Source organism: Sus scrofa, chromosome 11 (genome assembly GCF_000003025.6).
Source record: "Sus scrofa isolate TJ Tabasco breed Duroc chromosome 11, Sscrofa11.1, whole genome shotgun sequence".
Taxonomy (NCBI): domain Eukaryota; kingdom Metazoa; phylum Chordata; class Mammalia; order Artiodactyla; family Suidae; genus Sus; species Sus scrofa.
In genome coordinates, this window is record NC_010453.5 from 32,044,657 (window position 1) to 33,198,089 (window position 1,153,433).

A 1,153,433-nucleotide genomic window follows, 5' to 3' on the forward strand; every position below is an offset into this window, starting at 1 on the left:
AAAAGAAACTATATTACACATATGATACAAGAGGCATCACAAGTCAAGGAATAATGAAAGGATCACCCAATAAATGGCCTTTAGGGGAGGGATCTATGCATATCTTCAGTTTATACTATTCAACATAATTCACTCCCCGTGAATTAAAAGGTTAACTTTTAGTAAGAAAGATCAGAGAAAATCAATCTGAATAAATCCATTTTTGAAGAAAGACATTTTCTAATTGAACAAATATGCAAAAAAAGAGGAAATCATCCTTTATTTAACTCAATAAAAATAAAAACTTTTCATGTGAAAAAATTAATAGGATCTAGAAGGTAAACAAAAGATTGGGTTCAAATTCACAAGGTAATAAACAGAGAGGTAATCATTTCACATTGAGAAAAATACTTTTAATAAACAAAGAAAATGTGTAATACTTTTGGTGTACAGAATTAGACAGGCACAAAGTCCCCTAATTATCAAAGATATGAAAGCCAAACTACGGTGACATTTTTTTTTTTTTCTCTTTAAGGCTGCACCCCCGTGGCATATGGAGATTCTCAGGCTAAACCTCATGGTTCCTAGTCGGATTCATTTCCACTGTGCCATGAAGGGAAGTCCTTTTTTTTTTTTTTTTTTTTCTGGCGAAAAATGTTTACTTGCTAATCTGATGAAATTTCTTGGAAAGATAACCAGGCTGACTTGGGTAAAATAGAATTTTTCTATCATTCCTATTTGGTAACAGTGGAAATTGAAATTACAATTAGGAGAGCAACTTATAATTACAGGTACTATTTATAAACGGTCATAAAAATCTTTTTTTTCTCATTTTTTAAAGCTTTATTGAAGTATAGTTGATTTACAGTGTTGTGATAATTTCTACTCTACAACAAAGTGATTCAGTTGTGCATATATACACATCCATTCTTTTTTAGATTCTTTTCCCATATAGGTTATAACAGAATATTGGGTAGAGTTCTCTGTGCTATGCAGCATTTCCCCATTCAAGACAGTAAGCTCATATTCTAAAGACATGTAAACAAACAATCCTAAAATATGGAAAAGCAATTTAAAAAATTTTTAAATAGCCTGTATATCCAGCAGTACAGGAATTAGAAAGCAAATTATAGCACTCATATGGGGAATTCAATGCAGTCATTAAAATGATTATGAAGATTACAAAACAGCATGGAAATACTTATGATAATTTTATCATAGGAAAACACAAAAGCAAAATATAAAATGAGCATGGTAGCAAAAGAAAATATGGAAAGAAATGCACTAAATCAGTAACCTAGTGGTTTATTTTTAAACAATTTTTAAAAAGCCTAATTCATTTAAGTTACAAAATGTCTCTATTCAGTTAAAAGTATTCAGGTCACAGTTCCCTGGTGGCATGGGAGGATTAAGGATATGGCATTGTCACTGCTGTGGCATGGGTTGGATCCCTGGCCCAGGAACTTTTGTATGCCACAGACAGAATAAATAAATAAATAAATAAATAAATAAATATTTTTAAAAAGTACTCAGATAAATAGATTCCACTCTATTCCTCATTCAAAAATCAGACACCTCTAACTCCCACCTCAGATAAGGCTGAAACCCAGGGCCTAGGGAGGGAGGATTTCTTTATTCTTCTCCTTAGATGTCTAAGTTGGGACTGAGGCTCCTCGGCTGAGGAGTCCCTACCCCCTTTGAAGTGGTCCTCTTAAGCAGAGTCTTTTTTTTTTTAATATATTTTATTTCTTAGAGAAGTTTTAGAACATACCAAAATTGAATGGATGACTCATAAATGTCCCATTTACCCTCTTCCCCCACACATGCATAGCGTCCCCATCATCATCATCCCCCACCAAATGGTACATTTGTTACAACGGATGGACCTACATTGGCATGTCATTATTGTCCGGAGTCCACTGCTCAAATTGGCAGCAAGTCCACAGTTCAGTCTGTGGATTTTGGCAAATGGATAATGTCATGTATCCACCATGATAGTACCACACAGGGTAATTTCACTGCCTTAAAAATATTTTCTGCTCCACTTATTCACCCTTGACTTCTGTTAGAATTTTGATGAGCAGTTTCTCTTTGTGGGCCCATGCAGTCCATTGGAAATGCATGCCAATCATTTGCTCCCATAGAAATTGTGGTAACCCCAAGTGGCACTCCCTCTGCCTGGCTCTTAGACTTAAGACCTGAGTGGAAGGAAGCCACCCGGAACACTCAGAGCTTCTGGAAGTGCACCCCTCCAGACTCCAGACCTCCACCCCTCCAGACCAGGCAAAGGAAGGCAGCATCTCCCCCGCACCCCCACCACCACGACTTCCTAGGATGTTGGGAGAGACAGGAAGAGGTAGCTTCTCTCTCTTGAGAGGTCTTGAAAGTCACTCTCCATTTTCTTCACCCTATTACTATTTTTTTCCTTTTCTTTTTCAGTACATGTATTTTCTCTTATTTTAGTATTTTTATTAAAGTATAGTTAGTTTATCATACATTTTTTAATTGAAGTATAGTTGATTTACAATGTGATGCCAGTTTCAAGTGTACAACATAAACCTATACATATGTGTGTGTGTGTGTGTATATATATATATATATTTACATTCTTGAAAAGAATGATTGGGGAGGGGGAGTTCCAAGTGTTCACAGAATTCTTGTACTACCATTCTGAGGATTCCTTTTAGTGTCTCATTGGATCTTTTAATTTAAACAAGCTGTCTCCAGTCCATACATAGGGCAGAGAAGGCTGACCATTCCTAAAGCATCACTGTCGTATTCAATTTATTTTAGCGATTAAGAAATAAATGTATAAGTAATAAAGAAAAGAAAAGACAACTCAGTCAGGAATTGAAACTTTAAGATCTACTGGAACCCCTCCCACTTTTATGCCTTGGCCAGTGTCCTGAAACTCCCTGAGCTTCTGTTCTCTCATCTGAAATTGGAATGATAAATAATAGCTGTTGCACTTCTTTTTTAGAAATGTTACTGGAGTGTATTTGATGTACGACATTGTGTTAACTTCAGATGTACAGCAAAGTGAATTAGTTATACACACACGTATATCAATTCTTTTTCAGATTCTTTTCTTGAACAGGCCATCACAGAGTATTGGGTAGATTTCCCTGCACTAAACATTAAGTCCTTTTTACTTATAGATTTTGTATCTAGTAGTGTGTATATGTCCCTCCCACCCCTTATAGATTCTGTATCTAGTAGTGGGTATATGCCTCTTCTCCCCAGCTTTTCCCCTTTGTTAACCATGAGTTTGGTTTCAAAATCTTGGAGGCTGTTTCAGTTTTGTGAATAAGTTCTTTTGCATCATTTTTTTTCTACTTCTTCTACAGGATGTTATCATAAACAGATAATTTGTTTACTGCAAATACTGTATCAACGTAAGCTAGCCTTATTATAACAATTGAATATTTAATAAATAGAAACATCCTAATGCATTCTGTTCTCTTAATACAGTGTGAATTGCTTTGTTCTTCGAAGTGAGGAATGATCAGTAGTGAAACAATCAGAAGTGAATACCAAAGTCAAAATTTATTGTTACTACCGATTCGTTGAGGTTCATCAGAATACCTACCAAGCATTAAACAACAAAACAAAACAAATTACCTGTTAACATTTGGGGGGAAAAAATGACAATGTGGGAGAACTTTTTTTAAAAAACTGAAATTAGCAAAAATGAGATGCAAGGCATCTGGAACCAAAAGCACATCAAAGCTTTTCTTTTAACGAGCGTAAGAGACATATTGTTAGGGTGCGACACTTTAAAAACTAGTGAAATGAGTTTAATGTTGAAAGAAGCTTTTCATTGAACATTATTTCTTTTATTCAGATTCAGTTGATGAAATTGTTTATTTTAGTTAGACAATGAATTCCTTCCCTAAGAGTAATTTCCCTGTAAAGTAACTTTTATCTGTGGCAATTTATATCTAATGTTAGGACAGAACAATAATAGAGGCAATTTGTTCTAGGTTTTCCTGTGGTGGTTCCCTCAATCTGGGAATCCTTGAATTTCCTATAAAGCTCTAGGGAAGCCAAGAACAAAGAGAGTAAAAACTTTACCCCTGCTGCCTGCGTCTCCATCCCTTTTCCACTTCCCCTCTCTCCCCCTCTCCCATCAGCTCTCTAATAGACCTCCTCTAGGTAGGAATAAGAGCGTTGCAATAAGGGTTAAAGTATGTAATTCTTCCCTAAGGGAGACCTTCCATTCTAAGGGAACTTCAGTTCATTAGAAAGCAAATAGTTTGGGTCAAAGTGGCTTCTGGAGCTCCTTGTCTGTTAAAATCTCATTCCCTTTCCCTCCTCCCCTTACCCTCTACACACAGATCATCCTGTTGAGCAAATGAATTTGTCTTGTTTACAGCGTTCAGTCACAGGGCATCAGCCCTGCCTTTCCTGCATTCTCATCTCAATTTTATGGCAGAAATCTGAGTAAAACAGCACAACAAAACAAAGTCACACTTTTATTTGGGTAGATATAAGCAAGGCAAAGTTTTAAAGCTGATGATATGCCCCTCAAATATTTCCTAATAATGAGGAAATTAAATTATATATAATATGTGCAAATATATATATAAATATATATATCTTTGGGAGACATATGTTATATCTTCAGGTAAACATTCATAAAATAATTCTGAAATATGAATTAAATAACAATGTTAGTAATGAAGGATGTGTGATAGATCAATGGATTATGGAAATATTTACAGTGTTTTTGACAGAATGATACCATTTTGTTTTATTTTATTTTATTTAGAATTATGCTATTTTAATGTTAAAAAGTTAGTCAAAATTTTCCTGGCATCTTGCACTTGAGGACCCTGAATGATGAAAGAACTGCAAAATTAGAACGAGAGTTGAGGTCTCTTCACTCCTGGCCCATTACACCTGTGCATGTGTGTGTGTGTGTGTGTGTGTTTTACACAAGATTACACACCTCTTAGGTTTTGTTATAAATCTTATTGGGAAGTATTTGTTGAAATTATCAACCTGAAACCCAACTGGGCCACTGTTAACTCCCTTAAAGATCAAGAGAGATGAATCAGAAAAGAGAAGCCACCACATTCCTTCCTCCCTCCTGATCACCTCATCTTCCTCATGGTGTAATTGCTGATACTCACCTTGCTCTCTTTACCACCTTGGGATTCACGGCTAACCCTATAGGCCCTCAAGTTGTAGCACTAACTACTCCTGCCTTGGTAGTCACCTAATCACTGGTGTGCTCCACTGTTTTACTCCCTGCCCCTCACCCACTGTCTCCCCAAAATCTGGCTGAGCATGTAGGCCTTGGCCCCTGTGTTTTGGAATTGCCCAAACAATGCTGTTTGCTTTCTCTATAGAAAAAACATAACTCAGCTTCTCTGTGGTGGCCCCACTGCCATTCCTCTAAATAATGCAGCTTCTCAGAGCCTTGGGCCATGTACCATCTAAACACCATGAATGCCAGTTCACAGGGGCAAAGGACCTTGGTGCTGCTGCTGCCCACATATTGCTACTCTACCCAGGGATCAAGATCACTCCTGGTACTTCAGCCTAGAGATACACACTAAACAGGAATTTGGGGTCCTGATGGAGATTAATCTTTAAATCCCAAGGAGAAATCCAAGTCTCCAAGGCAATTTGATCTTCCTTCCTAATATCAAAGACTTGGCCCAATACAGATCAGAGACTCCATGAAGGTTCATTGCCCTGAGGGGGCTTAAATTCTTCAACTCAGAATTCTACCCTTACTCTCCCCCAACCCCCTCCCCCAATGTACTCCTCCCCTCCCCACCCACCTTCCACTCAGCCCTGGAGCACAAGGAATGGTCTAGTGGGTGAATACCTACAAATCTCTTTGCTCAACTAAGTTCTTCATGGGGCAATGGTAAAAAATTGGCATTCAGAATCATAAACAGCCATATTAAGTAAATACTTTTCCACATATATGTTAGATGTGTTTTCATACCTCTTTCCACTATTTACTTATATATTCAGGAATTTTGCACAATTATATGAAATTATACATTGGGCAAGCTAAGAGCAATTAAACATAAACCTATAACTGTGCTTAATTTGTAACCATAAAGGAAATCAAGTCTTGGGCATCAAATTGCCTGAGTTCACACTCCAACTCTACCTAAACTTGATTTGCTCTGTGACCTGAGCAAGCTATCTAACATACTTGAACCTAGTTTTTCTCATGTATAAAGTAGAAATAATAGTAGCACCTACTGCATGGAGTTTTTCTGTAAAGAAGTTGGTGCGTGAAAAATGTTCAGTAGACTACCCAGCACATGTGAGCATGTAGTGAGTATGCACTACCTTTATAAAAGAAACTTATGATGAGGAGTATTTCAGTTATAAAGACTGTAAGGAAACAATCTAAATGCCCTTCAGTGTGGGAATGATTTTACAAATTGTGAAGCATCATGCCATGGAGTACCATTCAGCAATAAATAAAGAGTAAACTCTTGATACACACAACCTGATCTCAAAGGACTAATGCTGAATAAAACAGATGAACACATTGTCTTACATGCCATATGATTCCACTTATGCAGCATTCTTGAAATGACATAATAATAAAGACCAAGAAAAGACGAGAGGTTTCTAGGGCTTAGGGAATGACAAGGGAGTAAGGTGGCTTTGGCTGTTAAAAGATAACACAATTCCTTGTGATGTGAATATTCTTCAACTTGACAGTGATGGTAGAGGTCACACAAATCTACAGAGGTGACAAAATTGTAGAGAACTAAATACACACACAGGCGCATAAATGAGGGCACGTAAAACCGATGAGATCTGAATAAATTCTGTAGATTGTATCCATGTCAGTTTCCTGGTTGTGATAATGTACTACAGTTATATAGGATGTTACCTTTGAGGGAAATTGAGTGAAAGGTCCATGGAATCTCTATTATTTTGTACAAGTGCTTGTGAAACTACAGTTATCTCAAAAAAAATTTTTTTTAAATGAAAAATGCTAAAAGAATTTTCTGGGTTCCCTATAATTAAATCGTTCAACCTTTGGTCTTTTTTTTTATTCAAACAAGACACCTAAGGAAACTCTTCAAATTAAAAAAAGAAAAGAAAAGAAAAAAAAGCAGATAGGTAAAAATTTATTTTAAAGTCATTGAAAATCCTTTACAAATCTAAGCTCAGAATTGATAGGCAAGTAGATGACTTTGCCAACTATGTTTTTCTTTTAAAAAGAAAGGAGTAAAATTAGGCATTCATTGACAATTACTTGGAATACATAGACTGAGCTTTGTTAGTTATGGCTGACTTTTCTGATTTTCAGCCACAAAATCCAAAACTAGCTCACCCTAGACTTCTGACATCTATTTTCTAGGTGTCTAAGATCAGCTCTGTTTGGAAACTTTATAACACATATGAGTGCACGTGCACACACACACACACACACACACAAATAAAGGAAAGGCAGCCAGAAGTTAGGAGGATATGAGAGCAGGAAACAGATTTTGTTTGTAGCTGTCTTTCCTGCCCTTCCCACCTGATTTACTTTTAATGGCAGAAATTTCTTTTTGGTCTTGACTCCCCCAAGTTATTTACGAGATGAGATTTTAAGCCTGGGTCGTGTAAGTCATCAGGGAAGGAAATGCTGACTGCTGATGTTTACCTGAGTAGCTTCCGCCAGGCTGAACCAATGTGTCCACAGTCCTGTGAGTATTATAGAGAGCCTGCCATTTGTCTCAGTGTTGTTTGTTGGACAACTGCCATTCCCTTGTTGCTGTGATGTTCTGCATTATTAAACACTCACCCATTTGTTTACAAGTTTTCCATCTCATCTATGACACAGGCAAAAAGTCTCTGTATATTCCTGTCTCCTAGAAGTCCTTCATTCAAGCAGTCATGGACAGGCTGGTGCCATGAAATCATCAAAGCTTCAACTGCAACATCACACTGACAATATCATATTGTGTACATCACTGTTACACCACAGTTAGTTTAGAAAAAAAAATCCCTGTACTAACTTATAAACTTTTAATCAGTAGAATTCAAAATGTCTACAAGAACAGGATTTTTCAAACTGCTGAGTTGAAGAACCAATTGCAGACTGATACATCTGTAAAATTCAATAAAAATAAATTATTAAAAAAAAGTGACAAGAGGAGTTCCCACTGTGGCTCAGTGATAATGAACCCGACTAGTATCCATGAGAATAACAGGTTTGATCCCTGGCCTCGTTCACTGGGTTAAGGATCAGATGTTACCATGATCTGTGGTTTAGCTTGGATCCTGCATTGCTGTGGCTGTGGTGTGGGCTGGCAGCTACAGCTTTGATTTTACCCCTAGGCTGGGTATTCCATAAGCTGCAGGTGCAACCATAAAAAAAAAAAAAAAGAAAAGAAAAAAAAATGAAAATATAGAACATGAAGACGTAAAAATATAGCCTTAAAATGTCATTACTAAATTAACTTAAAATTACTCTATCAAATTGCTATCACAATTCTAAACACTGAACTCTCCATTTCTGTACTAATTTCAGTGTACGTATTTCATAAACCAGCACTGGTCCCTCAACCACATTTTTTTTTGTCTTTTGGTTGTTGTTGTTCTTGGGCCACTCCCGCGGCATATGGAGGTTCCCAGGCTAGGGGTTGAATCAGAGCTGTAGCCACCGGCCTATGCCAGAGCCACAGCAACGTGGGATCCGAGCCGCGTCTGCAACCTACACCACAGCTCATGGCAACGCCGGATTGTTAACCCACTGAGCAAGGGGCAGGTACCGAACCCGCAACCTCATGGTTCCTAGTCGGATTCGTTAACCATTGCGCCACGACGGGAACTCCCTCAACCACATTTTGAGTAGCACTGAACCAAAGAACATTTTGACATCTGGTCATCCTTCCTCATTTCCTTAATCCTTTTCAATACTCATATTTAAATCCAATCATTTCCATTTTCTTTCCTTTCTTGCTGCTCTTGACAAAGAAAGACTATTAGAAAAAGCCTTCAAGTCTGCATAATCCTCCACAGGTGTGTATTGTCTCACTTAACAGAAAAAATGATAGGTCCATTTTTATTAAGCCTGATTCTGACCTTTACTCTCTCAGTGGTCAAATGTACCCTTTGAGGTAGGAATTATCTCAAGGAAATCAAAGCAAATCAACTAGTAATTTGCAGGACCAGACATGAATCTACATTTTGTTTTGTTTTTTTCAAAATTTGAATGTTCTCCATACCGCTTTCATCTTGTACTATATGATCTAAGAAGTTTATTGAGCCTATGTAAATGAACTTGATATGTAGTTATCTGCATTTTCTAGCATAAAGAGCTCAGTATATTTTTTAGAGTTCCTTCCCTTGCTATTTAATTATTTATTTATGCCTATTCTTCTTCCCCAAAGAGAACATACTGTTTTTTGAAGGCAGGGATTTTGCCTATTAACATTTTATATCTTCCATAGCATCTAGCACAAGACATAAAACAATGCTCAGTAAATATGAAATAAAGAAGCTAGCATTAGTTCTCTTACTGTTAGCTGAAACCTTATATATGCAAAATATAGCATTTTCAGAAAGAACCAAAATAATACTTCAAAGCCAAAGCAATATTTTAAATACAGAAAGAAAACTATGACAACATAATTTTCATTTTCCTTGATGATTAAAACGGCCTTCCAACATCTTAGAAATCAGTTTTTATTGCCTTGGCAAAGTATGTGTACCAGAGCAATTACAGTTATTTGCTTTTTCCTTAGTTTGGGCCATCACAATTATTTAACAAAGAATTTTGGAGGACTCTGAAGATAGGGCTGAATTACCCCTGGTTAATGAGGACCCTTAGTCAATAACAAGAATACCCCAGCTGTTAGATTAACCTCAAGAAGCAAATGATGACCCAAGCTGGATAGTTTTCCAATGTGCATTGCCATCTTGGACTTGCTTCTAAGTTGACAGAATCTCTGCATCTGCTTTAAAAGTGTTCTACTTTTTATTTTGCCAAAGCCTCTTTAAACATTGCCTATGCGTTCTGAAGCTTTTTCAAACAAATCAGAGCTTTTTATATCTCTAAAGCAGCTGTAAGGACTTTACATTTTCATAAAGGGAATAAAAGATGGAGGCTGTAAAGAGTGGCTTATAGAAGTCTTTGTACTTACAAATAAAATGTCTTAATAAGCTTATACATGTATACAAAATAATGGGAAATGATAAAAACCATGAAAAATAATTTACTGTCTTGACCAGTGTACTTACACTGATGGATTCTCTCTTCTCCTGTGGAGAAGAAAAATAAAAATATTTAATACAAATACTCTAAAATTTTATATATTAGAACACTATATACTTATGTTCCTAATTAAGGTTCTAGGCACAATTTTAATGGATCTTGTTGATATATAATTATGTAATTCCAATTTTTTTTCTAATATTCTAGGCAAACTTGAAAGTAAAAATTATAATATGTATAAAATTAAGGTTGTAAAAATTATTATTATATTTAATGAAACTTCTTCATTCATAGTCCAAGTCTTGAATAAGAGAATGGAACATGTACTTGTAATAAAAGCATGCTATTTTACTAGGTATTTAATTGTATAATAGGTTTTTAATCCCTACTCCCAATATGTTAATATTAATATTAATATGTATCAGTGATAACAATAGTCTATTACATTTTATGTTCCTGTTAGGGATGAAAAACTCTTCATGACATGACATATATGTTCAGGAAATGTAAACATTTAAATTGATAACAAAATATAAAAAATTCTTTAAAAGGCCCAAATAGTGTGCATTGACCATATAATGGTTAGATACGCCATTACCAGTTTCAGATGCATTTAGTGCTTTCCAGAGATATAACATTATCCTACTCTATTTCTTATTATATGAAAGTATATATCCTGTGACTGAGTGGTACTCAATGGATTATGAGCATTTGTCAAATGAATGAATGGATAGGTGAATGAAGGACTGAATAAAAACACAAGTACAACTATGCCTAACCAGTTCTGAATGCTATGAGCTCTCTCCCTGTATCCAGTATGGTGATTTCCAAACTCTAGGCATTAAGAATTCGTTATTTTTATTACGACAACATGGTTAACATTTCTTACTCTTCCAAAAAAGTAACCTAAAGAATTAACATTTGTCCATTTTAAATAAGTGACATTTCATGGCATTATCTGTTGTTCACATCTAGTGCGTGCTCAATCAGAAGGATTTTTAATTTCTTCCACAGACTTTCATAAATATCACCTCTATGATGCAGTAAGTCTATATTTTTTTCCCTTTTCATTTTACACATTGTAGTTGGAAAGGCTATGTTGAACAAACAACAGACAAAACAAAATAGAATAAGTAAGTGTAAGTATAAGATCAAAGCCTGAATCCCTCCAAGGCTGTAACAAAAAATAAAGAGCCCAGAAGAGAATATCAACCCTGTCACCCCTGGTCTGAGCACATAATATAGCAATGAAAAGCCTCAGTTCTGCTGTTGAAACTGCTTGCTTCTGAATTCCAGCCTTGCACCTTTTTTGGTCCATTTCAAAGGACAGTAATCTCTCTGTGCTTCAGAACTTTCAAAACTCCAATATGAATAATAATAGTATCTACCCCATAAATTTATCAAGAGCAAACAAGAACATGTATACAAAAAGTATTCAGTCAACATTAGATACTGTTTTCATTACAGGAATCTATACTTTTTCTGAGAAATAGACAGCATTTTAAAATTACATGTATTTTTCCAGCATCATTTGCCTTAAATTTGACCTGTGAATTGTATTTTTCCTTTTCTAAATTTAATATAGATTATAATTTTGAATTTAATTCTTGTTCTAGCATTTTTTTTTAGGCATGTTTGTGCAGGGTGGGAGCATTATCCTTAATGAAGTTCCCTTCCTTGGATTCGTTCTTAGTTCCTTCCTCATCCCTCCCCCACTCATGCCAACTTTTTCCTGTCCTTCATGGTATTACCTCAATACAAAATGTGATTAAAACTAATTGTCACTAAACTGTTACATGTACTTCACACTTCCCACACTGCTTGCATTTTAAAAGAGGCTTCTCTACATTTCCGTTGTGGCTCATCGGGTTAAGAACACAACATAGTCTCTGTGAGGATGTAGACTGATCCCTGGACTCACTCAGCGTGTTAAGGATCCAGCATTGCCACAAGCTACACAGTAGGTCACAGACGTGGCTCAGATCCTGTGTTGCTGTGGCTGTGGCATAGGCCTCCCCTACTGAATTTCCATATGCTGCAGGTGCACAGCCGTAAAAAGAAAGAAATAAATAAATGAAAGAGCCTTTTCTTTAGTAGTCATGCTTAACATATTGTGTAAATCTCAACTAGTGAAATTTCAGTCACTTTGGTATCAATTGTATACTATAGAGAGGTAGTCTGAGAGTCTAGAGGGGCAGGTACACTTTTGACAAAAAGCAAGAGAAGGGAACCTGAAAATGATGGCCTTGTAAGTCCAATATCAACAGTGAAATAATAAAACAGGCCCAAAGAGATGAAATTTATCAAATCTGGAGGATGATGGAATCATGAGCAATAAGCAGCATGGTTTTATAAAGAACAAATCCTGCCCGACACAGTCAATTGCTCTTTTTAGCAAAATGACAAAATTAGAGGATGAAGGGAATCAGGTAAATGTTGCCTATTTGCGCTATCACAATGCATTTAAAATGGCCCCTGAGAATTTTAAATTCAACTGAAGATAACACTGATTCAGCTATGAATGCTTCCTAAAAAGCCCTGAAAAAAAAGTGTAAAATGTCATAGATAATGACAATGGAGGCCATTGTGGGATGTTAGAGTTAATAAAGCTCATTCACTGCATTTCCTACACCGATGAAAGGGGAAAGTATATCAGAATTTGTATAACATACTTAGTGAATAGTATATTTCATGGAACACAATTTGGCAGATTTTAAAATACAATGGGTAATCTAAAAGGATCCTAAGTGAGATCCCTGAGACAGCTGTCTCCAGACTACAATAAAACAGACTGATCTCAGGGGAAAGCCTTCAGAAGGAGAATGAAGAAATCCTGGGCTGTGTCTCTTTTCACCTTTAAGTCCAGCTTCCCTGAATCATTGACTGTTGGGGCTTCATTCTTCAACCCTGACTTTAGGGTTGACTAGGTCATGCTGAGAACTTGACCAGAACTTGATAGGATAAGTCTATAGACACTTTCCCAACTCTGACTCATCTGTTTTCAGGTTAGAACAGAGGCCACCATGGCCCCCAGATGCTCTCCTGGCCCATAGCATTACCACAAAAATGCTTCCAGGATCTGTGTTCTTGTTCATGGAGTCAAAGAACAAACTTCTGAAACACACAGGTGACAGGCAAGCAAAAGTCTTTATTACAGGAAAGCAAGTATTTCCCATCACAGACACAGAATATATTGAAGCCCATGTTTCTACACTAACTACCTAAATCTTTATTCATTACTCTGCTTCAACAGTCTAAACAGAGAGAGTAGTAAATAACTACAAAACAATAAAATGAGAGAAATAATACAAATGTGTAGGAAGTTCTAGTGTAACTCAAATAAAATAATGAGACTGCCAGAGGGAATTGGGTAAACATTTGAAGAGACAGAATTTGAATTGGGCCTGGAAGACCAAGTCAAAGGAGGGGTGGGGACTGAGCTAAATTGCCCCCAAAAGCCCAGCAGACTCAAGAAATCTCCTTCTGGGTTATCCTTCTCTTCAGTCTAGCTCAGAGTGCTGCTTTGAAGAGTAGAGAGAATGACACACATGACAGAATTTTGTAAAACATTATATAAATGTAAAGATTTTAATTACATTGTGAGCAGTTTAAATTTACTTTGAAATATTAGCCAGTAGGAAAAAGCCAGGCAAGGCTTAAGCCCAGCACCACTCTGAACACACACAGCATCTTTAGTGTCACCCAGATCTAGCCGCCTCTCTTCAAAATCTTGAGTAGGGCAGGGAGAGGCCTCACGCAGAGAGGAGCTGAGTTTTGTTATGGGTACACGTCCTCCAAAACAGAGCATGACTCACAAGTGTGGGATATGAAACCGCCCCCAGAGCAGCATGGATTTTCAGGCAGCAGCTGCCACTGTCCTCCTCTGCAGTTATGTTCCCAGGGAAGGGAGGGCGGGGACCAGTGTGCCCAGCATCTAAGCTTAAACGCTAGGAATCACCTATGACGCCTTCTCTCCAGGCGGTGTTTTCACATTAACTCATCATATTTCTTGTATCTGTCTTCGCATTTTCTTCTGCACTGGCACCAGTAAATCTGCCTTCTTGCCTGAACAATTGTACGTCCCTTTATCTGGGGTCTTCTGCTTACCTGGGGTCATCCTCCACACCAACTTGGCATATTAAAATACTGCTTTTGTCCTGTTGTGTTTTTATTCAAAATTCATCAGCAACTCCCAATGGCTCACATCAATGATTCTCAAATTCCATCTGCCTGCAAACCATGTTTGATATTTGCTTAAAATGAAGATTCTAATACGTTCCTTCTCATTCTGACTCAGTAGTGGTGGGGTCCTGAAGTCTTGATTTTTTTTTTTTGTCTTTTTAGGGCCACACCTGCAGCATATGGAGGTTCCCAGGCTAGGGGTCAGATTGGAGTTGTAGCCACTGGCCCACGCCAGAGCCATAGCCACTGCCACAGCAACACCAGATCCAAGCCATGCCTGCGACCTATACCACAGCGCATGGCAATGCCAGATCCTTAACCCAAAGAGCAAGGATAGGGATTGAACCTGTATCCTCATGGATGTTAGTCATATTTGTTTCTGCTGATCCACAATGGGGACTCTAAAATCTTGATTGTTTTTTTAGCAACACAAATTTAGTGTTAGATTTTAAATTTTTTTATTTGTTAAAATTTATTCTTGATTTACAATATTGTGTTTGTTTTGTGTATTGATTCATTTGCACACATATATATGTGTGTGTGTATATGGATGTGTGTTTATATATATCCTTTTTTCAATTATTTTTCATTATAAGTTATTGCAACATATTGAATATAGTTCCCTGTGCTACACACTAGGCCCTTGTTCATCTATTTTATTTATAGTAGTTTGTATCTGCTATTCCGCAACTCCTAATTTATCCCTCCTTCTCTTTTACCTTTGGTAACTATAAGTTTTTTTCTTTCTATGTCCACAAGTTGGTTTTTGTTTTGTAAATAAGTTCATTAGCAGTATTTTTAGATCCCACATGTGATGTCATATAATATTTATCTTTGTCTGACATATTTCACTTTGTATGATAATCTCTAGATCTAATTTTTTTATTATTAAGTGCTTTGAGGACATGCCTCTGGGAGAGATCAGCTCTTCCTGGACTTTGGACTTGAACTTTAAATGCCTGTTAACAATGGTCAATTAGAGTCTTTTAAAACACAATCACTTTATTTAGCTATGATTGTAAAACATAGGAATGTAGTATATAATTTATCTGATGCATGTCTATCCATTTATCTCTCTAGCTAAACACATAGCACTATATAAATAAAGTATCAGCCTAACTGTTACCAAGGGGAACAGGTGGTGGGGGAAGGGATGGATTGGATATTTGGCAAATACACACTGAGGTATATGGAAAGATTGGCCAAAGGGGGACCTGCTGTAAATTAAGAACAGGGAACTCCACCTAATTTTCTGTGATGATCTGTATGGAAAAAGAATCTGAAGAAGAATGGATGTGTGTATATGTAAGATGAATCACTTTGCTGTACAGAAGAAATTATCACAACCTTGTAAATCAACTATACTTCAGTAAGACTTTACAAAAAAAAATTAAAAAATTAAAAAAGAAAATGTCTTTATACCATCTAAGGTGCTACTTACTTTTCCAAGGGTATCTTTTGAAATGGCTCACAGTTAAAAATAAAAGATGTTAAATTTTGTATAGTCATGTTCAAAGGAAACTTGATTCATGGTCCTAAAATCTCACAGTTTAAATAAGTCTCCAAAATTAACTTTTCCTGCCAGGAAGGGAGGGCTGTCTTCCTGAGGAGAGTTAAGTCATGAGATAACGATCTCTTTCCCCTTTCCTCCACATGCTAAGATTGGTAGTGGCAGAACATTTAACTTACTGCTCCCATCATGATGCTCCATTCGTCAATCCCCAATCCGGAGATTGTCCTTGCCTTCTGTCTGAAAGTGGTAAAGCGATCAAGCAGCAATTATACTCCACGTGGCTGAGAAATGGTCAGAAGAGTGTGAACTGAGAGACACGTTACATGGAATAGCTTACATTCCCAAAAGTTGGCACTCCAGTAGTCAAACATCTGACAAGGACAAAAGAAAGCCACATTAGGTAACTGGGACTTTTCAACTTGCCAGGTACCAACTGGAGTGGGAGGAGCCCAGAAACAAAGGGTTGGGTTGAAGGGAATATGGCACCTGTGGACTGAGAGGGAGAAAGGGGTTGTATCTCAGTGAGGCCACCAGACCAAGTACTAAACCACTGAGTCTCCAAAGAATCAGCACGTGAACTCCATGAAAGTTCTAGCATTTGGAGGCCTGCAGTCGGAAAGAACTGAAGGCCACATTGGTTAGACCCTTGTAGGACTTTCCCCTCCTGAAGCCACTAATGGAGACTGGACCTGACACTCCCCCAGGCCAACAGTCTTTAACAATTTAAAATAAACTTCTCTATTGTTTTTAGAGGTTGTTTATCTCCTAGAGAGGAGGCATCAAATTAGGCTACATAATACCAAACTGACGATTTGTCCTTTTAAGGTTGTTAGCAGTTGCCTTATATATTGTGATGAACCTAGATATTTAAAATTGTTACATCTTCTTCTTGGATTGTTCCTTTAATCATTATGTAGTGACCTTCCTTGCACCTTAAAATATTCTTCATTTTAAACTCTATTTTGTCTGAAATGAATATTGCTACACCAGCTTTCTTTTGATTCCCGTTTGGTGCAACCAATGTGGAAAACAGTATGGAGATGCATCAGAAAACTAAACATAGAACTACCATTTGATCTAGCAATCCCACTCCTGGGCATCTATCCAGAGAAAACCACGACTCACAAAGACACATGCACTCCAATGTTCATTGCAGCATTATTTGCAATAGCCAAGACATGGAAACAACCTAAATGTCCATTGACAGAGGAGTGGATCAAGAAGAGGTGGTACATATACACAATGGAATAACAGCCATTAAAATGAATGAAATACCAGCATTTTTAGCAACATGGATGGTCCTAGAAACTATCATGCTAAGTGAAGTCAGTCAGACAATAAGACACCAACATCAAATTCTTTCACTGACAAGTGGAATCTGAAAAAAGGACACAATGAACTTCTTTGCAGAACAGATACTGACTCACAGACTTTGAAAAACTTATGGTTTCCAAAGGAAACAGTTTAGGGGTTGGGGGGATGGGCTGGGGGTGTGGGATGAAAATCCTATAAAATTGGATTGTGGTGATCATTGTACAACTATAAATGTAATAAATTCATTGAGTAATACAAAATACCAAATTGACTATACAAACTAGAATAATAAGAATATCATTTATCAGGAGGTATGGAAATACAGTCAATTGGCAACTTTGAGTCTAAAATATAAATATCGGTTTATGGAGAGTTCCCATTGTGGCTCAGTGGTAATGAACCGTACTAGTATCCATGAGGACAAGGGTAAGATCTCTGGCCTCGTTCAGTGGGTTAAAGATCTGGCATTGCTGTGAGCTGTGGTATAGGTCACAGGTGCAGCTCGTATCTGGCTTGCTGTGACCTGTGGTGTAGGCTGGCGGCTACAGCCCCAATTTGACCCCTAGCCTGGGAACTTCCATATGCCATGGGTGTGGCCCTAAAAAGACAAAAAAAAAAAATTTGGTTTATGATAGTCTACTTTAAAAAAAATGGGCCATAAACATAAGATAAAATTAAAGTAAGGCAAATATAATTTCGACATATACATTAATAACTCTTCATTTTTGAATTATCAAAAGTGCAGTATGGTATGAAGAAAAAAGCTTGGGATTGGAGCTAAAGACTTGAATTCTAGTACCTACCAAAAGATATTAAAAAAAAAAAACTGAGTACATGATTAACCATTGTGAACTATAGTTCCTTATCTGTGAATTAAAAGTAGTAGTTATTATAGTATCTACCCAAAAAACAGTTATTTGAAACAAATGAGATATGTAATATTATCATCCAAACTGTTATTAGACTTTCCAAATTCACTCTTCAAATCTCAAGTTTTGGTAGAGATGTTAAAAATGAAAACTCCATATAACACCAAACTTACTATACTTATTAAAAGTTTTTATCAAGTTGACCTCTTTCACAATATTTTAGGGTATTTATCTAACACTCAAAGCTAATTATCCAAATGAGGGAATTGAATGGTATGTTTTCTTATTTTCCCTTCAGCTCTTAAGATTTTATGATTCTATCTTTTCCTTTCCCTCTTAGAATATTTTTTATGAGAACTTTTAACAAATATGAGCATAGTCTATTTTCAATTTTCCACCAGGGTTACTGAGGAGTGAAATAGTGAAAGGGAAGCAAAAATCTAGAACGGGGAGAAGTAAGAGGGCAAAAATTTGAGGAGAAACAGACTAAAAAATCTGTTAAAGAATTAACCTAGAGTTATCTTTCTGTTCATCTTGACACATTCTATTAGATACATTTCACATACCCATTGGATTGCCTGAAACAAACAAAACTGTAAAAAAAAACTTGATTACAACTGAAGCTAAAATATTCATGGATAATAAATGAGCAAGCAAAAGGCTACTGTCACTTTCTAACTTAACTTAAATATTTTGTGAAGGAATCCCCAGCCAGAGACAAAATAAAGAACTTCACATTACTTGTTGGAATTTGAACTGTCTAGAAAGAAATAGTTCCTAGGAGTTTGTTGTCTTTGCAACATCGTGTTGAGGCATAAGGCATGCTCCACTCTTCATTTTTCCAGCAGGCTGAGCTGAAGCATTGCTAGGAAAAAATCATGACAATGGAGCCTGATCCAACATTTTTGATATTCCATCTCCAGCAAGGTAGTGTGTCCCTTGATTCAAGGATAGATAATGGGTTACAAACATCTGGCATTGCAAGGGTTTTGATTTTGTCCATAAACACTAAATTATCTGTGTATACAACCCAAATATCAATATGTTAAATAACTTGTAAAGGAAACATGGTAGCGCAGAGATTGCTAAAGTAATCGGGCTGGAAGAGAAGGAGGCCACAGTGAGAATTTCACATCAGAAACCTGTTCACTTTTCCCACTGAGGCTAAAGTAACCACGAATCATTTTAATTAATCTGCCATAAAATGTCACAGCCTAAATGAGTTCAAAGGATTTCAATTCAATCCATAGCGCATCACAAATACCACCATGAACCAGAGTCAATGCTGCAGCCTTAAATCTGAGAGACATGCAGATAAGAAGACAGGTGTATGCATAAAAGAGTAAAGTAAAGTAGAAACCAATTACAGCAAAGTCGTTTTTCTTCCATAAGAAAAAATTTTATTATAAAAAGAAAAATTACTACAATGAAGGGAAACGATTTCTCTAATGATTGAAGTATCTACATACTTTCTTAATAAAATGAATTTCACTCAGGGTGAATTATAAATAAATTATCCAGCTTGCCATGAATATTTTCATTCTACCAAAGAATGGTACCACCTGCACTGAAAGACATATTCACCTCCTCATGTCCTAAACAATCTGATATAATTAACAGGGCAGTTATAATTAATATGATGTTTTCATATCTAAGATTAAATATGCAGATGGTGACAAAAGTCTAGGGTACATCTGGTTCCAAATAAGATCCTGACAAAGACTCTCTTGCTTGATTTGTTGCTTAAATATTTGACAGGGTACAGAGATCTAATATGTAATTTTACGGGTGAACATCACCACCCAGTTAATCCTAATGTGGATATCTTTATATTTCAGATGCATAGTATTTTTTCCATCCTCGGTAGATTGCTTTTGGTGGCAGCTGAACACTTAAGAACAGCAAAGATGTATTATTAGCAAAAATCTGGCTTATTATTCAATTATCAATGGCTGGTTGAACTCTCAAAGTAGACTAAGTATGGCTTTGATATAAGTATGCAGGAGTTTTCAAAATGTGCTAAAATAGTAATATCACAAAATAAAGCTTTTCAGGATTTTCTCTGTATTTGATAGTATATATCTGTCTCTTTCTCATTCAACAAAACTGGGAACATATTTTACCAAAATGGACTTTGGGTTGCTGATATTTAAGGAGTATTGTGTTTTCACAGGCTTTCAGCTCATGTGTTGTGTTCAAAACAAACAAACAAAAAAAAGAGATGAAGGGGAAGACTTGAGTTTGTTTCTTTTAATTTAAAAAAATGTGCTAGACAATGCATTTTTTAACTAGTATCTGACTCAACAGTATAGTTTATTATCATTGCTATGAACCCAACCTTAGCTGCATAACTGGCAAAGTTCTTTAATTTCTTTGGCTTTCAGTTATGGTCACAATAGTAATGATATTTCATTATGTTTTGCAGCAGTTAAATACATTAGAGAGCTCAGCACTGTTGTTGACAGAAGGCATGTGTTCATTATGTTGGTTTTCCGCTTTGAGTAAATATCTCCTGCTTTCGTTCTTTACCTACTTCGTCCTCTACTCCTTATTTCCCCTTTTCCTTCTTAACAGTAATTTTCACACTTGCAGAGGGTGTAAATTATAGAAATTTAGCCTCTTCCATTTCTTCCATTATACCATAGTTTTTTCATCCTTCTATTATAAGCATTATTATGTTGTATTGTATTCTTCTTATTGCCTGTTTTTCCAATGGACAATAAGCTCTCTAAGAGCAAGAATGTACATTTACATGTGTATATCTTTAGATCTTATTAGAAGACATAATAAACTATCGAGTACTTGTTGAACAAATCAGTATTGGGAACATATAATGTGATCCCTGCCCCTGAACAAAGAACATATAAAAATATGACTTACACAATTATGTGCAGATTACAAAATGCTCTCACATACATATGGTATTATTTTAATCTGTATACAATCTTGAGGTATAATGTTCAAACAAGATTAATATCCATCCTGCCTCCCTAATAGGGTTGTAGTGAGAATCAAATGAAAGAACGTACATCAAAATGCATGGGAACTTTAAATATATACATGTAAGAGGTGTCTACAAATCCTTACTAAAAAGATAGGCTACAAATAATTAGTTATTAGATGTTATCTTCACTTAACAATAAAAACAACAAAATCTGATGACTAAAAAAGGCCCTATTTTGTAGAGAAGTGTGCAAGTAAAACAGGAATAATGGTAGTAGTTAAAGAAGAACACCTGTAAGAAGTCAGAAGGCATTTGAACCTTGAAGGCTGGTAGAAGCTGGAAGAGAAACAAGTGAGAGGAAACATATGACCGGCAAGAACATTTGACCAAAGGCTTAAAGTGTAGTACAGGAAGATTATTTGGAGAAGAGTAAAAAGATTATTCTTGATGGAATTTAATATTGATATTGGAAAATAATAGCTGAATTTGGATAGCTGAAGAAGACAGAGTGAGGAGGATTTTGAATGATCAGGGTAATTTTCAACTTTTTCATGTAGATAATAATATATTTCATGTAAAAAAAAAAACTGTTTTGGAGTTCCCCTGGTGGCTCAGAGGTAATGAACCTAACTAGTATCCACAAAGATGTGTGTTTGATCCCTGGCCTTGCTCAGTGGGTCAAGGATCTGATGTTGCCATGAGCATTGGCACAGGTCGCAGGTGTGGCTCGGATCTGACATTGTCATGGCTGTGGTGTAGGCTGGTGGCTGCAGCTCTGATTCAACCCCTAGCCTGGGAACATCCATATGCCACAAGTGCGGCCCTAAAAAATAAATAACAAATAAATAAAACAACATTTTATGTAACCAATACTACATTATGGAGCAAGTTGAATTTGGATTGGAGATGGAAGATTACAGCACAGAAATTAGTTAGAAGGCTATTACCATGTGTAAATAATGGAAGGAAATAATGGAAGAAGGGAGGAAAGAAAGTTAATGTGGTCTATTCAGAGATTACCACTCTTTACGCTTTAAGGAATAAAGTGCAAATGGGAAGTGATGAATTCAATATCCTAAGTAAGGAATGTGGAGTTAGTAGAAGTTTCAGATACATGGAATATGGCCTTAGGACACAAGAGTGAGACATGCTTAATGCACCAGATCCACAGTGGTGAGTCTATGAGTTCTAGGCATGTATGGGTCTCAAGAGGGGGCCCATGCTATAAATCTTTGTTTGGTATGAGTAATTAAAAATAGGTATAGCATTATGGAAGAGAAATTCAAACAGTGTTTCAGAATGCAGCTTTAGAAAATCAGTACCATATTTATATTTAAATTGTATTAATAATATCATGCCTGAATATGAGACCCAAATATATAATATTTTATCCCTATAAATTAATATATAATAAGAAGAATAAAGCAGTCCACATAAGGATAATTACCAATAGTAGGATATTAATAATTAGCTCTACTACCTCTAAAATCATTAGAGAATTGTTCTAATCATTAGAGAATTAAAGAACTGCTAGATGCTTAATTAATGGAGAGAAAAAATGAAGGCCAAAGAATCCTTTAAAAGATGATTAATTGGAATTCTAATACCCAAAGGAGAAAGAAACACATACAAAGAGAATGTAATGGTTCATTTTATATGTCAACTTGGCTGGCACATGGTGCACAGATAGTTGGGGGAACATTATTTTTGGTTGTTTATGTGAGACTGTTTTTGGACAAGATATAACATTTAAATTAGTGGATTTTGACTAAAGCAAAGTGTCCTCCATAATGTGGCTGGGCCTCATCCAATCAGTTGAAGGACTGAATAGAAGAAAAGAGTGACCTCTCCTAACCAAGAAGGACTTCTGCTAGCAGATGGTCTTTGAACTTGAATTGCAAAGGCTCTTCCCCAGCTCTTCAGTTTGGCAGCCTACCCTACAGATTTGGGACTCGCCAGTTCTATAATTGCATAAGCCAACTACTTGAAATAAATCTCTTTCTCAGATATACATATACATATCTACATAGACATAGATATATCCATAGTATTGATTCTACTTCTCTGGAGAACATTGACTAACAGAGAGAGCAATACACACGCATAAATACAATATCACCCTAATATTGAATATGCAGTAAGTAAGGCACATGAGCCCTCAGCAAAGTAGATATTATGCAAATATTCAATAAATTTCAATAAACAAAATTGAATATTTCTGGGTTGAAATTGACTCTAAGGTCTGAAATATTTTGTATGAACAGTATAATTTTACAGTATAAATTCTACCAAAAGTCAGAAATTCTCTTATTTTTGAATGTTGTAACCAATCATAGGAGAACATCATAGGAAATAAGAAAAGTCACTCAGTTTTGGAGAAAATCAAAGTATTTTTAGATATTTAGTTGCTCTTTCCCTCTACTTTTAAAATAATAGCACATGGAGTTCCTGCTGTGGCGCAGAGGAAACAAATCCGACTAGGAACAATGAGGTCATGAGATTGCGGGTTTGATCCCTGGCTCCATTCAGTGGGTTAAGAATCCAGCATTGCCATGAGCTGCGGTGTAGGTTGTAGATGCAGCTTGAATCCCGCGTTGTTGTGGCTCTGGCGTAGGCCGGCAGCTGTAGCTCTGATTAGACCCCTAGCCTGGGAACCTCCTTATGTCGTGGGTGTGGCCCTAGAAAAGACAAAAAGACAAAAAGTAAATAAATAATAGTACATATGAAAACAAATGTTTGAAATTTTAATTGAAGGGACATTTCATTTTCATGGAACTTCATAGTTTACAAAACAAATGTTATGTATATTTACTGATAGATATATACTAACAGATGTTTGTAAGACTTCTTCATAAACTGTAAAACAGGCAAATGTAAAGTATTGATAGTAATTTTATAGTCATTTCATTGAACAATTTTAATTTGCTCAGTTATGCCCTTGAAATAGATTTATTTTTCTCCAATCTTTGCCAAATCTTTTCTGTTCATTAAGGAGAGCTTAGGCAGACTCCATAGATTTCCATAGATTTGGGGTCATTTTCAGCTGTAAAAATCGGAGTAGATTAAACCTCTAATCCCATAATCCCTTTTTGCCCCAAAACCATGAGCTTTTGAGTGAGAAGCAAAAATGATCTGCTCTCTGTGCTTCCTACTGTTCTTTCTGGTTTTAGTTTCTCTCTGGAAGATATGTAAAAAAGATGGAAGGAAAAAGGGCAAGAGTTTCTTCACCTGGTTTCAATCCTTTGGCCTATCACTCTACTCCAGTTAACACTGACTTGTCTGGATGCCCTCCCTGTGGAAGTGTGCACTGCTGACTCTCCTATCTTCACTGACCTACTGTTCAATTCCCTGAAATAGATGAGAAAGCTATAGCATGAAATTTGCTAGCCCCCTCAACTTCTACCACAGGTTCAAACTGCAAGCAGTCACCATGGAGGCCCCTTGCCTGGTGGTCCATTTGATTAAGATAACAGCCCAAATAGACACATAGCAAATTTGCAAGTCCACTGCCAAACCAGAATCCTTATGATGGAATACAGGGTACTCAAAATTGATTTAGCATTGATTTCTTGGATATAACTCCAAAAGAAAAACTTGACTTCATGGAAGTTAAAATATTTTACACATCACAAGATACTCTCCATAGAGTAAAAAGGCAACCCACAAAACGGAAGAAGATATTTCCAAATCATATATATGATAAGGGATTAATCTTCCAGACTATATAGAGAACTCCTAAAACTCAACCCAATTCAAAAATGGGCAAAAGACTTCAGAAAACTTTTCTCCAAAGAAAATATATAAAATAGTCAATAAGCACATGAAAAGATGCTTTATATTACTAAACATTAGAGAAATGCAAATCAAAACTATGATGAGATGCTACGCTGTACACATTAGGATGGCTATGATCAAGAAAAAAAATTTTAAAAACATAAAACAACATGTGTTGGTAAGGATGTGGAGAAATTGGAACACTTGTGTGCTGTTGGTAGGAATGCAAAAAAACTGCTGTGGAAAACAGTAGAGTTTCCTCTAAAAATTAAAAATAGAATTACTCTGTGATCCAGCAATTTCAATTTTGAGTATATACTCAAAGAACGGAAAGCAGGGTCTTGAAGAGATATTTGTGCATCCATGTTCATAGAAGAATTATTCACAGTAGTTAAAACATAGACGCAATCCAAGTAACCACCAACAGATGAATGGATACACAAAATGTGTTATATACATACAATGGAATATTTTTCAGTCTTCACTGGAAGGAAATTCTGCAATTTGCTACAACATGGATAAATCCTGAGTACTTTATGCTAAGTGAAATCAGCTAGACACAAAAAGACAAAATCTGCTTGACTGAATTTATATGAGGTACTTTGAGTAGTTAAAATCATAGAGACAGAAAGTAGAATGTTGGTTGTCAGAGGATGAGGAGAAGAAAGAAGGGAGTGTAATTGTCTAATAAGTGAGTTTGCTTTACAAGATAAAGAGTTTTGAGGATGCATGGTGCTGATCACTGCATGGCAATGTGAATATATGTAATACCACTGAGTTGTACTCTTAAAAACTTGTTATTGGGAGTTCCCGTCGTGGCGCAGTGGTTGACGAATCCGACTAGGAACCATGAGGTTGCGGGTTCGGTCCCTGCCCTTGCTCAGTGGGTTAACGATCCGGCGTTGCCGTGAGTTGCAGTGTAGGTTGCAGACGCGGTTCGGATCCCGCGTTGCTGTGGCTGTGGCGTAGGCCGGTGGCTGCAGCTCCGATTGGACCCCTAGCCTGGGAACCTCCATATGCTGCGGGAGTGGCCCAAGAAATAGCAACAACAACAACAACAACAACAAAAGACTAAAAAAAAAAAAAAGACAAAAAAAAAAAAAACTTGTTATTAATGCATAGTTTGATTTACAATATTGTGCCAATTTCTGCTGTACACAAAGTGAGTATATATACATATTGTGTGTATGTATATATATATATGTGCACACACATACATATACATATATACACACACACACAAATATTCTTTTTTATATTTTTTTCCATCATGGTCTATCCCAGGAGTGAACTGTATGCTTAACATAAATTTTCTGAAAAACTAATGGACTAAGTCAAATAATTCTTAACTTCACAGCAGTTCATTAGCTTAGAATGTTACAATTTGTACAATAAAGCAGTAGAATTGCTGTTGAAAAGAAAAAAAAATGGTTAAGATAGTTATAATATGTTATGTATTTTAATACACACAAAAAAATAAATAAAAGAGAGGGAGAAGGATTCTACCTGCTGTTAGAAGAACCTGAAAAGTCAAATTGCAAAGAATATGGGCATGAGAGGCAGGAGGGACTAAGGGACTTGGTGTTATTTTGCCATCTTTTGGTTAGATGTGGAGCACCTCAGGGTGAGAAGGAGTAAAAGTTCCCAGCAGTCCCTCCTGGCCTAAGAACATAGCACATAGACTGTTCCCCAACTCCCACTGTTTCCCCAGTCCTGTGCTTAGGGACATGGAAGTTTATGAGGTGCTATGTTGGCAATCCTTGGCAACTACAGAGCTTGTGGAAAGTGGCTTCAGTTTTGGTGTTTGATTTTAAACAATGTATTCTACTAGTATTTCTTGGGCTCTAACTGTGGGTTAGAGTTGCTAATTCTGAGGCAAAAGTAATACTTGCACTCCAGAGTGTATTCTTATAGTATTATTATACCAAGTAATCTGATTGGGTAGGTAGAGCTGTAATTTAACTTTATTTATCAGATTGGCCTTTGGAAGGATTAAGGATCAGAACTTGAGGGCACACAGCTGTGAAGTCATCAAGCTTACATCCTAAAATAAGTCTTCTGATTCCAAGTCCCTGGCTCCATAATTTCTTCACTTGAGGGGTTTTGGTTTGCCAATCACTTTGACAGGAGGAACTGAAAAACTTTTCTGAAAGTTGCATGTACATAGCCCTTAACAGTGAAAAACCTCAACTGTCCACCTAAAAATATGAGTGGGGGAGTTGATGGAAATCGGGAAGAGAGCTAACCACTACCCCCTCCTACCAAGCCAATACTGGTGATGTCTTTGCTCTGAATCTGGTGCTCTTCCCACTATACAGCCCTGCCTTTTACAGTGGGTGATATTGTGTCCTACAAAAATGGGTGTTGGGAGTTCCCATTGTGACTCAGCACGTTAAAAACCCAACATAGTAGGATGCAGGTTCAATTCCTGGCCTCACTCAGTGGGTTTAAGAATGGGGTATTGCTGCAAGCTGTGATGTAGGTTACAGATGCAGCTCAGACCCAGTGTTGCTGTGGTTGTGGCCCAGGCCTGTAGCTGCAGCTCCAATTTGACCCATAGGCTGGGAACTCCTATATGCCAAAGGTGAGGCCATAAAAAGAAAAAATAAAGGTGTTGTTAATGCCCAATCCATGGTACCTGTAAATGTGATCTTATTTGGTAGTGCGATCTTTATAGATGTAATCAAGTTAAGATGATGTCATACTGTAAAAGGGTGCATGTTAATCTGAAAACCGATGCCCTTAAAATAAGAGGGAATTTTGGACAGAAAGAGACACACTGGGAATAACATCATGTGACAACAGAGGCAGAGATGGAGTGATATATCTATAAGCCTAGGAATGCCAGGGATTGCCAGCAATCACCAGAAGCAAGAGAAGACCATCCTCTAGTGCCTTCAGAGAGAGTATAGTCCAGACTTCTAACCTCCAGAACTGTGAGACAATAAGTTTATGTTGTTTTAAGTTACAAAGTTTGTTGTAATTTGTTATGGCAGCCCTAAGATACACCTTTAAATTTCTTTCAAATTTTACAAACTTCTTTCATGATAAACACCCTAGTGAACACCTTGTATAAGCTAATGAGAGAAAAAGAATCATAGACAAGTCAGCATTTAATATTTCTTAGAATGAAGGAGAGAGGAGTCAGAAGGAACAAAGACACTTTGCTTTAGAATATTGTTTTTCCTCTCCAATTCTCCTAAGGTCAGCCCCTTACCTAAAACAGCCACTTGAAGCTAATCTCAAAGCTTCCAGTACAATTTTATTTGACCTTTACCTAAAGACCACTTCTACCAGACAACTGACAGTTCCATCCCCTTGGGCTGTTGCAAAAGGCAGGTTTCACAGTGTGCCTTTCATTTCTTTGCTTGGGAATCTAAAACCTGTTCATCCTAAAAGAAACTATCTTGAAGGTGCCAAGTGAGGCAATAACAAAACATATTTCATACACTGTTGAGAAAAAAAAATATGCAGGGAAGAAAAATGAAGAGAATAAAATAGTCTGTTTATCTGAAAACTATGTTTTTTCATGCTAAGTACTGTGTTTATAGAGCCAATACATCATGTCCACCAGTAAGTGGAAGTGAAGCATGTTTCTTCCACACATTGTTTGACACAGCAAGTGAGTATTTTATTGGCATTGAGTAATTTAAACTCACATAGTGGTGTCTGGAGTATATTAGCAGCACACCATGCAAAGACTGGACTGTTTGGCAATTTGTGTACCAGGGAGCAGCAGTCCAAAATAATTCAGGAGAGAGGCAAGGGAAAAAAGTGTGGGGAAGCTGCTTTATTTATGTCAGACAAATATAATGGTTATTAAGATGGTGTGGATAAAACCTAAGAATCCTGGCACCCAGTTCTCTAAATATTTGTTTATATGGCAGAATTGAAGGCAATGACCTGGAAATATTGATTCAACCACACAAACAGAGCTGATATCTCCTCAGTAATTTGTGGCACTTCTCCCAATTATTTTTTTTTCCTCTGTCTCTCCCATAACGAACAGCATGTGAAAGTACAAACACATATACACAAACATACATAGGCATATTTATTGCTATGAGAAACAAGGTTTATTGTGGTTAAAACTGAGGGCCCTGGAGTTCCAACCTGCATTGGAATCCCAGGTTTACCACTTACTGTTGTGCAAACTTTATTTGTAAAATAGAGATTAGATAGTTCAAATTTCATTCATAGTATTATGACAAGCATTAAAAGGGATAGTGCATATAAAATGCCACCTGACACAGACACATAAATGTCAAGTATCATCATCTCTGTTATTATATACATGTACACACTTGGTTATCAATGTATGCGCAACCAAAAGCATCAATAGATTTGTATATAAACTTAGAGGTCTATCAGCTTATGACAGGTTTAGAATTTGGGGAAATTATATAAATTTCTCCTTTTAAAATGTTGAAATGACATCACCCAATGCTGGAGAGGATGCAGTACAACAAGAATTCTCATTCATTGCTGGTGGGAATGCAAAACAGTACAGCCATTATGGAAAATGTTGTGCAATTTCTTACAAATCTAAATATACTCTTACATCATACTCTAGAAATTGCTCTCCCTGATATTGATCAATAAAGTTGAAAAATTATGTCCTCACAAAATCCTGTACCTGGATGTTTATAGCTGCTTTACTCACAATTACCAGAAGTTAGAAGCAACCAAGATGTCCTTCAGTAGGTGAATGGATTCATAAACTGTGGCACATCCTGACAATGGAATATTATTCAGTGCTAAAAAGAAATGAGATAGTTAGACATGGAAACACATGGAGGAAGCTTAAATGCATAGCATTGAGTGAAAGAAGCCAATCAGAAAAGGCTATGTACAATTATGGAGACTCTAAAAAACATCAGTCATTGCAGAAGTGAGGTGAAAGGGAATGGATAAATAGACAGAATGCAGAGGATATTTAGGGCAATAGAACTACTCAGAATGATACTATAATGATGGATATGTGTCATTATATATGTGCCAAACCCATAGACTGTCCAACACAAGAATGAACCCTAAGGTAAGCTGTGGACTTTGGGTGATCACAAAGTGTCAATGTAGGTTCATAAATTATAAAAAATATAGCATTCTGGTGGGATGTCAGTAAAGGGGAACCTGCATGTATGAGCGCAGGAAATGTATGATAAAGTTCTGTACTTTCCGTCCAGTTTTGCTGCAAAGCTCCAACTGCTCTAAAAATATATAAGTCCAAAAAATATGTATTTGGAAATGCAGCTCAGGAACATGTCTCAGAGCTCAAACTTAATCAAATGGTCAGTTTAGTAATAGAGAAAGTCTGCTCAATATTGACGGACTTTGTCATCCAGTCAACTTAGATAAAACAGCTTTGCCTCATGTGAAAATTGGTGGACCATGTGAATCACACTATGAAAGAAGGGGTAATATAATTAAAGGCCAAAAGTAGCTAAAGCCAAAGGTATTGAGGGAAAGTAAAAAGAGGTCAGTGTGTCCATCTTGGCAGCTCATAACATAAAGCACATTAGACCTGAGACAAATCCCAGCTTCTACTGCCTGACCTGAAGTAGGCACATCAACCTCCTCAGAGTCTCAATGCTGGGCTGAATTTTCATTTCCACCCTAAGCAAATGTTTATGTGATATTAAATGAGTAACTGTGTGCCAAAATGTCTTCCAGGATTCCTCAAAATTAGAAAATGATAACAGAAATTTTATTGAACTTATTGTCAGAAATCACCATAATAGATGGTTAAAAAATAAAATTAGAAATGCCAGTCTATAGAATTTGGGTTCTCCACTTCAGTCCATGGAAAACCATAAAGAAATTGTAAGAAATGAGATGATCTAAGTGCATTGGTGGGTTGTTCTTGCAGCTATGCATGGTCTTATTTTTATTAGGTCATGTTTTTCTTCTTGCAATGTAGATGAAATCACAAAAACAGATTCTATAGAATATGTTTTTGATCCTTAGAACTTATTCTAAAAATGTGTATATATCAAAAAGCAAATTATGACATTTATAAACATGATTTCCTGGCTATCAGTTGACTTTATATTGCCACAAATGAAAACTCTTAAAAGAAGATGGTTTCAAAACCCTATCAGAAATGGATTTTTTCCCCATGTAATAGTGTCTGGTTCTATTTTTAAAGAAACATGACACTTTTTCTGTTGTTATAACTGTACTGCATTGGCCTTCTACCATTTTCTACCCATATAGGAGCCATATGATCATTCAAAATATTTTCTGTCTCTCTCACCCTGTGAGTTGATTGATTTGTTCTTTCATTTATCTCTGTGTTCTTCTTTGACCAATAAAATGTGAGTGGAAGTGACATATCACTTCCAAATAGAAACTATAAAAGCCTTCACATGGTTTTACCATCTTCTCTTTTCTGCATATCCAGGGAGAATGATAAAAGTCTCCATACTCCTACGGAAAAACTCTTCTGAATCAATGGAATCAGGTAAACACCAGAATTCCTTAAAACTAATCAATCATTGGCAGTTCTACAATCAAAGTTACAAGCACAGCTGCTCCGGAGTACCAGCCAAACTGTGACAGCACTTTGCTTCTAAAAGTCATCAGCAGGTGGACTTAAAAAAGAAACATTCTCACGTTAGTTTTGATTTGCATTTCTCTAATAATCTGTGATGTTGAGCATTTTTTCATGTGCTTGTCGGCCATCTGTAAAATCTGTATATCTTCCTTGGAGAAATGTCTATTCAGGTCTTTTGCCCATTTTCCAATTGGGTTATTGCTTTTTTGCTGTTGAGTTGTATAAGTTGTTTGAATGGAAAAAAAATAAAAATCATTATATATAAAAAAAGAAACATTCTCTGCATGTCAATTAGTCAACCAGTTTCCCTATAGTAGCTATGTTTCTGCAGGTGATGTCAGCACACCCATATCCCCAAATTCCATCTTTCCCAAGAGCTCTGAAAAAAATCAATTCCCTGCTTTGTTCAAAGAGTGTGTGCCTGATCACCATTACTTCCTCTCAGTCAAATAAGCAATAAATTTGGTGTTAAGGATTTTGTTTTAGATGATGTTCTTATCCTTTGCCACATGAAAAAATGATGTTGGGGCCACTGTTTGTTTGGGTTCTCCAATGACAAGAATGTGCTTATGGTTACCATAGGTAAGCCTGCTGAGGGGAGGGAAGAATTGGGAGGGTGGGAATAACACATACACACTACTGCATAGAATAGATGATTAATGAGAACCTATTGTGTGGCACAGGAAACTCTACTAAATTGTTTATATGGGAAAAAAGAATGGATATCCTTATATGGATGACTGATTTCACTTTGTTCTACACCTGAAACTAATACAATATTGTAAGTCAACTATACACCTGCCAACAAAATTAAATTTTAAAAAAGAAAATTAAAAAAGAAAATGTGGAGCAGCACCACAGTCGACCCATAATAGACCTGAAACATGAGCAAGAACTGTTATTTGTGCAAACCACCAAGATTTTCAGGTAGTTTGTAAACACAGAGTAACTTAGATTAAACTAAATTATACAGTCTGTAAATTCGAGTTATAGGAAATTACACAAAGAAACAGATGTAGTTACCTTTCACTTTCCACCTCATATGAAAGATGAGTTTTCCTCTCACAGAATCAGACTTCTCTTGGAATGCAATCATGATAATTTTCACTCTTCAGTTATGTTAAAAGCTTCATTATATTATTTCATTAGAAAATTATTTTTCTGTCAAATATGTGATTTTAAAAGATGTCTATTGTGCAAAAAGATTTGGCCAAAGCAATAACAACACCAACAATAACATGAGTAAAAATTACAAAGGAATATATAAATACAACAAAATAAATATTACTCTTAATACTACTCTGGTATGTTGAAGTGCCCCAAGCTAGGGATCAAACTCATGCCACAGCAGTGACCAGAGCCTCTGCTGTGACAATGCTGGATCCTTAACCCACTGTGCCACAAAGGAACTTCTACACTTTATAATATTTTATCCAGCCATAAATGTTCAAATCTTAAGCAATTTTCCCCACAGGAGACTAAAAACAAATAAGAAAATTAAATTTGTCTTCAGAACATGTTAAACTTTACTAGACTGTATCAGTTACAATGGGAGATAGTATTTTATATTTGTATCACATTTGATATGTCATTATTTTCAAGTTTTATTATTTGGTCGTAATCATAAGAATTCAGCTATCTCAGAAATCCATTGAGTCACTTCACCAATATGTGATGAGAACATATTATATGTAAAGTTCTGAATTAGTACTGAAAGTAATAATAAAGAGAAATCACCTTCAGGCCTAAAAGCAGAAAAGATAAAATTGGATGTATAATCATAATAATATGCAAGACTGATAAAGGCCATCAGAAAGCTATAATAGATGAAATGACAGGTAAGATCTAAAGGATGAGAAATCACAAGTAAGGAAAATCAGAAAAGAGTCATAGAACAGGTGCATTTAAACTGGGCCTTAAAATACAGGTAGGAAATACACATATGAGCCTGGTTCTAATCCGCATAAGCAAGAAAGAATTAGTTATCTCTTCATTGTTGCCCTGACCTAGCAAGACAGAGCCCTTCCCCAATTACAAGACTCCTCATGTTCCTGATGTGTAGATTCCATCATACCCTCTGAGATATGGCAGGAGGGAAAGAAGAAGGTTATGTTTTAGGATCTGCTCTCACATTTTCCCCATTCAATTAGGCAGCATCATTTAACCCAAGTACTTCTTCTAACAAATCTTGGTGAAGTAGAATTTCAAAGCATATGAGTCATTGGACATTAATTCAGGGTCTGTTCATCTCTCCGAATTGTTGGCCTATGAAGGACCAGGCTTGTCAATACCTTTAGTCAGAATCTTTCTCACAGTACTACCTTTCTAGATTTTTATTTCTTCTGTATGGGTCAGAGCTTTCATCCAAAGCACTGAACCCCAGCCTGGGATTAATAGTGGTGAAAATTGTTAGCTAACGAGATTTGATGAAACAGTTGACTGATAAGTCTTGATTACAGGCCTCATAATTCACTGGGAAAAATTCATTAGTCAACATTTAACCTGACACTCCCTTTCTGGTAACAGTCAAAGCACAGTTCTATAGCCCTTTCCTACGACTCCATTTCTCAGTGGAAAAATTCTGGGATGAAGAGATTAAAAGAACTGTAAATCCTTCGTCTAAAATGTCACCTACAAAGGTGGGGAGCAACATGAGTTGGGGAAATTTCTTGAAGTCCTGATAAAATTTAAGCAAAACAAAAGCCACCTGGACCTATTATTTATTTTGCAAAGCAAAGTAAGAATGTAAAAAACACTCATATTCAATTTTATTAAGCAATATTAAAAAGCAATAGCACTTTCAGAACACACAAGAATATAGTGCACATATCATTTATATGCAGTTGTGCATAAATCATTCCTCTTCTTTTCAGATGAATAGAATCAGAACTTCAGGGCACTTGCAGAAAATAACCACTTAACTCTCAGGAATAACCTTATAAAAGAATTCTTATCAAATTCCCCAGAATAGAAATCAAGCCTAAATAGGAAGACTTTGCCATTATACAGACATTCTTATCCCACAACTTAGGGAAGTTAATATTATTGCCGTCATTATTAAAATAAATGAAATAGGGCCACTTCCTGGGAAAAACAGTAAGTTAGTTGACAGAGACCATGAATTTAATGAAACTAAAGCCTCAATGTTTAAAAAAAAAGAAGTTTAAGTCTCCTGGCTAAAAACTTATTTTCATACGCAGCCACTTTCTAAAAAGACAAAAAAAGCAGCCTCTCAACTCTCCATGTGCATTTTACTAAGGGGCCAAACTAGAGGAAAAAATACTGGGCAATGATTCAAGGAACTTGGCCCCAGACTCAGAAATACTAGATATACCAGCTTAAGTTTACTAGTTGACATGAGGTGACTCTCTGTCCCTCAGTTTCTTCACCTGAAAATGTGAATCAAATCTAGGATTGTTCAAATGTTAAATTAACATAAGTGTTATTTAACTTATTTTAAGTGCTATATCATATATACAAACAATTCATACAACTCAGTATCAAAAAAACAAACAACCCAATCAAAAAGTGGGCAGAAGATCTAAATAGATATTTCTCTAAAGAAGGCATACAGATGGCTAAAAAACACATGAAAAGATGCTCATCACTATTAGAGAAATGCAAATCAAAACTACAGTGAGGTATCACCTCACACTGGTCAGAATGGCCATCATCAAAAAGAATACAAACAAGGGAGTTCCCATCATGGCTCAGTGGTTAACGAATCCAACTAGGAAGCATGAGGTTCGATCCCTGGCCTTGTTCAGTGGGTTATGGATCTGGCGTTGCGGTGAGCTGTAGAACCCACAACGCCGTAGACGCGGCTTAGAACCCGTGTTGCTGTGGCTCTGGCGTAGACCAGCAGCTACAGCTCTGATTAGACCCCTAGCCTGGGAACCTCCATATGCCGTGGCTGTGGCCCCAAAAAGACAAAAAGACAAAAAATAAGAATTAAAAAAAAAAAAGACTTAAATGCTGGAAAGGATGTAGGGAAAGGGGAATCTTCTTACACTCTTGATGGGAATGTAAATCAGTACAAACACTATGGAAAACAGTATGGAAGTTCCTCAAAAAAACCCAAAAACAGAACTACTGTATGATCTAGCAATCCCACTCCTGGGCATACATGCAGAGAAAACCATGATTCAGAAAGATACATGCACCCCAATGTTCATTGCCACACTATATACAATAGCCAAGAAATGGAAGCAACCTAAATGTCCATTGACAGAGGAATGGATAAGATGTGATATACATATAAAATGGAATATTACTCTGCCATAAAAAATGAAATAATGCCATTTGCAACCAACTTGTATGGACCTAGAGATTATCATCCTAAGTGAAGTAAGTCAGACAAAGACAAATATGGTATCACTTTCATGTGGAATCTCAAAAAATGATACAAATGAGCTTATTTATAAAATAGAAACAGATTCACAGACTTCAAAAACAAACTCATGGTTACCAAAGGGGTCAGGTGGGGGCAAGGAAGGATATGCAGTTTGGGATTAGCGTATACACACTACTCTATATGCAATGAATGATCAATGGGGACCTGCTGTACAGCACGGGGAACTCCACCCAATATTCTGTTGAGAACCTGTATGGGAAAGAGTCTGAAAAAATGGATATGTGTATGTGTATAACTGAACCACTTTTTTTGTACAGCAGAAATTATCACAACATCATAAATCAATTAGAATTCAATAAAATTTTAAAATAAAAAACATGTTAGAATCTTAGAATTTTTCAAGCATCAATTTCAAAAACATATGTAGAATCATTCTACAAACTGTAGAATGTAAGAGGTCACTATTTCCACATTTTTATCCTGTCTGCGTGACCTTGAGTTCCTGTACACACAGATTATCAGTTGATCCCTTGGATATTTACAGGCAGGAAGAAGGAGAAAAGAGAGGGTAGGGATCCATCCTGGCTTTGACTTTCTTGGTACTGCTAGATGGATCCCCACCCTCTCTTCTCTCCTTCTTCCTGCCTGTAAATCTGAGTTGATCTCCACTACTCACAAATATCTGTGAAGCACATAAATGTTTCAAAAGCTCTCTGAGAGACTTAGAGCAAAAAATAAAGACTGAAAATTCAAAGTTCTTGTAAGATTTTCATGACACTAAAGTCTTACCACATCTCTCTGGAAGTTGTAGGGCTTTTCTATCCTTAGGACAGAAGCAGAATAAATTGTATGAGGGTTACTGGGTCCTTGAGAACAATTACAGACAGAAACAAATGCATACAGACTGGGGCCAAAGCTGAATATGGAGCCTCAGAAATTCATTATGAGATTGTTGGGTGAGGCTATGTTTCCTATATATGTGATGAAGACATTATCTCAGGCTTCTTGCTATTTCAGACTAGACATATGACAGTTAAACTTGGGGTAAGCCTTTATTGAAAAGCTGACAATCTGCACCACCACCACCAAAAAAAAATTCAGACTCTTTCCTTCCACAACTAGGTTCATTTAACTGTGTGGAGAGAAGAGGAACTAATCTATGTTTCAATTAGTTCCCAGTGACTCCAGCAAGCTTTGATGGATTAATCAAATTCTGGCTTTTGGGGGGAAAGATTTACTTAAAATCAAATTGATCTGTTGTTCTCATATTATCACTGCTAAATCTATATTTACTCTGCTTTAGGGCTTCTGAAGGGTAATAAATTGTCACCTCTCCTGAAGTCTGCCTGAGTCTCAAGTCACACTTGAAATGAGTTTAATATTTAGAGCCCCTTTCAAAAGTACTGTTGCTTGCAGACACTCAGTCGTAAACTTTCCCAGAAAACACCACAGTAGAGGCAAGATTTCACAAAAGCAGAGCCAGATTGTAAATTTTTCTCTTGAATTTTGGGGACAAGGAAGATGGTTGCACCAAACAAAAGCAAAATCAAATAAAAAAGAGTGAGAAATGAGGGAGGGGTGTGTGTGTTTATGGCGTGTGTCGGGGGGAGAGGGTGCGGAGGGCATCTAATTGCTTATCCATTATTCCTCCCACTCAGTGGAGGGTTTTTCCTAAGGCTCTGCCTTTCTGTTCCCCTGATGGACACTGACGTCGGCCTCCACTGTCCAGAATACACTCTGCAGGTGTTGAAAAGCAAGCACATCACTCAGTCTCCTTATCATCTTTAGGAACTATTGTTCTTTGTCCTACATGGGACAGAGGCTCTGATAAAACCTCAAGGTTCTGAAGTTTAAATACAGATTTCTGAGCTTCAAAAGCATCCGCGTGGGTCTCCCTGCCAACAGAGCTGGACTGCTAATTTGACACCTCAAATGAGCCTTTTGGCCCGTCAGGGGTTAACTTAGTCCTCCAGCCAAGCCGGGCAAAAGAAGCTGACTCCCAGATGCTACTGCTTTAGCAAAATTAATCCTGGAGCTTAGCATCTGGATGCTTCACCTGCCAGGCAGGCCCCAGTAGGTCTTTTTCATCACTGGGCCAGATTAAAAGAGAATGATGAGCAGAAGCGGTTCTGCACCACTGGTGACAATAAAAGAAAAAGGGAAAGACGTCCTCCACTGAGAGCGAGCTTCCTGACGGCCTCCGGGTACCAGTGTCCTGGAAACTGTGGACAGGAGTGTGCGTTGCTATGTCTGGACGCTACCTGAGCTGTCTGGCTCCTGGCGAAAGGCTTGGGAACATCAGAAGCCACAGGGTAGCGCAGACTGAACAAGTCCAAGCTACCTTCAGGGTGCCACCTGTCAAGTTTTCACCCGAGTGGACAGGATTTATAAGTATGTTCTTTGGTTTGGGGCTGCTGGCAACATTTGTCAAGACACCCAACCCCCAAACTCCCACCTGGCTTTTTTTCCCCCTGCCTTGTTTGTGTTGCAGTTAACAGCAAATCATGCTTTCCCAAACCCGTGTGTCCTGCTGATCTTCTCTTCTCGTCTTAAGAATTTTTTAAAATTCGGAATTTCTCTTGTCTTCTTAGGTGTTTTTTTATTTTTCTTTATAGTTTAAAAATATAGCATTTTTAATATGTTGTTTTAAACACCAGAAATACAATTACACTGTTGGGGAAATGGCCAGTGCTGGAAAAACACTGCATGCAACGTATGTAGACAAATTTGATGGGAGAGTAGAGGGCCAAAAAAGCAGGAAGGAGGGCCAGTAGGACAGACCTGATATGCGGGGCAAGAACCTCAAAGAAATAATGAGGTCCCACGAGAGGTGAAGCTCTGATGTGAGGAATTGAATCCTTTTCCAAAGCTTTCATAAGATGTATTTTTCTTTCTACTGCCAGATAAAGGTCTGTGTGGGGTAGAGGGGCAGAAAGAAGGGAGTGGAAGCATTTGATGAAAAATGGAGGGGAATGGTTCAGTGCTTTGCTAAGGTGTCAGGTAAAGTTTCCTTCAAACTAGCATGAGCAGTTTAGACAGTAGAAGGGTCTGGGAGTTAAAGAATAAATCAGGATGAGACATGCATATCCAAGAGTCATTATGGGGGACAATACTGTTTCTATTTAGCAGACACAGCTAAAAGTAGATGGCAACTTTGTACATTAGCTCTCTGAATATGAAGCCATATTTTCTAAGTTTATGAGCCAATATCTTTACAAATGGTATATCTAAACTCTCATGTAAATTTCTTGAATTTGTGTGTGTCCTCTGAAAAGAAAGAGCTGGCAAGCCAAATCTCAAATTTCAGATTCATGTTCTCCTAGCTAGATAAAATAATTATTTCCAAATGTAAACAACAAAATGCTAATGCTTGGTTGAATGTAAGCATGATAATTTGACATTTCTACAGAGGTGACTTTTTAAAAAAATTAACCTATTCTGAGTAGATGAAACCCTCCTCAACTTCTGCCCTCCTGTAGTGTATGTTATTCTCTTACCATTTTGGAAACTATATATCCCAATTTGCCTAGGACAGTCCCAGCTTATTCTTGTTTTCTTAGTGAAATTATTAATAGCACCTCTTTTATTCTCATAAGTATTCCAGTTTGGATGATCAATTATATTGTCTTCCTCCTTAGAGAGGACTGCAATGTTCTCAAGCACATAGATTGAGGCCGTAGTGTCAGGAAGCAGGAGGCTGTCAAGGAAAGCAGCCTTAGGGTGAGGCATGGACCTTGGCAGAGGACCCAAGCTGGGGAGAGCAGAGACCAAGCTCAACCAGAACCAGGAAGCCAGTGCCCTGCAGCCACTAGTGTATCTCTTCACGTGCAGTCTGCCTGTTTAAACTCTTAGTGTAACTTCAGCTAAATTAGGTGGAATTAAATAGAAGGTTAATGCCCACTTCAGGGCCTGAATGTAAAGAGATGAAAAAACACCCAAAAATCCAGAGCTGTGACAATAGAGACCAGCGAAGAGTCACCAGGGAGGAAGGGATCCATTCTGCAGCTCTTCCAACAGAGGCACGCTTCCTGAGCTTCTGGCCTTAGAACGTCTGGCATTTGTTTGTTTTATTAGAATCTGAACTCAGAGAAGCAGAGAGTAGAATGGTGGTTCCAAGAAGATGGGACTGGGGGGAAAAGGGAGAAGCTGGTAAAATGGTAGACAGTTTCAGCTATAAAATGAATAAAGCTGAAGATGGAATGTTTAAGATTGTGATTACAGCTGATAACACAGTATCACAGAATTGAAATTTGCCAAGAGAGTGGAACTTAAGTGCTTTCATCAAAAAAAAAAAAAAAGACTAAATATGTGAGGTGATGGACATGTTAATTAACTTGATGGTAGGGATTCTTTCACCATATATAATACCTATATCAAATTTTCATGTTTTACACTTTTTAAATTGTAATACAATTTGTCAGTTATCCCTCAATAAAGCTGGGAAAAGTTAAAAAAAAAAGACATCAATAAAATTACTCGTTCTTCTACAAAAAAAAAAAAAGTCAAGAAAGAAAGAATGTTTGGGCATTCTATAAAAGATAATTTTCTCCTCGTTTATATTAAAAAAATACCTAGATTTTAAAAACTGCATTAAAGGAAGGAAACAAGAGTAAAACTTTTATAATAAAAGAAACTTGCCACTTCCACTAATGAGATAAGCAACACATGTAATATGTATAAAATAGTGTAATAAGCATACATTAACTTAAATTATGAAAGCTAGAGTAAATGATAAACAAGAATAATTTTAGGGCATTAATGTACTCAAAATAAATATTTACAGTTGTGAAAACCTCAATTTAAATATTTTTTTCTAGATTTTAAAGAACTTATCTGAAGATATACAGATGGCCAACAGGCACAAGAAAAAATGCTCAATATCACTAATTATTAGAGAAATGAAAATCAAAACTACTATGAGGTACTACCTCGCACCTGTCAGAGTGGCCATCACTAACAAGTCAACAAATAACAAATGCTGGAGAGGGTACGGAGAAAAGGATATCCGCCTACACTGTTGGTGGGAATGTAAATTAGTGTAACTACTATGTAAAACAGTATGGAGGTACCTCAGAAAACTAAATATAGACTACAATATGACCCAGCAATCCCACACGTGCGCATATATCCAGACAAAACCTTCTTTTAAAAAGACACATGCAGGAGTTCCCACCGTGGCGCATCAGAAACGAATCTGACTAGGAAACATGAGGTTGCAGGTTTGATCCCTGCCCTCATTCAGTGGGTTAAGGATCCAGCATTGCCATGGGCTGTGGTGTATGTCGCAGACTTGGCATGGATCTGGCATTGCTGTGGCTCTGGCATAGGCCGGCAGCAACAGCTCCGATTAGACCCCTAGCCTGGGAACCTCCATATGCCACAGGTGCAGCCCTAAAATGACGAAGAAAAAAAAAAAAGACACATGCATCCATATGTTCCTTGAAGCACTATTCGCAGTAGCCAAGACATGGAAACAACCTAAATGTCCAACGACAGATGAATGGATTTAGAAGAGGTGTGTATATACACACAATGGTATACTACTAAGCCATAAAAAAGAACAAAATAATGCCATTTGCAGCAATGTGGATGGAGCTAGAGACTCTCATACGAAGTGAAGTAAGTTGGAAAAAGAAAAATACCTTATTATATCACTTATATCTGGAATCTAATATATGGCACAAATGAACATTTCCACTGAAAAGAAACTCATGGACTTGGAGAACAGACTTGTGGTTGCCAAGGAGGAGGAGGAGGGAGTGGGATGAACTGGCAGACTGGGGTTAATAAAGAAAAACTACTGCATTTGGAGTGGATAAGAAATGAGATTCTGCTGCATAGCACAGTGAACTATATCTAGTCACTTATGATGGAGGAAAATGTGATAAAAAGAATATGACTGTGTCACCTTGCTGTACAGCTGAAATTGACAGACTGTAAACAAACTATAATGGAAAAAATAAAAATCATTAAATAAAACATCTGAAAATCAAAAGGGAAAAGTTTTATTACAATTGTTTGAAAGCAGGCTGACAAATTATAAATGCATTCACCCAATGTACAAATATGAATAATACCTACCATGCACAATGCACTATTCTTTAAATGGTGATCAAACACATAACATCAGAGATGTTTAAACCTCATAGAAAATATGATATACAAGCATTCATAAGCAACTAACATTTCAATGTTATAACACGTAAGACTTTCACACACCCTTTATTTGATTTTCTGGTCAGCATATTTTGTAGATAAACAAAGCCAAATTTAGAGATATTGAGTTATTCCAGATCAGATGGCTAAATAAGTAACAAAGTAGAAAAACAAAGGAAAAAACCCATAGTTCTTAACCAAATTTCTTTGGCAATAGTTCTGTTTCTTATAGGCTCAGTTGCACACTCAAAAGAATATGATACAAGATATCAATGCAGCAGGAGACAGAGGAACAAATGAAATAAGCATTCTAGTCACAGGACTTGTTAATTCAGACAAGTTTCATGAGTTTCTATTTCTTCTTCTTATTTTTTTATTTTATTTTTGTCTTTTTAGGGCCCCACCCACAGCCTATGGAGGTTCCCAGGCTAGGGGTCCAATTGTAGCTGTAGCCACCAGCCTATGCCACAACCACATCAACACCAGATCTGAGCTATGTCTGTGACCTACACCACAGCCCACAGCAACACCGGATCCTTAACCCACTGAGTGAGGTCAGGGATCGAACCTGCATCCTCATGGATGCTAGTCGGGTTCGTTAACCACACTGAGCCACAATGAGAAATCCTAGAGTTTCTATTTCTTTTTATGTGAAATAGTCTAAATAGTTATACTCCATTCCTCCATAGTTCCACAATGAAATACTCTCAAAAACTCAAAAAATGATGCAAAATTTTATTCCCACTAGAAACTAGAAGCAATAAATGACTCCATCAGTAATTTTAACTAAACAAATCTTTTTTTGAGGAAAAATGCTATGTTGAGGGCCAAAGGCTATGAGACGTCTGCACTGGTATGGCCATATGAGTTGGTAAAGTTTTGAAATACTTCTCAACTGATTGATTAATTGTCACATGCTCTAGTCCCTTGACTGCCCCACCCTTCCCCTGGCAACTTCTAGATCTCCCCATGAATCAGAAAGTAAAGAATTAACATTAGCAAGGTTGTACCTCAGTGCTAAGGACAGTACCAGCCTTCTAGCACTTGACCTCTGTCCCTGCCTTGTTGGAGACATTTCTGACCAATAAAGGGAAGACGGCAGCTCTGTGTTTGCTGCTTGCTTTCTGATATAACCAGAGTCATGCTGCCAATACCCGCCTCTCTTCATGTGATTAACACCCATGTGAAAATAATATCGGTCTTTCTACCTACTGCAAGATAATAATTCCCAGAAATATGAAAAATGTGGCTGGGATGGTATGTTTATCAAAATATGATGCTTGATCTCCAGGGACATTAATGGCCTATAGAGGAGGTCTAAGCTTGAGGGATCTGGGGGCAGTGGGAAGGTTGTTGGTTATTTACTGTCTTTGGCAAAGGAAGAACTAAAGAGTGCTTCGATTACCCAGGAATTTATTCCCCAACTCACAGCAATATAATGTAGTTGGACCAGGAAATGATCCCTCACAAGCCAGCTGAACCATTCTTCAGAAAGAACATCTGAACACCAGGAATTTCAGACTGTTAACATCAACGACACTTGCCTCTAGTTTAAAGTCTAATATAGCTCCAACAGCCGTCAAATGGACAGAGAGGTTAACCCAAGAGAAATGACCAAAAGTGTTTGCCGGCTATTATCATATTAGGACATAGTCTGCTCAATCAAGGAAAAAAACAAACAAACAAACAAACAAAAGAAAAATAGGCATTGTATGTATGAAAATAGTCTGCACTTTAAAAAATGAAGTGGACTTGGAATTCCCATTGGGAGGCAACAGAAATGAATCCGACTAGGAACCATGAAGTTGTGGGTTCAATCCCTGGCCTCGCTCAGTGGGTTAAGGATCTGGCATTGCTATGAACTGTGGTGTAGGTCACAAATGCAGCTTGGATCTGATGTTGCCATGGCTGTGGTGTAGGCTGGCAGCTGTAGCTCCAATTGGACCCCTAGCCTGAGAACCTCCATGTGCCATGGGTACAGCCCTAAAAACCAAAAAAAAAAAAAAAGAAAACAAAATAAAACAAAAAATGAAGTGGACGTAAGTACTAAAAATGCAAAAGAAAAACATAACTTTTGGAAAAAATCTATTTTAGGAAGAGGTGAAAAAGACTGATAGATTTTTTTTTTCAGAAAACTGATTTTCATTCCCAATGAAAATGAATAAAATATAAACTCTATGAAAAAATATAATGTTAACACTTAGATAAAAAGGGAACTGAAGGGGTCACGGAGCTGGGTTTTGTTTTTAAAGAAAGACTGTAATGATTAAAAAATGCAATAAAACCAAATCACTTAATATGTCTTTATGAAGAACAGGGCAATCTCAGGATACAAAGATGCACAAGTATTAGAAGCAACATTATTGAAAATTAAAGGTATCTAGTAGGCAGCAAACTTAAGAAACACTTCAAGAACACAGAGGTATTGGTATGCAAACCAGCTCCTGCACACAAAGGGCAAGAGGAGACTGAAGAAATACTGGTCACTTCAGATTGCTAAACAGTAGGTTTAGAAAGCAAAGGAACTCACATAGGAGGCTTCTTTGGGTCAGCTTCAAGGCAAGTACCTTCAAAATCTCCATACCCACCCACAAAATCTCAAAAGTGTACATAAAGGCCTTAATTGGGTTCAGTCAAGTATATGGTCCAGCTGGTCTCAATCCCACATTGCTGCACCCTTTAAACAGCTCCTAGTGTGAGACCAGAGGGCAGAACATACATGCCAAGGAAAGGGGAGGAGGTGAGAAGCCTTTGATTGCCCAGATCCAGCTCAACGGTCAACAGTCAGTCATGTCTTTTCAATGACTTCTTCCAACAGAAGGATAAGAAAAAAAATTATATGATTAAAGATTATTAAAATAGAAGACAGACAGTAAAGACCTAAGAAATATATAATTGATTTCCTGAAGAAAAACAAAACCAACAAATGTGACATAATTAATAAATGATATAAAAGAATAGTCTCCTAATAGAATAAAATGCTCTTATATTTTCCCAATAGATTAAAATGTCCCTAATGTTTTCCTAATTATGTAAGGGAATCTCCAAAACATATCAAGACTTGAAGGCTTAGACTAAAAGGTCTTACCCTTTTCTCATCGTATTCTGGTGAAGATGCGAATTTCAAGAAGAAAAAAAGAGTGCACCTTATATCTCTGAGGCTGGGGACAGGACACACAGGAGAAAACCTTTCTCAGAAGAAAACTGCTTAAGCTGTACCTGGGCTTCTCTGCAGCATTAAAAGCCAGTTTTAAAAAGGTAAAAAGCAAGACAACTTAAAGATGTTTTAAAAAGTGTTGCTTTCAAATCCTATACTCAGCCAAGTAATTTTTCAAGTAATAAGACTGGAGAAAATTATTTTTAGTAACACAGAGCTCGCAAAGGATATCTCCCCGAGCACTTCCCCAAAATGTCAACTGTTCAAAAGATCAATCAAAAAGAGAACTGAGCAACTCCTGATGGACACCTAGGTTGATTCCATATCTTGGCTATTGTAAATAATGATGCCATGAACACTGGTGTGCATATATCTTTTTTAATTAGTGGTCTTTAGTTTCTTCAAATATATGCCCAGGAGTGAAATTCCTGGATCATATTTTAGTTCTATTTTTAATTTTTTGAGGAATCTTAAAATGTCTATACTGTCTATTTTCCATAATGTATACATGATTTTATATTCCAACAGTGTTCCCTTTTCTTCATATCCTCACCAATGTTTATTATTTGTTGTCTTTTGATGATAGCCATTTTGACAGGTGTGAGGTGATGTCTCATTGTGTATATATATATACATACGCTTTGGAATATTTGCCATAAAAAGAATGATATTTCGTCATTTGCAACAACAGTAATGGACAATTAATAATGGACAATGCAACAACAATAATGGACCTGGACGGCATTATGTTTGGTGAAATAAGTCGAACAGAGAAAGACCAATACTATCTTTTTTCACCTACATGTGGAATCTAAAAAATGAAACAAATTAATGAACATAAAACAGAAACAGACTCATAAATACAGAGAACTAGCTAGTGGTTACCATTGGGAAGAGGGGTTAGGGGAGGGGGCAAGATAGGCATAGGGGATTAAGAGGTACAAACTACCATATAGGATATAATGTACAATATAGGTGATATTGACAATATGATATAATAAATGTAAAAGGGAATATAATATATACAAATATCAAATCACTACATTGTACACCTGAAATTAATATAACATCATATATCAATTATACTTCAATTTTAAAATAAAAAAAAAGAGATTGCCAAGAAGCAAGGCTATGATGCACAGAAGGAACTAAATTCATTTAAATGCAATAATAATTGTAAAGCAGACCAACAAAAAAGAAAAATGATTTAGGAATAATAGCTACTTAATGGCATATACAATAATCTAATATATCATTTAAAAATTCCATATCATCTGAAAAAAATTATGATGGGGAAGAAGTGAATAAAAGTGGGCATTTCATGAGCCAGAAGGATAGAAACTCTTCTGGTTCATTCATGACATTGATAGTCAGCAAAATATATGTTCAAAATATGCCATTTGAAATTTTAAAGATACCCTCTAAAATGCTGTTTTCAGGAGTATTTTTCATCCAAATCATTAAGAAAAAAAATTTTTTTTTTGCTTTTTAGAACCGTAGTTGTGGCATATGGGGGTTCCCAGGCTAGGGGTGGAGTCGGAGCTACAGATGCCAGCCTATGCCACAGCCACAGCAAAGTGGGATCCAAGCCACATCTGCGACCCACACCACAGCTCACAGCAACACCAGATCCCTGACTTACTAAGCCAGGGCAGGGATTCAAATCGCCTCCTCAGGGATACAGTTGGATTCGTTTCCACTGCACCACAATGGAAACCAAGCAAAAAATTTTTACATGAAATTTTATATTTCACAGAAAAAGAGCAAACAAAAAAAATTTGGGGAGGCAAAACATACAAAACAATAGAATATAAAATACAGAAATCTCCAAACAAAATGACAAAATAAAGTCAAACAAAACATTTGTAATAACAAACACCTCTGCTAAAAGATAACTGCTAGACTTTATCTATAAAACAAAAACTAGCAATAATAGGTTTATCTAAAACAAAATAACAAATAAATATTAAATATTTGGACAAAATGCAGCAGTTAAATTGAAGAAAAAGAAAAAGCCAAATTATATTAATAACAGAAAAATAGCTTTCAACAAAAATTAAAATATGCATAATCTTATTTTTATGAATATACAATTTACAATAATAATACTGGAGTCATAAACAAACCTTAGAATATAAAATACATGAAGCAAATACTTTTAAAAGTATGAGACATAAATGGAAACACAACAGGAGGTAGAGATTTTAATACAACATTCACAGGCTCTGATAAATAAATAAGATTAAAAATTATATGAAAAATTTGAAAACTTGGTATTTATTTAACATATTTATATTTAACTCTATATGCAAAATAGAAATAGCTAAACTTTTTTTCTTATATGTCCGTGGAACTTTTGCAAAAACAGTTCTCCTATAAGGCCATTTTAAAAAAGTATAAATAAATTTAAAATAAAACTCAAAAAAATTCCACAATAAAGATTCTTTGAAACTAATACCAAAAAACCTTGCATAGTAACTCTAAAGTAATATTGAAATGTTAAAAAATTTAAAGTGTTTGAAAAATATATTAACCTTATAAATAGCTGATGTAAAAAAAACAGCAATTACAGAAAAATTTAAAATTAATACCAATCCTACATAATAAAAAGTTACTCGACTATTCTCAATCTTAAATGCTTCATTATTAAAATCGAGTGTGTATATATATACATGAAAGAAAGGAGAAAAATGTTTGTTTGTTTGTTTGTTTTTGTCTTTTTAGGGCTGCACCCGCGGCACATGGAGGTTTCCAGGCTAGGGGTCTAATTGGAGCTGTTGCCACCGGCCTACACCACAGCCACAGCCACGCCAGATCCAAGCCATGTCTGTGACCTACACCACAGCTCATGGCAACACCGGATCCTTGACCCACTGAGTGAGGCCAGGGATCGAACCCGCAACCTCTGGCTCCTAGTCGGATTCATTTCCATTGTGCCTCGAGAGGAACTCCAGAGAAAAATGTTAACTAAACCTTTAATTCCATAAGGTGGAAAGAAAGCACAACAAAGAAATATTTTATTTATTTTAGACAGATTGTTACACCTCTTACAAGATTTATTTTTGTAATTGAATAAAAGTTTGTTTTACAGGAAGAAATCTCTTAAGATATCGAATAATTGAAAAGAAAACTAGTTATCAAAAAAGTTACCTTAATACATATTGAAGAAATTTTCTAAAATTCTATGCATATCCCAGCATAGTAACAAAAACTCTTCCCTCCCGCCAAAAAGTCCCCAGAGCCAAGAAATTTTCGAGATCACAGCAAGAATTTTAGAGGTCTCTGATATAAATTTGCAATTTTGTGTTACTATGTATACAGCTGTGTTTTGAACTGAGACCCAACTGACAGCTACATAACCATTCTATCGTCTGTCAGCTGAGGTTACTTGATCCAGACCAGATCTCTCATCCATAGCCATATAAAAACCTATCCTTATGAAAGCTTATTGTGGTAACGCTGTGATTTGCTACCTATATTCTCCTTTAAGGAAAAATCTGTTGCTCAGACATGCTAGGAAAGCTAGCAGCACACAGCCTGCCGCCTGTTTGGGTTTAATTCAAATGCAGAGAACTGCCTCACTCAAGGTCAGACACTTTTTCTGGGCTGGCCCACATTCAATGCAGGCGTATAAAGTACTGGCCATCCTGACCCAACTTGGGACAGATCTGAACAGTCACTCTTCCTCTGGAGCTCATTTGGGAGGAGCTAAGGCAACCATTGGCACTGTGTTGCAGCTCAAAGTCTTCTTCTGCCCAGTCCTGCTTTTCTCCCTTCCAGTTTACAGGTGTCTATCCCAGAGGTGCTCCTTAATAAATATCCTGCAAGCTCAACTCGTCTCTGAGTCAGCTTCCTAGGAAATCCAACCTGCAACAATATGACTTATGACAATGTCATTTTATTTATGCCTGGCCCCAGCACTTGGGCCTGGGCATTACCTCTCGGCCAGGGACTGAGAAATGTGTGGAGAATACAGCCTTCAGTTGCCACTTCAGTTTCTATTTCTGAGGCTTTGCTCTGAGCCTCAGTTTCTCATCTATAAAATTTAGAAATCTAAGGGCTTTCCAGGCTCTTTTTCAATTTAAAAATGCCATATGATGAGATTTTTAAACATATATTAGATTTAGAACTTTAATATCCAAATACCCATTTAGACAATTTTATAAGCAACCTAATACTATAATCACTTTGTAAAAAATTGTCAGATAGTTTGAGGTTGAACCTAGAATAGTTCTCAGGGAGCCAAAACTATTCTAGCCAAAACCTAGAATAGTTTTCAGGGAGCCAAAATATTATCTTCATTCATCTACCAACTTATTTCTCCAATAGCCATTTATTGAGTAACTACTATGTTCCAGCTATTGTTAAATGTTCCTGTCCTTGAGGCCTCGCAATTTAGTGAAAAAAAAATGGATAGCTAAAATAATATAACAATAATCCACTATGAAAAGTTTGGTAATAAAATACAGTGAGTTCTATTGGTAAAAAATGAAATAAAATAAAATAAAATAAAAATAAATTTATAAATTAAATAAATGTAAGTTTATTTTAAATTTAAATTTATTTTAAATTTACATATATACATTTAAAAAATATAAATATACATTTAAAAGCTTGGGAATAAAATCCAGTGAGTTCTGCTGGTAATAAAACTAAACTTAAATAAAAATAAAATTAAAATTAAAACTAAAATTAAAAGTTCTGCTGGTACTATAATACCTACCATGAGTTCTATTGGTAGTAAAATTCCATGAGTTCTTTTGGACCATAGAGAAATGCACTGGACTCAACCTGAGGAGCACAGGAATGGCTCCCCAGAGAGCCTGATAGTCCCTGGATTGGGAATTGAAAGCTGTCCAGAAAGAGGAAGATGTATTCTCAAGGATCAACATGGTATGTGGAAAATACAATCAGTTGCTAAGTGTCTCAAGGGCTGGTCTAGGCAAAGACGGAAAGAGTTAGGAAACTGGTTTGAGGATCCTGTAAACCAGGGATAACTATGTTTCCTACAGCTACCCCCGACCCACGCCCCGGCCATGTGCTCAAGAGTATGCTTCTCTAGGTGTAGGGTGTGATCTAGAAATCAGCAACCCAAGTTGATTGGGTTGATTTGAAGAAGCAGTCTGCAAATTACAAACACACTGAGAGTGACACTATATTACAGTATGCCTGGAACAGCCTCATTTTTCACCTATTATCTCAGCCTGATTTAGTAATAATTTCCCCGTTCACATTAAGAAGTGTGCATGTCTGGAGGATAAATTATCATAGTCATTCTCGTCACACACGGGTCTCATAAAATGTCCCAGAGACCACAGAGAAGACTAAGGAGTAAAGAGTGGTCTAAGGAGGGGAGGCTCTGGCCCTTCCCCTAAATTAGTTGGATCAGAGTTATATATTGGGCCTTTTCTGGAGATTTCTCCTGAATGACAAGTTGGAATACTGAAAAAAAGAAAAACAAAAGTGGAAAATGACTGAACAGTTTTAGCATGCACTGACCTAGTCAGATGGGTAGATGACCTTGAAAGGGCTGTATGGATCATCTTGGTAGCTATGCAGACCATGAAGTAGAAGTGGGCAGTTCAGATGGAAAACTGTTCAGCTGTCCAACAGAGGAGTGATAAGGAAACAACGGTAAATATTTGAGAAATTTAAAAATTGGCAGGACTTGAGGTAATTAATTTTATAGGAGTAGGGTGAGGAGTAGTGCAGTGGGTTAAGGATCTGGAGTTGTCACTGCAGGAGCCTGGGTTGTTGCTGTGGCATGTGTTCTGTCCCTGGCCTGGGAACCTCCCACGTGCCACAGGTGTGGAATGAAAGATATGGGTAAGTTATGGAGGACTCCATGTGAACATATAACACTAAAGAAGAGACCCCTGGGTACACCAGGTCGGTGTTCCATTATTTAACGTCTTAGGAAAACCTTCTGCAAAGGTCTAAAAGGATTTAGTGAGAAAGGCCAAATCACTTGCCTACATATACAATAATAATGGCACTTTTTTCCCACTTACAAAAATGTTCTCCTCCATTAAAATTTACCAAGCATTTTTAGATTGTCGGACTAGATCCCTCAAATAAGATTATAATGCTAAAATAGAGAATCATAATGAAGTCAAAATTTATTATTGTTGTACGTAAATGTTTAATTATAACTCTATTTCAGGATTTGGAGAACAAATATTATAAAATTTTGAGTATCTTTTTTAAAGAAGAATACCAAATTGGGTATAACAATAAATTATGGTTAGGAAAAAATATAAATTAAAGTTTTAAAAATATCACAAATAGGAGTTCCCATTGTGGTGCAGCAGAAACAAATCCAACTAGGAACCATGAGATTCAATCCCTGGCCTTGCTCAGTGGGTTAAGGATCCGGCGTTACCGTGAGCTGTGGTGTAGGTCACAGACACGACTCAGATCTGGTGTTGATGCAGCAGTGGTGTAGGCTGGCAGCTGTAGCTCCAATTAGACCCTTAGCCTGGGGACCTCCATATGCTGCCAGTGTGGCCCTAATACACACACAGACACACACACACAAAATCACAAAATCCAGAAAACATGATATTTATTAATTACTTGCTCAACATCTTCCTGTATACTTTTCCCATATAACTGGCATATCCTCTTTGATCACCCCTTCATAAGACAAGATTTTGTATCATTTTCTATAGAAGGATTTCTCAGATTTTGCAGTCTTAGCACTATTGACATTTCGAGCCAAGTAATTCTTTGTTGGGAGCAGGTGGAGGAAGGAGGGGACACAAGTTGTCCTATGCATTGTAGGAATTTTTGCAGCATCTCTGGCCTCTACCCACTAGATGCCAGTAGCATCCCCCAGTTGTGACCATCAGAAATGTTTTCCAGACATTGTCAAATATTCCCTGGGGGGAAAAATCACACCCAGTTAAGAAACACTCTTTTATAAAAATTGAAGGATGGTGTCATAGTCAGCTCAGATTCCCCTAACAAAATACTATAAACCAAGTGGCTTAAACAACAGAATTTATTTTCTAACAATTCTAGAAGATGGAACATCCCAAGATCAAAGTACTGGCAGGTTTAGTTTCTGATAAGAGTCCTCTGCCTGGCTGGCAAATAGCCACATTCTCACTGAGTCCTCACACAGCAGAGGGTGAGAGAGAGACAGAGAGACAGAGCAATCTCTTCTTACAAGGACACTAATTCTGTAGTGTCACTATTATGATTTCACTGCATCTTAATTACCTTCCTATAGACACTTTCTCCAAATACAGTCACATTGAAGTTTAAGGCTTCAGCATAGGAAATCTGGGGGGGAACACAATTCAATCCATAGCATATAATTAAGTCTTTTAGTGTGCTTTGTTAAAAATTATTTTGGAAAAGTTTCTATAAACTTTACAACTCTTTACTGGTAATATGTACCTTTTCATAATTGCTATAAAATTTGAGAAAATATCAAGTTTCTTTCATAAATGGTCTATAGAATTTTAGGACATTTCAAGCTATCTAGAACAGTGGTTACTTGTAAATGCTCTTTGAGTTAATGACACTTGTTTACCAATTTGTCACAGCTGTCCTCATTACAGTGGTCTAGTAAGGTTTTATGTTAATTTTGCCAGTGTTAGATTTTCATATCACATTAGCAAGAAATTGATAAGAAATATGCATAGGTTTAGTTGGACAAAGCTATTTCAGGCAGAGGAAAAAGCATGAGCAAATTTTGTCCCACCAATGACAGAGTTGGGACAGAGTGTGGTATATAGGAAAGGCAGCAGCAGAAGAAAACATCAGAGAAAATGTTGTGGAGTCAAGAAGGGAGGGGGAAAATATTGTCAACTGACTGGCCAATGACTGAGATAGATGACGATGACTTGATGTTTGAGTTAAGGAATCAAAAGTTGGCTGATGGACCACTAAACATATAAAAGGCAGTGTAGTGTGACAATCATGAGCATCAGAGTCAGCCAAACTTCAGTCTAAACAAAGATCTGACACACTCTAACCTGTGAAACCTGTCCTCCATCAGTTCTTATCCTCTGACAGGAAGACCCAAAAATGGAATTAGGTATACAAGAGATTGATGGAGGGGAATGACCTTGGAAGATAAAGAGGTTGAACAGAGGATAGAGAGAATCTAACATAATGGAGATTTGACACCTGTGAAAGGAAAGAGAGCAAGAAGGAGAACTGGGTGGTAGGACCTAAAGACTGCAGTGCAGCTCTGAAAAAGTCAGGGTTCCAGGTCAAAGATTACCCATCCTGTGCCAGGCATGAATGGTCCAGCTCTAGAACTCTGGCCATAATCAGTCGTTGGCTGAGAGAAGCCTCGGAAAGCATGGTCTTGGTGTGATGCCTTGATGGACCCATATGGGTGATGGCTGGAGGATGGATGGTTGCCGATGTGTTCCCTTGAAGGGACGTCTGAACAGTTCACCTTCAGGCCTGCCCCACTAGCCATGGCTTACTTCTAGTAGAAGATGCTAAGCACATAATTCCACTCCAACACACCCAAACTAAATATATTTCACTCAGAGTCTCCTTGACCAAATCCAAAAAACTGTCGCTGCCCTGCCACCATGTCGTGGAAGTATGACAGTGTGTAAAGCTGCAGTGGTCTTCCCCGACTGAAGTTAAACTATCTTACTTTTGAAAATTTACAAAGTCATTTGTCTGTGTGAACACTTTGCTGGAGTCCCTGCCAGGGCATCAGAAGGGGCTCATACAAAGACCTTGAAACTTAAGATTCTTTAGCCTCACATAAATCTACTTCTAGATATAGGGATGACTTTTTATCAGACATACATTAGCATTGAGCCTTATCCCACTCCCAAATCGCCAAAACTCTCAGCTAACTAAAATTAGCATAGAATGGGTATGTCTGGAAGAACAGAAGGGTTGTCCCCCTCTTGGAATACAAAATCACCAAGTCGATGGAGTCAGAGAACTCTCATTTTTAAATTCAGGCCAGACTCAATATCTAAGGGGGGTCAGTATTCTAAGGGGGGGTGCTGAAAGAGGGGGCAGTTCTCATTACAAAGTGTAGGAGAGGTCCAGGCAAGAGAAGATCTATAAGACAAAGTCAAACAAAAAAAAGATCAAAAGTGGGATCCAAACCAGGTTAAGGAGCTTGCAGCATCTAAAAGTGGGGACCTGGAGCCCTAGTCACCTGTTAGGGCTGGCCTCTAAATTTAGGGGACTGGGCAGAGGGTTGAAGGAAATAGCAGGAACCCAAACCAACGGACTTCCTCCATGTGTAGCGAAAAGGGGAAAGCTAGATTGTGAAGCCATTATCCCCAGACATCACTGGTGAGGATGGAGCTACTGAAATCTTACCACGGCTTCCTTATCACCTCCGGAACTAAGCAAAGAAAGATAGGCCTTTATTACCCACACAAAGGCTAAGCAGGGTGAGGAAGAAAAGTAATGAATGGGGAATTACACCCATGCTGGGCAAGATTCTTCAGAAGGTATCTAAATGTCCTTCTCACTATCACCAAGCTGTCAAGAGACAGTGCTAATAAAAGGGAAGTGTGGCCCAGATGATACCCTGAGAGGCATGGAGAGTTACCAGAGGAGGATAAAAACAGCAATTGTGGGCACGCTTGCAAGTGCATTTTTCTGGAACAAAATGAGATACAAGCAAGTAAGAAAATAATCCTGGAGGAGAAATCAAGGGAAAAGGCAAAATAACAAGAGAGTGAGGGCAAAGAGTTCCTCAGGAGAGTCACAGACAAGTGGCCCTTTGCAATTACAGCATTGGTATAAAATCCAGTGTAAGCAGCAAAGCCGGCACATCTTTAAGTTTAAAAAAAAAATTCTCTTTCTTAAGCAGATCTAATTTGTGTCCCAGGTTTCTGGTTATTGGTCTCAGGTTTCCCCTAAAAAATAATTTAGAACCTCTGAGTGGGCAGAAGGAATTAGGGCTTCTCTCTAGCTATAAATTATTTATCACCCTCCTCCACTCTCTTTACCTTCATTGGGATGCCTGCGAATTGACAAAGAAACCTATTTACTGTTAATTGATCACTGCTCCAAGTTCATTGAGATTGCAGTAGAAACAGGCATCTCAAGCAGTTCAGCTGAGATTAGCTGTATCTCATCACAGGAGAGGCAAGATGTGGCTACTGCAGGTTCTCCTCACTGACAGTGGACTTCCAATTTTAAGTGCATATGCTTCGAAATTCGATACGACAGTCTGAGTTTGTCTAAAAGACAACCTAAAGTGCAGAGCTTCATCCTTGCAGCACAAATGATGGTCAATGGGAATTAAGTCAGGGAAAACAAAAGAATTCTTACTTCTTCCACTACCTGTTAAAACTTACTAAAAACAGGTAAAAACTCTTGATACCATTCCTGGTGATAGCAATAGGAAAAGTTTTTCATTTTTACTCAGGTCTAGTTTCCCAAATATAATAAGCATTAAATTTTAAAGCAAATAAAATAAATGCAGCAGAATCTAGCATTTTACGGGCATAAAGAAAAACTCTACACAAGGAAATGAGCTCTAACAAGATGCATCACATTTCACAGTATTTTTTGCCAGAAGTGACTTGATCATAATATTATCCATTCAATAGTTTGGTTTTACTTTTTGAGATTGCTGTTCCCCAAAGTTGAGAATATTTCTTGTCAAAGTCAGGGTCAATGACAATAAAGCCAGAGGTCAGTGATACAGGAGCAATAAAAGAAAAAGTATTTAAAAATTATTATACTTGGAGTTTCTGCTTTGGCTCAGTGGGTTAAGAACCCAACTAGTTAGTATCCATGAGGATGCAGGTTTGATTTCTGGCCTCACTCAGTGGGTTAAGGATCTGGTGTTGCCGTGAGCTGCTGCGTGGGTTGCAGATGAGGCTCGGATCTGACATTGCTGTGGCTGTGGCGTAGACCAGTAGCTGCAGCTCCGATTCATCCCCTAGCCCAGAAACTTCCATATGCCACAAGTGCTGCCCTAAAAAGACCAAAAAAAATTTATTATACTTAAGAACTTTGACCCGATAGAAAAGAATGACAAATCATATCACAAATATTAACCTCAATTTACTCATTCAACCAATACAGATTAAGTGACTTGTTCATGTCAAAGACTATTCTAAGTAAATCTGAGAAGAAATCTCTGTCCTCAGGGACCTTGCATGTGAACCAGGATGGAGGGTATTGTGAGAAGAACTATGAACAAATATATCCAATGTTATGAGTGATGAATGATGTGGAGAAAACCAAAGAATAGAGAGAATGTTGCCATTTTATAATGAGTGGTCAAGAAAAGCTTTGTGACAAGGTGGTATTTTATCAGAAATGTCCAAAAAAAAGTGGGAAGTAATAAAATAGGCAACGTGCCTATCTGGGAGAATAGAGTTCCCTGCAGAAAGATTTGCAAGTGTTCATAGGTTTGGGGAACTAAAATGTGACCAGGGTGGCTGGAGCCAAGAAGATATGGGAGAAAAGTTGGCCATCATGTCAGAGCTCAGATTAAGCAGAACAAGGGAAGCAGTTGTACAGACTTTGAATCCTACATTGTCAATGGACCAAAGGGGCACCTCTTCAGCCAGTGGGGAGCAGGAGTCTGAGGAGAAGTGGAGGCAAGTGGAGGCACTTGGATTGTTGAGGTGGTTCAGGCAGGAGTTGTGGGAGGCAGCAATGGAGGGCGTGACAATTTAAAGACAGGATCAAAGGACATACATCTGGGGGTTGATTTCCATAGGGAAAGAGGAATCAAGGACCACTGAGGTTTATGTCCACAGGTGCCACACTTTAAAAGGAAAATTTTAGGGCATGGTGAGCAGGTTTTTCTCTTTTGCAGCCACACTTGCGGCATATGGAAGTTCCTGGGCTAGGAGTCCAATCAGAGCTGCAGCTGCAGGTGTATGCCACAGCCATAGCAAGACGGAATCAGAGCCACATCTGAGACCTGTGTTGCAGCTTGCAGCAACACCATATACTTAACCCACTAAGTGAGGCTAGGGATTGAACCGACATCCTCAAGGACACTATATCAGCTTCTCAACCCACTGAATCAAAACGGGAACTCCGGGCAGGTTTGAGACAGAGAAATTAATAGTTATATTCTGATTGTATAGAAATAGAAATGACAGATAGCTGAGGAGAGGGGGTTGTGTGTCTTTCCTTGGTCATATATTGAGAAACATCATTATTGCTGTTGATAAGGATCAAATCACAGATTTATTTAAAAAAAATTCTCATGAGGACACACTTGAAATACCAAAAGACTTGAACTGAAAGAACTAAAATGCCATCAGCTAAGTGATTTCAGGATGTCAGACAACCCTTCAGAGACTGGGAGGTCTCTCATCCCTAAAACAAAGAAATGTGACTAAATTCCATGAATGAATGACTCAGTTCTTCCAAATTCAAAGAGAATATAAATCCTCCCAAACAAATACAAATAGAGCCCTCATTTCTACCCTGGGGAAAAAAAGTTATTCTTTAGATGAGGGACCCAGGACTTGTTTTAAGGCTTAGGACCTAAAGATGAGAAAGGTCTCAAAACGAAAAGGCAAAAATGTACACATCAGACCCAGCATGTTCCAATCCTAGCTCTTCTGGCAGGAGCTTGGTTATCTTGCTCAGGTCTCTGGAATTCCACCTAAGTATCCTTATTTATAAAAGAAATAAGCTTCACAGAGCTGCTATGAAGATGTAAGAATTAAAGAATCGAACCCCATGTATTATGGTATATAACAGTATGATTTAGATTATACCATGTGATTTAGAATATATCATAATTCCTTTGTGTTCCAGTCTCCCCACTTCCTACTCCACAGCTTCAGAGAAGCTGGACAAGAACCAAGCCCTTTAGTGTCTGGATCTGATTAGTCCTGTAGTGGAAAGAGTGAGAGCTCTCAACAACATGAATTAATTTACACAGTGGGGAGGCCAAGAGAACTACATTTTTAGCATCTACTATATGCAAGGTATTTTGTAAACATTGTTTGAATTAATCTCCATAACAAACATACAAGGTAAATATTTTCATCCTATTTTGTAAATAAGGAATCTGAGGCTCTGAAAGGTTAAGTAATTCAAGTAACTCATACAAGATTATGCAACCAGTAATTGCTTCTCAGACATGCCTGATTCTGCAACCTCTTTTCACTCCATCCGTTGGCCCCCCTTGATGCTGCTTCTGCCATGCCTTGGTGGCCTAGCGTGGTTTTGAACCATGATGATGGGGCTAGGACTCCTTACTAAAAATAGCCCTTGAACATGACCTGTCTAGACTTTTGCCTGTCTGCATCTCTCTCTTTTCTGAATGCCACCTACCACTGTGCTCTGTCTGTACTTCAGTTTTTTTTATGATCAAAGCCCCTCTTTAAATCAATGTTATTCCTGATCAGTCATCTGGGCATGTCTCCACACAGCAGCTTGGTCTACAAGTCTACCAGCTATCTCCTTGGGCCACTGTTATTCAACTTTGAAGAAACTTATACATTGTAAAGTTTTCCCTTTAAGTCACTCTTTACATCTGACTCATCACCCAGTGCTATTGTTTCTACAGCCAAAGCATTTCTCGCATCTTCCCATTTTTCTCTATTCCTATAACCAGCCTCCTCCTCCAGCTCACTGACTGCCACTCACCTGGATTTCTCCAATAGTCCCCAAAGACCTCCTCATTTTCTCTCTTCTCCAACCCCAATCTATTCTCCACATAGCAAAGTAAGATTTTTAAAGTAGAAATGAATTATAGAAACCAATTATATTCATTCCCTCAAATAATATCTGTAGCTTCCCATCACACTTCAAATGGAATCCTCACCCTTGAGGTAGTGTAAGCTACCCTCAAGCCTGCAGGACCTGACTCTCACCCTCACTTCCACTCCTCTTACACCAGTCATAGCACCTCCTTTCACTTTCAGGAGAAGCAAAACTTCCTTTCTGAGATGTCACACTGCTTTCCTTCCTCCTAATGTGCCCTGCTTCTCCCTCCAGTTTCTGCTTAAATGTTACTTCTCTATCTCTACATTCATTTCCATTGCCTTGTAACAACTCACAGTTTGTAACTGCAGATGGTTGGCTGCCAAGGAAAGAAGAAGAGCCTTCCAGGCAGAGGTAAGAGCAAATACCAGCATGTGCAAGGGTTCTGATCCGCAGTGGAAAAGAGCTATGTGTTTAAGAAACTGAAAAAAAAGGTTTTCAGAAGACAGCTCCACTGTCTCTGTGCCAGAGTATAACCTCCATGGACGCAGGGCCGAATCTCTCTTATGCATCAGTTTACCTGACACAGGCTTGCACAGAGGAGTCACCCAATACACATGCAGGACAAGACTGATCACCTTTGAAATCAAGTATAACAATCATTATGAACATGACTTGACTTAATCTTTTCTCATCAGTACAGAAAATCTGTGGTATTTTCCACAAAAACATGTATCTAACTGCCTCACATACACAGGTTTATTTGTAGTCACTGATGCTTATCTGTGCATAATTTTGTTATCCTGGTTCAACCTTAACTATCTTTCAGTGAATCATGACCCATTTTCTTCTCTCTGCTGTGCCCTTCTGCCAACTTTGTTCTCCATAGGCTGTGGGTTGATCTGAAAGGTCATGTGTCTTCATCTTGACTGACACGTAACTCACAAAAATAAGTATCTTGGCATTCCCTGGCCTGACCAGAGAGGTTGACAAAAGCCTTATGAATATTTTATAAATATTTGCTGATGGTGTGATAAAAGAAACAAAGGATCTAGTAAGCCTGACTTTCTGTTTAACAAAATTTATTTCAAAAGTCTACCAGTATATCAGCCTAAAATTGTTACCTTATGATGATATTTATATTACTTTTCAAAAAGCCAAGGTAAAGAGATACTGTAAAGAGGTAAATAGTACAGAGTAAATCCAATGGACATTAAGAAATTATTATCGTATACCTAATTATTGTCTATATTAGTGCTAAGTTATTTCACATATATCATTAGTCTTATAGAGAAGACATTATTATCCAAGTTTTACAAAAGAGAAAACTTAGGCTCACTGAGATTAAGAAAATTTTTCATTGGCATGAAGCTGGTGAGTGGCAGAACCACAACTGGAATTACAAGCTAGAGTATTTTAATGAATGAAAATCTTAGTTTTTCAAATAATTGTGTTCATGGGACCAGAATGTCCCATAAAGATACGTGGTTTTTAAAATCATCATATTCATCATCTGTTGCTGCACTAATGCTGCAGAAAACAGCCCTGATATCTCAATGCCTTATAGCAATAGCATTTGTTCTTTTCATTCCTTGGTCTATATGTCAACTATAGTTTGAGTGATCTTAACTTGTCTCACTTGGATTCTTTTGGGCTTGGCTAGACTCTTATCTGCAGGTCAAATTCAGGTCTATTTCTACATTTCTTCATTGCCCTGAGGCCAGAACTACCTAGGGCAAGTGTTAGAAGCACAAAAGACTAAACCAAGTGGCAAACATTTGAAACTTCTGCTTACTTTCACATTTCATTGGCCAAAGCAAGTCACATGGCCTAGCCCAAAGTCAAGTAGGCCAGGGATTACATTTTACCTAATGGACTATGGGAAGTACTACAAAGTTACATAGTAAAAGGCATGATTTATAAACCTAGAATATGAAGAGGGTGAAGAATTGGGAACCATACTACAATCTATTACAGATTCAAATAACTAGTCTTTGAGTTCAAGAAGCAATCTTGGATCTAGTTACTTAAAGACTAAATCACCCCTTTTAAAACTACTTTTTATCAAAAATGCTTATTTTGAGTATGTCCACATACAAACTTAAATGTAAGTATATACAACTGTTTTAAGAATATTATTAAACAGAATGTGCCGAAAATAAGAGCTGCCAGTTCCAAAATACCCACATCCAGAGAAAAATTAATTAACAGCAGGAGTTACTTTTAAACCTGTCATATCAATAGCCATGAGCTACTAAAATTTATCATGTTAGTTTACAGATAATTACCCATAGAAAGATATTAAAGATCAATGTAAAAATAAGATTATGTCTAATATGTGGGCTCAAGGAAAGTGATCGAAGAGTTTTTGATTTCTCAGCTTTTCTTCCAAGCAGTCACAGTGATGGTGGGTACCAGGGAAGTAAGGTGGATATAGAATATTTACATAAGAGTGAATGGAATAGCAAGTGCTCAGCAGTCTCTGGAGGCCCTCTTGTGCCTGCCATATCATTCATTTATTTACTTAAAAGTAATATTTTTCCATTAATTACATACTTTGTAGGACAAAAGCCCTCCTAAATTAATCCCAGACTTTCCCCAAAGTGAAGGGAATTAGGTACCCTCCTCTTTAAAAACATGTGTGTTTTGTTTCCTAATTATAATTCCATGACTATAACATAAATGTCCTGCTGCCAGAGCAACAAGGAATGGGGTATATTGCATCCATGGGGCAACTTTGATCAAGAACTCAAACTGCATTTGCTCAGAGTACTTTTTTCTTTTGATTTTTTTATGTATTTATTTTTTAATTGAAGTATAGTTGATTTACAATGTTGTACCAATTTCTGCTGTACAGCAAAGTGACCCAGCCGTACATATATATACATTCCCTTTCTTATATTATCTTCCATCATGGTTTGTCCCAAGAGATTGGGTATTCCCTGCACTCTACCGTAGGACCTCATTGTTTATTGATTCTAAATCGATAAGCAGAGTATTTCTTAATATTGATTCCCTTTACACTTGGGTTGAAGTACTGAAAATCCTTCTGTGATGGAGCCTTTCTGTAACACGAAAGAACAAATCTGACTCCATATTGGATGTTACTTTTACCATTATACTTTTGTATTCTATTGCTTTTGCAGTAGGGATGTTTCCCATAGCTTAAATGTACATAGTGGTGCACCTCCTGAAAACCCTTCCTCCCATGCCTAAGCATTAATCCAAAATACCTTTAAGTTCTTAGAAAACATCCTGACCAGGCCCACCTGTGACCAGCTGCAGGAAGGAAGCAGTGAGCACTTCCCCTACATAGCCTGGCTGGATCCAGGAAATATTTGCAACAACTTATCACTTTTTTACTTTATCTCGTCACCTCCCCATCTTTGCTCTATAACAGAAACTAGCACCCAAACCCGGGTAAGACGGTTCTTTAGGACACTAGTCCACTATCTTCTTGGTCTGCTGACTTTCTGAATAAAGCCACTACTCCTTGCCCCAATACCTCATCTCTTGATGAGGCCTGTTGTGCAGCGAGCAGTGTAAGCTGGGATTCGGTAATAATTCCTTTACTAGTCTTGTCTCTTATTCCTCCAAATCTTGATGATCTGTACAGAGTTGTTCCCCTGACCCACACTTCTTCAACATCTCTTCACTTTTTAAAGAAATTTCTAAAATTTTATTTCCCTACTAAAAATCAATTTAAATCCACTGTTGATTTTCTAACTTTAAAAAATTGCTTGGTTCACTTTTTTCACTTTGTATAACTGTTATTAGAATGTAGCATTCTTGGAGAATTGTGATACTCTCCTTTATTATAATTCTCATATAAAACTATATAAAATGTCAAAACTTGGAATTTCTCTTAACCTACACAGTGACATTCCCCTAGCCTAACACAGTTGCTGAACACAGAAACACATCTTTTGACCACTGAAGATAACTTTGTTCTTTTCCTTTGTTCAATTGTTTCCCACAGGCAAAAAATCCTGAAGTTTCTTTCAAGATGGGCTAATGTAGTCTCAGGTGGCAGCACAGAGGTTGACCAAGCCAAAGGAGCCTTTTCTATATATCTCCAGATCATGAAGCATCTATGTCTCCAGGTGCCTATACTACTGCCTGTCTGTCCATCATTTGAGGTTTTTGCATTAACATGCAATAGAGATATAAGAGGAATTTTTAACTGCCAAATGCACTAGAACTAGATTGTATCTCAGTCCAATTAATTCCCCCTCAAGCCCAGCTTTAAACAATAATATTTGATCTGGGTAATCCTCGTGACACTCTGCAATACTGTCAGCATCTCTGCCAGAGATGTTTCCACTACTATGAGAGCACCAAAATAATGCAAGGGAAGCCACCATGTTAAGCTATGCAAAACTCAGGCATGACCACACACCCCACCCACTATATGTAAGTGCATGCTCTGTATTTACAAAGACTCTCCTACAACATGGCAAAGCAATAGAGATAAGACACTCCCTGCATTTTTAAATGATCTATCCTACTGACTACACTGTTTGCTACCATATTTATTCATTCATCACAGAAAACTAATGTGAGTATAAATGTAGCCAGTCATGAAAAATAAATGCCCAACAGCCAATGTAGTTTATGTATTAAGATGTGGGTTATATCAAGGCAGGTTATTTCTGTAGGGACTTCATCTCCACAAATCCTCATGCGTACATGGTGTTACACAACAGATTGCTTTGTCAAGGCTTCTGCCTCCGAATTCCAGGTGTGTTCAATTTTGCATCTGTTATTTCACAAATGCATCAGACTTGAACAGCAAACCATATGGCTTCCCTTACTGGACCTACTTTTTATCACAAATATGCACACATTACCAGTGCAGAGACTGTGCAATCTGAAAATGCCAAGAGTGAATGGTGTTGGGTTGGGTGTGCAGACATAACTCAACATGAGTTTACAGCAGCCCTGAATGTACTATCTGGTACTTCCCAGCTGACCCTGATCTATGGTATCTGGATAACAAATGTGCACATTTAGAATATTCTGTTCAGTTACAGCTCTGTGCTGGGAATCAAACAAGTTGCAAATAGCCCCAAGTCCACATACAGTAATGACATGCAGTAATGGTGTCATTATCAGGCAATAATTCTATGCCTATCACTGACTCTGACTAGCAATAAAAATGGTAGCCTGTAGAAAAGTGGCTACTCACAAATACTAGCAAGGGCATAGAAAATTATAGTTAGGACCATGACTGTATCCTCAATTAGTTCTGTGTGTAAATATGAGTCTGTGTGTTTATGTGTGTCTGCATGTGTATATGTCTGTGTGAAAGTCTTAATGCATGTGTCTGGTCACTAATTCCTTGGCAAAGAAAAATTAAGTAAAGCAAAAAAGAATGTTCATTTTTTAGAATCATTTTCTGTCATTGCCACATGACGAGTTATCATGAAGTATGTTTTCACTGCATAGCACTTCTTTTTATAACACAGCCATAGGTCTCTAAACATTCCCTCAGGACAAGATGCTTCTGGAGAAGGGAACTCTCTGAAAGCCAAAAACATGGAAATGTTCCTGTATGGTTCTTCAAGTGATAGAGAAGGGTTCATAGAGGAAGATCTACTTGAAATTCCCAAACAAGGAGAAAATAGAATTTTTTTGGACTTTGCATACTAGTGGCACCTAAGAAAGACTTGTTGAGACTGTTGTTACATCCCTTTTTTATCAAGGACTTATCATAAATACTACTTGAGGCAGTCTCAGATCATAAGGGTTTTCTTACTCAAGAAAAACAAAAATCACACTATTCTCTTCGAATTTTAATAAATTCCTTGTTTATTTTACAAATCATAAAATGCTGACAGAGCAAACATGTGAAAGACAGACACACATTAGCATTTTTAACAACATTCAAAATAAGTCTAATTTTATTTCAAAAGGTTACAAACATTTAGGACAAATAGAAACAAAAGATCTGAAAGCTCAAACTAGAACAAATGCTAGCACTGCTGGGAATGTTAGTGTGTTAAGCTAAGCTTCCAAGGCCTTTGACTGATAGTGCAAGCTTAGTGCTAACCAAAGCAGCAAATAACAGAGCACCAAAGTTTGTTTGGACCACTTGGCTTTCTCTGTTTCTCTTTACTTTTTAGTGTATGGTGAGGTTGGCTGTATTTCGATGTTATTTACTTGTTATCAACTTAGGCAATGAATTATACAGTTGAGAGCATCATATGCTTTCTTTCTTCTGGCCAATTGTATTGATTTAGTTCTTTCTCATTGGCAGATAAATTCAGCTTATGTAGCAGCAATTATCTAGAGGGAGCATTAATAAGATCCACAAGATGTAAGAAGCTTGCTTAAGCCTCCATCCTTAAAATCTGTCTTTGAGACAGTTTTTTATTTATGCAAGACAAAAATCTCACTGGCCTCACCTCATTAATCTTGAATGCAATGTCAAAATTTACAACATACTGGTATAACCTTAACAAGAACAGATCCTATTTTTATCAAAGGGATGTATATATATATATATATATATATATATATATATATTAAATAGACCCTTATGTTTGAGGCTCGAAGCCTTGACAGATCCATGACTCTCACTCAGGTAAAGTTGTAACTAGAACATAGGGGGCACATACACTATTGTTTTGTGACAAGTTGAAGTTGTCCCAATATTAATTGATTCTATTTGATTGCCCCACCGTTTGCCAACTTACTGATTGTCATTAATAATGCAGGAATAGACTGAAGAGAATGGAACAGAATAGACTCTGACCATGTGGTGACGAAAATAATGAGTTAAAGCAGGATCAAAGGGAGGAATTTGCTGCCGTATCCTTAATAATGAATATTACTAAAATTATTAACTTCTAGGTCATTAGAATTTGATAAATGAATATTTACACCATTGTTCCATTCTAAAATGGATAAATTTACCATTTATATTAACCTGAGTAAATTTTCTCTCTGTTTACCTGGCTTGGTAAGAATTCTTTCTAGCAAAGAGCTGGAGAATTATAAACATTCTGCTGCTTCTAACCTATTTAAGTCTTCTGTTTCTAAATTAAAAGAGATATTATCTTACACAGACATCTGACCTCCATGAAACTGATATAATACTGTACATCCTCGGCTTTCTAAAGGATACTTCCTCAAAACTCTAAAATCCTCAAAATTAATTGAGATAGAGATACTGGGAAGCTGGCTAGTCTTTCTAAGCTGTTATTCATCCAATTTCCAGGTTAGCAGCCACATCCCTCAAATTCATAGGATTTTCAAGGATATATCATTTAATGTTATTAGGAAGTAGCTCTGTTTTTCCTTATTCCAATTATGGACATTTGGATCTCTCAAAGAATGTTGAAATTATAAATGCTAAAATTACTAAAACCAACAATTATAAAACCCCTGAGTTTCATTCTTTGCTTTTGAAAGGAGTAAATAGATTTTTAATATTAAAGCAATAATAAATCTGATGGTATGTTGAATTAAATGCCGAGTAAAGTTTTATAGATTCCCATTGAATAACAAAGTATAAACCTTCATGTTTAACATATGTATGTATGCAAATAACATGATATATTTCTACAATTCTTTGGAAGATTTTAAAATAATCTACAGCACTAGGAACTATATCTAGTCATTTATGATGCACATGATAATGTGAGAAAAAAGATGCATACATGTATATGTGACTGGATATATACATGTATACATTGCTGTACAGTAGAAAATTGACAGAACACTGTAAACCAGCCCTAAGAGAAAAAATAAAAATCATTATTAAAAAATAATCTGCAAAGTAAGAAGTAGCTAAGTTTCAACTATAAGTTACCATGAAATAGAATGTGGTAGTTAATCGGGTCAGACCTATTTTTACGTAGAGATATGAAGTCAAGGGAAACAAAGATAAAATAATCAAATAGATAATTATTAAAAATTATAAAGGAATTAAGAATTTCAGTGTAATACATGCTAGTAAAGTGATAAGAAAATAAAAACCAATTTATCAAAGACAAAAGAAAAAATAGAAGGACACAAAAATTAATGTACTTAAAATTTCAGCCTTCAAATGACTGAATAATTGGGCTGCTGTTTTTAAGAATATAGCTCCTCAAATACAGTGATTCAGTCTTCAACAAGAAATGAGGGTTTATGAACTGATACCCTTAAAAAATGTTTGGTATTTTAAAAAGTTCTGAGGCCTATAGCATTTGAAGACTGTTAGCTGTACCTCAATAGCTCTTCTCTTCTTTCTTAATATTTCCTCCTTCCAAAATTTTTTTGGGTACCTGCCCACTCAGAATACTTCAACCTACTGAACTCCCTGGAAGGTAGGTGTGACCATAGGCCTAAGTTTATATAATGGGATAGTAACAGAAGTCAAATCACAGCTTCCAAATGCTTTTCTTAAAAAAATCAATTTCTTTATTCTCAACAACAACAACAAAAACTTTAGGCAAATTTACCTCTAACCCACCCTCCCAAATGCCTTTTTTTTTTTTTTTTTTTTTTTTTTTTAAATGGCTGCACGTGCAGTATATAGAAGTTCCTGGGCTAGGGTGTCAAATTGGAGCTGAAAGTATAGGCCTACACCACAGTCACAGCCAACAAGAGACCCACTCAGCATCATGACCTACACCACAGCTTACAGCAATGCTGGATTCTTAACCCATTGAGCAAGGCCACAGATTGAACCTGCATTTTCATGGCTATTATGTCCGGATCCTTAACCCACTGTACCACAATGGGAACTCCCACATGCTTTTTTAAAGAGTTACCTAATCTCACCTTTTACTCTGTTTTCATTCTTTCTCCTTGATGTTTTCTAGAAAGCTAGTGTGATAAGGGAAGGTGGACTAACCATTCTGGACCATAAGGTGACCTTAAGAATTGAAGACAAATGGTAGAACAACTCAGAAGAAATACACCTCCTGGAGCAATGCCAGCCTTGAACCCCTAGGCTTTGACATGAAAATAAATATATTTCCACTTTGTCTAAGCTACTGCTAACTTTTGTTTTATTCAGTTTTGTTTATTTTACCTTTGGGAGCTGAACCTAAACTTGTCTGTAGTATACTGATCACTATGACCCTTAAAACTATCGATAATTTGTTATTTAGATAGTAGTCTAAAGCAAGTGTGTCACCTTTGTTTAGGAAAAAAGGCCAACCTACAAAATTGGCTTTCCTATCAATATCTCTGCCTTCTTTGTGATGTCCGTCTACCAGCTTGCAATTTAAGGCTCTCTTCCAGTGCCTCATTCTGTTAAGGAACTTACTTGCTCTGCCCACATTGATATATTGGCTGGAGTTGACACAGGGAAGGTCTCTGTTCACTCATGGCCCAGTCTCTTTATCTCTCTGCCCCTGAAAGCAATGGACATTTACTCTCAACCTCTAGGTTCTGAAGAAAGAACAAGGTAAGTCAGGTTCCCCAGTCCCACTTCTATAAGTGGATAGACAAATGCAAGACTGCTGATAGAACAGAAACACCCATTTGGGGCTCAAGGCCAAGCCCAGTTCTACAATTTAGCTGAACTATGTATGAATAAGGAAGTTACTTTAATCCCTATCCTGCCCTGTCGTGACAGTTATCAATTTACACCTTGGGAAGAAGAAGTGTAAGTAATGAAACTACCGCAGCAATAGTATTCTGAGCTTCTCCTCAATATATCAGTGCAAAGTCAAATCAGGAATGTAAGTTATCCTTAATTTTTCAGTTCTATATATTTGTCCATTTAAAAAAATTTTTTTGGCTGAGGCATTCAGTGGCTTGATATGGGATCTCAGGGATTGAATCTGGACCACAGTGGATTGAACCTAGACCACAGTGGTAAAAGCACTGGGTTTTAACCACTAGACCGCCAGGGGACATTTCTATTTGTACATTTGAAGTAACTATGAATTCCAAAAAAATTCCATAGAAATCATATGTTCTTTTTCCTTCATCCTCTTTAGGTCTGTGGTTTTAAAATATATATATCCAAGAAAACATCACACAACAAAAAGCATTACCATTCTATATATTAGTGACAGGAGCTTGAAAAAAAAAAAATCACAAAATAGTGCTACTTCCAATCCACTGAGCAATGTCTTCAACGATGACAATAAGAATGTTATACCCAGGGAAACACGAGTTAACTCCAGAATGTGGCATTTTTGTGTGTATTCGGAATCTTAGATATTCCTAAGAAACATGTTGCCTGGGAATGAACCATACACAGCGGTTAGATGTTATCATGTCCCAGTAGATGGCAGATAAGGAAGTCTGTGCCATTGCAGCAGTACCAGGCCAAAATATATTGGAGCCTGGGGCTATCTTCATTTAAAATTTTGATATTTTTGGAAGTTTGCATTGCGGCTTGGTGAATAAAGAACCTGACATAGTGTCCATGAGGATTCAGGTTTGATCCCTGGCCTCCCTCGGTGGGTTAAGGATCCAGAGTTGTCTCAAGCTGCAGTGTAGGTCACAGATGGGGCTTGGATGTAGTGTTGCTGTGGCTGTGGTTTAGGCCAGCAGCTGCAGCTCTGATTCAATCCCTTGCCCAGGAACTTCCATATGTCACAGGTGCAGCCATTAAAAAAGAAAAAAAAATTGATATTTTGCTTATTGTGGATTTTTTATACTTTTAGTTTGAATGTTTTATCAAAATATGATTTATCTTGATTGCTCCTTAAATTTGGCACCCAAGACAAAAATGTATGAGGATAAATTAAAGGGTCTTGGGGTCTCACTCTAGCCCTGACCCTATATTTTAGGTCCAGAATTGGCTATTTGTGTGATTTTCTGCAGAATTTATCTGTATTTCTGGACCCTACAACATCTGAAATGTGTCACCAGCTGATGCTTCCTTGATTCACATTATTTGACAATCAGAAAAGCCTGTGCTATGCATGATGCCTGAAGAGTTGGCTTTAAACAGCATGGACGCAGTCTCGCTCTTGTCCTCAAAAATATAAGTTCCTACTTGCATGAGGCAAGTTCATAACAGACTTGGTCCAACCATCCCTGAAGTAGAAGCCACATGGACCTGTCAAAGAGCTGCAAAAAATTGAGTGTGAATACTCAATTGTGGACCCCTTTGGAGGATTTTTCTTCTTTTTAAAAGGAAGACACACAGAACTACTAAAACCTGCAGATATTTAATAAGAACCAGCATCTGTGCCTTGCCTGCTTCCAATTACACAGCATCATCCTAGTGCCAGTCCAGAGCTTCGTACATGCACTGATGCTTAAAGCACAACCATAGCAAAAGCTGGACTGACACTCTTCTTTTCCTCTAGCAATTGCTCAATGTTCTGTTTTATTTTATTTGGCTTTATGATTTGGCTTTCAGTTAGGCTCACTACAAGCCCAGCCCGCAGCAAATGAAAACACAGTTTCCTTCCACAAGACCCAAAAAACCTCATAGTAATCTTCATTCCCTCCGCCTGGTAGGTGACAAAGATGAGACAAACTCCTTCCAAGGAGCCACCCACAGGCACACACTGACAGGCACATTGCTCCTCCCAGGATGATCACCGTCTGGAATGTCGAGATTGTCAGCAAAGAACAACGGGTATCTTCAGGGCTAAAAGCATTACCTAAATGCAAGATTTTGTCAAGTAATGACCTCACGATTTTCAAAGTCTCTCACAATTGCTGTCTGGTGGTGATTATAGGGTAGGGCACAGTGTGTTTTGTGGAAAGGTCCAGATTAGGCCTGGGAGGGAGGTAAGGCATCTGGCAGGACTGACACGCCATGAAAGATTATAAAACCCTGGTTTCTTCAGCCTGACAATGAGCATGGTTAGAAAGGAACTTAATTGCACCATTTAAGATTAGGAAAGGTACAGGGGGAACAAAGTTATCAATTCCAAGCTTAAAATGCCATCGCACAATATGAGAATAAGTACTCATATGAATGGCGCAGCAAGAAAATTTAAAAACCAATAAAATGAAATACTTCTGCACACAGTGGAATTCAGTGCTGCAGGAGATCAGAGAGTCAAATGCTGTAGCTGTATTTTAAAAGGAGGCTGAATAATTTTATGACCACTATAAAAGAGGAGACAGGCTTAAATTGCTGCAGGAGGTTAGAAATGAAGAAAAACTTCGTAACTACAAAAGTAGTAAGACCCGGATGTTGGCTTTGTCAGAGTATTTTGATTTGCCATATTTTCTTAAGCTTCACCAGGATTTGTCACTCCTATTAGCCAAGTCAGAATCTGCTCAACGTCTAAGTCCATGACCTTTTGTTTTGCTCTGTGTTGCCCTACCATCTTTTGTCTTTCCCACTTATAACATTACAAAGGCATTTATCACAGACTCCCTGGTGCTTCTTCCCTGGAAACATGTCCACCAAAGCGACGGGCCAGATGCTGTTTACTTTGCACAGATTCCTGAAACCTTCTTTATGCCTTCAGTCTTTCCTCCACTTCAAATCACATTATAGCCCTGAGGAGGTACTGGGAGCCCAAGCCAAACTATACCTAGAAATTCCATTAGATTTCACGTCAGTTGCTTTAACCTCTTATGTACCACACACCCAATAACCCATCAAACCAGGATGGTGCAATGACATTATATTTCTCCCCAATAGCCAGTTGGATAAATTAGCTCCTAGATTAATTAAGACTTTCATTCTATTGACTTTCTATTGCTTCACACTCTGTATGGGATAATTTTTTTGGATGGTGGCATCCTGAAATAATCCTTTGCATTGGTGTAGCACTTCAGAAGCTATGGTATATTTCTGGACCCATATCATGTGATAATCACAGGTGTTCACTACAAAATTCACTTTTTTTCACTTTCTCTAAATCCCTTACCTCTCCTAACCCCTTATCTAGCTTAAAATCTTTCTATCTTCCTCTTCTTTAAAGAGACTCAACTTTTATATTATGGCTCCATGCACCAATACCACACCTGTCACAGGCTTAGTGATCTTTCCAGTCAGTGTCTTAGGCTTCACTGGACCTCAGTCAACTACTTCTGTGGCTACTCTCTTAATCTTTTCACTATCCAAACACATTTGTTACTTCAATTTCAAACATCCCATGAACTGATTACCACCCACACCCTTCTTCTCAGTTTTCTTCCTCAGTTACCTCAACCTAAGCCATAAGATAAATCTTCAAGGAATGAGGTATACCAGTCAAAGGGACAGATGGAGCCCTGGATAGTGGCAACAAAAGGTGTTGCAGTTCATGACAGGGGAGAAAAATTTGAGTCTCTTTAAGGAAGAGGAGGATAGAAAGAATGATCTGGAAGTGGTCAAAAGGAGAGAGGTTATGGTTATGCCTAACCCGTATCTTATCCCTTTCTACAAGGAATGTAGAAGATGAAATGCCATATTTGGGGGACCTCAAAATAAGCCAATAGTCACCTAAGTTTTTCCCTCTGTTTTGCCCAATACCCTCCATTATTTCTTATGCACCCACAATGTAAAATGATGATTTAGGGAACAAAGAGAGAAGCAGTAGAAGAGATTGGATCTGTCAGCCATTAGAAGGTGGTTTCATTGAGATTTCATAGTTGTAGGACAAAAAGGAGACATCCTCAAGGATGGTCCCAAGACAATCCCCCCATCCTGTTGAAGGCCTTTCACAGCACTGGCCTACTCTGTGGAGTTTCTTGCATAGCCTGAATAAATAAATGTTCAACATCTTTTCACCCTAAAAGATTTTTTTTTCTTTTTATGGCCATATCTGCAGCACATAGAAGTTCCTGCACCAGGGGCTGAATTAGAGCCGCAACTGTGGCCTACACCAGAGCCACAGCAATGCTAGATACAAACTTCACCTGTGACCTACACCATAGCTTAGGCAACATGGGATCTTTAACCCACTGAGCTGAGCAAGGCCAGCGATTGAATCTGCATCTTCACAGACACAGTGTCAGGTTCTTAACCTGGTAAGCCACAACAGGAACTCCTCACCCTAAAAAAATTTATGAGAAAAAATTTTTAAAAAATGGAAAATGACAAAAATCTTTCCTAATGAGATGTTTCAAAAGTCCCAATTTAAATGTAAAGAATTTAGAACAGCACACTAAGCCTGCACTTGGATTCTGTTTACTTAGAGCAGAGATGATATTCCCTAATTACTGAAGGTCAGCAGTTACCAGAGCACACCCTGTGTTATAGCACCTCATGGTAACATCTGTGTGGGTGGCTGAAACATGAAAGAAACGCAGTATATTAAAATCTACTCTCAATCCAGGAGCCAAGAGCCAGCCCGATAAAGCAGAAGAGACTTCAAATAATTACTATATATGAACCTGCAAATTTATCCACATCCCTATCTCAAAAGCTAACTCATTTCATGCTCTTTCTCATATTTAAATCTAGATAAGTGAATTTCCAATATCCTTTGAGGATGCAGCTGTTGTTTAACACTGTGATTTCATATTTACCCAGCCCCTCCCATCATAGGATCTTAGACCATTTTACCAGCATAATTTAGTATTAATAACCATAAAAAAACAATAATTTCAGCTACATGATTCTATTGGGCAACTAGTCAGGAACACACTTATTTTCCTGGGCATTTGGAAGTTCCTGCTCTAACCTCAAGGAGAGAAAACAGCCAACTATTCTGATCCCCCAGAGGAAAATAAAAATTAATCAAGGCCAGCCAACAGGATAAGAGTGGTGTTTCCAAAAAACCTCCATTGTGGGAACTTCTAGAAAACCATTTTATATGTCTTAGGAAAGAGGAAATTGGTTGGGCAATGTGGTGAAAATTTTTGACAATATTTATATAGACGAGGAACCTAAGATTCTTGCATGGATTAAGCTACTTGGATAAATTTATATTGTTGATTAATGTGGCAACTCCCCAAAATGTGACTATAAAAAATTAGCCTGGAAAGTTTTTTTCTTTTCTTTTCTTTCATTTTCTTTTTTTTCTTTTCTTTTTTTTTTTTTTTTTTTTTTTTTTTTTTTTTTTTTTTGGCTTTTGGCTTTTGGCTTTTGGCTTTTGGCTTTTGGCTTTTGGCTTTTTAGGGCTGCATTCACAGCATAAAGGAGGTTCCCAGGCTATGGGTCAAATTGGAGCTGTAGCCTCCGGCCTATGCCACAACCACAGCAGCACTATGGATCCGAGCCGCCTGCGTCTGCAACCTACACCACAGCTCATGGCAATGGCGGATCCCTAACCCATTGAGTGAGGCCAGGGATCGAAACTTCATCCTCATGGATGCTAGTCAGATTCCTTTCCACTGAGCCACGACAGGAACTCCTGGAAATGTGTTTTCTATGTGAATGAATGATGGCATGCCACCTCTTTTACCACCACTGCACCTAGAATGTGATATCCTCTCCCTATACCCCTAAATCTTACTCTATGCAGCAACATTAGCAGGATAGTTAAGTGTATCACTGATAATTAATGTGTGAAGCAGGGACTATCTATTCCTGGAATGCTCAGCAACGCCTTCTCATCTAAGCAGATCAATCCAATCCCTTTTTATTTTTCTTATCTACACATCATTTACTTAATTCAATCTCAGGCCAGATTTCTCAGGTATTTCTATATCCCTTTTCCCAATATTTAAATATAGGAACATAAGTAAAATGGGCTTTACCCCAAAGTACTAGTTCCTGAATCAGGGAATGACCACTGAGAATTTACTTTAAAACAGATGGAAAAAAAAATCCTATGCAGGAAGATGAGCAAGCGTATCTATTCTATCCTGTAACCAAGAATACCATCCTGTGTGTAAAGATTAGCTGTAAAACTTGGCAGATCCTCACCAGATGCAGAGAATGATTTTTAAGCAAATAACTAAGATAACTAGGCCTCATTAAATGATACAGTGCATGTCAACACCTTACAGTACGGTGTATTTTGGTTGATTTGCATATCAAAATTCTTGGGACTGCATCATCCATCCCACTTTAAAATGAAATCTTCTCTTGAAAGTGTCTTTTTTTTTTTCTTTTCTTTTTTTGAATCATCCACACATCAGCCCTCCTCCCCCCAAATGGATGTCATTCACTCAAATCAGGTCACAAAACTCAAAAAGTAGCATGCTGGGAAGACAGACTGAACACTGGACATCATTAGACACTGTGGGATTACTTAAGTAGCTCCAGAAAGAAATTGCATTTCCATGTCACCGTGGTCTGAGATGGATTTAGGACAAGACGAGGCAAGTAATAAGGATGTCTGTTGAATGTCATGAATCCTACTAAATCAATTAGTTGCTAAGATATAAGAAGATTTTCTCTCCCCTTTTCCTCACCCCTAGTGCTATAAAGGCCACGAAGTTATCAAGCACCGGGGACTGGAGTGCTCCACTAGCATTCAAGCCCTCCAGGAGGCTCCTGAATGAACAATTACTCTGATTGTGGCAATACAATTTCATATGGCAAGCGTCATTGGCGATACTGAACCTCTCTGCTGAAGCTCAGAAGACGGCGCAAGTATTTATCCCCTTCTAAAGACACAATTAGCTCAAGTTTTTATCTCCACATCTAAAGAGCCTAAATCAAACTGGGGTCCCATGAGCATTTCTGGCTGAAAAAAGGAGAATGCAGTCCCACACTGGGCTAGTGCCTTTTTCTTTCCACTAACTGACTTTTTGAATAGGCAGCAATTAATCACCCTCCTCTGCCTGCAAAGACAAAATTAGAGCTTTGTATTGTAATTCTATTTGATGAGTATTTAGGGTAAAGAAGTATCAATATGGTCAAGCATCTTCCACATCAAAATAAGAGCTTAGGCAGAGTGTGGGAACAAGCAATTTTCATCTCCACTAGGATTTTTTCATCCCCAATCTGTTTCGAAAAATAAGAAAGTTATCAAATCATCTTTAGAAGTTTATCAAGTTCAAATGAATACATTGTTAGTGATTTCATAAAACAAGTACAAAGGACATGGAACCAAGAGGGTATTGTTCATTAGTGTTACTGTAAGAGGCTAGAGTTAATCCAATCATTCTTCCACTGCATGGACCTTTTTGATATTTTGTTTTGGAATTTAATTTTAATGTTAGAGTACAGTCACTCTCTAGATATTTGCCCCTTGAGGCTGTGTAATTTTTTTTCAAAACTTTCAAAATTCATATGGACGTTCATCACACCTGATGAATAAGAGCCCCCAGAGTGACCATATTGAAAGGAGTTCCAGTAATCACTTAGTGGAAAAGAATCTAACTAACATCCATGAGGATGCAGGTTTGATCCCTGGCCTTGCTCAGTGTGTAAGGATCCAGTGGTGCTGTGAGCTGTGGTGTAGGTCACAGACGTGCCTCAGATTCTCTGTTGCTGTGGCTGTGGCATAGGCCAGCAGCTGTAGCTCTAATTCTATCCCTAGCCTGGGAACATCCATATGCCATGGATCTGGCCATAAAAAGACAGGAGAAAGAAAGAAAGAAAGAAAGAAAGAAAGAAAGAAAGAAAGAAAGAAAGAAAGAAAGAAAGAAAGAAAGAAAGAAAGAAAGAAAGAAAGAAAGAAGGGAAGGAAGGAAGGAAGGAAGGAAGGAAGGAAGGAAGGAAGAAAGAAAGAAAGAAGGAAAGAAAGAAAGAAAAAAGGAAGGAAGGAAGGAAGAGGGAGGGAGGAAGGAAGAAAGAAAGAGAGAGAGAAAGAGAGAAAGAAAGAAAGCAAGAAGGAAAGAAAGAAAGAAAGAAAGAAAGAAAGAAAGAAAGAAAGAAAGAAAGAAAGAAAGAAAGAAAGAAAGAAAGAAAGAAAGAAAGAAAAACAATACTCCTTGGTGGGCACCATGTTTACCATGTCCATTCAGTGAGGCAACATTTATGGACTGAGACATTGCCCTGTATAAGATGTCAAGATGGAGAGGTATGAAAAGAATACATGTGCATCCTACCCATTAAGGTGCTTAAAGTCTACTTGGGAGAGAAAAATATATATCTGGACAATTGCAAAACACCTTCAGCAATTTACAAGCAGAGTGCTTTGAAAGTACCTACAGAGGAATTATTCATTTCAACTGAGGGAATCATGAGAGGATTGGTGGAAAACAATGAATTTGATATGGGCCTTGAGAGATGAGTAAAATAGCAACAGGGGGAAATCAACAAATAGTAGGAATAGAAGTTCTTGTTAAGCAAATGTGAGAGCAAAGCCACAATACCCAAGAAAGTACAGAGTGTGTTTATGGTGCCATAAGTATCCTACTGTAACTCAAGACTTATTTGCAAAATAAGAGGCTAACAAAAAGAAAGGTTGTCATGAAAAAAAAGCACAACTTGATAGAACCTAAAAGAACATCTAATTCCACTCTCATGTTTTATAGATGAAGCAACAAAAAGTAGCCTGTGTAACTTGTAAAGTCACAAGAGTCAGGATCTAGCCAGAACTGAACTCATATCTGCCTACCAGTTTCCTTTGCACAACTCCATATATAACTTGGCATCACATTGTAGAAGGAGAGTCTTGTAAGCAATAATGAATGTGAGGTTTTGAATCGAAGACTGATATGATCCCATATGCATACACTAAGGAAAACTCTGAAAGTAAGAAGAGACTGGAGAAAGATCAGTTAAAAAGCCTCTATAGTCATCTATGTTGGAGATTATGCCAGCATATACCAGACCTATGATGACCAAAATAGAAAGGAAGGGGTGGATTCAACTATCATTTCAAGGATGAAATTGCTGCAACTTGGTGATGAGAGAGAAGAAGGAATTGCAGATGATGATCAAGCTTTAGAGTTTGGATGAAAGATGTTACCCCATCATTCAGGAGAGGAAAAGGAGAATGAAGAAAAAACTTAGAAAGATAAGATAGTTAACTCCGTGTTCTCCTATCTTGGTGAATGGCACTCAATTGCTCATTAGAAGCTATGACCTAAGTCTCTATCCAAGTTTTTTGCCCCTAAAACATACATACAAAAATCAGTGGCAAAAAAAAAGGGCTAAAACATCAACTTTGTTAATGACTGGTAAAGAATAATAACAAAAAGTAAACTTTGGGTCATGGTAGTGGAGAAGTACCAAAAGAACTTTTATTTTTTACCCCTAGTCAGGTGTCTGGGAAACAGAAATATGTCTACAGGGCAGACACTCAGTCAGCTGCTCAATTAGCATCAAAAACAGCTTTACACTCTTATGGAGAAAGGATGCAGAGGAGAACCTTTCCCCATAGGAAATGACAAGGAAAGGCAAGGTCTTCTGCCTGATCCTTATTTTGAGCACATGCTAATAAACAATTATCTAATGAATATCAAATTCTGACCAAGCCTAATAACAAATGCTCCTCCTCAAAAAAATAGAAGTTGAAGCTTCTTTCCCAACATGTCCCTGCAAAAACCAGATTTCCAACAGAGTGAAAAAGAACAGAGAACTTCCTTGTTCTATATGTGAAGTCAGACACCTGGGATTCACCTACAACCTTCTCTTTTCCCATAACAATTGAGGGATCCTGAAGTCCTACCAATTCCATCTTCCGAACACAGGACACCACTTTTTTAACTTGCCCATCCCCATTGGTATTTTTTTTTCATATCTCCCCTAGACACAGTCAAATCTCCCAAAGGGCATCATAATCTGTGATTTCATGACCTTCCATTTTATTCCTTATGATACTGGGAGACACTAAAATGCCATGTGATTCTCTTTCCTCTTAACAGGCTCCCAATCATTTGGGTAACATCCAAATACATGACAGTATAAAATTTATTGCATTTATTTGTTGTCATATCTTTCTATCCTATTAAATGTAGGCTTCTTTCATTGTAAGAGCTTTGTCTCATTTACATGTTGTTTCAAAGCCTAACAATGTATCTAGGTTTTCAAAATTGTATTTTTACCTGTACAAAACCTTTCCACATCTGACCCTGCCTAGTTCTCCTGTTTTATGTCCTGTCACAGCCTCCTCAATTCCTAACTTTCATGCAAGTACTAAACTATTTGCTGCTAACTCAGTATTGTTTGTTCTTTCTGCTCACATTTGCAGTTTTTGCCCCCTTCCTTCTGTTCCTCTTTTCCACTTAGACATATGCCTACATATTATCTATATTTCAAAATATCAGCTCATGATGATAGGCTTCCTCCAAAGCCTTTCTTAATATTAATCCTTTCTTGTCATGGTACCACTGGGCCCAGAGTAAATAGAAGACCCTTCCCATACTACTTATGCCTTTCTCTACCTCTGCATTTAGCAAACTGCTTTATAATGGGATTCATCTTTTTTCCTATACAGATGCTGTTTCCTATGTAGATGCTGAGATGCAGGCACATGCCTTTATGTGAATGACACATACGTGGTTTCAGTAAATATAGAAGAAAAAAAGGAAGAAGGGAAGGAAAAAGGAAGGAGAAATCAAATAAGGAAAAAACAAATTCAGTATTTCACATATTAAGTTATTCAACAGTACATTCTTTGAAAAATATCCAATAGATCCACAGGGTGGAAGGGACAGAAGGTTGAGCATCTACTCATCTGTCTTCCTTCTAAACACTTTGTTTTACCAAAACTTTGGTAAATTCAATAACTGGAAGGTTCATTTTAAATTGTATTTTAAGTTGTTAGGAGACAGAGTAAAAACAAATCTTTTAGGAAAAGTCTTGTTTTATTAAATATGTATATTTTTTCTTAAGGGTTATAGAATTATGCAAGTCAAAAAAGGTCTGCTACTCAAATAAAGGGTGCAACTGTAAAAAGTAGGTAAGTAAGGTCAAATTTGACTATGTTTAGGAAACATTTGACAATCCCCTCTACTACTGGAAGAGTGTCACGTCCCTCCAATACACTGTCTGGTTGCTGCCTTCTCTCTGGACAGTTGCATTTCAAGGCCATGGTCAGACTCATTAAATACAATATTCCAAAAATTAAACTTCAGTCCACTTTTTCTCTAATGAAAGTCAAAGTTCTTTAAAAAAAATTCATATAGAAATAAATAAGAACATATGAAATACTTAAAACAATAAAATCTTTATAGTTAAATAAGTTAAAGCTGGAGGAAAAGCTTGAGATGATAAGAGATATCATTTATCAAGACCAATTTAAAGCACCATATAAGTAAGTTGTAAGAAAACAAGATGTTTTATTCGGCAAAGTTCTGCTTTTAGCAATTATGCTTCTTTGGAGAAGAATGCTGAACAAAGAAAATTAAGGTTCCTCTCAATGATAGCAAATATGTAATGGGCTGACACTTCCACTCAGCATGTTTTGTCTTTTCCTTGTCTATTCTCATTTTCATGACAAACTTGTTTGACTAGGGTTCTTTATTCAGCCAATAAATGTTCATTACATGCCTATTATAGAAACACAATGGTTAACAAAACTCAATCCTTGCCCTGAAGCTTAGCAGGTAAATTAAAGAACCAAAGACAAAATTAAGGTGTGATAAGGACTAAATTGAGGAAGCAGGTAGAAAGAAACTAATCTAGTGTGGGGGAAGGGCTAGAGTGAGGACTTCCAGGTGGAAGTCATTGCTAAACTGAGTTAATCAAGCAAAACAGTGCTTAGCAAATAGGAGAATGCATTGAAGGACAGAAAGGATCTTCCTGTCTATCTGAGGGAATAGTATGTGCAAAAACAAATGAAAGCATAATTGTAAAAAGATTTGCAAACATTTCAGTAGCTTGTAATTCATGTTGTGATTTAAAAAAAAAAAGATAACAGTTGCGACTAAAACAATAAACAACAAAATCATGAAAAATCTGAAAGGACAAATAAAGGAGTCTGGATCTTATCTTGAGGACTGTGAATTGCACTAAAGAGTTTTAATTACATAGTTTGGGTTTTAGAAAGACCTTAGGCCATTAGTGTGGGAAAAGATAAGACTGGAGACAGTTTGGAGATTGTTCTAGGAAAGAGGTGATGAAGGTCTAACCCAGAGGAACAGTAAAGCTGTGGAGGACAGGCAGAGCCTTTCTGTCCTCCAATGCATTTGCCTATTTGCTAATCACTTTTTCTTAGGGAGGAAAAAGCTGTAACAGAACTTATATGTAGGTGTAGGAGATTAAACAGGAAGAAATTGTTCTCCAGGTTTTTAAGAATATCATCTTTTCTTTTTAACATTATCTATGAAAGCTAAACATTAATGGTGGTTAAACACCCTATGAAGTCATGGAAGGCAGCTGTGTGGGCTGCATCCAGTTTATACTGATGGGCTAAGACTGCTGATAAAAAGAAATGAAACATCCCGTCCAATTAACAGGATTTTTTTTTCATTGCTCCAGGAAAATGGAATATTCAACATTATGCCTAAGAAGATGAATGGAAAATACTTGAAAAGATAAGAAGAACAAGGACTGAGGTTTGTGATCATTATTCTCCATGTAAATTACCAGTAGCTTATAATCCAGCCATAAATACCTCCATGAATCTGATGTGTTTCTGAATTTAGTGTTGTTTCTGCTCAAAACAAGTTTCTCTGACTATGATCTCATAGGAGTTCATATCCCATTTCTTTCTTTGAATCTAAATTCAATAAACCTCAAATCTCATCATAAGACTAGGTTTTTTTCTTCCTCCAAGATCTGAGGATAGATTGAAATTCTTTTCACATATGCATGAAATCTACATGGAAAGTATATTTCCCTATTGAGATACGTAGATAAATATAAGCAAATTTCAAAATGTTCCAAGTATCATCCAGTCTGTTTTTACTACGTCAACCATGAGACAAAAAAAGAGGAAGAAGTATTTTGTGCCTTGAGCAAACAGAGGAATAAGAGTGAAAAATCTAAATATACCACACTGAGAGTCTCCTTTAAGGAAATAAAAGTAACACAGACTTCTGAGAAGATATAAATGCCATGAGGTACTAAAATTATCAGTTATATTACAGAAAGGCAGAAGAGAGAAGGGAGTTGTTCATAAACAAAAATTTTCCCCAAGCCCTATATAACAAACTAACCAACAGAATACTCAAGGGAACTTTATTCTTTTACTACTCCTTCTCCGAATGGTCAGAAGTACAAATCTAGTAAACGCATGTTGATAGGTTTGAGTCTTAGAAAAACAGTATCCTAACATTACAACCCTTGGCAATAACCCAGCAAATATATAGCCAAACCAGAAATTTCTCTAACCATTACAACAGAACTGCACAAGAAACACCAGGAATACATCAAGGTCCTCTGAGTAATATGTATTGGCACTACATCTCTAAGGAAAGAAATTGCCTTAAATTTCTGAGATGAAACCTTTTTTAAAGTAATTTTAGGGAAGTTAGAAATTAGACAAATACCTACCTCGATTGAGCACCATACCTTGGAAGGATAAAGGCCCCTGTGAATGTTACCTTATGTGGAAAAAGGGTCTCAGCAGATGTGCTTAAGGTAAAGGTCTTGAGATGCGAAGATAACCCAGCTTATCTGAGTGGGTCCTAACATCATCGCAGTGTTTCTCCAGAGCAAGGCAGAGGGAGGTTTGGCTCAGGAGAGGAAAAGGTGATGTGACCACAGAGGCCGAGAACGCAGTGATGCAGCCATAAGCCAAGGAACTCCTGAGTCACCAGGAGCTGGAAGAGGCCAGGAACAAGGCTCCTCTAGAGCCTCTAGAGGTGGCAAACCCTGCCAACATCAGTGATGCTAATCTTGGACTTCCCGCCTACAGAATTGTAAGAGAGCAAAACTATCTTGTTTTAAGCTCCCAGGTTTGTGGTGACTTATTACAACAGCCACATAAAGCTCATACAGACATCTTGGGTATAGCAGGGATAGAGGCATTTCTCATCATTCACTTTTTGTTTAATTTTTTAAGGGTTTATGGAATTGTTGATTTACAATGTGGAGATAATTTTTGCTGTACAACAAAGTGATTCAATTATACATAGGCACACATTCATTCTTTGCTGGATTCTTTTCCCATATAGATTAACACAGAATATTGGGTGCTAATCTGAGAGTTCTATAAGCACAGAGTTCCCTGTGCTATACGTCAGGTCCCCATTGGGCAATCATCCATATACCACAGTGTGTGTATGCCAATCCCAAACCCCAGTCTTAGCTGTTCTCCTACACAATGCACTCAAGGCCCTGGGCTTGTAAAATAGGTAGAGCTCTAACTGCTTTATCTGAAGGCTGTTTCCTGGGTACGCTTACATCAAAGGAAGTTGAAACTTCTCTGCAATCAGAACAACCCAGCCCCACTCATGAACAGAGTTAGTGGTAGGTAAAAGACCACATGCTTTTCAATGCATTTCCTGCTGCCAGTTACTTCTGGAACGATTTGGTAGCAAGAACCACTTGGTATAACTCACTGACTCCCCAGTAGGAAGAAGTCAGAGGCCAAGTGTAGGGTGATGGAAAGGCTTCCAGAAGAGGCCCTTGACTCAGGCCCAGCCTTCACAAGCAATGTGACTTTGGGCAAGTTGATAAGCTACTTCACAATGGTGTCATAGGGCAACTTTGAAATTAATTTGGAAATGCCCTTTGGCCCACGGAAAATCCATTCAGCCTGTGAGATGTGTATCTCCCAGAGCTACAGATTTGCATACCATGCAGCTCAGCTGAGAAAACAAGCATCTGCCTGCAGTAAGCACATGTGCAGAGTTCTCTCCCAAACACAAATTCTATGTCAGATCCAGGTAAAAACGGAAGAAAGGGAGAGGGAGTCATCTATTTGATATATGCCGATTCTGTTTAGCAAACAGATACATAGGCAAGCGTGTATTTCTTTGAACCCTGGGAGGCTGTTGGCAAATTGTGTTGAGATGCTTTTGGATCCTCGGAAAAAGGGCACTGTATAAATCCAAGGAACTGTTATGTGAGAAAGACGGACACTTTATCTCCCAGTCTTAATAAAGAACTAAGCGTAAAGGCCGATCAGACTTGTAGTTCAGACACCAAATTGACCCCTCTGGGAGCTGGGAAAGTCTCAATCGCTTCCCTGCCTTATATAGCAATGGTAATAATAGAGCATACACTGAGGATTAACTAAAGTTCACATGCTGCCTTGAAGAGAAAAGTCTTGATTTAAGTGCTGAAAATTTATATTAGTGGGAGGGGAAAGACTAGAGAATGGCAAAAAGAATGGAAAGTTACAGAAAGTTATAATGAGAAATATAAATTGAATCAGGTCTAAGAGAAAAAGGAGAGATCAGATGCATCAAGGTAGGGGGTAGGAAAGATTGCCAAAAAAAATTCTAAAAAAGCCTTTTCCTCCATCTGTGTTGGCTTATACAGGCTCCGAAAGGAAAGTGCATCCTTTAGGCAACACAATAATAATGATTACAAGTGTAGAAAAGAGAGAAAGCAGCAGCGGAGTCCCAGGGAATGAGAAAAGGAAAAAGAGGACAAGAAGCAAAAAGGTTAAGGAGAGGGTAAGGGACATGAAAAGACAATAGAGAATGAAATTCATGGAATCCATAATGGGATCGAAGGGATGAGATCTTTAGTCCATTTTAAGGGCAAGACATACTGCCCTGATTTTATGAAACCACAGCCAGCACACACAGTCACCTTTCTGCTACAGAAATGATTTGATCAAACCAAATGGAGATACAGGCTAGCCCCCTGGCATATGGCAAAAAGAAATATTTTACCCACATTCAGAATTCCTAACAAAAAACACACTGACCACCACCAAAGCTGTATTTGCACACAACAAAAGCACTTTGGCAGAATTTTGTTAAAATTTGAATACAATTAAATTGGTTTGCAGGCTCCTATAATCAAGCAAATGGTTAGATTTTTCGTTTACCTGTGTGTTTTTTAACCCAAGTTGCCTAAGCTTTACATAGATGTCACTGACAAGAGAGCCTACAAAATGTAACATTTCAAATTTACCTCAAGATATTGTCCTGCATTTTGATTTTACACAAGACAATTCCCAAACCCATGTGAGGTTTTATAAAAACCATGGCCAAATTCCATCAGATAATAGTCACATCTCTCTTTGTAATGTGAGGCATAACAGGGAGTAGAGAGGGCAGGTGACAAAATTGGGCAGTTCTACAATCCAAAGGAAAGACAACATTTCCCCAGCTTATATGTGAGCAGGTCTCAGATTACACCTCTACTCTGCCAGGCTCTGTTTCTTCATGGGGGCTCAGTTCTTTTACTCTGTTCCAAATAATGAAACCATATCATCTATGTAGTATTTTAAGATATAATGATCTTATTTTCCTAACAGCATCTTTCATTTATTAGACAAAAGTTTTGAATAGAATCCAGTTAAGGAATAAAATCAGACTATTTATTTCAATAAAGGATGATTTATACAAGGAATGATTAAGAAGATGTTACAAAACAGGACATACGGTTTTATCACAGGTAGTAACAGCAGAAAGCCCCTCCGCTAAGCCTGGGAAATGAAGGAAGATGTTGCAAATTAAACTTAGAGTAACATTGTCCAACATGGTAGCCACTGGCCACAGTTGGCTTTTGAGAACTTGAAATGCTGTATTATTCTGAATTGAGATGTACCATGATTTTAAAATACACACCAGATTTCAAAGATTAAGTATGAAAAAAGAGGGTAAAATATTTCATTAATTTATATTGATTGCATGTTGAAATTATAATATTTTTAGATACATTTGGTTTAATAACATTTTGTCTCCTATTTATATTTACTTTTATACTGCAACTGCAAGGAAACAAAATTTTACGAATGACTTGCATTTTCTTTCTATTGGGCAGTGCTGGCTCATGGGCTTAGAAGGCCCCTGGAGCTGTGACTCAGTCTTTTGAGAAGGGTGCTGTGGGTTGGTGTTGGTGCTTCTGAGGGAAAGTAATGGGGCTGGTTCTGACAGAGTAAAAATCAGCAAATTGGAGCCAATTTGTGCTGAATCAACTGTCATTGGCTGGATGATAGGCTCTTGCTGCAGTGATACCAACAACAGCAACAGAAAAACAAGGAGGATGAAGTCTCTCCTTTCCTACCCTTGTAGCTTTCAACTCTGTTGCCCCTAGTTGACCCAACTCTGGGGGTGAAATGTGACTTGCAGGTTCCCATCCCCAACAGCACAAAGCACAACATAGGAAGATGAGTTTTGTGTGGAGAGAAAAATAGCTTTATTTCAGGCATGGCAGATACTTATTGCTGTCAGGCATGGTTTTAGATATTAGGGATGCAACCATCAACCGAAGTCCTTGCCCTCATACAGCTTTCTTTCTAATGAGATAAGCAGACAATAATACATAGACAAGATGATTTCAGAGTGATAGGTATAATGGAAAGAAGAAAACAAGGTTGTGGACAAGAAGGTAACAAAATAAAAGAATGAGTTGGGCACTGCTTTAGATAATGAGATTGGGAAATGCCTCCCTGAGGAGATGACATTTGAACTAAGTTCTGAATGGGGGAATGGAGACAGATAGGGGAGAACAAAGAGGGAGCATTTCAAGGCAGAAGGAATAAAACATGCATAATCTCTGAAAGGAGAATGATCTGGGATTGCAGCTGAAGCATAGTTGCCAGGAGGAAAGCTGTTACAGGATGACTGGGACAGGATCATGTAGGGTCCCTGTAAATCATGGTGAGTAATATGGATTTTAACTTAATTACTATGGGAACCACTGCGGGATTTTAAGCAGGAGAGTGGTGTGATTTGATTTACCATTTGTAAAGGTCATCCTAGCTGCTGTGTAGAGCAATGGACTCTAGAGGGGCAAGCATATGCAGAAGACCAAGAAGCTATGGCAATTTCCAAGTAAAAGATGATGAAGCCCAGGACTGCAGTGGAAGCCGTGAGACAGTGAAAAAGGGAATGTATACAAGATATGGATTCAAAGTTAAGCAACCAGTACCCATTGAATCACGCAAATTTTGAGGAAATTTTCCAAATTGCTAACACACTTTAAACACTGAAAGTCTTTGAAAATGTTCTTGTTATTTTGCATGGAAATAATTCAAAATTGTACAAAACATTCTTGGTCTTGTTCTATAGAAAATCCTGACCAAATTTACAAACTGTTATTTTGACTCGGGGTCCTGTTCTCCATTTTTGTCTGCCATCTGACACAGTCTCTGTCAATTTCTTGAGTTCTTCAACTCCAATTACTTATACTCCATATGTTAAAACTCTGCTTGTTTTGAGGCAACTCTTAATTAGGATGAAAAGATGATTTTCCAGCTAATCTAATCCACACATTGAGTATGCCATTTAGGTAGAAACTGCACCTGCTTGGCTCAGGTCAGCATCTGCTGCCCCAGCCTGTCCATAAAACCTCTGCTTACCAAAGCCCTCATAAAACCAAAATTATCCTTGCTTCTGAGACATCAATCATATTTAGCTGGTGTGACCCACCAAGGTCAAAATTAACATGATCTGTACTTAAGAAAGTCAAATAACCAATCATTCAGAAAACCTTATCTCCATATTACTTTAAGTCCCAATTTCCAGTCCTTGTCTATTTTTCACTGCTCCTATCCAATTTATAAAGTAGTTAGGGTCTTTAAGGGGCCAATAAATGATCTTTCTTTTTTTACCTGCCAAGATGTGAATAAGAGCCTAAACTGAAAATCAAATTATCATTTACTGATGGACCTAAACTAAAGACCCAGCTTGGATTTAAGGCTAAATGGCTTTCCTAATACACCCTCCTAAGTTAAATGTAACTCACCATACTACAAATTCACCACCTTCAATGAAATGGTGAAGGTGAAAATCAGATAGGAGTTGGATGAAAAGCAAAGAGAAGGTGAAGTAGTAGAGATAGAAAATAAGGCTTGATCTGGGAGTTCCCATCATAGCAGTTAACAAATCTGACTAGCTTCCATGAGGATGAAGGATTGATCCCTGGCCTTGCTCAGTGGGTTAAGGATCTGGCGTTGCCATGAGCTGTAGTGTAGTTTGCAGATGTGGCTTGGATCCTGCATTGCTATGGCTGTGGTGTAGGCCAGCAGCTACAACTCCGATTTGACCCCTAGCCTGGGAACCTCCATATGCAGCTAAAAAAGAAAAAAAGAAAAGAAAGCTTGATCATTGCCAAAGTTGGGCTCCTGAGAGGAATGGAAAAATGAAACAGTAGTTGACAACGATGTCAGATCAGTGAAAGACTGTATTTTAAGAACAAAGGTAGTAGGACATGATTACATGTACATGAAAACAGGCAAGGAAAGATGGAAAGACTGAGGATATAGGAAAGGGAATGTGCACCAGGAAACATGGTCGAGAGTAAGTGGATGGGATTCAGAGCAACAGTGGAAAGACTGGCCTCCATAGTAACGGGTGAACATACCAGAGAGGTGGGCAAATGAACTTAGGTTTCTAGATTTAGTTGTGGGCAGATGGAGTTTTCATTCTATGTTTTCTATTTTCTGAATGAAAAATGTATTCAGTTAAGAATGAGAGGGTGGGAAGTGTGAAAAGAGAGCAAGTTTGAAATTAAAATCTTGCTGGGAAGCAAAGTTACTGAGGAAAACATTTCTGAGTAGAACTGAAGGTCCCTTTGAGGTGTGTGATAGTTTCAAATGAAACCAATCAGCTCAGATATGTAACTTCCTCCAGCAATTATCAGATACTCAAGGATGGCCATGGAGAAGCTGAGACGGTGAACTCAGGTAGGCATGGGTTGTCACAGGCCAAAAAGGAGGAGAAATGGAGAGTCAAAGGAGTTGAGGACATTTGCAAGAGCATGACTATATTAATATTTATATAATCCTTGAACTCCTAATGTATATCAAGAACTAGACAAAAATACCCAGCTGACTAGTAAGTAGATGTAGGTGCAAACAATTGTTTAGATGTTCTACCAGAACTGGGGGTAGATTTTTTTTTCTTTAACCTTTTTTCATCTTCTTCGAAAAAAGAAAAACAGAAAAGAAACAAAAGAAGACAACATATAATTAGTGCTTATCCCAGGTCAGGTACTAGGCAGTTTTTTAAATTATCTTACTGTTACTTATATCAATTCTACGAGGAAATCACTATTATTAGCCCCACTGTCAGATAAGAAAAAAGGGGCATGAAAATATTGAGCAACCTATGCAGATAAGCACTATCACATTCTCAACTACCAGCTTTAAAGCCCTTTGTTTCCACAGGTAAGTCTTCATCACTTGAGAGAAAACACTGAATATTTTTCATTAAAATATTTTAAATTTCCCATTTTTACTCTAACATATAAGCAATGGGTCCTTCATCTGGAGATCCTTTTGAAAGAAATAAGACCTTTAAACTCTGTTATAAAATTGAGTAAAATTATTCTTCCAAATTATCTGATTTTACAAACTAAGCAGTCTTGCCATACAAGTAATTATTTTAAAGCTCTACAAATAGGCAAATAGCTACCCCAGTCTCCTCCTTCCTAAACTCTCCTGTGAGTGCTACCGGCTGAAAAAATCATTTACGCTTTAGCTAGTATTTTCTACTTAAGAGAAACAATCAGAATTTCTAAATTTGGGCCTGGAAAATAAACAGAAATGTCCCTCCTTAACTCCTCTTCCTTCCTTCCTTGCTAATCAAACCAAGGTAATTGTTCTCCCCTAGAAAATGTTCAATGACTAATAGATACTATTGTTTGTTTGTTTTTTTCTATGAGAAACCAAACTTAAAGAGATACCCCATCCTATTCATCCAGAGTCATAAAATTCATGAGGAATGAAAGATCTCAGGCTTTAAAGCAAGGGTTAAGCAGGGATGAAGATCCCTCACATTTTTAATGAGGAAAGTTTGACAAGGAAATAGGAAGCCTTCCCTTATCATCTAGAAAAAAAAACACAATTTCTAAAATTGAGTCATGCAAAATTCCCTTTGACTACATTTTCAAGACTATGTCATATTTGAGTATATTCAACTATCACTATCTGAAAGGACAAATCCAGGTCAAACAATAAAAAAATGAACCATGCAAAACGAATTGGTCATGCATGACATTTAGCAAGGTTTGGTAATAACTCTCATTTGTTGAGAATGTATTTCATTCTAAGCCAGAGATTCTCAGTCTTGGTTACACCCTAGAATCACTGGAGACTTTTTAACTTTTTATTTTGAACTAATTTTAGACTTATGTAAAGTTACAAATATAGTACAGCCAGTCCTCATATATCCTTCACCTGCTTCCTGTGACATCAACCCCTTACTCGGCACAAAGATCAGAACCAAAATAGCATTAGTACAGTACTATTAGAATCCTGGAAGTTGTTCCATTCATGTCCCTTTTTTGATTCAGGATTGCATTGTACTGATATTTCTTCTGAGCCTTGTCAATTCTGTGATTTCCTGTCTTTCCTTCTCTTCCATAAATCTGCTCCTTTTGAAGAGCACCAATCAGTTATTTTGTAGACTCTCCTTCAACTCAGATTTGTCTGAACTTTTCTCATGATCAGAATGGTATAATGGTTTTTGTAAGAATGCTCAGAAGTGATGGACCCTTCTCAATGAAGTGTATCGAAGAGCTCATGATATCCATATCTTTTTCCTGGTCCTACTAACTGGGATAACTTGGTTGAAGTCATATCTACTGGTTTTCTCTACCAGATGGCTACTACCTTTCCCTTAGCGCTTGCTCAATACCTCAATACTTTGAAACCATGCAGATCCTGTTTATGCTCAAACTTTATCCACACATTTTAACATCCATTGGTAGATCTTGTCTACAACAATTATTACTGTGGTCTCCATCTAAAAGTGAGTTTCTATGTCCCTAATTTCTTCTACTTCGACTAAATAGAATTTCACCTGATACCTAGCCCTGCCACAGGCCAACTAAATGAAAGTATACTAAGCATATTATCCTTGATCCTCATACACGGCTAATAACCAGATATTATGATCTGCATTGGAATGCAAAGAAATTGATATTTGGAATGATAAAAGCTAATGTTTTTACACCCAGTAAGTAACCATGATCTGCTGTTTCCAAAATCCATTCTCCTTCCATTGTCCCATCTTCTTCCCTTTTAAGTTCAGCTGTTTCTGATGTCAAAAATTGTCCCATTTAAAGCCTATTCTCTCTCCTAACTCCAGTCATCTGTAATTTTGTTTGATTTTTGGCTGCACCTGAGACATGGAGAAGTTCCTGAGCCAGGGATGGAACCTGTTCCACAGCTGTAGCAATGCTGGGTTCTTAACCCTCTGTCACAGAAAATTTCCAATCACCTGTAATTTTTACCTAGATCAGTCCATTTTTGTTTTGGGATTTTTTGACATTCACCTTCCTAAAGAAAAGGAACAGATGCCAGCTATAATTTTTGCCTTCACTTCAACAGTAGATCTGTAATGATAATATTTGCATAAAAGAAAGGGGTATGCAATATACATATCAAATAATTTACATATTTAGGCTAATAAGCAACCTTTAAAGAAGTATACTCCAAATGCTCTCTGAAGGAATCAGACTCAACAAACATTGAAACATATGCCTATAGCGGTTAAGGGTGGGGTTTTGGAAGCAAGTAAACATGAGTTAAAGTCCAGCAAGTTCACTCTGTGAACTTGAATATGTTTTTTAACCTCTTTTTTTCTCTTTCATTCCTTTTTTTTTTTTTTCCAGGGCTGCAGGTGTGGCATATGGAAGTTCCTAGGCCAGGGGCGGAATTGCAGCTACAGCTGCCAGCCACAGCCATGGCAGCCCAATCTAAGCCACATCTGTGACCTACACCACAGTTTGCAACAACGCTGGATCCTTAGCCCAGTGAGCGAGACCAGGGATTCAACCTGCATCCTCATGGATACTACTTTGGTATGTTACCACTGGGCCTCAATGGGAACTCTGATTTTTTAACCTCTTTAAGCTTCAGTTTCCTAAATGTTAAGATGCAAATATTAATACTGATTACCTAGACTTCATGTGAAGATTCAATGAGTCTTAGCACAGGGGCATAAGCAATCAATAACTATGAACTTAAAAAAAATAAAAGATAAAAGAAAAAACCCACTGTAACCAAATTACCTAACACATGAAAAGAGATGAGTGATTTTTCAAGAAATTTTTGGGAAAAGGAGAGAGAGGAAATTTAGAGAACACGGTCCTTTAAAAGAGAGAGAGTAGATGTGGGCATGTACAGGGGTTTTGGAACAGCCAGAGAGCTGCACAAGGACTTGGATGAAGACCAGGATGAAAGGAAATGAAGAGTGTCAATTATCACCTTGACTCATTTCCTTTGTGGGGACGACCATCAAGTCAAGAGCTAGATAAAAGGGTGAGCCAGGGAAAGAGTTGCTAAAACTGCCAATCCAAAATGACAGAAAGCTAAGATATCACATGAAATATAAAGAGAAGATTTCCCCAAAACGTCTCTCAGGAAGGCAGACTTGTGAAGTACATGCTAGATGTGCACACCATGTGAATAAGGAATTTTGTTTATTTCAATCACTTCCATATTCCCAGTGCCTATAACACTGCCTTGCATACAGCAACTGTTCAGCATGGATGTTAGAGTACTGGAGAAATGAATGAATACATTGATAAATTCAAAAGACTGATTAGGAAGTGCTGCTCCTTAAGAAGAAGGGTATGTCCCGTTACTTACAGGTCTTCTCTGTTGCTAAGAGGGGCAAAAAACATTAGAAGGCAGGGTTGATTTTTCAGGTCTATAGAGGAAAGCTGAGGCCCGCCTCCCTGCTGCTCTCCTTGTCTCCCTTTTCCTCATTAACAGTTCAGCATCTCTTCTAAACACTTGTGGAACAAATAAAGAACAGTGATTTTTAAAAGGATGCCAAATTATAAACCTGCTTAGGACATCTACAAATCAGTTAGGCCCTGGGTGTATGTCACTGAAAATCATATCTGTACAAAGAGAAAGAGTCATTGCTTGCCCGACTATGAGAATGTGAAATTAGATGCCTGTGGCAAAGATTTGAAGTTGCTTTTTCTTCCTTTCGTGTTTAATAAGAAAGCCCTGGGAGATGGGCCTCGCTGAGGAACTTTATATCCCAACCACACTTGTAAATAGAGGTGGCCACTTAGATGTAAGAGACCTCCACGGAGACTGCTTTGCCCCTTAATTTTGTATTCCTGCCTGCAGTACAGACAGGATGATTAGAACTCCAAGAGTTATCTTATGATTTGAGGATGATGAACAGAAATGTATTGGGTCTCTGATAATTTTCTAGAGCTGCCATAACAGGGTCCATCTCCAGACTTGACTTGTGTAGGAGAAAAACAAATTTTCCTCTTAAGTTGACTATAGTGAGGTCAGTAGCAAACACAATTTCAGTGCTGTGCCCCATCAGATGAAGTGTCTGTCTAGTTGAATTGGTAGAAGCTAAATATGTGTACTTTGGAGAAAGAAAGCAATTAGATGTTTTAATTGGCAATTTTAGTCATTATTAACAGGACAGAATGAACTTTGGTGCACAATTTAAACAAATACTTATTATGAGAGCACTGTTAATCCAGTTCAGAGCTGAATAACTGAGCTGTATCATAGCAAGTGTTTTGGTCAATAATTGGCACACGTAGTATTGAAAAGGATCATAAATCACCTAGTCCAATTACCTATTTGATGCTCAACTCTTCTCTAGAATATGTAGGTAAGAAGTCATCCAGCTTATGCTTGGCTACATCAAGTGATGAATAACTCTCTACTTCCCACGCCAGCCCATTTTTATCTTTGGACAGTTTTGAAAGTTAGAATGTTGTCTCTTACACTGAGCCGAAAATCTGTTTTCCCTTAGCTTCCATCCACTCATTCTAGCTCTCATCTTTAGAGCCATATTCAGCACATCCAATCCCTGTTCTAAATGATAAGCCTTCAATTATCACACTCCTCAAGACAGCTGCCCCTCCAAATTTTCATGCCGCAAAACTGTGCTGACATTGTTTCTGAACATGTTGAAATCTACTTCCCCAGAACCCAGGGACTATGTACGGCCGCTCTTTGCTTTCCTTGGTATCATATACCTTGAAAAGACATGGGTATGTCCTTCATAGTTACATAACAACTTTCATTTCATTAAAAATGTTCTTTTTTTACTGAAATAGAGATAAGAAGTAATCAGGGAGTCCCTGTTGTAACTCAGTGGAAACATATCTGACTAGTATCCATGAGGATGTGGGTTTGATCCCTGGCCTTGCTCAGTGGGTTAAGGATCCAGCATTGCTGTGAGCTGTGCTATAGGTTGCACACGGCTTGGATCTGGCATTGCTGTGGTTGTGGTGTAGGCTGACAGCTGTAGCTCCGATTCAGCCCCTAGCCTGGGACCTCCCATACGTCACACCTGCAGTCCTAAAAATCGGGGGGTGGTGGGTGGGATGGGGGAGTAAGGAGAAGTAATAATTTTTCCCAGTTATTTTCAATAACTCTGGGAGATACATTTTGAGACGAAGCAAGTAAAAAACTTGTCAGGTGTTTTACAATTAGCTGAATGAAGCGCCCATTATACTTCTCCCAATTTTGATATCCCCCCTTCTTACTCTGCATTGTATCTATTAAACTTATATGACTTAAGTCAGAAATAAATCATTTATTTCTTCTATCATACCAAATGACATCTGATACTTCTTCACAATAATATTGCTTCTGTCTTTTCACCTTTCACACACATTCCAGTGATTTCCAGCACATTTCTGCCCTTAGGAGGATGTATTTCTCAGCAAGCATAAATGATATTGAAACAGAATACTGCTATGAATTTCTCCACTAAACAAAGTCTATTTCTATTCAATTGGATTTGTTCTCCCATTACCATACTTCACTCAGACTCCACCCACCAAACTTTGATGCCACTATGAGATTTTCACCATCTGTGTAATAATATATAATTCAATTGGTTACTTTCTAAAATCAAATATATTAAGTTCACAAAATGTAATAATAGGCAAATAAAGGTAAACTAAAATAATTATTTTTAAAAGTTAAAAAAAAGAGAGACAAATTTGGCCAGCTAGCAAGGGCATTATAAATTTAATCTGGAACTAATCTCTGGGTTTGACACCTAAGGGCAGATATCCCATAAACAACTTCTGCCACTTTTCTCTGTTTCTACAACTGGTATTATGTCAAAGAGGCAAAATGAAAATGGTCAGGAACTGCAGTTACCCTGTACCAAGAGAGCAGAACTCATTTTTCAGGCTAGATTTTTAAGAGTATAAAGCCAGGTAGGTTCACGGTTTAGGAGAAACATAGTTTCTCATTCACAATCTATCTTCCAGTCACCCTATTCTATTACCAATATCAGGAAGGTACAGAGACAAAATATAGTTTAAACGTTAAATCTCTCAAACCAGGCTGTCAGGGAGGGGAGAGGTCAGATGCTGACATGCTCGAAAAAAAGGAATGCTGATGATGACCACAGTGGAGATACCAGTTTTTCACCAGACAAGTATGAGTTGGCGTGGGATCAGCAGAAGATGAGAGTTGAGTTATTTGCAGTTTATGCTGTTGATGGGAGGAACAGATGTGCCTAGAGAGGTAAGTAGCAGGTAAGGCAGTCCATGCTCAAAATTGAGATAAAGCCTCTGCAATCCCTGGGAGTCATTTTCTTCCCTGCTGAATGTAGAAGAGATTGTTTTTTAATCATATACATCCTGAAAAATTCTTTTCTTCTGGTCCCAGAATTTTGCCCAAATTATATTAGGAAAGATGAGTTTGGTCCTAGAAGCTTGTTCATGTCCTTCACTGGCTTTTACTTCAGCTTGTATCTGTTTTCCCTTCTCATTAAAAAAGAGAGAGAGAGATTAAAATATATTAGTGACATACTAATTGGAATTCTCATTCATATGGCATGCTATAAAAATATTGCTTAAAGTATACAGCTATTATGTTTCAGACAACTTATTCTTATTATTAACCTTATGTGTTGGTGTTGATATCTTACATACAAGAATGAGGATGTGTTTCTTCTGTTTTCAAAGATGTCACAGTCAAGGAGAGAAAATAAGACATCCATAAATACTTAATATATAACCCGTACTGTAGCATGTGCTTTAAGAGTGATGTAAAGAGTTCTAGAGTTTAGAAAGAAGAGATGAATTCTGAACTCAAGAATACCACAAGTAAAATGGCTATTGTGGCTTGAATGTTTACGTCCCCCTGAATTTGTGTGTTGAAATCCTAATGCCCAATAGGATAGTATCACAAGGTAGGGTCTTTGGGAGGTGCTTAGGCCATAAGGGTGAAACCCTCACAAAGGGGAGTAGTGTCTTATAAAAGAGGCTCCAGAAAGCTCCCTAGCCCTTTTTACCATGTGAGGACAGAACAAGAAGGCACAGGCTATGAGCCAGGATGAGGGCTTCCACCAGAAGGCCATCATACTGACACCTTGATTTTGCACCTTCTGGACCCCAAAACTGTGAAAAATATATTTTTGTCATTTATAAGCTACTCAACTTGTGATATTTTGCTATAGCAGCCCCAAAAAAACTAAGGCGATAGCCAATGGTGAAAGGATAGGATTCAAACATGACATGGTGAGTGCTGAGCTCAGTTCTGCTGCTCTGCCTTGGTCACATCATTTCACTGTGCATTAGTGTCTTCGACCATTAAATGAGAAAGGAAAAACGGCATTCATGCCCAAAGTACTCACATCCTCTGGAGACAACTCAGAGATGAACACATCAATAGACAGATCCCAAACCAAGCAAAAACATTGTATTGTTCATGGAAAGCTTCACACCACTAAGTATAAAGCAGCAATGTCATCTCTCCCCACCCCTGCCATCTTCCAAACTTTACATTCTTTAGGAAAGTCCCTCAAATTGAGACTGTATTGTCAAGCTGGAGAAAAACTAGATGTTCACATGCAGCCAGTCTTAAAAGAAGGTTAATTTGTGTTAGCAAACTGTCAAAAAACCTGTCATACCTAATTATTTTTCTCTACACACATCCTCCCCACCCCCACAGCATAAAATAAATAATCAGAAAAAAAAATGTCTCCGGGATAGTGTAATAACTAATCTTTCAGGCTACTTTGTGGTTAGATTAATAAAAAGAAAAGCAGAAACATTGCTGTTCTGAAGGATTTTTTTTCTCTCTTTGAAGACACTGCAAAGTAATAATGATGATATAAATGCTTTATCCTTTAGAAATTTGAATTAGTAAATTGATCCTCTTCACCCAGTATGTTTTTAATGCACAGAGAGACAACATTTGATAAGTTCATGAAAACAATTACATTAGTACAACAAGTAGAGGTGTTGATAGAGTATAGGCAGTGAAAATGCATGAAACAAACCAGGATGCAAAGAAAGTGATGGAGTCCCTATTGTAGTATATAAATTACATTGTTAAAATGATGATTGATATTATAGCTTCTATTCCGAAGGCTCCCTTTATATAACATGTCTATTGTCAAAACTGATAATAAGAAAATACTTTCTCAAGAGCACACCTGCCCATAAATTATTTCCATAAAATTGTAGACATGAGAGAATTATCTGAAATAATGGCACATCTAAATGAGATGTGGGTTGAGGAATTTAAAGAAGAAAATGACACTAAAATATATCACCTTAAAATGTTTTTTAAAAAGTGCACTGCATAAAGGTGCTATAGAATAGTCAAAAAAAGGCATTCAAGATTACATTATTTAGATTTATATAATGCTCCATAATCACCCTCCATGCATGAATTCCTACAGTTACCTGATTAGATAAGTCTCTCTCCTTCTCTCTCTGGGTCTCTCTTTCTCTCTGTCTCTCCTGTTCTTTACAACTTTATAAAAGAACAGAGGGAAATTTAGATTGTTTCAAGTAATAGCATTCGTTCACTTCCAGTTTCCAGTCCAACATGTAAAGAGCTTAGAAATCATCACTCCAGGAGTTCCCGTCATGGTGCAGTGGTTAGGGAATCCAACTAGGAACCATGAGGTCGCGGGTTCAGTCCCTGCCCTTGCTCAGTGGGTTATCGATCAGGTGTTGCCGTGAGCTGTGGTGTAGGTTGCAGACGTGGCTCAGATCCAGCCGTTGCTGTGGCTCTGGTGCAGGCCGGTGGCTGCAGCTCTGATTCGACCCCTAGCTCGGGAACCTCCATATGCCGTGGGAGTGGCCCAAGAAATAGAAAAAAGCCAAAAAAAAAAAAAAATCATCACTCCCATCCCCACAAGAAAACAGCTGAACAGAGACAGGATTAAGACGGTGGAATAGAAGGACTGGAGGTCAACCTTTCTTCTAAAAACAATGAAATTCACAACAAAAGACTGAGCAATCCCCACCCAAATGGACCAGAAACCTTAAAAAAGATACCCTACTCCAGAAGAAAAAGAGGAGGCCACATCAAGAGGTAGGAGGGGCGATTTCACGATATGAACAAACCCATACCTTCCAGGTGGGAAGCTCCACAGACTGAAAACTAACTGGTTAACAGAGATTCACCTACAGGAGTGAGAGTTATGAGCCCCACAACAAACCCTCACATGTGGGGAACCGGCACTGGGAGAAAGAGCCCCTGGAGCATCTGGCATTGAAGGCCAGTGGGGCTTGTGCGCAGGAGCTCCATGGGACTGGGGGAAACGGAGACCCCATTCTTAAAAGGCGCACATGGACTTTCACGTGCACTGGAACCCAGTGCAAAGCAATGTCTCCATGGGAATCTGGGTCAAACCTGACCACAGTTCTTGAAGGACATCCTGGGAAAACAGGGGTGAATGTAGCTTGTTGTGGGGGAGGGACATTGAAGGCAAAACTCTCGGGAATATTCAGCAGCTGCCTTTCTCTGGAGGTGGCCATTTTGGGAAAATCTGGCCCCACCCATCAGTCAGCACTGAGAAGCCCCAGGCCAAACAATAATCCAGGTGGGATCACAGCCCTGCCCCTCAGTAAACAGGCTACCTAAAGATCCCTCAGGTACACAATTGCCTCTAATCCCATCCAGAGACTAAGCCCCACCCACCAGAGGGATTAGAATCAGCTCCACCTACCAGTGGGCAGGCATCAGCCCCTCCAAGCAGGAAGCCTACAGCAAGCTCCCATACTGACTTCAGCCACAAAGGGGGCAGACACCAGAAGGAAGAGAGACTGCAACTCTATTATCTAATAAAATATCACCACACCCAAAAACCTACAGAAATAAAAAGACAGAGAACTATAACTCACATGAGGGAGAAAGAAAAAACCCCAGAAAATCAGCTAAGCAACGAGGAGATTCTTAGCCTCCAGGAAAAAGACTTTAGACTGTTGATGCTGAAGATGATGCAAGACATTGGAAATAAACTGGAGGCAAAGATGGATAACTTACAGGAAACACTGAGCAAAGAGATACAAGATATAAAACTTAAACAAGAAGAGATGCAAAATACAATAACTGAAATAAAAAATTCACTAGAAGCAGCTAACAGCAGAATACAGGAGGAAGAAGAATGAATAAGTGAGGTGGAGGACAGATTAGTGGAAATTATGGATGCAGAACAGAAAAGAGAAAAAAGACTGAAAAGAAATGAAGAGAGTCTCAGAGAACTCTGGGACAATGTTAAATGCCCCAACATCTGTATTATAGGGGTGCCAGAAGGAGAAGAAAGAGAGAAGGGTACAGAAAAAATATTCCAAGAGATAATAGCGGAATACTTCCCTAACATGAGAAAGGAACCACTCACTCAAATCCAGGAAGCACAATGAGTACCATATAAAATAAACCCAAGGAGGAATACACCAAGACACATATTAATCAAACTGACCAAAATTAAAGACAAAGAGAAAATCTCGAAAGCAGCTATGGAAAAGAAACAAGTAACATACAAGGGAACCCCAATAAGGTTATTGGCAGATTTTTCAGCAGAAACTCTGCAGGCCCGAAGGGAGTGGCATGGTGAAGGGAGTGGCATGGTATACTTAACGTGATGAAAGGAAAAAACCTCCAACCAAGATTACTTTACCCAGAAAGGCTCTCATTCAGATTTGAAGGAAAAATCAAAACCTTCACAGATAAGCAAAAGCTGAGAGAATTCAGCAACACTAAATCAGCCTTACAACAAATACTAAAGGAACTTCTCTAAGCAGAAAAGGAAAGACAGCAACAGGAAAAAAAATTCCACAAATGACAAGTCTCACCAGTAAAGGTATATATACAATAAAGATACAAAATCATCCATGTGCAATTAAGTCACCAAAATCAGAAATCATGTGAAGAGGTGGGTACAAATGCAGGACACTGGAGATGAACTTGCAATTAAGAGAACAACAACTTAAAACAATCTCATATACATATAGACATTTATATCAAAACTTCAGAATAACTGCAAACCAAAAATCTACAATTGATACACAAACAAGAAATCTCTGGAGAAGAAATATATCTCATAGTAAATAAGTGCATAATCCACCATAAAGGGGGTCATTTGACATCATTCTTGGAATGCTGAAGTCTTCTTACATCTGATTCTGATTTCCTCTCCATCAAAGAATTTATGATAACTATAATTAAATAATTTAACTGTACGATTAAATAATATAGTTCTAAAATTGTATTATTAACAACCATTTCTCTCCATGGTACAATGTAAGGTCTATAATGTCTTGTTTATCACATAACCTAGAATGGTGTAATGCCTATATTAAAGAATCAATAATATGTAACAAATTGTGAGGACATATTTATATAGTTATACTGTTTTTTTAACCAATTTACGCATTTTATATTTTACTTATTTTCAGAGGGTATATTATTTTTGTTATTCTTACCAGCTAAGTTATTCTTTTTATTATGCTATATAAAATATTTAATGGTATGTAAAACTTTCTTCTTTATAAATTTTAGTTGCATAATATACACAATTTTAATATAATGCTAATTTTTAAAGAAAAATTGAAATGTAATAGATAATACTAAGTAGTAAAGATGCCAGCCATACAAAATGGGATAAAGTATAGAATAAATTTCCTATTTGTCTCAGCATATTTTCCATTCCACTTCTCCAGAAGGAGTCACTTAATCCGTTTCTTAAGATCCATGATATAATAATCTGTGTGAATGTAATTGTGTTTAAATATATGTATTTTATTCTGTAAAAAAATAAAATTAAATTAAAAAAAAGAAAACATCTGAACAACTTGAAAATCAACAGCTCTTCTTAAATCCAGCAGATAATTGAGCACAGAACAAACCACAATCTCCAAACCTGGAAAAACAAGCAGATACAGGGTGCCACATCTTTCTGGGAGAAGAAATTTCAACTAGATACAGTACCTATTAGGAATACTTAAAGAGAAATTGACTAACTATTGATGAGTGAGCATGGACAAGCTTGAAAAATAAAAACTCCTGGAGACCCAACCTTGGGGGCATCCTCAACACTTTCCTGAGTTTTACCTCCTGTAGCTCAACCAGGTTCTTCCTGAGAAATCAGAGAAAAATCTCCTCAAGCTTCCAGAAGGGGAAGGAAAATGTAACTGTTCTGAAATATGCCTAGAGCATATATTTTTCTCCTTAGCAAAGACTTGCCTTAAAGGATACGATTTCACCAGAGCCTAACTGACTTGGATTTTACCAGAGACTAACAGATCTGAAGGATGGGAAATACCTAACTCCAGCCCCCTCTAGCTTTCCTAACTTACCTAAGGGGGGAAATAAAACTAAACTAAACTAAGATTTAGACATAATCATAGGACTATGGAATGAATCCCTCACCTTCAAATGCTTATTTTCCAACCACATCAATAGGGGCTCTGAATAATAACAGGGATTACAGAATAAAAATTACTATACACCTCAGACCTTACTTACAAAGAAATCTTTAGGGAAACCCAATTGCAATAGAGAAAACAAAAATCTCAAGAAATTTTAGCCCCTGACATCTACAACTACAGCAAATAGTGAACTCAGCCTTACACCTAGCCAGATAAATATGAAACTTCATACTAAATGTCTCATTAACCTTGGTTCCTTTACTCAATACATCATGTCTGGCTTTCAACAAAAAATTACAAAGCATGCTAAAAGACAAAAAACACAGTCTGAAGAGATAGAAAGCATTAGAAGCAGACTCAGATCTGGCAGATATTTTGAAATTACCAGACTTGGAAGTTAACTATATCCTTAGGCTGCTAATGGAAAAGGGGACAACATATAAGAACAGATGAGTAATGTAAGCAGAAAGATAGAAACTCTGAGAGAATTAAAAGAAAATGCTAGAAATCAAAAACACTGCCACCAAAATGAAGAATGTCTTTGATCAGCTCATCAGTAGCCTGGATGCAGCCAAGGAAAGAATCACTGAGCTTGAAGATATGTCAATAAACTCCTCAAATCAAAAAGCAAAGAGATTTTTAAAAACTGAAAAAAAAAGGAATAGAGTATCCAAGAACTATGGCACAACTTCAAAGATATATATATAATTGGGAGACTAGAATGAGAAGAAAGGGAGAAAGGAACAGAAGAAATATTTGAAGTATTAATGAAGTTATTGGGGATTTGTTGTGAGGATATAAGGGAAAATTAGGCAGTATAGACCATCTTCAGCTGTCAAGGGAACACATTCTATGCAGGGTTTGAATGCCTTCTATCCCATCATATCCATTCTACAAGTAACACAAGTAACGTAGCTGTTACTATTCTCACAGGTAACTTCTCTACCTTGAGTGGATCTCTTCTCTTTTCTGACTACTTTCTTCCTTCTCTACCTCATGACCTTTGTTCACACGGCTCTTACCACCTCATGCCTGCTGTGTGTCTCTTAGCTTTGCGATCCCTTTATTTCCGTGTCCTTCCCTGGATGTCCCTATTCTACTCAGTAAGAGAGAATCTGACTAAGTTAATAACCCTGCAGCACCAGAACCTCTACAAGACATAATTCCTTCATCAAACCACCTGATAGGCTGCTGGCCAACCTCTAAAATGACTTTCCACAGCTTAGATGCCAATTCCTAATCTAATCATCTCTGCACCCAGCAGTGGAGTTCGTGTTGGGAAGGTTCTATTGGCAAGGTAGTCTCTCGGTATGTATGAATTTATCTGAACTATCAGACATTTTGGTAACATGTTGCAAAAAGCAAACTTTAACTCCCCCCTCCAAAAAAATAGTAACTTTGATTCAAAATATTCTTCTTCGCTTGAGTTCCATTTCCCACCACCACCAGTAGGGGGGACAGGGAGTGTGAAAGGTAGCAATGCTGATGAAAGCCCCAAGATAAACTCTGAGGTTCATCAGAACTTGGATCAGGCTGCCTCTATGACCCAAAATACATTGGTGACATATCAGGGCAGACTACATAGACAGTACAAAGATTGATCCAACATCCCAAGAACAGCTGTGTCCATCTTTAATGGTGCCATTCACTGTGTCACCAGCCCCAAACATTTTCAACTATACTCTACTAAATGTGGCTGGAAGAGGTAAAGCTAAGGGCACTAAACCACAGGTGTGTGTGTATATAAGAATTTCCCCTCAAGGGCACAATATGTTTAAAAAGAACTATTTTTCATTTACCTGATTTCAATTTAAACCTTTAATTTTCCAAAGCAGATTGAAATCAGTGTAGGAAAAAAAAAAATCAGTGTTCTATTAGTGTTTCCTTTCTGCTGGAATTCAAGTTAAACATGAATGTGTTTTCTCTTCACTAGTTTTCTAGGGATCATATTCAACTACCTTCCCTATATACATATGACACACAGCAGAAAGGGAGAGGGACCAGGCACCAACATCATTTAGTTCTTGACTATATTTGACTTTCAAGGGTACCTGTCTTAGGAAGGAAAAGAATGTTCTGCTCTACATCCATGTAAAGGGCTGTGAATGAATAAAGGCTACAAGGTAAAGATAAGAACTATGTCTTTGTTTAACTAACTCTCCCTGGCCTCAGAATCAAAAGAGGTACCCTCATACATCACGTGTTTTCTATTATCTTTGCCCTCTATGCATGCTGTTTTTTGGCAAGAAATAGAGTGATACTTTGTGCTCTCCTAGTAGAGATCTGTGTTTAAGAATGTGACATGAGTATATGGAATGATTGCCCAATGGGGAACTGCCATACAGTACAGGGAACTCAACGCAGTATTCTGTGATAATCTATATGGTAAAAGAATCTGGAAAAGAATGGATTATGTATATGTATAACTAAATCACTTTGTTGTACAGCATAAATGATCACTACATTGAAAATCAACTATATATCAATAAAACTTTAAATATCTATATATATATGTCTATCTATTTGGGTGTGTGTGTGTATATACATAAATATATATACATAAGTGACTTGAAATGTGCACATGTACACTGTTCCCATTTTACCTGTTTCTCTGGTTCCACATACCTTATAACCTGGCTATGCATGGTTTTAAACAGAATATTTCATCCTAATCTGTTTCTTATAGATTTGTAGGGGAGAAAAGGTAAATCTTTTAAATATTTTTTCTTCATAACTCCTTCTTTAACAAGAAAAAAAGCAATCACAGTTGTCTTTGGTACATTTGCAAAAGAAAATACCAAGGTGATTTAATCATTCATCAAAATGTACTGAGTGCCCCAAGGCTCAAACAGCCTTTGTATTGTCCATGGGAACTTAAAATAGCCAGATACTTGTCCTATTTTAAAGATGAAGAAACTGAGTTCCCATTGTGGCTCAGTGGGTTAAGAACCCAACTAGTATCCATGGGTATGTAGGTTCAATCCCTGGCCTCACTGCAGTGTAGGTCACAGATGTGGCTCAGATCTCTTTTTCCCATAGTTGCAGTGCTGCAACTCCAATATGACCTCTAGCTCAGGAATTTCTATATGCAGTATGTGCAGCCATAAAAAGAAAAAAAAAAAGATGAAGAAACTAAGTCACAGAGAGGTTAGGTGATTTTTCTAAACTAAGAAATGGAGCATAAATGCAAAAATGAGACTCTTTTTAAAGTCTGACCCTGTGACTCTCAGCCAAATCCTTCCACCTATACTTTCACACAACAGTAACAGGACCTGTGAGATCTTTACTTCATGTAATACACATATCATGTAACATATATTTCATGTAACCTCATGCAATTGATTGTTTTTATCAGTTATATAAAATTTATGGTGAATTTATACTCAATATTCATGGGAAAAAATGCTTAAAGTCAATTTTATTTTTCTCTAACAAAAAAAAAAAAAAAAAAAAAAAGGTTAGAATGCCCCCTAAATTAAAAAAGAAAATTGACCAGGCTCTCCTATGAGCCTCTTGTCCATGAATTAGCATTAATGAAGGAGTGAGAGAAGTGAACTCCCCGTACCTGGAGAGTAAAGAAAGCCAGACACGTACAAAGAGCTTAGCGTACATGGTGCATAATAGTATTTCTGAAGAGTGGTGAATTCTGTACTCAAACAGAGGTCAGCAAATAAATCCAGATTTCTTGCGTGTTTGATTTGTCCTTTTTAAAGATGAGCTGCTCTGATGGTTGGAGATTTCATTTCCAACACCGACACAGAATAGTCACATATGCAAATACGGACACTATGCCTGCAGCCTCCATATAGATTAATTATTTCTGGCTGCCAGGAACCACAAGTGGGCTATGCTGTTTCTGTGATAAGCCACAGTCCTCCCTCACTCAGAGACAAAAGACACACACACATGAAAAGGCTAGAGCCTCAAACCATGGTTATTTCACCTTGAATAGACTTTCCACATGAAGCCCTTTCATTTTGCTTTCTATATTAAACATTGAAAACCAAAAAGGAATTTCAAAACTTGTTTCTTCACTCGTGTATCACAAACTGCTAATTAGAAAAGATTTCTTTTACTAAATGATTTAGTTCTTATGTCTTTTTTAACACTTGAAAGGTTACAGCTTCAGGAAAAGAGGAAAGAGGCTTAATTAAAGAATGAATTATTGAATATTCAGTTTTAATTGATGCTGCCCTATGCTATTATTTTGCATGTTTATAGATGTTTCGTATGATTCTGTGATCAGAATAACCAAGAGAGAGACATTGACTACTGATCCTAAAAAAGGGGGAGGGCTTCTGCCTGATCATATCCAGTCATTTAAGTTCAAGAATCATCTGAAGTGTGGTTTCCATGACAACAAGTCACTAATTGCGAACATAAAGTAAAAAAATCAACCTTCCATGAATTTGGCAGCTACATGGATGATGTCTAATTTTTTTTAAATAGTAAAATGGCACTTTTCCTTAGGGAATTCCTCAAGTCACTTTCCTGAAATGAAGAAGCCACTTCCTTGTGAAATTAACTCTGGTCTGGCAAAGGTGTCAGCTTAAAGCTGTCCAGATCTGTCAGGCTGTGACTGCCAACACCTAGCCTCTGCTACAGACATGGGGAGAAGTTTGCAATGAGAGCTGAGGGTTTTTTTTTTACTTCTTTGAACTAAGGGAGTTGTTCAGGCAGATGAATGAACCCAATAAATGCTATCAAATACTGGATTTGAACATTCTTTATTTAGACTGAGGGAAAGAAAACAATTGAGGGGAAAAGGTGAGTTAAAACCTAAAATTGGCCACTTTCCATGAGGTCAGTCATCCGTGCTCAATCACTAGCGAAGGTTTCTGGTTTCTCTGCCTGGCAGATTTTTAAAAAAACAGAAAAACAAAAAAGTGAACCCTTTGAGACTTGGAAACCTGTTCAACCGGCACAATGGCACCATTCAAAATTCACCAATTTATGACCTGCAGCATATCATTTGCAAAAATTGCTGCAGCCTGAGTTACCTTTCACTAGCTCTTTAAGTCTACTCACTGGGTCACTAGAAGTGAGTAAGAACATTTTGATAAATTCAGTTTCCATGACGATGAATTAACCAGTGAAAATGGGGAGGTGGTGAAAAATCTGTATTCTGTAGAATACTCTCAAATGTTTGCCTGTTTTCATTTTTAGCCATTTAGTTCTCGTGGCTCTGTTCCAGGACTCTTTAATTTGCCAGTAGCTGTTTTTCCTACACAGATTACAGGAGTAATTCATCAGTGAATGTTTCACTCAGTGGTCCCATCTAATATAAGAAAACATAAAAATGAATTTTTCCAATTATGCTTTTTTGTTTGTTTAGAAAGAATGCGGTAAGTTTTTTTCCTTCCTTTTTTTTTTCACCATCTAGCTATAGTATTCCTATTCTTCCTTATTTATTGACCATTACCTTACACAGACTACAACTGCAATTTGTAAGATGTTAGAATCTGCTTTTAAATACCAATGAATCTCAAAAAGGCAATGATTTTTGAATTTACTGGACTGAAACCCCAGAGGGGGACTTAAAGAGAAAAAGAACATTAAAACATGTAGGCCCAGTGCATGTTACAATGAAACAAAGTGTTCTGGAAAAATTAAGAAAGCAATAGAGCCTTTCTTTTACTAAATTACTTTAAATTGGCTTCCTTATTTATATGCAATGGAATCTGTTTATGTTATTTCAGCAGTTATCCACTTCCTGAATTTAATGATAACACTACTATTTCCTTGGAGGGGAAAAGAATTGATTCCAATTGTTTGTTTTCCAAATGATGAAAATAGCAAAAAGAACTCATGAATTTGCACCAGGAAAAAAAAATGGATATGCACCTATTTTTTTCAGAGGTATGAAATATTAAAATGTCTCCAAAATATGTATTTTCAATCTAGACTTAGTCTGCATCTCAATAAATAACTAAATTGTTCGTTTTAAAAACTAAGTTCAAGTAATAGGATTTTCCCCTTCTTTCTTTTCACCTAAAACAAGGCAAGTAGCCAGTTTTCAATTTTCAACTGTTTGTTCTGCCATCACGTAGCCACAAAGGATACTTATACTCTTATCCAGATTCGTTCATTGGCTCAGAGCAGGAAGAAATATTACTGACAGATGTTGCAGATTTCCAACAATGAACAGATTGATCAGATATCATCTTTATCTGAGACTAAAAGTGCAAAGGACCATGAGATTCACAGAAAGAAAGCTATTTAACATTTATTATGCAAAGTTCTGCCAATCAGAACTACTTCTTAAAATTTCAATAAATAGTAATGCAATAATATATTTTTCTGTGAAGAACTGTTCTTCAGGGTCATATTTTCTCTGCAAGCTTAATTTCTCTACCAAGAACAGAAAAAACTCTCACATTGAAAAGAATATGGTAATTTTCTTTTCCTCCCTCTTTGACACATACACACAAAAAATATTATTAATATTACTGGATCTCAGAGAATGTACATGATTGAAAATCAAAGTAATTGTTTTAATGGATAAACTCTAGTTGTTTTGCAGCAGATATCTATGAACTATTAGAAAAGAAAACCACACCATTCTAAAATCAGTTTCTTGGAGTTCCCATCATGGCTCAGCGCTTAATGAACCCGACTGTCATCCATAAGTTTTCGGGTTTGATCCCTAGCCTTGCTCATTGGGCTAAGGATCCAGTATTGCCGTGAGCTATGATGTAGGTTGCAGATGCAGCTCGGATCCCACATTGCTGAGGCTCTGGTGTAGGCCAGTGGCTACAGCTCCGATTGGACCCCTAGCCTGGGAACCTCCATATGCAGCCCTAGGGAAAAAAAAAAATCAATTTCTTGGCAGCACTGAATTTGTTTGTCTTGAATTAAAAGAGCAGGGGCAGCCATTGTGTCAGTTGACTGGATATGGACAAGGGGAACTCTAATGACTTCTTTTGCTCACCCACTATATGTAACTCCTGCTGCTTATGGGCACTATGCATGGGTTCTGCTAACAGTCATGCTTCCCTTCCTAGACCTAAGGTCCTAATGCAGGTAGCTGGCATTCAGTTCACATTGATGTAAACAGTGTGAGATCCCTAGGCCAACTGTTGTCTGGGAAATAGAGATGGCACAGTCCACCCAAGACAGCTGCCTCCACACCAACGTAACCTGTAGCTAGCTAGCACCAGGCAGTGCAGGAGTCAGCTTGTTAATGCTAATATCTCTGGTCAGTCGGGATAAACAGTCGTTCTCTCAGTCCTGTAGATTAAATGTGTTACAAAAATACTGTCAGGCTCAGTTGCTGATCATTAAAAATGAGTCCAAATAAGAAGCATAATGACTTGTTGATTACCCAAGTCAAGTTGGACATCCTTATGACACTATTTACAGCTGTATAGAGGTCTTTCAGGCATTGGTGGGAGAGATTTTGACAAAGAAAAAAATTATGAAACTTTCTGAGTTTTAGGTTAAAACTGGTCAATAACAGAGACTGTAGAAAAAAGAATATATATACATATATGTGTGTGTGTGTGTGTATAACTGAATCACTTTGCTGTACACCTGAAACTAAAAAAAATTATAAATCAACTGTATTTCACAAAAATTTTCAAAATAAAAATAAAATAAAACTGGTTGATAAAAAACATTCTTTATACTCAATACTTTCATTAATTAATAATTAATTCATTAATTAATAATAGTTTTGCCTTAAATGATGTGCTCAACAACTATTTCATATGTTGCATATGCCATGGAACATCTGTTACTTAAAATTATTTTTAACACTGACAGAACACTATACAAATATTCAGGATAATGACATTTTTAAAGGCTTATTACTTTGTGTATGAACATAATACATATACAAATACACAGCATTTATCATGAACGTGTTCACATTTAAAAAATAATGAGGAGTTCCCATTGTGGCTCAGCAGTCATGAACCTGACTAGTATCCTTGAGGATGGGAGTTTGACCCCTGGCCTTGCTAAATGGGTTAAAGATCTGGCATTGCCATAAGCTGTAATCTAGTCTCAGATGTGGCTCGGATCCCACATTGCTGTGAATGTGGCTGTGGCATAGACAGGCAGCTGCAGCTCCAATTTGACCCCAACCCTGGGAACTTCCATATGCCACAGGTGCAGACCTTAAAAATTAAATAAAATAAAGAATAAAAAAACAATGAAAAAGGATTTTTTTTTGGCTTTTTAGGGTTGCACCCATGGCACATGGAGGTTCCCAGGCTAGGGGTGGAATCAGAGCTGTAGCCGCTGGCCTATGACAGAGCCATAGCAACAGAGGATCTGAGCCACATCTGCAACCTACAGCACAGCTCATGGCAACACCAGATCCTTAACCCACTGAGTGAGGCCAGGGATCAAACCCACATTCTCATGAATGCTAGTCAGGTTCATTAACCACTGAGCCACAACAGGAACTCTGAAAAGGGATATTGAATATATATTCATATAGCAATATAAGCATTAATAGGGAAATGTGTATTTATGAATCTAAAAAATAGGTATCTTCTAATATTTCCAGTCCATTCCTGAAAATTTATGTGAAATAGTTTTTTTTCTTTTTTTATGTATTTATTATGACTGCACCTGCAGCATATGGAAGTTCCTGGGCTAGGGATCAAATTGGAGCTGCTGCTGAGGCCTGTGCCACAACCACAACAATAGCAGATCTGAGCCTCATCTGCAGCCTATGCCAAAGTCTACAGCAATGCCAGATCCTTAACCCACTGAGTGAGGCCAGGAAATGAAGCTACATCCTCACAGAGACAACATGAGGTCCTTAACCCACTGAGCCACCAAAGGAACTCCTGAAATAGTTTTTTAATCACAGTTTTTTAATTCACTGAGATCTCACTACTTAAATACATTTTTCAGTGAACCTATTAGTAAAGCCAGAAATATATTTGTAATATGAAAACTATTCTCTCTATATCTATTTTGAAACTTTAATTTTTTTATACCTAAGACTTTTAAATGGTGTGTTTAATACAAAAATTTTAAAGGACATATGTGCATTTGCTGTTGGCAATTTTTTTCCGACTCTTTCTCCAGAGGTAATACCAAGGGGTATAATTTCAAGGGTAGCAGATAGGAGCAAAGAGATTTGATCAAGCGTGTTGGCCTAGGATCCAACATCCCACATGCCCTGATTCTAATACCATTGGCTACACATAGCTCCCTATGGTGTAAGAAGTTTATATATACAGTTGACAGCTCAGCATCTCTGTTACAAGCCAAGAAAACATCTACTGAAAGATGTTTAGATCAGTGAAAGTCATAGTTATTTACTTAATATATGAGTCAGGGCTAACCCCCATCTGTAAATCACATAAGATTTTAACTGCATTGAAAGATTATCATTTTAAAAATACCTTCAAAGTAAAGTAGATTGCTGCCAATTCAGTGAACTACCTGACATAGTCATTCACTCAACCAACACAGTCAAACACTCAACTATGGAGTATTCACTATTTCTTTTCCCCATGGTTGGCAAGGTGTGCACATAAGATAAATAGAAGTAGAGATAATTTGATGGTTATAAAGCAAAAGAATAATCACAGAAAGGCAACCAGAATAATTTTTTGAAGGATAGTGGAAGAGGGGTGTTACTGGGGGGATAAGAGTAATATTTAACCAAAAAACCTTTCTAAATGTTATAATTAGGGAAAGGGCATTCCATACAAAGAACAGCTGAGCAAAGGCAAAGGAGCAAAAATCAATTTTCATGTATAAGACAACCACCGACAGCTCAAGGTTGCTTGAGTACCCAGTGTAAATCAGGTGGGAGAAAGGAAGAGAGACAGATATAGGTAGGGACCACATTAAGGAGTCTCATAGTCAGTATTAGCTACTTGCATGTTATCTTGTCCTAATAAACTTTTAGGAGGTGAAGGTAGCAGTTCTGATGAAAGATAATGAAAGCAATAGAAAATAGTCAAGAAGATGAATTTAGGAAGTTGAATTATCAAACCTTGGTGATTGATTGGGCATCTATGAAGAGATGAGAGATTGCAAAAATCTGTATTTAACATACAAGTTACACCTGGAGCAACTCTGTGAATGGTCGTATCATCAACTGAGAGAAAAGAGCCAGCTTATGGAGAATGTGTTGAATAGAAGTATCTGTGGAACATTCCAGTAGAGATGCCCACCTAGTAACTGGGTAGATGAGTGTGAAGGTCAGCACACAACCCACAGAATGGGAGAAAATCTTTGCAAGTGATTCAACTGACAAGGGATTCATCTCCAAAATTTACAAACACATTCTGCAGCTCTATCTCCACACCAAAAAAAACAAACAACCCCATCAAAAAATGGGCAGAAGATCTAAACAGACAGTTCCCCAAGGAATACATACAGATGCCAAAAAAACATATGAAAAGGTGCTCAACATCACTCATTCTTAGAGAAATGCAAATCAAAACCACTATAGGTACCACCTTACACCAGCCAGAATGGCCATCATCCAAAAGTCTATAAACAATAAGTGCTGGAGAGGGTGTGGAGAAAAAGGAACCCTAATACACTGTTGGTGGGATTGTAAATTGGTGCAACCACTGTGGAAAACACTATGGAGATGCATCAGAAAACTAAACATAGAACTACTATTTGATCCAGCAATCCCACTCCTGGGCATCTATCCAGAGAAAACCACACCTCACAAAGACACATGCACTCCAATGTTCATTGAAGCACTATTTGCAATAGCCAAGACATGGAAACAACCTAATTGTCCACTGGCAGAGGAGTGGATCAAGAAGAGGTGGTACATATACACAGTGGAATATTACTCAGCCATTAAAAGGAACAAAATACCAGCATTTGCAGCAACATGGATGGACGTAGAAATTATCATGATAAGTGAAATTGGCCATACAATAAGACATCAACATCAAATGCTTTCACTGACATGTGGAATCTGAAAAAAAGGACAGACTGAACTTCTTTGCAGAACAGATGCTGACTTACAGACATTGAAAAACTTATGGTCTCTGGAGGAGACAGTTTGGGGAGTGGGGGGATATGCTTGGGTTGTGGGATGGAAATCCTGTGAAATTGGATTATTATGATCATTATACAACTACAGATGTGATAAATTCATTTGAGCAATAAAAAAATTAAAGAAAAAAAAAAAGATTTTCAAAGAAAAGTAGCCAAGAAAGAAAACAGCAAGGAAACCAAAGGAGGAGACCATATCACATATAATAATATGGGAGCCACAAAAGTGAAAAATGCAGCAGAGGGCTATAGTAAGATAAAAAATGGAAAAATACCAATTTATCTCCCTCTCTGCCTTCCACACCTGAATACAAATCTACATCATTAAAAACAGAAAAAACAAAAAAAAACAAAAAAAAACACATGGTTTTCTCTAGATATACACCCAGAGTGGAATTGCTGGATCACATGGTAGTTCCAGTTTTAGCTTTTTAAAGATACATTTACCCAAATATTCATTGCAGCACTATTTACAATAGCTCTGAGACATTCAAGCAACCTAAATGTCCATCAACAGAGGAAAGGATAAAAAGGATGTGGTACACATATACAATGGAATATTACTCAGCCATAAAAAGGAATGAAATAATGCCATTTGCAGCAACATGGGTGGACCTAGAGATTATCATATTACATGAAGTAAGTAAGACAAAGGCAAATATCACATGATATCACATACATGTGGAATCTTAAAAAATGATACAAGTAAACTTATTTATGAAATAGAAATAGACTCAGACTTTGAAAACAGCCTTATAGTCACCAAAGGGGAAATGTACTATAGGTGGAGAATAAGGAGTTTGGAAATAACATATACACACTACTATATATAAAATAAATAATCAACAAGGACCTACTGTATAGCACAGGGAACTCTACTCAATATTCTATAATAATCCATATAGGGAAAAAAACTGAAAAAGTATGAATACATGTATATCTATAACTAAATCACTTTGCTTTACACCTGAAACTAGAACAACATTGTAACTATACTTCAACCAAAAAAAAATTTTTTTTAAGTATAAAAAACTTAGAAACCAAAGATCAAGAAACGTATTATTTAGGAATTTTATGAGTTTATTTTATTTATTTTTTCCATGCCTTATCCTAAAAGCACTATGAATTCTTTAGACAAAATTCCTGAATTCATTCTTCACAATTAAGCTTATAATAAATGTTAAGCAAGTCAGTTCAATGTTATTCTCATTGACAAGTACCAGGAATGCAGGTTCTATCTGTTGCCAACTGTGGGTGGAAACTTTGACTTTAATGTCAAGCTGAGAGTGCAATGTATATTTTGTGAGAGATGAGAAACCTCACTCATCAGTAGGGTCCTGATAGAAAAGCATAGCATTCTTCAATGCAGACAAGAAGAAAAGCAAATTGTAAAAAAAGGAAACTGGGTTGTAAATCCGTACAGAGTAAGCCCACTATATTGTCCTGGATGGGAGATAGCAGAAATGTAGTATACTGTTGACTTCCTGGCATTGTACATAGGAAGAGTCAATTGATGGGAGACATAACTAACTAATATGCCATCAAAGCTTTGTTGTCAGGCACTGTCCAATTACAGTAATAGCTCAGCCCTTCCCAGCTGTATGTCAGGGAAAATATGTAACGTTCCTAAATTCTACTTGCCTTATTTGTACCTAACTTATAAGCTTGTTGTGAAAATTAAGAGGTAACATGAAAAGAATTAGTCTCAATACAGAGTGATTCTTCCCTCCAGGGGGCATCTGGAAATGTCCAAAGATATTTTTGGTTTTCAGAGCTGGGGAGGGGTTGACTGTTCCTGGCATCTACTAGGTAGCATCTGGGGATGCTGCCAAACACTCTGTAACACACAGGACAGCATCCAAGAATGAAGAATTATCTGACCCAAAATGTCAACAGTGCCAAGGATGAGAAACCCTGATCTACTAGTCATGTGCATACATTATAAAAGCTGGTGTTTCCTGAACACTTACACCACCTTAGGAGCTATTTAAGTGCTTGTCATTATCTCATCGAATCACACCCAAATACCCTGAGATTAGTCCTACTATTGCCCTCTCTTTACAAATTAGGAAAACCTACAGATATAAAAAGAAGTTAAGTAATGTACATAGAATCACAAACTGTAGTGGTAGAACCAATATTTCATGAATGGTAACAAACATTAAATTTCATAGACAAGTGAAAAATTATCCAGGTATTTTCAAATATCCAACTCTTGGCATGAGATAACAAAAAAAAAAAAAGATTGGTTTTGCAATGTCTATGCAAACATTGGCCTAAATCCAGGCAAAATTGATACGTTGCATGCTTTGCCTTCAAGATTCAAGCTTTTCTTTAAATAGGGACAAAATGAAAATGGAGGAATGGTTTCAAAAGGCGGAAATTCAGCATTTCTTAAGAGCATCTTTAAAAGACAATTGCCTGAGCTCCTTTTAGAGAAATCTTTTTAGTGTTAAAAATCAGTAAAACCTGATTTCGTAAGTGGCATTAGGTTTTCTCTAATGCTGAAGTCAATAGTTCCTCTTGTAACGGTGTTACGGCTTAAGCACTGCTTCAGGCCTATGTGAAACTTGACTGTGGGATCAAAGAGATAAAAGTCACCTGACTCTATCACTTTCACTTTATAGTCTGAAATTCCTAGGATCTGTGCATTTATGCAATTTTCAGTGATGTGTCATTGATTGTTTTTAACAATCTTTTGCATCGATATGTTTTGGAGATATTCTTCTTCTTTTAATAATCTCCCTCCAGGGATGTTGAAACATAAGCTGTTGAGTATAGGTGTGTGTAGACCTGAAATCCTAGAAAGGCAACAAATGCTGAAATGTGAGCACACATATGAATATTCTGACAAGTATAACATAATGTTTATGGAAATTTTGAGATCCTGAATTTCCAAGATAATTGCAAATTGGGCAAAAACAGTATAATATAAAGAAGAGAGTAGTTTGGCATAGAGGCTAAAAGTGCAAGATTTACCCTCAGATCAGTATTCAAATACCAACTGTATCATTTAATAACTATGTGACCTTGGAAAGTGATGACTATTCTGAATCTCAGTTACCTTTCCTAATGAAGAAGGAAAACAGAAGGTCTGATCACAAAATGTTTTCCAAAAAATACAATTTTTATTTTTATTGTATACTATTATATGCCAAGCACTGTTTTTGACAGTAAAGACATTATAGTGAACTATTCTTGTGCAGCTTATAATTCAAAAGTTTAAATGGAATATCATCTCAGGTATTGTTGTAAGGAAAACAATCCTGGATAAGCTGATAGTGATCAGACAAGAGAAGGGGGTAGTAAGGCCTCTGAGGAGGTGCCATCTGAGCAGAAACCTGAAGGATTCATGTGAATATCTGTGAAAGGGCTTTCCAAGCAGAGAGAAAAGCCAATGCAAACATCCCCTATCTGGAATACTCTGGAGTATTTGAGAAAAATCAAGGAAGTCCATGAGGTTGGTAACAATGACTTATGAGTTTCATTAAAAATGTACCCAGGGATTTATATGCAACAGTAGGATTTTGGATTTTATTCTTTAATAGAAGCCATGGGACATTTTTAAGTAGGGGAGTATCATGATGCAATTTATGTTTGAGAGGATTACTGTGGGTTCTTTGTGGAGAATAGACTCCAGAGAACCAGGAGTAGATACAGGACAACCAAGCAAAGGCAATTGCAATAGCGCAGGCAAGGTATGGTGGTGGCTTCAAATAGGAAATGACATTTGGCAGCAGTCAAAAGTGGTTAGATTCATGATGCATCAACAGAACTTCTGACAGATTAAATGTGAATTGTGGGAGGAAAAATACAAATGATTCCAAAGTTTTGACTCTAAGGATCTGAGTGAATGGAGATTGAATAAGGAAGAGGTAAAAAGGAGGGGGAACTATTAAGAGTTTAGTTGGAGATATTACATAGGCATCCATGTGGGAATATTCAGTAGACCATTAAATATAGAAGTATGCATTCGGGAAAGAGGACAAGAATTGCTCTTAAAATTTGGGCATTATCAGAGCATAAATATATTTAATCTATGAGAATTCAGTAAGATCCCTGTATAAGTATGTTAAAATAGTAAAGAAAAGAGGTCCTGGGACTGACCTTTAAGGGTCTCCAATATTCAGAGATCAAGAAAGTGAGGAAAATGCAGGAAAATGTGTGAGCGGAGTTTCTTAGAGCCAGACAAATGAAGTGCTTCAAGAGAGAGGAAATGACCTACTGTCATATGCTGCAGAGAAATGAGGTAAGAATTGACCACTGGCATTTCCAAGACTGAGGCCATTAGTGACCTCAAAGAGAAAACTTTCCGTGGAGTGATAAGCACAACACTTTATTTCCCGGAGACAGTTCAGGAAAGAATGAGAGAAATAGAAATGAGGAAGGAAATTTTTACTAACATATGTTTGTGAAAATTAAATAAAAAAATATATGGGAAGCATTGAGCTCTATACTTGGCACATGACAAAGTGCAAATTATGTGCAAATTAATAGTTACCATCACTATTTTTATAATTTTTAAGTAGTTCTCTCCTATCATTTAAATATCAACAGTATCCATAATCAAACCAAGAAATATGTATGTGTTATCACATTAATATTTTATGAAAAAGGTATTCAAAATATATGTCTGTATAACTATCTCATTTTTTTTCTCACAAAATTATGTGGGAAAAAAATAGTCATATGAGGTTTTTCAATTTTTCCACTTTCACAAGTGACAGGGTTTAGGCTCACAGCCTATGACTTACCCAAAGTCACATATAAAACCAGAAGTTAAACAAAGATCTGATGACACCTGACTCTTTTTTTTTCCCTCATCAATAAAGAACAGAAGTTGAGTTATACCACCAAAGAGAAAAAAAAATCAATGAGAATTATACAATGCAATATGAGAATGCCTTGTTTTACCACAAAAAACACAAACACTTGGAGAAGAAACAGTATGCTATCAAATAACAAATGGTTGCTTGGTAAAGAAATCAAGGAGGAAATTTTAAAAATACCTGCAGATGAATGAAAATGAAAACACAAGAATCCAAAATCTATGGAACACAGTGACAGAAGTTCTAAAGGGAAGTTTATAGAGATATAAGCTAAGAAAAATCTCAAATAAACAAGCTAAGCTTACATCCAAAGAAACTACAAAAAGAAGAACAAAAAAACTGTCAACCTCAGTAAAAGGAAAGAAATCATGCAATCAGAGCAGAAATAAATGAAATAGAGACAAGGATGTAAGGAGGGAAGGAAGGGAGGGAGAGAGGGAGGGAGGGAGGGAGGAAGGAAGGAAGGAAGGAAAGAAAGAAAGAAAGAAAGAAGGAAAGAAAGAAAGAAAGAAAGAAAGAAAGAAAGAAAGAAAGAAAGAAAGAAAGAAAGAAAGAAAGAAAGAAAGAAAGAAAGAAAGAAACTATCAATAAAACTAATCACTGTTTCTTTGAAAAGAGAAAAAAAATTGATAAACCTTTGGCCAGACTTATCAAGAAATAAAGAGAGGGCCCAAATAAATAAAATCAGAAACACAAGCAGAACAGTTACAACCAACACCACAGAAATACAAAGGTTTACAAGAGATTACTATGAACAATTATATGCCAATAAAATGAACAATCTAAAAGAAAGGAATAAATTCCTAGAAAAGTCAAATCTCCCAGACAAAATCAGGGAGAAATAGAAAATATGAACAGATTGGCAGTAATGAAATTGAATCAAAAAATAATAATTTTAAAAATTCCCAATGCATGAAAGTCCAGGAGCAGAAGGCATCACAGATGAATTCTACCAAATATTTAAAGAAGAGTTATAACCTCTCCTCAAACCATTCCAAAAAAAACTGAAGAGGAAGAAATTCATGCTATGAGCTTCCATACTCTTTGTATGAGGCCTAATACCAAAACCAGACAAAGGCAACACATACCAAAAAAAATCACATGCCAATATCAATGAATAAAATAAATGCAAAAGTCTTCAACAAAATATTAGAAAACTGAATTCAACAATATATTATAAGAATCATAAAACATGATAGTGAGATTTATTACAGGGATGCAAGGATGGTTCAATATCTGCAAATCAATCAGTGTGACATTCCACATTAACAAATTAAAGAATAAAATTTACATGATCATCTTAGAAAAAATTACATGATCGTCTTAGGAAATATTGACAAAATTCAATATCCATTAATGATTAAAAAAAAATCTTCAGAAAGTGGGTATTGAGGGAATACACATCAATATAATAAAGGCACATATGACTAACCTACAGCCAACATACTCAACAGTGAAAAGCTTAAAGCATTTCCTCTAAGATCATAAACAAGACAAGGATGCCCACTCTCACCATTTTTATCCAACATAATATTGGAATTCCTAGCCACAGCAGTCACGCAGACACAGACACACCCACACATACACACACACACATGCACACACGCACAAAGAAATAGAAGAAATACAAATAAGAAAGGAAGAATAAAACTGTCCCTGTTTACAGATGACATGATACCAGTTACAGAAAATCTTAAAGATGCTCCAAAAAAAAACTATTAGAATAAGTGTATCCAGTAAATTCATGGGATACAAAATTAATATATTAGAAATCTGTTGCATTTCTATATACTAACAACAAACTATCAGAAGGAGAAATTAAGAAAGCAATCCCAGGAGTTCCTGTCGTGGCTCAGTGGTTAACGAATCTGACTAGGAACCATGAGGTTGCAGGTTCGATCCCTGGCCTTGCTCAATGGGTTGAGGATCTTGCATTGCCGTGAGCTGTGGTGTAGGTTTCAGACGCAGCTCAGATCCCCGCATTGCTGTGGCTGTAGCGTAGGCCGACAGCTCCAATTGGATCCCTAGCCTGGGAACCTCCATATGCCACAGGAGTGGCCCAAGAAATGGCAAAAAGACAAAAAGACAAAGAAAAAAAGAAAAAAAAAAAGCAATCCCATTTACAATTGCATGAAAAAATAATAAAATATGTAGGAACAAATCTAACCAAAGAAGTAAAAGATCTGTACTCAGAAAACTGTAAGATATTAAAGCAATTGATGACAACAAAAAATGGAAAGATACATTGTACTCATGGGTTGAAATAATTGACATTGTTTAAACGACCATCCTATGCAAGGAAACCTACAGATTCAATGCAATCAAAACACCTACAGATTCAATTTAATCAAAATACCAATGGCATTCGTCACAGAACTAGAACATATAATTCTAAAATGTGTATGGAAACACAAAAGACTTCAAATATCCAAAACAATCTTAAGAAAGAACAAAGCCAGAGATATCATGTTCCCTAATTTCGAACTATACTATAAAGCCAAAGTAACAAAAATTGTATAGTCCTGGCACAAAAAAAAAAAGCAGACACATAGATCAATGGAACAGAATAGAGAGCTCAGAAATAAACCCACACTTATGTGGGCAATTAATCCATAGTAGTGGAAGCAAGAATATAAAATGAGGAAAACACAGCTTCTTTAAAAAATGGTGTTGGAAAAACTGGACAGCTACATTCAAAGAATCAAACTGGAATACTTTCTCATACCATACATAAAAATAAACTCAAAACGCATTAAAAACTTAAATGTAAGACTCGAAATCATAAAACTTCTAGAAGAAAACATGAAGATCATGCTCTTCAACATCAGTCTTAGCAATATTTTTTAAGCAACATTTTTTGGATCTGTTTCTTCAGACAAAGTAACTAACGCAAAAATAAACAAATGGGACTATACTAAACTAAAAAGCTTCTGCACAGTGAAGGAAACAACAGAATGAAAAGGCAGCATATTGAATGGAAAAGACATTTCCTAACAATATATCTCTAAGAAGTTAATATCCAAAACATACAAAAAATCCATTCACTTCAACCCCCAAAATAAACCATTTTAGCCATTAAAAAAATAGAAGACCTGAAAAAACCATTTTTCCAAAGACATACGTATGGCCAATAGGCAGATAAAAATATGTTCAAAAATTGCTAATCATTGGGTAAATGCAGAACAAAACCACAGTAAGATACCTATCAGAAATGACTATTAGCAAAAAGACAACAAATAACATGTATTGAGGATGAGGAGGGGAAAATTAACTCTTGTCCACTGTTGGGAAGAAGGTAAATTGATTCATTCACTATGGAAAACAGTAGCGAGGATTCTCAAAAAATTAAAAAAATAAACTTCTGTATACTTATTACATATGCTCAAGCAACATGCAATCATCATTAAAACATAGTACAATGTCTAGAATTGTTTCTCATTGATAAAAATTAAATAAAATGTCTCTGCCTTATGATTAAAGAGATCTATGATTGTTTACTCTAAGCATAGATTAAGTTGCAGAAGATCTCAAAGGAAACTAGAAGGATCTTTTTAATAGATTTTGGTTTTACTTTTATCTTTGAAATAGAACACACTACCACAATCTTTTGTATCAAAAGATTTGCATGAAGCTACAGCTAGCAAAACTTTTATCTTGGATTTATGGACCATTTTTTAAATAAGAATAACTTGGATTGGAAAAACATTGGAAATTTACCAAAACCTAGCCAAGCCGGGAATCAGATGTATCCTGGACCCCTGTGTCTTTCATCCTATATTTATTTACTTTCCAAAGCTTATTTATTGAAAACCTTAAATATCTCTCAAATCTATCCACTTCTCTTTATACCCACAGCCACCACTCCTATCCAAGCAAGTGTCATCTATTAATACAAGCAATGCAATCTTCCCTATGCTGCTGGTGTTACTCCTCACTACCTCAATTCTGCACTTAGCCAGGGTTATTCTTGTATTGCAAGACAAAAGCAAAAGAGAGAATGATGGAGTTCCCAGCTGTGGCACAGTGGGTTAGGAATCTGACTGAAGAGGCTCAGGACACTGTGAGCATGGTTCTGATCCTTGGCCCCTCTCAGTGGGTTAAAGGATCTGGCACTGCAGCATAGATCACAACTGTGGCAAAGAGAAAGAAAGAAAGAAAGAAAGAAAGAAAGAAAGAAAGAAAGAAAGAAAGAAAGAAAGAAAGAAAGAAAGAAAGAAAGAAAGAAAGAAAGAAAGGAAGGAAGGAAGGAAGGAAGGAAGGAAGGAAGGAAGGAAGGAAGGAAGGAAGGAAGGAAAGAAAGAAAGAAAGAAAGAGAGAAAGAAAGGGAGGGAGGGAAGAAGGGAGGGAAAGATGGAGGGAAGGAAGGTGGGAAGGAAGGAAGAGAGAAAATACAGACAACACTGTGGTTGATTTTGAAACTGACCTTTTGGAAAATATGGAATGTGTGATGAAGGGAAAACTGTATTGAAGTAGAAGCAAAATTTAAATAATCACTTTGCCTATGGACAGCTAAAGTTCTTGAAGTTAATTTGACTGTAATTGTAAGGTAATATAATGAAGAAATTAGAGGGTGCTTTGGGGGTAAGGAGATCTTGTTGACTTGGTCTTTTTGTTTTATTTTTTAGAGAGTAAAGATTTATCTCTGTCTCAAAGTTTTCGGCCAACATTGGTTGCTGGGGGAGGGAGGACTCTGTTCCCTCAGTTGCTGGGATCATGGGGAGGCAAGGTTGATAGGGATGCTACCATCTTGGTGATATATCATCTGATGGTCATGCCTCTTCAATTCCCACAGCAGGTGATGCATAGCACATGAGGTCCTTACACATTTGTTCTGCTGCTTTAGTATGGGAATGATACATTGATCAGAACCACTTGTAGGTGTCTCCGTAAAAGTGATGGGGCTGGGAAATATGGTTTTCTATGAGCCTAGAAGAGAGAACCAGATAGTCTGCAGAGTCTCCATTCACTGTATATTCCAGTCACTTTCCCTCCCATGTAGAGAATTGTCTCAGCTACCCACTAAGGAAGACAACTCCTTATCACACTAAACACAGAGCCAGGCTACTTCTTTTCTTATTCAGGTCTCCTATGGTCTTTTTTTATTTCATTCTGAGCAATAAAGACTAATTCCCATCACTCCGGGAGATGGCTACCAAGGACAGTTCCCTGGCCCATAGAATCATCTGATTATTGCTGCATTTTGGCTGGATCTGGATGGGCCTCTTTGTATCTGATGATATAAAAGGGGAGCAGTTCCTCTGAGATCTGAAAGTGGAGATAAAACTTCCTTCCATTAAGAGAACATATGAAAAAATTGATGTGACTCCCACGTCCAGAATCAGTTTCATCCACAAATGTGCATATAATTTGTGGTGATATAAGGAGCTTCGTGATCCTGGCGTGATGCAAGAGTTTATTTAACCTTGAGGAAGGTGTGTATTATAGCAGTGACTTCTTTTTTAAATGCTAGGGTATGTTAACTTGTTACCTGCCTAGCCAGAGAAAGGAGTTATTCCTTTGTTTTCTCTGGAGTTGAAGTTCATGGGGTAGTTGAGGCTCAGGAAAGGGAGGAGGTGGGAGAAGAGGCTCTGATATGAGAAAGAACAGCTCACACATTGCTTCGATCTGTGGGATGGCCAGAGCCAAGGGAAGAAGTCAGCAAGAACCCCCCTGCAATAGCTAATGACAAACAAATTGACTTCCAAGTTTTCTTTTTCTCCTCTGTAATCCGCTTATGAAAGCCCCACGTATTTAGCAAAGCATATTAGTATAGCCTCGGAGAAGGAAGAAAATAGGCTCTACTTATGCTTGTGGCAAAGCAGTCTGGAAGGGGACAGCAGCTTGAAGAGTGGTGATGGAAAGGCCAGCAGTGTGCATGAGGAGCCTCAAGCACTAGTTCAGAGGGAGCAGTGAAGGGCAGCACCTGGGAAAAACAGAAGCCTTCCTCTTCTGGAAATTCTCAGACAAAATTGTGTACTTCGAGCAGATGGAACATTTGTTCAACAAATTTATATTGTCAGGTGCTAACACTGTTCTAGGTGCTGGGGATAAGAGAAGGGAGGTAAACTACCACAGCCCAGTCCTTGTGGAGCCTAGGGCCCTGTGCAAGAGACAATTTAAAAACATCCTAAATTATGTCATACGTTGGTAAGATCCTTGGAGAAAATCAAGTGTGGTATATAGGATAGCAGCTGCTTGCGGGGAGGGCTCTGTGCCATTTTTAAGAGATTAGGGGGACCTTTCTAAGAAAATGGCATTTGAGCAGAGATCTGAAGGAGGTTATGATTGATCTATACAGATGTCTGCAAGAAGAATGTTCCAGGCAAAGGGAACAAGTGAAAAAGACAAGACTGGTGTGTGCTTGATATTTTTGATAGCTTAGTATGGAAAGAAGCTCCATATGTCCATGTGACTCACTGATATATCCATCAGTGTATATTGGCATCAAATTTTATTTTCCACTGAGAAAGTCTTTAACTTCATCGGAAACTGAACATGACTGACCAGTTTTTCCTGAGGTTCCAGCAAGAAATGGAAGGAGAATATGAAAATACTTACTTTTATACTGGAGTTTTTTTTACTTTTCCATAGGGAAAATCTGGAAGCATTTGATTAACCTCTGGGAAAATACTGGGAAGATATTTCACTATTTGTTTTTTGAGGTTTTGGTTTTGGTTTTTGGGTTTTTTGTTGTTTTGTTTTTATTTGTTTGTTTATTTGTTTTTTTGAGAGAGAGAAGGAGGGAGAGTGAGCAAAAAGGCTATGCAACTCTAAGAACAGTTTTTTGGAAGTGTCCATTCATGATTTGCCTTATTTGGAAGTCATGTTTGGCTGCATTCATGTGATGTATCTTTTTACTTAAGGTCTTCCATCATTGTCAAGGAGGCTACTGCAAAATATGTGCATTTGGGGTCAAGCTGCTCCCTTTTGATGAGAAGACTGGAGGTAGAGGACTATATAACACACTGTAAATGTTTCTGAAGACTAGAATTAAGAATAGCAAAGCCCTAATGTCTCTAAAAGCAGAAAGTTGCAAATATCTGTATATGTTAAAAAGAAAGGAAAGGACAGAAGAAAGAAAAAAACAAAGAAAGAAGGAAGGAAAGAAAAAAAAGAAATAATGTAGGCCTTTGATGTGGAGAAAGGTAAGGATCACTTGGACATTTATCTTTATTTTGATGTCAAGAAAAATAGAATACCTTGACTTCAAAGGTTGAGGCAGGAAGTGGAACCAACCCTCATACAGTTCTTGCTCAGATGAGAGGGGGCTTATGTGGGGAATTTGAGAGATCAACCAAGCCTCCATGCTGAGCAGCTAAGTTCATGTAACATCATTTCCCTTGTCGTCAGACCAATAAAGCTGCCTTTAAGAAGCACTATGACACAGATGCTATCAGTGTCAGGAGGAAAATTATAATGAATTCATGCTTTGATATTAAGTTCACCTGAATACAAGCAATCCTTAAAGAACTTAATTTCTTTCTCTTTTTTTTGTCTCTTTGTTTCTTTCTTTCTCTTCCCTCCTTTCTTCCATTTTTTTTTCTTTTTTCCTTTTTATTTGCAAATACCTGTAGCTTGCTTGCTTGCTTCCATACTCTCTTTCTTTCTTCCTTTCTTTATCTTTCTTTTTTGAATAAACCTGAGCTTTCTCGTTAAGTGTTAAAGCACATTAAAATTTACTTGTAAAATTTGCATAATTTGAAATTACATTAAAATTTTAGGAAATGACCATTTGTCGTTTGCATGGGAAAGCAAGACTGAAAGATGCAGTTATTTGTAGAGATTGATTTTTACATTCTGTCTCTGAAAAGAAATCAATTTTCCATTCAGTAGCATAACTCGTATGCAGTTTTTGTGTTTATGTGTGTTTACATGCAGTTTCCTGGGAACAAGCCTGTGGCTTTCATCAAATTCTCAATTGACTATTAAAGAAATCCAAATTTTAAAAGCCAAGGCCCACTGCCTTAGACTGAACCCTTGTTCTGCCCTGAGAATAGTTCTTCTCTTAGTCTCTCCAGTAGAGTCTGTTAGCTTTCATACACTTCACAAATCTCCACACTGGACTATGGTCCCCAATGCCATTTCCAAACCATTCCTCAGCCACCACCTTGTATCTTGTTTATCCTCCCAGCATCACTGTCCTCCATCAACTTCCTTGCCAATGTCTAAAAATGTCTCATTGACTAAAATCTTTATAACCTAATTCATAGCCTCCCTCTCCATTTCAAGTTCTGCCAGCATTAACAGAAAGTTGAGCATACAGGTAGGCGATATATCCAAACTGTCCTCAAACCGTTCCTTATTTCCATAATTTCAATGACTTTCCCCACCATTTGAATTCTGCTACCCACATCCCATGGAGGATCAGACCTCTTCTTTGTCATCACTTGAAATTTTCATGTCTGATTTCCCAAATTTAAACATCAAACCCAGGGGTTCCTATTGTGGCTCAGTGGGTGAAAAATCTGACTAATATCCATGAGGATGAGGGTTCGATCCCTGGCCTTGTTCAGTGGGGTTAAGGATTCCACATTGCCACAAGCTGCAGTGTAGGTCGAAGGTGATGCTTGGATCTGGCATTGCTGTGGCTGTGGTATAGGCTGGCAGCTGAAGCTCTGATTTGACACCTAGTCCGGGAACTTCCATATGCTGCAGGGGTGGCCCTAAAAAAAAAAAAAATCACAGCCTAATAACTACAATTCCTAACCTTCCAATGCTCTCACTCAACTACTTATACAATATCTTATCTGCAAAGCAGCCCAATGGTTACAGTAAGAACTCTGGAGCAGACATTCCAGGCTTAAAAATAATTCTCCTATGTTCAAGTTATATGAACATGAGCAAGTTTCTTAATCTCTCTAAGCCTTTTTGTTTGTTTGTTTTGGAACTAACAGTTGGTGCTGAGAAGGTAATATAACCCATAACATTTAGCATGATGCGGCAGAGGAAGCATGCAATAAATCATAGTCCTTTTTTTATTATTTGATTTTAGCAAGACCTCTAGTGGCTTCACTCTAATTTCTTCTTTGCTAACTCATTTCTAAACCTATGTCCCTCCCTACCTATCTTAAACAATGTAGTCTTTCACTTTAGATATCCTCCAACCAACATCCCCAATTCTTTTACCCCACTGCACTTCCACCGCACCCACCCTGCAAAACTCAGCCCTAGATTGCCACCAAAAAAAAAAAAAAGGCATGACTTAGTATGCTGTGCTTGAGCCAGTGTAGGTGTTCAATGAGTGAACTCATGAATGAATGCTGTCATAAATTCAAGGTCTTCGTAAGACCCTCAGAGCTACCCAGGAGTTTTCCCTCTTAGTCATATCTTTCCCTTTTTTCAAAGCCATTATTTTATGTATTCTCTACCATTCTTTACCCTACCACCTGATTTCTCAGGAGTTGCTATCTATGTATTTTCTTTCCCTCTTGTGTCCTACTCTGTTGGAATTTCTCCATCAGCAATTCCTATCCTGACTCAGTGCAAACAAAACTATAACTCACAGTTAAATCTGTCTTTCATCTTCATACCCTCTCCAGTTAATGCCTGAATTCTCTGCTTTTCCTATCAAAATTTCTTTAAAAAATTTGCCTAACATTCACAGTCTACAGTTTCTTGCTCCCATTTACTCCTCAAATGATTTGCACCCTCACCAGAAAATTGAATCTGTTCCTGCCAATGTTCTTTGTTGCAATATAAGCTTGATATTTTGGCAGCAATTGACATTTTGACCTCTAGATATTTTCTTTTGAATGCTTTATTCCCCCGAGGTCTTTCTTTTATAACAGCTTTATTGAGATGTAATTCATATACCATAAAGATAACCCTTTTAAAGAGTAGTTTTTAGTATATTTACAAAGTTGTGCTTCAATCACCACAATCTAATTTGGAATATTTCTTCACCCCCCCAAAAGAAAGTCTGTACCCATTAACAGTCACTCCCTATTCTCTCCTTCCCTGGCAAAGTTTCTCTTTTTCTTTTTTGTCTTTTTAGGGCCGCACTAGCGGCATATGGAGATTCCCAAGCAACGAGCAACAGCAATGCAGGATTCAAGCCGTGTCTGTGACCTACACCACAGCTCATGGCAACACCGGATCCTTAACCTGCTGAGCAAGGGCAGGGATCGAACCCACAACCTCATGGTTCCTAGTTGGATTCGTTAACCACTGAGCCACGACGCGAACTCCTCCCCTGGCAAATATTAACCTACTTTCTGACTCTCTGGATTTGCCTATTCTGTTCATTTCATATAATGAAATCATAACATATGTGGCCTTTTGCGTTTGGCTTCTTTCATTTCGCATACTTTGAAGACTGATCCCTATTGTAGCATATATCAGAGCTTCATTCCTTTTTGTGGTTGAATAATATTCCATAACAGGAATATATCGCATAAGAATTGTTTATCCATTATTTAACCAATGTGCATTTGAATTGTTTCCACTTTTTGGATATTGTAAACAATACTGCTAGGAACATTCGTGTGCAAGTTTATGCAAGGACATATTTTCAGTTCTCTTTGTGTATACTGAGGAGTGAGTTGCTGAGTTATATGGTCACTCTATATGCAACTTCTTGAGAAACCATCAAACAATTTGCTAGTGTGGCTATACCATCAACATAAGAGGATACCAATTTCTGCACATCCTTGAAAACATTTGGTTGCCAATTACCTACACTTTAAATATTGATATTTATCTTTATTCTGCTTCAGATCCTATCCCTAGATGACCTTATTCATTCCAGGCATTCATTAAAATCTTAAAATAGAATATGCCTAAATCTCTACCTCTCGTTCAGTTCTCTTTCCTGAAATCCAGAGTTGGCTATCCAACTGTCTAATGGACATCTTCATCTGTGTATTCTATAATCATCTCAAATTGAACATAATTAAATTGATTGAATTCATTGCTCTCCATCTAAGGTCAACCCATTTCTCCCAAGATGCAACCATTCAATAATTACCCACTCCAACATCTAGCGATCTTCCTCTTTCCTTTACATCAACCTACAAATCTAAAATGTCCAAGTCCATCGTATTCTACCTCTTAAATTCTTCTCTAACTAGGGTCCTCCACCATGTCCCTATTATCAATTACTAGGTCAGCCCTGCCCATTAGTTGCCTAAACTAATCACAAATTAATATGATAATACTGCAGACTAGTTCCTGTAACACTAATTCAGCCAACATGAACAAAGGCTGGCATGCTTGAGGACTACATTTCCCAGTCTATCTTCAATCTGGTTTTTTCATACTGAATTTCCAAGCAGAATTAGAGGATAGAAGTATGATGAAGTGGCAGTAACTCAGTTTTCCTGAAAGCACTGGCAGAGAAGCAAGTTGGTTATCCTGTTGCAGTTTTCCTAGAGATCCCTGTGCTATGGTTCTTAAACCTGACGGTGTAAAATCTTCACATGAAAGTTTTTTGTTGTTAAATTTTTAATACATGACTGGGCCTTGCTCCAGGTCAATTAAATACAGTCTCTGGAGGTGCAAACCAATCATCAGTGCTTTGTAAAGCACTACAGGTGATGCTGATGTCCAGCTGGTCCCTAACTTCCTTGTTGCCAAGCCCAAGCTTTGGTAGCAGCAGTAGCTACTGATTCAGCATCTTTCCTGTATGTGGCCAAAGCAGGGTGGTTCTTGAATAGGAGGTGGTGGCAGCAAACACAGCAGTTCCTTGACCAGTCAGCATGGCAATTGTAAGAGCCAAGAACAGATCTGAGTCTATGTTAGATCTGTTCTATTGCCTTTGCTTAGTCATGCTGGCTCTGTACCTGTTGTAAAAGAATGTTGCCTATATGTAGTGGTAGATATATGTTAATCTCAAATTCCTAATTTATCCCTCTCCCCCACATTTGCCCTTTGGTAACCATAAATTTGTTTTCTAAGTCTATGAGTCTGTCTCTATTTTGTAAATAAATTTGTTGGTGTCATTATTTTTAGACTCCACATGTAAGTGAATAAGAAGCTGCTGTATAGCACAGGGAACTCTCCTTAATATTCTGTAGTAACCTATATGGGAAAAGAATCTGAAAATGAATGAATATATGTATATGAATATACTATAGAATCTCTGCTGTACATCTACAACAAATACAACATTATAAATCAACTATACTCCAATATAAAATAAAATTAAATTTAAAAAAATGTTGCTTATATCTTGAAATATATAGGATAGTCTCTTCTCAAGGCTCTGACCTTTAAGAGTCCATTCATATAGAAATAAAAAGTTGCAGAGCAGAGAATAACATTTGTCTCACTGGAGGTCTACAGAAACCTCATGACTATGTAGACAGCTGCAAGAACAACGGAATCCAATAGGAAGAAATTTTCAACAACTAGCCTTGCCCCTCCCTCACTTTGCCTGTAAAAGTGCTTTGCTGAAACCCACAGAGGAGTTCAGGGCTTTTTTTTTTTTTTTTTTGGCACAAGCCACCCTTCTCCTTGCGTAGCCTTGCAATAAACATTTCTCTGTTCCAAACTCAAATGTTTTGGTGTTGTTTGCCCTCAGTGTGCATCGGACACTGTGCATCCATTTGATAATACAATGTGACTTGTGCAATTGTTGTTTCTGGGAAGCTCAGACTAGAGCCAGCTTCTCCATCCCTTCCAACAAGTCTGTAAGTTACTCAATACTCTGTAAAATTCCCTTTCCACTGAAAATTGCTAGAGATTGTTCTAGCAATTTTCATTGCTACTGAACACTGACACTGACAGCTCTCTAAAATTCAAGTCTGACCATATCACGTTCCTGCTTTAAATAATTTCCTGGTTCACTCCTGTTCTTACACTAAATCAAAAATGATTTTAAGTAAATTATAAGGTCTTTTGTGGTCTGGCACCTGCATTTTTAAGGTAAAATATATATTAAAGTATATATTAAAAGTAATTTAGAAATGCACACCTTCATTGAGAAATTACACTTGGAAGGAAATTTACTGAAAGGAAAGATTTGTACATATGGGCAAGACTTGGTATAAAGGAATATACATCATTGCATTGTATATTTTTTTTAAACTGTAATATCTTAAATATCCATCAGTAGGAGTCTAGTAAGAAGTTTTTTAGTATATTCATAGACTGAAATATTTTCTATTAGCTCAAAGAATCTCCAAGGGATGGTCTCGTGAGTGGTTTCTTCAGCTTTATTCTAATTTCTCAGTTTTTTTTTAAATAATATACATATGTATATCAGCAAAAAATAATAGAGACAGTTTCCCTTTAGGAGGAAGACTTTTACGTTTAAAACAGACAAATCAAATCAGATAAATCACTTAAATAACAATGCCTTAACAAGTCAGAATTCTTTTTTTTTTTTTTTTTTGTCTTTTTGCTATTTTTTTGGGCTGCTCCCGCAGCATATGGAGGTTCCCAGGCTAGGGGTCGAATTGGAGCTGTAGTCACCAGCCTACGCCAGAGCCACAGCAATACAGGATCCGAGCCGCGTCTGCAACCTACACCACAGCTCACGGCAACGCCGGATCCTTAACCCACTGAGCAAGGGCAGGGACCGAACCCGCAACCTCATTGTTCCTAGTCGGATTCGCTAACCACTGCGCCACGACGGGAACTCCCAGAATTCTTTTTGGATGACTTAATGGGCATGTGCTTTCTGTCAACATCTCCTTTTGTGCAAAACACTTTGGTCATTTCTATGGCCTTTCTGGTGGAGAGGAGGTGAAAGGGAATATTGCAAGGACATGGAGTCATCCAAATATCATGTAAACAGTGATTATTTCCTTTGCCTGTGGGTTGAAAGTAAGAGAGTCCTAAGCAAAGAAGAGAAGTAAAAGCAGACCTCAGGGAATTAGGATAAATTGTCAATATTTCTGCCATCTCCTTCTGCTTCCTTTGTCTCTTGCATGAATAGGATGTGCTATACCAAAAAGGAAAGCAATTTGGTATTGACTAATGCACATTCTGCTAAAAAAAAAATCACCAAAATGTGTTCCCAGGACTTAGCATGCACCAGGAGCCATAGCAGGAACTTTAGATAATACATACACATCGTTATAACCTCATAGATTATCTTATTTCATTCCTTCAATAATCCTGTGTAATGGGAATTCCTGCATCACCACTTTACAGGTAGGAAAATTGAAGTTCTGGAAAATTAAGTCCCTTGCTTATGTCAGTATAATTCATAATGGCAGGCTAGCTTTCTTAGCCAGATTTTACTATTGATTTAAATTCTTTTTTATAGCAGCTTAATTTTTAAAATTTTATTTTATTGTGGTCAGAAAACTTTGCATAACATTTACCCTCAACAAATTTTCAAGTATACAATACATTATTGTTGACCATGGATCCAATGTTGTACAACAGATCTCTAGAGCTTATTCATCTCGTTTAACCAAAACTTTATGCCCATTATTAATACCTTCCAATTTCCCTGACCTCCAGCCTCTGGAAACCACCTTTCCCTTCTTTGATTCTATGAATTTGATGATTTTTGCTGCCTTGTAATAAGTGGTATCATGTAATATTTGTATTCCTGTGACTGGCTTATTTCACTCAGCATAATGTCCTCGAGGTTTACACATCTCATCATGTGTGGTAGAATTTCCTTCTTTTATAAAACTGAAATATACCTCATTTTCTCTATCCATTCTTCTGTAAATGGACATTTAGGTTATTCCCCTTCTTAGCTATTGTGAATAGTGATGCAATGAACTTGGGAGAGTTAATATCTCTTTGAGATCCCAATGTCAATTCTTTTGGGTACATACTCAGAAATAAGATTCCTGGTTGTTCTATTTTTAATTTTTTGATAAACTTCAATACTATTTTTCCAGAGCAGTTGCATCAGAGATAAAAGACTTGCGTATTGAAAAACCACAAAATATTGATGAAATAATATAAAGAAGACACAAATGGAAAGATATTCCACATTCATGAACTGGAAGATTTAATATTGTTATGATGCCCATATTACCCAAAGCAATCTGCAGATTCAGAGTAATCTCTAGCAAAATCCCAATAGCACTCTTTACAGAAATAGAAAAAACAAAAAATCTACAATACATATGGAACCAAAAAAAAAAAGCATGCAAGTTGCCAAATGTATGCTGAGAAAGAAGAACAAAAGTGAAGGCATTACACTTCCTGATTTCAGATTAAATTTAAATGCCTAGGTTTTGAAATGAAAATTCACAGAAAAAAAAGTCCAGGTCCTAATTGCCAGGTCTGCAAGTGGGAGGAAGGATGGGAGAGAGGGAGGGGAAAGGCTGAGGGAACAGAATAAAAAAGGAGAATTTTTTTCAAGGGACTGAGGAGCATAGAAAGCAGGAGTTCCTATTAATCACTTCTCTACAAGTATATTATTGTGGAATCTAAAAAAATGATAAAATGGACTTATATAAACTAGAAATAGGCTCACAGACAGAGAGAACAAACTTACTGTTACCAAAGGGGAATAGTGATGGGGGGATAAATGAGGAGTCTGGGATTAGCATATACACTGTACTATATATACAGTAGATAACCCGCAAGGAATTACTGTAAAGCACAGGGAACTATACTTTATATTTTGTAATAACCCTATAAGAGAAAAATCTGAAAAGTGTGTGTGTGTGTGTGTGTATATATATATAAATTCACTTAGCATAATGTACTCGAGGCTCACACATCTTGTCATGTATTGTAGAATTTCCTTCTTTTATAAGACTGAAATATACCCCATTTCAGTCTTATAATACATATATGACTTTATATATAAATCATTTTGCTCTATACTTGAAACTAACACAACATTGTAAATTAACTGTTCCTCAATAACCAAAAGAAAAAAAGCAAATTTGGAGAAACACGCTCTTTGGGAAGAAAATTTAGTGGTTAACACAGTGTCTGCACATGCAAACATCTGTTCAGCTTAAAGGAAAAAATTCTTCCTCCTCTTCTGTTGATTTGAAGAAAGGCCATCCTAAACCTAGGGGATCAGCAAGTGTCACTGTATTCTCTTCTTCCTGCTAAAGAGTACAGGGAGCTCCCTATATTGCTCATTTTTAACTGAGAAATTCAAGTTAGAGTAAATTTCTACTGTAAGAATATGAAGCACTTGCTTAGATAATAAATACAAGAAAACAGAAATTCTTGCCTCCAACTTCTTCCCCACTCTGCCACCTGCGTCTTTTCTCTAAAGGTGACCCTGGGGAAGAGAAGCATTGTTCCTACACAGTTGAGATTCCTGCCCAGAACAGAGCTTCCCTTCTTTACTTCCAAGAATCAATTTTAAAAAGCACACACAGGTACATTTTGTACATGGATGTTCATTGTAGCACAGTTGACAACAATAAAACATTGAGGGGAAAAAGTCCTAACATCAGTAGGAATGTTAAGTAAATCATGGAAGAGCTATACTCTGGAACAGTAAACAGCAATTAAAAACAAGAAAATAGATGTGGTTACCAAAGGGGAAAGGTGGGGGGAGGGATAAATTAGGAGGTTGGAATTAAAATATACATACTACTATATGTAAAACAGGTAAGTAACAAGGACCTCCAGTACAGCACAGGCAAATCTACTCAATACTGTATAATAACCCATAAGAGAAAAGAATCTGAAAAAGAATGGATGGATGTACATGTATGGCGGATTCAATTTGCTGTAGTGAAAACAACATTGTAAGTCCACTATACTCTAATAAAGTTAAAAAAAAAATAAGAAAGTAGACCTAGAACAGAAATGTTTCGAAGTAGTCTCCTAACATCTCACTAGGGTCTTGGTGTGTATCTGGAAGGGAACTTAGGTTTGGGGACTTCTGGAAAAGTCTTTTTACCCTACACAGCTAAAACAGTCCTCTTCAACCCTAATCATTAAAGGGAACTGAAAAAAAGAAAGTGACAATATAAAAAGTAAATGACCCACAGGGACTGCAGGAAATCAACACCATAAAACTCTCCTAGCAAGACATTTAAGTTATTTTTGCAACTGCCTCTACTATTTTGCTACTGCTCCATCCAGGCATCCAAAATATTCATGCTTTCTCTCCCTGCCTGCTATCAGCTCAAAGGCTGATCTGAAATCAGTCATTTACAGCTTAGTGGGAATGTATTTCAGAGCCAGACCTGGCTGAGTCACTCAGGGACCTATTCCCAGAAGTTCCTGGGATACAGAAGTATATATAGCTAAGTATTTAAAATAATTATGCAGTGGAATTGCTTTCTGCTATTTCCACCCTTTTAACATTTTTATTACAAGCGTATGGTTTTCTGCTACAGAAGGTCAGTTGTGTTTTTGAGGACTGGTCCCACCTGATAAGGACTATTTTCTAATATTGGGGGGGTGACCAAATTTCAAAATTACTAACGTCCACATTTTACAAAGCAATTTGTTTTCTAAATGTTGAAAGACCACAAACTGCTCTTAGAGAAACATTTCTGCCTTTGGAGCAGGGGTCTGAGTGTCATTGCTGAAGGTAATAGGAAGCCACTGAGGTCATGAGGAAGAGTGACAAAACAGAAGTGACACTTACAGAAAATCAATTTGTTAGTGGTGTAGAGAGAGAATCCAAAGGATGGAGGTGGAGGCAGGTAGATTGGAAAGCTCCTGTTGCATACAAGTCAATAAAATGTATATCTTACACATCTAACCTCCCTTATTCATTGTGACAATAATCCACCATAGATACTTTGATATTTATTTTATAGATGAGAGAATTGAGACGCTAGGAAATAAAACAGCTCTCCTAGTACCGCACAGCTATGAAATATCAGTGCCAATTTCAGGAAGGAGAGTATGGCATAAATGTACAGCCTCCTAGGACCTAAGATGAGTTACTTTGATGGTCCTCTCCCTAGAACAGTACTTCCAGCTTGGCTGAATATTGGAATCACTCAAAGAACTTGTTTTTTTTTTTTTGGTCTTTTTTGCCATTTCTTGGGCCACTCCTTCGGCATATGGAGGTTCCTGGGCTAGGGGTCTAATCGGAGCCACAGCCACTGGCCTACGCCAGAGCCCCAGCAACGCAGGATCTGAGCCGCATCTTCGACCTACATCACAGTTCATGGCAATGCCGGAACCTTAACTCACTGAGCAAGGCCAGGGACTGGACCCACAACCTCATGTTTCCTAGTCGGATTCGTTAACCACTGAGCCACGACGGGAACTCCTAAAAGAACTTTTTAAAATACCAAGTCCAGCATTCCACACCAGAAAGATTCAGATTTTTAGTCAGGTTTGGGAACCTCTGCTGTCATCCATGTCATTTTCCTGAAAGAGAAACTAACCCAGGGGATGATTAATGTTAAATTTAACTAGAAACAATTTACCCAAACCTATAAAAATTATCTCCGATACAAAATAGGGCTTGGCCATGGTAACAACAAATGTTCATTGAATTTGATCTGTTAAATTTGACAAAGAATCTATAAACAGGATTCAGTTTAAGATTCAAAAATAAAGTCTGGGTTGGGGTTCCCTTTGTGCCTCAGTGGTAACAAACCCAACTGGTATCCATGAAGATGTGGGTTCAATCCCTGGCCTCGCTCAGTATGTTAAGGATCTAGCGTTGCCAGTGAACTGTGGTATGGGTCGCAGATATGGCTCAGATCTGGTGTTACTGTGGCTGTGGTGTAAGCTGGCAGCTGCAGCTCTGATTAAACCCCTAGCCTGGGAACCTCCATATGCCACAGGTGTAGCCCTAAAAAGTAAATAAATCAATCAATCAATAAATAAAAAGTCTGGGACCATGTTGGGCTCGAACTAGAGGAGAGATAGTCCTGGGGTTCTGTACCTCATGTTTCAGGTTTCACAGACGTGAAAGGGAGAAGGTCTGCCTCAAAGGGGTGAGGTGGGGTGTGTGCAAATGCAGACAGTCTATGGTTTTACAAAACCATTGCAAAAATTGAAGTAGGTATGTGAAAGCATCCCATAAGCTGTGACAGCTGTTGCTCATAAATTTGGTTTGAGCCTATGTAATGTCATATAGGATGAATGAGGGCAGAAAAAATGTCTTTAATCCACAGCTCTAAGCCCAGTGGATAAAATCGGGCTTGGTATATAACAGAGACTCATTCACAGCCTATCAATGAATACATCATCATTCTTCCTATTAAAATAAGTTAAATCAGTAGAAAACTTTGTTGAATGATTTAATCCTACTCCTTGAAATATCAGGCTTTTCTTTGAGGAATTTAATTTAAGGGTTCTGAAAAATAAGATAGAGTCCCATATACCAAATGGTGTTTTACAATTAAGTTGGTAGAACACAAAAATCATCCCCATAAAGATGACCTCGAGACCTCAGTCCCCAATTAATTGCCATTAATACCTGAAAATCAGCTCAGGCCTCATTTCCTCTGAAAAGCCTGCCTTGACTCCCCAGTCTGGGTTAAGGACTCACCACACCCCCATCATAGATCCATCACACACAGAACTTCTGTAGTACTGTGGGAATCTGTCTTGCATAGCCTCTTTCCTAGCGCTTTGAAATTCACAGTGTCTTCCCCACCAAACTTTAAGTTCCTTTAGGTCAATGGAATTGTCTTGTTCTTCTTATGGTTGCTAATTCTGAACATAATATCTGGCACTTAGTGGATGCTAAATAAGTTTTCTGTTGACGTGAACTGAATTTGTGAAGACTTTCATAGATGGTATCAATTTTATAAACTGATTCACTCATGCATTAGCTTTCAGTTTTTCAGCTAATCCCTGTTCATACCTGGAAGGAATGATAACGTATCATTTCATAAAAACTTTCCGGACCACTTTCAAGTTACCAAATATCATTTTAAAAGAATTCTGATCAATACTAGTTTAAATTAAATATCAGAAAATCCAATGCATATATAAGTATTTGCAGTATTTATATAAAGCTAAACTCAACAGTTTCTTCCATTTCCTTTTTTTTCATTGAGCCTGACATGCCAGCTGATATTCCTGAACTTCTGGTAAAGCAAATGCATTTCTATTAGAGCCAGTGTTTTCCTGAGAGATTTTGCCAACTGGTGCTACAGTTTCTTTATTCTATGTATGCTTTCCCTTGACTTGCTTGATTACTAGAACTAGAATTCTTTATTAAAGAATTTACTGTGATTGCTGTAAAGACCTAACTGTTTAAATAAATAAGGCTTTTTAGATAACGTATAAAATAAAAATTTAAGGACTGCCAGCCCCCAGCATTGTATAATACGTGGTCAGTAGACAGTGTCCTGATGTTTTCTTTCCTACACCTTCATTCAGTGCCGAAATTCTCAGGGAAAAGAATCTATTCCAAGAGCACATCTTTATAGTTACAACTCAAAGTATTCCAAACACATAGGAAAAGCCCACTCTTAAAAAATATAATGTAATGTTCCCTTCCAAATATGACATACCAGCCTAAGTCCATATATTCCACATAACTCTCTTCCATAAATATAAAACTTGTGTTACCCATCTGTGCAACTGCCGTATATTTTTAAAGCCCCACAATTCACAGAAAACTGTCTTAGAGAAACAAACAATGGAAAAAGTATACTAATATTTGATTTATTTTCCTGCATGGGGACCTCCACAGAAGAGAATGTACTACAATATCTTCAAGGCATGCGGTTTGTCTTTAGGTGAAGAGAGTGGGGGTGAAGGGAGAGTCATTTTTCTGCAGTCTTGGGGGTGAAGGGGGAGTCGTTTTTCTGCAGTCTTAAATGTCATCTCTAGTTATATTTGCAAAAATATTTATGATTCTCAGATTTTTAAAAGTTGGCTTTGTTATGGACTAATTAATTTTGAACTCCCCAAAATACTGCTTCATTCTTCTTTTCCCAAGAATGTTGTATATACATATTGCTAGGTGCACAGGTGAGGGCAGGGCGCGCGCACGCGCTTTATTTCCCTTTTCCCAATGGAATACAATTTCAATTGTATTCATTTTCTTCTGTCCTTTTTCCCTCTCCCATATCTCCTGCCCCAACGGAACAAACATTCTTGCACATTTCATTTTGGATTAACCAGCTAAACATCCCCAACTAATATTGCTCTGCAGCGGCCCCTGCTGGTAAAAGGCATCATGCAATTTTTCTGTCCCTTCTCAATCAAGTATGTTTGTTAAGCCAGGTGCTAAATCTCCAACAAGCCATGTCTAGCCACGAGTGACCTGCAGCCTCTGCAGATCGTAGAAGCAGGATGCCAACAGGGGAGCAAATGTGCCTTGTTTCCAGCATGAAAAGAAGGCCAGAGATATGCATAATTTTTAGGAGCCTTTATTTCCCTTGTTTCTAGAGCATACAAGGAAAAAAAAAAGGGATTCAAAAGTGTTTGTGAATAAAATGATAAAAGAAAATCAATGCAGCAAAACATAGACCACCATAAAATCTTCAGTTGAAGCACAAGTTGTGACATGATGTCAAAGAGGCCTTCTTTTCACAGAGAAGGCATATTAAATTATGCGAGTGCTGACTGCTCTTCCAAGGACTGTTGATAGATGCTTAGGAGAGGAAAATCTTCCTCTCTGGTTGACCTTAAAAGCTGTCTTACCCCAGGCCTTAAACGTTTAAATGTGAACATAAAACATCTTTTCATTGATCCTAGAAAAAAAATATTCTCAACCTGTTCTCTTTAGTTGTTGCTTATCATCTGCCCATGCATATAGAAAGATCTACATGTGTATGGATAGGTAAGCAGATATATATATATATATATATATATATATATATATATCAATTCTCAGATAAAGAATAAATACATTTATCATTCAGAATGACAACACAAGAGTGGAAAACACCCAGGTGATTGCAATTTGTTTTGCCATGCACCCATGAAAACCCCCTGTAGTGGGAAAAAAATAGAGCAGGAAGGTTGTGATAATAGAATATATCCGTTTTTCTTCACATTTGTCATTATATTTAAGCCAATCTTCCCAAACAATGTAAAATGTATACATTTGTGATAGAGATACAATCCCCCCAGGAATGGGAAAAAAAGATGTGGATCTAATTTACAAGGACATGAATCACGTAACAGATTAAGCAAGGCGTTGATTGGGAGAAATAAAAGGGAAAAGAACAATGGGAGACAGGAAACAGGACACAGAAGATATACCGATTTAAAGATTTGGAGTATGTGACTATTTTGGTATCCGGAAACCTATCTTTAAAAGGAAGGGTGAATAAGCCTAAAACAAAGGGAGATGCGTAATTTTAATACGCAATCTCAACAGAAACAACATCCCTTCAAAAGAGTCACCTTAGAACTACTTCTAACTCCACTGCAATGAATACAGTGATTTTTCTTTAATAGAAAAATATACCACCAGGTGTGCCAGTTAGTTACCAAGGGACTATTAACCAAGCCAGGTATCCCAAGTGGATCAGGCTGTGATTTTTTGCAGGCTTCTCACTTAGTAATGAGCACACCAGGGAACCCAAGTCCAGCAAAGCATGATTGGTGAGAGTAACCTCTATTTTAATGAAATAGAAGCATGCCAATACTTAATTTTTTTCTATTTGAAAACAAAAGTTGACCCCAAAGAGCCAGCTTGATATAATAAAGGGACACCATCCAGGCTGATATAACAGAAGTCTCTTAGGCAAAGTTGCTAAATAATTGTACCTTTAAAGCAAATAGACAAATCAAAACAAAACATGCTATGTTCCCTTAATGCAAAAGATGACCATTCAGGTTCTGACAAGGGACTCAGACTCAGAATCAGTGTGCAGATGAGAAACTGTTAAGTCATCTGACCTTCCTCTGTTCTCTACTTGGCAGATACTCACAAAAATACTACCCAAGAAATATCACTCCTATAAAGCAATGCGAAAAAGTCACTAATGCATTACTGTATCCAGCAAGGGGAATGCTCCAGAATTTATTCATTGCTAATGAATTAGCAATAGGAGGAGTATATGTTTATTCTTCTGTGCAAGAAAAAAAAAAAAGTAAGCTTTCATTATGCGATGGGTATACCCTCCTTAGATGACCTTCTTGGCAGCGATTATAAAAGCAGAAACCTGGGGGGAAAATGTCATGAGGGCCTAGCCTATTAAATTTTGTAAATCATAAGGCTTGTCTGCAAATGCCGAGCACTGGAGCTGATTTAGTCATCAGCCTAGAAACTCTGCTGTTAGGACCATTAAACAGGTCCAGAGTTTAAGTTGCACAGTAAATTATACCCAAAAGAAACAGACTGAGATTTTGCCTTGTGTTTTCTGCCTGTGAAGCGCAAAACAGCTGCACCGCAGCAGCCCTGCGAGACGATATCAGATTTTTACATGGATGTGTCAAGCTGGTGCACCTTGGTTGAGCCCACCTGAGAGGACTGTGGAGTTCTCCTGTGAATTTTAATATCAAAAAGTGGAGAACCAAATTAAATGAGGCTTTTCCTAGTTGAAAACAGTTCACAGCTGGACGAGATATAACCAATAGTCTTTTTAGGTTATGCCAGCTTTTACAGTCACTTTCAACAAATAGCTATCATTAGAAATAGCAAGGACAATGCAGCTGATCGTTGAAAAATAAAAAGTCATTTTGAATTTTTTTTCTTAAAAGAAATAATGAATTGCACATAGCCACTATGACTGAAACACCCCTTTAGAGGCCACAAATAAATGAGGCCATAAAGAAAGCATAGTCATATGTCAAAGAAACCTGATCCAATTAATCATTCTTTGTAGTAATTCTGTCCTTAAACTTTCAATGTTTTGTTTCTATTGAGATGTAAACTGTTAACTGGTAATTTGGTTATTTAATATTATATTAATTTTTCAAAATTAAGGGTTTTTTTTCCATACAAGACTAAAATTTTGAAAGTTCCTAATGGCCAGGTTATAAATAGCCAATCATTTCATGAAAAGTGGAGAACAATTATTTTCCAAAACATAGAGATTGAAGGAAAATGCTTTGGAGTATGTAATAGAACATGAGTGTGATTATATCTTGACAGAGCATTACCTTCTGTAATTGTTGCCTAAATATTTAATTGGCTAAGAATAAATATCAAAATTGACCCCATTATATTCACATAATCTGGAAGTATGTTTTTCAAACATCGTTAAGAGAAAACCATGCTAACATTGCTTCTAGAATGGAGCCCCACAAACAGTAGATGCTCAAAAACTTTGGTTGATAATAAGCACATTTCTGCCCATTCTATAGACTTTGTAACCATGTAATTCTGACTTAGTTTTCCATGGTAAATTAGCTGAAACCAATTGTCACTGGCAATTTATATCTACAAAGCCCTCTTCAGGGCAAAATAAAATTAGTGTAAGTCATTCATTGAGCTCTTCCTCTGTCCCCCAAGCGTCTGCATACCTAGTACTTCACAATGTAATGTAACAGAACATCACTTGCTTAAATTCATTTTAAAATTTTTTTCCCACTTTGACATTTTTTATGTGAAGACACAAGAATCTAGTTTGGAAGATATGATTAAAATGTGGTTTGATATCAATAGAGGAAGGATAGGGCAGAAATCAATACTGTGGGAGCTAATAAAGACAAATGTTCTATGATTCACCAGGGAAGAAATAATGGATGAAAAATTGAATATGATTCAGCAGTGTAACACTGTCACCAAAAGGCAAATGCTATATCGGATTGCATTAATAGACATATCATGTAAAACAAGCAAGGTAATTTTTCAGCAGCAGCAGCTCTCAATATGATTGGTTAGGCCCAAATTAGAAAAGCATCGGTTCTTTGGGGCACAATCATTACATGAGACATACAAAGCTCACAAGAGTACAAAAAAGAAAAAGAAATGAATTAGGATGGATTGATAGATTGGTAGATAGATAGATAGATAGATAGATAGATAGATAGATAGATAGATAGACTATCAAACACAAAACTTAGGAAACCAGACTTGCTTTCAGAGATCAAGCGAATTAAGTCTCTGTTCAGTTGAAAACAAAGCCAAAACCAGCTACCCATAAAACCAAGTGCATGAAGGGGATGATATCCAAAAAGAAGATAGGGACATGTTGCTTTTATTAGGTAGTGGTTGAATTGACAGCAAGTGGATTCCAGTTGTTTCAGACAAGGATATACATTAAACAGAAAGGAAAATCCCTAGGCATGCAATTATTCAATGGTATGCCCAGGATCCCAGTCATTGGAAATATTCAAAAAATCATGACACCTCAGTCATTCAAAAAAGATCTGATTAGAGAGTACATGGCTGAAGACACCTTCAAACATTTATAGTTTTTTCATGTTCTATATAATATGATATCTAGTTAGTTACTTACTAAAAGAGCAAAATTGAAAAAAATCAGCTGAGGGAATTCAAACTAAAGCTACAGACTCTAGGGATCACTGAACCTCCACTTTGTCAAAAATAAATCATCCTAGAATAAAAAGGCAAGGAAAATATTAGCTAATTTTATTGAAAACTTATTATATACCAAGAACTATCCTGTATTTTGTACTTATAAAATCTCATTTAGTACACAATCAGAGGAGCTATACACTATTACTAGCTCCATTTACAAACGATAAACTTCTTTTGGATATAGGATATTACATTAAGTCCTCCCAAATTCTTTTATATCACACAATTTATATAAATCAAAAAATTGCTTGGAAACATCATACTAGAGAACTTCTAAGGGAATATTTAATTTCAGTCTAATATAGATTAATATGTAATTTCTGTCTAATATAGATTAATCTCATTAATAGAGGCAGCTGCCTACAAAATCATATCCCCAAATTTTGCATCTCTTGGGTGCCATTGAAAGAACAGGTGGTTAGAAATGCGAATAGAAAAGCAATCTAGAACATGGTCATGATTATGACAATTGCCTAAATTGTGTTACTTATAGCAGAGGCATACCAAATTTAGAAACATTATTTTTAAATGTTTTCATAGTTTAAGAAAGGATATCTAGCTGCACAACAGACGTGGCATTAATGCCATTTCTTATAAAAATCCAATGTTTGTAATTAACTTCCTCCTGCCTTATAGCTTCCAGTTATTTCAATATGCCTTGGCTTTTTGTTTCTTTTCTTCTTTGCCCCCTTTCCTTGAACTAGTCTCATTAAAAGCATATTTCATTTCTGGTCAAAATAATGATTCTACAGTTGATATTGGACTTCCTCCTTCAAATTTATCTTCATTACCACCTTGACCAGCTATGCAGTAGTACCAGTTCTACTGAGGATATTTCCCCACCTGCTCTATTATATTATTCTTCCCACTATCTAAGGATCTTTAAGGCCATTTACAACAACAATCTCTTATTTTGAAATGGGCCCATTCATCTGTCCATTGTATTGCATGGACAGATAAAATTGCATAAATCATTCCCTTTCAGCTTAAGGAATTTTCCCATTAAAGCTCTTATCTCAACAATGATTTATGATAATAAAAAATTCTAGAGAGTGGGCATAGAAGGAACCTACTTCAACATAATAAAGGCCATATATGACAAACCCACAACTAACATAATTCTCAGTGGTAAAAAGCTGAAAACATTTCCTCTAAGATCAGAATCAAGACAAAGATATCCATTCTCGCCACTTTTATTCAACATAGTTTTGGAAGTCCTAGCCATAGCAATCAGAGAAGAGAAAGAAATACATGGAGTCCAAACTGGAAAAAAAAAAGAAGAAAATCATCACTGTTTGCAGATGAAAATCCTAAAAATGCTATGAGAAAACTACTAGAGCTCATCAATAAATTTGGTAAAGTTTCAGGATACAAAATTAATACACAGAAATCTTTTGCATGACTACACATTAGCACTGAAAGCTTAAAAAGTGAAATTAAGGAAACAATCCTACTCAGCACTGCATCAAAAAGAATTACATACCTAAGAATAAACCTACTTAAGGTGGCAGAAGACTGGTACTATGAAAACTATAAGGTACTGATGAAAGAAATCAAAGATGAAACAAAGAAATAGAAAGATATACCATTCTCTTGGGTTGGAAGAATCAATATTGTCAAAATGACTGTACTACCCAAGGCAATCTACAGATTCAATGCAATCCCTAATAAGTTATTAATGGCATTTTTTTCACAGAACTATAACAAAAAAATTTAAATGTGTATGGAAACACAAAGCATTCTGTGAAACAAAAACAGATCTGAAGGAATCAGGCTCCCTGATTTCAGACTATATTATAAAGCTACAGTAATCAAAACAGTATGGTACTGCCCCCCAAACAGAAATATAGATCAATGGAAAAGGATAGAAAGCCCATAAATAAACCCATGCATCTATTATCAATTAATCTATGACAAAGAAGGCAATAATATACAATGGAGAAAAACCAGACTCATCAATAAGTGATATCTGGAAAACTGGACAGCTATATGTAAAAAAATGAAATTAGAACCATCTCTAACACCATACACCAAAAATAAACTTAAAATTGATTAAAGACCTAAATTAAGGCCAGATGCTATAAAACCTTTAAAGGGAAACATAGGCAGAATTCTCTTTGACATAAATCATAACAGTATCTTTCTTGATCCACCTCCTAGAGTAGTGAAAATAAAAATAAAAATAAACAGATGAGACTAGTGAAAATAAAAATAAAAATAAACAGATGAGACTTAATGAAACTTAAAAGCTTTTGCATAGCAAAGGAAACCATAAACAAAACAAAAAGACAATCCACAGAATGGGAAAAAATACTTGCAAAAAAGTGACCAAAAAGGAATTAACCTCCAAAATATAGACACAGCTTATTCAGCTGTATATCAAAAAAACAAACAGCACAATCAAAAAATAGGTGGAGGATCTTAACAGACATTTCTCCAAAGAAGACACACAAATGGACAAAGAGCACATGAAAAGATGCTCAATATCACTAATTATTAGAGAAATGCAAATCAAAGCTACAATGAGGTATCACCTCACACTGGTCAGGATGGTCACATCAAAAAGTCTGAAAACAATAGGAGTTCCCTTGTGGCACAATGGGTTAAGAATCTGGCATCATCACTGTAGCAACCTGGGTTGCTGCTGTGGCACAGGTTTGATCCCTGGTCCAGGTACTTCCACATTCCACAGGCAGGCCCAGCTTAAAAAAGAAAAGAAAAAAATTACAATATATTATGGTTGGGCATCTATCTGGAGAAAACCATGTTGGAAGGCATGTAAACTGGTACAACCACTATGGAAAACAGTACGGAGGTGCCTTAGAAAACTATACATAGAACTACCATATGACCCAGTAATCCCACTCTTGGGCATATATCCAGAAAAATCTTTCCTTGAAAAAGACACATGCATCCACATGTTCACTGAAGCACTGTTCACAATAGTCATGACATGGAAACAACCTAAATATCCATCGACAGATGAATGGACTAAGAAGATGTGGTTTATATACACAATGGAATACTACTAAGCCATAAAAATGAATAAAATAATGCCATTTGCAGCAATATGGATGGAACTAGAGATGCTCATGCTAAGTGAAGTCAGAAAGAGAAAGACAAATACCATATTATATCACTTATATCTGGAATCTAATATACAGCACAAATGAAACTTTCCACAGAAAAGAAAATCATTGACAGGGAAAACAGACTTGTGGATGCCAAAGGGGAGGGGGAGGGAGTGAGATGGACTGGGAATTTGGGGTTAATAGATGCAAACTATTGCCTTTGGAATGGATAAGCATTGGGATCCTGCTGTATAGCACTGGGAAATATATCCAGTCATTTAATGATGGAGCATGATAATGTGAGAAAAAGGAATGTACACGTGTATGTGTGACTGGGGCACCTTGCTATTCAGTAGAAAATTGACAGAACACTGCAAACCTGATATAATGGAAAAAAAATCATTTTTAAAAAAGATACATACACCCCAGTATTCATTGAAGCACAATTTACAATAGCTGAAACATGGAAACAACTTAAATGTCTATCAACAGGAGGAATGGATAAAGAGAATATGATAGAATATTACTCAGCCATAAAAAAGAATGAAATAATGCCATTTGCAGCAATACGAATGGACCTAGAAATTATCACACCAAGTGAAATAAGTCAGAAAGAGAGACAAATACCACACTTGAGAATCACAAATGCCAAGCTTATTCTGACAAACATATCACTTATATGTGGAATATTTTTTTAAATGATGCAAATGAACTTATTGATAAAACAGAAACAGATTTACAGATATCAAAAACCAACTTGTGGGTACCAAAGAGGATAGTGGGGAAAGAGGGATAAATTAGGAGTTTGGGGTTAAAATATATACACTACTATATATAAAATAGATAACCAACAGGGACCTATTGTATGGTACAGAGAACTCTACTCAGTACTCTATAGTAACCTATATGGGAAAAGAATCTGAAAAAGAATGAATATATGCACATATATAACAGAATCACTTTGCTGTACACCTGAAACTAACACAACATTGTAAAGCAACTATACTCCAATTAAAAAAAAAAGAACCTCTTATGTTAGAGGTTAATGTTTTTGTCCAATACAATATTTAATTCTCACATATAATACTAATAAATTTATGAATTGAACACTAGAGTCAAAAGTAGCTTGCTTTGGAGTTCCCACTTTGGTATAGTGGGTTAAAATCTAACTGCAGTGGCTCGGGTCTCTGCAGAGGTGCAGGTTCGATCCTTGGCTTGGCACAGTGGGTTAAAGGATCTAGCACTGCTGCAGCTGCTGTGTAAATTGCAGCTGTGGCTCAGATTCAATCCCTGGCCTGGGGAGCTTCCATATGCCACAGGTTCAGCCATTTAATTAATTAATTAAAAATGGCATGATTCTTCTGGATCCTAAATCCTGAGCCTTCTTTAAAAATTTTTTTAATCACATTCTTTATATAAAATGCTGCTTCTTCACTCCTCTTCACTGAATATCCACTACTTGATGAAACATTATTTACACCTAGGAAAGTTTAGAGCAGATAGGATTTGGTTCAAATATTGGTTCTGCTACTTACCAGCTGTATAAATTGACAACTCTGCACCTATTGCTGCATGTTTAATGGGAATAAGTTTACTTATGTTGCAGGATACCTGTGAAGGTTAGAGACAGAATCAGATTGCTATTATATCTTGTGCATAGCAGATAATGATGAATGATAAGATTTTAATATTCTTTTTATAGTCTAATTAAACATTAAAGCATATTAGAAAGCCAAATAAGAGTCTAAAATAAGGCAAAAAAATTTTGTACAGAAAAATCTGTAAGTTGGGATTGGAAGGATCTCTGCTTACCTCCCATTTCTCTGGACCTACTTTGTACCTCCAAGTCTTCCGTAGTGATTGAGTGCTCTTAAAAGGAGAGCCCCAAATCCCACACTTCTTCCAACAAACAATCTCAGAATGTATGTGTTTGGTGGAGTGGGTTTCTAAATAAGATTTTATTTGATGAAAATTTTCTTTTAATAAATAATGTAGGAAGTTATGTAAGAAACATATTTTTTAATTCTGAAGAGCTTAAATGCTGAACAATTTTTAAGTATATGAAAAAAATGTACAGTTTTGTCAAGTTCAAGGGTCTCTAATGTTAGAAGGAAAAATATTCTTCATATTTTAGGAATCAAAGAGATGCAAAATCCAATCAAGAGATATAGCCACTTGAAAGTAAATTATAGAATAATCTGAATTGTAATGGATATGATTAGCTGTGGTTATAAGTTATGAAGTCCCTGTCCCATATAATAGATAAGGATCACCCCACCCAATCCACTTCACAAAGAATCCATTGCTTCCTGAGCAGAACTTCTGATTGTTAATAACTTCAGCAAACTGAGAAAGTGACCAAAAACATTCCTCTTGAGAGAGCCACTCTCAAAAATGTTTGAGGCAACAAATTGGCACCCCTCAAAGGAAACATCAAGCCATGTATAATTTGAACTAAATATAGGGAATTTAAGATAATAATTTGTTCATTTATGTATCCATTCATTCCCTCAGAACTGCTAGGGCCTGGTACTGTTCTGAACACCGTGGATATATTAATGAACAAAACAGAAAAAGTTTCTACATTTGTAAACCCTGCCTTCTTGTTAGGGAATAAATATAAAAAGCATAAGAAATGAGTAGAGTTGATGATGCCAGTGGCTTGTTTACATTTTCTCCACACTCATGAGAGGAAGGCCATTAACTGTGAAAAACAGTGATAGCACTTCCAGGGCAGAAGGCACACTGTCCACTCAAGTGCAGCAGTGGAAAGGAGCTTTCAAATCCTGTAAAGAGCCCTCATCCAAAGACAGAAGGGGTACTAGGTGATATGTACTCCAGCAGCTTGCCTCTTTATGGGAGGCAGTGAAGCTTCAGCTGTCCACAGTGATCATCAGTTTGATAACCTATCTCTCCCTGACCCACTACCTCACTCCCCTACCTGTTTTTTCTTGGAGTCATCTCCCACATAAACTACTTGAATTCAAATTGTGTCTCAGGATATGCTTCTAGAACTGATCTGTTCTAGGCAGTGAGTACATTATATGGTAGGTTAAAAGGTAATACATGCTATGGGAAAACACAGAGCATGTTAAGAAGGATCTGGATTCAAAGGCAAGGGGCAAGGTGGTAAGAGGCATTTTAACAAAGACTTGAGGAGATTAAAGAGTAAACATGGGATGCAAGGAGGAAAACTAGTGTAGGGGCCATGAAGCAGGAGTACACCTGGTGCATTTGGAACTTTGAAGGAGAACGTTGTGACTGCAGTGTATAAGGGAGGGAGTGGTAGAGTGAGGAATAGGAGTGAGGTAACAGTTGTAGGGAAGTATTAAAGATTTTGTAAAGTCTTATAAAGAATTCAGATGTTAGCCTAAGTCATACGGAAGCATCTGAGTTGGAGGGGAATGATATAATCTGACACTTTTTTTTTTTTTTTTTGCTTTTTTGCTTTTTAGGGCTGCACTCGCAGCATATGGAAATTCCCAGGCTAGGCATCAAATCGGAGTTATAGCCACCAGCCTATGTCACAGCCACGGAAATGCAAGATCCAAGCAGAGTCTGTGACTTACACCACAGCTCACAGCCACGCTGTATCCTTTAACCCATTGAGCAAGGCTAGGGATTGAACCTGCGTCCTCATGGATCCTAGTTGGGTTCATTACTGCTGAGCCACGAGGGGAACTCCAATATGGCGCATTTTAAAATCTTCTCTCTTGTTACTGTGTTGAGAAAAGGCTGTCAGAGGTCAAAGAGAGAACAGGGAGAGCAGTTGAATATCTATTGCAAAAACAGATGCAAAAGTCCATCAACAGATGAATGAAGAAATAAATTGTGGTATTTAGGAGTTCCCACTGTGGTACAGTGGGTTAAGAACCCGACTGCAACAGCTCAGCCCTGTGACAGTGTGGGTTTGATCCCCAGCCCAGTGCAGTGGGTTAAAGGATCCAGTGTTGGGTCATAAAATTAAATAATTAAATAAATAGTGATATTTTTATACCACAGACTATTATTCAGATATAAAAGGCATGAAGTATTGATACATAGCTATAAAGTAGCATGCATCTGAAAAACATTATGTTAAATGAAAAAAGCCAGACACAAAAGTTATATACTGTATTCCATTTATAAGAAATATCCAGAATAGGTAAATCCATAAAGACAGAAACAGACTAGTAGTTTCCAGAGGTTAGAGGGAAAGATGATTTGGAACATAACTTCTTAATGGGAGTGGGGTTTTACTTTGAGATGATGAAACTATTTTGGAACTAATTAGAAATGATGGTTGACAATATTTTAAATATACTAAATGCTACTAAATTATTCACTTTACAATTACAATGGTTAATTTTGTGTTATGTGAAGTTCATCTCAATTTTTTTAAAACTCTGAAAAAATGGAAAAAAATAACTTCAAGAAATGATGGGCTTGGACCAGAAGGCTAGTAATGACAAGAGTGGTATGATTCTGGACATATTTTTAAAATAGAGTCAAGATGATTTTAGGACCAAGCATCAATGTAAAAAGTCAGAGATGACTCCAAAGTTTGGGGCTTGAGCAACTGTAAAGATAAAGTTGGCATATATAGGTACAGGAAGATTGCCACTGGAGCATGGTTGGGGTAGAAGATCAGTTTTGAATATGTTAACATTAAGAGATCTGTAGATAGTAGAGTGGAGTTTGAGATTTCTAGCATGATAGCAAAGATCTAGACTAGTATCCTACCCATTGAATTATTACATTCACTGATCAGTGATTCAGTGAACATTTGGTATTTTAAATATGCCTTGAGTTTAAGAGAATTAAGCTTATAAGAATAACACATCAGATTTGTAATTCTGAGTTAAAATGCATAACTAGAATTAAAATATATCGATTTTAAGTGGGAAATTTTGACTTTTATATACAAGATCATTTAAAAGAACTAAAACTTTTTTGTATCTGTATTGTCATTTATTAGGTTCTTAAATGATCAAATTCTTGAGACTTGCCAAGATATCACTGACATAGATAATAAAAAGAAAATATTAAAATTTCTAATGAAGTTTAAATTGTTTAAAGGCATATACACTTGAAAAGAAATCCAATTGTTATTCAAAGGATTTTAAAGATATTATAGACTTACAAGCATATAGTAAATTTTGTAAAGTAAACCTAAAAGCTTAAGGAAGAACAAGGTTTTCAAATCTCTGACTTAAATGACTTGACTATTATCCCTTAAAAGTAAGTTAACTACCGATTTTTTTTACTCTCAAGGACATTAACAAACATATTTGATAGCTTGTTCTGATGAAAAATGAAGTTGAATGTCTACTGTCTAGTGTGGCATATTTCTGAAGACTAAAGAAATTAAATGTGCTGCTTAAAATTTCAAAGCCTGGAGTTCCCATAGTGATGCAGTGGTTAACGAATCTGACTAGGAACCATGAGGTTGTGGGTTCGATCCCTGGCCTTGCTCAATGGGTTAAGGATCTGGTGTTGCTGTGAGCTGTGGTGTTGGTCGCAGAGGCAGCTCAGATCTGGCGTTGCTGTGGCTCTGGTGGAGGCCGGCGGCTACAGCTCTGATTCAACCCCTAGGCTGGGAACCTCCATATGCTGCAGGAGCGGCCCTAGAAAAGGCAAAATAAATAAATAAATAAATAAATAAATAAATAAATGGTATATGATGTCTTTTATTACTGCTGTTGTTGTAACTATTCAATGTAACATGTACAAAATTCCAATCTAAGGTGCTATGTGACACAATAGTCCTGCCCGCAGGCGAGAATGATGTTACCCCACATGTCCCAATATGTCACAACCAAGACAACAGCCGATATTGTCAGTGAGCAAAGAGAGAAATCTACATCTGGCATGTGAAAGGTACTGCATTAATTTTTTCTAGTCCATTAATATATCTGAATAGAGATTACAGCAGAAGTTTAAAATATTAAGAATTGGGAGATATATATGTATGTATATATGTGTATGTGCGTGTATATATATATATATATATATATATACACATATGCCATAAAAAAGAAATAAATAATGCCATTGGCAACAACATGGATGGAACTAGAGTCTCTCACACTAAATGAAGTAAGTCCAAAAAAGACAAATACCATATGATATAACATATCTGGAATCTAATATATGGCACAAATGAACCTATCTGCAGAAAAGAAACAAACTCATGGGCATGGAGAACAGATTTGTGGTTGCCAAGGGGGAGGAGAAGGGGGAAGGAGTGGGATGGAGTTTGGGATTAGTAGATGCAAACTATTGCATTTGGAGTGGATAAGCAGTGACATCCTGCCGTATAGCACAGGGAGCTATATGTAGTCACATGTGATGGAACATGATGGAGGATAATGTGAGAAAAAGAATATATATATATATATGTATGACAGTCACTTTGCTGTATAGCAGAAATTGACATAACATTGTAAATCAACTATAATAGAAAAATAAAAATCTTAATAAATATAAAAAAATGAACACAAATCTAAAAAAATACATGCTGGTTAATTTTTTTTTAAATATTGTGTAAAAACAATACTGAGCTCTATTGGATTACAGCTATTTCTAAGTTTATAACCAATTCTAATGTTACAAGTGTAGTTTCACAGTGCTTATTTTTATGAACTTAATAGTTTAAGGCATCTGAAGTTTTGATTTGCTCCCATAAGTAGAATTAATTTAGGTGGCTTTGATAACATTATTTATGAGGCTGCGTGGAGGTGGAGCAGTGATATTAAAGTATAAAATCAGTTTAAGGCAGCTGAAATTTCCAGCCACGTTTTCTATATTAGTTTAATTCATTGGCAATTCCTCATTCTCCTCTTAATTTTATCTTTTGAGGATAGACTATCGCAGAAAATTAAAAAAAAAAAAAGATTGAAAGTTAACTACAGTAGAGTGGAACATGAGATTTAATAGAACTTAAGATGTAAGAAAAGATAACCTATTAAAGAATATCAGTACTATCTGTCATTTCTTGTCCAATTCATTTGGCCTTATATTTAAATATTTTATTAATTTATTTCCAAATCTCCAAAATATAAATGTTTATTTTTTGCCTTGTTCAAAAATTCTTCCCATTTTACAAATCCATTTTTATAAAACACAAGACTCTTTCAAAAAGAAAATTAAAACTTCTCATTAATTTGTCAACATTTTTGGTATATTTTTTTCCAGGGTTTTTTCCTACATGTATGTAAAGAGTTTGTTTTTTAAAATTTTGGATTATATTTTCATCTAGTTTAGTATTCTTTTATTTCTTTAAGAAAACTTCATTTCATGGACATTTCCCCAAACCTATAAATATTCATGAGAAAGGTTTTTTAATAGTTTATAATATTTCGCTGTGTAAATGTATCTAGTGTATTTAACCATTTCCATGTGGTTAAATATTTACATTTTCTGATTGTTTCTTATTACATAACCACCTAATTAATACTTGAAAACAGGAATTCCTGTCGTGGCACAGTGGAAATGAATCCGATTAGGAGCCATGAGGTTGCTGGTTTGATCCCTGGCCTTGCTCAGTGGGTTAAGGATCCAGCGTTGCCTGAGCTGTGGTATAGGTTGCAGACGGGGCTCGGATCTGGCATTGCTGTGGCTATGGCATAGGCCAGTGGCTGCAGCTCTGATTAGACACCTATCCTGGGAAGCTCCATATGCCGCGGGTGCGGCCATAAGAAAACAAACAAAAAAAAAACCTTGAAAACGTGTGTACCAATAGAATAAAAACTGGCAAAATATATGTATTATAAGAAAGTTCCTAAAGAACTTCCTAATTAAGAAGTTCCTAATACTTCTTTTTAAAAAAAAATAAAATCTGTTCAGTTATCCTTCTCCTTGGAGATAAGTTTGTATAATTTTAGTGCTTAATACCTATTTAGTGCTTAATATTTCTTCTTTTTGCTCATAATTGAACATGCAGTCAATTAGTTTAATTCCATGAGTCTAATTATTCTGCATTGTTGACGTGCTAAATTTTCATTTTTATCTCAGCTATATTCATTTGAGAGATTTACCTCTGATTAATTGTATCAGCATTTCCCTTTTTTCATTATCCAATACACTTTTTGAAAATAGATTAGGAGTTCCTGCTGTGGCACCAGTGGGTTAAGAATCTGACTACAGTAGCTTGATTCACTGCAGAGTCGCATGTTCAATCCCCGGCCTGGCACAGTGGGTTCTTGCCACAGTTGAATTGCAGTGTAGGTCACAGATACAGCTTGAATTCAATCCTTGGCCATGGTGTGCTCCCCCCCAAAAAAGGATAATACAATGAGATATTCAATTAATTAGACAAACATCATTGCTATCACATACCTGTTATCACCATCAAGCTGAAATGGTAACTGGCATTTCATCTGTATATACCAGCAACTCAACTAGAAATCAACTCTAGTTTATCAGCTTAAGGAAAAAATAAAATATTGGGAAAATCATGAGGGAATTCACAGGACCAAAAGGAAGTCAGGATGGGAACAGGTAGCAAGTAACTCCCTAGGATCCCTATGACAAGAAACACTAGCAGATTCATCCCGGCACTGCTCTGACTAGAATGAATAAAATCTGTTTGTTCTTACATCATCACATTCAAGGTTCAGTTTTCCTAGGAGAAAGTGTCCAGTTGGACATTTGCCCTTGACATTACTGGAGGTGAGAAGAAGCCTCTGGAGTGAGGCACCTGCAGGGATGCCTTGGACTCCCCAATGAGAAAGCAAGCACATGGACTTCCCTTTACATCGAGTTGCCAACGAAGGAGGGAGGAATTCCTCAAGGGGAATTGAGGTGCTGAGGAAAAAGGGAAATGAATGTGAGACTGCAAACTCCCTGGGGCAGGAATTTTTATCTTTCTTATCCACTGATGCTATATATAATAGGTGCTTAATAAATATTTGTTGACTCAAATAGAATTGGGTAGGTAAAAAAATAAAAGCGAAAGGACAAAGGGAGGGAGAGAGGAAGGAAGCAAGGAAGGAAGGATAAAAGGAGGGAGGGAGGTGAAAGGAAGAAAAAGGAAAGAGGAAGAGCTGAAAGTAATTTAGAGTAAATATTAATAAAGAGCCAAGCTAGGTGACACTCTTCTTTTTCAATATGAATAACAAGTGACTTCAAAGCAATGTGATCGATTTTCCTGAATGGCTTGCATATTGACTCTGAAGGCTATTTTCAAAAGGAAGCTCTAAAAAGATCTTAACAATGGCTGTAATGTTTGCTGTAATAGAGAGCTTCCCTATGGGGGCACTTTAAAGGACTCATTTAGATGTTTAAGTCCTGCTATGTAGGCTTTTAAGAAATTCATTTGTGATTACACATTGCGTATTTTCTATAAACTAATTGGTTAAGGAAAGCAATATAAGGTAATAAGAAAACCAGAAGAGAAGCAGGAAGAACACCACTCTAAACATGGTATGTCTAATAAGATTTACCGGTGAAATATAATTTGGAGGGGCCTAAATGATTTTTAAACACATTTTCAAGACCTGCTAAAAGCTGTCCAAATAGTTACCATATATCTAATATTGACTATGTATAAAGCACTTTACAGGAACTTACTTATAATATTCATAACATCCACCTAGTTAAGCAGATATCACTGCTCCAGTTTTACAGGTGAGGAAATTGAGGGTCAGAAAAGTTGAATTGTCCAAAGTCATGCAGTAAAGCCAAACAAAGTCGTGACTTGAACCAGTCTGTTCAGGGCCCCACCCTGAGTGTGATACTGAAAGCAACAGTTTCTAAAAGCAACCAAGCAAATGAGACAATTCCCCCTTTTACTCCTCAAAGGTACAAACTTAAGGGCATATTCACTCCCCACCTACAACTCCAAAACATTTTCACACAAATCATTTTCTATATTTTCTAAATGATGTTAAACTCAAGCATGCATTTAATGTTACCAAGCCCATCTTTTCACTTTGGTTCTTTTAAATCCAATTTATTTTACTGTTTTAAATTTCTAACTGTGGGAGTTCCCATTGTAGGTCATCTGGTTAAGAACCCAACAAAATGTGTCCAAGAGGATGCCAGTTCGATTCCTGGCCTTACACAGTGGGCTAAGGATCCAGCATTGCCACAATCTGAGGCATAGGTCACAGATGCAACTTGGATCCAGTGTTGCCATGGTTGCAGCAGCACAGACAGGCAGCTGCAGCTCCAATTAGACCCCTGGCCTGGGAACTTCCAAATAGCACAGGTGTGGCCATAAATAATTAAATTAATTAAATTAAAATTAAAATCTAACTGTTTGTTTAACCCATACTATTAATTTTTAAAATCAAAGTGCCAGAAACTTTTCCAGATAGTTGAATAGTGATGAACTTTCTATTCAATGAGTGGAACTTTAGCATATGATTCGCATTTGCACCAAATTCTTATTTTATGAACAAAAAGTCTTATTTTCCATAATGACCAAAGAATAGGCCTAGAGATATCCCTTGTAAGGAGCCCTTGATGCCAGAGCATATCAGCATGAAAAAGTAATAAAAGAGAGCTCACACAGATCTAAAAAGTTTATGGAAAGAACAACTGCTTCATAATGAGAGTTTCCAGATCACAAAGTAGAAAGAAGAAATCCAACAATAAATCTATATTCAGAGTACAGAGGAGGAAATAGGATATGAGGTAATTTTTGCCTTACCTTTGAGCAGCACAGATCTTATGAACGGAGGTGGAAGCTATTCAATAACATTTATTGCAAGGTCTCGTTCAGTGCCTTCCATGGGTGGACAGTTAATAAATCTTATCTGGAGATGATATTTATGCAATGATAATCAGTCTCCCTCAGCACAGCAATTTGGGGTGGGGAGCATACTGTCTATAGTGAGGTTAAACCTGGTGAAGTAAAATGATAAAAGGAAGGGCAAAGACCAGCTGCGGAAAGTATTCAAAAAAGAAATTAAGGTTTATGCGATATTTGCATAAGCATTGGCAATGACAGTTTAGAAAAGTAAATGCATTTTCAGAAAAAAAAATTGAAACACATTTTGGTAAATGCAAGGGAACACATTAAAATTATACATGATTCTACACTCCCCTCCACCTTTACCAGCCGACACATATTTATTTACACATTCAAACAGCAAAGACAAAGGCAAGGAAGAAATCTGACCTTTGTTTTAGGGCAGAGTGAGATCAGCCATATACAATGGAGCCCTTTTACCTTTGTTTCTTTACTCTACATAGACTAAATAAACAAGTTGTGAACATGACCCTCAAGAGTTTTGCCACAAAAATATCAAACTAAGTCATTTTATATGTTGACTTAATGGTTTGAATCAACTATAAAAAACAAAACAAAACAGTTTAAACACAGAATTTACATTGATTTCAAGTTGTGAACCTTTATTTTATTAGAATAAACAAAATTCATTATCTCATCGTAACGGACACACACACATCAAGGCGCTCTCAGCAGATGCTCAGCAGCTGATATACGATCTGGTCTTATGCTTAGGAAAAAAAAAAAACCAAGCCAAGCTGACAGTTAATACAGAAAAAAATCTATATCTTTTCCTTATGAACAATGTATTTTTACATAATTTTGTATGGAATTTTAAAATAATAGAAATTTATATTTTATTTTCTTTAGTAAAAAATACTCTAGTTTAAGGGAAAACTTATGGAAAGGAAAAAAAGAAAAACGAGGACTAGAGAAGGAAAAAGCTGCTGAAGCCATGCCAAGATTTCTCTAAAGGTGGCACATGGAACTACTTCACTTCACTCACAATGAGGTTATCTCATGTGTATGTTTTAGAAGTTGTTAACAACTCAAAACTAATATATAAAGAAGATAGTTCCAGGTTCTCATAATTCAAGAAGCTGGATGTGTTTTTAATAATTTGGAAAAATGGATTCAACACAGGCCCACAGTGAATGAAACTGAGATGCCAGAAGTTCTTTGTATAGTGCAGAGCAGTGGTTCTCAAGTTTTTGTGTGTTATTAGAACCACAGGGCATCTTTTCAAAACATAATTCTGGACCCCACCTCTGGAGTTTGTGATCCAAGAGGTTTAAGGTGAAGCCCAAAAATCAGTGTTTCCGACAAGTTCTCAGGAATGGCAGTGCTGCTAATCCGGGGACCACACTCTGAAAACCAATGTATAGAGGGAGGAAATCAAATACTTTGAGAAGTTTGGAATAAATCCCAATCTTCTGGCCACCTGTCTTTCCCAAGATCAGCTGGATAACTCTACCTTCACCAAGGGCTTCAAACGTACATGAGTGCTGACTTCAAAGAATCAATACAGTCTTGGTTATTTAACATTATTGAGGTATAATTTACATAAATGGGCTGCCTATTTAGAGGATACAGTAGACAAATGTATACACTGTGTCCTCATCACCATACCATCCCTAAAAATTCGCTCCTCTCACTTTTGATCCCTGTCTTTCCTGCCACTTACACTGATCTGCTTTCTGACATTGTAGATTCGCTTTTTTTAAAAAAAGAATTTCATATATAGTCATGCAGTAGGTAATTTGGGGAAGGGGTAGGTTTTGTCTTTTTTGTCTTTTTAGGGCCGTACCTGCAGCATACGGAGGTTCCCAGGCTAGGAGTCAAATCCGTGCTGTAGCCACCAGCCTATGCCAGAAGATAGCAATGCAGGATCCAAGCCCTGTCTGCTACCTACACCACAGCTCAGGAAATGCTGGATACTTAACCCAAGAGCAAGGCCAGGGATCAAACCTGCGCCCGCATGGATGCTAGTCGGGTTCATTACTGCTGAGCCATGATGGGAACTCCAGTAATTTTTTTTTTCATATCTGGCTTCTTTTGCTTTGTATAATGTTTAACAACTTATCTGCATCATTGAGTAGTTTTGTTCTTTTCCACTGTTAATACTTCATTATATGAATATGCCAATTCATATAAAAAATAAACTCACAAAAATATACATACGTAAAAAACTAGAGCTGAATCTGTCACCGTAACAGTCCAGTTTCTCATTTAATATTTGTATGATCAGTAAGAAGAAAGCCCTGTAGCAGATAGGACACTCGGTTAAAAACCCCAAAGAAAAGAGATAATTTACTGCAAACTTCAGGTTACTCAACCACTAAAATAATTTCTACTTTAGGGTCTAAGTTTAGTTTTCTTATACATGCCTATATCCTCCTTCCTTTATCCATTCATAAACCCATCCTGAACCTCTGTGGCTGGCATAGCTCCCCAAGATTTCAGCAACTAGCTAAGAACACTAACTTTTTCACCTGATCTTTTCTATAGAGAGAATTAGGAAGAAAACAATCTCAGGCTGCTCAGTCAGCAGAGACAATGAAACATAAAACAGAGATTTCTGTTTGGTATTTGGAGGTGGTACATAAACTGGTCAAGAAAAGAAAGTGTAGGAGGCAAACTTCTCCGCAAGAACTCCTATCAGTCAAACCACTGGAAAGATAAACTGGAAATAAGAACGACTTCCTTTCTCTGGGGCTTCTCATTTTCCACAAACTCCTCTCTGCCTCCATACTTCAATGTCTGTGACTTCCTTCTGCAGGGACGTCTGTTGTCACAATTCAAATGAAGAGTGTTTATAGTAAATCTTAACAAGTCAACAATTGAAGCCTTGGGAGCAAGTCGCTTTGAAATCCTGGAGAGGATAAAACTCCACAAGACACTGAGACCAAGTTCAAATAAATTACAGATTTGTGCCAATGCGTTTTGGAAACATGTTGGACTCCATATGCACACACATACACACGCATACACAAATCAGCAAATTCTGAATGTCTCCCACTTTTTTCATTGTCTGACATAAACACGTGTACATGCATGCATTTGTGTATGTGTGTGTAAGAGAGAGAGACAGAGACAGACACAAAAACAGAGTTATAGCAAAACCCACAAAGAGAATTCAAGAAGATGGAAAAAGTTTTTTTTTGGTTTTTTTTTTTTTTTCCTATCCTTTGTAATACCCAAGCCCTTAGTAACTACTGCATAAGAATGCACCCAATTCAGGGAAAAAAAAAAAGTTGTGTGTTAGAACTGGGGGGAAAAGCTTGGAATATGTGAGTCTTGCTGAATTAGAGATGGTCAAATAAGGAGCATAAATCAAGCATTGGTTAGATTTAGGAACATCAGCCAGCTAAGACAAGGTACAGACAAATAAGGTATTCAGTAAGAACTTACTAATTATCCTCTCTTTGTCCACTCAACATTCTTAAATATATACTGAGCACCCACAATTTTCCAAGTTCAAGTTTTGCTTTCTGTCAGTTCACAAATGACCTTGTCTAGGTGGCCAGAAGTAACGCATCTGGGAGTCAGGCAATAGGGATCAGAAATTCAGGCTAAAGAGAACAAAGAGAAGGATCAGCTACCTGGGCAGAGGAATGCAGCCAAGGGAACCTGGGCCCTCAGACCAGTAGATCAGCCTCACTTAGAAGAGAGGCGCTCAATCTCAATTCAGGAAGGTTCCTGAAAGCACAGGCAGGGAAACTAAAGCTGACCCAAATCCCATACACTCTTATTTATTCCCCCATCAGTCCCCACAGCACCTACCAACACCCCACCATCACTTCCACCTTTGTACATTTCTGCTCAGACCCTGTATTCTAGTATAAAAAGAAGGCATTCCTTCTGGTCATCTCCTACTTTTTCTCTGCTCTCACTCTTCACCCAGCTGATGGAACCAGTTTCAAGATATGCACATACAACACACTCCTTCACACTCTTTCACACTTAACATGTTTCTGCCAGAGCTTCCCAACACATGCTTAGTGTGGCTCCCCTGTCCTCATAGGCTTGATTGGTGGCCTGGGTTGTCCTATCCCTGTTTCCATCTTTCCATTCTCGAAATGCAGCTGCTGTCTCCAGATGGGGCCTTGTGAACTAGGGTGCAGCAGACCATAAACCTCCTAACCTTGTATAAAAATGTTATGCATAGAAGCGTATGTGCATATTTCTTTGAAAATGTCCACAGCAGAGTTCCCATTGTGACTCAGAACACAACATAGTGTCTGTGAGGATGCGGGTTCAATCTCTGGCCTCGTCAGTGGGTTAAGGATCCAGCATTGCTATGAGCTGTGGTGTAGACCTGCGGCTGCAGTTTCAATTCGACCCCTAGCCTGGAAACTTCCATTTGCCACAAGTGCGGCCATAAAAAAATAAGAGAAGAAAGAAAATGTCCATAGCTTTTACCGGATTTTCAAAGGCATTGATGGACCCAAAAAGGTCATTAATCGCTCTCAAAATGAGGTGGAATGGCATGGTTGAGAGCATATTGCAACAACAGACTTGAATGCAGTCCTGACTTCACCAGTTGTGTGACTTCCCTACAAGTATTTTCTCATCTTTAAAGTGGGGATAATAATACCCTCTTCATAATACATTTTCTGTGAGGGATATTGTAACAGTCAAGGGAAATGCTGTATGAAATAGTACCCCGATTGTAAAAGACTTCCAGATGTTAGAGACAGCTATTATTATTATCTTCTCTCACTCTAAGGAACCATGTTCTCAGGAAATATCCCCCGTCAAGAGACACAAGTCAGGTAAACTGGTTAGGAGGCTTCAGTGCCCATAACTCGTGCCCCTGCCATGTTTATGAGGATGAAGATATTTGAGTGGACCAAGATATAAACAGCAGCAAGGCAGAGTGGTTACAAAGAAATGTTGCTTGAGCAGGAAAAAGAGATGGTGGTAGTGCCTGGCTTGGCTGCTATAGGTTGCTATACTTTGATCTCTAGACAGATGTCTCAGGCAGACATGTCCAGATGTGTCTTCCAGCCAGCAGTATTTTCTCTTCAGCAACACATCTCCAGGCAGCCTTGCTGTGACATTTCCATTTATCAACAGCCAAGTGAGTGGAATACAGAATTCGGAAGTCAAAAGATTCTGCTTCTTTAATTAAAAGAGGTCAAAACAAAGCCATATAAAGAGAGGGAGAAAAAACAAACTGTGTGAGGAGATTGGGATGTAAGCCTAGCTTTGAACCTAAACATTTCCACCCTGTAATCAAGTGGATTGTCGGAAAGCCATGAGTGTATAGCTGAGATGCAAGTGAAAATGAGACTGCGAGTGGTGTGATAACAGTTCTACATCCACCACACTTTCATCTTATAGTACTTATGTGCAGCAAATGTATTTTCCTGCCTTTCAAGTGGAAATCTAGCTGGAAGCCTGAAAAAAGGGAGCCATCCGGAAGTTAAGTTTGTGTACATACCCATAGGACCAGAATGGGCTAGCCCTGTGCTGAGTCCAAAAAAGGCCTCAGAGTTTTTAAAGCTGTATTACAGTCTTCACCACATTCTTGAACAATTCATTCTAATCAACTAGCTTTTCCTGGCTTGCATTCCTTTTGAATTTCAAAGAGGAAAAGGCTGTCTCTCTCTGTCTTCCCCTTATCACTTTCAAATAAGAAACAAGGATATGAAATTAGTTCCTGAAGAAACGGGACAGGAAAGATAGTTAAAAATTAGGATGATGTTGGGAGTTTCCTGTCTCTGAGATTGAATCACGTTTGTGTCAGCCCATGACTGTCTGTAACTGATGTCCACATCCTGGTGTTTTTTTGTGTTTCTTCTCTCTGAGCTTTACTGCTTGAAGAGTAGTAATGAGGGGAAACGTATTTGTCTCTCATAACTGTCAGAGATGACACAGAGGAAAAAAAAATGTGGGAGGTGCTGTTTTGTTTCTAATTAATGAGCCCTTTCAAGTATTTGTATTAAAAAAAAAAGAAGTTGACATTCGAAGGGTTGGAATCTATTGCCCTTTTCAATGCTTTCCTTTAAGAAGAAAAAAAATAAATTTTTTGTAAAGGAAATACAGTGGGTGAAATTATTTGATGGAAATGATTGGGACAGCTAGAAATCAAATATGAAAAAAGAAATTAAATCATCCAGGTACTATAAAGCAATGCATAGCTAAATGTACGTTATTATTTTATATTATACCTTCTCATTCTGAATAACTACTGTTATATAATATGAATCACTGATGTTTAATAATAGAAATAACCACAGTCAGATGCCAAATCAAGGAGAAAAGATCTGCCCTTTAAAAAAAAGAACTCTCTTAATGTACATGCCACATAAACGTTCAGGGCTGGAGCTCTGAAAGAAATCCTGCAGTGGGGAACTATTGAGAAAAGCAGTTCTAAGCTAAAGAAGAGGAGGGGGTGGCAAAGCGAGTTACAAGTCTGGCTCTTTCCCATTTGAAGTAAGTGACACTATGAAAGTACACCTAGGCCTAGCTCTGCGCATGTGAATACCACCACACACTGGCACCCTTTCTGGTTGCCTAGTAGCAGCTGGTAAAATTCAATGTGCAGTGTGTCCACCCATCAAAAGGACCCATTGAAGTTTCTAATAAGAGGAGAGCTCAGTATTACACACCTTAAAGGAATTAAAAAAAAAAAAATACTGGACTTTATAACTCAAAGACAAAAAGCAAAATGTAAGAATATATAGGGTAACATAGCAACAAATAGAAGTTTTTCATATTGCAAAGTGCCATTATTAACAGTGCAAAGTCAAGAAGTAAAGGGGTGCTCAATATAGTGTTCATTAAGTACCATGAAAAGAAAAGAATTTGTTTGTGATGCAGATATGGATTCAATTGTTTATGTCTTCCCAGAATAGAAAAGTTTTTAGCACACAGACAATTGATGGAGATCTACAAGAATTTGTTGTTCAAATTTACCTTACTCAGAATTTAATTACCCATGGTAATAGAAAATTGCGATGGATAGCAATTCAAAGCAATGGGGATTTCTTTATTTCACATAACAGAAAGCCTAGCGATAGGCAGCTGCTGGTGTTAGTTCCACAATCTTGAAAGATAAGAGCTGGAATTTCTGTGATTTGGATCTCCTCCTTCTTGATCACAAGATAGCTGTGAGACTCCCATCATCTCAACTTCATCCAAGGCAAAGACAAAGCAAAGAAAGGATAAAAGGTCAACAGAGGATGGGAGGGGAGGAAAGGAAGAATGAGTACTATCCATGGTATATGTGGGATATGTCACTTTTACTAGAAAAAAGTTAACGCTCCAGCCCCCAGCCCCCCATGCAGACTTCTCTTTGTACCTTATTGACTAGAATGGTTTCTTATGGTCACATAGGGATGCTAATGAGGTGAGTCTTCAGTTTTTCTGGTCTCCAGAATGGGTGGCAGAAAGAGCTGGAGAATATCTGCTCTAACAAGGATTGGTGCCTGCCACAACAGTCCAGACAAATAAGAGAACATACAAATGATGGATAGATTAATTTAAGAGACTGAAATTAATCAAGAAGCTATTTTGAAAGATTTTACAAAGCACAAAAAAAGCACAAAAGAAAAATTGTGGATAGAAATAACATCTAGAATATCTTGTTTACAAAAACATTCACACCCTTCTAATACACTTTCACACTTTTATGCACTGGAAAATTTCCACCCGTGACAGAAGAGCAACCATCACTGAAACAGGATATGGCAATAATTTGCCATGCTACACACAGGAATTCTATGACACAGGTTAAGCAAGAAAAGAGAAACCACTTTTGCCAGAGCAAAACTACAAAAACAAGCTATAAGAACAGAATATATCTGCTTAAAGAATCTCCCACTGAAGTTCTGCGTTTCATTTTCTCTATTCTATGGTCTGTTATCAAACAAGTGACATATTTTTTCTATAGGGCCCAGGCACTTTGTCAAATTTTGGGATGCTTTATTTACTTGCAGGCATACTCTGCTGGACACTCAGGTCCCATTATCTGAAATGAGGGGTAATTAAAAGGGTTCTGTTCTCTGTTTACTCCCTGTCAATGAAGTCTAAATGTATTGGGACATTTGAAGCTCCCCATAACCCTGTGATTTGAAGTATTATCATCCTGATTTGCAAAGTGAGCAGCCTAAGGAACTGAGAAGGAGCCTCATGGGAGGAACAGCCTGGCACCAAACCAATCCCTTCAGACTAAAGAGGCCATTGTCATCCCTCCTGGGCACCTCTGATGCCAGGATTCTAAGGGACTAGCCAAGAACTCCAGAAACTAATAAAACTGCTGAATTACATTCTATGTTGAATAAGTGAATAAAACCAATTCTATTCTGACCTCAAAAGAGAGTGAACACAACACAAATGAACAATTTTCCAACATTGAGAACATCGGGTCAGTTTGATTCAAGCCATTATGGTCATCTGAAAGCCTTTCCATGGTCTAGGGAAAGTAATCAGGTTCTACCTTGGACAAAACTGGGCAGGCTGGAAGGTCCCTGACTATGTACAGGACAGGAGGTAACAGGATCCTTTGGAAAGAGTGAGGGTTTTAGACCAAACATCCAGAGTGCAACTCCTCATTCTACTCATCACTGGTCAATGTCCTCTGTTGGTAGCCGAGTTCTCTGACCCTTCTTTTCCTCTTGTGTACAGTAGGGTTCATACTGTCTTCCCCATGGAGATAATGTGTGCAAAAAACCTTGCACTATGTGGATATATAGGGCTAGTGCTCTAGAAGGAGAGCAGACATGAGTGGTTGAGCCTATGTTAGCATCGTGGTCTCCGCGTGATGATACTCCATGAGCTGAGGACCCTTTAAGGCATGATCCCAAAGTGGAATGAGGGAAACAGAGTCAGCAGGGCAGTTCTCCTGGTCCCTGTCAGCCCAGAACAGGGCAATCCAAGGCTCAGTGCTACCTAAAGAGCACATAACCAAGACAGCAGGGGGAGTGTTTGAGGACACAGGAATGTGGTAGAGGAAAATGTGACTAGGACTGTTGAGAGGATGGAAAGCTGAAAGGGAGACCCAAGAGAACAAAAGGTTTTTCAGGTATATTTTCTTTTTACAAGTTACCTCGGTTTTGTGTCCTCATCTGTAAGATGGGGCTAATGACAATAAAACCTTCCTCACAGGGATCTCGTGAGAGTAAAATGAGTTAGTAAATGCAAAGAAGCACTTAGAACAGTATGCAAAGAAAAAAAAAAAAGTGCCAGGTAGATCAGATGCTCCACAATTAAAGAAGCTGAGGTTTTAAGATCTTTTTAAAAGTCTTGGAACTTCACAAAATTATGTTACTCCCAAATAGCAGACTAGAGGGGCGTGGAATTGCCAGTGTAAACCAGGAAGTGAGTGAAGAAGCAGTGAAAGTTTGAAAGTGAAAAGCCAGAGATGAGTCAGTGTTAGAATGAATACAAGGGTCAAGCCAAGTTTTGGAGGAAGTTGTTTTACAACAAGATTTCATAACCTCATCACTATTGATGTTTGGAGCTAGATAATTCTTTTTGCTGGGCTGTTCTGTGCATTGTGGAATGTTTAGTAGGCATCCCTGGCTTCTGCTTATTGGATACCTATACCTCTTCCCACGCCCAAGTCTTGACAATCTAAATGTCTTCACACTTTGCCACCTGTCCTTGGTGGGGGGAGGGGGGGAGCAGGCAGGAAGCGGGGAGACAAAGGGGCAGCAAAATCACTCAGATGAAAACCACTGCTTTCGAATGCAGAGACCAGTGTATGCTTTAAACCACAAGGGAAGAAACATATAAATAGTTCCAATTTCTTGCCATGTCAAGCTTTTCTGTTTCATATCAATATAGAGGAAAAATGCCAAAACTTCAAATGGTAAACAGAAAAAGGAAAAATAGCAATGACTGTCAACTTGAAGGCATGGGAATCAGCAGTTCCTTGTTGCTGTCTTTCTGTGCAATAGCGCAAGTAAAGACAACTGGAGGAAAGTCTTGAACTCTAATTTTATTTCACTTCAAGGTATGACGAAGTTGAGAATAAAGAATCTCTATTTACAAAATTAAAAATTTCATATTAGCTTGAAAATAAATTTCCAGCCAAGAGTTTTGAAAGAACTCAGTTGGCTTACAGTATCATTCCTGTATGGACAGGAAGAAGAAATAAATATGACAAAAAGTCCTGATAGCCTTAGCTTGTCTCTTAGCTTTTACAGACATGATGCATTTGGAATTTTTTATTTTTTATTGATTTATTTTTTATTTTTTTGTCTTTTTGTCTTTTTGCTATTTCTTGGGCCGTTCCCACGGCATATGGAGATTCCCAGGCTAGGGGTCTAATCGGAGCCATAGCCACCAGCCTAGCCAGAGCCATAGCAACGCAGGATCCGAGCTGCGTCTGCAACCTACACCACAGCTCACAGCAACGCCAGATTGTCAACCCACGGAGCAAGGGCAGGGATCGAACCCGCAACCTCATGGTTCCTAGTCGGATTCGTTAACCACTGCGCCACGATGGGAACTCCTGGAATTTTTTAATTGTTTTCATCTCCTGGCTTTCACTATGAAATCTTTAGCGTTCAGTTATGAAATATTGTGCTCTAGTTGCTCCTATTTTTAAACAGATTCTGCAGAGTTGATATTAGCATAGTTTAATATTTTAGGCAGAAGTTCAAAAAATAAATAATTCAACCCCATATCTTTACTTATCCACATATTAAAGAAATATAATTTATAATAAACATCTGCTTTCCAGTAATACCATGACAGACGGCAAAGAAAATTGGGTGTGAGAAATGACATACATTCATGCATATATGTAATTAAACCTTAAAAGAATAGCTGAGTGATTTCTTTCTTTTAATACCCATCCAAGAACATTCAAGTTAGCATCAGGTCTTATAAAAGTGCCATCTTAGATATAATGGCCTGGTCCAGTGCTAACACCTATTAAGGTCTCTCAGTTTATAGACAAGGCTCTGAGGTACATGCTGAGGTGACATGATAGGGAAACAAAACAATCACTCAGCTCAGAAGGGGAGGAAATCAATATAATTGATTATTTGGCATTGTGAATACACCTCTCCAAAAAAAAAGGTGGTCACATTTAATTTTCACTTTCCAATTGTTTCCTTTAAATTGCTTTGATAAGCACTTACAGGAAATTACTACAGAGATTGTTCTGTGTTATCTTTATACAAAAACATATGATGCTTATATTTTCCTCTCTTATCAAATATGTTCCTGAAGAAATAATGGATATTTGAAAAAGTAATTGCTGGATTTTCTGGAAAAGTCCCCAGAGATAAGGACTTTAATTTTTAAAATAGCCATTAGGTTAAAGCCAAAAAACTCTGGTGTAGATCATGTTGCAAATGAGGTTAAACTCTTGAGTTAATTCTGAAATAAGTTGCTTATTTTGGTTTAGGTCCATGACTATAGGTTGTAGCTTCTACCCAAATCAAAACCACAGATGTTAATCCAAGAGCAGACTACTGTTTAGGATAAATGAACCACTAAAACCCATGACCATTATTGGAAAAACAAGTCAAAATATATAGACCCACCCTAAAACATGACCCAGTAATGAGGAGAAAAAATCAACACACATGTCTGTTTCTTATGTTTGATCAATGATGCTACCTTCATTTGGGTGGGTGGGTGGGAACAATATATTTGCCAATCTGAATCAAAATAAACAAAGGAAAATTCTACTCAGCCTAAGATTACTAGTTACAAAGTATCTGTGCCTTTCTATAAATCAGCAAGGCCCATCTGCAGACATGGCCTATAGATTCACAGCTAAGTTATAGCTGGCCTCAGTCACTCTTTTAAAGCTGTTATTAAATAGGATTTGAAACGGCATTTGTTGAGAGATGACTCAGATTATAGGGTTCCAAATGGAAAGAAAGTTGTAATAGAGTAGGAAGGTAGAGCATCCATATTCTAAAGAATGAAGTTCCAAATGACCAACAAAACCTTTACTGAAAACAGTGAAAATCAATATTCCATTCTATACCATAGGCACTATAACCCCAGAAACCTGGCACCCAAACACTTGATCCTTAAAGCAATTGACAGGAAGTTGAAGTATTGTTGATGCTGAAACAATAGGTAATGTTTTGAATGCTGCAAAAGGATGATGATAAAACAGAAAAGAAGCTTTTAGTGCCAATTAGAAAACATCTTAGAAATGACTTCATCTGTTATTGATAATTACTTTTTCAAAAAAAAAAAAGGCAGCCATATTACCTCACCTTAGAGATTATTAATTCATCACATTACTTTTATGAAAATGAGACTAAATAAAAAAGAATTCATGCTGGTATCAGGGATTCCTTTTTAAAAGCAATCTTAGCTTCCATACAGTTTCAACCCACTGTCTCAACTTAACTGCATTTACATCTTTAATGTTTATCATAATTGGTGTTTAAAATATTTAACTCAAGGCACTACAAGAGTCTGAAAAGTCAATTTGTGTTTAATATACCTTGTTTATTAAAGCATAAAATTAGAAAATACATTATCAAAAGCATATTCAAAAGATATGATTGAAGCAAAAGAAGTGGGCATTGGGATGAATGATGGGTAATCAGATGGCTTATGTTCAGCCATGCCAGAAAACAGAGCTGTGACCAAATATTTATAGTTCTGTTACAGAGCTCATTTTAGTCAAGCTCCCTGCATCTGCTCTCTATCAGTGGTTCTCAACCTGTGTGTGTAGGAAGGGAGAGGATGCAGGGGGAGGGGAGGGAACTAATGGAGAGGACACATGCCCAACTGCATAGTTCCTCTCAAATAGCTCTGACTGTAAGTCAAGAGGGGATCCTGTATAGACCTGTGTAGTAAGTAACCCAGGTGAGTTTGATGTAAGTAGTCCATGAACAATATTTACCTCAAGAAATATTGCAGCCTTTACACTTGAGAAGCCTTGCTTACATCTTGAATATTCTCTACCCATTTTCAGGAATGCACATTCCTCATAAAAGATTCCTCTTCACTCCTTAGCATTTCCTGGGGGTATCTTTCTAGTCTCTGCCTCCCAAATCTCCCTGAATCTCTCCTTGCATCACTTTCTTCCACTAGACTTGATGGTTTGGACTGTTCTTTACTTCCTAAAACTTCACTTACCTGATGTAAAGATTCTAGTTCTCCCGCAGTTTTCTGCAAGGTACAGACAGTTCTGTTCTTTTCAGCGTAGCTGCTATCACACTTTTATGACAGTCTTATTTTGAAAAGGTAAGGGTGGTATAAGACAAACAACCTAGGAACCAGAGTCAAAAGACCTATGTTGGCATCTTGATGCTGCTAATTCTGACTTAGGATATTGGGCAAGTGACTTTATGCTCTGAGCTACCAATCTCTCCATCTGAAAATAAATCAAATGATGCCTTTTAGGGTACTAGTTAGGGTTAAATGATATGCAGTCTGTAAAAAGTCTTTTGGAAACTATACTTTTCCATAGGGTTATTAGACTATTAGATAAATTTTTGAATGTTTTTGCAAAGGAAGAGAAAAAGCCGCCTATGATAACTTTGAAATCCTTGTCTCCTGTGAAACAAAATACAGAACTTCTAGATTCTTCTTCAAAATGGGTAAAAACTATAATTCCTTAATAATAATTTAGTTCTTTAGACATCAGTAATGATAAATATTTAGCAATCCAGAAATCAGCTACTCTGGATATTTTCCATTTTTGTACCTCCTTCCTTTCTGCCTCCGTGCTATTTTGATGCTCAGGAATTGAACCCTGCAGACCACATCTCCTGGACTCTCTTACCAGCTGCCTTCTGGGTGAGGATGGCTGTAGAGGGACCAGGGGCAGATGATTGGCAGGAGAGATGCTGGGGGGTTTCTTCCCCCATCATTCCTTCTTATACCACATCTATGGTGACAACTGTATCCATTCACCTTAACAACAGCCCTCTCCCTCCATAATTCCAGTGATCCCTGGGTTCCAATTCATGTTTCCTTCCCTCAGCCCCTCAGCCCCTAAATGGAGCATCTCACCATCCTTCATTCACTGCCCCCTTTATCCCAGCCCCCATGACTCTATAAGCAATCTTTTTATCTAAGTCTTCTATTTGAATCTTCTGGAATGAATTGTGTTTCCTGCAGGGACCCTGATTGATACACCAATATAGTAGTAAGCCAACTACATGAGTGGAATTTTTGAAAGATAGGAATTCACTTTTGTGACCCGGGATTTTTTGTTAGTTATTCGAGATTATTTTCCATCCTCCTAGTCTTAATCATAAGCAGGCATTACTGCTAATATTGAATGGTTCGCCTGAGGCAACGTGGTAAAAAATATCATTGCCCTAAAGCTAAATAGAAACAAATTCTCTCTCCTAAAAAATCTCTCTGAAGTTTCTTGTTACCATGGGGTACTTTGGCTTTGTAGTGTTTTTCTTTCCTTTCTTTGTTTTGTTTAAATGATGCAGGGAAGTTTTCCAGTAGAGGGATGGAATTGTTTCCTGTTACCAAGGTGGGGTGAGAAATAATTTTTTTTTAAATAAATGCTTATAAGTCTTTTAAGTGGATTAAACTCCCTCAATATTTTATGGAGAAAAAAATTAATGAAGAAGTTATTAACATTGGAAAATAGGGTATCTCAATTACACAGTACCTTTTTCCCAATGGTTTTCTTAATACTTATATATTAACATCATATTGGCTCAATACAATTTATATAATTTAGAGCCATTATTGGGGAAAAAAGACCCATTAAAGTAATATCTCCATCTTACGGACAGACTCAACACACCATAATGACTCACAGGGAGCCAAGTGCAGGATTACGTGATAGGCCAGAAGCTGCGTCATGATCTACCAGGCCAGGTTAGTAATACACATTTCGTAAAGGATCCAAGTAAATAGTTTCAGAAACAGGAAAGTCTCTGTAGAGTAAATGTGCACTCAGGCAATTATTAAAATATGGATTATGGAAGATTCTCTTTTCTACTTTTCTCTAGACTTACCCTTTTAATAAGAACAAAAGTAAATCAAACGTGTGTGCACAAAGACGCAGAATACATTCTAATAACTTCAGGGACTCTGTTTTAATCGACTAAAGGGATATATTTCAGAGTAGAGAAATGACATCTTGAGACCCTTTCATTCTCTCTGGGTGTTACAGCTGATATGGGCCTGTGTCAAGCAAGCTAAGAACAGTATGTGCTGTTCTGATGCCTGAATATTATAGGTGCAGCAATAACTAGCTTGCAGAGCTTCAAAGAGCAGAAACGATTTCAACCTTAATAACCCCTGTGGCATTTTTCAATTTTCCAGGCTGCCAGTCAAATGAATGCATGTCTGGGTTGGAGAAGAGACAAGAAAAGGAAAAGATTAACCTCTGAGATCCATGATACAAGCCCCATTGGCTAAAACTGGTCACATGTTAGAAAACCAACATGGGTAGAGATAGGTCTCTTTAAACACTGAGCTCCAACGTTAAAACAAAGGTTCTAGGAGAGAAACTGAGGTCTTCGGGTCACCTGGCTGAAATAATCTCGAAATATTAATCGTTCTTATTTTCTTCTTCCTCTAGATTGAAAGCAACCCAGCAGTATCCTCCTGATCTTCAAACTAATTAGCTCGAGATGCTTCTTAAAAAACCATAAACTATCTTTTCATATGAGATAGAACTCAGACCTGCCCCTGCCCAAACTGCTGGATCTCACTGAAGTGAGCAAGTAGAAATCTTGGGCTGGTGCCTTCCTCATATACAACTCTTCCCCCAGCTTCCTTTAGCTGTGGGGAAATTAACATCTCCCCCAGGAGATGAAGAACTCCTTATTACGGATGCTCTAAGAAATCTAAGATTACTTCTATTGCTAAAAGAGAAAAATACTAATTATACGCAGGATGAACTTGCTCAAAAGAAGCCATTGTGCAGGTAACTCACCATACCTTGACTTGTTGCTTACATTATCTAGTATCAAACATTTTCAAGTTTTCTTTCAAAGTGTATCTTGAGCCTCTGCTTTTACACTCAGTGCTCTTCCCAGAACCTTTATGCAAGCACTGTGTATTCCAAAAAATAAGATAATGAATCACCCATTTCTGGAGTAAGGTTCCTTGGAAGTAAGAGGAAAAACCATGAGGAAGAGTCTGCTGATCCTGTCAGAAATCACCAGTCCCAGCCCTTGAGTTTTGAACAGGGTCGCCATGATACTGCCAAGGGGCTGCTGACCTCAGGGCTGACTTCTCCTGATCGATCCTTTTCCATTAATTAATCAGTTTATCTATTCATTTATTCATCTGAGAAATATGTAATGAGTAAGTATGACCTACAGAATTCTGTGACAGATACTAAAGAAAAATAATAGATAAATGCAGTCCAAAAACATACATCTTACTCAGTCTGCCTTACCTTAATCTAATGTATTTCTTATCCCACCTGACCTCCTTTACCCACCCAAATGTCCCTCTAACCTACTTTCCTCACTGCCTCCAGGCCAGTGATATTTTCAAATGTAGCCTTGCTGTGTCATCCACTGTTTAAAAACATCACATTCTTCCCCTCACTGCAAGATAAAGACCAACCTTCTTAAAATGCTGTACAAGGTCCCTGGAAATCTTCAGCCATATCTTGTACCATTGTTCCTTCACATACTGTTTCCTCCATTCTGACCTTTTTTAAAAAAATAAACTTTTAATTTAAATAATCATAGATTTGTAGGCAAGCGGCATAGGTAATAGTTTTTATACACAGCTCACTCAGTTTTAGCTTTGCCTAACATTACCGTCTTTTATTACTGTGACATGTTTGTTAAAACTGAGATACTAACAGTAGCATATTACTATCAGCTAAACTCCATACATTATTTGGATCTCACCAGTTTTTCCATTAATCTCCTTTTTCTATTCCTGGATCCAGTCACCTTGCCCTTCTTTTAAATGCTTAACCTGTCAATATGGCCATTTTCTCACTTAAAACATTCTCTTACCCTCTCTCTTCCCCTGGGTTCTCTTGGCTTTGTGATTTCTACCCATTGTTCAGATCCTAGTTTGAGTCGCTTCCTCAGAGGAGCCTCTCTGAAGCCTATATTATGTGCTTTTATATAACCATGTGGACTTCCTTTGTGGCATTTTTCTCAATCTGTTATTATAACCTCCTTCATCCTATATCTCACTTTCATCATGTCTTCATTGATTAATGACTTTAAGCAATATTTAATTTTAACTTTGTGGTTATTTAGTTTTGTCCCTATTTGCCACTAGACTTTAAAGGCCATGAAAGCCAAAAGCTTGTCTGTTTTTCCTCATCATTTTATCCCCTGAGATTTAGCATGATGTGTGGCTTATAACATGTACTCAAAGAATGTGTTGAATTAATAAATGAATACTAATAATAATGAGTAAATGAATGAGAGTTAAGTGATAATAGGAGGAGACACATTACAAAACATCAAAATGCGTGACACAGACAATAGATGGTCACAGAGCTTCAAAAGAAGGAAAACATCAAAGTGAGAGGCAGAATTACAGGAAGACTTCATGAAAATAGAGGGAGGGGCTTTATTCATGCAATTAACAATTACCAAGTACTTACTAACTGCCAAGCCCTCAAAGTGAAGTGTTTTGTTCATTTTAAGCAAGGAAATAGTATGATTGGTGTGCTGTAAAAACAATGGTACAATATGGAGGGTGGATTGGAGAAGAAAGAACACAGGAAGTTTTTTTTGTTTGTTTTTTGTTTTTTTTTTGTAGGAAGTTTTTTTAAAAACAACTAAGATAATAATCTAGCTAAGAAATAGATCTCAAACTAAGGCAGAAGTTTGAGATAAAGATAAGGAAATACTGAGGAGCTCAATTCAACAAACACCTGGAAATAACAAATATTAAAATTAGAAATTCCCAGTAGGTTAAACAGCAACAAGAATGAGTTAAGAGTTAAAAATTAACATGGATATTTGGAAGACAGTGAGAATACTTCCACATGGGAAAAAAAGGCTCATGATGGAAGCAATGGAATAGAGATTTGGATAGATAAATTCTGCTTTTGAAAAGTCAAGGAGATTGGACTTTATTCTATTAGTAATGAGTCATTAAGCAATAATGACATGATGAAAGTGAGATATAGGATGAAGAGAATTCAGACAAAGGAAGGTGTCTTGAGAAGCTGCTGAAGAAATCTAAAGCACTTGCTTAGAGTGTTAGCATTAGAAACATAGAGGAAGTGACATACCTACAACATTTTTTAGAAGAAGATCAAGGGACAAGTACCTAGATCAGCATACTATGCAATATCTAGTACAGAGTATTTTACCCTCAATAATGTTATTTGACTTACTTTTCTTTATGGAGAAAACATCCTGAAAGATGAGTAGATTTTGAATATCCATAAATATTCACTGAAAGGCCTTTATATGACAGGTATACGGAGCATACCAAAAAATGTACATATGTGGTCGTCCTTTGAACTATCTTTTTTACCCTTAGCTTTCAGGAGAAAGGACTATATGTGATGTACTTCTGTGGCCATCCTCAAAGACAAGCCCCATGACCTCCACCTCCTGGCATTCACACTTAGTGTAGTCCCCTCCTACACTGTACTGATTTTAGTCTATAAGACCAGGGACCTAGAGCAGAAGTGATGGTTTAGCATTTTCCAGAGTACATATAAAAGATGGCATCTTCTGTCTTGGCTTTCTCTCAGATCGCTCATGCTGGAGAAAGCCAGCAGCTGTCATGAGGACATTTAGGACACCTATGAAGAGGCACACGTGGCAGGAAGGGAAACCTCTGGACAACAGCCAGTGAGGAACTGAGTCTTGCTAACCACAACATGAGTGAGCTTGGAACTGGGTTCTCTGGCTCCAGTCAATCCTTGATATGACTGCAGCTGTTTCCAACAGCTTGAGGGCGGGTTGAGACATGAGCCTGAACCCAGCAGCTAAACTGCTCCCTGTTTCCTGCCCCAGAGAAACTGTGAGAGATAATAAATGTTTGCTGTTTCAAGCTGCTAAATTTGGGGGTAATTTGTTACACAGCAATAGATAACTAAAGCAACTTCCTACTACCAAGCATTGAAAACTAGCAAGGAAATCATGTTTTCATCTTAGCTGCCAAGTAATACAGGCTAAATACTATTCTTAATTTGAGTCGCTTTTCTCAATCTAGAGTTGTTAATTTTTCTTCTCCCCTCCCCCCTTTATTTTTTGTTTCTCACCTTTTGCTTTTTGTCCACCTATTTTTGTTTTATTCTACTTTTTTATTACAAAGCTCCTAAAGTCTTTTTTGGAAATAGATGCAGGATAAAACAACAAAGCAAAAACAGGAGGCTTTAAGACAGGATTCCAGCCACCGTCAGAGAGATCACAATCTCACTGGAGTGAAAAGAGATCAAGTAATGTGACACTGTCTATTACTAGTGTAATAGTAGTACCACAGAGAGATTACCATTGGAATTCAAAGAAAGGGGGTACCAGAAAAGTTGTATTTTAGGTCAAGTTCCCCAGAAGCAGACTTTCAGATATTATTTGCCTTATTAACGTGCCCTCAAAATAAACTGCTAAGGAAATGAAGAAAGCAGGACAGGGAAGGGGAAGAAGCTTCCAAGTCCCATGGAAGATGGCTTTGAACTGATCCTGCATGAGAAATATGGAATGTAAGAACATCTGAGAAAGAATCCCAAGCTTTTACACTTCTATACCAGTCACCTGTTGGCCACAGACCTCTGAAAGACAGGATGGCTCCCAGGCATGCCAACTCTCAGCAGTGCCCCTTGAACATACAGGTAAAGTGCCTGCAGTAGCCTGAGGGAAGTCCTCTAAAGAAAGCTGCAGTTGTCTGCAATCAGAAGGAAGAGGACATTGAAACAAAGGGAGAACACACAGAAATGGTAAAGAGATCTGAGAGCATCTGCATAGAGCACCAAGGTCAAGTTCCCTTCAAGAAGATGGCTCATCACCTATAATGAACCTTACAGGATAGATAGAATTGGGATAGACATGAAGGAGAAAGTACTTCGCAGAGTCTAAGTGAGAGGACTAACCAATTTCTACAAAACTGGCAGAACTTCTCAGGCAGGGATCTTGAGCCCACCTCCTATTTGAGCTATTAAAACACAATCATTTGTCTTTATTTTTTTAGTTTAATGTATTTTAACGGCAAACTTATATGAACAGCACAGAAGACAGACAACATTAAACACATGTACTTGCATGTAGGACAACTCAGTTAGAAAGTATGGTGAATGGATGGAATCTACTGTGGGATAAAAATGCTACAAACAACATTTAGTTGCAGTCAATAAGAAATTTACTTGTTTTAAAAAAATCCAAATGCTGGCTTTGTCCAGAAAAATTTAACAGGTTTGTTTATAATTGTTATAAAGTTAAACTGCTGAAACTTGTTCACTGAAACATTTTGACTTGCATTAATGCTTTATGTCCCCACATTTATATTAAAAATTCACATACAAATGGAAATGGAAAAACTGCCAATACCCGATTTCTGTCCCCTATTTTTCCACTTGCAATCATATACTTAGGTACATGTGACCCCATGGAAAAAAATATGTGACATTCAGAACTACCAATAACAGGAAGAAGAGAATTTTCTTTTTTTTAATGAAATGTTTCCCATCATAGTGGATTCTTAAGCACGTTGTCCACATATGCAGCTTGCTAACTGGATGTCTCTTGGCATAATTGTTACAGTTTGGCATGGATAGCACACAAGTTGGTGTCTTCAAAAAGGGCAACTAGATAGGCCTCACCTGCCTTCTGCAAATCCCCAATAGCTGCACACTGGAAGCACAGATCTGTTTTGAAGTCCTGAGCAATTTCCCACACCAGACGCTGGAAGGGAAGCTTGCGAATCAGAAGTTCAGTGGACTTCTTTTTTTTAAAATCATTTATTTATATATATATTTTTTTTCTACTGTACAGCATGGTGATCCAGTTACACTTACATGTATACATTCTTTATTCTAACATTACGTGTTCCATCATAAGTGACTAGACAGAGTTCCCAGTGCTACACAGCAGGATCCCATCCCGAAGGCAACATTCTGCATCTATTTACCCCAAGCTTCCAGTCCTTCCTGATAACGTCTAATTTCAGAGAGTGCCACAGTACCAGGCCTGTAACTATGAGGTTTCTTCATCCCTCCAGTAGAGGGCGCACTCTTGCGAGCGGCTTTTGTAGCCAGTTGCTTCCTTGGTGCTTTACCACTGGTCGATTTGCAGGGGGTCTGCTCTGTACAAGCAATGGTATAGAGACCTCCCTACTTACCCACTTCTCCTTCTGCTGGAGCTCAGAGGCAACCTAGAGCAGCGCTGTCGTTGGCGAGCGACAGGGCCCAGAGGCGGCTGCAAACACCTCTTTTGTCTTTAGAAAAGAGGTAGTGAGTGGTTAAAAACAACAACAACAACAAAAAACTCTCATGCTTCTAAGTCCCAACAATGCTACTTTTCACGCATTCTGTTTCTAAAATACAAATACAACATAAGACTCTGAGCTAAATTTTAAGTAAAAAGAAAACCTGGTGGATGAGGAGGAGACTTCCTAAAGAGTTTTACTTTTATTATTATCATTATTCCTAGGCTTCTGAAATTTGAAGACTATTTCAAATACAAGCTTTGTTTTGTCTTGTTTTAAGAATTTATCACCAACAAGCAAAGTGCTATAGTAGCTTTTCCTCCTATATACACTTTAGGATTAAGTCTAACTTTATCTGGAGTTGAACATGAAGGCATAAATCATTAAGCCTCTGCTTGCCTGATCAAGAGCCTATCTTTCAGAAAAATCAGGCGTCTGGGGGGGCTGCCGTTCACAGAAGCTCTATTTTCTCGCTCTCCATCAGGGTTGCAGACACCTCTCCCCAAGGACTCATCAACTGCCAAACAAAGAGGAAGGCAGGTCAGTGACACCAAAATCTGCAGCTTCAGCAGCTTCTGAAGTTTCTGACCAGAAAAAATAAAATAAAGAGAGAGTTAAAAAACACACAATTTCAAAGGAACTTTAACAAACCGTCTCAGAATTCACAGATTACATTCTGGAGAGGAGACTTTCAGAACACTATAACAAGCAAGTTTCTGGTGCTCTAATGATAGGCTACCAACCAGCCTGGGTAGATACTGGTCATTATTGTTTTATTAGCTAGAGTCCACTTTTGTGTGCTCTTCTCTCATTTTAGACCAAAGGATTTCTTCATGACATTTGTTGTCATATTATCGTGACTTAAATGTGGATGAGCTATACCAAAAGATTCATATCTATAGAATGTAGGCACTGCCTTCTGGTTGAGTATTTATCTTTCAGTGTGTCCCCAGGTATCTTAGTACTTTGGCAATACCAATTTATACCATCATATGATAGAATTCCAACCCAAAAGAGAAACCACTGCATGGCAGGTTGTTGCTCATTTTACAGGTGATAAAGCTGAGATTCAGAGAGGTCGAATACACCTGATTAAGACCACATTAACCTTTAGTATCAGCCCCTCACCTGTCTCTATCCAGAGCTTTTCCAGTTATACCACCGTTCAACTAAGAAGGTTGGAGACCAATTGACACTCCACAGTGGTGCCATATAAGATGTAGAGGATCTTCTGAGTACAAGATGCAATGCAGTGAAACTTTGATAGATGAGATGAAAATCAAACTCTATCACTTCAGCTCTGCATGAGAGAAGGCTATCAGGCAAGGCTCTTTGGGTCTGGATGGATGGAGGGAGAGTGACTACAAGCTAGGGACCGAGATGGGGTAAGCACTGCAAGTGGGGTGGGCTGAGCTAGGTTTTTCAAGCTTCCTATGGATAGGCTAATTTGAATAATTCCTAAGGTTCCAGGGCATAGGGGCTGTCCTAGTTGGATGGCATCTGGCTCTGGGGTGATTAGAAGGGTGCATAATAGCCCTGGAGTGTGAGAGTTCCATAAGGGAAATGGTTGGGTACAGACTTAACCAGTTGTTCTGTGAAGAGGAACTGACCAGCCTGTAGGCAAAGCTTTAAAATTGGTAAGCACATCATCTCCAAAAAATTATGTTACAAGTGATTATGAAAAAAAAAGAGCATTAGGCCTATGCCAAACCACAGATATTCATAGAAGCAGCTGTGTGGGAAAAAAAAAAATTAAACAACACCATTAAGAATCAAAAGACCTGGGGTTGAGCCCCTCGGCCACTCATTTGCTGTGTGGCTTTAGGCAAGTTATTTAACTTCCTCTGTACCTCAGGCTCTTCATCTGTGCATTGAGAATTCATATAAGTCACCTCATAGGATCATAGTGGAGATTAAATATCATAAGGCATATCTAACAAATACACATATTTCATATGTGTATAGAAAACATAAGGTTGTAAACAAAGGAATTTTCACCTAATCACAGATACCATACACACGTAATGATATCAAAATATTTTTAAAGAACCATACTCTTATCTCTACGTATACACACAATCCTTCTAACTCTCAGGGAGCATCTTTTTACTACCAAATAGACAGAGCTATAAATTGTAGATTCTTGATATAATAGATCAAGATAACTCCTTCCAATGTGTTATGTTCTATTGCCTCAAAATAATAAACTGCCAAGACAATATCATGCATCATATTAGTGGCAGATTATTCAGTGAAACTCCCAAAGAGAGGAACTTGCAACTCACAGACAGACACTAGGTTTCATCCTTTGTTAACTCATCCTTCTTTTTATAAAGTCCTGAGGTTCAGAGAGTAAGAAAAACCTTAACTTACAGTAATCAGAAAACGACATGATTCATGAAAACACTCCAAGTTCTTGGAAACAGAAAACTTTAAAATTATCAAGGGTAAAAGCAAGAGAAAAATAAATCATTTTGAACTTAGAAGAACTACTTTGGGGGCCAAGATTTATAAGGGGTATCAAGGAATGGGAGTTCAACTATAAAACATTCAGAATTCTTTTCCAGACTTCAGAAGTTTTCAATGATTCTCAGTTCATTTTCCTCAGGAATCTTGATTCTTTTGATATCAAAAAAAAGAGACTCAAATTGGCCTCACCACCGATTCTTCCTTATTAAAGTCTCTTCCCTCATCAGAAATTGGCGGTAGAGCAGACCCCCAAGGAATGAAAAGTTCTGTCAGTTAAAACCCTTGTTCACATTTTCTCAAGTGGTGAAAGGGAAGACCTCAATAGTTTCCAAGAGACAGAGTTCTTCTTTTGTGTCTTTTCTCCACAGAAACAAGACCCCAGTGAATTATTTAACTACATTTTTTTTCAGTGTCCCAGTGCATATACTTTTAAAATGCTTATGAAGCAATAATACACACAGACCGTTCCAGAACAGCATCATTTCTTTTTTTTTTTTGTCTTTTTGCTATTTCTTGGGCCACTCCCGCGGCATATGGAGGTTCCCAGGCTAGGGGTTGAATCGGAGCCATAGCCACCGGCTTACACCAGAGCCACAGCAACGCGGGATCCAAGCCGCATCTGCAACCTACACCACAGCTCACGGCAACGCCGGATCATTAACCCACGGAGCAAGGGCAGGGATCGAACCCACAACCCCATGGATCCTAGTCGAATTCGTTAACCACTGCGCCACAACGGGAACTCCAGAAGGGCATCATTTCTAATGAAGTCCAGCTCAAACAGAGATTTCCAATCATTATTCACAAATCCCAAATATTTAAAGGCATCTGATTACAAATGCATAAAAGCTCTCATAATGTGTTTTTTACTTGTCTACAACCTTCAAACTCCTGGGAGCCTCCTACCTCCCTAGTCCAAGTACGTGCACTCTCTTACCACTCACCCGTCTAATAAGAATTCCCCTCCTTTATAGGTGGCCAGACGAGGTCATGTAATAGGCAAGAACAAATCTGGCTCCATATCAGATCTGTTTCTTTTACTTTAACCTTTGTATTCTATTGATTTTGCTTCAAGTTTAAGAATGTTGCCTATAGCCTGAAAAATACATAATACAAATATACATTCTCCAGGTTCTGACCTTTAAGGATATGACACTTCCATTCACATAGAGATGAAAAGTTGCAGAACAGAGCATAACATTTGTCTTTTTGGAGGTTTACTGGAACATCCTCTTCTGACCTACCTAACTATGAGAACAAAGACTTCAGACACCAAGAAGTTTGCGACAACCAACCACAACCTTCCCCTCAGTATAGCAAGCCTGAATTCTGACTTGGGTAAGTTGGTTCTCTGGGACATTAGTCCACATGGTTGGCTATCCTTCTCCTCTTTCATTCAGCTGTTTTGGTAGACTAGCTAACAACTCTATAGTGCTTTTTATATGCCAGGCACCTTCCCAAGTACTTTACAGAAATCTCATTGAATAATCACAACAAGCCCAAAAGTCAGGTACTCTTATTTCCAGGCTCCTGGCTTTCCAAATAAAGTCATTTTTCCTTGCCCCAACACCTCATCTCCCAATTTATTGGCCTGTTGTGTGGCGAGCAGAACGAGCTTGGATCTAGTAACAGTCACACATCCAATTCTGGTGACACATCTAGCCCCTGGCAAGGGGAATTAGACCCCTACACTTGGCATAAACAGGTCAGGATTTATTGCTGAATCATGTGGGGAAGGGAACACTGAACACATTAAGTTCTAAAATGGATGTTGGGTAGGAACCAGCAGGGTCTGTTAGCATCGTCATTTCCCAAGTACTGCACTTACCATTATTTTATCTTCAAATACCCATGAGATATTTATTACTACTCTCAGTTTACATATGAGAAAACAGTTGTAGAAAGAATCAATAACATTCCCAGTAGATTAACGATAAGCCCAAGGTCACATCATTTTTTTTTTTTTTTTTTTTTTTTTTTTTTTTTTTTTTTTGGTCTTTTGTCTTTTTGTCTTTTTTTTGTCTTTTTTTTTGTTGTTGTTGTTGTTGCTATTTCTTGGGCCGCTCCTGGCGGCATATGGAGGTTCCCAGGCTAGGGGTTGAATCGGAGCTGTAGCCACCGGCCTACGCCAGAGGCACAGCAACGCAGGATCCGAGCCGCGTCTGCAACCTACACCACAGCTCACGGCAACGCCGGATCGTTAACCCACTGAGCAAGGGCAGGGACCGAACCCGCGACCTCATGGTTCCTAGTCGGATTCGTTAACCACTGCGCCACGACGGGAACTCCCACATCATTTTTCATAGTAGAGCCAGGAACTACAGCTAAGTTTGTCTGATTCTGAATCCCTTGCAATTACCTGGTGTGCTGAACTTTGCAGTAAAAACTTCAGCAGCTATGGTTTCTGCTGGATGATCATAATGAGTTGCTATTGAATTACCCATTCATCTTCCTTGAAAGTTCTGGGCAAACAACAGATGAAAGCTATGAGTTTAGACACTTTTTAGTTATCCCCAAATCAGCTCACCTCAGATTCAACTCGGATTCACCTATATTGAGATTGTTCAACAAAAATGGTCATACAAAAGAAACGGAGGGAACTAGAGGGTTGCCATGAAGCACTGAGAACAATAGAGTTAGTAGGAGGAAATACCAAAATATCATTGATTAGCTGGAGAAAATGTTCCTGTTCTGATCCTCACATGCTGATACCACAGATGGACCCAGCTTAGCTTAGGCACGCTCTGTGCTTCAGCTGTTTACTTAAGCAACACCAGGGTTCTCAGAAATAGTTGCTATGCCAACCAGCCCCAGGACTGTATATGCATTCATGACCAAGGCTTATTCTTAGGGCTTTGTTACCTCTCTTTCAAAAGTTTGAATCTCTTATTGCTAAACTGCTTGCATTCATGCATTACAGCCTCTGATAGGCAGCTTCCTTTTCTCCAGCAGGTGAAAAACCCAAGTAGAGGTTTGCAGTCTGTGCAGAGCAACATTTTGACGTCACAATTTTATAGTCAGGGACTAGACTGTTCTTTTTGCTGGAGCATCTGAAGGTTTGGTGTTTAGATGATAAAGGGCAGGGCAGTTGCCTTTTGTCATCTATTATTAATTGTCACATGTGTGCATTACCACAGAAGAGCTCAGAGGGGAAGTAAAGTGTGCTTTGAGGTGCCATGATTATTGTGCTTTTTAAATTTCTTTTCCGTGGTTTTAATGGGACACATTTCAGAAGAGCATCAGCCAAAAAATTTGGCCAATAAATCCAACTCAAATCTCTTGCCACAGCTGCATTTAAATAAACCTGTAATGTTGAAAGCTGAAGAGAAAGCTCTTTAATTACCTTTTCTCCTGTTTATGTTACTTTGATGGCTTTTGTTCAAATACATCTGAATTTTCAGTCTGTTTATTTTCTAATTATTGGATGACTACAGGCAGCATTGCCATTTCAATTAGACTTTGATGGCTGATAAAACCGTTGTTGACAGGGAGTATACGAATGAATTTGGGGAAACCAGATTAGTGATGTTTGTGTTGTTGCATTTAAATAAAACCAAATATCCTGGTAGCCATGTGATCAAATCTGAAAAAAAAAATTCATAAAGAGAAAAAGCAGCTCTGTGAGAAAATCAGGTTTTGCTGTTTCCTGTGGAGACATCATTTTAAATCCTCAAGTGTGCTGCCACTTCTTCTTCAAATAGATTATAAACCCAAAAAAACAATCATATAATCTCTTCTGACAAGAGGCTTGCAGGTAGACAGATTGCTTTAAAGGAGAAAGACGTAAAACGAAAGTCAAGATCTAAATATTGATAATACGTGCTAAATCCATTTGAATTGATATGGTAGAGAAAGTGTGGTGATAAAGCTCGAGGGGTTAAAACTTTATGTTAACTCAAAAGATCAATACCTAGGGAAGAAGAAAACTTGGAAACTTTTCCATCTGCAATTAACAACTGAAATATACATGGCAGATGAGGCAGAGAAGAAACAGGCTATTTCCAGGGAACAGACCCTGCTGGAGCAGGGCTCAGGCTTGCTTTGTTATCGATGTAACAACCGTGTGAATGACAATCTTGAAGTGCTAAAATATTTGCAAAAAGGAATGGAAATCTGCTGTTTCTCCCAAGTCATTTAAGCAAAGCCAGCGAGTTAAAACAAAACACAACCATGTGTGGTTGGCCAAACCGAACAGAAACTAACATCCACACAGGGTGCCACTATGCCCCAGGCTCCTCGCTGTGCCAAAACACAGCCTCCCAGCTTGGAACGTGTTTTCCACACAGCTGGTCAAGGGCAGAGCTGGGATAAGGACCCAGGAGTGACTCTGATGCCTGTGCACTTGGCCATTTGGCAATGGCAGGCTATCTAGTTTGATTTCACCTTATAAAATATTCACTTTATTATCTACTATTTTCTCCTTCTTCCCCTCCTTGTTTGAGCAGAATTTGATGTCTTCACTAGGAAAGCTCAGCCAGGATTGGAAGTGAATAAGAAGCACTGCTTACCATCTAGGGGTTCATGGACAAAGCTTGATTTTAAACATCTGGATGGACACAATGGTTGGCTACCCTTCTCACATCTCATTCAGGTGTTTTGATAGAGGAGAGCAACACCATCTAAAAATTCTATTGTGCTTTCTATTTGCCAGGTGCTTTCCTAAGCGCTGTATAGATACCTCATTTAATCATCACAACTCCAAAAGTCAGCTACTCTTATTTCTATCAGGCCCCTCTTACAGATAGGGAATGAGAGGGCAGAGAGAACTCTCAGATACTAAATAAAAGCCAGAATCTGATCTAATTTCTTGCTCCAGACTGACTCCTGCCTGACAATATTTACTGAGCCTGAGAGGATAGTGAATGGGCACGTATCCTGCACGTATAAGTGGTACCATCCCACATCCAGTACTTCCTAGGGTGCTTGCATTTTATTGTGTATCTCTGGTCCACTGAGCAGTAAAACAAATTTTCTTTTCTAATATCTGTTGTTTTTCCTTATTACTGCTGCTGATAATTGGCCTGATAAAAATTTGTTTCTAATTGTTATACTGTAGAGTATTTCTAACATTTCCATACCCCAGATTTATGCATAATATATTTCTACCCTGTTTCAAAACTAAATTGCCTATATTCTCTAATTTCACACAAAGGAAACAACTCTAGAAAACTAACATCTACTTGTAATGCTCTCTATACCTACTGTTCAAATGCGCACAGCATTTCATTTGGTCCTCACAACAAATCCATGAAGTAATATATGTATTATTTTTTCAAAGTGAAAGGCAAAGAATCGGCCATGGGAAAAGTCAAGCAGGCTTGTCCATAACAACTGTTGAATAAGTCAGACAAACTACTTAAGATCCTAGGGAGGCTAGGCAGAGGTATTTTAGCCAAGAAATTATGATTATTGTATTCTGAATACCATAGCATGGGCTGTGGGGAGTTAGATATGGAGGAGAAACCAAACTCTCTAACCTTGAAGGACTTATAATTTATAACTTATAAACATATAAGTTCATATAAATAAGAACAAGATTTGACATAGCTCCATCTTATCTGCCAGTAAAATACTTGAAAAAAGTGACTTTCTGCTAATCTAATATGTGCTAGATTATTAACATAATTTTTGCTAAAAAAATTATTAAAATTATGTTGAGGAAAGAATAAATATCACAATGGAATCATTGGGTAAGATTTTCAAACAGAAAAGAGGGTTACTATTGATGGGTAGAATCATGTTCTAGTTTGCGGAGCTGTTGTAATCCATTTGCTGCTGGAAGCTAGAAGTAACTTTAGAAAAGTTTCCATTGCATGAATTCAGAACTGAGTTCTGAAATGTAAAGTGGTGATGGAGTTTGAAGGGAGCGGGTTCTTATGCAACCAGTCTAAGAAGTTAGGAAACATAAGCACTGCACTCTGGGTTTCCTGTTCAGTAGTACGGCTGTATTGGAGAACAAGAAAGTTTGATAATGATAAAAATTCTATATTGTATTTCAAGTATGAAAATAACCACCTTTACCTGTTCTTTGTTTAATTTTATTGGAGTATAGGTGATTTACAGTGTTGTATTAGTTTCAGGTGTACAGCAAAGTGAATCAGTCATATGTATAAATATATTCATTCTCTATTTTCCCATATAAGTTACTACTGACTATTGAGTAGATTTTCCTGTACTATACAGTAGGTTCTCATTAATCATCTAATTTTTCCAATTCTTCCTTCCCCCCAATGGTTTCACCTATGGTAATCATGAGATTGGTTTTGAAATCTGTGAGTTTCTGTTTTTTAAATAAATTCATTTGTATCTTTTTTATTAGATTTCACATGTCACATCATATTATATTTGTCTTTCTCTGCCTGACTTACTTCTCTTAGTATGATAATCTCTGGTTCCATTCATGTTGCTCAAATGGCATTATTTCATTCTTTTTATGGCTGAAAAATATTCACATTTTCTTTATCCATTTCTCTGCTGATGGACATTTTAGTTGCTTCCATATCTTGGCTATTGTGAAGAGTACTGCAATGAGACTCCTCCCTCCTACCCTCCCTCTCAATAAATATGACACATTTACAGTAATAGAACAAAACAACACCAACCCCAATGGACTGGGTTAGGGTGTACATGTGCGAGCTACCTGGGGAAAGGAAAGCGAGCTGACTCTTATCAACATGTTGTGACAGAACCTGGCAAACATCTCACCAAAGTACCTAAAGGCTAGACCCAGGGGTTATTTCATTAAAATAGCTGTTTTCTGCTTTTAGTTTCAATTACATATGACAGTTTACCTCAACATAGCCTACAGATAAATTATGATTTAGAACCTGAGGAGGAGTAAAATGTTACATATCTTGTCAGAATTTTGTTTAGTGCAAACTTTAAAGTCTTACTCTTAAGTAGTGTATGGCCTTAAGAAAGTATGCCAATTTCTCTGGACATCTATTTTTCACCTATAAGAGATGGGATTGAATTGGGAAGAGATATAAACTTCAATATCAGCTAAAACCGTAATTTCCGGCACTATGACATGCAAAAATGGTTTTGCAACACACATTGTATGACACTGATGAGCTTTTCTGCAGCTCCTCTTCCATCATGAAATAAAGGGATTCTATCCAGTAAATAGTACTATGGTTTAATACTTAAACACACAATTATTTTTTCTGTATTATTACTAGGATCTTGTTTATATTTAAAAAATTATGCTTTCTTCCTTGTCTTCAAATATAGTAGTTTCTTCACATTGGGTATTCAAAAGAAAGACAAATGCGGAGTTTTTAGAAGGAAGATAGCTTATATTCTGTTTCAAGTCAGTTTCATCTTTTAAGTCTTGCATGGCATTGCATTTTAGGTCTCACATGATGTATTGGTAATCAGACTTCAAACTATCCAGAGGAAAAAAATCACTTCATCTCTTTTCTCTCCTTTTCTACTCTCCCATTTATAGGAGATGTGATGAAGGGAGGGGAAAGGAAAAAGAGAGAAAAAGAAAGAAGAGAAGCTCTTTTTCAGGTTTTGAACTATTGCAATTGAAATAGAAATTCTTACAAAAACAGCTTTCTCTGCAAACAGAGGGAGCTGGGAGTCTAGTCCTTCTTGAGAGCATGTTTCTTGCCTTTCCTCCTCCTCCATGCTGATTGCTCTGTCCACGATTTCACCCCTGCTCTCTATAATCTCTCCACTCTCAACCCGGCTTTGTTTTTTTAGTGTTCTCCCTGCCCTCAGCATCTCTTCCATGATTGCTCTGACCCCCTTGGCTCTCTCCAAGCTGCCTCTGCTCCTCCTCCGTTATCCCTCTCTTCTATGTTAGTAACCCCTTCCGTGCCCTCCTCTGCTCTCCCTGCCCTCCACCCATTCTTGTGCTCTTTCTGGCCTCTGAAGATTTTCTTGTGATCAAGCTTCTTGGTTTTTCTCTGATTTCTCTGCCCTCTCTGGCTTTATCAGCTTTCTTTAGAACTCAGAAGACCTTAAAAGGTTCAGAGATTAATTTCAGTTTGGATAAGCACCCAAACTTGTGAGTGCTTACACCAATTCTTTACTAAAAATCTCACTGGGAAGTTCAGCCTTATAAAAAGTTCAAGTACTTAGAAGTTTATCAAGAGAATTATTTCCCCTCAAACACTGGACTTTCTGCTTCTAATTGCAGGTAAGATGAAAAGAAGATGGCCAATGCTATGAATAGATTATCTTCTTTCATTGGGCATGGGCAATATACATGACTGGAAAACACAGTGAGATTCTAAGGAGGGCCTCAAGAAAGCATTTTTTTTAAATAATGATTTTTATTTTCTCCATTATAGCTGGTTTATAGTATTCTGTCAATTTTCTAAGCACAGAAAGGTGACCCAGTCACATATAAATGTATACATTCCTTTTTCTCACATTATCATGCTCCATCATAAATGACTAGATATATTTCCCAGTGCTACACAGTAGGATCTCATTGCTTATCCATTCGAAAGGCAACAGTTTGCATCTATTAACCCCAAATATCCAGTCCATCCTGCTTCCTCCCTCTACCCCTTGGCAACCAAAAGTCTGTTCTCCAAGTCCATGAGTTTCTTTTATATGGAAAGGTTCATTTATGGCATATATTAGATTCCAGATATAAGTGATACAGTATGGTGTCTTTCTCTTTCTGACTTACTTCACTTAGTATTAGCATCTCTAGTTCCATCCATGTTGCTGCAAATGGCTTTATTTTATTCTTTTTTATGGCTGAGTAGTATTCCATTGTGTATACACACACACACACACACACACACACACAAATATATTCCTAATCCAATCATCTGTTGGTGGACATTTAGGTCGTTTCCATGTCTTGGCTATTGTGAATGGTGTTGCAATGAACATGTGGGTGCATGAGTCTTTTTAAGGAAAGTTTTGTCTGGATATATGCCCAAGCGTGGGATTGCTGGGTCATGGCAGTTCTATGTATAGTTTTCTAAGGTACCTCCATACTGTTTTCCGTAGTGGTTGTACCAATTTACATTCCCACTAAGAGTGCAGGAGGGTTCCCTTTTCTCCACACTCTCTCTGGCATTTGTTATTTGTGGGCTTATTAACAATGGCCATTCTGACTGGTGTGAGGAGGTACCTCATGGTAGTTTTGATTTGCATTTCTCTAATAATCAATGATGTTGAGCATTTTTTCATGTGCTTGCTGGCCATCTGTATATCTTCTTTGGAGAAATGTCTATTCAGGTCTTTTGCCCATTTTTCCATTGGGTTGTTGGCTTTTTTGCTGTTGAGTTGAGTAAGTTATTTGTATATTTTAGAAATTAAGCCCTTGTCAGTTACATCATTTGAAACTATTTTCTCCCATTCTGTAAGTTGTCTTTTTGGTTTCTTTTGGGTTTCCTTTGCTGTGCAAAACTTGTCAGTTTGATCAGGTCTCATTTGTTTAGTTTTGCTTTTATTTCTGTTGCTTTGGGAGACTGACCTGAAAAAACATTTGTAAGGTTGATGTCAGAGAATGTTTTGTCTATGTTCTCTTCCAGGAGTTTGATGGTGTCTTGTCTTACATTTAAGTCTTTAAGCCATTTTGAGTTTATTTTTGTGAATGGTGTGCGGGTGTGTTCCAGTTTCATTAGTTTACATGCAGCTGTCCAGGTTTCCCAGCAATACTTGCTGAAAAGACCATCTTTTTCCTATTTTGTATTCTTGCCTCCTTTGTCAAAGCTTAATTGACCACAGGTATCTGGGTTTATTTCTGTGTTCTCTGTTCTGTTCCATTGGTCTGTATGTCTGTTTTGGTACCAGGACCACACTGTCTTGATTACTGTGGCTTTGTAATATTGCCTGAAGTCTGGGAGAGATATGCCTCCTGTTTGGTTTTTGTTCCTCAAGATGGCTTTGGCAATTCTGGGTCTTTCGTGGTTCCATATAAATTTTTGGATGGTTTGTTCTAGTTCTGTGAAAAATTTCATGGGTAACTTAATAGGGATTGCATTGAATCTGTAGATTTCTTTGAGTAGTATGGCCATTTTTACAATATTAATTTTTTCAACCCTGGAACATGGAGTATCTTTCCATTTATTTTTAATCCTCTTTAGTTTTCTTGGTTAATGTTTTATAGTTCTCAGCATAGAAATCTTTCACCTCCATGGTCAGGTTTATTCCCAGGTATTTGATTTTTTGGAGTGCAATTTTAAAAGGTATTGTATTTTTGTATTCCTTTTCTAATATTTCATTGTTAGTATATAGAAATGCAACTGATTTCTGAATGTTAATCTTATATCGTGCTACTTTGCTGAATTTGTTGATCAGTTCAAGTAGTTTTTGGGTTGAGTCCTTAGGATTTTCCATACATAGTATCATGTCATTTGCATACAGTGACAATTTTACCTCTTATCTTCCAATTTGGATATGTTTTATTTCTTTTGTTTGTCTGATTGCTGTGGCTAGGACTTCCAATACTAAGTTGAATAACAGGGGTGAGAGTGGGAATCCTTGTCTTGTTCCAGATTTTAGTGGCAAGGCTTTCAGCTTTTCTCCATTTAATATTATATTTGCTGTGGGTTTGTCATAAGTGGCTTTTATTATGCTAAGGTATGTTCCCTCTATACCCACTTTGGTAAGAGCTTTGATCATGAATGGATGTTAGACTTTGTCAAATGCTTTCTCTGCATCTATTGAGATGACCATGTAGTTTTTTACTTTTCTTTGGTTGATGTGGTGTATGACAGTGATTGATTTGCATATGTTGAACCATCCTTGTGTACCTGGGATGAATCCAATTTGGTCATGGTGTATAATCTTTTTATATGTTGTTGAATTCGGTTAGCTAAAATTTTGTTGAGAATTTTTGCCTTTATATTCATCAAAGATATTGGCCTATAGTTTTCTTTTTTGGTATTATCTTTGCCTGGTTTTGGTATTAGGGTGATGGTAGCATCACAGAATGTCTTTGGGATTGTTCCTTCTTCTTCAACCTTTTGGAGAAGATTAAGAAGGATGGGTATAATTTCTTCTTTGTATGTTTAGTAGATTTCACCTGTGAAGCCATCTGGTCCTGGACTTTTATTTGTAGGGAGTGTTTTTTATTACATATTCAATTTCGTTTCTAGTTATCAGTCTGTTCAGTTGATCTGCTTCTACTTGATTCAGTTTTGGCTGGCTGTAAGTCTCTAGAAAGTTACCCATTTCTTCTAGGTTATAAAATTTGTTGGCATGCATCTGTTGATAGTATTCTTTTATTTTGTGCGTTTGTGTATTTCTGCAGTACCCATTATGATTCCTCCTTTTTCATTTCTTATTTTGTTTATTTGACTTTTTTTCTCTTCTCTTCTTGGTGAGTCTGGCCAGAGGTTTGCCGATTTTTGTTTACCTTTTCAAAGAAACATCTCTTGGTTTTATTGATTTTTTTTCTATTTTTTTATCTCTATTTTATTGATTTCTTCTCTGATCTTTATAATTTCCTTCCTTCTGCTGACTTTAGGTTTTGTTAGTTCTTCTTTTTCTAATTCATTTAGGTGGTAGGTTAGGTTGTCAATTTGAGATTTTTTTTCTTTTTTGAGGAAGGACTATGTTGCTATGAATTTCCCTTTGAGCACTGCTTTTTACCCACCCCATAGGTTTTGAGTGATTGTGTCTTCATTATCATTTGTCTAGAGGTATTTTTTAATTTCTTTCTTGATTTCCTCATTGACCCACTGGTTTTTAGTAGCATGTTGTTTAGTCTCCATATAGTAAGATTTTTCTCATTTCTTTTACTGTGGTTGATTTATATTTTCATGCCACTGTGGTCAGAGAAAATACTTGAAATAATTTCTACACTCTTAAATATGATAAGATTAGCTTTGTGCCCCAGTATGTGATCAATCCTTGAGAATGTTCCATGTGCACTTGAGAAGAATATATATTCTGATTTTTTTGGATGTAATGTCCTGAAAATGTCAATTAAGTGTGATTTTTCATTGTGTCATTTGGATCTCTGTTGCCTTATTGATTTTCTATCTAGAGGATCTGTCCATTGTTGTGAGTGGGGTGTTAAAGTCTCCTACTATGATTGTATTCCCATTGATTTCTTCTTTTATGTCTATTAGTATTCATTGTAGGTAATTGGGTGCTCCTATATTAGGGGCATATAGATTGATGATTTTAATAATATCCTCTTTTTGAATGGGTCCTTTTACCATTAAATAGTGTCCTTCTTTGTATTTCTTTATGGCCTTCGTTTTAAAGTCTATTTTGTCTGATATGATCATTGCAACTCCTGCTTTCCTGTCTTGCCCATTGGCATGAAATATCTTTTCCCATCCCCTCAATTTCAATCTATATGTGTCCTTTGCCCAAAGTTGAGTCTCTTGTGGACAGCATACTGTAGGTTTTTGCCTTTTTATCCTATCTACCACCCTGTGTCTTTTGATTGGAGCATTCAGTTCATTGATATTTAAGGTGGTTATTAATATATATGTATTTATTGCCATTTTAAAACTTGTTTTCCAGTTGAGTCTATGTTTCTCCTTTCTTTTTTGGTTGGATGACTTCCATTTATTTTATACTTGAGTACTTTTCTTTTTATTTTTTGTGAATGTAATATTTGGTTTTGATTTGTGATTGCCCTGTTTTTTGAGTATGTTAACCCTTTCCTGTATCTGCTTGTTTTAGCCTGATAGTCATATAGGCTCAAACACATTATTAAAAAAAAGAAGAAAATTCTATATTTTCTTACTTTCCTTCCCCACATTCTATGATTTTGACGTCCTTTTTTAATATCTTCGTTTATTTTTTTGCTATTCCTTTTGTTTATCATTGCTTTTACAGTAGCATTTTTTTCCTCTTTTAGCTCTGTATATTGGCTTATTTAAGTGATTGTTTCCAGTTGTGGTTTCCTCCATCCTATTACTTCTTACTTCTTTTTTTTATTTAGAGAAGCCCTTTCCTTATTTCTTTTAGCATTGCTGTGCTCTTTTAGCTTGTATTTGTTGAAATTATTTATTTCCCCTTTCTATTTTAAATGGTATTCTTGCTGGAGAGAGTGTTCTTGGCTGAAAATTTTTTCCTTTCAGCACTTTAAATATGCCACTCCCTTCTGGCCTGTAGTGTTTCTGTATGGAAATCAGCTGATAGCCTCATGGGTGTTCCCTTATAATTAATGCTTTGCTTTTTTCTTGCTGCCCTTAGAATCCTCTCTTTATCTTTCACTTTTGCCATTTTTATTATGTCTTGGCCTGAGCCTGTTTGGGTTCAACTTGTTTGAGGACTTCTGTGCTTCCTGTATCTTGATTTCAGTTTCCTTTAGATTTGGACAGTTTTCAGACATAATTTTTTCAAATATGTTTTCAATCCCTTTTTCTTTTTCTTCTCCTTCTGGAATTCCTATCATGCATAGATTGGCCCACTTTATATCATCCAACAGATGTCTTTACTGCTTTCATGCTTTTTCATTTGGTTTTCTGTCTACTATCCTGATTGGGTGATTTCCATTACTCTATCTTCCAAGTCACTAATTCTTTCCTCTGCATTATTCATTCTGCTCTTTAGTGCCTTTAGCTCAGTTTGTATCTCTGCAAATGAATTTTATAAATTTCCTATATTCCTCCTTATACTTTCTAGTTCCTTTCTAAAGTAATCTGCATTACTGTTCTTATCCACTCTTAATTCCTTGATATCTGGCCTTAATTGCTTCAGTATTTTCACTGTCTCCATTTTGAACTCAGTGTCTATCAGACTGCAGAGGTCTGTTTCATTGTTTGCAGCTTCTGATGAATCTCCTGTTCCTTTAATTGGGAATGGCTTCTGAGCTTCTTCATCTTGTGTATGTTTTTCTTTTTCTGTGATTTTAGGGAAGCCAAAATGTCATCTTAGAGGGCTACTTCTATGCAAGAGCACCCCTTTGTATTTGGGGGGGGGGGTTATTATTTATTTTTGGCATGGGTTTTTGGATATTTGCTGTCTCTTTCTTTGGTATGAGCAGGTTATTATCCCCAGGGTTCTGGGTATGTTTCCAGGGAGAAGGAGGCAATGGGTAGAGCTAGTAGCTAGTGCCTGGTTGCTGGGCTCTTAATAGCAGCAAGGACTTGTAGGATGATAGCGCAGGCTACTCATAGTTGCAGGGCCCTAGGAAGTAGTAATGAGCCTTAGGAAGATTTAAGAGGTGCCCAGAGACTTTGGCAGTGTCTGCAGCAGGGTGTGCAAGTTCCCAGGGGAGTGAGAGAAACAACAGGTAGTGTTCAATTGCAATGCCTTACTCTGAGTTGATTGGAGCTGCAAGTGGTGCCTGTTTAGGGACCCCTAGTGGTAGCAGGCTATGCCCACCTCTGGAGTCAGTGATAACTCCAGTGGTTTGCCCCCACCACCTGCAGACCACACAAGAACCCCATCCCACTTAGCCCACACAGAGAGTGCTGCACATGCTGCTCCTAGTTGCATGGACCTGGGAATTGACAGTGATCAAGCTTGTGGGTGCTGCCCAGAGTGTTCAGCAGTGGCAGCAACAGGGCTGATATTCTCTCAGGGGTGCAAGAGCAACAACAGGTGGTATTCAGTCACAATGCCCTCCTCTGTGCTACCCTTGAGGTGATTGGGGCAACAAGTGGTGCCTGTTCGCCAACCCCTGGTAGTGGTGGGTCACACCCACTTCTGGAGTCAGAGATAACTGCAGTGGTTTTCCCCCACCACCTGTAGACCATGCAAGAAGTACCTCGTCCTGCTTAGCCCCCACAGGAGTTGCTGCACCAGCTGCTCCTAATTGTAGGTTCCTGGGAAGGAACAGTGATTAAGCATCTGGGCACTGCCCAGAGCATTTGGTAGTGGCAGCAGCGGGGTGGGTGTGCTTCCAGGGGAGCAAGAACAACAACAAGTGGTATTCTGTCACAATGCCTTTCTCTGAGATGCCCTCTGAGGTGGTTGGGGCTGCAATTGGTTCTTGTTCAGGGACCCCCAGTGGTGGTGGGCTACACCCAACTCTGGAATCAGAGATAACTGTGGTGGTTAGTCCCCACTATATGCAGACCACACAAGAAGCACCCCATCCTGTTTAGCCCATGCAGAAGTTGCTGCACAAGCTGCTCTTAGTTGCAGGGTCCTGGGACGTGACCATGATCAAGCATGTAGGCACTGCCCAAAGCTTTTGGCAGTGGCAGCAGTAGGGCAGGTGTGTTCCTGGGGTGCAAGAGCAGCAACAGGTGGTGTTTGGTCCTAATGCCCTCCTTTTTTGTGCCTTCTGAGGTGACTGGGGCCTCAAATGGTGCCTGTTCAGGGACCCCTAGTGGTAGCAGGCCATGCCCACCTCTGGAGTCAGAGATAACTGTGGTGGCCCCTGCCACCTGCAGACCATGCAAGAAGCACCCCATGCCACTTAGCCCATGCAGGATGCGCCACACCTCCTTGTTGCAGGGTCTTGGGAAGAGACAGTGATCAAGCATCTGAGTGCTTCCCAGAGGGTTTAGCAGTGGCAGCAGCAGAGTGGGTGTGTTCCCAGGGAAGAGCAGCAACAGGTGGTGCCCTCTTACAGTGCCTTTTTTTTTTTTTTGGCAGACACCTGAGGTGACTGGCACCGCAAGTGGAGCCCACACAGTGGTGGCAGGCCGCACCTCCCTCTGGCTTCTGAGACGACCTCTGCCTGTAGATCATGCAAGAGGAACCACATCACACTTAGCCCCCTGCCACCCTTAGCCCACTTGAGGTGACCGGCCACTCATAACCTACACAAGAAGCGCCCTGTCTCCCATGGCCTGAGCAAGTGGCTTCTCACCACCAGAGGAGCCCATCCTCTGAGAGCCCACACTCATAGGCACAGGGAGATTCCTATGGAGGTCCGCCCCTCCTCCTCTTGCCCTCCCCAACAATGGCACCTTGCTTCTCCTGCAGGCCCAGACCTTCTCACAGGTTCCCTCTGCTGTGGCGTTCCAATCCCTAGCCCATAGCACACCACTCCCCCAGCCACGGCACACTGCTCCTTAGCCTCTCGGGCTCTCCCCCCACAGCCAACCTTAGGCCCCTGACCTCAGGAGCCTGAGTCTCACTGCCCAGCCCCTACCTGAACATCTCAGGCTGTGGTGTCCGCGGCAGTGGTGCAGATGATCACTCTGCACTCCCCAGTCCAGCTGCTGCACTTTTCTGGGTGACTTTGAGGTCCTTCCTGGTTGGATGATCTCCCTGTCAGTTAGGTGGCTTCCCAGGATGTGGGCTCCTTTTCTCTTTCACAGCTCCCTTTTAGGAATGTTAGTCCAGACCTAATTCCTTTTCTCTCTTTTTCTTTATTTCTTTTGTTCTACCCAGTTATGTCAAGAGTTTCTTTCCCTTTTTGGATGTTTAAGTTCTTCTGTCAGCAGTCAGTAGATGTTCTATGCAAGTTGTTTTACATGTAGATGTGTTGTTTTGATGTGTTTGTGGAGAAGGTGAACATGACGTCTTACTCCTCCACCATCTTGATCCTTCCCTCTCAAGCAAGCATTTTTTAACTGAGTATATTTGATTTACGATGTTGTGTTTGTTTCAGGCATACAGCAAAGTGATTCTGTGTGTGCGTGTCTGCATGCACACAGACTCATGCATATATACATATATTCTTTTTCAGATTATTTTCCCATATAAGTTACTACAGAATATTGAGTAGAGTTCCCTGTGCTATACTGTAGGTCCTTATTGGTTCTCTCTTTACATGTAGTAGTGTGCATCAGCTAATTCCAAACTCCTAATTTATATCTTCCCACTTTCCTGTTTGGTAACCATAAGTTTGTTTTCTACATCTCTGGGTCAAATTCTGTTTTATATATAAGTTCAAATATTAATTTTTTGATTCCACATATATCATATATTTGCTTTATCTGACTTCACTTAGCATGATAATCTCTAGTCCCATCCATATTCCTGCAAATGGTATCATTTCATCATTTTTAATGTCTGAGTAATATTCTACTGTGTGCTTGTGTGTATATGTGTGTGTGTATGTGTGTATCTGGCATCTTTATCCACTCATCTGTTGATAGACATTTAGGTTGTCAAGCAAACATTTTCTTAAATTCATTCATTCAGTAAAGGTTTATTAAATGCCTACTATATGCCAGAAGTGCAGGAAGCTATGCTTTACTTCAATCTCAATGAAATAATTATAGAGTTATAATTATTTATAATTAAATAAATATATGATTTATTTAATTATTATTGTGTTTTATAGATTGCATACTTTGCATGAAATGAAATGTCAAATATGTTACTGCATAAGACTCTTTACCACTCCTATTTCATGCTTTAGAATTTAAAGATTGGAGGTTACTTACTTATTACCTTAAAATACATATTTCCATTAATCCTATCACAGAGCAGTTTAGGTGCTTTTTAATCTAAGAGTTTTCACTGACTCTCCCTTTCCTGGTCAAGTCCCTACCATAAACAATAAAAGATGAATAGGATGAAATCATAATTCTTTTTGCTTGATGTCCATCCACTGTCAGTATATTTTTTTGCTTAGCTTTTATTTTTATAATTTTTAGCAAATTGGAAAACTGAATCTTTACAGCCAACATCAAACAGATTGCATAATTTGAAAATATTTGAAATGTTGAGCCAAAAGGTAAATGCTATCTTCTGTCCTACTAATACATGGGCATTTGCTCCTGAATCCCTTTGTTATAGGAATACCAAACTGGTGGTTTATGGGCCATGTCAGCCAAAAATATTTTATGTTCTTGTAAAATACTTTAAAAATCTGAACATGAATTCTCTAGCAGACTGATAATCTCCACTTTGCCACCCTCTCCAGCAATATCCAGTCATGTACGTGTTCTACTTCACACATTTATATTACTCAGCTAGTTCCATAAGCACTTGTATTTGTGATTTCTAAATTGAGTGTAAAGTTGGACTCAAACAGGAGGTGAGATACGGAGGGACATGAACTTTTGATAATAGCTCAATACATTCTAACAATAGGTTTGCTTGAATAGTAGTGAGAAAAATGCAAAATTTGAGTAAGACTCACTCTCCCACACCTTCTTCATATAGATGAAAAATAAAGTGAACTAAAAGAAGTATTATATTTTCTTGATAAGTCCCAGGAGAGCCTTCTTCAGTGTTTTGGATGAGTGAGCCTGCATACTTAGAAGAATTCTCTCTTTTAGTAGACGCTAAGCAGAGATATGGACTTTCGCCCAAACATGAGGATGTTGCTTTCCAGTGCTAAATTTGGTTCAAGGATCAGGAAAATAATATTTATAAGTAATCCCTTAAATAAAATTGCATAGATTATCAAGCTATCTTTGAGTTATGGCAAGGTAATGCCTGAGAGTAAAAGAGCATTGAGATTACAAGAATTCATCCATTTTCTTAATTCTGGCAGAATTATGCCTACATAGAAAAGTGTCACTGACAACTGCAAGTTCCTTCAGAAAGTCAAGGGGCCAGAAATAAGTTGAACCTAGACTGAATATGCTTCTCAACTTGCTCTGTGTAGCCGCCTCAATTGAATTATGTATCAGCATCAAAATTGTCTCTGTTTTAGAGGACAGAATGGTATACAGTATAGAATTAACCTTGTCCAGATGGATGTATGACCTTTGCCCTCAGATCTTGGGAAGTAATCTCTAAACCCTTAGAATGTCCACTCTGATAAGGGTGTCTTTGTTGGGGGTGGAGGATGGGGGTGGTTGAACAATGCACATAACAACATTTCTGAGTTCTGTGAATCCTTAAAGTGAATTATTGAACCTCAGGATTGTCTTGGGGACCCCTGAAACTGCAGGTGGAGAAGGTTGGAGGGATGGAGAAGAATCTATAATTTTCTAGGAATTCTTTTTGTGTGTGTGTGTGCTGCACCTGCAGCTTATGGAAATTCCAGGGCTAGGGGTTAAATTTAAGCTGAAGCTGCTGGCCTACACCACAGCCACAGAAATGTGGGATCCAAGCCTCATCTGAAATCTATGCCACAGCTTGCAGCAACCCAGCTCCTTAGCCCACTGAGGCAGGCCAGGGATCCAACCTGCATCCTCACATACATTATGTTGGGTTCTTAACCTGCTGAGCCACAATAAGAACTCCTAGAAATTCAGCAGTGAGTTTTCTAGCCTTACAAAGCCAACTGCTGTTAGAAGACAGAGCTCTTCAGACTTTCAGCCCTTATCCAGCCCACAGAAGGAGGTCTAGGCATCCAAGAAGGGTAACCTGAGCTTCTGAGCAACATCACATGGATTCTTTTTCCTCTCTCCAACCTAAGCCCCACAATGAGAGAGAAAGGCAAGCAGGACAACTCATCCTTCCTTCACTCTCAGCATTTTATTCAATGTTTTCCTAAACCTGCTTCTCAATACTATCTCATTAAGGAAGAGAAAATAATTACACTAATATCTTGCTTCCCAGTACTAAGTGAAGTCACAGGCATTTAACTTCACACTGAAAAGAAGTGGGTACAAATGTACCTTGCATCTATTATTCCAATGCAAACCTCACAGTGATATGAAAATTCAGTTTCTTTTCATTTCTGACTACAAAGAACAGATGGCATTTTCAGTGAATGGATCTCCAATTGCCTGTGGGACTGGAGGAAAAACACAGGTATGTGTATAGATCCACCTTAGAAAAGTTACAAATTATATTTGGAAAAGTATACATCTAGCCTAATTCCACCCCTGATGCTAATAACATGCTGCCAAACATTGGAAAAGCTTTTCCAGTACCTATCACTTTCCTTCTTAGTATAAGTTTCCAAGCCCTACAGCGGAAATGTAGGATGGCTGATGGAGCACACCCAGGGTTTCCTCTCTCCTAGTATATCTTCCATGCAGTAATCACAGGGCACAACCAGTGTGGAACATGGTACCCACACCAGGGTGGCTTCAATGCCTACTCCTTCTATTTACTGAAGGTTTATTAGGTACCTGTCACTGTGCTGAGAACATGTATTATCACCTTTCATCTTCCCAACAGCCCCAGAAGATGTTATTTTTTTCCCATTTTATAGAGATGAGGAACCCAAAGTTTAGAGAGGCTCAAAGACTTGCCTAAGACCACAAATCTAGTGATGGCAAAATCAGCATTCCCGCCCAGCTCTGCCTACCTAAAAACAGTTTTTTTAATCGATCCACATTTGGCACTCTGGTTAATTAGAGACTCCAATTAAAGCCATTGATCGTATAGATCATGAATGGATTGCCAATTTTCAAAAAATTAAAGTACAATAAAATACCCTTAAGATGAAAAGTACCATAATCATATGGAATATAATCAAATTTTTCTTGGATGCTTCAGATGATACTTTAAGCTCTGGTAACGTCTCAGGTACATCATCCTACAGAAGAGTGATTGTGCTAATGAAGTGCAGGTCAGAAGAATAACAGATAAATCAGCTTCCACTTACATATAATCACTACCCTCATTCTCATAAATGCTTTTGCAGAGATCAGGATGTAGTGATCTGCTAACTTTTTTTTTCAGTTCAAGTTAACAAATCTTTATCTAGCAACTTCTTTGTGCCAAGCCCCATGGTAAGCTCTGGGCAGCTCTAATAAGTGTGATATAATGCCTGTCCTTAAGGAGGACACATTCTGACTTTGGAACAGTTCATGATCCCCTGGCAATAAAATTAGCTTGTCAATACTTAATTGGCTATACAACAGATCGACCTTTTAAAAAATTACAATAGGTATGTTATAAAGTGACACTATTTTTCTCTCTTCTCTCCTTTATGTTGTATTTTTAATGAGCTATATAACTTTACCTCCCATGTCACCCAAAATTTTTTCAAAACTCTCTCCCAAACACCTTTCTTTCTCCTTCCCTCTCTCTCTCTCTCTCTCTCTCTCTCTCTCTCTCTCTCTCTCTCTCTCTCTCACACACACACCTTAGTAAATAAATCATTTGGTGGTGCTGTTTATGGCATTATCTAGCAATCTAACATCTATCATCATTGCATGTGTACAGGGATTTTGCAAAAATCTCTCTAATGACTCTTGGGAAGTAAGGGAAGCAGGGAACAAAGGCAGAAGGAAGGGAGGAAAGAAGTATAACCTTCCCTTTGGCAGATGTCTAGGAAAAGACCCTTTATTCCATCACTACATCAAAGGGAAGTAAGAAGTTTCCAGGCTGCCAGTCACAAAGCCACCAAAAACTCACGTTTAATGAAAAAAGAAACTGTTAACTCCTGCACTGTTGTAAAATACTTACCAAAGACACCTTCCCTGCTAAGTGCCATTCATTTCTGTAGTGAAATGCTGTAACAGAGAAAAATGCCCAGAGCAACTGGGAAGGAAAGTGTCTCTTTCCTTGACAGCTACCCCACTTAACTACTGTGCAGTCAGCCCTATTTGGCACCAGTGAAAATTTAGCCTTCCAGCAGATTCCCTGCCATCTGCCTTATGACTATCAGCCTACAGTCAACACACCTTGAATGTTTAAAATCCTCAGTGCTCCCAGGGGCTGCTTTTGGGGGGCAATTAAAAGATCCATGGAAAGAAAATCTTTGCTTTGCCACTTGGCTTTGGTTTCCCAATTTAGTTGAAATTCTAGAAGAGAATGTTCAGCTGAATATTATCTCCTGATTTTTTTTTCCTTCGCCTTGGTGCTGTTTTAGTACCCACAGCCAGCAGCCATGGAAGCTGAGGGAGTGACAAATGGCCATCAGGAAGGCTTGAGTCGCCAGAAAAACAGCAGAGATGTTATTCAACAGACAAGGAGGAAAAAGGAGAAATGAAAGCAGAAACAAAATAAGCTCAGTTTGGGGCCCCAGGGTTCCATCAGGTGTATGCCAATTTATTCACCCTGGAATCTGAAGAGATTCCAGATGGAAACATTTTCATTGTTTTTATCATCTCTTTACTTTTACTGGGATTTTATTGGTTATTATTTGAAAGTTTTTTTGTACAGGGCTAAGAGAGATGCTAAGACAATTACCAAAAATCTGTGGAAGGAAGTGGGGAAATTTTAGTATTTACTCACTTATATCACTAAGTATATGACTCAGTAAAGACAAGATCTGCTCTTCCAAAAAGTATTCTTCCACATTTTTTTTTTTTTGTAAAAAAACGCAAGACTGGAATTAAGTAAAACCAAATCATGTCTTACTGATCCATCTGGGTCCTAGATATGACCAAAGCTAAAAGACTTACTCACCAGTTCAGTCCAGGGTCTGAAAACTTAGTTAATTGCTCGGTATCTTTAGAGTCTGAAAAGGCTAGAGAACAGTGGTAGGGATGATAGAAACAGCTTTTTTAATCCAGCTAGTATTGTCCTCCCCACAGTTGCCTCTTTATTCATGACACCCTGGTAATTTCTGTCTAGTTCCCCTTGTTGAATGATTCCTCTAGATTTGGATTAATGAAATCCTAAATCTTGATTCAGATGCACATAGTTTAGATTCACAGCCCTCTGATTTTCCTAGACACACACCTAAAAAGGTCATCAGCTCCAATATAAATTATCCCTCTGAACAGCTATATTTTTCAATACAGTATTTAAAAATACACTAAAGCTGAAACAAAAGTTTCCTAGTTAAAATAGGAAGTGGCCTAATTTCAACCAAAAGCATAATCAACCATTCAACCATACTGTACCTATGTTCCAAGGACAGTTGCTTAGTTTTAAAAGATATTTAAAGGAGTTCCCAGAGTTCCCGCTGTGGTGCAGTGGTCAACGAATTCAGCTAGGAACCAGGAGGTTGCAGTTTCGATCCCTGGCCTTGCTCCGTGGGTTAAGGATCCGGCATTGCCGTGAGCTGTGGTGTAGGTTGCAGACATGGCTGGGATCCCATGTTGCTGTGGCTCTGGCGTAGGCCGGTGGCTACAGCTCCAATTAGACCCCTAGCCTGGGAATCTCCATGTGCCATGGGAGCGGCCCTAGATAAGGCAAAAAGACAAAAAAAAAAAAAAAAAAAAAAAAAAAAAAAAAAAAAAAAATAGGATTTCCCATTATAGCTCAGCAGTTTAACAACCAACCATAGTTTCTGTGAGGATGCAGGTTTGATCCCTGGCCTCTCTCTGGATTAAGGATCCGGCATTGCTGCAAGCTGTGGCGTAGGTCTCAGATGTGGCTCAGATCCAGCATTGCTATGGCTGTGGCATAGGCTGGGAACTGCAGCTCTAATTCGACCCCTAGCCTGGGAACTTCCAAATATCACAGGTGCGGCCATAAAAAGAAAACAAAACAAAAAAGAGACATTTAAAAATGCAATATGAACAATTCTGTAGCATCCTAACATGGATTTCAATAATTTCCATTCAGAATTAAACTTAGAATGATTTTACAATCAATACTCATCTTCCATTTTACCTAAATTTTTGGGGAACAAGAAGTAATTCTTTGGTAATTAAGAGTCTTTGTTGGGAGTTCCCATCATAGTTCAGTGGTTAACAAACCCAACTAGGAACCATGAGGTTGCAGGTTCAATCCTTGGCCTTGCTCAATGGGTTAAGGATCCCTCGTTGCCATGAGCTGTGGTGTAGGTCGCAGATGTGGCTCGGATCCCACGTTGCTGTGGCTGTGGTGTAGGCTGGCAACTACAGCTCTGATTAGACCCCTAGCCTGGGAGCCTCCACATGCCAAGGGTACAGCACTAGAAAAGACAGAAAGACAAAAAAAAAAAAAAAAAAAAAAAAAGGGTCTTTGTTGCATTAAGAATTTCTGCTCTGTCAGAATCTAAATTAGAAGAGACAAGCATAGTAACTTTTTTTTTTTTAAAGTGAAAGATCCCAAATTCATGGTTTATACATAGCAACTCTGAGGCAAGAGTCCTGGAACAGCAAATGATGTTTTTCCAGCCTCTGGTTCCTTTGTTGCATTTGCTGGGATTCTCTCAATAGCAGATCCCAAAAGATAGAAGTGAGTTCCACAGAAGAGACTGATACCTTGAACTCATTAGGTTTCTTCAGGGTAAAATTTTACACCAGTGCTCCAATTAGAACCTAAGGCTGATTACTTGCATTTATAGACCTCCTGTCTAAATCCTAGCTTTCTTCATCACTGAGTTGATGTTTCTTCACTAGATGATTTATTGTGGGATCATTTCAGTGGTTCTTCCACAGCAGTCTTTTTCTACTGCTTTTGGGGAAGCTCCAATGGCTTTGCTTTAGCAAACAGAGAAAGTGGCTACAAGGTAGCTCTGGAGCCACCTTGCCTCCATTTACCACTCACCAATACCCCGTACCAGTTGTGCCACCTTGAGCAAGGTGCTAAAGCCTCTCAAAGTCTTGCTTTCTTTATATACTAGATGTCAATACTTAACAAGACCAGCCTTAAAGGGTTCCTTTGAAAATTAATATGTACAAAATATTACAACAGTATAAGTACTCAAAATATGGGATATTATAAGCTATTATTATATTATTATATACATTGTATATGTATATTATATATTATTAGCTTTTTTCTGATTTACTGAAGTCTCAGTGGTGTGTAACACAAATTATAGCATAACCTAACACGCCCTTGAAAATCTCCCTAAGATAGTATGTAGGCTTTTGGGTACAGAGCTTTGACGAGACTGTATATAGCAAACACTGTGACTGCCCTGTTGGTATCCTTTCTGTGTGCCTCAGGTCACTCACTGCAGGCAAACACCTGCATCTCTATGCCTGAGGACTTTCACTCTGTCTGGGTATACCTCAGCCTATGGTCAGGGTCAACCAGAAGTCTGCAGAGTTAATGCCTCTCAGAATCTTCAACCAATGGTAAAAGAGGAGTTGATGGGTAAATATCACCACCTCCTTGGTCATCAACTGGGATAAATGAAAAATGTTCACAATGTCCTCCAGAGTTCCCTTGAGGAGCTGAGTTCCAGATATCCTCAGAGATAACCGCTCAGAAGACTCCTTTAGTTGTCTTCATTTCCTTTATTCACTTCTCCACTCTCCTTGTATTTCCTGGGATGACCTCCCAAACATATTACTTTCTGTTTAATCCTTGTGTCTAAGTCAGCTCCTGGGAATCCAAGACAGCTCTCGATGAATCCATTAGAGTCATATTTTCATTCAGTGAGTGTGGAAATAAATTGTTCCTTCTTGGTTGAGGACCTAGAACTGACTTGGTTTGGAAGTTTTACATTACTCCCTTGTACTTATATTACTTATAATATTACTTATTCCTACGTATAATTCTTAGAGTTGAAATCATAGCAGTGTTCAACAGCATGGTTCTGCCTTCCCACCAACTTCCAGAAGTTTCTCCATTCTTCTGGGAGGTTCCTTTAGAACATAGGTCTTCTCTTCTTGAAAAATTGACCCCAAAATCAGTAGTGGGGGCAAAACCAGACACATAGCTTTGCATGCGGAATGAGGGAAGTCACAGGAGCAGCAGCAGCAGCAGCAGCAGCAGCAGCAGCAGCAGCAGCAGCAGCACAGGGGGTGTTAAACCACATAGTATAAGGAGAGTTGAAGGATCAGGAGGGTACTGAAAGCGGCATGTTTAAACCTACATAGAGCATACCCAGCATCCAGATCAGGGTTTCTAAATACTATCTGCTGCTAAAACGAACCACAGATAATTCCAGGGCTGATTCCTGGCTTCTAGATGATCTTATGCCAGGAAAAAGAGACATGTTCCAGGAATGATGGAGATGTGTCAAAAGGACACAGAGGTCATCTTGAAGAGACTCCTGCTGGTCAAATCTGGGAAATTTTGTGCATCAGTAGAATATAAAGATGCAACAAATTTATAATTTATAACCATTGAACAAAACAGAAATATGTGAGTTCACACTGATCTTAGCTAATTAATTAACTCTGATTAAAAATATTTACAAAATTCTTAAATCAGCCCCCAACACAAAACACTTCTTAATTACGATGGGGAAAAGAATGACATGACTGTGGAGAATCCTGGAAGATGCCACCTAACTCTAATGCTCAAAACACTAATAGTGGAACAAATCAAAATTGTGCACCACCACCTGAGAAGATGCAGTAAGAAGCTTTATTGCTGTGATATACTTCCTAAAGATGCACAACATGAAAATAATCAGGAGGAGACATCAGTTATACAAAAAATTGAAGGACATCCCATAAAATAACTGACATTCAAAAATGTTAAGGTCATAAAATTTGAGGAAGAAATAAAGAACTTTTCTAAACTGAAGGAGACTAAGAGATATGACAGCAAAAGGCAACACAGGATTCTGGCCTGGATTCTTCCTATAGTGGACATTATGGGGAAACTTAAGTGGCATTTTAGGAGTAAATGGTAGCAATGTTACTTTTCTGATTTTGATAGATACAATTTGGTTATATAGGGAAAAGTCTTTGTGTGAAGAAAATACATGCAAAAGTACCATGTAGGCAACTTACTCTCAAATGATACAGAAAAGGGGGAGGTATATATTTACTATTCGTAAAACTTTTTGTAAATTTGAAAATTTTTCCAATTTGGTAGCCAGAGAAAATACCTACAAATAACCAATATTTAGAGGTGAGATTTCCCCCACCTCCTGCAAAAAAAAATCAGTTATCAACTAGAAGACCCTAGTCAACAAGCTCTATCAACAAAATGCAGGTTCCATCAGGTTTTTAATGCCTCACAACAAAGCATGAATGGTTAACCAAAGATCATAAAATTTTTTAGGAAGGCTTTTGACATGCCAAAACAAACAAGCAAAGGGCAAAATGATCCAGAAGCAAAATATACATAGGAAAAAGAATTGTTTCGGTTCCTGGTTTTGTTTTTTTGGAACAATATCTGTGGAGCATTCCCAGGGTTGCTACAAAGTCCCCTCATGCAATAGTAGATTTCTTTCTTCTTTTTAGGGCTGCACCTGTGACATATAGAAGTTCCCAGGCTAAGGGTCAAATCAGAGCTGCAGCTGCTGGCCTATACCACAGCCACAGCAATCTCAGATCCAAGATGCATCTGTGACCTACACCACAGGTTGTGGCAATGCTAGATCCTTAACCCCCTGAATGAGGCCTGGGATTGAACCCACATCTTCGTGGATACGAGTTGAGGTTCTTAACCCACTGAGCCACACAGGAACTCCATTAGTAGATGTTTTTTGGATGAGCACTCCTACTTTGAATACAAATTTCTATTTCCCCGTGTTCTTTTAGATTTACTCTCCCTAGATGGTTGAAATTTACTGAATCAATCATTGATGGCTATTTTTGAGAGAGTTGATGAAGCTGAAAATCATGATTCAAATCCTAGTGGTTTATAACTTAGGCTTTAGAATCAGATTGACTCAGGCTTGAACCATGATCTGCCATTCATATGAGATGTTCTCCGGTCTGATTCTTCTTTCCTCATCTGCAAGATGGGGATAATGATACCTACTTTCATTGCATGGTTGTGAAGAGTAATGAGGTAATATTCACAACCTTGCCTAGCACATTAAAGTGCTCATGAAATGATGCTATTGATAGTATTTTTATTATCCACCATTAGCTTTTCATAATCTCAGGATATATAGTTCTTTCTTCTGGAAGAAGTTCTCAGCTTTTCATTCGTCTCAATCATGTTCTGTGAAAGAACTTCCATGGTGAATGTCTACTGATCACTCCACTCTACTCATGACACTAATCCCCCCAGTCAGTACCTATGTCCCAGTTTTCCAGTCGCTAAACTGTTGTCTCTCAGCATCAAACCCTACCTTCTATACTCGGGAAACACAAGGGCTGGGACTCTAAAAATCTTCCTTCTCCTTTGCCAGCATCTCTGCTAGGCTCTGCCATAAGAGGACACTAAAGGGAAGTTGCTCCTTCCTGTTTGTGCCCTTTTCTGTTTTGGGTTTCCGTGTTGCCTTACTTTCGCTTCTGTGTCACTCTGACTGCCCTTCTTCGCCCTGATGGTTGATTCCAGTATAGTCATTAACTCTAGTCTACAACCTTTAAAGAACCAGCCTAATCACATGACTCGGGGACAGCGGCTCTGCAGAGCCCCTCCCCCATCCAGTCAGAGTTATTAATCCCAATCTCCTCCCCCTTCCCAACATCCCAAGGGTTCTGCTTAGTGTTCTCTTTTGGCCTTTGCCTTTCTTCACTACCTATTAACAAAGTCTCCACAGAATATGGTGGAGGCCAAGAGGGAAACATTCAAGAAATGGAGCAAGCCTCTCGGAAGAGTATGAAGTGATCCTCACCCCAGTTACATGCTATCAAGGGCCACAGGACATTTTCAAGAGGATTCGAGGGCTACAAAGCCCTCATTCCTTGACACAGAGGGTTGAAGGCCATTTACGTGCAGTCAATTGAGTCTTTTACCTGCATTAAAAGAACTTGAATATTTTGCCTGTCTCAGTGGGTGTTTCTATCAACCACACATAGCAACCAGATAAATTTCTCCAAAAAAGAATTTTTTTAAATTGCTTACTAAATAAATCTATGATGGTTCTCTTACATAATTAAACAGCTACAATCTTCAGCTGATAGGATGGTCACTCTAGGTTTATCACATTATATGTTACCTACTAAGAAAATTATCTGAGCCTAATTTACAAGTTAAAAGAGACTGCTCTGAATATTTTTGTAAGATTCTAAATAGTCAGCAAAAAAAAAAACAGAAAACTCCGTCAAATGTCTGGATTTTTGATCAACATGATATTGAACACCTAGATATTTAAAGACACCTGGATCACTGACATATCTTACAGCCTAAGGAAAAGGGAAAATTAGGATATGTAAAATATATTTACACATTTTTAGTGTTCCTACTGAATTTTTACTTGGCTAATTATGATTTTGCTTTAATGTTAAATACTATGTTTGGGTTTTTTCTTATAAGTTGACTTGATACTAAATTATCCTTAGTTTTGATGTCTCTGTCATGACTTTAGATATATTTACTGTCATTCATTTCATTTCAGTGTTTCTTCTCAGCTATGCTCTTGCCATTTACTCTATTTTAGCTTTTTCATGATTAGGATATGGCCTATTTCAACTTTTTCACACTCTGCTTCTCAAGGATTTATGTTTTTAACTTAGCTTGATTCCTTACTTAATGTTACAAACCTCTTTGATTTCAGGAGTCTATAAAAAATACTGAGTGCAAAATGAGGGATATAATCAAAAGAAATTTTATGTTACCTGATTTCACAAAAAAGGAAGATTTGATGAACAGGGTGGGGGTGGGTGGTACTGCCTATTTAAATCTATCAGTGGCCCACATTCTGAGTTTCACATGTAGCACATTACAAGATATTTTTTAAATTTTTACTTCTTTCCATGAAATAAAATGTTTACTATGCATATATCACTGAAACAAGTAGTTTATTCATATTTGAATGTGAAGAACATGCTTCTCTTTATGAATCATCTGGAGGTGGTAAATGTAAGCAGCAGTGTATTTATTTTTATAAATGTCCTTTAACCCACACTGCTGGCCAAACTTTATGTTCAGATTCACTTTATAGCTGCCTTAAGAAAAATAACTCTTACTTTAAAATAAATAAACATTTGACAATCAGTAACTATTATTTCTGTTTCCTTGGAACTCACCATACTGCTTATAATTGAATTTAAATACATTCTCAGATGACTAAAATGCCACTCATTCCAAAAGTCCTTTGGAACCTGCCTTCCCCAAGCATGCCAAGTTGAGCTTAGAATAAAATTCAAACTCTTTTACCTTGACCACAAGGCCCCGCCTGGTCTGTCAGTTGCTCATCAATTACTACTCCCTTATTTTAATACATCCCAGCCATAACAGCTTTCATGTTACATGACTTGCAAGGCTCCTTTCCCCTCAGAACCCTTGCATTTGCTGTTTCCTCTGAGAACAACATTGTTCCTCCAAGTCTCTGAATGGCCACTTCTTTCTCCTTATTCATGTCTTATCTCAAATGCCACATCCTCAGAGAGATCTTCTCTGAAAGTCTAACTACTCTCTGTTGGAGTCTAGCATTTATCTGTATCCGGCATCATGTATTTACTTGTTCTTTTCGGCCATAAGATGAGTTCCTGAATAGCCCCATTCTCTCTAAGCCTTCTCGTCCATCCTGACCATCTAGGTGCAGTCCTTAGATTCTCTTCAAGTCTTTGATTTGTCTCCTGCTCTCTGCTGGGATTAGGGCCTGTTGAAAGTCTTGAAATGTTAGTGTTTGGCCCTGAAGCCTATCCTCCTCCTACCAGCACCTTCTGTTTCAGAGCTAGTCATGGCTTCCTATACCTTCACACCCTGTTTCCACAAAGGGGCCTTCCTAAAACTTCTAATCACTGGATCAGAATCTTTGGCTCAGACCTGGGAACTTTGATTGAGCACATACCTCCTTAAGAAATAGGCTGAACATGAAGACTATTCTCTTCCTCCTCCAAAGTTCTTGAGATTGTAAATTCACTTACTAGTATTCCTTGATATTTGCAGGAACTTCATTTACAGAAATAAATTATTTCTCATTAGTTTTATCAGGACACCAAAATATGATTCATGCAGCTTAATGCAGGCAATGCATGGTACAGTGAGGTGGTTATTTGCATGAGTCTGGGTTCAAATCCTAGCTATGCCATTGACTAGACATGTGAATCTGGAAATATTCGTCAAGATCGCTGAGCCTCACCCTTCTAACTTATAAAGTGGGGATGATAAAAGAATTTTCCTGCAAATGTTGTGAGGATTCAGTGAGATGTTGCAGTTTTCATATCTGTGCCACACACTCTCACACATTGCAGAGACAATGACATTCAGAAGGCTGACTGACACAATACAGCACTATACAGTTGCAAAAAGAATGAGAAGTACTTAGGTGAACTGCTATGGAGGAATTTCTATGATCTATTAAGTGAAAAAAAGCAGATGCAAAGGAATATTATTTATAAGTATAAAACCTTTATCATAAGACCAAAAATCAGAAAAAATATGTCATTATATATACACATAAATATATATATACATGTATATCATTTACCTATGCACATATATATTCATACATAACCAATTTGCTTTCTTTTGAAAAACAAAATATAAGAAGAATAAAAAAGATACTAATGAAAATGATTCCCTTAAGGGGTAAATGGAAATGGGGAGGAAAATAGAAATAGGAAAGAGACTTCTGAGTAGATTTTTTTTTAATGCAGTTTTGCCTTTTAAGCCACATAAATGTTTTTCTTATTCAAAAATTAAATTTAAATTTAAAAGAATTTACAAAAAGCAAACTCTAAAATTGAATACAAACAGAAACAAATGAACCTAACCACACATATCAACTTGATGATATAACCACACAGAAAGCAGTAGATTTTGAACACTAGTATGACAATCCACCTCATGGGATCTTATCAGGCAAATCCAAACTGTGGGGCTTTCTATGGAGCATCTGTCCTGGAATATTCAAAAACATTAATGTTATGATTGACAAAATAGGTAAGTGGGCAGAAGGCAAGATGAACAGGGACCAAAGAGACAAGACAATAAAATATAATGTGTGATCCTTTCTTGGATTTTGAATTCAACAACAAAAAATTGTTATAAAAGACATTATTGAGACAATTGGGGGAAATTTGCATTTGGACTGTGGGTTAAAATATGTTATCATATCAATGTTAAGTTCCCTAGGTATGATTATGATGTGGTGTTGGTTCTTAGAAGATAAACACTGAAGCATTTAGAGATGAACTCTCATAACCCTACATGAACCTAACTTTCAAACTTCAGACATAAAGACAGAGAGAGAGACAGCAACTGTGCAAAATGTTCTTATTACTCTTTCAACTAGTCTGTAGGTTTGAAATTTTTCAATATAAAAATTGGGGAGGTAACCCCCAAAACCAACCGAAAAAGATCTGTGCGTGCTAGCTGGTATTATCTCTGATTCTCCCAATCTGGGAGGCTGTGAAAAGGAAACCTGGAATAAATACGTAAGGCTGATAAATAAAAAAGAAATCGTGTACTGGGATCTATTTTCAGCCTACTGAAGCATGTCAGTTGATACTTATTCATTTCCCATAAGATTTACCCAAACAAACAAAATTGCCTCCAACTTTAAGAAAAAAAAAAAGGAAGTGAGACTGCCTCCAAGCTTCCCTGGGAAGAAGCAGTTAAATCTTATCCTTATTTTACCTCCCTTTTATTTAGTGATGTGCCTTGGCAGAAACTCAAGGAGAGTATAGCTCTAGCCAGCCTCTGGAAAGAAACTCAGACAACACTGCCTGCCTCTCCCATGAATTACGCTGGGGGACCTGCTGCTGCTTCTAGCCTGCCCATCTCAATTGTGGTGACAAAGCACCAGGCCAAGAGGCAGACCCCTGGGTAGTCAGGTCCATATTATTTCAGATTTTTAAATACTGAAAGCAAGACAGAAAGCCTTTCTCCCAGATCAGGGAATGGAAAGTATAATTTACAATAGTTTAAGCTCACCTTATCCGGGAGACATTTCAAGATCTATCAGCCCGTCCTTTTAAATTCCCAGTACACAATTGACCCAACTGAATACCTTTAGACACTCCTAAATTACACACTCCTAAAAAATATTTTTCCCAGATATATAATATTTGCCCCACAAGATGATGAAATGACAATTTGGCACTGGCCTTCTATTTTCCTTTCTTTCAAGACTTAAAAGCCTGTTTCATTTCTATTGCAGGATTGTGTCCATGTAGAGACACCCTTTGTAACTGGTTAAAAGCTTCAGAAAGCCTCTATTGAAACAAAATGCTGTTCATATCCTGATCCATGCTAGGAGGAATAAATCGCACAAAAGAACCTAAAGAAAACTGTTTTATAGTTACTACTGTGTTACATTAGCTGACAAGGGAGAGATGATTACATTCATGGATTTTTTTTCCCCTTTTATAGAGGCAGAATCTATATGCAGCTGAAGAATTGAGTATTATCACCACTGGAATTTGAATTCAGCTAATGAGAACTAAGAGCAAAAGGAAGACATCTTGTGAAATTTCTCCATCTTGGTCCTGTACACAGGCCATAAAATTAAGGTGCCTTGCTTCCCTTTGCTTTACAGTACTGGTCTGCAAATGCATTTCAAGAGTCCATTTTTTTTTAAGTTTTATTGAAGTATTGTTGTTGTACAAGGTTGTGATAATTTCTGCTATACAACAAAGTTGTACATATACACACATCCATTCTCTTTCAGATTCTTTTCCCACATAGATTATAAAAATATTGGGTACTGCTCTCTGTTTGGTACAGCAGATCCCCATTGGCCAATCATTCCATATACCTCTGTGTGCATATGCCAATCCCAAACCTCTGGTCCATCCCTCCCTCCCCCCACACCTGTCCCCTTTAGTAACCGTAAGTTTTTCAGATTCCGTGAGTCTGTTTTTGTTTTGCAAATAAGTTCATTTATATCCATTTTTTTAGATTCCATATATAAGTGATATTATATGATGTTTGTCTTTCTCCATCTGACTGACTTGACTTAGTATGATAATTTCTAGGTCCATCCATGTTGCTGCAAATGCCATAATTTCATTCTTTTTTATGGCTGAGTAATATTCCATTGTATATATGTGCCACATCTTATTTTACATCCATAAAAACATTGTAACACTCCTCTCCTTAAAGCACACATCCTAGTCTAATTATGAAGTTGAAGCTATTAATACCAAGTTAATGTTATGAAATGATACCTTATATTTACATAATGCATTTTTTGTTTGTTTGTTTTGTTGGTTTGCTTTTCAGGCCCGCACCCATGGCACATGGAAGGAGTCAAATCAGAGCTGTAGCTGCCAGCCAATGCCACAGGCACAGCAACTCAGTATCTGAGCCACATCTGCGACCTACACCACAGCTCACCGCAACACCAGAGCCTTAACCCCCTGTGTCAGGCCAGGGATCAAACCCACATCCTCATGGATCCTAGTCAGATTTGTTTCAACTGAGCCGTAATGGGAACTCCCTACATGGTGTTTTGTCCCTACATGGTGTGCTTGAGCACATAGTCACAGACATAATCTCACTGAAACCCGGGAACTCTGTGAGGCAGACGGAATGGTTCACCTTTCCATTATGCAGTTAAAACAACTGAACAAGACATCATTCTCAATGCTGAAACTGTGTCTGTCATTTATCAGAACTGAAAAACTCTGACTTGAGAGAGAGAGAGAGAAAGAAAGCCAAGTACTCAGTTCTGTCACTTACTAGCTGTGTGGCCAACTTCTCTGAGCCTCAGTTTCCTCAACTGTAAAATAAGGGAAATAATACCTACTTCTTCAGCATGGTGTGATGCTGAGGTGTATGGAATGACTGGCCAACAGGGACCTGCTGTATAGCACAGAGAACTCTACCCAAGATTTTGTGATAATCTATGTGGGAAAAGAATCTGAAAGAGAATGGATGTGTGTGTATGTATAACTGAATCACTTTGTTGTATGGCAGACATTATTACAACATTGTAAATCAACCATCCTTTAATCAAATTTTAAAAATGAAAAAAAGAATCATGTGACGGCTAGATAAATTTTTTAAAAATTACTTAGCACCTCAAAAATAATAGCTATTGGGTCACTCATTCAGTAACTATTTTAGTATTATTAGCAGTTAACAGACAAGAAAGATATAGAGGAGGCAAAAAATATAAATATACTTTAAGATACAGAGTCAGCCTTCGTGGAGCTCACAGACTTGAAGGATGATAGACATTTAAGTAAACTATTAGAATGTACTGTGGTATTAAGGAAAGTCGGCCAAGGCCACCATGTACAGTTGTGAAGGTTTTACACTGCACACTCCAGGAGACAACAGTCATGCCACAGTGTCTGTGAGTAATGATACTCCTAGTGTAGTGTAATATACCATCCGAGAAGCCATACACAGCATCCTGCTGATAACAAAGGTTAATAAAGGCTTCATAGAAGTGACATTTAACCTAGGCCATTCCAGAAAAGGTGGCTCAGCACCTTTTAAGGATCTGGTTTGTCATTGCTGTAGATTATGTTCCGTCCCTCACCCTGGAACTTCCACATGCTGTGGACAAGGCCCACCAAAGAAAAAACAATTGCAGTGGAGTGCATTTCATTGGGAGGGCACCACTGCATCGCAGTCTGCCTTCTTGGGCATTTTACCCTGAAGGATATTTTCACAAATTGCCATGTGGGTGGTGTGCCCTGGATAAGAAATACAATTGATGTTATGATCTGAATGTGTCTCCTCAAAATTCATATGTTAAGCCCCAACCACTAATGTGACTATGTTTAGAAGCAGAACCTTTATGAAGGTAATTAAGGTAAAATAAAGTGACAGGGGTGGGGCTTTCATCTGATGGGATTAGTGTCCTTGTATGAATAGACATGAATGGAGAGAGTTTACAATCTCACTCTTTCCTCACTGTGTGAGGATGCAGAGAGAAGATCACTGTCTACAAGCCAGGGAGGGACCCCCTCACCAGAAACCAATCCTGCTGGACCTTGATCTTGGGCTTCTAGCCTTCCAAACTATGAGAAAATAAGTTTCTGTTCTTTAGCCACCTAGTTTGTAGTATTTTGTGATATCAGGCCTAGCAGACTAATTCAAAAGGAAAATCACAGAGCATTACCACCTAACCTAATTGTGGGGGTTCATAGAAGTCCTCCTAAGAGAAAAAAAAATTTTTTGTTTTGATCTTTCTTTTAGGGCCATACCCACAGCATATGGAAATTCCCAAGCTAGAAGTTGAATCAGAGTCAGAGTTACAGCTGCCAGCCTACACCATAACCAAAGCAACTCAGGAGCCAAGCTGTGCCTGTGACCTACACCATGGCTCATGGCAACTGGGATTACCAACCCACTGAGCCAGGCCATGGATGGAACTTATGTCCTCATGGATACTAGTTGGGTTCATTACCACTGAGCCACAAGAGGAACTCTGAAAATTCAATTTAATATTAGATCCAAAGAGTAAGTTAGAGTTAGCAAGTCAAAAGGAAAGCTGGTAGAGGGGTTGGGGGAAGGTGTTACATGGAACTGTTTCCCAGGCTGAGAGAGGAGCAAATGCAGAGAACAAAACATTCACAGTCCTCAATGAGTAAGCAGGGCACAGCTGGGACTGGATTAGCAGGGGCACAGTCACAAGTCTTTGGTAAACCTTCATAAAACATTTGAATTTTAAATCCATAATCCAAAAGTTTGGATTTTAGAGCTATAAATATGCTGGAGTATTCCTAATATAATAAAAGTTAACAATCTCTAGAGTCATTTGTTCTATGTACAATAATTTGCAATCTGAGAGGAAATTTTCACTCCTGCAGTTTTTCAAACATTTGCTCAGCACCACATGGTTGGCCTTCAGTGACATTTGTTTAATAAATGATGGGTTTAGGGCTTTTCAGAGGTTATTATTATCCTCATCTTATGCTCACAATATACCCATGGTTCTGAAGCAAAGGTTTTTTGGGTTTTTTTGGGGGTTTTTTTTGTTTGTTTTTTAATGACCTCTTATTCATATGGTAAGAGGGCCCTTCTCTAACGAAAGCCATGTAAGACTCTGCCCTAAATCTCAGGCTCACATGCTGCCTGCTAAAATTTAGCCCTTGCTTCACCAGACCAGCCAACACAGTGCTAGACTGGTGAAGGTCAGGTTTAAACCGTCCACTCTGGCTCACAGAACAATTCCATGTATTCTTGCCCTTCCTTGCAAGCTGCTGATTCCTGGGTGAGTATCACCACTGCAGTTAAAGGAAGAATTCTCATCCTTCTGGAAAACAATATCTAACATCAGAGAATGAACTGAAGTTTTGTCCTGGAATCTGCAGAGCATGTCAGGTCAAATTCCCCTTTTTGGGGCCTTCACATTGTGTTGTGAACTCCCTTAATAGCATTGAACCACATTGGTCTTCAGGAAAACAAACGTTGAAAGCAAGAGTTGATGGACCCTGACACCTGGCTCCTTAGCCTGGGAGATGGTTGCACTCTAACCTCCAGATCCTTGCCCCTCCCCCAATGTCCTCCCACAGCCCTCTGAACTTACAGCTGGGGGGAGTCCACTCCATGCTGGACACACACTTTGGTCTCAGCATTTGGGGAAGATGGCTAGCCCTCAGAAATCTTTAAAGTACTTTTTCATACTACCCATTTTTTTCTTTTTTTTTTTTCTTTCTTGGCCACCCTGTACCAGGAGTTATGTAGCATAAGGAGTTCCTGTGCCAGGGTTCAGATCCAAGCCATAGTTGTAACCTATGCCACAGCTGCTGCCAAACTAGATCCTAAACCCACTGTGCTCATCAGAGGATCAAACCCACGTCCCAGCACTCCAGAAACACTACCAATCCCATTTGGCCACAGTAGGAACTCACATACTGTCCATTTTTTAATGCCTGGTGCACAGGCAAAAGCTCAGTGTGATAAAATGAAGCACTGGAGCTATGGAATGAGGAACACTATAACCCAAGCCTCAAGTTGATAAGACGAGCAAACCCTCACCCCAATCTTGTACCTCTGCTGATGGAGCTGGCAGCAAGAAATCATTGGGAGGAAAGGTGTTCCTTCAATCAATACTCTTTGAACATCCTACTCAGAAAAAACAGAAATATCAGGTTTAGAACTCAACGAGAGAATCTTCCTGAGAAAACAAGGAGACTTTCAGATTTCTTCGGAAACAGAGCTATCATTCAAACTCCTGAGACTCTACAGGAAGGTCCACAAGTACAGCTCACTTGAATTCTTCACCACTCTGTACATACTGCTTTGGCCAAAGTCACTGGATCTATTTCACATAGAAGTAATATTAAATGCATACCCTGCCTGAATAGCTATTCTCATCTCAGGGCAGTGTTCTCTTGGCTAAAATCCTCTTTCTGTTAGCACAAGTCCACATGCCCAACACACTGCGAGGTCAAACAAACACAGACATCAGAGCTTGGAGCAGACAAAGGTTTATTGCAGGGCCAAGCAAGGAGAGGGATCACTTGTGCCCCTAAGATATCCCAAACTCCCCAAACCAAAATTGCCAAGCATTTTTAAAAGCAAGGTGAGAGAGGGGCATGGTTGGTTCTTACAAACTTCTTGGCAGAAATCCTTTTGTTCCCGCAGCTGGTCACAGAGCTCAAGTCATCATGTTCCTGTCAACCTCCAAAAAGGTACATGTTTTACTTCCAAGAAGAGCTAAAGCAGAGGATATGGGGGGAGGGCTTGCCCCAGGAAGGCCCCATAGGCTCCTGCTCTGTTACTTTTCCTCTGGGTCCGCTACCAGCCCCTCCACCACCCGTCATGGACAGGGTCTCTACTGGTCATCTCTTGATCTTCCCTTGTCCTTATCTGCTTGTCTGTCTTAGGTCAGGTTGCCTGGAAAAGGAGCCTGAGACAAATTTGCATTCAGTTTTAATGAGGGATGCAATTAAGACCAACATGCACACAAAGTGAAGGAGGAAGTGGAGGACGGAAGTAAAGGAAAGGGGTTTGCAGTGGAGGGAGGAGATGAACTGGGATATACAGAGAACACAGAAGCTAGCACAGTCCTTCAGAGTCATCCCAATTATGGCAAGGGGGCCCGGGCTTTATATTCCTAAATCGAAGGGTTTTAGGTGAGGAGTGCTCCAGGAAAGGATCATGGCCTTGGGCAAGGCAGCCCCAGCAGACAAAAGGCAATTCCTCGGGAGACACTGGCTGTAAGCCTCCAGCAGCAACACCCCCAAAATCTGGGGGGCTGGTATCTTTAACTGGAAGGGGGATGCAGATGGTACCCACAGCATTCACCACACCCTCTCCCCCCAATAATGTGAGGAGCAGCAAGCAGTGGATAGTACGGCTTAGGGTGATGAAGTCATGTTTTCTCCCTTCTGCACATAGGTCAGCATCCCTTTTTCATTCCTCCTTACACTCTGGTGGTGTGTTAGTGAAAGGCTCTGGAGTACTCCTCCTTCCACTCCTCCAAAAGCATCAGACCAAGGCAGACTGCTTAAGGTCTTGTGGTTTTAAGTTTTGCAGTGCCTAGATAGGTTTAAACATATGTAGTATTTTTTTTTAAAGAGAATTTCTTATACTTGCTTCTAATTTCTCTTGCTTGTTTTTAACTGCAGATGCACAGTAACTCAGCTACATTCTGGTACAATCAATTTTTGTCCACCATCCAAGAAGTTGTACAGCCATTGTTTCTATGGGAAAATGTATATTGAGTTCCAACTACTCAACTCAGAAGGAATCTTGGATCAGTGCCCAAGTAGAGACTGTCACAGAGGTAGTGGCTGAAATGAGCACGTGGAAACTGTCAGACCCTTCAAACACAAAGAGGGAGAGCACTGGCCCATTCAAAGCTGGAGTTGCTCAAACTCAGGCTACAAGTCCAAAATAGTGTTTTCATCAATTCGTTCCCAACAAATACATCCAGTATCACACCCTCCAAAACAAGGTACACTGTTTCAAGAGATCACACATTTTAATGGAATCACACTTCATTCCGGAACAAGCACATCTTGCCCAAGCAGCTCAGCTTGTCATCACCAGCAGGGTCTGGTCTCTGCCCTCGCATTATCCCTTGCATTATCCCCATTCTACTGGGAAGGAAGCTGGCCTGAGGAATGAATGATCCGGGCTGCAGCTGGAAGCTGGGAAAGAGGGCCTCTGTAGCCTCCACCGGGTTTGGCTTCTGCCTCCCACCCAGGACTCCCTACCAGCTACAGGGCCTGAAATGTGCCTTTAACTTTCCTCTGCTCTTTTACCTGTGAAACAGGCTGCAAACAGCCTTTCCCAGGAAGACTAGTTCATTCACTAATCAAAGAAAAACCTGCCCTTAAAGGAGATGCAGAACTGTTTCTGAGGAGTGACTTACTTTCCTCCTCAAAGAGGGTCAGGATTTCTGAGGCTCCAGGCCCTCTGATTCCTTTGGCAGTGATATTAATCATCACAGGCTCTCTGCCGGCAGGGCAGCCCCACCGAGGAGAGCCCACATGGGAGATGTGCCCAGTGCCCTGATGCAGGTTAAATAAGTGCCATTTGTTACCTCCCCACAGTCAAGGAGTTTAAAATCCTGTCAATTCATCCCAAGTGAGAGAGATTATGTGATTTACATGTTAAAGTGCCCCTGTGATTTGATTTGCATAAGCAAAGACTTCAGGGGCAAGGAAACAAAAGATATGTGTGCAGGACACGTGTGCTATTAACATAGAGCTTTCTGATTTCCAGACAGCCCAGCCCACAAACCAGCAAACCATTCTTGCCTTCCCAGTGCACGCTGAGTTTAAAGGATTTGACAATTTCTCATCGACAGTAAGGAGAGAGGTTAGGGAGTTGGGTGTGGAATGAGGTTTACTAGAAGGGCTGTCTTAAGCACAAAAATTAGTCTTTCATTAAAGGGCTTCCCTTCTCCTACCACCCCTTTCCCTTCTGATGTTCACTCTAAGGCAGAAATATTCCACCTGATACTACTGGGAAAGGCAGCCACAACCATTTCAAACACTGGAGAACACAGATGGGAGCTACCCTCATCAACACACACATCACACACACATCACACACACACACACACACACACACACACACGACTGTAACTTTCTTACTGAAACTTCCCAACTTCCATCACAATGGCACTTTGGGCTCCAGACTCTGGGCAGGTCTCTGATGAAATTATGGAACTAGTTGAATGTTTCTTTTTTCACCTCTTCCAGTACTCTTATGAATGGCCCTTATGATAGGAAGAGAGTAGGATAATTAAATAGTTTAGAAATCCCACTAGGGAATTAAGGACAGAAAAAGAATTTTAAGGGAGTTTGGGAGAGTGTTGTAAACTCATAACCACTCAAGAAGAAAATCCTATAACCTAGCAACAATTTACACTATTTGAAGGAAGACCCGGTGCATCCAAGTGCCAGACACACTAAGCCACAAACTCTGATAGTTAAAAAACAGTAGATGTGGTGTCTACATCTTGTACATGAGGTCAGGGAGTTGGTGGTCCTTGAAGAACAGCATTTCTGCCTATAGCCAAGACAGGACTATAGGTGAAAGGGAAAAGAAGCTAGGTGAAAGAGGTTATTACACCAAAACCTGATTTGAATTACCATATTTTAGTATATGTTACCACCCTTTTGGTAATATACATATGATTTAAATTGCACCATGGCCACCCCGGTTGAACATATAGGGTCAAAGGAGGAACTAATGATGTAAGCCTTGATGTCTACCCCAAAATGAGGAAGAAAATGGTCTTCTATTCTCCCCACTTTTTCTTTGATTATAAAAATGTAGCCCTTTTTGTTCCCTGGGCTGCATTCCCTTATCTGACTGCTTGTATTTCTCACAAGCGTCCCAGGCTAATAAATTCACTCCTGGCCTATTGCTTTACCTTATGTTGAATTCTTTCTGCAACAAGACACAAAGAACTTGAGCTTCAGTAAGTCCTGAAACCATGTGAACAGTTTTAATTAAAAGGTTTTAATTAAAAGACAGTGGGTCCGCGGTCCCTCTTAAATCTGGGATCATAGGTTCACGTCCCAATCTGAAGTATGGCTGGCTTCAAGTCCGGTCCATGGAGTGAGGTTTCACTCACAGCATCATCTGATTGCTCTTGATTCACATGGAGTGGTGATGAACCTCACGTGAGTCACATGGGGTTGGTGATTTGCAGGTTGTGCTTTCTATGGTGGGAAATTGCCTCAGGAGGTCAGATTAGAGGGGAGAGGTTGCCCAGTGAGCATAGTCAGAACAGTGGTGCCTTGAGGCTTTTCCATCAGCAAGGATATCCAGATGAGTTACTCCCCTCTGCTTATTTACAGTTGAGGCTTACAGTGCTAAAAATGAAGAAAACAAGCTCCCTGCCATCGAGGGGCTCCCCAGTCTAGTTGGGGGAAACACTATGATCATGTGGTGTTTAGTGCTGCAGAGGAGCCTGGGAGAATAAAGCAGCAGCTAAGCCAGTTACCAGTGGGTGGTGAGTGCCAGCATCTCAGGGAAAAAGATGCACAAGCCAGCACTACAGGATCTTAGGGGAAGATGCCTGCTTCAACATCCTCAAAGCTGAATAGGGCTGGTCAGGCAGGCCCACCTAACCCTGGCCAACTTCTCACTTGGCCATGGTTTTGACTCCTCGAAGGCTTTGATCCTCCCTCCTTCATCCCAGCTCCTCTCCACAATACTTCAGCTATGTTATCACTGAGCAAGGGAAGGCTTTTTGAGAGACACATTGGTTCTCAAATTTCTACTTTCCTTTCCTGATTATCCAGCCTCACTGACATTGCTCCCTAATATTTCAAAGGCACCTTTTCTCTCAATTCCCTCTTCCCTAAAATCTACCCCCTAAAACACACACACACACACACACACACACACACACACACACACACACACACATATACAGTTGTATTTATTTTATTTGCTTTTTCTTTCATTCATGGAATATTGATCGACCAGCACCTAATAAAAAGAACACAGGTTAGGAAGTTTGGGGACTTGGGTTTAAGTCCTGACTTAACTCAATTTGTTTATCTGGGCAAGTCACTTAAGTCCTTTGCAACTCAGTTTTCTCCTAAGACAGAAGATATGTGTCAGGTCTCTCTGTGTTATTTCTCTCAATCATTGCCCACAGACAACAAGGATTTGGAGATGTGGGCAGTATGTGGGTGGAGGAGAGGCTGTTCTGGCTGGGATGTGCTGCAGAGGTGCCAAGATAGAGCCAGCGGTTTTGCCACATAGGGATGGAGACACACAGTCTAGCATTTTACAAATTTATTAAAGTGAAAGTACATTTTCAGAGAGAGAATGCACGCATGCATGCACAGGTAAAAATAAGGCCCAACTCAATATACCCACCCTTATTTGCTTTGGAAACTGGTTACACAGAGTCAGGGTAAGGAATGGCCAACATTCCTTCTCTAGTAGGGAGTGAGCAGCCCAGGCTGCTCACAGGGGGAGAAGGAGCATTGCAATGAGACATGGCCAGAGGCTTTTGGGCTTAATCTCCTTGAAGGGGACTTGAAGCCTATAACAGATTGACCTGAAAAACTCTAGGATTCCTTCCATCCTTAACATAAGAGAAATTAATAAAACAACCCAATGCATGGTCATAGCCAACAGACTGAACCATGGGAATGTGGAGGCTGAAGGCCAAGGGGAGTGTCCCAGAAATCCCACCTTAAGTATATTGTCACCTGTCACTCTAAGAGTTTGTCACTTACCAGCCCTGAGCCAATCTCTACTTCTCTGAAAGAAGAATATCAACGAATGTATCCTAGGGCTGCTGGGAGAGTTAAATATAGTACTTCTATGTGAAAAAACACTTTGCAAATTATAAAGGCAATACACTGTTACTAATGTGTTAGTTCAGATGAGATTGAAATTCCAAGTACTGACAGCAGGATGTTGTGAAATAGTCCTTTAGACCATTGGTTTTCAGGGGATCAGAGCTGGGAGTGATTGTAGTGCCTGCACACACACACACACACACACACACACACACACACACACCCCAGGAGACATCTGGCAGTGTCTGGAGACTTTTTTTTTTTTGGCTTTTTAGGCTGCACCTGCGGCATGTGGAAGTTCCCAGGCTAGGGGTCAAATAGGAGCTACAGCTGCTGGCCTATGCCACAGCCACAGCAACGAGGGATCCAAGCTGTGTCTGTGACCTACAGTGCAGCTTATGACAATGCTGGATCCTTAACCCACGGAATGAGGCCAGGGAATAAACTCGCCTCCTCATGGATCCTAGTTGGGTTCGTTAACCACTGAGCCATGAGAGGAACTCCTGGAGACATTATTGTCACAACCAGGAGCAGAGAAGAGACACACTGTTGGCAGATGCAGGATGCTGTTGAATGTTCTACAAGGCATAGGACAGCCCCTCACAATTAAAAAAAATTATCCTGTTTGATCATAAGCCCAATACTCAAAAACATTCCTAAACAACAGCTGTCTGTTTTCCCAGGAAGGGAGACAGGTCCAGTCAGCATGGACCACCGATGCTTAGATCCCATGAATATACTTAGATTCATGCAGAATCCTGTAGCCCTGAGACAGAGCTCCAGCCAAAAGCAGTTTCCCTCAGAGATTTTATCACCAAGCTCTTCGCTCTAGGAATTTGGATGGAATTTGTTCTGTGACCAAAACGTACCATAATGGAAGGGCAGAAAGATCATGAGCATGCTAATAACTCTGGAAAAATATATGTTCTCTTTTTTTTATTAGGCGATAGGAGTTGTGGGGGCGGGGGGGATGTATTCAGAGTGCCCAACGCATCATTTATACTGAATCACTGAATCAGTGTGTATTCCATCCCAGGCAAAAGAATAGCTCATTCTCTCTGGAAATCTACAAATCCAATGGTCTGCTGGGAACAGACAATGTAGAGATTTAAAATATCTGCTATAATTGATATTTCTTTCCATTCCTTTTTTTTTTTTTAAAAAAAAAAAGTGTTTGGTCACTAGCCAGGTGTTAGAGAGTTTGAAGCATGAGTAGTTCTACTGAGTGTCTGTTGAGCATTTGCTCTGGAAACACTGCTTGCCACCCAGGCTGAAGAGTGAACGTTATTCCGGTAGATCTTTAGTGGGTTGATAGTTGCTGTCTCCAACTGGTTCAACACCTCAGATGGAGAAAAATAAATTATGAAACCAGAAACTCTTATTTCACATTGAAATAGCAATGTTTTCGTTCCCAAGGGAAAAAAAAATAACTTTAAACACATTGGAATTATTTCTCACCCTGGTGCCTTAAGGAGGATGTTACCATATTGGGGGAAACAAAGTTGTAAGAAATAAGAAAGCTTTGAAGGTAGGATCAGAACTCACAGCTTGGAAGTTGTCGAAACTCATGCCAACGATTCTGAAAATGCCACGGTTACCCTCGCTCTACCTTCTCCTTAAACTTAATGTTATGCCCATATGTTCTCTAAAAGGCTTCTGTGAGTCACAGTGACTTGTAGGCGAGGGTAGTACGACGCTGGCCCACTTCATCCTGATTTGTCATGTTCAGGCCAGATTCCAAGCCTTGAGCCCAGTGTGACAGTCTCTGAATCCTGACATCTCTGCACCCCAAGCTGAGAGTTCTTTCTTTACCCTCTTGAAATGTGTGTGGGGACCCTGGCACTGACTCTCTCCTGTGAGATGAAGAGCCTGGCCGTGAAATCCTGCAGTGGAGGCGAAGCCCTTGTAAAACTCTGAGCAAAGGCATAATTTTAAGTGGAATCAAGGTCACTGCTCCTGGGAGCTTGGTGAGGTGGCCTTGACAACCCTTTGGAAACCCTGGTTTTGGTAACTGTAGTCGCTTTAAGAGGGAGTTGCTGATTAAAGTATATGCAGATAACATTCCAGATTTTTCCTGCATCTGAGTATAAAACTGTCCCTTTTGAAATGGCATAAAATCTGTCAAGTCACCAGGGTGCCATTTTTTAAATGATTGCTACAGTGAAATAAGTGGCACCTCCCAGAATTTACCCATGTTCAAAAATTGTTCTTATAATTAAGGGATAAAACCACCTGATAAAACCCTAAGAATAATGTAGGTCCCAGAAGAATCCAGCTATTTGGGGGCCTGCTTTTGTCCCTCTACTTCCCCCTAGGACTTAAATGAACTCTGAAACTTTCTCATTAACAGTTTATTGTAAGAAATTCTTAAAAGGTATTATTCTGCTTCCATCCTGAACATGCACACACATATACACATTTTCTTTGTAGAGTTCACCTTTGAGGTTTCTGGTTAAAGACAATCCCAGCTTCAAAAAGACCTTTCTGGTTGGAGGGAGGGAGAGAAGAATGCTTGGGAGTCACCTCTCAGAACGTGTAGATCATTTTCAATAAGGAAGGGGTAGACACAGGAATGGCTGAAAGCAGAAGGAAGGATTTATTTTCCACAGATGTGCACATATTCAAACTGGAGAAGAAGTTCGCAGTAGTACCTGGGTTAGCGGATCTTAACTAGGCAGCCAGATGGAGTTCCCACTGTGGCTCAGTGGGTTACAGACCGGATGTGAGGATGCAGGTTTGATCCCTGGCCTCCCCTGGTGAGTTAAGGTCTGGCATTGCCACAAGCTGTGGCGTAGGTTACAGACTAGGCTCAGATCAGAAGTTGCCCTGGCTGTGGTGCTGGCCTCAGCTGCAGCTTCAGTTTGACCCCTAGCCCAAGAACTTCCATGTGCTGCAAGTGCAGCCATTAAAAAAAAAAAAAAAAAGCAGCCAAGGAACTTTCCCTGAGAAAGCAGTGCTACCCTCATAAGATCATCTACCTGGGGTGGCTTTATCACCATACTTGGCACAGGAGAGCCTCAAAGCCAAGCCTCTGGGAAAACAATCCTCTAGGATGACTAGGGAGAAAACTAATCTTAATGAAAGTGATGTTTATTCAAAAATATTTCCAGTGGCTATGCATGCTTCAAGGAGTAAAGACAAAACATTTTTTCTTTGCATAATGAGGAAATTGAGCCAGTCACACTGTGTGCTGCAGTGACAAAGGAAACTCAGCTAGACCCAGGAGGTGGGCAGGTACTTGTAAGATGCTCAGCTATAGTTTGTGGTCTCTGCTGGGAAGTGAGGGATTCTGGGAAGAGAGATGCAGCAAACATTCCTTAGTTTTTGTCTCAGAACAGCAAGAAAACATCTCTGAGATCAGAACATTCTGGAATATTCTACCTCACTGTTGCTTAGATTTCATTGAAAATAATTGCCAATATGCCATTGGACACAAAAGTGTTTCGAAAAAGAATGAGACCAGCTTAATAAATATGAAAAAGCAAGAAGGTACATGTAATTACCTCTGTTCCCTTTGCTAATACCTTATCTTATGTGGTTCCTCTTGTTCCTCAAACCTAAAATTGTCATATAGACCAAAACAAAGTCTTAAAAAAAAGACTTTAAATAAGTAACTGAAGAATCTGTTTAAATAAATGCATTCTGAGGCACACTTGTTTAGTTTCCTCTGCCCTGATGTTAAATAACCTCAGTCTCTACCCTGATATTAAATCTGTGTTACGCATACTCTCCTATGAAATGTTGAAGATAAAACAAGGTTTAAAAAGTGTTTCAAGCTTATCAGAGAACAGTCACCCTCTCTCTCTGCCTTTTCATTTACTACTTTTTTCCACATAAGGAGCACCATATCTGAAAAATCCATTTTAAAAATAGCAAAGTTCTTTGGGTGGCTGATCTCAGATCACGTTTGAGATTCAACTTTGTATCAGCACAGATCTGTCCAGCCATGATGCTTCCTCAGCCTGCAGTAGAAGATATTCACCTAGGACACAGAGGATCCATCTTTCAGATGTCCCAGAAGGTTCTTTCTCAACATGAATGTTTCCAGGAGTAGTTTATATCCTATCGACCATAACCCTATTGCTTCGATGGGGGACAGATGTTGACATTTTGTGAAAAACTAATATCCACCTCTAAAATTTCATTTAGATCATTCTACATGAACATTTAGAGATAAATTCAGGGTTAAGGTAATAGAATACAAGAACATGGAAAAATTCTGAAATAGCTTTTTCTTGCCTTGCACTTTATCTTCTGGAAGTAAAAGCAACAAACTTTGCCAAGAATTGATTGGGAATTAATTATAAAATTCTCTGACCTGAATCAAATAATAAATTATATGAAAATAGAATTTTTTCATACGCAAAATTGTACTTTCCTAGATATATCTGTTTTATTATGTAGTATTATAGATGTTCTTAATGGCACTCCATATGAATCATAGGAATCAACATTATTTATTTTATACACATTTTTTAGTTCAGTTCTACTTATAAGGGCACTTGGGACTCCAAACAAGTACAGTTTTATGGAAAAACACTGTCTTTGATATACTTCCCAATAGATACTGATAATGTCAAATCTTTTGAGTTTTCCAAATAATTTAGACTTTTTTAGTGAAAAGTGAAAGAGAATGCCTAGTACATATTGACCAAAACAGAGAGATTATTATAAGATTCCACAACAGTGCTGTACTATCAGATTGTGGTCTTAGATGCCCATCAAAGGCCATTCATTACTCAAGGACAGGAAAGATTATGAGGCCGCAAAAGAGACAGAATATGACCATTATTTAAAGAGGATATTTGAATTTAGGTATCAAAAACTTGAATGGCATTAATTATAGGACATTTGACAAAAAAATGTCACTGTTTTGATTGTTGAGCTCTTCAAAAACAGTGTGAAACTTAGACTAAATATAAAATCCTGAAAGAAGAGCTCAGCATTTTTTAGTAGGATTGTCCCAGTTAACCATGCTGTTATCACTGTGATGTAGTAAAAATACAAATGAAGAGTGAAGGCATTCTCCCTCAACCGCTCCTGTCTGGTAAAAGGACTCATGAAGAACTTAAGTATCATAGACATGCTTAAGTGGTGTAGAATTATATCATAGAAGTCAATTCTTATTTTTTAGAATTAAGATGGGAACTAAGATATCTGATACAACCCCTTTATTTTACAGATAAAAATACTCAAATTTGGAGAAGCTGAATGCTTTTTCTAAGAACACAGTAAGTTAGTGGGAGGCTGTTGGGCTTAAGGGTGGAGGACTCTGGAATTGTATATCCTAGCTCCACCGCTTGGTGACTACACAACCATAGTGTGGTTCTTTATTTATCTTTCTTAGTTTCTTTCTTTTTTTTTTTTTTTTAATGGCTACACCCACAATATATGGAAGTTCCTGGGCCAGGGGTCAAATTGGAGCTGCAGCTGCTAGCCTACACCACAGCCATAGCAATGCTAGATCTGAGCTGCATCTGTGACCTATGCTGCAACTGGCAGCAACACCAGATCCTTAACCCATTGAGAAAGGCCAGGGATCAAACCTGCATTCTCACAGACACTATATTGGGTTCTTAAGCTGAGCCACAATAGAAACTCCTCTGTTTTAATTTCTTCACCTGTAAAACAGACATAATAACAGTAGAGTAGAAGCCCTCTTATTTTATGTCATAAAGACAAGTGTTATCAAAATGTCAGTATAAGCAATGATGCCTTTAAAAATACACAGTAGGGAGTTCCCATCGTGGTCAGTGGTTAACGAATCCGACTAGGAACCATGAGGTTGTAAGTTCGATCCCTGACCTTGCTCAGTGGGTTAAGGATTCAACGTTGCCGTGAGCTGTGGTGTAGGCTGCAGATGCGGCTTGGATCCCACATTGCTGTGGCTGTGGTGTAGGCCGGCGGCTGCAGCTCCGATTAGACCCCTAGCCTGGGAACCTCCATATGCCACGGGAGTGGCCCAAGAAATGGCAAAAAAAAAAAAATGCACAGTAAATTATTTATCTTTAACCTAAAACATATTTATTTTATTTACCCACCTTTCATGTAGGGTCAGAGATTTTTTCTTAAGTACAAGCCCTCCAACTCATTTTCTAGTCATCCATAAAATTTCTATTCCTTTAAAGTAGAAGAAAAAATTTTAAAGGCACCATAAGTCTATCTAAGCACAAAATTCATTTTCATTTTTACAATTTCCAAGTTTGTAGTGGTTGTCTTACCTGTATCTAATTCAACAGCATTTTAAAAAATACAGCATATTGATTGAATCCTTCCAATACATTCAAGTTAGTTGTTATATACATAACCTTTTCTTTTCTCTTGGGATTCTCATTTCATTGAATTGTGTTATAGTTAATAAAAATATGATTTGTGGTAACAAAATGCAACTCTTATAATCAGATTTGGGTTCAAATGTCTCTGACTCTTGATAACCTGAATTTTGACTTAGAGGAGCAATGGTGGTCAGCTTTCTGGAGCTGCACCTTAAGTATATCAGTGTGCTTTACAGATGATGTGGAGAAAGCTAAGTAATCTTTTCAATCCAGGTGGAAGCTTCTACCTAAAGGTCACAAAGCAGTGTCAACAAGTTAGCTATTAATATACAAGTTTAGAACTTGTTCAAGAGTCAGGGAGGGGGAAATTTCTCCCCTACTCCTCTTGAGTTCTTTTGGCTGGTCTAATAATTAAACTGACACAAGACAGATTAACAAGAGAAAAAAACTAATTTAATTCCTATGCACAGAGCTCTCATAGAAATAGGACCCCTGAAGTGACCAAAGTAGGCTATTTATATATTATTTTTAGACAGAGAATCAGATATTTGTGAAAGGGGCTTGTGCTTTAGGGTAGCAGACTAATGAAGAGGTAACAAAATCTGTTTATACAGCTTTCTTAGCCTTGAATTCTCTAACTTTATTGATAAGAATGCTTTCTGTCCTGGTGACACCTTCACATGGGAGATTTATTTCCTGCTTCCAGGGAAGCAGTGGGGGCTAAGAGTGTTTTTGTAATAGATCTTTTTTTTTTTTTAACCAGCTGTTTCTCAAGAAACTTTAATTCAAAATAAACAGTATGCCACTAAGATATGTGTTGGGACAGCTTGCCCTTGGCCCTAACATAAGAGATAGACAGATACTTGATGGTAGATATTCCTCTTTATTCTCCATATTTTTTACACATTAACATTCAAAATTTTGACTCTTTAGTTACATTAATAAAAATTACTGGTGGAATACATTATATATTCAGTGTTTGTTATAAGAGTTAAGACTGGTAATTAATTCTAGAGTCATGCTGAATATGGACTGCCTAACATATGAAAATATTTTTGTTTTGTAAGAATTAGTTTCTACTTTTTTCTCGCAATTAAGAGGCATACAGTTTGAGTCAAATATTGTATTACACTGATTCTAATATGCACATTTACCCATGTTTTAATATCTTGAAAAGCTAGATGCCTTCTTACTTTTCCATGGCATCTTGTAATTACAGCAGACCAGGTGGCAGTCATAACATAGTGATGCTGCCTGCACATTACACTCCTTAAACCTATCAACATCAAAATTCAGAAGTGACAGCAACTTGGAAGAGAATCAGAGAATCAATAGATCAGTCTTGTGGGGAATGCTGAATTAGTGATCTCAATGGCACAGAGAGCCGTACAGTGGTATGGAAAAATGAAAGCACTGACAACTTTGAGTTAAAGTAATTCAAAAGAATTTGAAGTTTTAGGAATAATATCCAATTCATTTCACTTATATTTTTGCTTTTCATATATTCACAGTAGGGATGTATGATCACAAAATACTATGTGAGGAGTTGATTAAAGAATCTGACTAGGAACCATGAGGTTGCAGGTTTGATCCCTGGCCTTGCTGAGTGGGTTAAGGATCTGGCATTGCTATGAGTTGTGGTGTAGGTCACAGATGTGGCTCAGATCAGTAGTTGCTGTGGCTATGGCATAGGCCAGTGGCTACAGCTCTGATTAGTCCCCTAGCCTGGGAACCTCCATATGCCGCAGGTGCAGCCCTAGAAAAGACCAAAAAAAAAAAAAAAAAAAAAACTATGTGAAATAAATGTAAAAAAGTCTTTCAGTATATAAAGATTAAAATAATCCTGACAATAATATAATAACTAGTACCAAAGTAGCACTCCCATCATAAACAAGTGTAATAATGGCTCAAATATGTGAGGCAACTGGGCTCCAGCATTGGACCACAAGCAGTGCAAAGCTGTATTCCCTGAGAAAAGGAATTCACAAAGTTTCATTCATAATAGCCCAGCTGTCTGACTGGGGACAAATTCTTGGCCGTAGTGCAGTGAGCTGGAGTCCAAGCAGATCAAGGCAGTCTGTCTAAGCTGAGGAGGCAGATATCAGGGTTGGAGAAAGTGAAGCATCTGGTACCTATATGGCCAGGACACCAGAGGCAGAAGCTGCACAAAGAGGGGACTTAAAAAGTTTGAGAAGGAGTTCCTCACGCACCCCATGACCAAATGCTATGCGGTGCATTGTCAAACTGATATTATACAAACCTTGCCAGGGAATAGCCACTATAGGGTTCAACATGGAAAAGAGACATTAGTGGTCAAGCAGTGCTTTTTAAAATGTCATTAACGCATTAACACGTTGGGTCCTCCAGGACCACAAAAACTGCCCCATAGAAGTTAAGTCCTATGCCTTACTCCATACCCTCCCAAACAAAACCTAAAACCAAACCCTGACAAGATCTGCAGGAAGACAGAGATCTGATATTGAGTACCATAAAGTTAGAAGAGGTTGGAAAACACCTCCAAACATCTATCCTAACAAAGCATATAAGTAACTAAGGCTAAGGTTACACAATGCAAGGTGGTCAGCCAACAACTGAACTGCCTACTAAAATAAAATTAACATTGTCCAAAGTCTCTACAATGTACTACAAAAATCACTGCTATATAACCAAATCCATAAAGAAATAAGAAAATGTGAGTCCTATTCAGTTAAAAAAAAAAGCTGTCAAAAAATCCATTCCCCAAATGACCCATATGTTTGATTTAGCAAAGACTTAAAAGCAGCAATATATAAATATATTCAAAGAGCTAAAAGAAAATATGTGTTAAAAGTCAAGTATGTTTAGTCATAATAAGGAAATAGATAGGAAATCTCAACAGAAATAAAAAATAAAAATTTATTTGTAGAACTGAAAGTAAAACAACTAAAATGAAAAAACAAGGTTAACAGCATATTAGAATTGGCAAAAGAGAGAGTTAGTGATCTTCAAGATATACGAAAAGAAGTAAGCAAATATGAAAAGAGAGAAGAAAAAGGAACAGAACCCCAAGAAGTTTTAAGTACTGCAATTAGAAAATAATAGATAGGGAGTTCCCATACATGGCACAGCAGAAATGAATCCAAAATAGTATCCATGAGGATGTGAGTTTGATCCCTTGCCTTGCTCGGTGGTTTAAGGATCGGGCATTGAGCTGTGGTGTAGGGCACAGATGTGATCAGATCCTATGTTTCTGTGGCTGTTGTGTAGTCTGGAAGCTACTGATCTGATTTGATCCCTAGCATGGGAACTTCCATGTGCTGAACCTGCAGCCCTAAAAACCAAAAAAAAAAAAAGGAAGATAATAGATAGATGATAGATATAGAGATAAAGATAGAAAGAAGGACAGAAGAAAAGAAGGGAGGGAAAGAGGGAGGGAGGGAGGAATAAAATAAAGATTTGAAAAGAGAAATGGAGACATGGAATTATCTCTTACACCTTATGATTTTCTCTTCATGAAATTCCTAAGGAATCCACAAAATTCTTTGAAATTAATGAGTGAATTTATCTAGCTCATGGGGTATAAATTTATTGTATAAAATTAATTGTATTTCTATATACTAGCAACAAATGGAAAGTTAAACTTAAAAAAAATTAACTTAAAAAGTTCATGATCATTAAACTAAAAACTACACAGCATTACAGAGAGATACTCAAGCAGACTAATTGGAGAGAAATACACAGTATCACAAGTTCAAGTTTATAAACTTGAGGCATTGGTATTATGATATGCATCCTCCCCAAATTTGAATGACATATTCAAGCAACCTTACTTAAAAGTCACAGCAGCAGAAATTAATAAGTTCATTCTAAAATTGATTCACAAGTATAAAGGGACCTAGAATAGTCAAAACAATTTTCAAATCAAAGAATAAGCTAGAACAATTATACCACCTCATTTTAAGATGCACTAAAAGTTAAACAGTCAAGACAATGTGATAATGTGATGATAGACAAAAACATCATGGAAATAAAGTCAAAACTCTTGCAAGTACTTCTGTTTCCAGCTGTAATGGAACACAGGGACAGGAATTACTCTCCCATCTTAAACAACTCAAAAACTGGACAAAGCATATGAAATAATGATGTTCATCCACTGGATGATGAGTAAAACAAGACAGTGACTCCTGAGAGAAGGAAAACAAATGTGATGTTTTCTGTAACTGCCCCAGTTTATACTGACTGGAAAGAGTGTCCTGGCTGCATAGTAGCAGGGAGAACCAAAATTGAGCCTGTGGGTCCTACCGACTTGAAGACATAGAGTTCAGAATTTAGGAAGGACAAGATCAGGGCCAGGACTAGGGTAAGGAGAGTAAGCTACTTGCCTCAAGCACAAAAAGTAAAAGGATGCCAAAAAAAAACCTAAGTAATCATGATCATAACTATCTGATTTCACAGGATTTCCATCCCACAGCCCAGGCACATCCCCCCACCCCCCAAACTGTCTCCTCCGGAGACCATAAGTTTTTCAATGTCTGTGAGTCAGAACCTGTTCTGCAACGAAGTTCCATCTGTCCTTTTTTCAGATTCCATCTGTCCTTTTTTCAAATGCTGTCAGTGAAAGCATTTGATGTTGGTGTCTCATTGTATGGCTGACTTCACTTAGCATGATCGTTTCTAGGTCCATCCATGTTGCTAAAAATGCTGGTAATTCGTTCTTTTTGATGGCTGAGTAATATTCCATTGTGTATATGTACCACCTCTTCTCGATCCACTCCTCTGTCGATGGACATTTAAGTTGTTTCCATGTCTTGGCTATTGTAAATAGTGCTGCAATGAACATCGGAGTACATGTGTCTTTGCCAGTCGTGGTTTTCTCTGGATAGATGCCCAGGAGTGGGATTGCTGGATCAAATGGTAGTTCTACGTTTAGTTTTCTGAGGAATCTCCATACTGCTTTCCACAGTGGTTGCACCAATTTACAATCCCACCAACAGTGTACTAGGGTTCCTTTTTCTCCACACCCTCTCCAGCACTTATCGTTTGTAGACTTTTGGATGATGGCCATTCTGGCTGGTGTAAGGTGGTACCTCAGAGTGGTTTTGATTTGCATTTCTCTAATAATGAGTGACACTGAACATCTTTTCATGTATTTCTTGGCCATCTGTATGTCTTCTTTGGAGAACTCTCTGTTTAGATCTTTTGCCCATTTTTTGGTGGGGTTGTTTGTTTTTTTGGTATGGAGCTGCAAAAGTTGTTTGTAAATTTTGGAGATCAATCCCTTGTCGGTCGATTGACTTGCAAAGATTTTCTCCCATTCTGTGGGTTGTCTTTTTGTGTTGTTTAGGGTTTCCTTTGCTGTGCAGAAATTTTTAAGTTTGATTAAGTCCCATTTGTTTCTTTTTCTTTTTTTTTTTTTTAATTTTATTTTTTTATTTTCCCACTGTACAGCAAGGGGGTCAGGTTATCCTTACATGTATATTTTTCTTTTTGTTGTCACTACTCTGAGAGGTGGATCTGAGAAGATGTTGCTATCGTTTATGTCAGAGAGGATTTGGCCTATGTTTTCCTCTAGGAGTTTGATAGTGTCTGGTCTTCTATCTAGGTCTTTAATCCATTTGGAGTTTATTTTTGTGTATGGTGTTAGGGAGTGTTCTAATTTCATTCTTTTCCATGTGGCTGTCCAGTTTTCCCAGCACCACTTATTGAACAAGCTGTGGATGTGATAAATTCATTTGAGTAATAAAAAAAAATGAAAAATAAAATAAAATATATTTGGAGGAAAAAAAAACTAAGTAATCAAGATAAACAATATTTTAATCCAATATTTGTAAAATTAATATAAAAATTCACAATGGACAAAATATCTGTGTCATTTGACTTCACTTGCCTCACCCTGATTCTGCCATTATCAGAAATTTCTAATTTCTAACAGATCAGCTTTTATAATGGTTAGTATTGGAGTTCCCGTCGTGGTGCAGTGGTTATCGGATCCGACTAGGAACCATGAGGTTGCGGGTTCGGTCCCTGCCCTTGCTCAGTGGGTTGACGATCCGGCGTTGCCGTGAGCTGTGGTGTAGGTTGCAGACGCGGCTCGGATCCCGCGTTGCTGTGGCTCTGGTGTAGGCCGGTGGCTACAGCTCCGATTCAACCCCTAGCCTGGGAACCTCCATATGCTGCGGGAGCGGCCCAAGAGATAGCAACAACAACAACAAAAAAGACAAAAGACAAAAAAAAAAAAAAAAAAAAAAAATAATGGTTAGTATTTTTTGCGTTCTGTTTGAGAAATCTTTGCCTATAACAAGTTTACAAAGATGTTCTCCTAAATTTTCCTCTGAGTTTTATTGTTTTCACTTTTCAATTTAGATATGATTTTTATCAAATAAATTTTATATGTGGTTTAAAATGGAGTCAAGATTTTTTTTTTTTTCATACAGATATCTAGTGGTTTCTGTACCACTTGCTTTTTTCTTCTTTTCTTTTTAGGGCTGCATTTGTGGCATATGGAAGTTCCCAGGCCAGAAGTTGAATCACAGCTTCATCTGCCAGCCTATGCCACGGCCACAGCCACAGCCACACCAGATCTGAGCTGCATCTGCAACCTACACTGCAACTTGTGCCAACACTGGATCCTTTACCCACTGAGCAAGGCCAAGTTTAGAACCTGCATCCTCAGGGACACTATGTCGGGTTGTTAACCCCCTGAGCCACACCAGGAACTCCTGAATATATTTATTTCATGACATTTGAGTTTTGTAAAAAATCAATTGGACATATATATGTGTATGGGGTTTTAGACTTTATGTTTGTATATTTACATTCAGTGAATATGGCAAGCCTTTATTTACCAGTTTAGAAGAGAGTTACCAAAAAAAAATTTTTTTAGTTTTTATTGATATACAGTTGATTTACAACGCTGTGTTAGTTTCAGGAGTACAACACAGTGATTCAGTTTTATATTCCTTTTTACATCCTCTTCCATTATAGGTTATTACAAGATATTGAATATAGTTCTCTGTGCTATACAGTAGGTCCCTATAGGTTATCAGTTTTACATATAGTAGTGAGCATCTGCTAATCTCAAACTCCTAATTTTTCCCTTCCCTTCCTTTCCTCTTTGGTAACCACAAGTTTGTTTCCTATGTTGGTGAGTCTATTTCTGTTTTGGAAATACGTTCATTTGTATGATTTTTTTTAAGATTCCACATATAAGTGATATCATATGGTTTTTGTCTTTCCCTGACTTAGTTCACTTATTATGATAATCTCTGGATCCATCCAGGTTGCCGAAAATGGCATTATTTCATTCTTTTTTATGGCTGAGTAATATTCCATTATATGTGTGTACCACATCTTCTTTATCCATAACTCTGTCAGTGGACATGTAGGTGGCTTCCATGTCTTGGCTATTGTAAATAGTGCTTCCGTGAACATTGGAGTGCATGTATCTTTTCAAATTTTGTTTTCTTTCTGGAGAGTAAGCCCAGGAGTGGGATTGCAGGATCATATGACAACTTTATTTTTAGTTTTTTTTGCAAACCCCTGTACTTTCTCCATGATGGCTGTACCAATATACATTCCCACCAACAATGTGGAAAGGTTCCTTTTTCTCCACACTCTATTCACAATTTATTATTTGTAGACTTTTTGACAATGACCATTCTGGCCAGTGTGACGTGATACCTCATTCTAGTTTAGATTTACATTTCCTTATTAATTAGCAATATTGAGCATTTTTTTTTCATGTGCCTATGCCTTCTTGGGAAAAACATCTATTTAGCTCTTCTGCCCACTTCTTGATTGGGTTGTGGGTTTTTTTTTTTTCGGGGGGTGTACACTGAGTTGTATGAGTTGTTCGTTCATGTATTTCAGAAATTAAGCACATGTTGGTTGTATCATTTGCAAATATTTGCTCCAATTCCATAGGTTGTCTTTTTTGTTTTGTTTATGGTTGCCTTTGCTGTGCAAAAAGATTTTAGGTTTGATTAGGTCCCATCTGTTTATTAGATAAATATAAAATTTTAAAGTACTATAACCTTTCATCTATATTAACATTTTCCAGGTAGCCTGGTAACCATTAATTTTTATCATGCTGACATTTTTTAGGTCTAAAAATAGTTGGTAGTTACTTGTAAGAATGCTGTGCAAAGTATACTGAACTGAAGTTGTAGACAACATGCAAGTATATGACACAGGCCTGTCTAACATAATCCATGATGAAAGATACCAGGAGTTGCTGGCTTACTTGAATAACAATGATATTATTTCTATCTCATATGTGGGGATGTATTCCATTTGCATGAGGGAGGCTAGAGATACAGAGACTTGTTTACTTGTCTCTACTGCTATGAAACTTTGAAAGATATTTTATCCTTACCTTCTGACACAGGGATAAAGTATTAATTCCACGAGTGTGGACTAGGCTGGGAATGTGGGGGGAGGTCAGTGGCTCTCAGACTTCAGGTCACTTGCTGGGCTAGAATGAGGAACTCAGGGTAGGAATGGCAAAGAGGAAGATAGAGGGTTCAGGTTCCTGGCTGTGAAATGGGGACCAAAGAAACCACCCACAAAAAGAGTGTCTGAAGTAGAGAGGAGAAGACCAGAGGCAGCAGCTTGTATGGCCTCAGGCTAGAAAGTAGACAAGAACACACTTGTAACCCAGAAACTACTGAGTCTCCATTAGTGGGCATTAAATATTTCATTCAGAGGGAGAAATCATTTCACTCTATTGTGTGCAAGGCACATTTACCAGGCCAGAGCAATAAGCATATAACGGCGACAACAAAAAAGAAATTTGTACTCATAAATTATCTCCCTAGAGGCGTAAGACATAAACTACTTAGATTAGTTTAGATTAAGAAAATTATATTTTTATTTCCTCTTGATGACCAAACATAGAACATGCCCTCAGCATCTTCTAGCATTGCTCCAGCATGTGTTTATTGCCACACAAATGGGAAAGAAATGGCCAGTCTGCAAGGTGTAAGAGGCCCATTCATTCTTAAAGTCATTCCGTGTTCTCTTCTCCCTGTAAGGCTGCGAGCACCTGCCAATTGTGATGTGTTTTATGATACAGACGAGGGAGCTAGACAAGGATCACCAATTAATTTCCTTCCCAACAAATGACAAAACATATCGTGGAGCTGAATCACTTAAACTAGTGACCACTGGGTCTTGGCTTCTACCCCAAAGGCGAGTGACAGTTTCTCCTTTTTGACAGCTACTTTATACTGAGAATGAGCTCAGCAGTTCCTGCCCCCGTGGCCACAGCTTTCCGAGGCAGGCCTCTCAGTAGAATGTTCCATGGCGGGGTTTGGAAAAGACGGTAGAGTTCTTCCCATCCAGGTCTTCCAATTTATAGACAAGCTAAGAGAGACTCATACAACCTATATGACTTATACAAAATCACCCTACTTCAAAGAAATGTGACTCGCGCATTTATCCAGTTCTTACAGTCAGGGACACCTTTCTTATTTACCTTACCCAGCGCCTTCACAGTTTAAGGATAAGTCTATTTTTGGCCAAATTATGAAACTAGTTTGTAAATATGTGGTGTGGCTTATTTACAACCAGCTTAACTAAAAATTTTAATTGAATAAATAAATAAATTGAATATCTTAAAAGTCAAAGAAGGAGCAGGTACTAATTGCATTAACGAACACTTGAGTGCTTATAGTGTGCAAGGCTATAGGCTAAGTTCTCAGGAGGCTAATGGGAAAAATGCAAAGAAATTCAAGGTAACCTCCAGCATCAGCCATGTACCACTGCCAAAATAAAACAAAGATGAACCTGAGAAGGTCAAGACCACAATTTATCACATTTAAGGATCTTGTGGGATGACCAGGCAGTTCCTCTGATGTCGACTGGACCCTGTGGCTGCAGTAGGCTGGCGGCTTGGCCAGTGCTGGGCTGATAGCCCAGGGCTCCTAAGTGGGAAGGTTGACATGATGGAGACGGGTGGCCCTCTTTCCACTTGGTCTTTCATCCTGGGCTTCTTCACCTGATGGCAGAGAATTTCAAAAAAGCAAGAGAAAAAGCAAAAGCAAAATCTGCAAGCCTCCTTGAGACTCCCACAGCATCAACCCTACCATGCTCTTCTGGACAACAGTAGACAAAGGTTAACTCAGATGTAGGTGATGAAGATTTCTCTATCTCTGTGTAGGGAAAGCTGTGAAGCGTTGGTGACATTTTTAATCTATCGTTTCCCACTGTCTCAGGAACTTAGAATCCAGTTGCAGAAATCATAAATATAAATAGCATTATTTTACTGGTAGTGAAACAGAAACACCTCCAACTTGAACCCAGCCAAAACCAAGATTGGGACTTGAACTCTTTTTTCCCACTTTTTAAAAAACTAGATTCACTCACCTGGTGTCTGGACTTACTGAGGTTCAGGGGTTTTTTGTGTCTCAGTGCAGAAGGAATTCAGCAAGAGACAAAGAGATAGGCAAGAAATAGATTTATTAAGGGAGGACGCTTGTGAGAGATGAAAGCAGGCAGGCCAGCAGGCTCTGCCACTCGGATTAGTTGGGCTACATTTTTTATGAGCCAAGGAAACTGGGGAGGGGGAAAAGACCACCTTTTCCTTGTTCTTCAAGTAGACATCAGGCTTACATCACCAGTTCCTCCTTCGTTTTGGGTAAGAGAATATTTGACCATATGAGGTCAAACTAGGACTGTCATGATGCTTTTTTTTAAATCAGCAGAAGTGTGGTAACATATGCTAAAGCACATTGAATCATCTCAGGTTTCCATATAATGAGGGTCTCCTGCTTTGGTATGTCATCCTTCCCTTAAATTCCTGTCCTTCGTCCTGAGGATCATTCTTTTGCTGAACTTGAATGCCAGTCTCATTTTTAGCTTTCGGTTACTGACCTGAGGCTTATCTCATGCTTTTATTTATGGTTTTTTAGCTAAGCAAGCCTGCTTCATCCCATGATATTTTGATGGCTTTCTTGAGTGATTATTAGCTTTGTGGTCTCCCAAAGTTCCCTAGGTTTCCCTTTCCATCTGTGGCTCCCTACTGGGACTTCTACAACTCTCTCTAACTGTCCTACTCTATCCCTATCCATAGGTACCAAGCCTGTTTATAATCCTTTTATATGTGTCATCTAACTTAGTATTCATTATAATCCTATGAATTATTGAATGATGATAGGTTTTATTAATAGACATGATGAAACGTCAGCACATAAAAGGTTAAGTAACTTGCCAGAGGACAAGAAATTTGAGGGTATTGAAGCAGAATGCAAGCCCAAACAGTCAAATCTAAATCTGGGAGTTCCCTTCGTGGCTCAGGGGTTAACATATCTGACTAGGAACCATGAGGTTGCGAGTTTGATCCCTGGCCTCTTTCAGTGGGTTAAGGATCTGGCATTGCTGTGAGCTGTAGTGTAGGCCGCAGACACGGCTCAGATCTGGCATTGCTGTGGCTGTGGCATAGGCCAGCAGCAACAGCTCCAATTCAACCCGTAGCCTGGGAACCTCCATATGCCATGGGTGTGGCCCTAAAAAGGCAAAAAAGAAAATCTAAATCTGCCTCTCAAACAACACACTTTGTGAAATACACAGTAAGGATGTTGTAATAATTTTCTATTGCTAACATCACACATTGCCACAAACATATTGGCTTAAAGCGATAGGAATTTATTATCTCACAGTATAGATAGGCAACAGTATAGATATGCTCCAGGTTTCACAAAGTCAAAATCAAAGCTGGGCTGTTTGGAAAGTTCTGGAAAAAATCTACTTCCTAGTTCATCTGGGTTTTTGGGGGAATTCAGTTTCTTGTGGTTGAAGGATTGACATTCTCTTGCTGTCTGTCAGCTGGGAGCCACATAGCACCTAGAAGCCTCTCTCCAGTCCTTCCATGGGGGACCCTATATCTCAAAGCCAGCAACAGTGCATCAAATCCTTCTCACACTTAGAACCTCTAACTTTTACTTCTGCCACCTCCCACCCGCCTCCTCTTATGCCCCATCTCTCTCACTGCAGCCAGAGAAAGTTCTCTGCTCCTAAGGGCTCATGTGATGAGACTGAGACCACTTGGAGGATGCAGGATACCCTCCCGATTTTAAGGTCTGTACTTTTAATTACACCAGGCAAGTTCTTATTGCCCTGTAATGTAGCACATCACCAGGGATTAGGGCATGGACCTCTTTGTAGGTTATTCTGCCTGCATGGATGTTAAGTACTATTAGAGTTCAGAGGAAAATGAGATCCTGAGGACTGGGAGGTTAGATAGTGTTCAAGGAATTGGCTTTTAAGAGATGCATGAGAGGTGCTCTTTGTGTTGAGGAGGAAGAAGTAAATGCCCATGGGGGAGGCTATTCCAGTAAGTAACAAGAATTGCACAAGTAAGGACACGCGGGAAAGTATAAGGCATTTGTGGTAAATGATAATGACGAGAACAATGGATTCGTGGAAGCAATTGGTGGGGAGATGTGTTAGAAAACAGGTGAAGGTCAGCTGGTGGGGAACAATTAATGCCACATAGAGGAATCTGGGTTTCATTCTGCAGGCAACAGGAAGTCATAACATTTTTTAGAAAGGAGTGAAAAATAAAGTGGTCTTCTGCAAAAATGGGAAAGATAGGATTGAGGAAGGCACGAAGATGGTGGGTAAATCATAACCATCCAATTGTGCAATAACTGTGGGTAGAAAGGAAGAGCAATTGGTGAGAAATCTCAGGAAGAAACGGCTGGACTCTGGAATTAATTGAAAATTACATGTGGAAGAGGAAACTGGAGTCTTAGAGAAAAGGGGGAGGTGGGTAGGACAGGATGGAATCTACTACAAATAGGAAGCCAGAGTCAGGTTAACATTAAATGTGATCCCAGTCTGAGAACAGCTCTGCCCTAACCGGGAGCAGTTTTGGTCAGCATCCTGTTCAGCCTTCATGTCCAACCATCTTCCAGATTAGGGTAAGAAATGGACTCCCCACAAAGCAGGCACCTGCCCGATTCCCCCTGACTTCAAAAGCCACATCTCCAGGTACAGAAACGCAGAGACACTTTCTCCCCTGAAAAGTTCATTTTAATATTTTGAGTTATTTTCCAAACAGTGGTTTAATTAGTATTTTTAATTTCCGTGCTTAATGAAAAATTTACAGCTCCATGGTTGCTTCTGAGGATTCTATGTATTTGTGAGAAAGATTTTTTTTCTTTCTTCCTGTTTTTTTAATGTGAGATTCTTTTTTAGACTCAAAATCTTCTGAACGTTAATCTTTAGGGGCATCTCTGCATCTCAGAATTGATGTATATAATAATAATAAAAAATATCCCCACTGTACTAGAGGATGGATTAAGAGATCACTCTTGAAGGCATTTCTTAATAAACATTCTTTGGCAGGCCTGAGATTTACAGGGGCCATCATCAGAGCAGCCATGTAAATGGGGACATATTGACAACTTTCCCCCTTAAAGGCAGAGCAAAAAGGATTTATATGCTTCAACCACAGCTCTCTTGGGAACTCAACAAGGGACTTATTTTGTTTCTCTTTTAATAGCTCCTCTTGGGTACTTTATGGACCAGTTCTCTCATCTCAAGTGGCTGATCCCAAGACATAAATTAATTTTAGATGTACCTTTTATCCACCTTGTCTGCTAAAGCAATATTCACTATTTGTTTTAGTTGCCATGGAGATAATTGACTTCCTGCTGTGGCAGGAGTCTTGTTTGGGGGTGTTAAAGGGGTTTGGGTCCAAGGTTTCTTTAATTTCCACACAGTGAGTAAAGCTATTTCATCAATGGAATATTTGTATACATCACCCACTTATAACTGGAGTGTTTTGTTTTGTTTTTTTTAATCACCGTGTGAAATTTCCCTTTTTATTTTCCATCACTTCCTTTTTTAAGGTTTAACCTCTGCTCTCCAAGGTGCTGACTAAAACCACAGCTAAGGGCAAACAGTCCATTTATTACTTTTTGTAAGATGGTTAGACACAGCCTCCCAGCACAATATTATCTAAAAAAAAAAAAAAAAAAAAAAAAAACAGCTGAAGAATCTGAGAAAATGGTGGATTATAGAACCCTATTCAAGTGGAGGAAGAGGCTACCAATTCATAAAATCGGTCTTCCAGTGACCAACTCGGGCTGCTAAAGACTGGGTCCCTCTGGGAGTGTCTGTACCAGTTCTGACATTTACAAAGGTGATTGTTGGATTCTGCTGTAAACTGTTAAAACAGGCAGCCTGAAAGCCCTCTTCAAGTACAGTGGGAAAATTAAGACAGAAAGATCATTTATAAAAACACTCTCTTTAAGGTATACAAATAATAAGATGATAAAATACAACATTTTACATGCATTTCCTTCTTGCCATCCACGTTTTGACTACTACTACACATCATGAACATTTCTATAACAAATTATAAAAAGATCTTTAAAGGCATTGAAAAACATAACTACCAGAAACATACCATATTTGTTGTACTCCACAAATTGGATGTTTGAAAATCATATGAGTTGCATATATTTATAACCCCCCCAAAAGCCCTTAAAAATTATCCGCAGGGCTAATATTTTTGCTAAAATAATTTTTTTTGTTGTAGTTCAAAAAGCTATTACCAAAAGAAAAAAATTAAATCAATGATCGGAATGAGAATCCTTAGGACCAATCATAGTGAACAAAACTCTAAGAACCCACTTCAGTTCTTTTAAGTGCACAGCACAAAATCAATTTGCTATGACCCTGAGAATCAGCCTTCTTCACCACATGACAACAAAAGAAACAGGGATGAAACAAATTAAAGTAGGTTCTTAAAAGTATTTTTTGCTTTCCAAAGATTTCAGGGTATCTTTGAGCTATGAAACATTTAAAGGCAGCAGCTCTTTGAATGTTTATCAATATCATTATATATTCTTACAGTAATGGCTTTTAGGCTGACCCTAGAAACTCATGATTCACTTTCTGTTTTCTCTTCTCTTCTCTCTTTTTTTGGCCACTCCCACAGCATGCAGAAGTTCCCAGGCCAGGGATGGAACCATACCATAGCAGTAGCCAGAGCCACAGCAATGACAATGCCAATCCTTAACCCACTAAGCCACCAGGGAACTCCTCTATTATTTCCATTATTCACTCATTCCACAAATGTTTTTTAAGCATGTATCATGAACACTGCACTGGACTAGGCTAAGGAGAGAAAGAAAAATAATTGATGCAATCTATACATGTGCTAAGGTAAGGCTAACACAAGGTGGATGACTGGGTGTGTGCATTCAGAAGAAAAAAACATGCCAAATGAATTCCAAGTGGAGGGGACTGTTTTACTACAGTGTTCCCATAAGGAGGCTCATTTAACACTCATGACTCCCTGAAGGCATGTAGCATATGTAGGAGAGGAAAAGGCATTCCAGAGGAACGAAAGTACACTTGAAGGCTAGTATGCATGGAGACAAATAGTAGCTAAGTCTTACTGGGCACTGACTTGCTACTGCGACGTGATTCTAAGTGCATTCTATGTATTCACTTTTTTCATCTTCACTGTGACACCCTCATTCTTCAAGAAGAAATACTATTACCCTCTCCTCTGTCTAAAGGAAAAAGCTAAGGCTCAGAGAAATCAGAATCTTCCCCAAAGTCAAAGCTAGTATATGGCAGAGAACTCCCAAGTGGTGTCACCCAGAGCCCCTGTTCCTCCATCCTCTAACGCCCACGTTGCTGCCTCCCTGGAAACTGCATGGGAAACGTAGAGGGTGGGCTAGAGCCAGATCGAGAGGGCTGGAAAAGCAGCATGTGACCAGGCTGAGAAGAGCCTCCTTCTGATCTGCCCTCTCTAGGCTTTGGGGAGCCATATTTTTCTTTTCTTTTTCTCCTCGAGCAGGGATGAGTTAAACCCAGCTTTGTGCTTTAGAAAGATAACCCTGAAGCAAAGCAGAGCATGGATTGAAGGGGATAAAAATTGGAGGCACTTTTCTTTCAACAAAACCATATTTATAAATAACCCTTCACACACATACATACCACACACATAATACACTGCACCCACACATGTGACACATAAACCCACATATATCACATGCCCTATGCGCATACACAATGCCCACACGTATGCACCGAACACATATATTACACACACATACACATCCCAGACATACCTATAGCACACATACACACTCACACATATATCGCACTTGTACACACACGCTCACACGTGGCACACATATGTGCACACACACATAATGTGCACACATGCTACACATGAATCACACGCATTCACAAGACAAAGACACTGATGCATACACACATACTCACATTCATTCTTTGGCTTTTATCATGAGGTGAATGGGCTCAAAAAGGCCATACTCATTTATTTTCACTGTTTTCTGTTCTCAACACAGCCTGGACATTGTCAGGAATCCTGAGCCCGCAGAAAAGTAATGTTGCAAATCTTCTTCATCTTCCATTTTTAATGACCTGACCTTAGATAGATTTTCTAAGGTCTTTCTCCTTAGACTGTCCAGATTAACTTGGATCTTTTCTGAGCTCAATAAACATGTCGGGGAGGGGGGTGGTGGTGCCTGCTATCTTGAAAGGCTCAAAAAGGGATGTTGGACAGAATTTTCCTCAGCTACTTCAGATGACGTCCTGGTCACTTCAGTACATTTTGGTTTCCTGAGTTTTGTCTGGTTTCTTATTTAGAAGACAAAATTCTTATTTCGTCTGTGTTAAGCCTGGACAAAGTTAGTGTATAGACCAGCGACTCCAGCCCGCATATATGTGGACTAATTTAGGCAATTTTCTTTATGTCTCATTTTCTATATTTCCTTGTGTAATGAACACACAAATATAATAGTAATAATTTATAAAAATAATATATCTGTATCTAAACAAAATCAAAACCATTTTTACTCACAGTAACTGCCACCTAGATGGTAAATTATGTTCATACGATGATTCACACTTGCAAATTTCTTTGAGGCTTCAGGAAATTCTGGAAAGCAAAACATTTTTGAGCACACATGATTTAAGTTTCACTTCGGACCATGAAAAACACATCCGTTAGAACATGCACAGGGCATTTACAGGAAATGTGTTTCCTGAGATATGAAGCCTCTATTTGGTCTGAATGGAACAGCACATTTTCATATTTTAAGGTCAAATTACATCAGTTTCTTTCCAGTAAAAAAAAAAATGTCATACTAGAATGTTAACATCTTTAAAACCTCTGAGATGCAGTATTATGATCTCTCAGGATAATTTACTGAAGTGAGACTGATAAGTTGCTGCAGCTGTAAATACCCAGAGTTGTGCTTAGGAGAAAAGGATTTCAAGAATAAACCATTTGCAGGGAAACTTTAATCTAGCATCCTTTATTTTGAGAATCTATGTTTAGGGTGGAAGCTAAAAAAGCCTCCAATATATATCAGTGTAAAATTTTCACCCTGTGTTACAAGAATGGATAATTCAAATTGCTGCAATAATTCAGGGCTTTGGCCAGTTGTATGACTATGAAATCATTTCATTGAAAGAAATCATCAAAGTGATTTTCTTTCTTTTCATCTCTCTCCTCCCTATTTCCTCCCTCCCTGTTGACTGGCCGGTATCACTATGTCTACAGAACTGCATGCAAAATATATTCAAGAAGCGTTTACTGAGTCCCCACCCTTCTAGGTGCAGATTGAGACATAAAACTGGAGGAAACTTTACATTTGCCCTCAGCGAGCCTGAAGTCTAGCCAGAGGGGTAGGACACAAGAATATCTAAAAACAAAAATCCCCAGTTATGAGGATGAGCGAAGCCATGTAAGCTATTTCAGGAACACAGAGCTAAAGCTGAGAATCTCCAGACTATGGGCTAAAGAAGACATATGTGTAATTCCAACAATGGGAGATGAACTTCCCATTTCAGGGAGTGTTTAAGTCTCAACAGGGACGTCTTGGCAGTGGCAGATGTTCAAGACCCTGGGCTAGAAATAGGAGAGTTAATGACTACAGGTGGTTATCACACCAAAATGACAAACAGCAATAACAAAAAATCCATAACAACCTGAGTGGATTCTGTTAGGTGTGCTGGCATCTTTTCAAACACTGGAAAGTATTGCTCATAAATTACCATTCAAGTTGATGTTCTTTTCCCCCTGTATGCTGTTGAAATGCGTTAATGAATATCCACACCATCTGGGGGGAGTTAGCGATTTTTGGAAAAACAGGTGAGGTTGTTGCTGAAGGAAGTATTAAGTGTGTACAGCAATGGATTCACAAAGCCCCTGGTGGGTTCCAGATATTTGCAGGAACTATCAAAGCAAGAGTTTGGGGGTCCCTGGGGAGTTTTCCAAGTGGGATTTTATGGAAGACTATCAGAGAGCCCTTGAGGCTCTTTCTGAGCATTCACACACCTGCGTCCTTCTCCCCTAGGCACCTGCAATGTGAAATTCCTGCACAGAATCACATCCAGATCTGCAACATGGAAGAGCCAACCTCCATCAGAGGCACCCCTCACTGCCCTGCCCGCATCCATGAGGGAAAGTCTCCACCATTAATGTTTCTGCTGAAGTCTGAGCAGCCTAGAGCCCGTAGTTTAGGTAAATATATCATAAGATTTTCTAGTCTCCAGAGGAAATGCAATCTGCCACTTATAGAACACCTATCATATTCTAGAGCCTTACATACTTTTTTTTTCTCTAAACAATAATCCTGTAGGATTAGCTACTGTTATTCCTTTTTCCTGGCTTCAAAAGGCAAAATTTGCCCAAGGCTACATGTATAGCAAGTCGTAAGGCTTTCTGATCCCAGACCATTGCCGGTCTCTGTTCTGGGACAAGAAATATAATCCACAAGTGAACTATAAAATTCAATTTAATCAAAGTAAAAACATGTGATCAAATCTTCTTTATCCATTCCTCTGTCAGTGGACATTGAGGTTTCTTCCATATCTTGGCTATTGTAAATAGTGCTTCAGTGAACACTGGAGTGCATGTATATTTTAGAATTATGGTTTTTTCTGAATAGATGTCCTTAAGTGGGATTGCAAGATCATATGATAGTTCTATACTTAGTTTTTTGAGGAATCCCCATACTGTTTTCCATTGTGGTTTCACCAATTTGCATTCCTACCAATAGAGGAGGGGAGTTTCCTTTTCTCCACACCCTCTCCAGCATTTTATTGTTTGTAGACTTTTTGATGATGGCTATTCTGACTGCTGTGAGGTGATACCTCAGTATAGTTTTGACTTGCACTCCTCTAATAATTAGGAATGCTGAGCATCTTTTCATGTGTTTTTTTTTCCATCTCTCTGTCTTCCTTGGAGAAATGTCTATTTAGAAGATGTCAAACATACATACATACAATGGAATATCATTCAGCCATAAAAAAGCATGAAATAATGCCATTTGCAGTAACATGGATGGACCTAGAGATTATCATACTGAGTAAAGTAAATAAGACAGTGAAAGACAAATACCATATGATATCACTTATATGTGGAATTTAATAACATGATACAAATAACTTATTTATAAAACATAAACAAACCCATATATTTAAAAAAACATCTTACAGTTACCATAATTGAAACCAATGGGGAGAGGGAGGAATTGGAAGGGTATATGCTATTGTATAAAATATGATTCACAAGAACCTTTTATGAAGAAGAATCTACACAATAGTTTGTAATAATCTGTGTGGGAAAAAAGAATGGAGATATTTACATTTATGACTGGTTCACTTTGATGTACACCTGAAACTAATACTACATTGTAAGCCAACTATACTCCAATTTTTTTAAAAAAATGGTGGTCAGCTAGGTATAACTCTAAAGGGCTAAGCGTGAGAGAAACTGAACAAAATCCTTGGGAAGCCCAGACTCTATTATTCCAGGTTAGAAGAGGTTGAGAAGGGAGGTTAAAGAGAGAGCTCAGCCTGAGGCATCATAACCTTATCCAGATAAATGAATTCCCACTCTGGATCCATGGGCCAGTGTTATGGATTGTTCCTCCCTCTTTTCACAAGACAGTGTTTTCATAAGCATGAAGCCCTCTTAGCACTTAAGAGTTTGATGATTTGCTCACTCATGCACACTACCTACTGACCTGTACTGGACCCAAGCAGATTATAAGTTTGTGATTTTCCCCATGGGCAGTTAATCTAAAAACAGAGATTTCAGGAAGTTCCTGTAGTGGCTCAGTGGTAAAGAACTCGACTAGGATCCATAAGGACATGGGTTCAATCCCTGGCCTCGCTTAGTGGGTTAAGGACCTGGCATTGCCTTGAGCTGTGGTGTAGATTGCAGACACAACTCGGATCCCACATTGCTGTAGCTGTGGTGTAAGCAGGCAGGTGCAGCTCTGATTTGACCCCTTGCCTAGGAACCTCCATATGCTACTGGTGCTGCCCTTAAAAAAATACAAAAAAACACACACAAAAAAACCCCATGGACATTTCAAGTACATCATGGACATTCTAAATTGCTGGGCTATCCTCTACGAAATAAATGTTATTTATTCCAAAATTACTGAATTCTCCTAGATTTGAAATGGGATGACCCCAAGGCTTAGAAATGAACAGAAATGAATGAAAAGATCTCTCCTAAAGAATAATCATTTTACTCTCCTATTACCTGTGAATTGGAATGAGATATATCCTAGATTAGCGAAATTTCCCAGCATCTCATAAACAACATGCTGTCACTGTTCCTTTTCTTTTTCTTAACTTGCAGTGGTCTCTGTGGAACAGTTATGTTCACTGTAAGATGGGCGTTGAGGTTTATGTGGAATGGAGTGGGATGAGAAAGAGGAGGAAGCAATTAATTCTTTCAATCATTCATTTCACAAGTATGAGTATTGCCTTTGTATAAGCTTGCATATTGTTAGGCAAAACAGTCAACACTCCCTGCCCTTATGAAAAAATCACAGTCTAATGAGGGGAAAGATGACAAAAAGAACAAATAAATAAGTCTATCATCTGTTAAACACTAAGTGCTGGGAGAAAAATAAAATAGAGGGGCATGAGAAGTGTCTGGGGGATGCAATTTGACATGATGTGATAATTTTTTTTCCTTTTATGTGGCATGAGGAAATTCTTGGGCTAGGGGTCAAATCAGAACTGCAGCTGAGATCTGGGACACAGCTGCAGCAATGACAGATCCAAGCTGCATCTGTGACCTATATCACAGCTTGTGGCAAGACTGGATTCTTTACCCACTGAGCAAGGCCAGGGATTGAACCCACATCCTCAGGGACACTTTATTGGGTCCTTAACTTGTCAAACCACAACAGGAACTCCCTTGAGGTGACAATTTAACATAGGAGCACATGAAATCCCTGCAAAGATTTCAAATTGGTGACACAATCTTAACCCTGGCACAGTTGACTTAGTCAGTAGGTGTGTTAGTTTGATGCTTTAACAAAGAACCACAAACTGGGAGAAATAAACAACAGAAGTATATTGTTTCACAGATCTGGAGACTAAGGCTGGGACTGAGGTGTCAGCAGGGTTGGATCCTTCTGAGGGTGGTGAGAGATAATTTGTTTCAGGTCCCTCTCCTAGCTTCTGATAACTGCAGGCATTCCTTGGACTGTAGATGGCCTTCTCTGTATGGCTTCACATTGTCCTCCCTCTGTAAGCATCTCCAAGGATGTGTATGTCTCTATGTCCCAATTCCTCCTCTTCATGAGGACACCCATTATATTGGATTAGGGCCCATCCTAACAACCTCATCTTAACTCAATGAACATAAAGATCCTATTTCCAAATAAGGTTGCAGTCACAGGTACTAGGGTTTAAGAATTCAACATATTTTTTCATGGATGGGGGTATACATACTTACATCCATAGAAATTGATAAGAAAAGATTTTTAAAAAGATACATGCACCCCTGTCTTCATTGAACACTATTCATAATAACCAGGACATGGAAACAATCTAAATATCCATCAATGGTGAGTGGTTTAAGAATATGTACATACATGCAATGGAATACTACCCAGCCATAAAAAAGAACAAAAATAATGCCATTTGCAGCAACATGGATGCAACTAGAGATTCTCATACTAAGTGAAGTCAGAAAGAGCCAGACAAATACCATATGATATCACTTACATCTGGAATCTGAAATATTGCACAAATGAAGCTATCTGCAAAACAGAAACAGAATCACAGACATAGGGAACAAACAGACTTGTGGTTTCCAAGGGGGAGAAGGGAAGGAGTGGGATGAAAAGGGAAATTGGGGTTGGTAGATACAAACTATGACATTTAGAATGGATAAGTAAGGAGGTCCTACTGTACAGCACAGGGAAATAGATCCAGTCTCCTGGGGATAGAACACAATGGAAGAGAGTAGGAGAAAAATATTGTAAATATTTACATACAACTTGGTCACTTTGCTGTACAGCAGAAATTGATCCAACATTGTAAATCAAGTATACTTTAATAAAAATAAAATTTAAAAAAGGAAGGCTTTAAAAAAAATGCAAAGTCCTTACAATTGCACTTAGAGAGAGGAATCCTTAAAGGGGTTGATTGCTCTTGTCAGGGAATGGTGATGATGTCTGCTTCTATATTTAATAAAGGCTAATTTCAGCCCTACCAACATTTGTAATGAATTATTCAATGTAAGCTGGCAGAAATATACCCAGTGAACACAGATATTGTCTTCTGTTGTTCGTGGATTTGGCTATATAATACAAAAGGAATTAGTGATCTCTCCAGGTCTAGAGCAACAGAAAAATGGGGAGGTAGAGGTCTCCTTAGCCCAACCAGAGCAACTCAGCACACACTGGGCAAGTACCTGTGCTAGCAGCAGCCCAGCATCGCCTCCTGGGTTCCTTAATAAGCATATTTTCTTTTCACAAAGGGTAGAAAATACTATCAAGCTAATTTTTTCCTTCTGCCAACAAGTTAGGGATAATGTGCACCATGTGAATCAAGCTGATCACATAAATTAAGCCTTTAAAGCACAATATCTGAGCATTTCCCAACTGAACATTACTTTTCTGTATAAATTAAAAATGTCTAAAAGGGGGTTTATTAGAAGGAGACTATCAAAGCTTTTTATGAACATGCTTTCTCTTTTGATCTATATAATTTTCAAAAAGTGTTAGACATATCATGATTTCTAGCACAACTGGAATTTTAAATCTAAGAATCAGAAGGAAAAAAATGCAAATAGAAAGACATGATTTTGAAGCCATGTCTATTTCGTTGCAATTAGTCACTAAGCAGAGGAAATGAATTTCGGTAAAAAGCTTGCATTATCTAACACTTTATCAACCAGAAAGCTCCAGAAAAAAAAAAGGCATTTCTAATATCTCCTAACACAAATCTTCCATCTATTAACCACAGGACTACAAGAAGGTTGTTATTTGCATTCTTACTGGTTTGGGGAGGAGAGAGAAAATTACATCTTTGCATCAGTGAGCTTTTTCAAACAATGGTGATTTACATGTCAATCTCCTGATTATTAAATATTATCTATGAGATTTCCAACCGCATCCAATAGAAAAATTTTAATCACAGATGATATTTTAGAAATACTATGTACTTTGAATTTACATAGTACCTTGGAAAAGATCAAAGTCCTTTCAAGGTATGCTTGTGGATCTCTGAGCCAGAATGATGTGAAGTTGTCATTTATTTCCTAGTCCTCTCTTCAAGCATGTCAATATTGAAATATCAAATATTAATAGGCTTTTCAGGTTCTGTTCTTAAAGTACTCAGTCCATGTGAGACAAGTTCATACTGCCTCCTTGGACTTGGGAGATTACCAAATAGTAAATATGATGCTCATAATGTGTCCAGGTTGGTGACCATGGGAAACTGTGGAAAAATAATCCTTATCTGAGTGGGAACCAGAGAAAAGCAAAGTTCATCTCTTTTGAAAGATTAGTCCATCAAGTTACTAGACCACGGAATACTCAAGATACAAAGTCAAGTGTATTACTTTGCTAGGACTTCCATAACAAATTACCACAGACTAGGTGGCTGAAACAACAGAAACTGATTTCACACGGTTCTGGACACTGGAAGCCTAAGATCAAAGTTCTAGCAGGATTGGTTTCCTCCGAGGGCCATAGAGGAATGATCTGCTTCAAGCCTTTCCCTTTGGCTTGCAGATGGCCACTTCCTTCCCAGGTCCTCACACGATCTCGCCTCCCTCGATGCACACCCTCAGTAGCTCTTTCTGTGTCTTAGTCTCCTTTTCTTATAAGGACCCAAGTCAGATTGAATAAGGGTACCCTAACACCCTCATTAACTGCCTCTTTAAAGGCCCTCCCTTCAAATAAAGTCATCATCTTTATTCATAGATACAGTCAATCTATGAGTTATTAAGGGGAAATAATTCTGTCCATAAGAGCAAAAGGTAGGAATCATCTACTGGGCTCAGTGATCATGATTTCCCTGTTCATCAAGTTTTTCACATTCTTCCTGCTTGAGGGATGAATGCAGCCATCATCTCATTCAACTGCACAAGCTACAACCTTGTGATCTGCCTGAATAAAAAGAATGGGCAAAATATGGACCCTCAAGGCAGCATTCCCCCTTGGAGCACTTAAGGTTGCCACCTCTATTTTCTGCTCTTGAAATTAAGAGGAAATGCACAGTGGATTATGAGAGCAAGGCTTTAGAAATCACTAACTTGAATACAGGATCCACTGGGAGACTGCAGCCTTGTCTAGCACTGTGTTGGTACAATTTGGAGCTATCTGAAAAAGGTATCCCTTAGTAGGTTGGCCCCCATAATACTCCCTCTTGTTTGTATCTTTCAGCAGATTGCAACCATTTTTGGAGCAGAGATGTACCATATTCACTAGATTTCCCCAGTTCCCGGCATGGTAGTAGATACATGGTACTGCTGACTCTTGAACCACATGACGATTAGGAGCCTCAGTCCCTCGGCACAGTCAAAAATCTGCGTATAACTTACGCTCTTCCCTCTGTATACGCCTTTCCCAGAATACACCTTTCCCTGTATCCATAGTTCCACATCTGTGGTCTCATCCAACTACAGATCATGTAGTTCTGTAATATTTACTACTGAAGAGACCCACAAATACATGTATTTGTGCTTTTCAAATCCATGTTGCTCAAAGGTCAACTGGGACCCACCTGTTAGTCGGTGAATGTACCTTCTCCTCTAGAGGCAGTTCCAGGACTACCACAGCCATAGATGAGGCAAGTTGCATACTTCCCAAAACACTGCCTTTGGCTCCCCTGAGTAATCTGATTCAGATTGTCTGCCCACTCTAGCTAGGAGAAAGGCAGTTTGATCTTATCAATCACGGGTTTTCACTCTTTTCCCCATTGCTCTCTACAGTCTCCTTAGAACACTCTTATCAAGCTGAAGAAGACAACTCTAAACAGGATTGACTTTCCATTGATCAGATTTGCTTCTGGTGTGATTCATAAAGCTGAGTCAGAGCAGAGGCTTCACAAGAGTCCAGCCTGCACTAAGGGCATATGTTTCATTTTTTAATTGAAGTATAGTTGATTTACAATGTTGCATTAATTTCTGCTGTACAACAAAGTGATTCAGTTATACATGTACATACACCCATTCTTTTTCAGGTTTTTTTTTTCCTATATAGAGTATCACAGCTTATTGGGTAAAGTTCCTGCCAGATAAGACTTTGCTGTCAACCATCCATTCCAAGGGGCATCTGTGCCTGCGTACTTTACATAGTACAGGGTAAATTTTGTTTATTCTAACTAAATATCTGACATTATCCATTTCATTAAATTTCTCACACAGTGTCATCCTGATGGGTGGGTGAACATGTGCTCACAACGTAAGTCATACTTTGTGGCTCATAGGCAATCATGTCCATGTGCATTTTTATTGTACTCTTTTATGGTCATTTTTATTGTTTCAAATGGAAAATCTGCATACCTTCAGGGTCCTGTTTCCTAGGGTAAGGACTCCTTTACTCCCCTCATTTGCCAAGATTCCTGGGGGAGAAACATGGATCCAGCAAGAGCTCTCTCCCAACTACGAGAGGAATCTCAGTACCAGCCCTTCGTCCCCTTGTCCTCCCCTCCACCTTCCTGGAAACGAAGGTCATTCCTCTTTGATAGAAGACCGGGTCCCTGCCCTGCTCTGTGGGGGCACAAGGGAGACAAGACAGAATAAACAGCAAAATAAAAGATTGGATACTCGTTCCAAAAGTTCCTTCTCATTCTCAGATTATAAATGATGTAAGGGGAAAATTTCACTCAACCAAAAAAATTTGTTCAGTTCAGCGAGGCTGCAGATGTTATAAATGGACTCTTTCCTAAAGAGCACCAAACCTTGAATTTTTCCTGCCAGAGAGGACCCGATCTTCACGGATACCCATGTTATCACAAGACATTAAGAAGGAAGGTGAACTCTGTTCTCTCCTCATAAAACACATTTCTTTTTTTTTTTTTTTTTTTTTTTGCCTTTCCCTCTCCTCTTCCACTGAACCCACTATGTTTACAAGTACAAGCTATGACTCTGGAGATGGAAAATCTGATACCGTCAGCACAAGTGGAACAAAATGAAAAGGGAAAAAAAATACACCCATCTGGACTTCCATATGCTCTATAGCCAGGAGGCTAATATAATTCCTTGAATGTTGGTTATAAAGCAATGTGATATGGATAACTGCTATGCACTGAGCTTATTTAGACAAGTGTTCTTTCTACTCAATAAACCTTTGAAAGGATTAAAGCACAATCACTCCCAATTATCTACCCATAAGTTCTTCCCTATCTTTCGGATCTTGGACCATACCTCATAACTGGTCCCTGTTTTTCTCCCAGTCTGGGTCCCTGTCCACTGGGTCAGGTGGCAGAGTGTCATGAGAGACATGAATTAAGGGAAGGTTGAGAAGTTTAACATGACAAGGGTGCTGGATGTACAGCCAGGCTGACAGATGAGCCTCGAGAGACAGCAGCCAGGCTGTATGTGCCTTATAGGCTTCGGTACCTCTGACCAAAGGGAACCCTTTAGAGGAATGTAAAGGTTTTTTGCTTGAAAGAAATAATCCTGGTGACAATGTGGACCGTGTGCACAAGAAGAGAAAAAAGACGAGGGACAACTAATCAGTCGTATTGTCATGGTCCAACAGAAGAATATGAGGCTAAACTAGAGCAACTCCAGGAGAAGTAGAGAGGAAAACCAGGTTCAATGTTGTGCTCAGATTGATACACAGGGAAAGCTTACTCTAATCCCTTTTAGTCAGAGAAACAAAGCAAAAGTGAAAACCTCTAAGGGCTTTGGGCTCTGTCTGGGGATTTTTGCAGCCCCTATTATATAAGGAACTGTATTAGGGAGACTTTAATGTGCTTGTTGAAGAATACTGGGGAAGAAAGTATGGAGGCACTTAAAATTATACACCTTATTTTTTATAGGAAAACAGTCATTAACATTCTAATTTCTATCTTAACATGTAAGTTACTTCCTTATTATTTCTAAAAGTCATAGTTTTCTGTATTCTAATTTGATTCCATTATACTGAATATAAAAATGCCCTTGATTTTTGTTTCTTTTCATTTGTTTCTCATGACACCTCTGATTTCCACCTCCAAAAGCTCAGTAACAGCCTTGACCATAGGCCCTTTAGTATACTTCATAATGAAATTAAAACTAAGTGGATTTCAACAGTCTAGCTTAAATGTTTCTATGTCCTCTTTTATATACATCCTTTAAACCTGAAGACCACACAATGGTCCTTGCACCAATCATCTTTTTTTAAAAGGAGGGGAGTTTTGCAAGATCCTTTCCCCCCTAAAAATGTAACCCTTGTGCTAAATTCTAGTCAAAACTATTTTTACATGAAAGAACTAATAGACCCATGATTCAGCATATAGCACTAGTAAATGAATAGTACTGTACTATAATTTACAAAGATTTCGTGGCACTAACAAAACTTTCTGTTGCTCTACACTTGGAATAATTGTGTTCCAAATATTTTTAGGAAGGATGTACCAGCCTAGCTGAACACAGTTTTATAGGTCAGCAGGTTCAAGGTCACCCTTTAGAAGCATCTTCAAAAGAGCCCAGAGCGTGGTGTGAATTAGATAACCACACCAACCTCAGCAGAACTTGATGCCCTGACATTCAGGGCCCCATAGCTGTGATTACAGGAGAGTCTTTTTTTTTTGGTCTTTTTGCTATTTCTTGGGCTGCTCCCACGGCATATGGAGGTTCCCAGGCTAGGGGTCCAGTCGGAGCTGCAGCCACCGGCCTATACCAGAGCCACAGCAACGCAGGATCCGAGCCTTAATCTTAGACGTTAGAGGTGGGTAGGAAGAGAATTGTGAGACGTGTTGTAAAAGAATTAACAGTTCCTAAAGGGGTGGAAGGAAATTACCTCATGTCCTCACTGAAGCTTCTTGAGAAGCCCAGGCACAAACTTGCTTCATCAGAGAAGCAGATGTTTATGATTTCTAGATTTCCCTTTGTTATGAAAATGAGCACCAGGTTAAAAGAGAACCGAGTTTGTCAGGCCACAATTTGGAGCAGGCATCCCACAGGTACCTGAGAGATGGCAGCAGAAGCCCTTACCTGTTTTCTGATGGGCGATGCAGAGAGACACGCTCTCGGCAAGTAAACAAGCTTGTCAGTTTTGTCAGTTCCCTAAGAAGGCAGCCGACCAGCTGTCACTCTATTGCACATCATTTAGTTTTTAATTTTATCCCGAAGATGTGAAAACAGTCATCCAACACTGCCTCTTTCTCTTAAGTAGCACAATGGAACTGAGATTCTCTGAGTCCACAGAGAAAAATGTCATCGGAATAACTAGAATAAGGAGAAAATAAATAAAGAGAGAGGAGAGAAATAGGCAAGGCCACTCACTCAGGTTTGGGTTTTCAGTGAGTTTTCCTAATTCTGTCTGGAGTCTTTAAAGGCAGCTTCCATTTTCACCAGTATAAGCCCACATTTCAAAAGCAAATTGGATACCTGCATGAACAAGCAGGCAGTTAGGCAGCTAATTACTGTTTGCAATTCAATTACCTAATTACTGTGGGCAAGTGCAGGGTGTTTGTGCAAGCAAACAGTCCCACCCACAAATATTGCCGATTTGATTAAGAAGGCTTAGGTGCAAAGATCCATGTTCACTGCTAGTTCCTAATAGGCTCAATAATTTTCCCTCTGGACCCAGGAAGGTCCTGGTTAAACACTCTTCTGGGGATGGAGTGGGGAAAAGCCCACCTCAGCAGACCTCACAAGCTTCTACCCATGTCAGGCTGATGCTAAGCTGGAGCTCTGCCTCACTACTCAAAGAGTGGTCCATGGAGCAGCAGCTTGGGCATCTTCTGGGGGGTTGTTTGGGAGGCAGAATCTCAGACCCAATCCCAGATCTACTGAATAAGTATTTGCCCAACTACGAGATGCCCAGGTGACTCATATGCGCCTGTGTGTTTGAGAAGAACTTCCCTGATGGTTGCTCAAAACACAAGGCTGTCCTTGGCTCCAAGTCATGCAGAGTTAGGTTGGTGGGAGGTAGGGGTTGTCCTGGGAGGGCTTTCCTTTAAAATGAGAGTCAGAACAAGAGTCAGTAGTCAGTAGTAGTCAGTCAGCCACAATGAGCAAGCTTGAGGATTCAGGAGAAATCCTAAAGGGGAAAGCTTCAGTAGTAAATTCTTAAAGATGCTAATACTGAGAGGACTCAGCACAAGCCCTAGGAGAGAGCAAAGGTGATGGAGCTCGCTCCCTGCCTAAAGACTCCACAAACACAGCTTTCACAAATCATTCCACGGGCACTCTCCTCTCATCGAGGATCCATTTGACTGGTGACATTTATCTTCATCTGGGACTACATGTTCAGCAACAAAATCATTCTGTGAACGTCCTCAACTAGGACTCAGAGTCCAATTAATCAGTACAACCTGCCTCCACAGAAGAGCAGTACAAGAGGGCTCTATTTTGTGGTCTCTGCCAATCTCGACAGAGACTGACCGCTCTGATGCTTTTACCCAAACATTGCTGCTCCCAGAGAGACTGCTTCAACCACCTCATCAATCTCGTTCACTTTGCATGTGGCTGGAACCTGAGAGCAGTGCCATTTTAGGCAAAATGGCATAGTTTGTCTTCATAATCTGGAGGAAAAGCCCTGCACAGGAATCAGGGACCTGACCCCACCACTTACAGCTGGGCAACCTCGGGCTCAGTCTCCTCATCCGTAAAATGAGGAGATCAAATTGGATGGTTTCATTAATTCCCTCCCAGTTCCTACAATAATTTGTCTTCATCCTTCCATACTTGGGCTCACAGCTTCTAAGTCTAGAAGTCTCCAGACGCCCCATAGAGCACATGAGCATTTCAGCTTCCCAGCATGGGTCTTCTTGGCTATTTTCCCACCTGTGCTTTCCTACTATGAATCTCATCCAGTTCAGAGCTTCCTTCTGATGACTGTTTCTTTGGACACCTTCCAAAAACCTGTGCTCTAAAGTATTAGCAGCTAATTTGAATGTGTGAACTTTCCCACCATGGAGTATGTGGACTAGAATGGAAAACTCTTGCCTTAGCACTGAGAATTCAGTTTTAATGATGAAATTTGAAACTTGTTTACTTGATAAGCATTTCTAGACATAGCCAAATCTGAACCTAAGGCCACATAACACAATCCAGCTTTTTTTTGTTCCAGCAACCGAGATCTAGAGAGACGAACTCACTTGCCCAAGGAGATGCTGCCAGGATCAAAACTAACAATTCCTGAATCTCAACACTGTAAGGAGGTTCATCTTTTAATGTTATTATTATTAAGGCAATGGCAGTTGGAGGTAAGTGCTGATCAATCAGCATGATCATTAATTTTGTCTCCCCAAAGGTCAATGGGAGACCAGATATCAGACAGGAAATGGATATCATTTCAAGACTTCTTCTGCCAAGGAAATGGGAAAGTATCTTTCAAAATAATGCTTTACAGCAATTTTCCAAACTAAAGTTAGTGGGCCCTTAAAGTCAGTCATTCTCTAACCCAGAGGGAAAAGGCAACACTGCTGAGAGCACAGAGGTTATTACAAGAGACGAAGGACTAAGACAGAGGAGAGGATGCAGAGAAACCTCAGGAACTCTGACTCTGTCATTCACTGGAGTCCATGACTTTGTACCTTTGTCAGGAATTGGATGATCTCTGCGTTTCTCTCATTCTCTGAAAGTTCTATAAAAAAAAAAAATGTAATAAGTGGGAATAATGATTCAAGTCTAAAATGAAGTTTAATAAGAATAAATAAAAGGTCTGACATGTGTATCCACATAAATAACTGTACAAAGACAGGCTTAAATGAAGTCATTGTTTAGCAGCTCTGTGATTTTTAAAAAATCACTGATTCCAATCAATCTTACAAGACTTTGAAATAATTAATTTGAGTTCAAGCAGCATTAATGTATGTTCATTTTAGTATAAATTAAGGAAAGTTAGGAGTTCCCATGGTGGTTCAGTGGTAATGAATTCTACGAGTATCCATGAGGTTTGATCTCTGACCTCACTCAGTGGGTTGAGGATCTGGCATTGCCGTTAGCTGCAGTGTAAGTCAGAAACACAGCTTAGATCTGGCTGTGGCTATGGCATAGGCCAGCAGCTATAGCTCTGATTTGACCACTAGCCTGGGAACTTCCATATGCTGCAGCTGCAGCCTAAAAAGACAAAAAAAAATAAAAATAAAAAATAAGGAAAATTATAGTCCTCTTCTTCTTGGTTAGACCACATCTTGAGTTGCATTTCATCTTGATAATGCATTTCAGTAGCATAGGTGGACAATCAGAAGAAAGTGTCCAGAATGGTGAAAAGCTCTCAACTTTTCATATGAGAAATAAGAAAGATGTGGAATGTTTCATCTGGGGCAGGCAGGAATGTTCCTCGGGACCTGATGAATACTTGGCTGTCATTTTAGGAGGAGGAGGGGTTGGTATGATTCTTTGTAGACCCAGCAAGTGGCATCAGGGCAATGCCGAGAGAGAGGACCCTGGACAGCCAGGGCATCCAAAGCTAGAATGAGTGACTTTGGGAGATCACTCACCAGGGCAGTCCAAGCCTTTCTCTTTGTCCTTTTTGGGAGCATATTCAAAGATCAGATGAGTGGATGAACAAGGGGATCCTCCCCAACACAGAGTCTAAGAAATGGAGAGAGAAGCTGGACAAAAAAAGAAAACAGAGATGAGCAAATGCCAGGTGTTTTTTGCTTCTTTAAATGAAACCATTCCTGTCTAGAGACTGGCACTAAATCATTCATTTTCACATGGGGATATTTTTAGTCTATTTTGCCAGCATACATAGAAGGCACTTCTACAGAATTACAACAATTAAGGCGCTCTTGATGTCACTGATATAACAAGGCTATCACCTATTAGTAAGTTTTATCTTTTACTAATGAGATATAAAATCTTGTGTTTATAATGAGAAAACTCATTTTTTCTGTCCATAATATGTGAATTCGCTCCATGGGCCTTATTTAAGGTTGTCATATCTCATTAGCAAATTTTATTTTTACCTGACCAGTTGAAAACAAATCACGTTAATGGCAACTCTTATTACTTCATGAAAAAGTGTGATGCCTTTGCTTTGTATTAATTCTAGGTTTCTTTGTCACTGCCAGGGTAACTATAATTTATTAAGATGTGATTGTCTTCAGTAGTGTGACCATCTGTGTTATCAATATGAAAGCAAAACAAAATCTGCTACTTTTATCTTATGTCTACCATGGCCCCCACCCCTAAATCCAATGATCATTTCATTTTGACTTGGCCTAGAGGCATAAATTGTTTCCTGACTTAAAGAATCTCCATGCTGAGAGTGTTTGAAGTTCACCTTTTCTCTGTAGACACAAGAGAAATCACTAAAATCTGACAATACACATTCCAATCAAATGTACAGAAGTCCACAACTATTAATTAGCAAAGGCATTGACATTATCACAGTAAAATGTTCCTCTGAAGTTTGTATCATTATGACCTGCTTTCAACATGTACTATATTGCCCCTAATAAAAACCTGGAGACAGAGAAGAAAGAGATAGCAATTCATTAAAAAAGTGATCATTTTTTATAACTAGAAAAATAAGCTACTAATTCATTGTCTTCTGTTTGGGAAAAGGGAAAAAGAGATCAGTGACTTTTGGACAGCCACAGAGTAAAATAAGGCGCCTGCATGTTAGAAAGTAATGGAAAGGTGTTCCCGCCATGGTGCAATGTGTTAATGAAACAACTGCAGCAGCTCAGGTCACTACAGAAGTGCAGGTTCAATCTCTGGCCCAGCACAGTGAGTTAAAGGATCCAGCATTGCTGCAGCTGTGTCATAGGTCACAGCTGCAGCTCAGGTTGGATCTCTGGCCTGGGAAATTCCATACGCCTCAGATGCATATGGGAAAAAAATAAAAAAGAAAAAGATCAGTTTGAGTAGTTTTTGGGTTGAGTCCTTAGGGTTTTCTATATATAGTATCATGTCATCTGCATCCAGTGACAATTTTACCTCTTCTCTTTCAATTTGGATACCTTTTATTTCTTTTGTTTGTCTGATTGCTATGGCTAGGACTTCCAATACTAAATTGAAAAACAGAAAAAGAATGTATACATGTATGTGTAAATAGGTCATCTTGCTGTACAGTAGAAAATTTACAGAACACTGTAAAACAGCTATAATGGAAAAAATAAAAATCATTATTAAAAAAAAGAAAAAGAAATTAAGAGAAAAGAGTCTGTAAGAATGTTGGAGAAGGTACATAAGTGGAATGTGAAGACACCAGAGGCCAAATAACTGAAGCTTTTCAGTTCTTCCTGGGTTATAGGGAAGCCAACTGCCAAAGAAAATGGTAAGTCTGTTCATTTCTGGCCAGGAGAAAGAAACAGCCTCGAACAAGAGGAGCCCTGGGCCACTCTGGGCCAATAAGCATCTCTTCTCTCATAAAGGCCTCTTAAGAGCCACACAGTACTTCAGTAACTCTCCAAGCCTCACCAGAAATACTCTTTAATTAAATGATTATTCTCAGAGAGTTTAGTCCATCAAATGGCCTGAGATTTCAAGGTCATGTTTTTTTCTTGATCACCACTATTTTTACCAGGTGTCTGGCATATATTAGAAGCCTGGGGAAGGTGCAGGACAGCCCCCAACAAACAGGCCACAAAAAAAGTTCATGCTCCTAAGTTTTAGAAGCCACTGGCCTTCACTGGACTTCCTCCCCAGAAATCGTGGGTGTCAGAGAAATAAACTCTGTCCAGATCAGTCTGTTCTAACAGCCCAGTGTCAGGGAGTTGGTGACCTCTCAAGAAATTAGGAGGAGTTCCCTTGTGGCTCAGTGGGTTAAGGATCCAGCATTGTCACTGCGGCATGCCTGCAGTCAAAAAAAAAAAGGAAACGAGGATAGAGTTATTTGAAATAAGCAAGATAATTCAATGCTTTCTGGTGTTGGAGGTGGGGGAGTTTTTTAGTATTTTTTTATTTCATTTGATTCTCAAGATAACTATGAGTCAGCAAAGGTAAATATCACATTCACCAATTAGCAAATGAAGAAATCAAGGGAACAAGAGGAGTTCTGATGTGAAGCAGTGAGTTAAGAATCTGACTGCAGCAGGTCAAGTCCCTGCAAAGGCACAGGTTCAATCCTCAGCCTGGCACAATGGGTTAAAGGATCTGGTATTGCTGCAGGTGCAGTGTAAGTTGCACATGTAGCTCAGAGTTGATCCATGGCCTGGGAGCTTCCATATGCCACAAATGTGGCCATTTAAAAAAAAAAAAAAAGAAAGAAAGAAAGAAAGAAATTTGAGACTTTCCACAGTTGTCAATGTCAACTCTGGCCATTCAAAGGAGTTAAAATTCCAATTCAAATCCATATGCTCGAACCCCTAATTTAATTCTCTTTGGCCAAGGCAATTGCTCACTTCCCATTATTGTTCAAATAATCTTTAATAAGAAAAATTATTAATTCTACACTTATTCCAGAAACTGTTCTAAGTTCTCATCAACCAGTCAAGTCCCCAGAAACTCAAAATTTTAAACTTAGGTAAGTCAATAATTTGTACTGTGGATCATAATACAAGTTCAAAGATGCTGCAGGAACACAGGAGAAAAAAAAAAAAAACTCTTAATTTTGTCTAAGGATGTGTAATGTAATCATGTTTGAGCTAGGTTTTTTTTGAGTTTTTTTTTTTTTTTTTTTTTTTTTGGCCGCACTCATGTCAAATGAAAGGTCCTGGGCTAGGGATCAAATCCAAACCACAGCTGTGACTTATGCCACAGCTACAACAATGCCAGATCCTTAACCTGCTGTGCCACAGTGGGAACTCCCTGAGATAGTTCTTAAACTTTTAGTAAGAGTTCTCAAAGTAGAAAAAAGGCAAGAAATGTCCTGGAGGAAAGAATAGGGTAAATAAAGGCAGAAAGATATACAGACAAGAGACATTCTAAAGGAATGGTCAATGGTTTAGAGACACTATATTGGGGCTGGGCTGGAAAGGAGATTTTATGCTAGATTAGTGGATTGGCACTTAGCCCTGAGCCATGACAGGATCCTCTAAAAACAGAGAGTAAAGACTATTTATTATCCACCTATTAACAGATGGCCAGGTTGCAGACATCACTCTCCAGGCATACTGATGTGAACTGCAAACAGAAAGGCTCCTTTTGCTTGTTCTAACCTTCTTCCTCCAAGCTGATGTCACCCTTTCACCTCCCCTCTACATGATCCAGGAGGCATCTCATGTAATTGAACATCCATAGAAAGTTCTGTGTGTGTAGTGAATGGAGTCATTCATTCCAGATCCAGGATCTTCATTATAATTGCATGAAGCTTTCACTGTGGGCTGCATTATGAGAGCACACTCAGTGCTGGCACCAGGAGAACAGCCTGGTAGAGCCAGCTGCAAATGTCATGTCCAGCTTTTATGCACAAAGTGAATGGGAGTTAAAAAAAAAAAAAAAATTCAACGCCCATTATCATTGTGACTCATCTTCTTCCTATCAGCATCAGGATGTCTCAGATTACCTCATCTGGCTTTCGGGTAAAAGATCTAGGGCCAGGCTGAAGGGAAGGGGCTGTCATTCAAGAGTCAGGGGCTCCTCTGAGGCTCCAGCGGCAGACACCACACTCCAAGCTGACAGTTGAGTCAAAGTCAGCCTGAACAAAGAGCTGAAAAGGCCTTTATAAAACAGAGGATAAGCCTACTGCTCCCAGTAGGGAGAGAGGCAGGGACCATAGGAAGAGAGTGTAATTTTCATTTTCTGTGGTAGCAGAGCAAGGAGATGGGTCACAAATACGAGGGAGAGGAAATGGGAGAGCTTTGCACTGAGCCACTAAATTCACTGGAAGCTGAAAACCACAAGTAAATTCACATCAGACACCATTCAGCATTTCACCCAGTCTGTTCAAGATCCTTGAGTGCCAGGATTTTTAAAATACAGCTGTCTCATCAGTAGACAGGGACAGATTGCCTGAGACCTTGGGACTGAACTATGGGACCCTGAGGGCCTGGATCCATGAGGGTCCAATCAGAAGAGCAAATTACTGTAGGGATTTGACTTACAAAATTGAGGGAGCTGGCAAGTTGTCTCTGCAAGGCTGTTGTCTTTGCATCTGATGCTGAAGCCTGACATCTAGAGAGCAGGCAGCCCAAAAAGGAAAGTAGATGTCAAGTGGTTAGAGAGAAGATGAGCTGAAACCTGTGTAGAGCCCCTCACTGTCTCCCACAGGAGAAATGGATCCTGCTCACAGTGACAAACACACACCTGGTCCAGGAGTCGGAGAATCTGCAGAAGGATCCAGGGAAGGTCAAGCAGTTGTAGGCCCAGCCACTGCTCCTCACCAAGACAGTGGATGAGCAGCACCTCTATGGAGGATTTTCAAAGGCACCTGGTGACCCTGACCACCTTCTGAATATAAAAACAATACGGTCTTTGCTGTAACACTTATGCAGTTATGGCCCCTAAAACACTCACAAAAATATCTCCTGTGACCCGCCACGATTAAAAATATACAGAGAAGGGAGTTACCTGATGGCCTAGTGGTTAAGGATCTGGCTTTGTCACTGCTGTGGCGCAATTTCCATCCCTGGCCTAGGAACCCCTGCCTGCCATGAGCATGGCAAAATAATAATAATAATAATAATAATAATACAGGAAGGAGGGTTCTGGGAAATGCAGTCCAGCCTGGTCAAGGCAACATGTGCCTTTAGAAGTAACTTCGTGACACTAACTTAAGGTGGATGATGTCAAGGTATCTTACCGATCCTGTAACAAAATGCCACAACTTGAGTGGCTTCAAACAACAGAAATTTATTGTCTCTTAGTACATGACACTAGAAATTGAAAATTAAAGTGTCAGCAGAAGCACATTTCCTCCAAAGGCTCTTCTGGAGCCCAAGAAAGAATCTTTTCTTCATTTCTCTGGTTTCTGGTGGTTGGCAGCAACCCTTGGTATTCCTTGGCATGTGGCGACATAAATCAAATCTCTGCCTCTTTCTTTAAGTTTTACTGAAGTGTGGTTGATTTACAAGGTTGTGATAATTTCTGCTGTACAAAAAAGTGATTCACTTGTACACACATCCATTCTCTTTCATATTCTTTTCCCACATATATTATCATAGAATACTGGATAGAGTTCTCTGTGCTATATAGCAGGTCCCTGTTGGCCAATCATTCCATATACCTCAGAGTGTGTATGCCAAAGCCAGACCCCCAGGCCATCCTTCCCCCCCACCCCAATTGTGCCCTTTGTAACCATAAGTTTTTCAAAATCTTTTAGTCTGTTTCTGTTCTACCAACACATTCATTTGTATTTTTTTTTTTTTAGATTCCACATATGAGTGATACCATATGATGTTTGTCTTTCACTGTCTAACTTCCCTTAGTATGATAGTGTCTAGGTCCATCCATGTTGCTGCAAATGACACTATTTCATTCTTTTTATGGCTGAGTAACATTCATATGTATATATGTCACATCTCCTTTATCCATTCCTCTGTTGATGGACGTTTAGGTTGATTCCATGTCTTGGCTATTGCAAATAGTGTTGCAATGAACATTGGGGTGCATGTATTTTTTGAATTGTGGTTTTCTCCATATAGATACCTAGGAGTGGGATTGCTGGATCACATGATAGTTCTAGTTTTAGATTTTTGAGGAATATCCATACAATTTTCCATAGTGGTTGCACCAATTTACATTCCCACCAACAGTGTAAGAGGGTTCTCTTTTCTCCACACTCTCTCCAGTGTTTATTGTTTATAGACCTTTTGATTATGACCATTTTTCTGCCTCTGTCTTAAATGACCTCTTCTTAGGTTCTCTGTGGGTCTTCTCCTCTTCTTATATGGATGCAGTCATGCTGGTTTTAGGGCCCACCCTAATTCAGTACGACCGGATAGTAATATAGCTAATTATATCTGCAGAGACCTCCTGTCTAAATAACATCACATCATAAGGTTCTGCATGGACACAAATTCTTTGGGGGACATTATTCAACCCAGTACAAGTGTCATAAGGAAACACCTAGATTGGGAAACAAACAGAGACCTTAAAACAGAGAATTCAACCAAAGAGGAACAGCCTCATTCCAAAGAACCATTTGTTCAGGAATGCAGTTATGATCCCAGTTGGACCCTAAATCTGTTGACCTTGGAATTTAGGCATATCTAGAAGATGGGAAGGCATGCATTTATTGTTTTATCATCTATCTCGGCCCTTTCCTCACAAGACATACCATTTGTTATTTAAACAACTTCAGAACTTTCTCAGAGAGATTAAATAATATGACCAAGGCTAACCAATCAGGAAGCAGAGGGTGGGATTTGAACTCAGGATTGTCAGCTTCCATAAGACATCCTCTTTCATTATCCACATTTTGTAACAATAAATACTACTTGCTGAAGGGAATATTAACAAACTTTTCCAGGCCATCCCTTACTCATCTTAAAGCTTATATTAAATATTACATCATCTCTGAAGGCCCATAACTGCCCTGAACAGAGGAAGTTCCTTCCACTCATCTCACACATTTTGATCCCAATTCCAAAATGGCACCTATTCCAATGTGCTATGGTTATTGACTTGCACGTCTGTTTCCTGTCTCATTCACTGATACCATTTCTTATGGTTGCAGTACTCCTGTGTCCAGCCCAGTGCCAGGCACATAATAGGAACTCAGATCTTTTATTGATTACAATTCTTCAGAGAAGAAGCATCACTTTCTAAAAATTTCTGGAAATGTTGTGTCTATATCCTCCCCCAATATACTATTTTCAGACTTTAGAGACTCTGAACTTCTCTCTTATGCCAAGTGAAATACTTCTACTGCAATGCAAATTTTTATTTCTCTTCCCTTTGCTGAAAAGGTATAAAATAACTAGTCTTGAAAACTTGAAAAAGAAAGTAGCAGGTAATTTTTTGTTATCCATTTCTTTTCTTCAGGTTAATAATCTTACTTCTATAACCTAATTTTATGATATTTTTGGAAAGCCTATTACCTGTACTTATGAACACATATAAATGTTTTTCTTTTCATTTTTGTTTTTGGGTCATTTTATAACCTTAAAAAAAATCCACGTGAACTCCAGCCATGCTTTCTGTTCTATTTCTTCCTATGCATCTTCTCTATTTCTTGTCACTTTGTTCATACTCCCAGGGGGAAAAAAAAAATCTGCTTTCATCAGACTCACTCACTTCCCAGGGAAACAGATCACCTTTATGGCTATCCCAAAAGGGGGGCAGAACAAGGCAAGATTTACTTAGGGCCACCACCTAATTTTAGGTTCATGGATTCCCCTAGGCCTTTCGGCAACTAAATTTTATTTGTATTTATCTAGTAGATTTCAATTTTGTTGAGACTTGTGTTATCTACAATAGAGGCTGCAAGTCAGAAAGGGTCAATTTATTTTAGTTCATGCCCAACTCTCATTTCCTTAAGTATTTCAATCATGCTTAGTGATGTCCTAGATCCTGGCTATCAACTTATGCTCCACAGACCAGCAGCAACAGCATCACCCAAGAGCCTGTTAGAAATGCAGCATCTCTGGCCCCTCCTGGGACCTACTGTGTCAGCATCTACATTTTGATAGGTTTTCCAGTTGATTTGTATATATGTTAACTTTTGAGATGCATATCCCTAGATAACTGGTGGCAACTTTGAGTTAGATGTAATAAATATAGATGCCACTATAAATAAATAAATAAATAAACAAACAAACAAACCTTAGGCTGAAATCCTGGGTATTCTATATTTCTACCTATGTGACCTTTGGAAAACCTCATGGCATTTCTGATCCTCAGTTTCTTCAACTGTATATAAATGCTGTAAATAAACTCAAGAGCCACTTGCATCAGAGTCCTAAGTCCTTCCCTAGTAACTCTTAATCAGAATTTCTCAGAGATTTTTAACAAGCTTCCCAGGTGATTCTCATGCACATATTAATTTAAGGGTCACTGTTGTCAATAAATGGAGAGAACAGTCTTTTCTAACTTGACATCAACAATAATGATGCAAAGGCCAGTTCTAGTAAGGTAGAGAAGATGGTGATTTGGATAATTCTCTTACTAAGTTGGTGTCTCTACTGTGTTTCATCTTAGTTTTTAGTCTCCATCAGAGATGAAGATGTGGTAGTCTTCCCTCAAACTGAATCATGGCAGGAAGATTGCTTTATGGAAGAACTCAAAGACTGACAATGATTCTCAAACATGTGGCCAAGACAAAGGTGCATGGTGCCTAGTGAATTATTGTTATTATCAGTGGTTATTCATTGCCCTTCTGATTTGTCTAAGAAAACTGAAGAGGTTTCCAGGGAGATGTGTCTTCCTACTTTCTAGTCCACAAGATGTTTCTCCACCTGGCTGTTAAAGAAAATGCAGAAAACCAAGCACGCCTTGCTTGCTGCTGTGCAAGATTTCTAGATCAAAGATATTCCTTCAGCAGTCCTATACAATTAAGTAAAAGAGCAAAACGATGGAAATAAACATTTGGTGAGATTCTCTGAAGTGCCAGACACTGTACTAGTTGTTCTATGGCTACAGAGTCAGAAAACTGCCCTGTAATCTTAGAAGCCAAGAGGTTATTTATTGCGTTTTACAGATAATGATGAGAATGACAGTTGGACACATTACATCCTGTTTTCATGCACAGCTTTGATTCTGAGCTTTAGGTAGCTCGTTAGAGTCTCCAAAACACACACACACACACACACACACACACACACACACACACACACACACACACATCTAAGAACTAATACTTCAATTGTGCTTAACTTACAAGTCATTCATCATCTAATCCTATTCATAGTTTTTAGTTTCACTGCATCAAGCAACTTAATTCATGAAAGACTGTTTAGTGCTGGCTCTGCTCTCTGGCCCCCTGATGGGCAGAGTGAGGGAAGGTTACAGGAATACTAGATGATAACAATAACTTTGAAGACTTTCTCACATCCTGCTCTAGAATGGGGTTGGTACAAACAAATGAGTTACCACGTGAGACGGAGTAAGAAACATGCAGTCAGCAAAGGGAATTTCCAAAGAGGAGAGCACTGGTATGTGCCTGAGAGGGAGAGACTAGACACAGGAAGGAGCTTAACATGATGAGATGGAAGGTTGAGCATTGCAGAAGAAAGATCAAATAAGCAAAGTTTGGGAGGCAGGGCAGTTCAGGGTCGGTTCAAGAAAACAGAAGCAGCCCCATCTAGAGACAGCCTGGTAGATATCAGGAGAGACCTGGGAAGGTGGTATGATAACATTGGAATGCTTGAATGTCAAGCCCAAGAGCCTGTCATAGATTAGGAAGGTTTAGGAGCAGGAGAGCATTTGATGAGAGCCCTACTCTGTGTAGGGTGCTTGGAAGAGAAAAAGAGATAGAGGTAAGGAAGGAGAGTGTAGTCAAATCAAAGCCCCTGGATAGGTGAGAGTGGAAAGGGGGCAGCTGATATGAGAAACCTCTGTGGAGCAGGACGTATGCACCTTGCTGGGGATAGAGCATCAGTAGGAAGGCAGGCAGGGCTGAGCACTTATGATCCCTGATGTCAGCTGGAATGCATCTGCACCCCCAAGTCCATTCAGTTACCAAGCCTCTCTGAGTCTGAAACCTTATTTGTAACAAGGGAAATTTAATTCTGTAGGACTGATGTGAGGCGTGGCAAGGCAAACTTGTAAAATGCCTTGTCCAGATTGCTCCAGATATCATGTCGCTTCCTCTTCTCCCTGTGGCCTCTTTATTCAAAATACCAGGCATAGGCCAGCAGCAGCAGCATCACCTGGAAATGTGTTAGCAATGTAGATCCTCATGTTCCACCCTAGACCTACTGAATCAGAATCTGCCTTTTGATATGATCCCCAAAGACTTCCATGTACATTAATGTTTGAGAAGCACCACCCTAGGCAGTCCTCCTGGAATGACCCCAATCCAGGTCCCCAGATCCTCTTTGACTCCCCCATTCTTTTCTCCACCTCCCATATTCCAAGAAGTGGAGAAATGAAACCAGGAAAGTACTATAAAGCCTAGAAAATGTCCTACGACTAACATAACAACACTAATTTTTCTCTTTTGTTAAAACTGTCACTAGAAGGCATTTTAAAAACATTTCTAAGAAGTGAGTTTCAAAAACGTTTGAAGAAAAATGACTTCCAAAGATAGATTTAGTTGGCAGTTTTTCTGCTGTGTTTGGGAGAGTGGGGGCTGTCTCACTATTTTATTGGCACAGCGGCAGTCAAGTTTTTAGAATGGCTGATAAAAGGAAAAGACGGTGCTCTAGTGACAGAAGTAATCCAATTTTATAAGGCTACAAGCAGGACCTGTGGCTGAGAGAGGAGAACCTTTGATTTTGTGGATTAAGAATCAAGCTCAGTCCTGAACGCCAATGCAGTTGGTTACCATTCAAACCAAAGCTTTTAGGCTTTTGACATTGTGAAGCAAAAAACATGATGAAAGATCAAAGGATGGAGATTTCTCTGCAAGTAAGGGTAAGTACAGGTATTCTCTGCATAACACCCACAAGCACAGGGAAGCTGCTAAGCTGATGAGCAGGTGGCTCAAGGCAGCAAAAACAGACATTCTGACTGCAAGCAGAGAACAGCCCCATGTTCTCCAACCTGCATGCTTGCAAAGCTGCATTCATAATGTGAAAACAAGAGCCACAAAATAAACAGCCCTGGATAGACACCTCAGAAATTCATCAAGGTGGGTCCAGAACTCCTCACCAAAACAGTCCTCCAAATACTTTTCAGCAATTTTGGGAACATCTCCCAGGATCTCCTAACCCTGATGAAAATCTGAAACTGACCAAATATACCCCTCCCAATTTTCTTTCGGTCTAAATAAGTGAGGAAGGCATGGATTTAAAAGTATATGCCCTTGACTGTATAGTCTATCACACTTAACACAATTTCACATTATTAGTGATGGCACCACTGTGATAGGGAACCAAGAACTAGGGTGGTGTTTTTCTTCATCACTTCTCAGCTGAGTTCATGAACAGGTCTAAAGCTACCTTTTAAGTGTCCATGTTGGTTTCAATTATTTCCATTTATTTGGCAATTACTCCCTGCCGCAGACTATTCTTATAAAATATAACTGGTGGTAGATAATTCCTACTGTATAGATGTTAACTGAAGCAGAGAGGGGTTAATATCTTGTCCAAGGGTATACAACTGATTCAAGATGAACTTGACCATCATATTTATATCTTTCTGGCTCACAAATCCTAAAAGCTATATGGTCTCCTATGTCCTTTTCTACCCTGACAATCTTTGATTTTCTGTGTGAGGTTGACACAGTTAGTCGATTCATATAACATAAAGTATTGTTATAATTAATTTTATATGTCAGCTTGGCCAGGCAACGGTATCCAATTGCTTGGTCAAAACTAGCCCAGATAATGTAGTGAAGATGATTTTTATTTTTATTTTTTATTTATTTAGTTATTTATTTTTGCTTTTAAGTGTTGCACCCATGGCATATGGGAGTTCCCAGGCTAGGGGTCGAATCAGAGCTGTAGTTGCCAGCCTACGCCACAGCCACAGAAACATGGGATCTGAGCCACATCAGCAACCTACACCACAGCTCATGGTAATGCAAGATCCTTAACACACTGAGTGAGGCCAGAGACTGAACCTACATCCTCATGGATACTAATAGGATTCATTTCCACTTAACCACTATGGGAACTCCCATGAAAATATTTTTTAGATGTGGTTTACATTTATAACCATTTGCCTTTAATTAAAAGAGATCATCCTCAATAAAGTAAGTAGGTCCTGCTCAGTTGTGTGATGGCCTTAAAAGGAAAAACTGAGGTTTCAAAGAGAAAAAGTACTTTTGCCTAAAGACCGTAACACAGAAATTCTGCCTGACTTTCCAGCCTTCTAGCCTACCCTACTAATTTTGAACTCAAGACTGGAAATCTTTCAGAATACCATCCTGCCCTATAAATTTAAAGCTTGCCCTCACAATCTTTTAAGATATTTCTTTAATAGAATATATATATGTACCCATATATATACATGTAATTCCATTTCTCTGAGGAGCCCTGACTAATAAAATTGATGAGAAATCATTTATAGGCTTTAAATACAGTGTTTTGTTGTCATTTGGCTTATATGAGAGCACTAAACACAATCAAAAGCAGGTATATAGAAGAATGGCATCAGCAACATGGGAAAAATTGATCAGCCAGCAGCTTGACCTTGAATTTCCCAGCCCTTAGAATTGTGAGAAGTAAATTTCTGTTGTTTATAAGCCACACAGTCTGTGTTATTTTTTTAATAGCAGTCTGAAAAAACTAAGATAAAAGACAAAAGAACAAGACTAACAGAAAACAATAAAATGACAATAATTCACTTTCCTATCAAAAATTGCTTTAAATGTAAATGGATTATTCTCCTCAATAAAAAGACATAGAGTGAATGAATTAGTTAAAAAGGAACAAACAAAATCTAATTATGTGCTGTCTATAAGAGATTCTATGTTTAAGGATAAAAATAGGCTGAAAATGAAAGGATGGAAAACATATTCCTTGCAAAGGATAACAAAAAGAAAGCAAAGTTAGGCCTAACTATGTCAGATAAAATAGACTTTAAGTCAAAAACCATCAAAAAAAACCAAAGCTAAAACATTATATAATGATTAAAAAGTCATTTCACAAGAAGATATAACAATTAAAAGTCAAAATCAGAGGTATATGTACTTAAATACTTAAAGCAAGCATTGAAAAAAGTGGAGAGAAATACACAACACAGTAATGGTAGGAAAAGTCCATAACTCACTTTTAATAATAGGTAAAATATCCAAATAGGATATTAATAAGGAAACAGAGGACTTGAGCAACACTAAAGATCAAATGGACCTAATAGGCATATGTAGAATGTTCCACCCAACAGGAGAAAAATATACATTCTTCTCAAGTACACATGGAGCACTTCTAGGACAGATCACATATTAGGTCACAAAACAAGTCAACAAATTTAAGATTGAAATCATACCAAATATCTTTCTGGCCAGAATAGAAAACAATAACAGGAGGAAAATTGGAAAATATGTGGAAATTAAACAACACAATCTTGCACCAGTGGACAGGGAAGAAATCAAAAGAGAAATTAGAAAATATCTTGAGACAAAAATAAAAACACAACACCTAAACTTATGGGATTCAGCAAAATCATTACTAAGATAGAAGTTTATAGGGATAAAGGTCTATATGAAAAAAGAAAAAAAAATCACAAGTTAACAACCCAACTTTACAACTTAGGGAATTATAAAAAGAACAAACTAAGCCCAAAGTTGCAGAAGGAAAGTAATGCTAAAGATTAGATGAGAAATAGACAATAGAAAAAAGAACAGAAAAGTCAACAAAACTGAGTTTATTTTTTTAAATGATCAACAAAATTGATACACCTTTAGTTCAACTGACTAAAATAAAATCAGAAATGAAAAAAAAGGATATTAATAATTGATACTACAGAAAGAAAAAGGTTTATGAGACAACTATAAGCAATTATACCCCAACAAATTGGATGACTTTGAAGAAATGGATAAGTTCCTAGAAACATATAACCTACCAAGACTGACTCATGTGGTATATATACACAATGGAATACTACTCAGCCATAAAAAAGAATGACATAATGCCATTTGCAGCAACATGGATGGAACTAGAGACTCTCATATTGAGTGAAATGAGTCAGAAAGACAAAGACAAATACCATATGATATCACATAACTGGAATCTAACATACAGCACAAATGAACAACTCCACAGAATAGAAAATCATGGACTTGGAGAATAGACTTGTGGCTGCCCAACAGGAGAGTGAGGGAGTGGGAAGGATTGGGAGCTTGGGGTTATCAGATACAACTTAGAATAGATTTACAAGGAGATCCTGCTGAGTAGCATTGAGAACTATGTCTAGATACTCATATTGCAACAGAACAAAGGGTGGGGAAAAAAAATGTATACATGTAAGGATAACTTGATCCCCTTGCTGTACAGCAGGGAAAATAAAATAAAATAAAATAAAATAAAATAAAATAAAATAAAACAAAACAAAAATATTTTAAATCAACTATACTTCAATAAAATAAATGAACAATAAAAAAAGATATTTAGAGGCAATAAGAAAGGGAGAAATACAATAATTTTCTTTTCTATGTAGTTTTATATTTTCTGAATAAAAAGTTATTATTTTTTGTGTTTTCCAAAAAAAAATCAACTCAAAATGGATTAAAGACTTAAATGTTAAGACCTAAAATTATAAAACTCCTAGAAGGAAACATAGGGGCAAAACTTCTTGACATTGGTCTTAGCAATAATTTATTGGATATGACACCAAAAGTACAAGAAACAAAAGCAAATATAATAAGTGGGAACTATATCAAACAAAAAAGCTCTGCACAGTAAAAGAATCAATCAATAGCATAAAAAGGCAATCTATGGAATGTAAGAAAATATTTTCAAGATGTATATCTCCTAAGGGATTAGTATCCAAAATATTTGAATTACTCCTACAACTCTGTAGCAAATAAATAAATAACATGATTTTTAAATGGGCAAAAGATTTAAATAGACATTTCTCAGAAAAAAAGGCATACAAATGGCCAACTGGTGCATGAAAATATCACTAATCATCAGAGAAATGTGAATCAAAACCACAACGAGATATCACCTCATACTATTAAGATGGCCATTGTAAAAATAAATAAATAATTAAAACAGAAAACGAATGTGGGTGAGAATGTGGAGAAATTGGAACTCTTCCACACAGTTAGTAGAAATGTAAAATGGTGTAGCCACTATGGAGAACACTATCAATGTTCTTTAAAAAATTAAAAATAGAATGGCTGTATAATCCAGCAATTACTTCTGGGTATTTATGCCCCCCTGCCACACCAAAAAATGAAATCAGAATATCAAAAGAATTATGTACTCCCCTGTTCATTATAACGTTGTTTATAACCGCCAAGAGGTAGAAACAACCTAAATGTCTACCGACTGATGAATGAATGAAGACAATGTGGTATACGCATACGATGGAATATGATAGGCTTAAAAAATAAGGAAATCTTGTCATACACTACAGTATGGATGAAATTTGAGGACATTATGCTAATTGAAATAAGCAAGTTCCAGAAGGATAAATCCTGCCTAATTCCATTTATATGCAGTATCTTAAATCATCAAATAAAAAAGAAAGTAGAATGGTGGCTTCAGGGCCGGGTAGAGGAGGGAAATTGGGAGTTGCTATTCAATGGGCATAAAGTTTCAGTCATGCAAGATGAAAAAATTCTAGCAATTTGCTGCTATTTGACAGTGTGCTGATAGTTACCCTACTGTAACGTACACAAAAATTTAAGAGGCTAGGTCTCATGTAGTATTTACCACGTTTTTTTAAAGGCACATATGTTATAATTGAAAGTAATATCCAATTGGTGAAAGGAATTATAAGTGTAATTTTTGCCTCTAGACCTATGACCAGCCACAATCAAAGTCCTTTTTTTTCAAAATATATTCCGAAATTTTCCATGACAACTCCTTCCATTGTCCCTAGGAAATATTTCTTTAAAATTTTTAACTCTGTTTTGAAATATTGCATTTGTTTCTTAACCTAAGCCTAAATTTTTTTTGCTACTTGTCCAGGCCCCTAGGATTCTCTGTGTGCATTTTCTTCTCTATATTATAAAATTTTTAAAATGGCTCTGAGACTTTGCCTTGCTATAAACGACAAAAATTCCTTGGTATTGACCAGCAGATTGATGATCCTTAAATTTCATTATGAAATAACCAATTCAGTCAGCAAGGTTATCATCTCACCAGATTTTATTCTCTTCACTGTGCTTTTCACTTTGTTATCTAGCCCTTGCCTTTCAAAATGCCTAAAATTAGGTTTAGTTTACCTATGCTGGCCACATGTGGCTACTTGTATTTAAATTTAAATTATTTAAAATTGGACTTCATGGCACAGTAGGTTAAGGATCCTAAATTGTCATTGATGTGGCTTGGGGTAGCTGCTATAGCACAGGTTCCATCTACAGCTTGGGAATTTTGCATGTTGTGGGCAAGGCTCAAAAATAAATAAATAAATAAATAAATTTCAATAAATTAAAATTATATAAAATGGAAAATTCCATTTTCTAGTCACACTAGCCACATTTCTAGTGCCCAATACCCTAATGTGGCTAGTTGCTACTGTGTTGAACAGTGCAGATAGAGATTATTTTTATCATTGCCGAAAGTTCTACTGGATGATTTATCTTTTCTTACCATCTGAAAAATCTTGTTTAAAAACTTAGTTTCAGATCCTTTCTTCACCCTCCAAAAGCCCCACCCTTAGTTGGCGTATTAGCTGAAAACTTAGCTTCTAAATAAATTTCACTTGTCTCAGCTGAAAAGTGAGAATAACACTTTTCTGACTCAAGAAAGAGGACTGACCCAGATTATTTCTGAGGTTCCTTACTAGTACAATAGCCTCATTTCTGCAAATCCACAAAGGCTTGACCCTTGGTCAAGAAAATAACTCCATTATAATAATGTTTCTCCAGGAAAAAAAAAATCAAATTTGAATTACATCATCTCAGCTCACAGCCTCTTTGCCAAGAATATAACCTACTTAAGTGTAGGAACAGCATTCCAACTTCATGAAGTCTTTATTGGGTCCAATATGGCAGGTGGTACTTAAACTGTATTTTTTCACACCCCAAGAGGACTTGAAAACACTGTGATAAAAGAACCAGCCTCTCTATGAAGGGTCACAGCATCCCTATAAGAAGACATCTGGGAAGCAGAAAATTCATTTAAAAATGCAAACTACATAGTCCTGTAAGTAATTAATTAGGAGCATAAGTTGTATTTGAACTAAAATGGAACCTTTGATTACACTTAATGTTTGGTGGATGATTAATGTTTAAAGTGTTTGCTGTTTACTAAACAAGGGATTTATCTTTTCTTACTATCTGAAAAATCTTGTTTAAAACACTTAGTTTCAGAGATGTGATCATTTCTTTGGCACTTACTGGACTGTTAAATTGAATTCATGCTGTCCTTCCATGTTTCCCAGCCTACGCAGTAAGTATGAAAATGGGAACTGATGAGCAAGGCCTGGACATGTTTCCACATCCACTGTGTTAATGTTTATTAATGCAAGACAGCTCCACACACAGATCTACCACCTGGACCAAGATAAATGGTGAATAGTATACTTTGCTGCTTGGGCAACTTCCCTTCCATGGCCAAAACAGAAGTTTCTTAACTTGGAATATTATTCACCATCATTGCAAACTTTATTGAGACCATCATTTTATCTCAGAAACCATTTTATATCAAAAACTCAGGTATGGTTGAATGACAAAAGTTCCAAGCATAAAATATAGCAGGAAAGGTTATCAAACTACCCTCCCCTCTTTGCCTCAAGTAGCCATCTTTCCTCCAGATACTCCTAAGCAGGGAAAATGAATTGGAAGAAAATTGGGTAATGCTCTCCATTCTTCCATGATGCTTCCTGGTCTTCTCTGGTGCCAACTTGTGTCATTCTTGGCTTTCTGCCTTATAAGGAACCAGAAGTTTATGAGCAGATTCAAGAACCAGTCGTTTTTATCCTGGATATATTGCCATATCCACTGTGTTAATGTTTATTAATGCAAGTCAGCTCTACACACAGATCTACCACCTGGACCAAGATAAATGGTGAATAGTATACTTTGCTGCTTGTGCAGCAAAAAAAAAAAAAAAAAAAAAAAAAAAAAACAGATTAAAAAGTCCCAGTTTCTATGGACTTGGAATGCAGTCAAGTCACCAATGAAGTTACTGCTTCTGCCACTAGTAGAGGCCAGTGACTGGGCACAACACAGTGGCCAGAGCTCTGTAAAAAGAAGCAGAACTTGGATGCTTAAGTCAAGAACCCCTCTCTCAGCTCCAGCTTTTAATAGTTGAGCTGTGATCACTAAACATGGATGATGAACTTCAGGTGCTGAAACATTGACTGGCGATGTTTGAAAGCTGATTGCAAAAACACCCACAACTATTTGTTGTGAGGCCAAGCAGTTTATACACTTTCTTCCATTTAATGTCAATAATCTTTCAGGTGGGTATGGTTTACACTATTATAGGATGAAAAAAATGAGGCTCAATTTGGCTAAATATTGTGTTCAAGATAACTAAGCTAACACGTTGCAGTGCCAAAAGAGCCCAGGTTACTAGGATTCAAAAAGCTTGTTCATTGGAGCTTTCTTGTGGTACAGTGTGTTAAGGATCTGACATTGTCACTGCAGCAGCTTGGGTCACTGCTATGGGTCGGGTTTGATCCCTGGCTTCGCTGGAACTTTCACATGCCATGGGTGTGTAAAAAAAAAAAAGAATAAAACTCTCAGAGTTCCCTGGTGGCCTAGTGGTTAAGGATTCAGCATTGTCTCTGCTATGGCTCAAGTTCAATCTCGGCCCTGGGAACTTTCACATGCCATGGGCAAAGCCCCCCCTTCCCCCTCCCCCAGCCAAAAAAAGCTTATTCATTAATATTCCCCAGCTAGGAATGTTAGGAATGGCATGGACCGCCAATTCTCCTGTCACACAGACTGAAACTGAAAAAATGGCACATCTCATCATTCTTTGGGCAGGGCAAAAATAAAGCTAATTTTGGAAGTCTAATGAAAAAGATTAGGGTAGCTCCCCTTAGTGGCTCTCATTAGCAACAAGGAAAAACCCATTTATACTGTTGGCAAAGGAAGCAGCCTTAGCTTTCTTTTGTGATTCTCAGCTGGGTTTCCCCTTTAAGAAGCTTAGCACACATAGTCTCATTCATAGATCCTCTAAATCAAAACCCTTTTTAAAAAACACCCAGGAGTGATTCCTAACTACCAAGGAGTAAGACATATCCTCTCAGGAAAGAACACTGAAGAGGTTTCTCTGAATGCTGGTGAGTTTCATCTTTTCAAGAAAGAGAAAGCCATGCACAGGAGTGATTTTACACAATTTGTAAATTTTATTCAGTTTCAACAAACTTTTTATTGGCATCTGCCCTATGCAGGAATTGTGCAAAATGCTGCGGAAGAGACAGAGAGATGTGTAGAATGAGATTGCTGTCCACTGGAGGGTCACATTTCATTAGGAAAGATGGATACACACCCAATACATGTAGTCTTGCTGATAGTAGTTAAGTTGCAAAATTGATTTCCAACCAAAATGCAAGAAGATAGCAGGAGAGGGAAAGAATGATTCTCATAGGTGGGCAGGGTACAGACAAGTCTGAGAACGGATTATAGAGAATGCAGGCTCTTTGGATAACTAAAGACAAGACATTGCTAGGCTAGCGTCCCAAAAAGCATAGAAGAAGGCATGTATGCATCTGGGAAATAGTTGTAGCCTGAGAAAGTCAGAGAGTAGAGTGACCATGGGAAATTTAAAATATTAAGGACAATCAGCCTGGTAAGATGTTGGAAGCCAAGTGCATAACCACTGTTGTTGGTCTTCCCCTGTAGACCCTTACTATTCAAATTGTGGTCAAAGGATGAGCAGCCTCAGGGACACCTGGAAGCTTATTAGATGTGCAGAAGCCCAAACCATACCCTAGAACAAATGCATCAATATCCGTATTTTTGCGAGATCCTCTGGTGAATCTTTACACATTATGGTTTGAGAAGCTCTTCTAAGGACAGTGGGGAGGCATTGAAGTTTTCTAGGGGCAAGGAGTAATCTGATCTTAGGTGGGCTTTGTGAAGCGGGATGGAGGGCACACAAAACGGTCATTCAATGAGCACAATCTTCATAAACATAAGACCAGTTGGGCTTCTAAAATGATAATTATTAAATGATACCTCAGTATTCATAGTTCCATCACATTTGACTTCAAGGTAACTCAGATATTAATTTTTCAAGCAATATTTTAATGGAAAAGTAAAGGGAAACGTTTGCTGCCAAAAGTAGATATGTTTTTCACTTTAATTCACTATCTGGAATCTATGTGACCATGCTGTTTGATTTCAGATGATTCAAATCTTTTAATGCTATCTGAAATCTGAGAGCCAAAGACCCTGTAATATGAGATAAAACTAATCAGCCAGGCTCAACGCCCTAATTCCGGAACAGTCTGCAGCAACTCCTATGCCCCCCGCCACACACACACACCGCCGCCACATTTCCCAAACACCCGCTTTGAGAGAGCCAGGATAATTTTCTTCATTTCCTGCCCAGACAGCTGTGGAATGTTGTAATTCATTGTTAGACAGCTGCAGCCTTCCTCCTTAGAAAAGGCTACCTCTTGTCAAGGATGTGGTTATTCTCAAATTTTGAGTTTATTTCTTAGATCGTGAGATACCCACCAGATGTAGAAATAGCCTAGCCTTAGAAACCTCAAAGCCGGAAGGACCTGCCGCATCTCTGCTTGGAGGTTAGTACTACCTATAGCTTCTCTAGGTTGCTTGTGATCTCCACTGCTTCAGCAAACAGTCTAAACCACTCCTGTTGGAAAATCCTCTGCACTCCTGAAAATAACTCCTTACCAGCTGAGTAAAGCTTAACCCTCCCCTGCAACAGATAAGAAAATGCCACACATCTAGAAGGTGAGGGGTAGCCAATTTTAATCCTCAACTATCTCCACCCTCCACATCTGCAAAACAGCCCTGATATCTTCTGGTCTTTACGATGAATCCGTGGAGAGGAGAGAAGAGGAAGAGCTCAAAGATAAAATCTCTCCACTCTGCAGGTGCGTACACATGTGCATGGTGTGTGTGCTCACAGTCCTGCAGGAGGGATACAGACAACCACATAAAAGCTGTAAATGACCTCCAGAGACAGTGAGGAGCTAGGTCTTGGAAGACTCCGGGGAGCAGAAACAATTAGAGTGAGTAGGCAAGTTGGGTGAAGCCTAAGAGGTTAGCATAGGTGCTTAGATTATTTGGGAAATGTTGGACATTAGGTCAAGGGAGGTTTATTACTATGCCACCCCTCCTATAATCTAGACATATCACAAACAGACAAATATGAAGGAAGCTTTTCTACTTTAAAATCACTTTTTCTACATTCATAATATCCTCTTATTCGGCATTGTTTTCATTTTTTAAAACACTTTAGCATTGGCAAAATGGGTCTAGAGGCCATTAAAGTCCCTCTAGTTTGGTCTGTGAAATTGATGTTTAAAAGCTATTTGGGGAATTTCTCCAAATAAAAAATTTTATTTTTTATTTTTATTTCTTCCATTTCTATTTCGGGATCTCTAATAACCATTAAATTTTGTTTGTCAAGTAATGCCACAAGTAAAGCTACCTCCTAATCAGTGCAATGGAGAGGAGACACTCTTTGTTCATTGGTACAACTTGAAAGTCCCCAGAGACCAGTCAGCAAAGGTCAAATGGTCCCATGCCGTCAAAAACCTCTGGGTACTTGCTTCAGATCAGGTGCTTGCTGGGGAGAGACTGCAAAAAGACAAGGCATAAACCTGGGACACTGGTGTTCCTGTTGTGGTTCAGCAGGTTAAGAATCCAACATAGTGTTTGTGAGGATGCAGGTTGATCCCTGACCTCACTCAGTAGGTTAAGGATCTGGCATTGCCAAAAGCTGCTGGCATAGGTTGTGGATGTGGCTGAGATCCAGTGTGGCTGTGGCTGTGGTGTAGGCCAACAGCCGTAGCTCCAATTTGACCCCTAACCCGGGAACTTCCATATGCCACAGGTGCGGCCCTAAAAAGAAAAAAAAAAGAGAGAGAAAAAAAAGAATGGGAAATTGAATATCATGGACATGGGCAAAATGAGCTACCCAGCACCAAATGCCAAAATCAAAGCAGTTTAAATTCTATAGTCAAGATGACCCCTCGGAGTTCCTGTCGTGGCTCAGTGGTTAACGAATCTGATTAGGAACCATGAGGTTGCGGGTTCGATCCCTGACCTTGTTCAGTGGGTTAGGGATCCGGCGTTGCCGTGAGCTGTGGTGTAGGTTGCAGACGCGGCTCGGATTTCATGTTGCTGTGGCTCTGGCGTAGGCTAGTGGCTACAGGTCCAATTCGACCCCTAGCCTGGGAAACTCCATATGCCATGGGAGCGGCCCAAGAAATGGCAAAAAGACCAAAAAAAAAAAAAAAAAAAAAAAGATGACCTCTGAGCATCTGTAGAAATCCTTGTGTACCAAGTCTGAGGTCAGTCTAGTGAGAAAGGCTAGTGGGTTGAGGTACATCACCATCAAGCAGCTTAGAATGAGCAAGGACCATAGAGCTAGATGGACTGCCTGGCCTGGGATGATCCTGGCTCCCCATTTACCAGATATATGACCTTCATCTCAACCCCTCTGTGCCACAGTTTCCTTATCTGGAAAACAGAATAATAGCACCAACCTCATCAGATAGTTTGGGGACTAAATGAGTTAATATTTTACAGTCTTTAGAGTAGCACTGGCCCTTAGTAAGTGCTTTGAAAGGTGATGTTAAATAAAATTCAATATCCTGAGGACCTCCCCCCACTGTCTATCAAGACAAGGTGGCTGACTCATAATTTATTCCAGATAATACCGGCTTTCCTATGGATGAGATGACCTTTCTACGGGCGAAAGAGACCATTAGTCCAAAGCTGCCTCCATCTCTACCAAAAAAGATCCACTAGGATTATATTCAAATAAAATAGCTCCATGTTCTCCTATCTGCAGTTTTGGCATAGTGAATGGCATACATTTTCCCAAGAGACCTGCCATAGTGGGACCTATCATCTTCCCTTTTGCATGACATAGATATGCAATCAAAAGCAAGAGGAAGTCTCATATTATGGGAATAGAGAACCCAAGACCTGGTAGCAAATTAACATTAAACTATGTTCAACAGAAATGATCACAAATTGTAAATCAACTGTACTTCAATAAAACTTTGAAAAATTAAAAAAAAAGATAGCATTAAACTACGGTCACATTCCATTATAGGTCTCTAAATTCCGCATTGAAATTAATTGATTGGCTTGTTGTCTTATCTCAGATTATAAAATTTATTTTCGTAAATCTTCTGCTTTTTCTATGGTTCTCCATGAAAGTTAAAATAATCTTCCTTCTCCGGAACATTCTTAAAACTTCTTTTTTAAAAATTACACTCAGGCATACACATTATCCGTGGACCGACAGACTTCTGCAAAACTAATTTCCCCCCTCATCTTATCAGAGGTCTGTACTGAAGCAGCAGCCACATGGAAACTATTTACGAGCTGCACAGGGCAAGTAAATGCCAGGAAGCAAAATTGGCTGCCTTGAAGATTTTACACAGACATTCCAAGTCCCAGAGCTATTTCTTTTCTAAAATGTTAATAATTAGTCATTTTCTTAAGCTTCGACCCAAAAAAAAAAAAAAAAAAAAAAAAAGAACAAAAGCTTCCTTTAGAGGATATTAGGATTGTATTACCCTACTTTGTCAGGTTGCTTAATAAGCTTCCCGCTGAGAGGGTCAGGCATCACAGCCCCTCCCAGGCTCACTGCAGATAAAAACTCCACTGATACGCACTTGAGTCCCTGACCTGCAAGTTCACACTCCCTGTTTATCTAGACGGCCATTCTCCCCGAGTGCAGGCTGACAATCATGTCAGACGAGGCTGGGCCCTGACCACCAGCCTCAATTTTCAATTGTGAGTAAAATCAGGATTTGAAGCCGGGTCTCTGAAGATCAGGCACAACGCCATGAACTTGGTCCCCTAATAAATCACAGCTGAAGTCAGTGTGCAGGAAAGCAAATGCTATGTGATGCTGCTGGTAAGATGAATTCTATTATAGCCTGGCTTGTCCTCTTTTGCCTTGGCTTAAAACTTTCAAAGAAGTTTAATCACAGTTTACAAAACTCCATATTTAGCCTTTGTTTAAAAGCAATTTTTTCGTTCTTTTGGGAAATCATCTTACAGATAGCCACAGGGGAGAAATTATATAGTTTATATTTATTCTGAGGATTGAGGGCTCTCACGGGAGTAGAGTTTAGAGCAAAAGTCATATGAGAATTTAGGGATTCTGAGTGAAGAAAGAACAAAGATTACATATCAATCCATTTTTGAAAGAGCAAAAATTACATATAAGGTCATTTTAGAGTATTTTTAACATTTTATATTTTCTATCTAGAAATGCTGAAAATAATAATAATACCTGAAAATTATGATTTACCTTCTGAAGTCAGCTTCAGTGGAGCAAGTGCTACTTAAGAAAGCACCACCAGGAAATATTGATGTCTTACCTCTTTGCTCTTAGCAATTTTTAAATGGGCCAAATGGTATAAATTCAGCATTAAACATGTAAAGTAAAAAATTTTTTTTCTGATTCTTAATGCAGAGATGTGTACTCACAAAGAAAAATCAATTTGTCAACCTTGTGTGTACATGACATTTTTCATTTTCCCACTTGCTGAGAAGAAACGCAGACAATGTGCACCACTGAATGAAGTGACATTTAGAGAATTGTGATTTTTTTTCATTTGCCACCTTAGTCACACTTAAAATTTTTATTTTAAATATTACATGAATAAGCCTTTCCTACGTATTTGAAATCAAACCAGTAAAACCCCTTGCAAGGAAGTAAATTTTTCACCTACTCAAATCACCCTTTTATGCTTGTCGTCAAAATGATGCATGTAAAGGCATCAAAAGCTGGAACAAGTAGAAAACTCAGGTTCTTTGGACAATATTTTACCAATTTATCCAGGTTTTACTTGTCCTAAACTGACTTTTTTTAAAACACCAAGTCATGCCTTCAGGATCTAGCCGATGCTTAGTTTCATGAGTACATTATCTTCCCTGCTGAACTAGAAGTAGTTCATTTACAATCTTACATCATAAACAAATCAGGTTTACTTCTTGAATGAGATAGTTAATTGTTGATGGTTGTGCCTTCTCTATTTAGAATATTCTCTTTGTCATAGCCTGCAATTTGAAAAGTCGGCTTGTTAGGAAATAGACTCTTTGCCCTGCTATTGTACCAGCTGAGCATTTTTTCCTAAAGTAGCTTCATTTTCCTGAGTAAACCCACTTCTCGGCTTCCCTGTCCTGGGGCAACAACAAGTACCCCAACCATCTGGCCTCAAGTGTTTCACACTCTAGGAAAGGAGGGTCTTGTTCAACACCAGGTCCAATGAACATCCATACCAGACCCTGACTGCTCTTTCATTTGTTTCCTGAAAATGCTACAGGATTGGTTACCTTACCTACCACATTTTCTAGTTGAGAAGGCAGACTCTGAGAGGGTCAGAGGAGATGGGTTCACTTAGCTATCTGTCAGTAATTTGAGTCTGCACCTAAAACTTGGATTCTAGTAATGGGTTCTTTTGCTTCTGTTTCTGGCCACAAGCAAAATAGAATGCTGAGGACCTGAAGCTTGGAGAAAAGACAGCCCCTTCAATAAGTGGTGCTGGGAAAACTGGGCAGCCACATGTAAAAGAATGAAATTAGAACTCTTCCTATCACCATACACAAAAATAAACTCAAAACGGATTAAAGACCTAAATATAAGACCAGATAGTATAAAACTTTTAGAGGAAAACATAGGCTGAATACTCTCCAACATAAACCACAACAACATTTCAGATCCACCTCCTAGAGCAATGACAATAAAAAATAAATAAATAAACAAATGGGACTTAATAAAACTTAAAATTTTCTGCACAGCAAAGGAAACCCTAAACAAAATGAAAAGACAACCCACAGAATGGGAGAAAATATTTGCAAATGAAGCCACTGACAAGGGGTTAATCTCCAAAATTTATAAACACCTTCTGCAGCTCCATATCAAAAAAACAAACAACCCCATCCAAAAATGAATAGAAGATCTAAACAGACAATTCTCCAAAGAAGACATACAGATGGCCAAAAAACACATGAAAAGATGTTCAACATCACTCATTATTAGAGATATGCAAATCAAAACCACGATGAGGTATCACCTTACACCAGCCAGAATGGCCATCATCAAAACATCTACAAACAATAAGTGCTGGAGAGGGTGTAGAGAAAAGGGAACCCTATTACGCTGTTGGTGGGACTGTAAATTGGTACAACCACTGTGGAAAACAGTATGTAGATTCTTCAAAAAACTAAAAATAGAAATACCATTTGATCCTGCAATTCCACTGCTAGGCATCTATCCAGAGAAAACCATGACTCAGAAAGATACATGTACTCCTATGTTCACTGCAGCACTATATACAACAACCAAGACATGGAAACAACCTAAATGTCCATCAACAGAGGAGTGGATAAAGAAGATGTGGTACATATACACAATGGAATATTACTCAGCCATTAAAAGGAAAGAAATAATAGCATTTGCAGCAACATGGATGGACCGAGAAATTATTATGCTAAGTGAAGTCAGTCAGACAGTGAGATGCCAGTATCATATGCTGTCACTTACATGTGGAATCTTAAAAAAAAAAAAAGGACACAATGAACTTCTTTTCAGAACAGATACTGACCCACAGACTTTGAAAAACTGTTTTCCAAATGAGACAGGTTAGTGGGTAAGGGATGCGCTGGCAGTTTGGAATGGAAACGCTACAAAATTGGGTTGTGATGATCATTGTACAACTATAAATGTAATAAAATTCATTGAGCAATTAAAAAAAAAAGAAGCTTGTATTCAAATCCCATCTCTGCTCCTTCCTAGCTCTGGCACTTTGAAAAAGAGAAATGAGGCTAGAGATGGACATGGCCCATTAGACGTTTGTCGGTAAAGATTAGAGAGTCTGTGGAAAGCACTTAACACAATGCTTCTCATGTAGCAAAGTGTTCCATAAGAAAGGGGCTGTGAGGAGTCCCCTTGTGGTGCAGCATGTTAGGGATCCAGCACTGTCACTGCTATGGCTTGGGTTACTGCTGTGACACAGGTTCAGTCCTTGGCCCAGGAACCTCCATATGCCATGGATGCACCGAAAGAAAGCAAAAAATCAAGAAAGCAAGAAAGAAAGGGAGAAAGAAAAGAGGCTGTGAGAGTGTAGCAAACCCCAAAATTATTTAAGATACTCTAAGTCACACTGAGTGTCTTCAAAGCAGTTACAAAGTTAAAATACAATAGCTTCAGCCAGTTTTTTAGGCACTCAGGGCTTGCAGTAATCATAATTAATACAGATGTATTTTATGAAAGTCTTACTACAGACAGGCACTGTGATGTGCACTTCCTATACACCATCTTCACTGAGTCCCACAACTCCACAGTGAACCAGAAATTATACCTGTTTTATAGATGACAAGCCAAGGACTTAGTGTGGTTATATATTCAGCCAGTTGGTTATATGGTGGAGTGGAGCTGTAAAGCCAGACTTTTACTATAGTTCTGTGAACTACCATTTGATTACTCTGTGGCAGGATATGTAGTGACTTGTCTAAATGCAACTGTTTTATTGTTTTTTTTTTCTTTGCTATATTAAAAAGATGGAATACAAACATTTCTACTCACCTTCTAGAAAATTTGAAGTTTGACGTCTCCCTGCCCTCCAAGAAAATGAAGCTAGAGTTTATTGGTTGCTAACAATTCAGGCTCCAAAGGTGCTGAACCCAGTAATGGGTCATCCACTCTTGTAAGAACAAAGGAGAACAGGATCTCAAGAGAGTTGAAGTTCTTCTAAGAGGAAAAGAGTGATCCCTCCAGAATGAGAGTAAGTCAGACAGCAGCATGTTGGAAGGAGGAGATGAATAAGAAGAGTCATAGGAATTAGATTCTCGACTCCAAAAGTCTGCCTCACCTAAGACAACCCCGAGAGCCTGGGTGAAATGCTAGTGCAGAAGTGGTCAACAGCATCACCCTGAAGCCAGCCTGCCTTGGAACAAACCCCAGTTCCACTATTTAATAGCTTTGTGATCTTTGATAGGGGACTTAACCTCTGTTAAATGGAGATAATATCAATTTCTACCTTGTAAGGTTCTGAGGCGTCAATGAGTTGATATGCTAAGCCATTTGAACAGTTCCTGGCCCAGAGTATGTGCTCAGTAATTGTCGGTCATTGTTTATACAATATTTGCAAGCTCTGGAGTTGGGTGGAGCTATGTTACCAAATGCCCAAAACAAAGCTTTTGCATGGCCAGCACCCACACCTTGTGCTTGTGCCAGCAGATCCTCCTACTGGGCTCAGAAATTGTTTATTCCTGAAGAATGGCAGTGGGAGTTTTTCCTCTACTCTCTAGGTTCTTGGCTAAGACCCTTATAATAAAAGATAGGTGAACAGGAGAAAAACAAACACAACTTTAATAACATGTGTACCTCCTGTATACATGGGAGATAACCAGAAAAATTGAGCCAAATGACCAAAACTGAGCCAAAATGACCCAAAACCCCCAGCTAAGTACCATCTCCAGCTAAAGACAGAAGATGTTGGGAGTGAGGCCCGTTATGGGAGATAAGTCATCAAAGTACAGTAAAAAGACTATGGCTTTGAGTTCATGCCATCTCTATTGATAACAGTTTCTTGAGTTTTGGTCAGCCTCCTCTTCCTGGTAGCGCAAGGAAAACACTTAGAAATGGAGAGTTCCCTTATGCATGCAATTATCTTTTAGAAAAGAGACCTTACTCACTTTCATAGCTCCTTTGTCTGCTCTTTCTTAAAAGAAATGATCAGCCTAAAATAATCTTTATGTTAAAATGGCATATTTTGGGGGTAACAAATTCTGCTCCCCCTCAGATCCAACAATGCACCTGTGGTCCCCCAGCAAGAAAAACTCTGTTCTGCCCTTTTCAAATATCATATGAACCACTGTAACCCTAAGGTCAGGAAGCTAGTAAAGTCAGAACCAAAATGACTAACAACTGGAACCCCAGTTCTTCATCCTTCTGCCCCCCACTTACCTCTATTTTACTCAATTCCCTCACCTGTAAAATAAAACCTCCTAAGAACATTATGAGTATTAACTGAGATAAAAATGAAAAGTGGCTAGCACTGGGGCAAAGTGGGTTAAGGATCCAGCATTGCCACAGCTGTGGTGTATGTCACAGCTGTGGCTCAGATTCAACCCCCAGCCTGGGAATTTCCATATGCCATAGGTGCAGTCAAAAAAAAAAAAAAAATAAGTAGCTAGCACAGTGCCCGACACATAGTAGGTCATTTAAAAGATTTATCTACTTCCTTCTTTCCTTAATCTAAAGACAGCCCTTACTAAACACTGTTAAGGGACTAATGATTTAAAGTAAAAACTCTAATGGAAACAGGAATAGGTTCCAGTATTAAGACACCACTGCCTATGGAGTTCCTATCACACATCAGTGGTAACAAACCCGAATAGTATCCATGAGGACATGGATTCAATCCCTGGGCTCACTTAATGGGTTAAGGATCCAGCCTTGCCATGAGCTGTGGTGTAAGCCAGTGTCTATAGCTCTGATTTGACCCCTAGCCTGGGAACTTCCACATGCTGCGGGTTTGGACCTTAAAAAAAAAAAAAGACAAAAAGGCACCGCTACCTACCATATCTACTGATTTATCCCTATCCCAAATGTTTGTTTCCTTCTCCAAATATTTGTTTCTCATGATGTTGATAAGTCAGAAAGCATGACTTCAGTGCAGGAATAAAATGAGGATGATAATAGCAATGATCATCAATATACCTAACTTCAGATACGTAAGAAAATTGTCTTCTGTCTCTTTAGTATAAATGTCTACATTTTTCTCTCTAGGTCCCTAGAAAACTTAATCATAATTTACTCCTGTGTGTTAGGAGGCGATCAGCCTTGCTGCAGCCATTAAATCTATTTAAGCCCATATAGACATTCTGGAAGTCCTTTTTCATCGTTAAATGAGCACCTATGTGGTGTTGCCAGAAGTGGAGATAAAGGCACTTTGCAGAAAAAAGAGAAAAGGCCCTAGCATAAAAATTAATCCAATTTAACACATTAGTGGATAGAGACCCACAATCTGTTTACTACACCCCCTGAGAGAGAGCATGAGGAATGTACAGAGGAGAACTGCTGGAGGGGCCCTCGGTTTAAAAACCAATACACTGGAAACCAAGGCTCACTTGAAGGACCCATTATGATGCTGCACCTAACTCTCCTCAGGACAGCTAATTCCTCACACCAATCAGTCCATTGCTAGAAGTGCTGAGGAGGAAAAAAAAAATCCCTGCTGCACACTTTCCTGTCCTTCCCCAAATTCTAAATCTTCACAGAAATAATTTGCAAGTGCAGACACCTCTGAGATTGGATGAATTTCTCCCTCCCACCTCCCTTTGTTCCTTCAAACTTAGAAGGATGCTACAAGCAGGCAGGAAATGTGACCCAGTAGTGTAGTGGCACTTTTGTGTCTTGTTTCAGGAAGATGAGTCATTCTGAGCCTCCTCCAGCTGAACTCACACGTTCCATCTTTGAAGAGGATTTTAAACAGTCCTGGCTTATTTGGAGCCCTTCATTCTCAAGACCAGTTTAGAAACAGCCCTCAGGCTCTAGAGTCAGTAAAACGGCTCGGTGGTATCCCCTGTGCTCTGAGTGTTTATCTTCAGGAATCAGGACATGCTAGTGATATCTTCATATCATGGCTTTTTAGGCAGGTCCCTTGTTGCCAACCAGTAATCTCAATCCTGATCTAGGCTCATTTTAAGAATCTATCTCAATGGTCACATGTCAGTTAATAGAGTGGATACACTTTATGCACATAGCCTTCAGATTAGTTCCACTTTGTCCCTTTAAGAATAAAATGTCATTGAAAGTATTTTTAAAGAAATAAATGGGAGATGTGCAGATAGTCCACACAACTTACCTATTTAGGTAGCTGGATTTTACCTAAATGAACCCAGACATAGAAAATTTATTTATGTTAACTGACAATAACAATCATTCATCTACCATCTTAATGAAATAGGATTTAAGGCTAGGGAAGTCACAGATGATTAAAGCGGGGGGGGGGTTAATTTTAATGATTCATTTTTAAGGTTTTATTGAAGCATAGTTGATTTACAATGTTGTGATAATTTCGGCTATACAGCAAAGAGATTCCATTGTACGTATCCATTCTTTTTTCAGATTCTTTTCCCTTATAGGTTATCAGAGTATATTGGGTAGTTCCATGCTCTCTTGAATTCAGAGTGACACCAAAAGCACAAACATGCTCAAAGCTGCCACTAGATAATATGGAAAATGTTGGCACATTCCTGTCCCAACCCTAAGCAGAGGAGAAAAAATGAGCCCAGAATTTGTTGAGCTGAATAGTGATTGTACCTGCCACCTCGCTGGGTGCTATGTGTTTCACAAACACAGACACAGGGGGCTGAGGCCCTCCATGTGCCCAGGGCACATCCAACAGCAGAGTGAGAGCATCTTGTTGGGTGGTACTTGGAAATAGGGACTGTCCTACAGGTGAGTCTTCAAAAGTGGCTTCCATCTCATCCTTGAGGTTATGGAAGTCGAAGTGAGTTTCTCCCATCCATGGCATAAAGTCAAGCGAAAAATAATCACCATCTCTCTTGCCAACCTGGTCCCCTTGATGGGGGCAGATTTTGAAGGCAGAGGGAGAGTTCACTTTGTTCTTTGCCTCAGCAGCAAACCAGCCTCTCCTTCACTGTTGGAGTAAAGCTTTGGGATGCCTACCCCTGCCGTGACAGGTGCAAGACCACCAAACACCCCAACACACAAACAGCTCATGTAGGAATAAGTCAAGTCATTATATGTAATATTATAACAGAATATGTTTTAGAATATTACGTATTGCATAGTATACATTATTATATGTGTATTATAATATATGTATAACATATAATAGACAATATTTATTACATACATGTAATATATATGTATATCATAATATATGATGTGTGTAAGTTATTATCTAACATTACATATTACATAATATTATATATTGTATCTGATTATATGACTAGATGAATGATTCTATTCTTTAAATACACAAGATAAATTTTATCTTTTTAGAAAATTCCCACACATTATCCTTCATAAATGAACAGGATGGAAAAAGTCACAATCAGGAAGGAAAGGAGAACGCACACAAATAATTTCTTCTGAATCATCTATCTTGCTCCATTTCTCTTCCCCCACCCTCCCCTAGTTTGTTGTTGCCAGGGAGGAAACATGAACTCTGAAGCAAGAACAAAAGGAACCCAGAAACATATATTTATGTAAACTTGTATTGATTCCACTAGGAAGGAACCCCACAGCTTTCAAGGTCTGAGTCACAAATCATGATGCTCAGAAATGCTGATGTGCTGGGAATACGCGAGTCCTTTTGCTTGTTACCATGGGCCAGGCCGGTGGCAGAGCTAGGGGTTAAGCTGAAAAGCATTAAATATAGTTTCAAGCCTCCATTTATCAGGTTATAATCTGGGACACAGAGGACTGAGTGGCCGTGAGTCTGGGTTGTACACTCAGCTCCACGTGTAACGGCTGACAGACCCACATTTGGGAAAATCAGAGTGGGGGTGGGGGTCGAATGACCTTTCCAAACAGAAGAAAACTCTCTTCTTCCCAAGATGACCCAAAATGTTCTAATTATTGGTTATTCCCTCTGGTTGGTGACACAGCCAACAAGCACGTAGAGTTCAGTGAACCCACAAGTGCACAGCTGTTATCTTTGACTGGTGGCCAAAGAAAAAATTGGAACAGAATTTACCCAGACAAGTGTAAAGACTTCTGTTTAAAGCAGCTATTTTCTAAGCCAGATAAACAGCTTTGACATGGAGAAGAAATGAATTCTTTTCTAGAATGTCTGAATCAAAGTGAGGTCAACATCTCGAAGACAAGATGTTAACATAGATTACCCACACAGGCTGCACACATCTCCCAAAGAATGAGGCCGCCTCCTGGCCTCCAGGCAGCCTGTCCTTCTCTACCTGTTTCATCAAGTTGTCTTTGTGTTTGCAAACAGCTTTCTGCATTGGGGAAATGTAGCTATGTTTATTTAGCTCCTTCATGATCTAAAACATCAAAGAACTGTGCTGGAAGCTTCCTCAAGCCTGCAGTTGCATAGGCGAGTGGCCTTTTTGTCTGGTAGCTAGAGAGGCTCTTAACTGGCAGTCTGAGGGCAGAAAGAAACAGAGGAGTTTCACTTCAGGCTTGAGTCAGTGATTCTGTCCCTTGAATTGCCACCGAGAAATGACATTAACAAATACCTCACTTTTTTTATAGGAAGCAAAGGGACTGGTAAGAAATAGCTGGTAGAAGGAGAAGCAGGGGGAAAAAAACCCTCCCTGTTCTTTACACAAACACTGTGTGCCTGTACTAATCTAGCAATCCATCTTGCAATCACCAAGCAGTACCGGGCAAGGAAGCAATTCACGCAGCAACAGTGCTCCTCAGAGCTTTTCAGTGCTTGATGCCTATTGCGGCTGCTTATATTGTACCAGCAGGTGGGTATAAAATAGCAGATTCTGAGACTACAGAAGCAGTGTCCCAGGGTAGAAGAGGAGATGATTTTTTTTCCAGTAGAGTGAATATGCATATCAATGTACCTGAATGGAGAGCTGAGTCCTGGTGAGCTGTCATCAGCAGCCAATCTGTCTGTGCTTCCATCTCAAGTGGTCTGTTTCAGCTATAACGAGGCTTCTGCAGCAAGGGTTTGAAAAGCCGGCTTCTCTTGATTCCAACAGGGTTTCGGACCACGTCTGCAGTGCAGACAGCCCCCAGCCTACTCACAACTTTCATTCATTCCCAGACTCTCCCAGCACGCTTTCCTCGCAGCAATAGGAAAATGGCACCATCTTCGAAGGCCTTTAAGCACCACGCGCCCAGACGTGAAAAGGAACTAGCAGGCATCTTGGCCTGTTCTAAAACGCTCGTGAAGGCAGTCAGCTGCATAATTGGTGTCGACTTCATACCCAGTGGGCAGGGATGGTTATCAGAAGTCCATCGAACAAATGGATGGGATGTTTCAAACCTATGAGTGTCCAGCTTCTCCACAAATAACAAGAAGTGACAGCTGTAGTCATGCCTAGCAGAAGTGGTTTTAAAATGTGAAATGGGTTTTAAAAGCAGTGCCGCCTTCGTATTGGGTGTGAATGAGGCTTAGTATGAAATACCGTAGGAAGGCCAGTCCCTGTCAAAGTGGAGACCCCTTCTTTTTTCTGTGTATGACAACTAGACGCCTCTAGATAATGCTGGAGAGGATGAAGATGTGTGGGCAGCAGATGGTGGGTGGCCAAGGCTGTGTAAGGCAGTGCTCCAAGAAGACATCTCAGCCAACTTCAGAAGCAGCCCATTCAGACTAATCCTTGTAACAGTTCCAGACCTGTTGTTCCTCTGGTAATTCATTTACAGACAACTGATTCTTGAAGTCAGCAAGAGACATTGTGCCTCCACTTTCCTATCCACCCCTGCACTGCATGTGTCCTTTTGCCAGTTTTCTGGTTTTTTAACCCCTCTTCCACAAGACTCATAGCTTTCTTGTAATTCTCTTAATGCTGGGGTTGGCACACTTGATCATAAATAGGTTAAAAGTAAAAAGGGCAGATCATAAATAGGTTAAAAGTTTGCAAGCCAGGAGGAGTTCCCTGGTGGCATAGTGGGTAAAGATCCTGCATGGCTCCGGTCATTGCTGCAGTGCATGTTCGATTCCTGGACCAGGAACTTTTGTGTGTAACAAAAAAAAAAAAAGAAAGAAAGAAAAAGAAAAATGAACTAAAAGTGTTCAAGACATATAGTCTCAGTCACAGCTACTTAATTCTGTTATTGTAGCAGGAGGCCAGGCAGCCACAGGCCAAAAAAACAAATAAATAGCTGTGACTGGGTTCCAATAAAATTTTATTTTAAAAATCATTTGGGGGCCAGACTTAGCCCACGGTCATAGTTTGCAGACCCTGTTCTCTAAGACACCATACATTTTATTATTATTATTATTAAACTATAGTTGATTACAATGTTCTATTAATTTCTGCTATATAGCAAAGTGACCCAGTCATATATATACGTACATTCTTTTACTCATATTATCTTCTATCATGTTCTGTTACAAGTGATTGGATATAGTTCCCTGTGCTGTACACCAGGACCTCATTTCTTATCCACTCTAAATATAATCGTTTGCATCTACTAACCCCAAACTCCTAGTCTATCCCACTCCCTCCCCCTTCCCCTTGGCAACCACACATTTGTGTCTGTTCTCCATGTAAAACACCATATCGTGAACAAAGTCAACCCTGGGAAATAGTGTGAATTTTCAATTCCTCTCCCACATTTTGATAACCTTCCATGGTAGACTGTCAGAGTCATGCCCCTCCTGCACCCCAAATCTGTTCATGCCTTCCACTCACCATGCCTCTGGGCAATCTCCTCCCATATTGACTGTTATGAGCTGAATCATTTCTCTCCAAAATACAGATGCTAAAGTCCCAACTGCTAGTAACTAGAATGTAACCATATTTAGAGATGAGGCCTTTAGAGAGGTGATTATGTTAAAACAGTTGCTTTAGGGTAGTGCCCTAATTCAAAGTGGTTGATGTCCTTATAAGGAGAGACACCAGGGAAGCACATCCAAAGAAAAGACCATGTGAAGAGACAGCAAAAGAGTGGCCATCTACAAGCTGATGAGAGAGGCCTCGGAAGAAACCAAGCCTGCCGACATTTCGATCTTAAATGTTCTTGCACCGAAACTGTGAAAAAGCTACATTTCTGTAGCTTTTTCACTGTGTAACACAGTGTATGGTGTTTTGTGAAGGCAGGCTGAGCAAACGAACATACCAACACATGGCTTGCTTGGCCCAGTGGGGCTTGCTTGGCCCAGTGGGGCAGGAGCAAATACAACACAAGCAGAGACTGGAAAAGTGTCTCTTGCTGCTCTCGAATCCTTGCCAGCAACCCTGTGAACCACTCTGGGTTAATCTGCTGGATGGTAAGAAGCATATGGCCAGTCTTCTCATCACCCCAGCTGGCAAGTCAACCCAAGAGGCAGCTGCCTCGCTGACCAGCAGCTGTCTGTGAATGCAGGAGAACCCAGCTGAGTTCAGAAACAAACAGCTTGGCCCGTCCTAACTGCTGACCCACAGGCAACTGTTAGTGTTTTACGCCACCAAATCTCAGGTAGTTTGTAACATAGGATAGATACCTGCTCTGCCTCCACCAATTTCCATGTCTTCTCCACCCCAATGCTCAGACCAATCCCCTTGCCTCCAGCTTACCTGGGCCACTTCAAACCTGCATGCCCTACCTCTCCAACACCCTAGTAGTTCAGCCCTTACTCATCCACCCAGAACACAGCTCTCTGCTAGGTGGGTGTATTCATCTTCTGTTGCGGTGATACAAATTACCACGAATTTAGCAGCTTATAACCACACACCCTGATTATCTCACAGCTCTGTATGTTGGAAGTTTGAGGGGGTTTTTTCTTTTCTTTGTTTGATTTTTTATATTTGTTTTTTGTTTGTTTGTTTTAGGGCCACAATAGTGGCATATGGGTTGCCAGGCTAGGGGTTGAATTGGAGCTGCAGCTGCCGGCCTACACCACAGCCACAGCAATGCAGGATCTAAGCCACATTTGCAACCTATAGCACAGCTTACAGCTTACGACAACGCTGGGTCCTTAACTCACAGAACAAGGCCAGGGATCATATCCGAATCCTTATGGATACTAGTTGGGTTCTTAACCCGCTGAGCCACAAAAGCAGTTCCTATGGGTCAGAAGTTTAGCATGGGTCTCCAGATGAACATTTAGGTGTCATGTGGCCTGTGCTCCCTTATTGGAGCCTCTAGGGGAGACATTTTTCCTCTCATTCAGATTGTTGGCCGAATTTGGTTCCTTATACTGTAGGACTGACATCCCTGTTTGCTTGCTGGCTGTCAACTAAGCGCCTTTACTGACCTCTAGAAGTCACCTACATGTCTTAGCACCTGCTTCCCTTCCTGCATTTTCAAAGCCAACAAGATGGGTCAAGTTCCTCTCATTCTTAGACTCTCTCCCACATCTCATCCATCACATTTCTCTGACTCCAGTTAGAAAATTTTTTCTGCTTTTTTTTAGCAATCATGGGATTAGATTAGGTCCACACTGATAATTCAGGATAATCTCCCCATTCTCAGAGTCCAGAACTTTGATCACATCTGCAATCACATTGCAGAAATTTCTTTTGCCACATAACATAGGTTTTCACAGGTTCAAAGGTTTGGGATGTGGACATCTTGGAAGAAGGCGGGGTCTGTTAGACTGCCTCCCGTGGTTAGCATCTTGTGGCAATGAATTCAGAGCCTGTCGTTCTTACCAGCTCTCATTTACAATGGGAGTTTTTGAAAGGCTAGCTTCCAACTCTTAATGTGGCCAGCTCTCCACCATCACCACCATCACAGCCACACCAGTGCTTCTACAGCATTACGATTGCCACTCTTATTTACTGCAGTCATCACCCAGCTTTATGCTCTATCTACACAGCTCTTACTCATACTTAATTATAAATTAGGATATGTCAGCCATGATTCCCCAAATACGAGGTTTCTAAGAATGGTGTCTGGATTCCCTTATGTCATTGTCTTGCACAAATGAGCTCTAACAGGTAGTTGTTTTTTGTTTGTTTGTTTTTTAGGGTTTTTTTTTGTTTGTTTGTTTGTTTTGCCAACTGCTTCAAGCTCTACTAAGCTTCCATCTAAGACTGTGTACAGGAAAAAATGCCAGTTCTATAGGCAATGTCACAAGTTCCTACCTCTCTCTCCTTAGAATTTTGCAAACCAGTTTATTGCAGTCAGTTAAAGCTACCAGGACCCATTCTAAATCAGTTAGGATGACTTCAGCTGCGAGTAAAAGAAACCCTGATTTAAACTGGCATACACAATATGAAAAATTACTATTTCACATTACAAGAAGCGCAGATACAGATCAGACTTCAGGGTTAGTTAATTCTGTGGCTCAGAAAAATAATCAAGGTCTAAATTTTGTTCTCTCTCCCTCTCTCCACCCTGCCATTCTCAGTGTCATCAAGCTGGTAGCAAGGTGTCTGCTGCTCTTCCTGGCATCGCATCCAATTATAATAACATCCAGAAGAAGATGGGAGATTGGCTCTTCCTGTGTCTCTGTCTTTGTTGTGAGGAAACGTTTTCCTACAAGTTCCCCAGTAGACTTCCTCTCTGATTTCATTAGCGGAACTGACCTCCTTTTAAAACAGGACAAGGGTAGGAGAACATGTCACTTCATCAAGCCCTTTTTTTCCTTTAGTTTCATTCACTTTACTTTTCTCATAAAAAGCTATGTGGTGGCCACAGCTTGAGCCTGTGTCCTCTGCACAGAAACCCTGGTGTGGGTCTTTCCAAGATGGTCAGTGAAATTCCTATAAGGAGTCTTGGTGAACACTGTCTCTTTCCGGAGATCAAACGTGAGATAACTGTAGATCTTGGAAATGGCATCAAAAGTGTCCTTGGCAAAGTTGCCTAGGGTGGCAGTGCAGCCCCTGGCAGAGGTGCAGCAGTCATCAATTCTGGCCATCTTCAGTATCTTCTTGGGAACAAAGGCTGAGCTAATGCCAGTGCCCTTGGGAGCAGGGATGAGGCCACACACCTGGAGCCACAGAGGGCAGTCACCTCACAATGGGCGGTATCGGGCTTGCCCATCTTGTTCCCTGTGGCCTCACCACACAGGGACGGTGGAGAGCTCGCCCATAATGATGGTCACACAGATGGCAGTGGCCACCTCCTTAGACCACTGGACACCCAAACTGACATGTCACCAGCATGGTGACAAATGCCTTGAATGTGGTCTACTGGCCAGCATGGGTCTGTTTTTGCCCAGGCACAATCTTCAAAACCGCATCCCAATGAAACGTGCCCCCAGGAAAAAGTAAATGATCTCAGCACCTTGATGGGCAGAGAGAAGTGATTGATTTCCTCCAGGGACTTGATCTTCCTGTCTTTGATGAGGCAGCCCAGCTTGGTGACAGAGAGGCACTCATTGTCCCGGTCTTGCTTTGGCAAGTTCCATGACCTTGCCCCCCACCCCCGACTCCAGCCAGACTATGCTTCAGAAGCACCATTTGGTGTTTTTATGAAGAAACCATCAAGCTCTTCCTTGATCACCCTTTTAAAATAGCAACCCTCCCCCACACCACATCCTACATCCCCTGCCATCCCTGTTGAGGCCTTGTTTTCTTCCTGAGTTTTCATCACCAGGTGTTTTGCATTTTCATTTGTACATTTTCTTTAAGCATATACTACAATGTTAACTTCACTGTGTTAGGTGGGGATTTGGAATTGTTTACTTACCTAAAACAAGGCCTGGCACATAAGTTTTCTTTAATATTCATTAAATAAATGAACATTGATATCCCCTTGAATGAATCAAGCCCTTGGAGCTGGATGTAGGATCCGCTTCCCCATATGACTTCAATGGGGAGGGTGGGATACTGAGTTTATGTTAAGAGTTGATAGGGGTAGTAAATGTTTAGACAGGCAACCAACATCCTCATTCTTAACCTCTTTTCTTCCCCATCACCATCACCAATATTGAAAAGACAGAGATTTCTGAAGTTCCCATTGTGGCTCAGCAGTAATAAAACCAACTAATACCCATGAGGATTTGGATTCAGTCCCTGACCTTGTTCAGTGGGTTAAGGATCCGGCTTTGCCGTGAGCTATAGTGTAGGTCGCAGACAAGGCTCAGATCAATATTGCTGTGACTTCGGCTTAGGCCTTGGCCCTAAAAAGGCGGGAAAAAAAAGAAAAGGGAGGAGACTTTGGTCATAGTGAATCTTAAAGGGGCTTACCGGTCTCAGGTAATCTTCCAAGGAGTCTTGGTGTAAGGATCAGACACAGAGAAACTTCTCTTCACAGATCCATTCATCCTAGCATCCTAGCATCATTTGTAGCAGAAGGGAATTTACTGATGCCGCCAACTCCAGTGACCTTTATTTGATCCTTTGCTTCCTTAATATTTGCAACACTTTATATAATTTATAATTCTGAGGTAGCAATCTACCTAAAGTTTACATAATAATAAGAAGGAGGTTTATCCTGGAAATAATTAGGATAATCAGGAAATAGTCAGGATAATAAAGCAGTTAGTTGAGGTAATAAAAGGAACTAAGGAAAGCCATTAAGCTGATGTCTGGCTATTCAAACCACCCCACTGAGGGAAGCCTGAGCAGAGCTTGGAGAAAGTCAGCAGGTTACCATATTCCTTACACGTAGCATAATTCATAATATTCCTCCTCACGTTCTGCTCTAAGACTTCTGAGAGCCCCAAAGCTGGGGAACACCAGGTCTCTCAGGCCTCCTCTTTCTGAATGTCCCTCTGCCTCCTCAGAAAGGAGCCAATATATTCACTTCAGAGAGGGGGCTACACTCAGGAACCCTCCGTATGCCAGTTCCAGAAACCCCTCACCACTCTTGTTCCCATGAATTTTCTTTATCCTTACAAAGAAAAAAGAGGTCTATGTGGTCTGTTCCTCTGGAATCACTAGAAGGAGACAATCCTGCTACAGCCACAACGACCCAACCTAACCCAGGCTCCTCTTCCTACTTGAACCTATTCTGCCCAAGTAACACTAGCTTCCCTCAGGGCTCAAAGCTGTTGCAGTCACTGTCTCTTCCAGGCTCTGCTCCTTCAGGGAGCTAATTCCCTCCCTACTTCCCAAACAAACCAAAGAAACCTCTGCCCAGTTTCTTCCTCTGGACCCTCAAGCTCCTTCTTGGAATTGCTCCTGGTCTCCAGGGCCACTGCTTCTCATAGAAGGCTGACCCTTTAAGGCACTCTTTGAGGAGACCCTAATTATAATCAGTGTTTTTATTATTTTTCTCTCTTGCTCAAATTGTTCCAGGTTTAGACAGCAAGATTTCCTTCAGGTTGACTCATGTGTCCTTAGAGCAAGCACACTTCCTTTCTAAAGCACTTCCTTATACTGCAAGATGATATCAGTTAATCATGAGTTTCCCCTGCCTCACCTCTGGAATCTACCACTCCATTATGAACCCTGGCTCCTTTCATTGAAGTGTATTTAAAAACCAAGCTCTGGGCACCAGATATACTCATTGCTATTGTAATGGCATTGCTTCTTAGGCCCTCTCAGCAAACAGAGCTAGGAAATACCTGTGTGTATACTAACCCATGCATATACTCATATCTTTGTTTTTGTGTGTATATATCACAGTCTGTGAATTTATACTGATACCTCTGATTCCAGCCCAACACTACAGTTTGATTTTAGCCTTCCTCCCTTGCTCCAATAATGAGAAACCTGGCTTATTATATACCTTAATTATTTATTTGTTTGTCTGTTTATTGTCTTTTTAGGGCCACACCCATGGCATATGGAGGTTCCCAGGTGAGGGGTCCAAAGAGAGCCGTAACCTCTGGTCTATAGCACAGTCACAGCAACACCAGATCCAAGCTGCATCTGCAACCGGCATCACAGCAACATCAGATCCTGAACCCACTGAGCAAGGCCAAGGATCGAACCTACATCCTCATGGATGCTAGTCAGATTCGTTTCTGCTGAGCTGTGATGGGAACTCCTCTATCTATTTATTACATAAATGAATATATGATCTTATTTGTCCAACTCTAGTATATACATGGAGTTGTTTCAGGATTTCTAACCAATGCCCCTGTGAGAAACATATTTACTAACTAGATTACAGCATTTGTAATAGTTACTATTGCCTTTAGTCTTACAACATTCAGTCCAATTACTGTTTTACAAAGTTATATAGGTTCATTCTTTTCTAGCAATAAATAGCATTCTTGATTTTGAAGGCTTCTTCAAACAACCTGTGTTCCTCCTCATCATTATGGGACCACTTTATTCACATACAAATGAACTTAGAGCAGTGGGTTTTAACACCATGATCCCTTTTCTTCTAGAGGGCAGGCACATTTAAACACACTTTTAAGGTCCTACTTTTAGATCCTTATCCTAAATACGTGTCAACTATATATTGTGCCAGATCTTTAAATGTCTTTTTACAAGATTAAATCTCTTAATTAAAGAAGGAGAATGGGCTTGAGTCTTGTGTATATTGCATTTATGCTTTATTATTTTTCTATACAATACTTTGGATGCCTGAGATGATCATTATAAATTTCTTTTTATTATTCTAAATTTGTATTATCCCCTTAAGTGGTATATTGGATTGCTATAGTTCACAACCTCCAGCCATAAAATACAAAGCAATAAAATCTTCTAATTAATGCACACATATGCAAAGTTTGTAATTAAATGCAAAGCTATAATTGGACCCAGTGCCCCATCCAACACAAATAGCAATAGCAAGGAACTTCAGGGAAAAAAGAGCTGGAATATTCAGCATTGAAGTTGAATGATTATTTACAGTAATATAAAGAAAAAATATTATTCCAGATTTTAAGGAGAAAAAAATCCATAAAACCAATAAGGAGAAAATTTGTCTCAATTTATCATTGCACAGGAGGATAAGGTCTACTGTATTCACGACACACTAAGGTGGGGGAAGACTGTAGCAAATTTATGGATGTGGTATGTAAGAAAATAAGCTCATCTATTGCCTGTAGTCTGCCCCCATATACCCCTACATACAGCCAAAACACAACACACACACACACACACACACACACACACACACACACACACACTTCCACTGTTAGGAGCCTTAAATTCCCACTTCCTTTTCAGTTTTAATTCTATACTTTTCTATACACACATTATGTCTCTTACTGAAAATGCAGTTGTTCTGTCTTTGACCACGCATATCTCCAATGATGATATCAAAGGACCTACAAATACACTTTTCACAAATAACTTGTTTCCAAATTCTAAAAAACTAAAAATAGTTTTAGGAATTCTGAAAATTACATAAAATGGAAAAAGACATGCACATCATTGCATTATGTTAACTTTAGGACCTCACTGACCAAAGCTGCTTGTCCCCTAGCCTTCTGATTGAACACTGTCACTATGATCCCTATAGTTAGATCCTGGAAATCATCCATCATCCCTCACTTGCCCTCTGCCCTGGGCACATTCATCCATGTGTAGGTCCTGTTAGTTCTATGGCTGAAATGCAGCATGAATTCTTCTATACTTTTCAGTCTCTACGGCCACAATCCTAATCTAGCCTACTCTCATTACTTAGCTGGACCGTGGAGATTGTCCCTTAACTATTTGTCCCCAATATTCATTTTCCCCACCTTGAATCCATCCTTTTTACTACAGTAATATTAACTGATGGTGTTACTCCACTGTTTAAAAAATGCTGAATGTTTCCAATTTACTCTGGGAACTCATCTTGCCCAACATGTCACCTCACTCTCTGAACTCAAGCCCATAATTATCCTTCAATTCATTTCTGTTCCAGGCCTATATCCACCCCTCCCACTCTCCACCTAGTTAGTTCCCAGCTATTATTCATATCTTAAGTGGCACTTCCTCTAAGAAATTCTCTCTAGCCCCTACATAGTAAAGCGGGTACCTCTGATCTCTTCTCAAAACACAGTATACTTAGAGTTCCCACTGTGGCACAGTGGGTTAAGAATCTTGGGCCACTCTATAGGCACAGGTTTAATCCCTGGCCTGGATAGTACAGTGAGTTAAAAGATCCAGTGCTGGAGTTCCCGTCAGTGGTTAACAAATCTGAGTAGGAACCATGAGGTTACGGGTTCGGTCCCTGCCCTTGCTCAGTGGGTTGACGATCCGGCATTGCCGTGAGCTGTGGTGTAGGTTGCAGATGCGGCTCGGATCCCGCGTTGCTGTGGCTCTGACGTAGGCCAGCGGCTATGGCTCCGATTGGACCCCTAGCCTGGGAACCTCCATATGCCGCGGGAGCGGCCCAAGAAATAGCAAAAAGACAAAAAAAAAAAAAAAAAAAAAAAAAAAAAAAGAATCTATAAAAAAATAAAAATAAAAAACAAAAACAAAAACAAACAAAAAAAAAGATCCAGTGCTGCCACAACTGTGGCATAGGTCACAGCTGTGGCTTGGATTCAGTCCCTGGCCAGGGAACTTCCTTATGCCTCAGGTACAGTCATAAAATATGTGTTTGTGTATACACTTTCTCTTTCGTAACACTGATTATAGCTGAAATTGACATTTATCTCAAAAATTATTTAATTACAGTTCTTCTACCCCCACGGGACTATTAAGAATTATATCTGAGTTCTCTTTAGTATCTTTAGAACCAAGGAGGGTAAGTACCTAGCACTTAGTAGGTGGTCAATAGATGTTTATTCAATGAATACTGGATAGAAAAGGAACAGCCTGACTATATGGAATTTTCACGTTTCTTCTTTATCAACAGCAGGTGAAATAAAAATCCTGTCAGTGCATGTGAATCTCCTATCGTGATCCCTGAAGCTCTACTGAGCTCAAGACAGATGGAAACCCTGCAGCAGCCTCACAGAAGGGCTCTCAAATATGACCTGCATACAAAGCAGAGAGCAGGAGAACACTGCAGGGCAGACAGCCAGCAGCCTGTTGACATCCGTAAAATACAAGTCTAGCTCTGGCTTTGACCCTCTCAGGTTCAGTAAAACATGGTAAAGATGGAGAGAAGGGACAGGTTAATTTTCTTAGAATTATTCCAGAAAAGTTGAATATATGACCAGTATTTGAATATATGACCATTTATCAGCCACTCTTGTATTACCTGATAACACGCAATCATCTTTTCAGTCTCATAAGAGAAGAGACTAAAAGGTTCAATAGTGATTTTTCTTCTTTCTCTCATTTCCAGGTGACATATTTTAGGAAGATAAAAATAAGGGTAATGCTTTCTGATCCTCTCTTTTCTAGTTCCAGAAAACATCACTTCCTGACCTTGGGACATAGAAGCAAAAGAGTGACCCACCTGGAGAGGAGACACACTACCTCCAGAAAGAAGCCAAGAAGCCAAACACTGGTCCCAGGGGGCTGGCTGGCACCACAAGTGATCTCCAGGTGGCAGAATTTCTGGGCATCAGGTGGGGCCTGAGGCATGGATTTTGAAAATGCTGGAAGCAGGATCCAATGCTAAGAAAAGGGACAGTGGGAATCAGACAAGTAGAATCAAGGTCCATGGCCAAGCAAAGGGTTTTTAAATAGATGGAGGCAGAGAACTGAGAAACAAAGAGGATAAAGCTGACTCCCTCCCTTACCACATACATTTGTTCTTGAATCTTACTGAGATTCCATCTGCAGTCTCTTCGAATTTTCTGATCTCTCTCTCTTGGATGAACCTGCCAGGAGACCCTCCAACCCTGGATAAATTCAAACACCTACTTACCATTCATAGACTTGTCCAGTGACTGTGTAGCTCAGGAGAAAATCTCCTAACTGTGTGGAATGGCACGGTTCCTAATTAATGACCTGTCCACCCGTCTGAGTTCCCAGGGTGCCCAGTCACCTTGCTCCAGATCCTGTCCAAAAATGTTAACATCTGAGCTGCCTCTTTTGAACTATCTCTGCTCCCATCAAATCCCATTTCCAACTTGACTCTCAGACAACTGCACCTGCTATTCTATGGAGAAAATGAAGGCCATAGAAAAAGAAATATCTTGACACCCTGCCCCTATTTTTGACCCAAAAACGTGTTTGGATCCTTGCTTTCTTCCTCTCTACCTCAGAAGAAGAGGTGGTCCTTCAGCTGCTGAATGCTAAGCCCTCTGCATGCACTTGGGAGTACAGCTCACCCAAGTCCTCTGAGAGCCTGTTCGTCAAATACATCCTCCTTCCTTTCTTTATCTTCAATTTCTCCCATGCTCTTAGCAGGTCTCTCCCTGTCTACAGTAATTAAGTTATCCCTTTAACTCTTTCCTTCTCTGCTTTCACGGATGACTTAAAGGGCTCTCTTACACTTAATGATTTCTACTTGGTCATTCCTGTTCACCTGGCACAACCGAAACAGCTATCACTAAATCAACAACAACGGAACAGGTGCTTTTCTGTCTCTGTTTCACTCACTGCATCTGACACTGTTGGCCATCTTCTCTTCCCTCAGCTCCTCTCCTCATTCCCTTGTGATCTCTCCTGCTGGCTTCTCTTCTGCTCCTTTTCTCTTCTCAGCATCACACATGACTTATAAAACCTCACCCCCACCAGCCATCGCCAAACAATTATACACCACAGAGGACTTCCAAATAGGAACGCCGATCTCCGTAGCTCCAGAATCCTCCATCTGAGAGTCTGCTGAAAGAGGACCTCCCAGAACTACCTCTCACTCATTACACACATTGAATGAGCTTCCTCACAAAAACACCTTGTCCCTGATAGCTTCTCAGTTTATCCCTAGATATCCAAACCTGGAGGCTGAGAGGCCAGCTATATTTTTCCTGTTCTTTGCCCTCCATACCCAATTGGTCACCAACTGCTATTGATTCTCCTTCTTAAATACCTCTCAGCATCTCTGCTCATGTCCATCTCCACTTTCACTGCTTTAGTTAGGCTCTTATCATTACTCTCCTGAAATGTCACACTGGCCTCCTGATTTATCTCTTGTCCCTCCTCTGCTCCCCCTTAAATATATTCTAAAGAATTCTCCTCCGCTTTTATTCCTTAAAACACACACTACAGGGAAAATAACAAAACTTCCTAGCATGTGGTACAAATGATTCTCAATCTGAAGACCACAATTACTGTCCCCATTCATAAGTCTGTGATTTGGATGTTAGTAATACCCACTGTGCAAGCTTTTTGTGAGGCACAAACGAGGACATACAAAATGTTCAGAGGGGTCTCATACAAAGAGAGTGCTCAGACGGATTAGAGGATAGTCTACTAAGCATTCAAAACATGTTCAAGCAGAGTTCCCTGGTGGTCAGTGGGTTAAGGATCCAGTCATCACTGCTATGGTGCAGGTTCAATCTCTGGCCAAGGAATATCCACATGCTGCAGATATGGCGAAAAAATAAGTACCTGTTTGATAGATAAATAAATGATCACTGACATTCAGCAGAGGATTTGGTGGTTCACCTCCCAGTTTTTTGCAGGCACAGAAAACTATGTGTGAGCACAGTAGACTTCAGATTTCAAGCTAAGGGGGAAGGAACTGCTAACATGATAACACTCAAGGCCCTCAGTGGTTCAATAATCATATTCCTGGTTTTTGCAACCCACCTCTGTGTGGGCAGATCAATTAGGGATTAAAAAAAAAAGTTAATTATGAAACCACCTTTTTTTTCTCTTTTCCTTTTTAGGGCTGCACCTGCAGCATATGGAATCTCCTAGGCTAGGGGTGGTATCGGAGATGGAGCTGCCGGCCTACACCACAGCCACAGCAATGCAGGATCTGAGCCACGTCTGTGACCTACACCGCAGCTCATGGCAACACCAGATCCTTAACCCACTGAGCAAGGCCAGGGATTGAACCCACACCTTTATGGATCCTAGTCAGATTTCGTAACCACTGAACCACAAAGGGAACTCCGAGACCACTTTTTTTGTTGTTTCTTATTTTTATTCCTGTTGGGAATGATTCATCTGCACATTCTCTCTTGCTTGTTCACTTGTTTGAAATCTTTGCATATGGACACATCCAGGGCAAGGACCATACTGCATGCAGTAGAAACTCAAGTCCTAACAGATGTTCCCTGGGTAACTGATGGTGAGAAGATGATCAAATGATGACAATGAAGATGCTGATAAACAGTTTCTTCTCCTCTCCACCTATATTTCATGAGCTTGCCAAGAGAGACTTCTAACCCTTTCAACTTTAAGGAAGATTTTACGTGAAAACACAATTGTTTTGCAGGGTCACAAGTGGCGGATCCTGTCTCTGTTGGAGGCACTGAAATTTATGCAGCAAAAGGATGACTCTGTGCTCTTTCATATCAACCTCCAAGACATGCCTGAACTTCCATTAATGATCTGTCATTGTTATTTATCTAAACCAGGCCTGCAAGTTGTTGATGTCATTAGTCTCCTCCACCATTTGTGGGCAGTGAGCTTCTCAAGTTGCAAACTTATCTCTTTAAAACTGAAAGAAGGTCATTCTGTGCACCTGAATTTGGGGGAAAACAATAAAGGGCTGGATGGAGGAAAATTCCTTTGTACAACGAGATATGATAGCAATATACTTAATGTCCTGCCAAAACCTTTCACTGGGACTGGAAGCAGCCACGAGTTCAACACAAAGACCACAAACCACTGGCAATGAAGGTGAGACACATTTACTTCATAATGATAGCCAGAAAACCACATTATTTTAAGGAGAAAATAGCCATTACATTTAGACATTTTGAGTCTTCTTACACTTTATGATTCTAGGATTCAGAAAGGATCATTTTATAAAATTCAATTCTCTATATAAATATAAAAGCAAACATAAGGTGTTTAGTGTGGTGCCTGGCACAGAGCAAATACAGTAAATGGTCATCTTTGATGTTTTCTTTTATTAAAGTATAGTTGATTTACCATGTTTCTTCAACCTCTGTTGTACATCAAAATGATCCAATCACACACGGCGATGTTGTTATTTTCATAACTTTGATCATCATCTCCCATAGGCCACTGGGAATAGGACCAGAAAGCCGAGCCAACCAGAAGTGTATCTTCTATGTAGGTGATACAGATATAAACATAGACAGACAGAGAGGAAAGACTCTGACATCCATCACATCACATTCACTTAGGAGCCCTGGTGAGGTAGGAAATGTAATATAATTATCCCAGTTTTACATATAAGGAAGGCGACACTGAAAGCATGGTGTCACACCTCCACCCCATCCCCCACCCCCTCTCAAGAGAAGGTTGCAACATGCAATTCTGCCCTTCTGACTCCTGGCATCTTACTTTTTCTCTTTGAGGTTGAGGGAAGGTTACAAAGGAGACTGGAGGAGGGCATGCAAGAGAGTTCAAGGGATAAGAGCTAGACAGAAGGATGCTGTCTCCATCCCCTAACCTGTGCAAGGTATAGCTCTGTCAATAGACTGCATTAGTGAGGGCGGCTTATGAAATTGACTCTTTACTTTGTTATTATCCATGTAAACTGACTGTAAGTAGGCATTCACCTACACTCATGAGTTGTTGAGATGTCAGCACACAGCACTGTACCCTACAAAAGGCTCCAACTTTTCCTGAAATTTATAGTACTTGTTCTGAAGGAGAAGAGAGATTCTGACAAGCCTGGGTTGATTTCCCATCATGTTCCCTGGCTTCTTGGCTTGATGAACTAGACCTTCCACGGCGCCAAGCATATGCTGACTGCCCTGGATCACCCAAGGTACGCTGCAGGCCTTCGGAGACCATATGTTAGGCATCTGACATATGTTTAAAAAGGAGCTGGTCATATTTTCTGAAGAGGATTTCCATAATGTAGTTTCGGCACTTCTCAAATTAGCCCTGTAGCTCATCATGTTTAATTCATGCTTAATTACATCTGATTCCGTGAACTTGCCCATGAAGTCTTCACAATTGCACTCCCACTGTAACAGCTATAATACTTGCTGAATTTTTCTGTGCTTTCAGCACAAACGTCAGTGCCTTATGAAGTTTCACAATTATGCTATTCACTGTCATTTCTCATCCAGCCATGAATCAACATAATTTGATGATAGCTGTACAATTATGAAAATACTGTCGAGTAGACATCACCCATGTGAACCTAGTGCTAAGCATTATTGTAATGAAGTCAGGGGGAAAGTCATGAAATTCCTAGCCAGCCCCAACTTAACAGAACATGAAGTCATTTAACTTAATTGAAAGTGTTAGCAGGCAGTGTAGATACTTCAGCCATGGAAATTACACAAATGAGAGCCGCTTAGGGAAGGAGTGCCTCCAGAGTTGCCTTTCACAGAGACAACAAAGTGATCAGGTTTACCCTGGCATTTCATGTGCACTCATCCTCCTTCTCTCAGTACCATTTGATAATCTCCCACCTACCATGTTTAAATCAAGTCCTACAAAACCCCATATCGGAAAGTTGTGGAGTCATAGCTGAAGGAACTTTGCCGATGACCTAATCCCTCACATTCATTTCACAGATGAGAAACTCAGACCCAGACTCTCCTAATATCACAGCAGTAGCCTGGAACTGGAACTCAGGTGTTCCAACACCCAAGCCAGAAAACAGTTTTCAACATGTACCAGCACACATCTCAGTAATGGTAGCTAAGTGCAATGAGTGAAGGCCTGAAACTTTGTTTCTACCTGAGACATGGAATTCCAAAGTCTCAGGCTTTGTCTCTTCCCCACTCAAATAGGCCATCCCTGCTAGTCTGGCTTTATGCCTAAAAACCTCACCATTAGAAGTTCTTCTTTGAAAAAAAAAAAAAAAAGAGTTCCCATCGTGGCTCAGTGGTTAATGAATCCGACTAGGAACCATGAGGTTGCGGGTTTGATCCCTGGCCTCGCTCAGTGGGTTAAGGATCCAGCGTTGCCGTGAGCTGTGGTGTAGGCCAGCAGCTGTAGCTCTGATTCGACACCTAGCCCAGGAAACTCCATATGCCACAGATGCGACCTAAAAAGACCAAAAAACAAAAAAAGTTCTTCTTTGGATTTAAGCTTTTGGGTTCCTAGGAGAAACTTGTTTAAATGGAAATAACGCATTATATAGCCAGGGTTGTCCCTGAAATGGCCCAAGAAATCTTTTGCAGAGATTTTTTTTTAATTAGCGTATGGATTTACAGTGTTGTGTCATTTTCTGCTATACAACATAGTGACCCCGTCATATATATATGTTTGTGTGTATATATATAGATGTTTATATAGATGTGTGTGTGTGTGTGTGTGTGTGTGTGTGTGTGTGTGTATTCTTTTTCTTGTACCATCTTCCATCATGTTCTACCCCAAGGGATTGGACATAGTTCCCTGTGCTGTACAGTAGGCATGGATTTAAATCAGCAATCAGGGCCTGAACCTGAAGGATGGAAAACAGATAATATTTGATGAAGGTAAGTGACACAGTGGACTGAGGGAGGAGATACTGACCCTGGAGTGGAACCACAGTGTGTACCTGGAATCTGATGGTCTGGATGGTAAACCCACCTTAAAGGGGCAGTGCTTAGAACAAGTGGGCAAATGGAGAGAAAGAGACTCTGATAAAGGGCATTGGGGTGGGTGATTAATACCCTGCAAAGACCCATGAATAATGACCATTGACCACTACCTCCTTCTCAGAAGAAGAGCTATATATGTCCAGGCAACATTTCCCTTATCCACCCCCTTCTTTCTCAGAAAAAAAGCAATAAAAATTTCTGTATACATCTTAGGCACTTTGCCTAAGGGTTTTCTAGGCATCTATTACATATAGGTTTTTTAATCCCTTAGCTGGACAGTTTGGTTTGAGAAAATCTTCTGAGTTCAGGCATCAGAGAGAAAGCTCCCAAACAAAACATCTTCCTCCCAAGCTTTTGCTTCCTCAAAATGACTGGGCTAGTTCTGAAGTCCACAAGGTACAGGAAAAGAACTGCAGTAGCTACCTAGCAGCTCTTCTGGCTCCCTCCCCTTCTCTCCACCTTCATACCTTACACATACAGGCTGGACAGGGCGATTATGGTGACTCTTAAAGTCTCTGACACCAGACCTGCCCTGCTTTACTCTGGATGAAGATATAATAAGGTAGGCAATTTCCATAGGGAGGCAACCTCCACCTGTGGGATGAGATGATCTGTTATAGATGACTTTCTGGTGTGTCTAAGTCAATCCACTGTCAAGGCACAGTGCTAGTCAAGGAGAATAGAGAGAAAAATCCAGAAACTCAGGTCTGAGTCTCAAGAACTTCCAACCCAGTGGAGGCAAGAGGCCATCTGTGCAGAGAGACAGACAACAAAAATGTTGAGATCAACCAATGAGAGGAAAGAGGAGAGGAAAGGAATGCAGAAGAGGCATGAAGGGGGAAAGGAAGAAGAAAATGGATGAAAGAGAAGGGACAGACCTGCATCTTTAGGAAGATGACGATAACAGTTAAGTAAATACCATGTTCCTAGCATAGGAGGGTCATTTATACACATTTTCTTACTTGATGGTATTTGTGATTCTACAGCTCCAGGAAGAACTGTAATAATTAGTGGACAAGTACCTGTCTCCTAAAATGTACCACTAGGAAAAGTAACTGAGCAAAGGTATAGCAATGGCGGATGGCAAAGCGAATCTGGTGCCCAAGATTTGATAGCAGTGAGTCAATAGCAGGAGCTCTGCCTTATAGCTCCTTCCTCTGGAAACATCATCTGCCATTTTATCAACTTAGCTTTGAGCGTCCCGTAACACTTGGCATAGCATGCTGGACGGCACAGGTGCCCAACATTCTTGTGTGGGCTTGCCTTGTATTATAACTTCATTTGTGAGTGACCACAGGGCCTGACAGAACTAGACCCACCGTGGACCTCTGGCTGATCTATCCTAATAAGCACAGCCATTAAAACCTGCTCCCCTTTCCCTCCACACGCCCACCACTTCCCTCGAGGGCAAAGTCACTCTCAAGTGCCAAGAGCAGAAGTGGCATTAGAGGGGTTAGTAATGCTGAGAGGGTGGGAAAGGGGCACGGGGAACAACAGCACTCATGCTGAAGACTTTTACACCCAGAGCAGGCCAAACCTTGGTCTGCCAGCTTTGAAAACGCTGGCCTCCACACACACAGAGTCTGCCAGAATCAGAGATTCTATTGTGGAACTCTCTCTAGGCTCAGGGAAATAGTTATTAACTGTGGCTTCCACAGGCTAGGATTATGCCAGGTGGGAGGAAAAAAAAAAAAAAAACCTGGACTTGAATCTGCTCAATCTGAAATGTCAAATTGGGCCTAAACACTTCCTAGGGCTCTAAGTGCTGCTGGGAAAGCCAAGCTCTTCATGCCTTCGACCTTCTGTGCTCAACTCAGCCTTTTCTTTTGCATTCCTACATTAATTAGAATCTCCGCAAGGGAGAGAATAATTGTTCGGGCTATTATGTACTATCAACAGGCTGTTTTCAAGCTTTTACCCCACATTCAGTGCTTAGACCTCAGTCGGCAGGCTTCCGGTTACTCTCACTTAGCCCTTCACACTTGCTGGGTAGACAACAGTCAATCCTGTGGTTCTGAGATTGGAAAAAGATCAGGCCTCCTTTCACTTTTAATCTCTTTACCTACAGAGCTAGGGGAGTGGGGGGGCAGAGCAAAGATGAGACCTCTTCCTGTGACCAAAACGAATATAACTCACTTCCATCACAGAGACAGAGAAAGCCTTTCAGAGGCAAAGGGAAAACTCCTGAAGCAACATCAGGCCACAGGAAAAAACTGGTCATCACCAGGCTGGCCATGCGGACTTTCAAGAACCAGGTGGGCTGCTTTTCACACAGCAGGAAAATGAGACCGGGGCAGAGGAGCGCCGGCAGATGGACATGTGCGAGAGTGCCGCGTGCGCTGCGCGCCATCATGACTTCTCGCCTCCACTCATTGGCCATCAGGGGCGCAGTCATTAGCCTGGGAGGTTACTAAACCAACAAAGCAAAAGTCACTGCCTTAGTCTGTCTCTTAGCTCCATCTATTCTTTGGAAGGCATAAGGATTATTTTCCAGGAGTTAAAAGGACCCGTGGAAACTAAGCATTCGAGGACCAGCAAATGCTATGTATTAAGAGTGGGACTCACTTTTGCTGTCTGCTTACTGAGAGCAAAGCCGGTGCGCCCACTGTCGGCACCAGCAGCAAGTTCAAACCACACAAACCACAGTCGGGGAAAACCTCACACACTTCCCCAACCACAGCTCCCTAACCACCCTAGAATCTCCCTTCTCAAGCCTTTCCAGATCACCAGGGCAGCCTGCTTTGTTCTCATTATGTGAGTAATAAACATTTTTACAGGCTCTTGACCAGGCATCATTTCATCAGTGTCAGGTGTTATTTCATCATGACCAAATCTGAGATGGAGACCCACCTCACCTCCGTGGATCCACCACAACGCATCGTTCAAAGTGCATGAGAGCAAGTATTATTTAAAAACTTGACTTGGGGGAGTTCCTGTTGTGGCTCCGTGGGTTAAGGAGATCTGACATAGTGTCCCAGTGGGGATGTGGGTGGATCCCCACCCTTGTTCAGTGGATTAAGGATTGGGTACTACTGCAAGCTGCATCATAGGTCACTGATGTAGCTCGGATCTGGTGTTGCTGTGGCTGTGGCATAGGCCTTATCTGCAGCTGGGATTCAACACCAGGTGCAGCCTTAAAAAATAAAATAAAAACGACTTGAGGAAGTTTCCAAGATATAGAAAGCAATTTGTAAAACAGGGTTGTATGATTCCATTTATATAAAAATAAGTATTTGTATATATATTTTATGTACAAACTGAAACCTGTTAAACTTGGTCACTCCTGGGCAGGGAGTGGAGACTAGAAAGGGATTGAAAAGTTGCTTTCTTGGTTTAATCTTTTCTTAGGTAAGGCTTGAATGATTTACCATAGATGTATTATATTTTTTTGTCTAAAGCACTACCAAACATTAAAATAAAATAAAGTTTTCAAACAAATTGTAAAGTTGTTTCACTCATCAAACAGGCAAAAAAATTTTAATGGGTTACCTCACATTGAGGGGGATGTGAGGAAACAAGCATTCTCTGAGTTGCCAATAAACCAGGGAGAAAACAGATACATAAAGTTAATATATACATATATTGTGTATGTATATATAGCTCAAATGATCAAATTCTTTGATTTAGTAATTTCATTTCTCAGTGATAAATCCTAAGGAAAAAATTTAGAGCTATGCATAGCAATTTATATAAAAGAACCTCTATCAGTATATTTAAAGTTAATATTCATTTCTATCAATGGAATACATGCACACAGTTTAAGCAGGTGTAGGATACAAGATTTACAGTAAACACAGCAGTCCCTGTCCCAGTACTTCCCATCTCAGAGCCCATTCTAGTATAGGTTTTTTCTAATGTGTAACTCCACACTTTAAAATAATACACTTATCCTGCTACCTCTTGATTCATCAATTTTACTTTTAAATTTTTTTTTTTTTTTTTTTTTTTTGTCTTTTTAGGCCCGTAGCTGAGGTACATGGAAGTTCCCAGGCAAGGGGTCAAATCAGAGCTGCAGCCACCACCCCAACATCACAGCCACAGTAACACCAGATCTGCGCGGCACCTGTGACCTACATCACAGCTCATGGTAATGCTGGATCCTTAACCCTCTAAACAAGTCCATGGATACTAGTCAGGTTTGCTACCACTGAGTCTCAAAGGGAACTCTTGATTCCTTAATTTTAGATGTAATGTATTGATCTTATTATGGTGACGAGACTTCAACCCTCCTGCCTCATGACCATCTCCCTCACCCTTACTTCCTGTCCCTTCTTTCCTCCTGATATCGGTCTCTCACAATCCTCATTTTCTGTTATTATAAGTAAATACTGTATTGAGCCAAGAAGTGTGCTACATTGCCTTTCTTACAGGGTGTGTTTCCTAAAATTAATCATTGTTTCTTCTTTTCTCTGTAACTCCCCCTAATATTTTTCCAATGTTTAACTTGATGTTGAGCTAGATCAAGTGGTCATTTCCTCCTCCGAGCATATCTAGGGGCTTCCCTTTCTTCCTTCTCATAGTAGATCCACATTCATTTTTCTTGATCTCCCTCTTTCTTCGTTCACTCCCTACTTTGCTTGAGCTCATCTTCCAGCTGTCTCCCAAAAAGGGAAACAGGGAAGAGCCTCCCTTTTCAAAACATTTAAAAGATTTTTTTAAATTCTTGCATGTCTGGAAAATCTTTTATCATTTCTCTTATAATTTCCTCATCTTTGTTTTTGTCTCTCTTATTAGTTTGAGGTTAGACTTTCTAGAATGATTTTCTAATTTTCCTTTCTTTCTTCCATGCTCTGTCTCCTTTGGTCCTATTTTCTGACAGTTCCTCAGCTTCATCCTCTAGTCCTTTTATTGAATTGTGTATTCTCCTACCATATTTCTAATTTTAAGGGCTCTTTCTAATCCCTTGATTTTTTTACAGCCTCTTGTGTTTGTTTTATAGATGTAGTATCTTTTATTGCTCTGAAGATATTAAATATAGATTTTTGTTTTCTTCTGCATTGTCTCTGTGTTTTATGGGTCCTTCCTTTTTTTTTTTTTTTAATTTGTTTGTTTGTTTTTCTCTTTAACGTTGGATACATTCCTCAAATATATAGTGATCCTTGGCTGAACATTCACATCTAAAGCTGGCAATTCCAAAGTTGCTAACTGGAATCTCAGTGCTCCTGAGTGTGACTCGTCCACTAGTGGAGTGTGCTGCTCACAGGCATGGCTTGTCCCCTCATGAGCTAAACAGGATGATGTTCAGCTGTGAAGAAAACAAGGCTTTGGGGAAGAGAAAAAAACTCATATCTGGAGATCTCTTCTCTGGAAGAGCTGTGTTTCTCCAAAAATTCTCTATGCCCTTGCGGGGCAAGGGAATTTTGTGAAGAGGCATCATACAACTGATTATTAGTGTTTTTATGTTGGTTTGTTTAAGCCATGCTCACAGTATGTGGAAGTTCCTGGGCCAGGGACTGAACTGACACCACAGCAGTGACCCAAGCCACAGCATGACAATGCCAGGTCCTCAGCTGCTATGCACCAGGGAACTCCTAGTGTTACTGAATCAAACTTGGGTCCGCTCACAAGCGCACAGTAAAGTCAATCTACTGACATTGGGTTGTGGTGAAGGAAAGTGCAGCATTTATTATAAGATGCACACAAGGAGCCCAGACAACTAGTGCTCAAAAAGCCCAAACTCCCAAATGGGTTTTAGCAAAGCATTTTGAAAGGCCAGGTGAGGGAGGGGTATCCCAGGGTATGTGATCAGCTCATGCACAATTCTCTGATTGGTTGATGGTGAAGTAATGGGGTGGTGGCACTGGGGGTTAATATTATCAATCCTTAGGTGCCAGTAGGTCTGGGGGCTGTGTGTTCATGGTCATCATAGTTAATTTCTTCCATTTGGTCATTTGGTGGAGGTGTTAGCCTCTGTAAAACAACTCAGGAACCATGCATGAAATACTATTTTCTAGTACTTGAGAGAGGAAGCTAAAGTAGAGAATATGGCAGAGGGATCTATGCAGGAAGGCCCCCACTTACATTAGCATTCTAGAAGGGGGATGGGGAACTATGGAGGATTCCAAAGATTAGTACATTTTAATGGCCCTGCTTCCAGCTCTGTGCCCCACCCACAGCAAGTGCTATGAGTGTTACTAGGAGGGAGGAGACAGACAAACTGACAGAAAGGCAGGTAAAGTGTAGAGTCTGAAGGAACTGTTATTATTGGGATGGTGTGCCATATTCCTCAGAATGCATAGGGCTGGAAACTTCTGCAAGACCAATGTAGTTTATTGACACTTAAGATTTCCTAAAGATGAATCCTACTCTTAGGACTAACTGGCCAACATAAGGAGATAAAATGTTGTAAGCTGGATAAAAAGTACCAGGCAGCAGCCTCCATAGAGGTATATTGCTAAAATAAATCTTCCTGCTAGCTGGTCTGAAGCTCACTGTTTCTGTGTATTGAATTTCAGCCTATTTTTATAGTCGTGCATTCCTATAAAGACACTTATTACAGAATGCAAAGACCTGATTAGAAGGAGTAGCTACAGAAAATGAATTATGCAAAGAAAAGAGCTTGCATTCTTAATAAATACACTTGTTAACAAATATGCAGCAAAGAAACAACAGGCTAAGAGCCACTACCCTAGAAATAAAGGTTTATTATTCTAAGAAGAGTATCATTTAGAAAATAACCATGTCCTTTGGCAACCTTATGTGAATGACATCCTACAACTCAAGCAGATGAAAGCAGTAGCCCTTGTGCCATCACCGGGAGGGAATGAAAAATCTCTCTGCCCTCTTCCTAAATTCTTGGTTTAAGTTAAGCTCATGTCATGAACAAGAAAAAACTCACTTCTATAGCTTCCTTGCTAACTTGCTCAAAAAGATAAGGAGATGCGTTCAGAGACGGTTTTGGCATGATCAGGAGAATTTGGGGTCCCTAATACTAGTGTCTCCCACCTTGAGGGTAGTGATTTCTTGGTGTAGAGAACTGAAATAATGCTTCACTGAATTCCTTTGTATATGTGAGAAGTCTTATACTCCCCCAGGGAGGTAGGCTTAGTACAACCTCCAATGGACACTGTATAGCAACTCAAATATTTAATAGCTATAATGCCCATATCTACCCACCTATATATCTATCCATGTGTACCAGCACATATATATTATAGTTAGCATAAGTGGTTAAATGATACCTCCTCCAATCCTCAAGACTATAAATAGAACACCCCTACTGTATGTTGACATGTATACTTAATCTCAGCACTGTTATAATCGCCTATTGATACACCTATATCCCTTCTAGACTCTCAGTTACGAAGGCATGGATGGGGTCTCATCCACCTTTGTACACCCTGCCCAATGCCTAGCACAGTGCTAGGTACATAGCAGATGCTCAATAAATAGCTCTTGTGTGAAAGAGTGGCTTACAATGCCTTTATTAAAAGCTCCTCTTAGAGTTCCTTGGTGGCTCAGTGGATTAAGGATCTGTCATTGCTGTGGCGCCGGTTTGATTCCTGGCCTGGGAACTTCCACATGATGCTGGCGTGGCTAAAAATAAAAATAAAAAATAAAATAAAACCTCCTCCTAAAACTTGCCTCACTTCTCATTCCAGCATCTAAATTATTGAGGGATGGATATGAAGGTATAAGGGGAAAGAGAGTGGATAAGGATCAAATCATCAAATGAACTTGACTCTTCTTGTGTCTACACCTGTTTTGGGAACTTGAATATTGAAAACCACAACCCCAGCTATTTAAGTGTTTTGAAAGAATGTAAGTTAATGCAATCACCTTAGCAAACAGTTTAGCACTAGCTTTTAAAGTTGAATTAATGTAGTCTACAACCCAGTAATTCCATTACTACACTCTTTAAGAACTCTTGCATGTATGCACTAGGGGACATGCTCATGAATGTTTATTGCAGATTTGTTTACAGAAACAAAGAAATGGGAGCACCTAAGTGTCAACTGACAAGAGAATATGGAAATAATGGAATGGTAAGTGAGTTGAAATGAACCAAAGCTAAACACAAAAGCAAGGGTGAAGCTGAGAAACATGTGATGGTTCATTTTAGACATCAACTTGGCTAAGCTATGGTGCCCAGTTGTTTGGTCAAACACTAGCCTAGATGATGCTACTGGTGGTAAATTTTAGGTGCGATTAAAATGAATTATGGTAGATGCTAAGTAAAGAAGATTATCCTCCATGATGTGGGTTCCATCCAATCAGTTGAAGGACTTAAGAGCAAAGATTAGATTTCTTGAAGAAAGAATTTTGCCTCAAGATTGCAACATAGAAACCCTGTCTGAGTTCCTATTTCCAACCTACCAGCCTGGTCTACAGGTTTCAGACTTGCCACTCCCTGCTGTCATGAGTCAATTTCTTAAAATAAAAAAGTATACATCTACTTCCCACTGGGATCTGCCCCTATAGAAAACCTTGACTAACACAAAGCATAAACATTAGTGATAAAAGCATGTAAATTATATGCAGTGGTATGGTGTTACCATATTTGTAAAGGTCAAAAAGAAAACCAATCAATATAATGTTTGGGGATGTATACATATGCGGAAAAAATATTTTTACAAAGGAAAGGATGAGCCCTACATGCCTAACCTCACATTACGTTTATGCAGGAAATCAGGGGAGGAGTTCAGGTATTGGTCATTGGTCATGTCCTAGTTCTCAGACAGAGGGGTAGGTTTGTGAGTATTCATTTTTATTACTATGCTTTGCTTTTTTTTTTTTTTCTTTTTAGGGATGCACCTGCAGTCTATGGAAGTTCCCAGGCCAGGAGTTGAATCGGAGCCACATCTGCCACCTACACCAGAGGTTGCAGCAACACCGGATCCTACACTGAGCAAAGCCAGGGATCCAACCTGCATCCTCAAGGACACTATGTTGAGTTCTTAACTAGCTGAGCCACAGTAGGAACTCCTATGCCTTATATTTTATATGTGTACTAAATGTAGAGTTTTTATGAAGCAAACATCTTATGATTAAAACTTCCTTAATAACAAATCTTATAGGCACCTATATTAAAGAACATTGTGCTGAGCTTCTTTTGTTGGTTTAGCCACTGTTTTTAACATAAAATATTTCTTTCCAGAAGCCTTTTTCTGTTCTTTTGTCTTTAGTAAGACTCTTTCCTCTTTTATCCTTATCCCACTTACACTTTTCACAGCTTCTAATCCATTAACCACTGACATATGGATTTAAGTGCCTTTCTTATTACACTATGCTGGATTCAAGTTTTCCAGGTCTGACTTTCCCAACTGCTTCATAATCAGTAGCTTCCCTTGTAACATTTATTTTCAACCCTGTCCTCTGGATTGTATTGCCATTTCCCTCACACTCATGGTGCCCAGGCACTGAGCCATGTCCCAAGAGATTACAATATCCCCCTGTTGACTCCCCAGGCTTTGATTACTTCTCCTTTTAACCTTGTTCTTTTGGTTAAATAATTCCTCTTAGCCAAAAGTTCACACCTGTTCCTGTAAATTTCTTTCCTTCAATTCTCTCTTTGACCTTCTCTAATCCAGCTTTTACCCACTTCACTCTGCTGAAACACAAAGCTACCAATTACCTCCTCCTGAGGGCTAAGCCTCCTGGCCTCAGTGCCAGCTGTGGCCCCCTTGACCTCACAGCTGCCTTTTATCTTTTGAAACACTCTCCTTGGGTCCATTGATAACTCCCAAAAGGACCAGGCAGAATGTGTTCTTTGCCCAGAATGCAGAAGAGCAGCAGGTGCAACTGACCCAGGGTGTTTTGCTTGATTCAAAGTAGCTCTCAGCTCAAAGATAGGAGCCTTGACAGGAGAATCCACTTTTCATTTGAAAGGGTTGATTGTGCAGACTGAAGTAACTTGAGGAAAAGCTCTGCGAATGATTAGAAAATGCAAATCTTCTTTCAAATAATTTTTCATCCATTTAACAAATAGTTAAGGAAAATGAAAATTCTGAGGGAATTTTAATTGGGTTCAAAGTCTACTGTAATCACCTGTTTCTACTTTTCTAAAAATTTTCTGAGCAATGTATTTAGGATTTAGTCTTATAACTAAATATATGAGTAGCATCACAGAAATTTTTGATTTAGAATGTAGATTTAGAAAGAGCTAGAAATAATCTTATCTTCTCTGAAATCATACCTTTAAAATTTTTTTCTTCATGCTCCTTATTGTAATTTATCATATAGGAAGATAGGATGTACTGCTTATAATACAGTTATTTAATTTGGGTTGATAATCTATACTTGGACATTCAAGATAGACTCTCAACATATGTTCAAATTACAATCATTGATTTACCTTTATAATTTTATACACTTTAGCTAAACAAGACTCTTTTCTTCCTGTGCCTTTATTTCCCTCCTCCGTATCTCTGCTCTGGCACAATTTTGTTTGATTTTTGCTTTTGTTTGTTTTGTATCCTGACTTAAGGACCTCCATGCCCTCTCATTTCCTCTGGTCAAAATTCCTCCCATTATTTGTACTCAGTTTGTACACTCTCTGACCTTATTTTGTTTTATGTATTTGCTCTATCATATATTTAACTTTGTATTCGGAAACAATTTCAAACTCATAAAAAGTTGCAAAAATAATATAAAGCGTAATACCTTTTACACAGATAAACAAATTTAAACACTTGCAATATTTGTTGTATATTTTCCTTTCTCTGTATGTATGTATTATGTCTAATATTTTCCTCCTGAACTTCTTTTGAATAGGTGGCATTTATCATGCCTCTTATCCCTTAACATTTCTATATGTATTTCCCAAGAATAAAACTATTATTTTATGTATCCATGTTACAGTTATCAACTTCAGGAAATTTAACATTGATAAGATACTTTTTAGCTAAGCAGTCCATGTTCCAATATTGTCAATTGTTTTAATAAAGGTCCTTATAATATTTTTACTGCCAATACAAGATCCACTCTAAGATCACATATTACATTTAGATTGCATTTAAGTCATGCCAATATTTCGAATTTATCATTACAACTAATTAGCGATCTGGAAGTAGTCATATTAAGAATATATAAAAACCCTGCTCTTCCTCACACTCTCTTATCTAGATTTAGCAACCATTAATGATTCTTGGTCAAATCAATATTTATTCTGGTAATTGAAAAATGGTGAATTTCCAACCTCACTACTCCATCCCTATTTATCTGTCTGAATTTTTTTTTTTTTTTTGAGGAAGAATGCTCCCCTTTCCCCATTTTTTTTTTTTTTAGTAATTATTATCAGTATAGACTCATGGATTCCTATTTTATTCAGTGAGTTATTGTGCTTATTTATGGTAATGCTAAAAATTGCCCCAGATTTGGCCAGCAAGCATCTCTTCAAGCCAGCTCACATATGCTTTTGTTATGTCCATAAATGCGCTCTTGCTGGGACAAAGCTGGACAGGAGGGCACCTGAATTGGCTGTTGGGAACACAGAGCACTGGATCAACACTGTAGGGAGGAGGCAAATAGGGTCAAGTTAGAGATCTGGGTTAGTCAAATACAGTGAGGTATAGCCCCCCATTAACCAAAGCTTTGCTTTCTGGTGGTTTCACTTACTCATGGTCAACAGTTGTCTGAAAATATTAAATGGAAAATTCTGGAAATAAATGCTTTGTAAGTTTTAAATTGCACTCCCTCTGGGCAGCATCTTGAAATCTCTGGCCAGTCCTGCTCAATTCCACCTGAATCATCCCTCTGCCAAGAGTGCCCTCACTGTACGTGCCTCCTGCCCATTAGTATAGGAAAAAACAGTCTATATAGGGTTCTATATTACTCATAGTCTCAGGCATCCAACAGAAGAATTGGAACACATCCCCACAGAAATGGGGGCTACTGTATTGTTGTAAAGACACTGCATCTCCCATTATGTACAATTCTCCATCTTGCTCCCTGGGCTTCAGCCACAGCGGCTTTCTTTCCATTCTGTGCAACAGCCGAGCTCTGCCCCACCACAAGCCCTCCACGTTCTTCTCCACATTTCCCCATCTCTTATTCTCCAAGACTCTCACTAGCCCTGTTCATTTCTTTACTGTTACCTTCACAGACTGCAAAAGAGATCGTTTAAGAACATGGAGAGGAACTTGGATTTTTATTCAAGGGCAAGAGACTTAGAAAAAAAAAGGAGGGGCGGGAAAAAACCATCATGACATTTATGGTAATTGACTACAGATGTACATACCCACTCACTTGAGCTAAGAAATATAACAACCTAGATGAAAATGTTAGTATGCTCACCTCTATAATCTAGAAGACTTGCTTGCAATCTGAAAACCTAGAAATGAACAAATCACTGCACACAAATTCAGACTAAATGAAATGTCCCGTGGTGAGGCTTTGAGCAGAACCTCCTATTTTATTTAGGGGTGCAACTTCCTGCTTTAGTCATGCTGTTTGAAATTATTAGTGGACTGTTAGGTGCACCTAAGGGACTTTTGAGAATGTAATTTACAACATTTAATATAGATGAAATGGGAATGTTTTTCATACCCAGTTGTGCAAAGCTGAATGCAAAAGGGCAGACAACTGAAGAAGCGTATTTGTGTTAGCAATGCTTAATTTTGAAGACTTTCCTCTCCATAACCCCACCACCTTCCTTCATTTAAATGGAAAGTGGTGTGAAGCAGCAAAATGTCCCAAAAGAAATGATATCTTGAAGACTTTTTTTTTTTTTTTTGTCTGCACCTGCAGACAAACCTGGAAGTTCTGAGCCAGAGACTGAGACACCACAGCAGCAACCTGAGCCACTGCAGTGACAACACCAGATCCTTAACCCACCGCACTACAAGGAAACTCCTTGAGGACTTTTCAGCATCTACATTTTGGGAATTTGAGAACTTGAAAAAATATGTAATCAATCAATCTGGTAAAATAATCAAGTATAACTGCTTTATTCACCAACAGACAAAAGTATCTATAGTCAAGACTGGAGAGATGTGCTAAAAAAATTAGATGTGAAGAAAATATTGGAAGTTGCCATCATGGTTCAGCAGAAATGAATCTGACTGGTATTCATGAGGACGCAGGATCCCTGGCATCACTCAGTAGGTTAAGGATCTGGCATTGCCGCAAGCTGTAGTGTAGGTCACAGATGAGGCTCAGATCTGGCATTGCTATGCTGTGGTGTAGGCTGGTGGCTATAGCTCTGATTAATCCACTAGCCTGGAAATTTCCTTATGCTGTGGGAGCAGCCCTTAAAAATGCAAAAAAAAAAATTTTTTTTAAATATTTGGCATTGGTTTTTTTAAATTATTTTTCTGATTATAAAGTTGATATTTAAAAAGCTGAATGTCTTGAAATAAAATAAAACAAATTTGCTACATCCCCACCCTCCAAATACACTAATAACTATTATTATTTTGATATGTGAATGAAAGAATTGAGGTCATCCTGTAAAGATAATTCTACCTTCTGACTTTTGCAATCATTTTCTATTCTGAGCATTTCTCCTTGTCATTAAATAATCTTCGAAACCATAATTTTGAGTGCCTACATCTTACTTGGCATGCACATACACCTGATACACTCAACAACTCCCTTGGTTGGGGAATGTAGGTTGTTTCTGAATTTTAGTTATAGTGAATAATGTTACAGATTTCTGGTTTGGAAAAAATGGTAGATGGACTAGAAATATTTTAGTTCTCTGCTTCTCCAAACCTGGCTAAAATATCAGTAAACAAGCATTAATCCTCAAGGGAAAAGAGAGGAGACCTTAGCGAATTAGAGATTCCAATACATTTTTTTAGAAAGCTAGAAAGAGAACAGAGGAGAGTAACTGGCTTAGTGAAGAAGACAAAGAGGCACTGAAAGCTGCAGAGGAGGTGCCAATAAGAAGCCAGTTGTCCCAGCAAATACTGAGAGGTTCTACCCTTAGGAACATCTGGCTATGACTTCCCTATGAATAACCTTTCTTAAACACCTTCCTCTCTCTCTCTCTCTCTCTCTCTCTCTCCCTCTCTCTCTCTCTCTCTCTCTCTCTCTCTCTCTCTCTCTCTCTCTCTCTCTCTCTCTCTCTGTGCAATACCCAGGCAAGAAGGACAACACGTTTTTAAACTTGACCAAGAGTCAGTGAGCTCTCAAAAGGCCACTTTCAAAGAGGGTAAGGTCAAGTAGAGCTCTCAGAAGAGAGAATACATGGCCTGGTTGCTAGTTTTTCAGGGAGGACCACTATTTTTAATGTGAAGAAATAAGGAGGAGGCACATCCTATACTCTGAGCTTTCCCTCCCACCCACCCCCAATTCCTACTCCTCATCCCTCTGTCCAGTTGTTCATAAGTTCTCATTTTTATTTACAAGCTAACAACTTTCTTTTTCCAAGTACCCAAACACTTAGTCTACAGCTCTAAGATTCCATTCACTAGACACCCCTGTAAGTCCACTGCGCTTTTCCTCACCTGCAGTGTAGATTTTTTTATACATATAAAATTTTATTCCATATATATTGGAAATCTTTAAACACATACAATTTATTGAGTCATGGCAGAAATTCTAAGTCTACTTATATGACTTTGAAAGGAGCCCAGCTGGCACCAGGAAGCTTAACAAAAGGTTTTGATGATAAAATAAGTGGTTCTTATTATGTTCAAAGCTGAGTGCTTGATTTTTGACACTTTTGATTGGTGCAGGTAACACCACACTTGAAGGCTTTCCACCTCCATGCTATCATAGCTCTTCTATTACTGCATTTATTGCACATTGCAACTGTTTGTTCACAGAACTGTCTCGCACACTAGCCTAGGAGATCACTGAGGCCAGGAACCGTATTTTCATTCCTTCAACACTTATTTTATGAGCACCTGTTACGTATCACATTTTGACAGGAACAGGAAATACTGTGATAAACAAGTAAACATGGTTTATGGAGGCAATGCAATGCGGTCTGAACCCCAGACTGGCATGTTAGTTAGCTCTTTCCACCGTAATGCTATATTGTAACAAACCATCCCAAAACTTGGTGCCTTACAACAAAAAGCATGCCTTCCCTCGGGTCTGCAGTTTTCTGTAGGTTTGCTTGATCCAGGCTGGTCTCCTACATATATTCTTCTTCAGGCTGAAGGTTGGCTGGGCCTTGGCTCCTTGCTGTGAGTTGGGTTCAGGTCCAAGACAGGTCTGTTCATTCTGGGTTAACAAACTCCTCAGAGCATGTTCTCCTCATGAGAAATCACTGAAGCACAAATTGTGAAATACATTAAAGTCCTCTGCTCCGTGGTGTCCATTAATTTTCCACCAGACAGAGCAATAGCCAATGTCCATGCAAACTCAATATCAATGCGGCAGGAAAGTAATCCTTGTGGGAGGGCACGGCCTAGCTACATGGTATGCTTAAGGAATTACAAAATATAATTCAAACTACTTTGCTAGATTATTTGTTAAATTACAGCTAACCATTGTAACTCTTACTGCTCCTCTTTAATTATTCATCACATTTATAAATAATTTGTTCAGTATTTGTTTCCCTACTTATCTGTAAGCTCCATAAGGATAGAGATCTTGCCTGTTTTACTCACTAACTATTCACCAAATTATCCTGTGCACATAGAAGACGTTCAATAAATTACTATTAAATTCAATTGAATTGGTGGTAAGTGTCATGATAGGGAATTTCAGAGAGCTGAGAGATCATAAGGAACAGTTTCTTAGTGTTCCCTGCTTATGCATATAACCTGGAGAACTTTTAAAACTATCTCTGCCTGTGCCTCACCCAGACCCATCAAAGCAGAACCTTCTAGTGTTAATTTGTGAAAGTGGAGATCGGGCCTTGGCAGGTTTCAAAGGCATACCAGATGATTTTAATATGTAGCCAGGGATAAGAATCACTGATGTGGGGTTCATGGGTTTGGGCAGTCAAGGATAAGTTTGTGAAGGAAGTGGCATTTAAGCAGATACTACCCGAGGACTAATAGGTAGATTTGGGCCCAGCAGAGGGTGGAGGTGGCAGAGGAGGTATTATAAGTGTCAAGGTACTCAGGTAAGAGAGAGGTCCTTCACCTAGTGTCTGGAACAGGGTGCATTGGAGCCTAACAAATGTCACTCTGTGCAGCATTCTTCAATAAAATTACTGCAAAAGCTTAGGAATTGGGGAAAAGCCATCCAGGAAGCCATCAGGAAGCAGAGGTTTCTTAGGAAGGGCTCAGCCTGGTCTGAGTAACTTCCCTTGGCTGCTTATCAGGGTGAGGCTTTTGTTTAGTGCAGCTTTTGCTTGAGTTTATTTTTGTTGCTGCTGTTACTATGCTGAACTCTTTCCAGCTCTTCTTTGTTTATGTAACTCTAAGCAGCCATCTAATTTCGAGGATATGACAATCTTTCCACATGACACTTTTGTTCACAGTGACTGCTGAGTTACATTTTAATAGTAGGCAAGCAGGTTTATTTTTGTTCAAATATCAATATAAGAAATAATCACACCAAGAGCATTTCTGCTTTTTAAAAAAATTCCTCTTTAAGACAGACTCCATACAGCTCAATACTCTCCCTATACAGATCCATATGATGAACCTATTTCAGATTTTTTTTTACCAGTAAAAGCTTGTTGCCCTTGTCAAAATGATTTACTTTCTTGCATTCAATAATGAAAAATATTTATCCATCATGTTTTATTGCTTGTCTTAGGAAGCTTAGAGCTAAAAAACTGCAGAATTTAGCATTAGCCCAGGTTTGGGGTATAATTCTCTTCCTGCCTATCGAATTTTAATTCTTTCCTTTTATCTTTAGCAATTCTACTCTACATGTGTCTTCAGTGGTAATCTACCTTAAATACTTTTTTGAAGCAAGAAGATTACAGATTACAGAACTCTTACCAGATGCCACGGCAAATAAAAAGACCTGTAAGACTCACTCACTGTCCAGGAATCTTCACCCTACTAAATATTCAGAGAGGAATTTCTTTAAGTATATTAATGGAAGGCTTATAATTTTCTAGGCCTCAAATTATCTCAACAATAGGCTAAACCTAAAAATATATTTCCTTGCATTCTATCTGCAAATCAAAGTTATAACCGTTTTTAATTAAAATTCTTCCAACAGTATGCAGAATATTCTTTTCTTTTCTAGAAAGATGTATGTACAGATATACACACATATGAAAAGGCAGTAATGGTTGATATTACTAACATATCATTGTGAAGTTTGGCAAATACGAAATGCTTATTTGTACCAGTTACATTTGGAAGGTAAATGGACACTAATGAAAAGGCAAATGCATAAATAATTGCTGCCTTTTTTTTTCAGCTTTACAAAGAAAATATCAATTGAAAGCAAGTAGTTTGAACCAGGTCATTCATTATACAACAGAAAAGAATATCTAAGAAAATTGAGCAGCCGCTTCTGAGGAATTTTGAAAACAGGATACAATAAATCAGCAAGAGGAGACCTTCCAAAGAAATCAGGCCATTCCAGATACCAACACCAGGGTTGTCTTCTAATCTACCTCTTTCAAATAAAAAGAGAGATTTTTTTTAAAAAAACCTTTGAAAAAAATCCCTTGCCACACACAGTTCTACCGTCCAAATCCAATTAACAATTTTGCTACCTCAATTTATTAACATCTGTTAATCTTGAAAAATATATTGCTGCCATTCTATGGACCTCTTTCTGGTCTATATTTATAAGAAAATTTCTAATTTCCATTTGCCAACATGAAAGAAAAGGACATATGAAGCTAGACACTTAGCATAGAAAACTCATAAACATCCACCTAGACAAGCAGTTACAGAAGAGCAGATGTGTCTAGATTGCTTTGGTAAATGGCACTGTGCCATAGACTAGTCAATAGAGTTAATGCTAATTGTAATATACCACTGACAAAATCATACTTATTCTTAAACTTAACTTCTGATTTATGTCATTTTCCATAAAGTAATTCTGGAAAACCTAAAGCTTATTTCATTCAGTTCCTGCTAATGGGAGACTAACATGATTTAAATATCAGTCTATCCTGAGTATTTGAATATCAGGTTTGATATTCCTTGTGGGTCCAGAATGGACTGGTGTTTGTTAAGTCATCCCCCACCCTCCCTAGACTTCCAGTAACTCAGCTCCAAATACTAGTGAATCAAGATTGAGAGGTCTTGACCTGAGCCCTATTTATGGAAAACATTGCATTTATCTCCAGAGGCAATATCCTCTGCAAAAGCCTATAGAAATACTTAAAATGCACCGTGGAGTGCCTTGATCCTTTTGTTCAATAAGTTATGCATTTCCAAAATGAGAGAAAAATTAAGATTCTATTTTCTTTATTTGATTACAGGTCTCCAGTGAACAGTTCTGTGGTTATTCCTCCACACCAGATTCCTATTCCTTGGTATAATCACAGGAACTACAGGAGCCAGAGCCATCACATGTTATTCTGAAGAAGCTGGCGAGTGTCAGAGCTCCTTGCCTCTATGGATGTAGAAAAATCCTGCCTGGAAGTTCCCACTGTGGCTCAGCGGAAACGAATCTGACCAGTATCCATGAGACACAGGTTCGATCCCTGGCCTCACTCAGTGGGTTAAGAAGGGGCCGGCATTGCCATGAGCTGTGTGTAGGTCACAGATGTGGCTCAGATCTGATGTTGGTGAGGCTGTGGCATAGACCAGTGGCTAAAGCTCCGATTTGACCCCTAGCCTGGGAAACTCCATGTGCCCCCCAAAAAAGGTGAAAGGAAAGAAAGAAAGAAAGAAAGAAAGAAAGAGAGAAAGAGAGAAAGAGAGAAAGAGAGAAAGAGAGAAAGAGAGAAAGAAAGAAAGAAAGAAAGAAAGAAAGAAAGAAAGAAAGAAAGAAAGAAAGAAAGAAAGAAAGAAAGAAAGATCCTGCCTGATCCTTCTGCTAGGCAGCATCATGTCAGAAGATTGTATAACACAAGCTTGTGCTAAGCACTGCTTTTTCTCCAATTATCCCAATCTCCCTCTCTCGCCCTCTCTCTTTCTCTCTCTCTCTCTCTCCCCTCCCCTCCCTGGCTCCCTTTCTTATTCCATCTATAACTATCTGGTTCACATTTACCTTAATAAAAATTTTGGCTACATAATTATTTAGCCAAATTTTTGGCTAGATGATTTTTCCCCTCCCCTCCTTTGTTTTGGGAGGGGGAAGAAATAGCAAAATGCCAGTTTCGATACCAAGACATTCACAGAAGAGAATCTAATAATTTCTTGTAGCAATTCTTCTCAGTGTGGTATGAAAATATATTCATTACTTTAATTTTCTTGTCCTTCTCATTGCCAGATTTATTTATTGCTGAAAATTGAGGAGTTGTGTTACAGCTATTATTTATTTTGATGGGCTTAAAAATTCAGTTTGATAGGAATCTTAAAAAAAAAAAGAAAAAAAGAATCCCACAAAGTTTAAATGTGGCTTCGAAAGGCAGCAGAGGAATTTGAAGAGAACAGATCTGATGAAAAAGAAAAATGTTTTAGCATTTTCAGCCGGCGGGGAGTGGAATCACTGAAAAACAGGAAGTCTCAGAAGGAAACTGCAACAAAGTAAAAAGCGTTTATAAAAGAATAAATAGCCATTTTGAGGGTTGTGTTGGAAAGGATAAGGCGATATTTTTTTATCTGAGGTTGTAATGAAAAGACCAGAAATCCAGATTTGATGCCCCTATAGGAATCAAACTTTTCCAAGACAACGAACAGACTTTCACTCCTGGCTAAAATTCTTGAAAAGATATGGAAATGTGGGATTAATTATATAGAGTTTATTCCATCACAATCTGTGGGAAAACCATGAATAATAAAAGGTCAGGGTGAACTGTTAGTTGAGAACAGTCCCAAACACTCATCTGAATGATGATTAGAGCTGGGGGTTTTATAGTCTAAGACTATCTATAGACATGAAATGAGCGGATTATGGCACAATCCCTTCATTGTTACTATCTGTGGAGATTGTTCTGCAATCAATTCTGCAGCCTTGATCATTTTCAACAGCCAGTGTGAACATGAGCAAACAGCTTGGTGCAATGGGGGGCCCACCCAGAGACTCAAAGTGAGGCTTGAGCTCTCTTTACTCTTTCACTCACCAGCCATTTGATGTCCTGTCTGGTGAAGCCCTATACACCTATACATCTCTTAGTTTCTTCAACTTCACAATGGTAATGATAATATCCACTTATCTACTAACCTGCTAGGTGGCTATAAATATCAAATTGTATGAAAGAAGGAAAAGAACTTTAGGAAAGATTTAAAGCACTTACAAACCCAAGGCACTGAGAGTATTTGTTGATCAATTGTGCCAGAGGTCATTCTTGCATCTGCTTAAGGCTCAAATTTCACAATAATTTATGGCATGGATATTAATTTTATTGTTTTCTAAACTTCATCTGAACACATTCCTACTCAAAAAATAATAGGTGAGGCGTTCCCAATGTGGCTCAGAGGGCTAAGAACCCAATGTAGTGTCCATGAGAATGCAGCTCGAATCAGGTGGTGCTGTGGCTGTGGTGTAGGCTCACAGCTGCAGCTCTGATTTGCCCCTTAGCCCAGGAACTTCCATTTGCCTCAGGTGTGGCAGAAAGAAAGAAAGAAAGAAAGAAAGAGAAAGAAAGGAAGGAGGGAGAGAGGGAGGGAGGGAGGGAAGGAAGGAAGGAAGAAAGAAAAGAGAGAGAGAGAGAAAGGAAGAAAGAAAGGGAGGAACAAAGAAAGAAAAAAATAGATTAGATGGATTGTGTAAAGGGATGTTGTCTTTTGCTCTTGTTTTGTAGTAAGTAGAAAAGTCCTATTGTAGAGGTGCATCTTTCAGTCAGTACCTGGAAGACTTTGGAAAGAAGTTCAAATGCCAAGGTGAGTTTTAAATATCCTTCCCAAGTATATTAATGGCAACAACGATATTAACACTAACTCCATTGATAAAGGCCTCGATTTGCCCTTATGTCAAATGCATATTGCAGTTTGAAAAAGATAGAGCAATACCTCCTGGGAAAAGCCAACTAGCCTCCCACAGTTTCCTATAGAGAGGAGAGACTTAGCATGATCACCAAGGGTCTGGATCATGGATACACAGGTTGGAAATTAATGTACATCCAGAGGTAACTGGTCTCAGGGACAGGACTCATGCCAACCCAGCTACCAAGTCTGACATTAAGAATCCAGAATGCTGGAGTTTCCGTTGTGGCTCAGTAGGTTAAGAGCCTAACACAGCATCTGTGAGGATGCAGGTTTGACCCCTGGACTCACTCAGTGGGTTAAGGATCCAGCATTGCCACAAGTTGCAATGTAGGTCAGAGATGTGGCTCAGATCGGGGTGTTGCTGTGGCTGTGGCATAGGCCTCAGCTGCAGTTCTGATACAACCCCTAGCCCAGGAACTTCCATATGTCACAAGTGCAGCCTTAAAAAGCAAAAGCAAAAAAAAAAAAAAAAAAATTCAGAATGCCAACTTATTCATTTACAATGAAAGTGTATCTCTCCATGTGTTGATGTGGGTAGGGCAATGCTCACCAGAAGATGTCTTGATGCATATGGAGTCAGAAGCTTAGTACCTAACCTGAACGTCTGCTGTGAGATAGATGCACTGCACAGACCAGGGCCTTGGGCTCCTTGTTCAGATTACCGGTCTTCTGGACAGGAGTGAACATGGAAAGACCATCTTTGTCCCCTTTTTATTAACCAATCAGCTTTCAGATTAAAACATTTTCCTTTTGATGTATAAATACCTTACCTTCAATGTTAGCCTGTTCTGCCTCTTTAAATAATCATATATCTTTGCTCTTGATATATTAAGTGTTTATTCCATAGAAATATCTGAGGGATCATCTTTCCAGGTTCTTGGGTTGCAGCTACCTCACTGTGGCCCCAGGTAAACACATCACCAACTGTTCTTCCTCACATTTTCCTGAGGCTTTTTCTGGGCTTTTGAGCATGGTTTGGCCTGGAATGTTCACCAGATGCTGTGAAAGTTCAGAACCACTTTAAAAGTCCATTCCTCTGTGCCCACTGGGTAGGCTAGGGTTCACTAAAAAAGCCACATCACCAAACTCAGCTATGCCATAGGGCTTACCTCATTTTGCTGGCATATCCCTTCCTGCCAATGGAGAAAAATATGGAAAGAGCATCTTCTTCATTTTGCCAGAATGACAATGTTGTAATCGATCTTCAAGGAACCATTCTAGTTCTATGGTTCCATAGCAGCTAGGGGGCCTCCTCTGGAGGATTTTGTTTCATACAATAAAAAAAGATGTGTCACTAATCACTGTAATATTTTAAGATTCAAGCCACTACTCCACCGTAGCTCCAATGGCCTACTGCAGCTAACATTTATTGAGTGCTTGCTCTGTGCTAGGCAGCATATTAAGCATTCTGCATGGATTACTTCACTTAATCCTCACGATGACCTTATGATGGAGGTAGTTTAATTATCCCCATTTTTTGGATGGGGAGACAAACAGTAAGAACAGACAGATGGGAGAAAGTAGAACTAGGACATAAACCTGCTGGTGAAATTAGAAACAGTGTGATGACCAGAGTGTTCCATTACCAAAAGCCTTTGTTTGCCCATGGTAAGCATCCCTATAGACGCCTGATCCCTATAGCACAGACGGATTGGGATATTTCACAATTGCTAATCATCCTGGCAAGATCTGGGCAAATACAGAGCAGGGAAGTGTAGAAACTTGAATTTTGTTGTTACAGGACGTGTGCCAGGTACTGCTCAGATCAGCTATGATTCTCAGTCAACTTTCTTAGCTGCCACAGAGCCATAAACACAGCTCTGGGATCTACTGATCAATGTTCTCAGCTGTCCAGAAGAATGTCATACGACGGAGAAGTATTAAGATTTAAAATGAAATAAGGTTTTTGTGCCACCACAAAAACCATAATTCAAAAAGAAAAAAAAACTCTCTCAGGGTTCCCACTGTGGCACAGTTGCTTAAATGAGCCAACTGCAGCAGCTTGGGTTGCTGCAGAGGTGCAGGTCCAATTCCCAGTCAGGCACAGAGGTTAAGGATTAGGCTTTGCTATAGCTGTGGCATAGGTCACAGCTGTGGCTCAGATTCAATCCCTGGCCCTGGAACTTCCATATGCCACAGGTGCAACCAAAAAAAAAAAAAAAAAAAAAAAAAAAAGAAAGAAAAAAAACTGTCTAACATTTTTGAATGATTTATAGTTTTCACATTATTTCCAGAACATGAGACATTTGCTGGTTGTGTATATGCACATTTTCTACCTCCAGGCCTATGTGGTCTTCCAGTTTACTCCTGAGAGCCCGAGGAGAGAAAGTTCTGCCTCATCCAATACTCATAGGGTTAGAGACAGCATTTTTTTTTTCCCTTCCAGAAAACCAGTAAAATGTTTCCATGATAAAAAGGATCATGCTTCTTGGATGTATTGCTGTATCTTCAATCACACAATTTGCTCATCCAGAGGAAGCTATTATGTAGGCCACTGCCAGCTCGTGCTGGGATTCAGCCAGTGGTAATACCAAAGCACCACTTTTGCTCACAGTCCCCTTCTGACCACTCAAACACATGATTTTGGCTCCTACCATGTACTTGCCACTTTGCTATCAATCTTCAGTGTTTTAAGTTTTATCACTGTACCCAAAATCTGAAAATCATGTGGCCAGTGTAAAAATTTCAGATTCATACTTCATATGTATATGCAATGTCCCTTCATCAAATAAATTCTCTGGTGTGTAACGTAGACAGGGAAGCATGCCTTTTAGAATCTGAAGCACTTGACCTTTGAAGCTGGTTGTTACTGCTCCCTTCCTCATCTATCTTTCCCCCACATCTATCTCCAAGTCTCCCTCTCTCATCCCCTCCATACAAACACACACTTAATCAAAACAAGCCTGTAGAGCAGCTACTCATGTGGCTATTCCATCATTAAGATCTATCACTTCCTAGCACCTTATGGTTATAATAGGATTTCCTCCCGCCTTTGATGACTCTTTGTTCAGCATCTCTCACATCGCTCCCCAAGAAACTCTTTCCTGGGGGAGGAAACAAAATTACACCTTCTTTTACAATGATCCAGTTGAGAAAATGAGACCATCCAACACATTACAGCTTCTATTCAGTGGAGCCACATGCTCCCTCTTGAGAAAGGATAGAAAATGAGCTGCCAGCTACAAACTCCAAAAGAGTGTCACAATTACAACTTTTCATTGGTGCTCCTGGTGACAGTACTTCTGACCTCAGACAACTGAGACACGCAGACATACTCCTGAGCCTGCTCATTAGCCTAATGAGGATGGAGTCAGGCAAAGAGTTAATTTGACTAATTTAATCAGCATGCCCTTCGATGTGTCCACTGGGAGAACACCAAAGTGACAGAGACAAACACAGAAACACAGAGAGTAGAGGAATTTACTGAGCTCTGCTTGTGATTAGGCAGATCCACAGTTTGAAAACATAATAGAATCAAAGCTGGAAAAAGCCTTAATGATTGCTTAACCCCATCACATCATTTTTTAAGACCTAATGAGGTTAAAAAACCATTATACAAATAAAATTTATTGTGGATTCTTGTCATGGCTCAGGGGATTAAGGACCCCACATAGTCTCCATGAGGATGCAGATTCAATCCCTGGATTAAGGATGTAGTGTTGCCACAAGTTTCAGCATAGATTGCAGATGAGGCTCTGATCTGGTATTGCTTGGCCGTAGCATAGGCCAGCAGCAGCAGCTCTGAATTGACCCCTAGCCTGGGAAATTCTGCAGGTGCGACTGTATAAAGAAAAAAAAAAAAAGAATATAGTTTGAAATTATTATCAGAAATTTTCTCCAAACTTTTCCTACTCTTGAAGACTCTGGAAAAATAAAGCATTGATGAGTATTATTTGATGATGAATATAAATTTTAGTTTTACCAGATTTAGAGATTTTCAGTTAATAGTAGAGATAAGTTATGTTTTTGATTAATGGTTTTCAATTTCTTTAAAGTTTCACCTTAAAATGAGCACCATAATATGTCTATTTAATGTTGGCAGTACTCCTGACAATGTGCCTTGATCTTACAATTAGAAATTAAGACACAATTGCTCATCAGATTCAGTAATTCTAAGCGAGTTGATTGAGGATTTTTTTTTCTGGACACTGGAATGTCATTTGCATTGATTATTTCATTATATTAATTTTCTCATCACTTTTCCATTTTTCTTTTTTTTTGTTTTCATTTGAACACTATTAAAGAAGTTTTTTCCAACAGGCTCAAGCCTAAGGGATGAAAAAAAGAAAATAAATGGGTTTCTTCAGTTTAAAAAAAAAAGGAAAGGAAGAAATAAAGGGTTTATGGGAATACTAAGCCATATAGCTTGGTCCTCTTTCTTTTTTTCCTTGATGATAATTTGTGGCATTAAACTGGATTAGAAGATGTATATTTTGAGGGTTGAGTCTTTTAAGAAATTAATCTTTTGTAATGTTCCCTTTCCGTAATTTTTCTTAAAAATAATTTTTCTCTACTCAATTGTTGATGGAGATTCTATTATACACAGTAAGTATAAAGTTTATATTCTTTTTTTTTTTTTTTGGCTGCACCCACTGCATGTGAAAGTTCCTGAGCCAAGAATGGAACCTGAGCCACGGAGTGACCCAAGCCTCTGCAGTGACAACACCAGATCCTTAACCCATGGTGCCACAAGGAAACTGTTAATGTTTATAGTCTTGCAAGAGATGTAGACATTAAATAAACAAATAAATATGAGTAAAATATAAGTTCAATAAAGGGAAAGAGTTGTATTCCATGAGAGAAAAGAGGGATAACCTGGTTTATATCTGCGTGTGTCAAGGATGGCCTCTCTGAGAGATGTAAAGAACAGGTGCAAGTTTAGACTCAAAAAGGAGGGGGAATAGGGAACTGGCAAAGTTACAGCATATGCAAAAATCCTGAAGCAGAAAGACCTTGGTGGGTTCAAGAAATACCATCAAGTTCAGTGTAACTGGAGTAAAGGAGGAAGGGATACAAGATGAGCCTAGAGAGGAGGCCAGTGTCCAGACTAGAGCAGTTGAAGGGAGTTGATGTAGACTGGTGGTGAATTGAACACAGTATTGAATTCCTCTGCTTCCTCCCCTGAATCCATTATAAAATGACAAATAGAAAATAATTCTCTTATAGATGGCATAAACCCTCCCCAAAACAAAGTAAGATCCAGAAGAGACAAATGGCATCAAAATTTTAAAGTCTGAAAAGCATGTGAGCAAGTGGCAACTGATGTATCAAATCTGAGAAAGTCTGCAGGTGGGGAAGGCTGAGAAGTTGCTCCATTTACCAAGTTACCCCTTGACATGGGGTAAAGGTGAAGCTAAACACAGAAGGACTGGCTGAAGACTGTGGAGAAAAAGGGAACACTTGTACACTGCTGGTGGGAAGATAACCTGGTGCAGCCACCGTGGAAAACAGCATGAAGGTGTCTCAAGAAAGTAAAAATAGAACTACTATATGATCCAGCAATCCCACTCCTGGGAAGACTCTGTATACTCTGTACTTAGTGTACTTAGACTCTGTACCAATCAGGAAGTGACTCAATACAGAGAATAAGCTATTTACAAAACTGTTAAGAAAACTAGAGACGTTCAGGGCAGAGAATGCCATGGCTACTTCTCAGATTCACAGTCAGTTTTCAGAAAAGCAAGAAATGGCAAAAACGTCAGAAAACCACCAGAGATTATCACAGATACCTGAAGTACCACAGCATGTGGTTTGTAAAAAAAAGTAGTCTGAGGCTGCTATAAAATCTCATATTTGCCAAATTCCACAAAAATGGGCTACCACTGCTAGAGGGCAATTATGTGGTTTCTGCCTTTCTTAGGCTTTCCAGTCTTGTAGATGTGTCTTTCATTGGCAGACTTGAATCCAGAACTTGGCCAGCAAATAATTCTGGGAAAGTAGTTCCTAGGCTTCTAGCTCCTGCAGTACAAACAAGAAATCAAAAGAGTCATGACAGCAGGGGAACAGAAGTACTGAAGCTAAGTTGCTCCATCTGTTCAACACAGAGCCAGATCCCATTCCCCATTTATGCAACTGAGCAATTGCCCTCACCTCTTGTAGGCAGAAGATGAGGGGTAGGACAGTCTAGTATTTAGACTAGAACACTAGACTCAGGTGATGACTGAGAGAACATTCTTAAAACCAGGAAGTTAGAGAAAATGAACATATTAAATGTTGAGGACTGCACCCACCCAAACTTTTTCTCCCATTTAACGCTATGTTTCAACCCCCTAGGCCAGGTATCATAATAGCCTTCCCTAAAAAGTATGACCAGCCCCAGAGAAAAGGCCACAGACATACTGAAAAAAGGGATTTCTCCAGAAAAAGTCCTTATCGGCTCACTTTGTAAAGAAGCCCCTTGGGGTAAAAGCCAAGGATCACTAGTATTTGAGGAAGGTAACAACTATGAAAATCAGAGCCCAAAATAAGCAAACAAAAAAAAAAAAAAAAAAAAAAAAAAAAACACACACACAAAAAAAAACCATACAAATCAGAGGCTGTAAAGGAAAGTGAAAAATGTCAAAAAGAAAAACTATCATTAACTATCCTCAGAGAGTAAGGCAGATATATTGAAACAAGAATGGAAAACTATTTTCTAATTAAAATATGACAGCAGAGCCCCCCAAAGTTCTACCTTTTTGGTTTCTTAGTAAAAACTTTAGAAAATAGTTATAAAAATATCTTAGAACTTAGAGTAAAAACTAAGGGAGAAAATAGATAGGATTGTTCAAATAATAGAGAACCAAGGACATTATAAAAGAAAGAGAAGAAATTACAGGGAGGATAATTCAAGATGATGTGCCGGAAATGAAGGACACTGTGCTTAACACAATGAATAAACATGGACTAAGATACATTAGAACACTGGGGACAAAGTACTACAAGTCTTTAAAGAGGACAAATACAGGACTCACATCAGGGATTGGCAAAATTTTCCTGTAAAGAGCCAGGTAATAAGTGCCTTAGTCTTTGCAGGCCATACATTCTGTATGAAAACTAAAAATCTGCAGTTACAGTGTGAAAGCAGATACAGACAATATATAAATGAATATGCCTGGCTTTGTTCCAATAAAACTTTATCAAACCAGGCCATGTACCATAGTTTGCTAACCCCTAACTTATATGAAGAATCAAGAATCAAAATGGGAATTCCTTTTGTGGCTCGATGGTAAAGAACCCAACTAGCATATATGGGGATACAGTTTTGACCCCGGCCTCACTCATGGGTTAAGTATCAGGCATTGCTGTAAACTGTAGTGTAGGTCTCAGACAGGACTTGGATCCTAAGTTGCTGTGGCTATGGCGTAGGGTGGAGCTGCAGCTCCAATTTGACCCTGAGTCTGGGAACTTCCATATGCCACACATGAGGCCCTAAAAAGCAAAAAACAAAACAAACAAACAAACAAACAAAAAGCAAAGAATCAAAATGGCTCCAGACTTTGAAATCAACAGACTGAAAACTAGATGATGATTTTTTAATGTTGGTAAAATTCTGAATGAAAAGTATTTTTCATATAGGATTCTATTTCCAGCCAAATTATCAAATAAAATAAAACTAAAAGTTCAATAAGATCTCAGAAATGTTATTTACCACTGACCTTTTCTCAAGAAGCTAACCAACAGTGGGTTTCATCAAAATGATAAAGTCAAAAAAGAAAAAAACACAGGATCCTGAAACCAGGAATTAGTTTCCTTCCTTAGAACTCAGATTATGGTAAAGAAAAATACTAACCTTGCATAAAGGGCACCCACTCTAGACTGGAATAGATCACAAGATTTTGGTAGAAACTGCTTGAGGGAGATGAGATTGAAAGAATATGAACTCTATTTATATGGATTCAGAGAACACTTACATAAGTACATGGAAAATTATCCAAATAAACAAAATGATTGTTATTAACTCTAAAAGGAACAAAAAGTTATGCAAAAAAAAGTAATTGTTGATCACTGTATGACTCAACTCTGTTAGTGGTCTCAGAGTCCTCATAAACATTATGCATTAATATAATCAAAATTATGATAGAAGAAATGAAACTAAAATAAAAAAAATGGGACCTAATTAAAATATTTTGCACAGCAAAGGAAACCTTCAACAAAACAAAGTCAACCAACTGACTGGAAGAAAATATTAGCAAGTGATATGATCACTGAGATTAATTTCCAATATAATCTAATAATCATGTAAACAGCTCATACATCCCAACATCAAAAAATAATAATAATAACCTGATCAACAATGGGCAAAATAGACATTTTTCCAAAGAAGAAATGCAGATGGCTAACATGAACATGAAAAGATGCACAACATAGCTAATCAACAGGGAAATGCAAATTGAAACCACAATGAGATATCACCTCACACACATCAGAATGGCTATCATCCAAGAATAAAAGCAACAAATGTTGGAAGGATGTGGAGAAAAGGAAACACTTGTACACGGCTGATGGGAATGTGAATTGGTGCAGCCACCATGGAAAACACCCGAGGCAGTTCTCAAGAAACTAAAAATAGAACTACCATATGATCCAGCAATTCCACTCCTGGGTATATATCTGAAAAAAACAAAGACACTAATTTGAAAAGATATATGCACCTCAATGTTCATAACAGCATTATTCACAATTGCCAAGATGTGGAAGCAACCTAAGTGTTCGTCAACAAATGAATGGATAAAGAAGCTGTGGTCTATAGATGCAATGGAATACGCTTTGAGCATAAAAAAAGAACAAAATTTTGCCCTTCGCAGCAACACGGATGGACTTGGAGGGCATTACGCTAAGTGAAATAATTCAGACAGAGAAAAATAAATACTGTATGATATTACTTATAGGGAATCTAAAAAATACAACAAACTAGTAAATATAACAAAAAAGAAGCAGACTCAAAGATATAGAGAACAAATTAGGGTTATCAGTGGGGTGGCGGGGGAGAGGTAATATCGAGATGGGGGAATGGGAGGTACAAACTACTGGGAGTAAGGTGGAGCCAAGGATATATTACACAACATAGGGAATACAGCCAATATTTTGCAATAATGGGAAATGGAAAGTAATTTTTAAAACTGTACAAATGTTTTAAGTAAAAATCTTGAAATTAAAAAAAAAATTATGATAGAACTCCATATATGGAAAAGATGGAGGGAAGAAAGGACAGAGGTGAGTATTTGTGGAAAAGAGAGCTAAAACTTTCTCCCATAATGGAAAATCAAATGATAGAAGGTAAAGCCTAAAGTGTAAAAATAAGTGGTGGTACAAACATTTAGAGTTTTAGAGACAAATAACAGACAAATTAGCTTCGGAAGTTGAACTTGGTGTCTGGGTATTCCATATTAAGGGTGGCAAGGGTCATTTAACAAGCATTATGGAAAAATTTGACCCTTTTAAATTATGTGTAAAACTTGAATTTATTTTAAGTTTTTTAAGAATGATGAATAGTTTTCCATCAACAGGAAAATAACCAAATGGCATATTTAATTGGTGGATTTCATATAGCTCTTAAAGTAATCAGATGGAACTCATGTTTTAAGTTGAATAAAGCTCAATAACAATGTGGAGGCAAGAAAACAAAACAAAGCAAATTGCAGAAAGAGATGTGGAGTGTGGTAGACATAAAAAGTTTAAAAGCATGGAAAACAATATTATATTTTATTTATACATGCATACATATGTACTAAAGAATAAAGAAAAGTCAACAACCAATTCAGAATGTGGCTGCCTCTTGGAGGGAGGACAAAGAGGTCAGAGAGTGGCCCTAGGAATGTCTCCACTCTAGGATGTTTTATTTCTCTAAAGCTGTCTCCTAGTAAATAAGGTGAAGTAATCCAGTTACACAAAGCAGGAAGGTGTTAGAGATGCGAGAAAAAGAAGAAAAAAAACATGGGGAGTTCCCATCGTGGCTCAGCCAGAATGAATCTGACTAGCATCCTTGAGGACATATGTTCGATCCCTGGCCTCAATCCGTGTGTTAAGGATCCGGTGTTGCTGTGAGCTGTGGTGTAGTTTGCAGACACAGCTCAGATCTGGCGTTTCTGTGGCTGTGGAGTTGGCCAGGGGCTATAGCTCCAATTCAACCGCTAGCCTGGGAACCTCCATGTGCCGCGGGAGTGGCTCAAAGAAATAGCAAAAAGACAAAAAAAAAAAAAAGGGTAAACATGAAGAACCATCATACTTTAAAATTAGAGACATGTTCCTTTTTCTGATGACACTTGGCCCCTCCATATAGGGTGTTCCTTCACTGCTCTTTTCCTGTCTTCTTTTGGTGTTGTTGCTTTGAATGCTCTTTCTTTGCCTTTCCAGCACCATTTCAACGTACTCTTGCAATGACTAACTGCCCTCCAGTTAGAATCTGCTCTGCCAAGCCTCCTAAGAGGGTTTTACACAGATTCTCCATTTTCTTACCTCCCATCCACCTTTCAGGGGTTTTTGTTTGTTTGTTTTTGAAGTGATGCCTCATTAGGAGTAATTCTGACTAAAATACAGTGGTATCAATGAAAACTGTTTCTTGGGGTTCCCATGTGGCTCGGTGGGTTAAGAACCTGACATAGTATCCACGAGGATATGGATTTGATCCCTGGCCTCACTAAGTAGGTTATGGATCCCATGTTGCCCAAGTTGCTGTAGGCCTGCAGCCACAGTTCCAGTTGACCCCTAGACCCAAAACTTCCATGTGCCTCAGGTGTGGCCCTAAAAAGAAAAAAAAATTGTTTCTTGCTTCCACCCTCCCTGCCATCATGTCTTTGGAGAGGGGATGCTGTAATGAAAATCACTGAGATTTGCAGCACAATTTCATCATTAACTATAATGAAAAAGTAGGAGTAATGATTTCCAGGACTGATTCAGTCATGCAGCACTATCACCAGGAGCCAGGCACCGTCTACCCCTGCATCCTCAGAGCATTGACTGGGTTCGCACCTCAAGATTTGCATCTCGAGGTGCCATGGGTATGCCACAGCCTCAGTGTCTGCTTAAAGAAGAGTTGTTTCCTCTTGTACATTTCTTTTATTACAGAGGAAACCTATCTTAACAATGAAAGCGGACATTCCTCCAGGTTGCAATCACCAGGGCTGAGTCACTTGCTCATGCTGTAAGTACAAAGAGGAATGAAAATGAGAATCTAGAATTTTCAATCCCGAGAATGGGAGGCAGATTCTGCCAGCATGCAAACGGGGTCTGGATAGGCAATTAATATTGCCTGTACCACTTGCCTTGTGTGCCTCAGAATGTCCACCACCATACCCCACAGAGGGCACAGCAGTGCCCAGAGGACAGAGCTGTACAAGCAGAAGTAACAGCAATGCCCACCAAAAGTGGTCATACTCAGCAGAAAAGGGAGTGCCAAATGGAAGCCTCTGTGGTGCCAGCAGACACAACAGTGCCCTATGCAGAAAGCTGAGTCCAGCACAGAGACAGGCTACATTTGCACTGTTTGATATGGTCGCCAACATCCACATGTGGCTCTTAAACAAAAATTAAATAAAATTTAAATTTGGTTCCTCAGTCACACTAGCCAGATTTTCAGTGTGCAATAGCCACTAGTTGCTACTGCAGTGGACATCACAGATCAAGAATATCCCCATCTTTACAGAAAGTTTATTGGACAGCCCTGGAGCAAGGGAAGAACTTCTTAAGTGACAAATCCACATTACATAAGAATAGAATTTAAATTATAGCTCGTCTGCAGGCATCTCCAGGGATGCCTGGAGCCATGGTACAGACCCTTGGCCAAGATAGCAATGTAATGTACTCGCTAATGATTTATGATGTGCTTTTTAAAGCCCAGAATTCCCCTGGAGATGCCCAGTGCCAGCTTGTCTGCATTGCTTAGTGACACTGTTGTAGATTGATGGACCCATCCAGTTTACCTGGTCACTCAGCCTGATTTTGGTTGTGTGATCAGTGAGGTATAAAAGACCTCCAAGCAAACCTGTGCCTCATTTTCCCTGAAACAGATACCTCGTTCTCATAAGGGTAGATCATGAACCTGAGATAGAGCACATTCTGCACCACTGAGAGAGGACCCTGGAAGCTGTGCCCAGGTATTCCAGGCTCTGTAATGTTGCTTTGTGCTTTCTGGCTCCTGGCGATGTGTATCCTTTGCTTGTAATAAATCTTTTATGAGCATGCCTTGTTAGAGTCCTTCAAGTCTTTTCAATTATATGACCCCAAGTAAATTGGTGCACCCCAGGGTAGCCAAGCAGATTTGGTCATTAACACATACAAATCCGCCTCAGGCCAACTGCTGGAAATAACTAGGCTGAACTTTACAAGGCTGTGGAGGTCCCCCCCGCCAACAGGTATGAGCAAGAAACACCATAACATATATATAAGATTTTGTTGTTCTTCTTCATTCTGACATGTCAAAGGGAGTTGTAAATGAAGTGACATAATTTGACATGAATAATCGGAGAGACTGTTTACATTCAAATTCTTGGAAAGATTATTTTACTCCCTAAAACTCAGTTTTTTCTCCTGTAAACTGGAAAATATTACAGAATTCACACCTTAGGACTGTTGGTGTGTTGATTTATATAATGCATATAATAATACAATGCTGAATAAGAACTCCAGAAATGGGAGCTCTCCCCAAATAAAGTTATCCGTTAATAAGGAACATTTATAATAACAAGTTGTGTAAATCGCCTTAAAGATCTCACAGTCTATCTTGGATGGTTGCTTTTTGGTGTTTTTTGTTCGTTTGTTTGTTTGGTTTTGGCCATGCCCATGGCATGTGGAGGTTCCTGGGCCAGGGATCAAACCTGCACCACAGCAGTGACCCAGGCCACTACAGTGACAACACGGGATCCTTAACCCACTGTGCCACAAGAGAACTCCTTGGATTTCTGTTTTTTATTTTATCCCCTAGCATGGTCTCAATTACCTTCCAATCTTATATCAATTTTGTTTTCCTTTAAGTATTTTACACAAAGACACGTACCTTAAAAAAGTGTTATATCTTCCCAACACCAAATAGCATATTTCCCCATGCTCTGTGTTGATGAGCCTAGCTGTTATTAAAAATGCTTTATTTTTATTCCATTCATGGCACTTTCTCAGTGGGAAAATTATGAATATAATTGTTAGGCCGCTAACTCAAATTTCTTCCCCTGGTGGTTAATCATGGTTTCTAATCCCAGGGGTATAAATGGCTTTCTGGCAGTCAGCTGGTATAATCCTCTCACTTGATAGAGAGATCTCACAGCTAGTAAATGATAGAAAACTCAGACTCAAATCCAATCAGACCCATAAAAATGTTGAAGTTGTAAGAATATGTAGATGATATGATACACTTTTTGGAGAGGATATAGTTTATGATAGAAATAAGAGGTTGTGAAGAGCCAAAATGATTTTTAAAAAATTGCTTGAACCAATTTCTAGGACAAAGCTGCAGGAGAGACCACAAAATACAGGATATTTTTTCCTGCCATTAAAGAACTTGGACCCCTAATTGGACCTGTCCTATTCAACGTTCTTTAAATCACATGAAAGAGAATCCCATTCAAGATAACTCAAATGAAATTGTGATTTATTGTAAGGCTCTCTCAAAGAAGAAAAGGAAAGATGGCTGAGCTTCATATAAACTAGAGAGGGAATCAGAATGGCCCTAGGAATTGAGGGAAGCACTTAACGCTATCCTTCTTGAAGGTAAGATCGCTAAACCCTACTTTTCTTGGATCTTTTGTGCCAAATTACTTTCCATCTTGCCTGCTTTCTTCTGCTCACATATCTGAACATGGCACAACACATCCTGACTTTAGGGTCCACCACCTCATGCTGACCGGCCATGGGTCAGTCTTTTCTGCCAGCCATCATCCTCACCATTTTAGTCACTCTGCCCTGCTTACCCTTGGCTCAGAAGCTCATCTGATTTTCCGTTTCACTGGAGGTTTGTGAGCACCTGCAGACTGGAGTTTTATGAGTCTGTGGGAAGCATGCACTTCCAAATATATCCTTTATACATGTACATACAAGTGTGACTGTTCAAGAACCACACAAGAGTAGTCATCTAGGTCTATTTCAGTGGTGCCATATGAGGTATATGCCAAATATGTGGTTAAAAGGAAAGTGCTCCAGCATTTCCCTGGTAGTAGATATTTGTGGGGGGCTGAAGCTCCAGGAGGCCTGAATAGAGGAATGCCATCATGCACCCATTCTTCAAGATACCACAGTAGACTGGGTATATGATGGCATTGAAAGAAGATAAAAGAGTCTTCTATCCAAGTAAAAGGGCATAAACTATTAAGGTGTGTTCAAGAGTAGAATACCTGAACTGGAGCAGAGTGTTCATATATAAGTGTACTTTTAAAATAAGGTTGTAAAAGATAAATTTGGTGATTTAAGAAGGTCCTGAAGTCTATACTATAGAGAGGGAATTTGATTCCATTCTAGAGGCAAATTTGTATAAGATACGGTTTAAAATGTTTTCTTTCAGGGGTACATGCGGAGAAGTTTTGGTATTGGGGCTGTTTGAAGATGGGTCTTGGGTGGTCCAGGACTGGAAAATGAGGAAATGCAGCAACGTGGATGGAACACGGATGGAACTAGAGACCCATGCTAAATGAAGTAAGTTAAAAAAGAAAGACAAATATCATATGATATCACTTATATCTATAATCTAATATACAGCATGAATGAACCTAACTACAGAAAAGAAAAAAACTCATGGACATGGAGAACAGATTTGTGGTTGCCAAGGAAGGAAGTAGTGGGATGGACTGGAAGTTTGGGGTTAGTAGATGCAAACCATTGCAACTGGAATGGATAAGCAATGAGATCCCGCTGTATAGTACAGGAAACTATACCTAATGACTTGTGATGGAACATGATGGAGGATAATGTGAGAAAAAGAATGTATGTATATGTATAACTGGGTCACTTTGCTGTACAGCAGAAATTGACAGAACATTTTAAATCAACTATAATAAAATTAAAAAAAAAGTGAGGAGATGTGATTCAGCACATTCTACTTCTAAGGCTTCCTCCTTCAGAAATTATAAAAGATAAAGGCCAAAATTTATGGACAGACATATTCATGGCAGCACTACAAATAACCCAAAAACCTGGAAATGATTTAAATACATAACAACATGGGGTTCATTAATAAATTATGCATACCCAGATGTCATGTCACTGTAAAGAATGTTTCTTTCTTGTTTCTGAAAAATATTTGGTGACGTGGGAGAAGGAGAGGTGGGGCTGGAATTATATATTATATATTATATATTAAATGTGAAATTCAAGGACAAAGCTAATGTTTATGTATGCGGTACTGCCTGAAATTTACACATCGAATCTTTCTCTCAACGGTTTTGTCATTCACTCTCTACTTCTTAAACAGAGGATATTAGCATGATTATGTACATTTTGGACAAAGATATAACAAGCAAATATTGGTACCTGCTATAGGTATTAAGGTAAATGCTAAATTTATGTAACAAAAAGACACCCAAACTACAATGGCTTTAATAAGGCAAAGGTTTATTTCTCACTCATGTGATAGTCTGGCTGGTGTGAGCTTGTGGGGTAGCTTTTTCTCAGCAAAGTCAGGGAACCAGGTTTCTTTTGCCTTCGTTCTCTACCTTTTCACCTTTCTCTGGGTTATTTTCTTTCCTGAACAATCAAACCTGAGTTGGTGCCATGCCCCTGTTCTAGTCTAAAGGAATAAGGAAAAAGAACAAGTTTAAGCTACTCTGTTTTAAAGCCTGTGTCACAAAGAGGCTTGTGCTTATACTCGAGCAGCCAAAATTTGGTCACAGGGTCACACCTAGCTGTAAGAGAGGCTGGGAAACATACATACAAACATAGTGGGAAAGGGTGTGCTCTATGACTTAAAGGAAGAAGAGAAGGGATACTTGAGGATAATAATCTCTTCCACATCTCCTGGGTCCCCAGGGATCTTCATTAACTATTCCCCCAAGGGTCCTATTTTCCTTATGTCAGCAGAGGAAACACTCTGCAACTGTCAGTAAACCAATTACCCACTTTAGTTTACTGTTCATTGAGCAAGTAGGTAATCAAATAGAGCAAGGATAAATTTAAGACCACAAACTTAGGTGGGGAAAAAGTAACCATATTCCTTTATTTTCTTAAACTCTATTTAAATCTAACTCCTAGCCCTATGCCACCTGGCTGACAAGAAATTCACTCTTTGGCATTACTGGACTCTTCTCCCAGGTTTGTGTCAAGGCTTCCACTGAGCCCCCGTGGTCATCAGCTGGCAGTGAACACTGGGTGCATGTTTCCTCCAAGTGCCAGGTGCTGTGCAGTCCGGGTTGCACGCAGAGCCGAGGAGAATTCCTGAGACCGCAGGTGCCCAGCACAGCCTTTACCTCTGGGATTTTCCTGCCATCAGTTCTCACTCCCATCCCAGCCCTGCAGAGGATCAGATCCAAGGACTTCTGCAGCAAGGCCTCCGACTCTGCTGTTACCCTCCCAACTTTGTGTAAACTTTTTAAATTCTCTCCCTCAGTAACATTCAAGGAAATATTGTGAAACCCTGACATCCAGACGAACATGACAAATGCCAGCAAAATCTCAAGCCCTTCAGTGGGTCCTGCTTTCCTCACTGCAAAATGTCTATCACTTGTAATGGAAGAGGAGAGGAAAACACAGCAGACACACACAAAGCATCACCTGTCAGAAATTATCCTGCCACCAACTTGCTGGAATTGTGCATAAAACTAGGACCAATGGATTTCAGTATGCGAATTGTCTATCTGGAATTGGCAGGTTCTTTTCTGCTTGGTACTGAGTTATTGGTCAAATTTTGGAGAGTTGAGAAAGTCAGCTACACTGTACCTAAGTGGTGAGTCCATGTCTGAGTTTCTGCAGAAGAAGAAGAAAATAGCGAGAGGACAATGTGAAAGAGGAAAAGTTCCTCATTTAACTGCTGCACCTACCAAGTTTGGCCCTGGTTTAAGATAAAGAAGCTGCAGCCTGCAGTAAAGCTTGGAGGATACGTGTTGTTTACCCAAAACCAGGCCAGCAGATGAGTGGAAGAGTGTCAGGAGCCCTGAGTGGAACAGAGAAGACAGAAAGCAAGGAAAACATAAATATCACCCAAATCACATCCAGGGCAGGTAGATGGGTCTTCTCTCTCTTCAGACAGCTTTCTATCTATATCTACTTCCCCAAAGAATAAAACCCTCTCTCTTTCCAAATAAAATCATATTCCTCAGTTGTTTGCCTGTGTGACTTCCTAAACATCAACATTTCAAATTTTTGGAAATATTTGACATTCTTCCATAGATTTAACACAAACTGGTGATTTTTTTTTTAATTTAAGAAAATTCATTTTAGCACAGTGAAAAGATGACAAGAAGCAGCATGCACCAAGTCCTTGCTAAAGGTTCAACCAGATACTTGGGAGAGCCTCGTATATCAGGCAAACACACAGAAGAGTTCAATATTTAATGTCAAGGGAAACTTTCTCTACATCTTCCCTTTTTTCTAAAGATGAAGAAGTGTTGTAGCAACTTTCCAAGATGCTGTGGTTGACATTTTTATTAATGATATTGCAGAGAAAGCAAATGGTACTTAAATGAAGTTTGCAGATGACACGAAATTAAGAGCTATGGCTAATACCAGGGAAGACAACATAGTAATAAATAAACCTGCAATGGTTAAAATACAGGGAAGGAAAAGAGGGAAAAGATAAATAATGCACAATACAAGTATGAAAACAGTACAGAATATGTACATTTTGTGATGTTATATGAAAGCTACTATGCCCCCCTAAGAAGGAGACTTATTTTAGGGTATTGCCTCATGGAGACTGGAAATTTCATGTCCTTTCCTTTCAACTCTAATGGACCTGAACTTGGAACAGCATGTCTAATTGGGAGCGCTGTATTCAAACTGAAAAATCTGAAACTAGAAAACAAAGCTTGAATTGAGAATCACCAAGTGTGATGCAAATAAAAAGGTTAATGGGGATAAATATTTATCATTTCAAGACTAATGAAAAGTCTGCAATTATCTGAAAGGCACAGACACTACAAAGATCAATTATTTGGCCCGGGGAAAGGCTTGTAACTGGAAATAATGAAGTTGAGTATGGCATTATTTCAGAAATGCCAGGCAACTTTTTCCCATCCACAACAGCTATTAATAGCTATTAGCTATTATCTAAACAATAGGTGCAAGGAACATCCTTCCAGAACTTTCCATTCTGTGGGGTAGAGGTGAAGTACTGGAAAGGATTATAAGATAGTTGAAGAGAAAATATGAGCCCACCAGTGAGCAAAGAGCAGGAAAATCCAGTACCTGGGGTTTAGTAGCATCAACAAAGGCCTCTGGGGGATTTGAGATGGGGAGTTCTGGGCTCAGTTACCCGGCTAAGAAAGGGCATTACAAAGAATAGGGAAGACCTATGAAAGAAAGTGCCTTTTTCATCACAACAGCAAATGAATATTGATGCATTCTGGCACAATGAACTCACAATGCAGCTGTGACCATCTCTCAGGCCTGACAATTTCTCCTCCCATCTCTTCTGGATAGTTAAAAGAATTAACAGATATTGTCGGCAAGCCTCAGCTCTGCCACATAGTAGTAATATCCTATCTCGATTAAGTTACTTGACTTTTGTGAGCCTCGGTTTTCCCATTTATAAAAATGGGTACCATAATAATATCTAGAAACTACCATTTACATACAATTCTCAAGATTCCAGTATCTTCCTAATCACCTAAATGAATTAGTTTTGTAAATTATTCGTTTTACAATTATTAGTCTTGTAAAATGGGAAGTGGGCAATGGAGGACACATCAGGCAGAGTTCTTGATTACATACAACAAAAGCCATCTCTGGTGATGATGTAAGTTTTTTAAAGGGATATTTAACTGGGACAAAGATGCTGTGGGAAAATCAGATGGTCACATGCAAAAGAATAAGACTAGACTCTTCTCTTACACCTCTTACAAAAATCAACTCAAAACAGATTAAGACTCAAATGTAAGGCCTGACACCATAAAACTCCTAGAAGAAAACGCAAGGAGGAGTTTCCAATGTGGCTCAGCAGGTTACAAACCCCACTGACTAGGATACATGAGGATGCGGGTTCAATCCCTGGCCTCATTCAAATGGGTTAAGGATCTGGCATTGCAGTGAGGTGTGGTATAGGTTGCAGCTGTGGCTTAGATCCCAAGTAACTGTGGCTGTGGCTGGCAGCTGTAGCTCCAATTCGACCCCTGCCCAGGGAACTTCCACATGCCATAGGCGCAGCCCTAAAAGGCAAAAAAAAAAAAAAAAAAAATGGGGGGGGGAGCTCCTTGATATGGATCTTGGCAATGATTTTTTTAAATAAATTTAATCAGAGAAATGAAAAAAAATGCAGAGGAAAGAAAAGCAATCAAACAAGGACAAAATAATAATAGTTTAGTCATTAAACAAAATCAAAGACTTTTAGTTTCTCTTCAAGGGCTATAGATGATATTCTGAGCCACATCCTTTGTTTCGTAGCTATTGAAACCCACCAGGAGGAAGATGTTAACCACATGATGACCAGACTGTAGCCATGACAGAAGCTGCCACAGTTCTGAGAATTGTCATAAAAGAAATGGGGGAAAAAAAAAAAAAACTGATTCTGGAACTGAAGATTAACTGTACTTAAAACAATCAAGATGATTCTGATCAGACCACCACTTGACCAATTTCAAGATGATTGTCAGAGCTGACTGTGCTGTTTCAGCACTCAGCCCCCATCTTGCCTATACACTCCCAAGTTTCCCCTTTAGAAGCTCTTACCCCTGATCAGCAGTAGGAAGTTGACTTTTGGACATTGGTCCTCCTTCTCCCCAAGTTACTGACCTTCTGAATAAAGCTAGCTTTCCATTCCTACCACCACTCGTTTCTCAAGGATTGGCTTTTGAGCAGCAAGCCACTGAACCTGGGTTCAGTAACACAAGGAAAGGAAGTAAAGGCTGTTAGGGTTTTTGGTGATAACACTGGGATGTGCCACACTTAATTCCTCAGATTCAGGACCCCTGAGCTCTGGTTATAGAGGAGCCAGCATCAGATATTGCACCAGCTCAGGTCAAACCCACATCTTGTGGAATAACACACAAGCTGCATTAAGAGCTGTTACCCAACCACAGTGGTCACTAAGTCTTCATGGACCATCCCACTGAGGTACCAGGCCAGCTGTTTCTAGATGTCAAGGTACAGACTAGGACCAATGAGTCCTATGGTATGGGCACATTGGCTCATGTTTTTACTCTGAAATAAATTTTCTGTTCTGTAAATTCTGGCCTCAGCTAATACCTTGTGAAAAGGCAATCAACTTATCCTTCTCAAATAGGTAACTTGAGATCTTGCCTCCCTGTAATTCTCTCCTAACCCTTTCTGGCAGTTTAGGGGTCAGAGAACATGATTCTCAAGATTCTTCAGAATCACACAGCAATCACAAGTAAAGCATTCCAGCTCTGCAGGGTACTGAGACCAAGTTTGTAGCAGTCATATCTCCACTCTCTCCCCCTTCATCCTCTTTCTTCCCCACCTGCTCTCCCTCCTCCTTCTCCCCCTTCCCACCTCCTCTTTCTTGTAGCCTTTTTGCTGTTTTTTTTTCACTCTCTCTCTTTTCTTCTTCCTCCCTTTTTTTCCAATTCTCTCTTCTCCTTCTTAATCTTTCATGCTCTTTATCATTTTTTATAGTTTCAACCATCTACTGCCTTTCCAAATGAGTGGAAGCCCAAGTCCTACCTAAATTTCCAGGGTAACCTTTATCCCACTTGACCCCCAGGCATACTTTAATTTATATACAGAGAAATACCATATGACCCAGCAATCCCACTCTTGGGCATATATCCAGACAAAACTTTGCTTGAAAAAGACACATACACCTGCATGTTCACTGCAGCACTATTCACAATAGCCAAGACATGGAAACAACCCAAATGTCCATCAACAGGTGATTGGATTAGGAAGATGTGGTATATATACACAATGGAATGCTACTCAGTCATAAAAAGAAAAAAATAATGCCATTTGCAGCAACATGGATTGAACTAGAGACTCATACTAAGTGAAGTAAGTCAGAAAGAGAAAAACAAATACCACATGACACCACTTATATCTGGAGCCTAATACATGGCACAAATGAATCTTTCCACAGAAAAGAAAATCATGGACTTGGAAAATAGACTTGTTGTTGACAAGGGGGAGGGGGAGGAGTGGAATGGGTAGGGTGCTTGGGGTTAATAGATGCAGACTATTGCATTTGGAATGGATTAGCAATGAGATCCTGCTGTGTAGCACTGGGAACTATGTCTGGTCACTTATGACGGAGGCTGATAATGTGCAAAAAAAAGAATGTGTACCTGGGTCACCATGCTGTACAGTGGAGAATTGACAGAACACTGTAAACCAGCTATAATGGAAAAAATTAAAATTATATAAAAAACCCTTAAGACTATTACACTTCAGTATTCTTCTGAATATAGAAATATTCCTCATTTGTCTTTATTTTAAAGCTTCAAGCTTTGATTCTTTCACTAAAAAAGTATTCATTTAGATATCAGGGAAGTGTTTGCAAATTACTTTATACAATCTTTACAAGTCTTCTCTGTTTCAACTTCTTTCTAAGATAATTTTTCTTTCAAAATAAAAATCCTATTTTACAGCCATAGTCTCATTAGATAATTGATAACTAAACTAAGCATTTAATAGATTTTCATCTATCGACATACTTCTATGTTTATTTTCTGTGTTAGATTTAAGTATATGTTTTCCAGGATAGTACTTTTATCCTCTGAAAATTTTCTTATATCTTTGTTGCACTGTTATTGTTTTTTTACCCTTTTCTAACCTGTTGACCAATTTTATTTTGTGGCTTTGATCTTTAGTAATAGATCCGTGATAAAAGTAATCATTATTTCTATAATCTGACATCTTTCAAAAACTTTGAAGTCCAGCCTTAAGTATACTCTGTTAACTGTCAGACATCTGTTTTTACTAATAATATTGTTTTATGGAAAAGAAAAAGAATGCCCTAAAATTTCAGTAGGGATTTTTCAATAGAGTCATAAATGGGAAGGTACAAAAGAACAAGCAATTTATTGCAAACAGCTTACAAGTAGAAATGGTCTTAGGAGTTCCCATTGTGGCTCAGTGGAAACAAAACGCTACTAGTGTCCATGAGGATGAGGGTTCAATCCCTGGCCTTACTCAGTGGGTTAAGGATTCAGTGTTGCTGCGAGCTGCAGTGTGGGTCACAGACATGGCTCAGATTTGGTATTGTGGTGGCTGTGTCATAGGCCAGCAGCTGCAGCTTCGATTCAACCCCTAGCCTGGGAACTTCCATTTCCATATGCTGCATCTTCAGCCCTATAAAAATAAAAAAGATATGGTCTAAAATGGAAGGAAATTTTCTAAAAATGAACACACACACACACATAAACACACACATACTCTTCTCTGAATCCCTTTGGGTCTTGGATTCCTTTGAGAATCTAAATAAAGCTATGCACTTTATCCCCAAAAAGAAATCCATTGGCACACAAGGTCCATAAATCTCAACATAAGAACCCACCAACACATCTCTAAGGAGTAATATTAGAAAATTAGTCTAAGTCAAAATACCCTTTGCTACCCTTCTGCCCCAAAACCCCATTTGTTGAAATTTAGTACTGTTGTCCTTCGGTACCCTTGAGGCTCAGTTCCAAGACCCTATGGATACCAAAATCTGTGGATGCTCAAGTTCCTTGTATAAAATGCCATAGTGTTTGCAGGTATCCTACTCACCTTCTCCCTTACACTTTTATTTATCGATTTTGTTTGTGCTTGGATTTTTTTCCTTCCAATTTTTCAAAGTATAATTGACATGCATAAGTATAAGGTGTACTGTATAATGATTTGACTTACACATCATTAAACGCTTACTACAGTAAGTTTAGTGAACATTCATCATCTTTAATAAATGCGAAATAAAAGAAATAGAAAAAAATTTTTCCTAGTGATGAGAACTCCTAGGATTTACTTTCTCAACAACTTTCATATATAAAATATAGCAGTGTTAATTATATTAATAATATTTGACATTATATCACTAGTACTTATTTATCTTATAACTGGAAGTTTGTACCTTTTGTCTCCATTCATTCAATCCCCCTCCCCATGACATACACCTCTGGTAACCACAATCTGCTATCTTTTTCTATGAGGTTTTTTTTTTTTTTTTGAAGCATAATTGACCCACAATGCTATTTTAGTTTCTAGTGCACAGTATAGGGATTCTAAATTTCTATACATTTCAAGATGATCACCATGGTAAGTCCAGTTACCATCTGTCACCATACAAAGATATTACATAATTATTGACTATATATCCCATACTACATTTCATACCCATGATTTATTTATTTTGTAACTAGAAAATTGTACTTCTTCATTTCACTCATCCATTTCTCTCATGCACCACTCTCCTCCTTTCTAACGACCACCTGTTTGCTTTCTGTATCTGTGATTCCACTTCTGTTTTGTTATGTTTGTTGATTCATTGTATTTTTTAGATTCCACACAGAAGTGAAATCATACAGTATTTGCCTTTGTCTGTGTGATTTAGTTCACTTAGCACGATATCCTCTAGCTTTATCCATGTTGTCACAAGTGGCAAATTTCATTCTTTTTATGGCTGAATAATATTCCTGTGTGTGTGTGTGTGTGTGTACACCTCATATTCTTTATCCATTCATCTATTGATGGGCACCTGGGTTGCTTCAACATCTAAGCCATTGTAAATAATGCTGTAATGTATAGGAGCGACTATGTCTTTCCTCCACATACTTTAAATCATTTAATAGATGACTTATAATACTTAATTTGATGTAAGTGCTATATAAATGGTTGTAAATACAAGGTAAAATGCTATTTAAATAGTTGTTTCCATGCAGAAAATGCAAGTTTTGCTTTTTAGAACTTTATGGAATTTTTTTCATGTATTTTCAAGCCACAGTTGGTTGAATCCATGGATGCAAAACCCGTAGACACAGGACAACTGTATTCATCCTGACATAGAAGTAAGGTCAGTACTACCTGTGATTTAACTTTCTTTCCATTATAACAGAGTAGAAAAAGAAACAAAGAATGAGCAAATGAGTGAATGAATGAAAGCACAACTAATTATTGATGTGACTATGCAAAAATAGTGTGGGCCCAGGTTTGGAGAAAGTCATTTTAGGCAGAGGAGGCTTTTCTGGGCACAGCAAAGGGAGGTGCTATGAAGCACTGTGCTGTTGAGTGACAAATCTGTGGTGTGAAGGGGCAATGCAAGAGATGGGATCACTCCGGGGGCGGGGGTGGGGGGGCTGTTGTATGTAATGATTGGCACCTGTACTTTACCCTGTGGAGAAAATTTTGCACATTAGAGTACCTGGCCAGATTCTAATGTTAGAGAGATCACCCTGGCCTGAGTATGGAGAGTGCACTTTAGGAGGAAAAAACCGGAATGCTGGGGGCAGAGACACTATTGTGAGGTGGTTGCAGAAGTCTAGGACAAAGGTGATGTGAGACGGAACCAAGGCAGTGATGACAGATAAAGCAAGAAGAGAAAACGAAAACACCTTGAAAAACATGTCATAAATAAAAACAAAGGACTTGGTAATTGGAGGTGATGGAAAAATCAGTGTGCTATCTTAGGAGTACTTGTGTTTTATGGAGGATTTAAAGTGTAGACTAAACAGATTTATCATCCCAGGACCACCCCACTGAGGGCTTTGGGTGGTCTCATGCTGAGGACACAGCCCCCTCACATGAAATTTTCCTTCCACTAAGTGACATCCAAGACTAAAGTCAGGAAGCAAAAAAATTGAGTAGAGGGGGTTAGAAAATAAAGAAAGGAGACTCATAAAGAGGTTGATATGCCTATAAATATCCTTGTAGTCTCCTACTGCATGTGTGCACGTGCACGCGTGTGCGCACACGCGCACGCGCGCACGCGCACACACACACACAGACACATGCACATATGCACACACAAGCTGAGCCCTCGAGCACATACAGTCTATTTGGCCAGGATCCTTGTGCTACATAGAAAACGCACTGCCGTTGAGTTTCCAAAGTAGGTTTTCTTTGATTTTCAAAATACATTCTTTTATATTGAAAAAAATTCTCCCTTACTTCTTACCCTGGTAAAATCATAGTTTATGATGCATATGCCTGATTCTGGTTCCCTGAATTTTGACTCTCTTGGTAGATGATGTATTTTGGGGATATTTTCTAATTTCTGGTAAATTCCCTCTTTCTCTCTTATTCAGATCACTGGCCAAATGAAAGAACCAAAAAGAAAAAGGAAAGGAAAAGTGTGTTTGTGTGTGTGAGCAGCTGAACTAGCGTTAAGTCTTGAAGACTACGTCAGAGCCCTCCACTTAATTGCCATCTCCCTATCAAGCTCAGAATAGCAGCTGGCGGAGTTCCCATTGAGCTCAGTGGGTTAAGGGCTCAATGTTGTTTCTGTGAGGAAGCAGATTTCTTCCCTGATTTTGCTCAGTGGGTTAAGGATCTGGCATTGCCACAAGCTGTGGCGTAGTTCAGATTTGGCTCGGATCCAGTGTTGCCACAGCTGTGGTATAGGCCTAATCTGCAGCTACGATTCAACCCTTGGCCCAGGAACTTCCATATGCTGCAGGTGCAGAAGTAAAAAAAGAAAAAAAACAAAGAATAGCAGTTGGCTACTGAGAGGGTTTTAGTCCCCTTCCCTCCACTAATAATTTCTATTATGCTTCCCTTAGGCAAAATATATGAAATTACCATAAAAATATAATTAAGTAAAACAATCCAATTTTGTGTATTTTTGTAAACCCAATTACAAGCATCTCAAGTCCCCACCTCCACCCAGCTTGCTCTTCCTAAGCCCCTTCTATTAGGTTAAACCATATTAAATAACCTTTTTCTAAATATGTCAAGAATGGTTGAATGGCAGCAATTTCACATGGTTCCCCTTACTATGTAGAAATTCTGGAGCCATTGATACCTACAGTGTGTCCCTTCCTGAGATCATAAGGAAGAAAACCATTTTGAGCCACTCTCTGTAAATGTCATCCATTGCACACCTCCCTGAACACCCAGTTCCTTCTGCTCCACTTGAAGATTCTCTCTTCTGAAGAGTTTGTATTGGATTGAAGGGGAAATGAAAAAGAACTCTGAAAAACTTAAGGGTTTGCTTGGAAAAGATCAAAGAAAAGCCATCTGCAGCCCATCTTGTGTCAGAATCAGTGCAGGCATGAAGAATCCTCCTCTAGTTTCCCAGGACCACCCCACGCAGGGCCACAGTGGTCTTGTGCTGAGGATGCAGTGCCACACATGGCAGCAGGGGAACCATTTCTCTGCACTAGACCTTGGGCTGACATCTAAAGCACTGCCCTGGCCTCCTAAGAAAGATTTCTCCTTCCCGTATACAGAGGGGGAAAAAAATACAGATTTTATAAAATGTGGCCAACAGGAGAAAACTAAACAGTCCACACTTTGAAGACGCTGCTGGAAAAATTCATATCTGACTTTACTAATCAATAGCTTATGCTGGCACGTGGCTATCACACACGCTGTACGCCTGCAGACTCTGATACAATCAAGCTTTCATTTATATTCATGTGACCAGGAGGACTTTGCATTTGACGATTGTAAAAGATGCATGGACTCAGCTCCATTTAATTCTGATATATTGGTCTATTATCTATAAGAGGCCATTGTCTAAATTGTACTATTCACATGAGGGTCCATGATGAAAATTTATCAGAATGATAAGGAAATATTCAGATTTCGGTTTTCTTCAACAGTGAAACTTGAGGCTATAAGCATATTGTGTTTCCAAACAGCCATCAGAACTAGATTTAAGAGGACCTCATTGTACAACAAATGCATTATTAAAATAGTTTGTTATGCTACATTAAAAGAGAAACAGCTTAACAATTGATGGAGCAGGAAAGACTAGATCTGCAGAACTGCAACAGATGAAACTACAGTCTCAGGGAGTCAAATCCAGCAAGTCTGGAGGAGGCCCCTAACAGTCAAGGAGACTGTCATTTCAAAAAATAAGCAGAAATGTTTAAGTTTTTATTTTGCTTCAATAATACAATATTTAACTTCCTCGGTGCTACTTCCATCTAGACAAGTAACTTCAGTTCTCTAAGCCCTTTCATTCATTCAGCATCTATGGTTTGGTTGCCTCAGTGCGATAGTTATTGAAACAGACAGGTATTTTCAAATACCCATGGTCACTGCCCTTAGGAGTCTGACAGTCTAGAGAGAAAATAGATATACTTGTTGACAGAAAACACTAGTTTATTTTTCCTCCCAAAGGAGGTTAAGAAGTAGCAGGAAATTTCTGGTTCCAATGGGAATGTCAAGCACTTCTAAGAAAGGTGTTATAAGGGCCTGAGCCCCCATGAGCATGTTCTCTTCTCATCATCATCATTGTTTAATGAGGCCTTTTAAGGGGTGAGGTGTATGTCTGCCATTGTTTCAAGCAAAGGTGATGAGTTTGCAATAAATCATTCTTGTGTGTGATCAGTAGCATACAGATTCAGGTTGCTAGCCTTGCTGAGCCAAGATAACCGACTTACCGTGAACACCACAGGGGATTAAAAATGCATTAGACTAAGGTCGGGAGGCCTGGCACCAAGTTCTAGCTCTGCCGCTTCCTGCCTATGAGACCTTGAAAAACTCACTACAGTTCCAGGGAAATCTCAATTGTGAAATGTTGGGATATTGAAAGTCACTAGAGGCTTATATTTCTATGGCTTAGTGGAACTGAGGCTTTGCCCACAAAGTCTAACTAGATAGCTTTAAATGAAGGCCGCTATGGAGCATTTGACTTTGTTTCAGAACCACAGGTAGAATCCTGCCTTACAAGGCCACATGATCACGCTGATTAAGTAGATTGTGCTGTCTTTGTACATTAGATATTTGGAACCAAAAGCAAAAGATCTATCCATTCAATGAATATATATTGCAAGTGTACCATGGGCCCTTGGGAAACAATGGGAACAAAAGAGTGTTTCTTCTTCTCCCTGAAGCAACAAGAAAGAAAATCCTTCTGGAATTTATCCAGGAGTTCAAATATCTTCTCATAGAACACATAGCTTGCAGCTACTATCAGAACGTGACATCTGAAATAATCTTAGAGATCATACAGGAAAATATCCTCATTTTTCATTAGGGGAAGCTAAGACCTCTTCACATACATCTTTCCCAAGTCACTCAGAGATCTAGTGACATTCTTCATTTATCAACAAATAGTCGAGCTCTGGACATTTTGCTGGATGCTGAGAAAACAACAGTAAATAAAGCACTCACAAATCTTATAAAACTAATGTGAGACAGATAAGTAAACAGGACTTGACAAGCCTTATGATCTGGAAACCCATTTTAGAAGGGTGTCAGAGAAGTTTTTCTTGAGGGATTCAAGTCTAGGCAAAGCACTAAAGGATGGGTAGGGGGCATAGAGCTGTGCCTGTGAATCCTTATTTAGAATTCAACTCTCTTCTATTAGCCAGGACTATAGAAACCCAGTGGGACTCAACTGCTCAGAGGGGAGTAGGCAATATTCCTAGAGGAGATTTGCCTGCTCTCAGCCCTATCCGGCACAATTAAATGTCACTTAGTTCCTGTGAACTTCGCCTGGGTTCCTCTTCCCCTGCTTCGGTGGATGGTGGTAGGATAATGTAGAAGAAAAGGCACCTCCAGCTGAGTTGAGCAGATCTTGGTCAATCCCAACACTGATAGTGATGGCAACTCTGACCCATGGGCAAAACCTCTCTGAACTTCGCCCTTTCCAGCTGCCAGATGAGGAAAATATCTCCTTAATGAAGTTGTGGCATCTTCGGTCAAATAATAAGTATAAAACAGCCAGAGCCTCCAGCAGCCCCGCTGCTCAAGGGCCCATGAAGAGTAGTTTTGAAGGGTCAAGCAACTGCAAGCACCTGAACTTACATGTTTCTTGTCAAGGGTGACTGCAAGACTTTGTAAAGGACACAATAAATTTGAGGTCTCTAAACACTAAGAAACTATCTTCTGTTCTGTTCCTCTGCTTTCTCATTAACAATTAAAATTAGGAGTTCCCGTTGTGGCGCAGCAAAGAGGTTTCAGGTTCAATCCCTGGCCTGGCCCAGTGGGTTAAGGATCTGGCATTGCCATGAGCTGTGGCTGGCAACCGTAGCTCTGATTGAGCTGTGCCTGTGGCTGTGGCTGGCAGCTGTAGCTCTGATCAGACCCCAGTCTGGAAACCTCCATATGCCATGGGTGTGGTCCTAAAAACCAAAAAAAAAAGTAAAATTACTATAAACTGTTTTGGTGCTTGACATCTAGTCTATTAAGAGTTATTTCCATATACCCTCCATCCCAAGGTCATCACTACCATGGACTTATCAAGAAAAGCACCAAAATTAAGTTCAACCGTAGAGATTTACTGGTTAGAATCAACTCAATCAGCCTGTGTGAAAAGAAGCACAGTTTCTGTTGTCTTATTTTTCTGGCACAAATTAACTATAGTTTATCCAAAGGAATTTTTAATGAAGGACCTAACAAAAATATAAGTATAGGACTGGGCATATTTTAAATGAAAGAATTGAGTATACCATCCTACTTACTGATTCAAGTGGGTTCTTCCAAGGTGGACAGAAACACTGCTCCCCAAGTGATCCCTCCTTGACTGGATAAAGGACAAAGTGGGTGAAGGGATGACATCCAGACATGGAGGCCATGCATCCCCATGCAAAATTTCTCTTCAGGAAACCAAGGGTTCTATTTCTGTCAAAAGCGTCTGACTTGAGGGAGTTCCCTGGTGGTCTAGTGGTTAGGATTCTGTGCTTTTACTACTACAACCCAGCTTCAATCTTTGGTCTGGGAACTGAGATACCTCATCAAGCCACTGCACACAGTGGCCAAAGAAAAAAATGTTTTTAACTTAAAAAAAAGAGTATCTGACTTTCGTGATGATCATCATAGCTCTCAGCTGCCTGAATTTTACTCCACATAAGTTCCTTCTTATATCTCCTTCAAATGTTTTGATAAGCTTAGTCTAAGACATTAGATGAAGGGAAATGACAAGTTGCAAACTAATCATGCTGGACCTGGCCCAAGCTAATGAATGGGATTTCCACTGTCTTTTCAGAAACAAGGATGCTATCAATTCACTCTTCTGAAGTTATGCACCATCAGCTTCCAGTCTCTGATTTTTATGGTTTTAATGATCCGTAACCATAGATCTTCACTCTAGCTACAAAAATCCTAAGGATTTCTCTAACTGAACTTGCAAGGTTTTTTTTTTTTTTTTTTTTTTGGTCTCCTTTACGCACAAATGCCAATGTTATCAACAAAAGTCAAACTTGTCACATGAGAAAGGGAGAACAGTGCAGTATTTTTAGCCCTGAGAGAGCTTCATTGTTTGAATTAATTAATCCAATTAGTGACCCTTGTACTCTTTCAGCTAATTTTAAATTTCTATCAATGGGTGACTACCCCATATAACTTCAATAAGAGGAGTCAGAATTTTAGAAATAAGCAAGAGTGCACAAAAAGGGAATGTATGGTTATTCTAACTAATATGGGAAAAAAAGCAATTTTAAGTTTTCAAAGTCAGCATATTCTGGCATCTCTCACAACTTCTGTGTTGGTGTCATCACTAAACACACTGATAATATAACAGTTACTGAAAGAAGCCCTCTTCCTAGGGCTTGCTATGACATCAATTCTCTTGTTGGTTCTCACATCCCAATGTCCACACTAGACCAGTAATCTGAGCAGGGACAGTCAAACTAGGAGACTCATAAAGTCTCCCCAAGGGGTATGGGAATCCCTATCACTGCTTAGATATTAAAAAATTGATGGAGTTCCCGTCGTGGCGCAGTGGTTAACGAATCCGACTGGGAGCCGTGGGGTGCGGGTTCGGTCCCTGCCCTTGCTCAGTGGGTTAACGATCTGGCGTTGCCGTGGGCTGTGGTGTAGGTTGCAGACGCGGCTCGGATCCCGCGTTGCTGTGGCTCTGGCGTGGGCCGGTGGCTACAGCTCCGATTCGACCCCTAGCCTGGGAACCTCCATATGCCACGGGAGCGGCCCAAGAAATAGCAACAACAACAACAAAAAAAAAAAAAAAAAAATTGAGGTATAATTCTTTTTTTATGATATCACCTATATGTAGAATCTAAAATATGGCACAGATGAACCAATTTAAAACAGACTCACAGACATGGAGAAGAGACTTGTGGTTGCCAAAGGGGAAGGGGAGGGAGTGGGGTAGACTGGGAGTTTGGGGTTGGTAAATGCAAACAATTACATTTAGAATGGATAAGCATAGGGGACTACATTGAATCTCTAGGGATGGAACATGATGGAAGATAATATGAGAAAAAGAATGTATATATATGTATGACTGGGTCATTTTGCTATACAGCAGAAATTGGCACGATGTTGTAAATCAACTCTAATTTAAAATTTTTTGTATCAAAAAAATGAGGTATAACTGACATAAGTTACATAACATTAGTTTCAGGTATACAAAGTAATGACTCAGTATTGTATATACTGCAATATGATTGCCACAATAAGTTCACTTGATCTCCATCATCACACATAATTACATTTTTTTTTCTTGTGATAAGAACGTTCAAGATCCACACCCCTAGCTACTTACAAACATGCAATACAGTGCTATTTTCTGTTGTTGCTTCAGCATGGTGGGGTTTACAGCTTAATTGTGCCCCAGCCTCTTCTATCTGCTTCAATGTGGCCTTCTTTCATTCTCCTGATGTGCCAGTTTTTAGGTTTTTAGCTTTCTGGGTTTTCTCCAGAGGAAGTTATTCTCTACATAGCTGTAAATTTGGTGAATTTGGGGGATGACATGCGTTCAGGGTCCTCTTATGTCACCATCTCAAACCAGGACTCCCGTAGAGTTTTAAGAAAATCAATTTCTAGGTTCTCAGACTCCACTCATACCCTCTCCTAAGAAGAAATTGCCTGAGAATGCACCTGTGCTCACCAATCACCCTATCTCGCTTCACGGAAAGTGTGCCATGGCCTCCCTCCCTACTCTCACTGTAAAAATCTTTAGGGGAGAGGACTTCCTCTCGTGACTACTCAAAACACTCAGTTTTTGTGGCTTCCAGTCATGCCTTCCTTTTTACATACTTCTGATAAGAATGAAGGTGCATTAAAAATGAAAATGTGGGTCCCTGTTTGTATGTTCCAAATGCACATAGAAAATAAAAATAAAAAGAAATAACATGAGTGTAATGATCATTTTTGCTTAGTGACTTTACTTCTTCAATCCCCTATTATCAAAGGATTCATTATTCACGAGGGAGAATCTGTTGAGAGCAAGGCAAAAAGAGTTTCTGTGGGAAATACTGAAGACTAAAAATGGCCCCTTCTTTTCCTGTACTTAAATTTAAGCATTTCTTTTTAGCTCTTCTCAATGCTCAACCCTAAGACATGTTATTAGCTGCAGAAAAAGCAGCTTGCATCAGACAAAAAGAAAAAGGAAAAAAAAAAATCCATCAGCCCAAACAGTATGAGTTAGTGACATAGATCTTTTAAATGTAAGTGGAATGTTTTCTGGGATTTCAAATTTTGCAAGATAGATTAGATAAAACCCACACATAAACCTTTATAAGGTTTCTCTTAGAAATCGGTGTGTATTATTAAATAAGGTGGTTAAAACTATTTTATCTAGTCATATCTTGAAATATTTATTCTAATCTTCACTTATGAAAGTTTAATATTTTTATCTGCTATTAATAAAATAGAAAATTATGCTAGCTGCCAGACTGATTCATTTTCAGCGGTTTATATACCTTGCTCTTTTGTTTCATATGCAGGAACTCCGATTATAGTGTCAAACTAAAATAACAGAGTTATTTCTTGTGTTTATATTTGAATATTATTTAGTTATACCTAAAAGTCAGACACCAAAATACAACACACACACCGCATATACCCATGCACACACATTAACCTAAGGAATGCCGTAACTTTTATTATCAGCTCTAATTTTTTGGCAACTTGTAATTTTACCTTGACATTAAACTATATCATTACAGGGGTTCCCATCATGGCTCAGCGATAATAAACCCAACTAGTACCCATGAGAATGTAGATTCAATCCCTGGCCTCACTGAATAGGTTAAGGATCTGGCATTGCTGTGGCTGTGGTGTAGGCCAGTGGCTAGAGCTCCAATTCCATCCCTGATCTGGGAACTTCCATATGCCACTGGTGTGGATAAATAAATAAATAAACTATACAGTTACAAGGTAAGTAATGAGAAACTACATATTGAATTATCTATATCTTAGTACAAAAGGGATTGGTTATAGTAAATCAAAAACGTTTAAATATCGATTTAACAGTTTTAGTAGTCACTTTTGTAAGATGCATTTAATATTTCCTTCATTAGAATTTCTATTATATACTTCAAAATCCACTTATTCTCACATTTATTTAATTTAAAAATTAAGTCAAAGAAATTTCTAATTCTAGAAAAAGATGGGATAGCCATCTTTTTTTCTAAATTCCCACAATTAAGTATAACTAAAACAAGAAGAGTCTAAAAAGAAGAGAGAAGGCAAACCAGTGAGGGGCCTAGAGATCTATGGAACAGCAATAAGTCCCCTATTTTTTTTTTTTTTTTTTCTGTTTGCCTACAATCTGCTCTGGATTGGGCGCTAGAGGAACTAAAAATACCAATGGATGGGGGGTGTGCGGGGAGGAGTTACCTAAAGCCTACTCTCTGTAGCCAAAAGACCAGGAAAAGCTCATTAGTAGGAGAGAAAATTTTAGACAATACTGCCCTACCCAGCCATGAAAAAAGCAGAGGTGGTATCCCTACTCCCACCACCTAAGGCATGTGGGGAGGGTAGACTTCCATCTTATCAGACCCTAACAAGGTGCACCTCCCTGCTGCCAGAGTGGTGTCTGAGAAGGCGAAGGAGGGAGTCAGGATTTGCACCACTATCCAGTGATAAAGAGAGCTCCTCCTCCCATTGTGTCAGTGGAGGCTACTTGGGGAGCTGAACATCCACCCCTACCTGACAGCAATGAGGCTCCCTCTTCCAGAGTGTTCATGAAACCTGGACATTGGCCAGTACCTTACAGCTACTGAGTGGTGTCCACCTTTCCCCACCAGCGTGGTGTCAGAGGACATCTGCTAAAACAAACATTTAAATGAAATCCAGTCTCACAACACAATATTCAAAATGTACAAGATATAGTAAAAATAAATCACTCATCATACCAAGGACCAGAAAAATGTTAACTCAAAGGAGATGACATAGGTGGAGGAATTACAAAATAGAGATTCTAAAGCAGCCATGATAAAAACGTTTAATGAGCAATTACCAACACGATTTAAAGAAATTTTTTTTTTGTCTTTTGTCTTTTTAGGGCCGCACCCTTGGCATATGGAGGTTCCCAGGCTAGGGGTCTAATTGGAGCTGTCGCTGCTGGCCTACACCAGAGTCATAGCAATGTCAGATCTGAGCCGGGTCTGCGACCTACACCACAGCTCACGGCAACGCTGGATCCTTAACCCACAGAGCAAGACCAGGATTGAACCCACAACTTCATGGTTCCTAGTTGGATTCATTAACCACTGAGCCATGACAGGAACTCCTAAAATTAATTGTCATTTTAAGTCTGATAGAATCTTTTTGGTATAGGGTACTTTCCTAAAATTAGAAACTCAAGATCAATAAGACAGAGAAAATTATAAAAGTTTCCAAACAGCATAATCATATACATTTAAACTGGAGCATAATGGATGTTAAATCATTATGGTATTTTTTTCAATTCCAAAAGATACATTTAAAAGAGTGATTAACAGTTTCATACTTAAATGTCAATATTTAAAAATACCAGAAACTGCATCTTTTTTGAAATTATTTAAACTTACAGTAAAATAACCTTTGAGGTCATTTTAAAAATGTATAGGAGGACAAATACACACACAAAAAAAAAGTTTGAAAACCATATCCATAAGCTCAGCATCTCTCAGAACCGCCCTTTTCCCCAAGGGTCCCAGACCACTCTGGGTGCTGACTGGCACTACCAAAAGGCTGCATAGACACTCACAATGGACTTGTAGGATTCAACTCCTCTCCTGTTTCCACTTCTATCATAGTCAATACCTGACACTTCCTAGAGATAGTCTTAGAGTCAGGTTTTCTGAGCATGGAGATAGTAGACTTTCTATTAGTCAAGGAAGTTTATGCCTTGAGCACAAGTGACCTAGATTCAGCCCCATTAAATCTTTTTTTCTTTTTCTTTTTGTGGATGCACCTGCTGCATATGGAAGTTCACAGGCTAGAGGTCAAATTGGAGCTTCAGCTAAGGCCTACACCACAGCCCCAGCAATGCCAGATCCAAGCTACATCTGTGAACCATGATTCAACTTGTGGCCAACACCAGCTGTTTAACACACTGAGCAAGGCCAGGGACTGAATGCATATCCTCACAGACACCATGTCAGGCTCTTAACCCACTGAATCACAATGGGAACTCCCCACTTGATCTTTTTCATGATGACTTTACAAATTTTGTTTATATTATTTTAAGAAACATTCATAAAAATCTTCTATATACCAGACACTATACTTTGTGCACAGATAGCTTATACATCATCATATATATTTTATATATTGCATATATTCTTTATACATATTTTTATTTTTGTTTTAGTTGATTTACAATGTTCTGTCAATTTCTACTGTACAGCAAAGTGACCCAGTTAACACATACATACATTCTTTTCCTAACATTACCCTCCATCATGTTCCATCACAATTGACTGGATAAAATTCCCTGTGCGGTTGGGTTCATCCCAGGTTCACAAGGATGGTTCAACATACGCAAATCAATCAGCATCATACACCACATTAACAAAACAAAAGTCAAAAATCATATGATCATCTCAATAGACGCAGAAAAAGCATTTGACAAAGTCCAACATCCATTCATGATCAAGACCCTGCCAAAGTGGGTATAGAGGGAACATTCCTGAACATAATCAAAGCCATTTATGATAAACCCACAGCAAATATAATACTCAATGGGGAAAAACTGAAAGCCTTCTCACTCAAATCTGGAACAAGACAGGGATGCCCACTCTCACCACTGCTCTTCAACATAGTTTTGGAAGTCTTAGCCACAGCAATTAGACAAACAAAAGAAATAAAAGGCATCCATATAGGAAGAGAAGAGATAAAACTGTCACTGCATGCAGATGACATGATACTATACCTAGAAAACCCTAAGGACTCAACCCCAAAACTACTTGAACTGATTAATAAATTCAGCAAAGTAGCAGGATATAAGATTAACATTCAGAAGTCTGTTGCATTTCTGTATACCGGCAATGAAATACTAGAAAAGGAATACAAAAGTACAATACCTTTTAAAATTGCACCTCACAAAATCAAATACCTCGGAATACACCTGACCAAGGAGGTAAAGGATCTATATGCCGAGAACTATAAAACTTTAATCAAAGAAATCAAAGAAGATGTAAAGAAATGGAAAGATATTCCATGTTCCTGGATTGGGAAAATCAATATTGTAAAAATGGCCATACTAACCAAAGCAATCTACAGATTCAATGCAATCCCTATCAAATTACCCAGGACATTTTTCACAGAACTAGAACAAACAATCCAAACATTTATATGGAACCACAAAAGACCCAGAATCGCCAAAGCAATCCTGAGAAACAAAAACCAAGCAGGAGGCATAACTCTCCCAGACTTCAAGAAATACTACAAAGCTACAGTCATCAAAACAGTGTGGTACTGGTATCAAAACAGACAGACAGACCAGTGGAACAGAATAGAGAACCCAGAAATAAACCCTGACACCTATGGTCAATTAATCTTTGACAAGGGAGGCAAGAACATAAAATGGGAAAAAGAAAGTCTATTCAGCAAGCATTGCTGGGAAACCTGGACAGCTGCATGCAAAGCAATGAAACTAGAACACACCCTCACACCATGCACAAAAATAAACTCCAAATGGCTGAAAGACTTAAATATACGACAGGACACCATCAAACTCCTAGAAGAAAACATAGGCAAAACACTCTCTGACATCACCATCATGAATATTTTCTCAGGTCAGTCTCCCAAAGCAATAGAAATTAGAGCAAAAATAAACCCATGGGACCTCATCAAACTGAAAAGCTTTGGCACAGCAAAGGAAACCCAAAAGAAAACAAAAAGACAACTTTCAGAATGGGAGAAAACAGTTTCAAATGATGCAACTGACAAGGGCTTAATCTCTAGAATATATAAACAACTTATACAACCCAACAGCAAAAAAACCAATCAATCAATGGAAAAATGGGCAAAAGACCTGAATAGACATTTCTCCAAAGAAGATATACAGATGGCCAACAAACACATGAAAAAATGCTCAACATCGCTGATTATAAGAGAAACGTGAATCAAAACTACCATGAGATATTACCTCACACCAGTCAGAATGGCCATCATTAATAAATCCACAAATAACAAGTGCTGGAGGGGCTGTGGAGAAAAGGGAACCCTCCTGCACTGCTGGTGGGAATGTCAACTGGTACAGCCACCATGGAGAACAGTTTGGAGATACCTTAGAAATCTATACATAGAACTTCCATATGACCCCGCAATCCCACTCTTGGGCATCTATCCGGACAAAACGCTACTTAAAAGAGACACGTGCACCCGCATGTTCATTGCAGCACTATTCACAATAGCCAGGACATGGAAACCACCCAATGTCCATCGACAGATGACTGGATTAGGAAGATGTGGTATATATACACAATGGAATACTACTCAGCCATAAAAAAGAATGACATAATGCCATTTGCAGCAACATGGATGGAACTAGAGAATATCATACTGAGTGAAATGAGCCAGAAAGAGAAAGACAAATACCATATGATATCACTCATAACTGGAATCTAATATCCAGCACAAATGAACATCTCCTCAGAAAAGAAAATCATGGACTTGGAGAAGAGACTTGTGGCTGCCTGATGGGAGGGGGAGGGAGTGGGAAGGATCGGGAGCTTGGGCTTATCAGACACAACTTAGAATAGATTTACAAGGAGATCCTGCTGAATAGCGTTGAGAACTTTGTCTAGATACTCATGTTGCAACAAAAGAAAGGGTGGGGGAAAAAATGTAATTGTAATGTATACATGTAAGGATAACCTAACCCTAACCCTAACCCTAACCCTAACCCTTGCTGTACAGTGGGAAAATAAAAAAAATTATTAAAAAAATAAATAAAAAGAAAAAAAAATAAAAAGAAAAAAATAAAATTCCCTGTGCTACACAGCAGGATCTCATTGCCAATCCACTACAAAAGCAATAGTTTGCATCTACTAGCCACAAACTCTGAGTCCATCCCACTTCCTCTCCTTCCTCCCCCACCCCCCAACCTGAAGTCTGTTCTCCATGTCCACGAGTTTGGTTTTGTTTGTCTTTTTTTTTTCTGTAGGTAGGTTCATCTGTGCCATATATTAGATTCCAGATATAAGTGGTATCTATCATATGGTATTTGTCTTTCTCTTTCTGACTTACTTCACTTAGTATGAGACTCTCTAGTTCTATATGTTGCTGCAAGTGGCATTATTACTCTTTTGTATTCCCCAAAATTTCTCCTGATATGTCTGTTAGTATTTGGTGTATGTATTTGGGCGCTCCTACATTAGGGGCATATATAGTAACAAGTGTAATATCCTCTTCTTGAATTGATCCTTTTATCATTAAATACTGTCCTTTGTCGGAGTTCCCGTTGTGGCGCAGTGGTTAACGAATCCGACTAGGAACCATGAGGTTGCGGGTTCGGTCCCTGCCCTTGCTCAGTGCGTTAGGGTTCCGGCATTGCCGTGAGCTGTGGTGTAGGTTGCAGACGCGGCTCGGATCCCGCGTTGCTGTGGCTCTGGCATGGGCCTGTGGCTACAGCTCCGATTGGACCCCTAGCCTGGGAACCTCCATATGCCGCGGGAGTGGCCCAAGAAATAGCAAAAAGAGAAAAAAAAAAAAAATACTGTCCTTTGTCTTTCTTTACGGCCTTCGTTTTAAAGTCTGTTTTGCCTGATATGAGTATTACAACTGCTGTTTTCCTGTCTTTTCCACTCACATGAAATAACTTTTTCCATCCCTTCAATTTCAGTTTATATGTGTCCTTTGCCCTAAGGTGAGTCTCTTGTAGGCAGCATGTTGTAGGGTCTTGTTTTTCTATCCAGTCTGCCACTCTATGTCTTTTGATTGGGGCATTACTGCATTGACATTTAAGGTAATTATTGATAAATACATATCAATTTCCATTTTAAGCCTTGTTTTCCAGTTGATTCTATGTTTCTTCTCTGGTTTTGGTTTTGGTTGGATAATTTTCTTTTATTTTATGCTGTGTCCTTTTTAGTTTTTGTGAAACCAAACAATGTATTGTTTGATTTCAATGTGTGGTTGCCCTGTTTTCTTCTTTTTTTTTTTTTTTTTTTTTTTCTTTTCCTTTTCAGGGCTTCACCCACAGCACATGGAGATTCCCAGGCTAGGGGTCAAATCAGAGCTACAGCTGCTGGCCACAGCCACAGCATCACAGGATCCGAGCCCCAGCTGTGACCTACACCACAGCTCTGGGCAATACCAGATCCTTAACCCACTGGGAGAGGCTAGGGATCAAGCTCACAACCTCACAGTCACTAATCTGATTTGTTTCCACTGCACCATAACAGGAACTCCAGTGGTTGCCCTGTTTTTCAAGTATGCTAACCCCTTCATATATCGGCTTGCTTTAGCCTGATAGTCATACAGGCTCGAACACATTTAAAAAAAAAAAAAATGAGTAAAGATTTTCTTACTCTCCTTCCCCACGATGTCCTTTTTTAACATCATCATGTTTATACTCTTGCTGTTCCTTGTATTTATCATCATTTTTACAATGAGTTTGTTTTGGAGGTTTTTGTTTTTTGGTTTTTGGTTTTCGGTTTTTTTTTTTTTTTAGATCTGTATAATGGCTTATTGAAATGGTTAGCTTCCAATTGTGATTTCCTTTATTGTGTATTTTCTTCTACCCTATTTAGAGAGGAATTTTCAGTATTTCTTTTAGAATGGGTTTAGTATTGCTGTATTCTTTTAGTTTTTGTTTGTTGGAGAAATTCTTTATTCTTCTATTTTAAATGATATTCTTGTCAGGTAGAATATTCTAGGCTGCAATTTTTTCTTTTCTAGAACTTCTAATATATCTTGCCACTCTCTTCTGGCCTGTAGTGTTCCTGTAGAGAAAGAAGCTGATAGCATCATGGGGGTTCCCTGATAATTAACTATTCCTTTTTCTCTTGATGCCTTTAGAATCCTCTACTTATCTTCAACTTTTGCTATTATTTATTATAATGTGTTTTTGTGTGGATCTGTTTGGGTTCAACTTTTGGCGGGGGGACTCTCTGTGCTTCCTTGTATATTGATATTTGTTTCATTTAGATTTGGAAAGTTTTCAGTCATAATTTCTTCAAATGTATTTTCAATCCCCTTTTCTTTTTCCTCTCATTCTGGAATCCCTAAAGTGCATAAATTGCTCAGTTTTATATTATCCCACAGATCTCTTATATTGCTTTCATGTTTTTTTCATTTGGTTTTCTGTCTGCTCTCCTGATCGGATGATTTCCATTATTCTATCTTCCAAGTCACTTATTTGTTCCTCTGAATTATTTATTCTGCTCTTCAATGCCTTTAACTCAGTTCGCATCTCCGCAAATGAATTTTATAATTTTTCTTGGCTCCTCCTTATATTTTCTAGTTCCTTTCTAAAGTAATATGCATTTCTGTTCATATCCACTCTTAATTCCTTCAGTATTTTCACTATCTCCTTTTTGAACTTGGTGTCCATTAGACTGCAGAGATCTGTTTCATTGTTTGCTCCTTCAGGGAAATTCTCCTGTTTTTTTAAACTGGAAATGGCTCCTGAACTTCTTGATTTTGCTTACATTTTTCTTATTCTGTGAGTTTAGCAAAAACAACTACTTTGCTGTAGTCTTGGATGGCTTGCATCCCTGGGTATTTTGTGAGGACTTAACTTTTTTTTTTTTTTTTTTTTTTGGTCATGAAGGCTTATTTGGGTTTGGATGCTTTCCTCAGTGTGTGCAGGCTGTTATCTTCATTCTGGTGTACAGCCTAAACATGTGCCAGGGAGATGGAGGCAATGGCCAGTGCTAGCAGCCAGTGCCTGGTTTCTGGGTCTTTGACTGTGGCGAGGACACACAGGGAGGTAGTGCAAGCTACTCCTGGTTGCTGGGCCCTGGGAAGTGGCAGTGACCCTCAGGCAGGTGTCAGCAGCACCTAGAGCATTTGGCAGTGGCAGCAGCAGGGCACTTGCATTCCTGGGGAGTGAGAGCAACAAAAGGTGGCATTCAGTTACAGTGCTCTCCTCTGCACTGATCCTTGAAGTGACTGGAACCCAGGTGGTGCCCATTCGCAGACCCCTAGTGGTGGTGGGCCCCTGGAGTCTGAGATGGCTTCAGTGGTTTATCCCCACCACCCACAGCCCATGCAAGAGATACCCTAGTATTCTTACCCCTCACAAGAGGTACCCAGCTGCCTTTAGCCAGTGCAAGAAGCACCCCACTGCTGAGAGCCTGCACCTGCACAGAGAAAGATGTTCCTATGGCAACCTGCCCCTCCTCATCTCATCCTCCCCAAAAATGGTGCCTGGCTTCTCCTGCAGGCCCAGGACTCCTCCCTTGCTCCCTTGGCTGTGGCACTCTGCTTCCCAGCCTGTGGTGCACTGTTCCCTAGCCTTTCAGGCTGTTTCCACACAGCCCACCCTAGTCCTCTCCCCAGAACTGGCCTCTGGAACCTGAGTCTCAGCTCCCAGCTCCCATCCAAGCACCTCAGGCTGTGGTTCCCGGGCAATGGTACTGAAGGTTTGTGCAGTTCTCTCTCTGCTTTGCCCTCCTCAGTCCACCTGCTGCACTTTTCTCTGAGGCTTTGAGGTCCCTCCATCTCAGCTGATCTTCCTGCCAATTAGGTGGCTTCCCAGGGTGCGAGTTCCTTTCCTCTTTTACAGATCCCTCTCAGGAATGCTGGTCCTGTCCTGACTCCTTCTTTTTTTCTCTTCTGTCCCTTTTTTTCCTTTGTTCTACCTAGTTATATGGAAGGTTTCTTGCCCTTTTTGGAGGCTTAAAGTCTTCTGTCAGTGTTCAGTATATGTTTTGTGTTAATCTTTTTACATGTAGATGGGTTTTTTTAATGTGTTTGTGGGAGAAGGTGAGCACCACATCTTACTGCTCTGCCATCTTGACCCCACCGTCTATATATGAAACATGTTGCCTGGTTTCTAAGAAGCTTATAGCTAATAGATTTAAGGGTATTTACAATAAATAAGTGGAATACTGAAGGAAAAGTATAATCATAAAATACATAGAAATATTTTATCAAATCTAAGACACCATAAAAATGTACCATTAAGTTAAGAATCATTATGGAAAACTACTCCTACTTAAATTATGACATTAAATAAATGCTTTCTTATCATTTTAAAAGTTATATAAATGTTTTCTTATAATATATAGGTATAAAATACAAAGTAAATATTTATTTTATAATTAATATTTATTTAAAGGAAATTTTAAAGGCACAGAGTTTATTTGTTTGTTTGGGCTGCACCCACAGCATGCAGAAGTTCTGAGGCCAGGGATCAAACTAGCATCACATCAGTGACCTGAGCCACAGCAGTGACAATGTCAGGTCCTTAACCCACTAAGCCACCAGGGAACTCTAGAAGTACAGTTTTATATTATAGATGCATCAAAGGAAAAATATAAGTAAAATGAATTGATTATTATGCTCCTGAAATTTATTCCAATTCAGAGTTTGTCTTTTCAATATTACTTTTTGAGTCAGAGTTTTTCATGTTTATGTCTTTCAACATGATACAGGATTTTCTTTCAAGTTACTAATACTCTTTCTGCAAGTATCTGCAAGTTTTTTCTTGACTTTATGGAAAAGTTGTAAATAAAAGATTTCAAAAATGTAAGATTCATGATCCAGAGTTCAGGCTTTTTTTAGAGACATGAGCCACCTGTCTCTTTGCAAGCCCTGCAATAAACCTTCCTCTGCTTAAAAAAATAATAATTCATGATTCTTCTTTGGAAGCCTAACTTAAATAGTCTGTTGACAATAGTCACTTTCCCATAAATAATAACTAATTTTAAGCATACACCTAAAACAACAACTACCTTGTGTCTGCTGCCTGCCTGGCCACCAGTAGTCATAAGATATCAGCAATGATAAAGGCTGTCTGACTTCAGAAATGATAACATGTAGGGGTATGTTTTAGATTTGATTAAGTATGGTAGTATAAAGCTAATAATTCTTAATTTTCTCTGGGATGATCTGGGTTGATTCTCAGAGGTCATACATGAAAAAGTTTTTTGTTCATTTATTGTTATATTGTTTCATAGGCCTTCAACATACAGATAAGTGGAGAGGGCAGGGAAAACATGGAGACACGAAGCAGCAGGGCACATTGGGATATAAATGAGTTAGCGAGAGATTAAGATGAGCCTGGAAGCTGCAAGGAGCCTAGATCTCAAACGAGAAGCTTAGACTCTGTTAGGCAGCATACTAAAAGCCACTGAAATTTTAAAGCAGTGTTAAGATTTTAAAACCCACTCCAGTTCCTCAGTAAAGGAGAGGTTTAAGGGATGTATTGCTAAAGAGTAAGGAAGACAGGAGAGAAGTTTTCTAGCAGGAACAGATCAGAGATGATGTGAGTGGGTGCTAAAACAACTGCAAACCTCCCAGCAGCTTACAAAAATGAAGAAGCATCTACATCATCTACATAATCTAATCCAAGGTGCTTTGAAAACCAGGCTCCAGTAAAGTTGTGAGCTGATGAAGAGGTAGAGAGAATCTGGTGCTGGAGTAAATCTCCAGTGGCAATCTTTTTCCTTTGACTTTTCAGCTCTCAATTAAGTCTACTTGGGAAGAGAAAAACATTGCTGAAATATATCCCTCCCTAGTTCAATGTAAGCATGCATTAAACATTCACAACCAAAAAGGAGCTGTATAGGTACTTTCCAGTAGGGAGGCCAGCAATAGGAACTAGATGAGTCTTGTTCTCTAGGAAATTTATTAAGAACTCAATAAATATTTGCTGACAGGAATAGAGAGAGAGAAAAATATGAGGGAAAGAAGAAGAAGAGGAAGAAAAAGAAGGGGAAGAAGGAGGAGAAGATCTAGAAGAAGGAAGAGAAGGGAAAGAAGTAGAAGAAAAAGAGAAAGGGAGGAAGAAAGAGGAGGGGGAAGAATGGCAGGAAGGAAGGGGGTAAAGGAAAGAGAGAAGGAAAAGAAAAAAGAAAGAGAGGGAGAACTTTAAAAAGAATCAACACTTCAGTTTTCAAGGACCTATTGTATAGCACTGGGAAATCTATTCAATATTCTGTAATAACCTATAAGAGAAAAAAGAATGGATACTGACCTATTGTATAGCACGGGGAAATCTACTTAATATTCTGTAATAACCTATAAGAGAAAAAAGAATGGATACTGAATCATTTTGTTGTACATGAGAAATTAATACAATATTCATTGTAAGTCAACTATACTCCAGTAAAATTTAAAAAAAAAAAGAATCAACACTTAAAATAGGAAATGCTATTTGCATTTTGAAAATTTGAAACAGTTTTAACAGATGATAGAGAAAGCCATCTACGCCGCCTTCTACATCTTTACCCCATCTCCATTTACTCATGTGAAGATTAGAATTAGGGTTTATTTCATCATCTCCTCTTCTTCTCAGACTTCAGTTTTATATATCATTCCATTGGTCAATGAGACACCATTCAATTTTTTACTCTTTTTTTTCCAATATTCAGATTTGATTTTTATTAAACTAGCTCAGGTTTATTGACTTTCCTGTCATCCATGCTGTACTGATTGCTAAGCCTATTCAGTAACTTTTTAAATTTTTCAGATATTATATTTCCATTTATAGAATGTCCAAATGGTTTCTCATTATCTCTACTTAGACTTTCCATGTTTTCCTTCATTGAAGACATATTTTCAGTTATATCCTTAAGCATAGTTAAATAGTTGCTTTAAAATCTTTGTTTGCCAATTCAAATATCTTGCCCTCCTCAGAGTTTGTCTTTTCTCTTGAGAATAGGTCATATTTTCCTGGTGCATTAAATGTCATGTTATTTAAGATTGTATCCTTGACATAGTAAACATTGTGTTTTAGAAACTGAATTCTTTATATTTCTCTTAAGAATGTAAATTTTCTGTTTTAGCAAGCAATTATTTGGTTGGACTCAAATTTAAGACACTGCCTCGAGGACAACAACTTAAAGCTGAGTTGAGTTCTTTAATCTTTAGCTGAGTCTGTCCCATGCATGGTTTAACAGTTAGCCAGAGATTTGGACAGATGTTATAACAGGACTTGAAGCTCTGCCTCTCAAACTCTCTGGGATTCTCCGCCTTATTTGTCAATAGCTGTGGTTGCCACCAACATGTCCTCTGGTTCTTTAGGCCAGAAAAATTGAAATTTTTCTTTTAGAGTTTAGTGATGTCTTGATGTCAACTTTGGCCTGCCCTCAGACTAAATACTATTGAAAAAAAAAAGAGTAATTCATCCATGCAGTTCCCTTTTTTAAAGCATTAACTCCTCTCCAGAATCTGCTTGCTTTTTTCATTCTCCTATGTCTTTTGTTCATGTCTCCCATGATTTTTCATTTTTTCCAGAATTTATAGTTGTTAGCAGAAGAGTGAGGTTCAGTAGGATTTACTCAGCCATACTGGAAGGGGATGTCAGGTTAGGATTAATCCTAATTATGATTTATGATTACTTACTGAGCCTTTGTTCTGTACAGGAACTGTAATAGATAGATTATAGATATGTAGATAGATAGATGATAGATAGACAGTCTCATTTAATCCTACAGTATTCTCAGGAGGAAGAAACTGTTACTATTTACATTTTACAGATAAAGAAACGGAAGTTTAGAAAGGCTGAAGGTCACACTCCATTAACAGAGTCAAACCCAAATGTTTTAGGAGTCCAAAATCCAAACTCTTATTGCTTTAAGGAATAAAATTAGCTCTTTCTACTAAAAAGTGCCCTGAGCACCAAAAACTGCCCCAGGCAGGTTTCTTAATCAGAAGCCAACTTTAAGCTAGATGAATGCAGGTGCTTAGGCATCCATTTCCGTATTCACCTAAAGCAGAGCCCCCCAACTTGGCTTAACAGAGGATCACCTGAGGGAAATCTCTGGTTACAGATCACAGACGCTCTGAATCAGTCTCGAGGGGCACGGGCTGAAAATCCAAATATTTAACAGCCTCTCCAGATGATTCCATGTTCTTCCCAGTTTGAAAACACTTACTTAGAGAAATGAGCACCTGGTACCCAAATACTTTATTCACAACCATGTTTCCTGGTACAAATAGTGATAATAATAATAAGTGCTAATTGTGACCTAGAGCTTACCTCAGGCCTGGTAGGCTCTTTTCTAAATCTCTTACACGTATCTGGAGTTGCCGTTGCGGCACAGCAGAAACAAACTCAATAAGTATCCATGAGGATGCAGATTCGACCACTGGTCTCTCAGTAGGTTAAGGATCCAGTGTTGCCATGAGCTGTGGTGCATGTAAGTTGCAGATGCAGCTTGTATCCCGTGTTGCTGTGGTTGTGGTGTAGGCCAACAGCTGTAGCTCTGATTTGACCCTTTACCTGGGAACTTCTACCTGCCACAGGTACAGCCCCCAAAAGCCTAAATAAATAAATAAATAAATATTTTCACATGTATTATCTCCTTTAAGCTTTAAGCTTCTCAACAAACCTATAAGTCATTACCGTTTTGTTGTTGTTGTTGTTGTTGTTTTAGGGCCACACTTGCAGCATATGGAAGTTCCCAAGCTAGAGGTCGAACTGGAGCCTCAGCTGCAGGCCTACACCCCAGCCACAGCAGCAGAGGTTCCAAGCCCCATCTGCGACCTATACCACAGCTCATGGCAACACCAGATCCCCAACCCACTGAGCAAGGCCAGGGATCAAACCACATCCTCCTGGATACCAGTCAGATTCATTTTTGCTGTGCCCCAACAGGAACTCCTTACTGTTTTTATAAGGAAACTGAGGCACCAGCTTGCTGGCAGTCAGACCAGTAAGTAGAGGGTTTAACTAGGCAATTAGATCCTTTGACCACTCTTTATTACTGCACTATTTCATTTCCACTTGTCTAGTCTGCCACAACCACTCTAAAAAGAAGTTTGGGTCAACATGTTTCCCAAGGGCCCAAGAATTAAATGTGTTACTCAGCCTGGAGAGAGTACTTTTTCCTGTCTGAACTTACTGAATCTTTGGGTAGTGCTCTGTGCAGCAGCAAAAGGTCCTGTTTCTTCTGTTACTTTCATCAGGAAGATTGGGGAAGAGTAGGAAGCAGTGCTGGAGAGCACAGCCAACTAATTCACAACCTAATTATTCCCACAAATTTACCATAGCTATCCCATGCTAAGTGCCAGAGTGCAAACCAGGTGAGGATTTCACAGCCAAAGGAGGGAGGAAGATGATAATCCAGAATGCTAACCACCAAGGACTTGTTTTCCCCTGGCTGAGGGTGAGAACACTGAACCCTAACCACTAACCACTAACGAGGGTCCCCAGTCCTCGTCCCTTTAGAGAAAGAATGTGGCAAAGAGACTGAGGGTAGTGAGGCAAATAAGAGTTTATTAAGACAGAAGAGAGGGAAGATAGGTGTGGAGGAAGCACAGGCAGGCTGGGGGGTGGGGGTTGAGAGGGAGAGAGACAGAGACAGACAGAGACAAAGAGCAAAAGAGGAAGAAAGCAACATATGCTTTGGAGACGATTTAAATCACTTGTAAGGGGACAGTCCTTCCAGGCTTCCTCGAGCCAATCATCTTGCTTCATCTGGTCTTGAGCTCACATTTGACTTGACTCAGGTTGGTGCATCTTTTAGCCAATGGATTTGACTGCCAGGGTCTCTGGGAAGTTGGCAGGATGTACCATGGCCTGGTGCCCCCCCCTTCTCTAACCTCCGAGGATGTTTCTACAAGTGGGTAGTTTAGGAGGTCTCCTTGATCTCCAGAATGAGAAATACATGGTCTCTATCTTTTATCCAAGCAGGATGTAGCTCCTTTTTGCTCCTGCTATAATCTTTATCTTGAAGTTACCTGTCCACAGGGGACAGATTCCAGTTGCTCAGCCTGGGACCCATCTATCTCCTGCCTCAAACTGACCTATTGACCATATGCATGATTCTTAGGGTCTTTTATAGATTATGGTGGCCACCAAAGAAGTCTGAAGTAGAGAGAGTAAGCTATTTCTGAATAATAGGTTATGCAAAATCAAGTCAGACCAGTAGGTGTTTATTAACTAAAACTTTTAATAGCAAAGCAAATATTAAAAAAAAAATTCATACAACTTCTATAGCCTGGAGAAGGCCTCCACTCTCTTTCCTTTCAGATGCTTTAACCACTAACTTTACATGAAAAGCTCATTTTAAGACAATGCCAAATTTCTAGAGGCTAGATTCTGTCACCCTGATAGCCTGTCATAGTCTAGAGTTCATGGCCATGACCCAGACTTTTAAGTGCTGTCCCTAGGGGAACAGTCACAAGCCTTAATGGATTCTAATACCCTATTTATACTATTTATTAAACAGTCATTGTATATTAAATACCTTAATTACACAACTGACAGATCATTTCCTAATACTCCCCACATTAAGCAATAGACTATATTTTATGCAAATAGAAACCTATTTCTGATAATCCAATATGCTAATTAGAAACAACCTGTTGTTGATAGAGATTGGATAATAGAAAGGCCTGCAATAGCTACCTCTGGAGTGGGTTCTTTGTGATAAAATGTTATCTGACCCCAACTGTACTTAGTAGCATCCTAGCTGACTACATCTTGACCATGCTGTCTAAATCAATCCCCAGGTATTGGCTTAACCCAAGTTTTGCATCTCATAATATCATATTATAATGTTAAAGAACTTTAAAGATAATTGCAGACATTATCAACAGCAAAGAAGAAACTGGAAATTCTAGTAAGTACTAAAAAGGAAGCCCATTATAGGGTGCTTTGACAGAGAATAAGAGGAGAAATCTCATATTCCTCTCACCAGGGCCCCATGACAATCGGGGGTAGGGAGATTCAGAGGTCAAGGATCACCTTTCCTGCCTTTTTCTCTCAGTATTACTACCTCCGTTGTCCAGAAGTACAAGCAGGGCAGAGCAAAGAAAGTTCCAGAAAGTGTAGATACTAGGAATCATGAAAGTTAGAGGGGACAGGAAACTTGAGTGCCAGGGATCAACAGCAAACCTTCCTGAAAACAGCCCAACTCAGACCTTCCCCAGTCACCGTCCGAGCTGGTATAGCGGTCTCACCAGTCCTTAGACACACGAATTCCTTCTTCTCACAGTGCACACAATTCTAGACTCTCAGAGCCCAATTCTCCCACAAACTGCCTCTACCCGTGTCATGACTGCTGCCTCCTCCACCTTTTCTCTTTAATTCTTTCCTCTCTGTTCAGCCTCATCTAATACTTCTCTACAAAAGCCGTCTCTGGTCATCCTGACTTTCCAGCAGAGCTTTTCTTCTGCTTCCTCATTCCTAAATGACAGCAATGATTCTGTTCATTTTTATAACTTCCCTGGTAGGCCTTTTTTTTTTTTTACAGCAACATAAAAGTTACGTTTTGTATGCTCATTATACCAAGAAATAAACCAATATGCAAAAGAATGAGGAATAAAGCAATGATTACCTTATCCTACAACCCAAAGAGAAAACTGTCAGTAAACTAACTTTCAAATATCTTACTACAAATATATATATATACACAACAGGAATTCCAGGTTGTAGCCTTTTCAATCTTTCCAACAGAGTCTAAGAATGCCTGTTTTACAGCTTCCTTTCTAGTACGAACTATTCTTGTCTTCTTTTCTTCACTAACTCTACCTAATAAGAACATCCATAATCATAATCATCACTCTGTGTATCCACATCTCTCTCCAGATCCTGAAATTTTGACATTCAGCTGGTGATTTACTTTTTTGTAAGATGGCATCATTTGTGAAGTACCTTTAGTAATTTCTGGAGCAAAAGGAAATCCCTTTTGCTCTGGGGCAGTTTGCACTCTTGCTGATTACAATCTAGTTTATATCCCCAAACAAGTAATAGTTTTATCTTCCAAGGTAGACAAACTTTATCCCTTGAGGTTTATAGCACTGATGGATATAAACTACCACAATGGGGGTGTCTTCTTGATAAAATACAGATAGTATTGAGCCAGAAGAGGCTTAATCTTCATTTCTTGGAGTGCTCCTGTGGCACAGCAGGTTAAGGGTTCGGCATTGTCACTGCAGTAGCTCGAACCACTGCTATGGCCCTGGTTCAATCCCTGGCCTGGGAACTTCCACATGTCATGGGCACAGCCAAAGAAGAAAATCTTCATTTGCTTCTAAAGAATCTCCAGAAACTGTACAGTTCAGGGAACTATATTCAGTATCGTGTGATAAACCATAATGAAAAAGAATATAAAAAAGAATATATGTGTGTGTATATATACATATATATATACACACACATATAGAGAGAGCGAATCCCTCTGCTATACAGCAGGAATGAACACATTATAAATCAACTATACTTGAATAAAATAAATTATACATTGAAAATAGTAATAATAATAATCAGGAAACTAAGCATTTATGAGAATTTATTTATCCCAATGCGTCTCAAACCTAATGTCTATTAGAATTACCTGAAGGGCTTGTTAAATGACCTGTTGCTAAGCCCAACCCCAGAGTCTCTGATTCAGTAGGTCTGGGACATGGTTGAAGAATTTGCATGTCTAAGGAATTCCCATTGTGGCTTAGTGGTAATGAACCTGACTAGTAACCAAGAAGATCCTGGTTCAATCCCTGGCCTCGCTCAGTGGATTAAGGATCCAGCATTGCTGTGGCTGTGGCATAGGCTGGCAGCTGCAGCTCCAACTGGACCCCTAGCCTGGGAACATCCATATGCTGCAGGTGTGGCCCTAAAAAGCAGAAAAAAAAAAAAAGACTGCGAGCAAGAGAGCGAGCGAGTGGTAGAGAGAGAATTTGCATGTCTAACAAGTTTTCTGGTGATGCCAATGATGCTGGTTCCTTAACCACTGACTTCTCCTACTTTCCCCCACCCTATTTTGGTAACAGAGCCAAGAATTTAATAGGCCTCACCATGAAGTTCTATTACTTCTCTATAAAGTACCTCTCTTTGTCTTTGTTCTGTCCTCTGAGACAGTAAAGAGCAGCTGGTCAGCACATTCCTCATTATAACCTTTCATATCCTTGAAGAAAAATATTAAGTTTTCCTCATTCTCCTTTCACCTATCTAAAGTTCTGATTCCCACAGGCTTTCCTCATAATCATATATCCACCTGCTCATCATTTTTATTGCTCTTCCCTGAAGCCCATTTTGAATTTCTACCCACCCCTACCCCACTCCTGTACCCATCTCAGTTACTAAGAGGACATGAGGCAGGCAGGGATGTACCAACATAAGATTTGAGTGCACAACTTTTAGGGCCACTTCTCCTGGTCTTTTAAGTAGCTTCATGCAATTGGTAATTTTTTTCTCGGTTCTTTATTTTAAAAATTACACAGTGAGAGACAAACATCATATAATTTCACTTCTATGTGGAATCTCAAAAAAGGATACAAATGAATTTATTTGCAGAGCAGAAACAGACTCACAGACTTTGAAAAATTTATGGTTACCAAAGGGGACAGGTCGGTGGGGAGGGGTGGACTGGGGGTTTAGGATGGAAATGCTCTAAAATTAGGTTGTGATGATAGTTGTACAACTATAAGTATAATAAAATTCATTGAATTATTTTAAAAAATTATAGTGTGACATGAAAGGGAAGAAAATACTGATCACTTTCTTCATCCTTATTCAAATATAATCAGCTGCTTCTTTTGGTACCAGAAATATCCATGTGTTAATTTTTTAGTCCACAAATATTTATTGAACACCTAGAATGTGCTAGGCTCTATGAACATGGTATCTGGTGGATGGGGTGTTTAACTTTTGATCACATCAACTTGTTTAGGCAGGTCCTAAAATCTGTGAAAGTGTGAAATGTTTCCACAGCCCCACCCACAGTGTGGCCAAAAAAATGAACTTGGGCAACCCCAAGTTATTTTAGCCTCTTCCAAATCCACAGAAATAAATCTAGATTATAATCAATTTTCCATTACCCTCAAGGAGGTAATAATAGTTTTCTATTATTCAGGTTGGTATGTTATTAAAAATATTTATTTCTGTTTGTCTTTGGTGTGTTCTGAAACATGCATATGTAGTTGAATGCTGTCATGGGTAGCATTGATTGGTCACAAAACTATGTCTGAAACCATCTAAGCGCTCAGATGGTGGAAAGGGAGTAGGAACTCTGTGGGCCTCTTTTATTTTTTATTTTTTTTTTTTATTATTTTTTTTTTTTTTGTCTTTTTTTTTTGTCTGTTTTGTTGTTGATGTTGTTGTTGCTGTTGTTGCTATTTCTTGGGCGCTCCGCGGCATATGGAGGTTCCAGGCTAGGGTCCAATCGGAGCTGTAGCCACCGCCTACGCCAGAGCCACAGCAACTCGGATCCGAGCCGCGTCTGCAACCTACACCACAGCTCACGCAACGCCGGATCGTTAACCCACTGAGCAAGGGCAGGGACTGAACCCGCAACCTCATGGTTCCTAGTCGGATTTGCTAACCACTGCGCCACGACGGGAACTCTGTGTGGCCTCTTTTATAAGAGCACTAATCCTATTCATAAGGGCTCCACCTCGTGACATAATTACCTCAAAAAGGCCCTACATCCTAGTACCATCACACTGGACATTAGCATTTCAACATATGATCTGGGGGTGAGGGGGGACACAGGTCTGCTGTCCATACTAAATGGCTTCCTCCTGCCCTGAATGCTATTCTGTACTCTGAGGCACCAAAAACTTCATGGTAAACTGCCATATGCGTTCTTGTGTCATGCTTGTGATTTAAAGACATCAGATGATTAACCGGTGAGCCAGGGAGTTCTCAGGTTGCCCTGTGTGGTGTGCTCCACATATGAACTGTTTAATCCTCTTTCTGCCAGTTATTCTGGCCTTTAATGAATGGGTTTTGACTCCTAATGCCCAATGAAGTGCCAACTTATCTCAAGTACACGACAATAATAAAGCCATCCCAAGAAAAGGGAAAATACAAGTTTTATGATAGCTTGAGTCTCCTTCAAGAAAATGACCATGGAAAAGGAAAGGAAAATCCGTAGACAGTGAGGGATTGGTGGAAATGTTTCAACCCAACAATAGGCATCGGACATCACTGTAGCTGATGCAGATCTGCAGCTTCCGGAAATCTGAAGAAAATGAGGATTGATTTCCCATGTTCAGTACCAGGGCCCCATTTCCTAAGGGGCTGTTCTAATTCTACCCTTTCTGATATCAGTTCCAATCCTTCCTGGAACATCATGGGGAAGTGAGGCAGGAAGTGAGCTCAGAGGCAAGCCTTTGATCTTCACACCCTCCAAATGAACATTGAAACAATATGTGAAAATGCCAAAGTAGTAGTGAATTAAATTCAACAGTACATTAAAATTCACTATCACCACACATAAATTGTTACAGTAACGTTGTTAGCATACCACCTAAAATGCCAAAATAATTAGAAGAGGCATTTGATAAAAATGTACTCCCATTCTTAATTTTAAGGTCTCTAAAAATTAGGAATAGAAAACTATTTTCCTACAGTGAATACCTACCTCAAACCAAATGGTAATTATCATACTCAATGATAAAATACTGTAAGCATTTCTATTAACATCTGAATGAAGCAAGAACATCTACCACCGTAACTATCACATAAAAATCCCTTTCTTTAATCAAAAATATATATTAAGCACATACATTTTTTGAGGCACTGGGTGTATAAACATAAACAAAATAAAACCTGCTTTCCTAAAAGTTCTCACCAAACAAATAGATATAGCTATTGGAAAGGAGAAATAAAATTATTTTTACCTACAAATAATGTATGTTTACGTAGACAGCAGTTTATGTAGAAAATATCAGATAATAAACTGAAAATGAAGTAGAATTAATAAGTGAGATTTTTAAAACATAAATGCCTCCAAATTAATATTCAGAGGAAATGTTACACATAGAGTAATAAAAAGATAGAACAACTAGTTACCTTCCAAGGAATTCTGCAGACCCCAAAATCAATGTGAACACCCCAAAATATGCTTCTTCTGTATATGGATTATTTAGGGCTAAAGGCTACTAAGAGCCAGCAAAGGCAGGACATTCTATTTACCTCTTCCTAACTGCCTAAAAATAGAATACAGTTGACCCTTGAACAGCTCACTCAGGGGCACCAACCTTTAGCGCAGTGGAAAATTGGTGTATAGATTATAGTCATACCTCTGTATCTTCAGTTCTGCATACTGATTCAACCAACAGTGGATCATGTAGTACTGCAGTGTTTACTATTGAAGAAAAATTTGCATGTAAGTGGACATGAACAGTTCAAATCCTGCTGTTCAAGGGTCAACTGTAGAAATGTCCCCTTTTGGAGTTCCCATTGTGGCTCAGCAGAAATAAAACTGACTAGTATCCATGAGGATGTGGGTTCAATCCCTGGCCCCGCTCAGGGGTTAAGGATCCAGCAATGTGGCAAGCTATGGTGTAGGTCAAAGATGTGGTTTAGATCTGGCATTGTTGTGGCTGTGGTGTATGCCGGCAACTGTAGCTCCGATTTGACCTCTAGCCAGGGAACTTCCATATAATGCACCTGCATCCCTAAAAAAAAAAAAAAAGTGAAGACATCTCCCCTTTTATAAAGGAAATTTTCATTTGTAAAAATGTCTCCACACCTGGAAGAGGACTACCCCTGAGTTAATTCTCATCACCTGAGAGACTCTTAACTGCATAAGACAATACTTACCATCCATTTCCTCCTCTCCCCTTCCTATAACTTGCCACCTGTGCCTAAGAGCCCCCAATCCCTTTTCCTTTGTTTAGTGTTCAGTGGTATTGATGGTATTGAGCCTCAATCATCTGGTCACTTCTTTGAGTCTCCTTTCTTTATAAAACACTGGTCATCAGTCATCATATAACTAAAATTGTTTTTTCTCTCATTAATCTGTCTTTATCGGTGTGATTCTCGAGCCTAGCAATTGAATCTCTGAGGGGAGAGGAAGAGGTTTTTTGTTTTTCTCCCCTAAAAGTGAAACTATAAAGTTTATAGAAGGATCTCGAAGAAAATATGACTAAATGGAAAGGCACAAAAACTAAGCAGGATACAATTACAATTTCTTCCATAAGAATACACATAGCTTAAATACAATATCAATTAAAATAGCAATGACTTTTTTTTTGGTTTTTTTTGTCTTTTTGCTATTTCTTGGGCCGCTCTTGCGCCATATGGAGGTTCCCAGGCTAGGGGTCGAATCGGAGATGCAGCCACCAGCCTACGCCATAGCCACAGCAACGCGGGATCCGAGCTGCGTCTGCAACCTACACCACAGCTCACGGCAACGCCGGATCGTTAACCCACTGAGCAAGGGCAGGGACCGAACCCGAAACCTCATGGTTCCTAGTTGGGTTCGTTAACCACTACGCCAAGACGGGAACTCCGCAATGACTTTTTTTAACTTGATAGACATGATTCTAAATTCAACCTGAAAAAATTAAAAGCAAGACTAGCTGAGAAAATCCTGAAAATGATGAATGATAAAGGAGATATTCCTTGACCAGATACTTTACATCTTCAGAGTAATAATTTTTCAAGTATCTAATTCTGGGGAAAGAATCTTGCAAAATAATAAAAATGCAATTTATAAGATAAGGGATAAATTATTCAATAAATAATTTTGGTTAAATCAACAATTTAGAAATAATCCATTTAGAACCTCATATTATAGATGAATTTTAAAAATTAAACATAAAAATAAGTTCTTCAAAAAGTTAGAATTAAACCAAGAAATAGAAACTATTCTCTTAGGTATACACCCAAAATAATTAAAAGCAGATACTCAAATAAATACTTGTACGTAAATGTTCATAACAGTACTATTCACAATATCCAAAGATTGGAAAAAAAACAAATGTACACCAATGGGTGAAGAGTTAAACAAAATATGTATATCATATAATGAAATACTATTCATATACAGGATTGAAGTGGTTATGTTACCAGAGGTACCACCAGACCCTTGCCCAACCCCTCCCTTGAACAGGAACTAATATATATTTTTAAGTCACAAGGTCTGGACACCAAAAAAGGAGGCTATAGGTCGAGAAGAACAAAAACCAGATCTAGCCAGCTGAGACCAAGATGGTGATGAATCTGACCTCCAGTGGACCCTGAGTGAAATGACTCTACATTGGGGGTTTTCTTGTGGCTCAGTGGATTAAGGATCCAGCATTGCCACTGCAGCAGCTCGGATTGCTGCTGCTGTGGCGCAGGTTTAATCCTTGGCCCAGGAACTTTTGCATGCCACAGTGCAGCCAAAAAAACAAAAACAAAAACAAAAACAAAACAAAACAAAACAAAAAAATCACTCTGAACTGATTTTACTACATTAGCAAACTAAATGACACACCTATCAGGGGCCATGACCAGAAGTCCCCGACCACAAAAAGACAGTCTGGGTGGCACTCCATTTCAGGAAATCCCTGCCTCTATCCCAGAACACTAGTGCATATGCCTCCCCATCATTACCCTCACTCCTCCCCTCAATGTCCTTGCTCCTTAAAACGAATCTCTCTCACCACCGAGGTGAGACGTTGATTCGCAAACTAAGTTCCTTCTCCTCCATTCTCTGACATTGAATGACACTTGCTCAACTTCAATCTCAGCTTTAGTTTTGTTTTTGGCTGCATGAACCCAGTGGGAAAAGACTCTTCCTCATTGAGGCAGAAGGCCTTGGCCAAGCTAGGGCTCCAGCAGGGGTCCAATGACTTAATGTGGTAGCAGTTATACATCCTCCAAGATGGATGAACCTAAAAACACTTTGTTGGAGGAGGAAGAATTTCTCCTCTACCCTTCTAGGTTTGTCTTGCTGGTCTAAGAATTAAATTAGCAAGAGATAGATTAATAGGAGACAACTGAACAAAAGTTTAATACCATGTATACAGGGGAGAGACCCAGAAAAATGAAGTAACTCCTCAAAGTGGCCAAAACTCTCACCTTAAATACCATCTTTAGTTAAAGCAAAAGAGGTTCTGGAGGGTAGGGACTGGGGGCTTCCAAGGGGGAGAGAGTAACTCATGTGGAGATGGAAGACCAAATGTTTGGTAAACAAACAGTTGTGTGCTGGGCCCTGCAAAGATAGTGGAACCCAGAGAGGAATTTCAACTTTGCTAGGTTCCCCTCTGTCTGCCACACCCATCTAGTTCAGACCGTAGTTATCTATGGTAAGCCTCCCTTCCTGGAACAAGGCTGCCATCAACATTCTTTCAGGCAGCTGGGGTGGGGGTGGGGAGGTCAAAATTTATTTCTGAGTCTTCTGTGTCTTAAAAACAATCAGTCTAAATTAATTCTCATGCCAAAGAAATATGTTTGGGGTGGCAAGTCTTCCTACCTATATACTATGCTAAGTCATATACTTTATATTAAATAGCCATTTACATATATAAAATATATGGCATATTAAAATATGTGTAATAAAACATGTAACCAACTAAAATGATTAGTGATGTGAATTTTACCTTCATAAAAATGTAAGTAAATAAAATTACTGAAGAAAATATGGGTGTAATGCTATAAAATCTGGATTTGGAGGAGTTGTTTTTTTTTTTTTTTTTTCCTTTTTCTGTTTTTTAGGGATTCGCCTGTGGCTTATAGGAGTTTATGGTCTAGGGGTCAAACAGAGCTGCAGCTCCCAGCCTACACTACAGCCACAGCCACACCAGATCCAAGCTACCTCTGTGACCTACATCACAGCTCACAGCAACACCAGATTCTTAACCCAATGAGTGAGGCCAGAGATCGAACGCACATCCTCATGGACTTTATGTTGGGTTCTTAACCCACTGAGCCACAATAGGAACTCCCTGGAAGAGCTTTCTACACAGGAAATCATGGAAGAAATAAAAGGAAACGATATTCACTCGATGGGTTAAAATATTTGTAATGTGGGGAGTCAAACTAATTAAAAAAACATACTATATGGATAGGATTCTCAAAGAATGTAAAAGCCCTTCCCCATTTACAACTCCTCCCTGCTTCCCTAAGCACTGCTAGAAAAAAAGTCAACTCCTCATCTTAATCTGATCTAGAGAACCAGCTGCAAGAATATCAGACATATGCATAAAATTTCTGTTTCTCACCTTGCCAACAGCATGAAATAAGCCTTAGTCTAGGGTTTATGAAGACACTGTTTATGCCCACAAAGCATTGAATTTAAAAAGGAGCAGAACTTAGCAAAAGTAATCATCAGTGTCAGTTTGGTTAACCTATAAGGAGATGTTATTAGATATTTATTTAGATGTTCTGTGCAGATAGCTTTAATTTTGAAATTCAGTTTCCAGGTTGGCAGTGGAGTTTCAAACACTCAAATTCTAGAAAGGCAGCAGCTTTTAACCTTTGTATTTTGCTTTTAAAAGCTAATTAGGAAATTAAATCCAAAAAGACTGAATCCATAAAATGTTGGCTTTGTAATACTGATGGAACCATTTAAGTCACCTGCTATTTTGGTGTCATCTCCTGATTAGTCACTTGGATGAGATATTCAAAGAAGTTGAAAAAGATTTTTAAAAAATAATTTAGGAGCTCCACTACCTTTGTTAATATTAGAAGCTTTATTGCTTGGAAAATTAAACCTGAACGGAGAAGTATTTTAGACTCTCTTATAACTCCTGGCTAAGCGTTTCCTTAATTTATTATGCACTTGATCAGTCGGTAAACTTTGGGGATAATTCCTAGCAGTGGTGTCAGCTGGAGCTCCAGAGCTTGCCCATTATCTCTGCAGGTGCCCTGGCACCCTGTGGGCACACACCACAAACAGCTGGAGTCCACTGAGGGGGGAAAAAAAACAGCACTAAAGCTTTTTCTACCTCCAAAGGCATTTCCACCCTGTGAGCACTTGAAATGCTCAGCGACATTCAAAATTCCCCTTTCCTTTAGCAGAAGGTTTCATTGACGGCTCTGACCCTCGACCTCCTCCAATGAGTCTAAAATACCTCTTGACACTGAGGTAATTTTTTTCTCTTTTATCTTAAATGTGGCCAGGATCCTATGAAATCTCAATAAGCAGGGAGACCCCAGTGTGTGTGCCTCAGGAATAAGCTTCCCAGGATTCCCCTGTCAGCATCTCCACTTGAAACTTCTTCTCTTAAATACCAATTGTGGGAAGTCTATTTCTGGGTAATTTAATCCCCCAAAACAAACAGATATTTTCCATTGTTTTTAAGGATCTACTGAAACCCAGCAGGATCCTGTGAGCCCTCCGAGGTACAAAGCCTTTCCATTTCTTTTTTTCTTTTCCTTTTTATGTCCGCATGTGCGGCATATGGAAGTTCCCAGGCTAGGAGTCAAATCCAAGCTGAACCTGAAGCCTACATCACAGCCATGGCAACACTGAATTTACACCATATCTATGACCAACACTACAGCTTGCAGCAATCCAGATCCTTAACCCACTAAGCGAGGCTAGGGATCAAACCTGCATCCTTACAGACACTATGTCAGTCCCAATCCCCACCCCATTCTTGTTTGTAGAAAAAAAGTTTCAGCCTCCTAGACCTTCCCTGAGTTCCAAAGGGCATATTCAGTTACTAATTAGAAGAATCAGAGAAAGCAGAAACAAAGGAAAAATGGTCAAGAAACAACAGGGCTGTAACGGAGAACGGATGCTGGTCCTTCATCAAGGAGTATACATAACACCTGATACATATCACTGAGTTCTACAGGACCTAAGGCCCCCACCCAGTGGAGGACAGTAACTTCAGGCTGAGTGCAAGATTCCTGGAGTGCTGCCCTGTCCCCAGCAACCGATTAGAAGAAGGTCATACACCCTGCAGCCTGCCCCCCATCCTCCGCCTTTGCCTATAAAGACTCTTCCCTGAAAAGCAGCAGGGAATTCAGGCTTTTTGAAGGGTTTAGGAGAGGCAGAAGTGCCAATGAGTAATTTAGACAACATATGTAGGTGGCAAATGAGACGCCCATAGAGGAAGAGTAGGCTTACCAAGGAGGGTGGGCCTCATTTTTGCTTCAAGGCATGGGAGAAAGATAAAGTAGATCTTCAAAAGTAAATGATGTGTTTGCTGATAGAAGTGGAGTGGAAGCCAAGAAGCCATTCTTGACTATAAGAGCGAGTCTCCAAAACCAGCACCACCGTCCTTCCTGCCTCATACCTGCATACCTCACATCAACAGTTGGACCAGGAGTTCCCATTGTAGCTCAGCTGGTTAAGAACCCGACATAGTGTCCGTGAGGATGTGGGTTCAGTCCCTGGCCTCTCTCAGTGAGTTAAGATGCAGTGTTGCCCAAGCTGTGGCATAGGCTCAGATTCAGTGTTGCCATGGCTGTGGTGTAGACCCAGCAGCTACCGCTCCGATTCAACCCCTAGCCCCGGAATTTCCATATGTCACGAGTACCACTGTAAAAAGTAAAAGAAGAAAAAAAAGAATTGGATCAAATTTCCCACCTCAAATCCTTGAATATGGGCCAAACTTACTGGCTCCTAACTAGTAGAAAGTGGCAGAGGGACACTATGTGATTTCCACTGTGTGAGGCAAAAAAAAAAAAGAAGAAGAAGGACATGCCACTTCTGCTTAGTGTGATTGGGATGCTTGCTTTTGGAACCCAGGCCACCCACATGGGGGAGCCCTTGTGGAGAGGCGTCAAGGACCCCAGCCCTCACCCCTGGCTGAGTTCCAGCCCATAGCCCCTAGGAATTGCCCCACATATAAACGAGAAACCTCCAGCCCCATGAAGAACACATGCCAGAATCACCCAGCTGAGCCCAGCAGTGAAAATAATCATATGTAAATAACTGTTGTTGTTTTATGCTGCAGCTTCTGGGGTGGTTTCTTACCTTAGCAGTAGACAACTAGAGCACAAGGGTGGAACTGAAGTAAGGGCACAGAGACACTGAACAACAGCCTGACCTTGAGCATCACGGGCTCACTGAGCCTGAGAAAAGGGGATAGAAGATAAGCATGGCATAAGGCTGCAGGGTCAGGCACAGGATACCAACTGTCGCTAAAGCCATACCAAGGGGGGCACTCTATTCCATGGGCAATAGAGAAGCCACTGAAAGAAAGGGTCTTAGAGGGGGTGTCAGGGATTAATATGATCAGATCTGGGAGAGTCTCTCTAGCCTCAGTGAGCAGAAACAGTGGGAATAGTCCGTTCATCCTGGTGGGGAGGATGAGGGCTCTAAAATAAGGCCAGACAGAGAAGCTGGGATGAAGCCAGGAGGGCAGATTTAAATGTGCTAGGAAAGATAATCTATAGGATTTGGAGGTTGTCTGGATTTGAGGTTTAGGGGAGGAGAAATTAAAGCAAACCTGTTCATTCATTAAATTCTGACTGACAGCTAAATAACAAGCATTCTTCTGAGCCCTGAGGATAAACAGTGAATAAGACATTTGGGCCCTCATGAACTTATATTCTATTGAGAAAGAAAAATAAATGGGTTTAAACGAGTTTAAAACTCAATTTCTAGTAACACCCTTTCTGTTAATGCACCCTCCCATGTATCAGACAGTATACGGGAGATGTGGATAATTCTCCAGAAAGTAAAACGAAATCCTTAATTTAACATTCTGAGGGTGATCCACAGGCAGATATCTGGGTGCTGGAAAAAGTTCAGGGCTTGTTCTTTGATACTGTTAGACCTTGTGTGGAGATCCAGACATATGGGGGTCAAAGGAGTACACTGGGCTGTCCATTGTGGTCTTTAGTTCCAGAGACCAGTGTCCTGTAGCAAAAAGGAAGCATGAAGGACATGCATGAGCTAGAGAGGAAGTGATTCTCATTCAATTTTTCTACAGTCGGGTATGCATTTGTTAGTCCAACAGATTTCCATCATTCTGACTGCTGGGCATGTTGCAGTGAAAAAGAAAAAGAAGAATCCTTAATTCATAAGGCTTCCATTGTACTGTGGAAGACAGGTAACAAACAGGTAAAGAAACAACATAATATCAGCATATTAGTTTCCTCTTGCTGTTGTGAGAAAATGCCATAAATTTAGTGGCTTAAGGCACCATCGATGCATTATCCTGAAAATGGATCTTATGGGTTAAAAACAAAGTATCAGCAAGACTGCGTTCTTTCTGAGAATCCATTTCCTTGCCTCTTCTAGCTTCTCAAGGCCACCTGCATTGCTCAGCTCATGGCCCCCGTCCTACAGTGACCTCTGCTTCTCTTGTCTTCTCCATCCCTGAATCTGATCCTCCTGCCTGCCTCTTATAAGGACTCCTGTACCACTCAGATGATCCAGGATGATCTCGGCTCAACACCCATGACTTAATTCCACCTGCAAGGTGACAAACCTATTGAAAAATTCCACCTGCAAAGTGACAAACCTATGTGATTTGACAAACCTATTGGCAGGTTCTGGGGATTCGGATGGGGACATCTTTGGGGACCATTATTCATCCAACCACAGTCAGGTAATGACTGCTGTGAAGAAAAATAAAGCAGGTTAAAAGGTAGGGCGGGGGAGAAAAGGAATAAAAACTTTGGCCAAGTTGGGGATCTGATTATGTAAGATCTTGAGACTGTGGTAAGGACCTGGGAGTTTATTTTCACTGTGTTAGGAAAGATCTGAAGGCTTGACTGGCTGAGTGTGGCATGCTCTGACTTATAGTTTCAAAGGTTTATTTTGGATGCTGTGCAGAGAACACTTGTAAGGAATTTTGTTTCAAAGAGGAGCAGAAAAAAAGACTGAAGGAAGAGCCATGTGTGGTCAAGGAAGGTGTTTTTGTTGCTATTGTTTTGATACATCTTTTTTATATTGAAAATGTATCAGCAATGTGCCAGTGTGAATAGTCAAGAGGGGAAATGGATAATACAGGAAGAGAAGGGGCTGAAAGCAAAGGCAAAGTCTTGGCTGGGTAAGAAAGACAATAGGATCCAGTGTACAAATGAAGGAGTTAATGTATGACAGAAACAATGAGCATTCTCCCATTGTTAGGAAGTGGGAAAGGTGAGAAAGGAAAGAGGCAGAGAGACCAGCACGATGCACCTATTTGTCTGGTGGAATAAGAAGCAAGGCCATTGCTAAGTGTGTTGGGGAGGGTGTGTTATAGGAGAGAAAAATAAATGTGAAATATTTAAGAGAGTGAGAGAATGCATTGAGTATGGAAAATGTTGTCGGTTTCCCGGGCAATGTTGAGGACTGTAGTCATTAATTTCAAGCCAGCAGCATTGCAGGCATGCTTTTATCCCAACACTGATCATCTGCTTGGGAACAGTAAGGAAGAATGTGAAAAGGTGGATTTAATCACAGTTAGAATTTTGAATGTGAACGCAAAGGAGAGAGAGGGGGAGAAAGGATTTGAGTGTGATGGAAGGGAGTAATTATAACTATGGACACTGGCACCTAAGTTGTATAAAGGAGAGAGGTGAGGACATGGGGTAATGATGGGCAGCAGAAAGAGCTAGAGTCAATGGATATACAGTCTCAGCAGGTTAAAAAGATCATTTGTATGGGGCTATTATATTAAGTGGGATAGAAAGTAGATGGTAGTGATCAGAGAAGTTTACCTTAAATTGAGATTTGGAAGGAGATAGATGTATGGGTAACAAATCATACCATGGGTTTGGGTAACTAAGGTGCAATGGAAGATAAGATCACTAGCGGTAAAGACAAGGTGTGGGACAAATTATCCATATAGCTGTAAAACACAACAGATTATAATAGAATAATGATAGGGAAACTTCCAGTAATCTAGGGCTCAAATTCTTCAACTAATGAAGGTAAAAAGATTAGATGGTAAGAAATTATTCAAAAGAGAGGTATTAAAAAGCATGTCTAAGTTCCCATTGTGGCTCAGCCAGTTAAGAACCCAAAATAGTGTCCATGAGTATGTGGGTTTGATCTCTGGCCTCGATCAGTGTGTTAAAGATCCAGCATTGTTGTGGCTGTGGCATAGGCCTGCAGCTGAAGCTCCAATTTGAGCCCTAGCCCAGGAACTTCCATGTGCAGCAGGTGCAGTCTTAAATAAACAAATAAATAAACAGCATGGTCAAAGATATTAGGTGGGGTAGGGGAAGCAGGGAGGATAATGGTCTGGAAGTGGTAGTGAAGAGTGTGGCCACTCTAGGTCCATGCAGTGTCAGGGAGGAAAACATTCAGCATTTGATAGAGCTACAGGTAAGCACTGGACTCAAGGGACAGCCAGATTTCTGTGAGAACAAGAAGATGAGAGGCTGAGGATTCAGGGGATTTTGCTGATGACACACAGTGAGCTCTAGAGAAGACAGCTGTCATGTTTAAAGGCTTGAGGAATAGGAGCTTGTGTCAGGGGAGAACTTCACAGAGTCAGGATGGGGATAATGCCCTGGGAGTTTTGAGCTTTTTGTGGGACTGTGGTCACAAGGGATATACGAACCATGGGATTAATCCGATGTTCTCTCAGTGCAGGGGCCAGGAAACATTTTCTGCAGAGAGAAAAATAGGTTTTGTGGAACATAAGCTGTCTGTCACAGCCACTCAGCTCTGCCATTGCAGCCTTAGACCTCTAAGTGAATGGGAGTGATGGAGTCCCAATAAAATTTCAATGGAGGAGTTCCCTGGTGGCTTAAGGTTCTGGCATTGTCATTGCCATGGCTCAGGTCACTGCTGTTGCACGGGTTTGATCCCTGGCCAGGAACTATTGCACACCATAGGTACATCCAAAAAGAAAATTCAGTGGAAAAACCAGGCGGTTAAAATGAACCCATCTGCAAAACAGAAACAGACCCACAGACTTACAAAACAGAACTGTGGTTGCCAAAAGCGAAGGAGGGTAGTGGGATGGACTGGGAGTTTGGGGTTAGTAGATGCAAACTGTTGTATTTAGAATGGATAAGCAATGAGGTCCTATATGTGTATATATATACACATATGTGTGTGTGTATATATATATGTATATGACTGCGTCACTTCGCTGTACAGCAGAAATTGGCACATTATGAATCAACTATACTTTCACAAAGACAAAATTAAACAAATAAATTTAAAAAACAAAAACACAGGCAGTTGGCTGACCCCTGCCTTAGGGTGGAATTGGAGGATGAGTTCTGGGGACTGTTATTTGGAGGGTTGCAGAGATAAAGCAGGTGGAGGTTGAAGGAGGGTGGTACACATAGCATTGTCACTAGGAGTTCATGTTGTTCTAGGGTCTTGCATCCTGCCCACGGAGTGAGGGCTGGGCATTTGGATTTCTGAGGGCCCACTCAGACCTGCTGTGGCATCTTGGATTTCAGCTAGAATATTGGGTGAATAGCACGGTCATCCTCCAAGACACAAGTGTTAAGGGAGAGCCATTTTTTAGGGAAAGATGATGTGTTTCATTTATGATGTTGCCTTGGAAGTGTCTGCAAGACATCTAAGCAGAGATGACCAGATTAGGATCCAGAGCTCATGAGATGTCAGGATGGGACATATAAATGAAGGCATCATCCTTGGGTAAAGGATAAATGGAGGCCTCACCTCAGCTCTCATTGAAGGCAATCCCCCCAGGAGCATTTAAGGGCAGGCAGAGCTATTCAGATACAGAAATCTCCTCTGAGTCCTGGAGTTTCCAGTTTTATATATCGATTTTAAAAAAATCAATCCCATCCTCATCTTGTGCTGGATGGGCACCAAGATTCTGATGCGTATGGAATGGAAAGATTCCAGGTGCACAGATCAAATAAATGCAGTACATGCTTGAGGTTGTATAACCGAGAAATGAGTGCGTGAAAAAAAAAGTCTGGAATCTCCTGCAATATTTCAGCAGAGCAGCACTGATTAATGAGTTGAGGGTTGAAACTCCCGCTTTCCTTCTGATGGCTCATTTTTCTGCCCATCATCACCTCTAGAAGAGGACAAAGAAATGAAAGAAGGAGGTGAGATGTAAATCATTTGACATTACTACAAATTAACAGCCTCAGCAGAGGAAGTCATGGAAATAGTTGCATAAGTAGACATTTTCAGGTTGTCTCTTTCTGTGCCCTGAGAACCCAGAAAGTCAGTATGAGGGAGTGGAAATGTGGCTTGCACTGAAAATCTGGAGACCTGAAATTGAAGTGGTTTGGGTACAAACAGAACACGTGACCTTGAGCTCCTCACTTAACCTCTATGTTTCCCAGTGTTCTCCCTTGTGAGGTGCCACCTACGTGCCAAACCTATGCCAGACACCTTGCATACCACTTGCTTCGTTTAACAATCCCTGCCTAAAACAGGGTTGATGGGAGAACCACAGGAAATGGATATAGAGCACTTTGTAGCCATAAAGCAATCTACCAATATAAGGCATTCTATAACACTAATCATTTGTTTTCAGTGGCCCTAATTGCCATAAAAATAACAATCGGTTTGCCCATGCCCATAAGCCTCATTTTTTTGTTCAGTTTTCTTCCACATTGCTGTTTTTTTGTTATTGTTTTTAGGTTAGGGAACCACATCTCCCATTTACTGCTTCTGTTTTGTGTCAAAATTGCTACGCTCAGAAAAGGGAAAGTGAGTTGCAAAATTTGGGGGTGACCTGAGCCCCAATCCTCTTACTAAATGTGCTGTGACTTTTATAAACCCCCAGTCCACTGCCCTTTCTGGAGCTCCCCTGAGCAAAGTAAAGGGTTTGGGAAAGGAAGCCATAGGGGTGCTCTTTTCTGGACTGAGGAGTTATTGCCATTAGAATATGATGGCATTCCTGCATTATAATTTACACCTGCATTTCATGCATTTTATTCACTGCCAATAATTATTGAATAATTACTGTGTTCTCCCACCGCGGCCTCTCTTTGTACTCCTACTTCTTCCTAGGGTTTCAGCTAGATTGTTGCCTTTTGAAAGTCGCTTTCCTTCCTAAAAGGAGGCAGGTGGCTTGTAATTCTCATTTTTGAGCCAAGCCTTTCAATAGGCAAGCTTTCTACCCCATAGCCTGTCCTGTCTCCCTGGTTTCCGTGTGTACTGTTTATTGGAAGGATAACAGGAAGCCGTTTGTCCTAGGAAGTCATTTTTGCTTAAAGATCTTAAAATTCATGTGTTTGTGGCTCCCATGTTACCTGTTTTCATGTAGCATCTTCCAAATTTGCTAAGCTGATTTGAATTGAGATAAATTAGATCATTTGTAGCTCCACTTGCCTGCCAAATTCAAACTGGCACTTGAAGCACTTTATCTATGTTTGGGGGTTTGTTGGAAGACAAAATCATCAAGACTTAGCTGCACTGAAGGAGTTTGTTTGTTTTCCTGAATGGGAAAACAAGTTAACTCCTGCTTCTTGTCTTTTCCTCCTTTTGCAGCAAAAAAATAATTCCTCAGTCACCTGGTGAGTCTGTCTTCATATACATTTTCTGAGTCAGAAAGTCCTGTCTTCTTTCCAGGAAATAAAAACCAGAAATGATAAATCTAAAGTACGCAATATAATCTAATTGCCTTACCTTCCCGAGCATTTCGTCCTTCCAGTGTCACTGCTCCTGGGAAAAAAATCTGAGAAGACTGGAATCTTTACTCACCATTCCTTTCTGTTAAAAATCTGTAATTACTCTTGGAAGGAACTTAAACTTTTGTTATTCCCACAAGAGTGATTATTCTGCAGCTGAAAGTGTTTATTGGGTTTTTGCCTCATACTTTATGCCACCAAAAGCCTCAATAGATGGTGGTTTAATAAACTAAGTTTTTCTGGAGCCTGATGATTGAAATGGAGATGAGAGCTGTTCTGACCCCAAGCCTTCCACATAGTATCAGATTGCTTTGTGTATTTATTCAGCCTTAGAACTTGTAACCAAAATGGCGTGAGCCCTGGTGTCACAGGATAATTGAACACTCAATATTAGAAATCAGATCTCATTGGATAAACACAGATGTTGCTCCAGTTGGTGGTATAACGTAACACGCAGCACTTATTAACACAAAATTATTTATACTCATCTCTCAGTTAATCCTCACCTCAAAGTTCCCTAATGCAGATGGGTGGAAGGTAGGAAAGAATTATGATCCTTTATAGCAGAGGAATGGAGCAACCTGAGATCGGATTGGAAGTATAATCTGAGGACACTCAGAACATTTTTTGTTCCCAGGGGGTCCTCAGTATGAAGAGTTTCAAAGAAATTTTCCCATGAGAAAAGAAATAATGATAGAGTCATAGAAACATTTGAAACTTTATTTTCTGTTTTTGTAAATAATACATTCCTTTAAATAACATCCCTTTGCAAGCATATTCATCACCTTACCTAGCTGTCTCTATTTTTTTTCTAGTGAAAAATTTCTAATCAATAAAAATCCAATACATACAAGTAAAAGCAGTTATAATTATAGTTTGGTTTAGGAATTAAACAAGATTTTCTTTCCTTTTTTATTATTCAATGAATTTATTACATTTATAGTTGTACAATGATCTTCACAATCCAATTTTATAGGATTTCCATCCCACAACCCCAGCACATTCCCCCACCCCCCGAATTGTCTCCTTTGGAAACCATAAGTTTTTCAAAGAATTTGAGTTAGTATCTGTTTCACAAAGAAGTTCAGTCTGTCCTTTTTTCAGACTCCACATGTCAGTGAAAGCATTTGATGTTGTTGTTTCACTGTATGACTGACTTCACTTAGCATGATAGTTTCTAGGTCCATCCATGTTGCTGAAAACGCCGATATTTCATTCCTTTTAATGGCTGAGTAATATTCCATTGTGTACCACTTCTTCTCAATCCACTCCTCTGTCAATGGACATTTAGGTTGTTTCCATGACTTGGCTATTGAAAATAATGTTGCAATGAACATTGGAGTACATGTGTCTTTTCAAGTCACGGTTTTCTCTGGATAGATGCCCAAGAGTGGGATTGCTGGATCAAATGGTAGTTCTTTTTTCAGTTTTCTGAGGAAATCTCCATACTGTTTTCCACAGTGGTTGCACCAATTTACAATCGAACCAATAGTGTAATAGGTTCCTTTTCTCCACACCCTCTCCAGCACTTTCTGTTTGTAGACTTTTTGATAATGGCCATTCTGGATGGTGTTAAGGTACACCTCAGAGGGTTGAGTTTCATTTCTCTGATAATGAGTGATGTTTAACATCTTTTCATGTGTTTTTTGGCCATCCATGTGTCTTCTTTGGAGAATTGTCTGTTTAGATCTTCTATTCATTTTTTGATGGGGTTGTTTGTTTTTTGGTATTGAGCAGTAGGAGGTGTTTATAAATTTTGGAGATGAATCCCTTGTCAGTTGATTCATTTGCAAAGATTTTCTCCAATTCTGTGGGTTGTCTTTTTGTGTTGTTTAGGGTTTCCTTTTCTGTGCAGAAACTTTTTAGGTTTAATAAGGTCCCATTTGTTTATTTTTGTTTTTACCATCATTACTCTAAGAGGTGCATCTGAGAAGATGTTGCTGTTGTTTATGTCAGAGAGTGTTTGGCCTATGTTTTCCTCTAAGAGTTTTATAGTGTCTGGTCTTATATCTAGGTCTTTTTAATTCATTTGGAGTTTATTTTTGAGTATGGTGTTAGGGAGTGTTCTAATTTCATTCTTTTCCATGTGGCTGTCCAGATTTTCCAGCACTGCTTATTGAACAGGCTGTCTTGTCTCCATTGTATATTCTTGCCTCCTTTGTCATAGATTAATTGGCTGCAGGTGCATGGGTTGAATTCTGGGCTTTATATCCTGTTCCACTGATCTATATGTCTGCCTTTGTGCCACTACCATATGGCTTTGAATACTGTTGCTTTGTAGTATAGTCTGAAGTCTGGGAGGCCTGATTCCTCAAGCTCCATTTTTCTTTTTCAGGATGTCTTTGGCTAGTCTGGGTCTTTTGTGCTTCCAAACAATCTTTAAAATATTCTGTTTGAGTTCTGTGAAAAATGTCCTTGGTAATTTGATAGGGATTGCATTGAATCTATAGATTGCCTTGGGTAGTATAGTCATTTTGATAATATTGACTTTTCCATCCAAGAGCATGGTATGTCTTTCCACCAATTTGTGTCATCTTTGATTTATTTCATCAGTGTCATATAATTTTCAGAGTACAGGTCTTTTGTCTGTTTAGGTAGGTTTATTTCTAGGTATTTTATTCTTTTGGATGTGATTCTTTTGGATGTGATGAAATGGGGTTGTTTCCCTCATTTCTATTTCTGCTCTTTCATTGTTAGTGTATAGAAATGCCTTTGATTTCTGTCTATTAATTTTGTATCCTGCGACTTTGCCAAATTCATGGATGAGCTCTAACAGTTTTCTGGTGGAGTCTTTAGGATTCTCCAGGTATAGTATCATGTCATCTGCAAATAGTGGTAGTTTTACTTCTTCCTTTCCAATTTGGATTCCTTTTATCTCTTTTACTTCTCTGATTGCTGTGGCTAGGACTTCCAAAACTATGTTGAATAGTAGTGGAGAGAGTGGACATCCTTGTCTTGTTCCTGATCTCCACAAGAATTCTTTCAGCACTTCACCATTGAGAATGATGTTTGCTGTGGGTTTGTCATATATGGCCTTTATTATGTTGAGGTAGGTTCCCTCTATGCACACTTTCTGGAGGGGTTTTATTGGAAATGGGTGTTGGATTTTGTCAAAGGCTTTTCTGTGTCTGTTGAGAGGATCATATGGTTTTTATTCTTCAGTTTGTTAATGTGGTGTATCACACTGATGGATTTGTGGAAGCTGAAGAACCCTTGCATCCCTGGGATAAATCCCACTTGATCATGATGTACAATTCTTTTAATGTATTGTTGGATGTGGTTTGCTAGTATTTTGTTGAGGATTTTTGCATCTGTGTTCATCAGTGAAATTGGCCTGTAGTTTTCTTTTTTTGTGGTATCATTGTCTGATTTTGGTATCAAAGTGATGGTGGCCTCACAGAATGATTTTGGGAGTATCCCTTCCTCTGAAATTTTTTGAAATAGTTTCAGAAGGAGAGGTGTTAACTCTTCTCTAAATGTTTGGTAGAATTCGCCTGTGAGGCCATCTGGTCCTGGACTTTTGTTTGTTGGAAGTTTTTTTAATCACAGTTTCCATTTCAGTTCTTTTGATTGGTCCGTTCATCTTTTCTATTTCATCTTGGTTTAGTCTTGGAAGATTGTACCTTTCTAAGAATTTGTCCATTTCTTCTAGGTTTGCCATTTTATTGGTATATAGTTTTATATAGTAGTCTTTTATGATCCTTTGTATTTCTGTGATGTCCGTTGTTATTTCTCCTTTTTCATTTCTAATTTTATTGATTTGAGTCTTCTCTCTTTTTTTCCTGATAAGCCTGGCTAAGGGTTTATCAATTTTGTTGATCTTTTCAAAGAACCAGCTTTTTGTTTCATTGATCTTTTCTATGGTTTTCTTTGTTTCTCGTTCATTGATTTCTGCTCTATCTTTATGATTTATTTCCTTCATTTATTTTGGGTATTGTCTGTTCTCTCTCTAACTGCTTTAGATGTATTTGAGCTTTTTCTTGTTTCCTGAGGTGGGCTTGCATTGCTATGAATTTTCCTTTTAGAACGGCTTTTGCTGCATCCCATAAATTTTGGAGCATCATATCTTTGTTGTCATTTGCTTCTAGGTATTTTTTAATTTCCTCTTTGATTTCTTCAGTGATCCATTGGTTGCTTAGTAGCATGTTGTTTAGTCTCCATGTGTTTGTGTTTTTTTGCCGTATTTTTCTTGTTTTGATGTCCAGTCATATAGCATTGTGGTCGGAAAAGATGCTTGATATGATTTCAATTTTCTTAAAGTTAGTGAGGTTTGATTTGTAGCCCAGGATGTGATCAATCTTAGAGAATGTTCCATGTGCACTTGCAAAGAATGTGTATTCTGTTGCTTTTGGATGGAATATCCTATAAATATCTATTAAGTCCATCTGGTCTAATGCTTCATTCAGGGCCTGGGTTTCCTTATTGATTTTTCTGTCTGGATGACCTGTCCATTGCTGTAAGTGGGGTGTTAAAGTCCCCCACTATTAGTGTGTTATTGTTGATTTCCCCTTTTAAGGTTGTTAGCAGTTGCCTTATATATTGTGGTGAACCTATGTTGGGTGCATAGATATTTAAAATTGTTATATCATCTTCTTGGATTGATCCTTTGATTATTATGTAATGTCCTTCCTTGTCCCTTAAAATACTCTTCATTTTAAAGTCTATTTTGTCTGAGTATTGCTACTCCAGCTTCTTTTTGATTCCCATTTGCATGGAATATTTCTTTCATCCTCTCACTTTCAATTTGTATGTGTCCCTAGAAGTGAAGTGGGTCTCTTGAAGAGATCATATATATGGATCTTGTTTTTCAATCCATTCAGGCAGTCTATGTCTTTTGGTTGGAGCATTTAGTCCATTAACATTTAAGGTAATTATTGAAATATATGTTCTTATTGCCATTTTATTAATTGTTTTGGATTTGTTTTTGTTGCTCTTTTTTCTTCCCTTCTTCACTTGTTCTCTCCTCTTCTGGTTTGATGACTATCTTTAGTGATGTATTTGAGTTGATTTTTCTTACTTGTTTGTTTATCAATTGTAGATTTTTGTTTTGCAGTTATCCTGAATTTTGATATGAGTCTATATGTATATGAGATTAAGATGCTGTTCTCTTAATTGCAAGTTCATCTCCAGTGTCCTGCATTTGTACCCACCTCTTCTCATGATTTCTGATTTTGGTGGCATAATTGCGTGTGGATGATTTCGTATCTTTACTGTATATATACCTTTACTGGTGAGCCTTGGCATTTGTGGTATTTTTGTTTCTGGTTGCGGCCTTTTCTGCCTAGAGAAGTTCCTTTAGTATTTGTTGTAAGGCTGGTTTAGTGTTGCTGAATTCTCTCAACTTTTGCTTATCTGTGAAGCTTTTGATTTCTCCTTCAAATCTGAATGAGAGCCTTACTGGGTAAAGTAATCTTGGTTGGAGGTTTTTTCCTTTCATCACATTAAGTATATCATGCCACTCCCTTCTGGCCTGCAGAGTTTCTACTGAATAATCTGCTGATAACCTTATTAGGGTTCCCTTGTATGTTATTTGTTTCTTTTCCCTAGATGTTTTCAAGATTTTCTCTTTGTCTTTAATTTTGGTGAGTGTGATTAATCTGTGTCTCTGGGTGTTCCTCCTTGGGTTTATTTTATATTTACTCATTGCACTTCCTGGATTTGGGTGAGTGGTTCCTTTCCCATATTAGGGAAGTTTTGGCTATTATCTCTTCAAGTATTTTTTTCTGTCTCCTTCTCTCTCTCTCTTCTCCTTCTGGCACCCCAATAATACAGATGTTGGTGCGTTTAACATTGTCCCAGAGTTCTCTGAGACTTTCTTCATTTGTTTTCAATCTTTTTTCTCTTTTCTGTTCCACATCTGTAATTTCTACTAATCTGTCCTCCACCTCACTTATTTGTTCTTCTGCCTCATGTATTCTGCTGTTAGCTGCTTCTAGTGAATTTTTTATCTCAGTTATTGAATTTTGCATCTCTTCTTGTTTGCATTTTATATCTTGTATCTCTTTGCTCAGTGTTTCTGGTATGTTATCCATCTTTGCCTCCAGTTTATTTCCAATGTCTTGCATCATCTTCAGCATCAACAATCTAAAGTCTTTTTCCTGGAGGCTGAGAATCTCCTGATCACTTTGCTGATTTTCTGGGGTTTTTTTCTTTCTCCCTCCTCTGAGTTATAGTTCTCTGTCTTTTCATTTTTATAGGTCTTTGGTGTGGTGACCTTTTTACAGATAATAAAGTTATAGCCTCTCTTACTTCTGGTGTCTGCTCCCTTGTGCCTGAATTTGGTATGGGGGCTTGCTGTAGGCTTCCTAATGGGAGAGGTTGATGCTGGCCCACTGGTAAATGGAGCTTATTCTAATCCCTCTGTTGGGTGGGGCTTTGTCTCTGGATGGGATTAGAGGTGGCTGAGTCCCTAAGGGGGTCTTTAGGCATCATGTTTACTGATGGGCAGGGCTGTGGTCCCACCTGGATTGTTGTTATTTGGGCTGGGCCTTCTCAGCACTGATGGGTGGGGCCAGATTTTCCCAAAATGACCACCTCCAGAGAAAGGAACACTGCTGAATATTCTTGAGAGCTTTGCTTCCAATGTCCTTCCTCCATGACAAGCCACATTCACCCCTGTTTTCCCAAGAGGTCCTCCAAGAACTGCAGTCAGGTTTGACCCAGATTCCTATGGAGACTTTGCTTTGCCCTGGGACCCAGTGCACATGAAAGTCTGTGTACACATTTTAAGAATGGGGTCTCCATTTCCCCCAGTTCTGTGGAGATCCTGTGCACAAGCCCCACTGGCCTTCAATGTCAGATGCCCCAGTGGCTCTTTCTCCCAGTGTCAGATCCCCACACATGGGAGTTTGATGTCAGGCTCAGAACTCTTACTCCTGTAGGTGAATCTCTGGAACCAGTTACTTTCCAGTCTGTGGGGCTTCCCACCCAGAATGTATGGGGTTGCTTATATCACATAATCACCCCTCCTACCTCTTGATGTGGCCTCCTGTTTGTCTTCTGGAGTAGGATATCTTTTTGAAGGTCTCCAGTCCATTTGTTGAAGATTTCTCAGCATTTAGTTGTGAATTTTGTTGTTTTTTGGAGAGAAGTTGAGCTCCAGTCCTATTCTGCCATCTTAATCCCATCTCCCTAGCTATCTCTATTATAAAAAGCTAAAATTTGGGAGATGACAGATTGGCAACCCCAGTGCCACAATCGCTATAAAATGTTTGATAAGGTTGAAGTCTGCCGTCATGTATTTTTCAGACATGGGTCAATTTATTCATTTAATGAATTATTACTGAACATCTGTTACAGGCTAGATGCTGCACTAGGTCTTGGTGGTAAAACAAATAAAGCATAGCCTCTGCCCTCCATAGGATCCTCAGCAGCTGCTATAAGTAAAATTAGAGTCAAAATCTAGGCAATGAGATGATCGAGATACTTACAACAAAACATAACAATGGAGAAAAAAGTATGTATACATGTATGTATAACGGGTCCCCATGCTGTACAATGGGGAAAAAAAATTGTTTTGGGGGAAATAACAATGTTAAAAAAATAAAATAAAATAACTGACCTCCAGAAAAAAATTCATACAGGGCTAAGTTTTTTTTTTTTGTTTTTTCTTTTTTGTTTTTGGTCTTTTGAAGGCTGCACCCATGGCATTTGGAGGTTCCCAGGCTAGGGGTCGAATCAGAGCTGCAGCTGCTGGTCTACACCATAGCCACCTCAACACTGGATTCAAGCCACGTCTGTGACCTATACCACAGCTCATGGCAATGCTGAATTGTTAACCCACTGAGCCAGGCCAAGGATCAAACCTTCATCCTCCTGGATACTAGTCAGATTCGTTTCTGCTTGGCCACGACGGAAGCTCCAGGGTTAAAATTTTAAAATACACAACCAATAAACAGTCACACTTGTATTCAGTCAGAAATGTTATCTAATCCAAAAATAGTCAATAGAAGATATTGAAATAATTCATTGAATTCATTTCCTCATATATTAGGTAATTATTGATTGCATACCTTTCTATGCCCTAATAGAACTTACAGTATTTATTTACCAGGGTCTCCCTCAGTTTTGCCAGCTATGAAAATGTCATTCCAGCCATCTTTCAACCTCAAACCTTCCCTGACTGTTCATCCCCAACACAATTCAGAGACAAACTTTGCCAGTTCCAAAATACACCCTGAATGTACACTTTTCTCACAATATCCACCACCACTGACCTCAGTGCATTCCATCATCTTTAGGCTGATCTCCCTACATCTCGTCTTCCTTTCCAACTCCAACACACACCATCCATTTCCAACTCAGCAGAAAGAGCAAACATTTTAAAATGGAAACCAATTTTATGTCAATTATGTCTCAATTAAAAAAAAAAGGAAACCAGATTGTGACACTTATCGGTGTAAAGTGGCTTTCTTTGTATGGAATAAAATTCAAACTCCTTTTTGGGCTATAAGAGCACGTATGATCTAGCTCCTGTCTTTCTCTCCAAGCTCAATTCCAACTATTATGGCCTGAACCCAGCCAAAATGGCCTTTCTGTGCCTCAAATTGAAAAACTTCTGGAGGAGGAAGCAAGATGGCAGAAGAGTAAGAGGACACACTCACCCTCTCCCACACACACATCAAACAAACCACATCTACATGTAAACAACTCACACAGGACATCAACTGAATGCTGACAGAAGAACTTAAACCTCCAAAAAGGGCAAGAAACTCTTGACATAACTGGGTAGAACAAAAGAAGAGAAAAAGAGAGATTCCTTTTTCTAAAGGAAGCAGGACGGGACAAGTATTCCCAAGAGGGAGCTGTGAAGGAGAAAGGCAACACACACCCTGGGAAGCCACCTAACCATTGGAAAGATCAGTGGAGTCGGATGGATCTCCAAGATACCAAGGAAAGTGCAGAAGCAGGTCTAAGAACCAAAAAGCAGAGTGAGAGAACCATTGGCACAGACACCACAGCCTGAGAAGTTCGGGTGGGGGCTGGGCATTGATCATGGCCCACTCTCACGAGGGGTCCCTGAACAGGCTGCACCTGTGGTTCCAACCACATCAAAGGAGGGCTTTGCAATCAAACACAAGCCTTTATTGCTCTCACCGCCCCCCTCCCCGAAACTCACACGCCTTACTGCGGCTACAGCCAAATTCTCTGGTCACCTTGCAGATCGTTCTATGGCTCATTACCACTGCCCAGGGCCCTGCAAATAGGAGTAACCTGTGCCACCTTCCTGCAGGTCTCTGCTTCTGTTGAGAGCTCAACGATCAGGCACTGAATGCTGGCTCTACCCATTGCCCCCTTCTCCCTGAAAACACACTGGGCATCCTGGGGATAACAGACTGCTCACACCAAAGAAAGAGACAGCAAAGATTCAAACTCCCACACCAAAAAAAAAAAAAAAAAAAATTTCAACCACCACCAAAAAATACAAAGGGTAATTCTTGCACTGAAATAGATACATATGACTACAGTTTGGCTTCCCCAAATTTACAGGAAACAAAAAAAAATACGAGCAAGATGAAGAAGCTTCAAAAACCATTCCCAGTTAAAACAACAGGAGAACTCACCTAAAGCAGTCAACAATGAAACAGACCTCTGCAGTCTGACAGACTTTGAGTTCAAAAGAGAGATAGTGAAAATACTGAAGGAATTAAGAGAGGATGGAACAGTAATGTAGATTTCCTCAGAAAGGAACTAGAAAATATAAGGAGGAGCCAAGAAAAACTAGAAAATTCATTTGCCAAGACACAAACTGAGTTTAAGGCAATAAAGACCAGAATGAATAATGCATAGGAACAAATTATTGATATGGAAGATAAAATAATGGAAATCACCCAATCAGGACAGCAAACAGAAAACCAAATGAAAAAACATGAAAACAATATAAGATACCTATGGGATAATATAAACCAGGCCAATCTATGCATAATAGGAATTCCAGAAGGAAAAGAAAAGGGGATTAAAAATATATTTGAAGAAATTATGGCTGAAAACTTTCCAAATCTAAAGGATACTGATATCAAGGTACATGAAGCACAGAGGGCCCCAAACAAGTTGAACCCAAACAGGCCCACACCAAGACATATTATAATAAACATGGCAAAAGTTAAAGCTAAAGAGAGGATTCTAAAGGCAGCAGAGAAGGGCAAAGTGTTAATTATAAGGGAACCCCAATAAGGCTATCAGCTGATTTCTCTACAGAAACACTACAGGCCAGGAGGCAGTGACAAGATATATTTAAAGCACTGAAAGGAAAAAATTTGCAACCTAGAATACTCTATCCAGCAAGAATATCATTTAAAATAGAAGGGGAAATAAAGAATTTCTCCAACAAACAAAAACTAAAAGAGTACAGTAATATGAAACCCATACTAAAAGAATACTGAAAGGACTTCTCTAAATTAAAAAAAAAAAAAAGAGGAAAATCTAGGATGAAAGAAAACACAATTGGAAAGCAGTCACTTAAATAAGCCAGCATACTGATCTAAACATGAAGATGTTAAAAGAAAAAGAAAAAAAGGACATCAAATACATACAATGTGGGCAAGGGTAGAAAGAAAAATTAGATTCTTTTTCATTTTTTTTTTTTAAGGATGTGTTTGAGCCTACATGATTATCAGGCTAAGGCAAGCAGATATAGGAAGGGGTTAACATACTTAAAAAACAGGGCAACCACAAAACAAAACTGAACATTACAGTCACAAAAATTGAAAAGAAAAGTATTCAAACATAGGATAAATGCAAATCATCCAACCAACAAAAGGAAGGGAGAAAATAGAAGCATAGAGTCAACTGGAAAACAATGTTTAAAATGGCAATAAATACGTATCTGTTAATAATCACCTTAAATGTTGATGGACTGAATGCTCCAAGCAAAAGACACAGAGTGGCAGATTGGATAAAAAAGCAAAAACCTTCAATATGCTGCCTACAAGAGACTCACCTTAGTGCAAGGACACTTATAACTGAAAGTGAGGGGATGGGAAAAGTTGTTTCATGCCAGAGGACCAGAAAGGAAAGCAGGAGTTGCAATAATCATAACAGATAAAATAGACTTTAAAATTAAAATGAGGGCCAGAAAGAAAGACAAAGAAGGACACTATTTAATGGTTAAAGGATCCATTCAAGAAGAGGATATTACAATCATCAATCTATATGCCCCTAATATAGGAGCACCCAGATACCTACAACAAATATTAACTGACATAAAAGGAGAAATTGATGGAATACAATCATAGTAGGAGACTTTAACACCCCACTCACACCAATGGACAGATCCTCTAGACAGAAAATCAATAAAGCAACAGAGATTCTTAAGGAAAAAATAGAAATGTTAGACTTATTCGACATTTTCAGGACATTACATCCCCAAAAAATCAGAAGATACCTTCTTCTCAAGTGCACATGGAACATTCTCAAGAATTGATCACATATTGGGGCATAAAGCTAACCTCAACAAATTTAAGAGTATAGAAATTATTTCAAGTATCTTCTCTGACCACAATGGCATGAAACTAGAAATCAGCCACAGGAAAAGAAGTAACAAAAAACCTACTGCATGGAGACTAAACAGCATGCTACTAAAAAACCAACCGGTCAATGAGCAAATCAAGAGGGCAATAAAAAATACCTCGATACAAATGATAATGAAGACACAACCACCCAAAATCTATGGGATGCTGCAAAAGCATTGTTCCAAAAGGAGTTCATAGCAACATAGTCCTTCCTCAAAAGAGAAGAAAAATATAAAATTGACGACTTAACCCACAACCTAAATTAATTAAAAAGAGAAGAACAAGTAAAACCTAAAGTCAGCAAGAGGAAGGAAATCATAATGATCAAAGAGCAAATCAATAAAATAGAGATTCAAAAAACAGTAGACAAAATCAATCAAACCAAGAGCTGGTTCTTTGAAAAGGTAAACAAATTAGACAAACCTCTGGCTAGACTCACCAACAAGAGGAGAGAAAAAACCCACATAAGCAAAATCAGAAATGAAAAAGGAGAAGTCACAACGGATACTGCAGAAACACAAAAAATCTTAGGAGAATACTATCAACAATTATATGCCAATGAATTCGACAACCTAGAAGAAATGGACATCTTTCCAGAGACCTACAGCCTTCCAAAACTGAATCAAGAAGAAATAGATCAACTGAACATACCAATCACTAGAAATGAAATTGAATATGTCATAAAAACACGCCCTACAAATAAAAGTCCGGACCGGAGGCTTCACAGGTGAATTCCACCAAACACACAAAGAGGAACTTATACTCATCCTCCGTAAACTTTTTCAAAAAGTCAAAGAAGAAGGAACACTCTCAAAGACATTCTATGACACCACCATCACCCTAATTACAAAACCAGGCAAAGATACCACCAAAAAAACTATAGGTCAATATCTTTGATGAATTTAGACGCAAAAACTCCCAACAAGATTTTAGCCAACTGAATCCAACAACATGTCAAAAAGATTGTACACCACGACCAGGTAGGATTCATCCCAGGTTCACAAGGATGGTTCAACATATGCATATCAATCAACGTCATACACCACATTAACAAAAGGAAAGTCAAAAACCACATGATCATCTCAATAGATGCAGAAAAAGCATTTGACAAAGTCCAACATACCTTCATGATATGTAAATGTATATACTGAAGTGGGTATAGAGGGAACATTCCTTAACATAATCAAAGCCATTTATGACAAACCCACAACAAATATAATACTCAATGGAGAAAAGCTGAAAGCCTTCCCACTAAAATCTGGAACAGGACAAGAATGCCCACTCTCAGCACTGTTATTCAACATAGTACTGGAAGTCCTAGCCACAGCAATCAGACAAACAAAAGAAATAAAATGTATCCAATAGGAAGAGAAGAGGTAAAACTGTCACTGAATGCAGATCACATGATACTATATATAGAAAACCCTAAGGACTCAACCCAAAAACTACTTGAACTGACCAACAAATTCAGCAAAGTAGTAGGATATAAGATTAACATTCAGAAACCAGTCGCATTTCTGTACACTAACAATAAAACTTTTAGAAAAGGAATACAAAAATACAATACCTTTTAACATTGCCCCCCCAAAAATCAAATACCTGAGAATACACCTAACCAAGGAGGTAAAGGAATTATATGCCAGGAACTATAAAATGCTAATCAAGGAAATTAAAGAAGATGTAAAGAAATGGAAAGATATTCCATGTTCATGGATTGGAAAAATCAGTATTGTAAAAATGGCCATACTAATCAAAGCAATCTACAGATTCAATGCAATCCCTATCAAATTGCCCATTCTACATTTTTCACAGAACTAGAACAAACAACCCCCAAATTTATACGAAACAACAAAAGACCCAGAATTGCCAAAGCAATCCTGAGAAACAAAAACCAAGCAGGAGTCATCTCCCTCCCAGACTTCACACAATATCACAAAGCCACAGTAATCAAGACAGTGTGGTCCTCGTACCAAAACAGACAGACAGACAGACCAATGGAACAGAATAGAGAACCCAGATGTAAACCCTGACACCTTTGCTCAGTTAATCTTTGACAAAGGAGACAAGAATATAAACTGGGAAAAAGACAGTCTTTTCAGCAAGTATTGCAGGGAAACCTGGACGGCTGCATGCAAAGCAATGAAATTAGAACACACCTTTACACCATTCAGGAAAATAAACTCAAAATGGCTGAAAGATTTAAATATAAGACAAGACATCATCAAACTCCTGGAAGAGAACAAAGGCAAAACATTCTCTGACATCAACCTTACAAATGTTTTCTCAGGTCAGTCTCCCAAAGCAACAGAAATAAAAGCAAAATAAACCCATGGGACCTAATCAAACTGAAAAGCTTCTCAGCCTTTTGGCTAAGATCAGGTGAAAAGCTTTGCACAGCAAAGGAAACCCAAAAGAAAACAAAAAGGCAATTTACAGAATGGGAGAAAATAGTGTCAAATGATGCAACGGACAAGGGCCTAATCTCTAAAATATACAAACAACTTATACAACTCAACAGCAAAAAAGCCAACAACCCAACTGAAAAATGGGCAAAGAACCTGAAGAGACATTTCTCCAAGGAAGATATACATATGGCCCACATTAAGAAATTCTCAACTTCCCTGATTATTAGAGAAATGCAAATCAAAACTACCAGGAGATACCTCATACCAGTCAGAATGGCCATCATTAAGAAGTCCACAAATAAAAAATGCTGGAGGGGTTGTGGAGAAAAGGGAACCCTCCTGCACTGTTGGTAAGCTTGTACAACCACTATGGAGAACAGTATGGAGGTATCTTAGAAAACTATACATAGAACTACCATATGACACAACGATCCCACTTTTGGGCATATATCCAGACAAAACTCTAACTTAAAAAAGACACAAGGTAGTTTTGATTTGCATTTCTCTCATAATCAGTGATGTTGAGCATTTTTTCATATGTTTGCTGGCCATCTGTATATCTTCTTTGGAGAAATGTCTATTCAGGTCTTTTGCCCATTTTTCCATTGATTGATTGGTTTTTTTGCTGTTGGGTTGTATAAGTTGCTTCTATATTCTAGAGATTAAGCCCTTGTCAGTTGCATCATTTGACACTATTTTCTCCCATTCTGTAAGCTGCCTTTTTGTTTTCTTTTGGGTTTCCTTTGCTGTGCAAAGCTTTTCAGTTTGATGAGGTCCCATGGGTTTATTTTTGCTCTTATTTCTATTGCTTTGGGAGACTGACCTGAGAAAATATTCATGATGTTGATGTCAGAAAGTGTTTTGCCTATGTTCTCTTCTAGGAGTTTGATGGTGTCCTATCTTATATTTAAGTCTTTCAGCCATTTTGAGTGTATTTTTGTGCATGGTGTGAGGGTGTGTTCTAATTTCATTGCTTTGCATGCAGCCGTCCAGGTTTCCCAGCAATGCTTGCTGAATAGACTTTCTTTTCCCCATTTTATGTTCTTGCCTCCCTTGTCAAAGATTAATTGACCATAGGTGTCAGGGTTTATTTCCGGGTTCTCTATTCTGTTCCATTGGTCTGTCTGTCTGTTTTGATACCAGTACCACACTGTTTTGATGACTGTGGCTTTGTAGTATTTCTTGAAGTCTGGGAAAGTTATGCCTCCTACTTGGTTTTTGTTTCTCAGGATTGCTTTGGCAATTCTGGGTCTTTTGTTGTTTCGTATAAATTTGGGGGTTGTTTGTTCTAGTTCTGTGAAAAATGTAGAATGGGTAATTTGATAGGGATTGCATTGAATCTGTAGATTGCTTTGGGTAGTATGGCCATTTTTACAATATTGATTTTCCAATCCAGGAACATGGAATATCTTTCCATTTCTTTACATCTTCTTTGATTTCTTTGATTAAAGTTTTATAGTTCTTGTCATATAAGCCCTTTACCTCCTTGGTCAGGTATATTCCAAAGTATTTGATTTTTTGAGGTGCAATACCACCTCACACCAATCAGAATGGCCATCCTTAATAAATTTGCAAATAGCAAGTGCTGGAGGGGTTGTGGAGGAAAGGGAACCCTCCTGCACTGTTGGTGGAATGTAAACTGGTACAGCCACCATGGAGAACAGTTTGGAGATACCTTAGAAATCTATACATAGAACTTCCATATGACCCCACAATCCCACTCTTGGGCATCTATCCGGACAAAACTATACTTAAAAGAGACACATGCATCCACATGTTCATTGTAGCACTATTCACAATAGCCAAGACATGGAAACAACCCACATGTCCATCAACAGATGATTGGATTAGGAAGATGTGGTAAATATACACAATGGAATACTACTCAGCCATAAAAAAGAATGACATAATGCCATTTGCAGCAACATGGATGGAACTAGAGACTCTCATACTGAGTGAAATGAGTCAGAAAGACAAAGACAAATACCATATGATATCACTTATATCTGGAATCTAATATAAGGCACAAAGGACACTTTCCACAGAAAAGAAAATCACGGACTTGGAGAATAGACTTGTGATTGCCAAGGGGGAAGGGGAGGGACTGGGAGGGACTGGGACCTTGGGGTAAATAGTTGCAGAATGTAGCCTTTGGGATGGATTAGCAAGAGATCCTGCTGTGTAGCACTGGGAACTCTATCTAGTCACTTATGTTGGAACACTTAATGTGAGAAAAAGGAATGTATACATGTATGTGTAACTGGGTCACCATGCTGTACAGTAGAAAAAATATGTACATATTAATAAATGATAAATAAAATAAAAAACTTCCTTCCCAACTTTGTGACTTTATACAGGCTGGTCCTTCCAGTCTTTACAGAGTGGTCCCCTTATCACTGAGATTAGAGCCTAGAGTCATAGCCTCAGAAGTCTTTCTTGGATTCTCCCTTTATAATCTCACCACCATCAGTTGAATTCTCTGCCTACCACTTATCCCAATCTGGAGGTCTCCCTTTTCACTGGCTTACTTGATTCTTGTTTGTCTACCTCCACTATAATGGAAGCTCCATGTCTATCTTGTCTGTGAAACTCTTGTGCCTAGAACAGTGCCTGAAAATGTATCCACTGCTCAATAAATATGTGTGGAGTAAAAGGATGAATGATATCAGCTAGAAAAGGAGGGAGAGGAGCAAGGAGAAGAGAGGAGAGACTGAGATGGTAAGATCTAGAGAGATGTTGACAGAGCAGGAAGAATAAGAGCCAGAGAGACAGTGAGAGAAATTAACTGAGACTGAAATTCCAAGGATAGAAAGAAGTTAGATATGGCAGGAGTATAAAGTGGGGCATGCGAGAGGGTGGAGAGGTGAGCAGCAAACGGATCATCAGGACTCCTGAAATCCAAGAAAAGACGTGCGTTTTATCCCACAGAACCCAATTAAGGGTTTTAAGTAGGGGAGTGACAGGATCAGATTTGTGTTTTGAAAAGATCCCTGTGGCTGCAGTGTAAAGAATGAATAAGAGAGGAGACAGAAGAAAAACTATGTTACCAGAAAGGAATGGTCAGTGTGGCAGCTTAAACAAAGGGGAGTCAGAAAGCGAGGATTTGGCAGTGTTTTTCCAGCACTGTCAGGGAAGAAGCAGTAAATCTGAGGATTGGAACATTCCTGTGAGTGCAGAGGAAGTATATAATGGTGGTTAAGAGTCTGGGCTTGGAGTCAGACAGACCTGGGTTTAACCTCAAATCTATCTCCCTGTAGTTTATGTGATCTAGCACTCGTTATCAATTCTAAGCTGTAACTTCTTATTCTGTGAAATAGGAACAATAATTGTGAGCATGTAAACTGCTTTGCTCTCTGCCTATTAGGTATGGATGCTAAATAAATAGTTTGGTGGTTTCTTTTTCTTTCTTTTTTTTTTTTTTTTGCTTTTTAGGGCTTCACTTGCAGCATAGGGAATTTCCCAAGCTAGGGATTGAACTGGAGCTGCAGCTGCCGGCTGACACCATAACCACAGCAACGCCAGATCCAAGCTGCATCTGCAATCTACACCACAGCTCATGGCAATGCCAGATTCTTAACCCACCGAGCAAGGCCAGGGATCAAACTCAAGTCCTCATGGATACTAGCAGGGTTCGTTACCATTGAGCCACAAAAGGAACTCCTAGAACGCTAAATAAATATTAGTTTTAATGTGATATTATTAGGTGTGTTCTGTTATGGGTTGGAACACTTCTAATTAGTCACCCCACGACTGGGAGGAACTATACCTCGATAGCCTCTACCTGTTTTGAAATGGTTCTCTGCAAGTCAAGAAACTCTGATTACTAACTTCACTACATTCCTGGTTTATTAGTATCCTGGCTGCCAAAAAGAGCATATTTCCCAGTGAATATTAATAAGATAATACCAAATTTACATTTAGTCTCTCCTCCTCTCTCTCTCTCTCTCTCTTTATTTATTTTTATTTTTTGGTCTTTTTAGGGCCACACCCATGGCCCATGGAATTTCCCAGGCTAGGGGTTATCAGAGCTGTTAATGCTGGCCTACACCACAGCCACAGCAATGCCAGATCCTAGCCGATTCTGCGACCTACACCACAGCTCATAGCAATGCTGGATCCTTAGCCCACTGAGTGAGGCCAGGGATGGAACCTCCGTCATCATGGTTACTAGTCAGATTCATTTCTGCTGAACCATGACAGGAACTCCCTACATTTAGTCTCTTTTGAGTTGGCTTAGCTTGAGTCAGTCCCCTGAATGTGTTCCTCCCTGGGAAGAACCAAATACAGATGTGGGGCTTCCAAGGCTGATGTCCAGACCCAGGCCCAGTGGCTGCACCAAGGGCCCATCCCTGGGAGAGTGACCACAGGGCTGCCTTAGACAGCTGTACCTAGTTATGCACGTGGACTCTCACCCTTTGAATCTAAGCATGTTTTACATGATAACTCCACCAATACTGAAAATTTCCTGTTTTCCTTTCCCCACGCCACAAAATCGTCTCTTGAAGAAAGTTATCAACATAGAATAAGACTATTTTATAGTTCCCAGCTTCAAATGGGTCAGGAGTGACACCCGCCTGGGCATTTGATGTGCTTTTTTTTTTTTTTTTTTTTTAATCTGTCTTTGGGGGAAAGGGCTAGATCTGTTATAGACTTAATATTTTTAGAAATGTAGTAGGCTCATTTAGAGGTAAATATTTTAAACAGACCACCCACACGTTGTCTTAACTGTACCTCACTGAGACATTATCACAGAAGCTTCAAACCTTAGGGACCAAGAAACCTTTTAACACTGTTTAGGCTACGAGACACCCTTGGTTGATGATCTGAGTTCGCTCTCCCTTAGTGTAGATCAGGCTGCTGAGGCGGGTGATATTTCAGTCATTTGAATGTCAGTCTAAAAGCATGAACATCTCTGCGGCACATCATCAGAGCCCCGGGTCATTTACACTTTTGGTTGTTTTACTTCACAGCCCTGAGCCTTCCCTGAGCTGCTGTCATTCTGACCCTGAGGCTGCCCTTCACAGCCTCCTGACTCCACTCCCCACATCCTCTTTCAAGCCAATACAGAGCAGAGGTTGACCTTGTCCCATCAACCAGTTACCCATGCAGACCCAATTAATCTTTGGTCACCAGTCAATCTAACTCACTTTCCTCCTTGAATACTATAGAATCTCACAGAAGGGATATTTCAGCTTCGTTTGCTTTTATGTGGGATGAGCTGTGGCTGAAACATAAATGGCTGCCCTGTGGAAGGATGTGAGGACCCCTGGGGACCAAAGGTGTTAGAGTGTCAGGGTCTAAGATCTTACCCCTGCTCCTTTCCTTGCCCCTTAGGGCTTCTTTCCAAGGATAAGGAATTCCTAGGTATTAACTAATTGCCTCTGACTCCAGAGCATTCTCTAAGACAATTTCCACACAACGATAAGGGGAAAGGGATGAAAAATGGCCCCAAAGAAGGCATTCAGAGCATCTTGAGATATATGAGGGAGCTGGGTGTACCTGTGCAGAGTGATGTCAAGTGAGGGCACGATGTGATTCTAGAATCAGAGTCATCTGAGTTTGTTCAAGGAGATGAACCCCTGAGACCTGTATGAGATGTTTTAACTCTCTGAGGATATACATCTGAAAGATTAAATGATCCCCCATATGCAAAGGACTTACCAGACTGCCTATCTGCTGCATAGATGTGTGCTAAAGTCAAACATCACTCGCTGAGTTTAACACTGGCCAGACTGGGCTTTATCAGGCAACACAAAGACATACATCACTTGTTTCAACAAATGTTGGGCAGAGGTCTACCATGAGGACTCAGTTCAGCAGTTAGTATTTAAAACATTCCAAATGCATTCAGATCACCTGTGGGAGGAGAGCTATCATCTACAGGAGATGCTTATGTTGGCACTGGCTTGAATTTGATGAGCTGCTCCCCCGTGAGTAGAGTAAGGATGGAATTTGGGGTGAGCAGCCTGATAGGAAAGACGACATTGCCCATGGAGTGAGAAAGATGGGGAAGGTCAGTGGTCCAGCATGCCTTTGGGCAACAGGAACAACATCCAGTGGCAACATCCCTAGAGTTTGTGAGGCCCATGCCTTGTAACACCCATTGGGGAATATATTTGGGTCCTGTGGTAAGCATAACAACAGCCCCACCCCCAAAGTTGTCCATGTCCTGATCCCCAGAAATTTGTTAAATTACATATTAAAGGAGAATTAAGGTTACAGATGGAATTAAAGTCTTAATTAGCCCACCTGGAAATGGGCGAGATTATCATGAATTCTCTGAGTAGGCCAAATGTAACCACAAAAATCTTTTAATACAAAAGAAGAGGAGGTCAGCCTCACACTGGCCACAATGGCTGTCATTAATAAGTCTACAAATAGGAAATGCTGGGGAGGGTGTGTAGAAAAGGGAACCCTCCTACACTGTTTGGGGGAATCAAATTGGTAAAACCACTCTGGAAAACAGTATGGAGTTTCCTCAGAAAACCACATATAGAACTTCCATATGATCCAGCAATCCCACTCCTGGGAATATATCCAGACACAACTTTCATTCAAAATGATACATGCACCTATATGTTCATAGCAGCACTATTCACAATAGCCAAAACATAGAAACAATCTAAATGTCCATCGACAGATGAATGGATTAAGAAGATGTGGTAGATATATGTGGAATAATGGAATGGAACACTACTTAACCATAAAAAAGAACAAAATAATATCATTTGCAGCAATATAGATGCAACGAGAGATTCTAATACCAAATGAAGTAAAAGAGAAAGACAAATACCATATGACATCACTTATATGTGGAATCTAAAATACGGCACAGATGAACCTATCTACAGAACAGAAAGATACTCACAGACATGGAGAACAGACTTGTGGTTGCCAAGGGGCTGGGGAGTGGGATGGACTAGGAGTTTGGAATTAGTAGATGCAAACTATTCCATTTAGAATGGGTAAGCAATGAGGTCCTATTGTATACTACTGTATAGCACAGGGACCTATACTCAATCACTTGTGACAGAACATGATAGAAGATAATATGAGAAAAAGAATGTATATTATGTATAACTGGGCCACTTTGCTGTATAGAAGAATAGACAGAACATTGCAAATCAACTATAATAAATTTTTTTTAAAAAAAAGAGGAGGTCAGAGTGATAACATAAGGACTTGACTCCTATTGCTGCTTTGAAGACAGGAGGAGGGGACCATGAAGCAGGAAGTACAGACAGCAGGCAGAGTCAAGGACAGATTCTCCCCTAGAGTCTAGAGAAAGAACACAGCCCTGTGATTTTAGCCTAGTGAGACCCTTGACGGACTTACAATCTACAGAACTGAAAGATAGTAAATTCATGTCATTTTAAGCCATTAAGTTTGTGGTCACCTGTTAGACCAGCCACAGAAAACTAATACAGGTCCCTCCTGAGGTGGAGCTCCAGATGCTTTCCCACCAGGGATAATCTGTCCAAAGCACGAATCATTTCTCAGTCTCTGAGGAGAGCACCTGCTTATCTTTAACCAAGAGCAAAAAGCTTTCCAATTCCACTCTCTATCTCGTGGCAAATACTGTTGAAACCAGCTCCTCTGTGGCCGCAGGCATTCAGAAGCTCTAGGTGGGCAGTGGAATGCTAAAGGAAGAACATTCATTATTGGAAGTCAATGCGAAACTTACCTCAGAACTTTTCAGACCACTACTTCAAAAGAAGAACTAAACACCAAGGGCGTTGTTAGGAATCTGACTGGGCAGCTTTCGGAAAACAAATTCAGAGACAAAACACATCCTATATCTCAAGTTTACCTTTATTGTTCCAAAGAATAGCAGGGATCTTAGAAGACTGTCATCTGAAAGCACGATGTGTGGAGTTAGAGATGGAGTGGCAGTATTAATGGAATTGCCTTGCTTTAGTAGGTTTAAGGAAAATCCTTAACATTATTTTCCTGCCGTTTTCTAAATTAAATTTATAAGAAATATTATGTATCCTGCTGTGCAGTGTGAAAGCTGTATTCTTGTAAAGGGCTTATAATCATATTAAAAAGCTGGAGGGTGAAGTTTGTTCATGCCATCAAAGTCACAAAGTGAAAATAGAGTCTTACATTGTGCATTTTTAGAATGGTAATACCTTTTGGCATATATAACACCACAAAGTGCTTCCCTGATATTGTTTCGTTAATCCTCAGAACAGCCCCACCGGGGAGGTATATTTTTATCTCCACTTTGCATATGGGAAAACTGAGGCACAGCAAGTGTCAGCAATTTGCTTTGGCCTGCCAGTGCATTGCAGCACAGCTGGTGCTGAAACTCCAGGATCTTAGCCTGAAGACAATTCCCGCCATTCATCAGACGACAGTCATCCAGCTAATCTACCTTTCTGCAGGTACAGAAATAGCTCCAGGAAGACTTCTGCATCGCTCAAATTTTATCTTCAAGTTCCTCAAGGAAAAAAAAAAAAAAAAGGTCTGTCAATAGATTTTTCTGTTAATTCCATAACATCTGCTTAAAATACTTACAAATAATGAGTAGGTTGGAGTGGGAGGGTTAAAAAAAAGCGGGGACATTTTGCAAAGTTAGGGGGAAATATGGAGACTCTGGGAAAAACCAACAGGGTAAGAGTTCAAGGAAGCCAGAACCTCCCACAGGAACCTGCCCACCACCAGAAGCACTGTCTCACCTCAGACCAGGGAAATCCAGTTGTGTGTCCCCGAGTGACGTAGCACCAAAAAGGCTTCAGAAGCACCCTACGAACAACAGAAGTGAATAAAGGATGTTTTAAGCCCCACTGTGGGGGGTATTAATCTCAATGTATCACTCCTGTGGCCTCATTGGAATTAGGCTGCTGTTGTTTCCCAAGAGGAATAGTCATAGGCTCAAGGCCCCAACCATTGAGGCTGGTATTCAATCCCAGGGCTGACAGAATTTAACTACTGCTTTGAACCACCCACTGCTTCTCCAATTGACTCTGCCAACAGGTCACAGTGATATACTCAGAACTGTTTTCTGTTTGTGTCTTTCTTTGTTGTCCGAGCAATGAGCCTGATAAGCATGCCCTTATCTCATTCAATTTTATCCTCAATACCCTTCAATAAAAACATTAAGGGCATTGTTTCTAGTTCTTTTTCCTGAGAACTTATTTAAAACAAAGGTAGTCAATTTATTTGGATAATTACCATATTCTCTTCCTTTCCTTCCTGTGCCCATATGCTATGTGTGTCACTAAGTGTGTTGCAAATGCTCGGTTAGAAGTTCTCTGAGTTATTTATACAAATAGTCGATTGACCAGCTGCAGAGAAGCACATTTAGAGCTAAACTGCCATTCCAGGATTAAGATTAACAATAGGGAGACAAAGGGCTTGTTCTGACTCCTGGACAAGGTAGGTGGTCTTACACAGTGCGGGTTCTCACACAGGGAGTCTGGAGCCAACTGGAGTGTTTCGCAGACTTGCTAGCAGAACTCCAGCCATATCCTCTCACTTCATAGCATTCCAGTCTGTGCCAGTGGATTCATGCTGCCAGCACCCTCAGCTTTAAGAGTTTCCGCTGACCATAGGCATGCTCAGTCTGAGAGGAGAGGTCAGAGGTGCTGGGAAGTGACCGCCTCTGATGCAGCTTTAACCAGCCATGCATTAAGATGAATGGATCAACCTTGCACCCTCCTGACCTTCTGGAATACTTCCTAGGCATATTCAGCACCATCTTCCAGAGCCTGGACAGGGTATGACTCGGTAACACACAGAAGTCATCCCCCCTCTAATGCATCCTATCTTGGCTTCCTTCACCTCCCCATCTCATTTCCCCATGCCTTGTTAGCACCTCCTGGAATAACTTCCCAAATAAACTCAGGATCAGCTTCTCGGTGTACCCAGCCTAACTCATCCATGTTTCCTGGACTTCTGTCTTCCTTTGCCATATAAAAAAATCAACCTATTAAATTGTAGAGTCATAAGGGGCCCTCTAAATCATCTAACTCCCAACAGATCTTTGGGAGTAGGGGAGAAGCAGGGTGGAAGGAAAAAAGGCTGGACTCTAGCCACTTTCTTAAACTAGTACAGAGAAATTTCTGCTTTTTCCCTCATTTTCCCAGCAAGAGTCCGCTTGAACTAAAGGATCTAAACCTTTGGGCTTAGAAAACCCAAAAACCATGGGTCTAGGCAAATATATTTACCCACACAGGAATCCCATCTGTATTAGTTTCCTATTGCTACTGTAATAAATTACCACAAACTTGGAAACTACAGAAATTCACTGTCTCATAATTCTGGAGAACAGAAGTCTGAATCTGAAGTGTCAGCAAAGCCATGCTTCCTCCAAAGGGTCTATGGGAGAATCATCCCTGCTCCTCCAGTCTCTGGAGACTCTAGGCCTTCCTTGGCTTCTGGCAGCATCACACTATCTCTGCCTTGTCTTCCCATGGTCTTCTTCACTGGTCTACCTCATCTTACCTTTTGTCTTTTACGAAGACAGTTCTCATTGGACTTAGGGTCCACTCGGATAATCCAGAATGGATTTGGTAGCAGATTCATCAGGGCCGTTATTTCTTACCATGCTTACATGGCCTGTCACAGGGCCTGGATGACAGATGCTCATTAAAGACATTTGCCAAATGAGGGATTCCATGATGAGAAAACAAGAGCAATTGGATAAAAGTTTTCTGTAGGAAGTGACATTTGAGGAGGATTTTGAGGAAATGGCAGAGATGGGGCAGGGAAAACATTCCTGAAGAGTGAAAAGTGTATAAATGGGTGTTCGGGGCTTCCTGTTTGGAAAGTGGCAAAAAGCAGAGTTTGTTGTTTTGTTTTGTTTTTCCAACTGCACCCGCAGCTTATGGAAGTTTCCAGGTGAGGGATGGAATCTGAGCTGCAGCTGAGACGTACATCACAGCTGTGACAATGCTGAATCATTAACCCACTATGCTGGGCTAGGTATCAAACCCATGCTGCTGCAGAAACAATGCCAGATCTTAACCCACTGCAGCACTGTGGGAATTCCAGCAGAGTTTGGTTTTAACATAAGGATATGTCTAGGGCAGGGATCAGGTGAGTTTTCTGTAAGGGGCCAAATAGCAAAGATTTTAGGTTTTGTGAGGTGGGTGTGGTTGTGTTCTAACAAAACTTTATTTATAAAAGTGGGTAATGGACACATTTGGCTCACACTTGGGTTACAGTTTGCTGGTTGTTGAACTGGGGAATCATGAAAGGGCTGGCATTCATTTGAGGCTCGTGGAGTTCCCTTAATCCTAAACTGTGGATTTGATAATTACCAGACAAATTAATAGACCCACAAGAATATAGCAAGTTCTGGATGAAGAAGGTATGTGACAAAAGTGATTTTTAAATCTGATTAATATGATCAATATGATCAGCATCCATTGATGAAGAGAATCAGAAGAGATAGAGGCACAGAGAGGAGCAGTTAGGTGTCTGTTGTAATAGATAATTGTCTCCACTGAAAAGATTGGACGTGAAGCGATAAGGGCAATTGAAACATTAAGTCTGTTGATCTCGGGTGTTGGGAAATGGTGCGAGGCTTGTAGGGAAGACACAGGGAAGTGAGGAGGAGGAAGAACTTTGGTGTTGAGGGGAAATAGCCAACTGAGTTTCCACATGGGCAGTATGAGGAGGTATACAATGGGGTATCAAACACGAGAAAAAACTTAGGGTTCAAGCAAGGGATTCATACTATAGATGCTGACTTGGGTGAAAGGCTGAGCACATGGAGAGAGAGACGGCATGGTGCCTGAGGACAAATGTTGGAGATGATCTTCACAGAGACACTGAGTGGAGGAGGAAAGCATCAGTAAGTGATCCAGGATCACAGAGGGCTATGGGTTGGGGGAGTTGAGGCAAACAGGGAGGCCAGGAGGGTATCCCAAGGAAAGGTAAAATCAAGCTCAAACAAATCCACCTCCAGAAAGCAATAAAAACCAAATCTCTTTCTGGAATTATTATTATTTTTAATATTCACAGCATGGTGCATTAACCAGAAATAATGCACTAAAATTAGCCAGAGTGAGCCTCGCCTTAAGGTTGGCACCGCCCCGTTCTATTCAAGAACCTGCATCACAAAGAACGTGACACAGAAAAGCGACAGACCTATTTGCTTTCTTTATCCCAGGCAGACTTGCATACTTCAAATGACCTGAAAAAATTCAATAATCTGTTCATTTGCTAGAGTCTCTCTCTGAGACTCCACTGATGGGTGATTTATCAGAGCAGCCGGGGCCAGCGCAGGGACATTCTCTGCATTTGCTTTGATGCTCTGATGCCAAAGGACATTATCAGAACTGAAGGCAGTGATTTCCATGAAAACAATGGCTAGTGGTTAATACCACCCTGTTGGCACATAACAAGGAAGATGACCCGCGATAATGTGAGGGCTGAGAGTTCACCACAGCCCACGTCTGTCCTTCATCTGAAGCCTGTCTGCTCTGTGCTCTCAGGCTTGCCATGCATTCCCAGGAAGTGGGCTAGGCTGTTATAACAAAGGCTTGGCATCTTCCTTGGCCCTAGGTAAAATTGGGAGGCACAATGTCCATCCGGCCGAGGACTGACAAAGGCTGATTTCACTGCGTTTTTTACATCCCCACTGTCTGAGTCAAAGGCATTTGACCGCAGATTCTTGTGGTTAGGCCAGCAGAGAAATTACAGGAGGAAGAGAGCAATGATCCTGAATAACCTTTCTTGGAAAGAGTTCAATTTATCCTCACCTGCTGATCCCGGCACTCTTTCTGGATCCTCTTGAATTTAAACTACTGTTTATTAGTTTCTGTGAATTCTCTTTGTGGAGAATCTACCATTCTGCCTTTTTTAGAAGAAAAAATAAAATTTCTGCAGCATTGCTGGGGATTTTACAATCAGGAAGTAGAAAACTGTGTTTCAAATTGAAGCTAACAAGAACTTGTCCTGTAATAGATGGGATGTGAGGCTTTGTGTCTTCCAGGGAAGGGGATGGAGGAAAAAAAAGGCTACCTGGCCACTGTTGTTCGCCTCGCCAGAAAAATCTCTTTACTGTCTGGGAAGAAAGGTTTGCAGTCTGGAACAAGTCATACCTCAAGTGAAAAACAACTGTTACCAATTCAGGTAACAATGCATCTGATTTTCACAAAGTCATCTGGCTACAGAATAATGAGTCAGTTATTTCTCTAGAATGACTTTCCATGGCGTTTCTCTGTGAATACATTTCAAATTTTAACAACACTACAGTGTTGCAAGTGTAAAAGCTACCAGGCCATAAATTGAGCTGTGCTAAGTCATTCCCTTTGCCCCTACGGATGCATTTTCCCACCTTCTCTGTGCTGCAGGAAGCTGGACTTTCAAAATCTCTTCATCAAAACTCCTCATGCTCTGGCCTCTGGTTGGGTTTGTCCAATAGAAGGTGTCAGTGGGAGATCAGAGGATAGGATGAGGGAGCCCAGGGTATACATGTCCTCTCCTTTCCCTGTCGAGGTTTGGGCAGTGGCTGTGTTTTGTCATGTGGCCCCTCTTGTGAGCTCTGGTGGTGATATTAGCTTCCTACCTTTTGTTCCTGTTGCTTCCCCATCTCCTTGCTGTTTCCTTCAAACCTGCCCGCACCTCTTTCAATGAAACTCTTGAAGGGTGTCTTTGGTTTCCTGACTGCTCCTGAGGGAAAACATAACAATATTTTAGTGGTAACCTTTGTAAAATAATGCAAAGGGGGTATGGAAATAATGATGTATATCCTAGTCAAAAATTTAACAGGAGTATTGGGAAACATGATTGCATAAGTCTAAATGTCATCTGGAAGAAAAAATATTCAAGAATATAGTCAAAAAATCCTGAAAAAAAATTTGAAAATGTAAAAGTGATGAAAGAGTTCTCCACTTAGTAGAGATTTCAATTGATTTTATTCTTATTATTTTTTCCTTCTAGGCCGCACCTATGTCATATGGAAGTTTCAGGGCTAGGAGCCAAAGAGGAACTACAGCTGTCAGCCTATTCCACAGCCAAAACACACTGGCTCCGAGCTACATCTGCAACCTACACCATAGCTTCGGCAACACTAGATCCTTAACCCACTGAGTGAGGCCAGGGATCAAACCCACATCCTCGTGGATACTAGTCAGTTTCTTAACCAGCTGAGCCACAATGGGAACTCCTCAAATGATTTTATTTTTTTAAATATCATTGGAGTATAATTTGACTTAAAATGTTGTATTAGTTTCAGCAAAGTGAATCAGTTATACACATTTATATATCCATTCCTTTTCAGATTCTTTTCCCCTATAGTTATCAAGTAAACTTCCCTGTGCTATGCAATAGGTTTTATTATGTATTTTATGCATAGTAGTGTTTATATGTTAATACCATCTTCCTAATTTACTCTTCTCTGCAGTGTTTCCTCTTTGGTAACCATAAGTTTGGTTTTAAAATCTTGAGTCCATTTCTGTTTTGTGAATAAGTTCATTTGTATTATTTCTTTAAAGTTTTATTGATATATAGTTGATTTACAATGTTGTTATAATTTCTGCACAAAGTGATTCAGTTATACATATACACAATCTATTTTTTCCAGATTATTTTCCTGTATAAATCATCACAGAATATTGGGTAGAGTTCCCTGTGCTATATAGCAGTTCCCCAAGCATTTCATACACCAGAGTGAGCATATGCCAATCCCAAACTCCCAATTCACTTCCCCCCACACCCCATCCCCTTTGGTAACCATAAGTTTGTTTTCAAATTCTTTGAGTCTAATTCTGTTCTGCAAATAAGTTCATTTAAAACCTTCTTTAAGATTCCACATGTGATGTGTGTCTTTTTCTGTCTGACTTAACTTCACTTAGTAAGATAATCTCTAAGTCCATCCATGTTGTTGAAAATGGTATTGTTTCCTTTTTCTGGTTCAATAATATTCCATTTTATATATGTACCACATCTTCTTTGTCCATTCCTCTCTTTATAGGCATTTAAGTTGCTTCCATGTCTTGGCTATTGTGAATAGTGCTGCAATGAAAATTGGGGGTGCATGTATCTTTTCACAGGTGCATATGTCTTTTCAAAGGTGCATGAATACTGCAGTCCTGGGTCCTAACTACGGTCAATCTGTGCTGGAGGCTTTGGTGAAAACAATGTCTGAGAGACACCAAGGCCAATTACCAACTTCAGCACCTAGCCCCTGCCTGCTCTGGTAGACACACATCTTGGGCTGGGGAGTGCAAGGCAATAGAACTGACCATCTGTGCAGAGCTGTTTCTGATCTAGCTGCTGCAAATTGGTCCCTGTATTCTCTTTGAGGCTCAGAAGCTCCTCCTCTGTCCCAACTGATCTCCCTGCTGGTGGGGAAAATTCCCAGGGTTCAGGAACTTTTCTTCTTTCCCAGTTCCTCCCAGGGGCACAGGTCCCATCCCACCTCCTTTCTTTCTTTCTTTCTTTTTTTTTTTAGGGCCACATGCACCCACCCATGACTTATGGAGGTTCCCAGGCTAGGGGTCTAATAGCTGTAGCTGCCAGCCTAAGCCAGAGCCACAGCAATGTGGGATCTGAGCCATGTCTGCAACCTACAGCACAGCTCACGGCAACCGCCAGATCCTTAACCCACTGAGCCAGGCCAGGGATCGAACCCACGTCTTCATGGATGCTAGTTGGATTTGCACTAACCACTGAGCCGTGACAGGAACTCCTTTCTTTTTTCTTTTGTCCCACCAGATTACATGGAGACATTCTTGGTCTATCAGAAGCCTAAGGTTTTTTGCCAGCCTTCAGTAGATTTTTCTCCATGAATCATTCCACATGTAGATTAATTCTTATGTATTTGTGGAAGGAGGTGAGCTTCATATCTTTATAGTCTGCCGTCTTCTCCCTCAATTGATTTTGCAACTTCACTAATTGAAATGAATTAACACTTGTGCAAAAATAGAAGACAGATTAGTAAAAGAGAATAGAAAGCCTATAAATCCACATGACAAAGTGTGGATTTATATGAAAACGCTAGTATTTCTAATCATTAGTGGAAATAATGATTATTTAACAAAAGTGTTAGGTAACTGACCAGCCATTTGTAAAAAAGAAAAAGCTGAATTCCTAACCTCATTACTGACATTACAACAAATTGCAGAGGAATCAAAGATTTAAATGGGAAAAAAAAACAACTGATAAAAATACTAGAGGAACACATATTTAAACATTTTTCTAATCTTGGAGCAAGTATGTATGGGTGTTTCTAGGCATGTCAAGAAAATAGGAAATAATACAGTTTTCACTCTTAATTGCTATGTGAAATACAAAATTCTCTATACCTTAAAAAAAGAAAAAAGCCCACAGGACATATAGAGGAAAAAAATCTTGACAGAACTTACTGGTAGTATTATGGAACACATGGACTGAAAATTGTTTGCCACTGAAAACAATTAAAAATGCTAGATTAAAATTTCTCAAGTTCTTTAAATGTATTGCTGAGCTGGGAAAAATTAAGGAGTTTGCAGAGGTCAAAAGAGGAATTGTTGTAGGACCCTGTGAAATAGTTGTCATTCTGAGGTTGTATGCCCACTTTAGTGACCCAGATCTTCTCTTTTTGGTGGTTGTACAAGGAGAAGGGGACAAGATGAACCAAAGCCTGACTGGGACCACTAAGGTTATACCTTTATTGTAAGAGTGAATGAGAACTAAGCCCTGTCATATGGAAGGAAACTTGCCTATCACTGCCTTGGCACTGAATGGACAGGTCCATTTACACTGTGTGGAAAAAGCCACCCTGAGGATTTGCCAGCATTCCTGGAGTCTGCAGCTACAATTACCATTATCTGGTGGAGTTAGTCCAAGAAACTTCAAGCTGGCAGTGCTCCCAGGCAACTGGCAGAGCAAAGTATAGGTCCTCTCTCAAGGCATGAAAATTCAACCCAAGCCCCAAAGAACTCTTAGAGATTTGATTCCAAGGAAACTGAGCTTTCATTCAAAAACAAAGGAAACAAGGCACCAGAAGCAAGAGCCAGCAGATACAAACTGACAAAATGTTTGGACATCAGAATTACCAGACACAAACTCTAAAATGATGTATTTAATATGTATAAGTGGATAAAAGAGAAGCCTAAATATATGAGAAAGGAACAAGAGACTGTTAAAAGCAACCACACAGACCTTGAAAAGAAGCAGATTTCTAAAACGAACCATGTAATAGTTAATGTTAAAAAAAAAAAAAAAAAAATCTCAGGAGTTCCCGTCGTGGCTCAGTGGTTAGCGAATCTGACTAGTAACCATGAGGTTTCTGGTTTGATCCCTGGCCTTGCTCAGTGGGTCAAGGATCCAACGCTGCCGTGAGCTGTGGCGTAGGGTGCAGACACGGCTCGGATCCCATGTTGCTGTGGCTCTGGTGTAGACCGTTGGCTACAGCTCCGATTCGACCCCCAGCCTGGAAACCTCCATATGCCACAGGAGCGGCCCTAGAAAAGGCAAAAAGACAAAAAAAAAAAGAAAAAAAAAAAAAAATCTCAGCAGGTGGATTAAACAGAAAATTAGACCCAGGGGGACAGAAATCACTGCCAAGGAAGATAGATTGGAAGAAATTATCCAGAGGACCAAATGCACAGTGAAGAGACATAGAAGATAGACAACATCTTGGATACATCTAACAGGAATTCCAAACGATAATAGAACAGAAAAGAAATCATACTCAGTGAGAAAATGGCCAGAAGTTTTAAAAACTGAATTTGAGAGACACCAAGGCTCAAATTCAGAAAATTAAACAAATCTTGGAAAGAGTAAATAAAAACAAAGCCATACCTATATGGGTCATAGAGAAACTGTAAAACCTCAAGGATAAATTTTAAAGCAGTCAGTGAGAAAAACAAGATTACTTCTAGAGAACAACAGACTGACAACCAATGTTTCCATAGGATGCAATTTATGGAATAATATCACCAGGTTAAAAGAAAATATATAAACATAAAAGCTTTCAAGAATGAAAGTGAATTAAATAGAATTTCTCAGTTAAAAACTGAGTTTATGGAATTCCTGTTGTGTCTCAGTGGAAACGAATCCATATTCGTGAGGACAGAGATTCTGTCCCTGGCCTCACTCAGTGGGTTAAGGATCCAGCATTGCCATAAGCTGTGATGTAGGTCATAGATGCGGCTCAGATCTGGCATTGCTGTGGCATAGGCTGGCAGCTACAGCTCCGATTAGATCCCCAGCTGGGAACCTCCATGTGCCGTGGGTGTGGCCCTAAAAAGACAAAAAATTTTAAAAATTAAAACTGAGTTTACTACTTATAGACTCTTACTAAACGAAATTCAGAAGGCAAATGCAAAATGATGTTTAAAGGGTTTGAAGTAAAAAAGAAATAATACTAGTAAATATATGATAAATGAAAAAAGTTGTGTAAAACAGTAATGACGTTAATTTATGGAATTTAAAAAAAGACTAGATGTCATTTTGAAGGGTCTAGCTGATGTTAAACATTTAAGTTGCATTATTTGGAAGAAGTATGAAACAATAGAAAATATATATATTGGCCTCTGCCCTTGGTTCCTGGAACACAGGTCCTTAAACCTTTGTAGTTTCCTGAGTGATAAGAGCACAATCAGCATACTTTATTCCAACATCTGGTCTTTGACCTCATCCCTGAAACAGGGCCCCTAAATTCTTGTAAATCCCTAAGTGATAGAGCACTCGGACCATCTTTTGTACTAATGAGATGAGTCCATGTGGGCTCCAGGATGGGGGCTGGTCACCAGAAAGATCAAGCCATGATGAGAGGCTTAGCATTTTCAGTCTCATCTCCTGTTCTCCAGAGAGGGGATAGGAGCCAGTGATGGAGTCAATAATTGATCATGCCTACATGAGGAAGCCTGATAAAATCCCAGGAGTTGTGGGTTTGGGGAGTCTTCCAGGTTAATGAATGCATCCATACCAGGAAGGTGATGTACCCTCAACTTCACAGGACAGAAGGTCCTTTGCTCAGAACCCTCCCAGACCTTGTGCTGTGTATCTCTTCATTTGGCTGTTCATCTATATCTTTCATCATAATCTTTAATAAACTGATAAAGGTAAGTGTTTCCCTGAGTTCTGGGAGCCACTGTTACAAATTAAATGCAAGGAGAGGGTGTTGGAGCCTCTGATCTATAGCTGGTTGGTACGGATGACAACCTGGACTTTGGACTGGGTTCTAAAGTGTGTGCGTGGTGTGGAGGAGAGGGAGGCAATTTGTGGAAATGAGCCCTTAACCCGTGTGATAGGATGCTCTCTCCAGGTAGATAATGTCAAATCGAATTATATTGGAAGACACTTAGCTGGTATCTGAGACTTGCTTGTTGTTTTGGGGAAAACCTCCCACTTTTGGCCACCAGAACTGTCAGAAGTAAAGTGTTCTGTGTGAGTAGTAAAGGAGACTCAGGAGAAAAACTAAGTAGGGAAGATCTGGGTTTCTCCCTGCATAAGAAGAACAAAATGAGTTTTCTTCTCATTACAAATAGTAATTCATTAACTTTTTAGGTAAAAACTATCAAAATAGAAAAACTACCAAAAGAATAGAATGTAATTTCCAAACTTAGAGGGGAAAGAAATGAAGTGGGAAAAGTTGGTGTGGGGAGGAGTGGGACAAAAATGCATTTTTAGGTGTGTGTGTATATATAATGTGTATATATACACACACACATGCACACACACATACATATGCGAGTGTGTATTTGTGTACATATATACATATAAATATGTATTTTCATACATGGAAAAATCACAAAGAAATGTGAGGAGACAGTGAACACAAAATTCAGAAAGCTGGTGGAGTCTGGAGACAAAGTGTGGCTGCTTTTGTATGGTCTCTGCTACTCTGGGCTCAGTGGAGTCACCTGCAAATGGGCTTAGAAGGGTGCCTTGACAGTGCACAGCAGAGCTCTGGGGTGGGCGGTGAGGAGGTAGGACCAGTTTCAGCAGTACCTTCAGGAGCTGAAGGATCGATGGAGTAGATGGAGGAAAAAATGTATTAAGAACCCAGACCTCCTCCTGGTTGCTCTGGCCTGGGAATCTTGTATGATCTCATGGAGGAGTGAAAAGGAATCCTCAGAAATGACTGTGACGGAAGTTTCACTGGCCCAGCTCATAGCATCTGACTCAGAAAAATAAACAGGGTATTTTTTCCCTCTGAAAACAACATTGAAGACAACCCATTTCTTTCCCAAAATGTTAGTGGTGATGATTTTTAGTGAAATTTCAGGTATTTTTAAGTTTCTTTGTATTTATATTTATAATGTTTTATAATGTTTAACATTTTATATAAATATTTATAATGTTTATATTGAAAAAAAGCAGGATATAAATCTTGGTTTTTTAATATAAATGTATCTGAGTGCAGGACATAGCAAAGGGACTTTTCTGTGTTTTGAGAAGGCCAATGTTTATAATTTCCTAGAAGCTGCCCTGAAAATATTTTTGGGTAGTGTCTAATGTTCTAACTGTGTATTTCCTAAGGTAGGTTCTGTTTTCTAAACTATCAAGCCCCATCCATGCTACTCTTATCCTTGTCTTTCCCACATGTGTTAGTATTTAGCAATCATTTTTCTCTCAAGTGATCATTTAAATAAAAACGCATTCATATTGTCATGTAATACTATGTCATCCTATAGCAGAGGAAGCCCATATTGTGGGCTTTCTATAATTATTAATACATGTAAGTAATTTTTTCTATCATTTTACATGTTCTAACTACTATGCTGTTGTTATCTTCTCCTCATTGCCAAAACTTTTCTACCCTCACCCTTCTCATCTCTTCTCCCAATACACACACACACACACACACACATGCATATATGCACACTTCCATGTTCTTTCATTTTCATCAATGGCACCATCATTTTTTTCAATTTCTCGGACCAATTTTCTCCTTCCTTTATGCATATAAATTGCTGTTCAATATTAATACAAACACATTTCTCCAGTAAATACTATCTAAAGGCAGAAGATAAGCTCAGAGAAGTGGCTGTGGTGGAGATTATCTTCCCCTATAAGTGAAATGAAGTGGATTATCTGACACTAGGATTCTTGGCTCCATAGTCTTCATTGCTGTCAGTGTCATGTAAGTGCCTGACACTGAGCTTTTGATGCCTGAGACAAAGACATCCATCTCGAATTAATATGTCACCAGCTACACCACTACGTAAGGAACCAGGCCCTCCACCTATGAAGTCCCTCTTTGAGAAAGTCCTGAGTAACTTAGATAACTACCTAGGGGACCTTGTTTCTCCCTTCCCATGCCCTAAGCCCTCCTCTTATGTTTTAAATTTGCTGATAAAGAGTGAACCCTGCAACACTAGACACCCCACCTTTGGACTCTAATAAAGGCAGAGCTCCAGATCTACCTTCCTTTCCCCTCTCTCTACTGAGACCTCACAGTGTGACCCTTTGGTGTGCTGTGTACTTGCCAGGACTTGTAACTAATAAATCCTATTCCTCCGAGTTCCCCGACGATGTCTTACTAAAGTGCATCCTGCAATCATAAGAACCATAACAGCCTGTTCAGCCACAACATTAGCCCTGGTGGTAGAGAGAAACATCTGCTGGGGGTCACCTCAAGCGATACCTGGGCATTCCCACCTGAGAACACCAGTCCTGTTAGATTGGGACCAAACAGAAAAGGCAGTATCTCTGAGACTCCTGCTTACACTGGCTCGTGGAATCACCCTGAGACAGCCCTGGATCACTGAGAGCTAGAAATGGTAGTGCTGCACAATCCTTATCCTTCTGAATTGCAGAGCAAGGATTTGGACAGAGCCACAGCCATCATGGGGCTAGGACAGGTGCCCCACTGAAATGCTTTTTGTTTTCAGACAAAGAAATACCCTGTTCTATTATTTCTCTAAATCTTCAGGCAAACAGCCTGGAGGTACCTGTCCTTAAAGATCGTATAAAGGACAAACAAGGCTTATAGAACTGTGCTTTTAGGACCTCCATAGAATGAGAGTCCTGGAGAAAATGGAAATCAACTGAACAATTCCCAATTGCTTCTATCAGTGGCTTGGAGCATTAGCCTCCCAAACTGGTAACAAAGAATTATAACTGATATTGGTGGAGAGCAAAACTTCACCTCCAATCTCTGGGCCTTGCACTTCTCTAAAATTTTCCTAATCCACTTAGGTAAAGGCTCTGGGGTATTGGAGAACTAAGAGCTTCTTTCTAAACAGTGGAAAGAGTGTAGAAAAGAACCATCTGATCAGCAAAATCCCATAAAGATCACATATCATTATAATCGGGACCAAAAATTAATGTGGAAAAATTCACACCCTCTTTCTCTCTAACCTGCACCCTTTGCCTGGATGTCTCCATGGAGGTCAGGGTACCAAGTGAGGGGTGGGATATTGTGGGAAACTGTAGAGTAGGTTAGCAGGATTTATACTGAACAGGACAGAGAGGAAAGAGGAAGAGGTAGGAGAGGAGAGAGGAGGGAAGTGCAAAATGTCCATGGCAAGAAGTGTTTCTGCAGTCACCATAGAAATTTGGTGGAGATGGAGGGTGAAGAGGAACCAGAGGCATCTTTCTATGTGTACCACATATGAAGCCCTGCAGAGCTCCTTCCTGGACCCTAAATAATATCCATATGATTTCTCAAGGCATCTGGAGTCAAATTTGTGGGATATGTATAAACGGCTTGAGGGAGGAGATAGCTCGCCCCAGGCAAGTCTCTGGAACTCATTTCCTGCTGACCTTTTTAGATGAAGAGAGAAGCAGAAGCACAGCTCTGCTTGAGTGAAAGAGAAGGAGATGACATTTTTCTCATTCTTGGGGTTAAGACCTCCCAGACCACACATGGGCAGAAAAAATGCTCAGGGGTCACAGAAGGGAGGGGGTGCCAACCTCCCAGAAGCCCTCGTGCTGGAATCCATTTTGATGGAAAGATGCACACACACACTGGGGAGGGCCCTGAGTCAGGACAAATAGGGACACAAGCGAGATGAGAGGGAACTTGGAAGACTGCCCCTTATAGGTGATTTAAACTGCCCCTTTAGTGTGCAGCTCACTCTGAGCCTGCCCATATGTTCTTGCACTTGTACTAAGTATCTTATAAACACTCCATCATCTTCACTACTTTGTTTAATTCTTTCTTCAAAGATCACAAGAACCAAGGTCCTGCTGCAAGCCCACTGCCCTTGTGGTCCCGTGGTTAAGATCCAGTGGTCTCACTGCCATGGCTTGGGTTTGATTCCTGATTGGGGAATTGAGGTCCCCCCTTAAGCTGCTGTATGCTGGGATTAGACTCAGCTGTACCTGGGTGACATATGAGACAGGCTCAAGAAGAACCATCAAAAGAGGAGACAACAGATCTGAAATTCCTGCAGCCTATTCTGGAACAGCACATATCATTTAGTTTTTGTTATAACTGTTGTTTTAAACCTTTTGTTTCCTCTAAATGTATGACTTGTTCCTGCTATTTTTGCACTTTCAAAAACTGCAGTTTCAGCTTTCAGATCACATTTACATCCTTAATTGTAACAAACCAAATGGTTTTAGTGGAAAATGCTGCTCTGCTTAACTCTTGGCATCTGAGATGTACCCCCACAGAGTGTGCTTCTGTAACACACAGAGTGAAAAGACGAACAGTTTCGCACCCAGGAGATCAAATTAACTAATGAGGTAAATCTGACATTCATGGGTGAAACACCACACAGTGTTTAAGGATTTGTCTGAAAAGGACTTTACAGAAAGTCATTAGAGAGAAAAATTTCATTTTCAGGGTTTTATGTGCAGCTCTTGAGAATTTGCCTCTCTTTGAGTTAGGGTAGGCAAGACAAAGAGACCCAAAGGCTCAGGGCTCAACATAGTGGCAGTTAACTTCCTAGAGCAGTTTGAGGTTGGCATGGAGGTGGAGGCAGAATACTTTAAGTCATTCAGGGCTCAGGCTGGTGGTGCCTTTGCCCTCTCAGCATCCGGCTTTGGAGTTGCTGTGGGCGGGGAGGTAGGAAGAGTATGGGGTCAGCAGCTTAAAGGAGAAAAGACCGTGGAGGAAGGAATGAGGGAGGTTCTTGAGGCCAGGCCTGGGAGAGCAGACATGATTTGTGCTCATATTCTGAGTCACCTCACTATAGGGAAAGCTGAGAACTGAAGTGCAAGTTTGTCACCAAAGCAGGAGAGAACAATGGGAAAATTGGGGTTCTAAGGCTCATGTTTCCATTGCCCCTTTTCCTTTGTCTCAAACCCTCAATGGCTGGCAGCCCACCTGGCACCTCACCCCTGGAACCTCTGCCTTGCATTCTGAAGGCAGGGTCTCTGCCTCCCTGCCAACTTCATGTTACCTACCATCCTGCCCTCTGTGACCTTTACAGTTGTCAAATGAGCTTAAGGTCTTTTTTTTACCTCTAGTGCTTCACCCCTGAAGTGAAATAAAGCTATACATTAATCAAATTGGGTGCCTAGGCTTTGAGAGACACTCTGAAGCTCTCTGCTGTCTAGTAAAACATGTGCATAGGAGCTTGGCTGCCCTGCCCTTTCAGAATACACTGAGTGCTCTAAGGCAGCATGACAGAAGCCTGTTTAGATGAAAGCACCAGGCCTGTTTTGGTAGCTTCTATTTGGCATATTTGACTTTGGTGAGATCATACTAAAGTTTCACGCTTTCTGGGTGTATAAAATTGATGAAGCATAAATTAGTTGGCTGATCTATGCATTTTGGGGCTCTATTGTTTGAAAATTACTGTCTTTGGAAGCTCTCCAGTGGGTACAACCTTGCTTGCATGGATTTTAGACAAAACATCCCTGTTACTATTTGTCAGAAAAGTATGCATCTATGGAGAAAAAAAAAAAAAAAAAAAAAAAGAGTTCTCTAAAAATCAGACAAATTGCTTATTTCTACATATTCTTATTTTTTTCTCCCCCTCATTTCTAAAGAATGTACATCCCGCAGTGATGTGGCTGATCTAATGGCATGTACCAGTGGTGTTAAAAATTAGAGTGACAGACTTAATCTAAAGCGCTATGGTTATTTTCTAAAATAAACACATGAAAGCATATACTGAAAATGTACCAAGTAGGAAGGTGATATGCTTGCCTTAAATACCAAGATAATTTGTGCAGGCTAATTTTTGCAGTAATTAATATAGTAACAGATGTTCACCTTGGAATTCCTTAAATATAAATCTTGATGCATGTAAAATTAATAAAATTTGAAGCCTCCTAATTTAGTTATGTTTTGCTTTTAAAGATGAATCAAAACTTATGGATGTTTGATGCCGTAGTAATTGTTAGTATTTTCCTTTTGTAGGTGGCTCAACAAAATTTATACAACCTTCTGTCAATTTTTTTAAAAAGTTCCAATGGTTCAAGAAAAATGTATGTGTCTCTGTGCTATGTAGGAAGCAGCAGTATTCTGGGTTGATTTGCTTCTATTTTTAAGTGTAGTTGATTTACAATGTTGTGCCAATTTCTGCTGTATAGCAGAGTGACTCAGATATACATATATATATGTATATATATATATTTTTTTTAAATATTATTTTCCATTGTGGCCTATCCCAGGAGATTGGATATAGTTCCCTGTGCTATACAGTAGATCTTTGTTGCTTATCCATTATAAATGTAATAGTTTGCATCTACCACCCAAAACTCCCGGTTCATCCTTTTCCCTCCCCCTCCCACTTGGCAGCCATAAATCTGCTCTCCATGTCTGTGAGTCTGTTTCTGTTTTGTAGATAGGTTCATTTGTGCCACATTTTAGATTCCACTTGTAAGATACTATATAGTATTTGTCTTTCTCTTTCTGACCTGCTTCACTTAGTATGAGAATCTCTAGTTGCTCCCATGTTGCTGCAAATGGCATTATTTCCATTTTTTTTTCTTTCTTTGATTAAATTCTGCTCAGCCTCAGACATATTCTGTGCCCTCAAATGAGAACTTCATGCTGTCTCCATCATCAAAGCTTCTGTCCATGTTGTTCCCTCTACCTGGCATTCTCTCTTCCGGCCTTGTTTTGACCATCCTCTCTACTTGAGCTTAAATCACTACCCATGAAAGCTTCCCTGATCCCCATCAGCACATTTAGCCTCCCGTAGTATTTGCCTACAGCCTATACCAAGCACACTAACATTTTGTTTTTCTCCTCCGTTATATTATATGCACTTCAAGGGCAGGGTCCCTGTTTGCTGAGCCTCGTATCCTCAGTACTTAGCAGAGTCCCTGGCATTATTGAATGAGTGAGTTTATGGTAAGGTTTGACATCTGAGCAGCTTATAAATGAGCCCCTGCCTCTAATTTACATTTCAATACACAATACTTTAGGAAAAAGGTAAAAGTTGTCTAAGAGGAAACAAAGACCATTCTCTCATTAAACAAATTGTTCATTAATTATTTTCAACACAGTCGAAATTAATCGTATTGAGCTTTATGGCATCCTACAGGACACTAAAGATATAGTAATTAACAAAACATAGCCCTTGTTTCCTGTAAGCAAGTCAGATAATGGATATGCATACCACTAGATTTGTGTGTAGAGAAAATATCAGTAACTTTTATCTTTAGGATGATTAGACTTGAAAACAAAAAATGGGCAGCTAGAAACCTTATACTGGAGTGCTTTGGTAATAACAGGCAAGTTTGCTTTTCATTTAAGTTGTCTTTTAAAATTCAATTATTTATTTGTTAGTCTTACCGGCTACAGAATGCAAACAGCATACTTGTGGAGGCTAATACCAAGTTCAATTCATCTACATTAAATCTCTTATCTTCAGTATGACTGGGATATAAGTTGCTGCTCATTCAAATGATGGAATTCAGAAATCTCTCAAAATGCTATTCCAAAATGCACAGCTTACTACTAATCAACAGTATGAGAAATAACTTGATGAGTGAACTAGCTTCTAAACCCTTTACACATTCTGAATTTGCTTTAAAAAATCCCCCAAACTCAAAAGAATTCAGCCTATTTTAAACAAGGTTATTGTGTTGGCCAAAAATAAGTCTTGTCAAAGTTACAACTTATGCATTATACTTCCATTTCCCCCTAAATTCAGAAAGAAAAAAGAAAGCCAAGGGAAAAACAAAAATGATGTACATTGTTATTTTGCTGAGAGGCTAACGGTTTGGGAAGAACTCATCTTTTGTACATACCATACTTACAGAAACCTCACGAGTCTTCAAAACACGGAGGGCTTGACAAGCTGTTCATCTGTGCAGAAAAAGCATTCCTAGTGGGAGCAGTGCCTGGAAAGTCAACCAGCCTCCAAGGACTCAACATTCCTGTCAACTGTTGGTCATTTTGACCAACGATGGCAGCAAATGGTCCTGTTTAAACTTAGTCACCTTATATTTATTATGTGTGATTATTTGACCATATTGCACTCAAAGAGAAGCATTGATGACAGGAATTCAAATGAGAAAACACTTTATAAGATTGTCTATTTTCATCTCTGATATGTAGGTCTTGAAGATTCTGGGAAATCATAGCATTTGGAAACAAAATAAATGAGCTGAGTGGTGTCATCTCTAAGGGCAACTACAAAACTGTCTGCAAAACATGCGGCAGGCGAGGTGTTTGAGTCTCACCCTCGTGATTTTCTAGATGGCATTTTAGAACCGCTCAGGGAGACAGCATAGCTTAAGAGTATAACTGAACATCGCAGGGTTTGGAGTTTTGGAATGCTTAGATTTTAAATTCTGCGTTCACTCCTTTCTGGCTGTGTGACCATGGATAAATTACTTAACTTCTCTACTCACTCACTGACAAAATTGGATCCAGAATGAACTCCTCTTCATGAGATAGTTGTACACACAAAGTGAGATAAGACACGTAAATAACGTGCTGAGCACAGTGTGTTGCCCGTGTTGAGTGTCTTTGGCACCACAATTCCACATGCCAGGGGTAAGCTGTTCTATGGCTCAGACCGAGGCAACACAGCAGCTCAGATCCTTGGCAGCTATTCTTTCCTGCTAGCCTTTTTCCCTTTCCAGACCCTTTCTTTCTAGGGTAGGACTGATTTATTTCAGTTGCAAGACCTGGTACAGGTCCGTGAATAAACCAAGACAGTTTTCATGTCCCTCAAAGAGATAAGCAAGCAGAATTGTGATGGCATGACGGTGATAAGCCCAGGGCGAGGGTGCCTACTTATGATTTCATAATGTACGGAACACAGATTCTTAGTGATAAAGTCCTCGGGGCTCGTGTCTGCCAACCTTCTACCTGAGTAATAGATTCCTTTATTATCTCCCAGTCAAACTGAGACTGGCCTTTGCTTGCTGAGGTAACCTGGGGAGGGAGGCTGTGTGATGAGACAGGGTACAAAGAGCAAGGAGACTGGAGACCCTCGTGGGAAGAAAACCCCATCACCCCTCAGATGAAGAATCAGGGGCTTGAATGTGATGACTCCAATGTCCCTTATAAGAACTTGCTTGATTTACAATGTTGTGCCAATTTCTGCTGTACAGCAAAGTGACACAGTCACACGTATATTCACACTCTCTTTCTCATAATATCTTCCCTCATGTTCTATCCCAAGAGACTGGTAATGTTTCACTGTGCTATACAAGAAGACCTCATTGCTTATACATTCAACATTGTAAATCAGTTATACTTTAATTAAAATTTTTAAAAAAGATTTCAAAAAGGATGTATATACATATATGTGTATATATGTATGACTGTGTCACTTTGCTGTACAGCAGAATTGGTACAGCATTGTAAATCAACTGCACTTTAACTTGCTTGAACTCTAAACTCCATGACTTCATAATCTTGAAGGACAGCCTCTCACTCTTGGGCAGCTCCATGGTTAAAATGCTTTTCCTTATACTCTTGGCCCCAGCTCTTTCCTCAGGAGACACATAGGATGAGTTCCTTGTCTTTTCCTTTTCAAGGGTTTGAAGGCAGCTCTTCTGTCCTCTGAGTCTACCCTTGCTCTGAATGAAGACACACTGTGCATCCATATTGCTCCCAGGCCTCACCATGGACAGCTCCCTTCTTGCCCTGCTCAGCAAGCTTCCTCTGATCCCAGGCATCCTATTCTGCCTTCCTCCTCAGTCTCCATGTGTGTGCATGGCCTCTGTCCCCACCTACACCTTCCAGTCTGTGCATCATCAGCCCATTGGTGAATGGCTTCCGCAGATGAGTGCTTTTGAGCACCATGAAGCTTACAGCCATGGAACCCTAACTGCCTATCCACAGAGACATCAAACCCAGCATCTGTAGAGTGTTGGTTGATGACACTATACAGTCCAGGCAAGGCCTGATGTTTTGTTTCTAAGTTTTAGGAAAGGTCAAAAGGCCCAGACAATCCCAGTGGGTATGTGGGGCACAATTCTGGGATTGAATCGGTGATTGCCATTCTGTAGGACAGCAGAAGCTCTAAGAGGGTGGGGTTGTTTCCCAGAAACTGGCCACTAGACCCAACCTCATGTGCTGTCCTGCCAGAGGACTGAACTCACCAGCTTCTCCTCAACATGGGGAGGGGGTGTCGCTGTGGAGGATGAGAACTACTGTTTATCAGCTTGGATGTCTTTATATATGACTTTATATTTCTTCCTGCCTCTATCTATCCCTCTGCCTTTCTACTCAGAGTTTTGTGACATGTTTTCAAAATGCCAACTCTGCAGGAGGATAGAGAAAAGGGATTTCTGTCCATGTTCTGACCTCAGCCTTGAAGGGTAATTGGCTCCCCCTGGAGACAGGGTGGCAGTGACATGGTCTTCGACCATAAAGAACAAAAGGAGGGTCTGATATAGGGTTTAGTTCAATGTGTGGGCGTAGAATTCCTCTCTGTGTCGCTTCTGAATTCTCCATCAGCAGGCCTTCAACACTTATAGTTCAGCTGTAAAATGCACGAGTCCTCAGTGAAGGGTACCACTGCTGCTACCATCCATCTAAAGAACACAAAGGAGGTTCAAGGACAGAGGAGGAGCCATAAGGATGGGAAAAGCCCAGCTTTTCAGGAACATTGGGGCTTATCAAAGTCAAATTTCGCCATCCTCGTGCTCTACCTGGGGCATGCCTGAAGGCCAGTCATCCGAACCAAGGTCACCCTCCGTGTAAAGGGCATCTGGTCTCCACAGGCATGGCTGATGCTCCCTTGAGCCACTAATATCTTTATGCTTAACGGTGTCCTTGAATTGTGCCTGTTCTTATATAAGCATGTTCTCCTTAGACTCAGACAGAAGCTGTTAAGCTTCTCTGGAAAGGATGAGGATAGCTATTACAACGTATCAAAATACTCCCTTTCTAGGTAGAGTCACAAGGATGTGCTGGAGAGGCAACTGTCCCAAGTGTGTCAGGATAAAGGAACTGCTCGTGGAAAAAGTGGGTGGGACACTGGTCCACTTGGGGAATACATGTTTCCTGTAACATCCTGGGACCCAGAAGTTATTAAGGAATGAACCTGGACACTTCTTGATGAGGTCTTGTAATCTCTAAGAGCCCTTCAGTTGTCATTTCATAATGTGAGACAGTTGTCATTTAATCTAATGGAGGCAGTAAATGTTCTGCAGAAAACATATGGAGTGAGTTCCAGGACATTTTAACTGACTTTCTTATAAAGTTAAAAAAAAAAAAAAAGGATTTGTTTTCTTTGGGTCAGTGATCCTTTATTTGGGGGAGAGGCTGTGGAAGGAGGGGAGGGTAACGGGTACAAGCCATAATTCAGGAGAGCGATACAAGGAAGGTCAGGCAGGACAGAATGATGTGTGAGATCACGTTAGAAATATCACCAGATTCCTTGGGGAGTTATAAAAGTGCCTTAATTCTTGTCCTTGCCAAACATCCTATAATAGCACGACAAGGTTTTATTTATTATCACAGTCAAATTGGACTCTTATGCACTGGGTAGGCCACAAGTGTGGGATGTCGGTCATGGTTCTCACAGCTGTCAGAATGGCCCTCGTATAGGTCATTAAGGAAAGGAGTCAAGATGAGACGCTCCAAAGAAATGCGCTTTTTTTTTTTTTTTTTTTTCCCCCAGGCTGGAGAGGCACCTGTTTGCTTTCCTTAGGCAACTGTTTGTTTTTGCATGGAAAAAGCTAAGTATTTGTGTCCAAGAGAAGGGAAAAATACTTCATTTGAAAATCAAGCTTCTCTCAGAGGTGGGGTAATGTAATAATGAGGTCTAAATTTTTTCATTATTATTTTTTAATTGAACTTTAGTTGATTTACAATGTTGTTAGTATCAGGTATACAGTGAAGTGACTCAGTTATACATATATATTCTTTCTCAGATTCTTTTCCTTTTATAGGTTATTACAAAATATTGAGTATGGTTCCCTGTGCAATACAGTAGGTCCTCATTGGTTTATCTGTTTTATATATAGTAGTGTTAATCTCAACCTCCTAATTTGTCCCCCCCCAATAAGGTCTAAATTTTGTTGCCAAATTTTGATATATTTTAAGGAATGCTTTATACATATTGAACTTTATGGTGAAGCACGTAAATAAAATGTCCATATTATTACCATATGTGTACAAACTATAATTTGCCTTTATACGTGTTATTAAGTGTATTAAGTTATGTTATTAAATATTTATGGTTAATATACTTTTTTTTAATGCAAAGATAGATCTGTTGTACCAGAATCAGCATGCCTATGCAAACAGTTTGGGGTAAAATTAACTGGAATATACCCATCTGAAGACTTGGTCTCCTTTCAAGAAATAATTCACCAGAATGCATGTTTCAATCTGTTTCATTATTTTATTACAACTTCTTCCTGTTTGACCATCAGTCACACCCAGTCAGATTACAAATAAAATATTAAGATTGGATTGTCAGTGGAGATTCATCTTTAAATAAATTTTTAGTAATCCATAGAAAAAAAGGAAAAAGGAGAAATTTTTATAAATAGGCTTTTAATCCAAACATGACGTTGAATAAAAGTGCCAAGAGAAAAATTTTGTATCAAACTTTAGATACAATTAAAAAAGAAAAGCAAAGATACAAAATAGACTCACCTATGTTAAAAGGCTGTTGTAAAAAAATAAATAGGTGCCCCTGAAGAGATAATTCAAAATTTTGGCTTCCAATTCACCATCAGAATGCCTTTTAAAAATTGCAATTTCAAATAGTATAAAAGGTGTAACAACATAGATCTGCAGAAAGCTGGGAGATGTTGCTGATAGTCAAAGGAAGGAGGTAATTTCTGGAATTTTCAAAACATTTTTTATCCAATAGTTGGAATTTAAAATTTTTTTTAGAGAATAGTTGATTCACAGTGTTATGTCAATTTCTTCTGTACAACATTGTGACCCAGTCATACATAATGTGTACATTCTTTTTCTTATATCATCTTCTATTGTGTTCCATCCCAAGAGTTGGATATAGTTTCCTGTGCTGTACAGCGGTACCTCCTTTCTTATCCATTCTAAATGTAAGTTTGCCTCTGCCAATCAAATCTCTCTGTCCATCCCATTCCCTCCTCCCTCCCCCATAGCAATGAGTCTGTTTTCTGTGTCTGTGAGTCTGTTTCTGTTTGTTTTGTAGTCTGTTTCTGTTCATTTGTGCCATACTTTAGATTCCACATATAAGTGATACGTTATCTTGTCTTTCTCTTTCTGACTTACTTCACTTAGTTTGAGAGTCTCTAGTTGCATGCATGTTGCTGCAAATGGCTTTTATTTCATTCTTTTTTATGGCTGAGTAGTATTCCATTGTATACACGTACCACATCTTCTTAATCCAATGGTTGCAATTTTAAAATGGATAGCTGAAGGGGAAAGTCTATCATTTTAAGGTTTCCTGAAATAAATCAAGATTTCTTTCAATTTCTTGTCTCCTGGAGATGCTGAAGGGAGAGTATGGTTGAAGCCAAATATGACACAAATCTAATGAGGTGAGTGGGAGACAAAGGGACCAAGACCACCACAGCCAAATACAATTAGGGGCACAGCTAACTTTCATTCTATCCCAGACCCCATCCCACCCTAGCCATAACCTCCTCCTTTATACCTATAGTAAAAGGCAATGGTCTACTTAGGAAGAATGAAATTTTATGGTTTAAGGTTCCATTATTTTCATTTTATGGGAAGATTTGGATTCAATTCTGAAATGCCATCCAGTCTCTGTGGTTTTCTGGCAGCTCCTCGTGTTTTGCCAAACAGTAGCTCTTGTGCAAAATGGTTGAACAGTTTGGCCCTGGGACATGTTTTAAGAACAGTCATTCCTGGCAAGGGCATGTAACAGCTACAATGCAACAATTCAGCAGACAAAAAAGAGGACTGGGTCACCGCCAGCTACAATTTCTAGATCTCAATATTTGTAATAATTGATATGAAGAAAAAAAGACAATGTATTTTTAACATTTTCATTCATATCAGCAGTTTATCTATAAGGTCCTACAATTTCCCAGAAGTTATACTCTGTACAAAAAGTTGTCAAAAACCTAATCACCAAATATGCTCCCAGTCCATTTATGCTTATCTCTAAATGAGAATTTAATTAGTAAGATGAAATGTAGCATGTATATTAGATATGTATATTATAGATTTAGTTTTGAACCAGTAAACTCTGATTTATATTGGATTATGATATTTCAAAATAAGAATGAATCACCCAGGAAATAATCATCTGTGGCTAAACTAACATCTTGAATTCATTAAAAACTCCCGTTTTTGAATAAATAGTATGGTAACAACTGAAAGAGTTTTTGGAGTTACTTAGTATAAATAATTGCATTTTCTAGACTTAGTAGAAAATTTTCATAGAAATGATTTAAACGTTTAATTCTTCATGTAAACATTAGGTGTTTGGCATATTGTTTAAATATTCAAATGTTAACAAAAGGACATACATGCTATATATGCTATATGATTAGATTTAGATTGCTTTTCTTTTTTTTTTCTTTTTTCTTTTTATGGCCAAACCTGCAGCATATGGAAGTTTCCAGGCTAGGGGTCGAATTGAAAGCTCCAGTTGCCGGCCTGCACCACAGCCACAGCAATGCAGATCCAAGCCATTTCTACGGACCTACACTGCAGCTCACAGCAATGCTGGATCCTTAACCCACTGAGTGAGGCCAGGGATCAAACCTGCATCCTCATGGATACTAGTTGGGTTTGTTACCACTGAGCCACAGTGGGAAGTCCCTGCTTTGCTTTATTTCAAATTACTTTATATGTGTGATTAGGAAGCATGTTAGCAGCTGGTCTTTGCTTTTGGACAACTCAGTGATCAGTTAGTTGTGTGTGTTCTTGCCAAATTCTCTCCCCTGACGTGAGAGAAAGGGGAGGGGAATATGTCTGGGGCTTGTCACCAGCCTGGAAAGAACATCCTCGTCAGAGCACTGAGCTATGTCAGTAGTTTTGAGTTGGCCTTTTATCCGATAATTCAAATGAACAAAGTCTATTTGCTCAGAAACACAAAAGTGTATGTCACTGTCTGCATTCAAAGGAACGGCCATCACTATAGTTTTAACCTACAGTTGGCTAAAGGAACATTATGAATTTTAAAGCCCTCATTACACCCCCCAGCCTACTGTTGAAGGGAAATTTTCTCAAAGAAATATATGCAAACAGAAAGCGATATTTCTTGGCTGGTTCTTACCTCTGTCAACTCTGAATTGTGGTTGCTTCCTCATGGCTACAGTCCCATTCAGGCCAGTTCAGAACAGGCTGCCTCAGCCAGGGGGAGGCGGGACAGGTGTGCTCTGCTTTGCTAGCCCCTGGCTCCTGGCCCTCGCCTGAAGGTTGTCCTTCAGCCTCTGCAGACAGATGCTCTGGGGTCTGATTGCTCGGTTTCGGGACCTCCCTGATTTCCTCTGCCCCTGGGAGGCTGTGTCATCTTCACTTCCCTTCACTGGGCAGGCTGCTTCTCCCCTGTGTCTGCTCCCTGGCCCTGTGTTGACAGACTATTTACCTGCCATCTGGTGTGTCCAAACTAGGGCTGAGTTTCAGCTTTGTTTCCAAAAGTCACAAGTCTTTGCAAAATTAGGCAAAGAACAGACAGAATTCTTTCATTTGACTTCTTTCTTTGTTGTTAGGGCTCCTGTCTGCTAAAATGTGTAAATGTCCTTTGCCTTTCCTGATTTTTAAGATTTCTTCTCAGGAAAGTAGGAACTGCAACTGGAGGGCAAAATGCACATTACAGCAGTATGGATGAGAACAATTTAATTCCATCTTGGCTATGGATAACACTCTGTTCCCCAATGTCTATAAACAAGGCTTGGTTCATAGTTCTAATTAATTGACTTCATTAACTTGGAGCTGAAGGGAGGTGGCAACTTAAACAAGGAAATAAAAAGCAGTGGACCTGCCAGACTAGTTCCATATAACTGCCTTTTAACTGAAGGTAAAAGAGCAGTCACTTGCTTCCCATACATCATAAACCAAAAGAGACGCTTAGATAGACTGCACAGCACAGTCTGTTTCCAGCTTATCCACAGAATATGCTAATTACAAAAAAGAGGCGTTTTTATTTCATTTAGTGCAAGTAAGTTTATTTTCTTTGATATAGAATTAACAGCATTAATTTGATGCCCCAAATGAGGTAATACTGCAACATATGCATAGGAACACTTTCCTTGAAACACTTCAGATCTTTGCAGATCAAAGAAAGTAAAATTTCAAGTTTGTTCACAGAAATTAAAAAAAAAAAAATTCGTGACTTGGGTTGTTTCAAAATGGCAATTGTGATCCCAGAATCATAATCAACAAGGGGTAAAAAACGCTCTCTTGGCTAAAAGTTGAGGCAGTGCTGGAATGCTGTGTACAACACTTTATACAAAGGCGTGTGCATTCTGCAAATAGAGTGTGTACATTCCTGTTTCATCATTTTTGGAAATGTGCTCAATTGCCATATAGTCTCCTACAGGGTCTAATTAACATGAATTCAACAATGATGATAATGAGCTTACCCATCATTTCCTCACCGATCTGTTATATTTTTGTTTTCCCTGCTACGTTGATAGCATACAGATTCCAATGAAGGAGAAACCTGGTCCTATATAAATAACATACATGGAATATACAGGGATATGTAGCAAGACTTGAGGTTGATGATTTAGTGTTCATTAATGTTGAAAATAGTAAAGTGAAAATTACTGTGACTTAGATGGTATTTTCTTAAGGACACATTGCTGAACACATGGCTACCTACCTGCTCTCTAAAGCATTATGTATAATTCAACCACCAAATATAGAACATATGAACACCAGGAGACAATAAAAAAGCATTAAAGCCCATTACAATCTTGAATAAGCCCAAACCTCAAGTACATAGGAAAAGCACAGCAATCATGTATTTAGCTTTACTTTTCTAATATATATCATAATTTAAAACTATATAAAGTACTTGTATAGAAAGCAATTTTTTCAAATGTTATAGCTTAAAGCATGGCTTTATATTTGGCTTAATCATTTTTTACCAGTTTAATTTATAAAGCTCGTAATCTTGCCAGCAGGGCTTCAACTTCAGGAATGGATTCGTTTTTAGAAACAGAGCCAAGAAGTTCCATTTCCTTTTTTCTGCTGCTTTCTACATTATAGGCTTCCTTCTTCTCAGTTGCCTTGATCCTCCCTGTAGACGTGTGAGTGTCTAGATTATAATTAAGCTCCTTGGCGACTGGAGTCCTTGTTGAGTTGCAATTGATATTGTAGTGTGAACGTGACCCTTCTGTCAACTGCAACTTCTGATTTTCTACAGGAAGGAAGAAAGAAACATAAAACTTATCACTGTGATAAGCAAGGACTGTTCACATTATGAAACATTCAAATAATTATTCGCAACAAACAAGTCCTCTTAGACTAAACTAAAAAATATTCAATAGAGGAAGGCAGATTTAAAATAAACACACAGAGGTTAAGAAAAAGCTAAAAAACATAAAGAGACGACCATTTCATTAGCATTAATGTTTATTTCCTACTTCTTCTGCACCTGAAACACCCATCACTCAGGATTGGCCCTGTATTTCATTCAGATCTCTGCCCCAATGCTATCAAGAGAGGCTGTCTCTGACTATCCATCTAAAACAGCGCTCACCTTTTCACCCATCTATCTTAGCCTCATCCTGCCCTTCATGGGACTTAAAATCATTGGACACATCATATCATATACTTGCTTACTTGTTTGTTGTCTGTCTCTTCACTAGAATGTAGGATAGGCTCTGAGACAGCAAGAAGATTGTTCTAAATGCTTCTGTAATGTCAATGCCTAGGATGCCATGGAGCAAAGTAGATGCTCAGTAAATATGCACTAGGCAAAGGATTTATTTTCGCACTCCATGACCCATTAGTTTGAAATAAGAACACAATTAATTTCCTTTTCATGTAAATACAAGGAGGAAAGTTTCTAAGAGTAATTTTAAAATTCAGTGCTTTCCCTTAAAAGAAATATTGAACCCATGTTAACCAGGGAAATGGTTAAAAGTTCCGAACAAATCGAAATAATGTCATACTTTGTCATATACATACACATGTATTCATAAAGACCTGTAACCTATACACATTCAGATAGTTTTTCATTGTAGGCGACAGTGCTCCCAACTGATCCAGGCTGTGAGGAAAGATGTATGATAGCTAAACGGTGATAGCTGATTGGCTTTTGCAAAGAGCAGTAGATTTCCTTTTAATTAACTTGACTCTTGCATTGCAGGGCCTTATGAGTGATCTCTCTCACAGATCTCAAACTCAAACTCAAAAAAAAAAAAAAAAAATGCCCTCAATCTTCATGTAACCTTGAACGGGGCATGAGAATGGCTTCAACAAACTTGACATGACATTTAAAGTTTTTTGGTTATTCTCTGAGCGATGTCCCATTATCCCAATAGTGATGACTGTGGAGCACAAGCAGTCACTCATGACAGTGTGTTTTATGTGAGTGCTGAAAACTCCAACTGAAAACAGCTTGCACATTAAAAGGTGGCTGCTGAAGATATTTACTGCACTGTCATTTCTTGACCAGGGGCTTCTGGTGATGGATGAGTATTTCACACACTTTCCTGAACAATCTCAACAAATTTTAGAAGTCTGATCACCTTTTAGCTATTGGAAGAAAATAAATACACTTTTCCTATCATTTTCTCTATCAGGTGGGCAACTGTTACTCAAAAGTCAAAAATCTAACAGAGCAGTGACTTTCTCTTAGAGCAGTTTATCCTCTATAGTTTATAATGTACATGTTATGTTTGCAGTGAAAAGCACAGCAGACAACTACAGTTCCCGTGACCACACAAGTTTTTTTCTTCTTTCTTTTCTTTTTTTTTCCCCCTAGCACCCACCCTCCTGGCCCAAAGTGTTTGAAAACTGCATTGCAGCTTAGTGCAAATTTTTGGACAGCTTACCGCTCCTTTCCCCAAATGTTCCTATCTTTTCTTGCCACTTGATTTCTTTTAAATGATTCCACCATGATGGTATCTGTGACAAACTAGCTTATTCCACTGCTGGGTAACTCTCAGTACATTTTTTGAGAACAGAGATGAGATTAATTTGGCTAAAATATGGGTCTATCATATACACAAAGAAAGTATTCCATACCTTTCCTGGCTGTGGTGTAGCAAGCCCAATTCCATGCGTAGCAAAGTGGAAAAGAGCGTGAGATTTTTAAGTAAAATCTGGGTTGAAATCGACGCTCCATCCCTTGGCTTTAACAGGTTACCTTGTTTCTTTGAGTCTCAGGTTCTAATAATCAACCTCAAAGAGTACTTGTGAGAACTGAAGGAAAGAACGTGGGTGACCATTCCTTCCAAGAACTGGTCTTTCCCTTCTTCCTTCCAAGCTTTCCAAGGAAGCCTTCTACTACCCAAGGCTTTTTCAGATGCTCTGACCTTTCGGTGTTTCTGGTGACCATACCAGTGAAGGCTGAAATATCATTTTATTCATAGCTTGTATTTAGGTAGCACCTTTATTTCTAAAGCATTTGATGCACTTTAACATCCCTATCCTCATTTTATAGGTTGAGAGTAAAGGCAAAAGGAGGTTAAGTCATTTGCTTAGAGTTAGTTACTGAGTAAATCAGGGGCAGGAGCCAAAGGCTGTCTCTAGAGATACTGAGGCTGTCTTAAAAGAAATTTAAAAAGCTTTTTACCAAGGAAAAGTGCTAAGTAATTCCAAGCTAAGTTTCATAATAACGATATCCTGTACGTATACTTCAGAATGCTTTCTGACACATTTAATACGCCCAATAACTTTGTAAAGCAGACAGCATACCTGTGTAAACCACCCTCAGCACCGTATCTCCAAGGTCACACGTAGACTCCTTTTCTTTCCTGGTCTCACTTAAATTCATGACTGTGAACTTCAAGTATGACCTTAATCCTCTACAGTTTCCTGGCCTACTCACTTTCCATTCTCCTAGACAACCCTTTCATCCTTTCTCCTGTCCCATCAAAATGTCCAACCTGTTCTACTTCACTTTTTTTTTTTTTTTTTTTGGTCTTTTTTGCTATTTCTTGGGCCGCTCCCGCGGCATATGGAGGTTCCCAAGCTAGGGGTCGAATCGGAGCTGTAGCCACCGGCCTATGCCAGAGCCACAGCAACGCGGGATCTGAGCTGCGTCTGCAACCTACACCACAGCTCACAGCAACGCCAGATCGTTAACCCACTGAGCAAGGGCAGGGATCGAACCCTCAACCTCATGGTTCCTAGTCGGATTCGTTAACCACTGCGCCACGACGGGAACTCCCTACTTCACTTTTATTTCACTTATTCACAGAAACAATCAGAAGAGAACGCCCATTTGCTTCCTGCACACCCGACATCTATCTGCTCATTGCAGGCACTCACACTCCTTTTTCTCCTGGGATCTCCTATGCTCTCCTGTGAGGACAACCCCTCAAAGTGGGTGCCAGCTTGTCCATCCCTCTGGCAGCTGTGCCTTATTTCTCCTGAATTGTAATGTTTTCCTTTTTCATGTAATCATTCCTGTCAGCAAACAAGCACTATGTAGCAATTCCAATCTTAAGAGAGGAAAAAAAAAATCTCTATTTGACTCCGCATCCTGCTCCATTTACTACCTACAATGTGGGCTGCCTTTGTAGCAAAACATCTCAGAATTGCCCATATTACAGTCTCACTTCCTTTCTTCCCATTTTTCTCTTAAACCTACTCCAATAGTGCTTTTGACCCTTTACTCTTCTGAGATAGCTCAAATATCAAGGGCACAAACAAAATATATGTTGCTAAAAACAAGGCAGGTATACCCACTTGGATATTTTCGTTTTCCTTTACTCGACCTATACCAGATCCAAGGATAAAACGCCCAGCAGAGCCTGGGCTTTTCTTTCAATCTTTGCTTTTTGAACTTCTTTGGGGCCTTAGGTGGGTAACAATGGGAGGGCCAATGCAGGCAAAAGTGTTTTGACCTTATTGAGAGAACTCCAAAGAGTTATAAGCTGGCTTTAGCAACAAAATGATAAGAAGAAAAACCAAGCTGGCATGTAACTCTTCTGTGCTTTTTGGGTGGAGAACCTGTCATGAGAAGCAATAGATAAGACAGTATAAAGTGGAAAGAGGCTATTCCTGAGACCACTGAAATACAAAAGAAAGCACACCTGGGTTTCTCTTAGAATGAGCTATTAGATATTCCTAGATAACATCTCTTTACTCCTCACTTTCATCTCTTAGCAGCCCAACAGCCCCCATCCAGGTCCCCAGACTTGGGAGGCCCAACACCGTGAAACTGAGGGAGTCACATCCTGAACTGCCAAGTGGTAAGTGAGGCTGGGTTGGGGAATGAATTACCTGTCCTGATGCAAACTAGAGCAAATGTTTACAGGTAGAGAAAGCTCCCAGGTTAGAAGTTCACTTTTACACAGAAATTTTATTAAATTGTTGGTTCAAAGCCAGGCATCCTTTGCTATTACTATCATATTTTAAAAGCTCACTATTGGGTGGCTTCATGTGAGCTGAATTGGAGACCAAATTTTATACACAAACGCATGCTTAATTGCTAAATGGTTCACTTCAAACATCAGGGGGATGCCACAACCTGTAAGTTGGTGAGAACTCTATACTGGTGCTCAGAGGTAGGAAATAAATTGTAATTTGAGGCCAGTGGGCTCATATCCTATTTATATGAAATTAGTTCCAGATACAAGATGACACACTTGGACACGTGGATTCTTTCAGTGGAAGATAAGTCTGCGTGTCAATAAAAGGAAGCATCTTCTATTTCTCCTTAAGTCAAAACCTTACTGATACATATTTTTAAATGGAAATGAAAAATATTAAGGCAAAGAAGAATGATTGCTTAACTCTCCAGAGAGAGGAAGCTTGTGCTACTATTTTATGAATCAAATCCAAGTTTTTCTTTTTTTCCCCTGCCTTTTAGATGTTACAACTCATGACCAAAAAGTATGATCTATCTAGGATTACTGCCAAAACCAAGGCCATTGACAAAATTGGAATACAAATGGGCAAGGACCAGCTGCTATTCTTAGCAAAAGGTCAGTAGGGTATCCAATCCAAACGTCTTATACTTATGTTTCTGTGGAAATAAAGAGATTGAGAACACATGCTATTTTCCTTTAAGAAAGGAAAACTCACTTATTTCAGTTTAATTCCTCTACGATTCTTACTATAAGAATTGATTCTGGAGTCCCACAACAGCTTTTTTCTGAAACTAAATGAAAAGTTGAAAATTGTTGAAAAGTGCAATGGTGCTCAAATACAGAGAACTCACTAGATTTGGAGAGACAGAGAGAGAGAGAGAGAGGGAGAGGGCGGGAGGGAGGGAGAAAAAGAGTCTTAAACTACATCTGGGGTTGAATCCCACATGATCTTGACAGGCTGCAGATTTGGATGAAAAAAAAGCTAAAAACAGAAAAACCACCCTCAAACCCAGTATCTTCAGGTAAACTTTTCACAGTTACTTGAGTAACACAAAAGACACAGGAACCAGGAAAGTTACTGACAAAAAAAGAAAATATAAACATATGCAACTTGGCATCTAAATGAGGAAATATTTCAGCCAAACAGTTGTTATGCTTCCTGAGCTAAGAAGGCAAGGCTAAGGCCCTGGCTGACAGCCCTTGGGGAAAACGCTCTCTGCTACAGGAAATATCAGTTATGGTTCAGAAAGAGGCATTATTCCCTTTAAGCCAGTATTGATCCTTCATTACATTGTGGTTCTAATGGGCACTGGCTTCTTAGAAGTGCCAACTCTCAGATGAAATATAAAATTGAGCTCCTGCCTTTTGTGGTCAATGGTGAGCCTGTGGCAGCTTTGACAGGCGGAAGAATATAGAACTCTGGTGTCCTAAATTGACTGCGTCTGTTCAGTCTTCCTGAAATTTAATCTCTCCCTCCAATTCTTTACCTTTTGCTCTTAACTATTACTTTGACCTACTAAATAGCTGTTTGTTTCACCCCAGCAATGACATTACTTTGGTGGGAGAAAAAAATGACCCATAAATATAATTTTTAAAGCACTGCTGGGTCTACATGATAGTAAAGTGTGTGACAAATATATGTTTTTAATCTATGCAATAACTGAAGTTAGTGCTGGCTGCCAGTAGCCCATATCCCTGTGGTTTTCCTTACTGTTGATTTACTGATGCTATAAATAATTGTCTTCTCTTTGCTTCATTTTGCTGTTTATTTTACCTTTTGTATTGAAAATGTATAAAAATGATAAAAAGATCAGAAGGGCATTTTGTATATAGTTAAAATCTTTTAGGAGTGCCAAGAAGCTCTTATTGAAACCAATTATATAGATACAAAAACAACAAAACAAAACAATTACTTCCCCAATTCAAACAAAATGGACAAAGCAGAGGCTGATAAATAAAAGATACTTCTGAATAGAGGAGATAACTGACAGTTAACTTAGAAGGGCTTGTTTGCATAAACTCATCATATATACATTCATATTTAGTCTTGTTCTGTTTCACTGCCCTTTAAATACAAATTTAAAGACAGCATTGCCATTTTACAATTTCCTATACTGGGCTTTCCTCATTTAACAGTGTGAGAAGAAACGAGATGATGCAGACTCCTGGACACAGGACATCCAGGATAAGTGCAGATCTTTCCTCTAAAGAGAACAGTAGTTGTTCCTGCTGTGGCGAATCAACTGCAGCAGCTGGGGTCACCGCAGAGGTGTGGGTTTGATCCCCGGTCCTGCACAGTGGGTTAAAGGATTCAGCATTAGTGCAACTGTGGTGTAGCTACAATGCCAGCTCAGGATCAATCTCTGGCCAGGGAACTTCTATAAGCTAGGGGTGCAGTCATGAGAGAGAAAGAGAGAGAGAGAACAGTAATGTGAACCCTTCCATTCAACTGCTTATCCTTCCGATACTCAAACTAAATGCTCTACTCTGCATTTGCTTCTCTCTTTCTCACCTTTCTACCCAAATTCTAATCTGGCTTTTATCCACCCCTTTCTGTTAAAACTGCTCCCTATAAGATTACCAGAAGCCAGAGTTCCCGTCGTGGCACAGCAGAAACGAATCCGACTAGGAACCATGAGGTTGTGGGTTTGATCCCTGGTCTTGCTCAGTGGTTTAAGGATCCAGCGTTGCCATGAGCTGTGGTGTAGGTCGCAGATGTGCCTTGAATCTGGCATTGCTGTGGCTCTAGCGTAGGCTGGCAGCAACAGCTCTGATTTGACCCTTAGCCTGGGAACCTCCATATGCTGCAAGTGCATCCCTAAAAAAAGATGAAACATAAAAAAAAAAAAAAAAAAAAAAAGATTACCAGAGGCTCAAAATCCCTAAACTCAATGGAATTTTCTCATGCCTCATTTTCTCTTATAGATGCAATACTTTGGAGTGTGTGTGTAATAAAGATTTTGGTTAGCCTTTTTCCTGTCCCAGGAAACAGGAATCCCCTGTTCAGGTGGTTAACCCTATGAATTAACAGAGTGATAGGAGTGTCTTTGTTATTCATGGTGGGCTCCTGATCATTTATGCTGATGAGGTGACTGCTGATGGGAACCTATTTAGTTTATGTGAACGAGTGAGTCAGGTTCGGGGGTAGCCACGTCAGAAAGGCCAACCAAGTGACTAGAGGGTTGGGAGGTGGAGACTGAGTTCAATCACGTGGCCTGTCGATCCTGCCTAAGTGATGAAGCCTGAATACAAACTGTAGATACTGAGGATAGGTAAGTTTTCTTCTAGGTAATCTGTATTGTCACACACTGATGATACAAAGTGCTGGGGGGTGGGGGTTAAAGTATCTCTGAGGACAAGAGAAATCTTATCTTTTGAACCTCCTTGGCTTGTTTTGACTTGTGTCCTCTTGCTATAATAAAGTTGCAACAGTAAGTATAGCACTTTCTTGAATTCAAGTGAATTTCTGAACCTGATGGGATAGTGAAAACCCCCAAATTTGTATCCAGCTGGTCAGAAGTGAGGGTGGAATGGGACTCCCCAAACTTGCAGCTGGTGAATGAGGTAAGGGCATCTTTTGGAGGACCTTGATTTGTGAAGTTTGGCCTAACTCCAAGTAGCTGTCCTCATAAGTCATTAGAGAATGTTACCTATAACTTTGAATATTATTATATAAGTAATAATAAGAGTATCATCACCTTACCTTTATATATGGGTGTTCTACAGTTTGCAAACACTTTCCTCACCTATCCACTCATTTGATTCCTTTAACACTTCTGGGAGATGGGTGACATGGGTGTATTTATCTTGTTTTATAGAAAGTCGGGGCAGCAGACATAACTTTCAGGCAGAGTCAGAGATAAAGTCAAGTTCTCAACCCCTGGTTAACAACTTCCTTCATGATGAGGCCCTTGACCATGCTTACTCTTCTACTTTTTGATGATTCATTCTTAGTTTTCTCTGATAATTTATTTTACCTTCTCAACCCCTCCCACACACAAGGGTACCTCTCTCCATCCGTGTGGCCATTCGTCACGGTTAGATTCTTGGTCTGTTTTTCTGTCCTTTACACATTCTCTTTACTAAGACCTCAGCGATGCCCCCCAGGATAAAGATTCTCATATCTGCATTTCTAGCTCTAACGGGAGAGATCCAGTCCTGGGCCCACTTTAGTATCTCCACCTACATACCCTCCAATAATCAATAACACTTTTTTTTTTTTTTTTTTTTTTTTTGCTTTTTTTTAGGGCCCAAACCCACAGCATATGGAAGTTCCCAGGCTAGAGGTCGAATTGGAGCTATAGCTGCCAGCCTACACCACAGCCACAGAAACTTGGGATCTGAGCTGCATCTGTGACCTACACCACAGCTCATGGCAATGCGAGATCCCTGACCCACTGAGCGAGGCCAGAGATTGAACCCGTATCCTCATGGATACTAGTTGGATTTGTTTCCACTGTACCACAACAGGAACTCCAAAGAACACATTTTTTGAGTCAAACTTTCATGTCCAAAGCTCTTCACACTAACATACCAAAGATAACTGTGGTGTCTGCTTACCAGTCCTGATCCCTGTCACTGACAGATGTCTCAGGCTACCAGGCACTTGCGGTCACCTGCCTGTGGCTGAGCAGCTATTAAGTAAGCGGTTTCTAAAGTATGCAATTGCCTGTCAGCTAAGAGCTACAACGCAGTAAAGAACCTGATCACTTGATCTGGTGGTTTATGAGGAAGGAGATGGGAAAATTACACAGGGACATGGTTTGATATCAGAGTTATTGAACACATACTATATATATTAACCCTTTACTTGTTATTTAAAAAACTTTCCAACCACCCTAAACTATAGGTATTAACAAGTCTGTTTATAAAATAAAGAAAGTAAGGTTTAAAGAAGTCCATGAACTGTCAAGGCCATGCCAACTTTGATATTTACCTCTGGCAAACCCAGTCCAATTTATATCCCCTCATGGCTCGGGAAGCACATGACGAGGCTATGGCAAAAGTCATGTTTGAAAGGTAAAGAGCATTTAACGTTTAGGGGTTTGAGGAAAAGCCTATTCCTGGTGCTAATGACCAGGAAGCTGTTCTGGAGAATAACCAAATGAATACTATGGGACCTAAATATTTTCCTGAAGCCATTTCTAAGTAGAATCTGACAGTGTGCTTTTATGTATTTTTATTTTTTATTTTCCTAATTCCACATTTACTAGATATTTCAAATGTACAGATGTTTTTTCTGAATGGGGAACACATGCCATTTCAACTTCATTTCACTTTCATAGAATCATATAATAGAGAATCCCATAATTTCAGGATTGGAAAGACCCATAGTTACTTGGAAGAATTGTCTATCCATTTGAATTCCATTTCTTCAGCATCCTGTCAAGTGGTTGTCCAGTATAAGCCTGAAGACTTGCAGTTATAACCTCACAATCCCACAAGGCAATATATTCCTCTAATAATATTTTACCTAATGTTTATCTAGTGTTTGGCCCCCTGAAATCTTAGTCATTAGCCCTACTGATTTTTCCCATTAGGGCTATATTAAAAGAATCTAATTCCTCTTCTACTCAACAGCCTTTCAACTACTAAAGACAGATAGCACACTCCCCACATCTTTGCCAAGCCAAAGAGCCACAGTTTCTTCAACTGTTCCTCCAGAAATCAAGAGCTGAAGTTATGGTTAAGCCAACTCATTAGTTAATCCACTGAGTACTTAGCCAGCATGCTAGGTGCTGAGTCCTTCAAACAGTTGGGATCCTGTCATTTCTGTGACGAACAGGCAAAACCATATTGGTTTAGTTCAAAATTCTGGGGGAAAAAACAAACAAATAAACAAAAACCAAACAAACCCAAGTAGCGTATCTAGTACTATAGGGAAAAAGAATTATGTGCTATGCTCATAGAATCCTTTTGAATATAACCTTTAAAACATTTCCATGTAGACTTAACACTTGACTTTCAGCCTAACAAAAATCTGCTTAAAAGATCTAACGTAAGCTCCATGAAGGCCAGGATCTTTGTTTTACTCACTTAGAATAAAATAGTACTTAGAATAATGCCTGCTTTATAATGACTATTTAAAACATTTCCTGGAGTTCCCATTGCGGCTCAGCAGTACCAAACCTGACTAGTATCCATGAGGACTTGGGTTGAACCCTGGCCTTGCTCATTGGGTCAAGCATCTGGCATTGCTGTGGCTGTGGCTGTGGTATAGGCTGGCAGCTGTAGCTCCGATTTGACTCCTAGCCTGGGAACTTCCATATGCTGCAGGTGCTGCGCTAAAAAGACTAACCCGCCCCCAAACCCCAAAAAACTTATTATTTATTTTTTTGCTTTTAGAACCTAACCCGCAGCATATGGAGGTTCACAGGCTAGGGGTCCAATTGGAGCTATAGCTGCCAGCCTATGCCACAGCCATAGCAACACAGGATCTGAACCATGTGTGTGACCTACACCACAGCTCACAGCAACACCAGATCCTTACCCCTGAGGGAGGCCAGGGATTGAACCCACAACCTCATGGTTCCCAGGTGGATTTGTTTCCACTGTGCCATGACCAGAACTCTGTTCTATATTATTTATTTCTTGGGTGAACTAAGCATTCCATAATTTTATTATCATGTTTCATATTTATCCTTCCCAAAGAAAACACTTCAGAATAATATTACCTAAACAACACACTGATGACATGTCATTTTTGTTTAACATATATTTTTGTGCTTTCCTGGCCTCTTGAGGACCTTGCACTGAGTCTAGAATAGTTCTGACCAATAGAAATATAATGAGCATCATGAATAAGCTATATAGGCTACTTAAAATTTTCTAAACTTTCATTTCAACATAGCAAAATAAAAAAATACATTAATGAAATCTTTAACATTTTTTTCATATTAAGCCTTCAAAATCAAGTATGTATTTTGCATTTAGAGTACATCTCAGTTCAGATTAGCCACATTTCGAGAGCTCAAGAGGCACATTTGCCTATTGGCCACTGTACTGGGCAGTGTAGGTTTAGAAGCTGGAGTTTCAACCAGTGCAGATATCTTGTAAGATTTTTGAGTTGGATATCTTTGTAGAAAATTTCAGTGATGAGTAACTATCTAGGTTGGATTTTGTATTATTATAAGGCTAATAATTATGATTAAAAATAATTTAGGAATTATAACAAAAATAATTTTTCAAAATTTACTTAAAAGTTCAAATTGGAATAATTCATATCCTAATGGAAATGAATATTGTTCATTTCCCCATAATTACTAAAAATATTTCTACAATTTATTATAAGTCACCAGAGAGGAATGTTTGTTTCACAGGGCTACAGCAAAAGCTATAAAATAAGATTACAAGTCCCACCTCTGTACAGGTATGTGCTTGAAAATTTTCTCCTGAGTATTAAGGATGTATTATATCAACAATTTATTTTCCTGTGTAATTCAGATGGTAATCTTGACTTTGTTCTATGGTCACAGATTATACAAGAATCACAATTAGTTATCAAATAAATATGTGCTATTTGAATTACATAGGGAAGTGAATTGCAGATATAAATACAACCCTAATACTGAGGAAAGAAGTCTCAAAATACATACCTTATTGAGATTAGGCCAATAAGTGAAAGATAACATATTAATGGAATATGTTAGTTATTATTTATCAGTAATTACAGATGGAAAATGTTTTTCAAACATTATTTTTTTTAGCTAAATGAAAAACAATCAAGTGAAAGAATGCAATGTTCCAAAATTTAGCATTTCATTGCAATTTTATTTTATATACAGAGAAAAGCACTGTTGTATATTTCTAGGTAATTTGGATTGTAGCTTTTGTGAATGGTAAAATGAACAATGGCTAGAGATTCAAAATGAAATAATGAAATTGAATTCAAACTATGACATAGCTACTGTTTCTATCTCTGTTTTGACATGTTTTTCCAGCCACCCAAGCATAAGGAGACCATTCAGACCCTCCTACTTTTACTTCATAATTCTGTAGACATTTTAGTAAATCAGTAAAAATTAGAAGGATCTAACATATTAAATGTGATGCTCCTTTTCAAAATGAGATTGACTTTTAATTCTTGCTATATTCCTATTCAAACTGGAACAGCACCTATACTGGGGCTGAGGTGTGCAGAGGTGCCACTGTTAAGGCTGATAGACTTGCCTTTTTTGATTGTTCTATTCATAACCCAGTAGTATTATCTTGCACTGGATTGATGGTACCAAGTTTCATTATGAAATCTGAAACTACTTCTAAGATTTTGGTTTCCTGCATTTCTAGAAAACGAGTTAAAAAAAAAATTGGCATGAGTCATAGCTGTTACCTTAGAGAACAGCTCAGGCTAGTACACTACTGCCTCCTACTGACAGCTTGAGGAAAAGAAGTGCCTCAGGGGACCGTACTCAACCTTATTCTTTGTACAGATTTACAGACCACTGGCCTTCTTCCACAATGCACAATTCTGCATATTGTGCCCTTGGTTCTGTCACCTAGGAAGATATGCTGATATTTTCTGAATTTCTATGAATTCCTTCCCTGCGTAGACGACTATGCATATGACAAACATCCAGCCAAACACCAAAGAAAAAAAAAAAACAACTGCATTTAAAATGAATTTAAAGGTAATTCCCACATATGTATCTGTAAGGAAACGGCGTGAGAGGAGAAAAAAAACCTATATTATTTTAAAATATTTTAGCAGATTTCTCCTAAATAAAAAATAACAAGGATGAGTTAAAATAATATAGTAGGAAATATAACAGAGAAATGTTTAAAAGCTTTAAGTTGTGTTTCTAAAATATGGAAGGAATACATGATAATTTAGGGTAAAAACCACTCATTTTTAGAACTAGCGTATTTGGATCAATGATTTAGGTGCTGGCTGTAGAGTCCCTTGTGCTCAACCTGCAATCTGACTTCTGATGATTTCAGCTGAGTCAAAGAATTATCGATCTGCATTTTAAAGGTGAAATTTTTGATCGGCAAAATAAGTCAGGCAAAGAGGACTTTTCTTAGAAGCTACTCCCTTTTAATGAGGAAACAGCTAAAAGGAATAAGTCAATGTCACTTCAGTTATTTTCTTTCAAATAAAACCCTAAGCTTGGTTCCTATGACACCCCAGGCTACGCAGAGATCTCTGAAAAATTGGTTTCTGTAAACAACTCATTTTGAATGCAGCATTGGCTGGGACTGTTTTTCCTAAGACCCTGTGGACAGTTGGATCTGACCACATAATTCCCTCTTTCCATTTACTGCTATAGATTCCTGCCTCAGTCTTCGCTAGCCAACAGGGACTGCCTCCTCAAAGATCCGCTTCTACTCATCTTCCCCGGGCTCTGGAGCACCTCCTGTCTCTATGGTAACATGAAACACAAAGCAGTAGAAATGTACCATACAGCAGGAAGAAAAGAAAGGAATCAGAGTGCAGTACTCCTAGTAAGCTAAAGAAGGTGCTGACTGCAGGAAAATGAACAGAGGACAAGATGCAGCAATTGTTAGTTGTTCCACTTCTTGTATAAATTCTCCTAAAAGAGCTACAAGTGTTAATGCAGAAGAAGCCTTAAAGCATTTGGATAATCCACATAGTATATGAAATTAAAAAAAAAATCACTGGAGCTCCACATTAGCCATATATACCTAGCAATTTATAGTTCATTAAACTATTGAGATGAAAGTACTCAGTTAATTGAGATACCAAGTAAAAAAAGAAAAAAAAATAAATATTCTAGTATAGTTTATGCTGAAGACAAAGGAAAATATGTTAATACCACATGGCAGAATGTTCTCTTTTTATTATTCAGCTTTATGATAATATAAATTTTCTTAGTCTTTTTCAGCTTGGTGCATCATATTAAATGTAGTCTCTAAGTCTACTTGGTTCAGTGGTTCAGTATAATCAGTTTACCTTTCCAAATTGTTGGTCCATTCCAATCTGTTTCCTGTTTACAAACAGCACCCTTAACTTGTGATGAAGTATATAAGGATGGAAATGCTGTTCATTTTGAATCAGAAAATATTTACATAAACCTACATCTACACATTATGAAAGACACATTATTCACATAGACATTTAACAGGTAGCTATTCTAAAAACACTTTGGGCAAGCTATGAAATAATGCTGGAAGCTTGCTATGAACCTCAGAAGGTCTATTAAAAATGCTGCAGTGTACGCTGGACTATTGGGTCTTAGGACAGCATCTGCTGACACATTTCAAGTACCTGAATGCAGAGATTCACAAAGTTGGTTCTGGATGCTGTCCTTTGAGGCAGTACCCCAACAATCAGACTGGCAGAAATTCAAGGAGGAAAATCATACATTCACTTGTAGAACTCTATTACTAGGATCTGAGATTTCATCCACAGTCTTTAACTCATCAACTGAGATGTAGCAATGAGTTATAGCCACTAGAGGTCAGACAGTTACATCTGTCACTAAACATTAAGTAGGCATTATAGCACGGTGAATAACTTTTAGTGACTGAAAAGTATGGAATATAATACATTCTTTTGCAACTATTACAATATAGTAATAATATGTTTGCTAACTATTCTATTTCTAATGGTCTTAGATTTTGAAATGGTACTAGCTTTCCATACTGGCTCTCATTTGATTGGAAGAGGAAAGAAACCAATGCAAATAATGGAATCCTATGTCATAAAAAGGCCTCTTCTAGAGTAAACAGAGATGTGAGGTGCTCTGAAGTTTTCCCAAGCCATTTGGTAACCCTTACAACATGGGTGACTTCATTTCTTTCATGTAACATCTCATGTCTGTTTTTTTCTCCTGGAATATATGAGCCTTATTATCATCCATGTTTATAATCCTACTTATCAGAGGAAAGAATTAATTATGAGGGGGTGGGTCACTCCTCAACTGCCTAAGGAGGTTTATTATGTGACAAACCAAAAATACTTGGTTAAAAAAATAACAACACAGTTTTCAACTATAACACAACCTGCAAAGATGCAACTCAGATTTAGTTCTAACAAAAATATATTCACTTGGAGTTCCCACAGTGGCACAGTGGGTTAAGAATCTGACTGAAGTGACTTGGGTTCCTGAAGAGGCTAGGGTTTGCTCCCCTGCCTGGCGCAGTGGGTTAAATGATCCAGCCTTACCACATTTGCAGTGTAGGTCACAGCTGTGGCTAAAATTCAATCCCTGGGCCAGGAACTTCCATATGCTGCAGGTGCAGCCATAACCATATATATATATATTCACTTTATCACCAACTTATTAGTACAATTAATGAAATAATTGTATGTAAGGGTTTTTTTTTCCCACTTCAGGCTTTGTCTTATAAAAGACTAAAAATATAAATAATACTACTATGTTTCAGCACTTTATTTTTTTATTTTTTGCTTCTCAGGGCCATACCCATGGCATAGGGATGTGCCCAGGCTAGGGATCCAATTGGAGTCACAGCTGCTGGCCTACCACAGCTACAGCAACATGGGATCTGAGCTGTGTCTGTGACCTATACCACAGCTCATGGCAACACCAGATCCTTACCCCCTGAGCAAGGCCAGGGATGGGTTCCTCATAGTTCCTGGTTGGATATGTTTCTGCTGTGCCACAACGGGAACTCCTGAGCACTTATTAATTGCCCTTTTGCATGAGGTGTTTCACACATTCATAATGTAGCCTAATGGACTGTGTTGTTTATTCTCCCCACTTCAGAGATGAGGAAGAGTGGCTTTGCAGAGTTAAGAAGCTTGTCCAAGGTCAGGAGGCAAGTTAGGGTGGAGCTTGGATTCAAGCTCAACAGATTCAGCTCCCGGCTCCAAACTGTTATCTGACTGGAAAAAAAAAATCTATAAATGCTGAAGGAGAAGCAGACAGTATTCTTATATTAGCACAAGGAACTAAAAGGAACTATGAGACACTTCATTTTTACTGATATTGTTTCTGACAAATACCTTAAAAATTTATTGAGGTCTCTAGTTTAACAGAGCCAGGAATATATTTTCCCAGGGTTTTTTGCTTGTACGGTATAAAGTACTGCCTATACTTAAAATTGCAATATAACTAGTTATTCATAGAAGCAAAATCTATGTCCCAGATTCAACAGTACGTTAGAAAATATGTAAAGCTAGTTATTTTGACATTATTACACATAAAAACTTTACATTTAGTTGATACTATCCAATTTGTTCCAAGTAGAGTCCAGAGTTATACAATTTTCTATTTTTTTAAAATGAAATGAACTCATCACAAATGCCTCAATTCTATTTTAAATTTAAAAAGTTTTGCACATAGTTTTTCTCTCATAGTAGTCCCTGCTTAAGGAAATTACTATTCTTTTAGGAAATAGAGCAATTCTTTAAACTAATATGCTTCACTTCTGCAGTGAACTCTCTATGTAATTCTACCTGCTTTTTATTCCTCTGTCCTAATCATCATTTACAATAATCTTCGATTCCTCAAGTCTTATCAAATGCTACCTCCTGATTTCTCAAAACGTTGTGATGTCCCTTGCTGCTGGACTTCTACTGTACTTCTCTCATGTGCTACACATCCTGATCTCCTGATATTTTAGTTTTTTTTTGCGTCCTTGCTACATGCCAGAGTCAATGACAAGACCATAAACCACTGGGAATAGGATCTCCCATCCTACCCTTTTCTCATCCCTTGTGGTGTTAAAAGCAGTGCTTTACATGCAGATGTGTTGTATCGCATCATAAGAGTCTAGATGCAGAAGGGCAGAGACCAGGTTCCATAGTCTTTTGGCATGCGGTAGGATGCAAGAAGAACATGCTTTCATTCATTTAATAAAAATCTCTGAGTATAGCAGGCCATGTGGTGCTAAGTGTCAGGGATGCAGCAGAGAATGAGCAGACAAGGCTCCTGACTTCAGGAAGCCTACAATCCAATCACCTTGATATATTTATAGAGTTTTTTTCTTATTATCTTCTGCATATAACAAGGAGAAATGGGAGTTCCCGTTGTGGCTCAGCTTAGCGGCTAACGAACCTGACTAGTATCCATAAAGACACGGTTTGATCCCTGACTTTGCTCAGTGGGTTAAGGATCTGACGTTGCCATGGGCTGTGGTGTAGGTTGCAGATGTGGCTTGGATCCTGCGTTGCTGTGGCTGTGGTGTAGGCCGGCAGCTGTAGCTCCAATTGGACTCCTAGCCTGGGAACCTCCATATGCCTCACCTTTTTAGGGTGAGGCCCTAAAAAGACAAATAATAATATTAATAATAGTAATAATAATAATGAAAAAAGCGCCACAAAAAAACAAGGAGAAATATCAAGAACTGCTCAAAGTATTCTGAACAATCAGTTATTCCTCCTATGTTTTGAATGCATTATTGGATTTGGTACCTATTATGGCTTTGAGCAAAATCAGGATCTGTGCCTTGTAAAAAACAAACGCAAATGTGTAAGTCCTGTGGGTGTGTTTGACTTCAAAAGAGAGCGCTTATGGTGGGTGTGGGGGTATATCACTTGTAGCAGTGGATGATTAATGAATGGAACACAGCAGGGTTGAAGGTTAGAGAGCCTAATTAGAGAACATCTAGGGAGAGCCAGTGAACTAGGCTGTATGGGGGATGGACTGAAAGGCAGAAGACAGGAAGAGAAGAAAAGAGGCTCTGCAGAAATGCAGGTAAGTTGTTGATCAAATCTGGACTCGGTGATAAAAGGGTGAATTGGGGCAGAATCTGAGGAGTAACATATGAAGAAGGAGATGGATTTGTATCAGAAGTCCTGAGACAGTTCTTGCTCCAGATGTAGCTAAGAATGGTGGCTGCCTCCACTCTTCTTTCCTGAATTCATCATTCCATCTGGGCCTCTCTTAAGACACTGGCTGTTCCAGTTCTCCGTTGTCCCCAGTCAGTCCGAGACCAGGTCAAAGTGCTTTGGTTCAGGACATCACTCCCCATGGAGCCTCCTTAACCCCCACCTTTCCACACCTATTGTTCATTCTCACAGCATCCTCTTCTTTTACCTTCACTTTGCTCTTTATAAGCATGATGTGCTCAAGTAATTGTAGATTTAATATCTGCTTCTCCATAACTTTCTACAAAAGACATCTCTCACCGGATCTTAGCCAGATAGTAATGATGATACTGCTACCACTTATTGTGCTCCCTGTGTTCCTGGCAAGACAGGGAAGCTTTAATAACAATTCCCCAGGCACTTCCCACACACTCTATGAAGTTGTTATTGGTATCCCCATTTTACAGGAAGAAAATTGAGACCAAGGGGCCAGCTGTCATCTGTCAGCCCATGTCAGCACTCTTGGCTTTGCTGCTTTGACTCCTTCTAGTCTCCTGGAGATACGATGAGCTCCTGAGGCAGATGAAAAGCCCTTTTGTGGGAGGCAAGTTTAGCTTTCCTTCCTCCACTGCAGATCTGGCTTTAACTGAGCTTACTGCCATTGAAAAACCTTTTTGTTTATCAAGCTGCGTGCTCTTTGCTTTGTTTGTTCTTTGGGTTTACATGCAAGAGAACCAACACCAATTTTCCTTTGCTCATCTGGTTCGTTGCAAGCTGCACATTTATGATGACTTGGGTCAGAGGGTACCCTATTATGGGGTTAGTATATAGCTAAAAGGAAGCTTTTTTTTTTTTTCAATCTATCATTCACTTTTTATATCCTAGAATGATTCCCTTAATTTCTGTTAACTTCAGCCCCTTCCTTTGTTTACTGGTGATGATTAAATAAGCCAAACTTACGCAAGATACTTAGGACATTATTCTGAAAGCTCTTAGATGAGGACAGATCAACACAAGTGTACAGCATTGTAAGGGTCCTTTCGGCACAAATCTTGGAAGCGGCTGTGTTTCAGCCTCTTCTCTGATAGTTACAAAAGACAGATTGGTAGCACATAAATCATATAACTCTGGGTGAAAACAGAGAAGCTAGAGATGCTTTTGGATAACTGATCAAGATATGCCTTTTAATGTAAAATAAAAAAGGAAAAATTCACTTCTAATATGTTCACTATTTTATCAGCACATGGGCTTATGCTTACACAGAGCAACATTAAATTCATGGTTAAAGCGATAAATCCAGTGATGTGTATTTATGTGTTAACTTTCTGGGAATAGGTGGGTGGATATCCAAATTCTGACTATATCTGACAAGAATGGCAGCTGTACTACTTATGAATTGCAGCTCTTTGTCATTTAAAATAATCTGGCAGCTTCCTCTCAAAGCATGATAATAGCAATTGCATTTAAGAATCAAATTTGAAGATTTCAGGGCCTCTAGTTAGTAAGAAAGAAATTATGAAAAGCTTTCTTTGGGAGGAAGAAGAGGGCTTGGGGTAGGAGATTTTTCTTTCTTAGAGGCAGAGATATATTTCACACTTCCATAAAATGTTTTTCTTTCCTAAGTCTACACTCACCTTCAAATATCCTGAAAGAGATCTGTGACTTTTTTTTTTTTTTTTTTTTTGAGTAGTAGCTAGTACACTATGTTCATGAATAAACTGGGAATGAGGAAACAGACTAAGAAGAACCACTGAAATCTCTAATTAAATATAAGCACCCTTGTTCTTGTATTCTCACCTTTTCGAAGTGTCTTCCTAAATTCTTGGGTAGCAAATATAGGTCTCAAAGAAGCAGGTGTGTGGACACATTAGCACACATAACATCCATTTAATCCTCCTGTGAGGTGGTTATTGTTTGTCTCTATTTACTGGAAATTGAGCCCAGGCATTAAGTAGATTCTTCCAATAGCGCAGTGAAGAAAAGGCAGATGCAGAATGAATACTTAAAAGTCCCTATCTCATGTGGCACCCTGACACTGTCTCCTGGGTCACAGATAAGCTGTTTTGTTGAAGGAGTGCTCTTTGTTGTAGGAGTGATTGGCTAATATGAACAGAGATGAAAAAATGGTATTGCTGATTATGTAGGAAAAAAGGAATATAGTGGAGCTGAATGAGATCAAAGCAGCTACAAGCTTAACAACTTTGTGGTAGCAGAGCTGAATAAGAAAAAACAAAGTTATCTTGAGTTCTCTTGCTTTCACATGGAATCTATTTAGGGACCCAGACCTTTATTTTGAAATACCCTTGTTTCTCTTTTATTTGCTTTTAATCTGAGATAAACAAAAATCTATAGTCAAAGTTAACATTTCAGTTGCTAAGAGTTGGAAATCCCTAAACTAAATGTGCCACTACCGGTGGCTTTATGTCATTTAGGCTCAGTTTCATTTAAAATAATCTGGCAGCTTCCTCTCAAAGCATGATAATAGCAATTGCATTTAAAAATCAAATTTGAAGATTTCAGGGCCTTTTCCTTTGAAAAGGAATTCTTTTCAAAGATCTTTTTCCATTCTAAAATTCTTTGATTCTATGAAGAAAACAAAGTGTCACCAGAAATAATGTGATAAATATTTCTTAGCAGAATATCCTATATGAGAAAGAAGTAGATAACCCACAGAAAATGTGAAGCTCTGCCTTTCATTCTTTCTTCTGAAACAAAGGAACATGCAGAATCCTAATTTCAGATGATACGATTACAGAGAATTTCTAAGCTGTAAAACTGTCAATTATTATTGGCTGGATTTAGTATCTTAGCGATGTCATGTATATTTTGTATCTTATACTGTAAGAGTAACATTACAAAGGATATCTATTTACATCAATGTTCTACTAGAAAAAGGAAAAAACAGTCACAGGTGCTTACCAGGCAGGAGTACTCACTAAAAGATTCTAAAAGAACAAATAGGAAAATGAGAAATCACTTCCGGCTCTTTGGGGAAAAGTTAACTGCTATTTAATACATTCAAGTACCATTTTCTCATTGAGATAATGTAAAGAATGCTTTCACTGACAAAATAGGGCATTCACTTTTAACATACTTATATTTTGTATACATTTACTTTGTTGTGAAAAATGTAGTGTCTGATCTACTTTGAGCTAGAGGTGCAGAAAGTTTTGCAGAATAGGAAGCCTTTTGTTTGGTTGGTGCCAGAGGTTTATCACAGTTTACACACCCAGAGTAAGCACATTCTAAAGCAGATCCTATCATACATCCTCAGGCAAAAACCATGTGCACCAAAGCGTTGCAGAAACAGCCTTCAGAAGTAGAACAGAGCAGTGGCACAACAATGAAAAACATTGCAAAGACCAGAACCTTTCATGATCTTTGACAAGTGATGGTATATAAAACGGTAACAACTTCAGAGCCATGGAGGTGCTGGGGTTTCATGTCAAAGCACCATCCCTTTCTCTTTGTCTGCTCTTAGTGGAGCCTCCCCATAAAGAGTGAGTCTAGACCAAGAGGCAATATTAAAAACAAAAGGTTAGAGATCATCATGGGACATTAATTATGCAAAAGAAGGCAAACTGAATTTAATCAGAAGCAGCAGACTCGGTGCAGGAAGAATTTTCTCTTTTTGACAGAAGCAGTTAGGAAAACATTTATGGTAATACCACAGCATCTGCTGATTACAGTCAAAGCTGCAGGACACCAACGTTAAATCACTGAGCCATCCTGACAGCTCCTGGGTACTCGAGTCACATAGAACTGCAATTTACAGTGAAATTCATCCAAGTCTAAAAATCAGCCAACATGTTCAAACCAGGGAGAAGTAACTTAGTTTGGACTTCTAAAAAACAATTATAAAAGGGAATTCCAGCTGACAAAACTTTTGATCTAATATATGTCCTCAACAAGTATATATTTTTAAAGAACATATGAATTTTCAGATCTATTAATGTGCTTTGTGATCAACAAGAAAGAAAGGATTTTATAAGGTCAAAAATGTAGGATAGTAGAGTTTTAACTCTTTTGACAAGTCAGGACAAAAATCTGATATCTTAGTGCTTGGAAATGATATATCTAAGGGATTCAGAGCATAATTAATTAGAATAATAATTTCTGAGCAATTAACTTGGTTGCTAAGCAAATTTGGGTAAAACAAAAAGCTCAGAGAAATAATGAACTACAATGTAGTGTAACATTAGGATGATTACGGTAATTAAAAGAGTAATGAACTCCTATAGACATTAATAACTAAAACAGTCATACTTAGGTGTTTCAGTGGGCTTTCTTATGGTCAAAAACATGAAGATTTAAATTTAAATCTTTGAATGACCCAAGAGCCCACAGAACAAAAGATTGTGTTAAAATCTTCTGAGATTAAAATTCACAAAAGTAAATGTCTCATACTTTACCCAAAATCAACACCAAAGACTTTCTTTCCCCAGCTGCGTTGGGAGTTTAACTAAATATTATTCATAACATGAGAGATTAAAGAAAAAGGAAACAAAAACTTTAAAATGACCATTTTTGAAGGAAGCCATTGAAACTCTAGTCACAAGGGATGGCTCTGTTGTTGTTTTTTTCTCAGCTAGATAAACTGCTTCAAAATATGTTTGCTACAGTTAATCACTAACACAATATTCATCTGCAATGTTAAAATCTAAACTTCCCAAGCATATTAAAAATGTCTCTAGACCTCTATTTTTGGACATAACCTATTGATGGTAAAAATGCAACTGGGTAATCAAAAACACTGACAAAAACCTAATAACCGAAAAGGTCAAAAAATGGATCAGTTGAAAACTCCAGCTTAACAAATAAGCCAATATGTAATTGAATAATGAATCAATAAATGTTCATTGAGCATCTATATGTGTTGGCTACAGAATTACATTCCACTGAGAAGTTTTAGGTACTGGTGCTAGTCTGAAAGGGAACATAGACAAAAGAAGTGCTTATGTGGGCTCATTTTTTAGTGTCAGGGAAGTGCCAGATGGGTTATACACACAACAAATGCATTAGGATGTCTGAGGAGGGAAGTCTACCCAGTGATAGTTTAAGTGAAGGCAGGCTTCCCAAAGGCAGGGACTCAGAAACTTAAGATCCAGCAGAAACAATCTGCAGGGCACCTGACCTGAGGGGAAATCTACTAGGTGGGACCTCTGTAGCATTTTTAGTAGATCAACAAGAAAATACAACATGGGTCTTCAGATACTACCATTTTTCATCTCAATTGTGTCAGGAATTCCACACAGAAAACATTTTTCTAATGGAGTTTGACCCAATAAAAATGACTTACATAGAAGAGGTTACATGTTTCCTATGTACTTGGTTGACCCTCAGGCACAGAAGGAAAGCAATGCTTGAGGAAGAGACAAAGGTGAATCTCTTGTTACAGAAAGTTAAGGGGTTCAGGAATTTACCAACTTCTTTCTTTTGTTCCAAGAAAGTCTCTTGAAAGGCCACAAATATTCTGGTGAAGCTTAAATATAGTGCAGAAAATAAAGACGGTTTGGATAGACTGAGGAGGCATTCCAGCCAGTCAGAGGGAAGGGGCAAAGCCACCAGCATTTTGTTTGGAGGACAGCAGACCCCTGCTGATCCATCACACTTGGTCCCCTCCAGCTCCTACACAAAAGGAAGGAAGGAATGAGCTGGGAAAGTGGGAAGCACAGGTGGCATGGTAAAAACAGATGAAGGAGCTAAAATGGATTGCACTAAAATAAAAAAAAACAAACAGAGTAGTCATCGGCAAGCAGATGGCTTCTAATAGAGAATAAAGTTTGATTAGACAGTTAGCTGGAGCGCCTATCTACTATTCCAGCATCAGTGGAGGAACTCGCAGGGGGATCACGAAGGGAAACTTCTCTCTTCGTGGGAGAAACCAGAATTCTGTGCAAAGAACAAGAAGAGAGCTATTCTACAAGTTGGGATGGAGAAGTATGTGACAGAGGTTAGTTTCTATGTAGATTTTGAAGGCAGAAGTTAGGGAACAAGTTAGTTTCAAGGTAGGCATGTTCAGCAGACTAAGGAAATAAGCAGATTAATCAATAAAGACACAAAGTATGCAAGAGGTGCTTGAAGCAAATTTGTCACAGAAAACTGAAGAAATTCACACCATAGCCCTCCAGGACATTTTTGATGCCACCAAACTTATCACTTTGTCCAAATAATGTTAAGGACAAACAATCAGAATTGGAAGGTCACTTGGCTCAAAAGGAAATTAAGGCTTAGAAAGGTTAACTTATGGGTCCTAGGGCTGGTCATTATGGAAGAAGGGAAACAAGGTGGTTATTCCGGATCCCAGCTTTGGGGTCAGACCAAATGAGGCCGAAACCCCAAATCTACTCCATTAAATGTTCATAATTCAGTTTAATTTCATTTGCTGTGGGTATTTTATATGGTACACATTGCATTTATGTAACATTCTCCCTGTATGTTTCAATATGTACTTTATACTTTGCTTTTTCTTCAGGGGGAGTAGGCAAGAAATACCAAGTTAGGGGGACAGATAAAGAAATTCAGACAGAGTCAAGTCAAATGACCTATGGTACGAGTTAGTGAAAGAAGCTTGGCCTATATGCAGCTGGGTCATGTTATGCTTGCCCATTGGTATAATCTGCCCCAGACGCAGTTTCTACACAGAAGAGGAATTTATTTACTTAATGTAATGAAAATACTGCACATTTGTACCAGTGTTGCTTTCTGCTCTTTTTCATTGCAACTGCATAGTGTTTCAGCTACATTATGGGTTAAATAGACTCTTGAGGTCTAGCCTGGGAACCTACTGGCCATTTGTACCATTTATAACATTGTTTCTCTGGGAAATTGCTTGGTGAGTTCCAAAACAACTGATTTAAAAATTAACTTTGGGAATAGAACAGGGTTTCAAAGTAGAAGACTGTCTATCAGACATGTTATATAATTAGTAGCTTAATTCATACATTGAAGCAACAGTAAAGGACGGCATACTACACGTTGACCCTTCCTGGTGGCTGTGGCTGGGGCTGCAAAGGTGAAGAAGGTCCTAGACCTTGAGGCTTTCCTACCTAGCAGGGAGAAGCATACTATTAAAACAAATAATTTAGAAATAAGTGCTGAGACAGATTTATGGGGGAAAAAATGCTGCAGGAAGAAAGAAGGCAGAGGAATTAAGCCTCCAAAGGACTGACTGTGGAAGTAACATTTGAGTCCAGTCTTGACAAGTGAGTTCAAGTCCTATCACCCAAAGAAGGGGAGGAGGTGCTCTGAAGTAGAAGGAAGAACAGATACAAATACCAGGATGTGAGAAGGTCTGGTGGGTTTGGGGAAATGATGTCAGGAACACTGCTGGAAGGAGATAAGCTTGACATACTGGTCATACAAATTTAACTGTTGGAGAAAGGACTAACAAAGGACCACAATTAGTGTCTAAGCAAAACTGGTTCATTCTGGAGCTTGTTAGATTCTTTTATCTTTCTGGATTTTCCAAAGGAAAGGATGACTAGATCAAGAAAGTTACTTTAGATTCCAGCCCTGCATGAAAGATGGGGGGTTTCTACCTACTAATTTTATTAGAACTGTTTTTTAACTCCATATGTGATATTAATAAACTCTACCAAACTTTTACTGAACTATACACAAATCAAAGATGATAAAAGCTTGCCTAATGATATTTAGTGTTTCAGGAAATACGGTAAAGGGTCAGCAATTAAAATACAAATTGTCATATTTTAACCATTTCCTTACACTTGCTTCTGTTTAAAGTGCTTTATATTAGCAAAATTATTATCTTTTTGTCTATAAGAAACTGTCTCACTGTAAACACATGCTTCAGGAAAATTCAGAATACAAGTTCATCCCACATTTCAATCTGCACACAGATCAATTTTGGTTAATGTATATAGAACAAATAAAAAACAATAGAGGAGGCAAAGCTAGAGAAAGGGAAAGAAGGAAACAAAAAGGAAAGAAAGTTTCAGCTCAAGTACATTTGAAGTTTACAAGGAACTTTTTAATATTCAAGTGCATGATCCATTTGCAGAGAGCTGACTGAGAGTGTTTAGGACTAAGTAAACTATATTTCTTTCAAGTGTAACATAAACGAAGGGTACAGTCCACTGATATGCTGTAAACACTAGTTAAAAATAATCCTGACGCCTCGGTGTAAAACTTACGCAATATAAATGTACAGGTTAGGATGAAAATACTTCATTTGGCCTTAGACAAGTTAAAAAGGCTTTTAAAAAGCCACGCATACGGTTAAGGATCTGACATTGTCACTGCTGTTGCCATAGGTTTGATCCCTGGCCTGGGAACTTCCACATGCTGTGGGTGTGGCCAAAAAAAAAAAAAATGCACAGAATTTAGAATGTAGAATACCTCAGCTGTAGTTGATGGTACTGTTTTATGCTTTTAGTAAATAAAAATAAAATTAAATTTTATTTTTGTCCTATCTTGCTTGGTACAGATTCCTCATAGCTTTGAGACATTATTATTTTTTTAAAAGAAAAGACTATCAGCTTTCATAGCTATTTTTATTTTCTTATTAAAATTTTTTTTATTATAGTATAGTTGATTTTCAATGTCGTGCCAATTTCTGCTGTATAGCAAAGTGACCCAGTCATACATATATATATACATTCTCTTTCTTATAATTTTTTTCTTTTTCTTTTTTGTTTTTTGTTTTGTTTTTTTAGGGCCACAGTCAACGTATATGGAAGTTGCCAGGCTAGGGGTCTAATTGGAGCTGCAGCTGCTGGCCTACACCACAGCCACAGCAACTCGGGCTCCAAGCTGCGTCTGCAACCTACACCATAGCTCATGGCAACACTGGATCCCTAACCCACTAATCGAGGCCAGGGATTGAACCCGCATCCTTATGGACACCAGTTGGATTAGTTTCCACTGAGGCACAATGGGAACTTCCCCTAGCTATTTTTCTGAATCCTGAGAATTTGGCAAGGAAATTTTGGTGAGGAAAAAGGAGGGTTGAGGTTCAAAACTAGGATGCCAAGAAAGGGTGTAAATGATATTTTTATTTTATTTTATTTTATTTTATTTTGTCTTTTTGCCATTTTTCTTGGGCCGCTCCCGCAGCATATGGAGGTTCCCAGGCTAGGGGTTGAATCAGAGCTGTAGCCACTGGCCTACGCCAGAGCCACAGAAATGCGGGATCCGAGCTGCGTCTGTGACCTACACCACAGCTCAAGGCAACGCCGGATCGTTAACCCACTGAGCAAGGTCATGGTTCCTAGTCGGATTCATTAACCACTGCGCCACGACGGGAACTCCAGGGTGTAAATGATAAACAACTAATTATGAATTTGGAGTCAAAGAGGTCAGGGAAATTGTGCCCTCCCTCTAGTGCTTCTACATCGCCCCCACGCTCCCCAGCAGCTCTAGAGTCTTGGCTGTTTGGAATCCTTGGCATGGTTTATAACTGTTACCCACATTTTAGAAACCAAAAAATATGGGAGCCCAAGCCACACTCTATTTTGTGTGAGGCTGACAACAGTATAGTCACAGAACTTTAGGTTTCCATTTACTTTTTTTTTTTTTTTTTTTGCCAATTCTTGGGCCACTCCCATGGCATATGGAGGTTCCCAGGCTAGGGGTCTAATCTGAGCAGTAGCCTCCCTACCTACGCCAGAGCCACGGCAACATGGGATCCAAGCCGAGTCTGTGACCTACACCACAGCTCTCGGCAACACCGGATCCTTAACCCACTGAGTAAGGCCAGGGATCGAACTGGAAACCTCATGGTTCCTAGTCGGATTTGTTAACCACTGAACCACGACGGGAACTCCTAGGTTTCCATTTACTGACAAGGAAACTGAAGTCCAGAGTGGTCAAGCTTCATGCCCCACCTACTCACTACCAGCACCCTGTCCTCTCTGAGACCTCAAAATCTGGCTGTGCACCTCCTCTATCACACCACAGAGCCTCTCCTTGACTTTATGGTTTTCAGGCTGCATGCTGCTCCCTGGGAATCATTTTGGTCTAATTTACCTGTCAAAAGTTTGAAATACTGATTATAATAAAGTCTTTCCTCTGACTCCAGCTCTTTCTTTAATCATGGAGCTTACATTCTATTGGGAGAGGCAGGCATTAAACAAATAATCCAACAAATATGTAATTATAACTTGTAAACGCAATGAAGGAAAAGTAAAGGATGCAATTATCAAGTGTAACGGGGGACCTGATTTAAGTTTTAGAGGCAAGGCAGTTATGGGAATGCTTCAATGAGAAAATAATACTTGAGACCAGAAAGATAATTAAAGAGTCAGAGAGGCAGGTTTAGTGGGAGAACTACACTTCAGGCAGAGGGAGCCGCCTGAAGTCCCTGGGTGGAAGACTCTTGTGGTTGGAATGTAGTGACTGAAGGTAAGAGTCACTCAGTCATCTGAGACCAGGGAGGTCTGAAATTTTATTCCAAGAATGATGGAATGCCACTAACAGATATTAAGCAGACATATGACCTGGCCAGATGTGCACCTCTCTGATGGTCCTTGTCACAGAACTCAGTTTTTACAGTTTACTTAATGGGCCCGAGGAATGAAAAGAATTATCAGTGTAAATTCTTCTCTCCTATTTGTGAAAACAATTCAAGGCAAGTGCTCTTTCTATAGACTTTCTATAGTGTCATGTAACATTCAGGATCCTAAGATTGCAGTCTAACAGGAAAACAAAGTGCAAAGCAAAAACAGTACGTGTTCCAATCTTAGAAAGAAAAAAGTAACAAAATTTGTGCCCAATTCACATTCTAAATTCACCATAAGGAAAAGTCATTAGTAGTATTTTGAAATGTGATCATTCAAATAAGTAGCTTTATTTGGGTGATCCTGAATTACTCTTGTGGAGCTTTATACAAAACACAGTTGCCAAATACTTCACTTTCAATTTGCCTACCTTTGTAGAGAAAGCACTGATGTGAGATATTATTACTTTTTTTGGCCTTGAAACTAATATTAATAGCAATAATCGACTTTAATAATACGAAGAAAAATGCCTTTGAATGGATCTAATTAAGGTAAAACAAAATCAGAGACTGGCAAAACACTCAGAAGATTGTTTGTGACCACCAACCTCCATAGGACACTCAAGATTTATCTGCTATAGGAATCGAGAATCCCTTCTCAGGTCAGAGTTTTTATTCCAGGAATAAGTTTATGACATTGATACATTTTGATTTTGATCTAGCTTATTAAAAATGACAATAAGTCATTGTTTACTTGTAGCACAATTCTTAACAGAAAAATGGAAAGCTCTCTGTCAAAAAGTTACATGCTACATTGGAGGAAAGTTTATTTTCATGGTTTCTGAAGTTAGATTTGTTTCCATTTGGGGTACTGTAACAACCTAAGAACTGAAAATATTATAAACATTATAAATCAGCTAATTTTGATAAGTTCTAAAATACTTGATTGTTATAATAAATAAACAATGCTCTTGGAGTGTCTACATGTCTATTAACATAGCTTCTTGGTGAACATAAGACTTCAGTAAATACATTGTTCCCAATTCTTGGGGAAATGTTATTAAAGACAAAAAAAAAAAAAAGAGAGTGAAAAAAAGTTACAGTTCTAGAATGAAACAAAGTTGTTTAGTCATCGGAAACATCTGGTACTGAATGTGGATTTCTTAATTATTGAGAGGGCCCTGAAATATAAATATTCACAGGTTCAAAAGAGTGCTGCCAAATAGGTTATCAAGCAAAAAATACGCAACCACCTGGAGAACAAAATCCATCTGTCTGACTGAATTTAGTTGAAAATAATTTTTTAGACTTGTTAGTAAAACCCTCATGTAAAATTTATTTGATTGAATAATTTACCAAGAATATTTCCATAAGTATCATGAAGTGCTACGGTTGATAAAAATGAATATACTAATCATCTTTCTAACTTTGAACCACTGCCACAGCTTCTAGTGAATACATTTTGTAGGTTACTAGTAAATCAGGCTTCATCATGACTGCGATCTTAACTTGGAAAACCAGGATTCCCCTGGATATGATATGGCCAATCCCATTGGTGGGGAAATGGGTGGTAGGAGTAAACATTCCCGGGCATAGCTGATATTTATGTGAAGGGAAGCAGGAATGTCTCTCCCTCAGAGACATACACCATGGGGCTTTCTACCTCTTCCCTGATTCTGGAACTCAGGTGATGGCTAGAGTTAGGATGAGAAAAGCCAAGGGGGAGTAATACTCATATAAACTGTGTCTTTGGAAAGAACCCACTGTCCTTGTAATATGTTCAGATGACCCCCCTGCCCAACTTCAAATATTTACAAGTTAAAGGTAAAATGTATTAAATGAGATCACAGAATGTACGAAAAGCAGTAAGCATGGTACTTCTCATGTAAAAGTCACTACACAAATATTAATTCCATCAGGTGCCCACTTGCCCTTCCTCTGAAGCATCAGAAAACAGCAAAATTCCTAACAAGGAAGAGAAGTCAACAATCAGGTAAATTGTCTCCTACCATTAAGTGAACTTGTTTCTACAACGTGCATTTCCTCTGTCTGAAGACTAAAAGATGTTCTTAAGAAGTTACCAGTAAACTTTTATAAGAGTATTCTAACAAAGGACATTAAGTAGTAGGATAAAATGACCCTTATCTAAAAAAGAATGACAATTCAAGCTGAATGGAGCAATTAAAAAGATATGCACTGCTACCCTTTCTTCTAATCTAACAGTATGGAAAAAAAGGTCTTTTAAGAAAATTCCTTGTTCCACCACCAAAACCTCTTGGTGTGGGTATCTTTCAAAAACAAAACAAAAGTTAGAAACTAAAATGCACCTTCATCTTCCAAACACAAGAAGACAACAGCTTACTAAATCCTTACTGAAGTTTGAAAGGTAAGGATGCCTCTACTCCTGTCTTTGATTCAAAAGAATTTCCATTTTAGCTGTACCCAACATATTCACTGATTTCTATTCAGATGAGATCGTATGCTCTTACTTGATCTTATGCTTTTAGCCAGAGATCAATCAAGATAATCTAAAATCAAAATGGCATATTATTTAAATGAATAATCACTTTTTAGAAATAGCTCAACGGATTTCGTATCATCTGGATTGATTTTTGACATTAAACAACAGATGGTTATTAATGGTGCAATATTAGAATATGAAATTTAGGGCAATCTGAAAACCTGTCAGTAGATATGATTACCATCTGAGAACATGTGGAGTTATTTCGTCAAGACAATGCCGTGTTTCCTTATGTCACAAACCTGTTTCCATGACAGGGAAGACAAATGCCTGCCATATAGTGCAATGCATCCCATCACAATGGGTTCATTCATATTTATAATACAATTTGTGATGTCAGTGCAATCACTTTAGATCTCACTGTTATTTCAAACAAATCCATAACTGAGCAAAAGGCAGGATGTTGACAGGAGTTAATGTGGGTTTTACGCTGGGTTTTACGCTGTTTACAATTGCTTTCTAATCTACTAAATGGCTGTGAAAATTGATGCACTGTTAGGGGTGCTTTTATATACTAGTACAGATAAAGAGCTGTTGTGTTGCAGTAATCTCTGTAATGCCAAATTGAATTTTCTACAGTGCTTTATGTTTTCTCTATTTGTATGTGATAAGTAGGCTTCTGATTTTATGCAAACCCTTAATAAAGAAACCAAAAACACCTTCTCATTTTATTAATTGAGATGTATTTGCTTTCACTTTCAGAAAAGAAAATCAAAATAGACTTGTAAGCCTATCCTAGTTACTTATAAAACTTTTAATTGTATTTCAAATAGATGAAGGAATCACATCCCAAGAGGTCTGGATTATCTCATTCTAAATCTCTGTATTATTTAACTTGACTAGCATGTGTTATATGGAGGGCTATATGATCTAATGATAATTGTAAAAATTCAGACCCACCAATGTGAAATGGTATTAGTAATACTGCCTCATTGTACTCTATACTTTGACAATCACAGGTAAGGGAACAAAGGGAACAGAAAGATTTTTCAAGGAAGGAATTGAGGTTCATGTACCAACATCTATAATTACGTGTGTATATGTAGCTTACTGAAATATCACCACAAACAGACAATGTGTCATCAGTCATCAGTTACCAGGAGACTGTATTGCCTCTTTGGCTGCGACAGACATGTGATTACAAATGTGTGACAGATCCAAGAATCATTTCTGTTTTTTGGGACGTGACTCCAGTTTCAGACTCACCATCAGAACAACCTAGAATCTGCTGTTCTACTTCTACACAAGCTAGGGAAATAGATCACCTATTGATAAAAGCAAAGAGCAACATGTTCGTGATGGTTAAAAACAGCTTTAAATCATCCAACTAATTATCAACGACTCATTTATTACACTAATCTTTTGATATTTACAAGAAAGGGGCTAGAAATAGTGAATAATTAGGCTTTCATTGTCAGATGTTGATTGAGCTTGTAAAATGGTTGTTTCTCCATAAAATTTCATTTAGAAAGAAATAATGCCCCTTTTTAAAAAAAAAATTTTTAAACTAATGTTTTAAGCGATGATTGTCAAAGAAGGAAAACTATTCTGTGTTGGTAAGAACTAAACACCTAGGAAAGTTCAATAGAATACATTTGCCCCCAAAGTGCATCAACCGAAGAATGCTTATGTTATGACTACTAAAACAGAGGCAGCATCTTTCAAGATCTGTCGTCTTCCATTTTCTACTTATCAATACATTTCATACTCTTATTATTTTCCTCCCTATGACAAGTTATTGCATTGACATTTATAAAGTGCATCATTAAGAAAATTAAATAATTGGTTGTCTGATTACAATTTCACTCTGAGCTTAATGTGGGGTTTTAAAGTCTTTTCCCATCTGCTATCTCTGATTCCCTGTGGTAAAGTGGTCTTCACAGGGACTTAAAATAAGTTAAAGTGATGCAATTCTAATGAAGGAACAGAAGACTATTTTACTGCTTCAAAACAACTAATAAAAGTAAAAGAAAAAATAAAAGTACTAACAACAAACTTCTATGACCACCTGCTACCTCCTGAAATCAGAACTTTATAACCCAGCAACTATTGAAGCAACTTGAATATGAAAATAATATTTAATGATACTAAAGATAGCAAAGCACCAGCAAATATCCCTTTTATCTATCTTTTTAAAATTTCTGTTTTAAAAATATTATGGAAAAAGTATGTGAAAAACAAGTGTTCAATTAGTGCACAAAAAGTATTGTTGTATACTTTGATAAAAAGAACAGCATAATAAGCCAAATTTGTGCTTTTTTTTAAAAAAATAGGAAGTAAGCAATATTCTTATTTCCTTAAATCAGCTGGAAGTAATTTATTTCCTAAGAACACACAGATACTACATGGTAAGGATTAGCAGACCTAGGGGAATTAGGATGGCATGGCGAAGTGGTCCCCAACAGTTTTCACAAGTGTTCACTGAAGCAAAATGACAAAGATAATGATTCCTGAAGCTCAATTTATACACATTTTAAATTACCATTTGTTCTTTTCTTGGGGGTGTTAAAATATTCTTATTAAAACTGAAATATATGTATAACAAGAAAGACAAATATTATACGATATCACTTATGTGTGGAATCTAAAAAATAATACAAATAGCCCATATACAAAACAAAAACAGACACAGACATAGAAAGGGAAGATGGGAAGGATAAATTAGGAATATGATATTAACAGATACAAATTACTATACATAAAATAGATAAGCATGAAGGACCTACTGTATAACACAGGGAATGATATTCATAGCTTGTAATAATGGAAAAGAATTTGAAAAAAAAATGTATAACTGAATCACTTTGCTGTATACCTGAAACTAACACAATATTATAAATCAACTATATCCTAATAAGAAAAGAAAAAAATGAAATATAGTTGACTACAAAAGATTTTTTTTTTTGTCTTTTTAGGGCTGCACCCATAGCATATGGAAGTTTCCAGGCTAGGGGTCCAATTGGAGCTGCAGTTGCCAGCCTACACCACAGCCATGGCAATGCCAGATACGAGTCTCATCTGTGACCTACACCACAGCTCAAGGCAACACTGGATCCTTAACCCACTGAGGCAGGTCAGGGATCGAACCCTCATCCTCATGGTTAATAGTTGGGTTTGTTACCTCTGAGCCAAAATGGGAACTCCAAAAGGATCATTTTTATAACCATTCATTCATTCAACAGTTACTCACCAAACTCCTCTCGGTGGTCGGGCTCTGTTCTAGGACAAGCATATAGCAAAACTGAAAAGGTTCCTGCCCTTGTATTCTGGGAGGTGTATGCTGGAGGACCTTGTATTCTGGTGGTGAGACAAGAGGAGGTTCACAAGACACAAGCAAAACAAGTAAATACATTGTATGTCAGAGAGTGGTCAGCACATGGAGAAAAAGGGCAGAGTAAATGTACCGAGGGTTGAGGTTGCTATATTGTACAAAGGTTAGCCTCTCGGATCAAGAGAAACTGGAGAGCAGTGACCTGCAGGAAAACAGGGTCAGCATGCACATATTTGGAAGGAAAAGTGACTCAAGGAAGAAGGAACAGCAAGTACAGACTAGTGTGCCCTAGAGATAGCATGGTGGCTGGACAGCTGATAAGGAGCAAGCCAGGAGGAGCAGAAATGAGTTCAGAGACATGAGGAGGACGGAGGGTTTGGTTGTGTACGTCTCTTATCCCACCGGAGGGTTTTGAGATGACATGTGAACAAGCTCACCCTGGCTGCTGTGTTGAGAACAAAGGATGAGGGTGGAGGCCAGGAGGCCAGTTAAAAGATGATTTCAATAATCCAGGTGAGAGATGATGTGACTAGATTTGCTCTCCTTCTTAAGAGACCCAGAGAAAACATGAGATGTCCATTCAACAGCAATCATTTTAATAGACTTCTTCCTCTGGCTTCCAGTCCAAAAAATTCATAATTTAAAAACTCTTAATTCAGAGAGATACATGCAACCCTATGTTTATAGAGCACTGTTCACAATAGCCAAGATATAGATGAATGGATAAAGAAGATGTGCTATATATACACATATACGTATGTATATAGATACACAATGGGTTATTACTCAATCATAAAAATAATGAAATACTGCCATTTGAAGCAACATGAATGGACCTAGAGATTATCATACCAAGTGAGGTAAATCAGACAGAGAAAGGCAAATATCATATGAGATCACTTATATGTGGAATATAAAATATGACAGAAATGAACCTACTTACAAAACAGAAACAGACTCACAGACATAGAAAACAGACTTGAGATTGCCAGGGGGGAGGGAGGTGAGGGAGAGATGGATTGGGAGTTCGGGATTAGCAGATGCACACCGTTACACATAGAATGGGTAAACAACGAGGCCGTACTGTATAGCCCAGGGAAACTATATTCAATATCCGGTGATATCAGATTTTCAGAGGAATCCGGGTATTCTTCAGAAAGGAAAAAAGCCACTGGTATAAAGTCACAGTCTCTCTCCCTCTCTCTCTTTTTAACACACACACACACACATACTCACCACCCACCTGCTCAGAGCTGCATGGGCCTCCCTGAGGATGCTCACCAATTCACTGACTCTTTCCTATTGGAAAGTTTTGCATTCCCCAAAACCTCTGATATTTGACCAAGTACTGCCTTTCTCCAGATTATTTGTAAAAGTGTTAAGTAAGCCTAGATAGCTGAAGAATATCAATCCCTGAAGAAACCTAGTCCTTAAACTTCCCAACCTTTTTTTCCTATCTTTTGTTTTGCTTGTCCAAGAAGGTTCTTTCACCCTAATTAATCCTCTCATTCAACCTCAGAAAATGAAGATTCATATTCATATTTTACCACCTTGGCTACAAGAATTACATTTTTACATACCTTTGAGCAGGAAGACAATATATAATACTCAGGCATCCTTAGTTTTAATATCTTCATTTGTCAGGTGAAGACATGCTTTATCTTTCTAACCAGATATGTTCCTGTCCCCTAACATACAACGTACTGAATACGCTATTTATAATTTAAAAAACCCATTTTAACTAATTGAATATAGTTATTTTCAATCTTTAAAACAGAAAACAAAATAAAGAATTTGGAAATGAATAACTGTATTGATTTTCTTGCTAGTTATTACATTCACAGTATGGAAAAGTTTTTTTTTTTTTTTTTTAAATTATGCTTAAGGGAGTTCCCGTCATGGTCAGCGGTTAACAAATCCGACTAGGAACCATGAGGTTGCAGGTTCTATCCCTGGCCGCTCTCAGTGGGTTAAGGATCCGGCATTGCCATGAGCTGTGGTGTAGGCTGGCAGCTACAGCTCCAATTAGACCCCTAGCCTGGGAACCTCCATATGCCGTGGGTGCAGCCCTTGAAAAGGCAAAAAGACAAAAAAAAAAAAAAAAAATTATGCTTGAAGAGCTTTATCATATTCTAGGAACTAGGGGAAAGGGACTTGTAAAAGCCAACCACAAAGCAAATACCCACCTTCCCTGACTCTTCACACCGAGTATTTAGTGGTACACTTACGATATCACATGACTTCATCAGTCACTCTTAAGAAGTATTTTTTACATTAACAACAGTAGAAACACCAAATTATTTTTTAAGCCTTAAAATCCTCCCTCCCTTAATACTATAAAAATTTACAAACAGAAACCTCAATTAAAATAGATTTGGGAAACCAAAGGGGGTGTTCTCTATGACAATAGCAGAGCTCAATATGACAATAGCAGAGCTCAATATGAAGACCTCCTTTCTTGTCAGGCAAGGACCCAGCCAATGAGAGACTATCACAACTCAGCCCCTGAAAAGCTACTCTTGCTTCAAACTTTCAAATTCTCCAATAGACACTTTGTTTCCTATAACTCTTCCAGCTTCCTTTCCCCTCTTATTTATAACAGTCCTCCTCTCCTTGCTGTGTGGGACTTGAACATGGCTTGCCATGGCTGCAGATCCTGAATTCCAATTCTTTATTGATTCTGAGCAAACCCATTTTTGGTGGAGAAATAACTGGCAGTCTAGTTGTTTCAGGTTAACAATATGAAGTGAGTAAATGAAACATGAAAATGTACAGATAAAGGCATATGTCAGTGATATTACGGGTTTAGTTCCAGACTACTGCAATAAAGCAATAATAGGAGTCACACAAATTTTTTGTGTGTGCATATAAAAATTATGTTTACCTTATACTGTAGCCTATTAAGTATGTGATAGCATTATGTCTAAAAAATGTACACTTAATTATAAAATACTTCATTGCTAAAAAAAATCATCTGAGTCTTTAGTGAGTAACATCAAAGGTCACTGATCACATATCATCATAACAAATATAATAATAATGAAAAAGTTTGAAATATTGAGAGAATTGCCAAAATGTGACATGAAGTGAAGTGAGCAAATGCTGCTAAAAAAAAAATGGTGGCAACACATTTGTTCTATGCAGGGTTGCCACAAAACTTCAATTTGTAAAACAAACAAAAAACCACAGTGTCTCTGGAGCACAATAACACGATGTATGTCTTTCTATTCTTTATCTCCTCAAACACTTTAAGAAGTTTCCCAAGGCTTTACACAGTCTGACCCCACTTTGCTCCTCTGATCTAATTTTCTCATCTCCCAGTTAATCCCTCCATCGCACACACCAGCTTCCTTGATGTTTGTTAAAAAAATGCCAACATACTCCTGCCTCAGGACACTGCCTTCAATTCTCCCTTCTCCAAGGCTTCATGTCCATCCTCAAATATTGCTCTTAGAGAGGCCTTCCCTCATTTCTTTCTTTAAAAACTAATGCTTTCTCATGTCCCCACTACCAATATTTAGCATCTCTCTCCACTTTCCTACCTATTCTTCTAAAAAATATTGCTTCTGACTCCTTTCCTCACTTCCTTCTGGGGTCCTGATTACATATGGGTAAACAGCCACATGTGACACATGTGACAGCTGCACGGAGAGTCTAGACTGAGATGAAGCTAAGTGTAAAACACACATTGATTTCAATGACTTTGCATGAACAAAAAAAAGCAAAGTATCTGATTAACAATATTTTCCCATTAGTTACATATTGAAATAATACTTTATTAAATAACAGATTAAATTAAATATACTGTTAAATTAATTTCAGCTCCTTAAGTTACATGTGTATCTGCCATCTTATGCCTATTTTTCATTGCTGTTAAACATTTTTGTGTGTCTCATGTTCATTACATCTTCTTCTCCATTTTTTTCCTCTCCATGGAAAGAATGGATATTCTCTAATGACCTGTTTTCCAGTTCACCAATTCTGTTTTATCTGTAGTTACATTTTAATCATCATTTTACTTATCAAGTTGTTTTCATATTCTGTATTTTTCAACTCTAGAATTTCCATTTCATTCTTTTTATAGATTCTAATTCTCTGGTAAAATTCCATCGTCTCATCTTTTATTCCTTCCCTTCATTTTCTTGAATAGTCTCATCACAATTAAAGTCCTTGTGTAACAACTCTAATGCCTGGATTATCTGTACATGTATTTCTAACGCGTGTGTGTGTTTCCATGTCTTGCTTGACATACCTAGAAAAGTTCTGTTGCAAATCTGGACATTATATACATATTTATACAGATGATACTGCTTCTCCCTAAGAGTTCACATCACACTCTTCTCTACTGGTGACTACCTTAGTCAAAACAGGGACTGAGCTGACTGAACTAAATTGCAGTTTTAGTAAGACGCAATCTATTCGGATTTGCCCCAGTTCTAGAGGGCATTGACCTCTTAGAATTTCTGAATGATTGCCAGGCAGGTTGTGATTTCCTCAACAAGATATTTTCTGCATAGACTTTTAGTCTCCTGCAATTCCTGCAACTTCCGCAGCTTCAGAATACAGTAAACATCACAAATGGGAAACTGCCTCTGTGCTGAGGCCCTTCCAGGCTCCCATTCTGCCAGTTCACCCCCACATAACTGCAAACACTTGGCTGGTTTTGCACCTCTGAAGTAGCTGCCTTCTTTCTGGGGCCAAAGCTAGATTCCCAGCCTTTAGCCTCAGCAGCTGCGGGTCTCGTCCCGCAGGTGCTGGTATTAATGAAAAGTAGACTTTTCCACAGTGTTAGTCCCTCTGTCCTCAATACTTCCATATCTTTTGGACGATCGGATGTGTTTTATCAGGCATTCTAGTTATTTCCGGCAGGGGTGATCTGCTACCAGCTCCACCCTCATCCAGAAGCAAAATTATGCTTTATTATTATTATTATTATTTTGGATGGATCTGCAGCATGTAGAAGTTCCAGGGCCAGGGATCAAACCCATACCACATCAGCGACCCAGGAAGCTGCAGTGACAATGCCAGATACTTAACCCATTGCACCACAAAAGAACTCCTACTTTAATTTTATGATTATTTTTCATGGCACACTTTACCATCTAACATACTCTGTATTTTATTTATTTAGTATATCACCTTTTATCTTCAGTAAAATTTATCCTCCAGGAGAGCTGGAGTTTGTCTTTTTTTTTCATATCTGTATCCTCAGTTCTCAAAAACATAGAAACAATGAAAAAATAAATATGTGACCATTGCATTGGTAAGATACGAGAAACCAGGATAAAAGTGATTCTTAAGTAAAGATGAACTGATTTTCCCTCCTAAGAAATCTTTATTCTACCATCATTTATTGGGTTCTTATTTTGTGCCATAGAAATCTTTATTCTACCATCATTTATTGGGTTCTTATTTTGTGCCATACTTAGGGCATTCAACAAGGAATACAGCACAGATAGTAACTAGACTCACTGTGGCAATCATTTCACAATGTATGTACAAATGCTGAATTATTACGTTGTACAACTGAAACTAATAAAATATTGTCTGTCAATTATATTTTAATTTAAAAAAAACAGTGTATTTCCTACTCTAAAGATACACACTGGCAAAAAATAGATTTTTAAAAATCCCCCAAACCAAAATCTCTTTCTTAGCATGACAAGAGAATAACATTTTTAAACATTTGAGGACTCTAATTAACAACAGCCCCTTCAAAAGTTTCTATGGGAAGTTATACTCTCACTGCCTTGATGCCTCTCTGATTCTCCTCAGAACAATCTGCCAGTTTTTCTATAATTGCCTTCAGGGCCCGCAGCATCTTTGTTTTCAATGGTGGTGAATAATTTTCTCCTTGAAAGTAGATCTGGCTTTAGAAAAAAAATAGAATCCCTTTGGAGTGGGGTTTGATTTAAAAAAAAAACAAACAAAACTCATAAAATCATTTCTGATCAATGAGACTATGAGGTAAATGGGAATTCTTTTCTGGTGTGGTTTGCAAACTGGCTCTGAAGGCAATTTCAAGAAACTGGATAATTTATAAGAGTGAAAACATTGTTCAAGTAAGTATTTTAGTGTCCTGCTTCATTATTTTAGTCCTATAGCCAAACATATAATTTTCAAAGTATACAGTGCCCATTGGAAGGTGAGAATTAAGAATATATGGAAGAGTGGAGTTCCCGTCGTGGCACAGTGGTTAACGAATCCGACTAGGAACCATGAGGTTTCGGGTTCGGTCCCTGCCCTTGCTCAGTGGGTTAACGATCCGGCGTTGCCGTGAGCTGTGGTGTAGGTTGCAGACACGGCTCGGATCCTGCGTTGCTGTGGCTCTGGTGTAGGCCGGTGGCTACAGCTCCGATTCGACCCCTAGCCTGGGAATCTCCATATGCCGCGGGAGTGGCCCAAGAAATAGCAACAACAACAACAACAACAAAAGACAAAAGACCAAAAAAAAAAAAAATATATATATATATATATATATATATATGGAAGAGGAAGTAGGATATCAAGATTACAGAGAAGTCTATTAGGAATTGCTAGATGAAATTTAGATTTCACAAAGTGCCTTTACTAGACTTATTGTGGTGATCACTTCACAATGCGTGCAAATGCTAAATCATTGTGTAGTACACCTGAAACTAACATAATCTTGTATGTCAACTATATTTCAATTTAAAAAAGAACTGACGAACAAAAAGACAAAAACAAGCCAAAAAGAGGTCCAACAAACAAACAAAGCCTGCAACTTCACAGCTTGGAAAGCAAGTCTCTAACAATTCTATTTTGTGTTTCATGATACTGAACTACGTCCACATTGTTCATAGGTTTCCTCGCTGTTGATTCTGTTCTTTTCCCTGTAAGATACATGTGTGCATGTATTTTTTACATCTTACAATTCCAAACACCCTCAAACTTGAACTTGACAATACATATAATAAAAAAACAGCAGTGAAGAAATAAAGCCACCTCTTTCCATCTTCAGTTGAGGAGTTACTAGATCAAACAGGCAAGAAGAAGGAAACGGGAATTATTAAGATCATGAGTAAAATACAAACTATAAAACTGAAAGTTCGGAAGTTCCCCTGTGGTGCAGCAGGTTAAGGATCCAGCATTGCTACAGCTGTGGATGAGGTTGCAACTGTGGCTCAGGTTTGATCCCTGGCCCAGAAACTTCCACATGCTCTGGGTGCAGCAAAACAAAAACTAAACAAACAAACGAAACAATAACACCCCAACAAAACTGAAAGTTGGCTGCAAACAATGGTGCTGAAGTTACTTCAATACATTTTCTTAATAAACTGGGAAGAATATTATGATATTTTAATTTGTAAACTATGAGAAGACCCAAAATGAAGAGAAACTCAAAAGTCTTCAAAACCACACACCATCACTTTAAGAGGATATTTCTTTTGTTATCTAGATTTTGTTTGGTTTTGTTTTTGCTTGTTTTTCAGGGCTGCAGTTGCAGCATATGAGAGTCCCCAGGCTAGGGGTCGAATCAGAGCTGCTGCTGCTAACCTACACCACTGCTCATGACAATGTTGGATCCTTAACCCACTGAACCCACTGAGCGAGGCCAGGGACCAAACCCATAACCTTAGGGATGCTAGTTGGGTTTGTAACCCGCCTAGCCACAATGGGAACTCCCTAGATTGTTGCACAAAATTAGCTTTAGCTGTGAGAGAGCTGTTACTGATACCAGGAAATGAAGTAGCCCCTGAAGGGTCACCTCTTTTCCTTCTTCCCTCTCTTGCTAGTCATTCTTAGGTTACTATTGATAATTCAGATTACTAGTATTTTTTTACTGTAAGACAGTTAAATTGATTTCTTTGAATTGAAACTACCAAATGCTAATATTTTATATTAATAACTTATTTTCTAAGGGAATATTTTGATTGAGTAGAATTGACACATATACAAAAATGCAAGGATGTACTTATAATTATGTTATTAGCAGTTCTTGTGAAAATAATTTCAGAAAATGGTTACAACCATCTGTCTGAGAAGACAGACTTTAACACAAAATAAAGTCATATTCATTACACGAAAGAAGTGATTAGATCCTAGTAGTAAAGTCAGCTAAATGTGTTTCTACCAAGCTTTGGGTTTAAGTTTTAATGCATTTTTAAATGTTTCTGGTCTCAAAACATTGAACAGCTGACAATTCCCCCCAAGAGAACAATACCTTGAGGAGAAAGGCAATTAGAATATGGATTGACCAGCAATCAGTAATCATTACTTGGTACATTAAATGTAGTACGTTGGCACCTGGTTAAGTAATTTAGAAACTGGTTAAATATCTGGAAAACAAGGCTTTCTCAAGTTAATGGTGAAAGCTCAGAGAAATAAAATGGACTTTCTCACAGTTACAACATATCAGGAAGAAAACTGCTGAATAAGGTTTCAGAAAGTTAAAATTGGGTGAACATATTAAAGGCAATTGGAATCAAAGGGATTGAAGTAGAAAATCTGGTATTTCTGTTTAAATTCCCCACAGTTTATAACTTACAAGAGTGGATGATATATTTCATATCAAGGTTTAATATTTCCATGAAGGTGGTTTAAATAAACTGTACAATTCAGAAAAAGCTTTTCATAAAATTCTTAAACTAGAAGAGAAAAAATGAAAGTTACTTATAAACTGATGAGACAAGAACTGCCACAAATTCCCTTCACTGGAAACATCTTTCCACCTACCTCACCTTCCCATACACTCCACCTTCCTGCCCATTTCTACTCATGAACTGCCTGAGGTCTAACAGGGCCAAAACCTCTCCCGTCACTCAGTCCACACAGCCTCTCGTTCAAGCGCGAGGCTCCAGTGACTCACCCATCATTTTTTAACTCCATCAATTTCTCCCCACATCACTGGATTGTTCTCTTCAGCAAACAAACATGCTATTATTTCTCTCATCTTAAAGCAAACAAATGCCCTTTTCTTGACTCGAATTTCTCCTTAAAGTACCCATCCATTTTCTCCTTTTCCTAGTAAATTTCCTTGAAAAGGTTATCTGTAGTCTCGGCATCTCATTTCTTATTCCTTTTTTTCTTTTGTAAAAAATTTATTTTTGTTAAAGTATAATTGATTTATAGGGTTGTGTCAATTTCTGCTTTATAGCATAATGACTCAGTCATACATATACAGACATGTATATATATTTACATCTACTCAGTACATGTATATACGTGTGTGTATAGACACAGATGTATATACATGTATATATACTAAGTATACATGTATACATATACACGTATATATACATGTTGGTATATATATGTATATATACACATACACACAATCTTTTTCTCATACTATCTTCCATTATCTATCCCAAGAGGTTGGATAGAGTTCCCTGTGCTGTACAATAGGATTCCATTGCTTATCCACTCTAAATATAATAGTTTGCATCTACCAACCCCCAATCCTCTGACCATTCCACTCCCTCCCCTCTCCCCCTTGGCAACCACAAGTCTGTTCTCTATGTCTGTGAGTCTGTTTCTGTTTTGTGCCATATTTCAGGTTCATTTGTGCCATATTTCAGACTCCACATATAAGTGGTATCATATGGTATTATCTTTCTCTTTCTCACTTACTTCACTTAGTATGAGAATCTCTAGTTGCATCCGTGTTGCTGCAAATGGCATTATTTCGTTCTTTTTTCTGGCTGAGAATCCAGTTCAATCAGGTATTTGTCCTACATATTGCACAGTCACCTCCATGATAATAAATCCAATGGTCACTTCTCAGTTCTCACCTCACTTGACCCCCGTCCCAGCAGTAGTGGACGTGGGGATCACTGTCTCTTCCTGAGATTGCCTTTCCTCTGGCTTCTAGAACATCAGCACCCCTGGTTTTCCTGCTCCGTGTTGTGAGGTGTCTCCTCATTATCCTGAGCCCTTAAGTGTTAGCAAGCCCCAGGACTCAGGCCCTGAATGTTTTCTTTCCATCTACACCTATTTCCAAAGTTAGCTATTCCAGTCTCATTGTTTAAATACCATTTGCCTATTGAGAATTCCTGCATTTATATGTCCATAGGCCTGACCTATATCTGAAATGCATTTTCTGGATATTTTTAAAAAGTATTATTTTTATAATCTCCCCCATGCTGCCTTTCTTCCAGATTAAAAAAAAAAAAAAAAAGTACTCTTCATTGTGGACAATCAAAAACTAATTTAGGAGTTCCCGTCGTGGCGAAGTGGTTAACGAATCTGACTAGGAACCGTGAGGTTGCGGGTTCGATCCCTGCCCTTGCTCAGTGGGTTAAGGATCCGGTGTTACCATGAGCTGTGGAGTAGGTGGCAGACGCAGCTTGGATTCCGCGTTGCTGTGGCTCTGGCGTAGGCCGGCGGCTACAGCGCCCATTCAATCCCTAGCCTGGGAACCTCCATATGCCACGTGAGTGGCCCTAGAAAAAAAGGCAAAAAGACGAAAATAAATAAATAAATAAAAGCTCTTTTAAAAAAAAAAAAAAAACACTAATTTAAAAAGTGCATCTAGGAATTCACGTTGTGGCTCAGTTGTAACAAACCTGATTAGTATCCATGAGGATGAGGGTTTGATCCCTGGCCTCATTCAGTGGGTTAAGGATCCGGCATTGCTGTGAGCTGTGGTATTGGTCAGAGACATAGCTCTGGTATTCCTGTGGCTGTGGCTATGGCTGGAAGATGTAGCTCTGATTCAGCCCCTACCCTGGGAACTTCCATATGTTCCACGTGCAGCCCTAGAAAAACAAAAACAAAAATAAAACAACACAAAAGAATATCTACTCAAGAAACATTTATTGACATGCATGATGATTTTTTTTAATTGCTAGGCATTTGGGATTAAAAAAATGAATAAATTCCTAACCTACAAATAACTACATTGGGATACATATAAACACTAAAATCCATGAAAAAATACAGAAGATCTATACCCATTTAAAATAAAATAGTACCTGATAAAATGTTTTTAAATGGGCACATATCTTTTGTGCTCTTTCATATTTTTAATGAGTAACTTTTACTTCTGAGTGAGTCTTTAATTTTATAGAATCACTAGTTTAACATGATTTATTCTTATTAAGTTGATCTTTTTGAAAAACAATAGATGGTAGGAAAGCTGTGCTTAAAAATTATGGTATATCTGCAAATATTTTGTTTTTACAGACTTTAAGAAAAGAAACCCTTCATTATTGTTACTTCAAATGTACTCTCTAAACTTAAAGTTAGTTAAAAAAACAATACAACAAATGATAATCCAAATTGAAATTATTTTTGGCTATGCCCGAAGCATATGAAAGTTCCCAGGCCAGGAATCGAACCTGTGGCACAGCAGCAACCCAACCTACTGCAGTGAAAATCCTAAGCCTGCTCTATCACAAGAACAGACTCGTGGTTGCCAAGGGGGAGGGGATGGGAGTGGGATGGACTGAGAATCTGGGGTTAGTAGATGCAAACTATTGCCTTTGGAGTGGATAAGCAGTGAGATCCTGCTGTATAGCACTGGGAACTATATCTAGTCACTTATGACGGAACATGATGAAGGACAATGTGAGAAAAAGAGTGTATATATGTATGTGTGACTGGGTCACTTTGCTATATAGTAGAAAATTGACAGAACACTGTAAACCAGCTATAATGGAAAAAATAATAATCATTTAAAAAAAAGTGAACTCCCCAAACTGCAATTTTAAAAAAAGCATGCAATGTAAAAGATGGAAGTAGATTAGGGATTGATTAACAAAATGGTGATTCAACTTTCAAAAAAGTATAGAATCCAACTTCCATTGAATTTGAACTCAATCCTTACTTATCCCACTCTTGCTAAACAATCAAGGATGAAGAAAAAATAAAGAACTTGCTCCACCAAGAAGATGGTTAAAAACATGGGGTGTGAGTGCCAGTTCTTTCTATCTCTGCCACTTTGTGTGAGTATGGGACAGTCTAAGTTTTATTCTCTTTATCTATAGGATAAGGACAATGTTGGCACTCATCTCGTGACCGAGATGATACAGGTAAATGTCTTAGATTGTGCCTGATCTACAAAGGAAGGACTTAACAAATGTTAGTTATCACTGCCATTATATTTAATTCCTTAAACTTGTTTACTACATCTTGCTTTTTCCTAAGAAGTTTTTTTTTCACCAAAACTATTCAAATGAACAAACAACAAAAATAATTAAAACAAAACAAAACAAAAAAATACTCACACCGAGCTCTGAATTTTGCCTGGAAGTTTTTTAAGCAACATAATTCATGACAGAGAACAAAGCTACACTTTGAAATCAGTATGTTCTGTCAAAAAGAAAAAAATGCTCAGAGGATGTAATTGAACGATTATAATGCACCCTGGCCAAGAAGCGGGGCTTTAACTTGCTCTTTAAAGTACATGCAAGTGAGCACTGTTCTTTCCATTTTAATGTAGACTTTCCACCCCTAAATTGACTTTCTGAAACAGTCAGATAATTGTTGTACACTTTTAAGTCACTTTGTCAGTGTTCTTGAACTGTGAAAGTAATTCAGTGTTGAACTCATAAAATACACTCTCCAAGGTCCAAGTTTAAATGAGCACAGTGATTTGTTTCCTAACAATAGAGTCCAACTAAATTTAAAAACTCTTTTGTACTGGACAGTCCTTGAAGCTTTGAACACTTCTCTTATCCATAGCCCTTCTGAGCAAAGCAGCCAAGGGTAGTTTTTGTGCCTATAACCTACTATCACTACTCCCTCAACTCTGATGATCAAACTCTATTCTCACCCCAATTCCTGTCACTTTCCCCAATGCTTCTCTTTCCTGCTTTCATGCCGTTACCCTTACACTGCATGACAGATAGGAATAACCTAAGCCCTTTACCTATTTTTTAAAAATTTGTTTTATTGAAGTATAGTTGATTTACAATGCTGTGTTAATTTCTTCAGTACAGCATAGTGATTCAGATATATATTATATGTATATTACATATACATATATTCTTTTCCTATTCTTTTCCATTACAGTTTATCACAGGACACTGACTATAGAGTTCTCTGGGCTCCAGAGTAGGACTCTGTTGTTTATCCATTCTGCATATAATAGTTTGCATCTGCTAACTCCAAACTCCCAATCCATCTCTTCCCACTTCATCTCCCCCTTGTAAGCCCCTTATTTATATTATTTCATTCACTCCTCACAACAACTAGAGATATGTTGTTTTACACTTGGAGAAATCAAGGCACAGAGAACTTAAGAATAATTTTTGGCCTATGTTCATATATTTGGTGAATGGGAAAGCCAAATTTTAGATTAAAGTTTTAATAACCACAGGCACATGTTCTTTCCACGGCCTAGGATACCACTGGCACAGAATTAGGCTAAAAAAAAAAAGAATTTGTTGAATGAATGGATACATCAAAATCACCATGCTTTGGGTCATGTAGCAGTGCTGATGGTTCACTGGACCACTGGCAGGAGGCACTGATGTGCAGGATGTCCTAGACTTGATATTATCTAGTTCACCTGTAAATTCCTCTTGTGGGACAATGAAATGCACAGAGAAGGGCATACATAATGTAGGAACACTAAAATTAAGGACCAGAGAGAAGGAAGTGGGTTAGAGCCATAAAATCAAGACAACCAATGTAAACATGAGCCAAAGGTAAAAGGCATTATAGCTGCTAATGATGACAACAGAAACAGATAGAGCCAGAGACAAGAGGCTACATCATTTCGATGGCACAGCACCCTTGAGGACAGTGGTGACATCCTGAACAGCTTTCTAGTTCTCCAAGGGGTCGATTGACATGGCAGCTGCCAACATGCTCTTTCAAACGCCTTCTGATTCATCTAACCAAGCAGCAATCTTTTCATTTTTTTTTTCTTTCAGGAAACAATAGTCTCATCCATCTACTCAAGTCAGATGCTTATTCCCCACATGCAACCCCTCACCATGTTCTCTGTTTTCTCTTTCCTCCCGGCTTCAATTCTGGTTCAACCCACTGCCTGGTTGAATTACTTCGAGTTTCAGCTAATCTCAATCCATTCGCCACATGGCTAGCCTCCCACCCTACCTGAGCACCTGGCTCAGAGTTTCTCAGCCCTCACTTAAAACACCACTTCTTTGGGGAAGCTCACTTTCAAAATAAGGTCAGCCCTCCTATTAGCAAGTCCTTTGTCACACTTTCCAAACACTTATCACACTTACAATTACTTTCTCAACTTAATAAGTCTTTGTTTCTAGATCATAGGCTCCTTAAAGACAATACTGTGTTCATGCTATTTTATCCTATATTCCAAGTACAGTGCCTGACCCATAAGAAGTATATAACAAATATTTGCTTAATAAATATTGATGACTATTTCTTCATGTAATATATGATCTACAGTATCCTAAGGTCTGTTTGTAGAAATCTAAAAAACACTCAGTGTATGACCTGAAAGTGTATACAACTAGCACTGTGGAGGACTGGCATTATGCATGTACTGCGCAGAGTGACCTGGGATGGGGAAAGGGTGGGAGGCAGACTTCCTCTGGTACCCAAAGGGAGGCCACTGGCCATCTTTAAGCAATAGAATGACCTGATCAGTCTTGTGGTAGGTAGAACAATTTGGTGGCAGTGATGGAATAAAAGAATGTTAAGACCTGAAAAAAAAAAAGGCAGTTGGAGAGCAATTTGAATGCTGTGGGTGAGAGCCTTTTTCGATGGCAAAGACAGCCTCCCTTGTGTTCATGTGTTTTAGTTCTGGCCACTAAGACTTGAAAAGAAGTCAGTGAAAGAATGGTTGGGAAAGATTTTCCTTCCTGAAATCACAGACTTGAAAGAAAAGAGCCCTTCCCCAGACCCTGATGATTTGGACATGGTTGTGTGTGGCTGTGATGCCAGTTATTTTGCAAGCATGAATTGGTGAGCCCAAGAAAAAGGGCTATGGAGAGCAAGGAAGGAGGTGAAAAAGAGCCCAAATCCTCGATGACATTGTTGAAACCTCTATAGAAATTAAACTAAAAATAAATTTTACTTAAAAGAAAAATGTCGAGATCTTAAACCTCTGTGTTTATACCTTGACTTTTTTCCTTGTCCTTCTTCCCTAAGAAGATGTCATCTCAACTTTACCTGCAGCTTCTTCCACTCAGCCCATCCAAATCCGCTACGGTGCTCCAACTTCGAGAGATAATACTTACTAAAGTGACTTACACAGGAGGTGTATTTACTGTCTCACTTATCAAGAAATCTAAGCTTTCTTGGCTTTATGAGGGGGCTGATTGGGGCCCTCAGGGAGCTGGCTGGGGTAGGAACAGCATGTAATCCTATTTTCTAGCACATAACATTTGGCTCCATTTTATACGAAGAGAGTTTCTGGTGAACAAAAATAAGTATTCTACCCATCCAATAAAAATCTCTCAATTCAATTCCTCCTCCTCCACATACAATAAGAAAGCAGGAAGACAAATGAAGAAGGGCAGTCCTAAAGTAATTTTATTTCTTTCAACCAAAGCTTCTTATAAATTGATACACTCACGGCCAGCAAGTAGGACAGACCCTATTTCCCCCATTTACCTATCTATATAGGGTTATCTTCCTTTCTTTCATCCATCCAACATTTGTTACTGTTTAGTACATAACCATCTATTATCTAAGGATGTTAATGAGAGTACGTCATTTTTTCTGCCCTCAAAGAATTCACCTCAAGTCAACATCACAAATTATTTGCTTAGCAAAGTTCCCAGCACATGGTAGGTAATCAAATATTTGTCTAATGCATCTGTTCTCTAGCATTATATTTGTGAGGGTTCTGAAACCTTGGGAAGGTAAAAATCTTCAGGGTATGGCATCTGATTAGAGTAAGGGCTGAGGCAACAAATCACTAGAAAATACAATTTTGAGCTTGGAAGGTCTTCAGGAGACATAAAACCCAGTCATTCATATAAACCTCAGTTTCTTCACAGTACTCCTGACAAACAACAGCTCTGCCTGTGCTTGAATCTTACCACTGGCAAGAAGGTTGTTGTGTCCTAAGGGAGGTCATCCTGTTATTGCACAGTCCTGACAGTTAGAATGTTCTCCTTTAGAGTGAGACAAAATCTGTTCCCTAGTTAACAGAGGAGAGGAAATTCCAACAGTTTGTCCCAATTATAGCACTTAGAAAAGTAATGGTATTTTGATGGAATTAAGAGTGACCCATGACACAAGATCTTTGAACTTCGAACAAGTTCTACCAACTCTCCGAGACTCACTTTCTCTTCTCTAAGATGAGGATGATAATTTTCATCTGCCACATGAAATGTGAAAAGTATAAAAGGTAACATAAGTGAGCATATATAGCGCCTGCTTGCATGCAAACATTTTCTAAAGTGTGCAAGAAGACATGACACCATGGAGCCCTTTAAAGATTACCCTTTGCAAAAGGACGGAAGATTTTAAAAACTACACTGAAAAGTAGACCAGCCATACTAATGTCAGTTAGATTTAAAATCTTAATGCACAGATATATATCATTTAACAAATAATCTCAGTTGTACAGGACAAGCAGTTGGTTATAATGGCTATAGCCATATTAATTTTTGGATGAAAATTTTTATATTGAAATGCACAAATAGTGATGATTCCACTTTCTTACATTCACAGGGGCAATGCTGGTCTTGGGCATCCAAGAAATGTTAATTCAAAAGTGATGACAATGAAGTTCAGGTCGATAACTAAAAACGTGTACCACTCACGGCTAAGTGCTTGGTGCCAGGTGATCTACCACACTCTCCGTGTCTGAAAAGCCTCCAGTGCTCATAGAAACCTTCTGAAGTAGGTATCATTATTTTCATCTCCATTTTATAAATATAAAACTGAACCTAAGATAGCTTAAACAGGGAGTTTCCTGGCGGATCAGTTAAGGATCCCACGTTGTGGTGTGTGGTGTGTGTTTGATCCCTGGCCTGGGAAGTTCCATGTGCCATGAGTGCAGTCAAAAATAAACAAAAAAAGATAGCTTAAACTTAAATAAGGTCACACTACAAGTGGCTGAGGCTGAATTTGAAACCTGGTCTTTGACATCATATTTCCTCAGTTATGTTCTTAACACATAAAACAAGTAGGTCTGATAAAATTATTATATGTTCACTCACTGAATCTGATTTAAATGAGATGAACTATCTACCAACACAGGACTACTTGACTCTTTCACATTATGCATAATCTCTCTTTTACAATGATTGTGACTATGAGGACAAGTGCACCTATTAGAAAAACAAAAGATAATCATAATCAAAAACATTTTCATTTCATTTTTAAAAAATTCTCTACACTGGACTAACTCACAAAATGTGCCTAGAAACACAGAATAGTACATATCAAACATGTATATAATATCTTCAAAACCCTGACCAAATATATTCAAAGGCTAAGCAATGTTACAGTCCAGGAGGGTTGACTTTTTTTTTTTTTTTTAATTTTTTTTAATTTTCCCACTGTACAGCAAGGGGATCAAGTTATCCTGACATGCATACATTACATTTTTTCCCCCACCCTTTGTTCTGTTACAACATGAGTATCTAGACATAGTTCTCAATGCTACTCAGCAGGATGACATTTTAAATAGCAATGAAAATATAGGAGCAACAAGGGCTAGTATCATTTTAGAAAAAAAAAAAGTTTAGAACTACTCTGAGTTTATGAAACAATTAAAAATTCTTAAATTGTTAAATTTTCAATTTTAATCTATATGCATTGATTTAAGCTATAAACACTATTTTTAAGTGTTTTCTCAGGGGCCTACTTTACAGTCTGCACAGAGGGTCGCCATCTGTCAACCCATCACCTTCAGTGACACCCAGTGATCCATGGTGGCAGGAACCTGTGGTCTCCGTTGCTTCATCTACTTCCAAGTCCTGCATTAATTTGTCACCCAACAGCCCACTCCTGATCCCACAAAGGCCAAGTATACAGTCTGACTACTCATGCAGACCTTTTGTGAGAAATATTATTTTTTGGCCATGTACCAACTACTAGATTATGAATGAATACTATACAATGAAAATATTCTACTTATAAAACTAAAAACAAAAAAACCCCCAAACCTGTAATGATCATATTATGTTTTCAGTTACCTATACAAGAGAAACTCTGGTGACTTTACCACATAATCAAAAATCCATCTCAATATCACCACCACTGAGTTGATAGCAGCCAGGAGAGTTGTAAGTACAGGAGGATAAATATCCCAAAGTACTAGACTCAGAACTCCAAATGCTAAAAATAATGACAATTATTACTAATTTTTTTCTTTTCATGGCTGTACCTGCAGCATGTGGAAGTTCCTAGGCTAGGGATCCAATCAGAGCTGCAGCTGCTGGCCTAGCCCACAGCCGCAGTAACGCAGGATCCGAGCCACATTTGTGACCTACACCGTAACTTGTGGTAACGCCAGGTCCTAAGCCACCAAAGCAAGGCCAGGGATTGAACCCGCATCCTCACAGAGACAACACTGGGTTCTTAACCTGCTGAGCTGCTAAGGGAACTACGAAAATGACAATTATTAAAGTGGACAATCCTATATGGCACTAATTGTATTGAACTTTTTATCTTTAATCGTCTCTACAGAGATCACTAAACCAGAACAGGGAAATCTGACATTGGAAAGGAAGAAAAATCAATAATCACTAAACTGGCATATACCAGGCACTAACCAAGTCCTTTATGTATTCATTTTCAGATTCATAACACGCTTTTATGTTTGGAATTGTTATTTCAGATTTACAGTGAGGAAACAGGCTTACGGGTCAAGGTTATGCTGCTGGTCACCTTCTTAACACCATGTTGCCTGTGGTGAGGAAAAACTTACCCTCAACTTTCCTACCTTTAAAAAGAATGTCACTGAACATAAACCACCCTAACGAGGTCTTCTTCTTTAGAGAAGATACTGTGGTAAGGCCTTGTAATTACAAAGCTAAATTCTTCTTGTTCTAAAGGCTATCTCTGAATAGCTCAAAAAGAAAATCAGATCTGTTTAGTACTTGACAATCCATCCAAATTTTCAGAAACACTCATAGTTTTTTATTCAGGGAAAAACATTATAAATTATAAACACCAAAGTGTTCCTGGCCTAAATAAAACAGACTACCTAATCCTATTCACAGCTGCTGAATGTGAAGTGCTTAATGAATTAGCTTAATGTGATGAGCCTGTTAAGATGATATCAGGTAGCAAGAAAATCACTACCAGCAAGTTTCCAAAAGTCAGATGGTCACTGTCTTCTAATAATATCCCTTAAAAATAAATATTTATAGCAATGCCTGTGCTATACAGTCTGTGAAATTGAGCCCATTTTTGAAAGTGAAATATTTAGAAACGCAGAAGAAAGTAATATATTTTTTTAAAAAGTAATTATTATTTGTTAAGTCCTTTTGGTAGATTATAGTCCAATATAGTAACTCTTTGATTTGGTTTTTAATTATCAAAAAGATTTGAGAGGAAACAAAACCACTATTCCCAATAGCCAAGGTATGGGAACAACCTAAGTGTCCATCAACAAATGAATGGATCAAGAAAATGTGGTGTTTATACACACACACACATTATACACACACACACGCATACACACACACACACACACATTATACACAATGTATATACACATATATGTATATAATATGTAATGGAATATTATTCGGCCTTAAAAATAAGAAAATCCTGACATTTGTGACAACATGGATGAATCTGGAGGGTGTTCCGCTAAGTGAAAAAGCTAGACAGAGAAGAAAATACATGGTATCACTTATCTGTGGAAAGAATCTAAAAAAAAAAAAAAAAAAAAAAAAAAAAAAAAATCAAACTCACAGAAACCAAGAATAGAAAAATGGTTCCAGAAATGGGAGGTGGGGGTGGGGATACAGGGAAAGGTGGGTAAAAGGGCACAAAAGTTTAGTAATAAGATGAATAGGCCAGTGGATCTAAATGTATAACATGGTGACTATAGTTGATAACACTACATTGTATAATCAAAATTTGCTAAGAAACTAAATCTTAAATGTGCTTGCCAAAAAAAAAAAAAAAGGGTAAATATGTGAGTGATGAATGTATGAATTAACTCAGGGGGGCAATTCTGGCCTGATGTGTTATGTATGTCACACTATCATGTACACTTTAGACATCTTTTACATGTTCATTATAACTCAACACGTCTGAAAGAGATTATAGTTTTCCATATATTTTATTATGGCTTCTGTGAGAAATAATAGACGCCTCATGCTCACATACCTTAATGACAGTGCCATCTCAAAAAAGGCTCCCCCTCAACTTTCTCGACAATTTATAGAAAGTATATTCAGAATCCAAATCTGAAATAAGTCTACCATGACACCCACTGATAGTACATCTCATTCTCTGAGAGTTAGCCCAGGCCTGCCTCTGATAAAAAACACATTTCTTCCTTAAAAACCCTCTTTAGTACAGAAAATAGTAGGCTGTTCTTCTTCTATGACACCCCTTATAATGCCTTCCTTCCAGAATATTTTTTTCCCCTCGAAATTAAGCCATAAAATGTCCTACTCGAAAAACAGTGTATTAGTGAAATGGGACACATGTACTTGTGTAATCTGGGCTGAACTGCAGAATGGATAAGGACCTGTATTCTTACTCAGGGAAGCTGTCTATCAAATACAGCGTTTAGTATCAGTTCTAGGTCACATTTCTAGGTAAAATTTCCATTTGCAAATAAGACACTATAATTTAATGAAGAATGGATTAATAAACTATTATACATATAGGTTAGCCCTAAACAACAAAATCAGTGAAATAGTGAAAGATGTGAAGCTGCTTTGGCCTCTCCTGTCCCTGTGACATTCCATTTCTGGGAATACTTTCATGCTGTGCATGGCTTATCTACTACAGGCATTGCTTTCATGAGTCCCCTGTGATCTAAATGTCTCTCTACATCTCTTCGTCTTGATGTTGGGGACAGCTCTTTATAGAGCCATGATTTTCAGCTCTTCTTGACTTTCTTCTTGCTAGAATATAGAAATGACAGACAGCATTCCAGTAACCAGTCTGGACCTGGAGGCAGCTTAGAGATGCTAAAGGATAAAGATGGTAGGTACAGAGACAGAAGGAGATAATCCCATCTCTTCATCCTCTCCAACTTGGGGCTAGAAGAATAGCTCCTGAAAAGAAGGGTGGCAAGAAGGACTGCCATCCATAAGGTGGTGACCAGAAGATACACCAGCAGCATTCAAAGCACATCCATGGAGTGGGCTTAAAGACATCTGCCCTTCAGACACTCAAGGAAACTGGAAGTCCTCGGTGAAGGAGATGGGAACTCCAGATGTGTACACTGACACCAGGCTCAACAAACCTGTTTAGGCCAAAGGAATAGGAATGCCCCACACTATCCATGTGTGGTTGTTCAGAACATGTAACAAGGATGAAGACTCACCAAGAAGACTCTATTTGCTGGTTATGGATGTTCCTGTCACCACTTTCCAAAATCTACATTCAAGTATGAGAGTGAGCCACTGATTGTCAAGTAAAGTTATAAAGCTATAAACAAACAAAAAGATAGGAGCCCAAGTCTCCGATGACACTGTGGGACTTCTATCTGAGCATCAGACTGACACCTTTGAATTTCTCTGTAAGTATTTAAATCAGTGATATTTGAGTTTTCTCTGATATGCACTTGAAACTAATCTAAACCAAAATGCATTTTTTTTTTTCCGGGGTGGGGGAAACTGGCTGGTTGGGGGACAAGGGGAAGAGGGACTGTCTGCTGTATTTTCTTCTGAAATTCTCAGTTTGAACCATGGGAATGTATTACTCAAAATTAAATTAAAATTAATTAAAACAAGAGTTCCCATCATGGCTCAGTGGTTAATGAATCTGACTAGGAACCATAAGGTTGAGGGTTCGATCCCTGGCCTTGCTCAGTGGGTTAAGGATCCGGCGTTGCCGTGAGCTGTGGTGTAGGGTGCAGACACGCTCGGATCCCGCGTTGCTGTGGCTCTGGCGTAGGCCGGCAGCTACAACTCCGATTTGACCCTCAGACTGGGAACCTCCATATGCTGCAGGAGCAGCCCAATAAATGGCAAAAAGACAAAAAAACAAACAAACAAAAATAAAATTAATTAAAACATAAATTCTAAAAAAATAAAATATTTTGAAATATTACAAGCTAATGAAAACACGTGTTTATTCTGTGAAAAAAGTTTATAAAATTCTGGAAATAACTGATTCATTTTAATAAATGTGGGCAATGTAATATAAACCCTCAAGGTTTCTTCTGAGAAACGTGGAAGTCCATTAGCAGAGGAAACACTGTCTCACCTTAGTAACAAGGGCGACTAGTCACAGGTTCTGTAAATGGTAGGTGCTCAGAAATGCTGGTTGAATGAAAAAAATGCCCTAAGATACATCACCACTGCAAGTGCTCTTCTCCGTATATGCCTGACATTTATCTATAAACCTTGAACTATGAGGAAGACTTTAGGCAAACACAGAGGAAAAAGATTAGAATTTTCAAAGCTTAGCAGAACATAGTTATTGGTAGTAAACTAGTTAAACAAACATTAAGCTGGTGAGCAAACATTATAACCCATTTATCTGCCCCAATAACTCATTTTCATGGACTGACTAGCATGTGCAACAATCCCATGTGAAAGTTTAAGAAGTATTTATGTGGGCTGGGGGATGGAGTTGCTATGAAGGAAGCATTAAAGGAACTTCACCCTAATTCCCATGATTTTTATTTCCCCAAGATTTTTATCCTATTAAAGCAATAAGAAAGAATGCAACTTACTAAATGTATACTTGGCTGAATTTTCATACTGAAAAATGCCACAAATAACTCTCTAAACATTATATAAGTCAAAAATTTTGATTTATATTTTACATTTATACTATAACACAACTTTTTTTTTTTGTTCTAGTGAAAAAAAAATCACCCATCTTCCCCAAAGGGATTGTTAACAATTATAACCAACTTATATGAAAATTTGATTAGAAAAGCTCAAATGGAATTTGCAAGTAAGGCTTTTTTACTGAATAAATCCATGAAACTTGCAAAAGATATAGGAATGTGTAACTTACTTTGTCAGTTTCATTTTTCATGTCTTGGTAATAAATGTTATTTTGATAAATAAAGATGATTTTTATTGCACTTATTCCACTGTGATTTTTATACAACAATGGTTCCTCAAATAATGTAAAAGGAGGAACCATACCTCAGTACTCAAGTTGTTAACCCATATTTCTTTTAAAGTTATTTGTCAACAGTCCCACAACTCTCTAAGAGGTAGGTGAACTAATGATGTGGGTTTCTCTATTTTCTACAAAACGAAAATCCCCAGAGGAAAATGGCCCTTTAAATAGCCCTTAAGTATTTCTGGACTATCACTAATTCTACTCTATTTGCCTCTCATCATTGCCTTATGAATTTTTCACTCTGGGTCCATTTGAAAAATAATGGTAATGACAAGTAAAAGAAGGCTGTACCATAAACAAAAGAAAACTTGGGTGGATTTGAGTATTCCTCACTTGGCCTCAATCCAGCCAATAACAGTAGGTGAAAAGGGAAGGAATTCCCAGTCCCATTAGCCTACTCGCTTATGTCTAGAGGAATCAAAGCAGAACCAATCAAGGTAGATTAGTTCTGAAACCAATTTCTGAGCACAGGTCAACGGAATGGCCAGAGTGGTGCTGGCAGCTCCTGTCCTCTCAGGAGTCAGGTTTCACTTGACGACAAAAGCAAGACAAACACTTCTGAATGAAGATACAACAGTATAAAGAAGCTTTTACATCTGACATGAAACTGTTGTCAAAACATTGTCCTTAAGACATCTCATTATCCCTGTCAAAGATTCTGTGGTTAAAAGCCCTTAGGAATTCAAGGCCGGGAGAAAAAAACCTTGCCACTGTTCAAAATCTGTATGTGACTTTATAGATGGAAATAATAATGATCTAACTTACAGAAGGTCCTCAGAAGCGTTTTCCAAAGTGTCTGAGAGCTTTATGACATGGCCTTTATTGATTTTTCCCTTTTGTAGGGGCAGGTTAATTACTAAGATGTGACTGTTTCTTATAAACAAGGTTACATATCCTAGTTATGGAGAGAACTCAGAGTCAGCATCCATTTTACCACCCACTAGAGTGCCTTTCCACACTGTATTGGCTGGAAAGCTAATCCTCTTGCAGTCTGGATCCTCTTGCAGTCTGGATGTGATTTGGTTTGGCCAGTTTCCAAAATGCTCTAGGTTACAAAGTTGGGAGTAAAGGAGGGCTGTGTTTTTAAAAGTTTTGCTCACAACTATGATTTTGGAAGCATTTGGCTTTCTCTTATGTTATCAGCGAGTTCACAATATCTGGTCACTAGTTTTGTGGGTGCTGAAAGGCAGGAAGATGGACATTTGCTGTGTTGGTGTAGACCCAGAGGGCAAGTGGGCAGTAAAGGTGCAGTCAGCAGCTCAAACAGCAGCTTCCGATTCAGCAGGTAGTTCTGTCCCACAGAGTAGGAAGCAATTGCCTTGATGGATATTATTCATAAAAGCTAAATCTTCTTCATTTCTCCTAATGATGCTTCAATCCACTTAATATGGTATTATAGAAAGTTTTCTGCATAGACTGGATTCTGGTCTCTGCAGCTTAACCCTGATCTAAATACATGCCAGCACATACATACCAAGAAATGGATTCCAGTTTGTAGTGGAGAAGGACATGCATGCAAGGCTTAAAGTCTATAAGGAAGAGGGCACTCCGGAGGAATGTTCAGACTCCTCTGCTCTTCTGTACTGAGAATAAAGATGTGTTCTTGGTGACATTGACATGAGTTCAAGGATGAGTGTGCAGACTGTTAGTGTAAGTACTTCCAGAATAATATCCAAGATTTGAAACCCTAAGAATAAAAGAATAGTCAGCACAGTAAGAACTATGCTTGTCAGAGTTAGTGAGACCCTACTTCCTGGGCAGTGTTCTGAAAGCTGCTGGCCCCTATTGGTTGCTAGAGAGAGTGGGGTTCTAAAATACACTAATCCACTCCCACCAGGCAGCCATCCAACTTCCCATAAGATGTTAGCTCTCTGGCAATTTTAAATGGAAACTTAATTTAACTATATTCTGTGTGCATGTGTGTTCTTTTCTTGCCAATCCATAATGCACTTGAAATAGGTCTCTTGATAAAATTTCCTTTCTGGTTTGCTTATTATATATGGTCTAAAGATCCTTTGTTGGAGTTCCCACTGTGGAGTAGTGGGTTAAGAATCTGACTGCATGGAGTTCCTGTTGTGGCACAGCTGAAACGAATCCACTAGTGTCCACAAGGATGAGGCTTTGATCCCTGGCCTTGCTCAGTGGCTTAAGGATCCAGTGTTGCTGTGATCTGTGGTGTAGATTGCAGATCTGGCTTGGATCCCACACTGCTGTGGCTGTGATGTAGGCTAGAAGCTGGGAACGCCCATATGCTGCAGGTGAGGCCTTAAGGAAAAGGAAAAAAAAAAAAAAAAAAAGAATCGTACTGAAGCAGTTTGGGTTGCTACAGAGATGCAGGTTTGATCCCCAGGCCAGCACAGTGGGTTAAAGATCCAGCATTGCCCTAGCCGGGGCTTTCTATTGCCAACAAGATCTCGACAAAGGTTAAAAGAGAAAAAATTGAATTTCAGATTAACAATTGTTTTAGATAAAGTGAATAATTTTTAAAATACCAGTTTGTCCCATGGAATATTTGGGATATATCTGTATTTTTAAAATATTAATGGGACATACTGATATTAAAAAAGTATTCATTCTTTACTGGAATTCAAATTTAACTGACCATCTGTGTTGTATGTGGTAATCCTAGTTATGGAAAAGACCTTTGCAGGCACTACCACGGCAGAGTGATCTTATTCGACAGCAGCTTAGGGGCTGGAGATGGTCTAATGGATTTCAGCCACTCAAGAGAGAAGGAAAAAGCTGAGTATGGGTAATTCACGGTTGTTTATGTATGTATGTATGTATGTCTTTTTAGGGCCACACCAGTGGCATATGGAGGTTCCCCAGCAAGGGGTCGAATCAGGGCTGTAGCTGCTGGCCTATACCACAGCTCACGGCAAGGCGGATCCTTAACCCACTGAGCAAGGTCAAGAATTGAACCTGCAATCCTCTTGGATGCTAGTCAGATTCGTTTCTGTTGAGCCATGACAGGAACTCCCTTCGTGGCATTTTAAATAATGGGGAATAACAACTTAGAATAGATTTACAAGGAGATCCTGCTGAATAGCATTGAGAACTATGTCTAGATACTCATGTTGCAACAGAACAAAGGGTGGGGGAAAAATGTAATTGTAATGTGTACATGTAAGGATAACCTGACCCCCTTGCTGTACAGTGGGAAAATTAAAAAAAATAAAAAGAAAATATTAAGCTAAAAAATAAAATAAAATAAATAATGGGGAATAAAGAGTAAATTAAACTCTCAATTGGCCTCAGACAGGGTGTTTCCCGGGCTTTGTTTCCTTGAGCCTAGATTCAAATTTGCTCTTGTCCAGAGGAGGCATCCTAAGTTTTGGCACTGTACAACCAGTTCTGCTTCCTTCTCCCCCTGGGCTGTCAGGGAGCTCAGAAATAAATCAGAGTACTGACTTTTCATTTATTCCTTCATCCTTTAAATAGACAAGATACCTTAAATTCTTTTTTAAAAAGAGAGGGACTATAAAAAAAATGATGGAATCAAAGGAGCTGGCTTTCCTTTATGGTAGTCAGGGATAGTCAGTGAAAGAGACAGTTCTAAAAATCATACATAACAGAAATCATCTTCCTAATTATTCCATCTGTGGGGGATATAATAAAATTACTTTGTTTGCTTTAATAGTTACCTAAGTTAGAAATTTAGCTATACAAATTTGAAAACAGTGTAGTATCCTATACTACTATATTGTTGCTCTGATGAATGTACAACCTAGAGCAGAAAAGCTATTCTAGAGTTTCACCTTTTATTTATCAAGGCATGTGTTGGATAACACAGGGAAAAGAGCAGTATATCAAGAAATTTCCTGGTTTTATTTGTTAAAACTGTTCTGTGGCTAAAGTATGAGAAGTGAAAATGTGTTTAAACTTTGAAATATAATATATATATATATGGAAAATAAAATAATTTGCAGCATAGTTAAGTTTTGTTCAAAGTCTGGAGAGAAAACATGAAAAATTCTCAGACTAGCAATGTGCTGACTAGAAAATTGCTATATTTTCAATCAGCCTAATATGGCAGTTGTTTTTCAGAGGCAAAGAAAAGCTAAAGAAGACTTACAGCCTGCAGATATTCGGCATAGCTTGGAAAAATTCAGCTGCTAGTTTCTTCTTATCCTTGTTATATGTTTTCCATATGGGGCTTATTATTATCAACGAGAAGAAATAATAGAAGCAAACAGAAGCAAGAGGAAAGGTCCAGACTGGCTTGCATTAACTGCTTGTCAACTATGGTTTTCCTAATGAATTGCCCTGTTGCTCTGTATCTCACTGATTACAGTACAACAGCTTTCATTAGTCACTGCAAATAAGACTTGGTGCCACCTTATTTACATCCTATTGCAAATAATTAGCATTTCATATTAGAATCATCCAAGGCACTTCTGAACTTACAGCAAGACTATCTGACATCATCCAATACTTTTTTTCATCCTGAACAAGCTTGAAAACAGATTCTGTGCTTTTTAGTTACAACAGTGTCACCAATGAATTCTACCATGGCTTAAATTCCTGCCAATATTGTAGCTGGGGATAATCAAAACGCTGCAGTAATTAGACCTTGCAAGCCTGACTTCCCTAGTGGTAGAACTGTCACAGAAGGGGAGGAATTGATATTCAAAGTTTATAATAACTCAAACCTCTACAATTATTGCTAGAACACGAACACTACCATTTTAAATGGCAGAAAGCAACTTAAGAAAAATGCCTTCTTACAAAGGTAAAAGACAGAAAAAAAATAGCATCATATGCTTTGCTGACCAATCTCTGCTAAAAGTCTATAATTACTTATTAAAACGCAAACCTCATTGTTATTAACTTGGTGAGGAGGTCTTTCTTTTGAAAATGTAGCTGTCATATTTAACAGATTGCAAAGTCTTTTCTATTACATAAATTATAACTGCACTTTAAAAGTGTAGTATTCTAGAATTAAATTTATGGATTTACATGTATTAGTTCTTTCTTTTTAAACAATTTTTATTAGTGTGTAGTTGATTTATAATGCTGTATTAGCTTTAGGTTGAGAGCAAAGTCAATCAGTTATACACATACATTTATCTATTCTTTTTTCCCATATAGATTATTACAGAACATTGACTAGACCTCCCTGTGCTACAGAGTAGGTCCCTGTTAGGTGTCTACCCTATATATAGTAGTGTGCATGTGCCAACCTCATTCTCCCAATTTATCCCTCCCCTCCTTCAGTTTCCCCTTTGGTAACCCTAAATTTGATCTCAAAATCTTTGAGTCTGTTTCTGTCCTACAAACAAGTACTTTTGTATCTTTTTTTAAAAATTAGATTCCCACATATGTGATAGCATATGATATTTGTCTTTCTCTGCCTGGCTTGCTTCACTTAATATGATAATCTCTGCGTCCATTCCTATTACTGCAAATGGCATTATTTCATACTTTTTTATGGTGGAGTAAGAGCCCATTGTATTTATGTACCATATCTTCTTTATTCAATCCCCTGTCAATAGACATTTAGGTTGTTTCCATGTCTTGGCTATTGTAAATAGTGCAGCAATGAATATTGGGTTGCATATACTTTTATTTATTTATTTTTTGGTCCGTCCATGGCATATGGAGTTCCTGGGCCAGGATCAGATCTAAGACTCACTCAGTTGTGACCTACACTGCAGCTATGGCAACACTGGATCCTTAACCCACTGTGCCGGGCTGTGTTCCAGTGCTCTAGAGACACTGCTGATTCCATTGTGCCATGGTGGGAACTTGTAACTTTTTGAATTAAGAGTTTTCTCCAGATATACACCCAGGACTGGGATTGCTGGGTCATATGGAAGTTGTATATTTAGTTTTTTAAGGAACCTCCAGATATTGTGAGAAAAAGAATGTATATATATGAATGACTGGGTCACTTTGCTGTACGGCAGAAACTGACAGAACATTGTAAGTCAATCATAATAAATTTTTATTTTTAAAAAAGTAAACTCCATACTGTTCTCCATAGTGATTGTACCAATTTAGATTCCCACCAATGGTGTAGGAGGGTTCCCTTTTCTCCACACCCTCTCCGGCATTTATTGTTCGTAGACTTTTTGATGATAGCCATTCTGACTGGTATAAGGTTTTAACTCATTAGAGTTTTGATTTGTATTTTCTCTAATAATTGGTGATGTTGAGCATCTCTTCATGTGCTTTTTGGTCATCTGTCTTCTTTGGAGAAAGGTCTATTGTTACAAATTTCATGTAACCAAATTTATAGAAAGAATTTTGTATAAAACCAGTGATTTCCACCTCTATACAAAGAACAGATGTGTATGTGTTTGTATGGACCTATTTGTGTATATACACCTGTCATTCTTTATCTGTAACTGAAGTTTTCTGTAGTATGCATCTACAATAAGACAGGAAACAATGAATCAAATGGCTCCGAATTTGTGAATATGTTGTTTACGGAAAGAACTAGCTAACCTAAACATAATGACTTGGGATAGGGTAACCATCAGCCCCAGGTAGTGGTGGGGTCTGTATGCTTGCTCTTATTTCTCTGACCTTTTCATCACTGGGTTCTGTACTGTGTGTATAGACCCTGATACCTGTTTTAGAGCCTCACAAGATAACTGAGCCTCCTGGTCCAGTTAACCAATTAAAGAATCCCCCAAACCTTTACATATTCCTTCCAATTGCACTGAGTCACAGATCTAGTGCGAGACTCTCTACGTAGCTATCTCATGGCCCCTCACATGTAAGAGGGTTGATCTTTCAGAGTTTTCCTGTCTCAGGATTTCAGTGTCCAACTGGTAGTTAACTGTCCTTACTAGACATTTGAGAAAGACAGGCAAGTGGGTATTAAACTTCAATATAAAAATGATGATAATGATAATAATAAAAGTAGCCTTAGGTACAAAGAAGTAAATACAAACACATCAAAAATAATAGTGAATCAGACTGTTGGCTAAGAGCTCCCAGTGAATGTATTAGAGACTACAGGCTGGAAATCAATGATGGTAATAAAATGTACTCAATTGATAAAGGCATCTCATACAAATTATCTTTTCTATAAAAAGATTGAAGACCTTCAAAGAAATAGAGTCTCTTTTTCATATTAAATGTTTTATTCTTTACCATGTCTCTCAATGGAGGCAGTGAATTAATTCAATCTAAAGAAGCCTCTTCAAAAACAAAGCAAACCTCTGTGGATTTCTTGCAAGGTCAGTGTGACCTGCAGGAACAAAGGGGTGTTTATTTTGCCTGGCAACAGCTAGGTGGTCAAATCCTTCAGGGTACAGGTTGTTGTGGAGGAAACTGGGATAATAATTAGGTCCTGTATCCTTGAGGTCACATAAAACATAGTAACACTTATTTGATATTCAGGTGAGAGCACTATGAGAACGTGTCTAGGCTGATACACAATCAGCCTTTTCCCAAATGTCTGCCTGAAATAAACCAGGGAATTGGGAAACTCTTTCCTATGAGTCCTTATCCTCATCCATCCATTTTTTCTCAAGTAAAGGTTATGGACAAATGCATGGATTCGAACTCACCTAGGTAATTTATTAGTTATTTAGCCTTGAGCATGTTAGTCAGCAACTTTCTGTGCCTTATGTTCCTCTTATATAAATATCTGTGCCTTACAGTCTTTTTGTGATGATGGAATGAATTACTACATGTAAGGGCAAAACACTGTCTAGCTATAGGAAGAACTACATAAATGTGTTGTCATTTCTATCATTAGGAAGATGTGATGTAGAGAAAATAAGTCACCGAACTTAGGAACTTAGAAAAGGAATTTCTTGTCTAGTCTATTATTAAAGTGGCTGAGTTATGGTCTTATGCAGCCAGGCCACTACCATATATAGTTGTGCCTTGGTATCCATGGGGGTTTGGTTCCAGGAACCAAAATCCATGGATGCTCGAGCCCCTTCTATAAAATGGCATAGTATTTGAAAATAATGTAATCCTGGAACATCCTCCATATACTGTAGACCGTCTCTAGATTACTGAAAACATTTGAACCAATGTAAATTCTATGCAAATTGTTGTAAAGGCAATGTAAATACCGTATAAGTAGTTGCCAGAGGAGTGTAAATTCAAGATTTGTTTTTTTGGAACTTTCTGGAATTTTAAAAATATTTTCTTTCTGGAATTTGGATGACTCCGTGGATATAGAGGACCAGCTGTACAGAATTTGATGTGCAGCCCTAATGTCCACATTTTGGTCTCTAGGCGTCTTCTCCATTAAAGAAAATGAATGTTGTAGAGAGTAATTGATTTCGAGTTCTACAGCAGGGGAAAAAATAGTCAAAATGAGCAGGGAACATCTTGTTGCAAAAATGTAAGAACACATTAAAAAAGTCTAGGGTAGTGCTAAAAGGAAATACACTTGAAGAGGGCTCTTACTGGCCAACCCTGACAACTTGGGCATCAAAAAGAAAAAAGAGAAATTAGTCCTTTGTGAGTTGAAATATACTGTCTTAGTTTCTCGTTTGTGGCTTGTGTTATAATATCACACTGGTCACTCTCTCTATCTTTTTTTAAAGCAGTTTTTTAAATTTTTTGCTTCTTTGTTTTTCCATTTGAATTTTAGAATTAGCTTATCTATTTCTAAAAGATATTCTGTTGATAATTTTATTGAAAATGACTTAATGTTAACTCAGATCTTTATGAACTAATACATAAAGAATTCCTAAAAAAAAAGTAGGGAAAAGACCAGATAACACAATAAAAATGGATATAAAAGGGATACAAAGGGAGATCCCATAGTCGCACAGTGGAAATGAACCCGACTAGTAGCCACGAGGAAGCAGGTTCAATCCTTGGCCTCACTCAGTGGGTCAGGGATCCGGCATTGCTGTGAGCTGTGGTGTAGATCGCAGATGTGGCTTGGATCCCGTGTTGCCATAGCTGTGGCATAGGCTGGCAGCTGTAGCTCTGATATGACCCCTAGCTTGGGAACTTCCACTGCTGCAGGAAGCAAAACAAAACAAAACAACAAACAAACAAACAAAAATGGATATAAAGAGATATAAGACATATAAAAAATAAAAGATAGAAAAGATGCTGGTAATGTTGGTTGACTCTGAAAAGAAACTGTGTATAAGGAACAGGGATGGGAGTGAAATTTTTTATAAATTTTCAGTTTTATAAGAACTTATTACTTACTAAAAATTAATTAGAAAATAAATATAAGCAGGGTTCACTGGGACATGTTGAATATGTATAAACATTAGTTAATTAGGACAATACAAATGGAAAATGTATATGACATGAAGTAATATAAAACCTGGTGAATATAATAAGGTATTTATTTTTTTTTTACTAATTTAATATGCAGAGAAGTATTGATGCTGAATGAAAAAAAGCCAATACACTTATCTAGATGAATTTTCCTCCATCTGTATCAAGTGTAGAAACCTATACATGGGGCACTATAAGGAACAGCATTCCACAAAGGCAGGATCTATTGCAAGAAGTAGGAAGAGTTCAAAGGGCTGTAAGAGGTCAAATGTTTTGAGAGGAGAGTAGACTGTGCCTATGAACTGCTCTTAGCTCCAGGGAGCTGAAATCTCTGAATGACCTGAGTAATTATCAGTGATACTCAGTGGGCACAATAATGCACTTGGTGGAATAAGTTGAAAAACTTTCATCTGATGAAGAAAAGAAGCACCAAGTTTCCTGACAAGGTGTGGACTTTAAAAGTTCCACCTATGCAAAATGCTGCTATAAGAAAAGGTCTGTAATGGCAAAAATAACCAGAACCTCAGCACCAACAACAGACGCTACTGGGAGCTACACAATGAACATCAATCTACTGAGTGAATTCTCAGCATTAAGCTACAAAATGCTGATGAAGAAACTGTAGATTTTGTCCAACAGCAATCTCAAGCTTCTGTGTTTAACTCTGATTAATGTCTCATGAAGTTCAAAAGAACATCCAATTGTATAATTATATTAAAAAAGAATATTTGGAACACTGAGACAAGCAAAGCACAACAGCAAAAGAGAGTGCCATTCTGATAAATATTAAGCAATCTAATTAGACAGCCACCATACCTACTTCTCTATGACACTTGTGACCTGCAAATTGTGCCTTCTCACGAGAGCGGCAGCTCTGTAATTATACGGATCATCACAGTTAAAAAGCTTAGAAAGAGAATGAGCTAGTAAATCAACGTAAAAGACATAATTGCCATATTTGAAGATCATACAACGCTGCTTGTTATCTATAGTTCAATATAATAATTAAAAAAAACCCAGGAAAACAGCAAGAACCAAAATGTCAGGTTGTTTAGCATTTCATAGCTGAAATGAAAATGTTTGTACCTAAATTTAGAAAGATTTATCACTTATTATCTGCTGGTTTCACTTGAATTTGAAGACTCAGCATTTAGAGGATCTTTACTGATCATCTGTCAGAATCTTGGTGTCTTCGTCACTAAAATATTTGAAAGCCTATTATTATGAGAACTGATCCACTGTGCTAAACTACACTGAATCTTTATAGGGAGTAATTCAGAACAACAACAGTGAGTTAACAATCTCCAACTTTGACCTTCTTTGTATCATAAAATTTGATTTGTCATGTTCTCTTTATTTATACAGAATGTTATTAAAACACCTTCCCTAAAAGGTCCTTTTCTGAAAAAAATAAAATAAATTTACCTTTCTCCATTCCTTCAAAGTTGAGTTCAAATAATATATATATATATATATATATATGTATATTTTTTGGTTTTTTGTCTTTTCAGGGCTGCACCCGTGGCATATGGAGGTTCCCAGGCTAGGGCCAAATTGTAGCTACAGCCACTGGCCTATACCACAGCCACAGCAACAACAGTTCTAAGCCGCACCTGCGACCTACATCACAGCTCATGGCAACGCCGGATCCTTAACCCACTGAGCGAGGCCAGGGATCAAACCCGCAACCTCATGGTTCCTAGTAGGATACGTTTCCACTGTGCCACAACAGGAACTCCCAAATATTTTTTATAAAGGTTTTTTAAATCTATCCATATTCTTCTCATTAGTATAATCTAGGTATTTCTTTGTAATTATATTTGTTACAAGCTGGTATTAAGAAGGTTGATTATTAATGATATATGTAATTGTATTTGTCCTGTTTATATTTAAGTCCATAAATTACTTGAAGGCCTGAAGCTTTATTTCTCTTATGTCTTAATAGGAGACCCTGGGGGTTTGCATTAAATTATGATGATTATTATTAATTTATTTTACAAAGTTTACTTCTCAACTTTGGCTTTAGTATCTGAATCAATTAAATTGGAGAATAATATCATAATACTATTTTCTCTATCCATCAAGGCTAGAATTATCCACTTTATTTGTAATGAAATACAGAAGACTAGAACAGATTGGACTTGAAAAGAAAATGGACTACATTGAAATGAAGTAAAGGTAAAAACTGAGATTTTTTTGCTTCCTGGTTCTTAGGTAGGTGTTTATGTGTGTATATATATAGTAGGTCTTGGTATATTGTGTTTTTCTAAGTGTGGGTTAAAGTCAGATAAACCTGAAAGCCAGTGGGGATAGAAGATCTCTCAGTTCCCTTAATATCTAGGTCTGTAATTTCCAGGGCATTCACTTAGATGTTAACCTTTTTTCTTATATCATTGCTCAGTAAGAACTATTACTACGTTAGATACAATTTTATTCAAAGGAGACTATTAGAAAAAATTCTAATAGACAAGTACATTAATGAATAAAAAATGTTCATTACCAAGTAAAATTTAAAATAAATAGATTTTTTTTGCAATTTCTTATTCTCAAAACAAAACCAGAATTTAACTTCCATAAATATTTTCAAATTAAAACATCAGAATCTAGTATAACTACTGAGAAGAAAATAATAATGAAAGGAGTACTTTTGAAAAAGTACTGTGTTAACTAGGGTGGTCTACCATCTTATTCTTAAGTTTTAAACAAAAATATCCTGACAGGTTTCTGGAAGATATCCTTATAAAAGAAAAATATATAACCTCTGACAAATTCATTCCAGATAAAATTTGAAGAATGATATCCAAGATATGGGTGTTTAATTATATTTAAGTCTTCTCTGCCTAAAGATTTCTGTAATATGTTTGCTTAGGAAAAGAAAACCCCAAACAAATATTCACCCCAATCCCTTTCCACTACCAACTTCAACAGGTTGAAGGTGCCGTCCAGAAAGGACAAATCTATGGTGTATAATGTATCACTTCCCTGTTCAGGATCCATCTCAGACATCACCTCATAAGGTGAGGACAATGTCCTTCCCAACTGAGCCTTTCCCAACCAACCCAGTCCTCCAGGAAGTGACTACCAGTCAGCACGCTGTTGACAGAAAACACTTTCCACATCTGGCGTGGATCAGAATCCAAGTATGTCAGAAAACCTTGGCATGGAGACCAGGTTGCCAACACACACACACACACACACACACACACACACACACACACACACACACCCCTAGATGTTTGTCCAACTGATTGATACATACAGATATTCAGAAATCTTTTTTCATTTATGTAGTGAGGCAGATCTAGTCAGTAATTCAAACTTTCTACTGTTTAGTTCCTAAAGTTGCTTATTCAGGGAAACTCAGCTTATTCATATTCTTCAAATTCAGGAAGCAAGGCCATATATGAAGGTAGGTATCTGGTCCATATGATCTCCCTTTCTTTGCTCCCCATCAAAACTCATGTTCTCATCAAATGGCTTGGTAATGTAAATGATACCTACTACATAATATCCTGCATTAAAACAAGTATAATGTGTATTATTTATGAATAACAGTGTTGGGGGTAAAAAGAAAAACATGGAAGGCTAGTCTAATCCAACAAACAGGACCATAAATTTAGCTAAGAACAAAAACCTAATTTTCTCTTTTTTGCTCATCATCTCACATCAAAAGTTAAAGTTTATGAATTATTGAATTGGTGAGTAAATTCGCCCCCTAAATCATCTGACTTTGACTCTGAGGGCTCGTGTCACTTCCTCTTCATGTCAATGTCTTGCATGGCTGAGTTGCCACAATCCGCTCTGGCCACTAAAGCTCAAGTCATTTGGAGCCATCAAATCAATTATAACAGCCGCTGCTGTCTGACACCGACAACCAGTGATTGATAACAAAACCTGTCTGCTTTCAGTTCTCATCTGACAGCAACAAACCAGTCCTGGCCTGCTCTCACTGGCATTTGTCATAAATCAATAGCAATTCCACCACGCGAAGGTGCTGGCTACTCTTGAGTCCATCTGGTCTCATTTTCTTTTCAGATTTTAAAAATATAACTATGAAGCAAGATTAATGCCAAAAGTTCATTTTTAAAGTTCTAATATTACATGTGAGTAATCTCATAATTTAACACCACATAACTTTCCTTCTTTCATTTGGTTTTTAAAGTAAATGACTAAGACATCACTAAACCTTTGAAAGAGAAAATTTTCCATTCAAATGCTATAATTTTATATAGAACAGAGAAAAATGACATTTCCTTTTAGATTTCAGATCTGGCAACCTGTTTTTAATTGATTGTTTAAGAAATATTTCAACAAAATTTCCCCCAGATTTTTTTTTTAATACTTAGCAATGTCATTATAGAAATGAACTGAACATTTAAATGCAATATTATAAGCAAATATCAGTCAATAAGCATTGAATATTAATTGCATGTATTAGACTGAACTTTGTAGATATGAATATATAAATTTTTTTGTGAAAAAGTTATTACTAAGACCAGTGCATTTTTTTATGGAGTTGAATAACACTGAGTAATTTGAAGGAAAAACAATCCTGACTGAATTTGCAGAATTTGGAGAGCACTTTGAGAATTTGTAGCACCTTTTTATACAACTTTCAACTTTTTATTTAAATAATAAAAAAATATGGATGGGAGTTCCTATTGTGGCTCAGCAGTAATGAACCTGACTAGAATCCATGAGGATTCGATCCCTGGCTTCACTCAGTGGGTTAAGGATCTGGTGTTGCCAAGAGTTGAGGTGTAGGTTGCAGATGTGGCTCAGATCCCAAGTTGCTGTGGCTGTGGTGTAGGTCAGCAGCTGCAGCTCTGATTTGACCCCTAGTCTGGGAACCTCCATATACCTGGGGTGTGGCCCTTTAAATAAAACAAAAACAAAAACAAAAATCTGGATATATCTGTCATTATACTAAGCACCAAGCTAATCTAAATGGGAATGAATGATGCTTGCAGAAATCTTGCACAATAAAAATGAAATAAAGATCGTTCATAACAACAAAAAGCATTTATATAAAGGGATAGTAGAAGGAAAGAGAAGAAACATTAAGGTCCTATTTCACATAAGGTACTGATAAGCCCTTATATACATGATTTCGTTGGTTCCCCGAACCTCTAAAGTTGGCATTTTTATTCCAGTTTACAAAAGAGGACAAAGGGACATGTCAAACTGAATTAAGTCAGTTGAGCCTGATTTCAATGCCTATATCTTTGTGTTCATTTATCATTTACTTATCACCTATTGAGAGCTAATTATGTGTTCTATGCTAAACTAAGACAGAAAAATGAATAAAATGCAGGTATGAGGACTACAGGTAAACAAAGCAGACAACAAACCAATGAAGTTATAGTAGCCATGAATATAAAAAGAGAATAACACAGTAACTGTTCCACCAGCTCCAAATCCCAACAGCTACGTACTTACGAAGCTTGATTTGCATCTCAGGTCAACTAAACAGATAAATGATTCTTGGGTAAGTTACTCTCTTAGTTTGCCTTTTTCTCACCTGTAAAAATGAATTTACCTCAAAAAGGTCGATTTGAGTTTGCAGTGAATTAACCAGTTCAAGAAAACACTGGGCATATGGCAGTTGCTCATAAATATAACTTGTACTTTCCCTTCGTATATAAATCCTCACCTTCAAACACCTTCCAAGCTTGGTTGCCCATCCTCAGTAATGTGCACAACCTATCTTCTTCATTTAAAATGTAAAATTACCTGATTTACAGAATTGCCTGACCCAAACTGGTACCATGGTGACAATAGTCTGAGATCATGTTAATAAGGAAGGTGGCCAAAGTCAGGGGAGCATAGCAATAAGAGGGTGGTGAATGGGGCCAGGGCATTGGAGTGGCAGATCAAAGAAGTGGGAGGAGCTCAGCAGAGAAGCCTCCAGAGGGACTGTGGTCTCCCTAAGCTCTGGCCAGACCCAGGGGGCCAGACCCTGACTTGCCAAAGCAGTACCTAAGTTGCTTAATTCTTAGTTGTTTCCTTTAGCACACTTTCTCTCCCCCTGTGCTGGAGATGGACAGCGCTCTCCCAAGTGAGACAGATTTGCCAGACTGTCAAATACTAAGATTACTAAGAAAGAAATACACACAAGAGAATATATTTCTCGGAGTTCCTGTCATGGCACAGCAGAAGTGAATCCGACTAGGAACCTTGAGGTTGCGGGTTCGATCCCTGACCTTGTTCAGTGGGTTAAGGATCTGGCGTTGCTGTGAGCTGTGGTGTAGGTCGTAGACGTGGTTCGGATCCTGCGTTGCTCTGGCTCTGGTGTAGGCCGGCAGCTACAGCTCCGATTAGACCCCTAGCCTGGGAACCTCTACAAGTCGTGGGTGCGGACCTAAAAGTTCAAAAGACAAAACAAAAAAAAAAAAAAGAAAAAAAAAAAGAATGTATTTCTCAACATTACATAATTAAAACCTATAATCCCATTAGTCCTTGAAGATAGTTTTAATTGCCACTACTTTAAAAAATATACTCCTTCATATAACAGCTCACATTAGAGAATTCTGTAGATTATTAGTTATGCATCTACTCCAGTAACAGTTTCAGATTGACTTGAAATGTCTCTGCCTAAATTTTAGATCATCAGTTGACCACTGGACATATATTACCTATGTCTCTTTTCTGCAGAAATATTTTCACCAATACATCATCTGTCCACAAAAACTTGACTTTTTTTTCACACCAAAGGCTTTCCTACTTCTGGAGATTTTTTTCTTTTTTCTTTTTTTTCGTCAAACAGCAGGGAAGCAATACAATTATATTAAAAATATTTCAGGGGTAAAGTTTAAGTTCTGTCCTTTCTGGCCTTCCATTGCTCCTGACAATGCTGTAAGAATCTATCCCTTATGCTTAGGTCCAAAGTATCAAAATGAACAACTGTTAGGAGAGGGATTAGTGAAGGGATTTGAGGCTTTGAATTTGCATTTTGTTAAGAAGGTGAGCCTTTAGAGTAAGGCAATGTATAAATATAAACTAATGACATTTCATCTACTGAACTGTAATTTGAATCTTGAATGTATTTGTCATTCTAATACTAAACCTTTGGAAGCTGCCTGGTATAGTAGAAAACCTATATTAGATGCAAGATTTAGAAATTCTTTGTTCTCTTAGGTATCCACATGGGTCAGTTAAGTACCCTGAGTACCTATTTTCTCATCTGTTAACTGGGAATGCTAATATCAACATGTACTGTTCTGAGGATCAATGACAATATCACCAGTACCAGTACCATCAGAAGTACCATCAGAAATCCATGATTTTTCATGTCTGTAAGTATTAGTATTACTCTGTGCCAGACAATCTGTGAAAAGCTTTGAAACATTTAGTACTTACAGCAATCTACAAAATACGTTTATTTTATGCATTTTAAAGAAAAGGATATTTGAACCATAGAGAGAGCAAACATTAAGGAAATATCAAAGCTGGGATTTGAACCTGGCTCTGTTTATCCCAATGCATATCCTCTTACCACAGTGTTAACACTGACTCCTGTTAAGTGTTATAAAAATGCAACAGAGGGCATTGGAAAATACGCAAGGGTACAGGTGCTAACATACTAATCATGAAAGTTTAGCAGACAAGCACCATTCATGTTTTTAATACCATATTTGTACCCTCCTCATCTACATACTTATTCAAGGGTAGGATGCAGAATCATTTCAGAATATTCTTTGTTTCTTTGGAAAATATACTCTTGTCTAAGAACAATTAAGGGGCATTTTAAGCATAGAACTCAAGAGATACTTATTTTGGAGTCAGAAAGACCCAAGTTCCAATCCATCCCTACATACTTTACATATGAGACCACATGCTAATGATGTCCCCTTTCTTTACCTTGGAAATAAGAAAACTGTGACTTGATTCAGAGCACACCTTAAGGGTTAAGTACACAGTGCCTGTCACATATAGAGGTCTCAGTAAATGGTAACTGCTAATATTAATTACGATGATAGGCCTGATGACATTTAATTAGCCTGTGTACTGAGATTTCCCACATGCAATATCTAATACCATTCACCAAGGCCTTAAAATAAACTGTTTTATTAAACTGTAAAATTAGCAAATGATGAAATAAATAAAATGTCATGGAAGAAAGTAAAAGCAAGTTAAATTCTAGCTTTGACGTCTTGAGAAAAACTTCGAGTTGTATATAAAAGTTCAAGAAACTTTCAACAAGCTAGAATTAGATAACTTACCTATCTCCTACAAATTAGAATGATTTGCTCTCCATTAGAGAACAACATATTTATCCCTCTTGTCATATTTTTTCACACTATAATAAGGGGATGAGGAGCAGAGGATGGCAGGAACAAGAAGATGAACAGAGAAGGTATAGCCCAAAAGCATGGAGGGCATGTTCTCAAACAGAGTGGAGTAGCTCAAGATAGCCACATCCAGGGCTGGGAAGGAAAAAGGAACAATGTGGATGGTGAACAAACTGGGGTGAGGTTAGGTGGTGATTTGGAATTGTAGGACAGCAAGGGAGCGAGGTATTTCCTGTGCCCCATTTCTACAGTTTAACCTGCTGTCATTCCTGACCAGATAAACATGATCATCTTAAAAACAAAATTAAAATCAAGCAAGTGTTGAATTCCTGCTGTGGTGCAGTAGGTTAAGAATCCAATTGCAGGGGCTCAGATCACTCCTGAGTTGCTGGTTTGATCCCCCATCCAGCACAGTGGGTTAAGGATCCGGCATTGCTGTAGCTGTGGCGTAGGTCACAACTATGGCTTGGATTTGATCCCTGGCATGGTAATTTTCATGTGCCGTGGGTGCGGCCATTAAAAAAAAAAAAAAAAAATCAAGCAGGTACTATTTGAAAGAAAGAGAATGGATACAGGGGTAATCAGGAAAGAAGAAATCTACAGAGAAGGTTTTTTTCCCCTGAATTTCCTCGCATTATAGGAATAATTGGGAAGTGCATGCATGGAAAACAAATACACAAAGAGGAAGCATCTAAAAAGGGGAAAGAAAAATTCTAATAGCACTTATGCTATTGTACTACTTATTTGCTTTTCTCATATCTATATAATATTACAAAGTTAATATAACAGATTTGAATGAATTTTAGAAAGAATACCAGTGAAAGGCATTGCTAGCACTAACAGAAAGGAAAGGGTTGCAAATGCTACTTTTTTAGAGATATATTCAAATTATTTACATAATCATAATTTAAAATGATTATATAGACTGTTACAGATTTTTGCAAGAACAAAATCTACAGCCCAATTCAAATACAGCTAGCATACCTAAAGTTAGTTTATAAAGTCTCTTAAATTCCAAAATTTGACCTACTTGAATATTATTCAATATAACATGACTTATAAATAGAAAAAAGAAGTCTGTGGAAATTATTCATAGTTACTTATTTAATTTTTTATCATGAGAATTGCCTCAAACTGGCATATGAATATTTTTCAGCCTCCTCTATGTAGTTTCAATATAATAATACTAAAATAAAATTATGTAATATAAATTAAAAATATGTGAACAAAAAATAAAAGATTTTCAAACATTTAAGCTTTGCTCTTTTTCAGTTTGTACTTTAAAGTTATGGAACTTTAAACATTTGGAATTAGGAACTTAAAATGGGTTTTTGTATGCAGATATAGAATTAACTTTGTTATAAGAAAAGTGGAAAGTATTAAAAGCATTATTCTTTAAAATACATGAATATGATGTGGAGCTAGTGTTCACTGAGTACAGAGTTTCAGTTGGGGGAGACGGAAAAGTTCTGAGAATGTTGAGGGGGGATGGTTATACAACAGTATGAATGAATTTAAGGCCAACAGAATTGTACACTTAAAAATGTACCAATGTTAAAATGGTAAATTTTGTTATATATATTTTATGAAAGTGTGTGTGTGTGTATATATATATATGTGAAAATGGATGAAAAATACAAGCTAAAGATGCAAATAAAATGATCAAAAAATAGATTGAAGACTTAATATTGTACATAGTAGCATTAAATAGAGGAGATATTTTTTAAAAGCTTTTAGAAGAAAATAAGAATATATTCATGACCTTGAGGTGGGCAAATATTTCTTAAGTAGAACACCACTAAAAGTTAACCCATAAAGAAAAGTTCAACTAATTGGACTACACTAAAATTAAGGTCTTTTTGGTTAAAAAAAAAAACAAAAAAACAGAAAAAGTGATGACAGTTGTATAACTATAAACTATAAATGTAATACAATTCATTGAGTAATAAAAAAAAAGTGAAAAGGCAAGCTACAGGATCAAAGAAGATACATATATCCACTGAAGGACTTGGGTCTGGACTACATCAAGAACTCCTCAAATTAATAGGAAAAAGACAACTTAATAGAAAAATGGGCAAAGACTGAATCATAGAAGAGGTTACAAATTAAAGGGAAATACAGCTTAAGGTCTTGTGTAATACCAAGACACACCAGCAGAACAGTTAAAATAAAAAAGAACTTTATAAGACTGGCAATACCAAGCACTGTTGAGAATATAAAGCGACTATAATTTCACTTACTGCCGATCAAAGTATAAATTGGTAAGATTTCTTTGGAAAATCTTCTGGTAGTATTCGTGAAAGTTAAACAAGTATACACCAAAATCCAGCAATTCTATTCCTAGGTGTTTACTTGATAGAAATGCATACATATGTGCACAAAAAGGCATACTTGAGGATATTCATAGTAGCACTATTCAAAATAGCTCCAAACTGGAAACCAACCAAAAGTACTTCAACAGCAAAATGGACAAATTATACATTGTTCAAATAATGGGATATTAGCAGTAAGAATTAGCAAACAGTTTTTTCTGTGTAATGTCATGATTGACAGACATGCTGAGTCAAAGAAGGCAAATTCCAAGGAGAACAGACTGTGATACTCCATTTACATGATGTTCAAAAACAAGCACAAAGTACGCGATGGTTTTAGAAGAAACAGAATGGTTACCCTTAAGAAGTGGGGGAAGGGAGGCATAAAGGGGTTAGGGACTGGAAGAGGGCAGAAAATGGGGTTTCTGGGGGGTACTGGTGATATTCTGTTCCTTGACATGGGTGGGGTTACATGGTGTTTATTTTCAGAAACTATACTTCTACACTTTGTGCCTTTTTTTGCATGTGTGTAATATTTCAATAAAAAGTTCAAAAATGGAACAACACAAATATTAAAAACTTAAAACAGAAAAAAAGTTAAATACTGTAAAAGAGCCTCAATTTTCAATGAAAAATGGAAATAATCATAATGCACAAAAAGGTTTGTGTGTAAAACATTGAAATGGAGGATGCCAACTCCTGACATAAATATACCCTGGCAGATTTTCGGCAAAAAATAATTCTCCAAGTTTCAGAGTCCTGAACAGCATTTGATTCAATAGCCAAATGAAGGAATGGCTGAGGCAAGGGACAGACAAATCATACACAGCAATATAGTGCAGGATGTGGGGCTAAAGGAGAAATCACGGTGACATGTCACCCTCCTCGCCCAGGAAGACAACTACAGGGTAAGCAGTGACAAAACAGGGTTCCAATATGAAAAGCCTTTCAGAAGAAGTATTATTAAGAGGCACAGCTACTTGGATACTGAAAAGAGAAGACCCAGAGCAATAAGAAAATATTTGATGAAATTTTAATCTCAGCTTGGGACTATATGACAACCCGTCTCAATCCCTCCCCATACCAAATAAGTCCCCAGGAACCCACAAATAAGTAGTAATCTAAAAAGAACAGCATGTGATGGAAGAATAGATGCTGCTAAAGGGAGGGAAGACAGGGAAAAAGGGCAGATTAGGACATGACTACTCCACACAGTAGGTCACGTTTTTATTTTATTATTTTTTACATTTATATTGAAGTGGCTTTGACAATTCACCCTTTATGAAGACTTTTTAGAATTGAAGAATCGATAGATTTTGAAGGTGAGAGTTTTCGGAGTGGGAGTTGATGTTTTTAATCTTTATGAAATGTTGAATTGAAATAAAATACAGAGGCACCATTCCTAGAAGATGAAGGAATCATACAAGTTGAAAACTTTGGGACACAGTGGAAACTGCAAAGGGCTCAAGTATAGCGGAGTGTTGGGATCTGGTGATGGAGCATGGAAAAGGGGAGCCAGGACTGAAGCAGCTCTCTGCAGGAAACCACCCCAGCAGGAGGTCCCTTTTCTTGTCACTTCAGCAAATTTATATAGTAACTAAATTTTTTTTTCCTTTTTTTGCTTTTTAGGGCAACACCTGCAGCATATGGAAGTTCCCAGGCTAGGGGTCAAATTATAGCTGCAGCTGCAGGCCTATGCCACAGCCATGGTAATACCAGAGCCTAGCTGCATCTGTGACCTACACTGCAGCTCGCAGCAACATGGGATACTTAACCCACTGATCGAGGCTAGGGATCGAACCTGCGTCCTCATGGAGACCATATCAGCTTTGTAACCCGCTGAGCCACAATGGGAACTAGTAACTAACTTTTATTTTTTTATTTTTGTAAGTTAATTATAAATTTTACTGATATAAAGGATGCATAGCACACAATTTATACATAACAATAATATAATACTCTTTAGTAACTAACTTTTAAACCAGGTACCTCCATGTTCTATTCATCTCGGGCCCAAGCGTACTTCTCAAATCTTTTAATCACACAATACCTTGCCTAATTTGTCAGTTCTTTCTGTAGATCAAATAAGTAGAAATGAAGAATAAGTAATTAATGGATGACCAGATCTCTTTCCTAGCTTCTGCTTCCGTAATCTCCTGAACAAACTGTGTGACCTAACTGTGAACAAGACAACATTTAGAGGAAGATAGCAGCCTGAAGGGGGCTGGTGAGGGGGTAGGGTGGTGGCAGGGATGGTGACCACTCTGACCCCCATCTCAATGATAAATTGAGATTACTTCCCTCCTTCCCTTTTTCTTTCTTTCTTTCTTTGACCATCACCCACGGCATGTGGAAGTTCCCAGGCCAGGGGTTGAACCCAAGTCACAGTTGCAGCCTGTGCTACAGCCAAGGCAATGCTGGATCCTCAACCCACAGCACCACAAGGGAATTTCCCCTCCTTCCCTTATAAATTTCATGGGCAAGTAAGATCTTTGGAAGTACTTTTTTGGGGTGCTGAGTCCACCATCTCAACAGCATTCTGATTAAAGTCACCTTTCCTTTCTACTAACATTTGTGAGTTGATTTTGTAAGCGGCAAGAAGCAGGACCCCCATTTGATAACAGGTCATGCAGGAAGTGTAAGCAGCCTCTGGGAGGGGGGCTAAACTGGATGAGATGACGAATGTTGCGTGTTTGTGGTCATGGTGGGGATGAGGCAAGGGAGGAGGTTTCCACCGTGGGGAAGATAAAGGCCAGGTTAGCAGGAGTTAGGAAGTGGGATAGGAGTCCAGAGATGCACTCTGTGGGGGGTGCCTGAGCAATGACCCCGCCCCCCCAAAGGAGAGAACACTCATTCTTTCTTCACCACTTACACGTCTGCATGACAGCCTGAACTGAGGACTGTGCTGAAAAAGTATGGAATTTCTTTCGCTGAACTTTTTTTTTTTTTTTTTTTTTTGGATGTGCCCACAGCACAAGGAAGTTCTGGGGCCAGGGATTGAACCTGTGCCACAGTGGCCAGCGGCCCCACAGTAGTGACAATGCCAGACTCTTAACCTGCTGAGCCACCAGGGAATTCCATCCTTTTCTGAACATTTTAAAGAGAAAGTGGCCAATTATATTTCTGTAATGGCTACTCATAGATTTGCTGAAGGGTCTCTTCTAGCCTTTAGATTCTATGACAACTGCCCTTTTCAGAGTCATATAGGGATGCTTGGGGAATTAATGGGATATTTGTAAAGCATTTTCATTTCCTTTAAAGTTTTTATTTACAATCCATTTACATACATTTAAATGCAGCTAGGAAAGCATATTTAAATTCAATTTCCTTTGAAATTGCCAAGGGAAGGCAAAAGGGAGAATTTAAAAAGCACTTTAATAGAGGAAAAAATTCTACACACCACAGGCATCAATGTCACTTCCTCCTCTCAACACACACACACACACACACACACACACACACACACACACACAAGTGCACACACACGTGTGAGTGCACAATCAAGTAAAATGGTGGCAAACCATTTCTCAAACTAAGTTTACATTAGGATCCATTCTTTATTTTCTCTGGTAACTTTCTATACTGCTAAAAAAATCATATGGCAGTTCCCTTCATGGTACAGTGGAAACAAATCCGACTAGGAACCATGAGGTTGTGGGTTCGATCTCTGGCCTGGCTCAGTGGCTTGAGGATCTGGCATTGCCATGAACTGAGCTGTGGTGTAGGTCACAGATGTGGCTCAGATCTGGCATTGCTATGGCTGTGGCGTAGGCTGGCAGCTGCAGCTCCAATTAGACCTCTAGCCTGGGAACGTCCATATGTCATGGATGCGGCCCTAAAAAGACAAAAAAAAAAAAAAAAAAAATCATATGGATGCTGGTTACTCATTTAAAGGAGTACTCCAAATGGAGAGCTCACTTTGAGAAAATACACTGAACTCTTATCATTTGTGCATCTTCTGCATGTATGTAGAATTCATTAAGAAACATCCAAAAATCAACCAAAAAGTAAATCTTCAAATTTTAAAGATGATTACAGGTGTCAGGCCACATGAAGATGTACTAGCTAATATCTGGACTTTGATACCAGTCGATTATCTGAACAGATATGATCTAGAGACAAATGGCATTATGGGTAAAAATTATATATACACCTGCTGGGCACTCTGCTAGGCATCCCGGAATGGGAGAGGAAGACAACAGTCCCTACCCTCCAGGAGTTTGCAGTCCAGTAAGAATGAACTGCATGGACAGCTAACCACATGAAACAAGGAGTGAATACAATCTAGCTGCACAGAGCAATGGGGAGTATTTTTCTTTGGCCAGGTATGGCATGTGGGGTGGGCCTGGAAGGTGACATCTTGAAGGGAGCTTTGAAACTAAGAGTATGCCTGACAAGGGAGATCAGAGGGAGTTTACTGAAGATGTGGAGTGACTAAAGAATTTTACTAAGGGAAGACTAGAGTGGAGTCTATGGACAACTTGTAAAACTTGGGGCCTTTTTGTTCCAGAAAGGTTTCTTGCTGCAGTTACTTTCGTAAGACCTTTCATTAGCCTGCCTGGAAGGGAGTATTTTAAAACTTAGTTACATTTTTGTCTTCTTTTTTTTCCTTCTGGCTTTAACACACAGCCTGAGGTTTGTCAGCATGTTTAATAAGAACAAAGCAAGAGAATAAAAGAGAAGGAAAAAGGGAGGGAGAGAGGGCCCAAACTCAACATGGCAGGGGCCAGCACTATTTCAAGTGTGAATACTGTTTAACTAGGAGTTAAAAAGAGAATGCCAAAGGTTTTAGCAATTCTTCTGCTCTATCTGGAGGGTGGTCCTTCCAACACAAGGAGAAGACCTGGAATAGATATTTCAGACAAGTGGTTCATGGATAAAGATAGGAAACAGATTTACTAATGGCTGGTGTGGCAGGAAAAGCAAAATGGACCTGGTATTGCTAAGCAGGCTCTTTAAAACGGAGGCTGGAGGCCACTGAGGAAGTGTGGCTTACGCATGTCCAGTCCGGATGGAATCTGACCTTCTGACCACTTATTGCCCTAATGAAGGCATCCATAACATCAGCCAGAAACTCAAAATATTTATCAAACCCTTGCCCCCAAACAACTCATGACAGCAGTTCCTCAAGGACAAATATTTCCTTTCTTGCATCAGACTATAACCTCATGGTTTTTGCTTTATAAACCTAACTTTCTCTTCCCTGACTCTAGGTCTCCAAAATTGCAATTTTTCAATTAAAACTCTTATATTATTTTCAAGCTTCTGTGTTTTTTTCTTTCTTTTTCCTTGGTTGGTAGTGGTGTATGCAATAGAGATATTCAATTGAAAATTACCTGCAAACCAGTGGTTACAGTTCCCAAGTGCATGTAATATATGAGGCAAAACAGGTTGCCCATACATATGTTAAGTTGTTACTATTATAATCCCACTCACAGTAGCCCAGAATTTATTGAAACACTGAGTCGCTATTAGCTATGGAACTGCAGGCTGGACCTAGAGTTGGCCTCCTCAGCTGTCATTAGCAAGTGGACTAAAAATGAATGCATACATCAACATACACTTGAGGGCTTTCTAAAAATTATTTTTTAAACAAAGAAATTTTCTAATTAAATTTCCGCTAATTATGTCTATTTTGCTTGTTTGGCAGTTTTCCCTAATGTTAAAAGCATGTTCCAAGCTAGTCTAAGTAAAAAGTTAGAAAAGGTATAGACTGAAAATGAATCTTTCCAATCACTGGTTCATGCAGTCCAAATTAATTTTTTTGCACTCTGAGGTGTTCTTTTCTGACTTTTTACACCTTAAAAACAGCAATTTTGTCCATGTTCTATATTGCTTAAAATGTATTTCCAGTCTTATATTTCCATACTTACATTACCTTTTTGACATAGGGCTTTTTTTGTTGTATATATCTATTATAACCAAATATTTGAAATATTTTAAATTTTTTGATTTACTTTTTTTATTAGAGTTGATTTACAGTGTTGTGCCAATTTCTGCTGTACAGCATAGTGACCCAGTGTATGTGTATATATAGGTATATTTTTTTTTCTCATACTATCTTCCATCATGTTCTATCCCAAGAGATTAGATATAGTTCCCAGTGCTGTAGAGTAGGACCTCATTGTTTATCCATTCTAAATGTCATAGTTTGCATCTACTAACTCCAAACACTCAGTCCATCCCACTTCCTCCCCCTCTCCTTTGGCAATCACAAGTCTGTTCTCTAAGTCCAAAACAATATTTTCATTTTAGAATAATACAAACATCGAGAAATATATATATATATACCAGTTAGTTTTGAATATTCCAGGAATTGATATCAAGATTTTGTCTTTTTTTCATATATTTTTATGTGGTTTTAATAAACCTGATATTAAAAGATGAGAAATATTACTACCAGACCTTTCTTCCTTTCTTCATAATTTTTTTTTCTTGTCTTTTTGCCTTTTCTAGGGTCACTGCCGTGGCATATGGAGGTTCCCAGGCTCGGGGTCTAATCGGAGCTGTAGATGTCAGCCTACACCAGAGCCACAGCAACATGGGATCTGAGCCGCATCTGCGGCCTACACCACAGCTCAGGGCAACTCCAGATCCTTAACCCACTGAGCAAGGCCAGGGATCGAACCTGCAACCTCATGGTTCCTAGTCGGATTTGTTAACCACTGCATCACGACAGGAACTCCTCTTTCTTTTTTCTTAAGAGCCACACCTGTGGCATATGGAAGTTCCCAGGCTAGGGGTACAATCAGAGCTGTAGCCGCCAGCCTATGCCACAGCCACAGCAACACAGGATCCAAGCTTCGTACATAATTTTCCCCACAGCTCATGGCAACACAGAATACTTAACCCATTGAGCAAGGGATCCAACCCACATCCTCATGGATACTAGTTGAGTTCGTTACAGCTGAGCCACGATGCAAACTCCCAGATCACTGTTTCAAAAATGCTCCTTTTCCAACTAGACACATTTTAGGGACACAATAGTCATCCTAGAAATTTGTTTAAAAACAGTTCCTGAGAACCTACTTGGAGAAGTTCTGATCCAGTAGGGGTGGAATGAGGCACATGAAACTACTTTTTAAAGAAGCTTCCAAATGATTATACACACAGCAAGGTTTGAAACCACTGATAAGAGTTTTTCTCATTATGTATAATTTATAATTTAAGGAGTGCTAGTTCTTGGCTTTTGACTAATCGTTTTCATGCAATGAGTGACAAAGAGAAAAATGAACCTAAGTTTTAAAAATTAAAAACTTGAACTATCATCTGAAAGTTATAAAATCATGCTGAGATAAAAAAAGGAAAAAGAATATATAATTAATAGTTCGAAACATTAATATTTGACCAGTTTTCTTAGGAGCAAATTACTTAATGCTGGGCACAATGAAGAATAATGCTAAACTGTGAATAAGACATATTTGGCCATAAATAATTGAGAAATAGCAAAAATGAGCCAAGTTATAAACCACAAAACTACTAAAAAAATATCTAACAGGTTGGCAAGGTGACTCATGTTGCCAATTACCAATACTTGAAAAAAAAAAATCACTACCGTTATTTAGGACTGTCAGTGAGGTTTATGCACTTAGGTAGGGATTTCCAGATAAGGTCTTGGGAAGGCCTGACTGCAGCATTGATCAAGAGAGACCAAATCTTCAATAAACATCCATATGGGGTACAGATTTTGCATCTAGACTTAGAGACCAGGCTGCTGCCATCTACGAATCGCTAGAAAGATTCATTAACCTTCCTGGAGGATCACGGTGGGACACATCTCTTCAAGCTTCTTTTACTTAAAAGGAGGGACAAGAAGTGAGTTGTTTTGGGAGACAGGGTTAAAACAGAATTTTAAAATTTAGGCCACTTTCATTTTCTTCGTGGAGTGATTCATTTAAACCATCAGGTCCTGTCTTTGCCACTGTCACCTGCTGAGAAGACATCTCAGGCTAAAATGGAGGATCACCTAACTTCATGAGCACTCAAACACATCACCTCTTGGGTATCCACCCTAGGATATGCTCTCTCCTCCAGAGGCCAACTGTCTCACATTTGAATAACACATCACTTCAGGAAGTAGTTAGCCCACCATCCACACCAGATTGAGGTCAGGAGAAGCAGTTTGGGCCCTGGATTCCTTTTCCTCATGTTCAACTCCTTCTCCCCAGGTGACAGTCCTTGAAAATCTCACTCCAATCAAGTGACCTGATTCTAAAAGTCCGTGGGCTGTCACTTCCCTTAGAAATCTTTTGGGAATACTTTGGTTTGTTAGGCCCAAGGCAGCTGGCCATGGAGCAGGTTATATCCTTAAAAGCCAAGGCTGAGAGACCACCCAGTAGACAAGCTGGGCTGCAGGTTTCTTTACTGGAAGGCTATGGAACACAATCAGCAATCCTTCTAGTTTTGCCCCTGCAGAAATCTGGTTGGGGATCTTGGTACCACAAAGACTTGCTTTCCTGATGAGGTTTAATATTAACATGATGTGCTTTCAGAACATGCCTTGATATTAGAGCACGTCTCATCCATATTCAGGTTTTAGTCCTTTCATCTCTCTGGCCATTAAGGAAAAGAGCTTTGGCAGAGTGAGGATGGACGGTCTACTCTGATTTCTCCAGAGGATAATCGTGGACTAATCATGGTGGAAATCTACCCTGCCACTTATCATCCAGTCCACTGCGAAGTCCTGTGTTAACACAAATTCTCTATGCCAATAAAAAAAAAAAAAAGTGGACGTGCAGCCTCATGGTAAGGATAGTTTACACTTCATTTATTCTCTGAACTCTATGGGAGACCTAATCATTTGAGGGGGGCAGGAGCCATGACTGGTAGTAAATTTGACAGTAACTTGACCTTGGTTGACTGAGAAATTAAGAGGAATTAAGAGCATATAAATTCTTTTCTCATTTATTATCCTGTGAATATAGGGTTTTAGAAGTACAACCAAATATGCTGAAGTTGAAGATTTAGTAAAAAATGACCTTTTAAAAAAAATTCCATAAAGCTTATTAAGGCTCACATACCTTTCGTATAAAATGCACAAATAAGATATATACAACATTTTAAAATAGCATTTGCTACATAGTTTTGTCAATCAAAAATTTGAAAATAAGAAAATGATGTCTTAGAAAATTTCAACAAATAAATTTCAAGCCTTTTCTCCTTGGAATTTGTGGGCTGAATATCTATTTTGGTCAATGTGATGGGACTAATTTGTTTAAAGTACACAAATGACTTATGATCCCTAACTAATTTCTTTCAGGGCATTGAGTGATATTCTGGTAGTTGGCTCCCTTGGAAAGATCAGGACAAGTGATAAGCCTATGATATTAGTTCCTCTACATCTTAAGAACATTTCAGCCAGGATGAACCTTCAGTCCTATTCAATTAGGAGGCACACACATTCCATTTATACCTAAAAAACTACCTTGAAATGTATTACTATGTTTACACAGTAGCTGGTTTTAAAAATCTCATGAACTAGATCATTTTTACAGGCCAATACACTTTTAAAGGGAAGACATAATAGTAAAATAGTGCCTCACATGTTTTCTCTTACCATTCTATTTTTTCCTTCCCCAAGTACCTACAGCAACTCGGTTGTACAATGAATTACTAGCCAGGCCTAAGAACGTTTTCTCAAATTAAAGTAGCATGATAGACCATACAATTGATAGATATTTTTCAAAAGGGGGTCTGTTCTCATTTACATCGAGTTGATTTTCAGTCTCAACTCACTTCTGGCAGCTACATAACAGGTCTCTTATGATTATAAAGAGAGAGGGGAGTTAACATTATAAGCCGAATCTAAAACTTGTGTGAGTTACAATTGGATGGTTCCAACCAAATGAATCACTTTACCTTAGGCCACAGTAACAGTTTCAGATGGAAATAAAAGGAAAAACCATTGATCTGTCTCCTACAGCCTCTGGGCATTCCAGGATTGAGTTTAGCCTGGATAAACAGTTGTTATGATATGCCTAGCACCCACCTCTGAGGGACTGGTGTCAAATTAATCTCCATGTCATCAGTACCTTCTCAACAGGTTTTAAACAGTCTTCTCTTTTCCTCTAAGTCCCAGATCAACAGTTGTCAGGGTCTGAGTCAAGCTGTGCTTCTGCCCACATAGTGGCACTGTCAGCACTGCCGGCTGCTCAAATGATTTTTTAAGCAGAGCAGCCGGTTGCCTTCAGCAGCAATGCTTTTGGGGGCACTCCGTGCTGTTCACCCAGAGTCTCTGGCTGCTCTACAACTGTGCTAGTTAAGGGATCGACAGAAGGAACAACAAATGGCTACAATTAGCATTCGCCCTGCTCCCGCAAAAGAATTTCATTGCTATGGCAACGGGAGTTGCCCAGACAACACAGGGCTTTGGCTGAGAACAGTGTACTGCATTATACCAAGTACAGAACAAAACAGCCAGAGATCAGGCTCTCGCTTCATGGCACAAAGATCTCTGCCTTTGTATTGAAGTTTAATTAACAAGAGCCGATATCTTAATTTGGGGAGCCAAGGTTCTGGCTCTTAATAGCCTGAAACAAAATACTGTTATTGATCCATTTTTCTAAAAATCCCAGTAAAACAGAGTGATTACATTAGATCCCTCTCTACTTTCCTGTTTGCTACCTTAAGATGCAGGCCTTACTTATATTGCTGCAACATTTATTTACAAACCCATTTTCCCCCTCAATTAGTTGCTATGATATAAATGTACACAACCTTTGAAGAATTAACATGAACTTCCTTACACCGAGATATTCAACCAAGCCCTGGATGTAATTTTATGAAGGAAGGAGCAACAATATCTAAGCAGTTTATATCAAGAGCTATAAATGTACAGTTACAGTAAATCACTTGAAATCAAAGAGGAGTCTATTTATCACAACGTTTTTAAAGTAAACTTTTAAAGCAGAAAACTGAAAATATCTTGAGATTATTTTGGTAGTACTACAAGTAAAATGGAAAAATTAAGCTAAATGACATAAAATAAGGTACCTTGGCTACCATTAAGTGGCTCTGCAGTCAAGCTACATAATTGGATCAGCGCCACTTATAGTCATGTAAACCATTCCGTGGATCTGATCCAGGAGCACTTCTTAATGAGCCAAGAAGAGGGGGAGATATTCAGGCAGCGTAGGACAATGAGGCTACTTGCTATAATCTGGCAGTAGGTGACAATCTTCTTTCCCTTCTCCAAAATTTTAAAAATTTAAATATTTCTTCTACCCAACCAACAGCCCTGTCTGCACGAGACCAAATATCAAGATTAATAATAATAGTTAACACTTACTAAATGCACAGTGTTTTGCATGGCTCGTTAAATTCCATTTTCACAAATACCCTATAAGGTGGACATAATTTCTGCCCATTGACATATGATGACACCAAGGTGCCAAGAGATTCAGTAAATGCCAGCATGCAAGCAGCAAAGCTGAAATTCAAAACTAAAGCTACCCTATAGTATTCTCTTTACTTCAGCTATATTGTGTTACACCACAACTAGTAATGTTATAATTTTAAACCTTCAGGCTTTTTTCAGAACAACTGTAAGCACCAACTCCAATACGGGAAAAGTTTAGGAGTTCCCTGGTGGCCTATGGGTTAAGCATCTGGTGTTGCCACTGCTGTGGCTCGGGTCACTGCTGTGGTGCAGGTTCGATCCCTGGCCTGGGAACTTCTGCATGCCCTGGGAGTGTCCAAAAGAAAAAAATAATGAGAAAAATCTAAATGAAAACAAAATTAGCAGTACATAGTAGAAGTGTAATGATGCTCAATTTGTTCAAATTTCTTAAATAATTATCTGGGGATGTGGATGAGTTGGAGTAAAGAGAGACAGAGCTGCAGTCTCACTGCGCAAATTAGCTACTGGTTTTGGGACAAAATGTCTGAAAACATACACAAAACTGTCTGACTAGAAGTTTTATCTTTTAACTTATGTAGACATTTATTTTTATTTATTTATTTTTTTTTGTCTTTTGTCTTTTGTCTTTGTTGTTGTTATTGTTGCTATTTCTTGGGCCGCTCCCGCGGCATATGGAGGTTCCCAGGCTAGGGGTTGAATCGGAGCTGTAGCCCCTGGCCTACGCCAGAGCCACAGCAACGCGGATCCGAGCCGCGTCTGCAACCTACACCACAGCTCACGGCAACGCCGGATCGTTAACTCACTGAGCAAGGGCAGGGATCGAACCCGCAACCTCATGGTTCCTAGTCGGATTCGTTAACCACTGCGCCACGACGGGAACTCCTAGACATTTATTTTCATTTTATAAAAGATAATCTAAAAAAGTAAACACCTTGCTATCAGTAAGTAACTATTTTTCCTTTTAGTGCCCTTTTAGTGCTGTTTAGGGCCACATGTGTGGTACATGGAAGTTCCCAGGCTAGGTGTTGCACTGGAGCTGCAGCTGCCTGCCTACACCACTGCCATAGCAACATGGGATTCAAGCCACAGCTGTGGCCACACCGCAGCCTGTGGCAACACTGGATCCCCAACCCACTGAACGAGGCCAGGGATTGAATCTGTACACACATGGACACGAGCTGGGTCATTAACCTGCTGAGCCATAACAGGAACTCCACAGTGAGTAACTATTAATAAAAATTAAGAATATTTTATTGCCTGCTGGAAAGAATCCTGTTTTATAGGTTTTTAATGTTACCTCCAGAGTTTAGATCATACTATACTACTTAGCTTTTCAGTTAATGCCAATCAAGCCAAGTCAAAGAACAAAAATAAATAATTTTAGAGTTAAAAAATCATTTACATAGGTAGATATAAAGACACATAACTAAGTCAAACTTTAGTCCACTCTAACAGTAAAGGGCAAAAATTCAAAGACTTTCTAGGAAATTCAATATCTTTCATGAATCACTAAATATTTATTTATATAATTCTAAGAAAACCAAGAGTTTTTATAAATCATTAAACTTCAGATGAATGCAGCACAAAGTGCTCTTTTTTATAGTCATAAAAATCCTATAGTAATGGAAGACCAGAAAATATAGTTTTTTATCAAACTGATATTTTGGGACTCAATACTGCATTACATGGGGAAAATTACTTCATTTTGAACATGTTTGAGTAGTGGCAGTATTGAGATTTTTGATACAGAAAAAGAAGGTATAAGATGACAGGGAAGTAAAAAAAAGATTTTCCATGACACTGCCAATATCATCATGTCACTGTGGCCAGTATTTTCCAAATAATACCTACGTCTAATTTGATCATAATTAAACTTGTCATTTATAATGAAATAAACACATTAAAAAAAAAAGTATGTGCAAAGAAACTCCAGTGTAGTTGTGGCTTCCGGCCAAGCTGGTATAAATGCTTCTTGTACTTACGGATATTTTAGGAAAATAGAAGAAAAATTGTAAACGTGCCCATCAATACAAGGTGAAAAAATAAAGAACTGTATGTGAAAGCCTTTTGAAAACCGTAAAGTGACATAAAAACATGTGTCTCACCAAATAAGTGTTAGATTTTAAAGACTACAAGAAATCACCCTTGGTGTTTACTTATTTTAAGTAAATCAATGGAGAAAAAAGAGGAAGTCCATAAATTGCCTACACTTCTGACCCACCCCCCTCCAATCTATCTCTATTTCTAAAACCCTCATCTAGCCCATCTCTAGCCTCCTTCTCCTGAGACACCTTCACATTTTAGTCATTTATTCAATTTAAATAAACTCTAGGCTCAAGAGAGAATCCCTCAGTTGATTTTTCCAATTTACTCTGTCACAAAATAGGAAGTAAACATGACTTTTGTCTCCACCTTATCTTTCTGTACTTTAACTCATATTTTTGAGTGTATCTTTCATTCCAGAAAAAGTAATCTGATTCCATTCTAAGATAGGAAGTTTATTGAAGTGATTCAGGGAATGAAGCTTGCTGTCACAGCTCTGGGTTCAATGCCTTGCTCTTCCATTTATCAGCTTATGATTTATGGCCATTTACCTAACCTTTCTAAGCCTCTGAATGAAAATGTAAATAATGCACTCAATAATGTTTAAAACACATAGTAAGTGGTCAAATATTGGCTACTTTATTCTTTATGGAATCTTTTTTTTTTTTTCTGTCTTTTTAGGGCTACACCCGTGGCACAAGAAGTTCCCAGGCTAGGGGTCGAATTAGAGCTGTAGCTGCCAGCCTGCACTAGAGGCACAGCAATGCCAGACCTAAGCTGTGTCTGTGACCTACACCGTAGCTCAGGGCAATGCCGGATCCTTAACCCACTGAGTGGGGCCAGGGATCGAACCTGTATCCTCATGGATACTAGTTGGGTTCATTACCGCTGAGCCACAATGGGAACTATTGGAATCTTATTTTTCTAAAACGGCTTTTCACTCCCCTCACCTCTTTTGTCTGAGCCAATCTATTTTCTTCATTTCTACTGTTTAGCAATTAGCATCTTGTAAACAGAAGTCCTGAGTTTGAATCCTGGCTCTTTCACTCAGTAGCTATAATTATCTACAAAAGAATACTTTCCAATAATAAACATAGCACATTAAGAATAAAAATCGAAATGATTTGCTTACAGAAAAGCATGCTTAAACTTGTAAAAACCAAAGGTTCTAGATGAACCTTACTAGTCAATTATTCAGAAGGCAGATCCCAGACTAATCACCCTGTCATGTGAATTGTAAATGATCAATCTTCAAATCAAAATACCTTCTATGATCAATTCCTCAATCAATTGACTCTTAAATCATTGCTATTTATTTGAACTGTTGCTATGTGTTAGGCTCTGTTAAGAAGTGCCCACACATTACCTAATAAAAATTTTTTTACAAACCAAAGCGGGAATGATTAAAATCACATTTCATGGATGACAAAACTGAAACACAGGAGCAAGTAACTCGCTCAAGGTTACACAGCTAATAAGAGGCAGCTGGTACTCTTAACCTCTATTCTAAATGGCCACAGTTAGAGTCACAACATCTACCTGACCAATGAACTATAGCTCCAATGTTCAATTTTTGTGTTCAAATGCTTATAAGCTCTCCGTTGCTCATGCAGCTCATGTTATACACACTTTCTCCTTAGAGTTAAAGCTAAGTCAAATTCAGCACTTATTTTCAACTGTTTAGAAGTCATAGAACTTGACTCAGTAACATACGTCTTCTAAGCACTAAATAAATGTTCACTGATAATGAAGAAAATGTGCATGGCCAGGGCAAAGTCAAGGTAGCATCACACATGTGCTAGAAATAATTTGCAGTAAGATTATAAAATATTAAAACATAATGAGCACAGTGTCAATTAGGAAATTGAAAATCTGCTCATTAAACTTGCAGATGATACTTAGTTTGGCAGGGGTTAAACATTTTAGGAGAAAGAAATAGAATTTAATATGACCTTGATCAAAAACAGATGAAGTTCAATTAAGAGAAGAACAAAATGACATATTTAAGAACTGAAAGCTTATCACACAGATTAAAAATAGGAATGAGTGGCTAGGCACATTGGTGGGGAAAAAATCAAAACCAAAAACCTGAGCTACAAATGAAACAACCTGATTATGCGTTGGCAATATGGCTGTTCTTCTCTCTACCTATCTGTGTCTTACCACTCTGGCTACACATTGGAATCATAAGGGAAGTCTGAAAAAGCACAGTGTTCTAGGCTCCATCATTGACCAGTTAAACCAGGATCTGTGGAGATAAGGTACCATACTGATGTTGTTTAAAAACTCTCTAGGTGTTTTTCATGTGGCCAAGATTCAGAATGACTGAAAATTGTAACCAATCATATCCTTTATATCCATATGAATAGTCTTATGAAAATAATAACATACCTATGTTTTTAGGCCTGCACCTGGGGCATATGGAAGTTCTCAGGCTAGGGGTCTAATCAGAGCTGTAGCTGCTGTCCTACACCCGAGCCACAGCAACGTGGGATCTGAACTGAATCTGTGACCTACACCACAGCTCATGATGACCCACTGAGTGAGGCCAGGGATCGAACCTGCTTCCTCATGGACACTAGTCATGTTTGTTACCACTGAGCCACTATGGGAACTCTATTATGTGTGATCAGATAGTGAGATATATGGTTCACAAAAATAAACTTTAACAGAAATATCTAATATTAATCAATGTTGATTCCAAACACTCAAAAAAAGAAACAAGACAATCTATATCTGTGGTTTTCCAAGCATGGTTCCTGGATGAACTGCATCTGAAATTTATGAGAGATGCAAATTCTCATGTCCACCACACACTTGCTCACTTGGTAACCCACCTGCTGGGTTGGGCCTAGCAACCTGGGTTTGACTGAGCTCCTCCAGGGAGTCTTTTTTTTTTTTTTTTTTTTTGTCTTTTTGCCTTTTCTAGGGCCGCTCCCGCAGCATATGGAGGTTCCCAGGCCACTGGCCTACAGCTGGCCTACACTGGCCTACGCCAGAGCCACAGCAACTTGGGATCCAAGCCGAGTCTGCAACCTACACCACAGCTCACGGCAACGCCGGATCCTTAATCCACTGAGCAAGGCCAGGGATCAAACCTGCAACCTCATGGTTCCTAGTCAGATTCGTTAACCACTGTGCCATTACAGGAACTCCAGGGATTCTGATAGATGCTAAAGACAAGAAATAAATCTCTAAGCTAAGGAGCCAACTTTCTTTTGTTTTCTTATAGCATCTGTTTTCTCTTATAATTATAGGATTATATGCTTTCTTTTGTAAGCTATCCCAAATTCTTCCTAGAAATAAATAGGGTATAAAATTATAAATTTAAAAAATAACATTTTAGCAAACAATCATAATGTACAATAGTTTGATTGCTGAAATATTTTTAATTAAGTGGATTCATGTGATATATTAAGGGAAAAAATCTGTTAAAATTGCTGGCAAAATTGTCCAGAAGAAAAGTTTATTTGTTGCCTCGGTTTCTTTACCTTTCAACTGGCCCTGCTGGCATCAAGCAGACTAAGTTTAGCCACAAGCATCTATACAGATCTTTATGCAGCTGCCTGATGACCTAAACCACTCAGGGAAGGAGGTAAGAGTCCACTGAGAGTCTAGCTTTCCCTTCACCAGTTATGTGCCACTGGGATTTACTGATTTCTACCCCTCTATCTCTACCTCATTACTCCAACAAATCAAGAGTTGATTTTATGTGTTGTTATTAACAACTAACATGAAAACCTACTCCTGGACTAGCAGCACTGAAAAATCATTACAAATAAACAGTATTAAGTGCTCCTAATGGATAAAGAAGACTAAATAAAGAACATTAAAGTGTATGGTTTTTCCTTAAGGGATGACATAGTTTGATTAGGAAAAAAAACCCTGAAAAACTTTCTCTCCTTCTAACTCCGTTTCTGGTTTTCCTGATCCTTTCATTTTGTCAGTTATAATTAAAGACAGAAAGATACAATTTCACTGTTAATTAAAAATGCAAAGCAATGAAACTTCATTTTGTCTAATTGCTGAAAAATGTGAAACAAATCTTCTCCTGTTGAGGGTTTGAGGAACAGACACAGCCACTGGTCGCTGGTAGGAATATAAATTAATATAATCCCATCACCCTTCCCTCATCAGTGTGCCAATATGCATACAAAGCCTTAAAACTATCCGTATCTGTTAACTTCTCCTGAATACACAGTGCTGTTTATTATAATGGTAAAATTTTAAAATCATGTAAAGGGAAAACCCTAAAGAAGCTGCTTAAATAATGTACGGCCCAACTTTACTTCCTACCACATTTTACAGAGGAAACATGGAAAGTGATGGACTCAGGGACAAATACTAAGTAAAAAAACATATCTTTCCCCCTTCCACAAATAGATTAGAATTAACATTTAAAAAATAAGAGTAGCTTCTACTTCATATTAGCTATTTATTAATTTAAAACTACCTTCATTAATATGTTGACATATGTTGACATTTGACCTTAGAAGATACTATATATCGCTTGAGACAAATAAATGAAAGTAATCTTCTAGGAGAAATATATACATTCACTCACTTAATTTGGATCTCACTCATCAATAGTTAAATTACGTGAAGTGAATTATTTCTTTAATAATAAGATAGGTATTTAAAAGTAGTTTATAAAGAAGCTACTCAAAAAAATTTCTTTTTGTCTTTTTAGGGACGCACCCAGGGCATATGCAAGTTCCCAGGCTAGGGGTCCAATCAGAGCTGTGGCCGCCGGCCTACACCATAGCCACAGCAATGCAGGATCCCAGCTGCATCGGTGACCTACACCATAGCTCATGGCAATACCAGATCCTTAAACCACTGAGTGAGGCCAGGGATTGAACCCACTTCCTCACGGATACTAGTCGGATTTATTAACCACTGAGCCATGACAGGAATTCCAAATTTTATCATACAATTAAATCTAAATGTGTTATAAGTTTGTTACCCTGAGAGTTCACCCCTCATTCACGTTTGTGAGCTACAAGTTGAGGACAAGACTCTATGGCAATAGCTTACCACACTCAAGAAATATTTCCTGATTAATAGTTATTAATAGGGCATAAAGAAACATACATCAGACTTCGAGTTGGAGAGTCCAACTTCAAGACTCACTCTTGCCATCATTTGTTATTCTTTCAGGTATTCACATATTCACACATTCATTCACTCACTCACTCATTTACTCACTTACTCATCCCTTCATTTTATAAATGGTGTTCTGAAGCCTTATCATGACATAGTTAGTTTTTCTAGAATAATGTTCTTGTAGTGTCCTCAGTTCAATCAGAAAATCTAGAGAGGCCCTGGAGTACTCTCACATGATAACAAGGAGAAAAAGATAATGCAGAGGTGCACAAAAGGGAATTTAATACAAGAGGGTAAACAGGCAGCAGAGTCTACACCATGCTTGCTCTTTTAACATATATTGGCCATACCTGCCATTCTAAGGACTCTTACTGGAAGATCTGAGTGATGTGGAGTACTAATAAATTGATACAGTCTTTCCTTTAATGGGCAGTTCGACATAAGTGTTAAGATGGAATTCCAAGTTGTGTCAAAATTTATTCGCAATAGCAAAAACACCTATGATCCAACAGAAAAAACAGGCAAAAGACTGAACAGGCACTTCATATAACAAGATATTAAAAAAGCCAAAAGCACTAGGATGAGATTCAAATCACTTATGAGGGAAATGAAAATCAAACCCACAACATTTTCTGTATTTGTAACTTTGCATGTACTTGTATTATTGTAGTAAAAGTTTATATAAATGTTTAATATCTGACTAAAATTACACAGGAGCTAAAAAAAAAAAAGAGATAGTCTACTTGAACTTTTGAAATGAAACCCTCATACAGTACTGATGGAAGTATAAATTTGTACAATAATTTTGGAAAACTGTTGGGTAGTATCTACGAAAGCTGAACATATGCTTACCCATGGAAACAGCAATTACACACTGGGGTATATTTCTGACAGAACCAGAAGACATGTATAAGAATGTTCTTAGCAGTACTATTTGTAATAGCCCACATCTAGAAACAAAATAAATATCTACCAACTAAAGAAAAAAATTAATACATTCATAGAGTGGAATACTAAATAACCATTAGAATGAACAGATTATAACCTCACACAACAACATGGATACAAAGTGTAGGACTACATTTATAAAAAGGACAAAGTAAGTCCAGTTACTGCGGTTCATAGCCAGCTTATGTATGGGATATGAGGTTATTAAGCAGAGGAAAGGGAAAGGGTTCTGTTAATACCATTTCTTGATCTGGGTATTGGCTACATAGGTTAGTTCACTTTATGAGCATTCATCAAGCCAGATACTTAGGAAGGGTGTACATTTAAAATGAGAGAAGAAGCATAAGAGTGTACAACATGTTTAAACAAAACAGAATAATACTGCCCAGCATAGTACAATGTGTGTAGTGCCAAGTACTTTAGTGAAACAAAGAGAGGGCTTTGCTGAGGCCATAATTTATCCGTTTACGGTCTTTGATTCCTGACTTTGAAAGTAAAAATAGTGCTTGTATTTCTCAAAAGAGGACAGTAGCAGGGTTAAAGAAGACCTTAGTGTAAAACTATCAAGAGATTCTAGGAAGGAATGGAGACCTGTTTAGAAGAGGAACATGGACTAAGCCTATAGGCGTACAACATGGAAAAAAAGTAAATCACACTTTTAAAAACAGATGGGCATGGACCCGGGGGCACAGAAACTACCACAAGGACACGGAAACTCATCACAAACTAATAACTTAAAAAATTACTCTCGAAGCCTTCCCTTTTCCTGGCTTTAAAACAAATATATAGGAGACACAGCTAATTTCTAGGAAATATTACAAGTTTCTACAACATAGTACCTCTAGGTATTACTGACTTTCCTTACCTCCTTCCAATACTGAACATATTTATTTCTCACTCTGAGCAGATCATATCTTTTTATATTTAGGTGAGAAAGGGATGGGAATCAGTAGACAAAGAGAATGGAGAGTAATAGAATGGGGGGTAATAGGCCTTGTCCAGTTGCCAGCCAGTGATGGCAAACAGAGAGAGCAGTGTGAAGGAAGTGATAAAAACCTTGAGGCTTAGAGTGGATGCTACTGCCAATGGCAGCAAGTGCAGCCCAGATCCCAGAGTCAGGGCTCCCCTCTGCGGGGGAACTGTAGGGTATCTTGTCACACACTACACGCTTCATTCATTTCTGTCTAAACATTCAACAACAGAGCATTGTCATCATTATTTGAGAAGTTGCCTAATGACAGGTCACAAGGAATTTTAAAAGGTCCTTTACTCTTTTTTCTTTTCCTTTGGCACATGGGGAAGACTAGGAAAAAGGTATGAAATTATGCTTTTCACCCAATGATATAATATACTTTGGATTAAATGAAACCCTGGTCATGGGTTACCAAACAGTTTACAAATCTCTCAGCCTAACTATATTAACAAGAATAAGAAATAAAAGGACTAATAACAAAAGTTTCTTGGTTGTGTCTTTTAGTTGTAGCCTTGAAATTCTATAGATTTTCAGTGATTAGCTTGTCAGGATCAAAGTATAAGATGTCAACATTTCTAATGCTCCATCTAAACAGTATTTATTGGTTCATCTTTCAATACGGATATCCTGGTAAATGGGGATTTTGTTTTGGTTTGCATATTATTTTAGCACTTTAATGCTGCATAAGTGCTTTAATGAGAGAAGTATGCACATATAATTAAATAGGCCTAATCATATTTCAAAATAAAGAGAACTGTCAGAAACTTTTAACCTTGAGGCTGCTATAATGGACTGGGTGAGGGTAAATGGAGACAATATATGAGGTAAATGGTGATGCGCTACCACTTTCTTTAGCTTATTTCAGTGTTCCCTTATTTCATTATTCCCCTAGAAATCAGGATTAGACAGCTCCTCTGACTAATTAACCCAAAGAGGTTTGACTAATAGAAGGAGATTGCAAGCATGATTAGTTAAATGATAATGTACATAGCACTTAATGATCATTATCATTTATTCCAATATTAGTGCTAATAAATGGTGAAACTGTTTAAGCAAAATGCTGTCATATCACAATAACGTACATCATGGCTAACACTAATAATTTCTAATTTACTTGGGAATCAATGGGACATGCAGCTTTCTTAATGCATGGCAATGCCTTCTTAAATAAATTTATAGACCTTTTTAAAGTAGAAAAACAGTTCTTTCCTTACCTAGGCTACAAAGTAGTCATACCACCACCCGCCTCCAAAGCACAAATAGTTCTAGCTACGCTAGCTATATCCGTGGCTTTGATGAGGCCAGTGTAAGATAGTAAGACACTTAATTACAAACAGTAAATAATGGCAACTAATATGAATTTCAAATGCAAATTTCATCACATTCTTTTGCTTTCTGAGGATTCAGTGAATATATATTAGCCCACTAGTTCTAGTTCTGATGTAGCACTGGAAGCATACTTTTCCTCCAAAAGGCCACACACACAAAAAAACCCCAAAACAAAAGAACAGTAGGGTAGTACTTGATTTTCTCTATTATGTATTTCTATCATTTTCTCTCACATTAAGATTACAAGAGAAAATATTTAGATATGTGCTGCAAAAACCACTGACCAATGATATCTAGAGAACACACAAAAAAGTGGGAAGCTGTTTTATGCAGAGAAGCACAGTCATTATCCTGAGCTAGAGGTTCCATCATTACTGACTCTCATCACCCCCATCACTCTTTAAGAACACACAGTGAAGAGCACTTAAGTCTCTGGATCACCTAAGAGTGAGAGCTAGAACTCAGGTAGAGAGAAGTCCTCTTCATACGCAGTATCAGAAGAAAGAAAATGAAAAGGAAAAATAAAATCAGTGTATTTTCAAAAGAAGATTGATAACTAATGAATGAAGAGATTTTAGCTCCTGGTTATTCTCAACAGGAATAACTGAGCCACTAATTGTATTCCTATCCTGACTGCCTGCCTGTCACCCATTTAGACCTTTTGTATTTCTAACTTTAATTTTCTTTAAAGTTACTGGTTACGTAATAAAGAAATACAAAAGGTCTCAGATGAAATACAGCAGTCCGTTGTCCCTGACCCTCTACCTTATTGATGCTGCTCCTGCTACTTCTTGATTCATCAGTTATAGACATTACTTCCTATTGTGATAGACCAAAGCTTAATTTCCTCACAAATCGGGTCTCTCCAAAGGGCTGCTCACAACATAGCTTTCCAGAGGGTGGAGACATAGCAGCCAAGATGAAAGTCATGGTATCTTCTGTAACCTAATCTCAGATGTGACCTACATCATTTCTTCCCTTTTCAACTGCTTTTAAATTAATTCTGGAAAATGTCTAGGGGGTGGGCTACATAAGAAAGAACACCAGCAGGCAGCCATCACTGAGGGACATCTTGGAATCTGGCTGCCACATCGTTTATTATTATGATGATGATAAAAGAGCATACAAGGCTATGCCAAATTCAAACAGCATACTATGATTATACAGGTGACCCTTGTACACACAGGGTTGGGGCTCTGACCCTCTGAGCATGTGAAAATCTCATGTGGTTTATAGCTGGCCCTCCATACAGGAGGTTCCTCCCAACCATGGTTCCACATCACGGATTCAATCAACAGCAGATCATGTGGTACCGTAGTTTACTATGGGAAAGACATTCGTGTATAAGTGAACCTGTGTAGTTCCAACCCATGTTCTTCAAGGGTCTATTGTATACCACTTTTTTCTAGAATTAATAATTGCCTCTTATTTTCTTAGTGTCTATCACCCTTTCCTTATTTGTCTGCAAGCATTAGAATATAATTATTCAGTTGTATACAGTTGTATGCAATTAAACAAATATAATACAATTGTACAGTCAGATATATCAGATTATCTGTAAATTCTATATTTTCCTCTCATCTTCCTTAGAGCCCTCCATTTTATGCTTTTCCAAATACTGTACTATTTTTTTCTACTACTAAATTTTTCATATCGAAAAGATGTTTGTTTCTTATTCTTTTATATATCTTACATATATGACATATATGATCCTATTCTTTTCACCACTGAAATGTGATATCTTCACAATTACTAATTATGGTGTTGTTCTCTACATTTTCTTTGTTTACTAAGAGTTTCTCTGGTTTGTTTTCCCCTCTTTCTTCATATTGAATGTTTTCCTCAAATGTCAATGGATGAATCCTTGGCCCAAATTAATATTTAAGGGAAAAAACTTTGTCTAAGTAGGTTTGTTAACTAGCGGGCTTCTCTGTGGAATGATCTTTCAATAAGCTAGCATTTTTTTGAAAGAAGGGTCCAAATGCCAGTATCTGAAGGCCTTTTCTCTAGACTGTTCATTATCTCCAGAAAATTATTCCATCATCTTGGAGTATAAGCTTGGCTTTACTGAGTGGACTGGAAATTCAAGTCTCCTCTTTTCTCCTGGAGATCTGCCTCTATGTTTATGTAATCCCTGTTTTCAGTGCAGCATCTCACCTCTGGCTTGTACTCCAATTCTATAGTTTTTTTTTTTTTTTTTTTTTTTTTTCCAATCAGAGCTGCAGTTGCCGGCCACAGCCACAGCAACACGGGATCAGAGCCGCATCTGTGACCTACACCACAGTTCATGACAAAGCCAGATTCTTAGCCCACTGAGTGAGGCCAGAGATTGAACCTGTGTCCTCGTGGATGCTAGTCAGGTTCATTTCCCCTGAGCCACAATGGGAACTCCTCTGGCACAATTTTTCCAAAAAGTACCGGTACTTCTCACCTCCTGGGGGACTGGAGGAAAGGGAGGGAGGGAAGTGCAGCAGGATGGTTTGGACTTGGGAGCTGTGCTACCTGGGTGGTGGTGGGATTTCTTTACCATCATCCCCACTTTTAGCTGGATGTGACATTCCTCCTGTCAATGGTTCATGGCACCTGTGGCTCCTGAGCTCCGTGTGCTGTGACGAGTCTGTTTCTCACTTGGGTTACGTGCTGTTGTGGGTTGAACTGTGTCATCCCAAATTTATGTCAAAGTCCTAATACCTGGTGCCTGTGAAAGTGGCCTTACTTAGAAACAGGACTTTTGCAGATGGAATCAAGTGGGATCACACAAGATTAGGGTGAGGCCTGACCAAAAGATTTGTGTCCACATAGGAGGGTCATGTGAAGACATAAAGACACACAAGGAGGCTATGTGGGGATGCAGTTTAGATAAGAATGATGCAGCTGTGAACTAGGGAAGGCGAGGGCAGCCAGCAATCTTCAGATGTAAGAGAAAGGGAACAGATTTCCTCCAGGCCTCCAGGAAGAACCAGCCCTGCCAACACCTTGTTTTCAGACTTCAGCCTCCAGAATTGTAAGAGAACAATTTTCTGCTGTTTTAAGGTCCCCAGTTTGTGGTCATTTGTTTGTGGAAAGTAATACACCTGGATTCTCACTTCCTCCTTCCCGTGTCATCTTCTCTGTCTTTAATGGGGCTAGACCTGGCTAACGATGTCTTGACTTGATACAAGTTGACACTAGTTTTTGCTACTCCCTCATGTCTTTGTGGTGACTCCCAAGAGGAAAGGGGAGTAAAAATATCTTTATTATTTTATTTTAAAACCAAAAGTCTCGATAGACTATAGACTTTTAATTTTTGGGGGGTTTTTCTTGTCTAAGCAAATTCATGCCAATGATTGTACTTTAAGTGCAGTATAGGAACTATTTGCGGTAAGAGAATTAATAGCAATCCCTCTAATTAATTAGCATACCCATTCTGTGTACTGCTGTCACTTTGCTCAAGAATTTATAGTACCTTTCTATTGACAAATGCATCATGGAAGGCAGGTAAAGAACAGAAAAGAATGAGGGGGAACAAACATATATTGAATCTACTGAATACCTACTCAATTCTAGGTATTTCAGAACTTATACATACTTTCATTTAATCTCCCAAATAGTCTACAAAGCACATAGTATACATTCTCTTTTTACATCTAAGGAAAAGGAAATTCAAAGGTTAAATAAGCTTCTAGGGTCACCTTGTTATTAAGTCAAGGAGTCAAACCAAGGGCTGACTGCCTCTAAAGTCCACATCTGACTCCGTGCTATTTCCAAGGTTAGACTGCTTGGCCAAATCACCCAAGGCTTCTACAAACAGGATTCAAAATTCTGGCTTGTTTTATGCTTTCACAAATAATCAGTGAGTAAGAAAAACTATTGCTATTTTTTAAATGACTACTATGTGCCTGTTAGGCACCTGGCAAAACCTTTATTTTTAATACCCACAAAAATCTTAAAGGTTTCTGTAATTGTGGCTACTCCAAACTGATGTTTAATGAAGGCAAAATAAAAAATTAAAAATAAATCTAATGGTACCTTAGAAATAATGAGTTTTTAGCACTAAGTGTTGCTTTTGTAAAAAAAGATCTCAGACACATGATGTAGTTGGTTCTTGCCTGGAGGAAAACCAGCTGCGTTAGGGTTACCACCATCCCTGCCAGAATGCCTTCCACACATGTAATACGACACCCAAACCATGTGAAACACATGTGATACAGATGTTCCAACAGAAATTCCATTATTTTCCTAATTAACTACTACACTGTTTTAGAACATGAAATTCCTTATCCTCTATAAAATGGGATGACTCTGCTTGGCTGGTGCTTTAAAACACACTCAGTCTCCCTACTAACTAATCCCTATGGTTACATTTGGAGATTAACTTGTAGAAATTTCAGGCAATTGGAGACCAGCTGCCCTTCGTCACAGGGCCGAAGAAGCACCCTGGCAAATTTTCTTTCCCTCAGACTTTACAGACTACAATTATCACACAAGTGACAGTCTCCCTTTTCAGCTGAGCCATTGATGCAAAAATTACCTTGCATCTCCCTGAGCAGTACCCTCCTATAATCCTTCCTAGGGGGTGTGCCATCCTCTACTGCCCTTGTGTCCCTTGCCACTTGCAGAGACTTTATATCCTAGTTCTCGGAGAAAACAGATGTCATCAGATAAGACCTTCAAACTCCCTTACTCACTGTTTGTAACCAGTTCTCTCCATACATCCTTCTTTTTCATTGTCCAGGTCCTCCACACCTGTGCTCTGCCATCCCATCCCCCAGGAACCTCACTCTCATTATTGGCCCACCTCATTCCTCCCCATTAGAGTACCTTCCCTTCAGAGTACACATGGTAAAGTTAATGCCACATGGAAGGCAAAGAAATGTGACTCACTTATTTGTACTACAACCTGTTTTAGTTCCAGCTATTTCCCTTCTGCTTCATTCTTTCATAGTCAGGCTTTCAGACAGGACAGCCACCACACCTCCAACCAATACTGTTTGGCTTCAACTTCTCCTCTTCTATTAAAACTGCTCATCCAGAGGTGAACAATGATACCTGTGCCCTACAATATGTGCCCAGGTCTTCTCCATCCTTCCCTTGTCTGGCCTTTCTGAAGGCTTCAGCTTTGTTGACTGTTCTTTCTCTTGGCTGCTGGGATGCTGTACCTTCCTAGTTGCACAGCCCATGAGCCCTGCATACCTTCCTGCCTGGGAGATCCAGCAAGATTAATGACCATCCTGGGTACCACACAGGTTACTTGGATACCCTGAGGTGAGGTCTTCCCCTCCCTGCATTCTGGGTGAGGTCTTCCCCTCCTGCATCCACAGTAGTGCCTGTTCATGGAATCTTAATTATTTGTCCTAAAGACTTTGTCACTAAAACTGTAGAACCACCAAGCATTTTGTATATTTTCCACACTTGCAGTATGTCAATGAACATTGTTCTAAAATGACACACACACAAAACCACATTACCACAAATGTGGAAAACACTTTATATATATACATTAAAAAAGTAACATGCAGAAACAAAAAATTTGTAACAAACCCATAATCAAAAGACAAAATCAATAAATACTTTTTGGGAATTCCCTGGTGGTCTAGTGGTTAGGATTCAGTGCTTTCAACACTGTGGCCTGAGTTCAATCTTTGATCTGGGAACTGAGATCCCATATCAATCTGCTGAATGCTATGGCCAAAAATTAAAATTTTAAAAAATTTTTTGGAGAAATTGATAAAAATCAACAGATGCTTTTACCAGGGGGAAAAAAAATGCCCAAGCACAAAATCTCAAACAAAAGCACAGAGTTCAAGGAGCTTCTAAAGTCAACCCATTGACTCCTTATAAGCCCAGATTCCAAACCTATAATGTGAGAAAAGAAGAGGTTTGGAATGAGCCAAAAAAATCTTAAAAATACCAATTATAGTCCACTATGTAACACAAACAGAGCAAGAGACATATTCATCATAACAACTATTCCAGGCAAGTCAAGGGCATTACTTTCCTTATAAAATAGTTCTTTATCTCCTTTTCACTCAATTTAGCCAACCTTCAACACACACCTGTGAATGCTCATTAAATGAAAGACATTTGCTATTTCTTGCATAAGTGTTCTTTTAAAACAACTTGAATGCCTCCCTACTTCAGAATTTTCTAACCTGTTCATGCTGAAGAGTCTGTTTGATAATGTCTAGCCAAAAGGTTGTCCTGCCCTGACTATAAATGAGAAAAACCTTTCCAGTCTACTCACAGGGCATCCTTACCTAGGCAGGTGCCCTGCTGGGCCCCTTCTTTCTTTTGCTTGACTACATAGTAAATAGGAGAGACTGATGTTTGAATAAAATGTGAAATCACCCAAATTGCTTTGCATTCGTGTTCTAGAAAAGTCTCCTTAAAAAATATTTAAGTCTTTTGACAGTTACAGGTAGTATTTAATTCTGCTTGAAAGCCCAAGTGTAAGGGTGTCAAAAACAATTAGTATTTTAATAGTTCCCTTCCTTAGGTAGGCACAAATTCATCAGAAAGAGAACAAAAAATCTTCTCAGGAAAATAAGCCAATGACATTCAGCAAAATCATATAATTTGACTATGTTATTCTTTAGGCTCTTTCTACTTTAAAATAGGATGCAGTTTTTCAAAAATGGCAATGGCAGTTGTCAGCATTTACTACTTTGATAGATAAGGTTTTCTAGACAAAGACTGAGTGGTGGTGTCCTCACTGTTTTGAGAAAAGCCCTAAGGCAGTTAGTGCTCAGTAGATACCAGTGAACACCTTACACATTTCATAATTCTACCTTAAGAAAAATTCTTGCTGTGTGGGAAAAAGGTAAGTCAAGAAGTAAGAGGACCCAAGACTGAGTAGATTAGGGAGGGGGTGATGGTTGTGTGTGAAGTTTAAATATATTAACAACAAAGCCTGTTGTGTGCCTCCCTTACAGTTATTTTGTGGGGAAATATGCTAATTCAAAGACATCTAACTAGCTTCACATTTAATTCTGACTTCACATCTTAGAGTGGCAGAGCAGCTGTGCCTGGAGGCAATACAATCTTATTTCTATAAAAATCTCTCAAAGCTCCATATATAAGTGGAAGAGTAAAAATAGATAATCAAATCCAAATTAAGGCTATTAAGAATTGATTTAGTGTAAAGATAATATAGCAAGATTTTGTTTAGGTTATGGATGTTCAGTAAAAATGTGTAATACTTGTTTGCCAGAATTTTGATTATGTTTTATCTTATTTTGTCACAGTTAAATAGTTTTATCATTAGGGATTTTAATTGCATAGAGTTTATAGAATTTTTCTGATTACTCTATATCCATTTAGCTAAAAAAAAAAAAAAAAAAAAAATCCCACTGTACCACTTAACGAAAAGAGAACCATCTAATGAGATGCAATCAAACTGCAGGCAGATGCATCATAAGGTGTGGCTGAACAATTCATATATGTGAAAGCTTTGTCACAAATGTCTTACAGAGTCTACATAGTATACAAGGGAAAAGAAGTCCTTGAAGAGAGTAGCAATTGCTGTACCCTGGGAACTACCAGTCACTCAGTGGTAATATCACTCCGTTTTATAAAGAAAAAAAGAAAACAACCAAAGACTGAAAATGGGGGAAACCAAGTCCTTGAAAATCTTCTTCCAAACTTCATAATGTGGGCAATTCCCTCTCCCCATCTTCATCCTTTTCCTGCCTCTCACTCACTCTGTTACTCACCTGTGTTTGTTCCTAAGTCTCAGTCCTTGACTTGAATTCTCCCTTGCGAAGATTTCATGTGGATAACGCATCTGCTTATGCAGTGCCGTCAAGTCTCTGTGAGGGTCTCAACACCAAGCTCTAGACCTGGCTTCTCTCCTCACACCTTGCCAAGCTCTCTGACTCTTTCCCCATTCTTGCGGCCAATCCATGTCACCTTCAAGGTGGCTATAAAGTCCTTTCGATTCTTTCTTCTCTCTTACATTTGACACTTCAATTCCACACAAACTGCTCAGACCTGTCATTTTCCTGCTCAAAATCTCAATAGTCTGGAGCTCTTGGTCTGGCATGAGACTCTCAATATACCTATTTTCAACTAGGCCAGTTGATTAACTATGTGAACTGGAGATGGGCGCTTGCCATCTGGCTCTACACAGATTGAATCATGAGCCACTGCAGCAGCCAACCCTCAACATCCCCTGAAGGAGCTTAGGGTGGAGATCAGGAGTGTGAGGAACTCTGTGCTCTGGGAAAACTGGCAGAACAGGTCTTCAAATAGATATTTTTAGGAAAATACTTTATTTTATTTATTTTATTGTCTTTTTTGTCGGATTTGTTTCTGCTGAGAGCCATGGCAGGAACTCCCCAGGAAAAGATTTTCTGAGGCCAATTCTTACATCTCTTCAAATCTAGAAAAGCACTAAAATCCTTCATGGTGACGTCTGCTCCTCATGACTAGCAATAGCTTTCATGAGACTAGCAGTTTCATGACTAGCTAGTCACAAGAGAGATTAGCATGAGACTAGCAGTAACTAGCTTTCATGAGACTAGCAAAATGCGTGCTTGGTTGCATGTACCTCCCCCTTCACCCAAATCACATGTATACTGACAATTCTCCCTGCCTCTTTGAAAGAATATTTCAGAACTATCTAAAATGCTGCGTCCCAAGCTACAGTCCTCATTTTGCCCCAATAAAACTTAACTCTCAACTTTTAAGTTGTACATATTTTTAGGTTGAAAACTAACACCTGAATATGGTATGATTTTATAAAAATGCATTAATAAATATTTTTATTAACTTATTTTCTATAAACTATAGAAAGTCTTTGGATTTTAAATGCACTGTATTGAGTAAAGAAATGAGATGGTGCTCCATAGTCATTAGCAGATGCTTTCACTTATTTACTGTTGTTAAACTTTGCTTGATTAAGCAAGGGAAAGAAATTTAATTAATAAGTAACTCTCTGCTGCTAAGGAGTGAATAACCCAATCAAGATTTGCATCTGACCCAACAACCTTTGAATGATCAACTATATCCTTCTGATGACAGATAACATTTTAGGGAGAAGAAACGGAGTTAAGTGGTCATGGCTGGGGTTTTAGCAACTGGTGTACTATATCCCATTTATTTTGGTGATGCCAGAGACTTGATTTTGCTCAAGATACACTAACCATTCTATTCAAGCCTAAACACAAATGTATCTGTTCATTCAACACATCTGTACTAAGTATCCATGTGTCAGGCACCAGCCCAGGGAAGAACCAGGGTTACGGCAGTAAATAAGGCAGAGACCCTCCTTTACTGCCTTATCCCCATCCTGATGGGATTTAGGAGTAGTGTAGCTGGCACTGAATGAGGGCAGTTTTAGGGAAATATGTGTTGCAAAATGGGAAAACTATGGAGTTAGTAAGAGTGTATAAATGCTAATGAGAGCATACAGGGTTATAGGGTTCAAACTGAGGTTCACAAAAGATTTCCTGGGAAGGTGTGCACAGGCTGCTGCTGCTGCTTCTTGTCTCACCCTTGCCCTCAGGGTTTTGCCTCATTTCGACTTATGCTTCCAAACTCTGCTTTGATTTCAGGTCCTTCGAGAAGCCAAGTTTGAACTTTCCTTATAAAAATCTGAATTGCTCTTTCAGACTCCTTGGTATTCCAGAAGCTCGTGTGTTACTGCTATCTTGGCATTAAAGATATGTGGGGATTATTACTTGCCAGTCTCCCAACTGGATGGTGAATTCTTAGAGGGTATCTTTACATCTTAAGTGCCCAGAAAGTGCTTAATAAATTTTGCTAAACAAATGACCGAGTGAAGGTTTGGCAAGGAAAAATACCGAACATTTAATTTCTGCCTAGGTCGTAACAGATAAAGCAAAAGATAAAACAGGTGAAGGTTTTAACCAAAGTATTTTGGGTAGGAGTTTGGAGCACAACACAAGGGCTGGATTAATCTGTGTGTACATTGGCTGTGCTTCTGAAGCCCATAGGAGTTAGAAATGTATCCTGTGACATTTTAACCCACAAATCTCAAAGGATACTTTACCAGGATTTTCTCATTCTGAAATAAAAGATGCTCAATCTCTCTCTCTCTCTCTATATATATATATATACACACACACATACATACAAACATATTATCTAAGTCTATATTTATATATATAAAATTTCCATGCTTTTAACAGAGCATACATTTATTAAATTAATATAAATATTATAGAGTTTAGTAAAAGAAATAAGCTCTGGTCCTAATTTCAGAAGATGGTTAATCCTTGTAATCTAGCCTCAGACAAAGAGTGCTACCTAGTGGTTCAATCTGCAAACAGGGGAGGAGACATGCCAGAGGCTAGAAAACCTGTAGATGGTACATCTCAATAGTTCAACCTTGTGTCACAAGAGAAAAAGATGTACACAGCAGCTCATCAGGTTGATGGGAAGAGGAAGAGGCAGTGATATAAGCGGTTGTAATCAAAGCAAATGATATGGCAGAGATTAAGAACTGGACTGAGAAGTCAGCCAGGCTGGGTTTTGAAACTTGGCCCCTGGACTGTATGTAAATTCTCAGGCCTGTTCAATACTTGGTTATTTTTGACTTTGAAATAGAGATAAAAACATTGACTACCTGATAGGATTATTGAGAAGATTAAATGGGATATGTATAAAACATTACAATATCTCTTGGCTTTTAACTCAACTCAGTAAGCCCAGTTAACTTAGTAAGCATTAGTTTGTTAATACTATAAATATTATTATTTTACTTAGGATGCAAACAAATTGAAAATAATTGTAAAAAAATCTCATCTATTTTTTAAAAATAATGAGATAATATCAACTACTACATATATACATAGAAATTATAAATATCACACCATAGTTTTAAAAACATGAAAGAAAATGAGAAAGTAAAAGTGGTTCCGTGTTACATTTCAATCACACAGTTCAATTGTAGGGTTAGTATTTTCAATGAAAACAAAGAAATTTTTAGAGATAAAAAGATTTCAAAATGAACTCTGAAACGTCACTTTTCTCTAAAAATACTCAGGATCCTTGTTGCAACGTCCTTAACCAAATTCTCCATTTTGCAATACTTAGTCTAATAAATCTATTTTTATACATACAGTTCTTAAAGATCAAGATGGTCATTTGAATTTTTTGTCTACTTGTCAGAAATGTAAAGGGAAAACACAACAGACTATGAAAGGTAAGCAGGACCCTGTAACATCTAACAGGGAGGGAATGAGAGGCAAAGTAAATAAAACCAATCAACACAAAACAGCATCCTGAGGACAGGAAGAGGGCTCCATGGGGTTGGGTGCTGAGGAGCTAGTGAGAGGTTTTTGAAAGGAGTCAGATTCAGATAAATATTGGAGACCAAGTTGACTCACTTTTTTTTTAGTGAAGCTAGCATATCCTTCCACAATAATATCACATGAAGCTCACCTGTATTAAAGATTTTGCATACTGCTGGTCATAGTGCTTCATACCGTACTGGCAAGTATGATGAGGAAAGAGGTAACAATTCAATATTTCACACTGTATCTTGATGTAAAGCAAAACTGCTACTTAAAATAGTATTAAGAAAGCACATTGCTTTTGAAAGGATGCTCTGGACAACACTAAGCAGCAACATGTGAGGCAACTTCAAATAATAATAATAATAAATATAAAACATTCACTTGAGATCTGAAAGTAGAACTTTCAACACCACCTCAAAGCAATAATGGAGGGATGGAAAATAGCAGTGCACAATCTCGTCACAAATATGTAGATCCACACATTTTTCCTATTTTTAAGTCATATTAAAACTTGAGAACTTCACAACAGCCTACTAAAATCACAGATCAACAGGATAAAAGGAGATAAGGAGAAAGAGCAATTTATGAATACGGTTTATTACCATGGTTACAAACTTTCAGAACAGGCCTCTGAGACATTGGACTGAGACTTTGCCGAATATCTGTTAAAAAAAATAAATAAAAGAAACTTAATATAGAGGTCTGTTCATCTCAAGAAATTTAACAGTATTAGACTTTTTTCAAGGGTAAGTATTTCTGGAGGCGAAGCAATGCTTCAATACCCCGAAATACTTGAAGTAATAATGTTATGACTTTTACTTCCCATTTAATTATGCTACTGTAAGCTCCACTGGGATAAGGTACATATGGTTCTTTAGATGAGACCTGTCACACTAATCAGGCTTTTCCAGGCTGAGTGCATTGATTTGTTAATGTGTTAGTGACACTGGCCAACTGGAACACTTCTCTCTCTGACACTTGTCATGGCAAGAGAAAGACTGAACAAACTTATGAAACTTCTGGAGAGCTATTGCCCAGAGCACTACATCCTTGACACATGACTTTAAAAGAATTACAAAAAGGGGGAGTGGGTTATCCTTTATGATAGTTCCCTAGAAAGTAACATGAAACAAGTATACTGTTCACCTTTTGGCTTCGGTGTCCTTTTCCTTCGGTCACGGAAGGCAGCCCCCGACTGCAAGGCCTCCAGCAGACTATCCATCACTCCTGTCTCGTCGCCCTCTGTAAAAAGAGATGCAGGGAGTCCATCAGCCCTCTGGGTTACCATAGCAATGTCAAGGCCTACAGAGAAACTGGTGATGGTATGGTAGGGGGAGGAAAGATAAGATGCCAGGACTAAGCCAGCAATTTCCAAATATGATAGGACTTTTAGTCCCTTATAAATCAAATCTTTTAATGAAATCTGTCTCATTAGTGCCTGTGCTACGGTCTACTAAAGAGACCCGAGTTTCACTGATTCACTTCAGAGCACTGCTTTTATAGGCTGGTGGCACAACAACTTTAAATGGAATATGGTTCTAGTCACATCTGTGTCTCGGGTTATCATAAATCACATTTCCCTTGCAGAAATGGGTTATTTTCAAGGCACCGGCTTCTATTCTAAAATCAACCAGGTGTGGGAGAACGTTTCTGTTGTTGTTATTGAGATTCTGCTATCTAAACTTATCATACAAAATTATATTTCCAGGCTAACTTTTGTGAACACACTTCCAACAACCGGTTTTTCATATTAGAGGAAAACTGCCCCCAGACTTTAGGTAACACAGAACAGTCACTACAGACTTTTCCAGAATGTATGAAAAGTTTGTCTTCTATAATGAAAAATAAATCAAAAGAGGCTCTCAAAAATCTAAAGGATTGTATCACACATTACGATTGGTTTAAATTGATATTCTGAATGTAAGTAATGAAAATATGTTTACAGAGCCATTCTCTCTAAAAATCCAAGTATCTTATAATAATCATAGTTATTTATAGTTGTCAATGCTAAATCTTGTTAAATGGTTTAAAAAAAAGAAAGAAAGAAAGAAAGAAAAACTTCTGGCTCAACCAGAATTCATGGACATGCCCAAGACTTTTTTTTTGTCCCTTAGAGAGAAGTTATTTTCAGGCATTCTCTGTGAAATTGTGTGGCTGGTATAAACTCACGTCTAAAGTACTAGAAAACTATTTTCCTCTATTTTTTATTTCTTTTTTTGAGACGCAATCCCTTTACAAGGAACAGATGACAAATGAATGCAGTAGAGTACAAATAACATACTCATTTACAGTTTATAAACAGATATACAAATATAAATATGTACCGGCCCTTTTCCATCTGCTTCTATTTCATTTTTAGAAAAGTACTAAACCTTGTAGGTGTAATCAGAAAAAGTGGGTGAGAAATAGAGCATTTAGAGGTTGTTAATATACATGTAAATTTAAGCCAAAAGTGGCTGGATGGTTATTTTAATTAAAACACATTAAATATTTCAGAGACTTTAGTAATTATCCAGCCATCTTTGAAGGTTTACACTCAAACTCAACTATATTTTTCCTAAAAAGAACTGCAGGTAAAGCTAAACATTTAAGGTTGTGAATACATTTCGTCAGTAAAACGAAACACTGAACTTCTCTTAGTAAATGTGCTGTTGGTGGTGGTATTGATGTAGTGATTGTGAAACCATTGTATGTGTATTCGAAGCCTGAGCAGATGGGTAAACATGTTGATGTTGTTGGCAACAGAGATGCTTGCTGTGGGAAAGGAAACACAAATATGGAGTGGGAGAAGGAGAGGGAGAACCACGAAGCACTGGATTGTATCTAATGGCATCAGATAAACTTAAGCTTTTAAAAACTTTTTCTAGCTCTGCGGCCCAAACAACCTGTAAGTAATGATACTACAGTAGCGATGAGCACACCTGGCCCTGATATCTTGGTTTCTAAATTTTATTATTCTCTAATAGGAACGAGAATACTTAGAAAAATGGCTGGTTCTAGGGCTGAGATCAAGAAAGTGTGGGAGTTCCTGTTGTGGTGCAGCAGAAACGAATGTGAGTGGTAACCATGAGATTACAGGTTTGATCCCTGGCCTCTATCAGTGGGTTAAGGATCCAGCTGTGGTATAAGTCGCAGAAACGGCTTGGATCCTGTGTTGCTGTGGTTGTGCTGTAGGCTGGCAACTGTAGCTCGGATTTGACCCCCTAGCCTGGGAACCTCCATATGCTGCAGGTGTGGCCCTAAAAAAAGAAAGAAAAAGGAAAGTATCAAATGAGCCAGGGAAATACTGTTGTGTCAGAAAACAAGAAAGTGCTCAAAGACAGGTAGGGATATATCAAAAGATCAGAGCAGCCAGGCTGAAGGGTAGCCTTGGACAAATTTAGGACAATTTGAACACTGAGTAATGATAAGTAATGATGAGAATAGATTATTACATGTTGGGAGAAGAATCATGCATCCAAATTGATACCGAAAAATTTTTAACAAATATTAAATATGGGGGAAGAAACGTTGTTTAAAGAAGAATGCCAACCAATAGATGTCAAAGATATAACGAGGACCAAGATCCATTAACATAAGAGATATAGCTATGAGGGAAACAGAAAACTGACCAATTACAATTCACACAGTAAAAATTATTTAGGCAGCAATCATCAATGGTTACAAAGACCATTGCATGTAAGGTTTTGGAGGAACAAGATATGGACAAATCTAGTAAATATCACCTTACCCAAATAATCAAATTTGCCATCACCAGTAATGAGATACATGGACAACAATTATCTCTGAAGCGATGCAGTGAGATGGACACAATGCAACCTGTGTCACACTCTGCACAAAAATATTTACCCTGAATCTCAACCTGAGGAAACAATCATACAAATCCAAAATGAGAGACATGCTGTGAAACAACTGGCCTTAGTTCTTCAAAATCATCAATATCATGAAAGACCAAGAAGGAGAAAGAGAGAAGACAAGGTTAGGGAAGCAACTTTATAGGTTAAAACTGATTAAAGAGACATGACAACTAGATGCAACATGCAATCTTTGATTAGCGCTTGGGGCATAAAAAAAGTTATTAAGTGATATCAATGGGTAATTAGAGCAATTTTGTTTTGTTCTGTTGACTATGCCTGTGGCATGTGGATGTTCCCAGGCCAGTGACTGTACCCATGCCACAGAGGTGACAACACTATGTCCTCAACCTGCTGAACCACTAGGGAACTCCTAGAGCAATTTAAAAATGTGCTAGATGTTAAATAATTATACTGTACCAATTATGTTACCGAGTGTGATAACTGTATTATCATCAGGTAGGATAGTCCCACTGTTATTAGATGCTGACACATTTAGGCTCATTAAACAACTTACATCACAGTTCCACGTTATCAACTTCATGGTTTCAACATACTGTTCTATAGACAGAACACCCTTCCCACTCTGTTCACCAAGCTACCTCCTCCTTCTCCTTCAAGGCAGATAACTGAGACTGCCTTCCTGACCTATGTGGGCTGAACTGTGTCCTAATCACGTGTGGTACACATGGCAATAAATCCTGTATAATATTGTTTACTTGATGGTTTCTACCACGAGACAATGAGTTGGTCGAGGGGTGTGGGGATTGCGGTTTTCATTTATCTTTAACAGCTCACAAAGAAAGTGTTCAGCAATATGTGCTGACTAGATTAACAAATGAAGCACTAATGTGGTCGGCTGGAAGGAGTTACCACACAGAGAATATAGGTCACCGATGGGGAGGGGATGTGCGGGGGCCCATTCCTACCACCACTGTACACAACACGGCATTGTTTCTTCCTTCACTGGTCTCACATATCCATTCAGTTGCCACACCTTGCTCATCACATGTCAATATCTCAAAAATTGACCCATTGTTTCCTTTTCTGACTAAACTTCACGTCAGTGGTCCAGAATTGAAATTTTTTTCATCTGAAATATCACAAGTTGCCTGAAGTCACATTGCTTCTAGTTTCTCCCTAGTTCTGATGCATCCCATACAGCACTAAAGCAGAACCATGACCCCTCATCACAAATTTTCAATGTCACTTCCCACAATATAAAGTCCCAACTATTTTACTTGCCCCTGACACTGATTCCAATTGCTTACTGAATCTTATCTCTTATTTCCAACATCACAACCTGTTCTTCAGCTAAAGGCAATGGCCTGTGCGTCTCCACAAACATTCTCTCTCCCATCCATCAGTCTCCATGTGGAACTTCTATCCCTGGTCTTGTTCCACAGAGCTGATGGCTTTAGCCTTCATTCCCCACAGGCACAATGGAAAGAATGCAATACTGGAGTAAGAAGACCTTCATTCTAGTCTGAGCTGTCAACTGGCTACATAATCCTTCTTAACATGTGTAATAGAGATGATACCTATCTAGGGTTCATGCGAGAATCAAATGGGATCATAGAAATGAAAGTACTTTGTAAGTTGCTAAGTGATATAAAAGTGTAGGGAAATAAATTCATAAATAAACTCTACAATATAGTTTAGGAAGTTTATGTAATATGTGATTATTGTGTTTTAAGCATTGTCTTAGATACAGTGTAAATAACTCTTTCATAGCATATTTGATTATGTCCTTGAATAACATCACTTCTAAGGGACACTCTGATCAAGAAGTAGTAGACTCTTAAAATAATTCCATGTATAAAATGGAGACATAAAATGAAGATATTATTCCAAACGCTAAAAATGCATTGAGAATATTTACTCATCACATGGTTACTGAGGGCTGCTATGCACTAGAACATTCTTAGGCATTAAGGATACCTAGGTCCAAGAATGAACAAGCAATGTTTTCTGCCCATAAGAAGCACAAAAGTTTGTTAGGTATGATGGCAAGAATCTACTGGATATGTAAGTACTCCTAGTGAATTAAGACCTGGTGAACAAGCAGGAGTTGGCCATGGCAGGGACTGGGAAGGGAACAGCATACCCGGCGAAAGGAATAGCAGGTACTAAAGCAAAAGTTATAGATAAAACACAAGTGAGGTATAATAAAATACTTAAATGCCTCATATTTACATCATTCTAGTACAAACCAGAGAAATAAAAATTAGCCATTTTTGTTGTAGACTACAATTCAGTTTCTTTAACAAGTCAATTTATATTCAAAATATTTATAGCCTCACTCCTGCTGAGAAAAACCTCTTGAATAAAGAGACTAGCTGCAATAGTCAAAACTGTGCTTTGTATGAATAACATATCACCTTGCTTAATTTGTAAATCATATTTTAAAAAGTCACACAGCATCAAAGGAAATGGAGAAGGGAGAGTTAAAAATGAGACTTTTCTGAAGGAGAATCAAGGGGATGTGGAGACAGGCAGAGGGTGGAACTGATAAGGAGATCATGTGGGAGACGATCAGGCTATAGGACAGAACCGTGGCCAAGGAACTAAAAGCAAATCAGCTGGGATGGACCATTTGCAAAAAATGATTGTGCTGTACTTCACAGACCTGTTAGAGAGTTTGCATAAAATTGTGACAGGTATACACAAATAGCAAGCAAATTTAAAAACAATTATGAGTATAAACCTATAATATTGTCCAACAGGAAAAAAGGAATACTAAGTGGAAGCATGAAGAATATTTACATTTTTGTGGTATTATACACACTGGCTATTCTTTTGATCATGAAATGTGATATAAGCATAATGTGAAGACAGCAGATGTAAAGGAGGAGGGGTACATGAGGAGACGGTAAGTGGGGAGAGGGCACACAGGAACTAAATATTCAACCACTTTGGAACTCTATGTCTAAAATGAAGAACTGACAAATAGCAGTCTCAGAACACACATACATATATATATATTGCTATGAGCCTACTGTATTTCTTTAGGAATCTGCATAAATCACATCAACAAATACAAAGAAACTGAAAGATTCCCGACATGAAGAGACAACCAAGGAGGAGGAGGAATGAGGGAGAAAGAGGTTGATCTTTGACCTAAACGTGCTTTCTTATCACAGAAGGAAGAAGTCAGGTAATGAATGGTCCAGTACAAAATAATGAGTATTGTGATGAAAAGCCCCACCAGGAAGGATACCTGATACAGGGCAGAGGGAGAAGGGACAGCAGTTACAGAAAGCCTCCTGGATACCTAAGACTTAAAGAAGTTTTTACATTTGCCAGAGCTTCCTGAAGAGGGTAGGCCCTGCAGAGTTCACAGAACAGCTGTATGGGGGACATGAAACACTTGGAGGAACTGTCCAAAGGAGTGAAGGGCAAGGTACCAGTGAGGGTGCTGGGAGGCGATGCTGAGGAGGCAGGTAAGGGTCAACTCATCAAGCACTGAACATGCCAGGCTGTGGAGTCTGGGGTTTATATTTAAGGGAGCCATTGACTTGTTTTAAGTGAAGAAGTAACATGGTCACATTTCTACTTTAGAAAAACCACTCTGAGAAGAGATAAGACAAAGGGCAAGGAAAATAAGTAGAAGGCGGGCATGGTGATTTTTTTTCCCCCTACATCCACGGCATGCAGAAGTTCTCAGGCCAGGGTTCAAACACACACCATAGCAGTGACCCAAGCTACAGCAGTGACAACAATGGATCCTTAACCCACTGAGCTATCAGGGAACTCCTTAGTGATTTAAATGTGGGAAAAATGTGATTGTGAGGGCCCAAGTAAAGAACAGAAATTGTGAAAAAGGAAAAGAGAAAGTAGGAAGAACAGAAAAATCTTGGTCTGTATGGATATATGAAAAAATGAAGTTGAGTCTAATTTCCAAGTATCTGGCTTGACCAAATGGATATATGTTGGTATTATTAACCAAATATTGGGTTATTTTTGTTTCATGTTAGAATGGGCTGAGCCAGGAGGATTCAGTCTGGATAGTTTGTGAAGTTCATTAGATATCCAGCTTCAGGTGATTAAAGGTATCTAGAAGGCTGATGGTTTCACAGGTTTAAAACTTAGGCAAGAGGAATTGGTTACACTAATAGGCTGATCTTAGAAACACAGTGGTCAAACTTGAAGCTATATAAAAGAACATAAGCATAGTGAAATGGTAGTGAATGCAAGTTTTGAATTGAAACAACCTGTATTTAAGTTCTGGCTTTCCAATTAGAAATCATTGTGACTTCAGGCAAATTACTTAACTTTACTAACCCCACCCTTTTTTCCCCTCAACTTTAATGTGTGACTAATAATAGTGCTTACCTCATATGATTATTAGGAGAATTAAAGGAGATAAATCACGTGTAACACTCAGCAGATTGCCTGGCACATTATAAGAACGTAACAGTTAATCTCTGTGTGGTCACTATTGATATTATGTTAGAGCATGACCTCTGTTGGGAAGGGTGTGGTGTGGATATAAGAAAAGAGAGCTGAGAGGAAGCCATGAGACAAGCTAATCCGAATTTATTGTTCATACGGGGAACCAGGTTTTATTGGCTTTATTTCATAATCTAGTTCAGTCTTTAACTTTCTAGAACAAAGCTCAAAATACTACTTAACCCAGACAACAAAAAGACAGGAATAACTTAAAATGTCTTTGAACTTGTCTTAATCTAGATGTGAAAGCTGAAAATTTATTTGAAATCAAGGGAGTTAGAAAGCCAATGTTCACTGAGATTTCACTAATAAAATGATAATTAGAACAGTTCACTTTTATACTGTAATTAAATGACTAGCTCAACCATGAGAAGTGGAATTTTACATTAAAAAACCTAATATTTTAACATTTCTGTTTTCTCTCTATTGTTCATTATTTGCATAACTCCAATTCAATATATTTCCTGTTACTAGAAGGAAAAAATTAGAATCTTTTACAAAGAAGGTTTTTTTTGTTTGTTTGTTTTTCCCCCTAAACAGCAATAACAAAACCAATTAAGCAAAATCAAGGAGTCAAAGTGTTGGGACTAAATCTTGGCTCTTACTAGTTGTATGCCCCTTAAAGACCACAGTGTGTTTCTCTATTTCCTCATTTAGAAGAAGGGGATAATAATTATATCTGTTTCAAAAGGCTACCATGAGGATTAAGTGAGGTAATATATGAAAAGAGCTTCGGATACTACCTCACATGTGGTAAGGCCTCAATAAATATTAGCTACTTTTTTTAATATTGTGGTGATCATTTTTATTCACTAATATGGCACACACCACTGAATGGCAAATGCAACATATCCATCTCCTACCCTCTCCTTGTGTGCTTCAACTACAGAGGCTCGGCGTGTTAGACCGTTAACTCAAAGCTCCCTTGAAGTGAAGCTGAGGGTGGCCATATGATGCATTTCCTACTGACAAGCCATAAGTGATCATCTGCATGGTGTTTCTAGGAATAGAAGAGGCCTCTCCCCTCTTCCTATCTTAAATATCTATGGGAGCTGTGAGACCTGTGGCTGCCATCACATGTTGCTACCCATTCTTGCTACCTTGAATGTGCTTGGACTTGCGACTGTCATTGCCACTCTGAGCACAGATCATGGGGCCATTTTCTAGTTGCTCTGGATAAAATACAAGACTAAATATATAAATAAATAAATAAATACAAATATAAAGCTTGAGTGAAAAATATTTTGTAGATACATTTGAATGTGCAAACCATAGTTATTATGCTATTTATTATATTGTATCCAGATTGGAATCTAAATTATTTCATGTCTTATAAGTAAAGTTGTGGAGATATTTATAAAATTAAGAATATTTCTTATATGAACTCTCCAGTCTTAAAAAAAAAAAAAAACAACGTATTGGATGTCATGTATAAAGCATGGTTCTATTTTAATTATATAAACAACCGAGGAAAAGTGGTAATATAAATACACTGTTATAAATCAAATACTTATGATCTAGATTCTGTTGTAAGAAAATGACTTTGGCATCATAGTAATTTAGTTTAATTCATGAACATATCTATATTTACCTTCTTCTGGAATTTTTTCATGAAGGTTCTTTTATTTTAAAAAATAATGTGAACGAGTGACAAACTTCCAGACAAATATCTCTAGAAAGTGGGGATAGAGGGAATCTACCTCAATATAATAAAGGACATATGTGACAAACCCACTGTTAATATAATTCTCAACAGTGAAAAACTGAAAGCATTTCTGTTAAGATTAGGAATAAGACAAAGATGTCCGTTCTCACCACTGTTATTCAACATAGTTTTGGAAGTCCTAGTCATGGCAATCAGAGAAGAAAAATGAATAAAAGGAGCCCAAATTGGAAAGGAAGAAGTAAAACTGTCACTGTTTGCTGATGACATGATACTATACATAAAAACCCTAAAGAAGGTACCAGAAAAATACTAGAACTCATCCATGAATTCAGTAAAATTGCAGAATACAAAATTGATATCATGGAAATCAACCACTTTTGGAATGTAAACCTATTAAGGTGAAAGATTTAAAGAAACCATATAATCAATGAATGAGTTTGCCCTAACAAAATATTTTTGCAAAAACTTAGTTTTGTTGTGATAGACAACCAATATTAAAAAATAAAAACAAAAACACAATTTCAGTAAGACAGGTAGAATTTCCTAAAGTGTGTTTCAAAGAATGCTAATCCCAGGAGTAAAGTGTTTGTGCTTTTTGTGTGTGTGTGTGTGTGTGTCTGTGATGGGGGGAGGAGATTCGTTCAGTTCTGTGGTCAAATAAATATATAGTAACTATTGTTCTTGGCAATTCATACCAAATACACATGAAAACTCAACTCATAATTCATGATAAATGTGGCATTTCAAATCAGTAGAGGATAAGAAAATATTCGAGAACTACTGTGGTGATTGACAGTAGTTTATTTGGATCTCACCCTACTATTTAACACCTAAATAAATTCCAAGTGGATCAAACATTTCAATATTGAATAATTAAATGGGAAAGTATAGCATAAAGTAGGGAAAAGTATATTTTCATGAGTTCTGGAGTGGGAAGCTCTTCCTAGGAAAAATCTGAATACCCAAATGTCATAGAGTTTATACTATAACAAATGTCCACAAATCATAAGAATAACAAGGACGAAGTCTACACAAACATTGAAAGGAGAAACTAGAAAAAATATTTGAAAACAGGTATTCTCTAAAACTGATTTTCTTGAAATAAAGAACATTATGACTCAGTTAAAAACCCAAATCCAAACAAACAACCCCCCCAATTCACCAAACCAAAATAAATAAATAAATAAAATAACCAAAAAAATCAGGCAAATGATATGTTCAGGAAATCCATCATAAAAACAAATAAACACAGCTTTTATACAGAGGATATAATCTCAACCTTGTTTATAATTAAAGATACTCCAAAGACATCAATGAGAGATCATTTTTCACCTATCAGCACAGCAATAATAACAAATGAGAATAATTCATAAAGGTTGGAAAAGAGGCCATTCCACACATTATTGGTGGAAACATAAAACTAATGCAACCTCTCTGGAATGCAATTTGGCAATCAGAAATATTTTTTTTCCTAAAAAAATTATCCTACTTATAACTCAGACATGCAAGATCATATGTACAAGGATGTTCATCACACTGCTGTTTATAACAACTTAAATGCCCATCTGCAAGAGACAGTCTAAATAAACTATGACATTCATGGACTAAAATATGCTGAGATGAAAAATAATGAAACATATTTAAATTGTTTTTGTTTTGTTTTGTCTTTTCTAGGGCTGCACCCGAGGCATATGGAGGTTCCCAGGTTAGACGGTCTAACTGGAGCTGTAGCCGCTGGCCTACACCACAGCTCACGGCAACGTGGGGTCCTTAACCCACTGAGCAAGGCCAAGGATCGAACCCGCAACCTCGGGTTCCTAGTCGCATTTCTTAACCACTGAGCCACGATCGGAACTCCTTCTTCTTTATATATATATTTAAATAGTTGATGTGGACCATATCCGCAACATAAGTGAAAAAAGCTTTTATGACCACTCATATCTATCTATTAGCTCCAAAGCAAAGGATAAACCTTCTGACTTTCTGCTTAGCAATTACTCTACCACATGATGTTGGCATGACCTAATCATTCTTTTCATGTTAAATATTTGTTAAAATGTCTACCATGTATGTATTTAAGTGACGAACTTTGATTAGCTTGTTCACAGTGATCTATTCTAACAATTACTAAAGAAAACACAATTTAAAATTAGTATTGACTCCCTGGCAAAAAGAATGTTGCCAAAGTTGTCCTCTTGTTTTGCACAGGGTCTAGGTTGTTAAGAGAGAGCCTCAGATGCAAAAGCACAGAATGTCAGAGGGAAAATAATGTATCCACTTAAATACATATGTAGATGTGTAATGATAATGACATTTAACAAGATGTGACTCTCATACAGTGAACCCTCTGATCCTTTAATCACGGGGTAGCCCAGAGAGGAAAAGGTTAATTACATGGCATAACATCACCATTCTCAGCAGAAGCTTAACCTGTTACCCACAAGAGCCTCATTTTACTCTGAGAAATAACCCTGACAGTGCTTAAATTTGACAACTGCTTACTTCCTGTTGAAAATATATTAGGACATATTTTTAAGCTTGCCTGAATATTTTCATATATTAGCAGAAAATGTTGAATATTTTCAATGGCTTTGTTCCTCACAAAGCTTTTTAACAGAGAACGAAATGATTTCAGAAGGAGAAAAAATAATGCTTAATTTAATAGCAAGAATCAAAGGGAGGCTATGCTAGGGAAGAGAAGAGATCTCACAGGAATTTTCTTTCAGGAGAAGCTGGGATAAAGGGACTTAAGGCCATGAGGGCTGTTCTCAAGCAGTGGTACCTGGAACGCAGAAGGGGGCCCAGAGGGAACCCAGCAGTCACACTCTGACAGCAGCATATGGCACACTTCGGAAGGAGGGGAAAGTACGGTTGGGAAGGGAGGCTTAGGAACTTCCATAGAATGTTTCTGAAAGGTGTGAAATAATCAACATTGTACTTCACTATGATTAAAGCTGGCACAGTGTGAAGATGTTAAGCCTGGGTGGCTGTGAAAATGGTAGTATCATTAACCCAAAGTGAGAACATAAAAACCAGGTTAAGTTAAACCATGATAAGTTAGGTTTTAGATGAACTGATTTTGAGGTGCTGGCAGATAAGTCAAACTGTTTTGTCTGAGAATTAGTTGGAAATATGAAACTATAAGATCTGTATTTCAACTCAATTCTACAAAAACAATGGAATATGTGACAGGCACTGAAACAAGCTCCTGCCCTGTTTTCATGGGGCTTACAGTCTAGGGGCAATTTCAACACATAATTTGTGACTACCTATATGGGGAATGTTCCAGAAAAGAAAGAAAGTTGGTATGAAATTGCTTATTACAGAAGCAGAAGGTTAGAGATGGCTGCCCAATAATTATTTAAGGGGGTTATACTTTGATACTTGTATTTGCACTTAAATTTCTGAAGATAGGTTGTATTTGTACTCTAAAACACACAACCCTGTAGACAGCACAGAATACAGTAGAAATTTGTGTATTAGCATTTTGGGTGCCAAGAATGTCCTTAGTTAAAATGCCACCTCACTATTGCCAACTTTTCAAAGTAATTTTACGAGATTTAAGTTCTAAGTTCATTTCTAATATGAATTTGTGGTTCAAAGTATTAAATATTCACTTTTTTTTCAGTTCCTTTCAAAGAAGAAATACAGATTTATTCTGCACAAGTATGGTATTCCTTCCCCAATCAGATGCAGGAATTGTGGCATTAATATTACAAACTGAAGATATGTTAAAATCCCAATCAGGGTAACAGTAATGTATTTTTGAAAGAAAGGAAGCCAGCAAAGACAATAAGGCAAGTCTGAATGAGTGGAAAGTGAGGAAAAGGAATTGACATATGCTTTGAAAGAAAGCAAATAACACCAAAAAGAAATGAAAATGGGAGACAACTGAACTTTTGATGAACTCATTAACAATTGCAAAGAAACTGGAGGCAAAACTGTGCTAAACTCTCTCAAGAGAACAATGGAAGATTTTTTCCCTCAACTATAGACAGCTGACAAAATGAATACAGAAGCCCCAAATAAAAACTGATACCCAGTAAATTTGAGAACAATTTTACCTAGAAAATAATGCGTAAGAACAAGAACATAAGCTAAATGGGAGATATATGAAGAACCATAACTTTGACTGAATGCCTCTGTACGAGGAGCATTTTACCTAGATTTTCTGATTTAATTCTCACTCCAGCCCTGCATAGTAGGTATTATCAGATCCATTTTAAAGCCAGGGAACCTGAAGCTCACAGAGGTAAAATAATGCATCCAAAGCCTTACAACAGATAGTAACAAAGCAGAAGTTTGAACAAGTATCTGATTCTAAAGCTAATACTCTTTTCCTTATACAGACTTTTCTTGACACTCTGATACTGTGATATTCTTGATCTCTGTATTTGTGTCCTGTGATTACTGAGAAGTACTGAGATCCTCAGTTTTGCTGAGCTGTACTTAGAGCTGTTTAGGAAATGCTTCAAGGCACAAAGAGTCAGTGGCTTTCATATCTTGGAACTCAACCAACAAACACAGATTAGCTTTCCCCAAATTCATTGAGAGGCAGATGCTTTTCTCTAGAACCAGGCAATAAATGAGATGCAGGTCACTGATGGCTTCTTTCTCACAGAGAAAGACCAGAGATATCTTCCTTCTCTAGGAGCCGGGGTATGTGGAAATACCACCATCAGTCCAGCCTGCAGTCCTGGTCCCTCCCTATAAGATGCCTACTGGACAGCTGCTACAGTTGGGTTAAAACCTTGAGGATAGCCAAGCCACCATCACTATCATTCTTGGTCAACATGTTCAAGAGGTGAGTCCATTTTGATCTCTATGTCTGCCAGTACTTATTAACATAAGCAACTTCTCTACTACCTCATTGTCTTCAAAGAACATTCCTTTTATCTCTACCTGAAAACTGGAGAATGATCTCCTGGCCCTTTCCAGTAGACATTGCTCATTTTCACATCCAATTTTGTCAACTTCCTCTTCCAGCCAAGTCTTGCCATTATCCTTCATGCATTCAGCCTATGAGAACTACTAATCCAACAGCAAATGAGTTTCTTGACCTCTTTCATCTCCAGGGCCCAATCCCTTCTAATTTCCATTTTCCACTCTCACAGCCATGATCTGAACTTTGCGACCACCCACAACTATTTTATTCCTATAACTTAAATTCATATAAGCCATCTGTCCTTCTTATTCTCTCTGTCTCACTAGTCCTGTCACTCATCCATGGAAATCTCCAATGCCCTGGCCCCACTGTCTTCATTTCCTTACCCACCTAACTTACATCACGTGGTCCATCACTTTGACCACGGGTTCGCCGGCCAATATCCTTACTTCCCTCCTCCACTGGGGTCTTTTTACAGACTCCCAGTGAAACTTAAATGAACTGAAAATTCTATCTCCTTAGCACTATACACCAGCTGCTGAGTAACTCCAATGAAAAATAATACTGCAAGATCATGGCTGGTACATAGTCGCAGTTGCCAACCTCAGCTGGATTCTTCATACTATCCAACACTCCACCTATGTTTTATTTGGAGGTTTTCATTCCTACTCCCCTGACAGGGGCTGTTCCAATACTTTCCCACTTTTTTCAGGCCTTTCGACCAACTGCCCTTCCTCAGCAGAGGACTTGCTCTAGTTCAGATATAAAACAGAAACTACTTGATGAAAAAACCCTTAACTTCTTACCATCAAATCTACAAATGTATCTGCACCTGGGCCCAGGTTTTCCTCCTCCTCATTCATCACATTAGCAGAGCATGTTGCTCTCCAGTACAATTTCCTCCACCTGTGCTGACATCTTATCCTCTGCACTCAGTCCTGCCACCCTCAGGATCTTGCTCTATTGAGTATTATTTCTTCCAAACCCCCTTTCCTTTCTCATTTCCAATACACATTTAAACAAATTCAAACATTTGTTTTGCCCTCTCTTGACCCCCAAGCCCCTATTACATTTCAGTCTCATTTCCTCTATCCATTTATCAACCTTCGACTCTCTCCTTTGAGCTGACGCCAACGGGACAATTGTCAGTCAGTTCATTCTATGATCTCTTGGCAGCATTTGACAATACTGACTACCCCTTCTCCTTTGAAATGGTCTCTTCCCTGGGCTTCACGATATCAGCATCTCCTAGTTCCCTTCCCACATCCATGGTGACTCTTTTTCAAGCTCTCTTTCTGGCTCCTCTTCCTCTTCCAACATTCCTCACATTCTGTACAGTGGGGACTTAACTCCCACAGCTTTGAATATGGAGACTTCCAAATTCCTATCGTGGGCATAAGCTCTACTCCTGAGCCCTGACTTTAGTCACCAACAACCCCTATTTGCTAAATGCTAAGGAGTTTCCTGGCATATTGGACTTTCAATGATAAAACTGGGAAAGACTCAGGCAAACCCGGATGAGTTGGGTTGCACCCACTAATTCACAAGACATGGTAACTCAGATGTTGTACAGATGGTTCAAACTTAAGGTCTACAAAAGTGAATTCATCATCATTTCCCTCAACCTTCATCTCCTCCTGGTGTTCTTTATCTCAGTGAATGGCACCCCCTGTTAAAGTCTGATAGCAAGTACATATAAAAGGATCCCTCTAACACAAAGCACTGAGTTCTCAGTCACTTTTCTTACTGGGGAAATATCCAATAGGATTGTTATATAACCTGCGAGTACTTAGAAGTTCTCAATGAAGAGAACAATGAAAACTAATGTATCATTTATCTGAAAAGTTACAGATCTACTGGACAGCTCCAATGGTACAATATTTCTTTCCTCAGTGTCACATTCTTCTACCATTCAAGTTCTTGACACTAATTTTGACCACAATCTAATTCACTATAAAATTTCTTCTTTAAAGACTTCTGGATATTTCTAACATGCTGTTCTGGAATGATCAATTTTCCTCTTCAATAAGCTAAAATAAAGCAATGTTTCTCGAGTAAGGAAACTCTGGGAAACAACTTGTATTCACACTTGTGAATGCCTCAGCCTGAAGCCACGGTGCACATTCTGCAGGTCACTGCCAAGCACAATGGTTGTCCTTCACATCTCATTCTATAAATGGTCTTGGACCTCAGTTATCTCCACACGGCTCCTGGCTCTGGGTGTCCCCAATCAAGCAATGCCTTTAAACTTGCCTGGACAAGTGAAATGCAGCCCAGTGCACAAAGGAGAATGAGTGGGAGTTTCAGATTAAGAAGCTGCAAGAGAAGAGCAAGATCTAAAACTCAGGCTGAAGAAGGGAAATGTATAACCTGGTATGCAAAGATTATCACATTTACATCTCTTCATCTTCATCCAGGACCGGACAGTAACTAGGCTGACATTACAATGAAAGCTTGACACCAAATTATAGAATGAGTTATCAGAAAATAAATGATTACACAGGACCAGACTGCCAAGGGAAATGGTGGCCTGTTCTTTCTCTCAAACTGAAGATACTCTCTTCTGTTCCTGGGAGTTTAGATGTAACATTGTCAAAATGGGAGGCTTGCTGTGGTTTCACAACTTGAAACATCTCACTAGACACAAAGCTACAAACTTACATGAATAATCCTCCATTGTTCCATAGATTTATCTAAGCCTGAACTTCCCATTTTCACCTTCTTGCCAGCCATCTCATGACCACATTTGTACATATTAGTGCTTTCACCAGGGGGTATATGCATCAATAGGAGGAGAAGTTGAAATTAGATTAGTTAATTTGCTACTTCATTAACAGCTGTGGTAAAAAGTCCAAAGAGAAAGGAGATTGAAACTAGCTAAAATGAGGGGTTTGTATTGTAAGCGTCTCTAAATTATCTATGTCCCCTCCTCCTGCGGATAACTGGGAGTCAGCTGTGCACACATCTGTGGGTGTTTATAAACATTTACCATCTGTGTGAAGCTTATGGGTTGTAAATGGTGGGCTAATTAGTGAAATGTTAGTCATTCCTAATGACAGTTGTTGTGGATAAAGGTTTTATCCAGGTTAAATCTATCGGAACCTTGTTGATCACTGGAGGCCATTCTACCTTTTATTATAAAACTGAGGAACTACACTGTGCAGTATAAGTCATGCATTAAAGATGCATTATAACTAGATCAGGCTGCTAGTTTATGCATGTTAATGAGCTCTGCTCTTAATGGACTGAAGTGCTGATGGAGTATTTGTCAGGAAAAATGAGAAGTTGTCAATCTGTAAAAAGGTTAACTGATTCCACAATAAATGACATTTTCATTTCTGTTCTACATGTATACTAAACATGTTCCATTCAGAAAATTAAGATGGTATAGAAGTAAACTGGTAATTGACAGGAGACAATTCCTTACTAAAAAGGTCTATCCATATACATACATACATATCTGCATACATACATATCTCTCCAAATTCCTCATATCAGCAACTTTTTAAAAACCCATGTCTCTCTTTTATGTATCAAAAACTGTGGGGAAATATTCTAAACAGGTTAACCTTCACATACATTTGTCCTACAAACAAATGGAAAGCAAAACAAAAACATCCTGCCTATGGAGAGGGATTTCTACATACTGGCAAATGAAAAGAGTCTTATAATAATAGAGCTTGTATTTTAATAGACAGTGTTATAGAATGAGTGAGTGGAGAACTAAACACATTTTGATGGCTTGGACTCTAGCACAGTGTGTTTTTTTCCTTAAAAATTAATTGGCAGAATATAAACGAGATCGCAGAGTCAACAGGAACCTTGTTTTATGGATGAGAAGACATATGGTCTGGGAAGTTAACTGGTCTGCTCACTGTCCCTTAGCTTCCGGTAGAGCCAGGGCTGGTATCCTGGTCACACTGACCCCTAAGCTGGGTCATTCAGTACCCATATGACGCTGATTGTACTTCAAGGGGAGAACACTGTCCATGTCACTGAGAATTGGGGCAGATGAAAAAAAAACAAAACCAAAACCAAAAACTGTCCTATCTGAAATGTCACTTCTGCAGTTCCCATTGTGGCTCAGGGGTAATGAACCCAATTAGTATCCGTGAGGATTCGGGATCCATCCCTGGCCCTGCTCAGTGGGTTAAGGATCCAGTATTGCTGAAAGCTGTTGGTATAGGTCACAGATGTGGCTCAGATCCTGCGATGCTGAGGCTGTGGTGTAGGCTGGCAAGCTGCAGCCATGATTAGACTCCTAGTCTGGGAACTTCCATATGCCGTGGGTGCTGCCCCCCACCCCCAAAAGTCACTCCTTCCCACACTTCCTATCTCCTGCCCCTGCTTCCCCTCATTCTCCTTGGAAGCTACTGATGTCTAACACTACAGTTTATATTAAATGCTGTCAGTCCTCTCCCCCAGGAGACAAGCCCTCAATGGCAGGGATGTTTGCTTGTTTTGTTTTCTGCTGTATCCCCAGGGCTTAAGATAGTGTCTCAACATAATATGTGTTCAACAAATATTTTTTAAATGAAGGTGACATTTTGATAGGAAGGATAATTTTTAAACATTACAGTAATAATGAAGGCAGGCACTCCAATGCCAATTTTTATACCTTTTCTGTTGTCAGAAATTTAAAACCACAAGAGCAAGTCATACAGGAACTTTGGGACTGTCTTTGTTATGCTAGATAATATGTGATTAATGCTTTTAAAACAGTTACAAAACACTAAGACATCACATATACCAGATAAACAAACATGAAAACAAATTTCCATGCTGAGAATCCCAGAGCCTTGGAATGCACATCTGAGCTGATATCAGCTGAAGTGGAAACTGGAGGTGTGAGCCGTTGTCCTTTAAGTGGATAATGGGACATGTTCTCTGTCTTATTTTGCCTGCATCCCAACCCTCAGTCAGACTGGAGGGGAGGACTGCCTGCAGCTTATCTTCATGAACTAGCATGATTTGTTTTTAAATGTTCTTGGTTAGTGCAATCATTAAAATGCCTAAAGTGTCTCTGGTAACAAAGTTTGTTTCCTCTAAGAAAGGAGTTAACATTTAGTAGTTTTATTTCATACCCCATGCCAGGTCCTGGCAGGTAAAATTACCCCCCAGATCAAAAGGCTTTAAATAGGATATGAAAAATCAACATGTTCAAAAGCCACTGTGGGCATCATCCACTCTGGTCATAAAAGTTTTTTCCAGCCTCCCCCAACCTAATCAGCTACACAGGCCTATTGTACTACCTCTAAAATGCCTTTCCAATCCATCCTCACTTCCCTTTTTTAATACCTCCTAGTTTGGGTCTTTAGCATTTAACTCCTACAAAACTGCAACAGTCTCCTAACTGGTCTCAGTCTTTCTACTTCCCCCACATGCTCTAATCCATCTGCCAATCAGATGTCATATTTGTCCTAGCATAGGGCCATCAGAGCCATCTCTAAAAGACGACGCTGTCACTGCTCTGTGTAATGCCCTTGGAGTGTCTACAGGATGAAGGAAAAACCCAAAACACAGCCCACTCTCCTGTCTTCTACTTTAGTTTCTCTGTTCCCACAGCTCTACCCAAAGATCATTCCAGGCCTGCTACATTCTCTGTTAATGTCCAAATATGAATTTCATACTTCTGTGTCTTAATTTACTCATCCCAGTGGATTCCCAGGCTTGGGAGTCCTGGCTTGATTCAGACTGCATTCATTTGGTATCCATCTAACTCAAGATTCTGCATTTCAAAGGACGAAGAGAGGGCTAAGCACTGCTGCTCAGATGCCAGCCCACCCTCCCTTCTTCCACCATAATGTGGAAGGTGGAAGGACCATTCAAATATAGGAACTATCCACATAGGAGAGAAGGCACACCATGTACTTGGGTTATAAATAAAAAAGATGCTCCCACCTGCTGGGAGACTAGGAAAGGAAGAGATTCAATGCAGTAGAGGATTACAGAACACTGCTCCATTCCAGAAGGAAATGGGACTTAAAGGACAGAATTTCCCATGGAGTCACAGACAGTGGAATTCAAGAGTGGAAGCATCTTGTGTCCAACAAGAGAATCTGGAGAGCACAGATCCACTGAAGCATCGCGCAGATGCATCATGTGCTCCCGAGAGGTGGCCAAGAAACATGTCTAGGCACGAGAGGGCTGCAGAAGTCCACCAGCCTTGAGAGCTGTGGGGGGGAGCAGAGTAACTCCCTGTGGTCACTGGCTGGAGAAGAAAAAAAACTTAGAAAGTCCAAGTTCAACCAAAAAATGTGGAGATACTTCTGAGAATCAGCAACAAATCTGGGAGCAATACAATAGATTGGGTCAATTCAAGAGCAAAACAGATATCACCTTTATTGTATCCTGGGTCAATTCAAGAGCAAAACAGATATCACCTTTACCAAAAGCAGAAGGAGAAATTTTGTCAAAGCAGGGAGAGTGTTCTGGGCCCACACAGAACGGAACCAAGAAGAATGCACATTCTTAGAAGTGTCCTTTGGGTCAACTGTCAGGCTTGGGATCTCCTTTAGGAAGAGAGCTTGGAAGGTAATTTCAAACATGAAAAACTGAATTCTGTACTTGAATTACCGAGCTAAAACACAGAGACAGAGAATTGTCTAAGTCATTTACCATTAGGAAGGTAGGTGGTTCAGACAGAAATTAAACTGCATTTATACAAATCATTACTTCTTTGAAAACTTGAATTTATTCTCTTGACTGAAATACCTATTTGTTACCAATACTATAAGGACAACAAAACAAATTTGACAGATGTCATATTTGTCCTAGGATAGGGTCAATTTACCTTTAGGTGAGTCTACTCAAATAGAATATACACAATTGGAGGAATTTTTGCTCCACAGACACAAATTCCATAAATACTTTAAAAGTGTTTATTGAATATCTGCTGCGGAAAGACACTGTATTAGAAACAGATTATAGCCAAGACATGGCAACTACCTAAATGTCCATCAACAGATGAATGGATTAAGATGAGATACACATATACAATGGAATACTACTCAGCCATAAAAAGATAAATTAATGCTATTTGCAGCAACATGGATGGAACTAGAGATTCTCAGACTAAGTGAAGTAAACCAGAAAGAAAAAGACAAATATTATATGATATCATTTATTGGTATAATCTAAAATACAGCACAGATGATCCTATCTGCAAAATAGAAACAGCTCACAGCCAAGGAGAGCAGACTTGTGGTTTCCAGGGGGAGAGAGGAGGGATGGATGGGCAGTTGGGGGTTTGGGGAAGCAAACTGTTACATATGGAATGGATGGGCAGTGGGGCCCTACTGCACGGCACAGAGAACTGTGTGTGATTGGGTCACTTTACAACAGAAATTGAAGAAATGTTGTAAATCAACTATAATTTAAAAAAATAAAAATAAACATTACCTTAATAAAAAAGAAATTAAAAGGTTTACTTTTAAAAACATGACTAATTTTATTTTTATGAGATTTATTGCAAAATAATAGAATACTTGATTTTCATGTGCAAAGAAGCAGGTTTTTAATAGCTAAATCAGAATATTAATTGAAATGTTTCACATCATATTCTTCTTTGTTCATATTTTATAGAAGATAAATCTAATTGAACTAATGAAATGAGATAAACTTTTTACTCCAGAGGCCTCTGATGAGTTTTTGAGGAATATACCAAATTCTCAAAACTATTCATTTTTATTTTCAAAATTAACTGATCTCAAATTGAGGCAGGCTAAAAGCATGCACACACACACTAGCCTCCCTTAGCTAAGCTGTAATAATGAAATGGAAATTTTTAGACTTTGAAGAGTTCTTCAGATTCTAATAATGCTAAATAAACACTGTTGCAGATATTTTCCCCTTCTCTTCTTACATTTCCCTTTTTAGAGTAGATGGATAGCAGCTGAGTTGGGATTTTATTTCTATTACATCAAAGTGCACTACTTTAGGAATAGCATAGTGCTCAACATAAAATGGGAATTTTCTCCTAGGCGAGAGAAAAGATGGAAAAACAATACTTCCCAAGCTTTTCCCCAAGATACAAGTACAGTAGTTCTGAGTAAAGCTTGATATCACTTGAGCTCTTCTTCTAATTTTCCAGGCACAGAAGAAATAGTTTATAAGCTCCACACTATGCCTCCAGATCCTAACATGAACCCATTTTTATGTTCAATCTCAGCAGACACCATGTTTTAGGAAACATTACTTCCTCAGAATGCAACACTGAGCACCATAAAGTGCTGAAACGGATGAATCAGTTGGAACCCAAACTCAAGTCAGTATAACCCAAACCCCATGCTTCCTTGGACCAAGTTCCTTGAGCATCCCATGGAAAAGCTCTCCAAAGGCTGAAGTCTATAAGGAACATGAGCAACATTAGGGTCTTTTTGCAAGGATGAAAGGTGCTTCCAAAAAAAAAAAAACCAGATGAACAGATTAAGAAGATGATATCATGTATACAACGGAATACTACTTAGCCATAAAAAGATCAGACATATTTTTATCAACCAGAGCTGAAATCATAGTATAATTGATAAAGGCCCAGCAAAATGGTAGACTAATCTATTAAAGTATTTAATACTTTATACTATAAGGACAACAAAACAATTGTGTTGTTATTTGTTGTTAAAGTAGTTAATAGATTTATTTACTGATTTAATGTTTATTTAATAAACACTTCATGCAATCAAGAAATAAATGAGTGCCTACTATCAAAAGGGAGTATGCTTTTTTGAGAGATCAACATGGTCCATATTAAAATAAATAAGGGAGGGCAAATAAAAAGAAAAGAAAGTACTTTCATTCATATGTGAAGCCAAGAGAAAATACAATCTAATTAGCATCAAGAAGATCCATTGGAAACAAAATGTCATAATTGCAATTCAGCATTAGCAGTATCAGCACTTATAAAATACACCTGAATGCAACAGAAAAACTCTTTTTCTTAATTCTTGGCTTTTGAATAAAGACAGTCCTTTTCATTCACCAATCTTCTTGACTTTATGACATTTGAAGGTTATTCTGCAGTTAAGTTAAAAAGAGGAACTGTTGCACGTTTAGCAGCTTATAACTAAAGACAAGTCAAAGAGTCAGAGTGGGATGGCTTTGGAAGGAAACTCCCCAGCCTCCTGATGCAGTGATCTTTCATACAACCCTCTTGAAAGTTAGTGATGGAGCTTTTGACTCAACCCTAATTTGACAAAAAGTGTTCCTACTCTGACAGAGTTCTTGCTTGAATGACTAACAGCTTAAAAACGAACATTCAAAGAATTATATTAAACTAAAATTACTGTCACTTTTACCCATTAATGATAATTATTGGTGAAAGTTCTATGGTGACAATTCACTCTAGCCAGCAATGTCTCCCAAGAATCGCTTGTTCCAAAAACAGTCATCTATTTTCTATATTACATGAGTCTGTCAAATTCTTCCTGCCTTGGGACATCCTCGCCTATGTGAAGGCTGCCCTTGATGTTAACTTCGGTCATATTATGCTGCTTCTAATTTTCTTGAAGAAAAGTGGCTATCTGAGAAAGTAAGCTATTCAGGAAGCAATATTTTAAAATCCTATTACAAAATAATGTCTAATTTCATCTAAACACTAATGCCTATTTATACCATTTTCAAGTAACACATAAATATTCAATTTCTCTGCTTAATTTTTCTAGTCTGCCCTAGGGTGTTCTTATTCATCATTGAAAGTCAAATACTACTGAGTTCCTTTTTTACTCAGCAAAATAATCACTTTAGACTTTGAGCAACTTTCATGACCAGGTTCAATACCATTGAATGGATTTCCTTCAACTTTAAGGATTTAATGTCAAAATGACCAAAAATAGGAAGTGAAAAGAAACAGCCTATTAATAAAGAAATAAAAACCTGGCTCCCCCATGACCTTTTGACACATTGATATTTTCCATCTCAAAAGATATACAAACAATAGTGCAGAAATACTGGGGACAAAAGCTGGGATGAAAAGCATAAGAGCACAATGGATGTGCTAGGTTGGTTACTGGAAAAATTGATAGCCCAGGCTCTTGCTAGCTTTTCAAAAGTTCAACTGTACAACTTTCCATTTCAAATTAACACAATCTAAAAAGCCAGGTAATTTTATGCTTCTGGAAATGTGCCAGAAGATGAAGTTTTCCTTAACAGTTACCATGATTTTTATCAATATATTTTTACTCATTTAATTACTAGATCCTCATTTTGTAACATAGATCAGCTATTTTGCAAGTGCATGCTTTGGCTACAGGAAGACAAGAAAAAAGTTAACATTTTTTTTTTTTTTAACTCGGTGTCATAAAACTCAAATAATAATCTCTATCATTTGGCAAACTTTTTCTGCAAAGGGCCAGATAGCAAATATGGGGCAAATAGTCTGTGTCTCAATGACTCAACTCTGCACTTATAGCACAAAGACAGCCACAGACAATATGCAAAGAAATAAATGTGGCTATTCTCCAATAAAACTTCATTTACCAAAAGAGATGCAGGTGATTCATCTCAAGGGCTGTAGTTTGAGCTACATTTTTACTTTACACATAAATAATAATATGCTCAACCAAACACAAAATGGAAAAGATATCTTTTGACTAGTTAAATTTAAATCAATTTTTCGACAAATCTGAGTGTCTTCTGTGGTATTTACTATGTGCACACAGTGTGATAGGTCCTACAAGAATAAAAAAATGCACAAAAGGCCATGTGCTTGGAAAATGTATAATCTATTAGAAGCAAAGGACTAAAGCAAATAAAATGAGAATCACCAAATATTCAATACCTAAGGTATATGGCAACATTATAATGGTTTGTATATATATATAAAAAAAAACTATTATTAAGGGCAAACATTCAGAGAAGACTCTGGAGAATGCAAGATTGTTCAATCACATCTTGTTAGGTTTGGTCTGTTAAGAATTAGAGAAAAGAGCAAAGAGAACATCAGAAATAAATGCAGAGAGGGAAGAATGACTGTGCCAGAGGTAAAGTAGATAACCAGTTCAACAGAAACCAAGGACAGTCACTGAGAAGTTCAAGTTCACAGTCACTTATCTATAACCTCTGCAGTCAGATATTTCAGAATCAAAGTAGAAAGGTCAAAAAGCTATAAATCATACCACACCCAGAGCAACCTAGAACGGCATCTTTTCATTAAAAATTGTCTTCTTTCTGCAGCACAAATATTCACATTTGATGTAAACGCCTATCAATTCAGGTCAGGTTTGGCATCTAAAGTTTGGACACCAAAGTTACTTCAAAACTTTTGGTTTTCAGAGTATTCCGCATTTTTAAATCGTGAAAGGCGTTGTAGACATATAGTGAATTTAACTGCCTGAAGGCCCTAAGCAGTTCTGTTTTGGTTATAATTCTGTCTGATTGGTTGCTATGGTTTTTTTGACTGGTACCTATATTGTGTGTATATATATATATGTATGTATGCGTGTGTGTGTGTGTGTGTGTGTGTGTATATACACACACATATACACATACACACACATGCACACACACACATATTATAGTTGAAAAAGAGGTGAGATCTATACCATGCCTGATATGTATAAATATAGGGCAAATGTTGGACTACATTCTATTAAAGTAAGAAGCAGGCTCAAAAGTCTATGCTCTATCGATCTAAAACAATTGAAGGTTTATGGAAGGCTTCTATTTCTCAGGGTAAATGCTAAAAACAGAGATTTACATAAAGAGAGAAAAAAAGAGGTTCAAAGAGAATGTGTCAGATTATAGAAATGAAATGTTCTTATTTTTTATTTACTTTTAGGGCCATACTCATGGTATATGGACGTTCCAAGGCTAGGGGTAGAATCAGAGCTACAGCTGCCAGCCTATACCACCGCCACACCAATGCAGGATCCAAGCTACCTATGCTGTAGTTTGTGGCAATGCTGGATCTTTAATCCACTGAGCTAGGCCAGGGATCGAACCCACATCCTCATGGATACTAACTGGGTTCCTAGCCCCCTTAGCCACAATGAGAACTCTGAAGTAAGTTTCTCAAAAGATGGAGAGATTTATGATTATGCCTGAAAATAAGACAGTACTCATTGTCTATCTTTAAAATTAAAGGGAATAACTTCCCGTCAAATACAAATAATAATTCCATTCAGAATTGGCAATCTGACATGGAAGGGTTCCTTGTGACAACAATCCACTGGTTTGCAAAGGGTACAACTGTGTAAATAACTACTGATTAGGGAGATGGTTGTTTAAGGAGAACTCAATGTTACACACAAAGAAGATGGCACCGTGATTGAGTCCTCAATTATAATACAACAAATGCAGCTGATGTTTTCAAAGTTATAGCAGCCTCCATATTGTAATAAGATCAAAATTACTGATTGATATGATTTCCTCCTACAATATGAACAAATCGAATCTGTGCTTAGCGATACAAAAATACAATAGGTGATGTTAATATAAAGATGTCTTTGGTAGGAGTTCCCATTGTGGCGTAGTAGGTTAAGAACCCCGCTAGTATCCATGAGAATGTGGGTTCGATCCTTGGCTCGAGTCAGTGGGTTAAGGATCTGGCGGTGCTGTGAGCTGCAGTGTAGGTTGCAGATGTGGCTCAGATCTGGCATTGCTGTGGCTGTGGCGTAGGTGGGCAGTTGCAGCTCAAATCCAACCCCTGGCCTGGGAACTTCCATATGCCACAGGTGTCGTCCTAAAAAAAGAAAAAAAAAAAAGATTTCTTTGGTAAAATTCTGCTTCTACAACAAGATGATTCAGTTACACATGTACACACATCCATTCTCTGTCAGATTCTTTTCCCACACAGACTATCCCAGAATATTGGGTAGAGTTCTCTGTGAACATAATTTTTATTTTATATTGGAGTACGGTTGCTTTATAATGTTGTGTTAGTTCCAGGTGTACAGCAAAGTGATTCAATTATATATATACATATATCCATTCTTTTACAAATCTTTGGATAAGCAGAAAAACCAAAGTAGAATCTGAACCAGAGGGGAAGTTGATCTAATTTGGCAATTTTCTCAAAATGTCCAACACAAAGAAAGAGGCTCTCTAGAGTAAAATCACTGAAATGGTACCAAAGAGATAGTTGTTCCTCTCAAAGGTTTTCAGGGAAGACAATGCTCAACCTCCATACAAAGGCATAGTCTAGAGCCAGTTACCAATTAATAAAATTTGCTTCAGTTCCTTTTTCCTGCACTATGACTAAGTAATCAGCAGTAAAGGAAAAATAGTGACATAGTTAAAAATATGACCTCTGGTCAGAAAACTTGAGTACTAGTTTCACTGCTAAATAAATAAATCTGAGAATGTACAAAAGAAATTAACTGACTCTTCGTTAAAAATAGTCTCCTAAGATCATTGGATTACATGCAATAATGAACACATACAGAGCCGGGCAAATAATATGTGATCAATAAAATGGCAGTAGAAAAAGTAGTAGTAGTGGTGGGTGGTGTTGCTGCTTTTATTATTATTATCATTATTATTATTCCACAAAAGATAGAGATAAGAGAAATATATCAGTGCCAATGCAATCTAATTTATTACATTATTCTAAGTAGAGAAATAATTAAAACTATTGGCCTACATGCATCAATGGCCAAAAGATGCTAGAGAACTGAAAGCACTACTCTATGAAACTAGAATATATGCAATTATGGAAAATAATCTAAGTTTTATGATATATGTAGAGGGCAGGGTAATTGTCAAGCCTTTATGAAAGCAAGTACACACATTAATTGCATATCTGTTGAGACTGGCGGAGACATTCCCAAGTAGTATTTCTGTAATATGCATTTCCTCTAAAATGGAGGCCTAATTGCTTAGTTATTCTAAATTGCAGAATGGAAAACAAAGGAGCAATTTTGGCCATGTGGGTAAACAGCAGATTTCTAAAAGCTAATTATCTCTTTATTTAATAGACTGAAGTTGTACCAAATGAGACATTTAAGTCTAATAAATAATAAACAAATTGTAACCTAAAGACTAAAATATAGAAGCTGCTCATATAGTTTTTATTGCTCCATTAAATAAGCTCTTATTTACTTCCCCCACAAAACGTAATTATACAACACTGGGTCCATTTCAAGACCATTCTGGTGTGCTATTTAAAAATTAAGTGAATCAACTTACATACTCAGGAAGTCTTAGAGCACAATATCTGAATTCTATTATCAAACGCCCTATTCGTTTCCATGATTAAAAAACAAAAATCCAGTTTTCAACAAGTTATACATAATCGCATAAAACCACTATTAGTATTTGTCTTACTAGACATGATCACACATAAGGATAGCTATGTACTTTAAACAAATACCAGTGTGTACATGTAGTAATTTCTACATCAGATATGTAATACTTTCAATATCTTCTAAATTAAAATAATTCAAATTTAAACATTAACCTCAGAAAACATTCAAAATTTACCCACCAATTAAACAAAGACATCATGAAAATGTAGTTAATTTGCTTGTTTGTTTAATATAATACCAAATCACTCAACAGAAACAACCAAAACTGCATTTGTGAATATTTAAAAAACCTCCAGGCTCATCACTTTTAAAGAAAACAAAAATGAGACAAATGACCTTTTTAATACCATTACATGATAATATGAGATGCAGTGCTTCTCAGTTTTGTTGCTCAGAAGGATTTCTAATGCTTAATTTTTCTTGTGAGGGAAACTTAGCCCACTATTCCATGTTTATTTTCATTCTACTAACAAAAATAGCATTATGAAATGACAGTGATAATAAATAGAAGATTTGAAAATAGTTTCTTGCTCTCTTGCTGAGGGCAAGTAATGATTTATGATGGTTAAAAAAGAGCAGGGATTTAATTTACTCTACTACCTCAGGTGGTGATACAAGAATCTGTATATCTGTGAGAAAACACAGTTCTTATTTGCATGTTGAAAACACTAAAGTCATGAAAATATATGGAAGGAAGCTCCCTGTGGGTTCATGGCAGGGCTATGTGAAGATTTTTCTCCTCTATCATTCAGGGTTTCGTGTTCTACATACATAAAAAAGTAAGATAAAAAGTTTTTGGTCCAGAGAGGTGACAAAACACTACTGTAAATTCAACTTGCCTTTCTACATTTTTTTGAGAATAGGAAAGCTGGGCTGACAACTTCTACAAAGACTAGAGCAATACATTCAGTACTAAAATCTAACACCCAGAAAGAAAAATACCACGTTTTAGCTGATCCTCACAATGAGATGTTTACAAAATTCACTACAATAGCACCTATAGCACAGTAAAAACACATGAGCCTATCAGTTTCTAAGGAGCTTTATAACCAATATTTTAAATTAATAAGGTTGGTATAGATAAATATTCTCAGTTCTGAGGACCAAATTTCATCACCAGCACACCACAGCCAGCCAGTCTCCATTTCCATCTCATTATCCTCTTTTATTTTACTTCATATAACATTTTATTTTATTTTTTAGGGCCATACCCATGGCATATGGAAATTCCCAGGCTAGGGGTCAAATTAGAGCTGCAGCTGCGGGCCTAGACCACCACCACAGCAATGGGGGATTTGAGCCATGTTTTCAACCTATACCACAGCTCACGGCAACATCAGACCCTTAACCCATTGAACCCACATCCTTATGGATCCTAGTGGGGTGTGTTTCCACCAAGTCATACAGAGAACTACTCATGTAACTTTTTATAATCTGAAATCATCTTATATATGTATCTATATATATAGATATATATATATGCAGTTGTCTGATTCACTCATTTTAAACTTCATTACAGCATTAATCACTACAGCAGAAACACTATCCTTATTTATCACTGCAATCCCAGCGTATAGAAAAAAAAAAAAAAACTGTTGATGAATAAAACAAACAAAAGTGGCCTATTAATTTTTTTCTATACCAATAAAATAATAACGGAAAACTACGCTTAAATTTTACATCATAATACAATGTCTTTATTGACAAAAAATATGTTCTACATCTAATATGGAAAGAAAAAGGTGGCTTCATATTTGTACTATTTTTAAATATGAAAAAAGCAAAAATTAAGTAAATGAAATTGGGGATGTAGCCCTAGATTTTTTAAAATCCTATAATCTACAGGAACAAAATTCAAAGTTGATTTGCAAAATTTTGAAATATTTTTAAAAGAACTATATCATAGCTTTCTGTTTCATCAAATGTTATATCATCTCTTATCAAATGACTTTGATTGAATCTATTAAAACAGTCACTAATGATATATAGTATTTTTTATTTTTATTATTTATTTATTTTAGGGTTGCATCCGCGGCATATGGAGGTTCCCAGGCTAGGAGTCGAATTGGAACTGTAACTGGTGGCCTATACCACAGCTACAGCAATGCAGGATCTGAGACATGTGTGTGACCTATACCACAGCTCAGAGCAATGCCAGATCCTTAACCCACTGAGCGAGGCCAGGGATCAAACCTGCATTCTCATGGATGCTAGTCAGATTCGTTTCAGCTGTGCCAAAATGGGAACGCGTATATAGTGTTTTTTAATAGATTATTTTAAAGTATTGAGTATCATTTCTGTATATCAATGTTATCCAGACTATCCTATGAAGAACACTTTCCTGGAAAATGTCAAAATGTTTGAAACATATGACCTCACCATATAAAGGTTTTGGGAACTCCTTTCACATAAGAGCCTACATTTATTTGAGACTCATCTATGATCATTTCCAGATGATGTTTGAGAGGAAATATCATTGAAAAAATTTTATAAAATAATCCAATAGGACAAATAAGATGAGCTCTGATTAACAAAAGATGTAATAGAAAACTTTCCTTAAATTTATTTTAAAAGTTAAATATATTCAAATTTATTTTAATAATTTTTTAAATTAACAACTTCAACATAAAATTACCTATCTAAAAATAACATAAATCAACTATGAGCTGTAATTGATGCTTAAATATTAAAACAGAAACAGATCCTAGTATATTAAAATTATATGTCAAATATATGAATGACAAGCAGAATTACAAGTAAATGGAAAAGGACAGGATTATGAGTAACTGAAACTTGGAAAAATTGAGGTGGAATACAAAACTGTCAAAAGGATGACTTTCCAAACTTAAACAACAGAGAAAAAAAATCATAAAATCAAATAATAAACCAATGGATAAAAAACCATTTTTACATGTCAAGATATAAAAATAAAAAACCCAAGTGGAAAATGTATTTAAAAGGTAAATGCCTAATGTCAATCAATAGGATAAAAGACTAAGACAACAAGACTCACACAAAAGAAACACAAATGCACTATAAACCCTTGAAAAATTGCCCTGCTTAAGTAGTATTCAAAGAAATCCAATTTAAGATAATAAAATACAAATTTTTAACCTATCAACAAAATCCTTAATGAGGATATTCAACCAAAGCACATTCATAAGCGAAAGTTAAAAGTTGGTGAAATTAAAATAATACGTTTGGAAATCACTTTGGCAACATGCTCCAAATCTTACAAACATTTACCCTTTTCTATTCTATATCCTAATAATTACAAACATTTTCCAACTATTGATGTGTTAGTGACCCATAAATAAATATCACACTAAAAAGTTATTAATAATAATACTGTTCTATGACCTCACACTGACTAATGCAAGTTAAGTTAGACATGGTACATTCAGTGGATACAGACATAGATATTAAAAAATTAGAAACTAAAAATCACATAAAACATGAAACATTCAGAAAGTTCAGAAAGATAAGGTGAGACACTAAATTGTGTGCTCCCTAGGATCATATAGCTATGGTCAAAAGACAGAAGATTTTAAAAATGAAAGAAAAATATTTCAACATATTAACAGTGATTTTTTGGATTCTGGATAATGGTTTTGTGATCCACTACTTTTCAGCTACTTTCCATAACGTGAAAATGTTATATTCCATAACGTGAAAATATAACGGGAAAATAAAATCAACTTAGTTACTTTTAAAAATGGAAATTTCCTTCAGAATAAATATTAATTTAAATGAAAGCATTATTAAGATTACAGTGGATGGAAAGTTTCACTAACATTTTTGCTTCCTGTCAGGCCTCAACCTTCCAAGGGTGGGAGGACAAAGGACTGCTAAGAGGCTCTGTGTAACACAGACTGTCTGCTAAAACCTGCGTACAGCACACAGCCAACCTGCCATCAAGTAACTCACCTAGATGACTTGTTATCCAATGCTAAATTAGCTGATGTTCAAGTACCGGAATGCCTGGCACACTAGGCAGGCATATATTATCTTTAAAAGGTTTTCCAGAAACATCTTTTAAAAATAAATGCTAAATGTTCCTGATATCCATGTTGTTAACACTCTATGTTATTTCTGAGAACACTTTCTGAATTTCAAGTGTACTCCTGTAAACAAGATATTGTGCTTGGATGATTTTTTTCTCCCCTAGAAGAAACATGTGTGATACATTAAGGCACTCAGTTTGCTTTATTAAAGATAAAATATGTCTGTAAAAGTGAAAGTGAAAAAGGCAAAAAAGGCATCTCAGTTTACCCCCAGGGAAACCTTAGGTGGATTTGCAGCCCTGAGTTGTAAACTATGGTAATTTATCAGTGAAGCTGATGGATTTTAATTAGTTTTCTGCAATCCTTAGTGGCTTGGAGGTGGAAGAGCCAGAATTTTGAGGGAGCGAAATATAACTATAAATTACTTAATTCTTTTGTCTCTAAGTTAGTGGTATCTTTTAGCTTTGGAAAATATACATATATTGTCCCTGTAATGTAGTTATTTTTAAATTTTTCCAAGACCTTTTTATTAAGGAAAATTTCAAAATACACCAAAGTAGAGAACATGATATAGTGAACGCACTCTTCCTTCCAACTACCCATTACCCAACTTTAGAAATTATTATTTATAGCCAATCATGTTTCATCCATACACCTGCTTCCTTCACAGTCATGCTAGGCTGCTTTGACAGAAATCACTGACATTCTATCTTTTCATCTATAAAATTTCAGTATGAGTCTCAAAACACATTCACAACATTTTCATGTCTATTATAAAAAAATAACATATTCAAAATTTTCAGACTTTTTCCTACATTTGTTTGGATTGGAGTATATATAAGTTCCACTTATTACAACCGGTTGATAATGTTTCAAGTCTCTTTCAATCAATAAGTTTAACTTTATCATTTTTTTTCTCTTCCTTAGAGTGCTTTATTAAACAAACAAACAAACAAACAAAAACCCAACAGGCTACTTGTCCTGTAGAATTTCCCAGAGTTACCTATAGTTGTTAATATATTCACTGACATAAATTTTTGTAGATTGGTTATTTAAGTAGTAGCTAAAAAAATAATAAAAAAACACTGACATATTGAAACTACAAACAGTGCAGCAGGGGGCCAAAATCACCAATGACCAATTTCAGGATGAAAACACTACTTGCTAGCAAAATAAGGTGGTGAAAACCCATAAAAAAGTAACTTCTCTGTGGTGTAACTATACAAATGAGTGAGTGCCTTCCTTTTTCATAGAAGTATCTTAAACTGCTGATAAAGTAACCAGTTTTACCTTGGTGTACACAGTAAAAACAGCAAATTTGAGTACTCACCAGTCTTCATTTCTAATAAGCGCTTTTTCTTTTGTTGGCGTTCAAGTCTTTCCTTCTCTGCCAATTCTTTGGCTATCCTGGCACGTTTTTCTTTTTCCTCTGCTTCTCTTTTTTTGAAATTCTCCTTTTTTGCTTGCTATTATAAAAAAATTTTGGAAAATGATCAGTTTTAAGCACAGTGATCCCACAAAGAACATGGAAAATTATTAATCTATGGAATTGAGATTAAATATGCTCTTAGGTCATGGTTACTTTTCATATTAGTACCACAATCTTTTAAAAGATTAGCACATGAACCCTTGTTAAATATGCTATGTATCTAAAAATACAACTGTTAAATGTTTAAAGCACCTGCATTTTAGTGAAATGAACTAAGAGAAGGAAGACAGAAACTAAAAATAAAGAAGAATTTAATTTACAAATCAAAACAGCTTTCCTATATATATTTCCAAAAGACTATCAAATGTATTGGTCTCCCATACTTCCTCTAAGTAAACAATTCAGAACAACAAAAAATTGGTAAAGAAATGATAGAAAAGTGCTGACACTTTGTAATGCTTACTTTTTTTTTTGGCCATGCCTATGGCATGTGGAAATTTCCAAGCAGGGACTGAGCCTACATCACAGTTGCAACCTATGCCACAGCACCTGTGGATCCTTAACTTGCTGTGCCACAGGGGAACTCCTCTAATGGCTACCTTCTATTGCAATCAATTGTTTAACAAATTTCTTTCATGTAAGTGTCACAAGGATGACTAAGGAATATCCGGCATTTCAAAGTCAGGCCTTCTGACTGTTCATCAAAACCAATGACATGTGATCTACAAGAAGATCTCAATAAATATGATTAGTTTCTTAGTCTTTAAAGTTTTATGCAAATCAAGAAATGCCTCTCATGTGGCATTTGTGGGAATTAGCAGGTGAACATGGATTTTTCAAATTGCCAACAAATAGCATGGCATCATAGTACAATCTCCTGTGAAGACTGTATTCTTGGTACTATGACAAATGCAAACATGTTATCTAATTGCTGGTTTATCACTAATAGAATTAAGTAGGAAAGTGTGTATAATTAAATTTAAACAAGTAGGTGCCATATGTTATTTGGGGAGAGGCTTTAACTTCTTCTTTTCTATAATTTTCTTTTTTTTAAAACCTAGAAATAAAGTTCTTCATTAGAAGTCAAATAATAAAGTTTAGCATTATTGATCAAGACAGTAAAAGGGGAAAATGCAAGGAAAAAAAGGAAGAACCAAATGCAGAGAATAGAGGGAATATTAAGCATTCTATCCATCCACACAGTAAACACTTACCGAGAGACTGAGTAGTAAATGCTACTATTCTAAAGACTTGGGTATATACACTCTATAGTGTGTATATATATATATACATACATATACACTCTAAAGCAAGTTTAAATTCTGTGTGACAGTGTGGGGTGGGAAGCAAAGGCAGATGATGAACAATTAAAATATTTAATAAATATAATACTAAGAAAAAACTTAAAAGAGTGATGTGACAGAAGGCCTAGAGAGTTATTTTATATTTCATGGTCAGAAAAGACCTCACTCACTGATTCAAGCTCACTCAAAGTCAAGAGGTTACCCAGGTAATGATCTGGGGAAGAGCAAGTGCAGTGGCTATTGATGGGTTGGAGCGAGAGGAAGGAGGCCAGCATGGTGGTATTAGATAGGGTCAGGAGATATGCTGAGGCCTGATCATTTAGGGCCTTCTAGATGAAAATGGAGGATTAGAGTTTCCTTCAAGGGAACCAGAAAGCGACTGAAGATTTTCAAGTAAGTAAGTGCAAAACTAAGTACTCTAAGATGCAAGTACTGACAAAGTACCTTTGTTCCAAGCTATCTTTTCAAAGATATTTATGTAATGAAAGTCTTGAGAAAAAGAGGTAGTATCTCCTCTTTAAGCAAATGGATTTGTTTGCTGGCCTGTAATGATAATCAACTTGGACACAGGTCTTACTAGTTTTGGGAAAAGACTGGGTTCCCTAAATTCAAGATTTTCCTCCAATAATATAAGCCACTATGTGTGTATGTATTAAACCTGGCCTTTTTCACATTGCCCTGTGGGAATCTGGGCTCAGGAATCTATAAAATTTTTCCTCTGGCAACTATTATTGCTGTGAATAACAAACTGTTCTTCACACATACTCTTGTGTCTTTTTCCAACATCCTCCAAACTACGGAAATCATGAAAACTTTGGTAAATTCTCCAGCTCTTCATAGATCATGATATATGATAACACTAAACATTACTGCTAAGCTATGAAATATAAGTTATGACAATATATATTTTAATATGCAACCCCTCCATTCCTCAAAATGGAATCTGCATCGTCTATTCTGGCTCAGAATGGCTTGTTCAGTACAATGGAAGTATCAAGAGGCAGCAGTAAGATTTGAAAGCTAGCTACAGTCTGTTTCTTCTACCGTTTGGCTTCATATTGATGTAGCATATGTTAAATACCAGTGATAAGACAACAGCTGCTATAAAAATCAACGTAACTTAGGAAAATAAAAGGGAACGTAGAAGTAGAAAATAAGTGTGGTGTTGAGGACAAGTGTGTATATCTGTATGCGTGAATGTATGTGCACCTGTGTACGTATGCTTAAGGAAGATGGGAAAGGAGAGATGGATTGTGGCGGAGAGAAGGATGGGCAAATATTCAGGAATCAAAGCTGTATTTCAGTGAAATGAGTAAGAGGAATTTGCAGTAGAGACAAAATATATCATGTAGCTTATTTATGAAACTTACTAAAGCATAAAATTTCCAGATGCAAGTTTTCTACTTTAGTGACTGGATGCATTTCAATGAGAACATCGAATAGATGACCTATTCCCAGATATAACTGCCACACCCTTTTAGTATTCCATTGGGCAATAAAAGTCAAAATTACTTCTCAGGATCTATAAAAACAATGTTTACATTTAGAAATAAGGTCTGCAGTAGTTCTTAAAGCTATTTTGTCTTATGGAAAATGCACTATTGATTTTCATTTAAAAGCCTATCTCATTTAGAACATATCTTATTCTGACACTGTAACTATTAGGAGAAGAATTTTAGCTGGAAAATACCAACATATAGTACAGAAATGGGTATTTAGTCTGAAAATACTATCATGGCTCAAATGGTAATTTGGGATTTTCCTTTATCCTAAATTTTGAGAAGTAAAAGCAACCTAAGACAGAAAAGCTGGATAGAGGACCACATCATTTTTGATATAATTGCATCTTAGGTACTTTGTGAAGTCAAAAAGGAAAATTAAGGTTAAGCCATACATAGCTATAAAACATCAATTTTTTACATCATCTGTTCTGCCACCAACTACTTTCATCTATGTAATGCTAAAAATTCTTCTGAGTGCTTGCAGAAGTTCCAGACACAGCCTGTTGCATGTTTTTGTCTAAAAGATCTATGGGCTTACCAGTCTAGAGCAATGACCACAGAGGGCTTTCAAACTTCAGTCACATCTTGACTGTCATTTGCAAGGCATTATCAATAATTTACCCGAGTTCCTAAGGTTCGTGTGCTTTTTATGGTAACAGAAGATTCTAGAATATCTATAAAAAACACAAGTATATCAAAAACATATGTACAAAAATATATAGAGCTATGCTAATATGTGTATGTGTGCATTTGTGTGTATCTTGAAAGAAAAGAAAACAAACCAGTTCACGATTATTTTCGTCTCATAGTTTGTTTTCAACATAACTAAATGTAATAACAAGAACTTTGCTACAACTTGTTTAAACATATATTATAGCATTATACTACATATTTTCTCTCAGAGAAACCAAAATAACCCAAAGCCAGCAAATTTAAATGAATGAATGTGTACATATGTAAAATTTAGAAGTCTGGCAGAGTGTTATCTTCCATTAAGTTGTGGCTAGAAACATAAACATTATCTTTGAGTTTTTTGAGTTTTGTGTTACCTTTATTGTAAACTTCTGTGACTTGCTTTTTTTCACTCAGCATTGTTTCTAAGATTCATCCATAGTTTTATGTATACCTTGTGCTTCCTTTTCATACTCATAATTATTAAATGTGTTTTATTATTTACTCTCCTATCAGTGGGATTTAGGTTGTTTCCAATCTGGAGCTATGATGAGCCATGCAGTTACAAACATTTTTGTATGTTTCCTTGTGTCTATGTGTAAGAGTTTTTTAAGGATAGGTCTCATTAGTTGGTTCTCAGATTTCATTAGAAACTGTTGACAGACACTCTTAAGTTAAAAAACACTTTAGAATGTAACATAAGCAGTTTAAGTTAAGTATTGTTTGTTGATGCTTTTATTTCTGTTCTAAAAATACATAAACCTAAGCGTTCTGGGTCCCATTATAAAATATAGTGTGAGTATGGTCAAAATAGTGTGAGAGCCACTGCCCTTTAGGACAGGAGCTATCAAAGTGTTTGCAAGGCGGTCAAGCCGGTTTACAGCCCTATCATCAGTGTATAATCAGAGCCTGTGTCACATCATGCCCTTAACTTGCATATCTATAGTTATTAATTCAAGTAACGTCTCATATGTTTATAAAACATTTGTATTTCCTATTCTATAAAATGCTGTTTCATATCTTTTACCTACTTCCATTAGTTTATTTTCTTAATGATTTCTTTTTCTTTAAATAGTCTGGATACTAATCTTTTGTTAGCTTTATACTTTTAAAATATATTCTAGGTCATAACTGTCACTGTATTTATGTTATCTTTCCGTAACAAGTTCTCAAATTTATGTAGTAGTCAAAAAATCTCCTTTCCCTTCTTGCTGATACATTTAATGCATTATTTAAGAATTCCTTCCCTACATCAAAAACAATATTATTCCATATTTTCTTAAAATTTTAATGATGTTGTTCACATTTCGGTACCTACTTTATTTATCTAGAATCAACATTTGCGAATTGAATGATGTGGGAATCCAATTTAACTTTTTCATATGGAAAATGAGATAATCCATATGATTTACAACTAGTCTATCCTTTCCTCCACTGATCTAGTGAAGCCACATCTTCAGGATTTCAAGTATCCATATATATTTTGATGTTTTGGGGCTGTTTTAATCCATTTGACCAATGTATCCATCTCTGCACCAATGACACTCTCTTAATTATAATTTCCAAATACTTTGTAACTAATATATAAAAATATACTTGATTTTATATATTCCATTGATAAAATTTCATATTTTAAGTAATTTCCCTGAGGGTTTCTTTTTGTATTTATCCAAATACAACATAATGAATGATTAGTTTCTTCCTTTTCAGCTTTTATATTTTCATTTCATTCTTGTTTAATTGTATTGTACTAGCTAAGAAAAAAATTCTCATTATTAGATGAAGAGGGTTTCCTTTGTCCCTCATTTCCCATTTAAGGATATCAGTTGAACTATCTGTTGTTTTAAAATCTGAACAAAGGTTGAATTTTATCAAATATTTTTCTCAATCTGTTGAAACTCTTATTGTAGTAGATTGTATGTTTAGTATTTGTAGGTTGTATTCTAATACTAAACCACACTTCCATTTCTGAGATGAACTCAACTTGGACATGAAGAATTTATACTTTTGGATATTGGGTCTAAAGTTTTTTACACTCTATTGGTTTGGAATAATCATTAAAATTTGGGAAAAGACATCTGTAAAATTTTCTGGGCTGAGTATTTAATTTGTTAGAAGATCTGAAAAACCATTAAGTTAAAGTTTTAGACTTATTCATGCTTTCTATTTCTTTTAAAGTCAATTTAAATGTGTAATATTATTTTCCAGGAACTTACTTATTTCCTCAACCTTTCCAGTTTTGGCCTCTACACATTTTTACAGTATGTTCTTCTCTTTTAGCATCTCTGTATCTGGCATCTGCAGTTATAGTCTTTCTTACAGTCTCAATATTGGTTCTTTTTTTTTCTGGATTAATTCAGAAGTTTAATTAAATTGTCTTCTTTTCAAAAACCCACATTTTTTATTTTTAAAATTCTCTCAAGTCATTTTCTCCTGTTTACTTCCTTCCTATTTTTTTGGGGGGGGGATTGTATAATTATTTTTAAATTTCTAAAGTCAGATGCTTATTAACTTTGTTCTTCAGATTTTTTAATATAAGCACTTAGGGTATACATTTCTGTATACCACTATTACCATGTCATTCAAATTCTGATATAAAATATTTTCAATACTGTTTAGGTCTGTTTTTTTCTATGATTTCTTCCATGATACATGAGTTACTTAGTATGTTTTTAGAATTAAAAAAAATTTTAAATATCATCTTTCAAAACTTTATTTCCAATTTCATGCTATTGTGGTCAATGAATAAAACCAAAACAGAAATTTATCAAGATTTGTTTTACAATCTCTAGTATGTGATTAATTTGATAAGCGGTCCACCTGTGATTGAGAAAAATATGTGTTTCTTAATTTCTGGGCTGGGTTCTATACACATGTATAAGATCAAGTCTACTAATTAAATTGTTTAAAGCTCCCATTGCTTTAATAACATTTTTATGCTTGATTTATCAGTAAATTAGAGAACTTTGTTGAATTTTTCCAATATAAAACTAAATCTATCAGCTGTTTCATATAGTTTATCATTTTTTACAAGTTTATTTTCCTGCTATGCTATAATACACAGGCAAATTTTTGAATCGTATCTTTCAGGTAAATTAAGCTTTTTATCATCATGCAGTAATAGTCCCTTAAATCTATTTTGTCCATTATTAGCACAGTATATTTACCTCTCTTTTAATGATTTTTTGGCCTGTATTTCATGAATGTTTTTGTTACTTCAAATTTTTCCACATCCTTGGTTTTAGGTTGGTCTCTTATAAATAGCATAAGAACTAGACTTTTTAAAAAATTTTCTTATAATTAGTAAAATATTTTTTCCACCACCTTACATTATCTCTTATATTTATCCTGCTTTATCTGTGCTTTCACTTTTATTTTTAAAATTTTTCTTCATATGTTTTTCTTGGTCCATTTCTCCCCCAACATTTTAGAAATTATATACTGGAGCCATATTTTCTTTTACTGATTATAGTTGTAATTCTATCACACAAATTAATGTTTAAAGTTAACTGATATCTTTACCTCCCTTACCCCTTCCTTTGAACAATACAGAGAACATACAACATCTGAACTTCAAAGATCTCTTTCAATATATTTCATGGTTTGTCCCACAGTTAATTTCCCGTCTCTCCTCCTCTACAAAATAAGCTACACATTGTTTTATTAAAACTTCATTTCTGTACAACTAGTATCATTGTAGATATGCTGTCTGGTCTCTCAAATTTTTCTTCTATTAAAAAAATTCTGCTTATTTAAATGCACCCTTTAGTACAGAAGTGAGCAAACTAAAATCATTATTTGGCCACCTACTTTTGTAAAAGGAGTTTCATGGAAACATAGTCACCCCATTCATGTAAGTATTACTCATGGCAGTTTCTGCACTACTATAGCAGTGCTGAGTACTGACAACAGAGGCCACATGGCCTGCATATATTTACTACCTGGAATTAAAACGTTTGTGGAGTTCCTGTCGTGGCTCAGGGGTTAACAAACGTGACTAGTATCCATGAGGTTGTGGCTTGGAAACCTGGCCTCACTCAGTGGGTTAAGGATCCAGTGTTGCCATGAGCTGCACTGCAGGTCACAGATGTGGTTTGGATCATGCATTGCTGTTGCTGTGGTGTCGCTGTGGTGTAAACCAGCTGCAGCTCTGATTCAACCCCTAGCCTGGGAACTTTCATATGCTGCAGGTGTGGCACTAAAAAGATAAAAGAAACAAGTACCAATCTCTGCTTCAGAAGGTCTTTCAACAAAGGGATGTTAATGGAAAACACCTTTATTATTTATCTGCAATTAGTTTACTTTTGTCCTTGTTCTATAAAGAGCTTTTGCTGAACACCCCAAATTAAAAGAATAGTCTTCTTTTTCTTCCTGAATACTTGGACATATTTCACTTTCTTCTGGTTTCCATTTTTGCTAATGAGAAGTCATCTGTGTCTGTTTTTGCACTGGTGATCACATCTCCCCCTTGGGCTGCTTTTAAGAGTTTGTCTTTTAGTGTTCTGCACTTTCACTACATGATTTTTTCAAGTGAATTTCATTTTATTCATCTGGCTTAGTATAGGTAACACTTCCTATTCTGTGGATTCTTGACCTGGAAAATTCTCAGCTGTCATTTTGAATATCATCTTTCATTCATTCTTTTGTGTCTGTCTTTCTGAGCTTTTCATCCTAAAAATGGCAGGCCTTCTCAATCTGTCCTCCATGTTTCTTTTTTTTTCTTTTTAGGGCTGCACCTATGGCATGTGGAAGTTCCTGGGCTAGGGGCTGAATTGAAGCTTCAGCTGCCAGTTTATGCCATAGCCACAGCAACGCCAGATCTGAGCTGCATCTGCGACCCGTGCTGAAGCTCGTGGCAATCCCAGATCCTTAACCCACTGAAGGAGGCTAGGGATCAAACCTTCATCCTCATGGGATACTAGTCAGATTCCTAGCTCACTGAGTCACAACGGGAACTCACATGTTTCTTAACGTGACTTTCACATTTGTAATTTTATTATCTCCCTGGACTGCATTCTGAACAATTTCTTTACATCTATTGTCCAATTTGCCTTTTCTTTCTTCAGCTGAGTATAGTCTGCTGTTTAATGTGTGTTTATTTTCATTATCATACTCATCCTTGAATTCTATTTGGTTCTTTTCAAGGTTGCTTGATCATTTTTGGTAATCTATTTCTTTCTCTCTCTTCAATCTCATCTGTTACTTCCTTAAACATTTTACATATTGTTATTCGATATCTAGAGTTTTGGCAGTTTATATTGTTCTGTTTTTTTCACAAGCATTTCACTACACAGCCTCTTGGTACCTTGTATGTTTGTTGATGGATACTAAATGCTCTTATTTGATTAAGCTTAATTTGTGAGAATCCTGAAGATCTAAATTATAATTGCCTCCTGCACAGAGCTTTGAATTTGCTTCTGTAAGCAATTAGGTATCAGTTGTAACACGGATAAGTTTAATTTCCTTTTGTCCAAAGGCTTGGTATGTAAATCTTATTCACTATAATTACCTTGTACCGGGCCCTGCTCTTATTCGGGGAATCCCAAGGTAGGCCTGGCTTTCCTCTTTGTGTACCTACCTATGTTTGACATGCAAATTTCAGCTCTGTTCTTTCCTCTTTTATGCTTTTGCCCTTGGAGATGTCCTTTGCTACCTCACAAAACAGCCATGTTTTAAGGTACTTTGCTGTATGGTGGTGGGCTGGACATTTAAGAGTCTCTACAGTCATTTCATGAAAAGGAAAGTCCTCAAAAGTGTGTTCTTATAGAACACATATATCTTTATTTTTTCAACATTTGTGAATAAAGTGGCAGTTCTTGCATACCATATTTTTTCTTAGTACCTTACATATGTGTTTTAGAATCTAAAGGTAAACAATTTGACACTGCACAGCAATATAAAATCAGTCCTAAGCAGGCATGCAAAAAAGCTGAATTGATAATCAAGAATGTCTTCAAGGAGTTTTTGCTGTGGTACAGTGGGTTAAGAATCCACCTGCAGTGGCTCACGTTGCTGCATAGGCATGGGTTTGACCCCTGGCCTGGTGCACTGGGTTAAAGGATCCAGCGTTGTTGTAATTGTGTTACAACTGCAGCTTGGATTCAATCTGTGGCCCAGGAATTCCCATATGCCTCGGGTAAGGCCATAGAAAAACAAGTAAAGAAACAAATACTTTTAAAAGGATGTCTTCAAAAATACAATAAGTATGACATGGTTTACATTCAGAGATGTTGGGATAAGACAGTACATTGAATTGAGATGAAGTACCAGTAAAGCAGCTGGATTACTTGACAAAGAAGACAAAGAAGTGAATTACTCTAACATAAATCATAGCAATGTTTTCTTAGGTCAGTTTCCCAAGGCAATAGAAATAAAAACAAAAATAAACAAATGGGACTTAATCAAACTTAAAAGCTTTTATACATCAATGGAAACTATACACAACAAAAAGACAACATATGGACAGAGAGAAAATATTTACAAATGTTATAACTGACAAGAACTTAATTTCCAAAATACATAATCAGCTCATACAACTCAACAACGAAAAAACCAAATGACCCAGTCAAAAAATGGGCAGAAGACCTAGACAGACGTTTCTCCAAAGAAGACATACAGACGGCCAAGAGGCACATGAAAAAGATGTTCAACATCGTTCATTATTAGAGAAATGCAAATCAAAACTACAGTGAGGTACCACCTCACAACAATGAGTATGGCCATTATTAAAACAATCTGCAAATAACAAATGATGGAGCGGTTGTGAAGAAAAAGGAAGCCATGTACACTGTTGGTGGGAATGTGAATTGGTGCAGCTGCTATGGAAAATAGTATGGCAGTTCCTCAAAAAACTAAAAATAGAGCTATCATATGATACAGCAATCTCACTCCTAGAGATTTATCTGGACAAAGCTATCATTCAAAAAGATACATGCACCCCTATGTCCATTATAGCCAAGACTCAGAAACAATCTAAATATCCATTGACAGATGAATGGAAAAAGATGTGCATACACAAAACAGAATACTACTCAGCCATAAAAAAGAATGAAATACTACCATTTGAAGCAACATGGGTGGAACTAGAGATTATCATACTAAATGAAGTTGGGAAGAGAAAAAAAACTGCCATATAATTTCACTTTTATTTGGAGTCTAAAGTATGACATAAATGACCTTATTTATGAAACAGAAAAAGATTCACAGACACAGAGAACAGATTTGTGTTTTCCAAGAGGGAGTTGGGGAGAGATAGATTAAGAGTTTGGGATTTGCTGATACAAACTATTATATCTAGAATGAATAAACAACAAGGTGCTACTGTAAGGCACAGAGAAATATATTCAATATCTTGTGATAAAACACAAATGGAAAAGATTATGAAAAACAATGTATACACATGTATAACTGAATCACTCAGCTATACAGTAGAAATTAATAACACTGTCAATCAACTATACTTCAATAAAATCACTTTTTTGTGTGTTGTCACATAGGATCTTTTTTTATATTTCAAAGTTTCTCAATAAGGATTAAAGAGTTGAATTAAATACAGCTATTTACCTCTAAGGATATATATTTATATGGAGACACACATACATTAATTTTTAATACTTCTAAAGCTAATATGCTTTATGAGATTTTATTCTGGAAAAGAGTTTAATTTCCTGTGTTTTTCCTAACTAATGTCCTCTTTGCACTTGAAATTAGACATCCTTGATAAATTAATTTAAAACACTACCCAATGATATAACTAATATTTGCTTAATTTTTCCCTCCAAAGGAAAATTTTTCAATGTAATATTACCCCTCCCCAAAAAGCTTAAAAAAGTCTATATTCCAAATATGCCTTAACTTGACAAAACTGTTAGCTTTATGTTACATGATAAAATTGTAGTAAGATGAGGAAATTTGAATATACGACACAAGCTGACTTCCACAGATTCTGACTTTTCTATTATCCTTTTTTCTTTGAGTCTTAGCTTATTTAATTAGTCATATTGGCCCAACTCAACACTTTCAAGATGACAATATCTATATATTTTTGTAACATAAAAATTGAGTGAAAAGTTTATTAAATGAAATGTTTAAAAATCTATAAATGTCTTCCTGTTCAGTGTTCCAGTTCTTGCAACATTATTGGATATTCATGCAAGGTAAGCCTGGGGTCTCTTAGTATAGTTTTACTAAACTCAAAAATCTTTTGCAAATATTTTCTTCCATTCTATGGGTTGTTTGTTTGTTTGTTTTGTTTTATTGTTTCCTTGGGTGTGCAAATGTTTTTAAGTTTAATTAGGTCCCATTGGTTTATTTTTGTTTTTATTTTCATTACTCAAGGAGTAAAGATATTCCTTTGATTTATGTCAAAGCCTATGTTTTCCTTTAGGACTTTTATAGTATCCAACCTTACATTTAGGTCTTTAATCCATTTTGAGTTTTTTTGTGTGTATAGTGTTAGAGAATGTACTAGTTTCATTATTTTACATGTAGCTATTCTTTTCCCCAGCACCATTTATCGTATATTCTTGCCTCCGTCATAGATTAGTTGACCCTAGGCATGAGGGTTTATTTCTGGGCTTTCAATCCTGTTCTATTGATCTGTATTTGTAGTAAAAAAAGTAAAGGTAAAGCTTTATAGTAAAGTCTGAAGTCAGGGAGCCTGGTTCTACCAGCTCTGCTTTTCTTTCTCAGGATTACTTTGGCTATTTGGATCTTTTATGTTTCTATACAAATTAAAAAAATTTTGTTCTAGTTCTGTGAAAAATGTCCTTGCTAATTTGACAGGGATTGTGCTGACTTGGTAGATTGCTTTGGGCAGTAGAGTTATTTTGACAGTTCTTCTAATCCAAGAGCATGGTATTTCATACCATCTTCTTGTATCATCTTCGATATCTTTCAACAGCATCTTACAGTTTTTCAGAGTACAGGTCTTTTGCCTCCTTAGGTAGGTTTATTCCTAGCTATTTTATTCTTTTTGATCCAATGGTGAATGAGACTGTATACTTAATTTCTCTTTCAGATCTTTCATGTACAGAAATACAAGAGATTGCTGGTGTTAATTTTCTATCCTTCACATTTACTGAATTCATTGATGAGTTCTAGCAGTTTTCTGAGAGCATCTTTAGGATTTTCAATGTATAGTAGTGCCATCTGCAAACAGTGACAGTTTTACTTCTTTTCCAATTTGGATTCCTATTATTTCTTTTACTTCTCTGATTACTATGGCTAAGGGCTTCTAAATGTTGAATAAAAGTTTTGAGAGTGGACATCCTTATCTTGTTCCTGATCTTAATGGAAATTCTTTCACCTTTTCACTATTGAGGATGATGTTAGCTGTGGGTTTGTCATATTACCATGTTGAGGCAGGTTCTCTCTATGCCCACTTTCTGAGGTTTTTTTTTTTTTTTTTTTTTTTTTTAATCATAAATGGGTGCTGGCTTTTGTCAAAAGCTTTTTTTTTTTTTTTGCATGTATTGAGATGATCACATGGTCTCTATGGCAAACAAAGTGACTGACAGGGATTAATCTCTAAAATATATCAACAACTCATGTAGCTCAATATCAAAAAAACAAACAACCCAATGAAAAAAAAAGGCAGAAGATCTAAACGACACTTCTCCAAAGAAGACAGACAAATGGCCAATGGGTATACAAAAAGATGATTCACATCGCTATTATTTGAGAAATTCACATCAGAGCTACAATGTGACCTCACACCAGTCACAATAGCCATAATCAAAAAGTCTACAGACAATAAATGCTGGGGAGGGTGTGGAGAAAACAGAACCCTCCTACACTGTTGGTGGGAATGTAAATTGGAACAACCACTGTGGAGCAGTATGAAGGTCCCTCAAAAAATTAAAAATAGAACTATTATATAATCCAGCATTCCCACTCCTGGGCATATACCCAGAAAAAACCATAATTCAAAAAGATATATGTAGCCAAATGTTCACTGCAGCACTATCTACAATAGCCATGACATGGAAGCAACCTAAATGTCCATTGATAGATGAATGGATAAAGAAGATGTGGTACATTTATGGAATAGAATATGACTCAGTCAAAAAAAAAAGTGTGGAATAATGCCATTTTCAGCAATAGGAATGGACCTAGAGATTATCTTAGTAAGTGAAATAAGTCAGACAGGTCAGACAGAGAAACATCATATAACACCTATATGTGGGATCTACCAAAAAAAAAAAAAAAAAAAAAAAAAAAAAAAAAAAAAAGGATACAAATGAACTTAGAAACAGATTCATAGACTTTGAAAACAAAAATTAAGTTTACCAAAGGGGTCAGGTGGTAGGGGGAGCGATGGATTGGAGGTTTAAGACTGGCATGTGCACACTATTTTATATGGAATGAATGGCAAATGGGAACCTGCTGTACAGCACAGGGAACTTTACCTAATATTCTGTGATAACCTACATGGGAAAAGAATCCAAAAAAGAATAAATATGTGTATGTGTATAATTGAACCATTATTTTATGCAGCAGAAATTATCACAACATTGTAAATCAACTATACTTCAGTAAAACCTTAAGAAATGGAAAAAAAACTGAACAGGATTGGGAAAAAATATTTTCTTTTTGCCTAAGTATTCATTTCATCTCAAGTCCCTAAAATGAGACTAGACCATTTAAATGCACATGCTTTCCTGAGAGGTGGATGTTAGGACTATGAAGAAATAGGTTAATTTTCTCAAAGTAAACAACCACATGAGAGCCCAACACATTCGCATGAAATACTTGTTGACAATTTACTTAACCTCGAGAAGAGGCAAAACTCAGACATACAGAATGACTTTCTAGAAATTCCTGATGACCCACCTTAAAAATGTATTCCTGGATACCTGCATATGTTTCTATACTAGAACATGAAAGAAAATGATATTTATTTATTTTTTATGGCTGCACCTGTGGCATGTGCATGTTCCCAGGCTAGGGGTTGAATTGGAGCTGTAGCTGCCAGGCTACGCCACAGCCACAGAAACACCAGATCTGAGCCACATCTGTGACCTACACCACAGCTCACAGCAACACTGGATCCTTAACCCACTGAGCAAGGCCAGGGATCAAACCTGCGTCCTCATGGATACTAGTCAGATTCTTTTCCACTAAGCCAGGATGGGAACTTCAGAAAATAATTTTTATAGCTAATGCCAGTCACGAGTCTTTAAGAATATAAAAAATATGTGACCTACTTGTCAGTTTTCCATCAAAATTATTTTCTTTGTAACTAAATAGATTAAAACTACCTTATGAAAAATAAGTTTATTCTTAGAAACCTCTATTTACTATAATTACAAGGTACATCCTTTAGAAAGGAATCTAAAATGACAGTAAAAATTAAATATGTTCTCTGGTATTACCAAATTCAACAAAAAAAGCTATCAATAAGAACAGGAGCACATGGTATACTCTATATTGGCACTAACACTCCATCATCTTAACATTCAATGTAAGATGTTACTAGTTGAACTTTTTAAGACCTATGAAACTTATGAAAATGGAAAACTATCCTTTGAGAACATCCCAAGGGATATGCAGGTACTGATGATTAAAGTGTTTTAGCTTCGAGTTGCTCTTTATTGTAAAGTCAGTCTCAGATGAAACACCAAATTACTTATTAGCCCATCAGGGACTTAGCATTACTGGCCCTTTGTAATTATCCTTTGAGTTTGTTTGCAATTCCTCCAAGCACTTATAAAATCCTCAAACCAGTGAGACTTTTCAACCTATTCAACAATGTCCTTAATAAATAAAGTATGAAATGTTCATTATTAAGGTTTTCCCAAAGTAGAACTTGATTTTCCATTAAATGTATTTTCTGTCCTTCGTTTTATATATCAGTATAAAATGATATACTACATCAAGTATATCAAGTAATTTACTCCAGAAAATAAGTTTCATTTTATACTGACATACTGTATCAAGTATATCATTTTATAGTGACATGCTCTAAAAATATTCTTTGGGGTTTTCTGGTGACCTAGTGGTTAGGGATTTGGCTCTGTCACTACTGTGGCTCAGGTTTGAGCCCAGGTTCAGGAATGTCCACATTCAGTGGAGCATAGTCAAGAAAAAAGAAAAATCTTTTTATCACCCAATCATGAGGCTAAATTAAAGGCATGATTAGGCATAAGAAGGCAGCCTCAAAGAACAGTGCTTAAAGATAGGCCTGTTGATAGAACAGCATTTTCTTTCTTTCTTTTTTTTCTTTTTTGAGCTATTGCTAATAAGCTCTTTGAGGAAAACAGCTAACCAAAGCACAACAACATTCCATGTAAACCTGGTAATGTTTGAACACAACATAAAAAGCAGCCTTAAGCCAATAGTGTTTTTTCTCTCTTTCTCTTTACTTTGTTCAGAACATGGAAGATCAGTTCCATGCACAGCATCAGTATGAAGAATATGCCATTTTATTCATTTTTGTTTGTGGTATCCTAATTTAGTGGTATCTTTTCAATTACATGGGTTAATATACTTATTATGCTGTATTAGCTGATTTTTTTCCTCCATTATCAATTGTTGTTCTCATTACTATATTAATCTAGTCTTTCCTATATGATTTCAGTAAACAAACAAAATATTTAAAATGTGGAAGGGAAATACAAATCACCAGTCACTTAATCATACAGAGCCTGTCAGTCAAATGCATTTATTAGCCCCCTGAGCAACCTGCATAGTTAGAATAAATCTTATCAGTAACAAGGAAAATTAAGCCAGTTAGCCTAGGTGTGTTTTTATTGTGAAAAGCCTAAAGAATAAAGATTAGAAGAATCTATCAGAATTAATTTTCAAGGTACAACTCAAATATTCAGCACCTGGAGTTGATCTAATTCTTTAAGTAAACAGATAATAAAATAAGATCCTAGTGTTAGAATATTTATTTATTTTTATTTTATTTCTCTTTTTGCCTTTTCTAGGGCCACTCCCACGGCATATAGAGGTTCCCAGGCTAGGGGTCTAATTGGAGCTGTAGCTGCCAGCCTACGCCAGAGCCATAGCAACTCGGGATCTGAGCCGCGTCTGCAACCTACACCACAGCTCATGGCAATGCCGAATCCTTAACCCACTGAGCAAGGCCAGGGATCGAACCTGCGACCTCATGGTTCCTAGTCAGATTTGTTAACCACTGAGCCACGACGGGAACTCCTAGAATATTTATTTTGTTCTAAGTTTGGAGCTGCATGCCTCTAAGTATGATCCCAGAATATCAATGGTGCCAATGAGAACAATTTTCAAGTCTTAAGCTTACCAAAATCAGCAAGGATAGAAGATACTTCCTATAACAATTACATAATCTGGGTCAACATACAATTACAGGGCTTTCGCATGATTTTCTTTTCTCTGATAACATATACTGAGTCAATCTATAAGACTTAAGGAGCATACAGAAAATGCTTAGCGCCTTGAAGTTCCTGTTGGTCACCTACAGTCTATATAGTAACCATCAGAAATGAAATTTAGAGTTGACAGGAATCAAATTTGAGTAATTTAAATGATTTGACAAAATGAGCTTTGTTCTGACTGTACTCGATATGAAAAAATTTTACACTGAAAATAGTCTCATTGGATGTTCGTTTTTGTTCGGTAAGACACTACTTTAGTCTGAGTATTCATTCACTAAAAGGATAAATTGTATTTGATCCACATGTGTAGCAAGATAAAATAAGATATAATTGATTTTATATTTGTTCACTACACAGTATATTTCAATTGCATGAACCGAAAATCAACTTAAAGTTTGCAAACAGTGTGAATGATAAATCTTAAACTAGATGTAACAGAGTTTTAACAAAACTGTTGACATACTCTAAAGACAGAGCTCTTGATGGAAAATAGGTAGCTATTTATTTCAAAATATTCTATATGGAAGCATAAAATAAAAAAGAGATAAAATACTTAGAACATCGATCCTATTATAATGAAATGGGAAGGGTGAAAATAACTTCTATTCTCTGTAGTTGGCTCACTTACTTTGAGGGTGTATGCACATAATGTCACTTGATCTTCAAAATGTAACATTGCTAAGAAACACATGCCATTATTAACAGGGAAATGAGGCTCAGTAGGTAACATAACTTGTCAAAGGCACTCCATGCCAGCGTCTGCAACCCCCAGCCACTGCTGTCTTCCCAACAGTGAGGTGGACAGCAAAGCATCACTATTAAAAACAAACAAAGGGCTAGGCTTATCATAGACAGAATTCAGAAATCACTTAAAATGTGAAAAAGTCAGAGGGAATTCTCTGATTGTCATCACACACAATTCAGATGAGAGATATGTATGTGGGAAACAAAGTTTAGGGAGGAACAAAAAGGATTCTGTGGACTAGAAAATAGTAACTGCAAAGTTCAGCCCACATATCTAAAACAAGTTCACGAAAAGAAAAGAAAAATTCAAGGCTCCTCCACTTTTTGTGTGTGCAACAGTAATTACTCGTAAGGCAGGGATTGCTTTCTGTTCCACTCAAAATGCAAACCCTAAAGTGAGATGTCCAGATATGCCAGGTCTTTGAACCTATTAATAAAGAAGGATGTCTACTGATTTTCCCAGGACTTCAAAAATCCCAACAGAAAATGTCCATATGCTTAGGATGAAGTCTCCATGAATCAAATCCTGACTTCTTTAAGCAAAATTCCCATCAATTCTAAACTGAATATATAAATTTATAAACTCAAGGGGTCTACATAGTTACACATGTCTAATTAAAATGGAAGAATGGTATATTTTTAATAAGTAAAAATTGGTAGAAAATTTATTTTCAGACATTTAACTTATAAGAAGTCAAATAACAAAGGAATTCTAAGAGGTGAAAGTATTTGGAAGTATTTCTCTAAGATGAGATCTTAAGCAAAACAAATAAAGTGTCAGGTGAAATTTGCTCCAGGAATTAGGAGTATTGTTGCACGGTGCTGATAATTCTGTTTAAAGAAAGAAAACAGCAAAAGACCTTCCGACGACAAAAAAGAGAAGCATCATCAGTATAAGACGTGAGGTACTAAAGAAGAAAGCATGTGTTTCAAGTCTCTGGGAGTAAAAACAATTTGAATAAGGTTCTGTAACATGAAGTAGTGTAGGAAGTGGGACCAGGACATACATTCAAATGTATGAAGGTATGAATGACTGTGGTCATTCAAAGACAAGTGACCAATGAGAGACACAAAAACTAGGTTTAAACTAGGAAAAAAAAAAAATTAAACCCAAAGAATAAAGGTGAGCAATCTACAGCCCTTGGATAAGATAAAGAGGGACAAGAGGGTCCTTGTAAGAGCCAACAAAAATTCCATAATGAGTTCAATTCACCCTGGAGAAGCGTGAATAACAAGTAAATTGGTAATGACATAAAACAATGGGCCTATAACCAGGGGAAGGTGGAAAATGGTGATTATTGTTATACAGTATGAAATGACTCAAGTCACAGACTTCATGGGGTAAAGCTTGATGGCTGGTGGGTCACCAATTTCCTCAGCCTCTAGTGAGAGGTCAAGCATTTCCACCTAGTACCTCCAATGTGAACTTTATGCCTCACATGAATCCTACAGGAGATAAAAATCTATTACTGAGAGGTGCTGGCTCTCTAGCCCTCACCTTAACCTCACTCCAGCCACAAGGCTTTCCATGAATAGGCCTCTAATTTTAAAAGAGGTTATTTTATGCTTTGAAATAGAACCAGACCTGAAAACATTTTTCTACGATGTAAACAGAAAGTTATCCTGTCAAGGTGGCAGGAAATAAAGTATGCCTTGATTCCCTCTAGTAAGTTTTCAAAAACACTCTGAAATATCACATCATAACTTTTCTTACAAACTCTCTGAGAAGCAATATAAAATAAATATATTTTTAATCTCCATTAACATTTCTCCATCATTTTAAGTCTAGATAATCAACAACAACACAAAAATATCAAGCCCTGATGTGAAACATCTGCTGGTTTCCATGGTGTCAATATCCCCTTTACGGTGGATTTCAAGCTACCAAGTGATATTATTGAATAAAGTAGAGAAAATATGTACAGTATAACAACATAATATAATATTTCTACAATAGAGATATAAGGTAAAAAACGTGAAAATCACAAATAGTAAAAATGTAGTAAAACGCTTTTGAAAAAAAATTTTAAAGTACAGGCTTTAGAGTCAGGTAGGCCTCCATTTAATCCTGCCCCTTCTACTTCTGAAGAGCCTCTGCCAAGGCATGGAGTTCCTTTCTCTAGCCCACAGTTTCCTCCAGGTAACACTCCACACCTCGTAAAAATGCTGTGAAGACTAAGTAGGATCTTAGCAGCTCCATCAGTGGCAGGTGTATTTGGTTTTATCTTGTTGAAGATAATAATAAAAATACAGCTAGGAGTTCCCGTCCTGGCGCAGTGGTTAATGAATCCGACTAGGAACCACAGGTTTCGGGTTTGATCCCTGGCCTTGCTCAGTGGGTTAAGGATCTGGCATTGCCGTGAGCTGTGGTATAGGTTGCAGATGCGGCTCGGATCCCGCATTGCTGTGGCTCTGGCGTAGCCAGTGGCCACGGCTCCAATTAGACCCCTAGACTGGGAACCTCCATATGCCGCGGGAGCGGCCCCAGAAAAGGCAAAAAGGCAGTAAATAAATAAATAAAGCTAAAAATTTACAATGTAAACTTAGTCTCTATTTCTTGGAAGTTGATCAGTAGTTAGAGATAGAAACCATTCCCAATGAGCAGGCTACCAATAATAGATTGTTAAGACAACAACAGTAACAAATTAACTCCCAGTTGAGAATCCCCAACTGGAACAGAGGTGAGTTCAAATGCTGCCACAGTGAACAGGTGTTCTTCAGAGGAAGCTACAAGATCATGAAACCCTTCCCCTTTGGTCCACATGGCTTGAAGCAGCAAATTGGAACAGATGTTTCTTCCTTAGCTATTGCGCAAAGGTCCTCAGAAAGAAAAAAAAAAAGAAGACCAAAAAAAAAAAAAGAAGCAGAACAGCTATATCTACACAAATTAGTTGGGAAATCCTAGTAACAGTGGTGAGACCCCGAGTTAGTATCTCCATTTAGTCACTTGCTAACTGTGTAACAACAGGCAAGCCATAATCTCTCTAAGCCTTGCACTTATTCTAAGTGGGAATAATCACAGTACACGTACCACATCTGTCTGTTGTTAAAAGGATTAAATGAATGAGAACAGCACTTGGCATTTGGTTGGCAGTATATGTGTTAGCTATTAGACAATGCTACCCACCACAGATGGGAACGTATGTTTCCAGATGAAGCAAAGTCTGAATAGAAATCAGAACATTGAGCACCATAACTTAGCCAGGCAAAACAGGGAGGGAGTTCCCCAGGGAGCAAACAGCAAGCAGAGTGGCCTGAACTTGAGAGAAAACATTCCAGGGAAAGCTGCCATAGTGGAGGGCAGGTGTAGAATGAGAGCGGTGCTCAGACGGACTCCTTATACAAAAGGGGTCTCCTCTACCTTAAAATTTGCTGGAACGACAGTGCATGAAGAAACAGTATAAACACATTTTAACAATGTAAACATATTTAACAATGTAAATATATCTTAACAGTATTTTCTTAAAGAGAACATAAATTTTCTTGCCTATTGTATTAATGTAGCTTTCTAGAACAGATCTTCGACATGTTAAACATTCATATCTATCCCAAATGTTTTCATAAAAACTCACTGAAATTGACCTAGTTTCCAAAGGTGAATAGTATGGAATTAAATAGCAACCTAAGAGATCAGAAGCCATGGACAAAACAGACATTTATTTGTCAATAATTTGTCAGTTTTGACACTGTGTTCTTTTTAAAGATACATTATCTAAAGTTCAAGCAGTACAACCATAAAGAAAGGAGGAAAAAAATATGTGTGTGAAATTACAGTTCCCTTTGTCACTTTCAGGCTCATGATTAGTCTAAAGAAAATTTCCTCTCCGAATTATTTAGATAAAAAGTGATTTTTATACTAAACTCTAAAGATTTTAATATAATTTAATTTTAAGCTCAGGAAGGTTAAATAGTGTTCACAGTAACTAAGTGTGGAATCTAAATCCAGCTCTCTCAAACTGCAAAGGCTTTGCTACTTCCACTAAGCCACGTTGCCTCATAAAACAAAAATTAGAATAGCATATTATATATCACACGAATACTCACATAACACATGTAATTATCAAATTCATTTCTGGTAATGAAAAAAATTGAAATCACTTTGAATTTGTGGAGGAAATAAACTAGGGGTGTGAGCAAATATGTGCTTATTGTAGACCAGTTTTCCTTTAAAATATTGAATTTTTATTAAAAGACTATCTAATCGCAACCAAGTGATTATAACCAAGTCAAATTCAGCAATAAAGTTTTCCTGATATTAAAGAACCAGCTCGTCTAGACCTTCTTTTTCTTACAACTCAAAACTTTATAATCCCCACAAACATTTGCTGAAGCACAAAACTGACTTACTTACCCGTCTATTAAGAATAACATAATTTTTCATTGCAGAAATGTATCACCAGTTTCCCTAGGGAGGCAACAATGCTTTCTCACTTTAATATGTGTGTGGTTTTTTTCCCCCATCTAATCAGCTAATACTTTTCAAAAGATCTTTTTAATGCCTAAATGAAAGGATTCCACATCAGAGACCTGACCTCTCTATTAAAGTATCTAAAGGAAACCCTAGGAATGGAAAATCCATTCAAAGGCAAATCGCAGGTAGCTTATTGTACAATGCATTAAGAAAAGAAAAGAGGAGAAAAAGCTTCATAAGAGCTGCACAGAATTTGGTAAAATTATACCACAAAAATACAAATTGATCTTAAGTATAAAGAAACAAATTCATAGCCAAAAACTTATTACAAAAGTGCTTTGTAATCAGCCAAGAGGGGAGTCTTTATGAAAAACTTCAGAATTTGTCACCTTTTCAATCAAAATTTCTGATTACAGCTTTATGTTGGGAAGGCCAAAAAGAGAACAAAACACACATTTTTCAATAGATTTAAAAATCTGAAAATTTTCAAGCCAACTTTCAACATCAGAAAAGGTAGGTTTTCCCACAGATGACAGTAGAATGAAGCATTGAAATAGGAGTAATAATAGATGAAGTAGTATAGATACTAGTACTTTGTAAAAATTTTGACATACCATAAACATGGTTCTGAAGTTATTCAAGTCAGTCAAAAAGTCTTCCACAGACACCTTCTTCATGTCGATGGCATAGTACTGCATTATGCTCTGGTATGACTTGTCCATGTTTTCATGTAATTTTGAAAGTTTCTCATGTTGTTCTTTTGCACTGATAACAAAGCTGTATATTACAGTTAAGGTATTCTGAAATTTACAGAGTAATCTTTCAGGGGAAAAAATTCTGTAAGCCCAATGGCTGCTTTAATTCTTAGCCACTATTACCTATTTCCAAAATGCCAAAATTAGCTCTAATAGGCATTAGAGTCAATCTACACTGTACAGGAATGAAATCTTCAGTGTAGTCAATCTACACTGTACAGGAATAAAATCTTCAGTGTAGTTCCTAACTACCGTTGGAAAAAGTTATCAGAAAAGCTAACTGTATATTTAATATTTCCACTTTATAATTGAGATCAAGGAAATTTTCTTCCAGTTTGCCTGTCTTACTCAGATCATGCAATATGATTTAAAATTATAGTGATATTGAAATTAATGACCCAGGCATTTTGCATGGTACTTAAGAGGATCATTTTCTCCCTTGCACACTTGGTAGTACTGTCCCTGTGGACAAATGCCTTCATCTTTCTGTGCCACAATTTCCTCACCTATAAAATGGGAATAATAATAACAAAAATGATAATAATTACATCACCTATCTTATAGGGCTGTTGTGGGGACTAATGAGTTAATACACGTAAAGTTCTGGGGAAAAATGAATGGCGTTTAGTAGTATATATAAATATTTGGTCTTTTTTTTCTTTTCTTTTATGCTTTTTAGGTCCGCATCAGAGGCATATGGAAGTTCCCAGGGTAGGGCTTGAATTGGAGCTGAGCCACAGCAACACAGGATGCCCAACCCACTGAACAAGGGCAAAAATCAAACCTGAATCCTCATGGATACTAGTCAGATTTTTTGCATTGTGCAACAAGGGGAACTCCCCATTTGGTCTTATTATTGCCCACTTATTCAATTTAAATATTATTTAAGGTTCTAAAAGCAATAAATTTACTTGAGTTACATTAAAAATTTCTTATGAAAGTAAACTCATGTTTTAACTTCTCCTTTGGAAAATATATGGTTTCTTCTATACATTACAAGATATAAAATTAGGATTATACACACACAGAGAAATATTCTTTTCTCATTTATGACAATAAGTTCAAAGCACACTGAGACTGAGAAGACTAAATTTCTGTGAATAAGGTGGTGGCATTAGAACACGTCTTCTAAACAAACCATGGAATTTCCTTTGTGGTGCGATAAATTGCTATTGCAGCCAGACCAAAAATCCCCACAGCACATTCTGAAAAGATGACTCTGTTAGAGCATCTGTCATAATTATCTATGGCTCCTATAAACCAGGATAGTTAAAGAAATGGAATACACAGAATTAAACTTACTGAAGTCATCTTATTGTCCCTAAAAGAAAAGGATAAATGGATATTAGCACATTTTTAAGTCAATAACAAAATAAGAACTAGACTCGGGCCAGGACAAAGAAATTTTTTAAATGTTAATATCTAAAAAGAGAAATTTTCCACAATTTCAAAAAGATAACAGTTCCTCTGGTACAACATTCTCTAGTGGAGGATGAAGGAAGGAAACTGATCCAAGCCCTTTGTTTTGAGAATAAGAACAAAAGACCAAGAAAGCAGTAGCAGTGCTGACAGATACAAGGTGAACCAGGGGGCAGAGAAGAAGTCTAGTAACTAGAACCCAGCCTCCCTCCAAGGACCCAAGGCTTCCCAATCAATCACAACTCACCTGTATCCATGGCTTTGGTCAATCCACACATTACCTACTGCCTTCTATTTTCTGTTTGTTTGTTTTCATACTATGCTCTGTCTAGTTAAAGAGACAGTCTTCTAGAATGTAAGGGTTTCAGACGTGAGAGCTGAATTTTTCTTTTTAATGAGCTTAGAAAATCTATAGATCTTTGGCTAATTTATATTAATTTGAATAGCAAAATGCCTCCTCATAGTTTCTAAGACTCTAAAGGATAACAGTAACAGTGCATTTAGATGAGGTATCATCTTTTTTATTTTTATTTTTACTTTTTTGTCTTTTTAGGGCTGCACCCATGGCATATGGAGGTTCCCAGGCTAGGGGTCGAATTGGAGCTATAGCTGCTGGCCTATGCCACAGGCACAGCAATGCCAGATCTGAGCTGTGTCTGTGACCTACACCACAGCTCACGGCAACACTGGATCCTTAACCCACTGAGAGAGGCCAGGAATCGAACCTGCATCCTCATGGCTGCTAGTCAGATTCGTATCCACTGAGTCCTGACAGGAACTCCTCATCTTTTTTAATCCTTGAATGAACAGAAGATTTTGTATAGTAGTCAAATCACAAGAAATTATAATAATACAGTCACACATGACAAGTTTCCATATATATTGTCTTGTGAAATATCTGCTTTGTGAAAATGCTGTAGGTAAAGTGAATTAATATAAATAAAAATCACTTTTGAAATGCATGAAGAAACTATCATTAAATGAAACATATGGCAATTCATTTATGATGTGCAGTAAGCATTCCTTCATTTACCTAGCAAGTTAAGAAATCAGCACTGGTTTATCTATTCAATCTAACACGCACCTAAAATTTATGTCCCAGTTAGAGAATCTACCCACATGGATTATTTATATATCCTTAACTCCTGTCTAAAAGAGAAATTTTTCTCTGCCTTTGCTTGTCCGAACTCATCATCCTCTTCCATGAAGCCACCTTCTCTAATCTCAACAACTATGAGTTTGTTTCACTGTAAACACAGCACCTGTAGTCCATTGTACTTTCTGTGATGAAGTGATGAGTGTGCCTTGCTAGGCTGATCTCCTAGTAGTGTTTTGCTCTTGCCACATTTTGGGGAATGGTCTCCTGTGACTGTCAGCCCCTCCTCTAGAGGCTGTACTAAATCTAATCATCTGCAATTACATTGGTGCCAATGACTTGTTTTACCCAACTATCATCACTCTTAAACTTCAGTGGGAAGGGTCACAGACTTCCTCAAAAAGTCTGATATAAGTCAAGGAACTTCTACTCATAAAACCGCATGTATACACATTCACTCACACACATAAACACACAATTTGGATGTAATGTTCAGAAGTAACAGTATTCCTATGGGTCACACTACTTTGCTGGGTGTTTCTAATTATATGGTTCTATAGCTACTCCTCTTTTTTCCCTATCACTGCTTCTAACCCTTTGAGTTTTAATAATGGGCACTCCACAGATAGTAGTAATTTTATTCTAGTACCTGGGAATATGTCCATTCATAGGAATAAGTTTAGTAAGTAGGTAAAAATAAAGCTATATTATCAATAACACTTTTTAGGTTTCAGATAAGAATCACAAGTTAATGAAATATCAGAAATATGCATAGGCATGCTTAATAAAAACTGTAACTCTATTAAACGACATGATGGGAAAGAAGACCAAGAGCCAAAACCATGGAAAATACATGGTCTTGTTTTAAAAGCCAGAGATCTTTATAAAGTAATTTTCTTATTGTAATCTATAAAACAAATTGCTCCCCAAATGAAGTGGAGCTTTGAATAAGTGGGATTACCCACAAAAATGGTAAAATTGTCACTGAACTGAAACAGTTTTGGAAATAGCCAAATAAATTCTCAGAAGTTTAAAATGATTCTCTACTAGAATGGAATAAATGGTTACATTAATGAGGCACTCTACATCACTACTGATGGGCTACTCTCTCATTAAGGGATGAGGCAATATTCACATAAAAGCCATCATCATCCAAAAAGCAAAAACAAACACAGGTGTTCTTGTGTCAATTGTTAAACCCCAGTTAGAAGTAAATGTCTATGTTGGTAGGCTTTATTTTTTCCCAGCATCAAATCCTCTATTTGTAAAGATCTTTAGGGAAATAGGTGAGCTTATTCAACAAAATAAAGATGACAAAATTCATTACAGAAATGCTGATACATATCCAATTACCTGATATTATTGTGAAATCTATTTTCCTTTCTTCACCAGGATTAGGGCCAAATTTTGAAAATTTTCTACCTGAACCACTGTAATTTTCTCATTTCACTGGTTTTCTACATGACAACCAGATTTGTGTTCACACAACTGAACCACAAATGTTTAGTGTGGGCCAACTAAGTAGCCAGACTGAGATATGGGATTTAACTCCTGGTCAAAAAGTACTGCTCATTCCCAACCCATCTAGCACAAATATATTCTATATTCATTTCCACATTTTGCCCTCATTATTGTACTTCCCCCACTGAGGATGTCTATTACTTCTATTAACCATCTTATGTGGACAAGTTTCAATCACTCCTATATGTCTAATATCTTTTATGGATCTTCTTAAGTACCCAGGATCTGGCCAGTCAAGCAGGCAGGTGGGCAGTGAATCTATAAATATCCAGTGGACCCTTGATTTCCCCTCTCCTGGGCATGAGGGAAAACAGTAGTTAACAAGGTAAGCAAAGTCCCCACTTTCAGGAAACATGAATTCTAGAGTGTGGTGACAGAGAATAAAGAAGTAAATGAATGAGAGATTCAGAGAGAGGTAAGTGTGGTGAAGAAAATAAAACTCTTTGATGCTGTATAAGTGACAGAGGCTAATTTATGCTGGGTAGTCAGGGAAGTTCCAGCTGAGAAGGGGACGTGACTGCTGGTAAAACAGCCATGAGCAGGATGCTTTGTAGCCCCTGCTTTCAGTGTTAAGACTCTAGAGAAGGAAAAGATCATTAAAGACTCGAGGATTCACAGAGGATGAGGAGCAGGATATTTTAAACTTAAGTTCCCAGGCCAGGGATCAAACTCGCCCCAAAGCAGTGACAATGTTGAATCCTTAAGTGCTAAGCCACCAGGGACCTACTAACTCGAGTCTTAAAAGTTTAAGAATGGATTAAATGGAAAACAGGTGAGAGAGAAAGCCGAAAAAAAGGGAAGAAAGAAGACCAAGAGACAAAAATCTGCCCTTAAAAATCAATCACCCAGCTTCCCACTCTTGCAAATGGACCATGTATGGACCATACAAGTTCACATTTACTACTACTTTTCTATTTTACTTCCTAACCACAGTTCAATTAAAAAAAAAAATACTAAATTCCTTTACCTGAAAAATGCTGTGCCTTATGCAATATGTAATAGACAGGTAAGTAAGATTTCACTCCTTCTCTCAAGGAATTTATTGGGATAGTTTTAACATCTATGTAGTAATTTCAGAAGTGCCTAAAATATTGTTACACAGTGGAACAACAAAAAAGGAAGAGTGAAAATGAAGCAGGATTGCAATGAAGAAATTTAAAGACTATAAAATGGGAGTCAAATAACTTGTCATGTAAGTTGTGTGACAAATACAAAAATATAGAAATGTGTAGCAAAATGATTTTTGTTCTAAGAGACTTGGGAGGGAGGGAGAATAAGGAAAAAAGAAAGGTAAAGACTTGTGCAAGGAACCTTTCAAGGGTGATACTCTAGGAGTTATTTTCTTTAAAATAAGAAATATTCCGGAATTTAAAGATCAAGAGAAAGGAACAGGCACAACATGACACAAATCCTGGCATTTTCCTAATATTTTCACTGATGAGAATTTAATAAGTATGTTCACCTTACATATATCACTTCATATATAACAATGTTGATGACCCCATCTCAAAATTACGTTACGCATTTTTCAAGCAAATATTTGCAGTGAAGCTATTCAACTCTATTTATATTTTTGACTAGGCTTAGCAATTAAGAAGTAACATAATTATCAGTTAAAAAGTCAATGTGATGTATATGAAATGACTGTACATGTCTTTTAAAGAATGCATAAAATGTGCTTTTTTAATATTAAGAAGTATATATAAAGAAAACAAGTATTGGGAGAATGAAAATACAATATACTACAGTTGAATGCTTTACATGAAATTTCATTTCATGAAACTATAACAAAATTGCATCACTATAAATTAAAGCAACTTAATTAATAGATTATTTAATAGTTCACTAAATCATGACTGTTTATATGAAATATCTACTTGTAAAAATCCATCCTTAACAGCTTAGATAACACATATTCTTTCAGAATTGGTTGATGAACCAAACATTTGTTATGTGCTTCGACTAATAAGCACTAATACTTAAATCATAAACAAAGTTTCAGTGTTAATAACCCAAATTTTAAATACATTTTATTCATTGTGAATTTAGCTTCCAAACTCTTCCACTTTCAAAGATGTAAGAAGTTCAAAATTTGCCATTTTACTAAGATCTGTAAAATGCATTTAATATTCAAAATCTGACTTGTCAGTCCTAATTAAAGTAAACAAAGCTTTGCAATGAATGAATTTAATTACTCTGAAACTAGTATGTCTAACCAAGATGAAAAGCAAACGCGTGCAATCTAATCTCAGCAAAGAATATTTATGATTATAAGCTTTGTCAATAGCAAAGTGCACCAACTGTTCATATATCTGACTTCCAAGAGACACATGAATGTTAATCAGTTCATTAGAGGCTTCTAGGTTGTGATATTTAGCGACAGGATGTAGTAGCTTTCTTGTCCATGGAGTATAATTGTACTCAGAATGAAAAATTGTTTCCAACAAAGCCTCATCCTTCCTGTTTCTGATTTCCTGCTGGTTGCCTTTTATGAGCTGCATACCTTTCAAGAAGCCAACATCATTCAGCTTCTGTGTCGTAAGAAGAACACAAGTATGGATGGGTCCTGAGATTGTCTGCCAAGCATAATTCTACCACCTTTATTCTCAGCTCAGGAATTTATCTCAGGTCCTATGTTAGTACACTCACAGTTTCTTGTAAGAAACTGTATGCAAGAAACTGTATGCAAGCAAAACCTTTTCTAAAATGCTTTTGAACTATAGGGAACAATAATAAGTACCTCAATGATTCTTTTTTTTTTTTCAATCAATAAAAAAGAGATGATTTAATCTCTCTTTTCCAGCATTTTCTCAAATGATCTATAACATTTGTTATAATTTCAAAAATGTTGAGTATTAACAGCAATAATGAGCATTTCCATCTAACTCCTGATTTTCTTTTTTTTTTCTTTCTTTTTTTAATTTTCCCACTGTACAGCAAGGGGATCAAGTTATCCTTACATGTATTGTCACATATGAATATTTTAACATGACAAAATGAAGGGGGAGAAGCTAAGAATGAAAAAACGGATATAAATCTGCAATAACAAATTTAGCCTTAAAAAGCATACTTTGCCGAATGAGAAGGTGCTGTAAACACATATTTGATGGATAAACACAGACTTAGTTTTAAAAAAGCCAAACTTCTCAAATGTAGTGATAAAGGCATTCTGTCTAATAAAAGACGAAACTGGGTGAGTAGGAAAGATATGAAAGGAAATAAACACATTAGCTTGAATTGATTGTTGCTGGAGTACATTTTTATGATATTTCCCAAAAGATACGGAGAAGAAAGCTAAAACTGAACTAATTCACAATTAAGCTGAAAGCATATAGTACAATAAAATCCATGACAAGCCAAATAATAATTTTATGATTTGTCAAATCTCAAGGGAGAATAGATAGAGGAAAAGTAGTTTTATTTCATTTTATTTCAAGTATCTCAGTTTAAAATAAAATATTAGGAGCATCTATTTATAAGTGCTCATTTGGAAGTGGGTTATCCTTTCATGCAGAATTCTGAAGTCCATATGGGATTTTAATAATGCATCGTAGTAATACTTTATTATAACACAAAAGATATCAGTCTCTAATTTCAGAGAACGGTTTGGAAAGCAACTTAACATTAGTTTCTGGAAATTAAAAAAGAAAAGTTTATTACTTCAATTACTCATTAGAGATTAAGCAACAAAGTTAGTAAAACCAAAGATAACTGAATTCAAAGGAACCTTAAATTAAGTAGGACACAATCCTAATACCTTTAGTTTTTATGTATACATGTGTATATATAACCACACACATACTATATATATATTAATATAGCACAAAGGCACTATCAGAATTCTGGCCACCCAACAGGATGAGTCACTGCTTAAAATCTTTGCCTGGTCACTTTCAGAGGACATCAGGCAAAACAATTAATGATATATAAAGGAGATAAGAGTGGTTAAAACCAAATTTGGGATATTTGAAATTTATTTGATATTTGTTAGTTGATATTTGATATGGGTTTAGAATTTTAATTAAAAAACAATTCATTCACTCCCATTAACATTCAGTCCCATTAACCACACATATACTATACACACACACACACATACACACACATACACATTTGTCAATTTTATTTTGGATCTGAAGACTACCTACATAAGCAGTGACTCTGAGAAATTTGATTTTGATTTTGGAACCATGTAGTATTTCTAAAGGAGATTTCAAAGTTTCTCCAACATGAGTTTATTAATACATGCCAAGTCTTGAAATTAAGCTGACCTATCATGCTATATAAATTTATATAGATATAAAGTCTTTATCTGCTTCCTAAAACATTTTAAAAGTATCTAAATCACAACATGACATTAGATTCAAACTTCCTCAAAATGAGTGTTCTTATTCTTTCAATTTACCATGAACGTCAGCAGGAAAGAGGGCATATGGAAGGGAAAAGATGAAAGAACATATTATTCATATTGATAAAAAGGAAGAAAGGATTGAATTCAATAGAATATACTTCTGTATTATTTGTGATAAGGAAAATCCTTGATAAATTTCCTTGCAAGAAGGCCAACGTTAAACCTTCTCTAATTTGGCACTACAGAACAATTTCTGGTTATGCAAGTATACTTAAAACATTACGTAAATTGTACTCCTGACTAGTGACTTAAGTTATTTAGATATCAAAGGATATGGACATCTTTGTCACAAACTTATCATGCAAGTCCTCAGGAGGAGGAAAGATTTTCAAATCTTTCTCAAGCTGTTGAAGCTGCCTTCCCATCTGCTTCAAATTCTTTTCCAGCGTTTCTACAGAAACTAAAAGAGAGAATATTATATGCCTTGAAAGGACAAAATTATAATATAAAAAAGTAAAACACCCTAGAAAGAAAACATTTGTGAAAAACCTTACAATAATAATGAATGTCCACTATAATAAAAGGTAAATTGTGCTAAAATTTTTAGAAAGCTTTCAAGTCCAGAAATGAAGAAAATTTCACAAAAGTTTCTTTAAAACAGAAAATGAAATTTAGGAAAACCTCATGTGAACAAATCATATTTAAGAAATACATTTTGTTTAGAGTTCTTGACCTTTCTACAAACTTTACAAAATAGTCTACTCAGAAAAAGAAGGCAAAGAAACACTATGTTTTTAAAATTAAATCTATTTCAATATAATTTGAGCATTTCTCAAAATCACAGTCTTTTGAGAGGGAATGATGAGCACATGGGCAAGATGGGGAAGGCGTGCTCTCTTGTTCAAGCTCTTTCGCTAAAGGAATGCAAAGCTATCAGAGATGATCTGAGTACCAAGTGGAACAAATGGCCAACTTTCTTTACTGGTACTCTGAGGACAATTTGTGTTTATTAATTAATAAAGATTTTCCTTCTTCATCTCACAGTTGACATGAAAAAATAGTAATGTAGGGCACAAAGGCACTATCAGAATTCTGGTCACTCAAACAGGATGAGTCACTGCTTAAAATCTTTGCCTAGTCTCCTTTAGAGGACATCAGGCAAAACAATTAATGCTATATAAAGGAGATAAGAGTGGTTAAAACCAAATTTGGGATATTTGAAATTTATTTGATATTTGTTAGTTGATATTTGATATAGGTTTAGAATTTTAATTAAAAAACAATTCATTCATTCCCATTAACATGAAATATACAGAATATTTTTTAAAATGCAAATAATAATTTTACATACTCTATGATTTGGGGGCTTCAAATTAATCCTGAGAAATGGGTGCAAGTCAGGTTTCATATGTAGGGATAAGAATATCTTTGGAAGTAACCTGAATGCCCCAAAAAATGGGACTGAGTTACATAAATTTTGAAACAAAAATGAGAGTTACCACCTAGGTTCAACAGAATGCAATAGAAAGGAGGCATGAAAAATAAAGCTGTATAAGAATATGGAGTTTTTTGCTTTTTTTTTTTTAAACTGGTTGTACATAAAATAATAATTTCTATTCTAAAATACTAATAACTGTTCATAAAAATCTTATAAACACATTATAATCACAATTAGAATAAGCCAATTCTCAGTTACAATGACGAATGAGTCCAATGCCTGAACCCTTCAGAGAGCGACATATAAAAGTTGTTTGTGTCTGAAGAGTGATGATGAGACTTTAACCTCTGGCTCCCCCTGTTGTGAAGCCATTTTCAAGTTATATTGGTGCATATTTTCCTCCTAGTTTTTTTATACCCATGTTTCCCCTTTCGTAGATCCTTAAGTTTGAGACAGTAACTCAGATAATAGAGTACATGAAATATTTCTACTATGGTAGCCTTGAGTGTATTAATAAATTCAATCTATGTAACTTACATGCCCAATAGCTTGCTGCAGGCTGCTCATGGCGGTAACCATGCCTATTTTCTAGGCTATGCTCTTTCATTTTTATGTCTGTTATTCATACCCAAGACAACTATTTGAGCAGGCCTCTGGGATTCATTGACTCTTCTCATTTCCAAATGGTTTTTGCTTCTCTCAGCTATCTATCTGCATTACAAAATGAGATTCCTTTCCCTCTCCTGGTCTACCTAACTTCTCTAAGTCTCATTAGCATTTCCTTTATGATTTCCAGAGAAATCTTACAGGTGGTTCAGTTACTTCCTTAAACTATGAAACTTTTCTCGTTAAAAAAAAAAAAAAAAGGCTTTGAGCACATAAAATCATTTTATTAAGTAAATACGTGATCGGAGTGTTTATAAGCCATAGAACCACTTCATAATACAAGTTAAGTTCCGATTATTACTATAATAGTAGTAGTAATAGTTGTAATAGCCCTGGTTGTTATAATGGCAATTGTAGCAGCTAAATTTTACTGAGTGTTTATGTATGTCAGGTACTGTCTTAAGTGTATCCCATTAATTAATTTGTTACGTTAAATTCTCACAAGAAAATAGTGAAATAGGCATTATGATTATCTGTTTTACAGATGAGGAAACTAGAGCTGAGAGGATGAAATAAAAGTCAAACAACCAAAAAGTGGTGATGCCAGAATTTGAATTCAGGCAGTTTAATTCCAGACTTTGTTTTCAACCATTTAGCTATACAGAAATTATTAATTACAGAAATTATCATTTTGTTTTTGCAACCCCCACCTACCTGTCAGTAACAAAATTTAAGTACATGGATGTAGTTTTCACATAAAGACTGCTTTTTTTGTGTACATTCTTCCCTAGTGCAAATCACAAGTAATCCACATATGGCTAAAACCAGGGGAACAGACTTAAGCATTCTGGATGGATGGATAGATGGATAGGATGGCAGATAGGTATACTATATTTTTAAATTAATATTTAAATTTAATATGTTGATGCATCATTGAATAAAATCACATATTTAAAATATTAGGATTAAATCTGATCAAACTTTATTATACACACGTGTAAAATTTCAGAAATACCTAGAAAAAAAGAGAAATAAAAACCTGAGGAACTCCCACATAACAAAAAACACAAGGCAAACACTGGGAAGAGACATAGTTGGATTATTTGGTTTTTCCAAATACATCATTCCAGAACCTATCAATTCCGCAGCATCAGCGGGATGTCTCCCAATTCACTTCAATTCTGAGACTGCCTGGAGTTAGTGCAGACCCCACGGGTTTAAGGACTCAGTCCCATAAGATCGCCCTCACTTCAGGGGCCAGTCACAAGTCCCAGAGATCACCCATACTTCCCAATGATAGAGATGGAGTAGGATGGTTACACAGGTAGTTGTAGGAGTCCCAGGACGGAACCAAGTCCCAGGAGGGAACCACAGACAGAGAGGAAAACCTATGGGACTTTGGGAAATCGCCGTTAATAACTGCTCAAGAGGCCCATCAGAATGAGCCAGGCTTGGAGTTCCCATCAGGGCTCAGCAGAAATGAATCTGACTAGTGCTCATGAGGGCAAAGGTTTGATCCCTGGCCTCACTCAGTGGGTTAAGGATCTGCCTTGCAGTGAGCTGTGGTGTAGGTCACAGATTCACCTCAGATCTTGTGTGGCTATGGCTGTGGTGAAGGCCAACAGCTATAACTTCAATTCGATCCCTAGCCTGGGAACCTCCATGTTCCCTGGGTGTCGCCCTAAAAAGACAAGCCCCCCCCCAAAAAAAACACCCTACTTAGAACAAGGCAGGCTTGCGTGACTAGTGGAGGCGTGAGATATACCTCAGGTTATGGGATGGGGGATGGGGTGAGGCCTGTATTCAAGTTCAGAGTTGAACTTGAACTGGGCAGGAGTTTAACGACACCCTTCTGGTGATTTGAATATGAACCATAACAGGGTCAAATACTCTCTTACTGGATACCAAGGAAGAGCTACTATCAGAAGAGAGAAGAAGAGGTTGTCTTTTCCCACCCCCACTCCTCTTGTATTATAAAACAGTAGCCCACCAGATCTTCAGGGCAGAGACTCCTTCCTTGCTCGCTTGCATGTCTCACAAGTGTCCTAGCTTAATAACTCAATTTCTTGCCTATCACTTTGTCTCTGGCTGAATTCCTATTGCGCAGAGGCATGAAGAACCTGAACCTCAGGAAGTCCAGGCATGGGTGAGTGATTCTAATTTAAAAACTGTGGGTTCAAGTCCCAACCTGGGTTTCGCCTGGGTTTGAGTCCTGGCACGTGGGTTCAAGTCCCTATTTGGGTGCTGGCTAGATTCAAGTCATAAGTGCTGCCAGTTTCACAACCAACTATAAATGCAGAGGTTCTCAGGCACTCCCCTGCTCCTCATTTATTTTCTATAATTTGCTAGGATGACTCACTGAACTTGGAAAAGTATTATACTATTACAGTTTTTATGATAAAAAGATATAACTCAAGATTATCACCAAATGGAAGACATGCAAAAGGGAAGGTGTGGGGAGGGAGTGTGTAGCACAGAGCTTCCCTGCCCTCTCCAGGTCCACCGCCCTTCCAACATATCCACACAGTCACTACAACAGAAGCTCCCTTAGCCTCCTTGTTCAGAGTCTGATGGAAGCTTCACAACACAGGTGTGATTAAGTCATTGGCTATTGGTGACTGAACTGGAGGTCAGAGGGTGGGCTGAGCGTTCTAACCCTCTAATCACATGGTTGGTATCTCTGTCAACAGGTCTCCCTGGCCTGAGGCTCTCCAGGCTGGTCCTCCCTGTATTTGCCTTGAGTCACCTCATTAGCATACAAAGTACACTTGTCTCTTTTAAGAAGGATTTGAGGAACCAGGAAAAAGACCAAATACATCATTTTTTACTCTGTCATGTGGACACTGAAGTGCATGTCTGGTTAGCAGGCAGAACTTTAGTATATTTGAGGAGGTGTGACTCATTTTTAAAAAATATTAAAGTATATTTACATTAAAATTTTTTTTGACTAAATTTTTAAAATTTATTACAATGACTAATTTTTTTTTCCTTTTTATACACCCGCGTGGCATATAGAAGTTCCCAGGCTGGGGATCCAATCAGAGCTATAGCCACAGCCTATGCCACAGCCACAGCAACACGGAATATGAGCCTTGACTGTGACCTACACCACATCTCAAGGCAATACCAGATGCCTGACCCACTGAACGAGGCCAGGGATCAAATCCACATTCTCATGGATACTAGTCGGATTCGTTTCCCCTGCGCTACAAGAACTCCTACAATGACTAACATTTTTCACGTATGTGTTGTCATCTCAGAGCTACCCAACAGCCAGGGCTGTCCTCAGAGGAGGCCGGCTGCTTGTAACTGAACATAGAGCCACCCCAGTAAGTGAATGCTTTTCAATGGGATGAGAGAAGGGCTTAGGGTTCAGAAGAAAGGCTTATCAGGTCATCCTTTGAGCCTTTTCCGACTCACTGGTAGCCAATGGGTCAGGAACTATGTTCTAGCATTGCGGTTTGAAGCAACTTCTCACTGACTTCATTTCCACATGGGTGAAAAGGAAAGCCTCACCTTATATTTTTACCTCACTGACATAAAAGATCAAATGCTGTAATAAAGGATGAAGAATTTTTAAAAAACAAAATGAGATTTTTTTTTTTTTTTTTTTTTTTTTTTTTTTGTCATTTGTCTTTTGTCTTTTTAGGACTGCACTTGTGGCATACAGAGGTTCCCGGGCTACGGGTCTAATCAGAGCTATAGTTGACAGCCTACGCCAGAGCCACAGCACCGCCAGATCTGAGGCGCATCTACGACCTACGACACAGCTCACGGCAAGGCCAGAGCCTTAACCCACTGAGCGAGGCCAGGGATTGAACCTGCAACCGCATGGTTCCCAGTTGGATTCGTCTCCTTTGTGCCACGATGGGAACTCCTAAAATGAGATCTTACTCTTCTTCTTAGAACCCAAGAAATGAAGACCTTAAAGACTGAAGTAAGTCATTTTTTAATTAAAGGAACCTTAAAAAAATCATCATCATCACCATCGTCATGTCAGGAACAGTGTTGTGGAAGTCAAGCTAAAAAGAAGAGTTAGCTCGTTTCCAGAGTAAAATCTCTGGGATGCTAGGAAGGTTTGGGGCATATTCAAACATTTAACATTGACATTGTAAGGAGTGAGAAGGTTGTCTTTAAAAATGGTTCTGTGGCTACTCAGAATGTAAATCCCATTAAGCCATTACTTAAGTTTCATTAGCACTATCTGGAGTTCCCATTGTGGCTCAGCAATAATGAACCTGACTAAGTAACCATGAGGACTCAGGTTCCATCCCTGGCCTCGCTCAGTGGGTTAAGTATCCTGCATTGCTGTGGCTATGGTGTAGGTTGGCAGCTGCAGCTGGAATTTGAAACCTAGCCTGGCAACTTCCATATGCCACAGGTGTGGCCCTAAAAAGCAAAATAAATAAATAAATAAATAAATACAATTAAAAAGCACTATTATTTCTACATCATAGGTAAGAGGATTTAAGTGTAATTGACCAACTTTTCACTGCTCATTTTTAAATAAAGACCAAAGCACAAGTGGAATAGGGAGAGGTCTGTGCAAGTTCTAAGCAGACAAAAGACAATCCAATGTTTGAGGCCATCTGATGGGAAAAACAAAGGATCATTTGAGGACTTGCTTGGTTTTTTCTTTTTGAGCAATTATATTTACAAAGATATTACCCTTATACATCTTTGAGCATAATTTAGCCATGCTTTCCTCATGTATCAAGTTCTTTGAGGTCAGTGACTATAATTTTTTGTATTAGAAATCCCACTAGAGCAGAGAATTTTAAATTGTACACCCTCGACAAAGTATTAATGTACTGGTGTCTCTGTATTCGATCTGTATGTAAATTTTACCTTTCAACTTTGTCAGGTTTCTTTTTCTTTTTATTATTATTATTATTATTATTTATTTATTTGCTTTTTTTGGCTGCACCTCCAGCATATGGAATTCCCAGACTAGGGATTGAATCGGAGCTCAGCTGCCAGCCTATGCCACAGCCATAGCAACACTAGATCCAAGCCATGTCTGCAACCTACACCACAGGTCACAGCAACAACGGATGCTTAACCCACTGAATGAGGCCAGTGATTGAACCTGCATCCTCATGGATACTAGCTGGATTTGTTTCTGCTACACTACAAGGGGAACTCTGTGTCACATTTCTTGACCAATAAATTAATACTATTTTTTTATTCCTTTTCATTATTTAGAGGTAACAAAAGATAGACTAGAGTTGACTAGAGTTTTAAAGGCAATTTCAACTTTTGCATTTTACTCCTTTAATATTCAATCAGATGGGATGTCCCTCAGTCACCTCAAACACCATGTGTCTCTGCCCCGAACCAACTGCCCATCTGTAATTTCCACACGTCAGTGGGTAGCAGAACCATAAATTCTGATTCCTGCACTAGAATCCTGCTAGTTTTGACCCTTCCTTCTTCTGAACCCCCAGGTCCAAAGGATGATGACATCCCCTGTAGTTTACTTGACAAATACAACCTGCCTCCTTGCTAGGCTGAACATTATTCAAGGCATCTGGAACACTTCTCTCTCCTCTAACCTCTGGTCTCCTATGATCTCTCTCAGAGTCACCTTCATACTGTACATGGGGAGCTTCTTCTTTGTGTGTGTGTGTATGTGTGTGTGTCTTGTCTTTTTAGGGCCGCACCCACGTGGCATATGGAGGTTCCCAGGCTAGGGATTTAATCGGAGCTATTGCTGCCAGCCTATGCCACAGCCACAGCAATGCCAGATCTGAGTCACGTCTGCCACCTACACCACAGCTCACGGCAATGCCTGATCCTTAACCCACTGAGCGAGGCCATGGGTCAGACTCGCAACCTCATGGTTCCTAGTTGGATTCGTTTCTGCTGCGCCAAGACGGGAACTCCGGGAGCTTCTAATATTAACTTAAAGATGCCCCTTTTCTGCTTAAAACCAGAGAGTAAAAATACATGACAACATCTGATCTCCATCCAGTAGAGTAGGTGTACTCTACTTCCTATTCTGCCACATTTTATTCCCACAACAACAGTCCTGCTTGTAGTTTCCTTCCCCCGTCCCTTTCAATCTCTTCCATAGCTGATGCTAGAAATAATGTGTCTGTATGTCCATTCCACTCAAGTCACTCCTATTCATACTTTAAATTCATATCCAAAACTCTGGTCAGGCCCCTGGTAATGGGCTCTCCTTGCCCATCATAGCTGGTAATTATCTCTATCTCTGCAATTACTATACTTTATAAACTTTTATTTTGATGTGTCTTCCTTTCCCAACTGACAGGGAACTCCTAAGGGAAAAGTCATATTTATTCATCTTTGTATCTTCAGTTACATAACACAGTACAGATACTCAAATGTTTGTTGAAAGAATGGATTTGGGATTTAATTTTAACCTCTCGAGATGAAGGCATTAAGAATGAAATGGGAAAATACAACAGATTAAGTATCTAAAACCTTAAAATCCAAGACACAGGCTTTTTTCCAAGTGCCTAGTCATTATGATAATTATACACTAGAGGTGTTAGAGAAGCTTTGAATAAAAGTTAAAATCACAACTGTAAATATTTAGGTTTACAGAAATCGTGAATACAGGCTTTCTATAATACAATGGCCTCTATGATTTACCATGTTAAGATTTCAACTAAAAAGGAGAGATTACATACATTTACGTAATCTCTATAATTGAATAATAATTGTCTGTGAATATCTCCTAGAGGTGTTGGTCATTATTTTATAACCAGCACACTAAGAAATGTCACATCCATTCTTATGTACCATGATGCATTACAGGGAAATTGAATTCTTAAGCAACAACTTATTACCATAAAACTATGTACACATTCAAACTAAACTAACCTTCCTATGCTCTTAGACACAATTGTTTTGTGAGAGAAACTAGAGCTCATAGCATTTCAGGCTCCCAAGATAATGATTTTTCCAATTAGATTGTATTAATAAAGATATCCAACAAAGCTGTAAGAATATTTCACAAATGTAAGTTAAAAATAATAAACTGGATGGACAAGATGGACAAAAACTTCAGTAGCAGTAAAAAAAAATTCCTTAACATTAAGGTCTATAATATCATTATAAAACTCCATTATGCTGATAAAAAAGTATAAAATTGAAATAAGACAGTTAAAAAAGCACGAACTCAAATTGCAGTTTGGTTCATGATAGGCACAAAAGGTATAAATTAAAAGAAGCAATGCTAAGTGACTGGCCAGTCATCCTCAGCTTTTCCTGCATCCTGTGGTTCTGATTCTTAATGGGACCCTCATATAATAATATATTATAATTTGCATTTGCTATTTATTTAATTTACTGCACTACAATGATCCCCGACTTATGTTACACTTCACAATTTTCCAACTTTACAATGGTAGAGAAAGCTATACGTGTTCAATAGAAACCATTCTTTGGGCTTTGAATTTTGACCTTGTCCCAGGCTAGTCATGTGTGGTAGACACTCTTGTGATCCAATCAGTGATCTTAAGGGTAAACTACTGGTATACTTCCAGTCATTCTGTACCTACAGAACCATACTGTTTTTCAATTTCAGTACAGGATTCAATAAATTACATAAGATTTCCAACCCTTTATTATAAACTAGGCCTCATGTTAGATTATTTTGCCCAACTGTAGGCTAATGTATGTTCTGGACAAGATTAAGTTAGGCCAGCTTAAGCTACAATTTTCGGTAGATTGGGTGAAGTCCATGCCTTTTTGGTTTACGGTATTTTGAACTTGTTATGGATTTATCTAAATATAACATCATCCTAAGTTGAGGAAGATCTGTATATGCAATGAGGATATTTTTGTTACATTTTTAAAATACATCACACTGCAAAAAAACTGCCAATATTTGCTACGGAGTCTGGAAAGTGGAAATGTAGGTAGAAGGCAAGCAGAAGAAATGATGAATACAGCCAGTGAAAGGGCTTCAGTCAGTTCTGTTGACCCATCTCTCCCACTCTGGGGAGAAAGAAGCAGTCTTATCCTCCCCAGCTACAGGTAGGGTGTGAAAGGCCTAACGGGCTTTTTAGAAGAGAAAACAAAATTAGTGGGAAAAGCCTATCTAATAAAAAATCATGTTTCCCTATAAGAATTTAAAAATTCCTTTCTGAAAATATGATGGTCAAGAACATTATTAAACACAAGAGTCCATAAAAGAGATATTTGTAACCATAGTCAAAATATTCCCTAGGGATAATGATTTTGTATACATGTGTGTGGGAGGGAGGTGGTGTTGCTTTTAATGTGTCCCACTGGTGAATCTTAAGGATAGACTGACTGATCTGCATATTATGAGATGAATTTTCATGTAGGGTTATTGGAGACCATGCGACCTAACAAGTTCTGGACTGCTTATCTCTGAGCTTGAAAAATTTCAATTTTTTTCTCCTGCTTAAATCTTTCCCCTGAACTCCAATGCCTATTGAATATCCTTACTTAATGGTTAATAGGCATCTTAAAGTTACATTTTCAAATTGGAAATCTTCCTCCTGGAATACATTCCTACCTCTCAGTATTGGTGTTATGACTCCTCTCTTTCCTTCATCCACCACACACTCAATCACAGAATAAGTCCTGTGGGTTCTACATAGCTTCAACGCAGATTCATAAATCCTTCTCACCTCTTGGTCCCATCCAACATTGTCTCTCCCCTGGACTATTACTACGGATCCAAGTGGTTTCTCTGCTTCTTCCATTTCCCTCTAACAGGGGAGCCAAAGCAATCCTTTGAAAATGCAAGGCAGATGTCACTCTTTCACTCAAAATCCTACCAAAGGCTCCTCATCTTAGAGCAAAGTCAAAATCTTTACAATGGCCAATAATATCCCTATGGACAGATCTGTAATGGAAAGATCAGTTACCTCTCCGACTGTCGTCTCCTATTATCCCCTTCCCTCCCCTCCTTCTGATCCAGGCTCACATCCATATCTAGGGTTTATGCACCTGCTCTTCCCTCTGCCCGAGTGCTTCTCTTATTTACTTTGCCTCACACCTGTCAGGCTTTCATGCAAAGTCCTTCCCTATGAGGTCTTCTCTGACCATCCAACCTACATTTCAAAAACAACCCACCTGACCTCCAATTCCAGTGCTAACTACCTGACTTAATAGACATTGATTTCTTTCTTTGGTTTGTGTTTTGTATCACTATCTAAAAATGTAAAAAAAAAAGAACAAAATAATGCCATTTGCAGCAACAACATGAATGGAACTAGAGACTCAGTCATACTAAGTGAAGTAAGTCAGAAAGAGAAAGACAAATACCATATGATATTACTTATATCTGGAATCTAATAGATGGCACAAATGAACCATTCCACAGAGAAGAAAATCATGGACATGGAGAACAGACTTGTGGTTGTCAAGGGGTAGGGAGAGGGAGTGGGATAGACTGGGAATTTCGGTTTAATAGATACAAACTATTGCCTTTGGAGTGGATAAGCAATGAGATTCTGCTGTATAGCAGCACAAACTATATCTAGTCACTTGTGATAGAACATGATAATGTGAGAAAAACGAATGTATATATGTATGTGTGACTGGGTCACCTTGCTATATAGTAGAAAATTGACAGAACGCTGTAAACCAGCTATAGTGGAAAAAAAGAAAAATCATTAAAAAATAAAAAAATAAAATAAAATGTAAACTTCACGAGAGTAGACTTTTCTTTTGGTTCATGTACTCTATCTTGTACCCCAAATGCTGCCTGAGACAGAAGAGGCATTCAAAACACAACTCAGGTAATAATGAATGAATGAATCTTATGTAAGCCATTTTTTTCATGTCACTCAAAATCAGTATAATCTTTATTAATACAAGGGCCTATGACAGTGTCTGCTATGCAGTAAGAATTCAATGTAATTTTTGGAAAGGGTTCTTTGCTTATAAGGTCAAAACATATCAAAAACTATTAATGAGCAATAGTTCTTTTTTATCTGTAAAATATGTAGTTTGACAGACAACCGCTGAAAAGCTGCCATCACAGTGATAGACATATTTATATGACACAAGGGTCTCCCAACTGATCAATTTTAAATTTCTACTTCTAAGGTGAGAGAGGAAGATTATCTAAGAAGACATTTTCTTTAGGTTTTCCTATAAAGGTGAGTAAAGATCTTTTAGATGTTCCTATTACTTGTGTCATTTATCTTCAGTGTTAATTCAAATTTCCATATGATATGTCTTAATAATTCTGGGCTGGTAAATTTAAATTTACATAACATCCAAACAGCTCCAGAAAAGGAAAAAAAAAAAACTATAAGTTCCTGGAGACTAGTTGTTCTCAAAGGTTTTTTAGTAATAGAAACACATTTCAAAGGAAATCTTATATCAAAGCTCAAAATATGAAAATAAAAATAGAGTTTCTTAGCACAGAGGCTAAAAAGAATCCATTTTCCAAATTCCATTCCCCATGCTAGTATATCCAATTGGTGAAAATGCATTTAGCTGTACATTTACAATTTGTGCAATTTCCTATATGTATATTATTCCTCTGTTTTTAGAAAAGTGCAAGAGTTTTTCAATAACATGAATCTATAAAATTCTTGGCCTTGAATTCTAAAGCTTGCATAAATTTCAGGCAAGACACAGGTGGAATCTGTTTAAACAACTTTTGAGACTATATATTAAAATTCTAGGAGTTCCCTTGTGGCACAGTGTGGTTAAAGATCTGATGTTGTCACTGCAGCAGCTCAGGTTGCCTTGGTGGCACAAGTTCTATTCCTGGCCCGGGAAATTCCATGTCACAGGCAAGGCCAAAAAAAACACCATTCTATAGTAATATATTATTCACAGAAATCCATGTTTACCTGCATCATTAATGGCAGCCTAGGCAGATTATGTAAACAAGATATAATCACTGAAAAATAACAGCAACGACTGCGACAAACGCAGAAACAGTGCTTATTAGATGCTATACAAGCTTTAAAATTACACATATAAACCTATTTAATCCTCACAATAAACCTCTAAATTACATACAGTATCCCCATCTTATACATAAGAAAACTGAATCCTGGAGAGTCTAAGAAACTCATCCAAGATTATACCTCTGGCAACAGGCAGAGCTGGGGTTAGAACCTCAGTTGCCTGGATTCAGAATCTATCCTGTGATAATGGCCTCTCCCATAACATAATGCTATAATCTTCCCAGGATCACATTTTTATTTTACCCACTGAAATAATTTATTGGAATTATTATAATTGTCACTGCCTATCAATAAAATTGTCACTGCCTATCAATAAAAACCAATAAAAATATTCTAAATTTCTGGTTTAACTGCTTTAGTATTTGCATATAAGAAAAAAGTATTTCACAAGCTAATTAACAATAACCCTTAAACATCAAAAGAATCACAATATAATATAAACACTTTCCATATATACTACCTATTAGTACCATTAGCCTTAACTATTTCCTAGTCCGCAAAGATGACAGTGCTGCCTCCATGCACTTAGTGGACTGATGACAAGGATGATGAGTGGTGTGAACAGTGTGCCCTCAAAATCCATTTCTGCTCAGAATACTGGAATATCACTTATTTTGAAATAGGATCTTTGCAGAGCGAATTAGTGAAAGATCTCAACTTGAAATCATCCTGGATTTAGGAAAAGTGAGGACAGAGGGACATAGAGAATAAAGCAGTATGAAAGTGGAACAGAAGAATGCCAAGGATTTCTGGCAATTAACTAGAAGCTAAGAGAGAGGCATTGAATGGTTCTTCCTGAGATGCTCCAGAAGAAACCAATCCTATTGACACCTTGATTTCAGATTTCTACATTCCTGAACAGTGAAGGAATAAATTTATGTTGTTTAAAGTGACCTGGTTTGTGGTGACAGTTTATGGCAGCCCTAGGAAACTAGTATAACTACTAATTCAAGATTTTACAAGCTGCACGAACACAGTCTGGTTTTGGGAAGCAGCTGACAATTCTACCTTTAGCATCTTATCAGCTCCATGCCTCTTTACCCAGTTGGTTACATATCAACTTGTGAGCAATGAGATACTGTGCACACAGCCATAACTGTGTTTGCTACATCCACTGCTCAGGCGTCTTTATAGTATACAAATTTGTTGTGTTAGCTATCCTTCAGAAAGCCCTTGTTCTGAAATTTTCTTTCAGCTACCCTGTTTGCAATTTCTCATTTTCATGTTGTAAAACTGGAGTACAGTAAATACTGCTTCCCAGACAGCAGTCTAGGAGAGCTCCAAGACCTTGGTCGTCACTGTTGATCCTGTCCTGTTACTTGATGTTCGCTATGGCTCATGGGTGACACTGATAGAACTGTTCGAATAGCTATTTCAAATCTGCAGCTGGCCAAAAATCTGCAAACACTGTAAACTGTTAGTTTCTCGAAAAGATTAATGTTGTATTGATGCCACTTTCAGTCTGCTAACCTCCAAAAAGATATAGAGGTCTTCCCAATGTGGTTTTCTTCTTCATCATCATCTATCAGCCCAAGCAGCAGCCAATTCAGGAAATGTTCCTAGCTCAGTATCTCAAAAAGCAATCTTTAGCTGCAAGTAGTTCCTCCATGGCAGTGTTCTTCAATGTCAGTCCACAGAACCCTTAATCCTTCTAGGGATTTTGGCCATATTCTTTCTACAGTCTCTCTTACTGCCTTCTAAAATAGTTTATATTTGCACCATAAAACAATGCAATACAACCTCAGATGGAAATTTCCAATTTGAACTTTTGATGCCAACACTACATAGATAATCCTTGGAAATAAACTAGCAGGAGTTAAATAAAATGTTGCCCATCAAACAACTTGGACCTTGTGGCTCTTTATCAGTATACTGCACCCCCAGTGCACTATAAATATTTTCCATAAATCCTGCAATTACCTGTGAATAGCTCAGTTATATTTCATTACACCTTTTTTTTTTTTTTCTTTTTAGGGCCACAACTGTGGCATATGGAAGTTCCTGGGCTAGGGGTTGAATTGGAGCTGCAGCTGCCAGTGTACACCACAGAAGATTCCTTAATCCACTGAGCAAGGCCAGGGATCGAACCCACATCCTCAGGGACACTATATTGGGTCCCTAACCTGCTGAACCACAACAGGAATTCCCATTATACCTTTTTATGTTACAAGAGTTAATTTCCTGAATATAAACTTCTACACAGACTATACTTTCAATAAGTATATGTAAACCTACATGTGAATTACATTTTAAAAGTAAATTTATTTTTTATTCTATTTGGCTTATAGTAATATTAAAATTATTTTACAGTTCTTGATATATGTATTAGATGGCTAAAAATAGTCAAAATAGATCATTGAGACCTAACTACATAGGAGTCATAGACTAGCTTTCTAGACATAGCATCTTACTCTCCATCTATATGTGGAATCAGTGCTACTCAAGTGGGAGACATCAAATACTTACTCTATTTCCATAGGGTAATGAGAAGAAAAGGAAAAAAAATGTATTCATACCTCATTTGAGAAAAGTGTCAACTAATAGTTCAGAGAGTCACTAGTCTTTATCAGTTACTTGCTTAAAAGGAAATTACAAACATTATAGTAACAAAACAGGCAAAAATGTGGAAATACGCGTAGGGATATAGTGACTAAAAGAAATGACAATACAAAACAAAAACTTAGTATACTTAGTCCAGTGTAAATGAATGCATTCTAAAATAAGATCTAGGAAATGCCTCATTTCTCACCCTGAAAATTAAATGTAAAAGCTTATGAATACATTTATTTAGAATACCTCAATATTTCCTCATATACGTACTAATTTATGTGTGATGCCTATTCAAAGAGGGAATTGAGGCATACTTATAATTATTTAAAACCATGTAAGGAATTTTGATATGCCTAAATTGATTGCCAGTGAACATCCAACTCAGCAGGCCTATGACTGTTCTTCAAATTATCTGATAATTCAAAAACCATTCAGTAGAGGCCACACTATTCCAAAGCCAAAACAGTAAACAAGAAAAATGCGTTGTTATTGTCAATTAGTTTGCTAGGGCTGCCATCACAAAATGCCACATACTGGGTGGCTTAAACAATAGAAATTTATTTTCTCACAGTTTAAGAGTCACGATCAAGGTGTTGGTAAGTTTGATTTCTTCTGAAGCCTCTCTCCTTGGCTTGCTGATGATCGCAGTTTTGCTATGCCCTATGACCAGCTATGCCTGGTCCTCTGTGTATGTGCACCGTTGATGTCTCTCTGTGTTCAAGTTTCCTCTTCTTACAAAGACACAGCTCAGACTATATTTGGGGCACCCTGAGGGCCCCATTTTAACATAATCACTACTTTGAAGGCCTTATCTCAATATACATGCTGAGGTAGTAGGGGTTAGGGCTTCAATATGTAGGGATAGAATCCAGCCCACAACACAATAAATTTTGTGCTCTTTATTGACAATTCAATTGAATCAATATCCTAATCATATCTTCTTTAACTAAATTATCTTACTGTAAATGCCTTCCCCACAGACATTGTGTTTTGTCAACTTATTTCATTGTATTGGTAGAAACATACATGAATGCATATTTTTTAAAAGCTCTAATATTTTAGAATTTATTTGAAACATCAAAAGAATTATCTCACAAAACTATGAGGCTCCAACTTTAGTCTCCATGACATAATGGTTCCAACTAACACAATATTAGTTGTATTTTTAATTCTATTATACAATAAATATGTCTATGTATTTTCAATATATACTTAAATATAAAATGCAGTTAAATTATTAACTGATGCTGGATATCTAAAATTCATATAAAACCTGCTAATAAATTTTAATTGGTACTTTTGAAAGTCTAGAGTATAAGGAGGTTAATGGAAGCTTTGAAAATAGTTTCTGCAGATGAATTTGAAATTTTCAAATACTATGCATTTCCAGGTGGCAGCCACCTGGAAATTAGGCATTCCAAGAGCTCACAGTAGGTGAATAAAACACAAACAGTCACTATCTAGTAAGGCATTTGTCATAAAATGTTGGAAAGTCACAAGGAATTGAAATCTAGGAGATGTACTTGAGTAGACAAATATTTGGGTCAGACTAAGGAATTACCCGCCAAAAGCAAACAAACAGTCTTAAAAGCAGAGGTCTACAAAGTGGAGCGAACAAAAATCAAAGATACAACATCAAAGAATGCTCCTAAAAGCAGAAAATGTGGAAATGGAAAAAGTGAAAAAAAAAATATTAGCAATGGGCAATCATCAAATCCACTCTGATAATACACTGAATATTGCCCTATCTTTAGAAGCTAGTTTCATTCCAAGCAGTTCCAAGAATAGTCTCTAATCTAGAGTAGTAGTTCTTACATAGTGGTCTAAGATTTTCTGGAAAATCTATGAATTCATCCTAAAGTTATCTGAATACATAGAAACTTAAGTGAGGTTCCCAGCAAGTACTAGTAAAAAGCACAGAGGGAAGGAGGCATTTACTTTAAAGCACCTGACAAAGGTAAGAACTAGACAACATGCTAGGCCACAGCTGCCACTTCCCATAGAATCTACCACTGAGCTCTTAGCTAGGGTGCTGAGGCTATACAGAGACAAGCAAAATCAGAAAAAGGAAAGAAGAAGCAAGTAGGCCAAAAAGGGCTTTCTCAAGTAAATACAAGCTGGGGGGAAAGTAAAGGAGTAGGAAACAAGAGCGACATTTTATGGCATATCATGGTCTGCACACTGTGAGGCAGCTGGAGAGGACAAGGCAGCTGCTGGATATACAAGTGTGGAGCTCAGAAGGAAGTCTGGGACATAAATCTGCAAGTCATTAGTGTAATGATGGTATTTAAGCCCTTGTGGATTAAATGGATCATCTAAGGAGAAGCTACAGGGAGAAAAAAGGAGAATGAATTAATATTAGGTTAATAGTAGCAGTAATACTCAGAGGGTGCATAGAAGGAGGGGAGGAAGCCAAGCACATTGAGAGAAAAAGGGAGAAGCCAGCTGGGGCAGAAGCCAGATGTGAATGAGGTAACCTGAGCTGCACCAAGATACAGAAACTACACCTTGGACCAGCAGCAAGACAAGAGCACTGTTTCAGACACAGTAATCACACAACACGTACTTGTTCACTGATTAAGTGAGTTACAGACTAAACTAGCATGGCATTCTAGAATTCAGGGTTAACTATCTAGGGAAGAATGGAAATATATGATAGAGCTATAATAACCTTAAAGAGGACATGAGCTGAACAAGCTGATGTTTTAAGTTGACCTTGGTGTTATTTTAAGTCGCTCCAGACCCCTCAAAGTTTGGTCATATTTTCTATTCATTAATAAAATACCATTCCAATTTAATAATGAAACAAGTTACTATGAAATAATCAATAAAACCATCATATATTAGAGGTTCATTAATTTTAACTGTTTAGACAAGAGAAAATGTATTCAACCCTTAGAAGTCCATAAAGGAAAGAAATATTACAAGGGTATACAGAAATACAATAATGACCCCAAATATTTTCACTGAAATACAACAGAAAGGCTGTAAAGCCATTATCTTTCAGCAAAGAAGCAGCCCTAATGAAGTAGATTCTTGAAAATTGTCATACGGGTAAGCTCATTAGTTGCAATGAAAGTTCTCCCTGCTGATCCAGGAGTATCTAATGGCCAGGATTTGTTATGTCTCAAAAACAAAGGTACTTCTTAATTCATGTGATAGCTCACTGAGGAGACTTCAAATGTGGAAACTTTCAAATGATCTATAATGTAAGAGCACTGAAATTCTCCAAAGCAAACATAGACTTATTTCATTCAAAATATTACATATTATACTCCAAAATTTCATACATTAATAAGTAAAGTAATCATAAAAAGAAATTATGCTCAACCATCACCTACACTATAAAAAAAATCTCTCAGTGCTGGCTTTTCTGTTTCAAATATGAAGTTGGCTGCTCCCTGTGAAACACATTCACAGTATCTGCTGACCCATACACATATGCATGCCTCTGCTCTAACAGATGGAGACTAAAACCTCCAAGGCCCCCTGAATGCCCCATAGACACACCAAAAAGGAAAACAAACAGAAGACTCTCATTACCAAGTTACAACTCTCCAAGCACTTATGAAAGTTGAATGTTTTTCAAAAGCAAAATATTGTAGTATTTATGCAGAATTTTAAGTACAATCAAATGAGTCAAATTGATAAATTACATTTTGAAAACTTATAGCCAAAACTGCAAGACCATAAATTATACAAAAATATATCTGAAAGAGAAGTTCCAGCTTACTGTTCAGTTTTAGAACTAGTAGGAAAGATGGTTGAAGTGATCAGAAATGCAAATGGCTATTATCAGAAAATGTCCACACTGATTTAATTTTTGCTGAGGACCCAATGCGGATATAAGCTATTAACCACTCAACCATCTTTTCCCTAGAAAAAGAAATCCATCAATATTTCGAGGCACTTTACAACACTTCTTCATCTAGTACTGTTACTTACTAAGCTTAATATCCTCGAAGAACACCCATTTTTAATTCTTATTCATCCCATTTACTCAAATTTTATTTCAAATTTTATTTTCAAAATTTTAGAAATTTCATTTTAAGAAAGCTACCTTCTAGGAGTTCTCGTCGTGGCTCAGCGATAACAGACCAACTAGGATCCATGAGGGTGTGGGTTCAATCCTTGGCCTCACTCAGTGGGTTAAGGATCCAGCATTGCCATAAGCTATGGTGTAGTCACAGACGTGGCTTGGATCTGATGTTGCTGTGGCTGTGATGTAGGCCAGTAGCAACCCTCAACACAGCTCACGGCAATGTCAGATCCCCAACCCACTGAGCAAGGGCAGGGATCGAACCCAAAACATCATGGTTCCTAGTCAGACTCATTAACCACTGCGCCACGACGAGAACTCCCAAAAGTTTATTTTTTATCTTTAAAAATCCAGACTATTTCCAGCATTTTTTTTTTCCAAAAGGCTATATAAGATATATGCTTCAAATAAACCACAATGAAGTCCTACTGTACAGCACAGAGAATTATATCCAATCTCTTGGGATAGAACATGATAGAAGTAATATAAGAAAGGGAATGTGTGTATATATATATATATATATATATATATATATACACACATATAAGCGTATATATAGATACATAAGTATGACTAGGTCACTTTGCTGTATAGCAGAAATTAGCACGACACTGTAAATCAACTACAATTTTTAAAAAAGGGGAAAAAAAGAAACAGACATCTCAGGAAAAAGTGTCAAAGAACATCTCATCTAATCACATGCCTCTCTGAAAAACAAGTGCTACAATCCTCACTTTATAGAAGAAACAATTTAAATGGAGGATAAAATGATAAAAGTGATTTTTTTCATTTTAAGAAGAAATATCCACTTTAATACAGGAAAAGTCTCCTTTAAGTTGACAAATGACCCAGTGGCCTCTACAAAAAGAATACACATACTCCACCAGTCCAAATGAGATGTTTTCCAAAATGTATGTGCACACACATTTGCATGTCTTCATACAAATGTGTATCCATAAATTCTTTTTTTTTTTTTTCAGGCAAGTAAAGTTTTGTCCACAGAATTGTTACGATACAAAAGTCAAATCTGGGTTCTTCAGGTGATGAAAAATTATTTAAGTCATATTCAAACCAAATATAAAAAATAGGGCCTATCCTTTCTCTGACCCTTTCTATAATCTGATCTAAGTCCACAGCACAAACTAAGAAGTAGGTTGGAAACTGGGACATTAGGAAGCAGTGACTGGAAGCTCTGGCTGTTTGGTGCCTCCCAAGACAAACAAAGCAGGCTCTACCTGCAAGGTAGGTGGATGGAGATTTAAAATTCTGGCCTACGGTTGAGCATAGGAAACTATATCCACCCTCTTAGGATAGACCATGATGGAAGATAGTATAAGAAAAAGTATATACATATATATATACACATATATGAACAGTAGAAATTGATACAAGACTGTAAATCAATTATATTTTAATTAAAAAAATTAATTTAAATTAGAAGAAAAAATTTTCAGGCCAAGGGGGATATTGACTTTCAGAACAAGCTGCTTGACTCAAATGCATAATAGTCCCAAATGTCTGTGAATGACACTTACCCAGGGAGCATTGCACTGCCATGGGCGGAGAGGGCTTAGCAGCAATGGGTGAGCTGGTAGGTATTCAAAAGGTTTAAACTGAAGAACTATGTATTTTTGAATATGGAGCCTCATTATCTAATCAAACAAGTTAAACTTCAATAACTAAGCTCCAATAATGATAATTCATAAAATGTCCTTCAACTTTATTTTTAAAATGACATACTTACTATGAAAACACTGTGTCAAAGTGGCAAGTATATTCAAATAAAAGGTATTATTTTCTGTCTTCGAAGTACCAACTAAAGACCCAGAGCACTAAAATTTCTATAAAAGCACCAACCTTTACTAGCTTTGTCTAAATGTTCCAAATCGTCCACAAAATTCAGGATATCAGGGTACTTTTCTTCACATATTTCCACAAGAAAATGAAGTAGTGTTGTTTTCTGATCTGCTGATCTCGTGTCCTTTAGCTAAATAGAGTGAAAGGGAGAAAAAATTACAGAGTCAAAAATATTTGATAATCTCTCTACTTAAATAAATTTAATACTGTTTTTATAGATATGAGTTATAAAATCAGTTAATTCTACTTTTGAAAAGCAAATATTAAAACACTTGAAAAGCTATTCTTCACATATTGTTGTTTGGTCTAAGTCATTAATATTTACTGTAGGGAGTTACCATTGTGGATTAGCAGTAACAAGCCCAACTAGTATCCATGAGGATGTGGGTTCAATCCCTGGCGTTTCTTAGTGGGTTAAGGATCTGACGTTGCTGTGAGCTGTGGTAAGTTGTAGATGTGGTTCAGATCCTGCACTGCTATGGCTGTAGTGTAGGCTGGCAGCTGCAGCTCCAATGCGACCCCTAGCCAGGGAACTTCAATATGCAGTGGGTGTGGCCCTAAAAAGCAAAAAAATTACTGTAAAGAAGGAGTAAGCATAAGTCAATCTAGTATTCAATATTCCATGGGGAAGAAAACATATGATGAAATGCCCAGGAAAACAGGACAACCTAGGAACTTATGTCAGCACTTAAAACAACACTGCACACTTGTTTGTTTTCATTTCTCACATATTTATAGAATGCCTACTAGATAGAGTAGGAATTGGAGAAGCTACAACAAACATCATTCCTCAAGAAGCCATTTAGAGAAAAAAAAATAGAAAATATATACTTCCGCAGGTGTGATGGATAGTATAGTAAAAACAATCACAAAGTATGCCTAGGAGGACACGGGATCTGAACCGAAAGCTTGTGCACAAGAAGTTGTACGGGGCTGCAGAAGCAGAGGGAAAAAACTCAAAGGGACGGTATCAGAGCAGCATGTGAAAAAGACTAAGCGGTAAGGAAAAAGTGGCATTTTAGAGGAGTCAGAGTGACTTCAAATAAGTGTGCTAGGGAGGGCAAGTAGGGAAGAGGAAAAAGAAGTCTGGGAAGAAAGGCAAAGGCCAGAAAGTTAAGACAGGCAGACCATGCTATGGATACAGGATTCTGATCTCTGAGAACTGGGAATTTTTAAACTGGATGAGAGATAATCAGATATGTGTACATTGTAGAAAGCTCCCTCTATCATAGTGCGGATAAAAGATTAGAGTGAGGGTAAGAACAGATGCTGGATGAATAATTTAAAAGCTGTACCAATAATCCTGGCATGGGGAGAAGACAGCCTGAGCTAAGGAAATGCCTTAGGAATGGGACAGAGTGGGCATAGGAACCCACAGGAGGCCGATTAGTCAAACTGGACACAACAGATGAGAAAAAAATTTGGGTGCAATGAAGAAAAAAGAGACTTAGCTTTGGACAAGTGAGTTTGAAGCTTTCTAGTAAGATCTAAGTGGAGAAATCAGGGAAGGATGTTGATTACATCTGGGTAGAACAAGTTCTCAACTTTTTTTTACATTACTGATGGCTAAGTAGTTTTTTTTACAGTGTATTTCTTTTAGCCATTTTTACCTATGGGAAATTTTAAAAGGATACCTACACTATATATCTGTTTATTACTGCATGTACATCTGTGCATCACTCATAAAAACAGTCAGATAGGAAAGATATTTTTGCTCCCCAAGAACCAACGCTCATCCCTTGAAGGTGATAAACAGTAGAGAAAAGTTACAACCTAGAGGAGTGAACTATTCTAGGAGCATCGTTTGTGAGCTCTTAGCCCCGAAAGCTAAAAAGTTAATCAAATAAACAAAGATAAGTACATAGAATAAAAGACAGGAGAACGGAGGGCTCAAGAGAACACCAGGATGGACAGATCCTAATATGAAATGTCCAAGGAATGAATCAGAAGGGTGAGGCAGCTGGCTACAATCCAATGACTAGGAGTCAGCTTCGGGGTAGGGGGTGTTGAGTGTGAATACAAAGACAAATAAAAAGCTGGTAGTGTTCCTTATAAATAAGTAATCAGATCAGATACACACATAAGAGGGGAAAATCACTCTTGACACCAGGATTCAATTTAGAGCTGGAAATTCTTGGTAAACTTAACTGCACACAGCCCTATTCACCTGCTTGCTTTCCAACAATCTCCTATTTAAAAAAATATATGTCCATGTGTGTGTGTGTGTGTGTGTATCCATCTGTAATTTTTTTCTAATTCTATGTCACTAAATATTATACCACTAACAAAATATCAAGTGAAAGTTACTATCTAATTATGGAAAAGAGATATTCTGTGCCATCGTGAATATCATATACAACTTAATAAATTCAAAAGCTATCTTGTCCCTGGAAACACAGAGCTACCCTCCTAGACAGCCTGACTTTCACATGATTACTCTTCAAATAGGTTCAAATGCTACACTGGCCTATTCAACATGCAAACCAAAAAAATGGTTCCTGGCACTTAAAAACTGACTGATATAAACACAGTCTGTTATTTGATACCTTTTAAAAGGAACACAAATCATAATACTCATCGGAGTGTTTTGAAAAAGCATTCCTCAAAAAAGGATTCTATTATCTGGATTGATGGCCACTAATCTGTGTGAATGATCTGCTAAAACATTAACACTAAAATTTGCCTTTAACTAGCTAGGTAGCCTTGTGCAAATTACTGGAGCTCAGTTTTATACAAGTAAAGTGAAAACATGGAAATGGACAGGAAAAGGAAACTCTAAATTCACTTTGCACTCCAAAAATATTAAATAGATACTATAGTGGACTTAAGTGTTAGTAGACATTGCAAAACCTATTTTAAGATATCCCATCGTGGCTCAGTGGTTAATGAATCCAACTAGAACTATGAGGTTGTGGGTTTGATCCCTGGCCTCGCTCAGTGGGTTAAGAATCTGATGTAGCTATTGCCATGAGCTGTGGTGTAGGTTGCAGACACGGCTCAAATCCTGTGTTGCTGTGGCTCTGGTGTAGGCCAGCGGCTACAGCTCCGATTAGACCCCTAGTCTGGGAACCTCCATATGCTGTGGGTGCAGCCCTAGAAAAGAGAGAAGAAAAAAAAAAAAAAAAAAAAAAAAAAAACTAGAATAAAAATGAAAAAACCTAGTTATCTAGATTCAGAAGTTATTTTTGCATGCTTGAGTGAGTTACAATCTTTTCAGTTTTAGCTTTCACATACACTGAGAATGTTAATCCAATTTATAAAAGTTATCTTTCAAGTCTATGATTTCATTCACACTATCATCTTTAATGGAAAAGGCTCGGGTAAAACTAGCAAACTTTCACAAATGTAATAGTTTCCTCTGGTACTACCAGAAGTTAGCATAACAACTGTCCTTTGTTTTTGTTATTTTTTTAAAGTGAAGTCTTTCATTCCCCCACCTCCTCCTTCGTAGCACTAACTGGAGAATAACTGGTCCTTCTGTGGACTTACAGATCCTGACTGTCACCAGTTTATACCCTTCCTTATCATGGTCTGTTCATGTGAACCTAGACACATGGCCTGTGTAGAATGTTGACTAAGACAAGTACCATCTACCTCCATAATCTGTAAAGCCTGGAAAGAGCTGTCCAGTACTATTTGTGATGGAGCTTAATGGCCAGCAACTGCTGGGATTAATGTTATCAAGAAATCTCTATGATCCCACAATAAGCTACTGGATCAATCTTGATCTTTATTCATGAGCAAGAAGAATTCAGAATTAGAACAGTTTATAGCATCTACCAATTTAATGAATGTTAAGGATGCAGGTCAAACACAGATCCAAGTATTCAGAGACAATCATAAAGCTAAACACTCATTTATGGAAGAGGGTTCTATCCTGGCAGTAACTATGGAAAACATCAACTGAATAGCAACTCACATTCTGGTAATTGTGTAATATTTAAAAATAGACTTAGTGTTGGAGTTCCTGTCATGGCGCACTGGAGATGAATCCAACTAGGAACCATGAGGTTGCGGGTTCAATACCTGGCCTCCCTCAATGGGTTAAGGATCTGGCATTACCCTGAACTGTGGTAAAGGTCACAGATGGGACCCGGATCTGGCGTTGCTATGGCTGTGCCATAGGCTGATGGCAACAACTCCAAATAGACCCCTAGTCTGGAAATCTCCACATGCCGTGGGTGTGACCTTAAAAAGACAAAAAGACAAAAACAAAAAACAAAAAATCACTTAGTGAATAATAAACAGAAATAAATAAATCACTGAATAATAAACTGAATAATACATAGAAGTAAAAGTCTCCCATCCCTCCAAAAATCTGCATTTAACAATTATGACACTTAAAAAAACTCAATTTCCTAAATAAATAAATTTCAAAAAATCACCCAATAAAAGATAAGAGGTTAAGAAACACAGAGCGTGACCATTTGCTGATAATGCATACTATATATTTACAAACTACTGTGTAACTCTAAACTCCAAGACAGAGATTCTTCACTTATTTCCTAAATTATCAGGAAAAAACTTCACCATGCTGGCAAGGTATTCTTCCTGCTTCAGTTACTCTCTTCTCTTCCTTCCTTCCTCCAAATCACTTGAAAAACAAAACAAAACTCAAGAAACAAAAACTAACCAACCAATCAACAAAAAAACCCTTCCAGAAAGCATATGGAAATGTATGAAAGCACAACAAAAATATATTTATCAAAGTCTTTATTTACTTACTCAATTTTTTTTCACTTTTTGATAAACATTGACAATGAAAGGGCATACTCTATTCCTACTAGTTATTCACACAGATAATCAGCGACTGAGCTGGAACAAGCAAAGCTTGAAAGACGGTGCTAACTTTGCTAAAGAGAAGGAACAACTCGAGCATACTCTGTAGTGCTAACTCTTGGAACGAAAGTGAAGCTAAAATATTTGCTTTAAAAATCTATTCTTAAGTTTTAAAAAATATGCTTTATTTAAATTTTCACTGACATTGCTTGACAGGATTCGTTTTGTATCACTGTCAAGAGATTTATCTTACTGATGAGGAATCATCACTGTTAAGGAGAATTTCTTATTTATATATTGTTTCTTTAAGGTACATTTAATGTGGCATAGATGTCAAATAAACAAAAAGATGGATGGAGTTTCTTCAACTGCTTTGTTCATTCCAGACAAAATAATGTTAAAAGCAGATCCTGTAATAAATCATGTCCTAGTTGTCAGTCTAGAGTAGAACTCCAGCTACAATGCAAGGTTTTGGAATATTTTTTAAGGTATTCAGTAAAATTTGGATGACATCTAAAGAATATTCCATTGTTTTAGTCACAAGGCAGAAAATTCCTAAAACAAAAACTAAGTATCTTCCTGGAGATTTTCAGAATCTAAAGAACCAGAACTCCTTACACTTTGAATAATGTAACTTTTATCTTACAAACATTCTCAAATGAATAACTCTTCTCTATTATTATATTCTTATACTCTAATTATGTTATCAAGACAGCAGACTCTTTAGATGTTGTAGACATTGCTGATACCAGAAAAATGACAAAATTACAAGAGTTTGCAATAGCTCCATGAACATTCTAGAAGAACTTACATTGTGAACAATATTAACTGCTGAGGACAAAACCAGCCCATTTTATTTGTGTGGCACTTACTAGGACACAGGGACCAGCCAATAATATAATTCCTCGTAAGTGCTTAAAAAACACAACAGCCCTGTGAGGAAGGAACTGAGGGAAAAAAGATTTGGAACCTCATGCAGCATACCCCAGACTACACAGCTACCATCCAGCAGAACCAAGATGTGAACCCATATCTGCGTTAATTCAAAGCTCTTAACCACTATAAAATACAGTTCTTCTTAAAAAAAATCTTTATTTAATCCAGATTATTATATATCAAAAGAAACAAAATTCTCAAAGCCACAGTGGATAAAAATGGTACTGAGACAACAAAAGAGTGTTCATTAATACAATTTAAAATACTGAAGCCCTATAACCTGCTAATTCTAGCTGGGAAGCCTCTAAAAACAGACATCTCTACCCTGAGGTCATTTCTAGTTCTAAAAGCATGACATTCTTTTTGTTGTTTTTGCTATAAAAAATTAATAAAAATGCCACCTGAATCTTACCACTCAAAGGCTTTCTATATTGCTAATAGATCAGTGCTAATAATGTTAATATTGCTAATAGATTATATTACATGAATATTTTTGAATGCAACTACAAAGTTTCATCATTAACAAGTTAACCAAGTATATTTACTAACATCATATTCTACCTTAAAATGCTTTGCTGTTATGTTTGAAACATCTCTAATATAATGTATCCGCATGAAAGTAGTTATGTGGGCATTACCATTGTGGCTCCATGGTAATGAAACCAACTAGTATCCATGAGGACATAAATTTGATCCCTGGCCCTGCTCAGTGGGTTAAGAATCTGGCATTGCCATGAGCTGTGGTGCAGGTCACAGATGAGGCTAACATCCTGCATTGCTGTGGCTATAGTGTAGGCCAGAAGCTACAGGTCCAATTTGACCCTGAGCCTAGGAAACTCCACATGCCGCAGGCTTGGCCCTAAAAAGACAAAAAAAAAAAAAAAAAAAGTGGATGTGTGAATATGAACTGCCAAAGAACATATCATTTTGTTCAGATATGAAGCTTAAAAAATCAACATGTAGGTTCAACTTCACTAGTGAAGATAACTACAACTATAAAACTATTTTCTGATATATATAAATACACTTTTAAAAAAATAATCGCTGTGCTGATTAAATTTTTCAAAAATACTGTCATTTATCTGAAATGGATGAAAATTTAAAATCTTAACATAAATTAAAGACACACAGCATCATCTATGTCACTGCCATAACCATTAATACTACAATAAAATTTTCATAAAAATTTTCTTTTTTTGTTTTCTCTTTTTCTTTTTTAGGGATGCACCTGTGGCATATGAAGTTCCCAACCTAGGGGTCAAATAGGAGCTGCAGCTGCTGGCCTAAGACACACCCAGGCTACACACCAGATCTGAGATGGGTCTGCGGCCGAACCACAGTTCACTGCAACATTGGATCCTTAAGCCACTGAGCAATGCCAGGGATTGAACCCACATCCTCATAGATAATAGTCAGGTTCTTTACCACTGAGTCACAACAGGAACTCCAAAATTTCATAATAATTTTAAAGATAGGCAGAGATAAACTGACATTAGGTAAAATATATATTAAATTTGTGGACTTCACATATAAAAACAACTTATAATTTTTGTTAGTTTTCATTTTTAAATGATGAGCATTGAAACATTAAATAAGCAGGGAATTCCCGTCGTGGCGCAGTGGTTAACGAATCTGACTAGGAACCATGAGGTTGCGGGTTTGATCCCTGCCCTTGCTCAGTGGGTTAACGATCCAGCTTTGCCCTGAGCTGTGGTGTAGGTTGCAGACACGGCTCGGATCCAGCGTTGCTGTGGCCCTGGTGTAGGCCAGCAGCTTCAGCTCCGATTAGACCCCTAGCCTGGGAACTTCCATATGCCATGGGAGCGGCCCAAGAAATGGCAAAAAGACCAAAAAAATAAAAAAATTAAAAAATTAAAAAGCAAGAAAATGCTTTAAATAACATCAACTTCTATAAAATATACTGGTTTCTACCACATCCCCAAAGACACACATTCTCTGAATTATATTTTGAACACATTTCTCTTGGATTTTAGTGAGCAAAGACACTGCAACATGAAAAGCATTTTTGCATTTTAGTAAAATTTTACCTTATTGCAGGTTATCTACTGTATTGTTCAATGTTCTGTTTATACTACTCCCTTATTTCACAAGATAGTTAAAATAGTTCAGTCTGCTTTAGTTAATACAAGCAGACTAAGTAAATTAATTTTAAATTAAATGGATTTTATACTCTATTTTTTAAATTAACAGACTTTATATTTTAGAGCAGTTTTAGCTTTAAGACAAATTAAGCAGAAAATACAGTTCCCATATTTATGTGCCAATATTGATGATAAGGATACATTAACTAAGAACCACAGTTTACACTAGAGTCCATTTTATGTTCTATAGTTGTACGGGATTTGACAAATGCATAATGACAAGTATTTACCATTACAGTGTCATACAGAATAGTTCCACCATCCTAAAAAATGCCCTGTCCTCCACCTATTCATTTTTTCCATCTTCCCCCTCTCCCACAACCCTCAGCAACCATGATCTTTTACTATCCTGTTTCTTTTCCAGAATGCCATACAGTTGGAATCAAGATTATGTAGCCTTTTCAGATTGGCTTCTTTCACTTAGTATTATGTGTTCCTCATAATACATTCCTTTTCTTGGCTTGAGATTATTTCTTTTCATCACTAATTTGATAGTCTATTGCATGACTGTTTCAGTGGATTTATACATTCACCTATTGAAGGACTTCTCAACATGCTTCCAAATCTTGGCAACTATGAATATAGTTGCTACAAACATTAGTATGCAGGTTTTTTTACTCCTTTGGCTAGAACAGGAATGTGATTACTGAATCCTATTTAAATCTATGTTTATCTTTGTAACTGTCAAGCAGTCTTCCAAAGAGGATGTATCATTTTGCATTTCCTTCAGCAATGAATGAGAGTTCCTGTTGCACCACATCCTCAGCAGCATTTGGTGTTGTCAGTGTTTAGGATTTTAGCCATTCTAATGGTGTTTTTCACAGAGCAGAAGTTTTTAATTTTAATGGAGTCCAACTTAACAATATCCAGTTTTCCCAGCACCAGTTTATTAAAAAAAAGTATTCTTTCTCCATTAAATTACCTTTGCTTCTTTGTCAAGGATCAGTTGACTACACCTGTGTGGGTCTATTTCTGGGCTCTCTGTTATGTTTCATTGACCACCTTCTTTCCCCTCTAATATTAAAGTTTCAATTACTGTACTTTTATAGTAAGTCTTAAAGTCAGTCTTATCTCCTCCTTCTCTTTCTTTTTCAGTATTATGTTGAGTATGCTAAGCCTTTTACATATCCATATAAACTTCAGAATCAGTGTGTCAATATCCACAAAATCACCTGCTGACATTTTGATTGAAATTGCATTGGCTCTGTAGATATTGTTGGGAAGAAATAAAGTTGAGAAGAACTGACACCTTAACAACACTGAATATTCCTTTCCATGAACATGAGATATCTATTTATTAGATCTTTTTTTAAGTCCTTTCATCAAAGTTTTATCATTTTCCTCAAATATTGTATATGTTTTGCTGGATAATACCTAAATAGTTTTTGGTGCTAAAGTAAATGATATTCTGCTTTTAATTTCAAAGTCCGATTTTTCACTGCTTACATTAAAAAAATTAGTCAACATTTAAGTGTCAATCTTATATCCAGAAACTTTGTTCTAATTATCAGGTCCAGGAAGTGTTTTTCTTTCCCCACCCCTGCTTTTTGTCAATTTTTAGGGATTTTCAACACAGGCATTCATTTTACTCATGATAAAAGATAATTTTATTTATTCTTTCTCAATCCATACACCTCTTTTTGTCTTTTGTCCTTTTAGGACCACACATGCGGCATATAGAGGTTCCCAGGCTAGGGAATCTAATCAGATCTGTTGCTGCCCGCCTGCGCCAGAGCCACAGCAACACCAGATCCGAGCCACATCTGTGATGTACACCACAGCTCATGGCAATGCCAGATCCTTAACCCACAAAGCGAGGCCAGGGATCGAACCCGCAACCTCATGGTTCCTAGTCGGATTCATTTCCGTTGAGCCAAGATGGGAACTCCTCTGTACACTTTCATATCCTTTTTTTATCTTGTTGCTTTAAGCCTGGACCTTTGGTACAATGCTAAATACAAATGATGAGAAGGAATATCCTTTCCTTGTTCCTGATCTAAAAATATTTATCTTCTTATCATTAAATATGATGCTATCTGTAGTTTTTGTAGAGGTTCGTTATCAGCTTGAGGAAGTTCTCTATTTCTAGTTTGTTGAAAGTTTTTGTCATGAATAGGTACTGGAGTTGATTAGATGCCTTTTCTGCAATATGTTGATACTGTCAAATGATTTTTCTTCTTTAGACACTGTTGATATAATAAACTGCATTAACTCCTTTTCAGCTTTTCATACCTGGAATACATCCCTCTTGGTCATACTACATAATTCTTTTTATATGATGTTGATTTGATTTATGATATTTTGTTGAGGATTTTAATATCTATTTTCATAAGATATATTGATCTGTTATTTTCCTTTCTTGTGATGTCTTTGTCTGGTTTTGGTGTGCACCCATTTAATCATCAGACTCTTCCCTGCCACCTAAGAACACATGTTCACAACGGGGTCTCTTGTTTAGTTTTTGACTTTCATGTATAAAATATGCAAAAACAGGAGACTATATTAAACCAGAGACTGTTGGTAAGATTCGTGTTGGGTGCTACCTTTGATGAGTAGTAGCTATCAGTAAGCACAGTGTTAAGGAAGATTCTGAGGCTGTCTGTCTGGGGGAAAGGAAGTTTGACAGATTGGCAATGCTTGTTTTGGGAGTGGTAAGATGACAGCACATAAGCAGTTCATTTGCTGCTAATATTTAAAGCCTATAATTTTTATAATTGTTGAAAGAATAATTCTAATTTTCAATGTTTAATAGAAACTGAAAAAAAACAAAGGTAATGTGAATAAAATTTATCAAAAACACTACTTAGTAAAGTTAATTAAATATTTCTTGGAAAATGCTAGAGATTAACTGTATAAATGAATGAATCAAAGAGGGTTAAGGATTCTAAATAGTTTCACATTGCTTTGGAAGTCAGTATTTTTCAGTGATTTAATTGGCTGGATGTAAAATAAGAAAGGCATTTGTTATCTGCAAGTCTTTGGCCAAAAACTGCTTTAATTTCAAAGGATGCCAAAACTTGCTTGTATGGTTTTCCACTCTGATAACGAATAAAAATCCCTCTAAAATCCTTCTAAGATGCTAAATACAGATGGAACAATGGATTTGTTTGGCAGAAGTCGCTCTTAAAAATAACTTCACAGAGTAAAGGAAAAGGTGATATATGAGAATCAAAATTTCACAGAAAATATTCACAGCAGTAATCTGTGTGATTGTGACAGATAATGCAAAATATAAACTGCATCTGCCTTCTGCTTCTCATAATCACTGAAACTCTACCTTCCAAGGTCAATTCCTCCAAACAAACTCAGGGCACTGGACATCAGCTTATTTCAGTTCTACCATGTGTCTGAGATTCATACTCCTTTCATTCCTTCTCTTCACTTTCAGAATAGTGCCCAGCATGGCACAAAAGAAAAGCAGCAGTTTAGGGAAATGTTTTCTACCTCTCATCCTTAAGTGAGGAAGTAGAGCTGTTTCTTTTTTCTTTTTTTCTTTTTCTTTTTTTTTTTTTGTCTTTTTGCCATTTCTTGGGCCGCTCCCACGGCATATGGAAGTTCCCAGGCTAGGGGTCTAATCGGAGCTGAAGCTGCTGGCCTACACCAGGGCCACAGCAACGCTGGATCTGAGCCGTGTCTGCAACCTACACCACAGCTCAGGGCAAAGCTGGATCGTTAACCCACTGAGCAAGGGCAGGGATCAAACCCGCAACCTCATGGTTCCTAGTCAGATTCGTTAACCACTGCGCCACGACGGGAACTCCAGTAGAGCTGTTTCTTTTTTGAATTTTGTTCTGTGTTGGTTAGGTTTTGATTTTTTGTATTTGTTGGTTGGTTGCTTCCAGGCCACCAATCAGGGATCTTTCATTCTGGGCTAAGTAGGGCAGAAGATAGAGAAAGTGATTCTCAGTTCAGTTTGTGCATTTAAATCACCTGAGGCAGTTTTTTAAAAAATGCCACTAATCCAGATCCACATCCAGTTGTGCTGAAGTAGTTGATCTGATGTGGGGCTGATGCATCAGTATTTTTCTGAAGGCACTGAGGGTTGAGAATGTCCCAGAAGAAGAGTTGCTCACAATTTCAAGTAATCACTCTCTAGAGTTAGTGAAGGCATTAACAAATATGCAAATTAAACATTTGCTCTAAAAATCTTCCCCATCACTGCACTGGTGAAGTTATTCTACTTTTGGTTAGTCTGTGCTTATAAAAGAAATATACAGACCAGATAAAAATTGCACACAATAGAATAGAGAACATAAAACTCAGTCTGGCCCACTACCACTGCCTTCAACACCTAACTCCCACATCTCTGGTCCCATTACTATGTAACCTTTGATAACTTCACATTTGAGATGAACTCACTGCATATTCCACTGCTGCTAAGAATGAAAGATTTTCCTCAGTGATAATATGGATAAATTTTAGAGGAATCAATACTGACTTTTCCTATAACCCCCCCCCCCAAATAACAGCATGAACTGGTAGAAATTAATTATTACACTTGGTAAACTCTTCCAAAATTTATATTTACTTTCCCAATACAGGTAGTCTATTTAATTACCTAGAACAGAGAGCTACATTTTAAAGCTCTATTATCCAATTGTACTGATAGGGATAATCTGTCATTCAGAAATCACACATCTCAATAGACATTAGTTAGTATTGTTAAACCCATGCTATAGCCACTGTGTGCAGATTGATAACATCTGCCTTTTAAATAACCAGTTAAAATCATTTCATATATTTAACACAATGTTAAACATTGATGGCTGATTCAACTCATTCTTTTGCTAGAATGCTGATCTACTTGAACCTGCTTAGAGAGAGGTTCTCTAAAATTACTAATTCAACACCAAACCACATACAAATTTTTCTGGGTGGGCATTTTGGTCAGGCAAGAACCTACCATTTGCTGACTGGATTTCTAAGGATACTAATTTGCATTTAATCAAGAGCAGGTCCTGAAAAAAGAATGAAATCTCCAGCTGCTTATTGTCCAAATTTATCTAAAGTCTAGTAATATCTTTGGAGGATGTTATGAATGGTAAACAGTGTGTCCATTCTTATACAGCGTCTGAGGTTTATCCTTTTAAAAAGCCAAGCCATCACAAGGTAAGGTATTTATACTATACTGACTAAATTAAAGATAGCATCACCGTAACTGAAAAGTACATATGTATCCTACTATGAAGGTTCTCCTGGAGAGTGATCCCCGAAGAGGCTCTGAATACATATTCATAGAGGAAGGGGAGGGGGAGAGCGAGGAGGCAGAGATGGCTCCAAAACAAAGATCCTCATGAAACTGATCTTCCATTTACTGTTTAAAAGAACACTGCTCAAAATCATATTTTCCCCTTATAATGATACACTGCAAAATTTCTTGAGAAGCTCAGCTTTGGCTAGTAAGAGAAACCACAATTTTTAGCTCATGAAAAGTTTCACTACTATGTTTTGCATGTCACTTTTACCATCAGAAAGCCTCAAGCCTACACATCTACTTTAATTTTTATTTATATCTTAATATATTCCAGTTTATAGTTACTTTATAACTCATATTTTACTTTTATGTTTATTTATCATAGGCCATATCAAGCCTTTGGGTAAAAGATAGTACAATCTTTTCAATCTGAACTCAGTTATTATAGTTGTCATCTCAGTTACGAATGTAAATAAAGATATACTATAGCCCCTAAAATGAAACTACAATGCACACAGAATTCAGGATTCAAGTAGTTATTTCTAAACAATGTAAAGATAACAATTCACTATGAATTTTCACATACTGTTCATACTTTAGCTCAATTTATAAAGGCCATTTAAAAATAAAGATTTTGGATATGGAATACTAAATGTCATATAATTACCTAGCATGTTTGAATAGATTAAAATATTACCCCGTCTTTCTACTGTCAAATCAACATGGAATTCCTTGTGGGAGGGCTTATCATCAAACCAAATGCTTTATACTCAGTGTGAAAATTCAATCACAATTGTCAAAGATCAAGCTGCTACTTCTGATAACAAACATGATGAGATATCATCTTGTTCAATATATGCTTTCAACTTGACATGTAGACTAATAAAAAATATGAAGTTGTAGTATTTATTTTGTTTCTTGTACAACAGAAAGCTCCTAACAAGGATGATCAAAATTTCTACTATCGTTAACTGAAAATATAGTCAACTCTATTATCTGGAGACAGAGTAACTGGTTTGTAGCTTGACTATAGTAAAATAATAGCAGCATGCATTGTATTTGTAAAAGATCTTCAATCACTATGCATCAGCAATTGTTTATCAATGAGAGGATATCTATTTTCAACTACATAATAACATTGTCTCTACACAACATTATATGTATTGCATTGTGTCTAATGCACTGCCATTCATTCAACAGCTATTTATTTGAGAATTTACTATGTACCAAGTACTGCATTAGGCCATTCCACCTCACTAATCAGATTCAATCTCTTGTCTACACCTATCTTTCAAGGAAGTTGGAAGGGGTGACAATGTGGTCAACCTTTTGTGATGACCACAAAAAAACCTTTAGTCGTAGTTTTGAGATGCAAAATCTCAAGAGGAACAGACACTTAGCACTATGAAACAAACACCTGTAGATTTGTATGTGTGGACATAACATCTCCCCCACCTCTCTCCTAACTCTGTTTTTCTTCCTTTGCCTTCCTTCTCAGGGAGAGCTGAACCTGGCAGTCCTGCTTGCTTCCTTGTCCTTCAGCCTCCAAGTCCATAACTCCACGCCCTAGATGCTCCTTAAATATATACACTTCCCTCTGTCACCTCTCCCTTTCTACCACTTTGCCACTACCTTAGCTCGGATTTCCATCATCTCAAAAGCACAGTGACCATAATGGGGCCACAAATATTTGCTAAAATTGTTGAATGTGTCAACTTCAATCACACACCTTTTAAGACACTGAGGTAGACTAGGGGAAGGAAACACCGAAATCAGCATGATTTAATTTCTCTTTTGAGCGACTACTTCAAACATGTCAGTAGCAAGGAATTATCTTTGACCTCTCCCTCTTTTCCTTAACCATCCCCATTTATCTACTCAGCTCCATTTCCTCTGGCACCCTCACAGGCCACATGCCATATACCAGCCAGTTTACCTTTCTTCCACACTGCCATTAGAATTATCTTCCTAGAAGATATATGATAACATCACTTGACTTATAGAACTAACATGTCACCATAAAACTTTCACAAGGCATGACATTTGTAATCTTCACCGTCGAGACCAATTACTATCTCATTTCCATTTTCTGCACTCCTCTCGCATCCAGGCTCCAGCTTTAACAGGTCAGGCACCCAGTGTACTCATAAGTGCCATGATACAACCCTTTATTTGAACTGGTGACTCTTGCTTAGAATGCCTTTTCCTCTCAGGAGATCATACTTCCAGATCCAGCTCAAATTCCTGTTCCTCTCTGAATGCGTTACAGCCCTCCCTTTGCCAAACTGGCCTCTCTTAACTCTCTGACATAACATTTTGTCTATAGCTCCATTAAACACTTTAATCATAATTAATGGCTTACATGTGAATATATGAGTCCCATGTATCCCAGGTAAATATTAATAACATGCATTAAATGAGATGATTGGGTCAAGTGTTTGGCACAGGAGTAGACATTCTATAAATGTGAAGTCGTTGATACACAGCCTTACTTATGTATTTCATAATACATAGATAGCATCAAGGGTAAATAGCATCGCCCTTGCTAGGGATCGTAACTGAACACAGCAGGCTAAGAAAACAAGGAGAGGAAAAGAAAAAGATGGAGATGAGAGAGGGGTAGCGCTCACAAGGCACTGATACACTGGAAGGCACAAGCCAGGGAAATCGTGTAAGAAAGCCATGAAAGTACCAAGAGATTAACTATTCAGCAAACCCATGGCTAAAGCTGAACTTGTTTCTCACCTTCCCGATCTAACTGGCAATAACAATAATCAAATTCCTTAATCAGGGAATGTAGGTGTTACCAGGTCAAGAATAAGAGAAAGCTTTTCTTGTGATGTGTAACTCAGGAGAATTTGTTGTAAGGAGATCAATAAAGCACTATTACTATCGCCCACTTTTTAAAACAGACTTCTGTTATATAAAACACTGAATATGTTTGCTGTAGGAAAATTTAACCTGTGGAAGAACCTGGAAGAACCTGGAAGAAAATAAAATCTCTAAACTTACTCAATTTTCTTCTCTAAAATTATATTTAGATAGAAACATTTCAAAACTACTAGTGACATCTGAGATATGTCTATTCCTAATATAATAATTTCTCCTTTATATAAAGCAGTCTCACTTTTCTCTCCCTTTAATGAGCTTTCAAAAAAAGAAAACTGCAAAGAAATATTTAAACAGTTAAAGGTAAAAACTTTAGTGGTAATCCCAAGAAATTCCGAATATATATACTGTCATATGAAGGTATTTAAACTGAAAGAATATTAGGTTTAAATAATATTTTGATGTTCCATTTCATCAGTCTGAGAAAGCATAGGTTTATGACATAATTTTGTAATTCAACAAAACCTTTCATTTGAATTTGCAGAGCAGAGAAAATTAATACTTGGATTTAGTTCAAGGGGTGAATAAATTAGCTCAGTTCACCCTGGGTTTGGGTTGATAGTTCAGTTCAAGTTCTTGACAACAAGCACATCAAAATTTAAAAAAAAAAAAAAAAAAAAAAAAAAAAAGGAAAGAAAGAAAAAAGAAAAAAAAAAACACCTCAAATAATATAATCAAGGATGACATTTAAGAATAAGTGTTCCGGCAAACATGTGTTTGAAAAAAAACAACAAACTCACTTTACAGAGAGAGCTAAGGTTAAATCCGAAGGTTTGAGCATTCCGGGAGCCAGCATTCATGTAGTTTCCCATTAGCAGCACAAGTTCCAGCAACTTGCTAAAGCTCCTGCTCTTCTTTATCTCTTCGCAGGCAGTACTGACAGCCATGATGTCAGGTTTGATGTTGTTCACCTGCTCTTCAAACTGAAGCTTAAAGAGAATAGCACTGAGCCGTGGCCGTAGTCTCTTCACATTGCTCATCTGATTGAAAAGAAAATAGCAGATTCCCTTTAAAATGCATGCTATACTTTAGGGCTGTGCGGTTGCAAGTAATCTGGGACGATTTATTGGTATGACAGCACTGAAGAAGCAATATGTCCCCTAAAACTGATAGCAGGAAGAAAGAAAAGCCCTGCATGTTTCTGTGAGGGATCCAGACTCATCCATCAAAGAAGAAATTAACAATTTAGACGCTCGATGAAAAGGAAGCTTTTGTTCAATGACAACATTTAAGTAATAAAGTACATATATTTTTGTAAAAAAAAAAACCTAAAAATTTAAAAGGTAACAGGATACAGAAGCAATGACATTACAAAGCATTCATAGCACTGCTTTAATTTTTGTTTGGTACTGGAATTTGCTGGGTTATGTTTAAAACATATTCAGAAAGGTCTGAAGAGGGTTTATTTTCTTCAAATAGCAATTGCTGTCCACCGGAGCCCTGCTGACTAACAGTGTGTGTTAGATAGAGGGAGAGTAAATAGGTCCCAATTTGTGCTAAATTGACTTTCTTCAGAAACACAGGACAGCGGAATGACTCCTGACACATGCTAAATTAGCAGAGTCAGAGTTAGGAAACAAGGGCAGAACAGGAGACAGAAGTGGTGCAAAGACACAGGTTTACCACATGCCAACATTTAACTCTGTTTTGGACTCTGGGTTGCCTTGTTGAGTGTGTAAGGGGTTGAGAGTGTCAAAATGAACAAAAGGACTAGGGGGTTAGCAAGTTCTTGCCTTAAATTGATCCACAAACCACGTCCTAGCATCACATGTGAGGTGAAGAGCCTAAAGGCTGGAGGCCTACTGCATGTTAAGTTATATAGAAATTCCTTGACCAAATGTATTAGGAATGTGAGACTTAGATGGGGCAGCTGCAGTAAAACTGGTGAACTTCAACAATGATTATAAACATCAAAAGCACTTTGAGGCAAGATCAGGGAAAAAATAGTAACAGACATATAGTATTAAAACAGGTAATAGTTCTAATGAAATATACCACACAAAAGCCTGGACTTCTTAGGGTTCAATAGGATACTATAGACATTGTTTTAATGACCTAACAACATAACCCAGATTACTCATATAACAAAATCTGAGCAATAAAGAACTTTTAGGACATACCTCTGAGAGAATATCTACAGATGGACTAAATTCTTAAATGACTAAAAAATTTCCCAGCCAATAACACAAATATCTAACTTACATACAGTATTCTTCCCAGCCACTTGACATGTTAAATATTTGTGTGAACACAACCAAGATTCAAAAAGCTCAGAAACCCCTTCTATGAACAGAAACCATATTCAATATTTTGTGATAACCTATATAAAATAGAAAAGAATCTGAAGCAGTATACCTGAAACTAATACCATGTTGTAAATCAATCACAGCTAGATAAAATTTAAAAAATAAATTTTTAAAAAGAAACAAACTTAACAACAGTCTACTCTACAAAATGTTTTAAGAAATGTCTTAAAATTCCCTGAATTAAAGGAATGTCTTGAAATTCCCGCCCAGAGAAAATATTTTTTTTCCTAATAAAGAGTAAAGAAACTGTAAATTCAAAAATCACATTTTTTAAAGGTACAAAGAAACATCACTAATAATACTTTTACAGAATAAATTTCTGAATATAAAAATTTCAGAAAGACAAAGTAAGACACTGTCAGAATACCAATTCTTAGTGGGTATGAATCATCCTTTAGAACACTGTATATCTAGCACACAAAGCAGAGGTAAGCAGTGATTACTTCTCATAAAGTCATGAATTTCATGTGTCTTAAAATGCTCCCCAGTGGACTGACTCACGAGGAATTTGTATCCTTACTTAAACATTAAACATGGCAGATATTCATATTATATTGGACCTATTCTGAAAAATGCTCTTCTACATTTAGTTAATCCTTCAGAATAACAGATGTATAAGGAAACACTCACATGAGACCACACGGTTATGGCCACTTAGAAGGTACATGATGAGGAGTTCCCGTTGTGGTGCAGAGGAAACAAGTCCGACTAAGAACTATAAGGTTGCGGGTTCAATCCCTGGCCTAGCTCCGATTCAGTGTTGCTGTGAGCTGTGGTGCAGACTGCAGACAGAGCTCGGATCCCACGTTGCTGTGGCTGTGGCGTAGGCCGGAAGCTGTAGCTCCGATTTGACCCCTAGCCTGGAAACTTCCATATATATGCCATGAGTACAGCCCTAAAAAGTATTAAAAAAAAAAAAAAAGTGCATGATGAGACCACAGAATCTCTGCTTTCAGCCTATACCCTCATTCATGATTGCAAAGTCAGGCATTTGGTACTTTGCAATAAACGAGATTTCTCCAGGACCCATGAAAAATAATACTGCAAAATATTAATTTTAATGTATATTAACATACTACATCATGCACAAAAAAGACTACTTAAATACCTACATTAAACCACCCCAAAGTATGTTAAAGCTTTCCTGCTGACAAGCTAACCATATGTAGCCAGTACAAAGTAATTAATTTTCCTAGAAAAATATAACCTAGATTTGTATGAGTAATGAGTCTACCTAGCACTAGGGACAGGTACTTTGAAAAAAACAGAATAAGTTTATGATGTAATGCAGAACAAAACGGTATGAATTTATGGAAAACCCTGACAAAGCAAAGTAAGGAAAGGTAACCTAAACAGATCTTTGAATACCTTTTTAAATTAGATGTCCTTTTCATATTTTTCTTCCTTCCAAATTTTGAAAAGTTAGTATTTTGGCTAATAAAAAATAAATGCTTACTGAGAGTTCTCTTGTGGTGCAGCTGGTTAAGGATCTGGCATTGTCACCACAGTGGCTTGGGTGCTACTGTGGCTCCAGTTGAATCCCTGGCCCGCGAACTTCCACATGCCACACACCTGACAAAAAAAAAAATGCAGTTTAGTGAACAAAATTACTGGAGTGGATAGGAACTTGAGAGATCACTGAGCTATCTCATGTCTTTACCCCAATATTCAGCCTACCCTGATCATGTAGGCCAAATGGCAGCACCCTTCTATTAAAAAAACAGAAACAATGACAACAACAACAAAAAAACCCTCAGTAAAACTAATGTTCTAAGATCTAAATCTTGTGACCTATGATGATAATACCACAGTTCTTTTTCTTTTGGTCAGGTCGAAGTCTGTTTCTTCAGATGGGATCAAAGAATAAAGGTAAAAAAATGGGAAAATATTTAGACAACAGAAATAAAAGCAAAAATAAACCAGTGGGACCTAATCAAACTGAAAAGCTTTTGCACAGCAAAGGAAACCATCAAAAAAAAAAAAAAAAAAAGAGAGAGAGAGAGAGAGAGAGAGCCTACAAAGAGAAAATAGTTTCAAATGATGCAACTGACAAGGGCTTAATCTCTAAAATATACAAACAACTTATACAACTCAACAGCTAAAAAAAGCAACAACCCAATTGAAAAATGGGCAAAAGACCTGAACAGACAATTCTCCAAAGAAGATATACAGATGGCCAGTAAGCACATGAAAAAACTGCTCAACATCACTGATTATTAGAGAAATGCAAATCAAAACTACTATGAGGTTACCACCTGACACCTGTCAGAATGGCAATCACTAACAAGTCCACAAATAACAAATGCTGGAGAGGGTGTGGAGAAAAGGGAACCCTCCTACACTGTTGGTGGGAATGTCAATTGGTACAACCACTATGGAAAACAGTATAGATGTACCTCAGAAAACTAAATATAGAACTACAATATGACCCAGCAATCCCACTCTTGGGCATATAACTGGACAAAACTGTACTTGAAAGAGATACATGCATCTATATGTTCATTGCAGCACTATTCACAATAGCCAACAGATGGAAACAACCTAAATGTCCATCAACAGATGAATGGATTAAGAAGATGTGGTATATATACACAATGGAATACTACTCAGCCATAAAAAATAACAAAATAATGCCATTTGCAGCAACATGAATGGAACTAGAGATTCTCATACTACGTGAAGTCAAGCCAGAAGGAGAAAGACAAATATCACATGATATCACTTATATCTGGAATCTAATATATGGCACAAATGAACCTTTCCACAGAAAAGAAACTCATGGACTTGGAGAACAGACTTGTGGTTGCCAAGGGGGAGGGGAAGGGAGTGGGATGGACTAGGAGTCTCGGGTTAATAGATGTGAACTACTGCATTTGGAGTGGATAAGCAGTGAGATCCTGCTGTATAGCACAGGGAACTATATTCAGTCACTTGCGATGGAACATGTGAGAAAAAGAATGTACGTATCTATGTATGGCTGGGTCACTTTGCTGTATAGTATAAATTGACAGAACACTGTAAACCAATTATAATGGAAAAAATAAAAATAATAAAAAGTATTTTTAAAACCCTAAAGAATGTTTCTTCATCATCTCATATATTCGATCAACACTGGACACTGACATTCTTTTTGCTTGTGCAAGAATCTAGAACTCTGACTTGTTTGCCAAAGACTAGACAGAATCCAGAAATGAAGAACTACCATGCTTAAATAATATTCTCAATGGTAACAGTCATAAAAAAGAAGGAAGGGTTATTGCAAAAGTTTAACTGTAAGGTAGTTAATAATTAGAATGTTGGAAGAAATTAGAATTCCATTTTTACAGATGTATGTCTTACATTTATTCTCACAGTCTTAGCAATGTAAGCACCAATATCTGACAATAATGACTTAGAATCTGAAGATCTCTCTAAAGGCATAAAACAACAAGTAAAAATACTTTGATTTTACTACTATTTTTTGAAGTCAAAGAGCAGTACTCTGGCAATCTCTCCATCACAAATTCACATGCCAGAATGAAAAAAAACCTAAGAACAGTGACAGGTTAAGATCAATGGGCAATATCCAGAACACTAATTTTGATTTCAAAATTTTGTTTGTTGGCAATATATAGGTTGTTAGAGCAGGTACAAAGTAAGATGAAAAGACCTTTAGAAAATCAAAGAACCAACAAGTATTGACTGGGTGCCCCATTCAGTGCTTTTTTTTTTTTTTTTTTTTTCAGGGCTACACTTACAGCATATGGAGGTTCTCAGGCTAGAGGTTGAATTGGAGCTATAGCCACAGGCCTATACCACAGCCACAGCAACACCAGATTGAACCACATCTGTGACCTAGACCACTGCTCACGGCAACACTGGATCCTTAACCCACTGAGCAAGGCCAGGGATTGAACCTGCGTTCTCATGGATCTTAGTCGGATTCATTTCCACTGAGCCACAACAGGAACTCTGCCCATTAAGGGTTGTGGTTGCTGTCCTTGTATCATCTAATTCCTCCATCTGTCTTAAGGGGTTAAAAAGTAGAAAAAATCTTCAGGAAGATGTAATCTCCCATAATCTCATTACGGATATGTTTTTTCACATATAATTTTAATTTTATCCATTATTGCATGCAGGAAAAAAAAACAGAACCCATTTGACATTTTTATACCAACTACACTTAACACCATATCTGGTCCTCTTTATTCAGTTTCTTTTATAAACATGAGATTTTCAGGAGCCAATTTTTTCAAAACTTGTTGAGTTTTCCCCTACTTCTTGCCTGCAGCCTTGTGTAGGCGCACCTCTAAAGAAATTTTAGAACATGCTCCTCATCTTTATTATTCTTTCCTAAAGTTGTTGTAAAACTAATTAATCATTCATTTAACTTTCAGTCTAACACTATGAGTAACCTGCTAATTGGAAAGCTACCGACTTGAGTCTTAATTGACTTAGTATTCTAAACCTTTACTTTACATCCTTTGTAAATACATAATTATAAGGAATCGGGGGACAGTGTTTCTGGAAGGTTAAATGACTCGTTCAAGGTCACAGGGTCAGTAAGACAAGAGCCTAGGGCTAACTTGCTGCCAACTAAATGTGTATGCCACTCAGAGCATCACAATGTGGAAATTAACAACCACAATTTAAAAGCCATCTGATACTCAAACTACCTCTACTAAGTTTTCCTATGAATAGAAACAGGCGTTCATTTCTCCAGAGCAGTTATTAGATAAAACAATATGGAGATGACCTTGCTGTGAACTCTGCTTGCTCCTACCTCATATTTCTTTCCTTTCTTCTTAGTATATCCAATTACTTCCTGTATATTTCCAGATCCACTTTTTCTTTTCTTTTCTGTCTTTCTTTCCTTTTCTTCTTTTTTTAATTTTTTAAAAAATTTTTTTTGGCCTGCGGCATACACAATTTCCTGGACTAGGGATCAAACCCAGGCCACAGCAGTGACCTACACCACAGAAGTGACAACATGGGACCCTTAACCCTCTAAGCCACTAGGGAACTTCCTAAATCCACTTCTATGCTCCCCATACACTACACTCTCCATGCATGTTTCCATCTTAGCTCATGTTTCCACTCCTTGCAGGAGAGGTGTGAAAAATAAGGAGAATGTGAAAAAACAAACATATCTTCGTGAAAGAAAAGACCAGAGAAAATGACAAAGGGATGAGGGAGGAAAGTGACATTTGATAGAGGCACAGAATCTAATAACAGAATTAAGACACTTAGAGAAAAGTTTTCAACTTGATTTTTCTAATTAAACTATATGAAAAAAATACCTTCCCTTACTGTGAGCTGGCCAATATTTTCCTGATCTCCAGAATTTTCAGAAAAAAAGAAAAGTTCATTTCACTTAAGGAAAGGCATCAAAAACAAATCTATTCAAGTTCCTATGCCTGGGTAGTGCTCAGACTATCAATAGTGCTTTTAAAATAAATGTGCCCTTATGATAATAAAACTCTTAAGCTAAAATTATTTTTTAAAACTCCACAACAGCAAAATACATATGGTGTATTTTTTATATTATTCCATAGGAGTAAGGTAAAGCCAAGAATTACACAAAAAAATATATATTACAAGGATAAAATGTATATTCCTCCAGCTAGTCAAGAAATAGACAATTGGTCATAGACATCAGATAAGATTTATCTTTATTTACAAATGTTTATCAGTTCGGAACCACTAAGGAGTCACAGGAGGTCCAAAGGAGTTCTGCGGATACTCAGGATCTGAAAGCAGTAAAGTTACAGAGCGAGAGACTTCTTATTTGGCAATCTTCGCAGACACTCCTAACACATAAGTTTCATATCTGATGAATTAAAAAGCTGGCATAAAACCCAGAACCATTCTGGTATCTTAAATTCATTCATGTCTGCTTCCAGACAATCCTCACCCTAACAAAGGAAACCAATGTTTTGATTGCTATCACTGTAACTTAATTTTGCCTGTTCTTAAAATTTATATTAATGAAACTTTCGGTAAACACTTTCTGTGTCTGGCTTCTTTCACTCAAAAAAATGACTTTGAGATTCGTATACATGTAGTGTAATTGAGTACTCTGTTCCTTTTTATTAATGAACAATATTTCATTGGGAAAATACACCAAAATTTGTTTAGCTCTCCTGTTGATGGACTTTTTAGTTATTTTCCCAGCTGCATTTTTGAGCTATACAGTGGGTTGGACTGGAGAGGCAACAGAACGATAAGCCCTAAACAGGTAGCTGTGAATGTGACTTTATGTAGAAACAGGGTCCTTACAGATAATTAAGTTAAAGATTTCCAGGTGAGATCGCACAGGATTTAGGGTGATCCCTAAATCTAATGCCATGTCATTTTAAGAGAAAGGAGTGAGAAAGACACATATAGGAAATACACATCACAGTAAAGACATGACAATGGAGGCAGAGACTGGAGAAATCCTGCAAGTCATGACATAACAAAGCCTGTAAGCAACTACCAGATACTAGGAAAATGACCTGGAACAATTCTTCCTCAGGGTCCAAGAGGGACTAACCCTGCCAACATCTTGACAGAGGACTTTGGCTTCTAGAAATATGAGAGCATGAATTACTTTGTTTTAAGCCACTAAGGCAATGGACATTTGTTATGGCAGCCCAGGAAAGCTAATTCAGGGTATTATGAATATTTCTGCATGAGTATTTTCATTTCTGTTAAATATCCAAAAGGTATAATATAAATAAATGTATATTTAACCTTATAAGAAATTGTCAAACTTTTCACAAAGTGGTTTAGACCACTTCTTACCCCATTAACCAAGCTTATGCTCTATTCTGAAAGCTCTGTATTTTATCTTTGCATGTTTAGGTATATACTCCACCCCCTTCACTAAGTATTCTGTGTGATGTGATACAGGAGTTGAGATTCATTTTGGTCCACAGGATATCCGAGTTTCACAGAATTATTTGGTACAAAAAAGTTCCTTTCCCCACACACTGACCTTAATATCTTAGTTGAAAATTAACTGATGGTATCTTTGAGAATCTATTTCTGAACTTTTGAGAAAAGTCTATTTGTATGTCCTAAAACTTATTTTTTTTCCTTTTTTTTTAATCTATTAAAGTATAGTTGATTTACAATGTGCCAATTTTGGCTGTATAACAAACTGACTCAGACATATACATATTCTTATTTTTATGTTATTTTCCATTATGGTCTATCCCAGGAGATTGCATATAGTTCCTTGTCCAATAGACCTCATTGCTTATCTGTTATAAATGTAATAGTTTGCATCTACCAACCCAAAAATCTCAATCCATCTCCTCTCTCCTTGGCAACCTCAAGTCTGTTCTCCATGTCTGTGAGTATGTTTCTGTTTTGTAGATAGGTTCATTTGTGCCATATTTTAAGATTCCACATATAAGTGATATCATATGGTACTTTTCTTTCTCTTTCCAACTTGACTTCACTTAGTATGAGAATCTCTAGTTGCATCCATGTTGCTATGAATGGCATTACTTCATTTTTTATGGCTGAATAGTATTCCATGGTGTGTGTGTGTGTGTGTGTGTGTGTGTGTACGCACGCACGCATATATATATGTATATATGTGTGTGTATATATATGTATATATGTGTATATATGTGTATATATGTATATATATATGTGTGTGTGTGTGTGTGTGTGTGTGTGTGTATATATATATATATATATATATATATATATATATATAACTTCTTGATCCATTCATCTATCAATGGTCATTTAGGTGGCTTCCATGTCATGACTACTGTGAAAAGTGTTGCTCATAACCTTACTGTCTTATTCTCAAATCAGTAATCTAGATCCTCCAGGTTTGTTCTTTTTCAAAATTGATTTTGTCTATTCCAGGTCCTTTGCTTTTCATATGAATTTTTGCAGTATTTTGTCGGTTACTATTGTAAGACCTGCTGGGATTGATTGAGAATGACTATCATATGTGTATTAGGAGTCTGTAGATCATTTGAGAGAAAAGTGAAAGTTTGAAATTAATCTGCTTCTATAGAAGCATGATAAATATTACCATTTATTTACAACTTCTTTAAATTCTCTTAGCAACATCTTCTGGTCTGTAGCACAGAAAATTTGTACACATTCAGTGAAAGGCATCCTTAAGTATTTTATACTTTTTGATGCTATTGTAATCAGTACTATTTTTATCCAGTTTTCCAATATAGCACTGCTTATAGAGAAAAATAAAACTGATTTTAATAAAGTGACTATTCTATGACCTTTTAGCAAAGTTTACTATAGCTTTCTTATGTATTCACACATAGACAACATTTTCAACATATAGGCCTTTTATCTCATTTTCTTTTCTTATTACACAAGTTAGAACATCCATTATAATGCAGAAAAATGATAAGAATAGATATCCTTGCCTGGTTTCCAATCAAATGACAAAGCATTTCGTCTTTCCCAATTAAGTATGAGGACAGCTCCATATTCTCCACAGATGTCCTTCGTCAGGTTAAGAACATTTCCTTCTATTTCTACTTGCTATGAGTTTTTATTTATCATACACAGAATTCTGTCAATACTCTTTATTTCGTATCTAGTTACTTATATGATCCCCCCCATTTTCAGGTAATATGGTCAACTATTTTAATTAATTTAAAAATGTTAAGCAAGCCCTGCACCACTTGGTAACAGCATACTCTTCTGTTTATGCATTATACTATTTGACATAAAAATATTTTATTGACAATTTTTACATATGCTTATGTATGATATGGCTTTCTAAGTTTCTATTGTAGATTCCCTTCTTTGATTCCTGATATTGGAAATTTGAGAATTTGTTTTTCTTTTCTAGCATTTTCGTCAGGTTCAAAATAATTTCTTCTTTGACCCACAAATAATTTAAAACTATGTTATTCAATTTTCAGTGAAAGATGTTCTATTATTGTGGTTGTCCAATTTGATTCCAATTTAGACAGAAACCATACTTGAGAAGATTTCAGTCTTTTGAAAATTACTGAGACTTGTTTTATGTTCCCATATGGTCTACCTTGGTGAATGTTCTGTGTGTATTTGAAAAAAATGTATATTCTGCAGTTACGTGGGAAATGGTCTCCAAATACCAACTAGAACAACCTGGTTGATAGTACCAGCTTGATTTTCTAAATATTTACTTATTTCTTTTTTGATCCAGATTTTTTAGAATTTACTGAGGGGACTCATTATGAATGGGAAGTTATCTATTCCTCCATTTAATTCTGCAGGTTGTGCTTCATGAATTTTAATGTTCTTTATTAGGTGCATACACATTTAAGATGATTGTTTCTTGTAAATTACTCCTTGTATCCTTGTGTAATGTCACTATTTCTTGTAATATGATTGTCTTGAGATACACATTCTCTGAACTATACATAGCTATGCTATGTTTCTTATTGTTTACTGTTTTCCATTTGTCTTTTGTGCTTTTAAACTCTCCTTTATCCCTTTCCGGCTTTTGCGTTAATCAAGCAATTTTTACTATTCCATTTTATCTCTTCTACTGGCTTCTTAAATTAAGTTTTGACTATTTTTCTAGTTGCTCTAGGACTAATAATATGCCTCTCTATGTAGTCTATTTAGAGTTATAATTAAGACAACATTGCACCTGTTCATAGTTTTCATTTCCAGCCTCCTTCTTCCAGCATTTCACTCACATGTCACGCCTTCTGATTCATTTCACGTGTTATAAGGTTATAACAGCACAATTCCATTTGTCCTACCCAATCATTTGTGCAACTACTTCCCTGTACATAAAAACTCCATCCTGCAATGTTATTTTTTAATTATTAGTTTTCTTTTAAGTAAATTATGAGAAGAAAGAAAACATAATTCATTTACTATTTCACATGCTCTTCCTATCCATTTGTGGATATAAGTCTTCATTTAGTATCATTTCCATTTGGCCTGAAGGATAACTTTAGCATTTCTTGTATGGCAGGTTTGATGTCCACAAACTCTCTCAGTTTTCACATAAATGAAAATCTATTTATTTTTCCCTACTTGGGGAAGGGTGTCTCTAAATAGAGGATTGTGAGTTTACAGAGTTTTTTTTTATTTCAGCACTTTAAATACACATTTCTGTTGTCTTTTCATTATTTCTACAAAGTTAGCTAAATATTTTTTCCTTTTAAATACACATTTCTGTTGTCTTTCACTTTTCATTATTTCTACAAAGTTAGCTAAATCTCTTTTTTCCTTTATGTATCTCCCCACCCCCTCAAATTGCTTTCAGGATTTTCTCTTAATCTTTGGCTTTCAGCAGTTTGACTAGAATGTACCAAACTGTCTTTGTATTTATCCTGGTTGGGATTTGCTGAGTTCTTGAACCACAAGTTTATGTTTTTCACTCAATTTGGAATTTCTTGCCCATTATTATTTCAATTATTTTGTCAGCCACAATCTCACTCTCTTCTCCTTTTGGGACTCCAGTTACAGGTGTTTTAGACTGTTTGACTATCTCCAATATGCTATGAACCCATATACTGAATATTTCAATTCAGTTATTGAACTCTTCAGTTAGAGAATTCCCATATGGCAAATTTTTATAGTTTTCATTTCCTTGCAAATATTCCTTAATTAAAATCATATTTTCCTTTGATTCCTTAAAGATAATTTCCTTAAGTTCTTTGAACATATTTTTAATATTCACTTTATAAAGACTTTGCATTTGAAATCTAAAATCTGGGCCATGTTGTTCATTTGACTATTCTTTGACAATAACATTCCATTTTATTAATCTTTACTTCTTAATTAAATAGTGAAATGTCATGGTAAATCTTGAGTTGCAATATTCCTTTGAAGAATGTTCCTTTTTATAGTAGGCAAATCAATCATTGGGTAATCACCTTAAATTTCTTGATAGGCTTATTTAAGGCTTAATGGACTTGAGTTTACACTCTGTTAGTGTGACTCTGGAAAGTGGGAGGTGTTTTCCTACCCCTCTAACTTAGTAGGACTCATGCTTCCCAGAGGATTCTGTAAGACTTGATTGTAGGTTTTGTAATGTGAGCCATCAGGATGCTGATCTTTCCTAAGGTACAACCTTTCCAGCTATTTGAGTGAATGCCAGGTAAGTTAACGGAGCATTAAGAAGCTTTATTTTATGGTGTTCCCACTGTGGCTCAATGGGTTATGAACTTGAATAGTATCCATAAGGATGTGGGTTTGATCCCTGGAGTTGCTCGGTAGGTTAAGGATCTGGCGTTACCTCAAGCTGCTGTGTACATCACAGATTGTTGCTTGGATCCCAAGTTGCTGTGGCTGTGGTGGCGGATGACAGCTGCAGCTCTGATTCAACACCTAGCCTGGGAACTTCCATATGCCACAAGTGTGACCATTTAAAAAAAAAAAGAACCTTTGTTCTAGCAGGGCCAGAACCCCAATGTCTCCTAGGAATGGAGATCCTCGAGTATCTCTGTTCTGATCTACCTTGCAGCAGGTGATATCTGCCAAACCTTGCTCAGCATATGGACAGCCCATCCTCTAAGTACACTCTAAAGGGGATCCCTACAATGAAAACTAGAGTCCCTTTCTGCATAATTCATTCCCCTACATTGGCCTTCCCTGTTTCAGCTGCTATGAATTTTGATCCCTACTTCCTCATTTCATAGAAAACCAATACCTTCTGCTCAGACTCCAGCTTTCTGTGCTATTGTTGGAAAACTTTTATCAGGCCAAAAGATGGGCATTCAAAAGCTCAGGAAGTTTCTGGTTTCTCAAGGCTTATAGCTTTTTTTTTTCTGTGGTTATCTACTGTCTTAAAACAGATGACTTGTGTATTTTATCCATTTTATTATTGTTCCTGGTTTTTAAAATTTATTTAAAAATTTAAATTAAAAAAATTTTAATTTATTCCTAAGCATTTTGTAGCTTTATTACTCTCAGTGGAATTTTTAGAATGCTTTATTACAATTTCAGTTTTAAGAATACAAAAACTCTTTACCCAGATTAACCAAATATTTCTTTCCATTTTGTACCATTTGCTTATTATATGCTCCCTCTTCTTTTTATATATGTGAAATACATATATATATACATATATATATACACATATATATTATACATACATATATATACACATATATATTATACATACATAATTAGCTAAGGTCATGTCCAGCTTTTCCAATGAAAAGTTACACTTTTCCTATATAATTAATAAGCAAATTACAGGAAGATACTTTGTATTTTGAGTATGTAAATAGTATGTATACAATCTACTTTCATCGAATTTTCACCTTCGTGTTAATGGGGATAGCTATTAAGTAGAAAACTCATTATAGTATTTACTCAACTTTTTAAAAAAATGCACTTTACAGACCTTTCCAGGTGGCTTCAAGAATGAGATATAAAGTAAACCAGCCTATAATCTCAATTATACTTTAAACCACCAGTGCGATAAAATGGCCTGACTCTATAGCAACTTAGTTCCATAATTCCAATCTCCCTTTTCCCATTATATTTCCGAAACAGTCTTAGAAGAGAATAACTAGATCTATACAATAAGATTTTCAGAACACAGAAAATGCTTCCTAGGCACTAGATGATACTTGGATCTGAAAAGCAACCTTAAAACAATGTTGTCTGCCAAGTGATGAATCATAAGAGACCTTTTTGCTTATAACTACAAAATGCTTTAGGCTTTATTTCAAATGAATGATGCATGGCTAGTAATTAGTATGTGACTATAATGATGTTTTGTTTTTGCAAATGAAACACATTAAGCAGATTGTGCCATAAAATTTCAATACTACATAGATGGTCTAACTAGAAAGCATCATGTCTCTCAACCCGAAAACAACAAAAAACAACCATAATTCTATTATGGACTCAAATGCCCCACTCTTTAGTTGTTTATTTAGAAGATTTAAAATCCCAAAGGAGAAAATGTAGAACCTGAAAAAATTTCCAAAAACATAATTTTAAGTTCAACAACTCAATAATTTAAGCTCCTATAATAAACATACAAAGTAATTTTTATTTATTATTAACTCAAATTAATCTTTAAATATTAAAAGCAAATTTTCTCCAGTGATGAAGCATACAGAAACCAGTGTTAAAAGCAACATCAAGTACGATGGGCAGCTACAGTAAACAAAATCACATGAGTGACTGCCAGCATAAAACATGGAGGTTGTCTTTAGTATCATAAAACTATGGTCCACAGCTGAGCTGTACTACTTACTAATTAAGTGAAAAAGTTGCCTCAGCTATGAAATGGTAATGCCTATTTCTGGAGTTATGTGAGAATCAGATATAATTCCTCATTCATTTCTGTGTCAAATTATTTATTGAATACTTATTATGTGCCAAACACGGTTTTAGGCCTTGGAGATGCACAATGAAAATAAGATAACAAGGACCTGGTCCAAATGGAGTGACAGAGAAAGGGAAGTAAAGCAGACAGAGAAAAGAGAAGAAAAAGACAGACACAATACAACAAATAGACAAGATCATTTTGGATAAGGATAACAGCTTAGGAATAAGTAGAGTTTCGTAGATAGAGAAGAGTGGGGTACATCATTATAACAAGTCCTACCACAAGGAAGTGACACCTGGGCTGAGGCAGAGGGAACAGCAACAGTGAAGGCAATCTGAGTGGGAACAGAAAAAGAATATGGCTTAAAACATAGTGGACAAGAAAGGGAGTGGTAAAATATGAGGTTGAAGACACAGATTCTAGATCATCTTACAAATTATAGTGAAATTAGAAACCATTCAAAGGTCCAGAGGGAAATTCCCTTCTAACCAAAGATGAAAAACAGGGACTGGACCAATTACCCCACCCACCTTGAATAAGGCAACAGTTTTAGCTACTGACATCCACAGCATGGGACGGTGGTTTCTGAGAAAGGGGAATCAGGTATGCCCTGTGACCATCCCAGCTTACCGTCTGGAAAGAGTTTCCAAACTGCAGCACAGAGAGAAGGAATCTAGGAGGTGTCCATGACTTGAGGAGAGGGAAGTGAGAGTCTGGGAATGCCAAGGCACTAGAGTTCTCAGGACGGAGTACCAGAAAGGAAAGAGGAGCACAGACAGAAAGCTCTGGAAATCTCAAGAGCTCCCTCCTCACTTTTTTTTTCTTTTTAGGGCTGCAACTGTGGCATGTGGAAGTTCCCAGGCCAGGCATCAAACTGGAGCTGCAACTGCCGGCCTATGCCACAGTCACAGCAATGCAGGAACCAAGCTGTGTCTGTGACCTATACTGCAGCTCACTGCAATGCCGGATCCTTAACCACTGAGCAGGGCCCGGGATCAAACCCGCAACTTCATGGATACTAGTTGAGTTTGTTACCACTGAGCTACAATGGGAACTCCCCCCCTCATCCTTTTAACTGTAGTAATTAATGATCAGTATATGCATGGGAGAAAACTGCTGAAGGCTGGGGAAAGATCAGTCAAAAGCACTGGAGGTAACAGTGCCTGATTCTAAGGCAAAACTGTGAATAGTACCTGTTCTCAGAGGTCATAGTGGAAAAACCTCATAATTTATGAGACATTGAGTATGGTATTCAGAAAGGTATTGCCTCATTGGCAGGGGGAAAAATAAGCCTCTGATTCCATGTAACAAAGCTTAAATACAAGCCATAAAAGTATCAAACCGTTTCCAAATAATTTAACTGCCTGCCAAAAGAAAGTTCAAAAATACTTATAAGAATGCAAAAGAATCCAGAATACAGCATGGTAAGATTGTTGTTTGGTATCCAAAGAATCAGGAAAATACAAACAATGAGGAGAACATTTAATGGAGACATTGAGAAATGCACAGATGACAAAAATACTAAACAGAAAAGTTTATTAAAGTTATTATAACTATATCTCATATGTTTGAGAAAGTTGAGGAAAGATTAAAAATTTTAAGCAGAGGCATGAAATATTTTTTTTAAATTACCAAACTGAATTTCTAGAACAGTTTTGCTATATGAGATGACTGAATAGGAAAACATCAGACACCAAAAAAGAAAAGATTAATGAACTGGAATACATAGCATACACATTATCCAAAATGAAAAAAAAAAAAAAAAGGGAGTAGAGAAAATAAAAAGGGCACCAGTGAGCTGTGGAAGAACTTTAAGAGGTCTTATGTGTAACAATAAAATAATACATGTCTAAGTCTCTGAAAAAAGAAGAGAACTGAAGAACAGAAAAATATTTGAAAAATATAATGGCTAAAAGAAATTCCATACTGAGAACTATAAACTCACAGATCCAAGAAACTCAAAGAAACCTAAAGACAAAAATGTGAAAAATCGACATTGAAGGTATATCACAATCAAATGATTCAAAATCAGTGATAAAGAAAATCTTCAAAAACAACTAGAAGAAAAAAGAAACATATGGAGGAACAAAGGTAAGAGTGAGGTCAGATTTCTTGCCCAAATAATTCAAACGAGAAGACAGTACAGTAACATGTTTGTAAAGTGTTGAAGGAAAAAGCTATCAACCTGGAATCCCATACCCTTGAAAATACTTTTCAAAATGAATGTTAAAAAAAAAAAAAACCTCTTAAGACAACAAAAACTGCAAGAATTCATTAGCGCTGGAAGAAACATCACAGGCAATTTCTCAGGCAAAAGAAAGATGAATCCAGATGGAAGCCAAGATTTATACAACAGGGTGAAGAATACTGGAGTGTGCAGATATAAAGGACAACTGATTGTTGAAAATGAAAATAACAAGATGTTAAGAGTTTTAAACATACGCCATGTGTGACAACAATACCAGGAAGCCCAAAATGGGACTGTATTGTTGTGAGGCTTCATACTATATCATTTGAAAGTAGTTAGAAATATACACTATAAACCCTAAAGCAACCATACATAAAACAAAAAGTAATAACTAATAAGCCAACAGAAAGATAAAGTCATGGATATACTTGATCCAAGAGCAAAAGAGTTATCAAAGAATAGATGAGATAAACAGAAAATAATTAGCAAGATGGTAGAGTTAAACCTCACGATATTAATGACCACTCTGGTTAAAAAGCAGAAATCATCACAGTGGGCTTATAAACAAAACAAAAAAAGCAATACTCAACAAATGCATTGCCTGTAAAAACAGTAGGTTAAAACAGAAAGGACAAAAAGATACACCATGTTATCATTAGTCAAAATAAAGCTGGAGGGGTTACATTAATATAACCCAAAGTACATTTCAAGCCATTAGAGTATTTTAAGTTTGGAAGTGACATAATCTCATTTAGTTTTATACTAAGAGGTCACAAGCTGCTCTGCGGAAAAGGACAGCACACTCAAAACATAAAAGCATCAGGCCTGAAACACAATAGGTAATCAACAAATGGCAAACAAAAATATATACAATTACGGTGGACTGGTCCAGCTTCACCCCAACTGAGATTTTTATTCTTTCCCAACAATACTATTCTAAAACAAATACCCATACTTTATTCTACTTTAACTTTGGCTTCCCAATGCCATTCATTTAACACATATGAAACAAAAGCTCTCCAGGCATGTCAAACCTGACAGGTTTTCATTTAACAAAAGATAAATTATGAGAAATAATTAAAGTACCACAAATATGATACTTATATTCAAGAGCCACTTTGCCTAATCCTTTAAACTTACGAGTGGTTAATTAATTGCATGTTCAGGATTAATCACTGGACCAGGTAAAGGTTAGTTACAAAGTACAAGGGAAAATTAGAGCTGGACATGTGATCCAAACAAAAACTAGATCTCAGATCCTTGGGTGTAATACTAGTCAGCTGACTCTTTAATCTCCATCTCCAGGAATTAACCTCCCTGATGAGACAGTAAAGTTTGTGCTGATACTCCAGGGGGGTAGAGTCGGGGTACCGGGGGTAAGAGAAAAGAAACACAGGAAAAAAAAAAATGGGCTGCAGATTAGTTTATTCGAAAGTAACAAAAATAAAAGGGCCTTTTCCTATAATATTTGCCAACTAAGTCATTTTTCAATAATAACTCTCCTAAAAATACTCTTAAAGGACTGATCCCTTGCCTTGACTTTAATTTTTCATATGCCATTTTACAAATTCTCGTTCTTTCTCTAGTGCCAGAATATTAACGGCAAAGGTGTTTCCATATTTATTCCATAAGAAACCCATTAAGAATGACATCTTGCTGCATTTCTTAGTATTGATTGTTTGCAGTTTTTGTTCTCTGTTTCTACATTAGGGCAAATAAAATTCATTCAGGGGCTTCTAAAAATAAATCAATGGCCTTTCAGAAATTCATTAGGTGTTTGGGTTCATGCTTCAGCCCAAGCCATTGATTTGGAGGGTGGGTATAGGGAACATTCAAATCAAATCATTGGGATACATTTTTCAGGCAACTCCTCTGCCCTTCAGTAATGATGTCTACTGCTTTGTTGGGAGATGCCAGAGGGTCCAGGTCTGTGATCTGCACTTCAGGCAGAATGGAAGAATTATGTGGATATTGACTAAGGTGTCATAAGACAAAGGAATACCTGAAGGCAGGATTCAGAACTGGGACATAACTAACAAAGGATCAAGACCCATGGTTAGGAATAAAATTTATCCATACATGAATTTTGAGGTGGTTAAAGTTGGGGGGAAAAGTAGTCTTTATCTGGCAAGAGAGATAATTACTAAGGCCAAAAGTCAGAATCACAGAGACTTCCAAAGGAGATTATAAGAATCCACAAGAAATAAGAGGCTAAGAACGAGAAAAGCAAAAAAGGCTAAACATGGATAAAATACAACAGAAAGACTCTATTTGCCCATAAGACCTCAGTGGTGCCACATAGCTTCCTATGGAAGAAACACATATGAAACCAGTGAACAAAACATTGACAAGAGACTAGTCCAATCTCAGTTTCAGCATAAAGAACTATGAGAACTCTTAAATATGTATAAATTTATATTAAATTGTGACTAATATATAAATGTAAGTTAATGGTGGTCAATAATGTAAATCAGTATGTGATGTACACACACACACACATTAGATTTTTCTAGCAAATAGAATTTGGACAAATAAAAGAAGTCAAATGATTTGGTAGTGGTGATGCTGCTAATACACAAGTTAATATTAGCTCTTTACTAAAGGGGAAAAATTACTTTGTTCCCTATCTTATTCCTTAAATAAACATAATACGTCAGCTTGGATACAAAATTGGCATTCTTGGTAAAGAAAGAAAAATAGCATTAATAATGGATATAGCTGAGTTGCAGGATAGGAAACTTGACCCAAAGTTAGAGGAAAGAAAACAAATGCATTTATCCTTTCAAAAGAGCCAAGTCTGCTATGGAGATAAGGATGTTTAATGAAACATAAAATCCAATACAAAATAAAAATATAAGCAAAGAGGGAAAAGAACAAAAAAAAATTTTAAACACCAGACAAGTAGTATAAAGAACCAAATAAATGTAGGACCAAAACACCCTCCTCTGTGCCAGGAGCCACAATGCAAATTAAGTTGAATAAAACTCACACAATTGATTCTGAGTATCCTAGAGAAGTTTTCAAGGGCTTACCTGGGCATTAGAGCACGAGCTCCCTATCAACCATGGGATAGAAAATGAAGAAAAGACTTTTCAAGTGAAGTCAGTGGCCAGAGAGTTAAGAGCCAGATAAGGCAGTTCACATCCCAGGCTCTTAGAGGAAAGACAGAGGATTACCCTACCATTTGGGCCCTGAATTTCTGAAAATAAAAAAATGGTTAGCATTTAGTTCCTGCAAAGAAAGTCAGGGACAGGACTAGTCCTGAGCAAAAATGCTGTGCAGGCTAAAGTCTACCAGTTAAAACCTTCCCTTTGTACTCATTTGCCTTTTCCCACCGCTCTTATATATACAGTTCTCTGAAAAAAACTGATGAGGAGTCTTATACCTAGAAGCAACACAGGATGGTAGAAAACAAAATAATATATGGAAATGTGGAGATAGAAAACCTAAGGTGTAGGAATTCTCCACTAAGTAACCTATTATTCTATATAAGTTTCAGTTCTTCTAAGCTGTCATGAGGTATAAATGTGTTAGATAAATGTATCTAAACATACCTTGTGAACTGTAATCACTACGCTAAAGTCAAATAAGATAATTGTCATGTAATTACTTGGCTACTCTATAGTTGGTCATTGGACACAATACTTATGTCATTGACCTGAAACTCCAAAATTAATCTCTCTCTCTGCTCCTGCTCCTATTATCCAAACCCTCATCTCCTAAGTGTAATAAGTTTCAGATACCATATTAAAAAATAATCAGACTAAACTAATGTAGAGTAAGATTTTAATCTCCTCTAGCTTTCCTATTTTATGACATGATTTACAAACAGAAAGCTAACCTGCTATTTTATAATATCTCAGATAGTTAAAATGAATTTGGGATACTTTTTTGTCCTTGAGCACACTTTCTATAATAACCATCAGGCTACCATTGTATACAACTGGATGGTTTTAATTTCAGGAGATTCCTAAGGCTGAGATTCCTAGTTGGATATATCTAGTCAGAGAGCTGGAGGTAGGAAGTTTTTAGCTCATTTTCTAGCTCCAACATGTGCACTAATATGAGACATTCATCCTAATCAGTTTTTCAGTAATTTGAATTGCACTTTTGAAAACAGTTCCCAGGAACAGAAAATAAAATACTCCAGCACCATGTCTCATCAAGAGACCTGAAGGTCATATGTCTGGTCATACCTGAGATGTTCATGCCTCAGTATTGGTTTTTATGCTACACTCCTAACTGATGGCCTTTTGCTACTTTATAACATTAAATTGTGTGTATTTAAAAGTCAAAGCATAAAAATTTGGGGAGATCTAAAAGAGTTATTAAAAAAATAACTGTGGTGATAAAATCATCGAGAAAGAGGAAGGGATGAAAAGGAAAGAAGCAGAGGGCAGGATCTAAGATGCTTATTTAAGTGTTAGATGAAATGGGAAAAGGACCAGAGAATTCAGAAAAGAAGTACAAGAGACTCAGAGGAGAGATAAGGAGAAGTAGATGAAGCTGACAGGGTGAGGTGTTAACCTCAGGTCAAGAGCACACTACACGAGAGATGAAGGACGCATGTTGGATCTGGAATCATGAAGGTGTCCATACCCTAAGAAAGTCACTCTTAAGACAGTGATGGGGGCAAAAGTACACACATGGAAAACGTGCTAGAAGATCACAGAAGAGTGAGAGAGGAAATTCTAAATGTAAAGTAGAAAATGGCTCTTAAAGGAATAAAATGGGTCCTGAACTAGATCATAAGAGATGAGAAGAACATTCAAAATAAACATATGACGAGGATAACAGCAGCTAAAAGAAAAGAGTACTTATTATTCACGAGTGACTCCACACTTGTATGTTCTCCTTTAAATCTCACTACAACCTAGTGAGATAGGTTCTACATTCACATACATTTTATAAATAAAGAGAATGAAATTGAGGGGTGTTAAGAAATTTATCCAAAATGTCATAGCTATTATATGGTAAATTAATATTTCAAACTCAGGTCTGTCTAATTAGACTAGAAATGCAGCAAAAGATATTTGCAAAAAGTTGGAAGACCATGACAAAGTCATGTATTCCAGATTTGTATTTCAGTACTAGGAACATGTTACATGGCAAACCTCAGAAAGCCAAGAGCTAAATGGTTTTAGTTTTTTAGTTTTAAAAATAAACCATAAAGTACCTTAGAGAAAGTTATTTATTCATTTATCAGATGTTTATTACACAAAAGGTATTTTTGAACACATTAGAAATTCACCAATGGATACTTCAGAGAATAACTTCTCCATGCTCATGGTCATTCTTATGATAAACTACTAGATTGGTTAATGGACAGAACATAATACAGTGAATAAAAAGTTGATGGGTGTTTGGGAGAAAAATAAAGCAGAGAAGAGTAAATGAAATGCAATAGACAACTGGACCTGCAATTTCAAATAGGATGCTCCGAGAAGATGTCCAAAAGTTAACATAGGAAGGAAGAAAGACCAAAAGGACATGAGGTCCAAAGAACATATACAGGTGGCCAAAAGGCACATGAAAAAAATGTTCAACATTTCTAATTATTAGAGAAATCAAATCAAAACTACAATGAGGTACCACCTCACCTCAAGGTCAGAATGCCATTATGTGTACAAATAATAAATGCTGGGGAAGGAATGGAGGAAAAGGAACCCTCCCACACTCATGGTGGGAATGTATATTGGTACAGCCATTATGGAGATCAGAATGGAGGTTCCTCAAAAGACTAAAAATAGAGCTACCATATGATCCAGCAATCCCTGGGCATACATTCAGAGAAAACCATAATTCGAAAAGGTACATGCATCCCAATATTTATTTGCAGCATAATTACAATAGCCAAGAAATAGAAGCAATTTAAATGTCCACTGATAGAGGAATGGATAAAGAATATGTGGTACATATATACAATGGAATATTACTCAGCCATAAAAAAGAATGAGATAAAGCAATTTACAACAACATGGAAGAATCCAGAGATTATCATACTAAAATGAAATAGGCCAGACACAGAAAGATAAATATCATACACTGCTTATATGTGGAATCTTTAAAAAAATATATACAATGAATTTATTCACAAACAGAAATCAACTCACAGATATAGAAACCAAACGTATGGTTACCAAAGGGGAAAGGCAAGGGGAGGGGGAGATAAATTAGGAGTGTGAGATTAACATATACACATTACTTAGTATATATAAAATAGGTAACTGGAGTTCCAGTTGTGGCTCAGTGGGTTAAGAATCTGACTAGCATCCATGAGGATGCAAGTTTGATTCCCAGCCCCACTCAGTGCACTGAAGATCTGGTGTTGCTGTGAGCTGTGGTATAGGTCTCAGATGTGGCTCGTATCCCATTTTGCTGTGGCTATGGTGTAGGCTGGCAGCTGCAGCTCAGATTCAACCCATAGCCGGGGAACTTCCATATGTTGCTGGTATGGCTCCAAAAAGAAAAAAAAAAGAAAAAGATAACCAACAAGGACCTACTATATAGTGCAAGGAACTAGTCTCAATATTTTATAACAACCTATAGAGGAAAAGAATATGAAAAAGTACAGATATATAGATATACAGATATATATACATATATAAAATGAATCACTTTGCTATTCACCTGAAACTAACACAACATTGTAAAACTACACTTCGATTTTTTAAAAAGTAAAATAAATTAAAAAATAAAAATGTAGATAATAATCCCTGGGCAGGGGGAAGGACGTGAGGCAGTAAGTCATTTATTTGGATATATCAAGATCAAGGAAACTAAACAGCCAATGGAAAACTCCCCCACCAAAATCTGACTGGCTTGTTGGAAGAATTGTATAGAGTCCATGTGGTTAGTGACAGAAGATGAGGCAAGAAATAGCAAGGATGTGGCGCATATGCAGGACATTGTCCATGAGGATTTAGGCTCCTTCTTTGAGATGGGAAGCTAGAACAGCATTACAGGTAGACACAGAACATTCTCTACCTTACATCACTAGCTGCCTTGTTAAGAACAGACTGCAAACTACTGCATTTGTAATGAATAAGCAATGAGATCTGCTATATAGCACTGGGAACTATATCTAGTCACTTGTGATGGAGCATGATGGAGGATAATGTGAGAAAAAGGATGTATATATGTGTGTGTGTGTGTGTGTGTGTGTGTGTGTGTGTGTGTGTGTGTGTGTGTGACTGGGTCACTTTGCTGTACAGTAGATGTTATGATCATTATACAACTACAGATGTGATAAAAAAATTAAAAAAAAGAAAAGAAAACTGACAGACACTGTAAACCAACTACAATGGAAAAAATAAAATCACCAGAAAAGAAAAAAAAAAAAGAAGAGACTGTTGAAGATGAACTGATATAGATATCACTTAATATTATCAAATTATCTCACACATTTTATATTTTACATGCATGTTACATAGAGCACAAACAAAACTGTGTACCTTTTGCCACCAAGTAAGAAAGAGGGAAGATAATATAAATCACTTTTTGAGAAACTCACTAGAGTGAGCAACTCAATGAAAGAGCATATTATTCTGATCACGCTGTGTTTTTATTAGTTCTAATAAATTAAAGAATTGCAGAGTTATTTGATAGAGCTGACATTCTGCTAATTTCAGGGGAACAAGGGTAACAAAAGCTCATAAGAGAATTCATTCAGAGTTCAATTCCATTTATCCTCCTCCTCTGTGGAGAACAGAATTGATAGTATGAGAGTGATTTTCCCATTAATGGCAGGATCTGATATTACTATTTTGATGTAGATTTGAACTAAATGAACTCAATCCCTTGATTAACCGAGAGTTACTTTATCACAGAATCTGCCTGCATGCACACTTTTGGTATTTTAACTTTATCTCAGTTCATAGCATAGGCACTCTTCATTTGTTATTATGATTTATTAGAGATCATTTCCATTTTCTTTTATATGAGAGCAAGATCAGGAGGCAAAAGCAAGATCACACACAATCTCATGACCACTAGCTTCTTTTCCAAAGGTCCCTGATGAATTATATCCTACCAGTGCCCAAGAGCCCTCTCACCCTGCCTCGTGCTTCATTTTTGAAACAAACTGCAATGCTATCACATTATAAAATCACCTTGTACAATTTCCTAGACCAGGGACTGCAATTTTCCTTGGAGAGGTGGTAACCAGTGGCAAAGACAAACAAAACCTCACTGACAAGGTGGCCCTCTCCAGGGACAAGATTGGGAAAAACAGTAAGGTGTACATATTTTGCTGTGCCCTTCATTGCCTCTTGTGTTACCTTCCTAATTCACTCCCTGGGTGATCTCATGCAGTCCCACAGTTTTAACTTCCACCTGTATGTGACTTGCTCCCACATTTATGCCTCCAGCCCCAGAACTCCTAACTGCAGACTTCACACAGTCACTGAGATGTCCATGCATGTTTTAAGTGATCTTCCCTCCCACAGTCTGCTTCTCTTTCAAGTGCTTCCCTCATCTCTGTGAACAGGATCTCCCGTCTTTCTAATTATTCAAGCCAGGTGCCCCTGGGTCACCCTTGACTCCTCTCAGGCTCTGAATCCAATCTGTTAGAAATCTTGGTTTCCCTACTTTTGAAATATATGGGGAACTCTCTCAACCAGTGACACTGCCATCAAGCCTGTAAAGCCAGCAGTATTTCTCACCTTAGTCATTGTTATAGCATGTTAATTGGCCACTGGCTTCAATTTATGCCCCCATCCCACAGTCTGTTCCTCACAAAATTGCCGGAATCATCAATCTAATCTAAATCTAAAGCGCAAATCTGATAATTTAACTTCTTTATTTAAAACCTTCCAATGGCTGTCTTAGGACAATGTCTACTGGCCTCGTACCATGGCTGCAAGGTCCTGGTGGCCTCTCTCTAACGTCACCTCCTATCTTCCCCCTCATTCATTCTGCCACAGACACTGGCCTCAATTGTGCCAAACTCACTTGTTCCTCAAAGTTCAGTGCCTGTGGACTCTTCTGACTCTAATAGGCTTCCCCAAAACACAGCAACACAGGCTTCTGCTCAAATGGAAGGGATGTCTCCTAGCCATTTTAATCACATGCATGCACCTTCCTCATACCACCACCTCCTGAGGAGTACTTACTGATACATGATACCACATTACATTTTTATTTATGTGGATATTGTCCCTATACTGAATTAAAATGCAAGACCAAGGAGTAAGAGATAAGTTCACTGCAACAAACTCAGAGTCTAGAGCAATGCCCAGCACACAGGAAGTGTTCAATAAATATTTGGCAAATAAATGAGCGAACAAATGAATCACTACTGAACCCAGGAAATAGATACTGAAATAAAATGCATCAGACAGGGGTGCAGTCATCATATAATCTCAAGGTCTAAATTCATCCATAAAACATCGGGTTATCCAAACCCCTGTAATATCAACAGGCTTAGACAACACTAATGGACCTGAAGCCATTTCCTCAGACTCATCTAATGAAAACTCAAATCAATATTAGACATGTTCTTAAATATACTCAATCTATCTGCAATGAAGCCATGTTACACTCAACCATAAAAAAGCCTCTAATTTTTTGTGAATTTCAGTATATTTGGTTAAATCAATAAATCTGCTACACATTTTTTATACTACCTATTAAAGATGAAGAACAGGTGTAAATGGCCTTTTAAGAGTTTTGTCAACATGTACCTTCATTGTGTTCTATGTAGGCAGAATTAAGAAAAAACTCTGAGAGAAAAGAGCTTCAGAGAAAATACTAGGACAGGCAAGATAGACATATCTTTTACCTGAAAACTGATGTTTAGATACTTAAACCAATAACATTTCTATAAAATTAAAAATTATAAAATTCAAATGGCATTGTGACCATTTTGACCTAAACCGCTGAAGGAGATGAAAAGCAGAAATCGGATCATAAAAAAAAAATGACAGAAGTATTGTATGTCTGGAGAATTTTAAGATTCAGATCAATGACAATTGAAAGCAAGCTAAATTAATAAGCCCTAAACTAGGTGGGAGAAAACCATCTGCACTGGTGAGCCTATATTAAGTCCTGGATCCTGGTAGAAGCATGTCAAGAAGGTTGCAAAGCAAAGTGACAAGAATAACTGAACAACAGCTGAATGTTTATGATCTTAAGAGAAGCAGACCTCTAAGTTTTAAAATAGCTATGGATAGAACTATAACAGTTTATTATTCTAAACAAATGTCTTCCTTGGTAGTGAAAGATTTGCAGATGAGATTGCCAAAGTGCTATCTAAAGCATCATGAAATGTGAAGGACCCGGGACAACTGGACAGGTACCAAAAAGCAGCAACGTGAGGCAAACAGAAATCCTGTTTTCCAGGAGGAGAGACTGGAAAGATTTATGTCATTGACTGACAAGACTGAAGATGAATTATTAAAGAGTAAAGGAAATAGTAATTACAAGAAGCCAAAATAGTTCCTTGAAGAAGAAATTATATCATGTTAACTCCATGTCTTTCAATAAGTTTTAAAGTGATAATTCTGTGAAAGATGACCGATTTCGTATCTGGACATTTGTAAAAACATTTGAAATAATCAACACCTAAGGAATGACAGAGAGACAGATGTTTTAAGTCTGAGGAAGTGATGACTCAGTGGATATTACATACTCTTTCAGCTTCCTCATCAATCTTGGTCAGTCTTTTCTGAAGTTGTTTCAATAAACCATGATTCTTAAACAAAATCACAATTTCCTCAACACCTTTCAGAAAATAAAACCACTGAGTACCAAAAGAAGTACTGTATAGGGTACTTGAATATTTGCAGACTTAAACAGCATGGATTTCAGAGTTAAAAAAAGACCAACATAGGTGCAATATCAGTTGAAAAGTGGAACAATGTGACAAGTCTACAATTAGGTGGCGGAATCACATAGAGTGGTTACATTCCATTTTGAAAAATAAAATGTGAATCCATACTTGTATACTCAAAAGTGTTCGTTAGTTTGTCTACTTTTGAATTAACCCATTCTCACCCAAAGAAATTATTCTCTAGAGACACACTTTAACAAACATTAAAATAATTATCTCAGAGTTCTCAATATTTTCATTTAAAAATGTGATTTAAAAAAAAAAAAAAAACATGTTTGAGGGCAGTGACAATACTCTGTATCACACCATAACAATGGATACATGTCCCAACCCATATCTTTGTCCAAAGCCATAGAATGTGCAGGCCCAAGAGTGAACCCTGAGGTAAACTATGGGCTTTGGGTGATTACGGTGTGTCTCTGTAGGTTCATGAGTTGTAAAAAAGCTATCCCTCCAGTGAGGGTATGTGGGTAAAGGGGGGATGATGTACAAATGGTAGAGGGGGTGGGAGTATAGGTAATCTTTGCACCTTCCTCTAATCTTCCTGTGGACCTTAAACTGCTCTGAAAAATAAAATCTCAAGAAGAGTTTTTAACTTTGTTTTTATTTTACTGTTCTTGCCATATATTTTCCCTCCTTTCTGTTCATATCTTCCTTACTTCATATATTCACTTAGTCAGAATCACGTGGCCACCATGTACTGCAAGATGGGCCCTAGACAGGAGTAGAAAGAAGAACATGGTATAGTCCACCCCATAAGAGAGCTCTGGGCATCAGTGGCGGTTGTAACGTAAAAAACAGCACTTACGTCCAGGGGAATACGAGGCCTTGGAGATATGCACTGGGCATGACTGTAACAAAAAGGAAGGATCTGAAATTCTGTAGGGAATAACAAAAATGCAAGAGAAAGCATTCCTGAGTGGCTTCCTCAAAGCAGAAAAAAAAGGGAAAGGAGCATATCGACAGGCCTGCGTGTAGTATTCAGAGCATAGCAACTTGTCAAGAAAAGATAAAGCATGGGGAGAAAGTAAGACATGAGGTGGGAGGGTGGCAGGAGTTGCCTCCAAAAAGACCGAATGCTAGGTGAGTGAGCGGCTGGTTAAAAAGGAGGGGATTAGAGAGAAGATTGAGGAAACACTTGGGGGTGATGGGTAGATTCATTATCTTGATTATGATGATGGTTTTATGAGTGTACTTCTGTCAAAATTAATCAAATTCCACAAATTTTAAATATGTGCACTTTACTGTATGTCAATTATACCTCAATGAAGTTTTTTAGTTTGTTTTTTATTTTTTTTTAAAGGATTTAATGCTAGTCTAAGAATTTTGGACAACCATGTAAAAGTTATAAGGAGCAACTTGAAGTAGCTTAGAGAGCCAGGATGGTCAGTGGCATTTCAAGCCTCATTTTAGAACTTTACAAGATGTTCCACAAAATCAAAGGAAAGACTTAAATCAACTGCTATTTACTACACTCCTATTATGTGCAAAGGACCAAGCTTGTCCTGAAACACAGAACATTCCTGTAAGTAAGTAAAATGGATCTTTGATTAATTTTTATAACCAAATTTCAAAAATGCAAGGTATAGCAGACATTATATAAAAGTAGAAAGGCAAGTGAGAGGCAATAAGAAAAATTGCAGTATTATCAGAGGAGTCACATATAGGTTATATAAGGAGTTTCCATGAACTAAAGGAAAAAAGATAGTCTGACAGGAAAATAAATGACACTAATAGGCAATTCTACAAATACCAATAACTGCTTTAATCTCAATTGATAACCAGGAAATATACAGTTTTAAAAAATCACGAAGTGAAAAAAGGTAGATAAATAAAGGTAGATAAAGGTATATAAGTACTAGTGATGGTACAAGAAAAAGAATCCTCATGTTTAAGGTATTCACTGACGCACCTCCTGGTAGGCTAATTTGGCACTAACTATTAAGATTAAAATAACTTCTGACCTAGGAATTCAAATTCTGGGAATCTTTCCTAAAAAAATAATATTAATGACAAAAGCTAACCCTTATAAAGAGTTTATAATTACAAGATGATTTACACATATTCATTAAATCAGTTTATTTAATACTCAGAAGAATGCAGTGCAACGAGGGACTACCACTACCATGTCCCTGTGGTTGGCAGAATAATGATCCCCCTGCTACCTGGAATTGTGCTAGCCAGGAGGCCCCACCCAACCTCACTGCCCTAGACCCTGAACAACCCCACCTTTGGCTGCACCTTTGTCCTTGGACAACTATACTATAGCATCTCCATGGTCCCTTGTCTGTTAAGAAGAGCAGTGTATCAACAGCTGGTTGTTGAAAATAGATATCCAGTTACAGGTCACTTCCTAACCCACAATCAGAAGATGCTCATTGAGTTTGTCACCTGTGGGGACTTCAAGATGCACCATTAGACCCATGCTCTCAAGTGGCCCTTCAAGGAGCCCAGCTGAGGGCTGAGATCAGTACCAGCAGCACATGCATCACGGCGTGCAAGGTGAAAAATGGAGCTAAGGGACCATGGGCAGTTTCCTCAGCAGAGCACCAGTGAGGAAGTTGTCCTCATAACATCTGGGGGAAATCAGATCCCAATTATTCTACATCTTTTATGTAAAAGCCATTCTGGCTTGTGGAAAAAGGGTGGCTAATCTGAGGATTAGCCTCCATTTGTGAGGGACAAGAACTTTGTTTTAGAAATGTAAATGGAATTGCAGATGCAGGAGGCTTTGACAAGTGAGGAGAGTCTGAAGACAAAGTCCAGATCTCAACTGACTGTGGGCACTATAGGCCAGCTATGCAAAGGGCCCAAGACAGGGCTCTGATTTTGAAAATGGAGATGAAAGGATCAAAATAATGAAATCAAATGCAAACTGTAAAAGCCCCTCCCCCAAAAGAATAACAAACCCCCAAATATGGTCATATACTAATCCTCAAAACTTTTGAAGATGTTAACCTACATGGCATAAAGGACTTTATGAGTGTGATTAAATTAAGGCTCTTCCAGTGATGAGATCGTCCCAGAATGTTCAATATAAACACAAGAGGGGAGGAGAGGGTCAGAGAAGAAGATGTGATGACAAAAGCAGAAGTTATGGTGACTCTGGATCATGAGTAAAAAATGTGAGCAGACTCTAAAAGCTGGAAAAACTATGGAAATAAATCCTCCCCAGTTCCTTCAGAAGGAATGCACCACTAATGACCCATTTAAGAATTCTGACCTGCAGAATTATAGAGTAATACACATGTTATTTCAAGCAACCAAGTTTGGGGTACTTTGCTATAGCAGCAACAGGAAACTGTTACAGTCCCAGTTCATAAATAAGGAAACTGAGGTACAGAAAAATGAGAAACTATCCAAGATCAACAGTTAGCAAGGCTGATCTAGAATTTAATCCAGGAGGCTTGCGCAAAAGCTCTATGATACGCTGCCTTAAAATACATATACAGACATATGTACAGAATTTTTTTTCTTTTTTTTTTGTCATTTTACAGCTGTACGTTCCCAGGCTAGGAGTCAAATTGGAGCTGCAGCTGCCAGATACACCACAGCCACAGCAACTCTAGATCCAAGCTGCACCTGTGACCTATACACCACAGATCATGGCCACACGGGATCCTTTAACCCACTGAGCAAGGTCGGGGATTAAACCCACATCCTTATGGATACCAATGGGACTCTTAATCCACTGAGCCACAACAGGAACTCCTGAATTGTTTTTTTTTTTAAGTCCTCAGGAAAACAAGAATTAACCATCCTTCGTAAAGGGAATAGTTACTGAAATAATCAGTACAGACCATGACATACCACAGAAGAATTTAAAGACATTACATCATAAAAATAAAAATCTCCAAAACATATTTTATGGTGAAAAGTTTCAGAACAATGTACTTTTTAAATGTGCCCATGAAATATGAAGTAGTGGGACTAGAAATACAACAAAATATTAAAAATGATCACTATATGAAATGCAGTGGGTAGTTAGATACAAGAAACTTCCACATTATATTCAGTATTTTTATATATTATTTGAATGTTTTACAACAAGAATATTTGGGTGTATTTTAAAATGAGGCATTTTTAATGCAGGGGAATTAGCACGAACTTCTTGCAACATTTTTTGATTCAAAAAAAAAAAAAAAAGTCTCTGCTGCACAAAGTTTAAAAGCCCTGCCCTACAGTGACACCAAATGGTGGCAGATCAAAATACAGTACACAAACAGGACATGTGTTCAGTTTAATTTGCTATAAACATTACGATGTCTGTGAAGAACTCTCAGGTTAACAAAACTAAATAATGTGGAATCAAATATTCAAAAACCTAGAATTTTTAATCAAAGAAAGTCTAGTACCAAGTTCCAAGTTAAAATTTTAGGCCCCTTTCCAAGCTTCAGCTAATATTGTGGTCATATTAGAACATTTACATCTCTCATTTCTCACACAGTTAAACCTTGCCGCTGTGAGCACAGTGAATATATCTAATGGCTTATTGATCAAAAGATCAGTGCAAACATAAAAAATACAGTCATACAACTAAAATCAGTCCCACTCAGTGGGAACCAAAGTTTGGTAAGTAGGCAATATTTTGGGGAAATAAATGAGGAGGTATCAGGGCTGAAGAGGGAAAGAAGGAATCCAAGAAAAGAGACAGGTTGAATGAGTTTCTAGGAAGTATGTTATTTTCACTTCTTCATCTTATTAATATAAAATTAAGTTGAATAAACTATGAGGCTAGGGCATGCTGAACATGAACCAATTTCTTAACAAAAAGTTTTATCTTGGACTGTCCATGGAAAATAATATTTCAAGTTAAGCACATCAGTGTCCTCTGCCCCAAACCTAAACCAACAAATAAAATCAGAGGGTAAACTGTCTCATTCAGTTCAAGTCACACAGAAAGACATAGAGATGTACGACCTCCTTGTAGGACACTTCTCTAAAATACCAAAATAACGTTTGACCAGAATTCTTAGTCTCTTAGCTTGTTCAGACTTTGACGGGTTATTACTCTCTCATGCCAAAATCTCCCAGAAATCATATGACATATATTACCAGCTATAAAAACAAATCAAAAGTATCATTAAATGATTAGGCCCTGAATTCATAGCACTGGATACCAATTCTAAAAGGAACCAGCCCCCCAGCCTATAACACCATGTCAGCACCTCTACTGGACTATGGGGCATGGGCAGGGCCAGCTCTGGAACACCTGAGAACCGTCCTGCTCAAAATGGCCAATATCCCAGTCAGAACAGCTACTAGGTGAACTAGTTCAGAGAGGTACCTTAAGACTCTGAATTAACATAACAGATGAGTGACAAAAGTATCCAGGTCTAGAACTCCTGCACTAAGACTATTTTTTAAGGAGTAAGATAATATCAGGATTAAAGAATTCTGCTTCCAATTTCCAGGGAGAAATAAATAAATGGAGATATGAAACTCTGTATTACAAGAAACCTGAAGAGAAGAGAGATATAGCAGATGGTTTAGCGGCTGAAAGGTTTAAGGACACAATTTAATGAATATTTGCATATTTCTGAATAGTATATTTACATACCATACTCTATAGGACGAAGAACCCTGAACAGTCATATGCAAGTAATACACGAAAAAGGTAAAATATATTTCTAATTTACATATTATATTTTAGATAGTGTACTGATCTTTTTTGTCTTTTTGTCTTTTTGTCTTTTCTAGGGCCGCTTCCCATAGCATATGGAGGTTCCCAGGCACGGGGGTCTAATCAGAGCTGCAGCTGCTGGCTGATGCCACAGCCACAGCCATGCGGGATCCGAGCCACATCTGCGACCTACACCACAGCTAATGGCAACACCGGATCCTTAACCCACAGAGCAAGGCCAGGGATCAAGCCCACAACCTCATGGTTCCTAGTTGGATTTGTTAACCACTGCACCGCGATGGGAACTCCAGTGTACTGATCTTTAATTGATATTGGTTACTAGCATTTTGGATGTGTTACTTTTGCACACTGGCTTTCTTTTTTTCTTAGGTCCACAAGCGCAGTATATGGAAGTTAACAGACTAAGGGTAAATTTGAGCTACAGCTGCTGGCCTACACTACAGCCACAGCAACGCCAGATCCTTAACCCCCTGAGTGGGGCCAGAGATGGAACCCGCATCCTCATGGATACTAGTCAGGTTCTTAACCCACTGAGCCATGACGGGAACTCCGTATACCACCTTTCTATCAAAGAATAATCATAAACAAACACCAATGTCTAGGTAACTTGCTTCTTATTTGTTTATCGTTTTATATAATTCTTAATTCTTGTGATTATATTATTCAAACAACTGTTGTGACTTTATCCATTGTATCAAATTTGAGTGTTTATTTAAATAGAATACACCTTTCTGAGAAATCTACAATTCATGCGAATCAAACTAATGAGCTTACATAACTGAATAAAAGAAAAATGTAAACTGACTGGCAAGTAACATAACTTTAGGGTTTTAAATGATTTTTGTTAAAATGAAAGCATTGCTAGAAATCATAGTATCAGAGTAGAGAACCTGAAGATTAAACAGAACTAACTGCAAGTATATCTATGGTGAAAACAAATGAAATGGCAAGCTCTGGCTCTATTCAGGGTACAAAAACTACCCCAATCCTTGACTAAGCCTTGTTTATGACTCTGTGATGATTTTTCAGCTAGAAATGATTAGCATTTTAAATCTAGGTTTAGTCAATAAGTAAATGTTTTTCAAGAGAAAAGTCTTGTGGGACTCTGCAGTTTAGCTTACCTCAAGTTAACAGCCCATCTTTGATATAAACATCATTACATTCATTTTATTACTTTAAAAGCAAACAGTATTATGGGAATCTTTTAAAAATACACATGGTGATTACTATAATCAGTTTCCTAAAAGCACCAAACTATTATATAATTTATACAACGCTGATAAATTTAAAACATATCATTCTTTAATGAATTTGTGAGCTTAATATTGAATTTTTAATCCAGAAAGGAGAATAGGAAACTTCAGGCATTCCATGCTGATCATCATTTTGGGGGTAACTCTCAAGTATCATTTGAAACTTAACCTGGTTTCCCTGTCTTTTGGGGACTGGGGGAGAGGGTTGAAAAGTAGGGAGAGCCAGATTGGAAATGTTGAAAAAGTGAAATGGAAAAAAAGTTAAATTGAAGAACATTACTATTTGGCTCCCCTCCTCCAAAAAAAAGAGTGCATGAAAAATTCCCATTTTTTTCATCAACTGTCTTTCTCCTTTCTTCAACAAAACAATTATATTTTAAAATGTTAGTACAATACAAACCAGAACTTGAAACAATATTTTTAGAAATATTCATAATCAACAGATGATGAAGCTCTGTTCGTATTTCTATAGCAGATGGTTTACAACAGCATCCCTCTTCCCTCATTATATTCCTTTTGCAGTCAGGTATAACCCAGCATGGAATGTGTAGAGTCAAGGTCAAGTTTCTATTGACATGTCCTAAAATGGAAGTGATCCATTTCTGTCTTAAAATCAAAACTATAACCTCTAGCCTTGGTATCTTGGAATATAATTTTTTTAACTTCCTGACCCTTCTGAACACACTGCTTGTAAATCTTACCTCTTTGATGTGAACTCTAGTTTGTCAAACTCTAGTTTGTCAAAGTTCAAACTTGCAGATAAACGTAAAATATCTGCAAGTTTGAACTCTTTCTTCTGTGCTAATCACTAGAAAGTTGTAATAGTTTTAAATCTCTGTGATGATATGCAACATAAAAAGCAACTTACATATTTTCACAAAATCTGTATGTATTTCAGACTGAATGTTGATAGGAAATAGCTCAGAATTATAATTTTACATGTTATGGTTTTCATTCAAGACACAAAAAAGATAGGCAAAAATCAAAACGCTAAATAGCCTGTGGTTAAAAATGTAGTGGAAATTCTTCCTCGTCGGAAATGGAAGACATTGCGTCAAACAGGGATCAAGGGAAAGACAGAGTGATCAGGTGATAGAAAATGAAGTAAACACGGAAAAATAGAATGTAGAAAAGCAGAAAAAAAGGAAAGAGAGAAACAGATAAAAGAAAAAAAAGTCAAGAAGAGAAAAGAGTACCCTGGAGAAGTGGGCTAAAAATAAAGTTTTTTTCTAAAGCTAATACATTTAAAGTTTAATAATAAAGATTATAAGGAAGTGAACAGGAAAATCCCTGCTTTTTCTTCCCTACTGAGTTCTATTCTGAGTTTTGTGAACTTTGAGGGAGGGGAGGAAGAGAGGAGGCGCTTCAGGGAGGGCCAAGTAGAATGGGTCCATGAATGTCGACAACATGCAAAATACAGTATGTAGACATAGTCCTCCAGGTAGTCAACCAGATTTTCAAAATCATATCAAATATTATCCCATGTCTCTGGAGGGTGGTAATAATATAACTGAAGACTACAGGAAAAAGAATAACCATATATATTTAAAAGAATGAAATACTACTTTAAAATATCATCATGATGGCTATGTAACCACCCTCAAATTGATAATTTAACGGTAGAAGCAAAGAGCAGGAGAAAAGAAAGCTTGATAAAAATCTTAATTTCAAGTTGCAATACAGCTAATATATAACATTGGCAAGTTTTTTTTGACCTTTTGAGACCCCAGCTTCTATAAAATAAGAGGCGGAACAAGATGATTATCAAGGGTCTCGAAGGTTTTTAAACTGAATTCATTTTTCACCCTCATTGCCAAGAAATAGACTATAGTTCTAATTTCAGCATCTAAAATACAAAATGAACTGAAGTGAATGATTAGAATGAAAAACTGAAGCTACTCTTGCAATATGTTGTAAAACATAGCTCTAGAATAAATCAGAGTCATAGGAGTATAGTCATAGGAGTGCATTTTCATTTTATGTTTTGACACTAAAGAAAGAACATAAAATATCATGTTTATACTTTTGAAAAACTCCCTGGACTTCATTTACGGCTAGAGTTCAACATATATTTTAAATCAAGAAAATTTCCCATAAATATCCTTAGGTTAAAAAAAAAAAAAGCAAAATGGACATTGAAGGTTTGTGAACGACGATGGTGTGAAAAGGCTTGACATTTTCTTTTCTCTGTTTTCACACAGTACAAAAATCCCCTCCAAAGAGGGCAGACACTGAGAGACAGTACTTACCACCACAGCAAACTGCTCTGGTTCACATAAGTTGTTATAGTCATTCTTGAACTGAGACAATGAATTTAACTGTTCTTGATCAGGAAGATGCTTTATTAAGTTCTAAAAATTAAAATCAAAAGAAAATATCTTCATTAAATGAGCTTCCTAAATCTAGGAAAATTTATCAATAAACTGTGGGAAGGAAACCACTGAAGAAGTTAATCTTTGTTTTATTTCTAGGTAACCTCCCTAATACTAAGCTTTAAGCTACATTCTCTGCATCTTGAAAGCAGCCAATTTTCCTCTGCTCTATCCAGAGTCATTATACATTCAAATCAAGCACTACTGAATGTTTATTTGATTAGCTATATAATTGAGAAAAAAGAATTCAACCTATACCAAAGGAACAGCTTTCTCACCTGGATAAATGTGATCAATTACATTTCAGCTTTAGGGAATTAAATGTCAGAAATTTCAGGCAAAGCCAAACATATTTTAGCACTTTGCTCAGGGGATAAAAGAAATCATCATATTGCTACCAATAGACAAGGGAAAGAACAGAAAAGAAATCAAGGGATTTTAATGACAGCACTTGCAGATTTAACTAGTATGATTATGATTTTAATAATAAAAATGAAGATATCTAAAGCAAAGATAAAGTAACTTGTCTGATGTGAAAGAAAATGGGAAAAGGCATTAGAGACACGGGATGATATACTTTGCAGATAAAAGCATATAGAGAGATTCTTTGGGAACTTAAAAATGCCATGGCTGTAATAGCCCTTTGCCAATATCATCTGCAACCAAGAAACCACAGGTTCCTTTGGTTGTTCTGGCCCCTTTCTCCGTGCACAACTTTTTCCAAGCCACACACATATACAAAAGAAACACTCCCAACGAAGAAAGACCAAGAGAACACATATAATTGTGCTTCCCTCTTAGGACTTAAATGATTGAACCACCCCTTGGACTTAGTCTATATAGATCCTCTGTATAGAAATATAATCCACTTTAATAGTGTTATAGCAAGTTAGCATATTGATATTAAAATTAAGAAAGAGTGGTTGGTGCTCACAATTCCAAATTATATCAGTAAACTCTGCACAAGCCCAAAGTCAAGTACAAATTATAACTAAGCCTACATCATGCTAAATATATTTATGGAGGAAAAAAATCCCCCAAAGTGTTATTAGTTTAGAAATAATGTTAGAGAATGTTATATATCAAAACAGATCAAAAAACAAGTGTTTGACTCACTGTGTACCTTTGGACAAAAACTTGACTGACTGGCCAAAAACAAACAAACAAAAAAGTGGCAATTTAAGATCAGCCCTAAAAAAAGTATTTACTACTAATACCATCAAACAATGAAAACAGTAAAGGTACATGATTTTCCCATATAAACAAAAGTTTCTCACAGGAGAAGTGCCTGAGATCAAATTAATTGGTTATTTATATATATATATTTTTTAATCATTCTAGTTGACAGCTGATCTGTTTATTACATTGGGCCTCTGAATTTCTTCAGCATCCTTTTAAACAACCAAACAACCGTCAAATCCTCTTAAACACTTTGTTAAGATATACTTCAATTTTAATCTTTCATCACAAATTCATCAATTTTTCATGTCATTATTTTTGCTTTCTAAAGAAGTAAAACAACTGTGATTTATAAGAGTACAGGAATAAACCTCCTTTGTCTCTCTTTTACCATATTTCTCATCCTAAATTCCCATCAAACTAAGTTCTTCAAGGTTGCCCCCACACATGCAGCGTTTCCCTCACACAATCCCTCAGACCTTTTATTTATTTATTTATCTTGCTTTTTAGGGTGCACTCACAGCATATGGAAGTTCCTGGGCTAGGGGTCAAATCAGAGCTGTAGCCTCCCGCCTTCCCACCACAGCCCAGCAACACCAGATCTGAGCCGCATCTGCAACCTACACCACAGCTCACAGAAACGCTCGATCCTTAAGATCCTTAACCAACTGAGCGGGGCCAGGGATCAAACCCACATCTTTATAGATATTAGTTGGATTCGTTTCCACTGAGCCACAACAGGAACTCCCAATTTTTATATTTTAAATTAGTTAAGATTGATCTTAGTAAGTGTAGTAGGCAGAATAATGCCCCAACTCCCCTTAAGATGTCCTCATCTAACCCCCAGAACCTGTGAAAGATTAAGTTACATGACAAAGGGAATTAGAGTTTTAGATGGAATAAAGTTGCTATCAGCTGACCTTAAAAGAGAGATTATCCTGAATTGTCTGGGTGTGCCCAACGTAATCCTTAAAAGTGGAAGAGGGAGAAAACAGAGAGAGAGAGAGAGATGTGACTTAATAAGACAGGTCAGAGAGATGCAATGTTGTTGGCTTAGAAAATGAAGGGAGGCGTCCACCACGCAAGGAATGCAGGCAGCCACAAGCTAGAAAAGGCAAAGAAATGAACTCTTTTCTGAGCCCACAGAAAGGAATGCAAGTCTGCTAACATTAGGGCTTCAGCACAGTAAGGCCCACACCAGACTCCTGTTCTACAGAAATGTAAGATAATATATTTAACTTACATTAAGCTGCTAAATTTGTGGCAAATTGTTAAAGCAGTAGTAGAAAACTAATATATTACTAAATTATATGCAACTGACTGTTCTTAGGACATAAAGTTTAAAATGAAAATTTTTTCCATTTCTATACAACAAAGCCACACGATCACCCAAAATATTCATGTAATCAAGTTGAAAGCTACTCTGTAAATATTTAACAAATGCATTATTAAAAAAATACTTAAGCATTAAGTAGAAACATTTTTCAAATAAACTTGGAAAACTATTAACAAAGCAAGTTCATAATCAACACCAATAAAGACAAAATCTAGTAAAAAGAAATTGCTAGAGAAAAAACAAACCTGAAGAAGAGCTGTTGAATTACATAGTTTATGAGTCTAAGACTCAGCACAAACTAGTGATGGGATTATATATTACCATCACATTTAAGAGCTAGGAGGACAAGCAAAACCAAGGACTTCCAGGGATATCATTTACTGATGGATTAAAACATCTAGAATAATTTTAATCAGTTGTTGAACACTAACAAATGATCTTTAGTTCCTTTTTTATTGCTTAAAATCTCATTTTTCTAAGTAAATCATTAAAGTAAAAAAGATTAAATAAGATAGCAAAGTAAAGATTATATAGTTTGTGGTTTGCTTTAAATTCTATCAAGACATTCATTACTGGTACCTTAGGTAGAATTCAGCAAGTAATTTTGGTACCATACTAGCATTTGTTAAATAATCCTCTGAATAGAAACTATCTTAAAAATCTTCCAGCCTTCCGAATGATTCAGAATACGATGCAAAAAATTTCTGGTATTCATAGAACACAAATGACTCGGGTAAGGGTTGTTAATAAAGGTAACTCTAAAGAAAGAGAAAACTCCCTCAATCTTCTGTACCAAATAATAATACAACTTTTTAAGACATATAAGCCCAAGAAAAACATATTCTAAAAGGATTATATAAATAAATTTAAATTAGCATATGACTAGTCTTAACTGTAACAAAAACAAAAATATATATATAAAAATAAACAACTTGCCTTTCAGAAACAGTCATTTAAAATAATTGAAATGTAATCATTTTGATAGCATTATATTTAGAGTGCAGAAAAAAAAAGATGCAGACTTTTATCTCCTGGCAGTGCAGAAGTTCGGCTAAAACTAATTATGCAGCAATGATTTTCCAGTTGAATGATTTGGTTTAAGAATTTTGCTTCACTTACAGATTTCTATTTAATGAGAAGCTTGCAATGAAATATTGGAATTTAAGCTCTCTCTTGTTTGTTTACCTGAATCATAGACTCTGCCAACTGTGTTTCATCCACTTCCAGTATCATCATTTTGATTTCCTCATATGGCACCCGAAAAGAGCTCAGGAAGATTGCTAAGAGGGGGAGGGGGGAAAAAGTTCATAATGAAGAAGGTAAGAAAAGAATGTGAGATATAATTCTAGGTATAAAATCAAAAATAATTCATAAAATAAGAGATTTTAAATATTTAATTACTGTGGGGGAAACTTTCATTAGCACATTTTATACTCCTCCCCAGTTTTAAAAAACTAGTGTTTAAACAGTCCTATTTTATTATGCTGGTTCCAAGGTTGATTTTGATTTATTTTATTTTGTTTTGTTTTGTTTTATCTTAATTTTTAGGGCAGCACCCATGGCATATGGAAGTTCCCAGGCTAGGGGTCGAATCGGAGCTGGAGCCACTGACCTACGCCACTGCTATAGCAATGCTGTGTCTATGAACACAGCACAGCTCGAGACAATGCCAGATCCTTAATCCACTGAGCGAGGCCAGGGACTGAACCCACATTCTCATACTAGTTGGGTTTGTTACTACTGAGCCATGACGGGGACACCGGAGGTTGATTTTTAAAGCTTAGTTACTAGTCATTCATAGGAATGCACCAATTTTTATGTCATTTTAGGAAACTGAGATATGTTTAGTATACTTTAGAGATATCACATTGTAATAAAAAGAATCATGAAACCCCAATATGTACATGTAAGATGTATCTAGACATGTGTATTACTAGCCTGTATAATACATTCTGGCCTTACCAAATAGTTTATAAAAAAAATATAATAATATAATAGCACTTCAATAATGTAATAGCCACTGCATTGTCACTGCAGTGGCTTGGGTTGCTGCTGTGACGCAAGTTCAATACCTGGCCTGGGAACTTTCACATGCCATGGGTGCAGCCCCCAAAAAAAATAAATAAATAAAAAATAGCACTTCACTGCTCAGGAACATTGTAAACAACATGTCAGGAAAATACTCTTTACATGTAACCGAAGATTAAATATGCAATACTGGAACAAAAATTTCAATGAAAAACTGTTACAATGGACTAGATGGGATAATACATTATTACTGAGAATTCTAACATTATTTCCACTTTTTTGATACCTCATATATCTAATGTTAAGACACAATGATCTTCTCAAAAGCTACTGAAGTACATAAAAATACATTCCTAGCATTAGATTTAATGCTTTTACTATTTCTTCCCTTATTCTACTATTATTGTATCTTCTCTTCAATGACAGATGTCACTTCTTCAACACACTCAGACTGCTACCACTACCCATTATTTCATTTTATGTACCAAACTATGTCATTTTATTTGTAGATATTTTCATATAAAAACATTATTTTTCCTAAGATTAGGAAAATGTGATCTCCTCTTTCCTGGAATAAGACTATATTCCTGAGGATACCATGGATCAACAACAGATGAATAACACCATCTGTGTTCTTATCATCAGCTTCATTCACACATTTCTGAACTCAAACAATCATAAATGTGGGATAAGAGTGCTATAAGTTATAATCATTAATATCCCAAGAGCATGATGGAACAAAGGAGCTAAATGATACATACTATATAGGGATTAGTGGAATTACAAAAGGATAAACCTATAGTAGACACTAGAAAGCACAAAATATAATAATTATATGTTCCTGAAGAGATAATCATATATAAATATATATATTTTATCAAATATAAAACAAATTACATATGACTATAGGATTAGATCTATTAAGAAAAAGGAATACTCACAGAAATTAAAATGGCAAATTAACATATTTTATGGTTAGAGAAAAAGTTCTTAATCATAAAAAATCAATGAAAAATGTGAAAGACTGAAATCTGACAACGTAAAAAGAAAACACAAATGTCAAAGTCCTGGAAACAACAAAAAAGCAAGGAAAGTAGAGTGATAAAATTGCCTCAAAATTCAGAGGACTTTCTTCCTTGTCATTCAGTATACGATGAGGTCCGAACAAAAATGAGAAAAATGTATGAAAATTCAAAAGAATAATAAAAATTAAAACAAATGTAATATGTAAAACATCAGAAGTAGGAAAATTGAGAAGGCAAATTGTTAAGATGTTATCTGGATTGCAAATTTAGAAAGGTTAATAAGATTAATCAGAATCTTTAAAATTCTATGTGAGAAATAATAGATGCCATTCAGGAAACCTAATACATGGACATAATAACAAAATATAGAAAAGGTTATAACATTAAATGGAAAAATTAAAAGGAGAGAATTACCCTGAGGCATAAGAAGCAATTGAGAGAGAAAGAAATTATTGTGTTATATTTCAGGAGGTATGGCAAAGTGGAAACACAGCCTTGAAATACCTTTAAGAAGTTATATTTTATCTTAATCTTAAACCCACTTCCTGAAAGAAATGAAAGTAGAAATCCTTAAAATAATTGTTTAAAGAAATGAAAGAGGAGTTCCCGTCGTGGCGCAGTAGTTAACGAATCCGACTAGGAACCATGAGGTTGCGGGTTCGATCCCTGCCCTTGCTCAGTGGGTTAACGATCCGGCGTTGCCGTGAGCTGTGGTGTAGGTTGCAGACACGGCTCGGATCCCGTGTTGCTGTGGCTCTGGCATAGGCCAGTGGCTACAGCTCCGATTCGACCCCTAGCCTGGGAACCTCCATATGCCGCGGGAGCAGCCCAAGAAATGGCAAAAAGACAAAAAAATAAAAAAATTTAAAAATTTAAAAAAATAAAAAAAAAGAAATGAAAGAAAAATTTGAAACACTGAAACACTAGATAGGAAAGAAAAGAACATTACTAAAAAGAAACAAGAAGATTTGTGGGAGAAAAAGAAACTTTAAAAATAAAAATATATATATTAAGCTACTGAAATTGAACAGTCAACATTAGGATTCAACATCAGATAATGAGAAAATTGGTGACATAGGCAGAGACGCTATCTGAAACAGAAAGCCAGAGGGATAGAAAAATACTAGGTTATAAGACATAGAAGATGAGTAAGAACACCTGCAAATGTCTTCTTGGAGTTCCGAAAGGAAATCACACACACAGGCACAGACACACACACACACACACACAGAAGTATATTTAAAAGAAAATGTCAGAGTTCCCATCATGGCTCAGCAGTTAATGAACCCAACCAGCATTCATGAGGACGTGGGTTCGATCCCTGACCTTGCTCAGTGGGTTAAGGATCTGGTGTTTCCCTGAGCTATGGTGTACATCGCAGACATAGCTCAGATCCCACGTTGCTGTGGCCCTGGCGTAGGCCCGTAGCTACAGCTCTGATTGTACCCCTAGCCTGGGAACTTCCATATGCCGCAGGTGCGGCCCTAAAAAAAAAAAAAAAAAAAAAAAAAAAAAAAAGAAATCAACAGAATAAGGCTGAACAAATGCTAAATATTATAACACCAAGCACCAGAGAGGTTGTAAAGTAGGGACACTCACCTTTGATAATGGAAGACTAAATTGATATAAATGCAGAACAGGTGAAGGTTACCAAATATTTTTTTTTTTTTTGGAAATGGCAACATAATAAATATTTTAGGTTTTGTGACCTATACAATCTGTCACAACTACTCAGCTCTGCTACTGCAGCACAAAAGCAGTTACAGACATATGTAAAAGAATGCCCTGGCTAAGTTCCAATAAAACCTGTTTAAAGAAACTGGCAATGCAATTCCCTGGTTGGCCTAGTGGTTAAGAATCTAGCATTGTCACTGGAATGGCTCGGGTTGATCCCTGACCTGAGAACTTCCATAAGCCCTGTGTGTTGCCAAAACAAAAAGAAAAAAAAGGCAATGGATGGCCTTTAGCCTGAGAACCATAGGATGCCACACCCTTAGTATCACCAAAAACAGGAAACAACCCAAATGTCAATCAAGAATTGAATGAATAAAGTATAACATTCAAAGAATGAAAATGAATATCCTATAGCTGGATGCATTAACATGGTATGATTTTATATATGCAAAGCTCAATGTTAGTTAAAACCAACAACTTATTGTTTGGGAACATGAACATCATTGTTTAACTATAAAGAAATGGAAGGGAATATTTAATCCAAGATTCAGGATGAGGTTACGTCTCACAAGAAAGGGGATAAAATTAGATAGGGTAACATATAAGTCTCTAAGTACCAGTAATGTTCCATTTCTTTAGGCATGAGTGATTTATACAGCACGTATTTTATATTCTCTCATTTGTAATATATTATAATAAAATATTAAAAAAATTAAATGAATGATATAAAACAAATGCATGGGTGAGGGGAAACACTGTGTGATAAAGGGTTAAGTTTACCCAAGTGAGGTCTGTCTCCCTTGAGGTACACTCTAAGCCCTTGGAATGTCCTGCCTGCTAAGAGTGTCTTTCTTTACTGGGGGCACTGGGCCACACCAGACAGTCTGCTATCAATGTGATATATGGGCTTTGGGTCACTAGTATTAGCTTAAACTGTGGAAGGGCTAGAAACTAAGATCAGCCATATAGGGGGTTCAGCCATAACCAAGATCCAGTAAAAACTGAACACCAAGGCTGGGCTGAGCAATCCCTGATTGGCAATAATCTGTGAGTATCGTCACACATTGTTGCTGGGAGAAGTTAGTACTGTCCAGGGCTCTGATGGGAGAAAAAAACTGAACTTAATGCTTACCACTCTCCTGGACTCTGCTCCATGTGGCTCTTCCCTTGGCTGATTTTAATCTATACCATTTTGCTTAATAAACTATAAGCATGAGTAAAACAGCTTCCGGTCAATCATGTGATTCCTAACAAATTAAACTTAAATGTGGGCTTGGGGACCCAAACTAGCAAATGGTATCAGAAGGAGAGATAGTCTTGGGGACACCCTAACTTTGCAGATAAAAAAAAAAAGTATGATCTCACGCAATTATGTAATTGTATAAACAAATGACATAATATGTATAATTAATAATACAAGTTTAACAAATAATACATTAAAGAAAAAATTAAATGTTAATAGAAAAATCTACTTTGCAGATGGACACAATTTATGCCTTAACTCTGTTCTATATTTGTAATTTATCCAATACGTACAGGTATTATTCCATAATTAGAATAAAAGTATAATATACATCAGACAGATATATTTATAAAGATTGAACTATGTCTTTTTATAGTTTATGAATAAGCTTTTGGGAAAACAATTGCTATAACTAAAGGCAAAACAATTATGAAAGAGTTGAAAATGGTCTAATGCATAAAACACAAATTGGAAGACAAACATAGACCATTTAAAAAAAATTTTTTTAACTTATTGAGAATAATAAGAGATGCTCATCTAAAGCCTCCAAAAGACCCATTAACCTGAATCTTTGTACTAACATGCATCACATCCTTCAAAATGTGACTATATTGATCCCAGTGGGAAGCTTTGAGTTCAGCGAAGGAGGGTAAAGTGTGCAGACTCTGGAACCAGTCACACATGTTTTCTGCAAGGGAACTTATTAGGTTGGCAGCTTCAGCTCCAATTCGACCCCTAGCCTGACAACTTCCATATGCTGCACATGAGACCCTAAAAAGAAAAAAAAAAAAAAAAAAAAAACAACTGGTAAAGCACATGAACCTTGTAACACTGAGCCATCTCTTGATCCTAGAAGGGATAGAATGCTATCCTTTATGCTGAGCCCAGAGTCTGCCAAAATCTTCGTAAACTGAAAAGACAGGGAACCTGACTTTTAAATAAATAGATAAAATAAATCTATGAACTTTATATCCTTTCTTCAAAGCTCTAAGGAATATTTCAGTTAAGCAAAATCTAAGAGAAAGTATCTTAGATTTCTACATAAGATAGAGTCTTGTCACCAACACAAGACTCTTCTCTGAATTCAGTGTCTCAGAAGACTCTGAATTTCATAGACAAAAACCAGCTGTAAATTAGACTATAATTACAGCAAAGTTTATAGGCTGCCAAAGTTTCTTAAAGCTTAAATCATAACACTTATTACAATCAGAGAAGATAAGAACAATCAGAGATGGATTACATGACCTGGTATAAATCCTGGACCTTGTACTGTTATAAAGCACATTAAATGAATGGATATATGTCCTCAAGCTTACAAACAGGATCCTTCTCTATGATAATATAATTTTGTTATCTCTCAACAGGAATAAATATACCCTGTACCTATTGGCCGTTTTCAAAAGGAGTAATCCTTTTCAAGTCACGGAACTGCCACACCCATCAGATTCACCTATTTGCAATGTCAACACTACTATCTACATGGTGAGGCTGTAGTAAAGGTTAAAGAGCCAAATACAGAACTAGCACATAAACCATTACAATTAAATTTGAAATCCTATTTAGCACATATCTGTAATATATAAAAAATACTAAAGAACCCTATTCAAGTCAATTATTCAGCCTTGAGATGGCTATTTAAGCTCTCCCCCACCTAAAAATAATTAAATTCAAAATGCTATTTCTTCAGGACTCCTAACCAGGCAATATGCAATGCGGGTTATAAACATTTTTCAAGACAAAAATCATCTTTCAAATGACAGAGAACAGAATTTTTTGACATATCTTTGCTTTCAACAGAGACAAATGTTCCTTAAGAGGGAAATTCCCTGAAGTATCTGTAACACACCCCCAAGTTTCATTGGTCTAAACTCCCCCCCATAAAAATATATTTCTAATTCAGACTACATGTCCATCACATACCAGGAGGACAGGCTCTCTTACTTGAGATCCTCATGTGAGGATGATGAACAGCACTCTGGGTCTGGGCAGAGGGGAGCACTGGAGCTGCTCCCACCAAGAATGAATGCTTCCACCACAGGTTACCTGATCTCCACTGATATTCTCATTGGCCCAAGCAAGTCACCTTAGGCAACACCTAACTTGAAAGAGGCAGGATATACAATCCACTTCTGCCCAGAAATAGAAAACTGTATATTCGCCAATAGCACTAACATCTGCACACTATCCCTGGGGATTTTGTCAGGCCTACAATGCAGAAAAGAGATAAACTTCTGCTATGGTGAGTAGGAAAGGAAGAGGCTTCCAAAGCTTTTCTAAAAGGAAGGTCAACTTGGCCTTCTGTGCACACTGCTCTATCTTAACTCCCTCTTTATTCAATAACATGAATCTTGATCCTGTTACCAAGAATTATTTTGTCCCAATACTTGCTAAAAGCTCACTTGAGGCATGTAATAATTGAAAGGCAGACTAAAAGCCATGTTAGCTCTTCATGCCTCTAGATTCTCCACATTTTATCCCTCTTGTAGCATCAGAAAAATATTGAGATCACATTATCTCAGTTCTAAATAGAACTATCTTTGATGCTTTTAAGATGTAGTTAGAAATGAGTTAGAAGCAAAACTATTTTCTCTCTTCTCTCACAGTAATTCAGTCAGGAAGACAATTCAATACTAAGTATTTAGCTCCTGTAACAGTAATTAAATCTAAAATATTTCCAGTCAGTACTTTTGAGGAAAGGCTTTGAACTGCTCAGATGGGATAATGGAATTCATTTTACTCATCACCCTTATTCCCATTAATCTTCCAACCTCCTTTGTGTGTGATCAAGTGTCACAAATAATAGAGATTCAGAGGTATAAAGGAAATGATCCACTATCATTTTTTTTTCAAAATATGATTTCATCACCTAAATTCCTTAATTCTTTATTGTTATACTGGAAAGAAAGACTCTAAGAGTAGCTCTCTTTTCAGTTACAGGAAATATGTTTCCATTCTAAACCTTTTCTTAGTTTTTTCACTTCTAATATGCATTAATCTTTTGAAGAATTTAACTCATAATTTACCTAAAGGAATATTATCTTTGAATTTATTACTACTACTAATAATAATATTGAAGTTCCCACAGCAGCTCTGTGGATAAAGGACCCAACGTTGTCTCTGTGAGGATGTGGGTTCAATCCCTGGGCTCATTCAGTGTGTTAAGGATCTGGCGTTGCAGCAAGCCACAGCGTAGGTCACAGATGCAGCTAGGATTCGGTGTTGCTGTGGATGTGGCATAGGCCGCAACTGCAGCTTCCACTCAGCCCCTAATCTGGGAACTTCCATATGTTGTGAATGTGGTCATAAAAAGAAAATAATAATAATAATAATAATATTAACATAAAGTGAAAAATAAGTCATAAAGAAAATGAAGTAATTTAAAGGAACCAGTGTGTTCAGTGGTATATTTTGCTAATTTAATAGTATTGAAATCTAATACTTACAAAGGTTCTGGGCAACTTTAGAATCCAGAAATTTAAGTTCTTTAATTTTTTTCTTAATCGCTTTCTTTTCATCAAAATCTTCCTCTTCTCTTTTCTCTGTAAAACCAAGGATAGATCCATGTTAAGGGCAATATGGCACTCAATCGCCAAAAGACAGGACATGAACTTTGTCATCAAAGAATCTAAAAAAGATAAAAATCATTTAAATCATATTGTTATAAAAATAAGAGAATAATAGGTATCCCAAGACCTAAACTATTTCAGATAGGGACTAGAGGCTCTTTTTCTAGAAAAACTACTAAGAGTAAATATTTAAAGGTCTAACAGAAAGAACAAGAATAAAGCTGCTGTGCACTATGGAAACCAGTACCACGGGGTGAAGAGTAAGTATAGTTAGCTCATTTGAATAGTGTTCAGTACACAGTTATAAAAATTAATGTACTTATACTTAGCATAGGTTAAGAAGTAAGCTCTAAGAGCTCTGAACAAAGACAACCCAGAGCTGTTAAAAATATAGCTCATATAAAACTAGAAGAGTAGAATTACAATTTGTTTTCAAAATCTTTGAAAAATATTCCAATTTTGATACTCAACTTATTTTATCTAAGCTTTTAAAAATCAGCAAATGTATTTAACCTCTCTATCCTTGTGAAAAAATTAAGTAAATAAAAATATCAAGCTAAACAATAATATATGAACTACAGTTACAGCACAGTACATGGTCAAGGTTAACAGCTATAACCAGTAAAGTCATCCTGTTATCTTTCCTCTCCTTTGCATATGTGAACAGCACTTCTGATGAATGTCAGTAATCTTTACAAAATTAGTACCTTGATAACAAAGAATAGAGCAAATTCTTTGGTTAGATATGAACAAATAAATCACTAATGTTGAGGAAAAATAACTTCAAAAAACATCTTCATATATAAGATAGCACATTATAATTACATTCTTTTAATACAAGAAATGAATTATAATTACATGTTTTGATACATAGTATGAAATAGGGATCAAATTTAATACTTTTCAAAATATTTATTAACTAATTATAGTTTTAGGAAAAATCAACCATCCTTCTCAACTGATTTTACATTACACTTTTATTTGTACTTGTTTATCTGGGCTTCTAATTCTGCTCCATTTTTTTATGTACCACTCTTGTGCTATAATCATTCTGTCTTAAGCACTGTAGGATTTAGAATACACCTTATTAATTGGCTGTTAATATTGTTTTTCTCCCTTTTTTAAACTTTTTCCACTTTTCTCATTTATTTTTCCATATGAACCTTAGAGCAATTTCAAAGTTCCAAAAATAAAATCCATTTGAATTGTATTTGAATTGCCAGGCAGTTGTAAACAGATACAGGGAAATTTGATATGTTGACAATTTCCAAACTTCCTTATCATGAACATGACGTGTCTATAATTTTTCAACTTAACACAGCACATTCTGCATAGGCATCTTGTTTGTTTACTGTTAATATTAGGTTTCCTAACTATGTCTACTACACTTCTAGGTTTCCAGGCTTATTGGTTAATTCTACCTTTCCCCAGTATACTTTGTATCTAGTTACTGGAATGTAGAAACTTTGCTGCATTTTGCATATATACTTTATAATCAGTCACTTTACATATTTATTCTTTCAAATAAGAAATATTTACTAAGCAGCAACTAAGAGACTATGCTAGATAATACAGATACTGTGCTAAATAAAATGGAGACATCTTGGCCTCAAAGAACTTAAGGACCAATTAAGGTGATTGCAAAGTAAATAGCGATTATAATATATAGATATAGTGACAGTGTTTGGGAAAGAACCAAAGAAGATTAAAGAAGATTAACCCATCCTTGTCAGGGACAGTTTTCATGGAATGAATGACATTTAAGTAAAACCTAGAAAGAGAAGAGGAGTTAGGCAGATGAGAAAGTTTTAGGGTAGGGGAAGGAAGGACACAGATAATAGGATAGTGTTTCAGGTTCTGCAAGAACTTGAAGGGCACAGAAAGAAGAAGAAGAGGAGCAGAGAATATTGGGTGGAAATAAATGACATCAGAAATTTATCAGGCACCAGATCATATAAGACTTTTTTGGGCCGCACCCGTGGCATGCAAAAATTCCAGCAGATAGGGATCAAACCCTTGACACAGCAGTGACAACACTGTATCCTTAACACACTACACCACCAGAGTATTCCCCAGGCAAGACTTTTTAAGCCACAAAAACAATTCTGGCTTTTATCCTTGGAGCAACACAGAGCCACTGAAGGTTTAAGTATGAGAGACATCAAAAGAACTGAATTTTAGAAAAAAATAAATAAACCTACTGAAGGTGAATTTAAAGAGCAGCAAAAGTAATGGTAGAAGGGCAAGAGAGAGGGGAGTTGCAGTAACCCAAAAGAGAAAAAAATGGGGCCCTCACACAGAGTAGCAACCACTTGGTTGGAGGAAAGGAATTAGCCTCCAAAGCAGAGTCCAGTCCATACCCACCCCCTGAGTTCCTTGACCATCCATATCTCTACCTGGATGTCTAATGGACACCTTCAACTTCATAGTCCAAAACCAACACACACACTTCTGCCTTTCTCTTCCAGGGGTTGGGTTTTCCTCCTCTTAGAAATAGGAATGCTCTTATTACAATTGCTTGAGTCACAAAGCTTGAAATCATTCATCCTTCTTCCTATTAACCCAAATTTACATCTAATCCATCAGTGAATCTCCTCAATTCTAACTCTAAAATAAGCACTCCTCACCCTGGCTACTACACTCCTCTGCTTGTGGCTATCATCCTTTCTCACATTGATCACAATCACTTATTAATTAGTCTTCCTATTTCCAAACTTAACCAACTGCAGTCTCTTCAACACAGTGCAGCAGAAGACTCTTGTTAAACCTTTATAGAAAAGGTTTACTTCCCTTACTGCCTTATAAACAATAGAACCCCACATCCACCCAGTATTCCCTATTATCATCACTCTGCCCTTTTTTCTCTTCCAAAGCACTTACTCCTCACATATCATAAACTTGATATTGTCTCTCTTCCCTCATTAGAAAGCAAGTCTTCAGAGGCAGGAACTTTGTTCACCATTGTATACTTAGCACAAAGCCTGGAACAGAGAAGCTCAGTAAATGTTTCTTGTATGTATACGTGTGTGTGTGTGTGCGCGCGTGCGCGCATGTGTGTATGTATGTACCTGCAACCTAAAGGAGAAAGAAGGGGATACTACAGTTGAAGCAACCAGGCAGATGATGATGGTGTTATTTATCCAATTCAGCAACAAATGTGGAACACTTCTAATTTAGTCCAGTTTTAAACACCTTCAGTTTGAGGAGCTATTACATATCTACATGGTCATGTACAAGAGGCAGCTAGATGAACAGAGGAGAGACCTAGAATGGAGACACAGGTATCAGTCTCAGTAATTATTTTACTGACTGTCATAGGTTCTCCAGATGTCAGCAAATACTGATGAATTTGTCTCTGTATTCCTAAAATTTAAACCTTTTCCTTGTCTTTTTAAATTGGTTAAAATTTTTAGATGAGGGGTAATAAAAATTACATTAGTGGACTGCCTTTCCTGACCAACCTAACCCAAATAGCAATCTTTTACTTTTTAGAAAATGTATATATTTTATTTTCCTATCTTTATACCCAAGAAAAGGGATGATTCTAATTAAAAAAAAAAAAAAGTTTATTTCTCAACAATATTTTTGTTACATTTTGAAACATTTTCTAATCTACAAAAAGAAAAAAGTCAAAGAAATTTAAATTTTCAATAACTTGACTAAACATCTTCTAGGCACTGGATTGAACACTTTCTGCTGTACTTCCTTATACAATTCTCATAAGAGTCATACTATTTCTGTAACTACTATCATCATCATGAGAAAAATAATGCTGAGGGTAAGAATCTCTCAGCAACAGATCTGATAAGAGAATGAGGATCACTACACTTTGACCCTAATATTCTTTCCACTAGTTGTGAAATCTTGATCACGTCAACTCGCAAATCAAAGACTGAAGCAATTTTAAACAGTTCTATCCTTTTTTTTTTTTTTTTTTATGGCTACACCCACAGCACAGGGAAGTTCCCAGGCTAAGGGTAGAATCAGAGATACAGCTGCAGGCCTATGCCACAGCACAGCAACGAGGGATCCCCGACCCACTGAGGGAGGCCAGGGATCAAACCCGCATCCTTATGGATACTAGTCAGATTCATTTTCACTGTGCCACATTGGGAACTCCCAATTCGATTTTTTATAAAAATGTTTAATGTCTCTTACTGAGTTTAACATATTACCATACCCATAATTCAATAAAATCATGTTTTTTTCCTCTCTTCTCTGCTACCATATATCAAAGGATGGTTGAGAAAAGATAGAATTGAAATAGTGAGCAGAATACAGGTAAAGGGATAGAAAGAAGCAGAGTTTTCTAAGACAGAAAACAATAGGATTCAAAACAAAAATCAAGGTGGAAATATGTTTATGCTGATATGAATCCAGATAATAAGTCTATTATCTAAGTAGATTGATTTGGATAAAATCTTTCAAACTGAAAAGTAATGAAAAGTACTCCTGGGGAAAAAACAAAGACAGCCAGATAATGGACTACCACAAATCAGAGTAAAACCAGTGAAAATGTTTATATAAAGATCATTGATAAAGCAGGATATATATGTTGGTGACAATAAGATGTATTAAAGAGGAATAAGAATAAAGGAGGCTATTCAGTGGAAAGGAAATTGTTATATAAAATCCTATTTCAGTTACCCATGCTGACAGTATCTCTGTGGAATACCAGCCAGGAGAGAGGAAAGGGTTCTGCAGGAAATCCAGGCTTGGAATCTCAACACCAGGTTCTGTATCCCCACTCCTACCCCACTCCCACCCCACTCCACCCCACCAAGGACCAGTCACTGAGCCTACTGTAGCCTACATCCCTCATCTCTGACTGGGAACACCGGGACCAGTTAGAATGTAGGACCTGTGAGAATGAAGTGAAATCACAATCATTTTCCTCTCACCCTCCCCACCCCCTGCAGTGACAGAAACATGGAAAAAGAATCAGAGTATGTGACCATGACCATAGTTCTGGAGCCCAGAGGAGAATGAATTTTAGTCTCATCCCAGCCACTGATGCAGCTCCTCTTCTAAACCCAGTACCAATACACTTTCACTAAAAGACTGGCTTTTCTCAAGTATAAGATGAATCATAAAGTCAGATTATTAGTGCCATCTATAACTTGTGAGCTCGCTTTCTTGCCATTAGAAGTCTGTATTTAATCTTACTTCCTAGAGATGTTGAGTAAGGCTGCATTTTTCCAAGAGAAGATTAATACTGCTCAAGAATGGTTCTGACCACTAACACAGCATATGCCGCATTTTATAAGGGTTTTATATCAGAATGAAGTCAAAGATGACAAAACTTTCCATGTTGCCAAGAGCCATGAACTGAAAAAGTCTTTTTTAATTACATTTTCTCTTTATTCTTTTTCTATTTTCCAAGTTTCAAAAATAGCAGCAAAATTATATAAAAAATCCCCTTTCAAAATCTTTTTCTTTCATACGAAATTTTCCATTAAAAAACCATAGTTCCATGGTATGTGGTTCTACATCCTATTCTAGTTCATTTTCCACTGCGTTCTAATCAGAATGATTAAAAATGTGACTTTTTTTAGGAATAAGATTCCACATAAATTTTATAGTACATTATTTAACCAATGCAAAAAAAAGAAACAAAAAAACCCTAGAATATAGAGTTCTAAATGTATAAGTAGCTAGCAGAGGCACAAAACGTAATAAGTTCTCTTTTTCTATAGTTGAGTATTTTATATCAGTAAATGCTACTAATAATTTTTTTTATTCTATTTTTGGTAGTGCTTCCTGGTTAAATGTGTCTTAGGATATCATTTTTTTAAAGTACTAAGCATTTTTTTCAGGTTCTCATTTAACATAAATGCTATTAAATTTTCTGTTATATGTTTAAAATAAATTACCTTTGGTTCATTGGAGTATAATAACACTAGCCTTCAGAGAATAAAAGGAAGTATACCTGATTAAATGACCATTCTGTGACACTGAAAGAAACCAATAAAAATCATCTCAATTACAGAAATAAAGCAAACATAAATCATGTAATTAGGAAATGAAAACTGGGGCCTACCACGACCCTTCAAATGGGATAAAAGGTGGGGGTGGGGAGAGAGCTATAATTTAGAAATAATTTGCATAATTGTGATTGTTTTTCTTCCTTGCTTTCTAATTATTGAGGTTCTACAAGGCCAATAAAGAGTGTCAAAGTTTATAAGGTAGAAATTTTAGAAGCATAGAGCCTTTGAATATGACATTTAACCACCTCATTCTATCAATGAGGAAACATAAGCTCGGAAAATGAGTTACCTGCCCAAGGGCACACAAAGGGCTCTGCTGTGACCAGGTCCCAAACAAGAACCCTGGCCACCACACCACAGGTCTGGAGCAGCCCTGGGGCAGGGAAAATTTACAGGAGGAAAGCAGTCTGGATCAAGCACATAAGAGAAAGGTAACTCTCTAAGGTTCATCTTTATAGGTGATAGAATTTTCCCTTGCACATGTTCCCTGGGAGAGTAAATGAGGTGGTGTGTGGACCTGGGGAAAGAAGAGAAATGCTTGGTCTCCTGAATATAATGAGCAGAATTCAAAGCTATGAGAAAAAATTGGAATTCCAAAGGGAAAGTTAGGAATTCACCTGTCACTACTCTCATTGGATGCTCCCTTAGGACAAGGCTCGGATATTCAACTACATTCTGTGGACCTGGGAGTCTCAGGGCAGGATTTGACAACAGACGAAGGGCTGAGAAAAGAAAAGATTTCTGAGAGTTACTACCTTTGGTGGTTGCGATAGGATGATATGGTTTCAAAGAAGATTTAGGCAGCTAGAAGGCAGAAGGTACAGACTACACAGAAGAAAGCGAAAACTTGGAATAAATTAGTATTTTTTAAGTTTGTAATATCCCCTTGGCAAAATATCAAAGTAAATGCTTTGGCATTGAAAACCATAATTGTATGAATAGCTTTAGTCATATCTGATCTGTCAAACCCAGTTTTAATATTTCTAGGCACATAAATAAGTGGCTATGTACCTAACTACAAAGAAAGTAAATAGAGGAGAAACAGGTTATTTTTCTATTCAAATATTAATATACAACTGCCATAACTAATCAGAGCATTTTACTAGCAAAAAGATGTCTGTTTGGCAATTCAAGACTAAGAATTATATAACATATAAGAAGAGCAGCTGAAGCACTAAATAAAATGTAAAGCACTAAAGAAAAGTACATTATTTCAACCACAGCAATCATCAAAAGCATAGCAAAAAAAATGTGTATTTCTCTTTATGTGATCAGAAGGCAAGGTCATAAAACAAATAATCTTGAAGGACTTTTCTCTACCACTCAAGTCTTACATGGATAAGGGAGAAGGATTTCATTATTCGATAAGCCTTTAATTAGGGCTATAGCCAGATTTTGTTGTTGCTGCTGTTGTTAACCATTAATACAGGTACAAAAGGATTATTAAGGCATTGAGAATATATTTTATAAAAAACTTTGAACATACACTTCAAAATGATAGTGATTTCTACATACATGAAATACAAGTATTTGTTTTCCTCATCTCTTTTCCTATAGGAAAACACAAACCGATCAAGACATGTTATAAAAAACTACTTGATCTCTAAGAGGTATTGCAATCACAGAAAACTAGCAATTTTGTTCATCTCAAAAGTATTATCGCTACAAACTAAAAGAACCACTTTCTTCAGGTTCCCTTGTGTGTAAACACCCCTTCATGACCAAAGACTTAGCATAAAAGCAGGATTTCAAACCGAATAAAATATCAAGACACTTAAAAATCACATATTCAACAACTTTTTAAATGAGCTATGCACTGGGGAGAAAAACAGCCCTAAGACAGTTAAGCCTATTCACCATGTACATCTTAGAGTTAATAGTTTTAATTAAATTAGTTATAATTGAGATAAGTTTTGATTGAATAAACCACAGGTATATAGGAAGAAAGTAAAAGGAATTAGGAAAAAGTTAAATACCCCAGTACAAGAAAACTGAAGCCTACCATCACATGATCTTTCCTGGCCCATCATAACTTCTTACAAAAAAAAAAAAAATCCCTAAATTTGTTACTATGTATCCTCAAAATCTCCCCACTACAAGGAATCTTTCAGGCACCTGCTCCCTATGAATTTTTTCTGAATGTTGCTGTTTCCCAGTCATGAAATACTGTGTGTATTCATAAAAAATAATTTTTCTAACTATTGTTTTTGCCAGTCCAACCTACTCTCATATATCCTCTGATGATACTAGAAAGTAAAAATATATCTCTGCTAAAAGAAATTACAAAGCAAAGACTGAAAGTTAATGCATGACATGCTAATGCATACACAGGAGAATCTACTGAAGGGGAAAAAAACCTATTATAAAAAGAATAAGAACTCAGTGTACATTCCTAATTTAAAAGAAGGATTAAATCCAAATGAGGACACAGGTAATTCAGGATATCTAGCATGCTGAAGAATGGAAAGACTTAATAAGCCAACTTATTAGTATTTGTACACACAGTGCTAAGCAACCTGGGAATAGAAAAAGTAACAATAAATTATATTAACTAACAGATAAAAAGCAATCCCATATTAAATAGGGAGCAGATTATCCCTAGTGTATCAGTGTGCAGGCAAAATATAACACAGAGTTTCATCAAAATGGCCTGAGCAGTTATGCAAACGTTGGCAGAAGAAATGTGATCAAACATAAAAATGACCATTATAACAAAATATTGAGAAGGAATTGCAGGTTTAAGAAGCAGAATTTTAAAACAAACATAATTCTATCCAGTGAAAACATGCTTACATTCTTCAGCATTTTGTATTTTTGCAAAAAATTAATCAGAGTGTAGAATATCAAAAAAATTTCAGATTCACAATTTAGTGTTAGAAAAATGAAACTCTGGTACTCCACCTCTACCATTAAAACCTTGAATTTGTATCCAACTATGGGTTTAGAACTGCCCTGGGAAAGGGGTATATATGTCATCTCTGATCAAAAAAAGCCTTAGAGTGTATGTGTGTGTGCGCATGCATGCATGTGCATATGTGTGTGTGTGTTTAAACCAGTATGGGGAAGAGGAGATGAGGACAATACCTGGATGTTGGTTCAATTCAAATCAACCTTGATGATACAGCCTTTTTGATAAGCCATTATCATGTCCCTCTGATTTTATAATTTTACCTCTGATAGCTCAGTTAAAATTCAAGTTATTTCCCCAATTTTTCAGTACTGAATCTTTCTTTATTCCTCGGTCTTCCAGTATGCTGCCCATATTCCACATCGCTTCGGTCTCTAGTTGCCCAACCTAAAGAGAGCTTCATTATTAGTCTGGTGTCTTTTCTAGAATCAACTGCTTTGTGCTAATTTCTCTCCCATAAGCACCTGAATTTCAAACTGCCTTTTTTTTTTTTCCATTTTGCCTTTTGATATTTGCGTAGCTTCACATGAGATCTCATATTGTATAGATTCAAGACAGCCATATAAAACTCTGGCTCATGTACACACCTGTTTTCCCCTACATTTCCTCCCCTAGATCCAACACAAATGTCCCATATATGTCTCCCACTATAGGGAAGGGGTCAAGGAAGGGCTAGTAGAATACATGTTATACTGAGCATGGGGAAATGTTTTAAAAACTGATCTTCTTGGGGGAGACAAAAAAAAAAAAATGAAGAGTTAATGTTTAATGGGCATCAAGTATCAGTTGGAGAAGATGAAAAAGTTTTAGAGATGGATGATGGTGATGGCTGTGCAGCAATGTGAATGTATTTGATGCCATAGAACTGTATGCTTCCAAATAACTGAAATTCTAAAATTTTATGTTATGTAAATTAACAATTTTAAAAACAGGAACTCTTATTAAGGTTGGATTTCAAAACCATTCTTTTAAAAATAATGCTTTAATTTGATTTAAAAATGTATGTAGAAATAAATCAGTCGAAGATATTTTGAATGAAGAGACAGAAATCTAATTTATCACCAAATTCATAAAACAGAGTATGCTGGGATCATTTAAAATGCATATAATGGAAGACAGGATAGCAGAGTAGAAGGAGGGCATGGAGCTCATCTCTTCCACAAATACATGAGTAATATATTTACAAATGGAACAATCCTCACAGGACACCTACAAAACATTGGCAGAAGAACTCAAACACCTGAAAAGACAAGCGGGATATCCATGTAACTGGTAGAATGAAGGGGAAAAGAAGAAAAAAGAAAAAAGAGAGAGAGAGAGAAGCAGAAATAGGTGGGGCTCAGCACCTGGGGTTAGAGGAAGAAGGGATAGGAGGTTCCTGCACTGGGTGGAAAACCCTTACCAGCAGAGAGATCATCTGGGCCAGGAAAGGGGCTTTGGAGGATCAGAACCAAGCAGCCAGTCTGTTAGCAGGGGGACAGAATGAGATCTACACATATGGGCATGCCACTGCCCTGCAAGGCCAAGCCTGAGGTTTATCACCACCGATACAGGTGGAGGCCGGGTGCTGGAATGTGGGGCTTAGAGAACAGACCCAGGGAGAGAACTGTAGTAGGCTGTACAGAGGCAGCCTGGAGGGACTGAAGGATGGAGCCCCACAACCAGGAATGTTTGAGGAAGAGACTGAGGCACCAGAGGCGCTAAGCACCAGTGCGACCTTTTTCCACGTGCAGGCCCCAGCCTCTGTGGGCACTGGGAAGGGTTCTGTCCAGGTGCACTCATTGAACCTGACCTCTTTGGGGCCCCTTTCCACCAGACTGAGCTAGCATACACTGAGGAAAGAGGTAGCAGGCATCCATATGAAAAACAACCCATGCGCCAAAAAATATTAAACCCAGCCAAGCTGCTAAGGTCATACCAAGTTCACAAATACTTCTAAACACACTCCTTAACACAGTCCTGACCATTAGCGGGACAAGAGCCAGCTCCATCAACCAGTTGGTAGGCACCAGTCCCTCCCAACAGGAAGCCTACACAACCGCCTGAACTAACCTCACCCACCAGGGGGCAAATACCAGAAACAAGAGGAACTAAAATCTTGCAACCTGCAGAAAGAAGACAACAAACACAGAAATTTAGACAAAATGAGAGGACAGAAAACTATGTTTCAGACAAAGAAACAAGATTAAAAACCCACAAAAACAACTAAATGAAGAGGAGATAGGGAATCTACCTAAAAAAAAAATTCAGAGTAATGATAGGATAACCCAAGATCTCGGAAAAGGAACAGAGACACAGATCAAGAAGTTACAAGAAGAAATGTTTAACAAAGAGCTAGATTATTTAAAGAACAAAGATGAACAACACAATAACTGAAATGAAAGATATTCTAGAATAACTTGAAGCAGAATAACTGAGGCAGAATGAGTAAGTAACCTAGAAGACACAGTAGTGGAACTCACTGCCACAGAAAAGAATAAAGAAAAATGAATGAAAAGAAATGAGGACAGAGTAAGAGATCTCTGGGGCAACATTAGAAGTATGAACATTTGCATCATACGTATCCCAGAAGGAGAAAAGAGGAGTTCCCATCATGGCGCAGTGGTTAACGAATCTGACTAGGAACCATGAGGTTGCGGGTTCGATCCCTGCCCCTTGCTCAGCGGGTTAAGGATCCGGCGTTGCCGTGAGCTGTGGTGTAGGTCGCAGACGCGGCTCGGATCCCGCGTTGCTGTGGCTCTGGCGTAGGCCGGCAGCTACAGCTCCGATTCGACCCCTAGCCTGGGAACCTCCATATGCCGCGGGAGCGGCCCAAGAAATGGCAAAAAGACAAAAAAAAAAAAAAAAAAAAGAAGAAGGAGAAAAGAGAAATAAAGGGCCTAAGACAATATTTGAAGAGATTATAGCCAAAAACTTACCTAACATGGGAAAGGAATCAGTCATTCAAATCCAGGAAACACAATGGATACTATATAGAATAACCCCAAGACACATATTAATCAAGCTGACCAAAATTAAAGACAAAGAGAAAATATTGAAAAGCAGAGAAGGGAAAGCAACGAATAACATACAGGGGAACCCACATAAGGTTATCAGCTAATTTTATGCAGAAGTTCTGTAGGCTAGAAGGGAGTCATACAATACATTTAAAGTGTTGAAGAGGAAACCTACAGCCAAGAATACTATACCCAGCAAAGCTCTCATTCAGATTTGATGGAGAAATCAAAAGCTTTTCAGACAAGCAAAGGCTAAGAGAATCAGCACCACCAAACCAGCTTTACCACAAATACTAAAAATATTAAAGGTGGAAAAGAAAAGACCACAATTAGAAACAATAAAAATATAAATAGGAAAGCTCACCAGTAAAGGCAAACACAAAAGTAGAAAATCACCCACACACAAATAAGACATCAAAACTAGTATTCTTAAGACTAGAAAAATAAAAGCCATATAATCATCTCAATAGATGCTGAAAAAGCTTTTGACAAAATCCAACACCCATTTTTGACAAAAACAAAACAAAAAAACTCTCCAGAAAATGCATATACAGGGAACCTACCTCAACATAAAAAGGGCATATATAACAAACCCACAGCTAACATCATTGATGAAAAACTGAAAGCATTTCTGCTAAGAACAGGAACAAGACAGGGATGTCCACTATCACCACTGTTATTCATATAGTTTTGAAAGTCCTAGTTATGGCAATCAAAGAAGAAAAAGCAATAAAAGAAATCCAAATTGGAAAAGAAGTAAAACTGTCACTTTGCAGATTATACGATATACTATACCTAGAAAATCCTAAAAAATACTATCAGAAAACTACTAGAGCTCATCAATGAATTCAGTAAAGTTGCAGAATACAAAATTAATACAAAAAAAGCTCTTGCATTCCTATACATTAACTATGAAAAATCAGAAAACTGTCTAAAGAGACAAAAGACCTATACTCTGAAGACTATAAGACGCTTGATGAAAGAAATCAAAGATGACACAAATAGGTAGAAAGAACCATGCTCTTAGGTTGGAAGACTCAATATTGTCAAAATGACTATATTACCCAAGGCAATCTACAGAGTCAATTGCATTCCCTATCAAACTATCAATGACATTCTTTGCAGAACTGGAACAAAAAAATTTTAAATTTGTATGAATTCACGAAAGACTACAAACAGCCAAAGTAATCTTGAGAAAGAAAAATGGAGTTGAAAGAATCAGACTCTCTGACTTCAGACTATACTACAAAGCTACAATCATCAAAACAGTGTAGCACTGTCACAAAAACAGAAATATAGATCAGTGGAACAAGACAGACAGCTGAAAAATAAACCCAAGCAACTGTGGTAGACTAATCTTTGAAAAAAGAGTCAAGAATATACAATAGAAGAAAGACAACCTCTTCAAAAAGCAGTCCTGGGAAAATCAGACAGTTACATGTAAAAAAGGAAATTAAAACATTCTCTAACATCATACACAAAAATAAACTCAAAATGGATTAAAGACCTAAACATAAGGCCAAATGCTATAAAACTCCTGGAGGGAAACATAGGCAGAACACTCTTTGACATAATCTCAGCAATATCTTTTGGTATCTACTTCTAGAATAATGAAAATAAAAACATAAACAAACAAATGGTACCTAATTAAACTTAGAAGCTTTTGCCGACAAAGGGAAACCACAAACAAAATGAAAAGACAGCCCACAGAATGAGAGAAAATCTTTGCAAATGAAGCAACCAACTAGTGATTTATCTCCAAGATACACAAACTTTCACACAGTTGTACATAAAAAAAAAAAAAAAAAAAAAAAAACAAACCTCAGAGTTCCTATTTTGGCTCAGCAGTAATGAACCCAACTAGTATCCATGAGCATGTGGGTTCAATCCCTGGCCCCGTTCAGTGAGTTAAAGATCTGGCATTACCATGAGCTGTGTTGTAGTTTGTAGACGTGGCTCAGATCTGGTGTTGCTATAGATGTGGTGTAGGCTGACAGCCATAGTGATTCAACTCCCAGCCTGGGAACTTTCATATGCTACAGCTGTGGCCCTAAAAATAATAATAATAATAATAATAATAATAATAATAATAATGATAATGATAATAATAATAATAACAAAAACTTGGGCAGAAGATCTAAACAGGCATTTCTTCAAAGAAGACAGACAGCCAAAAGCACATGAAAACATGCTCACCATCACGAATTATTAGAGAAATGCAAATCAAAACTACAATGAGGTATCACCTCACACCAGTCAGAGTGACCATCATCAAAAAGCCTATAAACAATAAATGCTGGAGAGGGTGTGGAGAAAAGGAAACACCCCCCTACACTGCTGGTGGGAACGTAAATTGGTGCAACCACTATGGAGAACAGTATGGAGGCTCCTTAATAAACTAAATATAGAACTACCATATGACCCAACAATCCCACTCCTGGGCATATACCCAGAAAAAATTCTAAATCAAAAAGAGGAGTTCCCATCATGGCGCAGCAGAAACGAATCTGACTAGGAACCATGAGGTTGAGGGGTTCAATCCCTGGCCTCACTCAGTGGGTTAAGGATCCAACGTTGCCATGAGCTGTGGTATAGGCTGGCTTCTACAGCTCAGATTAGACCCCTAGCCTGGGAACCTCCATATGCCACAAGTGCAGCCCTAAAAGGACAAAAAAGACAAAAAAAAGATACATGCACCGCAATGCTCATTGCAACACTATTTACAATAGCCAAGACACAGAAGATATCAAAATGACTACCGACAAAGAAATGGATAAAGAAGATGTGGCATATATATATATATATTTCAGATGTGGAAAAAAAAAATATTGCCACTTGCAGCTACATGGATAGACCTAGAGATTATCATACTAAGTGAAGCAGGTCAGACAGGGTAAGACAAATATCATGTGAGGTCGGGAATAACATATAGATACTACTATACATAAAACATAATTTATAAGGACTTATTGTATATAGTACAGGAAAATCTACTCAATAGTCTATAATAATCAATATGGGGAAAAAGAATGGATATATGTACATGTATAAGTGATTCACTTTGCTGTATTCCTGAAACTAATACAACATTTTAAGTCAACTAATACTCCAGTAAAATTTAAAAATAAAATAAAATGCATATTTTTTGCCACTTTCCCAAGAGCTGGTGAGGCCAAGATAGTACTTACTCACTGCACAGTATCTCCACACATACACAATGGTTTGACTACATTTATCTAAGGGCACAGATAACACTGCTACACAAGAATTTGTCCTCCTTTACCCCTCCCTCTGGATTCTCTCTCCAAATTATACAAGGAATTTAACTTGGGGGCAATTCAGTGTTTCAAAGTGCCTAATCCCATTTCCATTTTCTTGAATGTCATAGCCTAGCTCTCAAATTCCTAAAAATACAGTAGCCTGAGTCAACTACTCTATAACTGGAGATGGTAACTGAGGAGGCAAGAGTGGACTTTTACACAAAAGGATGTCTAATTCCTCTTCCTGCCTTCCTCTTATCTGAACACTTTACAAGGTTAGGCATAGAGCGTAGTCCTCTCACCTTTGACTTCCTTTTGCAAGAGTTGCCACCAGTTAGACAACCTGACATTTTCCAGCACTGGAACTGACCCTCTCATCAACTTGCTCGCTGCCCTACCTGGGTGGCTGGTTCCTGGATAAAGTATAGCATTGGATTCTTGGCCTCAAACCACTTACTTAAGACCAGAGTCCTACTTAGTACATTCAGACAAAAGCCACCTTAATAAAATGGTGCTTTATCTTCCTGTGCTGTGGATCCCTATAGGTATACCTTACTAAAAGAAAAGGAGGGCTGACCTGGATTCTGAAATCCCAAAGGCCAACAAAAATCCTAATAAATGAACTTGAGCAACACTTCCCCCTTCTTTCCAATGTCTAAGAGTCAGCCTTTTTATAAAATCAAAATTTCCAATGTCTTTCAGCCTACCTCCTGAAAAAACATCTTATCTTTAGCAGGCTAACCAAATGTGCTGTTTAAAAAAAAGAACGTACTTAAGAGAACCATTCTGTGAAAGGGGAAGGCAAGAAACCTTTCATTAATGGAAATGCTATGGTTTAAATCTTATTAGAGAATCTCACTTTAAACTCAACTACTTCACAATTATGTTGGGCCACCTGACACTTGAGCAGGGCTGCATTAACATCTTAGTGGAGAAGATTCTTTATAGGAACTGAAATATTGCTTATCGTAAACTATCTAACCTTACTAATTAAAAACCCTCCCAAGTTTAATGCTTCATGAATATGTCACACAGTAAAAGTTAATGATCAAAAGACATATACCAACAAGTCTATGCAGAACAGGAAATGAAACACTAAACAGAACAACTCTTTTGACATCTGGAACACCTATTAATTGGGACTCTCTGGTGCGTGTCAAAATTCCTAATTTTTAAAATGTTTTAATAAATAGTGTTTCTATTCATAGGACTATTTTATTTCATGCTAGAAACATCAACTCCATATATCAAATGATTACCTGAATTTCTGAAAGCTTCCAACTCTTTTTCCCCAATGGACAAAATGGATAGTAAAAAAAATCATCTAATAAAAATCTCAATTTACAATAAGAAAACTGAAGTTGAGTGAGGCTAAGGGTCTGCCAAATGCACATCAGGATTCTGGACTCCTGTTCTGGTGCTTATCCCACTCTGGAAACTTTACCATCTCAGCCATTTAAAACCTAACTAGTCCACCCATCAATAGCAACTGTGAATGTGATGACATAAGAATTGAACAGAATTAAAAGCAGAGAGTCATGCTACCTTGCAGAGAAGGGAGAGCCAAATAATAATTGGAGATGATAACCGGAGATTAATTTTTTTTCTTTCCTGAGATTTTTTTCCCATAGCCTTGCCATTTCAGGATCAATGGCATTTATTTCCTCTGTGGGAAAGATAACACATAGAATAAGAGGTCATTCCTCAACACTGAATATAAAATTAGATAACTGTTAATATCTACAGTGAGACAAAAGTCTTGAAAGTGATGTAGTTCAATTGCACGAATGAGTACTTAGAGGGAAAAAAGTTAAACAGAATTTTCCTTTAACTGCATAACACTGAGAACAGGATCATACTATCAACAGCAGAAAGGAAAGGTGCAGAATATAAGGTCAGGACAGAGTCTTAGACACAAGAAAGACAAAAAAGTCCTTTATGAGCCAAGAGAGAATTTGTAGGGGATCAGATTTTTAGACCCAATTGTAGAGGGTGTTCTCCCCTCCTCCTCTTACAGTTAGAAGTGGTCTGGGGGAGAAGGGCCCAGGGAGTGAATAGACACCAAAGAAGGTTTGGAAACCTCAGAGCATACTGTCTCCCAGTGGCCTTTCACTAACATGGGGCAAGCTCTGGAAAGTCCACTGAGGGAGCCTGTAAGACCATCTTGCTCTGTAAGTGGAAAGTGTGGGTCGTGCAAATGCTAAAAGCATTAGTGAACATATTTTCAGAAATATGTGCTAAATTACATTAGACTTTTCAAAAACTGATTGAGGAATTCACACTGGATGTAAATTCCCCTGCAATTCCAGTAGGAAAAAAATCTTTATAGCAGCTAATATTATATTCCAAACTTTGAAGCCTAAGTAGGTGAGAGAAACTGCCCAAAAAAAACTTCTTCCCAGTATGTACATACCAATGCCCCCAAACATATAAACTACACATTTCTATTGACACAAAGTACTTGACCTCAAATTATCAAATTTAAAATCTTATCCCCATACTTAGTCCTCCTAGTTATTTGAATACTCATAATGCTTTCCCAGCTTTTCACGAGCTGCTCCTTCTAAGCCTGAGGAAGATATATGCAACTTTTCACTTCATCAATTACTCTATCCTCACACACCAGCAAACATTCTTCAGGACAACCACTACACAGATTTCCCGCATTACAAATGGGTGTCCCTTTTGATCACTGCCACGATTTGGAATAATTAACTATCAAATATATTGCTTTCGGAATGCAGCTGACTGAATTAATGGAACCTTGTGTTTGTAACATACTGGACAAAAATTTCTTTCACTTTAGAAAGCTAAGATCATTTCGAAGTTGTGACTGTTTAAAAACAAAACAAACGACTTACATATTTTGTTACAATTTGGGGAATTCATTTACGTTGACTAAGGCAAAGTTGCCCTTCTATTTTTCCAGTTAAACAATACATATATAAAATGTATAAGGATTTTTTTTTTAAGACTAAACAGCCTATTCCAACTAATTGCCCAGTTATTCTGGAACTGTTCTCTAGGAAAAAGAAATTTATTTTTAAAATTCAACATAAAACGATTCAAATAAAAAAATAAAATAAAAAAAAAACAGTACATAAAGTGAAGGTTCCTTTACCTTAACTACATGTTACTACAAACGTTACTCCCAAAAAACTAGTACTGGTAACAATAGTTACTGCTATCAAAAATTGCTGCTGGTAGTCTTCTAGAAGGCTGCACAATAAATGTGCACTGCATTTATGTACAGATGTATGTACATGCATACAGAACAAGAGTTTAGGATTTTTATTTCCTTTTTAACCAAATTAGCTTCTACCATATCTATTATTTTACAATTTACTTGTTTCACAAAGCAACAAACCCTTAATATTTTTCCATGTTCATATTTATGGATTAACAATTCTTTTTAACAGCTTTACAGTATATCTCCTAGGTACCATAATTCAACAATATCATAATTTAACATTTTTCCTTATTGATGAGTACTTGTTTCTAAACTTTTGCTATCAAAAGTATCATTACATTGAACCTCCTTATACACACACTTTTTTTCATATGTATATAAACTTTGTTATGTCTACTTTTAAATGTGCCTAAGTGATTATCTCATTCCCTTATGAAAAAAAAAATATATATGATCAATTTACCACTGTTAGCACAGTTTTTCTTATACTAAGCCCAGACAGAAGAGATTTTAAAAAATGTTAAATTTATTTTGGTAGCTTATAAATGTTAAAGAAAATGAGCTCAGAGTACTCTGGTGGCCTAGTGGTTAAAGATTCAGTGTTTTCACTCCTGTGGCATAGGTTCAATCTCTAGCCTGGGAACTTCCACATACTGCAGGCATGGCCAAAAAAATGATAAAGTAAAATGAACTCTGATTTTATAGACATGTAAATGAGGCCCAGAGAATCAACCTCTAAGTCCACATGACTACCTAGTGGCAGATTCAAGAACAGATTCCAGCTTGCTTCCAGACCATTCTCGCTACAGCTCACTCCACCTCCTGGAGGAGGACGGCCAGGGCAGAGAGCCCTATGACAGCAGTAACAATTGGACCTGCAGCAGTTGTCACTGTGGAGCTCCCCAAGGATGCCTTTGTCACTATGAAGACAATCTTTTTTTTTTTTTGGGAGGGGGTGTCTTTTTAGGGCTACACCTAAGGCATATGGAGGTTCCCAGGCTAGGGGTCTAATTGGAGCTACAACTGCCGGCCTACCCCATAGCCACAGCAACACCAGATCCAAGACACATCCGTGGCCTGCACCACAGATTATAGCAACACTGGATCTTTAACCCACTGAGCAAGGCCAGGGATCTAACCTGCAATCTCATGGTTCCTAGTTGGATTTGTTTCTGCTGCCCCATGACGGGAATGCCTTTGAAAGCAATCTTTAAGTTCCACTCACTCGGAAGGCACTGAGGCTATTGGTGAAAGGGTGTGGAAAGTAACACATAATCCTTGTTCTTAAAGAATTTAATTAAAGCTGGAGCCTTAAGATGTTCAGAGATGTAATTATACAATAATATAATCATTTATATGAAGTGAAAAGTTTTGGAGAAGTCAGCATCATTTGATATATATCCAATCAAAAGTCCAGTAAAAGAGTTTAATGAATAATTAGTAAAATTTTGAACGACTAAAAGAAATGAGGCCCATAAAGGAAAAAGATGCATGGAGGTTCAGAGAAGCCAAAAGAATAACATATGACTAGATAGATCAGGAAAATCTTCAAGTAAGGGGTATGAGGTGTGGGCCTTAAAAGATGACTAAACAGGACAGGACTAGAACACATTCATTTTCTCTCCCCCACACCAAGAGTCATTTTATGTACATAAATGTAAGAATTGTATATGTATATACAATATAGTAAAATACACGCCTAAGTTTCCACAGAATGTAAAAGAGAAGTTTAGTAAAAATCCAAAGGGCAGAATTCCAGTCATTTTCAGTCTTATCCCATATAAGGCAATTGAATAACGGGAGGGTTTAATTCACAAATTATCATCACACATCTCTTGAGATAGGACAGAAATCAATCCTTACATGGAACTAGAATTAAAATGATGGAATTTGGAGTTCCTGTCGTGGCGCAGTGGTTAATGAATCCGACTAGGAACCATGAGGTTGCAGGTTCCATACCTGGCCTTGCTCAGTGGGTTAAGGATCCGGCGTTGCCGTGAGCTGTGGTGTCAGTCGCAGACGCAGCTTGGATCCCGTGTTGCTGTGGCTCTGGCATAGGCTGGCAGCTACAGCTCCAATTAGACCCCTAGCCTGGGAACCTCCATATGCCACGGGAGCGGCCCAAGAAATGGCAAAAAGACAAAAAAAACAAAAAAAAAAAAATGATGGAATTTGGAGAGAGGGGTCAGAGATCTGATTTCTACTGCCACCCACAATTTGTTTCCAGTGAGATTTTTGATTTATTTATTTAAATGTGCTTATTTATTAATGTATAATTGAGTCAAAAACTAATTTGTTTCAAAACTCTTCTGTGTTAGAAATAAAAGGGCCATAGATCTTTTCACCTCTTTTTAGGGAAGAGAGGCAAAGTCTTTAAAAGGAACTTGCCCTTAGCATCAATCTTCCTAGGCTCATAGCAGGTCACTTCCTAGCTTTGTAACACCAGCCACCACCCCACCTGGCCAGCAAAGCCATCATCATCATTATCTACCCTCCTATGCGGTGAACTAGCAGGCATTCAACAGTGTGTCAATTCTTCCCCTGAATCACCATCCCTTCCTGCATTCAAAAATCAGTCATCCTTCAAAACAACTCAGATTTCTCCAATAATCCAGGTTTCAAACTTCATCTCTTGCCATTCTCCCCTTCACAAAACATGCCAAGCCATACTGAACTTGATGAATCCTAGATTACAGATTCTTTCCAACCTGAGGAATTTTTAACAGGCTATTTCTCACACGTGGCCATCTTGTCCCTTGATCCCTTGCCTGGCAAATTCCTACTTATTTGGGGTCTCCATTTATCATTTATTTCTTTTCTTTCCTTTTCTTTCTTTCTTTTTTTTTTGGGGGGGGGTGGGCACACCACAGCATATGGAAGTTCCCAGGCTAGGGGTAGAATTTGAGCTGTATCTGATGGCCTACGCCACAGCCAGAGCAATGTGGGATCCGAGCCAAGTCTGCATCATATATCATAGCTCACAGCCACACCTGATCCTTAAACCACTGAGCAAGGCCAGGGATCAAACCCACGTCCTCAGGGATACTAGTTGGTTTCATTACCATTGAGCCACAAAGGGAATTCCCTTGAGTCTCCATTTAAATGCCATGACCTCAGAGGCTTTCCATGACCGTCCTCTCCATTCTAGCCCCTGTCACAACTTGCCATTACTTTCACAGAACATTCAAAAACTGTCGTTATTTTTATCTGCCTATTCATTTTCTATCTTCTCCATATGAAAACATACTACATGAAGGCAGGATTTACAAATGTTTTGCTCAGAACAACATCCCAGAAGATAGGACAGTACCTTTCACAGGGAAGGCATCTAATATTATGTGTTGTTTGGATGGCTGGCTGGTCAGCTGGCTGGTTAGCCGAGCTGCATGATTTGCCATGATTTATTCAATAACCAAAACCAGAGGCATTGCTTGCTGATGGCGGATAAGGCATGGTATTAAGAAGTAGCTAGCCTTGAGGGAGTATGATTTGTATATCCAATTTCACTCACTGACAGAAAAAAAAAGCCACAGGAGCATGAAGACTTAAGCACTTAATACAATAGGGATTACAGAGCTCTGTGGAGAAACAGTCCTTAAGCACAAAGCTGATGGGCTAGGAGATAAGGCCCTCTTCTGCAGAGGAGGATCGATCTGCAGAATAGATGTGGGAGCCAGTGCCAAGAGGTACAGGTGGGTATTCCTGTTGTTTCCTTCAGAACTCAGGGTGCATGCCTGAGTGTTTTCTATAATAATAATGAATTAATTTTATCATAAAAAATTAAAAACATATAAGTTAAATTTAAAAAGCAAGCATCCTAAACTAAAAACATGCTATGTAAAAAAGTTAAAGCTAACACTCTGGGTTATTATTGAAATAAACTCATATTAAATAGGCAATGAGTGTTGTCTCCATACGGCACATGAAGAAAGAAAGTATTTCTCAATGACCAGCAAACCACCTAAATATGTCCAATGACAGTTCTATTGGCAAAAGTTTTAAGTCTACTATGTTTAGCTATCAAATTTTTCACCTATTAAATGATAAAATGATCACTACAGAGCCTACTTTTACAAAGTAGATTATTTAACAAACATTCCCACTTTCTCCATTTCTGTTATAAGATGCAAAACACTAAGATCCTTATCTGCTGTCCTTTCAGCTAAAAGGTTAAAAGCAAATATCTGTGTAACATTTTACATTCTACAAAGCCTGTTTCCAGCTGGAACACCAAGTTCTGGTTTCTCAACGATGAAGAAAACAATGAGAAAAAAGCCTCATCAACACTGCTTCATACTGTTCTTTGCACTGACATTTCTTTAAAAAAAAAAAAAAAACCCTGTATTTAAATTTTTTGCTCTGTATATAGCATGTGAAACCAATGTTTGCAAAAAATCAACTCAAGAGTCCTAAAGAATATATACACAGCTAATTTTAATTAGCATACAAATAACAAATGCTGAAAAAGGCACTTCGGTCCTCATTTAAAAATACATGCAGAAAAACACAAAGATTCATCATCATGCTGCTCATGAATACTGGCCTATGCTCATCAACCTGAACAGCTATTAGATACAATAACTTGATCATACTTAAAATTGCAGTTATTAGTCTAAAAGATACATAATAGACATGATAAATTTTTTCAAAACTATACCACCACTGCCAGGCCCATCTTAAAATAATGTGTAATATAAAATGAGAGAATGAGAATCTGGTATAATAGAAAAAAATTAAAATTGTAAAAAAAAATGATGTTGAAGTGTGGTGCGGCACTGGAGGTCAACAACACTGTCTATTGTTCAGCAGAAACACAGAATCTGCCTTTAGATACCATTTTAATGCTCAATCAAAAGCTGTCAATCAGCACCATTTGTTTGCAATCCCTCATCAGAACCCATTGCCTCAGTCTGAACATTCTCAGGAAAGAATGCAGAGAGCATATCTGCAACCACTTAACCTTCATCAACCAACATTCATGGCATGCTCATTAACATTTTTTTCATCCCACTTTCGAGCATGACACAGCTCATACCGGAATAATAACTCGCTGATAATTGTTCAAGACAACAGCTGGACAGGCAGAGTGCAGAGGTAAACACTCTCATAGATTACGGGGTACAATAATGCATTACAATTAGTATAAAGACTCATATGCTCATGTTCAATAGTTTTCTTTTAAAAAGTTAAGAAAATGTTATTTGCAAAAACTGCAATCCTAACTTTAACTCTGCATGGCCCACTGCCTGATTCTTTTTTAACACTTTACTATCTTGAAATAAAGCAAAGCAATCATCGACCCCGGTAACTATATAATTTCGTCAATGGAAGCAATAATTTTGATGTAGAACCATCAGACATAATCTAAACTGATGATCTAATTTAAAGCCTATCATGAAGGAGGGTAGAGTTTCATATTTTTCTAATAACATTGTTGTGTAATAAACCTCATAAGATTATTATTTATTACCTCAAAAAAGCGGAACTAAATACTACACTTTAAAAATGTGAAATCAGAGAAGTCAATTAATATCACCTTAGTAACCTGGAATACCATCAATAAAAAAGGAATCCTAGATATAGAAGAGAACTTACCAGTCCAATGTCCCATCCATAAAAGCTTTGAAAGCTTTGAAAGTTAGAGTATAACATAACAAATAAAATGAAATTAATATAATGATAAAAACAGTTGCCATTTATGAAGTAAGGTGAATAAGGTATCATGCTAGGCATTCAATAGACATAGTCTCTTAATAATCCTATAAGTAGCTATTAACGCTCTTTTTCAAATGAGAAAATTGAAGTTGATCTGAAAAAGAGTGAAAATTCATCCAAATTCAAAGAAATCACACAGAGAGATGCCAACCAGGCAGTTTGATTCCAAAGTAGAAACGTTTCACTGTTCATTTCTACATTAGAATCTTTCTTCTATTTCCATTGTTTCATTCTAACATTCTGGCCACACAACTGTTAGGATTAGACCTATCTCTTGCAAGGTTTTTATTCTAAGAGACAGCTCTTAAAATTCCACAGTTTTCTACTCTTCTCATGTCCAAGAAGCCTTAACATTCATAAAGTCTCTAGTTTCCCTCTGACATCCCACCAACCTTTCTTCCACCACCCAGCTTAAATTTCCTGATCAACTTCTTAAGGTAGTTTCTGCTGTATCTTTTCCCTGCCCTGTTTATTAGACATTTAATCATCACACCTAAGTAAATACGATGTCCCTTTCTATAGTCCTACTTCCAATGACTGATCCTTGTGAAAGGAAATCACATAACCCACACATGTGCTTTAATAACATCATCTGAAATAAAACTTCAATAATATAACCCAGGGGTCAGCAAACTAGAGCCCCAAGGGCTAAGTCTGAACATCCAACTGTTATATAAACCAAGTGGTATTGGCACATGGCCATGACCACTAGTTATCACGGAGTCTGTGGCCACTTCTGGACAACAATAGCCCAGCTGCATAACTATGACAGAAGCTACACTGTCCATGAAAATTAAAATACTTACTATTTTGCCTTTTACAGAAAAGCTTTGCCACCCTATGGTGCAGATCTATGACAGCATCTCAGGTAAACTGGATAAAAATAAAATGCAATGGTCTTTAGCCTAAGAAGAGAGACACCAGCTAAATTCATGCTATAAACCTAACTTACCCCATGGCTCTACAATTCTTTCCCAAGTCCATCAGTTAATGATTCTTTAAACCTGGTTGATAGCAATGCCGCGAATGCCTCTTCTGTCTATGCGCTCCCATGGAAGTACCCTAGATTCAGGACTTCATCGCCAACCCCCTGGTAATTCAAGTTGTCTCTTAACTGATATTCCTCTGGACTTTCTACTACAACACAGAGCAGCTCAATAGCAAATTTTCATGCTAAAGCATAGATTATATCATATTGTATCCCCATTTGAAACATTCCAAAATTGGTGACAGAATCTAACATAGTTAATATTTTAAATTATTACCTTAATGTATATATAAGTGAATGACAGAAAAAAGTTTGAATCCTGAATTTTGCAGGAAACGACCTGTTTTAATATAACACAACCCTTTCCAGGTTCATCTTCCAGAGACATTGCTCCAGCCTTCTCCCCATCCTCACAGAAACTGAAGGACACTCCATCAATACTCTTTAACTCCCAAGCCTACGCATTTGTCAAACACGCCCAGCAAACATGTTCAGTCTCAGCTCCCTCTTCTTGTGTGTTCATATACTCACCCATCCAACTGGCTTATTAAGCACAATTAAACATCAGACACTGGTCTGAGTAAAAGGAATTCAGAGGGGAAAAGACATAATTCTGCCCATGGAAAGAGAGCATTAAATAAACGGATACAAATTTTATTTGAATAACAAACCAGTGCTATAAATGAAAATCACAGAGCAATGTGGGACTGAATTACAAAGGGATCTACCCTAATCTGGGAAGTCAGAGAAGGCATTTCTTTAAGAAAATGACACTAAAGTCAAGAAATGAATTATGTATGGGGTCAACAAGGTGAAGCTACCTCCTTCATGAGCTCTTTTCTAATTACCCCAGTGTAAATCAACAGATTTTTAAACGTCTCATACTTGTGATAAAATAACTAGATGTAATATACAGTCAGTCAAGATAATATAAAAGCCACTTAGTATAGAAAGCATGTATGAAAATAAAAAACTATACTGCATATATAAAGTTTGAAAGGATAAAAGGAAATACAGTCAAATCCTACAATTAATTCAAGTAAGGTAGTGGAGTTGAGAATAGTTTTTTTTCTTTCATGTACTTCTAAATTCTTTGTAATGTAATTGTTTTATAATGAATAAATTGCAGCAGTTTAAATAGTTAAGTGAACTATTTTTACATAGTTTTAATAAAAACCATATGTAATATTTTATGTTACTTGATTACTAACACATATATAATACTTTATCATTATAATGCAGAATAACCCATAAAACATTTATCTCTCATGTAAAGTTGCAAGCCTCCCAGTTACAAAACTTTTATTATTACTATTATTATTATTTAATAGTTATTTCCCCAATACAATTTTTTTTCTACTGTACAGCATGGTGACCCAGTTACACATACATGCACACATTCTATTTTCGCATATTATCATGCTCCATCACAAGTGATTAGACCTAGCTCCCAGTGCAGGATCTCATTGCTAATCCATTCCAAAGGCAGTAGTTTGTATCTCTTAACCCCAAGCTCCCCAACTACCCCACTCCCTCCCCCTTCCGCTTGGCAACCACAAGTCTATTCTGCAAGTCCATGATTTTCTTTTCTGTGGAAAGGTTCATTTGTGCCTTATATTAGATTCCAGATATAACTGATATCAAAACTTTTGAATTCTATACCATTCACTCAATAAATTTACAAATTTATTATAATTACATATTTTTGTATCCTAAAGTTTCTCTACTTGATAAAGGTCTTTATTAGCCACTCTAAGAAGAGTTAACATACTTGATTTTCATTGCTGTCCCAAATCTTTATAAAAGAACAGTTTTTAGTAAACTTTAAATTTTCTTAACCTTAAGTCAATACTTATTTTTAAAAGTAAATAAAAGGAAAATAAATGTTAGCAAGAATATGGAGAAATAGGGACCCTTATTCATTGCTGGTGGGAATGTAATGGAACTCAGCAGCTGTTGGAGTTTGGCAGATCCTCAAAACTTCCAAAGATGAAATTATCCTAGGATACAGCAATTCCACTCCAAAAATCAACCTAAAAGAACTGAAAATAGGTACTAATATGTGCACACAAATGTTCAGAGCAGCACGACTCACAATAGCTAAAAGGAGGAAATAGCACAAGTGTCCATCAAAGAAAGATAAACAAATCATGGTATATGGCAAGCAAGGGAATATTACTCAGTCATTAAAAGGAATGTAGTGCTGATTCATGCTATAACATGGATGATTCTCAAAACTATTATGCTGAAAGAAGTCAGACACAAAAGGTTACATTTTACATGATCCCAGTTTAATGAAACATCCAGCACAGATCAATTCATGGAGACAAGAAGCAGACTGGTGGTTGTCAGGGCTAGGGAGAAGAGACAATGTGGAGAAGCTGCTTAATGGTACAGGGTTTTACTTTGGACTGACAGGAGTCATTTGGGACTCTAGACAGAGGTGATGGTTACAGAACCCTGTGAATGTACTAAATGCTTCTGAACTGTATACTTTAAAATGCTTAATTTTATGTGAAGTGAATTGTACCTCCATTAATGAGAACTACAAAAAAAAAAAAAATTAACACCCAAGAAATAAGCAATTTTCAGGGGGAAAAAAAAAAACTCTAAAATGTATTACAACCTGTTAACAGTTATTCCTGGCATTTGCAGAGATCAAGTCAAGGTTCATCCAACAATAACAGAATTTACCTAAACTCTTTCCTCCTTCTTACACAGAATCTTGCTGCTAAAACAGGGAGAAAAGGTGAATCATTTTAGCATATAGATCCTGAGCCCATCCTACTCTCAACCACCTTCATTTTTCTCTGAATTTTTTACCTAATTTACAAAAGAGCCTATTATTCACTCAGAGCTAAAGTCATCAGTGGCAGAGTTAACTGGAATCTAGATCATTTAAATAACTCTGCTCTCCTTTCAAAATTCCTATTTACTTAAAATGAAAAAAGACAGTTTGCTTGAGGAAGTTGAAATTATTTATTTCTGCTTTAAAAAAATGAAAAACCATTCATTTCAGCCAACATGAACTTGGTGCCCACTATGCACCACCAGGTGTTTGAGCTACACCAGTAAATGAAACAAAGATCCCTCTCTTAAAGACTTTAAATTCCAATCTGGGCAGAGAGAAAAAAAGGCAAATGTACACCTACCAAATAAGTAATAAGCAGTATGTTAGAAGGTGATATGGTAGTTCTATGTATAGTTTTCTAAGGTACCTCCATAGTGGTTGTACCAGCTTACATTCCCACCAACAGAGCAGGAGGGTTCCCTTTTCTCCGAGCAATCCCACTCTTGGCACATATGCAGACAAAACTCCCATTAAAAAAGACACATGCACCTGCGTGTTCATTGCAGCACTATTCACAATAGCCAAAACATGGAATCAACCCAAATGTCCACTGACAGATGACTGGATTAGGAAGATGTGGTATGCAATACTACTCAGCCATAAAAAAAGAATGAAATAATGCCATCTGCAGCAACATGGATGGAACTAGAGACTCTCACCCTGAATGAACTAAGTCAGAATGAAGTAAGTCAGATATGGTATCATATCAAATACCATATGATATCATTTATATCTGGAGTCTAACATACGGCACAAAGGAAACTTTACACAGAAAAGAAAATCATGGACTTGAAGAACAGAGTTGTGGTTGCCAAGAGGGAAGCAGAGGGTATGGCAGGGACTGGGAGCTTGGGGTAAACAGATGCAGAATGTTGCCTTCAGGATGGATTAGTAATGGGATCCTGCTGTGTAGCACTGGAAACTCTTGTCTAGTCATTTATGATGGAACATGTAATATGAGAAAAAAAGAATGTATATATAAGTATAACTGAGTCACCATGCTGTACAGTAGAAAAAAATATACACATAAATAAAAGATAAAAGAAAAAAAGAAGGTGATAAATGGTATTTGAAAAAAAAGAAAAACAAAGTAGGGAGAACTGAGTTGAAGAGTCTGGGAGAACACATGGAGAAGTGTGGCAGTGCTAACCAGGGAAGTAAGTTCAGGAGCCTCATTGAGAACATGTGAGTCAAGAGTTGGAGGATGTAAGGGACTTACTCAAGCAGAAGCCTGGAATAACAATACTCCACGGAGTTCCCTGATGGCTCAGCAGGTTAAGGATCTGGTGTTGCACTGCTCTGGTGCAGGTTTAATCCTTGGCCCCAGAACTTCCACATGTTGTGGGCATGGTCAAAGAAAAAAGAGTGCTCCAGGCAGGAAAGAGCCCAACGCAGGAGTCGCCTGGCATGTCTGAGGTGTGTCACAGAGGCTCTCCAGTATGGCTGATGTGGAAGAATGAGGGGAAGGTAGTAGCAGAGGAAGTGAGACAGCAGAGAAAGAGGGGAAAGAAAGGTTTTCAGAGCTGCGGCACTCTCCCAGCATGGAAAGAACAGGCTGGTCTCTGGGAAGGTGGGAGAGACAGCTGCACAAAGGGTGGAGGCCAGGCAGGCTCTTTAATGCTAACCTGGTGAGTGACATATTGTCAGCAAGGCAGCAGTGACTCCCATGGGGAACTTTCCTAGGATAAAAGAATGGGTAAGGACTGCAAATTAAAACACTCAGCATAAGGGATGAGGACGCACAGAGAGGCAATGAAATGCATGGCCAAATTTAGTGGAAAAGTAGACCAAAATTACTGGAGTATGGTGTGTAGGGCAGAAAAATAGCAAGGAATATATAGCTAGAAACACAAGTTGGACCTGAATACAGAAGGCTACAAATGCCAGACTGGGAAATTCTTTCTCTTTAGAATGTGTACACACACAGGAGATGATAAATGTAATATTTATAGGGAGATAAATCTGAAGACAGTTTGTACTACTTGTCTTAGAAAGAGTACTAGAAAACAATATGAAAAAAAGATTTAAAGAAAGTGTATGATGAGTGAAATAGCTTTCATGGTTTCTAAAGTTTAAAGGACCAAAACAGAAGATGTCATTGTGCTGTACTGTTAGTCACAGAGCTAATCACAAGGTCATTTTCGTGCCAATGCATATGGACTTCCACCAGGGCGCCCTCCACTATACTCTATGCCTTTCCTTCCTTCCTTTTCTCCAGCGTCCCCACAGGAGAGAGAGGAAGGAACACAAGGCATGAAGTCAAGACGTAAATCCTTGACTTTCAACTCCTTCCTAATGATGCGACCTGGAGGGGTAGATTTTTAACTGTGAGCCTCAGCCTCTCACACTAACATGGACAAAGGCCTAACTCTCATGATGTGAGGGCTGGGTGTGCTTAGGAGCTGAGCAAGCACTCCTTTCCCTTTGTACTGCATAAGTCAGTTCCTTCCTCTCATTTTTTTTTTTTTTTTTTTTGCTTCCACTAGCTGTTCTGGCCTTCTTACAACCCTAGTATAATCAAGAATAATGAGAAATTTTGATTTACTGATGTTGTAGGTTATGTAGGTCATCAAGAACACATTGATGGAATTAGTTCTTTTGATAAAGTACATCTCAGAGATACAAAAGCGGGCATGGGACCATCATGTCTGTTGTATTCTCTGCACTCAACAATTGTGCTGAGGAAAAAAGAAAAAAGGTGGTTAAAAAAAAAAAAAACTGTAATTTACTGATTTGTCATTTTTGGACTGTCTGGTTTATGGAACAATATTCCTTCAGAGATATACATAGTGTGTATATACATATATATATACATATACAGTAAATTCTATTACAAAAGTACTGTTAACACAGAGAAACTGACACAAACCGCTGTTTCCCTTGCTATTGATATTGAAAATACAGCCAAATCTGCTAAAGTTTAATGGAAATCCAAATTACTGGTTAATTTTAAAAGCTCATATTCACCATTACATAGATAGATAAGGTTTTTAATGAAGCTAAATAAATCTTGATAAGATTTTTTAAATATTATTGAGAAAAAAAGATAGTTTTTAAATAGAAAAACATAGAAATTCTAAGGACAAATGTCCCTCATTTTAAAACACAATTATCCCATGGCTATTTCAACTCCTCTCGGCTGAATCTGACACGAACAGGAGCAAAAGCGCCAAATTGTCCCACTGTGACCTGTGAAACCCTGAAAAATAATTGGTTCTCTAATTGAAAAAGAAAAGAAGATTAAAGAAGGGAGATGAGCCTTGCTTCAGGAGAAACTAGTCTAAGGGAATATGATGACAAAAGAGCAGATGGGCAAAAAACTAAGGATGAACAATTAAATTAAAATAAATTGCTTATTTTGTGTGAAATGTCGTTGTATTAGATCTTTTGATAAATATGATTTCCCTCAGTGAAGAAATTTTTCCAATTAAAACAAACTTTTTATATATTATATTTTAAATTATCCAGTGAAATATACAGTTATAATAACATATATTTTCCAGGCTATAATGAATTTATATGTTCATATCCATTTGGAGATGTTTATTAGGTCTAAGTAATATTTGTACCAGAGAAAGGCCCCTCTTCCCAAAGTCCCTATTATATAAATATTATTCAGATAAAAATGTTGTAAAACAGTGTAAAACAAGAGTAACAATCTGTCCTTTAAAATATAACTAAACTTTAGGGTGAAGGAATTAAGTTGTTTAATAGACAACATAGAAACATTCATCTCCTAAAAGTTTAGAATATATAAAATATAATAAATTTCTTTGTGTATATTAGAACCAGTCTGTCCTCCTTAAATAGTAGCAAGTGAGAGTCAAGAACCAATTTGTTTTTAATGCCAGTAGTTCTTTACCCAAGGTTTTTAAAGGGTTCTTCTGGCTTTAAAAAAAATTTTAAGTAAAAATGTATGTACAAAATTTAATAATATCTTAGAAAAAAATAAATTAATAGTATATATTACAAACTGGAAAATATATAGTAAGCTATAATACCTGTTACACATTAATTTACTACAGTATATTTCAATAAAGAGGAAAAACCATTCCTAGCACTTAGAAAGACATGTTACAAGGATTTTTCCTGAAAGACACTTAACTCTGGAAGCAAAAACATACGTTAATGTGATTAGTAAAGATCCAAATCTCAATAAACATTTAATGAACAGAACAAATGATTTAAACAGTTAAGTCAAAAGACCCCAGGACACTTAAACAGCATTCCTATGAAGCAAACACAGGGCTAAAGGAGACTGACATAATTTTAATAAGTGGAATCAACAGGGCCAAGTACTTTGTGAAATGTTATAATCTACGGCACCCAGTTATCCTAGTGCCCGTCCTCCTCTGTCAAACATGTCCATGCCCCTAATCCTTGGGATCTGTGAATTGACCTTCTGTGGAAAAGGGAACTTTGCCAACGTGGTAAAGGTAAAAGACCCTAGAATTAGGAGAATCTTCCTGATTATTCATATGGGCCCAATTTAATTTCAGAAGTCTTTTCGGAACCTTCCTGACTTAGACCAGAGTCTGAGAAACATGTACTCAAGGAAATCAGGTGAAAGAGACTCAGCTCACTGCTGCTTCTTTTGAAGATTCGAGGAAGAAAGGAGGCCACAAATTGAGGAAGGTGGGAAACTTCTGGAAGCTGGAGAAGGGAAGGAACAGATACTCCCTGAGTGCCTGCAGGATGTTGGCTTGATTTCAGCCCAATGACTCCCACACTGGACGTCTAACCTACAGAAGTGTAAGGTGATAAATTGGTGTTAAGTTGCTAAATTTGGAGTATTGTTAAAGTGGTAATAAAAAACTAATACACAGGCTCATCTGTGAGCATCAGGATTCCCCCCCAAACCTTCGCCAGCTAAACTATGCTGGAACAGAATACTGAATTTTCCAACTTTAGGACCACCAGGCACCAGACTCCTCTTTTAAATCACTTTTAAATGAGTACTGTTTCCTGCAGGCAAACTTTCCTGTGGATTCACCAGAAAAGACAGATTTATATATGCTAATGCCATATGTACATTTCCAGGTTCATCTTCCAATCTTAGATTTGAGGGCTGTAAGTCATTCTGAGATAAATACTTTTCACTTCAATAGTTTTGCCTCCTCTTTTTTACTAGACATATATCAGAGAAACAGAAATACCAATACCCATTTTCAGTTAAAGTAGAAATAGACATCTCTTTATCTATTTCCTGAATTCATCACCAGTTTAGGAAATAAGAATTAGGCTAAACCTTATGGATGTAATACAAGTGTGTACATTCACCTAAATAATTTCTTTAGCTTACACCACAGAGCTGGAGAAGAAAAAATAATGTAATTTTAGAAATTATCATGCCTTTGACCCTTCTGCTAGTATGCTATGAAACAAGAAAATTAACAGTTATCATTACTCCTGCAAACCCTGGGGGGAATCTAGACCATAAACTCTACTTAGTTGCCTATCAACTAAAAGTTCCCCACACCTTAATGCACCCTGGTTCCACAATGGCATTAAACCATCCACACCATCCTTGCTAATCACTGAAACTGTAAATAACTGTCAAAAATAATGAGATTAACAAGATCCGTTAAGGTTTTATAAAGAACTGAAAAAGCTTTCCAAAACCACCCTGGAGACATCAGCCCAATGCTCTAAAACAGAGTCATACCAAGAAAGCCAAAGTTAAATTTTCAGTTTTTAAAGTTCCCCAGATTTACACATTGTTGGGCACCAGCTCCATTAATAACTGAAAGAAAAAAATCATGGAAAAACTTTAAAAAAAAAAAAAAAGGAGGGAAAATAAAAACCCAAACAGGTCTTCACATTTATTCCTCTCCCCCCACCCCCTGTCTTTTTGGGGCCACACTTGTGGCATATGGAGGTTCCCAGGCTACAGGTGAAACTGAAACTAGCCACCAGCCTACGCCACAGCCACAGCAACGCCAGATCTGAGCCACATCTGCAACCTACACCACAGCTCAAGGTAACACCAGATCCTTAACCCACTGAACAAGGCCAGGGATTGAACCTGCATCCTCATGGATATTAGTCAGATTCATTTCTGCTAAGCCACGATGGAACTCCCCCATTTATTCCTTATTCAACAGATCCTTCTCTGCAGAAATGTAATAAAGCATTTGACACTTAAGACATATACAAAAATGAAAGAAATAAGCTGTAGAGGCCAATGTTACAGAAGTCATCATAGGTGGCTATTAACATAGGTCCATTAACATAGCAGTTTCATGGTTTAGAAAGTTTCATATGGAAGGGGTCAAGCTGATGGGAGGTCATTTAACTTGTTACTGTTCTGGAAGGTTCCGAGATGATACACCAAAACTTTACAAGTAAAAATGAGGATGCATTCTCAAGACTTAAATTCAGTTAATATCTCCTGAATAACTACAATGAACCAAGCATTAAAAGATGCTTTAAAATATTCATTATATAATCCTCACAATAACCCTGTGAGCTGGCTCTTCTCTCCATTTTGCAGAGGAAAGAACTACAGCTGTGATGGCCGGGGTCACACACTTGTAGGTGGACTCCATCGTCCCTCACTTCTCCTATACTCGCCACAGCATGATGTTAGTATTTACAGCTCAAATACTTACAGAAGTAAAGAGAGGTACAGGATGATGAAAGATGGTCTTAATAAAAAACAGCAAGTTTTTAAAGCCTTTAATATAAATTGTGGGATGAGGATGAACTGCTGTGGGGCAGTGGTAAGGTGGCAGGAGATGAGAGGAAAATTATTTTAAATCAAAGAAGAACACTTTAAATAAAACATAATAGGATTTCTTTTAATCAGAGCAGCAGCACGGCATAGCAGAAGGAGCAATGGCTTTAGACTCAGATCTGTATTCCATTCAGAGTGGCGGCTCCTTTTAGCTAAACTTCACTTGGAGAGCACAACTTTTTCATATATATAAAATGTATATAACATTTGCCTGGGGTCCTTCATGGGGAGCAAATAAAATGATATAAATGAAGTGAACATAACCGCTAAAAGAAAAAAATTATAGGAGTTCCCTTATGGCTCAGCAGGTTAAGCATTGGCATGGGTTTGATCCCCCAACCCCCAACAGGGAACTTTTGCATGCCACAGACGCAACCAAAAAAAAAAAAAAAAAAAAAAATCACATTATTAATACTGTTTTATTTTTGTCTAATTAGGGAGTACATTTTATATTTTTCCACATCTGATATATGCTTTTATTGACAAATGCATTATAGTCTATTAATGTAGATTAAAAACTGGATGACCAGATGTTAGAACCACCATAAAAAAATTATCCTAAGTTGGATAAAATATCTCTTTACAAATAATACAATGGCCCCTTGAATTACAAAATAAACAAAACGCAAAAAGCATATACAAGGGAGTAGGCAGCAGTTGAGACCAGGTCCCTGACTCTACCCTCACTTCCAGCTCCACAGCCTACAGCAGAGTTGGTAACCTTTTAACCATGGACCCATCGACAACTGGAGAAGTGGACCACTTCTTGGGTTGATTTTCAAATGCATAAAATAAAATACGTACGATTTCAAAGGAAACAAATTGTTGTCAACTGCAGTTATTAAAATGTACTAAACACCAGTTTTTGACTAGTCACATACGTATATATGGCAACCATAGATAAGTACTGCTCAGATCTCCCTTGAAGAAAGAATTTCCTACTCAGTTACAAAGAAGCTCGCCTACTTGACAGGCCATGCTCTTCCTGGGAGCCCCAGCCAGTGACTTAGCATGGCAAGAGTACCAGGGCCTGGCTATTGCTATCAGGACCCTCCTGGGAAGACTCTGACAGGCATTCTGTGCTCCAGTGCTCCATCCAGCTGGTTAGCTGAGAGGTCAGATTTGCATCAGAGTCCCAGGTTCTTCCTGCCCAGTCCCACTCACCACACCTTTTATCTTTTACATGTATTCGCTTCCCCTTCCTTCCTAATTCCAATATCTCTGCTTCTGCTTCCTGAGGGAGTCAACTAAAAAAATATGCTTCTCTATTAATGTCCTAAATAGCAATGTCTAGTTGCAGGTCTAATAACTAATTCTGGAGTACTAATGAGTTTCCATAATTCTTTTTTTTTTTTTGCCTTTTAGGGCGGCATGGGTGGCATATGGAAGTTTCCAGGCTAAGGGTCAAATCGGCGCTGCAGCTGCTGGCCTGTGCCACAACCACAGCAATGCAGGATCCAGGATACATCTGTAACCTACACCACAGCTCACAGTAATGCCAGATCCTTAACCCACTTAGCGGGGCCAGGGATCGAACCCACATCCTCATGGATACTAGTCGGATGCATTACCGCTGAGCCACAATAGAAACTCCCATTTCAAAGGTATTTTAATATACCTGAAACAATTCTCATGTGATATGAAAATAGATATGAACCTTACACTTAGAAATGGCATAGGTACTGCTGCAGGTTGGTTGAATTGATAATTGAAAGAAAAGGCAAATTTCAATTAAAGGTTAGTGAAAGTGATGATGTTATACTCTTTTTCTTGCCTTTTTTTTTTCTTACCCAAGGCCATATACCCCAAGTTAGGAACTCCTGAGTAGAGTGTATCTGATTTTGACATATTCATTCCTTTAAGACACAGCCATGCACAGATGAGCAAGAGCTGTGGTAAGTGAAGGTCTCTAACTTGGCCTTCTCCTCAGGTGCCATGACATCCATGAAAGCTTGTGTTAAATACAGAACTTGTTCAAGGTGTGACAGCATAGGCCTGAGTGATCTAACCTTAAGGGACAAAAACAAAAAACCCACCCAGCTTACCTAGAGGCATGAATATATAATCACCTCCAGATCTAACTTATGAAATTCAAGGATAAAAAATTACATGGAATGCAGCAAGAAACTCCTATCTCCTTTCAACTCTCCTACCATGACCCCCCCTCTCTTCCTATGCTCTAGGGATGGATCTGGTCACAATGCTAACTCCACAAGATTCTCTCCCAAGCCTGACAAGTAGTGTGTATGGAGGTGAGCATCCAGGCAGGAAGAAGTGGAAAAGAGAGGGAGTGAATGGCCAGATTTAAAAAATATTATTTAAGGAGTTACCGTCATGGCGCAGTGGAAACGAATCTGACTAGGAAGCATGAGGTTGAAGGTTTGATCCTGGCCTTGCTCAATGGGTTAAGGATCCGGCATTGCTGTGAACTATGGTATAGGTTGCAGACACAACTCGGATCTGGCATTGCTGTGGCTGTGGTGTAGTCTGGTGGCAACAGCTCTGATTCGACCCCTAGCCTGGGAAATTCCATATGCCACAGGTGCAGCTCTAAGACAGAAAAGACAAATATATATTATTTTAAGATTAAATGAAGGAGTTCCTGTTGTGGTGCAGAGGAAACAAATCTGACTAGTATTCATGAGGATGCAGGTTCAATCCCTGGCCTCGCTCAGTGGGTTAAGGATCTGGCGTTGCCATGAGCTGTATTGTGGGTCACAGACACAGCTCAGATTCCAAGTTGCTGTGGCTGTGGTGTAGGCTGGCAGCTGTAGTTCCTATTTGACCCCTAGCCTGGGGACTTCCATATGCAGAGAGTAAGGCCCTTAAAAAAAAAAAAAAAAAAAGATTAAATGAGTGCATTCAAAAGGATGAGCCTCATTTAAATTTTCAGGGGAATAATGCTGTGCACTAGTTCTGAGTAGGCATCCTGAATGACAGAACACACTGCAGACAAGGCAATGGAGTGCACTATGAGTTATCTGAGGGTGACAGGAGATGCTGGGGTCAATGAGGAAGAAGACAGAAATGCAGGAAATGGAAAGGAAATCCTAAGAGAAAAAATCCTAAGCAATGACAATGGAATGTAATGATCTCACAATGTTGTTATGGTTTGATAGCTATAGGCACACCACTGAAAACTGGCCTAGAATGAAAATACCAAGATGAACTACTTGTAATATGGATGAGAGGAAGCATTCCCCAATCTACCACCAGCAAGTGACTCTAGTCGAATCCAGTGCCCTAATACTATTCCTTTTTCCAATGGAAGAAGAAAAAGAGAAAAGAGGGGAAAAAAAGCCCTGTTTCTGAGCACATGTCCTCCAATATAATACACACACATTCAAGCCTCCTTCTTTTCTGTTTAAAGCATTGGTACAATATAAAAAAATTATGCCTATTTATAGGGACCTTTAAAACTTCTATCACACCATGCCAAAGATATGCTGGGAAACTAAGCATGTAACTAAAGCATTTTGTGGACCTGAAAGTTGCCTGTGGCTCCAACCTAAATGACCCCTTTCTTTACCCTCTCTCTTTAGGCTTTATTTCTCTAAAGCTTTCAGAAAAAATTTAGGTGTTTTTTTTATAACACAACAGAGAATACAATATAATTGGTAACAATAAGATACTCTCTGTGAAACAAGCAAGACATCCCTGACCTATCTCATAATTTCCTTAAGTCTTTAGTTCTTTTTTTTTTTTTAATTTTATGGCAGGATCCACAACATATGGAAGTTCCCAGGCCACAGCTGTGGTAATACCGGATCCTTTAACCCACCGCAATGGGCCAGGGATCAAACCTGGACTTCTATGGCTACCTGAGCCGCTGCAGTTGCATTCTTAACTCACTCTGCCATGGCAGAGTCTTTAGCTCTTTTGAGATTCAGCCACAGACAAGAACCGAAATAAATCCCTAGAGAAATATTTAATTATCTACTGACTTCCTCCCCAATCCCTCCAAATTAGTGTTTGTCAAATGCCTTTTAAAGAAACATTTAAGATGGTGAAGATATGCTATGTTTTTTACATTAACATGCTCCCCAAACACATATTTCTCTGTTATAAATTAATTGTTCATCTTAATGTAGGCATCTGAAGTAGTTCAGGAATTTTCACACACTTTTGTTCATACAGAGGAATAAATTGTGTTTCAAATACAAAGTAACATCCTGAACACAGCCAAGTCCCTGGATAATCCATGGTTTTTCACTTGCTACCTCAATACTTTGTCCACAGAACTATGATGTCAGAAATCTAAGCCTGATTTGTTTTTAAGTACATAATCCATTAACTGTTTCCATATGCCATAACTGTTCAGCTACAAAATTATTTATAAACCAGTTTATTGGCCCTATCTGGCAAATATGATACACCTGTTATAAAATGTGATTACTTCAGAAAGCTAACAATTGTGGAATCATATTTTCATAATAAATCAGTCTAAGTGAATTAGACTATTCATATACTGTCAGAGGTCTTTTAATCCCAATTAAATTAACAGTTTGTGAATAATGAAAGTAGTTAATATTAATTTTAGTTGATAAATCCAACACCAATAATCTCTTAGTATGCTTTAATCCACTTTCCAACAGCCTGTAAAAATTAACCAACAGATGCTTCCAGTCTGGTAAAAAATACACAGGTCATTAGCATTATTTTGATGATACCAAATGTTCAATTTATGAATATTGTGATTAAATTGCTGAGAGACATATAAACAATGCTCCTTTATGACCTTGTTAAGTCATAACAGAAGCCAAAGACAGTGAAACATGGCAGATTTTCCTAGAATCCAGATCAGCACTGGCTGTCCTACTCCGCTCCTTACACATCACCTGGGAACTTGACTGTGGTTCACAGTGGCCACAGTGGCCACATCTGCCCCCTCAACATAGTGTCCTCAATGGCAAACACAAGGCCTCGCAGACAAGAGTCCCTGGCAAATACTTACTGACTTGAACAGTGGTAGCCAAATGGGGAAAAAGAAAAAGTGGGAGAAATGGAAGAAAAAAAGAATGAAAGAAGGAAAAAAAAAAAAAAAAAGATGATTGGGAAAAAATGCCAATATATGCCAACATGTTATTTTCAATAGAATCTAAACTATGGAAAGTTTAGATGTATCTCAATACATCTAAGCAAGGAGAAAAGCAACGAACCCAAAGTGAGACACCTAATAGGGAAATCAGGTACAAAAGAGAAAATGATACAGCTGAATCAGGAAAGAAATGTTGATTTCATAGGAAATAATTTAGAGTGGGGTTCACATATTCCTTAAGACATGACTGAAGCTGGAGATTCTCATACCAAATAAGTCAGATAAAGACAAATATCATGTGATATCACTTATATTGGAATCTAAAAAAAAATGATACATATGAACTTATTTACAAAACAGAAACAGACCCACAGATTCAAAAACAACCTTATAGTTTCCAAATGGGACAGGTGTGGAGGAAGGATGGATTGAGGGTTTGAGATTGGCATATGCACACTATTATCTATAGAATGGATGGTCAATGGGGACCTGCTCTATACCACAGAGAACTCTATTCAGTATTCTGTGATAACCTGTAAGGGAAAAGGATCTGAAAAAGAATGGATATATATATAACTGAATTACCTTGTTATACAGGTAGAAATTAATATATTGTATATCAACTATACCTATATAAAATTTTTAAAAATTTAAAAAATGACTAAAAAAATAAAAATTTAAATAGATACAAGACACCTCCCCATTACAGCAATGTTATAAAGGTCACAGGGAGATCAGTTTAAAAAGCAAAATAAGTGAAATCTAACTGGAAAAAATATATATAAAAAAAGGGCAACATGAGTTGAGGAAATGCCCAATTCTTTTCCCAAGAACATCTTGTTACATCCATGAGTGGGTGGAACAGGGTGGTATTGCAGAACTATTTTACAATCAGCAGAGCAGAAGAAAAACCTCAACAGAAATGTGGTAAAGATTAAACAAAGTCTCATTAAAGAAGACCCGTCTCAAGGCTGATAGGTTCTCAAATAGGGATTATTAGTTCCTCTTACTTTTCTGACTCTCAGGCTATGAGATCTCTGAAACCCAATCATCTTAACTTAAATGCCTCATAAACCTAAGCAGTGTAAGATTAAAAAGCCACATTTAGTGACAAAAAGTAAAGAACATGAGAGAAATCTTTAGGTTTATTTTAAATGACTGGATTTCGTGGATTTTGCTCCTTCTCCCCATCCCCCACCCTGCCCTTTCTACCAATTTCAAATGCTTATTAGGAAGCACAGAGATTGACATCAACCATTTATAATGCCTGGAATGGAACATTTACCTTTGTAATCAGAGAAAGAGCCTGGTTCTCAGTTCAAAGAAGGACAACAATAAAAAATAACAATAATTAAAAAAAAAAAAAAAGATACACCATTTCTCCAAAAACCCTCAATTCTTTGGTAATCTGAATCCTTTGTTCTTCCCTGCCAAATCATGATGCAAGCCAAGAGGACAATCAACCAGCAGCCCTAGCCTCTATCTCTCCTGCCTGCAAGATTGCAGAGCAACTCTATTTCCACCTGGCACCCAACAGTGAATAATAGGTTTAATTTTGAATTCTGCAGAAATGACAAAATTGATTCAAAGTAACCTTTGGTGTCACAGGGAACAGGCAAATATTAGCAGTCCTATCATGAATAAAGAGACAAGGAGCAAGCTATACACCAGCCCTTCTTCTTGCCTAAGTTTTCCAGGCACCTTTTTCTTGCCTTCCTTTCTGATATTTCCTATAAAATATCTACACAAAGTCCTGTCTTTCTGAAAGCAGCAATGGATGGCTTTTTCTAATAAAATACTACTAATGCTGAAAAGCATACTTAAGCTTTCTCGAATAATGCTTTCTAGGAATTATTCCTTAAAATCCAGACCAAAAAAAAGTCACCTTCACAGCTCACCTCCCATTGCATTGTGAAATACTGGCCTTGCCCAGTGTAACAACCCACAGCTTCCCCATCTTCCTGTTGATCATGGAAATATTATCTAATGTCACAGGAAAAAAAAGAGGCAATATTTGGGAGTTCCCTTCGTGGCTCAGCAGTTAACAAACCCAACTAGGATCCACGAGGATGTGGGTTTGATCCTTGACCTCGCTCAGTGTTCTAAGGATCTGGAGTTGCCGTGAGCTGTGGTGCAGGTCACAGGCACGGCTTGAATCCCAAGTTGCTGTGGCTGTGGTTGTAGGCTGGTAGCTGTAGCTCTGATTCAGCCCCTAGCCTGGGAACCTCCATATGCCATGGGTGTGGCCCTAAAAACAAACAAAGGAAAAAAAAAAAAAAAAAGAGGCAATATTTGAGCTGAGAGAAAAGAAGTTGTAGGCCTCTGTCAGCCTCTCAGTCTAACCAAAGAGAGACCAGAGGACAGCAGGAACTCATACACAGAGGCAGCGAGGCACTGAAACATGGAATATTCAGAAAAGGATCATCATTTCCTCACCTTAACCTTTAAAATTAGTATTAGATTGAGCAAATACATCAATTTTTTTTTTCAACCTTAAATCACAAGGCTAAAGTTAGATGACTTAAAAAAATTTTTAAAGGTCCAATTATTTCATTTAGGGCTAACACTACAGCTAAATTAAAGACATGCTAACAAGTTTCCCTTTTGAGCCTCATTAATTAAGAAAGTAATCAGAGTAAAGAGGGGAAAAAAAGAGAGAGAAGCTGGAAGGCAGTATTACTTAAATAGCTTTTAGGTACCCCCATTTCCACCTACTAGAAAAGCAAAGGGAAAACTAATCAATTCCAGATTACAAAATCTGAATTTCTGAAGTGTTTTACATGTAAATACACATTTTAACTGCCATACATTTTCCTTGATTGCCTGAAGAGTGCACTAATCTTATTCAAAATTTTGATTCTCCATAATCAAAAGGTAAAAATTAAGATCCGCTTTACTTCACAAGTTTTCCTAGGGCAGGCTTGTTGAGAAAATGCCCCTGGTTTTCAAAGATCAAATATATCATTTTACTATTTTGGTCAACCAATGCTGCACAAAAAATGTGTGATTAAGGCTTTGGACTTGCCGAAAATTCTAGAAAGCTACCTTAATTGACAATTACCTTTTAGAATTTCTAACATACAATTACATATTTTAGAAAGCATTTCAAAGGAATGCAAATCATTTTTTTTGGTATCTGCCAACATCCCTCGGTTGCTGTGATGATCAAGTTAAATCAGGTACATAAAGCATCTAGCATGATGCCTAGTACACAGTGGGCACTTTAAGAAGTCAATTCTTCTGTCCACACCAAGCCTTCCCATCTCCATCCAGTACAATCTCTCCCCACGAGCTGTCTCTGTGTTTGATAAGCCCAGGGATGTAAGTGGCTTAAGTCTATGGTAAAAATGGTAACTATCTCAAAATTAAAAGGAAATGATAAGTGTTTTGAAGTACAGACCTAAAATATAAGTGTTGCTTAAAAATGAACTGAGCAGTACATGCTGATATCAGCCTTGAAACATAAGTGGTAGTCCCATGACATTGGATCAAATTGCAGATAAGGGTAATTTTAAAAATCAAATTTCAGACAAGAGTAATTCCTAAATATAATTATTTAAAAAAGAAAAATCTCATTGCACAGGTGAAAGCTATCTGTAATAGCTGTGGAAAATGGATTCCACTGCTTTTAATGAAAGGACCATACAATCTACTCATAGACTCTATTTCCCACTATGTTTCAAGATACCCTATAAATTTGATATTTCTATCCCATGTGAGTCATAATAACTATGTGATAGTCACTGTAACATTAAAGAGTGGGAAAGTTCTGACTAGAAGAAGGCTCACATTTTGTTTCTGGTTTTCTGTTTCTCATTGACTAAAGGGAACTCTCAAACCAAAATTTTCTCTGAAAATATCCAAGGTATTATACAGAAAAAAAAATTTTAAGCTGTATGTTAATCATTTGCACTTTTAAAAGGACCCATTTGATATTCTACGTAACAAAATTAACTTTTGTAATATTTCACTGGATTACTCATTTGTCCATTAGTAAAGTAAAAAATATATATATATAGGACACAAATAATACTTTCTAGAGTTAAGCATATAAAAAGTTACAATATTAAAGTACTAAAAGTTACAAATAATCAAGGTATTAAACTTACCTTTGGGTTGACAACAAAATATATTCTCAAGTTTACAAAGCAAATCCACATTTTCATACTTATTTTCATTTGCTTTTACCCAGAAACAGTCTTCAGTCATTTCCTGAGGTCTGATCTGCAGTCAGAGAGAAGACTGATTCATAAACAGGTGGGTGTTTCACCTGCCCCCAGCCCAATCACCATGGACACACTCAGAGCTGCCAGTAGGTATTTATTAAATCATTTCTATAAGATTTTTTTTTCCAAAGTATGTTTAATGAAATATAAGTTCTTCAGGAAGCTTTGGTTTTATGAGAGGGAAAAAAAGGTTCCACTCTCAAATAGTTGGGGGTTTGAAGCTGAATGAAATAGTTTCTTTTTCAATTGTACTTCTCCTAGTCTTCAGTTAACACTCAAGTTTACGTGACCATGAAACTATCTTTCCACAGATTCAAAATTCCTGTGTCCCAGCTATATATCCACTTCTGATACCTAGTAATATTTTCCCAATAACTAAAAGCATAAAAAACTTCCTAAGAATACTACCTTTTTTGTACCTTTGAAAAACACTTCATAATATGGAGTTTACCATCATGCAGTTAATTACCAATTTAATTACAAATCAAGTCCCAGTGTAACAACTAACACTGACTCCCACCCAATTTATAAACCAGAAAGATTTAGTCAATAGCAAAGGGCTTTGACTTCAACACTTTTATTTAAAATAATGCCTACTTAGTGTCATTTAGAGTAAGGTTCCCTTTGGGAATTACATACATGTAAATACAAATTAAAGTTTTAATCTAGGTAACAGAATTATTTCTTTGTTTATTCCTTTTACCTTTAACCAATTCAATCTTCTCATGCTGGTTTCCGGTTTAAATTCCTTCTTTGGTTTTAACCCAAAAGGCAGGGTTGGTGGGGGAGGAGAGGTTCGTCCACTGAGAAGTCCTAGGGGAGGTGGTGGGGGCACAGGACCCCCACCAAATGGCAAGGGCATTCCTGGAAGTGGAGGGGGTGGAGGTGGGGGTGGAGGTGGCACCCCTCCGCAAGAGGACAGTGCAGGAGGAGGAGGGAGTGCTGAGTGGCTGCTTCCATCTTCTTTTGAAGGAAGTAAAGGGGTACCAGGTGGCAAGGCACCAAACTGGTGGGAAAAAGAAAAATAAGGAATGTAACAAAGAACCCTCTGCGAAACATGTTAGGGTACACTTTTCTCAAAACAAGGTATCATTTTAAACCCAAAACAACTAAATCTCCGTGATGTCATGTGGTTTAACCTAAAAACAAAATTCCAAAGATTCTTTTCCCCAATTTAAGAATATTATTAAAGATTTTGTTTCCATAAAAATGTAATTGTCAGAAATATTACTCCCCATTTTGAGGTAGTATGGCCATCCAGGTGGAGACGTCCAGGAGGGAAATGCTGATAAGGGTCTAGAAGATCTTAAAGTCAACAGTCTCTATGAGACAGTTGAAGAAGCCATGGGTGCAGATAAATTCCCCCAGAGTATGTAGAATGAGGAAAGGTTTACATATACAATTCTACAGGACACCTGCATTTAAGTGCCAAGTAAAATAAATAAATAAATAAATAACATCAAGAAAAAAGGATGTTAATAATATTGCCACATCACACCTTTGCCCTTGGGGGGAAAAAAAAATCTAAGATTTTTTAATAGGACCTGCAAGAACATGTCAGGGTCTGGTCCCTGTAACCTGGTCATTCAATTGACTTTCATACAGTTCCATGTATACGGCAACCTATACCAATTTTACCTCTTTGTACTTTCTGCTCCCTCTGCCTTCACCTGGCCCTACCCCCTTCATCTACTGGCCATCTCCTACCGGCCCTTCCTGTCTTAGCTAACTTGCGCCTTCCTCTGCAAAGCCTTAGCCAACCACTCATTTTGTCTATCTCCCTGATAGCTCTTATTGACCCCTACATAATTATTTAAGGAATCATTAGCATTTGTCTGTTAGGTAAATTATAAATTCCATGAGGGAAATGACTATGTCCAAATAACTCACTCCTTTTCCCTAGCATTTAAAGCAGTGACTGGCAAATTACAGTCATTGAAGAAACATGTGTAGGAAAAAGGAATTAAAGAAAAAAGGCAAGCACACAGTCATGAATCACAAGTCACAGAGAGTGACCAAAAATGGGAAAAAAAAATTGTTCAACGGAATCTAATATCACAGAGGCGAGGTACTGTTAGGAGAAAAAAAACAGCCAAATGTGTCCACTGGGCATGTCTGTCCCTATGTTTCCATGGAATAGTAACATAGTTGTGACTTGTGTTAATAAAAATCTTTTTGTTACATGATTATTTTTCTGAAATTACTAACTTCAGCTCTGAGTTATATGTATGTATTAATAAATCATTTAAAAGTTTTATTACACAATTATGGGAAATAGATTATGTATAAAGGCTTGAAATGGACATCTGAGATCAGCATATGTAGCCACAACATATCCAATGATATCAAGTTTTCCATAAACTGAAATTTTTTGGAGTAGATATTAAGCAATCTTTGAATTAGGAAACATTAAAAACAGAAGAAAGTCTACATTTATTATTAGCCCAGATCAGGAAAAACTTGCCATAAATATTCCAGTCATTGTCTACAATTCAATCTGAAGTATAAAAAACACAAAGAAATTGAGAGACAAGGAGCCATGTAAGAAAGATGAAAATTTTCAATACATTATGATACTTTCTCTTGCAGCATTAAGAAAGATGATCATTGAGAATTTTCTTATAGATAGAGTCTAATTTTTTTTTTCTAATATTGAACACCAGCAGACAGCTTTTAGGGTATCTTTAGACAGTCTCTGCAACAAAACTAGACACTAAATATTTAAAAGAAAACAAAACTGCAAATAATATAGGAAAAAGTATACTTAAGACTATTTCAACATAACCATAAATTAGGATGAAAGGAACATAGCAAAACTATGCTTATGCTCTGTAAAATGCTCATCCTATCTGTAAATCTACATGAAGAAATTTAGCTACGAATATACTACTTCCTTACTTCCGTCCATTGAAAATATGCAGATGATGTATTTCTTGCTACCTGTTTTATGTGTAGAGAGTATATGTGAGCTATCTGCTTCATAATCCAGATTTTCTTTTTGTCATGTTTTAAATCTGTTTACTTTTAGAAATTGAAAAATTATCAGAAAATGTTCTCATTCAGCTAGAGGTTATCTTTCACTGCAAGGTTCCCATAGGCTGAAGATTTTGAAAAATAAACAGCTTGAGAAATAATTTTCTGTGCGGGATAAAGATCAGTGGTGAATGAAAAATCTGAGAATGAAAGACTTTCTTACCCTTAATGCTTAATTACCCAGAGAACAGTGACATCAGGAACAAAACTCAGATGAAACATGAGGAAGCAGATTAGCAAAAGTTTAGACACTCTTAAAAACGTAAATGGAAAAAAGGGGGAAAAATAATTTTTTAAAATAAACACAGCAGAATGGAAATACATGTAAACAATAATACGAAAACATACAAGGGAAATTAAAGTTTAGACATTTTGATGCTAAGATATAACATGACCTTTGTTCCCCTGGTGAGCTTTCAATACCCAAACTCACTCCAGGTAGATGGTATTTTACCTGCGCTTTAAAAGCTTGTAACTCTGCTTGAAGCTCGTTAATCTTTGCCTCTTTTTTCTGCAACTGAGCCTGAGTTTCTTGGTGGTCCGTAAACTCTTTTTCAAACTGAAAAGGCAAAAAAAAAAAAAAAAAAAAGCTCTGAGAAAGAAAGATGGAAATAAAAAGCTCTATTGTTCATATAGAAATAGGACTCTAATGATCTGTTGGTAAAACATAAACTTTCATGAAAGGAGTGGTAGGTTTTTGCTAAGTCACCCACAGCTTTTCTATAGGTCCTTCCAGGTCCCAACAAAATCATTTCATTTGCAAAGGAGACAAAGTCAGAAATGGAGTCTGTGACCTTCTCCTCTCAGCAGAACATACTGAGCCCATAGTTATCTGGAACCCTGGCATTTTTCTTAAAAGTTCCTAAATATCACTGCAATTTCATGAAAGATAATAGAGAGCAAAGCACTGTACTGAATTACCTGTCCCCTACCTGCAAAAACTTATACTTGAAACTTGTCTGAATTTATCAGTGTGACTTTAAAAAGTGCCATTTTGATATTTTGTTTGTTAACAAATAACTCTGTAAATGCATTGATTACTTTTTCTTACAACAACATTATGAGGAGTTCCCGTCGTGGCGCAGTGGTTAACGAATTCGACTAGGAACCATGAGTTGCGGGTTCGGTCCCTGCCCTTGCTCAGTGGGTTAACGATCCGGCATTGCCGTGAGCTGTGGTGTAGGTTGCAGACGCGGCTCGGATCCCGCGTTGCTGTGGCTCTGGCATAGGCCGGTGGCTACAGCTCAGATTCGACCCCTAGCCTGGGAACCTCCATATGCCGTGGGAGCGGCCCAAGAAATAGCAAAAAAAATAAATAAATAAAAGACAAAAAAAAAAAATTATGAGATTTAAGGACCCTGATATAGGCTCTAACCTTCAACAAAGTTCTAACCTTCTTTACTCTTTAAGAGAATAAAGTCAGTCTTACATATAATCTTTGGGAGATTAATGATAGGTTAATCTTTTAAAGTCCCTAGTGCAACACGGTGGGAGGAAGGCAAACAGTAAAATTTAGTGAATCCAATGAGTTTTTTAATTGATAGAGTCACTCATCACAAGTCACAATCCTGCATTCAAATAGCTTCACCTTGCCATCATCAATATTGAAAACCTCTACTAGCAGAGGTGAACTTAGAGTACTGTCTTATAATTAAGAACAAGTATTTGATTCCCTTTTTGAAAAATGAAAAATAATCATTTTTAAAAATGCAAGTACTTCACAAATGTAGCCTTTGAGTCTTTAAATAGTCAAACAAGAACTGGGATTAGGGTTAGGGTCTCCATACACTGATGATTTCCAAATCTTTATCATAAGCTCAGCCTCATATGTGAATTCCAGACTGCAACTCATTCTATAAACATATTTCTGACTTAATGAACATTTTTCAAGACTAAGAAAGCATTCTAGTATTTTCAAAGCCAATATTTTATTTTATTAGAACTTTTTTTTTAATATCACTTTAAAAGATAGCTCAGATAACAACAACTCCTTTGCCTCTTAAACTTTTTTAGTGGCTTCAAGCCACACTCATTAACCTAAGAACCCCCTGCTATCTGGTCTCATACCACTTCTTTCCCTTTATTCAGTAAATATCTATAGCACACTTATTACAAGTCTCTCAGAGTGGCAGGGACTAGGGAAAGAGAGTTTAAAAGAATATGATCACTGCATTTAGTAAGCTTAGTGTATGGTGGCAAAGTCAAAGCAAACTAACTACCCACAATCTATGAAATCTACCTGCAATCAAAAGTGAAAGGACTGGAGCATGTGAATCATTCCTGGAGGAATGATGCTTCACCTCAGGTTTGAAGAACTTAGTGAGCTGAGAAGTGTAGCCTGCATTTCAAACAGAGTGACTAGCACAGTATGCACATGAATGACAAGCCAGCCCTTGTAAGGGGCACAAAGGGAACTAGGATAACAAATGGCAGAGGATAAATCTAGAGACACATACACAGGACTGAAACTACTGAATGAAATCTTGCACCTGGCCAAAAAGCTATTTTCTTTTTCCTAAAAACTGTAGTGAGCTATTAAGAGCATTTATAATAAGAAAATAACATGATGAAATTTGCACTTTGGAAAACCTAACCAGCAGCGGTGTGGACAAGGGACTGAAAAATAAATATTAGAGGCACAGATATAAGTTTAGAGCCACTGCAGTTATCCAAGAGAAAACTGAAGCCCTGCCTGAATGAAAGTAGAAAACAGGATAAGAAACACACACACACACACACACACACACACACACAATGTCAAACAGAATCCAAAAAATTAGTGTCTGACTGGATGAAGGAAATGAGTGAAAAGAATAGATCTAAAATGAATTTTCTGTTCTGTTGCTTTGCAAGCGGGCAACACAGTATTAGATTAGAGAGAATGGCATTTTTAGGGATAAGAAGGATGAATTCAGTTTTGAGTATGTTAAACTTGAGATACTTACAGCAAATTCATTTATAGATGCCTCATCCTTGGACATCTCAGCTTGTTGTCTCACACTGATCCATCAGGGCTCACATTAGCTACTACCTCTTTGGGAGTCTTCCCGGGCCCCCAAGATCCTGTGTATGGGCTTACACACCACATATGGTTTTCCTACCACAGTAGTTATCACACTATAATATAAAATCACACACCTTAATAACACCCACCAACCTGGAAGGTCTTTTATAGTGAGAACCTTGTCTATTTTATTCATCACCTTTCCAAAGCTTAATACTTGTAATTAACTGCATACGCACTTGTTGAGTGAAGTGATAAGCTAATTCCTGTCAAACCTTCCTCTATATGTTGAATAACCACATCAATATCAAATAATAAATTTCCTGAGTCTCCCAGCCTCGAAAATCTGTGAGAAGTCATTTTCCCCAGTCTCCTTTCTGACTGCTTGGTCAGTGTTAACTGCCATTCAGCAAGAAATAAAAAACTAAGTTCTTATGAGAGTAAAAATGAAGATGTCTTTTTCACAATATGGATATGTACACTATACCATCTTACAGACCTTAGAATAAGATTTAGGAAGAAAAAGAACTATTCATAGGAACAAAACTAAAACTATCAAAACAACCAGAGTCATAATTAGTACATTTGAAGAAAACTTATTAACTTGAGCATACTGAAAGGACCTGTATTATTTACCAAAGAGATAAATTTCTACATCCTCCCCTATAAAATGATCAGATGAAATATAAACTTTGCTTTAGCATTTTTATAATATCTACAGTCAAATCACAGTAGCCTTAGGGATAAAATGAATCCCCATTAAAGACGTACTTTATAAAAACTGCTATGATGGCCTTCTTCTCCACAAAGAGTTAGTAGGGCAATATTACGCTTACAAAATTACACGCAAAAATGTCAAGTAACACAGTTAAGGTTGAGGCTCTGCTTAATTTCATTCCCTAGGGTAAATGTATTAGTGCATCTGTACAAGAAGGTTGATAACTCAATATTCTCTATGTACTTTCTGACATTTCTGGTCTTCATTTTTCAAATTTATGCACCAAAATAAAAAATGTGTCTAGCAACCATGATAGCTTCCTGCCTAAAGCAAAGTATTTACATGTGTCCTTATAAAGCTATCAGAAAAAATTCTTGCTGATATATACAAAATGGTATGGCAATAGAAATCTTTTATGGAGCAAACAATATTTTCTGAGTATACCTAAGACATAACTGCAGACTAAAAGGAGACAACTAACCTTGAACAAGGTCTTCCTTCTATTTACAAGTAAAACTTACAATTTTAAAACAATGTGTTGAGGAAGTTACCAGGTTTAACACCACTCATATACGAATACTGTATATCAAAAAATGACTATAAAAGCAAAAACTACTTAGGATGCATTCAAATCAAGTTCTTGAAAGTTTGGTACTAATTCCCCACAATGAGACAAAGAACTTAGCCTGGTTACAAAGTCAGTGGGATGGGAGTTAACCCTATGATATAAACATCTATCAACTGGAACACTTATGACACTTAATACAAATGGTCTATTAATTTGTTTCCCCCACTACACTAAGTCATCTGGGAGCAATGATGATATCATATCCATAGCTGATATCATTATCCAAGGCCCTGAGAGATAACTTCCCACTAAGAAACCTAAGACTCCTTAGGACACTTATCAAAGTTTTTTATAAGTTGCTAATAACTTAGGAAAGAGTCTATCATTTGCAAGTTATATTTTACCTTAAAAGTTTATAAAAGAGTTCCAATGTGGCTGAATAGGTTAAGGATCCAGTGTTTTCACTGCTGCGGCTTGGGTGGCTGCGGCTTGGGTTCCCAGGTGGTTCAATCCCTGGCTCCTGGGAACTTCCACATGCCGTTGGCTCAGCCAAAAAGGAAAAAATTCACAAAAAATATACAATTATCTCAGACACATTTAGGGCCTGACACATCAAAAACACAGAGTCTCTGGCGTGGTGCCTAAAATAGAGTAAATGTTCCTTTAGGACACATTCACTGAGGTGGTGGTAGCAATAATTACCACAATTCCTCCAACGTGAACCACGACTAAGAACTCAAGTCAGAGTGAATAGTTAAAATGTGAAGACTCCAACAACAAAAAATAACAAAATTTAAAAATAAAATGTAATAAACAGAGAACAAGTCTAACATATACATGCTAGGCAGAGATAAAAACAAAACACTACCTCAAAGAAAAGGGAGGAATGGCTGGATTGCCAGCAATACTACTGGACTGAAATAAATGAAACTAACATCCAATACTTTTGATCTACGAAAATGACAATTCTATATGATTTCACTTGGTCTAATGAAATAACTTTAATCGAAACAAAAAGGAAGTTAAAATTTCTCTTCAAATTTTTAGATATAATTTCAATCTTAAAGACCTAAATTATGTCTTCAGAAATACTCCAGTCTTAAAATTTTGACTCTATACATTGTTATCACTTATTTGTACACTTATTCAAAAATCATTTTAGTTCTCAGGCCAGGGAGTATTCTGGATGCCAGGATAGTGAATAAAGCAAACAAAAATCTCTCATAAAGTTTACTCCAGAGGGAGAAAGAGACAAAACACCCCTGATACATAAATGATGGAACATGTCAGGTAGTGATAAATACAACAATAGAAAAACAAACAAGAAGAGAAGCACAGGGAGGGTCGGAGTTGGGAGTGCAGAGTTTTAAATGTTTAAATATAATGGTCCAGGAAGTCCTCCTCTGAGGAAAGCATTTGTGCAAATACCTGAAGGAGGAAAGGAAGGAAGTGGGAAAAACATGCAGAGTTCCTAAGGCAGGAGCATAGCTACAAGTGCCCCCACAAAGTCTTACAAAGTTAGTCCAAGTTACTTACTTTCTCGTGAAGTTCTGATGCTTTCTCTTCAAACTCTTCTAGTTTTGCTTGATCTATGCAAATATCTAAAATTGCAATGACAAAATTTTTCTTAAATTCATTATTACTTTAAAAGCTTAGAAAGGAAAATATTCATAGGAAAGAATGAGAAATAGTGTCAGTAATAAAATAAACAAGATGAAAACATATAATACTACAATGTTGGAATGGAGAATGATTTTCTAAGCAATGATACCAGGCCATAAAATATAACAAGAAAGATAAACTCAGCTACAACTTTAAACTTGTTTTAGGCAAAAGAGGACAGAGTTCAAGTATAACATATAATACCCAGAGCTTTTTATGACCAATCCATAAATATTTTGAAGGAAGATGAGATGATGATATCCAACACTAATTAGGGGGCAATAGTAACGAGAGAATATCAGGAGTAAAATAACAAAAAATTGCTAAATCATAAAAACAGATATTTGACTTTGCCTAGCAATATAAAAATATAAAAACTTCAATGAGAAATAAGCAAAGATTAAATGATCCACAATGCCAAGGGCTGGAGACAGCAATGGGAAACTAACTCTTGTACAAAATAGTGGAAGTATATTTAAGGAACTGTGCTAATAAGAAACTAGGCAGTATGTACTAAAAGTTAAAATATGCATTTACTTTCACTCAGCAATTCTATATCTAAGAAACTTTGCCTTTAAGCAAGAATATTCATAAAAATATCATTTATGTTAGCAAAAAAACTAGAATATAAATTCACATTAATAATGGATTAATAAGCTGATATGTATACACATGATAGGATACTATGCAAAAGTGATCCACATGGATTTCCCACAATGCACTCTACCCCTTCTTTCTCTTTTTAATGAAGGTAATAAGAAGCATGGTTTAAAAAAATAAAAATACTACAGAGAGCTTAGAATGAGAAGCAACAGCCAACCAAATAAATGGGCCCAAAACTCAGTCCCATCTCCTAAATGCAACCTCCTACAACTCTTTCTGTATGAGATTTTTCTGTTGGTTAGCTTCTTAATTCTACATAAAGTGTATATACCTTTATTTCTAGCTTTAACTATTTAGAACATTATAGATAACTTCCTACTATGAAATATGAAACAATGCCTGATCCCAATTTTTTATTCTTTTACTTTCTACATTGGCTGGCTCTGTAGCACCAAATTAATACTTAAATCTCTAATTCCTGTTGCACAAACAGCATCTCTTGATTCCTATTTTAATATATGAAGTTATCTGTATCCTATACTTTCCCACATCTCTCCCCCCTTGTCTTTTCTTACCTATGCACATAAACTCAGGACACTCTCTTCTGTATTTAAGCCTTCTGCAATTGTATCTATAAATTTATTCTGAACATTTTAATCAATAAATACAATGAACTTATTATAACTATATAAATATGTTTCATTCAGCCAAGCAGTATTCAAAGATTGTATTTCCTTCTCAAGAATTCAATGTTGAAACCTCTCACCTTCTCAAAAAAAATGTTCCTAATGTCCAGATGGAAGAAGTTTTCTTTTTGGACACTATTCAAAAGTATTCTACATTTAGTTTGCTACATATTTAGGGTACATTTTTCTTCACTTCTCTGTCCCTCCCAACCCCAGGAACTAATTTTTTTTCTCTTATGGAGAGAAACAAGTATTACTTTTATCAGTTTCACTAGCATTATCTACTTCTTTCTCATTCTATACATTCCATACTTTTTCCTAGAATCAAATATTATATGAAGAAAAAACAACTTACACAAATAATAGATACTCTTTTTTATGTTAAACCAAGATTAGACATATGGTAACTTCTTAAACATAGTTACAATATGGAATCACATACCATGTGGATGACTATTTTGTACTCTTGTTACTTTTTTTTTTCTTTTTCTTTTTTTGCTTTTTAGGGACGCATAGAGGTTCCCAGGTTAGGGGTCAAATCAGAGCTGTAGTTGCCAGCCTACACCACAGCCACAGCAATGCAGGATGCGAGCCGCATCTGTGACCTACACCACAGCTCACGGCAACACCAGATCCATAACCCACTGAGCAAGGCCAGGAATCGAACCTGCATCCTCATGGATGCTAGTCAGGTTCATTAACCGCTGAGCCTCAGCAGGAACTCCCTGTACTTTTACTTTTAAATAATGTAGACACATCTAGACCTGGACATTTGGGAAAGATGGGGCTGCAGAATTCTACAGTTTCCCCCAAATGGTGACACATCTCATCATGTATCAAAATAATCATATAGGGTAGTATCACCAATGATCTCATCAGAAAAAAAAATTTAGCACTGCAAAGCTGCCAAGATGACAGTAGCATATACAAGTTTTCCAAAACTTGAAATTTTTTACATGAATTCAAATTTTACCATTGGTAATATACTCTTTCATTTTCACTGAAGTTGTGTGCATACTTCATTTTTAGGAAAGTGTGCACCAAACACTCACATCTCAGTAGCCACAGTTTATATGACAATCCTTTTTTTCTAAGTTTTTTTTTTTTTTTTAAAGGCAGGCAGTTCGGCTGGTAACTCAATTTCACAACTATTTCCTACTGGACTTTGGTTTGTCACACAGGACACGGAAACTGAATAAAATTAATTTTTAAAATTCTCTACCAAGGACATTCTTGAACTTAAAAATGGCAGTTTTTATTGTTTCATTTTGTTTTGTTTTGCTAAGAAAAAAGAATACAACAGCTATTAATACATTTTGGTACCACTGCATTGATTCATAACAAAGTGCCAGCAGTCTTCCCAATATTGTTCTGCATCACTAATGAAAATATCGAAGTGATTTTATAAAGGTAAATAACATCTTAGTATTGTTATGAAAATAGTTTTGACTATTAGGACTTTCTAAAAACCCACAGGAGTCTAGAGGCCACACCATGAGAAAGAATACACTAGGGCCTACCTATGGGTAAGGGACAGTGAGGTATTTCCATTTAAATAGCAGAGAAGGAGTCCCCTTGTAGCCTAGTGGTTAAGAATTTGGCGTTGTCACTGCTGTGGCTAGGGGTTTGACCCCTGGCCCTGGACCTTCCATATGCTGAGGGTACAACTGAATGAATGAAGGAACTAATGAATAAATAAACAACAGAAAAGCACTCACCAACAAACTGACTTAAATCTAAATCTAGTCTTTTTCGATATGTGAAGTCTGGGTCCAGCCCGTCTCTATGCAGTACTATTTGAGATACACACTCATCAATTAATTTGAAGTACTGTTGCCTAGAATGAAGGAAAAGAATAAATGTACACTCAATTTATTAGTGTAAATTTATATCAAAACAAAATACTTTGGTAGCTTGATTTCTAGCTCAATAATTTACTATCGTGTAGTTTCAACAGTTGACATAACAGAGTTAACCTGGGAGTGGAAATAAATACAATTGTCAGTTTCCTAAGACATTTTATTTTTTATAATCTTTTAGCTATAAATACAGTATGCTTTAAAGATCATTTTCTTACAAAAGTCAGTACCTTGAATTAAGTATTAGGCAGTAGGAAAGAGAATATTAAAATGGAGCATGATAGAGGATAATGTGAGAAAAATAATGGATATATGAATGTGTGACTGGGTCACTTTGCTGTATAGTAAAAAAATTGACAGAAAACTGTAAACCAACTATAAGGGAAAAAATGAAAATCACTTATAAATAAATAAATAAAAATGAAATGATATGTGCTTAAAAACACTCCTCAGCAGAGATCATCAACCTATCACTGTACCTTACTGAAATAGCTATCATTAATTAATTTTATTAACAAACTGTTCACTGTTTTTAGAATTTATATGCTTCTTTAAATTATATACAACTCAAATAAATTGTTACTCAAAAGATAGAAAAATTCGGTATAACAAAAATTTGTCCAAAAATAAGAATTTAATTAAAATCCCCCAACAGGCTTCATGTGTTACTACTTAAATTTAGTCCACCTATATTAGTAATAAGCTAAAGAATACTATTCACAATAGCCAAGACATGGAAACAACCTAAATGTCCACTGCTAGATGAATGGATTAAGAAGATATGCTATAGATACAAAATGAAGTACTACTCAGCCGTAAAAAAGAACAAAATAATGCCATTTGCAGCAACATGGATGGAACTAGAGACTCTCATACTACATGAAGTAAGACAGAAAGAGAAAGACAAATACCATATGATATCACTTATATCTGGAATCTAGTATATGGCACAAATGAGCCTATCTACAGAAAAGAAATGAACTCATGGACATGGAGAACAGAGTTGTGGTTGCCATGGCACATGGTGAGGGGGTGCAAGTTTGGGGTTAGTCGATGCAAACTATTGCATTTGGAATGGATAAGCAATGAGATCCTGCTGTACAGCACAGGGAAATACATCTAAACACTTGTAATGGAACATGACGGAAGATAATGTAAGAAAAAGAATGTATATGAATATATAGCTGGGTCAGTTTGCTGTGCAACACAAAGTGACAGAACATTGTAAATCAACTATAATTTAAAAAAAAATTTAATTAAAAAAAGAACATCCCCTAAAACTCAATCTAACAAATGTGAAAGAAATATCCAGAAGATCTTATAAACAAAACTAAACCACAATGATAGAGAGGGTGGGTACTATTCTAATGAGGTACAGTCCTCCATCCCAAGCACCCCTTAGGACTTACTTCTTCCTCAGTGACTTTTTGCGCAGTTTTCCTATCTAATCCCTCTCACCTTGTATGTGATAGCACCTCCAGCTACTTGAGCTTTCCTTCCCTATACACTATGACTACTGCCCTGGACCTGCCTACCTTACACCTAAGAAACCATCCATTATGCTGAATAAAATTCACTGGAGTTTAACATTAGCAAATAAAACGTGTATTAATTGTCCTAGAGGAAAAAATGTTCAAGACCCAGTGTTCTCAGGTACAAATCAAAGCAAGAAGGTATTATCAATGCCTTCCTCATTTTTTTTAACTTCTTTCAAAGAAATAATCTCCCATTACCTAATATTTTAACCATAATAACCAAGTTTAGACTTGAGATATATATAAATTGCACACACACTTCTATCACATTTAAAAATTGAGATGATGTACTCCATTACTTTTTTTACTTTCATTCAATGTTATTTTGATGTTGTCTTAATAAAAACATGATTTAAATTAACACAAGCTATTTTGTGTCATTTATTTCAGTAAATGTTTTCTCACCTCCATAATCCTAAATTATGAGCTCACCTATAATGCAGTTGAAATCTCATGCAAAAACTCTTTTAGCAAAGCAATACCAGTAAAGAATAATGTACTTTTGGATTCCAGAAATGTAAATCTAGAAAATAATCTCTATGGGTGATACTGGTAAAGTAGTGAGTATGTCATTGGAATATGTAAACAACCTAATTAAGGGATAAAAATAAACGTTAAAACTTCACTAATAAAATGTCATTTTTGTTAGAGAACATTTTGAAATCATCTTCACCTTGCAGTTTTTTTTTTTTTACCAAATATCAAAAATTATCTTCCATGAACATTCAAGTAGTATATTTTACACACAATAAAACATTAATCACTTGTTACAGAATTGAATTTGATCTTCTATCCACCTTCCAATTATCTTGCTGCATTTGATTTTTCTTGGGGGCCTTTGATGTACATTCTCCAATTGAGTTCCATTTAATAAAATTTCCTTTCTTCCCAAATCTTTTTTTTTTTAATGATCACACCCACTGCATATGGAGTTTCCTAGGCTAGGAGTCAAATCTGAGCTATAGCTGAAGGCCTACGCCACAACCGCAGCAGTCTGTGACCTTCACCACAGCTCATGCCGGTTCACCAACTCACTGAGTAAAGCCAGGGATCAAACCCACATTCTCATGGATACTAGTCAGATTCGTTTCCACTACAACACGACAGGAACTCAACAGATATTTTAATTATCCTATTCCTAATTCTTTTAAATGAGAATTCTTTTGTGCTCTACAATGAAATTGATCATTAAAAAACTTTTAAAATTATGTTTATGGTCAACATTAATTTTAAAATTCATCAAACAAAAATGTCCAGATAACTGAAGATTTCTGAAAGGTAAAATCCAGGTCCATTTAAGATAGTAAAACCACAAAAATGAAAGTATAACCAAAAGAACAAGACTCACAGGACTACATATCAAAAAAAGTAAATTTTACCATATGCAAACAAAAAGGTAAATAGAAAAAAAATGTTAATGAACATATGACAAAAATATTATGTAAATGACCACAATTCTGACTCAAACTTGTAGTAAATGTGTACTCATTAACAGCAATAATAATAATAAATAATTGAGAATTTTGAACATGGGAAAGAAGATGGGATCATCCTGACTAGAGCAGTCATGAGAAGAACTCTGCCTTCATAGCAGTGGTATGTGGAACAAAGACCAGGGCACTAGGGCTTAAAGAGCCATGGAAGAAGGCAGCATAGATGATTATCAAACTTAAAAGGTGAGAGTCAAAAAACGACCAAAGTAGATGAATTTTTATGCCTCACTAATGTCACTTTGGTAATGCTACAACGTAATATTTCTCTAGACTCTTGAGTCCACTAAAATGATAAGGTTTAGGACTCAGCACGCTCCAGAAGAGTTGTGCTTTTTAATCTGTTTTGAAGCTAGACACAACCACATACCTCCCACCCTCCCATTCCCACTCCGGAACACACATGAAGGGATTAAGGTCCTTAAGGAAAATATAACTCCCTTCAAAGCACTACATTCAAAAGAAACGACAGTCTTAAATTCAAACAGCAAAATATCAGACACTGACAGGACCCACCACACAGGATCAAGAAAAGGATGGGAATACTTTAGAGTAAGTGGAGGTTTCGAAGTTTATTTTTTAAGTAAAGCTGGAGGAGAGTATAGTATTACAATTAGGAGGATACTCAAAAATCTTATTTACTCAATGTATTAGTATTATACTTTTTATCTAGCATTTATAAAATAGTTAAATGTGGGAGTTCCCGTTGTGGCGCAGTGGTTAACGAATCCGACTAGGAACCATAAGGTTGCGGGTTCAGTCCCTGCCCTTGCTCAGGGGGTTAACGATCCGGCGTTGCCGTGAGCTGTGGTGTAGGTTGCAGACGCGGCTCGGATCCCGCGTTGCTGTGGCTCTGGTGTAGGCCAGTGGCTACAGCTCCGATTCGACCCCTAGCCCGGGAACCTCCATATGCCGAGGGAGCGGCCCAAGAAATGGTAAAAAGACAAAAAAAAAAAAAAAAAAAAAAATAGTTAAATGTTTAAACTGTCTTACTTTAATAAAATATGAAAAAGAAGCAAATGAAGTCTCAAAACAGGTTACTAAATTCATATTTCAGAATACAATTGGGATTCCCCGAATCTACAAAGGAAGGATGTAGGATGGATGATCCATACTCATCTCAAAGAACCTAAAGTTTTACCTAAATGTGTTGACTTTTATTATGTTTACTTGTTAGGTACATCAAAAGCTTAAATTATATACTCTGCCATCCCCCAGGGGACACAAGTTGAATGACTCCTTCTATTTGTAAATTAGAACAAGAAAGGACATACTATCAGCAGTATTTAAGTATAAAATTTTGGCAAAGTTAAATTAAAGGTGACCAAAATGGTTCTATATTCAAAGATCTCACTTTCCTTCATAAAACCATAATAAAAGAAGAGGATATAGAGAATGTTTATTGAGCATACTCTGTGTGCCAGATTTTTGGCTAGGAGGAGTTTTACTCAGGTTACCCATTTTAATCTTCCTAACAATCCATCAGCTTTAATGCTACTACCCATATATATAAGTACAGATAGACAAGGATATGCAATTATTTTCTTCCAGTAATCTGTTAAGCTCAAGACAGCTAAGATATAATCAAACTTGAAAGTCATTTGTCTAGCTTCCTGAGACATTAGCAACATTAAACACAGCTGTATTATTAAGGTACTTTCTAGCTACTTAAACATTAATAAAAGCGATGTTTAGTACCCTTCATGTTACTTATAAAAAGAAACTTACCAATACCGTTCCTACTGCCTAAGGACTAACCAGAAAATATTATCCTTCACATGATAAACTAGAAATTTTTGCTAGTTCGCATTATTATTCAGATGAAAAGCGTAACCAAGAATCTACTGCAGCTTAAAAAGTACTGGTGATATAATTTTATACCATCATCTATCTAAATATATGCCCAGAGGAAAATCCTCATTCTATAAATCAATATTCCAAAAGAAATAGAAATCTTAAAATTAGTTGCTTGCCCAAATCAAACATCAGGTGAATTTCACAATTAACAGAATTTTATTAGTGAAAGAAAACATGAGAATATAGCTTCCTCTTACCTTATAAAATAATCATTTCTAATCAGCAAAAGATGCTGCAGAATTGAAATGAAATATCCCTCTGATCTGGTTTCTTTAACTGTGTTCCACACCATGTTGTAAAGATCATACGCTTCAGTAAATTGATTAAGGAATATGTGGATTTATTCATCCTCAACAATGAACAACTGCAATAATGAGACACGGAATCTTCTCTGTAATGCTTCGAAAAATTACTTGTGTCTTAACCTACAATAGCCTTCATATATACTCATCACATAATAAAACACAGATAGTTAGGATTGAGAATAGAGGGAAAACCACGTGCAAATGACAGCTTGGCCTGACACTTCCTGGCTTCTCCACAATCAACTCCAGCCAATCTTCCTCTCTTGAGCCAAGATGATGCTGGCAGCCAGAGCAGTGGGCAGCTGGCTGTGAAGTTGGTATTGGGTTCTGGGGGAGCCCTGACCCAGAGAATGGGTAACAGGCATTACCTACCATGTAGCAGCCCCAGTGGAAAACAAAAATCTGGCAGATCTCTGGATGAGCACAGACTTATGTAGACGCACAGAGTTAACAAAGGCCCATGGGAAGATAAACCCAGGGTACAGGGTAGGAACTAACCAGCAGGCTAAGTGCACCCATTCCTTCTGCTGAAAATCACTAGGGATGAAGGGGGACAACAAACAAAAGGTACAGGCTCTACACATACGCATAAGAGGCCCACGAGCATCCATCTACAGGCTGTAACACTCATTTACATATACATGTAATCACCAAAAAAAAAAAAACAAATAAATTAATAAAATAAAGTTTTATACAAACATTCTTCTGATTCAATAATGATTTAATTTTGTGGTGTTCATCTAGAAATGGCTTCAGAAGTTTAATATTTTAGGGGGTGGGGTGGGGATTGGTTGTTTAAGATTTAGTAGTAATTTTATATATTTGATTAGACTTCAGAAAAAAGGATATTCAAGTTCAGCTTTAATATCTTCGAGGCGATGGGAGAACTCAATCAAATCTTCTTCCTTATGCTCATCAAAAACTTTAAGTTGGATATCCAAGCCATCATTCTTAATACGTTTTAAATTCTAGAGATATTTAACAGGAATTATGATAAACAGTTTTGTTTTTAACAATGCAAAAAATTAATGAAAAACAAACAATAAACCAACCATTCAACTTGATTTATAGCATTCAAACACTTAAAGTGTTAAATAATACTCAAATCTTATCATCTATATTTCGAAAATAGATTTTATACTCAAGCCTTTTTTCCCACAGATAAATTATTCTTGAAGGTAATTTATCTAAATTTCCCCCTACTCAAGTACTTCTCTAATTTAAATATTAATAAGGAGACTGCAGGGCACTTACTGGCAATATCTCTTTCAATCCACAACGCATAAATTCATTTCTGATGTGAAGCCTGAAGTCCAAATCATCAGGAGATGTAACAAGGGCATTGATGAGCTGCATACATGCTACCTACAATAAATTACACAGCAAGACTCAGACTTGGATTTGACCTTAAAAAAGGAGTAACAGACTGAAACATCAAGGTTTTGTTCCAAGTATTATCAAATATCTCCCTTCACAGGTGAGTCTATTAATAAGATACTTTGTATATAAAATATTTTAGTCAATTATAGATTATACAAAAAATATAGTTTTGATAGAGTTTTTTATTCACTTCAACCAAAAGGTAAGTTCTTGTCCAAAGGTATCAATATATACACACATGACATACACGGAACACACACTAGTTGAGAAACTATGTATGTCCATTGGATAGATAACACTTACCTAAAGTGGGATAATAAAATAACTTCCTATTCATCAAGAGAAGCCCAAAGACTCCAAGTTAACAAGAGTTAACAAAGGCCTGAATCTAGTTAATGGGGTTGTTATAACCAAAAACTATATGATGAACATCACGTGGCTAATTACTAATCGTTAACAGGCAACTGTTCCTACACTTTGACCAAAATTCACACTTACTGTGTGTTAGGCTTTTGAAGAAAACAGAAAGAAATAACATAGCTAACTAAATGCCCTAGTATGCACCTTATGATAAAAATTTAAAACTGTACCATACTAATAACCTGGATCTCCTTTTATCTCCCCTGGCTGAATCACAACTTTCATTATCCAAAATCCATATAATGGAGGTAAAAGAGGTTGTCTCTAGAGAAGCAAAGTATTCTTTGCTGTTGTTGATGACATTTTTCTAAGTCCACATTCTCCCAAAACCTAATAAGAACAACCGGCCTACTGATCAATATGTTTAACCTCATGCTGTTCCCTAAATTGTCCTTTCTCCATCCCTTACGGCAAGGTTTATATGAATTTAAAATGCTGTTTTAGGATTAAGACACCAATGGGGGTCTCAGTTCCTGCTGGCTGAAATATATCGTAATTGTTTTGCTTGAAATCTAAACACTAAAATCTGGCCAGCATGCCTTTACTGTCAAAACTTGAGAGAGGGAAAAGGAAAACATATTTAAAAAGAAAAAAAGAAAGAACTCAAAACAGAGTCTACCTTCCCAGGACACATTCACTCAGCTGTAACCAGTTCGTGTCAAAAAGTCAAGTTTAAAATGCTTCCTTTCCACTTCCTTCTTACTACCCACAATTTTTTTTTTCACCATTTCAAAAGCTCTCAAACAGCATACAAATAATGCTTCTCCACATTCAGAGAAATTAAATTAGTATCAGTCATCAGGTTTCTGTAAAAGATGCAAATTATAGACAACCCAAGAATGCAGAAAAAATAAACAACATAAAAATTAGCAGCAAATATCACCTAAATGGAAAGTTGATATGTGTAGAATAATATTAGCATGAAATTGAGGAGAAAGAAGGGAAAAGGACAATCCAAATTATTTCCAAGAAATGCTTTAAAAGGGAAATCTTCATAAAAGGAAAAATAGGAAATTGACTTAAACTGAAATAATGAATTTAATCTAAATCTTTAAGATCTCTTCCCAATTCTAGTCATAATTTGCCATTATCGTGATCTACAACCACTCTTTGATTAATTTAGAATGTAAACAATTATTTATATAGCAAAATGCATTGATTCTTCTCCTTATATATAAAATTCTATAATCAAGATAAAGGCCAACAAGTTCTTTCTAGGCTTATAATATATATATATTAGGATATTTAGACCCGTTTTATCACACGATCTCACATTGACACAGCATACCACCATAAGTGGGTGCCTGTCTGCCTTCTATGCCATATAAATCAATTCCTAGAGACAGTGGAAAAGGTTTAGGAATTAAAAAGATAAGCAGGATGTGTTGCCTACCCTAGTGAAGTAGGTACAATAATAAAAATATACCATGTACTGTAAGAGATATGTTCCAAAAATTATGGGAATATGGAGACAGTAAATAATTGCAAGGAACTCAGATCTCCTGCGCAGTCTGTAAAATGGCAAGTGGGAGAGCAGGAGAAGGACTCGATAAAGATAAAGGAGCAACCAGAGGAAGTACAGCCTCAGGTGCCAACTCAGAAGTTTTAATTCAGCAGTAAAAGGGGGAAACCATAAAGGATTTTGTGCAAAGGAGAGGCAATAATAGAGGTAAAAGTCAAGTTAAGAAGTTCTCATCGAAACAGCTCTGGTGAGCAATGAGGACCTTTCGAACAACATCTAAAAACCATGTGCTGGTTCAGTGAACATGCTGTTGAGGCAAAAAAAAAAAGGAATTTACAGAGTGGCTCATTGTGGCTCAGCGGATTAAGGACCTGATGCTGTCTCTGTGAGGATACAGGTTCAATTCCTAGCCTTGCTCAGTGGGTTAAGGATCCAGCATTGCCACAAACAGCATAGGTCAAGGGTTGTAGATGTGGCTATTATCCGGTATTGCCATTGCTGAGGCATAGGCTGCTGAGGCAGCTCTGATTTGACTCTTGGCCCAAGAACCTCCATATGCCACAGGTATGAGGTAAAAAGAAAAAAAAAAAAAAAAAAGAAAGAAAAGAATTTACAAGTCCTCCCACCTTTCTTATTCAACTAGATGGGAGGTGGAACCATTAAAGAGACAGAAAATGCAAGGAGAGGAGGGAGATCCCCTCTTGGCTCAGTGGTAATGAACCCTACTAGTATCCAAGAAAAGGCAGGTCCCATCCCTGGCCTGGCTCAATGGGTTAAGATCTGGTGTTGCCAGGAGCTGTGGTGCAGGTCACAGACACAGCTCAGATCTGGTGTTGCTGTTGCTGTGGTGTAGGCCAGCAGCTATGGCTTCCATTAGACCCCTAGCCTGGGAACTTCCATATGCCATAGGTGCAGCCCTTAAAAAAAAAAAAAAAAAAATGCAATGCAATTTTTACAGGTGAATTGGAAAAATACTGCTTTTAAAATTCTGAAATTGAACTGTACATTAGGAATCACTATTCATTAAAAAGAAATTAGTTACTGAGTGCTGGGATGTTAACAAAATCTCAAGGAAATAATGAAATTGTAATAATTCATCAAAAAGAATTAATCACCATATTCTGCTTGATGTTCCAAAAATGCAGCATATATGATCTCCATTAATTTGCATGAGTTATGCCACATTCACTGTTTCTATAGCAGACAAAAGGCACCTCCCTCTGGAACTGATGAAGTAAGAAAACAGGAGCATCTGCCCTCCTGGGGAGCAACCTACAGTTAACTGAGGGTTCTAACTCTGGACATCAGATTGCAGACACCTTCTCTGTTTCTAGCTCATGCATTCCATTCCTCCCAAGCCTGTTAATGATGTCTACCATGCACTTCTTGGTGGTAGGGATACAGCCAAAAAAAGACAGAAAGTTCTCCTAGAAAAAGAGAGGAGGTGAGATTGATTCCATGATTTCTGGCATAGGCAATTCAAAAGCTGAAAACTGTCCTTTATTAAGATGGAAAAGAAATCAGGTGAAACAGAGGAAACTGGCTTGGGAAGAAAAGATCAGGAGTTCAGTTTTGGAGATTATAAATTGTAAATATATATTACTGATTCTCAACAAAAAAGTGAGAAAGGGAAATTGGATATAGGAGACTCCAAGAAAGATCACGATAGCAATTGTATAAAAAACCAAGAGCTTAGATGAATCATCAAGTAAATAGTAAAGAGAAAAAAGAGGAGGTTCAAGAACTAATTGGGACATTTCAATTGTAGGGGGAAATGAATTAGAGTAGAAAAGCTGTCAATGTGGTAAAAGATAAACAACGAGATCATGGTGTCCTGGAAGTTTGGGAGGAAAGTGTCTCAAAAGGGAGAGTGATCAACTGTGTCAAATGCTCTAATAGACTAATAAGATGACTAATCAATTACCATTTGGCAAATTGTTGACTTCACAATGGTCCTTTTTACAAATGGACAGAACTGCTGTTCTACATGGAAAACATTTTCTTTCTAATGTGTTCCATATGCAACCAGTAAAATGAAAGCAAGCAATTAAAATTGGCTCTAAAATAGTCTCCTCTTTGCTCCAAATACATCTTTACACTTTAGAAATACTGCTTATTAACCTTTAGCTTAAAGAAGGCTTAAAACTAAAACACATCTTTAGGTGTTAGATCATGGATTCCGTTCTAATGATTTCTAAAGTAAATGCTAGAAACTCATTTGTTGCTCTCACCCTACTTATCAAAAGGAGCCTTACATGAGAAAAGGTATTTTTAACATAACTTCTAGCTACCCAAGTGTGTCTGCACACACATGCATGAACATATCCATCTAGAATCCAGGATAGTTAATTTCTTTAAGAGCACAACAGACTGAAAATGCACAACAAAGCTGAGACCAGCAAAGTCCACAAAGCCAAGGATTAGGAAAATAAGTAGACAAAATGGTAATTACAAATAGTGGGACAAATGTCAACAATGACATAAGCTAGAAGGTAAAGACACATAACAGGGGACAAAGCAGATAAACTGTAAGCAGAAATCTCAAAGACATTCAATATGAGGGATACCGCTTGTCAAAGGCAATCTTAGGAATAAGGCAAATGATCAAAGGAAAATCATTAGAAGTAGGAAAAGGTTAAACAGCAAGACAAAGACACACACCAGAATCTACATCACTGAATCAGCAAAGCAGCTCTCTGCCCTTGAAACTGAAATGAAAAGGTTTCTTCCTGTATGAATACTTATCACCTAAATTTCCTCTAGTAGAAGTTCCCATTGTGGCTCAGTAGTAACAAACCTGATTAGTGTCCATGAGGATGAGGGTTTAATCCCTGGCATCACTCAATGGGTTAAGGATCTGGCATTGTTGTGAGGTGTGGTGCAGGTCACAGATGTGGCTCGGACCTGGCCTTGCTATGGCTGTGGCATAGGCCAGCAGCTGCAGCTCCAATTAGACCCCTAGCCTTGGAACTTCCATATGCCACAGGTGTGGGCCTAAAAAGCAAAAAATAAAATAAAAAATAAATTACTAGCACACAACTTAATTTACCACCATCTATCACTCTGAGAAACACAAACATGAGAGAAAAAAAAAATAAACTTCATGCATCTTTAACCTTTAGTTAGCGACCACTTTTGGACAAACAGCTTTATGTAAAAATTCCAGGTTCACTAACAGCTGTGATGCTTAAGCCCTGGCCACAGGCCTGTCCAGGTTTTTCAAGGCCACCAGCACAGATGCTTCTTACATGGTTGTACAGAAGGAATTGAAAAGGTATCCAAAAAACAGTAAAAGTAAGCATTCTTTAGAAAATTCACACTTGATCAACATATTCATCCTGAATATAAGTAGCTGTTTTCACACGTAAAATGATGGCTATACTACATTGAAAACATATCAGTGTCATGGCTAAATTCAGACTGGAAACAAGAACCAGTGAAGTACTTAAGTGAAAATTCCATCAGAATCTGTAGATACTTACTATCTGGGCATAGAAGATACAGGCTAGACCACTCTCTCTCTTCCCTACCCCATAGCAGAAATTATGTCTCTCTTTGCACAAACTTCACATTTATCAAGTTAAAATGAGTAAATGATGCTTACAGAGAAGTATTTTGCCTCCAGTGCAACTAAAAAAACTCTGAAGAATTTTAAAATCTCATGCATTAATTTAGAATAAAAACTACATTATGCAAACACAGAAATAGTAAACTATGTCAGCAGATGTAAAGTCCTAAAATTTTATTTATACTTCCAATTCAATGTTCTGTAAAGGATACACAGTAGGAAGACAAGTTAGAGCTGAGGTAACTGCATATATCCCATACAGACTCAGAGAAATAAACTGAAGCATCCAAGAGGCTCTAATTTATATGAATAGGAGCATTTGGATTCTAGACAAACTTGGATTTTTAAATATGTATTCAGATATTGCCCCTGAGATATCATTAATTTCTTCTGTATTCTCCTCTCATTTTGTTGAAACTCCTAGTATTGCAATTTTCATATGAAATACTAGCCAGCTTAAATTCCTGAGTATAAGCTTCTTAAGGGCAGAAGTTCTAATACCTGGCAGAACCCTACACAGTAATCGCTGAATAATTAACTAATTGGCTAATTAATTATGAAACTGCAGTTACTTTTGAGTCATGAGTTAAGTTTATCTTTCTGCTGTTGACTGTAGTGTAGGTGAAAAAATCTATTAGATAGACTCAGAAAATTAGCAGTTCACTTTCTGACAAAAATGTTTGTTACCCACTAGTTTATACTCAGGTGTGTGCTCCATTTGACAATATGAGTTCACATTAAATTATTATTTCTTTTTTTAATGTTTATTAGCTTAATGGCATATTATTTACTCATCCATTTTAATATGTTTAAAATTTTGATTCATACTGACACAGTAAGCCTACTGTTGCAAACCTCCAAAAAAGGAGTAGTCCAAATAGAGAGGAATTAAAATAAATTGATCTCTGCATCCTTATGGAATGCCCCAACAGTGATCCTAAAATGTTCTGCTCTACTCTGTGTTCTTCATCTGCCTTCATTAAATGTGAGAACAACTTACTTGATAGTAAAAATAACTGTAGTTAACACTGACTTTTTTGAGGCAATAGCAGATACTGATAACAAAAAGAAATAGTAAATCAAGATATGACTATTCATTATAGGAAGACCTTCATTTGGTCTAAGGCAAAATTAAACTCGGGTACATTCTGAGCACTTAAGTTGTAAGAGAAACAAAATAAACAGAAGCTAATGAACTTGGGTAAATTCAAAAAGGCATTTTAAGTTACAATTTGTTTCAATGTCATATTTGTCAGTTATTGCCCAGTAACATATTTCCACGTACAGTCATAATTGAATTATGGGTGATTTTTCCTACTCTGTTTTTAATATTTTAATGAACTTAAACTACTCATATAATGGGAGAAAAAAAATCTGAATTTTTAATATGAAACCTAGTCAGTTTCTTTTCTGCTATGCCATGATGGGAACTCCAAGATTATCATTTTCAAATTGTGTAACTCTTAAGTCTTACAAATGAAGTTCATATTTAACAGGACACTTTTGGTTTTTCTTATTGTTCTCTGCACTTTAATATGTAACCATAAGATACTTGTTAAGATCATATGCGTGCCAGACACATAAAAGTGGTCTCTAACTCAATTTCCCTATAATAACAGTTCCAGAGACACAAATGACTGGGATTATATTCCTAGTTTCTGTTTCTTTGGAAAATATATCCCAGGATAGGGAAATATCTACCACAGGAATCCTGAAAGTACATATCGATCACCCCCATCCCCCGAATCCTAAAAGGATATAACTACCACCCCTGTCCACTGTTACATCAACATCATCACTCGATCATAAGAATGTACTTAATGTCACTATACAGGTAAAAATGGTTAAAACAGTAAATTTAATATTATTTATATTTTACCACAACAAAAACACTAAATAGTATAGTGGCTATGTACTTCAACAATAGGTAAAGAAACTACAAGAGTCGGAGTTATTTTTACTAGGTTAATAGCAAAAATAAGTGGGTCACAGAAATACAGCAAAAAACCAGCTAACTATAACTATCTAAGGAATATACTAATCAAATTTTGAGAAACCTGGTGACAATTAAATAAAAGGATTTAAGGATATTTTAAGTGAGCAAGCTCAGAAATTAAAGTTGCTGCAGGCTGACATCAAAGCATCAAGGACAAGAGACAATAATTTTGCCCCCTGAAACAAGCATCCCCTCCCCACTTATTCATGATTGCTCTCTGACAGAACTCGTTCTCCTCTCTGATTAAGAAACTTTAGAAAACATGTTTTCCCTTTAGACATTAATTAATTAGGGAAAATTAATACTCTGTAGTATCACATGAACCAAAATTAACCAAGGTTTCATTCCATTCACTCTACACTGAGGAACACTGAATGTACAGGAACAAAACCAGAAGCATCAGACTGAAGGAAAAGAACCCAAGACGGTGACAAGAGGAGGATGAGAAACCACTCTCTGCTGCCATGAAATCTCTCCCTGGGTCTCTAGAGTTTCAGCAGATATTGCAAGTAGAGGTACAGATGGCCTTTCTTCTGCATTAACTTACAAACCACTATGGAGGACAGAGCATTTCCCCTTTAGAGCAGAGCAGGCAGACCCACAGCCTATTATAGAAAATTCGGGTTCCCTAAGCTCAAAGTTCCTCTCTTATAACACAATCTGCCATCTCTGCCATGTTGTCTTCACACAATCCCTCCAAAAAAAAAAAAAAAAAAAAAAAAAAAAAAAAGACTGGTCTCTATTTCCTGAATTGAGAACCCAAAAGTTTATCAGCTGGCTGGGAGGCCAGCTGAAAGCACTGTTTTCTGGTAGCCACCCAACAAATAAAGATGCCATTTGGGGAACCTCAACACCAATAAACAATACTTTCCTTCCAGGAGCACCATGTGTACCGTCAAGACTATGTATTCTGTGGGGAAGCCAGAAGTCAACTTTCCTCTCTCTCCAAAAACACTGTGACTTGCACCTCATAAAAGATGCAGTGTCCCTCAGGTGTTTGAAGAAACAGCACCAGCACATGCACAGCCTCAGACAACTGTGGTGATCTCTCCACACTGAGGCCACCTTTGGTTACTCCAAAGAGCTACCTGGAGAGAACACTGATCACCGTGTGCCTGCAACTGCAGAAAGTTAGCCCTATAGTGAGTCACACAATTAGAAGAGATGGTAAGAAACATGTCCTTGATTTTAGCTGAGGTGACCAGTGACACCACATCAGCCCCAGAAGGTACCAAGATCAGCTTCAACTCACTAGCTAGGGTTGTTACAAATGAAGGTCCTACTGTACAGCACAGGAAACTATATCCAATCTCTTAGAACAGAACATGGTGGAAGAGAGTATGAGATAAAGAAAAAGAATTCACACACACACACACACACACACACACACACACACATACATGCATGACTGGGTCACTAATGCTATACAGCAGAAACTGACACAACACTATATATCAACTACGCTTTAATAAAAATAACAATTTTTTTTTTTTTTAAAAAGGAGTTCCTAGAGTTCCCATTGTGGCACAGTGGTAAGGAACCCAACCAGTATCCATAACAATGGATGGCCTCCTTCAATCCCTGGCCTCACTCAGTTGGTTAAGTGTCTGGAGTTGCTGGGGCAGTGGCGTAGACTGGTAGCTGTAGCTCCAATTTGACCCCTAGCCTGGAAACCTCCATATGCCTCATGTGCGGCCCTAAAAAAGCAAAAAAATTTAAAAAAAATTTTTAAAGGAGAACCCAGTTAGTATCCATGAGGATGTGGGTTCAATCCCTTGCTCAGTGGGTTAAGAATCCAGTGCTGCTGCAAGCTTTGGTGGCAGTTACAGTTTCGGCTCAGATTCAGTGTAGTCATGGCTATGGTATAGGCCTGCAGATGCAGCTCCAAGTTGACCCCTAGCCCACCAACTTCCATATGCTGCAGGTGCAGCCCTGAAAAGAAGGATTAATTAATCAAATAAATTTTTTAAAAATCTTTTAAAAAAAGCATTTCCCCAAATGTCCTCCTTGTTCAATACGAGGAAGTCTGCGCAATCATTAATAACTCAGGCCAAGTAGAAAGACCAAAGAAAAAATTAAGAAAGCCTCTTGGTGTTCTAAGGTGGATCCTGATAGTTTACAGGATTTGCTCAACTGGCCAGATCTGGGACCTGAAAGGCATGGCTGAATTCAACCTGATGTTTGAAGTACTGCTGACCAGCAGGCTTATTTAAATATTCAAGGCGACAAACAGAACAGACTTCATCGGAGTCTGTATCTGTCAGAGTAACTGCTGTCCGAAGGGTTGTATTCTCTAACACAGGGTGACAGCCCGCTGCAAGTGAAAACTGGGTCTGGCAAACCTGATACTCAAGCTGTGTTTGACCTAGGAGTTCATGTCTTCTGAAAGCACCCAAACAGCTGAGGAAGACTAATACATCAGTGTACAAATTGCATGTTCTTGACACCCCTAGCCACAAGAGTCCAAGAAGACTGGATCAGGAAGACTCTATAGGATGCAGAGAGAAGTCAAACAGCCACCTCAAAAACCACAAGATCCCCACAGTTTGATTCCTTTCCTGACAAAAACCTTACACAACTCCATCAGCCCTATGACTGACAACACGGGTTTGAAGAAACTCTTTAGAATCTAGATAATGCTTCTGACATACCAGCAAAGTATGGCTTTAACAAGAGAAGAGAGAAGACACACACATAGGAAGAAAGTAAGTAAATAAGAGGAGAGAAATGAAAATAACAATTAAAACCAAAGTGTGATAGATCCTGGAGATTGGTCCACCTGTACTTATTCCAACTCTCTTCTAAGGAAGATAAGAGGCCAAATAAGAGTCTAAGGCCAAATAAGAGTCTATTCACCCTGGAAAATTGGACTCTGTGATGGAGGGTCTGGGGCTGTGGCAGAAGCTCTACCAGCCTGGCTAGTTTTCTCCAGTATTGACCAGCATAGAACACTGGGAGTGGTGCCTCCACTAGAACATTCCTGGATGTGGTCTGGTATTTCCTCTTTTGCATTACTTCTGGCTACATACTATCCACACATGGTCCCCTGGGCCTGCAAGAAATTCTGTAAGGTACATAGTCCCATTTCCTGCTTAAATTAACTAAAGAGCATTACTCTGCTTGAACATGAAAACCACTCTTTGACACAGTTAAGAAAAGAAACATATTTATTGTAAGTGCAATATTTATATTTGTACTTTCTTTTTTGATAGTAAGACTCCCTAAGGCCTGAAGATAATTTTCTTTTAAGTTATTGCTACTATTAGTTTTTCACTTTCTTACTATACTGTGTGGAGAGGGGGTTGAAATATGCTCAATTCCATCAGAATCACAGGCAGTCCCATTACCTTCATCATTATTGTAATCAGGCTCAAGAAAATGTAACAATCTTCCTTTAAAAAGTACTTTGGAATAAATATACTTTGCAATAAAAGAAAAACGATGATTTTTTTAAAAATTTACTCTCTCCCATTTTCTCTAATTTAGAAGCAAACAATTGGTTTCTATTCTATTCAGAGACAAACAAGTTTTATTTTTAATTTGACTTGCTAATATCACCCAAGACTAGTACATTTTAATAAATGCAACTTATATAGCTAATGGAATAAAATGGGTACTTAGAGCAATAGCTTTATGGGAAAATTGATAACCAGCTAGTTCTGAAATATTTTCTTTATTTGTATTAAATTCAGAAACACACAGAGAGGAAAGTATTTAGGTATTACCAATGGATTGCTTGATCATTTTAAAAGAAATAGCACACAGTCAGCAATAGCAGAAAAGAGAATTTACTTACTTTTTTCCACCCTAAGTTAGCTATCTGCAAAACAATACCTTTATTCTTAACTTAGGCTTGCTACCTGTGAGAAATTTCATTCATCTGGCTTAATAAGAAGAAGAAACATCCATTAAAGTAAAACCCACAACAAAATGGTACAGTAAGGACAATTAGAATTTGGAACAAGTCTTCCCATTCTCTATACTTAATCAAGACCACAGAAATTTAAAATGAACTTATCAGAAAATAAGAAAGAAATGAATTTAAATGATGCTAAAAGGACCTTTAATTTCTCAATGAAAGTTAAGCTTTAAAAACTGCATCAAAAAATTTTATAGGACATCAAGAAATAACAACACTAATAAGCATATCAGAAAATATAATTAATTACAACTAAGGAAATTAGCTTCATAAAAGCAGATATAATCAGCCTCCTATATCTTGGTAAAAATTTCTCAAGAATTGAATCAATGACTTATTTCCTTAACTAAATATGGTAAATAAGCAGTAGTTTAAAAAATAAATCATCTCCACAAATATCCTTACTAGCATTATTCAAAATAAAAAGTATAAACAACCCGCATGCCCATCAACTGCCAAGTGATAAACAAAATGTGGGAATATCCATACGCTAGAGTAATATTTGGCCACAATAACAACAAACGAAGTTCTGATACAAACTACAACATGAATGAACCCTGAAAATACTATGCTAAGTAAAAGAAGTCAGAAAAGACCACGTATTATATGATATTACTGATATCAAATTTCCAGAATGCGAAGCTCTATACAGAGAAAGAGCAGAGTATTGGCTGTCAAGGGCTAGAGAGAATGAGAGTATTGTGGGGTGATGGCCAAAGCATTGAGGGCGTTCTTTTTGGGTAATAAAAATGTACTAAAATTGATTGTGTTGAAAATTGTGCAACTCTGAATATAAATAAAAAAGCACAGAATTGTACACTTTAAATGGATAAACTTTATCTCAATAAAGCTGTTTAAAGAAGAAATAATTTCAAAATTATATTAATTTTCTAAGAAAGTATATTTTAATTTCTCCAAGTCAATTTCTTCTATGGGAATAGTAATCTTTTAATTTTTAATTAATAGTTCTTTTCATCATATTTTATCATAACTATAAAAATCTTTTTTCCATAATATAGCACCTTCAAGAAAATCAAAGTAACTACCCGTAACAGAAATTAATAAATTTATCCATGATTTTTTTCAATTCAGGTAGTTTGCCTTCAAGTTCATATGGTAATCTGTTAGGTTTTCAAAAGATCAGACAGATTTACTTTAATGCCTAGCAGCCAAAACAAATTTAATATGCCAAATAACCAAGAATTTAAATGTTGTACTACGCACTTTCCAATTAATGAGTCAATCATGTCATTTACCTAGGTAAAATTTGACTTTGTTCTTAACAACGACTTCTTTATCCTGTCTCTCACAGCTTTCAAACATCAAATGATATAATACTACTGTAAAAAAAAGTTAGGACCCCAGTTTCACCAAGATTTTTTTTTTAACTTTTTATTCTGAAATAATGATAGATTCACAGGAAATTGCAAAAAAAAAAAAAAAAAAAAAGTATGGGTTGGTCCTGAGTATTCTTCACACAATTCCTCCCATTGGCAACGTCCTGCTAATCATTGCACAATATCAAAACCAAGAAATTGAAATTGGTACAATCCACAGAGCTTTTGCAGAAATTACCAACTTTACACTCATCTGTGTATGCATTTACAGTTCTATGCAATTTCATCACACGTATAGATTTGTGTAACCATCATCACAATCAAGCTACAGAACAGCTTTAATTGCACGGGACTCCCTCTGGCTTTTTATTTATAGCCACACTTTCCCAGACCCCATCCCAGAACTTTGACAATCACTAAGGCAGTAAACTGTTCTCAAAGAATGGTTCTCTATAATTTGGTTATTTCAACAATGTTATAGAAATAGAATCACACAGTGTGTAACCTCTTAGGACTAGCATTTTTCGATCAGGATGGTTCTCTGGGGAAATATGCAAGTTGTATGAATCAATAGGTAATTATTTTTGATGCCAAATAGTATTCTGTGTATGATTATATGACAGTGTAACTATGCACCTGTTGAGGGACATCAGGGTTGTTCCCAGTATGGGGCTAAAACAAATAAAGCTGCTAGAAAAATTTGTGTATGTGTTCTTGTGCGAACGTAAGTTTTCATTAATAAGTTTTCATTAAATACTGGGTTGTATAGTTAAGTACCAATTTTAATATCAACAAATGAGGATCACTAATCTCTACTGACTTTGTTTTTTTAATTTATCAAAATTAGTTTTTAAAGCTAGCATTTACTGAACAATTCTGCTAATGAGGCGAACAGTGCCCTAAGCATATAAACCCATATCCTGTGTAATCCCTGCATCAACAAGGAGCTGGGCACTGTGATTATTGTCTTTTTGCAGCTGAGGCATAGAAAAGAGCTGGGACTCAAATTCAAAGCTGCCTGAGTCAGAACTCTATTAAATTCATCACACCTGTAACACGAGTGTCATTAAATACAAAAAGGACATGTTACTCCAAAAAGTCTTTATTTAGGACATAAAGTTTACATGTGACTATTATATTTCATAGCGACTTTTTTTCATTTTTTCTTTTTTTTTTTTTGCTTTTTATGAGAGTTTACAATATTCTGTTAATTTCTGCTGTATAGCAAAGTGACCCAGTTATACATACATATGCAATATCTTTCATCATGTTCCATCACAAGTGATTGGATAAAGTTCCCTGGGCTATACAGCAGGACCTCATTGCTTATCCACTCCAAATGCAATAGTTTGCAAGTACTAACTCCAAACTCCCCATCCAACCCACTCTCTCCCCCTCCCCCTTGGCAACCACAAGTCTGTTCTCTATGTCTATGAGTTTGTTTCTCTTCTGTAGATAGGTTCATTTATGTCATATCTTAGATTCCACACAGAAGTGATATCATATGGTATTTGGCTTTTCTCTTTCTGATTTACTTCACATAGTATGAAAATCTCTAGTTGCTTCCATGTTGCTGAAAAAGGCATTATTTTGTTCTTTCTTATGGTTGAGTAGTATTCTATTCTGTATATGTGCCACATCTTCTTACTCCATTCATCTGTCCATGGACATTTAGGTGGTTCCCATGTCTTGGCTACTGTGAATAGTGCTGCAATGAACATAGAGATGTATGTATCTTTTTCAATGAAAGTTCTGTCCAGATAGATGCCCAGGAATGGGATTGCTGGGTCATATTTAGTTAGGTCCTATGTTTAGTTTTCTGAGGAACCTCCTTACTGTTTTCCATAGAGGTTGTACCAGATATATTCCCACCAACAGTGTAGAGGTTCCCTTTTCTGCACACCCTCACCAATATTTGTTATTTGTAGACTTATTAATCATAGTCATTCTGACCTGTTTAAAGTGGTACCTCATTGTAGTTTTGATTTGCATTTTTCTAATAGTGATGCGAGCATTTTTTCATTTGCCTGTTGGCCACACATGTCACGATTTTATTAATTTTTTCTACTGTTTTTTGAATCTCTATTTTATTGATTTCCTCTCTGATTTTTATGATTTCCTTCCTTTGACTGATTTTAGGTTTTGTTTGTTCTTATTTTTCCAGTTCTTTGAGGTGGGAGGTTAGGTTACTGATTTGAGATTTTTCTTCTTTCTTGAGGAAGGCCTGCATTGCTACGAACTTTCAAGTCTTTTTCCAGCATCCATAGATTTTGAATGGTTGTGTTTTCATTATTATTTGTCTCCAGGTGTTTTTAATTTCCCTTTTGATTAACTTGTTGACCCACTTGTCTTTCAGTAGCATGTTGTTTAGTCTCCATGTAGTCAGTTTTTTTCTCATTTATTTTCCTGTGGTTGATTTCTAGTTTGATGCCATTGCAGTCACAGAAGATGCTTGAAATAATTTCTATACTCTTAAATTTGTGGAGGTGAGTTTTGAGCCCTAGTATATGGTCAATCCTTGAGAATGTTTCATGTGCACATGAAAAGAATGAATATTCTGGGTATTTTTGGATGTAATGTCCTGAAAATACCAATTAAGTCTAACTTTTCTGGAGTTTCTGCTGTTGCTCAGTGGAAACAAATCTGACTAGCATCCATGAGGATGCAGGTTGGATCCATGGGCTCACTCTTTGGGTTAGGATCTGGCATTGCCATGAGCTGTAGTGTAGGTTATGGACATGGCTTGGACCTGGTATTGCTGTGGTTGTGGAATAGGCCAAAGGCTACAGCTCCAATTCAATTCCTAGCCTGGGAACCTCCATATGCCATGGGTGTGGCCCTAAAAAGACAAAAAAAAAGTCTAACTTTTCTATTGTGTCATTGATTTTCTGTCTAAAGGACATGTCCATTGATGTGAGTGGGGTGTTAAAATCTCCTATTCTTTTTTTAATCCCATCAATTTTTCCTTTTATATCTGTTAGTATTTGTTGTATATATTTTAGTATTCCTATATTAGGGGCATATATATTGACGAATGTAATATCCTCTTCCTGATTGGTCCTTTTATCATTAAAAACTGTCCTTCTTTGTCTTTATGGCCTTTTTTTTAAAGTTTATTTCGTCCGATATGAGTGTTGCAACTTCCACTTTCCTGTCTTTTCAATTAGCATGACATGTCTTTTTCCATCCCCTCACTTTCAATTTATAAGTGTCCTTTGCCCTAAGGTGAGTCTCTTATATACAACATACTGTAGACTTTTGCTTTTGTATCCCATCTGCCCACCATGTTTTTTAATTGGAGCATTCAGTCCATTGACATTAAGATAATTATTGATAAATATGTATTTATTGTCATTTTTAAGCCTTGTTTTCCAGTGGATTCTATGTTATCCTTTGTTCCTTTCTTTTTTTGTTCGATGATTTCCTTTATTTTATGATAGTGTCCTCTTCTTTTTAGTTTTCATGAATGCATTTTTTGGTTTTGATTTGTGTTTGCCCTGTTTTTATAGTATGTTAACCCCTTCCTATGTCCTCTTGCTTTAGCTTGATAGTCATATAGGTTCAAACACATTCTTTTAAAAAAAAAAGTCTAGATTTTTTTACTTTCTTTTGCCACATTTTATGATTTTTGATGTCCTTTTTTTAAAATCTTTATGTTTATCCTTTTGCTGTTCCTTGTGTTTATTGTCACTTTTACAAATAGTCCTTTTTTTTTTTCCCATTTAAATCTTATTCTGGCTTATTTAAGGGATTACGTTCCAATTGTGATTTCCTCCATCCTATATCTTACTTCTTTCCTATTTAGAGGAAACCTTTCAGTATTTATTTTAAAATGGGTTTGGTTTTACTTTTTGTTTGTTGGAGAACTTCTTTATTTCTCCTATTTTAAATGATATTCTTGCTGGGTAGAGTATTCTGGGTTGCAAATTTTTCCCTTTTAGAACTTTGAATAATTCTTGCCACTCTTTTCTGGCCTGCAGTGTTTCTGTAGAGAAAGAAACTGATAAACTTATGGGGGTTCCCTTATAATTAACTATTTGTTTTTCTCTTGCTGCCTTTAAAATCCTCTCTTATCTGTAATTTTTCTGTTTTTATATGTCTTGGTGTGGGTCTTGTTCTTTCATCATTAAATACTGTCCTTCTTTGGGTTCAACTTGTTTGGGGCCCTCTGTGCTTCCTGTATCTTGACATCTATTTCCTTTAGATTTGGAAAGTTTTCAGCCATAATTTCTTCAAATTTATTTTCAATCCCTTTCTCTTTTCCTTCTGGAATCACTATTATGCATAGGTGGCCTGCTTTATATTATCCCACAGATCTCTTATATTGCTTTCATGTTTTTTCCTTTGGTTTTCTGCTTGCTGTCCTGATTGGTTTATTTCCATTTTTCTATATTCTAAGTCTCTAATTCGTTCCTCTGCATTATTCATTCTGCTCTTCAATGCCTTTGAGTCTCTGCAAATGAACTGTCTAATTTTTCTTGGCTCTCCTTATATTTTCTAGTTCTTATCTAAAGTAATCTGCATTACTGTTCATATCTGCTCTTAATTTCCTCAGTATTTTCACTATCTTCTTTTTGAACTCAATGTCTATTAGACCACAGGGTCTGTTTCATTGTTTGCTCCTTCGCAGGAATTCTCCTGTTCTTATAACTGGGAGTGGTTCCTAAGCTTCTTCATTTTGCTTAAGCTTTTCTTATTCTGTGAGTTTAGGGAAAACACCTACTGTAGTCTGGGAGGGCTATTTATATGCAAGAGCACCCCTGGGTATTTTGTGAGGGCTTACTGGGGTTTTTTGGGGAGGGTGATGAGGGCTGCTTTTGGTTTGGAAGCTTGCTGTTTCCTTCCTCAGTGTGTGCAGGCTATTGCCCTTCTGATAGGAGGTGTGGTGGTATATGGCCTATGCATGCTTCCTGGGAGATGGAGGCAATGGGCAGGGCCTGTAGCTGGTGCCTGGTTGCTGGGCCCTTGATAGTAGAAAGGACCCACAGGAAGGTGGAGCAGGCTGCCTTTGGTTGCAGCGCCCCGGGAAGTGGCAATGACTCTCAGGCAGGTGTAGCCAGCACCCAGAGCCTTGGCAGTGGCAACAGTAGGGCATATGCATTTCCAGAGTTGTGAAAGCAACAAGAGGTGGTGCTTGGTTGCAATGCCCTCCTCTGTGGCATCCCCAGAGGAGACTGGAGCCACAGGTGGTACCTGTTCATGGACCCCTAGTGGTGGTGGGCCATGCCCACCTCTGGAGCCTGAAATAGCTGCAGTGGTTTGCCCCCACTGCCCATAGCCTATTCAAGAGGCACCCTGCTGCCTGAGAGCCTGAAAACGCACAGAAAAAGATATTCCTATGGCAACACTGCCCCTCTTCCTCTTGCCCTTCCCAACAGAGGTGCCTTGCTTCTCCTGCAGGCCCAGGCCTCCTCCCAAGTTGCCTCGGCTCAGGCGTTCCACTCCCGAGCCGTAGGGCTTCACTCCCTAGCCCCTCAGGCTGTCCCCATACAGCCAACCCTAGTCCTATCCCCAGAACTAACCTCTGGAGCCTAAGTCTCAGCTCCCAGCCCCCACCCAAGCACCTCAGGCTGTAGTTCCCAGGAGGTGGTAGCTATGGTCTGTGTGGCTCTCTCTCTGCTTTGCCCTCCTCAGTCCAGCTGCTGCACTTTTCTCCAAGGCTTTGAGGTTCCCTCTCCATCTTGGCTGGTCTCCCCATCAGTTAGGTCGCCTCCTAGGGAGTGGATCCCTTTCCTCTTTCACAGCTCCCTCTCAGTAGTGCTAATCCTGTCCTGATTCCCTTTTTTTCTCTTGTCTCTCTCTCTCTTTTTTTCCTTTTGTTCTACCCAGTTATGTGGAGGTCTTCTTGCCCTTTTTGGAGGTTTAAGGTCTTCAGTCAGCATTCAGTAGATGGTTCTAGATATAGATGGGCTTATTTATGTGTGTGTGGGAGAAGGTGAGAGCCACGCCTTACTCCTTTGCCATCTTGATCCCACTCCTGAGATTTCTAACATGCTACAAAAATAATCAAAATTAATCTAATAATCTACTGGTATTTGTGCAAACACTAGACAAGTAAAAGTTACACGAATATTATAGGAAAATTCAGATAAAGTAATCATTCAGCTTTTCTCTAGAAAGTTCCTTTTAGGTTAACACTTCAATAGTCCTGTGGTGAACAGGAAATGTGGGGCCAGTGAGAAAAGAAGGAGGAGAGAAAAATGAGGGTAATGATGTATAACTTAACAGACCCCTGCCCACCAAGCAACTGAAGGAGCAGGGTCGATGTCAGCAGTGGACACCAGAGACCAGGCCCCCAATTACAGAAGAGGAAGGAGGGGCCCCTTCCTAGAAGCTCCAGGAGCTGGACCCATGCAATAGTCCATATATGCACTCAGATCTAGTATGCCTTCTGCCCTGAGAAACAGTCACAGAGTTCCTCGCTGTCATCAGAAATAGATCACAAACACCATCTTCAGAATGTCATAGTAAATTATTAATTTGACAGTGCCTGACATTTTCTGATTTTTTCATCAAATACCATGTTTATTCTTATTAATTTAACACAAAGATCTGGCTTTTCTATTCCTACCACAATGAGAAACAATTAAATAGCTATGATATACAGAGATTTGAAATAAAAATTAAAACTATAATATTTTACTATTAAGTATGAAACAGATTTACTTCATAGCTATTAGCACCTTGGTTTTCAAATTTTGTTGCACATTAGAATCACCTGAGGTTCTTTTAAAAATCCCAATTACCAGGTCCCAACCATACCAATTTAATTTTTAAAAATTTGGAGCTATCGGGTATCAATAATTTATTAGAGATACTAAGGTCTGATTAGCAATGATTTTAACAACAATTACAACAATAAAACTCTTATGTCTTTTTTAAAAAGAGAGAAATTAAATGAATATTAGATATGCAGATTAGGTACTAAATAATGTCTCATGTCTAAAGGTGACTTTTTGGGAAGACTTAAAAATCTCTGAAAATTTCTAACCTCAGTCTCTCTACTCATGGAACCTGTCAGCTTTTCAGATATAAAACTAATACAATGAGAAGCCATGATTGACTTAATTGCCAAAACTTCTTAAAAGGTTATAATAATTAACAATTGTGTATTGAGATCAACATAGAATGAACAATTCATGGACTGTGATTATACGTAAATAAATAGAAATACGTGATTACATAGTTCACAGAGAAATCTCATTAAGTCAACTTCTAGGGACCTAAGAAAATAATTATAGATATGTACTAAGTTGTATCTAAGATAAATTATGATATAGTGTAAGTTATAATTCTGTATTTAAAATACTATAAAATATTAAATGGCATGAAAGGTTTCATACTACAATATTAAATATCATCAGAAAACAGCTACAAAACAGTATGAATAATAAACATGAAACTTACTTGCAACTGAACTGAGTTGTGCTGAAGACCTTCCACAATAGAAGAAAATCTGTCAATTTTTCTTTCTTCTCCAGCTGATGTTAAAGCTTCTAAAACATCTTCAAGGCTATTGGAAAATGTGAAATTATAAATTAAACTGCAAACAGTAAATAACCCAAATAACTCAATACAAAAGCATGATTTATTAAACTACAGAGTCACTGTTCCTAGGCAGCCAATAACATTTTTTAAAGTAGCTTACTGAGTACGTAAAACATATCAAGCACAAACTATGTTAAATGTTTTAATTCATTTATTCTTCATAATAACTCTATGATGATGTTTACTTATCAAGCATATAGAGAGAGCTTACTACACATCAGGTACTATTTGAACCACCCTATAAATATTAACTATTTTTAATGTATATAATTTCTATGAAAGAGATATTATTGTTACCCCCATATTATGGAATAGGAAACTGAGGCCATAAAATGTTAAGCAGTTTGTCTAAGGTCTCACATTGACTCAAGGGTAGAGTGGTAGAGCAAGGATCTGAAACCAGACAGTCTGTGCAGTGAGCACTGTATAAATGCTCTTAATCACTACAACCCTACTCATCTTGCATGTAAGTAAATGAAGCTATGGTAGCCAAAAACATACAGTAATAAGGAGTAGCCAAATATAAAGAATAATGGGTATGCACGAACTATACATGCTACTTCTTTTGTTTGTTTTTCGCTTTTTGGGGCCGCACCCACAGCATATAGAAGTTCCCAGGCTAGGGATCTAATCAGAGCTAACACCTGCCAGCCTACGCCACAGCCACAGAAACGCCAGATCTAAGATCTGTCTGTGACCTCCACCACAGCTCCTGGCAACACTGAATCCTTAACCCACTGAGTGAGGCCAGGGATCGAACCTGCAGGCTTATGGTTCCTAGTCGGATTCATTTCCACTGCGCCATGATGGGACCTCCTACATGCTACTTCTTTAAAGAATACTATGCTAACAGTACCCAGCATACTGTACAAGCTCACACAGTTTGTGGACATAGACACGTAGTCCTAAGAGTTAATTACATCATTTTGATAACTATTCTGAAATCAAGAAATGAAAAAATAATGTGAAAGTGGAGGAAGAGGACAAAAGAGAAGAGGAAAAAGGGAAACAAGATAAAGAAAGAAAAGGCAAAGGAGAGGGTGAAGAGGGGAAAGGAAGGAGGAAGGGTTAGGGAAAGAAAAGTGAGGAAGAGAGGAAAAAACAGGAAGTAGGGGAGGGAGGAGGAAGAGGAAGGAGGGAAGCAGAGGAAAGAGAAAGAGGAGGAGAAAGGAGGAAGAGAAAGGGGGAGGAGGGGCAGAGGAAGAGTCTCATGTGTCAACATTAAATTAACGCCTAGATTTCTACACCAAAACTAATATGGCCTTTTTTATTTTATTTATTTATTTTATTTTATTTATTTATTTTGTCTTTTTGCCATTTCTAGGGCTGCTCTTGCGGCATATGGAGGGTCCCAGGCTAGGGATCTAATCAGAGCTGTAGCAGCTGGCCTTCACCAGAGCCACAGCAACACAGGATCCGAGCCGCATCTGCAACCTACACCACAGCTCATGGCAACGCCAGATCCTTAACCCACTGAGCAAGGCCAGGGATCAAACCTGCAACCTCATGGTTCCTAGTTGAATTCGTTAACCACTGAGCCATGACGGGAACTCCAGTATGGCCTTTTTTAAGTGGAAAAGTGACAAAGCTGTATGCCTGGCTTTGCAGCTGGGACTGCAGTGGGCAATGGGGCCTCATCCAGGGATTCGTAAGCTGTAGGTACACACACGGGCAGTGGGCCAGGGCTGAGTGGTGCATGGTGACTGTGCAACTAAGTCTAAACTGAACAGCACAACAGTCAGCAGCCCCACAGGACCTTCACATGGATGATTCTGAAACATGTAAAGAAGGTTTCACTTCCAGCGACTTGCCCACCTTTTTAGGAAGGAGGGCCATTTCTGTTTGTTCTTTTGGTTGTTTAGTTTGTATATCTTTATCCCTTATAAAAGGTATCTTAATTTTTAACTGCTTTTTTGTAATAAGAACACTAATCTTCCTTAAAAAGAAGATTTATCTTTATCTTTTAATATGTATGTAATTGTCTTTTTGTTACAAGTCTGGCAATTGTGTGCTGTCTTTAAAGTTAAAACTTTAGTACATACTTTACAGTCAAGGACATTGCACCCTCAACTGTTACATTATCAATGATTCAGTTATTATTGAATTAATTCTATCTGAAAAAACACAAGAAACAGAACCAATTGGTATATTTTTCAGAGTCTTCATTTAGAATTTTTAGGGCTTGAGTTCAGACAGCTTAAATATAATGAAGAAATCAATTTTTCATAGAAACATGTTAGCCCATATTATCAATTAAGAGAAGAAATTACTACTCAAACATGTCTGTTCAGCCAATATGAATCTAAATCAGCTGCTTAAGTATTTAATTATTTAAGTATTTATTTTTATTCATTTATTTAAATTCTAAATTAAAACAGAATAATGAAAACATTGTGTGAATTGAAACATATTAAATTATTACATAATTAGAGATATAAGTTGAGAAGACTTACATGCTTTCCTCCCCTACAATGCACACTGCAGAAAGCAGTTTAACCACATCCGTCATCATACTGGGCTGCTCAGGATCAATGGCTCTGGCTAATAAAGAAAGACTCCTCTCTTCACTCATAATTCTTTCCAAGCCATACTAGAACAATTTGGAAATAAGAGGTTAAATTTTAGCAGTTAGTTGTAAATACAGTGCCCTGAAGGAAATGCAGTTATTTTTTTTAATGTTTATAATGTATTTGTACATGTAGTAAAGCCAGAAAATACAAATAATGTAAATAACATCCTTAAAAATTCATAGAAGTATTTCCTTTACATTAAAAACTATGAGAATCAATCAAACATAAACAACACCTAAATTTTAATTTTATGACAACATGATGGACAATTATGAATACAAGTAAGTGGCCAACTGGAGAAAGGGAGAAGCAGGGAGGAATACTGAGACATCCCAACAGGAACACACAAAATGAACAGACACTAAGCTCCCTGAGGAGCTCTCCTGGGAGGGAAGGGTAGTAAGAGGTAAATCACTGCAAGTCAACATACAGCTCACTATCCCAGAGAAATATAATATGACCCACATGTGCAATGTAAAATTTCAAGCAAAAAGCAAAACTAAATTTAATTGAATTATTCCAACATAGCCAAACTATTATCATTTCAAAATATAATTAAAACAAAACATTTACTGATGAGTTATTTTCATTTGTTTTTTTCTGCCTAAGTATGCAAAATCCGGTGTGTATTTTACACACAGGGCATATCTCAATTCAGACCTGCCACATTTCAAAGGCTCAGGAGGAGCCACATACGAAAAACACATCACACAGTGCAGGCCCAGCTAGTAACATTCAGTTCATAAAGGGGCAAATGCTGGAAGGTGATTGGGGCTGATACCGTGTAGAAACTGCCTTAGGATGTATGTATTCTCAAAAGAACGATATTTCATAGTCAGAAATGCGTTGCAGTTGTAAAGCCATGATATAAATGGGATGATTTGGGATGAGGACAAAGGTTGTTTCCTACTGCCAGGATGTCACACCCAATTAAAAGATAAGGAGTTATGCTAATGACTTAGTGTTTTGAGTTAAGCATGCCCTATCACTTAGGACTATCACTGAGTCCTATCACTTAGGACTCAGTTACCATCTATGGAAGATAAGCATCAAATAACAGAGAATGAACAGGAACAATAAAACAGTACTACTTATCTACCATGCACCCCAGAGGATCCTTTTTTAAAAAAGTGAGAAATTTAGGGAGTTCCTGTCATGGCTCAGTGGATTAAGAAGCCCACATGGCATCCACAAGGACTCGGGTTTAATCTCTGGCCTCACTCAGTGGGTTAAGGATCCAGTGTTGCCATGAGCTGTGGGGTAGGTTGCAGATGTGGCTTGGATCCTTCGTTGCTGTGGCTGTGGTAGGCCGGCAGCTGGAGCTCTGATTTGACCCCTAGCCTGGGAACTTCCATATGTCACAAGTGTGGCCCTAAAAAGAAAAAATAAAAATATAAAAAGTGAGAAAAGTAAACTGATTAGAATTACCACTAAGCACTAAAAAATACCTTAATCCCAATTACAGACCTATGAACCATGGCTTAACTCAAAATTACCACTAGATATCAGTATCAAAGTTAAATCTGTAACAAGATTGGATCCAAATACTTTTGAGTGCTATGAAATCTTATTTGTAAGTTTCCTATCTAGTATATGGCATTTACGTAAAGAAGCTTCACATTGTGCTGAAATAGTGCATTTGCTTTAAACCATTAAGAAACACAGGTGTAAGGATGGACATACAAGCAAAAAGGCCAAGGGCCCTGGGGTACCGATTATTGAAAAGACTTCTCTGTCCTGCTGGGGACAGGAAAACATTTACCAAGAAACAGTTACACCAACCAGGAAATGCTCACTTTTGTGATGCCTCGGGCTGTTTCCTAACTGGAAAGAAAGAAAAAGGAGGCATGGGGCCAGAGACTGCAATATGCCTCAACAATCATTCCAGGGAATTGTCAGAGGCTTGTGCAGGACCACTTAGACCCAATTCAAACAGTCAATCAGCCAATGATTACCAATGTAACAAAGGGCTGGCTCTGTCCTAATAAACCTGAGACAGTAAAGCTTGCCTCCAGCCTTTCCCTTCACCTCCCACCCACCAGGATGGCTGAGCCAGCACCTGCCCTTGTGGAAGCAGAATCCTGTGGATCCTCCAGCCATTCAAGGCAACTCAGACTGATTTCCTCAAGTAATACCACCTACCTCCTCTGTCAAACCCTCTGGCCCTAAACCCTGTGTCAGTAGGACATGTATTCATAGCAGTGTTCTCTGATTTTGTAGTTTTGACTAGCATCCTGTGAACCCAAAGCTGTATCACAGCAATATTCTCTGACTTGCTGACATAAAATTGCACAGTGCTCATTTAGAGACTGGAACGAGGCCAGATTACCACTACTAAGTATCTAGAAATAAAGACTGAACTGCTGCCTATTTTCATAAAAGTATTCTGATTCAATTATTTAAATTAAAAAAAAAAACCCACAAAACAAAACCCACTGACTCTGAGAAAAATAGTTAACTTACCAGTGCTGGCATTTAAAGTACATTAAATGAAGGCTATTATAAGACTAGAGAGATGGTGACAAATTTCGGAAGGTCTAAGGGTGTCTCTCTACTGAATGTCAAGGATCCAATTTGGATTATATGAAAACTCATGTGTTCAAAACTCTGAGGACCAGTGCCAAGTTCCATTTGCATTCTACTTGAGACCTATTATTACCTAACAGATGGAATTTCAGGTCACTGAAGGTGTGTTAAGTAGGTGAAGGTTAATCCCCTAGATCCCTGGATAGGATGCCCAATATTACATGAATGCTGGTGCTGAATAACTACCCTAGGTGAGTTAATCCCAGTAGCAGAGAAAATATGGGGAGGGGGCTGGCCTCAGGAACAAGGCACCCTCTGTGTGAGTGCAAACCTTAAGAAACATAAAAAGTTAACTAGCCAAAATGAAGCCCTGGTTCAAATTACATCTTAATTTAAAGGTATTTAATTTTTCATCGGGACTTTTATTTTCTTCCTAATAAATATTCAAAAATCTTCTCCTAGGAGTTCCCATCGTGGCTCAGTGGTTAATGAACCCAACTAGCATCCATGAGGACGCAAGTTTGATCCCTGGCCTCACTCAGTGGGTTAAGGATCCGGCATTGCCATGACACAGCTTGGATCCCACGTTGCTGTGGCTGTGGCATAGGTTGGCAGTTACAGCTCCGATTGGACCCCTAGCTTGGGAACCTCCATATGCTGCAGGTGCAGCCCTAAAAAGACAGAAGACCAAAAAAAAATCTTCTTCCATTCAAAACTGTTATATATAGAGTTCTCATTGTGGTTCAGTGGGTTGAGAATCCAGTGCTGTCTCTCTCAGAATGTGAGAATGCAGGTTTGATTCCTGGCCTCTCTCAGGGAGTTAAGGATCCAGTGCTGCCCCAAGCTGCAGTGCAGGTCGCAGATGCAGCTCAGATCTCGTGTTGCCATGGCTGTGGTATAGCCCTGCAACTGCAGCTCTGATTTGACCCCTAGCATAGGAACTTCCATATGCTGCAAGTGCAGCCATAAAAAGAAAAACAATCAAAAAAACCCACTATAAAGTTCAATTTAGTACCACAAAAAATTCAATTTCATATAATGCTATTAGATTTGTGCATAATATCAATTTTATAATTAATTACCAGTAACAAATAAGGTACCATTGTTTTTTTTCTCTAAAAGTGTATATTTTTCATCATTCAATGGACTTTTATAAAAACTGCACAGTGAGTTATAGAAAAAAATCATCAACCAATCATGGGGGAAAAAATTACCAAAAAAATTTCACATATATTAAGTTTAGAACTTAGATATTAGAATTATAATACTGATTCCAATTACCAGAAATTTTTTTTTTTTTGTCCTTTTTGCCATTTTTTGGGCCACTCCCACTCCCAGGCTAGGGGTCCAATTGGAGCTGTAGCCACCGGCCTATGCCAGAGCCACAGCAACTCGGGATCCGAGCCGCGTAACCTACACCACAGCTCAGGCAATGCAGGATCCTTAACCCACTGAGCAAGGCCAGGGATCTAACCTGCAACCTCATGGTTCCTAGTCAGATTGTTAACCACTGAGCCACGACAGGAACTCCCCCAATTACCAGAAATTTTTATTCATATCAGCATAGGTGATAGCAATAAATGCAAATGACAATACATTCCAACTCCACATAAACAAACTATAAGTAAAATAATCCATTATAACACAATAAATCACATTATGTTAATTAGAATATAAATACACAAAGTTTACTCCCTTTCCAATTTAGTCTCAAACCAAGTAGGGCTGTTATCTTTTATATACGCTTCATTTTAACTATGACATTCATTTCAAACTCAAATTATGATCCAAATGCCCCTGTGCTTTGGAAAAATGTTCACGGGTTTTCTTTACTCTTAGCCTTCCCATAATCAGTGAAATTTCCAATTTCTATATTCTCACTTTAGAAAGACTTCCTTTAAAGCAATGTTATATACTCAGTGTGGAAAGCTGTCTCCCTTTTAGCAGTTGATTCCTTCATTCACTTACTCTTAAAATACACTCTACAAAAAGCTACATAACATGCCTAAAATCACATTCACGCAGAACACTGTGTTCAATACAAGAAAGGACTTGTAATTTATACATCAGATTTTTTCCCTGAAAGTTACACATGATTGGAGGAAGCAGGGAGGTGAAAAACATTTCGTGGGTTAAAAGTAGAAAACTTAGTTCCAGAAAATGATGAAAAGAGCCATAAATAATTCAACAGGAAAAATAATTAGAAAATATTTGCTACATTGAATAAAAAGAATTGTAAATGTTAATAACAAGTAAAAATAAGTGCAAAATTCTCTAAAGGTTTACTTTAAAAATTAGAGTAAGGAAAAAAGTATTAAAAATTAAAATTAATCAGAAATGCAGTTTTGCTATAAAACATAAATCATTATCCACCATAAGTAAAATTTTCTCCCCTGCTGTCCAACAGCAACAAAAATACCTATCATTACCGCACACATCATGAGGTAGATGTGTTTAGATGTTGGAGCTAAGGACATGGAGTGACAATAGAGCTAATTTCTGCAATTAATAGTACAAAAAAAGGAAACACTGTCAGATAAACCCAACTTCAGGACAGAGCATAAACCATTGCTCTGTTGTAATGTGTCCTTTTTAAATATGCAAGATCTGCAAATTTGCCACATTATATTTGGTCTCAGTATGATATATAATTACGGTTGAACTTTGAACATCACAGGGGTTGGGACACTGCCCCCCGACCCCATGCAGTGAAAAATCTGAGTTTAACTTTTGATTCCCCCAAATTTAACTACTAATAGCCTATTCTCTAGTGGAAGCCTTACCCACAACATAAATAGTTGATTAACACTTATTTTGTATGCTATACATATTGTATACTGTATTCTTATAACAAAGTTAAAGAAAAGTTATTTTAAAAAGCTTGCTATGCAGCAAAAATTGACAGAACATTGTAAATCAACTATGATAAATTTTTTAAAATAAATGAATAAAAAGCATAAGGAAAGGAAAATACATTTACAGTAAGAATAAGTATGAATTTTTAAAAATCCTCATGCAAGTGGAGCCCTGCAGTTCAAACACGTGTTGTTCAAGGGTCAACTCTACATGCACTACAAGCATGATTGCTCCATTGTTGAGACCTATTCATATCCTATGCACATTAGTTTCATTAAAGATTTAAATTCCTAGACTATAGAAACTAAGTCTTTCCAACTGAATTCTTTGGTAGTATCACTGCAGACCACATTTAATAATCATGTATGATTTCAAGGCTGATTCATGCTTTTCTGTTGAAAATTACAAGGGAAGAAGGAAGACAGGAAGAAGAGAGGAAGAAAGGGCAACAAAAAGAGGAGAGATAGGCAGGTAGAGAGGGAGGATGAGAGGAAAAGAGAATCTGTACATGAGAATTAATTAATCTTAAGAGAGAATTAATCTTAAGCACCAGAGAGATACAAAACCTGAAATCAATACAATTCAATATTTTTGCCAGTAGGTACTGGACAGTTTATCAAAACAATGCATCACTTTGGCATAAATCTATATGACACAACTATTTCATAAGAATTTCTGAAAGAACCAATGAAGAACAACCACAATATAATTACCTATTTACATACCTGTGTATTCATCAAGGCCTTTAGACACTGTATAACTTTGTGCTGATTCTTCTTTACAATTTTTTCTTGTCTGCATTGGCATAAAATATATCAGTGCTGGAATCATAATTGGACATACAAATGTAGCTTAATTGAAAATAATGATTAGCAATACGTACGTCTTGCCACTAATCAGCCTTTCCAAAATGTCCAATAATAATCCAAGCCCTTCACGTCCAAAACTTTCCACCCAACTGAAAAAGAGGAAAAAAAGGTTATTATACACTAAGTCAGTATTTCTGTTCGGAACATCACCATAACGCTACATAACTCACAAATAGTCTGTACTTATTATAGTCTAGTCATAAATACAATAAAAGAATAACGCTGTGTACGAAGTCATTCATAATTCATAATTTTAGAAACGAAAGAAGGAGCAAATATGAGCTAAGCCAATGGTATATTGCACCCAGCTTGCATGTGGCTTGTGAGAGCTGAGTGTGCCCAGCTCCTCCATGCCCCATGTCCAGTGATATCATGTTAATAACTTAAAATGTTGTGGTTACCAAGCGGGAGGGGAAGGGAGTGGGATGGACTTAAGAGTTTGGGGCTAGTAGATGCAAACTGTTGCACTAGGAGGGGAAGGGAGTGGGATGGACTGGGAGTTTGGGGTTAATAAATACAAACTATTGCACTTGGAGCAGCTAAGCAATGAGATCCTGCTGTTTAGCATGGGGAACTATATCTAATCACTTCTGATGAAAGAACAGTGTAAATCCACTACAATAAAAAAGTGAAAAAAAAATGACATAATGCCATTTGCAACAACATGGATACCTAGAGATTATCATAAATGTAGGATCTAAAATATGACACAGATTAACTTATTTACAAAACAGAAACAGACTCACAGACACAGAAACAGGCTTATGGTTACCAAAGGGAAAGGAGGCAGGGTGGATGAATTAGGAGTTTGCATTAACAGATACACCCTACTATACATAAAATAGAAAAACCATAAGGACAGAGAATTTATGTATAGCACAGAGAAATATATTCAATATCTTGTCATAAATTATAAAGGGAAGAATCTGAAAAAATAATATATATGTGTGTATAACTAAACCATTTTGCTATAAACCTGAAACTAATATATTATAAATGAACTATACTTCAATAAAAAAAAATTTTAAATAAAATCTGCTATGCTGGAAGAATTGACACCACAGAAATCAGCAAACACTGACAATCAGAGCATCTTCCCTCATCCAGGTAGCTGGCTGTTAAATGTTTACTGGCACACCACTCGATAAGCCTCACTCTGGACTGTTCCAAAGAGCAGAAATTAGGCAACTGAGCAAGATTTAGAGAGAGAAGACTCTGATCTACACAAGGAAAAAGATTACTGAAAAAATTAGTCAAATATTGAAAAAGCATCTTTTAGGAAAATTTCCCAAACCATTAAAATACATCCTTATAAATGCTAGCAATTGTCTTAAATTTCAAAGTTCAACTGTATTTTTAAAAAGTGGGAGTACCCATTGTGGCTCAGCAGAAACGAATCTGACTAGCATCCACAAGGACATAGTTCAATCCCTGACCTTGCTCAGTGGGTTAAGGATCCAGCATTGCTGTCAGCTGCTGTGTAGGTCACAGACATGGCTCGGATCTGGCATTGCTGTGGCTGTGGCGTAGGCTGGCAGCTATAGCTCCAATTCGACCCCTAGCCTGGGAACTTCCGTATGCCATGGGTGCAGCCCTAAAAAGACCAAAATAAAAAAAAAGAAAGAAAAGTGTTCCGTGTTATTTTAAAACAAATATTTTCATCTTAATCTAATCACTTCTATTTCTCAAACCCATTAGCACAGAGTATTATATAATGTGGGTAACACTGCCAATAGACAATAGCTCACCTTGACTATAGAAAAACTATCTTAGGAGAAATCAGTAGTGATTTGGAAAGCCTAGGACAAAAAATAAAATAATGGTAATAATCTATCTTAAAGTAGGAGAAAGAAAAAGATAGGCTATGTATATGTATTTCTTTGTATATATGTGATTATATATATATTTTGTGTATTATTTTATGTGTATGTACAGCCTTTGAAAATGGAATATTAAAATTTAATCCAATAATCAAAAGCAGGATGCTATAAAGAATTTTTTAAAAATTTAAATCATATACCAGGATATGATACCATTTTCTTACCTAAGACACAGGATTACATTTCTTAGAAAATAAAAATACAAGCTAAATGTAATATATTTTCATAAAAACTAAAGTATTATTTTAAAAAGTCCATCTTCTTCATTTGTACACTTCTGCAAACACAGCTTAATCACCTACAAATATGTGGAGTTTCTGCTTTTAACCCCCCTCAAAAAGAAGAGAATTTGCCATTTGGATTAGCAGACTCTTGTCAGACTATTTTACTAATCTCTCCTTTATGAATACCACAGAATAACATTCAAGGATGCACCTAGACAGGAAAGATATTCCCCTGTAAAAGAAAAGACTGAAGATCACTATTACGGGTAAGGTGAGGAAAAAAAGTTCAGTACAAATTGGTGTTTTCAAACCAGGATGCTACTTCAAAAGTGAAGAGTTTACTCTCCACTATCAGCAACACACAGACTACCTGTAGGCATTTCAAATCTTGCTTTCATGTTTCATGAAAATACCCATAGCCACCCACTTAACTGTCTGCCTTGTTGACATCCCATTCTGTACTTATTCTCACTTTACTGGCAGCAGGGAAGTCTGGAATCAAACGCATAAGGAGTAATTTGAGAGTTTTACTTGGGCTGGGACTGAGATGTGTGGACAGACTTCGTTTACCCAGCCCTCCTTGATCGTACCTCACAATAAGACTCCAATATTTCATCTGATGTGAATTTTCAACAATATCTATATTCAAAAAGTATATCCATAAAGATACTCTAAAGCTAATAGAAGTGGAGTTCCTGCCATGGTGCAGTGGGTTAAGAACCCGACTGCAGCAGCCCAGGTCGCTGGGGAGGTGTGGGTTTAATCCCCAGCCCAGCACAGTGGGTTAAAGGATCGGCATTGTCATAGCTGTGGCATTGTCACAGGTCGCAGCTGTGGCTCCAATTCAATCCCTGACCTGGGAACTTCCATATGCTGCGGTGTGGACATAAAATAAAAATTTAAAAATAAATAAATAAATAAAGCTAATAGAAATGGTTACGGTCATTCATACTGCTATCATCTTCAATCATTATGGAGACTAAAGTTACTATACCTAAAACTGCCTTATACAAAATATACGGAGTATTTTTAAATTATGCTAATGTAACAAAAAGATTTTGATGCACTTAATATGCTTATGTTGGAGCCCACTTCAAAATTCAGGAAGCATTTCAATCCATGTAAATCACATCTGAGTAATAAATAAGAGAACACAGCTACTTCAAAAATTTATCGCTCCTAATAATAACAATGATATAACTATAGAATAGTGGGACCCACAGAAGTTCTCAAATCAACTACTTCTGAACCCATTAAATAACTCTCTTCTACACTGTAAATATGAGTCATTAAAGTAAAACGTACATCCATCCATGCATATTGTATATGAACTAATTCTCTGTAAAAGAAAGTTGAATGTAAAGAAACATTATACCCAATTACTTTACACTGCAATCTTTTAACTCATGATGGTAATTAATTTCTCAACAACAGTAAAATCAGAGATGTTGGCCAACAGCCTTCTGAAAGCCAGACTATGCTTTACATTTCATAAAACATATCAATAGCAAGGAAAGTCAGACAGGGTGCAGAGAGAAAGTTAAGATGATTGATAACAAAAGAACAAAAGAGACATTGTAATATTTATACATAAAAAGAAAGATGATGAAACTACTTACGAAAGGAAATAACACAAATTAAATGTTCATAAAAAGGTACCCTATTTTTCTTGAAAATTTGCAAGGCCAACATATCATTGTAATAACAAGTTATCATTCACAAACCCATTTTCTCAAAACCTTTGCCCTTGCCCTTACTATTTTTAGCAATGTTATTTTTAAGAATAGGGGCAAATAGCACTTCCTATCTCTTCTGGAAAAGACGTTCAAGAGAAAAAAGTGATATTGAGTAGGTAGGTCTGCAGTCCTGACAGAGGTTTATTAAAATCCATAGCTTTCTACAGAAGTGAAAATTTTCTCATCATCAATATAAGAAGAAACCTGGAAAAAAATTATCAACTGATCTATAAATGATCAATCTTCAGGAAACAAAATCTGTGCTATTTATTCTGTGCCTGTCAGCATAATACTATTGGGCATTATGTGGTTTGACTGAAACCTGCATTCATGGATGAATAAGCACTATGCACATGTTTTTTTATTCATGAGTAGTACAGACATTTGTGATCAGAAAAAAAAAAACTGCTTTAAAACAGCAAAAAGTAAGTACTTTTTGTGCTAAGTACTAATTTAACACAAAATCTACCTCTTAAAATTCTATAACAGGAAATACTAAACTCTTCTCTTGTAATTGCTTCAAGAAAAACTTCTAAGTGTATTACCATTTAGCACTTCCTAGTAGGGGTCTCAGTATCAGAGAAAAGAGGTGGTGAAGAGGCAACAGAAAAAGAAAAAAAAAAAAAAAGGGAAGGAGAGGGTCATCAGGTCTCTAGGATTAAATGTTCAAACCACCTTTAAATGTTCAAAGCAACTCAGGCTTTGAAATTGTTATTGCTTCAAGAGACAGAGGATGAAATCAAAAGTGTGCAGAGTGGTTTCCGGTGTATTTTTGGCTTTATGAAGCAAATACAGTCACCTCATTGAGCAGAAATGGTAATCGGGCCTCAGATTTACTTCATGGCCAAAGGAACAAAGCACTCTCCATGTATGTTTCCCACAGACTAAAGTTAAAGTTATTACCACTCTTCCCAAGTGTGCTCTAAGGAAGGGAAAGACAAATGCATCACAGATGGTCAGAGTTAAAATAAACCCACCAGGAGTTCCCATCATGGTGCAGCGGAAACGAATCCGAATAGGAAACATGAGGTTGCAGGTTCGATCCCTGGCCTTGGTCAGTGGGTTAAGGATCCAGCGTTGCCGTGAGCTGTGGTGTAGGTCAAAGACACGGCTCAGATCCAGTGTTGCTGTGGCTCTGGTGTAGGCCAGTGGCTACAGCTCCGATTAGACCCCTAGCCTGGGAACCTCCATATACCATGGGAGTAGCCCTAGAAAAGGCAAAAAATAAAATAAAAAAATAAAAAAAATAAACCCCCAGATCATAAAGGCATCCTTACCTGTTACATACACTGGAGGCTAAGGACCATTTCTTGTCTTTAAATCTCCAGCACCTGGCATAGACTAAGCACCCAAAGGATTTTAGAATAAAACTGAATTTCCTTCCACTTTTATATATTGTCAACCCTTGAACAATAAACTTGGAGCTTAAGGGCACCATATACCATTCACTTCAAAATCAGCATATAACTTAGAGTCAGCCCTCCATATGTGCATCTGTGTGTGTTTCCTCCATGCCAGCAGATGGAATTACTAAGATTTAACCAACCTCAGATCATGTAGTACAGTGGTATTTACAATTGAAAAAAATTCACTTATAGGTAGACCCATGCAGTTCAAACCCTTGTCGTGCAAGAGTAAATTGTATAAGGAAAGGGACACGCAGAGAAGTTAGGGTTGCTAAGAAATAGTATCTAGATCTGCCAATGCCCAGGTTCACACCCCTGACTTTACATACATAGAAAAAGGCACAAAGTGCATTCATGCAGTATCATTGAGCCATCCCAAGCTTCATGCCGGACACATCAATTCTGATTTCAGAATGGTATTTAGCCATACTGAATCAAGGATGATGAATCTGAGTTCCTGTTCTACTTCACACCTTAGGACTTGACGTGACCGCTATTCATAGGGTGATATTTCATCACCACTTAAACAAATGTTCATTAACTAAGTCAGCCTTTAGTAGGAGCTCACCGTGTGCTTGATACTGTACTAGGGATGAGAAATACAAAGCTGAATAAGACATGTTCTCTGCCCTTGAGAAAAATCACAGACACAGACTACTGGTTGAAACAAAAGTAGGACAAAATTATTTCCATAATGTAATAGGGCCATAATCATGGTGTGAAGGGAACAGAAGGTGCAGCACTTACCTCTCCTGGGAACAAAGCCACTGATGTCTGTCCTGAGTCTTGAAGGATAAGTCATAGAAAGGAAGAAAAGTCTCTAAGCCAGAGGGAATACATGCAAAAACATTAAATATAAAAGGCATAGCCTGTGCTGAGCACAAGCAGCTGTATCTCAGACAAAACCAAACAGGTAGGAAGGAGCTTGTGGAAAACCTATATTGAGCCCTCCATATCCACAGATTCAACAAACTACAGATTGAAAATAATTTGAACAGAAAAAATTCCCAAAAGTTTCAAAAGGCAAAGGTTGAATTTGCCACACACCAACAAGTATTTGCATAGTATTTATGTTGTATTTACAACTACATTCCTAGCCTTTACATTGTGTTGGGTATTATAAGTACTCTAGAGATGATTTACAGTATACGGAAGAATGTACACAGGTTATATGCAAATACTTCATCATTGTATGTAAGCGACTGGAACATCCACAGATTTTGGTATCCATGGGGATGCTGGAACTGACCCCCATAGATACTGAGGGCTCACAGAACAATGCCATGGCCAATGAGAAGCCAATATAGGTTTAGCATATGTGGCGGGCAGAGTAATCCCACCCCTGCTGCCCCCTAATGGCCATATTCTAACACTAGTATCTATGAATATATTGCATAGAAAAGGGGAAATTAAAAGCAGAATTAAGGTAGCTCTCAAATGATTTTTTTTTCTTTTTTTGGCTTTTTAGGGCGGCACCCGTGGCATACGAAAGTGCCCAGGTTAGAGGCTGAATTGGACTTACAGCTGCCAGCCTACCCACAGCCAGAGTAACACAAGATCCAAGCCATGTCTGCAACCTACACCACAGCTAACAGCAATGCCGGATCCTTAACCCATGGAGCAAGGCCAGGGATCGAACCCTCAACCTCCTGGTTCCTAGTTAGATTTGTTTCAACTGCACTACAGCAGGAACACCCTCAAATGATTTTAAAATAGGGAGATTCCTCTGGATTATACAGATGTGCCAAATATAATTACATAATACATTAAAGCTGGGGTTAGAGAGACATGATAGAAGAAAGAACAGATTCAGAGCATGAGATAGACTCAACCTGTCTTTACAGGCTTCAAAGATGAAGAAAGGGGAATACAAGTTGAAGAATGTGGACGTATTTTTATATTGTCATGTTTGGCTGGTTTTGCTATCAGTACAAACTTCATTAAATAAACTGCACACTGTTCTCTACTCTTGTATTTTCTGGAAGAGATGGTATAGAATTGATGTCACTTTTCTTTAAAGGTTTGGTAGAACTCTCCAGCAAAATTATCTGTATTTGACCTTTTGAGAAGTTTTAAATTAGTAATTCAATTTCCTTAATAGAGGACTGTTCAAATTTTCTATCTCATATCGGGTGTGTTGTAGTTATTTTGCGCTTTTCAAAGCATTAGTCTTTTTCATCCAAGTTGTCAAATTTCTGTTTCCAGTTGTTTGGAGTATTCCTTTATTATTCTCTTGATATAGGGTCTGTGATAGTCTCTGCTTCATTCCGGATAGTGGTAATTTGTGTCTTCTCTTTTTTTCCTCATCAATATTAACAAAAGCTTATCAATTTTATTAATCTTTCTAAAGAACCCACTCCTTATTTCATTAATTTCCTCTGTTGTTTTTCTGTCTTCAACTTAATTGATTTTTGCTCCTATCTTTATTATGTCCTTCCATCTGCTTGCTTTTGCCTTCTTTGCTTTTTTTTTGTTTAAGATTGTTAATAAGCATAACTACTAAATTGAGTCTTTTCCTCTTTTCTGTGTATTTTTTTTTTTTTTGTCTTTTGTCTTTTTTTTTGTTGTTGTTGTTGTTGCTATTTCTTGGGCCGCTCCCGCGGCATATGGAGGTTCCCAGGCTAGGGGTCCAATCGGAGCTGTAGCCGCCAGCCTACGCCAGAGCCACAGCAACGCGGGATCCAAGCCGCGTCTGCAACCTACACCACAGCTCACGGCAACGCCAGATCATTAACCCACTGAGCAAGGGCAGGGACCGAACCCGCAACCTCATGGTTCCTAGTCGGATTCGTTAACCACTGCGCCACGACGGGAACTCCCCTCTGTGTATGTTTAATGCTATAAATTTCCCTCTCAGTACTGCTTTAGATGTGTCACATAAATTTTTTAATGTTGTAGTCTCATTTTCATTAAATTTAGTGTATTTTTTATTTCCTTTGAGATTTTCTCTTGGACTCAAGGATTATACAGAAGTGTTCTGTTTACTTTCCAAATGTTTGGAGATCTTCCTATTATCTTTTTTTCAGTGATTTCTAGTTTGGATCCATTTTGGTGAGAGAACACATTTGGCATGATTTTAGTTCTTTTAAATTTGATGAGGTCTGCTCTGTAGCCCAGGAAACAGTCTTAGTATATGTTCTGTGGTAATAAGAAAAGAATGTGTATTCTACTATTTTTGGATGGAGTATTCTATAAATAAATACCTTTGTTTGATGATGGTGCTGAGCCTTTTATAATCCTTAGTGATATTTTTGTCCACATGTTGTATCAAGTGTTGACTGAGTTGGCAAGTTTCCAAATCTAATTGTGGATTTATCTATTTTTCCTCTCAGTTCTATTATTTCTTGCTCCATGTGTTTTGTACATCTGTGATTTGACACATACACATTTAAGATTGATCTTTTGGTGGAGTGACTCATTATATAGAATCAATCTCTCATATCTTTACTCTGTGGTCTAAATTTTACTAAAATAGCCACAACTGCTATCCATTGATTAATATTTGCATAAATGTCTATTTTTACTTTCCATTTGCCTATATCAATGTATTTGAAGTGAATTTCTGATAGAAAACATAATTAGGTGATACTTTTAATTCACTCTGCAAATCTCCTTTAATTAGCATATTAACAATTTACACCTAAGGTAATTTTCGATATTTTAAGGCTTCAATCTACCATTTAATTTTTGGTTTTTGTTTGTTCATTTTATCTGTCTTCCTGTGGTTTACTGGAACATGTTTTAGAATTCCATTTTGAAGAGTTCCCGTTGTGCGACTCTGCAATAACAAATCCAGCTAGTAATCCATGAGGATGTGGGTTTGATCCCTGGCCTTGCTCAGTGGGTAGGGAATCTGGGATTACTGTGAGTTACAGACACAGCTCGGATCTAGCATTGCTGTGGCTGTGGTGTAGGCTGGCAGCCATAGCTCCAATTCAACCCCTAGCCTGGGATTTCCATATGCCATACGTGTGGCCCTAATAAAAAAAAAAAAAAAAAAAAAAAAAAAAAAGAATTCCACTTTATTTAATCTATTGGGTTTTTTTAATGTATATCACTTTGTATGGCTTTTTTAGTGTTTGCTCTAGGTGTTACAGCATAATATATCACATTTATTGGTGTCATCATTTCACAAGTTTCAGTGAATTACAGAAGTCCTCCCTTCTGTTATGGATTTAAAAAATCAAAGTTCATATGCTGAAGCTCAAACCTACAATGTGACTATATTTGGAGATATGGCCTTTGAAGGGGCAAATAAGGTTATAAATGAGGTCATAAGGGTAGGGCCCTAACCTAGCATGACTAACATCCTTATAAGAGGAGGAAGTACCAGGGATGCATGCCCACAGAGGAAAGGCCATGTGTAGGCACAGTAAGACAGGAGCCACTTGCAAGCCAAGGAAAGAGGCCTCAGAAGAGACCAACCCTGCTGGCACCTTGATCTCAAGGCTTCCAACCTCCAGAACTCTGAAAAAATTAATTTGTGTTGTTTAAGCCACTTGGTCTAGAGTGTTTTGTTATGACAGCTGTAGCAAACTAATATACCTACCTTTATAGCATCATTTTAGGTATTTCTTCTACATGAATTTAGAAATACACTGGTGTCATAAATTTTGGTTCTACTATCAAATATAATTTATAAAAACCAAGACGAGGAAAATATACTGTATTTACCAATATCTTTCTTACAATGCACTTCTCTCTTCCTAATATTCCAAGATGCCTACTTTTATCACTTCCTTTCTGTTTAGAAAGTGTTCATTAGTCATTCTTTTAAGTTAAGATTGCTGGCTATAAATTTTCTTGGTTTTCTTTCATCTGTGTATGTCTTGATTTCTTCTTGATTCCTGAAGGATATTTTCACAGTATGTAAAATTCTTGGCTAATTGTTCTTTTCTTTCTATCCTTTGAAAACTGTCTTACCACTTGCTTTTGGTCTCCATAGTTTGAAGAAAAATCCAATGTCACTCAAATGGTTTTTTCATGTAACTCAAAGTGTCATTTCTTGCTGCTTTCAAGATTTTTCTCTCTGTCCTTTGTTTTCAGAAGTTTCACTATGATGTGTCTTATTGTCAACTTCTTTGGATTTATCCTGTTTGGATTTATCCTTATTTGTGTCTTATTGTCAATTTCTTTGGATTTATCCTGTTTGGATTTATCCTTATTTGTGTTGTTTAAGCCACTCGGTCTAGAGTATTTTGTTATGACAGCTGTAGCAAACTAATATACCCACCTTTATAGCATCGTTTTAGGTATTTCTTCTACATGAATTTAGAAATACACCAAGAAATTCATTGAATTTCTTGAATCTGTATTTGCCTAATTTGGGATGTATACAGTCATTATTTCTTCAAGTAATTTTTTTTTTTTTTTTGGTCTTTTTGCCATTTCTTGAGCCACTCCCATGGCATATGGATGTATACAGTCATTATTTCTTCAAGTAATTTTTTTTTTTTTTTTTTTGGTCTTTTTGCCATTTCTTGAGCCACTCCCGCAGCATATGGAGGTTCCCAGGCTGGGTGTCGAATCAGAGCTGTAGCCGCTGGCCTATGCCAGAGCCACAGCAATGCAGGATCCAAGCCACGTCTGCAACCTACATCACAGCTCACGGCAACGCCAGATCCTTAACCCACTGAGCAAGGCCAGGGATCGAACCCACACCCTCATGGTTCCTAGACGAATTCATTAACCACTGAGCCACAGCGGGAACTCTGATTTCTTCAAGTAATTTTTTTATCCTGCTCTTTCTCAAATCCTTCCAGGACTCTGAAGATAGGAATGTTAGATCTTCTGTTATAATACCACATCGGTCTCTAAGGGTCTGTTCTTTCTTATTTTTGTTTTTTAAATTTTTCTATTGGTCAGTTGGGTAATTTTTTAATATTCTACACTACAGTTCACCAATTCTTCTCATCCCTATATTTTGCTGTTGAGCCCCTTCCAGTAAGTATTTTTTCCTTTTAACTTCAGTTACTATAATTTGCACTTCTACAGTTTTCCCTTTGGAGTTTTAAAGAATAAAGTTTCTCCTATTTCTTCACTGAGTCTTTCTCTTTTTTTTGTTTTGTAGTAAGCACCGTTGCTCATTAGAACATTCTTATGACGGCTGTTTTAAAAATCCTTTTCAGATAATTCCAATATCTATGTCATCTAAGTGTAGGAATATAGTAATCATCTTTTTTCATTCAGTTTGAGATCTTCCTGATTCTTGGTATAACAGGTCTTTATATTGAATCCTATAAATTTGAGGTATTAAGCTAGGCGACATGGGACTTACTTAAACCTCTTATTTTTTAGCTGGCTTCCTTTGACTCTGCTCCAGTGGGGAAGGAAAGACAGCACTTCAATACTGCCAGGTGAGAACAGAAGTCTAGATTCGCCATCTGACCTCCAATGACAGCCCAGAGGAGAGGATTTTGCTACTACTGGACATGGTGGGGCTGTGAGCTCCCCACCTGGCCTCCATGGTCTCTCCCTGGCAGGAAGAAGTAGGACTGCCCCATTACACTTACCATGGAATCTCCACTGGCACTAACAAGAGTTGGGGGAGAAGGGTGATCTTGTTACCACTGGACTGTGGTGCAAGTTTTTTGACTCTTATTTGGTGTCCTGTGACACCACTGCAGTATGGAGAGAAAAGCCCCTTGTTACTGCTGTCTTGGGGTCTGAGTCCAGGCTCCCTACTAGGTTTTTGCGGCAAGGGTGGAGATGGGACATTTTCTTCTGTGATTATCTGGCAGGCATAGATTGGTTACTGTTATAGTTTTCCATCTTGCTGCTTGCCTCTTTCATGGTCCTTTGGCTTAAGAGTATTAGTAACCTTTTACTGGGATTTTTGTCTATGCTTATTTGGTACTGGGTTGCTGGCTAAATTCCTTAGCTCCAAATCTGGGAAAGAAGAGGCAAAAAAGAAAATCCAGAGACCTCACCACCATGTTGTTTCCTGGATTCCGTGTTTCCTAGCCTGCGTGTATTTGTTTCACATACAGTGTCTTGTTTTTTTTTTTTTTAGTTATGCTTAGTAGGAGGAACAGAAAAAAAGTACATCTATTCCATCTTCTTAGAAACACAACTCTGAAATGTCTACTGCTGAAGTGTGAGAATGGGGAGAAGTTCCCAACCAAGGAACCTAGAAAAGGCAGTGAAGATAAAACAAAGAATCTTTAGGAGAAAGTTTTAAAATAGATAAGAGTCAAGGGTCAACTGCTGAAATGAGGGCAATAAAAACTGAAAAGAACCACTAAAAACCGAATTCAAAGCCAGTTTATAAATAACTCTGTAATAGTAAAATCCTGTTTACAGAAGAATTGAAAAAGAAAAACTGTGGCAAAAACATAATAGGGGATAAGGATGTGATAGGAGAAATCTAAAGGAGAAACAAGAAGAGGAAATAAAGAATTAAAGTAGGGAAAAATAAGCATTAGGACAAAAGTAAACAGAGGATGCTAAAAATGCAGGGAAGATGATTACCTAACATAGGAGCTAAAAAAAAATCCTTAATCAATGAAAAATTTCTGCCTGCAATCTTGACATGGATGGATGCTAATACATCTTGATTTTTTTTTTTAAAGCAGAAATGGTAATATGGCATTTTCTACTTTTTCAAAAATATTTTTTGTTCACATGTAGGAAACATGTCATGTACGAGGAGCTATACAAACACATCTTTAATTATCTCCTACCTAATCAGCTTAATCATTTACCTGCTGGTTTCCATTCCATGTGTGAAACACTGGCCGACACCCACGCAAGCTGAACATTCCATGCAAACATTTCTACTCTCTCATATATCCACATGCTCCTGCTCCTACCAAGAATCAGTTGGATTTGTTTCCAAATCCATTTAGTCAGTTGTACTTATTACCGTAATTATAAAATTTCATTAAAATTACATAAACAGACAACTTATCACTGGGGAAAAAAGTTGCTCCTTTTAGGAAAATAAGCCTAATGCTTTGAAAACGGTTTTTACAAGATGACATTAAAAAAAAATGCTACAGAAGCAGATGTAGGTGTAAGTGTAAATTATTGAAAGATGTCATAAAAAAGGCTTTCCTTAAAGAGTAAGAATTCTACTTTATATAGCCAACAATATAAACACTAAATTTCAAACTAACCAAAATCATAGCATAACTATTGAAAAAAATGGGATGGGAATTTTATGTTTGTGATGCTTGTGTGTATTTCAGTTTTTTGTGTGCAACTATGTATGTGTGGATTTGCTGACCAAAGGTAGAAAGAAAGAGAAGTTAACCTCCATCTTCCTCTAGTATAAACAATGATGCCGTAAATGGAAACTCTGAAAAAAAGGAATTCTATACTCGGACTTCTTTGCACCTCCACAGTCCTGTTGACAGTAAAACACCAACAGGAGCACAGTAACACATCACAGGTGGGTTTCGTACAGTTCACGCAGTCAACCTGTGTTTCCTCAAAGAAAATCTCTGGGTTCCACATCAAATGTCTACAGGAAAAAAATGGCTATTTATGTTTGAATTTTAAAAAATGTTTAAGGTATATTTGAATCAGTTTATGATTCCCTGCTTTAACTAATTTTTTTCAAATAAACAAGCAACAGCAGTAAACAAGGGGACTTCCTCACACACACTCACTTCCACCCAAGAAGTCACAGTGCCTTTCTAAGTAGATGATGCTGTATATTTCTTCCTCATTTTGCTTTTGTGTATTCTTATTTATTTTACTGTCATAGATTTATATTCTTTGAACGAAGAGTATTTTTTAATTACCTAAAATAACAATTGTACATAAACAACTAATGAAACGAAAGTAATTTTCTAAAAATCAATAGAAGAAGCTTCTTCAGGAGTTCGCTCATGGCCTGCCGTGTTAAGGATCGATGTTGTCACTGCTGTGGCCTGGGAACTTCTGCATGCCATGCACATGGCCCAAAAAAAAAAAATTCTTGAAAGAGGAAAAAAAGCACATTACTGGTCACAGATGACAGAGTCACAAATTTCATACCTTAAACTTAGAAGGTCAGCTTTAATACATATAATATCCAGATCCAATTTACATTCTTCTGTCAGAGCAATATATCACCAATGCTGAATATAATTATAACTTATTTTAAGCTTTCATTTTCACCTACTCTGTATAGCAAGGTGACTAAATACTCAAGATGAAAAGTTCTAGGGGAAAGTATAAAGCAATTAACACTTCCCATAGGACAAAACAAGCACACACCCACATCTCATTCAACAAAAACTACGCTAAATTATACAGGTGGACGTGAAATTCAGGAACTAAATAATGTTTTGATTTAAAATCTACCAAACTTCAAAATGCCACCAATTTACATGGATATGTTCTAGGAATTGACTTTTAAAGAAATTATGTATTTAAAACTAGCTATTTATTTCCCCTCTAATATTAAATGAGATAGAGTAACAAACTGAATAATCCACTCTCATGGTTGCTTTTTATCTATAATATACTCAAGGGGATAAAACCTGTGCAGAAAGTATTCTAAATAAAATGAAAAAAAAAAAAAACCAGATGAACTGCAATGACAAAAAACAAAGCACCTTATACAAGAAATGTGAGAGGTTTTTTTAATCTTTAGATGAAAAGATAGTAGGAGAAACTATGGATTTAAAATAAAATGCACAAATATGTGCTCTAATCAAAAATTAAGTTTACTAATAAAAGAAATATACAGCATTGCTGTATACCTGAAACTCACAAAACATTGTGAATTGACTATATGCCAATAAAACATTTAAAAATAATTTTTTAAAGAAACATATTGCAAAAAAGAAATAGTTTAAAACATTAAATATCAGTAACCAAATTTCTTAGTATCAAGTGCATCATTACTTTAGGAAAGCATTAACTGAATTATTCAATTTAAATATAGATTAATTTGACAACCAATATATGGGGAAAGGGAAATTACCATCACATTTCTGGCCTTTCATCATCTGTTCCCACTCTAAATACTTGCTACTACTGCCCAGTACCAGCTCAATAGATAGATCAGTCCATAAACTTAATTATTAAATCCATAATCTGCCCTTGATTCTATCAAATTCATTTTTAGCTTCACTCATAATACTTCCCTCCACAGAATTGCCTATACTGTAACAAATGAACTGACTTCAACTTTCAAGGGCCAATTCAAGTTTCCTCTTGTTTGAACTCTCACTAATTTAAGCTTCTCCACTTGCTCAAAGGCTGTCATTGTGCATGACCCCAGATATTCCTCCAATTACTACCCATTTCTCTCCCTTTCTTTTATAGCAGAAGGTCTGACATGATTTCATCACAAGCACAGTCCATACATCTTCACCATCCACTCAGTCCAACTCAATTCCACCTGGCTTCTGCCACCCAGACTCCACAAGTGCTTTTCTCAAAGGTCACCATGAACCCTCCCCTTGCTAATCCCCACAGTATCATCTCACCCCACAGAGTGGTATTCTGTGTGGTTTGACATTACCTTCCTTTGAAACACCCTTCTCTTAGGTTCAGGAAATCAGCCTCCTGGGTTCTCCTCCTCCTCACCAGTCAGGGCTCAGTCTATATTCCTGGCTTCTCCTCCCTTTCTGGGCCACATATAAATGCTTGGTTTCTCACGGCTTCTTCTGGGAACTCTCTGTATCTTGCTTCTTGTGTGTCTGTGCCCCCCCCCCCCCCACACACACACCCTGACGCCGGATATTGCTGCCATTCTCAGAGCTTCATGTACAATTCATAAATGACGGAAAGTATCTCCACTCTATGTTTCTCCACTGAGCTCCAGAATCACATATGCAGCTGCTTGCCTGGTATCTCAAATTGTGAAACTCTTTGACAGGTCAAACTTAATCTGTTTAAAAGAGGTATTTGAATCCCTTCTCCAAAATGCATGGAACCAATAACAACCACCTTCGGTTAATAGCACTACTATCAATGTCTTTGCTCAAAAATCTAGGTGATATTCCTGAGCCCTACTTTTCATTCACACCCTACATCCAGCCCATCAACATGTATAATGGGTTCTACTTCACTTTATTGGCAGAATCCATGCAACTCCTCACCCACTAAAATCCTTCTCTAAGCCACCTTCATTCCCCACTGTAGTTCCTGCCATAGTCTCCCTTCTGCTCTCTCTGTCCACTCTCTTGCATCTTGAATCTGTTTTCCCAACGACAGCAGTGAATTTTTTTATTTTTTTATTTTTTTTGCTTTTTAGGACCAAGCCCACGGCATATGGAAGTCCCCAGGCCAGGGGTCAAACTGGAGCTACAGCTACTGGCCTACACCACAGCCACAGCAGTGCAGGATCCAAGCTGTGTCTGCAAGCTACACCACAGCTCATGGCAAAGCCAGATCCCCAACTCACTGAGTGAGGCCAGGGATCAAACCCACATACTCATGGATCTTAGTCAGGTTCATTACTGCTGGGCCACAACAGGAACTCCCCAGAAGTGATCTTTTTAAACAGGTAAGTTAGAATATGTCATTTCCTGCTTAAAACTCTTTAATAGCCTACAACTTACTTAGAATAAAAATCCAATTTCCCTACCATGACTTAAGACCTCAGGACCTGGCCACCTCCCACTTCTCTGCCAGTCCCCACTTGACTGCCACAGTTTCTCCACCTCAGGGTCTCTGCTGCCTGAGAGGTGCTCCAGGCGCAGCACCAATGCCTAGGCTTCTCTTCTCTAGTTCCTTGTCCCTCTGGTCCCTTAAACTTCACCACCTCAGAAAGACTTTCTCTGACCAGCTTGCATCTAAAAATTCTATCCTTTACTCTTAGTCCTTGACTTCTTCTTGATTGAACTGATGATAGCTTTTATCTTATTTACTTCTATTTTCTGTCTCTTCCCCATTTGCCTCTTGTTACTGTGGTACCTTGCACAGAACCTGGGAATACTTGTCACACAGGTAGATTAACACATCCTCTGCTGTGCTCTAGTGGCATGTTATCCATAACACATCCTTAAGGACTCCATTAGATAAGAGCTGGTGGCATCATTTATTCTTCAGTGTTTGTTAGGCATTTCTCCCCAGATGGAATCTCAGCAAGTAAGTATTGGGAGAAGCTTGCACCTCTTCTAGTTTTCTACCAGAGATGTTGATAAAGATACTCAAAATACCTGACCTCCCATGCTGAAGAGTGAGCAGACAGGCTCATGCATGTCACTTTGTTTCACGCTTTATTTTCCCTGTTATCTCATTACTACTCAAATTCATTTAACGTGAACTCTGATTATTTCTTCTAAGCCCCATATTAAGGCTCTACGACAATACAATATTTTGTTCCTCTCTTTAGAAATTCATAGAATGATGAAGGAGGCAGCCATACCTATATTCAAGAGTCCAAAGGTTCAAATTTTAGATACTACATATTTAAAAAAAAAAAAAAGGAAAGAAAGACTGCAAAGGATCAAATCAAGTGCACAATGAAGAATTACATGAATTTCTGATTTCTACAACGGTGTTGTCCTCTAGGGTAGCCACTAGCAACCTGTGGATATTTAAATCTAAATTAATTAAAAATTGACTCCTAGTCACCCCTAGCCACAGTTCAAGTTCTCAAAAGCCACCTGTGGTGAGTTCTAAACAGCACAGACACAGAGCACCTCCGTCAGTATACAAAGTTACTGGACTACTATTCAAATGAGCCTAATTCCTCTCTGTCCCTGCAGGATACTCATGGTGACCTTACTAGTTCTAACCCTAACGTGAGTGTTTCTGTTCTGCTATCTTCTATAAATTTTAACGTATGATAGATGTTTAACATATGAAAAGTATGCCTGTTTCTCTCTGATGTGCATTACCCTTGTAACAAATGAACCAGAAATCTGTGGTCAGTATAAAACTGAGTTTTATTCTATACAGTTTTCTGAGTAATAAAAATTAAAAGCTGCCTTCTATTGCCAATATATTACGCCTCCATTTATAATAAGGCCGTTATAGATAGTTATATATTTCTTTCTGTATAGCTATGTCAGGGAATACTAAGACAAAGATAATTAAATTTAAATTCTTAACACACCCAGAAATATGCTTTAACACAAGGCTAAAAAATTAGTCTCAAAACTAAACTATGTGAATTTTTGTATGTAGTACACTAAATAGGAGCTTTAGCTGCAGTACAATAATTTTTTTTACCGAAAATATTTATCTTTACCAAAGAAACCAAAGTACTCAGTAAATCACATTATACTGATAGCTGCTATAGATTTGAACACAGAAGGTTTATATTCTTTGAAAACACAGACAATTATCATTGCAAAAAGAAAGCTTCTATATTTTGCTTTTATATCCATGAGAAATTGTTTAAGATTAATAGTGGCATTTTTCCCAAACTCTTATGGCATAAAACTACCTTTGGTTGTCTTTTCAACAGTAATCTAATCTTTCCAAATATTAGTTTTCATTCACATATTCTTCCTTTTATGCCTGAATATCAAACTACTCTATTTTAAAAGCACAGATTTGAGACCTTATGTTACATTGTAACTGACTTTACATATTTGAATAGAATTTTTAAAAATTAATCTTGGCTATTTAAACAGCAATTTATATTTTATTTTACATAGACTGGGAGAATATATATATATTTTAAAGTAGATTGGTAGCACTTTCCAGTCTAGGATATTTCAGGTCAAGTATAAATTGAGCTATATAGCTCTTATTCACCATGTGCAGAAATTATGTATTTTTCTGTTAAAAGTAATTACTCTATTTGCAATGTATTCTACTTTTATTGTTAACCTTGCACTCAAAGTCAAAGCTTTAAGATACAGGTAGAGTTAATGTTGAAAGCAAATAATTACAATACATTGTAATATATCTATAAGCCACAGCTAAGCTGCAGTATGAATGACAGTACACAAAGGAGAAAGCTTCCCAAGCAGTGCGGAACAATCTTCTAGAGAGTCTCTCAGAAAAATGACACCAGCTTGGGGGGGCCATGAATGCACTGGAAAGTAATGGCTTGCCCTTCAAAAACAATGAATTAGTACTCACTTGAAAACACTAATAGCTATTTTCTTCCAGGGCATTTTTCATTAATATTTCATTCATTTAAAGCACTTTGGAAAGAACAGCAGAATAGCTTAATATTAGAGGTCATTTTCAACAAATATTTCTTTAATAAGCAATACTATCATAAAAGATACAGATCCTCAATGATAATTGCACATAAATAATAAAAGGCATATCCTAAGATACATGGCCATGTCTAAAGAGGTTTCCTTTAAAAATTTTTTGAATATTAACACCTTGCCTTACATTTTGAATTCTTACTGGAAAATAATCTGGAAAAAATGTTTTTAAGAGGTAAAAGCACATCTCTGAGGAAAATTCTGTTTTTAAAAAACATGCATCCCACTAATTTTTAAATTTACCAAGGAGAATGTTTCTATTATACACCATATTGCTGATTCCCTCATCCTGACTGCAGGTAGCCATAGTGAAGGCCACCATGGACTGGTCATAGCTAGAGCAGGGTCTATCAGACAGCCTCTCCTTCCCTTTTCTGTTTTTTATACTTGGTATGAAGCCCACTCCTTCAGCCTTATCCTGCCAAGACAGTAGTCCTTGCTATAGGCAGCCTCTCTTAACTCCCTCTTTGAATCTCTTAATATGAATATCCTGTTATCTTGGGGGGGCTTTAAAATTTAATCTTTCAGACTTTAATTCCTTTATACAGTCTCATAGTCTTGAACATAACTTTGAAAGTATAATAATCATGCAATAAATATGTCTAAGAAATCTGCAGTTACTCAGAAGAACCAATGCATTTAAGCAGCACTGTCTAATAAAATTTCCTAAAATATAAATGATATATATGTGCTGCCCAGTATTATGGTGGCCACCTGCCACCTGTGCCTCTTGAGCACTTAAAATGTTGCCATCTTTTCATTAAATCTTAATTAAATTTAAAAAGCCACAAGAGACTGGTGGCTATTGTATTGAATAGCACAGGAAAGAAAACACAAGTCATCTGCATTTCTTACCATGCTGACATATCACTGAAGAGAAAGACAAAAAAGAAAGGCAAGTAAAAGGAAAGACAGAAAAACTATCAGAATGTAGGCCACCAAGAAAAACCTTTATTCTTCTTGGCCATTTCAGAAATCATCACTATGAATATCACCATAAATCTGTACTATTGTTAATTTTTCTAAGGCTGATTTAAAAAAAAAAAAAATTTAGGAGTTCCCACTGTGGAACTGTAGGTTAAGCATCTGGCATGGTCTCTATGGTGGCTTGGGAGTTGCTGCTGAGGCACATGTTTGATCTTCAGCCTGGCACAGCTGTAGCACAGGTTACGGCTACAGCTCACATTCGACCTGGGCCAGGAACTTCTGTATGTGATTGGTGCATCCAGAAAAATAGTTTTTAAAAAAATCTTTATATCTCATGTTTTAATTTAAAATTCCAGGAGTTCCCGTCATGGCTCAGTGGTTAACGAATCTGACTAGGAACCATGAGGTGCAGGTTGGATCCCTGGCCTTGCTCAATGGGTTAAGGATCCGGCGTTGCCGTGAGCTGTGGTGTAGGTTGCAGACGTGGCTCAGGATCTGGCATTGGTGTGGCTCTCGCATAGGCTGGTGGCTACAGCTCTGATTAGACCCCTAGCCTGGGAACCTCCATATGCCGCGGGAATAGCCCTAGAAATGGCCCTAGACAAAAAATAATAATAATAATAAAAATAAAATTCTAAACCATCATGGAAATAAAAATGAAATGCAGTATATTATGAAAGAGAATAATATTCTCTTTCCCTTATTTCTACAAAGGGAGAGGTCTTCTATATACCTCAGAACCGCAGGAGGCGGTTCTTCTGGTGAATCTCTCCATCTCCTTATTGGTATATCCCCCAAGAAGAATTGATTTATCAAATTGGTGAAAGTGGAGAAAAAACACTGAATGATCCTACATGCATGAGACCCTGGCCTGCATTTACCTATTCTCTCCACCTGTTCTCTCTCAACACCGTAAGTTTGATTTAGTGGGAAGAAGTATATTTCTTTTTTTTTTTTTTTTTTTTCCTTCTTAGCACTGAACCTGTGGCATATGGAAGTTCTTGGGCCAGGGGTAGAATTAGAGCTGCAGCTGCTGACCTACACCACAGCCACAGCAGTGCCAGATCCCAGCTGCATCTGTGACCTATGCCGCAGCTTAGGGCAATGCCAGATCCTTAATCCTCTGAGTGGGGCCAGGGATTGAGTCCACATCTTCATAGACACTAGTCAGTTCTTAAGCTGATGAGCCACAACAGTTCCAACTTTGTTTTTCACTCTAGCTTTTCAAGCAGTACAGCTGATTTTGTCCCTCACCTCACTTCTGTATCTACTTTTTTTTTTCTTTTTAAGGCCACAGCTGTGGCATATGGAAATTCCTGACCAAGGGGTCAGATTGGAACTGCAGCTGCCTGTCTATGGCATAGCCACAGCAACACTGCATCCAAGCCACATCTGCGACTTATGCTACAGCTTGCAGCAACACCAGACTTTAAGCCACTGAGCAAGGCCTGGGATCGAATGCACATACACACAGACACTATGTCAGGTTCTGAACCTGCTCAGCCATAACAGGAACTCCTGTATCTACTTTTTTTAATCTATTCAGAACTCAAAAGACAAAAAATAAGGTATCATTTCTGTGAGATTTAGGAATGAGTCATAGAGAAAGAAGATCTTTAGAAGGTCAAGTAAAAGAGAGATACTAAAACAGTGTTGAAGCAAATGTAGGACCAGAGAGAGTGACTGTCTATTTCACTTGACAAAGTTGAATGTTCAAATAGAGGTTATTTCAAGAAATTCAGAACAAGGTAAATTTTTGACCTGATTTAAGTCCTGAGGCACATTATAAAAGCACTTTCTTTACATCTTCTAATACTAAAATAAAGAACCTACCTAAATAGCCAATGATATCAAAAGCTGGAAGAAACAAAAATTTAACACTTATTGACCTATTATCTGTCCCAATAATGCACCGGTACTTGGCCCATTACTTCTCACTCCTCTTCCCTACCTCTGTTTTTTTCTATTCTCAAAGGAGCTGACCCTGCAGGCTACAGTTCCCAGACTTTGTCATCAGCTGCTCCCTGCTATATCTGACCAGGGAGAAGGTAAAAGAAGGAATAAACAAAAGTGTTTCTCTCCCCTTCTCTCTGCCTTGGCAACTTCTCTACAACAATGCAGATTCTGCATTGAATCTGTTATAGATTCTCCAATCCATGATAGAGCTCATCCACAAATTTGCCAAAGTCACATGATACAAAATTAATACACAGAAATCGAAGGCATTTCTATACACTAACAATGAAAGAGCAGAAAGGAAATTAGGGAAGCAATCCTGTTCACCATCGCATCCAAAAGAATAAAATACCTAGGAGTAAACCTACCTGAAGAGACAAAAGACCTGTACTCTGAAAACTATAAGCCACTGATGAAAGAAATCAAAGATGACACAAACAGATGGAAAGATATACCATGCTCATGGATTGGAAGAGTTAATATTATCAAAATGACTATACTACCCAAGGCAATCTACAGATTCAATGCAATCCCTATCAAATTACCAAGGACATTTCTCACAGAACTTGAACATGCTGAAAAAGAAAAATGGAGCTGGAGGAATCAGGCTCCTGGACTTCAGACTATACTACAAAGCAACAATCATCAAAACCATATGGTACTGGCACAAAGACAGAAATACAGATCAGTGGAACAGGATAGAAAGCCCAGAATTCAACCCATGCACTTACAGCCAACTAATCTATGACAAAGGAAGCAAGACTATACAATGGAAAAGGGACAGCTTGTTCAACAAGTAGTGCTGGGAAAACTAGACAGCCACATGGAAAAGAATGAAATTAGAACACCCCTAACACCATACACAAAAATAAACTCCAAATGGATTAAAGACCTAGATATAAGACCAGACACTATCAAACTCCTAGAGGAAAACATAGGCCAAACACTCTCTGACATAAACAACAGCAACATCTTCTCAGATACACCTCTTAGAGTAATGATGGTAAAAACAAAAATAAACAAATGGGACCTAATCAAACTCAAAAGTTTCTGAACAGCAAAGGAAACCCTAAACAACACAAAAAGACAACCCACAGAATGGGAGAAAAATCTTTGCAAATGAACCAACTGACAAGGGATTAATCTCCAAAATTTATAAACACCTTCTGCAGCTCCATACCAAAAAAACAAACAACCCCATCCAAAAATGGGCAGAAGACCTTTGGAGACATACAATTCTCCAAAGAAGACATACAGATGGCCAAAAAACACATGAAAAGATGTTCAACGTTACTCATTACTGGAGAAATGCAAATCAAAACCACTAATGAGGTACCACCTTACACCAGCCAGAATGGCCATCATCCAAAAGTCTACAAACACTAAGTGCTAGAGAGGGTGTGGAGAAAAAGGAACCCTATTACACTGCTGGTGGGATTGTAAATTTGTGCAACCACTGTGGAAAGCAGTATGGAGATTCCTCAGAAAACTAAAAATAGAACTCCCATTTCATCCAGCAATCCCACTCCTGGGCATCTATCCAGAGAAAACCATGACTCACAAAGACACATGTACTCCAATGTTCATTGCAGCACTATTTGCAATAGCCAAGACATGGAAACAACCTAAATGTCCATCGACAGAGGAGTGGATCAAGAAGATGTGATACATATACACAGTGGAATATTACTCAGCCATTAAAAGGAACGAAATACCGGCATTCTTAGCAACATGGATGGACCTATAAATTATCATGCTAAGTGAAGTCAGTAGACAATGAGACACCAACATCAAATGCTTTCACTGACATGTGGAATTTGAAAAAAGGACAGACTGAACTTCTTTGCAGAACAGATGCTGACTCACAGACATTGAAAACTTACGGTCTACAGAGGAGACAGTTTGTGGGTGGGGGCATGTGCTTGGGTTATGGGGTGGAAATCCTATAAAATTGGATTGTTATGATCATTATATAACTACAGATGTGATAAATTCATTTAAGAAAGAAAGAAAGAGAGAGAGAGAGAGAGAGAAAGAAAGAAAGAAAGAAAGAAAGAAAGAAATAAAGAAAGAAAGAAAGAAAGAGAAAGAAAAGCAAGCAAGCAAGCATCTTTGGTAAGACCAAGGAAAGCTTTAAGAAGAGAAAGGTTTGGAATTCCTGTTGTGGCTCAGTGAGTTAAGAACCTAATATAGTGTCCATGAGGATGGGGTTCGATCCCAGGCCTTGTTCAGTGGGTTAAGGATCTGACATTGATGTAAGCTCCAATACCGCTCACAGATGTGGCTTGGATCCATTGTTGCTGTGGCGTAGGCCTGCAGCTACAGCTCTGAGTCAACTCCTAGACTAGGAACTTCCTTACGCTACAGGTGTGGCCTTAAAAAAAAAAAATCTTTTTTTAATTAAAAAAAAAAGAAGAGAAAGGTTTGACTTGCAGATATCTTGGACTGAGTGCTCTGAAGAGCCTGCACCCCCTCACCCCACACCATTGGTAGAATCCATGGATTAAGAGGAGGAATTCTGCAGGCAGGCAGAAGGATGAAGGCCCAGGGAGATTGGCAATGATGATGAAGGAGGGACAGCAAGTCTTTCTCACTCAAGATTCAATTTTTCTTTTCATTACAGATTACCATATATTTATTCCCAATATGTTATCTAGTCTTTATATCTTTTTGAACATTATATCAATAGCATCATCTTCTGTATATTCTTTGAAGACTTGCATTTTCCTCTCAATACTGCATTTTGAGAGGCTTGATTCATCTTTATCAGATTCCCTTCATCAACCTTAGCGGGGAGAGAAGATGTAGGAAAACCAGATTCTTGCCAGTTCATTCTCTCCAAAAATTTCTCAAATTTTTCTGAGGCATATTAACACATCCACAAATCTGTAACACCAATGCATAATTTGCAAAGAGATAAAAACATTGCTCAACCAAGTAAAAGTCAGTAGTGTCAGACATTTACCACATTAATGGGAGAAGAAGCAAGATGGTGAGGCTGGTTCAAAAAGAATTGGAAAAGCATACAAAGATATATAGCGACATAAAGAAAGGACAGCAGAATAAGAACACTAATCTAAATATAAAGCTAATTAATATCCTGCAGGTCCATAAAACTGCAACTTCTAGGATTCATCTTTAAAAAATAAAAATTAAAAATGCAAGCAACAGTTTTTTAAAAAAACAAAATAACATATAATACTATGTATTAAAAATGTAGAACAAAGTCACATGAGATACTCTTAACAGTTCACCAGTGAGCAGCAGGTCTAACAACCATGTGACAAAAAAGACAAAGATATCGACTTTTCTGGTTACAATTTCAATAAATTTGGATTTTTGGCATAAGAATGTAAAAGCCTTTATAATTTAAAATTTCTTATTCAATGCTTTTTTTTCTGGTATTAAACTGGATATCCATAACTACTCTCCAACCAACAGGCACTGAAACATGATTTTAAAGTTGCATCTGGAGTTCCCGTCGTGGCGCAGTGGTTAACGAATCCGACTAGGAACCATGAGGTTGGGTTCGTCCTGCTTGCTCAGTGGTTAACGATCGCGTTGCGTGAGCTGTGTGTAGGTTGCAGACGGCTCGATCCGCGTTGCTGTGCTCTGGTGTAGCGTGCTACAGCTCGATTCAACCTAGCCTGGAACTCATATGCGTGGAGGCCAAGAAATAGCAACAACAACAACAAAAAGACAAAAAAAAATAAATAAATAAAAAAATAAAGTTGCATCTGAGGTGACAGGAAAGTATAGTTTCCTTAAAAGCAAAATTTAAAAACAGAAAGAATGAGGAATTTAGAGAGGAAAGCCTGCTTCAAGGCTCTCAGTATGCAGTATTGAGAGGAAAATGCAAGTCTTCAAAGAATATACAGAAGATGCCATTTATATAATGTTCAAAAAGTTATAAAAACCAGATAACATATTAGGAATAAACAAATGGCAATCTGCAATGTAAAGAGAAAGAATGATGGATGCAAAATTCAAGATAGTGGTTACTATGGGACAGTGAAAGAAGAGGACGTTGAATTAAGTGGGAAGAAAAGGAAGCTTCAGTTACAAGCAATATTCTACACCTTAGCCTCATTAGCAGGCAAGTAATAATAAACAGCATTTTTTTATATGTTTAACACTTTATAAAAAGAATTTTTTAAATAAGTCAAACTATTAGTAACTTCAAAATCTGGTGTTGAGAGTTCCTGTTGTGGCACAGCGGAAATGAATCTGACTAGGAACCATGAGTTGCAGGTCTGATCCCTGGCCCCACTCAGTGGATTAAGGATCTGGTGTAGCCGTGAGCTGTGGTGAAGGCTACAGACATGGCTCGGATCCTGCATTGCTGTGGCTGTGGTGTAGGCCAGCAGCTGTAGTTCCGATTCAACCCCTAGCCTGGGAACTTCCATACGCCACGCATACAGCCCTAAAAAGCAAAAAAAAAAAAAAAAAAAAAAAAAAATTGATCTTTTTTTTTTTTCTTCAGCTCAGGTAGACACCAAGGAACACAACAATCTAACCGCTTATCACAAGCTTTTCTGTCTTCACAGCACAAAACATTCAGCGACTCCAAAGTTAAGCTCTTCAACCAGCTTTGTGTTTCAAGTCCAGAAACAGAGAAAAACTATATTCCAAGCATGGCACTGATTAAAAGGAATAATGACACACACAGGCCGCTTACTTGCTTTGCAGTAAACATATTTTACTCTACAAAATTTTCTAAAGTGATTTTCTCGAAGTTATGGTTATTAACTTAAATCTAGTTCCAAAATCTCCTTAGAAATCTTCTAACAAAATGATAGCTTGCAAAATATTTCTTGTAAACTTCACAATACATATGTTAACCATGAGTAAAGGAAAATAATGCTAGAATCACAAAACACACAGATTTAATAAGATGGTTTTTCTGAGACAGAAATCTTGTCCTTGACAGCCACATCAAATTGAGCAAATGAAAATGCATTCTGTAACTAATTTGCTACATGCAAAGATGGGTATGAACTAATACGCTTGATATTAATCATAATGATATTACTGTCTACCTTTTTACTTCTCCATACCATATACTTGAAAGCTCAAACATAATTGCTGACTGTGTTGAGATCCACTAAAAGTTATATTTGATAATTTGAAGAAGTTCGTCTTTTCCCTCACGTTCCAAAAAAACTGTCCCCAAGAATACTGAATAATCAATAAAATTTCAAACAGAAAAACTATGTGCTCTTCAAATTAACTCTAATAAAGTAAGACAAATAAGCTGATATTTAAAGCACTAGTTTTCACATATTCTCTATCCAGATAGTCAAAGGTTGACATGTCTCATAATTTCTGGGCAGTTTCAGAGCTTGATGCATAGCCCTAAAATATTGCATATCAGGGACAGGATAGTGGCGCTCCTACTTTTTCCTTGATTTTTGACTTAAATAAATCCTGATCCCCAACTGGCACTGGAGAACCATCAATTGGTTCACTTGTTTCCTTTTCAATTATATTCACAGAGAATTTAACTTTGATTTTGTCAGTAATACTACAGATCTAACAATAATCTGAAAAGCTTACAAAAAGATACAATTCCTTCTCTCTTGAAATTTAGTTACATACTGTACATAAAAACAGAAAATATGAAAAACTGACTTTATCATCAGATACATCATAACTAACGGCAAAGTTCAAACACTCGATCATAGAAATAACTTCCAGTTTTCAATGTTCAGCTAAATCACTCCTCTAATTGGAGCACTGGGCACAGAAATATTCTGAAGTATCTTTTCAACCTTATATTTATATAAAGTAACATGATTTCAGAAAAATTCTCCAGTGATAAGGTTTCTTTTCAATTAAAAAGCCTATCTCATAGAAAACGCAGTACTTAGGGATACCTGATAATATATTCTAGAACTGGTCATTCTTCGGGAAATAATTCCACAAATTTTTGTTTATTTTTAAATGAAAATAATGAAAGAAACTTATAGCATTATTTCCTAGTGTTTTTAGGTAAATCACAATAAATAGTGGTATTCATTATAATACATACGAATTCATATATAAAATCCTGTCACAGTTTTTCTTTCACTATTGAATTCATCCACTTAAAATATGAAGTAGAAGAAAAGGAAACAGAAGGTTTACTTATAATTACATTGACAATCCATGATATCTCCAGTGCCCAGAGGCTGCCAGATAAACCGAAAAATAACTATATATCCCCAGTCGACCCTTAAATACCCACTTCCTACACTTAAAATCCACAGGAACAGGGCCTGGATCTGCTTTGCTATATACTCAGGCCCCACATCTAAGACAGTACTTGGAAAATATCAAGGGCTCAATAATCATTTTTCAAATGAAAACATTTAACAGGTAGAGATTAAGTTGGAAACCAGAACTTTTCATGTATGACTATACCTATCAAATATATAAATTCCTAATTCAACTTTGTTTCCAGCAATAGCCAAGCTAAGACTGAAGAAAGATAAAGCTGTTTCAATCAACAAATCTTCACAGAGCACCTTCTATGCGCTAAAAACACTGAGCCTGGTAAAGAGAGGTAAATGAGACACATGAAGTCCGGGTCTTGTGCCCACCATTAATTTACTGTCTAGAGAACAGACTGACACTGGGAAAATAGGGAAAAATAAATATAAAAATGAAATAATAAAGACTTTTTTCACTCTTCACACTCCCTAGTTAAACCTCACTCACTTTCATGTCTCTCAGCAGTAGGGTTTTTTATTTGAAAGACTTACACTGTCAAGGATTTTTTTCATACTGTAGCCAAACTTCAGAAACATCCAAAAAAGTACTAATCAGAATATCAAAAAGATTATTTTATATATCATTAACCTCCAATCATAGCCTGTCATTCTGATCCTCTAGCTCTTTGTCTCTATTTGATACATACATATATGCATACATGTACACACATACACATATATATGAACACATAAACATGTATATATAGAAAAGTCCAGAATATACATTTATGGAAAAATAAGCATTCATTTATTATAGAGTAAGAAATCAAAACTGATCTACTTTAGACTCTTGAAGCTCTGAAATTCTAATTCCATGACTATTCAGACATTTTATAACAACTCCTACCTAAAATTTTTCAAGAATATACTAAACTTAAAAGTCTAAAAAATGATGTATCAAGACACCTATGATCGTGTTGCTAGATACAGGACATCCAGTTAAATTTCGGTTTCTGAAAAATAAATAAATAAATAAATAAATAAATAATTTTTAGTATAAGTAGGTCTAAAATCCAGATTTTACAGGGCATCCTATAGTTTTATTTGCTGAATAAAACAACACTAACCTATGGATTCCTATAAAGATACCATTTCTAAAGAAAGGAAAAAATGAATTAATGGCATTTCTTGCTATCTCAAATGGGAATCAGGCAGTATATATAAAATGCCAAAATTCAGAGTGAAATTCAGCTACAGTAAATTGATAGTTTCTGAATATGATTGTTCTCTTTAGAAAAACACCTTAAGTTTTTAAAAATTCTAAGAAGAAAAAAGACTTTTTATAAGGTCCTATATATCACTCAGTAACAAATACAAAGTACTACCAAGACCATACTTCCTCATGCATATAAATATTATATGTCCAATTTTTACCTGGAGAAGTTGTTGAGGTACAGACCAGCTATTGATTCACAGGCACCATGAGGATTACACAGGAATGACAGATCATGGTATGTTTCATTCAGTAATATGCTCTCATGTCCAGACAAATGAATTACCTCACAGGATTGCTTGTCAAGGACACACGGAGGGACTCCAAGCACCCGACAAGCCGCTCGTCTGAAGACCCCATTTTCAGGTCATGGATGAATTCCTGGGGTGGGATCTGTCGACTACTCTTGAGACTTCCCTGTCAAATAAGCCAAAAAATTTTATTTCATGCTGTGTGATGATTATCCATTCAAATAGTAACAACTACATTGCTTCTACATTTCATATTAACAGCAGCACACAACTACTCTGGGTAGTGTTATTTTGAGAGGATGATTTCCTTATGCCCATAAATTTATAAATTCATAATCCATGGTATCCACAAAGGATAGCAACATAACATCAAAAGGTTGGCAAATTAAAATTGCTTTGTCAAATCCAAACGATCACAGAAAAAAATTAAGTGTATATTGTGGGACATATCCTAAAGTATACCAGTGTGTTTTCAGCACATGCAAGATAAATCAAAACTCAATTCAAGGATGACCCCATTAAAATTGATATTAAAAGCAACACATAAAAGGCTGTAAATCATTAATTCATTCAAATGCCATTAAGCACATAGTTCTAGGCATTATAGACACAGAGCTTATCAAAAACTAAGTCTGGAACAAGAAACGCAAGCAAGGAAATCGTACTTTTCAGTGCAATCTAATTTCTGTAACATGGAACCCAGGAACCCAAAGAAGGAACACCCAACTTGGCAGAGCAGACAGGGGAAGACTGCATAACAGGAAGGTAAGTAAGAGTCAGGGAGCCAAAGACTTAGATAAGAATACCTTTCTGATTAAAACATTACATACAAAGGTACACGCAGGAAAAAAAAACAAAAAGCACATATAATTGAAATAGAGCCAGGTCAGGGAGTGGTAGAGCACCATCGTACAATTAGCCTTTCTGGGGAGTTTGCAAAGATCACGCTGGCAACATTATGAAATACGGATGAGAAAAGCTGGAGTTCACTCATTACTCAACAAACATTAACTCTCTACTAAGTGCCAGTCACTGTTCTAAGCGCTGCAAACAGAGCAGTAAACAAGAGACAAAAATCCCGGAGTTCCATCATGGCTCAGGGGTTGATGAATCTGACTAGGAACCATGAGGTTGCAGGTTTGATCCCTGGCTTTGCTCAGTGGGTTAAGGATCCGGTGTTGCCAGTGAGCTGTGGTGTAGGTTGCAGACGCAGCTCAGATTCCGCATTGCTGTGGCTCTGGCGTAGGCCAGCGGCTATGGCTCCAACTGGACCCCTGGCCTGGGAACCTCCATGTGCCGTGACAGCAGCCCAAGAAATGGCAAAAAGACCAAAAAAAAAAAAAAAGAGAGAGAGAGACAAAAACCCCTTCCTGCACAGAACTTTATTCTCCACAGGAAAGAATAAAGACAGACAGACAATAAAGGGAAAACAAAATACATATCTACTGTAGACAGCGTAAAGTGCTAGAAAGAAAAATGAAAGCAAGGAGAGGGAATAAGCAGCACAGGAGATGGCATGCAATTTCAAAGAGAGTCGTCAAAGCAAGTGTCACCGAGAAGAATCCGAAGGCTTCAAACTTAAGTGGTAGAATAAAGGTCTGAAGGAGGTGAGAGCTCTAACCATGCAGACATCTAGAAAAGGCTGTGATGGAGGGAAATGCAAGCCTTAGAGGCCACCAAAAACTTTGATTTTTACTTGGAGAGCAGAAGTATCAGGAGCAGAAAGGACTGCTAAGACAGCATGTACCTAGTCCAGATGGGAAATGATAAGGATGCCCAACTAACAATAAACTCCAGCATTACATTGATTTAAATGACAGATTACAAATCCCAGGGGAAGGAAAAAAGAACTGTACGTGTTCAAAAAAGGATTCGTTAGGATGGCAGGAAATTAGGTGTATTTTTTTTCAATACTTTTTATTACTTTGCTACAATGTTGTACTAGGAACATCGCCAATAATGCAAAACAAATTAGCCCTAGGAAATGGGATTTTCATCAATAGCAAGTTGTAATTTACTAAAGAAAAACTCAGGGCAAAATCTCAACTGAATAAAATGGTAAAATAAAGTTGAAAGGGAAAATGAAATGGCGAGAGCACAACTTTTTTATTAGTGACTATGTTTTCTCTCTGTAAAAAGAATATATTCGGAGTTCCCGTCGTGACTTAGTGGTTAACGAATCCGACTAGGAATCATGAGGTTGCGGGTTCGATCCCTGGCCTTGCTCAGTGGGTCAAGGATCCGGCGTTGCCATGAGCTGTGGTGTTGGTTGCAGACGCAGCTCGGATCCCGAGTTGCTATGGCTGTGGCTTAGGCCAGCGGCTATGGCTCTGATTGGACCCCTGGCCTGGGAACCTCCATATGCCGCGAGAGCAGCCCAAGAAATGGCAAAAAAAAAAGACCAAAAAAAAGAATATATTCAACTTCTACCAACATATCATTTATCATCTTTTTCCTTTAAATTACCAAAGTATCGCTTGTTTGACACAGAAAATGTCTGCCTTTGAAACAGAAAAGTGCTCAAATGACTAGTAAGCTGATATTTCTGTTTTAAATATTGTTTCTCATATATAAATATACATAATACTATATGTACTTTCATACTTAAAACATATACTTTACTTACAAAAATACTATATAATACATATTGTTCTATAGACTTTTATCATTGACTAATATTCAATGAACATTTTCCAATATCGATATTGAAGAAAATGACTTTTTTCTGACTATGGACTATTAACATACCATTATTTACCTAACATAGACCATCATTACTGGGTATGTAGTTTGCTTATATTTTCTCGGTATTATAAAGTTTTCAAGTTTCCGACAGGCTGTCAGGTCAATATTTTTATCTAAATACATATCAATGGAAGTTCAGCTAGATGATCTTTTGTAGTCCTTTTTGGATTTATTATTGAAATAATTGCAACTTTGTTAGAACCAAAATAAACCAAAACAGAATGGATGAATTGTTTCCTTCAACGATATTTGGGTAAGCCCCAATATTTAAGTAAACACTTTTAAAATATAGGACTAACAAGCAATAAGTTTATTTGGATTAAAAGTGGTATTAAGAGATTTAAAAAATAAATTAAAAGCCACCTGCCCACCCTTAGCCCTATCTCACAAAAACAAGCATTTTATACTGTTTCTTCTGATAGCTACTTAATATGTTTTAATTATGTGCTTATTGTGATATATTTAAACTTGTAAGTTTTCAATATTACCTTGGGACTTTGATTACAAAATTAAGGACTTAATTTCTTTAAAACAATGGAGCTCTACTCTCCCACCCTCTGACTACAGTTATAGGTAAACTAAATTGAACTAAAAGATGCCATTCCATATAACGGGAGCTAACTCCACATCTAGGGGATCCTTACAGTAAAACTCCTAGAAAGATGAGTTCAGGCATCCAAAAGCCTTAATGACACTTTATTTTGCTTTAATGACTCAAAATGGGGCACTTAATGAGCAGAATGCACACATTCATAAGGTCTTTCAGCTACTACAACTTCCATGTTGGCAAATGAACATGTCTGTCCTAAAACTGGGAATGAGAGAAGCCCTTCCTATTCAGTATTGCAATGGAGGTCCTAGCTGGTGCAGTAAGGCAACAACAACAGACACATAGATTAGAAGGGAAGAAGGAAGAAAAGAACTATCAAATGAGATGATTATCTACATGAATTAGCACAAAATAAAAGCTCGACATACAAAAATAACTTTTATTTCTAAATACTACCAGCAACTGGAAAATAAAACTTTTTAATATATCATTTCTAATAGCATCAAAAAATACAAAATCATTAGGAATTTTTTTTTTTTTTACACAAAAAGGGAAATATCTATGCACTGAAAACTATAAAGCATTGTGGAGAGAAAGACGACCTAAATTAATGAAGATGTTATACCCCGTTCATGGACTGGATGACTCACTAGCAAGAAATCCATTAAGAAACACATCTTTTAAAAAATAATCTATAGATTTAATATAATCACCATAATGTCCCAGAAAGCTCTTCTGAAGAAATTGAGGAGCAGTTTCTAAAACTACTATGGAGATGTAGAGGACTTTATCTGATTTCAAAGTTTCCTGAAAAGCTACAATAAGCATAGTAGAAATGGTATAAGCATTAACAGAACAGAACAGAGTCCAAAAACATACTTGAATCTATGCGGTCAATAATTTTTGACAAAGGTGTCAAAATGCAATTTAATGGGGTAAGAAGAATCTCTCCAACGACTGGTGTTAGAATAACTGAGCATCCACATGAAAGAATGTGAACCTAAATTCCAGACCTAAATATAAAAGCTAAATCCATAAAATATCTAGAAGAAAACATAAATGAAAATCTTCACTACTTTGGAGAAGACAAAGATTTCTTAGCATACAAAATGCACTAACTATAAAATTGGATTTCATCAAAATGTAAATAAACCTTCTACTTTTCAAAAGACTCTTTTATTAAGATAGTTTCATTAAGAAAATGAAATGTAAGCCATAGACTAAGAGAATAAATCGCAATGCATGTCAAGAACTGAGTCTGAGATTTTACGCTAAACGCAAGCTATTTAACTTGTTACTATTTCATGGATTCTGACAGAAAATATAAGACTCCTGAACTGGAGACAAAAGGATTCCACTACATATAAGTTGGTCCCCTAACCCATCAAGTGCCACAGGGATGACATGGGGATCCCTGATGGATAAGGGATGCCTACACCTGCAGCAGATGGTATTGCAGGGGAGGAACAGACCCTGGGGGAATCACCACTCTTACAGTGAACAGTAATGAGCCAGCTCATTATCCATAGAGACATAACTTCATCCCTAAGGTTTTAAGGTTCTCTGTAAAAGCAATCCTGAGAAATGGCCTGGGTAATAAACAATCAGCCTTTGCATTCTTGGCACAGCCAGAAGAGTACACAGGGCCCATGGTAGACTGCCTCTCCCAATGATATATATGTCTCTTAAAGGATTCCTATTCAGAACAGTTAAGGAGGGAGTTCCCGTTGTGGCTCAGTGGTTAACGAATCTGACTAGGAACCATGAGGTTGCGGGTTCCATCCCTGGCCTTGCTCAGTGGGTTAAGGATCTGGCATTGCCGTGGCTCTGGCATAGGCCAGTGGCTACAGCTCCGATTCGACCCCTAGCCTGGGAACCTCCATATGTGGTGGGAGCGGCCCAAGAAATGGCAAAAAAAAAAAAAAAAAAAAAAAATTGGCTTCCTCCTCTGCCTTTCTTTCATATTCCTTACCTGTGATATCTCTGTCTCGCCAAAAAAAAAAAAAAAAAAAAAAGAACAGTTAAGGAAATCTTCCAATTCAATAGTCATAAACAGTCCAACTAAAAACATGGATCAGAGACTTCACAAAAGGAGATATATGAATGGCCAATAATCATATGAAATGATGTTTGTGATCATCTGGCATCAGGGAAATGCAAAATAAAACCAAAAATTAAATAATACTAAAAACCTCCTCAAGTGGTAAGGGTATGAATCCCTGGGGACTCACCTACACAACTAGCAGAAATGTAAAATGGTGCCACCACTTTAGGAAAGAGTTTAGAGGCTTCTTCCAAAGTTAAATATACACTGACCATAGGACTCATCAAGTACACAACTAGGTGTTAAACAGGAGAGAAAAAAAAAATCTGTATGATGTTCATAATAGCTTTATTTATAAAAGCCAAGGATTGGGAACATCAACAAGTCCTGAGAAATGGCCATAAAATGGAATATTATGCAGTAAGATACATGAATCCAAAACACTATGCTGAGTTAAAGCCAAACCAAAAAATAGCACATAATGCATGGTCCTTGTTATAGAAAGACCAAGGCCAACTTGTCAATCTGTTCTGTTGAGCCATTCTGGTTCAAGACACAGAAGCATAGCCGTAGATTATCAGTGTATTTGGTAAGAGAATGGGAATAAATGTGGACAACACTTTAAATCTGTCAACAAGTAGACTTTCCCAATAAACACTAGGAAAACAGACTAAACTCACTGGCAAAAAAAAAAAAATAATAATAATTCTTTATTTCAACCATACATGTTTTTTCCAGTTTGAACAATTTCCTGCCTAAAGGTCTCTGCATGTTTGAATGAGATTCCTGCCTTAACACTCTCCCCTCTTACCCAAACCCTCACAATCAGAACTACATCCTTACATAGGCTTCTCCCATGCATCAGTTAGATCTGGCCTAAAACTAACTTCCCAGGACAGGCCTTTCATGAGCCACACAAACTGCGGCCCCCATCTATGGATTCCTTTTTCAAAAGACTCAGTATTCTATATCAAAATAGCTTTAATTACCATTTAGTACTTAAAGTATATACTGCGTACCTATTACATGCCAGACATTGTTTATATGATGTGGACATAGGGGTGAAATAAAAGTCAAAGACAGCTCCTTCCCTACTTAAATAGGGAAGATGGAAGAAAGAGAACAGTGAAGCAGCTATTTGAGCATCATAAGTCTGAGCAAGTGACATTTTCCTCTCTAAGAAAATACAATGTGAGGAGAGATCAGAATGAAGAAAAGGAGGGCATATGGGTATTCTGGGAGTAGAGTATTTCAAGCAAACAGAAGAGCAAATACAAAGCCCTAAGGCTGGAATGAACCTGGCATACTCAAAGGACAGCAAGGAGATGCATCTAAATCCCAGTGAGTGTGACAAAGAATCATAGATGACAAGGATAGAAAAAACAGGCAGACACCTAATCCTGGAGGCAGGAGACTCACAAACTACAGCCCAGTCACCAAATGTTTTTGTATGACTTGAACTAAGGATTTTGGGATTTTTAAAAGTTTATGAAAAAAAGAAGAGGAGATAACAAAGGTCGAAGAGAAAGAAACAGCAGCAGAAGGAACTGAGTCCATATGTAACACCCAAACCCAAGATGTTCAAGATCTGGCCATTTAAGAAAAAGGTTGCTGGCTCCTGAAAGGGTCTTATTAACCATGCTAAGTACTTTAGGTTTTATTCCGAGTGGATGGGAAAATATTTGAGGGTGACAAGCATAGAAATTATAAGATCCAATAAAAAATACTTAAAGATTATTCTAACTACTGTGTGGCAACAGAATATAAGTGGCAAAAACATAAAACAAGGAAACCAATTAGGAGGCTTCTGCATTGTCTGGTCAAGAGTTGACAACAGCCTAGCATACGATGCCAGTGATGGACAGCATGAGACTTTCTCAATACAGAGGTAGATCAGATGAGACTTATAGTTTGCATGTGAGGGTTGAGGTGTGAAAGAGAAAATTCAAAGATGATACCACAGTTTTTGGTGTCAACAACTAAATGAATGGTGACACCATCTACTGATCACCGTGACCTTGACAAGAGCAGCTTAAGTGGTAGACTGGCAGGAAAGCAAGTAGAATGGACCACTCTTTTGAGAAGATTCTGTAAATGGGAGCAAAGCACCAGGGCAGCAGCTAGGGAAGCTGTGGTGTGTTTTGGGCGGATGGGGGGAGAAACCATATCTGTGTGCTGAAGGGAATAACCAAGCAAAGAGGAAGAAGTTGATAGTTCAAGAGGTAGGTATAGATGCAGGAAAACAAGTGAACAAAAAAACCCTTGAGTAGGTAACAAAGGATGTGACCTAGTACACAAAAGGAAGGACTGACCTTATACAATTGCAGGGAAAGTGGATCAGTCTGAGATGGGTAAAAGCAGAATCCAAGGGGGGCAGATTCAGGCAGACTGTTAGATGTGGTGATTAGGAAGTGAGGTATGGCAATTCTATTCTGATTACATGACAGTCTCAGTGATAGAATCGGCAATATAATCAGCTAAAAGTGAGGATGTAGAGCTGGAGGCATGAGAGATACGAAACCATCTCCCGAAAGTAAAAACGTACACCGACACAGACCATATGGTAGATTATCTGTTAATGTATTTGTGAAAGGCTCTCTTTGTCAGCTGTGGCCACTCAGAAAACGCAAGTCCATGTGGCTGTATGCTTCCTCCCACCGGCATACTGTGCTGAGGCGCAAACACAGTGGAGGTGGGAAATTTAGTTTAACCAAGAGCAGAGCTTATAGGAACGGAGAGGCAAATGGACGGAAGGATTATGCCAAAGAACAAAGGACTGTGTGTCCAAGGTCATTAAGGAGAGGTAATGCTTGGGGCCAGGGGTAATGGTCAAAAAAAAAAAAAAAACAGTAGTCAATAGATTAGCAATTCTAAAAGGGTTATAGAATTCTTAAAGTGGGAATACTCAGTAAGTAGGAAAAGTAGGTAATGCTCAGGAAAGAAAGTCTGTAAACCATATTTAGAGGTGGTATTTCACTCTCCAAGGTAATGGGTAGTTAAGGTTGGGTGGAAAAGCCAAGATTGTTGGGAGTGATAAAGTCAAGGAAATGAGAGGGCAGAATGTTAGATAGATCATGTAAGTAAATGATCCAGATAGGAAGGATGGTGGCAGTGGTGGCAGGAGAAAAAACAATGCGCTAGGTGGGCAAATCTTGTAGAAACATGTCAGCACCTCTGTGTGATCCCATCTTCTCCACTAGAACACATCTACTAGAGCAGCATCTGCTTCCAGTAGCCTCCTTGACCACTCTCACCAGTCGCTAGTAAAGCACCCAGCATTCAGTGGATGAATGAGGTTACAAATTGGAAGGTGTACATGGACTAAGGATTACAAGAAATGGGAGGCAGAAGAGTGACAAAAAAAAATTCTGAAGAATCAATGCCTGACTGGAAAGGAATATTTCAATTCAAAGACACAGGAAATAGACCAGATAATGAGAGACTAGTTTTCAGCACAATTCCCCCCCCTTTTATAATATTACTATCAAAATACAAGTATAAAAGAAATTGAGGGGAGAATATATTATGTCACACGAATAATTAGAAATATTCCTTTTAAACTCAGCCCTTCCTGTGTTTCCTTCATTTTCCATAACTTCAAAGAAAGTAGGCAGCTGGGGACAGGAGGAAAAATACTCATGTCTGCATATCTCTAAGTCCATTAGCCATGAAGACGAAAATACTTAGAAAGCTTTATCCCCTGTGGTATCAAAACACATTAGTGAGATAAGGATGTCTGCCTGACATCACAAAAATTAGAAGGATATTTATCCAACATAGTTTTTAAATCTTTTTTAATCCCTTAGTAAAATACCATATGCAGGATAGAAATAAAAGTACACCTATTACTCTTGTCATATTTTTTATTAAAAATATTCTAAGTACAAAAAGTAATACACCTTCTCACTACTTATTTCCCTCACCATTTCTATTACTCTAAAACCAAACATTCCTTCTTTTATGCTATATAGTCATTAAAGATAATAGCAACCATTTCCTTTGACCTGTCTTATAATAGTTTCATTTGTACCTGCCTCAATGTCTGTATTTCATCTCAGTTCAGGTGTTAAGACTTGTTCAGCATATGTTTCTTCATTATTCCGTTTCATTTATTTATTTGCAAGGTAATTTGGAACACCATTTCTAGGACAAATTTAAAATTTCTGTATTTCCAAGTTACTAGTGAAAAGTACTGAAGAACTGACATTCTTTTTTCAAATACGAATTATTTCTGTAAAACCATGAAGAATTCACCACTTAATGATGACCTGATTTTTAAAATAATCAAAGTAAAAAGCTAAATCTAGAAAGTCCGTAGGCTCTGCAGGAAGATGACACAGCATGATGCCCACGTGGGTGAGGACAACGGCCTCTTAGTTCCTAGTAGAGTGTCCAACAAATGGTAGTTGCTTTAAGCAAAACTTTGCCTACATTATCTGAATCATTACAGAAATCAGAAATCATAATCTTAAAACGCTACTCTGAACGCCGTAAACTATCACTCAGCTCGTGAAATCATAGCTTACTCCTCTCAGAAGGTAGGGAGGCTATACCAAAATTCACCATGCAGCACCCTCAACTGCAGGGAATTGTTTAGCTTTTAATCACACCTAAACTCATCAAGAAATATCAGCATTTTTCAAACATGAAGACCCAAATATACAGCCTCTAGAGATTAAAAACTTCAAATGTCAGGAGACTATAAGAACAGATTGAAACCTTAAGGGCTTTTTGTATAAAGAATTAGTAGACTCAAGACCTTCCTCCATGACATTCACTTTATAATTTTCAGGTTAACTGCAGAAAACAGAAAAATTCCATCAATATAAAGCCAAAATAGTCAAAAAGCCTACGTTCTCCTAGTAATGACAGTGTGTGTACTCCTGCAATGGGTATATATGTCTATCTCTGTGTCTGTCTATATATGTTAGTAACTCTAAACTGACTGCCTCGATTTCTCTTTAGCATTGTAATTCCTGAATTCCTGGTACTTATTTAGGTGATGAGACTTGCGAAGATAACTAAGATGATAACATAGTGTGAAGACTATTTAAAGAAATAGTTTGCATTGATAATGACAACATTTTGAGAAAAGAGCAGAGTCAGCACTGTAAAAAAAAAAAAAAGGGGTAAGCACAGTTGCTGCCAAGGGGGTAATTATGATCTAAATTACTATCATGTATATTGCTATTAAAATGCACTACAACAATTTCCTTGCATTTTTCAAATGATTTCTATCATCTCTAATGTTACTGATCAAAAGAAACACTAAGCTGTCATTGCAGTATGAATTACTTGTTTTCAGAACATTTACAACCCCAATAGATCTCCATTGCCAATACAATCTGTTATTCAGAGATGATATTATGCAAACTCACAGCAGAAACTACAAGTGATGAAAAGTACCACCAAAAGGAGCATTGACAATATTAACAAAATTAAGTTTAGTAAAGAGCTCCCTTAAAGGGTTAATTATTTTTTCTTCATAAGCATTTAATGAGCACCATTATGTACCAAGAATTCTGCTTATAATTTTGGAAGCTGCTTTTCATGTACAATAAAAATAGCATACATTACAAGTTTAGAATTACCAAGTATATTGTACAAAGAAATATGATAAAATACAGAAAATCTGCTGCTCTTCCTCATTCATTTCTAAAATATCTTGATACAGGAAAAAAAATACTAATTTTACTATTACTTAGTATTGATGCATTCCTAATTTTAGCCACTTAGAAATTAACTTGAATAAATAATAAGCAAAATTTGATACACTACATTTCTCTTATTATCCATCAGTACCTAACTAGCATTGGTTTCCCTTCCATTCACAGGAAAACTTTCCTGTGCTGGCCCATTGCCTTCAAAAGACACTTGAATATCTAGACTATTTTATGTATTTAAGAAGAGTTTTTCCAACTGCTGGATACATTTTAACATATCCATCTGCCTCCCAAGACCAGAACTGAGGTGTTCTTTTAGCTTGTAAACCTAAAACCATAACCATAACAGTTAATCGTCTGCTCTTCCTACTCATAGCCAGAGGATAGTTACTGAAAAAACCCCAGTGAGCCATCCCCATGAACACACTGCATGAACTATAGCACCACACACCATGAACACACAGCATGAGTGACAGTATGCAGTTATAAAGAATGAAGTATCACTGTGAACTGACATGCATGATTTTCAGGATATATTGTGAAGTGGAAATATGACAAATTATCTATATTATTTTGTATATTATAAAAGAAAGGTAAATAAGAAAATACACATATATCTGTTTATTTGTACAGAAAGAAATAACCAGGAACTAATGAGATTATCCTTTCAGTGGGTGAACTAGGAAAGTGGTAGATAAAATGGGGGAGTAGGACATTTAAGAGAAAGGTAAGTGACAATTCTCTGAATTTTTGCATAGTTCAAATTTTTGGAACTATGTTGATGTTTCATAAACACGACAAGAAAAAATTAAGACTGATGGGAGGAAAATCCCAAAACGAAATGAATCAAAATCAAATGAGCCTAATTGTATTTCAAATGGATAATAATGTCAGAGAAATAAGCTATAATATGAAATTTGAAGGTATCAGTATAAACTTGTGGTTTGGGAGAGAAAGCTTATAGATATACACATACAGATAGGAAAAGAAATATATGTAAGATGTGTCTGTATACACATACCATGTATTTTCCACATATGGATATACATATATTTTAATGCCCACATGTATACACACACATGCAATATCCAATTATGCATACATGTGTATACATGTCATATACATACAAGCAAATATATGTGTCTACTTATATACACATACATATTTATGTCCTAGCTCTGTCCAAAGAGTCTAGAATAAAGACATCCTATTTGAAGACCTAGCACCTAGGAGTTCTCTTGTGGTGCAGCAAGTTAAGATCTGTGTTGTTGCTGCTACAGCGCGGGTTCAATCCCTGGCCCTCAGGAACTTCCACCTGCCACAGGAGCGGGGGGGAAAAAAAAAAAAAAGATCTAGCATCCAGATAATGATTTCTAAATTGCATTTTTCACTAAAAGGAACCATTCCAGGACTGATTCCAGGGCAGACGCTTGGACAGTACAGGATAATCCTGGGAGATTTTACATAAGATAGTAAGGAAATGCTCAAAGAATGAAGTGGAACCAGCTTGAAGGGGTTTCTTTGGTCGAATGTACGGAGTTGGGTGGGATGACTGCTTAAAGGGCATGAGTTTCCCCTTGTAATCTCATAATTATTTAGATGTTCTCACCTGATGATGAGTACCTCTTGGGCAGAATTATTCGTACTTGCTTTTGAGTCTCAGTATTCATCTTAAGGTTTGGTACATAAAAGACATCTACATATGGTTTTTATTGAATCAATCCGTTAGATGGATTGATAGATTTTATTTAACATTCTAGAAATTATAAACTTATAAAACTGTTACGATGCTACTATCAAAGTTTTTAACCTTTTGTGGATATTCTTAGCAGGAGCACAGTAGTTGCTCAGTAAATTCAGATCCATTTTCCTCTTTACCATGATTTATTTAGGAAGAATTTCTATAATATCTGCTTAGAACATAATAATGCCAGGGATTCTGGGAAATACAAAGAAATGTGAGACAGTTTCAGCTTTTTCATAGCTGTGTATACTTAGTTACAAGAAGGGTCAACAGAGAACTCATTTTTTACTTCAGTTACTTCTCTTTTTTTTTTTCTTCTTTGTCTTTTGTCTTTTTGAGGGCCACACCCACGGCATATGGAGGTTCCCAGGCTAGGGGTCCAATTGGAGCTGTAGCTGCCAGCCTACACCACAGCCACAGCAATGCCAGATCCGAGCCGCATCTGCGACCTGCACCACAGCTCATGGCAACGGTGGATCCTTAACTCACTGAGCAAGGCCAGGTATCAAACCCGCAACCTCATGGTTCCCAGTCAGGTTCATTTCCAGTGTGCCAGGATGGGAATTCCTACTTCTTGTTTGATGAATTTGTTAGTTAGTGTTGCTCCCTCCCTCATCCACCCTATCGGTCTTTCTCGCTTCCTTTGCTGTGATCTATAAACTGCTCAGCTTTAAAACCTAATTTAAAATAAGAGAACATACACTTATTATAATAAAATCAGATAATACAGATATATTTCAAGTGTATTTCTGTTTCACAGCTTCCTCCACTCCAAAAGCACGATAAATATTTTACACTGAGGAAACCAGAGTCAGAGCGGGATGTAATTGAGGCAAAGATCTTGTTTCTTCCTCTCTACTATTTATTTTTGTCCCTTATTTGGCTGTTACTGTTATTTATAAGAAGAATCATCTGAGAAGTATATTAGATTCTGTGTTGTTATATGTTTTTATGCTTTTTACTAGCATAAACAGATTAGATTTGTAGGCTCGAAGCATATATGAAGAGGCAAAGTGGTTTTCTTCTGTGAATCAAGAAAAAGAAAGAAGAAACAAAGGAAGACAGGCTTACACTATAAATGTAACAGTGACACTTAAAAGTACTACTCAAAATTGGGGAGGCAAGTAATTGTGCAATTTACCTGGAGGGATGGAAAAACAAATTGCCTAATTTTAAAGACTGGAACAGCTGGTGTTTTCTGCCCCCCTCCCAACCTTTTCTGATAAATCTCCAATGAAGTTTTGTTGTGTTTGTTCTTTCTACGTAAACATAATCAACACAATAAAGAAGATAATGAACCAATGACTAAGAGTACCAGCACATTTTTTTTAATCCGTTCGGATGTGCCAAATAGATCTTTATCCTTCACTGAACCATCAAATAAAGATTGGCAAATTAGAACATCCATGTTTATTTAGTCAGCTCCCTCCACCCCCACCTTTGGGCTTTTTTTCCCCCCATTTCCAAAAAATATACTGAAGATGCTAAACAAAAACAAGTGGCCTTATTTGACATAGTGAACTGTTTTCAGGTAATTTGATGTTTTAGCCAGGAAATATATAATATTCTATATAAAACTTTACATAGCATGCTTTAAAACCTAAATTAAAGATTTAAAAGGAATTCAGTGTTTAACTATCTAACCTTAGAAATAGTGCAAAGCATAAAAATTAGTAAAATTTGAAAATGGTTTTATAGTACTTTGCATTGATAAACCCCACATATCTTTAATAAAGTGCTGGCGAAGTGCACCCATGTAACGAGGGCTCAGCTGAAGAAATAGGACAGCGCAACAGGACAGTGCTAGCAAGCTCCAATGTCCCAATCACTGCCCTTGCTCCTCCCCGAGATAATTCCTGTCCTGACTTCTAACACCACAAAGTTACTACTTTGTTTTACAAGTTTTTTTAAAAAAATTTATTGTGGTAAAAAGCACATAAAATTCATTACGTTAACCATTTAAAAGTGTACAGTTCACTGTTATGTGATATCTTCACAACATTGTGCAGCCATCCCCACCATCTAGTTCCAGAACATTTTCATCAACCTCAAAGGAAACCTCATACCCTTTAAGGAGTCACCCCGCCCCCCCTCTGTATTTTGACCAATATAGAAACACTTTCAAGCTGGTTCCTTTATCTTGTGGAATATCCCCTTCATTCTTTGAGCATTTCCTTACTATCTTGCATAAAATCTCCCAGAATTATCTTGTACTATACTAGCCCTTGCCCTGGAATAAGTCCTGGGATGGTCCCTTTGTGGAAAATGAAATTTAGAAATTATTATCTGGGAGTTCCCGTCGTGGCGCAGTGGTTAACGAATCCGACTAGGAACCATGAGGTTGCGGGTTCAGTCCCTGCCCTTGCTCAGCGGGTTGACGATCCGGCGTTGCCGTGAGCTGTGGTGTAGGTTGCAGACGCGGCTCGGATCCCGCATTGCTGTGGCTCTGGCATAGGCTAGTGGCTACAGCTCCGATTCAACCCCTAGCCTGGGAACTTCCATATGCCACGGGAGCGGCCCAAGAAATAGCAACAACAACAACAACAACAAAAGACAAAAAAAAAAAAAAAGAAATTATTATCTGGATACTAGGTCTTTTTTTTTTTGGCCACATGCACCAATCTCACTTCTTCCTTGCCTCAATATTAAGTAACAAGTTAACCTAATCGTAGCAAAGTAACAATGAATTAAAGACCGTTCCTAAGATCTTTATGCTTATTACATGTATATAATCGGTATTCTAAATTACATTTTTAAATTATTTTCTTGCTGAAAGTCTGACTCTCTTTTAATTTGCATCTTCCAATACATTTACTCAACCAATATTTATTAAGCAGTATATATATATGTATATATCGACACATACACACATATATATGGACAAAGTACACATGTGTGAGAGATTCATTAGGCATATACATTTTTTATTCAACGTTTAATAAATGCCAGATATAAATAGAATAGCTGATGCCTTGACCCCTTGCTAGGATAATCTCGATACAAAAGTGATTATGATATGTCATTGCCTCAAGTTTCTTTCCTTCACAGTAAATCTATTAGTCATCTTCAATTTATGTCCAAAGATCAGGGTCTTTAATGCTTCTCAATTTCTCGAATTTGAGCAGCGGAGTCTAAAATATAGCATCCTCACAAGGGATAGGGGTAGGGTGATAGGTGAAGAAGATTAAGAACCTTCACTTATATAATAAGTAAGTCATAGGGAAGGAATATAGACAATAACTTGTACTGACTTTGTATATAATAAAACCTTCACTTATATAATAAATAAGTCATAGGGATGGAAACATAGATGATAACTTGTACTAACTTTGCATGGGGACAGATGGTGACTAGACTTATCATGGTGATCATTTCATAATGTATGAAAAGGTGAAGTCATAATATACATCAAATATATTTCAGTTAAAAAAAAAAACTTTAATACGACAGGATTCCCTTTGTGGCTCAGTGGGTGAAGAACCTGACTAGTATCCATGAGGATGCAGGTTCAAATCCCTGTTTTCACTCAGTGGGTTAAAGGATCCGGCAATGCTGGGAGCTGCACTGTGGGTTGCAGTCGAAGCTCAGATCTGGCGTTTCTGTGGCTGTGGTGTAGGCCGCCAGCTGCAGTTCTGATTTGACCCCTAGCCTGGCAACTTCCATATGCCGCAGGTGCTTTTTAGGGCTACACCTGCAGCATGTGGTTCCCTGGCTAGGGGTTGAATCGAAGCTATAGCTGCCAGCCTATACCACAGCCACAGCAATGTGGGATCCAATTCTCATCTGCAACCTACACCACAGCTTACAGCAACTCCAGATCCCCAACCCAGTCAGTGAGGCCAGGGATAAAACCCTCATCCTCATGGATACTAGTCAGATTCGTTTCCACTGAGCCACAACAGGAACTCCAAAACAAACAAACAAAAATTTTAATATGGCATTCTGTAATCTGTAAACTTTATTGCCCTCTTGATAAAGTTTTCATAATTTTTAAAACTCTTCATTTCTTTATTCTTTTGTGTGTAGATAGGTAGATAGACAGATACAGATATAGATGACTTCCCACAAATCCGGAAAAGTGAAATGCTTTACCTAGCTGCTTGCTCTATCCCCCTCTTCCCATGCAAGGTAATCCGTGTAAAACGCCTGATATATACACATCCTTCCATATTTTAATCCATGCTCATGTAATTTCATATGTATACACACACACACACAATTGTTCAAGTAGAAGGTTGTTGTTGCTTTTGTTGTTGTTGTAGTTTTCGGGCGTGCCCATAGCATGTGCAAGTTCCAGGCCAGGGATCTAACCTACGGCACAGGAATGACAATGCTGGATCCTTAATCTGCTAGCCCACCAGGGAACTCCCAGAGAGTTTGTTTTCTAATATTACCATCTTAGACCTTACATAATTATCTGTATTTTGCTTTTCTCTGATTTATATCTCATGGAAGTTTCTCAAATTATCTAGTATAACTCTAACTAATTTAATATTGGCATAATATTCCATGGTGTGGAGAGTTACAATTTATTAAGCCATTGCCTCTTGCTTCCAGGTTTTTAACATATCAAGTAATCATTAAAGAAGCATCCTTGTGCATCTGTCCTCATCTATTAGTGCTTTTGTTTCTCTGTCATGTATTCCCAGGAGTGGAGTCCCTGGGTCAAAGAGTCTAAGTGTTTTTCTCTTATAGACATTTCAGTTAGCTTTCTAAAAATGCTGTACTCATTTTATAGCTCCACCAACAACATATGGAGGTACTCTTCCCCCGACATTCTCACTAAAATAGTAAAAATATCTGATGGGAAGAAGGTTTAATATGAATATCCATAACTACAAATCTTTACATATATATTTATCTTTATAAGTTGCCCTTCTTAAATTGTCTTTCAGATCCTTAGTCCATTCTTCTATTGCATTTTATTTTTCTAGCCAACTTGGGAAAACTCACTGTAGGGTAACAGATGTTAGCCTTTTCTCAAAATCATTAGAAATATTTTTGACCATATCTTTTGTCTATGCATAGTTTGCTATACAAATGGTTTTGGCTTCTTCTTTAAACACTTGTTTATGGTACTGTTTTCTTTTACAGTTTCAAGGTTTCCATGTCTGAGGAAAGCTGTTCTGTAGTCAGAAGACAACACCAATGTTCTGAGGCCAAGAGAAGAGGGGAGAGAAGGTCCTGGTGTTAGATCTTCATCCTAGCCCTTCCTTCTCTTCCAGGTAGAAGAGTCAAGAAATTAGCTTCTTTATTCAAGTTAGTTCAAGTTGGGCTCCTCTCACTGACAACTAAAGAGATTTGATTAACACTGAGATGTTCTTACCCCCAACGAATTGTTAAGTTTGATACACTCTGAGATTCAAGCAAATATCAGAAAATCAGTACTATATAAATTATTTCCCATTCTCACTACCCATGTCAGTGTTCCTACATGGGTTAAACATGTCAAGTCTCCACATGTTTATACAAAGAAAATACCACTACATGGTTTAAGAAAAACAAATCTAATTACTTCTTAATGCACAATAGCTAAAGCTTTTGAAATTTATGTATAATTGACAGTATTATTTAAATTACTCCTAAGAACTACAGTAATAACACAGTTTCCATATGACAAATGTCTTTTTCTTAGCACACAATTTTTATCCTTTGAATCTTCTATCTTTTTATACCATAAGTGGTAGGCTTAAACTTAAACATAGGCTAGAAAACTATGGATATGATGGCTAATGATTAATTTTAGAAAACACAGTGTTACATGGTTGTTCTCATCTTAAAACTCAGATGCCTGAAGGCTTTATTCCTATGTATATAATTCTACCATTCTTCCTCTTAACAGTTAGAGGAAGATGAGGAACAAAACAGCTGGGCTACCCAAGGACATTTGGTAACGACAATATAAGGCAAAATTTATGCCAATGTTTTGCTGCCCAAAATACCCTGTGTCACCACACAGATGAGCAAGAGGAGGATGTGGAATAGGAGTTCTCTGAATCTGGGCAAAAACAGAGCCACGGCCCCACTCGAGATCTCTAGGAAGTTTTAATAAAGCTCACATTGGATTTGCACAACTTGACAGGCTATTGCAGCTCCTTCCTTAAACTTTAGAAGCCACCCCGAAGGCAGCAGCAGACTCACTGAAACAATTGGTGCTGTTTGCAAACACTCCCTCCCAACAATGGTCACATACAAATCCAGAAGCAAACCCCTGCCCTCACTCCAAACACACACACCACACTCAAGTTATCTGAACCAAATGGCCTGGCCCACTGAGAGCCAGTCATGTGATACTAACTTCATCAGTTACACTCTTTCTGTACATATCTTTTGACTCTCAGGTGCCAGGAAGCACTTGTTTAACATGAACCTCTCAGGCACACATGTTTTCTGCTTTCTTTTTTTTTTTCAGATGATTTCCTAGGCATGTATTCTAGCTTCTTTTTGTCTCTGTAGGGTTGCACCCGAGACATACGGAGGTTCCCAGGTTAGGGATCCAATTGGAGTGTAGCCACCAGCCTACACCACAGCCACATCTGCAACCTGCACCATAACTCATGGTAATGCTGGATCCTTAACCCACTGAGAGAGGCCAGGGATCAAACCTGCATCCTCATGGATGCTAGTTGGGTTCATTAACACATACTCCTATTCTAGCTTCTTGCTTGACCTTCTGGTATTGCCCTGCTCCTCAGCCTGGCCTTAAGCACAGGGTCACTTGAATTGGTGCTGTTCGCCCAATCGGGATTTTTCTGGTCTATCTGTAGTCAAAGAGAAAATGAGGTCAAGGTTCTAATGTACTTATCATCTTTCTTTACTGTGCCTTCTACTTGTCCCCTACCAGGACAGGCTTATCCTCTGGAACTCTAGGCTTTAGTAGACTTGGTCAGAGTTGACCATGGCTCCAAGGCCCAATACTCTTTTTAAGCAGAACAGATCAATTTTATCTTTGAGATCTGATGGGGGAGTGGGTAGGGAGCTATATAAGACTATATTCTTACACTAAAGAGAATTTGCATTTGTTTATATTTTCCAACCTCAAATGGGCCCTCAAAGAGTTTTCAGATATTTTTACTCATATTCTCTTCCTTCAATACCTGTTCAAAGTCTATCAGTTCTTTTCAAAACTCTATCTCTATCCCTACCATACTCTTAACACATGGCTTTGCTCCTTACTTCACTAATAGTGAAACTAAGCAGCATGCACAGACTCGACTTTTCTCTTCCATCAAGAAAACCAGTTTTCTTGTATCTTCATCAAGCTCCCTGCGCAGATAAACGCGTGCTTCCTTATTCTTCACTTTTAACACTAAAACCATCAGTCTAACTCCAGCCCCTATTATTCTCTTTCTTTGCAGTGATTCCCTTTCTATACACCTTTCAACCAGACCCATCCTACTCAAACGTCCCTCAATTCTGCTTTCCCTCAGGTTAATTCCTTTCTTACTTTTCTATCACCACTAAAAAACTGACAAAGGTGCTATGTCTTTACTATCCCCCTCTTCCTCAACATATATTCACTTCTTAAGCCTTCACAGACTTGGTTATCTCCCACCCATCAGGCCTTTCCCAGAGTTTCTCCTACAAATGACCTTCAAGAACTCCTAACCCATGTCTGTTCTCAATGTCCCTCTGCCAATCTCCATGAAGCAAAGTACATTTTTTTGTATTTTTTTCCACTTGAGCCTTTCTCCCCCTAGAGTCTCCCATCCAATTCTTCTCTGGCTCTTTATATCATATATCTATAGGTGAAGATAGAGCTGTTGCCCATTCTCAGAATCTTTTTTGGGGTTCTCTTCCCCACCCACTTAACAGAGGTTTTCACTATGCTTCCATCATTTCTCCCTTTTTGCTAAGTTAAGTTCATTGAGAAGTTTCCAACCATGTATTTATACCAAATTAACATGAAAACTAGTCCCTGGCATTCCATGACCAATGTCTGGCCTGCCATGACCAATTAATTTCATGAAGTTCAGAAAATAATATATACTTCTCACTGTTCTTGCCAGGTAAGTATTCTATCAGACTAAACTCTAATATATACAAACACTAAAATCTTTGAAATGAGATATTGGATAATACCAAAAAACTTAGATGACAAATTTATTTTTTACAAAGAGTATCTTATACTTCTTACTGTAAGTTACAGTTACTAAAGGTCTCTAACAAGTCTCAGAATATAAGGAATAAAATGGTATTCTCTGTTAGCAACAATATCAGATTTTGTTTCTGCTGGAACATCATTAAGACACACAATTAGAACATCATAAATAAGGCCGACACTTTAAAAATAAAAAATGGACCCTTCAGGGTACATGCTTTACCTAACACATATGCCAGACACCATCATGTGGTAATTAACACACAGTATTTAATTTACTTTCCACAAATACCTCTAGAGGTTGATGTTCTTTAACCTCATTTTCCAAACTGAATAAAAGTGACCAAAACTGTTCAAGAACAGTTATTGCTGGTGAAGAAATTATGGATGGTTTTCTTTTTTTTTTTTTTTTTCCTTAATGGTTTATATGTATTTTCTGCAATGATTACAATTTACCTTTGAAAACATACTAAGATGAAGACAGCAAGTTTTTGAAAGTGCGGATTATAATTAAGGGACATTTCCTGGTTAAGGAAGGAAACAAAGAATTTTCAGAAATGGAAAGTAACTTATCACAACTAGCCCCCTAATTTTTCACATTGAAAAAAAATCAATTTCACTAATACTAAACAAATATTAAGGCAGACAGAAAAAAAATTACATGGAATACTTCAAATATATATAATTCTTTTCACATATTTTAATGTGGTATTGCTGTCTTATGGGTCAAGTCTCCACAGTGTCCTATATTATTCATTTATTACAGTATTTACATCATTCAGCACTGCCACACATAGGTAAATGCTTAATAAAAGCATTTGGCAATGATCACAAACTGAACATTTAAATTATTCATGGATTTATCCAGATGTTTCCAAAACTTAAGTTCTGTAAATAAAAGTGATTATTAAATGAGTACCAATTTACCACAAGAATGTAAAATGAATCTGTGTGCTATTCCAAGTTATATTTAAAAGCTTTGCAAACAGCATACTATTAGCTCTGCTGATTTGTTTTTATTTTCCTAATTGAAATGTGGTCCGTGTTATCAGACCATCTGCACCATGGCAAAATGACTTGGTAAACAAGACAAAAATGGTATTCTCTGTTAAGAACAACATCAGATTTTGTTTCTGCTGGGAAAATATTTTTCTAAAAAGACAATTTCTGGTACCTATACTAGAAATTTGGATAAAGGAAACCACAGTAGGAGCAGCCTGCTGCCCTGCTTAGGGTGCCAGATAGGAGATTGGTGAGAGTACAGGGTCTTCCCCATTAACCCCCCAAGACAGAATATGAGGCATTCTTAACACAGCTGCAGGCAACAATCCCGCACTTAACCATGAACTTATGGCCCATGTATCCCACTGTACCCTTCACACCTGCGGATATGTTTTTTTCTACCAAACAGTGAGCTCCTGAGAACTTGTCTTATATTAGCCTCCCTAAGATTCTTGGATGTAGTAGAAGAAAAATGATTACTGCAGCCTAAAATCAAGAAGCAGACACCTGGCCACATCCAAAAGTCTGATGAACTCTGGCAGATGGTTGTCTGCTCTTCCCCCACAATATCGTCTTTGTTTTCTCCCCCCCCAAAAGGCCTGTTCCTCTTAAGAAATACACAAAAACATCAAAACGAAAGTCATCCATAATCCCACTATACTTTTTTAAGTATATGAAGAAATGGGAATTCTTGCCTCAGTTTCTCCAATCTAGTCCAAAATGACAACTGTGAGTGCTTTTAACAAGTTTGGTTAGAATACATCAACAGTTTTCCTTTAAATGTGAGATATACACTACCTACTCATTCACATACACATGTTTTTCCTTGCAAAACAACTTTCTTTAAACAAAAATTGGTTTATACCACATGTATGCCTCTATACTAGTTTTCTGAATCAGTTAACTTTCCAACTCATTCATTTCAACAGCTGTATTATTGATCACTACATGAATGTGCTATAAATTAGTATTCCCCCCAACAATCATTTTCTCCATTGATGGATATTTTGGTTGTTTTAAATTTCTTGACATTTTAACCAGCGCTACAAGGAATAACCACGTACATAGATCTTTATATCTTCAAGCTATTGTTATAGAAACTGATTCAAAATAGTGGGACTGTTAGATCAGGAGACTATAGGAGTTTTTTATTTTGATAGATCTGCCAAATTATACTCCAAAAGGTTGCATTGTTTTATACTTCTACACCCTCTCCAAACACTTACTGTCAGCACTCTTTTTTAGCTTTTCTATTTTGACAGATGAAAAATGCTCTCCATACCTATTTTAATTTACATATTGAGACTGAACATCTTTTCAAGTGGTTGTTCGCCTTCTGTACTTTTCTTGGGTAAACTGCCAACTCATACTAAGTAAAAATTTTCCTATAGGGTTATTCATCTTTTTCCTAATGATCCATAGGTGTTCTTTACACATTAGTGATATGTAACAACTATTTTCCTCCAGTTTTTTATTTCTTCTAACTTTATGCTCACTCCCTCTCCCTGTCACTGCCTGCACAGAAGTTTTCAGATGGGTACAAATGTACCCATCCTTTCCTTTACAATTGTTTGGATTTCAAATTACTTAAAAACCCTCTCTCACTCGAAGATTACTTTTAGAATATCATCCCAGAAGGATATTCTATATTTCATATAACTTATCCAGCCTAGTAAGGATGAGTTTTTCTTTCTGAAAAGACAGGTCTAATAGTAAAACTTCAACCTCAACTAACTTAAAGTTCTTCCCTCTCCTCAGTCTGGCCCTAACTCAGACCAAGAAGTCTATAATGTTGAAAAGCACTGTGAATCTTCACTATTTTCCCACCTTGTCTTTCAATGCCATCATCCCTGCTCACGAAGTTTCCTCCAACACCTTCAGGGCTGCTGAGAGTAGGAAGGAAAGACGTTAAAAATGTAGAAAACTGCTGACCGCAGTATCACTGTTTACTCTGATGCCACTATTCTCTGGATACAGCTGATAGGCAAAAGTTGCCTCCTTCCTCTGTGGGATCATAGTGGGTCACTCAGAGACTCCCTTGCCAAGGCTTAGCAGTCCACCCCACACAGGCTCTCTCTGTTGGGGGTCATTGTATCTGCAGGTGGGCCCCCTAGGCAAAACTCCTTCCAACACAATTCAAAGTCAAATCCCTTCAGAGAGGTCCACATCCAGTCAATGTTCTGGGCCAAATCCAACTTGTTCCAATGACTGGTCTAATCCTTTCTCCTGGCTCAGCCACCAAAGCAGCTCATATAGCCTCTTGTCTTTAGAGCCCACCATTTGCAAATAGAGTCAGTTTCCACACCTGTGTCCTTAAATTGGAAAGGATAGTCAACTTCTGAGTGGCTCTCTCAAACGTCCACTCAATGGGTTCTCAAAATCTCAAAAGGTGTAGGAGATAAGGCCATAGCTGACAGACACCTATCTTCCCAAAGAAAGCCCCCATCAATCTTCTATTTTTTACATATTTGTGAGCCTCTTACAAATGATGGGACTAACAGTAACATGATCAGTTTCACCATCTCCTTCTATGACTACATTTGTTCTGGCACCTGCTACCCTTAGCCTTTGGACTTCTGCCAAAATGTTGACACAGTAGGAGAAGTCATATTTAATATTTCTGCTATAGAAACTTGAGTTTTCCTGTGATAATAATTCCTTTTTAAACTGTTTGAGAATTAAAACAGCCTTAATGTTATAGCTGAATGCTAGGGTTGGTAGAACTTTTTTTCTTTCCTTCTTTATGATATATTTTCTAAATTTTTTGTAACAATGCATTGTTTTTTAAATAAAAAAAGACTACTAAAATTGTTATATTTGGTGTCTTAGAAAACTAAGTATAGAACTACCATATGACCCAGCAATCCCACTCTTGAGCATATATCCGGGCAAAACATTCCTCGAAAAAGACACATGCACCTGTATGTTAACTGAAGCATTATTCACAATAGCCAAGACATGGAAACAACCTAAATGTCAACTGACAGATGAATGGATTAAGAAGATGTGTTATATATACTCAATGGAATAGTACTCATTCATAAAAAAGAACAAAGAACCTTTCCACAGGAAAGAAAATCATGGACTTGGAAACATATTTGTGGTTGCCAAGGGGGAGGGGGAAGGAGCAGGACAGACTGGGAATTTGGGGTTAATAGAGGCAAATTATTGCTTTGAATGGATAAACAATGAGATCCTGCTGTATAGCACTGGGAACTGTATCTAGTCACTTATGATGGAGCATGATAACGTGAGAAAAAGAATACATAAATGTATGTGTGACTGGATCACCTTGCTATACAGTAGAAAATTGGCAGAAGACTGTAAACCAGCTGTAATGGAAAAAAATAAAAATCGTTTTTAAAAAATGTTATATTTTAGGAGTTCCCATTGTGATTCAGAGGTAACGAACACGACTAGTATCCATGAGGACACGGGTTTGATCCCTGGCCTCGCTCAGTGGGTTAAAGATCCAGCATTGCCATGAGCTGTGGTGTAGGATGCAGATATGGCTTGGATCCTATGTTGCTGTAGCTGTGATGTAGGCCAGCAGCTGCAGCTCCAATTCAACCCCTAGCCTGGAAACTTCCATATGGCTCACATGCAGCCATAAAAAAAAAAAAAAAAAAAAAAAACCTGTTATATTTTAAATACATTTCTTTAGTGCATTTCCTATTAGTTACATTCAAAACTTGAATTTTGTTTTTAATTTTAAATAAGCTTTATACAAAAGTAAATAATTACTTACAGTTATTCCACTCATTCATTTTTTATGTTTATTTTGTATTAAGATGAAATTCGAATTCTGATCATACCTCACAAGAAAATTATTCCTTCTACAGAACTTTTAACAGGAAAAGTATTTAGAAATAATATTTTTTTTTCAGTAAGGAAAAACAGACAAAGCAATAAGATAGTAAGAAATTATTCCATATTGGTTGAAGACCACCACCTCATTAAGTGATACTCTAGCTTTTTAAGATGTATCTTTGATTTTAATAATTTAAAATTAGAGCATCTGAATAAATGAATGGCACTTAGACTGTTACTTGATTACTAAACAAGTTGATCTTAGAATTTCTAATCATTTTGATTATTTAAGCAGCCTTTGTGTCCTAAGAAATTTTTCACAAATCACTGGAGAAAATGTATGAAGATCATAAGCTATAAAAATAAGAATACTAGGTAAGAAAATAAAATGAGGGCACCAATTTCTTTCACATTATCTTCTAAAAGGTAACCAGGTAAGAGGTGAACTTGAAAGGAGATTTATTTTGCCAACTGTTAAGATACCCCCATATCTTAAATCATAATTGACTTCAGATAATGAATTAGGAAAAAGCAAAATATAACAAATAATGAACTTCCTATTAAAATGACCGAAGAAGTTACACATCTGCACCAAGATCAAGTGTGACCTCAAGATAAAATCAATGTATTTTAATCACAGTAATATGACCTCAGCCATTTCAGGTTCACTAACAGTAATGAGCATGTGCTATAGGAGGAGGCATCTGCATGGCTAACTGCAGACATGTCCACAGACCCAAAGTTCTGCAGAGTCCCATCGAGACTCCCCAGGAAAAGGGGGTGCCAGACACATTAACACATCAATCTAGTCTGTGCTGCATCAGGTACTCCCTGCCTTCGAGGAGCCTCTATCTATTACATTAATTCGATGGATGCTGATATGAAGGGTGAGGATAGTTTAGATCAGAAAAGCCTATGATGTTATGGGCACAACCCCATTATCTTCACAGTGGATCATCCAACAAACCATGTAAGCAGCTCTGTCATCTGGCATCCTAAATAGCCTGCCTACAAGGAGAGAAGGAAATACTTCTGATTGATATTTGGATTTTAATACATCGGTCTCTATTAGCTTAGACTGTATGCCTGCCCACAGACTATATACTGCGTCTTAGCATGTTGACCAATCAAGTTTGTGAGCCTTCAAATCCATCACCTGTGGACAATCACAAACTTACAAAGATAATATTGTCACAAAGGGCTCCATCATGTCCAGATGGCACATGACCTCAGTGCACGTCTTTACATCTTCTTCCTCCAAGTACAACACACAAAGCAGAGCTAGGCACATCCTATCTTCTCAGGCCCTCAAGCAGTAACCAAACTGGCAAAGAGGATGCAATGTCAAAACAGCACATTCAAACTGAGTCCTTAATTACATGCAGCTCAGTGGAGGGTGGGAGCTGGTTAGCAATACAGACACAGAGGAACCTGTACAGACAAGAACATGCTCCCAGAACATCCCCGAATGGGGGTGATAGATTCAGTTAGAAGATAATGAATATAACGACTTAATTTAAAAGGACGTTTAAAATTAGGAGTTAGGATTTATAATTTTTAGAAGAAAACTGATAACAAATTTTTTTTTTATTTTCCCACTGTACAGCAAGGGGATCAAGTTATCCTTACATGTATATATTACAATTACATTGTTTTTAATTTTTTTTTCCCACTGTACAGCACGGGGGTCAGGTTATCCTTACATGTATACATTACAATTACATTTTTTCCCCCACTCTTTGTTCTGTTGCAACATGAGTATCCAGACATAGTTCTCAATGCTATTCAGCAGGATCTCCTTGTAAATCTATTCTAAGTTGTGTCTGATAAGCCCAAGCTCCCAATCCCTCCCACTCCCTCCCCCTCCCATCAGGCAGCCAGAAGTCTCTTCTCCAAGTCCATGATTTTCTTTTCTGAGGAGATGTTCATTTGTGCTGGATATTAGATTCCAGTTATAAGTGATATCATGTGGTATTTGTCTTTTTCTGACTCATTTCAGTCAGTATGAGATTCTCTAGTTCCATCCATGTTGCTGCAAATGGCATTATTTTGCTCTTTTTTATGGCTGAGTAGTATTCCATTGTGTATATATACCACTTCTTCCGAATCCAATCCTCTGTCGATGGACATGTGGGTTGTTTCCATGTCCTGGCTATTGTGAATAGTGCTGCAATGAACATGCGGGTGCACGTGTCTCTTTTAAGTAGAGTTTTGTCTGGATAGATGCCCAAGAGTGGGATTGTGGGGTCATATGGAAGTTCTATGTATAGATTTCTAAGGTATCTCCAAACTGTTCTCCATAGTGGCTGTATCAGTTTACATTCCCACCAGCAGTGCAGAGGGTTCCCTTTTCTCCACAGCCCCTCCAGCACTTGTTATTTGTGGACTCATTAATGATGGCCATTCTGACTGGTGTGAGGTGGTATCTCATGGTAGTTTTGATTTGCATTTCTCTTATAATCAACGATGTTGAGCATTTTTTCATGTGTTTGTTGGCCATCTGTATATCTTCTTTGGAGAAATGTCTATTCAGGTCTTTTGCCCATTTTTCCATTGATTGATTGGCTTTTTTGCTGTTGGGTTGTATAAGTTGTTTATATATTCTAGAGATTAAGCCTTTGCCGGTTGCATCATTTGAAACTATTTTCTCCCATTCTGAAAGTTGTCTTTTTGTTTTCTTTTGGGTTTCCTTTGCTGTGCAAAAGCTTTTCAGTTTGATTAGGTCCCATGGGTTTATTTTTGCTCTAATTTCTATTGTAAAAATTGTCATACTACCCAAAGCAATCTACAGATTCAATGCAATCCCTATCCAATTACCCATGACATTTTTCATAGAACTAGAACAAACAATCCAAACATTTATATGGAACCACAAAATACCCAGAATCGCCAAAGCAATCCTGAGAAACAAAAACCAAGTAGGAGGCATAACTCTCCCAGACTTCAAGAAATACTACAAAGCCACAGTCATCAAAACAATGTGGTACTGTTATCAAAACAGACAGACAGACCAATGGAACAGAATAGAGAACCCGGAAATAAACCCTGACACCTATGGGTCAATTAATCTTTGACAAGGGAGGCAAGAACATTAAATGGGAAAAAGAAAAGTCTATTCAGCAAGCATTGCTGGGAAACCTGGACAGCTGCATGCAAAGCAATGAAACTAGAACACACCCTCACACCACGCACAAAAATAAACTCAAAATGGCTGAAAGACTTAAATATATGACAGGACACCATCAAACTCCTAGAAGAAAACATAGGCAAAACACTCTCTGACATCAACACCTGAATATTTTCTCAGGTCAGTCTCCCAAAGCAACAGAAATTAGAGCAATGATAACAAATTTTTAAACTTAAAAATGTGTTTTAAAAAAGGCACCGGAGTTACCGTCATGGCACAGTGGAAATGAATTCAACTAAGAACCATGAGGTTGCGGGTTTGATCCCTAGCCTCGCTCAGTGGGTTAAGGATCCTAAGGTTTCGGCGTTGCTGTGGCTATGGTGTAGGCTGGCAGCTACAGCTCCGATTAGACCCCTAGCGTGGGAACCTCCATATGCTGCAGGTACAGCTCTAAAAAGACACCCCCCCAAAAAAAGGCACCAAGCCCAGAAAGCTTTCAGTTCTTGAAAATAATAAGCCATCAGGTAATCTATAGGTTGTATAAAAATATGTGAGTAGGAGGAAAGGGCTTATTTACCTGTTTGTCGTGAATTTAGTATAACTAAATTGTGATAAAAACAAAACAAAAAAAGAACCAAACTGATTTGTGAATGAAGCAAAATTTTCTAATGAAATAATACTTTAGTTTGTATTGTAATGATATTCTCTATTTGCATTATGTATTAGGGATAATATACTAATACATTAATTTATATATATGAAGTACTAAAATAATGGACATGTTTATAATAAACATTAATTGGCTTATGGCATATATAATCAGCTTTTTTTAAAATTGATAAGATAACTGATCAAAAATTTTTGAGACCACTGATCTCAAATATAGGACTTAAGTTACAAGCCTCTGTTAACCATCTAGCTTTACCATGCTAAGAACCTGCAGCAATGAGGCCAAAACAAAGCAAGTTGCTCAGAGAAGACTGAGTCAGTCACGTGAGAACCTAAGACCACTTCAGGCCTGTCTGAAGCCAGCATACCTGGGGAGTCCCAGATACAGGGCCCAATACGCCCCTCTTTTTCTAAGTGATTTTTAACACAGGGTAGTACAGAAAATTGTATGTTTAGGATCCCTTCGGAAAGAGAAAGGAAAGAAAAACACAAAGTTCACTAAAGTTTGACATCTTTAAGGTACTAGAGACAGACATTCAGTATCAACCTTTCCACTATTGAGTAACACAGAGTGACTGATGCCCAAAATATGCTGTAGTCTGGCTACACATAGTTACTCCTATGAACTGAATTCTGTAAATACTGAGAGCTAATTTTTTAAAATAACCCTCAAACTGTTTATGAGGTATGGTAATATCTGTTCCAGTTAATGTAATCATATATGAGAATGAAAAGAGCTGTGTCTGTGGTAGGTTAATGGTTAGAAAAACCAAGATCAGAGTGAGCTGCTTTAAAAAACTTGTTTTCAACTTAGGTATGAGCAAGATAACTGAAAAAAATCTTACTGTAAAAATCATACAAATCTCATATTCTGAACTTGGACTGTTTTCACAAGTATAAATTCTTCGTTGAATCAAAAAACGTAAGCGGTGATCACAGATGATGCTTCATGCCTTAAGTAGGAAAAACCAAAGCAGGAGCGACTTCTACTCAAAGAAAAGGGCTTAGATCTATATTCAAAAATTAGCAAGTGAAGATATATTTTTATGTTCTAAGTACTAAAAAAATTACATGTATTTTTTCTTTTTATTTTTATTAAGATTTTTATTTTTTCAATTATAGTTGATTTACAATTTTTGTCAATTTCTGCTCTACAGCAATATGTATTTTTTATGATGCCCAATTTTTTCGCTGTCGTTTGTTTCATTTTTTTGTTTAGAGTCGTACCTGAGGCACATGGAAGTTCCCAGGCTAGGAGCTGATTTGAATTTTCCACAGCCACAGCAGCAATGCCAGATCCGAGCCTCATCTGAGACTTATACCACCTCTCAAGGCAATGCCAGATCCTTAAACCACTGAGAGGGGTCAGAGATCAATCTCATGTCCTTATGAATACTAGTTGGGTTTGTTACCAATGAACCACAATGGGAACTCCAAGTGATGCCCATTTTAACATTGTTTATTCAACTTTTTATTCCAGTATAATAATATTTAAAAGGGCTTCATCTGTAGCACTCACCCAGTCTCATTTTACACTTTACTGTAACCTTTAAGAAGATGGCTTAAATTCAAGACTTTATTTAATCACTGCCCTATTCCTCATCCCATAGTTCCCATACAAACACTCCTAAATTTTATCATTTCATAAACTAAGTCTTATAGAGGGGTAATGAACTTTCTGAAATCACAGAGATAGAAATAACAAAGCTGAATTTTTAACTCCTAAAAACAAAATACAGTCTACCATGATGAGTGAAATAAGCTTTTATAAAATACTGTAGAACACAGCTTTAATTCATACCACCCAGAAAAAATATATTCTGTTCCTATTTCAAATCACTATTGTTACTATAATATTTCAGTAATTTTCTTAGTATTTAAAAATAGTATCTAAATAGTTACTGACCATTTTTGTAATTTATTTTACAACTGTATATATAATAAAGTCCTAATGTCCATAACATTTTACAACATGTTAAAGAAATTGATGAGTTTAATTACTTAATGTGCACATATCAATTTGAAATAAATTGAAAATGAACATAACAAATACTCTACTTAATCTTGTTACAGTCTTGTTCAGAATTCACTTTCTAATTTGCAACCTAGTAGGTTATATTTTAAAATAATAAACATAAATCTTTCTTTTATTTCAGCAATTTAAATCCAAAGCAACTAAAGGTAGGTGGAGTTCTACCAGTCAAAAGGTCCAATCTCAAGGGGAAAAAAAGTCCTAATGCTTTTATTACCTAAGCCAACTCATTTGGCTTATTTATACTCTTTTTCTTCTTAAAAATGGGAATGAAGTAACATTATACTTCCTTCCCTGTCTATAGAATAATTTTCAAATAAATTGTAGGCACAAAACATAGACAAATTGGTAGAGAAATGAAAATGACGAAGGAAAAAAATCATTCAAAGTCAATTCTAGTCAGTTAAGGATGGCACAGAACTACATACCTGAGATGAATAATACATTTTCATTCTAAGTAATACAGGTATCTGCATAAGGGGTCACACATCACCTCTCACACTGCTGAACTATTTTAAAGCACAAGGTGATAGAAACTCTCAGATGCCTATGAACTCCATTTACATGGAGTACATCACTATAATTTTTTAAATGCATTCATATTCAAATCTGAGAAACATGATTCTGAGCTCATCAGGCCTGCTTAATTGCACCAACATCTGCAATCAATTTAAATTCTTTAAGATAGTCTTTCAGAGCTTGAAGTGATTTCATGCTGTGATAGATTTAACACACTTACTAATTTATAGACACACACAAGCAGATGAGACCTATTTTTCCAGGGGTGGGGTAAAGTAATGAAGGGCAGTCTGAATTTTCCAACTATCAATGGGATATAAAAAAGGACGCATTCTGCATAACTTATTTAAATTATATAAGAAGATGATGGCACTGCACAAACATAATATAGAAATTAAGACTAAGGCTAGTGTTTAATTCTCTTTGTAGGTCATGGACCATTAAGAGGTTTGATGACAGTTTACGGGTGAAACAAACAGCAAAATCTAGAGCTATCCATTGAAGTTACATAGGAAAATGTCATTCCTTAAACTATAATCATTTTCTCCCCTGAAAGTCAAGAGCAGGTGGGATCAAGGAAGAGGAAAAATATTAATCATCCAGAAATGGTTTTTTAAACAAAAATGACATGAAAAAGAATAGGAAAAGCAAAAATCAGAAGACTAGAGGATCTGAAGAGATGGCCACAAAATTATACTTTTTGAACGTCCCTGGATTTCCAGAGGGAAAAAAAACTAAATAGTGAAACCAAAAACCTAACAACATTGAGCAACATGGTATCTTCATGCTCCTCAAAACAGAACCAGTTGGAGAGAAGTCACTAACAGCCACAAAATCTGCACAGCATCACAGTCTGTGTGTAAAAAAGCAGAGAGAGGAGTTCCTGTCGTGGCGCAGTAGTTAACGAATCTGACTAGGAACCATGAGGTTGCAGGTTCGATCCCTGGCCTTGCTCAGTGGGTTAAGGATCCGGCGTTGCCATGAGCTGTGGTATAGGTCGCAGAAGCAGCTCAGATCCCACGTTGCTGTGGCTCTGGTGCAGGCCGGCGGCTACAGCTCCGATTGGACCCCTAGCCTGGGAACCTCCCCATGCCGCAGGAGTGGCCCTAGAAAAGTCAAAAAAAAAAAAAAAATGCAGAGAGAAAGTGACAAGGTGTCTGATGACATGAAACAGAACTCCTTAACAGCCCAGAGGTGGCCAATTTAAGAATAGCAGCTGAAATTGAGTGGAGCTTGGCCCATACCCATTGTGGGTGGGTGTAAGAGACAGAAAAGATATGAAGAGACTGGAGCTGTTGGTGTGCTGAGGTCACAGCTCTCTGCCAAGACAGGACCCCACACTGTGGAGAAAGCGTTGAGAATGAAATCAGTACAGAGCAGAACATTCCTACAAAACATAACCATAAAGCATGGCAAAGTGTTTACCATTTCAAAATGAACTAAGAGACATTAAAAATATATATAAGACATGAAAAAAAAAACTTAAAGCAGAATTAGAAACACTCAGAAATGAGGTGGGAGAACTTGGCTTGGGAGGGGGGGAATGGAAAGAAATCTCTTTGGAAATGAAGACAGAACTAGAAGAAATGTAAGAACAAAAAATAATAAATCATGTAATAAGAGATGCAGAGATGAAATACATAATTTTTTTTCAACCAAAAAGAAAATGAATATGATAAAAAGGATTTGAGGGAAAGTGGCATATTGAAGACATATAAAAATCCAACATACTAATAACAGAATCCATGAAGAAGAAAACCAAAGCAAGTACATAATGAAAGGGTATCCTGCATATTTTACAGGCCCAACTCAGACATCTAAATAGAACTAGTAACCTATAGGGAATGAAAATTAGTTATCTGCAGACCTATTAAGAAAAGTGCTGTCATGCTTTATGCTAGGAAAAAAAATTGTATATTTAAGATCCTACAGGAAAAAAACATGTAATCTGAAGATTTTATATCCAGTAAAACTGACTCTAACAAGAGAGGACAAATATCGTTATCAACATGAAAAACTCAGAGAATATTGTCCCCATGAGCCCTTAAAATGAATCCACTAAAGAATACACTTTAGACAAACAAAATGACTAGGAGAAATATTAACAAAAGGAATGGTGGTCAGCTACTCAAGAATTAAAGACTAAGTGGGACTAGATACAGTTATTCATAAAAGTAAACACTAAAAAAGTATAAAATATAATACCTATATGTTCAATGAAGACATAGCACAACAACAAAAATAATATCTGGAGATGTGCACAGCACATGCAAAAGAAAAAAAAACTTTAACTACATACACATAGCTTCTTCCTTTGCACTCTATACACTGAAGAGCCCTACAAACAGCGAACACTCCCTAGCCACAAGTATCCTTGACCCCAGATTGTTGTTGATATATCCTATGACACTAAAGGAAATGACTGACTCCAGGTCTAGTGTGAGAAAAGAGGGGAGTCTGGGTTATCTCATCTTACCAGGTAGAAATGAAAGAATGTAAAAATAGCAGGCAATGCCAAAAATGACTAGAAGCCAACCGGACAAGGTCCTACTGGTCGAATATGGTCAATTTGAGCTTCACCAAGAATAATAATCTTAAAAAATAATTGGTCACCTTCAGAGGACTATAGGGAATCAATTTAGTATCTTGAAAACTGACAAAAGAATCAAGCATTTATCCTAAATTTCCTATATCAGACATTATTCAGTATTTGAAAGGAATTATCTCTTTAAAAATGTACTCCAACTAATAAATGAAAATAAAATTATAGAATAGTAATTATCAGCTAGACAGAAAGTACCCCCTAACATAGAACATGCCTCCTGTGTTCTTACCAAAGGGATCAAACCTGAGTCTGATCAAGCTTCTGGATCTAGGTGCACTTTGCAGGAAATATGGAGGAAAGAGGAATATGATATGAGTATGCAATCAGCAAAATCCAGACAATAAAAGAATAGATAGGGAATCTGAAGATTAAAAAATCTTTAAAGATATTTCAAATTTTAACACATAAACAAGAATAAACTATAATGTCTGGTGACATAATTTTGGATGATAAAACTAAAGAAACTTGAAGTTAATTCTTAAAAAAGGTAAAGTAGTGATTTAGGGAAAAAAGCAAAGTTTGAGATGGAACAGGGTAGATGGAGGGCTTTCTAGAGTGGCTGACAAGGTTCTGCATATTAACCTGGGTGCTGTCCTTATGATAATTCATTAAGCTACATATTTATTTGTTAGTATCTTCTATAACAGTGTTTTATTTTAAAATAAAAAGGTTAAAAAAATCAGAAACCCTGGCTTCAAGTCCTAGCTGCAGCACTAATGAGGGGCTGTCATATACCACTGAAGTTTTAAAACCGTGCACACTCTTCTTCTTGCTAATACCTGTTCTACTGGGAATCTTTTTCCAAACCACACCAAGTTCTTCCATCAGTTACAGTAGATAACCTTTGATAATATCTACAAGAGGCCGAGTGTCAGAGAATTTCTTAGCAGCTACAGTATGCCCCTTGAACATTCATTTTGACATTATGCACATGCAAACTAGCCTTGAACCCACTGTGGCTTGATTAACAGCTTTATGAATAAATGTTCACCATGCTCAGCCTTCCAATTCTATCAGCTTCGAGTCTTTGGCTGAATTTACATTACACTAAAAGACATCTAGTGATGAGGCTCATCTTGTCCAGTCCAGCAGTTTTCATCCTCTGGAATCATCAAGACAGTGTATATTACTAAAGCCTGAGTTCCACTTACAGGAATTCTGACTTATTTGTTAAACAACAAGACACAGACACTGAGATTTTTAAAGTTGCCCAGATAATTCTAATGGATAACAAGGCTGAGCACTATTGTTCCTGAAGCCTTTTTATCTTCATTTCTTCAATTAACTAATGGAAGAAATTTTCACATATTGAGGTATGGGGACATCATTCTGGCTTATACATGATTTAAATTAAATTTTATGCTGACTAAAACAGCCTATTATTGCCTATCAAACATATATTGTACATCTGCTCTAATCTTTAAAGAAAAGAGTGCACTGACAAGGAATAAAGGCTGTCCATGTTAAAAATAAAGACTGGCCAACAGGGACCTACTATATAGCACAGGAAATACTACCCAATATATTCTGTGATATGTGGGAAAAGAATCTGAAAGAGAACAGATGTGTGTGTGTGTGTGCAACTGAATCACGTTATGTACAGCAGAAATTATTACAAATTTATAAATCAACTATACTTCAATAAAACTTAAAATAATAAAATAAAGATAGGAGTTCCTTAGTGGCTCAGTGGATTAAGGACCTGAAGTTGTCACTACTGTGGCAAAGGCTCAGTCTCTGGCCTGAGAACTTCCATATGCTATGGACATGGCCAAAAAATAAAAATAAATTTTAAAATATTTAAATATATAAAGATTAAATGCTATTGCTAAAAATTCTTCAATGATAAGACTCTCTCCCCAGATGCCAAAGCCATACTGACTCACTATGTACATGTTGATTTGTGTTTTTAGGGGTTTTTTTGAAACTTTGAAGGAATATATCCCTGATTTTTGATGTTTGATGTTTTGTTCTGACAAGACATACAACTGTGCTGAAAATCATACTTCTCTGGCATAGTTCTCCAGTTATCTGAGAGGCTATCTCCCAGGCTCTAGTCCTCACTTTGGCTCAAATAAAATTATCTTCTCTTCCTATTATAGACTGTTTATTGGTTATTTTCATTGACATAACTTTGCCTTTTATTCACTGAAGACAATTGTACATACATAACTTTTTCTCAATTTGTTACTTATTCCTTCAGAACTGTTCCTTCTTTTAAAAGGTTCAATCCATGTGGATATTTGCTCTTTATCTCCATCACAATCACGAGCCTCTTCTTTCTGGCACTTGCAAAGTTTTCACTATTCTTATAGTTATCAGACATAAATTTAATTACATTCATAAAAATCCAAAAAGTAAACATGAACATGGCAAAGTATCTTAAATGAAGAAAGAAGAATTCCTGTCTTGGCACAGCAGAAACGAATCTGACCAGGAATCATGAGGTTGCCAGTTTGATCCCTGACCTCACTGAGTGGATTGGGTATCTGGTGTTGCCATAAGCTGTAGTGGTGCAGGTCCAAGACATGACTTGGATCTTGTGTTGCTGGGGCTGTGGTGTAGGCCAGCAGCAGCTGTAGCTCCAATTCGATCCCTAGCCTGGGACTCTCCATAAGCTGCGGGCCAAAAAAAAAAAAAAAAAAAAAAAAAAAAAAAAAAAAAAAAAACCTGAATAACCAAGATGAAAACAACGTCAACCTCAGATGACCTCTAATGCCACAACTGGGATAAGCATCACTGACTCTGCCAAGCTCTAAAATTCTAGTAAATTTTATTAGTAAATAACAATGTTTCTGTATCTGGTAGTTTTTTTAAAAACTACCAGTTTTAAAAACTACTTTTATTCTTTTTAGAATAAAAGAGAAGACTTCTTAAATAACTATAAGATTTTTAAAAGACCAAAAATACACAATTCTAATTTGATCCTAATATAATTTCTTCCTATTTAAAAAAAAAAAAAAACTGTTTTCTTCATATTTATCTCCTGCCTGAACAAAAACACAATGCAGTAATAGCGGAGAACGTTCAATACCACTGGGGCTGCTCAGAACGACTCATAAGAAAGGTGGATGAATTTGTGCTGTTGGAAGATAATTTTAATTGTACATAAATAAAACCTGCCCTATACTGGCACAAATGGAAATTAAAGTGCCAGACAGATTAGGAAATTTCTTAACAAGAAATTGGTTCATTGCCCTGAGGCTCTGAAATTTTCTCCTAGTCAGCAAACAAGTAGAATTTGGAGACAAAGAAGCAAAATAAGGGCACTGATGATAAGTAAGTATCTAATACCAAGTACCAGCCACAAACTTGTACCAAGCTTCTGTGCTGCAGGGGTGCTCTGATCAAATCCCTAACCTGAAATGTATGCCAAAAAATTATCCAGGTTAGCTTTAACAAGAATGTGTACAACTATGTATGGTTCACCGAAGTTTCTAGCAATTAAAATAAAAGCCTTTTAAATAATAAAGACAGCAAAAGGAGAGCATATGGAATAACAACTTGATTTACCTGTATCTGACAATATTTTCCAAAATTAACATATGAAACTGAACTCAAAAAAAAAAAGAAAGAAAACATACTGAAAAGTATGAAATCACTGTCACTGTTATTATAATATTAACAAACTAATTCTAGATTTTCTACTCAGAGAAAATTTACATACATAAAATTGAACATACAGCTAATATTTTCTCAAGACACAGCTCTTTTTTGATCAAACTCCCCCCCCCCGTCCTTTCTAGAATAACCTATCTATAGCTATCTGTGAGTCAGTGAGTTAAATATCCCACATAGTACCCATGAGGATGTGGGTTCAATCACTGGCCTCGCTCTGTCGCCGCAAGCTGGGGTGTAGGTCACATGTGCAGCTCAGATCCAGTGTTGCTATGGCTATGGGGTAGGCCTGCAGCTACAGCTCTGGAAGTTCCAGCCCCAGCCCTGGAACTTCCATATGCCCTAAGTGTGGCCATAAAAGAAGAAAAGAATACAAAATAAAAGAAAGAAAGAAAATAGAAAAACCTATCTATGAACTTTGATTTTTCTCAGAGAAACTTTTTCAATACTTACTAACCTAAATATACTGGCTTGGCAAAGTCCATTTCCTAGAATGAAGAAAATGTGTTTTTATCTCCAGAGCAAAAACAGATGACTGGTCATTTTCAACTTTCTACAATGTTAACCATTTGCCGAATTATTCAGAACCCTCTTAGGAAAAGCCAAGACCCCCCACACACCAAGTAAATGCTTTAATCATACTTCAGATAACTAATCTATTTCAATCCTGATAATCTAATTATCTAAATCAGGTAAATAAATTCCAACTCCAGTCCAAAGTGATTAGAGGATTAAAGTTTAAAATCAGTGCATGTAAACTGAAACATCCACTGTGAAGAAATTCAAAATGATTTGTTCTATTAAAAAGTCTGTTTATCTGAAACTCCACTGCAAGGTTTTCTAAACCAGTTCTAACTAAAGCAAAATCTCTTGTAACTATATTGCGTGGATTCATACTTATTGGATTTAAATTTCCTAACAGAAGAGTCTCCCCTAATGACTCTACATAGCAGACTCATCTCTGCTCCCCCACTTTTTCTCCCCACATCACATATGTTTGTGTGTTTCTGTTATGCTTGTCCCATGTTGTTTCACAGGACACAATGATACACTCCAGGACCTTAAATATAAATAGTGTCTGACATACAGACTTTAAATAGTGCCTGACACACAGACACTAATAATCATTCTTAAGGAAATCAATGTCTTAGAAACGTACACTCCCTAATCGGAAATTTGTATATTTACTGAGGTATATTTACTTACATTTTTAATCATGGTATAATGATTTCAACAGTAAGAATAATAAACAAATCACAAAGAAAAATTAAAAAAAAAAACACAATCGCTACTCTACTTCCCACACCCAAGGCAGCTACCAGTTAAAAACCTGTTATGTTCTATGTTATGCTGCACCCTAGGCCCTAAATAGCAAAAAAAAAATAAACAATTTGATTGTAACAACAAGCCTGCGTTGTAGGTATTAGCCCCATTTTATGGAGGAGAAAATAACGGATCAGAGAGGAAAAATATCAAACAGAGGATGGTCAATCCCAAACACAGGAGCTCTAACTCCTTCTAATTTGTGGTGGCTGAGTACATCAAGGGACAAAAGCAATTCCCATCTCAATGTCAGGACACAGAGCCCATCCATAGAAAGAGCTGGGAAAAGCACAGTGCTCAGTGAATCCTATAGCTGAATGTCAGGCTGCCAAAACATGAGATACGTTTAAAAATTAAACATCACTTGAGTTTTTCTTCCAAAAGAAATACCTCAGAGTCACTGACTGATCTAGAAGATAAATGGAGTAAAAGTATAAATAACTTATATTCTTCTTACCTGGCCTTAGGTTAAAGTATCAGTGAAAACTACAGCGTGTTTCGTTATTTTTTTCTAATCTAATTCAATTTTATGTTCAGCCAAAATCATTTTCTATTGTCTTTCTACCAAGCCTTGCTTCTTCATTAACTTCCATTTTACATTTTTCATCCAGTCCATTTAGTCACGTTTTTTTTTATGACTGGTCAAGCTTATCTGTTGTTTCATGAAACAATGTAATTGATTCTGTGTGCCAGTCATGTTTCTCAGACATTTAGGCATTACTTCCACCCACATACTTCATGCTTCCCTAGAAAAGGGCAGCCATGTGGAGGCTTAATGCTCCTTTCACTGTCTACATTTATAGTCTGTTACAAAATAATTGTATTCATTTGTATTCACATGGAAACTCACATTAAAGATATGCCTCTAAACCACTATTATGTATCCTGACTTAGGTAGTTAGGGTAAAATCGGTATCACTTTTCTACAATATAAATATTATCCTAATTTATAAGTAAACATTAGAAATCAATAACCATTTAATTCACTAAAAGGAAGACTGTTTTAAAGTGAGTAGACCAACCAAAGTGTTTCTTAACAGTGTGAGTGGCTAAAAAACAAAAGCAGCTTAAAAGTCATAACATGAGAAATATTTTTAAATTAAGCAAACTTATTATAATACCGTGCCTTTAATTATACATTCTAAAGCCCTCGGATTACAGTTGTCCACAAACTTAAGCACTTCATTAGACAAATGTATTGTTTTTGATACTACGACATGTTTCAGCAATATTTCTCAACTAGACAGTTTTACTTACTGTCTTGGAAGCAGTATTAATGTACTGCATCACCATTTCTTTTTTGATGCTGAAGTCCTTTTCCCGCAATGGTGCCTTTTTATCTTCATTTAAATTCATATCTTCCTGGAAAACACAATTAAAAAGCCTCGTTTAGAATCTAAGTAGAGCAGCAGTTCTACATACACTATGAAGAGAAAAATCAATAATTTGTGACTAAAGTAGCATTAATTGTTTTGGAATGATTTATGTGTAGATCTGCCTGAAGGAAAGAGAGAAAGGAGCTGGAGATGCAATGAAGAGAATATTCTGGATCATTTTAAAAGGAAAACACTTAGCAAAAAACTTTTTTAATTCATGGCAGGCCTGTAAAATTACATTCACATCACAATGGATAATTACACAGTTGAAAGTTCCTGCCTTCCATAAGCTTATTAAGATTCACAACTTATACATAATTGTGAAATACATGTACCATGTGAAAAATATAAATATATTTTTACAACAGCTGCACCTGAAGCTATCTTGCACCATTTGGAAAGAGCTGTTCCATGTATCATAAAAATTAAATGGTAAATAAGCCAATCCCTTTCCAGATGCTGATTGCTTCAAGCACATACCAAATATCTAGCACTGATCCCATCAAAAGGCAAAGCATTCTACAATTTTAACTGTCTCTTCTCCACCCTTATAAAAAATATGTATTAATTAATTTATTGAATGTTCAAAATCACATAAAAGTTGCATTTATAAAAAATCTAACATACTCAACAGCACCAATCAAAATAAGGATTTAAGTAAACTAGATCTGGCTACAGGCCTAATTCTGACTAAAAAAATAAGTCAAGAATATCCACATAAAGATATGAATTGTGACCAGAATCCATCAATTAAGTTGCTTAAGAGGCTATTCTGACAAAGGAAGGGAGACTGAGCCAAGACAGAAAAGGCTGAAGGAGGCCAGCTCAAGTGGTTTCCTCTTGAGCTTAGCCTTGGGTCATTTGTGTGCATCGTAAGACACTGGAATGTATATAAACTCCATATCCACTCAGAAACAGACCCATAAAAATCAGGACTTTGATCACCTATGGAACCCAGAAAGTTAAATTTCTTCTAAGTTTCATAAGGGTGTTACAATTCAGACACTATAGTTTATGCCTTTAGCTGACTCAGTTTTTGGCTACCAAATCCTTGAAGCACTTAAAAGTCAAAATTCCCTTCATTTCACCTTGATATAAATATTTAAGATCTTAGAAGGTGTTCCATCTGACACGTCAATAAAAGGTAGCAATTAATAATATCACTCTTGGCTGTTCTGGTTAGAAACATCCTATAATGTGAACAATGGTTTATTTTGTTCCACTTCTTTTCTCTAAGCCAGTCATTCTCAATAGGCCTTAGTGGCACTTAGGAAGAAGTTTGAAAATGTCTTGGGCATTCTGGTTGTCATGGTGACTGAGGTGATGCTACCAGCATTTGCAGGGGAAAGGTGTGCTAAACATTCTGCAACACATAGGCTATTCCTACACAATAGGAAATGGTCCTGTATCCCACAGAGAGATGCACAGAAAAAAAGAAGGAAAATCATACTTATCAAAGCCAATATTCTAACTCAACAAAATTAAATGTATATATTAAGTACTTTGTATTATATAATTTTAACATACATTAAATTTTCCAAGAATCCAACTACTCTGTAAATGATAATTACACCACTTTTTTAAGCTTTACCATCATGTATGCTCCATTTCTGAAATTTAGGTATCGCAGGACAATACTGCTTGCAATATCTGAATCACCACAACAGCTCACCTATATCAACATACACTGTAGCTGCTGCACTCACAGTGGCACAAGGCAATTTCCAGAATGTGTCTTTATTGTATTGTCTTGAATAGTCATGCCCAATTGTTTATACTGAAATACATACTGTTTTATTATATAGTACAGTAAACCATTATATTATTTTAATTGTGAGTGTAGACAGCTTACATAATCTATAAGAATTTAACATGAAAAAGTAAATGAGGAAATTAGGAAACAATGACCATAAAAGGTATGGGAGGGGTACCTAAGAGCACTGAGAATGTCTGTTTTAAATTATTCACTATACTTTTTATTTTCTGTCTAATGGACAAACATAACCCAGCCTCTTTAACTAGCAAATTAAAATACTTAATAGATAAAGAAGACTGAAAAATTGAAAGCCCATTAGTTGCGGCTGAAATCAAAATAAAACTGCAAAGTGCCAGAACTGTAGGAAAGAAAAGGCTACTGCTTTCTTTCTGGAAAGGTATCCTCAAGATGACATGAATGTATACACAAAAGTTGTATATTTGGATGAAGGAAGAAATGCAGGGTTCTCCCAATTTCTTTCTTCTGGCTTATCCCACCTCTCTTGTCTAAATATGACACTGGTACTGAATCTCTGAGGGTCACAGAGTCCTAGTGAAATGTATTACAAGCTTTTTCCAAAAACTGCACATCCGTATTTTATGCTACAATTCCAATTTAAGTTAAGCTGAGCCTGTTCCAAAGCTAGTCAAGAACCTGGAGGTGGGGGGCATTGGAGCAGCCAAGCATCTTCATTTAACAAGCCCCTGTCTTAAGAAAAAAACTTCAGCATCAGAATCTGAAAATCACATAGCCTAAGCGCCATGTATTTATTACACAACAGAAAATACTGGCTCATGGCTAGTTAGAAAGTTGAGAACTGGAGCCTGTACACCCCGTGTAGTGCAGTTTCCAGGAAATTGCAATGGGTCTCTTGTGAGCAAGTAATCAGTTTTCATATTACTTAGTTTACACCTGCTCAAAATGATCCTATTGCATTTCCACTGTCTTAGGTCAGGTTCCATAGAGGCAGAACTTAGACTGGGATTCAAGTGCAGGTGATTAAGGGAGGGGATACTCTCCAGCAAAGGCAGGACAGGGACATTCGAATCTGTAGCCACGGCTGGATTCTTGCTTGAGCCTGAATTGCGGGGAAGTCAGTAGCACCCAGAGCAAGAGGCCAACCTTGACCCCAAGTCAGTTAGCCATTGGCTGCAGGACCCCAGTTCCCTGAGGCCAAATCTCTGGATAAGATGGAGGCTGTGAGTCAGCAAGGGCCAACACTCATACCTGGGGCACATCTGTACCAGCCTGCTGAAGGGCATCTTGGAGAGGCACCAACAGTGTCCACTACACCATTTGAAAACAATTTACTGGAGTTCCCATTGTGGCTCAGCAGATTAAGAACCCGACTAGTATCCAAGAGGTTGCAGGTTTGATTCCTGGTCTCACTTGGTGGATTAAAGGATCCAGCATTGCCACAGGCTGCAGTCTAGGTTGCAGACATGGCTTGGATCAGGCATTGCTATGGCTATGGCATAGGCTGGCAGCTGCAGCTCCAATTCAATTCAATCCCTGGCCTGGGTACTTCCATACGCCACAGGTTCAGCCCTAAAAACAGAAAAATAAATAAATAAAAATTTAAAAAATTTTTAAAAACCATTTACTTTTTTTTAATTACTCAATGAATTTATTACATTTATAGCTGTACAATGATCATCAAAATCCAATTTTATAGGATTTCCATCATATACGCCCAGCACATCCCCCAACCCCCTCCAAACTGTCTGCTTTGGAAACCATGATTTTCAGTCTGTGAGTCAGTATCTGTTCTGCAGAGAAGTTCACTGTGTCCTTTTTTCAGACTCCACATGTCAGTCAAAGCATTTGATCTTGGTGTCTCATTGTATGGCTGACCTCACTTAACATGATAATTTCTAGGTCCATCCATGTTGCTAAAAATACCAGTATTCTGATCCTTTTAATGGCTGAATAATATTCCATTGTGTATATGTACAACATCTTCTTTATCGACTCCTCTGTCAATGGACATTTAGGTTATTTCCATGTCTTGGCTATTGCAAATAGTGCTGCAATGAACACTGGAGTACATGTGTCTTTGCAAGTCATGGTTTTCTCTGGATAGATGCCCAGGAGTGGAATGGCTAGATCAAACGGTAGTTCTATTTTTAGTTTTCTGAGGAATCTCCGTACTGTTTTCCACAGTGGTTGCACCAATTTACAAACCTACCAATAGTGGAATAGGGTTCCTTTTCTCCACACAATTTACTTTTTTTTTTTTTTTTTGTCTTTTTGTCTTTTTGCCTTTTCTGGGGCAGCTCCCGAGGCATATGGAGGTTCCCAGGCTAGGGGTCTAATCGGAGCTGTAGCCACCAGCCTACGCCAGAGCCACAGCAACTCAGGATCCGAGCTGCGTCTGCAATCTACACCACAGTTCACAGCCACACCGGATCCTTAACCCACTGAGCAAGGCCAGGGACTGAACCCTCAACCTCATGGTTCCTAGTCGGATTCGTTAACCACTGCGCCACGACGGGAACTCCACACACCATTTACTTTATACTATAATAAGGCTTTTCGGGGAGCCAAGAAGATACAAGAAGCCGAGGAAGGGAGCCTGCCTGAACGGTGCAATTCCGAGGGCAGTCTCCTAATCAGAAAAAGAGGCCTGCCTGAACGGTGCAGTTCCGAGGACAAGCTCCTAATCAGGAAAAGGGGCCTGTCTGAACGATACAATTCCGAGGGCAGGCCCCAGAAGACAATAATGCTCGCCTGCTGACATAGGTGGAAAACTAAATTTCCCAGGAAATAATTTCCATTTTGTGTTGCTGAGTGGAGATTGTTCCATGGATGATTTAGTCTTTTCTGTTATTCACTTGCTATTCAGTTTTCCTCAGTCTTTCCTGATTATTTACTTATTATTCTTATTTCCCATTCTTATTTTCCTGTGGTGATTTGTGACTTAACAAAATTACAATAGTATAATAAAAATTTCATCCTGAAGGACTAAACTTTAGAGTTAGGATCTTAATGAGGTTCATAAAAGTTAGACATATATTATCCAAAAAACCTAGCTGTGAGTTTTGTCCTTGATTTTAAAAGCTTTTAAGTGATAGCTAGTTTAGTTAAGTTGGTTTATATTTACTTACACTATCTCCCTGCCATAACACTTTGAAGATAAGCACCAGTCTACAAACAAGGTTTGTGAATGCCAAATTCTTGTGTCTGTGAACTCTTCAAATTGTAAAGACTGGCTGGCTATGGGATGATTTGTACTGTCTCCTCCTTTCCATGATGTATTGTACCTAATTGCCCTTAAATTGTACTCACTGAGTTTAGTTAAGATAGAGATCTTAAAACATGATGTATTGTACCTAATTGCCCCTAAATTGTACCCCCTAAGTTTAGTTAAAACAAAGATCTTAAAACATGATGTATAGCTGCTATACCATGTAATAGTTAACCAATGTACTTTTAACACTGTGATGTAATCTGTAGCCAAAAGCTGTCTATATAATCAACCATTTATGCCAATAAAATTTGAGCAGTCCAGCGCCCTGAAAGAAGGGACAAAGAGGCTGCCTCCGTAATTGTACATTTGCCGACGCCACATCCCTCTCCTATCTGGAAAAAGTGTACACTCCCTGGCTGCCGGAGCTGGCCTCCGGCAACAAGGCTTCTTAAGAAGCAGAACTGAATAACACAGAAATACACATTTATGGCCTAAACAAGCAATATAAGTCACTGTGTGTAAACCAATTCTCCAGTCAAACACAGGAGAAGACATCTACTATACTGCATAGGTACAAAATGATGCTGCAGCTACAGGTTTTAATATATGAAATGCAGTTTACTTCAATATATCTATATATTTATATACATGTAATTCATTAGATATCTATAATAAATAAAATACTGTAGAAGATATTCATAGAACACATAACTGCACAAGGCCTGAGGAAAAATTTGAATGAGGCTAATATTTTAGTGGGTATGAGATAAATAAACATCTATTTCTTTAAAGAGAAAAAAATCTTATCAGTTGGCTATTTAACTGAACATATCTCATTCAAAAATATTATCTGAGCAGTCGTCAAATCAAAAGTTTAGTTTCTGTCTATGTGAAGAGTAATTATTGTTTTTGTTGTTAGGTTCTATCAATACCTTAGTGACATACATTATGAATTAACTCATTTATAGCACTACCTTCATACACGTGTTTAAACACAGTTTTGCCTGAGGATATCGGGAGTTGCAGCATCAAAAAGTAATTTTCCAGGAGTTAATTACTTTCTAATTAAAAACTATACCTAAATTGAATCACTGTGCTGTTTCACTATGTGAGACTGACTGGCATTGGGGGCAGATTTCAGAAATGTAGGAAACAAATACAAAAGAAAAAAAAAATGATGAGCATGCTACAAAGAATTCTTGGTAAGTGCCAAGGTCATGAGAGATGAGGAAGTGCCACTAATGGGAGGAGACCAAGGAGACTCAGAAATCTGAACACAAGGTGTGATGCTGGGTTGGGTCTAGAACAGGAAACGTGCACAAATTCAAAACCCAGCCAAATCTGAATAAAGTCTCTTAGTAAGTACTGCACAAACATTAAATTCTTTTTTTTTTTTTTTTTTCCCCAGTTCATGGCAATGCTAGATCCTTAACCTACTGAGCAGGGCCAGGGATTGAACCCATATCCTCATGGATACTAGTTGGGTTCATTTCTGCTCAGCCACAATGGGAACTCTAATGTTAATTTCTCAGTTTTAATAATTGCACTGGGGAGTTTCCATTATGACACAGCCAAAACAAATTCAACTAGTATTCATGAGGACGCTATGTTCGATCCCTGGGCTTGCTTAGTGGGTCAGGGATCCGGCACTGCCATGAGCTGTGGTGTAGGTCACAGAGGCAGCTCAGATCCCACATTGATGCAGCTGTGGCGTAGGCCAGCAGCTGTAGCTCCAATTCAAGCCCTAGCCTGGGGACTTCCAAGTGCCGCAGGTACGGTCCTAAAAAGCAACAACAACCACAAAAAATTGCACTAAAACTATATAAGATGTTGGCATCAGAGGACGCTGGATGAAGGGTATACAAGAACTCTCTGTACTATTTTTGCAACTCTTCTGCAAGTCTAAGATTATTTTAAAATAGAGTTTTTTTAAAAAACTAAATTATTCATTAAAATTACTCTATAAAAATTTTGAGGAGTTCCCACTGTGGCTAAGTGGTAACATACTTGACTAGTATCCACGAAGACACAGGTTCGATCCCTGGCCTTGCTCAGTGGGTTAAGGATCTGGCATTACTGAGAGCTGTGACTTAGTCATAGATGCAGCTCAGATCTGGTGTTGGTGTTCCTGTGGCTGTGGTGTAGGCCGATAGCTGTAGCTCTGATCTGACCCCTAGACTAGGAACTTCCATATGCTGCAGGCACAGCCCTAAAAAGACAAAATAATAATAATAATTTGAATGGAACAAGGAAAATGGAACAACCCCCATTCTTAAAAAAATAAAGTAAAAGTCCACTAAACAAAAGGAGTAAGTTGTAGTATATTTGTCTATGATAAATGCACACAAACATGATGGAAGAGAGGGAAGTAAAAAAAACCACTATTAAGACTAATCTGAGTCTACCAAGAGGAGCAGTTAAGACGACACAGGTAACAGAAGTCCACTCAAAACCTAAAGGTAAGGCATCACATTTCTTGCCTTTTTCATTCCAAATCCGCTCTGTGAACCATCCTTCTCACTCATTCTCCAAGCAATCTTTCCTATACCTTTTCACAGGGACCCAATATGTCTACAGTCTTTCAAAAACAGTTAAATTTGAACCAGGCACTATGCTAAAATACTTATAAGCAGTATTTTGTTTGTTTGTTTTCTTTTCTGGCCACACCCACAGCAAGTGGAAGTTCCCGAGGCAGGGATCTAATCCAAGCCACAGTTTTGACCTACACCATAGCCAAGGCAATGCCAGATCCTTAACCCAATGTGCCAAAGCAGGAACTCCTATAAGCACTATTTAATACTCACCAACAACCCTTTGGGATATGTACTACTCCCTCTTAGAGAAATGGTCCTGCAGCTTAGAATTGAACTCTGGTTTATCTTGTCTCTCCATTTTTATTTCCATATTATTTATCTCCATTATCATCTAAAATCCCATCTTCTGGGGCTAACCTATCTGGCATGCTCAGTAGCTGACACTTTGTGCTGACCCTCTGCCAGTCCACGTCTTCACACCCAGTCCTTTGCTTCCCCACAACCAGCAATCTTCATTTCCACTCTCCTCAGCCATGGTCTTCATGGCCACACCAGGGCCTTTACATTTTTAACTGTTCTACCTCTGGTATCATCATAATCTCCAAGATCCTTTTCTCGGACCTCAATCATCTATCTTTTCATTTATCTCATTCCCAATCCACCTATTTTTTTACCTCAATAAAACCTCCATTTTTTCCCAGTACAATGTCATGATCCCCTCCATTTATCCCAGTACAATGGGCCATCGCCTCCTACAACATTCATGGGAAATCCTATGAGTATCTCTTCACATTCCCTACAGTACTTATTTTATTTTATTTTATTTTTTTTTTTTTTGTCTTTTGTCTTTTTGTTGTTGTTGTTGCTATCTCTTGGGCCGCTCCCACGGCATATGGAGGTTCCCAGGCTAGGGGTTGAATCGGAGCTGTAGCCACTAGCCTACGCCAGAGCCACAGCAACGCGGGATCAGAGCCACGTCTGCAACCTACACCACAGCTCACGGCAATGCCGGATCGTTAACCCACTGAGCAAGGGCAGGGACCGAACCCGCAACCTCATGGTTCCTAGTTGGATTCGTTAACCACTGCACCACGACGGGAATTCCCCTACAGTACTTATTTTAAACCTGCCATTCTCCAGGAGCTACAAAACCATCACCTCTACCTATTATTTTCAATAAAAAAATTTGTTTCTTCCATGAAAAGAAACCTATCGTTCAATTTCCTGTTTCCTCTATTAACAACTTATCTGTACACTAATCCTTCTGTCTCAACTCTTACATCTCTCCAAAGATAATCCTGTTCATTTACGCTCTGGATCCTCTTTCCTCTCACCTCCTAAAAGGACATTGTACATCAATTACCCTGTTTCAATCCCATTTCACTAAATTCTTTTCAGTTGGTTGGGTCTCAGTGTACAAACATGTTAATCCTTAATGGATTAAAATTAAAAGAAAAAAGCCTCACCTCAACCCTAGCTCTCTTTTATACATGTCTTTCTTTTTCTTCCTTCATAGATAATTTTTAAGAATTTTTATACACTTGCTATCGCTGTCATAGTGCATATACTTTTTAAGTATTTGTTAAATGAGATGAAACAAAAATTCCCGAAGTAAATCTGCTAATCCTGTTTTGGGGCAAACATGAAATGCATGTAAATTTCTAGGAGATGGAGTTGGAGCCAGAGATAATACTCACAGCCCCAGCCAAAAACAGTAATGGAAACAAAGTCCAATTCCAGAGGCAGTGGTAACGGCACAGGTAAAACCGACCACACTTAAACCCACCGTGTTTTCAGGGAGCATGAGCAGAGCCACACACAACCTCAGTGACCTGGAAGAGATTATTAACATGTGTGGTTGACTGAGGCCTGTACAGCGGCACTTTCTTGACAGATGAATAGGGGTGAGGTCCCAGTAAGACTTCACTCACCTGGTTGAGTGACTTTGTGTGGTGCTGTGCCCCTTCAGGAGAATGAAGGGCTACACCTTTTTCTAACTTGCACAAGGACACCAAATGGGTTAGTTGTGGTCCTGACTTGGAAAGCAGGTCAATAGCATGTAGTCAAGCCAGTAGTTTTTAAGATACTCCAAAGGATTCTTCCTATGTGCCAGAAGTTCCCACAAACAGGGAAATCACAAGCTTGTTACTATTTTTAGATACCTTGACTTCATTCTAGGCTGATAAAATATTGACACAAAATAAATACCTTCCACATTTTCTTTGGCAAAACTGAGCAAGGAAAAAGATGCAATCTTAACATTCATGCACATGCAGGCAACTATGTTAGAACACTAAGGAGTAATCAAGCAGAGAATGGCAAACAGAGAGCGGACATGTTTTCAAGTGAATTACAAATGTTAGACTCACCATTTTCATTCATGGATGTGGATTTTACAAGACAGCATGCTCATTAAATTTACATACATCAAGTTGAGTGGGATAGTTAACACCATGCAGAGTCAGATTAAATTTAAAATGATTGACTATTTGGAGAATTAAGAGAATACACAAACTACAAGTTGAAGATGGTCAGGTGCAAGGAAATTCACTCAGAGAGGAAAAACACTACAGACTGGCAGAAGCATGACTAGAGTTATAAAATGGATACTGGAAAAAAATTACAATAATGAATCAAAACATTCATATGGATCAATAAGCATAGTATGAGAAGGTAAAAATTGGAAGCACAGCAATATCTAAACATTCTTATTAAGTCAACAACTATCATCTCATTTCAATAAATAGTATTCAATGTTTTATTTCGTGGGTTAAGACCAAGATAATTGTCCTTGGTAGCAGTTCTGTTTTTGCTAATGTTGTTCCAACTACAGCCACAAATTGAGTAAGCATTTTAAGAGGTCCACAATTACTTCTCCTGAGACCTCAGAGCTCGATATCCTGTAAGCACAATTTTACCCAAGTGTTATTCTGTCCTTCACCACATTGGAATTCATCTTCCATATCACACAGTGTCAAAAGGTTTTGCTGGTACCCTACTGAGGTTCCTTCCTACCACCATGAACAATTTGATGTCAAATAAAAAATGGAAGATTTCATGAACTCATTCCAGGCAATTTTATACTCTCAAGTAGTGCCCATTAGCTGAATCTCATCTAGTTCTGCAATTTAATGAATTGTATTCTTAGATTATGTTTAAGCAAAATTAGAAAACCTGTAAAAGATATATGCAACCAAAACCCTGGAACTTGGAATTAATTTTATTATGACTTTACATTCAAGATGCCCACAAATATGCTAAAGCTATAACACATCTTATTATTCTTTGTCTATCATTTTTTCTATGTTCTTATATGTTTATAATAACCCTTTCATTTTTTTTACATAACTGTGATTATAAAGTGGTTAAATTTTTTGGTTTCACCAGTAATAGGGTTGGATTTCACTATTCTAGCCATAATGTCCTTATTCAATTCCCGTTAAAACTAATACAAAATCAGGTGGCTGTCTCATTAAGGGCAGCAGCCAGAAATGCCATTTACCCAGAGATTGACAGTAAACACTAATGTTGAACTCATAAACACTACTGTTCAACCAAATGTTCTAACTGGAGCTTATAGAAAGAGTGCAAACTATCTCAATCTGAAAGCAAATTTTGATTTATCCTAATGCAGTATGCTGGAACAAACAAACACACAAGAAACTTTATCACTTTTTTTCATATATCATAAATTTTAGCAGAATAGATAAGAAATAAAATGAATATACAGTAAGCTGCATAATTCTAATTCGTTTTAGAACATCATCTGGCTGTAACTGTTGACGCTTATGTATAAGCACCTACAATCACAGACAACTGTTATGTAAATCCAGCAGACAAGAACACTGCTACTGATAAAAAGCGTTTCATTCCCTTGTTCACTTTTCAACTTTTCTAAACAAATGGCCATTTCTTCACAAAGTACATAAAAGATAACATTGTCATTTGACAAAACACAAAGGCTTACTTTTCTAGAAAAGAAAACAAGATTGAAAAAAAGCTTTCACTACTGGAAAATCCTATACACTTGCACACTTGCTAATTAGTGAAAAGAACAAACCTAAACATTACCATAACACTTATCCTTTGAAAATTCCCCTTTCTAACCATTTGACTGGTTCCACGAACTCCCATCAAGCAAAATCCAATGCTCCTAAATCATTTATTTTCTCATTTATCTGGATCTAGAAGAAACAATGAGGCACTGACATTATCCCCTTGACAAACACAACCCATGAATCAACTTGACAATCGCCTCACACTTCTACACTCTCTTCTTCCTCCTCCCACTATTTGGATTATTGTTTGGATTGCTTTTAAACTACCTTCCCTCAAATTTTTCAATTTCTACCTAAACCAAAGGGGAAAGGGTGACAACTAATAGATCAGAACAAAGCATTACCATAGAACCTCTCTCATTCTAGCTGGTCAAACTTAAACACACTTTTTTTAGTTTATATGAAACAAAATTACCCATGACACAGAAAAGCAGATTTTTTAAAAATTGCTCACCCTTGAAATAAACGAACTGCTAGTAGCAATCTATAGCGGTCAATAAACGCTTAAAGAATTAACACAAAGGAGTCTTTGTTGTTTTCTCTTTTCATTCAGATTCCTGGTGACCCTTAAGATATCACTTACACATCCAACACAATAGGCATTCCTGTGTCTGACTGAAGAAATCACTACGCATAAATCCTTAACACCAAGGATTAAAGAGAGGAAAAGGATATTTAAAGAGGAAACAGAAAAATTACCCGTAGAATGCACCCAAAGAGCAGCAGCATGAAATAAAGATAGCAAGATGAACCCTCCTCCCATCAACTGTACCAAAAAGTATCCAATTCTATTTTATCCGCTCACTTGAGCTCCAAACCTTCCATTAATTACAAAGATGTCTGAGTTGACCACAAAGCTAAGAACACAAAGATATCTCAGTATTTAGCTCTATCTGTACTGTTTATATCATTTCTTGCTTAGATATGGTATTCACCACAGCAGAAGAAGCAGACCAACTCATTCAACAATACACGCAGTATGCACTATGAAGGCACTAAGGGGACAAAGAAGAATAAAGTTCAACGCTTACAGTTCAATAAAATGTGGTGCTTATTAAAAAAAAAAATAGAAAACTGACCTAATGAGTTAAATAAAATAGAAATGTACCATACATTAAATGAGTGAGTACACAGTCACTCATTTAATCAGTATTGGAGGATAAACTCAATTTAAGGGATAAAAATTTGGAGTTCCTGTCGTGGCTCAGCGGAAACAAATCTGACTAGGAACCATGAGGTTGTGGGTTCGATCCCTGGCCTTGCTCAGTGTGTTAAGGATCCAGCGTTGCTGTGAACTGTGGTATAGGTCACAGACACGGCTCAGACCCCAAGTTGCTATGGCTGTGGTGTAGGCCAGCGGCTACAACTCCAATTTGACCCCTAGCCCGGGAACCTCCATATGCCTCAGGTGCGGCCCTAAAAAGTAAAAAATAAATAAATACATACATACATAAATAAAGGACAAAAATTTGCAGAGCAAGCAGCTACCCTATTAGGTGAGTCTAGTAAGGGGCTAGCCAATTCAATTCAAATAACTGAAATGTAAAATGAAAAAAAGGCCTTTACTAAATACTTTAGGAACAGAAAAACATATTAACTCTTTTCTGGGGTTTTTCTACTCAGTGCAATGAAAGGAAAAAAGAAAGGAATGAGAATATGAAAAGTTAATCACATATATTCTGATTACGTACATAGGAAAATATAAGGAACTCTACAAACAATAAAAACTGAGAATTCAATAAGACTACTGAATATCAAAAGCAATACAAAAATTAATAATTTCAATATAATTTTTAATTTTAAAAAAATATCAATTACATTTTTGAAATGAACCTAGATATATATCTCATGTACATGAGCTCTACAGAGATAATTATAAACTTTACAGTTCAAGAACAGAGAAAGCCTAAATGTTCACAGAAAATCCAATGTTCACAGAAAAAGTTAATATCACAAAGGTAGTTATTTTGCCTAAATCAATAACTTTATTGCCATTCTAATCAAGACCCAAACAGGGTTTATAATGGAACTTAACAAATTGATTATAAAATTAATATAAAATTGCAAAGGTGCCAAGAATAGACAAGACAATTTTGAAGATCGGAAGGGGGCCCTTGATATTAAGGCTTATTATACAGCTATAGTAATTAAGACAATGGATATAAATCCAGAGCTGGACAAATAAACCAATGAAGAAAATCAAACCTTAGAAACGAACCCACATGAGAGCAATTACTTGATTAATAAGGAATTACAAATGATGGACAAGAATAGCTATTCAATCAATGCTGCTGAAAAAACTAGTTATCCATCCAGGAAAAATATTGGATCCATGATATAAAGATATGTATTTCTAACAATTTTAGGAATATAGAAGAATAGAACTATGATGTTAGGATAGAGGAGGATTTCTTAAATAATATACTGATGAAATATTTAAGACCATTTAAAAGTCAAAATAGAGTAACTATGGTTCAAGCACCCAAAAATGGAGCCAAACCACTGCTGATGTTGTTTCAGACACATTTCCAGCATCGAGAACTTGAATTTTCTCTGAATGGTATCAAACTCAAGGACACAACCAGCCATTTCGAAACAACATCTGCTAGCACTCTGCAGTTTTTTAACAGAGAACAATCCTGACTCCATATTAAATTTATTCTTTTAGCTCTAACCTCTGTGCTCTTTTACCTGTGCTTAGTCATGCTGGCTCTGCATCTTTGTATATGAAATGTTGCCTATAGCCTGAAATATACATGATAGCCCATTCTCAAGGCTCTGCCTCCCAAGCTTGACCTTTAAAGGTGAAACACTTTCATTCATAGAGAGATAAAAAGTTGCTGAACAGAAATAACATTTGCTTCTGGGCAGTGGACAGATGTAAGAACAAAGAATTCCTGCACCAAGAAATCTGTAACAACCAGCCACACTCCCACCCCTTTTGGTATAAAATAAGCCTGAGTTCTAACTTCCCTAAACTGCTTCTTTGGGGCCCTAGGCCACTCTCTTCTAGATCTGCTGGCTCTCTGAATAAATTCACTATTCCTTGCCCCAACACCCCATCCATCTCTCTGTTGGCCTGTGAGCAGTATGAGCTCGGGCTTGCTAACAGTGTCAAAGTCTGCCCCCTTTCACAATTATGTCATTATTTTAGACCCCAGCCAATTCTTACTTAACAAGCACCCTTACTTCTTGCCAACTCCAGTCTTAATTCTTGACAATTTATGTAACCTTGCAGTTTTTTGCCTTTACAAGCTTCCCCCATTTTGTGGTCCAGAGGAACACAATTCAAGTGCTTCTTGAATCTGTGTCTCCTGGGCTGCAGTCCTAACAAAACCCAAATAAACACCTCTTTATTCTGATTAGGTCATTTTTCCTGAAATTTTGGTCAACAATTACAAAAAGCAGAAACCATAAAAAGATTCATAAATCTGACCACATTTATTTTTACAGATCTATACGTTAATGTCCCACTTCTCCTAAAAAGGAAATAAAAAGACAAGACTCAGACTGGGACAAGATACTTGCAACTCATATAAATCATATAAACTCATTATTATTCAGGATATATGATTTCTACAAATCAACACACACAAAAAAGACAAAAACCCCAATTTAAAAAAAAATAGTCAAAAGACATGAACAAGAAAATCACAGAAGGGTAAACCAAAGAACCAATAGGTATGTGAAGAGAAGTTCAACCTCACTTGTGATCATATGTAAAAAAACAAAAGTTATTTAAAGTATTAGGTAACCTGTTTACATCCAACAGACCTGTAAAACTTAAAAAGTCTTATAAACGCAAACTCAGTGACATTCTACACATTAACTAAGTGGAATCTTCAAGTGTCAAATTTGTAAGATACAAGATTAAGGTCCTCTTCTAGACTGAAGGAGATTTTAAAACATGACAAGTAAATACAACACACAGTTCTGAATGGGATTCTTTCGCTAACAACACTGTTGGTACTAGTGGTAAAACTTAAACAGAGTGTGAGGATTAGCTGATAGAAATTAATCAGCATTAACCTCCTGATGTTGGTAGTTATATGGTGGTTATATAGGAGGATGTCCTTTTTTTTGTAGAGACTAACACTAAAACATTGCAGGATTATCAGTCATTTAGTCAGCAACTTACCAGTAAATGGTTCAGAAGAAAAATTTTGCCCTGTACATTTGTCATTATCATGCAGAAAACTTTTTAAAAAACATATAGGAATGAAATCAAAAGATCCAGGGTATTGTTAACCTTCGGGAATTAAAGAAGAATGGGACTGAAAGAAGTACACAAAGTATTTCAATTTGTTATATATGTTCTATTCACACCACTGAACAAAAATAGATTCAACTTTAAAGTACATACTGAAAATTGTTTCAAAATTAAATTGTGAATGCCTTCAGTATTATCCATTTCTCCACACTAAAAGCCAAAACATGTATTAAAGAATAGGTCATCTAAGCTCTTAATACCAATAGACACTTCAAACACATGCTTAAGAGATAATGCTGATGGCATTTTATAAATGTGCTCTCTTCTAAATCATAATAGAGCCTGGTAAACATCTTCCCAAGAAAAGATTAAAGCATTACTATTCCTACTTAAGTACTTTGTGCAATTTTATTAGACCATTTCTTCCATGCATATAAGTAATGACAGGAAGTCCAGAATTTAAACGCTTTTTGTCCGAGTAGTTCTGTCATCACTGACACTCATTTAATGCCTGTTAATGATCACATCCTGATAGCTGACCTTTCTTGCAGCTTTCATTCTCTCAATGGATAGTGAAAGTGAGAAAACAAAACAAAAGGTATAAATGAATGCATTCTCTCTTCTATTCATTATTTTAAGACTTCCGTCTTATTTAGCAAACTGACAAAGCTAATTTCCACCTAGACATAAAATTAAAGGTGAAAAGAAATATAATATTTTAGAAATCCTAAAAGTTAGCAAGATGCACTTAATTAAACTGGCAGGTATTGGGGATGATAAAACAGCTGGAAGATGCTGCATGGATTTCATCTAGCAGGTAGACATATCAAAATAATAAATATAGGATAAATTACACAAGGAACTTACACACAAGCAGCTCTGAGGGATGAAAGAGCTATAGAGTGAACAGTATAAGCCATTCAAGAAAAAAAACCTATGAAAGACACAAATAAATACATGATGCCCTATGTTCATGATTAGAAGAATTAGTATCATTAAAATATCCATCCTATTCAGAGCCACCTATATAGTCAATGCAATCACTGTCAGGATTTCAATGGCACTGTTATGGAAAGAGGAAAACAATTCTACAATTTGTATGGAACCACCAAAGACCATGAATAATCAAAACAATCTTGAAAAAGAAGAACAAAGCTGGAGACATCACACTTCTTAATTTCAAACTATATTACAATGCTACAATAATCAAAACAATATGGTACTTGCATAAAAACAAACACAGAACAATGGAACAGAATCAAGAGTCTGTAGTAAGCCCATGCACATATTGCCAACCAATATTTGAAAAGGGAGCCAACAATACTCAAGAGGGGAAGGTAGTCCACTCAATAAATGATGTTGGGAAAACTGGATAATCACATACAAAGAAAGAAAAGAGGAAAAAGAAACTGGACCCCTACAATATACACTCACAAAAATTAACTCAAAAGAGATTAAAGACTTAAATGTAAGACCTGAAAATCTAAAACTCCTAAAAGAAAACATAGAGGAAAAGCTCTTTCATGTTGGTTTTAGTGGTAAGTTTTTTGAACATGACACTGAAAGCACAAGAAACAAAAGCAAAAATAAACATGAAGGGTTTCATTAAATTACATAGCTTCTGCATAGCCAAACGACACCAAAATGGAAAGGCAACTTAAGAAATTAGAGAAAATATCTGCAGCCCACATATCTGATAAGAGGTTAATACCCAAATTACATAAGGAATGCATATAACTCAAAAGCAAAGAAACAAAGTCTGATTAAAAATGAGAAGAACTGGAGTTCCCGTCGTGGTGCAGTGGTTAATGAATCCGACTAGGAACCATGAGGTTGCAGGTTCGATCCCTGCCCTTGCTCAGTGGGTTAATGATCTGGCGTTGCCATGAGCTGTGGTGTAGGTTGCAGATGCGGCTCGGATCCTGCGTTGCTGTGGCTCCGGCATAGGCTGGTGGCTACAGCTCCAATTAGACCCCTAGCCTGGGAACCTCCATATGCTGCGGGAGCGGCCCAAAAAATGCCAAAAAGACAAAAAAAAAAAAAAATGAGAAGAACTGAAATACTTTTACAAAATAGGTTAAACAAATGGCCAACTGGTACATGAAAAAGGACCAATGTCACTAAAAATCAGGGAAATGCAAATCAAATCCACAATGATATATCACCTCACACCAGTTAGAATGGCTATTACCAAAAAGAGATACCAAGTGCCAGGGAGAATGTTTGGGGAAAAAAAAAAAAAAAAAAACCTTATGCACTGCTGGTGGAATGTAAATTGTCACAATCACTATGGAAAATAGTATGGAGGTTTCTCAAAAAATTAAAAGTAGGACTATCAGGGAGTTCCCGTTGTGACACAGCGGAAACAAAGCCGACTACTATCCAAGAGGATGCAAATTCAATCCCTGGCCTCACTCAGTGGGTCAGGGAGCTGGTGTTGCCATGAGCTGTGGCATAGGTCGCAGATGCGGCTCAGATCCCTGCGTTGCTGTGGCTGTGTCACAGGCCAGGAGCTGCAGTTCTGATTGGACCCTAGCCTGGGAACTTCTATATGCCATGGGCACAGCCCTAAAAGGCAAAAAAAAAAAAAAAAAAAAATTAATTTTAAAAAATAAAAATAGAACTATCATACGATCCAACAATTCCACTTCTGGGTATTCATTTGAAGAAAGCATATAAATCTTTCACCTCTTTGGTCAGGTTTATTCCCTGGTATTTTATTTTTGGGGATGCAACTTTAAAAGGTATTTTTGTATTCCTTTTCTAATATTTCATTGTTAGTATACAGAAGTGTGACTGATTTCTGAATGTTCATCTTATATCCTGCTACTTGGTAGAAAAAAATGAAAAGCCCTTGGTAGAAAGAGCCAGAGTCAACTATTCTTTGTGTAGGACAGGCTCTGAAAGGAATGAGATAAAGGACAGGAGCTGGGGTGGGAGACACACTATCTTCCCATGAACAGGATACAGATCCCAGACACAAGTGGGCCTGAGCCATCTAAGAGTTACTACATCCAGAAGGTGACCTCAGCAAAGGACGTGCTTCTGCCTGGGGCAGAAGGCTAAAAGAGACATTGCCAGTGACAAGGAAACTGCAGGGAGATTGGTGGGAGGGGAACCATGAAAATACCACAGGAACAAGGAATCCACATTTGTAATCCCCTATACCCCAGGCAGGAAAAATGATCCCCCAAAGATATCCAGACCCCAAACCTCTGGATCCTGTAAATATGTTATATGACATGATAAAGGGACTTTGCAGGTATAATTAAGGTGACAAACTTAAAACGGGGAAATTATTTTGGACTTTTTAGGTGAATCCAAACTAATACATCAGCCCTTAAAAGCAGAGAACTTTGTCCAGATGGAGGCAAGAGAAGCCATTTAAGGGGAATTCAGAGAGATTCTAAGAATCAGGTGGATCTGATATACCTGAGATATAGGGGCCCACGTGAAAGATAAGGAAGAGACCTCTAAAAGCCAAGGCAACCCCCAGATGACAGTCAGCAAGAACACTGGGTCTTCCATCCTACAATAGCAGGGAACTGGATTCTGCCAACAACATGAACTCAGAAGAGGATTCTTCACAAGCCTCTGATAAGAGCCCAGCTATCAGACACTGATGTCAGCCTTGTCAGCCTAGAGAAACCAGCTGAGTCAGCCTGGACTTCAGCCTACAGAACTACAAGACAATACATCCATGTGGCTTTAAGCAACCAAAATTGTAGTAATTTGTTACGGCAGCAATTAAAAAAAAAAAAAAAAAAAAAAAACAAACAAAAAAACTAATACAACACTGCACAGCACCAGCATCAGATTATCAATACCCTCGGCCGAAGTATTCTTGTTCCTCCTCCCCTCATCTCCAATCTCATCCTGGAAGAGACAGATTCAGCCTTGTAACCGAGCAGGACCCTATGAGGCCTTCCCAGAGTGGAGTGGTCATGTCCCCTGCCTACCTTTTGTCTATAGGAAAATTTTTGTCAAAGAATCAATTTAATCATTGAAGTGAGAAAATACAGAGAAAGAGGAAAATAGTCAAGCTTAACCATTCAACAAAATTAAGGGCTTAAAGTTCTTCTTCAAGGATTATAGATAATATTCTGAGCCATGTCCTCGGAGCTGTCTTATAGGTATTGAAGCCCCCACCTGGTGGAGAAAATTAGCTATGTGCTGCCCACGAGCATGTAGACTCCAGACCCTTTGGAATCAGAAGGTTGATGACATTGACTCCCAACCACCTTACCACCAACCAATCAGGAAACTGTCCATGAGCTGATCACACCCTGCTCCTTGAACACTGTAAGACTCTTCACTACCCCTTGGCACAGTCCTTGAGGCCTTAGTCTGCTGTGGTCTCTCTTTGTCTGGAAATTAAAGCTACTTTCTCTGTTTCCTCCAACTCTGTCTCTGTTTCTATTTGACATTGGTGTACAGAGGCAGCTGATATTTGGGCAACAGTTCGGAGAACAGGAAAAGGGAGAAAGGTAGCATGGGGAGACCGAGAAGAGCCCGCCACAGCCCCAACAGGAGCCTGCACTACAGTCTGTAAGCGGAGCAGCCTTGAAAGGGGAAAAGAGAGAGGCTTTCTCTGGATGAAAGTTAACTTATTAAAATTAAACTAGGGTTTTTGTTATCTGAAAGCAAACAGAAAATTCTAGGACCTGTGGTGAATTTTATCCAGGGGCAGAAAGGAATAAGCAGAAAGGTCTAATTTAAAGAGGCAATGGCTGGAACAAACAAGTCACTTTCAGTCTGTTCCTACCATGTCCACCTTGGTCAAAAAACCAGCTACAAAGATCTACTGTGAGTTCAAGAGCAACCACTAAAATCTGACATCTAGAAATCAAAGCTGTATATACAAGGCTGCTAATACAACTATTTCACATATTTAAGATCCACAGAGAAATCAAGATGAGCTTTCAGATAAAAATTCTGCTTTCACTGAAAAATAAACAGGAAAAAAAGCTCTTAAGAAACATCCTGGGAGTTCACATTGTGGCAGTGGTAATGAACTTAATTAGTATCCATGAGGACTCGGGTTCGATCCTCTGGCCTTGCTCAGTGGGTTAAGGATTCAGCATTGCCATGAGCTGCAGTGTAGTTCAAAGAAGTGGCTTGGATCCCCAATTGCTGTGACTGTGGCATAGGCCTGCAGCTGCAGTTCCAATTTAACCCATACATAGCCTGGGAACTTCCATATGCTACAGGTGCAGCCCTTAAAAAAAAAAAAAAAAAAAGGAAGCAGAAACAGCCTCACTAAAATTTCTTCACTACTTTAGAAAAATGCATTGAAGCTATTACCCAAAGACAACTAAATGCATTTCCTAAATAAAAGTGAAATGAGCACAAATGTTGAAGGATTACACTGTACTTTGCATTCATTAAGTAATCAAGTCAGCACACTGTCTTTCAAAGGACCGTCTGGAGGGGAAAGAGGTATTCTTCAAAACGAAGCTTTTACTTCATGTAAAAAATCATTTAAGTACCTTTGATGATGTTAAATAATAAGATTTTTTTAAGTTGTGCAATGCCAAAACAAAGAATCTAGACACAACTTTTAATGAAACCTATTTTGGCAAATGCCAAAAGATGCAAATGGCAGGTTATTCAATGTTGCTTCTTCAAAAGAATTTTTACTAATAAAAATGGTACAGTTGGTGCAAATCAAAAATAAAATCCAATCTAAACCCAGCATCCTCCCCAGACTAGAAACAGCTTTATATTTGTCAAAGATGTGGTACCCTGCCTGCCAAGCCTGAGAAATATCACTAGTTTGTATTTATAGAAGGAAAAAGACCCTTCTCAGCTTTAGAATTTCCAGCAGGTTTTCCCAACAATGTATTGCGATCTGCTCAAAGAATCAGAAAGAGAAAAGAAAAAAAAAAAAAAACCTACTCTTTATTCTTTAAAAAAAAAAGACCCTTAGTGTGGCAAACTCACTCATTAGCAAACTGGGCAGCCCTAAGAAGGCAATAATTTCATTTTACTTCTGCTGAGTAAAGTGAGTTTGACTGAAAAAGATCTTCTGCCAACAGGGAGATCTGTTTAAGATTTAACAAGTGATCTGGCTCTATTATTAAATATACATTCTGTAAACACTTCCAAAATGCCAATATCCATCTGCCTTGCTCGTGCCATTAAAAATTGATTCTCTTAGCTGGGAGAATGGTAAGACTAACAGAAAAATACTTCTAAAGTAATCATCTTCAGAAAAGAATACCACCAACTATGTCCTGTACTTCCTAGGTAGATGCTCTTTTATTTCCCCCCTGTCTTGTGTCCTTTTAGGGCCGCAACCGCGGCATTTGGAGGTTCCCAGGCTAGGGGTCTAACCAGAGCTGTTGCTGCCAGCCCATGCCAGAACCACAACACCAGATTCAAGGTGTATCTGCAACCTACACCACAGCTCGCGGCAACACCGGACCCTTAACCCACTGAGCAAGGTCAGGGATTGAACCCAAAACCTCTTGGTTCCTAGACAGATTCATTTCCACTGCGCCACCATGGGAACTTCAGTAGATGCTCCTTAATGGCTTGTGTTAAGCCTCCGTAAATGCCTAACTTCAGTGGTCTGCTTGCTCTACTCACTCAGATGACACTGGCAATTATGATCCAAAAGAAAAGGTTTTCTTAACAAGGTAGTCACAAGGGAACCAAAAGGTACTATTCCAGAACCTCACAGATGATGTAGGTGAGTAGTTCCACACACACTGCATGAACGAGGGAGAAGAAAGGGCTCTTGGTTATTTCGAGCCCTCCCAAGGTAGTCTTGAAGTAATCTACCTTATATAAGTCTCATTAAAGAGAGACTTTGCAAAGCCTAACAACAACAAAAAAGTTACATTCTCTTTGTTCTAGATTGAAATTATATCAACTTGTGGTGATTTAGAAGAGCTAAAAAGGCACACCCCAAAGTGTGTCTCATGTGTCTGCAGATTTAACTGCTGCAAGACCATGAGAACCTGGTTATGGTGAGAACTAAGAAAGGACTCAAAACAAGGTCCACACATCAGCACATAGCAGACTGCTGTGACCATCATTCTCAAATGCAACCAACCCAAACAGGCTGACCCCTTAGATAACCTTTGTGAGACAAAAATATATCATTTGATACTTTAGAAGGTTTATGTTTTTATGTATTTCTACATAAAACAACTGGTATGACATTTTTCTTCAGCTTCTTATTTAATTCTAAAACTATCTATGCCACAAGTACTATCTTAATGACATCAGAAAGCACCTATGGAACATGAGTTCCAGACATACACAGTTCCATTAACATGACCCAAAGCTAAGGCTTTTATGCCAAACATTTTATAAGGAATCAAAATCCTTACCATCATCTTTTCAAAAAGATCTAGGAGTTCCTTCTCTGACAGTGGATTTAGAATGTTTTCATTCATCTCTGAAAAGCAATCACTGCTTGCAAATGCCGTCTTCAGGTTGGAAAGTGGAGGCCTCTCCTTCTTGCTCCCTGGAATTCTTATGCTGGCAAATTTGTCCAGCTATGAAAAAAGATAAAACAGCACATGTATAAGTATTCCCCTCTCCAACAGTTATCTAATTCTCAAAATGAAAAAACAAATAGGATCAGGAGTTCCCATCATGGCTCAGTGGAAACAAATCTGACTAGCATCCATGAGGATACAGGTTTGATCCCTGGCCTCAGTCAGTGGGTTGAAGATCTGGTGTTACTGTGAGCTATGATGGAGGTTGCAGATGTGGCTCAGATCCCACATGGTTGTGGCTGTGGCTGTGGCACCTCCATATGGTGCCTAGCTTGGGAACCTCCATATGTCATGGTGTAGTCCTAAAAAGAAAAAAAGAGAAAAAGGAAAAAGAAAAAGAAAAAAAAAAAACAGGGTCAATCACATTATCACTATAATTTCAGCTGGAGGCATCCAATTCAGCACCTAATCTTTGAAATTAAAATAAATAATAAACATAAAAATAAGTGAAAAGTCTTAGTAACCATCCTATCTAAAGGCAGAAGAGAAACAACTTCAAAAGATTCTGTCTAATCCTAAAATTGTAGAATTAAGGTTCTAAGAAAAAGTGACCTTTGCTTTATAGATTAAGAAATTAAGCATTTTTACAAAGGTGACTTAGCAGATTTAGTGGTTGGCAATCAAACTAGTACACAGTGTCCTTGCCCTCAGCCCCCTCATCCAGTGTTCTTATCATAACATATACTATACTCAGTTGGGTGTGGGGTGTGAGGGAGGCAAGACATGATTGAGGCATGAGCGAATTCAACTTAACCCTCCACTGCTCATTGGCCTGACAGGTATCACATTTCTCTTTATTCAGGCTGGTCTGTATTTAAACTTCGTGAACAACTATAGAGCAGGCTAAAGCCTCAGAAAATAAAACTGGATTTTTGTTGCAATGAGATTTTTTTCTACAATCATATCATCAAATAATCCACATATATTTTTAAATGTACAGATTGGTTTACAAAGCTAATTGTCCATTGAAAACTGCTTGAAGTTTGCAAGTTCTGTCACAGCGAACTCAGACATATACAATGATTCAAGTGGTAACCATCAAAAAGGCAAAAATCTTAAAGTAGGTATTAAACAGAAGTGTACTTGAAAGGCACAATGATTCTTTGATTGTTCAGCATAATTGTGCACATGAAGCTACTCTTTTCACCATATACATGTGTAGTACATAGACCTGTTATATTCGTTGTGGCAGCCATAATAACATGTGCTTATTTAAATGTAAATTAAATATTCAAATTCAGTTCCTTAGTTGCCCTAGCCACATACCAAGTGCTCGAGAACCACAAGTGGCTCCCATATTGGTCCAAGCACATAAAGTACATTTCTATCATGACAAGAAGGTTCTATTGGATAGGGCTGCTGCTGCCCATTAAAGAAACATAACACTTAAAATCCTCACTTTAAAGGAACAGTAAGTCACAGTATTGATTATTCATTTCACTAAAGATATAGGACTGTTTTTCAAATAAAGAGATGCAAAGATAATAACACTTATCTTTCAAAATAGGTCTTTAAATTCACTATGGAGATAATTCCTAGGAAAAATACCATGTATGACATTCACACATGGTCCTTCTAACATGAACCAAACATTAAAGTGCTAAGTATATGACAGCTTCTGACAGGATGACAAAGCAGTCACAAAACACCACTGCTCTCGACCTAACAACCAAAAGCAGCCAGATTGCCTGCAAAACTGTACTTACTATTTTTTCGACCTACAGGGAAGCTGAGGACACAAGGAAACCTTTAAGAACTAAATCCTGGGAAGTGACAGAGAGGATAAGTCCCTGACAAACAGCTAGAGAAGAAGAATAAATTACACAAAGGTAAAGAAAACAAGCCAAGTTTTTAAATGAACTACAGATAGTTGGCAGGGATGCTGCCATGAGAGATTAGAATTCCAAGGGGCTTAGTCTTGGTCTTGAAGCCTCAGTCATGGAGCAAGTCTGCACCCTCCTACCAATTCTCCCTGAAGTCTTCCCCAGCTGCCTGGAGTGGATGACAACGGCTTGGGGCAGAGCAAGGGAGCTGAGGCATGAGAGGTCTCTCCCAGTGCAGAGTGCTACCCCTCCCAAGGCTCTGGCCGAGACAGATGACCTGAGAGAAATCCAGGCCTTCAGAGCACATGACAGCTGCCACTTGAAGGCTGGAGGCAGTATACCAGGACAGAGACAGCCAGCAGTAGAAATGGAAACAAAAGCAAACACTACAGTAGCCCTAAAATAGGCATCAGGATTTTAAAGCAGAAAGAGATATTCCATGGTTTTCAAAGACAAAGTTCAGTTATAATGTCAAAAGCAGATTGCCAGAATCCCATTAGCAGTCAGATCCCAAGCCCTCAAAACACTTAGGGACCACAGATGAGCTGAATAAAACCAAAGCGGCAGGAAGCCCAAACCCAGCTCAACTAGAGACTTCATTGACTCAGCCTCTCATTCCAAAAGCCTGAAAGAAGGGCATGCCCTTTCTTGGAAGCAAATACTATTTAATTTCTACTGTAATTAGATAAAATGCCCACCATACAATCAAATATTGCTAGACACACACACACACACAAATAAGAAATGTGGCCCAAAGTCAAAAGAAGTGACCTAGAGATGGCACAGAGGGAAGAGTTAATGGACAAACTATTTAAGATTTATAAAAATATGCTGAATGATATACTGAAAAGAATGGTTCAACATGCATGAAAGACAATGTATTACAGCAGCAGTATCCATAATAGCATGGATACTATTTTTTTTTAATCTATTGCAATGAAAAACATATCAGAAATGAAGAATTCAATAGATGGGCTTAAATAGATGTTGAGGAAAGAACTGGTGAACCTAAACACAGATCAATAGAAAGTATCCAAATTGAAACAAAAGAGAATAGGAAAAAAAAAAAAGTAACCAAGATCCATGATACAATATGAAATGTTATAACCAAAGTGTAACTGGGGTCCAGAATCAGAAGAAAAAGAATGGTACAAAAAACACTTCAGGAGACAATGAGTGAGCTAATTCATAAGATCTATGTAGATATGTGTGTGTGAATACACACGTATATATACATCTATACATATATATAAATATATAAAATACATATACATACATATATATATATAAATTCACATATCCAAGAAGCTCAGCAAACCCCAGAAAGAATATAAAAATAAAAATTAAAAATCAAAAAACCCACACCTAGGAACCTCATAGTCAAACTGCTGAAAACTTAAAAATAAAGGGCAAACCATAAAAGTACAGTCAGAGAAAAGAAGACATTATATACAGAACAATTTCACCAGAAACAACAGCAGCAAAAAAACAACAGAATGGCATCTTTGAAGAACTGAAAGAAAAATACCCTTATTCTAGAATTGTATGTCTAGTAAAAATATGTTTCATAAATAGAAGCAAAATAAAGACATTTCCAGACCAACAAAAGCTGAGGAAATCTGTCTGCAGCAGACCTGTACTACAAAAAGTATCAAAAGATTTTCAGGCAGATGACAATTGATGGCAATGGAATCTCAAATTTACAAAAAGAAATGAAGAGCAAGGGAGAGTTTATTCTATTAGAACTTGGTGATACAAAAATAAATGAGCTAATTAGAATGTAAATAACAAGTAACCAACAATCAAGCAGAGGAAACAAGCATATAAACAGGCAATTATTCAGCTAAGTAGAAAGTGTAGCAAGAAGCATACATAGTGTATCACAGCAGAAAGACAGACTTCTAATACACCAACATAAACACTCCCTACTTTGAATAATCCAAAAACACAAAACTATCACCATATGAATACATGCCCAGAAGTAATGTCCCTATGTAGATCAGTACTCCAATTTTTGATACATGTTTTTAAAAACTAGCAACATGGAGTTCCTGTTGTGGTGCAACAGAAACAAATCCGACTGGTATCCATGAAATGCCGGTTCCATCCCCCGCCTTGTTCAGTGGGTTAAGGATCATGCATTGCAGTGAGCTGTGGTTTAGATCCGGCATTGCTGTGGCTGTGGTGTAGGCCGGCAGCGTAGCTCTGGTTTGACCCCTAGCCTGAGAACTTCCATATGCCAAGGTGTGGCCCTAAAAAAGCAAATAAATTAATTAATTAATAAACTAACAAACTAGGGGAGTTCCCTCCTGGTGCAGCAGGAACGAATCTGACTAGGAACCATTAGGATGAGGGTTTGATCCCTGGCCTCGGGTCAGTGGGTTAAGGATCCAGCGTTGCCGTGAGGTTGGTGTAGGTCGCAGATGAGATTTGGATCCCAAATTGCTGTGGCTGTAGTGTAGGCTGGTAGCTGTAGCTCTGATTAGACCCCTAGCCTGGGAACCTCCATATGCCATGGGTGTGGCTCTAAAAAGCAAAAAATAAAATAAAATAAAATAAAATAAAATAAATAAAAGAAAAGAAAAACAAAAACTAGGGACACCCAAAATTTGTTTTAAGAAATGGGGCTGGTTCCTCTGCCTGCCTTCTGAATCACTACTTCATTGCCATCAATTCTATATATGTAATATCAGTTCCTAAGTGTAGAAACTATGTTGAATCCTCTTCACTCACCACAAAAAAAGTAACTTAATTAATATGCTAAACTTATAATGATGTGAAATTAAGCGAAGCATCACTATATAACGTCAATACTATAAATGTAAACACGTCAATGACTAGGAATACTAAGCTTAAGCAGTTCACAAGCTAATTTGTGAATATTTAACCTCCAGCCGTGGTAGAAGAAAGCAAAATTTTTGTTTTCACTAACAACCAAAACTTTTTAAAATATAAATTTCTAAAAGTCATAAAAATAACAAGAACTAATAATTATCGATACCCTTCTATATATCCATGCTGTGCTAAGAGACTGAAATGAAGCATCAGGTTGAATGCATTTATTTAATCCTCACAAGGAGAAAACTACATGTTTAAATAACAAAGAACAAGCTTCAAAACACTTTTATACATAAAAATGTCAAAGTATTTAGCCCATAAAATAATATAAAGAAAACATCAACCCATTTTTAGATATAGACTTGCATTTGTATCAATAAACAATATCAGAATCTGTGAAATCACAATACACAATCAGCACACCTCCCCCATATGCTTAGCACCCAAACTCTCCAAGAGAGTTGGATTTTCTCCAAGTGTTAAAACAAACTTGCACTGGACCACTTAGCCTAGCTAGCTAAAGACAAAATAGGAAAAACAGCATACCCCTCCTCAAACTTTTAAATCCGTAAAGATGCAAAAGATCACTGTTTTATAATTTCAATGCTTTTGTTTATTTTCCCTGGTTGGAAGGGAAAGACAAAATAAGGAAAGAAAAATAAATCCAATCCTTCCTCCTATACTAGAACAGTACTACAATTCAATATTCTGTTGAATATAACTAGAACCAGCAGGCTACTTCAGGCTTAAAGTAAAAGCATTCCCAAGTATGTGATGTTCTATCAAGCACTACAAACAGATTCCAAATAGTCTGGAATAGTCTGTTACAAAGCTAGATACAGAGTGAACATGATGATTAAATCAGTTTAAATGTTCTAAAGAAGTTTCTTTTTTTTTAAGTGATGATACTCCACTCATAAATGGAAAAAAATAAAATCAGCCCCAATTTATCTTTCATGGAATCTTGCATATAATTTGCTTAAAGCAAGGCACAAGAGAACATAAAAACAAACCTTTAAAATACTTTTGTATATAAAAACATGATCAAAATCCCCATCATACTAACTCTAAGTTGGTTGTTATTAATATTTAGCAATTTAACTGTGCATATTTTTACAATTCTATTCTTAATTTCATAGGAAGTACTCTTAAAGTTGAACTAGAAACACAATCCAAGTAGGTGAAGTACACAATTTGCCTTTGTTGAAGAACTGGTTAAACGCATAGAAGACTGAGGGAATTCTATTATAATGCTATTTGGAGGTGGTATACCACACTTAATTAATATGGCTTCGGCTGTGTCTGGGGTGCACTGAGTTTTATAAATTAATATCACTTATCTTCAGGGGAAGTTAAATGAGCACCCTACTGAGTATTATCTCACACTGATAATCGGTAATGACAGTTTTAAAAAAATTAATTAAACCAAAAACAGGCTCTGAGAAACTCTATCTGGATGTTTAGCTATTGTATAACACTGTAAGAGTAAAAACACAGTTTTCACTGTTACAATGTTTTAAATACCAACAGAGCAGTGATTTATTTTTAAAATTTAAAACAAAAGAAAGATATATAATGATTAATCATCTTAGAATTTGAACAGTCTTAAAAACTAGGTGTGCTCATAAATACACTTCCTTAGAACGCAGAAGGAAAAAGATATTTCCATGCAATCCAGGAAAATTAGGCAAATAAAAGTTCATTGTAATTATCAAATTAATTCCATCTGAATGCATACCTGAAGTCCAGAAAAAATATATATCACTTAAAATGATCAATTTTCAGACAATCTTGTACTACATTTAAGAGGAGGGAAAAAGCTAACAGCCAAAATAGCATGGCTTTTTAATTAGCTTTATTACTAAACAAGCAACTTGCTGATTAAAAGCAGGGCTCCAGAGTCTGACTTCTGAAACCAGCCCAGCCCCTGAATCCAGCTGTACCACCCTAAACAAACTACTTAAAAATCATGGACTTGGAGAACAGATTTGTGGTTGCCAAGGGGGAGGGGGAGGGAGTGGGATGGATAGGGTGCTTGGGGTTAATAGACGCAAACTATTGCCTTAGAATGGATAAATAATGAGATCCTGCTGTATAGCACTAGGAACTATGTCTAGTCACTTATGATAGAGCATGATAATGTGAGAAAAAAGAATGTATACATGTATGTGTAACTGGGTCACCTAGCTGTACAGTATAAAACTGACAGAACATTGTAAACCAGTTATGGTGGAAAAAATAAAAATCATTATAAATAAAAAAGAAAACTTCCATGATATTACCTATCACAGTGAACTGCTAATAGGAAGTAAAATGACTTCTCACCTTTCAGCTTCAGGATAAAAGGCTGACCACTCTAACTAGAATAGCACATGGGCCACCCACTCCCCATTCTCTATTATAGCACACAGTTTTATTTCCTTCATATGTCCTTTCAAATGACTTACAAAAACCAATAATTTTCGTTTATCTTATAATTGTTGACTTTGTCTCTTTCCCACTAAAATTTAAGTGCCATGCTAGACAAACCATCAATGGTGTCAGTTGTGGTGGCTAGTCTCTCAATCCCAGTGATCTCCTGATTTGCATAACCAACAGCACACTGTGAAAATTATGGCTTGTGATTTCCAGGACTAGATCACAGGAGATATTACAGCTTGTCTTGTTCAATCTTGGATCACTCACTCTGGGATATGCTAACTGCCAGATCACAAGGACACTCAAAAAGACCTAGGGTGAGGCCCACATAGCAAAGACCTGAGCTAAAGAGGCTAGAGAAGCAGAGAACCATCCCAGAAGCCCCAGTCTAGTCATCAAAGGACAAGGGCTCTAACCAACATCCGTGAGACACCAAGCCAGAACCACCTAGCTAAGCAGAGACAGTATGAGATGGTAAGTGTTTCCTGCTTTGGCTTCCATTTATTATACAGCAACAGGCAACTATTATAGTCACTGTTGTGTGTAGCCTAGAGCACAAAGACTGGCAGAAAGTCAAATTAGTATTTAAAGGTATGAATAAATAAGCAATTACTAGATGATAAAATACATAAGATGTAGTGCCATCCCACAGATGTTTACCACTTGAAGGAAAAATATGATAAAGAGCTAATTAAAAATTAAGGCAATATTTACAATAGTAAATGCCCCCAGGAAATCCTAAGTTAGCCACATATAGAAACCAGTGATTAGTTCTGGAGTGGGAGAGGCTTTGGCAAGGGGATATACAGGGAAGCCGGGAGGATGATATAAGAATTATAAGAGATGGTGCATGTTAATAGCTAAACAGTGTACCTGACTTGTTTCATGGTGTTTGCTAAAATGCTAGTGATATCACTGTTGCAAAAAAAAAAAAAAAACATCATTGTGGGAGGAAAACTGGCCATTCACTGTTTCAGGTGTGATAAACTAATCACCAGAAACAATGCCAACCACCTCACCAACTGCCTCATTCTACCTTCAATACTCCTAAATGTTACAAATGGGCATTTCCCGCTCCTAACTTGGTGAAATTTATAAAAAGTTCTTGGGCCAGAGGCTTCTTTGAAAAGGTGAAAATGTACCACCACCACCCCAAAAAATAATTACCTACTTACAGTGATCTGTTCACATTTAGATTTTGTATAGTTTTTTTTTTTTTTTTTTTTTGGTCTTTTCATCTTTTCTAGGGCTGCACTCGCAGCATATGGAGGTTCCCAGGCTAGGGGTCTAATTGGAGCTGTAGCCGCCAGCCTACCCAAGAGCCACAGCAACGCGGGATCTGAGCCGCGTCTGCGACCAACACCAGAGCTCACGGCAACACCAGATCCTTAACCCACTGAGCGAGGCAGGGATTGAACCGGCAACCTCATGGTTCCTAGTCGGATTGATTAACCACTGCACCACGACAGGAACTCCTACATTTTGTATAGTATTTTAATATGAGAAACATACTTAATAATTATGCTTTTGAAATTCTTTCAGGCAATTTAAGCTTGAAAATAAGTTACCACAGACCACACATATTCCACAGCCAAGTGCCCCATGCAGATCTACCACTGAAGATGCCCAGGCAGGGAAGAGCTGAGGCCTCAGTCTCTTTACCTGTGATAAAGTCACAGGTCAAATCCTACTGTGCATGTGTCTGGTTACTCATTTGTTTGTCTGTTTTGCCTATGTTTATAACTTTTTTAAATGCTAGATTTCATTTAAAGATAAATTTAAAAAAAGATTCAGTCCTTTTCCCATTAAATTCAATACACCGTGAACTCTACAGAGCCCATGGAAGTTGATGGACACAGTTTAAGAGTCCCTAGTACGTAGATAGGCAATAATAACAGAAATAGTGGCACAAAAAGAAGTCAAGTTCTAATGCTTTCAATGAATCAGTGAGAGGGACTAGATGAACTACAGTTGAGACCAAAAGGAGAAATGCATTAGAAATGCTCAAGAACTAGAAGCTTTTGAAGGAAAAAGCTACCAGAAAAAAAAAAAAAAGTCTTCAAAGAACATCTAGGTTTCCAGTAAAGCAAGAAGGAAAGCAAGCATTCGAAGATGACAGACAGGCTTTGCGTTCCAAAGGGCAAAGTAGAAGGGTTTATAAAGGCTAGAGAAGCTGGGAGATATTGTTAGATTAGAAAAATAAATGGAGGAGTTCCTGTAGTGGCACAGCGGAAACAAATCCGACTGGGAACCATGAGGTTGCGGGTTCAATCCCTGGCCTCAATCAGTGGGTTACGGATCCGGCATTGCTGTGAGCTGTAGTATAGGTCGCAGATGCAGCTCGGATCTGGCGTTGCTGTGGCTGTAGTGTAGGCTGGCAGCTACAGCTCTGATTGGACCCCTAGCCTGGGAACCTCCATATGCCACAGGTGCAGCCCTAAAAAGACCAAAAAAAAAAAAAAAAAAAAAAAAAAAGAAAAGAAAAGAAAAAGAAATGGACCTGGAGTAGGGAGAAGCTTACTGAGGATGAGCATCCATAACTACTTCTGATGTGGACTCTGGTCAGCAGATAAGTGATTTGAGTTGTATTAACTTTAATGAAAATTAACTAGGAAACATATATCAAAGCACATGGACTGTATCTTCTTTATTCATCCCCTCTCTGCTCCCACAGCCACTACCCTAGTCAGGCCTCTTGGACAAGTGCTGCAGCTTCCTAACTTGCCTCTATGTCTTGACGGCTCCCTATCCCTACCACTCCCCAAGCTATTCTCTGCACTGACATCAATTTGACCTTACTGAAATGGAAACCAAATCATGTCCCTAACGCCTGTGCTTAAGACTTTTCAGTCTCTATAGCCACATGACTCAGAGGATGACATTCAACTATCTCACCATGACCCAAAGGTCTACTTTGATCTAAACCTGACTTCCTGTCCAGATAATTTCTTCACCTCTTGACCACCCTTACACTGTATGATGGATGTGATGAATAGCCTAGAGTCTTCTACACACGCTCAAGCCATTCCTTGTGCCTAGAATCTATCCACACCCACAACTCCTATCCTATCCTTTTTATCTGGCTAATTTCAACTCAATCTTCAACTTTCAGCTTGAACTACATCTCATGTAGGAGCCTTTCTGACACCTCAAGACTGGATTAGATGCCTACAGACCTGGTGATTTCCGTTACACAGTATGCATACCACTCTGTAACTGCCTTTCATCATATACATGTTTTCTCAAGGAATCTTTAAGTCCTTGAGAACAAGAATTGTTATTTTATTTACTAAATTTTCCTGGAACTCAGCATGGTCCAAAGATATAGTGAGCATTCTATTAACATTTGTTAATTTAATAAATTAATGAATAGCTTCCTATCTTCTATTGCATCTTGCATTTCTAAATCCTTCTCATTGACGTTTTAAATTAGGAATAATTAACAGGTCATATCGAGGAGAATGCCAGGCATTATGCCTTTTATTATTAAGTAAGAAAACCGAGGATCTTCCTAACACTGATAATTCAAAAAGCAGTTCCCGACACTAAAAACAAATATGAATTTCTATAATTTAACACCATGGAATAAGGTTGTAAGGAAAAAATATCCACTCAAAGGAAAGGAGCACAAAAACATTTTAAAAGAGTTTAATATTCAAAATACTTCAAAGTTACATACACATACATCTAGTCACAGTACAGCTTCTAATTGTATATATTCAAATATAATACCACATACTTGAAATATGTTAGCTCTGTAATTAAGTACTACACTACTTTTAAAGACATAGAAAAATAGTACCCATGCACAAAAATAATCTGAAGATGGAATTCCTGCTGTGGTACAGTGGATTAAGAATCTGACTCAGCAACTTGGGGTGCTAAGGAGGCGTGGGTTCACGCTCCTGCCAGGTACAGTACATTAAAGGATCCAGCATTGCCGAAGCTGCAGCACGGGTTACAGATGCAGCTCACATTCATCCCTGGCCCAGGGTGTTCCATATGCCATAGATGCAGCCATAAGAAAACTTATCTGAACACATCCACAACTGCTTTCTACTTGCCCACCTGACACTTCCAATAGGAATTCATTCTATTGATGTCTATAAAGTAAAATTATTACAGAGTAAAAAAATTACTACAACTCCTGCCAGCCTGTACCCAAATTTGTCCTTTAAAACTCAGCTGAAAAGTCACCTTCTCTGGGAAGTCTTCTCCAGATCAAAGCTGAATCTATGCTGCTCCAGCCCATACTGCTGCACTACAAATATAAGCTGATTATGTACACATCTGTCTCCCCACTGTTCCCAGAGGGCAGAGACAGTCGTCTTCATCTCTGTATTCCTTTAACAGTACTAAGCCCTCAATAACTGCTTCATGAATGAATGGATAAAAGGATGAATACACAAGTCTGCCTACCCTACTACATTTTTGCATATTCAACTCTAAGAGCTCTTGATCTTATTCCCAAGTTTCTGCTGATTTGAGGAGAAGCTCTCTAAACTAGCCCATAAATATTTAAAATTTCTAAGATAGTACTTATGTTAACTGAAAATCTAAGTACAGGAAGCTCTAATTAACTCATAATAGTGGGCTGAGAAAGGCCCACCCAACTTAGTGAATAGTTTGAGTTCTACAGAACTTATTTTCATGTATATTCAGTTATCTCAGTTCATGCTGGAATATCTACTTCACAGAGAAGGGTATATTTTGAATATATAGTTTTACCAAAAAATTATGGAATTATTATTATACTTTCTGCTTTATCATTTATTTTTAACTTTAACAGGAAATAAGTCAATGAAAAATGAGTTTAAATTATGGAAAGCTTACTAGGGCAATATGATAAAATTATTTTTAATAATTCTTTTCTGTTGAGCTCTTTTAAAGTTAATGATTTGGAGTTGGAGTTCCCCTTGTGGTGCAGTGGAAATGAATCCAGCTAGTATCCATGAGGATGAGGCCTCACTTAGTGGATTAAGGATACAGTATTGCTGTGAGCTGTGGTGTAGGTAGCAGATGTGGCTCAGATCCAAAGTTGCTGTGGCTGTGGCTTAGGCCAGCAGCTGTAGCTCCAATTTGACCTCTAGCCTGGGAACTTCCATATGCCACGAGTGTAGCCCTAAAAAGCAAGTTAGGCACAAAATGGATGACCAAAACCACTTTAGTTTCTTTCCTAATTATGATGTCTAATTTAGCATATATCCCACAAGACACAGCACATATAGGTAGGCATAGGAAGAGTCTGCAGTCTGCAGGTAGACAAAATGCAGCCCTGTCAGGCGCATTCATCTGGAACTCATCTTAGAGCAAATCAGTCTCAAGAAAACTCCTAGGAATGTATTGAAGTGGTCTGCTAGCAGTCAGTTATAGTGAGAGAGTCTGAAGCCCCATGAAGGGCAAGGAAAACTACTACAACCCCTCCTCAGAATGCACACCCAGACATTGAAACCCAGTGTCTCTAAGACCTGGTCAAGAGAACCAGAAAGCCTGGGAGCAGACTGCACGTTCTTGTTAGAACTGTGGTTTCAACATAGAAGTTTTTCTATGTCCTTGGCAATTAAGAAAACTTATATCCTTTACCTGTTGCCATCTTTCAGTCACACACATCTTTTTCAGGCTTATTTATTAGAAATATTCAAAACAGTTCATTTCTTATCACAGAAAACTTCCTATATACAATATGTCTTTACAATTATAATTCTCATGATAAAGAACGATGGATATGATACAACTTGTCCTTGTCAGTTTCAAGGTCAGAAATCTCATATGGATGGTTTCAGGAGAAAAGCAGAAAATAAGGAGATGTACTTCTAGATTTTCCACCGGCACTGTCAATGGACAAAGGGACGGTACTTAAGTGGCAGTATAAATGATCTCCTGGTCAAGATCATTCTCTCTGGGGCCAGTCTGCCAGTTTTCCTGGGTGTCTCATGTGACTTTGAACAAGTTACTCACACTCTCCCTTGCCTCAGTTTCTCTATCTTTGAAAAAGGGAATTATAAGACTGTCCACTCAGAGGCTTGTTGTGAAAACTAAGTGTGTTTATAAAGCTACCTTTTGGAACACAACTTGGCACATAGCTAATAATGACATGGTCCTTACTATCACTTAACATACCTTCTTCCAATCAGCAGCTATGTCGTTACCTTCTCTAAGTAAATTCTCTAGCAACTTATCTTACATCCTTCTATTCCTGGAAGATTCCTGCATGCTGACTTAGAGATGTATATCAAGTTAGAGAGGCAGGGTCCTACCATGAAGGTCTTATATGCCATGTCAGAGCACTTAGGTAACAGGTGCAACTAAGCAGAGACAGAGAAGGAAAAGTCAGAAGAACATGAAAGCCAATAAAGTTTGGGGCCACAGAAGCTAAGAAATAATTGTTCTTCAGAGAAGGAAGGAGGCAACTGTATCAGGCAGAGCAGAGAAATTCATTAAATTTCCAAAGACTAAAAACTAATTAATATTACTGGGAAAAAAAGGATCACTTTGAAATGATAAACTGAAACAACAATCCTAAATGTATATACATTTAATTGCAGAGCTTCAAAAACAATGAAGCAAAAACTGAAAGAACTGAAAAGAAAAATTAAAAATCAAGAATTATAGTTGGAGACTTCACACTTCTGAATAATTGTCAGAACAAGCAGATGGGAAATCAGGAATAAAGATGAGAATAATACTATCAACCAACTTGGCCTATTTACTATTTATAAACCAATTCTAATAAAAGCAGAACACACATGGAACACCCACCAAGAAAGACCAACCACACTCTGGGACAGAAAGCAAGACTCAAATTGAAAAAGACTGAAATCACATAAAGTATGGTCACTGACCAAAAGGGAATTAAATTACAAATCAGTAACATGAAGATATCAGGAAAATCCTCAAATATTTGAAAATTAAACATATACCTAAGTAATCAATGAGTAAAAGAAGACATCAACAGGAAACTGGGAAATATTTTGCACATTCATAAGATTAGCAGCTAAAGTACTCTCAGAAGAAAATTTATAACATAAAATTCCTATTTGAAAATTGTTCTCAAATCAATTACTTAAGCATCCACCTTAAGAAACTACAAAATGAATAGTGCAAAAGGAACAAAATAATAAAGATAAAACAAATAAATGAAAATAAAGGAACAATAAAAAAGAATTAGTGAAACCAAAAGTTGGTTCTTTGAAAAGATCAATAAAATTGACAAACCCCTAGAGAGAGTAATTAGGAGAAAAACAGAAGACAAACTATCAACATCAAGACTGGAAAAAGGGAAAATACAGATCCTTCACTAAAAAGATAAGGAACTATCAAAAATAATTCATAATTCAATAACACAGAAAATATGCAAAAAACTCCTTGAAAGACTACCAGATTTTACTCAAGAAGAAATAAACAACTTGAAGAAGAATCCTATACCTAGTAATAGACATTTCACTTCCAGCAAGATAGGAATGGCAAATAAGGACCTGAAAAGAGGCCCAAAATCATTAGAGGAAATAATTTGCAAGTGTCTTATAAAATTAAACATATGCTTATTAGCACAGGACTCCCCCTCCAAAATGAAAACATGCCAAAAAAAAAAAACGCACTCAATTGTTTATAGCAGTTGTATTCATAACTGCCAAAAACTGGAAACAATCCAAACTGTTAAATACATAAGCCAACTTTAGTATTACCAAACAATGGAATACTGTTTCAGTAATAAAAGGAACAAACTTCTTAGAGTTCCTGTTGTGGCATAGCAGGTTAAGAACCCAACTAGTATCCATGAGGATGAGGGTTCGATCCCTGGCCTTGCTCAGTGGGTTAAGGATCCAGCCACAAGCTGCAACGTAGTTCACAGGTGGGGCTCAGAACCCACATTGCTATGGTTGTGGCATAGGTTGGCAGCTGCAACTTCAATTTGACCCCTAGCCTGGGAATTTCCATATGCCATAGATGCAGCCAAAAAAGAAAAGAAAAAAAGAAAAAGAACAAACTTCTGATATAGCCAAGCACTAGATGAGTCTCAAACATGTTATACTAAGAAAAGGAAGCCAGACACAATGGCAAAATATAGTGAGATGCTGTTTATATGAAATATTTGAAACTGAACTACTGTATAGTTCGAAAAACTGCTTAGTATTTTCCAAGATCCAGAAAGGGGGAAGAAAATTGACTGCAAAGGGCACAGAGGAAATTAGTGAGGTGATGCAAATGTTTTATATCATGATTGTAGTGTATGAATGATTGTATACATTTGTCAAAATTCAGACTACATTTTAAAAGTGGTACATTATATGTAAATCATACCTCAATTTAAAAAAAAGTGCATTGTATTAATCATACCACTAATACTGTGAATGCATGGTTTACCAAGCATTTTGGCTATATTAATTTATCTCTTAAAAAACCCCAATGAACAGGGATATCAAGGCTCAAAAGCTAAATGACTTATTCAAAGTCACCAAGCTAGTACATGGCAGAGTTGGTACCCTATGCCCGATCTCCTAAATTTGCCCAATGTAATGAAGAGCAGACACTAACGGAGATCTCAGAACTTCGAGTTGCTGTACAGGACAACGTCTGTTTCTCTAGCTACAACTGTGGACTATTTGTGGGTCCTGAGCTCAATGGATTCTTATTTTTTCATGGAATGGAGAGGAGTAAAGAGAAGCAAAAAGGAAGGGAAAGAAAAAGATCCATGTTCATTATGCTTCAAAACATCAAATACTGGTTCTTAAACTTTTGTTTCAACAGTGAGAATTTGTGTGTGTGCTGGGCTACCAAATAAATTGTATTTCTTACCGTGGGTCCTAGTCACAAAAGCTTGAAAACCATGGCTGCAGGCCACCCAAGGGATTACAATAGTAACTCCAGTTGCAGTGAGATAAGAGGCGAGATGAAGAAGGGCAGCGGGAGGACTGTACTTTAGACAAATGATTGTGAGGGACAAAGGAGAAAAAAGCAGGTCAAAAATAACCCTCACACCACAAAAACACCTGGTGGACACTTTGATGGAAAATTCAGCATTGTGACGTCCACATTCGATTTTATCCAGCTTACCTTTTCACACTTGTCCCCCTTTACTGTCTCTCTCCCAACCTTTTTGCCTCTACAAGGAAAGTTTTCTTTTCGACCCAGATATAAACAATGGAGGGTTGTAAGCTAAATGATTTTTTTCACCTTTCTATGACCCTAGCACTTTGGACGGCACTTAATACATAGTGGATGCCCAGATATTTGTAGAACGAACACTGTTTAAAGTATATTAACTCTGCCCAGGGACCTCAAGGCTACAGTAATACTTCATTCCTCGAACCTGACAGCGTCCTATGAAATTAAATTCTGATAGTAATTCAAGAAATAACCTTGAAATGTGAAGTACTTTTGCAGGCCTTTAAGGCCTTTAACAAAGCAATCTAAAGAGATGGGTTTTTAACATTAATGTTTCCTGAGATGTTTCAATTTAATGATGTTAAAATACAGTTATTCAAACATATGACTACAGCAGACGCCATTTTATATGCCTTCTCTCAAGTTCTGCCCATAAAAGGCCATCCATGTTGGGAAGTTCTAAACTAAAAGCACACATGCCATGTATGTTGTAGGGGTGGCAAACTTTAATTTAGAAAACATATTGCCAGCACACATCAAAGCGTCACTGGCAAATGTTTCTCTGAGCTCAAACTTGCCAAAAATAATCTAAAGAGCCCTCAGAATATCAAGCTATATTCTCCCTCCTCAAAGCTCGGCATTGATCTGAAAAGTACATACCCAGTAAGGCTAAGCTGAGTCACACCACCCCTCCGGCTACACATGGGGAAGAACTCAATGCAGCAGTTCAACATACTTGATCTTAAATGAGAATCGCCAAAACCCTATGAGGAAGACCCAGAAGTATAAAATTAATCCTACTTTACAGATAAGTGAACAATCAAATAACTGATCTTCCAAGGTCACGGGGCTAAGAAGTGAAGTTCTCTCTTCCAATAAGGGTCTTCTAATTCCAAGTCCAATGCTCTTTCCACACTTCATCAATCAACAAAAAGCAAGAAAGAACTCACTTGTTGGCATCTCCTGCCCAAGACAGTGTGTTTATTCTCTAATCTTCACAACAATGAACCAGCTGCCTAAACTAGACTGCCTACTTGATCCTTTCCTGGAAGGAGAGAGTGATGAGGATCCAGGAGAGGTGAGCAGGTGCACATCTAAGATGAAGGCAGGTCAAGGCAACAGCAACCCAGCTGAAGGTCAGAAGGCTGACAGCAGGTCCCTGTCAAAGCTTTTCTACTCTGTACAAAAGAAGACTTCATCTCTAGAAGCCTGACCAGGACCAAGCCAGGCCCAGATCCAAGGAAGATGGTACCAGGCAAGTTATTAAAACAGAGACTCATTTTTTCTTTCATTCAACAGCTTTATAAAAATGCTTAACATGTACAGAATGTCTGCATGAATCTATAACACATTGTCTCTATCTTCAAAAGGTTTAAACTAGTAAGAAAGACCATAAATCATGTATTGCTTTGATAAAAATATGCACAAGATACTATGGAAAAACCCAAAAGTTCTGCCCTTACCAAGTCCAGGGGCAAGGATGAAGGGAGAAGAGAGGAATAGAGGCAGCATGGGGAAGGAAGACTCAGAGAGTCTTCTAGGAGGAACCCATTCACTGATGTAAGATCAGAGCGTGGTGGCTTCTAGAGTGGCCTGCCAAAGCCACTCTACAATGACTCTGTTTCTGGAACCTAAGGTAGAAACTGAGGGCTGCCAATGTGCAGAGGCAGAGTCACAAAACAAAGGGCAGGGTCTGAATTAAAAGAGGGGAAAGAAATGTAGAGTGCACATAAAATACGAACAGACCTCAAGATTGTCATCATATACGGAATTCCCTGGTGGCCTAGTGGTTAAGGATCCAGCAGTGTCACTGCTATTGGCACAGGTTCGATCCCTGGCCTGGGAATTTCCGTATGGCAAGGGCATGGCCAAAAAAAAGAAAAGATAAGAAAAGAGAAAAGAATATTATCATATAGAATACTATTCAGCAATAGAAAGGAAGCGCTGACACAGGCTATATAATACCAACACAGATGACTCTTAAAAACATTATGCCAACTGAAAGAATTCAGTCACAAAAGACCATGTGACTCCATTTACATGAGATGTTCAGAGGCAAATCTACATACAGGAAGTAGACTGTGCAAACTATTGCATTTGGAGTGGATAAGCAATGAGACCCTGCTGTATAGCACAGGGAACTATATCCAATCACATAATGTAACATGATGGGAGGATAATGTGAGAAAAAGAATGTGTGTGTGTGTGTGTGTGTGTGTGTGTATACATACATGCCTGGGTGACTTTGCTGTAGAGCAGAAATTGACAGAACATTGTAAATCAACTATGATAGAAAAAATAAAATCTTAAAAAAGAAAGAAAGTAGGCTGGCCATTGCCAAGGGCTGGTAAATTGGGGGCAACTTGGGAGTAACTATTTATAGGTATAAAGTCTCTTTTGGGTGATATTCTAACCTAAAATTGATCGTAGTGATGGTTTTACAATTCTGCAAATACACTAAAAACCATTGAATCATATGCTTTAAATGGGCAAACTACATGCCCTGTGAATTATATCTCAATAAGGCTTTGCAAATGTCCCATTGCAATATATTCTCATAAAGGTTCACACATAAGAAATGTACTCGAGGGAGTTCCCATAGTAGCTCAGTAGTTAACGAATCCGACTAGGAACCATGAGGTTGCAGGTTTGATCCCTGGCCTTGCTCAGTGGGTTAAGGATGTGACATTGCCAGGAGCTGTGGTGTAGGTCGCAGACAAGGCTCGATCTGGCATTGCTGTGGCCAGCGGCTAGAGCTCTGATTAGACCCCTAGCCTGGGAACCTCCATATGCCGCAGGAGCGGATCTAGAAAAGGCAAAAGACAAAAAAAAGAAGAAATGCACTTGAAAAATATTTAAAAAAAAAAAAAAAAAGAATTGCGCATGGTTTTATTATCAGCCTTAAGAAGCCATTTGACAGATAAGTCAGCACAGCGAGCATATGGTTTAGAACTCTGTGGAAGAGAACTCAAGCCACAACTGCATCCCCTGCCAGTTGTACATACTTGGGCAAGCTGCCTACTTAAGCACTGAGCCTCAATGCACTCAGCAATCAAATGAGGACATAGCTAGAGTTCCCCTGTGGTGCAATGGGATCAGCAGCATCTCTGAAGTGCTGGGTTACAGGTTCGATCCCTGGACTGGCACAGTGGGTTAAAGATCCAGTGTTACCACAACTGCAGCGCAGGTCATAACTGTCGCTCAGATCTGATCCCTGACCCATATGCCATGGGGCAGCCATAAAAAAGAAAAGAAAAAAAGGACATTGCCTACCTTTCAGAGTGAGAAGTTACAAACATAATCTGCCTGAGTGCTCAGTGGTACTACCGTTTCTAAATACTATTCTATGAAAAATAAATGTCATCCAGAAAAGTTTACATAAATATCCTTTTCTTGGGATGATACTCAGAGGAATAAGACACAGCATTCTAACCTAATTTTTTAAAATCCTGTATGTCAAGATCTATGCAAGACTCATTCATCTTTGTGTGCCATCTGGCCCCCGTGCCCAAGATGGTACTGGATATCAGGGGTGCTGACCACTTCTTGGGTGCTATGTTCTGGCACCATTTCATATTTGACATAAAGTGAAGCTGAATTCATTACCTAGTTATCAGAATGCTGTGCTTGGTCCTCTACATCATGCTTCTGTACTTTTGGTATCACTCTGTATTTGGGTCTTGTTATTATCTTTATTGTTATTCTTTACCATTAACCCAGAGTTACATTCAAAAATGTATTGCTCAGAAAAATTTATTTGCATGTGTAAGAATCTATAATGGTGCTATGTTAAGTACTTATAAGAAAGTTGATTATTTTCAACATGCAGAATATATAAGGCATGCTTGGTTCTCTGTTTGGGGGGGCGGTTTTAGGGCCATGCCCGAGGCTTATGGAGATTCCCAGGCTAGGGTTGAATCAGCACTGTAGCCGCCAGCCTATACCACAACCATAGAACGCCAGATCCGAGCCAGGTCTGTGACCTACACTTCAGCTCATGGCAACACGAGATCCTTATCCCACTGAGCGAGGCCAGGGATCAAACCTGCATCCTCATGGATACCTGTCAGATTCATTAACTGCTGAGCCATGATGGGAACTCTGGTTCTCTAGCTTTTAAACAAAACTTTTTAAAAACATGTGCGAGGTGTTCTCTTGTGGCACAGCAGGTTAAGGATCTGGCATTGTCACTGCAGTGGCTCTGGTTGCTGCTGTGGTGCAGTTTTAATCCTTGGCCTGGGAACTTCCACATGCCACAGGCATGGCCAAAACAACCAAACAAACTATACGTGTGTGTGTGTGTGTGTGTGTGTGTGTGTGCGCACGTATTATACAGACACACACACACGTATGTGCATAGTATTTTAGCCTGGCTTACTTTAATTAGCAACAACATATTTTTGAAAAGCTGACATGCTTGAGCTATTTTTTGTACCTCTTTTTAAAGTGCGCAATTCATCCCCAAAGAAAGAGAGCTGATTTAAATGATTCCAAGTTGACTAACAACTTGTGACTAAATAAAATTTTTAAATGAACATATTGACTAGTCCCTTTTACTATTTAAAAGAAATAATTCAGTGCATTCCACCAGTTCGGCCTCTTACTTTAACTCTGTAAACAGACCATTTCTAAAACATGCAGTTTGTAGCAATTTCATAGGTGTTAGTGCAGCACATCAGCAACAATACAAGGTTAGTTAAGAGTCACAACAAAGGAAACATCGAGGATAATCTTACCACATCATCCGTCAGTGTCCTAATATTTAAATGCTGCAAATGAAAGAAACCAATCATGTCAGTAATTTATAACAGCTTTTTTAATTTTAGTTAATAGAGTACCTTTAAATTCTACAATGCTAAGTTGAATGTAATTAAATTCCTGACAGTCTAATAAAAATGCATTATATATTGTGTTAATCACTTGCTCAAAAAGATGGACAGAACTACATTGAACGTGATAGTCTCCTATAATTCCTTGGCTTTGTAAACCTCATAAACGAGAAACCTCGCTGTGGTATGATAAATACATTCTCCCAATAAGAGTATTAGTTCCCAATAAGTATACAGACTTAGAACAAATGCAATGGATATAGGAGTTTAAATAAGATTTTTCAGAAAAATATTCCTCTTATAAAACAGTGAAATTCTAAATCTATCATAGCATGCAGCATAATAGATAATGAAGTACTTGCTGGCTTAATTAACTTAAACAATTCTAGTAACAGAGAAGAGAGTACTGGAATGACTATTTGCATCTTTAACATCAATTTGATTTATCCCAGTGGTGACAGTAGACACTTCTCCATTTCACTGCTACTTCTTTGAGGACCCTTTTGCTGATTTACTTGCTAGACAAATACAAGGCCACTTTAGAAAGTGAATAAATTAGTTTCCTGCAAAGTAGATGGAGTTCAAAAGCAAAATTAAGCATTTGGGCAGGGGGGAGGGGGGAGAAGTCTAAGTTTTTATAAATTCTGGAGTTGTGTAAGATTTTGTATTCAGCTAGCTAGAATCAACTGCCAGTACTCCTTCTTCTAATTCATGGTAGCATTTGACCTTTAAAAGGGTAGAGAAAGGGTCAAGCACATTTTCTAAACAAAAAATCAGGTCAGGTCTATGATAAGTATAAAAGGACATGTGTTATGGAGTTCCCGTTGTGGCGCAGTGGTTAACGAATCTGACTAGGAACTATGAGGTTGCAGGTTCAATCCCTGGCCTTGCTCAGTGGGTTAAGGATCCAGCGTGAGCTGTGGTGTAGGTTGCAGATGCGGCTCAGATCCCGCATTGCTGTGGCTGTGGTGTAGGCCAGCAGCTACAGCTCCAATTCGACCCCTAGCCTGGGAGCAGCTCAAGAAATGGCAAAATGACAAAAAAAAAAAAAAAAAAGACATGTGTTAGTAATCATTATGTAACAGAATAAATGGCACATAGCTAAACTTAACATTTATTGACAAAATGAGATTTGCCAATCATGTCTGAATACCAGAATACACCTTTATGCTCATGAATCTACTTCAATGATGATCCAAATTAAAAATTCATACAGTGTAGACCTCAATATAAGGCCAGATACTATAAAACTCCTAGAGGAAAACATAGGCAGAATGCTCTTTGACATAAATCACAGCAACATCTTGTTGATCCACCTCCTAGAATAATGACAGTAAAGACGCAAATAAACCAATGGACCTAATTAAACTCAAAAGCTTTTACCCAGCAAAGGAAAGTATTTAAAAAAGGAAAAGACAACCACAAAATGGGAGAAAATCTTTGCAAATGATGCAAGAGCAAGGGCCTAATCTCCAAAATATACAAACAACTCATGCAACTCAACCACAAAAAAAACAAACAAACAAGCAACCCAATTGAAAAATGGGCAGAAGACCTAAATAGACATTTCTCCAAAGAAAACATACAGATGGCCAACAGGCATATGAAAAACTGCTCAACAGCACAAATTATCACAGAAATGCAAATCAAAACTACAATGAGGTAACACCTCGCACCTCTGAGAATGGCCATCACTAATAAGTCAACAAATAACAAATGCTGGTGAGGGGGTGGAGAAAAAAGGAGCGCTCCTGCACTGTTGGTGGGAATGTAAATTGCTACAACCACTATGGAAAACAGTATGGGGTACCCAGTAACTAAATATAGAATTATCATATGATCCAGCAATCCCACTCCTGGGCATATATCTGGACAAAACTTTCACTGAAAAAGATATATGCAACCCCTATGTTCACTGCACCACTATTTGCAATAGCCAAGACATGAAGACAACCTAAATGTCCAACGACAGATGAATGGATTAAGATGTGGTACAATGGAATATTTATTACACAGTCATAAAAAGAGAAACTAATGCCCTCTGCAGCAACATGGATGCAACTAGAGGTTCTCATTCAACGTGAAGTAAGCCAGAAAGAAAAAGACAAATACCATATGATGTCACTTATTTGTGGAATCTAAAATATGGAACAGATGATCCTATCTAAAAAACAGAAATAGATCATGGCCAAGGAGAGCAGGTCTAGGGTTCCCAGGGGAAAGAGGGAGGGAGCAGGATGGATGGGCACTTGGGGGGTTTTTTGAATGCAAACTGTTAAATTTAGAATGGATGGGCAATGGGGCCTACTGTACAGCACAGGGAACTGTGTGTGATTGGGTCACTTTGCTGTACAACAGAACTTGAAGAAACATTGTAAATCAACTACACTTTAATAAAAAATTTTTTTTAATTCATACAGTATAAATCATTATCCCAGACTCTCTCTCACCAAGATATTCCTTCTTGGTTCCTTCTTGTGCAGAGAGGCAATAATTGGAGGCACCCAGGACGAGTGTCATGTATCAAAGAGAATGCAGCTGGATTAATGACAACACCACTAGGTGCCAGACCGAACTGCCTGTTCCGTTACGCTACTTATCCTGACCCAGGAGCAAAGAAGCAGTAACACTGGATTAACAAAGGGCTAATATTGAATCCTGGGCTGTAGAATGGACTTTTAATCACTACTATCTTCAGCTGTTGCAATGAACAAGCCTGGACATGGGCCCCTGAGAGTGGGTGTGATCCTGAGGCACTCAGGTCCTCAGTCTCAGCCCAGAATTAGACCCAAATCTACAAGGCTCCAGAGTTTACAGAGAAAGGAGCAGAGGACAGGCTGTGCGGGGCTCCCTTCCTCTAACTGCCTGCTGCATTTGTGCTTTCCCACCAGCGGATTTCCAGCCCACAGCATTTGGTTAATCACATCACTCTCTCATTCTTCAACCTGAGCTATCACCGCAATCACAACTCAGGTCACACCTGAAAGGGGTCATTTCAAAATCTTCTGATAAGAAAAAATATATATATAGCCAGCTTCTGACACAACAGCATTCTAATGCTAAAAAGTAAAGCTAATGAAAAAGTATTATGCTGAAATCCTAATGCTTGAAAACTAAAGCTAATGAAAAAGTATCATGCTGAAATCCTATTGGGAATACTATGCCACAATAAAGAAAACATTTAGTTACACAAATGAAATACTCCAAAAAATCAGGTTGGGTTGCCTGAGGAAAATGCCATGAAGTGATGCTAAAAAAGGGAGAAGAAACAGTGAAAGCACACAAGCAATTTTTAAGAGAAATGAGACTAGGGCCTATGCAGGATTTATGATCTAAAACTGCACAGAAGATACAAAAAGTATGGTGCAGAAAATGTAGGGAATATAGGTGACATGTTATAAAATTCAGAAGATGTAAATAACCAAGAGGAACATTTTTATCTACCTTCAAAAGCCTAACATAGGACGGCCTTTTAAATTAGAGTGGGACTCATATAACTTTCAGAAAACACAGAAAATGAGCAGTCACTGTTGAGTAGAAACAAGATATATAAGGATTCTTTTTTTTTTTTTTTTTGGTCATAGTTTTTCTTTTTTAATACCCTTTAACTCGTTCATTGAATGTCTAGCAACTCAATTAATTTGTTAAATGCTTGGCCTGCTTTTTTAACTATACAGCCATGCATGTAAGTCTAATTACAAACTGTATTATTATACACATACAGAAAAAGTGATGAATTACAACAGAATTATAATGCTTACATAGAAAAATAAGAAAACTCAAAGGGATGTAACTTGTAGGAAGTTTAACAGTCGGAGAAACAAGCACAAAGCTAGGTAGGGTCAGGTTCACTGTTGCTTCTCTTCTGGAAAACACTTACCTATCAATTCTCACCACCAGCAAGAGAAGTCAGTAGGGCAAGATGACAGCAATTCCAGGCCCATGACAGGACTAGAGATATTGACTAACAGAGTAAACAGCTGGGAAACTCGCCTCAAAATGTTGGTTTCTATGTCAAAACAGTAAAGCTAGAGTAAGTGTTCATCTTTCAGAAAATAGAGATTATATATCTGTTTTCCCACATGCAATCTGAAAGAAACCACTAAAGACATGTTAGCACTAAAAAATTTGAGTAGTTCTGAACCTGAGTAATTGCCCTAAAAATTCAAATGTCCAATCATAGTCTACTTCATATATGACTGGAAACAAACGAAAGGAAAGAAAAATACAGTAAATATTTAGTGAAAAAATGCAAAGTTTAGATCAAGTGGTATCCTTTTGTGGGATGTTTAAATTCTAAAATTCATTCAAGTTTATTACAAAGTTTACACTATCTCAAGGTCCTACCTACTTGGATTACAGACTTCTAAATACGAGAGGGAGAAGGAAGAGAGAATGTCTGACATAAAATCCCCAGCCCAAACTCTGTGGGGTTTTGGCTGTGCTTTGGTAGATATAAAAAACTATGGGGGTGACAACCTTAGTTAAAAAAAGAAAGAAAACTTTATTATAAAAAAGCATTGCTTTTATACTAGTACTTGAGGTACTGTTTAAATGTCGGGTTAACCAAGACGCTTAAAAAAATGCACTTCTGTTCATAGCTACCATCAATGCTCTTTACTACATCTCCTGGTTTGGGGAAATAAACTGCATACACCAATCCAGTTCATCAGTAGGTGTTTGTTATTATCCAAACCAAGAAGGAAACAGAAACATAAAACCACCATTAAATGGAATCAAATAGGAACACTTTTAAAAATGGCAACCTGGGGAGTTCCTGTCATGGCTCAGCGGAAACGAATCCAGCTAAGAACCATGAGGTTGCTGGTGCGATTCCTGGCCTCACTCAGTGGGTTAAGGATCAAGTGTTGCCATGAGCTGTGGTGTAGGTCTCAGACTCGGCTTGGATCTGGCATTACTGTGGCTGTGGTGTAGGCCGGCAGCTACAGCTCTGACTGGACCCTAGCCTGGGAACCTCCATATGCCATGGGTGCGGCCCTAAAAAGACAAAAAGACAAAAAAAAAAAAACCAGCAACCTGATCACATTAGGGTATATTTGTGGGGGTGGGGGGCGCTGGGGATGAGGATTAAAAGCACTCCATTTTAGACATATGAAAACATTTACAAGAGTTTCCATTGTGGCTCTGGGAACTGGACTAGTATCCATGAGGACATGGGTTCAATCCCTGGCCTCACTCAGGTATCTGGAGTTGCCGTGAGCTATGTGTAGGTTCCACATAGGGTTAGGTATCTGGAGTTGCCGTGAGCTATGTGTTAGGTATCTAGAGTTGCTGTGAGCTATGTGTAGGTTCCAGACATGGCTGAATCCTGCATTGGTGAGGCTGTAGTGCAGACTGGCACCTACAGCTCCAATTCAACCCCTAGCCTGAGAATCTCCAAATGCCACAGGTGCAGACCTTAAAAAAAAAAAAATTTACACCTAGATGTGACTTTGTAGCCTTTAGTTACATTACCTGGCCCATAAATCTATAGGTGTTATTAATGCTTTATGACAATGGGATAGAATAAAACTGGTGACAATATCAAAATATAAACAACTCTGAACACAGGACCTTGGTAATTGGTTAAGGCATGGTACTAAAGCACACTGGGGCTCTTTTCCAAGCCAAAACACCTTTGTCCTATGTTTCTCAAAATGCTAATCCTATTTCTCCCTAAAAAGTAAGTGGTACTGTATATAGACAGATAACAATGTTTTCTGCTAATGACAGTTCCTAGGATGAATGATCAAGAAGATGAGTCCGGAATTGAAAGAAAGAACAAGTTCTTTATAGATTTTTCTTCAAGAGAACATAGAATAAAAAACAGGAGGTGGGGGGAAATAAAAACACAGAACATAGGCCTCTATATTCTCATTTAAGCAAGGGATCAAAACCTTTACTGAAGACAGTACATGCTGTCAAAAAATAGACCTAGATCTTCTGGAGCACTGTGCAAAATGCTGTCAATATCAAGAGGTATGAAGCACAGTTCTTCCCCCACCAACCTAGTTGACAAGTAAGTAAAAATGACTAAATAAATTATATACGCAAAGCCACATATAAGCCCCTGAGGTCCACATGCAATGAAAAAAGACTCCAGGCTGTAGCCCTAGGCTTTCGGCAAATTTTACATGTTCTTTTATCAGTGAGCACAAATGGATTAGCAGGGAGCAAAGGATCTGTCCGCTGATGTCACTGGATACCTGAAGGCCCACCAGGCCTGCTCTGATCACTGTCATCAGAGCCCCTCCACAGATATATCTTAGAATAATCTTCAGCTGTTGCAATTTAATTCTATTAAACTTAACACCATTTAACTGGGCCATTATAAGAAATTACCAACAAGAGAAAAAATTCTAAGATTAAAGCCTCCAAATGCAAGTGACTCAGATCCAATTCTCATAAATGAGACCCTCCAGACCAGTTGGTTTTCAGCTTGTTAGTGTGCACAAGAAACCACTGAGATATTCTTTGTAAGAGTATTCTTTGCAGCTTCCCAAGATCCTGACGCAGTAGATCTAAGGTGGGGCTTAGGAATCTGCATGCTTAAAGAGCCCCTGCTACAGGGAGCTGGGAACCACCACTATCAGCATTACACAGACTGCCTGTCACATGGTTCATTGAAAATCAGTGTCCTTGGAGTTCCCACTGTGGCTCAGCAGGTTAAGAACCCAATATAGTATCCATGAGAATGAGGGTTCAATCCCTGGATTCGCTCAGTGGGTTAAGGATCCAGTGTTGCCGTGAGCTATGGCATAGGTCCAGGGATGCAACTCAGATCTGGCGTTGCTGTAGCTGTGGTGTAGCTGGCAGCTGCAGCTCCAATTCAGCCTCTAGTCCAGGAACTTTCATGTGCCACAAGTGCGGCCATAAAAAGAAAATTAATTAATTAACATAAAATTGGTTATGAAAAGAAGGGGGAAACAAATGAAAAGAAGGGTGCAGAGAAGCAGCAGAGGATTTCAGAGAAGTAGGAAACAGTGCTGGTATGGTTGAGACAGGCTTTACTGCCCTGAAGTGAAAGGCACTGATTGGCACTGATTTAAGAGAATTTAACAATCTCTAGCGTCCAGGATGAAGCACCAGATGCATCATTTATTGAAATGCTTAGTCCCCCACTAAATACAATAAATCAAACTCATAAGCCTAATTATCAAAGACTGTTCATATCAGATCAGGACATGACACTATTTGCTTGACAGAATGAGTAGCAGATTCTGACCAACACAACAAAGTTTTACCTTCAGGGAAAAGAGCATGGCTCAGTCTCGTCTTAATCATAATCTGTGGTAGATGAGGATATGTTAAGATCTTGCTCACAGTTTTGTTTTAAAGGCCAGATTATCCCTTTCACCAACATACCTATGAATATGTATTTTAACCTAGCACCATTTCTGGTTCCACACCTGTCTTTATTTTAATGTCCATGCCAATTATAAAGACCGTAGAAATATGAAGTAATACTACTAGCAACCACGACACTAAACACACCTATTGATGGATCTAAGGGAACTCTCCCCAGCAACCACACAATACATGTAGATGTGAAAATATTGTTCTTCAAGGGCTCCAGATTTAACATCTCAGAAGGGTCCAAAAATAACACAAGCTTTCCCAGCACTAAGGACAAGAGCAGAGCTGATCTTTGATACTATAAAGTAAAGCTTTTAAGTTGCCTTGCTCTTCTTGTGGTCATTTTTTAAGTTTGAGTTGGAGAAAAATGAGAGAGGAGAGGTTAGCACAGGTGAGAATCAGAAAAAGCTCAGTAGCATCTTTTAATCTGTTCATCTACTCAAAACCATAATCTTGCCCATTTCAGGAAGATAAACATCTGTCCAGTGCCCATGATCCATCTCTTACGCTCCAAGAATCCAGGCCTCCCTTCTCCGTAACTCATTCTTTATTAAAAGACCAGCTTTCCGGAAGAGGCATCAGTCAAGCATTTACAGACATGAAAAGAAGATTCATTTCTAAGAGGGCACAAGGTTTTCAAAAGGATAAAAAGACTGCAACATAACTGCTGGAAAACAACCACTCTCCAGAAAAACCAATTATCAAATAGCTACTTGGTACTCTCACCTGGATTATGCACCACAGGTGCTGAACACCTAACAAGCCATATTTTATTCTAGTAAAACTCTAGTGTTCTTTTTCCTTCAAAGGGAAAATATAACAACTAATCCTAGTAACACAGCTTTCATACCTATTTTAAGATACTCTCTTCAGCTGTGCCAATTTCGTTCACCTAAACTACCAGATCAAAAACTCTTCAGCAATGGGTCCAGGAAAAGGTAATTCAGATCTCTGAACCCCTTTACAAGTAGTTTTGGTTCTAGGTCATGAGACCCCAAGACCGTTTTCATCATCTGGAGAAGGCTGAAAAGTAAGGCATCAGCGGTAAAAAATTTTAAACAGTCTCAGAGCTTCCAGAACCACCTTGAAGCTTATCCAACTACTAACTCTTTCTGAGAGTGCCTCAGCCTCTTAGATGTCATGTCCAAGACACAAATTTAGACTGGATATTCCAGAGGCTCATACAGCACCTGGAATCATTTGGATCACACAGCATCATTTCATATATATCTGAGAAGGATTTTATTTGTCGACATTCTAGCATCACCATGATGAAAGTAAATTTGGATAATTCTTAGAGAACAATTTGGTGAAACAAATCCTATGTTCAACTTAGGAATTCTACTAGTAATTACTCTTTAACCTAGTAATTCTACTTCTAGAATCTATACTTAGGAAATAAGAGGCCTGTACACAAACATGTATCACTACCGAGCTATTTTTTTTTTTTAATTTTTTTTTATTTCTCCAATAATTTTTTCTATTGTACAGTATGGTGACCCAGTTACACATACATGTATAGATTCCTTTTTCTCACATCATCATGCTCCATCATAAGTCACTGGACATAGTTCCCAGTGCTACAGAGCAGAATCTCATTGCTTATCCATTCCAAAGGCAATAGTCTGCATCTATTACCCTCAAGCTCCCAGTCCATCCCACTCCCTCCCCCTCCCCCTTGGCAACCACAAGTCTATTCTCCAAGTCCTTGATTTTCTTTTCTGTGGAAAGGTTCATTTGTGCTGTATATTAGATTCCAGATATAAGTGATATCATATGGTATTTGTCTTTCTCTTTCTGAATAGTTTCAAATGATACAACTGACAAGGGCTTAATCTCTGAAATATACAAAGCAGCTTATATAACTCAACAGCAAAAAAGCCAACAACCCAATTGAAAAATGGGCAAAAGACCTGAATAGACATTTCTCCAAGGAATTTATACAGATGGCCAACAAGTACAGTGCTATTTTAAACAGCTAGAATTGTAACCAACCTAAAACTTCCAAGAAAATGGAAAAGATTAAATAAATTACAGTCCTGCCATTGGGAAATTGATAATAAACAATGTTACAAGGAAAAAAAGTTGTATTTAAAATTGCATATACAATATAATTCCAACTTCATTAATATACATATTTATGGGAAAAATCAGGCAGGAACTATTGTTAATTTTTTATATCTGGATTGCGGGACTTGGAGTAATTTTTTTCACATTTTTCTGTATTTTCTCAGTTGTCTAGAATGAGTGTATTTACTTTTATAATGAGAAAAGTTGTTTTTTTTTTTTAAGTTACCATGGATCTTTAAGATACTATGGATGTTTTAAGTTACTTTTCACACCAGGCAGAAAATATAGATTAGTTCCTTTCCAAATAAAATGTATGTATGAAGCCGTAAAAGAGATAAAAATAAAAATCTAAAAAAATCTAATAAATACTGTGAACAGACTTTTTAATAGGCTGGGTTTTTTGATGAATACTTTCAAATATGTCAGAATACATTAAGCACATTATTCATTTGTTTTCTAATTCACATATATAAATTAACCAATCTCAAAAGGCTCCTTGGTTTTGTGAATTATTGATGTTGTCACCTTCTAGAGACTTAATTCCAAGAAAAATATACGAATCACTACATCACAAGCACAAATCCTTTTGACACAAATTCAATTTCGGTGGCAACAATAATATATTGACTTAGCTTTATTTTTCTATTTTATGACACTTATTAATGTCAGAAATAAAAGAAATCTATCATTTTTTCTTATTGTAAATGTAAACGATCACATGCCATCTTGAGAATGCTGAGGTAAATACCACTCACTGGATAATCCCTTAATGCAAATGAAGACATAATACCAAAGTATAAGAAATAAGACATGATTTTTCCATTAAAATCTAGTCTCATAATCCTTTTTTTTTTTTTTACCACACATAAAATTAGCCTGCCAACACATGTAAGACACTACGTGAAATATAAAGAGTCGCTGCCCCTTATGAGCTTATAACCAAAGGAGCAGTGAATAACCAAAACACAAGACAGTGGAATAAGCACCATAAAAGAGGTGTTTAATAGTGAGAGCGAGAAAACACAGAATCTCTATTTGCTAATTGTATATGCTTAAATACTTGCTAATTAACATGCAAACATTATAGCAATGATCTAAAACTAAAGTGAAATTAAGTTTTAGTCATGATCTAGGTAAAATTGGCAATACAGAATTCCTCCTTCTTATAGAGAGATTCCTAAAACATTCTTTCATTCAACGAATGTTTATTAAACATTAACTATGTTACTGGCAAAGGATCTATCAGTAAATAAAACAAGACTCCTATCCTAAAGGAGCTTACTTCCTACTGGGAAAAGAGACAAGAAACACGTAAAATAGTTACAAAGGATGTTAGAAGGTAATGAGTACTCTGCTAAAAATGAAAACTGGCACAAAGTAGGGCAAACCCAGAAAGCAGGTTTTGGAGGTTTTGCAAGTTTTAGAGGTTGCAACTTTAAATGTGAGAACTGGAGTTGGCATAAGCCTGAATGAGAAGGTAGCATCTGAGTAGACTGGAAGTGGACTAAGGAGGCAGCTATGTGGATATTGGATCCCATGTTGCTGTGGCTGTGGCATAGGCCAGCAGCTGCAGCTCCGATTCCACCCCTAGCCCAGGCACTTCCATATGCCACAGGTGCAGCCCTAAAAAGGCAAAAAAAAAAAAAAAAAAGAACTTATTATAAGTAGTCAACTTAAACAGTAAATAACAGTTGAATCCACTTTCCCTGCAGGTCTGCTTTGCTGAGTGTCAACTGTATTGGATCATATATGCCTCTCACATGCTCTCATTTTTCTTTGGGGCTGAGAATTCCAAGCAGTGGCAGTTCCCCAACACCATCCCTACAGCTAGCATGTTGCCTGGACCTCAGGAGACTGACAGCTGAAGGGGAAAATGAGATGTGAGGTAAGCAAACACTCTGAGGAGGTACCACACATGCACACGTAAATTTACAATAAGGGCTGTGAACCCTCAGTACCGTCAGGAAATGATAACTCTACCTCTGTTGCCCATAGCTCTTCTGATTACAACTCCCTCGGGTCACTGATCACTGTCTTGCAGTTTGTATGTCCTTTTTCTCTTCCTTTCTTTCTTTAAACATGGCAGGGACCTTGTTTCCCTCATCTTTGAACTCCTAGACGTACCACAGTACCACATATCACATACCATTTTAGGCCAGTGGTTTGCAGTCTGCATATGAGAATCACCTGAAAAGTTTTTGTTGTCTTTTCCTAACACAAATGCAACTCATCAGAATACCCAAAGATAGAGCCTGCCCTAAGAACGTATGAAGCTTCCCCCAGGTGACTCTAATATACAACCAGGGCTAGAAACCACTAAGTTGGGCAAGCTATTATGAACTTACTCTTCTAGTACCTATCAACTGATTCTCCAAAGACCCACATGTAAAGACATGGCAGACACCTGTTGGTTTATCTGTCTCAGGCACACAGTCCCTTCTCAATGTCACAGACGTGGGACCAGCAGTCTTTACTGTTCTTTGTGAGCTAGCCCTGCCACAGCTGGTGTGAGGAAGCACACAACATCTAAATCCAAGTGAAGTCAATCACATCCTCACTCTCCCAGAAATCTGGAATTGGGATTCAGAGATGAGAATTACAACCAAGAGCTTATATGTATACCTGGAACTATGAGGTTCTGGGCATGGTTGTGTGAAAATCAAAGCTCTAGAAGCCACACGATTTAGAGATACAACAGTGGCACAAACACCTCGCAGGAAGCAATATGAGATGATGATCTCTGAAAAGGTAATGAGAGAAACTGCCAGCCTTCAGTTCTGGCCCCCATCCAAGCAAGGACCAGCTGAATTTACTCTGCTTGATCCCAGGAGACAGTCCCATGCATCTGTACAATTGCCATTTCTAAGCTTAAACTAGATAATGTATGTTCCTTTAAGCCAAAAAAGACCTTGACTCAGGCAGAACCCAAAATGCAAAACAGATCCCTCGGTAGCCACCCTATAAAGACCACCTCATCATCATTACAACCACCACTTACTTGACATTACCGTAATTACTAATGCACCAAACAATCCTACTAATTAGCCATTATCCCCCTTTAGCGATCAGGAAATTGAGTGTCACAAGAGTGATTTGCCAGAGCGGGTGAGTGGCCAGGCTAGGAATGGAACTTTGGTCACTGTGACTACAAGACCCTGGCTCATTGCCCTTCCCGCCCCTCAGTCCTCACTCCATGGGGCAGCAGCTCTTATCAAACCCAGGGAGGAAGACTCAGCAGAGATGAACCAGTTTCTGAGTTGTCTATGAGGCAAAGAAATTGAAAGGAAATCTTAACAGAAAGACAGCATAACTCAAATTGGATGGTTATTAAGTGTTACAACTCCTACTAAAAGGTCTTATGGTAAAGTTGAGGTGAGTGAATATAAGAAGCAGGGTGGGGGAATTGTAGTTTCTGTAAATTGACTAACACAAAAATATGTTTTACTAGGGAGTTCCTGCTTTATTTTTTAAAGTTGCTTAAGTGTAAAACAGAAATATAACAAATAGTTGTCTTTCTTATTACTTATAGAATTTAAGCTTTAAGTACATTCCACTAGCATTATACACCATATCCTTCCAAATCATACTAAACATAGACCACAGAAATATCCATATTTCAAAATACTATTCAAAAAAAAATCACACACACACATATTCAGGTCAGAAATTAATTATAGGGTAAAAGCTAATTTAAAAATAATTTTTAAATTATTGATGTATGAACTCTTTAAGTAACTAAATCACCACTAAATTTTCTTGCATAATTTGATCACTACTTTTTTTTTTGGTCTTTTTGCCTTTTCTGGGGCCGCTCCCATGGCACATGGAGATTCCCAGGCTAGGGGTCTAATCGGAGCGGTAGCCACCAGCCTACACCAGAGCCACAGCAACACGGGATCCGAGCCGTGTCTTTGACCTACACCACAGCTCAAGGTAACGCCGGATCCTTAACCCACTGAGCAAGGCCAGGTATGGAACCCGCAAACCTCATGGTTCCTAGTCGGATTCGTTAACCACTGCACCATGACGGAACTCCTGATCACTACTTTTCATTACCACCCTCTAAATTTGTCTGTCACTTAAAATGAGTCAAAAACTGATTGAATATTTACAAACTTGACATCTGAAAAAGGGACAAAAAAGCACAGTGTCAGCTGTTACACACCGTCTGAGTACTGTACATAAAATGTGATTAAGCTGTACATTTCTTTTGGAAATACTAACCAAGCAAGGTATCATATCATTATGGGGCATCAAAGCTAACAAGACAGTATGTCCAGCCTAGCATATAAAGACATATAAAAACCAGTGTCTTCCCTGCAGGAGTTTACAATTCAAATGGTTCTAGAGGAAAAAAATAAATAACCTGGGTTACTTATTTTCCCTTTTCAGTGATTCAAAAAATAATATAAGTAACTGTCTTGCCAGGGCTACACATGCTGAAATATATGAGTTCCAAACCTTAATACTTTTCATTGCATGTCTCATCCAAAGAAATTTGGGGAATCTGAAGAGAGAAATCTTTGAATGGGATTAGATACAGAGCAGTCCAATACTATATGAAACTTGTACTGTATCACCTGATGACACAGTGAAATTCAACACATAACATTCTATGTCACAAGCTAGGTTCTGAACACACCAATTTCCGTGGTCACGTTGCAAGCTCAAGCAACTGCAGCCTAAACTGCCCTTGGCAATCCTCCAACAATACCAAGGCGACTTCAACAATGACTCTCTAGCAATAACCCGGGTATATTTGTTACAGACTTCTGAAAGCACACAGTTTCCTATTGATTATTGCACCATTCAAGCACACTAATAAAACAAGTCAACAAGGGAAGTCAGCAGTTGACAGCCACAGGCACAGGAAGGCCCCCAGTGATCCTAATAACCTAATGCAAAGTCTTTAGGTCCTGTGAGGATATAAAGATAATCCTACTATACCTGTTTCCTTTTTTTTTTTTTTTTTTTTTTTTTTTTTGTCTTTTTGCCATTTCTTTGGGCCGCTCCCGCGGCATATGGAGGTTCCCAGGCTAGGGGTCGAATCGGAGCTGTAGCCCCTGGCCTAGGCCAGAGCCACAGCAACACGGTATCCGAGCCGCGTCTGCGACCCACACCACAGCTCATGGCAACGCCGGATTGTTAACCCACTGAGCAAGGGCAGGGACTGAACCGCAACCTCATGGTTCCTAGTCGGATTCGTGGATTCGTTAACCACTGCGCCACGATGGGAACTCCTGTACCTGTTTCCTTTTATTATGGAGATATAATTTACACACAACATTGTGTAAGTTTAAGGTACAATGCATTGGCCTGATTCATTTACATTGTGCGATATGATTGCCACAGCAGCTCTAGCTAACATCTCTGTCACTTCATAATTATCATTTCCTTTTGGTGGTGAGAACATTTAAGATCTAGTCTTTTGGTAACTTTAAAGTTTAGCATATAGTACTGTTGACTATAATCACTGAGCTATACATTGGCTCTCCAAACCTTATTTATCTTCTAATTTTGTTTAAACCCTCTAACATCTCCCCAAAGCTTATCTTCTTTAACACATTTCCCCACTCTTCTTTTTCAGATTCCACAGAAAAGTAATATCATACAGTAAATTTCTTTCTTCCTCTTGCTTATCTTGCTGGACATAATGCTCTCAAGGTCCATCTATGTTGTCACAAATGAGAGAATATATCCTTCTTTCTCATGAGTGAATAACAGTCCATTGTGTATATATGCATAAATATTATATCTTCTTTATCCATTCATCTGTTGATGGACACTTAGGTTGCTTCCATACCTTGGACAGTGTAAACAATGCTTCAATAAACATGGGACTGCAAATGTCTTTTTGAGATCAACTGCATAGTAGTTTTCATTTCCTTTAGATATATACCCAGAACTCTGACTGATGAGTCATAAGTTCTATTTTTAATTTTTCGAAAAACCGCCATACTGTTTTCAGTGTGGCTGAATTGGTTTCCATTCCACCAAGCGTGCACAATGTTTCCCTTTTCTCCCATATCCTCACCAATACTTGTCCTCTCTTATCTTCTTGATGACAACCATTCTAACAGGTGTGATCCCATGCCTGTTTCTGTCATCACTGATGCTGTTTTTCTCATAAACCTATCATGGGGGGGTGTATCTTCAGAGGCTATGTAAGTGTATCATCTTTGGAGACTGGATCAAGATGGCGGAATAGAAGGACTGGAGCTCAACTTCTCTCCTCAAAACAACAAAATTCACAACTAAAGACTGAGCATTCTTCACCCAAATGGACCAGAAACCTTAAAAAAGATATCCTACTCCAGAAGAAAAAGAGGAGGCCACATCAAGAGGTAGAAGGGGAGATTTCACCCATACCTCCCAGGTGGGAAGCCCCACAGACTGGAAACTAACTGGTTCACAGAAACTCACTTACAGGAGTGAGAGTTCTGAGCCTCACATCAAACTCTCACGTGTGGGGATCTGGCATGGGGAGAAAGAGCCCCTGGAGCATCTGGCATTGAAGGCCAGTGGGGCTTGTGCGCAGGAGCACCACAGGACCAGGGGAAACGGAGACCCCATTCTTAAATGGCACACACAGACTTTCACGTGCACTGGGTCCCAGGGCAGAGCAAGGTCTCCATAGGAACCTAGGTCAAACCTGAGTGCAGTTCTTGGAGGACATCCTGGGAAAACAGAGGTAAATGTGGCTTGTCGGGAGGGAAAGACATTGAAAGCAAAGCTCTCAGGAATATTCAGCAGCATGCCTTTCTCTGGAGGTGGCCATTTTGGGAAAATCTGGCTCCACCTGTCAGTCAGTGCTGAGAAGCCCCAGGCCAAACAACAATCCAGGTGGGATCACAACCCTGCCCCTCAGTAAACAGGCCACCTAAAGACCCCTCAGGCACACAGCTGCCTCTAATCCCATCCAGAGACTAAGCCCCACCCACCAGAGGGATTAGAATCAGCTGCACCTTCCAGTGGGCAGGCATCAACCTCTCCCATCAGGAAGCCTACAGCAAGCCCCCATAATGACTTCAGCCACAAGGGGGCAGACACCAGAAGAAAGGGAGGCTACAACTCTACTATCTGTAAAAAGGTCACCACACCAAAAACCTATGCAAATGAAAAGACAGAGAACTATAACTCAGATGAGGGAGAAAGGAAAAACCCCAGAAAATCAGCTACGTGATTCTCAGCCTCCAGGAAAAAGCTTTAGACTGTTGATGCTGAAGATCATGCAAGACATGGAAATAAACTGGAGGTGAAGATGGATAACTTACAGGAAACACTGAGCAAAGAGATACAAGATATCACACTTAAACAAGAAGAGATGCAAAATACAATAACTGAAATAAAAAACTCACTAGAAGCAGCAACAGTAGATACAGGAGGCAGAAGAACGAATAAGCGAGGTGGAGGACAGATTAGTAGAAATTACGGATGCAGAACAGAAAAGAGAAAAAAGATTGAAAGTGTATCATCTTTGCCTGAAAAAGATGTGCACATCATCCAAGAGAAAAAACAAACAAACAAACAAAATGAAACACTGTCACATCATTTGAAAGCAGTCTGACTTAACAGAGGAAGACTCTGAGGCCACAAATAGTCCCTTTAAACATAAATGTGGGCCAGAGTCTGGCATTAGCCACTTGCCACATATGGCTATTTCATAAGGCAATTCAAATTAAATCAAATTAAAAATGCAGCCCCAGTGAATTCACAGGTGGCTAGTGACTGTCAAATTGGACACACCAGAACAACATTTCCATCACTGCAGAAAGTTGTACTGAACTGCACTGATATAGGTGGTAGTAAAAGCTAATGACATGAATGAGCTCATGCTGCAAGGAGGTATAAAGTAAAAAAATCAAAGAGATTGTATTTTGGAACACTAATTTAAGAGTGTCGAAGAGGGATGAACAAAGATTAGAAGAGAAGAACAAGTTCCAGCAAAGGTTTGAAGAAGTGAGAGGTCAGTGCTAATACTTTGAAGAAGTTCAGTAACATGAAGCTTAAAATCAGCTACTGGGTTGGTGGTCGTTGATCTGCCAAGGCAATTTCAGTGGAATGACAGAAGCAAGGACAAGGTTGAGGAATCAGTGGGAGGTGTCTGAATCCCTCCTTTATGAGCACACTCTACCCTCAGCCCATGCCGTCATAACATCAGCAGCAAGCCAAGAGCCGTCTAGTACTTACAAGTTAATCCCCAGTATAGCAAATTGAAACATCGTGTCTAAGCTCTAATATAAGTACTACTGTTCCCATTTCATAGATGCAATCATAAACAACAATAAAAGCAATTCTCCAAGGTCACACAGCTACTAAATTCAGAGCCAGGACTTAAACCCAGGTTAGTTGCATAGCCTGAGTCCTTAAAAATGACACAATATAGATTCCCCGGTAACAATGCACACTTGTAGGTCTGCACTGCCCTTCTCCATGCAAAACTGAACAGAAGCCTCCTGAAGTCAGAGACCAAACTATATCCACTGGTGCTACCCTTGGTATAAAGGGCATTCAAATATTTACAGAAGAAATGAAAACAACTAATTCAGAGAATTGGCTATAAGGGAAAGAAAGAGAGCATGGCATTGAGAGGGGCAGAGGGTCATGGAAAAGCTGGAAAGGGAGTCTGGCTTTGCTTCCACTGTTTCCTTTAGCTTGAAGATATCTTAGTATTCCTACAGGATGGAGCCTTTGAAGAATGAAACAGCCTCATGGAATGGAACTGGGTCAAGATCATTGGCAAAGGGATTAACCTAGAATAGAAAAACAGATACTTCTTTCGGTGGATGTTGGAGGGGGAAAGATGAAGAGTTGCAAATAAAGAAGATTACAGCTGCAATAGCAGGAAACTGAGCCAGTTCAAGCAAGATGGCCTTTATTTTCTCTCTGAAGAAAGTATCAAGGTGTGTGTGAAGGGTTGCGAGAAACCAATTCTAAGATCAGTTTAGAGAATGCTGTGGCATGTTCCCGTGCTGTACCAAGTGGGTGCAACACACACACACAGTCATACACAAAGAATATCGTTAAAGGCTCCAAAAGAAAATAATAAAAGTTATCACTGCCTCTGTATGGGGAAAACCTGAATTGCTGCTCTGAGATATTAGGGAGTCAGTGAATTTCACTCTGAACTTTCATATTGTTGGATTTTTTAAGAGGTTTATGCATTACTTTTTCAATTTAAAAAACTGTTTACAACAAAAAGGAATCAGGCCCATGGAGAAGATAAAGAAAGTGATAACAGTTTCAGCATAAATGCTGAGAGAAATAAAAAAGGGAGGTAACCAAGGAATTAGCTCAAAGCCAGGCCTCTGAGGCCAGCCTGGCTGTGTCTGCATCCCCCATCCCTGTTCCCAGCTACAGCATCTCAGAATGTCTCCAAACCTCTCTCCTGGCCTCAGTGCCAGCAAGTGTAATGCAAGGGTAGTGAGCTACCTACTTCAAAGCACTATATTAGAGGTAAGTGACTAAAGGAGTGCCCAGCCCACCAAGAGAACTGAGTAAGTGTGGCTACTGTGATAATGATTGTGATCAACAGACCCCGCTAATCAGGGGCCCATAGATTCCTGATGTCTAAAGGGCTTCAGTTCACAGAGCTGGAGGGGCTGTCACTAGGAAGCAGCAACACAGGTCAGCCACAGGGCAAGGGGACAAGAGCTTCTACTGTTGATTTACATTCTACCTTATGTCAGGTTTAAGGAGGCGAGGAATGTGAAGCCATCTAGTTTTAAAGGGAATCCTGGGTTATTTTGTGGGTTATGTGTTTAGTGTGCAAGCAAGAGGCTAACAGAGAAAGAGAGGTAAGGCCAAGGGGATGGAGTCTAGATGAAAGAGAAAGGAGGGGAATATGTCCAGGGACCAAGCCTCTTGGTGTGTTCCCCACTCGAATTAAGGCCAGGTCCCTGAACACAATGCAAGTATCCAGCAAGAATGGAGGGAGGGAGAGGAAGGGAGGTGAAAAACAGGGTAAAGGGTCAAAACACTGTAAATAACTGAAATCCTGTCACATGCCCTTCAAGATAACCAGCCCAAGAGAAGTCAACGCTATAGGGACAGGCTCTCCCCTACTTTGGAGTTCAAAAAAGAATCAAAAGTTGGACAGTCCCCTATTTAAGAAGTTGCAACTTTACAATAGTGTGAATGCAATACTCAATCAATAGAAACTATACTTCAGATTTTAAATTTTGATCCTTTGCTAGGCTAGCAATAGGCAGTAGGGTACGTTCTTGTGATGCTGGGCAGGGGAGCAACCATGCAATCACGAGAGAAACACTCGGTCTGAACCCAAACAACTAGTCTGATTTCCGCTTACAATACAGTATTCAATACATGACATTAGATATTCAATACTGTATTATAAAATAGCCTTTGTGTTAGATGACTTTTCTCTGTGATGATAGGCCAAGGTAGTGTTTAAAGTAACTTAAACTAAGCTATAATGTTTCGTACACTAGGCTTATTTAATGCATTTGTGACTTTATGATACTTTTGACTTAAAATGGGTTTATCGGGACCTAACCCCACTGAAAATCCAGAAAGAGCCATAGTAATAAACAGCCGTCATGTATTAACTACTAGGCTCTGTGCCCAAGCTATCAGAACAGGCTTCAACTAATCCTCACGGTGCAATGATTATTTATTCCATTTTACAGATAAGACTAACTGAGGCACAGGAGTTAATTTGCCCAAGGACATACAGTCACATCTGAATCCAGCCAAGCCCTCTTTATCACAGTGGTTGGAGGTGGAGGGGCAGTGAGGCGGGCTCTAAAGCCATGCTGCCAGGCCCCTGGAGGAGCTTGAGGAGGAAGCCTCAGTTCTCCAATGACCCAAATGTATTTCTGGTAGTCTTTACACGCCCTTGCACGCCACCACTGCAATCTTTTATAAAAAGAAAATAGACATTTAGGGTATATCAATAACATTTAAATTTAAATTAATCATGAATGGATTAACGAACCAGACGGTGTAAGGTTACAAGAGTAGTTTTGCATAGATTTTCAATTAGCCAAGTGTGCACACTCCTACTGTAAGCTCAAGCCTATACCACGCACCACTGAGAGAGGTGACTTGCAAAAGCTTACAAACATATGCATAAAGCAACCAAAAGGAGGCTCAAGATAACATATCAATAAGAGCAAATTAATACCCTCAGAGAGAGGCTGAGTGCAGTTAGAACATGGCTTTAATTGGAGACCATCACCTTTTATAAAGAAATGAAACTGTCACATTGAATTTCTGAGTGTAGATTACGTGCATTCTATTTTTCATGTTCATTTCTCAGACTGTCAAACTTTTCATTAGAAGTAAACTGTGATTGTCATTATGAATTGCATTCTAGCCAAGGTTTTGATAAACAAAAGCAGTTTAACAGTATAGTACAGTCCATAATTAATGTCACCAATTTGGAAATCCTGGTTAAAAACTGAATGTTACAAAGTTTCATTTTTATGATGTCCAAATAAACAGGTAAAATGCAGCAATTACAAGATAAACTTCCCCAACACACATCCTGGGAAGATACCTCACAATAAAATTAGCCACGAAAATGTAATATTATGGGTCATACAATTAGATTAATCCACATATCTTACTGAGAGTTTTAAGAAATTCTACATCTCAACTCCAAAAGAAGCATGGAATTTTTCTTTTTAACATCTAGAATGACCTAGAATTAGCAATAATTTCCTTGGAGAGCAATGAACAGGTTATTTAGCCATCTTTAATCCATGAAGGTCTGACGTGGATCATACTTGAGTATACCCCCAAGGCCCTTAGCACACAGGTTGTGCATAGTACATATTTGATACATTAAATCCTACTGCATCCCTTTTTTCCCGTATCTAAGATGGGTCATGATGCTCAAAGATGGAGAGATTAGAAAGTTATTGGATACTAATTCCATTCACAGATCAATTTTTAGAGGAAAGAAACAGACATAAATTGGAGCACACCCCCACCATAAAAAATACTAATCAAAGTTGAAAAAAAAAATTGTAAAGCCCTGTAAGAAATGAAGAGCAAAGATTACAAGGAGATATAAATAATGAAGAAATGAACATTTCTATGGTATTTATGTTTCATTTCTGAAGCTTACTGATCAGCAGGTACATGGTGTTCTATATCTTTTGTATGATAAAATATACCTTTTAAAGAATGCAAGGGAAATGTTGACCCATAGAAAACCATTCAGAGGTAAATTGTTTCAAAGCACATTGTATGCATTCTTTGCTACTGATAAATATTTACTAATCACTTTTAGCTCACCATGAGACAAAACACTCAAGGTGCAAAACCTTGGTCTGTTCAAGGATTCTCCTAACTTCTTAAGTCATCTCCAAGTTCCTCCAAGTTCCTTTGTATTTTTCCAAGGTTATCTCAAGCATTAGAAATAAAGTAAGCATGTCTTGTACAATCTGAACAACCATTCTAGAGCCACATTCCACCAGGGACTTTTGGCAACCCAGCCTGCATCTGTGTGGCATATGGTGTCATCAGGCCAACTGACAGGGACATCACGCCACACAGGTTTCAGGAGCTCCTGCGTTTAGGAAGAATTCAGTTCCAAAAGGCTCTGACATTTCCAAAATGGCACTATTCAAGGATCCATGTACCCAAAGCTATGGAAGTTTACATTTCAAGAAAAAAATGAATGCAGAGGCTGGTGGCCTTGACTCTGATTCTTTCTGCTGTTTTTCAACAGTCTCATACAATTTCCTAAAACTATATTACATATGGCTCTTTTCTTTTTATCATAAACAGGTTTATGAGAATGTACTACTTCACTCAGAACCTCGAGTCCAGACCGTGTGAAAAACAGGAATGTGAGAAGACAGGCCTCTACCAACAGTGTGGAGCTAGACCTAAGGATTCATCAATCTGTGCTTAGCCTCCTCAGCCTCTGGGATTCCATTTCCATCCAGAGTCAAGTTGACAAAAACGAAAACAGCAAACCACACTCATATGTTTCCACTATTAAATCCAACAGTGATGACTTAATTTCAACAAAACATCTTCATCAATCACATTAAATTACTGTTGTTAATTTTATTTTATTGGTTTTATAGTTTTGTTTTGGATTTTATATGTAAATCTGTTTTGTAAAAGAGCCATAAGCATAAAGAGTTATAGAGAGTTTGAAATCTATACGGTGATGTTATTTTTATCATCTTTCAAATATACACTGGAGTATCACAAGAATTTTTTTTCCTAAATGTGAAGTTGTTCCTTTTGCAAATTTCTTTTTGTACATTTCTTTGGTACCCAAGTTTCATAGTGTATGCTCCTCCTTTTATAAATGAAAACATACCCCTCAGAAAGCTTCAGAGACTTGTTGTGATCACTCAGCCCTAAGAATCAGAAGTCTGTATCAATCCACATGTCACCGGACATGCCATGATAAGACCTGGGAACAGAATGCCTCTGCCTTGTCATAAGGAAAAAGTCCAGCCTAATTAAGATTTTCCAGTATAGGAAAGTTCTCCAAATATCCAATGTAACATCCCCAGTGCCCTAAAATCTAGGCAAAAATTATACTACCACTAATATCACTCCCAATGCTGACAACCACCACCCTAAAAATGGTAACTATTTACACAGAGGTTACAATGCTGTTAACAAGTACCATTCTTGGCCCATCATATTAACTCTTAATCTTCCCAACAACCTCATTTTACACGAGGAAACAGGCACAGAGAGAGGTTAAGGAACTCGCCCAAGCTCACACAGCTAAAAGTAACAGAGCTGGAATCCAAGTCCTAAAAGTGGTACAAGTCACTGCTCACAAATATTATTCATAATGCCTCTTCTACAAAATAAAAAAAAAATAAAAATAAATAAATAAAACACTGTGAGAAAGGGTGGTAGTACATCATTTGAATAATAAAATCTATGGCAGGCATTTCCAGGTAGTTTTCATTAATTAGCTAATAACTTAAATATTCCAGCACCAAAACTTAACTTACTGAAATTCTTAAATTCTCCCCTAAGTTAATAATGATTATTTCATTTTGCTATTTGAGAAAATTACTCCCGATGGTAAGGTATTTCGATGCCACCCTGCTGCTATTGAAAGAGTTACCTTTGTAGATCCTGTTCAAAAAGAGCTCATGCTTTGATCCTTAATACCTCATGAAGTAAAAGGTTATGTTTAATCTATATTTTATAGATCTAAAAGCCAAATCAGTTCCTGGGATAAACAAGCAGAGTGTGATGGTAAGCATATTCTACAGCAATCATTTCATTCCTAGTGTGGAGGATACTATGTGCTGAATTAAAGACAATTACATTAGAGTTATACATAGAGGTTTTTTTCTTGTATTATTCTGTAAGCATAAACAAGTTATATGCATGTTAATTTACATTCTATATAAAAAGGCAATTTTAAATCCAATTTATAAGGCAGTAAATATATAAAGATTCTAGGACACAGCAATCAAGTTATGCCATAAAGTAGAGTTAATTTAAGACAACAATAATAAAAGCATGACAAATTTTAGCATTCTACCAACTGCACAAAGGTGTTTCAGTAACATCTGTTCAGAAGCAATTGCCACCAGACAGACTAGATGAGATGTAAAGTTTCACAGTGCAATAAATGTATGTCAGTTTGCTTGCTTCATAATTAAAGACGTGAGTCTTTGAAAAAAGCAATTAAACCTTGCTCTAAATCTAAGATAATCATCCCTTCCCCACCCCTTTGTACTCACAAAGAAAAGATCCAGAGTGATACAGAAGTTATAAATACCATATATCATCTATTGCCAGCAGCTAAATGTACTCCCCAAAAGCCATTTGATATATTTTGTTTCTTTTGATAAATCATATACTAACAACAGTAGACTATTATCTCTATTAGAAGGATAGAAAGAAAAGAAACTCTGGGATGATTTAGGGCAATTTACATTCAACCCTCTGTATCAGCAGGTTCTGCATATGAGGATTTAACCAACCACAGATCAAAAATATTTGGGGGGAAAATTTCAGAAAGTTCCAAAAAATAAAACTTGAATTTGCCGCACACTAGTTTCCATATACATAGTATTTACATGGTATTAGGTATTATAAGTAATTTAGAGTGATTTAATGGAGGATGTGTGTAAGTTATATGCAAACACTATACCATTTTATATAAGGGATTTGAGCATCTGTGGATTTTAGTATCCAAGGAGGGTCCTGGAGCCAATCTCCGCGGATATCGAAAAGATCATTGTACTTAGAAAACTGGTCAGAATAAAGTGATTTTACCTTATGAAGGTTTCAGTGCCTGATGGGTTCAGTGGAATTTTGACAAGAATAAAACTCAGGTGCCTAAAGCCTTCAACTAAGAACATTACCTCCAATTCTTGACCAGTAACTCTAGGACAACTGAAAGCATCATGTTAGCTGAGGACTGAATGAAGAAATAAATTCAAAAAGAGGATACAGAGGAATTCTCTTGCGGTGCAGTGGGTTAAGGATCAGGCTTTGTCATTGCAGGGGCTCCATCACTGCTATGGCGCAGGTTAGATCCCTGGCCGAGGAACTTCCACATGTTGCAGGCATGGCCAAAAAAAATACAAAAAGGGACACAGAAATCACCTCCACCTTTTCTTAGCTTTAAAGCAACTATGAAAACAATACAGCACAGCAAGATGAATGAAGGTTCTAGTTGTTATTCCAGAAGGTTCTAGTTGTTATTCCAGATGAATGAAGGTTCTAGTTGTTACTCCAAATCTTATATTCACCCAAAAAATGAATCTTCCAAAATAAAATGATACCACAGGAAGAGATTTAAATGAATCTCATAGTTCTCATAAAACATGTATTTATAAACTGTGGCACCCCACCTTTCAATGTGGTTATCCACATAACTACCTGCTGTTAGTTTCCTATGGCTGCCATAACAAATTGCCACAAACTTAAACTTAAAACAATAGAAACATATTCAACTGGGCTAAAGGCAAGGTGTCACCAGGGCTGATATCCCTCTGGAGGCTCCATGAGAGAATGGTATTGTCTCCCTGGTTTCTGATGGCTGCTGACATGCTCTAACATGTGACTGCCTCCCCCATCTCTGCCTTGTAGTCACCTCACCTTCTCTTCTGTTGTCAAACAAATCTCCTCTACCTCCCTCTAAAGAAATATGTTGGCTTTTAAGGTCCACCCTGATAATCCAGAGTAATCTCCCCATTTAAAAAGTCTTAACTAAAATGCCTATAATGTCCTTTTTTGTCATAAGGTAATATTCACAGGTTCCAAGAATTAAGGCATGGATACGTTTTGTCAGGGGGGCGGGAATCATTACTCAGCCTGCCACACCTCCAAAAAGGCCCAAAGCAAGCACTGTTCTCACCAAGCCCACTCCAATTTCCACTCTCAAGTTCCCGGTACAATTAGCAAAAGTTCTCCACACTAATACCTCGTCCCACTTTACAACCAACCTCTAACAGGAAGTCACTAATTCTATACTCATTAAAGCCATGACTAACTATTGTTACAGTTCCTGAATGACAAAAGCAGTAAAGGGTAAAACTCCCATTGGCACAGGACAGTAAATACAGGACAGTGTCTAAGGATGTGTACGCTGGAACCAGCTTGCCTAGGTTCAAATCCCAGCCTCACCAACTGGCAGCTGTGTGACCTAAGGCAATTTAACCTCTGTACCTCAGTTTCATCTTCTAGCAAACAAGGCTAATTAACACTATCTGCTATGTCATAGGATTGTTATAAGGATTAAAGGAGCTGAAATTTATGAAGCACCTAGAACAGTGCTCTGCTCGCTCACAAGGGTTAACTGTTATTACTAACAATGACCAAACACAGTAGACATGCAGATGTTAATAGACAAGGTAAAAAAACCTCTGCGCTCTCTGGTGGCCCAGCAGTTAAGGATCCAGCATTGTCACTGCTGTACTTACACCTATGGGGAGAAGGTCTATGCTACAGGCTTTTACACATAATTCAAAGTAACCAGGAGGTTCCTGTTGTGGCTCAGCAGGTTAAGGACCCAACATTGTCTCTGTGAGGATGCGGGTCCAATCCCTGACCTGGCTCAGTACGTTAAGGATCTGGCATCATCACAAGCTATAGTGTAGATTGCAGAGGCAGCTCAGATCCGGTGTTGCTATGACTGTGGCCAAGGCCTCAGCTGGGGCTATAATTCAACCCTTGGCCTTGGAATTTCCATATGCTGCATAATGTGGCCTTAGAAACAAAACAAAAAAAAAAAGAAGAAGAAGAGGCAACAGCAACTGTTTGTCTGCTTTACCTGGGTTCAAAGTGAAACAGGATTTCAATGGGGGCTGGAGCTCCTGCCTTCTTACCAGGAGCCAGTGGTCAGTTTAGCCCCCAGTTCCAGTACCTGCCTGCAGCTCCGTAGTGTGCAAACACCAGACACCTACATTATCCCTACTCCTCTCCCATCACCAACCTGCATTACTTGTTCCAGTCATAAACAGTTGCCCTAGGCAACTAGGTTACCTAATGACCTGAAGAGATTCAGATTAGCATCACTTCATCCCAAATCGAGAGAAAGCCAAGAACCGACTTGACATCCAGCAGTACAGCAGACCAAACGACAGCACAATCACTTTTTGAGGCATTGCTGAGATCCCCGGAGGAAGTGGTAGTCTCCAAAGATCACCTTCCACCCCATAAACAAGTGTTACTGGAGTGGGACCAAGAACAATGACAAGTAGGCAGACTGGGAGCAGCTGCTCAGAAGATTACCTTGAGTTTGGAATACTGAGCCTGGAACTCCAAGCCCTCTAAGAGTCTAGTCCAGTAGGGAAGTGGCACCCTCAGGCTCCTCGTGGAAACAGACTCAAGTCACCTTCAGAGAAAAGTCTCACCAGTTAGGCCTCTTAGAAGATAGCTTAAAATAAAGCAATGAAAATACAAAGCTTAGCAAACATAGAGGGAGACCAAGCCACTTGCACAAGTGCAAGTCAATGTAAACAGTCCGAAGATGCACATACCAGAACTGCCAAAAATAAGAAGAGTCAAATAGGAAATGCTAAAGAAATAAAACAATAAAAAACAAGGAATAACCAGGCAGATATGAAAAAGAAGCAAATGGAACTTACAGAAATAAAAAATAATTGATGATTCAAACATTCGGAACAAGTTAAATAGATTAGATATAGCTGATGACAGAATTAGTGAAATGGAAAATACCAAGAAATGACCATGCAAGTAAGAGTTCACGAGATTACAAAGAATCCAAATTATTTCTAAATTAAAGTCATAATTTAAATCAGAGCACTATCTGAAAACACACAGTATTTTAAATGTGTTTATTGGTTAGGGCTTAGAAGTATTATCTTTAGATATCTTTTCGTCTTTACAACAAGGCTTTTAACATACCTAAGAAATGAAAAACAGCACAGACAACTAGAATTCACATCTCCTAATATATCCTTCAGGAAAACTAAACCTAAAAATTTAGGTTCTGTTTTCATGACTTCTTTGCTAGAATGAGTGAAAGAAAAACATCATGCCTCATGTGTTCTGGAGCACAGGAGTCAGAAACAAAATGGAATGACATTAACCCAGAGAATACACTATAAAAAGAAGAAAAGTCACTGCCCAGAGGATTCTGCTCACGTGGGGTAGAATCTTTCATTGCCAATTTAACCCTACCTTATTTATTCCTCAGCTCTGTCAAGATAACTATCAATAACATAGTTGATCCCCTGCAAAATTTCACCATTCCTATAGCATCTCAATACTTAACTTTGTGTAATTAATCCACATTGTCCCTCATTTTCAGTATTCTGAAATATCTCATAGCTCTGTTCTCCATTTTATTCATCTATCATTATTATTAACTGTGATATGTAGCTACTCACTCCTCCACAAGCCTTTATTTCCTTAGTTTGTGTATCCTGAATTACATTCCCAACAACTTCCATTTGTTCACAGAAGGCACACGCTGAACTGTAAAATTTCACTAAAAACAAAAATGTTTTTCTATATTCCTAGGTAAAATGGAGGGATCAGTATTAAATTTTCAATTCTGTTACTCTCACCCCAAATCTATCAACCTGCTATGTGACATGTTTATTTACACACACACACACACACACACACACAATCTTCATTGCCTATTCTTTCACTACTTTATGCCAACAAAAAAACTGGCAAGGAGCTAATCACCACACCTCCCTTGACTGTTACAGTGAGTAAGAGAAGCAACCAGAATAGCGGGTTTCTAATACTTCGACTTCTTTCCCTTTTAAACAAAACATTCTTTAGCAATGACCACATGGCCCGCCAAGTTTTAAAACCGGCAGTTTCAACTTGGAAAATTATAATCTACTTCTAAAAGTTCTTCTTGGATTAAAATATTAAGCAGAAAAAGAAATACTCTCACCTAAGAATTCACTTCGATATTATCTCATACCCTCAGGCGCTAGGCGGGGGAAGGACAAGTTTAACCTAAAATATGCAAAGCCCACCTAGGTGACGTCAATACATTTGAACTGCTTCTCGCGTCAGCCTTAAAAAATTGGGAGCCCCACAATGATCAGTGTATTTTTCAAAGGATCCAAATAGAATTGGACCCTGCCGTCGTAAATCTATGAAGAGAATGGCAGCTCTGAAAATCTAGAACAAAATGTAGCCCCCACATAGGCCCTGTGAACCCACCCACGCTGTCAGCCTGGTCAGAAGGACCAGGGATTGAGCCCAGATGCACGGAAAGAGCTGCCCGACCCCACCACCAGGCCAAACTTACAAACTTGGGGCGTTTCTCTCCCGGCTCCTCGCGGCCGCCAGACGGGGGAGGGTGCTGGGGACCCTTCCTGCGAGGCATCTTGCCTTCCCGGCAGCTGCGGAGCGAGGCGGAGGAGGGGTAGGGAGCCTCAGCCGCCGGGTGGTGCTGCCGTGGCCGGTGCCGATCCATGCTTCCCCGCAGCTCTGGAGCGACAGGAGAGGAAAGAAGGCAGGAGCTTTGCCAGCCACGTGAGGGAGCCCAGGGGTCCCTGGCGGACTCGTCTTCCGGATCCCACCGCCCAAGCAGCCAGCCAGGTTCAGCCCAACCGCTGCTTCCCGGGGCCGCCGCCAGCACATCCGAAAACTCCCGCCTGTCGCGGACCGCCGGGACCAGCCAATCCCGCGCCGCGCGGTCAGTGACACTCCCGGGGACCGCCCCTTCCGGGCAAAGAGAAATGTGATTGGCTGTGCTGGCCGTTCGTAGGCAGCTCGAGCCTCGGGCGGTTCATGCAATTCTTTGAGGGCACAGGGTGGGATCAGGTTTGGGGAAGCGGGAAGAATTGATCGGGAGGAAGCCTGTCCGGGTTTTTTTGTTTGTTTGTTTGTTTGTTTGGGTTTTTTTTTTTTTTATTTGAAGAACGGATTCCTGATAACTTGGGAGGCAGGCAAGATCCGCCCTGCACCACCATTTGAACAGCGCTGGGATGTGCAACCATCTGCGAACCCTCCATGCACGTCTTGGGATGCAGCGTGTGACGACCACCTGGAAAAGTAGTTCTGGAATCTGTACTTGAAGGGGTGCCAGGAGGGAGAGAACCACAGCACCCAAGATGCTCCTAAAGGGTGCCCTCTCGACAGATTGCCAGAGCGCCTGCTGGACGCCTTAGTGCTGGGAGCCCGCCCAGAGGTGGCAGAGGCAGCCACCACCTTAAGGAGCTCACAGTCTACTGTGCTTTGCAAATCCTTACACAAACAACAAAATAATGTAGTTGTTATAGCAGTTATTTTTAAATTTAATTGAGAACAAAGGGAGAGAGATTAAGTGTGAAGGAGGAGATTCGGAAAGAAGAGAGGAAGGATGCAAAGATTTTCTTGGAAAAAAAAAAAAAGAGTCGTGGGGCCTTCCGATAAAAGGCATTACAGGCAGGAGCCAAGGCAAGAGAAGTCGAGAGCAAAGAGTTGAAAAACTTAAAGGGCATGTAATGAAGTGCCTTGAGCTGAAAGCATTCAGAAGAGTTTATTGTGTATAGCCAAGGTCAAGCTACAAGGCCAAAGCAGTTTTCCCACACATAAGTGTGCTTTCTTTCCCCCTTAAAAGCAGTCTTTCTGTTTGAACTATTTCCTTAAGCTTCCACCTTCTGACTACATGGAGGTGGTGTGGGTAAACATGCAGTACTGATTTCAGTACTTAGAAACAACTCCAGGAACTCAGGAGTTTATCACAGAGGTTGAGAAAATGAGCCTTAGTTTCAAGTAAGTCTCCACTCTACAGTTTTCAGGGGTTTTTTAGTTTTTGAATATTCATTTCTTTTTACTGTACCAAACTTTCTGTGCTAGTCCCTGTCCTTAAAGAGCACCTGATCTTTAGAGGAAAGATGAGAAAAACAGAAAGGTCAGGAGAACTGCAAGTATTTCCTACATGGACCTACGTATTTTCTGCTTACCATTAGATCAAAATGGGGTTATTTACTAGGTATGTGATGGGGGGGTGATGTTAAAATTTCTTTCTTTGCCTTTCCATCTGCAGAAGCAGAGGGTAATAGTACCTAACTAACAGAAATCCTGTCAGGCTTAAATAAGAGAGCATATGTAAGGTTCTTAGCAATGTCTGTGAAAGCCCCTCCCACCAAAGACCACCAGGAAAAACACCTGTAGTTGAAAAGTAGAGGTTATCACTCCTAAGGAATGAGAACCTGCCCTGTGGAGAACATGGGGTTTCTCAGTAAGAGGCTTAAGTCCCAACAGGACTTAAAGTACTTGACCTTTGGGTGAGATGATTTTGGAAGACTCCTCCAAAGTAAAGTGAGAAGAGTTACTCTGGTTTTCAGTGCTGCCAGGGATTGGGGGCAGATCAGTAATTGGGTATCTTAGTAAATCCTATGTAGAAGGATGGCAGGCTAAAGAATGAAGCAAAAGCTGACAAAGGAGAAGCAGTTATTCCTAGTCTATTGTGATTTGGCCACTATTCTGTGTGATTGGTTGTGTCCATGAGAAAAAAAGGGCCTCTCTGCGAGTGACAGGCCAGCTTCTAAAAACACTGAGGCCCAGCTAGAAGTGGCAACTAGTTCCCTAATGTCAAGGACTGCTCTTTTCTTTCTCAGGCACTTGGCATGTAGAAGGTATTAAGTAAGCAGGAGCTACTATAATTAATTTTCAAGCTTTACATAGAATACTCAAATTTATTTATTTATTTATTTACTTATTTATTTTCTTTTTATGGCCACACCTGCAGCATATGGAATTTCCCAGGCTAGGGGTAGAGTCAGAGCTGCAGTGGCTGGCCCATGCCACAGTCACAGCAGCATGGGATCCAAGCCACACCTGCAACCTATGCCACAGCTTTCGGCAACACCAGATCCTTAACCCACTGAGGGAGGCCAGGGGTGGAACCCATATCCTCATAGATACTAGTCAGATTTTTAACCCGCTGGGCCACGACAGGAATTCCACTCTGAAATTTTTCTTATAGAAATTCTTTGCAACTACAATGCACCCATGAAAATAATAACGTTATCTAAATTGCATGTTTTAAAGTACATTTTCTATGTATTTATTATTTAAACCTCACAACCACATGTACTGCCCCTCATTCTGATGCCCCAACAATAAGGATATGGTATACCCTACTGAGTCAGCAATTTGGGATGTGCTACCTTGTGCCAGGCTGGATGCCCCAGGCAGGGACCAAGTTGAATGAAATGAAAGGCAGGCCTGGAGAAGCTTGGAATCCAGGACTATGTTTCTTTATCATTTCTGTTCAGTCTCAACATCCAGACAATTAGTAATGAAATCTTTGTGAGGGTTCAATCTTAATAACTATACAAGAGAGAAAATTGGAAAAAGTTGAAGGAAAGGATAGATCATTCCCGTTCAATCCTTTTTTAATGACAATTTCATGAGATACCTTCTTACCCTCATCAGACTGGCAGATACTACAAATTTCCATGTCACCGAGTTTTGACCAAGATGTAAGGATTTCTGCACAAAGGATAGGAGTACAAAACTGGTACATCCAGTTTAGGCAGCAACTTGGAAATACCGACTATTGGGGAAGGTACCTATGACCTAGCAATTCCATGTTTGGATGACTCCTTGGAGAAGCACAAATATGCTGTACAAAGGTATTTCTTGAACATTAGTAAGAGCAAAATGGGGTAAAGTATTTAACCATCCTGCAGTCAGGGAAAAAATAAAATGCAGGGAGGCTTATTATACAGTAGAATTCTATACTGCATTTAAGACAAATAACCAGGCCTACATGTAGACAAATCTCAAAAATAAATAAATACATATAAATGTAGTAGATGTGTGTGGGTAGGTGGTAACACTGCATAAAACAGGAGGGAAATAGAAACAACAATGTCACCATTTCCAGAGAGGAAAGGAAGAAGGGGTAAGGAATTAAAGCTAAAATATTATAGCTAAAGTATTTGTAAATGTTTTATCTATTAAAAGGGAAAGATATGAAGTAAATCTAGCAAAGTGTTAACATTTAATCTTGGTTATGGGTATATTTGTGTCTATTTTATTTTATTTTATTTTATTTTTGTCTTTTTTTTTTTTTTTTTTTGTCTTTTGTTGTTGTTGTTGTTGCTATTTCTTGGGCCGCTCCCGCGGCATATGGAGGTTCCCAGGCTAGGGGTCAAATCGGAGCTGTAGCCACCGGCCTACGCCAGAGCCACAGCAACGCGGGATCCGAGCCGTGTCTGCAACCTACACCACAGCTCACGGCAACGCCAGATCGTTAACCCACTGAGCAAGGGCAGGGACCGAACCCGCAACCTCATGGTTCCTAGTCGGATTCGTTAACCACTGCGCCACGACGGGAACTCCTATTTTATTTTCTATTATTTTGTGTTTATTGGAAGTGTTTCATATCAAGAAGGAATTTTTGGTATGAAAATAAGGGATTTTTTTCACATCAAGTTTTTAACAAATACACAAACTAACAGAAATATACGAACTTAAAGATAGCTCTCTTAACCCTTCCTACTCCTTCAGAAAATTTTAGTTTGTTGTCACCAAGTCCACAATGAGCTGTTAAGTTCATATAGGGAAAAATGAAATAATTAATTTCCTATTATGATGACTTTGGTTTTTTTAATTTTGAGTAATCAAAACTATTCCCTGCTTTTCCACTTTCATTTATTCTCTCCTCTCCCATGCATTTCCTTTCTCTCCCTTAAATTAGTACAGAGGTAGAGGGCTAGGAAACAAGGAAAACCACTACATTTCCCTCTTTCAGTTTAAAGCTAAACTACAAATTCAGTCCTTTGCCGTGAATGCTTTCCAAGTGGTCAGTGCATTAAAATAAGAACAATTTATAACAAGCCTAGGAGTTCACCAAGTAGCACAGTGGATTAAGGTCCTGCTCAGATGCAGGGTTGATCCCCAGCCAGCTGCAGTGGGTTAAAGGATTGTAGGTCCCAGCTGTATCTCATATTCAATCCTTGGCCTGGAACTTCATATGCTATGGGTGCAGCCATAAAATGAAAAAAAAAAAAAAGAAAAAAAAGAAAAAGAAAAAGCCTAATAAAAAACCTAATTTATTTAACTTTACTGCTTTCACCACTGCTTTACCACCTAACAATAGTGGTGGAATACCATTTTGTGCTCAATGACAGGTATTTGAATGGCCTTTTTTACCAACTTTGCATTTTCATTCCAAACCCTTGATGGCAAGACAGAACAGCACTGCGTACCAAACCAGATTTGAGGCATGGCTTCCTCCACGCTTTCCACATGCTTGTATGTCTTGGTTAAAATTGCTGCTGTTTTAATGAATGGATAAAGAAGATGTGATGTGATATAATGGAATATTACTCAGCCATAAAATATAATGAAATCTTGTGATTTGCAACAACATGTATGGACTTAGAGTTTATCATAGTGAAGTGAGTCCAACAGAAAGAGAAATATCATCTATATGTGGAATCTAAAAAAAAAAAAAAAAGGATACAAATGAACTTATTTCCAAAACAAAAAAGAGACCCACAGACATAGAAAACTAATTTATGATTACCAAAGGGGAAAGGGTGGGGAGGTAAATTAGGAGGTTGAGATTAACACATACATACTACTATATATAAAATAGATAACCAACAAGGACCTACCGTATAGCATAGGGAACTATACTCAATATTTTGTAATAACCTGTGAAGGAAAAGAACCTGAAAAAGAATATATATAACTGAATCACTGTATTGTACAGCTGAAACTAATACACTATTGTAAATAATCTACAATTAAAAATTAATAAAAATTACTGTTTTACAATAAAATATTAGGTGAGAAAAAGAAAATCATACCCACAGAATGATCACTGGTATAGTCATATAATGTATGTGTCTACACCAGTATTTCTCAATCGTGGCACCATTAATTTCTGGAGATGGATAACTCTTTGTATGAGGGAAACTGTCCTTTGCATTATAAGATGTATAGCAACATTCCTGACTTTCACCTATTAGTTGTCACCAAACCTCTTCTCAAACATAGCCAAATATCCCTAAAACCCTGGGTAATATTTCATTGTAAAGATAGAGCACATTTTGCTTATACATTCATCAGTTGTTGGTCATTTGGATTTTTTTTCCTACCTTTTGACTATTATGAATAATGCTACTGTAAATATTCATGTGCAAGGTTTTTTGTGGGCATAAGTCTTTCTCTTGGATATATGCACAGAAGAGGAATTGCTGGGTGACATGTTAACAGTTTAAGAAACTGTCAGCCTTTTCCAAAGTGGCTGCACCATTTCCACATTCCCATGAGCAGGGACTGTTAAAATTTGCCACATACTTGCCAATAACGTTTTTAAACCTGACTTTTTGAATTTAGCCATGCTATTAGGTATGAAGTGGTATCTGACTATAATTTTGATCTGCCGTCTTCCCCCCCCCCCCCCCCCCGGCTATACCCACAGCATTTGGAAGTTCCTAGGTCAGGGACTGAATAGGAGCCGGAGCTGTGACCTATGCCACAGCTGCAGCAATGCCAGATCATTAACCTGCTATGCCACAGCGGGAACAAGCTGCCATGTATTATTATAAAGAGAATGTTATCGAAACACAGTTTTGCCTGATCTTTCACATAGTGTCTTTAATTGCTTTGGCTTGACAACTGAAGCATACTTCAGACAGAGTCTATATGGCCTGCAAAGGCTAAAATATTGGCTGTCTGATCCTTTATAGAAAAATATTTTCTGACCCCTGGTAAATTATCCCCCCCCCTTGGTTTATCACAAATTCTTTTGTTGGGTTATTTCTTTTTCTTCAATGAGAGTAGTATTCCAGTGAGAAAAGAATATTAATTTTGGACAAATGTTCACAATAAAGCCAGTTCTTCCCTTTGCAATAATACACATTCACACAGGCTTTAACATTGTTCAAAAAAAAAATCTGTTTAGGAAGGTGAAGAAGATCTTGTTACCATAACAAATCACTGTGGACAAAAAAGTTGATTTAAGGTAGGTATGGAAAGCAAAATTATTACATGCATATGTGATTTTTTTTACAACACATTTAAGTAATTTGTCCTCTGCTAAGTTTTCTCCAGGGTCTTATACTGTAGGTTCAGATGGAAATTTTTTATAGAGAATATAATTAGTATAACACAGTTTAATGTCACACTTAATAGTTTCCCAGGATGTTTTGATTAGAAAATTAATATGCCCATGTTTGTAGATGATAAAGCCATTTAAAAGGGAACAGTAATATTCCTTAATATTAGCTAATTTACATTAACTCATATTAATAGTTGAAAGTATTACATGTCACTACCAGATCACACTTCCAATATATGAAATAAGTAGCAAAAAGGAATTAAGAAACTATCAAGAGTGTTGTTAAGATTATAGTTTAAACACTCCCAAAGACATTCTATGATGCCACCATCACCCTAATTCCAAAACCAGACAAAGATACCACCAAAAAAGAAAACTATACGCCAATATCTTTAGTGAATATAGATGCAAAAGTTCTCAACAAAATTTTAGCCATCTGAATCCAACAACATATAAAAAAGATCATTCACCACTAAAAGGTGGGATTCATCCCTGGTGCACAAGGATGGTGCAACGTATGCAAATCAATCAACATCATATACCACATTAACAAACGAAAAGTCAAAAACCACGTGATCAGAGTTCCCATCGTGGCTCAGTGCTTAACGAATCTGACTAGGAACCATGAGGTTGTGGGTTCGATCCCTGCCCTTGCTCAGTGGGTTAACTATCTGGCATTGCCATGAGCTGTGGAGTGGGTCGCAGATGCTGCTCGGATCCCACGTTGCTGTGGCTATGGCATAGGCTGGCAGCTCAGCTCCAATTAGACCCCTAGCCTGGGACCCTCCATATACCATGGGAGCAGCCGAAGAAATGGCAAAAAGAAAAAAAAAAAAAAAAAAGATCATTTCAATATATGCAGAAAAAGCATCTGACAAAATCCAACATCCATTCATAATCAAAACTCTTACCAAAGTGGGTATAGAGGGAACATACCTTAACATAATCAAAGCCATTTATGACAAACCCACAACAAATATAATACTCAATGGAGAAAAGCTGAAAGCCTTCCCACTAAAATCGGGAACAAGACAAGGATGCCCACTCTCAGCACTGTTATTCAACATAGTACTGGAAGTCCTAGCCACAGCAATCAGACAAACAAAAGAAATAAAAGACATCCAAATAGAAAGAGAAGAGGTAAAACTGTCACTGTATGCAGATGACATGATACCATATATAGAAAACCCTAAGGACTCAACCCCAAAACTACTTGAACTGACCAACAAATTCAGCAAAGTAGCAGGATATAAAATTAACATTCAGAAATCAGTCGCATTTCTGTACCCTAACAATGAAATATTAGAAAAGGAATATAAAAATACAATACCTTTTAAAATTGCATACCAAAAAATCAAATACCTGGGAATAAACCTGACCAAGGAGATGAAGGATTTATATGCTGAGTACTATAAAACATTAATCAAGGAAATTAAAGGAGACATAAAGAAATGGAAAGACATTCCATGCTCCTGGGTTGGAAAAAATTAATATTGTAAAAAATTACGTACAACTCAAAGCAATCTACAGATTCAATGCAATCCCTATCAAATTACCCATTCTACAGTTTTCACAGAACAAGAACAGACAATCCAAAAATTTATATGGAACCACAAAAGACCCAGAATTTCCAAAGCAATTCTGAGAAACAAAAACCAAGCAGGAGGCATAATTCTCCCAGACTTCAGGCAATATTACAAAGCCACAGTCATCAAGACAGTGTGGTGCTGGTATGAAAACAGACATACAGACCAATGGAACAGAATAGAGAATGCAGAAATAAACCCAGACACCTACGGTCAATTAATCTTTGAGAAAGGAGGCAAGAACATAAAATGGGAAAAAGACAGTCTTTTCAGTAAGTACTGATAGAAAACCTGGATAGCTGCATGGAAATCAATGAAACTAGAACACACCCTCCTACCATGCACCAAAGTAAACTCAAAATGGCTGAAAGACTTCAATATAAGACAAGACACCATCCAACTCCTGGAAGAGAACATAGGCAAAACATTCTTTGACATCAGCCTTACAAATGTTTTCTCAGGTCAGTCTCCCAAAGCAACAGAAATAAAGCAAAAATAAACCAATGGGACCTAATCAAACTGACAAGCTTTTGCACAGCAAAGGAAACCAAAAAGAAACCAAAAAGACAACTTACAGAATGAGAGAAAATAGTTTCAAATGATACAACAGACAAGGGCTTAATCTCTAAAATATACAAACAACTTATACATCTCAACAGCAAAAAAGTCAACAACCCAATGGAGAAATGGGCAAAAGACCAGAACAGACATTTCTCCAAGGAAGATATACAGATAGCCAACAAGCACATGAAACAATGCTCAACATCCCTGATTATTAGAGAAATGCAAATCAAAACTACCATGAGATACCACCTCACACCAGTCAGAATGGCCATCATTAATAAGTCCACAAATAACAAATGCTGGAGTGGGTGTGGAGAAAAGGGAACCTTCCAGCACTGTTGGTGGGAATGTAAGCTCGTACAACCACTATGGAGAACAGTATGGAGGTATCTTAGAAAACTATACATAGAGCTACCATATGACCCAGCAATCCCACTATTGGACATATATCCAGACAAAACTTTCCTTGAAAAAAAGACACTTGCACCTGCATGTTCATTGCAGCACTAGTCACAATAGCCAAGACATGGAAACAACCCAAATGTCCATCAACAGATGATTGTATTAGAAAGAAGTGGTATATATACACAATGGAATACTACTCAGCCATAACAAAGAGCAAAATAATGCCATTTGCAGCAACATGGATGGAACTCGAGACTCATACTGAGTGAAGTAAGTCAGATAGAGAAAGCCAAATACCATGAGATACCACGTATTTGGAATCTAATATTTGGCACAAATGAACCTTTCCACAGAGAAGAAAATCAGGGACTTGGAGAATACACTTGTGGTTGCCAAGGGGGAGGGTTGCCAAGCAGGAGGGGGAGGCAGTTTGATGGATTGGGATCTCGGGTTTAATAGATGCACACTATTGCCTTTGGAATGGATAAGCAATGAGATCCTGCTGTGTAGCACTGGAAACTCTTCTAGTCACTTATAACGGAGCATGATAATGTGAAAAAAAAAGGGAATCTATACATGTATGTTTAACGGGGTCACCATGCTGGATAGTAGAAAATTGACAGAACACTGTAAACCAGCTATAAAGGAAAAAAATTAAAATAATTAAATATTTAAAAATTACAGTTTGTCCTTCATATTAAAACACAATTACTAACACCCAAATAAAATTTGTTGAGTCATGCAAATAATAATTTTTCTAACAGGAGTTCCCATTATGGCGCAGTGGAAACAAATCCAACATGGTTCTTCAAGGAACCATGAAGTTATAGGCTAAATCCTTAGTCTCGCTCAGTTGGATAAGGATTTGGCATTGCCATGAGCTGTGGTGTAGGTCGAATCCTGTGTTGCTCTGGCTGTGGCATAGGCCAGCAGCTCTAGCTCTGATTTGACCCCTAGCCTGGGAACCTCCATATACCTCAGGTGCAAGCCTAAAAAGAAAAAAAAAAAAAGAAAATTGTCTAACAATATCAAATGGTAACTATGTCACTCAAAGATAAAAATACATCTAAAATAAGCTAGAAGAATTCTATGGAACCAAATGAAGATTTTCAAGTGTATTTTTCTTTCAGTTATGCCTCTTTCTCATCACAATATATATTTTTTTCTTTTTTTCATCCTCAGGTTAATTTCTGTGTTCTAGACATTCTGTAAAATCAAATATACATTAAGCCTGTGTTTATTGAGGTTTCTTCTGAAGGCATTCATCTGTGTGCATTATTTGCTTTGATTCTAATTCTTGGCTAAAGCCCATCCTAATACAATGGACTAAAAACAGTTTTGTCAATTTGATGTGATTAACGTATTGATGTCTCTATCCAGTTATGAAAGGGTATTGTATAATTAGTTGAAATTGTTAGCAAAGTTAGCATCCTCAGGATTTTTGCTTACAAAGTCTGAAATATGTACAATCTCCTGTGAAATCAAGTTCTGCCTGTACACTGTTCTGAAACTACCATCACAAGCGACCAGAAAATTTTACACTGTCATGTCTCAATCCTTGCTAACCTCTCCATTTACTGTCATTGATAACAGTGTCCTTTTTAAAAAAATTATTTATTTAAATTGAGGTATATAAATAACAAATGCTGGCAAGGGTGTGGAGAAAAGGGTACCATCCCTACACTGTTGATGGTAATGTAAATTGGTATGACCACTATGGAAAACAGTATGGAGGTACCCCAGAAAACTAAATATAGAACCACAATATGACCCAGCAATCCCACTCTTGGACATATATCCAGGTAAAACTGTCATCGAAAAAGATACATGTACCTGTATGTTCACTGCAGCACTATTCGCAATAGCCAAGACATGGAAACAACCTAAATGTCCATCGATAGATGAACGGATTGAGAAGATGTGGTATATATACACAATGGAATACTACTCAGCCATAAAAAAGAACAAAATAATGCCATTTGCAGCAACATGGATGGAACTAGAGACTCTCATACTAAGTGAAGTCAAGTCAGAAAGATAAAGACAAATACCATATGGTATCACTATGTCTGGAATCTAATATATGGCACAAAACTTTCTACAGAAAAGAAACTCAAGGACTTGGAGAACAGACTTGTGGTTGCTAAGGGGGAGGGGGAGGGAGTGGGATGGACTGGGAGTCTGGGGTCAATAGATGCAAACTATTGGATTTGGAATGGATAAGCAATGAGATCCTGCTGTATAGCACAGGGAACTATATCTAGTCACTCATGATGGAACATGATGGAGGATAATGTGAGAAAAGGAATATATATATATATATATATGTATATGTATGTATGACTGGCTCCCTTTGCTGTACAGTAGAAATTGACAGAACACTGTATACCAACTATAATGGAGAAAATTAAAATCATAAAAAAGAAAATAATAAATAAAAATTGAGGTATAATTGACACATTTTATTTATTTCAGGTGTACCACATAATGATTTGATATTTATGTATATATACATGTTTTTTTCTTTTTTGGTTATCCCATGGTATATGGAGTTGCTGGGCCAGGAATCTGATTCAAGCCACACTTGCAGAATCAGCAACGCCAGATCCTTTAACCCACTGTGCTAGGTGGGGATGGAACCTGCATCCTGGCACTGCAGAGAAGCTGCTGATCCCATTGCATCACAGTAGGAACTCCTTTGAAATGATCAATACTATAAATCTCCTTAACACCTGTCACTTTACACAGTTACAAAGAAAAATGTTTGTGTTTGTGATGAGTATACTTCTTGAACATCTCTACTTGCTTATTTCTCTGCTCATCTCCGTAAACATTCTTTCCCTTAACCTCTACTCAGGCTTTTCTTTCTCGTCCCATCTCCTGGTGTGATAGCCTCAAGGTAGAAAGCCTGATCCAGTTCCACTTTGTGCATGGTCTCAAAACAGTAAAATGACTGGAGAAGTTCAGTGTGGTCAAAGTGTGCCTCAATTTACTCATCTGCAAAATGAAGAGGTTAAATTGTTCCTCTGATATTCGAAAGAGGATGCTCAGAAGCTCTAAGCTTCCATATCAGAACCTCCAGAGCCTCTGTAGAAGGGGAGGAAAAAGGAAATGGAGTGACTCTAGGTCCTTTCCCCAGGGACATTTAAACCAACACTGTTATGTTTTACCTGTTCAACATGAGGTTTCAGGTGAAACAACAAAGAATTCTGCAAAAGGAAAGTAAAAAACTTAATTAGATGAAATGGGATCTAAATAAGTGTTTCCCAACGTTTTTTAAATTATCACTGCCCTTAAAGAGTCTTTGTAGTAGACACTTTACATAATTGCCTCCATAAAATTCTAAATCTTTATATATACTGATATTTGTTTATCATGTTTTACACATAAGAAAAGACCACATTTTGCCTTCTAAGAACCAATTTTCATATCTTTGGCATGAGGTACTAAGGGTGATATGGGCTCCCCTCCCATCTTCTAACTGCTCTAAACAATATACTGCATGACTGGGTGACTTTTAGCTACTTATCCTCTGAGGACCTCTATTTCCATTTGCAAAACAGGAGAAATAATTTACAAGCATGTTATCAAGATTATTTGAAGTAATATATACGAGAGGATTCTAGCAAAATGCTGGGTACATATTATACACTCAATAAATGCTAATTTTCTCTCTCTTTGAAAGTCCTATCCAGTCTGATATTCTATGATATCATAATTCTAGTATATTCCCCAATTAGACATAACAAAATGGAACATCTCACAATTCCAGTCCCAAGTGCTAATTAATATTTGCCAGAACCACCACTGTTCTTTAGTACTCCAGATAGAAATGCTGAAAGTTCTCTTTGACAAACTATAGCCAAGTCAAGGTAGTACTGGGTAAACAATGAGTACCACCCCAAAATCCTAAAAGGAGAAATGTTTGCCCCTCTGAGAATCAAATTAAGTTAACACATAATCAGAGGTTGGTTTTTTTTTAACCTAGCTTAAAAGACTGATAACCATGGCTTCAAGAGTGTATTAATCCAGAATTCCTGTTGTGGCTCAGCATTAACAAACCTGACTAGTATCCGTGAGGATGCTGGTTCGATCCCTGGCCTTGTTCAGTGGGTTAGGATTGCTGCTCAGATTCCGTGTTGCTGTGGCTGTGGCATAGGCCGGCAGCCAAGGCTCTGATTTGACCCCTGGCCCAGGAACTTCCAAGTGCCATGGGACGAAGCCATTAAAAAAAAAAAAAAAAAAAGAAGAGGAGTGTGTTAATCCATGTAAAGAATGCTATGAGGCAGAAGGCTAGCAGTCAGAACCGGAGAAGAGGAAAAAATGAGCCTATCCCACAGAAATCTAAAATCCAACACATAAAGAGTAAGTTCCTGCTGTGGCTCAGTGGTAACAAACCTGACTAGTATTCATGAGGATGTGGATTCATCCCTGGCCCTGTTCAGTGGGTTAAGGATCTGGCATTGCTGTGAGCTCTGGTGTGGGCAAGCAGCTGCAGCTCTGATTCGACCCCTAGCCTGGAAACTTCCATATGCTGTGGGCGCGGACCTAAAAAAACAAAATAAAAAAAATAATAATAATAAAATAAAATCCAGCACATACAGGAGTGAAATCAGCATCTTTCTCTCTTCATCCGCCTTATGCCAAGTCTCATTGGAGAGCAAGTGCTCCATCTCACACCCAGTCTCTAATCCCTGTCAACCCCTAGTCCTTAATACCTCTCAAATCCATTCTCTCTGCACCATTGCCTCAGACAAGGCGCTGCCCCCTCTTCACCTTGCGTGGCTGAACCAGCCTCCGACTGCCTTCTTTGACTCTGCCAGTGCACCCTACAGGCTGCTGCCACCGAGCTCTCTCTGAAAAGGTTATCTGATCACCTAGTTTCTCCTGGGGCTTAAAATCCAGCTCCTCCAGCTATCATGAATCTCTGATACCTCAAAAGAGTAAGCGGGGAAACCTCTCAAGCAGAAACTGCCATAAACCAATGTGGCAACACACGTTGCCTTGACTTGAGAACAGGCAGCGCAGAAAAACATTTTAACTATTTGTGTGATGTAATGAAACATCTACAATCTGTGGGCCTTAAAAGAAGCAAGCTTGGGCCTAACCTAGGCAATGGAGTGATTCCTGAGTTTAGCAAGATTTCAATATGCTTGGTAAGTCACTCTGTGCAAATTTTCTCTGCACTTTAAGATGTTTGCTTTTTCTTCTGGAACATGAAGAAGAGATCTGCATTTTACTTTTTTTTGGCCACACACAACATAAGGGCATAAAGGAAGTTCCCAGGCCAGAGATTGAACCAAGTCACAGTGAGTGTCAGCACTGGATCTTTAATGCACTGAGCCACCAGGGAACTCCCTAGATATGCATTTTAATAAACGCAGGATTCACTCAGCTTATTTTCAATGTCAAAAAAATTTTGGTTAGTTTTTATAAATAATTCCTTTGTGAACTTCGTTTAATTTCTTAGTACTAGTCCACTATTCCTATAATTAGGAATGCTGATTTATAGTTCTGTGTTACTTTTTTTGTCTTTTTAAGGCCACACCCAAGGCATATGGAGGTTCCCAGGCTAGGGGTCCAGTCGAGCTGCAGCTGCCAGCCCATGCCAGAGCCACAGCAATGCGGGATCCAAGCTGCATCTGCGACTTACACCACAGCTCTGGGCAACGCTGGATCCTTAACCCACTGAGCGAGGCCAGGGATGGAAACCACATCCTCGTGGATACTAGTCAGGTTCGCTAACTTCTGAGCCATCACAAGAACTCCAGTTCTGTGTTACTTAAATTATTACTTTTCCCTTCTTCATTCTCCTAGTTTTAATTTTACTGTAAAATCTCTTTCAAGATTCTGCAGTTTAGACCTACAATGTCATCCCTCTTTCTTCTCTTTTTCCAATAAATCTTTTCCTTTACCTCAGGTTATGTCTTCATAAAGAAGTTTCCAAGATTTTTCTTTTCCTGAAGGCAAATGCTGGAGCCTAATTATCATCTCACCATATGGTTTCTCTTCTCTTCTTTATTCCTCAAAACTATCACGCAGTTCTTCCGCGATTGCTATCGAAATTCATCTGACCTCTTCCCATTATATTTGTACACCTCTAAACTCACCATCTGTCGTTGTCCTTCAGATGGTTACTAAATCCTGAATGCATTTCAAGGTCCTGCCATTTCTATAACTCTATTTTCACCTCTCTCAGTTATGTGATTCCCTAAACCTAATTTTCACTTCTTACCAACAGGAGGGAGTGAACCATTGTAAACAAAATAAAACATCCTCTCTTCATTTACACTATGACAAGGAAGAGCTGCGCCTTACCCATTTCCTGAATGTGGTCTTGAGCAAGGACAAACCAGGCTGGCATAGGAAGAAATGAGGGGAACTAAGGAGAAAGGTAAACAGACAATTCTGGCACACCAAGCCCTGTTGAAGTCCTCAGTGGGCATGGACACACAAGGGACACAAGGCCAGCATTTTTTTCCCCTATTTTTATTTATTTGTTTTTGACAGATTAAACCTCAAGACAATGGAAAGATGTGTTAGCTCTCCACCAAACCTACGTTAAACCTTAGCGTTCAGTCTTCATCTATTCACTTTTAGTAACCACAGGTCTCTCTGTCCTTAATAAATTTGCCGAAATGCTTTTTGAAATTAAGTAGCACTTCTAGGCCAATCTAATTTTCTAAGCTGAGGTTTTGGAAGGCAGGATCTCATTCTAATATTTCAGAATGTAAAGCGCATGTTCTTTTTCATTAAATTAATACAGACGATTTCAGGGTTTTGTTTGTTTGTTTGTTTGTTTGCTCGTTTGCCAGCCCATGGCATATGGAGTTCACCGGCCAGGGATAAGATTCCAGCCGCAGTTGCAATCTACCTACCCCACAGCCGCAGCAAAGCAAGGTCCTTTAACCCACTGTGCCCGGCCGAGGATGGAACCCATGTCCTGGCACTGCAGAGGCACCTCGGATCCATTTGCACCACAGCAGGAACTCCTGATTTCATTTATTTTTTTGACCATATCATCTCTTAGTCTTCTGTCTTCCACTTGAAAGAATTCCTGTCTCTTGAGTTCTTTCTCAGTTCAGCATCCCCCAACCCCTTGAGCTGTTTTGGTTGATCATAGACGGATTTTCTCCACTTGTCCAAATCTTTACTAACTTATGGTTACCAGTACTGAAAACTGAATTCCAGGTGTAGATAAACCATGCTTATTTATAGCAGTGATACTATTTCCATTTGTTTTTAAAAATGAAAATGCAAAATATACTTTTACCAGGTAGATGGTTTCAGTATCAATAGGCCCAGGAACTCCATTCAAAACAGAGAACATCTTATAGTAATATATTTTATGTAAAATATTTTATAAACTGGCAGTCACTCTAAAAATATATAATTTTCCCTGGCATGCATTTGCTACATGCTATATAGGGGCATCATATACATTTCTATTTTTAAAAATATGTTTTATTTTAAGAATTTATATTTTATATAAATGAAATATATATTTTTAGGAATTGTTAACATTTGTTTTCATTCCATGGACTATCTAATTGATGTTGTGAAGTTAGCTGAAAGCATGACAGATGGCAGGAAAGCAACATTTAGTGTTAAAACTTTGTCATAAATCATTCATAAGTGAATAATTTATCCTTCACAGATGATCAGGGATTGGTTGTATCACAACCTGAAGATTGATAAAAAGTACAGGTTGCAGATAATGTTTGTCACAACCATTTCCATTGGAAGTCAGAAATTCTCAACTCAAACTAGCTTCAGCCTAGAGGGCATTTTTATTTTCCTATAACAGAAAAAAAATACAAGGGAAGTTCACATAACAGAAAGGACTAGACCTCAGAAGCTGGACCTAGAGATCAGAATTGGCTATGTAATTGGCATAATGAAAAAAGCAAGATGCTTTGTTTAAAAAGGATGAAGACTCTCAAGATGGATACAGCAGAGCATTCGACTTACATATGAGGCTCTTCCAAGTTCAGAATCCTGTGTGATGTGTGAGTTGTGTCCATGAATATGATGTGCTAGGGATTCAAGTCAACTGGTACCTTCCTTCTGTCTTTCTCCCTGACATCTTTCACATCCACTTTTCTCTGTTTCCCTCATTCTCTTCTATCACAGCGGCTTAACTAGTCTTCTTTGGTAATTCAAGCAGATAAAGTTTAGAGAGGACTCAGATTGGTCATACCTGTGAAATGCCCGAGTCTGTCAAAGGGACCCTGTGGGGAAGAGGTGGAGTTACATCAGTGAGAGAATGAGATGGGAATGTGCATTCAAATCACAAGGAATCATCAAGTTCCTTAAAGGAAATCAAATGCTCTTACCAATAGGAGAGATGGAAAAATATCCTGAACAGGAAAAGGGAAATTTTCCACATGAAACCTACTGGGTTTGACTTGTCTCCCTGATTGGTTGTGCTTTTTTAATCTTTCTGACACACAGTGTAAAGATTAAATGAGATGATTAATACTGTGTCATGGACATTCAAAAAATAGTAGTTTCTTTTACATTCTCTAATGTTAATGTGAATCACAGAGTATGAAAATGTTATCCCAAATGTTAATTTGGGATAGAGGTACGGTTTTTGGATTCATATATAAAAGATAAAGTGCACAGTGAGTATGGCCGGCTCTAAACCTTTTCTGCAAAACTCACATGTGAAATAGTTGAAAGAGGACAAAGTAAAAGACAGTGACAAGAAACTTGTGTTTACAGTGTGAGGACTATGACTTTTCTAGAGCAGGTTTTCAGAATAGAGCTGTTGCATATTATTTGTAAAGATTTAATCTGTCCCTTAATTCCCCTCAGTACCGATGGACTGACTATCTGTCATGATAAATAAAACTCTTCTCAAGATTTGGCAAAAACAAGAGGGAATTTTAAAAATTTACCAAGGATAAGTTTCCTAAGAATCCTAAGAATCCCTTTTATAGAATTTACTACTGGCCATTACTTATTCAGGTATCCAGACTGTTTTATTTCCTTGCCTTTCTCATTCAACTTTTGAACTATATTCCAGAGTTTCCTTTCTTTTACACATGGGTACACTGGCTACACTTTAGCCCATGCATTATTGAAAGTTTATTGAAGAATAGAAACAGGTGCTCCAAACTCTCAGAGAGAACGGAATTAAGTTTAATTTCTAGGAAGAGCTGAATAGGGAATTTATTATAGACAAGAGAATTGGTAAAATAAAAACATAAAGATAGAATCAACATTTTGACTTCAAGAGGAACCAGGAGAATTGCCCAATCTCTGGCATAAATAGCCAGTCATCTTAAAAGCTAAACATTTTGAAAATGATCTGTTTAACTGCCTTGATTCTTTTTACTTTTTTTAATATGGACTATATTTTCAGAACTAAATTGAGAAGTTAAAAAAATCAACATGGCACATGATTAGTAGATTTGTGTGTGTGGTTGCAAAATAAAACATAATTGGAAAAAAAGGAGTTTTTACATGCACTGATTCATGAAACTTCCTCTCTATATATTTAATCCTTTTTTTTTCCATGAAGAAAGCAAGCTAAATGTTAAGTGTATGATCAGTCTCCCCCCTCCCTCTCTCCCTCCCTCTTTCTCTCCCTCTCTTTCCCTTTGTCTTGGAAAAGCGAGTCATAGCTGCAAGATGGATTTTTACATGTATTCGGGCATAGCTGGGACCAAGCAAATAGCCTATTTGCCTTAATTGTCATGTATTAGATTGGACAACAGATGTTTTCTTACATGTGCTCTGCTAATTTATTTCATTCTTTCTGTCCATTTACATGATCTATTCTGAAAATTAGTATTGAGAAAGTGTAATTGAATCTGCTCTTCTTGATAAACAAAATCTAATTTCTCACGTTAATATGTCATCTCTTGATGCCAAAACTTAGAAGAATGTCTGTTACCAACCACAGCTTTACATCATGCGCAAATAAAAAATACACACCATTCTTTAGCTCCATACAAAAATACCAACACACACTCATCTAATAACAGCAGGAAAGCAAACAAACACAGCTGTTATCACACTATCATGCTCTCCAAGGTATTTAACATCTATAAAAATTTGTCTGATTTTTACTCAAATCCTAGCAAATTCGACCACACTCCCCCCTCCCATATTTGTACATGTTCACACATTCTCTGGAAGTCTGGAAATTTGCCCACAATTATATTTAAAGCCATAATTTAAATGTAACTAGTTTTGAAGGAAATGAATAACTTCTATTAAAATTACTCAATATCAAGCATGTTTTAGAAAACCTTTTAGATTAGGATCCATTTTTCTATTATGTCTGCCTGATACTAGTAATGCTAAAGTGCCTTGATCCACTTAAGAAGGAAACTGACATGGTTTTCCATTACATAGTATAGCTGACCATAGAATATTTAAATTGGTTTCAAATTTTAGGTTAATGTTCTTACTGCTGTCCTGCTACTTACCTTAATTCATCTTAGTATTTTATGGTGTTAGCCATTACTGTCTGCATAATGATCATAGAAGTTTTAAATGTAGTGTCTCCTCTCTCCTCATTAATGCTGCTATTAAACTTCACTTCTTAAGGAAAAAGGATTATATTAGATATATATATGTATATCTATATATATTTCAAATCAGATAATTATGCTGTTGAGCGATTACTGCCCTGTGTGGTACTTTAATTCTCATGTGGTAGGTAACTTGATTGTAAGCATCCGGAGAATATGTACTAAGTTTGCCATTTTTTTAAGTTATAAAAATAAAATAAATATGGTAGTAAAAATCTAATATTATAGAAGGTTATAAAGCAAGAAGCAAAAAAATCTCCTATTCTTTTTTTTTTTTTTTTTTTTTTTTTTTTTGTCTTTTGCCATTTCTTGGGCCACTCCCTCGGCATATGGAGGTTCCCAGGCTAGGGGTCGAATCGGAGCTGTAGCTGCCAGCCTACACCAGAGCCACAGCAACGCAGGATCCGAGCCATGTCTGTGACCTACACCACAGCTCATGGCAACGCCGGATCATTAACCCACTGAGCAAGGGCAGGGATCAAACCCGCAACCTCATGGTTCCTAGTCAGATTCGTTAACCACTGCGCCACCACGGGAATTCCGAAATCTCCTATTCTTTATTCCTAGTTCTATTTAGCAGAGATAACCACATTTAGCTCTTTTTATTTCAAGTTCCTCTGTTCATTACTTCTGTAATACTATTATACTTATGCCTTGTTTTCTCAATTTATTGGTACTCAACAAAATCAACAATTATGAAAGTTGAGAAAATTAGCTTACTTCTACTCCTGCTATTGCCTCCTTCCATTGTTTGCTACTTTAACTTATTTCTACTTACTTAGTTCCTTTATTCTTATTTATTTATGTGTGTATATATATATGTATACATTATATTTTTACATTTATCATAAATACATAAAGGTGATAATATGGCATATGTTTTATATCAGTGTGGTTTTTCCTTTATGTTTTTTGCCTAATTTTCTCTCTATTAAGTCAGAAACATAGTCCTTTCCTATTAACAAGTGTTTACAACCTATTAAGAGTCTTTCAACAATTCTTCATGATTTTATAATCATATAAAACATACACATTCCTCAGTGGGTATGGAATTTCAGTTTTGCAAGATGAAAAATTTCTGGAGATCCGTTGAACAACAATGTCAACATACTTAATATTACTGAACTACACACTTAAAAATGGTTAAAATGGGTAAATTTTATGCAATGTGTTTTCACCACAATTAAAAACATCTCAAATACATGATTCCAAAATCATACACATATGTTCATACATAGGAAGTCTTAACTTTGCACAATTCCTACATAAACAAATTTCACCTACCATAGTTCAGTTCAATAACATCAGCCTCCCAAGAACATGGCTGGAATTTCAGTTGCCACAGTGCATTAACTGTGAAGGATTGCATAAAGTACAAACTTCATTGCCAGCTTGTCAGTCTACAAATCATCATGTAAATAAAAAATTTTCATCACCCTCATGACTTATCATGGAACTTTTTTCAAGATCTTTGGAGATTGGTCACAGCACTTTTTTTTTTTTTTAAATTCAGGCCATGCACAGACAGCAAAGCGTGTAGTGTGTTGTTTCCTTGTCTGCTAGTGATAAAACTACATGACATTCTACAAAAAGAATAGTCAATCCAAAAAAATGAGAAAAGGACAACAAATATGAAAGTGCAGCAAAAACAGGAAAAGTGATAATGCTGGAAATGAAATTTCAATTGAATATAAATCGAGTAACGAAAGAAATAACTGACTATAGGAATGCCAACACAGCTACCATTCAAGGAACTCTAGCTATGAAGCCAGAGGAACTTAGTGAAGGTAAGCCTATCAACATAAATAAGGAAAGTGATTTTGATGAAAAGAACGATGTCCCTGAGGAAGTGATGCCAATTAAAAAACCTTCATTTCTGCATTTCTGGAGATACTTCAGAACATTAAAATGCAGAGGATAAAATGACAGAAGCTGAATCAAATTTAGAAAGAATGATAATTTGCCAAAGCATAGAAAAGATACTTACTCTACATTGTAAGCTGTCCAATGAGAAGGCGTACTTTTCCAAACATCCTTGATAAGTTTGTTTTAATAAGTTTTTTAGAGAACTGTTGATTACAGTGTTGTGTCAATTTCTGCTGTGTAGCATAGTGACCCAGTCATACATATGTATATGTATACACACACATTCTTTTTCTCATACTATCTTCCATCATGTTCTATCCCAAGAGATTTGATATAGTTCCCTGTGCTGTACAGTAGGACCTCATTGCTTATCCATTCTAAATGCAATACTTTGCATCTACCAACCCCAAATTCACAGTCCATCCCACTTCCTCCTGTTTCCCCTTGCAACTGCAAGTCTGCTGTTCATGTCCATGATCTATTTCTTTTTTAAGGATAGGGTCATTTGTACTATATTTTAGATTTCACATATAAGTAATATATGGTATTTGTCTTTCTCTTTCTTTGTTTCTTTCTTTCTTCTTTCCTCCCTCCCTCCCTTCCTTTCTTTCTTCCTTTGTTTTGTCTTTTTTTTAGGGCTGCACCTGTGGGACATCAGGTTCCCAGGCTAGGGGTTGAATCGGAGCTGTAGCTGCACCTATGCCCCAGCCACATCAGTTTTGGATCCAAGCCATGTTTGTGACCTACACCACAGCTCATGGCAATGCTGGATCCTTAACCCACTGAGCGAGGACAGGGATCGATCCTGAATCATTAAGGATACCAGCCAGTTTCATTCACCACTGACACATGACAGGAACACCTGTCTTTGTCTTTTTGACTTACTTCACTTAGAATGAGATGCTCTAGTTGCATCCATTTTGCTGCATTATGTCATTCTTCTTATGGCTGAGTTGTATTCCGTTGCATATATGTACCACATCTTCTAAATCCATTCATCTGCTGATGGACATTTAGATTGTTTCCATGTCTTGGCTATTGTGAATAGTGCTGCAATGAACATAGAGATGCATGTGTCAATAATTTAAAAAATAATAATTTAATTTTTAATGCTTCTAATGGTTTAACTTACAGTGTACTAGGTAGTACATTTGTTAATTTGTATATTTATAATTAACTGACAGTGTGATTTTAAAGTTTTGACTAATTTATTAAAAATTTCAGAACAATCATAGTTTTCTCCATTGATCATTAAATAAATTTGGATGCTTTCAGTTTGTGCAGTCACTTTTTATGGTCTTATTCTATATGCAAAGAGATGATACCTCTCTACTAGGTTTTTGGTGACTATTTTATAAAAGTGAGATCATGTTACCTGAACTTTCCTGTATTTTCCTCTTATTCATTTCTTTGTGGAAATCTCTTTCAGTTGATTAGTATAAATGTGAGAGATTATTTTTATATAGTTGCAAATTCCATAATATACATTGTATTATGATTTATTGAATCATGCCTTTTCTAATAGGCATGAAAAATGTTTTAGTTTTGTGCCACAATGAGCACTGCTGCAATTTGTACTCCTTCTGTACAAATATTCTTAAGTACTAGTTGATTTATTTCTATGATATAGATTCCCAGGAATGGAGCTGCTAGGTCAAAGGTATACTCTTAGATATCATCAGTTATAGTCATAAAAGGCCATAACAATGCGTATTTCAGTCCCTTGTCTTAAGGTACATATCCTTTTACTTTGCATTCATACCAAAAATAGATATAAGAACTCTTAAAATGTTGCCAGTCAGATAGGGTAAGGTAATATCTTATTATTAATTTAATTGATTTTTATTGAATATTAGAGAGTTATACGTTTTGACCATTTGAGTTTGCTTTTTTTTTGCTTTTTAAATTTTTTATTTTTATTTTTGTCTTTTTTTTTAGGGTTGCACCCATAGCATAAGTAAGTTCCCAGGCTAGGGGTCAAATCTGAGTTGCAGCTGCCAGTCTGCACCAGATCCACAGCAACGTGGAATCTGAACTGCATTGGCGACCTACACCACAGTTCATGGAGATGCCGGATCCTTAACCCACTGAGTGAGACCAGGGATCAAACCCATGTCCTCATGGATACAAGTTGGGTTTGTTACCACTGAGCCATGACAGGAACACCTGAATTTGCTTTTCTTGTAAATAAACTTTTTTGAGTTCTTTGGTCATTTTAACAATTGAGCTATCTTCCTTGTCTATCTTGAGCTCTTTGTACATCATAGTTTGAAGAGCCAATAAATATAGAAAAGAAAAACAATTCAGATGGGGTCAGAACTTGCTTTACTAATTAGCTAGAGCATGCATTCTTCAAATCAGTAAGATATTCATACATGAAGAAACAAATGGTTCTGTAAAACAGAATATCCTTTGGAAACAAATCCAAGTACATATGATAATTCATTAAATTTATTTTGTTTACAGAAGTGGGAAAATGATGGATTATTTAATAAATTTTGCTGGTAAAACTGACTAAACATAAAGGAAAAGTCAAATTGGACCTTCTCCCAGATAAAAAAATAAATTTCATATTAATGAAAATTTTAACTGTAAAATTAAAAAAATTCTTACACAAAAATCTAAGATACTATATGTATAATCTACAGCTAAGAAAACTAAAATTTCTGGGAAAAAATTTGGGGAGACATATTCGCTCTACAAAAATGAAAACAGCCAAATGTATTTATAAAATCAATAGAAAATTATATATGTGTTTTATATATATATGTAAACATGTATATGCACTACTGCTGCATAATAAATTACCTACATAATAAATAGATAATGTAAAAAATTAATGCAAAAGCAAAATTTACTTTCTCATGGTTTCTTTGGGTCAAGAATCTGGATATGAGTTAGCTGAGTGCCACTGACTCTAGATTTCTCCTAAGGTTACAGTCAAATTACCAATTAGGACTAGTCTTGTCTGAAGTCTCTCCAATGGAGAAACGGTCACTTGCAGGCCTTCCCCCGCAAGACTGTCTTACAACCTGGCAGCTAAGCAATCCAAGAAAGTACTCAGGATAAAAGTCATGGTCTTTTTTTAAATAACCTAACCTCAAATTGACATCCTGTCATTTTTGCTGTATTCTATTCCTTAGAAATTAATCAATACACCTAGTCCACACTTAAGGTGAAGAGATAACACAGAGATGTGAATACCAGAAAGCAGGGATCACTGTGGGCTATTTAGGGGCTGCCTAACACAATATATTACACTCATAACTTTGAATAATATGCGTACTTAAATCTTAGTTTTAGTTCAACACCTTTAGATGAAATTTCTCAACTACAATAAAATGAGGAAATTACTTCCTTGCACCTCTCTCAGCAGCTCCAACCTGCCATTTCTAACATTTAGAGTACTGTGTTTACATTGTCAACATTTATAACATTTACCTGGCAAATACCATTAAATCTATTGATATCTTCACTCTAAGGAAAGGAATAGGCAGGAAGTCTTCTACTCTCCCATCTTGCAGTCTGATGGAGGCTTATTTTGGTGGATAACCCCCACACAAGACCAACCATAGCCTTCTCTGACAGGTTACCCCATTTATTTTTAACCTGGAGATGTAAATGAAGAAAATTGCACAGCTGATCTATAGACTTTGCTTCACATAATCACCTTGATTTCTGTCTCACTCTATTTTTAAACTGTCCAATACAGAATTGGAAGTCTCCCAGGACTTGGTAGGAAATAACCATACTCACTTCCACTTGGGCAGGTTTGGATTTGCAGATTCTTCCACTCCAGGTTACTAATAAGTATGCTCCAAACTACTATCTTCTACAAATTCATTAAAGTCTCTTATCCGTTGATGTCCCCACTCTTGTTTTTGATTCTTTAAGGAATGTTTTCCCTTATTTACTTCTTTACTAATATTTCACTAGAGTTCTTGGAAGAAGAGGAGCTGAATTCCTTTGCCCAAGACAGTTAACGGATGCTTATAAATTAACTAAGTTAATTAATACATTAATGGTTGGCAGTGAATGTGATTGTATTAGTTTTCTGTTGCTGTCATACAAATGATCACAAACTAAGCTTAAAATGGCAGAATCTATTATCTTACAATTCTGCAGTTTGAATGTTCAAAAGAGGTCTCATCAGGCTGAAATTAAGGTGTCAATAGAGCCACATTCCTTTCTGGAGGCCCTAGGGGAGAATTCCTGTTTATACTCATGCAGGTTGTTGGCAGAATCCATACCTGTTTGTTGCAGACCGAGACTCCTATTTCTTGCTGAAGGCTAGTCCCAGTTTCTAGAGACCTTTCACATGCCTCAATTCATGGCCCTCTCCCTCTACCTTGATCCCAACAACCACAGCTCACGTTCCTCTCATGCTTCAAACCTCACCTGCCTCTTCATATATTATCACATATCTCACTGACTCTTCAATCTTCCCTTCTGCTTTTAAGGATCCACCTCAATACTTAAGTATAATCTCATCAATTTAAGGTCAGTCAATAAGCAACTTTAACTCCATCTGCACCTTGAATTTTCTTTCAAGCTACAAGTAAGGTAATATTCACATATTCCAGAGATTAGGGCATGGACAATCTTTATGGGGTCATTTTTCTGCCATCCACAGTGGTCAATATCCTTTGCCATTTATCAGGAAAGGCAATTGTACAATTCTCCTTTTTTGGGAAAAACTTTTATGGAAGAGTGATAGGACTTCAGTAAGACTTGGAAGAACTTGAGGAATGTACCTGACCAAGAAGAGGAAGGTATCATATAGGTGGCAATGAAAAAGAAAATATGGAACATTAATTCTTAATTGTAGAGGTAGAACTGGGGACAGGATGGCTTATGTCTCAGGCTATTCTACTTAGAGGTAACTAAATTATTCTCATAGCAGAACTTATAATTTGTGATGCTTACAAACTAAGGCAGATAGTTATCTCAAAGAAATGTATACTACTAAAACTAAAAGTAGGTGTGGACAAAATTAATTTGGTAGATTTGCAAAGACATTTCTGGTTAAACTGAAGATATTTGCAGCAGCACTACAATGAATTCTGAGATTTCAAATATATCTCCATAGAGAGTCAACATGTGTACAAAGACAGCGAAAATAACAATTTACTGGAGTATATTGATAATGATAATTTTGTTATACAAAATTTAACTATCTCTTAAAAGCTGAAAACAAAAATATTCATAAAATCTTTGCTTTCCATATTTGTAGTATGAAAAAGCCAAGTGTCAAATTTTGTAAAGTAGTGAATATCATTTTCTCCATTGTAAAGAAAAAAAGACGTTTTTCCACAGAAAATTACCTCCATTAACAAATTTTGAGAATTTCATGGTTAATGCATACAGCCCAGAATGGAAGGAAACTTGGCAAGTGAAAAAAGGTGATTTTTCATAATGGTCTGTAGAGGACTTTTTCTCTTTTATATGGCATAAGGAAAAATATACTTTTAAATGCCCATTTATTGTTGTTATACTATCATTTGCATTTGTAAATAAGTTTGCGGTTATATTGCATATTTACAGCTCCATGTAAGCCATATCACTAATCGATTCTTGCTTCTAGTGCCAGATAAAGTAAAGCTAAGAGATAGGTTCAAACTTGCATTTAAAAGTTGACCATCTTTGTGACTCAGCAGTTAATGAAATTGACTGGGATCCGTGAGGATGCGGGTTCAATCCCTGGCCTTGCTCAGTGGGTTGGGGATCCGGCATTGCCATGACCTGTGGTGTAGGTCACAGACGGAGCTCAGATCCCACGCTGCAGTGGCTGTGCCTGTGGCCGACAGCTACAGCTCCAATTCCTCTAGCCTGAGAACCTCCATATGCCATGGGTGCAGCCCTAAAAAGCAAAAAAAAAAAAAAAAAAAAAAAGACCATCTGCCAGTGCTACTGTACTATACAGACAAAAACAAATACATAAGCAGGAACTATACTTTACTGATGATCATACAGGTGAATACAATATGATGAACATATAGATGAATACAATGCATCCACCGTGCTAGGCTGACTACCTACTAGTGTCTACTGAGGTGTCATGCTGCTAAGAAATGTGCCTTTAAAATGTTTAAATATGCACATAAACACTGAAAATTGATCTGAATATAAATTTGCTGGTATTTCCTACAAATTGCAGAACTCAATGTGTGATTAAAATAAAAAGTGATTGTAACTCACCAGGTTTAAATATATGCTTAATGCTCACAATCACGAAAATTACTCAAAGTAGATTTCAAATATCTTTAAGAATGCTAATTTTATTTAATAAAATTCTTCTATTTAATTTCTTTGTTCAGATGGAATTACTAAGTAATATTATTTTTTAATGACTACAATATCATTCTGACATCAAATGATGATTGTGGGTTTATGAGCATTTTTATAATGTCAGAATTTTAATATTTTAATTGTGAATTCTTAATAACATGAATTCATTCTTCTGTGCTAGCTCTGACATCTTTTCTTTTACAAGGGAATACGTAATTTTATTTTAAGCATAACAGAGTCAGTATTTATTCTCTTAAAATTACCATTTGTTTCATTTTTGTGCCTCTTATAAAGATTGTTAGATAAATTGGGAAAACTCAGTTTGTTCTAGGACTTTATCAGGAACAGAATAATGAATAAGTCTCTCTTCTTTTTTCTTTCTTATAGTACATTTTTGAAGACTTATGTGCCATCTCATTTCCTGTGAGAAATCTTATTTTTTTTGTTTTATAACCTTAGATTTTCAACTATAGTGGACCCTTACCATGTTTCTGTAAATTTCTCTATCTAAATACCACCATAATGCATCATTTTTCCCATAAAATGTATACAGAAATCATTATACAGAAATATTTTTTTTTAATGAGTCACTTTGTGGATAGCCTGAAAGTTGCTAAACACAAAGCTGATTTAAATGTGGATGTGGCTTGGTAAGCTAGCCTTACTTACTTGCTAAGGGACAGCTACCATGTAAGACAAAGAACTAAAAATTGCACCCCCAGCAAGAGGACAAATTATGAAATGGCATGAAAATTTGGGGTCATTTGTAATCAGTGATAAGTGAAAAAGTCAAATGTATGAATGCCTGAGAATAATCTATGCAGTAGATCTCACAATGTAAAAGTTTATAACTCTTAATACTATTTGTAAAATCTAAAGGGAAGGCAAAAGAAAGAAATTCTCTCTCTCTCTTTTTTTTTTGTCTTTTGTCTTTTTAGGGCCACACCCATGGCATGTGGATGTTCCCAGGCTAGGGGTCTAATCGGAGCTGTTGCTCCCGGCCTTCGCCAGAGTTACAGCAACACCACTTCGAGCCGTGTCTGTGACCTACACCACAGCTCACGGCAACACCGGATCCTTAAGCCACTGAGCGAGGCCAGGGATCGAACCCGCAACCTCATGGTTCCTAGTTGGATTCGCTTTTGCTGCACCAAGACGGTAATTCCAAAGGAATAAATTCTTTTTTTTTTTTTTTTTTTTTTTTTTTGTCTTTTTGCTATTTCTTGGGCCGCTCCCGCGGCATTGGAGGTTCCCAGGCTAGGGGTCTAATGGAGCTGTAGCTACTGGCCTATGCCAGAGCCACAGCAACGTGGGATCCGAGCCGCGTCTGCAACCTACACCACAGCTCATGGCAACACCGGATCATTAACCCACTGAGCAAGGGCAGGGACCGAACCCGCAACCTCATGGTTCCTAGTCGGATTCGTTAACCACTGCGCCACGACGGGAACTCCAGGAAATAAATTCTTAAGTAGAAGCTTTCAGAAAAAAGCTGGGAAATTTGGGTGAGTCAGAGAAATGTAGTGGTGTAATGTGATATAACAGGAAGGCCCTGGGGTCTACTAGAGATTTAGACATAAATTCTAATTCTTCCATATCATGTCTTCTCTTAAGCCTCATTAATCCTTTTATTAAATGAAATGTTGTACTCAACCCTTTTGGACCACATCCCTGGCCAAACCTTAATGAACTAAGAATCCATCAAGAGAACAGAAGGAGAGTGTCAATCCTTAACAGCATGAGAGTTAAGGACTCATGCATTTAAAGTTTGGGAAGAAGAGCTGGGTCTTGAAATATCCTAGCCATTGCTACTTGTTTGTTGTTTGTATTAAGCTCTTTTTATATTTCTCTTATTGCCTCCTTTAGAACACACCTCCTCTGACTTTTGACTTCGCCTATTTTCAAAACTACCACACATCGAAGATATATTCATGGCTATTGGCTTATTGTCTGTGTTAGTATCTCCTGTTCATCCATCAAGCCCATTCTTCATCCTTCTCCATCAGCTCTGTCCTTAGGACATTGACTGGCATAGACCATATCTGCCAACCCCTCCAGCCCCTGGCTTTCAGTTGTTTTCAGCTGAGAAGAGGCTTATTAAGGAGGGGATAGAAGAGGAAGATATGCTTAAAGTACTAATTCTCCCATCTGTCCCCCATTGCACAAATTCTCCACAAAGGCAAACATAATCCTGTAGAGTGAGAAAATTGGTACTTAAGGCCAAAAAAACTTAGCTAGTTACAATGATTTGTGGCTATCCCAAAGATCACAGTGCAGAAACCAATATACACTGAATCTGTTTTTTCATGGGGAAGGGGTGATTAGGTCTAAAATGTCTATAAAGGCTCCTTGGGGCAGACTCTATGCAGAACTACACAGTCAGTATAGCCTTGCTGCATCCTTCACCTCAGGGGGAGGTAGAAAAAAGACATAGAGGGAGAGATTAGCGAAGCTCTCGTAATCAACTTTAACTATATGGAAGAGAAAAAAAAAAAAAAAAAGTCTTCCAAAAGAAGAATAGGAAGGCTTCTCATTTTCCTAGTTCTTTTAACCTCAATAACTATACCTAATCTTATTTTAATGTATATACTTTCCCCCAGATCAAACTTTTACCTATAAATCAATTATCACACTTCCTGAATCCCCTCATAAACATGAGGGAATTTTATTAAAACTTAATTTATATAGAGTGTATTACAACTTACATAGCTCTTTCAATAATATGTGCTTATTATATTCTCAATATTACTTTGTATTATCATTTATAAATGAGAAGTAAACTCAGATCACTTATGTAACCCAATCAAGATCATAGTAAATTGCAGTACCAAGACTCAAAACATTTTTAAAAATTTTGTGATTTTTCTCTTTCAAGTCAAATACAAATAATCATCAGATGAATCATTATATTCTTAGATTACATCTTTACCTTAGATGTTAGATTCTTACTTGTTGCGAAAAAGAGGACAATGTCTGTCTTTTTAGGAATTTTTAAAAGATATTTTATAGTTGAAACATAAATAAGTGTTCTATAGAAATTATGGATATAAAAGCAGATATGGGATGTTCCCTGGTGGCTCAGCAGGTTAAGGATCCAGTGTTGTCACTGCTGTGGCTCTGGTTACTACTGTGGTACGAGTTTGATCCCGGCCTGGGAAGTTCCACATGCCACGATCATGGCAAAACAAAACAAAAGTAAAAACAAAAAAATCCACAAAAAAATGGAGTTCCCAATGGGATTGGTGGCATTTCTGGAGTGCTGGAATGCAGGTTCAACACTCAGCTGGCACAGCACAAGAAGTTAATGATCCAGCACTGCTGCAGCTGCAGCATAGATTGCAACTGCATCTCAGATCTGATCCTGGCCCAGGAAGTCCATATGCCACGAGGTAGAAAAAAAGTAAAAAAAGAAAAGAAAAGAACAAATCCAAAAAGCCTACATGGGTAGAGAAAATTAATGACTTCAGTGTAACAGTATAGACTTGCATATATAATGATTCATTAAAAAATACCCAACTAATCCAACTACAAAGAAAAAAATACATTAAAATCAAGCAGTATGAAAGAAATTGTCAATCTAAGAGATTTTAATGAAAACCCAGTGTATCTTTTAATTCCTTTAGGAACGAGACCTCTTTAGAACAAGTGGCTTGAGCACATACCACGAAAAGGTTTTGATGAATAATATCTATTTGGGAAGTGAGAAGATGACAAGGAAGCAAAGTAAACACATCAGATAAAGAGACAACTTTAGTTGAAAAGAAGTATGTTTGCAAGTAGGCAAAATATTCTAATAATATAAAGGATTAACACTAATCAACAGGGTGTTAACAAATATATCAGGGGAAAGAATTAAAAAGAAAGGAAGTAAGCTTGCTAATGAATGAGGACAAGCATGAAATTAATTATGTCCCTTAAAAGCATATGACACCGAAATTTTTAAAAAATTTTCCTTAACAAGAAAAATGAAAAGGAATTTTTGCAATTTAGAAATAGTAAAGATTTTGCCAAAGTAACAACTGATAATAAGCATAACATGGAATTTAGGTATGCTGGACCCATATAAATCAGCAGCCAAAAGTGACAAGCTGGTCAGAGGTGAAAAGCAATTAGACAGAGAGCTTGTTGGGTTCCTTGCAGAGCTCATTGTTAAAAGCTAGTAGATAGCTTTGGAAAGGATTTGTTGAAAAGAATTTTGCACTGCTGAAGGAAAGGTCAAGGAAGCAAAGCAGAGAAAATGACCATCTGGAAGATACATTGTTAACTATTAGCAAAATAATGGTTTCACCCCTACAGGAGAAAAACTGCATATATCAAGAAAAAGCAGTTCCAAGAAAAATGAATAACAGCACATTATCAAGATAAAAAAATTCTATTCAGAATTATCTTTTCTATAGAATTATCTAGAAAATGTCTGGTATTTCAACATTAATAGTATTTCTGTGTAGACTTCCTGAAATTTTTATTGGACAGAAATGAATTTGATTTAGATAGAATGTGGTCAAGAGGAATCAAAGCTTTCTGAATGTCTGTAGTAAAGATTATAAGATAAATATATATCTGATATTTGTCATTCAAGCTACTTGAATTTATCAGCAAAAAAACATAGTACTTAACTTTTAACCAAGCTGTTTTAGAAAAATTAAATTAAAGATTTCTAGCATTGCAGATATCTGACATTTAAACATGTTCAACAATGATTTTTGAGCCGGTAGTTATTTTTTAAAAAATAAAAACATTGGCTTGGCTTCCATTCATAGCTTCACAATTCTTGAATATGTTTATCAGTTGGATGAAATAAGTTTGTCCTTTTCTTTTCTTTTTTCTTTTTGGCCATTTCGTGCAGTGGCTTGGATCTCAGTTCCCAGACAAGGGATCAAACCCAGGCTGCAGCCATGAAAGTGCTGGGTCCTAACCACTAAGCCACCAGGGAACTCCCAAAGTAAGTTTCAATTGTTAGAAGTACGTTAGGGGAGGAATTCCTATTGTGGGACAGTGGAAAGGAATCTGACTAGGACCCATGAGATTGTGGGTTCAATCCCTGGCCTCACTCAGTGGGTTAAGGATCCAGCATTGCCACAAGCTGTGGTGTAGGTTACAGATGCAGCTTGGATCTGGCGTTGCTGTGCCTGTGGTGTAGGCCAGCAGCTGTAGCTCTGATTGACCCCTAGCCTGGGAACCTCCATATGCCACAGATGTGGCCCTAAAAAGAAAAAAAGAAAAAAAAAAAGAATAAGAAGTACATGAGGGGAAAAAATCTCAATAAATACAAATTTTAAATTTATGTTTATTCTTTTTAATACCTATATATTATTCTACTGTATTTTACTTAGTTATTTTAAGTAGGGACAAGTAAGTCATCTGGGATATAATTATAATAGTGTTTATTATTTAGAGAATTCTTTATTAATATCAGTTCATCAAGAAAGTCCTTGAAGGAGTTAGTGATATTTGAAAAAAATCCCATGTTAAAACACTTACACCTATAAAACAATTACATGCCTGGATTTCTTTCTTTACTACTTGCACATTCCAACACACACACAGACACACACACACACACACACACACACACACACTTCAGAGTACCAAGGGTAGCAATGTGTTAAAATATCAAGGACATGACAATAATTTTAATTTTAAAGAATCCAAAAGAGAGTTTGTGTTCACAAAATATTGAATCACTGGTTGGTTTTTTTAATTCACACCAAAAAACTGCTTGCTTAACTGCCAGCCTCACTGAACTGACTACTCATTTTAGTTAAAATATTTTATCTGATAATCTACTGTAAATGGAATCCCCCCTTGGTTATTTTAAAGGATACATTTCCCTTAAAGATGCAAGTTATACACCTCCCTAACAAAGCAAACAAACCTCTTTGCAGTCATGGAGGCAATTCTGGTGTGCTCAACAGTGATTCAACTCCGTCACCTAAGCATGAATAGCAAAAGGCTACACTGAAACAAACTGTCTAGAGACTAATATTCCAAACTGTCTCTAAAATTCAAACGATTTGGCAAAGAAGAGGCATGGCAGAAAGAGAAGTCTCAGGTGAATGGGTTCTAGAAAGCCTACTAAATTATAGAAGAAAAAAGATGCTAAATGTGACACCTAATTCATTAGCTGTATCACAAACACTAAATGACTGTGCTTTCTTGGGGACAAGTTTTTATAATATTACTGTATACCTTCAGAAAGTTATTCATCATGGCTGATAGGTGTTTTTTGTTTTTTGTTCTGTTTTTGTTTATTTTTTTTTATGGCTGCCCCTGAAGCATATGGAAGTTCCTGGACTAAGGATTGAAACGGAGCTGCAGCTGAGTCCTATACCACACACACAGCAATGCCATATCTGCAAGCTACACTGCAACTTGTGGCAACACCAGATACTTAACCCACTAAGTGAAGCCAGGGATCAAACCTGCATCTTCACAGAAACAGCATAATGTCCCTAACCTGCTAAGCCACAATGGGAACTCCCTGATAGGTTTTTAAGACTCTGAATCTTCAGTTAGATCAAAGTAAATTTATTATTTATTTATTATAAAATTAAACCTGTTGACATGTATTGATGAAAAGTCTATTTGTAGACTGTATGTACATAGTTTATTTGTACACTATGGCCAAAATTGTGGAGTAGGAAGAATCTGAGCTCACCTCCTCTCATGGAGACACTAAAATTACAACTATTTATAAAGCAGATATTTATGACAGCTACCTGAAGACTAGCAGAAAAGGTCTTCCACAGGTAAATATATAAAACACAATAAGATGGGTAAGAGGGACTCAAACGTAGTGTAGTCAAAACCCAGATCCTTGGGTAGGCAACACATAAATAGGAGGGTAATACCACTGTAGAATTCCTCCCTAAGGAGCAAAGAGTACAAGCCCCACAATGGTTTCCCAAACCCAGGGGTCCCGCATCAGGAGAACTGGCTTTGTAGAGAAGTGGGGCTTGCAAACAGGATAGTTGGAGGGCTGTAGAACACATAGACTCTATTCTTAGAGGGCACAAGCAAAATTACACATATGCTATCCTCAGCACAGAGGCAGTAATTTGAAAGGAATCTGAGTCACACATTTAGGAAACATAAACAATCTACTTAATGTACAGAAATAAACACAGAGAATTAGAAAAAATAAAATTATACAGGAAAATGTTCCAAATGAAGGGGAAAGATAAAACCCCAGAAGAATGGAGCAAAATGGAGCTAAGCAATCTACCTGATAAGGAGTTCAAGATAAAGATTGTAAAGATGCTCAATAAACTAAGGAGAAGACTGGATGAACACAGAAAGAAGTTTAAAAGTTAGTAAATATAAAGAAGAATCAGCTGAGTAATGTGATAACTGAAACATTTAAAAATACACTAAATTAGATGATACAGAGAAATGGATCACTGAACTAGAACATAGAGTGGTAGACATAACCAAAAATGAAAGAAAGAGAAAAAAAGAATTAAATAAGAATAGTTTAAGATACCTCTGGGACAATATCAAGAATACTAACTCACATTATAGGAACTCTAGAAGGAGGTGAGAAAGAAAGGGGCAGAGAATTTATTTGAAGAAACAATGGCTGAAAACTTTCCTAACCTGGGAAAGCAAATAGACATCCATATACAGAAAGCACAGAGAGTCCCCAAGAAGGTAAAACTAAAGTATTCCACACCAAGACACATTGTAATTAAAATGATAAAGATTCAGGGTTATTAGAATGCATTCAAACCAAAGAAATCATCAATATACATAAAAAATTGTTGTTATATGTGAGTCTCTTGGTAACCACAAGACAAAAACCTGTAACAGATATATAAAAAATAAAGAAAAAGGAATATAAGCATGATATTAAAGAAAGCCATCAAATCACAAGGGAAGAGAACAAAGAAGCTAGTCCCAGAGAACTATAAAACAACCATAAAACAAGTAATAAAGTGACAATGATATGAATAATTAGTTTAAATGTAAATGGACTAAATGCTCCAATCAAAAGATATAAGGTGGCTGAATGGATACAAAGCAAGACCCACATACGTGCTGCAGAAACTCTCTTCAGATCTAAAGACATACATAGGTTGAAAGTGACAGGATGGAAAATGGTATTCTATACAAATGGAAAGGAAAAGAAAGCTAGAGCAAGTGATGTTTATACCTGTCAAAATAAACTTTATTTTATTTTACAGAGGGAGGAAAACATCTGAACTCATTCTACAAAGCCAGTATTTACATCCTGATAACAAAACCACAGACATCGCCAAAAAAAAGAAAGAAAAAAGAAAATACAGGCCAATATCATTGATGAACGTAGGTGCAAAAGTCCTCAAAAAATATTAGCAAACTAAATTCAACAATGTATTAAATGAATCATACACCATATTCAAGTGGGGATTTAGCCCAGGGATGCAAGTATGGTAAATTTGGTTTGATATCCACAAATTGATCAATGTTGATACACCAAATTAATAAATTGAAGGATAATAATTTTATGATTATCTCAATAAATGCAGGGAAAGCTTCTGACAAAATTCAAAAAGTCTCAACAAAATGCATTTACAGAGAACATAGCTCAAAATAATAAAGGCCATATATGACAAGCCCACAGCTAACATCATACTCAACAATGAAAAGCTGAAAACATTTCCTCTAAGTCAGAAACAAGGCAAAGATGGTCACTCTCATCACTTTTATGCAACACAGCATTGGAAGTCCTAGCCACAATAATCATCTAATACTATACACAGAAAAATCTAATGATACCACCAAAAACTATTAGCACTAATAGATGAATTCAGAAAAGTTGCAGGATACAAGGCAGATGGAAAACTAAGATACTAATGAAAGAAATTAAGATGACACAAACAAATGGAAATGCGTTCCCATAAACAAACAGAACCATAATGTGTTCTTGGTTTGGTAGAATTAATATTGTTTTTGGCCATACTCCCCAATGCAATCTACAGATTCAATGCAATATCTCTCAAAATACCACAGGCATTTTTGAACAGAACTAGAATAAATCTAAAATTTGTATGAAAACATGAATAGACAAAACAATCTTCAGAAAAAGAACAAAGCTAGAGGAATTATATCCCTGATTTTCTACTGTCTTTTGTGCAGTATGGTACTGGCATAAAAATAGCTACAGGAAAATGGAATGGAATAAAGAGCCCAGAAAAAAACCAATGTTTATATGGTCAATTAATCTTTGAAAAAGGAGGCAGGAATATACAATACAGAAAAGACAACCTCTTTAATAATGATGTTGGTAAAAACTGGACAGTCAATCAGACACAACTTAGAACAGATTTACAAGGAGATCCTGATGAGCAGCATTGAGAACTATGTCTAGATACTCATACTGCAACAGAACAAAGGGTGGGGGAAAAAATGTATACATGTAAGGATAACTTGATCCCCTTGCTGTACTTTGGGAAAAAAATAAATTAAAAAAAAAAGTTACTCTGAAAAAAAAAATAGAATCAAACTGGATTACTTTCTTACATGATATACAAAAATAAACTCAAGATGAATGAAATACTTAAATATATATCTTGAGACCATAAGTCTCCTGGAAGAAAAAAAAGGCTGTATTCTCTTTGACACTAGTTTTAGCAATTTTTTCCTTCAATCTATATCCTCAGGCAAAGGAAACAAAAGCAACAAAAAAAAAAAAAAAAAAAAGAAAAGAAAAAGAAAAACCCAAATGGGGACTGCATCACACTCTTTTGTACAGTGAAGTAAACACTCAACAAAACAAAAAAAATTTACTGAGCAGAAGAAGGCATTTGCAAACAATATATCTAAGGGATTAATATCCAAAATATACAAAAAACTATTATAACTCAACATCAAAAAACCAAACAACCTGATTAAAAAATGGGCAAAAATTTTGAATAGACATTTTAGCAAAGAAAACAAACAGATGCCAACAGACATATAAAAAGACACTCAGGAGTTCCCGTCGTGGCACAGTGGTTAATGAATCCAACTAGGAACCATGAGGTGTGGGTTCAGTCCCTGGCCTTGTTCAGTGGGTTAAGGATCTGGCGTTGCCGTGAGCTGTGGTGTAGGTTGCAGACATGGCTCAGATCCTGCATTGCTGTGGCTCTGGTGTAGGCCAGTGGCTACAGCTTCCATTTGACCCCAGCCTCCATGTGCTGTGGGAGTGGCCCTAGAAAAGGCAAAAAGACAAAAAATAAAATAAAAAAATAAAAAGATACTCAACATTGCTCATTGTAAGGGAAACGCAAATCCAAACCACATGATATCACCTCACAACTTTCAGAATGTGATATTATCAAAAGGATAACAAATAACAAGTGTTGGTAAGGGTGTGGAGAAAAGGGAACACTCATGCACTTTCAGTGGGAATATAAATTGTACAGACAGTATGAAAAAATATGTATATGCCATATTATGTGTGTGTGTGTATATATATTTAAAATAATATTTCGCTCAGTCATAAAAGAGAATGAAATTTTGCCAGTACACTATTATTAATTTGCTTTTTAGGGCCTCACTTGCAGCATGTGGAGATTCCCAGGCTAGGGGTCAAATTAGAGCTGTGGCTGCTGGTCTATGCCACAGCCACAGCAACGCCAGATCAAAGCCATGTATGCAACCTACATCACAGCTCACAGCAACACTAGATCTTTAACCCACTGAGCTGGGCCAGGGAATGAATCCATGTCCTCATGGATCCTAGTTGGGTTCATTACTTCTGAGCCACAATGGGAACTCCTTGCCAGTATATTATGTTAAGTGAAGTAAGTCAGACAAAGAAAAACACATACCATATGATTTCACTTCCATGGGGAATCTAAAAACCAAAACAAATGAACAAGCAAATCAAAAGAGAACCGGACTAGTAGATAACAGAAAACAAACTGGTGGTTGCCAGAGTGGAGAAGGTAGAGAGTTGAGTGAAATAGTTGAGGGATATTAAGTGGTACAAATGTCCAGTTATAAAATAAATGTCATGGGAGTACAATATACAGCATAGAGAATATGGTCAATAATATTGTAATAACTTGTGGGATGACAAAGTTATTGGACATTATTGTGATCATTTTGTAATATATAAAACATCAAATCACTATATCGTACACCTGATGCTAATATAATATTATGTCAATTATACTTCAATTTAAAAAAGAAAGTAATAATAAGATTGGAGACCTAAATGCAACCGTATCAATTAAACAAATAAATATATACTCTCTAGAGGGGAAAAAAAAGGGTAAGTTTTTATTTTCAAATGTTCCTGCTTAATCCAAACATTCAGACATCATATTCGGCAAATCACAAACAGTGCTAAAATTAAAAGCTGGAGTAGTAGATAAATCAGAACATTTAAAGGAAAAGATTGACATTCTTGACAATCTAACGAAGGCAGAGAAATCACAAAAGTAAAATAAAAAGGAAAAAGATAAGTGACAAGCATGGGGAAAAATATTGTGATAGCACATCAAGATTTATATGAAGAAAGCAATGTGAAAAATGAACTGAGGATATTATTGATGAATCTAGAGAAGGAATAAAAATGACTAGTAAACATTTAACCTAATAATCAAAGATATACAAAGTAAAATATAAAATTGATATTATTTTTCTCCATTGTGGATAAAGAAAAATGATCAACTCCCATGATTAGAAAGGAGTTAAAAGAAAATCAATTTGGCAACAATCTTCCAAGTGTAAAATTTGCATACATTTTGACCTAGAAAATCTGTTCCTAGGGCTTTATTTTAAAGAAATGATTTCCCAACTGAACAGAATTCATTTCTAAACTTTTATGTTAGTAAAAAGTTGGCAACAATTAAAATATCCATCAAAACGGAACCAGGTAAATAAATTTTGGAGTAACTTTATAATATTCTACAATCATTAAAAATGTTGATGGAGGTTTATATGAACAGAATTAAAATTGCTATGATATTAACCCAGGTTCTCTCTCCACTCAATAAAGGCATGAATCAATGCCTTTATTGACTCAGGAGAAGGACAAACATTACAGAACACATATGTATGTGAATGAAACTTTAAACTTGAAAACATTTAGGTTTTTAAGATCTGGATTTTGTGAGAGAAAGATGTTTAGATTGAAAAGTTTGGCGTTGCACATTAGAAGACCAAGCCTGAAATGCTGAAACAAATGACAGATTTGGAAGAATAATTGTCTGATGAGTTTTTCCCCCTTTCTGGGCAAAGAAACAGGTTCTATGTCACAGAGAGTAGAGTAATATACTTGGATGCTGGCAGTGATCTCTGAGGAGGAATATCATTCTCTGCATTCCTGTTGGCCAAGCTTGTTAAGTGGAATGAGGGAGACTAGAATTTAATTTCATTTAAGGTGGACCAATGGGGAGGACACCTATGTTTTACTTCTGTAGATACAGGCTTGGGACACTGCAGTACTTTTAAAGAAACTCTATGTTTAGTATGTGTATTAGTTACAAACTGCTGCTATAAGAAATTACTAAAAACTTGGTGACTTAATCCAAGACAAAAAATAAACAAGGAAACACAGGCCTTAAATTATGCATTATGCCAGATGGACTTAATAGATATCTATGGAACCTTCCATCTGAAAACAGCAGAATACATATTCTTCTCAAGTGCACACAGAACATTCTCCAGGGTAGATCACACTCTGGACCACAAATTAAGCCTTGGTAAATTTAAGAAAATTGAAATCATATCAAGCATTTTTTTTTTTTTTTTTTTTGCTTTTTATGGCCGCAGGTGTGGCATATGGAAGTTCCCAGGCTAGGGGTCAAACAGAGCTATAGCTGCTGGCCTCACCACAGCCACAGCAATGAGATCTGAGCTGCATCTGTGATCTAGACTACAGCTCACCGCAATGCCGAGTCCTTAACCCACTGAACAGGCTAGGGATCAAACTTGCCTCCTCATGGATACTAGTTGGGTTCCAATGGGAACTCCCTCAAGCATCTTTTTCAACCACAGCTCTATAAGACCAGAAATCAACTACAAGAATAAAACTTCTTTTCCAACCACAACACAATAAAACTAGAGATCAATTCCAAAAATACCGCAAAAAACATAAACATAATATGCTACTAAACAACCAATGGATCACTGAAGAAATCAGAGGAAATCAAGCAATATTAGAGATAAATGAAAACAAAAACACAATAATCCAAAACCTATGGGATGCAGGAAGAAGTGTATAATATTTACACAAACACATTGTCATGTTAAGTGCTTAGCTATTATTAATTACCCAGTACTTCAGTTAACATGAAATATTTTATAACTTATGGATATAGATGAGGAATCTGAAATCAGGAATACGGACAAAGTATATTCCATATGAATTTTTGTGTCTAGAATAATTCTGTATAACCTAATTAGAAAAATGAGTACAAATTCATACTTCCTTGTCTAAAACCTTGAGGCTATGAGTGTTTTTTTTTCATTTTTAAAAAAAATTTATTGAAGTATAGTTGATTTACAAGGTTGTCATAATTTCTGCTGTACAACAAAGAGATTCAGTTATACATGTACACACATCCATTCTCTTCCACATTCTTTTCCCACATAGATTATCACAGAATTGTTTTTTTTTTACAGAATAAAATACATATATTTAAACACAATTACATTCAGACAGATTATTATATCATGGATCTTAAGCAGATTAAGTATCTCCCTCTGGAGAAGTGGAATGGAAAATATGCTGAGACAAATAGGAAATTTATTCTATGCTTTATCCCATTTTGTATGGCTTTCATCTTTACTGTTTAGTATTATCTATTACATTTCAATTTTTCTTTAAATATTAGCATTATATTAAAAATTGCATATAGAAAAAATTGCATAATATATTATGCAACTAAAATTTATAAAGAAGAAAGCCTTACATACCATTAAATATTTTATATAGCATAATAAAAAGAATAATAACTGGTAAGAATAACAAAAATAATACACCCTCTGAAAATAAGTAAAATATAAAATGCGTAAATTGGTTAAAAAACAGTGTAACTATATAAATATGTCCTCACAATTTGTTACATCTTATTGATTCTTCAATATAGGCATTATGCCATTCTAGGTGATGTGATAAACAAGACATTATAGACCTTACATTGTACCATGGAGAGAAATGGTTATTAATAATACAGTTGTAGAACTATATATTTAATTGTACAGTTGCATTATTTAATTATAATTATTATAAATTCTTTGATGGAGAGGAACTCAGAATCAGATCTAAGAAGACTTCAGCATTCCAAGAATGATGTTAAATGACCCCCTTCATGGTGGATTATGCATTTATTTACTATGAGATATATTTCTTCTCCAGAGATTCCTTGTTTGTGTATCAATAGTAGATTTTTGGTTTGATATAAGAGTCTATATGTATATGAGATTGTTTTAGGTTGTTGTTCTCTTAATTGCAAGTTCATCTCCAGTGTCCTGCATTTGTACCCACCTCTTCTCATGATTTCTGATTTTGGTGGTATAGTTGTGCATGGATGATTTCATATCTTTACTGTATATATACCTTTACTGGTGAGCCTTGTCATTTGTGGCATTTTTGTTTCCTGTTGCTGTCTTGTCTTTTCTGCTAGAAAGTTCCTTTAGTATTTGTTGTAAGGCTGGTTTAGTGTTGCTGAATTCTCTCAATTTTTCCTTGTCTGTGAAGGTTTTGATTTCTCCTTCAAATCTGAATGAGAGCCTTGCTGGGTAGAGTAATCTTGGTTGGAGGTTTTTTCCTTTCATCACGTTAAGTATATCATGGCCTGCAGAGTTTCTGTTTATAAATCTGCCAATAACCTGATTGGGGTTCCCTTGTATGTTACTTGTTTCTTTTCCCTAGCTGCTTTCAAGATTTTCTCTTTGTCTTTAATTTTGGTCATTTGATTAATATGTGTCTCGGTGTATTCCTCCTTGGGTTTATTTTATATGGTACTGTTGTGCTTGCTGGATTTGAGTGAGGGGTTCCTTCTCCATATTGGGGAAGTTTTTGGCTATTATCTCTTGGAATATGTTTTCTGTCCCCTTCTCTCTCTCTTCTCCTTCTAGCATCCCTATAATACATATGTTGGTGTGTTTAACGTTGTCCCAGAGTTCTCTGAGACTCTCTTCATTTGTTTTCAATCTTTTTTCTCTTTTCTCTTCTGCATCTGTAATTTCCACTAATCTGTTCTCCTCCACCTGCTTATTCGTTCTTCTTCCTCCTGTATTCTGCTGTTAGCTGCTTCTAGTGAATTTTTTATTTCAGTTATTGTATTTTGCATCTCTTCTTGTTTAAGTGTGATATCTTGTATCTCTTTGGTCAGTGTTTCCTGTAAGTTATCCATCTTCACCTCCAGTTTATTTCCAATGTCTTGCATCATCTTCAGCATCAACAGTGTAAAGTCTTTTTCCTGGAGGCTGAGAATCTCCTCATCGCTTAGCTGATTTTCTGGGGTTTTTCCTTTCTCCCTCATCTGAGTTATAGTTCTCTGTCTTTTCATTTGCATAGGTTTTTGGTGTGGTGACCTTTTTACAGATAATAGAGTTGTAGCCCCTCTTACTGTCTGCTGAAGTTGGTATGGGGGCTTGCTGTAGGCTTCCTGATGGGAGTGGTTGATGCCTGCCCACTGGAAGGTGGAGCTGATTCTAATCCCTCTGGTGGGTGGGGCTTAGTCTCTGGATGGGATTAGAGGCAGCTGTGTGCCTAAGGGGTCTTTAGGTGGCCTGTTTACTGAGGGGCAGGGTTGTGATCCCACCTGGATTGTTGTTTGGCCTGGGGCTTCTCAGCGCTGACTGACAGGTGGAGCCAGATTTTCCCAAAAGGGCCACCTCCAGAGAAAGGAACACTGCTGAATATTCCTGAGAACTTTGCTTTCAATGTCCTTCCTTCACAACAAGCCACATTCACCCCTGTTTTCCCAGGATGTCCTCCAAGAACTACAGTTAGGTTTGACCCAGATTCCTATGGAGACCTTGCTCTGCCCTGGGACCCAGTGCACATGAAAGTCTGTAAGTGCCTTTTAAGAATGGGTCTCTGTTTCCCCCAGTCCTGTGGAGGTCCTGTGCACAAGCCCCACTGGCCTTCAATGCCAGATGCTCCAGGGACTCTTTTCCCTGTGCCAGATCCCAGCACATGAGGGTTTGATGTGGGACTCAGAACTCTCACTCCTGTAGATTAGTCTCAGTGAACCTGTTAGTTTCCAGTCTGTGGAGCTTCCCACCCAGAAAGTAAGGGGTTGTTTATATCACAAAATCCCTCCTACCTCTTGATGTGGCCTCCTCTTTTTCTTCTGGAGTAGCTATGAGTGTTTTTGAATTCAAAAATTTTTGAGTTTCAGAAAGGTAGTTAAATACATGTAACTTATGTAATGTGCTGATATATAATATAACATCCCCAACAGGTCTGTGCCCTGTAGTCAAGCACATTGTTTTTTTCTGCAGAAAAATGAGTGAATATTCATACTAAGTAGGATATATAGTCTTTAAATAGTCTTATATCAGTTCAGGCTTTGCTGCCAAACAAGTTTACATCAAACTTAGGAGAAGTTATCAGTTCAATTAAATGAGGTGCTTCAGTTTCCAACTTGTTTTCAGGTTTTCATTTGCTCTTCATTTTCCTGCTCTTGCTGATGTGCTGAGAAGGGCTCATGGTTATAGAAAGAGATAAGGTGAAGGCACCGTGTTGACTCTTATCAGAAGTTTCATCACTAATGGTGATAAGAAAGTTGTCTACAGGGAAGGAAGTGCTTGCTTCACAGCATCAATGTGTAGTCCCTAGATGAATAAAACATATCCATGTCACTGGATGGAAAGAGTTGATAAACAGTTTTCCATGTTAAAGCTTTTAGAAGCCTTTCGTTTATGTGAAAATCTAACTCTTGACCTCTGCTCTATGAGGCTCTTGCTAATGGTAATGCTTATTATCTATTTCAAGTTCTGATGACCTAATTGCAATTATTTGCAATGTTGATACACTTAGTCAGGACTGTGGATACTTTCATAATTTGATGATTATGTGAGTAAGGTGAGTAAAGGGTATATTTTTCCTGGACTTTGAGTAGAATATTTCCATTAGCATTAGGTCAAACATAAAAGGTGACTTAAGGTTGGTTAAAAATTTTCCAGAGTGACTCACACATTTGTCCTTCAAAATGAATCAGATGTCTAAGTGTTGATGTCAACACTTAGGATCTAAAAATAGATAGGCTATCCATAAAGGATATAGTTATAAGGAAAAAGGCTACCTAAACCATCCTTAAACCCTCCTCTCCAAGTCTTCCAGTTATTCTGTAAAACTATATCCAACTGCAATTGAAGAGAATAGACTTGTGATATTTATTGGTCCCAAAGGAAGGAACTTCACAACTCCAGGTTAGGGGAGAAAATTCAGTGGGGCAACTCATGGTAGACTGTCAATCCAGTGTTTTCTTGGTTACTCAAGGTTTGACATGGTCACAGCACTTCAGGAATTTTTTCTCTTTCTTTTCTCCTTCCCTTCAGCCAGGGTGGTTTTTCAGTTAATGGGCAAAGGCTATGAATCATCTGGGCAGTAGATATAATGGGGTTTCATCCTTGATGATGTGCCTCTATCTTTTGTAGTCTTCTATCTGCTCTTTGGCCAGTGGCTTATGTTCTTGCAACATCTGGTAATGGCTGGAGAAAAAGTTTGGTAGAACCTCTCAACAATCTTGAAAGGGTTGTCATTCTACTAAGAATGGGGAAATTGAGAGCCAGAGAGTTTAGGTATTTTTACAAGGATCACGTAGACATAAATGATGGAGCATGCAGCTCGTCTAGTTAAAAAAGTGAAATAAGAATGATAACTTAGCAGTAAAGAAGGAGAGTTTTATTTAAATATTATCTAGCAAGCTTCTAGAGATAGATCTACTTTATTAAATTGCACATAAAGATATATTATCTGTGGGTATACTTCTTAAAGGAATAAAATATACAGGAATAGTAATAATTTATGATCAGGATAAATGGACAAAAGAGGAATGGAAAACAGAAGAATGATAAAAACAAAGCAAACTTTTTTCCTCACCTTCCACATAGTCAGCATGTGTGTTATTTCTATAGGTTTGGAATGAAGAGATATTGTATAACTGTGTGTACACTCATCTAAAGTGATGAGAGTAGGAGATTAAAAATCTCCTAACACAAACAGCAGTTTTGTTTCCAGTGACAACGCAAAAAGCCAAGCAAAATCTACACTAGCTAGTTTAAATTAGTTTCTTGAGTTTGACTTTAAGAGTGATTTTGAAATTTTTGTGTCTATGTTCATCAAAGATATTGGCCTATAATTTCTATTTGTCTGGTTTTGGTATTAGGGTAATGGTGGTTTCATAGAATACCTTTGGGAGCGTTCCTTGTTCTTCAACCTTTTGAAAAAATTTAAGAAGAATGGGTATAAGTTCTTTGTATGTTTGATAGAAAGAGTATGCGAAACCATCTGGTCCTGGACTTTTTTGGTAGGGAGTGTTTTTATTACATATTCAATTTCATTTCTAGTGATTGGTCTGTTCAATTGATCTATTTCTTCTTGATTCATTTTGGCGGACTGTATGTCTCCATAAAGTTGTCCATTTCTTCTAGGTTGTCGAATTTGTATATAATTGTTCATGGTATTCTCTTATTTATTTATTTTTGTATTTCTGCAGTATCCATTGAGATTTCTCCTTTTCAATTTCTTATTTTGTTTATTTGAGTTCTTTCTCTCCTCTTCTTGGTGAGTCTGGCCAGAGGTTTATCAATTTTGTTTACCCTTTCAAAAAACAAGCTCTTGGCTTTATTGAATTTATCGATTGTTTTTTGAAACTTTATTTTTTTTTCTTTTTAGGGCCTCACCCATGGCACATGGAGGTTCCAGGCTAGGGAGCGACAGCTGCCAGCATACACCACAGCCACAGCAACACAGGAACCGAACCACGTCTGTGACCTGCACTGCAGTTGATGGCATACCAGAACCTTAACCCACTGAGCGAGGCCAGGGACTGAACTGCAACTTCATGATTACTAGTCTGATTCGTTTCCACTGCACCACAATGGGAACTTCTGAATCTCTATTTTATTGATTTCCTCTCTGATCTTTATGATTTCCTTCCTTCTGCTGACTTTAGGTTTTGTTTGTTCTTTTTTTTCTAATTCTTTTAGGTGCTAGGTTAAGTTGTTGATTTGAGATTTTTTCTTCTTTTCTGAGGAAGGCCTGTATCACCTTCCTCAGAACTTCCTTCTAAGAATTGCTTTTGTGACAGCCTATAGATTTTGAATAGTTGTGTTTTCAATATCATTTGTCTCAAGGTAATTTTTAATTTTCCTTTTGCTTTCCTCATTGAACTACTGGTTTTTTAGTAACATGTTGTTTAGTCTCCATGTAGTCAGTTTTTTCTCATTTCTTTTCCTGTGTTTTTTTCCTAGTTTCATGGCATTGAGGTCAGAGAAGATACATGAAATTATTTTTATAATGTGAAATTTGTTAAGGTTAGTTTTGTGCCTCACTATGTAGTCAATCCCTGAGAATGTTCATGTGCACTTGAAAAGAATGTATGAAGACCTGAATAGACATTTCTCCAAAGAAGATATATGGATGGCCAACAGACACATAAAAAAATGTTTGACATCACAAGTTGTCAGAGAAATGCAAATCAAAACTGCAATGAGGTACCACCTCACATCAGTCAGAATATCCATCATTAGTAAGTCTACAAATAACAAATGCTGGAGAGGGTGTGGAGAAAAGGGAACCCTCCTCTACTGTTGGTGGGAATGTAAATTGGTAAATGAATATGGAAAACAATATGGAGGTACCTCAGAAAACTAAATATAGAACTATCATATGATCCATCTATCCCACTCCTGGGCATATATCCAGACAAAGCTTTCATTGAAAAAATACATGCACCCCTATATTCATTGCAACACTATTCACAATAGCCAAAATGTGGAAACAACCTAAATGCCCAATGAGAGATGAATGGATTAAGAAGATATGGTACATATACACAATGGAATACTACTTAGCCATAAAAAAGAACAAAATAATGCCATTTGCTGTGATATGGATGGAACTGGAGACTCATTCTAAGTGAAGTAATTTAGAAAAATAAAGACAAATATCATATGATATCACTTATATCTGGAGTCTAATATATGGCACAAATGAACATAACTACAGAAAAGAAATAAACTCATGGACTTGGAGAACATTCTTGTGGTTGCCAAGGGGGAGTGGGAGGAGGGAGGAAGATGGACTGGGAGTTTGAGTTTAGTAGATGCAAACTATTGCATTTGGAGTGGATAAGCAATGAGATCCTGCAGTATAGCACAGAGAACTGTATCTAATCACTTGTGATGGAATATGATGGAAGATAATGTGAAAAAAAGAATATATATATATATATATATATATATGTATTACTGAGTCTCTTTGCTGTACATCAGAAATTGACAGAATATTGTAAATCAACTACAATCAAATTTTATTAAAAAAGTGATTTGGTTCCTATTCTGTGCTAGCAAAAATGTAGATTTGTGCCTCTGTGTATTTTATTCTTTTCCTTCATTTAAACCCATATACCCACAATCCATTCACCTTCACACACACAAGCACATAACCCAAAAAAAATATATTTGGAATAAGTCTTTTCCAGATCTAATCACAAAGAATACATTTCTAATGGGGGATGTCCAGGCACTGTGATAGGGTGGAATGGAATGACATTTTAGCTTTAAATCTTCTACGAAGACCTTATGCCAACTGGTCCTCTTAGTCAAATGTTTGACACTATAGAGGACTCTACATTAGCTTTTTATTAGAATGTTGAACAGAATTAAATTTTCTCTATTTCTTTCTTTTCCCAGGTTATGGGTCAAATCAGAGCTGCAGCTGTCAGCCTATACCACAGCCAAGGCAACTCAGGATCCAAGTTGCATCTGCAACCCACACTACAGCTTGCAGCAGTGCCAGATCCTTAACCCACTGAGCTAAGCCTGGAATCAAACCTGCATCCTCATGGATACTAGTTGGGATCTTAACCTGCCAAGCCATAATGGGAATTGCCTAGAATTAATTTTTCAATGTTATATATTGGTTAAATTATTTGGTTCCAATTTTGATGTTTTCCTGGGGTAAGCGAGTTGGGAGAGGTTGAATTAGAGGTTGAACTGGGCATGTGGGCATGGTACTCATTAAGTCAGACTCACTACATAAAACCATAAGCAAGAAATCAGGGGAAGGATAAAACCTTATGGATTGAACACATCTGATATACATACTTGGCTTAACATATTAAAAACAAATAAATATTCAAGAAAATAAAATTTGAAAAATTGGGTATCAGGGAACAAAATTTTATTAGTTAGATATGTGACCTCATTTTTTCACTATTAAATATGGAATAATTTTGTAAGCCAACAGGATAAAATTGTTAGAAAATTATTGTAAGCAGAAGTGCTTCTAAAACCTGTCATCTCCCCATGCCTAAAATTCATTAATATTTCCTGATGATGAAAAATTACTAGATTAAAATATAATGTTCTGAGGGTTACTACTTTAAAAACCTCATTAAAATTGATAAGTAAAACACTGAGACCCCAATATGAAAAAGAGCAAAGGATATGAACAAAAAATACATGCCAACAGAGATAATTAGCAAGCAAACATATGGGAAAATATTTAACCTTATTAGTTATCAAAGAAATACAAGCTAAAATAACATTGTGTTAACACTATACCATTTAAATGTATAAAGAAAATTATATGCTGGTGAAGTCTACCAAATTAACATCAACCCTTCAAAAACTTCTAAAAATTGAAGAGTAAGGAATACTTTCGATTCATTCTATGAGGCCATTGTGACTGTGGCATCAAAACCAGACAAAAACATCACAAGAAAACTACAAACCAATATCTCTTATGCATACAGATGCAAATATCTTCAATGAAATAATTGAAAACTAAATCTTGCAACATAGAAAAATACAATACGCCATGACCAAGTAGGATTTATCCTAAGAATGCATAGATCATTCAATATACAAAAGCAATCAATGCAATATATCACATTAATGCAATGAAGGAGAAAAAACAAAAATGTATATACACAGAAAAAGTATTTGACAAAATCCAATATGGTTTCATGAAAAAACAGTCAATAAACTGAAAGTGGAAGGGAACTGCATTAACCGAATAAAGGCCATGTCTAAAACCCACAGCTAACACCATTATTTAATGAGAGAAAACTAGATTCCCCCGAGATCAGGATAGCACAAGAATATCTGCTCTTACCACTTCTATTGTACTAGAGGTACTATTTAGAGCAAGAAGGCAAGAAAATGAAATAAAAGTAATTCAGATTAGAAAAGCTCTCTATTCAGTTTTCTCGATCTATCTGCCTGTTTTTAATGACAATATGATATGATTATATCTTTTAAATTATTTATGTTTATAGACAAGGATGGACAAAGATCATGGACACAGAAACCAAGTGATTCAGTAGCATTCTGTAATCATTGGAATACCACTTCTCCCTTTCTTTTATTAATTATGAAGATCATGAATCAACCACAGTGTTCTTTGGTATTATGATGCTGTTATACTTAAAATATTTTTTACATACTTGAAGGAGGAATTCTGAACATTCTTTTGGATATGTCTGGCATATCCAGAAAGATTTGTGGGTACTCTGGATGTCTAGAAGATGATTCTGCCCAGGAGAAAACACCAGGTGATCACAGTGTCACTGAACAGTGTGGCCAAATGGAGTGAGGTGGGGAGCCTACAGTCTTTGCAGAGCATCCTGGTCAACTGTCTTTGGAGGAGCAGCCAGGCTGAGGCTGAGACCTGGGCCACCCCACTGATCAAGGCTAGGACAAGGGACTTTGTGCACTGTGAAAAGTAGACGTATAATTACAGGAATGTGACCTCGAGGGATGCTCCTTATGTGAATCAGAGACTGGAACACATCACTGGATCTTTAAACAAAATTTTTTAAAAATAGAGATTTACATATTTTTACAATTTTTAAAATTAAATTGCATTGCATATATATTTACCTACAGTAAAGTACACAACTTAGGTCTACAACTCGGTGAATATTTACGTAAGTATAAGTTAATTTTGCCACTACCCACATCAAGACAGAACTTCTCTGGCAGCACCAGTAGGCTCTTGGTGACGCCTCGCAGTTGATACCCCAGCCAAAAACAACAACGGTGTGACCTCTACCATCATAGACTTAGGTTGGCTGCTTTTGAACTTGACAAATATGAAATTTTGCAGCATGTACTCTTTTGCGTCCTTCTTTTGCTCAGAATTACATCTTGAAGCTTTTCCATGATGTGCACATAGCTAGAATCAGCTCTGTTTCAGTGCTGTATAGTATTGTCACTGGATTTACAGTTCTGTGATCTGCCTCCTGCAGAACAGAGAAAGGCTAGTGAATTTCCTTATTTATTTATTTATTTATTTTGTCTTTTTTTTGTCTTTTTAGGGGCCACAACCAATCAGAGCTGTATCTGAGGGGCCTATGCCAGAGCCACAGCAACTGAGGATCTGAGCTGAGTCTGCAATCTACACCACAGCTCATGGTTGTGCCAGATCCTTAACCCACTGAGCGAGGCCAGGGATCAAACCTGCATCCTCATAGATGCTAGTCGGGTTCGTTAACCGCTGAGCCATGATGGGAACTTCATGAATTTCCTTTTATTTAAATTTCACTGTGAAACTAATGTATAAATAAATAAACTATCTTAAGAGAAGAAATTTAAAATGATTTAAAAAAAAAAAAAAAAGAATTTCCCTAAGAGTATTTGGTCCTGATAGGAGGTCAGATGTAGTCACCTGGAGAGATGTCGCTCCCGAATGTGTAAAATGGGCAGATGTTTGATGAAAATCTGTAGCATCATATGGTAATTCTGTGGAGAGGGTAGGCAGGGCTGTAAAGGAGAGGGACTGACCAGCTGGCCGAGGTGGTCAACGAGGGAAATTTGCAAGCCTGGAAATGATCACACAGCTGTTCAGATTTGTGGGTTTGAGGCACATGCAGTGTGATTCCAGGGGACTGTTCTGTCCTATTCTAAAGCCATTGCCTCTGTTTCAGACAGAAGATCAGGTTAGGTTCAAGTGGGGATGATAAGAGCAGCTTTCATTTCAGGCTGAGCTGTCAGCAATCTGCTGTTTTCAAAAACCAGGTTTCCAGACAACAGTAGATATGCTTTGGTTAGAAAAGGAGAATCCATTCCTAAGAGCTATAAATCACATTTCAGAGCTTGCTCTGGAAGGACATCAGAGATTAGATTGTGTTAAATAATAATTGTAGTAATATTTGTGTGTACGTCTGTTCTTATCTAGTGGGGAGAGGGTGGGTATGTGTTTTCTGCATCTACAGCTGGTGACCTCCCCAGTGGTTCCTCTCTCCCTCTGCATTGTCTCCTCCCTCTCAGAGCTTGGTGTATGGAATCTTTATTTCCCAGACAGGTAGAGTGATCACTAGCTTGTGAATCTAGAGAAGCTGGCAGGTAAGCTTGTTGGCTGCTTGCCAAACCAGCTTTTTAGGGATAGAAAAAATTTCTTTGTTTGTCATAACTAAACATATTAAAACGGACATAATATATTTTGAGCAGTTAAATTGTTCCACTTTCCCTGTAATTAAAGTAAAACAAAACTACGTTCGTTCCAGCATAAGTTGGCATGTGTGACCTTGGGGAAATTATTTCTTGGAGTCTGAGTTTCCTCAACTGTAAAACTGCAAGTTTAAAATGAGAACTCTAAAGTGCATTTTTAAATGCTAATATCATTTATTTCTAATTCAAGTCATGTAGAAAATCTAAAAAAAAAAATTCCCCTTAGATGTTAGGCTTAGCTTTACATCAGCATTGACTCTAGGAACCAAACATTTGATTGAGAATGACTTTGAATTATATTCTGCTTGAATCTAGGTGAGACATTTGGAACCCACAATGTGCCCCATTGAAGCAGCAGGAAGGCACCAGGAGGCAAAAATAACAATTACTCCTTGAAAAAGAATGATGAGACCCTGACAATAGCGTGGTCTTTTTGGTTTAGATAGAGAAAGTGCCAAATGTCAGATAACATTAGATTAATTTGAGATCCGGAAACATTTAGTTCAGGGTAACAAATTTATCTTTATTTGAGCTCTTAGAAACCTGTGTGCCAGGTGTTTATTACTCTTGGACAAGAGCCTTTTGTTTATCTGGGATGAGTTCATGAGTCATGAGTTATATAAGTGTAACCTTAAATGATAGGAAGTTGGCATGCCAAGCCCACATTGTAAGGGACCAGGTTTTCTGAGGAGGAAATATTTGTGATTAAAAATTTCTTAGATAAAGTGTAGGTTAGGCTTATGGTGAAATTATCCTTGATTATAAGATGATCACCAGAGAAAATGTCTAGTCATTCTCCATGAACTTGTGCTTATTCCAAGCAAAATTATTCCTGATGCCCATTCTTCCCTTTAGTGTCCAATGTATAGCTGCCATGTGTTGATGCAAGGCATGGACATTCCATTTTTCTTTTCTTCTATAGAAAACACAAAGATCCTCCCATGCAGTCTTCTGTACTATTGCCATAACAGTATGATTTATGTATTTCTTGTATGTTTCTTTCTTTTTAAATCTGGAAGTATATTCTTTTGCTTTATTGGGCTATTTATTCTCTTGACATCCTTGGATGTGAGTTAATGGAACCATGATAAAAGGATAGAGAAGTAGAACAAACAAGCCTGATGGTATAGATTCAGGACTGCCTGACAGATTAGGGATGGCAAGGATAAAATCACACAAGATAAAATCGCCTGATTCATGTGCACTGGGATGGTCCAAATAAACCCATGCTTGAAGGTTTTGTATGCTGTGACTCTGAAAAATAAATGCAGGAAGGATTTGCTATGACTGTAGGGATTAAGAAAAGATGATTGCATTCCTTTAAACATTTTTTATTTGATTCATAAAATGTAAATGCTTAGTCTAAGAGCCCAGCACAATGCTTTGCACTAAATGAACATTTAATAGATATTTGTTAGGTCAAGTCAAGGAAAATGGTTGATGCATGTGAGGCTAAGGGGATGGAGTATACAGACATATATGGGTTTGTCTGCCCAGAAGAATTCCCACCTGCTTTCTGGTCATGCCCTATTCATGTGCCTAAGCTTAGAACATGCCCCATCCTACAAGTCCTGCTTGTTGTGATTGGTGTAGGGATGGAAACCTAAATTTTTTTTTTTAGGGCCTCACCCATGGCACATGGAGGTTCCCAGGGTAGGGGTCAAATTGGAGCTGTAGCCGCCAGCCTACAACACAGCCACAGCCACAGCCACAGCGGATCGAAGGCACATCTGTAAACTACACTACAGCTCACAGCAATGCTGGTTCCTTAACCTACTGAATGAGGCCAGAGATTGAACCCACTTCTCAAGAATACTAGTTGGGTTTGTTAACCGCTGAGCCATGAGGGAAATTCTGGAAACCTAAATTACAATAGTCCTGGTGCCGTCTCTCCACCGTGATTCGCCCTGAGAAACACCCTTAACATAATCTGAAAACATTAGAGGGCTCCCCAGGATTTTTTAAAATTGGAAACGTGAAATGTGCTTGTGGTGCAGCAGGTAAAGTATCCAGAGTTGTGACTGCAGGCTTGGGTGGCGGCTGTGGCACAGGTTCTTGTCCTGGGAACCTCCCCATGCTGCAGGAGTGGTCAAAATGAAAAAAAAAAAAAAAAATGGAAACATGGAAAATCATGACAAAGCTGGCATAATGTAAGTGTGAAAGCTGCTAGTGGTTACTCTCCCTTACTCAGGAGGAAATAAGTTTGACATGGAGAAATCAATACTCAGATAAAGATGAGAGAGGGAGAAAAGTCCTGACCACATTTGTTTCTGGTTCTAGCTGTTCCCATGGCCCAGTTTTATCCCTGCCCCTTGTGAGATTTGTTCACCTGAGTCAATCCTGACCCCTTCACCAAAGCTTAAAGAGTCCTACCTAATACAAAGGACACAAAATAGAAGCACTTGGGCTGATTCAGAAGCAATCTAGACTCTAAGCAATGTGAGGTAGGGATCATGTTTTTCATCTTTATAATCACACTACCTAAAAGAGTGCTTGGTACACTGTTGACAATCAATAGCTATAGAGTCATTCAAAATATATTTAAATGTCCAGGAAACATGCTAATTGCTGGGAATCAAATATTGAACAAGACAAATGCAGTCTTTACCCTTAAGAAGCTTTCAACCAAGTGGAAAGCATAGAAAAAACAACTGGCAATGGTTAAAAAAAAAGTGATGCCTTTTTGATAGAAGGATATTTAATTAAGGTTACTGGGTGACAAGTAGATAGCATAGCTAAAAAGGGAATTATTAGGTACTTAGCTATTTCACAGAACCCAAGGTGAGGAATGCTGCTTGACCACAGAGAGGACAGGGACAGGAATGGCAGAGACAATGTCCACCCAGAGACAATGTCCACTCGCTGTTTGTCTTTTTTTTCTTTTTTTGTCTTTGGTCTTTTTAGGGCCACACCTGTAGAACTGCTTTTGTGATCTAGACCACAGCTCATGGCAACGCTGGATCCTTAACCCACTGGGTGAGGCCAGGGATCGAACTCGTGTCCTTATGGATACTAGTCGGGTTTGTTAACTGCTGAGCCACGGAAGGAGCTCCTCTGTTGTCTTTATCTTTTCCCAAAGATTGAGCCCCAACTGAATGCTGTTCTAAAGCACTGATCATGGTTCTAAAGCTGGGTCACAGCTTCCAAAATACAAACATCTTTGAGGAAGATAATCAAATTAACCAGAATTCCTCTGAGGAGGAGTGGCTAGTTTGAAGTCATACTTGGATAAGTTGATAGGCTGAGTGGGTGAGCCCTCAGGGCATGCTTGAGTTTGAGTTGCAAAAGCTGATTGCTGTCAATTCTATGCAAAAAAACAGGAAGGATGAGGGTGACTGGGGAGAGACAGAATTAGGGAGGAGAGAAAGGAGGAAAGAGACTGAATGACCTCTCTACTCTTCACCTCATTAACAACAAAGATGACGAAAGGTAAAAGATACTCAGGATGGGAGTTCCCATTGTGGCACAGTGGAAACGACTAGGAACCATGAGGTTGCCGGTTGGATCCCTGGCCTTGCTCAATGGGTTAAGGATTCTGTGTGGCCATGAGCTGTGGTGTACATTGCAGGCATGGCTCAAAGCTGGCATTGCTGTGGCTGTGGCTGGCAGCTGTGCTCAGACTCAACCCCTAGCCTGGGAACCTCCATATGCTACAGGTGCGGCCCTAAAAGGTAAAAAAGAAAAAAGAAAAAAAACCCCCAACATATCAGGATGACCAGAGATTTGTCACAGAAACTGGAGATAGAGAGCTGAGTTCTGCCTGGCTTGGAGCAAAAGGAGACAGTCCATGAATAGGTGAGGAGAAAGATGGTCAATTTCAACAAGTTAGAGGCCCAGCCACCTGGAGAGCTGCATTTTCTCAGCTACTCTTTCACATTGCCAGGGATGAAATGCTGATGGGCAGATCTTGGGACTGGTCTGTCTGATAGGGGAGTGATATTGTGTTGTGCAGAGTGATTATTGGGTCCCCAAGGGGGCTGAAGTGATATTTAAGGGGATTCTTGTGAATGGGTCAGATGTTCCAAAAAGTACTCAATACAGAGGAGACTGGGTGTCAAGAGAGAAGCGAGTTTTCTGATTCTTGCTAAATACTCTTTGAACAAAAGAAGAAGTAAACTAGACTTGTATGGTTTATCAAAAGCTGTGATACATGTAAAAGGAAGACAAAGCCATGAGGGAGTCAACGTCAAGAGTAAGAAAAAGCCATGAGGTAGAAAGAGAATAAGTAGACCACAGTTCCTGCTGTTCCCAGGCTCCTTGAGGTCTGACTCTGTGAACAAAGGACTATTACCCCCAAGGCCTGGTGGTTTAAGTGCTGGACTTTTTTCCATTTTTTTCTTACTTCTTTACTTTCCTTATTTTCTTCAATATTCTTATAAGTAACTACCATAATTGCCATGCCCTGAGTACATTTATGTTCCTGAGAATCTGAAAGGTCTTAATACTAAAACCAGGAAGGAAGGAAGAGAGGGAGGGAAGGAGAAAGAGATAAAGAAGTGAGCAGGATCCAGGCTAGCATGCAAATTTTTTTCCCCTTTTTGGTCCTGGGCTAGGGGTTGAATTGGAGCCGCAGCTGCAGGCCTACACCACAGCCATAGCAAGAATAGATCCGAGCCACATCTGAGACCTATGCCACATCTTGTAGCAGTGCCAGATTCTTAACCAGGGATCAAACCTGCATCTTCATGGACACTTTTTTTTTTGTCTTTTCTAGGGCTGCACCCACGGTATATGGAGGTTCCCAGGCTAGGGGTCTAATCGGAGCTGTAGCCACCAGCCTATGCCAGAGCCACAGCAACTCAGGATCCGAGCTGCGTCTGCGACCTACACCACAGTTCACGGCCACACCGGATCCTTAACCCACTGAGCAAGGCCTGGGACCGAACCCGCAACCTCATGGTTCCTAGTCGAATTTGTTGACCACTGAGCTATGACGGGAACACCCCCATGTCAGGTTCTTAATCTGTTGAGCCACAATGGGAAGTCCACATGCATTTTTATAATTGAGTAAGAGCTAAATACTAGGTTCCTTTCTCATAGTTTCTGCTTCCCTCTCCATCCCTACTTCTTTGTTCCCTGTAATCTTTTCTTTCTCAGTCCGCAAATAAAAGACCCATTCTACCTGCCTTCTCCACCCCCTCCTTTCTATTTCATTACACATGACGATGTACAGATACTCACTGGTTACCAAACACTTGGCTTATGCAAATTTGACCTAATACATAGTATTACATAGGGCACATAATAAAATTGTAGGGACAGAAAGGTTTGTATTATGTATGAAAACAAAAAGTATTCTAGTGCACAGATGGATGCTAAGAAGCAAGGCCTAAAATGGCCCTATGAGGAAAAGAGCAAATGTTCTTCACCTTCTGCTGAGTCCCAGTCCCTGCAGTGGCAGTGTCACATTGCTCCATCATCTTTGACTCCAGTGTGGTAGGACATGCAGTTAGGTGCTCAGACTTGGGATCCCACTGCTAGGGAATTCACATCCTTTTTATTCTTTGGGGGGCCTCACCTGCAGCATATGGAAGTTCCTGGAGAAGGAGTCAAATCAGAGCTGCAGCTGCAGACTTATGCCCCAGCCATAGAAACAGAGGCTCCAACCTGCATCTGTGACCTACACTGCAGCTTGCTAATGTCAGATCCTTAACCCACTGAGTGAGGCCAGGGATTGGACCTGCCTCCTCAGGGAGACTACATCAGGTCCTTAACCCACCACGACACAATGGGAACTCCCTCACATCCGTTTCTTACCATTTACTAGCTGAGCAACCTTGGGTAAATCATAAAATCTCTCTAAACCCTAATTTCCTAACCTACTAAGTAGAGATAATAAGATTTCCTTCCTCAGAATTGTTATAAGAAATAAATCAGATAATCTCAGCATAATGCCCAGCATGTAGTGAACATCCTTGCCAGTAAACTGAAAGCCTGTTATTATTCACTCAGATGACAGTCTTCTTTCTTTCCTGACCACAAGTTAAGTTCTTTTCAACTTTTTTTTTTTTTTTTTTTTTTTTAGGGCCGCACTCTGTAAGTTTCCAGGCAGGGGTTGAATTGGAGCTATAGCCTCTGGCCTACACCACAGCCATAGCAATATAGGACCCGAGCTGAGACTGCAACCTACACCATAGCTCACAGCAACACCGGATCCTTAACCCACTGAGCGAGGCCAAGTATCAAACCTGTGTCATCATGGATACTAGTCAGATTCGTTAACTGCTGAGCCACGACGGGAACTCCCCTTTCCAACTTCTGAATTGTGAAAAAACATGAGAGCAACAGCACAAGCTGCGGAGCATCAGTAGTGGAAAATGTAGTCATATGGGGCTTCAGCTCAAACACTACTCTTTCCCTCTTCCCGAAACGTGAGTTGGATGGATCTAAATTTGTATAGTGATGAAGTGGGCTTGGTGTTCCTCTAAAGCGCTTTTCCAGGTGTTTGGCAGAGTTAACAATCCCTTCCTCCAACCTTGTCTTTCACTCCAGGTTCTCCTACCTAAATAAATGGGGGCGGGGGGGACATCTAAGTTAGGTTTGGAGAAAAGGAACGGGGGAGAGTAATATTCAAGATTTGTAGCCTAAATATTCTCCTATAAAAACAACCTCCTGCAGAAACTCAGGTCACATGCCTTTAAACTACAGTATAGTGGAATAAAACATTCCTCAGCCCTCATTGAATGGGGGAATTTATCAGGCTGCATTTTAAAAAATCTCCTTTTGTGGAACTAGTGAGAGTCTCCAGAAACCATGTTCATATCCATAATAATGAAGCCAGATAAGGGCGCACCACTCAGATTCTGCCCATCAAAACAAACCATCCAAGCACCATGTGAAAAGCTTTGATAAGGCCCCGTGAAGACAGTTTATGCAGTCCATTTGTCATTGAATATGGTCTCATCCTTAGCACAACATTTTTAAACAGCGTGATTTAAAAAAAAATCAATAGCCCTTGAGTAAGAATGATATCAGGACAATGATCTTCAATTTAATATTGAAGGCTTTTTTCACATCTCTTTTAGCTTTCAACCAACTGGCTTGTATCATAGTCTCAATTCCAACAATGATGTTCCATTGCTTCCAGATTAATTCCTTCTTACTTTTGTCATGTAACACAAGGACAGACTCTTTTCTCGATTACCAGCGGTTTCTGAACTTGACTTACGAGCTGAGGAAACTCTTATCAAATCAACTCTTACTCAGGACTCAAGAACAGAGAAGAATTTCTCAGGAAGTGTCTCCTATCAGGATGATCACTGGAAAAGGACTGCCTTGGAATTCCCACTGTGGCTCAGGCAGGTTAAAAATCTGCCTATTATCCATGAGGATGCAGGTTTGATCCCTGGCTTCGATCACTGGGTTAAGGATCAGGCGTTGTCCGGAGCTGGGGTGTAGGTCACAGATACAGCTTGAATCTGGCATCACTGTGGCTCTGGCGTAGGCTGGCAACTATAGCTCCTATTCAACCCCTAGCCTGGGAACTTCCATATGTTGCAGGTACAGCCCTAAAAAGACAAAACAAAAAAAAAAAAAGAAAGAAAAAGAAAAAGAAAACCACTGCCCTATGCCAAGAATGCCTTGTTTGACTAGCAAATTTCATAGCCAGAATAGAGAAACAATCAAAAATGTAATTTGCACAGTTCCCTTGTGGCACAGTGGGTTAAGGATCTGGCATTGTCACTGCAGCAGCTTGGGTTGCTGCTCTGGTGTGGGTTTGATCCCTGGCCCAGGAACTTCCACATGCCACGGTTGGTGGCCAAAAAAATGTAATTGGCTCAAAGGATGGAAATTCGTTAAGTAGCACATAGATAGAAAAAAATATATATATAATAATGGTATTCATGAAAAATTTGCTTTACAGTACTATGCTTTGCCACTAGGAATAGAAATGGCTTCAGGTTTAAGACTGTATTTTCTTTTCTTCTTTTTTTCACTTTATTTTTTATTTTTTTATCATTTATTTATATATATACTTTTTTCTGCTGTATAGCATGGTGACCCTGTTACACTTACATGTATACATTCTTTTTCCTCCCATTACATGTTCCATCATAAGTGACAAGACAGAGTTCCCAGTGCTACACAGCAGAATCCCATTGCTAATCCATCCCGAAGGTAACATTCTGCATCTATTTACCCCAAGCTCCCAGTCCCTCTCCGTCCCTCCCCTTCCCCCTTGGTAACCATGAGTACGACTGCATTTTCAAATCTGTGTTCACTACTTTCTCCCAGGTATGATGGGCTGGAGCTTTGGAGCAACACATCATAAGCAGTTGGCTCTCTTGTCTCTCCCCTGAGTGAGCATCTTCCCAATAATTAGAATTTGCACATGTCCTGGGTCCATACTTTTCAATCCTGGTGACTGACCACTGGGAATGTGGGTCCAGAATATGGCCCATCCAGACGGAACCTATAGCGGAGATGGTACAAAGACATTCTCCTAAACTGCCCTGATTTTGACATAAGACTGGGGAGAAGGGAACTTTTCTTCCAACCCAAACGTGCTAAATCTTATGTTGCTGAAAGGAGCTTTGATCCTAGAGGCATTACGTTATAAGAAAATGCCCCTGTATTTTTTTGGGAAGACTAACCATCTTTACCATGAGCCTCTATTTTCCTACTCCAGAGTGGGATGCTTGGTTTTCATAAACCTAGGGAGGAAAAACATTACAAGTTTCTAAACAAAGTTACCCAGCAGAGTAGTGGAGGAGAGCAGATACACTATCATGGCCCTATTTGTACAGCACAAACCTAGATATATCAAAGCATTAAGAATTTTTTAGAGGGTAAGGCAGTCAGGATAATGTATTTTACTTTTGAGCTGTTGCCTCGAAAAGCTCCTTTTCCTCAGTCTTCCAATTTCCCTGCCACTGCTCCTTCAATGCAGGCAGACACTATTCCTCAGAGCTGCCGCTGGTCCTATCAATAAGATGGTTTATTCTTCAGGTCTCTCTCCTCATAACCTACACCTTTTCACTTAGAAGCGGTGCTGTGCTGGAGCTGTGTCACACAGGATCATTAGAGCTGACCTAAATTTTCAAAAATTTTGCAAGCCACAATTGAAAATGAAATCGTATCAATTAGAACTAAATTTTTAAAGTAATAAACACTCAAAATTCATCACTTCCTAGTTATTTTACTGTACTTTTATATATTCACTGTATGTATATGGTGGAAATTTCATGGAAGATTATGCTATTTGGGCAAATCCTTCCCATTCTACATTCAGTGATGTCAAGCTACCAACTTGAAATCAATTATGGAAGAACAATGATACCATGGAAATTTTTTTTTTTTTTCTTTTGGCCCCACATGCGGCATATGGAAGTTCTCAGGCCAGAGGTCGAACTGGACCTGTAGCTGTAGCCTGTGGCTCAACACAGCAACACCAGATCTGAGCTGCATCTGCCATCTACACCGCAGTTTATGGCAATACCAGAGGCTTAACTCACTGGCCCAGGCCAGAAATGGAACCCGTGTCCTCACAGAAACAATGTCGAGGTCCTTAACCCAACACTGAGCCACAAGAGGAACTCCAGAAATTGTTGAACACAACAAAAGTAGGTCTTCTTTATTTTCTGGAGAGCTGGCTGTTAAATGTTTACCATCACACTCTTGGCAAGGAGAGCATGAATGGATGTCAGTTCCTTTGTGAATGCCTGACAAAACTCTGACTTAAGTTTATATGACTGGCTAGTGGGACATTTTGCCATCAACTAGCTATTTTTATAATGCTGTGAACTCACACTCTCACTTGGATTCTCTCATTCTTTCTTTATCACCAGTGAACACTGTAAATCAGTAGCAATAAAGAATTAAGTTAGGTTTCAAGAAGAAATAAAAACTGTGCCAATCAACTGTGTGGGTAGCACCCTATACTGTTAGAAAAGCAGTAAAGATATGGAACTCATAAATCTATTGCCTGAATATATCTCCAGAGATGGAGAAAAAACTATCACAAGAGGAAGGATATAAATTGTGTTATGTGAAAGGAAAGGAATGTACTAAAACAAGGAAATGTACTGCCTGGGTTCCTAATTCTGGTGATAATGTGAACTCATTAGCTGGAGTCTGGGATTTTTTTTTACTGGGCATTAAACAACTTGTACTGGTAGAAAGAAGACTTTACTAAGATAGAGGGTTTAGAACATAGAAGAATGAATTAGTGAACATCTAATGGCTATTATCTTAAGTGCTCATATTCAAAGCCAAGCACATTTGTGTGGCAGGGGATGGGTTCCCTCTGGGTCCCTTTCTGTATAGTGGCACCGAGTATTTCTGCCTTCCTGGAACCCAGGACTTTCACACCTCTGAATCCCAGACAGTGTCCATCTCTACATAAATCTCTACTGAGCCCACAGTCCCCAGTGCTTTCCAGAATTAACCTATTTTCTGGATGATTAATCCTTACAACATATTCACTGGTAGATAAGGTGTGTGTCTGTGTCAAATAGGACTGAGACTAGGGTGAGGCAAGTAGGGCATTTGCTTCTGGTGCAAAATTTAAGGGCACCCAAAAAACTTCATAATCAGGATAAATAATATCTTAAGGCAATGTTTCAAAATATCAAAATTAATGCAAAAGTACACAATTTGTGAAACCTTCACACTTTAAATAATGACAGCATCATAGTTTAGTAAGAAGAGTGGGTGTCTGTCCTTCCATGTAACCCATTCTTGCAAGTGGGATGCTCTTGTTTCCATTCTCTTGCCTCTTGTGAGAGTCTGATTATTTTGCTATATTCTCTCTCCTTAGATTTTCAACTTCCTTTAAGAAAGGCTTGTTCCTCAAATCCCACTAATTGCTTAAGTACCAACCACATTTAACAAAAAACAAAGCAAAGACCGCCTCACCTCAATTGCTTTGATTCCCCTCAGTTAGCACCTCCCTGCCTTTCCCTTTACTTCAAAATTTCCTTTCTTTTTTTCCTTTTTCTTTTTATGGCTGCAAGTGCTACATATGGAAATTCCCAGGTTAGGTGGTTAATCAGAGCTGCAGTGGCTGGCCTAGCCACAGCCACAGCAATGCTGGATCTGAGCTGCATCTTCAACCTACATCACGGCTTGTGGCACCGCTGTATCCTTAACCCACTGAGGGAGGCCAGGGATTGAATCTGCATCCTCATGGGTACTAGTCGGGTTCTTAACCTGCTGAGCCACAGCTGAAACTCCTACATCAAAGTTTCTTGAAAAAAAAAAAAGCTTTTGATTATTCCTGTCTTCTTGAGAAATCTCTTCTCCTTTGACTTCTATGACATCATGTTTCCTTTTTTAAAATATATTTTTACTAAAATTTGTTGATTTACAATTTAGTGACAGTTTCTACTGTATGGAAAAGTGACCCAGTCATACATTTATATACATTCCCCTCCTTATCTTCCATCATGGTCTACCCCAAGAAATTGGATATTTTTCCCTGTGCTATACAAGTAGGACCTTGTTGCTTATTCATTCTAAATGTAATAGTTTGCATCTACTAACTCCAAACATCCAGTCCATCCCACTCACTCCCCCTCTCCCCCTTGGCAACCAGAAGTCCATTCTCTATGTTTGTGAGTCTGTTTTGGTTTTGTAGATAGGCTCATTTGTGCCATCTTTTAGATTCCACATATAAGTGATATCATGTGGTATTTGTCTTTGTCTTTCTGATTTACTTCACTTAGTATGAGAATCTCTGAGTTGCATCCATGTTGTTGTAAATGGCATTATTTTGTTCATTTTCATGGCTGAGTAGTATTCCATTATGTGTATGTACCATATCTTCTTAACTCATTCATCTGTCAGTGAACATTAGGGTTGCTTCTATGTCTTTATTGTAAATAGTGCTGCAGTGAAAAGAGGGGTGCATGTATATGATGTCACATTTCTATTATTTCCTTTTCTGCTTCCCAACTTTCCTTCTCAAGTCTTGTTTGTAGTCTCATTTATTCTGGTCCCATCTTAAAATGTTGATAGTCCCCAAGTGCTGACACCAGTCCTCTTCTCTTATCTTCCTTCCTTTGGTGACCACGTGACTTCCCTGAGATTACTATGACAGATAAGCACATGACTCTCCTTCCCAGCTTCTAAGTCTTTCCTGAGCCACAGATTCCTACCTAAGCTTCCCCATGGATTCTCTTGGCCATCCCCTAGAAACCTCATACTCAACATATCCAATCTGAAATTATTTACCACCTCCCCAGTCTGTTTTACCTACACCATAATCTGGTTGGAGGGCACTAGGAATCCAGCAAAGAAGCCTGGAGTCACTCTTGAGCTTTCCCTTTCTATGATTTAGGGCTCTGGAACCCTGTGTGCTCTTGGAGACTCAGCCTCCATCATCATTGGAGCTACCAGCAGAGGGCCCCTGAGCTTCACTTCGATACCTGTGCACAGGCTCATAAGATACCTGTGCTACCATGATCTGCCAAGGTCACCCCATCACACTCTTCCTCTCTGCCTTCATCCGCTGCTTCTTTCCTCCTCACTCCCTCCACACCAGAAATACTAGCCTTCTTATCTCTACCTGGGTCTTTCTTCCCCCAGATACTCACATGGCTCCCCACCTTCCTTCAACTCTCTGCTGATATAAAAATCTATCAGAGGGAGTTCCCTGGTGGCTCAGTGGGTCAAGGATTCAGTGTTGTCACTGCTGTGGCTAGGGTCACTGCTGTGGCATGGGCTTGATCCTGGGCCCATGAACTTCCATATGCTTTGAGTGTGGCCCCCCAAAATCTATCAGAAAGGCCACCCCTGTTCACTTGACATAAAATCAGCAACCACTCCCCTGCTATACCCTACTGCCTATCCTGCTTCATTTTTCTTCATAGCACTTATACATACCTGATGTATATACTTTTTTTTTCTTTTGAGGGCTGTACCTGTGGCATATGTAAGTTCCCTGGCTAGGGGTTGAATCAGATCTATAGCTACTGGCCTACACCCACAGCCACAGATCTGAGCCATGTCTGGGACTTAAGCTGCAGCTTGCAATGACACCAGATCCTTAACCCAATGAGTGAGGCCAGAGATTGAACCTGCATCCTTAGGAATACTAGTTGGGTTCTTAACCCTCTGAGTCACAATGGGGACTCCCTGACTTATACTTACTTATCTGTTTGCTTATTGTCTCTTCCCCATCAGAGTGTACATTTCCTGAGAGCAGAGTGTGTTCTATTAATTCTATATCTTCATTGCCTAGAACAGTGTCTGACTATTTAGTAGATGTACAATATGAATTTGTTAAATAATTGATTAACAAAAATCATAATTGTTCAATCAATAATTGAATGATTGATTTCTATCACATCTACTTTAACATGTATTGTCTCTAAGAGCCTCCTCTTTCACACCCTCTTTAAGCATTGACTCAGCCCATGATCTGAGCCCTGCTCAGTGCTGTTCTCTCCAGTCTGCTGCTCCCGATCTCACCGTCTCCAGCCTGGACTCTTGCAATTGTTCTGTAACTGGTCTCCTTGCTTGCAGTCAAACCTCCCTTTTACCTGTTCATCATGCTGTTGCTGGATTATCTTTCCAACTTAGCTCACTTTGGTAGTTTCTCTGTGATACATTTCTCAATAACTTCGGTGGAATTGCCGGACCTTCCCCGGGCCTGAGGCTACCTTGTATATGTAGTTATCATGGTACATATAACATGGCATTTTGCTGCACGTATTTACACATTCATCACACTCTATCTGACTGCAAACCCACGGAGGGCAGATATTATCATTTATTTGCCCCTAAATCTTAGTCATCCTCACTGCTTAACCCAGTGCCAGGGTATCAGGAAAGCATGGTAAACATTTGTTGAATAAGTGAAGTAATAGGGTATTTGATGAATTATTTGCCTTTATACCAGAATCCAAAGCACTTATTCACAAATCATGATATATTTGTCTAACTGTAAAAAATGGTGCTACACATTTTATATAATAGGTAAAAAGCAGGTAGTCTTATCTCCTTCTAACAGAAGGAAGTTGGATTTATATCAGTTTCCTAAGATTAGTTTGCAGCCAAAACTGGATGGATAGCATCAAGTCCAGTGTGCAGATTATTAAATTAGATGCTAAGGGATTAGCAAAGAAAAGTAGAAACATTCTCTGCCTCTAAGGATTATACTACTGTACTGAAAGGAAGGACAACATGCATAGAATATACAGGCCCATCAAATCCTTTTTACAACCCTAAACATGTACCACCCAAATATATATATATATTTTATATATATATATATATAATATATATATATTTTATTTTATTTTTTATTTTTATTTTTTATTTTTATTTTATTTATATATATATATATATATATATTTTTTTTTTTTTTTTTTTTTTTTGGTCTTTTCTAGGGCTGAACCTGCGGCATATGGAGGTTCCCAGGCTAGGGGTCTAATTGGAGCTGTAGCCACCCACCTATGCCAGAGCCACAGCAATGCAGGATCAGAGTCGCAGTTGCGACCTACACCACAGCTCACGGCAACACCAGATTCTTAACCCACTGAGCAAGGTCAGGGGTCAAGGTTCCTAGTCGGATTCGTTAACCACTGAGCCACAGCAGGAACTCCCCAAATATTATTAAGACAGAAAAGGCCTCTGCCAGCCAAGCTGTAACTTCTTCCATGGGACATCATCATCTTTGTTCAGATGACAGTTAGTTGCCTGCCTAGCAGGACTCCAAGGAGACAAGTTGCCTCTTCCAAGTTAACGGCCAGCTGTCCACAGCACGTGCAGAATCACAGCATTCTGATGGTCTCAGCATCACTTCTACAATTCACCCGGAGGGAGGAAGAACCTGAGACCTGACGCTCCTGCTGGGGCGCAGTGGGTTAAGAGTCTGACTGCAGTGGCTCAGGCTGCTGCAGAGGTTTGGGTTTGATCCTCAGGTTTGATCTGGACCTGGTGCTGTGGGTTAAAGGATCTGGCCTTGCAGCTTGTCTTGGAGCTAAGGCTCAGATTCAATCCCTGGTGGGGAAGCTTCCATTATGCTGCAGGTGTGGCCATTAAAAAAAAAAGTGCTGGGGGCCGAGTGCACAGGGAAACGATGATGAATTCCTAGTGACTATTCTATGTTAACTATCACTGAGAAGTCAATAGGTAGACATTTCCTCTTTGAAGGGGCTGCTAAAAGAGACTAAGACCATGTTTCTAAAACTATATCAATACTCTGTATTTAACTTCAAAATTTCGATATTCTGGTTTTCTGGGAAATGACTGTGTAAAAAGAGAAATGAGACAGGAAAATGAATTATTTCCACGTATTTGGAACTCTTCTTTCAAACCCTCTCCCTCAATTGATTCTCATAACAATCTTACAAAGTAAATATTTCTAGCCCCATTTTACAGATGAAGATCTTCTGGGGGGAAAAACATCCATATAAAAATATCAACAACTTATTTCTATCAGTAAGGATTATAGAATTTTATTTTATTTTATAGGTCATAACTTATTTATTCTGTGGCTTTCCCCAGCTTTGGCCACGGGACCTTCCTCAAGTGAACACTTATGTATTTTTTTTTATATATATATTTTTCACATGCCCCCATCAGTTTGGTAGCATATCCTTGATCTCTGGCACAACAATATGTTTCAGGTTTCTCTTGGATTTTTCTTGCCCCAGTCTTGAAATCAGCCAAAAATACGCTCCTTTTATAGGAGAATGGTTTAAAAATGAAACCAAGATCTGAATGCCAGGTGGACTCAGTGCTGACGTGTCTCTCATTCTAAGCTCTTGTAGAGAAAAGACATGGGAGATACATGTGTGTCTAACACATACATTTCCCCCACCACCGTCATCTACTTCTCTATCTCTGAAAACATTAAGGACCATGAATTCACACCGAAAGCTCCGTTTCCCAATCACCACCTCAAGGATTATACTAGCCTGTCTCATTTCTATCTCCAATAGTGAGAAAACAGACTCTCATTGTATTTGATCAACTCTGGAAAACACATAAAGAAGTTATGGAATTGCTAACCAATATCTCAGTGAAAAACAAATTTAGTAACACCAGTTATGTACAGTATGTTTACTTTAGCCTTACAATATTTGTCCAAACAAATTTTCCAAATTTGTGATTGTGTGTATTTTGAGTTTCCTCTACTTCTTCATTCATTTTAACTATTGAGTATGACTGACATTACTCATAGAATCACCACGGTTCTGAAAGTCAAAACTATTTTTTGCTTTTTAGCAAAAATATGCCATACCCACAGCATATGGAAGTTCCCAGGCTAGGGGTCAAATTGGAGCTACTGCTGCTACTCCCCAAAACTATTTTTTTTTTTTAAAAAGGTACCCTTAGAGGGAGTTCCCATCGTGGCTCAGTGGTTAACGAATCTGACTAGGAATGATGAGGTTGCGGGTTTGATCCCTGGCCTCGCTCACTGGTTTAAGGATCCAGCATTGCCATGAGCTATGGTGTAGGTCGCAGACACCGCTCAGATCCCGCATTGCTGTGGCTCTGGCCTATGCTGGTGGCTACAGCTCCGTTTAGACCCCTAGCCTGGGAACCTCCATATGCCTCGGGTGTGGCCCTGGAAAAAGACTGGAAAAAAAAAAAGGTACCCTTAGAAAGTGTCATGTTTCTCTCAGCCCTTCCCCTTGTTCCAACATTCTCCTGTTTTTTTTCCATCCAGGCCCACCCATCTCTTTGAGGTGTCCAACCATATTAGCTAGGGTTTATCCTTCTTGTGTTTCTATTTGTACGTATGAGAAGATATAGCAATATTTCTCATACATACTATGACAGTCTTTTGCTCCTGGCCTTTTCACTTACAACTATATCCTGGAAATGAGTCGATAGCAGTCAATAAAGATCTTTCTCATCAATTTTTTTAAAACAGCTGTATAGTTCTTCACAGTGTGGATACACCATATGTATTCAACCACTGTTTTTTGTTTGTTTGTTCATTTGTTTGTTTGTTTGTCTTTTTAGGGCTGCACTTGCAGCATATGGAAATTCCTGGGCTAAGTTTCAAGTTGCAGCTGCAACAGCTGGCCTTCACCACAGGCATAGCAATATCGGATCCAAGTCACATCTGTGAACATAGCTTGCGGCAACGCCAGATCCTTAACCCACTGAGCCACAATGGGAACTCCTCATCTACTCTTACACATAAGTGGTTTCAAGTATTTCGCATATACAAATGATGCTGAAATAACTGTTTGCATGCACTTTTACATACCATTGGAGATACAGCACCAGAGTAAGTGAGATTATCAGGTCAAAAGGTAAGAGTATATACAATCTTGTTAGAAATTACCAAATCTCCCCCAAATGGTTGTACTGGCATACATTCTCTTAGCAGTGTATGAGAATGTCTGTTTCCCCACAGCCTGGCCAACAGAATATGTTGTCATGCTTTTAATATCAATTACATAAGTGAGAACTTATCTCTGTATTGTTTTAATTTGAATTTCTCTAATTGCAAGTGTAACATTTACTTATTTATTTTATTGAACATGTTTTCATATACTATGGACCATTTTTAGTATCTTTTTGGTGAATTGTGTTTGTGTTTTCTCCATTTTTCTTTTTTTTGTTGCTGTTTTTCTTTAGGGCCACACCCTCGACACATGGAGGTTCCCAGGCTAGGGGCCCAATCGGAACTGTAGCTGCTGGCCACAGCCACAGCTACAGCAATGCCAGATCTGAGCTGCGTCTGTGACCTACACCACAGCTCATGGCCATGCCAGATCCTTAACCCACTGAACAAGGCCAGGTATCAAACCCACAACCCCATGGTTCCTAGTGGAAATCTCAACCATGATGAGAACTCCCTGTTTTCTCCATTTTTCTATGAAGTTCTTGGTCCTTGGGCTTTCAATTTTCAAAGGGGCTCTTTAGGTATCTTTTTATAGATGTGTCATTTGTAATTCTGTACATAATCTGATGCTTGCAGGATAAATTTTCATTTATTTTATATTATTTTATTTAATTTATATAACCCATGTTTTTTCCCCCTTGGAGGGAATTTAGAGGAGCACTTTGCTTGTTTTTTGTAGTTATACTGTTTCCATTTCACAAACATACATTTTAATCACTAAATGACAGCAACAGAATCAAAGCATGCAAGAACTCCCTCATGCAACTCTTTCATGAAATATTTACTTAGTGAGAACAAACAAAAAAATATTCTCAAGAAAAAGGTATATTAATGGGTCCATCCTACGATTCTGACACTCATTCTTGTAAGAAGCAGGAGATAGCCTCATAAGCAATTGCACTGAAGGTAATAAATAAAATAAGTGGAAAGAATCAAGTAATGAAGAAAAGTACCACAGTGGAGAAGTACCTAGAGGTTAAACAGCTTTACTAAGATCGCATGCATACCCAAAGACTGAGCCATGCAAATTCTGGTTACTATTTAAAAGGTTTCATTTAATATTCTTATTTGTTCTGTGAGAGAACAAGTAAAGGCTTTATTAAACTTTGCAGATGGTAATAGATGAGGTGTTTTCAACAGAAGAAAGAAGGGAAACACGGTGCACAGGGAACTAACAAGGTTCAAAATGTGTGGGTAGGCACTTATGACATGTGATTAATCTTGGGAAAACACCATCTAATGTTCATTGGGGGAAAACATTGGTATTACAAGTCAAAAGAAATCCAAGAGGATAAAACTCTGCAGGGCTTGGAAGTGACAAATAGATGTATTAATAAATAAAATCACAGATATTTAATTTGAAGAAACTTGAGAAATAAATGAATAAAAGTAAAACAGTATTAAGGAGCATTCATCATCCACACAATAGCTCACAAGTTGTTGTGTCTGCTCAAATTCAGTCATCCTGTTTCGTTGGGTCCTTGACCTTTTTGAGAAATTTACACTGAATTCACTTAGGTCCTGCTTGCTATTCATTCCCTTTTATTTTACATTTGGCAAATTTTACCCATTTACTTACCTCCTTGCCCCTTGTAAGCATTTGTGTTTGTTATGTCTCTCGTGTACTAAAATATCCCTCCCTTTTATCATATTTTCTTTAATCAATCAATCAATTTTGGGGCTGCATCCTTGGCATGTGGAAGTTCCCGGGCCAGGGATCAAACCTGTGCCACTAACCAGAGCTACAGCAGTGACAAAGTCTGGTCCTTAACCTGGCGAGCCACCAAGGAACTCATCCCTCCTCTGTTTTAATGCAACCAATTTTTGAAGAAATTGTGGTAGAATGACCCACATTCGGGATTTGGCTGATTATATCACTGCTATACTATTTTAACTTGCTCTTGTAATCTACTGTATCTCCTGAAAATTGTAAGATAGATCAGGAGCAGGGGTTGACAAACTTTTTCAGGAAAGGACCAGATATTAAATATTTGAGATTTTTTATGGGCTACAAAGCTCTCCGCATGAACTCCTCAACACTGCATTGTAACAAAAAACAAACAAACAAACAAAAAAGGCATTAGTAGGCAATGTTTAAATGAATAGGCATGGCGGCTGTGTTTCAATAAAACTTAAATTTACAGAAACCAATACAAGCTGTGGTAGAAAGAACAGCAAGTGTGAAGACCTGGAAATGAGTGAGAACTTGTCTTTCTTCCTTTCATATTTCAATCTGCCTGTAATCTTTTTTGGAGAGTCCCCGTTGGTTTGGAAATTCTTCCTCCTCAGTCACTCCTCTCATCATTGGCAATAAGTCTGGCTGAGTGTCCCTGGCCATTCAGGTAACAGGCTTCTGCTTTTCTCCTCAATTTCACTGCTGTCAAAAGCTCAATTCTCCCAAAGGGTTGATCTCCTCAGGACTTCAACTTCTATGGAGGCAGTGGTTGTCTCTTTTCTCTCTGTTTTTCTGAAGAGACCTTCTAGTCTCTCTCTTGGGATTTAGACAACACTGTCCCTAGGACATGGCAAAACCAGGAGCATCTCTGATTCCAGTCACTCATGGGGTCAGTGCTGCTTCAGAGGCCACATCTCTAGGGTAATGTCTGTACAAGTGAAAAAGAATCGACCAGATGAAAGTCTGGGCATGGAAACCATATGTAAACAGAAGGACACTGGCCTGGGGCTGGCTTTACCTTCTCTTACACTCCTCCATCCTCCCTCCTCCCCCTGCCTCCTCTCTCCTCCCCTCCCTCCCTCCCCCTCCCGTTGCTTCCCTCTCCCTCCATCTTCCCTCCCTCCCAAGCCACCTTCTGCCTCCCTGCACCATCTCTAGCTCTTCTTTCTCCTTTCAAAGCAACTCTAGTGTTGATTCCACCTGCTTTCCTTTGGATGCCAGTACTAGAGATGGGAATTAGTTTTTTTCTCCAAGGTTTCCCCTTATCAGAAGATAACAAATTTTCCAAAGGAGTTGTTTCCCACATACCTTTTCAAACACTCAACCAGGCTTGGCTTTATAGGGTGCTCTCTCTGGAATGGCTTTCTATGCTTTCTCTATGTGGAGAGCTCCAGCCTCTATCACTCTATCACTTCCTCTGTCACAGCTTTCTGGCTCCTTTCTCCTGGAAACTCAGCAGAATGAGTTCTTTCTCCTCTCTGCTCCTACAGCTCCTGGCATAGGCCCTGTTATAGCATTTCTCACATTATGTTATTGTGTTGTAATTAGGTGTTTGCTGATCTGTCTCCCTGACTAGACCTCAACTGCTTGAGGCCTGGCACATTATATCTAATTCCTCTTTGTGCTTCCAGGGCCTTTCGGAATCTGCCGCATTGTGGGTGCTGAGTAATGCTTAAGTGATTTTGTTAACTATTCTTTTTGTTTCACATGCGCATTTAGCATAGACACCCAAAAAGGTATAACTCGTAAAGAGATTTCACACATTCTGTAACACAAATGTGGAAACTAAAGCCCAATAGTTAAATGAGAAATTTCTGCTTTTCATCTGTGGAAAGTGAAGTCTGGATTCCTTAAAACAGAGAGGGGCACTGAATGAAATGGTCAGATTTTCCACAAACAGAACCCTGGCCAATTGGGGAGTTTCACTCTTTGTAAGTCTACCACTTTCTGGACCCTAAGCTTTTAGAAATACAAGGTGGGGGTTATGGGATGTCTCTTCTTCTTCTGGGGGGCAAATGTCAGTAATAATTTAGGTCTCACTGGATTGCATCTCAACAATGGTACTGGCTATGAATCTGATCTTTTAGTTACCAGAACCCTGCTGATCTACGATTTCTTGGGATCTTGGGATCAAGAAAACAGCATTTCTCAGGAGAGAGAGTAAAAATAAAATAAAATAAAACAAAGCAAAGGAAGCCTGATACCCAGCTATTTAGGTATCTCTTGGAATTTCTAACACCATAATAAGGCTTTTCTGCTTCAGTTTCATTGTGTAATAGGCAGAGACTGTAAACACTGTTGGTGGCAGAAAAACAGTGTCTGGAAACAAATAAGAAAAACTAAAGATGAAACTGGGAATATGTGCAGAGCTTATGCTTCGGTATTCTGTGGTCATGACAGCTTTTACTCTTCTGAAAGTATGATGTGTGGTGTTCTTTTTCTCTGTAATGATTTCTGAAACTGTGTGACTTGTGGAATTTGCCTTGACAAAAATGCAGAGAGTGTTTAATCATTCTGGGTGTGAGTAACCACATTCTGTTCGAGTGTGCTTCTAGCCCTCACTTTTCGCCTTATCAGCGACAGTACTCCAAACACTTGTCTCAATTTTCAGATCAAAGCTGATGAAAAACAGACCTCTAAAGGGTTGAATTGCCTTCCGCATTTTTTGTGCCTCAAAGGAAAATATCTCTACCACTTGAAAGGACTGCTTTTTTTTTTTTTTTTTAGTAGCTCATCTTCATATTATGAATTCTGCTTTGCTTATTTCTCTGTCAATGTCACCTGCTTCATGAAATATATCTTTTAATTAATTATTCTTGTCTCAGATTGTCTTCTGCAGCTCACTGTCAGGGTCAGCATTCTTATTAGTAAAACAGTATCTATCACTAAAGGAAATATCTTGGCTTATTTCAACATGGCATTAACCTCATTTAACCAGTAATCACTTTAATTGATTTTTCAGAAAACTCTTTGTTGTTTATATATTTTTTGAAGTTGCATACAGCATGGTTTTTCTACAAAGCAGCAATTCAGAAGCATGAAAACGCTAAATTATAGAAGAACTGAGAAGTCTGATTAAGAAAGCATTTGGAGAGAATCCTAAAGCTAGAAGGCAAATTGACAACACAACAACAACAACCACAGCTACAACAAGTCAATTCACTTTCTGCTCTATGGGGAATCTCCAAAAAAACATCTCATAAAATGCATAATTAAATATGAGCAGTTTTGAATGGATTCTACAAAGTCTGCCTGGGTTTTTATTAAAACAATGGAAACAACTATAAATAACACATAAAAGATATATAAAGAAAGTAAATGTAAACAAAGTTCTATCAGGTTGGAACAAAACGAGTGATAAAATAAGTAGATATGACTTTTCCAAAGGCAGCCTTAAAGATACTGATAGTTTTCAAAGGTGAGATATTTACCAAAGTTAATAAAACCAAACTTTCCTATGCTTTGGAGGATCATAATTTAGTCCTTTGGGAAAGAAATTGAGGTCTGAGGATTTGCATGGATTCCCACACTCTTCTCAATATAACCTTTAACTCCTTTCTTAAGAATGGGGAATGATCTGGACCATTCTTTTAGTCCAGATACTGGGAACACTATAATAATGTGCTATTTAGCCATTAAGATCTACAGCACAGTATAGAAAGATCATTGGACTAGAAATGAAGAACTCGACGTTCTTGTCCCAGAAGCACATTAACTGGTTTTGTGACCTTGGGAAAATCAATGAATTTGACAAATATTCCTTAAGCATCTAGATACTAGGCAAGATGCTGGCAATATATTGGCCATAGGAAAAATTACTTGACTTCTGAGTTCTTTCCCTTTAGGAAAAGAAAGTGACTCTAAAAAATAAAAACAATGTAGAATTACAGATGCAACAATAAGAAATAGGTGGGATGGGGTTTGGGACCAGAGGAGGGATTTCAATAAATTTAAGCCTCTTGGCCGTGCTAGTTTTAGGGGGGTTTGACAAGATGGGGTAAAGATAAACATGGAGTTGGAGGCAAGAAACAAATCATGGGGTGGTTTTTACATGATAGTAAGGAATTGAGACTTTATCATGTACCCAGTGATTCTGACATTTTAGTACGCTACAGAATAATTTGGGGGAGCTTATTTAAACACATATGTATACTTCCAGTGATGGCATCAGAATCAGTAGTGGCAGGACCAGGACACTAATATTTTTGACAAATCCCTCAGGTACATCTAACATACACAAAGTCTGAGAGCACCTGGTATAGTCAGTGGGGAGCTACCTAAGACACTGAAGTAAGGGAATAAATAACACCAGATTTATATTTTAGAAAGATTACTCTACCAAGGGTATAGAGAATGGACTGGAGAGTGTGAGCCTGGAGACAAGGAGACTGATTTAAAGACTATTTTTCCTGTGTTCCATGACCAAGTATCCTTTCTTGGGTATGTGTCCAAGAAAAACTCTAATATTTGTACCTCAGAAGACAAGCACAAGAATATTCATAGTTGTGATGTGTATGGTAGCAAAACCCAGGAACACTCCAAATATCCAATAATAGGAGAATGGATAAATGGTGGACCTTCCAAAACCAGAATATTCTACAATAGTAAAAATGTGTTAGTCAAGACTACATGCAACAGAATAGGTGAATCTTACAAATAGAATTTTGAGAGTGAAAAAGCAGGTAACTAAAGACTACATACTACTATAGGATACAATTCAAAAAGTTTTAAAATGAGAAAAAGTAAAGAATTTGTACACACACACATACACACTATAGTTTTTTAACAAAGAAAGAGAATAAAAACACAATTCAGGACCGTATTTACCACTTTACAGAGGACAAGGAGTGGGTCAGGAGGAAACACATAATAGTTTCAAGGGTGTTGGTAATGCTTTACTTTTTTATTTGAATGGTGAATGGATAGCTATTGGTGGATTGATTACGCATCAGAACTTGTATTTGGTAATCAGTCTACAAAGATAGACCTCCAATGCATACCGTGCTTCCCCATGTTCATGCTCTTCGTGTGTAGTGAGTCCTCTCCCCCATTGAACCTGGAGTTGTAATCAAGAGGATGCAGCAGGAGTGACACTGTCATTTATCAGGCTAAGTCGTAAGAAACTTTGTTTCTGTCTTCTTGGCCTCTGAGAACACACACATTGGGGAAGCAAACCACCATGTAGGAAGTCTACCGACACCAAGACCACCATACTGTGAGGAAGCCCAAATTAGCCACAGGAGAGGCTGCATAGAGACAGGGAGATGTCTGGCCAGCTTTTCCAGCTGAAACACTGGGTATATGAGTGAAGAAGTCATCATGGGTGTCTAGCATAGGTGAGCTTGAAGATGACACCAGCCCCAGCTACTACCTGACTGCAACTACATGTGGGACCTGCCCTGTTCAGCTGACTTAATTCTCAGGATTGTGAGCATAGAAAGAGATTGCTGTTTTAAGGTACATGGTTTGAAGAGGTTTATTTTGAAATAGATAATGAGAATATTATAAGTTCTTCATTTATAATATTAAAAATTAAAATTATATTAAAAATTATAAATTATAAACATATATTCTTTTGTTCATAACATACAGTACAATTATTTTTCAAAAATGAGGTTACTAAAATAATTTGTCAGAATTAGACAGTCTGGCTTCAAATTCTGGCCTTGCCACTCAGGTCATGTGGCTCTGGATTAATCACTTAAACTTGCTAAGAATTAATTTTCCCATCTGAGAAAGGGGGAAAATAATAGCTCTTAATTTGAGAGGTTGAGAGGCTTAGGAAATATAGTGTCCATACAACCCTAGACAGACAGAAGTTAAGGGCTTAATAAATTTCAGGGACCAGGCCTTACTATACTTCTTCCGGATCTAAGGAGGAAAGGAAAAAGCCTTTGTAAATTAAGAGTGTGGATTATAGCTTAAGAACTGTGAGTAGCCATGGTGAACAGGATTCAGTTGGAACAAGTGACTATAAAGTCCTTTTCTCACTCTGTGGTTTTATGAAGATTCACTGATTTCCTGTGGTTTATTTCAGGTATAAAACATTTGAATTCAGAATTCCCAGGGACAGATTTCCTCATTTATTTCTCTATTTTTAGCATCATCTCTGTCTTTACTTCCCTCTCTTGTGGCGCTCTCCACATTAGGCCCTCATCTCCTATCAATGACAGCAAAAAATATAGGGGTAATTCAGTCAATCTCCTTGATGGTTAATACATCTTACAGGAGGATGGGTAAGGAAGGAGGAGCATGTGATGGAATACATGTCCTCTTTGCAGGGTGTGTGCAGGCTGGAAAGAGAAGCTGGATGGGTAACTCTAAGAAGCAATCTTATTTGAAAGATGATTACACTCTGGGAAAAGGTGAAATAGGACCATTGGGTGTCCCGTTGATATCTTCAGAGTCTAATGAAAGGCAGTTTCTGCCCTTTTGCATTTAGCTTAGTCCACAAGCCACACAGTTCAAGAGAATTAACAACCCCAGCTGGGAGGTAAGCACTGCTGTCCTGAAGAGCTCGCTGCCCGCAGAGCTTGTGAACCAGGATACATCAACGTCGGCACTGGCTGGAGCAGATCCATGGGGAACCAGGCATGGCATGGCTGCAGCCTGCACAGGCCTGCACAGGGGGCAGGCTCTCTGTATGCAGACCCTGGAGCTCACAGGATCAGAGGCTGACTTCTATCTGTTCTCTTACCCACCAGAGCAGAGCGAAAGGCGTGGGGGTTATAATCCAGCAGGAGGTATTTGGGTCAGATGAGCTCCAAAGGTCTCTTTAAGGTCTAATTCAATGAGCAGGATGTTTTTCTTATCCCGAGTAGAGGGAGCATTCTGAAAAAACCTAGTGTACTTCTGAAAAAATTCATACTTGTGAAATATTTGTTGAAAGTTCATAAATGTCTGTACTTTAAATTTTTTTTAAACTGCAGTTACATAAATGTTCAGATATGCTGGGGCTCTATTTATTCATATATATGTCTCTTTATAGATTCCTTCCTTCTTCCACTGAATTTTGAGAAGGAAATAAAAGTAATTTCCTTTACAAAAAGTCCCTCTGCTTCCAGTAGTCCTAAATGTTAGAAGGTAAGGTGAGATCACTGGTGGAACCTCAAGGTAAGGTTTTTGATGCCAGCAAATTCTTTATACTTTAGCCATATCTAGTATCCAGAAAGTTGTTATCATTTTTGCTTCTCTTGGGGAAAAGATGTAGATTCACATCTCCACCTCATTGAGCTGTCCTGATAAATTCTACTGCACTGGATTTTTTTGGAAAACAATTTCAAACTTGCAGAAAAATTGTGAATATAGCACAATGACTTTTTTCCTGAACCATTAAGTTACTGACCTGATGTCCTATAATCTCCCAAACACTTTTGATTCAAAGGCGTATTCCTAGATCACAACAAGTACCCAAGTCAGATCAAAATTTATAATTTACTACCATCTAGCCTCAGTTGCTGTTTAAGTTTTGCCAGCTGTCCCAAGGATCTGGTATGAAGTGAAGTGTGGCATTTTGTTTTTATGGATCCGTGGTTTCCTTTAGTTTAGAACAGTTCCTCCATCTTCTTTGACTTTCATGATCTTGACCATTATGAAGATTCTAGCCAGTTTTTTTTAATATAGAAAAATCTGCCTTTATTTTAATTAATTTTTTATATAATTATTTTTTTCCTTTTTTTTTTTTTTTTTGGCTGCCCCACAGCATATGGAGTTCCTGGCCAGGAATCAGATCCCAGCTGGAGTTGTAACCTACACCCCAGCTGCAGCAGTGCCAGATCCTCAACCTACTGTGCCAGGCAACCTGCATCCCTGCCTCTAAAGAGCTACCTTAGATCCCTTTGTGCTCCAGTGGGAACTCCCAGGTGTTTTTTTTGTTTGTTTGTTTTAGGACAGAATCTCCTTCATTTTGTTTCCTCATGATTATATTGGTGTTACACATCTTTGGCTCTAATATCACAAAAGAGATACTGTGTTCTCCTTGCATTCTGTCAGATGGAATGTGATTTTGATTTATCTAATTACTGATGGTATTAACTTAAATCACCTGATTACCATGTGGCCATAAAGTTACAGGTCCCCTTTGTAATTAATAGGTATTTTGTGGAGAGATACTTTAAGACTACGTAAATATCCTGATCCCTACTTATTTATTTATTTATTTGTTCATTTATTTCAGTATGGACTTGTGGACTCCTATTTTATTAAATGGATTATAATTAATTACTGCATTTATTTTGATACTCAGATTGTCCCAGATTTGGCCAGTGGGATCTTCTTGTCTTTTGACATCTCATCAACATTCTAGTAAGCATTTTCTTACTTTCCGGTACAACAATGTTCTAGGCTTACCTCATCCTTTTGCTGCTCTAGCACTGGACTCAGCCATTTGTCTAAGGAACCTAGTTCATTGTGATGGAAAATGATGTTTAGAAGCCAAGATTTGGTTTTCAGGTGTGCTCATTGCTATTGGGCATTTCAAGCTCTTTATATTTTGAGAAATTATCCATTTGTCAACATGTGGCAAATAGCTTTTTTCAAGTTGAAGTTTTTCTTTTGACTTTATTTATGGTGATTTTGCCCATGCAAAAATAATTTCTCGTATTGTAATTCAATTTACCAGTTTTTGTCTTGGCTTCTAACTCAGGCATTTCACACTTTAGCATTACAGACATTTCTACTCATGTTCTCTTCCAGCACTTTCATAGAAGAAAAAAATTTTTTTAATCATAAAGTACACCTACCCACATGTTGGTAAGAAATCTGTGTTTCATTTGGAGAGCAAGCTTAGTGCTACAGACTGACACACAATTTGAGGAAAATCAAGACCAAATCCAATTTTTTAGATATGTGTGTATTTTGTGATCTCCTTAATCCAAGCTATTGGTTTTTTACCCTGGTTCACCATTATCATTACCTTGGAAGCTTCTATGAAACAGACTGGTACCCAGTATCTACCATACAAAGCGACTGGGTGAGACCTCTGGGGACTCCTTGGTAAGGACTGTTTTAGCTTTACATGGGCTTCTAACATGCTGCCAAGACTGAGAACCATTGATATAATTATATACATCATCATAACTGCTTAGAATTGTACCACTAGTAACTGTTTCCTTTAGATTAAGAAATTTTTTAATATCTTCTTCCTTTTTCTTTTTTTCCTTTTTAGGTTTGCACCCCTGGCATATGGAAGTTTCCAGGCTAGGGATCAGATTGGAGCTGTTCTGCCAGCCTACACCACAGCCATAGCAATGCCAGATCAGAGACCCAGCTTGCAGCAATGCCAGATCCTGAACCTGCTGAGCGAGGCCAAGGATCAAACTGCATCCTCATTATTACTGGTCAGGTTCTTAACCTACTGAGCCACAAGGACTCATGATATCTTTTTTTTTAAATTTAAATTTTTCTCAAGATTTAGCACTCAAATTTCTAATAATTTAGCACTAATTGCTAAAGAGTTTAGCAGACTCTTATATCAAGACACAAGAATTAAAATTATTTATGTGGAGAAACTGCACATGCAGCACACCCACAATCCTGTGCTGCTTGTACACTGAAGGCAGCAGCTACCCAGATGAAGGTGATATGGTATGGAAACAGGAAGAAGACTTGGCATCACAATGATCTCCAGAGGAACCTTAGAGATAGAGATAGTTCTAAATTCTTGAAAACAAGAGCCACCTGGCAGAAATGGAATATTAAAAACATGGCTCATTATCTATGTGATTATGGGTAAGTGACTTAACTTCTCAGAACTTCAGTTTCCTTACTGGCAAAAATGAGAGTAATATTAATACCTATCTTGTGGGATTATGTGAGAATTGTATCAGATTATAAAAATAAAGTTGGGTTTTTTTTTTTTTCTTTTTTTTGCTTTTTTAGGGCTGGGGAGATTCCCAGGCTAGGGGTCAAATTGGAGCTGCAGCCACTGGCCTATACCACAGCCACAGCAAGGTGGGATCCACACCTTGTCTTCGACCTACACTTCAGCTCATGGGAATGCCAGATACTTAACCCACTGAGAGAAGCCAGGGATTGAACCCTCATCCTCATGGATCCTAGTCAGGTTCATTAACTACTGAGCCATGAATGGAACTCCAAAGCTAAAATTCGGCTGACACATAGCAGATACTCGGTAGATTGTTGCCTCAAATTAGGAATTACTGAAGTTCCTGCTATGGTGTTGTAGGTTAAGAATCCAACTGCAGCAGCTCAGGTCACTGTAGAGGTGCCATTGGATCCCAGCGCAGTGCAGTGGGTTAAAGGATCCAGCATTGCTATAGCAGCTGCATAGGTCACAGCTGTGGATCAGATTCAACCCCTGGCCTGAGAAATTCCATATGCTGTGGGTACAACCATTTTAAAAAAGGGGGGGGAATATTCCTTTTAACTAGTACCACTTCTTACAGGCAACTATTTCTGCATGAGCCAATTTGTAAATTATAAATTGGCTTTAACTTGGCTCCTTGAGGGATTTTTATATAATATTTAGCCATATGATTTAACACTAAACTAACTATAAGTGTTGGAGTGAGACAAGTTTTTTAGAAATGAGCATGCATTTCTTGATTTCTGAGAAGAATCAGTAAAAGAAAACTTATGCTAAAACAAATTAATTCTTTTTTTTTTTTTTGTCTTTTTCTGGGGCTGCACCTGTGGCATATGGAGCTTCCCAGGCTAGGGGTTGAATTGGAGGTGTTGCCTCTGGCCTATGTCAGAGCCACAGCAATGCCAGATCTGAGCTGCATCTGCGACCCATATCTCAGCTCATGACAATACCAGATCCTTAACCCACTGACCAGGACCAGGGATAGAACCCAAAACCTCATGGTTCCTAGTCGGATTCATTAACCACTGAGCCACGATGGGAACTCCAGAAATTGTATCTTAATAGCTAAATGACTCAGTCTAACTATTGGAATTGTACTGAGGTGATGAATGAATCCAAAGTGGTAAATATGGAGTTCCCTTTGTGGCTCAGTGGTTAACAAACCCAACCAGGAACTGAGATGATGTGGGTTCTATCCCTGGCCTTGCTCAGTGGGTTAAGGATCTGGCATTGCCATGAGCTGAGATATAGGTCCCAGATGCAGCTCGGATCCTGCGTTGCTATGGCTGTGGCATAGGCTGGCAGCTGCAGCTCTGATTTGACCCCTAGCCTGGGAACCTCCATATGCCACAGGTGCAGACCTAAAAAAACAAAACAAAACAAACCCCACCAAAGTGGTAAATATGCTACAATTGTTTATTACTCCAACGCCATAACTTTTACCGAATATGTAAATATTGCATATTCTGGAAAAAAGTGATGTTAGAACATGAGTTTGTCATGGATGATACTGAATATAGGAATTTATTATGGTATTTAAATTAGCATGTATATACATACTTCTTATTTTACCTGATGCATGTTAAGAGTCAACCGACCCTGTGACAGTTTGAAATAATAGGCGAAGCATTTCAGAAATAAGCTCAGAATTACATAGCCTGAGACATGCACAATTTCCTGTAGTGTCAAGTAAAATGAATATGAAGTGCATCTTTAACAAGCAGAAACAGAAACTGATAGCCCTTATAAAGGAGGAATTCCCTTAAGCTTTTATATACCTATATATGAAAAATCTATTAACATAGGTCTTTTATTTAAAGGAAATTGATGGTTTAAGTAAACTATATTTATATAGCCATCAATACTCTTTATAAAGAGCTCCAACAGGGAAAGTTTTGCACCTTTTATCAGTTTCAAGATATGGTCAGTTGAGGGAGTTGGTACTGATGCCTAAATCTGGCCATGAGTTGGATGGGTGGAAAGAATATCAAATTTGTTTGCTTTCAGCTAGTGAATTTTTATGAAGCATTTAAGATGAGCCAGCTCTGTGTTAGGGGCCGAGGTAACTCATGGTATGAATAATTGAATATAGAGTATATGAAATATTACAGAGAAAAATGAATTTTTTCTTTTTCTTTTTTTTTAGTAAGCCAAAGGGAAATATTTGTATAGATTGAAATAGTCAAAGAAGTCTTTGTGAGATAGAATTGACTTGGGTCTTAGAAGTGTTTGGACCAAAGAAGATGGAGGAAAGAGGAGAGGCATTCTAGGAAGGAAAGTGTGAGGATATAAACAAAGAGTTGAGGAGTTCCCATTGTGGCACAGCAGAAACAAATCTGACTAGTATCCTTGAGGATTCAGGTTCGATCCCTGGCCTCACTCAGGGGGTCGGGGATCCAGTGTTGCATGAGCTGTGGTGTAGTTTGCAGATATGGCTCAGATCATGTGTTGCTGTGACTGTGGTGTACGCCGGAACTGTAGCTCTGCTTCCACCCCTAGCCTGGGAACTTCCATATGCTGTGGGTTCAGCCCTAAAAAGCAAACAAAACAAAACAAAAAAACCCAAAGAGGTGAGAAGAAGCATGGAGGTGTGGGGGCTATGCTCATCAGTTGTTGCTTATGTAACAAATTACCTCCCAACTTATAGGCCATTTGCTGCTGCCTATTGTTCTAAGGTTGGCTGGTGGTTCTACTGATCAGGTCCAGGCTGTGTGGATCTCAGTTGGGCTTGCTGTCAGTTGGGCTGTGGTTGGCTAAAAGATCAGCTATGGGTTGGCTGGTCTAGAAAAACACACATACATATTAGGCTTGGTGGTTGTTGGCTGCAGGGCTTCAGCTGGTTTCCACAGGTCTCAGGCTCCAGCTGGCTAGTCTGTGCTCCTTCTTCTCACATGGCAGGGGTTCAGGAGAGAAGACCTGAAGCATACCAATGTCTCTTGAGACCCAGACTCACATCTTGCACACTATCGTGTTTGCTACTTTCTGTTATCGATGCAAATCACAAAGCCACACTAAAATGGCAAGGAATTACACTCCTCCATTCATTCATTCATTCATTCATTCTTTTTAGAGCTGCACCTGCAGCATGTGGAAGTTCCCAGGCTAGGGCTTGAATCGGAGCTGCTTTAGTTTACTGCCTACGCCACAGCCACAGCAATGTGGGATCCAAGCTGCATCTCCAATCAATGGTGCAGTTTGTGGCAATGCCATATCCTTAACCCACTGAGTGAGGCCAGGGACTGAACCCGCATTCTCATGGACACTATGTTGAGTTCTTAACCCCCTGAGCCACATCGGGAACTCCCATTCCTCCTCTTAATGGGTAGAACTACAAAGTCACAGGGCAACTGTGTGGACCACAGGTACCATTTTGCAAACAGTCTTCCACATGGACCAACCTCACCGAAGTACAGAAGCTGTGGAAAGATAAGGAAACACTGAAAATTTATTTTTAGGAAGATTAGCTTGGCAAGAGCTCATGGAAGAGACTGAAGGAGATAAGGGACTGACTGCATCGGTAATTTTAATACAAGGTATAGTGTTACATCTTAATCTGGTCTGCTGTAACAAAGTGCCATACAACAGACTGAGTGGCTTATAAACAACAGAAATTTATATCTCACATTTCTTGGGGCTGGAAAGCCCAAGATCAAAGCACCAGCTTGGTCACTTTCTGGAGAAGACCCTCTTCCTGGTTCATAGCCAATGCTGTCTCATGTACAGACATTTTGGAAAGGGCCTGAGAGCTCTGGGGTGTCTCTTTTGTAAGAGCATTCATCTCATTTATGAAGGCTCCACCTCAGGACTTAAGCCCAAAGCCCCACCTCCTAGAACCATCACCTTTGGAGGTTAGAATTTCAACATATAGGTTTGGGAAGATACAAGCAAATTAGACCATTATGGGTCAAGTCAAGGTTTGAGGCAGTATTTTCAGGATTTTTATTTGTTTCTTAAAAGTAATCATGAAAGGGAGTTCACTGATGGCTAAGGGATGGAATGGATCCAGCATTGTCACTGCTGTCGTGCTGGTTCAATCCCTAGCCTAGAAATTTCCACACACTTCAGACGTGGCCAAAAAAGAAAAAAAAAAAAAAAAAGGTAACTATGAAATAAATTGTTCCATTCCTTTGAAAATATTTTGGGGCAATTTTGAACTGATTTTGGCTCACAGGTGTATGTTTCTGAACTGTGCCTTTTGCTGCCCATATCTTTGGACTACGGCCTCTCCTTGGACTCTGGCGGGTCTGTGAGTACATAACACAGTATTGTGCTGACTCCCTGAAACAGTATCACATCCAGCAAATCTGCTGGTGTAAGCACTTCAGGTGCTCATTCATCAGCATTCAGCTGTTCGACAATGGAAAGATTTTTTTTAAATGGTCTTTGCACTCTCTTAAGCGGAAAGAGTTTCCCCAGAGACTTGAAACAAATTCCAGTCTTGATTTCTCAGCTTCTGTTTGCAGCCTCAAGTTTGCTTATTTTAAAACTGGGCCTTTGAAGCACCTTACTTCATTCCTTTGTTGATGGTACCCTCTCAACATGACATCATTGACTATGACCTGCCAAACATATTCATGTATTAACTTTAGCTCTACTTAGAGCAATAAATGATGGTGTTCTTGCTTCTAGCAACTCTCAACGTCAAATCAGGGTAAAAAAGAGAAGAGTCAGCCATAAAAAGGAATTAAATAATGCCATTTGCAGCAACATGGATGGACTTAGAAATTAGCATACTAAGTGAAGTTAGTCAGATATTGAAAGACAAATATATGATATCACTTATATGTGGGAAAAAGGGGGGCACAATTGAACTTGTTTGCAGAACAGAAACAAACTCACAGACTTTGAAAAAATTTTGGTTACCAAAGGGGACAGGGTGGGGAGGGGTGGACTGGGGGTTTGGGATTGGCATATGTGTGTTGAGGTATACGGAATGATTGGCCAATGGAGACCTGCTGTATAGCACAGGGAACTCTACCCAATATTCTGTGATAATCTATGGGGAAAGAATCTGAAAGAGAATGGATGTGTGTCTGTGTATGTATAACTGAATCATTTTGTTTTACAGTAGAAATTACTACAACCCTGTAAATCAACTATACTTCAATAAAACTTTAAAAAATGGAAAAAAGAAAGAGTGTTAATAATATCCTAAGACTTTATATGATAGGAAACTTCTATAAGAACTACAGTAAATAAAGCAAATACCATACTGATTATTTTGAGGTAACATTGCTTTATGACATTATATGAGCTTCATGTCTACCACATTATATTTTGACTGCTGTATACCCAACGGTGTGCTTACCACCAAAAGTTTAGCTTTCATCTGTCACCATACAGTTGACCTTACTTACTCATTTTGTTCCCCCCTCCCCCAGGCCTATTCCTCTGCTAACTACTACTCTATTTCATACATTTCCAAAAGTACTTTATTTCTCTAGAAAGTTGGAGGGAAAAAAATAATAATTGAGTTAGGTCTAGAAGAAACTTAAGAGGTCAGTCTGAGAATGATTGTCTGAGGAGAGAAAAATCATTAACACCCAGTAAAGATTTCAGATACTCATCATACTTCCCAAATTGATTAAAAAATTTATTGCTTTAATAACTCAAAGTTCAATTGTTATTACCTGCCCTGATACTCTTTTCAAATAGCCACATTGTTTTGTTCTAATGATTTTGCTTTTCCAAAGACTTGTAAATTTTCTATGCAAAGATTTAATTGCTTCCTATGAAGGAAGGAGGAGAGGATGAAAATGCCTGGTGTGAAGCTCTGGAAAAACAAAGCATTTATCTCTATTTCTGTCTGTTGAGATGCTTTAAGGTTAATAATTGGGAATTGCTCATTTTAAAGCCACATTGCAGCAAAAAAAAGACACATGCTTCCTGCTGATAGGATTTTTTTAGACTGCCTAGAATTTATTATAATTTTATGAGAGAAAAATCTTAATAGCTCAGCAATCAAATACATTATAAAATAATTTTAGAAAACCTTAGTATTTATAATTTTTCTAATTGTTCCTTGTAAATTTCACTTTCCCCTCTTGTACAGTTATGTTATCAGGATTTGGAATTTTAATTTGAAGCTTTCATTCATTTTACAACAGTATGATGAATGTTTTATCTTCCCTGGGAATTATCATTTCCAGAGATAATAAGAACAGTCATTTGTTATATGGTCTGCATTCCTTGAGTTGTTTTCTGTGATTTTGTTGTCAGCCTAGCAAAATTAATTAAATTAATCCCCTAAATTCTAGAGAATATTATTAGATATCAGTTAAGTATTCAGAAGTGGATATTTTATATGCTAGTTTATAAACTAAGTTTAAAAGAAAGCAAACCCATCTAGATTTACAGATTTTAATGCTTAGTCTTCATAATATACTGTCATATCTATTAATGTTGCATTATTTTTGTAGAAATCTAGTCAAAATTTATTTATATGCATTTTGAATAAGATATTAGCTGACTTTAAGCATTTTTTCTTATTTGTTTCTTCATATTTTCAAATAGGGCTAGATACTGGTATTGCCCCTCCCCAAAAAAACAAAATTTTGAAAAAGAAAATCACATACCCAAAACAGATTAGTTGCCAGTCCTAAATGTCTGACTAGATGCCCATTTAGTTTATGCCTTTATTATTTATTTATTTATTTATTGAAATAATTTTCAAAAAGCAACACACAGTTTAGCCATCAAGTATAATGACATATAATAATTCCTTGGTCCACTTCTCAGCTTTACTTAATTCAACAGTACTGGCTTCAAACACAGCTGTTTTTTAAAATTTAGGTGGGTGACATTTCCCAGCCTTTCTTGCAGTTAGTTGCAGTAAAATTTTGAGTTCAGGCTAATGGAAGCTGAGCAAAAGTTGATGTAAGCCACTTTCAGTCCCATCGAAAATCTCCTGTGTACTGTTCTCTACTTTTATCTGAATGGAAATGACCCTGGGACCTAGAAGAGGAGGATTCCTGAGTCACCATTTTTGTAAGCTATGTGTTGGTGGCCATATGGTTTTTTCATGTACATTTTGTTGTTGTTTTGTTTTGTTTCCTTTTTAGGGCCACACATGCAGCCTGTAGAAGGCCCCAAGCCAGGGGTTGGATCAGAGCTGCAGCTGCCAGTCTATGCCACAGCCATAGCAATGTGTGATCCAGGCTACATCTGCCCAGAGCCGCAGCAACTAGGGATCCAAGCCACATCTGCCACCTACACCGCAGCTTGTGGCAATGCTGGATCCTTAACCCACTGAGTGAGGCGAGGAGTCGAACACATATCCTCATGGATGCTAGTGAGGTTCTTAACCCACTGGGCCACAGCAAGAAATCCTTATGTATGTTTTTGATGGTGGACTATACCAAAAAGACCAAGTGGCTCCCCAGTAGAGGACTTTTTGCCTCATCTATTATTTAAGAAAATGCAAAGCAAGTTTCTTAAAAGGTATCATCAAATTTAATACAATTTTGTCCCAGATTGAGAGTTGCATATATTTTTTTGTCTTTTTAGGGCCACACCCCTGGCATATGGAGGTTCCCAGGATAGGGGTTCAAATCAGAGGGGTAGCCGCTGGCCTATGCCACAGCCATAGCAATGCAGGATCTGAGCCCTGTCTGCAACCTGATCCTTAACCTACTGAGCAAGGCCAGGATCATACCTGCATCCTCATGGATACTAGTCAGGTTTGTTAACCTCTGAGCCATGACAGGAACTCTGAGAGTTGCATATTTTAAAATGTAGCTGAAAAAATAGTAGAGGCTTGCGCTATGAAAATACTTTGTTTTGAAAAATCCTGCTAACCATGATGGCTTCACTAATACCTCAAGAACATTATACACTCACAGAGAGGTTAATTGTTAATATTTGTAGATGTAAATCCATACTGCAAATAGTCTTATTCATAATTTAGGTTTATTTTTAACCAACTTAGAGTCATATTTGGAATCATTATTTTGATGTCACTGTGTGGCTACCAAGAGCTGATTCCAGTAATAGTACAAGCATTATCACTGCCACTTTGTTGTTCACTTGTATTTATATACAGTGTAATTTTTGATCAGTGTTTGTGTGTATGAATCCTTTTAAGCTGTGTCCATTTTATGAAGATCAGTCAACATTAGATAATGCCATGCAGAAATCTACTGTGTAATATGTTATAATGGCAATATGTAATGGTAAGTTGGGATTGGACATAGGAAAAAAGCTGCCACTGTCAATTCCTCAAAAGTTACAGGATACTTTATATATTACACATGCCAATGTGCAGCAGATAGAGTGAGTAAATGTACCAGAGTTGATTTGTATATTCCCATATAAAGTTTAATTTCCTACTTTTCAATAAAGACTATAGTCCTAGCATTTCCTTCTCTCACTCCAGTACTTTTCCATGTCCACACCAGAGAGTAGTGCACTCTAAACCCTTGCTGCTCATAGCGTGATTTATGGACCAGCAGAATCAGCACTGTCCAGGGGCCTGTTAAGAAACGCACTCTCTCAGGCCCACCTTCAAATCTACTGCATCAGAGTGTGAGCTTCAGCAAGATCCCCTAGAGTCACATGTACGTTAAATGTTGACTGTGCCTCTGCTTCGGGCTGTGGAGCCTGGAGGCTGGCATTCTGTGTGCAGAGTAGGGCTGGGAGATGGACCTTTCTTTGTGCACTTCTAGGCTCTTGCTTTCAGTTCTGTGCCTCACGCTCATCAAGGGCCCCGTCTGGTGTCCTCCAAGTTCCCAACTTTGTCAATTTCTTTAGAAATGAAAGTTCTGTGAGAGGCATCACAGTTTGTCAAACTTTAGTATCTCACACAGGTTCCTTCTTTCCTCTGCCTGAAATTTCTTTCCCAGTCCTTCTCTCCTTCACCTTTGTCTTTTCAATATTCACTTCAAATGGTACGATCTCAGGAACATTTTTTCAGCCCTACCTCCCTCTCTATCCCTCTACCATCACAAACCCTTAGATCAACATAAATGCCTCCATGGGGGCACTCACCCTACCTCCAACTCTTCACAGGCCTTGGTCATTGCCACTTTACCCGTCTCTTTAACTGGACCATAAGCACTTAATGGCCTTTGCTTCCCCAATACTTGGCACAAAACCCTGAATATAAGGAGGTTCCTAGTAAATTATCCGTCAAATAAATGTGTCTGCACTGATAGGAATTTTTGGCAGTTCTCTCACCTACAGTGAAAGCGCAGTTACCCTATAAACCTGTCTTCAGATATGTTCCAATAGTATGGAAAGTTCTTCCAGGCTTCTTCTGCTCTGGGTGGGATTTATGCTCCCCCCTGGTTTCTTACCTGCTGCCTCATGTGTATACATGGCTTCTCATCTTGGGCTTTGGAACTGAAGCCAGTTAGACTGCCTGCCTGACTTTCTATTTTGTCTTGAGCCTGAGTGCTGAATCTTGACCTCAGTTCAGCACTGGACGGCACACTGTCAGCTTCCCTGGTCTCCCACCAGCCAATCGCCGGCTCCTGGCAGAGAAGAGTTAGGTCAGAAAGAATAAGTGAATTACATTCAGGAAAATCTGTGGAAATAGGTCATTGTTTTTTGTTTTATTTTGTATTGTTTTGATGTGTATAGTTTGTATTTGCCAGATTAGCACAGTATTTATATAACCTTGTATTTTTTTAGAATGGCATTTTGTGGAGAATGGGAAATTGTCATTTTACTCTCTCCGAGTCTGACCCCAGGCCACAAACCTGTGATAGAATTTTTTTTCTACAGGCTTTTGGCAGGATTATATGAAATGAACATGAGATTGTTGCATTATTCCAAATAGCATTTCACAAGTTGACCCTATAGTTGCTATTCTCAACCTGAGATACAAGAACTTACCAGTCTGAATATAGTCTATTAATTTTCAACTTAGTGACCTATTTCTACTTCAATCATAAATCCTAAAAATATATTAGCTTAAATTAATCTTTGTATCTTATGTTTATGCTCAATGTATTTACAATCGTTTAACTAAAATGATAACTGAATGAGATAATAGAATTGAGACATGCTATGCGAAACTACTCTGCTGATGTATATTTTTTACATTAAACCTTTTATTTTAAGATAATTGTAAATTCACATTCAGTTGTAAGAAAAAACGCAGAGAGGCCCTGTGTACCTTTTATGCAACCCCTCCCCTGCACCATAGTTAACATCTTATAAATAAAACTATAAGTAAATGTCATGATCAGAATATAACATTGATACACTCAATTTACTCAGCTCTTCTATTGCCATAAGTGTTCCTCATTTTGCCTTTTTATAGCTACACCACTCCTCCCCCCACTATCACCCTCCTCAACTTCTGCCAACCAATAATCTGTTCTCCATTAGAGAACAGATGGGTCCTATGATAGTTACATGCTTATTTTGCTTTATTAAGAAACTGCTAAGCTGTTTTCCACAGTGACTATACCACCGTACATTCCCATCACTAATATATGAGTGATTCAGTTTCTCCACATCCTCACCAGCATTTGGTATCATGGCTATTCTTTATTTCAGCCATGCTGATAGTTATATAATAATTCTAATTGTGGTTTTAACTTGTATTTCCCTAATGGCAAACAATGTTGAATATTTCTTCATGTGTTTACTTACCACATTATATCTTTTTGGTGAAATGTCTCTTCGTGTCTATTGTCAATTTTCTAATAGGATTTTGTGCTTTTTAAAAAAAACTTCATTAGTATTGAGAGTACTTTTTATTCTAGTTACTAACCATTTGTTGGATATGTGATTTGAAAATATTTTCTGCCAGCCTCTAATTTGTTCTTTCATCTTCTTAACAGAATCTTTCACAAAGCAAACATTTAAAATTTTTGATGGGAGTTCCGTCGTGGCGCAGTGGTTAACGAATCCGACTGGGAACCATGAGGTTGCGGGTTCGGTCCCTGCCCTTGCTCAGTGGGTTAACGATCCTGCGTTGCCCTGAGCTGTGGTGTAGGTTGCAGACGCGGCTGGGATCCTGCGTTGCTGTGGCTCTGGCGTAGGCCAGTGGCTACAGCTCCGATTTGACCCCAGCCTGGGAACCTCCATATGCCGCGGGAGCGGCCCAAGAAATAGCAAAAAGACAAAAAAAAAAATTTTTTTTTGATGAAATCTAATTTATCAAATTTTCCTTTTATAGTTCATGATTTTGATATCAAGTCAAAGAAGTCTTTGTTATCCCAGATTTTCTCTTTCTTCTTAAAAGTGTTACAGTTTTGGAGTTCCCATCGTGGCGCAGTGGTTAACGAATCCGACTAGGAACCATGAGGTTGCGGGTTCGGTCCCTGCCCTTGCTCAGTGGGTTAACGATCCAGCGTTGCCGTGAGCTGTGGTGTAGGTTGCAGACGCGGCTGGGATCCTGCCTTGCTGTGGCTCTGGCGTAGGCCAGTGGCTACAGCTCCGATTTGACCCCAGCCTGGGAACCTCCATATGCCGCGAGAGAGGCCCAAAGAAATGGCAAAAAGACAAAAAAAAAAAAAAGGTGTTACAGTTTTAAATTTAAGACTGTTACCTATTTTGAGGTAATTTTTTGAACAAGGTGTGGGACTTAGGTCAAAGATCTTTTTTTTTTTTTTTTAAATCTACAGATGATATCTGCATTCCTTAGCATTATTCATTGAATGGACTTTCTCCCATTGAATTACTTTTGCACCTTTGTCAAAAATCTATTGACAGATTTGCATAGATCTATTTCTGGGTTCTCTCTTCTGTTACATTGATCTGTCTGTCTAGTCCTCCATAGATACCACAGAGTCTTAATTAACATAATTATGTAATTCATCTTGAAACCAAGTAGAATCATTCCTCCAATTTTATTCTTTCTTTTCAAAATTGTTTCAGCTATTCTGATTCCTTTGTCTTTTCATATAAAATTTGGAATAATGTTATATCTATAAAAATCTTGTTAGAATTTTTGTAGGAATTGTGTCAAACCTGTATATAAATTTAGGGAGACTTAATATCTTTGCTGTGTTGACTTTTCTAATCCATGAACATTATATTTCTATCCAGTTATTTAATGTCTTATAGCAGCATTGTGTAGTTTTAGCATACAAATCCTATATATGCCTTGTGGTTTTTTTTTTTTTTTTACTATTTTATTTTATTTTATTTATTTTTGTTGTTGTCACTGTTTTTTTATTTTATTTTATTTTTATTTATTTTTTCCCACTGTACAGCAAGGGGATCAAGTTATTCTTACATGTATACATTTTTTTTCCCCCACCGCTTGATTCTGTTGCAATATGAGTATCTAGACATAGTTCTCAATGCTACTCAGCAGGATCTCCTTGTAAATCTATTCTAAGTTGTGTCTGATAAGCCCAAGCTCCTGATCCCTCCACTCCCTCCCTCTCCCATCAGGCAGCCACAAGTCTATTTTCCAAGTCCATGATTTTCTTTTCTGAGGAGATGTTCATTTGTGCTGGATATTAGATTCCAGTTATAAGTGATATCATATGGTATTTGTCTTTTCTTTCTGACTCATTTCACTCAGTATGAGAGTATATATGCCTCATTGTTGGATTTACATGTAAGGTTTTTAAAAACTATGGTACAGGTATTGTGTTTTTCAATATTTATAATTGAAAAAAATTATAATTTTCATTGTTAATATGTAAAAATACAATCAACTTTTTTGTTTTGTTTTGTTTTTTGCCATTTCTTGGGGCCCTCCCACAGCACATGGAGGTTCCCAGGCTAGGGGTCTAATCAGAGCTGTAGCCACCGGCTTACGCCAGAGCCACAGCAACTTGGGATCCGAGCCACATCTGTGACCTACACCACAGCTCCTGGCAATGCCAGATCCCCAACCCACTGAGCAAGGCCAGGGATAGAACCCACAACCTCATGGTTCCTAGTCAGAGTCATTAACCACTGAGCCATGACAGGAACTCCAAAATACAACCAACTTTTGTATGTTGATCTTGTATCCTGCCACATTACTGCATTCATTCATCTGTTCTAGGTGATTTTTTGGTAGGATTTGAAATTTTCTATGTAGGCAATCATGTCTTCTGTAATAGGGACAGTTCTATTTCTTCTTTTTTTGATCTGCATGCCTTTAATTTCCTTTTCTTATTGCCCTGTCTAGAAATTGCAGCACTGTGTTAAATAACATTGGTGAAAGCAGATAGGCTTGCAATGTACCATTAAGTATAATGTTAGTTGTAGGGATTTTTCTTTATCAATTTGTGTAAATTTCCTTCTATTTCTATTTTTCTTGAATTTTTTGTAAGATCACTCTGCAATGATCAATTTGATTGTGTTATTTTTCTTTGTTTAATATAGTGGATTATTTCAAATTGATTACATTGAGTGATATTCAAATATCTCTTTGTATCCTTGGAACTCTCTTGTATCCTTGGAACAATCTTACCTGCCCAAGGTATATAATTTTTTTAATGTATTGCTGATTTCTATTTGCTAATATTTTATTAAAGACTTTCTATCTGTATTCATATGGTAAATTAGTTCTACAGTTTTCTTGTTTTATACTGTCTTTGTCTGGTTTTGATATCAGAATAATACTTGTTCATAAAATGAATTGGGAAATGTCCTTTGCTATTCTATTTCCTGGGGGAGATTGTGTGTAGAATTGGAGATAATTATTTTTTAAAAATTTGGTAAAATTCTCTCATAGAACCATGTAGGATCAGAGAATTCTTTTTTAGTAGTAAAAAATTATGAATTTAATATCCTTAATAATACCACATCATTCTATTTCATATTGAATGGCTTGTAGTAATTAGTGTTTTTTGAGGAATTGGTACATTTCTTCTAATTTGTCAACTTATGTGTGTAGAGTTGTTTTTATACAGCTTGCTGTATTTGTTTTTCTCTGTCTGACTTACTTCACTAAGCATAATATCCTCCAAGTTCATCCATGTGGTTGCATATGGCAAAATTCCATTTTTTTTATGGCTGAGTAGTATTCCGTCAGAGGAAGTCAAAAGATATACCACATCTTCTTTACTCATTCTTCTGATGATGGACATTCCTTTATTATATTTTGATGTCTGCAGGGTTTTTAGTGATAGTTTTGTTCCTGATATTGGTAATTTGTCTTCTCTCTCTTTTTGTAAGTCGTATTAAATGTTCAACAACATTAGTGATCTAAAGAACAGCTTTGCTCCATTGGTTTTCTCTATTGTTTTTCTGTTTTGCATTTCACTGACTTCTGTTCTTTATTATTTCCTTCCTTCAGCTTGCTTTGGATTTACTCTGCTCTTTTTATTACTTGTTCTTTTTTTTTTTTTTGACCACACTCATGGCATTCAGAAGTTCCTGGACCAGTGATTGAACCCAAGCCATAGCAGCAACCTAAGCCACAGCAGCACAACACCAGATCCTTAACCTACTGCCCCACCAGGTTCTTGAGGTGGGATGTTATATTATTGGTTTGAGAATGTTCTTATTTATTAACATAACTTTCATTGTTATAAAATTTCCTCACAACAATGCTTTAGCTGTGTCATACAAGTTTTTTATGTTGTATTTTTATTTTCATTCAGTTCAATGCATTATTTGATTTCTACTTTTTTCTGACTTTCATGATTTCTGATGAGCAATCCACTGTTATTTTTCCCTCATTGGTAATGTGTCATTTTATCTGGCTCCTTTCAGGATTTTGTCTTTGTCTTTAGCTTTTAGATTATACATCTTTTCCTGTATTTCACTGAGTTTTCCCTGTTTGGGCTTCAACCAGTTTATTCAGCTGGTAGTTTTAGGTGTCTGCTAAATTTAGCAGTTTTCAATCATTATTTCTTTGTGTACTATTTCAGTCTCATCTTTTTCTCCTTTCCTCCAGGACTTGAATGATTCAAATATAAGATCATTTGTTATAGTTCCCCAGGTCTCTGCAGCTCTGTTCATTTTATTTTTTAGTTTATTTCCTCTCTGTTCAAATGGTAATTTTTTATTGTTCTATCTTCCAGTTCATTGATTCTTTACTGTGTCACCTCTATTCTGCTGTTGTGCCCACTTTATTTCAGTGATTGTATTTTGCAATTCTAAAGTTTCATTTGGTTCTTTTTTATTTATTCTAGTTCTTTGCTGAGGCTGTCTCTTTTTCAGTAGTTTCAATGGTTTTTGTAATTGTTCATCATAGCATTTTTTGATGGCTACTTTAAAACTTTTGTCAGATAGTTCTAACATCTCTGCCATTTCAGTATTGGCATCTATTGAGACTCTTGAAATTTATTTTAAGATCTTCCTTGTTCTTTGTGTAATGAGTGATTTTCAATGGAAATCTGACTATTTTTGTATTTTGTTATAACACTCTGGACCTTATTTAAGCCTTTTATTTTAACTCTCTCTGTCACTATTTTTTCATAGAAAGTGGGGAGGGGACATCCTTGGGACTGTCAAGTAGAGGTAGCATATGTGGCCATTCAGCCTCTGTTGGCACTTGGTGGGAAGGATCCTCATTAAGGTGGGTGACTGGGACTTCAGCAACCCTGTGGTCTCCACTGACACCACGGTGGAGATGGCCTTGTTACTGCTAGTTGATGGTAAAAGACCCAACACTTCTTTAGACTTGCTCTGATACCACCCCAATAGAGAGGGGAGAGGATGTCTGATTAGTGCTGGATGAAGGCAGGATTACAGACTCCCACAATGTCTCTAGTCATATTGTGTAGGAGAGGGGGCTCATTACTGGTCAGCAGGGGGTGAATGTTCTGTCTTCCTACGAGCTCAGACATAGCCATAGTAGGAGAGTAGGGAGACCTTGTTACAGTGTGTGAGTCAAAGTCTCAGCTCCTCATTGCACTAAGCCTTTGCCAGATGGCTGGAGTAGGGCCAAGTCTTTTCTGTGGTACTTGGCATTTATTGTCTTAAAGTTTTCTGTCTTGATGGGATGCCCTTTTGTTATTGCTTAGCCAGAGAAAGCAGGTTTGGTTGTGGTTTTTCCCTTGTCCCAATTGGCATTCCCTTATTGTTGGCTTCTTCAGCTCCCAAGCTGCAATATATATGAGGCTAAAAGAAAACTTAGAAATTCACCACCTTGTCTTTTCTCATGTCCTTTTGTCTCTTTGTCTGCCTTCTTCTCTGTGCCTTTCAGTGACTTCTGATGTGTTTTACATGTAATGTTGGGTGATTTAAAGTTTTATATTACAGGACAAACAGGGAAATGTTGGTTATTCTATCTTCCTAGAAGCAGAAATCCAATACATTCAATTTTAAAATGAGAAAGCTAGATTCTTGGGTAAGTATCCACAGCTAATAGTGGCCTGACTGAATTACATTCTTCCTATCTCAACTCTTCATTCTGTGCTCTCATCACAGTAACAAAGAAATGTAGGCATCAACCTTGAACTATGATTATGTAGGCAGTGTTATGAGAATTGTGTACAGACTTTCACTACCTCCTAACCATGTATTTTACTTTGTATTCCTTCAGAACATTTGTATAGTCTTAGCTACCTTACAGTTCTGCTGTCTCCAAAGTTGAATACAGAATTTCCACATATGACCAGCTTAGAGGCAGTGATGTGAATTTAAGGGAGGGCTGGGGAATTACAGCCTAACAAATGCTCTCTTTTTATTTAATTATATATTACTGAAGGTGGATGGGGGATAATGGATGGAAAGAAAAGATGCTAAGTAGCCTCAAGACATTTAGACACTGCCTGCCTTGTATTAAGCTCTAATGATGACAATATGCTAATATGGTAGAATTTGTTGATTTTAATTAATTAAATTGATTATTTTATTTAATATGGGATATTTTATTTAATATGAATGTGAGGTTATCTTTGGCAATGGAAGATTAAAGAAGACCTTCTTAAACATATTTGCTTATTTTCTGCTACTGTTGGCACTAGGTAAACATCCATATCCACATAAAAACAGAATCTGTCATTTCTGAGTTCCACTTATCCTTGCATAAGTCTCAAGGATCAAAATTGATTTTTAAAAATGTTCTTTTGAAAAACAGCAGAGATATGATTCAAGGATGCTTGCTCTTAGAGAAGGATTATTTATTAAGGGAAGAGACTTGTCCTTTGAAAATTATTATCATAATTATCACTAAGAACTCAATTCTATATTTCTTATTAAGGCAAAATCCCTATTGAGGCAAACACAAGAAGGATGTTGATTGCAGTGGGATATCTGTCTGAATAGGACTAAGTAATCAGCTTTGAAATGTCACTCAAAGGAACCAGCAGGGCAGAGGCTATTCCCCGGTAGGTCGCAGAACACTTTTTTTTTTTTAATTGCCCAGGGTTTTACATCATCCTTGCATTGGTAATTATTCTAGATAACTACAGAAACAATATTTAAAACTCAAAGAAAAATTGTATTGGAACAGAGAAACTAGCATAGAAGTCCAAGGAGCCATATCAACTCACAGACCATGTTGAGAGTCATTGAATTATAGACCCTCAGAGTTAAAGTCACTTTGTCTGAACCCACACTGGTGAGCAGTTCTACTCCAGAGTCACCTTGTCATGACATTTCTCCATCTCATGCCAGGAAAATTGTAGACTTGTACAGACAGCCCACTTCAGTCTCTGCATGTGATCTCTGCCTTCATTTGTTGGGCCTGACTCTGTTCCTTCAGGACATGCAAGTGTTTTGTGAGTAAATAATGAGAACACAATTTAGCTTAAATCATTTGAAAACATTAAAAACCTCAATACAATAGGTACTTGACATTTTGAAAGGCTTTAATATTCTCCAGACATCAAAAGAGTGCTTTAGATCATAATTCCTTTCTTAAAGAAATTATGCATCAAACCTTCAGGTAGCAAACTCTAGCCATCCACCACTGAGTTATCACATACTTAGTGGCTGACTAGTTTTACTCATTCACCAAGAGTTTTCTAGAAAACTTTAGCTATGGAATTGCTCTCAGCTCTTTCATTTATTCTTCATTCACTCTACAAATATTTATTGAAAAACTAATATGCTATAGGTACTGTATTAAGCTCTTAAATAATAAAACAAATGTTAGTCTATTCATGGGTTGGAAAAGAATTTCCAGATTCATAGCAAAGTAAAGAGAAAGATGTGTTCATTGAGATAATAAATGCTCCTAGTGCAGCAGGATGACTTCCTGATGATCAGGGAGAGCCAACCCCAAGCATGTGGTTATGTCTGTTTTTATATGTCAGGGACAAAGGAGAGAGGAGATGTCTTATAATACAATCACTGGTTGGTTGGGGGGGCATATGATTTCCCTATAGGGACATGGAGAGGAGTGGGCCAAATTCATTTACTAATATAGGACAGGAGGGAGTGGGCCAGGCTGCTGAAGGGGGCGGAGGGCTCAAGAACTTTGTAACAATTGCAATGAGAATGGTGAGGTGATAAGAGTCTGATAATTTTTATCTGGCCAGAGGCTTTTTAGTTTATCTCATTGGAGAGGACTTGAAGTATCACAACAAATATAATAAATCCATGTCCTTAAGATATTAGCAGTCTAGTAGAAAACGTTGTCACTAGACAAGTATACAAAAATATAGAATATAAATTATGATCAATGCTTTGAAAAAAACATGGAGGGCAGCATGATACCTGGTACATGGTAGAAAAGAGCTTACTCAGAACTGGTAGACAGGGGAGACCTCTCTGAGGGAGCGCCATTTAAACTGAGAATTGAAAGGGCCAGTGCATAAAAATCAGGGGACAGGGTATTCTCAGTACATGAACAGCATGTGTAAAGTCTGAGACAGGAAAAAGCACAGAACATTTGAGTGGTTGAAAGAAGGTCAGGATGGTTGGAGAAAAGAGAAAAGTGGAGGGAGCAGGAGATGTGTGAATTTTTCCCGGTAAGCAAGAACTGGATCACATGGGTTCTTTGCAGACCATTTGTCTTAGCCCATTTGGGCTGCTGTAATAGAAAACCATAGACTGGGTGGCTTAATCAATAAACCTTTATTTCTCACAGTTCTGGAGGCTAGGGCTGCCTTCTTGGTTCATAGATGGCCACCTTCTCTCTGTGTCTTCACAGAAGAGAGGAGGAAGTGTTCTGCTGTCTCTTTTATAAGGGCACTAATCACCTTCACGAGGACTCCATCCTCATGACTTAATTACCTCCCACATCCTAAGAACATCACACTCAGGGTTAGGATTTCAATATATGAATTTTGGGGGACAGAAATATTCAGTCTACAATACTGCTGAAAGTTTATATTTTATTCTTGTGTAATTGGAAGCCACTGAAGGGTTTTAGCAGAAAAGTGACATGTCCATAGACCAGATCAGCCCTGTGGCAACCCAGAGTAGCCATGTTGCATTAGTATAGAATCTGCTTGTTTATGCCAAGGAAAGCAGCTGGCAACAATTAATGACTTTAAAAGATTACTTTTTATTGTTGTTGTTGAAAAAAATGGCTGGAGGAAAAACTGGTTGGAGGAGACGTGTGTCAGTAGCTGGCAGGGAAGCCAACAAAATAGTCAATGTGAGCTGGTGGCTTAGACCAGGGTGACCACAGTGGAAATGAAGACCAGTGGAAGGATTTGACATGCATTTTCAACATAGGGTGTTGATATCAAGCAGCTAGATGGGGATGAATGGGGTACAAATTGCTGAAGTGAAGAAGTTTGGGGAGATGACTGGTGGGTCACACAGAGAGTGTAGTTTGGGGTTGACTTGTTGCATTTGAGATGCTGGCAAATATTTGAGAGGAGGTGGCTGCACACCAGGACTCAGAGGACAGGTTTAAGGATGAAAATTTTCTATTGGGGGCATAAAGATTGAACTTAAAGCCATGGAGAACGGCTAGAGAGAGGGGGAAGAAGAGAAAAGGAAAGAGGGCTTAGGACTGGGTTAGAGATTAACAATCAGAGTTCAGAGTGAAAGAGGTGTCTGCAAAAGAGTCTGAGGAGGAATTGGCAAAGAGATAGAAGGAAAAACAAGAGAGTATGGTGTTAATTAAGCAAAGAGGTGAGAGGAAGCAGAGAAAGAGGAAAATGAAGTGTCAGCTGTATTGAATGATGATAAGAAACTTGTTCCTGACTTCATAAAACATAAACATCACATCAAAATTAGATGTATTTAGTGTCTTAGTTATTTCACATTTTATGTGCTAGAGTGATTTTCCTGCTCACCTGCAGAAATAACAACTGCTACCTGAGTCATAACACTGTCAAATCACATTCTTTAAGGAAAAGTCTTCCATCTTTCTTTCTTTATGGATTTTGATTCTCCCTGAATTCTCTGGATAACTTCTACAATTCTCTCCATTTTGCTATCATGTGCAGAATCTACCATCTTCAAAAGTCTCCTCTTTCCAAATGTAAAACGGTTTTAGATGCAGCTATTATCTTTTGAAAACTATCCATGTTCATTTTTAAACATATTAGCTCTTCACCTTCAATGTATTTGAATTGTTATGTTGGTGGAGCCTTGGAATATTAAGCTTATCGAAAAGTTAGGACAAGTTTTCCCTGGAGGGCAGCGAGTAGTTTTAAATTCAAAGTGGGGGAAAAAAAGTCCATATCTTAAAATAGAAGCAAATTTTTTCTCTGTTTCACATTTTCTCAAGATATCTGCAATCCTTTTAAACTCTCTATTTATTATTAAATACAAGCAATTTAGCTCCTTTGTAAGGTTATGCAAATAACTCATCCAGAATTAGCATTTAACATGCAGTTCTTATATCTACACAAATGTTTTGTATAAAGTTGTTTTAAAAAGATTCAAATCTTTATAATTAGGAAGGGAAAATATATTAATAGGAATAAAGGGATACTCTGCTAATCTCCCATATGTAAATTAGCTTATAATTTCCATCATTCACTTTAGAAGCAACAGAACAATGGAACTTTTCTTCTTCAATATTGCTTTCTCTCTCCTTCTCCTGCTAGGAAGTATGTGCTTATACATGTATATCTAAAGGAAAATGACAAGGAATGCTAAATACTTTAGTTGTGCAAGAAAGAGAGGGAGGGATTTTGAGTGGAATTTGTGAGTGGGATTGAAGTTGATAGTTTGTGCTTTGGCATCTGAGGTTCTCATTTCAACAGACTTTATCTGTGTCTTCTTTGCTAGGGGGCAGAGCCACCCTTGCCTACCTGACTCTCCCTCTAGTTTTCCCACCCCCTCCCCAATCTTTACATAGATGACATCATTGTAGAATACATAGGGAAATTGTTCACTTCCCTGGGGGACTTCCTTTTTGCTTGAGTCTCTAGCTTGGCCCTTGGAGAAAAGATCATGTAGGCAGGTGGACAGTTTTCAACTGACTGTCAACGGGACGGTCCTGGGTGGTCTTCAGTCTCATTTATCTTCTGGAGCTTGGCTTTTCTCTTTCAATGTTCCAGAATTGCAATGTCTGCAATTTAGCACAATTAGGTGAGCGAGGACGGTAAAGGATTCAAAACGAAGTCAGACAAAGAACCATGGAAAGGATTAGGTTGTTGAATCTGAAAGTGGAAAGAGGAGCTCTGAAGAGACTTTAACATACAAAATGGGTTTAAATGTATTCCTTAGAGTTGCCAAGTGGTAGAACTAGAAAAATGGGTGGAATGTATAGGCATACACGTTTCTCCTTAAATAAACATCTAGGAAACGATCATGTACCAGGCAGAGAGTTGGCTGACTGGACACAGGATGAAAACAAGCATTTATTCATCTCAAGGAAGTTATTGTCCAATGGAGAAATAGACATGCAAGCAAACATTTATAATAGGTCACAGTAAGTGCAAGCACAGAGAAGTAAATATTATTATGAGAGATTAGGAGTTCCCGTGTAGCACAGGAGGTTAAATATCCAGTGTTGTCACTGCAGTGGCTTGGGTTGCTGGGGTGGTATGGGTTCAATCCATGGCCTGGGAACTTCTGCATGCCCTGGGTGTGACCAAAAAAAGAGGACATTCCCGTTGTGGCCCTTGGTAACAGACCTGACTAGTATCCATGAGGATATGGGTTCCATCTCTGGCCTCACTTAGTGGACTAAGGATCCAGCATTGCGTGAGCTGTGGTGTAGCTCATAGATGTTGCTGGAATTCTGAATGGCTGCGGCTGTGGTGTAGGCTGGCAGCTACAGCTCCAATTTGACCCCTAGCCTGGGAACTTCCATATGCTGCAGGTGCGGACATAAAAAGAAGAAAAAACAAGAGAGAGAGTAGAGGAAGGCTGCCTGTCTCTGCTTGGGGGTACCCTGGAGACATTGTGAAACAACCAACTCTTCTCCATCCCCACACCTACCACCTCATCCAAAACCACATGGTCTCTCAGCTAAGCTTCGCCTTAACTGACTCAGGCTGGACTTCCTGCCTCTGATTTGCTGCTTCCACTTCTTTATCTACATTGCAGCCAGAGAGATTTTCCAAAAAGGAAAACTGATCATGTCATTTCCCCCCGAAAAGCCTTCAGTCACTTACCATTACATGCTAAAATCCAAACCCTCAGTCTGACTCATTAGACATAACCAGCCCCTGCTTCCATCTCCAATCCTCTCTCTCATTTCTTCCCACCTTAAGCTCCAGCTACAGTGACCTACATGCTGTTTTCCTCACTCACCATTCCTTCTATGCCTGGGCCTCTGCATGGGTGCATTCTCTGCCTGCCACTAACTTCTCTGTCCTCAGATTCCACACATACAGATATATTGGGCAGGGGGGATCTTGGGGAGGACACTGTCTCAGATGGTTTAACTGTAGGCAACTGGAGCCAAATTCCACTATGGAAACACAGGGACCCAGAGCAGGACATATGTCTTAAAGATTTCCCACCTGAGGGCCAGTTGTATTCCAGCTCTGGTCAGTTTTTGCTTAAGGGTTCAAGAGGGGAGTCTGTGCCCTGGCCCTTCCCAACTGCCTGATGGGCAGTTGTTTATGTTGCCTACTACAGAAATTGTACCTTTTCTCATACTCCTGCATCTTTCAAATTTGATTAGTCCAAGATATTACAAATTCTGAGTTGACTATGACCCAATATGCCTGCCTTGGAGGTTACTGTATAGAATTAAAGCCGGCAATTGCCAAGCTCTTAGCAGAAAAATACTAGTTTCCATCCCTGAGCTTGTGCCAGGGAGAGCAAACATAACTCTAAAGCCTATGGAGGTGACAGCATCAAATCAGAGACTCTCAGCTTTTAGGACTGGGGTCTTAATGTTTACTCCTTCTAACAATCCACTTGACCCATGAAGAAGCTGAGGTCCAAAAAGCGAAGTGAGCGGCTCTCGGTTCTGAGCGGGCTCCCAGTTCTTACACCAGTGCTCTTTCCACCACACTTGAAAACCTCAGAACCAAGGCTGGGTGAGGACATTGGAATTTCCTATCCTCTTGACTCTGATTGGTTTAGACCAGATTTTTTCCTGAGAGAACAAGTTCCTAATGGGCAGCCAGTGCAGGTTGCAGCAAATCTGTGGTGTCAAAGCCTGCAAGAGACTGTTTCATTCTAAAGTCTTTCTTCCCCATTCAGATAACCAAGAGAGGCCACAAGACGTGCTTTTGTTTGGAAAGCCAGGCCTCACAGAGTCAACTAGGGTGGGACAAGGACAGCATCCATCCCCCAGGCTCTCAGGAAATGGTTACTCTGCAGTCTCTGGATTCCTGTAGCTGCTGTTTTTGGTCACATCCATGCCATTCCCCCAGCTGCCCCCAGCCTCACCAAGAAAAGAGGTGCTATTTTCACAAAACTTGGCTCAGGAATGCGATGACATGTTAAGTCTGTATAATTCAACCTCCCGTCACATGTGATTCCAAAAGTTCTCTATCAGAAGGTAAGTCTTCCTTAGTTAATTTCCAAGCTTTAGTTGGAAGCTCCCTGAGCCACCTGTGTGCCCACTTTTGCTGGTCTTGAGCAAAGATGCCGGTTATCTGAATCAACAAGAAAACCAGGAAATAAGGACAGCAAGCGTTTCAGGGAATTGGGAAATACGAGTCCTCATGGAGATGGTTTGTATTCTGGTATTTTGCAATTAACACGACTTAACTTCTCTCTCCTGACATTTCTGAGGAATTTCTCTCTAATGCCCATTTTCTCCTTTATGACTCTGCATTATCAGAGCTTCTGCTCATTTATAACCTTTACTGCCTCTGCAAATAGCCTTCGTTGCATATCCTCTCACCTCCAACCCCTCTGCTTGCTAATTGCTCACTTCTGGTTTTTTTTTTTTTGTCACTTTTTAATTTCCGAGAGAAAAATTTCATTGCCTTGCCTGATCAACATTATCCCTTTCTGGACAAAGCTGTGGGGTCAAACTGCCTAATAAACCTCTGGATGACCTATATATTTGCTGGCGTTCCATCACTTGCTCTGGAGATGATGGGTTGTATAAAATGAGGTATAAAATGTTTAAAGACCATGGAGCTCTGCCTTCCTTGACTGGGGGCTGTGAGAGGGCAGGAAATGTGGCCTGTTTTGTCCAAATGCCAGAAGACAGTGTGGATGTGGGGGTGAGGCTTCCCTTCCTTAAGAGGCATCACTCAGAACCTTGCATTCATTCACAGAATGGTCTAGTGCCTTGCAGGCAAGTAAAAACTGTGCTGCTCCTGCTGACCCACCTCCCCCAAAGATTCCAGATCCCTGTTGAAAAAAATTTTGGTAGTCTAAAAAGGAGGAACATATTTAGATTTCTGTGGGCTGAACTTTATTTCATTTAGTGACTTAGATAACAAAGGAAAATGGACCCACCTCCTTGAACGAAACTTAAATGCCTTTTGGTACATGATTTAGTTTCAAAAAAAGTAATTACCAGATAAAAACCCCACCTCATGATAATTTACACATCGAGGATAGTATATTTGTGTTTTGGTTACTTTATGGATAAAGGATTCATTCCTTACCATGCAAGGCATTTGCGTGCCTAAATGAAGTTTAAATTGGAGAGACACTATACTTTACACATGGAAAAATTTGCATTTTAACACCTCAAGAATGCTATTAAACATCTCAGAAAGGTCCATAAAGGAAAGTGTGTCCTAGAGCTTGACACAGAAAATGATTGGAAAAAAGTAGAAATAGAGTTCCTATTTTTCAGAAAGGAGCCATATCATCCCATAAATCTTTGAAAAGAAGTTTTCTTGGCTCTGCTCTAAGCATTCAAATGCTTCCCAGGAGCACCTTGACCTTAAATTAACATTTATAGAGTTTAGCTGACATCAAGCTTTGCAGTTTAATGGAAGGTGTAAAGTTGAAGAAGGTAAGTAGTCTAAATTGGTCTTGTATATTAAGTTTAGAATAAGGATGCATTTCTACAACCACCACCATTTTCATTTATTTCCCCCTCTAGAACAATAATAACAATTGGCAAAATAGATGAAATGCATTTCCTTCATGAATAATACATTTTTATACGTTAACCTCATGGAAACAGAAACGGTTCAACAGTAACAGCAGATTAAGGCTGTCGTCTTAAGAAAGGGTATATGTGACAATATCTGCACTGTCTGACCTTGATAATGGTGTTTTCCGTAGAATCTGTGATATAAATATAGGTTGTAAGAAATAGGAACCAAGTGTTAAAATAACGAAGAGGCATCTTAAAAAAAAAAAAAAAGAAAGAAAATATACCATGCTACCTATAGATTCTATTACAGATCAAATGAAAATGAGTTACATTCCTTTCTGTTGAAACCAGGAGTATATTCTAAATGGAATAGGAATATCTGGGGAGTAATATATAAAGCATGAAGATGATGTTTTAATGCTGCTAATGAGTTGCCCCTAGGTTATATTGCAGATAAAAAATATATACATATTTCTATACTCCTTGAAGCCCAGTGTATAAATGCTTGGCATTAGCACACAGAGGAAAAGTCCATTTCTCCAAGTGTCTAGGTTGCCAGAATAACAGTGGTTTGTTCACTAGTAAGATACCTTAGAAAAAACAAGTCAGTAGAGTTCCCATTGTGGCTCAGCAATAAAGAACCCAACTAGTATCCAACTAGTATCCCTAGCCCTCTCAGTGAGTTAAGGACCCGCTGTTGCCGTGAGCTGTGGTGTAGGTCGCAGGTAGGGCTTGGATCCGGCGTTGCTGTGGCTGTGGTGTAGGCCAGCAACTACTGCTCTGATTAGACTCCCTAGCTTGGGAACTTCCATATGCCACAGGTATGGCAACAAAAAGACCAAAAAAAAAAAAAAAAAAAAAAAAAAAGCAGGTGACTGGTATTTCCCCTCGGACCTAGGAAAAAGTCTGGGCCTTGTCAGGGGCCCTCAGCCCTTTCCTCCTCCTTGTGTTTGGAGCCTCTCCTCAGGATGTTCTAAGTTCTTCCATGGCTGCAACCAGCTGGAGCAGCAGAGACATCCCAGCAGGTGCCCACCCAGCATGCTGGATGGGCCCTGGGCTCCACCGATCCTCTTTGGGGTGCTCTCCAATTCTGTCCCCAACCCTCCAAGTGTGGGGTCAGCCAGATGCTCTGAGGAGCTCCTGGACTCACATTGATGGGGTTGTCCTGAGGCCTGTTCCAGGAGGGCAGCCAGGTAAGCAAATCATTCTTGCAATAGTTTCAGTGTTTCTGTTAAAGGAATGTATGTGCCACCAGAAGGGTGCCGACTGGCTGATTTGGGGTAATTCAAATTGTTTCTATAGATAGTTGCTCTTTGAAAAAATATTTGCCCCCACTGCACCCCAACGTAGGGTTGGCCCTGTGAGTAGTTATGATTAAAAAAGAATTAAAATCCTAGCAAGACCAAAAGAAGACAAGATTGTTTCCCTTTCTTTAAAGCTGATGACATATCACTTATACAGGAGCTAAGAAGTAATGTAGTTCTTAGTAGTGAGATGTTTGGGATAATGAAATGGTTTATAAAAATAAGAAAATATAAACCAAGACCTCCAGATAGATGATACTTCCTATGAAATCGCTGACTGTAGCACAGAGGGCCAGGTCTCCTGCAGAAGGCTTCCTGTCAGACTCCTCTTGAGCCCTGCCCTGGGTCCTCTGTCTTGTTTTCTGTTGAAGCATGGCTACTGTGAACAGGTCCTTGCAAGCTCTGCCCCACCTTATGCTGAAAGCACCACTTCTCTCACCTGTCCTGGGCTCCCTGCCTATTGTGTGGAGCACCTATGGCCTTGGGAGTGGGAAGAATTAACTCCCAAGAGACAACTCTCAACAACAGGAGTTCGAAGGGGGGATCCTAGAGCCAGTGGATCCATGCTTCTCACTGGGATCCTTTGGGTGGACGGATCCACTTGGCCACTCAAGAGGTGCCCACAGCTTAGAGCCCCAGGGTGGGGACCAACTCAGCCATGCACTTGATTTGCCCTCTCCTTCCTGCTTTCACTCTCCCTGGTCCTTCACTCCTGGTCCCTGGGACCACTTTCCAAAATAAACTCCCTGCACAAAAACCTAGATCACAGGCTTTGTTTTCCTGGGAGAAACTTGGGTTAAGACAACAGACTAATGGAGTTCCACTGTGGCTCAACGGCATAAGAACCTGACACATTGTCCATGAGGATGCACGTTCAATCCCTAGCATCCTCTCTCAGTGGGTTGAGGATCTGGGTGTTGCCCCAAGTTGTGGCGTAGGTCACAGATACAGCTTGGATCTGGTGCTGCTGTGGCTTTGGCATAGGCTGGCGGCTGTAGCTCCAATTCAACCCCTAGCCTGAGAACTTCCATATGCCACAGGTATGGCCTGAAAAAGAAAAAAGAAAGACAACAGACTAATATCATAGGTCATTGTAATTATTCCCTTAACTTCTACATGGCCCCTCTTCCACAAATTATCTATGACTTTAGCATGTCTCGGTGCAGCACAAAGAGCCCTCTGCATGTGCATGGATCTACAAAGTTTATCGCACTGACTTTATAAAGACATATGATTAACCCATCAGTGCCTGCCAGAGACTACTGAGTAAGAAAGCAGGGCCCATATCTCATGCCCCTTGGTACTCATATCAGCATCCAAGATGTTGTTCCCTACTCACTGGATGGACAGTTCATGGTGTTGGACAACTGGTAACCTGCAGAAAGTGGCCATGTAAATAGACTTCATTTAATTCGGGCAAAAAACCATTTTCCTCTAACATGAATATTATGAGCAATGGCTTTAGATTTTTAAAGATACCAACAGTTTTGAAAAGATAGTCATTTATTTATCTTCTACCTTCCTACCAAGTGTCACTGAAATTTGGTATAAAATTCACTAACTGCTATGTTTGTGCAAAATAAAATGATTGTCAGAATATTCATAAAATTTCAACATTTCTAGGATTCTGTACTTTAGGGAAAACATTCACAGTTGTGCATAGTATAATTTAGATGACTGAAGCCACGCTGCCAAAATAAATATTCAAGTTTCTTTAAGACTTAAGAACATCCAGGATGTATAGAAAAGTGAACAAGTATTTGTTAAAAATAGACACACAAGTCAGAAACAGAGTAATGGAAGTTATACAGAGTCACATATATATATCCATACAATTAATGAGACCTATGGCATTTGCAAGCAACAATTTTCCACAGTCCTAAAGGGATGGTGGGATGAGTAAAGTGTTTCCTCTTGGACAGGTATCACTGCTCTTTAAAAAGCAGAAAACTCTAGTTATCATCTGGTTGAGGTACATTATTGAAATGCAATCCAGACAGTGCTTCTTTGGGCCAAACAGCTGGAATCTTTTTTTTTTTTTTAATAATTTTGATCTGCCTAACATATAACCTCCTTTGTTGGGGAAAAAAGAAATCACAAATGGAAAAGAAACGTACCTCTTTGGTAAGCACCTATTCTGTTTCAAGCATGCAATGATGTTATTTCTAGTAGGGCCACTGAGAAATGCACAACTGATGAGCTATCTATGTAAAGGTGTAGTCATACTTGCATGCATTTTGTTTTTGCATCTTATATATGCTACGCTTTCATTGTTATAATAGCCACTATCAGCTAGCTTTTAGTCAGGAAAATAGAAGCCAGATTAAGTATTTCAAGCAGAGGGATTTCATGCAGGGAATTATTTACACACGAATTTGAAGCTGGACAGAACAGAGAGGAAGTGATGAAGTGGACCTAGTGTTAGTAACTTCTGGAAGCAGATCACCCCTGGGCCTGGAGTAACAAAAGAGGGGAAGAAGTCTTCAGGACCTAGGAACTCAGGGGATGCACCCACTTCACCCCACAGCTTGTGTTGGTACCTTGAGGAGCTGGGGTTGCCAAAAGACCCTGGGGCTGGACGGGGGCTGTTTGGAGCGGGAGAACAAGACAGAATTACATTCTCCCTTCCTCCTGCCCTCGGATCCCCATCAGCACCCTCATTACAGAACGTGGGCCCAGGGGAGCCTGGGAAATGTAGTTCACAGACATTTGGCCTGGCATCTCAGAGATGGTCATAGAAAGGTGGTGGTGCTAAGAGACAGTGTTCAGGTCATCATCCAGAGCTCTGCAATAATTAATAACTAATACAGTGCTTTGTGTTTAAATTTTTGTATAGAGCAGGCAAAATTTACTTTAAAACTTGGCAAAACTATCTGTAGTTATTTTATACCTTAAAGCTTTGTGATCACAAGGGTACAGAATAAGGTTCAATCCTATCATTTGTAATGCTCTTCAAAGTTATTATGAGATTAAGATACCACATTAACTTCATATATAACAGTATATATATTTCTATATCACAACATTATATAACACTAATGTATTTTATTTGTACATATAGCTATATATTATATATAATTATATATAATAATTATATATTATCTATTAAATGATGTTTCTAAACTTTTTTTTGTAGCTGATGTTATGAATCAACTGACATATATAAACAATTTTTAGAAAGTTAGATGAGTTCCTACAGGCTTCAAATCTAAGAGGCTGCAAAATTTCAGGGAGGGTTAAGCTTTCCAAATTCCACACTAGGGAACTTGTTTCAAGGTTTGTTTTCACTAAGCATCACTGAAGCCAACTTTCTACAGAACCACAATGGGCTTGCATCCTTAATTGGCTCTGAACTAGTAACACGGAGCAATTCTTAACTTTTTCTATTTGTTATCCAATGGGCTGTTCCCCTAAGACTTACAGAATATAAATTATCTTATATTTTTCTTCCCTTCATACATAAAGAGGCATTATTTATTGACTCAATGCCCAGAGTTAGAAGTAGAAAAGCTTTCTTTCTGGTGAGGGAAGATGATGTGCAGAAAAAAAAAAAATTAAAAGCCAAAGATGCTTGAGTTCAGATTCAGGTTACCATCTATTCTCTGAGGTATAAACTACATGTGGTATACTGTTTTTATAGCAGGGTGTCTCAACCTTGGCATGACTGACATTTGAGGGCTAGATAATTCTTTGCTTGGGGGTGCAGGGGGAATGTTGTCCTGTATGTGGTATGATGCTCAGTACACCCCTGGCCTCTCCCCACCAGATGCCAGACACCCCTCAGATCTTGTAACAACACAAAACGTTCCCAGGCCTTGCTAGGTCGGCCCCAGCTGAGAACTACTGCTCTAGAATTTGTTTCCTCAGCTAGATATAGTTACCACTTCATAGAGTTGTCTGTAAGGATGAGTTGTATATGTACCAATGGTCCTGGCATGGGCCCAAATTAAGCAATTTAGTGAATAAGTGGTAAAATGGAAGGTGGGTGGATGAAATTAAAATGTTTTTGACTATGGGGACTTGCCGCTAAAAAATATGATCAGATCAACATTGCATGAGATATTTAATCCTGCACTTAAAATTCGGATATTTTGTTCATCATGGATCTTGGGGTAAAATTTGTAAACTTTTCAAATCATTGCATTAAGTATTACCAATATTGTGTTAATTAAATACTTATGTAAATATATAGTATATTAATATTTAATTAATAGATATAATTTAATAAATAGTAAGGTTATTTATTTTAATACATTTTCAAAAATTGATTAAATGCTATTACTCTTACATTAAAATGTTATTTTGATCCCTAAGTTTTTTGTCACTCCCTTAAATTTTATGTCTAATCCCGGCCCTGGTAAACGCAGGCCCAGACCAGCCTTACTAAATTAGAATTTGTTTTTTAACAAGATCCTCTGGTGATGGAGATGCATAAAAGCTCCCTTCTGGGCCCTGCTGCAGTTGCCCTAAAGCAGCAGCACGGGAGGGGATGGGAATGGGGAGGACAGAACCAGAGAGTTGGAACTCTGGCTTCCCCACATCTTTGTCATGAGCCGGTGGGATTATGACTGCAGGCAAAACTATGGGAGCCAGGTTCACGAGAGGTTAGGGAAGACATCTGCTCTTTGGATGCCTAGGGCATCAGGTGTGACACAAAGAAAGCGGCAGTTCTCTGCGATAGCCAGTCTGTGGCTTCGGAAGCGGGGAAAGCACTTTCTCGTGGAGCGCGCTGGCGCCCTCCAGTGGACCTACGGCGCCACTGAAAGAGACGAGGATCAAACTCCGCTTGTGAACGGCTCTCGGCGCAGGCACAGAAAGACAGATCCGCTGGGTAGGTCTTTCAAGGGTCCCAAGGTTTGCAGCAAACTGGTGAGGGCAGAAACATGTGAGGGAGGTTTTCAGTTATCTGGTAGCTCCGCTGGTAGTTCTAGAAACTGGAGAGTGAGAGGAAGACTTAGGTTACATATATTCTTTAATTTATTTTGATTGAAATATTGAGGGTCTTTTCCACTCTGAGCAATGGGTGGATAAACAGTGGTCAAGTGCATGTGGTGAGTCTTCAGCAAATATTAATTACACAAACGCATGAATCCTGAGCTTGAACTCTTGGCCACACGGACACTCTTCTCTCCATGAGCGCATTTTAGATTCAGAAATAGTTTTGCAGTGATAGCCCTAGACCGGTGGTTCTTAAATCTGTGGAACTCAGTTATTTTGAAGAACAATCAAATTTTTATGCATGCCAGAATTGAACTAAGTCTTTGTGTGTGTGTGTGTGTGTGTGTGTGTGTGTGTGTGTGTGTGTCTGAAATGATTTTTCTTTAGGTCACTTTTCACAGTAAAATTCATTTTCTTTCTTCTACTTTTCTTTTTGTCAGCTGAGTAAGGGTGGAAAGGATCAAGCCCCAGAACAGGAGAGTCTAGAATGCAAAATCCTGATATGTACTTTTAACACAGTGGATTTTTTAATCATCTGGACAGAACTTTAAATTCCTAGATGACCCTCGTCTGCTAAATGTGATTATAAAAATATGGTCTATGCTTTAGGGTTTTCAACATTTTAAACATAAGACCTCCTTTCAAAATAAATGCATACACTATACCTACATTTAATATAATTAAGTATAAGAAATTGGAGTTTTGCTGAGATGATTTAAAACAATCACATTAAAAGCACAGACTATCGGGATTTTGTGCTCCAGACTCTCGTCCTCTGGCTCGATCTTCTCTGCCACTTACTCTCAGCAGACAAGAAGTAAGTTCTACGAAAGCAAACTATTTTAACTATGAAAGGTGACCTAAAGAAAAATTGTTTCAAGACCAAGTTGGTTGCAGCAAAATTCATTAGCCTCCTCCAGTATGAAAGCTGGTGTCTGGGTGACATTCCAAGGTTACGAATGCTTGTCAGTCCAACAACCTGCAGACTCTACATGATGGGGAATCTTTGGGGTTTGGCATCAAAGGAGAAAGGATGTAAAAATGGCCCTGATGGATGTTCTGAGGTTGTTTGATCTAAATCCAGAGAAAATAGCAGCTATCACAGCTGATGGAGTACCCGCTATGACTGGGAAGATGAATAGTACAGAGAGAAAAAAAATTAAAGTCGGAAAAGCTGGTGCCAGACATTTTATCATATCTTTTTATTTTATTTCTTACAAACCAAGCCTGACAACTTGGAAATCCCTTTGTGCAGTTTATAAAATAATGAATTCTAAATGAAGGCCTGTATTCACCAACAGAGCAAGCAATTATGTAAACAATTTCTGTTCCCCAATATGGCTTCCTGTCATTGCATTTTCAAGTCAGACACTTCCATGAGGTGGAACAGTAATACATATGATGCGTATCTTTGAAGCGTTAGCTATCAGACATGGTAGGATGCCAGTTACTTGACGTCCCAATGACAAGAAAGGTATCCTGTGTTATATTTCCACTTTTGATTTACACTCAGAGAAGAGTCAACTGAAAGACAAAAGTACTACAGGATAATTTGTATTCTTGTATCATTTCTCCTGTGTTCAGTGGCGTTTATTCTCTGATTTCATTACCATGACTGTATCCTCCTTTCAATCTCCTTTCTTTTTTTTTGTTCTTGCCTGTGGCATGCAGATTTCCTGGGCCAGGGATCAAACCTGTGCCACAGCTGTGGCAACGCTGGATCCTTAACCCTCTGAGCCATGAGGAAGCTCCCACAAGCTCCTTTTAAATACACAAACACACTCTCTCACACTCATTCATTCACTCACACACAGCTCTTTAAAGTTGCAATTAGTCACATCCTTTAAGGATGTTTTCCTGTGTTAATGCTTGTATTTCCATTGGTTCCCGAGGTCTGGGAGAACAAGTACAGAGTATATCATACACTTTCTCCCCACACAGTGAGTGTTCAATAAATACCATTGACCGACTGACACATCTCCCCCCTTTTCTCTTTGTCTCTGACACCTCTGCTTTCTTTCAGAAATGGTATTTTTAAGTGGTAATATTTCCCCACTCTGGATTTCGAAAAAGCTTATTTTGGCCTCTAACTTTTTCTTTAGGTGATATTTTCAACAATAGACAAAATACAGGTGGAAGGAAACCAATATACTACTACCCCTTGACCACAAATCTGTTTTTAATTGGACAGTGACAAGTGTCTTAGAAAATGGAAGATTTTTCCTCAAGAACAATGCTCCTGTGTACATCTCTGTTAAAGTAGCCATTAAAAAAATAATAATACCTCCTTCCTTGTTCTACCCACTCCAGCTACTCCTGAATTCAAGGCAGGGATTAATGGATGGCCCAGCTTTATTTTTCTTCTATGGTACAGAGGGTCAGAGATACTGTCGATGTTCAAGGTCTCTGTTGTTCTCGTACAGAACTTTAAATAGCAGTTTGTTCTCCTTTTGAAATGGAAGCCTAAACCACAATTATTTTTTTAACCTTACCTTAGGAAAAGCCTTGGTAGTTTAGCTATATCCAGAAACACGGACTTTTCAGGAGACATCAAAGGATACCCTCCAGCCATCTGAGCGTTGTTTGATCCCACAGAGGCAAGGTAATGGGCCTTCATTACTATTGTTTTCTCCATTACAGCTTTTATGGATGGTGCAGTGGTGGCAGATGATTGTTACAGGGACACTGATCTCGTGTCACATCCTCCTGTTTCTGGCAGCCTCCTGGAAAACGTGCCTGTGCGAGACTCTCACCCCCACATGACTTCTGTCCTTCTCAGCCTGTCTCTCTGCTCACAGCAATTATAGCATAAAGCAGCATTCTTCTGGGATGGCTTCCATATCTTGTTTCTTTTCTTTTCATACTTCAACTCGAAAGCCTCTGGGAACAAAAGGTATTCAGAAAAAGAGTGAGCCATAGATAAGAATCACGAAGATTAGCATAGGATGTGGATGTTTATGGTCATTTCCTACTTTGTTTACTTGCTCGTGAGGCGCCTGCTTCGTTGTAGCTGCAGATCCAGGGTGTGTTATACCCAAAGCAGCAAGGGCACTGGAGCTCCCTGACCTAGTTCATGCTCCAGTCACACCATCTGAAAAGGCACCAACTGATTGTCCTGCTTTGGGTTTCCCCAGAAGAAGACCTTAAGAAAAGATTCTGATAAAAACTCTCTGCAGGAAACCAGGGGAGACGGTGCCCTTTGGAATCAGAAGACTCAAGCTTCCTGTCATGATGGGGGACTCGGGGAAACAAGCGTCAGTGGCGGGATGGCTCCATTTTCTGCGTGGTGCTGGGAGCCTTCCCCCTGCTCGGAAACAAAGCAGCTTGTGGGAAGACTGTGCAGAGAAGGGCAGGGAGGTAAGAGCTGCCTGTGTCCCTGGCCTACGACCCAGGTCTCTGCAGATGGAGAGGGTGACACAGAGGTGTGTCACTGCCTGGGCCCAGGCTCCGCAGCCAGGTAAGGATTCCCCAAGAGGAGCGAAGGCAGGCACAGCCAAAGGGAACTCTGAGAGAGCCTCCGAATTCCCCTTCTCATTTTTGAAGCAGAGAAAGAGTGAACTGAGGCCAGAACGATCTTTGACTCTTAATTTTCCTCCTTGACTTGTCCCTATTCTGTTCTGGGGCCAGGGAGACAATCATAAGAGGTAGGAGCTGTAGGACGTAGAGCAGGCCCTGGCCTGTGAAGTAGCCACATTACAGAGGACAGCTGAGGCACAGAGACATTGAGTAATCTTCCCAAGGCCACACAGCTGGGAGGTAGCCAGGCCAAGATTTGAACTCCAGCAGTCTTTCCCCTGGAGCCTGTTCTTGTGACCCCAGTGTATACTGTCAAGGGTAAATAACATCTGTTTACATTTGTGCTCATTTTCACTTTTGAAGTTTTTCCCAGAGTGAGGGGGAAAAGAGGGAGCAGTGTCTTGGAAGCTGCATGGCTTCCTTTGGGGGAGCCTCTCGAATTTAAGCCTCATGTCTAGGGCCGTCAGTGCACCCTTCCTTACATACATTTTATTATTGGTGTCTAAAGGAAGCAGGCCCAGAATGGTATCCTTAGCCAATGGCAAAGGGCCTCATGCTTGGAATTATAAACTCTTCATTGATCAACTCTTTGGGTCTTTTTGTTTGTTTGTTTTGTTTTGTTTTGTTTTTGTCTTTTTGCCTTTTCTAGGGCCGCTCCCTTGGCATACACATGTTCCAAGGCTAGGGGTCTAATCACTGCCGCCTACTGGCCTACGCCAGAGCCACATCAATGTGGGATCCAAGCCACATCTGCAACCTACACCACAGCTCACGGCAATGCTGGATCCTTAACCCACTGAGCAAGGCCAGGGATCAAACTGGCAACCTCATGGTTCCCAGTCAGATTCCTTAACCACTGAGCCACAACGGGAACTCCAACTCTGTGTTTTTTATCTGGCTGCCTCCCAGCCTAAGGAATTTCCAGGCCTGGGATCAGATCTGCCATTTCGACCTACATCACAACTTCGGCAACACCGGATCCTTAATCCCATTGTGCTGGGCTGGGGATCAAACCTGCATCCTAGAGCTGCAGAGATGCTGTCCATCCCATTGCATCACAGTGGGAACTCCCAGTGACCATCTCTTACCTCTCCTGTATCTTTATATTTCTATTCCCACGTTAATGTGTGCCTTTTCCCTATCCAAATGATCTGAGTCTAGAAGTTGAAACCATTCCTCTCTCCAAGGCAATGGCTCCAAAACTTAGGGGAAATCTGGACATCATCACCCTTCAATATTTCTGTCAGGAAAATATGCGGGGCGTGATAATTATTCAGGCAAATTTTTCCTCCTGGGAGGACAGGCAGTTATTTTGACAGCTTATTTCACTGTTACGGATAAAGTTTACATTGTCAATTAATGGGAATACACCAGGTAATTGTCATGAACTCTCGGGGGATAATCTCGAAGCCTTTTCCAAATGTCCTTTATGGCAGCATATGGTCGTATCCTCCACTTCATCACCAGGTCAATCAGCAGTTACTCTTTAATATGGTATGTTCTTCATGCACCAGTGCAATTTCCCAGCTCCATCACATTTGTTTTTTCCCCCATGGTGCTTGAAAGTTGCTTAAGCCACTGATGATTGCCTTGCCATGAGCTCTGATTGCTCTTCTGGATAGTAGGCATTGGAATGTCATCTTTAATTTGCGGTATTAATATTGAACTCCATCACCGTTCAGTGATTTTAGTGAAGTATTTACATATAGACTAGCAAAGCGTTTGAGCACTGCATTGAACACTGCCCGTGCCTAATTGGAACCGTAAAGTTTACCACAGCATCTGCATGACATGGATATGATTTCTGGTTATAAAGAGGCCTTGGAGGTCTGCCTTCGAAAACAAATGAGCTGTGTTTTTCGCGGCTCTGTATTTCCTCACTCATTCGGACCATTAAGGATTGGTGATGACAGTGCTGGGGAACTGTTTCTTTTACACCCTCACACACTTTTAAGAAAGATTAACTATCTCAAAGAGTTTTTTTTTTTTTTTTTTTTTTTACTGGGAATCCTGTTTAAAATTAATGAACTAATTAGTTAAGAAATGTATTACTTGATTATGGAAAGAGAAACCTTGCACCATAATGATGGCATGAGATGCGTGAAAAGTCCTTTCATTTTATGATATTAGAGGAAGGTGGATTGTAAGGAACATTTGGACTGCTATTATTAATTATCTGATTTGAAGATCACCTCACCCTGTGAGAAACCTGGATATCAATCAGCATTTGAGGGACATGAAAGGATGTAAGAGAGAAAAAGAGAAAAGAAAAGGGAACATCCTCCTACTTGTGTTGTTAGATGACCTTGTGCCCTGGTATGTTTAAATTGCTTACTTCCTATAACTCTATAAACTTCTGTGTTTTCATTTGCCGGATTAGATTGAAGTGTCAACTATATTTGATGAATAGCATTGGTAATATATGTTCATGTTCGTCTTTGCTCTTTCTGCTTTTATTTATATAGAGTCAGTATAATTTATTTCCCCTGAAAAAGCTTTCAGCAAAAAAGATTTTTTAAAGTACAAATACTTTTTAACAGGGCTCTGGGGTTTGTGATGATCAAATCACTCTTCTTTCCTTCTTCTTTCTAGCTCCCACCCCCCTCCTTTTCTTTTAAATCTAGTGACTAAAAAAGAACATTGGAAAGCTCAGCAATTGCACCTAAGCAGAATAAAAAGTTAGTATTGTAGACAAGCCTTCAGCCTGCTCGATGCATAGATCAGCTGAAGCTGCTAATAGAGTAATGATATGAAGAACTGTGCAATTATCTGGATAATTTAATTTAAAAATACCCATCTTCGGCCTTCTCCATTCAAACACGGTTTATTCTCACATAGCCACCCAAGCATAAGATTGAGGTTTATTGTAGTTCTCGCTGACTAGAAGGAACCTGTTCCTTCCTTAGGAGGTTGGGAAGGAAGGGATTCCTGGTAATTTTGAGGTTAAAATGGTGTATGTTATTGATCATGTAATCAGCAATAGCTGATTTTTGCTTAGATCAAAATGTTATGTTCAGGTCAAAAGGCAAACCTATCTGTTTCAAAGCTCTCTATAGGTTAATAGAAAAAAAGAGGGTGGAGGTAGGAAGGGATTAGACAGGCAGAAACCAGAAAGGCAACCTAGTCAGAATCTGAAAACTACTGAGCACAGTAGCGGCTAGGAAATGAGAGGCAGAAAAAAACTGGGGAAAATGTAATAAACCCAAATTGGATTTGGAGGGTCCTTGGTTTGTTTCCACCCTCCCTCCCTCCCTCCTTCCTTCCTTCCTTTCCTCCATTCTTCCTTCTTTATCTCCTCTCTCACCCCCACCTACCTTCCTTCCTTTTCTTTTTAAAAATATTCTATTTTTTCCTGAACTACATCTTTCCCTCATTTCTCTATCCCTTCTTTATGCCTTCTACAAATTTCTCCTTCTTTTTTTTTTTTTTTTTTTTTGTCTTTTTGCTATTTCTTTGGGCCGCTCCCGCGGCATATGGAGGTTCCCAGGCTAGGGGTCGAATCGTAGCTGTGGCCACCGGCCTACGCCAGAGCCACAGCAACGCAGGGATCCGAGCCGCGTCTGCAACCTACACCACAGCGCACGGCAACGCCGGATCGTTAACCCACTGAGCAAGGGCAGGGATCGAACCCGCAACCTCATGGTTCCTAGTCGGATTCGTTAACCGCTGCGCCACGACGGGAACTCCCAAATTTCTCCTTCTAATTGAAATCCAAGATTGTCTTATTGTTTACCTAAAATCTATTGAAACAAGTGAAAAATGTGATAAGACGCCCAACTTAAACCAGTTGCGTCACAGAAATACTGCCATCAGTACAAATGCATTTCTGCTTCACATCTCCACTTGCCTCTGAGCCACAGTCATGATGAATAAATACCATGATGCCCTGGCCTGGGTCAGCACAACCTGTGTTCTGAGTGGCCTCAGATCCTACTTCTCTGGGACTCTGTGAAACAAAAGGGATGAAGTACATGTTTTGGAACTCAGGACACATTTGTTCTGACACCAGAGAGTCAAATAAGCTCACTTTAAAATGAAGAGAACATAAGAGTAGTAAATTACAGTCTTGCATGACTGAAAGCCAGATATGAGCCCATGAATTGAAAAAATAGAGGCGTTCCCATCGTGGCTCAGTGGAAACAAATCTGATTACTATCCATGAGGACGCAGGTTCGATCCCTGGCCTTGCTCAGTGGGCTAAGGATCCGGTGTTGCTGTGAGCTGTGGTATAAGTTGCAGACATGGCTCAGATCCCAAGTTACTGTGGCTGTGGCCTAGGCCATCGGCTACAGGTCCGATTCGACGCCTAGCCTGGTAACCTCCATATACCACGGGTGTGGCCCTAAAAAAACAAGAAAGAAAGAAAGAAAGAAGCCAGATTTTATTTCTCAACTAATGTAGATGAACTGGGATTGACAGTTTTCAATTTTCATAGTTTTGACAACACAGATGACTTTGGAAGTGAAATAAATATTAGTCAGAATAGAATAATGTGTTTGTGGGTCTTTTTTTAATGCAAAGATTTCCAAATTATGTGATTCATATGAAAAATAAGTTGGATCAAATTCTACCTTTGCTTATTCTTATATAACTCTCCCTGCAGTCAATTTTTATAATTCCTATTCATTTAGGAAAAGAGTATGTTCATATATGGGCTAACGTAAAAATAAAGTTACTTTTAAACCACCAGATGTTTATATAGCCACCTAAGCAATCATTAGAAGGGGCTTAAAAATTATAAACATGTGAAAATGTTTATGGGCTTGGCTCTGGAATTTTGTAGGTGGATTGGTTAGGGACTCCCTGCAGAAAGAGAACCAGGCATGGCTTTCTCAACCTAAGAGGAGCCATTTTTGGCCTAGGCCATTTTGTGATCTAAGCCTGGCCACTGCGCTTGCCCTGGAACAGGTCTCAGTAATAAGTGATCATTATGAGAATGCAGGAACAAAGGAAAAGTAGTCAAGAAACAATGGTTCAGTGGTGTAAAACGGAGTCCTAGTTCCTCCTCAAGGGATAGACGTAATGACAATTCTGCAGGGACAATTGTCCCCACCCAGGTGCAGGATGGTATCTACGTGCTGAGACCCCAGACTCATCTGAACCTAAGGAATGATGATGTTGACTTTTTCTGAGCCTCGTGACCTCAATCAACTAAAGCTTGGACTCTGTCAATCTTTGCATCAATTCCATGCTAAATGCTCTTCTGCCCAAGCCCCTTCATGAATATGCATGTTTCCTTAGCTTAAAACGTACCCAGTTGGCTATTCAGGGAGACAGTGTTTGGGGAAAAATCTCTGGTGTTGTCTTTACTTGCAAGTAATAAATCTTTCCCTTTTTTTCCTATTTTTTTCTTTTGATCTCATCCATGGCATGTGGAAGTTCCTGGGCCAGGGATTGTTCTCATGCAGCAAGTAGAACTATAGCAGTGACAGCCTGGATCCTTAACTGCTAGGCCACTAGGGAACTCTGTTCCTTCTCCCCTTCTTTGGCTTGGTTTTGTCTGTTGGTGGGTATAGATACACCCACCAAGAGGCAAACCCAGTTTCCAGGTGACAATATTATGACCTTTAGGTGTCTAATAGACATATCATGCTTAACACAATCCAAACCGAACTCTTCATTGTTGGTCTCCTCACATCCTGACTCTAACAACTTCTTTGGAAGTTTACCCCATATTACTTTTTCAGTCTTTCATGCTTTCAATTGTTCAGATCAAAACCTTCAGTATTCCTTGACCCCCTGTTTCTCCCACCATCCCATGTCTATTCTGACAACAAACACTATTTATTCTACCCTCAGATTATGCCTCCAACCTCACCATCTCCATCACCACCACTACTCGCTCCCTGAATTATCACCATAGTTTCTAACTCCTCTCCCTGTGCCCTCCCTTGCTCCTAGAGAGTCTCTTTTCAACAAAATAGCCAGAATTCCTAAAAATGTAAGTCAGAGCTTAGTTCTTTTCTGCTCAAAACCCTCTGGTGGCTTCTTTGTCACTCAGAGAAACAGACAGAAGCTCTGCAGTGCCCTATTGGTACAGCTCCTGGTACTTCTTCAAATTCATTTCCTATTACTCTCTCCTTGCTCATTGCATTGGAGGCAGCTTGATATTTTGCTGTTCCCTCTTCCTAGAAGTTCTTCCAAAGATCCTCATGAGATAATCCATTATCTCCTTTAGATCTTTGCTTGAAGGTCAATTTATCAATGAAGACTTTTTTTTTTACTTACATTTTTAAAATTAAAATATCATTAATTTATAACGATGTGCCAATTTCTACTATGCAGCCAAGCGACCCAGTCATACATATATATACATTCTTTTTCTCACATATCTTCCATCATAGACTATCCCAGGAGACTGGATATAGTTTCCTGTGTTGTACAGTAGGACCTCATTTCTTATCCATTCTAAATATGATAGTTTCTATCTACGGATCCCAAACTCCTAGTCCATCCCACCACCTCTCTCTTCCCTTTAGCAACCACAAGTCTTGGTCTCTGTGTCTGTGAGTCTGTTTCTGTTCTGTAAATAGGTAATGAAGTCTTTCTTAATCACCTTATTTACAATCGCATACAGTTGTACAACCTCCTGTCACTGTGTATCATTCTTTCCTATTTATTCTCTTTATAGTACATATTACTGTCTGACTATGTATATACATACATACAAGTATATATATATATATACGCTATATAAAATATTAGATTTATGTTAGATAATGCTACAATAGATAGTCATACTATGTGTACATATATATCACTAACATACTGTAATGCTTTTGTGTGTGTGTATTTATTTTATTTTATTTTATTTCATTTCATTTTATTTTATTTTTTATCTTTTGTTTTTTAGGGCCACAGGAACTCCTGTGTGTATGTATGCATGTGTATAATTTGCTTATTGCATGCCTTTCCCTATCAGTATGTCTTCTGTGAAAGCAGAGATATTTGGATGTCCCACTTGCTGCTAAATCTAGCACCTGGAACATTATGTGGCATATAATAGAAGCTCAATAAGTCATTGTTAAATGAATGACAAAATGAATGAACTAATCAATGACATGACATAGCTTATTTATTTCTTGAAGTCTCTTTTTTTTTAGGCTAAACACTATGAAATGGCCAGTAGTCTGTTTTTGACCTACACAAAAGTCTATTTCATATGGTTCAACTTAATGTTATATCTACATCTCCCTTCTGTTTCTTATCTTTTGCTTCCTCTGTTTTCCCACATCTCCTATCATCCATGGTTTATATTCCTCAGACTCACCCAACACTTCTCAACACCATGGTCACGGTGAAGGAATGGCCTGGCCAGGCCAGTGGATTTCATGATACTTTCTTCCAATGCTTTGCTCATAGCCTTTCTGAGATCTTGCCCACATCAGCCATCCATGACAACTAAGCAGTAAAAATATTATGGGAATCAGACGCCTACGGAAATGAAGACTTTTACCTCTACTGTTAAACCCTCTTGCATATTCCTGAAGGCTCAGGACCAGTGTATAAATTGGCCAAACTACATAGCCAGCTAACAGGCAGTCTTGTGCTTTCTTCTACACACATTTGATGAACTAGTTGTGTATACAGGTGATCCAAGGAGCTGTGGTACAGTCATCTCAAATGTGATAATCACAAACAGGACAGATAAAATTTTTAAAAAATGGAAAGGGAGTTTCCATCATGGCTCAGTGGTAATGACCTCAACTAGTATCCTTGAGGACTCGAGTTCAATCCTTGACCTTGCTCAGCAGGTTAAGGATCCAGAGTTGCCGTGAGCTGTGGTATAGTTTGCAGAAGTGGCTCGGATCCCACTTTGCTGTGGTGCAGGATGGCAGCTACAGCTCTGATTAGACCCCTAGCCTGGGAACTTCCATATGCCATAGGTGTATCACCCCCCCCCGAAAAAAATTGCAGGTAGATCCTAATAATAGGGCCTTGCTTTGGCCCGGTGGGAGGAAGGCTCGGCCATGGGGTGGGGCAGGAGTAATGAGAAGGGGGGATTCCATGGGAGCCTAAAGGGTCATTTAGGGCCTTACCCAATTCAGAGGACTGGGTAAGGTCACTTTCAGAAACCACTTTCATGTCAGCCTCTGGGCAGTGGGCTGAGCTGCTGAGACCTGGGCTGGTTTTGTGAAGCCAGGGATATAAATGGAAAAAGTGGGAGAGCCAGCAGGTTGGCCTTCCCACTCTCCTTGACCCTGGAAAGGGATGCCATTCCCAGACTCACTGCAGGTATGGGACACACACTGTGTGCTCAGCCTTGGCTCAGCTGTACCACCCCTCATAAACCATGGGCTTTGTGACCTTTGTTTCCCCACAGATGACAAATACATAAAAGCCCTAATACCTTTCTGCCCCAGTGCTGCACCTGCATGGACTGGGCCTACACCTCACACCTCCCTTACTGCTGTCTTGAAGAGATAAGTAATGTGGAAATCTCCTGGGATGAGGCTACCAAGGGAACCTCTTCCTCTGCTGATGACGCAGAGAATCTTTTCCTGACTAATAGGTCAATGGGGACAGATGGAAGCAAATTTGTATACAGAAAAATACTTTGGTTGTACTTGTTTGGGTTTTAAAATTTTTTCTACAAGAAGTTCCCGTCATGGTGAAGTGGAAACGAATCCGACTAGGAACCATGAGGTTGCAGATTTGATCCCTGGTCTCGCTCAGTGGGTTAAGGATCCGGCGTTTCTGTGAGCTGTGGTGTAGGTCACAGATGCAGCTCGGATCTGGCGTTGCTGTGGCTGTGGTATAGGCCAGCAGCTACAGCTCCAATTCCACCCCTAGCCTAGGAACTTTCATATGCCGCTGGTGTGGCCCTAAAAGGACAAAACACAAAATAAATAAATAAATAAATATATTAATTAATTAAATAAAACATTTTCTACAAGACTCATAATTGCACATTGTGTGTCTTCCATCCAGCTTTCCCCCACCACAGCCTCTTTCATAACCATCATATATTTTTAAAATCAAGAAATTGGTACTGATATACTACTATTAACAGACAGAAGGATCTTATTTTGTAATGACAAAGGAAGACCTTCCATGGTCATTACACTGGTTTTTGCCTACTTTAAGACAAACTGACTCTGGGCTGCAGGCTCTCTTTCTGCATTTTCCTCTCTTACTGTGTTATTAGTAGTTGGGTTGTTGAAAGGCGAGTTAGAAAATGTGCTTAAACCCAATCAGGGCATCCATTTGCCTCTCCTTGGGTGTTCTATTTGGTTGGGTCTTTGCTGGTCTTGGAGATGTGTGACTTTCTTTTTTTTTTTTTTTTTTTTTTTTCTTTTTTCTTTTTCAGAGCCATACCTGCAATTTCTATTCTACTTACTACAGTGCTCCAAAGGAAGCTCCATTTGAAGGTGAATTCGATTGGCCTCCTCTTTCCATTTGCTAGGAAACAACTTGGGGATCTTGTCCCTTCCATTTTTACAAAAAATTTGTCAGTGTATGGAGTGGGTGGTCAACTACCACCTGCTGTATAGCACAGGGAACTCTGCCAGATATTCTGTGATAATCTATATGGGAAAAGAGTTTGAAAAAGAATGGATGTGTGTATATGTATAACTGACTCACTTTGTTTTACAGCAGAAATTATAACAACATTGTAAATCACCCATACTTCAATAAAACTTAAGAAAAATTGTCAGATAAAGAAAAGTTTTGAGTATCTTGCCAAAAAAATATCTGTCTGTTTAGCAATAGTAAGCATCTTTTCACCCCTCAAACACTGGCAAAGTTCTTCTTGATCAACCTCAGCATATAGAAGTTCCCAGGCAAGAGCTTCAGTCGGTGGGTTCAGTAATTCACACCTTTAGGGTGTCTGCTTACGAGGACGTATTTTTCAGCCCATTTTAGCAATAAGGGCACCTTTGGTGGCTACGGTCATGTAGTTTTCTTTCTTGTTTTACATATAGAGCTTATCTAATTTTTAAGATAAATATTTAAATTACTGCTTAGTAATTAAAAATAAATGAACTCCAAAGATTAAACTCTGTAAAGTTATCCTGCTGTGTGCTAGATGTGCTTCTGGCCTGAGAAGCTCCGAGAATGGGAGCTGCAGCCAGAAGCCCACTGTCAGTGCCGAGCAGACCTTTCAGACAGGAAGCCTGGATTAATCATGGGTTAAAAAAAAGGATTTTTGAAATAGATGACTTAATGGAGGCTGAAAATGAAGAACTAGTCAATGCTGTCATTGATTTAAGGTAAAGAAATCATATAGATTAACCTAATTTGATATACTCAAGGGAGTCTGATATGAGAAGAGCACAGTTTATAATCTTCTTGAACATTTTTAGTACCTAAAAATGTTTCAGGTATTTCAAATTTGGAACAACCAGTATCTAGCTTAATACATTAATGTGAACATGTTTATTAAATGTTAACCTCTTTACAAAAAGTATTAATAAGCTGAGATGTGCCTAACTACATATTAGGGTACTTCAAGCTGAGGGTCATATATATAAATATCTTTTAAAATATGGGAGTTAAGAAAAACTGATGTCTTGCTTAGTAAGATTCACTAGTGCTTGCCCTTAATTTGTAGGCCAGTATTTTTTAGGTTACATTAACCTGAAATTAAAGCATAATTGTTAGGATTCAGGTTTACATTATAAGTATGTAATTAAAATCTATACCAGTGCTACCATGAAAGTCTCACTATCTTTGGTTATTTTTCAGGCGGGAAAATAAGTGTATTGTGAGCCTTTTATTTGAGATGCTGAGAACTCTTAGGGAGAGTATTTTAATTTTCTTGTCAGTAGTGAAACTTTGATGTTGCTACCAAGTCAAACTGTCTCCATCAGACACATGTTGGGTTCTGTTCCTTTAACCTTCGGGGGGTTTGGCACACATCTCCCTGCCTCGGCCACAGAGACTAGCTTCCCAGCCAGCCATTGGTCTCCACTGTACGGGCCTGGATGAGCCCGTGTGGCTTCTTAAGGAGCTCAGAGGGCTTGAATGAACAAAACATTTTTTATATTGAGCTGTGGCATCATCGTAGCAAAGGCTACAAAGCTCTGTCTGTCTGTCTTGTCTCCCCCACCCTGTCCCTCCCTTCTCCACCGCTGTCTCTCCCACTTTTCATCAAGATCAAGACTGTTGGGTAAGAAAATTTTTAAGTGGTTTAACAAAACATTATGATTTTTTAGAAGTACACCTAGGGTTTTCTTGGTGTCCTTTTTATCATAGGTGTTCAATGTGCATTTTAATGATTGTAGAACTTGAACTGCTCTAGAATGTGAATGACTAGCTTTGTGTTTTGTTCCTTTTGACTTTTGTAAAGGATTCCTGTGAGGAGTTCTCGTTTTAGAATTTAATACTATGTGGTTACTTCTTTGACTTTACTGACAAATATTAAAGTCCTTAGTGTGCCAGTATCTAACTTGAACTATAAGTATTAAATAAGTGTATCCTTTTCCATTTAGTGCAAGTACCAGAACCAAAAGATTTTCCTTATTTTGGTGGATTGAGAGGTAGCTTTTCATGTATATTATGTCAGTGACAGATCTGATCATAACTGAACCAGAATTTGGATCATAGAAGTGCACTTCCTACCTGTTTTGTATTTAGGTATAGGAAAATAATGAGAATCTTATGCTTAGAATGTAGCAGTGACAACAGAGGGTAACTACACTGCAAGACTTAAGAGCTTTGAGCATGTGACACTATATCCTTTTGTTGGGGGAGCAGGGTATAAAGGTGTACAGGAGATGTAGACTAGATCACAGTTAAGTTTTATATGTATGTTTTAACTTCCATGATATTTATTATTTTGTAGAGACATTTGTGATTGTTTAGAGTTATTGTTTTTATTATATTTATGTATAAGGTTGACTTTTTTAAATAAATAAGCCAAAAATTAAAAAAAAAAAAAAAGTTCCCAGGCAAGGAAATTGGAACTGCAGCTTTTGGCCTCCCAGCAGTGACACCAGATCTTTAATCCACTGAGTGAGGCTGGGGCTTGAACCTGCATCCTCATAGACACTATGTCAGATTCTTAACCCACAGAGCCATGACAGGAACTCCCAAGATGCATGACTTCCAAGTCAATGCTCACTATCAAAGCACAGAGTCCAAGGCTCAGATACATTTCAGAGGAGCCACAGCCACAGCATTTGTGGGGTGATTGTTAATAAGAGGATAGGTTGTGCTCTAATGAATCTCAAGCAATTGATTCCATTGCTTGAATCAATCCCAGATATTTCTCAGCATCATGCAGCTTTATCATTTTCTTTCTCCTAGCCATCCATCTAGGCTTTTTTTTTTTTTTTTTTTTTTTTTTTGTCCTGCACCTAGGGGAATATGGCAATTCCCTGGCTAGAGAGCTAGGGATTGAATTGGAGCTGCAGCTGCCAGCCTGAGCCACAGCCACGGCAATGTGGGATCCCAGCTGCCTCTGTGACCTATACCACAGCTCAGGGCAATGCTGTATCCTTACCCACTGAGTAAGGCCAGGGATGGGACTGCATCCTCATGGATACTAGTCAAGTTCGTTACCACTGAGCCATGATGGGAACTCCCATATAAGCTTTATGATTCAGTCTATACAACCCACAAATTTGATTTCCATGACAATCGACCATTGATGGAAGTAGGTGATGAAACTGTGCTTTCAGAATGGATTAGACTGAGGTGGTACATTCTTCTGTCTCCTTCACACATGTATAGTATTTAAGTTTGATAGTTTCTCATAAACTAAAAGCTTTCTTGTTCCAACCGCTTTGAACAGCTCTTCCAGGACTTTAGGAAGAGGAAACAAAGACTCAAGGGGCTCCCTCGAAGTGGCAGCAGACTTCTCTCCAGGAGTTTCCGGCATCTTCTTGGCCCCGAATGCAGCCATAAACTGATAGAAACCTCTTGAATCCACCTAAAGGACTTGTCTGAAAGAAGAAAAACGTTTTACTCGGTGTCACAATATCATAGGCCACACTTCACTGTGGTTTGACAAATTTAGGTTCTGTGGACTGAGTCTTGGGTCACTTTTCTAAATCCACATTTAACTGTTGAGGTTGTTAAGGAAAAAATTCATGACACTGAAGAGTGGTAGGGCAGACTTGATTCAGGGGGACTATGAAGACAGGTGTAGTGACTACTGCAATGGAGCTTTGCAGTGGGGGAGAGAGATTGACTCAACTCCAAATAGAAAAAAGAAAACAGGAATTGAGAGTCAGAGAGCAGGGTTGGGGGTCAGAGGATGGAAAATTGCTAAGAGGAAACATCAGGAGGAAAGGGGAATTCTGGCTAAAATAGAACCCAAGAGGATTCCTGCTGAAGGCAAGCCAAGTGATCAGACATTGCCAGAGAGGTGATGAGGATAAAATTAGATATTGAGACTGATCAGACATGGAGAATGATGGGTTCTGACTAAACTGACCTAGAAGGAATCTTGCTAAAATCAGACACTGCAAAGATAAACAGGGAAGTCTAAATGTTAAAACCTAGTTGAAAAAGAGCTCAGAGGAGCCTTAGTAGAGGTTGATCAAGGAGAAGAACTTCGTCAATATTTAAGGGGTGAAAAGATGTTTATCGTTGCTAAAGAGACAGATGTTTTCTTGGCAAGATACTCAAAGCTTTTCTTTATCTTACTTTTTTTATTTTTTAAAGTTTCATTGAAGTATGGGTGATTTACAATGTTGTGATAATTTCTGCTGTAAAACAAAGTGAGTCAGTTAATACATATCCACATATCCATTCTTTTTCAGATTCTTTTCCTGTACAGGTTATCACAGAATAGTAGGCAGAGTCCCCATGTGCTACACATACACTGACAAATTTTTCTGTAAAAATGGAAGGGACAAGATCCCCAAGTTGTTTCCTAGCAAACGGAAAGTGGGGGGCAATTGACTTCACCTTCAAATGGAGCTTCCTTTGGAGCACTGTAGTAAGTAGAATAGAAATTGCAGGCATTTCCCCCAGAATATTATCTTTAGAGACTAAGACATTCAGTAGGAACCAAGGTTTCATGATGATGTGACAGCTGAGAGACAGCCTCATACTTATATGGGACCCTGGGAACAACCTCTCAACCTGAGGAGAACAATTTTTACAAGCATGGCTAAACTAGGGGAACTGGAGATTAAACAGAGCAAGATACAAACTGTGTGTCTCTGGCAGGTTAGGGAAGAATATGAGAGAAAATACGTGTATGCTAAATAAACAATCAAAGGATAATCTGATGGCCATGTAAAAAGTCAGTCGAAATTGTGATCTTGGAGTTCCCGTCGTGGCGCAGTGGTTAACGAATCCGACTAGGAACCATGAGGTTGCGGGTTCGATCCCTGCCCTTGCTCAGTGGGTCAAGGTTCCGGCGTTTGCCGTGAGTTGTGGTGTAGGTCACAGACGCGGCTCGGATCCTGCGTTGCTGTGGCTCTGGCGTAGGCTGGCAGCTACAGCTCCGATTCGACCTCTAGCCCGGGAACCTCCATATGCCGCAGGAGCGGCCCAAGAAATGGCAAAAAGACAAAAAAAAAAAAAAAAAAAAAAGTTATACATGGTTAAAAAAAAAAAAAAAAAAGAAATTGTGATCTTTTACATCTTTGGTAAAAGATTTAAAAAGGGGAAGAATGTTTAACATTTTTTTAGGGTTAATCCCAGTCCTTCATCTGTGACAATGACTAATGCGTCATTTGGTTTTGCTTTTGATTTTAGCCTCCCCCCTACTTGCCCCTGCCTGCTCCACTCTCAAAAGAAAACCTTGCCTCCCAATTAATCAAGAAAATTGAGGCCATTGAACATGACCTTTCTTAAGCCTGACCTGCTGTCTATAAGCTATTTGCATTCACATCTGCACTCAGTCCCTTTCAGTCCGTCGCAGAGGCTCCAGGGTTTCCTTCTCCTTCTTTAAGGCCAAATCTACTTCCTGAGGCCAGTCACTTTCTGCCTCTTTCAGGACCTTGTTCCATCTTTACATGCCCTTCCTAGGATTCAAAATCTATGCTGAAATTTCTATGCTAAACTCAGATTCTGGAAGAATTTTTTTCTGTCTATTTTGGTTAGCATTTTTCCATCTATTATTCTATACTAAATTGATATTTAAATTCTCTTTCTTACTCAGGGCCAAAGATACACCCAGAATGGCTGAAATGCATACACAATTGCATTGATAACTTTTTTTGGAAACATTTTTATAAAATGCACAAATTTGGTGCCTATGGAGAAAGCAATTAGACACAATCTTTACTATATTTGAAAAACACAACTTCACTCCAATGCCCTATTGATTCCAGAGACGGTTTTATCTTATTTAAACAGCTGGGTTTTATAATGAGGCACATATACTCTTATATGCAGTATTTTGATAATTCATAGTACTTACACTGGACTAATTTCTGTTTGAAGCATCGTTTAATGTGTACCTTTCCTCTCTTATGCCAAAAATATGATTATTAATAAAATACAGCACTTAATTGAAAAATCCTATAGGGAAAAAAAAGTGAACTTGTTATTTTCTTTAGTGTCATGTTAAGTAGATGCCGAAAAAGCTTATTTTGTTTTTGACCATAATCTTTATTTCCCCTTGCCATAATTTTTGATTGAGGCACACAGGCAATATAACCATTAGTGACAGATAATAATACTAGTGGCAACAAAATTAATGTTGATGTAGTGTTTTACAAATTGCAGGGCGCCTCCCAACCTTATCTCATGCCATCCTTTTGATGACAACAAGAAGTTGCATTTACTGAGGGTGTCCTTAGCTCCTTTCCACAGGTAAGGAAACCCAGGCTTAGGAGAATTAGTGACACAGCTGGAAAGAGACAAAGTTGGATGTAAAACCATATCATCTGACAGTAATTTAAAACAGTAGTTATAGTCAAAACTCCTGACTTGACACCGCTATTTATACATAGATATATAAATAAGTATTTTTGAAGTGTGTGTAAGATGGTAGAACTGTTTCTGGGATATGTCACATAGTTAAAATATATTCCCCAATTTTCATGTTTGTTTATCAATGTGATATTTGAAGATAAATTATTTCTCACGTAATTTTTGTTAGTTCTTTTCCTCTTAATATTTACTTTGTGTTGTTTGTATTTTACGCAGTATTTGGGAGAGGCCCCAGGTTTTTCTATTTTAGTTTCTGTTAAGTGCCACTCTGTGAAACTTCTAGAAGAGAAACTCTGGCCCCAGTACATCCCCGATTGCCAGTAACTAATTTCCTATTTTTCAGTTAAAATGAGTCTGTGCTTTTCCAAAATTGTTTCTTCTAAGAATTATATTCCGGACCACAGCACCTCTTCACCTTTCCTATCTACACGTTTGAACATGAAGCCTAAAAATTCATTTATGCTTCTGATAATGTTACTGCTTTCTGTACCTCATTCCTGGCTTTTGCTCACACACCTCCTTCAGTGAGCTTGTATCCCATCATCTTACATTTTCATAGTATTTGCTGGCAGACGCTTCGTTCAATTCTCAGCTTTTGCTTTCTTTCTCATTGTGCAGTGTCTCTGAAGTTCAGGCTGTAAACTTGGTCATCCTCTCTCTCTCTCTTTTGTACTGTGTGCCTCTGATGCTCGCTATTCTTATCTCCCTCAGGAGATTACTTCCCTCAGGTTCTATTCATGAGCCGTGTCCCCTCTCCACTCCGGGGCACCACAGCTAGATCATTCACAACCCTGGGATAGCGAGTAATTACTTCCAGAACACTTCCATTTCCTTTTCCCATTTGCTCGCTTATCCTTCTGTATTGTGCTCAATGTGGGCTCCAGGTTTTCAAATTGCTTTTCTCCTTTTTTCAGATTAACTTAACCTAATCATTAAAATTATTTGAAATAACTCCATCATACCATCTCTATAACTCAGACCCAACATGTGGGCTTTTATAGTCCTCTTTTTGTATGTAAGAACCGCTCAACATCTCTTATTCTGATACAGTTCTTTGCAAATATTAAAACTTAACTTCCCCAGATTTTTTTTTTTTTGACAACAGACCGAAGACAGACTAAAAATTTCCTTTACTTTACTCTCTGAAAATGAGCCACATGAAACAAAATTCTAACCAGAAATAAGATGGAGGGAGGGGAAAGGATGGAGGGATAAATTAGGAGTTTGGGATTGACAGATATATACTACTACATATAAAACAGATGAACAGCAAGGATGTACTGTATACCTCAAGGAACTATATTCAATAGCTTAATGACCTACGATGGAAAAGAATCTGAAAAAGAATATATATATACACATGCACATATATATTTGTAGGTATAACTGAATCACTTTGCTGTACACTTGAAACTAATACAACATTGTAAATCAACTACGCTGCAATTAAAAAAAAGATTAAGTGAGCAAATTTAAATTCCTTGAATTACACTATACATTTGATAATAGTTATGTAATTTAATAAACTATAAAAATTATCTATTATCAACCACAAAAATTGAATTAGGACTTTTACTAGGTAACTGGCTCAATAATTAAATTCAAAAACATGTCTACTATTTTCATTTCATGCACTTAAAAAGAGCCTCTCCCAAGTTTGCCTTAGAGAGGGTTTACTTTTGTTTGAATGTTTTTCTTTGGAAGTTTTTGTTCGTAATGTATTTGCTATTGGGCTCACTTTTCTTCTCTGTTTCCTGATCTTATCTTGTTCATTTACATCAAGTTCTGACTATCCAGTGCATCCTATTCCTATTTTTCTTAGCTAAAATTTATGTTTCAGTGGCTTTGAGTTTTCATTCCTTATTTTTCTGGAGGGTTTTCTTTCTTTTTCTTTTTGGAGATGAAATTCATAGAACATAAACTTAACAATTGTAAAGTGAATATTTCAGTGGCCTTTGAACATTCACAATGTTGTGAAACCACCACTCCACCTAGCTCCAAAACATTTTAATCACATGGTGCCCATGAAGGAGTTGCTATCCATTCCTAGCCCTTGGCCACCTCTGTCCTTACGGATTTACCTCTTCTACATAAGGTAGTCCTTATGGCCTGCCTTTGTCCTTATGGGTTTACTGCTTCTGAGCATTTCAAATAAATGGACTCACACAATATGTGACCTTTACTGTCTGGCTTCTTTCTCTTTGCATAATGCTTTCAAGATTTGTCCATGCATGTGTCAGTACTTCATTCCTTTTCATGGCTGAATAATATTCCAAGGTCTTTATATTTCATAATTTGTTTACCCATTCATCTGTTGATAGGTATTCATCCTGTTTCCTCCTTTTGACTATTAGAAATAGTATTGATATGGACATGCATGTACATGTATTTGTTGGAGTGTTTGTTTCCAACTCTTTGGAGTATGCTCTGTGGAGTGGAATTCCTATATGATGTAGTAATTCTAGTTTTAACTCTTTGAGAAGCTGTCAAACTCTCTCCTTTTACTTTTTAAGGTTCTATTCAACACTAAAAACTAAAGTTTTAGACATTACGTCCCTGAAAGTCAGTATCCCTTGAATTGTATCCAAATTTTTGGAATAAACTCATTACTTGATTAATTATATCTATTCCTTTGAATGGTACAAATGTCAAACAAGACATCCTTACATTAAATATGATTATATAACAGGACTTAGAATTTTCTCTGGTATGTTGGGCATTGTGAAGAAGAAGTTACTAATGGCTCTGGTCATTAAAAAGGAATACCGAAATGCAAATTAAAAGCACGATGACATATCGCCTTACATCTGTAAGAATAGCTATCATGAAAAACCACAAATAACAAATGTTGTTGAGGATATGGAAAAAAGGGAACCCTCACACACTGTTAGCAGGAATGTAAATTGGTATAGCCTCCATGGAAAACAGTATGAAAGGTTCTTAAAAAGCTAAAACTAGAAAATTCACTCCTGGGTATATATCTCAAAAAAATAAAAACACTAATTTGAAAAAATACATGCACCCCATTGTTCATAGCAGCATTATGTACAATAGCCAAGATGTAGAAGCACCCAAAGTGACCAAGAATAGATGAATAGATAAAGATGTTTTTATACACACACACACACACACACACACAATAGAATACTATTCAGCCATAGAAAAAAATGAAATTTTTCCATTTGCAACAAAATGGTTGGACTTGGAGGGTATTATGCTCAGTAAAATAATCAAACAGAGAAAGGCAAATACTGTATGATAACACTTATATGTGAAATCTAAAAAGTACATTAAAACTAGTGAAAATAACAAAAAAGAAAGAGGCTCACAGAGATAAACTTAGTGGTTACCAGGAGAGAGAGGGGAGAGGCAGCATAGGGGTAAGGGATTAAGCTACAAACTGCTATGTATAAAACAAATAAGCTATAAGGATATATTACACAGCATAGCTGTATTATAAATTATAATACAATTATATATAAATATAATAAATAATTATTATATTATAATAACTATAATTTTAAAAATTGTGAATCATTGTGTTATACCCCTGACACTTATATAATATTGTACATCAACTATACCTCAATTAAGAAAAAAAAAGAATGACTAACATCTACCTGGGTCACCATAAAACTTACTCAGCTGAGTCCGTAGCAGAAAAATTCTACAGTCTTCATAGAAGATGGTAATAAAGTCATTAGTGTCAGGTAACTTTTATTCCTATTTCATTTATATTTTGTCTATGTGTTTTTAATATAATTAACTTAAGCTCTGCTTTGAAAAGAGCAGAAGAGGAATGCAAGAAGGAAAACCAGGAAGAGGAAAAAGAAGAGATGAAAAAACCGAGGTCAAAACCCTTTGTCACATTAAAGAAAATATTTTTTAAAAACAGCTTTAGCAGTCATTTGTTTCAGGGCTTCCATTAACCCCATGGATTTTTCACATGAGAAGGAACCATCTTTAATAGAATTCTATGTCAGTTCAGTTCTCTTTATTTTTCACAATTAATATTTATGTCTTTCCTGTGGGAGTTACCTTCTTTATACAGAATTTAGATATCCAAATAAAAGGCCTTTTGATAATTTTAAAAGGAAAAAAAAAAAGCCATCCTTTCTCTTAACTAGTTATGTGTCAATCTGGGTATTTAAAGTTATTGTATAGGGAGTCCCTGGTGGTGTGGCAGGTTAAGGAGCCGGTATTTCACTGCAGCAGCTCGTGTTGCCTCTGTGGCTTGACTCTTATCCCTAGCCTGAGAACTGCCACATGGTTGTAGGCATGGCCAAAAAATAATAAAATAGGAGTTCCTGTCGTGGCTCAGTGGTTAACGAACCCGACTAGGAACCATGAAGTTGCGGGTTCGATCCCTGGCCTTGGTCAGTTGGTTAAGGATCCTGCATTGCAACGAGCTGTAGTGTAGGTTGCAGACACGGCTTGGATCCTGCGTTGCTGTAACTCTGGCGTAGGCCGGCAGCTATAGCTCCGATTCGACCCTAGCCTGGGAACCTCCATATGCCACGAGTGTGGCCCTATAAAGCAAAATAAATAAATAAATAAAATAAAATAAAATAAAGTAACTGCATAGATAAGCCATAGATGGGCCTTGATATTATTCTACTATTGTTTCTCAGTGCAGGAAAAATGCTGATGTAGTTAATATCACCCTAGGTGAGAATATTTATTTTTGTCCAACTCCTTGCATTTTCTATAATGTTTTAAGGAAAATTAAAATAACCCTTGAGAATTGAAATACAAGGATGAAATTACATATTATTGCGGCCATGCTATGTCGCATTTTCTTTTATTAAAAATGAATACATCAGTTTAGATTTATTTGCCAGTGGTTTATGCCTTTAAAGTCCAAGCTTAAATGGTTCATTCTGTACAGTAATACTTCATCAAGATACATCTCCCTTGTCTGCAGGATCTCATTTATAAGCTAGGCTTACCTTCTGCTTCCTGCAATAATAAACATTCTTGCCTGTAAGATTTTAGATGAGATACTGTGTTCTCCTTCTTATCCCCCTTTCAACCTCTTGCCATGTGAGAAGGGTATTTCTTTTTTGTGTCCTGTAGAGGGAAAAAAAAAACTCACTTTACTCATTTTTCCAAAGCAGTTCTTTTAATGTGTTTGGTATTGCTTTCTGAATCTGTCTCTCATGTTACTGTTGAGGTGTTTTGTTATGAGATAGAAAATAGGAAAAACCACTTAGATGACTGCTTTTTGGATTAAAAAAATTTATAGCTTCAATTCAATAAAAAATGTTTTTCTTGAGTCTCTATATCTTTGATGCTTTTGATGTTTAAACAACATATGTTGGGAGTTCCTGTCATGGCTCAGTGGTAATGAACCTGACTGGTATTCATAAGGACTCGGGTTCAATCCCTGGCCTCGCTCAGTGGGTGAAGGATCCAGCGTTGTTGTGAGCTGCAGTGGTAGATCACAGATGCATCTTGGATATTGCATTGCTGTGGCTGTGGCCTAGGCTGGTAGCTACAGCTCCAATTTGACCCCTAGCCTGGGAACTTCCAAATGCAGCAATACAGCCCTAAAAAGACAAAACAAACAAACAAATAAACAAGCAAAAAAACCCAACTTATGTTAACACCTGGAGAAAAAAATGGATTTAAATATTTATAGAAAACAATGTAAAAAAAATCTACCACCCAACCACTTTAATACACATTTTTTCTGAGGAGTGATTTTTAAAATAGAAGATTTTTAAAATAGGAGAATCCTCCCCATGCATACTCACTTTTTTTTGTCTTCCCAGAGATTCTCCTTCCCAGCAGATTAACAGACTTATTTCTCAGCTGTTGTTGGTTGAGAAGGCAAAGGAAGCCCTAGCAGGACTCTAACTAGGGCTGGTCCATTCTGGGTGCATCCTGCCTGGCCCATTTCCCTGCCATATTTCTGCAGGCTTTCTCTTCTCCAGCTTCAGTGCAGCTTCCTTCCTGCACAGAGGCTTTCTGAGTTTTAGAAGGTTGCAGAACTTTTGCACCATACACAGGACATAAGCAAATGTGCACATCCCAGGGACAGTGCCGGAAGGAGGTATGCAGTAGTGGCTAAAAGCGTAAGCACTAGACCAAGGCAAGCTGTCACCTGGAAATTGGGCCCTGGAACACGGCAGTGAACATCTTGAGTGGGTGTCTGCTTCCTCAACTATGAAATGGGGACAATATCTGAATTGGAGCTGGTTATAATGGTAAAAGGATTATCAGATGATTAATTGATGGTCATTAGTTTCACTACTTTATTTGAAATGTATTTTCAAAAAAGTTACCATTTAAAACCTGCATCTTCACAGAAGGCATGCAGTTGAAAAGTCTTATTGGAGTTAATATTCCCAAATTCCTCATCTTCCAACATTATCAAACTCAACAACAGATATAACAGAAGTGCCCTGGAGGAGAACTTTTAGAAATCTCAATTTGAAGTGAAGAGCATGAAACTAGGGAAAACATTTTTATTTCCCCCTCAATTAATCTGTCTATGGCCTATTCCTATTTTTCCAGCTCTATGTGGTTATGCAGTATCTGGAGGCCTTTAAAGGATTTTTTTTTTCCCCCCAGAGACAATAAGTACTTTGGCAAGACTTGTTCTTGAATGCTAAAAGACTGGAAATGGTGGGATAAAATCAGGCCTTCCAAGTTGTAACTGGATGAAATATTCTTAGCTCTATTTCCCTAGTTATGTTTGGTTTAACTATATGATTTAATTACATTGCCATAAAAATCACACTATGAAAGTAACTATGCCAAGGACCACATACAAAGGGAGCACACTAACGTTTTCATTTATTTTTTTGTGTAAGGGAATACTTCAGAATGATTTTTCTACTACATGGCAGGTAAAATATGTATCAATGGATACTGAAAACCAGAGTGCTCCTACTAAGTACAGGGCATTGTATCAGGCGTAGCGTTGTAAGTGTTCCACAGACAAACTAGTCCTTGCCTTCGCAGAGCTGATCATCACGGGAGAGAAATAAGACATTTTCACAAATATCAAAACTGTAAATCATGTGTGAAGTACAAGAAAGGTTAAAAAAATTCTTTATGGGAAGAAAAAATAATGGAAGTAAATACTTCCTGCTGAGATCTTTTGGAAGGCTTTACAGAGAGGTGGCATTTAAACTGGATAAGATTTCAACAGAAGGGAGAGATGAGGTTAGGGTGATCCAGAAGAAAAACTGCGAACAAAGGCATTAAATGGCCTAGTGTGGCTGAATACACGGGAGCAGTAAGGGAGAAGGTATATCCATGTCACAGTGCGGGTCACTGGGGGGCTCATATTTTAGGGATATTGAAAGGTGGATGGAAAAGATGGAAGATTGAGGAGGAAGAGTAGGGGGTGGAGGAGAGATCTCAGAGAACATGTAGACTTGTCTCAGGAGGGGGCATTCTAATGAGAGTGTTCACTGCTGGGGCTGGGGGACAGCAGTGGAATCAAAGGAATAAAAGAAAGGACTATTAATGACTTTTGCTATTACTCTTCTCTGGATGTGTGGATGTTGATGTGGAGAGAAGAGAGGAGGTGTAAGAAGGACCAACCAGGAGAGCAACATTCTTCAGCTTGCAGCTTAAATATGACCTCCTCAAAGAAGCCTGCTTTGTCCTTACCTCCTGTCTAAAATCGGTCAGATCCCCTAGGTATCTGTACTGAGTTAGTTGGGAGCTTAACAGGCAATAGGTGGCACACTCAAACAGTGAAACTGATAAGTTCAAAGAGATGATTCACCAGCTGCCAGCAGGGTAAGGACCAGTGAGGAACACAAGACTGTCACATGGGAGCTGTGACCACCTAGGCGTGGGTGACAGGGAAGGAAGTAGTTCCCAGGACCTGAAGAGAGCAGGACAACCACTGCCACACCATGGCTAAACTACATGGGGGCGGGGGAGGCAGTTTCCCTGACCATAGATCCCTTCAGCTCTCTTATCTCCTGCTGAGCCCAAAGGGAAGCCAGAGAGCAAGGAAACATGGCACAGCCCAAAGAGGTCATCCTCCAGGCCAGAGCCAAGCAGAGAAGGGATATTATGGAACTGGTCAACTGGACTCACACTGGGGCCCTAGCCAGGGACTGACACTTGACTTGGCCAGGAAGGTTCTTCTCCAGACTGGATTCAAGCAGTCAATAATGAAAATGATGGTGAGGTTGGAACAGCACAAGCTGTATTCAACAGCCAAATAATGGAGAAGCTGGAACCTAGATTTCAAATAAACTTCTCAATCCAATTTAGGTGGATACACCAAATATGTAAGAGGGTCGAGGTAAAAACTAGGAATTTAGAAAGATTGAGAAAAATATTCATGAGTTATCTGAGAACAGGGATGTGGTTTGAACCTGGAACTGATGTCATTCTCCTTTTCAGTCCTTGTATGGGCTTTTCTGGTTGTCATTGCAGGCATCAGTTGTTGTCAAAGCACTGGTGAGTGTGTCACTTAGATGCTAATGTATTACAGTGAGCATATAATGAAGTTCAAGGTCTACTGGAAGTCAAATCTTCCACAATCTTGAACCTACTTGGTTCTAACTGAGTCTTGTTTTTTTCTCTTTGCAGCTGCCTTATGAAACTTAGATAAGAGTGATTGGTTTCTCCACCAAAAAAAACCCCCAAAACAACATGTAGAATGGGAGCAAATAGTTGCAAATGATGCAACTGACACGGCTTAATCTCCAAAATATACAAACAACTCATACAACTCAACAAAACAACAAAAACCTAATCAAAAAGTGGGTGGAAGACCTGAATCGACATTTCTCCAAAGACATAACACTGTGTCCAGTAGTCACATGAAAAGGTGTTCAGCATCACTAGTTACTAGAGAAATGTCAATCAAAACTACAGTGAAGTAACACCCCACACTGGTCAGAATGGCTATCATTAATAAGTCTACAGATAAAATGCTAGAGATGGTGTGGAGAAAAACAAACCCTCCTACATGATTGGTGGGAATGTAAAGTGGTACAACCACTATGGAAAACAGTATAGAGATTCCTCAGAAAACTGAACATAGAACTACCACATGATCCAGCAGTCTCACTCTTAGATGTACATCCATATAAAACTATAATTCAAAAAGATACATGTACCCTTATGCTCATTGCAGCATTATTCACAATAGCCAAGACATGGAAACAATCTAAATGTCCATCAATAGATAAATGGGTCAAAAAGATTTGGTACAGAAGTTCCCGTCATGGTGTAGAGGAAACAAATCCGACTAGGAATCATGAGGTTGTGGGTTCAATCCCTGGCCTCACTCAGTGGGTTAAGGACCTGGCTTTGCCATGAACTGTGTCACAGATGTGGCTCGGATAATGCATTGCTATGGCTGTGGTGTAGGCCAGCAGCTGTAGATCTGATTCGACCCCTAGCCTTGAAATCTCCATGTGCCAAGGGTGTGGCCCTAAAAAAAAAAAAAAAAAAAAAGATGAGATGTTACATATATACAGTGGAATACTACTTAACGGTATAAAAGAATGAAATAATGCCATTTGCAGCAACATGGATGCAACTAGAGATTATGAGTCTAAATGAGTTAAGTCAGAAAGAGAAAGACGAATACCATATGATATCACTTATGTGTGTGATCTAAAATGTGGCACAAAATAACCTCACTACAAAACAGAAACTGACTCACAGACATGGAGAATAGACTCATGGTTGCCAAGGGGGAGGGGCAGGGAAAGGGATGGATGGGGAGTTTGGGGTTAGTAGATGCAAACTATTGCATTTAGAAAGGGTAAATAACAAAAGCCTCCTTTACAGCATAGGGAACTATATCCAACTTCCTGGGATAGACCATGATGGAAAAGAATATAAAACACAATGTATGTATATGTAACCAAGTCACTTTGTTGTACTACAGAAATAGGTATAACATCATAAATCAACTTTAATAAAAATAAAATTGTAATTGGTTTCTATTTGAGGGAGGGGTTAAGATATGATTCTCAGGCTACAGGTGTGGTAAAGGGGAGAGGATGGTTATGAAAGGCAAAGATATTTTCCACTCCCATGTGTGCTCATAGTTTCTTCTTTTTTTATTTATAGTAATTGTCACAATGATAACTAGAAAAATGAATTATGTAATTAGTTGTTTAGCATCTATGTTTCTATTTGAATATAAACTCCTTGAAGGCAGATACCTTTTGGACACTTTTCTCTGCTGTTTCTAGTACCTGGCCCAATGCCTGCCACATAGATACTCTCAATATTTGTTTATTAATTAATTAATTTATTTATTTATTTATTTATTTTTAGGACTGTACCCTGAACATATGGAGGTTCCTAGGCTAGGGATCGAATCAGAGCTGTGGCCTGCCAGCCACAGCCACAGCCACAGCCACACCAATGCCAGATCTGAGCCATGTCTGCTGACTACACCACAGCTCATGGCAATGTCAGATCCTTAATCCACTAAGTGAGGCCAGGGATCAAACTCACACCCTCATGGATACTAGTTGAGTTCTTAACCCTCTGAGCCAGAAAGGGAACTCCTCAATAAATATTTATTGAATGTATAAATGAATGAATGAATGAATTAAAACAATAATCTTTACCTTCTTTCATATGCAGTGTAGGTCTTTTGAAAAACAAATTTCAAAAAATTCAAATATGTACTTAAATTGAGCTTTGGATTAATTTAGAGCTATGCCTATGTTAAAAAACAAAATTAAACCAACTAAATTTAAAGATCTAATGGCTTGCTCATGATTCCTGAATCCAGCAGAATCCCGTCAAGGAACTGGATGGGCCATTTAAAGGGCTGTACAAAATGGAAGGTTTTTATAAGAAGAAGGGAGATTTTAGCTAAAGAAAAGAAAGGATTATTTTTAGGTCAAGGCGTCTTCTTTTGTGGGAGAGGAGAATGGCAAGGGTTTTATCATACAAATTGTCTCTTCTTCCTCTGAGGTGGGGGATGGAAAGGGCTCACTTGATTGGCCACCTTACTGGTGCTTGACCAGCAAATTCCAGACTGGTCAATTAAGATTACATTTCTGGGAGAAGTTTGAACTGCAATTAGATCCAGTATTAAATCTACATTTGGTATCATATATATATATATATTTCCCCCCCCCCCCACTGATTCTCTTTCCTGGATGTAGGCCCCTTGGGATAGATCTTTGTGTGATTAGCAACATGAGGCTGAAGGTCCCAGATATTTCTCAGCATTCCACATGTAATTATGGCAGCTGGCACTATAGGAGAAAATTCCTTCATAGAAAACTTCATGTCTCCAAATCTTATACAGTCTGAAAAAAATTGCTTGCTTCTGTTCTTAGCCTTATATCCAACAAAAAAAGGTCAATAAATCTGTATTGACTAGAAATTCACTTATATCAGAAAAAGGATTCTTTATCAGTTACATATGGGTGAAACCAGCAGGATCCCATGACACCCCCCAAGTACAGAAGACTTTCCATGTCCCATTTCTTATTTGTAGTAGAAGACTTTAGTCTCCTAGGCCTTCCCTTGGTTCCAAAGAGCGGATTCAGGTACTTACTAATTAGGGAAGTGAAAGAATGCAGAAACCAGGGAAAAACAGTTAAGAAACAACAGTTCAGAGTTGAAAGAGTCCTAATGTAACCAAGCAGGGCCCTCTGGAGCTCCTGGGCACAAAAGCTTTTCTGTGTCCCTCATTGCTTGCTTTTAGGAATTGGGCCTCTTTCAGCCTCCATAGTTTTCCCTGAATTCCAAATGGGCAGGTTCAGTTTCTGATCAGGGAAGGAAGGGGATAAAAAGATAAGGAATGAACAGTCAAGAAACAATAGTACAGCCTTGGGGTATGATCCTGGTTCCCTCTCAAAGGATACACGTAATGATGTAGGCATCTTCCATACTTAAGAGAAAAATTATTTTTCTTACGCTTCTTTTAGAAATGAATACATTAAAATGAAAGAGTTTGGAGCCCTTCCTTGTGCTTCTCCCTCATTGGATTGCACCCTAAACACAATCACTTGTAAGCTAAATATTAGGCACCCTGAGCACAATTGCCTGTGGGTTAAAGTTATTAGCAAATAAAGTTTTTCAGGAACTTTCCTAGTTTGTTCTAATCTCTGATCAATATGCCCTTTTTGCAAGTACTGTTATTCTAAGCAATAACCCAGAAGACCACCACTAGGATCATGCTGAGATCTCCTGCTGCCAGCTTTGATGACTAAGATCCCCGGAAAGAAAGAAGAATACATGTTTGCCTCAATCCTGATTCTTCTCTGAAATCCTATTTTTCTCCTTTTAGACTGTAAAATCTCTTCAATTCTTCCCCAAAGGAGGCCATAGTCTTTAAGGCATCAAAGACTGCTGTGGCCTCCTTTGCCTGGCAAAGCAATAAAAGCTATCTTTTTCTCCTTCACCCCAAACTCTGTCTACACATTTCTATTCCACACCAGGGGATAGAGTCTGAGTTTTGGCAACATTAGTTCTTCCTCAAAGGAGGTATGTATGTATGTAATGATTTGATACATGTCTTCATGTTGTTCTGCAGGATCTAAGGCCTCCACTCTGGTGGAGGAAGGTAACCAGCTGAGACCCCAGACTAGGTGGAATCAGAAGGTTGATGATTGACATTCCTTGATCACAACACTGTTACCTCACTACCAACCAATCAGAAGACAGTCATGTATGCTGCAGCCCTCCCCCTAAATGTTGCCTTTAAAAACTCTTCCCCAAAAAGCATGGAGGAGTTCAGATTTTTCAACATGAGCTACCGTTATCTTTGGTTGACCCTTGTAATAAACCTTTCTTTGCTCCAAACTCCAATGTTTCATTTTGTTTGGCTGTTACAGCAGCTACCCAGAAGCACTGCACTGCAGCGTACCAGCTCTAGCGACAGCCCTGTGGCTGTAGTGTACTAGCTCCAGCAGCTCTGTGGCTGCAGTGTATCAGCTCTTTTACCCAGCGAGAAACCAAGCGAGCACTCGGAGAGTTGGAGAATTCAGGTTTATTATGCTGGCAGGCTCAGAGGAGATCGATCTCCAGAGTCTGAGCCCTGAAGAAGGGTTTCACAAGGTTTTTATGGGCTAGCTCTTCTGGGTCCATGCTTGGCTAGTTGGACTGGAGTGACGTCAGGCAAGGTAGTAGATGCGGAAACAAATTTACAGAAGCAGATGTGTGGGGGAGAGGTGGTTGGGGCAGCTGGATGGACTTTGCTTAGTCATCATGGCTGGGGTCTCTCCTTTCTACATTTTTATTGGGACATTTTCTCCTACATGCCCTCAGTGAGTGTCAGGCACATGGAGTTGGTGTCAACAAAAACAATTAATCAGGTGATCTAAGGGAGAAGTGGAAAGTTTTATTTGAGCCAAGCTGAGGATTATAGCCCAGGAACAGCCTCTCAGAAAGCACTGAGGATGGTTTGCCCATTAGAGGTCAAAACACAGTTATATGTTTTTGAAACAGAGCTGTACATTAAGTGACAGATTATTGGAATTTTGCATAACCCAGGTCTACATATACAAAGAAAGTAGTGGGTCATGGGTCTTCTTGGGCTCTTACAAAATTAAGAATGAATGTTTTCTCCTAAGGAGAATGGTGTGCAAATGTACAACACACACTAAAGGGGACAGGGGAGGCCTAAATGGGCAGAGAAAATTTTATGTTTAAATTTTTCTTCCCTTGCCATAAAATATGAATTATATTTTATCATTGGGTTGAATAACATGGGGAGAAGGATCTATCAGAGTGATGTTACAGGTGAAATGACAGGTTCCTAGGGGAATGGTGACAGAATCCCCCACCTCTACCCCCCAGAATGTGGCTATTTGAGTTGGGCAATGAGAAGCATTGGCCTATAGAAAACAACTGCCTGCACAGATTAACCACCTACCAAAATCAACTCTCCTCTGTCATGGGACTCTACCCCATAGCCTTCCTCTGAATTATGCAACTTTCCCCTCTTTCTTTTTATTGTTCCTGCCACAAGTTCCCACCATAAACTCCTGCCCACAAATTCCCACCATGAATCCTTTATAAGCCGAGCATCTCTTTTGCAATCATGGCTGGCACCATCTTGAGCTCAGCCGTCCGTTTCAAATGCCTTAATAAATCTCTCTTGCTTTACTGACTTGGCCTTGCATGTTCCTCCCTCAGCAAACCTAACATGAACTATGATGGTTACGGAGGAGAGATATGCATGATAAGGAGGGTCCTTTACCTATTCATATTATAATTATTGACCAAGGACATCTGTATCCTAGACATTGTATTAGAAGCTTTGGATATAATCATAAGCACAGTAAGCATATCCCCAGTTCTAAAAGAACTTACAGCATAATAAGAGGCAGAAAAGAAGGGGAAATAGTGGGATAGAATTGGAGAGGGAGAGCTATGGGAGGAGGGCTTGCTGCTTTGAGAAGCTGGGAAGGGCAACTGACTTGGGGTGGAGTGAAAGTGTACAGATCTGGAGAAAGTGACATCTGGGCTGTGCCCTAAGGGAAGAGTGAGAATTGGAGTGTATTGTATGTATAATGGGTGCCATTAAAGGATGTGCTAAAAGATCCAATTTGCATTTAAACGGATCACTCTTCCTGGCTGCTTTGTGCAAAATAGATTGAAGAAGGGAGGAGTGGAAACAAACCCATTTGAGAAAGCATTGCCCTGGGAGACTGTGGCAATAGTAAATAGAAAGAGGAATGGGGAGGTTCTAGTTATACTTTGAGGAAAAAATGGCAGGATTTGATAATAGATTGGACTGAGGAGGAGGAATCAAGATGAAGCAAAATGTCCCTTAGATTTTCAGCTTGAGCATCCAGGCAGATGGTGGTTCCATTGTCCAAATGTGCAAGACCGGGAGGCAGACAATTTCAAGGGGTGGGGAATGCTTTGAACACGTCAATTTTCAGGTGCACACTAGACACTGAAGCAGAAAGAATGGTAGAGGCAGAAGCCAGATTGATATTATTTGAAGAGAAAATGAGGATGAAGAAGTGAAAACAGAAAGTGCAGAACCCTTTGGGGATTATTTTGAAATGAAGGGCAAAAAAGAAATAAGAAAGCTGGAGAGACTTGTCGGGTAAAGTAAATGCTGTTGTTTTAAATAGGGCACACTGTCAGTTGTGCTGATAAGCCGGAAGAAAATCAGAACTCATTATACTGCATTGTTGCAGAAAAGGGGACCCCTTCCAGGGCCTAAGTGTGGGCTCTTGTCTGACACTCAGGTGTGAATTGTCCAAGGAGACACATGTGCTGACAAAACAAAACTTTACTGGGAAGGGGTACCCAGGCGGAAAGCAGTAGTGTAAGGGAACCCAGGAAAACTGCTCTGCCATGTGGCTTGAATTTGCTGCTTTTATGGGATTGTCTCTGGCCAATCATCTTCTTTGGCCCATATTTGGCCCGACTAAGGGTCCTTCGTGGTGGAAGGACCTCTCAGCAGAAATGAATTCCAGAGCCAAGGATTCTGGGTGGTTGTTCATCTCCTCCCTCCTATTGGCCCCTCCCAAATTCTCCTAGTTAGCATTCAGGGCAGCACCGTGTTCCTTAGCAGGGCCTCCTACTGTGAGACAACTCATGCAAGCAGTTATTATCATGCCTGGCCAAGGCGGGTGGTTTTGGTCAATGGCTCCCTAACACGATGAGAGGAAATAATCAAAGGAATGAAATCTTTCAGAAAAAGAGTGATGGTGGCCAAGACACAAAAGGATGGTAGAGGAAGGAGAAACAAGAAAGGCAGAGAACATGAGGACTGGATGGGTTTCTAATTTGGTAAAAGGAAGAGGAGCGTTCTTAATTCTATTTTATCCATGAAGAATGAAGAAAGATCGTCAGCCGAAGTGAGGGAGTAAGAAAGTGTGGGAAGAAGAGTGTGAAAGGGTGGTTTCATATATCGGGGCAGCAAACTCAGTGGGGGAAATGGAGTGGGATTGCTGGGTACAGCTGAATGCCCATAGAAGTGCTAAAAAGTGATTTAAAAAGACAATTTAGATGAAGCAAACAAACTATCTAACCCTTTATGAGGTGGACAGTCTCCTTTCCAAAGACTGTGAAATGGGCTGGAAGGCAGGAAGCTTATACAGGATAAAGAATAAGAACAAGGAAGAGCCAAACGGAAAATATCTAATTGGCTGGAGCCACATAGTCAACCCTGACGTGAGAAGGCCTAGAGTTGACTTGATATCTGGGGATTGGCAGACTGAATATACTGTGTTTCTGGTCAGGGGAAGAATTTACAAGAACACAAATGCTAAGTTTTGGTTTGCTGATATGCACCCCAGGCAGAAGTGGCTCCATCCTGGGCCTTGAAAATGATTTCAACAAGGGTTTGTAATCATGATTTGGATGCAACCAGTCACCGCATAAGTCCTCAGCATCATTTTCCCAGCAAGGACTAGCAACTTTGTTGCTAGTATGGGTCCAAGGGGGTTGGGGTTCTGACAGGTGAATGTCATGGAAGAGGAGAGGGGCAAGTGTATGTAGGGTGACTGCTAGGAGTGATGACAATGAGATCTAAACTGGGAGGTGGGGACATGAAAACAGAAGAGGAACAGTGAATGCTGAACAGTAGAAAGTGGTCACACAAATTTTTTTATTATAGTTGGTTTACAATGTTGTGTCAATTTCTGCTGTACAGCAATATGTGTGTGTGTGTGTGTGTGTGTGTGTGTGTGTGTGTATACGCATTATTTTTCTCATATTATCTTCCATCATGGTCTATCCCAAGAAATTGGATATAGTTCCATGTGTTACATAGTAGGACCTCATTGCTTATCCATTCTAAATGTAATAGTTTGCATCTACTAACCCCAAACTCACTGTCCATCCCACTCACTGCCCCCTTGGCAACCACAGGTCTGTTCTCTATGTCTATGAATCTCTTCCTGTTCTATGGATTGGTTCATTGGTGCCATATTTTAGATTCCACATACAAGTGATATCATATGGCATTTGCCTTTCTCTTTCTGACTTACTTCCCTTAGTATGAGACTCTCTAGTTGCATCACATAAATATGTTAAGGGACGGTCAAAGTATTATTACAGTGTGTGTAGTGGAAGAAATAAGCGGGAAAGTTGGGAGAAGATATTTAAGGAGATTCAAGTATGATTGCGGAGGGGTGCCGTCACTGTGATGACAAGGACTAGACCATGACCTTGGGTGTCTGTCTCTGAGGTGGGGTAGAGGAAACACTTACTGGTGTTGGGGGCCAAAGCCAGAAAGGTCACGAAGTATCATCCTTGCAGATGTCAGGTGTCACTGAGAATGGTGACAATTGTAGGGATGGAGAAGACAGTGAGCAAAAATGTCCAAAGAGAGGAACCTAGGAGGGGGGTCAGTAGATGACAGGGAAGAAAATGTGGCAAAAAAGAAGGCAGAAAAATCAAAGAAGAGAAGTGGCTTGGGTGTGGAAATGAGGAGCATTCTAATCACGGGGTAAAAGGAGTGTAGGATTGCAGAAGTAGTGTCCTCAGGAAACAGCCAGTTTTCAGATAGACCAGGGGTGCAAGGTCCATTCAAGAAGTTGGAGGCAGGGAGTCCCTATTGTGGGAACATTGTGTTACTCAGCAGTAATGAATCTGACTAGTATCTATGAGGATGTGGGTTCAATCCCTAGCCTTGCTCAGTGTGTTAAGTGTCCGATGCTTCTGTGAGCTGTAGTATAGGTCACAGACGAGCCTCAGATCTGGTGTTGCTGTGGCTGTGGCTATGGCCAGCAGCTGTAGCTCCAATCTGACCCTGAGCCTGGGAACTTCCATATCCTGTGGGTTCAGCCCTAAAAAAAGCCAAAAAAAAAAGAAGAAGAAGAAGAAGTTTTTAGAGGCAGAGGGGGTCTGATCAGCATGCATCTGGAATTCTTCAAGGCTCAGGAAGGGCTGAGACAGCACAGGAAAGGGCGGGGGTTGGCAGGATCAGCACTGTGTTGGGGAGAGAGCCTGAGAAAAGGACCAAGAATAAGACCAGGATGTGAGGGGTTAAAATGGAGGGGAGATAGTCTTGCAAGAATAGATAGAAATTGAGACCTGGGAACTGATTACCGAGCTGAGGGTAAAGGACTGTTTCTTTAGAGGTCTCCAAAATAAATGTCCCCTGCCGCCATTGCTCTGAAATTGATAGCAGCTCTCTATCTCCTTTATGTTTACCAGTTTATTAAAGGATATGATAAAGGATAGAGATGAACAGTCAGATGAAGAGATACATAAGGTGAAGTCTGGGAGGGTCCTAATCTCAAGACCTCTGTCCCCATGGAGTTGGGGTGTGTCACCCTCCCAGTGTGCATGGCTTCACCAACTTGGAAGCTCTATTAAGCCTGTATTATTAGGATTTATAGAAGCTTCCTTACATAGGCATGATAAATTATTAATTCCATCTTCAGCCCTTTTCCCCTCTCTGGAGAAATCGAGGTGAGACTGAAAATTCCAGGCTTCTCATGATGGCTTGGTCTTTCTGGTGACTAGTCTCCATCCAGGAGCCCACTCAGGGTTGGCTTATTAGAACAATAGATGTGCTTAGTGCTCTTGTCATCTAGGAATTTATGAAAGTTTTAGGTCAAAGACAGGTATTAAAACAAGAGATGTTCCCAGTGCTCTTATGACTTAGGCAATTATAAGGGTTTTGGGAGCTCGTGCCAGGAACCAGGGATAGAGACGAAGAGGCATCTTCTGTTATCTCACAACCCCCATTGGCTGTTATATGCAGGACCAGGAACCATGGGTTAAAGTAGCATTGGCTCCTCTCACCATCAAGCTCAGAGTCCCTCTTGTCCTTCCTTTCCTACACACTTAGCCTGTCTCCTGGGGCAGGATGTCCACTGAATGTGAAGCCATGACTATTGACCGGTCTTTAGCGCCCTCATGTCAGTAGACCAGCAGATGCAAAAAGAGATACTAGTGGGTAAACTGCATGGCCTCCACCAGTCAGGTATTTTCTATCTATCTCTTCTTTGTTCCTTATTCTTTATCCCATAAAAGCTTCTTGCTCTCTACCCTAATTTGCAGTTCTCTGAAAAGGGATTGTCCACTTCATGAAGTGTTTAATAAAGTTTGTTTATGTCACCTAAGTGTTTGACATTGGCTCCCTTTTAAAGGATGAAGAGGGTGCCAGAGAGGTAATAGGGGAGAGATACTGACATTCGCAAAACAGAGTTTTCTTGTGATCAAAATATTATTGTCTTCCCTGTAATTTGCAAAGGAGGGAAATTTTAAGAAGCAAGTAGCAACTCATCAAAATTTGCGCACTAGAGAATACCATACTAGTATTTCTGCAAAATTCTTGCCTACCTCCCCCAACACATGTATACTTTAATCTTCAACAAGATGATAGAGATACTAAGAATCACAGTGGAAAGGAGGAGAGCTGAATATAGGGCTGCACCCCACGGGCCTACAAGGCCTTGTGCTTGCCCAACTTCAAGACTGAAGAAAGAGCCCAGAGTCAACAACAGAGACATCGGTGGTTAATGGATGGGGGAGTTTACACGTCTGAAGCAAGGTCCTGGCTCCAGGACCTTATACATCAGATGGAGGGCAGAACATGGCAGGTGTCTTCACTCCCGGGCAGGAGAGATTGCCAGTTATAGGGGGAATTACATTACGTTGCTCTCTAGTTACCAGGGAAACCAGCAGAGAGGCAGGTTCCTTTAATAATCAATCGCTGGCTGAGACCTGGGGCAGGTACATAGGAAGGTCAGTCGTGTGTGTATAGTGTAAGTGAAGCAGGCCCTGGTCAAGCAGGGAATATACAGGGAGCAAGAGAGCAGCCATCATGAGTGGGCTGACCATACACTGAGGAAACTCACTTTACAGAGACTTGTCTTAAAAAAAAAAAAAGGTGATTTAGTGGGAGAGAGGTGAAGGATTAGAGGTACTTGAGAGTGTTAAGGAGTCAATACTCACAGTGGTGGCAATGGCGACATCGACAGAGAATCCATGTGGGACGGATAGTTTCTGACCACACTGAGCCCAGAGATAACAGAATCCTGCCGATCTCCCCAGGATTCTAAAAGTAAGCATTCTACCAACTCCCATGACTCCCTGACACCCAAATTAGGAAAAACATCATCAAGAGCTTCATTTATTCTAGAATTCCCATAGCAGTGTTTGAAAGATCACATCAGCCAAACTGAGTTTCAAATTCTCCCCTAATTGCTAACAAATGTCACTGGCAGATACTGTAGGATGATTCTCCTTCTCTCCCTAACGGTTGACTTAAGAAATCAAAGAAAGAAAAGAAGAAACTGAAAGAAAGGGCCTTTCATTCAGATCTTGACACATCAAAAAAGAGGAAGTGACTTTGAAAAGAATGAGGTGGCCAACTTATTTTGTCAGACACCACACAGTGAGGTGAGAGGAGACCTGACTCCCCATGAAAAGCCAAGTTGCCCCACGTTCACCTTGAATTAGGTAATGTAATTGAGACTTAGGTAAAAGTTTATATGCACTTTAAAGTAATTCTAAAAGAATTCTTTAGAGTTCTTTTCCTAAACAAAATTTCCACATTTTAAGAAGCTGATAAAAATTTTTTTCTTTGGTATTTGTTGTCTGTAATACAATTCCCAATAATTCTGCTACTGCTGAGAGTCAGTCCCCAAGGTCATGATTCTTGCTCTTACTTTTTCTTGACAGCAACCAGGCCTGCGGTGGTGGCAGGTGCACAAAACTGCTGACCCAGAGAGCAGAGAGGTGGACAGTTCCAGGTCAGGAGGGTTGCACAGGGACACAGCAGAGTGGACAGACCAGGGGATAGGCAGGAAGAAGAATAGGTCAGAAGGAGGATCCATGCCACGGCTCAGATACCCAGGGGTCTGAGGTCCCTGATCAGAGGTGGAGTTTGGGAAGGGACAGGATGGGACAGCTGCAGATGGAGAAGAGAGCACTGACCACATCGGTATACACTTATCCTTGGAAAAAAATTTCCTACCTGTCTTTCTCAAGCCAAGGTGGCTATGGGGTAAGTAAGAAACACAGCCACAGGACCAAGGTGAGGGACTTTTCCCTTAGATGCAGCCTGAAAAAGAAATGCATATCAAATCCTCATGAATCTTTTCCCTTTAGGTTTTGAATTTGAGATAAAAATTCTCCTGGGTTTGTTCTTTCAGAATGGATAAGTGTTCCCAGTGAATAGATTTTTTTTTTTTTAAACCAGGCAATTGTGTTCCTATCCATTACAAAGAAGACCCTCAAAGGATGTCTTCTGCCCATAGAGTCTTATGTCCTTCAAAAACCAAAGGTGTCCTCTTATCTTTCCTTCGTTGTGCAAAGAGTCAGGGACAAAGGAAGAAAACATAGTCCAACCAACACCCATGACTTTATTTTCTTTTCCCTCCTCCCAATTCTTCAATGCCCTTCCTTTTTCAGTCCAACTCTAAAGTTTCTGCAAATTATTCCTCCTATTCAGTCTTCTTGGTATTTATAGCTGATAGCAAAGTCTGAGAATAATGATAGCTACCATTAGAACAGTACCCCACACGGAGTTCCCTGGTGGCACAGGGATTTAAGGATCCTGGGTTGTCACTGCTGTGGCTTGGATTTGATCCCTGGCCTGGGAACTTCTGTGTGCCATGGATGTGGCCAAAAAATAAAATAAAATAAAATAGTGACCCACATAAAGTAAGCACTCAATAAACAACTGATTGAATTAATTCGCAAGTGGTTGTCATTATTAGTTGAATAAACACTATGTGCCAGACTCTGCATTTAATATTCATTACTTAATTGCAACTTCGAAATAATTTGAGGCTGGTATTTTTCTCCCCACTTTATAGGAAAGGAAACTGAGCTTCAGAAAGGGCATGCTACCTCTTTCTGTACGTTCCAATAACATCCAGAAAACCTTTGGTCCAATAACACCTGTAAGTGGCGGAGCCATGACCGGCACAGCAGCAGTCCAGACCAGACTGTATACTCAGCCACTAGGGTTTTAAAACAGGCCAGTATGGTCATCGTTGTGACCTAAGGTGGGGCTGGGAAAAGAAGAGCAGGCATATAGAATCTAGGAGGTTTTAAAGCTGTTTTATTAGGATTCTTTTAAACGTTTTATTATTAAATATTTCAAATGAATAAAAAGCAAACCGTGTCATGAATACCCACATGTCATCACTCAGCTTCAAAAATTATCAATCTTGTTTCATGTAAACTTGTGGGCCCCACCAATGCCCTAAATCATTGGAAGTAATTCCCAGACATGTTATCATTTCATCCATAAAAGAGCTGACTCTATAAAAACCCCTCCATACTATTATTTCAGCTAAAAAATAAAATAAAATTTTAAAATGAAACTATCCTGACCCTCTAAATACCTATTAGAAGTATCAAATACAATCCCATTAAGGGGAATAAAATGGGGATAAAGCTGTTCTCTCATGTCTGTAGATATTCCTGAAATGGAGAGAGACTAGGTGCTTCTTTAACCACAGGTAGAATGTCAAAGCTAGGGTGGCATGTTGCAAACAAGGAAAGAAGTTTAGTATTAGCACATAAGCTGCAATTCAAGTACTGAAACTTTGTTCTTTTGTTGTCGAACACCATGCTGGGGAAAATGGGCTCTGCTGTACGTCTTATCTCCCATTACTGGATTTGTGATCTGCCATCTTTTAGTGCTACTGGTTTCCAAGGATATTCTCCATAAATTGCTACCTGTTGAAAGACATTGATTTTTGCTGTATAGGTCCAGAAATACCTTTGACCCCACATCTATGGTATTTTTTTAATTAACTTCATATTTTCTGGCACGTAAACAAACTGATGTAGATTTTTCTGAACTACATACACACGTAGCTTAAATTTGAATATTTATATCAAACGGAGAGGTTCATTTTTAGAGGGTTGTTTATAGAAATTGGGGAGTGACAAAATTTTGAGTATTTTCAGTTTCTTGAAATTACACTGGATTCTCCGTTACACACACCCCCAATATTGCTTAACATTGTACACTTCCTTGTGTACATGAACCTCTCAAAATACATAAAATTACTGTTAAAAAAAAAAAAAACACACCACCTACTATGAGTTAGTTTTGTTTTGTTTTTTGTTTTTTCTAGGGCCAGACTGGAGGCATATGGAGATTCCCAGGCTAGGAGTCGAATCAGAGCTGTAGCCACTGGCCTACACCAGAACCACAGCAATGCAGGATCCGAGCCGCGTCTGCAACCTACACTACAGCTCATGGCGTCGCTGGATCCTTAACCCACTGAACGAGGCCAGGGATCGAACCCGCAACCTCATGGTTCCTAGTTGGATTTGTTTCTGCTGAGCCATGATGGGAACTCTGAGTCAGTTACTGTATTAGACTTGAATATAAAGTAGCGAGTGAAACAGTCTCAGCCCTCTTAGAAGAAAGGGATATTAAACATATAATCCTCCCAGAAAGTGTGAAGGAAAAGAGCAAGAAGCTGAAAGAAATAATAATGGAAGAGAGCCTTTTACATTGGAAGAGGAAGGCAACAAAAGCCCATAGTGACCAAGTGATGTTTACTGGGACCTGAAGGATGGCTGGTGTCAGCAAGATGAAGTGCTTGAGGAAGAGAAAAGCGCATGCATAGCTCTGAGGCACACAAGACTCCACATATTCAAGGATTTGAGCTGACCGTAAAGGACAAGGCGAAGTGGAAGAAGATGAGATTGGAAACACAGGCAGGGGCTCCCAGGTCATACTAAAATACTTGAATCTCATGTAATATGAGAAGCCCTTGGGAAAGTGTTAAAGCTGAAGAGTGATTTGGCCTTTCGAAATGTTTTAAAGATCACCTTGGTTGCTGTGTGGAAGCTTCAGTGAAGGACCTTAAAGAGAGGAATGGAGGAGACTGATTGAGAGGATATCACTGTCATCCTTGAAGGAGAAGTTGTCCCAGGAGCCAGGAGCGAGGAAAGAACATACAGATGAAGGTGTATTTTGGAGGTAAGAATCCACAGCACCTAATGATGGGTTGTTGATCCATCAGCTCTTAGACTTTTCACACACAAATCCTTTCTAAATATTGATGGCCTTGTCACTTGTACGGTATCATATATGCCAGTAATAATCTCTAATATTAACTGAGCAACTACTAAGTGCCTAAGTACTGTGCCAAGTGCTCTACTTTGATGTCTCATTTAATCCTCCTTCTGGTCCTAGGAATTATAAAATGAAAATTTATAGAGGTCAAGTGATGGGACCAGTCACATGGCTAATAAATAATGGATCTGGACTCAATTTCTTCTCTCCACAACTTCAAAGGTTGTGATTTTTTTTTTTTTTCGCTTTTTGCTTTTTAGGGCCACATGTGTGGCATGTAGAAGTTCCTAGGCTAGGGGTTGAATCGGAGCTGCAGCCACCATCCTACACCACAGCCACAGCAATGGCAGGACCCAAGCTGTGACTGCAACTGCGACCTACACCACAGCTCATGGCAACGCTGGATATTTAACCCACTGAGCAAGGCCAGGGATCGTACCCATGTCTTCATAGATACTAGTCAGGTTTGTTACTGCTGAGCCACCACGGAAACTCCCTCAAAGGTTGTGCTCTTATGTGCAATATGACATTGCCTCAGCATACTTAAAGCAATAATTATATGGTAGACTGCTTCTATAATGGTCCCTATATTCCCTGCCTCCTGGTATTCACTCCTGAATGCAGCTCTCTCCCCTTGTGTATAGGATGGACAGAATGACTTGCTTCTAACAAATAAGACATGAAGAATGTGATGGGATGCCGTCGTGATATTAGATTATGAGACTGTGACTTTAGTCTTTTGTTTTTGTTTCTTTTTTCTTTTCTTTTCTTTTTTTTTTTCTTTTTAGGGCCACACCTGCAGCATAGGGAGGTTACCAGGCTAGGGGTTGAATTGGAGCCGTAGACTCTGGCCTATGCCACAGCCACAGCAACGCAGGATCTGAGCTGTGTCTATGACCTACACCACAGTTCATGGCAACACTGGATCCTTAACCCACTGAGTGAGGCCAGGGATCAAACCTGTGTCCTCAGGGATACTAGTCAAATTTATTTCCACTGAGCCATGACAGCAACCCCGTGACTTCAGTTTTTTGGTTTTTTGTTTTTGTCTTTTGTCTTTTGAGTGCCATACCTGAGGCATATGGAAGTTCCCAGGCAAGGGGTCTCATCGGAGCTGTAGGTGCTGCCTATACCACAGCCACAGCAACATGGGATCCGAGCTGCATCTGTGACCTACACCACGGCTCACGGCAATGCTGGATCCTTAACCCACTGAGCAAGTCCTTAGGGATACTAGTCGGGTTCATTAAGCACTGAGCCATGACAGGAACTCCAACTTCAGTCTTTATAGCACTCTGGCATGCTGACACTTTCCTACCCCTTTGCTCACTTGATCTGATGGAGCAAGCTGCTGCGTTGTGAGCTACACTATGAGATGTTCCCAGTGCAGGGAACCAAGGGTGGCCTCCAATCAACAGCTCATGTGGGGCTGAACCCCGACAACAACCATGTGAGTGAGCATGGAAGTGGATTCCTACCCACATGAGCCTTGAGGATTCTGAGAACCAGGTGCCACCTTGATCACAGCCTGCAAGAGGCTCTGAGCAGAAGGCCTACTTAAGCCATGCTCAGATTCCTCAACTCCAGAGACCATGAGGTCATAAATATTGTTATTTTAAGCTACCAACCTTTGGGAGTAATTTGTCACACAGCAATTGATGACTAATGCAAATGAGTCACATCAGTGTTAATAACGTGAATAACTATCAGAACATCTTACATTTGTATGATATTTCCAACTTTTCCAAAGAAAAATCAGGTTTCAAAATAGTACAATTAGAAAAATATATTACTGTTAACTTCCCCTTAAACATAGCACCTGCACTTGAATGTACCACCTGCATTTTTACAAGAAAAATTGGTTTTTTCACCTGGTTTTCATTACCTTAATTCCCATCTCTAAAACCATTTGAAACATGCTATCTAGCTAGGGAGTTATTTTCTTCTTTGTACTAAGTTATTAGTAAAGAGGCACGTTTAAAACCATCTGGCCCTAGTGTTCTGTTGGACTTCAAATTTGTAGCAACCAGTGGATTTCTTACCCTGTGCTGGGATTTTGTAATCCCTGTATCAATTCCCACTCCAAGAGAGGGACACGGATTTTAAGCTGTCAATCAGTATTTGTGCCAGTTGAGATGAAATATAAGGGGCAAAATAAAAAAATTAACATAAGACCAGTGCTCAAATTGGGCAAGACCACAAAGAATTTTTCTAAAAAGTTTTCCCAGAAGGAGCTAATTACTGTGGGAGAGAGTAATCTTCCTGTTTGGCTTGAATAACCACAGAAACTACAAAAGGCAAGGATTTTTTAAGTGATGGGAAAATTAAAGGAAGAAAAACTTTTGGTTGCTTTCTCACAGGGGCTTACTTTTTTTTAAGCAGTATGTGCAAATGTATATATATCCACAAATACACATTAACAGAAAGAGAAATATAGGAAATATACTAAAACTCTATTCATTTCACAAATAGTTATTGAATATCAAATAAGTGCCAGGCAAGTTCTGAATGTAAGAGATACACTTCAGAATAAGACAAACACAGTCACTGAACTGATAAAGCCTAACTTCTCACAGGAGAAAGAGATAAGTAAAAGCTAAAGCTATAAATCAATAAATAATTACAGGTTGTGATAGTGATTGAAAGTAAAAAGGAGGAATTGTTTACCTTGGATGTTCAGAAAAGGCTTGTCCAAGAACTAAAGGAAGGGTGGGGTCAGCTATGTCAGGAGCTGGAGGAGAGCTTTCCAGACAAAGGGAATAGCAAATATAAAAACCCAGAAATAAGGAAGTGAGGAATGTTCTGCAAACTGTCGGAGGTTTGTGAGCCTGGTGGAAAGTGAGGAGATGAGGTTGAGTGGTAGTCATGGGCCAGCTCATTTAGGGCTTTATATCTTTTGGGGTTCAAATGACGTGATTTGATTTATGTTTTCAAAAATCACTTCCAACGCAGTGTGAAGAATAGACTATAAGCAAGCAAGATGAGATGTTAGAAAACAAACTTATGGTTACCAAAGGGGAAAGAAAGGTGGTGGTGGAGGGATAAATTGGAATTGGGGATTAGCAGATGCAAACTACTATATATATAAAACAGATAAACAACAGTTTCTTTGAATAGCACATGGAACTATATTCAATATTCTGCAATAAACCATTCATACATATATAATTTTTCATGTTCTTTTCTATTATATATAAAACATTTCTTTATACATAACATTTCTCTATGTATAAAACTGAGTCACTTTTTTGTACACCAGAAATGAACACAACATTGTAAATCAACTACACTTGAATTAAAAAAGAAAAAGATTAGGAGTTCCTGTTGTGGTTCAGCAGGTTAAGAACCTGACATGGTGTCCATAATGTTGTGGGTTCAATCCTTGGCCTCACTCAGTGGGTTAAGGATCCAGTGTTGCCACAAGCTATGGTTTAGGTCACAGATGTGGCTCAAATCTGGTGTTACTGTGGCTGTGGCAACACCAGCTGCCACTCTGATTCGACCCCTAGCCTGGGAACTCCTGTATGCTGCAGGTGTGGCCCTAAAAAGAAGAATAAGAAAAAAAAAAGATTAAAAAAAAGTTTTCTTATTTAGTTACAGAAAGGGGGAGAGGTCTATAATTTATAGAGCACTTACTACTTACTATGAGACAGGCAGGGAAAACATAACATTATTTCATTCAAATGTGTAACAATCCTCTATGATCTCCTTTTTGCAGTTAAGGAAACTGAGGTTCAGAGCACTTTAAGTAATTTGCCCAAAGACTCAGTCAGGACTCGAAGCCAAGTTCAAGTGGTTTTTTTTTTTTTTGCACTAGAAGTCATGTCCTATCTTTAGAGAGACTGTAAAGCTCAGAGCTTCTCCTGTTTCTGATTTGGTTTCCATGTTTATTTGCACTGTTCTTACATCCCTTTTATTGTTCAACAAAATTTAATTCAAGAAATGTTTAGCATCCTCCACATTTGTATTGCAGTTGACTGCATTTCCTTTGAGTTTGGACTTGTTCCGTTCCTTACCTCCACCATTTGATGGTATCGTACCATTGTCTCAGTCACTTAATAACAAGATTCTCAATATCCTCTCTTCTCAGGATGTCATAAATGGATTCCATTGCCTTGGCAATTTTCTGGACCTCTGCATCCAGTGGGGTTTGGATGTTACCTAAGCTGCTCATTTTCTCCTGGCCATCATCCACAGGAAACTAGATTAACTCTGAGGCTTGCCTAATGAAACAAACAACCTGATTTGCTTCCTTTTTTCTCTTTGTTCTTCCATATCATGTTTTCTTACCATTTTCCCATTCTGATATTTCATTTTTAATTTCCTTATTTTCTTTTTATATCTTTTTTTTTTTTAAATAACCTAATGCCTGTTTCCAGTCTGTTTTTCTCCCTGCATTTCTATATTGTGGAACAGTACTATTTGAACCTCTTAGAGTTTATTTATTCATTTATTCAAACAAACTAATATCCCTGGCACAGGACTTGACTATTCTATTTCAGAAAAAAAATAGTATTTTTTAGAGTTCCTATCGTGGTGCAGTGGTTAACGAATCTGACTAGGAACCATGAGGTTGTGGGTTCGATCCCTGCCCTTGCTCAGTGGGTTAAGGATCCGGCGTTGCCATGAGCTGTGGTGTAGGTTGAAGACATGGTTCAGATCCCATGCTGCTGTGGCGCTGGCATAGGCCAGTGGCTACAGCTCCAATTGGACCCCTAGCCTGGGAATCTCCATAAGCCATAGAGCAGCCCTAGAAAAGGCAAAAAGACAAACAAACAAAAAGATAGTATTTGTCATTGGGAGATACACTTACCTTAATTAGATACACTAGTCACATATTTTTTTTAAACCAACTTCTCTGTGGCAATTTCTATGGGTGAGTCACTTTTACAAGCTTGTAATCCTCCTAGCTACTCTGTGAGATGGATGCTATTATCTGCATGTTACAGGTGAAGAAACCACACAAAAGTAAACAGGTACTCAAAATAGAAAATCTATATCTACTTTCAGACATGGAAATAGAATCTAACCCAAAGATCTGACTGAAACATACATTTGAAGTCTTGTGTGATGGGAAGAGGGAAAGAACCAGGAAATGTGATCTTTTGCTATGCAGGGATGTGGCATGTTCCTAGAAAAGAGTGGAGTTTCAGATGGAGAGAGCTGAAGAAGGAGGCATGACGTATTGAAAGCAGGATAGATGAGGCTATGAAGGAAGACTTTCTTGTGAAGGTAGAAATCTCTGGTGCCCTTCTCTTTGATGCCAAAATTTAACATTTTATCTTAGCTAGAAACCTATTCTTTCCCTGCAGGCGCTCTAGTAGAGAGGTTTGCAAATACTTGCACAGTGCGATATACTTGTCTGATGAGACCAAAATCACATGGTGGCCTCAAGCAAGATAGTATCAGTCTATTGAATGGACTGTTGGGTCAAAGTTCCAAGTGATGATTGGCAGTGCTTTGGATAGTCCAGTGTGAGCAGACTTAAAGAAGGATTAAGAGAAATGTAAGCCCAAATATTTGTATTTCATAACTGACATGAATTGCCTGTATTTTAGAATATAAGCATGATTTCATATTTAAGCTTATGTAATATGTAATTTTATGACACTCTGACAATATCTGTAATTTTAAAAATCACAAACCCAGTAGTAGCGCATCACCAATAAAGTATTCTTGTAAGAACAAATTTTGGAGGGAGTTTCTGCTTTATTGGTAAAAATATGGTTGAGTTTTACTTGAGCCACAATGTGCACATGGACTAAAGTCTCGTATTTGGAAAATTACAGACCAAATGAAAATAAGCCTACACTGTAAGCTTAACCAAACAATACAAAACAAACTAAATCGATAATGATGAAGCCAATAGTCTTGATAGGCATACCTTGATTTATTGCACTTTTTTTTTTTAAATCACAGATACTGTGTCTTTAACAAATTAAAGGTTTGTGGCAACGCTGTGTAGATCAAGTCTTTTGATACCAACAATTCTGTTTTCTGAACAGCATTTGCTCACTTCATGTCACTGTCATAATTTGGTAATTCTCTCAGTACTTAAAACTTGAAAGTGTAAAGTGAAGCAGCAATTGTGGATGCAGAATCTGCAACTCGGATCTGGTGTTGCTTCGGCTGTGGGCAGCAGCTGCAGCTCCAATTTGATCCCTAGCCTGGGAACTTCCAAAGGCCTTAAAAAATATATATAAAATAAAATAATTTTTTTTTTACATTTTTTAAAAATGTAAAAAAAAAGCAAGGGGGTGTTCAGGATGGTGAGAGAGCTCCTCACACATACCTGTCTGCTTGGGTCAGTAAGGAAAATCTTTCCAAGAAGCCTACCCAGGAGACTGCTGTTTATGTTGCATTGACTAGAACTGGGTCCTATCACTGTGTTATCTGCAAGGAAGACAAGGAAAATGGATGTATAGTTTTTTGCAGCTTTCAGAGAGAGAGATGCGAGGAAGGAGGATGTTGGGAATGGCTGTGGGTTAGTTCTTTAGTAAGTGTTGGCCATCTTTTCCATGTTTGAAATCCCTTACTTTCTCCAGATTTCTCACAACATAAAGTCAAGACCCCTCCTATGGCACACAGGTCCTTAATAAACAGACCTCTGCCCACCTCTCTGGCCTCATTCCCTACCTTGTCTCACAGATAATATGGCTTTAATTATCATGGACCAATTGCAGCTCCTATACCTCATCATCCTCAATTGCAGTTCCTATACCTCAGTATCCTGTCTGATGCCTCTGTTTTAGCTTTTTTTTTTTTTTTGCTTTTTAGGGCTACATCTGCAACATATGGGTGTTCCCAGGCTAGGGGTCATATCAGAGCTGTAGCTGCCAGCCACAGCCACAGCCACGGCCATGCAGAATCTGAGCCATGTATGTGACCTACACCAGAGCTCAAGGCAACACCGAATCCTTAACCCACTGAGCAAGGCCAGGGATCAAGCCTGTATCCTCATGGATGCTAGTCAGTTTCATTAACTGCTAAGCCATAACAGGAACTCCTGTTTTAGCTTTGCTATTCACCCTTCAAGACATGGTCTCTGAAGTATTTCCTACCTTCTCCATGACCCCAGGAAAGAGTCTCTCTCTCTACATTCCTGTGGCATCCTGTATTCTGCTATAGCACTGATCATAGTGTTTTGTGCCTGCTTGTTTATTTGTCAGTCTTCCTCACTAAACCCTGAAGGACAGGGATTTTATTATGCTCATCTCTGTGCAGCAATTTGCACAGTGCCAGGCATGTAATAATAACACCATAAAGATTTGTCCAATAAATAAATGAATGGTTGGGTGAAAGAATGAATCATTGGATATTACTCAATCCTTGATGTCCTAGGTATACGTGTCCTGGATGTAGGCACAATTTTCTTTCTTCTTTCTTTTTCCTTCATCAGCTTTACCCTCCTGCTTGTTTTTCCCTGGCTATTCACTTTACCTGTGTAGAACAGAACTGAGGGCCTGCTATCACTTTATCTGCTATCATCCCCTTGCAGACTTCTTCCTAAGCTTCAGGCTTAGTCTGACACCTTGCTGCATTTCCTCTGCCTGCATTTACATAGGCTCTCTCTTGCATTGTCTGCCTTCAATGCCAAGGCTGCACAATCTCAACAGGGCTCAAAAAGTCCCTGTCTGCTGAAGTGAGCCGACGTCATCACTTTATCACAGACTGATTTCCCCAACTGCGTTTTTCTCACTCTATCCTTTTTTTTTTTCTTTTTAGGGCTGCACCTGTGGGATATGGAAGTTCTCAGGCCAGGGATTGAATCTGAGCCTCAACTGCAACCTACAGCACAGCTGTGGCAACACTGGATCCTTAACACACTCCTCCAGGACAGAGATTGGACCTGAGCCGCTAAAGAGATAATGCCAGATCCTTAACCCATGCACTGCACTGGGAACTCCTCACTCTTTTCTTTCATGGGAGAGAATGTTTCTCTCCATGAGGAGATGCTGTTATAAAAAAATAGACTGGTTTCCTATCTGAAGGTCTTCACCATCTTTACTTGCCTGGCTCAGTTGTGCCTGGAATGAGGTGGAGGGAGTGGATTCAGCAGGAAACATTTTACTCCCTTCTGCCTGTTATTTATTTCTGGGTTTGAAAATGCTTTGTCACTGGCTGGGAAGTAATGCTACTCTTCCCAGATGTTCTCACTGACTCTCAAATGACTTAAATAATCATTTTTCCCAGACTCTTGATCCAATATATTCTACACAATATGAATCTGAGGCTGAATTTCTAGGTGTAAACAGGACGTAAGTGGTTGAGGGGCTTTGTGCTCAGGGCTCAGAATTAAGCCAAAGTGAAGAACGTGTCATCAATGGACAGGGGAAGAGAAATAGTGCAGAGGTGACAAGGGTGCAGACCTCTCCGTTACAACATGAGTTTTCATAACTTGAAATGGCTTTAATACGACTGATTAATTATGGAACATTATTTATATTTTATGGATTTCATTGGCCATAATTGGGCTAAGGTTGGGAGTTAGCATCAATCAGAACTAAACGGCTGCTCTCATTGCAGCCAGCCTCGTTTAAATGCCTAGGTGGTAAGACAGTAGATGATGAAGGTGATAAGAACACATCTTTAGATAAGCACTGGGCTGATGGAAGCTCTGGTGGTGACTGGAAAAGAAAAGCAATTAGTTCTGCGGTGAAGAGGAACTAGGTCTCCACAAATAGGGGGAAATTTTTAGTTGTCAAAGTAACTGGCAAGGTGTGAGAGATTTACTGGCAATTAGTACTTAGAGGCCAGGGAGGCTAAACTCCCTTTAATGCACAGGCAGATGTACAGGATGAAGAACTGGTTTGTTTCAAATTTAAATGCCAAAAGTTACATTGCCCTAGCCTGTTCCTGCCCCAAGGACAGATATGGCAGCTAAAGAAAAAGTAATGCATTGGTTTGTAGCTATATGCAAAATGCTTCAAGCAAGACGTTTATTGATGACTTTTTTTTCTTTCTTTCTTTTTGGGTTGCACCCATGGCATATGGAAGTTCCCAGGCTAGGGGTCGAATCAGAGCTGCAGCTTCAGCAATGCCAGATCCTTAACCCACTGAGTGGGGCCAGGTATTGAACCTGTGTCCTTGTGGATATTTTTGAGGCTTGTTACTGCTGAGCCACCACAGGAACCCCATATTGTTGACATTTTGAAGTCTGAAAGTCTATGGCCCTCTAACCCTCTTTCTCACTGAAACAAAAGTTATTTGTTAATTAATTTTTTTCACTCATGAAACAGGAGGTTTTTTAGGAACAACCTCCTTTAGAAGGACAGACAATAAAAGAGCAAACACTTCCCTGTGTTTGATTGTTCACATTCCCCTAACTGCAAGTAGCTTTACTGTGTGATAGTTATCTCCACTTTGGGCAAGTTTTCCATTTAAAAGAAACGATGGTTGGAGTTTCTTTTGTGGCTCAGTGGGTTCAGAGCCCTACACAGTGTCTGTGAGGGTGCAGGTTCAATTCCTGGCCTCACTTAATCCATTAAGAATTAGGTGTTGCTGTGGCTGTGGTGTAGGCCTGCAGCTGCAGCTCCAATTCAACTTCTAGTCTGGGAATTTCTATATGCCACAGGTACGGCCATGAAAAGAAAAAAAAAGGAAAACCATGGTTGTACAAGAGGAAAATGTTGGTCACCTAATATTCTTTTAGATGTTATAAATAAATTGGGAAGCATCTTTAATTTGCCCTCACTTTAGAATAAAGTTCAGTACAGTTATTATTTCTTGGTACTTTTTTTTTGTTTTAGTAACACATCTTAGGCTGCTGAAAAGTCAGTGCAAATGAAGATGTCCATTTTGGAAGTTGATCTGTCTTTTCTCTGTTTACTTCTAAGATTTCCACAAAATTTTTAAACTTGTTTACTTTATCCTGCAACTTTTACTATGTGTTGAAGAATAAATTTGTTTTTCTTTATCTTGCTCAGAAAACATGTTCTTCTGTAGTCTGAAATCTCATGCTTCTACTCACTGCTGAAAATCTCTTAGCCATGTCTTTGTACCCAGATCTTTTTATTCTGTCTTGTACTCCTCTTAACACCTCTTTAATATCTTCCACACACCTGTGCTGTGTTCTGGGTTATCTCGTAGACATATCTTTCAATTCACTAATTTTCTCTTCTATCCAAAGAGAGCTAAATTATTATTTAACAAGTCTTTTGATTTTTAATTTTTTTAGTTTTTTTTTTAAATTATTTTGTGGGGGTTTTTTAGGGCCACACCCGTAGCATATGGAGGTTCCCAGGCTAGGGGTCTAATCAGAGCTACAGGTGCTGGTCTACACTACAGGCACAGCAACACCAGATCCGGGCTGTATTTGTGACCTATACCACAGCTCACAGCAATGAGGCATCCCCGGCCCAATGAGAAAGGCCAGGGATCGAACCTGCAACCTCATGGTTCCTAGTCGGATTCGTTTCCAGTGCACCACGACAAGAACTCCTGATTTTTAAGGTGATTCTGTGTTTCCTTTTTATGATTTTTTAGTGTTTCAACTTCAGTTTAATGAACTGCTCATTTAAATATATATATGTTTATGTACATATATCTACATAAGTGTATTTTATCTCTGAGCATTTTATATATGTTAAAGTCCCCTTTAGATTGCTTTGTTATCATGGTTGTAAAATCTTTGCTTTGATGGGACTGAGGTTTCACTTGCTGGCCACTTCATTTCTCATATGATTACTACTTTTAAGCTCATCTTCCATAAGATATATCTTTTCTGGCGGTTTCACATGGGCCTGGAAGGCATCCCTGAGGGATGATTTCTCATCACCTTGACTGAGGTTCTGAACTAATTATCTGTTTCTTAGGAAGAGATTTTTGCATATTGTGGGTAGAGTGAATTAAGATCCTTTCACTTGAGCACAGATTTGATTCCTCCATGTGGACTATCTCCTCCTCCTCTCCAGGCAGAGGGCCTTCTCTGGGGCCTGTCAGCCACATGGCAGGGCAGTTCTTTCTCACCTTCTACCTTTGGGCAGGGAGTGGAATTCTTGCTGTGCCCAGGATCTGCACAGAATTTGCACTTTGAGTCTCATTCCAACAAGGCATTATGTTATCCTGGTGCCTCGTGGACAGTGCAACTTATTTCTTTTTACCTTGAGCCTTTAAATTCCTTCTTCATTTATGTAACCTGGAGATTTTTTTTTTCCCCTCTAGTGTTAAGGTTCGGTACATACTATTAAAATAATTTAAAAAGTTTTATTGAAATGTCTGTATTGTCGTTATTGTTGGATGGCTAGAGGGCTTTTCCTCTTCTGTGTAGACTATCTTTTTAACTGGAAGTCATTCCAGGCCGTTATTGACTACAGAAATATTTTTTAGGAGTTCCCATCGTGGCGCAGTGGTTGGCGAATCCGACTAGGAACCATGAGGTTGCGGGTTCGATCCCTGCCCTTGCTTAGTGGGTTGACGATCCGGCGTTGCCGTGAGCTGTGGTGTAGGTTGCAGACTCGGCTCGGATCCCGCATTGCTGTGGCTCTGGTGTAGGCCGGTGGCTGCAGCTCCGATTCGACCCCTAGCCTGGGAACCCCCATGTGCCGTGGGAGCGGCCCAAAGAAATAGCAAAAAAAAAAAGAAATATTTTTTATTCTGATCAAGTTTAGGTGTGCAAGACAAAGTTGTTGAATTGTTCTATAATTAAATTATATACCATATTCTGGCCAATTAGAACTTTGTTTAAAGGAGCTTCAAGTCAGCATTATGAAAAACACGTAGAGCTAGAAACCAATGCTGGTTTTGGTGGTGTGTCAATTTGCATACTCATTTTGCAGTGGAATTTCTTTTCTCTTTTTCGCTACTTAATTGCCTGTTAGGCTTATCTGAGAAGTTTATTCTTTATAGTTCTGTAATTAAGTGAAGGAGTCTTGGGCTTTGGTCCCAGTAGATTCTGGGTTTAACTGTGCCATGTTCAAATGTTCAAGTCACATAGTAGGCCCTCAACAATCACTTGCTGAAAGGAGAAATGAGTGAATATATGCTCTTAATGGGTATCAGTTTCTTCTAGCTAAAACACGGATCGTAGTAGTAACCACCTCACAGGGCTTTGAGAATTAAGTGAGCACATCCATGTAAAGAGTCCAGCCTAGTGTTTAGTATAAACCAAGAGCTCAATAAATGTTCATTGTTATGACTCCATAGAATTACGTGAAATGCACACCTCAAGGTGCAAACATAGAAGAATTTAAATAATTATGGATTCTTTACTTTTTTATTTCCCCTATCACTTCCATTATCTGTTTCTTCTTTTGAAAAATGTCTACTCTTTATAGGGTGGTGCTCATAGATGTTAAGAAGATCCCAGTTTGAAATTGTAGTTCTGATTCCCCCCAGGCCTAAATTTCTGGGAAAAAAATTGACATTTTTATATATTAATGACAATGGTACTCCAGATAAGAATTTATTACATTATTAGAAAAATTGAGTCAAGAAGGGAGAAACCAGAGGTCTAGCATCTCTGTACCTGAGGAAATGCCATGTTATTCTAGAAGAAAAAAAGGCTTTCCTGATTTAATAGAGAAATAAACAAAATTTTTTCTTGAGTTTGTTCCGATGTGGGTTTTGTTTTTTTTTGTTCTTTTCTAGGGCCGCTCCCGTGGCATATGGAGGTGCCCAGGCTAGAGGTCTAATTAGAGGTATAGCCACCAGCCCTCACCAGAGCCACAGCAACGCAGGATCCTAGCTGAGTCTGTGACCTACACCACAGCTCATGGCAATGCCAATCCTAGCTGAGTCTGTGACCTACACCACAGCTCATGGCAATGCCACACTGAGTGATGCCAGGGATCAAACCCTCAACCTCATAGTTCCTAGTCGGATTCGTTAACCACTGAGCCACGACGGGAACTCCCGTTTGGATGTTCATGTATTACTTTTTATAGAGAGTTAAAAAATCTTAAAGAAAATTAGATCATCATATAGTTTTGTGCTGTTATACTCTCTTTAATATTCAACTACAATTTATGTAATTTAAACTGCAAATTTTAGTCTTGTATTTCCTTGCTCAGTAAGAAATACAGAAAGTTATAGTGCCATCTTGTGAAAAAGATGCAGAACTGCATTGTATGGCGAATAAATTGAAATAGGTGGAGAAAGGGCTATACAGTGAAAGAGTTGCGAATAATAAGGATTAATCAGCATATTTCTGTTAACTTAGCTAGACTTAATGTTAAAAAATAAATATAAGTGGGTTTTCCACCCTCCCAGATTTTTCTGCAGCATGGGCAACAGCCAAAAAGGAAAGGTTAACATACTGACTTGAAACTATGCAAGAGGAATTACCAAATTTCAAGTCATTTTGATTCCACAGGAAGAAAGAAGAGAAATAAATTATGCCTGATGCTCTGAATTGCAAAGCTGTGTATATGACTGAACCAAAGATGTTGCTAAACACAATTAAGAGGAGAGAGAATTGTTCTGGGTAAACGCCTGCACTGTGTACTCACCAGAGCCTATACAAGGCAGGGACAACCTCTTTTTGTCACAGAAGAAGAATCTTGGGAGCTGACAGAGGTTATTGTAACTTACAGAAAAGAGTTACCCTGCAGGAATAAAAGCCATCCAGAATATTTACTTCACTTTTTTATAGGAAGAGCCTGGAAATATTTGTTTGGAGGCTCAATATGAAGCACATTATAGCTAAGCTACTGGTTCTTCGAATGATCTGATGCAATAGACAAAAGCAGCTACTTGCCCCCTGATTTCTGAGCATTGTCCTTACCTACTCATTTTAGAACACCCCACATGCACACATATTGAATCAGTGGGACATTGTCATCTGGATGTGATGAAGGATTTGTATCTGAAGTTCAATAGGGGAGTTGGAGAAAAAAAAGGGGGGGGTTCTTATTAGGATGGGCTGGCAGAGAGAAAGAAAATGAAGATGAGATGGCAGAATTTGGGAAGCAGTTGTCAGAGGTGGGAGGTGATTAGGTCGGGGGAAGGGGTGGTGGTAAGCCCTTGAAATGGAATCTTGTTTTTGTGTGTGTGTGTGTGTGTGTGTGTGTGGTTTCATTTTTATGGCTAAGAGAGAGCTTCCAGGAAGTATGCTGAAGAAAATACCAAGGACAAAGAAAAGGAAAGATAATAGTAATAATGAAAGACTTCATTTGAAAAAAACAAAAAAAACTGGGTTATCCCGTCCTGATCCTGCTCTTATTACCAATATTTTGAGTTCTTTCACTGATTTAAAAGTCCGTGGTAGTTGTCAGCTAAATAATTTCACTGCTTTTACTCCCTCCTATGTGCTTAAGTAAGTAGTCCTGCACATGCAGTGAGGCATGAAACTGAAGGAATTTTATTCCTAAAACCTTGCTTTGAATTTCCTTGCCTTCATGGATTTAACTTAGATCCTTTAATGCTATAATAATTTGGTTTCATATTGAATGTCCTTTGGGCTTTCATTGTCATCTATTTTTTTTCAGAAGTTTTCCAAGAGTTCAAAATAATCCTTTTGGCGAAAAGGCAATTCAATTATAGAGACAGCATAAAAGGAACCCAACATGATACAATTCTCTAGTGAGATCAGATTTTCTGCTAAACCCAGATGATTTAATAAAACCAAAATTTGTATTTGCATTTTGAGACACTTGACTGAAAGGCTTGATCAGAACCTAAAGCATCAAATAAAATTGAACCTCTTGTCTATATAAGGCAGAGCTGAATTAAGAGTTTGACTCATCTAGAACCATAAGTTTCATACACAGCCGTTAACCCTGTTTGAAAGCACATTTGTTAGAAACCAGATTTCTATCCTCTCACAGGCAGAGGAGAAAATGAGCATACCATGGAGGAGATTTCTCATGCCGTAGAATGGCTAACACACATTCCCAAATTTACCACAATAGCCAGTAGATTTAACTGTAACTAGTTTCATTTTAAATGGCACCATACTCTGAAGACTTAGCTGCTGATACAATATTCAAATTATGGTTCCATTCAAATTATGGTTCCACCAGTTAATGGTAATATGACTTTAATCTCTGTCTCAGTTCAATTCAATCCACAAAGTGGGGTAATATTAGTATGCATTTCATAGACTTGTGGAGATATCTCAAGGCTTGGCCTATTTTAACCTCTTTGTTCCTGTTAGCTATCATTATGATTATGTATAAAGCATCAACATATAAAAGTAAATGGGAGTTCCCATGGTGGCTCAGCAGGTTAAGAACCCAACTAGTATCCACGAGGATACAGGTTCAATACCTGGCCTTGCTCAGTGGGTTAAGGATCTGGTGTTGCCACAAGCTGTGGTGTAGGTGGCAGATGTGGCTAGGATTTGGCATTGCTGTGACTGTGGTGAAGGCTGGCAGCTGCAGCTCTTATTTGACTCCTAGCCTGGGAACATCCTTATGCTGCCGGTGCAGCCCTAAAAAGAAAAAAAAAAAAAGAACTATATAACGTGTATGTTTATATACTACTAGTGTTCATAAGGGTGAGATCATAAGATCTGGCATCGCATGCCTAGAAAGTGGAATTTTCTGAAGGGTGATGGATAAACATGGATGAGAAATTGGAAGCCAGAATGAGGGAATTCTGCAAAGGTTTAAGGGGGAGTAGGAAGGACATAGTCCTGCAGAAAGATGCTCTTGTGGACATAAGAGAATATTAGTTGGAGTAGGTATGTAGCAAATGTTTAGAGGAGGAGTTGATAGCAGTTTTAAAGCAGAACCATAGACACTGGAATAAATTGGGAGCAGTGTAGGGGAGATTCTTGAGGAAGGAGTACAGACCAGAGAAATTTGGGAAATCCCTTTCTATTCTCAGTTTCTTACATATTTATTCTAGCATCTGTAAATCTGTATTATTTGTTTATATTCCCATCTTTATATCTATTCCAGGTGGATCTTACCTGGGAGCCTTTTAGAACTGCAGACTCTTAACCCCACTCCTGACCTGCATCTGCAGTTTTAACAAATGCCCAGTGTTTCCCATGTAGTCACAGTTTGAGAAGGACCACTTTCCTAGATTTGAGGCTTCCAGCACAGTGCCTGGCACTAAGTCAACACTTAATGGAAGTTTAGTGAATTAATTAAGTTGAATTCCTGGAGGCCAACACATAGAGCCTCAGGTGGAGATTTTAGAAAAGTAATTTTAACCCCAAACCAAAGTCTTGACCTAGAGCTAAACCTCTACAATGACTGAAGAAACTAAGAAAAACCACCCGCCCTGTACAAGTGGGAGAAAGATTCTCTACGAGCAAAAATCAGAATTGGAGCTAGTGTCCAGGTGGGCCCTGTGAAGGAAGCCCAGGAAACAGCTCACAGAGACCCCGTGAATATAGCTCCTATCATGAGACTCCTTCCACAGCAGCACATGTATTATGTTCTTAAAACAAAGGATTCCTTGGTCCTACACTCAGATAGACCTTATGTGGCAGCAACAGAGGTCTGGGTGGGGGGCAGGAAATCCCATATTTCTACTGGAGGAGGTGAGGTATCAGGGAGATTTGTTTAAAGAATTGCCTCCAGGATCCTTAAATTGCCAAAGGATTAAACGGAAGAGGCCCCTACCTATTCCTCCCAGACCACGTTTTTCAGACACACATAGAAATTGCCACTTAAACAAGTAATAGTGCATCTTAATATCTGCTTTTGGAGTTGACCCTAACTCACTGGTGTGCTGACAAAGATTTTGAACTGTTCTCTCAAAACATAGATTTAAGGCGTTCCCCCTGCACCTGCGGCATAGGTTGTACAAGTGGGAGTTTGGATTTGATTCCTGGCCCAGAAATTGCCATATGCCATGAGTAAGTCATATATATATATATATATATACATATTTAAAATATACATTTTCCGGAATTCCTTTTAAAAAATGGTATCCTTGTGTTTTAACTTAGCTTTGGAAAAAACATAATTACCTTTCATCCTTTTCTCCTAAAGTGAAATCTACCCATAAAGCTTGTCTAAACTGTCTTAGGTTTAAGTTTCTCCTTTTACATTTCTAAAGCCACTCCTCTGATTCAGAAGCCTGGAACAGTTTCCTTGCTGGAAATTTGGCACCAAGGTTATATCTCTGGAGTCAGGTGGAACTGGGCTTGACTCTGCACTCCATTCCTTATATATGCGTGACCTTAAATTACTTAAACCTTCTGCTTCATTTTACCTATTTGAAAAATGGCAATAGGAGTTCCTACTGTGTCACAGCAGTTTAAGGATCTGGTGTTGCTACAGCTGTGGCATAGGTCACAGCCGCAGCTCAGATTCAATCCCTGGCTTTGGAAATTTCCTATGTCATGGGTGTGGTCAAAAGAGAAAAAGGAAAAGAAAAATGGCAATAATGGTGGCATTTTCCCTCACAGAATTGTCACAGAGGAGTAGGGGAGTCTTGTGCATAAATTAAATGCATACTGGTGATTAGGAGCCCAGATTCTGGAGCCAGACTCTTGAGTAAATGTTCTTTGTTTTGTTTTCCTTTATTAGGGCCTCACCTGCAGCATATGGAGGTTCCCAGGCTAGGGGTTGAATCAGAGCTGCAGCTGCCAGCCTACACCACAGCAGATCCAAGCCGTTTCTGAGACCTACACCACAGCTCATGGCAATGCCCTATCCTTAACCCACTGCTCGAGGCCAGGGATTGAACCCTCATCCTCGTGGGTCCTCTTGGGGATCGTTAACCACTGAGCCATGAAAGGAACTCCTTGAGTAAATGTTCTACTATCTGCTAGTTTTGTGTCCTTGGGCAAATTGTGTCACCTGTCTATGACTCAGTTTTCTCATTTGAAAAATGTAGAGAATGATAGTATTTACCTCATAGAGGTTTAAAGAGAATTAAATGAACAAGTGATTATAGTGTCTGGTACATAGTAAGTGCTATACATGGTTTTCTTAATTTTTTAAGTGCACACAAGATATGCTCAATAATTGCTTTTCTACTGTCTGTCCTTATTTTCATCACTACATCAATTCATCCCCATAGATCTCTTGTGAATCTTCCTAAAACACCCCTCTCGGTATTAGTTAGAATGGCATGGCCACAAATAACAGGAAACCTGACCAACGGCAGCTTAAATTATAATATATCTACAGTTAACTTGTCATCTAGGAGTAGGCAGTCCTGGGATTGATTCAACAGTTCAATAATGTCATCAAAGACACAGGCATCTCAAATCTTCCCACTTAACCATCCTCAGTGTGTGTGAGAGATCTTTCTTCAAGGACCCAAGATTGCTGCTGAAGCTCTAAGCATCATATGAGTTCAGCAAGGGGAAGCAGATGGAGAAGGAGAGAGCAAAATAATTTGCCCTTTGTGTATCTTTCTCTTAAGAATTATTTTTGTTTTCCAGAAGCACCCAGTAAATTTCCCTTATAACTTACTGCTCATACTTGGATTTCATTTTTAGAGCTGGTGTCCTCATCCATTAAAGCTGGGCAACCCAAAGGAAGGATGGCTGTGGGGAGGCATTAACAGAGCCTGCCACACTTTCTTTATTTCTTATTTTTCTTGTTATGGCTGGACCTGTGGCATGTGGAAGTTCCCAGGCTAGGGGTCAAATTGGAGCTGCAGTTGCAGGCCTGTACTACAGCTACAGAAATGCCAGATCCAACTGTGTCTGTGACATATGCTGCAGCTTGCAAGAACAGTGGATCCTTAACCCACTGAGCGAGGCCAGGGATTGAACCCACATCCTCACAAATACTATGTCAGGTTCTTAATCTGCTGAGCCACAATGGGAATTCTTCTGTGACACACAATCATCATGTCACGTTCTTGCCCTGCTTTAAAACCTTTTCATGGCACCTTACTGCCTGCCATAAAAGCATTAGCCTTCCTAGTTAGGCAGACAACTTGATTGGGTCATCAGCACTAAGACCTGGACGTACCTAATAGTATAGGCTCCAGTGCTGGGACGCCTCAGGCCAAATAACCAAGAGGACAGGAACACAACCCCACCCACAAGCAGAGAGAATTCCTGAGCCCTTTAGATGCACCTCTTGACACAGCCCTGCTCACCAGAGGGACAAGACCCAACTCCAGCCACCAGTGGGCAGACATGAGCCCCTCCCACCAGGAAGCCTGCACAAGCCTCTAGACTAGCCTCACTCATGGGGAAACAGGCACCAGAAGCAAGAGGAACTACAATCCAGCAGCCACAGAACTAAGTCCACAAACACAGAAATTTATACATAAGGTAGGAGAGAAATATGTTACAGACAAAGGAACAAGAACAACTAAGTAAAATGGAGATAGGCAGTCCTAACCATTGAGATAAGAAATTTGGAGAATCTTCTGTAAGTTGTGTCAGGGTGTGATATCTGGATTTCCAGGGGCCAGATTGCAACAATGTGAGAAAGTTCTAGCAAACTGCAGAAATACCAAGCCTGAGACCCAATGTCATTAAGCTGCTATTACCTAGCAAACACATACCAGTTGTGCAAGGAGATAATGAAAACCACTGTATGTTTAAGCTTCTTTCTGCAAATTGTTAGGTGGAGCCCAAAGTATTATGGCTTAGCACACTGCTTGTCACATCTTTTTTGGTAGGCTGCAGTCCTTTTTTTTTTTTTTTTTTCCTGCCATGCCCACAGGGTGTGGAAGTTCCCGGGCCAAGGACTGAATTCCACCACAGCAGTGACCTAGTGCTGGATCCTTAACCTTCTGTGCCACCAGGGGAATCCCCAAGTCTTTTTTTTTTTTTTTTTTTTGTCCACACCTGTGGCATGTGGAATATCCCAGGCCAGAGACTGAGCCCTCACCATAGCAGCAACAACAAACCACAGCAGTGATAACACCAGATCCTTAAACCACTGAGCCATCAGGGAACTCCTCCCTAGACTTTTTTTATTGATGGCTGTTCAGCAGTTGTGTTTTTGGTGTGCTTGAGAGGAGGTGAGCTCAAGTCCTTCTACTCTACCATTTGAAAGTCTCCAAGCTGGAAGATCAATCGATGGTTAGAACTGAATTACATGCCTACTTCTAGACCACTAGGAGAGGTCTAAGTCTTTCCTGACACCTGAGTGAAAATGGGGTTCTGCTATATAAGAAAGAAGGAAAGGGGAACAGTTTTTAGTTACTAACAAAAATTATTTCTCCAAATGAGTAATACAGAGATGAATAAAAGGGACATAGTTCTTGTCCTGATGAAGCTGACTCCTAGAGAGGGAGATAGATAGTAAATTTAAACAATTGTATCTATACATTGCTGAGAGTGATGAGAAAAAAATAAACAAGGATCTGTGAAGTAGAATAATGCCTACCTAAAGCAAGGAATTTCTGGAAAGACCTCTCCATCAAGGTGACATATAAACTGAGACCAAAGATAAGAGTGAATCAGCCATATGTAGAGCACAGAGGAATGTGTGTGTGTATGTATCATGCTTTATTTTTTCTGCATCTTAGGGTGTTTTGACATTCTGGGTCCTTACAGACACAGGAAAAGACTGCCCCTCCCTTGGGGCAGAATTGGTAAGGCTAGCCAGTTTTTAGAGATGGCAAAGGGCTCTGCTGGATGCCTGACTTTCACAGGCAAACTAACCACTAACCTGAATTTGTACTCTTAAACACCCCCTTTATCTAGTTCTCTAGTTCTCACAAAATGAGCCAGTATTTCCCCTGTCCTAAATCATCCCAGAGCCAGGTGCCCGGTGCCAGGCAACTAGAGACCACCCTTCTAGTCGAAAGCCTGCCAACATGATTCAAACCAGCCAGTCCCCTATTATTTACTCTGTCTTGCCCTTTCTTTCTCATGGAAACTTCAATAAGGATTTGGTCTAGGCTTTCCCCTGGCTCCCATCTTCTGCATCATGACCAAACCTGAGGGATTCCCTTTGCCCTGAGTGCCATGGTGCACGTGTCCCTTTCTCTTGGGAAATGTACATAATAAAAGTTTTCATTCAGAGTTCCCGTCGTGGCGCAGTGATTAACGAACCCGACTAGGACCATGAGGTTTTGGGTTCGATCCCTGGCCTTGCTCAGTGGGTTAAAGATCTGGGGTTGCCGTGAGCTGTGGTGTAGGTCACAGACGCGGCTTGGATCCTGCGTTGCTGTGGCTCTGGTGTAAGCTGGTGGCTACAGCTCTGATTAGACCCCTAGCCTGGGAACTCCACATGCTGTGGGAGCGTCCCTAAAAAGGCAAAAAGACAAAAAAAAAAAAAAAAGTTTTCTTTCAATGGCACTAACTTCACCATGTTGTCACTAAGTCACCTTCCTAAATTAACACCTGGACACAAAGCAGTGTGGAAGTAAATGTGAAGATATTTGATGAGCGCTAGAGAAAATAAAAGAAAGCAAGTATGGCAGTTGACTGGTTGGCATTATAAGATTGGAGAGGGTGAAGCCTTACAGCTGTCCACCAGAACCCATTCTCCTCTTCTTTTATGGCACTAGAATGTAGCTGGTAAATGACTGCCCAACTGCATTACATTTTCTAGCTTCTTTTCACTTTAGGGCCAATAGAATGTTAGTAGGAGTGACGGATAATCTTTTAGAGCCAATGCTTCAGACAATGGATGTTCCTCCCTTGTGTTCCTTTTTCTCCCTCCCCCCTGGTTGCACCACCTCTGTGGCAGTGACCCAGCATTGGACATTTGTATGAGGACAACACTTTAGGACATTAGTTCTCAGAGTGTTGTCCCAGATGGGCAGCATCAGCATTGCTCTGGAACATGTTAGAAATGCATACTGTCTAGCTCCAACACAGACCTATTTACTTAGAAATTCAGAGGATGAGGGCAAGCGATTTATGTTTTAATAAGCCCGCCAAGTGATTCTGATACATGCTCAAGTGTGAAAACCATTGTTTTAGGAGAAAGAGAAGACATAAAAAGAAGAAGCCTGAATACCAGAACTCCATATGGAATAAAGCAGTATATGTGAATCTGGAGCTCAGGAGAAAGTTTTGACTGGGAGATGTTCCCTTTAGGGTGATGTTCAAAGTCACAGGAATGGGTGAGATAACCTGGGGAGAGAGTCAGAGAAAGAAGAGGACTGAGGATTGGGTCATGGGTAACTCCAACATTTAAAGAAAGGGAGGGGGAAGAGGAGCCTGAAAAGGATTCTGAGAAGTGGAGACAGGAGAGCTAGAAGGCAAGCTATGAGTGGGAGGTCATGAAACTAAGAGGGCAGAGTGTTTCTGAGGGCAAGTTGGGGTCCCCTCTGCTCAATGCAGACTCTCTACCCTCCTCATTGAGTAGCAGCAATGCTTTAAGGGTTGAAGAACTGACCTTGACTCAAGTGTGAGTCTGACTGAGTTCAACGTAATCCCCCTCACCCCCTATTGCCAATATTTGGTACGAAAAGGAATGTGAAGTCCAATTTTGGCCAATAAGATCCAAGAAGAAGTGTACTAATGACTTCTGTGAAAACTCTTCCCCTTTCATTTGATAGAAAACAATAGGAAACTGGAGTTCCTGTCGTGGCTCAGTGGTTAATGAACCCGACTAGTATCCATGAGGATGAGGACATGGGTTCGATTCCTGGGTTAAGGATCCGGCATTGTCATGAGCTGTGGTGTAGGTCACAGATGCAGCTTGGATCTGGCATTAATGTGGCTGTGGTATAGGCTGGCAGCTATAGCTCCGATTCAACCCCTAGCCTGAGAACTTCCATGTACTGTGGGTGTGACCCTAAAAAGACAAACAAACAAACAAATAAAAAAAAAAAAAGAGGGAGAGAAAACAGTAGGAAATGGGTATCTGTTTCTACCATTGGATATAAATAGTAGAACTCTGAGGTTAGTGGTGGTCACATCATGACCACAAAGGACCATGATGTCATCATTTTAAGGCCACACATCTCCTCATTTGTAAAATGGTGATAATGCTAGTACCTACCTCATAGAAGATAAATGGCACTTTTGACATTCATGCAAAAAGAGGAAAGGAAATAAAGCCCTTGTCAACGTGGTTGAGCTGCCAAATCAACCAAAGCAAACTTTCTGTTTGGTGAGCTAATACATTTTCTTGTTTCGTCAGTTTAATTTAGGATTTCTGTTACTTGTAGCTGGAAGCAGCTTATCTGATACAGTGATATATGAAAGCTATTTCTATTTTTAATTGTCAGAAAGTCACTGATTTATTACAAATTCTCAAGAAAGATTATTTGTATGAAGTATTGTTCAACGAGTGTTATAAAGCACTTTTCTAATAAAATGAAATCTGCAACCTAATCTTATGAGACAACAACAAAAAATCAGCTTAGGAGTAATGGATTAAGCATTTTACTTACCTTAGGATGAATATATATTTCCTATTAATGTATTCTTCTACAATTCAAGTCATATTTTAATATTCAAACCACAGTGGAACTAATTTTTTGAACTCTCATATGGCATAAAAGATGCAAATATTGAAAGTCTATGTTTTATCCTTCCTTCAACCTTGAGGAAATGTAAGGTTTGAAAATTAGGTCTATGAAAAGAACATCTTGAATACAAAATGTGCAAAATACTATAAACATGAAAATATATGCACACAAAGTCAATGATTTGACTGGTTGAAATATTGATATCTTAATTTCATTTAGAAAATTGATCTATTAAAATACAATGAAACAATACTTCAAATTAATTTTATTTACTACTGGAACACTAGTGGAGGTTGTAGAAAGAATGTTAATCTAGAAATCAGGAGTTTTTGTACTAGTTCCACCCCTCCCACCTGTTGTGTCATGTCAGGTGCATAATTAACCTCTCGTTACCTTTTCTAGGAGCATGAGAAGGGGTTGATATTGGTAACCTGTAAAGATCTTTCACTCCTATAACTCTGTAATTTAAATTGTATCTTAAAATCTCTAAAGTAAAAATAACTAGAGGCATATCATTATAAACATGTTCTATGTAATCTACTCCATTTCTAATTCCAAACTGGTAATTGTTTTAGATTCATAACTTAGTTTCTTTCAAACATTTCTACTTTGAATTATTTACTAGGAGCAGCTAGGAAGCTTCCATATGGATGAGTTTTAATTAAAATACCTGTGTGCCTTGCACTGGAAAGACATTTTAAAGAGAGGTGCAAATAGACTGTCACAATTTAAAAGGCATACTTCCTCTTTCCAGTGGCTAGAAACAGGATTAAAATTAAGCATGATTCTTAAACCAGTGATGAATTTCATAAATCATGAGATTATTATTAACAATATTCTTATTAAAAATGCCAGTGTCAACATTCTCACTTATTGTGTGATAAATGTTGCATTAGCAGGATTAGTTTTGTGGTGTGAAGTGTTTAGTCTTTAGTTTATACTGCAACGCCTTATATGACAAACACCCTTCATTCATAAGATGACCAAAGTCAGCCATACAAAGATGTGGGCAACAATGGTGATTTTCTATGTATGTTCCCCAATAGTAATAGACAAAATTACAGTTATTTTCTTGACCTACTGTTAGTTCCTCTCAGCTCTCTCTTTACCCCCTCCTCAATGAAAGACATGTATATTACACATGATATTTTCTTAGTAATTTGGGGCATTTTCTTAGTAAATTCTGTCTTCTCTCATTTTGCAAAGCCTTAGTACTTAACCTTTGGCCTGATAAATATGATTCAATTGAGTTAAACTGCTGTTCTTCTAGAACTGAAAAAGTAAAATACCAATATATATATGTAGTAATTATCACCAGAATTGCTCATTTTTAACTATTAAATTTAAACAAAGAGCAATTGCTGTTTGTTCATGCAAAACAAACAGTGCCTTGCTTAAGATCTTTTTGATTAATCTGTTTCCCTGTGTGCAGATCCAGGAGAAAACACTGCCTGAGGCTCAGCACACACATCCATGAAGTGGCAAAAGCATTACAGTCCCAGTCAATTGTCAGGGTTTTCCCAAATAAGCGTTTAGTGGTAAACAATGCAGCATCAGCTGGGGGAAAGGAAACCAATTCTAAGGGAACAAACCAATACTCCAAGGCATGGCAAATGCAGCCCAGTTCTAGAAGTAGCATCAGAAAAAAAGTGAGGTGCTTTGCTGTAAGAGGGAGGGTGGTTGAATAGGTAGAAAATGGAGGTATTTATAGAAAAGGAACTATTCTCGGACACAGTGCCAAATCATACTAGACACTGCTTCCAAAACAAGTATAATGAATAAGCTGAAATTAACATAAAATTGTAAAACAACTACACTTCCATAAAAAAAATTTTTTTTAAAGTATAATGAGAAGGAGGAAACTTTTTAACCCAAAACTCCTGGCAGAGGCACTGTTGTGAGTATGAGGTCCAGACACATGTCCCTGGGGCTGTGCCCAGCATGTAAGGTCACCTGGGAAGACACCAAGGGGTGAAAAAGGTAGATAGAGCCAGAAAGTAAAGGCCATGCTAGAGACCCCCATCCTCCCAGAGCCTCCCAACTTGAATAAAAATCCATGGAAAATCACAACATATTTCAATTTTTTGATTGCTTATAAAAACCAGTGTAAATGTAGAGATGGATGTTGAGCCTTTTGAGAGGAGTTTGGGAAAGGAGGCTGTGGGAAATCACAGGGAGGGTCCAGGTGGACACTGGCCTGTGGACAGGAATTTCTACTATCCAAAGGTAACTACTTGGTTACATAAGAGAAGTGAAATGATAACTGTCTACTATATTTTAGCCACTGGGTAGGTCTTTTAGGTCACTAGTGTCACCAAATCAGAGGGGGCAGGCTGGGCCCAATCTCCTGGGAGTAGGGCTGTCAGGAGTAGGGTAATGGGCAGATCCTAGCTGCTGGTGGGAGGCACTGGCTGAACTCCATAGGGAGACAGGGCTCTGACAATGTGGTTCCAGCTGAGTGTATGAGTGGGTATCTGTGAGTGGGAGGTATTGATCAGTGAGGAGGAATCCTAGAAACCCAAGCAGAGGAAGCCAGTTAGGCAACTTAGCCCCCGGTTATTTACTGCATTATATACAGTACATATTTATGGACTCACCAGCTTTGTCTTAGGCTAGAATACTTCACACTTTATTGATTCATGGACTCACCAGCTTTGTCTTAGGCTAGAATATTTCACACTTTATTGATTCCTTGGATGAAAAAATTGATATGCATATTCAATATTGTCTCATTTAATTTTGAAGCAGCACAAACTTCACATGTGAGGAGCCATCAAGATCATCTGGAAAGAGGATAAGACAGGAGCAGGAATTGACATCAATATAGAAATGGACAGAGTGTGATTTCTTTTGGCCACACTTACAGCATATGGAAGTTCTTGGAGCCAAGGATTGAATCTGATTTGCAAGTGTGACCTATACCACAACTGCAGCAATGCTGGATCCTTACTCACTGCACTGGGCTGGGGATTGAACCCGCACCTCAGCAGCGACCTGAGCTGCTGCAGAGACAAAGACAGATCCTTAACCCACTGTGCCGCAGTGGGAAATCCCCAGAGTATGAGTTTTGGATGGAAGGATGAGACTTGTAAATGCTAACTGATTCCAGAACAAGTCAAGATAATGTATTGATCGATTGCTATCATGTGACAAAGATGGGATAAGAACTAAAGCATCATATAGCATTGATTCATGAATATAATTCATGCCATAAATATAATTCATATATGCATAATTTATATATTAAATATTTTAAATATTGAGGAAATACCATGGAACAAGAACCGCAAATGTTACCAAAGACACAAGGTTGAATGACATGATCACTTCTCTCAAGAAGCGCCCCATCTTGTGGGGAAACACATGAGTTAAAGAGTAATCAAAGCCTAATTTACTGTATCATATGTAACTACAAAATCTTGCAGGAGCCTAGTAGACAAACCCAACTCAACCTGGGGGCCATAGACAGCCTCCTAGAAGAAGAAAGGCCCATCAAATGGGGATGTTGTATACATTTATGTAGAGACAGAGATTGCTGGACAGGGAACCCTGGATTACTCAATCCCTTTTTAGCAAGTAGTCACTCCTTCCAAAATTCCACAGAAAAATGTATGCATAGAAGTTAACGATCATAAATAGAGAAGATGTGATACATATATACAGTGAAATATTACTCAGCCATTAAAAAATAGCGAAATAATGCCATTTGCAGCAACATGGATGGACCTAGAGATTATCAGCCTAAGTGAAGTAAGTCAGAAAAAGACAAATATCGTATGATATCACTTATATATGGATTCTAAAGAAAGGATAAGGATACAAATGAAATTATTTGCAGAAAAGAAATAGACTCGTAGACTTTGAAAAACTTATGGTTACCAAAGGGGACAGGGGAGATGGGGGGAGGAATGGACTGGGAGCATGGGATTGGCATGTGCACACTGAAGTATATGGAATGACTGGCCAACAGAGAACTGCTGTATAGCACAGGGAACTCTAGCCAATATTCTGAGATAATCTATGTGGGAAAAGAATCTGAAAGAGAATGAAAAAAGCTGAAAGCCATCATGCCAAAATTTGGAACAAGAAAAGGACGCCCATATCACCACTTTTATTCAACATAGTATTTATTGAAAGTCCTAGAGATAGCAATCAGACAAACCAACAAAATAAAAGGTATCCAAAATGGAAGAGATAAAATTATCACTAATGTGCAGATGGCATGATACTATATATAGAAAACCCTAAGAACTCTACACAAAAACTTCTCAAACTGATCAATGAATTCAGCAAAGTAGCAGGATACAAGGTTAATATTCAGAAATAAGTTTGATTTCTGTATATTAAAAATGAAATATTAGAAAAGGAATATATTAAAAAAAAAACCTTAAAGTTGCAGCCCCTGAAATTAAATACCTAGAAATAAACCTGACCAAGGAGGTGAAAGACTTATACACTGGGAACTATAAAATATTAATCAAGAGTTCCCATCGTGGCGCAGTGGTTAACGAATTCAACTAGGAACCATGGGGTCGCGGGTTCGATCCCTGCCCTTGCTCAGTGGGTTGACGATCCGGCATTGCTGTGAGCTGTGGTGTAGGTTGCAGACGTGGCTCAGATCCCGCGCTGCTGTGGCTCTGGCATAGGCCTGGGGCTGCAGCTCTGATTCGACCCCTAGCCTGGGAACCTCCATATGCCACAGGAGCGGCCCAAAGAAATATCAAAAAAGACAAAAAAAAATTAATCAAAAAATTAAAGAGGATTCAAGGAAAAGGAAAGCTATCCAATGATCCTGGATTGAAAGAATTAATGTTGGTTTTGTTTTGTTTTTTAAAGATTTTATTGGAGTGTAGTAAATTTGCAATGCTGTCATAGTTTCAGGGTTACAGCAAAGTGATTCTTTTTAAAAACTTTTTTAAATTTTTTTATATTACTCAATGAATTTATTAGATTTATAGTTGTACAATGATCATCACAATCCAATTTTATAAGCTTTTCATCCCACAACATTAGTGCATCCCCCCACACCCTGAACTGTCGCCTTTGGAAATCATAAGTCTTTCAAAGTCTGTGAGTCAGTATCTGTTGTGCAAAGAAGTTTATTCTGTCCTTTTTTTCAGATTCCACATGTCAGTGAAAGCATTTGATGCTGGTGTCTCATTGTCTGACTGACTTCACCTTAGCATGATCATTTCTAGGTACATCCATGTTGCTGCAAATGCCGTTATTTCCTTCCTTTTAATGGTTGAATAATATTCCATTCTGTATATGTATCACATCTTCTTGATCCAGTCCTCTGTTGATGGACATTTAGATTGTTTCCATGTCTTGGCTATTCCAAATAGTGCTGCAATGAACATCGGAGTACATGTGTCTTTGCAAGTCATGGTTTTCTCTGGATAGATACCCAGGAGTGGGATTGCTGGATGAAATGGGAGTTCTATTTTTAGTTTTTTGAGGAATCTCCATACTGTTTTCCACAATGGTATCACCAATTTACACTTCCACCAAGAGTGCTAGGGTTCCCTTTTCTTCACACCCTCTCTAGCACTTAGTATTTGTAGACTTTTGGATGATGGCCATTCTGGCTGGTGTGTGGTGGTACCTCACAGTGGTTTTGAGTTGCATTTCTCTAATGATGAGTGATGTTGAAGATCTTTTCATGTGTTTTTTGGCCATCTGTATGTCTTCTTTGGAGAATTGTCTGTTTATATCTTCTGCCGATTTTTAGAAGGGGTTGTTTGCTTTTTTGGTATTGAGGGGCAGGAGGTGTTTATAAATTTTGGAGATTAATCCCTTGTCAGTCGATTCACTTGCAATGATTTTCTCCCATTCTATTTTTAGTCTTTTCATTTTGTTTAGGGTTTCCTTTGCTGTGCAGAAACTTTAGAGTTTAAATAATTCTAAAGTTATTTGTTTATTTATTTTTTGTTATTACTCTAAGAGGTGTATCCAAGAAAATGTTGCTGTCGTTTATGTCAGAATTTGGCCTATGATTTCCTCTAAGAGTTTTATACTATCTGGTCTTATATCTAGGTCTTCAATCCATTTCGAGTTTGTTTTTGTGTATGGTGTTAGGGAGTGTTCTAATTTCATTCTTTTCCATGTGGCTGTCCAGTTTTCCCAGCACCACTTATTGAACAAGCTGTCCTTTCTCCATTGTATATCTTTGCCTCCTTTGTCACAGATGAGTTGGCTGTAGGTGTGTGGGTTTACTTCTGGGCTTTCTATCCTGTTCCACTGATCTATATGTCTGTCTTTGTGCCAGTATCATATGCTTTTGATGACTATAGCTTTGTAATATAGTCTGAAGTCCGGGAGCCTGATTCCTTCAGCTTGATTTTTCTTTTTCAGGATGTCTTTGGCTAGTCTGGGTCTTTTGTGCTTCCAAACAAACTTTAAAATATTTTGTTCAAGTTCTGTGAAAAAAGTCCTTGGTAATTTGATAGGGATTGCATTGAATCTGTAGATTGCCTTAGGTAGTATAGTCATTTTAATAATATTGACTCTTCCAATCCACGAGCATGGTATGTCTTTCCATCTATTTGTGTCATCTTTGATTTCTTTCATCAGTGTCTTAGAGTTTTCAGAGTACAGGTCTTTTGTCTCTCTAGGTAGATTTACTCCTAGGTATTTTATTCTTTTGGATGCGATGGTAAATGTGATTGCTTCCCTAATTTCTTTTTCTGCTCTTTCATTGTTAGTGTATAGAAATGCCTTCAATTTCTGTGAATTAATTTTGTATACTGTGACTTTGCCAAATTCATGGATGAGCTCTAACAGTTTTTTGGTAGAATCTTTAGGGTTCTCTATGTATAGTATCATGTCATGTGCAAATAGTGATAGTTTTACTTCTTCCTTTCCAATTTGGATTCCTTTTATTTCTTTTTCTTCTCCGATTGCCATGGCTAGGACTTCCAAAACTATGTTGAATAGCAGTGGCGAGAGTGGACATCCTTGTCTTGTTCCTGATCTCAGCGGGAATTCTTTCAGCTTTTCACCATTGGGAATGATATTAGTTGTGAGTTTGTCATATATGGCTTTTATTATGTTGAGGTAGGCTCCCGCTATGCCCACTTTCTGAAGAGTTTTTATCAGAAATGGGTGTTGGATTTTGTCAAAGGCTTTTTCTGCATCTTTTGAGAGGATCATATGGTTGTTATTCTTCAGTTTGTTAATGTGGTGTATCACTGTTGTGAGACATGTTTTTATATTTTCTTAGCCTCTTTGCTGAAAACTCCATCTTGTCCTACCTTACTTTGTCCCATCTTCCTGCTTGAGAAACAGTCATGGTGATGGTAAATGACTTGAGGATTCTCTGAAATGCTATACATAGATAGCTAACTCAAATGCTAATGATTCTTAAATGCCTATAGTTTAGAGTAAAAAGTTTAACCATTTACCAGCTGTGACTTTTAAAATAAAAAAAAAAAAACCCCTATATCTGGCACCTACAACTCCCTTTTCGCTTGATGTAATTCTCAAGAGCACAATAAAAGCCATGTGGTTTCTTGAGGCTGGGCTCTTGGTCCCTGAGACCTTGAGTCCACCACTTCCCACCTTTACTTAAGATAAATGTCTCTGTGTCTTGTTTTGTGTTAACTTTTTTTTCCTTAAGCTCCATAGCACCCATTCTTCAGCCCCATCCTGCTGAGCTGGTCTTGGCAAATGGCGCACAACGTGGGGCAGTCAGGCAGGCATGAGGAATGAAGGACCATGACTACAGCAGAAATTTTATTCACTGAAAGTGCTGTGGAGCCCTGAGAAGAAGGGAGGAATTTTGCATGGCCACACTAAAGAAATCCTGCAAATAAGTTCCCTCTCTCAGGTATTTACGGAGTAACATGGAAAATAAGGTAATTGCAGGAAACTATAGTCCTTACATTTCTTTGTTAGGACAACTCCTTAAAAAAGGGTGTGCAAAATTAAATGAAAATAAGCTTTTGGAGCTTTTTCAGACTATTGAGAAACATTGTGAATGGTTTTTTACATTAGAAATGTTAGATTCAAAGATATGGGAAATCATAGGAATGGACCTTAGGATATTGCGTGATGAGGGTGTTCCAATTCCTGTGTCCGTTTGGAGTACTTGGAGCTTGATTAAATCAGTTTTAGAACCTCTACAGACCATGGAGGACTTAGAGGAGGAAGAAGAAGGAGAGTTTATACCTTTGTTGGAGGAACCCAAATATGCAGTCCCTGAACAAATTGTCATAGAGAATATTTGGCTCCTGAGCCTTCAGCTCCAAATTTTGATTTTGATATTCCTCTATTGCCTCCTGTTAGGAGTGAGGAGATGAGGACTCATCACACCTCTATTTCTAGGGTTACAAAGAAAATGAGCGCTCTCCCTGAATACCATCTATCATCCATTCAACAGGGAATTTTACAGGCTCAAAGGGAAGGCGATTTGGATGCCATATATTTAGCCTTTCTAGTAACTGTCAGGGAGACAGTGGCTCCAGGCATTGATCCTGCCAACCCTGATGGAGTTTGTGAGTTCATTTATGAGCCCTTTCCTTTTAAAATTCTTAAAGAGTTAAAACAGGCCATTCAAAACTATGGTGTTAAAATTCTCCCTTTACAAAAGGAATCATGCAGGGAGTAGCTGAAGGAAATCGTATGATTCCTACTGATTGGCATAGCTTAACCCGTGCTGTTCTATCACCTAGTGAATATTTGCAATTTAAGTCTTGGTGGCAAGATCATGCCCAAATTACTGCTAATCATAATCAGGCTCTAAATCTTCCAATTACAATGGAACAATTGTTAGGGATTGGTCCTTGGAGTAATCTTCAAGTAATCTTCAAGATCAAATGAGAATGAATGATCTGGCCATTGAACAGATTAGACAATATTGGTTAATGGCATGGGATAAAATTGAATCTAAGGGTCAAATAAATACTTCTTTTCAAAAGATCCTACAAGGCCCTAAGGAACCTTATACTGAATTTCTAGCTCATTTACAAGAGGCATTAAAATGACAAATTACTAACTCTGAGGTGTCTGATACTATTTTTCAATTGTTAGCATATGAGAATGCAAATACTGATTGCAAAAATGCCATGGGATTTTTAAAAAGAAAAAGCTAACATTGCCAAATATATTAAACCTGTCAGGGAGTGGGGATGGAGTCCTTTAAGGCCTCAATGCTAGCCCAAACAATGGCTAATTTAAAGGTTAAAGATAAATTTTCCTGGAGTTAACCCTAGGGGACTTGTCCCAAATGATCTCTGGCAAATGGATGTTACACATTATTTATCTTTACAAAAATTGTCATTTATTCATGTATGTATTGACACTTCCTCTAAATTTATTTGGGCTACTGCTCAATCTGATAAATCTGCTAAACATGTTATTCATCATTTATATGCCTGTTTTGCAGTCATGGGCCTGCCACAAGCAATTAAAACTGACAATGGTCCAGCATATCAGTTCTCAACTTAAAATGTCTCTAGATACATGGCATATAACTCACTCTACTGGTCTCCCTTACAACCCCCAAGGACAGGCTATTGTGGAACAAGCCAATTTATATGTAACACAGCCTCTTCCAAAACAAAAAGGGGGAGATACAGAAATAGTTAAATCACAACATCACTTTTAAACAAAACCTTATTCACTTTAAATTTTTTAAATTTGGCCTCTGACCAAAAAAAAAAAAAAGGCTGCAGAGAGACATTTTTTTTATACAGAACAAAATAAGATTAACTTTTCTCATACTGAACAGCCCTTGATTTGGTGGCAGGATCCATTAACAAACTTCTGGTCTCCGGGGAAGCTTATCACGTGGGGAAGGGGATATGCTTGTATTTCACCAGGTCATGGATTACAACCTTTTTGGATTCCATCAAGAAGAATCAAACCATATCATGAGTGAGCCCATGAGGCATCCCTCGACTCCAGACTCCAGAAGGAGGATGATAAGGGCTCATCTTCCCACTTGGGATCAGATCAAACATCTAACCTGAGAAGCTGAAAATCTAAGAGAAGGAAAGCCTCTCACTCCAAATAATTTGGTCCTAGCTCTCTTTACTTTGGTTTCCATCACAGTGAATGTTCTCACAACTGGCATAGAAATCATTTTATTACTTGTATAGAAGAGGGATTAAAAGCTTCATGAGTAAAGCCTGTTAAAAACTATCAGAGGTTTACTAGGGGAACAAGAGAGTCCATCAGCTTTCTTAGAAAGACTCAGAAAGGCATGAAGAAAACATACAAAGGAACCCAGAAACAATGGAGGGCCAAATAATTATTAAGGATAAATTTATAGCTCAATCGGTGCCAGATATATGGAGAAAGCTCCAAAAATTGGCTTTTGGCCCTGATCAGGACCTGAAGCACCTCCTTGAGTAGCAACTCAAGTATGTTATAATCAGGGCCAGGAAGAATGAAAGGAGAACAAGAGGAGAGATAGAGAAAAGGCTGAGGCACTAGTTATGGCACTACAGGGAGTCAACCTGGGAGTTTCCAAGGTGAGAGGACTAGGGCAGAGACCTATGCCCAGAGCCTGTTTCCTCAGTGGAAAAGAGGGACCCTTTAAATGGGAATGCCCCAAGACTCAGAGATTACTGGAAGAGAGGCCACCCCTGAAGACGAAGATCTCCATGGTTGACCCCTCAGGCCCAGGATCAAGGCTGACGGAACATTTCCATAATGGCTCCCGTCCTTATCACCACTCAGCCCCGCATGACTCTAAATGTAGGCATACGGATCCACTTTTCAGTCTTCCTCTCCAATCCTGGGCCACTCCCTCATGAATCTGCCACATTTATATTTCTGGCAAGCCGGTTACAAAATTTTTTACACAACCTTTGAGTTGTGACTGGGAATCCATTTTCTTTTCTCAATGCCTTTCTGATTATTTCAGAGTCCAACTTCTCTTTTAGAAAGAGATATTTTGTAAGAGGTTAAAGCCTCAATGCACATGCAAATGGAGCCTAATCAAGGTTTATACCTGCCTTCAATGGACTAGATTTAAAAGATGCCTTTATTCTACATTTCCTTGACCAAGGCATACATATATTTCATAACCAGCCAGAGAAATCAGAAAAATCATACAAGTTACCTGTGCTATTGTAAAATCTAAATGTTGTATTTCTGATTGTTCACAGAATGTGTCTAATTCCCTGCTAGATCTTCAACAGTAGATTCATGAGCTGCCCTGTGGAGCCAGCTGACCTCCTCCTCCTGGTGAAAATATTTCTTTGAGGTAGCCAAAGCAGTGTATCAAAGCCCACTTGACCATTCCATGAGTGGAGACCTAACTGCTTTCCCTAACAATGCCCCTTTTCAGCAGGAAGAAGTTAGAGCAGTCGTCGCCCCTTTTCCCACAGTTAGAGTCTCCAACTCAAAGGGGGGGGATTAAAGCAGAATATTAACTCAGGTAGTCAGCGTAGGGATATGGGCTTTGATACATTCTTTGTGGCTATTTATTAACATTTGTAAACTAAGGGTGGCATGGCAACCCCAACTGCTATAAAGGTTACAGGTATTGCCCCATGGATCCATCACATCAGAGTGAAGAAGGCTGCATCCGCTGCTGACATGGACACTGGGAAGGCTGTACAACACCTCAAGAATCTCCTAATGGTCAAGTTACAGAGACTCCCTTTACCATCGTCAGAGAGAGCTAAGCCTTGGCTCTGGCCACCCCTGGAAGCTGATGTACGAAGTGAGCCATTTAAAAAGTAATGAAAAAAGAAGTTGCAAGATCTATTTTTGTCTTCCCACAAAAACAAAAAGGGGGAGATGTTGCAAGATGTGTTTTTATAATATTTTCTTAGCCTCTTTGCTGAAAACTCCATCTTGTCCTACCTTACTTTGTCCCATCTTCCTGCTTGAGAAACAGTCATGGTGATGGTAAATAACTTGAGGATTCTCTGAAATGCTATGCATAGATAGCTAACTCAAATGCTAATGATTCTTAAATGCCTATAGTTTAGAGTAAAAAGTTTAACCATTTACCAGCTGTGACTTTTAAAATAATAAAAAAAAACCCTATATCTGGCACCTACAACTCCCTTTTCGCTTGATGTAATTCTCAAGAGCACAATAAAAGCCATGTGGTTTCTTGAGGCTGGGCTCTTGGTCCCTGAGACCTTGAGTCCACCACTTCCCACCTTTACTTAAGATAAATGTCTCTGTGTCTTGTTTTGTGTTAACTTTTTTTTCCTTAAGCTCCATAGCACCCATTCTTCAGCCCCATCCTGCTGAGCTGGTCTCGGCATATCACACTGATAGATTTGCAGATATTGAAGAACACTTGCATCCCTGGGATAAATCCCACTTGATCATGATGTGCAATGCTTTTAATGTATTGTTGGATGCGGTTTGCTAGGATTTTGTTGAGGATTTTTGCATCAATGTTCATCAGTGAAATTGGCTTGTAGTTTTCTTTTTTTGTGGTATCTTTTTCTGGTTTTGGTATCAGGGTGATGGTGGCCTCATAGAAAAAGTTTGGGGGTGTCCCTTCCTCTGCAATTTTTTGAAATAGTTTCAGAAGGATAGGTGTTAACTCTTCTCTAAATGTTTGATAGAATTCGCCTGTGAAGCCATCTGGTCCTGGACTTTTGTTTGTTGGAAGTTTTTTAATCACAGTTTTAATTTCAGTTCTTGTGATGGGTCCATTCATCTTTTCTATTTCGTCTTGGTTTAGTCTTGAAAGATTGTACCTTTACAAGAATTTGTCCATTTCTTCTAGGTTTTCCGTTTTATTGGCGTATAGTTGCATATAGTAGTCTCTTATGATCCTTTGTATTTCTGTGATGTCCATTGTTACTTCTCCTTTTTCATTTCTAATTTTATTGATTTGAGTCCTCTCTCTTTTTTGCTTGATAAGCCTGGCTAGGGGTTTATCAATTTTGTTGATCTTTTCAAAGAACCAGCTTTTCATTTCATTGATCTTTTCTATGGTTTTGTTCATTTCTATTTCATTGATTTCTGCTCAGATCTTTGTGATTTCTTTCCTTCTACTAACTTTAGGTCTTGTCTGTTCTCTCCTGAGCTGCTTTAGATGTAAAGTTAGCTTGTTAATTTGAGTTTTTTCTTGTTTCCTGAGGTGGGCTTGTATTGCTAAAAATTTTCCCCTTAGAACAGCTTTTGCTGCATCACATAGGTTTTGGAATGTTGTATCCTTGTTGTCATTTGCTTCTAGGTATTTTTTAATTTCCTCTTTGACTTCTTCAGTGATCCATTGTTTGTTTAGAAGCATGTTGTTTAGTCTCCACATGTTTGTGTTTTTTGCAGTTTTTTTCTTGCTGTCGATGTTTAGTAGTATAGCATTGTGGTTGGAAAAGATGCTTGATATGATTTCAATTTTCTTAAAGTTACCAAGGTTGGAGTTGTAGCCCAGGATGTGATCAATCTTAGAGGATGTTCCATGTGCACAGAATGTGTATTCTGTTCCTTTTGGATGGAATGTCCTATAAATATCTATTAAGTCCATCTGGTCTAATGCTTCATTCAGGGCCTGTGTTTCCTTATTGACTTTCTGTCTGGATGATGTGTCCATTGCTGTAGGTGCAGTGTTAAAGTCCCCCACTCTTACTGGGTTATTCTCAATTTTTCCTTTTAAGATTGTTAGCAGTTGCCTTTTATATTGTGGTAAAGCTATATTGGGTGCATAGATATTTTAAATTGTTATATCTTCTTCTTGGATTTATCCTTTGATCATTATCTAATGATGCTCCTTGTGGCTTAAAATATTCTTCATTTTAAAGTCTATTTTTTCTGTTACAAGTATTGCTACTCTAGCTTTCTTTTGATCCCTGTTTGCGTGAAATATTTTCTTCCATCCTCTCACTTTCAATTTGTATGTGTCCCTAATAGTGAAGTGGGTCTTTTGAAGACAGCATATATATGGGTCTTGTTTTGAATCCATTCAGCCAATCTATGTCTTTTGGTTGGGGTGTTTAGTCCATTAACTTTTAAGGTAATTATTGAAATGTGCATTCTTATTGCCATTTTGTTAATTGCTTTGGATTTGTTTTTGTCGCTCTTTTTTCTTCCCTTCTTCTCTTGTTTTCTGCTCTTCTGGTTTGATGACTATCTTTTTTTGATGTATTTGAGTTGATTTTTCTTATTTGTTTGTGTATCAATTGTAGAGTTTTGGTTTGTAGTTATTCTGAAATTTTGATATGAGTCTATATATAGATGTGATTGTTTTAAGTTGTTGGTCTCCTAATTGCAAGTGTATCTCCAGTGTCCTACATTTGTAGCCTCCTCTTCTCTCAATTTCTGATTTTGGTGACATAATTATGTGTTGATGATTTTGTATCTTTACTGTATATATACCTTTATTGGTGAGCCTTGTCATTTGTGGTATTTTTGTTTCCACTTACGGCCTTTTCTTTTCTGCCTAAAAAAGTTGCTTTAGTATTTTTTTTAAAGCTGGTTTGGTGTTGCTGAATTCTCTTAGCTTTAGCTTATCTGTGAAGCTTTTTTTTTTTTTTTTTTGTATCTTTGCCTTTGCTAGGGCTGCTCCCTCGACACATGGAGTTCCCAGGCTAGGGGTCTAATCGGAGATGTAGCCACCAGCCTACATCAGAGCCACAGCAATATGGGATCCAAGCCACGTCTGCAACCTACACCACAGCTCATGGCAATGCCAGATCATTAACCCACTGAGCAAGGCCAGGGATTGAACCCGCAACCTCATGGTTCCCAGTTGGATTCATTAACCAATGTGCCACAACAGGAACTCCTATCTGTGAAGCTTTTGATTTCTCCTTCAAATGTGAGTCTTACTGGGTAAAGTAATCTTAGTTGGAGGTTTTTTCCTTTCATCATGTTAAAGGATGCCACTCCCTTCTGGCCTGCAGAGTTTCTGCTGAAAAATATGCTGATAACCTTATTGGGGTTACCTTGTATGTTATTTGTTTATTTTACCTTGCTGCTTTCAGTATTTCTCTTTGTCTTTAATTTTGGTCAGTTTTATTAATATGTGTCTCGGTGTATTCCTCCTTGGGTTTATTTTATATGGTACTCGTTGTGCTTGCTGGATTTGAGTGAAGGGTTCCTTCCCCAAAATTTAGGGAAGTTTTCAGCTATTATCTCTTGGAATATTTTTTCTGTCCCTTTCTCTGTTTCTTCTTCTGGCACCCCTACAATATGGATGTTGGTGCATTTAACGTTGTCCCAGAGTTCTCCGAGACATTCTTCATTTGTTTTCAATTTTTTTCTCTTTTCTGTTCCACATCCATTATTTCCTCTAGTCTGTCCTCCACCTCAGTTATTTGTTCTTCTGCCTACTATATTCTGCTGTTGGCTGCTTCTAGTGAATTTTTTATTTCAGTTATTCTATGTTGCATCTCTTCCTGCTTAAGTTTTATATCTTGTATCTCTGCTCAGTGTATCCTGTAAGTTATCCATCTTTGCCTCCAGTTTATTTCCAATGTCTTGCATCATCTTCAGCATCAACAATCTAAAGTCTTTTTCCTAGAGGCTGAGAATCTCTTCATTGATTAGCTGATTTTCTGGGTTTTTTTTTCTTTCTCCCTCATCTGAGTTATAGTTCTCTGTCTTTTCATTTTTGTAGGTTTTTGGTGTGGTGACCTTTCTACAGATAATAGAGTTGTAGCCTCTCTTCCTTCTGGTGTCTGCCCCCTTGTGGCTGAAGTTTGTATGGGGGCTTGCTATAGGTTTCCTTGTGAGAGGGAATGATGCCTGCCCGCTGGTAGGTGGAGCTGATTTTCATCCCTCTGGTGGGTGGGGCTTTGTCTCTGGATGAGGTTAGAGGTGGCTGTGTCCCCAGGGGGTCTTTAGGCAGCCTGTTTACTGAGGGGCAGGGCTGTGATCCCACCTGGATTGTTGTTTGGCCTGGGGCTTCTCAGCAGTGATGGGTGTTGCCAGATTTTCCCAAAATGGCTACCTCCAGAGAAAGGGAAGCTTCTGAATATTCCTGAGAGCTTTGCTTTCAATGTCCTTCCCACACAACAAGCCACATTCACCCATGATTTCTCAGAAGGTCCTCCAAGAACTACAGTCAGATTTGACCCAGATTCCTATGGAGACTTTGCTTTGCCCTGAGACCCAGTGCACATGAAAGTCTGTAAGTGCCTTTTAAGAATGGGGTCTCCATTTCTCCCAGTCCTGTGGAGCTCCTGCACACAAGCCCCACTGGCCTTCAATACCAGATGCTCCAGGGGTCTTTTTCCCAGTGCCAGATCCCTAGGCATGGGGATTTGACATGGGGCCCAGAACCCTTACTCCTGTAGGTGAGCCTCTGTGAAGGCTAGTATGAATAATGCTGCTCTGAACACTTGTTTATACATTCTTGTTTCTTTTCATTTCTTTTGCATATATTCTTAGTAGTGAGATTATTGGGTCATGTGTTAATTCTATGTTTATCTTTTTGAGGAACAGCTAAACTTTTCTAAAACAGCTGAGCCATTTTACATTCCCAGTAGCAATTTCTCCACCAACACATCTTATTTTCTGTCCTTTACATTCATCTTTAATTAAAACAAAAGTAGAATGTGTGTGTGTGTGTGTGTGTGTGTGTGTGTGTGTGTGTGTGTGTGTGTATGACTGGGTCACTTAGCTGTACAGTAGAAATTGACAGAACATTGTAATCAACTACACATTAACAAGAAATAATAAATAAATTTAGCTATCCTTGTGGGTACCTTGCTGTAGTTTTGATTTGCATTTCTTTTTTTTTTGTTTGTTTGTCTTTGTTTTTTTTTTTGCCTTTTCTAGGGATGCTCTCTCAGCATATGGAGGTTCCCAGGCTAGGGGTCGAATCTGAGCTGTAGCTGCCAGCCTACACCAGAGCCACAGCAATGTGGGATCCAAGCTGTACCTGCAACCTACACCACATCTCATGGCAATGCTGGATCCTTAACCCACTGATCAAACCAGCAATCTCATGGTTCCTAGTTGGATTCATTAACCACTGAGCCATGATGGGAACACCTAGATTTGCATTTCTTTAATGACTAATAATGTTGAGTATCTTTCTATGTGCTTATTGGTTATTTGTACATCTTCTTTGAAGATATATCTACTTAAATATTTTCCCATTTTTAACTGGATTGTCTTTTTATTGTTGGGTTGTAAGTGTTCTTTATATATTCTGGATACAGATCTCTTATCAGATCTATGGTTTGCAAATATATTCTCCCATTCCTTGGTTTGTCTTATTCATTCCTTCCTCACTTTCTTTCCTCCTTCCTTCCCTCCTTCTTCTTATGGTCATGCCCTTGACATATGCAAGTTCCCAGGCCAGAGACTGAGTCCAAGCTGCAGCTGTGGCAACTCTGGGTCCTTTAACCCATTGTGCCCTACAGGGGATGGATCCTGTGCTTGCACAGTGACTCAAGTCACTGCAATAGGATTCTTAACCCAGTGCACCATAGGAACTCCTTCACTATTTTGATAGAGTCCTTTGAAGTTAAAAGTTTTTCACTTTAATGAAGTCTAATTTATCTATTTGTTATTTTTTGTGTCATATATAAGAAATTTGAAGTCATGAAGATTTAGTCCTACTTTAAGAGTTTTATAATTTTAGATTTTACATTCAAATTTACATTTTATATTTACATTTTATTATTATTATTATTATTATTATTATTATTTTGTCTTTCTGCCTTTTCTTGAGCCGCTCCTGCAGCACATGGAGGTTCCCAGGCTGGGGGTCCAATCGAAGCTGTAGCCACCGGCCTATGCCAGAGCCACAGCAATGTGGGATCCGAGCCATGTTTGCCACCCACACCACAGCTCACGGCAATGCCGGATCCTTAACCCACTGAGCAAGGGCAGGGCTCGAACCTACAACCTCATTGTTCCTAGTCAGATTCGTTAACCACTGTGCCACAATGGGAACTCCTATATTTACATTTTATTTTATACTTTATATTTGGGTCTATGATCCATTTTGAATTAATTTTTCTACATAGTGTTAGATAGCAGTTCCACTTCATTCTTTTGTGTGTGGTTATCTAATTGTCCCAACATCTCTTAGAAGGACTATTTTTCCCCCATTGAATTTTCTCTGCATCCTTGTCAAAAGTCAATTGACCATAAATACAAAGATTTAATTCTGGGTTCTGAATTCTGGGTCCATCTCACTGAAGTTTAGTCTTTTGCCGGTACATGTCTTTCACTTACTTCTGTGAGCAAGTTTTATTAGCCAGTGCACAATTTGCCATAATTTATTCCTCAGCTTCTTCATTGGCAATGTTCCTGATAGATGCTGAAACCTTAGCTTGGGTTCCAGAGTGAGGATAATATTGAGAAAATCTCTGAACCAAAGCACTGCAGACACAGTGTGAGTGAAAATTCAACTTTTGCTTGAATTTACTAATATCCAAGATCATTTCTAGTTTATTCTGAAAAAATTCAACACTAAAATGGACAACTCCACACAGAGTGAGAGTAGAATCCCCCAAAAAGCCAAAAGAAAGGAAATGAGAAAGCATGCTGACAAGCAAAAATTCAGCTATAATTTTAAACCCCAAGGGCTATAAGCTCACAATAAGTGTATGTTATGTATTTTTATGTAGTCTGGGGAAATCTTAGTTACCTTACCAACATCAACACATATTACAATTACTATGTTCTGGGTGCTAGGAATTCAGTGTGTAAAATGGTATCTCTACCCTCAGGATCTTACATTCTAATTGGGAAGATCAAAGGTGTACACAGAAAATAAAGAACTGTACAAGCTACCAATTAACAAGTGGTGCTAGAGAGTTTTAAAGAAGAAACACGGGTGATCTGCCTTGGTTAAGGAGGGTTTCACTGTATTGTGATGTAAGTTGTACCTGCAGAGGAGAGAAAGATTTAGACAGTCAAAGAGGGAAAGTGTATAAAGGGATAGGAAAAGCAGTACCAGCTTGTTTGGGAGACAATTATGAAATAGACCAGTTTACCTGGAACAGGAAGATCTTTTGAGAAGTAGTTGTAAAAAGAGTTTGGGGGCAAAAATGAAGAAGTCAGTGAAAAATTCATTTAAGTTTTATTCTTTTTTTTCCTTTCTTTTTACAGCCACACCTGCAGCACATGGAAGTTCCTGGACTAGAGGTTGAATCAGAACTACAGTTGCAGGCCTACACCACAGTCATAGCAACACTGGATCTGAGCCATATCTGTGAGCTATGCTGTAGCATATGGCAACACCATATCCTTAACCCATTGAGCGAGGCCAGGGATAAAACCCACACCCTTATGGACACTAAGTTGGGTTCTTGATCTGCTGAGCCACAATGGGAAATCCCTAAGTTTTATTCTGTAGGTAATGGGAAAACATTGAAAATTTTTGAGAACAGAAATGACGTTTTGTGAATTAATCTTATGGCACTGACATAGAAGCAATAAAGGTAGAGAGTTCCCTGCTATCCCAGTTAAGGACTTGGTATTGCTACTGTTGTGGCTTGAACTCAATGCCTGGCTTGGGAAATTCTGCATGCTGTGGGCATGGAAAAAAATAAAAGAAGCAGTAAAGGTAGGCCTACTTCATCACCTCTGAAATGACTGCAAAATGTAGCTTTTTGATGTATCTGGTCTACTCTAGTTCATCAGCACAGTCCTGTGGAGACTTGGGAGTGTCAATTACTTCACAACTGCTCTCTAAACTAGAAACATTTCAGGCTACTATAACAGAATACTATAGAAAGAGTAGCTAATGGACAACAGAAATTCATTTCTCATAGTTCTGGAGGCTGGGAGGTTCAAGATCAAGGTGCCAGGAGATTCAGTGTCTGGCAAGAGTTCACATCCTCATTCACAGATGATGACTTGTCACAGTGTCCTCAAAGGGCATGAAAAGAAAGGAGACTCTCTGGAGCCTCTTTTATAAAGGCACTAATCCCATTCATGAGGGCTCCATCCTCATGATCTAATTACATCCCAAAGGCTCCAATTTCCAATACCATCACATTAGGAATTAGGATTCAATATACAAATTTTGGGGTGGAGATACACAAACTTTTATTCTCTAACAATTATTATCAAATATTGGAATTTTCTTCATTTGATAGTTTAATGCCAATGCCTGAAGGATAATATATATAAAAATGGTCAAAAACATACTGCATGTGGGCTTTAAATTTATGAACCGAACAGGGCCTTGCAACAGATTTCAGAATCAAATAATAGACATTAACAGTGAAGGAAATCCGAGACTCAACCATCTGAATGTGGCATTTGTGAGCCATTTTGAGTGAGAGTTGGCAAATATTTTCCCAACTGTCAATTCTAGGAAACATGCAAACAGATTCTAAGTGAATATAGCAGTGAACCTGTGTCTCTGTTAAACCACAGATAAATGAAATAAGCTGATTTTAAATTTCTAAAGGGAACTTAAACCACCTGCTAAGTTGTAGAATTTAATTTGCAAGATGAATACTTGGCAATGTGACACTTCTTTCATAGCTTCATTTGCTGTTTTAATAAAAATGTTCACAATGCTTTGGTTCCATCTGTTAGAGAGAGTGAAAACAGCTAACTGCTATTCAAACAACAAAAAATACAGCTTTTTTAGAAAACTATATCTAGTACCACCAAAATGTAAAGAGGTATTTATAAATTTTAAACTTCTGCCTCACTTCTAAAAAATGTTGTCATAATTACACTACATCTTGGACCCAACATATAAATAATTTATGCAAAAAATTTAAATTTAAATTATTCCCCCACACTCCAAATGCAAACAAATGCTTTCAAAGTTATTGTGACCATGAATCTTATGGCAGCAGGCTACAGATTTTCATTATAACAATTTGTAAGCAAATATTTGGTTATTTTTATAAGCCACAAATCTGGCTGAGGGAGGAAATGATATGTAATAAATAAAAACTGTGTGTAGCACAAAGTATGTTTGTTGCTGCACTTCCAGATTGGAGATAACAATAAGCTATAGTACAACAGCCTCCCTACTTATTGATTAAATTTCCATAGCTTTTTCCTCAGATTAGATCCAAGTTTTATTACTTCCGATAAGAGTTATTTCTCAGTCACAAACTACAGTACTTAACGCTATGTTGGCCTGTGGTAGGAACAAACCATGTGTTTGTTGAGTCAAAGAAATGCAATAGGAGTCAACGTTATGTTGAAGAAATACAATGAAGGGAGAGACATAGAGGTGAGAACAAAATGTAGAAAAAAGAAGGGAAGAAAAGCTCCAATTTTTTGTCCCATGGAATTACCTGGAACATTAGTTCCAGTTTGTCTTACTTTGAGATGATTGGTAATACTGTGCAGGGATGAAACTAAGGATGAGAATAACTCCTGGGGTGGAGGATGGGGTAGGTCCATAGAATGTCCTGTTACACCTGTAGAAAAGTAGGGTTGTGAGAATATCATCTTGTGATTCAACATTTTGTTTGATTCAAAATGTCATGGTCTTTTCTCAGTTCAGTACATACTGAGAGTTAGTTTCTTAGAATATTTGTTTTAGATATTCTGGTTTAAGCCTAGGCACTATAAAGGTAAAGAGACTGAGATCCATGAAGTTGAAATAGCCAACTAATTATCCATTGAACAAGAACTACATATCTATTAATGTAAATTAAGGAAATATTTCCTTAAGATCATCCCATATTCTATTTAATTTAAAGTTTAAATATGAAGTAAATAAACAATAAATGAATTTACTATTTTACCTAGTCATTTCACAACAATAGCAAAACTATGTCTATAGCCAATTTTAAGATGGGCTAAAACACCTAAAAGAAAGATATCTATGTTAAGTACAAAGAGAGGTATTATTTTTCATATACAGTGAAGTCTGTACTTGGAAACCAGATTTTTTTTTGTCTTTTTGCATTTTCTAGGGCCACACCCATGGCATATGGAGGTTCCCAGGCTAGGGGTCTAATCGGAGTTGTAGCTGCTGGCCTACACCTGAGCCACAGCAATGCAGGAGCTACACCACAGCTCATGGAAACACTGGATCCTTAACCCACTGAGCAAGGCCAGAGATCGAACCTGCAACCTCATAGTTCCTAATTGGATTCATTAACCGCTGAGCCAGAACGAGAACTCCAGAGACCAGATTCTAATCACTTACTACTTGGTAAAATTTACAATTGGTTTGATCTCAAATTTCCTTGTCTGAAAAAAAATGGGTATAATAATTATCCAATCTAGTTCACAGTATTCTGATAGGGTGAAAATAAAAGTAAGAATATGTGTCAAAGTGCTTTGTAATTGCATGGTATTAAAATATGGTATCCTTAGCAATGTAATGGCAGTGGTTTTAATAGCAATACTTTGAACCCTTCCATAGGAAACAACTGCAAATAGGCAGTACAAGGAACTCTCACTCATTAAAAATCACTGATCATAAAAAAGAAAACTTACACAGCATTGATTTAAAAAAACTGATATAGCATTTATTTAAAAAAAAACTGACAGCATTGACACTATAGGGAAAAAAAAGATAAAATAAGGAGCAATATCAAGAACAGAATGTTCTCCCAAAATGATGCTATGGAATAGTTTGGTAATATTTGGTAATAAGCACTTCATAATGAATATTTTTTAAATAGTAAAAGAAATAAATATTTTCTAAAAAGAAATCACAGGGAAGTAAGTTTGACCAAGATGAGACTCTGAGCACACCAAAATTACAAATATTTACAGAGAAACAATTGATGAAAAAAAGAGGAAACTAGAAGAAAGGATCTACAACTAAAAATATAAAGAAGGAACCATGATGAAACAAGTAGAAAGAACTATATCCCAGGTGGGCAACCTACAAATAAGAGGATAATTACAATTGCAGAGGTTCTTCCAAAGGCACAATGGGCCCAAATGCCACAATGTGTCCCCAGCTCAGGGGGGGCTGCACCAGGAAGATGAGCCCCCAGAACATTTGGCTTTGAAGGCCAGAGGGCTTAATTTCAGGAGAGCCAGAGTGTTGTTAGAAATGGAGACCTCATTCTTTTTTTGATTTTTTTCTTTTTTTTTTTTTAGGGTCAAAGCAATATATATATTTTTTTGTATAATGGTATTTATTTTTTCCATTATAGCTGGTTTACAGTGTTCTGTCAATTTTATACTGTACAGCATGGTGACCCAGTTACACATATATGTATACATTCTTTTTTCTCACATTATCATGCTCCATCTTAACTGACTAGACATAGTTCCCAGTGCTAAACAGCACCATCTCATTGCTAATCCATTCCAAAGGCAATACTCTACATCTGTTAACCCCAAGCTCCCAATCCTTCCCACTCCCTACCCCTCCCTCTTGGCAACCACAAGTCTATTCTCCAAGTCCATGATTTTCTTTTCTGTAGAAAAGTTCATTTGTGCCATATATTAGATTCCAGATATAAGTGATATCATATGGTATTTGTCTTTCTCTTTCTGACTTACTTCACTCAGTATGAGAGTCTCTAGTTCCATCCATGTTGTTGCAAATGGCAATATTTTGTTCTTTTTTATGGCTGAGTAGTAGTCCATTGTGTATATATACAACTTCTTCCTAATCCAATCATCTGTTGATGAACATTTGGGTTGTTTCCATGTCTTGGATATTGTGAACAGTGCTGCAATGACTATGAGGGTGATGTGTCTTTTTCAAGAAAAGTTTTGTCTAGATATATGACCAAGAGTGGGGTTATTAGGTATATGCATAATTTTCTAAGATACCTGCATACTGTTCCCCACAGTGGTTGTACCAGCTTACATTCCCACCAACAGTGCAGGGGGTTCCCTTTTCTCCACACCCACTCCAGCACTTGTTATTTGTGGACTTACTAATGATGGCCATTCTGACTGGTGTGAGGTGTTATCTCGTGGGAGTTTTGATTTGCATTTCTCTAATAATCAGGGATGTTGAGCATTGTTTCATATACTTATTGGCCATCTGTATATATTCCCTAGAGAAATGTCTATTCAGGTCTTTTGCCCATTTTGCAGTTGGGTTGTTGGCTTTTTTACTGTTGGGTTGTGGAAGTTGTTTATATATTTTAGAGGTGAAGTCCTTGTCTGTTGTATCATTTAAAACTATTTTCTCCCATTCTGTAAGTTGTCTTTTTTATTTCTTTTTGGTTTCCTTTGCTGTGCAAAAGCTTATCAGTTTGATTAGGTCCCATTGGTTTATTTTTGCTCTTATTTCTGTTGCTTTGGGAGAGTGACCTGAGAAAATATTCATAAGGTTGATGTCAGAGAATGTTTTGCCTATGTTCTCTTCCAGGAATTTGGTGGTGTCTTATCTTATATTTAAGTCTTTAAGCCATTTTGAGTTTATTTTTATGC

At 38.0% G+C, this 1,153,433-nt stretch overlaps 1 protein-coding gene and 2 pseudogenes across 2 annotated transcripts; all 3 read right to left on the bottom strand.

The window, feature by feature from the left end:
* Positions 176,374 to 187,308, bottom strand: LOC100517052 (annotated as a pseudogene).
* On the bottom strand, positions 299,220 to 314,283 carry LOC100621837 (annotated as a pseudogene).
* Positions 448,079 to 950,198, bottom strand: DIAPH3 (diaphanous related formin 3). Of its 2 annotated transcripts, XM_021065648.1 has the most exons (28): positions 949,831 to 950,198; positions 920,598 to 920,630; positions 899,507 to 899,674; positions 876,300 to 876,404; positions 835,526 to 835,656; positions 805,544 to 805,618; positions 805,386 to 805,455; positions 799,162 to 799,298; positions 796,568 to 796,673; positions 776,333 to 776,443; positions 775,928 to 776,046; positions 774,971 to 775,087; positions 769,751 to 769,869; positions 766,618 to 766,682; positions 761,246 to 761,350; positions 758,462 to 758,764; positions 757,642 to 757,756; positions 713,741 to 713,836; positions 705,513 to 705,607; positions 701,690 to 701,791; positions 664,707 to 664,946; positions 648,007 to 648,136; positions 626,915 to 627,039; positions 618,052 to 618,216; positions 595,348 to 595,483; positions 562,063 to 562,158; positions 561,519 to 561,578; positions 448,079 to 450,851 (listed from the first exon to the last, which is right to left on the bottom strand). In XM_021065648.1, the coding sequence occupies exons 1-28, from the start codon at positions 949,996 to 949,998 to the stop codon at positions 450,589 to 450,591; spliced, it is 3,555 nt and encodes a 1,184-aa protein (XP_020921307.1). In that variant the 5' UTR covers positions 949,999 to 950,198; the 3' UTR covers positions 448,079 to 450,588. The 2 variants fall into 2 exon arrangements, with proteins under 2 accessions (XP_020921307.1, XP_020921308.1); XM_021065649.1 differs by lacking the exon at positions 920,598 to 920,630 and having other exon boundaries at positions 949,831 to 950,178.

Coding starts and splice junctions, on each gene's coding strand:
- DIAPH3 (XM_021065648.1), bottom strand. CDS start 949,998: ATGGATCGGCACCGGCCACGGCAGCACCACCCGGCGGCTGAGGCTCCC. Junction 799,299..805,385: donor AGGCCTTGATGAATACACAG/GTATGTAAATAG, acceptor AAATTGTTCTAG/TATGGCTTGGAAAGAATTAT. Junction 450,852..561,518: donor TCTGAAAGTTTGTAACCATG/GTAATAAACCGT, acceptor TCCTTCCTGTAG/AAAATCAGAAGTTGCAGTTG.